The sequence below is a fragment of the Lissotriton vulgaris genome, chromosome 2_1 (assembly GCF_964263255.1).
Source record: "Lissotriton vulgaris chromosome 2_1, aLisVul1.2, whole genome shotgun sequence".
NCBI classification, from domain to species: domain Eukaryota; kingdom Metazoa; phylum Chordata; class Amphibia; order Caudata; family Salamandridae; genus Lissotriton; species Lissotriton vulgaris.
Window position 1 is genome coordinate 319,267,674 of NC_141687.1, and position 1,153,433 is coordinate 320,421,106.

At 45.3% G+C, this 1,153,433-nt stretch overlaps 3 protein-coding genes across 6 annotated transcripts; 1 reads left to right on the forward strand and 2 right to left on the reverse strand.

Annotated features, from left to right (window-relative positions):
* Positions 1-180,636: 180,636 nt before the first annotated feature.
* On the reverse strand, positions 180,637-353,791 carry TAX1BP3 (Tax1 binding protein 3). Of its 2 annotated transcripts, XR_015308369.1 has the most exons (5): positions 353,500-353,698; positions 261,891-262,010; positions 231,672-231,749; positions 182,048-184,811; positions 180,637-181,722 (listed from the first exon to the last, which is right to left on the reverse strand). XR_015308369.1 is itself a non-coding variant. In XM_086955025.1 (4 exons), the coding sequence occupies exons 1-4, from the start codon at positions 353,536-353,538 to the stop codon at positions 184,677-184,679; spliced, it is 372 nt and encodes a 123-aa protein (XP_086811151.1). In that variant the 5' UTR covers positions 353,539-353,791; the 3' UTR covers positions 180,637-184,676. The 2 variants fall into 2 exon arrangements, 1 of the variants encoding a protein (XP_086811151.1); XM_086955025.1 differs by having other exon boundaries at positions 180,637-184,811; positions 353,500-353,791.
* A 539-nt stretch (positions 353,792-354,330) lies between these two features.
* Positions 354,331-375,649, forward strand: EMC6 (ER membrane protein complex subunit 6). Of its 2 annotated transcripts, none has more exons than XM_086955027.1 (2): positions 354,331-354,466; positions 375,125-375,649. In XM_086955027.1, exon 2 carries the CDS (start codon positions 375,148-375,150, stop codon positions 375,478-375,480), a length of 333 nt encoding a protein of 110 aa, XP_086811153.1. In that variant the 5' UTR covers positions 354,331-354,466; positions 375,125-375,147; the 3' UTR covers positions 375,481-375,649. The 2 variants fall into 2 exon arrangements, with proteins under 2 accessions (XP_086811153.1, XP_086811154.1); XM_086955028.1 differs by having other exon boundaries at positions 354,333-354,466; positions 375,130-375,649.
* An 81,246-nt stretch (positions 375,650-456,895) lies between these two features.
* Positions 456,896-973,645, reverse strand: P2RX5 (purinergic receptor P2X 5). 2 transcript variants are annotated; one of them, XM_086955029.1, is made up of 12 exons: positions 973,399-973,645; positions 789,642-789,792; positions 776,116-776,187; positions 750,943-751,018; positions 650,983-651,079; positions 615,588-615,668; positions 594,207-594,345; positions 543,755-543,891; positions 509,176-509,269; positions 485,602-485,667; positions 483,096-483,178; positions 456,896-457,538 (listed from the first exon to the last, which is right to left on the reverse strand). In XM_086955029.1, the coding sequence occupies exons 1-12, from the start codon at positions 973,533-973,535 to the stop codon at positions 457,430-457,432; spliced, it is 1,242 nt and encodes a 413-aa protein (XP_086811155.1). In that variant the 5' UTR covers positions 973,536-973,645; the 3' UTR covers positions 456,896-457,429. The 2 variants fall into 2 exon arrangements, with proteins under 2 accessions (XP_086811155.1, XP_086811156.1); XM_086955030.1 differs by lacking the exon at positions 485,602-485,667.
* Positions 973,646-1,153,433: the final 179,788 nt, after the last annotated feature.

Consider the following 1,153,433-nt stretch of genomic DNA (forward strand, 5'->3'; position numbering starts at 1 on the left):
GCGCTTCCGATACATACACATGATTATAGTGTGGAGAGATGTCCAGGGGGCGTGGCCTCCGAGTGGGCGTGGCCCAGTTTGGGCGTGGGTGATGGCGGTAGTAGCAATAATTCTGGCTGTACAAAAAGCTGTGTGCACTATATTATCTTGGTAAATGGCAAAGCAAAGTTGAATGTTTCCAATGCCATTAAACATTTGTCAACCCTCTGAATAATGTTACATTATGATTTTAACGATTTCAAGCTTCTGTGTGCCCCCCTCCTCCAGTAAGCACAGCGTAAATTTTTAGCATTTCACTTTAGCGTTTTTTTCCACAGTTCTGTTTTTTATAGTCTGGCCGGCCGAAAACCAGAAGGAGCATTCCTTCATGTTTGTGCTTGTGAGAAAGGTCATTTTCTCACAAAATGACTGAAGTGAGGAAGCAGCCCACGAAGAGCGCTGTAACCCCGAAATATCTTACAAAATAAATCTACCCGCTAGCCCACTCCGAGCCTGATTGTGTTTTTGCAAACAGGATGTGGTGGGTTAAGTGCGGCTGGGCCCACAGCAGTTATTGGGGCCCGTTGAGTTGAGCTCCCGCACCGATTAGTGGCGCTGCCAGCGCTTCTGCGCTACGTATCTTGGGTGGTATTCAAGCAGCCCATTGACTGCTAGGTTTGGAATTACACACTGTTTGCAATTAGGAGTGTCATAATGACACTTTTCATTGCAAACAGTGACACACAGCGGACGGCATGACAGGCGTGGGGGGGGGTTGGAAATGGGGTTGTCACGGAGGGGATGAGGGAGGCGGGAGGGGTTTAGTTTAAAATAAAAATCATTTAAACTTACCGTCCTGCGCTACCTCAGCTTCCCGCCGTCCGGTCCTGCATTTTCCAATTCCGGCTGCAAGCTCTACTCGCGATCATGAAAGGCAGCCTCCCTCCCTCCCATCTGCCAATCACAACTCTGCAATGGCAGCATTGTGATTGGTGAGCGCATCAGAGCACGCCCCACCCGGGCCATTTTCTCACATAGAGAAAAAGGGAGAGTGGTCGGTCCTGCTCGTGGGCAGGGGGGGAGTGGCTTGCCCATTGTTATAGGTATTGACTGTTTGGTCGAACAGTCAGTACCCACAACAGTGGGCAAGCCACTCCCCCCTGCACTCGAGCAGGACCGCCCACCCCCAACCAGGCACTTCTGCCTTCTCGCTGTGCGAGAAGGCAGAAACAGAAATGGTAGTTATTACCATTTATGTTTCTGCCTTCTCGCACTGCAAGAAAGCAGTGAGGTGACGCTTCCATGCCTCAATGGGGGAGCCGCCACTGCCTGCAACTTTATTGACATGACTCTCCAGAGACAGGCTGTTGTCAAATATGACCCAAAAATTGCAAACTGTGCCCGATGGGTGGTGCCTACTCTCCTGCAGAGAGGCCAAAAATTGGAACTTACTTGCAGAGAAGCAAAGACATTCTGTTGCATCCCTGTTAAGTTTACAGGAGATTATGTTCATCCAATTGACTATGCCTGACAGGCAATTCTGGAATGCAACCACTACATCCTGCTGGCTGTTGATAATGGACCGGATCAATTGCGTATCATCTGCATAATTGACCGGGCTTATGTTATGCACTTTTAAAAGCGTGAAAAGTGGCCTCATATAGATATTTAACTGGACTGGGCTAAGCGCCAAGCCCTACGGAAATCCCTGTTGCAAGCTTTTATAGTCACAGCCATGGGGGGCAAGGGGATTGCTCTTGATGTGTGACCAGAGTTTTAAGTGAGACTAAAAACTTGGGGGGTCTCTAAAAAGGTTGCATGGCATAAATCATGAGAACTAGAATTGTGTGCTTAAGAAATAATACATTTACATTCAACACAGCCAGGCAAGTGACACAAATTAGCATGTTTAAAACAATGGTGGTGTAGGCAATGTGTCATGTCCCTAGTTCAAGGAAGGACATGAGTTCCCAGGCTGCTGTTTGAAAAGAGAAAACCATTAATAATCATCGATCATTGGGCCCCTAAGGTCTAATGGTCCTAAGGCTATTCCAACTGCTCCACCAATGGAAGTTACTCTCCTTTTATTCCGACTTGGAGGCAAAGAATGGCACAGAGGTGGAATAGCTGTAGTCTAGCAGCCTTTTAAAGAAACTCTTCTCTCTGTTAAAGAAATACACAATTTGAATTATCATGTTCAAACCTGATGTTTGTTGCATGATTTAGATTCATATCCCCACTGTAGTGCCAGAGGCACTCCCATATATTGGGACCACATGATGACCTTTGACTACCATTATTTTAATTGACTCTTGGTGTTTTACTTTATCCTAGCTTGAATATATGATGATATTTTTCCTGCATGTGCATGTTTCCTGGAAGATTTCTTTTGTATAACCTTGTAGTTTCAGAGTGGGAGAGCTTTCACAAAGTAGAACAGCCCTGCCAGGAACAGAACATGTGGGATGTGCATTTGAAAGCATGAGAGAGCGAGCGGTGTGGAGCTCGCTTTTTGGTCTCGAAGTGAAGTGTTGTAATCAGTGGTGTTCAAATATGTTGTACATTGGGAGATGAAGTGTGAAGTACTATCGGCAGTGGTGCACAAATGCATTGTGTTGTACATTGGGAATTATGATGCAGTTCTTACTATTGTCAATGAACTGCCCGTGAAACAACCTTTACAACACAACTTTTACAACGCAACATCCATTACAACGCATGCATTTACAGCGCAACCATTACAACGCATGACACTACAACGCAAACCACTACAACGCATGCCATTACAACACAGTCATTACAACGCATACCATTACAATGCATAGCATTACAACACATAGTACCCTTACACTATCCAACACTTACCCTACTGTTGCACCCCCTGGAGTTAGAATAGTAATTTTTACCCCTACACTATCCAACACTTACCCTAATGTTGCACCCCCTGGAGTTAGAATAGTAATTTTTACCCCTACACTATCCAATACTTACCTTACATGCAATGTAATGTTATGCGTTGTAATGGTATGTGTTGTAAATGTAGTATGCGTTGTAGTGGAATGCGTTGTAAAGGTAGTTTCAAAGAATTTGTTGTAATGGCATGCGTTGTAATGGTATGCGTTGTAATGGATGTTGCGGTGTAAAAAATGTGCTGTAAAGGTAGGCGTTGTAGAAGTATGCGTTGTAACGTCATACATCCAAATGCCCTCATGCCATCTTGAATTCTGACTTTGTCTTGAGCTATTGTGCCCATAGGCAGGCCCCAAGATTACTCAAGTTGTTTAGGCTATTCACGTTCAAGGTTATTTTTGGAGATTTTTTTCTGTACGGTTGGAGACTTCCGTAAGCTTTGTTAAGATAATTGGCTGAACATGTGAGAGCGCAGAAGGATACATGAGAACTCTTTTGCCTTAGGAATGCTTGCATGCAGAGTGGCCAACTCCGGTAAGTTTCCTTGGTGCCAAGGAGGGCCTCTCAAAAACTTCTACTGTGCTTTGAGATTATAAAATTGGGGTTTGTTGACTTGTAGACCGGAATTTGTTTAACCTGAATGATGGACACGTCTACTTCAATGTGGCAGAAACCAGGTTTGTTGAGGCTGTTAGCCCCAGCTGTGAATCCCCCAATCTGGATGAAGATGCAGTGTTTGCAGCAGGTGAAGTTTTTTATTTTTGAGTATTGACTTTGTAATGTGTGAGTATGTCTGTGTGCACATTCAAGTCCTCAGCGTTTATATTAATCTGAGATGTTTTCATTGTGACGTGTGTCTGTATCCACATTCAAGTCGTCAGTGGTTGTCTTTCTGATTTCCTGCTGTGTACATCCATATTATTATCTGCTTGTATTTTGTTTTATTTATTTTATTCCATGCATTTAACAGTTGCATTTGCCGACTTGTAGGTGTGATACTATTGCTTACACATATATATTACCTACTGGCAGTCGCCAGTAGGTAGTTATAGTTAGGACCTTAACTCCATTCTAAAATAGTTTTTTCTTTTGCCAATATGTTTGGCGCCTTTTGATGAATCTTCATGAAATTTTCAAAACCAATGGGGCACTCCGGTCTTAAAAGTTTTGGGGTGATTTGTCAAGCGGGGGCTGAGAAAAAACAGGGGGTCTCAAAACGCATTTCCTCCATGTTAATTTCCATAGGAAACTTTAGCTGTCTCTACTTCCGGAACTGCTGAAAGGAATTACACCAAATTTGGCAAAAAAACTCTTGGCCCAGAAAGCAGTATTTTTGTTAAATGGTGTAAATTGGCTCAGTAGTTCCTGAGAAATTCATGTTTTAAAAAATATTGATATCTGGTGACACCAGTGGATCCACAAACCCTCCCGGTCTCGAGTTCAAACTAGTCACAAGATGGCTGCCAACACTTCCTTGTTTGAAGTGTTGGCAGCAATCTTGTGACTCAGTTGAACCGAGTCACAAGCAAAAAGGTGAAAAAAGTATTAAAATCAGGAAAAGGGGGAAGGGTAGAAACACCCTGACCCCATAGGCCTTCTCAGGAGGTCCCACAGGGACCCCAAGAGCCCACAATTTAAAAAAAATATATTTTTGGCCGAATTTGCATAGGGTCCACAAATGCCGCCAATTCTTTTTTTTTTTTAAACGAAGCGCAGGCTCCCGCGCCTAATTTAATTAGGCCCCCGGTGGGACAGGTACCAGGGCAATGCCAGAATATGATGTGGGGTTCCTAATCTGTGAAATGAACTTCATCACTTCTGTAGACGTCTTGCATATCAAAACGTAGATTGTTGTTATAGATGGAGCACATCCTATCATCCCTATGGTATGCAGTAACATCTTTATTCACTTTCTTCCTAGCTTTCTCAATCTGTGGACAGAGTTGATTTGACCACTTCCATTTTTGTCTTATTTATATTTTATTTATTTTATTTTTTGCATTTGTATGGCGCTCAGCTACCCAACAAGGGTTTCCCGGCGCCTTTGACATTGAGTTGGTCAATGGAAAATGCTGAGTTGGTTGATTAGCACAGTTGTTTCTGAAACAGCCAGGTTTTTACGTATTTCCGGAATTTAGTGTAGCTATCCTCTTTCCGGATATGCAGGGGGAGTGAGTCCCATAAAATTGGGCCTCTAACAGAAAAGGATCTCCCGCCAGTTTTTTGTAATTTAAATCTAGGAACGGCTAAGTTCGATGCCGTTTGGGAGCGGAGGTTTCTTGTTGGCAGGTAGGGGGAGGCTAAGGCTTGTAGATAGGAGGGAGCCATTTTGTTTTTAATTTTCAACATGTAGCTAAGGATTTTGAAGCTGATCCGATGTTCAACCCTGAGCCAGTGTAATTCGTTCAGGTGTTTTGAGACTCTTTCAGCCTTTGGAATCCTTCGCAAGAGTCTTGCAGCAGAGTTTTGAATCATCTGGAGTCGCTTGATTACTGCTAAGTTAGAGCTAAGATAGAGGGTATTTCCGTAGTCGATACGCGATATTATGGGTGCGTTGACTACGGTTTTTTGCGTGTCAGGGGGCAGCATCCAAATGATTTTCTTTAACCATTTTATTATGGTGAAGCAAAGGCCTGCGACTTTATTTGCCAGCTGTTTCATAGACAGAGTATCGTCTATAATGACCCCTAGGTTTCTTACCTGAGTAGCAGGCGGGGGAATGTTACCAAGCTCAGGCGGCCAGTGGGAGGGGTTCCAGAGTTCCTTGTTTTGTCCTAATAGGAGTACCTCAGTATTGTCCCCATTTAATTTCAACTAGTTGGTAGTCATCCAGTTGAAAATTTTCTGGAGTCCGGTTTTGAGTAGGGAAGGGGCTAACGGGTTTGCTTCAGAGAGGGAGAAAATAATTTGGGAGTCGTCAGCGTAGGTCATTAACGTCAGGCCTGCGCCATCTGCCAGATCGGCCAGTGGTCTAAGGTACAAGTTAAAAAACAGCGGGCTCAGGATGGAACCTTTGGTACCCCATGTGGAGCAGGGAAGATGTCTGAGCTTGCGATACTGGATTTAATCTGAAAGGTTCTTTCGGAAAGAAAGGACTTGATCCACTGTAAGGCGTCATTGCGAATGCCGTTTTTCTCTAGGGTGGCCAGAAGAGTTTTGTGTGATATGGTGTCAAACGCCGTACTCAAATCTAGAAGAATGAGTGCGACCGTTTGACCCTTGTCCAGCAGTTGTCGAATTTGTTCCGTCACACCCAGTAGGGCAGTCTCCGTGGAGTATCCTGCTCTGAAGCCTGACTGTGAGGGGTGGAGGAGATTGTTGTTCTCTGAAAAAGTGGTGAGGGCGGAGTGTATATGCCTTTCCATGAGTTTGGAAAAGGCGGGAAGCAGAGATATAGGTCGATAATTCAAGAGAACTGTGGGGTCGGATGACGGTTTTTTCAGTAATGGGGTTACCACTGCATGCTTCCAGTTTGATGGAACGGTGGAAGCTTTGAGAGAAGCATTAAGCACGTCTATTATGGCAGTCAGGGGGGAAGGATCAAGTTGTTTTAGAATACTCACAGGGACAGGGTCGCAGGGGGAGCCTGATGAGATGGATTTTAGGGAGGTCGTTAGCGAGTCCATCGTTATCAGGGGCCAGTTTTCCAGGGTGTTTACTTTGTCTGATGACATGGGGATATCCTGGTGTGAGCAGTCGCTGAGGGGCCTGGTCGTGATGTTGATGATAATGTTCTCAATTTTATCATTAAAAAATGTCGCAAGGTCCTGACATTATTTTTTAGTTAGGGTATGGGCAGTAGCCGTTGTTTGGGCCCCAGCTAGGTCCTTTACTGTATTGAATAGAGTCTTTGCTTTGTTTGTGGTATTACTGATGGAGTGTGCCACATGTTGGGCACGTGCTTTGATGCAAGAGGAGTGATATGCGTTTCTCGCCTTATTGTATGTAATCTTTTTTTCAGGGCAGTAATCTTTGCGCCAGTTTCTTTCTAGTGCTTTACATTTAGATTTTTCAACTTTGAGAAGTTCGTTAAACCAGGGGGCTGTGGGGCGGTGGAAGTTTTTATTTGCCTTCGGTAGAGGGAGGCATTGGTTGGCTGCAGATTCTAGCCACTGGTTAGTGGTTACAGCGAGGCTTTCCACGTTTTGGTCCTGGGAGGGTGTGCTAGTTGTTAGCACTTGATTCAGTTTTTTAATATCAAGTAGTTTCCAGTTTCTGATGGGGTTTGAAGACCATATAGTATTACTGGGGAGGGAGTTCTGGCTAGCCTAAAACTGATAAAGTGATGGTCTGACCAGCATATGGGGCTGGTTAGGGTCCATTTTAATTCGGGGAAATTTGTGATTATGGGGTCAAGAAGATGTCCTGCCTTGTGCGTGGGACCGGAGTTGAGGAGTGATAGGTTTAAGGCCATTAGATCATCTATTAGATTACGGCAGGCCAGGTTGGTTGGGTCCTCAAGATGCAGATTTAGATCCCCTAGGAGTGTAAAATTGTTATAGTCTAACAGAAATGGTGAGATACAATGTGCTAAACTGGCTGTCCAGGTAGAAGCGTTCCCAGGTGGTCTATATATTAGGAGGCCGGAGAGCGTAAAATTCGGATTCAAAGTAATTTGAAAGGAGGCAGCTTCGCAGTCTGGGATGTTCACTGGGAGCATGTTACAGATGAAATCTTTGCAGTATATGATCTGTCTTTGGCCTATATTAGAGTTTACAAACATAGTTTGAGGCAAAAACAAAACATCAATTGTGCAAAGGTATCCTTCATTAGCATTTCCAGCCCTACCCCAGTCAATGTGCCTAGGTAATTGCCACCACAGTGCACAATCATGAGGTCAGGGGGTTGGAGATGCAAAAAGGGTTTAACCAAAGGCATCAGTTGATGCCACTTTAATCTACTCTGTTCAAACCATTTAATATCCACATTTTCAGTATGTAATATCCACATTTTCAGTATGTAATATCCACATTTTAAGTATTTATTCAGCATACTGTTTACACCAGAAAACATAGCTGTGCCATACAATCCATACTGCGACCGCTGAGCCTGTCACCAGGTGAGGTCGCCCCCACACACCCCTGCTGCTGCCTCCATCAGCTCTGCCCTCTGCTGTGCCCTTCACTGCCTCGCTGCTGCCTTCGTTTTTTTTCTTCGTTTCTGCTTTCTGTTTCTGCTTCCATCTGCTGCTTCCATCTGCTGTGCCCTTTGCTGCCTGCTGCTGCCTTCGTTTTCCTTTCCTTACTTCTGCCTCCATCTGCTGTTTTCCCCTCTGCTGTGCCCTTTGCTGCCTGCTGCTGCCTTCGTTTGTATCTTTGTATTCCCCTCTCCTAACCTTTTTTCCTTCTTCTCAGGGCGACCCAGCCGCCGCTGAGCCACCCTCCGCCCTTCTTTCCCGCCGCTGCCTACCTGCGGCCCCGCCCCCCTCCTGCCAATTCGCCGCCCCGCTCCCGCCACCCAGCTGCTCCTCCCTCCCGGCTCCTTCTTATGTCGCCCCAACGTACGCGCAGCGGGCGCGCCGATTGTGCGCCGAAGGCGCGCCAAAGGCCAGCCCGTCTGAGCCCGTCCGCGCCTGGACCGCGCCCAGTACCAGGACCCCTGGCCCCCACCGTCGATGCAAGACTACACGACAGACCTACGACGCCGCCGCACTCAACGCACTCAATACCGGCCGGGACCCCGCCTGCTGCCGGGCCTCCCCGAAACCCTTCACCTGAAGAACCTGCAAGTTCACCCGCCTCCAAACCTGCACCGCACCCGCCAAACCAAGCTCCAGCAGTAACCTCAAGTGCATCCTGCTCAACACCCGCTCCGTCCACAGACACGCCGTTGAACTCTGGAACCTGCTTGACACCACATCACCAGACGTCGCCTTCCTCACGGAAACCTGGATGAACGCCTCCTCAGCCCCCGACATTGCCATCGCCATCCCGGACGGGTACAAGATCATCAGGAGGGACCATGTCAACCAGACCGGAGGAGGCATCGCCATCGTCCGCAAGAACACCATCCGCATCATGACCGACTCCAACGACACCTTCGCCGCCGCTGAGCACCTCCACTTTCAGATTCACACCGACCCAAAGACAACCCTCAGAGGCACCCTCATCTACAGACCCCCGGGACCACGCACACAATTCAGCGAAGACATCACAGACTTCATCAGCCCGCACGCCCTCCCCTCCGCCGACTTCATCCTCCTAGGGGACCTCAACTTCCACCTGGAGAACAACAAGGACCGCAACACCACTGCCCTGCTGGACAACCTCTCCAACCTCGGACTCCAGCAACCGGTCAACACCCCCACCCACTACGCCGGCCACATGCTTGATCCCGTCTTCTCATCCAGCAAGCACATCACCTTCAGCCACTCCACCGGACTCCACTGGACCGACCACAGCTGCGTCCACTTCAGCTTCAGAAGAACCACAACCCATCACCACCCGCAACAGGTTCCTCACAGAAGCTGGAGCAAGATCACCACTGACCAGCTCACCGCCTCTCTCAGCCAGAACCCACCCGCCAGCGCAACAGACCTCAGCACTGCAGCCCTCAACTTCACCCAGTGGCTAACCGCCTGCGCCGACGACCTCGCACCACTGAAGAACCCTCCCAGCAGACCCAGAAGCAAGAAGGCCTCCTGGTTCACTGACGAACTCAAGAACTCCAAGAAGACCTGCTGCACCCTTGAGAAAGCTTGGCTCCTCGACCAGACCACCGACAACATAACCGCCCTGAAACACGCCACCCGCAAGCACCACCAGCTCATCCGCACCACCAAGAAGAAATCACTGAAGGAACGACTGGACAACAACGCCCGCGACAGCAAGGAACTCTTCACCACCGTCAAGGAGTTCTCCAACCCAAGGACCGGCATCAACGACATCACTCCCTGACAAGATCTCTGCGACTCACTCGCCTCGTTCTTCCACCGCAAGATTGCCGACATCCACAACAGTTTCGGCGCACCATCCATGCACCCAACCGTCGAACCAACGCCCCCCACTGCCACCCTCAGCACCTGGACCACGGTGACCACCGAAGACACAGTCCGCACAATGAACACCATCCACTCCGGATCTCCGACTGACCCCTGCCCCCACCACGTCTTCAACAAGGCCGACTCCACCATCGCACCCCATCTCCGAGACGTCATCAACACCTCCTTCATCACTGCCACCTTCCCGGAGAGCTGGAAGCACGCCGAGCTCAGTGCCCTAGTGAAGAAACCTACAGCGGACCCCACCGACCTCAAGAACTTCCGCCCCATCTCGCTCCTCCCTTTCCCTGCCAAAGTCATCGAGAAGATCGTCAACAGACAGCTTGCCGCCTTCCTCGAGACGAACGGATCCCTCGACCCCTCGCAGTCCGGTTTCAGAGCCAACCACAGCACCGAGACTGCCCTCATCGCAGCCACCGATGACATCCGAGCCCTGCTCGACAACGGGGAAACAGCGGCACTCATCCTCCTGGACCTCTCCGCAGCTTTCGACACGGTCTGCCACCGCACCCTAATTCAGCGCCTCAGCAACATCGGCATCCAAGAGAAGGCACTGGAGTGGATCGTCTCGTTCCTCGCCGGAAGAACACAGAGAGTCCGCCTCCCCCGTTTCGATCCGATGCCACCGAAGTCATCTGCAACGTTCCGCAAGGCTCATCACTCAGCCCCACCCTCTTCAACGTCTACATGCGACCTCTTGCCGCCATCGCACGCCAACACAACCTCAACATCATCTCCTACGCTGACGACACCCAGCTGATCTTCTCCCTCACCAGAGACCCCGACACTGCCAGAACCAGCCTACACGAAGGGATGAAAGACGTCGCCGAGTGGATGAAGGACAGCCACTTGAAACTGAACTCAGACAATACGGAAATCCTCATCCTGGGACCATCACCCTCTGCCTGGGACGACTCCTGGTGGCCCCCAGCCCTGGGCACCGCTCCCAAGCCAACTGACCACGCACGCAACCTGGGCTTCATCCTGGACTCCTCCCTCTCGATGACCAGACAAGTCAACGCAGTCTCCTCATCATGCTTTCACACCCTACGAATGCTTCGCAAGATCTTCCGATGGCTCCCAACCGAAACCAGGAAGACGGTGACCCAGGCCCTCGTCACCAGCCGATTGGACTATGGAAACACCCTCTACGCCGGAACCACAGCCAAGCTACAGAAAAGACTCCAACGCATCCAGAACGCATCCGCCCGACTCATCCTGGACATCCCCCGACGCAGCCACATCTCCGGCCACCTGAGGAACCTGCACTGGCTCCCCGTCAACAAGAGGATCACGTTCAGGCTCCTCACCCATGCACACAAGTCTCTCTACGACCTGGGCCCCAAGTACCTCAACGACCGCCTGACCTTCTACACGCCCACCCGCCAGCTACGGTCCACTAGCCTTGCCCTTGCCGCCGTACCACGCATCCGAAGAGCAACCGCCAGAGGCAGATCCTTCTCCTACCTAGCGGCCAAGACATGAACTCCCTTCCCATCCACCTTCGGCTGACCCAGGACCATCTCGCCTTCAGGAGACAACTCAAGACCTGGCTGTTCGAGCAGTAGCAGACCCCCCCACAGCCCCCCAAGCGCCTTGAGACCCTTCCGGGTGAGTAGTGCGCTATACAAGTGTCATGATTGATTGATTGATTAAGCATTTTGAAGGGATGTCTGGAAGGAATCAAAAGATGTCTGTAGCAGAGGTAGTCAGTTGGTTGAATGAGAGGTATCTAAAATGGTGGAGAACATGCTGTTTTTGAGAAAACCGATAACTGATTGGCTGATCATCAGCATTGTTCAAATAGGATGCATGTTACTTTCCTGAAGAAGCATGTTTCTCATTGGTTATTAAAAAATTTTTGAAAGGTATAGTAGATAGGATAAGGTAATATTTTGCAAAAGTCTGAACTTGAAAATATGGTGAACTTGTGACCTACAAGTACAGTTGAATGTTGCAGAAATGTTACTATGGAAACTGACCTTAAGCAAAATGGGGGAAGGGTTGAAACTTAACTATAGTTTTAAAATATGAAATGCTAATTTAAAAATAACTTAAATGCTATTAAAGTTAGTTTTCCCAAATCAGTAGTATATTTAGAAGTAGTTTGCTGTTAAAAAATAATACTCTTATAATTGGAAATAGGTTTTTGAACTCCCGTAAGGGTTCGTGGCTCCATCGCAACGCTACACTGCAGCATCGTGAAGGAGTTGCGTCTCTTAAAAATTACAGAACCAGTTTGGGCACTTTTAGAAAATAATAAGAAAGGGTTAATGTGTTTAACCAATAGAAACGTGTTCAGAATATGAAGGCAGCATTTTGATTTGTTACTTACATTTATTTGTGTGCATAAAGAGAGGGAAAGTTTACCATTGTATTGCATTTATTGTGTGAGTAAAAAAATCTTTTATGAGTTTCTGATATTTTATATTCTGCAATACTATTTCAGAGGTGAGTTACACATTTGTAAGGTATGTTATGTATTGTGTAGTAGTGCTTCAGTCTTTATGGTGATATTTTTATCTTTAAAAATTATTATTTTTAAAGTTTGCAAATTATTAGAGAAGTGGGGTGCTTGAAATATGTTACGAAATGTATAAATGTGTGTAGTAGTTTGTTTTAATGTACTCAAATGAGTATTTAAATATGTTGTGCATACTAATATGTGTGTGGTTTGTTAGATGGATAAGTGATTATGGTACTTTGTATGAGTCTCTGGAATGGTATAGTTGAATTAATCCGTATAAATTTAGGTGTCTGCTTAAAATGAGAAGTGCAGTCTGTCAAGTTAAAAGGACTGCATGGTCTTGTGACTGAGGTATGTCTCTACATGTACATGTATTTTCACATGTGTTATGCATCTGAATATGCTAGATCTATAAAACACAGGTATACATCTATGTGTATGTTTCTTTTATGTATGATGCCACTAGCAAAAGGCACAAACACATGCAAGTATACTTTCAGGAATATGGTGAAACTTACAACAGTGACATGCAGAGGGTTGCTACTTTATGTATGGCTAGGCCCAACACAGTTAGCAGTCGCTGGATAGTGAAACTGCAAAAGAAAAGTGAGGTTTAAGACATTTTGGCAGAAGGATTATTGATTAGGCTACTTCGAAGGAGTCTGAGGAAACGTACACTACAAGTACACCTTATAAATTTAGGGGTCTGCATGAAATGGGAAGTGCAGTCTGTTAGGATGAAAGGACTGCATGGTCTTGTGACTGAGGCGTCTCTACTTGTACATGTGTTATGCATCTGAATATGCTAGACCTATAAAACACAGTTATACATCTATTTTTATGTTTCTTTTATGTATGTTGCCACTAGCAAAAAAAACAGACACATGCATGCATGGTTTCAGGAATATGGTGAGACTTACAAAAGTGATATGCAAAGGGTTGCTGCTTTATATTTGGCTAGGTCCAACACTCGTAGTAGTCCCTGAATAGTGAAACTGCAAGAGAAAAGTGAGGTTTAAGACATGTTGGTATAAGGTATTTATAGAGCGCACTACTGCCGAGGTGTCTTGGGCTTGAAATGGGAAATGCAGTCTGTCATGTTGAAAGGACTGCATGATCTGGTGACTGTGGTATGTCTCTACTTATACATGTATTTCCACACATGTTATGCATCAGAAGATGCTAGACCTATAAAACATAGATATTCATCTATTTCTATGTTTATTTTATGTATGATGCCACTAGCAAAATGCACAGACACACGCATACATGCTTTCAGGAATATGGTGAGACTTACAACAATGATATGCAAACGGTTGCTGCTTTATATTTGGCTAGGACAAACACTCTTAGTAATCGCTGAATAGTGACGCTGTAGGAGAAAAGTGAGGTTTAAGACATGTTGGCAGAGAGATTAGTGATTAGGCTGCTTTGTATGAGTCTGTGGAAAGTTACACTTGAAATACTCCATATAGATTTAGGTGTCTACTTGAAATGGGAAATGGAGTCTGTCAAGTTGATAGGACTGCGTGGTCTTGTGACTCAGGTAAGTCTCTACTTGTATATATATTTCCACACGTGTTATGCATCTGAAGATGCTAGTCCTATAAAACATAGGTATACATCTATTTTTTGTACGTTTCTTTTATGTATGATGCCACCAGCAAAAGGTACAGACACATGCATGCTTTCAGTAATATGGTGAGACTTACAACAGTAACATTGCAAAAATTGGTGTTTTGAATTTCTGGAGTTCGCTTGCTTTTTTCTGTACTTCCTTTGTCTCTTTCTGCATCCTTCTTGTCTGTTTTTGCACCTCTGTTGCTTCCTTCTCCACTTCTCTTGTTTCTTTCTGCACCTCTTTTGCTTATTTTTATTACCCCCTTTTCCCTTTCTGCAGCTCTCTTGCCTCTTTTTACTCCTCTCTTGTGTGTTCTGCACTTATCGTGCCTCTTTCTGCATCTCTCTTGGTTCTTTGGCACTCATCTTGCCTCTTTTGCCCCTGTGTTGGCTCTTTCTGCACCCCTCTTCTCTCTTTCTGCACCTCTCGTCTCTTTGTGTATCTCCCATGCATCTTTTGGCAGCTCTCTTGCCTTTTTGTGCACCCGTCTTCCCTGTATTGCACTTCTCTTGCCTTTTCTGCATCTCTCTTGCCTCTTTGCTTTTAATCCTCTGTTGTTTCTTTGTGCACCCCTATTGTCTCTTTCTGCACCTGTGTTGTCTCTTTCGTTATTTCTCACATGTTGTAGTAGCTGTGTTATTTCTTTTCTGTGTTTCTGAATCTTTTTATTTCTTTCTGTCCCTTTCTTTCTCTTTCAGCACCTTTTTTCTGCAGTTCCTTTGCTTGTTTCTAAGCTTTTGTTTTTTTATTTGTAATAAAGAGAATAGCAATGTAATTGCTTACTAGTTGTTATGAATATTGATATGTAATTAACTTAAAATTGTTGATTCATGTTACAAACTGTTGTCCTCTCGTGACCCTAATGAGGAGGACCTGCACTGGGCTATTCCAATGCTCAATGCCCCGCCAACCCAGGCTTGGACACCACTGATTATACAGATGAACACTCTTGCCTTAAATCAGTCTCTCAGGGCGTGTAATGGGCACCCCAAATCTGATTGCTCAGATAATTTTACCTACAACAGACTGGGCTGCCCTTCCATTATAGACTATATCCTAGTGAACACTAAATTATGGCACCGGATGATTGATTTTGAGATTTTGCCCAGACAAGACAGCGACCATAGCGCCCTCATCTTAGAATTGGCCTTGCCCCAAACTGGGGATGTCCCAAAGGCCAAATCTTTTAACACCCTAGGGCCTACCCTAACTAGTTGCAGGAAGAGCGTAAGATGGAGTACCCTACGTCAATCGCAAGATAGATTGGCTTCGCTCTATTGAACAATCTTTTCCTTATCTGGTGGTTGCAAATCAACTGAGTGAGCTTGCTGATTCCACCTGTCCACACCGTGAAATTGCAGAAAACCACCAAAGCCTACTGGCGGCCCTGGGTGATAACTTTTTCTGTGTATCACGATCAAAGGAAGGCAGTGCACCTAGGCATTCCTGGTACAAAGGCAACTGCTGTAAGGCCAAGGTAACCCTAGTATTAACTATTAAATCCAATGAAAAGATGGCAATAAAGGCCAATAGGCTATCCTATAAAAACATAATTAAGCTAGCTAAAAAAATTGGGAAGTAGAAAAATGGGAGAGTCTGAGACACGCTCTAAATATTAGGGGCATGTGAACCTTCTGGAAAATAATAAATACAGACTCCAAGGAGGACAAACCAGCACTCGAACTGAATCTAGGGGCTGAGGTTTGGAAGGTTCACCTTCAGTCACTTTATTCCAGGGTGAAGGACGACTCAGGGCAAGCAGCAACCCATTGTCCACAGCCACAGTTAGGTCACCTGGATATCCCCGAAATTTCCCTAAAAGGATAACGGCCGCAATTAACCGAGTAACTCCCGCAAAGGTTCCGGGCTTAGATAAGATCCCTGGAGATCTCTATCGTACTGAACCCCGTATCTGGGCTCCGTACTTATGGACCATATTTAATGCTATTCTCCAGGGAATGGAGATTCCCACAACATGGTTAGGGGGGGAAATCATCCCGATTATCAAAAAGGGATCACCCCTCCATCCTGTGATTTATCGGCCCTTTAGCCTCATTGATGTCGCACAGAAATTTGTTGCTCGAGTGCTCCTGAACCGTTTACAGAACTGGTTGGAGGAATTTTCCCTATCAAGCTGGTTTTAGAGCAAAAATGTCCACAATCGACGACGTTTTCAGGTTGCAGTTTTTGCACTGGAAAACAGAAATCTTAGAGGGTGGCAGCCTCTATATGATCTTTGTGGACTTAAAATCGGCTTTTGATTTAGTCCCTATAGAGAAATTATGGGTTATTCTATTAGATTTGAGAGCCCCCCGTACTTATGTCACATTTTGAAAGACTGCATGAACATAACTTTGCCCAAATCAGATATGGAAAGAACAGAGAGATCACTGATCGCATACCTATGAGGTGTGCGGCATGGGTGCGTTCTGGCTCTGACCCTCTTTTATATTTTTATTAATGGTTTGGTGGGGGCCCTGACAGCAGGAGGGGATATTGATGATCACAAGTTAGCGGACCGTAAGGTACCTGCCTTGATGTTCGCAGACGATACCCTCCTGCTGTCGAGGTCACCGATGGGCATACAAAGGGCTTTGGACATCTTTCATCTTTCACTCATTTTGCAAGAATAGGGGTCTGGAAATGAACACCCAGGAAACCAAAGTGATGGTTTTCAACGCAGGGCACTCTAAACAACCCAATCCCCAACTAGATGGGGAACTCTTAGAGAAAGTCCCTGCATGCGAATACTTGGGATTGTTTCTAAACAAGAAAATGGAGTGAGGTGTTCAAATTAAGAAAGTTTGTTTAAGATTAGCACAAACTTCAGCGGGGCTCGCGAAACAGCAGAGGAGTGTGTTCATAAGATGCTGGGGCCGGTCCTAAGGCACAAGTGAGAGGAGCGGCCTTATATGGGGCAGGAATATGGTATCATCAGTCATCTGAACAACTTGTTAAGACCGAGAACTCATTTCTCAGACAACTTGTGGGACTTCCCATAAGCACACCACTCACCCCGCTCCGAATAGATCTTGGAGTTAGCCCAATCGCACTGAAGGTTGCCCTCAGACCCCTGCTATACTGACACAGTTTATGGAGCACTCCAGAACTATCTATGTATAGAGAGGAACTGAGGGAAGTGTAAAATCTTAATGGAGCAAGTAAAATATCTTGGCTTACCCACATTAAGAACTCCTTGATATCCATTGGAATGAGAGATTTATGGGACAACGCCGAAGCTAGATGTCCGTCAACATGAAGGTTTTGACAAAGAATTTCAAGGATCATAATCTTAACCTACTACTGAGGGGTCCCAGAATAGGTACACTTACATCATCTTTCCTAGAAGTCAAACTGCAATATAGTTTACAACCCAGCATAGACGATATACAGCTGTCTCTTGCCCAAAAACTTTATTTGCAGTTCAGGCATGGTGCACTTCCCTTACATGCCGTCACTCATCAGTGGGGGGGGGGGGGCAGCTCCACAAAAAATTGTCCGACCGGTAATAATTGTACAGAGAGTGACCTACATGTACTGTTTTTTGTCCAGCATATAAGGAAGTAAGATATATCATATCGCTGGCTACGACAGCTATGTAGGAATATTGGAACTTCCCATTGTTCACAGGCATTTAGGATCCTAAAATATGATTGTAGTACGCCTATTGCTTATTCAGTGCCCCACTGTCTTTTTTCAATGTGGTGTGTACACCGAGCAGTTTTAAAGAAAGAGCAAGTCCAACTAACTCCCCCTACTTTCCCATTAAGATCCGTAATCTCGCTTTTTTAATATATGAATTTGCATAGAATGATTGAGATACTTGTCTTTGTTTAGAATATTTATTATACCCTACAATTTTTTAGCGATCAAATATCTTAATGTGTACACCTAATTTTAATGTTGAAAAAGTTGTATTGATTGCATTGTCTTTTTAAATGTTTTACCTGTGCTTTTATGGCCATATCAGGCCGAAATAAAGTATATCTTGTAATAAACTATTGAAACTGTTCTTAATTTTTTGGAAAATACTTTTGTTTGGAACACAAATTGAAGATGGCAAGAAAACATGAAACGAGAATACAACTAAAAAAACAGAACTACTTAAAGAAACGTAAAAAGAGTGCATTAGAAAAATACCACATTGTTACTAAAGATAAAGTCTGTTCTGGTCAGAGCACTAAACACTTTCTTAAAACAGTTGCAGAGAGATTAAAGAAAGACAATAATAATAAAAGAAAAGTTTTACAACAGAGCACAAGGAGAAGAAGATTTTTATTGGTAAAAAAGCATTTGTTTTTGGAAAAACAACACGTTATAAGAAGACAAAAAAATTTCAAGAGCTACGTATACAAATATTTTGGAGCAGAGTCATTCAAAATATATTAAAACATTGTAAAAAGTATAAAAGAAGATCAGCGGCGTAAAAGAAGAAGCAACACATTGATAGTGTAGTAGATAATGCTTTTGAATGAAAACAAAAATTATTGATATTAATATTGAAGATAATGAGAACATTGGATAAAACAATGGTGTTTATGAAAGAGAAAAAAAAAAGAAAAAGGCTTGTTAATAGAAGTAACTTTTATAAAACTTTCACTGGTGAATGAAAGCACACTTCTGGTACTGAGCCATTTTTTAATGAAGACACCTACTTTCAACAGAACACTTTAGTACATCCAGTTGATACTAGTGGTTGATTCTGTGAGATGAAAGATGGTTGTCCCATTCCAAAAGAAAAAAAGGTTGTTAGGAGTGTAGAAGAAGTATTAGCTGAAGAAGTTCAAGGGAAGCATACACAAGCTCCTTTATGTAAGTGGGATTGGAGCAGTATTTGCAGTATTCGACAGGAATCTATTGACATATTGCGAATTGTTTTACGAGAGTATGCAAAAAAAGTCTTAAATAGAAGTTTAAGATGTTACAAGGAATTGAGCTGTATAACATGAGAAAATATACTAAGCTGCAGGGTAATTCTTTGGCTTGTCTTTCAAGAAAAGTGTGTAAAAGGGCTTTTCATCATTTAAGAATGTTAGCAGTACACGACTCAGAAATCCAGAAGTTAGTAGGAAACTCTACTATGTAAAAACTCATGCATTATGTTTAATGAAATGAACACAGCTCTTTTGCACAGTTCAGTAGCAGATGTCCAAAAGGTTTGTGATAATATACAGGTTTTTTTTGGTTCACAAAAGGAGTGTGGAGAAAGTGAGAGCTTGATAAGTGTAGGTGTGGAACATGGGAAAGACATTAGTATTGACGAGTCTGCAGAAGAAATTACAAAGTTTAACATAATTACATGTGATAAACCAAGCTATGTTTGTATTTATTGTTGATGTACTCCTTATAGAAGTCAAACTAGGAATGTGGATTTATATTTAAAAAGTGAAAAAGAAAAATAATGATAAGTGACAGCAATTTGGTGCTTATTTGTTGGGAGATGGTCAGTTCGAGTTGGCTGCTGATCAAGTTATTTGTAAATATTGTTACAACAAATAAGAAGAGAACAAAATGCCAGCCACAGCAGTACATAACAATGTAAAATTGGCAGCTATTCCTCATGAACTTGGAGATTTTGATGCATATGAGTCCATTCTTATTCAACCTGTGCACCCATTTCAAGCCATAATTTGTTTGGAGCCTAAAACAGGTAAGCTGCCACCAACAATTTACAAAGAGGTCTGAAAGGAAGAGTTGTTTACTTACCTTTGGATTTTAAGAAAAATATTAAAACTGTTGGTGTACACTGGGAGGAAAATGAGCCTGTAGGTATTCTAGTGAATGGTGTACCAACAAATAGTTGATAGATATGGCAAGAGTTTATAGCTGTTAATAAACTTCAAAAGACTATATTATATCTGGTACAGAAAAATTTGTATTATAGGAATGTAAATGCTGATGAACAGGTAATATGCTTAGAAGATGAAAGAGAAATTTCAAGTGGACAAATAGGAAAAGTGGACAAGTCAAGGAGTGAAGAGATTTATGAACATTATACTATACATCCTCTATATTCAAAAGAAGTGATAGGAAACCGTATTGAATTATTTAAAATGAAGGAAGCAAATAGAACTCCCATGAGTGTATGGTAAAAAAGTTTAGAAGCTCGTTTTTCACAGCTATTCCCCACTGGAGAAGGTGGACGATTTGATGAGCGAGTTGAACAGATTCCAATTTCAGAATACCGCTCAACAAAACTGTACTCTGAAGATCAAAGATTTTGGCAGTGCATTCTATATATATATTTCATCTTCTATTTTAAAGTGATTTGCCTGCACTTTCATATGCATTGAACCACATATTAGAAACAGGAGTTCATCTTCCACATGTTTCTGCAATAGAATTTATGGGCACAGTTCAACAAAAATATGAAAATTTAGAACCACATTTAATTAATTTGATTGAATGTCACGGTGTTACCAATGAATATTGGTTTCGTCAACACAATAAACACAAATGTATGTTAAGAAACATAGGTACACCTACATGGTTTATAACACTTAGCTGTGCTGAATAAGCAAGGGAAGATTTACGTTTATTTTTATGAGAAGCCAATTCAAATTTAAAAAATATTGAATTGAAGATACCTGGAAACTCTGTTCCTTGGATCCTGTAAATGTTTGCAGGTATTTTAACCATAGGTTTCATAGTATGATGTCATTTATATGCAATATAAATATTCCTCCTCTTGGAGAAGTTACTGATTTCTTTTGGGGAAAAGAGTACCAAGCCAGAGGTGCTCCTCTTATACACATGCTATTATGGATAAAGAATGCTCCAAAATTTGGAACTGATGAAAGTGTTTTCTCTTTCATCGAACAGTATGTTACATGTGCCATTTCAAGAGAAGGAGGAGGAAAGGGCTTGAGACAAGAAGTTTAACGGTTTCAAAGTCATTGATGTGGAAAATACTGTCGATGAAAATACAAGTTTAAAGGGAAATTTTATCCAAAATGTCGTTTTGGATTCCCACGTCCAATACTTTCTAAAGGAAGAGTAAATCGTTTTTTTGTCAGCAGTTGACTTTATACACCTTATTTAGTAGAATATCCCATATATTAGAAACGTGTATTGTGTCCAAAATGAAAATATGTAAAACATTCAACTAAGGTTCAAAAAAAGAAAACAATTGAAGAAAAACTTGAAGACGTAAATAAATAGAATATGGAAACTGTTGATGACATTGTAGGATACCAGTTGGAAAATAGTTCAGGTATCAACTGTTATGCCAATGTGATTCTGAATGTTGTATTTTATCTACAAGTTCTTCACCATGAAATCATGGGAAATTGTGAAAAAATATTCTGTTCTTTACTACACCATGTATTTCAACAGATGCACAAGAATGTATAATCCTTATGCTTGGAGTATTAGAACATGAAGGAATACAGATTGAAAACTTATTTGGACTAAGTTACAGATGGGACCATACATGTGAAGAGTGTTCCTTTACTTGTACCACTGAAATACAAACAGAACAATTCATATACTTGACCTACAAAATAAATAAAGTTAAATACATGTCCAATTTAGGAGAATAACCTACAATAGCAGCATCATATTAAAACATATTTTAAATGAAATGTATCAAATAGCAGCAAAAGGATATAGATCAAAAGAGATTCTAAGGGAATTTAACACCTAAATGTCTAGCAATTTCTTTTCCCTGAGCAGTGTGTTTAAGCAATAAATAAATGTCTCGATTTTGTGCAAACATCAGTGAAATAGCAGCAGTAGCTGGTGAAAAATGCCCACAAATGAGAAATAAATCCAATTAACCATAATTTATACGGAAGCTCAAAACTTTTAAGGGAAAAATTATGAGGAAACTGATTAACACATACGCAGCCAGCCAAACCCTAAAGATACCTCAGAGCCTGTAAAACAATGAGTAATAGGTCAAATGATCGGAAGTCATGTCATTACTCTTCCTCTTTGTACATAAAATTTTTAAAAAAATATGCACAACGAGGGGATAACCTCCCAGAAGGGAAATGGTAAAAAAGTAAATATTTGCATAAACTCCCGAAAAAAAATGAAAAGTTGTGTACACACTATTTCATTCTTTGGGAAGAGAAGTAATTCATTCTCAAGCAGATGCTTCATTTTTAATATCATTTTCTAAGAACATTGGTTGAAGTCATCGATGGTGGAGTGAAGACCGAACTGGGCACACAAACAGAATATGATCAAAATTCTGGATGCCCAGATTGCAAATATAATTTTTTCCCACCTTCATATTAAGTGATCAATTTGCTGTTAAATCATTTAATGGCAGAAGATTCATATGACAAAGATTAAACCAGCGGCGGATACAATGATTTAGATTCCAAGAAAGGTACTTTTGAGGCACTTCCGGGGTACTAGCCATGAATATTGTCTTAAGTCTTACCTTAGTTCTACTAAATTTGACATCTCTCTGGTGACTAATTGCGCCACTTGTGATTTTTAAGTAAGATTTCAATTCTGAAAGTAAGAGGGACATCACTAAATCCTCTTGCACACTGACATTATTCAATGCAGAGAAAAAAGTCACAGTAAAAAGAGTATTTGTACATTTGTCCAAAGATTTCCTGGCACATAAATCCCCTTAATGTGTAAGGCTTGCTATTCTTTAACTGGTATCCCCATCGTAATAACCTAGCTAAACCTTGTATAAATGAACTTACCAAGCCAAGTTCAAGTCTGATTGCGGCTGTTGGAGCAAGAGTATTAAAATTACATAATTTATGAAAATTCGGGTCTTCAATCTTATCCAGAAAACTCCAGTCTCTTACTGGAACGGATTCTATTGCATTTAACAAAGTGGGAGGAATTTTTGCTTTTAAAACTAAAAATGAATGTAAAAAATGTTTTCGACCCATAGCGCTATAGAATATACGTAAGCCATTTGCGTGAGATGCTTTGTTCAATATGTGGGATAATCTTTGTATTACTTTCCCCAGATAGAAATAGGAAGCTACAGTCTCAAGTTTTTCAGAACCAGTTCTCCAATTAAAATTACACAATTTTCTATTTTTGCTACATTTCATAATTAAAACTTTACTTTTTGAAACATTAATCTTCGGGAATTGTGCAGTCGTATATTTGTGCAATAATGAAAATGTTTTATTCAAACCATTGGGGGTCAGAGCTATAATTACAGTATTATCTGCGTACATGAGACAAGCGAAGGGCCGGACACCTATCTTTGGTGCATCTACTTCTAATGGGGAAAAGCAATCCGGTAAATCTCTTACGTATGGAGAGAAGAGAAGCAGTTCCCATGGGCTGCCTTGTTTCTGGCCATTTTCTGTAGGTATTACTGATGATAGGCCCTGATTTCCCCCCATTAGCACCTGACACCAAGTTTGCGGGTGCAGGGCAATAATTAAAGATAGCAAAGGTATAGGCACCCCCATTTTATGTAGCTTTTTCCAAAGAAGTGGCTGGTCTACCTTATCAAAGTCTATAAATTCCACATAAACATTTGACCTGCGAAATAAGGTATACTTCTCTTCTATTAGTTGCAACATACTAATGTTGTCCAAGGTGGAGTGATTTTTCTTGAACCCTGCTTGCTCTATGGTGTGAATGTTCTCCTCTACAACCCAATCAGTAAGATTGTCAAGAATACTGAGAGCAAATATTTTCCCCACTGTGTCTAATAAGGCTGTTACCCGGATGGTGTCTATGACCCTTTTTAAATAGAGGAATTAAGATACTACCAGACCAAGAAGGGGGTTCAACCCTTGCAAGTAGCAATATTCAAACAAAGGAATAAGATACGTAGCCCATAACACAGGCTCTTTTTTGATAATTGACATTAGTATTCACAGAATAAAGTTCGAATAGGTGTGATTTCCATACTTCTATTATTGGGATTGTGAGAGATTTAACTCTAGTGCCACAGCATTCTGCAATTATTTCCAAATACTGTTTAGAATTATTTTTGGGATGCAGCCTCTTTTAGCTGGACCCATTCACAGTCTTTCTTTTTTTGTCTTAAAGATAATTTTTTCCTTTATCTTTTCCTCTTTAATACATTTATTAATCTACTTTGTTCAGGGGAATAATTCAGGAACTGAACCCTCACTAATTTGCTTAATTTCCTATTTATTGAAGTAAAGGATTGTGAAACGGTCTCTGTTTAGTTGGTAGTTGGTTAGATTTACAGGACGTGACCGTAGTATTCATGCTATGGCTAAAGGTTTCCAACAAGTTAGTTTGGGGGGAATATAGGTCTCCTGTTACTGTGAACTGCTGGTCTCCTATTAAAATTGTTCGGGTCTCTTTAGGTTTTGTGGCAGCTAGAGTATTCCAATAAATTCTGCCATTTGTTTTATTAAAAGCCAACATTTTATCCTTAAAATTCCAAGAACACACTCTAGCAGAAGACATCTTTACTTTTAAACCTATCACCATGTGGTCACTAACCAAACTTTCTAAAATTTCTATATTGGATAGCTGCTGAGGCAAATACGTAATCTATAATAGAGCCTCCTGTATGCCCCTTATGTGTAATTTTGGCTGGTATGTCCTTTTCTAATCTCCCATTGAATATTAATAGATCCAAATTTTACAAACCTTCATCCTTTGTGGTATTAGCAAAGAGTCCCAAACTATGGGTAGAAACTTTGGCGTTTAGTGCTTACAATCTTCTCACGTGGAATTACTTTATATTACTATTTGAGGCTTGTTCTGAGCAATATGGCAATACATCCTTTCGCATGTTCCCTTCTCACTGGGAGCGCAGAATGGCGCAGCACGAAGTAGTCTGCAATGTACAAGTTCTTTACAATCCAAGACTCTTGTATACATATTATATCAGCATTCTGTTCTTTCAAGAATAACAATTTGTTTTTGTTTGTGCTTAAGCTGTCTGTGTTCCAGGAGATCAGTTTAAGGCTCTTGCTAGGAGGAGTTCTCGAATCGTAGACAAGAAGTGCTATTTGTATTGACAGCCACTGCCACCCAACTCCATTTCTTATTTTCCTCATCTATAGTTGGTGCTTGACGACTCTTTGGGAATGAATTTTGGGCTTAGGCTCCATAATTGCCTCCTTATTTTGACTTATATCTTTTTTTTAGAAGAAGGTGGAAATGGCATTGAATCCTTTTAATGTATTTATCTGTATTGACTTGTTCCTTAAAGGATTGACTTTAGTTTTTTTTACAAGCTCTTATAAAAACAGTTTTCCTGAACGCAATATTTTTGCGGTCATAACTCAGACTGGGACTCAGACTAATACTGGCTGGAAGGCGAGGGCCTAGACAAACTTCAGTACCGATTGTACCAAAACCAAGTTCAGCCACCTTGCTTCTAGCTGCAAAATTACTAAGCTTCAAAGCTTAGACCTGGTAGCAAATAGCAAAATGGGACAGAAGTTTAGAAGTTGAACATGGCAACACAGCATCTACAGATGCTTATTTAGACTACCATTAAAGGTCATGCTCGCGATTACCAGATTAATTTCAGGTGGAGGGGGTTCAGGGTTTAAGTATGAGCCATTGCTGGAACAGCAGCCTCTTTCTTTTGCTGGTATCCATCCCACTATCCAGCTCCTATCTCCAAACTCCGTACCAGTACACCATGGCTCAACACATCAAAAACCACCCGCCTTTTCTCCATGTACCTGCAGGGATTGTTCAGAAAACCAGTCCACCTCTCAACTTTTTTCCTCTCTCTTGCTTTCTCCTACTTGAGTCCACAGAGGCGGAGAGCAATCACCAGCTTCACATGCGCCTCCAGAACACAAAATATATTTTGGGTGTTGTTATATTTAGTCTCTGACTACTGCTTATAACAACTGCAATCCAGCAGGTCTCTGTTCTGTAGTTCCTACTTCCAGCTACAAGAGCCACAAGAGCCCCAGCCTTAGGTCCGTAGTCTCTCCAATCTAAATTAAAATTAGAACACAGAAATTTGTGGCTTAATCCAGCTACATTCTACAACTGAGCGCGCTCATCACGCTGGGGCAATAGAGCTTAACAGGGGTGCAGCGCACCTGGTCCAGGCCGGGCCGCCTCTTCAGGCCGCCTGGGGTAGCCTCCCTGCAATAGCCGACTGCACTCAAAACGATGGCAGGCAGGCCTGAGGCCCTCCACGCCAAGAACCTGCAGCGGATTGATGGCGGAATGAAGGCTCGTGGGTCTAGGCTCCGGGTTCGAGCACAAACAGTCAGCTCTGGTCTCGGAATCAGCTTCCACCTCATGTGACCTCAGCCTGGCAGGTGGAGCAGCGAGTGCAGATCTTGGGTGTATGCCCACCACTGAAAAGTTAAGAAGGGCAGAACAGGTGAGGTAAGGTGGGGCAGGGCAGGCGGACTAAAAGCATTTCTCAGACTCACAAGCTGCACCGGCCTAATGATGCTGCTGTTCGTTACCTGCCTGTCTGCACCATGATGTCTCCCAGGTTTAAGCTAAAGCGGAATGGCCGCTATGCGGGCCAATAACCCAATGCTGCTGTGGCTGCGTGTAGGGGAGGCTTCAGGCTGCGGGTTCCTGTTGAATTCAGGGCCGATTTTGTGGCCTCCCGGCCACAGCACTCGCGCTCGCTCGCTTGTCCCGGCTCCCTGCTCATATGCTTCGTGCAAGTATGATTGCAATCACTCAGGCACACCTCTTGCACTCAACCATTCAATCAGGCACTACCCATGCACTCATCCAATGACCCAGGCATTACCCTAGCACTCAATCTTTCACTTAGGAACTACCCATGCACTGATCTATGCACCCAAACATTACACTTTCACTCATGCAATCACCCAGGCACTACCCGTACCCTCATGCAATCACTCACACACTACACTTGCAGTAAACGATTTACTCAGGCACTACCCATGCACTCACCCACTAATCCATCCACTATCCATTCATCCATCCACACATACATACATACATCCAAGCAGTTTCACTACATAAACATTTTGTATTTTTAACCAGTATAGGTAGTCCCGTAAGAACCTTTTTTTTGTTTGTTTTTTTACTATTTTGAGCTGTTCTTGTATTTTCAAAAAAAATGTATTCTTTTGTTTTTTGACTTTTTGAAAAACAAAAAACACTGGAGAGTCCAACATGACTGCTTCAAAAAATCAAAGAAAGACAAGATTGTCAATCAAACAAACAAATTAACACTTGTGTGTTTTCTAACAAGTTAATTTTGTCATTAGTGTAATGCCCTCCAACACACAGGTGTGTTTGACATTTCCTGCAGTGTATGCTAACATCTGCAAGCTCAGGATAGATATGCGGCTGAGGTGTAGTGGGAACTGCTGCACCCAATGCAGATGGCTGACTGGATCAGCCTGGGCTTGCTCCCTCATTTCACGCACCATCAATTCTCTGGTCAATCGATTAGGATGCATTGTTTGTAGGTGCTTTTTCATTGATGATGTCCCACAAGAATATTTTTTTTCTGATCCTCGTGAAAGCACTCTTTGGCAAACAGTGCCCGTAACGTTTCGTGCATTAACTTTTTCTCTTCGTCAGGCACTGTGAAAAAAGCCCACACTATACTTTCTTTTCTTTTCTTCACAGCCTCCTCAACTTCCTCTGAATCATCCAGCAGTTGTTCTTCTGGATGACTGGGTGCCATTGCAATGAAAGCAAGTCAAAACACCCAAAAAAATAAGAAGTTGGAAGAGCCTATAAAAAAGATGTCCTGACAGTAAGACGCGCACTCATCTCGTATACGTAAAATCTGCTATACTCAATTCTAAAGTATAAATTGCTGTTTATAAATAATTTTTTAAGTATGTTAGTGAAAGTCTTTAAGCAAAACCGATATTTAAAGTTTCCTCAGTGATATGTCATACTTTTAAAAATACCGCCAAAGTCGCGAACCATGAGCAATCACGGAAATACGTGCCAGTAGGGATTGTGACCCCTACACGAACGTGTTGCGTACATAGAAATGTTCTTAAGGGGTCGATTCCGATTCGGGAAACAAATCCGTATGACCAATCGTATTTGTAGCCGTTTCTGTACAAATCGTACGAAACCGTCCCCATCGCGTAGTACGATCCGTAGGAAAAGAATACGTACGAATGTGTGTGAACCGTATGAAAAGCAAGGGAAAATCTATATGATACAGGACCCTCCCGGTGAACCCTACGAATCATAAATATGCTGTACGACCCGACAAGTACAATCCGGACCGGGGAACGTGAATGCGATTCGTACGGAAAACGGTGTATGAGCAAATGGTACGGAGAACCATACATTGACATACGCACTGTACCCCGATGCACCGTACCCCTACGCACCGTACACCCATGCACCATACACCCATGCACCATACCCCTAAGCACCGTACCCCTACGCACCGTACCCCTACGCACCGTACCCCTGCAATCATGGGGTGCAATCGTGTACCCAGGGGGGTCCGTGTCGCAAGTGGTTCGAGTAGAAATATGCTTTTATGGACGTTTTAAACTCCCGTAGGAAAAGAGTCGTAGGGAGTGTTGTCGTAATGAATCGTACTTGCTGGTTCGTGAAAAGCTGCTTCAATCCCTACGGACGTTGCGTACTGCGTGTTCCGAATGCGATTTGTACATATTTTTAAGTCGCATGGTCTTTCGTACGATTCGTACGGAGATCTGCTATGGGTTCGGGTCGTACTTCATCGTACGTACGGGGATATTGAAGGTGTACGATTCGTACGGGAAAAATGCTCCGTACGGCGTTTCGTAGGGGATTTTACCTCATTCGGAATCGACCCCTAAATGTGTTAAAGATATTTTCCAACTACACTAATACGATTTTTTACACTCAGTAATAAACCTCTTCCTCTAAAATATATATATTATTTTTTTGTAAACGTGTATTTTACACTTACATTCGTAAACCGGATTTGCGCACCAAGCATGTAGGTAGCAAACGGTGCGTGACCCTTATTTTCAAAAGAAAAAAGGAGATTTATCATAATCATACAACAATATATATTATATTCTATTAAAAGTATTCTTACAAAACTTAACTTAGTTAAAAAAGTTAATAAAATTACTCCAAAATATTAACCCCTTCGATGCTGATGACGGAGCGGTTCCGTCATCAGCATCGGTTGGGCTGTGCTGATGACGGAACCGCTCCGTCATCAGTACAGCCCTGGGGGGGAGCGCTGGCGCTCCCCCCCTTGTGCAGGGATCACATTTGTTTTTGCAGGGGTGGCAGCGGAAGACCTTCCGCTGCCACCCCCTGGCCCCCCCACGCTTCCTGGTGACGTCAGCGCGCACAGCGCGCGCCGACGTCATCAGGAAGCGCTGGACGCGCTGGAAGCCATTTGTTTCCAGCGCGTCCAGGAGCAAGGTGAGTGTTTGGTGCTCCGGTGGGGCGGGGGGGCCGGTTTTCGGTGCCTTGAGGCATCGGGGGGGAGGAAACTGTGTTTCCTCTCCCCTGATGTCCCAATGCAGGGCATTCCTGGTGCACGATCGCGCACAGCGTCGCGATCGTGCACCAGGAATGCCCCACTAGACACCAGGGATTCTTATTATGGCGAATTTATTTGTGCAGGAAGCGACCCCTTGGGCAAGGGTCGCTTCCTTTGGGGGGCATTTTAATTTTCAGACTTTTCTGCCCCCCCTGGGGCAGATCGGCCGTTTTTTTGGCCGATCTACACCCAGGGTGGGCAGAAAAGCCCACTAGAGCCAGGGATTACTTTTTTTTTGAAATCGGAAGCGACCCCTTGGGCAAGGGTCGCTTCCTTTTGGGGGAAAATAATTTTTCAGACTTTTCTGCCCCTCCCTGGGGCAGATCGGCCGTTTTTTGGGCCGCATCTGGACCCAGGGGGGGCAGAAAAGCCCACTAGACACCAGGGATTGATTTTTATTTATAAAGGAAGCGACCCCTTGGGCAAGGGTCGCTTCTTTAGGGGCATAGAATATTTTACAGACTTTTCTGCCCCCCCTGGGGCAGATCGGCCGTTTTTTCGGCTGATCTGCACCCAGGGGGAGCAGAAAAGCCCACTAGTCACCAGGGATTTGTTTTTATATGAAAAGGAAGCGACCCCTTGGGGAAGGGTCGCTTCCTAGTGGTCATAATATTTTTTTTAGACTTTTCTGCCCCCCCTGGGGGCAGATTGGCCGTTTTTTGGGCCGCATCTGGACCCAGGGGGGGCAGAAAAGCCCACTAGACACCAGGGAATAATGTATATTTATAAAGGAAGCGACCCCTTAGGGGGATAAATAATTTTTCAGACTTTTCTGCCCCCCCTGGGGCAGATTGGCCATTTTTTGGCCGATCTGCACCCAGGGGGGGGGCAGAAAAGCCCACTAGTCACCAGGGATTTGTTTGTATTTTGAAAAGGAAGCGACCCCTTGGGGAAGGGTCGCTTCCAGGGGGCATTATAAATATTGTAGACTGTTCTGCCCCCCCCCTCAACTTTTTTTACCGTTTATGGATCCAGGGGGGGTAGAAAAGCCCACTAGACTTCAGGGTTTTTTTTTTATAGGGAGCGACCACTTGGCCAAGGGTTGCTTCCTTGTGCCCATTTCAAAAGTATGTTCTGCCGTGTCTTTATTTGGGCTCTCTGCCCTCCGTAGAGTTGCTTCCAGGGGGCCCACGTTTATAATGATTTATAATCTCCCCCCCTTGGGGACAGACCCCCCATTTGTGACATAGCCTGTTGTAATGTGTGTTGTTTTTGTTTCTTCTAATGTGTATTGTTTTTTTTTCTCTTTAGAGTGTTGCAGTGTGCGGTTCCGTTACTGGTGGTTCTGTTGTTCTGCTGTTTCTGTAGTTGTATGTGTTTGGTAAGAGACCTCTTTTTTGTTCAATTGTACTGTGATTGTATTTTTTTGCAAAGTGTGTAGTAAAATATGAGTATGTTTGGTTTCTGTTTGTTGTGATTGTAAAACATGTTTTGCATTTGTTTTTGATGTGTCCTTCTGTAGATGTAAGTTTTTTTTCTTCTTCTTTCTAGTGGGATATCGTTGCCTCTTTGCTGTGTCTTTGCAGAGTAGGTGCTGGTGAGTGTAGTTGTGTCTTGTAAGTGAATTGTATATATTTTCAAAATTAGTTTTTTTTTAAAAAGGCTTACATTTTTTATCTTACTTTGCGCAGTGTTGGGGTTGTTGAGTTGTTTGTGCAGACTCCTTTATTTGTAAGGATAATGGCTAGCCGCCGGATTACTGCTCAGCAAGTTGTTGGATTGCTTTTTGATTCTTCCTCTGACCATGGTCCAGAGTCTGACTCTGATTCTGAACCAGAGGTGGGAGGTGAAGATTCAGGTAGTGAGTTTTCTCTACGCATGGCTTCATCTGATGATGAAGACACTCTGAGTGCTGATGAAGCTACTTTTGGTGTGGATGATGTGCCTGTGGTTGCGGAGGACGTTGCTGCGCCTGTGGTTGCAGAGGACATTGTTGTGTCTGTGGTTGCGGAGGACATTCCTGTGCCAATAGTGCGGCAAGAGACATCTGGGCTGCAGCCTGGGGTTGCTAGTATTCCAGTTGGTGCAGTGAGACGAGAGGCAGCTGGGCGGCAGCCTGCGGCTGCAAGACTTGATGTTGAAAGTTCTGACCTCTGGGTTGCACCAGGCATGGTGCAGCCGGCATTGCCTGAATTTACTGGTGTTCCAGGGTGTAGGGTGAACACAGAAAACTTTTTGCCTATTGATTTTTTCAAGTTGTTTATGGATGATGTGTTTGTGGCAGAGATTGTAGAGCAGACTAATTTGTATGCTGAAAATTTTTTGAGGGTGAACAGTGCCAGCCTTAAGCCCCACGCTAGAGCTACCCGGTGGACTCCCACAAATTTGGAGGAGATGAAAAAGTTTTTGGGTTTAACTTTTTTGATGGGCTTGCTTAGGAAACCATCAATGGCTTCATATTGGTCTACTAGTCCCTTGATGGCTACAGCTATATTTCCGGCAGTCATGAGTCGTGATCGGTATTTGCTTCTGCTTCGGATGATGCATTTTGTTGACAATAGTCTTGCTTTGCCACGAGATCACCCTGATTGTGACCGTCTTTTCAAGATTCGGCCTGTCATTGATCATTTCGTTGATCGATTTTCTGAGATCTTTTATCCTGGGAAAGAAATTGCAGTGGACGAGTCTTTGCTGTTGTTCAAAGGCCGCTTGGTATTTCGGCAATACATTCCTAGTAAGAGGGCACGCTATGGAATCAAGCTGTATATGCTGTGTGACAGTGAGACTGGATATGTCTCTAATTTCAGGGTGTACACTGGTAAGGAATCCAGGATTAACCCCCCTGGTTGTCCGTCGACTTTTGGAGTGACTGAGAAAATTGTGTGGGAACTTGGTCGTGGATTTTTTAACAAAGGCCATCATTTGTATGTCGATAACTTCTACACTGGTGTGCGGTTGTTCAGGGAATTGGGCAAAGTGGACACTGTTGCTTGTGGCACAATCCGCTCAAACCGTAAAGGTTTCCCAAAAGAACTTGTGTGTCAGAAGCTTGCTCGGGGACAGTGTAGTGCATTGCGTTGTGAGGAGCTTCTAGCTGTGAAGTTTTCAGACAGGAGAGATGTCTACATGTTGACTACAATACATGATGAAAGCACTGAACCGGTGACTGTTTGGGGTCAGGTTGCAGAAGTGCGCAAACCTGTGTGCATAATGCACTACAATAAGTACATGGGTGGTGTTGACAGAGTAGATCAGAGGTTGGAACCGTATGCTGCTCTTCGTAAGGCTTACATTTGGTACAAGAAGTTGGCTATCCATCTTTTCCACTTGGCAACCTTTAATGCTTTTGTTGTATTCCAGAAATCTTGTCCCCAGTCAAAGATTACTTTTGAAAAGTTTCAGGAGTCTGTAATAGGCAGCCTTGTTTTAGTTGAACAGGCAAGTGTTCCTAGAGTTGGAGTGGTGGAGGATATTGCCAGATTGAAAGATCGCCATTTTCCTGGTCAAATTCCTCCTACAACCTCAAAAGACTTTCCCAGTCGGAGATGTAGAGTGTGTTGGCGAAGAGGTTTGCGGAAGGAGGTTCGTATGTACTGCCCTGACTGCCCTTCAAACCCCGGGCTGTGTGTACCTGCTTGTTATAGATTGTACCACACGCAAAAGAATTTTTGGGAGTATCAATGAGTGGTAAAGTGAACTGGTTGGTCTTATTGTTCAGTTTCAAAGTTTGCATTTGTGTAGTCTTTTTAGTGTAGTTGTTGAGTTAGTAGATTTGTATCAATTTGCAATTTGTTTTTGTTTTTCTTTTATTTTCAAAAAAAACTAAAGTATGATGTTGGTTTGCGTGTAGTGTCCATTGTCTGACGGTGTGCATGGTTTGGCGCTTGGCTGCCGGTGTCTGTGGACTGGTGCTTGTCTGGCGGTGTGCGTGGTCTGGTGTTTTGTTGGCCGTGTGCGTGCTCTTGCGCTTGCCTGGTGTTGTGTTTGGATTTGTCCTTGGCTGGTGGTGTGCGTGGAGTGGCGCTTGGCTGGTGGTGTGCGTGGAGTGGCGCTTGGCTGGTGGTGTGCGTGGAGTGATACTTGGCTGTCTGTGCACGAAGTGGTGCTTGGCTGGCGGTGTGTGTGGAGTTGCGCTTGGCTGGTGGTGTGTGTGGAGTTGCGCTTGGCTGGTGGTGTGTGTGGAGTGGTGCTTGGCTGGTGGTGTGTGTGGAGTGGCGCTTGGCTGGTGGTGTGCATGGAGTGCTACTTGGCTGGCGGTGTGCATGGTCCGGTGCTTGGATGGTGGTGCGCGTGGAGTGGCGCTTGGCTGGCGGTGTGTGTGGAGTGGTACTTGGCTGTCTGTGCACGGAGGGGTGCTTGGCTGGCGTTGTGTGTGGAGTGCCGCTTGGCTTGCAGTGTGCGTGGTGTGTTGCTTGGCTGGTGGTGTGTGTGGAGTGGTACTTGGCTGTCGGTGTGCGCTGAGTGGTGTTTGGCTAGTGGTGTGCATGGTCTGGTGCTTGGGTGGTGGTGTCGGTGGACTGGCGCTCGGCTGGCGGTGTGTGAGTAGTTACTTTGGTCACTACACACACTGCTAGGTGAGTGACACTCCACGCAGTCCATCATTTTGTGTTGTTGAAATGTCAGAAATGTGGGCGTGTGAAAGTGATGGGCCCTTGAATGGCGCTGTCTGCTGGTGTGAGTGTTGAAATGTGATGGGTCCGCGGCTGGCGGTGTGAATGTTTTGTATGTGTCACACGTACGAAAGGTGTATGAATGGCCTGTAAAGAGGTTGGTGCCTTGACGTGGCTTTACAGCTCACGAGCTGTGAGTCAGTGGTTCAGTTTATCATACTTTCAATTATACGCAGTGTATTTCATTTTTTTGAAATTACTTGCAAATACAATTGTATGTACAGAATCATCACTCACCCTCGTGCCAAATCCAACCAGAATGTGTGTGTGCTTGCGGATTTGATGGCTGTGCAGTAATGTTTGTCTTTTATCTCTTTCTGAAGTAGGGTGTACCTTGTCCCTTATTGTGATTGTTGTAATGTGTTGCTGTTCTTTCCGGATGGTGTCAATGGTCTGGTTTGTACCAGGTATGAAAGGCGCGTGAATGGCCTGTAAAACGGTTGGTGCCTTGTCGTGGCTTTACAGCTCACGAGTCGCGAGTCACTGGTTCGGTTTTTATGCATTTATTTATTGACAGAGCATTTCATTTTTTGAAATATCTTGTTAATTAAATTTTATGTACTGAACCATCACTCGCCCTCGTGCCAAATCCAACCTGTATGTGTGTGTCTTTGAGGAATAGTTAGCCGTGCCTTGAATGTTTGACTTTTGAGTAACTCTGTTACGGTGTACATTATAGCCATAAATAACTTACTAAAATTAGTTATTATTGTTAAACCATGGAAGTATATGGTCATGTCTTTCTGGTGAATTCTATTGTTGATTTTTATCCAGAATCTCCTGCAAACTTGAAATTGTCTGTCACAATTTCCTTGAATCACACGCTCTCACATTGAAAACTTAATTCTCCACCGTACAATTTGAACCGTTTCCTGTTGCAGCCACTATGCCTACCCACGCAAGTGAGGTACCATTTTTATCGGGAGACCTGGGGGAACGCTGGGTGGGAGGAAATTTGTGTGAGCCCAGTGATGCCACGCTTTCCCATGCAAAAAAGTTTGACAAAAAAGGATTTTTTTAAGCTAAAATTGAGGTTTGCAAGGGATTCTGGCTAAAGGAACGTTGGAGTATCCACGCAAGCCATACCTCCTTGGAAGCCCCCGGGTGTCTACTTTTCAGAAATGTGTGGGTTTGCTAGGTTTCCCTAAATGGCCGTCTCGCACGGGGCCAAAAACCCAGGTAACCCCTCTTGCAAAAGCTGGTGGGATTGACATTCAATACCACCAGCTTTTGAAAGAGGGGTTACCTGGGTTTTTGGCCCCTTGCGAGACGGCCATGTAGGAAAACCTACCAAACCCACACATTTATGAAAAGTAGACACCCGGGGGCTTCCAAGGAGGTATGGTTTGCGTGGATCCTCCAACGTTCCTTTACCCAGAATCCCTTGCAAACCTCAATTTTTGCAGAAAAAGTCAGTTTTTTCACACTTTTTTTGTGTGGGAAAGCGTGGCGTCACTGGGCTCACACAAATTTCCTCCCACCCAACGTTCCCCCAGGTCTCCCGATAAAAATGGTACCTCACTTGCGTGGGTAGGCATAGTGGCTGCGAAAGGAAATGGTTCAAATTGTACGGTGGTGAATTTACAATACCAAATTGCAAAACAACCTTGATTTTGGGGGGGGGGCACCTGAGTTTTTGGCCCGGGGCTCGGTGGTATTCTTTGGAAAGTACAAAACCCAAACAGTTCTGAAAAGTAGACCCCCGGGGGAGTCCAGGGAGGTATGGCATGCGTGGGTCCCCAAACGTTTTCCTACCAAGAACACCTTGCAAACCTTAAAATTAGGTAAAATAATCACTTTTTCAAACTTTTTTGCGTGGAATCACCGTGCCGGCAAAAATGTCCTACCACCCAGCGCTCCCCTTGTTCTCCCGAGTAAAAGGATACCTCACTTGTATGGGTGCCCCAAAGCAGAACAGGCCAAAAACGAATGTTGAAAAAAGTAGTATTTCAGTGTAACAAATTAAGCCCCCCTGCCTTAGTCACAGGCCTTTGGCCCACCCACACAAGTGAGGTATCATTTTACTCGGGAGAACAAGGGGAACGCAGGGTGGTAGGACATTTGTGCCGACACGGCGATCCCACGCAAAAATGTATGGAAAACTGTTTTTTTAACCTAAATTTGTGGTTTGCAGGGATTTCTGGGTAGGAAAACATTGGGGGACCCACGCATTCCATACCTCCCTGGACTCCCCCGGGTGTCTAGTTTTCAGAACTGTTTGGGTTTGGTAGTTTCCAAAGATGCCCGCCGAGCCCCGGTCCAAAAACTCAGTCCCCCCCCCCCCCAAAAAAGAAGGTAATCTTGCTATTGGTTATTGTAATGTCTCCACCGTACAATTTGGACCTTTTCCTGTTGCAGCCACTATGCCTACCCACGCAAGTGAGGTACCATTTTTATCGGGAGACCTGGGGGAACGCTGGGTGGGAGGAAATTTGTGTGAGCCCAGTGATGCCACGCTTTCCCACACAAAAAAAGTGTGTCAAAACTGATTTTTCCATCAAAAATTGAGGTTTGCAAGGGATTCTGGGTAAAGGAACGTTGGAGGATCCACGCAAGCCATACCTCCTTGGAAGCCCCCGGGTGTCTACTTTTCAGAAATGTGTGGGTTTGGTAGGTTTTCCTACATGGCCGTCTCGCAAGGGGCCAAAAACCCAGGTAACCCCTCTTTCAAAAGCTGGTGGGATTGACATTCAATCCCACCAGCTTTTGCAAGAGGGGTTACCTGGGTTTTTGGCCCCGTGCGAGACGGCCATTTAGGGAAACCTACCAAACCCACACATTTCTGAAAAGTAGACACCCGGGGGCTTCCAAGGAGGTATGGCTTGCGTGGATCCTCCAACGTTCCTTTACCCAGAATCCCTTGCAAACCTCAATTTTTGATGGAAAAATCAGTTTTGACACACTTTTTTTGTGTGGGAAAGCGTGGCATCACTGGGCTCACACAAATTTCCTCCCACCCAGCGTTCCCCCAGGTCTCCCGATAAAAATGGTACCTCACTTGCGTGGGTAGGCATAGTGGCTGCAACAGGAAAAGGTCCAAATCGTACGGTGGAGACATTACAATAACCAATAGCAAGATTACCTTCTTTTTTGGGGGGGGGGGGACTGAGTTTTTGGACCGGGGCTCGGCGGGCATCTTTGGAAACTACCAAACCCAAACAGTTCTGAAAACTAGACACCCGGGGGAGTCCAGGGAGGTATGGAATGCGTGGGTCCCCCAATGTTTTCCTACCCAGAAATCCCTGCAAACCACAAATTTAGGTTAAAAAAACAGTTTTCCATACATTTTTGCGTGGGATCGCCGTGTCGGCACAAATGTCCTACCACCCTGCGTTCCCCTTGTTCTCCCGAGTAAAATGATACCTCACTTGTGTGGGTGGGCCAAAGGCCTGTGACTAAGGCAGGGGGGCTTAATTTGTTACACTGAAATACTACTTTTTTCAACATTCGTTTTTGGCCTGTTCTGCTTTGGGGCACCCATACAAGTGAGGTATCCTTTTACTCGGGAGAACAAGGGGAGCGCTGGGTGGTAGGACATTTTTGCCGGCACGGTGATTCCACGCAAAAAAGTTTGAAAAAGTGATTATTTTACCTAATTTTAAGGTTTGCAAGGTGTTCTGGGTAGGAAAACGTTCGGGGACCCACGCATGCCATACCTCCCTGGACTCCCCCGGGTGTCTAGTTTTCAGAACTGTTTGGGTTTTGTACTTTCCAAAGAATACCACCGAGCCCCGGGCCAAAAACTCAGGTGCCCCCCCCCAAAATCAAGGTTGTTTTGCAATTTGGGATTGTAAATTCACCACCGTACAATTTGAACCATTTCCTTTCGCAGCCACTATGCCTACCCAGGCAAGTGAGGTACCATTTTTCTCGGGAGACCTGGGGGAACGCTGGGTGGGTGGAAAATTGTTGATGCACGCAGATTCCGGAACTTTCCACCACAGAAATGTGAGGAAAATGCGTTTTTTTTTCCAATTTCTTAGCTTTGCAAGGGATTCTGGGTAAGAGAACCTGGGGGTAGGCAGTCGAGTGACCCCATCCTGAATTCCCCTGGGTGTCTACTTTTCAAAAATGTATAGGTTTGCTAGGTTTCCCTAGGTGCCGGCAGAGCTAGGGTTCAAAAACAAAAGGTAGTCTCTTTGCCCAAAACGTGCACAATTTCACTGAAAAATTGAGTTGTGACCACGTTGCGTTTTGCACTGTTTCCTGTCGCAGCCACTATGCCTACCCAGGCAAGTGAGGTACCATTTTTCTCGGGAGACCTGGGGGAACGCTGGGTGGGTGGAAAATTGTTGATGCACGCAGATTCCGGAACTTTCCACCACAGAAATGTGAGGAAAATGCGTTTTTTTTTCCAATTTCTTAGCTTTGCAAGGGATTCTGGGTAAGAGAACCTGGGGGTAGGCAGTCGAGTGACCCCATCCTGAATTCCCCTGGGTGTCTACTTTTCAAAAATGTATAGGTTTGCTAGGTTTCCCTAGGTGCCGGCAGAGCTAGGGTTCAAAAACAAAAGGTAGTCTCTTTGCCTAAAACGTGCACAATTTCACTGAAAAATTGAGTTGTGACCACGTTGCGTTTTGCTTTGTTTCCTGTCGCAGCCACTATGCCTACCCAGGCAAGTGAGGTACCATTTTTCTCGGGAGACCTGGGGGAACGCTGGGTGGGTGGAAATTTGTTGATGCACGCAGATTCCGGAACTTTCCACCACAGAAATGTGAGGAAAATGCGTTTTTTTTTCCAATTTCTTAGCTTTGCAAGGGATTCTGGGTAAGAGAACCTGGGGGTAGGCAGTCGAGTGACCCCATCCTGAATTCCCCTGGGTGTCTACTTTTCAAAAATGTATAGGTTTGCTAGGTTTCCCTAGGTGCCGGCAGAGCTAGGGTTCAAAAACAAAAGGTAGTCTCTTTGCCCAAAACGTGCACAATTTCACTGAAAAATTGAGTTGTGACCACGTTGCGTTTTGCACTGTTTCCTGTCGCAGCCACTATGCCTACCCAGGCAAGTGAGGTACCATTTTTCTCGGGAGACCTGGGGGAACGCTGGGTGGGTGGAAATTTGTTGATGCACGCAGATTCCGGAACTTTCCACCACAGAAATGTGAGGAAAATGCGTTTTTTTTTCCAATTTCTTAGCTTTGCAAGGGATTCTGGGTAAGAGAACCTGGGGGTAGGCAGTCGAGTGACCCCATCCTGAATTCCCCTGGGTGTCTACTTTTCAAAAATGTATAGGTTTGCTAGGTTTCCCTAGGTGCCGGCAGAGCTAGGGTTCAAAAACAAAAGGTAGTCTCTTTGCCCAAAACGTGCACAATTTCACTGAAAAATTGAGTTGTGACCACGTTGCGTTTTGCTTTGTTTCCTGTCGCAGCCACTATGCCTACCCAGGCAAGTGAGGTACCATTTTTCTCGGGAGACCTGGGGGAACGCTGGGTGGGTGGAAATTTGTTGATCCACGCAGATTCCGGAACTTTCCACCACAGAAATGTGAGGAAAATGCGTTTTTTTTTCCAATTTCTTAGCTTTGCAAGGGATTCTGGGTAAGAGAACCTGGGGGTAGGCAGTCGAGTGACCCCATCCTGAATTCCCCTGGGTGTCTACTTTTCAAAAATGTATAGGTTTGCTAGGTTTCCCTAGGTGCCGGCAGAGCTAGGGTTCAAAAACAAAAGGTAGTCTCTTTGCCCAAAACGTGCACAATTTCACTGAAAAATTGAGTTGTGACCACGTTGCGTTTTGCTTTGTTTCCTGTCGCAGCCACTATGCCTACCCAGGCAAGTGAGGTACCATTTTTCTCGGGAGACCTGGGGGAACGCTGGGTGGGTGGAAATTTGTTGATCCACGCAGATTCCGGAACTTTCCACCACAGAAATGTGAGGAAAATGCGTTTTTTTTTCCAATTTCTTAGCTTTGCAAGGGATTCTGGGTAAGAGAACCTGGGGGTAGGCAGTCGAGTGACCCCATCCTGAATTCCCCTGGGTGTCTACTTTTCAAAAATGTATAGGTTTGCTAGGTTTCCCTAGGTGCCGGCAGAGCTAGGGTTCAAAAACAAAAGGTAGTCTCTTTGCCCAAAACGTGCACAATTTCACTGAAAAATTGAGTTGTGACCACGTTGCGTTTTGCACTGTTTCCTGTCGCAGCCACTATGCCTACCCAGGCAAGTGAGGTACCATTTTTCTCGGGAGACCTGGGGAAACGCTGGGTGGGTGGAAATTTGTTGATGCACGCAGATTCCGGAACTTTCCACCACAGAAATGTGAGGAAAATGCGTTTTTTTTTCCAATTTCTTAGCTTTGCAAGGGATTCTGGGTAAGAGAACCTGGGGGTAGGCAGTCGAGTGACCCCATCCTGAATTCCCCTGGGTGTCTACTTTTCAAAAATGTATAGGTTTGCTAGGTTTCCCTAGGTGCCGGCAGAGCTAGGGTTCAAAAACAAAAGGTAGTCTCTTTGCCCAAAACGTGCACAATTTCACTGAAAAATTGAGTTGTGACCACGTTGCGTTTTGCACTGTTTCCTGTCGCAGCCACTATGCCTACCCAGGCAAGTGAGGTACCATTTTTCTCGGGAGACCTGGGGGAACGCTGGGTGGGTGGAAATTTGTTGATGCACGCAGATTCCGGAACTTTCCACCACAGAAATGTGAGGAAAATGCGTTTTTTTTTCCAATTTCTTAGCTTTGCAAGGGATTCTGGGTAAGAGAACCTGGGGGTAGGCAGTCGAGTGACCCCATCCTGAATTCCCCTGGGTGTCTACTTTTCAAAAATGTATAGGTTTGCTAGGTTTCCCTAGGTGCCGGCAGAGCTAGGGTTCAAAAACAAAAGGTAGTCTCTTTGCCCAAAACGTGCACAATTTCACTGAAAAATTGAGTTGTGACCACGTTGCGTTTTGCACTGTTTCCTGTCGCAGCCACTATGCCTACCCAGGCAAGTGAGGTACCATTTTTCTCGGGAGACCTGGGGGAACGCTGGGTGGGTGGAAATTTGTTGATGCACGCAGATTCCGGAACTTTCCACCACAGAAATGTGAGGAAAATGCGTTTTTTTTTCCAATTTCTTAGCTTTGCAAGGGATTCTGGGTAAGAGAACCTGGGGGTAGGCAGTCGAGTGACCCCATCCTGAATTCCCCTGGGTGTCTACTTTTCAAAAATGTATAGGTTTGCTAGGTTTCCCTAGGTGCCGGCAGAGCTAGGGTTCAAAAACAAAAGGTAGTCTCTTTGCCCAAAACGTGCACAATTTCACTGAAAAATTGAGTTGTGACCACGTTGCGTTTTGCACTGTTTCCTGTCGCAGCCACTATGCCTACCCAGGCAAGTGAGGTACCATTTTTCTCGGGAGACCTGGGGGAACGCTGGGTGGGTGGAAATTTGTTGATGCACGCAGATTCCGGAACTTTCCACCACAGAAATGTGAGGAAAATGCGTTTTTTTTTCCAATTTCTTAGCTTTGCAAGGGATTCTGGGTAAGAGAACCTGGGGGTAGGCAGTCGAGTGACCCCATCCTGAATTCCCCTGGGTGTCTACTTTTCAAAAATGTATAGGTTTGCTAGGTTTCCCTAGGTGCCGGCAGAGCTAGGGTTCAAAAACAAAAGGTAGTCTCTTTGCCCAAAACGTGCACAATTTCACTGAAAAATTGAGTTGTGACCACGTTGCGTTTTGCACTGTTTCCTGTCGCAGCCACTATGCCTACCCAGGCAAGTGAGGTACCATTTTTCTCGGGAGACCTGGGGGAACGCTGGGTGGGTGGAAATTTGTTGATCCACGCAGATTCCGGAACTTTCCACCACAGAAATGTGAGGAAAATGCGTTTTTTTTTCCAATTTCTTAGCTTTGCAAGGGATTCTGGGTAAGAGAACCTGGGGGTAGGCAGTCGAGTGACCCCATCCTGAATTCCCCTTGGTGTCTACTTTTCAAAAATGTATAGGTTTGCTAGGTTTCCCTAAGTGCTGGCAGAGCTAGGGCTCAAAAACAAAAGGTAGTCTCTTTGTCCAAAGAGCGCAAGATTTCACTGGGAAATTGAGGTGCGACCACGTTGCGTTTTGCGCTGTTTCGTGTCGCAGCCACTATGCCTACCCACGCAAGTGAGGTACCATTGTTTTTGGGAGACCTGGGGGAACACTGGGTGGGTGGAAATTTGTTGATACAAGCAGATTCCAGAACTTTCCTCCACAGAAATGTGAGGAAAATGTGTTTTTTTTGTCAAATTCGTAGGTTTGCAAGGGATTCTGGGTAACAAGACCTGGTGGTAGGCAGTCAAGTCACCCCATCCTGAATTCCCCTGGGTGTCTACTTTTCAAAAATGTATAGGTTTGCTAGGTTTCCCTAGGTGCCGGCAGAGCCAGGGTGCAAAAACTACAGGTAGGCACTTTGCTAAAAAAGGGTCAATTTGTAACTGCAAAATTTAGGTGTCACCACTTTGCATTTTGCGCCGTTTCCTGTCGCAGGCACAAGGGCGACCCACACAAGTGAGGTACCATTTTTATCGGGAGACTTGGGGTAATTCAGATTTGTAAATCAACTGTTATTACCAATTGAGCTTTTGCGCATTTCTCCCTTTCAATGAAAGACATTGTGTAAAAAAAAAATAATTTTGAAAAATGACCAATAATTCTCATGCTAGTATGAGTATTCCCAATTTTGAAAATTAGCAATAATATACTGTTTCTGAACTCTATATTTTGTACCCAATTCAGAAATACATAGGTGTCTTTCATACAGATTTTTCCATGTATACATTTTCCAAGACAAAGTGCTCTATACCCAGTAAATGAAAAAATACCATTGCAAGTTGCTGCTCAGTTTTTGGATCTGGGTTCGTCTGGTTCTTGGTGAAACTACAAGTCCTATATATCCCCACAACCAGGAAGGTCTAACGGATGTAACGGTATATTGCCTTCTAAGAGCTGTCAAAACTAGAAAAAGTTATAGGTGAAAACGTTGAGACAAAAGGCTGTTTTTTTCAACAAATTTTCAATTATTCCAATATTTAACTGTTAGTTTCTATAAAGAAACCTTCATGGATTTAGACAAATGACCCCTTTCTGAATTCAGAATTTTGTCTACTTTTTGAAAATGTACAGCTTTCTAGGATCCATTATTGCTTTCAAACTCATTTCTACCATTAACTGGAAGGAGGTGGAAAGCTCTAAAAATAGCAAAAATAGGCTATGTCCCAGAAAAATGCCAAAACTGTGTGAAAAATGTCGGTTCTCTGACAAAAGACTGTAATTTCCTAAAAGCTGAGAAAATGGAGATTTCAGCCCCACAAACCCTTTTTTGATAACATTTTCAGGGAAAAACCCAGAGGCTTTCATTTGCAGCCCGTTTTTCCCATTTTTCTGAAAAAAACAAAAAAATCACTATATTTTGGTTAATTTCTGGGACCCCTCCAAGGTAATCCACAAACCCTGGGCACCTTTAGAATCCACATGATGTTGGAAGAAAAGGACGCAAATTTGGCGTGGATACCTTATGTGGTCAAAAAGTTACAAGGACCTAAGCGCGCACTACCCCAAATCGCCAAAAAAGGGCTTAGCACAGGAGGGGAAAAGGCCTAGCAGCGAAGGGGTTAAAAACTCTTTATTTTTCTATTCAGAATTCCATCATTTAATAAATTTAACAAAATTATGAATACTGGAGCAATATTTCAAGTTACTAAAAATTGTAATTTATATAAATAACACTAAAAATCTTTAATAGTCTATAATATATATATTTTTTTAATGATTATAAATAGTAAAGAAGATTTTAAAAATCTATGCAAAATTTTATAAAGAAAACTTAAAAAAAAACATTTCTAAATAAAAGAAACTTCTCTAAAAAGCCATATGTTTCAGGGAGATTATACATAGAATTGAGCATTTAAAAAACATTAAAAATTCACTGAAAAAACAGAGGTTTCAGCGATGTTATACTTAGGAATTATTTTAATTAAAAAAAAGAATCCACAAAAAGGTGTGTTTCGTATGGTCCCTACATTGGCGGGGAGCACACTGTGCTCTTTAAATACCCCTCGAACACCAAAAGGGCCCTTGGTGTCATGCTTCATCATAGGGGTCTTCGCATCCCTCTACGGAATGCGGCGTGCTACTAACCGGCGACTACGCGGGGGCACTGGTGTGTGAGGGCATTGGATGATGAGTGAGTGGTGGGGTCAGGAGTGAATAGTGCGTGAATGATCGAAAATTTTAAAATACCGGGCACGTGAGTTCTAAAAAAATTTTAATGGGCCTCCGTGCTGGTATTGTTAAAAGGGGTGTGTGGTGGAGGTATTTTGTATTTAATGTACAATACCTCTCATGTACGTCGACAGATGGGTCTTCTGTTAGGATCCTTTTGTACCTTATCCTCCAGAAGTGCATCCCTGTTGTTATTGCGTGCCCTTTTCATAGCTCTATCTATGACTGTGCTGGATATTTTCAATTTTTTAGCTTACCTTTGAGGTCCACTGCTTGGGCCTTGTAATCATTCGAGTTGGAGCCTTTCCTTCTCAGATGGAGGAACTGGCCATAAGGGAGGTTATCACGCAGGCGACGTGGGTGAAAACTATCGTACCTCAGTAGGCATTTTTTTGAAGTGAGTGGTTCTCTTCAGTAGAACCCCTTCCGGGTAGATGCTAAGATCTAGGAAAACCATTTTGTCACGTGATGCGGAGCTGGTGAATTTTAGAACAGGGTTCTGTACATTGAGCCATACGATGAATTGTTCAATGGATTGGTAATCGCCTTCACAAATGGCCAATACATCATCTATGTAGCCTCTCCAGGTTTTAATGTTCTGTTTGTAGGGGTTACTTAGGTGGAAGATTTTTTGTTCCTCCAAATGGTGGACCTAGAGACCAGCCAGGCAAGGAGCGAAGATGCTCCCCATGCTGGTCCCAAGGCTCTGGAAGAACAGCGTTGTTTCGTACTAGAAGAAGTTTTTTGTGAGTGCCAGGGTGATACATTCACCAGGTTCCTAGGAGTCTGGTATTCCCATCGGGTCGAGAATAGAATCTCCTCAATGATGTTAAGGGTCTCGTCATAGGGGCAGGCTGGTATAGAAACTTTCTACATCCAAGCTCAATAGTAGTTGGCTCGCGGGGTTAAAAGGTAGATCTTGTAAAAGCTGCAGTATGGCTTTAGTGTCTTTCAGGTAGGTATCTGTGGCCTGGACCAGGGGGCTTTGGAAAGCGTCCGCAAACCTGGACATTGGTTCCAAAATGGAACCAATGCCCGAGACTATTGATCTACCTGGTGTGTGTTCCAGGTCCTTGTGTATCTTGGGAATGGTGTAAAAATACGGAGTCCTGGGTGATTTTTGGACCAGAAATTGAGCCTCTTTTTTGGACATTCAGTCGTGTGCCAGGGCTTCTTCCACCATTCCCATGATCCTGATACGTAGTTGCTCTGTTGGGTCCTCATGTAAGACGGTGTAGTTGCTTCTGCCTGATAGGAGTCTGCGACACTCTTGATCATATGCTAATGACGTTTGGATAACAATCCCACCCTGTCGTAATTTGACAATAGCCGGGTTAGCGCTTAGCTTTGCTACACGTTATTTCCCTTAACTTGGCCTTACTCGAGAACGCCATTTTATGTGCTACGGCGGCCATTTTGGGGAATGAGCGGCCTCGTGGTCAGCATGCCCTTTAGTCCTTTGTTCGTGCCGCTAACCACTTGAGTTTGCCCAGCAACAGGCTATTTTTAGTAACGGTCAAGCCTGTACATGCGCAGTCCCAACTGACCAGTCATCCCTCAGGAATGTTCCGCCAAACTGACCAGTGGAGTTGTCACCTCTCCCATGAGTTGGCTGTGCTCCAAAAATGACTATATATGTACATAAACTCTGTAACCTTGTACCGCCTATCTTTTTATTACCTGTAAAATGTATAAAAGAAGGACTCACACCAACGTTCGGTGTGATACTTCTTCCATTGCCGAAGGGTGCTGTAGGAATGTACCACCACCCCATGGGGTCTTAATAAACTTGTCTTTTGTACTTTTCAGTTTCCGTGCCAACAGTTCTTATGGTGTAAGTGGGTATTTCTGCGGAGCATGTAGGCCTTGGGAACCCTTTACCACAAATTGGCGACCACAAAGGGACTCATCGGCGACTCGGATGCCCGAAGGAGAGGTCGTGACGAAGGATTGGAAATTCGCCATGGACGCGTACGCTGCCACTGAGTGACCCGAGTCTTGGCACCCACGGTGTTTTCTTCCCTTCCTTCTGATCTGACCTTCCAGGTGGCGCCGGTCTCCGACTGAGATCCTGATCGTCTGTGTTGCTGTACAGAGCCCGTTTGGCTGATTGGATTAAAGACCTTGGCAGTTGGAATCTGGATATTCGAGATTTGGGTAAGATTTGTGATCGGTAAGGTAGTCTACGGACGCTTACTGAAGTTCTATGATTGTGACTATGATTTGAGTTAGCTCACATTTTGACTTTGTGAACTTTGAATATATATGTGTAGTGCACTTCACATAGGCAGGCATGTAGAGATGTTTCTCTAATTTCGTTTGTATTCTGAGCGGCACATTTGTGTGAAGTACTATAAGTGCCATTTTTACGGTATCACGCTTTCGTGGTACTTTTTGAACATGCCTGTTTTAAGCACACTCCGAGGGATGTGCTGTTTTGGAAATGGTACCACAATTAGGTTAGCGGAATCCCAGCCGGCTCCCCCAGAGGGAACTCCAAACCGTGAGATGTATGTTAAATTTGGGCTTCCCCCTATACTGTACAGTAAATTATGGCATAAATATACTAGAACTGATCCCGAGTTGCAATGGCCACTACATGGGTCGTTTGATTTACGAAAGGTTCAGTTTGTGGAGCAATGTTTGTTTCAGCGCAGGTCTAGACAGGATATGTTTGATTGTGTAGGAATGTGGGAGAAAGCGGTGCGTGAACGTATGAAGCGCGAAGTTGCCTTGGCGGACAAAGAGCAGCGCAAGGCTGCTCGAGATAAAGCTTTACAGCTTGAGGAAAAGGAGGCACAGGAAAAGAAAGAGAGGGAGGCACGGGAGCGTAATTTGCAAACGACCGGTCAATTTCCTATTCGACGACCACTTTATCCTGTCCTTAATAATGAAATTGATGATTTTTCGTTATTAGATCGATCTCCGCCTCCGTACGTTCCTCCTACGGCTCCGATTGAAGATTCTGGTGATGAAGAACAGGATAAGTCGGAAAAAGGGGATAAGTCAAGTGTCAGGTTATCTGCGGAGAGATCCGCGGAACTGCGTAGTTGTGCTCGGAAATTGAATTTAAATCACATAACTGTGTCAGATGTTGTTGCCGAAAGGGGTAAATGGACAGAATGAGAATTGATGTGTTTTTTGAATACTTTTGCCGATGAAGTTGTTACTCGATTTCGTAAACATTCAGAGACCTTAGAACCTAAAGCTGTGTCGGTTCATCGTGAGAATTTGGATAAAGGTGTATTTGTTCTTGCAGATGTCGATACCTTTTTCAAACAACTGATCCAGCTACGGGATGAGACGTCCAGATTGCGGGAAGAAAAGAAAAAGGATAAGGAGTCCGTGCCGGGGTCAACAGAACAGTCTAAGGAGTGTTCTCTCCGGGGTTCAGATAAGAATTCTAAAGTGCATGTTATGCCTATGCGTGAAGCTGCACCTTTGTATGTTCCCCCTAAGGGGGATGGTACAGAGGACGATAAAACGTCGAAGGATGCAAAGGGGTACTTTATATATAATTGGGTGTATACGCCTTGGAATAGAGCAGATGTTATGGCATTAAAAAATGCTTTACCCGATCTTCGTAAAAATCCAGCCGCATTCTATGAAGGGGTGGAGGGGGCCATTTCTTCTTGTGTTATGACTCTTGTTGATATAGATCTATTTTTTGGGTTAATTCTTCGGCCTGATATGTGGAGGTCGATTCGTAAAACTAATGACCAAGCGACGTTTGGGGCAACTTGGAAAGAACTAAACCAGGCTGACTTAGACAGGGAACCTGCATGTAAGCCATGTGATATGATTTTAGAACTCCCAGCGGCTATTTTAACTAAATTAAAAACACTTGTTCCTTCTAAAAAGATTGATTGGACTATGTTAGCTTTGTGCAAACAAAAGTTAGATGAATCGGTAGCAGATTTCTTTACACGTTTCGAAGAAGCGTTTCACGATTACAGTGGTCAATCGTTAACAGATGATACGGGTAGGCATCTGTTTGTCGATAAGTACGTGGCTAATCTCCTACCGGAGATTGCAAAATGATTAAAAGTGAGTGAAAGTTCCTGGGCCACGGCGACCCCTGCGTCTTTGTTAACTATGGCTCAGTATTATGAGCGGCAGGAATTAGAGGCTAAAGAAAGTGCAGATAAGAAAACGAAGGAATTGAAAACGAAGGTGATGTTGGCGCAGGTTCGGGGTGCGCAATCTAGAGGGAATGATAGAGGCAGGCGAGGAGGGGGTAATGCGTCGTACGGTCGTACTGACATTGCTGAGGACCAATGTGCCTATTGTAAGGAGTTTGGGCATTGGGCTGACGACTGTCCGGTGCTCCGTGAGCAACGTAGTCAGCGTGGTCGAGGAGGTGGAAGGTCACGGAATAGTTATTCAGGAGCGAGAGGTGGCGGAAGTGATCGTGGTAGGTTTGAAACGAGGGGCCGTGGTCAGGATGAACGAAATGCTTTCGATAGACGAAATCAATATCAGATCTCGGAGGGTGAGAATATGGAGCATCAGGATTATGTGCATGCATAGGATTGCGTAGGATGGGGTACGGAATCAGTTGAAGTGCCAGTAGATCAAAGAGGTCCATATGTATCAGCGGGCATTTTGGGTTCTACTGATCAATTTTTAGTTGACACAGGAGCTACTCGTAGTGCTTTGTCCAAAAACTTGGTTCCAAGGGCTCCCCTGTCTGGCGAAACGATAACATGTATAGGGTTTGATGGCACACCCTCTCATAGCCCATTATCACAACCTCTTGCACTTTGCATTGACAAATTTTTCAGTTTTGGTCCATTTTTGTTGTCACCTCACACCCCAGATAACATTATGGGCATTGATTTGCTCAAATACTTTCGAGCAACGATACGCTGCGCTCCTGAGGGAGTGAGAGTTATTTTGAATGATAATTACCCAGATACAGACAGATTTTGTACCATACAGGAAATTGAAGCATTAGCCTCTCTCCCTCATACGTTGTGGGCGACTTCAGATACGGATGTGGGACAGATGCTTACTCCACCTATTCGAATTACTGTCAAGGAGGGAGTACTTTTGCCACGTGTCCCACAGTACAAGATCTCTAGGGAAGGTGAAATTGCCCTGACGCACATAGTTCAGGATTTGATCATGGCGGGAGTAGTGGAGGAAGTTCCTTACAATGTCTGTAATAGCCCTATTCTCCCGATTCTTAAGAAAGACACTGACGACAAAGTCTATCGATTTATTATTGATTTGAGAGAAATTAACAAAATTGTCATCCCTCAATATCCCGTGGTGTCTGATATCACGACATTGCTTACATTGGTCCCTCCAACAGCGACGACATTTACTGTCATTGACCTCAAAAATGCATTCTTTTCCATTCCCATCCATCCCGATAGCAGATATTTATTTGGGTTTACGTTAAATAATAAATCGTATAGATTTTGTCGTGTTCCTCAAGGTTACACAGAGAGTCCTAGCATCTACAGCCAGGCTTTAAAAAGACAGCTTGATTCTTTCGAATTGCGATCTGGAGTGGCCCTTATACAGTATGTTGACGATCTCCTATTGGCCGCAGACACTCATGTACAATGTGAGGAGAGTACACTTGCTTTGCTTTCTTTTTTGGCTCAGAACAACCATAAAGTTTCTAAGAAAAAGCTTCAATACTGTAGACCCAAGGTGACCTACCTCGGTCATCTTTTGTCTAAGGAGGGGCGTGCATTAACATCAGATCGAATTCAGGCGATTTTAGATACACCAGTCCCCCGTACTCAGAGAGATGTACGCGCCTTCATAGGACTAACGTCCTTTTGTAGACAGTGGATCATGGGGTTTTCGCATATTATAAAACCTTTGTTAGCGTTACTGTCCAAAACTACACCAATGCCCCTTGAATGGACAGATGAATGTCAGAATGCTTTTGAACAATTGAGACAGGCCCTTAGCTCTGCACCCGTGTTAGGTACACCAGATTACACAAAGATTTTCACATTGTGCGTGCACGAGAAAGATGGGTGCGCGTTGTCAGTGTTAGTGCAAGCACACGGGGACAAGCAGAGGCCATGCGCGCACTTCTCAGCCATTCTTGACCCTGTAGCACGAGGGTTACCTGGGTGTTTTCGAGCAGTTGCAGCAACAGCAGTAGCTATACGGCAGAGTGAGGGAATAGTGTTATCGCACAAACTGTTGGTGCTAGTTCCCCATGCAGTAGATGCCCTGTTAAATCAAACAAAGACTCAATATCTTACGAGCGCACGTTTAACAGGATATGAGCTTACACTTTTGGCGCCACATATCACACTGAAAAGATGTGCTACCCTGAACCCTGCCACTTTATTGCCTTTTCCGGTCGAAGAGGGTCAGGAGGAAAAACATCACGATTGTGTTTTCCTGACTGAGGAACAAACAAAGGGTCGTGTCGACTTACAGGATATGCCACTTCCAGATGTGGATGGGGAACTGTGGGTTGATGGATCGTGTTTGAGGCTGCCAGATGGCACGACTTCCGCAGCATATGCGATCACGACACTTAAGACAGTGGTAGAAACAGCACGAATACCACAGAAATCGGCTCAAGCAGCGGAGCTGATAGCCTTGACAAGAGCCTGCGAACTGAGTGCTGGCCTATGTGTGAACATCTACACAGACAGCCGGTACGCCTTCGGAGTAGCGCATGACTTCGGGTTACTCTGGAAAGAACGTGGGTTCTTGACCTCTCATGGAGTACACATTATGCACGGAGAACTGGTGCGTGATCTCCTAAATGCGTTGCTTTGTCCAAAGAAAGTAGCGATAATTAAATGTAGTGCACATAAAAAGGTCACTGACAAAGTGGGACAGGGCAATGCCTTTGCAGACAGTATAGCACGACAAACAGCTATGTCTCGAACTGACTCCCCCATGTATGTAGCGAAGTCGCAGGCTGAGCGATGGCATGATGCTAGAGCAGAGATACTAGATATTCAAAAATCAGTGACTGAAGCAGAACTTGTCACATGGGCAGCGGAAGGGGTACTGGATGACGAAGGTTGTTGGAGGAGTAAGGACATGGAGAGATGGAAACAGCCTGCAGCTTACTTGCAGGCGATGGTCCAGATGACGCACGGGTTAGCACATGTGGGAGCTCTTGCAATTACTCGATTGTTAACACGAGTTTGGGAGCATCCTGAGATTGCCAATACTGCTAAGAGAGTAGTGCAGACCTGTTTGATATGTTTACAGCACAATCCTGCAAAAGGGACGCATACTCCGAAAGGAGGGTTCGTTCCACCTTCTGCACCATACGAGGTACTTCAAATGGATTACATCCAGCTTGAGCGCTGCAATAACCTTAAGTATGTCTTAGTGGTGGTGTGTGCTTTTAGCAAATGGGTCGAGGCCTTCCCCACGAAAGATAATACAGCTTTGACAACAGCTAAGGTTTTGCTCAAAGAGTACTTCCCTCGATTTGGAGTTTGCAAATTTCTGTGGAGCGATAATGGTCCTCATTTTGTTGGGAAAATTGTGGAGTGTGTGCTAAAGGGACTGGGGATCCAGCAGAAGTTCCATGCTGTGTTCCACCCTCAGTCAGCAGGTCTTGTCGAGCGGTACAATGCCACGTTAAAATTGAAACTGGCTAAGATTGTGGCGTCCACGTCATTGAAGTGGCCGGATGCCTTGCCGCTAGCATTGCTCTCTCTTAGATCAGTGCCCCACTCTCGAACTGGCCTCACACCGTATGAAGTGGTGTTTGGAAGGCCTATGAACATATGGGGAGTTCCTAAGCCGCGATTGTTACATGATGTGCCTTGTATAATGATGAACGATTATTTGGCACGATTAACAAATGATTTGCTTTCCATTCATCAACAGGTTCGAGAAGCGCTCCCTGACAATTCCATTGGAGAGGCACATAGTCTCCGTCCTGGGGACTATGTGATGGTGAAATCGTTTGAGAGGGCGAACAGCTTGGAACCGAGGTGGCGTGGCCCCGAGCAGGTCCTCTTGGCGTCTCGAACGGCTGTGCGAGTGACCAACAGAAAGCGGTGGGTACATTCGACTCACTGCCGCCGCGTCTCTCCGGACCTGGTGAATCCTACTGTGCTGTCTGACTACAAAGAGATCTTGGACAAAGAAAAGAGCCCAGCTGTGACGTCGGCCGAATCTGAGGGAGCCTTCCCGGACCACACTGTTCTGGACGACAGCGCTACGATCTGCGGCCAAGATAAGAAGAAGATTTTTTTTTCTGTGCGAGACTGGTTGGTTACCGCTCTGGAGTTTGTGAAACGGAAGCCGGGAATCTCAAGGGGGGGGATCAGTTCTGCCAAGAGTAGCGACACCCGTCTTGACCCCGGAGAAGAAAACAACGGCTACCTCGGAGCTCAGCACCATTGTTTTTAACTTTCGTAGTTGTATATTTGAGACATTGTGAACTTTTGAGCTATGGCGTCTTCAGCATCACGAGACAAGAGAATTCTTGGTGCCATTTTGTTCGTATTGACAATTATGGTGATAGCAGTAATAGCCTGGGTAGTAGAACTTGTGGTGCCCGTACGAGAACATTTGCTGCCGACTACCCCGGCTCCATCTGAACATTTTCACTTCACCTTACCCTACCATGAAGAACGGCACCGACAGACTTACTTGAACAATAGCTTCATTCAGATTTTGCATCATACTCATAATATGACGAACACTTCTAACTGTTGGGTGTGTGGGATGTTGCCTGGTCATCAGAAGAAAGGGGGCACACCGCTCATCCCACTCCCGTTTTTCCCACAATGGCTCCTGTAACGCCTGGTACACTCTCCTATTTACTTTACGATGGCCAACAAAAGGGGGGGGGTGCTTTTCCGTTTGAACAAGATATGTTATCATGACCGGGATGGTTATCCACGAGCTGAGGGTACTCGATTTGAATGGGAAGAGTACCGCCCCGATAATGTGTCTGCACCCCGAATTTACAGCAATCAAAGGAACATTAATATGTCTAGTTCACATGTTATTAATGCTATAAATACCAAGGCTGATCTCTGTATACGTAATAAAGGTACAATCCCGGTTGGAAAAAGTGAATGTAACACCACACTTACGTTTGACAGTCCGAATGGCATATCATTTGTGGCATCTCGAAATACATACTTTATCTGCGGTAATAAAGGCTATCATCAGCTCCCTTTAGGATGGTTAGGCACATGCTATGTATCCTTTGTATTGCCCCCTGTATTCATTGCCCCACCAATGTATCACAATGACTACGTGCTCTACCACGACTTTGTGTTAAATCGAGTTAAACGTACTGTGGTCTTGGACGATATTGACCAGACCGATACTGCCTTACAACAATATGTAGACTTCAATTTGGGACTGTTTTCCTTTGTCGGGGCTGCTTTGAACAGTCGGAAAATACGACGACTGACTCGTGTTGTTGAGGCTGTAGCTAATAACACTGCTATTGCACTAGGGAATATAACGGAAGAACTTCAAATTTCTAGAATTGTTACGCTCCAGAATAGCATGGTTCTTGATGTGGTTCTAGCTGATCGAGGGGGGGCATGTAGAATCATCGGAAGTAGCTGCTGCGTTTACGTGCCAGATAACTCACCATCTGTTTATGATGCAATTTCCAAACTTCACAAAATCGCTGCTGTAATACACCCGGACAATGGTACATGGACTTTTTCGGGGTGGTTCTGGTCAATGCTTAGCACTTGGGGCTGGAAGCTGCTGACAATTTTATGTATCATTGTTGGGATACTATTCTTCGTATGTTTATGTATACAATGTGGCCCGGCCTTATGTTCTATGTGTTTATCCGCATGTATTCCATCTAGACGAGCTCTTGCCCAAAGAGAATTGATGCATCATAAAGAAGTAGCTCAAATAATGTCAATTGATATTGAAGATGAGTATCCCGACTATGTCTATTATGAGGTAGCTTCAGCTAAACGCTAAAATGGTCGTCTGTCGTAATTTGACAACAGCCGGGTTAGCGCTTAGCTTTGCTACACGTTATTTCCCTTAACTTGGCCTTACTCGAGAACGCCATTTTATGTGCTACGGCGGCCATTTTGGGGAATGAGCGGCCTCGTGGTCAGCATGCCCTTTAGTCCTTTGTTCGTGCCGCTGACCACTTGAGTTTGCCCAGCAACAGGCTATTTTTAGTAACGGTCAAGCCTGTACATGCGCAGTCCCAACTGACCAGTCATCCCTCAGGAATGTTCCGCCAAACTGACCAGTGGAGTTGTCACCCCTCCCATGAGTTGGCTGTGCTCCAAAAATGACCATATATGTACATAAACTCTGTAACCTTGTACCGCCTATCTTTTTATTACCTGTAAAATGTATAAAAGAAGGACTCACACCAACGTTCGGTGTGATACTTCTTGCATTGCCGAAGGGTGCTGTAGGAATGTACCACCACCCCATGGGGTCTTAATAAACTTGTCTTTTGTACTTTTCAGTTTCCGTGCCAACAGTTCTTATGGTGTAAGTGGGTATTTCTGCGGAGCATGTAGGCCTTGGGAACCCTTTACCACAACCCCCTTTTCGGCGCGTTTGATAATGATTTCCTTGTTTCCAGAAAGTTGGCGGATGGCTTCCTATTCCAACTTTCTGGTGTTATAAAATGTGTTTGTGTTGTCTGTGGTTAGTTGGCCTAGATCAGTCATTACTGCTTTTTCAAAAGCAAGTAGCTCCACAGGTAAGCTGGTATCTGGTGGTGTGAATGTCGATTTCAGTTTCAGACTGGTGTCAGTGGGTCTGGGAGAAGCCTCTTCTTTGTCTTTGAAAAAAGCTTGAAGTTTCAACTTCCGTACAAATTCCTGCATTTCTGCGTGGATCTTGAAAGTGTCCAGTCTATTAGTGGGTATAAAGCCTAAGCCCTTGTTTAGGACTGCTTTCTGGATCAAGCGGGGTGATATTCACCACTAGGTCGCCCTCTTGCTGGTTGACTCTTGATTCTGGAGTGCGCCCGTCATGCACCTCGTCGGCACTCATGGATCTTCTTGGTATCCTGTCTGCCAGTTCACGTTGTTCCCTTCCTGTTCCTGCCTCATCGGGGTCCTGGGCGTGACCCTAAAAAGGCTGAGGTCCATAGAAACTTCCGTCATACTCTAGTGTCCACTGTTGGAATGGGCCCCCCGTTGGAGGTGGGCCATATTGGTATTGTTGAAATGCCGGAGGGCTTTGGTAGTGTTGGTATACCGGTGAGCCCTGGTAGCCTCTCCCTCCTCTCTGACTAGGATAGAACGGTCTCTGTTGTCGCTGGCCTCCCTTCTGGTACCTGTAGGGGTGGTTCCCGCTATTACTTGATCCATTTGAGCTGCCGTCAGATGTTTCACTGTCCTGAACGCTGTTATTATCTCTTGAGGTGTAGTCATCTCTGGTATACGGGTATGCTCTTTTCTGTGTGAATCGTTCCCTATCTTTCTTCAGTTTATTGAACTTACTTTGTTTCAATGTCACTTCAAAATCTGTCATCTGTTGGTTGAGTTCTTCAAGACGTTTTTTAAGTACGGCATGGGACTGGTATGACTTGAGGTGTACTTCCAATTTTTGAATATCAACCTTCAGTTCCTGCGCTATTCTTGTCGCTGTTTTTCTAATGAGGACTAGCCAGTCCCTAGTACAGTGCCATGAAATGAGTGACCAGTCCTTTTTGAAAGCCATATCGTTTTGAAAAATGAAGTTTGCTTTTAACAATAAGACCTTAAGGGGCCACCTTAGCCCTCAAGTATTCGGTCATTAAGAGCCGTTTTTATCTGGGTTCTTCTTAGATTGGTTAATTTGCCCCAATCTGCTACACTTGGACCTGGTTCTGTACTACTCAAACCTTCAAAAGGATTAATAGCCGATAGGATCCGATCGATCTCATCTTCTCCAAAGGTGAGGCCATTTTCGTCTGTCATGTTGTAAATTTGGTAGGTCTAGGCAATGGACTAAATGGTGATTTTTGCTGGTGTGTGTTTAAGAGGTGTGTTTGTACGTATACATATAACAAGCCAGAAGTTCTGGTTAGCTCCCACAGCTGTGAGCTGTCTGAATCATAAATACAACAAAAGGGAAGTGGATAGAGAAGTGGATTCGGTCTCCCCGGCCATAATTTTAATAAACAAAAAGAATCCACAAAAAGGTGTGTTTTGTATGGTCCCTACAATGGTGGGGAGCACACTGTGTTCTTTAAATACCTCTCACACACCAAAAGGGCCTCTGGTGTCATCATAGGGGTCTTCGCATCCCTCTACGGAATGCGGTGTGCTACTAACCGGCGACTACGCAGGAGCACTTATGTAAACTCTATGGGGTCCATTACGATGTCGAGCGGATCGCCACCGCCATGGTGGCGGTGGCGATCCGCCCGACAGAAATGCCCGCCCGCCACCCTTTCCCCCCCCGCCACATTACAATGGCGGGGGGACCACAACGGAGAGAAACACCGCCCGCCACTTTTCCACCCCGGTCGCCTTGCGGCCGGGGCGGAAAAGGAATAATATGGTGGCTGTGTCTAATAGACACCGCCAGACATATTAAGATGAGTGGTGTGCAGTGCCTTTCCGCGGCGGCGATGCCGCCACGGAAAGGCATGCGGTCTTCCCTCTGGGGGTCCCCTGCATGCACCCCAGAGTGAAGTACAGGTGGGGGGTACCTGTGGTACCCCCCTTCATTGTCATTTGCAAAGCAGCAGGCACCGCGCGGTGCCTGCCGCTTTGCATATGACAATGTTAAAGTGCATTTTCAGCATTGTGGCGGGCGGTGCAGAGAGCACCGCCCACCACAATGCTGAAAATACAGGATGTGCCCGCCACTGTGGCAGGCACAGCCTAATGGCACCCCCGGGACCCCCGCCCTTATGGCGGGCGGTCCCGATTTACAATGGGATGACGGGCGGGCAAAGTCCGCCTGTCATCCTAATGGGCCCCATAGTGTGGTGCGTGAGGGTATTGGATGATGAGTGAGTGGTGGGGTCAGGATTAATAGTGCGTGAATGATAGAAAATTAAAAAATACCTGGCACGTGAGGTCTAAAAAATGTTTATTGGGCCTCCGTGCTGGTATTGTTTAAAGGGATGTGTGTTGGAGGTATTTTGTATTTAATGTACAATATCTCTCATGTACGTCGACATGTTTCGAATCAACAGCATATTCTTCAGGCGGGGGCTTACAGATCTCCTTCTTACTCATGTCAGGATGTGAAATGGCGTTAAATGCCAACACTATGGGCCCCATTAGGATGGCGGGCGGATTGCCCCCGCCAGGCTGGCGGTAGCCACCGCCAGCCTGGCGGGGGAAATCTGCCCGCCATCCTTTCCTGTATTCCCCCCGCCATATTAGAATGGCGGGGGGGACCACGGCGGAGCAAAACACCGCCCGCCACTTTTCCGCCCCGGTCGCATTGCCGCCACGGAAAGGCATGCGGTGTTCACTCTGGGGGCCCCATTTGGGCCCCCAGAGTGAAGGCCAAAGGGGGGGTGGCACACGGGGGGGTACCTGTGGGACCCCCCTGCATTTACATAATCAAAGCGGTAGGCATCGCGCGGTGCCTGGCGCTTTGATTATGTAAATGCTGCACAGCATTTTTAGTATTGTGGCGGGTGGAGCACAGAGCTCCGCCTGCCACAATACTAAAAATACAGGATGTGCCCGCCACAGTGGCGGGCGGTCCCGATTTCCGATAGGATGTTTATTAAATGCAAGGAATAGACTAAATGTGCCTATTTATTTAATTTTTACTCGGGAATTCGGAATTAGCATTTAAAAACCTTAGAAATTAACAACAAAAAAAATCACAGGCTGACATTTCACTTGTGCAAAACCAGAGAAATTCAGCCGTTCTCGTTAGCTGAGCTAACTATAACTTGCGCTCCCGCAATGCACCGCTGATGATGTCACATATTACTTCACTCATGACATGGTCAGTGACATCACTGATGATATCACTGATGATATCATCCACTTAATATTTAGTGCACCTCCTCACACCCTACTATAACCTTTCATACACCCACTCTAAAATACAGACTACCATTCTCGAAACCATACATTCACTAATACCACTTAGTACAAACCCACTCACTGATTCATAATTTTACACATACATTCACTCACTCACCTATATAGTCACTCATACACACAGACACTCATCAATACAACCACTGATATATGCACTAGTATACCCATACAGACACTCACAAACTGCCACTCCCCATAGTGTTACTCAGATACTAGGGGCCCCATTAGGATGGCGGGCGGGCATCCTATCGGAAATCGGGACCGCCCGCCCTAAGGGCGGGGGTCCCGCACGCAGCATTAGGATATGCCCGCCACTGTGGCGGGCACATCCTGTATTTTTAGTATTGTGGCGGGCGGAGCTCTGTGCTCCACCCGCCACAATACTAAAAATGCTGTGCAGCATTTACATAATCAAAGCGGCAGGCACCGCGCGGTGCCTACCACTTTGATTATGTAACTGCAGGGGGGTACCACAGGTACCCCCCCGTGTGCCACCCCCCTTTGGCCTTCACTCTGGGGGCCCACAGGGGGCCCCCAGAGTGAACACCGCATGCCTTTCCGTGGCGGCAATGCCGCCACGGAAATTCATTGTAAAATGCCCATTGTAATAATGCGGGCGGTGTCTGACAGACACTGCCTGCATGTTACTCGTTCTCCACCCCGGCCGCAAGGCGACCGGGGCGGAAAAGTGGCGGGCGGTGTTTTGCTCCGCCGTGGTCCCCCCCCGCCATTCTAATATGGCGGGGGGAATACAGGGAAGGATGGTGGGCGGATTTCCCCCGCCAGGCTGGCGGTGGCTACCGCCAGCCTGGCGGGGGCAATCCGCCCGCCATCCTAATGGGCCCCTAGGTGAGTCACTCAAAGAATTAATCACACTATCATTTACTCACCTATACAGTAATACGGATATTAACACATACTCACTTCTACAATCACTGACACAAGCACACTCTCATGCATACAGCCACTCTAACAATCACTCACTCTCACATATAGTCACTTATATACTCCAATACTCACATACACTGCCTTTCACATATGTATTTACTCAGACATATACCACTGAGACATCCATTCAATCACCAACACAGCCATACGCACACTCACTCACCCATACAGCCCCTCGTAGATCTACTCATGAACCCATACACCCAGTGAATCACCCACTCACACATCCATGCAGGGATTCACACACCTCTCCACCCACCCACACAGACACTCAGGCACCCAAACAGGTACCCAGGCAACCAATCATTAACCCATCTAGACCATCATTTAGCTACTCACGAACCCAAGCAGACAGCTACATACCAACTGACAGATATTCACACAGATTAGTCTTCACCCATGCATTCATTAAGACACATTTAATCACTGACTTATACAGTCAGGCACGCACTCAGTAAATCATAAATCATCCATTCAGACACTCTTACACCTACTCAATTTTCAATACACCTGGGCATACATACAAACATATACATATATATATATATATATATAAATATATATATATATGCGCACACACACACGAAAACTCCTCAAGCCACCTCCAATCCAATAGACCGGCGAAGCAAAGGAAGGAGACGGACCACTGGATCTGGCCTCAGATGTCTTTAACACCTTAGCTGCTTTGGAACGTCCAGCTCCAGTGCTGAACGTTCCATTGCGCAGGTGCAGTTGGAACGTCCAACAGCCGACGGCAGCACTCCCGAGGTAGTGGTGCCGTCGGCCGCTGGACGGGCGCAGCGCTCAAGGGGCTAATGGCGCAGGTAAACAACAGCAGCAATGACGCGTTTCGGGCTTGTGGGCCCTTGATCACATGCAAAGTAGTTACATTTTTTCAAGTTTTATATGCTGTGAATTTCAAACTCGCCCCCTGAATGCAATGGCCCCTAGATCACATGACCATAGACATAGTAGATAAACTCTCCGTTATATCTACCGTGCCAAGTAAGCTCTTTTTATAATAATAAAGTGCATAAATGCTATTTTACTGAAGAGGAAGGAGTGGAAAAACCAACTGCTAAATGGTGCTACATATTACGGCATGAATGCCTTTTGCTGTCCTTGTAGGCAAAGCAAACTAGCTGTACAAGTATCTGTCAGGATGAATCCTTGCTTGCTCACACCATAGTTGTTGAACATTATACACAACATTCCTCACTACTTCAAAAGGCAAAAAAATAACTTATCAGGGGAAATTTATAAACAGTCTCAAGTGCATAAAAATGTTTTTGTGTATATATAAATATATTACAAACATCAATTTTTGTATATATAAAATTTGAAGTAACTCCTTTATCAACTGTGCAAAAATGGCTGTGCAAATATGAAAGTGCAAAAATATGGATAACAATATAACATCTAGGTCCTTGCCTAAATTCATTGTTAAAATCACATAAAAATCACATTTCTTAAAACACTCTAATACATCATATATTATTGGAAATGTAAACACCCTATAAAAATAGAAAAAGAGAGCAGAATTTCATAAAATTTACAAGGAAATGAAGCTATTCATTGAGGCAACAGGGAACCTGACTACCTCAGGAGATACTACAAGATAATAGATGAAATATGCCTAACGGACGGAACTCTACCTATTTATTCCATACTAGGTGACAGGGAACCTGACGACCTGTATTGTTCCGCCTCAATATGACTCAAAGCACGGGGCTGGCAGCGCCCAGACAGTCTATACAGCACCAAAACCTGAAGAGTGGAGACAACCAGTGATACAGTCCTAGAGGAAGGTGTACATATCCTCTGAGTTATTCAGACCATTCGGCCATTTGCTGTCAAATTCTAAAAATCATCGTTGTCTCCAGCTGCCTTAATTTCTGTTCTCTATTCCTGCCCCTGCGCAGTTTCGGAATAGACCCCACTACAAAATAAGACAGGCAGGCTTATTGTTATGTTTGTTCTTAAAATGACGTGCTACCGGATAGGTGCGGTCACTGTGCAGGATGGCTCTAAGGTGGCTCTAAGGTGCGGTAAAATCCTGACGTGCACCTGCAACTTAGTACTGCCTATGTAATGAAAGCCGCAGGTGCGGTACACAGTCAAAATATCGAGTTGTAAATTTCGACTTACCAAAATATCGTGTTTTAAATTTCGAAGGTGCAGAATATCGATGTCAAGAATATCGTTGGACAGAATATCGACCCTAAGGTAAGTAATATCGAAGTTAGTAATATTGATAGCATATATATCGATGTAACTAATTTCGATGACACTAATATCGATATTTGTATTATTTTTTTGTTTTTTATTGTGTATGTGTTATATGTTTTAGTTAAGTATTTAAAATAATTTATATTATATGTGTATTAATTTTATATATTTATAAATGTATTTAGAAGTAAATTATATGTTTTAGTACCGGAGCGGGTTGTGGGTTTATAGGGGAATAGAGTGGGAAGTAATTTAATTGTAATTAATAAAATATTTTTTTGTGTATAATTTATTTTGTAATTAATTATTAATTGGCAATTAATTATTTTAATTGATAAATTAATTATTTAATTGGTAATTAATGTTATTTTGAATTAAATTGTTATGTTTTAGTACCGGAGCGGGTTGTGGGTTTATAGGGGACTACGGTGGGAAGTAATTTAATTGTAATTAATAAAATATTTATTTATGTATAACTTATTTTGTAATTAATTATTAATTGGCAATTAACTATTTTAATTGATAAATTAATTATTTAATTGGTCATTATTGTTAATTTTAATTGAATGTTATGTTTTAGCACCTGTGTGTGTTGTGGGTTTATAGGGGTATTGGGTGGGAAGTAATTTTATTGTAAATATTTAATTATTTATAAATTTTTAGTTATGGATAATTAATGTATTAAATAATTATTAATTGGTAATTAATTATTTTAATAGATAATAATGTTGTTAATTGTCAATTAATATTTGTAATTTGAAATAATTTTTTAATAACTAGAAACATTAATTAATTGTTAAACATTTTTTAAACACAATATTAATTTGTATAATGTATTTTAATTTTTAATATTGATTTACATTTAAATAATATTTTATTGTTATGATAAATAATTTATTATTTAATATTTATTTTTTTGTGAGTAATATTTAATTATTATTTATTGGTGGTTGTTAATTTATTGTCAATTAATTATTCAAATGTAATTAGTTTTATTAATTATTACTTGTTTTTTATTGATGTATTTAAAAAATGTATTATACATTATTTCAAATATAAACATTATTTAGAAGTATGTTAAAATAAAAATCTATGTTATAAAACGCTTTCCCTACTTTTGCACCCTTTGGAGTTGGAATAGTAAATTTTCCCCCTATGCTATCCAAAGTTTTCCCTACTGTTGCACTTTCTGGAGTGGGAATAGTAATTTTACCCCTACACTATCCAACGCATTCCCTACTGTTGCACTCATTGGAGTGGGAATAGTAATTTTTACCTACCCGCTATCCAACGCTTTCCCTACTGTTGCACTCATTGGAGTGGGAATAGTAATTTTTACCTACCCGCTATCCAACGCTTTCCCTACTGTTGCACCCACTGGAGTGGGAATAGTAATTTTTACCCGTACGCTATCCAACGCTTTCCCTACTGTTGCACCCACTGGAGTGGGAATAGTAATTTTTACCCGTACGCTATCCAACGCTTTCCCTACTGTTGCACTCACTGGAGTGGGGATAGTAATTTTTACCCAGCTGCTATCCAACGCTTTCCCTACTGTTGCACTCTCTGGAGTGGGAATAGTAATTTTACTCCTGACACTATCCAACGCTTTCCCTACTGTTGCACCCTTTGGAGTTGGAATAGTAATTTTTACCCTTATGCTATCCAACGCTTTCCCTACTGTTGCACTCACTGGAGTGGGAATAGTAATTTTTACCCAGCTGCTGTCCAACGCTTACCTACTGTTGCACTCTCTGGAGTGGGAATAGTTATTTTTACCCACCCGCTATCCAATGTTTTCTCTACTGTTGCACTCTCTGGAGTGTGAATAGTAATTATTCTCCCTGCACTATCCAATGCTTTCCCTACTGTTGCACCCTTTGGAGTTGGAATAGTAATTTTTACCCTTACGCTATCCAACGCTTTCCCTAATGTTGCACTCATTGGAGTGGGAATAGTAATTTTTACCTACCCGCTATCCAACACTTTCCCTACTGTTGCACCCACTGGAGTGGGAATAGTAATTTTTACCCGTACGCTATCCAACGCTTTCCCTACTGTTGCACTCACTGGAGTGGGAATAGTAATTTTTACCCACCCGCTATCCAACTCGTTCCCTACTGTTGCACTCTCTGGAGTGGGAATAGTAATTTTACCCCTACACTATCCAACGCTTTCTCTACTGTTGCATCCTTTAGAGTGGGAATAGTAATTTTTACCTATCCGCTATCCAACACTTTCCCTACTGTTGCACCCTATGGAGTTTGAATAGTAATTTTTAGCCTTACGCTATCCAATATAATTTATATCTTTATTTATGTATTTTATAATATTTTTATTATGTTACATAATGTTGTGTTTAATACATTTTTTAAATATTGAAAGTATATTTCATTGTTTTTATGTATTAAATATAAATATTTATTATTATTTATTTTAATATTTTATGAGTGTTGATGTATTTGAAATTTATAGTATTTGTTAATATTTTTAAATTAATTAAAAAATAATAAATATTATAATTAATTAAATATATATTACATATTGTATGTTTAATTTTAATTAAAAGTTTAACATTAAATATGTATTATTTATTCATTTTAAACATTCTAAAATATTTTTACATAACTTTAAATTATATAAAAGTTTTATTTACTTTATATTTCTTTTTTTAATAACAAAACGATATTTTTAATTACGATATTTTTAACATCGATATTTTAGTTTCAACAATATTTTTGTATTTACCATGTTGTAGATAGGGTGTCGATATAATTGCCTTCGATATTCCAGCGTCGATATTTTGTCTGTCGATATCCTGTCTCTCGATATTCTGTCAGAGATTCCGCAGGTGCACGTCAGGACATACACTGCAAATTCAGTTTTGCAGTTAAAACTGCCAGCGATAGGAATCTCTCTCTGATGAAAAGGCGTTTGGTAGTGTGTTTTATTACTTTCAAATGTACACGCCCTACTAGTTGAACACTTGCGAAACCCTATGGCGGGTTTCAACCACATACTTTTTTGTCTGATTTCTGGACTGCTTTTATCTAACAGAGACCCCATATTTCTCGCCCTTCGGAAGGTGACCAACGGCTTATCAGGTAACTGTAAACCTGATATAGAGTCAGTTAACAGAATTTGCCAGTTCTTTTTAACAATTGTTCTGATCTTGTCTTCCGCATTGCTAAAGGACGTTATAAATCTGGGGCAGTCATTAGTAACAGTGGTAGGCATTACTTCATCATCTGTCTCTACACTGCTTACTGGTATTGATTGAAAAAGATTTTCCCTAGGGCGTGTCTCTGCTTTAATTAACGCTTGCTGCAACACAGCGTCTGAATAGCCCAGTGCCCTGAGTATGGCATTCATTTCTAGTACACGTTTGTCAAAATCAGCTGGGGAACTACAAATTCGTTTCAACCGTAAGATCTCACCACACGGAATACTTCTTATAGTATGTTTGGGATGTAGGCTGGCTGCGTGCAAAGTAGTGTTTCCAGCCGTGGGCTTTCTGAAAAGTGTAGTCTCTAATCTATCATTCTTGACATATACCTTCACATCTAGGAACTCTATTTCCTGTTTGCTCATTTTTGACGCGAAGTTGAGATTAAGGGAATTGTTATTAATCTCTTTAACAAACATAGATGCTTCGTCCTCATCTCCCTGCCAAAGAATGAAAACGTCATCTATGTAACGTAGATACTTAACAACTTTTTCATTGACCCATACTCGATGTTGGGTGTTCAGGACCTGTTCCTCCCACCAGCCAACGTGTAAACACGCATAGCTGGGGAGAAACAGGATCCCATTGCTACACCCCTTACTTGTCTCCAAACATCCTTGCCATACAGAAAAAAGTTATGATTGAGACACCATTCAAGTAGCCTGGTGGCGCCGCAATTCTTCAGCTCTTGTGGCTTTGTCCTTTACCAGTGATTTTGTGTGCAATCTCTTGTGATTCGTATTTTAAAACTTGTATACATTTTAACAGATATATTTTAGAGTGTGAGTTTGTGGCATTGTGAACTACTTTAACCACTTGGATGCTAGGCGTTTTCCCGCTGTGTGCTGGAAAATGCCATTTTAGTGGCACCATGACGAGCTCAGCTCGTCATCAGCACACGACCCCCGTGGGTGATGACGAGCTGAGCTTGTCATCAGCATCGAAGGGGTTAAAGGATTTACTCCACGTTGCCGACCCCGTTCCGCCGCGGCTGGTGTGCCGTTTGTGCGGAGGGCGGCAACACTAGTCCACAGAATCCCTACTTCCGGCAGGACGCGGTCTAGTCATCTGCCGGAAGGAAGGGTATTTAGGTAAGATTGCAACGAACGCCCGGCGGACTGCGAGTAGCCTGGTGGTGCCGCAATTCTTCAGCGCTCGTGGCTTTGTCCTTTACCAGTGATTTTGCATGCAATCTCTTGTGATTCGTATTTTAAAACTTGTATATATTTTAACCGATATATTTTAGTGTGTGAGTTTGGAGCATTGTGAACTACTTTGCTGGGGGCATTTTAAAGGATTTACTCCACGTTGCCGACCCCGTTCCGCAACGGATGGTGTGCCGTTTGTGCGGAGGGCGGCAACACTAGTCCACAGAATCCCTACTTCTGGCAGGACGCGGTCTAGTCGTCTGCCGGAAGGAAGGGCATTTAGCCACTCATGCACCGGACGCGCAGCGGACGAGCGCAGCGGGCACGCTGAAGGCACGCCTAAGGCAAGCCCGTTTGCGCCCGTCCGCGGCCGATCGGGGTCTGGGGCCAGAACCCCTGTTGGACCCGGCAACAGCTGATTGATTTATGTACAGCGGTCAGCCCACAGTGTATTCATGGACTGGATCCCTGTGAAGGGGATGTAGTAAGGGTCTGTAGGTACTGTGGTATCAGGCTGAATAGTGATGCCCGGGTAGGAGGCACCACCAAGATGGTTACCGGTGCGTTGCTTAACTGTAGGTCTATAAAAAAAACACAACATGGAAGTGCGGGACCTATTGCTGGATAACAATCTAGACATTTTTTTTGCAACAGCGACCTGGCTCGATGGGGAGTCGGACCCTAAAATACTAGAGGCCCTGCCCCAGGGATATGGCATTTGTAGGCAGGATAGAGCCCGCGGAAGGGGGGCGGGATTGCATTGATCCACAGGGACAATATTATCTGCACTATGGAGCCTGCTAGTATAGCGGGTAGTGAGACAGGGGCATTCTCTATAACAATGTCCAGTAATAATATTATTAAAGGCCTACTGATTTATAGACCCCCGGGCGGGAGCAGCAAGTTTGTGAAGAGCTTAATATGCAATTTGCTATCCCCTGCTATGAGATATGACAAATTTCTCTTACTAGGCGATCTCAATATGCATTTCGATGATGGATCTCACATGGCGGCCCAAGAGGTACGCCAAGAGCTGTCGACCATGAAATTGACACTACAATCGGCACTCCCCACTCATCGGTTAGGTCATCAATTGGATCCACTTTTTTGTAATTGGGAGGGCATTAAGGTCGAGCCCCCTGTCCCGATGGTTTGGACTGACCACTACTTGGTACCTTTTCGCCTCAAATTCACGGAGGGCAGCAATCCGAAGAATGGAAGTGAAACTAAAAAGAAACAGAGGAAATGGGCTAAATTTTCTTTTGACACTTTTTGTGCCAGCCTAAAACAGGGGGGCCCCCCTGATGGGCTAGGTGTCTCTATCGATGAAGCTTGCGCTGCTCTTGAAAAACGTATTGAGATGGCCATAGATCCGACTGCCCCCTGGTCGAGGAATGGCCCAGCGCGCCATACTAAATCAGCTGCCTGGTTTAATGCTGAATTGAAAGAAGCTAAGACAGCATGCAAACGCATGGAAAGAGTCTGGAGAAAGGGCTATCTCCCGGAGGCGGGTAAGGCGTATAAAGATAGCCTCAGGGGCTATCACGCCTTGATTAGAAAACCCGCTCAATCTACTATAATGATCGTATCGATAAGGCTGAATATTCGACTAAGGAACTCTTTGTAGTTTATAAGGAGATATCATCGCTGGCTTCAAGAAGCGAACAAGCTGATTCCTCTGTACAAATATGCAACCAGATTGCTAATTTTTTTCTACAAGAAAGTGCAAGATATTTATACCACCTTTCCTAGTGAGGCCAGGACTGGCCTCAGCGATGATTCGCCAATGGAAGGTGCTATCTTGGAGAAAGACAGCATCAGCACTTTCTCGGTCCCGGATGAGGCTATGCTAATAGCAGTAGCAAGGGGGGTCAAATCTGGCTCCCCCAGGGATCTGGCTCCTGCCAAGATTCTGAGCGGCAGCATGGAAGTACTGGCACCTTATGTTAAGCATCTTTTAGCTCTGTCATTCGAATCTGGCAGGGTGCCGAACAAATGGAAGCAGGCTGTTGTACTCTTAAGAAAAAGCCACAAATCAGCATAACTCAGCTTAGTAATTTGTGCCCGATTTCCCTCCTCAGCTACTTCTCTAAAATAACCGAAAAGCTGGCTAACCATCAATTGACGGTTCACATCGAGGCGCATAGGCTTTACCATCCCTTCCAGGCTGGTTTTCGTGCCTATCACTCCACCGAATCTGCCCTTCTCTTTTCCACAGAGGCACTAAGGAAACCCGTAGATGAGGGTCAGACAGCAGCGCTGATTCTTCTCGATCTCAGCGCTTGCGTTCAAAACTGTAGCTCATCACACCCTGCTACAGTGTCTGAGGAAAAGTGGAGTGACTGGAAGAGCCTGGTCATGGTTGGAATCTTTCCTCCACGACCGCAACTTCTATGTGGAACAGGGTGCTTATAGGTCAGTGGTTCTGGATCTAAAGCAGGGTGTTCCCCAGGGTTCCTGCCTCAGCCCTACCCTGTTCAATTTGTACGTAGCGCCGGTAGCTACTATTACTAAGCAGTATGGGATAGAGGTGGTAACTTATGCCGATGATACTCAGCTGGTTGTGGCCTTGTCACAGCCAGCTGAGCATGCAGCCAGCAGATTCGCATCCTGCCTTCAAGATCTGGCAGGATGGATGGCCAAAAACTGTCTCAGACTGAACGGGGAATAAACCGAGGTGCTTATTGTTGGCAAGTCCCCCTCGGTGTGGACCTCTGCCTGGTGGCCTCAAGCTTTCGGCTCATTACCTGTCCCCAAGGATCAAGTGAAGAACTTGGGCATGTGGTTAGATTCCAAAATGTCCTATGATTATCATACTCGGCGTGTCGCAGGGACGTGTTTTGGAGTCCTCCGCAGTCTAAGAAAGACACTTGACCTACTCCCAGCGTCTGCCAGAAGAGCCCTGGTCCATGCCTTGGTTACTTCTAGGTTGGACTACGGGAACGTCCTCTACCTGGGAGCTAACGCGAGCAGCATCTTAAGAATGCAGCATATCCTCGCAATTGGTGCTACAGCTGCCCAGGAGAGCGTCCTCTAAAAGAGCCTAGGAGACACTGCATTGGCTCCTTATCAAGGAACGTATAGAGTTCAAAGCACTTTGTGTCAGTCACAGGATCGCCCATGGGAAGGGCCCGGGCTTTCTGCGTAATCTGCTTCTTCCTTACAAGCCCACCCGGCTCCTTCGCTCTATGGGCGCTGGCTTGTTTTCGGTCCCTAGAATCAATAGGGAAAGAATGGGAGGGCGCTCCTTCCGTTTCTTAGCCGTACGGAGATGGAACTCCCTTCCACACAAGCTTCGTGCGGAGCCCTCAGAGGTGCTGTTCCGAAAGGAGCTGAAAACTCTCTTGTTTCCGAAGCCTTAACTGTCCGGCGCAGGACTTGTCTTGCGCCATCTGTCCAGGCTGCTGCTCAGTCCTTGATAGCGCGGGGACCTACTGGCAAGTGTAACCAGGCGCTTTATAAACTCAGAATTATTATTATTATTATTACTATTATTATTATTATTATTCAATGAGATTAATAATTACCTGATTATGCTCATAAAATTCTACAGGCCGTTTGCTGAGAAAGTATGCTATAGCTTGAAGGCCACTGCTGTGTGCAATACTAGTGTAGAGAGACTCTACATCTAAACTAATCAATAGCATGTAACTGTTCCACTCCAATTCCCCAATCTTCTGCAAGAAATCACTTGTGTCTTTCACAAAACTGGGCAGCAATCGCACCATATCCTGCAAAAAGAAAATCTATGTATTGTCCCACTTGTTCACTGGCACTTCTTATAGCCGAAATGATTGGTCTTCCTGGCGTGGGGCTAAGACATTTATGAAATTTGGGGATTAGATAAAACACAGGGAGGACAGGGAATTCGTTGTGCATAAATTTTAATTCCTCCAAAGAAATCAAGCCCTCTCTGCGCCATTTGTGTAGTAACTTGAGGAGAGTCTCTTTTGCCTTTTCATACTCTTTGTGATTAGTTTGCTCACAGCAATTTGCATCCCTTAGTTGTCTGTAGGCTTCGTTGGTGTAGTCTTTTATAGGCCAAATAACGACATTACCACCCTTGTCAGATGTTTTAATCCCTATATCAGTGTTCTTACTTAATTTATTCATCAGGGTGGAATACTCTGCTTGCTGTCGGCTGTCGATTATACTTTTTCTTTAGTTGCTTGATCTCGTTAGACACACAGTCGTGAAATGTATCAATTGCATCTTTGGTTGCCATTGGAACAAAACTTGATTTACATTTGAACGGGGATAGTCCAGCTTCTTTTTGCAATCTATTTATTTTGTTCAGTCTAGCTTGTGTGCTCAGATTCACATCAGGGCCACATGGCTGTGAATCTGTCGCATTTTGCAAATCATGAAGTGTTAAGAGAGTGGAGACATCCCCCGACATGACAGCATCGCCTTCTACTAAAGCGCCGGGTGGACGAGATTCAGACTCGACACTTTCCTTTAATTTCTGCATGGAAAATTATTTTTTTATCTTTAGTTTTCTGATGAAACAAAAAACATCTATCCGGGTAGCCGCATAGTTAAACGATTGGTTAGGGCAGACATTTAAACCTAGTGATAACAGTTTTTTTCTCTGCCTTGGTTAATGTTATCTCAGATAGATTGATAACGGAGTTGTCATTTATTTGCGTTTCCTCTGCCACGTTGCTTGTTGCTTCTTTTTTTGCTGTTGTTTTTTTGGTACGCTTGTCTCTTCTCTCTCGCCTTTTTTTGTTTCTACGGTTTTTGTGGGATTTTTTAGTCGTGGTCTCAACGTTTCCAGTCTTTCCTTTACTAAAAAATCCACCTCCTCCTCCAAATTCAGAATAGTTGCTGGATGTGTCATAGATTCTGAATCTCTACTCGATTCACTAGAGAGGGAGATCGAATCTATACTCGAGGACTCTTCCTCGATGCTATTTTTTGATACTTTGCTAATGGAAGGGCTCGCTGTATTAATCCCTTTGGTGCTATACTGTAGGAGTTTGACTGCACTATATTTACGTGCAAACGTGAAGATTTGGCCCTGGTTCTAGTCGGCCTGATCTCGTGCAAATGTATGTACTTTTCTGACTTTGATCTTATCTTCATGTTTCTTGAGTCTTTCTGCCATAGTTTCAGATAATTTTTTCGAAACCTCAGTATTCCCCAGCTTGTCAATTTCAGTATTCAATCTGTCAATTTCTTTCAAGACCTCCTCCCGATCAATGGCTGCATATTTAATCAAAATATGCACCAGGTTCATGGAGGCTGCCAGATTGCTTTGTCCCCACTCCTTCAACATTAAGGGGTTGGGTTTGTCGAAGCTGGGTGCCAACATAATCCTCAAGCCTCTCGGCATTTTCCCCACGTCTGCATATTTAGATAAAGAATAGTGTTCCCACCATTTGGTGATTTCCAGTCTCTTGTTTTTCTTTAGTTCTTTATATAGAGATTTGACATTAGTATCGTCATGTGCTTCATTTCTACTGGGGATACTTTTGGAACCGGACGCTCCAGCCGATATGTTGCCAAAAACTAAGTTCCTCTGCCTCTGCAGCTCTCGCACGGACAGCTTCTGCCGACATGCTGCTGTATGCCCGCAAACTTCAGTAGGTAGAGCCGATTCTTCACTGGCAGCTACACCTTCGTTCCCCGCCGATCACTCCGACCTCCCAACCTCCACTCTGCCTCTGAACTCACCGCATAGCGTAGCGTGTACTCCGGTCATCCCCTGAGTCCTCCGACCCAGGTGTAGCTCGTTCCCTCGCCAACGCGCCTGCAGAGTTTCTCGGCTGTGTGAGGGGGCATTCACTGCAATTCCGAACAGGATTCAACAAAAGAAGTGGTTTGTGAGTGAACGCCAGCTTCTGGAGAGGAGGTCTGTTACCGGAAGCAAACCATCTTCCACCGTGATATGCACAGGAAAACTCCCCAAGCCACTTCCAATCCAATAGACCGGCGAAGCACAGAAAGGAGACGGACCACTGGTTCTGGCCTCAGATGTCTTTAATGGTGCAGGTAAACAACAGCAGCAATGACGCGTTTCGGGCTCGTGGGCCCTTGATCACATGCAAAGTGGTTACATTTTTTACAAGTTTTATATGCTGTGAATTTTAAACCCGCCCCCTGAATGCAATGGCCTCCTAGATCACATGACCATAGACATAGTAGATAAACTCTCCTTTATATCTACCGTGCCAAGTAAGCTCTTTTTTTAATTATATATATATATATATATATATATATATATATATATATATATATATATATATATATATATATATATGTGTGTGTATTACCTACTGGCGGTTGCCAGTAGGTAGTTATAGATAGGACCTAGTTTCCATAAGAAAAGCGTTTTTGTTTTCCCAATAACTTGAGCCGGATGACGAATCTTCTCAAAATTTTCAAAACACCTGGGGCGCTCCGGTCAGCTCCTATACTTAAAGTTTCGGGGTGATTCGGTAAGTGGGGGCCGAGAAAAAAGGGGTGTCCCAAACATGTCCATGTTATTTTCCATAGGAAACTTTAGACATGGCTACAGCCCGAAGTGCTGAATGGCATTACACCAAATTTGGCAAAAAGTTAGCCCTTGTTTCAGAAAGAACTCTTTTTTTTAAATGGTGTAAATCCGTTCAGTAGTTGCTGAGAAAAAAATTAAAATAAAAGTTTCGATATTTAGAGGCACGGAGGATCCGCGGACCATCCCGACCATAGGCTGCATTCTAATTGGCTGTCAACACTCGAAACCAGGAAGTGTTGGCAGCCATCTTGTGACTCGGAACCGAGTCACAAGAAAAGAGAAAAACTAACGTGAAAAACAAGAAAAGGGGGCAGGGTAGAAACACCCTGACCCCCCAGGCCTGCTCAGGGGGTACCACAAGGGCCCCCAGGGCCAAATAAAAGCATTAAAAAAACTGCTAAATTCACGCTGGGTCCGGGAATCCTGCCAAAATTAAAAAAAATTGCCTGCGCTTCGTTTATTTGAGGCCCCTGGGTGGGCCCCCGAGGGCATTTGGTAAAAATATATGCGTGGGCCCATGGGGGCCCCCGCAGCCCCGGGGGCCACCTCCCCCAGGGCTTTGTTGAAATGATGTGCAGGAGGGCACTCGGCCCTCCCGCAGCCCCGGGGACTGCCACTCCTGGGGCTTCTTTTTAAATGTGTGGGGGGCCTCAAACCCCCCAAGCCCTGTGTACCACCACCCCATGGCTTTTATTAAATATTTGCAGGGGGCACACAGATCCCTCCCACAGCCCTAGAACCGGCACCACCCGGGGCTTGTTTTTAACAAAAACCTAAACCTGTGTGGCAGGGCCTGAGCTCCCCCACATGCCCTGGGGACTGCCACCTTCCTGGTGTACTAAAATGCAAATGCAGGGGTCCGTTACAGACCCCCGAGCCCCAGGGACCACCACCTCCCCGGGGCTGTGCATATGATGGGAGGGGGTCTGCCCTCCTGGAGCACTTCATGGCCCTGGGGACTGTCACCCCCCCAGGGCCGGCTCCTCAGTGTCCCAGAGTGCCCACCTATGTAGGTGTAAGAGTAGTCCTGTACAGGTGCATGAGTGGATGTGTATGTAGACCTAAGAATCAGTAAGTGGATATGTAGTTATTGGTGTTGGAATGTCTATGGTTTTGAAAATGGCAGTCTGTAATTTAGAGTAGGTGTGTCAAAAGTTATATTAGGGTGTGAGGAGATGCATCAAATTATCACATGGATGATGTCATCAGCGATGTCATTTGAGATGTCATCAATGATGTCATGAGTGATGTCACTGACCATGTCATGAGTGATGTAATATGTGACATCATCAGGAGTGCATTGCGGGGGTGTGAGTTATAGTTAGCTGAACTAACTATAACAGGTTAATCTCTATGGTTTTGTATGAGTGAAATGTCCAACTAACTATAACTTTCCCTAAAACCTATGTTTTTTTCAGTGAATTTCTAAGGTTTTTAAATGCCAATTTCTAACTATAACTTGCCTGAAACCTATAGTTTTTCCAGTGAATATATAAATATATATTGAGAAGGCTAATGTAGCCGAAATGCTCAGGCCGTCCTAATTTCTGCAAAATTTGCACAATGGTGTTAAAAATAAATTAACTTGAAACTTACTCTGCTGTAGTGCGTGACTTTCGCCGAAAACTGAGGATTTTACATGGAGGCGAGGGAATCCAAGGAATATATATATATATGTATATATACATTCTTAAACTTTTTAGAAACACTCATTCACTGGTTGATGTCATCAGTGATGTCATTTGAGATGCCATGTCATGAGTGATGTAATATGTGACATCATCAGCAGTGTATTGGGGGGCCAAGTTAACTATAATGGTTGAATTTCTCTGGTTTTGTATGAGTGAAATGTAAGCCTAACTATAACGTCCCTGAAACCTGTGGTTTTATCAGTGAATATATATTTGAATGTTGTTAATTTGACATCTGGGAAAGCCTTTCTGTTATAGAGCATCGCATAAATACACCATGTGCTTTATTCTGGAAACAGTCTTTTGATGTGTCTCATTTTATGAAAGTGAAATCCTTTTCCTGGTGATTTTATTGCTTCGCCGTGTTTGTGCCTCCGTGTGGGAGGACTGTATTTTCTATTATTTGGGAGGGCGAAGCAATACACTTGACCAAAGCAGATATTGAGTACACATTGTACCTGAATATGCATGCAGAAGCCAAGGAGGATCCCGGGGGAAGTTTAGCCAGCTATGTAATGCCATAAATTATGATATTTACTTAACATCATGTGCAATTGCTATAAGTAGAATCCGTTCATCAGTGTGCTGTGTGTTAAAAGCAAGCTCCATCTCATTGTGGAATGTATGGTATTAGCTCCTGACACACACTAAGCTTACCAGACCGCCTATGAACAATGGCTGTGCCAGTCAACATATAAACATGACATGTTGATAATGAATGTCTTCAGACGGGTCTCTCTTCCATGCCACGTAGATTACAGTAAAATCTGTGAAATATCCTGAATCTCGGCTCATGCCCTGCATAACTTGTTTTCTTATGGTTAAATTTGGAGGGATAGACGATCATGGCTCCACATCAGCTTTAGGCTAAACTGCAACAGCATTTATGATTCGGCAATATCCGGTGTGCAGGAGGGTGGAAAGGCATGACAAAAGGGGGAAATTGAAGGGTCGCAAAAGCATTACATAAATAGGTCCATTCCAGCCAAGTACCACCTTGGCTCGCATTATTCTCATGCGGTGTCTGTCCAGGGAATCACTCCCTTCCGGTTCGAGCACAACCCCATCAAGCAGCAAAGCACTGGTCATGACATGTAGCACGAGAGGTGAGAGAGCGCAGAACAGAGTTAAAAATTGTAGGGGTGCATCATATTCACGAGTAGTCAGCACCCACATATATAGAGGACTTACTAATTGTGTTCAAATTTAATGTAGGGTTGAGAACTAATGTAGATAGTATTAGAAGTTACACTAAGAGCTAATGTAATGTGCTTTAAAAACCAATAATGCGATTTAACATAGAGATGCAGTTTATTGTGGAGTATTTCACTAATAAGAGTGTGTATAATAATTCCCCACTGTGCCTTTAGCCTTGCTTATTAAACTCGCAGTTGTAATGTTAAATGTGATTAAATGGCTTAGGTAGAGAATTGTATTTTGCTTTTAAGATTGCTGTTAAAGAACGTATATGTATTGCTTATGTTAGCATGTTAGTGCACATAACGTGCAGAGGCCCATTTCATGGAAATTGTGTAGCAGAGTAGGATGGTTTCCTTCTAGAGTGAGGGTAATCTAGATTTCCCCAAGGCCCATAGAGATCTAGTGATGAGTGTCCAGAGAACCGCGGACGGAGGATGGCGTTCCATGGAAACTGACGGAGAGTGACGGTGCGGCGGAAAGCAGCAGGTCGTAAGAGAGTGAGTATGAAAAGGGTCATGCGTTGCTAGATTGCGGTTACGTTGAATTGTTGTGTTGTGTTGTATTGTCTTGCGGAGTTGAGTGCCTGTAGTGTGAAAGGAGATCAGGTTGTGAGCGCGTGCAACCGGTGAAAATCTTAGGCTCAAGGATAGTTTAAGTGGTTCGGGTGTATCAAACACTCATAGTAATTGTCGACCATTGTAAGGGGGTCATGAGGTACCATTGATCGCCCGCAGGACCGAGATAGGGGGAACGTACGTGTGAATGTGTGGGTAACGGACGCTGGTCGGAAGTTGCCGTGTGTTTGTAACCTATCAGTTGAGGCGATTGTCCGGTCGTTTTGTGGGCAGACATTTACCAGTTCGGTGACAATTACAGTCAGACAGTGGACATACAGTCAAGGAAGTGGTTGCTTGATCGGAAGTGATCATTTCAAGTGTATGATTGGGACGCATGTGTGACCGAGAGACGAGCTGAGAGAGGAGGGGAACTGCTGCGAAGCGGGGACGAGTGACGTCAGAGAGAGCCGCGCTGGGATAGGGCGGTTAGTGTGGAGCCGCGCTGGGATAGGTGGAGTGACGTCAGAAAGAGCCGCGCTGGGATAGGACGGTTAGCGTGAAGCCACGCTGGGATTGGTGGATTGTCATCGGAAAGTAATAGAGTGCTGTAAACAAAGAAACGTTGTGGGTTTCATCATGAAATGTTTAAAAGTGTTGCAGAATTGTTTCAAAGGTGAAAAGAAGTTAGAACCTCGGGGTGGGGGAAGAGGCTCCACCCTAGGATACTTCAGCCCATTACATGGCTACGAATGTTGGGTTGCATACCTTATTGTGGCTTGAGAACTGGTGTAAGATGACTGACGGAAGCGAGAAATTGACCTTTCCTAGATACGGAACGTTTAAATTGGAAGTGCTGTATCAGTTAAAAGCGACTATGGCCTCTTTGAAGCGTTGAATGCGTGGATTAGGGCAGCCCATGAAAAGAACAGAGATAGGAAACAAGAAAGAGTGAAAAGATCAGTTAGGGCGGTCCAGGATGCATGGTGGGATGCACTGGCTAAGAGGTGGCGAGTGCAGACCATCGAAGGGTACAGGTTGTACCCGTTGTTGGTCAATACAGGGGATGCGCAGAGAAAGAGTAGAGAGAACGAGGACAGTGAGACAGATGATAGCCTGATAGAGAGACTGTTGTCGGAGAGACCACCTCCATATAATCCTGAGATAGAGGGAAGACCAGCATCAGCAATGGACAGGGAAGCTTCTGTCGTGGTCAGTGGCGTCCCACTGGCGAGCGGTTTGGGCCCCTTAAGGAATAGGTCCGGCTCGGTGGAGGGAGAAAGGGCACCTCAAATTTCTCCAGAAGCGAGAGTAGTGGGAAGATTTACGGTACAAAATGTACAAAACGAAGAGGGTGTCGATTCTCAGAGATTGCCAGACGCTCTTACGGTACCGGTTACTATAGGTCCCATAGTATCAGTGTACAATCCAGAACCGAGACAAGGCGAGGGTCTGCCACAGACAGGCAGGGAGAGAAGTGTCAGTGAAGGAAGGAGTCATGTGGCGGATAAATGGAGCCAATTACCAAGGCCTGTGGAAAGAAGGACCCCTTTGGCAGCATCGGCAGACTCATCTAGAGAGTAGGGGGGTTTGAGAGGACCGATGGATTTGAGAGGACCACGGCCAAGGTCGCTTAGGGAATTAAGGCCAGATTTGCGAACTTGGGAGACGGTTGTGGACACCCAGAGCGACAGGTCGAAGGATGATTTTGATCATAGAAGTCAGGAAAACAGGGGGGTGTCTCACTGCACGACTAGCGGAAACTGGCAGGAATGGGATCGCGGAAGTGTGGAAAGTAGGGGAGTGTCCAACCACGCACCTAGAGATAACAGGTCGGAATGGGACCGCGAAGGTTGGGAAAACCGAAGGGTTCCCCATAACACACCTGAAGAAGAGAGACGAGCGAGTCAGGACTGTGGCAGAGGGGACTCTAATGGAACATCGAGTCAGGGTACATTGAGGGCGGCAATACAGGCAAGGAGGATTGATGTGCTGAGACTCAAATCGGAAGTGGAGGAAATAGTGAAAGGCACATTACCGCTAGAAAGGATCGAACTCTACGAACCAGATGAACTGTTATTTGTGGCGAAAGATGTTACTCGAAGGGCTAGGACAGCTCATGAGAAATTGTCTGAATTAGCGAACAAGTATGCTGTGGATTTCATGAGGACGAAAGCATTACAGGGTGGCCATAGATTGCAGTACTCGGACCAAGATCTAGAGGAAAAGAGGGTGATCGGATTAAAAACCCACACCAGGGAACTGATTGTGGGACTCCGAACAGGGCCGTTTCTACCATTAGGCCAGACTAGGCGGCCGCCTAGGGCGGCAAAAGGGCTAAGGCGGCAAAAGGGGGGAATTGATTTTTTTAATTTGAAGGCTGTGAGTGCAAGTGGTGTGTGGAGCGGCCAGCGGTACCAGTGTATACACAACTTCTCACTCCGCTCTCTACTAGTCGCAACTTCCTCCCAATGTTCACGCAGGAATCTGATGCTCACTCTTCTCTCACTGCTCCCCACACTTTCACACACTCGCAGCCCTCCCCATTCCCCCGCCCCCCCCTCCACCTTCACCAGAAGCGCCTGCCTCTGCTATTCCTCTGCGCCACCACTGTACACGGCTCCGCCATGGCCTGCTGTTCCTGTGACCGGCCGGACCCGCGCTGCCTTTCTCTGCTAGGGCAGTCCACGAGGCGACAGGCCTACCGCCCCAGCCCTTCCAGCCACGGAGCTCCTTTCCCCTCAGAGGCCGAGAAGGCAGAGAAAGCACAGTGTCACAGTGACAGAGGGAGCGGAAAGGGGTGCTGAAATGGGCAACAGAGGCCTAGCTGTTAATTGTGCAGTGGGTGCTGTGGCACCGAGACACGGAAGGTTCCAAATATAGCTCCTTTTTCCTTGCTCACAGTAGGACCCTTGACAACCTTGCTAAGGCACTAGTAGGCAGGAGGGTGTGTGTGTGTGTGGGGGGGTCTAAATGAGTAGACTAGGGCAGCAGCCAGTGGAGAAAGGTTTGTAGGTGCATGTGGGAGAGGCAGCGGGGCTCGAGGCAGTGGCAGACGAGAAAGGGGGTGAGAGAGCTGAGCTGAGGAGAAAGACGAGAAATCAGGAACTGCTAAAGAGGGGTGAGTGGAAGAGAGCAGACTACGTAAGAACCAGGGACACATCTGGGGTATTAGGGAAGCAAGGAAGGGCAATGAAACATGAAAGAAGCAGGGTGTGAGCAGGAACCACTGAAGGGAAGGAAGGCGCACACAGAAGCAGGGAGAAGAGAAGCTAGTAGGTTATGGCAGGCAAGAAAGAAAGGGTGAGCAGGACCTGGTGAATGGAGGGCAGGGGTGCGAAGGAAAGGACACAAGTGAGTAGCCAGAAAATTAAAAGACCCCTCACTGGTAACTTACCTCTAATCACACCGAGCTCGCAAAGCGTGCAAATCCAATCCTGCTTAAAAGAGTTCCTTTCAGTTTTTCATCTTCCTTCGGAGGGTCCATCCATTCCCCCTCCCTTCTAGTCATCCATCCACCCCTTCACCTTTCCATACACTAACCTCTTGCCCCATTCAGCCATACTGTTTCCATCCATGCATCCATCTGTCATTGCATGTGTGCATCCGTCCTTTCACACATCCACCCTCTTTCCTGATATTCCCTAACGCTGGTATTTTGACTTGCAGGCAGAAGAGGTCCACAAACAACGTATTCACTTTTAAGTGGGGACCTGGTCGTCATTCCATGGGTCAGTGCTGCCTTTGCTTAAGCTGCTGGAGTGGGGGTCTTCCCCATGCCACCCAGGGCACAGCTGAGAGAAGCATTGAGCTCTGCAGAAAGGAGTATATTAGGGAAGCGGGGGGAGGGGTAAGTTATGAATTAAGGCGAAAGGTGAGGACCACTGAATTGAGGAAGTGATGAAAGGTGACGGGGAAGCATGGGTTAAAAAAGGGGGAATATTGAGTACTATAAGGTCAGTGGAGATAAAAGACACTAAGAGCAGAGATGAAAGAGGCGATGCAGGAATCATTGAAGGAGAAGGTGGTATGATAGGAAGTATCAGCAGTGCAGGGCCTGTGAACAGATGCGAGCTGGTGAAACAGGAAAGGCAGGACCTTTTAAATAGGGCCAGGGCAGGGCGGGGTGGGGGGTGGGGAGGGGCTCAGAACAACACAGAGTGCGGGAGGGAGAGGGACAATTGAGAACTGCAGAGAGAGTAGGGGGGAGAGGCAGAGGAGAAACGCAAGGGAACGAGGAACACTAGAACAATAGGTGATAGACTCAGGGAGAGTTAATGAACCAGTGGAGGGGTGAGAGGTGCAGAGTAGGGAGCTCGCAAGGGAGGGCTCGACACACCAGAGAGGAGTCCATGAACTTCAGAAGAAAGAAATGCAAAGTGATGGTCATAGGAGTAAAAGGAAGGGGGCGGCATTTTTCAATTCTCGCCTAGGGCAGCAAAACACCTAGAAACGGCCCTGACTCCGAACATGGGTCCAATTGGACAAGTGGGAGGACAGGTGGTCAAAGAAATGAGTGTTAGGCGAAGCGCTGTTGAGGCATCTCCGGGAGGAGGGTTGATGCATGTAGAGGCATATCCATTGTGGGAGGTAGCTCACGGGGGATATGTGCACGTACCCTGGAGTAGGGGAGATTTGGCTGCCTTTACAAACTCATTTCCGAAGTTGCGTGAGAGTCCAGTGGAACGGTACAAACAGGTAGAGAGGTTCGTTAAGATCTCGAAGGTATTGTGGATTGATCTGAATACTCTGTTTGACATTGTGGTTCCAGGGGACCTGTGGATAGCATGTAAGGTCAGTGTTGAGTGGCCCACAGTGGAGCCAGAACGAGACCCCGCCACAAATGGACCCTCACCCAGGGTGATGGTAAAGTATGAGCAAGTGATCACATGGTTGAAAACTAAGGTACCACCACGGGACATCGACTGGGTGAAGATAGATCGAACTAGGCAGGAACCAAAGGAGACAGTTCACGAGTACTATGAGCGATTATTGCAGATATTTAAGCAGTACAGCGGATTGGATGTAATGGATCCAAAGGACATGGGACAGTTTGTGTCTAAGCTTGTTCTAGGACTGAGACCCGATATTTGTCTCATGATAAAACAACATTTGATTTGTTGGCAGAACAAGCCCCTAGATGTTATCTTGAGGTACGCCAGGTACTGCAGTGACGAGATAGACTCTAAGTCCAAGAAGCTTAAAGTTTAACTGATGCTAGTTCAAATGCAATCAGGAGGACATGGTCAGTCAGGGGTGGAACATTAGGGAGGAAATCAGGTGGTCAGAAAAGACAATGAGGACGGTACGAGACCGAGAATAGATCTGGCGACTCTGAAGAAGACGACTAAGTGTCATCAGTGTCACGAGATCGGACACTGGAGACCCGAGTGTCCCCATAACCCAGAAAATCAAGTACAAGAAGAGGAAGAGGATGAGGTTCAGGCCCCTACAGTGCAGAAGGTAGCAATAGCGAAAGTTAAGACGGCTAAAGGGGGGACTTCAGCTCCTAAAGTTCCGGTTCCCCAGCCACCGAAGATTTCGGCAGGGAACAAGGTTTACAAGCAGATGCCTTTCATGGTCGAAGGGGACGAGTGTTATTACTTTGACCCAGTGACAAGAAGACGCCTGAGTGGAGGGGAGGATTGTACACTCGGGGCAGTGCTGGAGGTAGATCAGAGAGGACCATTCGTAGAGGCTGATGTGGATGGCCATCCCACCACCTTTCTGGTTGATACTGGTGCTACCCGTTCGACTGTACGATCTGCAGTAGTCCCCAACCTACCCCTTTCAGGACAGACTATCCAAGTTGTAGGCGTTGCAAACAGGAGAATGACGAACCCACTGACTGAGCCAGTCCCGGTGAAGATAGGAAGTTTCAGGGACAAACACCAATTTGTAGTGTGTGATTCCAGTCGTGTGTGTCTGTTGGGGAGAGATCTCCTGTGCAAACTCAATTGCACTATCTATTGTACCCCCAAGGGAGTGGAGTTGCAGACAAACGATGATGATGCTGCCTTTAAAGTTGCAAATGCGCTTGTGTGCATAGAACTGTATCCTGCTTTGACGGTGGAGGAACTCCCTTGGGATTTGAGGGATACAGTCTCACAGGAAGTGTGGGACTTTACAGGAGAAGAGATTGGTTTGATTAAAGGAGTAGAACCAGTTAAAATTCGAGTAAAACCGAATGCCGAGTTCCCAAGAACACCCCAATACAATTTGACCCTGGAAACTATTACAGGGATAAAACCCGTGATCGAATCCATGATTAGACAGGGAATTCTGAAGGAAGTCATGGGCAGTCCATGCAACTCCCCGATCATGGGTTTGCAGAAGCCTAGCGGGAAGTTCAGGATTGTGCAGGATTTACGAAAAGTGAACAACATAGTTGTTCCATGTTGTGCAGTGGTACCGAATCCATCAGTGATACTGTTTCAGATACCGTTCCAAGCTGAGTGGTTTACTGTGATTGACCTTTGTCAGGCTTTCTTCTCGATTCCATTGCACGAGGAGAGCCAATATCTTTTTGCGTTTAAGCTGGAAAATCGTGTATTAACGTGGTGTGGTATCCCTCAGGGGTATACAGAGAGCCCATTGATCTTTAATCAGCTGCTTAAAAAAAATCTTGAGAATCTAGTTCTGCCGCAGAACTCCGTTCTCGTACAGTACATAGACTATCTCCTTGTTGCGTCAGAGACAGAAGATGCTTGTAGGATTGACACCATTGCCTTGTTGAACCATTTAGCAGAAAATGGACACAAGGTGTCCCCCAGCAAGTTATAGTACTGTTTGCCTGAAGTACAGTATCTGGGTCACAGGATAGAGAAGGGAAAGAGGAAAGTGTCGCCTGACAGGATTGAGGCGATCATGAAAATGATGGTGCCTTCGACCCAGAGAGAGAATAGGATGTTCTTGGGGATGGTTGGCTACTGTCACCAGTGGATTGCCAACTTTTCCCTGAAAGCGAAACCATTGCAGAAACTGACGCACAAGGATGTAAGTGATCCGGTACCATGGGACAAAGACTGTATGATGGCTTTTCTTGAGCTGCGAGAGGACTTGTGTCGCGCTCCGGCTCTGGGAATGCCAGATTACACCAAATCATTTTCATTGTTCTGTTGTGAGCGAGAGGGATGTGCTTTGGCAGTTTTAGCACAAGATCATGGAGGTGTCCGTAGACCAGTTGCTTATTTCTCGGCTACCTTAGACCCAGTAGCCGCAGCGTTGCCCGGATGTCTCAAATCCGTTGCCGCAACAGGTGTCAGCATTGAAAGGTGTGAAAGCATTGTGATGGGTCATCCACTGATGGTACATGTTCCTCACTCAGTAGAATTGTTGATGACCAGGACCAAGACACAGCACTTGACAAATAATAGGCTCACACTCTACGAGCAGGTTATACTTGCTGCAGAGAATGTGACCCTTAAGTGGTGCTCGGTCTTAAATCCTGCTACCTTGATGCCATTACCAAATGCTTTAGATGACGATTGTAAAGACCATGATTCCCTTGATGTGACTGAATTGTGTACCAAACCCAGACCGGATATTGTCGATGAGCCATTGGTAGACCCCGATGAAATTTTCTTTGTTGATGGTTCATGTGTAAGAGACAATACTGGTCAGTTGAGAGCAGCTTTTGCTGTTTGTACGATTTCTGGAATTGTGGAAGCGGCTTGCCTGGAAGGAGTACACTCCGCTCAGGTGGCTGAGATAATTGCATTGACGCGTGCCTGTTTGGCAGCCAACAAGATTCGGATTACCATATACACTGACAGCCAATATGGGTTTGGTGTGGTTCATGACTTCGGGCAGTTATGGTCTCAAAGGGGTTACATGACATCACCAGGTTCCCCTATCAGGAATGGAGAATTTGTCAGATTACTGCTGGAAGCTTTGCAGGGTCCAGCAGAGATAGCCGTTGTGAAATGCACTGCACATAGCAAGGGTACTGACTTTGTGTCCCTGGGAAATCGTTATGCGGATGAAGTTGCACGTTACTGTGCCGATCAAGGATACTCGTTTACTGAACAAACTGTTGAAGGGACGCAGGGAAGGACCGAGTTAAACATGATACTGGAAGTGGCTGATACTTGGGATGAGATGAGGTGCATGCAAGAGCAGGCGTCGGACTATGAGAAAAAGGTGTGGGAGACAGCTGGTTGTGTCAAAGGAGAGTTGGATTTGTGAGTTTCGGCTGATGGGAGAGCTGTGTTGCCGAATGAGCTGGTGAGTCCGATGGCACGACAGATACATGGTCCTGCACATCTGGGAAGAGATGCAATGATGCGTGTGTTCAGACAAACGTGGTATAACCCAAAATTTAGAACGGCTGCGGAAGCGGTATGTCAGAGGTGTGTTACATGTCAACAAATGAACGTTGGGAAAAGAACACCAGCCACCCTGAGTCATATTGGGAGGTCTGGCGGACCCTTTAATAGGATGCAACTGGACTTCATTGAGATGCCGAGGTGGAATCGCCTCAGGTATGTCTTGGTGATCGTGTGTGTGTTTTCCAGGTGGGTTGAGGCATACCCTACACGTGGGTGCGATACGCTCACAGTAGCAAAGTTATTGTTGAGGGAGCTAGTGCCACGTTTCGGGGTTCCGACCTCTTTGGAATCAGACAAAGGGACGCATTTTAATAGCGAGATCGTGAAAATGCTCTGCACTGAACATTGACCAGAGACTGCATTGTAGCTATCGACCAGAGGCTTCTGGCATAGTGGAGCAAGTAAATGGAACACTCAAGGCCCGAATGGCGAAAGTGTGCTCATCTACGTCCCTGAAATGGCCAGATGCTTTGCCGTTGGTGCTAATGAGTATGCGCAGTACACCAGACAGGAGAACAGGTCTCTCACCTCACGAGATATTCATGGGGAGGGCTATGAGGCTACCCTCTGTTCCTTCGACAGCCTTGCTGAATATCACAGATGATTTGATTCTTGACTACTGCAAGGGATTTTCTGATGTCATCCATTCTGTGTCTCTTCAGGTGCAGACTGCTGAAATCCCGGCTTCTAGAGACCTTTGTCACGACCTGTGTCCAGTTGACTGGGTCCTGGTGCGGAAGCACGTGAGGAAAAGCTGCCTGGATGTGCGCTGGCGAGGTCCATTTCAGGTTATCCTGGTGACTGACGAACACTGCTGTGAAGTGTGGAGGATTGCCGAACTGGATCCATGCTTCTCACACCCGACAAGTTCCAGCACCTCTGGAAGAAACAGCTCCTCTCGTAGATGAAAATCCAGCTGTGGAGGAAGATCCACTAGAGGGGACAAGTCAAGCTGTGGGGGTGTCTGAAGAAGCTGGTAGCTCATCTGATCGAGCTGAAGGAAATCACGACGACAGCAACTCTGAGTCTACCACTGAATGGGGGAGTTGCTGTGAAGGTGATTCGAACACAGAGGAAACCGAAAGTAGTGATGAGCAGGGTGTGCAAACGAGAAGCAGAAGAGTGAAAAGCGCAGAGACACGTTGGCCTGAGAGGCGGAAGCGGTTGAACCTATGACTTGCTTCCGAAAGAGATCTTGCCCCTGTTTCTGAAGATTCTGACCAAGAGGAAGGTGAACAGGAAATAGAGCAAGGAGGCCCAAGAAGATCAAGGAGGGTGAGAGTACCTTGTCGAACATACGCCACTCCTGAGTGGACCTACCCTGTGACAGATGCCCGGTGTACTGAGATCAGGGAGGGTGAGGGCTGTGAGAGTGACTAGTACGAACCCAAATGTTAAGTGCAGTTGGAGCAAGTGTGATCATCGATTATTAAAGACTTTTGTAAATAGCTGTTGAACTAACCTAGAGCCGAGTGGAAGAAGAAGAAATTTAGGGGCTTTCCACAGAGGACGGAGAAGGGATAGGGTTGTCTGATGTTGATGTAAATAAAAACTAAAGACTACAAGTGGATTTCTGCTTCCAGGTGTGGTTCGAGAACTTTCAAAAGCCAAGAAAGAGACTTTGTGTTGTTGCTGAGGACGAACTACACTGTTCTGAGACCATGGAGGCTGGAAACCCGACTCGTAGAGCTAAGTGCATTGTAGGCACACTTGTAGGAGGAGTGATACTTTTTATTTTCTTAGTAGTTATAGTTTCATATTTAGTGCCACACGAGCAGGCAGTGGAGGTTGAGGGAACACCGACACCTACCACTCCTAGCAAGAAAGAGGTTAACGTAAGAGCTGAGAAAGCTTTGCTATTAGAAGAGAGCCGTAGGTTACATGTAGATCTGTCTAAAGGCAATTTTAAGCAGAATGCGTATGGAAAATTGTTGTATGAGTACATTGATGCGATGGATGCGAAGGATTGTTATGTGTGTATGCAGGTGCCGGCTTCAGTAGAAGAGGGTATTAAATACCATCACCTTCCATTAACATATGGAATTTCATGTAGTTTGCTGCTTAGCATATTTTATGGGCGAAATCATTTTGAGTATTTCTTTTCGAATTATGACGCTGTGCTTCCAGAAGTCCCTGCTTATAAGCACCTGAATAAGTTTGATTATTATAAGTCAGAGGACAGACTTGGATATTTTTTCATTCCAACACAAGAGTTACACACCACCTATGCCCACCGACACAATTTGACATGTTTGTTATCAGAGACAGAGAAAAGGTTCATAGAACAAGTAGAGGACAGGTACGAAAAGCAGAAACAGTTGCGAGATTCAGGGCAAGGTAAAGTTGATTGGACGGATGAGGAGAAGCTGCACAAGATAAAAGGAAGTTATGGCCCGATAGCTCTAGATGCGGTGCAGAAAGGGAAGCTGTGCCTTCACAGACCACAGACGTATTATGAGAATGTGTATGTGGGTCATACTACATGTGAGCACACTTTCACATTGGAGTATTACACAAAGGATTTCTTGCAGAGCGTGGTGCAGGTGATTCCTACTGTGTATTTTGTCTGCGGAAAGAATGCGTATGTGCGATTGCCGGAGAAATGGTATGGGACTTGTTATCTAGCGATTATTTTTCCCAAGATATACCATACTGAGGATTTTGCTCTCTTGGAGGGAGGACACCAGACGAGAGTAAAGCGAGGTGAAAGTGCTGGTGCAATAGTTGGAGATGTGTTTGGAGCAGCGATACCCATGTTGGGAGTGATTCTGAATGACGTGAAGATACGGCGGTTGGCAACTGTGGTGGATGAACTGTCAATGAATACAGCTAAGTCATTAGTGCTGGTTGAGGGTGAGATGTTGTCGATAAGGACGATGGTTTTACAAAACCGTCTTGCCTTAGATGTCCTTCTAGCAAAAGAGGGAGGAGTCTGTAAACTTTTGAAGGTCCAGGAATGTTGCACGTGTATTCCAGACAATTCCAAGGATCTGGAGAAATATATAAGTAACATTACTGCCTTTCATTATGAAATTGAGGATTTGACGCAAGAGAACTTGTGGGAGAAGGTTGGCAAAGGATTTGGAAAGGTTGGAAACTGGTTTGCAGACTTGGGAAGAGGTTTCCTTGGATTTGTACTGAAACCCCTCATCATAGTTGTGGCATGTGTGAACGGGTTGTGGGGTTTGGTAAGGGTGTGCAAGTGGTATAGATCAACTAGGTTGGAGAGATCGATGAGAGCGCAAGAGCAAAGAATGGAGAGACTGCAGGACAGTCAATATCAGAGCTTGAAAGCGATGGAGATGTTCAAGCGAGGGAAAGTGGCGACAGGCTCTGTTTAACTCGGTACTTACCTTGGTAATGGTGTGGTGATGACACAGGTCATCAAAGGGGGAACTGAGAGAGCGCAGAACAGAGTTAAAAATTGTAGGAGTGCATCATATTCACGAGTAGTCAGCACCCACATATATAGAGGACTTACTAATTGTGTTCAAATATAATGTAGGGTTGAGAACTAATGTAGATAGTATTAGAAGTTACACTAAGAGCTAATGTAATGTGCTTTAAAAACCAATAATGCTGTTTAACATAGAGATGCCGTTTGCTGTGAAGTATTTCACTAATAAGAGTGTGTTTAATAATTCATCATTGTGCCTTTAGCCTTGCTTATTAAACTCGCAGTTGTAACGTTAAATGTGATTAAATGGCTTAGGTAGAGAATTGTATTTTGCATTTAAGATTGCTGTTAAAGAACGTAAATGTATTGCTTATGTTAGCATGTTAGTGCACATAACGTGCAGAGGCCCATTTCATGGAAATTGTGTAGGCCTGATTTGAAATGCCTTTCAGCAGTAAATCGTAGAAATGTTTTTGGAGAAAGCTGCCTCAGCTAAAGTCATTTGCAACATTCAGAATTTGTGAGCCGATTCACATGCGTTCCTTTGCAGGTGCAGAACCAAGTAGATAAGGTAGTAGAAGGGCCCATTGTGTATGACAGTTAGGATGCTAGGCTCAGACGTGGAGGAGTAACTGAGGAATTCAAGAAAGCAACGTGAAGCGAAGAAGAGCCTGGGACCCAAAGACGTTTTACTGGACAAGGATGGAGAGGTGCCATAGTGGAAAATTCTGGAAACCAACACCTTCGAGAGGGGCGTACCTGAAGGCGTGTCGATCGCATTGTGGGGTTTTGTATTAGGGATAGCACCTCGAGGGTGGAAGTAGAGCAGATGGGCCGAGGAGTCAGAGAGAGAGGTTGGTCAGGCAGAGAGTTTAGCTATGACTGAGTAGCCTGAAGATTGGGCTTGGAGGAAAGTGAGGGAACTCTTTAAGAGTCATCACTGCTGACACCTTTTTCTGAATGGGACTTTGTTGAGTAGGGATGTCACCAAGAATAGTTTAGGGACAGACTAGCCTGGATTTTATTCCTCATTTTAAATGCTTACTAAATCTCAGGTTATAGCAATTCTTGTTAGCCTGATAATTCTTGAACTGATCCTTGTATTATTTCTGAGTCGTCTGAGATTCTTCCGTAGGATTATGTTTGTATTAGTGCCTGTTTACCTTTTGAATCTTTTGCTGAGATGTTTATACATTCAGTTGTTTTTGGCTTTGTAATAAATATTTGAACTTAGTTCCTAGTCAGTGGTTCTTTGGGAGTACAGAGGGGAATTTGTTGAGATTTCTAACCATTTTTTTTAGATTTCCTAATTCACTCTATGACAGGTAAAAAGGTCTATTCGACCTGTGTCCGGGATTCTGGAGTATGGTAAGCAGACTCTAGAAGTAAAATCCCGCCCTTCCAGAGGTCTGGTTAACACTGAATCACGCAGGGCAGCTGCAAGAGGCACTGAAGTGACTCTAGCCATGCTGTTTGATTCCAGCAGAGAAAGGAGGTACAGTGGCCGAGATACCTTGAAAACACCATCCTTCCGCTTACAATTCCTCTTCAGGTTCCAGATTCATGACTGAAGTATTGCGTGTGACTCACATAACAATTCATGAGCCATCTTTGTTCAGCTTGCCCCCACCAGTCTGGATTGCCAGGGCATGCCACAAAAAGGCCAGGGCTTGAAAACAAAGCCCGATAGGGACCCGTTTTGATGCCCTGTTTTTAAAACTGCGAGTGCTCAGCACCGGCAGGACCCAGCCCACATAAAGCCCTGAAGGAGGAGGGAAATAAATACAGTGCAGCTTCTAATGAATGTGGGAGATAGATCCTGCTGCTAGGTTTTCTGTCTGATTCAGTATCACAACAAGGACATCTGAGCCCTGATTATAAGTGTGCCAGAAAAGGGTGAGGTATTTACTGCACCCAACAAACAATGATGACAAAATACTGTAGAATGGGTAGATCTGTGCAAAATGTATGTGTTATATGTTATGTGTGTCTAATTGTGATATATATATATATATATATATATATATATAAATATATAGATATATATATATATATATATATATATATATATATATTTTAACTCGTACCTAGTTAGTGTTATTTAGAAAAGGTTATTTTGCAAATGTCGCTGGGTGGATTGTGAAAAAACATCACAATTAGACACACATATAGAAATTATATATATATATATATATATATATATATATATATATATATATATATATATATATATATTTATACTTATTTTCTCCCCAATAGTTTTTGTTTTATTTAAAAAAAGGGAAATACCACTGCCCAATTCAAAATGGCCGACAATTTTTCTGCCAGGCGCTGGGTTCGATACCCACCGTCTCAATATTAATACAATTTTTTATTTCACTTTAAAATTCATTATATACAAAGTGAGGTATGAAAATATTGAAATATTCTCTAACCTAGCAGGAATGTAATGGCGCCCGCGTCGTGCGAATGGGAAAGCCTCCTGTGAACAAACGCACACTCGTTTTTTCCGCCACAAGAATATGACTCGACAATCATCCAACTACATTAACAGTCCCAAGGCTCAGATACGCTAAGATGTGGTTGAGCCTGGGACTTAGAGATCATACTGACGGAGGGCAGCCGAGCAAAGTAGTAACCCATTCCTTCCTTTTTAAACAGGAACCTGCATTTTTCATTCAATTTTTCCCGCATTTCGAACCACCCGATTCCGAGTGATGCTACTGCGCTCTTTTGGATATTATATCTCTCCCAATTTTAACCCCACAGGGTTCTACAGGCCCCTCCACCCAGGCGGACCAGGGTCATATTTACTGCTGTTAAATAAGTACGTTTTTGGTGCAATGTTACATGTTATGTGCGTCAATAAGTGTGTTCAGTGAAACAAGTGTATTCACAATGTATATATGTTTTTAACGGGTTCCTTTGAACAGGGACAGCAAGTGTGATTCACACACAATTCAAGCACTATCCACTTATTTTTAGGAGCACCAGAACACTAATCATTGATAAACTTTAGAGGCACAAACTACATTGATCCGCCGCTGCGTAAGATCATGACCTGGCCACTGGGTCAGGCAGTATGTATTCATTTGCCATCTATTTCTCTCCCTCAAGACAGATACTGCGGGTACAGCGTTAACTGTATGTATAAGTAAAAGTAAAAGTAAAATGCGCATACAATTGGTGTGCTTTCTATATTCATTTTTCATCTTAATTTAGGTTTTTGCACAGGAGTGGTATACATGGGGCTGGCCCCCAAGTTGTCCTGAAGAAGAGGTGTAGGGGACACCTCGAAACATGTCGACGGAATATCAGGGATTATAACCACATAACAGTTGTTTTTCCTTTTATCTACCCCTTTTTATCCTACCAACTAGGAGCAGGAATAAAGTTTTAGCTTACTAGTTAGGTACTTTTAACTAGCACAAAACACCACTCCCCACACACTGCACAACACATAGATTCACAAAATCAGTGCTCCTACGTATCCCTCGCAAGTCGCAGCACGCCCCAAGCAGTAGATGCTTGGGATGGTCCCAATAATAAAGCATGTCACATAGGGGCAACCCTGGGTGACTGAGGGGACTCAAGAAAATACATTTTCTTTTCTTTTGAGGCGCACCCATATTGAATAAACCTAAAAGTTCTCCCCAGCTAGGTTCGTATGATCCATCATCTATGGATTTGTGCGTTGTACTTTTGCAGCATTTTGAACACATTGGAACGTAATCCTTACAGAGCCTGGACATCACTTTGAGAATATTTCGAAGAGTTAGTAAGGTGTGTTAAGGTTATGAGTATGTTTGACTACTAAGGCTGAGCGTCGGATCAGTAACATGTGATGTGAAAGGGCATGCTTTGATGTTTTGCGTACAGCGTGTTCTTAAAGGAGTCATCGCAGGGAGTATCAGGTTTCTCTGACAAGTGGACTGCACATGGTCTGTTGTCACAGTATTGGTGTAGTATCATGACCATAGCATATAACACAATGAAATTTATGTTGGGATATATCTTCACCCTTGCTTTTGATAATTTCGTTTTTTTGTTTGGTGGACTACCACCGTGGAATAATTATATTGTGTAAAATTATAGGCTTGTTGGCACAACCATGAATTGAGAGGTGTAGTAACTATGTACTCCCTTGTGAATTGAGTATGAGACAATACATGTTTTATTTCTGTACTCTATACATTGAAGCCCCCGAAGAAGAGCCCTTGGCCCGAAATGCATTTGGCAAGAAGGATGCTCCAGAACTCTTTTGGAGACATTTAGTTTTTGTGATTACTAAACATGAATGCTTATGATTAAAGTGAATATGAGTTATTAAATAATATTTCGCTCTTTGATTTTTGTAACCTTTGAAAAATTATGTATATTTTTTTGTTAATAAATAGGATAAAAGAAGGATTACTATGTAGATATTTACAGTGCAGATGCACCGAGTTAAAGCACGCAGTGGTCAGGTAACTTATTTATGACTTGAAATAGGGGGGTTCAGACAAGGCGTATTCAGACAGCACGAACTCCATTGTTGCACGCTGAGATAAGCGAGTAAAGTTTGTTGTAAATACACTATAGATAATTAGGTGGGCTTCACTCATATACTACAGTTTAGTCCTTCATTCTCTCCCATCAGGAAATGGGGTTGGCTCTTTCCTAGCAATTCTTGGCTTCACATACACGCTTGGGACACTTAGGTACACTTAGGAAGGCCCGAGTAGGGTTTTGGGGTAGGCAGGACAATGGCGCTCAAACAGTAGTACAGGTAGTAGTGGGGTGGTAAAGTTCGAAAGGTGCGACCAGTATGGAGGAATACCCTAAACCTCTTAATGAGCCAAAGATCACAACCCTTGGCATTGGAACAATATATAACCGGTACTGTGCACACGTGTGAGGATAAACAGTAATGATACTGAGTGATTTTGCAGAAATCAAGATGACACCGGTTGTGTGAGATACACGTTGTTTATGTAGACATTATCTTCATGAACATACAATGCCAGCCGACACGTGTTTCGTCAACAGGGGGATACCTGTGACTCTTCAGGGCTGTATAGGCATGGTGTACGGAAGCTAAAGACCGGTGATAATTCCAACCCGGTCGACGATACGGCATGAAAAGATAAAGAAAAGGAACACAGAAGGGTGTATCTGTGTGGCCAGGACCTTTAGGATATCAGGTCGTAGCGTTGCTCGTCTCTGTAGTCAGAATCAGGTACTTCGGTACCTTGATTACTGTCATATTTATATGCCTAGTCACTGTTTTTGCACCATGGTAGAATTTTTTCATTTATTTACTCTGTTGGTGCTTGTAATTATTTACATTTGTTTCTGTCTAATGATTGTCGCAGCACACACGTTTTATACTAGAACGATGCTGGTTCAATAAATGCTTATTGAAAACACCCCATTGTTTATTCTGTGTCTCTCTCTGAGGCTAAGTAAGTACAATTGACTGAGCAAAAAGTACTGTACTTTTACCACGATCCCTGAAGGATCACGGTTTGTCATGTTTGATAGTTGCCAGAAGCTATTCGCTCATTGGTAAGGTTAGGGGGCTTATGGTGGCACTGTGAGCTAACTGGTCTAAAGGTTAACATATCCGCTGGGGGTGTCAGAAATAAGTCTATACATCAATCCCTTAGTTTACGTTGTCTAAACAAGCAGATCCAATTTATTTTTAGGAACTACACCACAGTAGTGCTACGCAGCTCATTGATCCCCTCTCTGCCCCTCTCTCTGAGGGGCTGTTATTCATTCTTTGCCTTGCCCAGCAGGGCTCTGCTATGGGCACTCTCAAGGGCTTTGTGTCTTGCTGCTGCCAGACTAACACTACCTTTTCAAGTTTTCTATTGTAAATAGGTTTTTGAAGGGTCTTGTTCATTTGTTTCACCATCCTCCTTTTATTATGTCTAAGTGAGACCTTAACTTGGTCTCACATTCTTGATGTGAGATCCTTTTGAGCTTCTACACAATTTCCCCCTTGAAACATTTTTTTAGTGGCGATTACATTGGCCTAGAGAATGAGTAAGCTGCAGGCTTAATCTTCCAAGTCTCTTTTCCTCTCAGTTGATCTGGACAAACTGGTGTGTCGCACTAAGGCTTCTTTCTTGCTGAAAGTGTTAACACCATTTTATGCGGGCCAATCTGTCACCTGGTCTACCTTCTACACTCCTTCACATCCCTCTAAGGAAGAGGAGCGACTCCACCATCTGAACCCAGAAAGAGAGTTGTCGTTCTACCTTGACCCCACACAAGAGTTTTGGGTGTATGACTGACTCTCCAGGGGGTTTGTTGGTATGAAGACAGGTCAGGCGGTGCAGCAATGGACCATCTCTCGATGGGCCATTCCCTGCTCAAGATCTGCTATGCACTGCAATATATTTAGCCTTCATACGGGCTCATTCCACCTCAGCTAATGCTACGACCACTGTGTTAGCACATGGTGTCCCAGTCCTGGACATCTGCCAAGCAGCAACGTTGTCTTCCCTGCCCATGTTTACAAAGCATTACTGCCTGGATAGTCAAGTCGCAGGGACAGACATTTCACCCATTTAGTCCTGCAGGACTTCCTAATTTACATTTTTCTTCAGACCCATCACAGGTGATGGTATTCCTTGGGTAACAAAGGTAAGGAATCTGTGGCTAGAAGCCTCTATCAGTTACTTTCCTTCCGTAACTCCGTATCTGTTAGAGACTCTATCTAGCCGCAGATTTGGTACCGACCCACTCATCCTCCCCGCTCTGCGGACAGATCTCTTGGGTCATGGCTGTAGGAGAGTAGGGTCTGCAATCCTATGATCACCCAGATTTTTTGCTTTTGTTTCACTGGTTTACGACTTTCTCGGGCTGTGGGCCTGCCGATCAGACCCACAGCCTAGCTGTTCTCTCGCTAAAATGATGTGTGTACCCTAGGTGCATTAACCAATTCGGACTGGGCCACCTTGTCAGACCCTGTAACTCAGGGCATCGGTGTACCCAGGGCCTACCACGGGCTGAAGCATGCATTATGCCACCCCTGGATGGCCATCTAAATCTGACACAACTGGCTGCGCGACAGCTGGGGCAACGTGGTGTACTCGCCCGTTGCTGTAGGTATAGTATACCTATATCTAACCCTAAAATGGACACCCGCATTCCTATCAGTTACTCCTATGGCAGGCCTTGACAATCCTGAAGGCAGAGTGCATGGAATCGTGTGAATTGGGCTCTGGCACGAGCCGAGCCCGGTTGCAGCTTGCGGAACCAAGACCCAATGGCTGTTCCATGATAACGCGTACCATATTGGTAACTTCGGTATCGCGTTATCAAGACATGTCGAGTAAGGTGTCATACGAATCGGGATGCTGACCCCTCACCAATGCCGGCGACGAGGTTAGCATTCCGCCCTTCTAGAGGGACACGACATGTACGTAACTGTGAACCCCGGTTAAAGTTAACTGAAGCCTCAGCTCCACAAAATGGATGCTGCCACCACAGACACGAGTCTGACCTCCTGCTGCTGGGAGTCCTTCCAGCGAGGAGAGCTTGGACAAAGGGTTTCCTGTCCGGGGCGGTGTTCGCACCATCCCAGACAGGGTTTTGTGTATCCTGGGTAGGCAGGGCTTTACAAGAAGGTGACTGTGGAGTGGCACCCCGGTGCTCACTACGCATCTGCCGGCTAGAACCAGTTCCAGGGGCGCCAGCCCCTGACCTGGGGAAAGTCTGGCATGGGAGAGGGGTGTAACTACCCCCCTTCCTGGTCCCACCCCTAGGGCAGGACCTAGTCACGTACCCACCCCTTTCTTTAGGATAAAGGCAGGAGCGGGGACCCTTCCAAATTAGATCATCTTTGAATCAAGAATACTTTCTACGAAAGGACTTCGAGACTCTTCTCAAGATTTCTCCCTTGTGGCTAAGGAGTAGTCACCCTGCATCCGCAGGCACCATCTAAGAACTCTGCGGTTTGCTGCAAGTCCTTCCTCAGGAATCCGACTGCCCAGCTCGACGAGAACCGGCTTCCCTGGCACCTCTGACCTCTACCCACGTCGTCAGCTCAGCTGAGATCTGTGGGTGCGACGAGACCTCGAGGGACCGGCCATCATCAAGACCTGCACGATTTCTTAAACCAGCACGACCACCGAGGGTTCCTCTGGTGAGTGCTCTGGGGTCCGAGAAGCCCCGACCCTGAGCAGCTCCAGCATCGAAGTGCAGCCTCCCAGCATCTCCACGATCTGCGTGGGGCCCTTCTGCTCTTTGTTGTTCAGCACGTTGTCTGATCACTAGACGCTGGCTGTGACCTCCTTGACGACACCCGACAACCAACGCTGCTGGTCTGGTTGCTCCAGACTGGCCTTTGCTCCCTTCTGCGAGAGGAGCACCCCGGACCCTCCTGGTCCACTCAAGACGCCATTTTAGGCCCACCACGTGGCCCTGAAATTTGCCAAGGCTTGTTGCCCCAATCCTGGGCCCAGCGACGCCGACAGCATCAACCTTCGTGGGACAGCTCGCACCTCCATCCTGGTCGCCGACAACGCCTCCTGGTCCGTGAGACTGCAGAGCCTAGCGTCGCCCACTCACCTAGTCGAGGTGACGATCATCCGGTGCCTTCCTGGTACCCTCTGACTACTGGCTAGTAGTACGAACTTGGTCCCCTCTGCTTTCAGGTGTCATCCATCTCTGATCCAGGCTTGGATCTCTACGAACTACTTCCACTGGTCGCCGGCCAGCAACTTCTTCCTTCCGGCTCCTGGCTCGTCAGCGAAGACTCCCGACGCCTGTAAAGACTTGTGCAGCCGCAGCCCTTGGGGCTAGGTAACTTCGGCATTTCGGTGCCCGCATAGCCTCCTTACTTAAGGGTCCCGAGTCCCTATCGCTTCCGACTTGCCTAATCGGGTCCGCCCGAGACCACTAAACTTTCCGTGCCCTCGGGCACTTGTATTGATTGTGCACTTGAAGTATTTTCCTAAGAGTTTTGTTCTGTGCTTAGTACCCTGTCCTCATAAAGAGTACAGGGCTGTTGTGATTCTAATAAATACACTGTTTATTTTCATAACACTTGTGTGGTGTCCTTTCACTCGGTGTTCAAGGGGTATGTGATGGTATAACAGCTGGCTTAACACGCCCTCTAGAGTTTAGCCCAAAGACTACTCGTATCCACGCTACTAGGATAGCTGGTCTAAGGTTGACTTACAACCAATCACCATAAGGGTCGTTTGGACCGATGCATAGTGATCACTAGAATAGTGAGCACTGCATATCGGGCCAACTTCTCACAATGGCTGATCCCTTTTAGGGGGTTATTTATGAGAACCTTGCGTCACTTTTGCACCACGTCAAGTGGTATATGCATGGCACAAGGGTCGTGGCCAGGAGCACTAAAATGGCAGTCACATAAAGCGGAGCTCTGTCCCGGCTCAGTAAAAATCCTTTGATTTTCTGGGTGTTGGCGAAAGTTGCAGCCCCTAAAAGGGATATCACTCCTCCATATTTGCACGTAGGTGGAACGACCAAAGTTAAAAGCCTCTGACTCCGAGAAGCTCCTGTGTGAAATACAGAAGACGCCCCAAGGGCCGCAGGCCCGAGACAGCAGAAGTTAGGTGGAAATAACCGCCCACCCGAAGGTCCCTTTCGGTTACTCGTCGGGGTGCAGAGCTGCCGCGGCAAAGCTGGTGTGCGGTGGTGAACAGAGTACTAATTTGCCAGTGAGCGGGGTGCCCTGGAACGGACGGTGCAGTCGGAGGCTGGGGCAGGCCAGTGGGGGAGAATCTCTGGCTCTGCGTGCACTGTAAGGGCTGGCCTGGAGCGCTGGTCACGATCGGACGTCCCGGGGAATGGACCCTGTGGAGTCCTATGGAATGCAAGGCTAATGCGTAGACAGCGGGGACATAAGACAGAGCAGAACTGGCCTGTGCACAATAGTGGGCTCTCACACCGGTGGACTCGGCGGCAGCACCTAGAGTACTCAGCCCTGTAGAGGAGGGGCTACATCCAGAGAGCTTCCCACTGCCCCACACACAAAGGGTGGAGACCTGAATAGTTTAACAGCGGCACGAAGGGAGCTGAAAAAATGAATCTGGGCTTGTGAGATACCTGGGTGGCCCACTCCACAGGTAAGCACCTAGAAGGGCCCAGTTTGAGGCCCATGTGCCGTGAACCAGGGCCGTATTGGCTAGCATCGGACCTGGGCCCGGCGGGGCCTGTCTGGAGGAACTTCTAACCCTGGCTGGATGCTTGGAAGGCGTCAGTTACACATCGACCCCGGAGCCAACAGTAAGGTGAGCTGAGGCCCGGGAAGAGAGAGCAGACCGGGCAGAGGGAAATTAGTCAGTTAGCCCCCTGGAAACGGCACAAACTACGACTGGGAGGAGGCTGGTGCTGGTAGCTGGAGGGGTGGCAGAGGCCTGATCTACCTGGAAAGACACCCTTGGTACTAGAGATTCTCTGAGGTGGGGACCAAAAACCCAGAGCCTACTTGTCCACATCTGAGGGGAGCGACCCGATCAGAGACCACTTATGTGGCACAAACCTAAGGCCCTGGCAAGCGTCACTTTTGCACCACGTCAAGTGGTACATGCATGGCACAAGGGTCGTGGCCAGGAGCACTAAAATGGCAGTCACATAAAGCGGAGCTCTGTCCCGGCTCAGTAAAAATCCTTTGATTTTCTGGGTGTTGGCGAAAGTTGCAGCCCCTAAAAGGGATATCACTCCTCCATATTTGCACGTAGGTGGAACGACCAAAGTTAAAAGCCTCTGACTCCGAGAAGCTCCTGTGTGAAATACAGAAGACGCCCCAAAGGCCGCAGGCCCGAGACAGCAGAAGTTAGGTGGAAATAACCGCCCACCCGAAGGTCCCTTTCGGTTACTCGTCGGGGTGCAGAGCTGCCGCGGCAAAGCTGGTGTGCGGTGGTGAACAGAGTACTAATTTGCCAGTGAGCGGGGTGCACTGGAACGGACGGTGCAGTCGGAGGCTGGGGCAGGCCAGTGGGGGAGAATCTCTGGCTCTGCGTGCACTGTAAGGGCTGGCCTGGAGCGCTGGTCACGATCGGACGTCCCGGGGAATGGACCCTGTGGAGTCCTATGGAATGCAAGGCTAATGCGTAGACAGCGGGGACATAAGACAGAGCAGAACTGGCCTGTGCACAATAGTGGGCTCTCACACCGGTGGACTCGGCGGCAGCACCTAGAGTACTCAGCCCTGTAGAGGAGGGGCTACATCCAGAGAGCTTCCCACTGCCCCACACACAAAGGGTGGAGACCTGAATAGTTTAACAGCGGCACGAAGGGAGCTGAAAAAATGAATCTGGGCTTGTGAGATACCTGGGTGGCCCACTCCACAGGTAAGCACCTAGAAGGGCCCAGTTTGAGGCCCATGTGCCGTGAACCAGGGCCGTATTGGCTAGCATCGGACCTGGACCCGGCGGGGCCTGTCTGGAGGAACTTCTAACCCTGGCTGGATGCTTGGAAGGCGTCAGTTACACATCGACCCCGGAGCCAACAGTAAGGTGAGCTGAGGCCCGGGAAGAGAGAGCAGACCGGGCAGAGGGAAATTAGTCAGTTAGCCCCCTGGAAACGGCACAAACTACGACTGGGAGGAGGCTGGTGCTGGTAGCTGGAGGGGTGGCAGAGGCCTGATCTACCTGGAAAGACACCCTTGGTACTAGAGATTCTCTGAGGTGGGGACCAAAAACCCAGAGCCTACTTGTCCACATCTGAGGGGAGCGACCCGATCAGAGACCACTTATGTGGCACAAACCTAAGGCCCTGGCAAGCGGGTTACCAATGTGGGAGAGAAGTCTTTGAAGAGTCCATGTGGGGTTGCCATAAACTGTGAAAACAAAAAAAAGGGAAAATAAGAAGGACCTGGGTGCCAACAGCTCGGTGAGATATCTATCCTTGGGGGGATGCTCCTTTAGACCCACCCTTCTGGACACCGAGAACTCTGAGGGCCAAGAACTTCAAACGGCACCTGTGATGCATATCCCCATAGACCCTCTTGCTGTAAGGGGCACGGAACGCAGTAGTAGGATATAGAGACATCGTACTTACCTTGCCCTGCAGTACTTCCCGTTTCGGACTTCAAAATGCGGAGACAAAAGGGCAAAGTCAGGAACACACAGCCCAACACATGAGAACCTCCCTACTGCCCATAGAGAAGCCTGCGGATTTTGAAGTTTCAACTGCACCTGCGCCTAGGCAAAGTTCTAGCGGGTATTGCGGACACTAAAGCGGCGCTGCAACAAGATATAGGGTCAGTCTCAGTGGGACTGGGACTGGGACTACTGCAGGCCAAGCACCATAAACTATCTGATAGAGTTAAAGAAGTTGAAGGAACAGTAGCTGAGATCCAATCAGAACACAAACAAGTTGCCTTGCTCCTGAAATACCTCACCTCCAGAGTGACCAAACTGAAACATCGTGCAGAAGATGCTGAAGAGCAGAACAGAAGGAACAACACTGGGATAGTAGGTATTCCGGAGGGCACGGAAGGCACAGACATGCTGACTTTTCTGGATAAATGGTTGAGAGTGGAAATTTCCCCCGACTCCCTCTCCAAGTTCTTTGCCCTCGAGAGAGCGCACTGAGTCCCAGGGCGTGCCCTTGCTCCGGGAAGGCCCCCCCGCTCGACCGGTGGTGGCCAAGCTCCTTCACTACCGAGACCGGGACTCGATCCTACAGCAAGCGAGGGCCCATGGACCCTACACCCTCAACAACAGAAAAGTATTTATGTTCCCTGATTTCACAGCCAGGGTGAAGGCGCAGCATGCATCCTTCATAGAGGCCAAGAAGGCACTCTGGGAGGCCGGTTTGCAGTACTTCCTCGTCTCATTCCTGCAACACACCAGAAGAGACATGGTCCTGGCTCGAGGCATATGAAAAAGAAGCACCTCTGCCAAAACCCCAATCGAGCCACCGTGGGACAAAGCGAGTAGCCAGAAACCGGCAGCGACTACGCTGCGGAAGCCCACAACCTTCCAACCACAGCAGGAGAGTAAAGCGGCACCGCAATCGGTGGCACAGACCATGTCACCTCAAAAATCGGATAGACCAGCAGACTAATCTTCGGAACAACGAGATCACTCATCGGCCTCGGAAGGCACTACAGGCAATGAGCAGGACTTGCAGAAAGTGACTCCACGCTCTGCAGATGAAATTATATAATAATCCAGAACACTGGTGAACTTTTCTTTTCCCATGTGCCTGAGACCCAGAGGCAGTTGTTATTTATTCTTGAGAAGTTTTATATAGCATTGGCCAGATCCAAGGGTATCGTAGTGCTTTACTATATTTTTTTATTTTACAGGGTAACACAATAGGTCATGGTATATAATATTGTTTTGCAGATCCCAGCGTGCTGTGAAACATTGAGGTATGGAAGTCCTGAGAAAACTCGATGCGTGCATAAAGTCTTGGGTTGAACCTCTTTCATGGAGGAGGGAGAGAGGAGGAAGGGAGAGAGGAGGAGGGGAGCGGGCAAGAGGTCGATTTGAGTATCACAGTGTCAAGATGCTGCAGAGAGCAGGCTTGTGCGCTTGAGCGGCTGTTACCGGTTCGGGAAGGCATGATTGAGGAAAAGGTATTTTAGGAGTTTCTTGAATTTGACAAAGGAAGAGGTAGTCCTGATGTCGATTGGGATGGAGTTCCAGATTTTGGGGCGCGTTTCCACCGAAGAACCGCGCAGCGGTTTTTTGTTTGCATGTTTTTATGGGGATGAGTAGAAGGGTGTTACAGCTCCTGAGGTTCCTTGTCTGACCGGCTCTCTTGAGTTTTGAGGCTCGGTAATCGAGTTTCCCTGTGTGCAGGGCTGTGTGCGTGAGGCAAGCAGTTCTGAAGCTGGCACGCATTTCGATGGGGAGCCATTTTAGTTCTCCGAGTGCGGGTGAGATGTGATCATATTTCTTGGCTGCTGCGTTGAGGGTTGTTTTGAGGGGAGCTAGGTGGGACTGCAATCCCGTAGTCGAGGCTGGATAGCTCCAAAGATTGAGTGGCTAGTTTGAGGTCTTTGGGCACGATGTGTGGTTTTATTTTGGTAAGTAGCTTCAGATTGAGGAAGGCACTCCTAACAGAGCTCTTAATGTGTTTGTCCATGTCAGGTTTGTGTCTAGGGTAATCCCTAATGATTTAACCGAGTTAGCCAGAGTGAGATTGCTATTGAGGGCATAAATTGCTTTTAGCCATTCTGTGACTTGGAAGCTTTCTTTTTTGTTAGAGATAAGGAGGATTTCTGTTTTGTCTTGGTTGAGTTTTAGGTGATTTGTTGATAGCTAGTGTTGGACATCTTTTAGTGTGTCATTGAGTCTCTGGATGTCATCAATGGAGGAGGTTTCCAGGTAGAACTTGGTGTCATCTGCGTATAGGTGGGAGGGGATGTTGGCTCTTTTGAGTAGAGTAGCGAGGGGTTCCATGTATATGTTGAACAGTTGAGGAGAGAGCACTGAGCTTTGGGGAACACCTCTGCTGATGGGGTGAAGGTCGGACGTAAAGGTTTTGATTTTTATACGTTGGGAGCAGTTGTGTAGGAAGGAGGAGAACCATTGTAGGATCACATCATTGGCACCTACCCTTTCTTGAAGAGCCTTAAGGAGTAGGTTGTGGTCAACCGTGCCAAAGGCGGCCAAAAGGTCCAAGAGAATAAGTAGGCAGCATTTGTTAGTATCTAGCGATTTGTGGATATCGTCAATGACATTAAGGATCGCGGTCTCTGTGCTACAGCCTTTTTTGAAGCCTGATCGGTGTGGGTCTAGAAAGTTGATGTTGTCCAGGTGTTGGGTCAGTTGTAGGAGAATGCATTTTTCGAGGGTTTGGAAAGGAGAGAGATTGGAAAAAGGTTTGAAGTTGTTCAGATTGTTGGTGTCGAGGCCTGGTTTTTTCAATAGTGGCTTGACTTAGCCGACTTCGAGGCAGTCTGGTATGACGCTATTTCTCAAGGAGCTGTTTATGATCTTGCACCAAAACAGGGCTAGGGAGGGTCCCAGGTTTTTGGTCAATTGGGAGGGAATAGGATCTAGGACGTGAGATGCGGATTTGGAGGTGGAGATCCGTTTGAGAATCTCGGCTTCAGGGATATAGTTGAAGGATTTCCAGGCTTTTTAGGGGAGCCTGCATGTGCTGTCTAGGGTCTCTGAGGTCGGACTTTCCTGGGAGGTATTGAGGCTAATGTCTGGAGAGAGCTCAATCTTGGTAATTTTGTCGTATCGAAGTTGGAGAAGTCGTTGCACAGGTCTTTGGAGGCCTGTACTGGGATAGCAGAGGGCTTGGAGGTTTGCTGTCTGATGATGTTGAAGAGTTCTTTGGGCCTGTTTTTGCCTTGTCCAAGGCGGTGGAGAAAAAAGTGGATTTTTTGTTATTGATGTGCTTTTTGTATTTCCTTCGGGCTGCTTTGAGTTGCTCATGGAGGCTTGTGGAGGGATTGCTCCTCCATTGTCTTTCTGTGGCTCTTAGATGTCTTCTTTCAGCGTTGATGTCAGTGTTGAACCATGATCTGGATGGAATACTCCTGCGTTTTTTTTAGTTTCAGGGGGGCTAATTGGTCTAGGATGGTTGTCATAGTTGTGTTATAATGAGAGGAGAGTTCCGTGGTGGAGAGTTCGTCTGTGGTGATAGGAAGGAGCTAGTTTACCCTTTCCTCAAGGTCGGTCATGTTGATCTGTGTTAGATTTCTCGTCCATTTCGGGGGTCTTGTGTGGGAGGTAGACATAGATCGGTAAGTGATGTGGAATAGGATTAAGTGGTGGTCGGATCAGTCAACGGGAAAGATGTGGTCATTCGAACTGGTGTCACATTGGGTAATAATGGAATCTAGAGTTGCTCCTTTGTTATGGGTTTCATCTGCGCAGTGTTGGGTTGGGTTATTGCTGTGCAGCAGCTTGTTCACGTTTTGGATCAGAGAGTTGTTTTCTTCATTCCTGTGTAGGTTGAGATTGCTCAGAATAATGTTGTTGGCGTCACAGAGCGAACAATTGGCAGTCAAGTTGGATAGGTTCTCGGTGAATGCGGGGGTGTTGCCTGGGGGTGATATAGAAGATAGCAGTGTAGTGTTTTGTTGTCGCTGGTGTTAATGTTAGCGTTTAGGCATTCAAAGGTGGCATAATTAATTGTGTTGATTTCCTTCATGGAGATGATGTTGTTGTGAATGATTGCTATACCCGCCTCTTTTGTCTTTTCGATCTTTATTGATAATTGCAGAGCCTGGGGGCACAAGGGTATCTAGGATTGGAGACGAGCAGTCATTTAGCCAGGTCTCTGTGATAAAGGCTATGCCTAATTCATGGGTGAGGATGGACTCCGCTAGCTCAGTGCTATGTTTGGTGGCAGATCTGCAGTTTATGAGCATGCAGTTGGTGGAGACTGCCTCATTTTTGTTTTTCTTTCTTAGGGGGGCCATGGGGAGGATAGTGCGGGAGGTCGGGGTCTTGGAGATTTCGGAGGGGAGTAGTCTCTTCTGAATCCAGTGATCACCTGAATTTTGGATTGGGGGTGTCAGTAGGTAGGGTGTCGTACCAGGAGGCGAGATCTTCTGCTTCACTCAAGGACATAGCTTGTTCTTTTAGGTCTCAGTATCTGATTTGAGAGTGGGGTAGAGTCCAATTGGGGTGGAGACCCATGGGAGGCCTTTGGTGTGTGAGGTTGGAGAGGGAGGGAGATCAGTGGGGATTTTTGGTCATGATCATGGAGCGTGGCGAGGTTGGATAGGATTTTGGTCAAGCCCTGGATAATAGTTGCTAGCTGGCTTTCCAGCAGGGTGAGACGCTGCCCTGTCTCTTCAGGGGTGGGGTTGGAGGTGTTCAGGGCTGGGTCTTCGCAAGAGGGAGGGGTCTGACGTAGTTCTAATGCCTTCTTGTTATGGTGTTGTCCATGTCGGCTCCGAGCTGAGTCGAAGGTGCAGGGTGGGGCGGGTCGAGAGGTGGCTTCAGCGTTCCTTTGCGTGTGGGAATGAAGACGAGGTTCTGAGTCTTAGACTGTGTGTTGAGGACATTCGCTGGTCGTTGGTGGAGGTAGTGGCCTGGGGGGGAAGGAGACAGTCGGAGGGGGGAGGGGGAGCCGTGTTCTTTGTGACATAGGAGAGGGAGGGCTCATGAGGCAGAAAGCTGTTGTTGATAGTGGGCATAGGAAAAGGAGATGGGCTTTGCTGGAGGGTCTGGCTGTCTGGGGAGAAAGTTTGTGTTGGGAGGGGGAGGTGAGCGTGAGAGGGGGCTGTCCAAAGAGACTCGAAGAGGGAGTCAAATGCCTCTAGGTTGTCGTTGTTGGCTTGGATCAGGACAGTGCCGTTGGAGTAGAAGGTCACAGAGGTGTTCCCACTCTGCGGCGTGCAGTTAGGCATTGAGATCGTCAGTTTGCAGATATGGGGAGTGTTAGTGGTTTTGTCAATGTGGATCTGAGAGCAGAGGATGGAGTTCCACTTATTGGGTCTTTGTTTGGAAAAGGAGATCCATTTTTATCTGTCCTTTAGAGGAGCAGTGATAGATGTCCACGAAAAGTGATTTCGGGTGTTGTCTAATTTGGTATTTGAAGTTTTTTTTTGCTTTAGGTGAGAGGTTAGGGGGGTAACCGATTTAGAAGGAGTTTGAGCCGCGCAGTTTTAGGTAATTAGGATTGGAGGGTTGAGGTTCGTTTAGGTAGATGAGATGGGAGGCATTATGTCTGGGTTAGAAGGGGGGCAGGCTCCCGATGGGAGGGTGTGATAAAGTAGCAGATGTCAGACCACTTCTATAGGGATTGAAAGGAGGCTCACCCGGATGCTAAAGTGGGAGCTTACCTGAGCCGAATACTGGGAGATAATCCTGGGTGGCCATCAAGGAGTCAGTCACTGAGGCAGGGAGGTTGTCAGGTACAGGGGGTATGCTGGGTGCACGACTTCCTGCCTCAACATAAATATTAGTTAAGCCCACTCTTATGGGGGGCCCTTCTGTTCTAGGGGACGTTCGTAGTTAAGGCTTCTACTGCTACGGATAGCAAGTGGCAATGTCCCGGGTTAAGTTCTCTAGCAGTCACAGAACTAGAAGTCTTCTCAAGTGCTGGCAGGGATCTAGGAGTTTCAGTGTTCTGGTCCCTACGTTAGGGTGGGCTGAGGGTGAAATCGGTCATCTCCCAAGTAGACACTGATTTCTAATGTATGGCAGACAAGGAGTAGCTTATATTAGTGGATCACTGCCATACGAATGTGCAAAACGGCTGGGAAGACAAGTAGGGTTGGGGAGATTCAAACCCAAACCGACATGGATTTCGTATAAATTGCAGACAAGGAGTAGCTTACCCTGGTGAATCACTGCCATCCGAAAGTGCAAAACATCAAGGAAGACAAGTAGGGTTGAGAAGGCTCAGACCCAATGGTGCTGGACCACGTTGCTGCAGAATTTATGACTGGCAGGTTCAGGTTGGGTTGCGGTGTTCGGGCCACTACTTATTGGAATTAGTAGATGGCGGTCATCATGGGGTCAGGCACTGAGGGTGGAAGGAGTGTAGGGACGGTAGTCACATAGATGTAAGGCATGTGTCGCTAAGTTTCTGCTACCAGTGGTTCGGGTGCATTGCTGCGCTTTTCAAGCCGTTTAGTTTAGCATAGTATAGTAACTCACCGGAGAAGAGTTTGGGGATTTGTTTTTGGGCGGCCATCAACAGGTCAGGCAATAGGTAGACAGTAAGCAGGTAGAGTGCAGCAGGAGCTAGTTGCGCTGAAGTTGGGATTAGTTCATATAGGAAGACCCCTGGGAGAGTGCTGGACAGCCCTCCCCTAGTCTGCAGAACCGGGACAGAACCAACGCTTCTCAAAGTACTTTTACTCCCCCTTTCCCTCCCAACAGAGTGTACCGCCGGAGGAACTGAAGGCAGCATTTTAACTGATAAAAATGTTTGTTTACAGGCTTGGGCAGCTGGCCGTTGCCAGACTGCTCTTGGGACGGGGAATTTTAATGTTGGAGTTGTTGCTTGCTAATCTGGGGTCTATTACATATATTGCAGATCAACGCTTGATAATGAGTGAGGAAGGGGAGGGGGGAAATGGGGGTGGGAAACCCATTCAGAGTCATGGCTCATATGCATCTGCCAATAGAAGAGGTTAAAATTATATCCTAAAATATTTGGGTACGGGATCCCCCTCCAAACGCTACAGTATACTCAACTTCATACGCAGCAGAGGCGTGCAGATAGTGATGCTTCAGGAAACTCACTTGACGACTGAAGAAGTTGCCAGACCCCAAAGTAGATGGCGGGGACAGTTGTTTGTGACCACTTACTCAACATATGCTAGAGGGGCCCTTTTGTGGATTAAGCTTGGCACTCTATTTCATGGAACAAACAAGACCATTGACCAGAAGGGGCGCCATGTTTTAGTGAAGGGTAGACTGAAGGGAAGAGAAGTAACCCTGGGGAGCATCTATGCCCTGAATCAAAACTAAACTCACTTCCTGCAAAAGCTCCTGAAACCTCTGTCGGAAGTGGCAGCATGTGCCATGATACTGGGGGGGCTATAATTGTGTAACGGAATTGGACATGGACAGATCCACTCCCCCTCTACTGGGTACAGCTGCATCCGTGACATCAAAGGGCCTCCGGGAATGTATTTCTGGGTGGGAACTATTAGATGTTTGGAGGCTACAAAATAGATGACAGAGGGAATACTACTTTTATTCCCCACTTTATGGGCTGCACACCAAACTAGTCAGGTGTTTATGTTCTAGACAACCAGTGTCAACATTAACAGGGAGGAATACCTAGGCCACTCTATTTCGGCCACAGCCCGCTACTCTTGAGATTTGCCCCTACACCAGAGAGAGCTCCTATTCCGATATGGAAATTAGATCCCAGCCTACTCGAGAATGACTGTTTTAGACAGCAATTGTCCCCTGCCATTTCAACTTATTTTGAACGGATCCAAAACACTTCAAATACCCCCCTGATAGAGTGGGACGCCTTTAAAGTGGTGGTCAGGGGCAATGTATGGGCCAGACAGTGGGCGTGCAACGGGAGATTAATCAAGAGCTCCAGATGCTGGATTCCCAAATCCAGATGCTGGATAGGGAACTTGGATAATATAGTAGGCCAAGAGACGACTGTCAGAAGCTAAAAGTAAATACAACGAAGCGGGGGAATGTTTGCGATTCCTGGACTTTCGAACATATCAGGAGAGGCAGCACATAGAAGGGGGGGTAGGTAGGGAAATTACTTGCATGGCTGATTAGGTCGGAAGGCAGGGGCTCTCTGATTCCTAGTATTCTAACACCGGAGGGGCAGACATTCTTCTCTCCCCTAATCATTAACGATACATCTAGAAAGTACTATGTTAAGCTATATGGGAAGCCTGGGGAGATGCAGGAGGAACTGATGGTGGCTTATCTGGAAAACTTGGGATTACAGGAAGTAGAAAAAAGCACACGGAAAACCTTGGAGGCCGCATTCTCTGCCCAGGTAATTAGCACAGCAATTAAGCAGAATGCCAGAGGGAAGACCACGAGGCCGGATGGACTCCCAGTGGAATTTTATTAAACTTATGTAACACTAGTAACGCCCATCTTAAGAAAATGTACGCTGCTGCTTTGAATGCAGGCCGTCTTCCAGCTTCCACGCGGGAGGCGCTGGTGGTCCCATTGCCCAAGAATAAGTCAGAGTCTGTGGACTATCGCCGACTATCCATGCTGAATATCGATTTCAAATTGCTTAGCAAAATTTTTGCCAATAGACTGCTGCCGCACATGCAGCGTCTGGTTCACACAGACTAAAACGGGTTCATCCTGACTAGGTCGACTTTGGGCAACCTGAGAAGGCTGTATCATGTATTATTTCATAACAGCCTGACAGCATACCCAGATGCTGTAGTGACGACAGTCGACCTGGAAAAGGCAGTCAATTCCTTATGGTGGCATTTCTTGTTGCAAGTGATGCGGAGCATGGGACTGGGGGATGGGGGGTTGCAATGGGCTCGCCAATCATACTCTGACCTCACTCAGGGACACAAAGACATCACCCCCAGCTTCCCTGAACTTCTTTGCTGGGAATTCTGACCTGCCAAGAAGTGCCTGTAACTGTTCTGGGCCTCTGGAGGTTGTTCTGGCTGTTGGGAGCTGGAAAAGCAATGAAACAACGAGAAGCGCGACACATCCATACCTGTTTCTGATGCATCACCGAAGAAACCGATGCAGCGCCGGCCCGCCGAACGAGAATTGCTGCACGCCCCCATTGGGTGCACCGATTTCCGTATTCTGAGATCACCGATTCTGATGCAAGCCCTGCTGCGCAACTGCTAGAACCCATTCATCGTCCCAGATCGACGCATCGCATCGAGGTGCCAGATCTGTCACATTGTTGGGGGATGCAGTAAGAAACTGATGTATCACATCCCCATGCAGTAAGAAACCGACACATCACCTCCTCTCCGGTAATTAACCAACACATCCCCTCCCGTTAAGCAAGGAACCAACGCATCACCTTCCCTGCGTGTAAGTAACCAGCGCATCACCTTCCCTGCGACCCTTTTTGTTTCTGTTCGCGACTGATCCAAGGTACTGTGCGTGAAAAGTGTTGCATCTGCAGTTTTCTTCGAACAGGCTCCGTCGATCGTAGTAGGCGAAGTTCGTGGAGATGTGTTCATCGGCCCAGGCCGTGTCCCTGTGCTGGTGCGTCTTCCTGTATCTGGCGCAGTTTTACTTAGCCCCACACGATCACCGAGGATTCAGACAGAGATCCCCGTCTTCGGAGATCGACCCCCATCAGGACAATGCCAGATTTTTGCCATTATTTTGCAGCGGTCAGCCAGAGTTTCATCAAGCTGCGACCATCTTAGTTGACTGCAGGCCACGCCTCTCCTGCACCACTTTTTTGACACAACACCAGTGCAAAAACTAATTTGTTACATCTTGTAGTGCTCTTAAATGTACTCATGGTAGACCCGCTAAACATATGTGTAAGATCTTAATATATGATATATTATTTTGTGATTTTACGTGCAATGTCCTGCACTGTGAAGTCATGTGCTGTGATGTGCCGTGCCATGATGTCACTTGGATACTGCCTAACTTGGTTAGTCCCCTCCGCTTCTTTTTTTAGGACGTGTGCCCTGCTCCCCCACCTCCAGGCAAGCTGTGCAGGTGAATTTTGACTTGTTGCCCCCTTATGCTATTGGTGCAAAGCATATGACTTTAGTGCCTCTACGGGTCCTTCAGCAAAACACACAAGATGATGGACGGAATGTTGCACAATGGCAAAACTTTCACCCCAGTCACAGATCTGGGTTTAATCCATCGTTATTTTGCTCACCAAGCCACCCCAGTTCAGACACGGCCATATGCAAATCAGTCTTGACGCTGTGCCTCATGGGAACAGTCCAGCCCGAACTGCCAAGCCATGTCTTCCCTGGAATGGAATCAAGCATCCTAGGACCGGTTTCTGGCTATCAGAAAGTACTTTACTGCTTCTTTTCATAGGCTGTTCGATATTTTACTGATGCAGTCGCACACTGAATGTTATAGTGCCTTTGACGTGCATCAAGGCACCTTCTTTCTGTCTGTTCATTAAAAAGTCTTGAAATGTGTCTATAAATGTTCCTGAAGCAAGCATGCATTCCTGAATTACACTGCATGACCCAGTGTGTAATAATTATATAGCTCTTCAATCCCTGCTGGCACAGCCCCCAGGATAATATGCTGGATTGCTCAACTCTTATTTCACAGGCTGTTCAATCCTATAGGGATGCAGTCACACACAGAATGTTCTAGTACTATTGACTTGGATTAAAGCACTTGTCTTTCTGTCTGTGCATTAAAAAGCCTTGGAATGTGTCCATCAGTGTTTCCTCAGCGAATCATGTATTCCTGAATCACATTTCATGACCCAGTGTGTAGTAATTGTGTAGTTCTTCAAACCCTGGAAGCAAAGCAACCAATATAATGTGCTGCATGGCTAAACACTTATAAAGTCCCAAAGGCGAGACCTTTTGGCTATGCTAATGCTTGTTCACCTTCTAATTGGCATTTGCAAATAACCCCACCTTTCCTTTTGAAGACTCCAGAAGTGAACAGTCTTCCTTAAAATGGAAGGCCCAAGGCAATTTCGTATTCAGATTAGTAATGGTGCATTCATTAGTGGGTAAAGTGATGCTACCTGATGTCCAAAGTCGTGATCCCAATGAGTGTGCCATGCAAACCACATTACTAGCACCTGATCTTTACTTACCTTGTGGGAGTGCGGCTCAACTTGGGGCAACCTTTTCTTCTTATATTTGTGGCCCACCTGGTCGCAAGCTGATCCGTGCTGTGAAATTTGACAGTGTTAAACGAAGCAGAAGGTGATTGTTAGCACTGGGGGCAGTGCTTGTGTGTGCACCGGATTGCTTTAGCCACAACTGAAAACTGCCAGCAGCCCACTGAGGGGAATATTTAAATGGACTTCCATTCCCAAAATGCTTAGCGATATGATCACCTGAGCGTGTTTGCATTTTCAAATAAAGGTAAGACACTGGAATGACGCATGCTGGTGGTTCTTTGCAAGTGTCCTCTGATGAAGAGCGCATGCTCGAACCGCGTCAGGACTGTTGGACGCAATGGGCACAATTTGGCTTCCCCTGACCTTTACTTACCTTGTGGGAGTGCGGCTCAACTTGGGGCAGCCTTTTCTTAATATATATATATATATATTTTTTTTTCACACAATGTGGTCTTTACACAGGATCGCTCCACAGCGGGTGCTGGCGTTGGGCCAGACCAATGGCCAAAAGACAATTTTTTGAACAAAGGATGCCGCACACAGCAACTTCTTTTTCACTGATTTATTTCAGTGCCCAGACTAACACCAACGCGTTTCAGCCCGACGGCCTTGCTCACGGTAGTTGTCACTACTTTCTTGCAACTGTTTTATACTCCTTTTTTGATTTCTACTATTCCCATAGACTTCTGGGATATGTAGTCCATGTTAACATACAAGAATACACTTTTTGTTAGACATAGTTCGCAATTCATATCATGGGATATTCTTATTGCAATGTATTTCATAAAGAACCCAGTGTGTATCAGGTCAGACATTTTGGCATGCATTTCAAAAAAACTTTAGTATATCAATGTTATTGGAGACATATACCATTGTCATGTTTACAATTTCAAATTTTTTTTTATATATATATATATATATATGTGTATATGAGAGCCACTCATTACACCTTTTGTCTCTGTTGGTATCTCGCATTATGTTTCGTAGAGCCAAATCAATGAGGGAACAGTTAGTAGTGTGCAGTCCATAAATACACAGGAGTGTACGTTGGCTCCGCGGCGGTACTAGTTAAAAAAATAAATGGCAATAGTGCAAAGTTTGTAGACCTGGGGACAACACCATCCAGCTTCTCTCCTTTTTTTTATACACCTTGGTATATCAACAGACCTCTGGATTGCAAGAGTGAATATGCTGTGTATGTCTTGAGGTGCATATGTCCCTTAGAGCCAGATGTAGGTAATCCGATTTTAACGATTCTAAAATACCGAATTTTACCGAATCGGTATTTTAGAATCGGACATTGGTATGTAGGTAAAAAAAAAAAAAAAAATCAGTAAAAAATACTGATTTGGTAAAATTCGGAATCGGGCAATCGGTATTTACCGAATCGGTATTCCCCATTCATTCCAATGGGCCTTTTGGGCCATAGGAATGAATAGGAAATACCGAAATCGGTAAATACTGAATCGGAAAGCAAACTAAAGTGAAACTCAAGTAGGCAGCCAATCAGGTGCTACCACCCTTCCCCTCCCTACCAGGAATTGGCTACAAAGGCAGCTGCAACTACTTAGAAGCTTCTGAAAAGGCAGTTGGAGCAGAGCTGAGTGCAGGAGCAGCAGAAAGGGGTTTGAGCACTTTTAAAAGTGAAAAATGTCAAGCAGCCAATAAAAAGAGCAGCCCGAGAGGAGGAGGAAACAGAAATTCAGCAGCATGGAGTTGCAGGTCCTTGTAGAGGAGGTGGTGAAGGTGCACCACAAATTGTTTGGCAGGCAGTCCCTCACTATGGCTGAATCAGCCAAAAGAAAAATCTGGCTGGACATTTTGGACAAAGTAAATGCAGTTGGAGTGACCACCAGGGACACAGAGGACCTGAAAAAACGATGTTATGACCTGAGGAGCCAAACCAAAAAGAAATTGGCTGACCATCACAAGCAGGCATCAAAAACTGGTGGAAGCAAGAACCCAGCAACCCCCCTGACTGACCTGGAGGAGATGGTGGCCTCAACCATTGAGCCAGACAGCGTATGCGGACTGGGAGACGTAGACAGCTCAGCCAGAGCTGCAAGCAAAAAAGGTAAGACAAATGCACTGCATTCCACCCAATACCATCATCCTTACCTGTACCCTTAGTGGGCAAGTAAACCCAAATCCAGTACTGCTAGCACTATACAGGTACAATGCATGATTTGAAATGTAGTTAGGAAATGTAAGGACATGTCATACAGCACACCAACCAACTAGTTAAGGAAATGACAGCATACCGAATATGCCCAATGTGATAAATATTTAATTGTTATGACTGAGACAGTAGCTCTTAGCTAATGTACGCTCATATGTCCACAGGTGAAACGTCTCGCAGGCGTTCGCAGGAGACAGAAGGCACACCACCTGAGAGGGAGGAGAGTCAGGAGGCAGGTCCAACTACCCCCAACGTTCCACAGGACAAATCAAGTAGCGATCCTCCTGCCCAAGAGTCTGAAATGGCACAAGAGTTGCTGGCGTCCCCTTTCAGCTCTCAATCCCCTCTCCTGCTGTCATCCCCAGAAATGCCAGCATCACAGCATGATATTACACCTGCATCACAACCAGGCAGGAGGCATGTCGTGGCCCCACTCCCCGAATTTGAGTCAGTAGCAGCTGACATGGAGGGTGACGGTCCACACAACTTGCCTGTAGATGTTAGCTCTGGTACAACGCACTCCAGTGCAGGGGTGGGCCATAGTGGTGCAAGACGCCGCAGAGTCCAAGAAAGGCCAGCAGATGCACCAGTTCAGGGTCCAAGTGTGTTTCTTGGTCTGGAGAGAAGCATGGTGAAGATACAGAGGATGCAGGGAAGAGCCATCCAGGCATGCCAACGACAGATGAGGTCCCTGAACAGTAACATTGGAGAAATAGGAAAGTGCATCAGTGAGCTGGTACAGGTCAACAAAGAGAAGGCAGCAGGGATGTGCGGCATTAACAACTCTATGCAACTGCTATGCACCAAACTAGACAATGATTTCGCTGCAAGGCACAAGGAAAGGCAGGGTGCACATGTCCAAAGTAAAGACATCAACCGCCTGGCCACTGCCACATCCCTGTTATGCAGGAGGAGCAGCAACATGCAGGTGGCCATGACCCAAATCACCAATGAGGTCACTAGGGGCATGGGCAGGATGACCAGTGCTCTTGAGGTGCTGTTGAATGCCCAAACTGCTCCTACAGCTGCTCTGGATGTTCATGTAAGTGAGGAGAGCCCAAGCAGGAGCAGCATTGGAAGCACCCTTGTGCCAGAAATTACAAGGAGCAGGCGCCATGCTAAGGCCACAGGCCAGCAAGACAGTGAGCAGGTTGAGCAGCCTACCAGTGTTACTGGGAAGCGAGCAAGGAAATAACTTTCACAGTTCATGGTGAAGTGAACTAGGACTGACATCATTGCATTTAAACATTTTTTGTTGCACATTTGTGCTTTGAAAACCTACGTCATTACAAAATTAAACTACTTTTGGTTCATACTCCACCTGTCTTTGTCTCCTTACTTACTTAAAAGAAGTTGCATGTGACCTCTTCCCGTCTGTGTCTGCCATCAGTTGGTGTTGCAACTCCAGATGTGTGTGGTTCAGGCAGTGCTTCCTAGTCATCACGGTCCTCAAAATATGAGATATCCACTTCTGTGCCCTTCTTGACTGCCAGGTTGTGCAGCATTGCACAGGCTGCAATCATTTTGAAGCAGGTGATTGGTGTGTACTGGCGGGCCCCTCCACTCTTATGGAGGCAGCGAAACCTGCTCTTCCACATGCCAAAGGTGCGCTCCACCATGTTTCTGGTTGTTTTGTCTGCCCTGTTGTATCTCCTCTGGCTTGGTGTTGTAGGGTTGAGGTAGGGTGTGAGGATGAAGGACCGGAGGGCATATGCACTGTCCTCTAATAGCAAGAAGAGAAAAATATTACTCACATGCACACACACACATCCACCTGAAATACATATTAAAGGGAGTTTCACACAGTGTCTTACCTAGCAGGTATCCTTCGCCAAACTCCCCCGCAGTCAGGCGTGCGCAGATCCCACTGTTTTGGAAGATGTAGGAGTTGTGGGTACTCCCTGGAAATTTGGCTACTATGTCAGTGATCAGGTACTTTGAATCACAGATCATCTGTACATTTATGGTGTGGGTGGATTTACGGTTCCGATAAATGTACTCTGTGGCAGTAGGTGGGCATATTGGTATGTGGGTACCATCAATACAGCCAATGATGTTAGGGAACTGCGCCATCTGATAAAAGTCTGTCTTTGTCCTTAGCAGTTCTGCATGCGTTGCAGGGAAGCTGATGTAGTGATGCATTCTCTGCAACATGGCATCAAGGAATTTTTTTAAGAAACGGGACAGACAGCTCTGGGACACCCCACCTACCGCAGCAACCACACTCTGGTAACTCCCAGATGCAAGCAGGGGTAGGCTGCACAGCACCTGCCCATGGGGTGGGATGGCGTGCGCCCCTGGGGTTGGATGGTCCAAAAGAGGGTGGAGGTCCCTGATGAGGTCCAGGATTGTTTGTGGGGCCAGCCTGCACCTCTGTAGGATCTCAGGCTCAGTTAGCTGGAATAGTGTGATCCTCTGCCTGTACACCTGCTCCTCTCTCCTCCAGACCCTCTCTCCTTCTGCCTGGAGCCGTAGCCGCCTCACAATGACATAGAATGCCGCCATTCTGGTGAAAGTGGTGCATTTTGGGGGCTTTTTTATAGCCTGCACCTGGTTACCACCTGATTTCAATCCATGGTAAATACCGACTCTTAAATACCAAATTTCATGCAAATTCGGTATTTTGAAGGGGACCTACATCTCGAAATTAATTTTTACCATTTCTTATTTACCGAAGCGGTAAATACACCGATTCGGTAACTTTACCGATTCGGTAAATATACCGAATCGGTAAAGTTTCTGATTCAGTAACTTTACCGATTGTGTAAATTTACCGATTGTGTAAATTTACCGATTCGGTAAAGTTTCCGATTCGGTAACTTTACCGATTCGGTATATTTACCGATTCGGCTACTTTTTGGTCCCCTACATCCCGAATGACCAATACCGGTCGCCAATGGCAGAAATTACCGAATTTTGGCCGTTACCGACTGGTATTGGCCCACCTACATCTGGGCCATAGTCAGCACAATCCTCAAAGTCCCTAAGCATATATTGCAACACATCAGGGCCATCAGGAATAAAAACCATGCGTAACCCGTAGCGCACCATTTTGAAGACGTTCTTGGGGTTAGAGAAGAGGACCCGAGTTATTTTATTCTAGCTGTGGTCCCTAGCAGTATCAGAGTGATCAATGCCTTATACAATTGGAATCCAGATACAACTTCAAACTGAACACTAAGGGGCTCATTAGGATGACGGGCAGACTTTGTCCGCCCGCCCTCCTGTCGGAATTCTGGACCGCACGCCATCAGGGCGGGGGTCCCGTGGGGGGTATTAGGATGTGCATGCCACAGTGGCGAGCACATCCTGCATTTTTAGCATTGTGTCGGGTGGTGCTCTCTACACCACCCGCCACAATGCTAAAAATGCATTTCAGCATTTACATTAACAAAGCAGCAGGCAACGCGCGGGCCTGCCGCTTTGTTAATGCAAATGAAGGGGGTACCACAAATATTCCCCTGTGTGCACCCCCCACCTATACTTCACTCTGGGGGCCTGCAGGGGGCCACCAGAGTGAAGACCGCATGCTTTTCCGTGGCAGCATCGCCTAAAGACAACCATCATAATATGGCTGTCATTGTCTGATAAACACCGCCACCATATTATTCCTTTTCCTCCCCGGCTGCAAGATGACCGGGGCGGAAAAGCGGCAGACGGTCTTTCCGTCCACCGAGCTCCCCCCGCCATACTAATATGGCGGGGGGAAAACAAATGCAGATGTCGGGCGGATTGCCCCCGCCAGGCTGGCGGTAGCCTCCGCCTGGCTGGCGGGGGCAATCCGCCCGACATCATAATGGGCCCCATAAACTCCAGCAGGGTTGAATCTGGAGGAGCATTTGTTTGTGCACCAGTAGACTAATCACTGAGTTCTAATAGGAACAAATCCCACAGCCAAGTTCAGGATTAATAATAAACCACAACTGCCTGGTTTCGGGTTCAATGCTGTTTTTAATTTTCAGCAAATGTGAGCTCATTATTAAATTATGAGACTCAGTGTTACTTCACTTATTTTCTGTATTTTTCTTACTTTGTACAGTTCAGTAAGAGGTTGTAACACATCCTTAGATCAAATTATAGCAGAAAAACTCAAATGACAATTCATGAATTAATTACACATGGAACAATCATGACATGAATAATTACATCAACATTTACAAACATTAGCATACACCAACTTAATGTAAAGGTACACCAGAGGCTGTTTGAAATTCAGTCCTTTCCCATAATTCCTTTTGTAATTTTAGGACTGTTAAACACTATAGGCATCTTTTTATGAGAGTTCAAATGAGTCCTGTTTGATGCCTTGTAGTGGGTTCGAGAAGTAGATCTCGTTGGAAATGCTGACGCGTTTCCAAACGCGGTATGATTGGTCGGGTTTTTCCTCAGGGCAAACCTGGGTACCTAACAGATTAAAAAATTAAAAATGTGGTTTTAGTCTCTGCTCTTTCCCTTACTGTATATGTATTCATATGATAATGGGGCATAAAGTACCTGAATATTTCCAAGACGCAATGTCGTCTTTGTATTCAATTTCCTGACCTTGAATCTGCATCAAGAGAAAGGGGACCGTCAGTTGTCGCCTTATCTCTATGTGTTATAAAAACATGGGCATAACATTTTTAATAGCACTTACTTCGTGGTGGGATTCACACACACGAACCGTTGTCATGAAATCAATTTCGCTTCGTTCGTAATGCGGGCACAGGCCGGGATGGGTTTTCTTTCTACGTTAACAGTTGGGCGCGTCTCCCTTAGTGAGGTTGCGTCCGCGTTTGGGTATTCCGCTGCAAAATTGAACGCTTGGATTAGCTTGACAATCTGGTGACTCGTCTGTTTATACAAATTGGGGGGCACGGAGCAAGCTCACCTTGTTCGTTCGGTCTGAATTCTGCAGTCGTTCCGCCACATTACTCTTCGGACTTCATCCGGAAGCAGCCTTAATTAATCACCTGACGTGGCCACGCTCTAGGTGTTGTGGGAATTGTAGTCCTTACTTGCTAAGAAGCACAGACTTTTGTGAAAGTTAATGTATCGGCTCATATATAGCAAACACTTTCGCATTTATGTTTATTTTGAAAGCAGGTGGGGTTCCCCAGTGGGGGCGGTGGTGTCACAGGAGGGCTCAATGGATATTTCTTTGCAGCTCAGTAAGTTTGTTCATTCCCTCAATTACACAGTTGAACTTTAAGATTAAATACGCTTCTCTTTGTAGCAACAATGTCTCTACATCCCCTCCCCTTGGGGGAGTTTTTATTCCTGACAGTACAGTCCACTTGAATTCTTTTTCTGTATGACCACTTTGGATGAAGTGTTGAACCATTGGAGCTGTTAGTACTTGTTGTTTAATTCGGGACCGATGTTGTGATATTCTTTGATTTATTTGCTGATTCGTTTTCCCAATATATAATTTGGGACATGGCCAGATGATTGCATACACCAGGTTGCGACTTTTACAATTCGTGAATTCTTTGTGAATCCATTTAATGTTGTTGAACTCAAAATCAGTACCTTCAATTGTTGTGGCACATGAAATACACGTGCCACACTTGTGATGGCCTTCTATTGGTTTTAGTCGCCACAATGCACGTAAATCTGTTTTGACCTGGCTGACTCCCAAATCTGCCCTCACAATCTGCTGGCAGATTTGGGAGTCAGCCAGGTCAAAACAGATTTACATAAATGCGAAAGTGTTTGCTATATATGAGCCGATTCATTAACTTTCACAAAAGTCCGTGCTTATTAGCAAGTAAGGACTACAATTCCCACAACACCTAGAGCGTGGCCACGTCAGGTGAATAATTAAGGCTGCTTCCGGATGAAGTCCGAAGAGTAATGTGGTGGAACGACTGCAGAATTCAGACCGAACGAACAAGGTGAGTTTGCTCCGTGCCCCCCAATTTGTATAAACAGACGAGTCACAAGATTGTCAAGCTAATCCAAGCGTTCAATTTTGCAGCGGAATACCCAAACGCGGACGCAACCTCACTAAGGGAGACGCGCCCAACTGTTAACGTAGAAAGAAAACCCATCCCTGCCTGTGCCCGCATTACGAACGAAGCGAAATTGATTTCATGACAACGGTTCGTGTGTGTGCATCCCACCACGAAGTAAGTGCTATTAAAAATGTTATGCCCATGTTTTTATAACACATAGAGATTAGGCGACAACTGACGGTCCCCTTTCTCTTGATGCAGATTCAAGGTCAGGAAATTGAATACAAAGACGACATTGCATCTTGGAAATATTCAGGTACTTTATACCCCATTATCATATGAATACATATACAGTAAGGGAAAGAGCAGAGACTAAAACCACATTTTTAATTTTTTAATCTGTTAGGTACCCAGGTTTGCCCAGAGGAAAAACCCGACCAATCATACCGGGTTTGGAAACGCGTCGGCATTTCCAACGAGATCTACTTCTCGAACCCACTACAAGGCATCAAACAGGACTCATTTGAACTCTCATAAAAAGATGCCTATAGTGTTTAACAGTCCTAAAATTACAAAAGGAATTATGGGAAAGGACTGAATTTCAAACAGCCTCTGGTGTACCTTTACATTAAGTTGGTGTATGCTAATGTTGATGTAATTATTCATGTCATGATTGTTCCATGTGTAATTAATTCATGATTTGTCATTTGAGTTTTTCTGCTATAATTTGATCTAAGGATGTGTTACAACCTCTTACTGAACTGTACAAAGTAAGAAAAATACAGAAAATAAGTGAAGTAACACTGAGTCTCATAATTTAATAATGAGCTCACATTTGCTGAAAATTAAAAGCAGCATTGAACCCGAGACCAGGCAGTTGTGGTTTATTATTATGAATTTGTCCCGCCTGGTCCTTTAGGACAAAACCCCTCCAGTAAACAAAGTTCAGGATTGAGGCAGGTAGACATTTTGTGTAGTCATGCCAATGTGGTGGGACGCAGGTCCTAATAGATCAATTGTAGTTTAGTGTATTTCACATATATGGCAATTTTTTGGTTCACTGGGTGTTCAGTTAGTATCGTGGTTACATCTTACATTCAAGTTTGTAGTTTTTACGATCAAATCAATATTCTGGGAACAGTAAGATAATACTGGAGTCTAGATATTTTTTGGCTCCCAGTGCGTAGGTACTCAGAACTCACTAGGGCAAAATTCCATTGTATTGCTTTATGAGTTGCATTTCAGTTTAGATTCAGTTATTAATTAACCTTTATGTGATATTGTGAGTGCATCGTTGTGCATTTAATATTAGTAATTTTATATAGACAAAGTATTAACAAATTATGTTGGGATATCAGACCACTGGGGCACAATTCCCGACATTTGTCAAAGATCTGATTAAGGTTAAAAGTTTAGATGCCCATTGAATTCATCATATAATAATTAGTGAAACTATATTGTATGGTTTTAGCAACCTCTTGGCATTGTTGCACTGTTTTAATGGAAGAAGTCAATGCTGCCCAGACTGTGGTGTGTGGTAATGATATCGATACATTGTGGGCACTCATAGGACTTCAAACAAATCAAGAAAAGAATTGGATTGTACCACAGTGAAAAAGAGGTCCTGCAGAATTACATGTGTGAACATAGGGGCAGATTAGGATTGTGATTTTTCCGCATCCTCCGGGCCGGCGGAAGTCACCGCCGGCCCGGAGGATACGGAAAAATCACAGCGGACCCACCAAAGACCCACCGCCACATTAGGATGGCTGGTGGGTCCTGGTTTCTGTCCGCAGATTTTCCGCCGCGGTTGGCTTACAACTGTGGCGGAAAAGCCCTAATATGGTGGCGGTGTCTCTCAGACACCGCCAGCCATATTAGGATGCCCAAAAAGAAATGCTTTTCCACGGCGGGTTTTCCGCCATGGAAAAGCATACGGAGCTTCACTGCGGGGGCCCGTTGCGGGCCCCCCTGGGTGAAGGGGGCTGTGGGGGGTGCACATGGGGAGTACCTATGGTACCCCCCTGCATTTGTATGCAGTAATCGGCAGGCACCGGTGCCTGTCGCTTTCTGCATACCAATGCAATGTATGCATTTTTAACATTGCAGCGGGTGCAGCTTGAAGCCACACCCGCCGCAATGTTAAAAATAGAGGATATGACCGCCAGGGTGGCAGTCACATCCTAATTGGACAGGAGGAAACTCCGCAGGCCATGTGGAGGTTCCCTTCTCCTCGATGGTCGCGGACGGACTCCAGTCCGTACGCGATCATAATGAGCCCCTTAGTGGGCACTATAGATGGGGTGAGTTGTTTGTCACTTTAAAGAAGTATGGATGCACATGTCACTTTAAGAAAAACATTTTAACAAACGTTGAATAAAAAGAAAAAAAATGGCAATTACTCGTTGTTGGAAAGAGGCCGTCCACAGCCAAAGCGCGTTTCCTTTGAGCTCACTGTTGCTGCAATAAACAGCGTATTGGGATACTGAGCATGCCGGAGCCTGTTCTCATGTTTGCGATGGACATTTGGTGAAAATGTATATAAAACGGACATTAAATTGCCATAATTGATGATGGTAGGGTGGTAATTTAGTTCACTGTGTGTTAGCCAGTGGGTTTGAGGTCCGATGACAAAATTTAGCATATTGGAATATGTCTGACATTTTGAAGACTTGAATGTCATGAGCTATATCCAGTGGAGAACCTTCAAAGTATAGAAGATACAGGCGTTTGAGCATGCAACTGATGCAATGTTGTCTGTTTGCAGAACTTAAAATATGTATTCACATCTATGCCGTATGTGCCGGTATCCAAAACCACATAGCGAAGAAATACTTTATGCTTGTTTGTTTATTCACCTTCTTGCACACCTGCCAATGTTACTGTTTGTTTAAGACTGATGTGCTCATTTATTACACTTCTATTCTATTCTTGTGTATTCTTTTCTTTAAAATAATCGATAAAGCATTAGAAATCTGAACTACACAACTATATATCGTTTAGAGATCTCATGGAAAATTCAAGAGGAAGTAATAATAGAATGGTTTAATGTTCTTAATACCAAGATTGAATAAAGTTATACTGTAGCAAATCAAAGGTTTTTCTATTTTTTTTAATTAGAATGCAATTCAAGTTAATAATAAAAACAATTGCTTCTTTTCTTTAAAATAGATAAATGGACCTTGGTATTTGCTGACCCAACGAAGTTTGGCCAGGGATTGTTCTCCATCCTTTTTGACATTGTGTTTATGGTGCAGCATTATTGCTTATACAAACATATACATGAAATTGAATCAGATGACCAATAGTGTCTAACGGGAAAGCAATTATTTAGTATGGTTGATTCATGATCCTGGACATGATATTCCAGACATGGCAAAAGAGGGATTTTTCTAATGATCGATCAATGAAAATGTATTACCAACTATATTGCAAGGTGTATTCGAAACATGGAGATCATCTTCATCATATGTACAAGTAGTGCTAGAAGAAAAATGAAGATATGGTGGCAGGGAATATAGGCGCACATAACCTCAGTGAATTGAAAGTAAACAATGTTAATCAGTCTTATTAAGGTAAATGTCTATAAGTAGTATGGTGCTCATGAGAAGGAAGAGCCACTTGCTTTTCCTCTACTGGAAAGGATTCCAAATGACATTGAGAAGGTTCTCCGGGCCCTCAAATATTTCTAGCATTGAGGTCGTGGTATCAACAGTTCTTTATTTGGTTTCATTACTCAAGTTTTGCCCTCGTCCTTGAACTTGTCACTTGCCAACACATGTTTTGTCTGTTAATTAACTTTAACAACATACTTCCTCAGGGCTATAACATAAATATAATCATATTTTAGGAGGCGCACTTAGGATAGTTTAAGTCCCGCCTCCAGGGTCTGAGACCCAACAGGCACCAGATGTGTACTTAGTTTGGTATTGTCTGATGTGGGCTTATTTTAGTAAAATCAATATTTCTTAACCCCTTGGCCGTGGTGGTAATTCCGCCGTGGTGCTGAGGGGGACAGGCGGGGGGGTCGCGCGGCACCGGCATGCTTGTGACAGAACAACTCTGTCATGAGCCACGTGCGCGTTGTGCTTATGACAGAGTGGTTCCATCACTGCTCCGCCCACTCACTAATTCGCCCGCACAGGCTGGAAATCAGTGCCGCGTGGGTGAAGCGGCCTGGCGTGATGGAACCACTCCGACATGAGCACAGCGCACCCGTGGCTCGTGACGGAGTGGTTCCGTCACTAGCATGGAAGGAGTTAAAAGTGCTAGAAAATACATCTAAAACAGAACTGTGTAGAAAAGAGCCTGGAAGTGCTAATTTTAGTAGTGGACGAAGGAGTTTACCTCTAACTCGTGTCATATCAACATGTTATTCCAGTCATCTATGTTCATGCAGAGTAAGTGTCTTAGGTCTGATACTATCTACTAACGTCATGCTAGATGTTAAAACAGTATAGCTCACCTCATTATATGTGTTTTCGGCTGATTTGTTTAGGGAGTTTAGTCAAGTTAACCATGGATACCAATACAGAGTTTACTCCGAAATGTAATGAAATTAGCATCTATCAGTCCTACTTCATATCAACATGTTTCAACATGTAACTAAAACAAACGCTATGAGGTCTTACCTGTGGTGCCCCATTGACTTATGTGGAGACTGAGGCCAATATATGTTAAATTGCCCAATGATTAAGTATGGGCGAATTTTGCGAATCTCGCGTTCGCGAATTTTGCGGATTTGCGAACTCGCAATCCGCAAAATCCGCGAATTCTTGCAAACGTGCGGATTTTTTTTTTGTGTTCGCAAGGATTTCTGCCAGTTTGCGAGGGTTTCGTACCAGTTCGCAATTGCGAACTTACATTTCGGCGCGCAACGGTCGCAAATTATGTTGTTTCTACGTCTGGTTCATCATCACAGGTTCCCAGCACCCTCTGATTCACCACTGCAACCCTCTGTTACATCAATGCCACCCTCTGGTTCATCATTACTGTAGATTATGGGGGGGGAAAGCAAGCACACCAGCCCTTCTTCAACTGAGATTAATTAATTTGGGGTTAGTTTATTAATGTGTCACTGTTTTAAAATTCCAGTCTGGCACCTGCTTCCTTATCTGTAATTTTGCTTTCTGTTGCAGTGCATTTTTTTTTCCCCAGGACCTTTGTGGCCTACCTGTAGCTATTCTATGAGCCTGCTGTGAGGGTCAGAGCAGGGTCATACAATTGTTGCAACTAGCAACTGAATTCTGGAGGGGCCCCAGTCAGGAAGCACTACCGGGAATTGTTACTAATGATGAGTTTGAACTCTTGCCCCTGCCGAGTGCTTTCAGTTTTGAAAAACTCGTTTTTCTGCAATTTCGCGGGGTTCGCGGGGCGCGAACACGCGCGAGATTTGGATTCGGAAGCCGCAAATTCGTGCAAATATGCAATTTGGTTTTTTTGCGGCGTGTTAGTTGACAAGGTTTTGTGCGTTTTTGCGAGCCGCTCGTAGCGCAAGGCGCGAAGTTACCCTCGCGGTCGTTCAAGGGCGCAGCCATCTTGTTTGCCTGACGTATTTCCGTTTCCGGGCGCGAAGTGTAATCTCGCAAAGTCTGCGGCTTGCCAGTACAGTTTCGCGCGTGTTCGCAAGGAAAATCTCACGCAAACTTACCCGCGCGGTCGTGAACGGGCGCGGCCATCTTGTTTCTCATTCATTGCTATGGTTCTGGGCATGGTCTTTGAATCCTCTGTCAATCTCTGCCATCCTTTGCTTGTTTGAAGTTTTTTTTTATCTATTTTACTTATTATCTATCCCTCTATTTTTCTAGCCCTATATTTTTGTGTTTACTGCTACTTTTGGTTAATTTTAAACTACTTTTGTAAACTATTTTCTTTTCTTCTCTTCCCTATTCTATTTTCTTTATTCCTTTCCGCCCAGACCATGGTGAAGGGAGCCGGGAAGCATCCCGAGAAGGGGAAGGGTCCCGCACCCCATGTCCGGCTCCCGTGCGGGCGTTTGAGGGGGGAGGAGGTCGTACCCAGGGAGATCTTTACCCCGGAGGAGGTGGGCCAACTCATTTTTAGGGCTCGCCTGCTGATGCGCTTCTGCGCATCGCTGGCGAAGCTCTATTACGGCTTATCCAGTGTTGATCCACCACTGGCGATTCCACTGGCGATTTCTTCAAGTGCATGTGCTTTTTAGGTCATTGCGCAAGCGCAAGCCCTAAAAAGCGCGTGCACAATGCCACCAGCCCCCTGCCTGCCTGCCTCGCATTACCAGATCAAAGGCAGCCCAGCCCCCCTCCCACAAGCTTCTCAGCGTGTGCTCTGCCTCAGGCCTGCATTTCTCCTCCCCTCGGGCAAACAGATAGCTGCAATAACACCCTCCCTGCTCAGCTTTTTTTTCTCAATTTCTCCCCGTCTACACTTCCCATTAGGAGCCCTTCCTCCCCCCAGATAATCTATCTCCATAAGAGATAAGCAGCTCTTCCACCATCTCAAACCCGTATTAGTGCTCCTCACTATGCATGTTTTTACTTAGAAAATCAGCACAATGCAGCAGTGTGACATCAAGCCAGGTTCATCGACATCACTGCAAAAGTAAAGTTTTTATTCCCCATTTCCTCTTCAAGAAAGTGACTGCGCATCAGCCTCTACGGATCAGAAAGCGGAGCCCCTCCACTGACCGGGCTGCGAGTCAAATGGCCATGTTTCACAAATTATGGTTTTCGTGGTCTTATTCTGGAGTAGCCCTGTTGGCAAGAGAGGAAAGAGCAAGGCTCTGACAGTCAGTCCTCCTCTGCTTCATAGTATGCCGCGCCACTATAGTAAGTTGAACAAGGGATATTATTTGACAGAAAGAGGCAACCTGCATCTATTCACGGAAATACATTGAGCAGTCTACATTTTTATTTTTTAAAGCTACATACAATGCACCATAACTATTCTAGGTCTACAAATGGAAATACATAACAAGCAATATTTTTATTTATTTTTTAAGAGGTGCATACTTAAAAAAATGATTACAAAAATTAAACATCAACTAGTAACTAAAAAACCTAGCAATTAAGATATGCCACGTCAAATAATAACTTTTGTCGCCAATTAATTATCAGTGTCTGGAATGGATATGGTCACACCCTCACTCACCCTCAACCCCTCACCCTCACTCACCCTCAACCCCTCACCCACACCCTCACTCACCCTCAACACCTCACCCTCAACCCCTCCCTCACGCTCACCCACCCTCACCCTCACTCACCCTCAACACCTCACCCTCACTCACCCTCAACCCCTCACCCTCACTCACCCTCAACCCCTCACCCTCACCCTCACTCACCCTCAACCCCTCACCCTCAACCCCTCACCCTCACTCACCCTCAACTCCTCACCCTCAACACCTCACTCACCCCCACGCTCACCCTCACGCTCACCCACCCTCACCCTCAACACCTCACCCTCACTCACCCTCAACCCCTCACCCTCACTCACCCTCAACCCCTCACCCTCAACCCCTCACTCACCCTCACTCTCACTCATCCTCTATCACCCTCAACCCCTCACCCTCAACCTCTCACCCTCACTCACCCTCAACCCCTCACCCTCACTCACCCTCAAGCCCTCACCCTCACTCACCCTCAGCCCCTCACCCTCAACCCCTCACCCTCACTCACCCTCACCCTCACTCACCCTCAACCCTCACTCACCCTCACTCACCCACCCTCACTCACCCTCAACACCTCACCCTCACCCTCACTCACCCTCACTCACCCTCAACACCTCACCCTCACTCACCCTCAACCCCTCACCCTCACCCACCCTCACTCACCCTCACTCACCCTCAACCCCTCACCCTCAACCCCTCACCCACACCCTCACTCACCCTCAACACCTCACCCTCAACCCCTCCCTCACGCTCACCCACCCTCACCCTCACTCACCCTCAACACCTCACCCTCACTCACCCTCAACCCCTCACCCTCACTCACCCTCAACCCCTCACCCTCACTCACCCTCAACCCCTCACCCTCACTCACCCTCAACTCCTCACCCTCAACACCTCACTCACCCTCACCCTCACGCTCACCCACCCTCAACACCTCACCCTCACTCACCCTCAACCCCTCACCCTCACTCACCCTCAACCCCTCACTCACCCTCACTCTCACTCATCCTCTATCACCCTCAACCCCTCACCCTCACTCACCCTCAACCTCTCACCCTCACTCACCCTCAACCCCTCACCCTCACTCACCCTCACTCACCCTCAACCCCTCACCCTCACTCACCCTCAGCCCCTTACCCTCAACCCCTCAACCTCACTCACCCTCACCCTCACCCTCACTCACCCTCAACCCCTCACCCTCACTCACCCTCACCCACCCTCACTCACCCTCAACACCTCACCCTCACCCTCACTCACCCTCAACTCCTCACCCTCAACACCTCACTCACCCCCAAGCTCACCCTCACGCTCACCCACCCTCACCCTCAACACCTCACCCTCACTCACCCTCAACCCCTCACCCTCAACCCCTCACCCTCAACCCCTCACCCTCAACCCCTCACTCACCCTCACTCTCACTCATCCTCTATCACCCTCAACCCCTCACCCTCAACCTCTCACCCTCACTCACCCTCAACCCCTCACCCTCACTCACCCTCAACCCCTCACCCTCACTCACCCTCAGCCCCTCACCCTCAACCCCTCACCCTCACTCACCCTCACCCTCACCCTCACTCACCCTCAACCCCTCACCCTCACTCACCCTCACTCACCCACCCTCACTCACCCTCAACACCTCACCCTCACCCTCACTCACCCTCACTCACCCTCAACACCTCACCCTCACTCACCCTCAACCCCTCACCCTCACCCACCCTCACTCACCCTCACTCACCCTCAACCCCTCACCCTCAACCCCTCACCCACACCCTCACTCACCCTCACCCACCCTCACCCTCACTCACCCTCAACACCTCACCCTCACTCACCCTCAACCCCTCACCCTCACTCACCCTCAACCCCTCACCCTCACCCTCACTCACCCTCAACCCCTCACCCTCACTCACCCTCAACTCCTCACCCTCAACACCTCACTCACCCTCACGCTCACCCTCACGCTCACCCACCCTCACCCTCAACACCTCACCCTCACTCACCCTCAACCCCTCACCCTCACTCACCCTCAACCCCTCACCCTCAACCCCTCACTCACCCTCACTCTCACTCATCCTCTATCACCCTCAACCCCTCACCCTCACCCTCTCACCCTCACTCACCCTCAACCCCTCACCCTCACTCACCCTCACTCACCCTCAACCCCTCACCCTCACTCACCCTCAGCCCCTCACCCTCAGCCCCTCACCCTCAACCCCTCACCCTCACTCACCCTCACTCACCCTCAACCCCTCACCCTCACTCACCCTCACCCACCCTCACTCACCCTCAACACCTCACCCTCACCCTCACTCACCCTCACTCACCCTCAACACCTCACCCTCACTCACCCTCAACCCCTCACCCTCACCCACCCTCACTCACTCACCCTCACTCACCCTCAACCCCTCACCCTCACTCACCCTCACCCTCACTCACCCTCACTCAACCCCTCACCCTCACTCACCCTCACTCACCCACCCTCACTCACCCTCACTCAACACCTCACCCTCACCCTCACTCACCCTCAACACCTCACCCTCACTCACCCTCAAACTCAACATACATACATACCCTCACTCACCCTCACTCACCCTCAACCACTCACCCTCACTCACCCTCAACCCCTCACCCCCACTCACCCTCAACACCTCACCCTCACCCTCACTCACCCTCACCCTCACTCACCCGCACTCACCCTCACTCACCCTCACCCTCACTCACCCTCACTCACCCTCACTCACCCTCAACCACTCACCCTCACTCACCCTCACCCTCACTCACCCTCACTCACCCTCAACCCCTCACCCTCACTCACCCTCAACCCCTCACCCTCACCCTCACTCACCCTCAACCCCTCACTCACCCTCACTCATCCTCACTCACCCTCAACCCCTCACCCTCACTCACCCTCACCCACCCTCAACCCCTCACCCTAACTCACCCTCACCCTCACTCACCCTCAACCCCTCACCCTCACTCACCCTCAACCCCTCACCCTCACTCACCCTCAACCCCTCACCCTCACTCACCCTCACTCACACTCACCCTCACCCTCACTCACCCTCACTCACCCTCACCCTCACTCACCCTCACTCACCCTCAACCTCACTCACCCTCACCCACCCTCAACCCCTCATCCTCACTCACCCTCACCCTCACTCACCCTCAACCCCTCACCCTCAACCCCTCACCCTCACCCTCACCCTCACTCAACCTCAACCCCTCACCCTCAATACCTCACTCTCACTCACCCTCACCCAACCTCAACCCCTCACCCTCACCCTCACTCACCCTCACCCTCACTCACCCTCAACCCCTCACCCTCACTCACCCTCAACCCCTCACCCACACCATCACTCACCCTCACTCACCCTCACTCGCCCTCACACACCCTCACTCACCCTCACTCACCCTCACCCTCACTCACCCTCACTCACCCTCAACCTCACTCACCCTTACCCACCCTCAACCCCTCATCCTCACTCACCCTCACCCTCACTCACCCTCAACCCCTCACCCTCACTCACCCTCAACCCCTCACCCTCACCCTCACTCACCCTCAACCCCTCACCCTCAATCTCTCACCCTCAATCCCTCACCCTCAGTCACCCTCACCCTCACTCACCCTCAACCCCTCACCCTCACTCACCCTCAACCCCCTCACCCTCACTCACCCTCAACCCCTCACCCACACCATCACTCACCCTCACTCACCCTCACTCGCCCTCACTCACCCTCACTCACCCTCACCCACCCTCACCCTCACTCACCCTCAACACCTCACCCTCACTCACCCTCAATGCCTCACCCTCAACACCTCACCCTCAACCCCTCACTCACCCTCACTCTAACTCACCCTCACTCACCCTCAACCTCACTCACCCTCACCCACCCTCAACCCCTCACCCTAACTCACCCTCACCCTCACTCACCCTCAACCCCTCACCCTCACTCACCCTCAACCCCTCACCCTCACTCACCCTCAACCCCTCATCCTCACCCTCACTCACCCTCAACCTCACTCACCCTCAACCTCACTCACCCTCAACCTCACTCACCCTCACCCACCCTCAACCCCTCATCCTCACTCACCCTCACCCTCACTCACCCTCACTCACCCTCACTCACCCTCACTCACCCTCAACCCCTCACCCTCACTCACCCTCAACCCCTCACTCACCCTCAACCCCTCATCCTCACCCACCCTCAACCCCTCATCCTCACCCTCACTCACCCTCACTCACATTCACCCTCACCCTCACTCACCCTCACTCACCCTCAACCACTCACCCTCACTCACCCTCACCCTCACTCACCCTCACTCACCCTCAACCCCTCACCCTCACTCACCCTCAACCCCTCACCCTCACCCTCACTCACCCTCAACCCCTCACTCACCCTCACTCATCCTCACTCACCCTCAACCCCTCACCCTCACTCACCCTCACCCACCCTCAACCCCTCACCCTAACTCACCCTCACCCTCACTCACCCTCAACCCCTCACCCTCACTCACCCTCACTCACCCTCAACCCCTCACCCTCACTCACCCTCAACCCCTCACCCTCACTCACCCTCACTCACACTCACCCTCACCCTCACTCACCCTCACTCACCCTCACCCTCACTCACCCTCACTCACCCTCACCCTCACTCACCCTCACCCTCACTCACCCTCACCCTCAACCCCTCATCCTCACTCACCCTCATCCTCACTCACCCTCAACCCCTCACCCTCACTCACCCTCAACACCTCACCCTCACTCACCCTCACCCTCAACCCCTCACCCTCAATCCCTCACCCTCACTCACCCTCAACACCTCACCCTCACCCTCAACCTCAACAACTCACCCTCACTCACCCTCACTCACTCTCAACCCCTCACCCTCACTCACCCTCACCCTCTCTCACCCTCAACACCTCACCCTCATTGACACTCAACACCTCACCCTCACTCACCCTCAACCCCTCACCCTCACTCACCCTCAACCCCTCACCCTCACTCACCCTCAACCCCTCACCCTCAACCCCTCACTCACTCTCACTCTCACTCACCCTCACTCAACCTCAACCCCTCAGCCTCACCCTCACCCACCCTCAACACCTCACCTCACCCTCACTCACCCTCACTCACTCTCAACCCCTCACCCATCCTCACCCTCACTCACCCTCAACACCTCACCCTCACTCACCCTCAACCCCTCACCCTCCCTCACCCTCAACCCCTCACCCTCCCTCACCCTCAACCCCTCACCCTCGACCCCTCCCCCTTAACCCCTCACCCTCACTCAGCCTCACTCACCCTCAAAACCTCACCCTCACTCACCCTCAACACCTCACCCTCACTCACCCTCAACACCTCACCCTCAACCCCTCACCCTCACCCTCACTCACCCTCACAACACATATTGTGTTACAATAGGTGTCACATTTGCAAAAGATAAAACTATTGGCATTGTAAATAACAAAGCTATTAATTCGCTATTTTCAAAACAAGCACATAAATAAAAAATGTGTCCTTTACAATACCAATAGCTCAAACTTTCCTAATGCAAGACCTATTGCATTGCTGTGGTTCTCTCCCCTGCTGCACTCTCCTGCTCTCTAGAGATGTGGCCTAACGACAAGAGCTGCCATCTAAGTCACGTAAATACAAAATATGTTGCATTCTAAATGCTATAGGTGTCACATTCGCAAAAGTTATAACTATTGGCATTGTAAATGACAAAGCCATCAATTTAGCAATTTTAAAAACCAACAAATAAATAACATATGTCATTTACAATACCAATAACTCCAACTTTTCTAATGCGAGACCTATTGCATTTCCAATGCTTGTTTATGTTCAGTGCCGCCTCCCCAGGACTATCATGGGAGGCGGCAAGATCAGTGCCGGGTACGGGGCCCGGGTGCGCCGGAAGTGGTGGGAGAAGGTGTGCCAGGCCATTTACCCCCACTCTCGGGTCTGGCGCACCTACAACCAGGCCACCCACCAATGGACGGATGTCCTGACCCGTGAGCGAGATCTGCTCGACCTCCTTGGCCTTGAGATCCCCGGGCTTGGTGAGTAGTAGTAGCTATGTCTTTACTACTATGTTTTCTCCTGCTGTGTTATTATATTGCAAATTTTTGTTTTTTACCAAGAGCAATAATGCTGCTCATTACATTGTAGGTAAATTATATTTCAAAATCTTCTGTGCATTTCAGGTACACTGCTCTCCTTCTTCTCAGTAGTGTTGCTACTATGCTTATTTGTTTTAGATTTTGTGTTCATTTCATTGGCCTGTGAAATTATGTATGCGTGTAGTTGAAAGAACTGCGTAATGCTACACTCTAAGGTTCAGATTTTTAATTACCGGCGCATCCCTGCAAAGTAGCAGGGATGCGCCAGTAATTGTGCGTCACGCCACCATCACCCATGGTGCGCCGTATTTAGAATGCGGCGCACCATGGGCCCAAAACGTCACCAAAGCGTTACGCATCTGTGCCGTAAAGGCGGCGCATTGCTGGAGTTGCGTCGCAACGATGGTGCAGCTCCATCAATGCTCTGGGGTGCCCTATCTCCCCAATGCTGCGTCAAGCCATACGTGTGCTTCAAGCAGGCGCAGGGTTTGAGTCACGCATCATTGTCCTCAAAGTGACTGATTGAAATCTTGTAGATTTCCCTCAGCCACTTTTAGGATGCGTTCCTGCGCAGGAACGCCCTCCCTTGCGCCGGAACGCCCCCTATTGGCGCAGGGCTTTACAACGTGATGCATCTCCCATATGCGTCACGTTGTTAATATACGCCGCACCATTGCGCCTCTTTTGTGCTGTCGCTGCGTCACAAAAGTCACGCAACAATGGAGCAAATGAGCCGCAAGGGCCTTCTAAATCAGCCCCAACAGACTCAAGCCCAGTCCTTCCTTTGTACACATGGCGATAAGAAGAAATAGTGGTGGTGGATTAATAGTTTGAGTATTTTAATGACTGGTTAATGTAGTAGGAAACTTTAGTTTTGTCGCTGATCTTCAATCACGATGGACTTTGGCTGTCACTTTGCGTGCTGCGGACTGCTGCCTGCCAATCCTAGGCAAACCTTTTTAGTACTTTGTTTAGTGAGTTACATAGAGTAGTTTCCAATTCGACGGTCCGCAAATCAAGCAATACTAAAGTAATGACGTAGTCGACCACATGAGATTGGTCAATAATATATCCCGTGGAGTCGTTCCCTATTTGCTATTTCGCAAAAATATTTTGTTACTTTGTTAGTTCTTTTGAAATGTTTGATTTGGTTGAGAAATATCATCCATGTTTTCTGTTTTTCTTTCTTTCATGTTGTACATCAGCTTCCCCCAGGGGCAAGAGGAGGACACAGGAGGAGGAGGAGGAGGGTGCTGTTGACGATGCAGGCCAGGACCGGGCAGGCGAGGGCTCCTTTGCTGGCCCCAGTAAGTTTTAATTTTAATATAGAGTACTTATTTTTTCCTAGCGTTCCTCATTCGATTTTTTCTAAATCGTCTTTGATCTTCTTGTAGACAGGATCTAAATTCTTATCCTGCCTCGACTATGACTCTGTGTGGTATTACTAGATTATTCTCATTAGTCTGTCTGTGTAGCTAACTAAGATTGCACATTTGGCATTTCCATTGGACTCCCATTCTAGTCAGCAATAGCTCTATGCACTGAGTGCAGTCCTCTGGGATTATCCATAATGTCTTTTCAAGTATTCTTAATGTTTATGCTTTGACCATTGCCAACAATAAAAAGGTGAATGACCACCAAGAAAGAATAAGATACTACTTTACTTTTGGTTTGGATAGGAGGACAACCCATTCTACTACTGTTGCAGGGACAAATCTGCACAAACAGAACTATGGACACTAAATAATGCATCGCTTAGCTTATCAATTATAATAGGTGCTGTAACTGTTAGACTTTCCACATACCTCAGTGATAACAGACTTTGTAGTTGAACCCCCAATCTCCTTACTGACTAGATAGTGTGGCAGAGTCATTTAGCTCCCAAAGTCACCGATGGCAGAGGCACGGACTCATGCTTGCAAAAATTCGAAAACCTTTAGCTCATCCACTCTAGTCTGGAGGACCAAAAACCACAGAGTCTAGTTAAGTTTAAAAGCTTTATTAAAAGTAAACACATTTATTAAAATCAAGTTTGTCATAAAAGTGAACGTGTAACTGAAAATGGAAAAGTGCTTAGTGCTGACGATTAATTGGACACATTTCTTGTGGTCGAGCCGAGCTCTCACCTGGTTTGAACTTGATCCTGCTCGTGTTCTTAGAAGTCAAGGTTCTGTCTGTTAGGAGAAAAAGTGGTGCGTGTTAAAAAGTAAAAAGCAAACATTCATCAGTTGTGCCAACAAGTGCAGCAAGACAACAGCCTTCCCTGGAAAAAGGGACATTTTTACTTTAGAGTACACAGTCATAAATTATTAAAATGTATACTGCTTTTTTCACAATTCTTTCTTCCTCCTAGACCAAATATTATATAGTAGTGAGTGGTGTATTCTAACATTATTAAATGTACTTTGTAGGTGGAACATCTGGAGACGGGGCCAGCGCGGAGGTGGTGGTGGCATTGGACGAGGAGGACAACTCTGGGGAGGAGGCGGTGCAAGTGCCGGACAAGGACATGCCTGTGAGGGTTTACACGGTGGTTTACACAGAGGTAAGCTATACATTCCTTAGTCATTGAGATTGAAGACTGCAGAGTGTGCTTTCTGCACGGGTGTATTATAAAAAAAGCAGGTAGTAGCCTCCTCTAAATGTACTTCGACCTAGCTGTGAAGTTTTTGGCGAGAAGAATCCCAATCAGATCTGAGGTGAACTTGATGGATGGGATGAACGAAAAGCGAAAGAAGGGTGTAAGTAAGTGTGGAAGCACGAGAAATGTAATGATGACTGGCAAAGAAGAATGATATGTGTTTGCTTGGTCCCCGAGGTGGCTGGGAAGGTAAGAAAATGGTATGGTGCATGGCTGGGTGAATGATGAAGCAAGGATGGGTGGAAGGAGAACAGCCTGGGTGGGTGAGACAGAAACTGTATGTGTGCAATATACTTTGAATGGATGGATGCCTGGATCATTCATGGTACTATCTGACTCTTAGATAGCATATGTGTATCTAGAGAGAGTAGACGGTCACTGGATGAACTAAGTGTTACTTTGAAGAGCATGTAACACCGCACCCGCACGTCCGTTCCAGTGTAGGAAAGGCAAGGAAAAGAAGTTGTAACGTTGTCCAAATACTACCATGAATAGTAGCAGTAGTTTGTATTGCAACTGCAAGCACAGCATATATCCGGTTATTACGGTGGACACTCCCTACCTCTCTTAATAACTTTAGTTTAGTAGTAGTACGTCATTCATGTGTGGGGGTATCACTGTTCACTCAATAATAAGCAAAGCACCTAAAGTCATCCCATATGTCATCAAATACATCCCATGTGAAGTGATAGAGAATCAGATAATTTAGCTTCTTCATTTTCCTTTTCTAATACTCATTTGCACTGTAGGGTGAAAGCTAAATTAATTAAGCAGTAGCCCATTTAACAGAGTATTCTCAGTGCCACCCGTAATAGAAAAGTAAGAGCTTCACCACCTGCATGTACTGGACCGGTACAGTAACGCAAGTCTGTCTCACTCACCATGGTGTGCGTCTGTTTTTCTCGGGTGCAAGTTCACTGCGCTGGCATTATGCCGGCTTGCATAAGATAACGTACCAATTTTCCTAAACAAGAGAGAAGAAGAAGAATAAGAGTGGTGTACTGTCATAGTCGACTGTAATGGAAGTCCATAGTGCTCGTAGAATTTGTTCCTGAAACTCCCACTAATGTTAGAGCAAGGATGAAGAAGTCGGAGGTTACATAGATACTGTCCTCAATAGTTATGTACTGTGCTTTCAATTTGCTACTTGTACTGTGACAACTTTCTGCTCAATCATTTTGTGTTAATCTTAAGGAGCATTGGTTACAGACTATGTCTTTCTTTTTTCATGTAGTTGCTCCTTCCAAATCCAAGACACCATCAAGGAGGAAGGAGCTGGCTCGAACGGCCCGGCAACGGAGGCTGGATGCCACTGTCGCTGAATATCGGCGGCTGGTGGCCCGGAGGAGGAGGAGACGCAGTCTGGTACAACAACAACGTCCACTGGGACAGCTGCATCCTCCTCCGTGCGGGCTGCCAGCGAGCGCAGTGCTCCAGCGGTACGGAGCCGGGCTACCAAAGCCAAACGCCACCGCCCAGCAGCAAAGAAAGCAGCTGCCCCTCACAGGATTTGCAAGGCACACCGGCGCCGCTTATCCCTCAGACTGTCCTACCTGGAGCAGGAGGTCCATAACTATAAGAACGTGGTGGAGGGCCTCCGCTTCGAACTTGCCACCCTCCGCAAGGAGCATGATGCCCTGGCTGTTAATTCCAACAGCACCCTGCCATAGTGTCCCTTGCCCCTTTTTTAGAGACTTTTGGGGGGTGGGAATTGGGAGTTGGGATTTTTGGGGACTTTTGAAGGACAATCGTTGGGGTTAGGGAGGGTCTTGCGGGAGATTATTTTGTTAGGGCTATAAAAATATACTTTTTGAAACTTTATCTGACCATACCTGTTTTTTACTGCTTTTGAGTCTGGTGGGTGGGGGTTTAACAGTAAGTTTGTTTTCCTGAATAGTCCTAGAACTTTAGTAGTACTAACGTCAATCCAATCTCTCGTCTCTCCTAATACTGCATTATACTACCTCCAACCAAACGCCTATCTTACCTGTAATTTCTGTTTGCAAGTAGGGCTAGGCCCAGGGCTGGCTCCACGGCAAACAGCGAAAAAGGTTGGCTATCCTGGGCGGCTAAAATTTCCTCATAGCGGTGGTACTAGTGGTGTGACACAGTGGCAGTTGCGTGCCTATGAAAAAAAAAAAAATTAAATCTGGTTTGTCCTCCTGAGCAATACAACGGTACAATAGAGAATATAGCAGGTGACAGAAGTACACTAGAACAGTGCCACATTGTAGCCTAACAAATGTTAAAGTATAACTAATTCGGTTGAAGTTCTTTGACATTAGCCATGGGTCTTTGTCAATCAGAGTAAGAATATATCCTCGGATTTCTTCACCAGCCTGTTGCTATCACCTTATCCTCCCCAGCAAGTGTGTGGATTTATTGCTGTAATTTAGTCACACATCAATGAAAACCACACAGCCCGGGGGAAGAGGGTTAGGGTTTGAAAAATGGATGGGTACGGGGGTTTTTGGGAAAGGTTTTGGGAGACAAGAAAAAATAGCACAGCATGGACAAACAATTGTGAACATAAACAAATCTTTGGGTACAAACCTATCCATCAATCTTTGAAAGTGCATACACTACTGCATGCATGTCAGTGAAAAGTAAGTAGTACTTTCGACAACTGTGGAAGAAAGAATGCGACAGTACAGGGCGTGTGTGGAATTATTGATAACTATATTCAACATAAGGTCTCTGTAGCCAGATACCTGAGAGCCTTGCTGGTCACTATAAATCCATTCACAACACTCAATGGGGTTGGTCTGGAAAGTATAGTAGATAGAAAAGGAGAAATTGCTCTTTTTCTAGGTGTCCCCTCACTCACCAGGGTTACCCCTTGGTGACATGCTTCATCATTGGGGCCATCCCAGTCCTCTACGGGCTGGGGCGTGCTGCGACTTGCGAATTACATAGGAGCACTTACAAATGACTATGTGTGGTGCAGATGTGATAGTGGAGTGGACTAAGTGATGAGTTAAGGGATCAATTTAGAAGCAGAGAGAGATCCAAGAAATGCAGTCACAGTCAGAGAAAAAGGCAAGGGATACTGTATCTATGTTGTTGTAGTTGTCCTGTTGAAAGTGGTAAGTAAGTTGCCTGCAGAAAAAAAATCCTCTTATTAGCGGCACTCCTCCATTGCAGCCGACGCTTCGTCCATCGATGTTGGTCACCAGAAGACACCCTGTCCACTGCCTGCCTGATGCTGAATGGTGGCTCGCTAATGTGAAGCCTGACTCCATCCTTTTTTCCCCATTGCAGAGACTGAAACCCGGCCTGTAATTATTCAACGAAAAACAGGAAGTGATATAATATTACAACACCACTGATAAATAAATATAAGGTATGTAGGCTGTGGAGTGCAAAAAGTGACACTTTGATTTTCCTAGTAGACAGTACAATATTTTTGAAAGTGCGTACTCTGTCTGAGTCACCTTTTGAAGGATAAATAAGTAGGGGCAAATTAATGTAGCGGATCTTTCCCCTCAAGCTAGGTGTACTGTAAACTGTGTTTTAGAACAAAATTAGATCTTCCCAGCAGTGCTCCCACCCAGACCCTTACTAAAGCCAGTCGCAAAAATGTAGAAGAGCCCCAATCAAATCTCAAAAAACGAGGCCTAGCAGAAAACTGGTGACAAAACTTACTTTGAAAGTAAAAGTAGGCCGAAGTACCCCCTTACTAATTACCCCTTACCCACCGTGGATTGCATTCAAACCACTTGCAAGCAACCAAGCAAAAGTATCCATAGCCAGCATTGCTCCAAGACTCGAAACCCCCCCCACCCAAACACATGCAATAGAAATACTGCTAACCCTAACGAACCCTAAGTTAGGAATAGTGGCAAAGGCTTTCTTTAACTATGCCAAATCCCCCCTTTCCCACCATGGATTTTCTTCAAATGACTTGCAACCAAAATTACACATTCTCACGAGTGCTCTAAGACCCCAGAACTCAGTTGCAAAAATCTAGAACACCCCGAAACACATGCAATCCTGCTGCTAGGGCTAACCCTAACGAACCCTAAGTTACAAAAAGTGCCAAAAGGCTTTTCCGTGAGGATTTTGTCCCAACCACTTCTACCCGGTATTAGACCTTCCCAGGAATGCCCCAAGACCCGCCAAGAAGCATAACACCCCCAAACAGGCCAAAAGCAAAATCTCATACTTGCAATATTTCTCGGCCTTCGGTCCAAACGCGCTGCGTAGCTAGGCCATAAGTCGGGGTTGCCACCACGGATTTCCTGAAAAGCAAATGCAATCAAGATTAGAGTGTCCCAGCAGTGCTCCCAGACCCCGAAACTCACCCACAAACAGACGGAACCCCCCCTAAGAGCACCTCAAAGGCAAGCAAGTCATCAAAAACACACAAAAAATTCCGCCTGGGATTTGGTCCAAACCACTTTTATCCGGCATTAGAGCTTCCCAGCAATGGCCCCAGCGCCGTCAACCCAGGAGAAAACGAGTAGAAGACCCCCAAACAGCCAAAGAGCAAAAGTACAAAAATGGGGACTTTGTCAGTTTTTCCCAAATTTCCCAAATCACTCCACGCGCGCTCTGCAGCTAGGCCCTAACTCCCCTCTGCCACCATGGATTTGCTTCAAACCTCTTGCAAAGTAAAGTATATATAGCCAGCAGTGCGCCCAGACCCCGAAACCCACCCACAAACACCAGGAAGCCCCCCAAACAGGCCCCCGAAAACGCTACATTGAGCAAAATGTCAGAAATAGCACACAAAAAAAATCGGCCTGGATTTTGTCCCAACCACTTCAACCCGGTATTAGACCTTCCCAGGAATGCCCCAAGACCCGCCAACCCACCCGCCAAGAAGCATAACACCCCCAAACAGGCCAAAAGCAAAATCTCATACTTGCAATATTTCTCGGCCTTCGGTCCAAACGCGCTGCGTAGCTAGGCCATAAGTCGGGGTTGCCACCACGGATTTCCTGAAAAGCAAATGCAATCAAGATTAGAGTGTCCCAGCAGTGCTCCCAGACCCCGAAACTCACCCACAAACAGACGGAACCCCCCCTAAGAGCACCTCAAAGGCAAGCAAGTCATCAAAAACACAAAAAAATTTCCGCCTGGGATTTGGTCCAAACCACTTTTATCCGGTATTAGAGCTTCCCAGCAATGGCCCCAGCGCCGTCAACCCAGGAGAAAACGAGTAGAAGACCCCCAAACAGCCAAAGAGCAAAAGTACTAAAATGGGGACTTTGTCAGTTTTTCCCAAATTTCCCAAATCACTCCGCGCGCGCTCTGCAGCTAGGCCCTAACTCCCCTCTGCCACCATGGATTTGCTTCAAACCTCTTGCAAAGTAAAGTATATATAGCCAGCAGTGCGCCCAGACCCCAAAACCCACCCACAAACACCAGGAAGCCCCCAAACAGGCCCTCGAAAACACTACATTGAGCAAAATGTCAGAAATAGCAACAAAACAAAAATCGGCCTGGATTTTGTCCCAACCACTTCAACCCGGTATTAGACCTTCCCAGGAATGCCCCAAGACCCGCCAACCCACCCGCCAAGAAGCATAACACCCCCAAACAGGCCAAAAGCAAAATCTCATACTTGCAATATTTCTCGGCCTTCGGTCCAAACGCGCTGCGTAGCTAGGCCATAAGTCGGGGTTGCCACCACGGATTTCCTGAAAAGCAAATGCAATCAAGATTAGAGTGTCCCAGCAGTGCTCCCAGACCCCGAAACTCACCCACAAATAGACGGAACCCCCCCCTAAGAGCACCTCAAAGGCAAGCAAGTCATCAAAAACACACAAAAAATTCCGCCTCGGATTTGGTCCAAAACACTTTTATCCGGTATTAGAGCTTCCCAACAATGGTCCCAGAGCCATCAACTCACCTGCAAAGAGGTAGAACAACACCCCCACAAGTGCTGAGTCTTTCTTCATTGGGCGTAAACCAGCCCTCTGGTTTGATGGAAATAGGAGTCTGAAGGAGGAGGATAGAGGAGCATGTTCTTCTGAACTTGTGAACCTGAGGAATGCAGACTGCGGCAACTTCAAATCAATTAGCAAACCAGTGAAGACAGTTCTGCTGATGGGCTTGTTTTTGTGATTATCTGATTAAAGTTTGAAATATATTAACTGTGCACAACAAAGAAAGACAGACACACAGGAATAAAAGTGAATGAGGACGAACAAGAAAGTTATTGATTCGTTGTCTCATTTTCAGGGCTCAGTATCACGGTCCAGGAATGAGAATAAGGCTTCGTCATCATACTCTGCGAATTCAGGCAGGGTGAGCTCAGTGTCACCTGACAGAGTAGAAATTCCCTCATCTATGTTGCTGGCCACCTCGTCTTCACCCGGTGCGATTTCTCGTACTCTGAAATCTGGTGGTATGAGGTGCTGATTCATCTTGATCATTGTTAACCTCTCCACATTTTTGGGCGAGAGGCGGCTCCGTTTGGGAGTTACAATGCCACCAGCAGCACTGAAAACACGTTCAGAAGACACGCTTGCGAGTGGGCAAGACAAGTAGTTTAAAGCCAGGTTGGTGAGCTGTGGCCACAATTCTTTTTTCCCATGCCAATACGCCAATGGGTCAGAATTAACATAGACCTCTGTTGAGTCATTCAGATAGTCCTTCACCATCGACTCAAGGTCCTCATCCAAGGTTCCTCCACTTTGCTTAGCTCTTGCTGTGCCTCTGACCTTTTGAGAACCAAACCCATGCAGAGCTAGCCAATCCTCTTCAGCCTCCAATGTTTCTGTTGTGTCTGATGCAGATGATACGGTTGCCGGTGTCTTTAACGGCTGAGAGGTCACTTGTGCCACAGCCACAGGTGCAGAAGTGGATTGTTTTGACTGGGGATGGCCTGCTGATGTACTGCCATTTCCTTCAATTTTCAGCCGTTCTATTTCAAACCTCTTGGCTGACAAGGCTAGCCAATGTTTGTACTTTGGAACATGTTCATCATCAAAAGGAAAGAATGCTTGGCCTGCCAGCGCCTTTTTGTAGCGTGGATCCAGAATAGTAGCACAAATGTAATGCTCTTCTGAGTGGATCTTTTTAAGACGTTCATCACCTTGTAGGAGCTCTAATAATTTCTCAGCCAGAGCAAAAGAGTCTTGGTTTTTTACATCTTTTTCAAACACAGAACACACCTCCTTCAGTTGGTCCTCCAGCATGTACAACAATGGGATAGCTTTTCCCAAATTACAGTCCTCCTTGCTGACTGCACTCGTGAAGAACTCAAAAGGACGAAGCATGCGTGTCAGGCTTTGAACTATGTTCCATTGCGCCGCACCCATCCTCAGGTCCTCTGTACCCTCTGTCAAGAAATATTGATCGAGTACCGTATACTGCTCATACAGACGCTCAAGCATGTAGAAGGTTGAGTTCCAACGTGTTACCACCTCCTGGATGAGTGCTTTCACTGGCATTTGACGTTGATATAGCAGGCTCCTCAGCTGCTTCCGGGCCTTAAAAGAATGGCTGAAATGGTTGCACATTTTTCGGCAGGTGTCCAATACTCTGTACGCTGCACTGCCTTTATTACCCAAGAATTTTTGGACAACCAGGTTTATACAGTGCGCCAAACACGGCACTCAGAAATAGTCACCCTGCCTCATGGCCTTAACTATATTGGCGCCATTGTCCGTGGAAACATAACCAACCTGGCGTTTTAGTGGGGACAGCCAGTTAAGGACCTTTGTATTAAAGACATCCAAAATGTTTTCTGCTGTGTGACGTTTCTCCAAACCAAACATGGCTAGTGTTGCATGTTTCCGAGCAGCTTTAAAAACAATGTCCGTGTCAACACCTGTGTTTAGCTTTGCTTTAGCCCCTGAAAAAGAGACCCAGTGTGCAGTGATGCACATGTAATCAGCGCCTGCGCCACTGGTCCACATGTCTGTTGTCAGATGTATAGTGTGAACAGCACTCTTCTGCAAAGCTGCCCCAATCACCTTCAGAACATCTTCATGTAGTGCTGGAACCGCAACTCGGGCAAAATAGAACCGGCTAGGAACCTTCCATTTAGGGCAGAGCTCTGCCACTAATTCTAGAAAACCAACCCCTTCTACAAAAGAAAAAGGGAGAAGGTCCAGAGCTAGCATTTTAGCCAGCTTAGTGTTATACAGACGCGTCAGTGGGTGGTTGCGTTCATATTGCGCTTCTGTAAACAACATCTTTTTAATGTTGCCCTGGACCAAGGATTTACGGGATGATGATGATATCTTCGACCCAGTTACGCTCGCTGATGAACTTTTCCGCATTGATGTCTCACTCTCTCCCACACTCTTAGTGTGCCTCACATGGGGTGTGCTGCTGACAGGGGTACTGGGTGTAAGTGAAGTGTTTGAATCGTCTTCTTCCTCCTTGTCATCATCAGATGAAAAATCAACGTTTTCATTACGTGCAATTCTGGCTTCCTTGAACGCCTCTAGGTGCGGAAACCATTGGACAGGGTGCGCTCTCCTAAGATGACCTCTCTGGCCTCCGGTACCATAGTTGGTACCAAACTTACCACGACTAACTCGAAGCTTACAAATGCTACAAATGGCTACGTTTGCCATTTTTGGGCAAACACTAAAGAAGTCCCAAACTGGAGACTTGAAATGTCTTTGGGGGCCGGAGGAGGCGGCGATACTGGTGGTGGTGGTCCTGCTGCTAATGCCAGATGAAGTGGAGGATGTGGATTGCCGAACTTCAGTACGTTTTGCACTTTCACCACCATGAATTGAGGTCGAGGTGGATCGAGGTCCCTTCTTGCGAGGAAGAAATATGGAAGCGGTAGGTGTTGGTGTACTAGTTAACTCCAAATCCAATGATTGTTGTATTTCCATTGCCTCCTCGTCGACATCATCATCACGCTCAGCAGCTTCTCGGGATAGGGTAAAAATGTCTCTTTGCTGCATGCCCGCTGGGGCTGCAGTGACCTTTGTGATGACTGGCTCGTCGTCATCGTGAGAGGCTTCATCACCAGCAGTATCTGTCACTTCTTGTTGAGCCTCATCACACTCCATAGCTATGAGTTTTTCGACAACCTTCCTTTTACGCTTAGGTACCTTTGTCAGATCATGGTGTGCCTCACTCTCAGACGGCAGTGGTGCTGGTTCCCAATTGGGATCCGTCTCATCAGAAGGAGGTGGGCTTGAAGAAGATGTAGACACCAACCTTGATCTTTTCCTTGCTAGGGATGTGGAAGACAATGAATGATCATCAGGAGGAGTGGCTTCCAATGATACCTCGGCTTGATTGTCGATTTCCTGATGTGCCCCTACTTCGGGAGGAACAACTATTGTGGGCACTTGTGACCCTCCATGCACCTCTGCTTGCGCATCTCCTTTTGCTGCCTCTCCTTCCACATGTACTTGGGCTTGTACTTGCACATGGTGTTGTTGTTGCGGCTGTGGTTGTTCAACACTTGTCAGATGAGTTACAACAACCTGTGTTGATTCAGGGACATTGCTGCTACTTTCTTGCGATGAGCCAACATCACTGGTCGATGGTGATTGGAGAAGTACACTGACTGCCTCTGAAGCACTCAAGGGCTTTGACTTAAGTTGGCATGGTGGTGGAGGCACTGAACCCAATGGAGCTGGGGTGCTGCTCCCAGCTTGGTCCCCAGCAGATCCTGCTGCTGCTGCAGGCGTACTTTTTTTTTTGCTCCCAAAAAACGTGGCGGTTGGCACACCAGCCTCCTTGGTAACCTGCTTCTTCTGCTCCTTACTAGCAACTTTCTTGCTAGAGGAGCTACGGACACCTTTTTTTGGGGCCATCTTCTTCAGAGCAGGTCAGACAGCAGGCCGCAGTTGCACGAATTGTAGAGTTGTCTGAGGCCAGACGTGACGTCGCGTGACGTTATGCTGCACACACACACCGCTGCAGGACTTCTTCCTGGCACTGGTGGTTCTCTTGAGTCTTGTGCACCTAAAAACAATGGAAGACAGAGGAACATCAGTTCAGTTATACACCCCAAAAAAATCGGAAAAAAAAACAGAAAAATCAGCACAATCCCATTCCATCCATGCCCTCCATGATGTTTAAGTTCAAGACAGCCCACAGAAAGACTAGGCCCATGCTAGACTCAAATACCCCTGGTGAAAAGGCCACAAGTACAGCCCCAAAAAACGAAAATCACTGAAAAATCAGCACAATCCCATTCCATCCATGCCCTCCATGATGTTTAAGTTCAAGACACCCCACAGAAAGACTAGGCCCATGCTAGACTCAAATACCCCTGGTGAAAAGGCCACAAGTACAGCCCCAAAAAACGAAAATCACTGAAAAATCAGCACAATCCCATTCCATCCATGCCCTCCATGATGTTTAAGTTCAAGACACCCCACAGAAAGACTAGGCCCATGCTAGACTCAAATACCCCTGGTGAAAAGGCCACAAGTACAGCCCCAAAAAACGAAAATCACAGAAAAATCGGCACAATCCCAATCCATCCATGCCCTCCATGATGTTTAAATTCAAGACAACCCACAGAAAGACTAGGCCCATGCAAGACTCACTACCCCTGGGCATAAAGGTTGAAAAGTAGGCAAAACGGTTGCAGGCCTAACAACAATGCCTGCTTTCAAAATGGCCACTTGCCTCCCAGCACATGGCCAGTGCCTGTAGCAGCACTCAAAATGGCCCCCAGCCACATGGCCTGTCCCTCCCCATGAACACCCCCAAAAATCGAAAAACACTGCAAAATCAGCACAATCCCATTCCATCCATGCCCTCCATGATGTTTAACTTCAAGACAGCCCACAGAAAGACTAGGCCCATGCTAGACTCAAATACCCCTGGTGAAAAGGCCACAAGTACAGCCCCAAAAAACGAAAATCACTGAAAAATCAGCATAATCCCAATCCATCCATGCCCTCCATGATGTTTAAATTCAAGACAACCCACAGAAAGACTAGGCCCATGCTAGACTCAAATACCCCTGGTGAAAAGGCCACAAGTACAGCCCCAAAAATCACTGAAAAATCAGCACAATCCCAATCCATCCATGCCCTCCATGATGTTTAAATTCAAGACAACCCACAGAAAGACTAGGCCCATGCAAGACTCACTACCCCTGGGCATAAAGGTTGAAAAGTAGGCAAAATGGTTGCAGGCCTAACAACAAAGCCTGCATTCAAAATGGCCACTTGCCTCCCAGCACATGGCCAGGGCCTGTAGCAGCACTCAAAATGGCCCCCAGCCACATGGCCTGTCCCTCCCCATGAACACCCCCAAAAATCGAAAAACACTGCAAAATCAGCACAATCCCATGCCCTCCATGATGTTTAAGTTCAAGACAACCCACAGAAAGACTCAGTCCACCCACCACTGAGTACCCCTGGGCAAAAGGCCCCAAAACAGCCCAAAAATCGAAAATTCCAAAATTTTAGTTGCAGCAACTGTAATGCCCCAAACAAACTTACTTGTAAAATTTCTAATCCAGCAGTGATCCAAAGAAAGTCAAAAAGGCCTCAAATCCAAATATCCAGCAGCATCCACAAAAAGTAATCCTTCCAGCTCCAGATCCAAATGAAAAGTGACCAGGAGATGGACAAAGCACTGGGAGGAGCCTGCTGGACAGGAACAGGAAGTTGAAGACTGTGGGGTACTTCCTTCCTCCCACCCCCCTACCCCCCTCCCCAAAATGGACTCCTCGCTAAAAAAGTGCAGGCAAATGTCAACCTAAGGAGTTATTAAGATAAAAATCATCATTTCAAGAAGGTTTATGCTGCTTGCTGGTGGATTTCTTGTGCAGAATTGCAAATTTTATATTTTAGCTTGTGCGAGATTGTTGCTGCTCGCCGCATCTCAAATCTCGCAATTGCAAAGTACCGCGAGACGTGATCTCGCCGTACTCGCGTTGACAAACTCTCGCTGTGCAAGTTGGCAAGCCGCGATGACGTAATCGCGCTCGCCAAATTCCCGCGGGATCACACAGCAAGATCCAAAATGGCGCAGCACTCGCAAAATATCGAGAAAAACAACTCGGCAAACGATGATAAACGCCGCGCGCCGCAAAAATTGTATCATCAACGCCGCGCGCTGCAAAAAAAATCCGCTGCGTGCGAATTCGCGGATTTTGCGGGAAATTCGCAAATCTCGCGGATTGCGAATTTCCCGAAAATCCGCAAAATCCGCGAGCGTAACGGATTTTCCGCCCATGCTTACCAATGATCTGTAAATAAAAAACTATAGGTACTATGTTAGGTACATTTCCTTTGTATCCGTAATATTAGCTTAAGTAAGTAAAGTTCATTTATGTTCAAGCAGATTAAAGTGTCATAGGTCTGATTCTATCTATTAACGTCGAGCTAGTTGTCGAAACAGTATAGCTCACCTCGTTCTATGTAAACTCGGCTGATTTATTTAGGGAATTTTAGTCAAGTAAACCATGCATACCAATACAAAATGTAATCCGAAATGTAATGCATTGAGCATCTTTAAGTCCTACTTCATATCAATATGTTCAACATGTAACTAAAACAAAGGCTTTGAGGCCTTACCTTATGGTGCCCCATTGACGTGTGTGGAGACTGGGGCCAATATATGTTAAATTGTCAAATAATCTGTAAATAAACAATTATAGGGAGCATGTTAGGTACATTTCCTTTGTATTCGTTACATTATCTTAATATCTCTATGTCTGTCTGTCCGACCCTTATATTATTGAAACAAGAAATATCTATAAGGGATATAAGTCAACAATACATTTTCTGAAGACCATCTGTTAAATGAGGAAGAAAGAGTCTTGCGTAGGTCCAATCTTGTGTTTATTTCGGATTTAAATTGGCAGGTAAAACACCCACTACCAGAGCCATCCAGTCGTGAGGAAGCCAACGTCCAATGTGACGTGCGAGGAATCCTCACGACTGAAAGACAAGATTCGAGAACCACCAAGGAGATCTCTCGTGCTTGCAAGCACGAGAGGACATGGAGAAACAGAGTAATCCTAATATATAACATCTTCCCCACTAAGAAGGGAAACAAAGCAAACATACAAGAGCAAACATGAGCAATTGCAAAAAGCAAACAAGAGCAAGTACAAAGTTATGCAAAATTATTCTAAAACATAGTCTCTCAATCTACAGGATAACTGCTTTAAACGAAAAGCCCTTTTCGTTGCCACTTCAGAAGTTTCCAGTGAAGTCGAATCATATGGTAAGGGTAACTTCGCAGAAACAGAGGACTGTGGCAAGGCAGAAGTGGAAGGGAGAGAATCAGGGGGAGAAAGGGAATGAGCGGGAGCAGTGGCCTCAGAGGACGTAGAGGTTTCAGCAACTGGATTGGAGGAATTTGGTTGGGAGTAAAAGAAATCAAACCAACCACAATGCTCAGAATCTGAAGTGGCATGTTCCTTGATGACATGGGCTTGAAGTGGAGAAATCTTAACAAGAGCTCGCTTGTTCCACCACCCACTGTCATCAAGAAGGGCTGAGGTTTTACTAACTTGTGTGACCAAATTTGGAGAAGAAAATTTAGACCTCCCCTTGGAAACTCTTTTGGGATTTTTGATAAGAACCATATCTCCTTTTTGCAGAGGCTGATCAACAGAATGTTTACCTTCATCAAAACGTGATTTCATTGACAATTGTTTAGCACTCACATGATCTTGAACAGAAAAAGAAGAATCAGACAAACCACAATTCTTATGCAACCAACTGGGATTAAGAACAGAATGAACTCTTCTTTTTCGAAGTAAGCTAAAGGGTGAGACCCCAGTAGTGGAATGTGGGGAGGTATTGTAGGCCCACACTTTGTCATGAACGAAAGGCAAAGGGTCAAACCGAGAAGAAATGGCAGTTTGAACACCCTCCTTAATAATAACACCTTTCTACTAGACCATTTGAGGACGGTGAGTACAAGGCAACTTTGTGGTGGAAAATATCGTGACACTTGAGAAAAGAGCACATTTTTTGAGAGACAAAATGGGTTCCATTGTCAGTAACGATGGACTTGGGAAAACCTTCAACATCAAAAACAGACTGTAGGAATTTAATGGCGTTGTCAGTAGAAGCAGAATTGCAAAAGGAATAATAGAGCCATTTAGAGTGATAATCAACAAGAAGGATAAGAAACTTGTGTTCAGAAGGTAAAACATCATATGGACCAGAAAAGTCCAAAGCCACTTTTTCCCATGGACCAGCCGGTAGAGGAACGGGACATAAAGGTGTGGAAAGAGTTTTCCAATGCTTATCAGAAAGGATGCACTGGGTGCAATTGTCAATCATCTTCCTAATGTGAGAGTCCATGGAAGGCCACCAGTAAAATTGTTTGATGCGTTGACAGGTCTTAATACACGAAGACTTGTAATAGATGGTAGGCAGTAAAGCGTGCCTATCGCTGAGGGTAATAAATGACTTTAAATATGAAAGAATGAAGTCAAATAAACATGGTAGGCAGTAAAGCGTGCCTATCGCTGTAGCCACTTGAAGACTTGTGAAATAGATGAGAAGTCAAATGAACATGGTAGGCAGTAAAGCGTGCCTATCACTGTGGTTAATAAATGACTTAAAACATGAAATGAAAAAGTCAAAAAACATGGTAGGCAATGAAGCGTGCCTATCGCTGTAGTTGAACTTGAAAGGAAAACAAGGCGATGAAATCGCGGTGATTGAAAATGAAATAAAAGGATGAAAAGCGTGTTTAACGCTGCACAGTACAGTAATGCAGAACGAAGGCTTGAGAGGTCGCTGAAAATGGCCGCCGGTGTCGTCGTCAAGGAAACAGAACGACGTGGATTTCTAAAGGCGGTGGGCTTGTCTTGAGATTGTGGCGTGGCGCGCGTGAAGCAGCGCGAGCAGGAAGTTAGAACGTTGCGCGCGTGACTGAGCGCGAGGCAGCAACCGCCAGAGACAAGTAGCGCCAGGAAAAAGACCAGGAAAGGAGAGAAATCAACGCCGGGAGCCAGGTGATGGACGGGGAAAGTGTCCAGAAGTATACGACCTGGTGTGACAGAAGTCGGACTGGAGGCAGGTTCAGCTGAAGAAGCAGGAGACGAGCAGTGGTCGAGTTCTGGTGAGTTGACTGGCGGTGGGTGCGGCAAAATCCCGATCGTCGCCAAATATGTTAAATGAGGAAGAAAGAGTCTTGCGTAGGTCCAATCTTGTGTTTATTTCGGATTTAAATTGCCAGGTAAAACACCCACTACCAGAGCCGTCCAGTCGTGAGGAAGCCAACGTCCAATGTGACGTGCGAGGAATCCTCACGACTGAAAGACAAGATTCGAGAACCACCAAGGAGATCTCTCGTGCTTGCAAGCACAAGAGGACATGGAGAAACAGAGTAATCCTAATATATAACACCATCACGCATGCGCAATCTTCATATGTGCGTAGCATTAAGTGTTTGTGCAACAAATACATGAAGCAGTGTGCCCGCACCTTGCATGTGAAAGTAATGCAATGTCAAAATAGCACAAATGCTGTGAAAAAAGTAGATGCACTCTGAGAGCTGGAATATAACCGTGCTCTGCGTGCCATGTTTGTCATTCTCTGCATTAAACCGAATCGGGTCTGTTAATACCCGTCTACCCGATCAATGTATATAGCAAACCTCCCTTGGTATGGATATTACCAGCCATTAGGCATACCTGTCGGACGCTGGTCCCGTGGAGTACCAGGAACCAGGAACAGCAGCCTCTATAATGCTAATGCTGCTGACGATGTCAGAGTAGGGTCTGTCGGGGCACCCTCTGGCTGCCAAAATGGCATTGTAGCGATGTGCTGATCCCCAGCCGAATTAGTTATCAAAAGTTCAACTGCAAGGCTGTCTGAGTGTTGAGAATCTCAAGCATCGCACTATTGGACAGCAAAATTTCCACCACTGCTGTCAGATACATGCAGTGTTACTGCCGTGCAGTTGTACCAATGAAATCCAGGGCAGGTGGCTCAAAGCAAGAATGGAGAAAGACATGGGAGCCATAATGATTAAAAAATGTCTTGAATCTTGTGTTTGATTCTCTGTGAGTGAATGCCTGCTTTTTTTCGCGGGTGGGGGGTGAATCTGGATGCTTCTAGAAGGATTTTCAAAAAAAATGTCAGAGCTGTGGGCACGTTTGTCTGCTTGTGTCTCAGTGATTGCGTGTACAAGTGATGTGGCCAGTACAGAGCAAATTATTACAAACCTAGAACACATTAGCACAATGTCACTCTTGGGTTTCATTTTTAGTGCGAGAAGGTCCACTGCGTTGATATTAATATATTTGTCAGGTGTTTTAGTTTGCTCTGCAAAAGCTGTAGCAGTCATTATTTTTCTTATTCCAAAATTATTTCACGAGATGCCAGCGGCAGACAGGTCATTAACCTAAAAGTGCGAAAAGTTGTCTCATCTCAGTATCTTTTCCAGTAAGTCAGTGCACCCTGCAGGGATGTCCCCTTCATGACAGGACACATGCCGTATCATTATACGCAGACAATCTACTTTTATCCCTGCAAGGTATAACATCTGATCTATCTTTGTTTCGTGAATCTTTAACTGTATTTGCCTGAGTCGTGGGGATGGCTGTTAACTAGACAAAATCTGCTATCTTCCCACACTGCCCCAACCAGCTGCAGCAAACTATACACCTTGGCAAGGCACAGGTTCACCGATACGGGGAGTCGGTCCACTACCTAGGGGTCCGTCTTTTTCATACCCCTCGTTATCTGTATGAGCGGAAGCTCTGCAAGGGCCTAGCAGCTATCAGGTGCACTTCTGAGAGCTCTGGCCTCGATTGGTAAAATTGCGCTGGCAAAGGCAATTTTACCTCCCCACCAATACTATTTTACCAACCTGTTGGTCACTCTGCCGAAGTCGTTCTTTACTGAATTGGACTCCTTTTATATGTACTTGTGTGGGGTAACAAACTGTCATGTCTTTTAGGATTGTCCTGTCATGTATTCACAGATTACCTAAGTTTGTCCCATCCACACGACAATAACAGTTCTAAACAAGTGACCTTTTACCTAGTAGCTTGCTCCTGTCTCTTTCACACCTGGATCTAAGTATTCTATCATAATCCCTGTACCTGACGTACATAAACATATCAACAGGCACAGCAGAATTATTCTGTTTAGGGGTCACTACTTTTTTAGGTCTTGCACCTGCGATGCAGTGCGCAGCACCGCTCGCACAGCGAGAGACCTCTTGAGGGGGGTTTGAAAACGGACCTAGGAATCGCACACGCTCGTGCGTGTGCTTTTCCTTTTGGCCCATACTATTGGCCTTTGCGTGCATCTTTTTATTAAAGACTGCACGCAATTGACCAAAGGCTCTGCCCATAGCCTATTGGTGTTTATTACGCGCACCTCTGCCATGTGGTTTCAAATAACGTGACCAGACACAGGCGCAATAATTGAAACCACATGTCTCGATGTGGCGCGCTCGCGAGCACCACTCGCTGTCTTGTCCTTTTTTTGGATCCATTTCACAGGGAAGCAAGTAAATAAAAGAACCGCTGACGTCTTGTGTGCTTCTTGTTTTAAATAGTGGGGTGAGTCACATATGACTGCCACTTTGTGAATGTATTTTTCTACAGGCATGTTGCATTGGTTCTCAGTTGGGCACTTCTAAGCACGTTTTGAATAAGGACCATTTTGTCCTCTTTTAGCGCTTTTCTTGATGTTTCACGCTGCTTTTAAAGAATTGCCGATCGTCTTTGCCCCCGCACTTTTGAACCAGTTGATGTAGCACAGGCAACATCGATGCAAGCTGTTTCATCGCACTGTACTGGCTTCCCGTGAGCGTCCAAAGCGCTTTGAAGGTCTCATCAATCTTCCCTTGTGCGCATGGCTGTGAGTGGCACTGCACTACACACTGTGTACGTGCCACAAGGAGATACAGCAGAGGCATGCTTTGAGAGCATAGTACTCTGGACTTTGATATAGGCTCCACTTGTGTGCACAGCACTGAATGAGTACAAGCTTCCCACTTGTGCACTACATGGAACGCTGTAATGCAAGTGACCCATTAATGGGGGTAGCATAAGCAGCAGTTGTTTGCTTCACTTCTACTCACAAATCTGCAAGAAGTTCACCAACAACAGTGCAGCTGTACATAGTATATTTATAGTTAGTGCAACAGTCCAAGCTTCCTTATATACAGCCTTCTGCTGGAGGGTGACTCTCGCTTATTTCTTTTCCAGCCAATGCAAACTTTGTCACACTTTAATGAAGGCCACCAACGGAGGAGAGACATTTGATGTCCCTAACCCATTTGTTCCTTTGACAATCATAGCTGAAAGTCCAAGGGTTGATTGGTCTAGGGACCTCAGAAATCTCTTACGTGTGCAGACTGGAAGAAATCACACAACCTCTGCCACTTAACTTCCTGTTGCTGTAGGAAACAGAGGGGGAAAGATTCCTAAATACTAATCATAATGTTGATGGATTGACCACTTGAAGCCGCAACAGTTTTTTAGTGTGTAGCACCATCCCCAGCCTAACGATGTGGTGGTCTTTCTTGTCAGTCGCAACCTAAGTTGTCGAGAGAGTGGCTCTGGATTTATGTCAAAGGGGCGTCCTTTTGTAACATTTGGTGTCTCCTCTACCCTGTTGCTCAAAGCTAGGCAGGGATCTGTTCTTAATTCGCAATTGAATTTCGACTACATTACCCAGGATGCACTAGTATGTTAAACATCTCGGAGATCACTACTTGAGCCATGGGCACGTATGGCCATCCTTCATAGTGGGAACTTCTAGTTTGAAAAGTATAATTCGATTTCTGCTACCGCTTCTGGCTGAGTATGATTTATAATACCTCGAGCAAACCCAGCTTACATGAGCCTGGGACTGAGTTCTGGAAGAGTATGGGCGTTCGCGCCTGCCGGAAATCCTTGGGCGGATACAAGCATGCTGTGGGAATCAAGCATGCTTTCTCGTGTTGGTGGTTATGTGGATTGTAGGAGGCCCTGGGGTCGGTGCTTGAGTGAGGCATGTAGTTATGTAAGAGTTCAACACAGGTCACTTGTGCGTTGCCGTGCAGCCTGTTCCACCTTCTGCTCACGGCAGTCATGCTTGCTCGATCTTTAAGTAGGGTGAAAAAACTGGGGGATAGGGGTGTCTCTCAAAGGGACAGATGTCATTAAGGGCATGCCTTAAAAGGACGTAAGCTGAAAATCTATGCTTATTGTACCTCCTGACTGGTATTTTGCTATTTCTGTCATTAGATCTAGATATATAATAGAGCAAATAACATTACGCGTGCAACAAGCCCTGACTATTGCCTTTGTCACTGGTTGTTAGTTGCATAACATAAATAAGCAACAACCATGGCTTGTACCATAGCATTTTGAAAATGCTTCCGTTCTTGAATGGTGATACTGAAAGAACAATAGCGATTCTCTTTGAAGTAACATGAAAGGTCAGTGAAGGGTAGGACTGCTGCAGAGTTGAGATTTATTATTTTTATCCTGAGGGTGAGGGCAAAAATGGAGAGCCCGATAAGGACTCGTCTCAGCACCTGCTTTTTAGAATTGCCAGTACTGAACACCTGCAGGACCCGGCTCACTTGAAGCCCTTGGGATAATCATAATCTTTTACCAAACTAAAACAGATTAACATGGAGCGGTGTCGGATAATGTTGGTAGTAGAAGTTAGAAAACCTGAGTGAGGAGCGAAATCTTAGTAGGAAAGCAAAGACCGAGTTGGAGACTCAGCAGAGATTTAAGGTGTCCAGAACCTGTTCAGTAGGTGACAGCCCCAGCACCCTTTGGAACACCAGTCTTTCGAGGGTGTGGCCGCAGTGACTGTCTTTAGTATATCCTCAAATGAGTTCAAAACGCCACCTCCCTCTTCATGCACTCTCGGGACCAGGAACAAACACGTCTTGCATCAACAAATACTTACTGCCCTTTTTTAACGATGGACCATTGGCAGTAGACTTTTATGTCCTATGTTTGAGGTGTTCATCACATCCTTGAGCACACAATTGTGGCCAGGCTGGCCAAGGTCCCTTGGAAGTGAATTCCATATTTTGACGTCCCCTCTTGAGCCTTTGCCTGTACTTCGTGAAGATGAAACATGAGCAGCCTGCATCATCTGCTTCTGTTTGTTCCTCGATGCTGGGATGACCCACTCCCACCCACTTCCCCGCTGCTCGGCCTTTTAGAATGAAGAGGAAACTATTACAGGGTGCTGGGGATTTTTCACAGTGTCAAAAGTCCCATCCGTGAAGGCCGGATGTGACTCAGCTCTGCCCATGACCCTTCTGAGAAAACTTATATTAAATATAGTGTTCATTAGTAATGTGTGTGTTGAGTGATAATCGGTTTTGGCATTCTTTAGGGTGATATATTATGGTGGCTCAGCCATACTGATTTAAGGGGCCCATCCCCTCTGGTGTGTTCAGTATTCAGGATATGGGCATAAAGCTGTGCAAAAAAATTTGCATTTATTTTCTATTTCTTTACTTTTTAAGCAATCACGGCACCCACGCTTTAGCTTAAGATGTTTAAAGCTATAGCACAGGTGCCGCCATTGTAACAAAAGTAAATACTATAAAGACGGCATGCAGCTGCCATTTTTTTTATTTCTTCACTTTTGAGCTATTGCGGCACCTGGGCTTTATCTTAAGATGTTTGAAGCTAAAGAGTGAGTGCAGTGATTGATTCAATAGCTCTTGCATTACTAAAAGTTTGAGCTATTGTGCTGCATTATTATTAGCAATGCCAATAGCTCAAACTTTCACTAATGCGAGACCTATTGCATTGCAAATGCTTGTTCATCCTTGGGCAACAGCCAGATATGCATTATCGCACTTGTTTAGAAACGCATTGGTGATTGTTTTCAAAGCATTTATGATTGTTTTCTAAACATCCATGATTTTTTAAAAACATATATATTCTAGAAAAATCCCTGGAGTGACCACTTTAGTATAAAAGACCCTCACTCCCATCCACAAATTAGAGGAAAATTCCTTCCAAGCTGAGTTGGGGGTCCTTCATGCTGAATCTTTGACACGCAGCGGTCTGACATCCCTTGGGGGCTGTCATCCTCTCGCTGAGACATGGTCCTTCGTTCTAGACCATCAGGTGAGGGGGCTAGTTCATCCCTGAGGGTTTCTTGGCTACAGATACACATAGCTATACGCATATACACCTACACATCCAGGTTAGGCTAGGTACATTTAGGCAAACTACTTGGGGCGTGCATTTTAGGAATATGCAAGTGCTACTGTTTTTATCTGAACTGCTTCTGTTCATCTAATTAGCACTATGGTAGAAATGTATTTACTATTTATAATATTGGTATTAGCAATCTCTTTCGTATGCTTCTGTCTCCTGATTGTTGCAGAACATGTATTTTACACAGGGCTGTCGCTGGACCAATAAATTCTTATTGAAATGTCCTAATTGCCATCCTGTGTATTTTCTGAGAGAAAGCAAGCATGAGTGTTTGAGCCAAACGTACTGTACTGTTTTTCACGATCCCTGAGGAATCAGGGTTGTCATGTTCAGTGGTTGCCAGAGACTACCTACACCACTGTAGAATGGCACTGCAGAGCTAGCTGGTCTAACGGCTGACATTTCCTGTGGGGGTGTCCGGAAGCGGTCGGGACACCAAGCCCTCAGTTTAGGTCATCCAAAACAACCAGGCCCTGGGGGATTCCTAGGAACTACACGACAAAACATTGCTGTCAAGAAATGGCAACTCCCAATGGGCAGGGGAGGACAGAGGGCCCCGTCCTTTAAAACGCACTATCTGGGAGCAGAGCTGCAATGGCTATTGTTCTGGACGGCGGGGCCCTATATGGGCGAAATAAGTGATAAACAGGGGGTCATGCCAGTGGCCACAGTATGGAGTTTTCTTCTCCCAAAGGTCCTACCTTTATCCCTTTGGCCACCGCAGATGGCAGTTGTTCACTCTTGCATGCGCATCATACACCATTCCCAGTTTTCCTGGTTTCTTTTTACACAGGGACATGAGAGCTTGGACAGCATGGTCGTTGGTCACAGTGGGTGAAGTATTTTTAGGTGGCCAGCCCATTACATTTGACTAACTGACTACAGAGCATGACCTCCTACCAGGACAGTTTCTTATTCACCAGTACCCGTCCAAACCTTTGGGGCACATTGGAGGTGAAACCCACCACTTATCTGGTCCTGCAAACCATACGTACAATGGGTATGGGTCGTCACCTCATCATATGGCTGTATGAAGCTATTTGCATACATGCAGATATTCCTCTTACGGCATTGAGGTGTAAGTGGGATGATGACTGTGGGAGGGCTCTTCACTATAGGGATTGGGACCAAGCATTAGTATTCCCCCAGTAGGTCTTCCACAACTCCCGGTTTGAAAATATTCAGTTCTTTATGTTACACAGAGCGTACCTTACCCCCCAATTGAATCGTTATTTTATTGATGCGCAGATTTGTTGCCCACGTTGTCACACCACAGATGCATACCTGCACATATATTATGGTCCTTGTCAGCTACACAATGTTACTGGCAGTCAGTACAAGCCATCCTGTGGGAGGTCACAGAACTACCTGACATGTGGGAAGAATGTGCCCTAGGTATCTTTAAGTACAGGAAACAATACAAGGTGCATGTGGCAGCTCTGGCATCCTTGCCAAGCTCACACTCCACTGGTGAAGGCTTGGCACTGGGTGATTCGCGAGGGGCAGAGGAGGAAGCCCTCCACAACGAGGCGGTCTGACATCTCTGCAAACACCCCTGTCTCAAAATCCAGATTGATGCACTGATCTTTGCCCCGCCTCCCCTCGGTTGTATGGCATTACAGCCCCCCCGGGAAGCCTCTTTTATTCACCCCTGTCCCTCCCTTCCCTGCTGGCATGCCCGTGGTTTATGCCTAGCCACACTTAGTGACCTCACGTCTATGAACACACCTACCCGTGATCCGGTGCTTCACACAACAGTTTTGGTCTGCCGCCGCCATCTCTGTAACCTGTCCACTTCCTCACCCAGTTTCTATTTGTAGAGTGGAGTGCCAGAGTGTTCTACAGTGGAGCAGAGTAGTGTGTTACAGTTTGGTTGAGTGGTAGGCTTAGAGTTGAGCGGCATAGAGTTGTGTGTCAGAGTAGAGTGCAGTGGTGTAGAGGGAGTTGCGTAGAGTGTTGTACAGTGGCATAGAGTGTACAAGAGTGGGGCATACTTGAATAGACTGGAGTACACTGTTATACAGTGGAGTGCTATTGAGTGGAGTATTGTGTATTAGAGTGGAGGAGCATAGAGTGTCATTGAGTGGAGTGGAGTGGTGTGGATTGGAGTGGAGTACACTGGAGTAGAGTGGAATGTCCTAGAGTGTTGTAAAGATGAGTGGCGTGTCGTAGAGTGTTGTAAAGATGAGTGGCGTAGAGAAGTGTGTTATAAAGTAGAGTGAAGTAAATTGTGGCATGGAGGGAGTTGTGTAGAGTGGCATAGAGTTGCGTAGAGTGTCATAAATTGGAGTAGCATAGTCTGTAGTAAAGTGTTATTGTTTGAAATAGCACTTTCTGGTTGGCTGAGGCGATGCCCTAGCCAGGGAGGACCTGCAACTCCCATCAGGGGTGGTTGATTGCATTCACTATATAACCTAAGGTCAACCTTGTGCAGCTTGGCCCTGAGAAGTCAGGCTTATCACATATACAATGAGTAAAGCATTGGCACATCACTCTTACGCAATCAATACACTGAGTGCCCCAAAAGAGACTTCACATGTGGTGAATGGAAGTAAGGTGTGTATTCAACATACACATAAATTAACACAACATGAAAACCATGTGTTTCTGTGCATAAATCATATTTGGAAATATTACTAGCAGCACTAGGCCCAATCGTGTTAAAATGAGATCAGTAGTATGCACACTTGGGAAATATCCTACTTTACCCCCTGCACAACGTTGTCTAAACTAGGACCAGCCTAGCAATATTTCAAGTTTAATACCAAACATTTATAGGGTGCACCCCAAATAAAACAACAATATAAAAAAAATGTACACACAGATAATTACAATACTTTTAAACAGCACAGTGGGCAAAAGCTGCATGGGTAAAAACTAATTTCAAATGTAATATTTTGGCAAGGAATTAATGTGTAAAGCAGCACCACTGAAAGGTGTAAATCAGTGGCGGTCCTCATGCAGTCACTCCCACACACTCACTTAGCACCGATATGCGGTGCCACAGATACAAGGAAGGCCAATATGAGGCACAATCGCCCACACACAGCACCGTAATGCTGTGCCACTGAAATCCGGCAGGTCACTTAATAATACAAATGGAGACCCGTAGCCCAAGCCTTCCTCCACCTGTCAGCTAACCCTGACTACCCTACGGCACTTGTTGGAGATAAACAACCCTCCCACTGATATTAGGCCAATTGCTGCCAGAGTGGTCAGTTGGGGGTCAGTAGCACGGCTAATTAATAGGCAGTTAACAAATGGGGGGTTGACAACCTGTAGGAAAGTAAGATCTGCTTTCATGGTTACCCCTATTTTCTGCTTGGTGTTTGTGTGTATTTGACCTAGTCTGCTGGAATACTGCTAATCAGGACCGTAGCAACTGTGTTTTCTTCCCTAAATTCACACAATAAGTACATTGGTACCTCCACAATTGGCTACTGGTGTACCCTTGTAAGTCCATAGTATATGGCACTAAGGTACCCAGGGCATATGTACACCAGGTTCTCCCATGGACTGCGGCATGTTTTGTGCCATGTATGGGAGTCCACTCAAACTGACTACAGGCCTGCTATTGCTATTGGTGCTTGCACCTCTCACAACAGTTATAAGTGTCCTTATATCTGAGGACACTGCACCTAAAACATATAAGTCGCCCCTATGGCAGGCTTTTAGTCCTGAGGCCAGGATTGGTGCTTTGTTACAGGTTGGAGGGTGCCCCTGCATGACCAGGATACCTCTACAAACCCCATAGTCAATTCTCCAGGCTTTATAAGTGCGGTCAGTCATTTTTAGAAATATAGTGGACATCAGTCATTAGGAGATGTCAGACTGTCTAGTGGCTATACCGAACTCGGTCATGTTTGCTATTAAACATGTTGAAATCAGACACCAAAACCGATTTCAGTGTTGCAAGTATGATCTAATGTAATGGGGGCTCCTTAGGAGACCCCCTGTACACCCTGTAACATGCATGCTGCTCCCCACCCGAGACACATTCTGCCCTCCTGCTGCTGAGCCAAGCATGAGCAGAGGAAGGTAGAACAATAGGTTTCCTGTCAGAGAAGTGTGACCACCTCCCAGACAGGACTTAGTGTATTGGGCTGGGGGTGCTTGCCAGCGTCAGACTGCTTTGAAGGGCATATTTGGTGCCTTCCTTGCATGCTCTAGTTTGATTCAATACCAACAAATCCCTGTACCCTGGATTTTAGTTAGCAACCGTCTAGTCGACATGAGAACCAAAACTGCTGGAACGCTGCTTTGATTCCAACACCACGCCCTCTCAATTTATGGTTAGGTGTATGTTCTCTAATGTCATACTATCCATACCAAACCACTGTTTGTAACTGTTAGTGGGAGACTCCGGGAAGGATTCTACTCGACACATCCAATGATGTCTGTTCCACTGAAACAGTCCATCCATCCACACTCAAACCATAGATAGATGAAAAAATGTGTGGCGGAGAGGAAGGCACCTCACGGGCGAACAACCCTCGGGGATCTTGGCAAATATTATCAATACTCAGCCCCTTTCTCATCATCGGTTGCCATTCCTTTTCCAAGAAAAGAACAGTGTCAAAGCAAACATTGTGCAAACAGAAAGGTGCTAAGCAGGAAGCTCAAGAAAATAGCAACCTGATGTGACAAACAAAAAGAAGTGAAGTTTAAAATCAACAGACACACCAATTGTACAACTTTTATTACTATCTCAGGTGTGTACTGGTGAGTTAAAAAGGCTGGTAGCTTACTGTCGCATACCACTACCTGTAACCGACATGTTTCACTGCCCGGTAGACTTTATGGCAGATTCATCACGGTTCACCACGCTGTCACCGCACCAGTGTTGGACATCTTTAAATAGGAAACTGTCGATTTGAAAAACAAACCCTACATAAAATTAATTCTGGACCAAATACACCTCCATTTAATACCCAATAGTGGAAAATAGGGGAAGACGGGGTCATTACCCTCAACCAGCCATGTCCTCTCATACCAGCTGGTCAGGACAATTCTCCGCCCTGCTGTAGATTGTTATATCAATCTGTAAATAAAAACTTAGTTAGAGTTATATTGTCTAACTCTACTTCTGCCTTATTATACAGTGGTGTCCCAACTAAGGCACTGATACTCAACAACACAGCGCACCACTAGCTGTATATATCAACCATGCTTGTTCCCAAGCTGTGTGTGAAATACGCTGAGTGTTAAACCCAGGCTTGAATATCAATAAGGACTTAAACAGACTCATGCTGTGATGTCAATGTGTAGATAATCGGATTGTGGTCAGTGGTGTACAAACTGACCCACTCCACATTCAGCAATACATCGCAGTGATGTGCACGGTAGTGCATGAAGAATCACCGCATTGCTATTGTCTAAAAATCCATATCACCAGCACCTACTCTTTACACCATCTACGTTTCAATGCCGGGTACATTGCTCAACACGTTCTTATGGCACTCACTGTGAGTGGAATTAGCACAACCCATCTCTGCCTTAGAATCGAAGTGTTCCCGTCTCTGAATCAAGACGAAAATGTCAAAGTGAACTGGGCATGATTGAAGTCTCCCACCCTCTACTCCTCACCGTACAAATAGGAACCAGGACCATATCTCATCCCAGGAACACTGACATTAACGAATCCCTGGTTTTTAAAGTTCGCAAACGGGTGCCGATTCCTGTGCGCGTCCGATCACGTGATCGGAAGGACGCGCAAATGGGAGGGCCCGGTAGACAGAGCAGTACCAAACCGCTAACTACTGCGGGCGCCATCTTAGAATGGAGTTTATAACTGTATGTCAACCCACACCAGTTCTAATTCTGGGGATGCACTCCCAATATTGAAATACTCTTTTCGAATACAACCTCCGAGAGCTTTTTCTTCAGGATAGGCATACAACTATGGGCGATTCCTTCATTCTGTCCCTCGCAACATAGAATAAATCACGTTGTCTTATTCACATGCAGTCGATTCCTGCGGGCTCCATATTGGAATGGGGTTTGTGGCTGTATGTTATCAAAGCCAATTTTTATTATAGGACCACTTTTACAGTAATCCACAGCTACATTTAAACACAGTCTTACTGGACTTTATTCTCGAGATAAGCATATAACTCTGTGTGCAACCATCTGTGTGAACACTGTTGAACTGGAATCTAGGCACAACCAGCTCATGAAATAACCAGTACAATGTATGGTAGTGATCTGGTTGTACAAGTAGGGAATTGCAAAGTAAGTACCAGGTTATATGCATTGGGCCAGAACTGAATAGTACATTTAGCAGCCCAATACACAAACACTTTAGATGGACAGTAAGGGCACCAGATCCAGACAGTACTGTATGCAAGATTATGGATATAGCAATCTTGTTGGTTCTATTTGACTCTATTCCACTCTATAATTTCATTTAGGCCCTGTATGTCACTTCTTTCTTTAAAAATCCATCTAGCTTCCTTAGTGAGTAACACAGCCTCAATGTTATTGGGATTGCCCCTCACCGTCTCCAGCACCGTCCATGTAAAGGTGTGTTTCTCGTGGTGACAGTGCTGGACCAGTTTAGTTGTCAATTTTCCTGCCTTGATCGTACTAAAGGTGTTCTTGTATGCGGACCTAGTTTGAACCAGTTCAGGAACCCTTCGTTCCCACTGTGGTGCAAAATTTAAAAATGGACATGAGAGTATCCTCCCCTCTGTCCAGCCCCTCCTCTGGGAGGGATCCCAGAGTCATTCCAACCCTTTTCCTAGGGTACTTAATGGCTCTTGTGACTCCTGTGCCTTTGGCCTGTGAGTCCTCCTGAGGGTCTTCTCTTACTTCAGTGGGCACCCCTGCTTGCTTGGGCCCACTTTGACTCACCTGCTGTTGGTGAGTCCCTTGGACCTTGCTGGTCCCAATGTTTTCTCCTTTTCGTCTTCCATGCCAGTTGTGGCTACCAAGGCTTTTTGGTGCCCCTGCAGGACGCAGCCCACCTAGACACCGACATCCAACATGGGACTGCTCATGCTCGGTTCTTGGTCTTCCTCAGCTTCGCCTGGTCCTCACAGCTGCAGCGACACGGTCACCAACGAGTCTTTAGAACCTTTAGATATTGGTGGGCATTGTGCTTCTGTGCATCTCCAAGTGGCTTAGACTCTTTCTCCTCTGCTTGCAGGTTCTTCACTTCCAGAATACACCTTCGGATTCCACCAGACTCCTTCAGTCTTCTCCAGAGGCATCTTCTTCAAAGTCTCCCATTGCTGTCTACGTCAGATTCTAACGTCACTTCACCCCTATGCACCTGGCTCCCCAGGTACAGGTAACCTGATTCGTGGGGCATCCATGGGTTGGGTGGCTCTCCAAACTACTGTCTTCCAAAGGGAATCCTCTGGAAAGGGTTCTTCATTAAAACTGCAACCGCAACTTCTCAATTGACTTCCATTGGTCATGCAGCTGTGTTCCCACTCTGCACACAGCCTCAGTAGGGTTCCTGGGTACTTGCCTTGGGTGGTTTCTTGTGCCCCCAGCTCCTCTGGGTCTTCTGGTCCAAGTCCCATTCTCCTTTCCAGTTCGCATTCCACTTTCTTAGTATATGGTTTGGTCTCCCCTGCAGACCAGTGTATATTGGTGCTACTTACCTGATTCTTGCAAAGTATTCTTGTGTATTGTGTTGATATCTCCGGGGAAGCGATATCTCCGGGGAAGAGATATACCCATGTGGTAGTGAATGTTGTGAAATAAATAGAATTATTTTTATATGAACATTGTGTGGTTCTTTTCATTTAACTTGCACCCTTAACCCCTTCGATGCTCATGACGAGCTCAGCTCGTCATGAGGCACGGTTGAGCTGTGCTTATGACGAGCTGAGCTCGTCATGTATAATGGGAAAGCTCACAAAGAAGCACAGGAGGGGAAAACCCATAGCAGCCAAGGTGTTAATTACAGTTGGTAAAACAAGCTGCTTGACACTCCTTCAAGATAAGCCTGAAAGCTGCTCTCCACAGCTACCACTTTGAGACCTTTCAAAGGTTATGAAAGACCACTAAAATCATCATAAGGTTTGGCTGGACTAGTGCAAGGTGCATGACTTAAATAAATGTGCACTATATACTACCCCAGCCTCCTACATCACCACTTGGAGCAGAAGTGGGCTGAGGGCGATAGTTGTTCAATCAAAGGATTCCACAATGTACCTTCCAGCATCAGCTCAGCCTAGCTCTGCAAAGCACTGGGGGTCATGTTGTCGCTTGACCCGCTTTGGATTGCTCTCGGAAGTGTTCCTCAGCCCAGTCAATCACTTTTACTACCCATACCCAATCCAGGTAATACTACCTAGCAATATGAAGTCAGCAGGGCTGGGTGAGGAGAGGGCAGTTGATCAGCCTCTTGGAAGAAGGAGCCTACCATCAGACACACGTCGATCTAAGTAGCACCCAGGTAATCCGGACACAACGGAACACAAATCTGCTCCTCCGCACCTCCCTGGAAATGAGACACAATCACCAGACAGTTCTGGTTCCATACTTCCCTGGAAAGGAGGCACAAAGTCTGTTGCATGTTGATTCTGGTCCCACCAGACATTGCCAGTCTCACACAACGAAGAGTTGCAAATGCCGTACCTCCTTGGAAATGAAGCACCTCATCTGGTAAATGTAATTGTAATTAGTAGTTTTATATAGTACATCATTTCACCCATGAGAATGGGCACGCGGAGATTAAGTGATTTGCCCAGAATCACAGTATTTTGAGCAAATGCCGAGACACAGACCTAATCTCTAGCTCCAGAGTCAGCAGCTCGCCACCACCAGTCACACACAACAAAGAGTTGCAAATTACGTACATCCCTGGAAATGAGGTACAACGTCTGGTGTGAGTTGACACGGGTTGCACCAGACAATTTCATTCCCACACAACGAAAAGTTGCAAATTCTGTACCTACCAGGAAATGAGGTTCAGCGACTGGTGCACGTGAATATGGGTTGCACAGACAATTCCAGACACCCAGAGGTGCAAGTAGTGCCTCACATGATAGAATGAGGCACTACTAAAGGTACGCCCTCACTCTGGGGGTTGCAACCTGTGAATCAGACACAGCAAGCAATGCGCATGCAGTCTGCGTCTTGGATGAGAGAGATACAGCACAATCCAAGAAGCAGGCCACGCAGGGTCCTGCAACCAGTGGATCCACTCACCACCAACAAGACGCTTATGCATGTTGAGGCTCCCCCAATACAGGGGCCACACTCCTTAAATGCGGACAATACTTTTGGGGCTCAGCACAAGGAAATCCATTCTCCAGGTGCAGTACTTAGTTCCACGCTCACACCACACTACCAGTTGGGATACAGCAGACAATGTGGGCACTTAAATGGACACCGCTCCCCTTGTGTCACACGTAGATGGTGTGGGCCCCTTGCGGGAGGACTTTGATGTCCCTGAGACCTCCACAAGATATCAGGGGGCAAGCCAACAAGGTCTTTGGAGAGCACACTTCAGAGTGCCACACAGCAGCAGGCAGTCCGCACATGCCAGCCACTATGCAGTTCCAGGATGTTCGGTTGTTAGAAATTGAGTTTCTGGTTGGCTAGGGCATACACCTAAGCCAGGCAGAACCCACCACTCTAGTCAGGGTAGGGGAGTTGCACACCTAAGATAAACCCTGCTCACCCCCTTGGTAGCTTGGCAGAGCAGTCAAGCTTATCCCAGAGGCAATGTGTAAAGCGTTTGCACAACACACACATACACCAGCGATACACTAGGCACACTACGAAAGAGACCACACAAGGGTATATTAAAATATCCTTTGTATTACACATAAAAACACATTAGACCATAAATCACTTTGAAGTATGTAAAGCATATTACATCTCTGCGCCACTGGGTGCTTGTTATGAAGGTGCACAAAAGGTTATAAATCACTCTGTAGTAGGTCAAAACACAGACCCTGATTGCACAAATCACAGTGGCACTTGTCAACAAAATACACATAAAACACAACACTTTGCCATAGGCAAACACATTGTGAAGACATACACCACATTTAGTGCAATGAGCAACCACTTGTAGGTTGTAGGTTGCATGTGTCGTGAAACATCATAAAAACCACATTACTGTGCATGTATCATATATGTGAGAGTACACATCATTTAGGGTACACTTAATCGCTAGGTACTTGGAGTGCCGCAAATCAGCACTCAACTTTTCAGCCACCGTGCTTCTGTGCTTACCATATGGGCTGCGTGGTAATTGCAGGAATGGGACCTCCTGCAAGGGTTGTCACCTCGTCCTGCTCTTTGATTGCCCATGTGCCCCCAAGGTAGGACTACGGCCACTGCCTTTGTGGATCCTGAGCCCTCGCAAGGCTTGGGTCTCACCCTTCCGGCTGCACACTGTGCTTTCTCACTGTCCTGGGGGCACAAGGTGCTGCTCCTCTCTGAGGTGCGTGCCCGTCAACTTCCTGGTTGGGAACTCCCGGCGCCTGTGTTCACTTCCCTGAGGCGGGCATTGAGCGTAATCTCCGTCGGCTTCCCTCCTTCTCTTACGGCAGTTGAGGCCGGCATACTCTCTTACAACGCGGGGAGGCTCCCGCCCTGGACTTCCTCTCTGCACTGGCACTTCTCTGATTGCCACAGCACCCTGGAGGGGGTGGGCATACTCCAAATTGCCTTCTGGGCTGATGCCAGCTCATCGTGTATCCACGTAGCACAGTGCCACTACAGCAGAGTCCCGCCCGCAGTTTCTTTAATCAGTATCTGCAGGACTGTGCTGGAAGGAAGCCATCACTGCAACTCTTCAGTACAGCGTGCTCCCTCGGGCTGATCAGGGAGCAGAGCCGAAAGCATTCCTCCCAGGTTTATAATGAAGTGCTCACCACTTTTGGTTTAAAAATAAAAAAATTGAATAATACAACCCTCGCCATGCGCTGTTGATACAGTCAGCACTTCCTCAGCTGGGGCTCAGAAATCCAGCACCTCTACAGGTTTACATTGCAAGAAAAAGAACCCGGTGAAGAACAGTCCGGTCCTTCTGGAAGTCTTTTGTATCCCTTAGACTTTTAACAGGAGGCCAGCTCACACAATCCCTTGGAGATCCTTCCCAAGCAGGATACCACAGCAGGGCAAAAGAATCAGTCCTTATACTCCACTCCACCACAGACAGAAGCAGCAACTGTAGGCCAACCCCCACACAGCACACAGCAAGGGAGCAGTACTCCTCCTTACAGCTCTTCTTGGTAGGGTCCTCTTGATTTAGGTCTAATACTTATAATCCAAAATGCCATTGTTCTGTTTGTGGAACGGTTCTCTGAATTCAGTCAAAATAAGTTCTGCATTCACTGGTGCAGCATGACCAAAGGAGACAGATTTGTCCAAAAGGAGACACAGCCTATTCAGGTGTAAGTAACACTCCTCCCACCACTCTAAATGCAGACCAGGCCTATTCAGCCCTTCGCGGAGTCACCCCCAAGTGACTGTCTAGAGTGAATGCTCATCTTGGCTCCTTTCACTCACACACCAGATGCTGAATACACAAACAACCAGAGGCACACAGAATGGTGAAGCAAGAAAAGTGACATTTTCAAACGGAGGATTTAAAAACCGCCTGCACCAAAAGGTGCATTACTAAATTCAGAGAGTCTAAACTTCATTCTTCTATCTCTTCCTTATTGCAAGATGCACATATAAAAATGTTACAGCGCAACCCTAATGATAAGCCTGTGGGACAGATAGCCTTTCAATAGTTCAAATACGATTTACACAGTGTATCACTATCAGGACATGTCACACACACAAGTACATGTCCTACCTTTACATACACTGCACCCTGCCCATGGGGGTACCTTGGGCCTACCTTAGGGGTGCCTTACATGTAAGGAAAGGGAAGGTTTGGGCCTGGAAAGTGGGTGCCAGGCTCAAACCTTCATTAATGACATTGTAGCCAAATACCCAGGCAGTAATCACGACTCTTAACTTGTAAATTCTGTAGTAGATCCGTGTTTATTCACACCTTTAACTACAGGATGAAAGTTTGTCACTCAGTCTGACCAACACAATGAGTGTCGCTGTCCTTAAAACATGTTAGTTCCACAGTGCCGGTAGTCAGGCAAGTCTTGAGTCTTGTAGGAATGGGTTGCCTAACCCACTTGCATGACTCATTGTTCCAAATTCACCTCCTTCTTGGACGGACTGCTGCAGGCTGTTCTGGGGGGCTGATTGCCCCCCCTTGGGTCCACAGGTGCTGCACCCTGTTATCCAGTGCGCCTTCTTGGATCTGGCACTGGTGGGGTGATACTGCTCCTACTGGATGTTCCCTCACTCTCCCATGTGGCCATGAGTGCTGTGTCACCTGCTTTTTCCGTCTGCAGTTGCTCAACGTCGTGGCAGCAGTGGGACATCTCCACTTGCTGTTTTTTTGCGAATCGCAGCATTTGCGAACGGGAAATAGTTTCATACATATGCCCCACAATTACTTATCTTGATGCATGTGCCCCAAAAGTTCTTTCCTGCTTATCGAGATAGTTTGAACCATGATGTATTATGCGTTATAGTTTGAACCATGATGTATTATGCGTTATTGTAATCTGTTTTGATGTACGGGCCTTTAAACCTACACCCCCTCTCTATGTAATCTGGGGATCATTCTGCATTGATACCCAGAGGAACAAGTGTGTACTTGATGCTCCGTTTTGGATCCATTGGGACGTGTGGCCCCCAAGACACTAGAGGTAAAAGGAACAAAGGGGAGGTGTGTAAACCCTTTGCGTAATATGGTAGTCACAGACTTTGTATCGGAACGGCAGACGGATGTATCTAGCGGAAGGAAGCAGTTAGTTTCACAAGCAATAACGGCATAACAAGTTAGTATGTCTGAGAAGTATGAATGGTGAGACAGGTTGAATGAGAGTATGATGTTTACTGCAATTACGTTTTTTACTTGTTTGTGGGGGTTCAGAGAAATAATATCCAATGAAAACTGTACTATGATTGGATGTTCCTTTTTTAATTTTGTAAATATGTGTAAATTGGTTTGAGTAGAAAAAATTAAAAAGAGAAAAAAAATGGTTTATGAAAAATAAAATAATAATCTCAATGAAAGTCACTCTTTTGTAATTCTTGTATCTGTGTTATGAATTGGCTGTAGAGTTAATACCAATTTACAAATTAGATGGGTCCGTCAAAGAGGTTTGCATATTTTGTGGTTTGTTCATCCCCCTCCTCTTGGACCGCAAAGAAATAGGGGGTACCTTTGTCTCACTGCATTCACAGATTTCTTGCCTCGCAAATTAAGAAATCGCAATAAATTGCGTTTTCTTAATTTGCGATGCGGAAATGTGTGGTACTTCGCATTTCTCTATTTTGCATTCGTAAACGCTGTTTTTTTGTGAATCGAAGCGCTTGCGAATGCAACATAGTTTCATACATCTGCCCCACAATGCCTTATGCGTGTAGGAATTGCCAAGAAATAGCAATTCCTACACATTTCCTAAATAGCGAATCGCAAATTGCAATTCCCTAAATGCATTCGCAAAATAGGTAATTGCAAAAATTGCGATGACCTATTTTGTGGATGTATTTTGGTTTGATGCATCGGAAATGCCTTTTTACCGGTCCCAAATGGGCCGATTCTATGAATCAGCCCATCAGCCGGCGGACGCATTTACATACTGAACAATGTTGGGCTGAGCGAGGAAGCCCTGCGGCACAACACATCAATGGCATCTTATCAGAAAAAAGCTAGATTCCATGACTTGGAAGGATGTGTCCTTCAGGAAGGATAGCAGCCAATCCAAGTCTTGTCCTGCATACCAATCTCCTGGGTCTGTTTTTGCAGAATGCTATAATCCACTGTGTCAAATGCTGTGCTTAGATCAAGGCGAGGTATAGCTGCTGCGCTACCTTGGTCTAAAGTCCTTTTTAATTCGCCTGAGACTGCCAATAGAGCGGATTGCTATGCTGTGCATGAAAACCCATCTGCGTGGGGTGGAAACAAGGATTGTTTTCCAGGAGATCAGACAGAGCCCCATTCACGTTTCTCCACCCACAAGCTTTCCAATAAATTGTAGGAGGGAGATGGGTCAATAATTGATGGATTGTGATGGATCTAGATGCATTTCTTTTGAGTAGTGGTCTGATAGCGTGTTTCTATAATTTTGGAACTTCTGCCATTATAGAGCGTTAAAGAATTTTTGATATTGACGGTAGGACCTCATCCAAGACTTTATGTAGTACGTGTGGTGGTGCAGGATCTAGGGGAGAGACCGATCGGATCTTGCTCATCAGAGTACGAACTATATTTTTGTTGATTGGTGGAAGATGGGTGCAGTGAGACTCATCACTTGGTCAAAAAAACACTCTCATATTTCCCCTGACTTGAAATCCTTGAACTGGCTGCCTTTTGAAGCCAGAATGCATCTGAAAATCGCCCTCATGGCACACAAGGCTATACACCTGAGCTCACCCGGATACCTCACCCAGAAGCTGACAATCTCTGGCGGCTCTAGAAACACTAGAGGCACAAACAATCTTCTGCTGAAACCTCGAAGATTCCGGAAGGAAAAAACTTATAAACGCTCCTTCTCAGGAATGGCACCCAGGAATGGCACCCAGGATCTCGAACTCACTCCCTCCTGAAACCAGGCTCATCTCCTCCACTACACTTTAAGAAAGAAGTAAAAGCTATCCTCATGGCTAAATATACTTGAACTATTAATGTGGATTTTTTAAAGACTCTGCATCGATCTGTACGATCCGTTTGATTATTTGTATTACTTGTATTATTGACTTACCTGACTGTGTATGCTCCCATTTATTCGTAATATTATCATTATTGACGTACCTGTTTTACTATGCTCCCTCATGTACCTACCCCACCCCACTTATTACCTACAACTACGCTATGCCTATCCCTGCTTTGTAAAGTGCTCTGATATCTGCAAAGATCTTGTTCGCGCTATATAAAACTTTCAAAATAAATGGGTGAGAACAGGAAGTGTAGGGGCCAAGGAACGGTCTATTTCATAACTTGTTGCTGTCCCAGTCCCTTCATAAAGGGATCTATATAGGTCTATGTGGAAAAGTAAAAAGATAATCCCATTTCTCTGAGATTTTTTTTAATGATTTAGCCATTTTCTAAAAAATTCTCAGAGAAATGGGATTATCTTGGTGTAAGGTTGTTAAGGATTGCACCACTTTAAACAATTCCTTGGGGGAGTTTTGCGCCAGATTAATTTTATCTCCAAAGAATTTCGCCTGAGCTTCTTTAATGTTATTGTGGTAGAGCCTAATGGCTGCCTTGTAGCTGGCTTTTGAACAAAAATCATAGTCCTTCGCCATTTCCTCTTCTTACAGTTCTTTCTGAAGTAAACTAGGTGGGCATTGACCCACGTGCTTTTTTGATTTTAGTTTTGTACTTTTACAGTTTTCGGGATATCCTTGTCTAGAGATAGAGTAATCCAGCTTTCCAAGTTAGTATACGTCTTTTTTAAAGTTTCCCTTTAGATTTGGAGCAGAGGTTTCCATAATTTCCACTTATACTTCCGGATTAAGTTTTGCCCAGTGCCTCGTCTGATTGCTGGCGATGGTTTAGTTTGGTTTATTTTTTGGACTCCATTGTTACAGTGAAAAAGGAATGAAATGATGATCTGACCACGGCCCAGGTAGCAATTAAAGGATCCAGTAGGTGTCCTTTACCAAGAGTAGCGGTGTTTATAAATTGGTTTAATTACATCACCTCTAGTTCCTGTAACAATCTCTTGACCACAAGGGAGATTCTGGTCATCTAGGTATCCCCTAGAATAGTGATATGTGTTTTTCTCACTACTAAACTGCCCTGGGTATCTATCAGACTATCCAGAAAATCTGCACCAGGCCCTGGGGGTTTATATAGTAATAGTCTTGAGAAAGAATATGTTGGGGTAAATGTGATGGCAAATTGAAAACTTTCAAAATAGGGAGAGCTTTAATGGTGCATTTATATTAATCTCTTACTAAGAAGGCTATGCCCCCTGCCTTTCCTATGTATCATAACCAATGTTATGTCGTGAATGGAGATAACCATACACGTCTATTTTTTTTTTTATGAAAATCACTGTAGTATGTTCTGAATAACATGAAAAATTTGACCTTAAGAAAATACTTTCACATAAGGGGTTATACTTCCCTCCTCTGAACAGTTTTTTACATTGTTTGACTGCATTGCTGGTTAAAATTGTAGCTCTTAGCGTGTTCCAAAAAAACAGTTGTGTGCTTTTCCAAGATTAATGTAAATAAAATTCTCTATTTCGATTTGAGTTTCTTTATTATACATGGTGTCTTTAAAGGAGGATCTAGAACATAACATGTATTTGTAAAGCGCACGTTCACCCAGATGTTCATTGTTACCCACCTCAATGGTACTCATTTTATCGACCTCCGATGGATGAAAGGCTGAGTGGGACTGCCGGGATTTGAGGTCGAACACAGGCCCCTCCAATGGACGCATTAGTCCACTGAGCCACCAGACCCGGCTCTATCATAAGTCGAGCTCTGTGGATTGACTTCTTTTACTTTTATGGTCAACTATAATCAGTACATTCCCCTACGACATTTTTTAAAATCAACAGATCAGCCTTAAAGAAGTTAAATAATTGTAAGAAAATCAATTTTAGAGTAAATCTGATGGTCTGCCAAAAAGTGTATATGAGAGGGCAGTCTGTACACCCAACCTCACAAATGGATAGTTGGAAATAAACTCCTGAAGGGTTTTGCCTACATATTGGAGTACAAATCATGAAATTCACAAAAATAATACTAAGAATCCTGTGAATGTTTTCCAAAGTTTCCCAAGAGACATTCTGGAATTCCTTGCGATTTTGTTGTTATTCCCATGTGTAACTAGTTACAAATGGGGAAAATATTAAGAACCTTTATACACGCCTCAGTTTACAAGGACATTTACACTTCAAAATGTTTTCTATCTCCACTTGGAAAGTTCCTAGGGGAAACATCCCATGCTACTAAACCACTTTTTTTAGGTTACGCCAGTGAAACACTTGCCCTGTGCTAGTGAAATATATTGTGTTCAATATAAATCTTAAAAGGGGCTTACATCCAGCCCTCGCTTTTCATTGGTTCCTGTGCTTGCCACTTACTTTTCCTCCATTTCTGTTGGCTGTAGCATAATATTTCCTGTTCCTCTGTTTGTTTCTCTTATCAGCCTCCTGTGGCCCAAGCACTGTTTGTATCTGCTTTGTGGGACTTTTGTTTTTAAAGGTTTGCATGTTTGAGTGTGTTAGCGGGATGAAAGGCTGCTTTACTGGTTTACTGTCCCATAACGTGTCCACTTACTTGGTTTTTCAGCCGTGTCAGGTGGTAATACGGTGAAATGTCCTATCAACCTGTTCCTGTCAATCACCGGTGGAACCAATGCTTGAGGTAGTTTCATTACCTTTGCTGAGCGATTGTTTTGTATTTCTGATTAGGAAGAGTGAGCCTGATTGGTGAATTATATGAGTGGCAAGCACGAATATTGCACTAACCATGGAAGACGCAGGCGTGATTTGAAGCAGGCATTGGCGAATTTATGCGACACTGCCAATTTAGTAGCGCTGCCTAGAAAGATGTGAAAGTCCAGGTCTTAAAATTACTTAAAAGGCATTGTATTGTTGTTCAGATATTATACCTGGAATGAGTTTGATGACGTCTTTCTCAGGAAACATGTGGAGTCTGTATGTGTGCTGCTTGTTGTTTAGCCACATCAATGCTTAGGAGATTTATCGTCAATGCTGAATTTTTTAAAATCCCATTGTTCATGACGAGCTCAGCTTGTCATGAGTGTATGGAGGTGTACATCATGACGAGCTGAGCTCGTCATGAGCGTCCAAGGGGCTAACAGCCGCATTACGACTCTGAAAGTGCAGTAAAGTCTCTCTGTGTACTGTTTTAAAATCTGACTATTTGTTTTACAACGATTGAATTATAACTAGAAGTACGGTAGTGGTGGATGTACATTAAAAACAAGCATTGACAACGCCCATAGGACTGAATTTAATGTGCTACACCCTGCACTCACCAGCGCATGCCAGTCACTCTGTATTTACATGGGTACACTTCTCACCCTGAAACTCGTGCATTCTGCAATCCCACAGGCACACCACTTGCCTCTCAACCAGCACTCTCAAATTGAAAACCCAGCCTTACTTCTCTTACCCATGACTCACCCTCTACATACGCTGTAATCACACACTGCATAGCTGGCACTCTTGCAGTTCTGCCCTCACCCAATGCTCCACTTTCACTCATCCACCACTGACAGAGCCTACAAACACCGCTCATCCTGAATCCATACACCTAACTTCTCACCAAGGTAAAACTATATATATATATATATATATATATATAATATATATATATATATATATATATAAATATATATATATATATATTTGCCAGGTAGTCAGTTCCCATTTCTACGCTGGATAGAGAATTAATCATGCCCATGTGAGAAACTCCGACTATATCCACAGTGGAAAAATGTCTGCAATGTTGTAAATATTCAGCAACTTAAACAGCAGGCACACTTGCCTTGGATTATCTAACATTCAACCAGGTGAGCAGGCTTTTCTCACACATAAAATAGCACCACAGTTTATTGTATGTGAGAGTAAATCCTAATTTGACAAAACTGCAAAAGTTAATTTACACTCGCAAATTATGGTACTTGACCTGTGCACGTGTGTTTAACTAGGGCCCCAAAAACGTTTGAGCATAATGCTCTATTAGCATAATTACTTTACACACATTGAGGGCTAGGACGTCCAGTAGTCCGATTGTGAACGGAGATTAGTGCTACATGAACATCTCCACACTTCCCAAAAATGCTAATAATTTGGACAGCAATCCAAAGCAAAGGTGGACATTTTTATTATGTGGTCGCTATATGGATCAAATCACCAATGAACCGATATGTTGGGCATGTAAAATGATCCATCTTCCCTGGGATCTGCAGGGGTACTCAAGTACTAAGATTCCTGGCCGATAAATTGGAATTGCTACACCTTTAATTCTGAATGCTTGGCTAGTAACCCCAAAACGTGTAATACCAAAATGCTTAAATACAGCCCACTGTGACAGAAGTATTTTTACTTAAAGAAGTAGATCTATGCTTCAGTTGTACACATTGTGAAACGGCACCTAATCACTCTACAGGCCATTGATGTTCTACAAGGCAATTATAATACCCAGCAAAAATGAAGGTGTCTCACCTCAAGGTAGGGTAAAATCACAAAGAAACAGCAGGACATGAATACTATGTTTATAGTGTATTCGGAGGTTTCCATACTTAAATACAGGTTCTCTGAAAAAGTGGATGCAAACCTGGAAACGTGGAAACTTGAAAGAGAAGAAACTGTGTTAGTTTGTTTTTTTAATAGAGTCATCCAGTAGTTTAAGCAGAGCAAACCTTTTCTTGGTCTAGTTGTTGTGAACTAAATATTCCGATCTGGGGACTTTCTTATGGGCTCGTTACACTAGGAGTCTGGCATCTGTGTCAATATATTATAATTAGGAGTAAAGAGAAAGACTGACCATACTTTACTTACGACAACAGTCACCGCCAAATAACACACAACATTAAACGATACAATTTTACAAAGAGGACAATTTTTAACATTCGTGAAACCAAGCAAATGTTCATAACAGTGGCATCATAGTTTTTAAATATCACGCTCTTCCACCGCTCCTTAACTGTGATCGTCGATTGCTATTTCCTTATACCCTTCTCTTTCTCTTCGTTTGATTTCCAAGTTTCTTTTTCCAGTCCCCAAACATCTTGTGCTGCTTCCCGTGTTTGAACATTTGTTCCACCAGATTCCAAATTGCGGAACGAGCTTCGTATTCGTATCCAGGGGCGGCTCTAGGCTCATGGTGGCCCTGGGCAGGGAACGTAGGTAGGGGGCCTCGGAAGAGGTGGTGCGGGCGGGGCGGAGCACGGAGGCCAGTAAAGAGGGGGGGGTCAGGGTGTTGGAAGTGGAACAGAGCCAGAGGCCGCCAAATCACTGCCAGGGGCCGCCGCACAAATATATAGCCATCCTCAGAGGATTATTATATTAAGGATATATATTGCTGTGGTGGCCCCTGGGGTTTGGTGGCCCTGTGCAGGTGCACAGCTTGCACATGCCTAAGGCCGCCCCTGTCATATCAGAGGCACACATGCTCTCTCTCGTCTTTGGGGAAATTACTGAACGGGCATCTTTTGATAAGGTTGGATGATATGCTTGTGACTATGTGTAGGTCTTATATTGTACAGTTTGTCCTTCAGACAGTGCTTTGGGTAAAAGTAAAAAATATAAGAAATACGAAATATTTGAAATTAATGAAACTGAAGGGCGGCGATTATCGAACTATTTGAATAGAATAGGGATTTAAAAAACTAAACGTGGTCACTGCCACATAGCAAAAAATAGCTATAGATTATAAAATCCTTTCTAAATCCGCTTCTCATTTATTTATTTTATTTTGAAAGTTTTATATAGCGCAAACAAGATCTCTGCAGATATCAGAGCGCTTTACAAAGCAGGGATACAAACAGGAGAGTGAATAACAGACCATTAGGCATAGCGTAGTTGTAGGTAATGGGTGGGGTAGGTACATGAGGGAGCATAGTAAAACAGGTACATCAATAATGATAATATTACGAATAAATGGGAGCATAGACAGTCAGGTAAGTCAATAATACAAGTAATACAAATAATCAAAGGGATCGAACAGATAATACAGATCGATGCAGAGTCTTTAAAAAATCCACAGTAATAGTTTAAGTATATTTAGCCATGAGGATAGCTTTTACTTCTTTCTTAAAAAGTGTAGTGGAGGAGATGAGCCTGATTTCAGGAGGGAGTGAGTTCCAGATCCTGGGTGCCATTCCTGAGAAGGAGCGTTTATAAGTTTTTTCCTTCCGGAATCTTCGAGGTTTCAGCAGAAGATTGTTTGTGCCTCTAGTGTTTCTAGAGCCGCTAGAGATTGTCAGCTTCTGGGTGAGGTATCCGGGTGAGCTCAGGTGTATAGCCTTGTGTGCCATGCAGGCGATTTTCAGATGTATTCTGGCTTCTAAAGGCAGCCAGTTCTGGGATTTCAAGTCAGGGGAAATATGCGAGTGTTTTTTTGACCCAGTGATGAGTCTCGCTGCAGCGTTTAGAGAGGCTCTAAGGGGTGCAGTAGTAGTTAGGTGGAGACCGCAGAGGGCGATGCTGCCGTATTCTATTCGAGGGATGACTAGTGCTTGTACTGCATTTTGGAAGTCTTTGGCTGGGAGGAAGGGTTTAAGTTTCCTCAGGGTATTGATTTGGTAGTTCGCTCCCTTAGTTGCCTTGCTGATATGTTGCTGCATGTTGAGATTGGTGTCGAGTGTTATGCCTAAAGATTTTGCTGAGTCCACGATGGTGGGTTGGACATTGAGTGCAGTTAGGTGCTTAAGCCAAATTTGAGTGGTAAAGATCTTCGCGGGAGGTGAGATCAAAAGGAACTCTGTTTTCAGAGCATTGAGTTTGAGATGATTATCGGCAAGCCAGGATTAGGTGCTTCTGATCGTTGAGTTCAGGAGCAAAATGTCTTTGGGGGATTGTAATTTGAGATATAGTTGGGTGTCATCGGCATACATGTGAAAGTGTACATTGGATGCTTGTAGCAAGGTGGTGAGAGGTTCCATAACTAGGTTGAACAAAGTTGGGGCTAGGGAGGATCCTTGGGGGACACCTAACGATACAGGTATTGGCGAGGACATCAAGTTGTTGCTCTTGAATTTCTGCGACCTGTTGTGTAGAAAGGAAGTGAACCACTTGAGTACAGTCCCAGATAGACCCATTCTTGTGTTTAATAGTTCGAGTAAATTCTCATGTTTAACGGTGTCGAATGCTGGAGAGAGATCAAGAAGGATGAGGAGGCAGGTATCGTTTTGATCTGGGATTTGAAGGGCATTGTCAATTATGTGAGTCATGGCAGTTTCTGTACTGTGTCCTGCTCGGTAGCCTGATTGATGAGGGTTGAGGAGATCAAACTGATCAATGTGTTTAGTCAATTGTAGTTGTGAGCATTTTTCCAACAGTTTGGCGAGAGTGGGAATATTGGTAATGGGACGGTAATTGTTTAAGTCAGAGAGGTCGGCTGTAGGTTTCTTTAGTGAAGGTGTGACTTGTCCAACTTTGAGGGAGTCAGGGATGGTTTCTTGTTGAAGTGAGCTGTTGATAATTTTAGTCCAGAGTGGCAGGAGCAAAGGGGTGAAGTCTTTGACAGCGTTAGCAGGGAGGGGGTCCGTGAGGTGATTGGATGGTTTAAAGGTGCTGAGCAGTTTGCCAATTTCTTCTTCAGAGTAGGTGCCAAAGGATGACCATGTAGCATTGTTTTTTTGTTCAGTGAGTGCTATGCAGTGGGGTTTGGAGTAAAGGCTTGCGTCAATGAGGAGATCGCTCTTCATGTTGTCAGTTTTTTGGATAAAGAAAGCGGCGAAGTCTTCACAGGAGGGTGCTTCGCGCATAGTGCTGAGTGGTTGGGGTTGTTCCTTGGATTGTGTTCTGATTAGCTCAAACAGTTTTTTGCTTGGTCGAGCTGGAGGCTGAAGAAGTCTGATTTTGAGAGTTTTATCTTCCTGAAGTAGGCGTTTCTCTTTTTCTTCGGGGTTTTTAGGTGCAGTGCAGAGGGAGCTGATCTCCAGGTGCGCTCTGCCATTCACATGGCTCGTCTATCCTCATTGAGACTCCCGTCGTACCAAGGATTGGAGATTTTAGCTGAGACTCTTCTTAGCTGCATGGGTGCAGCCTCATTAATTATTGAGGTCATGGCGTTGAGATAGTGGTCAGTCAAGGATTGGACGTCCGTAGCGCCGGGAGGAGGAAGTAGGAGGTTGCAGCTGTTAGGGGGTAAGGAGTTTGGGTTGAGTTTTTTCAGATCTCTTTTCCAGACTTTAGGCTTGGAGGATTGAACCGGGTTGAATTTAACTATTTCATTGATGAAGAATGTGACAATATGATGATCTGACCAGTCACAGGGTTGGATAGACTCGATTTGGATAGAGTCCTCTTTGGAGATAAGGTCGAGGATAGAGCCTTTCTCGTGGGTCGGGCTGTTGCATATTTGGGTGAGGTCAAGGGCGTTGAGGACATTTTTAAGACTATTTACCACAGCATCATTGTGATCGTTCCAGTGGAGGTTGAAGTCACCAAGGCATATTTGGGTGAGCTGTCGTCCGGAATTGGTTGAGATCATATCCATGATTTGTTGGGCGAAGGTGAGGTTGTCCCCAGGTGGGTGGTAAATGCCGTGAACAGAGCATACCGGTTTGCCCTCACTGGTAATATCGAGGCAGATGTATTCACAGGAAGTTGGGGACGGTAGGGAAGGGGCGGTGACTTTCATAACAGAGAGGTTGTTCCTGTATATGCATGCGATTCCACCACCAATTTTGCCAGAACTGTCAAGTCTAATAATGTGGTAGTTGGGGGGAACCAGAATGTCCATTATAGATCTAGAAGATTCGGTTAGCCAGGTTTCAGTCATGATGATTAGGTCAAGGTCCAATGTTAAGATGAGATCAGCGATGGCGGAGGAGTGTCTAGAGCCGATCTGCAGTTGAGGAGAGTGCATTTGAGGCGGGGTGTGTCGAGGGAGGTAGAGGGTTCTAAAGAGAGGGGGACTTTTCTAAGGTTATTGGGGATGAAGATTCTGTTTAGTGTGGGGTGTCTACGGGGATTTGAGTATATCGTGGGAATGCAGAGGTGTGTGGTGGTTGTGTGGTTTAGGGGAGCTGGGTCGTAGGAGCGGAGGAGGGTGAGTGTGTCGAGGTCCGAAAGAGGGTTGCATGGGTGACGGGGCGGTTGTTGCGATTGTGGACAGGGATCGCGGTCCAGTGTGGGGGGTGTAGAGTGGGAGAGTCATCCGGAAGGGTGGGGGACATGTTGGGAGGGGGGGTGGTGGTGGTGAGTGAGGGGTGTCTGGGGTGTGTGAAGAGTAGTTCTTTGATGGTGTGAATGTCTTCTTTGAGCTGGAGGAGGGTGGCCATAATCTTGTCCAGCGTGGGATAGGTGTTGGGGATGGAAATCAGGGGTGAGTGACTGACCTGGGAATTGGCGTGTGGGTAGGGGGGTGGGTTGGTGTTCGTGCAGGGCTCCGTGGCGTCGGTGTACGGGTTGGTGTTAGGGAGGAGAGAGAGTTTGGGAGGGATGGGTGTGGATGAAGTAGGGAGGTGGTTGGTGGTGTAGGTGAGGGCATTGGTGGTAAGCGGAGAGAGCCGGGTTGAGGTTGAGTGTATGTTAGTGGTGATGGGGGAGCAGGTAAGGTAGTGGGGGCTGAGAGAGGGGGGGGAAATGGGATTGGAGATGGTCCTGTTGTGGGGAGGGGGAGTTAGATTAATAGATGTGGTGTGCTCTGCGTGATTAGTTAGAGGGTGGTTGTGGGGACTGAGAATGGGGGGGATAAAGGGTGGGATTTGTTGTTGTGCGTGTAGCTCTGGTACTGAACTAGGTTAGACGGGTTGTGGGTGGGAGCGGTATGAGTGGAGGTCCGCGGGTTGGTAGGGGATGAGGGGGGGGTGGCTGGTGTATGAAGGGGAGAGATCTGTGTCTGTGATTGAGGAGTGTGGGGTGGTTACAGCAGGTGGGTGATTGACTAGGGTGCTGGGGGTAGAGGCGAGGTGAGTGTCGTTCTGGTGCTGAACTACGTTAGAAGGGTTGTGGGTGGGGGCTGTGAAGTCAGGGGTGATAGTACTGGAGGTGATATGAGTGGAGGTCCGAGGATTGGAGAGGTGCTCTTTGAAAGTGGGGAACAGGTTGTCGAGTAGTTCCAGGTTCCTGTCTGTGGATTGAATTAGGACAATCCCGTTATTGTAGATAAAGCTTATTGCAGATGAAGCAAATTATACAGGTCATCTAAACCTCACTGCTTGCTAATCAGAAAATACAGATAAAATTGAGTAATTTCCTGTTTGCTGGACGTTCCTACAAAGTGGCAGTTCATTTTGAGTGCACATTTAAGACTGAAAGAAATCTTATAGTTAATAAATAACAAAAAATACAACCATAAGTAGTTTATTTTTTATTTTGTGCAAAGAGAAATTGTATTTAGAAAATATTAGAAGGAAATTAAGTACAAAACAGTAGGGTAGATACCAACAAGAAGGCACACACTTGGATGAAAACACAACAATTTACTAGATTACCAAACATGACTGCAGCTTACATGACAATCACTAGTGGTCACAGAGCTCGCCCATGAAATACTGGTCACTGGGTCGGATTCCAAGAAGCCACATTTAGCCTTCTGACCCAGATGAGTACAATTAGGTTTGTTAGTAACACCTATTATTTAAGGTCCTAGAGAAAAGTTAGTTTTGTAGAGTGTGCGATATAAATAGTGATTATCACCTGTGACAGCCAATGGGAAGACCCACACAACTGATCTCCTTCTTTAATGAGGAGGGAGTATTTGGAAAGCGTCAGTTGCTCAAGTGGTGCACGTCGCTCAAAAGGCTTCTAAATACTTGCACTGAACAATGCTTTGTGCTACTTCATCTTCATACAAAAATATTTTAGTGTTTCAGGGAAATCTTCAACACTTGAGGCACTTAGATTTGGTGTGAAGGTTTGATGCCTCTCACCATAGTTACATTCTACCTCTGTGCAGATCATTTAAAATTATGGCAAAAATACTATTTCAACGTCTGTAGATTAGGAAAAACCCCACATTTGTTACAGGTTTAAAGTTTCAAAATCATCAAAAATACATAATAAAGCAGCAATTTGGTCAACGCAGTTCTATTGCAAAAAAAGAATATACACAAATCATTGGCATTTTGATTAATAGCTTGGCTGAAAAATCAGGAGCAGGCCTGAAATAGTGTTGTGAAATGATCCATTACTTATTTGCTGGATACCAACAAATGCATAATCACACCTGTGTATTCGATACTATCACAGGGTCCTAAAAAGTAGCACATTTTACTGGCTGGCGGAGCTCTCTTTACCCCTAGGCAAAGTCACACAGAGTCTTGAAAATATCAGGACGACGAGTTGGACTGCTCATGAAGAAAGGGAAAGGGAGCGGGGCTGGTAGGAAAGGGAGCGAGGCTGGTGGGACAGGGAGCGGGGCTGGTGGGACAGGGAGCGGGGCTGGTGGGACAGGGAGCGGGGCTGGTGGGACAGGGAGCGGGGCTGGTGGGACAGGGAGCGGGGCTGGTGGGACAGGGAGCGGGGCTGGTGGGACAGGGAGCGGGGCTGGTGGGACAGGGAGCGGGGCTGGTGGGACAGGGAGCGGGGCTGGTGGGACAGGGAGCATGGCTGGTGGGACAGGGAGCATGGCTGGTGGGACAGGGAGCATGGCTGGTGGGACAGGGAGCATGGCTGGTGGGACAGGGAGCATGGCTGGTGGGACAGGGAGCATGGCTGGTGGGACAGGAAGCATGGCTGGTGGGACAGGGAGCATGGCTGGTGGGACAGGGAGCATGGCTGGTGGGACAGGGAGCATGGCTGGTGGGACAGGGAGCATGGCTGGTGGGACAGGGAGCCGGCCTAGCAGGTGGGTAGCGGGATCAAGGTTGTCTTTGCAGTTCAACTTCTGGCTTGTTCACCCACATTAACAATACGAAATTCTTAAAATACACCCACTGAAAATGTGGAAGCCTCCAATTTTCTCAAATAAAAGCATAGGTTCCCTTCTTTGAAGCCCAGTCTTACAAATGGGCATAAAACGCATTAGCTGGAGATCCAGAATCACAAATCTAATCGTACCATCAAGCACAAGGATGCTTTCAACCTTGCTTAATCAATACCCAGCGTTGTCAAACGGTGTTTCAGACTTCTTTAACTCGGGGAAGTCGCATAGAAAGTGAAGTTTCAATTACGGAAACAAAAATACATAATTTTCAGGTAAACTCACATTAATCAATGCACAGTATACACCCATCAATCAGTGTCAATAGTTATTTTAGTTATAAAAACAATTGGTTAAAAAAGCACATTTTAAAAACAAGAAGCTCTCACTTTTCTAGATACACTGCACGAAAAGTATGTAGTCGAAGCACGCTGGTCCATGAGAGGTACACAGTTAAAAAGTGTCAACCGCAAATCAGACATTCAAAATAGTCTTTTTTCAATGTGCTCAACGAAAGCGCTCAGGGTTTGTGTTACAAGCAGAAAAGCTGAAGAAAAAATAGAATACAAATAGTCCCTAGGCATCAATACCACAGTTATCACAATCCTTTGGTATGAATGATCCCCAAAACGTGTCCCCACCTCCACCTCCCCTTTTCCTAGACAAGGTCCTTTTCATGGATGGTTAGCATGGTTAGGAAGGGTGTGTGCTTAGCTTCAGTCCCTAGAGTGTAAAAGCTCCAATAGTTAGGAGGGCATTGAGGCACAAGGTGATGAGGTGTGTTGACCAGCATCGCACAAAGTGATCAGATGTAGATGCCTGAACCAAAGCTCTTGTCTCCAAGCTCCTAAGCCAGCATATAAGACACCTCATGGACATATGATTTTCACTGTTTACCTGCTCCAGAGCATCTTAATCCATCAACTATTCACACAAGAACTAAAGTCATTCCCACTGAATGAGAGCAGGTCTAACTGGTATACCCATACCGGACTTCCAGGATAACCCCAGACTATGTATTGAGATCTATTTAACGTCATTCTATCTAAATAAAGCTTGAAAATCAGTCATGGATCAGACCCTTCTGGACCTACTCTGTGCACCTTTGAAGAGAGAACTGACAACGGTTGATAGCATCAGATCAGTTTAAGGCTGGCAACTGACAGCTGCGCTACAACACTCGTCATTCACAGGCAAACAGCCAACACAGAATGAGAAGACACCAAGACCACCTGGACGTCACTACAATGTCATGAAATGTGGGCACATAACTTATATTCTCACTGTATTCATCACAGCACCTTTCATGAGAAAAATATATCCTTCCTACTCACAAGCAAACACACATGAGCTCGTTTTAGTTCCACTCTTATTGGTTGTTGCTGCAGCCGGCACTATCATTCAGCATGTGGGCGGGAAAATGTGCATCAGTGAATACTTTATGTTAGTGAACAGGACGTGGATGTATTACTGGATGGGGTGGGAAAATTGTGTGCAAAGAGGAGTAACCAGCTCCAGGAGGATTCTGATCAAGTGAAAACCCAATCAAGCAGACCAATTCAGAGCACATGTTTGGCCTTGGCTAATTTACACTCTGCCTCTGCAATGGCACTTCCTTAACTTAAAATCTAAAACCCAGACCACCCAGCAGCCCACCTCTTTGCAATGTCCCCGTACTTTGCTACTGCTTAAACCAAGGGTCTTGAAGAGAAGAAACTGCGGCTCTGCCTCTTGAAGTACTGTGATTTTGTGTAGATCACATTGTCCCAAGCTGTAAAGCCTGGGAAGGAAGGGGGCGAGAGGGCAAAGCTACACATTAACACTTGTCAACATTGTTTTTCACCACTCCCTTTCAACCACCTAAATTCATGTAGTGTTGCATACAGACAGGCTGGAGTGGTTGTCCCCTTCTAGGAATGTGGTGTCCTGTAAATAGGAAATCTGGTAGTTGTCTCAACCTACGGTAAAAACTCTGATCCTAATGAGGTCTATCTCACGGATTGTGGGAAATACACTGGGACCCCATCTTCCATGCAAGAGGCAGCTTTGACAATCACCTGATTATTTTGTTATATTTGAAAATGCGTCCTCCTTGAACACACACCTCAATGGAAAAGGTAAAAGATAGGGCACTTTCAGGCTACCAGCAGCCCTTTCCCGTTATGTGAATCGCACACAGTGAAACTCCTACAAGACTTCTCCTTTACATCAAATGCAATTTCTTTGTGCTTTAAAAACTGACAAAACATACTCTCTGGTGTGTTACTAAGCATCAAGCTAAAGAACAGGAAAGATATCTAAAAAGCATTAGTAATCCCCCCTCCAATTAACCCCTCCTCAAAAAAACAAAAAACTTGAATCTGTATTGAATCCTTTTTCTGCTTCACGCTGGCATTCAGAGTGCCTGCTAGGCTGGATTGGTCTGGTCGCCGGTGTGGATTCCTTCTTCGCCTCATCAATCTTTCTCAAATTACTAATGCATGGAATGGCGCACCGCCTCCTGGAGGGACTTTCTGGTCACCAGCAGCCTCACCACTTCTTCATTTTTCTTCGTGAGTCTCTTCCTTGCTTGGTCGTGTGTTACCATGGTCATATCCCAGCCATTGACCTACAAACACAAGAACAAAGTGTTAGAATCCCATCAGAGAGCGTAAAGTACAGTGCATCTCTCTGGTTAGTGGGCCACACTGAGGGCGTGTCCCGAGTAACTGTAAGCAAACACTGCAAGACTTCATGCATTATATTATGTAAGTACTGATGAGAGAGGTCAGCTTGTTTTAAAGATAAACGTAGAATGTAGATGCCTTTAACATAGCTCAAGAAAAGATCTCCAAGGTGGAATGAGCAGGTTTTTCAATTTCCACATAACTCATGTGGCCTTCTGTTGAGCTGATCTAGTGAACAAAGACCAGAATTTACCAGCCGGTTCACAGACAAATCAGCAGGCCCACAAGATCTAAAAAAGTATGGATTCTTGTCTAGACAAAATGCAGCCATACTGAGAAATGCTGGTCAGCACAGCTGCACTACTTTAATTTTTCAAGAAAACACACTAACAAATCCAAGAGACCGATTCCTGCAGCAGATTCCTGCTCAATTCTGAAAGTTGCCGTAACACACAAAAGGGAAACGCAATCTTCCCTCAGGAGATGGGAACGTAATGCAAACAATATATTGAAGTGGACTTCACACTGTTTTGCCCATGGAGGGCAAAAACGTTTGCAGCCGAACAATCCCATATGTCTGGTAAGATAGCCTGGATGTTAACCTGCTTGCCTAGAAGGTGTATATGCATCCTGCTTAGATTACATTTTTTTTTAATTTTTATTTATTTACTTAATTGAGTTTTACATAGCGCTGGCTAGACCCGTAGGTATCAGAGCGCTTTACAGAGTATCAGTACGAAACAAGTTACACAGGTTACAGAACAATCACATAATGTTACACAGTAGCAAAAGAAAACACGAGTTGGGAATATGAGAAAACTCGAGGATGGCAATGAGTGGACGTGTGATGAGGCAGAAAACTGCAGGAGATATAACGGTAAAAACGGAGGCAAGAAACACCTTAAGGGGCCGACGAGGAAAATGCGGGAGCACAGAAAGGAAAGGGGATGGAAAAACAGATAAGGACAAGGAAGTGCGAGGAAAATAAAACGGATAAGGCACCAGAGATGTTAACAAAATCAGAAGAACGAGGAGTAGGTCCGTGGCGAACAAGAGACAAATTCAAAGTCATCCAGCAGGAAACCGGGATTGCTAAAAAAGCGTGTCGAGGGTAGGAGAGGCATTGGAAAATAGTCCCAACATGGCAGGGAGCATAAGGGTCCAAGAACCAAAAAGGATAAGTCCGGAAAAAAGAAAAATAAGCGCTGATTTCATGGAGAGGCACTAGAAGGGGAAAACGATCCGAAAGTCAGGGGTGCAGCAGTCTATTTTCGAGTCACAGCCATGCAGTCCCTGAGCAAGTGTTCTCGGCAGCGGTGTCCAATCCGTTGTCGATAGCAAAGTTGGAAACCAGCATGGGTGCTTCTCCGGCAATTTTATTTTTATTTTTTTTATTTAATGCGATTTTATATAGAGCAAACTTTACCCGAAGGTGTCAGAGCGCTTTACATAAGAACCAGTTGCAAAACATAAGGACTTCGGATTACATGTGTTACATAAAAGATACACACAGAAAAAAATTGCAAATGTACAAGATGTAAAGTCACACAAAGAAGAGACTGGTGATTATAGTTATCTCTATATACATAGGGAAGGGATAAGAATGGATATACTCTAAGAGTCACATAGGAATGGTAGAGAGTACAATGGTCTACTGCATATACTAGTGATTGGAGTTATCCTATATCCATAAGGAAGGGAAATTAATGGATATACTCTAAGGGTCACATAGGAATAGTAGAGTACAAAGGTCTACTGCATATACTAGTGATTAGAGTCATCTCTATATACAGAAAAGCAGAGTTCCATTAAGTGGGGTCGGAGGGGGGAGGCAGTCACAGCACCAAGCTAGGGACAGAGAAGGGCAGGAAAGTGAGACAAACGAGAGAGGAAAGCAGATAGTAATGAGTAAGACAGTGAGGAGTGTGTCAGAGGCAACAGGAGAGACAATAGAAAGGTCGCTAGGACAGAGGGAGAGGTCAGAGATCGCTAAAATGGCAGAGGAGAAAGGTAGAAGAAGAAGAGAGTCATAAAAAGAAAATGGCGGGGAGCATAAAGGTCCAAGTCCGAAAGTCCTGGAAGAGGGCTGCCATAGCCAGCAAGTCCGGGGGGAGAAAGGCAGTCAGCAGCAAAGTCACAGCCTCATCGTCCATGAGGAACTGGGGCAGAGGAGTTCAATCCGGAGACCAGGGGTCAGGGAAGAAAGACCACGGGCGCCAAGGCAGCTGATTGCAGAAAGTGAGGCAGCAAAGTCTAAAACAAAGTTTAAAGGGAAGGAGGAGGGGGCCTCTCACCAGAGCCCAGTTAAACACACTGTGGGGTGTGGCGTTGTGCGTGGGGGGGCTCAGTGGCAGCTAAAAGCAGGCTCTTGGTGGTCTGATAGTCCCGTAGTCTGCCCCCTAACTGACCTGGTGAGCTCCGGAGCTTCCCAGCAGAAAATGGCGCCCGCCCGGGCGCTGAGCAGTTGGTGGTGGAGGAGCACGGAGCCTGGAGAGGTGCAGGAGCGCTGGGCTCTCCGTGGTGGGCCGCTGGCTCGACTGCATCATGGACACGGTGAGGCCCTGGCGCGCGCGGATTTTTGATCTCTGGAGGCTCTGAGGGGCGCTCGCGCTGCTCCTGGGCTCCTTGAAGCTCGGCTCACACATGCTGCTGAAGGCACTCGGGGTGCCTCGGGAGAGTAACTCAAAATGCCACATAGCGCAGCTCCGATAGTTCTTACCTCCTGTAAGTCTCCAAATCATCCCAGTTGACAAGCTGGAGGTGAGGTAACTGTAGGGGAAGGCAGCAGTAAGCAAGCCAAGAGGCAGGGGAAGAGTCAGGAGGGGAAAACCTCCGACCGTCTCCTCTGCAGCCATCCAGAGCGATCAGAGAGGCATCGGCAGCTTTGAAAGGATTCCGCCGAAACTTTGCACACCTGGGACATCAGAGAGAAGGCGGGGGAGGAGGAAGCTGAGCAGCGGAGTTGAGGGGGGAGCTGTGCCCAATGCCAGGCTGGGTAGGTGTCGGCCGCAGCGAGATACCTGGGCCAGACTCCCCTATAGCTGAACAGAGCGGCTCCACCGGACATCAGCCATGCTGGTCCTGGAACTCCACGGGAGAAAGCTAGAAGCTCCACTTTTGACGAGAATTCTCATGCTCCCAAGCGTAGGAATGGAGCATCGAGGACCGTTGATGAGGACGGAAACCCAGGTGAGTAGGTTTATCCCCGAAGGAGGTGGGAATCTAGGGATATTTAGCCATAAAGGCTAAGTCTGGCCGGGGGCCCTTCATTTACGGCCTACTGCAGTAGACATGACTGAGCGGATATAGGAGACGCAGAAAACAATGGTATGAAACTGGTGGGACAGGGCATGGGCTCAACTGAAACGCACACCAGTAGCATAAACACTGATAGGTAAATGTATAGCTGCATGCCTGATGACCATGGATACTATAAATCTGTCATGCTGCTGCTGCTCAAAATGTCTAAAATAAAATTGACAAAGCCAATAAATCTCGCATAGACAAGTCTAAAAGGCTTTGCCAATGGTGGTTTCTATAAGGATCTACAGGGCTTGGGAGACATTTGGTATTATAATTATCGGTATTATGTTAATGTTAACCCCTTCGATGCTCATGACGGAACGGTTCCGTCATGAGCATCGGTTGAGCTGTGCTCATGACGGAACGGTTCCGTCATGAGCCCGTTGGCTCATTAGAACCTTCAGCACAGCGCGAGAATTCGCGCCGCGCTGAAGGTGTTAAATTCTCCTGTGCAGCCAAACCAAGACTTCCCATCTCCTTAGATCTGCCTCAGTGTCTTGCAAGACGGAAGGTATGTTTGCTGAATTCCATTCCACAAAAGAGGATGTTGACCGCACACCTAAATATGAAATTGCTCAGTTTGTGATTTTGAGTGGCAACCTTCTGAGACCTTGTATTCTTCTTGTCACACAACCTAGATATAGAAGCTCCGATTATGGCTAGCTACCTCTAATCCAGAATATTTACTGTAATTCACTAACACCCAGAGAAATGGTGATAATGACATCTATGGATCACCAAATTATAGCAGGACATCCTGTGCAAATTGTGACACTTTCTGCTCTAATCCTCTAAAGGAAATACATCTTACCCCATCAAATCCAACTATCTTCGGCCAGGGACTCGGTCATCAGTATCGTATGATCTGGCAATAAAGGGCAATCCGGTCTGGCACCTGGCAATAGATGAAAGGTTCTCAAAGACATTCTGTCCACCACCACCATCATTTCTGGACTACACTGCCTGTCATTACCATTCTTATAAATGTGATTCTCAACCTGAATGTCTTGAGTACAGTCATCATAAAGGTCCAGTGCGCACGGTCAAATCATTTTTGCCATCAAGCGCCCCAATTTTTTTTTCAATCTCTTATGTGTCACCTTTTTGATGAGTTGAGCTAACGTTTTGATGATGCTGAAGGGCTGTTGCCCCCAGACTCATCCCAGTATGTCCATGCCTATAATAGCATGACTGGTCCATGGGCCCAAATACCCACTGGCAGTTCTTAGTCTGATTGTTTATTCTAGTCTTGAGCCTTTTGGGTAACAGACGCAGTGGCGGCTGCCTTGGAACAGGGGTGTTCGGCGAGGGGTTTGGAAATAGAGTAAAAATAAATAAATAAAAATAAAATTACCATTTCCTTCGCCGCCCCTCCTCGGTCCTCTTCAGGTCTGCTACAGCACCGGAAGCTTTGCGGCTTCCAGGCACTCCCAGCCAATCACGATGCTACAAAAGCAGCGTCCTGATTGGTCGGAGCGTCCTGTTTGGACATTCAGACAGTACCCGAATAGGCTGTGCAAGTTCCCCACGGGACTGTGCAGCACAGCGCAATGGAGAACAAGCCAAAGACGTTTTGGCCAGCCAAATTGTCATGTACTCTTAGAGGAGTGCAAAACCACTCCTCCCTCTGCTTGACGTCAAGGAGCCCACTTCCGGCCCCACCTGGCTCCGATTGATGCAAAGAAAAATAAAATGATAATAACGTCCTGTTATTATCATTTTATTTTTAATTTGTGCACTGCTTAAATAGAAGGGGGTGACGCTCCTCTGCCTTAGCGAAGGAGCTGCCACTGTTCGCACTATAAGAGCGTTCTCCAGCTGCCCCGCCTCTCCAACCAGTGGGCAGCACAGAGCCATCAAGGGATTGCAGGATATAATGTCCCAGCCTCAGTCCATGCATTTCATGGAGTTGTCTGTATGTGCACTATAAACTCATACTCCAGCTGTCAGCCTTCTCCTCTCCGTGGGCAGCGCAGGGCCAGCAAGCGATTGTGAGCAATGGAGTGCCCTAGCCACAGTCAAATTCAGCTTCTTTTTTAGGATTCACCATATGTAAAGAAAGAATAACTATTCTTCTTGTTTCAAAAACAATAACAGGCAAAATATCTTTCTCAAATGTGGAAACTTTTGGTTCAGAGGCACAGCACATTCAGAACCCTTAGTATTCTTGGTGGAGGTGCCTTGCAGTTTCTGTAGGGTCAACGCTATTGCATTATCCACAAACTTTTAGAGCACAAAGTATATTAGTTCTGCTAATTCAGGGTCAATGGCCCCTAGCTGTGCTTCCTGCAGCCCGTACTCATGGTCATCTGCCATAATTAATTCGAAAAAAGCTTTCACTATGTCCCAAAACGTTATATGGGGTAAGAAAACCTAATGCCAGGATGTGGTGTGAATACAGTGCTGCTCATCCCTGTGATCGTTCGAAAGGAGTGCGTCCGCCGAATCAAAATGGCCAATGCGACTCGTCAGGGAAAAGCAGTCGATAATTACTCAAGCGCCCGCTCCGTGTGAGAGGAACTGTTACGGTGGGCTGATGAAAAAAATAACGTAGATCACGCTCTACCCCCGCCATATTTGCCCTTGCCCGCCAGTTTCTAAACTGAAGACGGGCAGGTGAGAGGAAGACTGCACCCGCATCAGCGAGACGGGACGTGGCGAGCGGTGCAGTGCGACTCCGCACCTTAAACAATCTGGCTACAAATGTGCACTGTACAAGCCCTTAACAACCTAGAATTGTGATTCTGATGGACAATAATGCCCTCCATGAGGAAAGAAAGAATGAATACTTAACAGGCTGTCGTGAGCACCAAAGAGAGGATGAAAGATTAGGCCCAGTTATATACTGTTCTGGACATTATGATTATAATTGGTTACAGCTCATGGGTTGTGGTTTTCAAAATGTTCTCATGGGATATGTCGTTTTTTGATTTGCTACTGTCAGAAAGTAGGACGTTTAAAGCACAATCTTTGCTCCATGTCCTTGATAGAATTTAAATATTCCTTCACGTTAGTAAGCACATTTTTTAATACCGATGAATTTAGTTTTCATTTCTTGATTTATTTTAAGTATTTCATTTTTTATTTATAATATGTAGCTGATTTGTTTTGGTTTAAAACTTTATTTGGATAGCTTTAGCCCTATCCTAACTAGGCAGTGGCCAAGTGCTTATACACGGAAAACAAAACAATTTGCCGGTTTATTTTTAAAGCGGCAAAAGAAAATTGGGAGAGAAACCGTCAGGGGGTTCCACTGCAAAAATGTTTACAAACGCTCTGAAAGGAAATTCTTGGGGATGACCCTTTGGGAATTGAAGAGGAGGATTCGAAATGGTCCATTCCAACGCTCTCCCTCCCCACTATTAAGAAATGGTCACCTAAGGTTATTCAATTGAACGCACTGACTAGGGATTTTAAACTAAGAGCCCTTAATGGTAGGACTTTATCCGACCAGTCAGGGGCAGTGACCTTTAACAGACTATCAGGCCCGTCCCGAATAGATTACATCTTATTGAATGTTGGATTCTGGGCGGACCTCATTGACATGAAGGTCTCTCCTAGTCAGGATAGTGACCACAACCCCTTGTGCTGTAAGTTCAATTGGGGGGGTCTTAATGTCAGGGGGGTGAGTGACTCCTTAAAAATATCTAAAGAGGTGGTCCCATGTAGTAACAACCGCAGATTAAAATGGGACAAGGCCAACCTAGGGGAGGACGAGATGGATAGTATTAGGACCCTGATTGAGGGTCTGTCCTCTAAATTAGAGATCTGGGAGGGAGACAACCGCCCTACTGATCACCATCACCCCTTACTTGATTCTGTCTATAAATCAACAATAGACCAAGTGGGCCAATTCTTTACTTCCAAGGGGAAAGGTAATAGGGTTCCGGTTATGCCGTCTACTCTTTGCAAACCTTGGTACACTGAACATTGTAAGAGCTCTAGGAAAAATCTGACAAGAGCTCTGCTTTCGGGTGACCCCTTGCTGGTTAGAGCGGCCAGAAAGGATTATCTGAAAGCACTAGTTCTGGCCAAACGGGAGTGGGAGGAACGGCATTGGCAGGAACTCTCCTTGGCTGTGAGCAGTAAGAACTCGAACCTCTTTTGGGATTTGATTAACAAAACAAGGCAGGGTAAATCGCAACCACTGGCTGTACATATAACTAGCCAGCAATGGTTTACTCACTTTTCATCCCTATATGGCGGCATAGAGGAAATATCTAGTTTGGGGGTGAATGGGTTGGGTGATGGGGTAAAACTGGACGATATAGATCTGTTATTTTCGCCCTCAGAAGTATTATTGGCAATCAGACGCCTTACCCCTAAGAAAGCCGCCGGGCAGGATGGGATCCCCGGAGATCTGCTGAAGGCTGAGCCAGAAGTTTGGGCCAAACTAATTGCCAGTATTATGAATCTGATCACGAGGGGTCATCAAGTACCAGACTCCTGGAAAGGAGCCGAGGTAGTTACTGTGCACAAGAAGGGGGCAAGAGATGACCCTGCGAACTACAGACCCATTAGTCTGATTGACATCATCCAGAAAGTGGTTGGCAGGGTCATCATCTCGAGAGTTGATGACTGGATAGAGGAGGCTAGTGTTCTCTCCCACTTGCAGGCGGGGTTTAGAAAGAAGGTTGGCACGATGGACCAGGTCTTTCGCTTTTTTGCAATCTATTGGAAGGCGGTTACCATCAAGAAAGGCAGTTTGTATATGGCCTTCATAGATCTCAAGACTGCTTTCGACCTGGTCCCTCGTGCAAAACTCTGGCAAATACTTGGCGAAATGGGGTTTCCCAGTAGCCTTCTGCATATAATAACGAAGCTGCATGAGGGGAATTATGCGCGGGTTAGATGGGGATCGCAGGGACAATTAACAGATAAGATCCCTGTGCGGAGAGGAGTACGCCAGGGTTGTGTTATGGCTCCGACCCTCTTCTCCCTATTTGTAAACGGAGTTGTGGATCATCTGAAGGGGGAAGAGACGGATGCCCCATCCCTGGCGGGGGAGAAAATCCCCACACTTCTCTTCGCGGACGATACCCTATTAATCTCTAAATCCCCGGCGGGCTTACAAAAACTCTTGAACCTGTTTAGCTCCTTTTGTACTACTCGAGGCTTAACCATTAACACTTCAAAAACCAAATTGATGGCTTTTGCCCCCTCCAAAAGATTTAAAAATCACCTCGTGCTCAATAGTGCCCCCCTTGAGCTGGTCACATCTTTTGATTATCTTGGAGTCCGGATAAACAGCCGTATGACCTGGAAAGATCATCTTTCCAAAATGCTCCTTAGTCATCATAGAGTTTCCGGGGTGACGCTGAAGGAACTCCGGGAATCTTCTAGTAAACCGGTTTCTCCAGTTATGGCCATCTATGAGGGCCAGATTCTTCCTTCAGCATTATATGGCTCCGAACTTTGGGGGTTTGAAGGGGTTACAGATTTGATGGTGGCAGAAAATAATTTCTTTAGGAAAGTGGCTGCTCTCCCTGCTTCAACACCAATGATCCCCCTAAGACTAGATTTGGGCAGAAGAACGTTAAAAGACCTGGTGAGGCTTCGCCCGCTGCTCTTCTGGTCTCGACTAAGAAGAACTGAGGAGCTGGCTAAGTATGCAGAAGGGATGGATGATCTACTCTTGCTGGACACAGGTAATAAAATAGGATGGCTAAAAAAACTGAAGGATTTGGCCATCAACCTGGGTCTAAGAGAGGCATGGGAGTCTCAATCCCCGCCACCCAAAGCCGTTATTAAAAAACTTTATTGGGATTGGGTCCAGAGTGAGGCCACGAGGGCTACGAATGTGGGTTCACTTACGGACAAATTTTTATCAATTAAGAGTGTAAGGAAATTGGAACCCTTTTTAGACCTAATAACTAAACCGTGGGATCGATCGCTGTACCTGAAACTGCGCTATGGGACGCTTCCAGTACTTGATTTCACGGCAAGTTGGTCGGCCTCTGATGCCCTCTCACGTACATGCCCCGGCTGTGCGGCCCCCAAGGAATCGGTGGCCCACCTGTTGTTTGCATGCCCAGCCTATAAAGGGGCGAGGAAGCTTTGGCTGAAACCGGTCTGTAGGGAATTAGGGCTGAGGTGCCATAAACAGGCACTCCGTGTCCTCTCTACAGACTCTTCGTCTGCCCTCATGATCTGTGGGGTGGCCAAATTTTTGGGAAATGCATGGCGGATACGCTCCCGTTTATTAAAACCCCGGGGGGCCCTACTGGTCGATACTAATCTGGTTGTGTTGTAAATCTATCAAAATGAGATCTCCCTGTTCTTATGTATTTTACAAATTTTTATTGGTAAATGTGAATTGTATATGTATATGTGCTCTTTTATGGTGATAAAATTGCCGAATAAAGATATTTCACCACCACTGAAATTGCATTCTATGAGAAATTGATGCCTTAATTGAAAGATTGAGCAAATACAAGGCAACAAAAATCCTATGCCATTAAAGCTCCCAAACAATGAATCAAAAACTGCAAAGCTCTTTGAAAAAAGGAAATGAATAAAGACATTCTACGCTAGTGCCACATACTGAAAGCTGTCCAAGTTTTGCCTCGAATACAGAGCTAGCAGAACAAACACACCCGAAGGTAATAGTTACACCAAATATACACTTGAAGCCACTCATAATTTGTTCAAACAGTTTTGCTCCCGTTTTTGACCCAGATATGGCAAAAGAGGATCAATCCACCTGTAAAGTGTCCTGACAAGATCAAATATCATCCAACTAGGGATGGTAAAGTGCTATTGGACATTACAAACCTATTAAAACCAGGAGGTTAGTAAGCTAAAGGTAAAGTCCAGACAATGGATCAATATATCAAGGGGCCTATCTCCGACCATGGGATAGCTACCTGTTATACCACCAGCTGTCCTCCTAGTCACATTGAGGAGGAACTTGCCAAGAGTGTACACCAGAGGGATGGTGGGTGTGGCTAAAAAATACCCTGATACCAGGCACAGTCTTCATAAACAGCAAGGTGGACCCACTAAAGGTGAATCAATCAATATACAATGTAACAAGGATCCATCATCTTGTCTAAGGGACGTACCCCTGCAACAGGGAGGTTCTTACTGTGCCCAAGTAGATCATCAAACCCGGTCCCTGGCACATCAGAATGACATTAATGTTACCTATGTTCGAGGGAAAAGTGAAGGCGGTAGATATAGCACAGTTCAGCCCTCCCCAGGAGTAGTTTATATGGCCGAAGTCCCTAAACTAATGCCCTGATCCAGAAAGACTGAAGACTAATTAATAAATCAATATACTGGATTAGAACGTTATGCAAATGTTCTAGTGTCATCCATTCATAGTAGATGCTAGTAGTTATCCAACAGTAGCAGGGAATTCTGATTACATAAAGCTTACAATGAAATCTAACATTTTCTAATGGGTTCTTGGCACAGGATGCCTCGACCACTCTGCCTCACAATTCCAATATCCAGTTTAAACCTGGTCCACCAGGAACTATACCTTTTATGAGAGAAATGGATGAATCACCAATGACTAATGCTGACTGACAGGAGCATGGATAAATTGCCAGGTTGCCCAGTTAACCTCCTGAGGGAAAATCAAAATTCAAAGGGATCAAAACCTAGCCTAAACTTTAATAATTCCTCTTGATTACATCGGAATTGGATGAATCAATGAGAGTAAAGCAAGTTCTAATCTAGATGCAATGATTTTGCCAGTCCACACATCTAAGCCACACGGGTCTCTAGTTTTTGGCTAATAATGGATTACTTATCTATACATAGCAAGGATCTGCTTTGCTTGCAAAGTTGATAATACCTTACTCACTGCTGCTAGGCTGACCTAACCACATTTCTAATTCAAGTGGGTCTCTAGCTTCAGGCTGTGAGTATCTTAGTGGATCTTTTATCTCTCCGTGTATAACTATTAGTGTAGCTGAGGGGGGCGCTAGAGAGCCTGGAGTAAGATGGCCGCGCTTTAGTGCTGCTCTGCTGGTCAAGTTTACTATCCGCCAACTATCTGCAATACCTGGCGCCATCCATGGCTGAAATTGACCAGTAACTGCTTCTGAAGCATTGGGGAGTGCTCCATAGTCTTTAATTTAGAGATCGGCCACCTCTAATAGCTCAAGCCTCGCTGAACTTTGCTAGGCCTCACTGGATGCAAGATGGCGGCTCTGGGGAGTGCAAGCTGCTAATCTCCTCATCCTGGGGCTTCGGCTCCTCTACTGGTGACCTGCCGGGAGCCGCTGACTTCTACACTAGCTGCCTAGCCCTTGGCGCGCAGTGAGGCAGATCTGGGCTACGCCTGCTGGGTTTGGGACGTGCTGGGTGGCCACCATCTCGCGACCCTGGGATCTGTGGAGGGACGCTTGCTGTGCACTTCCTACCTGCAGTGGCGGCTGTGGAGCGTGTCCCGCTCAAGTGGTATGCGGACGGCGAGCTGGTGATCGGTGTACCCTGGAGCGGCAGGAGTGCTACAGCATTGCGGGGACTCGGAGCGCCACTCGGTGCAGCCAGCCCCTCCCGGGCGTCCCTGATTGGCAGCCCCTCGTTTGAGCCTCAGCACCGCCCGCTGCCGCACCAGAGACAGTGGCGCGACCGTCTTAGGGCTGACTGCGGCGGATCTATCTTCCCGCAACCTGTGGCTGGATGGAGTGCAGCAGCACGTAACATGCCTAGAGCGCCCTGACAGAACATATCAATTGGTGAGTGCTGTGCTCAGATATTAACTGCAACTTAAGCGTGAATTATGGTGCCCGCTTCGAGGCTTACTGAGTCTCAACACTGCCTGGGGGAAGCCGCACGCGTCGTCTATTAACAGCCTCAAACCACTGCTATCCTGACTTTGGAGACTGCCAGGGGTGAAATCTACATTGTGTATTACCAGCTAACCTGCCTCACGCATACAATTGCGAGCCATATTGTGCAGGAGTACTTCCACTGCAGCATAATTTAAAGACAGGAGTCAGAACTTCAAGCAGCACGCTGTTCACTTCACCATTCAAGTCCAGATATAGCGGTGTCTGCCTGACTGCACTGCTAACAGCTGTACCTCTATCCCAGTGTCAACCAACAAAATATACGATGTAGTACCACAGCTTAACACCACTACGGCCTGTCTGGCGCTAACAGGGGCATATTGAGCACGTGGCCAGCTCCTGGAATCCACATCTAGTTTACTCGCTGGCACGCAGTGGGCACATAGAGCTAGACCACGGCTACCTCCGCTGCTGTGGACGTGCCTTGGAGTTGACCTATCCGCTGTGATCTCCCACCCCCAAAACCCCCCCGGCAGATCACGGAGGGCTAGCAGCGCATCTCGACCCTTGGAGATCGCGTGGAGGCGGTTGGTGCGTCATGTGCTACCATGGAGAAAATACTTGTGGTTATAAAGGCAAAGAATGAGGACATAGAAGCCTGCTCCCACAGAAACAACCTCTGTATAACTGGAATCTCGGAAACCACAAACACCGGGCCCATGGAGACGAACGTCGAAACGCTGCTCATGACGCTGCTTGAGGCGGAACACTTCTCAAAGGTGCTAATAGTTAAAAGAGCCCGCCGCACCCTATAATTGCCAGACTCCTGAACTATAGGGACAGAGACACTGCGCTCCATCTAGCTGGAGAAAAGGGGAAACTCGACTATAAAGGGATGAAGGGGAAACTCTACTATCAAGGGATGAAGGTGGAACTCTTTCCTGACTTCACCGTCGCAGTGCAACAGGCTTGCCGAGAATTTCAAACAGTTAAGAAGAAATTGCAGGCTCTCCAGATTCAATATGCAATGCTTTATCTGCCCAGTCTGCGGATACAACACAATGGGAAGGGAAGTATCTTCATGACACCGGAGGCACTACAATATACCCGGCGACTCGAGAGGCAGGAGACGCTACGTGAGAGAGGTGGAAACTCAGACTTTGAGGGATGAGCACGTGAGACATAGCTGAACATGTTTCTGACTGTAATGTCGGTCCTATGTCACTGGGCTTCCTGCATACAATATGTTTGGTTTGTTTCTGGTCCGGGAATAACCCCTGCAATGTACTAGACATTTTTATGACTTAAGTTTGGTAAGGTTTGTTCATAGGCTAAATATGAGTCACCTTAAGTACCAGCTCGGAGGAGTACTCCATACCAGGTATTGTCTTAAGGAAAGGTCAAAGCCGACTTCTGAGGATTGATAATAAGCCGTGAGCCTATCTCTACCTATCTTGGCCCACCCTGCTTACGTGGGGGGCCATGTGCTACTAGCGACCCACAGTATGGGAATTCCACAAAATGTTCTGTTCTTTGGTTGGGCCCCTACTGGTGCCTTTAATGGGTTATTGTTTTCTTCCACTCTTCCCATGTTATGCACTTTGAGAACAATATTGCTTTTTTTTTTGTTATGTTCTGTTCAATTGGGGTCTATTCGCGGTATGGTTCCAAAGCCGCAGTGGGTGGGAGGGGTGGTTGGGGAACACTTTTATATTATAACGGCATTGAGTGTGATAATCCAGCAAGAACTGATCTGTAGGTCTCATATCTACTGAACTGTGTTGCAGGCTTTATAGTTGGAATTTACGGGCATGGCTGATTCCAAACGATCTAACATCTCTTGGGTGAACTAGAATGTGCGAGGGCTTAATAATGCCAAGAAAGTGCTACAGGTGCTATCTTATCTTGACAGGCATCATATTCAAATTGCCCTGTTGCAGGAGACACACCTTACCAAACAGGCAGTCTCGCACGTTGCCACTAGATGGGCGAGGGTACGGATGGCTGCCTCATATTCCTCTTATGCACGGGGGTTATGATTCTTATAAGGAAGGGTGTTCCATTTGTGCCAACACATCTAGATGAAGACGAAGACGGACGGTATACAACAGTGCAGGGTACGCTCTATAACACACTACTGACTATTGTGAATCTATATGGTCCTAATGTAGACGATCCCGCCTTTTTTGACGCAATATGGGGCAAGCTCTGCAAACCATCTCCTGTGGCGCTTATCTGTGGTGGGGATTTCAATGTGGTCTTAGATCCTGAAATAGATCGGGTGTCTGCGGCAGGCCCCCACCTCCGAAGAGCTGCCGTAGCCGTACGGGCTGGGATGTGGTAATTGGGCCTCACTGATACCTGGAGAATAAGGCACCTACACGCTAGGGAAGGTACATGCTACTCATATGCACGACAGTCCTGGTCCCTCATAGATTACTGGCTGGGCACGCAGGACGTCTGTACATGGATAACGCAGATAAAACCCCTACCTCGAACATTATCATATCATTCCCCGGTAGCTCTGGACATGATTCTACCATCTCCCATCCCTCCTCCCTTTCAATGGTGACTACAATCGTCCTCGTTGCTTGATCAGGTCTTTAAAGAGGGAATACGTGAGGCCATATCTGACTATTTCTCACTAAATACAGGGTCAGTCCAAACTATGGAGACGCTGTGGGAAGCCTTTAAAGTGACAATTCGGGGGGACTTGTATAGGCCTTCAAGCCGGAGTTTTGAAGCCTCTGCGTCGCTCCATGGCAGCGCTTGAGCGTGAGTTGGGTGACTTGGAGCGCAAATTCAGTGCTCGAGCAGATCCGAGTACACTGGCACGCATTAAAGAGAAAATTGTAGAATACAATGAAATAGCTGATCAAGAGATAAATCACTTATCACGCCGGTATAAAGCACGTTACTATGGAGAAGGCGGCCGGCTGGGTAAAACGCTGGCTAGCTGTATACTGGAGCCCCAGGCTAGGGCATACACAATACAAGCGATGACTGTCACTGATGGCACACACTATGACACGCTGACCATTCTAAATGAGTTTATGGAGTATTACGCTGGGATGTATGCTCACAGGCCCACAACTGACGCTGCTGAACTTGAACAATATCTTGATGATATCGCTTTGGTGTTATCAAGGGGGCAGCAAGACTTTTTGATGCACCCGCTCACATTGGGAGAAGTGCGGAATGCTATAGCCGCTTTGCCTAATGGGAAAAGCTGCAGGTACCGATGGGTTGCCGGCTGAATTTTATGAATAATATGTCGACCAATGTGCCTCATGTCTCCTTCAGCTATATGAGGAGGAATACGAAACCCAGAGTTAGCTGCCAACCCTACGTGAGTCGCTAGTGGTTGCGCTCTTAAAGCCTGAGAAGCCGCCTGATAAATGAGATTCTTATCGTCCGTTATCTCTCATAAATACGGATGTCAAAATGTTAGCGAAAGTGTTAGCCACCAGGCTACAGCTACTCCTTCCCGTTATGGTGCTCCCAGATCAATCGGGATTTGTCCCCACCCGATCTACATCACATAATTTACACACCATTTTCTCAGTAATGCATGTACTGGAGCCCACGCTGCCGGCAGTGGCAGTGCTGCTGGATGCTGCAAAAGCGTTTGATTCGATAATCTTGGTCGTACATGGTCACGGTCCTTTATCGCATGGGAGTTCCATTTGTTTTTACTAATTGGATAAAGTTATTGCATACCAATCCAGTAGCTCTGGTTAGAATCAATGGGCAACTATCGGAGAAGATTCCTATCCAACGGGGCACACAGCAGGGCTGTCCACTGTCGCCGCTGTTATTTGCTCTTGTGCTTGAGCCCTTAGCATGTATCTTAAGACAGGGTCATGCTCAAACGGCCTCGCGGTTTTTGCAACGTCCACTTGCAGTCTCCATGTATGCGGACGACGTGCTGTTTGTCTGGGAACCGGCAAGATTTCTTGCACAGCTTATACGAGAATATGTCCGGTTTAAGTGTTTCTCAGGCCTGGGAATCAACTGGTCCAAATCGATTATACTTCCCCTCACTGACTGTACGCAACAGTTCGACATGGAATATCCCCTAGCATGGTGTACAGATACTGTAAAATATTTAGGAATATGGCTACACAGGGACCTGCAGACTGTCATACAATCTAACTTTGGCACCGCCAGCACACAGCTTGAGGGACAGGTGAATCGTTGGATTTTGGATTTAGTTGCCCCTGTTCTTTGCGGATCAAATAGCATTGAAAAAAACAGTGGTTCTTCTGCGTTTTTTAGATTTAAAAAAAAAATCCCGGTACACCTAACGCAACACTTTTTCGATAGGCTTCGCTCCCTTTTGATCACACTAGCCTGAGGAGGTAGGAAACCTTGACTTAAGTGGGAGACACTTACCCTTCCATATGATCAAGGTGGTTTCGCGGCGCCAGACTTCCATCTTTACTATCTCTTTGCACAAGCGCACTACGCCTACTACTGGCAGCATGACCCAGTATATATTCCGCATGTGGCGGCGGAGGCGGGCGCAGTGTGCCCCATACAGCTCAAGGCCATGATAGTAAACAAACATTCGGTGTTTGAAATAGAGGAATTTAATACAGTACAAATCAGATCTAGGGCCTGGCACGAACTCGGTCAGCGAGCGCATAAGTTGTCATTATACGCATCTAACATGCCGCTACTACATCACTCAGAACTCTCGGTCACCAGGGAAGATGGCGCACTGAAGACCCACAATGGGGGAAGTGTTCCCTGGAGGCCAGTTCATAACCCCAGAAAGCATAGGCGCCTGGGGCGGTGTTCTCGCCACGCATCTTTTTGTCTATACTAGACTGCGCACAGCTATGCGTGCACTCTATCCACACTTCCCCTACTGAGCCGCCGGCCCTTGAGGCGTTACAGCTCCTATACACCGCTACATCTAAGGCCAAGCTAGTCACTAGACTTTACAAGGCATCGCAGGGGGATATGCCAACTGGGGGCGTGGCTGCGTTGGCCAAATGGAATGCCGTGCTGCCAGAGTCGCTCTAAGAGGATGGTTGGTTAGGTAGCTGCTGCCTGACGGGCCAGCTGACGGGGAATGGCAATCTACGGTTGGTGCATTTTAAATACCTGCATCAGCTATATTACACTCCTGCACAACTTCATCGGTATGGGCTGCGACAAACTGAGACCTGCAAGCGCTGTGGTACATCTGGGGCTAACTTCTATCATCTGGCTTGGGAGTGTCCAAAAGTGTATGAATACTGGGGCTCAGTCACAAGAATTCTTTGCCTGGTGATTGAGGAATCTGTTGAGTGCAGCCCAAGGGTGTGTCTGCTGGGGGTTAGCACTAAGGTGAAGGCATCCAACAAGAAATTTGTGTCCATAGCACTATTGATGGCTAAGTGTAGGGTCTCCATCTGCTGGGGGAACAGGGTTGTGCCCACCACTAAACTATGGTTACAGGATCTGGCATACTGCCGGGATCAGCTTACATGTTATGCGGAGGAACTACCGTCTGCGTCCAAGCCACGGGATATCTGGGGGCCGCTCAAGTCCTATCTACTGTCAAACACTGAAATTTGATGCCTGAAAAATGTTCATAAAACTGCCCTGCCTGTTCCTACCCTGCAATGTGCTTCCTACTAGTGCCATGTCTGTATGTATTTGTGCCCTTGACGATGCACTCTACAACACTAGGATTTATGTAATGAGTTTTATGTGTATAATGCAATAAAGATGGAGGGTCCCCTGTGATATATGACAGGGAGGGGGATCTTGACGTTAGAAAAGGTGTTGGGGTCCCTGTCTTTATTGTAGTTGGTTAGATACACTAAACCATGTCTCCTAAGTAGACATGGTTTAGTGTATCTAACCAACTACAATAAAGACAGGGACCCCAACACCTTTTTATGTGTATAATACATGCGGTGCCAATGCCATAACCTGGATAATTGTCAGATGTTCTTTACTGTATCTGAAAAAGCTAAAATAGCTTCAGTGTCTTAGACCTCCTCAGTCTCAGAAAAGTGTTTGAGATATAATCGAATTGGGTCCCGAATGTTATCCCTAAATAGTCTGAAGATTGCCCTAGAGCCATTCAGCCCCTGTGTTCTACCAGTTTTTTAGGAGCGAATGGCTCTAGATATTTCCTCGACCTCAATGGCCTTATTGAAATTAACCCACTTCATCTGTGTGACTTATGGATTATTGAGTTTTTTCGACTGCGCCTCACAAGTATCATATATGGGTTTACCAGAGGTATATAGATCAGCGTAGTTGAAACACCTTCAACTTACCCCGAGCTTTAGTAAATGACATTCCATCCTTGCTTTTTATCACTGCTACATTGTTTTTAACTTTTCATATATTCATGAGGCTGCCATTAAGCGGACTGCTTTATTTTAGAACATTTACTTAGAGCTTTGGGCAATCACAAATTTGTGAACACTAGTGATTAGTATTTTATTGAGCTCATACTTCAGGTTCTTAACAGCAAGCCAGGTTCCTCCAGTATGCCTCGGTTTTCATTCCAGCTGCTTAATATTCATCTCCTATGAGTGAGCCAATTTTTTTTGTTCTATTGTCATTACCTTGATGACGATTCCTCTTAGGTAAGCGTTCAATGAATTCCATAAAATAAGTGGGGAGGGCCATGAAATGCAATTCACTGATTAAATCAGAGATAGAGACTTATTAATTAACTTTATACTGGTTGGATGTTTTATGAGCTAACCGTTAAACGTCCATGGACGGGAAACAGTAATTACAACGCATGCAATTACTAAGCGGTCGTTACAACGACCGCATTGTTACAACGCAAGCCATTACTTCGCAAGTTGTTTCTACGACTTGCTGTAGGGGGCGCGCTAAACTAAGGAATAGTAGAATTTACTATTCCAACACCTTCCCTACTGTTGCACACGCTGAAGTTGGAATAGTAAATTTTACTATTCCTAAATCCAGAGCGCCCCCCACAGCAAGTTGTAGAAATGACTTGCGATGTAATGGTTTGCGTAGTAACAACGTGGTCATTATAACGACCGCGTTGTAATCAATTGCGTTGTGGCGCATGCATTGTAACATCACATATTCTCCATGGACAACAATTTGTGTGGTTTGGAGTCCGCAAATACTGCAGGATATGGAAATACATGTAAAGTCTGAGACAGTAACAGGCTCAATCCTAGGATATTTAAATAGGGACAATCAGTAAGGTTGTAGCCTATTCTGGATAAACTAGGATGGGAATGTGGGGAAAAAATGTGTTGTCTGAACCTCGAGGTTAAATAATTGCAAGAATGGATCTTCCAGGTTATGCAGTGATCTTTGTTCAACCTAGGTGACTTGGAAGATCTACAAGCCAAACTGGAGTGTCCATCTAGGGCGCAGATTGGGAGATAGAAATCTCCACCTAGTATTGTATATAAACAACTTGAAATCTCAAATCTCTTTTATTAAGCATACCCAAAAATTCAGGTTTGCCGTTCGTCAGTAGTTAGGGCATGTTTTTCTAGGGTCTAAGTCAATATCCATCTTTTTTAGCCTCATAAGAAGCTAAGGGTCTCTAGGATTAGTCTGCAGAGGCCACAAGTGTGGAGCATTTAAAAATCAATTCGATGACTCAATTTATTTCTTACCAGCTAGTGCACGCTACCTATTCACTCAAAAGGTTCTCATCATATTTGCTTCGCAAATGTTAATCCTACTTTCCTGCAAGAAAATATCGTAACTCTTCAGTCTATAATAGTAAACAAGTATCTTTTTTCCTTTGTCTGAAGTCTTTAGTGTTGAGTGAGAGAACTCCATCATCGTTCATTAAACACCAGGCAGTCTGGTAGGCTGACATTTAGCAGAAGTCATCTGGTTTAAATATCAGAAGTGTTAGAGTCGTAATAAGAAGCAAGATTCCCAATAGGCAAACACTGTTAGGTGTGTAAAGGTACACTATAAGAGCAACTGGTTTCCCTAGTCAATGAAGTACACAAGTTAGCGCCTGTACTCCAACCGCTTCCCTTAGTAACACCCTGAAATCATCAGAGCAGAAGTCGTCAGTCCAATGGGAATTGAAGTGGACTAAATAGCAATGTGGCAAACAAAAAAAATACCAATATAAAGACAACCAACAGAGAAAACGACGCCACACGAACTACAGACCTCTTCCCCATACTACCTAAATCTCTTTACGGCTATAGGTGAAAAGATTAAGTGAGCCTCAGAAGATCGCCGGCTGTCTCATGGATACGAAATAAAACAAAACAGCTTTTATAGAGAAAGCATTTTATAATATCTGCAAACAGTTGGGTGTATGGAATAATTTCAAAGAAGAAACTATGCACTGGCAAACAGTTATCGTAACCACGGTATAAAATATAGCGAGAGATTATCAATAGGAAAAACATAAGTACATGTGAAAAACAGCTTTGGCAAGAAAGAGCAATGTATAGCATGTTTGCTTAAAAACAACAAACACCAACATCATGATTTCACATGACCTCTGACATTCGGTATACAATTCTGCAGTTTTCCTAGCTCATGAAAATAAGGGAATTCTCTCTGTGGGTTTCTATAAATAGCTAAAGACCGGAAAAGGAGAAGGGGGCTTGAAAGCCATTGCTTCTGGTGATAGTGCCCATTTGCGTAAACCTCAGAGAGATCAATTTGCGATCCATACCATGTCACATTATGGACCTTTTTTCATTTGTGCCAAAAACCTCTTCGCATGCTGGTAAAATAGTGGCTTAAAAAGCATAATTCTGGGAAACTTGGCGGATTGTACTCAATGCTCTTAACAGTTCAATATACGCCCAACCCTTTGGATAGGCCAACTGTTCCCAGATTCCCATGTCTTCTATGATCTTCAAAATCATTCATTTCTCACTGATCATCCGCAAACTTAGCTTTAGCATGTGACATGCACATTTCACTTGTGTGAGGCTGGCATGGAGAAATATATTGCTCAGAAATCCATCAATCAGATATGTTGACTGAGTAAATCACTTCATTTTGACAAATAGATTGCCATCTCAAAATAACAAGACCTCTGAAATCAATTCCCTTTTAGATCTCGGATCTGTCAACTCAGCTGGCAAAAAATCAACAATATACACCACTGACTTGAGACTGATTTGACTTAGCCAAGTTGAGTGTTGCTCTTTCACCCAATGCTGCCAGCTGTTTGAGTGTCCGTCTGCTTTCATTCGCATTGTACTGCATAGAGTACCTCTTTATAAATATATCCCTCTGTCCACTCCTGCTGGCTCCCTCCAATGTATCTAGCCATTAAGTGCACTGTGTGTATTCGCATAATGTTTGACCTAGCCTCCTTAGGGGACATTCCCCCCCCAAAACATTTTTCTTTTTCCTCCTAGTCTTTGCCGACTCACTCATAACCTCAGGAAATTGGACACCTTACTCCTGTACGGCAGAGGGAAGGTGTGCATGCCCGCCTTGCCCGCATTGGGCATGGAGTGCAGATAGGTTGCGGTTTTGGTGCCGTACCTCCATGTGCCGTGAAAGCAGCGCCAAGACGTCTTGGCATTAGTGCGCTTTAGAAATACCATCAGTCAGTCAGTCAGGTACACCACATACCCGGGGCATGGCCTAAGTAGTGGTATGAAGCACTGAGTGTGCCACCCACCGGACAGCCGTTAACCCTATATCGGGTCTGCCATAGCAGGCGCCATTGTGCCACTGCCTAGGTTAGCATAATTTATGCCACTACCAATCTGGAGTGGGTCACCTCATATCAAAAGGGTACCCTCCTTGACCCCTCCTCCACCCCCACCCCACAAGGGAAAGCCCTTACAGACCCCGGTGGCTGGGGTGAGGTTAATGTTCCCTCCCAGGGAAGTGAGGAACCCCCACAATGGAGTTTTCCCTGCTTTAGAGTTCGGCTCTCCCCATGGATGCTCCTGGGGAGTTTCTGAATCTCTGGAGTTGCCTCTGGGCCTACGCACATCAATACTGTCAAAGCCATGGGGGGAAGTATGTGTGCCTTCCTACACAAGTTAGGAAGAGGCGCTAATGCACTGTCCCGGAACATGGGTTGGTCTGCCCAAACAGACCGGGTGTGCGCACCAGTCCTGATGCTGTTTTGGATACATGTACTGCCTGTTGTGGCAGGCTGGAGGATGCGCCCCGGCACCTATGGCACGTTGAATAGGTACACCAGCTTGCAGTCGCATGCTGATGAGTGTACCTGCATCCCGGTGTTGTAAACTCCGGGACAGGCCTGCTCCTGCAGGCCTGCGACTGCACACCTGCACCCTTGGTGCTAGCAGCAAGGTGCCCGGTCCGCCATCGCTGGCCAAGAGTGCACAACTGTACCTGTGAAGGGGTTCACCCAAAACCGGCTGGGCAGGGTTGTGCGCATCCAAATGTGCTACGGCCTTGTGTCCGTCTGTTCTTTGTAGTGTGAAACTGCGTGTGCCCCACTTAACGGTATTAGTAATTGTGGCGGAATCCATGTTCTGAAACACGGACCAATCTGTCATTGCAGACTAGTGGGTGCACACTGGCATGGTTCGTGAGCAAACTCATGAGCAGCTTACCAGTATATGCCGCTGTGAGGGTGCACCCGCACCTATGGTGCATTGCGTGTGCCGCCTGCCAACGCTGGTTAGTGTATGTGCACACACACGTATTGGTTAAATCCGTGTCCAATTTGCTGTGCAGACTCAGGCGTGTGCACTGGCACCATTGGTGCTGGGAACTATGTGTCCCTCCTGCCATCACAGGCTGGAGTGTGCAGCAGCACATGTGCGCCCAGGTAGTGAGGATTACAGATGTGTTTTTCACTACCTAAGAGGCCTGCTCTACCCAGACGTTGGGGAAGTGGTTGACAATAGTGCGCACTGTAATGATGGATTGCAGTGGAGCAGCCTCATGAGGTTTCATATCAATGGATTCGCAGTGCCTAACTCTTTCCATTGCGTAGAAATACTACTTATAGAATATGGACCTCTGCTATTTGAGGGCCAAATAGGCTAGGTTCAAGGGCGAGGTTGTGACACTTACTGTCTGAGGGCCGGATCATGGCCCTACTGAAGATTGAGATCTGCATTTCAAGGCCCCATGGCAGACAGGCCTATCATTTAGGGGAGATATTTGTAGTTCAAAGGAAAAAAAATCATATACCACCCCTACTTTGAAGACACATAACAGTATAACTATGTGTGCCATCCTTCAGCAAAAGCTGAGATACCGATGTGGGACTGGAGAACCTGGACGCGTGGTACACATTGTCAATATGGAGGATAACTGTTTAAATAGAGACTGGCCGTGGACCAGCTGAAGTGTAGCTGCAGGCCTTCTGTTCTCCCAGAGATCTCAAGGAGATCAAAGATCTCCCCAGAGGGACCTACACCATCTACCTGTGACATCTGGAGAACAGTGCCTTCTAAAGTGCCCACCTCGGCTACTAAATGCAAACTGGTAATGTAGGGTGAGCGTGGACCTAAGACTTGTGCCTAGAGACTGGATTGTCTAGTGCAGAGCCCAAAAATCTTGGCCGCAACTAAGGTATGTGGTTCCCGGACTGCGGGAACTGTTATACTCATAAGTGTCTAGTGGTGGTGAGTGGATTCACCAGTTGAGGGAGCCTGTGTGGCTCGTTTTGTCGATCGGGCTGCATTTCTCTCCTGTGACACGCCAACTGTATGCTCATTGCGTGTGGTGTCAGATTCACAGGGTGTGCCCCTTGAAGGTGGGGGTGTACCATGATTAGTGCCTCATTCTTCCTCATGTGGTGGCTATGCTGAACTTGCACTGGTTTGTGTGTGACCAGACTGGTCTGCTGCGACCTATATCACCGTGCATCAGATGTTGTGCTTCATTTCGAGAGAGGTACGGAATTACAAATCTTCGCTGTGTGTAACCGGAATTGCCTGGTGCAACCCAACTCAACTTGCACAGGTCATTGTGTCTCCTTAACAGGGAGGTGTGGAATTTGCAACTTATCGTGTTTGAAATCTGAAGAGTAAGGTGCGACTCATTCCTATGCATACCAGTTGCTGTGCCTGGATCGCCTGGGCACAACTCTGATCATTGTGTACCGATTGGAGCGCCTCATTCTACAGACAGGCTCCTCTGTGTTACTCCGCATCATCAGTGGTTCCCTTGTTGACCCTCATCACGGCGGACCAACTTCCCTCTCCACATCAAGGTAGTAGCGAGCAAGAGAGACTGTGTTGAAAAATGCTTCCACGACAGTTCGGAAGTGGGTCAAAAGACTGTGACTCTTGTGTTTTGAGACCTGTGGGTGAACTTCCCAAGTGGCTGCTATCCTCTCCCTGGTTTATGTCTACCTCCTATTTAAAACGGTTACATATTCTCACCCGCTTTCCAGGGACCCAGACTAAGTGCAACTTTGGCCACGTGCAGGCCAGTGTACGATAGGCAGGCTGGTTATTGTTTATCCGGTGAAATAGAACAATTGGGTTAAACTAGAGGGTGGAGGGAGGCTTAGGCCACAGAGTCTGCATAGTGTGAACCTTTTACCTGTTGGGTACCAGTGACACTGCATTAGTGTGTGGAGTGTGCATGTGCGTGTAAGAGCGTGCCGTAGGTACTGTGCGAGTGGGAGTGATCATGTGTGGACCACTGGTGATTTACAACACTGGACAAAGGTGCCACCTCATAAGTTGAGTGCCAAAAGAACAATACCGTTTGCCATTGGGTTTCTCCTGTATGGCTTCAGACAGCCATGCAGCTAAAAAGCGTTGTTTTGTTCATGTACATAATTTATATATAGTGCACCGCATAAAGGTGCTCGCTCTCAATGCGGTGGTGGGGGGGGTGGGGGTGGGGGGGGGAGGGGGGCGGGGGTAGTTTAGCAATTGTCCAAAGTGTGCATATAGACTGTGTTTTATGTCCAAAAGTATATGACGATCCTGTTAGAATAATAGAATGTGTGTTGAGTATACACATTTTTACCTACACCCCCTCTGGATTCTCTTTTGCGACGTTCAGTGCATTTATTGAGAGTGGCTGCCTTTGCTTTACACATTGCCTCCATAGTGAGCCTGACTGCCCAGTGTCAAGCTACCCAAGAGTGAGCACGGGTCATACAACAAGTATAATCACCTACCCTTGACGGGAGAGGTAGTTCTGCCTGGCTGGGGAATCCCTTTAGCCAACCAGACACTGCCGGTTCAAACACACAGTAAACCCAGACGTATTGGCTTTGCTAATGTTTGTTCAAGCCAGAGTTCCTGTTTCTTTTCAAATCACATGGTTTGAGATTAAGGAACCTTAATTATTTTCTTTCACTGAAATTAACACGCTTCCATTGTCTAGGACAGGGAAAATAAGCAGAACTTTGAGATTAAGAATCTTAGTTTTGGTTAAGCAGGAATCCTTCGTCATCCTACATACTAGCTAAAAAACATCTCAAATGAAGCTGCATTTGTGGATATTGTATTCTTCCCTGGGGAAGGAGACAGATACTAATGGCAGATTACATACAAGCTGAAACCATTACCCTGCATTGACATTTTCTGGTAGCCTCAGAAGTGCAAGCTTGGCATTTATAAGGCTTTGGTTGAGGTTTAATGGATAAAGCTCATTTTGGATGCAGTCAATGCCTCAGAGGTATACAGAAATACATAATGTGAATTTAAAAAAAAAAAACTATTTTATTGATTTGAAACAATAGGTTACGAGAATATAGAAACATCTCTGGCCGACCAACCACGCCTGTCATAAACAGGAACAGCCCCTTGCCACATACATGGGCTCCTCTTGTGCGGCACACAAGTCCACCCCCTTACTCCACTCAGCCACCGTTGGGGAAATGGCCAATTTCCACTTGTGGTAAGTCCAATAAGGTACCCCTCCCCCTGGTGTTGCAAAGATCTTTTAGAATTCCCAGTAGAACATATTTCGGTGTCAGCTTGTACCCCAGAACCTGGGACAATAACTGAGCTATACTCTTCCAAACTTCCACAATCAGGGGACACAGCCAAACCATATGGAAAGAATCTGCATTCTGGGAAGGGCAGTGAAAGCAAGAGTAGGAATTTAATTTCTGGGCCTGCCACAGTTTTGGGGGTGTAACGGGCGTGCACTATTTCATGGGGGGCCAGTCAACATCATCCATAGGACTAAACAGGCCTCCCATTTCCTTCTTAGTAGGGCAAGTGCGTCCGGGCATTGCTACTCATGGAATGATGGATAAAGGACAATACCCCTCCCCCAATGAAACCATAAACAACTGTGCTTCCAGTGGACTGCACTGAGGTCGCCCTTTTAAACTGAGTGAGCGCCCGATTTGCAGGTATTCATAGAATTGGGTTCTAGAAAGGGCGTACTGTACCTGAAGACCGTGGAAGGACTTAATATGGTCTCATTGCCAGATGTCGCCTAGCATCGTAATACCTATGTAGCTCCACATCTGGAAGCCTTGGAGATTGTATACATGCTGGGGCCGTGCCACAGGGGGGTCTGCTGGGTAAGTGTGTTATGCCAACCCATGGCTTGTGATGCAGCTCGCCAAGCCTGGGAAACTAACCAAGTCACTATAGAGAGATGTTGGGTTAGGGGGTCCCCATAGAGCAAACACAGGACTTTATTCAGGTTCAACAAGGCAAGCTCGGCCCCATATGCCTGATCATATCACCCTCCGGTAAGCCAATTATTGATCACAAGGAGTTGTGTGTCCGATAGTACATTTAAAGATCAGCCATAGTGTTAGACCTGTCTGGCTTTTTGACGTAGTCCCTCCTATTTATTATTTATTTTGTCCCCTTTTTGCCCCTCATACCCTTGATAATTTTTTGTCCACTGACTTTTTATAGGTGTTGGCCAGGGGGATAGGTGTTCTTTCCCCCCCTCATAATTTTTCACCTCAGGCCCAGAGGCCTGTTCTGACAGGAATGTTGGCACCACACAAAATGGTGGCTACCAACTGCCCTAACTGTCACACTCAGAACTTGGCCATAGCCTAGCATAGGGCGTTCTAGAACCTTCTGGTCCATTCTGGACCACTGAGGGTCAGCCTATATAAGGCGGAATGCGGGGCAGCCATTTTGTCTACCTGAGAGAGTCAGCTGGAGGACAGGCTGTAGCTAAGGGTGGGAAGAGGTTAGACTTAGGGTTGACCTCCTGGATAGGGAAGCTGCCTTAGTGAATCACCTCACTATCCCCTTTGGGTTACTTGTCCTGACCCCGCTGTTAAGGGTTACTGGAGACCCTGGGCGCCTAGCTTGCCCCTTGTCTAAACCATACAGGGGAAGTCTTGAGGAGAAGGAGACTGCAGCGCTTTGGAGTGCAGTCCTCTGCCCAGTGGCAGGAATTCTGGTGTGTTTCCCTCTAGTAGAGGAGGGTTAAGTCCTGTGGCCCTCACCCCTTGTATGTAGCCTTCTACACCATTCTGCCCTGGTTCTAGAGACTGACCCCTAGCCAATTACCCCACAGAGTCATCACTCACCGGCTGTGGAGTAAAGTCGGCGCCTGGTGAGCTGTCCTAGCTCAGTGGTTGAGCGCTATCTGGGAGGGGCAGTAGGCGCTGAAGTAGCAGGGGCCAGGAGAGATCGGTGCCGGATTGCGATTGAGGAGGCGCCTGGGAAGTGAAGGGCGCCGGTTTTATTGGAGCGGCGCTGTTTTCGCCGTCTGCAGGACCCCAGGGGCACCGGCCGCGTCATTGTGAACAACCCCCAGGTTTGGAGTAAGGGAGCGCTACCGCGCATGCCTCAGGCGTTTCCACTTCTTTGGGCAGGAGGGGCCTAAGATCGAGCAGGCCCGGAGGAAGCGGCGTCTTGACTGCGGAGCCTGCGCAGAGAAAGGCGGGAGCGGAGGCGGGCTGAGAGGCGGAGTATCCGGGAAGCTTCTCGCATGCCCAGGAGATCAGCGCGACCCTCTGCCTCAGCGCGGAGAATCTGTGGAGAAGCGCCGGGAGTTCCCCTGGCAGCGGAGACAAGCGAGAAGTCCTCTCCCTGGCTCGAGCGCCCCACTGTGAGGCAGGCGCGAGCGGGAGGGGGTACGGAGGAGCCGGCAGCCTGCAGTCATCAGGGATCTCTTTTCCCCGCCTGAGCGCTAACAGAGAAGCCAGCGCTAGCGGGAGAGAGGAGAAAGAGGCACCGGGAGGCTGGTGAGCGTTTTTCAGCGCTGAGTCCCCAGTCCCCGGTTAAGCGGATTCACTAATTGACACCTCAGTAACCTGGCTACAAGTAAGGAGCGTTACACGAGGGGAGGGGAGCAAGACTATACGAGAAAGGGAATAAAGAGTCCCTTCCAGAGGGTGGAGCTACCTCGGTTAGTTCCTGAAAAGTTTACTTGACATGTGGCTCTGTTGGGAATAGTTCCTCTATAATGGTCAGCAGTGAGGAGGAAGGGAAAGGAGTCCCCTTTGCTGGAGGAGTATAGACTCTTCCAAAAGAAAACTAGTGCTCCTGGTTGAAAGTGTCACTCAAACCTGTAGGGGAATAAACTAGTGTAATCATTGCTGGTTCCTTCCACAGTGCTATGTGATTAGGGGAGTAGCTTGTGGGAGACAAGTTTAGTACACTGTATTGTGACAATATTTAACCAAATTCTTGAGTCTGAGGGGATGCACTGTTGATATTGATTATTGATTTAAATAAGCCAATCTGAGAGTGTTATCAATGATTTCATGACTAAAGTAAGGTACTGTTGAACCTAGTTGATTAACTGCTCAGTAATTTAAAAATATTCTTGCTAGATCCCAAACAAATTGAAATGTAATTACTTGTGAATTCTGGAAGTAAAAGTGCGAAGATATATTTTTATAAAGCAGTACTTATTATTCCACATTTTGGTGTAGCGTTTTCTTTTTGTGTGCTATTGCGTGGTTTTACTGTTGGGTGGTCTGCAACCTTTACACTGTGCCTCTGAGATGTATGTCTTGCCCTAGACCAGGCTACCCCAGGTTCTAACAGATTGGTGCCTAGCGGTGGGATACTGACTTGGTTGCAGCTACTCAATAGTAATTCAACGTAATACACTAAACCTACACCAGGAGTTCTCCTTGCGGCCCTCCTAATTTGTCTTTTTGATTTTTCCAAATTTGTTCCTGGTGGTGGGTGGAGGTGGCTTTAGGTTGCCCTTGCAACTCTGCAATTTCTGGTGTGTTATCTAGGTTTGCCTGACTCAAAATGGAGTTCGCTTTGGAAAACCTAGAGGTCTATTCTGTGTCACACTTGAAAATGTTCTGCCAGCAAATGGGGGTATTTTTCAAGCATGGTGCCAGGAAGGGGGAGCTCCAGACCAGTCTTAGGGCTTGGGTAGAGGCACACCAAGAAAGGAAGGAGGAGGAAGAGGGGGTAGACCAGGACACGGTGGGGGAGATAGATGGGTTATTCCACACTGAGGGGGAAAACTTACTCCCAGGACCAGTGTCCTACTCCAGAAGGGGCAGTAGCGCCTCTGGGGAAGCTTAACTGAAGCCGAGCTCACGGATAGGAGAGAGAAAAGACAGTTGAGATGGGAGTTGGCTAAGTTGGAGCAGGAGAAGGAGGAGAGGAGGATGGCCCACGAGTTCAGGCTGAAGGAATTAGAACTCAAGAGCCTGCAACGGGGGTTCTCTCCTGAGATGAATGGTGGCAGCGAGACAAAGGAGACAGCCAGGGAGACTAGACCCTACTTGCCGAAAGACCTTACAGCTAGCTTCAGTCAGGGCGATGACATAGCTAAGTGGCTGGCTGCTTATGAGGTCTCCCTGAGAGCTCATGGGGTGCAGGAAAAGCACTGGGGGGGTGGTTTGTATAAATACATGCCTCCTGCTGGTCGGGACACCCTGCTGGCCCTGGAACCAGAGGAACAAACCAACTACCCCACCATGAAGCTGGCGTTGTTAAGGAAGTTGGGGCTTACCCCAGAAAGGTACCGTCAGAAGTTCAGGGGGAGCCACAAATTAAGCACCCAGAACTGGGTGGACTTCCTTGACTACGCCAGAAAGGCCTTAGAGGGTTGGGTCAAGGGCAGTGAGGTGAAAGATTATGAGGGGCTGTACGATCTATTTTTGAGAGAACACCTCCTCGAGAAATGTTTTCCCGAGCTGCGCCAACACCTGGTGGACAGCAAGCTGACCAATCCCCTGAAGCTTGCAGAGGAGGCGGACATCTGGGCAAGTACCCGGGTGTCCTCCAAGGGGACTGGAGAGGAAATCTCAAAAAGCCGGACAGGGCGCCCCCCAGAAGAAGGAGGGGGAGAGAAAAAGAAAGAGTTCTCTAAAAGTCCCCAAAATAACTTCCAAGGGAAGGGAGCAGGTTTCACCCCTAGGGCAAACCCGCCCAGAAACCCTAATCCTGGCCAAAGCCAGCAGCCAAGGGTTCTCCACTGTTTTGAATGTGGTGGTGTTGGACATTATAAGGGGGATGTCAGATGCCCAAAGAGACCACCCCCTCCCACCGGAGGAAAGTCACCGGGAGTAGCTAGTGTAGCGCTCGGGGAGGAGTTGCCCTTAGATAAGGGGGGTGAGTGGGCGGGTGTCACCTTAGTGTCCCTGGGAGAGAGGGAGATGGTTACAAAGATCCAGGTGCCCCCAAATACTACAAAGTATGGGCAATGGGTCACCATCAATGGCCAGAGAGGGGAGGCTCTGAGAGATACAGGAGCCAGTATGACTATGGTGAGAAGTCAACTGGTGTCTCCAGAGCAGGTTGTTCCTAATGTACTCCACCCCGCCGCGATGGCTGACGGCAGAATGGGCCACTATCCAGTGGCTGAGGTTCCCTTTGAGTGGGAGGGGGTTGCAGGTTCAATTCGAGTTGCCGTAAGCCCTGCCGTGCCAGTCGATTGTCTGTTGGGGAATGACATGGAACACAACACTTGGAGAGAGGTGGAATACCGGACGCATTCTGCGATGCTGGGTACACCTGACTGGGCCTGTGCAAGCACACGGTCTGCGACTGCCCGGAGAGGGAGTTCGCCTGGGTTGGAGCCTGGAACAATGGCCCAACCCGCTGCTAAGAAGGGACAGACCCGGAGACCGAGAGAGCCTGCTCCGGCTTCCACACCCCATGTGACAGATCGGCCACCTGCGGTGGTGGGCCAGGAGTTCGTGGAGGGGGAAGTAGACTCTCTGGAGGATTTACCCATCCCTGCTGAGTGGCATGTGGAGGGAGGTCCTACCAGAGAGGAATTCTTTAAGGGGCAGAGGGAGTGCCCCACCCTTGAGGGGCTGAGGCGACAGGCTGAAGCCCAAGCAGCAGGTGATGTTACGGGACACTATCATATTTACTGGGAGGATGGACTCCTCTACAGTGAACCCAAGGTACCCTTGCCTGGTTCATCAAGGGCCTTGGTAGTCCCGCAACAGTACCGAGCCTTTCTTTTGGAATTGGCTCATGCCATACCCCTGGCAGGACACTTAGGCCAGGACAAGACCTTTGCACGGCTTGTCCTCCACTTTTACTGGCCTCAGATGAAAGTGGCGTCCAGCACTTACTGTCGGACATGTGTAACCTGCCAGGCCAGTGGGAAAACAGGGGTGAAGCTAAAGGCTCCCATGGAACCACTTCCAGTCGTTAGCACACCCTTTGAGAGGGTGGGCATCGACATTGTAGGGCCTTTGGATCCACCAACAACAGCTGGTCACAGGTTTATCCTGGTTCTGGTGGATCATGCCACACGGAACCCAGAGGCAATTCCTCTGAGGACAGTCACTGCACCTGTAGTGGCAAGAGCCCTAATGGGAATCTTTACCCGAGTGGGATTTCCCAAGGAAGTTGTGTCTGACAGGGGGACCAACTTCATGTCAGCTTACATGCGGGCAATGTGGAAGGAGTGTGGAGTGACCTACCGGTTCACCACTCCTTATCACCCCCAGTCGAATGGACTGGTTGAGAGGTTTAATAAGACCTTGAAGGGCATGATCAGAAGTCTGCCCGAAAGCCTGCGGAGGAAATGGGACGTCCTCTTACCCTGTTTGCTCTTTTCCTACAGGGAAGTGCCCCAGAAGGGAGTGGGCTTCAGCCCCTTTGAGCTTCTGTATGGGCACCCTGTACGCGGTCCTCTCAGCCTGGTGAAGGATGGTTGGGAGAAGTCTCCCAGGAAACCCCCCCAGGATGTGGCGAGCTATATGCTGGCCTTCAGGAGCCAAATGGCGAAGTTGTGGAAGCAAGCTTCTGACAACTTGGAGGCCAGCCAGGCAGTCATGAAGGAGTGGTATGACCACAATGCTCACCAGGTGGAATTGGAGCCTGGACAGAAAGTGTGGGTGATGGAGCCTGGAGAGCTTAGTGCCCTCCAGGATCGCTGGACAGGCCCCTTTGAGGTGTTGGAGAAGAAGGGTAAGGCCACATACCTGGTGGACCTTAAGACCCCTCGACAGCCCCTACGGGTGCTGCATGCCAACCGTCTCAAGCCCCACCATGAGAGGCCCGAAGTCATGTTGATGATGGTGACTGACGGGGAAGAGGAAGCGGAAAGCGAACCTCTCCCAGATCTATTTTCGTCTCAAGAGAAGGATGGGTCAGTGGAGGGAGTGATTCTCTCTCCTACTCTAACTCCTGAGCAACGGGAGGACTGCCGCCAGATCCTGGAGCAGTACTCTTCGTTGTTCTCCCTTGTCCCGGGAAGGACTCACCTGTGTACCCATGACGTGGACACAGGGGACAGCCCACCAGTGAAGTCGAAGACCTACCGGCTGTCCGACAAGGTGAAGGCTAGCATCCATGGAGAGGTTGCCAAGATGCTAGAGTTGGGAGTTATTGAACCTTCCAATAGCCCTTGGTCCAGTCCGGTGGTGCTCGTGCCAAAAGCCGCACCACCAGGCACCACACCTGAACTGAGGTTCTGTGTGGATTACCGAGGACTGAACTCAGTGACTAAGACTGATGCTCATCCGATCCCTAGGGCGGATGAATTGATTGACCGGCTAGGAGCTGCCCAATATCTGAGTACCTTTGACCTCACTTCAGGGTACTGGCAGATCTCCTTGACAGATGGAGCAAGGGAAAGGTCAGCCTTCTCCACGCCTGAGGGACACTTCCAGTTCTGTGTGATGCCCTTTGGGCTCAAGAACGCCCCTGCCACATTTCAGCGGCTGGTGAACCAGGTCCTCTCTGGAATGGAGGGTTTCTCTGCTGCTTATCTGGATGACATTGCTGTCTTCAGTAGCAGTTGGGAGGACCATCTGCAACATTTGCAAGCAGTTCTCCAGGCCCTGAGACAAGCTGGATTGACAATCAAGGCCAGCAAATGCCAGATTGGGCAGGGGTCGGTTGTGTACCTTGGACACTTGGTGGGTAGGGGGACTGTGCAGCCCCTGCAGGCGAAGATTGAGGCAATCATGGCCTGGGAACCCCCCAAGACACAGACTGAGGTCCGAGCTTTCCTGGGCCTCACAGGCTACTACCGTCGCTTTGTGAAGGGGTATGGCACTATTGTAGTGCCCCTCACAGAGCTCACCTCCAAGAAACAACCTCGACGGGTAGTTTGGACGGGAGCTTGTCAGCAAGCTTTCGAGAAATTGAAACAGGCGATGTGTGCGGCACCGGTCCTGAAGGCCCCAGACTTCTCCAAGGAGTTCATTGTCCAAACAGATGCATCAGAACATGGCATTGGGGCAGTGTTATCGCAACTAAATGAAGAGGGCCTGGATCAGCCTGTAGTCTTCTTATCCAGGAGACTGCTTCCCCGGGAACAGAAGTGGAGTGCCATTGAGAGGGAATCTTTTGCGGTGGTGTGGGCTCTGAAGAAGCTGCGGCCATACCTCTTTGGCTCGCACTTCCTGGTTCAGACTGACCACCGACCCCTTCGTTGGCTGATGCAAATGAAGGGGGAAAATCCCAAGCTGTTGAGGTGGTCCATCTCCCTACAGGGAATTGACTTCCGGGTGGACCACGCCAATGCAGACGGTCTCTCCAGGTATTTCCGCCTTAGTGATGAGGACTCCCAAGGGGTTGGGTAGTTCTCCCACTTTCAGCTGGGGGGGGACGCGTGTTAGACCTGTCTGGCTTTTTGACGTAGTCCCTCCTATTTATTATTTATTTTGTCCCCTTTTTGCCCCTCATACCCTTGATAATTTTTTGTCCACTGACTTTTTATAGGTGTTGGCCAGGGGGATAGGTGTTCTTTCCCCCCCTCATAATTTTTCACCTCAGGCCCAGAGGCCTGTTCTGACAGGAAAGTTGGCACCACACAAAATGGTGGCTACCAACTGCCCTAACTGTCACACTCAGAACTTGGCCATAGCCTAGCATAGGGCGTTCTAGAACCTTCTGGTCCATTCTGGACCACTGAGGGTCAGCCTATATAAGGCAGAATGCGGGGCAGCCATTTTGTCTACCTGAGAGAGTCAGCTGGAGGACAGGCTGTAGCTAAGGGTGGGAAGAGGTTAGACTTAGGGTTGACCTCCTGGATAGGGAAGCTGCCTTAGTGAATCACCTCATTATCCCCTTTTGGGTTACTTGTCCTGACCCCGCTGTTAAGGGTTACTGGAGACCCTGGGCGCCTAGCTTGCCCCTTGTCTAAACCATACAGGGGAAGTCTTGAGGAGAAGGAGACTGCAGCGCTGCGGAGTGCAGTCCTCTGCCCAGTGACAGGAATTCTGGTGTGTTTCCCTCTAGTAGAGGAGGGTTAAGTCCTGTGGCCCTCACCCCTTGTATGTAGCCTTCTACACCATTCTGCCCTGGTTCTAGAGACTGACCCCTAGCCAATTACCCCACAGAGTCATCACTCACCGGCTGTGGAGTAAAGTCGGCGCTTGGTGAGCTGTCCTAGCTCAGTGGTTGAGCGCTATCTGGGAGGGGCAGTAGGCGCTGAAGTAGCAGGGGCCAGGAGAGATCGGCGCCGGATTGCGATTGAGGAGGCGCCTGGGAAGTGAAGGGTGCCGGTTTTATTGGAGCGGCGCTGTTTTCGCCGTCTGCAGGACCCCAGGGGCACCGGCCGCGTCATTGTGAACAACCCCCAGGTTTGGAGTAAGGGAGCGCTACCGCGCATGCCTCAGGCGTTTCCACTTCTTTGGGCAGGAGGGGCCTAAGATCGAGCAGGCCCGGAGGAAGCGGCGTCTTGACTGCAGAGCCTGCGCAGAGAAAGGCGGGAGCGGAGGCGGGCTGAGAGGCGGAGTATCCGGGAAGCTTCGCGCATGCCCAGGAGATCAGCGCGACCCTCGGCCTCAGCGCGGAGAATCTGTGGAGAAGCGCCGGGAGTTCCCCTGGCAGCGGAGACAAGCGAGAAGTCCTCTCCCCGGCTCGAGCGCCCCACTGTGAGGCAGGCGCGAGCGGGAGGGGGTACGGAGGAGCCGGCAGCCTGCAGTCATCAGGGATCTCTTTTCCCCGCCTGAGCGCTACCAGAGAAGCTAGCGGGAGAGAGGAGAAAGAGGCACCGGGAGGCTGGTGAGCGTTTTTCAGCGCTGAGTCCCCAGTCCCCGGTTAAGCGGATTCACTAATTGACACCTCAGTAACCTGGCTACAAGTAAGGAGCGTTACACGAGGGGAGGGGAGCAAGACTATACGAGAAAGGGAATAAAGAGTCCCTTCCAGAGGGTGGAGCTACCTCGGTTAGTTCCTGAAAAGTTTACTTGACATGTGGCTCTGTTGGGAATAGTTCCTCTATAATTGTCAGCAGTGAGGAGGAAGGGAAAGGAGTCCCCTTTGCTGGAGGAGTATAGACTCTTCCAAAAGAAAACTAGTGCTCCTGGTTGAAAGTGTCACTCAAACCTGTAGGGGATTAACCTAGTGTAATCATTGCTGGTTCCTTCCACAGTGCTATGTGATGAGGGGAGTAGCTTGTGGGAGACAAGTTTAGTACACTGTATTGTGACAATATTTAACCAAATTCTTGAGTCTGAGGGGATGCACTGTTGATATTGATTATTGATTTAAATAAGCCAATCTGAGAGTGTTATCAATGATTTCATGACTAAAGTAAGGTACTGTTGAACCTAGTTGATTAACTGCTCAGTAATTTAAAAATATTCTTGCTAGATCCCAAACAAATTGAAATGTAATTACTTGTGAATTCTGGAAGTAAAAGTGAGAAGATATATTTTTATAAAGCAGTACTTATTTTTCCACATTTTGGTGTAGCGTTTTCTTTTTGTGTGCTATTGCGTGGTTTTACTGTTGGGTGGTCTGCAACCTTTACACTGTGCCTCTGAGATGTATGTCTTGCCCTAGACCAGGCTACCCCAGGTTCTATAGCCACCCTTGTCGTACACTGCCTTCCGGCATTTAATCTAGGCAATGCAAGGCAGATGATTGGCCCACAAGTAGGTACAGACTATTGATGTAAAGTCTCTGAACCACTGCGCAGGAATAAGCAGGGGGAGATTTTGGAAGATGTATAGGTAGCGTGGAGAACCATCTTCTTGAAAAGGCATACATGGCCCAACAGGTTCAGCAGGAGGCGTGCCCAGAGCTGCAGGCTTGCCTTCGTCCAGGTGACAAGAGGTGGCAAATTGAGGTTCCATGACAGTTTATGGGCAGGGGAAATATGAATCCCCAGAAGCTCAGACATTTCATGGGTATGGCAGCCTGGCATTGTGTAGTCATAGTGTAGCCTCGAACCAGCACGAATAGAGACTTATTCGAATTTACAAGACCTCTTCATAAAGAGTCAGGATGTGGAGGCATATCGGACCAGCTTGATGGGGTCAGCCATGTACAGGAGAACGCAGTCAGCATATAGCCATATCATGTCCTCCTCAGAGCACCCCCAGCTCCACCCAAGCAACTGAGCTTTGCAACACACTAAGCGGGTGGGGGTTCGACTGTGACCACAAACAAAAGGGGTGACAGGGGACACCCCTCATGGGTACCTCTGCTGACAGGGAAAGGGCCCAAAAGCACCCCATTAACTAGAACCCGGGCCGTGGGGTGGAAGTACAGGAGGTCAATGTAACAATATATTCAGGGACTGAAACCCATTCTGATCAGTGCTGTCCTCATAAAACCCAATCAACCGAGTTGAAGGCTTTCTCGAAGTTAAGTAGTAAGAGCACACAGAATTTGCATGGAGCTACACTGAGGCGAAGGTTGGCCTGGTTTTGGAATAATCACAATAGTCACTGTATTAAGTTCAGGGAGGACCCCGCCCCTCCAAACCGCCTCGGTGTAGAGGTTGAGTAGGTGGCGTGAGATAATGTCACAAAACCCCAGGTAAAATTCTAATCGATAACCGTATTTTACCACTCAAAAGCTGTAATACTTTGGCAGGAGTGGTAAACGGCTTCTGTTATTTTACAGTTCGGCGTGGATGGCACTAGCTAATCCTATGCTTAAAGACATTGCTGTAGAATTGTCAGAATATTTTGCCCCGATCCAGCTATGTGTGGATGGTACTGTGCTAATCCTAGGCTAAAAACCTTGCTAGCCAAAACAGACATTTGAAGTGAGCAGATTCAGAGCTTTACTGGTGTTGTAGGGTGTTTTATATAGGAGCTGTTCTCCACCTAAACTTGGGAACTACCTTGGGTTCTTTGCATTTATATATATTTTTCCTCCAGAAAAAAACATATTTACCAGTTTCTTACCACATAAGCATTTAGGTCTCGTGTTAAATCCTGGAGCTGTAGCCCCATTTTCTCTAGACTCCCATCTCAAAGTATTCGGACTTACAGCAATATGAAAAACTTGTATGAGGTAAAAGTGTATTTTGTTAGAGTGCTAGATTGTGCGTAAATAGACAACGATACACAAAGTAAAAAAATAAGATAAAATGGAAAGAAAAAACAACATTAATTGGAGCTTATTGGAACAGCAGACTAAAATGAGATGTTATGTGCGGTCGTTCTTGGTTAATAGTCAAACAGATAGGGGATGCAGAAATAGTATCAGGTAGTAAGTTAACATATTAAAAATGTCTGACAACCTATATTTGCAGACTGAAATGTACTTCTTTCTAAATGATAATATGGTATTTCTTTACATGGTGAGGCGTGGTGGGATCATTTTCACATTACCCTACACCAAATGTATTTCTCGGGTTTCCATAGAGTCAACTAAGAGGGTCCATATTTTGCAGGAGCTTCAGCCTTTAGAACCAGTTCAATTAGTATGGAAAGGTCAGGGACGCAAGTACACTCATTCCAAAAACTGAGTTAATCTTTAAAAGAAGTCCAACCAAACAATTCGAAGATGCATATTCTCATCAGACAAAGCAAATTTTGCATTAATGGTGCTGATCCAACGTCTGACCAGCATCTCATCCTAGAGTGTTGCTCCTAGATAGACGCTGGAGCGTCATCTCTATCGGAAGGGAGCGCTCTATTAACTTTTCCGACTGGCTTCTCCATAAGCTTTGAGCGTCCCAGCATCGCTGCATAGAACCATTACCTCTGTTCCATTTGAACACTTCGAGCGCTGTCTGCCCTCTGCGGTCCCATTCTGGATCTTTGTTTGTTCCCACATTGGAAATCAGTTTGTTGGTGCCAGCCGGCCCGGCCTGGAGCCCAGGCACGTGCCACGGCCACTGTCTGATACATTCGCCCTGAGGAAGGTGTAACCCACACCCAGGTTGAACACCGAAACGCGCTTTGGCGTTGAAATACTCCAGTGGACCATAAAAAGCCTATGATTAATTTTTCAGCCTGGCATATCAGTTCACAGCAAAAATAGCGCACAAAGAAAACGTCCAGGGTATATTTTTCTTAATGAGATTTTCTTCTTTATTTTTCACAAGTCGAGCTTCTTTACATTCCTCATAGCCTCCTAGCCAACGCGGTCCATCTCCAATGAGACTTCTTAAGGGCTTAAACGTATGGCATGCAACGTATTCCTTTTAAAGGTCGTAAAGTTCAGATCCAGAAGTCCTTAATTAGGATAACCGAAAAAAAATGTTATCCTGATTACACACGCGGTCTGTTATCATGCCGCTTCTGAGAATTGTTTGATTGATCCAGAAGTCCTGAGATGTGTATCAAACAAACAATTCTCAGAAGCGGCATGATAACAGACCGCGTGTGTAATCAGGATAACAATTTTTTTCCGTTATCCTGATTACACATGCGGTCGGTTGTCATGCCGCTACTGAGAATTGTTTGATTGATACACATCCAAGGACTTCTGGATCTGAACTTTACGTTGCATGCCATACGTTTAAGCCCTGAAGATAGCTTTCCTAGCCTCATAATAGAGAGGTAGAGGTCTTTGACTTAATCTGCTTAAAAAATTTGGAATGCGTTATCAGATTAATGCACAGTGCTCCTAAAGTAATTCTATTAAAATGCTCTAATTGCCAGATGTTGTACATTGATTCTTCATGTAATGTGGTTGTCTGTAGTCTTAGTCCTTTCTTAGTGTTCTCTCATTCTCTGTCTACCACAATGCCTATGTATGTTCTTTCTTCCACCTAAGAATTCTACTAGTGTCAGTTGATGGTCTGGTCAGCTGGCGAGGTTGTGTTCTCAGTTGTGTCCTACAAATAAATCGACATGTAATCAACTAGAAGTATCCTGTCATCTATAACCATCCTATTTACAACATTTTGGCGACGTTTTCTGCTGACCAGACCAGAGAAGAAACCATCTAACACAGCTTGAGTTACACCTCGCGAAAAGAACCCACTCCACCTACCTGCTGCCAGTAATATCTTCAAAAGAAGTTTGAAACCAGATGAATGAAGAAAAACAAAGAGGAATTTAAAGCAAGTAAAGAACTGTGAGTACATTACTCATCTCTGGCAGTACGGCGCAACCTTAACTGATCAAGAAGTAAGGTGTGGGATAATAATAAAGCGATCAAGTAACTTGAAATCTTTGAAGCGCACTGGAAACAGAACAATCCAGCTGCAAGTATTTAAAGCGCATTGATAAGTTAAGTAACCTTTTTAAAGTGATAGCAAAAGTCAAATTAAAGTACATCTCTGTCTGTTGATTGGAAACCAAGAGGAAAAGGAATTACAGATGCTGTGAAACTCTTCTCAATAATTTAAAGAAGCCTGTAACTTTATTAGTCCAGTTCATAGGTTTTCTCCTCTGTTGCCAATATTGTTACAAATGGATTTCTCAAATGGAACATATTAAAGCGAAGTATCTGTAATGTTCAAGCCACAACTGCTGCCATAAGTCAGAGAATGACATGAAAACCGGATACACATGCTGCCAAAACGAGGTAATCACAAGCATTAAACGGACACACGCTGCTTTGAAGAAAATAAGAAGAAACCGGCCGCAGCAGCAACAAAAAACATAGCAAGAGGAACAACTTATCTTCTCAGGTGAGAAATCCTACCCTGCGTCTACCTGCCTTGTGTGTGAGAATTCACTCGGTCTGCCTTGCCGTTGGTGAGCAGAGTGATCCTCCCTCTGCGCTGTCATCCTTGCTATGATGACGTAGTGGATCTTCAGTTTGTACTAGCGGAGAAACGGAGCGTTCTATGTGGAGAGTCGATGTTGTCCTGGTTACCAGTGCTTAGCTGTATGAGACATTTCAGTACGTCACTGCGCAACGTCTTTCAGCCATATTTCAACTGGTTCCTCTCCTTTGCCGATACAAGAATCAAGCCTTCCCTGAGTGAAATGAACGGTCAAACTACAGTCTCAAGGTGAGAATAGTCTAACCAGTACAATAGCGATGCGTGTGTTTTTAGACGCGAGAGAATAATATTTCATCTTCTCTGCCGGTTTCATTTTTCCAAGAAGTCCTACTGTGGGTTTGAACGGACGGAAAACTGTGCGTTAGTTCTATATTAACATCGAAGGAGCAGTAATTAACCCCTTCCATGCTGATGACGAACCCCAGCCGTCATGCACTACGGTGCTCGTGTGCTGATGACGGCTGGGGTTCGTCACGGCCCGCCCCGGTTCGTGCTGTTTACAGCACACCAGGGGAATCGCGGCCGCATGGAAGGGGTTAAACCGAGTCTTCGTTTGATCATTGTACACCATTGTACACAGTTACACAGTGAAATTTTGGTTAACAGTGCCACCTAGTGGATCTTTTCGTAATGGTAACAGATCTGGGAATAATCTGGAAATGAGTCGAAGTGGATAGTACATGGTAAATTGAACTGCCTTACAACCGTAATAAGTACTTATGCATTGCAAAGAAGCATAAAGGAGACTTTGGCTTGACAGAAAATCTATGGACAAATGTCCAATAACTATCGGTGCATGGAATCCTCGGAAAGTCAAAGAGCAGGGCGAAATTAGTCCTTAATTGAGTCATAAAAGCGAGGGGACAGAAGTAAAAGAAAACAAAGTATGGAAACAGAGCATGGACAATGGTCTTGCAAGTAGAGTCAAGTTTGCAAGATAAACAAAGTGTTCACAACCGGGACAAAGGTCCCAGGTGAGAGTCTCGACGGAAGGTCCACATCGGGGACAGAGGTCCCAAGTGAGACTCTGGATAGTAAGTTCACAACGGGGACAAAGGTCCTGGTCCCATGTGAGTCTCTGGACGGTAAGTCCATAGTGGGGACAGTGGTCCCAGGTGAGAGTCTTGGCGATAGGTTACGGGGACAGCGTTCCCACGTGAGACACTGGACGGTTACGGGGACAGCGTTCCCACGTGAGACTCTGGACGGTAAGTCCACAACGGGGACAGAGGTTCCAGGTGAGACTCGGGACGATGAGTTCACAATGGGGACAGAGGTTCCACGTGTGACTCTGGACGGTAAGTCCACAACGGGGACAAAAGTTCCAAGTGAGTGTCTGGACAAGAAGTCCACAACGGAGGCAAAGTCTGGGACAAAGGTTCCACAACAAGGATGGACAAATCCATCTTTTGAAGTGAAAGCTTCAGGAAGGAAAATGAATTTCTTTGCATTGCTTATGATACTGGGAGAGGACGAAGTATATCAAAGGACAAAGATTCTAGCATCTAAACAGGAGAGGGCAAACGCTGTCAAGGAGAAGTGAAGGAGTCCGGAATAGTGGCATGGAGTCTAGAGACTCCGAAACAGGAACAGTGAGTTCTGAACTGGGTCGGTGAATAAGGTAGAGTCTAAAACCTATGTTCAGGACTGAGAATGTACAGGATAATTGCTGTAAGTGTGGTGACTCCAAAACTTTAAGAAAAAGATCAGAAATGGGACAGTGAGTCCAGAAGCAAGTCAATGAATCTAGGAGAGGATGGAGCGTCTGAGCGATTGTGACTTGAGAAGTTTCCAGTTGAAGTAAGAAGAAGGTTTTGAGTCCCGGAACCTTGAGGAAATTTGTGAAAGTGAGGCTTACAGAAGTACCAGGTCTAAGGTCCCAGATTCACGACAGAGTTGTGACAGAAAGGTTCTGAGAGGAACCAGGACTAGGGTTTGTCCCACAACATATGTTGTGTGTGAGTTATGTTGTTTGTGGCCACCCCTGTTTGGTTGTGTGTTGTATGTGATTAAGTCACCAAGTGCGTTGGTAAATGGTGCATGAATGAGGTATGAGAGTGCTCATACTAGATAAACACCAGGTACACGATGACAGTTTCAATGTTACTTATGAGACTAGATTGGTCTTGCCTGCTGCAGGTCACAATACTTGTGTCTATAGTTGGGTTGACTTGTTGATAATGGTAGAGGACAACATTCATGGAGCCACATAGAGCTACTTATAACAAACTTCGAACCAGTTTCATATTAGTGATTACTTCAGGTTGTATGAGCGTTTCCCTCTTCATCCAGTTTCAAGGGTCTGTTCTCCTTTTGTTTTCTTCATGGAGAGGTTGTTTTGACATTCAGTGCCTTATTCTAGTTTTAAGGGCCAATACCCCTGATGTACTCTATCTAGGAGAGCTTATATAATCTTACCTGGTGTGTTTAACCTATTGTGTGTTTTGGGTGTCATTGTGAAAAGTGTATTGAGAGCTGTTGTGGCTGTACTTTCCTAGGGCTGTGTCTTTTACCCAATGGTGTACCCTTCTTTGGGGAGGGTGTGGGGCCTGTCGGTACCCATGGTATACCCTATGTAGGGTATGTTGTAGTTTGTGTGTTTTGGGGGTCGTTGTGGAAAGGGTAAGAAGAGCTGTTGTGACTGTACTTTCCTAGGGCGGTGTTCTTACCCAATGGTGTACCCTTCTTTGAGGAGGGTGTGGGGCCTGTTGGTACCCATGGTATACCCTATGTAGGGTATGTTGTAGTTTGTGTGTTTTGGGGGTCGTTGTGGAAAGTGTAAGAAGAGCTGTTGTGGCTGTACTTTCCTAGGGCGGTGTTCTTACCCAATGGTGTACCCTTCTTTGAGGAGGGTGTGGGGCCTTTCGGTACCCATGGTATACCCTATGTAGGGTATGTTGTAGTTTTAGTTCCAGGGTGTGAACTTGTGTGTTTTGGGGGTTATTGTGGAAAGCGTAAGAAGAGCTGTTGTGGCTGTACTTTCCTAGGGCGGTGTCTTTTACCCAATGGTGTACCCTTCTTTGGGTATGGTGTGTTTCTCCCAAGGGTTCGTGTCTACACCTACCTGTGTGTTTTGGGGGTCATTGTGGAAAGTGTAAGAAGAGCTGTTGTGGCTGTACTTTCCTAGGGCGTTGTTTTTTTTTTTTACCCAATGGTGTACCCTTCTTTCGGGAGGGTGTGGGGCCAGTCAGTACCCATGGTATACCCTATGTTGTGCTGACGTTCAGTGCCTCATTCTTGTTTTAAGGGTCAATACCCCTGATGTACTCTATCTAAATGACCTCATAATTTTACCTGGTTTGTTTAACTTATTGTGGGTTTTGGGGGTCAGTGTGGAAAGTGTACCTACCCTCTGGTGTACCCATGTTTGGGGAGGTTGTGGGCGTAAACACCTTTTCTTTGTTGCATTGATTTTCACTCATCTAAACCATGTTTTGGTTTCACCAGGGGAGGGGGATGGAGTGTGTAGTACAAAATGTCTACTATCTTATTGTTTTCCGTTCGTGTTGGTGATACCTCGTGTGGTACTTAATTAGATTTGTGTATCTCATTTTTGTACTACATGGGGTAGGTGTTGTAACCTCTGTTTTTGCTTTATTTCATTTCTTTTCTATAAAGGAGGGAGATGTGTTGTACATTGATTCTTCATGTAATGTGGTTGTCTGTAGTCTTAGTCCTTTCTTAGTGTTCTCTCATTCTCGGTCTACCACAATGCCTATGTATGTTCTTTCTTCCACCTAAGAATTCTACTAGTGTCAGTTGATGGTCTGGTCAGCTGGCGAGGTTGTGTTCTCAGTTGTGTCCTACAATAAATCTACATGTAATCAACTAGAAGTATCCTGCCATCTATAACCATCCTATTTACAACACCAGACTAACAGAGAGAGAGAGAGAGAGTTTACATTTCTCCATAACTTACCACATAAACGTCCAACAGACCTGGTGAGATGCGGTCTCCATGCTGAAGATAGCTTCAACCATTTTTTTATATGGTAATGCAACTGCGATAAGAGTTGCTCTTAAATTAGTCTGGTCAACAGTATTTCTAGCAGTGACAAAATTGTGTTTATTAGAAACAAGTGTGAATAGAGTAGGATTGATTTGGTTAGCCAAAAGTTTGTCATAGAAAATAGGCTCTTATGACACATAATTGTGGATCTTTGTGCCACGCTGCTATTACTGTCTCCCAATCCAGCTCCCTAACAAACAACAAAGATTTGTTGCATTAATAATCAATGTCTCTACAGTGTACTGAGCGACATAACAGAATCAAGCCTAAAATATTTCAAAATTGTATGTACAATTCAGCAATAATTAACCTCATTAGTTGCTTTATTACTCTATTCTATAATGTTATTTATATCCCATACACTGAACTACTAAGCGATTGCATCAGCATTATAAGAGCAAAGGGCATCAAATGCGAAAATATTCCTTTACGTCAATTCCTGGAGCCGGATTCACAGAAATCACTAATCTTACAAAATAGTTCAGTGTAGAAATTGGAAACAAAAATCTTCTGGGTTTACTTATGTAATTTAATCTCCATTTCAGATAACAATGTATCGCCTCAATTTACTTTTCAACGACACAGTACCATATGGGGAAGGGTGTAAATATCTGGGAAACATAAGCTTATTTCACAATTTACTAGAATGTCTACAAATATTTTCTAAAAGAAACACACTTTAACTTTTGAAGAAATAAAAACAAATTTAAGTCAGGCTGCATACAAAAACCACAAAACTAATGACCAACAAGTACACATATTAAAAAACACATAGTTGAACCACTTGTGCACCTCCTCACAGAGCAATGATTCTCAATGTAAGCTTATTACCACTTGCTTATCTTTGAGGAATGATAAAAATCAGGAATAAATACAGGGTACAATCCTATGTGGTGCCATCTAACACTATGGTTTAGCAAGGCTGCTACTTCCAATTCTGACATTTGACTTGCTTGAGTGCAATTAAGAGAACATCTCAACCTATAGTAGTTCCAACCGTTGAGGTAACGGAGTGTTGGATTTGTTGTAATTTAAGCATGTCATGTTACGATTGTCACATCTAGACAGTTAAACTAGATTTATTCATGAAATATATAGTCAAAAAGCGTCAAATTGAGGCTTTAAAAGTGTCCCAGAATATATGCATTTTGGTTATGACTGAATAACAACTGATTCAGTTTGGAGAGTATGTACATATTAACATAGGCAGGTATTTAAAGCCAGAGAAAGAATCTAAGACTGCCTACACTGCATGATCGGTAATGGTATGGCTTTCTAAAACACTTGTAGCCAGTTGTCTAGATACATTTTTTTAAACTCTCAAAAGTGCCCTTACCCATTTAATTGCTTCATTGGTAATCTCTCTGATTAAAGTTGCTCTCTTTTTTTGGCAATGATCTACACCAAGTCTCGCTGGTGACTTTTCAAACACAGACTTACCCACCCTCCAAACTACAGGCCATTTAAAGTCCAGAAGAGCAATCTTCTATTCAGACCACAGTCTGAGCAGACATCTATACCACATGCACTGCTCTGAAGAATTACCCATTGACCAGCAGGAGCCACCACATGCCACACTAGATCTCTCAATCTAATGGAAAAATTGCCACACCTGCAATTCTGCACAAGTAAAATCAGTTGCTGTCAGGTGGTGAAGCATATTACCGTTCAGAGTTAAGACCCCCTAACATTATATTAAAGCAGTTTAATTTTTCCTTTATCACAAAGACTCAGCCAATGCAACAACTGGTTGTAGAAGGATTAAAATAATATGTTCTCTAGGAAGTGGTCTGTGCAACTTTCAGTACACTGGAACTTGTTTCACAAGATCTAGGCTCGAAGTGGCTTGGGGAAATGGCCAACATGCCTCAAGGAAGAACATTTACCTAAAAGAAATTATGGAAAACCAAACTAGAGTCTATCTATACAAGGATGGTGAGGAAGGAATACATAACCCAACCACAATACTACATTCTATCTGTTCATGTGGTCTCACAATAAATTAGTCACTAACAACTTAGATTACTTTGCCTATTGTAAAATACTGTACATGTGTTCACACATCTTTCACTCTGTTCTTTCTGAGAAAGCAAAGTAGAAGCACATATTTACGCAAAGTTAATTAATTGGCAAACTGTCTCTGGTAGATGTCCTAATAATCCGCACTGAGCAAACGGACAATCAGTAATACTTTGAGATGAAAGTCCAATCTTAATCCCAAAATGAATTGGTAAATTGTATTGTTTGTGATATTGCGAGATCAACTAAGGTTTTGTGTAAGACAAGAAAATGTCAACATTAAAATCAACCCCAGAATCACAGTTAATGACAATGACCATAACCGGAACAGTCATCCTGTGATCAAATAAATAATGGTCCTTAGTGGTAAAATAACATTCAATTTCAAATGTATAAATATATTAGATGGCTGATTAGATAGCTGACTCGATCAGATCGGACATTAGATAGCTGATCAGATAGATGGATCTTTTCACCAAATCCGCTGAAAAAAGCATTTTTTTTTTAAGATACAGATCTACCTGCATTATTTTGTCTCCCATCTGGAGCCCAGCTACCTCAGCTGGCCCACCTTCCGATACCCGGGTCACATAGATGCCCTGTGAAAAGAAACCTTCATTTTAAAAATAATCAATTCTGAAAGATGGAAATTTGCACGACGGTCCAAACGTGTTCACCAACCAAAACGCAGCATCAAACAAAAGTTTCAACTATGGTTTATGTATACAATTAGTTTGTTAAACTACTACAGTAGAATACATAACATGAGCATATACAATATTTTAAATAGAAGCACAATTAAAAAGACTGTTGTCGCCTTTTTACATCAGTTAATTTAAGGCCAAGGTCAATCACAAAATAAAAAATAATCTTATTTACCAACAAAGTCATGGAAGATGAGAAGATTATATTTTTTAAAAGAACGATTTTGAACACCAACGCCGCAAGTCTATACATAATACACAATTGAACAACGTGTTGACAGCACAAATGCAAATTCTCTATTTCCTTTGATACTGTATACCAGATATAAAGAAGAGAACAATGGATTACATCCTGCGTGGAATTTGAAAATCTCTGGTCTCCTAGGGTAGCTTGGCACGCCGTTCATACAATTTAGGTCGTTGTTCCCTAAAGAGTTAATCAGATTAAAACTTTTTTTTTTTTTTTTAAAGTTCTCAAATTCATTTCTGTTCCAAACCTAAAAATGCGGTTTCTCCCTGAACGGGTTTCTGTTGGGGAGGATCACATGATGCTACTTTGCTGCATTTATAGTAGGTCTGTTTAAACTGGTTTACCCTTTTTACCAAACATTGTGATCTTGGTGCAGCAATGTGTGTGAGTATAACGGACACGGAAGGGTGCAACTATAGTGGTGCAAGAGTGAGCGTACATAAGTGTACACCAAGATGAACAGGTTACTTACCTTCAGTAAGGCCTTATCTAGTAGAAACTATATAGCCTCAAATTCCTTTCCTTAGAATATTCCCCAGTCGTCAGACTGGATCTGGAAAATCTTGAGCAGCACCTCTGCTCGCCGGTAGGTGGCATCGATCAGCTCTGTGTTAATGTGGCTACGACAGAAGTGACGTGTGCAGTGCCTATATGGGGCCACCCCAGCACACCGATATCAGATTCTTACCCTGACATTTCAGAGTCAGAAGAATGCTGATGGACCAGTTTGCAGACACCAAGTACCTACAATGGTCACTCTAGATGGAAAAATGAATTCATAGAAATGGAGAGGATCGGTTAAGGAATCTGCAGCTAGAGTCTCTACCAGATAAGGAGTTACCAAAGGTAAGTAATTTGTAAATTTGATACAGACCTCTAGTCGCAAATTCCTTAACTTAGGATAAATACCCAAGCTATACCTCCCTGAAGGAGGTTCTGCAAACAGATTCAAAACAATAAGTCCTAGAGGACCAAAAGGGCAACATGCCAGTCATGACCGACCAGACTGTCCAAGCAATAGTGCTTTGTAAATGTGTGCAGAGATACCAACTTCCTAGCCGGACATATCTAGGACAGGAACTCTGCGAGCTTAAGTAGTGGTTGCAACCTTGGCTCTGGTGGAATAAGCCTGCAAGCCATTAGGCGGTTGCTTCTAGGCCAGTGCGAAGCAAGTCTTAAGGCAGAGTACAATCTATCTGGAGATGGTCCATTCCTGCAGAGGTTTTCCTTTGTTTGCACTAACAAACACAATGAAGCGTTGATCGTCCACCTGGTGCTCTTTAGTACGATCAATGTAGAATGGTAATGCTCTTTTTGGGTCCAGGAGGGCGAGGCAAAGCAAATTAGGATAGGAAGTGATGGTCTGGCAGACGTGGAAGGATGCCACCATGTTTGGCAGGAATAAGGCATGTTTTCTCAGCACCAGTTTATCTGGAAAAAAGGTAATAAATGGCAGGTGCACAGAAAGTTCCTGCAGCTCACTTACCCTCCTGACTGGTGTAATGGCCCTTAAAAAGGTTGTTTTGAAGGTAAAGAGACGCAAGGGGCTGCTATGCATAGCCTCGAATAGGAGAGCACATCAAAAAAGTCAGAAACAAGTTTAGGGCCCATTGAGGCATAAGGGGTTTTGGAGAACTTGGAGACAATGGGTCGCAATGGGTGATTTGCACAGGGAGTGCTGATCCGAAAACCATAAAAGCCGATATGGCTGAAAGGTACCCTTTAATTGTGCCCAAGCAAAGTCTTGCTGGGTTAATGAAAGAACACCAGCAACTCAGACAAAGGTGCAGGGAAGTTTAATGAAATTGGGTTACTGGTTGAGGGGAGGGAGGGGAGTTTGAAACCCTATTCAAGCAGCAAGAATTGAAACATTTCAAACAGTAAAAGTGAAAACACCACAAGAGAAATCCCACACCACTTTAGAAAAATGGAGTAAAGTTTAATCAATTATTTGAGACCAAACCAACGAAACCCCAATTAGTAGAACCTGAGTTACGCAATTCTAAAGTTTTAAGGTAAGTAAAGCACCTAAAAGAAGAAATCTCCAGTCATAGTTATCTTGTTGTACGAGACCAAGTGAGAGTCACTAGTTGAGGCCACCTGCAATGAAGTGCGGGCCACTTCCAGGGGGCAGGTTCGCCCAGCAGAAAAAGTTACCTTCTAAAGTCTAGTGCAAGAGTTTCTTTTGTGGTGGTGGAGGCCGCGAGGAGCAGTTAGAGCTCTGCTGATGATCATAGCTGTTCACAAATATCCTGTTGAGCATTGCGGACTGTCATTGCTGGAGATTAGCATTGGCAGGCACCGCAGGCTGTCGATGCTGTAGCGAGAAGTGCTAATCTTGCATTGTTAGTGCCTAGTGGTGGCTGTAGCACGAAAAGTAGGGTTCACCGTAGCTTCATGTTGGCAGTCCGCAAGACTTGGGAGCGAACAGGCATGTTCGCGGTCGCGAAGTGCGCTAAACTTCAGGATTTCTCCTTTTTTTTTTTAGAGGGGGAGCTAAACTGATGCCACACAAAGGGTCCAGGGCCTGATGGGCACCTCTTGGTGGATCGGGAATTCACTCCAGCAGAGTCAGGCACTTCTAGCTACAGATCAGCTGGGCAAATGCAGGGAGTCCTCTAGAGCTTGTTATGTCCCTGTAACTCAGAGGAGGACGTCAGTCAGCTGCCCCTTGGAGTCACTTCTGCCTGGGGTGAAGGGTGCAAGTCCACTGCAAGTGTGGCAGGCCTCAAGCAATCAGGGAGCCCTTCTGTAGTGTCCACAGGTCCAGCAGTGTTCTGAAGAGTTGGGTGTGAGGGTCCAATTTTTATGCCTGGAGCCTGCTTTGAAGTAGATGATGGTTGTGGAGGTTCCCACCTACAGAGAAATTTGGAATTTCCTGTCCACTTGCCCTGGTCCTAGGTTGTCAGGGGGCTGAAAAGACTAAAATGAAACTATTTGTGTGTATGCCGAGGCAAAGGCTTTGTGGGTATTGTAGGTGACAACTCCACCCCCTAATCAGGTCAGAGACGGCCCATCCTGCTAACACCTATTCCCACTTTGTCTCACTGTCTGAGAGTAACGCAAAGACCAACTACTAGCTACACCTAGTCATGTGACCAATGATACAGGCTGGAGCATCAAATGGTAGGGACAAGAAAATGCCAACATTCTAAAAGAGGCATTTTCAGAATTAGGATTTTAAATCGAACGTCATCATTAAAAGGGGTTTAAAATTATAATTCTTTAGATATCGAATTTGATATTCCTACCTGCTTGCAATTAAAAAGACACTTATTAAGTGTAAAAAGGTAACCCAATGTTCTCCTATGGGAGAGGCAGGCATTGCAGTAGTGAAAAACAAAATTAGAGTGTTTTACTAGCAGGATATGTAAAAGTACATGCCCCACTTTTTCAATACACTGCACCCTCCCCTATGGGCTGTATGGAGCCTACGGTAGGAGTGCCTTTATATGCATTAAATAGGAAGGTTTAGGCATGGCAAAAGGTTAAACTGCACACATACAGGTTGCAAAGGCATGCTTGTGACCTGTTTAGAGGGCTACTTAAGTGGACGGCACAATCAGTGCTGCAGGCCCACTAGTAGCATTATTTTACAGGCACGAAATACATGTAATACCGCTTTACTGTGGTCTTATCAGTAAATTAAATGTGCTAATTGGGTGTAAGCCCATTTTACCATGTTTAAAGACGAAACCATAAGCACTTTAGCACTGGTTAGCAGTGGTGAAGAGTGCAGAGTCAGACTAAACGTTCGGGGATGACCCTGCAGGGAGGGCCATGTCCAACAGTGAAGATAATCATTTTAAAAATGCATACAGTATACTGTACAGTATGAGCATAGGCTAGATTGGCAGAGTTATGTGAAATAGAGACCGAGTGGCCTCACCATACATACTCTTAAAGTGCAACCCTAGAACAGCTATTACATGTGAGAAATGTGTGGTTAACCCCTTCGACGCTCATGACGAGGTCAGCTCGTCATGAGTTATGCCTGTCGTACGCTCACGACGAGCTGAGCTCGTCATGTAACGCGGGTTTTTAAAAAACTCAGCGCACAGCGGGAAAACCGCTAGCGCGCATGAGGTTAAGAGCTTAAAGAGGAGGAAGATTAATAGGATATGAAATCTCTATAAACATCAGCTGTTTATCTCTAGGTCTGACCAGCTCATCCCAACTGGATGTTTTTTCGCATCACAAATTAAGAGAATTGGTTAAAGAGATGTTCCCTTCATTTCCATAATAACCTGCGGAGCGGAGATTAAAGTCCTTAGTAGCTGCAGGGCCACCCCCAGGAAGCTCGTCACAATGATCGACAATATGGTTACTATGGATATAAAATCAGAAGACAATAGAACTAGAGAGAAGTGGGCACAAGATCTGGTAATATAGATACTGCAGGAATAGTGGGAATACAGGGTCTTTGAATGGTCACCATAGGTTATAATGTAAGTATTACATCGATTGTACCATACACCAGTCAGTATAGTAAAGTATGATGGGAGGAAAAATGATAATTGTGCTGTTTGCAATGCCCAGGGGGTGGACTTTCTGCATCTGGAGTGGAGCTGCTCGAATCGACTGTTTTCGAACTTAAATAAAATAACAGATTTTAACTTGACGGATGAACAGATTAGCTCTACAAGGGTATGTGAAAATGTTCCCAAAAGCAGAAGAAAATGTGTAGCATAGCATTATTGTTGGGGAAGAAAAGGGAGGTAATGGCCAGGACTGGTGTTCGTGTGCCCACTACAGAAGCCTGGACAAAATACTTAAACAATGTAATGTGCACGCTGAGACTTCGAACACACTCCTCCCAGAGTCATCACGCCCGACAAATATTTAGCAGGGGGTGCCTTGAGAAGATACTTGTTAACGTAGGATGCAGTAGACTCGGTTGGGTAAGAAGGAAGTCCATGGTACATGAGATAAATTAAGTCATACATTTAAATGTATTCACTATGTACATTTTGCTGACACCAGAATAAAATAATCCAACTCTCCAAATGAGCAAATAGATAGGACAGGACTAGGCTATTTAAGTAATGCTACATGTTACTATTGGAAATGTTAAATAAAACGTTATAATGGAAGTTACAACTAAACGTTACAAAAAATCATATTAGCTTGGCCAGGAACAGTTGAACTTGCAGTTGCTCCAAGGAGGTATTGCAAGACTCTGACCGTTTAGCTCGTCGCTTCCTCTTCCTGCCTCAGTACAGGCTACAAAGTCCCCAGTGCAGTAGCCAACGCCTGCCTGTGAGAGTACAACTATCTCTGTGGTGGCCATCGCCTTATGTTGAAGTTCTCAAGGTGCTCTTCATACGCTCCGACTGCCGCACCTTGTTTCAAAGGTACCAGTGCTGTGGGACTTCCTGTGCCCATTAAACGCAGGCCACCAGCTCCACCACAAGAGCCATATTAGCCTTGCGCATGGAATGTCTTTTCTCACGCCGTATAGGCCTAGTAACTTTGCCATCTGCCAGATTGTGATCCAAGTCGTCTATGGACAGAACATTCCAATGGCAACATCGAAATCTCAGAGACGAAGATCTAGGAATTGTATCCACTAGTATGAATTTACCCTAAGCTGCAAAGCCTGCCAGCAGCACAGCTTACACTCCTACTAAAGGGCACATACGAAAGGTTGTGGGTGGGATATCCCATCCGCCTTATTTCAAGGGCAGATATCGGTCACGTTTGACAGACGGGTGCTTCGTCACAAACTCTAATTTTATTCTGCACACCCTGTGCCACAATCCGGCACAAAATGGTGTGCACAGAGACCTGCTAAGCGGTCACAGGGCTGAATGAACAGGAGGGTGCATTACGTGTCACTTCATTTTTTTATAATAACCAACTTCTTAGGTGCATTTATGCCATTCTTAAAACTCCATGAACTATTAGACTGAACGAACATTACATATACGTTTAGATCTAAGGTTTAAGAACCTCTAAAACTGCTCAGTGACGGCCATCACTGCAAGGAAATTCACCCATGGTCCAACTGCGCAAATAGGACAATATATTATGGGAGCGTTGGGGTAAGGTGGGGGACCATAACTGCAATTCCACAGATATTCACTCCTTATCACAGAAAACATGTAAATAAACAGAAGTTATGCAAGTTTCAAAAAATCACATGACAGTCCTTTTGTGGCAAACAGTACAAACAAACAGCCTTCCGGTGCAATAGCCATGGAGTGAGACTTGAGCTGGCACAAGCGAAAAATCACATTTTATAGAAATGAAATGCAAACCTTCTTTCAATATACCCTCACAGGAAATCTGCAGAAAAGCTTTAGTCCAAAAGTAACACAGACACTCCTCTCCCTCCAAAAATATAATCTATTCAATTCCTGTTTTTTAGGTCTCGCCTAGACGTAAGCAAAGCGAAGCTTTGCTGTCTAGGGAGACAACTAATGTCGCCGCTTTCCAGGGAATGTGGACAGCAGACTGTGACGAGCCTGTCCTCCTGGAGATCGCAGCTCGTGAGCGCGCACGTCGCGTCGCCCTGCCTGATATTTGCATTCACACAAAGGCTCCCGCACGCATGCGCACATACACACACTGCATACACCCACACGCACCCCCCTTTAACAGACACACGCGCAGACAGACACACGCACGCACAGACACACTACAATAGACACACGCGCACACCCCACCCCCACTCACCCCTCCTCCTCCGCAACACACTCACCTGTTCTGGCAGTGCTCGGCGTGCCTCTCGGGCGGCGGTTGCGCTTTGCGGGGCACTCACCACATGAGAGCCCCGCCTTCTTCATGCGCCCGGCCGCTCTTCACCCGGTCCCCCATCTCGGGACCGGGACTCGATCAGGAGCCCTCGGGGCTCCTCGGACAGTCTCTTCTCTCTCGCGCCGCGATGGGGGCGGGACTTCCGGTTGGGGCCGCGCTGCGATTGGCCGGCTGGGCAACCGCTTCCGGGTCGCCGCAGGCAGCGCGGCGGCCCGGCGGGAACCTGAAGAAACTCGCAGTGACCGTGCACTTCTGAATGGAGCGGCCTATCTCTTCCTCAAAAAAGCAGCACTATAACAATAATAAAGCATGACAGGGTAATCACATTAAACACTTCACAAGAAATGACACAGATACTTTAACTTATGTTTCTAACGGCCGGAAACCGAAAGCGAATTAAATAAATTACAAATGGAGGAAGGCCAAGTGCTCCGGCTGATTCAATTACAGCCCGAGCAGTAATTAAAACAATACTAATCGTAAATGCGCACTCTCTATGAGAATATCCCTTGTCCTGCTCTTCCGAAGAAAAGCAACGCTGTCTGGGGTTCTGATAAAAAGATATCCGCGACACACAAGACTTTGGAGTTGAAAATTGCGCGCGCAAGTGTTGAGGAGTGATAAATAATCAATAAAAAGGGTGCCGCGTTCAATGTGATTAATGCTGGAAGAGGGGAATCAGAGCTCTGGGATCTCGGCTGTAGTTTTTCCAGCTGGGTTTCTCCTCATGAAGGGCTGAAACAATATTTCATTTAGTGAAAACTTCCTGGTGCATATTCCGTCATTTAAGGGGCTCTATTAATCATTACCGCATTCCCTCGAGAAGGCTAAAACTAATCCGAGGGCTTAATTTCGAAAAAAGTGATTTTTTAGTACTTCATCTTGGACAGTGTTATCACTGGCCGCACATGAAAGCAGGCGGCCGATTGGGAAACTACAGCTAATTCCTTGGGTTGGTATCAGGAGGTTATGTAAAGTTCATCGTGGCAAACTGCCTGAAGTTGTAGTCGATGTTAAACTCAACAAATCTATATTTTATAGGACGCTAACACTTTAAATCCTTTGGATAAATGAATCTCGTGTCCAATCATGAAATTCATACTGCACAAAAGATGTTAGGTGACGTAATAGCATTCAGATGGTGTCTGTAACATACTGCAGAAGTTGTAGTCGATGTTAAACTCAACTAATCTATATTTTATAGGACGCTAACACTTTAAATCCTTTGGATAAATGAATCTCGTGTCCAATCATGAAATTCATACTGCACAAAAGATGTTAGGTGACGTAATAGCATTCAGATGGTGTCTGTAGCATACTGCATGAGCACATACACACACTGCATACACACGCACCCCCCCCTTAAACAGACACACGCGCAGACAGACACACGCACGCACAGACACACTACAACAGACACACGCGCACACCCCACCCCCACTCACCCCTCCTCTCCCTCAACACACTCACCTGTTCTGGCGGTGCGATGCATGTGAGTGCTTTAGAAGGTGAGAACACTAAACATAATGTTCACATAAGTTATTTACAAAAGTTTAAGCTATTGCCATTATAAATTAGAATCACTTTTAAGTATTAATTATTCAAAAGAAATAAAAGCCATTTTTTTTGTAATATCAACACATGTAAGTCACGTAAATACAAAACATGTTGCATTACTATAGGTGTCACATTTGTGAAAGTTATAACTATTGGCATTGTAAATGACAAAGCTATTAATTATGTTATTTAAAAAAAAACACATAAATTAAAAATGTGTCATTTACCATACCAATAGCTCCAACTTTCCTAAGGCGAGACCTATTGCATTGCAAATGCTTGTTTGTATGTGCTGCCGACATTTGTAACGATTCACTTGCAATTCATAGTAAAGTAAGGGGCGAGGATTGAGAAGACAGAACAAAGAGGATGATTCCAAAAAAGGTTCTGCGTGTGATTGACAGACAGCAAAAGCAAAGTTAAAATATTAATGAATACAAAGCAAGGGGAAAAATAGATCTAGTTAGAATCTTGACACGTCGCTTGCCATTAGATAAGCACGTTCAGATCGTGAGAGATGGCCCTCCCAGGAGATGCATTGCTTTGCTGCACCACTCTCCGCCAGTTTCTTTTTTTTAACCTTGTTTTACTTTAGCTGTGTCTATTATGTTATTTTAATGTGCTCTACATATAGAAGTACATTTTCCATTTTGCCTTTTCTGTACACGAAATGGCACGAGTGCTCATAAACTTGAGTTGACGGACTCTGGTGCCATCTGAGGAACATGCAAAGAATTTGGCAGTCACTTGACAGGATCAGCTCAGTTTTTCCACTTGTGCAGAACGGTCAAGGGAGGGCGGAGAATCCTTTTCTCTTTTTAGCCACAAAACGTGCTGGACAGATTTACAAACTCGACATCAAGGCAGAACTTTACTTAGGAACAATATTTTTGTGGTTTGTTCTAAATCAAGTAGTTTGCATTGCAAAAAAGTGTAGAACGAGCTTTAAACAGTACAACATTTATTTTTTGCAAATCTGGGTCAGAGAAGGTCTCAGAACGGGTTCGTTTTTGTTTTTTTTGTTTTACAAAATAAAGAAATATAATAGTAATGGAACCAAGTTCTGTAAGGGCTATATATTAGACTATGTGAAACCTGGTCAACAAAATGTAAGTTGGTTCAAACAGGGCAGTGGTTTACAGACTTTGTTTTGCACTGTTTGGTATTCTCATTTCCTGCCCATGGGCAGTTTACAGTCAAACAGCACAGAGTTGAATAATCTTTGGACACAAACTCCTCGTGGTGTGGCTGTTTGCAGGTAAACCATTTGGTATTCTTTGTGCGATAAACAATTTTACTTTCAAATACTTCTGATAAATGTATTTTATCCAAGAGCCAAAGGTTCAGGTTCACATATCACTAAAGGACCAAACGTTAAAGGGTTTAGCTCTGGAGATGGTGAGGTTATGATCCCAAACTAAAGTTTGTTAACAGCTACTCAGATCTGTACTTTAATCTCAGTCCAAGGTACTCACACGGTTTTAAAGTCTTACTATTGCTTCCCCAACAGTCTTCCCAGGAGCTTTTGGTTATTACAGTCTCAATATTTCAAAGAACATACCGTTTTGGTGAATTATGTGAAATAGCACTTCAAAACAGGTCGAAAGAAGCACAAGAGGAAAGTGGTGTCATTAAAGCGTACTCGCTAATTGGGTGTGGTGAAAGTTGGGGCTAATTAGACGCCCGTAACCTTAGCTCTCTTTTCAGATCTGGTGCCATATCAATTAGGATCACAGATTGGACCTGTCTAACAGAGGTTTGGCCTTGGCAGATTCAAAATTGACTTTGCATCCCGCCAGACTGGAGTGCACACCTAATCAATATCAGCCAAATGTAACTCCACACCACACAATTATGAAAAGTTTACTACTGGTCTATGGTTAGTTAATAGCTTCTTTGCCATGCAACTGAACATTCTATCAATCAGGGATTTATAGAGCGCACTACTCACCCATGAGGGTCTCAAGGCGCTGGGAGTGAGGAAGGATTCGGGCAGCTCCGGCCATTCTAAAAAGCCAGGTCTTGAGGCTCTTCCTTAATGCCTGCAGTTTGGGACTTTGTCTGATGCTGAGGGAGAGTTTGTTCCAGGTCTCTGTCGCGATGTAGAAGGATCTGCTTTCCGTTGTGGCTCTGTGGCTGCGCGGGATTTCAACAAGACTAGGTCAGTGGAGCAGAGGTTTCTCTTTGGGGTGCAGAAGGAGATTCTTTCCTTGATATATTGGGATCCGGTGTTCATTCACATTCAGACCTCTTAACAGGTGACTATGCAGCTTCACTGCTATTCCTTCTGTTAAATAATGCAAAATAGAGGTCTTCTCTCTTAATGGAATGAATAGGTTCTTTCACTAAGCTGGTTTCATACATCCATATGGGCAGTGTGTGAGAAAGAAGCTTCCTATAAAAGCTCCGCTACTATCTGAAGGACTATACTTACTGGTCTTCAAAGTATATGTAATTGCTCAGATTTAATTCTTGAGGCACTCCAAGACAATCTGTGATACAAGCCAAGGTCTCATCCTGATAAGAGCAACTAAAATGCATTAGAGGCAAGATCCTATGGGCACATACAGTTACTGAAAACGTAGTTAAAAGACTTCCACATCCATAAGCCAGGCAAGCCACCACATGAATGCATGTCTTATAGGCCGATTTCCCGGATTAACACGGAAGCCAAAATACTAGCAAAGGTGCTGGCCCTGAGATTACAGCCATATCTCACGACATTGATCCACCCGGATCAATCTGGGTTTATGCCAAACCGCAACACAGCACTCGATCTAAGACGATTGCATAGTGTCATCGCGCGCAGGTCAACCATCGAAGAAGACACAATCATTCTGTCCCTGGATGCACGTATGGCATTAGATCTCGTAGAGTGGCCCTTCCTCTTCGCGGTCCCCCGCCACCTTACGGCCCAAAGTTCTGCGCATGGGTGCAGTTACTGTACACAAAACGCCTGGCACAAGTTGTTGTAAACGGTCGCATTTCGGCAGACTTCCTGCTCGGCAGGGGGACGCGACAGGGCGGTCCCCTGTCACCGCTCCTCTTTGCGTTGGTGCTGGAGCCAATGCCGGCATGGATACGGTAGGATCCAGTTATCCGAGAGTTAAAATGGGCCATGGGATGGGAAGACCGCATTTCGCTATATGCGAATTATGTACTATATTGGCATCCCCGGCCCGCACTATTAATGGCTTATTGTATATATGTGTGACACATGGACGGGTCTCTGGCTATAACATAAATTGGGCAAAATAGCTCCTCTATGTGCTTCACGGTCCCCTGCCACGGCTGCCAAGAGACTGCGAAATCCATATTACAGATAGGGGCTTCAAATACCTAGGCATATATACAACACATGAAACTACGCAGTTTCTCGCAGAAAATCTCATGCAACCCCTGATGCGATTCCGACTCAATGTTAAACACTGGCGATCACTACCACTCATGCATTCGGGAAGGGCAGCCCTCTTTAAGATGATGGCGCTCCCCAGATTCCTGTATGTCCTACAAAACACGCTGTTCCTGGTTTCCCAAACGTACTTTGCGGCAATTAACACCATAGTAACCAATCTGCTGTGGGATGGGAAGACTGCTCGTATCGCCATGCATAAGCTTGTGAAGGGCTGGTTTGACGGCGGCATTGCCCTCCCTAATATAAAGGTATATTACTGGGCGTCACAGCTCACTGTAGGAAACCAATGGCTACATGCACTTCAAGACGACCCGGCGTTCTGTATGGCTAGGCACCTCCTGGAGGCTTAGGGGATTATGGGAGCACTGTATAACAAGTCTAAAAGGACCGCTTTCACAGGTCCAACAGCGCATACCATCCAAGCCTGGTTTGAGACACAACGGGTGCTGGGCTGGGAAGGGGTAATAAGACAGGCCATACAACTATGGGACACCAAAAGGTTAGGTGAACTACGCAATTTTTAAAGATTTTCAACAATAGGATTTAATAGGAATCTCAAAGGTGAGGGACATGTGGAAAAAAGGTGAAGTAGTCCCATTTCCACAGCTAAAGGTCACTTACAGATTAGCGCAGGCGGAAACTTTCCATTAGATACAGATTAGACATGTACGGATGGGAATAATTCCACCGGGCACTCCACTCCCAGAGGCATCACCGCTGGAGGATAGACTCCTGACGGATCATCTGTGCAAAAAAGCCATCTCCCAGACCTACCGGAAAATAATAAAGAATCAACCAACCCCACGACAGCCCTTAAGGAAAGATGGGAGACAGAGGTGGGAGAATTAGATGAGGCAGACTGGCAAGAGGCACTCGCATCCCCAAAAGAAGTAGCGATATCTTCCAAACTCAAATTGATACAGGTGAAAATTCTACACCGCACTTACTACATGCAAACACTTTTACATAAAATAGGTAAGACGGACACACCGCTCTGCCTGAGACTCTGTGGTTCATCAGGTACATTCCTTCATACGCTCTGGCAGTGTCCAGAAATCACACCTTATTGGGAGGCGGTTAGGGGTACAATTTTCGTAGGTTACTGGAATTAAGGTCCTTCCAGAACCAAAGAGGTGCCTTCTTAACATCTGGGAGCCCACAGATCTCAACCACATGACCCAGGACTGGGTGACAATGGGTATGATATTGGCAAAGCGTAACATAGCTCAGCACTGGGGAGCACAACAGGCCCCGAACCATCACCAATGGTGCCGGGACATGGACAATACAATGATGGTAGAGAAATCGATCTATATGCACTGGGGATGCCCCAAAAAATGGACTCCGATATGGGGCAGGTGGAATGCTTTCCGCTGGAACATCTGGGAGCCCCCACACGAGGAATCATTGTTGGATGTCAGTGAATAAGGCACCTAGGCGAAAAAACTATGCTATGTAATGTAAATCTCCGTCGATATTTTGTTTAAAATAGACACTTATTGTTCAAGATGTCAGATATACAACTCCTGTATACTATTACGAAATGCCATGTGTACACCATTGAATACTACTGTACCAATTATCGTTAATGGAAAAATGCCAATAAAAAGGTTTCTCAAAAAAAAAAAAAAAAAAAAAAAAAAAAAAAAAAGAATAAAAAGACTTTCACATCACAAGTAACAAATACTTTTAATGTACTACTATCTGTGGTGTCACTGTGAGTTTCTGGTACAAAAGATAAGTATTTAAGCATAAGCTCTACACTGACCATATCCTAGCTCAGTGGTTCCTAACCAAGTGACTTTTATGCAACCCCCTCCCTGAATCACTACGTGAAGCTGGGGACCTCTGCTGAACTAATTAAAAAAAATATTTATTTTTTAAAAATAGAACTTGCAATGGGAAAGTTGATGCTTTTGAAAATGTGGTTTTATTTCTAAAAGATGAAGCAACATGATAGAATCTAGCATTATATTTTGCCTTTTTTGTTCCTAATGTATACTCTTTTTGTCTGCCTAATGCTAGTGCTTCAACTAAAGCTACACATTATCCACACTAGATTCAGCTTTCTGTACTTACACTACAACATGAATCAAGCCAAGGATAACAAATTAGCAGCTTCCAATTTCAAAATCATTCAATTTATATTGCTTTTTAAATGTTGCTTTTTATGTACAGATACTTAATAAATCTGCTATTATATAATTTTCTCAATAGGACCCCAACTAGCTGTTGCTGACCCAAGGTTAAAAACAGCTGTCTTAGCTTATTCCTACCTTATAACTTTAACGAATGACTGCAGGACTTTAAGTGGGATGAAAAAACTGGGGGGTGGTCTTCTCACAGGGGAGTGGTCAATGTAATTAAGGGCATAGCTTAAAAATACGTAGGATAAAAATCTATGCTTAACATAGTGTGCCGCCAGATTTGTATTTTGCTGTTTGTCATTGCATCCAGATATATGATGCAACAAGTAACATCATACCTACAACAAGTAAGGACTACTGGCTTTGTCTATGGTTGTTAGTTACATAGGATAAATAACTATGGCTTGTATAGAATATTGAAAAAGTTTCCACTTAAAGCCCTGGTGGCACTACGACAATGTTACTGCTCCTGAGTTTCAAAAAGATAAGGGAAATCCAGAGAGAAAATGCCTCTCTTTAAAGGATTTCCCTTCCCTTACAACGCTCCCCTGGCATAACGTTATGCTGTAACTTCTCCACCAGTGTGAAGTGAGCAATGTGAGCTCCGCACATCGATGTGTCTGCTGTCCCTGCAGTCCGGGAAAAAACGGACCGAATGTGCCAGGGCACAAAACAGAGCCCGATAGAGACCCTTTAAAAAACTGCTGTTGCTCAGCACCAGTGAGACCCGGCCCACTTAAAGTCCTGCCACTAAGCAAGTACGCTACATTAGGCTAAAATAGATAATCAGCATAAACACAAGTTAAACAAGCATTGGCAAATCAATATGTCTCGCCTTTATAATGCGGATGCCAAGCTGTTGGCTTTCCCAATGTTGGTCGGAAAACTATTGCCTAAAATAAGTAACTCAATTATTTAAATCTTTATAAAGGGCATGGCTTATTTTATACTTTTCCCTCAGGAAACTGAATGGACTTGAGAAAGAATAAGGAAGTGTTAGAATGCAAAGGGGAACGATTGCCAAGGCATAGTTTACTTTTTTACAGAATTCAGCCATTTGATCCTCTGTAGTTTCCCACTGAGACAATTTACGGACCTCCAAGAGCAATGTCAGCTAAGTGTACTTCTGCCTCAGACGCCACCTTAGTGAGTGCAGCAGAAAGCCCATCCCCCACTGCCATTAAATGCCTTTGTGAGTCAAAGCTTGTGCTTTCATGTTTTATTCAACTCGATAACCCTGACCTGATTTTCCTAACGGAAATGTGGGCAAATGACACGAGTAGTCCGGAATGGAACTATGTAGTTCCGTCTGACTACTTTGTCATCAACCTAGATAGGTTGGGGTCAGAAGGGGGAGGGATTGCCCTAATATATCGAGCATGTTACAAAGTGACAATGACACCAGAGCCACAATTGGAAGCAGAGGCAATGTTTTTAAGTATAAAACTAAACAACATGGAATGCTTTAAAGAAATTTTAGTTTACAGACCCCCCAGGCACTAGGTTATCCTTTATCACCATGTTACAAACTCGCATGGAGTCCTGCTTTAATGTGGACTCCTTTACGCTGTTGGGGGATTTTAATTTTTTTTTAGAGGTGACGAACAATCCGGACACCTCAAGTCTAATGGACACCCTAGCCAGTTTTGGAATGGCTCAAATCGTACAGGACCCTACACACCAGGCAGGTCATACCTTGGATGGAATATTCACCAACAGTGCCCACATTTAAGTCACTAGCTCTTTGCCTTTACTTTGGTCTGATCATCGTGCTGTCAATTTCTTGATTAATTTCTCTAACAATAAACTGTCGTAGAAACAGAACCCCTCTGAGCAAGGCACGTGCCTGGAAAAAATATCCCAAGAAGAGCTAACCACGGCACTGAAATCACATCTGATCTGTAGTACAGATCCTAATCAGGCTGCCACCGATTTTAACAATTGGGTAATTAAGGCAATCAATCCGCTAGCCCCGGAAGTGAACAATACGACCAAGAAGAGACTGGTTTCCTCCCCTTGGTATTCTGCAGAGCTAAAAACAATAAAAATCAAATGCAGACTCAAGGAACGCATTTGGTGATCCTCCTATAGCTTAGAGCATACGATCGAATATGAATTAGTGTGAAAAGAATATAAGGGAGCAATAACATCAGCCAAGACAGCCTATTTTACATTTAAGATCTTAGAAGCTACCAATTCCCCAAATAATTATTTAAAACAGTAACAGCTCTGTCTCGACGTCCAAGAGACTCTGTTTTTGCTCTGGACCAAGAATTTGTGGATAACCTGGCAGTTTTCTTTCAGACAAAGGTCCAACTGGTTTATGAGGAACTTCGAACTGTAGCTGAGGCTAACAGTGCGAACCCCTTGAAGACTTGGGAAAACTATCCCGGTCAAGGCAACCTCACTCAATTTTCCAGTCTGGATGGAAAGCATAGAAGATCTACTTTCTCGGAACAAGTCATTTCTCCTCTTGATCCTTGCCCCTCATACATTTGACATCTAGTGAAAGAGAAGGTAGGTGCATCCTTGACTCCATTACTAAATGTAATCATAGGTAAGGGGATCTTTCCTGAAGACTGGAAAATGGCCTGTATTAGGCCTATCTTAAAAAAAAAAATCACTATCCTTTGCTGGCCAAAAACTATTGACCCATCTCCTGTTTACCTTTGCCTTCCAAGGTACTGGAGAAAGCCATCAATTTGAAACGGACTGCCTACCTTGATGATGATAATATCCTCGATTCCACCCAGCATGGTTTCAGGGCGCGGCACTCCACTGAGTCAGCTCTGATCATGGCCACAGAGGAGATACGTATACTGAACGAGGGTGGTAGGACGGCCTTGATACTGCTTGACCTCACAGCAGCGTTCAACACTGTAAACCATACAGTGTTAACGAACAGACTGCGGTCCGTGGGAGTCAATGGCAAGGCCCCAACCCTTCACACTTCATTCCTCGATTCCAAGGAACAAATAATCTACTGAGAAAGTTTGAGATCTGAACGGTTCAACCTCCCGGGTGGAGTCCCCCAAAGCTCAGCACTCTCGCCCACTCTGTTTAATATTTATGTAACACCACTGGCTAGACTAATTAAAAGCTATGGTCTGGCGCTTGTATCTTATGTCAAGTGATAGTGTCGGTATCTCAAAATAATGGCATGTCAGCAGAGAGGTTCCGGGACTGCCTGTCCTCTGTAATGGCATGGAAGAATGTCAAACTTTTTAAAACTTAACACCGAGAAGACCGAGATTCTGGAATTCGTCAAGAAACCTATCTGGAACCACTCCTGGTGGCCCCCTGAAGCGGGAATTTGTCCACAGCAGGTGCCGAAGGCCAGAAATCTCGGCTTTATCGGTGACAAAGATCTCACTTGTGCACTCCAAATAAACCAAGTGGTTTCTACCTGCTTTTTTACACTTCTTTTTACCTTTCATCCCATTTTCCCACAGAAAAACGGTGGAAGGCGCACTTATATGATCTAGGATTGACTACTGCAATGCCCTTTATCTGGGCATTGGAGTAAAACAACTTAGCAAACTCCAGTCACTCCAAAAGGCTGCAGCTCGAGTGCTGTACGGCCTATCCAAGCATCACTCCACCTCGCCCATCATTAAACAACTATATTGGCTCCCGGTGAAAAGTAGGGTGGAGTTTAAAGCTTTATGTCTAGTACATAAAGCTCTCTATGGTGGCGGGCGGAAGATGTACAATCACCATTTCCCTGTTACTTTCAGTCTCGATACTTGAGAAACAGAAGATAGGGTCATTGGACTTGGATTTCCAATTGTAGCCTAGCTCATACCAATCTGCTGGCACCATTTCCCCTTTCAAAGGAACAAAGGGGTATCAGTGCGGCTTTAGCAAGTTCTGTCCTTTAATTAAAGTAAACAAAACAGCAGGGGAGGGGTGACACCACAAAGGCCAGGGGTGAAGGAGAGGAGCTGCAGAGCATTGCACTCTCCAAGAGTGCATGCCTTAAAGTAAATAAAGAATACCTGCAGGAGTCTGAGGCCAGTGGAAGGACACTGGCCACAGAAAGCTATACGTAGTCCATGCTCCACGGGAGGGATAATAATTTGTAGCCCAGGAGGAAGCCAGAGGCTAGTAGGAGGTGCTGACCAACGGGAAGTAAAGAAACCAGAGAGACGTAGGAGTCAACCAATGTTGAGTAAAAAGGTAGGTAATGGGCTGGCTCCAAGTCCCTTTTAGGATTTTTATTTCTTTATCAAAGATTTCACAAGCACTGAGCAAGCAATTTACAGGCGAGACGTAAAAAGTAGTTCCCTAAATGTGAGAACTGGAAGGATACAAGTCCGCCAAGTCATATACAAGTCAGCCAATCAAAAGGATCGGAAAGAGGTACCATTAGTGTATCATATGTTGAGTGTTCATCCTGTACACACATGTATAAATGGTTTTGTGCGCTTGTATGTTTTGGTGAGTGTAGCTGATTGCGGAGTAATGTGCATTTCTGAGTTATGTATGTGCAGAAATGTGTGTCGCCGTGTTTGAGACTGTGCTTTTGTTGCAGCAGTTGTGCTTGGGCGATTTGTGTTTTAATTGTGATGCAAGTATTAATGGATTATGGATCTGTGTGCACTGTGTTTTGTCCTAAATGGCGTGTATGTTTGGGCAATATGCTTTGTGCATTTCGTGTGAGAGAGGTATGTTCAAAAAGTATGATGAAGTGTATTTATCTCAGATACCTGTGCACATTTAAGCAGTGGTTTAGTGTGTGTATGAGTTGGAGGGTGAAGCAGAGAAAGAGGACGGGCCAAAAGTCACCATGACAACAGCCGGACCATATAGTTTCTCCTGCACTCTGTTTTGGTACGAGTGTCACAAAAGGTCATGTAGTTGTGGGGTGTGCCCGACAGGTACTGGACTGTAAACTGCTGGACTTCCGGTATAGCATCTCGTAGGACTTAGGCATGACTGGGAAATAGAAACCTTCATGATCGTGGTGCAGAATGAGGAGCGTCATCTACCGCAGGCACAGATACAAACTCTTTTGTGTGTACTTTCAGCGCTGTAGACATTTCTTACTCCAAGGAATGCAGTTTTCATTCTTTTTTATATACAGAAAAAATGACTTTTGGTGCAGACAGAAAGTAGCAAAATTCCAGATATTTTCTTGCAAACTGAATTACTGGGATATAAAAAGTTTAAAGTCTGTGAAATTTGCAGCGAAAAAGAGTAATGCACTTTCAGAACACACAGGAAATGGAGAACAAGAAGAGGATATGCAGTCACCCCACTCATGGCTCAACTGTGACGGCCCATTCATGCTCTCTTGGTTGCAAGGGGATTTTTTTTTACAATAAAAGGTTTTGCATACCATTCACTGGCTTCATGGTCACTCTTCTGTTGCCTCCTAATTGGCCAGTGCCTGTTGGATGTCACTTCCTTTTCTTTCTTCGGAGCAATGACCAAGCACAGATTGATTCAACATAGTGTCCGTCGGCTTATGAAGCTGTGATTGAGATACTATTCTTTAACTGCTGCAGTTTTATATACATCTTCTAAAAAATATTTTTATATTATTTGTCACTGTACATGTACGCATTTTGGACACTTGCTCTGTTGCCAGTACATGAAGCACATTGTTTTCATAATTTACATTACATGTGAGGGTGGGCTCCAGCACATAAAACGCATGGCTAATAGCTATTCAAGGCAGCATCTTTTTTTTAAAATAACTTTATTGCACAAGAAACAAAAAAAGCACATGGTGACAAACAGCAGCTTGCTGTACAGTGACAAAGTTTACGTATATAATGGTGAAACCTCATGCGACTATTGATACCATCCAAGTTTCATCCTCTCCCTCACCCAGTCACAATTTAGGAACTAAGTCGAGGTGACACCAGTCCCGAACATCACTGCCTATACCAGTTATAGGAACACATTGGTCTCCCAAACATGCGTTCCATTTTCCCCATATTGTAGTCCACTTGCCCGGATATCCTCTGCTCTCCTAGATCACCCTTTCGGCCTACATGCACCAGTCCCTATCTTTCATCCTGTCGCTCAGGTGTGGTGGTTACTCCACTCCCCACAGTTGTGCCACATTATGTTTAACTACCATCAGCCTCAGTGTGAGCCAGAGACAGTCCATGCAGGGCAGATCAGTTGCTTCCCAGATGCTCAATAGGGACCACCTCGCCGATGGCTCCAGTACAGCCCCACATACATTGTTGAAACAATCGACAAACGCCACCCACTATCTTTGGATTAATTAGACTTTCCCACAACATATGAATAATGTCCCTTCCTGACCACCCCTCTTAGGACAGAGTGCTCTGTCTTTTTTTTTAAACTATTTTTTGCCAACATTGAGTAAGCATACCACCACCTATGGAGAACCTTAAGCTGCACCAGGTGGAATCGGGACCAGATAGCCATCTCTGGAGAGGATGCCAATGCCTCAGGTCACTCGTCATTCGAGGGAACGCTCCCCCCAAGTCATGCTCCTAACTTTCCCGCAAGCAGGTCAGAGGGTCAGAGGAGTTATTTAACAGTTTTTTGTATGTAAGGGAGATCCCCTTTCTAGGTAGATAGTCCTCTAATAATCTGTCTTCAAGTGGGAAGGACTCTGGGATCTCCTCGCCCCTGGTTAACACTTTTTGGAGGGAATAATGGATTTGTAAATAGCAGAAAATCTTGGTGGGTGCTAATTGAGATTCCCTCTATAACTCATCGAAGGTCAATACCTTATCCTGTTTCCACAAATCTCCCATGCTGGACAGACCTCCGAGGTCCTATTTGTCAAAGCTCTATTTAAGGCTAGGGTACCCACTCATGTGGAATCCCACAAGGGGGTGGCCTGTGTAATTGTTCACCGCAAGCCCAACACGTTTAAATCTGTGTGCCAAAGTGTACGTATAACTGCGGTAGGGCTACGGAGGGGTGTAGTGAGTGGTCTCCTATAGATGGTCCAGAGTAAGAGGTGATTCAAGATTGTGTGAGTAAATGAGTTCGGGGTCGGTGGTGATGAAGACCCCCATATAACAGAAACCTTGCGTGGCCACCTGGGCAGCATAGTCTTCAGGTAGACGCAGAACAGGTCCATGGAGGACATAAATCAGCAACTTGTTCCAATTGATGGTATATCCAGAGTACCGGCAAATGTTTGTGAATGTGTTCAGGACCTCATCAAGGTCATAGGATGGGTCAGCAAAGTAAAGCAGAACATCTTCTGCGTAAAGAGAGATTATATCCTCCCAGTCTGTGGTTCACCGCAGCCCCCTAATCAAAGATTCGTTTGGAGTACTGGCTGCAAGTGTCTTTCAGACTAAGAAAAAATGTTGGGGCGATTACGGGCAGCCTTGCCTTGTGCCCTGACAGAGGTGAAATACTGTGGACGTGCCTCCATTCACTGTTATTCGGGTGAGGGGTCAGAGTTGAGGAGCCAAATCCAAGAGACAAATCGGGGGCCAAACCCTAGCTTCTCCAAGACTGCATACATAAAAGGCCCATTCCACTGTATCAAATGTCATCTGTGTGTCAAGGGACAGCAGAAGAGTATCTTCATGGATAGTTGCCGCCAGGTCCAGGACATAAAGCCGAATTGATCTGGATGGATCGAGGAGCAAATGACCTTGACCAGATGTGTTACTAGGAGCTTCGCCAGGATTTTCACTTCCATGTTTAAAAGCAAAATGGGCCTGTAAGAGGCACACTCTTACGGTGGTTTGACCGCTTTATGGTTAACAACTATGGTAGCTAACCTCTTGTCTGCAGGCAGCTCTACCCCCCGCTACCAATCCTCCCCACCGAGTTGCTACATCCACAGGAGGCAGGCGATAATTGTGGTAGCTGCAAGTTTGTAGAACTCAATTGGTAGGTCTTTCTGGTACACTGTTTTCCTGGATGCGAAGTCTCGTATGGCTTGTGTCACCTCGCTTTCCATTAGTTCCTCCTGTAGGAGTTCCTTGTCTGCCTAAAGAGACTCAGCATTTGAATATCATGAAAGAGTTCGCCGGATTCCTCCTCTGTATAAGCCGGGGAGTACAAGCGGGCATAGTAGTATGCAAATACATCATCCACACCCTGTCTATCTTTAACACGCTCACCCTTGTTGTTCAGATCTCCTGAACCCATTGTGACGCCGCTTCCCTTCTATCTAGCCACACCAGATGTTTCGCAGCCTTATCGCACACCTCACAGAGGCAGTGCTGAGTTGTGTAGGGGAAAGCTCACAGCCTCCGTTGCAAAATCTTTATACAATTTTTGTTTCAGGGATAAACTTTGGTGTATGGTTCCTTGATTCCTTGTTGTGAGCTGGGACACAAGCGCCAGGACCTCTCCCTCAAGCGTGTCCAACTGAGCTCTCCTTTCCTTTTTGTGACCGGCTATCAGCCCTAGACCCCTAGCCTCATATAACCGTCTTATATGCCTCCCATAGCAGCCTAGCACAGCCCACCAAAACCATGGTCTCTTTCAAGTAATGATCTGTGGTATCTTGAAGGCCTGCACAAATTCGGGGAAGTTTCAGATACCAGGGATTCAGCACGACCCTTCGCTTAGTGCAATGGACCAGTCGACCGAAGGTGGTGTTTACTGGGAAGTGATCCGAGACTCCTCCAACGATGAACCTCACTGAAATGTGGAAGGTCTTACTCTAAGGTAAGTAGATAATCAATACTCTAAAGGCTTCCATGGGCTCCCAAGTGATAACTGTACTGTTGTATTAAAGGAATGCCACACGTAGGCAAGACCGATCGCTGATAAAGTTGGAAAGGGGGCAACGAGTCTGTTGTGACTGGCAAGGAGCCCAGCCATCACTCGTGTTGCAAAGGGCTGTGTTAATTTCCCCCCATCCCAATAACAGGCTCCCTCGGGTAGTCTGAGTAGAGGGGCACTAAGGTCAGAGAATGCTGCATTGTGAAGTCTTGAGGGTACATAAAGGGAGATAATGTTATGGGTGGTGCCCTCCCATCGTCCAGTGAGTGCTATGTTTAGGTCTCGCTGGTGTTGCAGCTCAAAAGCGCTGTCGCCAGCGAGATCTATTGTTACTGACTTGCTTCCCAAGTGGTACAGACCGGTGCATGAGCTGATTGGGGTCTGTGGACGCACTTACATATGTGATGGGATACATTTGTAGCGCACTACCACTCCAAGGAGCATCTTGGCGCTGTGACTCCCTATGTCAAGCAGATGTCCATAGCTAGACTGTCCTGGATGTGGAAAAGGATCAAATTAAAGTTTTGCATCCTGTGTCGGACAGCGAGTCTGACAGTAGTACATATAAACAGCACACACACACACACACACACACACACACACACACACACACACACACACACCCCCCCCCCCCCCGCTGCCGCCCCGTACAACTGAGCCCCACTTACCACATCAGAGGCCTCATCCGCCACTCCTGACTTCTGCTGCCACCGTGGAGCTCTCCCTCAGGCATGGGAGCCCCACGACAGGCGTGACGTTCCCGAACTTCCGGTTTCGGGATGTGCACGCTCACAGCTTGTTTACAACAAAGTGCAACGTAGAACTAAAGGAAGGCATGATCAATTATGGGAACGCATTCGTTTTGAAGTGTAATAACATTGTCATTTTATGTATTTCGCTCTAGGAGTTTATCACTCGGTCCGACCACAAGTATATTTTCAGAAAATGAATTAACGTTGAGTTAGCGTTTTTAGTCTGGCAGTCTTTGTGTTCTTAATTACGCTTTTTATGTTTGGGGGCTGATAACAGTGTTATATAAAAGCGTATTTTTATCATAAAAATGACAGGACTCATACGAGGGAAGTCGATGGAAGGTTCAAGAGGAACTGCGCTATTCGTTCAAGTGACAGTTGCCGCTTTTAGTCTGCCTTGGCTGTCTGAGTCACTGCTTATGTCGTGCTAATGATGCGACCGGGAGATTGTGCGCATGAGAGAGAGCGTGCATACAACACACCTTCGTCAGGAATACCGGTGGGGCCTGCAAGATGGGATAACCTTGCACCCTTGAGTCGGGTAATATTGTTACAAAGACTGGTTCAAAGCATTTATATTCTAACGATGTGCCTAAGATCACACAGCAAGTTTAGGGTTACAAGCAGTAGAGCTAGGACTTGGATCGTTCGGTTAGTTTACATATAATAACCGCTGGGCCACATTTTAAGAAGTTGGGAATGACATACAATCCAGCAGTAAACGGCATGACATCTAGCACCAATCACCAGATTCGCGCCAGTTTTGAAGAGCTGCTGTTCCTTGGCAAAGAGCGTAACCGAAGCGTTAAAGAATGTGCCCAGTATCATAAAGTGTGCGGAGCACCACGCCGGGATTAAGGCTCAAGTTTCCCAATTCATCTGTCAAACAGTCACTATCAGGCGTCTGCTTCCAGGGCCTAGTGAATCAGCAGTTTTACACCAGGCTCAGCACGTCCACTAAACCCCGCCCACCTCTTGTACGTGCACTGTCATCAGATAATCCACCATGTATCTGCAGACTGCTCTAAGTTTAAGGAAGCCGACTTTGTTACTGTAAATAAGTTCCTTATACTAGAATATGAACTCTTCATACAGCCGAAAATGAACCTATTTTTCTCAAAGTGCTAACTGGTTAATGCCCTGCGAGGAAGAATTAACTGATCACCTTGATGTTAAGACCCCTCCACTCCAAGCTGAAGAAGAGAACGCATAATATGGGGAAGGGCCATTAACGAGAGCAACGAGGACATCAATGCCCACCCCTACTCTCGTCCAACACAGATGTAGAAACAGGGAAACTGTCCCATCCGCTCTATATCCGACCTGCATGCTTTGCTTTCATAGAACAAACAAAAGTAGTGAGCGCTAGCATCCCGACGGTCCTGACCAATCACAGCCTTCGGTTCAGCGGCCGTGCCGAGGGTGCTGCTACCTACATCAATGCTTCTAGTTTCATCACCCTTTAAATAAAGAAAGACTAAGTTATCTGTGCGTGCTGATTATCATTACTAACCAGCTCAGTGGTACTCATCTCATCATCCTGTAACACATCACTCGGGGCCACCACCACGTCACTCGGGGGCACCGCCACGTCACTCGGGGGCACCACCACGTCACTCGGGGGCACCACCACGTCACTCGGGGGCACCACCACGTCATCACTCAGCACCACAACAGCACTGTCATTGCTTGCTACCAATAAGCATTGCCATAGCCAATAGGATTCGCATTAGGAAAGTGTAAGCTATTGGCTTTGTGAATAACAATGCTATTAATTTATATATTTTCAAAGCCAACACATTTAAAAAATTTGTCATTTACAATACCAATAGCTCACACTTTCCTAATGCGAGACCTATTGCATTGCAAATGCCTGTTCTCCTATGGGAGTCAGACCAAGCTTTTTTTTTTTACTATGAATGGGAGTCCTCTTCACACCAATATACCCGCCTCTCAGGAACCCGTCACGTATGCCGCATGAGTAACCATTTCCTACCCCCACCAATTCAGGGCATGATGTGTGTTCCCTGTAAATGTGTCTCCTGCAAGAAAACCATGTCCGGTGGGTGACGCTTCAGATATTGCAGTACCATTCCAATCTTAATTTTATCTACCAGTCCGTTGACATTTCAGGAGAGGATCTTGAACCTAGGAGATAGGAAGGTGGCAGCCATAAGCAATTAGTAGGAAGACAGAGTGAATAAAGCCCAGAGGGACTAGTCCCATGTGTAATGTCAGGGACTGCAATATGTGATAATGGTACCAGTAATTTTGTTTCAATCACTATTAGGGATCATGTATGTGGGCAGGAGCCAGTTCCTCCCCAACTCGGAGGGCAAGCCACAGGGGCAACATCAGTACCATTGGCGTGAGTTGACTCACTGTCAGTGGAATAGTGTCACTATGAAACTGAAAACTCTAAAAAGGAACAAACAAACCTGATCCACCCCACCCCGCCTACCTGCATGATTCACCTAAAAATGTGCACCCCCCCACCTGTGCAGAGTGCCTGTCGCGCCAATCTATGTTACGATGTAAGGGAGGATATCGATTCCACCACCTACCCCTTCCCGCCCCCCCATTAATGAAAAGGTCAAGCTTTACCACAAAAGCAGTCAAAAACCTGCCACTGGACAATGTCTCTTCCGGCAAGGACTCGCTGCCCCAGCATCTGCAATAACAGGACAGGACAGTTCACCGAGTCCTGGAACAGGCATGAGAACTTTTTGTTGCATGTCGCTTGGCAGCGGCCCCAAGGAGGAGCCTTGTAGAAGTACTCATTGGCTGGCGATAACATTCCAGCTAGCCCGCTGAGTCTTGCATCTTTCACGGAGTGACTGCTAACAGGCGTCATTGTCCTCGGTGAGGTCGAGAACCCGCCTCCCCCAATCATTCTCCAGGCGTCCATCCAATCTCGATCTTCCTCCGGGGAGTTTAAGAACCAAGTTTTGGCTTCCACCACCACACGCAGTTTTGCTAGGAAAAGCATGGAATATTTAATGTCACGCTCCCTCAACGCCCTCTTAACCTCAAGGGAGAAGCGACGCAGTGTCTGCACAAGAAGGGCGAAATCTGGTAAAATGGTGTCAGTGGCATTATCACATCAACTGGTGGTGCACTGCGAACGGATTGCAAGATGACATCTCGATTGCGGTAATTAAAGATGTGCACCACTATAAGACTTAGAGGTGCACCGGGTCTCAGCAGCGCCTGGGACACTGTGGGCACGCTCTACAAAGTAGTATTTTTAGACTCCCCGCGGTTGTAACTGTTTCAGTACGAGGTGTTTTACAAATAAGTCAACCGCTGGCCCCTCTGATCATTCCGGAACGCCAATGATGAGGATATTATTCCTCCAAGGGTGCCCCTCAAAATCTTCTAGCTTTGGCCTCCAGGACCTTAGTAATGGCGCACAGCTCTCTAACTTGGGACTCAAAGGCTTTGTTGTCCGTTTGAGGGGTGGTGATTGAGGTTTTGCGCCTCTGACGCGGGCTCCCAGGTTTTGGATAGCAGCATGCATTAAGGTAACCTCGTTGGAGACAGAGTCTATCTTGCCCTCCAGAACTACTCTGAATCCTTGTATAGCTGCCATGATATCTGTGGGTGTTTCTTCTGTCACAGGGGTCTGACTTAGTTGTGTTTGCTGTCCCTTCACCATTGGTGCCACAGCATGGTCTTTTGGTTGAGTGTATTTATCTAATTTAGTCTGGTGGACTGTGCGGGCTCCCATGCTGCCAGTCATCGTTAGTGGATTGTCTGGGTTCCTCGGTCAGTGCTCTGAGAAGCGACTACGGGGGTGGGGGGGCTAATTGTTGCAGTACTTGCCACCTCTGCCCCCGCAGCCTGTTAGTTTTCCCTTTCACTCTCTCGTCCTCCCAGCTGATCAGAGTGATCCGCCCTCACAAGTGGGTGAAGTGTTGAAGCTCCCTCCATTGCACCCTGCGAGGGAAATCTGAATAAAACCAGCCACCCGGAGTGATTTACTGAGGTGATCGGCCAATGCAGGGCGCCCCGCCAGCAGCAACCAATGCTGTAAGAGGCAGCGACAGGAAAAGGGCCGTCCTCCCCCAGGCAGCCACCAAATTGTAGGAGAGGCGCCCCTTAGTGGCAGGAGAACATGGGGTGGATCAAATAGTGCTGCACCGTGGCCCCTTGCGGGTCCTATTGGGGAGGACCAGAAAGGCGCATTCCTCTCCCCCTTTGTACCAGTAGATGCTGCAAGTGTGGGAGAGTGATATGGAAGGCAGTCACTCACCAGCCACTGTTGTCGCAGGCACCGCCGACTAGGCCCAGTACTCTAACCCAGGCAAATCATCCCCAAACTAGGGATGGGTATTCCAGGCAGTGAGTGGGCAAACTGGAGGGATCAGGGGTGCCCCAGTTATTAGGCACTGGCTGGTCTGGATACTAACATTGTTCTCAAGGGCGATCCCTGAGCAAGCGCCTCATCTTCACCGGGATGATCCACAACTGTAGCTGGGCAAACAAACCCACTGGAGTGCAGCACTCTCCCAGAGTCAGCCAGCAGCGGTGTCATAGTTGTTGCAGGGGAGCACGTGCCTGGTAATCACCACAACTGAATGTAGGGCAGATGCCTGGATGGGCCGCTCAGAAGGCAGTGTTTTAAACTCCTTGAATGACCGTCGTGATTGCTGTTCCACTGCTCATGCCTAAACTGGATTTGTTTTTAACTTAACAGCACTAATTACAAATCATGCTGTACAGCATCAAAGCAAATGCTGTACAGCAAGAAAGAAAAACATTAATACAATTGAAAAAAGCACAATGACAAGGATGCTGGGATTTCTCATTTTGTTGGCGCGTACATGCGGTTAAATATGCATGCTCGTGCTAACAAAACAATGTAGCCAAGTGGCCATCTCACAGTTTATTTATTGTGGTCTGGGTAGCATGTTGGTGAGGCAGCAACGTGGAGTGGAGGTTGTGGCCTGGACAAGCAGATGAACAAAAGTAACATGAGTAGATGGGACAGAAGCAAGCCGAATAATGAGAGCTAGATGGAGGGTGGCACAGAAGTACACGGATAAGAGAGGGAAACATGAGAGCAGGTGTCGCGGTTAGCAGCGACCAGATATCCCAAGAAGAGAATACACAAGCCACTAACCTTCAGGTACTAGCCAGCAGGGACCACAGCGCGAGGAAAAGTCTCCCAGTTCCCAACAATGCCCGCTCTCCCTGTATGAAACACACACAAGGGACAGACGGCACTCCAGGAAAAAGGGAGGGAACAACGAAGGAGGACGTTGTTATGAAGCTACCCCTCTTGGTCTGGTCAAAGGTAAGGCGGTCTTCAAGTCACAACACAACTGGGGAAACACAAGAGGACAGACCGTTAGCCTGCATGGGAAATGCCTTCCTCTGTATATGTTTTAAGGAAAAAATCCTATACTTACAGGATCTTACTTGGTACGTGCCCAAAAGGATTCTGGTCAGTGTAGCAGGGGGTCGACAGGCTAGAGCCTCATAAGTCCATTCCCTACCTCTGAGTACCAAAGGATTTTTATTTCGTCTTTTAAGCCTTGTAGTTAATGTCACTGCAGGCAGGGAGCGAAGATCCAAAACAAAAAGGGGCTGGGGACTTCACAGGAATTGATACTGCGGAGTTTGAAACAGTTTTTCTAGCACGGCCGTGCTAACTACAATGCCTACCTCTAAGTGTTCGGTACGGCAAGTCTCGGCTTCCTCCAAGCGGGAAGGAAAGCGTCCGCTACTGCTGGGCTCGGCGTCATCCGAGCGGGAAGGAAAGCGTCCGCTACTGCTGGGCTCGGCGTCCTCCGAGCGGGAAGGAAAGCGTACGCTATTGTTTGAACAAAGTACATAGGCTCACTCTCTTCTGAAATCATAAAAGGATTGACAAGCACCGGGCAATGTCGGAGAGGTGCTTATAACGCTGTTCCCGCGCACAACTTCCGGTTTGCCCAAACCCAGGCCATTCTGGGAGTTGTAGTGCCGTGATGGTTTCTTCGTGTTGCTGCTCTGCTTCGACCCTGAGAGGACAGTAGCGCTACAGCAGGTGGTGGACAGAAGCACATGACTGAGTAAGCGACACAGTGTGGGGGGGAAGGAGAAGTACATATAGGAGATAGTTCTCAAACACATGCACTCTCTCTTGGAGTGCTTCAAGAAAAAGAAAAAAAAGTAGCTCCCAAAAAGTGGAAAGTGGAAGGACTACAGTTCTTTGGCATGCTCCAGGAGAGGGTTCAACACAACAAGAGAATGTAAAGCCCACATGTGCTAACACATGTGTAGCAAGCAAATGAGACTGATAAAGCCAAGTAATGGTAAACAATGGCACTTTAAGATAACAAAAATGTCTTATAAGCAACAACACATGCGCGGTCTCAGGCGAGACCTAATGATCTTTGTTGAATAAAAAAAATGAGCACCCATCATAACCTTTCCAGCCCACATAAAGTGGGCCTCGCAAAGTTTGTGATGGAGCCTCACCTTGTCAGTCTTGTCCTCGGAGAAGGGATTCTGAGACGGGTCTTGGTCAATTCCACCACCAATGCTGAAACCAAGGATCAGGTTCTCCCCCTGACGCAGTTTGTGGATCTCAACCCGTTGCTGTAAGAAAGAAAATAAACCTCTTTACGGCTGCCACTTTGTCTCCAATGAGTCACGCTGGGGTTGGTATCTGTTATATTGAAAAAGGGGGATGGACCCCAAATATCATTTTTACATATTTCAGACATATTGGTAGCAGAATCAATAGGTGTTTAGGGTGCTCCATGTTATGCAAACAAGTTCATAACTAAACATTAGATTCGCAAGTAACATCTTTATTATTTCTTATGTATCCCCACTGTAAATTTGTTTGCATTTTTGCTGTTTATCACAAAGTAAGTATAATTATCTTTGCATCCCTTTCTTTGACTGTGCGTCAGATACAAATGACGTTCTTCTACCGGGGTGTATGACATTACAATGCTGACAGTTACCATGCATGCCTTTACCACACATTTTTTAACCACTTCTCTCGACGAGGAGGAAAATTGATTTATCTTCAAAGCGCTTGCAGTAGTGCTTCAGATCCTGCACCACCAGAGGTTAGGATGCAGGACTGCCAGCAGCTTCCTTGATAAATAATTTACTGCTGGCGAGCCCCCGAGCATCACGTTGGAACTATGGGGGAAAGCAGGGATACAAGCAGAGGAGTTGAGTGAGTTTGACACGACCCTTGGCGGGGACTTTTCTTTCCTGTGCCAAGCCCTTGGAATTTTGGATATGCTTGGAGCTGGGCACCATGGTGGTTACTTTGCTAAGTGGTGGGAACGGGAGACAGTTACATTTTAAAACACAGCACTTGACTTTTTAGCATCGTTGCAATTGGAAATGTATTGTCCTCCATGCTAATGGATTATAAGATTTTAATATTTTACACCTGAATATTCGCCAGCTTTCTATTGAAATGAATTCACACATTACGGATTGTGATATCACTAAATACTTATAATGTGATGTTTAGGGGCATGCGAGAGGCACATACTATTTTGTTTAGGTTTACCATAATGATATTACGTGAGGTGGACATATAAAAAATGGCGCTTTTGAGTTGAAATAGCAGATTGAGCAGCTGAAACGCGCTCTCAGAGACTAGTGCTGTCTTAATAAAATGCAGTGACTCCTCACGTTTCCGAGTGCAGGCCTTTTCTCTTGAAGGGAGGAAGATTAATTTATACTTCAAAACGCTTGCGGTAGTGCTTCAGAGCCTGCACAACCAGCGGTTAGGATGCACTCCAGCAAGCTGCCTCCTTGATATACAATTTTTTTTATCTTATAAGGTAAGTGATTTGATTTATAAACACAAAACATCCCTTTTTAATTACCCCTACACACCCCCAAAACCCTCAAATACCCTTAGTACTGGTTATACTTACCTACCCCAAGAATACCTTTACCCACACCTTAACCCCAGAAACCTAAAACCTTACAAACCAATCCCTTACCCCATCCCTAAACTGTAAAATCACCCTTACCACCTAATACCCCTACCCACCCCTAAACCCTAAAAACATCCTTACCGTCAACATTTTTTCCCACCCCATAACCCTAGAAATACCCATAAATATCCTTACCACCCAGTACCCTTACCCACCCCTAAACATACCATTTCCACCCTATACACCTACCCATCCCTAAACCCTAAAATTCCTAGATCCCTTCCCACCCTTACACCTTCACCCTTAAATGTGTGTATATATCTCCATAGACTCACAGACTCCCGTTACCTCCTTTACAGCGATGAAAGAGCTTCGGACCCAAAAATCTCAGGCAAGATGTTATATTAGACCTTTCTCCTCACAAACAATGACGCGGTTCGGGCTGCAGAAGCCCTTGTTCACATGCAGAGCACAGTCCATTACTTTTTAAACATTGCTACGTGCACACCCCCTCCAGGTTCCGTGTCGCATGACAGTTACCAGTGAAGACAGACTTGTTCACAGATCACTAGCACATTTCCCATTGGCATCCATATAATTGATATAGTTATAACTTGATATATTTTCAGGGTATTATTCAAGTTAAAAACAATTAGAAATTCAAAACCATAATGTCATAAAAATGTTTAACAGTATGACTATATAAAAACATTTAAAATATCACCATCAATGGCAAGCTGAAGGAAATTCACAGTCCTTATCAACGGCAAGTACCTATTAGAAGGGAGACTGCATTATGATTTATCTAAACATCTGTTGTATTAGGGTTCATATTTTTCCTAAATTATACAGCTTGTCATTCAAATAGAAATGTGTATAATGCATTTCGTTATTCCTCTACAAAGGATAAATCCTTGTTGTCATTTGTATTCGATGCTACTCTCTTGTGCTTGAAGAAGTACTTCCATACTGATTCCATGTCATGTTACATATCAAGTAATCCCTATTATTTGTATTTAAGAAGATAAAGTGCGAGGGTGCCTAGCAGCCAAACCTAATGTGTAAAATAGTGCAGAAGAGCAAATTCTTAAAGTGCCTAGTGTTGGATGTGCAAAATTCTAGATGTATTAATAACAGTAAAAACTTAATATCAGTTAATACTATTAAAACCATACAAATGCTTTTGCTAAAAACCTTATACTAAAATTGATCACTATACAAACAGCTTTTGCAGCAGATAAAACACTTAAAATCATTACTTCATGTTTAAGAGATTTCTGCCCAATACGTCCACTCAAATCCTAAATTGTATGAAACTGTTTCAGCTAGGTTGAACCTTAATGCAAGTTGATAATAGTAAAATACAGAACTCTAGAGAAAATTGTGCAGATTTCCAGTGTTATTCAAACCGTTAGGAGACTTGCTATCAAATTCTAGGATCATTCTGGTCTTCAACTGCCATAACTGACGTTCCCTATTTCCACCTCGCCGAGGTGTGGAGATGGTGTCAATTACAAATTATGTGAGACAATTCACATCATTGCTGTGTGTCCTTTTATAAGGTCTTGCTACTGATATGCAGGATCACTATGTAAGATAGCTCGCAGGTGTTGCAACATTCCGACATGCACCTGTAGCTTCGTACTACCAATGTAGTTAAAACCACAGGTCCATGGCAGAACATACACCGCGTAGTCAGTTCTACAATTGAAGCTACCGCTGATAGCTATTTCTTTCTCACTGAAGGGAGTCACATAATGAGTCTTATTGATTCCAAACTTACACGCCCAGCAAGACGAACACTTTCTGAAGCCTTGTGCAGGCTTCAGCCATGTTCCTTTCTGTCTTAACTCACTGCAACTTTTGTCAAGGCTAGAGCCCATAGACTTCGCTCTCCTGAAAGTAACCAAAGGAGCTTCAGGTAGTCTTGTACGCAGAACACCGTTGGTGAGGACTATTGGCCAGTTCTTTTTTATTATTGATCTTATTTTTCTTTCCTCATTACAGTAGGTAGTAATTAATCGGGGGCCATCACTCTCTCTCTCTGCATTCTCTGGGTCATTAGCTGAGATATGTGCTTCACTATCTTTTCGACTAAAGAGACTCATTCTTGGTTTTATACTGGCTTTAGTCATAGCTTTCTTTAAAATGTTTTCAGTATATCCTCTTTCCCCGAGTCTATTCATTGCATCTTGCATACAGTTAATAAAATCAGATTCCAGACTGCAGATACTTTTGAGCCTTAAAAACTCCCCATAGGATATACTCACTATGAGATGTTTGGAAAGAAAAGTGGGCGACAGACAGGGGAAAGGAATGGACAGATAAGGAGTGGGCAATGATAATGGAGGAACCCACCCACGTCCCACATAACTCCCGCCTTAAGCTCATGCAATTCTACATATATTGCATAGGGCATACCTATCGCCGAATAAGATTAACCAATACTTCGCAACAGACACTGCTGCGTGCCCAAGATGATCACTGACTGATGCAGATCTCCTCCACATGCTCTGGAACTGTCAGAGGATACAGCTGTACTGGAACACCGTGACGTCGCTCTTGGCAAAAGGGACTGACACACAGCTGCAACACACATGGGAGACATGCTTGCTAGGCCTGTATAAACGGACAAAGCACAACAAAGCTCTATCCAGATTTTGGGAGCTAGGACTAATTACAGCCAAGAGACTCCTCACCAAACGCTGGAAACACAGCGAATCCCCGCATATCAAGCACTGGCGTGCCTCGTTTGACAACTGGGCAAGGGCAGAAAACACTACCCTCCAAAAGGAAGAGATAGCAGGGCTCAGGAAATTCCCCATAGCGCAAATCTGGGACGACACACTGAAGTCTTTCCATCAGGCATGCCTAGATCAGGGAGTCACCTAGATCCCCTCCTCCCCTTGGGTGGGAACTGAGTAACAGATGCGATGAGAAGTGATAAGCGCATGCGACGGGATTTCCTCTCGCCAGCACACAGCATACCGTACCCACGCCAAATAGGGATGCCACCACCCGCGAAGCGGTAGTCGCCCCCCCCCCCTTATTTATTTATTTTTCCTTTATGACACATGAGACCTGGCGCTTAAAGTTTGTGACTGATGGAACGCTGCAAGCAATCCCCCCCCTCTCAACCCCCCCCCATCCCCCAAGCACTAATATACTAATGACGCCCAGGACACACACCCACGGATGGATACATCCACGCTGCATACACTCCACACCCCCTTTTCTTTTTCCCCCTTTCGACCAGTATTCCTCTGCTTATATTTCAGCCACCTTTTTCCTCTTGGCTGTTTTTTCCTCGTACATAGTTGGATTTTAGATTTTGGTGTCAAGGCGGCTTAAGCAAAGACACGTTTGTTTGACAGGTTGAGACATAGCATGTTGAATATATCACCCTAATCCTTGATTTTACTCAGCACACAACGCACACACACGGGACCACCAAGTATGGCGTACCACTTACTAAAGATCTAGAAACGGCGGTGAGTCTGGCAAACCCGCAGGGTCGCAGTCATGCAGCGGGGGAAGAAGAGAAGAGAGGAAAAAAAAAAGGAAAAACAAGAAACACCAAGAGCTACATGCTGCCCTCATGGCTCACAGACCCAGCAGTTCACTTTCAACTGCCTATTGCAATACGCCTTATTTGCATACATGCAACCCGAAGCACCGGGAACATGTAACTCCAATTCCACAGCACCTTCCCGTATCATACATGCTGAGCCGTGCAGAAGAGATGCACCCTCGACTACAGTACGCTGTTTGAGAATGCTGAGCCCAGCTCACTTTTCCATTTATTACTGTACCCGCCCTATAAAATGTGATAAGTGACTAATGTTCCAAGATACATTATCGTTGTTTCTGATTAATGTGCTGTTCGTGGTATGCCTGGTCTTTGTGTGAAGGAAGCTTGCAAAGAAGTTGCCTCTGCTATGCCTATTTTGAATCAAGAAAGCTTGCAGTACATTGCTGTGCTATTTCTCTTTTGTGTGAAGAGAACTTACACCGGTACTGCTTGTGCATAACCTGCAGGAAGACATGTTTCTCTCCTTTGCAATGCTGTCACCTGCATAGTACCTGCTGTGGGTGTGTGAATGAAGATTGCACTGCACAAGTGTAAAATATGGAAATAAAGAGGTTAAGGAGTAAGGGAAGCTGAAGTTGAGTGAGCGGAAAGGAAAATTCTGAGTAATAAAAGACAGAAACAAGAAGTAAGTTGGTGCATGGAAGGTATCTGTGAAGGAAACAAGTGTGATAGGGGTTTGAAAATAAACAAAAGGGTAAAGATGAAGATAGTTTGGAAACTGAGGATGCAGAGGCAAGAAGATCAGAGACAGTGCTGACAGTAGCATTGAGAGGTGATCGTGAGACAATGAGGAGAATAAAGTGGAAAGAAAGAGATGAACTGAAGAGAGATAATTAGTGGGCAAGGGTAACATTAAATGTAAGAGGGAGAGGTGGTATAGATAAGGGGGAATGTGATGTGTGCAAGGTGAAGGTAAATATGAGGAGGGATAGGAGAATGAACTTAGGGTGGCAGTAAAATCTGGAGAGATAGGGGTGAGTGTGAAACGTTAGAGGTATAGTTTAGAGAATGAGAGAATCAGAGTTGAAGGTAAGCAGCAAACTGAAAGAGATAGAGTGTACTAATGAGAGACTGAGGTGCAAAGAAATCCATGAGAAATAGAGCAGAGGGAGAAATTGTCAGAACAAGTAGCTAAGTGTGAGGGATCATGACAGCAGCATGAGAATGAAGAAAAATAATCTTATGTTTAAAGAGAAAACTCGAGATAATTTAGGAAACCAGAGGACAGAAGTGGAATTAAGAGAGCTGGGAGAGAGAAGAGAACCGGAAGCATGGAGTACGGTAACTGGAAATGCTAGAGATTAGAACGACAAAGGTATATGACATCAGTGCTAGTGGGAGGGAGGCCTAAATATGCTGGAAAAGGGTAAAAGTGGTTGAAGAATAAGAGATCCGGTGAACTGTTCAAACCAGAAATGGTTACGAAAGAATGAGGGCTAAAGATGAGTGGCTGACCGGAAAAGATTGATCAAGAAATGACCGGTAACATGGTCCATTGGAAATTTCAGTGCACAAAGGCACCACTTTTGCTCACTACTAACTTTGAAATGCTCATAGCCCTGTGACTGTGCCCTGGAATCCCTTCATGTCACCAAGCATGTCCCCTTTTTCATCTATAGCTTCATTTTGAAAATCAATAACACCAAAACACAGTTTTTCTATACTCGAATGTCTCTCTGACTGCAGAACTTGTGGATTTCCTTGAAGCCATTTGTATGAGTGAAAACCCTGCTGCTAGCTTTGAGGTAGGTTATGAGTGTCAGGTGCTTTAAACCAGCGGGAGGTAGAGTATTCGAATAAGGGGGCCCCCTTGCATTACATTGCAGGGGGGCCCCCTAAGGTTTCGTTACGCCACTGGAGAGAGCTGCAGATCACTGGGAAGGGGATGGAAAGATGGCGGTCTCTTTGTCTGCGAGTCGGAATGACAGTCGTTTGCAAATGTAGGAAACATGCGTTCGATTTGATGAAAAGAAAAAAAGTAACTGAACCAGAAATAACTTAATGGCAGGTTGTAAGTGGCAAGTCCTTAATATGATCCTTAAATAAACAGGTCAAAGGATCCGCCTTTGTACAGATTCTGTAGCAGCACTATTCATGGGATTGCTGGAGTTTAATTTCCCAGTAAGCTGTCTAAAGCGCACCTACCTTTATAGGGCATACCTTTCCTTAAAAGGAAATCAAGTGAACAAGCAGTGACAACGATATCTGCAACCAAAAGCACAATGTCCCGAAACTTGGCACACACACTACTGCGCTCAGTGATGGCTGGCACTCCGATCACATGTCAACAAGATTAGGACGGATCCCAGCTCCCAGTCCCTGCAGTGTGGTTTTGTAATGCAGAGCCGCAAACAGAAAATACTATTAGCAACATCCATCAGTTTCACTGAAGCAACATTATGGAACCTTTAACATTCAACTGCCGCCATATTACGGACTAGATCGTGTTTTAAAGAGCCTTAGCAGACCAAGTGGCCGACAGAAATTTGTGACATGTGGCATTCTGTTGCGCACAGCATTGTATACGTGCTTGAACATGTACTTAGAGTAAGTCTGGTGGCCTAAATCAACTCAGGCCCTTGCTTTCTTGTCCTATTCCCTGCTCCCAATTCGTGTTTTGATCCATCACTGGAGCCCCAGGCTGTGCATTCCAAATTCCGAAGTTCCAGGGTTAGTCGACTATCCCAGTCACAATTCAAAGAAAAAACACCTGGAGAAGTGTGGCTCAATGGTTAGAGCGGCAGACCCTGATGCAGAGGTCTAGCCCGGGACCAGGGTTCAATTACCCGCCTTGGCGGGTCTTGTGTTCAAAAATTCCATGGACCTGATAATTCTCGCCTCGGTGCCTATTCCTATCATGGAGTCCCACTCTGCAACTCTGGGCAATAGCTTGCTTAATCTCCACAACGGCCCCCTCAACGCTAAGGATGCCTGGTCTCCACCTTGGGGGCGCCCAGGAGTGGACGCCTCGCAGGGAAAGCCAGGATGGGTTCCACAGCGGTATTCGTACAAGCGCCTTGAGACCCTTGCGGGTGAGTAGTGCGCTATACAAGTATCAATTTACCTTTACCTGGACTGGAGCTGCACATCACACGTAGACCTGGGCAAATTGGTTGTGCTGAGTACTTTTATGGTTTATGTTTTTTTTTACATGCAACCTAAAAAAGTTTGCTTGGAAAACCCTTCGCAGTTCCGAATGATTCATGGTTCAGCCGGATGTGTGTTGGCATACGCATTTTCTGTCTGGCAGCCTCTCTCACATCTGCAGGGACTGTACACCAAGGACTTTGTAATATGCTTCGGAATTAGGTTAAATTAATGAGATACGAGGTTGTGTCTCACCCTCACCTTTCTGCTTGATGCGATACACAGAGAGGTCACTTTCTTCTTTTCAGGACTGAACCAAGGTAGGGTCACTCAGTACGGCCACGGGGCGCTAGTCAGACACAGAGGGCAGACTGCATGCGCTGATTAATCTAGGGCGGCTGAGATTTGCAACTCTGACCCTTGCTTTAAAACAGCCATCTGGCTTTTCATTGTTTTCACCCTCTTACAAAGGGACAAGGTGCCCAGCAAGGAGTCACAGACACTTGTAGGAATGGAGAATCAGTACCCTGAAAAGAAGGAGAGGGATTCATCCCAGATATTTGAGAAGCTTGACTTGTCCACCATAAGCTCTATATTTAGGATTAATTGAAAACGAAAGACAATCTTCCTACCCTCTTCCAAACAGAGATGCAGAGAGAGGAGGAGACTATGAAGAAGAATCCCAGCTCAATTTTGGTGGGATTTTAGAGGTACATTAGAGAACATTGATGCTTCTTTCTCTGTTGAAGCTACAAACTACCCATGACTGACTACATGGACTCAGTTGAAAGCTTCAAGCTACTAGATTTTAATTCTATCCAACTCGAGGAGCTGATGTCTCTATGCTCTGCCATCAATTCTGGTTCTCCATTAGACCCAGTATCTCCTTCCATCTTGGAGCAGGGCCTTAATATAATCAAGCCGGTCCTGTGGGAATTACTGAACCACTCTTTGACCTCCGGCTGTGTTCCTTAGCACGGGAAACATGCTTTGGTGGTTCAACTTCTAAAAAAAAAATAATAATAATAAAAAAAATTCTATCCCTCTAAGCCTGAAATCTATCGCCCACTCTTGCTGCTACAACTGTTATCTAAGATTGTAGAGAAGCACGTGAATGGGTAGCTCTCCAGTTTCATGGATGATAATCACCTTCACAGGACGCGATTATGCTTTTGCTCTTGACACAACATCCAATCCAACCTGCTGTTAGCTTCCGGGTCAGTTCGTAAGATTCTGGACGCTGGCGACAGTGCAGCAATTTTAATGCTGGACCTCAGTGCCACTTTAAATGCAGTATCATACATCATCTTGATCGAGAAAGTACAGAGTTGCGGTATTGGCAGTGAAGCGCTGCTCTCACTTGCCTGGTTTCTGCAAGGACATACCCTTTGAGGCCTCCCAAAAACAGTTTCACTCAAAGGTTCACCTCTTGCAGCAAGCAGTGCCTCAGGCTTTCTCACCGAGTTCAGCCCTATTTAATATCTATGTTGGCCCTCTATCTGAGGTCATAGAGTGCTGTGGGTTTACCATCATCTCATATGCGAAGTTCCTCCAACTTGTCATCACTTTGTCTCAGAATAGCAAACACTAGGCTCTTCTTTTTGTCTATGCTTGGAAGGACTCAAATTGCCTCAAGTTGAATAAAGTGAAGACTGAGGTCTGAGGTGCTGGTACTGTGTAAGCACCTTAACATCTGGTCCAATGCATAGTGGCCCGATAGTCTTGGTCCCCCCTACCCTCCCCTAAACTCAAGGTAAGAAATCTGGGCAACTGGTTCGATGATACACTTTCCATCGACAACTAGATTACTGCACTAGAAGGGACATGCTTTGGGATGCAGAGATCTCTGAAAAAAATCCCCACCTCTTACCAGAGTTAGCTCAAAAACTGTAATTCAAGCCTTGGTCATATCCAGACTGGACTACTACAATGTCGCCGGAGCAGACTTCAACGGGTCCAGAACACCGACGCTCGGGTATTGCCAAGTCTGCCCAAGCGAGCCTCCATTGGAACAACACTCAAGAAACTGCACTGGTTCCCGGTGAGGCAGAGAATCACCATCAAAGCCCTCTGCTATAAGGTTTTATTCTCTCAAGGCCCATGCTCTCTTCAGGCGATGATCAAACCTTATGTCCCATCCAGAAATCTGAGATCGGTCGAAGCGAAACTGGTCCTTATTCCGAGCTAGACAATAAAGACATCTAATCTTGAGCAAGGGGATGATTAATTATGAATTGGAAAAAACAGGTCTGTCTCCAGACAAAACCGGTCTATAGCCAAGATCTAAAATCATGTAGCAGATGTGGAACAGGACTATGCCTTACCGTAGAGTGCTCTACAAAAAAACTAATAGGCAATACAGACTCAACATACATAATTCAGGATCTACTCAACATCATATTGTTACGTTCACCTCAATCTCCAGAACTGAAAACATAAAATCCGGTAAACAAGCAACCGCTGCCCAATAGTTAATCTGCCTTTCCTGGCCAGAAAAGGTTGCGATGAATACGTTACAACTCTTTCTTGAAGCAATGGTTTATTCAACCTCTGTTCGGCTGGATTGAGAAAAATCAGGACGATGAAGGTTGTGCTGGTGAATGGTGGAAATATATTGTGAGTCACATCACAAAGCTCCTTTTGATATGTAAATGTGGAACACTTCTGAAACTTCAAGAGTAAGTCAGCAGTAAGTCTCACCTGCTAACAGAAAATACTTTTTATTTGGGCCCAGTGTTGGCATGATTGTACTATTACTATTGTTTCTCAGCGTTGTTTGACACCCTAAACAACATTCTTTAGAACTCTGCTCTGTCACACTCACTGATTGACTTATACGGTCAGTCCTTCAAACACTAGATCCTTTTTGAAGGACAGGTAACACTTTGGCTTGCTAACCCCCCCTAAGAATCTATGGAATCTCTAACCTGTTGAGAACAGCCACAAAGCGCTGTAATTGTTTTAAATATTTTTCTTTTGTCACTAGCTATCCTCACTTGCTCCTTTAGTTTTTCTTTAATGGATTATGTTCAGGACACATCGTAATCCCTGCAGCAAACATCACCCGCAACAACAAAATAGGATACAATCTGGAGACAGAGTACCCTTGGATCAGAAATTTGCCAAGGATTCGAAGTATTACAACCACGCCTCTCTAATGTTTGTTAAAGAATGGGAACATTGGCATGTTAACAATTGAGAAAAAACGTCAATTAGGGTATCGATTTATGAAACTCTTAAGCAAGGTGAGGACCTAGGTATTCACTTCTTATCAGATTATTCTTCACAGTACAAGAAACATTTGCAAGAAAGTCTTCATCACCTCATACACATCCAAGGCAATCTTCATTTCCAGCAAATTCACCATTCAATCGATCTAGTACGAACTATAGCATTTTCTCAGATTGACTAATGTAATGTAAATTTGAATGTAACTAGAATAGCCAAATTTTCCCCCTGGATGCTAAATAGTATGTTTTAGTCTCAGCCAATCAATAGACCAACTAGACTAACACATGAGAAAAAGAAAGTCCAGAGGTGGACACACAGTATTTAATATACAAGAAAAGGTATGGCAATCTTAGCTTGTTATAGGTTAGTGCTAAAAAATGCGAGTTAATGGACTTGCGTTGCCGCAAACAAGATTATAACGAGGAGGTCAAGAGTGGAAAGGGCATGCAGTGAACAGATTTTTTCCGATTAGAAAGGCAGCAAAGATTATATGGTTATGAAAACAGACATATACCATCACCCAGAACACAACGATTGCTCCAAGGAGAAGACAGTGACTGAATTAAATGGATCCTCCACTTTCTCCAAATGATCTTTCATCAGCAGTGGGGTTAAAGATTTAGCGGATATGAACCTACATCAAAGTGTCAATTATGCATCAATCCAGGAATAATTACACAAAAATATTTATAAAATTTTATTCAAGCCATTGGGTATGCAGACTGTCTGTTCTTCAGTCTGTCCATTTCCATCCACCTATCCCACTGTCAGTAACTGCACGTTCTGAGACTCAGCATTTCTGTATCTGTATTTTCAGCAGGAGTCTGTGTGGTTTATGTATGTCTATGTACCTTGTATGTATGGGGATACTGCCCATAGGTCTATCAAGCTTTGTGCATGGAGTTACCTACTTCTATTGATCATTGCAAGGTCACACGTACATTTGATCATTTGTGTGCATGTACTGGCTTGTCTTTTAGTATGGGTTTAAGGCTTGCTGCTAGACACTCCTAAAATGTGTGCATGTGAATTTATACGGGAGACTGCATGCCAATGTTCTTTTGCATGGGGCGTGTGCCTGCATAAACCATGTGTTTATGTGCTTGGTAATTTAACAAATTACCTGAAGACGTGTGTGTGGGTCTGCAAGAAAGCGAGTTAGTGAATGCATGGGTTATATTAGTGGATGAGTAAACCTGATAAGGAACACAGGATGACCTCAAGTTGGTATGAAAATGCAACCGTACTTCAGTGATTCTGGGTTTGTGGTGTACTACTCTATGGCTATTTTAACGTAGCATATCCACCCAATTTAATTTGTATCTTAGAAGATGTACCTTGAGCACATAATGGATAATTAGGTAGCCTATTGTCCTACTCTATGCATTGGCATCCTTATGGAAGTAATCCCATCCCACTAGTGGATATAGATCATTGCACTCCCATGTTATGGTGCCCACGTCGGATGTATACCGTTTTAATTTGCACTCACACATTTGGATCCAGCTGAAAGCTAGTTGCCTACACACTTACCCCACTGGTGGTACATAAAAAAAATAGTTAAAGCACTGACCTGCTGAGTCCACGCACGTGTTCCTCAAACTTGCATGCCTTCCTGGACATTTATAGGCCATATGATGGGAATAGGTAGGACCTTGAATATTTCTCTAAGGAAGACTTGCTCGATTATTATTTATAGTTCTGCACCAGGAGTAGATCATAGTGTTGTGGACATACTAGAAGGTTGGCATTGGCCTAAAGAGACCTGCTGCTTCATTCCATTTGGGTTGAAACGTCTACATACTCTCAGTTTGCTACTTGTGCCAAACTAGGACTCGAATAGTGGACTTTGAATGAGTAGGGTGTACAAATCACGTCACCCCGAGTCGATTCTGTATATTTTTTCAATTTTCGAAATATTTATAACGCACCAAGGACTTTCTCCACCTTGAGCCGTCTTCACTAGACTGCATCTTTTACTTCACCATGATATGGGAAGAATAGATTGCATTTCAAAATTACTTAGAGGATCACTGTTTAACATGTATTGAAGTGCAGGCTTTTTTTTAAAGAATGGGAAACTGCTAAACTAAAGCCATATTTGATCAACTGTTCAGTGCTCAGAAGCCTCATTGAACTCAAATTAAACGTCTTCATAGCATCAAATATATTTTTACATACATAACAATTTTAGGTCTTTGTGTGGTAAAAACTAACTAAAGGTAAAACTGCTGTAAACTAAACCGTTTCAGTGTGTTGAATGATCACTATGTTTTGGGTACTCAATTCCATGCAATGATGACCTCTGCTTCCTGCTGCCCTGCCATGAAGCATGTAAATTATTTAATTTGCTTTCATGCTGGGACAATGCTTTTTCAAAACAATTTAACAGGGTTGGGGAGCGGGGACCATATTATGCCTCTCCGTCAAAGCAGGTCTGTGAAGCAAAAAGGCAGAGTTGTTTATTTAAATGGGTGGGTATGCTGCAAGTTGTTGAATTCATAAGTCTCCACTAGCAGCAGACATCTCTGTGCACCTTTATGGCATTAGAGTGAGGGCGGCTGCAAGTCACTCTGCACACAAAATGACCAGCCCAGTAGGAAGCACATTTCCCCAGAAGCAGCGGCCCTTTGCCTCTTATTTTATGCAGGAATTTTTCCGTATTCTTTGGTGAAGAGCTTGGCAGGAGAAAAGTTCTCCCCAAGAGGAGCATTTTCTATTTTTGATACTCCTCGACACAGTGCAAAATGCATCACTCACAGTGCCTGACACTACACAGACGAATGGGAGTCCTGTGGGCTGCTCCAGAAGGTGAAAGACAGCATCAGAAGTAGTGGTGGAAGTAGGGCTGACCCTTTGCCCACTCTATGTATGCTGACCGTGGGCTGAACCACAGTGTAACTGACCCTATTGCAAAGCAATTGCTGGGGAGGTCTGGTCCGAAGTCCCTGGCTGTAGGTAAGAAGCATTCATATAGGTGTATAGATTACACGAATGGTTCGCTTTCATGTCGGTCCTAAAAAGTGTCCCTCAATTACGCAGTGGAATTCTAGAACTCATACAGTCAGAACACAGCGAGTCCAAAATGCTCCAAACAACTGAGACATGCAGGAAAGCAATCAAATCATAAGTAAGGTGCGAACCAGAAAGACACCCTGTGTAGATGCAATTACAGCAACAATGACAGATAAAACTTTCTGTAGCAGAGACCGAAAAGTGGTCAACTAGATTTCGAAATGCATTTCAGATGGGAAGAATGTTTTCCATGCAGCCAGTTTCTAAGGCCCTCCAACAGTTATTTAATACCAGCATCTGTTCCGCTTTTTTTGCTGAAAGAACAAAAGCTTGGGCAGGCACTTGGATGGGAAGGGGGGGGGGGGGTTAAACTGGTAATCGGTAATACATCTCTATTTGATACAGAAGTTTTCAATTTCACTGAGCAGAGGCAAACTAACCGAATTTGTATTGGTTTGTGCGAGTGTCAAAGCCTCTATGAAATAAGAATGATATGAGAGTAGGGTCAATGCTTAAGTGGGAGAGAACCAGACAGACATTCATTCATTCATTATTGCTTCTTGGTGATTTTCCGGGTTTCTAGCAACAGAATAAGCGAGATCAGAACAGGCTAGTGTCGCCTTGGTTCCAGTTGTGTCTTCCTGCTACACTTGGCAAAACTGGACTGCAAGTCATTTTTCTTCCATTTATATTTGGCTTCTCAGACTACAAGAATGGCTAATCCCATCTTGTACATCGGTTAATTGCGTCTATTAACCGCCCTGGAATTATGGTCTCACAAATTTGTGCTGGGAAGCAGTTCCTGGTATTCCGTACATATTATGCAAGTCGATCCTTAAACAGAACGCCCCAAGTGACATCTCATTGTAAGAGCACCTGTCTAGTTCAATTTGCTGCAATTTCTATTGGGTTGATTTAATTTAAGAGTTTCAATTTGTACCACAAACCACTCCTTTTCTCTAGTGCTTACATTTTCAAATAATGGGGCCTTCATGCAGAGATGTATGGTTTAAATCAGTTGTTTCCTTCTGTTTTGCACCTCTAAAACAGGGAAGTACGAAATGCGAACTCACTTTATTATGAATAATTAAGAGGTATCTTGATGTCATATGCTGTGCAAGGTCACACTTCCATATTGAATGGCGACAGGTGCACTTAAATGCAGAGTATGGGTACAGATTGATGCATACAAAAAAAACATATGCAATGCAAAAGGTCTCGCATTTACAAAACTCTTGTAAATGAGACACCTATTGCATTGCAAATGTTTGGTTGTAAAAGCGGCCATGTGGCGCTTTCACTTTAATGTCGGTCTGCCCTATTCCTTAGACAAGCCGTGTCTAAAGAAAGGGGTGCGACCGCAATTAAAGTGAAAATCCGTTTGGGGCAGTTTTACAAAAAGAAGCATTTGTTTGTCAACTTGACAAACGTGTAGTATCCTCATGTTATGTTATAATGTTCCCTTTCACCTTGTTCCTAGCAGCTCAGCCAGTGTGAGTGCTCTGTGTGGAATGTTGGTGTGATTGACATGAGTGAAATGCTTGGGTGCCTGGTTTGAGTGTTGACAGTTGGAAGATGGGCCGAGCAGCTCGCAGGTAGCTCCTGGTGAGGCTGTTACTACACATCTTATAGACTTATAAACTTCCTTAAAAGACACTGCTTGGCTACGTCTACTATGTGACCTCTACGCATGGGGCAAGACCACTACATTTTGGCGATGAGGATGGGATCTGGATGTCACGCCTCACACTGGGGGTTTTGCTGGAACTTTATCATTGTGCTTGCATCATGTTACTGGTATGGGTATTTTATGTTGCCTAAGGTTTGAAAGGTAATAAGTTTCAGTCGTACAGTGCACCTGTGTGTGCACAGAGTAGTACTACCTGGGTGGGAGGTTGCTCACCGGCGTGGGTTACAGTTTTAAAATGTATTACAGATATTGGTTTTGGTCTCCCTCTACTTACACTTTGTGTCATGTTCTATGTGCATAAGTTGTCTTGCACTGCACATTTGATCGGCACGTCGTCTTGTGTATAAATCGCCCCGTGCATCTGTTTTTGTGTGTGTGAGTTGCCCAGCGCCTTACATGTTGTAGTCTTGTGTATGTAAATTGCCCTGCACCTCACGTTCTTTCTGTCTTGTGTGTTAGTCGCTCTGCGCCTCACGTGTGGGTCTGTGCAAGTCGCCGTGCGCTTATGGTGATGTTGCTGTGTGTAAGTCGCCCCGCGCATCACCGTGTGGACACTATGTGTTTAACTTGTGCTGCACTTTCGTCATGTTGTGTAGTCTTCTTGTTCTTGTGGGCATGGGTCCGATACAACGCAGGTTGTTTATCATATTTTAAATATGTTTTCCTCTTACATGAGGGAAGTTTTTAGGTCTTTCTAGCCTGTCTAGAGGGATGACCTAATGGGATTTAGTCCCATTTACACAGCTTACAATATGGATCCTAGTCCCATTTTAGCATGTGCCCCTTACATGAGGGGTGGTGTGTTGGGTTACGGTCCCTTCCCCACAGTTTCTATGGTCTGTTTCTTTCCATGAGGTGTACTTTCTTGGGGGCTGTCCACCCATAGTGTTAGATTTCTGGGGTGCGTTATTCCCTTTACTCTTTTCACATGTGTTCACATGTCTTCATGTGGTGTTAGCTCACTTTGTGTCTGTGAGCTGTACATTCTTTACTTTATTTTTGTTTCTATAATAAAGGAAGCGGATGGTGATAGTTTGTTTGCATCTTTACATTCTTCTTTCCTCCTTGTTTGGTCTGTGTTCAGGGGTGTAACACAGGCCCCCGCAGCCACCAGGGTGCGGGGTGGCCCAAGCACCAGGGAGCTCCCTCGGCACTGCAATCTGGCCAGAGAGCTCCTGATTGAGCCTGGAGGGGCCCCTCTTCGAACCGTGCAGGGAGGCCCCCTCAATTCTTGTCACGCCAGTGTCTGTGTTCCCTCTCGTGATGTGGTTTTATCATTCATCTCAGGGCTATGGACCATTGTCTTCATTTGTACATTGCTGTGTATAGTTGTTTTCAGTTTAGTATGGTTTTATTCGTTTTTCAATTTAAAAGGGAGAAGATAACGTAGTATCTTCAAGATATGTTATAATGTTCCCTTTCACCTTGTTCCTAGCTGCTCAGCCAGTGTGAGTGTTCTGTGTGGAATGTTGGTGTGATTGACATGAGTGGAATGCTTGGGTACCTGGTGTGAGTGTTGACAGTTGGAAGATGGGCTGGGCAGCTAGCACGTAGCTCCTGGTGGGGCTGTTACTACACATCGTATGGACTTAATAAACTTCATTAAAAGAGACTGCTCGGCTACGTCCACTAGGTGATCTCTACGCATGGGACATGACCACTACAAAATGCTTTTTTGTAACAGCACCCCATGCAACGGTTTCACTTTAATTGCGGCTGCATCCCTTTCCTTAGGCACGGCTCGTCTAAGGAACAGGCGCAGCCGCCATTAAAGTGAGGCATGTGGCATTTAAAAAAAAAAAGTTAATATAAAAAAAAACAAAAACATGCAGCTGTGTTTGGTGCCGCATATAAACCAAAGACAACTGCCACTGTATCAGCAAAATTCATCGAGCTAAAGGGCTGGGAGAAGCACTCTATGGCACTGAATTATGGGGCTTGGACATGCTAAAACAACTAGAGGGGACAGAAAACAAATGTATAACATCAACTTTAAAGCCTACCGATAAATACGCCATTACTCACGGTTATTTCCCATCTCATATCTTGCAGTTTTGAAGGTCTTTGTTTTCTGGGTTAGATTGTGGACTAGTAAAACCCAAATTCCGCTAAAGGAAGCGGTTGATTAACTTCTTACCCTTGAAAATCAAGTCTGGCGACTGGCCTGGTTGAAGGAGTTTGAGCAGTGGCTGTATAAATTGGGGCTGGGGGTCCTGTGGAGGACATCAAATCCATGTCTTAAAAACTGCATCCCCTCTTAAAAAACAGATTCTGGGATTACATTGAGCTCACATGTAAATTGGAGAGCACTAGGCACTTTAACTGATAAATTCAGTTTTTATTTTGAACTTTTTATGGATGACATTGAACCCCCCTAAAGCATGCGCACTTTACAAACAGTTTAGGGTCGGGGTTCTGCCACTTAATTTCACCAAAAGCAAATGGAAGAATATAATTGTTTCGCCATTGTGTAGCTTAAGCACAGAATCAATCGAACAATGCGCACATTAGAAGGTGGTTATTTCCAGCTTGTCGCCTTCTGTCCTTTAAACGTAACGCTGATGCCTTACGTGTGTTCAAATCCAATACAAGTAAATAAGGTAAGTAAGGAGTGAGAAGTTTGACATCTTGTAATAAGGATCATATCAGTCCCCCCATAACTGGTGGCTCGCTATGATGAAATTTACATGAATACCTTCTTGAATTTGGAATGGATTGAATTCTTCCGCCCAAATATTTTGGATTTTACTGTCGTTATTGAGCTGTCATGTTGCTGCTTTTGCAATGTGTTTTAACATTTTACTCTCATTTATACGTTTTTATGGTGTATTTGATCAGCATTTTATGTGAATGGTCTTAAAATGATCGAATAAACTACTACTACTACTACTACTACTACTACTAATCATGGCATCCAATGGTTTAGACCGTTGAGACCCAAGCTTCCCAGCAAACCTAAAGAGAGCCTCTATGGTTTGATAAAACTGGAACTTTTTGCCATTCATTAAGTGCAGCCAAGAACCTTTACAATCAAAATATGTCATGATCATTAATATACAAGCAGAAAAGTAATGGTGGAAGAACTCACCCTTGTCTCATACCATGCTTCATATTAATGGAGGACAGTACATTCCCAATTGGCCCCATACCATAGACATCCAGTCACATCTTCATGCATCCGAACTAGAACGTGAACCAGTGTTGTGTCCACTTCAGCATTTTACTCCAGATTTTGCCTCTATTCACCCAATCAAAAGCTGTAGAATAATCCATAAATGCCAAACGGAGACATCCCTGCTTCGCCTGGTTAAATGAAGGTTTAGCCATAGGTCAGCAGGTCCAAGGTCCCTTCTCGGTCACCCAGGACTCCAGATTATCCAATATGATCCTGCACAGATCTTTCCTTGTCAAATCAATTTAAGAGATGGGGGCGATAATATCTGGTGTCTGTTCCGTCACTCTTCTTAAAAATGGGAACAGTGACAGAGTTAAACCATGATTGAGGTGGGCCATCAACAACTACACTCCTCAGGACTTTGACAATAATTGGAGTCCATAGGTCAATATTATCTATATAAACAAGCATTTGCAATGTAATAGATCTCGCAATTACGAGACTTTAAGCTATGGTCATTTACAATGGTTATAGCACAAACTCTTGTAAATGCAAGACCTAGTTCACTTCAAAGAAGCGGCCGCCATTGTCTGGGGCTGCTTGAAAGTGAAAGCGGCCATGGCAAGGAAAGCACGTCATGCCTGAAGTAGGAGAGATCCATTGAATAAAAGAGTGCTTACAGACTAAATAAGACATACCGTGTGGCGTTCTAAGTAAAAGGGCCAGTCGCCATGGGAGGTTACAAATGCAAACAAGGTGGTACCAAGGAGGGACTAACAACCCTAATAACGACTCGCAAGCCAGCGTTTACAAAGGACAATGACATAAGTCAATGAAAAATATGGGCAGAGAGTGGGCGGAGGCTTCTCTACCACACTCCACTACAACAAGTCTCACAGAGCAGCGCACTCGCGCCAACTCAGACTCGACCTAAAAATCAATTAGTACTGAATCAGGGGGTGGGGGTCTTGTATCTGGCACTCTGTTCAATCGCAGATCTAACCTTTTTTAAAGTAATTAAGGGTAGATCTGAACACCCCTCTACGAGGTCTACGAAATTGGTCACTACAGTATCAGGATTCTTGTCAGATTCGATGTGTTCAACCCATTTATCTGACGAGATAGTAACACTAGAAGCAGCATTATGGATTTCTTTAATGTAGGGGGCCTTAACCATTTTCCAGAAGAGGAAGAAATTTTTTCTTTAAACTAGCTTCATGGAAATTCTCACAGATTTCTCACCATATCGCTGCTTTCCTATTCAAAATTGCCTGCTTAAAGTTCCGTCTTCAGAACCTGCTTGAGGGCAGAGAAGATCTCTGTGAGATTTCAAGCACACTCTGCTAAACCACTTTTGTGGTCTGGCCTCCCTGACCTTTTTCACAAATGTTAAAACCTCAGTAATGGTATGACAGATCCCAGTGAATGCCAATAGCATACGCTTGTGGTCCAATTCGCTTTCCAAGCAGATCGCGGTCTGCTCCCCATTTTTCGCTACAAGGTATGCTAGCAGATGCCCACAGTCCACCGTGGGCCACTTGCGGGGAATGCCCTTGTTTCTATTTACTACTATTGGCATTTTAGTAAGTATACCCTGCTACTTCTCACCACCCAGGTCAAAAGATATAGCCAAAGGATTATGATCACTCATGCAATTCTGCAAAATGGGAAAATCAATGGCCTTGTGCTTAGATAGTTGCGAGAAACCATTAAGATCAATGAGACTGCCTGGACCTCCACCAGTGTAAGTAAAGTGTCCTAGTGCATGGACAGCAATGAGATCAATTTCAAGAAGGGAGCTCTTATTCTGAATAGGATTAAAAACATCAACACAAGAACGGTGCTCAAAATGGGAATAGTCCCCAGTATCATGTCCCAGGCACCCCATAGACTGGGCTACCAGAGATTGGACACTACCTGCAGTTATAATCTCCCGCCTAATTTACAATGAAATCCTTATTAAGCTCATTTAAGACCTTTCTAATAACTGGTCTTGTGTAAGAGGCTAGTGGTTTTGAAATGGGGAGAATCAAGGTAGGTTTTATGGATCCTCCTATCTAAAGTGGCAGAGGTCAAAGTTAACAAGCCACCTCTATGATGCCCCCCACTTGAATAGTCGGCTGGAGCATGGATGGAAATTAATCTATCTATATAGAGTACTTCACGAGCCCAGGATTCTTGTAAGCAAACAATATGAAAAACCTTAACTAGATTGTTCAAATTAACATCCTCTACCTTGCTCAGAAGGCCAGCCACATTGCAGAACAGACATTAAAATGATATTTAAGTGCAGCAGGTTGTAAAACATCTGAAGTTAGCCCAGAAAACGTAACCATATTTGCTCCCATAACAGAGTTAGTATTATCAACGATCATAATCTCTTCAACTACCAGAGAGGCTGAATCCTGCATTCCACAGGTTAGAGATCTGTCAGCTTTACTGTATGGTTGAAAAGGCTTTTAGCCCACCTGTCCGAGTTCACCTTCCAAGACGATAGCTGCTCACCAGTATTAGACTTAAAATCCATATTCCAGATTCAGCTAGTTTGCAGGGCAGGATCCAGTAATAGCGTTGAATCCAGCAGTCAAACTATCTGTTCAAGAGGAGTAAAGTGTCAGTATGTCGGAATTTCAAATGGTCTACATACAGGGACCTAGTAAAAGGGGAATTGTGGGGCCCTATACAGATTGGTCTATAAAACAACCCAAGGGCACAGCCTTGATATACCTGTAAAATGAGTTTACAAGGGACTGCCTATCCAACAGGGACCCTACAACATGTGCATCCCTAAAATGTATTACTACCCAATCTCCCGATTCCTCTTTTGGGATATTTCTGACCCAAGAGACTTGTTGCACATTGATTATGTTGTTAATTAAAGCTTTGCAGCTCTTCAAGTTTGTTGATTTGAACAGTCAGTGCACAACTTTGTTTTTAGTTAAAAATGATCCTCAGTCTGGTCGTAATTTAAATCAGAAACGTTCTTGAGAACTATCACGAGTGGAGTGGCATCAAGCGGCAAATGGAGGACCTTGTTGTTTGTTCTAGGGTCCGGGCTCTTTCTCAAGTGGCCATCTGTGTGTCCCGCTGCGGCCTGTAGCTGATGGATGACAAACGTTTCCCAGTTGACCAAGTACAGCGATAGTGCTCATGGAAGTGGCATCAATACCCAATAGACTAGGAGTTTTAGATTTGAGGTTCACCAAATGACCCAAATGGCCATTCTCGAGCTCAACATTTATCCCAACAAGGGAATTCGCAGCTAGAGGGGGTTAGCATATGTGTGAGGGCCTGAGGGGCCAACAGGTCCAAGGCCTTTGTCTGCCACCTGGGTTGCTCTCTGATCTATTAAGATTTTCAAAGAAGAGCCTATGTTCTAGAGTGTGGCAAATACTGGGTTGAAACAATTTCTATGGCTTTCTCAAGGGCATTAATGACCATAGCAGCAATAGCTCCTCCACGTGGGCCTCCTTGCCGAGACTGCTCAAAGAGGCAGTATTAAGTCGTAGAGTTGATGTAGCTTTAACAGTGTTTGTGGGCTTTTTTGCATGTGTGTTGGTCGAAAGAGCACTGCTGGTTGCCTTTTATTCGGGGGTTGGGACTCATATTTTCATTACTAATCGTGTGTGCATTGGTGGTGTCAATCGCAAGATTACCATTCAAACCACATTGATGGCTTCTCTGGTTGCTTCATTGTTAACGTCATTGCCTGGGGTGGAGGAGCCTGCCATAGCACCAGAACCGGGGTCATTGAAAGTGCTTGTATTGTAGCCCTCAGCCTTTCTTCTACACACAATTGCACGATTGAGCTCACCCATAGCATTTGTAAGGAAAAAAGTAATTGATGTAAATCACGGGTGTTCCTTGGAGGTCAACACTACGGATTTTCTATTCCCATTAGGCTTTACTATCAGAGACTGAACGACCCCAGAGGTGCCTCGACTGGCCACTGACGGGCCCGCCACAGTTCCGGGTCAGTCCCGTTCTACAAAAAAAGGCAGGGATTTTATACGCATGACAACATTTCTCTGCTGCTCCCCTGCCTCTGGTGATACTGGGCCTTTGAGTCTTGGCCCCCCTGAAGTCTCTTTCAGTACCCCACACTGAGGGGAAAAGGCAGGGATTTTATACGTATGACGGCATTCCGCTGCCACTCCCCTGCCTCTGGTGATACTGGGCCTTTGAGTCTTGGCCCCCCCTGGAGTCTCCTTCAGTGTCCTGCACTGAGGGGAAAAGGCAGGGATTTTATACACACACTGCACTTCGCTGCTCCTTCCCTGCCTTTGGTGATACTGGGTCTTTGAGTCCTGGGCCCCCCTGGAGTCTTTCAGCATTTAACATTGTATATAGTCAAGGGAGTAAAAGAAATTGCACAGAATTAGAGAATGGTCAAAATAGAATGGGAGGCTAGTTGCTTTGTATAAGAGTTGAGGGGGCGTAATGAAGCACAAAGAGATAGCTATAAGTGTAGGTGACTGATAATAAGAGTCAGCTAAGTGAAGGGGTCAGTGGAAGAGAAATTAAGCAATATACTGGAGAAGGTGATTGATTTGAGGACGCGGTTTAGAAGGAGATACATTGTTGCCATACCTTTTTAGCCAGGAACTCTGTTGACCAGTGCGGGGGGCCTGAGACCGGGGATTGCTGTTTGAGGCTCTGAGACTCGCCTTCCTTGCCCCCGGACCGCGCGCTGCCCAGGACTTCCCATCCCAGCGGACAGGGCGGTCTCGCAAGAGGTCAGTGACACTCCCACCGCCCCCGGGCATACAAAATCTGCCGCCGATTACCGCGGCGCGGGATGCTGATTAGAAGGAGATACATTGTTGCCATACCTTTTTTGCCAGGAACTCTGTTGACCAGCGAGGGGGGCCTGAGACCGGGGATTGCGGTTTGAGGCTGTGAGACTCGCCTTCCTTGCCCCGCGGACTGTGCGCTGCCCAGGACTTCCCATCCCAGCAGGCAGCGCGGTCTCGCGGGAGGCCAGTGACACTCCCCACCTCACCCCCCCCTCCTCCCCCGGTCATACAAAATCAGGCGCCGATTACCGCAGCGCGGGAAGCGCGCAGGCGAAGCCCGGGCCAAGGGCAGGCCCGTCCTTGGCAGTCATCAGCCGGAAGAGGCTGGGCTGGGCCTGGTCTCTTGGTTCTTTGGTTACATTGTTGAGGCAGCTTTATTAATTATTGGCATTAACAGTTTATTTGAATCCCACTAGATAGTTTGGGTAATTTACACTGAATCATGGGCAAAAGGAAATTATTGAGTCCCAGGGGAAGTAGGCCGAACTCTGATACCCAGCAAACCTTACTGAGCTATTTAACTGGAGCGGTCGATGTGTTGGATAAACAGATTCTATCAGTAGAGGAGTCCATTGTGGGGTCATCTTCTGGGTCAAGCCAGGAGCTACCCTACAATGAAGAATCTACCCAAACAAATTATGGGGGAAAAGCCTCTAGTACAGTAAATGGCTGCATCCAACCCAGCACCGATGATATACAGTCTATTGCCAGTGAGTCCCCTACACAACACCCACAAAAAATGGCAAACAAAACAAGACCAAGAGCTGGTGGTGGCCAAAACACCCACAAAGATTTGGATCTAATTGTTGTCCATTCCTCTTCTCACTTGCCAAAACAGAAAAGTGTTCCCCCGAAGAAAAAACAAGTAGACCAGTCTAAAATTCAATCAAAACAAAAAGCTAGTTCATCTGGTAGCATAACTGTCCAGTCTCAATCTGAGATCCGGAATTTAACAGCCTTAGTGGAGAGACTGGACTCATACATAAAGGTTAGGCTAGATCAGATGTCAACTAGAATGACTAATATGGAAAAAAATGTATATAGCAAATTCAAATCAATAAATTCAACCACAATAACTGATCTGGGTCCAAACATGATTTTAAACACTCACGCAGGGAACCCACATTCCCCAACATGAGAGGGGGGTATAACGAAGAGCATAGTTCCTTTAGTAATTCCGACGGCTCCGATTGAGCAGACGCACAATAAGGCAGTAGAAAAAAGGACAAAGCACACGACGCAAAGGCAGACTAACACAAACATTAATACGATTCCACAGGTAACCATCTCAAGTACAAATGCCTCTTTCCTCCCAGCAACATAAACAAAGTCATCCTTCCACCTCTTTTCCCGCTGACCAACCACCCACAGATCCCCATTTGGACTTTCCACCAGAAGCCACCCCTTATGTCATCATTTTGGGTAATGTACCATCCAACCAAGCTCCCAATGAGGAAACCTGGATATCCCTTAAGAATAAAGTTACATTGGTTGAGTAATAGGGTAGGGCTGCATAGTCAACTATTTCAAGACTTCAAGATGGTTAGACGAGTCCAATGGGTGGGAGTGCGGGAAAAGGTCTTGTTGGGGGACTGTATAGTCATGACATTTGGCACTCCCCGTTTGGTAAATGAAATTCTGAGCCTAGGGACAAGCCATACTGTTAATGCTGTTGGGATTAATATACTGCCATTGGGCTTTTTTTATCCTCCAAAAAGAACAAATTATCCCCCTGTAAACTTGCGTAAGCTTCACACGGTTCAATGGCCTTTACAATCTATCCCATTTACTGCCTTGTCAGGCCTGGATGATAACGAGCGACTGGACGTGGTAGTAGTAGAATCAATGGCATTGAGTCCTATGGTACCTCTAAGTCAACCGTAAACAACAACTCTTGAGCCCTCACATGCCAGATTAGAATCAGCGATTCTCTGTACTCAATGTACAAATAGTGGGTATCGGACCAGATCATGTGAAGATGTGGTCCTTTCTCCCAAAAAGAGGGAAGTGGTAAGACGCCAGTCAGCCCCAATGTTAAGCAGAGAGCACTCTGCCCCAGGAAATGAGTTCCCACCCCAAAATGAAAGGTCCAAAGTTGGACATTGGCTTTTGGAACGTTGCCGGCCTACTAAAATTACAAACGATAATTGGTTGACATTAGCAAGGAAACACAATATCATTTGCTTGCAGGAAACATGGCTTTGCACCCCTGCCCACCTGGTGGGATATAAAACTTACTTCTCAGAGGCAATTCAATCTTCCTCGGGTGGCCGAAAGGGGGCCTAATAATGTACATATCAAATGTCCTATCAGTTTATAAAATAGATGTTTTGAGGCTAGAAAGTAATTATCAGGTACTTCTGATATTTGTAAAAAAGGCGTCCATCTATTTTGTAGTACATTTTTATAACAACCTGAACCAAATCGATTTAATTGATGTTTTAAATAAGGTTTCCGGTCGACCACAAGATTTTGGTTGACCGTGTCGGAAAGATGGGCATTCGCCACCTGGCAAAGAACCTTCTCGCCTCCTTTTTGGCAGGGAGAACGCAGGCAAATGGGGCATTTTCAATCAGACAAGCGGTCACTGCCGTGTGGGGTACCTCAAGGCTCATCCCTAAGTCCGACACTTTTTAATATCTATGTGTCGGACCTGGCTGCTGTCATCAAGGCCTGCAGTATGGGTTTCGCAAGGGATTGGGCACAGTGGACCAGGCTTTGAACCTCTCACTTTTAATAGGGAAGTATGTCCAAGCAAAAGGAGGATTTTTGCACATGGTTTACGTTGACTTGACTGCAGCTTTTGACTGCGTCAGTCATACTAAACTGTGGGCAATTATACTAGCTATGGGGGTGGACTCTCCGTTGGTGAATTTTTTACAAGAGGTCTATTCGGGGGCATCGGCAAGAGTCAGGTACGGGGTAGGGGGAGAACTCACTGAGCCCTTCCGGATAGAGAGGGGGGTCAGACAAGATTGTGTTCTGGCCCACTTCCTATTTACACTATACACAAATGGGCTTGAATCAGCGATGGTGAAAGGGAGCCAGGATCTGCCAACAATATGTCGACCAATTCCAGCATTACTGTATGCCGATGACGCAGTGATCTTGGCAAGAACCCCCCTTCAGCTCCAGCAGTCATTAAATCAATACTGCAGCTTTATGAATTCCCTGAACCTTAAAGTGAATATAAAAAAAAAGACTTACGCTATGCATGCCGGCCCCAGACAGAAAAAAATTAAAGATATCTTTGTTAACAGCATTACACTATAGTGCACGACATCCTATCCCTATCTAGGGATTTTAATAGATAATAAGTCCAAATGGACAATGGCCATCCATGCGAGAAAACTACTATTTGTGAGGGCTACTACTACATTGGTGGTATTCGCGCAGAAGTTAGGAAAGAGACCCCTGCAAGAAATGCTAAAGATCTATCAAGCAAAATGCGTTAGTGTTGCCAGCTACGTCTCAGGGCTATGGGGATACGCATACACGGATCTACTACAGAGGGTAGAGAATTCCTTCCTGCATTACCTACTAGCAGTCCCCAAAAGCACTGCGACAGACTAGAATTAGGGCTGGACTACAAATCAGACATTTTAAAAATCTAATCTATCATGTTATGGCGTCGCATCGGGACCACTGAACAGTCCGAGTTACCACGACGCAGAGTCCAGAATGCATGACGCTTGATAATATGCATAAGATTAGATGGCTAGCCCATGTGAAGTCTGGGAAATGAACTATATGCTAAATCCAAAGCCTGTTTTCTGAAATTTTGTGTTAAACACCGCCCCAATCTTGGTTAAACGTTAATTTATATGTATTTATATTTTGAATCATGATTTCGAAAAATTTCTACAAATTCTCTTTTTTTTTTAAATGCTGAATTGATTAACAACCTTGTGAATGTATTGTTGTAGGACTTTTAATGATTGCAATTTTTGTAATATACTTTGTGCTAATAGTACTTTTATGGTCTTTTTACTGTAACTTCTGAGACATTGTTTTAACTGTACTTCTATGGTTTTTCTACGAATTATGGAAACCGAATAAAGATGATTTGATTTGAGGAAGAGAAGGTGGAGGAAACGTGGAGAGAAATTCACTGGATATATGCTCTATGAGGAGGCTGAATCACCCCAGCACAAGGCATGCTCCTAAGTAGCTGAATCAATAGGTTTGTGGCTGACCCCGGTGCTCTGAGGTGTAATAATTAATGAGGTTCAGAGTGCAATAAGTTAAGCTGCAGATTTAGATATTTGTATACTTTCTGTATACCCTTATTTGTATACACCACAATCTTCCCTGCATAGCTGCTAAGGTTTTAGATTGCTATGTGTGACATTTTCATGATTTCAGTGTAATTATAAGTGACATTTCAATGACTACGAGTGACAGTTTATCGCAAGCAAAATCAAGCAACGAAGACGAGGGAAACATACATATCAGAAATTACACCCGTGACCTGTAGAAAAACCATTAATAGTAGCTCAAGCTCAGTGGCAGACCGCCCCGGTATCCGGTGTGTAACCCGCTAGTTGCCCCACTCATGGCTCTAGTAATTTAATTGACTTTGCATATAGCAGCATAGAAGAGTTTACTTTAGGAAATTTTTAGGTCTCCTGACCTAAAATGCGCGCAAGCGCATTTAGGGAGCGAGAATTCAAGTGCTCAAAATCCTCGTGAAACCACAGGCTTTTTGCTGCGGTTTTCTTCGAGTTCACGTTGCCACAGGCACGAGCTTTTGGGCCATAAACTTGCATTTCTCCTCCCCCTCCCCAGCCAGCTTCCCCCAGGCCGTAGCAGCACTCCTCCCACACCTTTGAAGTGAAGCTTAGCTTCACTTCAAAGGCCCCTGCTGCTTCACACCGTGTCGCATTTCTCCTCCCCCCTCCCCTTCTCGGCCTTCCCTCTGTCATGTTTACCTTGTTTTCCATATAAAAATGATGTGCGCACACATATGCTTTCTTATAAATGTTACATTACTGGCACTTGGCTAAAAGTGCCTACTATGTTTCTTTGACTGCATTTTATGTTCACCACTTACAATACAACGACGTTTGTTGGCTTCTTTTGAGAATACCATCTTATTTGTAGCACAGGTAAACTCTGTTCAGCAGTGGTTTACTCCCTGGGAGCATTAAATGTGTGATGATTAGTCAGTCATCCTTCTCGCAAAGCCTCCTCTCAGCTGCTAACAAAACAAACTGTGCGCGAGCCTGTGTCCCAGGTCATCCTCTGACAACTCGGTGCCGCTGTAGCACCAGTACCTGTTCATAGCACTGCAGAGACAAAGGAACCCATGCGAGAAAGAGCAGAACCCGCTCCTCGCGCCGCGTGCACCGAGCCGACGCGCGCCCTGCGGGCCGGGGAGCAGGCTCCACGCCTCACATTCCTCGCGCGCGGAGCCGGTGCATCTTCCTCTCCCGCTCGCTATCTGCAAGCCTGACAGGGTCACTGAAAGAAGCCCTGCAGACAGGCCCCAGGGAGAGGAGGAAACAGGAAGTCATAGAAAGCGCCGCAATAAAAAGGCAATTATTAGCAGAGTTATCCGGTGTGCACCGGGCGCAACAGCGGAGCCGTGCAGTGCACTGCACATGGCAGAGGTAAAGCCCAACATCGGTGCTCAATGGTACACACAGAGACAGGAGGCCTCTGCTCACCAAGCTGCAAGACAACCCCACACTAGGCATGGTCTAGGATGGGTCAGTGGTGCTGCAACATAAGGAATCTGGGTGCCTCGGGACCCTGCATCCATAGGCGCGCAGCGCTAGTTTTTCTTTACATTTTTATATTTTGTCCGTCCGATCGAGCTGCTAGCTCACTTTAAGCACAGCCTTCAACTTCTTTCCTCGCCGCTACCGAGATCTGACCTCCTGTAATTACCGGGGTCAGCAACGCACAGTCCTAGAGGGGCTCCCGTTGCACTCCCCAGAGGTCAGCGTATACTGTGATTACATCGACCCCGGCCATTAGCTCACCAGCACAACTACGGCGGTGGGCGCGAGGTGGGTAATAGCACGCCAGTATCGAATGAATGGCCTCACTTTATACCTCCATTTAAATGGGCGGCTAACTTCCAACGCGAGCATATGTAGAGCGCTACACCACAGCATAAAGGCCCTTACAGGGGCAATGCCAAAGCGAGGCTTGCAACCCGGAGGTAAGTACCCTGAACCCTACAGGCTTTTTTTATAATTCACACCTGCAGTACGACGTTACTGTACATGTTTAAAATGCTAGAAACAAAGCAGCATTTGATTCTACGTACATGTATTGTAATTGCATTCATATAGCGCTCGCTACCCCTGGCATAGCTTTGAAGCGCTTTAATTCAATACACGTACGCCACACCCCCCACACAAACTGGTGTGTCTATGCCCGGCTTCACCTCAGGGACAGTTCGTATGCTCCTCTGCAATTCTGGCTTTGCTCTGCCCTCGCCATCTGCTGCTTGCCGATTCACATCCCTGCCCCCCCCTCCTGCCTCCGAGAGCTTCAAACTGATCTGCTTCCCCACCCACTGTTTCACACTTCACGGCCGCCCCCTCCCCACAGCAATGCCAGTTTCCGCTGCTCTTTGTGGGACATTTGTTGAAGGAAGGTCACTTGTGTTGTGGTGTCAGAAACTCAAAGGGGTCTGCGGCTGGTACTGCATTCTTGTTCCGTGCTATGCTCGTTAGTAATGGCACGGTTCGAATACTGCTAAGTACTTTGGCATTTATGTTTTGAACAGTGGAATACATGAGGAAATGCAACAAACTTACCTATTTTATGTTTGTGGCTGTATGAACATCTGTTGCTGTAGTTTACTTTATAGGTGAATAAATACATTTAAGAGGCCGCCTTTATTTAGAGTATAATACACACCTTAAAAGATATCCGATTCATTCACGCATTTATCAACAACCGTCTTTAACCTCCCCCATAATTCCCCGGAATCTGGCAGGCCTTCCAAGCGCTGCTCGGAGTTGTCAAAGAGCCCCTTACAGATCGAATCATATTTGCATGGGAAATGTTGCCAGGCCGGTGTGCTCCCCCGCACAGTGACACCCCCAGTGAAGAACTCTGCTGTACACAAGCGCTCTTCCCCAAACCGCCTTAAAGACAACCTTAGGCGCTTTTTACGACTCATCAACATATGGATATAAGGAAGGTTGGGAGAAGGTAGAGAGATCAGCTATCTGCTTTCGCCTGCTAGCGCCCAGAGGCAGCAAGGACAATCTAAAATACAATATGTTTTGAAACAGAGTTTGCATGGATAAAATTGCTTTCTAGGCGCTTCCTATGAAACAGCTTCTATGTGTTGATGAAAGGGAATTTAACGCTATGTTTATATGAGTTGAGAGTTAGTAAATATTCCATTGCACACGAGCAGACAGTGTGCTCTGTGTTAACAAAGGAAGCCGGCGGTAACCAAGCATTATAGAAAGAATAATGTATTTACATATAACGCTGGTGCAAGACTCTCCCTATTTAAGCGCCATAAATAACCACTGCTACCCAGCTTAGATGATGATTGTGACAAAACATGGTAGAGTTCTGTGCCCGGCTTCACCTCAGGGACAGTTCGTATGCTCCTCTGCAATTCTGGCTTTGCTCTTTCCTCGCCATCTGCTGCTTGCCCATTCACATCCCTACCCCCGCTCTCTATGTTACTCTTCCAACCAAATGCTCCCCCCCCCCCCCATTTGTTTACATCCCCAACACCCAGCTCCTCCATCGCTGCTTCCTCTGAGCCTCTTCCCACTGAAAATACATTTTCTCCCTCTCCCTCTTGCTCCCTCTCCCACTCCCATTCCCTCTTCCCACCCCTCCTTCCCTCACTCTCTTGCTCTCTTCCTTCCCTCTTTCTTTCTCTCCCTCTCTCCTCTTCCCTCCCTCCAACCCCTCTCTCCCTCTCTCTCTTTCTCCCCCTCCTTCTTACCTCCCCTCTCTCCACCCTCTCTCGCCCCTTCCTTCTCTCTCTCTTGCTCCCCCTCCCCTTCCCTCTTCCCTCCGTCCATCCATCTCTCGGCCCTTCCTTCTCTCTCTCTCCCCCTTCCCTCCCTCTCCTTCCTCTCTCTCTCCCCCCCTTCCTCCTCTCTCTTGCCATCTTGTTACAAATGTCACAAAAAGATGTTAATATGTCACTTCTTTTCTTGGATTTTCATCACAATAAAATGCACTGAACATAATCGTCCCAAAAGTTATTTTACAAAAGTTGAAGCTATTGCCAATATAAATTACAATAACTTTTATTGAAGTATTAATTATTAAAAAAATAAAAGCCATTGTTATTTGTAATATTAATACATCTAAGTCATGTAAATACAACACATATTGCAGTACAAATGCTATAGGTGTCACGTTTGCAAAAGTCAAAACTATTGGCATTGTAAATGACAAAGCTATTAATTTCGTAATTTTCAAAACCAAAACATAAATCAAAAATGTGTCATTTACAATACCAATACCTCAAACTTTCCTAATGCGAGACCTATTGCATTGCAAATTACAATTGCAAATAACAATGCCTTTTATTTTTGTTTTCATTTTAAAAACATAAAGGGCTTTGTCATTTACAAAACCAATAGCTCCAACTTTCCTACTGCGAGACCTATTGGAAACGCCAGTGCTTGTTTTAATTCCGGCTGAGATCACTGACAGTCTTTCAGGCACTTACTTAGTTCTAGAGAGCATGTGCTAAGAGTGGCAACAGGCAGGCCCTTCAGCGTGGCACCTAGTGTTAACATTTGGCACACGAGAAAGGTCCCAAGTGAAGTGTTACCCTGCAGGAGGCTGGGCTGGTGATAACCACCCAGCTCGGCCACATCCACGACTTTCAATCTCTAGAGAGATGGAAAGAGTATCCGTGATCATCGAAGCCCGCATAACGACGGCTGCCATAAGCGCACACACACACACACACACACACACACACACACACACACACACACACACACACACACTTTTTCATTGAAAAGGATGGAACTTACGGCCATGGGCTTCATTTAACGAGTTATCTAATTGCTCTGGAGACGGAATCTTCCGCTGGAAATGCTTAGGATCAAATCATTCGGCGCAGTGACAGCGCAAGATTATGCGGTGCCCCAAATTATAAATGTAAATTGAGCTGCACAAGAGTACAACAACAAAAAACATTAGGAGCACATTATGTCAAGGCCACTCATGGTGTCCAGAGGCGCAATGTTACCGTTTGTCACTGAAGCCACAAGCCTGGACGAGATTCAGTCGCGGCGCCCGGGGCAGGTAAAGGTCCTTGATACTGCTCAGGGCAGTGCGAGCGGTGAGGGGGAAGGAGATGCGCATTTCTGAGCGCAGCCAAAACTTTATGAAATGCTGCCCACTCGCACTGCAGCAGGGGGAGGGTGTCAGACGCGTGACTTACCCCCACCCAGTGTGTGGCTCAAATTAGCACTAAAGCCACTGGCCATTGACTGTGACCGCATATGCACGTCGGTGTAAGCGTGCGTTTACTCTCGAATACATTGTAGCAGAGAGAAGGCAAGTAGATCTTTGAGCCAGGTCCAGTCCAGCCCCACACCTTACCCTACCGGGAGCAGGCGCAACGCGCTGTCCTACGGCAGCTCCATAGATGATGCATCATACAGCAGCCTCCGGACGGACAGTAAGGAGGCGCTATAATGCGTGATTTTGCATTTCAGTCATTGAAATGCGTTAGGGTAACGCCGGACGCGCGGTACTTGACCGAAGTGTCTATTACCTTATTGTGTAAGCAGGGACAACTTACTGACTTGTGACTTAATTATTGCCCGTAGAGAAGAGAACCATAAAGATAATCTAGCAGTGAAAGCGGCTAACCTTGCTAAGCTGTGGTTTGTATAACTGATAAGCAATTTATCATCATTGCTTCCCGTCTCTCTGCAATTGAACAATGTGCATCTACAAATGAGGAAGATTCCATTCAGCTCAGCAAACACCTCTCAGAGAAGAAAGCTGAACCTGGCGACACCCTCTGGAAGCTTGACGAGTTAGAAAATAGGCCCCAGTGTAGTAATCTCACGTGCTTGACAAGGTAGTTAATTTTCATCCCTTTTCAGAAAGCTTTCTCGCCTCCTTCACACTGGAACCTAGATTTTCATAATCAAGGAGCACATTGGTCCCCTTTTTTGGCAAGCTTGAGAGGCAAACCCTGAGCTACACTAATCGATGAGGGCAATTTTCTGAGACAACTGATAAATGGAAATGGTCATCCATCTAACCACCGACCATACACAGAGCCATAATTCATGCACGGTACAAATTCTTTCATGCTACTGCTGTGAGACGGTGGCTGTTGAAGAAAATAATAATGCAGGCCTCTGGCACAGTGGTTCTATGACAGGAGCCAGATAAATTGGAGATCATTCATATGGACCGTATATAATACTGCTCTCCCTATAGCAATCAGTTGCTTAGAATCTGAAACAAGGGGGCACACAAGAAATCATGATCGACTCACTCTAAATACAGGCTCAGTTATGAACTACAGGACTACACTTGGGGAGAGGTGGCGAGAGTTATTAAATGCTAAAAAGCATATTGGTATTTAAATTTTAGTGAGGGTGGTAAGGAAGGTGTGACTTCACAATGCATACCTTTATCATACCACGCAAGGTAAGTATATTTAAGGTATGTCAAACATAAGAGATATATTTGGGACATTACAGTTGAGTTACACACACAAAATCATAGAAATCCAGCAGTTATAATTATGGTTATCTCAAGTAATTATAACTCGTGCTCTAAAGCAACTATAACTCGTGCCCCAGCCTGATCACAGTTTTCTCATCAATAATTTCATTGTAAATGCTGCAATGAAAACATCAATGATGTCATAGAACATGCAGAAGCGATGTAATCTGTGGCATAATTAGTGTGCACGGGGAGTATAGTTACCATAGGGCAACCTATTTTTTTTCAGTGAATTCCTAGGGGCTTTTTTTTCTTTTAAATGTAAAGTGATATTTTATTACCATATATAAATCCAAACCCACACCGTATGGCAGCCAAATCCCGCAGTCAGCCAACCTGACGCCACACACAGCCTTCAACCGTCCGGGGAGGAGGTTGAGTCTTTCCAAAAAGGCGCAAAATTGGCTTTTGGGCCCAGAAAACCGCATCCCCCAGGGCAAAATAAAATTAAACAGGGGAGGAGGGTGTGTGGCCCCCAACCCCAAGCCTTTTAGGGACCAGAGACCCCATCCCCGGGTGGAAAATATTATAAAAAAGTGGGGGCATGTAGACCCCCTACCCTACCCTTAGTAGGCCCTGGTTACCATATTTCATATGGACCTATGTATATTAAAGGGGAAGTGGCCGCACAGCCCTCCTCTCCGGACCCTCATCAGGCCCGGAGGACCCCCATCCTTCAGAGCTGTATCCCTTTTGAAGGGTACAGGGAGCCTGCACGGACCCCCTCCCCGTAGCTATTACGGCCTAGGGGACCCTATCCCCCAGGGCCACAATTAATTCAGGATGAATGCCCTGGTGCCCACCCAGGGCACCCATCCTTCACATGTTGGGTGCCCAAGGAAGAACACTAGGGCCCCCATAGCCCAAGCCAGCTCCCCGCATAGGCCCTGGGGGATGGGTTCTACAGGTTAAATGCGACCCTGTGCACCCCCTGCCACTTTCAAAATTCTTCGGGCCCCATGGGATGGGATGCCTAGGGCCAAAAACGTCCGGCAGAGGGGGCAATACGCGCCCCCTTCTCCCAAAATACAACCTCACCCCAGGGGGTTAAAAAAACATGGGAGCTTGTGCCTTTTTTTTGGGTTTGGCCGCGGAGTTGCAGATTCTCGGCAAATTTGCGACAAAATTTAAAAACAAAAAAAGTTTCTGGTACAAGTCTGAGACCCCACCACCAGGCCTAAGGGGTCAGGGTATCCCTACCTGGTCACCTTATGTCTTCTGTTTACATTTTGTTAGGACTCTGGACTGAGTCCCGAGTCCTAAGATGGCTGCCAACACTTCCTGGATGAAGTGGTGGCAGCCACTCTCTGTATGAAATCTGTTGGCTCCACAGATCCTCAACGGAAGGAAACAGAATTTTATTCAACCATTTTATTCAACCTTAATTTCTCCAAAACTACTGAACTGATTTACACCAAAACACTGATAAAATTGATGTCAAGGCTTATACAGATACCTTCATATGTAAGAACGAAATCACATCTCTATGATCGAATTCACACATCATGACCTCGCTATCAATCCAGACTCAGAAACAGGTGGTCAGGCAGGTGCTGAGACCTAGGCCTGAGGTTACTGATTGACAGGTCAGAGGTTGGTTGGCACATAGCCGGCAGACAAACTAGTTAACAAGAAACTCGGGTCAATCCATCAGATTAGCACAGCGACACCACAATGGTCTAGGGAAACTGTCCGCAACAAAGCACATATAGCCGGAGGGATGCGTACATTCCCCAAATCACCATAAAGTCAGAAGCCACCTGAAGCTGGGAACACATAGCCAATCAGGACACAGCAGACACAATAATCACACACCTCTAATGCAAGACATATGGACATATTACCCACTGGCCCTCATTGTGTCCACGGAAAGACTAGGCCCACCTGAGTTTGTTATCAGGTGCCTTATTTAAGAGTCCAAAGAGAAGACCTTTTAAAAAGCATTCTTTTACCAAAAAAGGATGGACCGATGCACATTACGATACCCCCCAAAAATGTATTTGTGACATAGCGCTGGCACCTCACTTCTTTGGACTAAAAGGATTTTGTTAGTGCTACCAGTTTCTTAACATTGTTGGAATCTTAAAGAAGTGAGAGGTGTTGTTTGCTAGGACCGCTGGGCGAGACACAGATGGTACGCTAAGTCCCTGGGTGCGAATTAGGGTGCAATTCGGACCCTAGGGAAAAGATTTGTATCTGCAAGATCAGGTGTAGCTTGCGTTTGGCCAAGAGGGGCCTGTGGTTCTTCCAAGTTATTCCTTTTCTCCCAAAAAAATGGTTGTTTTCATTGTCCCAGATCCGAGATTGACAGACTATCACTTAGTGCTGTGTACCACGCAGAACTACCCCTGGTCACAGGATAGCATGTGCTAGAATCTGGCTAAGGTAATGTTGACAATGTCATCTTTTTTTTCTCGTCCGTTTTTTTCCTTCTCTTTTTTATGAGCATTGAAGTAGATGCAAGGTGTAGTTGACATTATGGTGCTGATATCTGTGTTTTTCCAAAGTGTTGTATATTATCGATGATTCAATGTGGTATATGAATGTGCTGCTATTTCTCAATTGTTTTTTGATGCCAAAGAAAAAATATGTTATTTAATACAAAGTCAAAGTTTATTTCATGCCAAATTTCATATTGCTTGCTTAACAATTATACTTTCTTCTACGTTGTTTTGTTTGTGAAATATTCCTGTTGATGCATTTGTATATGGCACTGGGCTCATAGTAAGTAGATCGAACCAGTAAACCTCTGTGTATACATTTTCCCCACAATTAGAGCAAAACTAAAAGATTCCCGATATAGAAGAAACTGGGTCATACCTGTCCTACAAATAAGTACCAAACTCGTCTAGGAAACGCCACTAAAACACATACAAATCAGGTTCCCCACACTGCCTGAAAAAGTTCTGCCACAAATACACTAAAGCACAAGCATTTCCCTGGGCAAAGGAAGGAACTTTCAACAATAATGCATTGAACACACAAGAACACACATAGGAACCAAATATGCAGGACAGAAGGCGGGTAGGAGAAAGGCACTACTAGAGCTGTGGGTTGGAAACGGTCTATAGCCAAGTATTCGAATCTCATAAAAACTCTATGATATTTATTATGGTCAATATCCAGTGTTTAAGTGAAAAAGTCACCCAGCAAACCAATTTAGAAAAAGATTATTTCATTTATTTATTGTTGAAGTTATTTTCAAATATATATATATATATATATATCTCTTTTTGTAGTATTCTTGTTATTTATAAAATTCTTTTCATATTATTATATAACAGTTAATCATATCTTTGATAAATCACATACATAAATTCATAAAAAAATTATAGACAGACAGTGAATGAAAAGAGAACAAAAGGTGTTAGCAATACGGCAGGATGGTTCACTACTAGAGCTTTGGGCCATCTTTGTGGAGGCCTAGGCCAATAATACTATCTCACAGACAACAAGCAAGGTTTCCACACCTCCCCTACTATATGCAGGCATGGTGGTGCTCTCCCCGATGCCCGTTGTCTCCGCATTAGGATACACCAACTCACCAGTTGAGGGAACCAAAGGGTACTCTACCGTACAACTAATGGTTTAATTAAACCACTGTTCCAGTTTTGCCAAACGCCTCTAATCTTTTATTTTTTCCAAGATAAATTCATATTCGAGCAACATAAAAAGCACTCGACTTGATCTAGATTTCTGCCAAGTTTGCCAAGCGGCTACACTCAAGTCGCGAGGAGGCCCCCCTGCAAGTGTGCGGACCTGCGGTGCTGGGAGATCCCGGCAAGCACAAAGGATGAGTAACGCTCGACAGAAAGAGTTTTGTACATAGCAGCTGGCACTGAATTCCGCATTGACATTGACCCACATGGGATTTTATTTGCATCAATTTCTTTAACGACAGCGCCCACATGGAAATCATAGTACAGTTGGGACTGCCAATACCATAGTGCTTTGCTGCACTCGCCGTTGGGCGTGAGACCGTGCTGAGTAGGGCGGGACGCTTTCAAATAAAAGCAGGTGTTCCCAACTCTGTTGTCGTTTGTGAAATCTGAATAGCTTTGGATGAAGGATTGAATTCCGAAACGCGTCAGCCTTTTTGAAATGATTACAATGCAAGCGTGATGTACAGGAGCCTGCTGCTGACCTTTCTGTATGGGGCACGTTACCATGTGGGCTTCCTCACGAAGGGTAACTTTGGATTTTATATATATATATATATATATATATATATATATATATATATATATATACACACACAACACGAAAAAGCGGCGTGCTTCTGCCTCTTGCACGGCGGGCGCTCGACAGGATCGCCGATCCTTAAGATACGTCAGAAAACTGGTATAGTCCTATTTGTAGAAACCAGAGTCGAGGCCCAAATTGTGTTCTCAGTGCTCAAGGTTTATTTGGCAAAAAGATTGAACAGCCCCAACGCGTTTCGAGGTAAGCCTACCTCTTGGTCACGGCCAAGACCAAGAGGTAGGCTTACCTCGAAACGCGTTGGGGCTGTTTAATCTTTTTGCCAAATAAACCTTGAGCACTGAGAACACAATTTGGGCCTCGACTCTGGTTTCTACAAATAGGACTATACCAGTTTTCTGACATATATATATATACATATATATATATATATATATATATATATATATATATATAGATATATAGATTATATATATATTACCTACAGGCGGTCGCCAGTAGGTAGTTATAGTTAGGATTTTTTTCAATGTTAAATCTCAAAATTCTATTTGTAATAACTTTGGCGCCAGTTGACGAATCTGCCTGAAAATTTCCTCAAAATGGCCTCGCGGCGCTCCGCTCCTTCCCTGAAAGTTTTGGGGGGGGGGGGGATTCGTCAAGCGGGGGCCAAGATAAAAGGGGGGTCCCAAAACGTGTTTTCCCCATGTTAATTTCCATAGGGCGGTCGATTTCACTTTTAGCCCGAACGGCTGAATCGATTTCCACCAAACTTGGCAAAAGTGTAGGGACTGGTAGCCCAATGTGCCTTTGCTATGTCTCAAGATATGTGCTCCAGTGGATTTTGAGTAATTTAGGTTAAAAAAAAAAAATATATATATATATATATATATATATATATATATATATATATATATATATATATATATATATATATATATATATATATATATATATATATATATATATATATATATATATATCTGTAAGCGCGCCCCGGTACGCGCTCCGGGCGAGACACGTGACTTGCGCGCAGAAAGCTGATTGGTTCTTGGGTGTCTGTAAACATTCGAAACGGTCCGGAGCGGCCGCCATCTTGTGTCTCGGTAGGATCGAGACACAAGAGGTGGCCAAAACAAAGGGGGAATGGACCATAAGGGGGCAGGGTAGACCCCCCCTTAGAGCACACCGGGGAGCGCACCGTGGAGAAACGAGAATGGCAGAGTTTAAAAATGTAAGTCATTTTAGATAAATGGGAGGTAGTTCTGAAAAGAACTTTTTTTTTTCTTTTTGTTGTTTTATATTTTTTTGTTTTTTGGAACATTGTTTTGGGGGGGAATTTCAGAACAATTTTATATTTTTTTGTACTTTTTCTGGGGTGAAACAAAAGACAGGGAATTGCAAACAGCTCAACTGGAGCAAAAAAATAGAAAACAATTAAGGTTGCTTGCTGCAGTGATGGTTGTCTGCAGCACGATTAAGTAAAGTGATGCTCTGCTCACCATAAGATATAGTTTTGTTGCAATATATGCAAACAAATTTAAATTTGGAAAACTTTGTTTGAACATTAGGGACCATCTCCCTAGCCTCTGCACCCGATGGAGTGGGTTGGTTGGAGGTGCCTGAAGTTGAAGGATGGGGAGGGATCTTGCTCAGTTGCCTGACTTCTGCTATTGCATAATTGTTTGGGTGCTTCCTCTGCATGTGCCTTATCATCGTGTGGTTCCCAAACGAATATTTCCTGTTTAGGTTCCCTCTGGACAGTTCTTGGTCACAGATGAGGCAAGTCACCTTTGCTGCATTTACTTTTTTGGCACCCCTTGGCATTTTGAAAAACTCCCAAATAAAATGTTCTTTGGGTTTGTATGGGGGAGTGTCCTCAGGCAGATATTGCCTGTCCTCCTGCTCCTCTTCGTCCTCCTCTTCTTCATGACCACCAATGTGGTCTTGTGGTGGTCCTTGTGGTGGTGGTGGTGGTGCAGATGCACCTGCAGCTGCTACCAGTGAAGCTATTTATTTCACAATGCAGGTCTTCTTCACTCAAAGAACAAAGTGAAAATGAGGAAAAAAGGTGGGGTCTTTCATCATTTGGAAAACAAAACTGTTGTGAACCAATCAAAAGTGTTATTTTCAGGTCACATGACCCGACGCGCTTACGCTACGCGCTCCGGGGCGCGCCCAGGGGCGCGTCGCGTAAGCGTGTCGAATGCTTCCGGGTGCGTTTACGCCGTGCGTATCACGCGGACGCGGCAACGCGATACGTCACGATCATGCTTTTGTTCGCGATATTGGCGCTTACGGGACGCTCCCCGGTGCGCGCCCCGGGGCGCTTCAAACGAGTACGCTCTCCGGGGCGCGCACCGGGAGCGCTCCAAGGCAAAAATAAATAAAAAAAAAATTTTAAATGGGAAAAATTGTAGGGACTTATAGCCCAATGTGCCTTTGCTATACTCAAGTGGTTTTTACGAAAATTAACTTTGAAAAAAATATATATTGTGCTACATTGGGCTATATATATATATGTTAGAGCCCAAATGTAGCCCAAAGATGGCCACCAGAGACAAAAAAATACAAATGTAGCCCAAATATCAGCCATATGTAGCCCAACTATTGCCCAATGATAGAATGTACCAGAGTGTTCTAAAGAACAACTAGAGCGTTAACAATCTTACTTATAAAGTGAGACTTATAGTTAGGAATTAGCATTTAAAAAACCTATGAAATTCACTGAAAAAACCATAGGTTTCACACCAGTTATAGTTACCTGGAAATTTTACTGACATAAAACCATTGAAATTCCACGTTATAGTTAGTTGGACTCACTATAACTTGCGCGTGTAATGCACTGCTGATGACGTCATATATTACATCACTCATGACATGGTCAGTGACACTCATGACATCACTGATGACTCCATCCCTTGACAGACCTCCTTTCAGTGTAATGTAACCCTTGAAACACATTCAAAAATAGAAACTAACATTTACAAAAAAGTGGCGATACCTATACCAGTTACAACAACCAATTCAGTAATTCCACCATTTATATACACATCCACTCATTCACCAACAGTTCTATAGTCATTCATACATATACTCACTTATCATATGTAGTGAGACACCTTTACATCCGTTAACACACCGACAGTCTTCCAAAAGTTACTCACACACATACTCACACATGCAAATAAACTATTGAACATCTATTTATTTGCATATACAGCTATACGCACACTAGCACATTACTTCTAAGGAAACTTACACATACTTCCTCTCTTAAACAATCACTTATAGAAACACATACTTTTTTTAAACAGGAACTCTTTCAATCTCTCACTCTCGTATATACTCACTTATATACATCAATACTCACATATACTAGATTAAAAACATATGTAGTTACTCATAAAGACACTTGTGAGACAGTCATTCACTCACTAACACACACATATACACACTCTTCCACCCATACAGTCCTGCACATATGCGGTCTTCAAAACACATACAAACAGCGAGTTAGTCATTGATGCATCTATGTGCTAAGTAACAATCCCACCAAACCATACAGACACTCATACTGATACAAAAAAAACCCATCTAATAACACATATACACACACATGTAGCTACTCACCAACCCATGCAGCCACTTATACACAAAGTGAAACACTGATACAAACATTTAAATATTTAAACAATACTCGCTAATATATGTATTTACTAAGATACACTTAATAAGCCAGTTAACCAATCATTTTCTTTTTAAACCTCCATTAAGACACTTATTTAAACATTTATTCTTCCATCGACCTTAACATATACATATATAAAACATATTTATTTTTAGAAAGACACACATTCACCACTTTTTTGTAAATGTTAGTTTCTATTTTTGAATATGTGTTTCAAGGGTTACATTACACTGAAAGGAGGTCTGTCAAGGGATGGAGTCATCAGTGAGGTCATGAGTGATGTCACTGACCATGTCATGAGTGATGTAATATATGACGTCATCAGCAGTGCATTACACGCGCAAGTTATAGTGAGTCCAACTAACTATAACGTGGAATTTCAATGGTTTTATGTCAGTAAAATTTCCAGGTAACTATAACTGGTGTGAAACCTATGTTTTTTTCAGTGAATTTAATAGGTTTTTTAAATGCTAATTCTTAACTATAACTGGTGTGAAACCTATGGTTTTTTCAGTGAATATATATATATATATATATATATATATATATATATATATATACACACACACACACACACACACAGGCATACAAGAAGCATCCAACACAAGAAAGAGCCCGCACTCCAAGATGTTTGTTACGCAATAATTTCATCAGCTGGCTGACGCGCTTCGGTCTTTGCCAAAGCCACACAACAGTGTAGAGTGCCCAATTTCCCTTAACAACAATAAGTCACCATAGACAAGGTGAAAAGACTAATGAATGTCACCCATTCTATTGTATTAGCATTTGAATTATGTCGATTTACATGTATGCAAGCCAAAGTTGTGAAGAGGCAAGGTACAAATTATTGTGTTATTTAACTGCAACAATTTACAGTCAAAAGTAAACTTGTGCATTACTTTCATAAACAACTTCTGAGTGGCAGACATGGACGCATTTTAAATTACATATCAAGTGTAAAAAGGATGGTTTAAAACCCACAGATTTTTTTGGGGGGGAGAAAAAGCCATAAACATTTAATACACCGTCAAGTAGCAAATTGAAAAAAAAAAAACACCTGAATATATATATATGTGCCTGGAGTAGTAATTAGCTGTTTTCAATTTACACCTCGGCATGGACAGCACTTTACTAGTCCTTTGCTTAAAGACTTTGCTGTAGAAATGGCAAAAGACTTTGTCCCTTTCTAGCTCAGCATGGATGGCACTGTGCTAATCCTATGCTTAAAGACTTTGATAGAAAAGAAGACATTTGAGGTGAGCAGATCTAGAGCGTCGCTAGTGTTGAGTGCTCTATACAGGAGCTGCTTTCCAATGAAACTTGCGTACCACATATAGTTCTCTGCTTCTTTTTTTTGGCATAATTTATGCGTTACACTGCCTAAAAGGGTATTGTTTTGACTTATACCTGGTGATCCCTTGCGTCTGGACAAAGCTATACCTCTCTGAAGAGCTCCAAGTAGGACGAAACACTGTCAGGGTTATTCATTTCAGGCTGGCTTGGTTGGTATTTTACCAATTCAAAGCTATATTACTGTGGCTGGAGTGGTAAATGGATTTTGTCATTTTACAGCTCAGCATGGACAGCACTGTGCTAGTCCTACACTAAAAGACTGATAGAAAAGCAGACATTTGAGGTGAGCCGATCTAGAGTGTTGCTGGTGTTAAGAGTGCTCTATACAGGAGCTGCTTTCCACCTAAATTGGAGAACTACCCAGAGTTCGCCAGTAGGTAGTTATAGTTAGGATTGGCTACCATAGGAAATTCCGAACATTCTATTGGGAACAACTTTGTCGCCGATTGAGGGATCTGTCTGTAATTTTCCTTAAAATGGTCTCGCTGCGCTCCGCTCCTTCCCTGAAAGTTTCGGGGGGATTCGTGAAGTGGGGGCTGAGAAAAAATGGGGGGTCCCAAAACGTGTTTTCTCCATGTTAATTTCCATAGGACGGTCTGACAAGTCTACAGCCCGAACCGCTGAACGGAATTACGCCAAACTTGGCAACATTGTAGGGACTGGTACGTAGATGTGCCTTTGCTATGTTTAGTGAAAATTGCTCCAGTGGATTTTATGAAAATTAACTTTAAAAAACACATATATATCTATAGGCGCGCTCCGAGCGCTCACTGGTGCGCGTACCAGGGAGCGCACCTGGCGCGCTACGGGTGTGCGCGAGCGGAAAGCTGATTGGCTGTCGGGTGTCTGTCAACATTCTAAACAGTCCGGAGAGTCCACCATCTTGTGTCTCGGTAGAATCGAGACACAAGAGGGGAATAAAGAAAGGGGGAAATAATTAAAAGGGGTCAGAGTAGACACCCCCCTGACCCCCTAGGTTTTCTGAGGGGGGCCTAGAAGGACCCTGAAGGGCAAAAAAACTTGTTTTTTTTTAAAAAACAAATTTGCGGGGTAAGCGCTGGGTGCGTTCCCAGGTGCGCGCTCCGGTACGCGCACCTTGAGCACAACACGGGGAAAACAGAATTGTAAAATATGTAAAGAATACAGCGCTTTTTTGAGAATTGGAGGTAGTTCTGAAAAGAATTTTTTTGTTCTTTTTTTCTATTTTAGAACAAAAACAAAAATAGGGAATGGAAACTACTCAACAGGAGCAACAACAAAAAAATTATTGAGGGCTGGGAACGGCAACGATGGTTCTCCAATGCTCGAACCATGAGCAGAACACTTAGTTCCCCATAGCAAAGCAGTCTCTGCATTTAAGAACACCTTTATTAAAAGCAGGCTGAATGTTAGGAATCAGCTCTTGCGATCGCCCCCTCACTGAAGTACTTGCTCCTCCGGTTGAAGTAGAGGCCCCATCACTGGGAACCTCTTGTGCCAGAGCCCTGACACTCTCCCGGGCAAAATTCTGGGGGTGCCTCCTCTCCACATGGCGAATCATTGTGGAGTTACCAAAAGAATATTTCTTGGTGGGGTCACCCCGTGACAGGACAGTGTGACAAATCCTGCACTCCACTTTTGGAGCATTTACTTTTTTCTGGTCATTCGGAATTGAAAAAAAACTTCCATATGAAGTGTTCTTTTACTTTCGGCTGAGGAACCTCTTCATCAAGAAATTCATTGGAGTCATCTTCACTGCTGGATGGTCTGGCAGCCATGGTAATCCAAGATATTATTCCAACAAAGATCCGACAGCAAAAAGGCAGGTTTTGCAGTCACAAAAGTGAAAGAAGAAGTGAAGGAAATGGGTGGGGATTTCATTCTTTGTAAAAAAAAAAAAAAAAAAAATTTTAGCAACCAATGATAAGAGTTATTTTAAGGTCACATGACTTGACGTGCTTACGCTGTGCGCACCGAAGCGCTTCTGGGGGCGCTTACGCGGCGCAAACGTGGGAGCTTACGCGGCGCGAACGTAGGCGCTTCCGGGGGCGCTTACGCGGCGCGCCTAAGTGACGTTTCGATAGCTTCACGGAAATGCAAAAACATTTTCATTTCGTAAATCAAAAATACTGCTTTTATAAGTATGGTACTAAATGTCTTGTGTTATTATTTACTTTTCATACTTTTTTTTTTAACGAACGCAGAAATAGCGCTCTCGGTGCGCTCTCGGGAGAGCTTACCGGTGCGCGCACCCTGAGCGCCCCAGGAAAAATGGATTTAAAAAAAAAAAAAAAAAAAAAAAAAAGGAAAAATATTATTTCAAAAATACATTATTCATAATTAATACTTACACAAAACAGCAAATAAAAAAAATCGTAGGTTACAAACTCGATATAGAAAGGAATTAGCTTTTAAAAAACCTAAGAAATTCAGTGAAAAAATCATAGGTTTAACACTAGTTATAGTTAGCTGGACATTTTACTCATTCAAAACCATTGAAATTCCCACGTTATAGTTAGTTGGACTCACTATAACTCGCGCGCCCGCAATCCACTGCTGATGTCACATTTTACATCATTCATGACATGGTCAGTGACATCACAGATGACATCACTGATGACATCAATGATGACATCATCTATGTGATAATATAATGCACCTACTCACACTCTAATCCAATCTTTGATACATACAGTGTTAAATATAAAACTACAATTTCTGAAATTGACACACCAATACCAGTAACTACATACACACTGATTTCTAAGTCTACACACACATCCACTCATTCACCCATACAATCAATCATACATACGGTCACTCATTAATAGAACACTATCATATCCAGTCATATACCTATACAGACACTTATACACTGACGCTCATTCTCAGAGTTACTCAAACACCTAGTCAGTTACACAGAGAATCAATCACACTCCCATTTCCTCAACTACAAAGTTATACACACTAAACCTTACTTATTCAAATATATAGTAACACATACTTACTCTCTTTTACAATCACTGAAACAAGTACACATTGATCCATGCAGTCAATTACGCAATCACAGACTCTCGTGTCTAGTCAGTGATATATGCCAACTCTCACATGCACTGTGTTTTACATATGTACTTACTTGGACATGTAGCACGGAGATATCCATTCACTCACCAACACATCCATGCACACAGACAACCGTCCATACAGCTATTTCCACATGCACTCTTGAACCCATACACCAAGTTAATCAACTGCTCACACATCTATGCACAGAGTCACACAACTCCCAGCCACTCCCACACACACTCACCCTCACATACAAATACTTGGGCAACCAATCAATAACCCATATAGTCACTTTTATAGCTACTAATCAACACATGCAGCACCTTACACAACAACAGACATAATGATGCACACATACAGACAGTTTAGTCACTAACCCGTGCATTCAGTAAGACACATTTAATCACACTCATACAGTCAGTCACGCACCAACTAAATCCTTCATCCAGACACTTATACACCCACTCATTCTTGAATATGTAAAACATATTTAAACTTTACAGTAACACACAAATGATGTATAGAACTTTACAGAAACACACAGACACTGGATGATATCAGTGATGTCATTTGAGATGTCATCAGTGATGTCACTGACCATGTCATGAATGATGTAATATGTGACATCATCAGCAGTGGATTGCGGGCGCGCGAGTTATAGTGAGTCCAACTAACTATAACGTGGGAATTTCAATGGTTTTGTAGGAGTAAAATGTCCAGCTAACTATAACTAGTGTTAAACCTATGTTTTTTTCAGTGAATATATATATATATATATATCTCCATCACTGCAGGAACCATTTGAAATGAGGCCACAGAGAGGTAGGTATATTCCACAATTTAACGGCAGCAGGCAAGCAGATGAACATCACGGAACCCACAACAAAGTACATATGAACGCCAGACGCGTTTCGGGACACTGAAAATCCCTTCTTCAATGGCGTGTTATTTCAGAATGAGAAGCGCTGCTTCATGGCACATTTAAATATTAACACCTGACCTCAATGGGTGTGGCTGCAGCACAGCATCCTGGATGTTGTAGTGCCACAAATGATTTACCAGTGGGCGCGCTCACTCAGTCTCAATTAAAATATAGTTCAGCGTTTGTCCCTCCTTTATTTCAATGGCAACATCATACTCAGGTGAGTTATACATCGCTGCTGCATTATGGAGCTGGTAGTTCCTAATAATAAGACCCAAGTGGGATGCAGGCAGTCCATTCAATCCAATATTTTAAAAATCACAGGGGCACAGGCAGAGTTCATCCCCGTTCAAATTTCTTGCTGAACAGTCCTGCTCAGCTGATGCGACGCACCAGCAGCGGGACCGCTAACTACTGCGGCGGTGCATCCTTCGATGGTAATACCAGCCCCATAATGCAGCAGTGATGTATAACTCACCTTAGTATGATGTTGCCATTGAAATAAAGGAGGGACAAACGCTGATGTTCGCGTAGCTGGCAGTCATTCAATTGCAGAAAGCCTTTGAGAAAAGGGGTTGTCCTGAAACGCGTCAGGCTCTGCTGATGCTGGGAACATGGGTCTCTTACCCAAATTGGAGTTTGCTCACAGTGAATGCATCCTGCACGTGGGTACATATATATTCATATACACACACTTACCTTGCATGGTAAAAGCATATTCGGAATAAATGCAAATATGTGATAAAGGCTGTTTCCAGGAGTAGGGTGTGGTGGTGACCCTTCCCAGAAAGATACTGATCAGACAGCCAGGATCCAGTTGATTTTCACTAAGACTAACATGGGAAGGATAGACGTCATGGTAATGTCTCCGTGAGACAGGGTATGAAAAAGAGTGCAGGTAGGATGTCTGTAGTTACAACAGAAAAAGTATATACTATACAGGTTTTGACCATATTCCTGGCTGTATGTACGAAACAAATCTTAACTAGATTATTTGTGAATCTAGGAGCTATCCTGGAGACCAAATGGGATGAATTCTGTCCCTAAAAAGCAAGACGTGAGGAAAGAGCTTGATAAATTAAAACCAGACATTGTCTGACTACAGGAAACCCTTCTATCAGTACAGATTAGTTAGTACTGAGATGAACAGGCTTTCGGGAACTAGCAGCTATCATGCAGATTTTTTCCAGGTCAGAAAATTCCATCTTTTGCAAGAGAGTCACGTAGAAATGTCTGCACATTATGGATGCGGAACAGTTAGGCTGGTGCTAGAGGAAAGACATTTACAGTATGTTGTGTATTGCCCATATGAAGATAAAGCTATGCATGTACAACAACTTACAGTACTTAGATTTGGAATTCAATAGATCAGACCCCCTCACACACTGATTGTAGAGTTACATCAGAGTGCCCTACCACAATGGAAGGAAGTAATTGTGGCAATTACTTCTCTCTTTGAGTAATGTCAAAAGGACACCTTAGATAACTGCAGAATTCTATAAGACGAAGAAGTGTGCATGTTGGTTTGGTCAGCTGTCTTATGACGGCCAAACCGACATTTGCACTTGGACATCTCCAGGTTATTCCTTTGAGACAGCAGCAGTGCTCAGGAGCAGAGGCTCCTAGTCCCTGCTGGACCATGAAACTGGCCCGCTCCGCCCAATCCCAGCACTTCTCTCATGCTGCGTAATCGCATGAGAGCAGTGTTGGGTTTGCTTGGGGATTCTGGGAGTCTGTGCTCATGGAGACTGCAGTGCCGGGAGCAGAGGAGCAGCGAGGCGCGGTGCTGGAGCAGATGATCACGGAAGCGACGGCCAGCGGCAAAAGGGGAGTGTACATTTAATTTCTTTTTTTACTTTTCCCCATGCTGCCCCCCCCCCCCCCAGTTGGATTGGGAGCAGCCGCCGCTGCCTGGAGTGATGGAGACTGAGGCTGGCAGGGTCCGGATGGATGCTGAAAAAGTGTTCAACAGGGTCAATTGGCGATCTCTGGTTCACACTGGCCCAGAAACGATTTGGACACACATATAATAGTCGAATCAAAGTACTATATCAAGATTTATCCGCTAGGTCATCTAGATGGCAGCATTCTCTAAATCGTCCTTTATTAAAGGATGATGAAGGGTGCTATAAATTCAGGTGAACACAGATGAATAAACAGTAAATTTACTGCAGTAATCGCATACATAACATGGGAAAATCGACAGCAACTCTCAAAGTTGTACCGTCTTCCATGGTCCATTATTCCTGAAAGCACCTTCAAGAAGTAGTTTGGCGTTTGATCTAGGTCATATGGAAAGGCTTATTATGCCCCCTCCCTCCAGTCATACTCCATAGTGCAGCACAAAAAGATCGCCGCACATGCTGGTGACAGCCAATTTACATCTATTCGCAGTATCGTCCATTGAGAACGTGGAAAGACATTTTAGTTATATCTCAGAGCATCTGCTTAACACTAATAAGGCTCAGATTTGGGTTAGTCAAAATCGAACTTTTATAAAATGAGAGATATGTTGTTAATGCAGAGTAGCTCGGTGTCAATTATTCTATAAGCAGAATAGACGCCAGATCTCAATCGTCATTTCCTCCTGTAGTATTCAATGGCTCAAAAAGAATGTATTCCTTATTGGCATGGAATCTATAAGGAGCAGCTTCTACAAGTATGAAAAATGTCCACAGGATTTTATGGCATTTAAAACATCCAGCGGGCAAAAGTTGGGGGTCTCTCCCCCATCATGGGTTTTATTAATTAGCACCTCTGGGTCATAATGTCACAGGTACTGGATGCAGCAAAGATAATGTAAGTTTGGCTTCCAGTGGCCACGTCTTATTTTTGGAGCAGTCTTACTATAAGCGTGTTCGATTCAAAGCCTCTGAATGTTTACCATCTCCCCCCAGGGCGTATCCGCAATCCGATTTTTAATAAAATTAAAACAACCGAGAAAGAAATTGCCTCTGAATCCATAGAAAAGCAATAGCACCACGTCATTCACAAGTCAATGCCACTGACTTTACGGGGGTCCTTTTTACGAAACTTTCAGATCGTAAAATGTATCCAAATGAAGAAGAACGCCAGCTCCGTGCATAGAACGGTTGTTTTTCGTGGTGGTAAATCGTCTACTAAAAGTTGGAATAGAGTGGTTTGGAACTTATTACATCTCATTCAAGCACAAATATGATGGAGTGCTGCCCTCTGGGCCTGGCACACGGATGAGATCATTGGAAATGATGACTACTGAAGACAAGAGACAAAACACAAGGCCCTGCCAAGAAAGGAAAGCAGAAGAAAGAAACTATAGCATCTGGCTGCATGCTCACTCTACATCTCTGAAAGGGTCAGCGAGAGAAAGGTCATCATTCTACATTTGTCTGGATTAAAATGGACTTCAGTGTCCAAACTGCGTATACCCTTATGCTGCTCAGCAGTCTCGCAACCTTAATTCGACATGGAAATGTGCCCCTCAGTGCAGTCTCTCGCCTCGGTAGTGCGTTGTGAGGTAAATCGTTTTCCATTGTATTGATTCAAGTCTGAAGAGCTCACCTACTAGACCGCTTTAGCAGTTTGCTATTGCCTCCAATACATTTAGAGCTGCATTTGCTCTTAATCGCATTACTTTCTTGCTCATCTCCTTTCCCTTCTTCCTATTTGACTACTCCCATCCCCTAGTTACACCTAACAGACCCCACAATCTCTCTGGTTGCTAAAAAAATATTTGGTGGGCTTCCCAAAACCTTGCAGCGGGTTTCGGGCCTGAGCATTGCTTACTATGGGTTGGCTTTGTTGTCACTCGTTTGCGAACTTCTTATTTAATGGCTTGCCTTAACTTACTCTAATTGTGTTTCTCCCTCTCCTGGTGTATAGCCTCTTTGCCATCCTTTGGCCAACTTGAATCGTTCCACGATTCATTTTCGGTGGAATTATTTTTTTCCTTTTGGTTATGGACCCCATGAGAGTGCATGTGTTATCCAGGGCTCTCCTTCGTGTGCTTCTTGGGTACTGTCCAAGTTACTCTTTCCCAGGTGAGGCTCGCTCTTGTGTACCTCCCCCACTGTCAAGCACCCCACCTCCACACTCTGTATTGCTGTCTCTGTTATGTGCTCTTTTTTCCTTTGTGCCCCAACCCAGGTTTATGTTTATTTATTCCTTCCCACCCACCAGATCCTCTGTTGCTATGCTTCCCCATCCCTCGTGGTCATATAATATATATATATATATTTTTACATTTTTGCAGGGCCCGGCGGTTGCTATTTGCTGCAAGGTGCCTCACTACAGAAAAAAAGCACTTTTTTGCACCATAGTGGCATCCACCATCTTAGATCGATGAATAATAGAAGAGAAAAAGGTGCCTATATTGTCCTGAAAGTGTGCGGTTTCATTACAATGCATGCACATGCACGCGAGCCTACAGAATGACTCAGCCTTACAGTTTCTCTTTCCTGCCACCTCACTGCTTTCCCTCCAGCCCCTTTTAATTAATGTTTTTTTTTTAAAAGGATGGGTGACAGCTCTAAATTGCTCTTGAGCTGCTCCTTTTAAAAAATACGACTGCCATGCATTTTTTAAAAACGTATTATTTAATTTACCACTCCAAGGGCTTCTACGGTTTGCAAATGGTAAATAAAAAAAGTCACCTACGTCACGATGTACGTGTCCACGGGTGGTGCTGATGCAGGTATTCCCCATCACGCAGTGGTCACAGCAGTGTTTTTTATACATTTGTATGTGTCAACATGCATGAGTGTGTAAAAAGTTATTCCTCTTTCTTGCTGGTGCTGTTTAGCACCAGCAGTAACCATTTCATCTTTTAGTAGTCGCTAAACAGCATTAGCAAAAATTACTGGCAGAGCCAATAGGTCTACACTGGCAAAGCCATTCATTCTTACCACAGCAAGTATAGTACGGTCTTCTGAATTGTTTTTTACTTCCTAAACATGTGCTTACTGAAAATATACAAAGCTCTTTAAGCTCCACTCGCTTTTTTCTTGCCACCCCATCCCCTAAAAAAAAAACAAGCTTCAAGACAAAAAGGCATTGATTCATTTACCAAGACCAAGCACTCAGTTCATGCCTAACCCTGGGTCTTTTGCTTATTAGGTTTAGTTCTGGTAATAGGTAGCTGCAGCATGCCATGCTAGTCCTTCTGTTACAGACACTGATGTAAAATGCCGCAGTTTGAGCAAATCTCGCTCCATTCCCTATATTTTCACGAATTTCTTTTATTGGTTTGCAGGGTTTTATTTGGGCACCTAACTGTGAACGAGGTTAAACCCTACATTGAACACATGCCCTGTAAATCACGGAGGGATGGATCCAGTCGTGTACCCCACTGTCAAGTCAACGCCACCATGTTCAGAACCACCTTTTCCTAAAAAACTCCTTCTGCAGTGCAGCAAAGCCTATCTGGTACCCCATGCCTGTGGATATCAATGCGCAACTAAGGCTACTCACGTTCAAGAACCAATTGGGGGGGGGGGGGGGTACGGTACATGCAGCTCTGTTTCATTCAATGAGCCAAGTCTTGAGGATATTTCTGAATGCTTGCAGTGTGGGGGTCTGTCTGATGCTGAGGGGGAGTTTGTTCCAGGTCTTGGCCGTGATGTAGGAGAAGGCTCTTCCTCCAGTTCGGTCTCTCCGGGTGCATGGGATTTCAGCCAGGGCAGCAGTTCTTAAAGAAGAGCCAAACCTACACAGTGCAGTGCCAATAAACTGCATCCCCGATTTTTACCATATTGGACTAGCCCTGGTAATGAAGTATAGGACCGTTAAATGCCCACTTTTCCTTGGATCACCCTAGGGCTCTGGTTCACTTTGCTTCGCCTTTCGTTTCCTCGTTTTTGCCCAGTAAACCAGATTTCACCTGCATGCCCATGTCTATGACCCGGATGTACGTTGTTACAACGCATGTTGTAACACATGCCTTTACCACGCAAGTATCACAACGCAAGTCGTTACAACGACTTGCGTTGTAGGGCATGGATTTAGGATTTAGGAATCTTATAATTTTATATTCCAACACCAGTCCCCGTAACAGTAGGGAAGGTGCTGGAATATAAAATTGCAAGATTCCTTATCCCACAGCGCCATCCAGCGCAAGTCGCAGTAACGACTTGCGTTGTAATAGCTGCGGGGTAAAGGCACTGCGGTGTAAAAACCGCGTCGTAAACGATGTTCCCCCTAGGACCCTGAACGTCAAATAATGCTAATTCTAGAATCTAGACAATGTTTTAGCAGATAGAGAAAGCGTGTTTCATGTTGCCAATGATATTCTGCCCATTTTGGGGACCAGGGCCCACTTTTCCAGCATAGTTCAAGCCCCCTCCGAACAATAACACTTGACCATTTTCTTTTAGGAATGAACATTTACGCACTAAACTCAACATACCTTTTACCACTTACTTAATTCTTCATCTTCTATTTTCCTTTGTGGCTGTATATCTATTCTGATTCTCAAAATACACAATACATTGTATTCCATTGTATACCTTGTTTTACATCGAAAGCCCATGAGCCAGAATTTTACTGTTATTAGAGTTTTTGCAGATTTCGCACATTAGTCATTATTACATCAAATATTGTATGTGTACTCCTCGGATTTAAGTACTCATTAAGTGTTTTACATTTCCTGTAAGCTCGTTATGCACTATAGGTCAAGTGCGAGTTAAAACTGAACTAGCAGTGCCGATTGGTGCAGCCAAAAGGCGCTACTGACCAATACAGAACACAGAACAACACCTTTGTGTTTTTTAAACGGTAGTGCTTTAGGATGTTGGTTATGCACTCGTGCGTGCTCAGTGTTTATTTTTAAGATTTTGTTTAATCACTGGGCTTGCCCATTCCCATGTATGCTTCAGCACCAACTCCCCAGGTCGGTCTTTCTTCTCATGCCATTATTGGAGCACACACAAATGCAAAGTGAGACAGGGACATACGAAGTTAAAGTGAATCGGGGCAACCAAACAACTTAATTGTGCCACTGACCTATTCACAGCAAGGCCGTAGGCTGAACTTAAATCTCGGTCTTGCTTTGTTCTCAAACCAAGACACAATTTAAAAAGTAATACCGACAGAGGAACGAATGGACTCCCTCCCCCCATCATTTAGCGCAAGTGGAACACATTGTGTTAAATGTGTGATGAGCGAATTTCTGTGCATTTCATGCAACTTTTCATTTAACCTTAAGTAGTGTTGCGGCATAAAAAAACAAGAATTGGCAAAACCAATAGGTCCCGCCTTTAGGACCTATTGGATTTGTCAATAGTTTTAGCCATGTGGCCCAGCATACCAATGCGGTACAGCATGGCTAGAGACTGGGAAACAACATGGTGGCGTAGGTAGAGGCGGAAGTGACATGTGGCGCAGGTGGTGTTTTTTTGCAGTGAGTGGAGGAAACCACACGAGAGAAGCAGTAGCACTATAGTGATGTGTGAAGGGTGGTAGCAACATACGAGGGTGTGGGTTATAGGGAAACAGGGATCTGGAGGGGAAAAAGCTCATTGACTAGAAGGCAACGCAGGAAAGCTTTTGAGAAGCACACAGATGAGAGAGCGGAACACTGGGCGTGGCGGGGGTGGTGGTGGGAGGAGGGTAGAAGAACAGGAAAACACCAACACTGTTGTAAAGAGCCTAATCCCTCCCAAAAAAGTAGCACCTCAAAAAGAGCAGTGGAAGGACACAGTAATGCATCCATACTCCAGGGGCGGGATAAACACAAGTAGAGGAAGGAAAGACCACACAGCTAACGACTGGGCAAGCAAATGAGATTGACAAAGGCAACCAATTCTGAGCCCTCCCCTTCATATTCAAGGGATTTTTTTGTAATATAATGCACTAATAACTGGCCTCTCCATCAAGGATTTCAGCATTTAAGAAGCTAAAACTGGGAGGGCGTGAGGAATTTTCCCAGATTCACACATTTTAGCCAAAGGACAAGTATACAAGCCTTGACTGCAGTGCAGTCCTCCTTGTTCTGCAATAAGGCAACTTGGTCAACAGATCACAACCCTCACCCCTGTAAGATCTAGTCATGATACAAAAGGAGCTATAACACAAAGGCTTAAATCGGAGCAATATATCTCTCGGTATAGGGGTGACATGTCCAGTCATGCAACCATGGCAACATCACCTGGAAGCCCTGTTACAGCAGCAGCAATGAAGACATACCAAGTCTTGAGTCAACGAGATAGACAATAAGCACAGAAAGCATTGCAGAAATGAATGGACAGATGAAGGATTAGAAGTGTGAGTGGGTGAATGGAAGGACGTGTGGATGGATGGATGATAGATGTATAGTGGAATAAGTAAGTGGACATTTGGCTTGACAAGTGCCTAGGTGACGGATGTTATGGGTTCATGGTGATGAATGGGTGGATGCTCGGGTACATAGATGAGTGAATGTACAGGTAAAGCTCAGACCCTATGATCTGAATCACTCCAGTGGTCCACCTGACTCATGAGTGAGTATACAAAGAACGCAAAGGTGAGTTTAGGATTTTCTTCCCACCTCGGCTGCACACTGTTTAGCTTAGAGTGACCTGCCAAATGTTACATCCAATTCATCATTAAGTGCACAGCGTTCACTTTGACACTGGTGAGTAAGCCAGAGGGGTGTCTGTTATTATTTAACTTTAACAGCACTATGATCTATATTCTGTATGTCACGTGGTACATTTAACTGCCATACATGTACCCAATAGGTGATTTCCCTTTGCACTTCTGCATAGAATGCCCTTGGTTGCTAATTCGTTCTTTGCACATGTGCCCCCTATTACATGACATTTCTGAGAGGGGAGGGTTGACCATTAAAGCTTATACACTTCAGTGTCTGTTATAGGCACATACATGTATTATATTTGGAAAGCACTGCACATAGGTAGTGGCCACATCAGAGTTAAAATGCGAGGTGCATGATTGTGTTAATATGCTCTTACTGTGAACTGAAACTTCCCTACTTGCTACTTAAGTTGGTCCAAAACGCACCTTATCGCCAAGGGAACTGTATTTGTCCTTTCCTGGAGTTTTTAAGTGTCCTCCTATCCCACACAGAGATATATATATATATATATCTATCTATAGCTACATCTATTAAACATCCAGTTCACGTGCACCTTGTAGAAGTTCAGTCAATGTCTAAAAAACATCAGCAACAGGATCTAGTAGAAACCATTTGTAGCTGGACACAATGCGGTCAAGCAGAGAAGCCAGGATTAGTATTCTTGTCACATTGGGAGAACTATCAGGTTGTACAGTGAGCTATATAAATGTCCTAACTTTAGACAGCGGACTACTTAGGGTTGATTCTGGGAATGAAGAATGGGACTTGCCATCCTGGCTGGAGGTCTCGAGGTATTCTGACAGGTCACAGTTGAAGGAACCAGAGACTCCCTCTTTCTTGAACTTGTTCTTCATGAGTAAGTAAAGAAAATGGCACCCCCATGCCTCCTGTGGTAAAAAAAACAATTAAAACACACACACAACGCCCCCTCAATACTCCAGATGGCATCCAGTGCTGCACCTTTCTCTGGTGACATGGCTAAGGGATAATAAGCAACACCTGGAGCACAGGAACATGAAACTCAAGGGATGGCCGGGCCATTGTGGGCTGTGAGAAGACTAGAATACTTTGCCTCTAATGGAGTACTTCAATAAAAAGATAAAAGTAGCTCTGAAAGCATACTAGTACTTGAGCTACACTGTAGAGGAGGGTCAAATACAGGAAGAGAAAGTCTGGTCGGCTCGAGCCGACTAGAGAGGAGCAAGGAAAAAAGTGACAAAGAAGCTAACCAAAAGTAAGCAATGGGCAAGCTCGAAGCACCTTGTAAGTAAACAAAAAATGTCTCACAAGCTTTAACTCGGACGATGGTTCATGACCAACTCCACATTTGGACGTTACAAGCTACGTCCACGATTTTTGCAGAGCCTTAGGCAAGTGCATTTCTGTACTAGCGGGTATTCTCACTGCACCTGCCGGGAACTGCCAGGTCATTAATGGGCTGCACACTGTGCTGATATGTACTGTGATATTTGACTGTATCGATATGCTCTGCGTCAATATCTGTATTTGCTTAGTAGCCTACTGGGTGACCTTAGTAGGTGTACTAAGGTTTGTGTAATGTTTTGACCAAGCACTAAACCTAAAATAAAAACTTTTTAAAAAGCTTGAAAGCGACACCACATAAGCTCTCAAGCGAGAACTAAATATACATACGTATCTTCACTTTAGGGGGAATCCATAACTATTTGCACCGGCAAATAAATAACCAAAAATATATAACTTTGCACGAGTGAAACAGATGGAATTAGTATTTCTACATTATTTCACATTTAATGGAAAATTCGCTGTAGTATCACAAGTATCGACTGTTAGGATGGATTTACAGGAGGGTGCTTTTCAAACTAGAAACCAGGATCTCTCTAAATAAAAGTTTTACTGTACTAACAGAAATAGGAAACGACTAGGGAGCTTCATAGTCAGGACGCACAGACTTAACATAGAGAGTCTCTCTCTCTCTCTTCCCCCCTCCTCTTCCCCCCCACCTCTTCCCCCCCCACCACCCCAACTCTACCCCACTCTTCCTCTCTCTTCCATGCTGTCATCATATAGATGAAGAACAGCTGCCACAAGGTCAATTCAGAGGAGAACAAAGTCCTCTCCACCCCCTCTGCCTGAGACAACTCCTAGTGGCCCTGAGCACTTGGGACCACCCACCACACTCGCGTACCAAGGACAAACCTCTGTATCATCCTGGACTCCTCGCTCACCATAAACACCGTCTCCTCATCTTTCTTCCACACGCTAAGCCTGCTACAAAAGATCTTCAAGTGGATTCCCACAGAGACCAGAAAGACAGTCACACAAGCACTCAACAGCAGACTGGACTACGGCAATGCACCCTACGCTAGCATCCTCAAGAAACGGCAGAACATCCACAACGCCTCTGCCAGGCTCATCCTCAATATCCCCAGAAGCAGCCACACCACCGGCTACCTGAGAGAACTCCACTGGCTCCAAGCCAACAAAAGAATAATCTTCAAGCTCCTCACGCACATCTACAAAGACCTACATGACGCAGGTCCTGGTTACCTTAAACACTGCCTCGTATTCCACGCACCCACCTGAGACCTCCACTCCTCCCAACTGTCCCTGGCCACTGTCCCTCATATCCACAAGTCCACAGCAGGAGGAAGATCCTTCTCCTACCTTGCAGCAAAGACCTGGAACACCCTGCCTCTCCACCACAGGCAATCACTGTCACTGCCTCAATTCAGGAAGGACTTGAAAAACCTAGCTCTTCGACTGAATCACAGTGCCATCAACGGATCAGCAGTCGCCCCACCCCCCAGAGGTGCCTTTAGACACTTGCGATTGTGTGGTCGCCCTCTACAAGACTCTTGATTATAAAAAGCGAGCAGATCAACTGGCTTTAATAACGCTAGTTTAGAATTTTTATCTACATCACTTCAACACAGCAGACCTTTTCACAAAGCTTGGCTAGACTACCAACCATTCCATGATAGAGCTATGTGTTTTGTTAAGACTAGTGAGGACTTCCTTAAAGAACTGTTCGTATCTTGAGACCAGGAAGGACACCTGCGGAGTAATTGTATTTGACCCCTCTGCTGAATTTCATACTGTGGTCCATGACATCCTCCTAATCTTTCACCTCCAAGTCTCAAATGGCTCTTTGTAGTTCTTATCTTTTTAAACAGACCTTATCAGTGATCCTCCAACAAAATTGCATAGACCGTAGTGCAAAGTCTGGTCAAATCAGACACGAGTTAAAATGCAGAACATGGCCCTTTGGCATGTCTTTTCGCCGCCATCAATCTGGCTACTTGATGTATCTAGATGAATGCAATTTTGAGGAAAAACAGCTAGGCCTGCGAGGAAACATTAACATAACATTTCTACATGTTCTACTTTCAAATACCACGCGCCCTGCCTTGTGGACTACAAGGCTTATATAGGAGTAACTTACTAATATTTAAAAAGGAGGTTATATGTCAATAGGGTTCATCTTGATAGGTCGAACTGTAGAGTTTACACTGCTACAGTTAGGCTTCAATTGTAGGCCTGAAGCCATGATTTATACTGCCACTGTAGTAGATGACACATTATTTGCTACAATCCACTAGTGACATTTAGTTTACATCTTGGATCGGGTACAATGTGTATAAAATACTAGGGACTCATTGGTAAGTTAAATATACCAATTAGGAATAGGTCAAGTCAACCATGTTTAACGGGGTAGCATAGTCACTTTACCACTGGTTAACAGAGTTAAAGTGCACAGAAGTCTACCGCCAGTAAAAGTCTGGTGTCCAAAAAAAGGTTAAAAAAAGATACACGGTGCCCAAAAACTAGTTTTCCTACACAAACATTGTGCTCTTCCAGGCTTTTCATAACTGGTGCTCCTTCCAGGGAAAAGGGGAGCCTATTGGTTTATGTCCTCAGTGTAGTGGCTAAAACAGAATCAAGAAGATGTTAATTTTGTCTTTTGGGTTGTGTGCTCCAATTTAAGTCCCTCTTGGCTCCCTCGTTTTGTTTTTCTGGTGTTAGCAAATACCTTTTGGTTTTGCTATGATATATGTGTAATATACATACTTACATAAAGGGGCTTTCAGCCACCTCTCTTCATCCATTGGTCTGTTCCTTTATCATTAACATTTTGTTTCCACCCACTTCAGCATACAGCATGGGGAAGTACGTAAGCCTACTTCAGACACTGGCTAACTTCACTTTGAGTGACTGCATTTTAGGTAGTTCCCTTCAGTGCCAATGTTTTTGTTTTTACTTTATTATTGCTGTAGTGTTGCCTTTATTTGTAGAGCCTGATGTGGGAGAAGGGTACCTTCTACCACAAGAGAGCACAGTACATATTCCAGCATTCGTCAGTTCCTGTCCCTGTCAATGCTTTTGTAAATTCCCTTTGAAGTGGCCTTTGTTTATCAGACTACTGCTTTTTAGGTCGATCCTAGGCAGCGCATGCGCTGCGAGGCATGCTGTATTGAGGTACGGCATAGAAGCTCTGCCCCTTTCCTGCCCATCTTTTCAATTTGCTCCTGTTACTGTCCTTGCAAATTTGTTGCTTTTAATTTGTGAATAGGCTTAGTTGTCCCTCCTTGGTACCGCCTTGTCTGTATTTTTAATCTCCCATAACGACTAGACTTTTTACTTGTGTTATACGATCGGCTTTATACATCGGTGAGCGCTATTTTCTTTATTGATCTTCCCCTACTCCACCTACGACATCGCAGAAGGCCACCTGCTTTTATATTATTTGCTTTTAAATTATAGCACGGTCTGCTTTAAATATAGCGGCCGCGCTGATTAAATATATAATTTACAACGCGGTCCGCTTTCCGTTAAGCGGCTGCCCTTAATTGTTTAATTTACATTGCGGTCCGCTTTCACTTTAGCGGCCACGCTTATTTATTTATTTTATTAATAGCGTGGGTCACTTTCACTTTAGCGGCCGTGCTACAGAACTGTTAGACTTGGCATCTTTTGGCGTGTTTCCCCTGAGTTTTTGCTTTCTGACCTACCTGTTTTGACTATTTGTGCTGGCTTAGTGTTTCTGTGCACTTTTCTCACTGCTGATCAGTGCAAAGTGCAAGTGCTCCTGTGGTACAATGTGTTATGGATTGGTGTTTCCATGATTGGCCTATTTGATTTATGTGTCAGTCCCCCCTAGTGAAGTGTACTGTGTGTGCCAGGGCCTGTAGATCAAATGCTGTTGGTGGGCTGCAGCACTGGATTTTGCCACCCACCCAAACATCCAGTAAATGTGACTCTGACTTAATTTAATTTAATTGCGGGTTTATATAGCGCTAAGATCGACTCCCGGAGGAGTATCTCCGCGCTTCGACCGCCTGGGAACCCGTCCTGGCTCACCCTGAGAGATGGTCCCTAATGGGTATCTCTAAGGTGCGACCAAGCATCCCCAGCGGTCTGGGGGGGCCGTTGTGAAGATGAGGCAAGCTAATGCCCAGAGTTGCCGAGTGTGGTCCCTGACTGGAGTAGGCACCGAGGCGAGAATTATCGAGCCCGCTGGCCCTGGTCCATGACCCTGCCGCGTCGGGAATCGAACCCTGGTCCCGGGCCGTCCTCTGCTTACGGGTCTGCCGCCTCTAACCAGTGAGCCACACCACTCCATACCAGTGAGCCACACCACTCCATACTTGCTATTGCCGAGCCTGTGCGCAGTCTGGTACTGCCATGTCGACTTGGCAAGTGCACCCACTTGCCTGGCCCTAACTTCCCCTTTTCTTACATGTCAGTCACCCCTAAGGTAGTCTCAAGGTATCCCTGTGGGCAGGGTGCAGTGTATGTGAAAGGTAGGACATGCCCTGGTGTGTGTGGTATGTCCTGATAGTGAATACTGCTAATTTCGTTTTTCACCATTGCAAGGCTACCTGTTCTCCATAGGACATAATGGAAAGTTTGGTTATAACATCTTATAAACATAACAGGCACTGGGAACCAGGTAGGAAAATAAAGTTTAGTTTGCCTGAACTCTAAATCTAAAGATGCATCTTTTAATGAAGGTGATTTTTACATTCTGTGCTTGAAAATACCACTTTTAGAAAGTAGGTATTTTCTTGCTCAGTCATCCTGTGTGCCTCTGCTGGAATTTGCATTGCCTGCCTGGGTTTTGGATAACAGAAGGCTGGGGAGCAGGAGTGGCTCCGGACAGTCTAGGTGGGTCAGGAAAGGGCTGAATAGACCTTGGCTGCAATCTGCAATTGGGGAAGGGGGAGGAGATTTCCTTGCACCTCAAAGGGCCTGGTCTGCTTCTGACAATGTCGTCTCCACCTGCTGCCAGGAAGTCACACCAGAGAAGGCAGAACTGGTTCTGGCTGGGTACAGACACTCTCTGCCTAAGAGATGAAAGGATTTTGGGATATAAATATTGGGGCCCAGACCCTTGAACTTCAGAACTCTTTTGGTTTAAGAAGACTGCCAAGAAGAATCTGGAGAAGCTGTGAGGAGAGGCTACCACTTTGCTGTGTGCTTTGCTGTGTTGGCCTGCAGTGGCTGCTTCTGTCTTGGGCAGTGGAAGGACTGGTCTGCACTTTTTGCAATCTACTTTTGTGAGTTTCTCCAAGGGCTTGAGGGAGAGCTTGGCCCCTGTTCAAGAAGTCTCAGGAACAGTAAAGACATCAAGTTCTTCTGCTCTCAGCACTGGAGACTTTGTGTTTTCTGCTGCAACAGAAGAAGCAACCCGATGACGTCGCCGCTGCTGACTCCGTGTCCTGAAAGCACAGCCGCAACGGGACCCTGGTCCCACTGTCGTCGCCTGCTGATGCCGCCATCGAGCCGCTGCTCGCCTCGCGACCTGTTGGAACCACACTGCGAACCGCCTCACTTCACGACGACTCCTTGGTATCCCCGACGATGCCGATCCATGCCAAAATCTACGCCTCTGCTTGCACCGTGGTTCAAGGGCAACGCCAGTAAAGTTACACGACGTACCGCCCTCATTCCGCGTCACAGCCTTGGTCCACCGACGCTGGCACCATCATCTCCAGTTCGTCAGCTGACGACATCGCTTCAGCCACAGTGACACCGCTGCTCGCACCATGACCTACAAGCAACGCCTTCACTTCGCACAGCCACCCTGGTCTCACCGACTGCGCCATTTGACGCGCCCCGAGCCGCTGCTCGCACCGCCACCTGAGGGCACCGCACGCCGCACCGCTGCACTACACACCGCAGCACTCGACGCCTGCCGACAACAGCGCTCCTGACTTCAACAGAGGGGAGTTTGGCCTGCATTGCGTGTGACTTCAAGGGCCCGACGACTCCTACACCGACCTCGTTTATCTTTCTTCCCTTCTTTTTGTACTTTCCTTTCTTCTCTTGCTCTTTATTTCCTTATTTCTCCTTCCCTTTCTTCTGGTCTTCCTCTCTTTGCTTTTCTTTCCCTCTTTACTTCTTACTTTTGCTTCCTTTTCTCTTTCTGTACTTTTTTCCCTTTCTTTTCTTACTTGCTCCCTTTCTTAATTTCCTTCTTTTTCTTGTCACTTTCTTCCTTATTTCCTCTTTCTATCTATGCTTATTTCTTTCCTCTTGCCTTTTCTTTCTTGCCCTTCTCCTTTCTTTTTTGCCTTCCTCCTTTACCAGCAACCTCTTTTTGTCTTTTTTCTTTCATGCCGCCGTTCTCTAAGGCAAGAGACTTCCAGCAAATGCCAGGGCAAGATGCCTGAAGCCTTTGTTAGCCTAGAAAGTATGTGTATAACAGTTATCTACAGGTGTTTTCAGACAGATTTTGTCCATTAGTCTTTGATTCGGTCATGGACATCACTATGAGGTACGGCTTGCTGCCCTTTCATAAGGAGCACATGGACACACAAAATAAATCCCTTCAGAGCCAAGGAGTACTATTGCTATGTGCGCTTTTTTAAGACCAAAATCTTTTTTAATTTAGTCAGTGCTTTTGTTTAGATTGCGGCAGGCCCAGCAGCTTTGCGAACAATAAATTATTGCAAAAACTGACAAAACCAGGAATTGCCAAAAGGCTGGGGTCCAATGCTAGATCTATTGGTTTTGTCAATGCTGGTTTTCTTTTATTCTCGATACACAGCCCTGCGTTATGCTTCCCGAAGTCACTGGTGCCAAAACCCTTTAAAAAATACCCTCACAAACCCAGCCAGGTTGTTTGATCGTTTGGTAATTATCAGTTCAGGCGTCCAAGATTTCGACACTAAACTCGTATTATCTACACAGATTGTAAACTATTGTGGGAGGGATGAGTACCAACCCAGAGCTAACAAAAGTGCAGAATTACAGGAAACAGAACAAAAAAGCAAACAAGTCAGACCGGATATAATGTGGTTGATCAGCATGCGCCAGCTGCAGGTGAATCGTGGCCCCTAAAACTGAGAATTAAATCCATAATTTTACTCTCAATTGATTTCTGGAAGTGTGCTCTTTCATACAGCTCTGCGAGTATCAATTGTTGAGTTCGCGGTGGGCCCGCAATCAGAAGAGGATTAAAGGAGAGTTGGGGGAGGTACTGCGGCAGCTCCTATGCAATGGCGGAGGAGCGTCGTCCGACTGGCTCAGAGGCAGCAACAGAATGTGTGTGTGTGTGTGTGTGTGTGTAGGTGTGTGTGTAGGTGTGTGTGTAGGTGTGTGTGTAGTCCGAGCCGGGCCATGACAGATGAGGCAGAGTGATGTGCACTGCTAAGTGTGCATGTCGGTTTGGCCGGCCGTGTTAGACCCGGCCAAACAGACATGCACAGTTAGATTTCTCTAACGCAGCTGTATTTTGTATTTGTAGGTTTACTTGTAAAGCGCGAACCTGTCACCCAGAGGGCATCCTGGCGCTTGAAGTTCAGTCAACAACACTTATCGCTGCTCAGACATTTCTGGGAAAGAGATGCGTTTTAAGGGCTTTCCTGAACAGATAGTAGTCCCTATGGCTTCTCAAAGAGAGTGGCAGGGAGTTCCAAAGTTTGGCCCCTGCAACACTAAACAAGCGGCCACCCATCCTAACTCTCTGGAACCTTGGGACCACAAGCAGTTGTGCCGAGGAAGAGCAGAGAAGCCGCGGGGCAGAGTACCAGGCAAACATTCTGCAGTGGCACTGGGCCCTGTCGGTGTACTGCCTTAAACACCAAGCACGCCGCTTTATACAGTACACGCAGGTGCAACGGCAGCCAATGTAGGTCCCTTAACGCTAGGGTGGAAGAGCTGAAGTTAGGGCGAGAAAGAGCCAGCTTGGCGGCCATATTCTGCACCCGTTGTAATCTCCCCAGCAGATTTTTCGGGGCATCCAGAAGCAGCGCGTTGCAGTAGTCGACTCAGTATGGTCCCGCGAACTACTTCCGGCCTGGCCTGAGCGGGGAGGAGGGGCAGGACTTTACGCAGCATGCGTAGCAGCATCATGCACGAAGAGATGGTCTTCTTAACGTGCATGTCAAGTTGTAGATTTGGGCCAAAGATCACCCCCAAATTGCGGGCTGACTCCGCAGCCAACACTGGTTCAGAGAAGGTGGAAGGCCAAAAATTCTCTGGGAGTGACCGCGGGATCCGGTCCATGGAGCAGTGCAGTACCTCCGTCTTTGTACTATTAAATTGTAGGGAATTGGCCCGCAGCCGATCCGCTGTGGCTGCCATACAACAATGGAATGTCTCCAGCGGGACCGCATTATTTCCTTCCAGAGAAAAGACCAGCTGGGTGTCATCGGCGTAGTTAAAAGCCGAGATACCGAAAGATTTTATAAGCTGGACCAAAGGGCGGAGGTACAGATTAAAAAGTAAAGGGCTGATGGCCGAGCCCTGTGGCACCCCCTGCCCTACCATCCGTGGCTCCGATCGAAAAGGAGGAAGCGCGACCAGCTGCAGCCGGTTGCTGATATAGGAGACCAGCCAGTCTCTTGCCCCCCCTGTGATCCCGCATTCCTCGAGCCTCCTGATAAGGGTCCGATGGCAGACCGTATCAAACGCGGCCGACATGTATTGCACAGCCGCGTTGGAGAAACAGCACAGACTCCATGTGCCTGAGAGAGCGTTAAATCGGCCCGCTCGGCCAATCCCTTTGCTGATCTCATGCTTGGTAATATAGCATGAGAGTAGCGCTGGGATTTGATGTGGAGTCTCTGATACTGTCCCAGAGACTGCTGGGAACAGGAAGCAGATGAGCACTGAGGCGCCTGGCAGCATAAGGTAAGTTATATTTATTATTAATATCCCCCATGTTCCCGATACCTCCTCACTCACCCCACCACTTTTTAGGTCACGCCATTGCACTCAAAGCACTGCTCGCCTCGGCGAGATTTATTGTGATGGAGGACTTTGAGAAGAGGGCATGAAGCCCCGCCCCTCATTTCCATTGGCAAGCATCACCGGTTATGCTAAACGGTGTCCGGCCATTGGAAATGAGGGTTTTCTGTAGATGCCCTTTGGCCTGCAAGCCGGGCTGGCTCGCCTGCTCTGCTGCTGTAGCAAAGCATTTTCTAATATTTATGGGCCCATGTGTTTTAAAAACACATGGCCCCATAAAGACAAGAGATCCCCATGCTCCGGCTGCAACGCGGTCCTCTTTCACTCTCGGGACAGCGCTGGTTTATAAATCTAAACGATACAAAAGGGGATGATGGACGGAGCTTTTGAGCAAATCAAACACTCACCCCCAGTCAACTGATCTGGGTTTAATCCATCACCATTCTTTAGCTCACTCAGCCACCCCAGTTCCGACATGGCCATATGCAAATCAGTCTGACCCTGTGCCTCATGGGAACAGTCCCGCCCGAACTGCCAAGCCATGTCTTCCCTGGACCGGAAACAAGCATCCTGGGACCGGTTTCGGATTCATAATCCTCATCAGCCAGGCTATCTTGAATCCAATGACCAAGTGAGCAATGGACTCACGTCTGAGCATACCCTGCCAACTTAGGGCAAACAAAGTGATAAATCTAGGCAGCTTTTTCTCATGCCTTTGGGGCTTTTATCTTCGAACAAATAAAATTTTAAAAAACACATTTTCTTCACAAAATCGCTTCAGTTTTTCCAGTGGGTTTTTACTTCGTGCTGGTTGAACAGTGATCTCTTAGGGAAACTAAAAAAACACACACAAAAAAAAAAAAACGACACCGTAGCCATGTGACCAAACATGAGCTAAAAAGCAGCAGCTCGTCACTGTAACGTGCAGAGTATTTTCAGATGCTCATTTCCCGATCCACACCATGGACCACGTTCATTGTGCATATCCTATGCAACGTGGGCCTCCCGTACATTAAACCTACTCCAGAGTAGACAAAGCACAACCCTGCTATTACATTCGCAAGTGCGTTATATAACAGTGCGTCCATACAACATATATAAATGCAGGAAAACCTAAATTTCAATATAGAATAACATATTTTACACTTGAAGGGAATTATAATTGGAATCTTAAGTGCATCAATTTAACCTTTTTATGCTTTAAGCACAAAACTATGTTAAATTCTCCCACATACACTGAACCAGTTCGATCTAAATCGCCTCAGTATAGTGTATATAATATGCATTCATGGAACAATTACGCGGACTATGATACACTATGTGCATAATTTACACTTCTAATCCAAATAACCTACGGTAATCTGAGAGTTGGTAGTATATTGCCTATAAAAGCATGAAACAAAGATTGTAATAAAAAAATAGAATTAAATTTTTATAAGGCACATAAATTGAACCAGCAACTATTCTATTTTTCCTGCACTGAACAGGAATCGCTATTTATGCGTGTGAGCGTACAGCGTCGTACACGTGTGGAAACAAACCTACTGTTTACAGGCAGAGGACTTGATGGATTCCGCTGGTTTTGTAGCATTGGATCAGGTCTTTTTTGCACCAGCGCTCCCAGTCAGTTCATCTGTCCACCTGGTCTGCTCCCTACTCTTCTCGTTCTTGTGGTGTCCCTCAAGGTTCTGCTCTTTCACCTCTTTTATTTAATCTTTACATGCAACCTCTTATAGTTTCTCTTCGTCACACCTCGGCTACTATCTTCAATTACGCGGACGATTTACAGTTGATTTTCCCTGTTGATCCCTCCCCCTCCTGTGCCAATTTCCAATCCACCATGCTTGCCATCTCTGAGTGGATGCATTTCAGTTAGTTGAAGCTCAACCCCAACAAGGCGGAGTTAGTATTGATAGGAGGGTCAACTAACCCTTGGAACTCTAGTTTCTGGCCCCCCTCTCTTGGACCTCCGCCCTGTCCCGTCGACTCGGTGAAGAGCCTAGGTGTAATTATACCCAGTGATTTGTCTATGAGGCCTCAAATCAATGCTGTTACATCTTCCTGCTTTTTCCATTTACGCAGGATTTGCAAAATTCGAAGGTTCCTCACCACCGAAACCCTCATACTTGTCATCATGGCTCTTGTCACCTCCCGCATTGACTACGCTAACTCCCTCTATGTTGGGATACCTGCCTACCACCTTCATCGGCTGCAGTTGGTACAAAACCAGGCGGCCAGACTGGTCTTCCACCAGCCCAAACACCAACACGTCTCGCCCCTGCTGAGGAGCTTGCACTGGCTCCCAGTGGCTTACCGCTGCATGTTTAAACTGGGCTGTACTGTTTTTAAGGCTCTCATTGATCTTGCCCCTGCTTTCATCACTTCTAGCCTAAAGCGTCACACTCCCTCTAGAGATCTCCGGTCCTCTGCACATAACTTGCTAATCGCCCCTGGTATAAACGCAAAAAGCATGGAGGCCTGTGTTTCTCTTTTTTGGCCCCCTCATTGTGGAATTCCCTCCCGATTTCACTTCGACTCTGCCCCAATTATACCGGTTTTCGTAAACTAATAAAAACTCATCTTTTTCAATTAGCTTATGAGCAATCCTGTTGTTCTGTCTCCTCGCTATCTGTCTGTGAGCGCTATGAAACCGTTTGGTGACCGTGCGCGGTATAAATAATTTTAACATAACATAACATTGGGCTTTTGTGCACTTTTATTTAAAATTATATATCCATTTGAGGGCGCATTTGTAGAGTCAGCAAAGATCTCTTCCTTTCTCTCCTGCGTGGCCTCCTGTCATGCACTGAATGCCCCGCAGCTCACACATGTCTCATGCACTAGCAGCTCTCTGCACTTGCAGCTAAAAACAACGCGGCGCCCCCTACCTGTCCACCTAGTCCTGTGAGCCCCGAAGTGACTCTCAGCTTCCATTCCGGCCAGCCTCAGCTCTTGCTGGAACGGGGGGGGGGATGTGGGGGGCAGGGGGCGGAGAAGAGGAAAAGCTTACACGTTTTCTCTCTTCCTGTGGAATAACTCAACCCTTCCGCTCCCTGCCAAGGATTTTGCAAGCTGTTCAGTGAGCTGAAACTAAACGTCTGAGGTGGCAAGGAGAGAGGCCAAACAACTCCGGCCCCTCTGAGCGAACAGTGAAAGGAGGAGGGAACTAAAGAGTTCCTCACCATGTGAAACCATGTCTCTGAAAGCAGAACATCACAGGCTGTCCCCAAGCGCTGGTCAGAGGATGAGAAGAAAGAAGGAATGAGTAGGAAAGCGCTTACTCCTTCTGGGGGGACGTAATAAAAGCTTGTAGGCAGCCTACATCCTGGAAGTGCACTTTGTCAGCGAGCGTTTAGATGTGTTTTGTAGCACACAGAGGCAGCCGGGGGCGCGGTTTACAAACAAGAAATGGCATGTCAGCAGCTAGCACGCTTTTGTCGACAAGTGCCTCAACGGTCTTTCGATTCTAAGAGTATAGGTAGCGCCTTAAGCACAGCGCTGTGTAATGTACAAGGTATGTTTTATATTGAGTGTTTCTTTTATGTCTATACATTATGTTATGACGGCATTCCACAGCGTGCACTTCTGAAGAGTGTTTCTCTTCAAAAGTGAATCGCTCGTGGATAATGTTTCCACATGTTCTCCAACTGCTGAATTAGCCATTCAGCAGTTGGACATTGGATGTTTCAGACGTGCTCCTGTTATTTGCTGCCTTCAACTGAATAAACCTTCTTACTGGATATACAACTCTACCCTTCAACTTTATTTCACTTACATATCTATATGAAGGTTACCACCTTTACACCCTGCGAAGCGGACGCCTTCTCAGCGTAAAAAAAAAGTGTGTGAATGCTGTCAACACTACACATTCTGTTCATAAGGATTCCCCATTATCCTGGGTATGGATACCAAGTCAAAGTGGAGGAATGGGGAGGGTGATGGTAACTGCTCAAGATCACACAGTCTATTTACAGTTAACCGCTTTGACAGGGTGTGTGCCCTGACTGTGTTCAGAACATAGTAGGGAACACCTTTGTTACATGCGGAATTGGAAGAAATATTTAGAACACCGCCTAATACCTAATCGTCATATTCCAACATGACTTTGTGACGTACAATTTTGCTGCATACTCTAAAGACGCGGCTAAGTAGGGGCATTGCCATCTTACATCTAAACTATTTATCTAGGTCGCCAATGGGTAACAGCAGGATTCACAAATGGTTTTCATGAACAAAGAAGTCCTCGTAGAAACAAAGGCAAATGAAGCCATCTCTAATCAGTCATGGTGTGTTCATGATTTGTGGATTGGATGAACAGCGACCATAAACGTCGAGGTTATAGGCATGTTTTCCGGTAACAATATGGAAACGAGGAATTCTTTCCACAGAATGCAACATGTTTGTATTTTACGCAGAAATTAGAAATATTTCTTCTGGTGAATAGGCTCTTAGCTCGGGCAATTTCAGAAAAGGCTGCATATGTCAATCAGCAAAATGAATATCTTCAGGCATGTTCAGGGTGGTGTGAGAGAACAGTCGAGAGAGAAGGAGAGGGGAGATGGAATGGAGGGGCGAAAGATGGAAGATGGGAAAGGGGGGCAGTTGTGACAAGAGGTCGAGGAATGATGGAGCTAGAAAAAGAAGACAAAGAGTAAGACATTGTTTCATACCCCGTTTTTAGGTCTCGCCCTGGAGAAAGCGCGCTCTCGCCGCAAGACTATAGCGGTCGGCTCAGCCGACAGCGAGTGGAGACAAGAGATGGCCACGCACAGCATTGAGAAGCATGGCAGTCGGATTCCGACGCGCGCCTTGGGATTTGGTCACGCGTGTGAGCTTGTACTGTAGACAGCTTACTACGCGATGCGCGCCTTGTAAGTTTCGGTTTCGTTTACACTCGTGCGTGTGTGGTGAGGTCCCCCGGGGGAGGAGGAGGCCGGTGGAGAGAAGGAAGCGACTCGGCCATTGACTGTACAGTTAGTTCTTAATACTTACTGCCGTAGTGCACGGCTACCCTCCACGCTCGCTCGCAGAAGGCATTGAAGGTGAGCAAACCTCCTCGGAAGCAGCACCGATTTTATCTGCGAGGCCGCTCCTGGATTGCCGGCTGCCGTAAGTCTTCCACTTGCCTCCTCTAAAATGTTGGCATGTATGCATCATGGTTTCTTTCTCAACTTGAAATACTTTCCTAAGGTACATTTGGGGGGTGGACGGCGCCGGAGTTGGTCAATCATATTGTTAATTAGCCAATGTCCGTCTCAGCTGTTGACTGGAGATTTCACTCCCTCTCTGGGCGAAGGGCTGTTTTCAATCTGCATTTCATTGGTTCTGTCTCTTTTATCTTTGATTAAGGAGTGGTTGCATTTGCCATGGTTACGATTGCAGTGTTTAAATAACACATCTGAGTTCTGGTTATTCTTTCACTTTTGGTGAATATGCGCACAGTTGCTGCAATTCACAAAAGGGAAAATGTGGGTATATAACTTACATTGCACTACAAAAATGTCCGGAACGCCAAGTGCCACATAATATGCAAATTTGGTGTCACTGAGGTCATAAAACATCATTAGCCTACTCAGGAGTATTCTGCAGCCAGTTTTAGGCACATTTCCTGCCGAGAAATATAAATCCAAGCGACTCGGCCATTAACTGTACAGTTAGTTCTGAAGACTTACTGCCGTAGTGCAGAAGTGTCAGTAAAAACCCTGAAGAAATAGGCAGGTGGGGCCATACACAAAGCAGTCTGGTGATTGCATAGCATATGGAGTGCTTCACACAAGTGTGCAGTGAGTGCCGTTTAAAACAAGCATTTGCAATGCAATAGACATACACCTCACAGTCATTTCCTAGTGTTGCATCCCTTGGCCAGACCACTGCTCTCGATGTGGGACCTTCAGCCTTGACATCGCCACTCAGCATTGGGCGTAAGAATCAGTAGTGTGTCTGTGTGTGTGACTGGAAGATATGCAACATATCTTAGGGGCATCGCCAGTGGCACTGGGACAATGATGGTGTGCATAAGAGTTGAAATAGTATCTGCCGCTGTGTTCAAGAAATTTCCTATGGCTGATTAGTACTAAGTGAAGTGTGTAAATGCCACTTATCGATGAGAACACCCAGGCCAAGCTGGGTTGTATGTTACATTGAATTTGTATCATCCAACAGATGTAACAAGAGTTATTGTACCGTCTGGGGGAAGCGGGGGATTCCGATCATGGCAGCCAGTTGGCATCCTCTTCCACTTGGGCTACAAGTAAAAAAAGAGCGGCACACTATCATGATTAATCAGCTGCTATCCACCATTAGTCAAAACACGGGCTGGACACAGGGATGAGAATGATCGATTTTTAAAGGGCGGCCCTCATCCCCCTTAAGTAGCACACCTGCCTGGTATCTCTTGTTATTCATGTGACTATACTCGTTGATAAAACCACGTTTTCATAAAACCGCAATCGGTCTAGACTTTGTCTTAAATAATAATATGTCTTTGCTATCGGCTGCGCCCTTAGTTGGAGATGGCTGACATTGTGGCTTGATTGGCGGTTGTGGCAATGGTTGAAGGTGAAACATTCAGTATACGGTTTTGTGATTGGGTACTGATTGATATGTAGATAGTTGGTTTGCTATATCTCGGGAGGCCATGTCCGTTTTGAATAAAACAATTACAGTTAATTGTGTTTGTGCCTGGGTGTTAATGAATTTTCTTGTCTCTGGCCTGGCAGCCCCATTCCTAGAAGGAGATGGTGAATGGTCTTTTCTTTTTCCACGTTATTTATGGTCTGGTGGACATGGTACAGGTAGTTTTTTTTAAATTTATTTATTAGTTTTCACTTTTATATGGCGCAAACTTTACCCGCAGGTATCAGAGTGCTTTAAATCAGCATGCTTATAACAAGCAAGACTAGCACTCTATATTACTGCCAACTTTGCTTAGCATAAGCAACAGCTAACCATTCACAAACAATGTTTATATTCCAATTGCAAATTAAAGGGAAAAAAAAAAGTATGCAAAGCATTGTCATTTACAATGCCAGTAACTCAAACGTTAATGCTGCGAGACCCATTGCATTGCAAATGCTTGTTCTTTGTGCTTCTATATGGCTGGCATCTGCCTAGGGTGGCTTGGTGGATAAAAAAATATCTTGTCACGCCTGCTCCCTGCGCTATGCAAGTGACATCAGGGCATGCAACATCAGGGCGCGCGATATAATAGCGCACATCACGGCACTTGACATCACACAAGCCATCACAGGAATTGACATCATAGAAAGTGGCATCCCAAGCCACGACTTTACAGGAAGTAGCATCACAAGAATCATATCTAAACCCTGGCATATATGTTTAGCAGGTCTATCATGTGGACGTTTGAGCGCGTTGCAAGTCTGATAGCACTGTGAGCTATGAAGTTGATATGAGACTTCTACACCTTGCAGTGCCCCAGTTTTATGCAACACATCCTGTATATTCATTTACAAACGTATATAATTTATTGTACATGTAATATGCACGTCTTGATGTAAAGCGCTCTGATGAGTAGGGCTATACAAGAAAAATAGTGGTACTTAAATTATTTCAACGCCTCCTCAGGTGTAGTAAGCTCTATATAAATGCAATTTGCTTTGTGTAAATACTGGGAAAGACCAACACATCTGACATTCTTACAGTGCATGCATATCTCCTAAAAATGGACTGAACAAAGGGAAAAGCTTCCTCCCTTAAGTATGTGTGAAGTGCTAACAAGGTGTGAGCCTTTGTTGCCCTCCACTTCATTTGCATCAGGTGTGAGGCTCCTGACTGCTCCAAGCCAAGAGACTCAAACAAAAGGAGGCCTGATGACCCCTCAAATTCGTCCTTTGTTATGGGCCCAGCAGGAGGCTTAAATAAACAAGCATTTGCAATGCAATAGGTCTCGCAGTTCTGCGAGTTTAAGCTATTGACATTGCAAATAACAATGCCTTTTATTTTTGTTTTCTTTTTAAAAACCTATATGAAAGGCATTGTTATTTACAATGCCAATAGCTAAAACTTGCATAACTGCGAGACCTATTGCATTACAAAATGCTGGTTATTTGTGTTGTTTTTTTTGAAAGAACAATGGTTCAAGGGTGGCCTAATAAGGTCCAGAGAGAAGTGTAGCGTAGGAATAATTCACGCTAGGGAGCTAAGGATGTAGGTACATATAGAATTATTTATTTTCTCTTTCAACATTTATCAAAAAAGTTTCAGGTGCTCATATGAGTGACAAGGTGCATAACGTGACACAAGTGAACATAGTGAAAACGGAATGTCACACAACAACAAGGTAAAAGACCACATACATATATACAATGGGGGGATATATTTCCTTGAGTAGGTCGACGACGTTTCGATCTATATTATTTTAGATCATCGTCAGGACTGGGGAGCTTCCTGAAATCTGTAGTTAGTACAGTCCTACAGGACCAAAAACTCAATTCAGATTAGGTAAGACATCAGCTGGTTGGCAGGCGAAATTTTAATTTCAAAGGTGTGCCATAAAACAGAGTCTGGACAGTTCGGCAGAATAGTTTAAGGAGGGATCCTTCTTGCGCTACGTGATTTTTGCCCGATTGCTGAGTAATCCTAGAAGCGAGGCACTCGGACCCCCTTCACAGCAGCCTACATGCCCTGATTAACTCCTGGCAAGCAGTTGGCCGATTGATGATGTTACCTTTCCCAAACCGCTAAATGGACCCCTAATGCAGCGTAGAGGCAAAAATCACGTACATCCTTCGCTCCCTAGCGTGAATTATTCCGACGCTACACTTCTCTCTGGACCTTACTAGGCCACCCTTGAACCATTGTTCTTTCAAAAAAATCACTATTACCCCAGGTTCGCCTTATGGGGTACCCTTGTTCTTAAGATATGGTTCAGATATGGTTATTTGTGTTGGCCGCCACTGGGGAGGTGAAATGACAGCCCAATTCCAAACTGCCTGAAGAGCAGATAGAAAAAAAAAAAAAGGAAAAAAAAGGAAGAAAAAAAAATCAAGAAAGTATCACATTACATTTATAGCGATGCATACATTGAGAACCCTGAAAAATGCATTTCTATTGTCATGCCTACCAAAAACAAAGATTAGAGCAGGCCAAAGCATGTGCGATGAGAAAAAAAAAAAGGAAAGGAAAATATATGCCTCTAGGCCGACCATGTCACATCACGTCGGGCATGAGTGCAGTGCGAGAGATAAAGCTTTTGAACCTACAAGGAAGAAATCCATATTCCCAGCCTGCAGGAAACCACCGCCGACTCATACAGAATCCAGAAGCATTCCCTCGCAAAGCATTTAGTTGAAAAGTAAGTTTTATACTATATATAAAAAATGCACAAAACAAACAAATTCCAAGCACATAGTGACTTGCCACTGCCAACAAACTCACCTCACCCCATTTCAAGCAACCCTCCTCCACACAATGTTTGCTGATTCAGCTAATTGGTTAGCGCGAGATTCGCACAAAATGATGGGCATTACTGATCTGCCATAGTGTTACTTTTATTCATATTTTTTTTTACACCAAAATGTGTTCTCTTGTTCACATGAACTGCAGCTGGTGGTGTTCGGTTTGTTTTCATTCTTCCCAGGCTCCAGGGACTGGATTTTTAGCGGGATGTAAACGGAATTACTTGACATGGCATAATCTCGGGAATTTGTCATAATAATCGTAATGTGAAACACCAGAAATTATGCGAGATTATACTCACAAACAAAATTTCACTTGTGCCAACCATATTAGAAAAAGAAGCTATACAACATCACAGAAAACAAAATTGGCTCTCGATAAAAATTACAATTAGCAGACTAACTGGGTTTAAACATGTTCAAACCTTCAGTTCTATTCTAGACAGTCAGGGTAGAGGAACAATCACACAGACAGTGAGCTGGACGTCTTCAAAACGACATACCTAATCTGCCGTTTCTTTAGCACTTCAAGTAGATCATTTAATTTATGTTCAATAAAAATAAACGAAACAGTCCATTACGACTGCATTGAAGCATTCTATGCACAGAAATTCTACTGGCTTGTCAACTCCCTGAATAGTTTACTATCATTCGCCCTAGCCAATCACAAAGCCAGTGAGAACTTTCAAGAAAAGATCAATCACTCTAAGGCGGCTTCACTTCACTTCACTTTATGTGGGAGGCTTTAATGAAGTCAAACCAGCTTGTGTTCATCATCTGCCTTCGTCTACTAGCTAAATAATCTACTTCAATAACTCTGGCGTGGGTTTTTTTTATGTGAAACCGGAATATTGTGACTAAAAACATCTGTGCAATCAGCCTATTGCCAGACTACACATGGCTGAGGCCATCTTTTTTTGGAACCCACACAACACTCATCTTGCAGTCTAGGCTGGACTGTTCCGATTGGAACAGAGTCGAGGCTGATTTGCAAATAGCTGGGTCCAAATTGGGGTGGCATGGTGAGCAAAAAACAATGGCTTATACCTTGATCTGTGACTGGGGTGAATGTTTGATTTGTTCAGCATTCCGTCCATCATCTGTTCTTTTTGTTCCTGCTCGCTACAATGCCAACGCTGGATGCTGGTCTGAGTGCCTCTTTTCACCCTGCCAAAAATCATAACTGTGCTGCCACTCAGTCCTCGCAGTCCTACATAATGGATAATTTTAAAAGTTTAGATAATGTTCATTGTGAGGAAGGTCGGTCTACATCTGTATCACCTTCAGTAGCTCTGTGCCCATTATCAGCTGATGGTGACGGCTTGTGTCTCCATGGTGCTGCATTGAGCGACTGCATGATACAGTCTATCGCAAATGCTCAAATATCAATCCAATGCATACGGATGTGGGAGCACCAATAATGACAGTAAAGGCCCAAATCCATGCGGATTCTGAGTGTGGTGTTTTGCCCGCTTCTTATACAGCTTCAGTACCAACAGTGGCACCCGTCCAACAAACTTGTCCAACTATGGTAACTTGTGCTGTCCAGGATAGTTCGAAACTCCACCTCCGTCTTCATAATTGTGACAATTTGGTAATAGGTCTGGACGATATTCAGCCAATTCAAACGTCTCATAAGAATCTAAGGATATCAAAACATCTCAGTATTTGTGAAAATAATAGTCCTTTTATACTTTTGGATGATAGTCAACAAAACCATAAGGCCTCTAAGAAGCTGAAGCTTACGATATCACCATCAAAAGTTAACAAGCAGCATTAAGCAACATCGTACCGAGCCGCTGTAAAAAACAAAATTAAATATATCCGTTTTATAGATTTAAAAGCTGCATTTGATTCTGTTTGACGATCTATACAATGGAAAACACTCGCTAGTCGGGGAATTTACCATTAATTGTTGAATGCTATCTTACTTTTGTACTCAAATTCAGGAGTACAAGTTAAATTAGGTGATAAGTCCAGTCAGTCTCGGAGAATTAATACTTGTAATGGCCTTAAACCAAGCTGGGTCTTCTTAATCTTTTTATTACAAGTAGTTTTCAGCACCTAGAAGCCATTAATGCTAACCCTACGAAACTTGCCAATTGCCATCTAAAATATCTTTAGTTTACAGACGATATGATATTACTTAGCCAAACCCCTATAGTATTACAATGGGTAATTGCTGCTTTTGATTGATATATTACAGCAAATTGTTTGGAACTGAAAATAAAAAAAAAAACTAAAAAGGTAATGGCAGTAGGTTCATCGACTACTAAACCTCAAACTTGGCAAGTAAGAAGGCCAATTGAGAGTGTAAAGCAAAAAACGTGGGCATCTTATTTGATAATAAAGTTTTGTTTAAAAGCCATTTTAACGTACTAAGAGCAAAAACATCATCTCTAATATTCGCTTTAAAGTCATTACGAGAGTCTCTAAAATTCCAATTGTATGAATGTCTCAAAGTTATCAGAGCCAAGCTGCTCCCGACTATTTCCTATGGCTCTCCCATCATTAAGGGAAATAACCTACTGTTAATAAAGTCCTGCAAGTCTGTTTTTAACATTCCAAAAGCTATTGGACAAGTAAGTAAAAGCTGATAAAGTGCGCGAATGTCAAGGCGTCTTGGCGCTATAGCAGGACACTAGTTAGAGAAGGATGCAGGACTTATTTCTGCAAGGAGAATAGCCAGGTCTTCAGCTTTTTTCTGAACAGAGGTCTGGAAGGTTGTAGTCTGATGTGGTCTGGTAATTCATTCCATAGCTTAGATGCTTGATATGTCAGGCTTCTACCATCCCATCTAGCCTTTTGTATTCTAGGTATCTGGAATTGACCTTTGTTAGCAGATCTGAGATTACGCTGTGGAATGTACTCAAGGAATAATTTCTGTAGATCCCCTGCTCCACCACAAAACAGTGCTTTATGTACCAGGCACAGTGCTTTAAATTCAATTAGCTGTTGCACCTGTTAGCAAATGAAGTGTTCTAATGCTGCTAGAAATGTGGTGGTACTTTGGAATGTTAAGCAGCATTCTAGCTTCAGCGTCTTGCAGAGATTGTAGTTTAGCCAATTGGCGCTTGTTTAAGCTCAGGAAAAAGACGTTACAATAGTCAATCCATGAAAGGATCAAAGTAACTGCAACCGATTTTCTGAGATCCGGGGGAATAAAAGGGAACATTTTGCATAGGATTTTTAGTTGGAAGAACCATGATGATATTAACTAATTTTTCTGGCCAGTTGGTCGTCGAGCAATATTCCCAAATTCCTGACCTTAACTGCAGGTACTGAGCATTGACCTGTCTCCGCTGGCCACCACTCTTGGTTCCAGAGCGGTGGGTGACCCAGTCCCAAACTCCATAACCTCAGTTTTACCCGTGTTTAATTTAAGGTAGTTCCGGTGCACCCATTCCATATTAGGTTTCAGACAGCCATGAAATCTTCCTGCCACGGTTTAGGCACTTGAAGAGATGGAGATGACAAGTTGAGTGTTATCGGGGTAGGATACCAATGAGAAACCATGCCCCTAGTCAGTTCAGCCAAGAGTGTGGCATAAATGATGAATAACATTGAGGACAGTGCTGACCCCTGGGGGACTCCACAGGCGAGGGACAATCTCTCCGATTTATAAATTAGCCCAGCACACCCTCTGCTCTTTTGCCAAGAGGAACGAGGAGAGAAGGCTTAAAGCCTCCTCCTTATTTCCTATTGCCTTCAGCGTTTGCTGAAATACATCTGGAATTTTGACTCCAAAGACAAATTATATCGAGCCAGTAGTCATTCTTGAAATTTATGCATTCTTTGTTTTTAATCAGAAGTTGGTTCCTTAACAAATAATTGCTAGTACGAAATTAACCATTCCGAATAGGCTGGGGCCTTGAAATCGTGTGTTTCCAAAGCTTTGCTCTACAGTCAGGGTTCCCTTATATGGATACGCCCTATTTTGAGCAGTTTTTAAACAAAAAGATTACAGTTAATTCGTTCATTGCAGATAAAGAGGTCTTCACTACAAAGAAGCATGCCTGGACAGGGATGCATTTTAACCAAAGACTGGAAATTCAGCCTTATTTGACCTCCAATTTTCCATCACGTAGGAGGTATACATTTTTGAAATTGCGACTGGTTAGATATCCCACTAAAGATGGAACTCTAAAATGGTTCCAGCAATAGGCATCTAGAGATAGAGAGGGAAGGAGACTTTAAACTGTGTGGGCTTCCGCAAGAAACGTTATTACATATTGTGTGTGTTTGCCCAAACTTGCTTACTGTATGTCGCATACTGGTAAAGCCATCATTTCTTGTTGCTGGGGCGACATCTGTCCGCCAGGCCCTCATATTATGCTTATCAGGTGCCTCAATTGCAGAGACTGGTCAGTTGATAAACGTTTTTGAGCATGGCAGAAAGAATTAGTATCTTTACCATACGCACTAGCCATTTGCTTTCTTTCCCAATGTACATAGTGTTTACAAGCAAGATATTGGGCTAGGATATTTGCCGTTTTATTTTTATACTGATGACTCATACATGAATTGGCTCTGACTAGTCAAATAATTTCCATATGGCACCTTGATGCATTTTTTACCTCTGATGAATTTCTATGTATGGTACTTTTATGTATATAATATTTACAAGCACCTGCACTTTGTATGGCTCTTTGTGGGCTAGTATAAATGCAGCTTTATTTTTACCCCCATGAAGTCTATGTGTATTGGTATTAATTAAACAGTTGAATATTTTCACACTGCACTTTGACGACTTCACTACTACACTACACTCATTGTTACGGTTCTGAAGCTTTGTTGAGCAATGGATTGGCAGAAGATAAATCAATTGGAAAGGATGTTTTGGCATATCTATTTAAGTAATAAGTTATGTAGATCACCAAAGGTGAGGTATAGTTAACTGTAGGATGTTAATATAATTTGACTGTTTCACGAGTGGCCAGGGAATAGAGCGATATCACTGCATCAGCTAAGTGTGCCTTTGCCAAATTTGTTGCGTTTGGTATCTTTTAGAAACGTCGCAAATGTTAGAGTCATAGAGGCAAGTAAACGTTTTAAAATCTGAGCAAAGCATTGCTTTAGGTAACTAAGAGAAGACAGACAAGGAGTACAGAAACTGTTTTTTTTATCTTGGATTCAATGATCATCCAAAATTGTTAGTGGTACTCTGCATGCAGCAATGAAAAGGAACGACGAGAGAATTTAGAAAGGATGCTATAGGTCCGTTGTTGTCGTCTTAGAGGAACTGTACGTAGCAGTAATGTCTAACGATTACAAGATGGGTAGGACTGTGACAGTTAAGTTTGGTGCAGACATGTTAACTCTCAAGGTCTAGTCAGTTAGCAGGAGACATGACTAGTAAGGCTTATTGATTGGAATATATTTTGACGATAAATGATTTGTCAAATGCAGACATTTTTTGCAACATGTTATTTAAAACCTGTTGAGCATGAGATGAGTGCCTCTACTTAAGGGTTTGAACATGCATAATGAGAGCCACCAGTCTTGCCATATAACATAGCTTTTCCCAGTGTCTGCGTTAGTTGAATCTATTTTATTAAAGACCAAGTGACTACATATAGCCCATCTTTTCCCTTCCAGGGCTGGGGAATGAATGAATGAATGAATGAATGAATGAATGAATGTTTATTGTTATGTTACTCAAAACCATTACATTAAAACCAAGTGCAAAATTACAAAAGTTAAGAGTTGTCGTCTTCTTTAAGGCAAGTCTGTGTGATTAAAATCCAAGTGCTTATGGACTAGAGAAATGATGTGCCAAGTCTTACAGGCCTCACTCAAAAAGAGAAATGAACCAACTTTATCATGTTCATTTGAAATAAGCTTGACATCTCTTTTCACTTTAATAATTTCTTTTTCCACCTGTTTTTTCTTTAACACGTCATACTATGAAATGAATTGTATTGATTGTATGTTTCACTTTTTTTGTACATATATTGTTGCACAATTTAGACAACAAAAACATGCGGCTATGTCTGTGAAGAACTCCTTCTTCTCTTTCTAAAAACAGTATTGTTTATTCTAAAAAAAACGATTAAAAAGGCACAAATAATTGCCGAGATGAACATGATAAAGTTGGTTCATTTCTCTTTTTGAGTAAGATCGTTGAAATAACGTGAAGTGTGGGTACTTCTGCTTTTTGTCAAAGATATATTGGGCCCAACCCCACTTCAGTCCACAGGGCCATACCCCCCAGTTCCTAAAGTCTTACAGGCCAGCATACATCGGCTGAGTCTCTGGACCTTTTAACTCGAGATGGCCATCAGCTTGGTGCGAGTCTGATGGATGAATTTGACAAATGTGGCCATCTGTTTTACTGAGTTCAGTGTGTATAGTCGGAGAACCACCTCCTTTGCTGTGCGTGTCCCCAGCGGTAAGATAATGGGCCTAAGATAAAGGCTGCGAGCTGTGCGCAGGGCCGGGCAGCAGAATAGGAGGTGGGCCAAGGACTCCCGTTTATATTTGCAGAGCCTGCATTCGTTGATCGTGAGACCTGCCCGTTCGATGGTGTATAATTCTTTAAGGGGCAAGGGATGTAATCTGTAGGCTAAAATCTTATGTAGGGCTGGGCGGCCTACTGCCTGAGTGAGATTAAATTTAGAGTTATGCACTGTGTGTGGCAGACTTTGGGACTCGTGGAGGCCTCTTTTAGCCAATGACTCCAAATCCGATGCGCGAGAGCAAATGCGGATTTGTTTTTTTATTGCATTTTTAATGGTAGCATAATTCGCTAACTCAGAGCCCCAGTTCTCCATGGCTAAATTAAGGAGATACTTTGCTGAATTGAGAGTCACTGACCAAGGGTTCCCAGGTTCCAGAAAGATGTTTTTTAAGACTGCCTTCAATGTCTTCTCTTTTGCCGCTGTGGTGAGGTAGTAATATTTACTCAAGGCAGCCATCTCTTCCCGCTTTTGTTGATTCACAGAAAATTCTAGTCGTACAAGAGCGTTTCTGGTGCACGCGGGGTGATGGAACAGTCTCTTATACGCACTACAGTTAATTTTTTCCAGTTCCTTATTTAGTTTTCCGGGAAACGCCTGTTGGGCGTAATTAAGAGCTGGCATTAGTTTGGCCTTTAGTACTCTTTGGATAGCCGTTGTGGTAGGGCTATGTAAGGTGGATTGTAATTTGCAAAGGGCATAGGTGATTGTTTTCCCTTTGCCTTGAATTTTCCTTAAATGTACACCAGGTAGTCCCGATTCATGGTACCAAACGCCCAGGTAGTTATATTGCTGCGTGCATCCCAGGACCAAGGGGCCTAGCCTCCATTTGAGTAATTTTTTTTTTTTTTTCGGATAATGCCCAAAAATTACGATTTTTGATTTCGATGGGTTGGTCACCAGCCTGTTTTTGTCGTATTTTGCCAGGGCGTCAGCGCCTTTTGTAGGCCTATTTTGGTATGATCCAGAAGTACCAAGTCATCGGCGTATTGCATAAACTGAATTTTGGTACCTCCGATCCTTGGTGTGGCTAAAGCTGCTCCAACCAAGGCTTGGTCCATGTCCGCTGTATATAGGTTAAACAGCAGTGGTGCTAGAACGCACCCCTGCTTTAAACCTCGGTCCGTTTCAATCTTCTCTGATGCGGTGTTGCTCGAAAGTTTGATTATGACCCACGTGCATTGATACAGAGACTGAATTGCTTTCAATAGGGCGGGGTGGATGTATGACATTGTTCTGCATTCTGTCCATCAATTGTTGTTTTTGCATTTGTCACCTCGAGTGGGATGGGTATGCTCAGACGTGAGTCCCATGCTCTCCACACCACTGGAGTCAAGCTATCCAGGGTGAAGACGGCTGATAGCCAGAAACTGGTCCTAGGATGCTTGATTCCGTCACGGAGCAGATGCAATGAATGAATATGTGGCACTAGAGAGTTTGTAAGGACTAAGGAATTGTTCTAATTCTACATGTATGATTGAAAATCCTTTGGGAGTGGCAAAAAAGTAGATATGCATAATACTTGCCTCAGTGTCTTTAATGTAATTGAAAAGTAGGTTTTCAAGAAATGTCTAAAATGTATCCTGAAACAATGAGTAAAGTACTAAACCAGCTATTGTAGAAGACAATCATGCCAGTAAATATTGCATAAGAAGTTGTAAACTAGCTTCCTCTAATTTTAAACATATTCTAACTTGAATTGCCATAATCCCTTGGATCTGCCCTTGCTGCTCAACTGTGCTTTAATTCCAAAATGTCTACAAATTGTTAAGCACTGTTATAATCCTAATTGCCATAATCCTTTGAGATGTAGATTTAAAGAAAGACTAATAACTCCAAACAAATAATAAATAGGGTGTACAGCTTCACTCAGAGTGAACCTGGCAATATTCTCTGAAAAGCAGCTAGGACCATCATTCATTAAGAATTTTAAAATGTAGCTTTTATTCTGGGGGGAGAGGAGTTATGGATGGTTCATTTTATCACTATTTAAATCAATCAATCAGGGGTTTATAAAGCACACTACTCACTTGTGAGGGTCTCAAGGCACAGGGGGGCGGGGGGCCGGGTGTAGCTCCGGATCAGTTGAAGAGCCAGGTCTTGAGGCTTTTCCTGAAGGCGTGCAGAATGAGGGAGCAGCTGATGCTGACTGGGAGCTCGTTCCAGGTCTTTGCTGGGACATAGGAGAAGGCTCTTCTGCCTGCTCTGGTTCTGCGGATGCGTGGGGTTGCTGCCAGGGAGAGGTCCGCAGAGCGAAGGTTCCTTTTGTGTATGTGGAAGGAGACTCTTTTGTTGAGGTAATTGGGTCCGATATTGTGGAGGGATTTGTAGGGGTGGGTGAGTAGCTTGAAGGTTACGCTCTTCTCGATGGGGAGCCAGTGGAGATCTCGTAAGTGCTGGGTCATGTGCTCGTGTTGTGGGGTTCCGAGGACGAGTCTGGCTACGATGTTCTGGATGGTTTGGAGCTTGTGCAGCAGGGTTTTTTTGATTCCGGCATAGAGGGCGTTACCGTAGTCCAGTCTGCTGGGTATAAGTGCGTGGGTGGCGGTCTTTCTGTATTTGGGGGGGCAAGGGGTCCACTTAAAGGTCTTGCAGAGGGAGTTGAAACAGGTGGAGGCGACTGTGTTGATCTGGCGGGTCATGGTGAGGGAGAAGTCAAGGATGATGCTGAGGTTTCGGGCAAGGTCTGATGGAGTGGGTGGGAATCCGAGGGCAGAAAGCCACCAGGTATTGTCCCAGGCAGTGGAGGAGGGTCCAAGGACAAGGACCTCAGTGTTCTCCGAGTTGAGCTTAAGGCAGCTGTTGTTCATCCAGGCCACAACATCTTTCATTCCTTCCTGGAAACTGAGTCTCGTGTCTTCAGGGTTCTTCATCAGGGAGAGGATGAGCTGGGTGTCGGTGTAGGATGCTATGGGGGGCCCATGCTGTCTGATGATGGTGGTGAGGGGGGCCATGTAGATGTTGAAGAGCGTGGGGCTCCTCGCTCAGCCTTGGGGTACTCGCAATTTATCTCTGTGGGTCCGGAGAGGTAGGGGGGGGGGTCAGATACTTTGGATTCTGCCATTGAGAAAGGAGCGGATCCAGTCGAGGGCGGTTCCTCGTATGAAGGCGTTGTGGAATATGCTTGCGAGAGTGCGCTGGGAGACGGCGTCGAAGGCTGCGGAGAGGTCTGGCAGGATGAGTGCCGCAGAATGGCCCTGGTCCGATAGCATGCGGATGTCATCTGTGGCAGCGACGAAGGTGCTCTCCGTCTTGTGGTTGCTGCGGAATCCAGACTGGGAGGAGTAGAGGATGGCGCTCTCTTCGATGAAGGTGGTCAGCTGGGGTTGACGAATCTCAATGTGACTTTGGCCCGTAGGGAAGGCGAAAGATGGTCTGGTAGTTTTTCAGGTCCATCTGTCAGCCGATGGTTTCTTGAGGAGGGGCTTGATCTTTGCCTGCTTCCAGTATTTGGGGAAGATGCTGGATTTGAAGGAGGTGTTGATGGTCAAGCATAGTTCGGGTGCTATGGCGGCAGCGGCTCTGTGGTAGATGTGCAGTGGGCAGGGGTCCATGGGGGCTCCTGAGTGGGTGTTCTTCGTTGTCGTGTCGGTGCCTTAGATGGTAGCCGGATTCCAGGTGGTGATGGTGGGCTGGTTGTCTGTGGTGGAGAGGGGGGTGGTGTCTGGGTTCTGTTAGCTGAATTTGTTGTAGAGGGCCTTGATTTTCAGGTGGTAGAAGGAGCGGAGTTTGTTGCAGAGGTCGTGAGATGGTATGACGTCTGTGGCTTCGCTGAGGGGTTTGGCGAACTGCTGTATGACGTTGAAGAGTTCCTTTGCGTTACTGGCGGTGTTGATTTTGTTCTTGATAAAGGTCTGCTTGTTGGCTCTTATGCGCTGGTGGTATTCAGTCATGGCGTTCCTGTAGGTGTTCCGGTCTTCTGTGGTTTTCCTGCTCCTCCAGAGTTTCTTCATGCGTCTGCAGAAGCGCCTGGCTTCTTGGAGATTGGTAGTGAACTAGGCGGCCTACAGGGGGCGTTGTCTGACAGGGTGGCAGAGGAGTGCGAGCTTGTCTGAGCAGTTGGTGATCCAGTGGTGTAGTTCTTTGGCTGCAGAGTTGGCGTCGGTCGTGGTGGAGGTGGGTGGTAGTGAGGTGTTCCTCTGTGACCTTACTCCAGATCCTTTGTAGCGGGCGTGGGTGGGTTTAACTGTTAAATGTACTTGCTACTCAGCACCAATCCAGATCGGTGACAAGTGAATCTGTTTGTAGCTGAAAGCACAGTACTTACAATTGCAGACTTTATTTACAGTTATGCTTTATGAACCTCAAACGTTTCTTTTATGTGGAGTACCACTATTACTTGTTTTGATCTTTCTTTTATATTGATCCCAGAATGAACAAGGCTCGATTTGTGTGATCCGGGTATCCTGAGGACAGTGGAACCTATAGTTGGGTCTATATGTTTATATTAATAGACTCGAGTAAACTAGTAAATTTTTGTCTCGCTCTGTAAAAAGATGCCTATTTCGGGTAACAAATATAAATCCAACTGAGACCCTTAAATAGCACTGTGTGAATAATTATTATGAATTTAGACTGCTTCACTAGGAAAATGTAAGTGAAGCACAAATGAATATTTATGAATTATATTTAGGGCTCCCAGTATTCCGTTTAAACAGATATTTACATCTAAATACAGACGCAATGTTTTTCTTCCTGTGTCTGTATTTACATTTAGAAGCAGTAAAATACTAGCAAAATGTGCACGCTGCGGTGCTCCACCCGAGTTGACTTGCCACGCCCCTCAGCTGCAGGGCCTTACAGCTTGTGATTTGCTGGAGATTCCTTCCACTTAGGGCAGAGGTCTTCAAACTTTTTGATGCCAGGACCCACTTGTAAAACCTTTTTAGGCGTAAGGACCCCCTTCCGACAAAAGATTTTAGAAACTGGTACTCCTCATCATCAACAACTATCTACAACCATAAATGCGCCTGTTAGACCTCATCACATCCATCCATCCATCCACCCATCATTCATCCATCATTCATCCACCCACACTTCCACACATCCATCCATCCTTCACCCATCCACCCTTTCATCCTTCCTTCCATCCATACATCCATCATCCATCCATCCTTTCATCCTTCCATCCATGCATCCATCCTTTACCTATCCACCCGTCCATCCATCCACCCATTATTCATCTACCCGCCTTTTCACACATCCATCCATCGTTCATCCATGCAACCTTTTATCCATCCATACATCCATCCACCCTTTCATCCTTCCATCCTTCCATCCATCCTTTACCTATCCACCCGTCCATCCATCCACCCACCTTTTCACACATCCATCCATCATTCATCCATGCAACCTTTTATCCATCCTTCATCCATCCACCCTTTTATCCATCCTTCATCCATCCACCCTTTCATCCTTCCATCCATACATCATTCATCCATCCTTTCATTATTCCATCCATACAACCATCCACCCTTTCATCCATACATCCATCCTTCATCCATCCACCCTTTCATCCATCCATCCATCCATCCTCCATCCACCTTTTCACACATCCATCCATCCTTCATCCATCCATCCACCCTTTCATCTTTACATCCTTCCACTCATCTTTACATCCATCCACTCATCATTCATCCATCCACTCATCATTCATCCACCCACCTTTTCACACATCCATCCTTACATCCATCCATCCTTCCTTCATCCTTCCTTGCTTCCATCCATACATCCATCTGCCCTTTCATCCTTCCATCCATCCTTCATCCATCCACCCTTTCATCCATCCACCCTTTCATCCATCCATCCATCCTCAATCCACCTTTTCACACATCCATCCATCCTTCATCCATCCACCCTTTCATCTTTACATCCATCCACTCATCATTCATCCACCCACCTTTTCACACATCCATCCATCCTTTTATCCTTCCATCCATCCTTCATTCCATCCATACATTCATCCACCCACCCTTTCATCCTTCAATCCTTACATACATTCATCCTTCATCCATCCACCCTTTCATCCATCCACCCACCCACCATTCATCCCCCACCTTTTCACACATCCATCCATGCAACCTTTTATCCATAGATCATTCATCCATCCACCCTTTCATCCATCCATTCATCCTCCACCCACCCACCTTTTCACACATCTATCCATATATATATATATATATATATATATATATATATATATATATATATATATATATATATATATATATATATATATATACACACACATATATACATACATACATACATGCATACATACATACATACACACACATGTACACACACACACATGTATGCATGTGAACAACCCGAATGACCCAGGAGAGGTGGCAGAAAGCAGGCGAGACCAGCAGCAGCAGCCACCATTCCACTGGCACACTAAGATACCTACAGGTTAAACTAGCGCTATATAAAACGTTACAAATTAAAATAAACTGCACAGCGAAGTCCATTGAACTCAAAAGGCTACAGCCTCCTCCCCCAGCCCCCCCAGCTCGTGTATGTGAGCCCTGCTGAAACAGCCTCAGGGACATATACAAAGGCACACCAGAGTACTTCACAGGTCTTCAAAAGACCTTTACTTGTTAATGAGGCTTTAATATTTTTCACACCTTGGTGTGAAGAAGGCCTCCGCCGTGAGCACCCTCAATCAGCCCGACGCCAGGAACTGCACTCTGACAGAATCGGCGACCCCCTTCCCAGGACTCCACGACCCCCCTGGGGATCGCGCCCCACAGATTGAAGACCTCTGACTTAGGGTCTTTTTTTACCTGCTGCCATGCCCCTGAGCCAATTGTGGTTGGGGCTAGATGTTTACGTGTTTGTGGTAGATTGCTCTCGCAGTGCAGTGCACTGTGTACCGTCATGTAATCTCCCCGTGACTGCCGAAAATGAATTTGTCCTTGTATTATGTAATATGTGCGGAAAATTAAAGCGCTCAAATACCTCTGTGCAGAGTTCGCACTATATAAATCTGTAACAACATGAGGCTGCAAGAACAAACTGGCCACAAACTCTGCAAACACTCCAGCCACTGCATCTTCAAAGCCAAGCGAAGCTTGATGGCAGCTTCAAAGTCTACTCGCAGGAACTGGAGTGTTTGCCGAGTCTGTGGCCGGGCAGTTCTTGCAGTGCAGTACACTGTGTACTGTCAATCGCCCTGTAACAATCAAAAATGAATATGTCCTTGTGTTACGTAATTGGTGCACATGCTTGTGTAGTTAAGAAGAGAGGTAAGAGAGCTGAGAAACTTCACAAATGTCATGAGGATAGGGATTGACGCTAATAGAGGTTTGAAGAGCTAACTCATGCCCTTTTAATCACTTTGTGAAAAATTCTTTAGGAGGATTAAAAAAATCTACATCGGCACATTTAGCAGAGTTAGGCTGAATTATGTGCATACTGTAAATAAGCAACAACTAAGGCTTTGTTCTATATAATATTAAAAATGCTTCAGTTCTGACATGGTGAGACTGTGAAAGAACTATAACGAATCTCTTAAGTTACATCAAAGCAGCAAAGGGCGATACTGCTGTTAAGATTTTTTTTCCCACCCTGAGGGTGAGGGCAAAAATGGAGAGCCCGATAGGGACCCGTCTCAGCACCAGCTTTTTCAGAACTGCTGATGCTGAGCACTGGCAGGACCCAGCTCACTTAAAAGCTTTGGAGTTAGGTGGATCTCCTCCTCTTGTGATACATTAATTGGGGAAGTAGTAGGTCCAGGGGGGCTGAGGCACCTCAAATGTACCCTTTTCGGCAGCTGCGCAAACAAATTTAATGTATTTAGTCTCTGACCCTTTTTTTTAAAATTTTGGTTGTTGGTCGATATTACTAGTACAGGCTAGGCCGGGTCCACCTTATACAGGGGTCTCATCGCTGCTAGCACCCTGTTTTCAAGCGCACCCCAGTGGAAGCCTTGAGCCAGGAAGTCAGCTTTCTGATTCCATGAACCAAGCCTAAGGCACAAGCACAAACAGGTTTCAAAAGAAGGAGCAACAGTGCTCACCTGAGTGCACAACAGCATCAGCTTATTTATTTATATTACTGCAAATAATCACTGACACCTACCCATTTTTCATAGATGAGGCCTGTTTTGATCTAAAAGAAACGTCTGTAATAGATTCTCACATGTACAATATTAAATAGAAATTAAAGGGAAACCGTGTACAGTGTGTATTTAAATGTGGCAAAATACTAGCTGCAGCGCTGTCTTTTGATTGCGGCAAAAATAAATGTGGATAAATAGATAAAATGCCCCAAAAATAAATATGGATAAATACAGACAGAAATGGCAAAAAAAAAAAAAAATACCATAAAATCGGTAGCCCTAATTATATTGTAGAAAAGTGGCGAGATGTTCCTGGGACACGTTTACATACATAATGTGCATGCCGACGCCACAAATAATGTGAGTCTGCTCCTCTGAACGTGCTTCGCTGTTAAGTGTCAAGGGGGTTTGAAAAAGACTGACAGGCAGAAGAGGAATGTGGGGGTTTGTGGCACACATCAGTGAAAAAGTTTGGCTTAAGCAAGTTAGAACTGGAACGCATCAAGAGACGTTCTGCATGGGGGTTCGTTTCTGTTTGAGACAATAATAATTGTGAAGTTGAGCCGCCCTGCGTTTTACTCCCACACCGGCCCTATAAGAGGGCCAGGTACCACAGAGAAATTAGTTTAAAGACGTTTTATTGAATGAAATAAAACAGCAAAAAGAAAAGGCATTCGAAAGCCAATGCAAACAAGATTTAAACTAACACTCTAGGAAATAGCCCCAGACGTTTCACCACTGCGTAAAAGGTAGATCATTCACATATAAAGTAAAGGGTACAGAACATGTTGAAGAGTGGGATGAGTCATTCGCAATAAGAGGGGTGGGGCACTTTACACTGAAGAACCTTAATACTACATAGATATGAGACAGAGGTGATATAGTAACGGACGCAAAATGCAATATGGGTAATTGTGTGGTAAAAATAGTGTAGGAAGCAGTAAGAAACTGACAAAAACAGTGAAGATCGAAAAAAAATGTAGAAAACAGGTGCTGTTTTATTGTGCACAACAGACACCCAAGATTGTCATTGCATTTCCCCGCATCCACACCCTTTCTCACTCACCACTACTGCCGCCACGGGCTGTCCCGGAATGTAAGACATGTTCTCTCCAGCTCACGCAATCCTCTCTACACTGCTCTCTAGACCGAACCACCAGTAGCTCTAGCCGGCTAAAGAGAAACAAGGACTGCCCCGAACAAATTAAACAGAGAAAGGACTACTTTCGCGGCGGCCATATTTAAACAATCATTACAGAATGACCATGTCAGATTCATGCCACACCTTTTCTCCCAAGGGCCATGTTGAAACGGACCACCCATATCCGTCCAAGAGCAGCCATGTTTAAAGGATGCCCCGCCTCAGTCACTAGCACCAGTCAGCGTAGAACATCTGTTTAGCGACAACTTCGGAAAGCGCGTCTAACACAAAGAATGTTAATTTAAAATGAAAGCGATATGGTCCCTTGTCAGAAGTCCTGTTTTGAACGAAATACAAGTTGCATGGTCGGACTTGTAGTATTCCTTAAAACAATTGAATTCTTGACTCAAAAATCCGAGTATGCAACACCTTTTTGGATAGAAAGCTGGACCGGCAGACGACGTATGAACGGGACTACAGTGATCGGCTTCTTTCAGCCGGGTCATCGCCAGGTCAGCTCGGTGTGCTGTTGCTTTAGTCTATTGAATCCAACCGACTTCGACACTAGGATACGCGGATCCCTCAATGATGGGCGGAGCTCTCTGTAACGAGTCTGCGTAGTACGCAGGATACTATGCAGATGGAAGAACCATTTCCGAAGATAGCACGCTTTTTACCCCACTGGACTGCTATTTGTTTTTTAAACGCAACATTAGCTTACGGTGTGCTTCTATTGTAGCATGCATCTGCTTTATATTCTCCCGTTCTGTCAAATGGGCTACTTCCTGATTTTTTAGTGATTAGACTCGGACTGTTGCGTTTTATTGAGCCGGCGTCCGGGCTTGAGGCTGCTGGAAGTTCCTGGTGACCCCTTGAACGGGGTATTTGCTGTGTGAGTACCTTCTTCGCAATACGTCAGCATCTGTGCCAAAGGAATGCAAGGTTTATGTATGTTGTTGCGAACGTCGGTGTCTTGTCGTTTCGTTGCAGAGGAATAGATACCGTGCAATTCTAGCATGGAGGTTGCTTTGTCAGCTCTTTCTACTTGCTGTCGGTAGCTGCAGGGTGCGCATGCCCAACTTGTCTTAAAGTAATACTGGCAAATTCCCAACATCCTTTGCCCACCACGGTCACTCTTTGGGCCCTAGCCCGGTGTGGCTGGAAAAGCCCAGCATGGAGTTTAATCCGTTGGGCCTGTATGAGTGCTATGATTATCGCCATATGCGCTTGAGCAGTTACCATCTGGCTGTTTTGAAGCATCGTTTGAGTAACTTGCAGGCAGGGCAGCTACCGTAACGGCCTGACCACTGTCCCCGAACTGCGATCTTCTGTAGCTGACCTTACGCCACCCTTGGCATACGTTTGTGTTTTTTAGACCTGTACCCACACTGATTTCAGAGAGATAGATACCTTTACGGGATGCTGCTCCTTTCTCCAGCTACTCAAAGTGTGCTGACTTCTGAGATAAGACGAACAGATTCCAAGTATTCCTGCTTGAGATCTGGCTTGTCAGCACAATTATCTGTTTATCTGTTGTTCAATTCTTTTAAATTTACACCGAGTGGCCGTTGATTCCCTCAGAGGAATGTACATGTTTCACCTTATACAATTGACTGGTGTATCGTTCTACTCCCTAGGACAGAGGTCTTCAAACTTTTGGCAGCTGAGCCCCCCCCAGATGAATTAGTTTTAGTTGTTGGGGCCCCCCCAACACCTGACAGAAGTTTCTGGAAGCTGGTACACTACATAATCGACTGCCACACGCATATCCCAGGCCATATATCCGGCAAATAATGTTTAACCTTTTTTAAACCTCTGCGCTGTGTGGGTAGCAGAAGGGCCCATGTGAGTGCACGGTGAGCCATGCCACAGTTTGAGAGTAGGGTAAGAGGAGTGACTGCAGGGTGCGTGAGGTGACCACATAAATTTGGGTGCGAATGTAAGTGCAGAGAGGGACGAATGAGTGGAAGGTTAGTGATAGGCTTATTTGAGTGAGACTGCAGATTAAGCAGTGAGGGGGACAGTTGAGTTAAGTGCCACATGAGTGCAGGTTGAGTAGTGTGCTTGTATGACTGCAGGGTGAGGTACAGGGTGAATAGCGCAAGTGCATTGTGAGTGCAGAGTGATCACTGTGAGTGCAAGGTGAGCGGGTGAATGGTGTGAGTGCATGGGGATCAGTGTGAGTGCCAATGTGATCTCTGTGAGTGCAGGGTGAGCGTGAAAGTGAAGGGCGAGAATGAGGAGCGAGTTGTCTGAATGCAAGGTGCATGTTATTGACGGCAGCATAGGGTTTCAGTACCTTCCGGGCATGAAATTAGAGAGTGCATTGTTGTTTTGCTTTTACATAGCGGTTGCTACAATAGTTTTGTCATTTCACGCTTCATAGGAAAACAGACCCATCTCTGTCTAATTCTCTGCTTCTTTTGATCTCTATCACACTCTGCCTCTTATTCCGTTCCTCTCTTTTCTGTTCTATCCCACTTAGTTGCTCTTTCCCTTCCTCTCTCATGCTCGCCATCATCAGCGATCCTCGCACTTGACACCTGATTTACGCTACTAATTTATACATGAATAAGCACTGGTGTGGGTTAACAGATGAGGATAGAAACATACACCAGGTGCTTATGTACGGCCCTTGAAAAGTACAAGAAAGAAGAGTTGCTGCTCTGCTGGGAAGTGACAATCTTTTTGTTTCATATATTGCTGCTGTCAGTGCTGTGAAACTAAAATTAGTTAGGTTTTGAAGTATCTGTTCCCACGTAGAGTAATGTACTTCTTCTGTACAGTGCCTGATATATTAAAAATCGGTTCATTAAAAGTATTGCTTGCTTTTGAAAAGGGCAGGCACTTTGCACTTGAATATATAAGTTTTTATAGTGACTTACCAGTTCTGTCCCATTTAAAGTATTGCAATCTTTATTTCAAGCCAGTGTTTGCGGGTAGGACCCACAAACACTTATTTTAGGTACTAGAACTTATTTTTTCTTAACATAATTTGATCCCAAGTAAGAGAGCAAATGCAACCAGCATTGGCATAGCCAATAGGTCTCGCTTTTGGGACCTTATAAGTATTAAGTTATGCAGCACAATATCCTTGTTGCAACAACATCCACTGTTGCATGGATAAACACTTATAAGGTCCCAAAGGCGAGACCTATCGGCTATGCCAATGCTTGTTTTTTCTTTTCCCCCAGTCTTCTACTGTGTTTCAACTTAATTTCCAATATGTTGATTCTGGAAACTTTACTGTGCTATGGTTCACCGTGATGAGCTGGTGGTAATTGAACTGGTCTTATGTAGGTATTTTACCTTCTTGATTTTTCTCATTGTTTGGTGCAGCAGTCTATCTAGCTTTTTAGATCCAGGATGAATTTATATAGTTGATCGCAAAAAAAAAATCTATGGCATGCTAATTTACCTTGCTGCAAACATCTTAAGTTGCACTTAATGACGGCACAGGTATCTAAAAGGTATTTCAGTCCCTCAGGATTGGGACATAAGCATAGTTCTACATAAGTTATTACTTGCCTAGAAAGTCTCCCCCGTGACTCCTATTCATCTCATAGGGGCACCGTTCTGCATAATACTGGTCTATGTACCCAAAGCCTTCATGGTTTATGAATTTTACAAAAAGGCGAGTGAGTTTTGTTAAACTACTGCAACATAAGAAACTAACTTGACAGGTCAGACTAGCACCTCAGTGGAAGTGCTGAAAGTCTTTGCGCATGATTAACCGAGAGAGCTTCTTAAACACCCATTTGAGCCACCAGTTCACCCTACAGGTGAATGAGCTCTGGGGCAAATATCTTATCAGTCTATGGCTGTGCCCGACCTCTTAAACAGGAGGAAAACGAATGTGAAAGTGTGAGGTAAAGGGGCAGGGAGTTCTGGTGGTCAATGCGAGAGGCCTGAGGTGAAATCAACACAACGCACCCTTAGTATTCACCACCTCGACCTTTGATAGCAATGACCACGTTCTTCTGAGAAATCTTTAGCAGCAGCACCTTTTTACTTTACAAATTAAGCACTGTCATTAATTCGTAGAGCTGAAATGCTTCAGCTGCAGTGGGGGGCAAGGAGTCTCCTCTGCTATGAAATAAAACGCAAAGAACAGGACTGTCTGTTTGTTTGCTTTCGGTTTTAGCAGAGGAGAGAGACTCCCTGCCTGCCACTACAGCTGAAGCATTTCAGCTATACTAAATTAACCCCCCTGGGACGGTTAATGGCGTCTGCTCTTAACATAACAAAAGCACAGGCACAAAGTGCCTCGTCAATTTACCCTCCCTCCTCCCTCCAACCCTCTGTTTATGGAGCTCTACAAGAAAAAGAAACCCCGTTTGAAATGGGTGAAGACTTGCAAGGCGTGACAGTGAAATGAACAAAGGTAAGATTTTAGGGTGGAGAGCGCCGCCTCTCCCCCCCACCACCCCTTTGAGATGGTCCGGTTTTGTTACTCCCCCTTCCTTGCATTTACAAAGCCAATAGGTCTGGCTCTAACTTGCAAGCCATTTAAAAAATGTGGTGACCCAATCGTAGTTTCGGACATGGGTACAGTACAATACAAATAAAAAATAATCCTAGACCTTTATTTGAAAAGACATAATCAAAGTAAAGTCCCTGTTTGGTATATTCAGCAAATAATTTAATGAGCATTCTTGAAAAACTTCTGTAGGCTCATAGTACTTAATATATTATTCAAAATTAAACAAAGCCAAGTGCAACGAACCATTATCTCATTTACCATGCATTTTATTATCATGTCAATTGGTGAAAAAAGTCAGTTTTGACTGTACAACATTTTTAGTAAGGGACTGTACGACATTTTTAGCAAGGGCTAAACATTTCATACAGTCAAAACTCTTTGACTTTTTTCACCAATTGACATAAGAAAATGCATGGTGAATGAGATCATGGTTTGTTGCGCTTGTTTGTTTAATTTTGAAAAATATATTAAGTACTTTGAGCTTACAAATCGTTTTCTAACTTGCAACCAACATATGTATGTGCAACATACATATAAACTTCCTTTGTGAAGACTCTTGTTGGCACTTTAAAAGCCAGACTTTTAGCCCTGTTGAAATTGATTATCGTTAATAATGTCATCCGTGTAAGCTGCTGCCCCAGACCGTCTGACAACATTATGCTATTGAAAGCCTTGTGATCAAACAAGCATTACATCTTCCCACTATGGAGTGCTGTACCGCATATCTCCTTAGTCACGTTGCTTGTCTTTGAGTCAGCCTTGTAGTGTTCCATCAAGCATCTCAACTACACTTCCACACTACCCAAGTATTTAGCATCCAAGTCCACAGCTTTTGTTAGCATCCTATATGGCAGTGTGTTATGGACTGTACAGAGCCAACACACAACCTGTTTTTAAGATAGCACCCCACTCCATGAGTTGTTCCATCTGCATGTCTCTAGTGATTATCTAAAATACATTCATATTCTCCCTTATTTCCTCATTTAGATGAGACCTCGGGCTGAGCAAGGCGTTTAGCTGAAGCCACAGTTGAACTTCTTTTGCCTTATCTGTGGTTCTTGATCTGCCTTTTTGTTTGTGGTGAGATTTCATAGTATTTGCTGATACATATTGTAATCCGCTGTATTAACTCTCAATACATATTGTAATCCGCTGTATTAACTCTCAATAAGCAATAATCTAATTGGTCACTTCATTCTATTCCAAACTGTCCTGTTGTGTGTTCATGAAGTACTGCACTGCTGCTTAGTGGAGATTAGCATTATTGATGTAGTAAAATAGGCTATTGTATGTAGGTTACTTGTAATGTAAGTGGTGTTAAATTGTAGAGGGGAGTATGGGCCTTTTAAGGTGTTAGCTACTTCCTCCCAGTATGCACTGGCCCCTGTCCGTGGTCTACTGTTGGGACGAGAGGACCTACACCTCAGGCCTTTTCTGGTGGCTCAGTGGCCAAATTTTTCCACTCCAGAAACCTGTATATGACCTCATGGTCACAGATTAAAATCCCAGCGGGTCTATTCAGTTTTTCATCCATCTGATCGATAAAATGAGTGAAGTTGAGAAACAATAAATATCTTTTATTCGGCGCCAAGAGGCCCCTGAGGTGAACATGCTGTTTACAAATACACTTTATATTGGTTATATAAGAGCCATAAACTAATTTTGCTGGCCGCCTGAGCAGTGTGGGGTTTTGTATTCTTTATTCCAACTCGTGGCAACGGTGTCTCTGCCCCACCTGCTACTGCTTAGCCACAGTTGAAGTAAAACAATCCAAATTTTTCTGACAGATAATGGGTACCTGTAACACCAACACCTGAAGGCTAGACAACACCAAAAAGGACAGAACACATCTCACGTTTTCTGAAATGAATAGAAATACAGACAAGACAATGAAATAGAACACAGAATGTCAAATGATTAGGAATAACACTACAGAAACATAACTTTATTTCCAGAACCTCTAAAAAAAAATTATAAATTCTTACTCAAAAATAGTTTTCTGCTGATCTGCTGACCACCTTTGTACTATACGTGTGTGTGTGTATATATGTGTGTGTGTGTGTGTGTGTATATATGTGTGTGTGTGTGTATATATATATATATATATATATATATATATATATATAATTTATTTATTTATTTTTTTAAGCAAATTTTATTGAGATTTTTGTGGTACTTTGCAGATGGAAGGCCAATTACATATAGTCAAGTTGGAATGTGTTACAAATAGTACCGTATATCGGAACATCAATAGGAGCTGGAAGAAAACCAAATAAACAACCATGGCTCAGGCTGTACACTTTGTTCCCCCGTACTTTATGTATTTCTGCTCTTGCAGTTGTCATCAACATTTTCCTTCTCTCAAATACTCACTTACCTTTCTAAATTAGATTTTATGTTCGCCACTGTAGGACTTGGCCCTTTTCCCAGAAATTTTTCGCTTTTTATTAATTTAGGATGTCCCCCATAGTAATAAAATGGTATAGGCCTTGTGTAGTGGAGAAAGCCCTGTGTAATGTCAAACTAATGTTAAGGTGCAGGTGCTTCCTTCCCCTAACATGGCTGCCACTGACCCCTGCTACTGCAGCGTGGTCTTTGTGGGCGCATTCTAGTAGTCCAGGAGCTGGCTAGAACCCTCAAACAATGTATCCATATTAACCTGCCAGCCTGCCCATCGCTAGAATTGCAGAAATGCCGCAATCTAGAAAGGCGTTGGCGAGTTAAGTATGACAACAACGACAAAGAAAGGTACAAACAAGCGCTATCAGACTACAGAAAGACGCTAAGACTGGAAAAAAGCAAATATTTCTGTGAACAGATAGAAAAAGCACAGAATTCCAGTAAGAAATTATATCAGACAGTGGCCACACTAACAACGATACCAATAGCCAACATCAATGAAACCTCCCAAGACTTCTGTAATAAAATGGCTGACTTTTTCAGGACCAAGGTAACAGAAATCTTCGATAAATTTAATAACATCACAAATGAGGAAATGTCAGATAACACCAAGAATATGGAACTCACATCCTCATCTCTGACTGAATTTATCCCTCCATCACTGCCAGAAATAAAAGATCTCATTAAAACCACCATGTCAGGCTCCCCTCTTGACCCTTGCCCACCAACCATTATCAAACTAACATCCGATGTGGTAGCACCAATCCTGGAGAACATCTGCAGCACTATCTGTGACACAGGAAAATATCCCCAAAACTGGAAAACTGCTATAATAAAGCCACTTTTAAAGAAACCAACCCTTAACACCTTGGAATTAAAAAGTTATCGCCCTATAGCAGCCCTCCCCTACCCTTCAAAAATACTTGAAAAAGTCATAAATAAACAGCTGGCAAACTCCATCGATCAAAACAACCTGTTAGATAACACCCAGTTCGGGTTCAGGAGTGGACATGGAACGGAGACGGCGCTCATCAAGGCCTCTGAAGAGATCAGACAGATCATGGACCAGGGCGGTTCGGCTGTTCTGATCCTGCTGGATCTATCAGCGGCCTTTGACGCGGTCGATCACATCTTGATCGACCGTGTCAAAGCCATGGGCATAAAGGGCAGGGCTGCGGAACTACTGACCTCATTCCTGGCCAATAGAGAACAGTCAGTGAAGATGGGGAACTTCTATTCACCATCGTTTGTGTTACCCTGTGGAGTCCCCCAGGGATCCTCGCTGAGTCCGACGCTTTTTAACATCTATGTGTCGGACTTGGCGAGGGTCATTAAAACCTATGGAATGGGAGTGACTTCGTACGCCGACGATACTCAGTTGGTGCTGGCAGTACATAAGAACGGGATCGAAGTGGCAGCCAACTTTCAGACTGGGATGAGAGCCATTAGTCGCTGGATGGACAGTAATTGTCTAAAACTAAACACCGATAAGACCGAGGTGATGGTGTTTGGAGACCTAAAACCATCTTGGTCTCCGATCTGGTGGCCACCGGAAATGGGCAATCCACCCATCCCAGTCTCAAAGGTTAGAAACCTAGGAGTGTTGTTCGACAACAAACTAAGTTTCACCAACCACGCAAACGCAGTAGTCTCCTCTGCCTTCTTTACGCTGCGGAAGGTGAAAAAGATACTACCCTACCTTCCACTATCCGCAGGGAAAACCCTGATGTCCTCCTTGGTGTTATCCAAGGTGGACTACTGTAATGGGCTTCTGCTGAATGCCCAGGAGCAGGTCTTTAAAAAGCTACAAATGGTGCAGAACGCCGCAGCGCGAATTCTGACCAAAGCTCCCAAGTTCGCACCGATCTCATCAGTCATTTACCAACTGCATTGGCTCCCAGTAAAAAAGAGAACAAAATTCAAGGCTTTGTGTATTATATACAGGGCACTGAATAGCCAAGGACCCGACTTTTTTAGGGAATCACTGCAGTTGTATGCTCCCAAAAGAGCGCTAAGATCTGCCTCTTTCGCATCACTATGCATTCAACGAGTGAGAACAGTCACCTGGGGAGATAGACGCTTCTTGGTGGCCGCCTCGAGGCTCTGGAACTCCCTGCCCCATCACATAAAAACCAGCCCCTCACTGTTGCTCTTCAGAAAGCAAGTGAAGACATGGCTATTCACTCAATAATGCACAGGAAGTGGCACTTTGTCTGCCCAGCGCCGAGACACCATTCGTGGTATTTGTTCGCGCTTTAGAAAATTAAAAAATAAATAAATAAATAAATAGAATGGTGGAACCTCCTAGAACCTTCTGGAACAGGTGAGGTGACACCAACTGCCACTGCCAACTGTCAACTGGCACTATATAAGGAAAGGGAGGGAAACTTTCCTGTCAGATTGAGGGAGCATAGACCTGGGGGAGAACCTACGCAGGAGTCCTAGGCAGTGGGCCTAGACAGGGACCTATGACACTGGGAGTGATAGGGCCTAGGTGCTGCCTTCCAAGTGTTGAGGGATCCTGAACTTGCCCCCTGGTCTGGCCCGGCGGGAGGGGAACCCAGGGGCAACTTGAGGATACCGGCTGAGGAGATTGGATTCAGCCATCAACTCAACCCACCCCCCCCCCTTCAAGGAACCCAGAGAGCGCTATTTACAAGGGCGCAAGAATCATCAAGCGCCAAGAAGAGAACTTAATTACCACAGGCCTGCTGGGGGACAACCAGGTACTGGGCTGTGTTAGCTCTGCGCCCCTTAATTCTGCCCTGGACCCCCTTTGCTGATCTGCCCCTTTTTGTCTTGACCTGGGTCCCTGTGCTATTCTGCCACTGTTGTGTGGCCTGACCTGAGGAAAGTGCCCCCACTGAAGTGACTGCTAAGCGCTATCACTGCGCAGCGCTGGCGTCCAGAACTGCCTAAATTACCCCCGCTGTTTGGACTGCCTCAGGTGACTAAACTGCCTTTCTAGCGCTCTCCTATTGAGGCCTGACGGGGGGGCTCAGGAAAGGGTAAGTGCCCTTTCTCGTAACTGACACCACCGGAGGGCTCAAAAAGGAGAATAGGAGCCCTCCGCTATCGAAAATCTCCGCAAGGGCCTGGAAAGGCCGAAGAGAAGGTAACCCCGGGGAGGAGGGCGGGAGGCCCTGAATTCACCCCTCCCCTGGGGGAAACTGTTCCTCGGCCCCGTTGGCCTCCACTCACAGGCCAGAACTGGGCAAGACCACAGGTAGTCCCCTGTAACCGGGACTAGCTGAATTAACCCCTCTCAGGGGTGAAGTTTAATGCTTATTGGAGCCCTGTACATGGTTAGGGGCTGGCCAGTGTATTGGTTTATCTTTAATGGCCTGGATTACTCCTGCCCAGGCATGGTGTTCATATACGAATCCCTGACTGATGAAATGGTTATCTCTGAAGAACTATTGATCTCAGATGTAGTGCTTATTCCTACAGAAATGGTGATGCATAATTAATGGAATGTTTAGTCCTGAGTAATGAGGGGTGCACTGCTAATAAATGAAATGGTTTACACTTGCCTGATGCATTGCCAATTTCCGGTTTAATGGAAATGGTTACCCCAGATGAAATGTACTTGCCTAATACCATGTTTATCCTTGCTTAAGGGAATGTTTAGTGCTGAGGAGGGGAACACTGATTCCTTTGATGAAATGGTCACTGAGTCTAGGCTAGAACCCCGGGAGGCCCCTTTGGGATCTAAGTGAGTCATGTTAACTCCACGTTAGGGGACTGGTTGATCCCATCTGCCTTAGGCAGGACTCCAAGGAAGGTTAAGCCGTGCCGTTGTTTTAGAGGTCCCAAGGCCCATAGTTTATAGGCCTCCATTCCTAGAAGGGTAACCCCTGATTAGGGGCTTAATGGAAAGTCTACCGTTCCATGATGAAGAGTATTAGCGAGTGCTAGGCCCAAACCCAGGGATTATCTGTATTTCGCCTGGAGTTCCGTTCAGCCTAGGCCTTATGTATGGTTTACATGTTATTAAATGTTTACTCCTGCTCAGAAAAGTGGTTACTACCCTAAAGAGATGCTCACCCTTGCTGGGAGCCTTGTTTTTGAATGCCTAATGAAATGGGTAACCTTAATCTAGGGAATGCTCATTCCTGCTGGGAGTGATTCTTAAAATGGTTATTCCTGATAAAGGAGATGGTTAATCCTGCACAAGGGGTTGTTTATTCTTAATGAAAGGTTTTTCTCCCACTTAGTGCTACATTTACTGGAAGCCTACAGTTATTTATTTACATGTTTTCTGCTGTAAAACACTCACTCTTGCTTGGTGAGAAGTGGGTAAAATGCCTAGAGCTAATGAGTTGCAACGTCATTTGGTTGTCTCCTTAATGTATTTCTTTCAGGTGGTGATAAGCAAGGCTACGGTCAGGCCTGTGGTCATCTTTACTTAATATTATCTAATATTCAATATTTTTCTGATATTTAATATTTATTCCTCTTAGTATTTATTACAAGGTGTTGAAACATATGTTATCTGAAGGAAAACTAAAAAGTAATTGATACTGTAATTTTTGATTACCCTGACTCTGCTCTATATAAAAGTTTAATCAAATTTTTATACAAACTAACTGGAGTGGCGTCACTCATTGCGTGCCCGTTTTTACTGTCTCAGTGTTTACGTGTACTGTATGGTCGCTTTACACATAAGCTTTCGGATGCCTACCCGCGCGTGCCATGCTACCCTCTGGGAGCTGGTGACCCCAGTTCCAACAGCCACCATTTTTGTTCCACTTGACTTTGTCCCGGCCAACTTTCACTCATGTTAGATTCCCTACTTTAAGCTACATTCTCTTGGCTCACTACAATCTATTTTACCTCTTCTTCTGATTTCTCGCCACATTTTCTGTCTACTTTAATTCTCTACTACTACTGCACCATAGTCGCCCTCTAATTGATAACTGCACAGGATTTAGGTATTTGACTCTATGCATTTTTCCCAGAGACTCAGACATACAATTATGAGACACATAGTATTGTGATGCACCCCACCGTACCTCTCCTGAGATTACCGACTGATAAACTGCCACCCCAGATGAACGCACTCTCCTGCTAAACTTTGACACATTCTACACGCTTCTTCCTTTGGGATGGTACAGGTTAAATGTTTTATTCATTATTATAGTGCTGTGCAACTTTGTGCCCAGTCCTGCCATCTATACTGTAGTTTTAGTAGAATGCACATTGGGCATTACTGATCCAGACACTGGAAAAGGTGGGCATTAGTGGAACAGCTAAGGAATGGGTGGCCTCTTTCTTGAGTGACAGGTCCTTCCAATGCGTGGAGGGCAGGTTTAAGTCAGACCCCTTCCCAACACCCGGGGGAGTACCTCAGGGCTCATTCCTGAGCCCAACCCTTTTTAATATCTACCTCAGTCCATTGGCCCATATCATCCAAGAATTCGGCATCTCCATCGTGTCATACGCGGATGACACACAATTAGTCTTCTCAATCTCAGACACCCTTAACTCTGATCATCGGCAGCTTGTTCCCTGCCTTGAGAAAATCGAATCTTGTATGGCGGACTGTAAACTCAAGCTAAATGGCGACAAAACAGAACTGATGATTCTGGGAAACACACTCCATCCCTGCGCGGAAATTCCTTGGCCAATCAGTTGGGGACCACCGCCTTCCCCCATACCCGCCATAAAAAATCTTGGCATGTGGCTAGATCAGAATCTCACAATGGAGACACAGGCCAAAAAGCTATCTGGCACCTGCTTTGGGACACTACGTCTGCTTAGGAAGACTATGTCCCTACTCCTGGAAGACGTAAGGAGAACAGTGGTTCAGGCCCTGGTGATCTCGAGGCTGGACTACGGTAACTCCCTCGTCTTGGGCTTTCCTAAATATGTAATCAACCGTCTTCAAATTGTTCAAAACGCAGCAGCACGACTACTATTGAACGTACCCAGACGTCAATCAATTAAATTAAGACTGAAGGAACTGCACTGGCTTCCGGTTCAAGCCACAATTAAGTTTAAATCCCTCAATCTGGCTCATCGTGCCATGCACGGAAGGGGTCCGGCACTCATTCAAAACCTGATCCCTCACTACACACCCCAACGACAGCTCAAAGTTTCTCATGAAGGATACCGTAACAAAAAGAGCCAGTTGGAGTGGAAGGTCTTTTTCCCATCTGATACCTATGCTCTGGAACAGCCTAAATTCAGACATCTGATCCACCCAAGAAGGAGCACAGTTCAGGAAAAAACTTAAGACCTGACTCTTTCCACAGGATTAATACCTACTCCCGCTAACTGCCTCATTAGCTCTGAGATGCCCAAGGGTAGTCACACGCTCTATAAATACTATAAACATAGTCCCACAAGGTATGTCAGGGGGCTCTTATCCATTTCAGTGTGAATTTGGTAACTTACTGTTGCAGATGTCGCAATGACTCCACTTGATTGCCTTTTTGGTTGAACACTACCCTAATCCATACATATTGGCATCTACTGCAATATAAACGGGCATCTATGGTACAAATGGTTGCAAAAAGAGCACTGCAACAACTCTTGATTCTAGTGAATGCATTAGCTTGAGCTTTCTTTCAAACACAGTTTGTCTCCTTGAGTAATTGTGTGAGAGGTTCAGCAGTAGCAGCACAATTAAATATAAATTTGACTTCAAGCTCAAAGACCTAAAAGACAGGACTTGGTTTCTGGTGGATGATCTTTAAAGTTGTCAAAAGTAATTGTGGGCATTTCATGCCATCCAAGAGAATTTTAAGTCTTACTTTCCTTGTGAGAAAGTGCTTCTTTTGAGCCTAATGATTTGCTGAGTAATATGAACTCTGCACACTGGGGCACTGCTCTCCAGGCCCCTCTGCATGTCATCTGACCCCTAAAATATGGGAAAATTGGCTAATCACCAATGTATGTATTATCTTTACAGCAAGGCCCTGGTAGATGGTGTGGGACAATGGCACCAGTGGAATGAAGTTACATCGCTCCTGTGGACTGCAGCACTTCTTATACTATCCCCTAGCGTGACAGGGAAAACCTGGCTTCAGGCCCACCTATGTAACCTGACTGTGACTCCTACAGGTGTTAAACCTGCAGGCGAACCTGTCAAAATACCTTTTTTTGATCAGAAAATCCCTATGCTTAAATATTAAATAAATCTCACCTCAGTATGCCTTGTAGCTCACAAGGTAGGATGACCAGTGTCTAAAAGTGGTACATGCAAGAATTTAATGTTGGCATGTATCACCAGTGACTAGCCACTATAATTTCTTTTGAAGAGCTGTGGTTGTCCAATTTGAAAAACTAAAGTTCAGAATAAAATTATAAATCTATCTCTGTTTTTGGACAAGCTACTGGAATAAATCAGACACTGTTTAATGTTTAGTAACAATCAAATTCAGTTTTGTAGTTGTGTTTTTTAATAAATATTTGGGAACGGTGACTGTTTAAAAGTTAAACTTTAAACATCCAGTAGGCCAATTAGCATACTTTTTTTGTCACGGCCACATTAAAATGTTTTTGGACTGTTTTAAGATTTGTGCCTGCACATGTGTGAAGTTAGTATCTTTTTAAATGTCTGCCTTCTATTTTAAGGTCTCGCCTAGACAACTCATGTGCAGTCTCTTCAAGACGTCTTGTTTACTATCAGTGGGCTTACAGGCCTGCCCATTGCTTATCATTGGTCTACTTCATTGTCCCTCTGATACGATTTCTTGTATGTGATCATGTGTCGGCTTGACGTGCTGAACTCTCTCATGGAGCATCGCCCAAGTACTTGTGTCCTTTCACTGCTTTTCTTGCTTAAGTTACTTTTGTTTATGGTAGGTACACACTACATTATTTGCGTAGAGGAGACCTAATTTTTCAGTAAACATTGACTCCAAATAAATATTTACATTGTCTTTTCATTAGTTTTTATTAACTCTTTGATACTGCACGTGATTAACTGAGTTTTATTATTTAGTTGATATTGCCCGTTTATTTTTCTATGGCTGTTTTTGCAAGTTGTCTTCTCAACTGGAGACTACGAGGAAGTGCGAGATTACCGATTCAAGGCTTTCTTTCGTTTCATTAAAATAAATACGATCGCTTCAATAACTCCAACTGTTGATGTAAGCTTTGGCAGATTCTTCTTTTCAAAACTATACCTACTTGGAAGATCAGTCCCAGACACCAATTTCACTGAAGGGGTTTTTTACTTGATGAAATACTAAGTCCTGATGATGGTCTTATAAAACTCAAGAGAAAAGACCGAAACGTCGACCTAAAGTCATCAACTCCCCAGCTTTTACGCACCGAAGGACACCTTTATACATATGTTGTGTTTGGTCTTCTTCATTTAAATTCTTTTAGGAGCTGATGAAATGTTACGAATTGATGAGTGAATATCAATACACTGCTTTTCATGACTTTGATTTAAAGTTTTCTTCTATTATTTTTCCCCATGATTTGTTCTTTGTGATTTATTCAAATATAATCGATTTTAAGCATAACTTCCTTTGGCTATGTGCTTCTTCTCTTTTCTTTTACTTCAGCTGTTAAAAGATTGAATATACTCTTTCTAAAGAAATTGTGCAACTAATGTCTAAGTAATCCTGTGGATACATTCGGTCTAATTATTTCAGGAGCCTATGATTTAAACTTATCAAAGTTTTTCTAAATCAACTGTAAAACAAAATCCCTTGTAGTCACCATTTACTTAAACTAACCATTGCCCAAGCCTACGAGGGTTGATTGGGTTTCCCCATGTCCTAAAGACTGTTTTTGCAAGGTACATTTTTTTTTTTTTATACTCGCTGTTGAGCTGACATTTAACTATATTTTTTGTGAATCAAAAAATAAGCACTTACTGGTGCCACATTATTTACAGAGAAGAGGCTTAATTTATCATTAAACGTATAATCCATGTTATTGAGGCTGTTTTCCATTTGTATACTGTCTCCTCATCGTTATGCTTACTTTAGTTTTATAGTCTTTTACTTCACAATGATTTTTTAGATTGAGCCTGGGCAGTGCATGCGCTGCGCTGCAAGGCAGGCTGTATTAGATTATGTACTTGAAGCCTGCCCACTCTCCGCCCATATTTGTCATTGGCTTGTCATTGTCCTTCGTAAATACTAGCTTTGATTCGTTAATAGGCTTGTTAGTTCCTCCTTAGTACCGCCGTATCTTCATTTGTAACCCTCCTTCCTTTTACTTCGGTTGTAACACGCTATGTCTTATATAGTCTGTTAGCACTATTTTCTTTAATGAGTTTCTCCAACTGAAGACACTACATGCTTTCTTGCAGCATTCAGCGCGCCATGCTCGCTTTCACTGGGCATATTTACAAAAAAAAGGCATTTGTTTGTCATTTTGACAATCAAATGCTTTTTTGGTAAAAGCGCCCTTATACCGTGCTTTCAATTTAATAGCAGCCTCAGACCTTTCTTTAGACACAGCTGGGCAAAAGAAAGGGGCTTGGCTTCTATTAACGTGAAAGGGCAGTAAGGGGTGCTTGTAAACAACAAGCATTTGCAATACAATAGGTCTCACATTTTAGAAACTTTGACCTATTGCTATTGAAAATGACAATGCCTTTTATTATTGCAGGTTTTTTAAAAGACTCAACAAAAGGCATTGTCCTTCACAACGCCAATAGCTCAAAATCTCGCAACTGCAAGACCTATTGAATTGTGATTGTTTAATGTTTTTAACCACATTCAAAATAATACTGTTGCTTAGTTTCCAACATTAACCCAAGAGTTGCATGAAAAATAAATACTCTGGAGATAAGGAAATGTGCTACCCTATTACTTAGCATTAATGTATACATCATTTAACCACATTCAACCACTCTCAGGATGTTGTGGTGAGTCTGGGACTTGAACCTCGTTCTCCAGCTTCAAAGACCAACTCCCTGCCCATTAGAATACGCAAAAAAATGCGAACGATGGAGCTGATACTTCAACACTACATTATTAATTGGAAAGAGATTGTCCAAATTTCTTACCGGCAAACTGAAATTTATTGTATTGCACAATATAACAGGGCGTTTAGCCTGCCGGAACTCAAAGCTGATACTGTATTTACAATTCAGGACTTTTGGCTGTAACGGCATATTGCTCTCTTTCTTTTTCTGCGTCAAAGCCCATCACACAGTTTTACAGCTACTAGCATAGGTTGCTTTAGCTCTCTTTGAAGCTGCAGATACTGGGTAAACTCAAAGAAGCACAGGTTATTGTAATTTATTAGTAGAGCTGTGACCGTACACAGTTAAAGAAACAATGCTGCATATAAGGAGTTTAAGATCAGTGATAACCATTTCACAATAAAGAACTAGAAAACAAGAAAGTTGACTTTTCTTACTAAAACTCATTTAATTGAATACTACAACCATAAAGGTGCAAATGAAATACACACACATTTGGTAGCTTCTTAAAATTATAGCGAATGCATGCATTCCTTCAACAACATTACACCTGCTTCAAATGATATTTTAAAAATAATTTCAGACTTTATTTAACCTGTCTTATTTTTTACTTATTTTTTTTAAACATTTCCATTTCTTTTAAGAAAAAGATTTAAACTTGTCTTTGTCCATATCATTTATTAGTTAATTAGCTAATCCTTCTTTGTAGAAAAGACTGATTTAATTGCATCCTTTTATGCTTATTTATTGACTCTTTCACGGATTCAGCTGTTTGTCTCTTTCTACTGCGCACTTCTGTTAAGATATTTTTTTCACAACTTCCTTCTACAACTTCACGTGTTCCAGTGCTGTTGTTTATCTTCCTCTACCAACCCTTAATTAATTACATTCCTATGACCTGAAAAGGTTATTAAAAGGGGTACATGAGAAAATGTTAACCCTTCACTTATGAGTGTCCAAATATGAACCACAAGGGTAATTTTTACAGTCCTCTTCAAAGCTAACATTACAATTACCCCAAGTGTTTCTTACACATTCTCCTTATGTTATGTATGCCCTTTTGGGTTCTTTTCATTGACAAAACTTTCGTTTGCAAACAACATTCCCTGTAAATGCTTGTTTTTCACAAAAATTACTTCAGACGTTTTCCATAACCGAGTATTTACGCCTTCCTTCATGGATCCCCTTGGAAGCAAATGCTACTGCCAAAATGTCTTTATTGTGGCAATTTAAAATATTAGAGGTGACACAAATGCACCTCACCCACAACGTAAGTCTTATTTTTAACTTGACTGTGCCAAAAAAAGAGCTTCAAACACACACTTTTGTTCTTTTCAAAACCAGCAGAATTCATTATGATCTCATGCCCACAAACATTAACTTTTGGGCAACTGTTATACGCACCCACTCTCTTGTATTCTGTTTTGTTTGTGATAAGAAAATGTGCTTCCTCTGTTCCTTTAACTTGCTATGTCTGAGTGTAGTTTTAAATTTTTTTTTTTTTTACATGACCACGTTATCATTTGCCAAAAATCATAGTATGTTGTGTCGACGCCGGCACTAGAACCTCATTCTCCAGCTTCAGACTACTGCTGTGCCCATTGCAATACGCCTAAAAATTAAAACGACAGGCTTCTTATTTCCATATTGAACAGTGATAATAAAGGTTGTTTTTTCAACTTGCCACAACATTTTGCCTTTTTAACACCCTTAATACAAAAAAATAAACTGCAGCCAAAGCTGGCTATATCCGTATGCAATTTTAAAACCATCTTTTTGCATGCTGCTGCTGCCCCCCATTTTCAAATTGTAATTTTACCTTCCACCATAGCTGCTGCCTTAACCCATTAATTAAAAATAATTTCAATCAATGTAAACAATATTTCATACATATAAGTAAACGGTCCTCTCCACTATTATTTACTATCGCCCTACCCATTATCCAAATTATGTATTCCCTATCACTACCCATCCTTTTCTTTTTATTCTGCACCCCCAACCCAACATGAAAAAACCAGCTGGTGTTAGCTAAATCCTAATACTTATTTTAGACAGACATTGTTCATGTTACTATGTCCTTGCATTTTACTTCTAGCCTCACAACATCCCTCAAGCCTTAATAAATAACAAAACAATAATTGTTGTTTAATAGAAATTTTTATTATAATTTTAAACCTACTGTGCAACCACACTGCTGTCCAACTCAGCTAAAGTAGACTATACCAATAGCTCTGAGGCAAGACCTATTCATTTTGATGGCCGTCTCAGATACTTGAATATTTATTGTGACATCTTGGGTAAAACAGAAATAATTGCTAACTAATGTTTAATTACTGAGACCTATTGGCTTTGCCTATGGTTGTTTGTACTGTTCATGTTTTGGAATGAAATATAGAAGGTTAAACGTTTGCTGCAGGATTCCTAACTGGTGCTTCAACATCTTTCTCTCTCCCCTGTCAGAAAAATAACTTATGGAAGTATTTCTTGAGTTACATGACTACCCTCCTGTGAGCAATGCAAAAAACACAGTTGATGGACAGAATGCAGAACAATGTCATACATTCACCCCAGTACAGAGATCTGGGCCTAAATCCATCGTTTTTTTGCTCACCATGCCATTCCAGTTTGAACCCAGCCAAATGCAAATCAGTCTTGACCCTGGGCTGGAAAGCATCCTAGGACTGGTTATAGAGTTTCACCCCTCTTCAGCCAGGATAGCTTGAGTCCAGAGACTTGGAGAGCACGGGACCCACGTTTGGGCATACCTGTCCAACTCGGGTGACAAATGCAAATAACACAGTTGATGGACAGAATGCAGAACAATGTCATACATTCACCCCAGTACAGAGATCTGGACCTAAATCCATAGTTTTTTGCTCACTAAGCCATTCCAGTTTGAACCCAGCCATACGCAAATCAGTCTTGACCCTGTGCCTCATGGGAACAGTCCAGCCCCAACTGCCAAGCCAGGTCCTACCTGGACTGGAAACAAGCGTCCTAGGACCAGTTTTGGGGGTTCACCCCTCTTCAGCCAGGATAGCTTGATTCCAGTGGCATGGAGAGCACGGGACCCAGAACAGAAATACATGTTAGGGGTGGCGGTACAAAGCATTTTTCTGTCATGATGGTTTATTGTTAAATTGTTTTTGTAAGGTTGGTTTTAGAAATATTTTCATTGCATCATCCTAAACGTTCGTGATGCATTTATTACTGAATTTGGTAGTATTTTTTTAACTCATACATTTTTTAAACTTACATTTTTTAAACTTTCCCAATAACATATAATGCAATATACACCGAGGAAGCGAGTGATAAATATATAGAAATGCAACATCATTATCAACTTCTCGTGTAGATCTCATCCTCACCCCCTACTCCAAAATGGTCTTTCTTCCATGCCTTTGTCCCAGACAAAACCCAGGTCTTGTATATACCAAGATGGGGGCAGAACTGGTCTATGAGGCCTGATAATGTGTAGTGTGGGGACGAGGGGCCAGAACCATCAAGTGCACCTGGGATCTTTGTTAACGTGCCTTGGTACACCATTGTGAGGGTCAGGAATGTGACAGCTTGCATTATGCCAGTGTGGGATATCAAACAAACAAAAATCGCAACAATTGCACTAAACCGTATTCTAATTTAAACTACTTTCCCGGGCAGGGGGGATGTCATTAAGTCTGTAGGAGAACAGTCAGAGGGGGGGGGTTTCGGGGGGGGGGGGGGGGGGGGGTTCTAACTGGGAGCAGCGCCCTTGGCAGGAATAAGGTCTCTTCTGCTGGATGCGGACTGTCTAGCGAAACATTCCATATCGGTCTGGGCAGTCCTGAACAAAACTCTGTACCCTCTGTCAGGCCATCGACCCGAACCCTGCCCGCTCCTCATCAACCTGTTCGACTTCAGCTGTACAGAACTCTCATCCATCAAACACTTCTGACCATAGGATGACTATTGGCCTATGACACACCCCTCTGTCTCTTACCGCGGCAACGCCCGCACCTCAGCACGCGCCCACTAAGTTAAACCTCGAACCCAAGTTTCCATTTTAGGCCCTAGCCTTCCAGGCCAAGGCTGTGCGTATCTTTGCTAGGATCAGTGCCAGTTCACTGAACCTTTTCCCAACCTTCCTGGGCATGGGTCAAGGAAAGGCGCCCAAGAGGCATGTGTCAGGAGTGTTCTCAAGTGCCCGATCCAGGGTCTCATTAAGTTTAAGTTTTGTTACACACCGCTAGAGTCCAAAGCCGCCCCACGTCTGTGTTTTTTGTTTGACTCTATTTTAATGTTTTTCAAAAAAAGTATAAACGTGGTAAGGGGTTGACGTTTTAAAATCTGGTACGGTGCCAAGTATACATCAACATTACATGAAACGCATGTCAGGCCAACCCCATGTCATGTGGCTTAAATCATCCAGCGTGTGACAGTGGGGGTACTCCCCAAGGTCGCCCCATAGATGGCCCTAATCTTGTGTTTGATATGTTGTGTGTAATATTGGATGCATTTGAGGCGTGTACTATGGGATACCTTCTGGGGGTATACCCGCATTCTACCACACTCGACATTTGACAGTTCTCGTCCAAACTCGCACGAAGCGTGTCCAATTTGGTTGTTAAGACCTAGCTCCCAGCTAGATGGAGCCTATTTGACTTTGTGAAATTGTTGCACTTCCTCTGGCACCAACTTTCTGGCAGCATAGCTATATTGAAAGTTATTGCAATGCACGTTACACCAAACTGTTTTCATTCACTATTTTTCTTTCTCCCTTTTGTATGCAGTGCAGTTAAAACCATCTACAGTAATGGCAGCATTGGCGATGAAGCGTGAAGGCCCTCAGTTCATCAGTGAAGCTGCAGTGCGAGGCAATGCTGCGGTTTTGGACTATTGCAGGACATCTGTATCTGCCTTGTCGGGGGCTACAGCAGGAATTCTGGGTCTGACTGGCCTGTATGGCTTTGTCTTTTATTTCCTGGCTTCGTTTCTCCTATCTCTACTGTTGGTGCTAAAATCTGGCCGGCGGTGGAACAAATATTTCAAATCCCGAAGACCACTCTTCACCGGAGGGCTTGTTGGAGGCCTATTCACTTATGTCCTTTTCTGGACTTTCTTGTATGGCATGGTGCATGTCTATTAAAGCGATAAATCCTCTGAAATGTTTTTAATGAAATTTGAGGACTATTACTCAATTCATTTAATCGACAGACCAAGACTCCTTATTAATTTCTAATTGTTTGTCTTCTTGTGTAATAGTAACTTAATGCCATGCAGTTCTGTTCCTCTAATTAAATCAAATCTTGAACTAGTTGTGATATCCATTGAGTTTTTTTCACCTTCGTAAGCCGGGTCTGGTGGCTCAGTGGACGAATGCATCCACTGCAGGGGCCTGTGATCGACCTCATGGTCACAGGTTCAAATCCCGGCGGGTCCACTCAGCCTTTCATCCATTTGCGGTCAATAAAATGAGGACCATTGAGTTGGGTAACAAAATAAATCTGTTGTTTCAGTGCCAAGATGCCATGTTGCCAGGTTGAATGTGCGCTTTACAAATACACCTGTTATGTTATGTTATAAATTCTCATGAATGTAGTCACTGAATTTGTTTCTTAATCTTCCTCTTAGTGGGAAGGGCAGCAAAAATGGAATTACAATAATTTGATGAACTATTCTACCACGTTTTGTCTGTTGGTCACTTGTTGAAGTTACAATTTTAGAGTGGCATCTCAGATTGATGATTTCAAATGAGATGTAGCACTTTAAGTGTACGGTGAAAACAGATTTTAAAAATCGTTGTTCTTTCACCTTTGTAGTAAGTTGACGTGCATGTAGTGTCCAGTATTTGTAAAAAAAATATATATATATTAGTGGGAAGAACTCCAAAAATAGCTAGCGTGATAATTTGACAAACTATTGTAGCACAGTTTCAGTTTAGTCACTCGTTGGAATTTAATTATAACAATTTTCTTCATGTTTGTGACTGTCCAATGAGGTGGGCCAGGAAAATCTTAAATCTTGCTTTTCTGTGTATGGTGAGAGGTGACCTTAGTTAAAATTAGAGTGCATTTCTTTTCATTTGGATAGAGTGAGCAGTAATATTTGGTGTCATTATCAAATGACTAGTGTCCCTTAAGACCGCTAGCTCGAAAATCCTAAAAATAATCTTAACAAGGAGCTGTTGTTGATACCTGGCGGTCGGTAAGACATCTTTAGGCTATTTATGCTCTTCTTTCACAATTGCTAAAGGCGCAGAGGGACTGGCACACTATGAAACTGTTCCTAGGATTTATCAACCATGCAACAGTTATGATTGTCCTTTTATCTCCGGCTCCTGTCCTCCTCGGCCATTAGTTTGGTTTTGTTCTAGGAAAATCTTAATTTATGATAATGTAGGGCGAGTGATGAAGAGCCTATTTTCAGTTCGCTGCTGTGAGTCGAGAATGAAGGCCAGAGGCCTTTGTGCGCAGTTGTAACAATTGGTGGTATTTTACGGTATGTGCCCATGGTGTACACACTTTCCCTTTTTTTTTGTTGCCAGTAACTCGTTTGTTTTTTTTCTACATATTTTTAGCATACCGTTAAGGTTCTTCATGTTCTTACCTAATAATAGTTGGGCCAAACAGAATATATGTTTTGTTCAATACTTAATCCAATCAAATGCCACTTTCCATTAGATTTGCATCGTAGGTCAGCTATTCCACTTATGAAATCCAGGACCATTTAATCATGATTATCTCCCGAAATCTTGACTACATTTTGGGGATATAATCCATAGTTGGAACTCCTTATCCTATATTTTAGGGAAACTAAATACTTGGATGCCTTCTCATCCATTGTTTGCTGGAGCTTTGGAAAGATTTTTCTCCAAGTCTTATCCCTGCCTGGTCCTCATTTGGTGGAACTTTGAAGGCATTCTGAACGGTTCTCCCTTTGCTTGGTGACTATACTGTTTCACCTTGCAGATGCAGTAAAATATATATGCTAAGCAGGCCTCCAGTACGTGTGCTGGTTTCCAACAATGCTCCCTTTGCCTTTCAGTTGTAGCTCTTTTGGAATTGCATGGCTTTGACGAGCCAGGCAGTGAGGCACCAAAAGATACTTGATCGCAGCTGCCTCAATTAAACTTAATCTCTGAAGCAGAGGTGATGTGTGTGAAAAGCTGGCCTGGTATATGATGTACAATGATGTAAGTGGACACCATGTACCAGTCCAGACAACCCTTATGGTGATTTAAGAGGTATTAGACAACCTTAGAAAGCTCTCTAAGTGGTAGTCGTGGAGAGCAGCCTTCAGTGTAAATCCAGAAGGAGTGTAAAGCAGCTTGTTTTACTAGAATGCAATCTTATAGTATAGATTTAGTGAAAAAGAACCACTCCAAGTACTTATAAAAATATGTATTTATTATATAATACTCTACCACATAGAAATATCTCCTACCCAGAGATATGCACAGTACCCACAATACTTTAGCAAAGAAACACAGCAAATATTTATTTATTTAAACATTTGTTAGGCGTAGGACAAATCATCCCCACAGGGATCTCTCAGCGCCACAAAGTCTGAGGCAGAAAGGGAAAAAGAAGCTGAATTAGTGACTAAACATGTTTTCAGACGTTTTCTAAACAGCCCAGAAATAGGGCTGGCACGGACGTTGTCTGGCAGCCTGTTCCAATGGTAGGGTGCAAGATAAGAAAAGGAGCACCCTCCCATTCTAGTTTTGTTAATCCTCATTGGACACAACAGACCGCGATTGCTTGACCTTAATTGCTGGCAAGGTATATAGGGTATCTTGTTTTCCTAAGGTAGGCCGGACCCTGCCCCTGTTGCATTCTAAATACCAAACACAGAAGCTTAAACAGAGCTCGCTTCCTCATGGGCAGCCAGTGAAGTAGGCTCAGAAGGGGTTCTGAAGATGAGCAGGATGGCTGGTTAAGAGCAAGACGTGCAGCAGTATTCTGCACGATCTGCAGTATAGAAAGAAGTTCTTCCCTGATCCCTACCAGTAGAGAGTTGCCGTAATCCAGCCTGCTCACTGGTAGAGCCTGAATGAGTGACTTTCTTTCAGAAAGGGTAATCCATGGAAAGATCTTTCTAAGCATATGCATCAGGCCAAAGCAAGTGCCAGAGATGCTGTTCACGTGTTGTTCCATGGAAAGTGTATTATCCACGATGACACCTAAGTTTCTCACCAATTCTTTTGGGATGGGAGTTCACCCAGCTCGGGAGGACACCAGTTGGAGGACCATAGCTTTACTGCTTTCCCAAACAGCCCAATCTCAGTTTTGGTGGTGTTCAAGTGCAAAAAGTTAGCTGTCATCCAGGATGCCGTTATTAGCATGCACTTTTTAGGTCGAGACCTGCCAATGCGCAAGCATTGCAGCTCTACTGTTAGGAGCTCAAAGGAAGAGCCCTAAGCGCTGGGGATCACCTTCGGGTCTTTATCCCCGTTTAGCGGCAGCCCCCACCTCGAGCGGATCATGCACGAATGCCTGGTCTAACTGGAGTTACTATTTTTTTCACCAACAGTTTTCGCCTTTGGTCGGAACTAGCTCTCTCTGCAAGTGAACCTCCGCCCCCACAGCCCTCTGCACAAGCCGGAGACGCCACCAATCGCCGCCAGCACTGCGGAAGGGACGGCGTGCCCAAGGACTGTACCCGAGTGAAGAGTTCAGGGAATAACTATCGCCCGCACAAATTGGGTTTATCCTGCAGCCACAGACCGGCGCCAACACTATGATCGGAATGTCTTGCCCATGAACTGTGCCCGAGTATAGTGACAAGGTTTGGCACAACGGACTTCATACCTCGCCTCTACACCCTCCCCCAGTGGCCCGAGCACATTGCGGGACTGGTGAGTGAGCTTCTGCCGCTGATCGACGCAACGTACTGGGCAGAACTGAGCTGCTCCGGGCTGGGCTCAAGTAATATCACGGGGCAGCGCTCTGCTCCTAGATCGCTCCACCCTGCCCCCAATGGTCGAGAGCGCTCACTCTCATCGCACCGGTGGCAACAGAAAGCTGTGACCCTGAGGACCCCACGGACTCGCAAGAGAGAAAGCATATTCGACGAGCTGCAGCACACTCGCATGGTCCAGGCATCCAATGCGCCACCGATGCGATGCCCCACGGAGTCGAAGCAGAGGACCTCGGCTGGACTGCACTGCAAGGGCATCTAGTAAACAAGTAAGCCTCCAAACTCAATTCATTTCTCCCGCCCTATCTGGATATGCATCTGTAACGCCTACCGCATCTCACACTGAGAGGGCTACTCGCCTCTGATCACAGAGCAGCAACGAGTCGCTCTTCCAATGGCCCCCAAAAATCTATCGGCGTCCCGTGCTGGACTTTACAACTACCCTGAAATGGAATTGCCATGATTTTTCCCCCTCACTTTTGCCCAAAATGGCCGCATCATAAAATCTCTAAACAGCTAACCCGTAGCCACTGGACAGTACCAGCTTCTTCCCTGTCTCTCAAATCATAACAATAGAAATAGGACTACTCCCCTCTACCTCCCTCTTACCATCGAAACAGGACTACTCGCCCCCTCCCACATTCCTGACCTACTCATCAGAAATGAAAAAGGACTTTTCCCCTCATCCCACAAAGGTTTAAGATAGCGAGATAGGACAACTCCACACATCCTCAGCACGGAAACGGACAAAGGACTACAGAGACACTACCTTCTCGTCTCTAAAACGCCGGCCATCTTGGACTAGTCCCCGACTAATCTCAGACTAGCCTCTAGGCAGTCAATCCTGGAACTCTCTTTAGCTTTTTTGCCCCATCTAGACACTCTCTTCCCTTCCTAAGCATCGGCCTCTGTAACCAGTACCCAGTACGGACTAGTCTTAGGATAGCACCTCCGCAGACTTTCCTAACGCACTCTCTACAGCAACCACTTCACCCCTACAGCTCTACACATTCACAGCACTTCACCTACGCCACACTTCCCACCATGGAACTCTCCGGTACCCACACGTACTCAATCATCTAACCCCCCCCCCCCCCCCCCCCCCCCCCCCAAGCTCTCAAAAAAATCTGCCAAAACCTTCAAACACCACTTTCTGAAATCCCACCCAGAAACCCCATTTGCAGATCCTTACTTCTCACCCACCTGTGGATGCATGACCACCGACATCACCTTCTACACTAAACGCAGAGCACAATGGAGGAAAGCCTTCCTTGCCTTACTCACGGTCTCCTCTACAAGGAAGTCCGCACATGGTCTTTCGATGTCTATTACTCCATCACAACTCTTCCAAGCGTCAGCTACCATCACTATCTATAATATTGGTACCATTCTCACCCAGTCTACTGATCGTAGCCTCAATCTATTTGATATTTTATTCCCCATCATTAAAGAGTGGGTAGCCAATCCATCAACTCCTTCCCAACACCCAATCCATTGCTTCGCCCACTCAATCCCACACCATCCCTCCCCCAACTCTCTTGACTCCTAGATTCCCAGAACTGCACACCGCCCTCAACCACCATACCCCACCTTACCCGCATACCCTCTCTACAGCTAGCCACTCCCTCTCTATCACCTCCCCACCACCTCACACCTAACCCCCCTCTATCACCTCCCTACCGCCTCGCACATCCAGCCCTCCTCCTCTTTCACCTTATCCCCTCTCCCTCGCTCACATCACCCCCCCTCCTTCCACACCTTGCCCCCCTCACTCACACCCCACTTTCCCTCACCGTTAGCCCCCTCTCTCATACCTCCCTTAGCACCACCCCTCCGATACCACCTCGAGTCCCCCTTCCTCCTTTACCACCCTTCCCCACCTCGTCACTCCCCCCACACCCCAACACGACATTCACCACTGAAACCCTCACCTCCTCTTTCTCCTCCATCCACCCTTACTTCCCCCACACCCAACTCATTCCCAACATTCTACGCACACCTCACCCATACCCTCTCCACGCCTTTTTCAGCTCTTGCACCGAACTAAGTCAACTCTCCTCAACCTACACCTGGCTCTACTACCCCCACTACTACCGTTCCTAACTTCACTCTTGACAAGATTATGTCCACCCTGCACCAGATTAAAAACGAGCTTCAAACTTTCAAAGAACTGTTCTCAAGTCAACTGAGACTCCCCTCTCCACCTATTACCCTGCTACCCCGCAAGCACTCCGCCCCTCCCACACGCCTACACAAACACAACCCCCCTTGCTGGAGTTCTACCCCTGCCCATAATTCTTCCAGCCACCCTCACCGATTCATCAATCCTCTGACCAGGTATGACATACGCTCCCTCCTACACTCTTACGCAACCGCTCCCACGACCCACATAGCCACCACACACCTTCCCATCCCCACCATCCATTCCAACCCTCACGGGCCCCCCACCCAAAATAATAGAGAGGCCATCTCTAACGATCTAAAAAAAGTCACCCTCACCCTGGACCCCTCCGCCTCCCTCATCAGCCCACGGCTCAAATGCACACTACTTAACTGCAGATCAGCCCCCAGACACGCATCTGACATAGCCGACCTCATTATCGCACATGACCTTGACCTTACCATACTCACCGAAACCTGGTTAACAGAATCCTCATCCCCCCTCATCGACATTCTAGTTCCACCCAACTATCACATCATCAGATTAGACAGGACAGGCAAGACAGGAGGTGGAATAGCATGTATTCTCCGGAGTAACCTTTCAGTATCTAGAGCCATCTCCCCTACATTCTCCTCTTGTGAACACATCTGCCTCGATGTCAACAGTGAGGGCAATCCAGCATGCTCCCTACATATCATTTACCACCCACCAGGAGACAACCTCACCTTCACTGAACACCTTATGGACATGATCACAACTAACTCGGGTCGACATAATACACAAATATTCCTTGGTGATTTCAACCTTCACTGGAGTGATCACAACGACTCGGTGGTTAACAATCTCAAAAACTTCCTCAACACCTTCGATCTCGCCCAAATCTGCACCAGCCCCACTCGCAACAAAGGTTCTATCCCGGACCTCATTATTTCTAAAGATGACACCACCCAACTAGATTCAATCCGACCTTGTGACCGGTCCGACCACCACATGATCACATTTTTCATCAATGAACTAGTGAAACTTTACCCAACCCATTCCACCAAACCCAAGGTATGGAAAAGAGACTTGAGAAACCTCAATCCCATCTCCTCACCCTCGCCCAGCTACAACCTACTCCTACCCCCTATCGGCAATGACGACGTTCAGGCTCTTACCGATCATTACCTCAACTCAATGACTACGATAGTCAACGAAGTTGCCCCCCTTCAGCTAAAGAGAACCTCCTCCAAAAGCTCAAAACCATGGAACGACTGTCAGCTCAACAAGGATAGACGTGACATGAGACTAGCAGAACGCAATTGGAGATCCACCCAATCAGCTATGCACCTCAAGACTCTGAAGAAAAAAAGAAATGATTACTTCAGGAAAATCAAACGAACAAAAGCGGACTTCTTTAGCCATCAACTAGACCAAGCAAAAAAACGACCCAAAAAACTTTTTGAACTCATCAAATCTCAATCCAAAGATGAACCACAGCGATTACATAACACAACCAGCACGCTACCATCCTGCGAAGAATTTTCTACCTTCTTCAATCGAAAAACAGTTAACATCAAGAAGGATCTCCTCACGGATCTAAATCTATACTCCAACGCCCTCAGCAAAACACACATCAAACTAAAAAAACAATGCTACTTGGACATCTTTTGATACCTACACGGAAGAATCTATAGGCCTGATTCTAAGTTCCCTGAAGCCCTCCAATCACCTCTCGGATCCTCTTCCTGCAAATGCTGTAAAAGACCTTCTCCCCTGGCTTATCCCACTCTCGCCCATACTAAAGAAACCCACAGCTGACCCTACTGACCTCAATAACTATCGTCCCATCTCCAATATCCCTACCTTAGCTAAACTGCTAGAAAAATTTGCTCACCTCCATCTGACAAAACACATTGATCACTTTGACCTTCTTAACCGACACCAATCCGGCTTCCGTGCAGGCCACAGCACAGAATTAGCCATGACTCACATAATTGATGACGCACTCCAAATTCTAGACCAAAACGGCTCCTGCCTCCTCATTCTGCTTGACCTCTCATCTGCATTTGACACGGCCAAACACGAAAACTTACTCGAACTATTAAACATCAGAATGGGTATTTCTGGGACAGTTCTCAAATGGTTCACCTCCTTCCTCCATAACCGGACTCAGACATTCAAAACTAATAACACTATATCCACACCTACTTCAGTAACACTTGGTGTACCGCAAGGATCCTCCCTTTCACCAACTCTGTTCAACCTAGTCATGGAGCCACTCACCGCACTGCTTCATGCCTCTAATGTGCAATTCCACATGTATGCGGATGATACCCAACTCTACCTCAAACTTCAATCCCCTGATGACCTCAAACTTCTCAACACTTAAGGACACACAGACATGGTTGGCAGAGAACTATCTCAAACTTAATGCTCTGAAAACAGAATTCCTCCTAATAGCACCCCCCTCCAAAATCCCCATCGTCCAGGAGTGGTTGAAACACCTCACTGCACTCAACGTCCAACCTATCATAGTAGACTCAGCAAAATCCTTAGGTATCACCCTGACTCGAATCTCAATATGCAACGACCTATCAGCAATGCAACCAAGGGAGCTAATTCCCAAATCAATACCTTGAGAAAGCTGAAACCCTTCCCCTCAGCCGACGACTTTAGAACTGCAGTCCAAGCGCTAGTTATCCCTCGGATTGACTATGGAAGTGCCTCCCTCTACGGTCTCCCACTATCAACAACCGCACCACTAAGAGCCTCTATCAATGCTGCAGCAAGGCTCATAACTGGATCGAAAAAACGTTCACACATCTCCTGACTTAAAATCTCTTAACTGGCTACTGCTCGAAGCCAGAATACACCTGAAAATCGCATGCATTACTCACAAGGCCTTACATCATAGCTCGCCCAGTTACATTGCTCAGAAATTGACACTCTCAGGAGGCTCAAGAGCCACAAGAAGCGCAGAAACTCTCCTTCTGAAACCACAAAGATTCAACAAGAAAAAAACATACAAGCGCTCCTTCTCAGGGATGGCCCCCAGGATCTGGATTGCCCTCCCTCCAGAAACTAGACTCATCTCATCCACTGCATACTTCAAAAAAGAAGTCAAATCGATCCTCATGGCTAAATTCACTTGAACTTAAAATATGCAAATACTATTTGTTGCCTATGTTTCTCCACCTTGTTTTTCAGCGCCTGATTCGACCACAATATCATAATCACACTCTACTACCATGCATGGCTGGTATCTTTGCACAAACCGCCTTGTTAAGCTTGTCTTTCTTTTGTCCTCCTTTCATATGTATGTAAAGCGCTCTGATATCTGTAAGGATCATGTTCACGCTATACAAAACCTTGAAAATAAAATAAATAAGAGGTGGATCAGGAAAGCTGATTAAGGGGCTTTGACAGGCGGATTACGCAGAGTGCATGTGCCCTTGCACGCGCTTGCCATTTGCTTCCCGAGTCGCCTCGCATCATCAAATCAGACCCGCCATAGCAATGCCGAGAGCTTCAGACTTCAAAGGAATGCTCTCCCGTGCCCCCCTATTGCGCAATGCCACTCCGAAGACTTTTTTTTACACCCCATATGCTCGAGCCTTGGCATCAGACTTCAAAGGGATCCCCTCCCCAACCCCCTGTCGCCAGCGCTTCCCTCCCACTCGCTCACTCCCCTGCTCCTTTCGCGGCCGATTTTCATTTCGCTGCCGCTAATGCTTGTTGTAAATTGCATACTTTTTTTTCTTACTTCTCACTGCTGACACATATTTAACTCCATTGTACTTCGATTAGGACACACTGTAAAATGCCTCCCAAAACAAATTTTATGTTCAACTTAATCTGTCATAGAAAACACTATGATTGATAGGAGTTTAATGAGGCACTCGGACCAACAGTGACAGCTTGCCTTAGTTCGGTGTAAAATAAGTTTCTATTCAGATTTCATTTTACAGAAACATAAAAAAACTGTTATTACATCTCTTCTGGGTGAACGTGCACTTTGCAGATAAGATCATATGTTATGTTCAGGCCCCATCAGATCTATAAACTCTGCTTGTGAACAGTCCTGTTATGACCTGCAATAACTTTTCAGTCCATTCGTACACTCGCTAATAGGGACTTCTGCTCCACAGATCCAGAATTGTCAGGCAGGCTGCCGGATTTGTGGTGAGCCTTACAATTATTGCCACATTGGGTCCTGCACTCAATAAAGTTACATTCATGCGTACATAGGACTGGATTAAATCGTAACAGAAACAATCATTACGATTGACTTTGCATTTAATGCCGGGTAAGTTCAGAACTCCCATTGCCATCCATATTATTGCTTTATCCCATGTGTGCAACTCTTTTGACTAATACCCCTCCTGTCTTTAGAAAATCCAACTATCTATCTTGACGACATTGAATACTCCTGGAGTGTGAGTTTCTGTTCCTCCCCTTTCAACAGGCTACCAACTTGATCGCACTTTAGCATGCCCTATAACCACCACGGCCATCTCCATTATAGGTTTGATCCTCACCGAAGCCAATGAATTAAGGGTAAGGACAATTGGTGATTTAAAAGACCAGTTAATTGGCCTTTTGACAAAAGCCAAAGTGGCCCTAGGTAAGCCCCGTTTCTCATCATATAAATTCTTGTAGCCCTTACATATTTATTGTAAACCTCAATAACCCCATATCATACTTGGAGTTCCCAGAATTCCTTGTCCTGAAGAGACTCCAATATACATAGTGGGGTCAAAATGTTGTCTGCAACCAATAAAGGATAGTCCTGAAAACGGTAGAACACATTCTGTTTGTTTACTTCTCAGTGGAGTCATGCCCCGCTTTAGCTTTAAACAACTTAATCTAAAGCACGGATGCTGCAATTGCTTCAAAAGTAAAGAAATAGAGGTTTTTTATCCCCATGCCTTTTTTTTCTATTTCTTTACTTTTGACGCAATCACAGCACTCGGGCTTTAGCTTAAGATGTTTAAAGCTTAGAGTGGTGCTGCCATCTTAACTCCACCCTCCAACCCCAGCTCCACCCTCCAGCTCCACCCCCCAACTCCACCCTCCAACTCCACCCCCCAACTCCACCTTCCAACTCCACTCTCCAACCCCAGCTCCACCTTCCAGCTCCACCCTCCAACCCCAGCTCCACCCTCCAACCCCAGCTCCACCCTCCAACCCCAGCTCCGCCCTCCAACCCCAGCTCCGCCCTCCAACCCCAGCTCCGCCCTCCAACCCCAGCTCCGCCCTCCAACCCTAGCTCCGCCCTTCAACCCTAGCTCCGCCCTTCAACCCTAGCTCCGCCCTTCAACCCTAGCTCCGCCCTTCAACCCTAGCTCCGCCCTTCAACCCAAACTCCACCCTCCAACTCCACCCTCCAACTCCACCCTCCAACCCCAACTCCACCCTCCAACCCCAACTCCACCCTCCAACCCCAGCTCCACCCTCCAACCCAAGCTCCACCCTCCAACCCCAACGCCACCCTCCAACCCCAACGCCACCCTCCAACCCCAACGCCACCCTCCAACCCCACCCTCCAACCCCACCCTCCAACGCCAGCTCCACCCTCCGACCCCAGCTCCACCCTCCGACCCCAGCTCCACCCTCCGACCCCAGCTCCACCCTCCGACCCCAGCTCCACCCTCCGACCCCAGCTCCACCCTCCGACCCCAGCTCCACCCTCCGACCCCAGCTCCACCCTCCGACCCCAGCTCCAACTCCACTCTCCAGCCCCACCCTCCCGCTCCAACTCCACTCTCCAGCCCCACCCTCCCGCTCCAACTCCACTCTCCAGCCCCACCCTCCCGCTCCAACTCCACCCTCCAACTCCACCCTCCCGCTCCAACTCCACCCTCCAACTCCAACCCTCCCGCTCCACCCTCCAACCCCAGCTCCACCCTCCAACCCCAGCTCCACCCTCCAACCCCAGCTCCACCCTCCAACCCCAGCTCCACCCTCCAACCCCAGCTCCACCCTCCAACCCCAGCTCCACCCTCCCACTCCACCTTCCAACTCCACCTTCCAACTCCACCTTCCAGCGCCACCCTCCAACCCCAGCGCCACGCTCCAACCCCAGCGCCACGCTCCATCCCCAGCGCCACGCTCCAACCCCAGCGCCACGCTCCAACCCCAGCGCCACGCTCCAACCCCAGCGCCACCCTCCAACCCCAGCGCCACCCTCCAACCCCAGCTCCACCCTCCAACCCCAGCTCCACCCTCCAACCCCAGCTCCACCCTCCAACCTCTGCTCCACCCCCCAACTCCACCCTCCAATCCAAACTCCACCCCACTCTATTACCCTTCCCCTCACTCAACCATTCTACCGCCCGCACTCACTCTACCGCCTTCTCTAATTCCACGTTCACTTCTCTTCTCCCGTACTGATCTGCTGCTCTCTTCCACTGCCTCCTTCTCTAGCTCCCTGTTCTCTTCTCATGTGCCGATTTGCTTTTCTTTTCCACCCGCCTCCTTCTTTAAGTCCCTATTCTCTTCTGCGCTGATCTGCTGCTCTCTTCCACCCGCCACCGTCTTTAACTCCATGTTCTCTTCTGCTGTGCTGTTATGCCGCTCTCTTCCACCCACCTCCTTCTCTAACTCCCTGTTCACTTCTCTTCTCCAGAGCTGATCTGCTGCTGTCTTCCACCCGCCCCCTTCTCCAACTCTCTGTTCTCTTCTCCCGTGCTAATCTGCTGTTCTCTCCCACCACCTCCTTCTCTAACTCCCTGTTCTCTTCTCCTGTGCTGATCTACTGCTCTCTTCCACCGCCTCCCTCTTTAACTCCGTGTTCTCTACTGCTGTGCTGATCTGCTGCTCTCTTCCACCGCCTTCCTCTTTAACTCCGTGTTCTCTTCTGCTGTGCTGATCTGCTGCTCTCTTCCACATACATCCTTCTCTAACCGCACACACATACAACCACACCACACCCATACACACATGCAACCACTTATACATACACACACATCTGTCTGTCGCCCTCCCTCACTCTGTCTGTCGCCCTCCCTCACTCTGTCTGTCGCCCTCCCTCACTCTGTCTGTCGCCCTCCCTCACTCTGTCTGTCGCCCTCCCTCACTCTGTCTGTCGCCCTCCCTCACTCTGTCTGTCGCCCTCCCTCACTCTGTCTGTCGCCCTCCCTCACTCTGTCTGTCGCCCTCCCTCACTCTGTCTGTCGCCCTCCCTCACTCTGTCTGTCGCCCTCCCTCACTCTGTCTGTCGCCCTCCCTCCCTCTGTCTGTCGCCCTCCCTCTGTCTGTCGCCCTCCCTCTGTCTGTCGCCCTCACTCTGTCTGTCTCCCTCCCTCTGTCTGTCGCCCTCCCTCTGTCTGTCGCCCTCCCTCTGTCTGTCGCCCTCCCTCTGTCTGTCGCCCTCACTCTGTCTGTCGCCCTCACTCTGTCTGTCGCCCTCACTCTGTCTGTCGCCCTCACTCTGTCTGTCGCCCTCACTCTGTCTGTCGCCCTCACTCTGTCTGTCGCCCTCACTCTGTCTGTCGCCCTCCCTCTGTCTGTCGCCCTCACTCTGTCTGTCGCCCTCACTCTGTCTGTCGCCCTCCCTCTGTCTGTCGCCCTCCCTCTGTCTGTCGCCCTCCCTCTGTCTGTCGCCCTCCCTCTGTCTGTCGCCCTCCCTCTGTCTGTCGCCCTCCCTCTGTCTGTCGCCCTCCCTCTGTCTGTCGCCCTCCCTCTGTCTGTCGCCCTCCCTCTGTCTGTCGCCCTCCCTCTGTCTGTCGCCCTCCCTCTGTCTGTCGCCCTCCCTCTGTCTGTCGCCCTCCCTCTGTCTGTCGCCCTCCCTCTGTCTGTCGCCCTCCCTCTGTCTGTCGCCCTCCCTCTGTCTGTCGCCCTCCCTCTGTCTGTCGCCCTCCCTCTGTCTGTCGCCCTCCCTCTGTCTGTCGCCCTCCCTCTGTCTGTCGCCCTCCCTCTGTCTGTCGCCCTCCCTCTGTCTGTCGCCCTCCCTCTGTCTGTCGCCCTCCCTCTGTCTGTCGCCCTCCCTCTGTCTGTCGCCCTCCCTCTGTCTGTCGCCCTCCCTCTGTCTGTCGCCCTCCCTCTGTCTGTCGCCCTCCCTCTGTCTGTCGCCCTCCCTCTGTCTGTCGCCCTCCCTCTGTCTGTCGCCCTCCCTCTGTCTGTCGCCCTCCCTCTGTCTGTCGCCCTCCCTCTGTCTGTCGCCCTCCCTCTGTCTGTCGCCCTCCCTCTGTCTGTCGCCCTCCCTCTGTCTGTCGCCCTCCCTCTGTCTGTCGCCCTCCCTCTGTCTGTCGCCCTCCCTCTGTCTGTCGCCCTCCCTCTGTCTGTCGCCCTCCCTCTGTCTGTCGCCCTCCCTCTGTCTGTCGCCCTCCCTCTGTCTGTCGCCCTCCCTCTGTCTGTCGCCCTCCCTCTGTCTGTCGCCCTCCCTCTGTCTGTCGCCCTCACTCTGTCTGTCGCCCTCCCTCACTCTGTCTGTCGCCCTCCCTCACTCTGTCTGTCGCCCTCCCTCACTCTGTCTGTCGCCCTCCCTCACTCTGTCTGTCGCCCTCCCTCACTCTGTCTGTCGCCCTCCCTCACTCTGTCTGTCGCCCTCCCTCACTCTGTCTGTCGCCCTCCCTCACTCTGTCTGTCGCCCTCCCTCACTCTGTCTGTCGCCCTCCCTCACTCTGTCTGTCGCCCTCCCTCACTCTGTCTGTCGCCCTCCCTCACTCTGTCTGTCGCCCTCCCTCACTCTGTCTGTCGCCCTCCCTCACTCTGTCTGTCGCCCTCCCTCACTCTGTCTGTCGCCCTCCCTCACTCTGTCTGTCGCCCTCCCTCACTCTGTCTGTCGCCCTCCCTCACTCTGTCTGTCGCCCTCACTCTGTCTGTCGCCCTCACTCTGTCTGTCGCCCTCACTCTGTCTGTCGCCCTCACTCTGTCTGTCTCCCTCACTCTGTCTGTCTGTCTGTCGCCCTCCCTCACTCTGTCTGTCTGTCGCCCTCCCTCACTCTGTCTGTCTGTCGCCCTCCCTCACTCTGTCTGTCTGTCGCCCTCCCTCACTCTGTCTGTCTGTCGCCCTCCCTCACTCTGTCTGTCTGTCGCCCTCCCTCACTCTGTCTGTCTGTCGCCCTCCCTCACTCTGTCTGTCTGTCGCCCTCCCTCACTCTGTCTGTCTGTCGCCCTCCCTCACTCTGTCTGTCTGTCGCCCTCCCTCACTCTGTCTGTCTGTCGCCCTCCCTCACTCTGTCTGTCTGTCGCCCTCCCTCACTCTGTCTGTCTGTCGCCCTCCCTCACTCTGTCTGTCTGTCGCCCTCCCTCACTCTGTCTGTCTGTCGCCCTCCCTCACTCTGTCTGTCTGTCGCCCTCCCTCACTCTGTCTGTCTGTCGCCCTCCCTCACTCTGTCTGTCTGTCGCCCTCCCTCACTCTGTCTGTCTGTCGCCCTCCCTCACTCTGTCTGTCTGTCGCCCTCCCTCACTCTGTCTGTCTGTCGCCCTCCCTCACTCTGTCTGTCTGTCGCCCTCCCTCACTCTGTCTGTCTGTCGCCCTCCCTCACTCTGTCTGTCTGTCGCCCTCCCTCACTCTGTCTGTCTGTCGCCCTCCCTCACTCTGTCTGTCTGTCGCCCTCCCTCACTCTGTCTGTCTGTCGCCCTCCCTCACTCTGTCTGTCTGTCGCCCTCCCTCACTCTGTCTGTCTGTCGCCCTCCCTCACTCTGTCTGTCTGTCGCCCTCCCTCACTCTGTCTGTCTGTCGCCCTCCCTCACTCTGTCTGTCTGTCGCCCTCCCTCACTCTGTCTGTCTGTCGCCCTCCCTCACTCTGTCTGTCTGTCGCCCTCCCTCACTCTGTCTGTCTGTCGCCCTCCCTCACTCTGTCTGTCTGTCGCCCTCCCTCACTCTGTCTGTCTGTCGCCCTCCCTCACTCTGTCTGTCTGTCGCCCTCCCTCACTCTGTCTGTCTGTCGCCCTCCCTCACTCTGTCTGTCTGTCGCCCTCCCTCACTCTGTCTGTCTGTCGCCCTCCCTCACTCTGTCTGTCTGTCGCCCTCCCTCACTCTGTCTGTCTGTCGCCCTCCCTCACTCTGTCTGTCTGTCGCCCTCCCTCACTCTGTCTGTCTGTCGCCCTCCCTCACTCTGTCTGTCTGTCGCCCTCACTCTGTCTGTCTGTCGCCCTCACTCTGTCTGTCGCCCTCACTCTGTCTGTCGCCCTCACTCTGTCTGTCGCCCTCACTCTGTCTGTCGCCCTCACTCTGTCTGTCTGTCGCCCTCACTCTGTCTGTCTGTCGCCCTCACTCTGTCTGTCTGTCGCCCTCACTCTGTCTGTCTGTCGCCCTCACTCTGTCTGTCTGTCGCCCTCACTCTGTCTGTCTGTCGCCCTCACTCTGTCTGTCGCCCTCACTCTGTCTGTCGCCCTCACTCTGTCTGTCGCCCTCACTCTGTCTGTCGCCCTCACTCTGTCTGTCGCCCTCACTCTGTCTGTCGCCCTCACTCTGTCTGTCGCCCTCACTCTGTCTGTCGCCCTCACTCTGTCTGTCGCCCTCACTCTGTCTGTCGCCCTCACTCTGTCTGTCGCCCTCCCTCACTCTGTCTGTCGCCCTCCCTCACTCTGTCTGTCGCCCTCCCTCACTCTGTCTGTCGCCCTCCCTCACTCTGTCTGTCGCCCTCCCTCACTCTGTCTGTCGCCCTCCCTCACTCTGTCTGTCGCCCTCCCTCACTCTGTCTGTCGCCCTCCCTCACTCTGTCTGTCGCCCTCCCTCACTCTGTCTGTCGCCCTCCCTCACTCTGTCTGTCGCCCTCCCTCACTCTGTCTGTCGCCCTCCCTCACTCTGTCTGTCGCCCTCCCTCACTCTGTCTGTCGCCCTCCCTCACTCTGTCTGTCGCCCTCCCTCACTCTGTCTGTCGCCCTCCCTCACTCTGTCTGTCGCCCTCCCTCACTCTGTCTGTCGCCCTCCCTCACTCTGTCTGTCGCCCTCACTCACTCTGTCTGTCGCCCTCACTCACTCTGTCTGTCGCCCTCACTCACTCACTCTGTCTGTCGCCCGCCCTCACTCACTCTGTCTGTCGCCCTCACTCTGTCTGTCGCCCTCACTCACTCTGTCTGTCGCCCTCACTCACTCTGTCTGTCGCCCTCACTCACTCTGTCTGTCGCCCTCACTCACTCTGTCTGTCGCCCTCACTCACTCTGTCTGTCGCCCTCACTCACTCTGTCTGTCGCCCGCCCTCACTCACTCTGTCTGTCGCCCTCACTCACTCTGTCTGTCGCCCACCCTCACTCACTCTGTCTGTCGCCCTCACTCACTCTGTCTGTCGCCCGCCCTCACTCTGTCTGTCTGTCGCCCTCCCTCACTCTGTCTGTCTGTCGCCCTCCCTCACTCTGTCTGTCTGTCGCCCTCCCTCACTCTGTCTGTCTGTCGCCCTCCCTCACTCTGTCTGTCTGTCGCCCTCCCTCACTCTGTCTGTCTGTCGCCCTCCCTCACTCTGTCTGTCTGTCGCCCTCCCTCACTCTGTCTGTCTGTCGCCCTCCCTCACTCTGTCTGTCGCCCTCACTCACTCTGTCTGTCGCCCTCACTCACTCACTCTGTCTGTCGCCCGCCCTCACTCACTCTGTCTGTCGCCCTCACTCTGTCTGTCGCCCTCACTCACTCTGTCTGTCGCCCTCACTCACTCTGTCTGTCGCCCTCACTCACTCTGTCTGTCGCCCTCACTCACTCTGTCTGTCGCCCTCACTCACTCTGTCTGTCGCCCTCACTCACTCTGTCTGTCGCCCGCCCTCACTCACTCTGTCTGTCGCCCTCACTCACTCTGTCTGTCGCCCGCCCTCACTCACTCTGTCTGTCGCCCTCACTCACTCTGTCTGTCGCCCGCCCTCACTCACTCTGTCTGTCGCCCTCACTCTGTCTGTCGCCCTCACTCTGTCTGTCGCCCTCACTCTGTCTGTCGCCCTCACTCTGTCTGTCGCCCTCACTCTGTCTGTCGCCCTCACTCTGTCTGTCGCCCTCACTCTGTCTGTCGCCCTCACTCTGTCTGTCGCCCTCACTCTGTCTGTCGCCCTCACTCTGTCTGTCGCCCTCACTCTGTCTGTCGCCCTGTCGCCCTCACTCTGTCTGTCGCCCTCACTCTGTCTGTCGCCCTCACTCTGTCTGTCGCCCTCACTCTGTCTGTCGCCCTCACTCTGTCTGTCGCCCTCACTCTGTCTGTCGCCCTCACTCTGTCTGTCGCCCTCACTCTGTCTGTCGCCCTCACTCTGTCTGTCGCCCTCACTCTGTCTGTCGCCCTCACTCTGTCTGTCGCCCTCACTCTGTCTGTCGCCCTCACTCTGTCTGTCGCCCTCACTCTGTCTGTCGCCCTCACTCTGTCTGTCGCCCTCACTCTGTCTGTCGCCCTCACTCTGTCTGTCGCCCTCACTCTGTCTGTCGCCCTCACTCTGTCTGTCGCCCTCACTCACTCTGTCTGTCGCCCTCTGTCACTCACTCTGTCTGTCTGTCGCCCTCACTCACTCTGTCTGTCTGTCGCCCTCCCTCACTCTGTCTGTCTGTCGCCCTCCCTCACTCTGTCTGTCTGTCGCCCTCCCTCACTCTGTCTGTCTGTCGCCCTCCCTCACTCTGTCTGTCTGTCGCCCTCCCTCACTCTGTCTGTCTGTCGCCCTCCCTCACTCTGTCTGTCTGTCGCCCTCCCTCACTCTGTCTGTCTGTCGCCCTCCCTCACTCTGTCTGTCTGTCGCCCTCCCTCACTCTGTCTGTCTGTCGCCCTCCCTCACTCTGTCTGTCTGTCGCCCTCCCTCACTCTGTCTGTCTGTCGCCCTCCCTCACTCTGTCTGTCTGTCGCCCTCCCTCACTCTGTCTGTCTGTCGCCCTCCCTCACTCTGTCTGTCTGTCGCCCTCCCTCACTCTGTCTGTCTGTCGCCCTCCCTCACTCTGTCTGTCTGTCGCCCTCCCTCACTCTGTCTGTCTGTCGCCCTCCCTCACTCTGTCTGTCTGTCGCCCTCCCTCACTCTGTCTGTCTGTCGCCCTCCCTCACTCTGTCTGTCTGTCGCCCTCCCTCACTCTGTCTGTCTGTCGCCCTCCCTCACTCTGTCTGTCTGTCGCCCTCCCTCACTCTGTCTGTCTGTCGCCCTCCCTCACTCTGTCTGTCTGTCGCCCTCCCTCACTCTGTCTGTCTGTCGCCCTCCCTCACTCTGTCTGTCTGTCGCCCTCCCTCACTCTGTCTGTCTGTCGCCCTCCCTCACTCTGTCTGTCTGTCGCCCTCCCTCACTCTGTCTGTCTGTCGCCCTCCCTCACTCTGTCTGTCTGTCGCCCTCCCTCACTCTGTCTGTCTGTCGCCCTCCCTCACTCTGTCTGTCTGTCGCCCTCCCTCACTCTGTCTGTCTGTCGCCCTCCCTCACTCTGTCTGTCTGTCGCCCTCCCTCACTCTGTCTGTCTGTCGCCCTCCCTCACTCTGTCTGTCTGTCGCCCTCCCTCACTCTGTCTGTCTGTCGCCCTCCCTCACTCTGTCTGTCTGTCGCCCTCCCTCACTCTGTCTGTCTGTCGCCCTCCCTCACTCTGTCTGTCTGTCGCCCTCCCTCACTCTGTCTGTCTGTCGCCCTCCCTCACTCTGTCTGTCTGTCGCCCTCCCTCACTCTGTCTGTCTGTCGCCCTCCCTCACTCTGTCTGTCTGTCGCCCTCACTCACTCTGTCTGTCTGTCGCCCTCACTCACTCTGTCTGTCTGTCGCCCTCACTCACTCTGTCTGTCTGTCGCCCTCACTCACTCTGTCTGTCGCCCTCCCTCTGTCTGTCGCCCTCCCTCTGTCTGTCGCCCTCCCTCTGTCTGTCGCCCTCCCTCACTCTGTCTGTCTGTCGCCCTCCCTCACTCTGTCTGTCTGTCGCCCTCCCTCACTCTGTCTGTCTGTCGCCCTCCCTCACTCTGTCTGTCTGTCGCCCTCCCTCACTCTGTCTGTCTGTCGCCCTCCCTCACTCTGTCTGTCTGTCGCCCTCCCTCACTCTGTCTGTCTGTCGCCCTCCCTCACTCTGTCTGTCTGTCGCCCTCCCTCACTCTGTCTGTCTGTCGCCCTCCCTCACTCTGTCTGTCTGTCGCCCTCCCTCACTCTGTCTGTCTGTCGCCCTCCCTCACTCTGTCTGTCTGTCGCCCTCACTCACTCTGTCTGTCTGTCGCCCTCACTCACTCTGTCTGTCTGTCGCCCTCACTCACTCTGTCTGTCTGTCGCCCTCACTCACTCTGTCTGTCTGTCGCCCTCACTCACTCTGTCTGTCTGTCGCCCTCACTCACTCTGTCTGTCGCCCTCACTCACTCTGTCTGTCGCCCTCACTCACTCTGTCTGTCGCCCTCCCTCTGTCTGTCGCCCTCCCTCTGTCTGTCGCCCTCCCTCACTCTGTCTGTCTGTCGCCCTCCCTCACTCTGTCTGTCTGTCGCCCTCCCTCACTCTGTCTGTCTGTCGCCCTCCCTCACTCTGTCTGTCTGTCGCCCTCCCTCACTCTGTCTGTCTGTCGCCCTCCCTCACTCTGTCTGTCTGTCGCCCTCCCTCACTCTGTCTGTCTGTCGCCCTCCCTCACTCTGTCTGTCTGTCGCCCTCCCTCACTCTGTCTGTCTGTCGCCCTCCCTCACTCTGTCTGTCTGTCGCCCTCACTCACTCTGTCTGTCTGTCGCCCTCACTCACTCTGTCTGTCTGTCGCCCTCACTCACTCTGTCTGTCTGTCGCCCTCACTCACTCTGTCTGTCGCCCTCACTCACTCTGTCTGTCGCCCTCACTCACTCTGTCTGTCGCCCTCACTCACTCACTCACTCACTCACTCACTCTGTCTGTCGCCCGCCCTCACTCACTCACTCACTCACTCACTCACTCTGTCTGTCGCCCGCCCTCACTCACTCACTCACTCTGTCTGTCGCCCGCCCTCACTCACTCACTCACTCTGTCTGTCGCCCGCCCTCACTCACTCACTCACTCTGTCTGTCGCCCGCCCTCACTCACTCACTCACTCTGTCTGTCGCCCGCCCTCACTCACTCACTCACTCACTCTGTCTGTCGCCCGCCCTCACTCACTCACTCACTCTGTCTGTCGCCCGCCCTCACTCACTCACTCTGTCTGTCGCCCGCCCTCACTCACTCTGTCACTGAACGCCACAGCATCTCTCATCACCACCACAGCATCTCTCATCACCACCACAGCATCAATCAGTGCAACCATTCAACAACAACTGGTTCAAATATGTTCTCTCAATGTTTCAAGCTTTATTACAAATGTCACAAAAAGATGTTAATATTTCTCTTCTGTTCTTGGATTTTCGTCACACTAAAATACACTGAACATAATCTTCACAAAAGGTATTTAACAAAATTTAAGCTATTGCCATAAATTACAATAACTTTTATTTAAGTATTAATTATTTTTAAAAATTAAAAGCCATTGTTATTTGTAATATCAATTTAATTTAATTTAAAAACATTTGTAAAGCGCAGCGTTCACCCTACGGTTTCTTGGCGCTATGGAGATAGGTCCAACAACTCAGGGCCGTGGAAGCCTGGCGCAGAGAAATAGCATAGACAAATTACAAGGAAAAGGCCTGTTTAAACAAAAAGGTTTTAAGGTCTTTGCGGAAGGAGGAATAATGTGAAGCAAATCGTAAGTGGTCGGGGAGGGAGTTCCAAAAGGTAGGAGCCAGAGTTGAAACGTTGGCCCCTCCCCACTTTTTACGTTTAAAGCGTGGGATTTGCAGAAGGGATTTGGACGATGAACGAAGCTCTCTGGCAGGAACATATTCGTTAATCAGGGAAGAAATGAAAGCGGGGGCAGAACCCTGGCGAGCCTGAAAAACCATGCAGCCGGTTTTGAAAAGGGAACGTTCCTTGATAGGAAGCCAATGAAGCTCCTTAAGGAGGGGTGTTGAATGATGAAAACGCGGGAGACCGTACACCAATCGTGCCGCTTGGTTCTGAACCATCTGGAGCTTCCGCAGGCTGTACGCTGGGATGTCGTTGTACAGGGCATTGGCGTAATCCAGCCGCGAGATCACCAGAGCGGACATGATCAGTTTGGGTGCCAGGGGGGAAAAAAAACGGGAAACAGTGCGAATGGTACGGAGAGTGAGGAAGCAGGAAGAAACAACAGAACTGATTTGTGAGTGTAAAGTGAGTTGGTTGTTCATTTAGACGCCCAGGGTTTTAACTGTGGAGGAAGGAGTGGGGGAAGGACCAAAAGAAGAGGGCCAGAAAAGAGAGTTCCAGGGACTGGAAGAACCACCTGTGAGAACCAACTCGGTTTTGTCTGGGTTCAACTTGAGATGGTTGTGGTTCATCCAGTCCCTGATGAAGATCATAGTAGACTGGAAATTAGAGACAGAGAGGGGAGAAGAGGAGAGGCTGAAGATGAGCTGGAGGTCGTCTGCATAATTATATACGGTGACCTCCAGCTGCTGAAGTGCGAAGATTAAAGGAAAGATGTAAAGATTGAACAGTAAGGGAGAAAGTGAGGAGCCCTGGGGAACACCACAAGTGACTTGAAGTGGGGTAGTCGTGAAATCCCCCAACCGGACCGCCTGGGTGCAGTCCCTCATGAAGGACGATAGCCAGACCAGGGCTGAGCCCTCGATTCCCGCCGCTCTGACACGTGAAAGCAAGATGGTATGGTCCACCGTGTCAAAAGCGGCGGAGAGGTCGAGGAGCACCAGAGCCTGATGTTTGTTGTGGTCCATGCCCTCCCTGAGGTTGTCCAGGACCGACACCACGACTGATTCGGTGGAGTGCCTGGGGCGGAAGCCGGCCTGACGAGATGCCAAGCCACCATTTGCTTCTACGTGGGCGCTGAGTACCGAGGTAACATGCCGCTCAAGCACCTTGCCCAAGTAGGGCAGTAGGGAAATGGGGCGATAGTTGGCTGGGGTGGACGGGTCAGCGCCGGACTTCTTTAAAATGGGCACTATTGTGGCTGATTTAAGTGCTGATTTAATATCAATCCATCGAAGTCACGTAAATACAAAACATGTTGCATTACAAATGCTATACGTGTCACATTTGCAAAAGTTAAAAGTATTGGCATTGTAAATGACAAAGCTATTAATTTCGCTATTTTCAAAACCAACACAAAAATATAAAATGTGTCATTTACAAGACCAATAGCTCAGACTTTCCTAATGTGAGACCTATTGCATTGCAAATGCTTGTTTAATCTTTCTCTGGTCAATGCAGGATCTGAATCGATGGTAATAATCAGTTGTGCATCATCTGCATACGATACGGTGTCAAAACCGCAAGATCTGATAATGGAGGCCAGAGACGATAGTTAGATGTTAAATAACGTGGGGCTTAAGATGGAGCCCTGTGGGACCCTTATATCCACAGCCGAAGTCTGGTAAGTAAATGACTCTAGCAGAACTTGCTGCATTCTGTCAGCAAGGAAGCTTTTAAACCAACTAAGTGCCATTCCACTGACGCCAATCTCTCGTAGTCTATACACTAGGGTATGATGAGAGATGGTGTCGAATGCCGCTGACAGATCAAGAGGAATCAACATGGTAGGGGTCCCATTGTCAATCAATCAATCAATTAAAACATTTATAAAGCGCGATACTCACCCATGAGGGTCTCAAGGCGCTAGAGGGTGTGGGGAGAAGCAGCTACTGATCGAACAGCCAGGTCTTAAGAAGTCTCCTGAAGGTCAGCAGGTCCTGGGTCTGTCTCAGGTGGATGGGGAGAGTATTCCATGTCTTGCCGGGGAGATGGGAGAATGATCTCGCAATCTGTACTGTGTGATGCACGGAAACCTGACTGGGGGGGATCAAGCAGATTTATTTGATTCCAAATATTGAACTAACTGCTTATTCACTAAGGCTTCCATGACTTTAGAGAGCAGAGGGAGAAGAGAGATCGGTCTATAATCTTGAAGGTCTGATGGATCAGCCATAGATTTTTTTTATTATAGGTCTAATTTGTGCCTGCTTCCATTTCTGAGGGAAAGTGGCAGTGGATAAGAATAGATTACATAATTCGGTGATGGGAGCTGCAAGAGATGGGGCCAACGCAGTGGTAATGAAAGGAAGGACAAAGTCAAGGGGGAGCCAGATTTTAAATAAGCCAATAACGAGTGGACTTGGTTCACAGTTATAACCTCAAAGGTTTCCAAAGAGGCATCGAAGGAGCTATAGATTTGATCAATCTTTAGCTTGCAATGATTCGCTAAATCGTCACAGAGCTGTTTAGTCTGCAGGAGGATGGATTATTAACCCTGTGGGTTTGTGAAGTCGTTCAAGATTTTAACCACTTGTTTGGGCGAGTTCTTTGCTTCGGTAATTCTAGTCCCCAAGTAAGACCTTTTGGCTCTGTTGCATTTCTTAAAGTATTGTCTGAGAGACATTCTATATACTAGCTTATCTGAATGCCGTTTGGATTTTCTCCATATCCTTTCCGTTTTCCTACAGCCAGCATTTTCTTTCTTAAGATTCTCATTGTACAGGGTGCTGGGGCTGGCTTTACCCAGGTCTTACAGAGTTTTATTGGGGCGATCAAATCCAAAGCTTTGGACAGGAAACCCTCTAGTAGTTCCAGAGCCTCGTCACTGTCTTTACAGTTCTGAAGGGAAGGAGCTTCAGCCACCGGGATGAAAGAGGCTAGGATCACCTTCCTCCATGATCTCTGTAGACGTTGGACAAGATGAGATTTTTTTTTTTATCGCCCTAAGTAAGTTTAACTCTAATTTTAACGCAGTGATCATTCCAAGTCAGGGCTATAGGGGGGCCACCACTGCATCCTGTGTATTAGAAAAGATGTTGTCCAGTGTGTGTCCCGCTATATGAGTTGGGCTAAAAACTTTGGGAAAAAGACCAAGAGATTCCAAAGCTGCTATCGGCTCACTAGAGTCTGGGTCGGAGGTAGTCAAAGTGATGGTTAAACTCTCCTATTAATAGAAAATTGTGTGATTGTAAGGAGCAAGATGCAAGGGATTCCAGAAGTGATGTGCAGAAGGCTTTTTTATTACTCCCAGAAGGGTGATCGCTTACTGCTCCCATCCAACTGGGGCCATGGATTAACTCAAGTTTAAATGCCATGAGCTCCAGGCTAGGTGTATGAATGGAGTCCAGAAGCATAATGCCTAAAGGTAGACTAGTCATGATAGCTAGACCCCCACCCTTTTTACCCCCTCTATCCAGTCTAAATATTCTATAGTCATCCGGAAGAGCAGTGGCCACGGATGGGGTGGCAAACTCATGCAGCCATGTTTCAGTAAAGAAACAGATGTCTGGCTTGAGGGAATCTGATCCCAGATTTCGGCTGCATGTTTGGGAATGGGTCGGGCATTGAAGTACACAGACCCTGTAGGGGTCAATTGCTGGAGTCAATCTTATTCTGAGCATTAGAATAGCAATATAGGAAACAATAGCAAATAGCACGAAATACACCGTAGACCCGTAGGGGGGGGGGGGGGGAGAGAACCAAACCATATACTAAGAAAGTGGTATAAGTACCACGACTCGGGTCAAGACAATGTCGAGAAGATGTAGATGTGCTGGGGACCCAAGAAACGATGCAAAGGTGAGTAGATGGGGACCCCACTGAGAGATTGTGCAGTGTGGGAACACGACTGCGTGCTCCGTATAACTCTACGTGTAAGTTGTGGTTGGATTTTTAAAGATTAAGGACCCTTCCGAGTGGACCCTAAAGAAACCCTTGGAAGACAGAAGGTTGGAGAGCCACCCCTACCATGGGTACCCTAGTACCCACGTTACCTACACCAGGGAAGCCGGGTGCGTATGTGTTAACTGGTGTCGGAAACCGCTGTTGACCCCAATGGAGGACTGCAGGAAAGTGCCGCTGCTGAAGATGGAGAAAGTGTCCAGTGGAATTCAAAGGTGGATTCTAGATGAGAGGTATCTGCAAGCATAGGGGATAAAGTCTGTCACTCTGGAGTGACCAGGAGGCTTGGAAGACGAATGCACTTCGATGTCTGGCGTTGCAGGACGGGTGACGATGACCATGACTCTGCAGCTGTGAGGACTAGGCAACCCTGAGGAGGACCAGGAGCCGTGTACGAGCTGTCCCACGAAGGTTGTTTACTGCTGAGGGGTCGGTGTCCGGCGGGAGCACCAACAAGCCTTGGCAAATGCAGAGAATGCAGGAGCCGAAGAAGGAATACGTCGGGACCAGCAAGGTCCAGGGGACTCTCCACAAGCAGCGGAGTCGGGGCAGACCCAGAGCAATCTGTAGTCGCGAGAGGAGCTCCTGCAGCTCTCAAAAAGATGCAGGCTATGACACACACAATGCGGTGTAGCCCAAGATTCTGGTCACAGGAGATGCTCGAGGTTGGGGCTAATTGGAGCCGAAGATCTTCTTGGAAGGAAGTCAACAAGCCTTTGCAACTATAAGTTCTCGTGGTGCACAGGGGATCAGTTATTTCAACCCCCATGAGGTATACAGGCCTCAAACTTTGTGAGAGGGATGTGGAAAACAACCACCTGTTTTTGCAGAGCCTTTGGAGTCCGGAGGACCTCCGCATCAGCAGAGGAGGGGAGGGGAGATTCCTTCAAGTGTCTTTGATGCTTCACAGGTCTTGGAGGGTTCCTGTATGATGCACAGGCACAGACAATGCAGCAGACTGGAAGGGAGACAAAGTAGGCCCCAAACGAAGTCCTGAGTGCCCAGAAGGTGGAAGAGAAGTGGTGTCTGATCTGAATCTTATCCCACGACGAATCTAGGGACCTACACCCAAGTAAGCCTTTTAAGTACCCTAGGGAAAGGGTTGGGAAGATTCACTGGAGGGTCTGCACGGGGTGGAAGTTACTCCTATGTCCTTTGTCAAGTTTTGTCCCAGAGCTGGAGCCAACTGCTTCCAGGACTGGTTTGAACTGGACTATGCACAGGGACAACAAATGTGCCCATCATGCAGACTGGGTGGGCTGGCAAGTGCTCCCACTCCACCGCTATACACTAAATCCTGCCTGGAAGGTGGTCACACCTCCAGGTGACAGGATGCCTATTGTTCTACTTTTCCCTGCTCAAGCTTGGCTCAGCAGCAAGAGAGCAGAATAGTATCTCTGGTTGGCAGCAACCATTTTGTGCTGTCCGTATTCAGAAGGCCGGTACCTGGGAACATGGAGAGCCTAACGAAGGGCTCTTCCAGCTCTTGGAATCATAACTGCTGCACCGTTTACGGTGTGGGGGTATGATTCCAGCAGTTTGATACCAAACATGATAGGATTCATTGCAGCCGTTTTTGAGATAGTCATCACATAATTATGTGGTGCCCTTCTGTATAGTTTATGGCTGCTTCACTGACAACCCGGGAGAATGGACTCCGTGGGCTGCAGGAGTGCAGTGACCCTTGCATGAGGAAACCAAATTCTCATTTTGTTTTTTTGGCTCTAATGGATGAAGCATGTGCCCATTTCTGTGTGGGCTAGTATACTTATTTGAAGAATGCAAGTGACCCAGTAACACCTTTTGTCTCTTCCTAGAGAGACTAATTAGAGCTAATGATTTGTAGGGGAAGGCAAAATTAGTCCAGTAAGTTTTTTGGTCGAGCCTACCTGACAGCACTAGTTGTCTGGTTGCAACATGCCTTTTGTCTAACTACTTAGAAAATAGATTGGGCTTAAAGCCCACCCATTGTTTACAATGGGTTAGCTTTATTATCACTCATTTGCTTGCTGCTTATTCAACGACTTGCCTTGTCCATCTTGTTTGTCCCTTCCCTGCAGCATAGCCGCTTTATGTGTCGTGTTCCTCTGCTCACTTTGGAGACACTACTATTTTCTTTTTAGTTAAGCACTCCACAAGAGTGGACGTGTTTACCAGCTGTCTTCCTTGTTTGCTTTTCTCTGATCTCCTGCTTAAGTGTTTCTCTTTTGTCCGTATGCTCCTCTCCATCTGCTACTCTGTCGCCCATGCGCTTCTCTCCCCCCCCACTGTGTACTCTGTTGCTGTCTCATCCTTGTGCTGCTGTAGTGTTCTCTCCCTCTTTTGCTTCTCCGCCTTGCACATGCTTTATTTTCCCTTCCTCCCCTCACCCACCCCTCCATTGCCTGCAAACTCCTTTTTTTTTTTGCTTTCGTGATAAAGCTCTATTTATCAGTAACTAAAATATTTAAGCAAATGGCGCCCACGCAAATGTGCACAAGTGGAATGATGCTACTGTCATTGAGGCTTTTTTGTTTTTACAATGCTGCACAGTGTAACCAAAAGCAATTGGTAAAACCAATTCGTCTTATTAGCGAGATCTATTGGTTTTGCCAATACTTTATGTTTACTGTACACTCTATCTGCTGCTTTTCCTGCCTTCTTTATACTGAACACCCAAACAAGTCAACAGGCGCACACACCTGCATTTCATTATTGGATCAAGCAGTTGCAGTTGTTGACCGAAAAGTAGAAAATTCTTTTTGTTCCTATTAGGCCCTGGATAAGCAAATATGGAGAGAAATTTTGACCTGAACAGATCCCTACTCTGGGGAAATTCATGTATGTACCATATGAATGATTGAGATGTATAGTACCCAGCTTTGAGTAGAAGGTCAGTCAAGCTTTAGTGTGTCTTGTCTAGGTTGGTTCGGTGTGTAATCCATTGTCTTGAAGATGTATATTTTATGAATAGTGGAGTATTGTGGCTTGGTGGGGTCCAACTGTATGGCGCATATTAATTGTTTTAGATGTGTATATATTTTGTTCTGATTAATGTGTTCTGTTAAAGTTTGTGGTTGTTTGTTACGGTTGATACTCACCAGATTGGTGGTAATCAACGATATGGATTACTTGAGCAATCCTAAAGGTGTGTCCGGTGTTCTGCTGAATGTTGTCAGTTGCCAAATAGAATATACTGTTACACCCTCAGCATCGTCTAAATGCAGGTTGAAGCCACATAGCTCTGGATTCTGGGTGCATTAAAGAAGAGTGCAGCGTTGTTCGTGTTCTTTGTTATTGTATGTGCTGATGTGACCGCGTTGATACCCAACTGCATGTCATGTCTGGGCTGTTTTAGATGAGCGTGCAGTGTGCTATCCAATATGCTGTTTGGGTTTTTTGTTGTTCGTGTGAGTGCTGCTTTGATGTCTACCTATATGTTAAATCTGCACTGTGGTAAACAAGTTCATTTTTCTGTCTAATGTTCCGTGTTTCCAATGTATGCTTCTATAGACTTTCTGCTGGGCCTTTGGACGGACCATGCTAGACTTGCACTCATCGATCACGCCAGAGCTAGCCGACCTGGTCATTGACACAACCGACAAATTCCAATTAGTCAAGAAGTCAGACATCCAGTTGTATTCCAATGAAAAGTTAAAGCTGGTCTTTGGGGACAAAAAGTTCTGAGGCAACTAAGGGTCAGCTTTAGTTGGGGGAATTTGTTAATTTACCCAAAAGGAAAATATGGTGTTTCAGGAAAAAAAGTGTTTCACTGCTATTTCCTGAGATTGTGAGATTCGTACAATAATTCATTGTCCTGCCAAATATCCTGCGTGGAAGCGACAGGTTGAAAACATTAAAGGAATATTGAAAAGTTTGTCAAATGTATGGCCAGAATATTTAAACCGTCAGTCAAACCTACAGATTTCTATCAATTTTTAGACAGATTGTATTAAAGTGCCTCATTTTGCCGCCATTCTGTAAAAGGTTTTTTTCCCCATTAATGGAGACCGTTTGTGGTGAGGGGTGGGTGTAGTTAAAGGCACATATCCCTATACACATGCGCAGGGTCGTCTTGCTTCCATGGCACAAAAGGGAAGTGTGTTACTATTTCTTGACTAGCAATAATGAACTGCCTGTAAAACCTGATCCCTTTTTAAGTCTCGCCTATGCAGCCCGCATGCGCTGCATAGGCAAAATGACCTATTCCTATCGCTTCGGCTTTTTAGCCAAAGACGTGCACGAGTTCCATTGCATTCAATGGCAACGCGTGCACGACAGGCGATTTCCTTGCAGGAGCGCGCGGCGCCATATGGTCGCACGCTCCCGCAAGGGGATCACGCATGCCCCCTCCCCTGCTGCAGTGCGCTTGTTTACATTCTTGCGGCTATTCGGGTATACATTTTTGCCTTCATTTCATCTTTACACTTTGGTTCCCTTTCTGAGGTACCAGGTTACTCCTCAGTGCACTTCAATTTCCATCATTCCCCAGGCACGCGTGACGCAGCACAGAGTACAGCAGGCTGTCTCTAGTTTCATGGTGTTATGGCAGAATAGTTTAAACGCCACTCGTAGATCTCCGGGCATGCAGAAGTTCATCCCACTTTACAGATACACGCTACTCGCTCTTCATCTTCGCATAAGGTAAAATGTTACCTTGCACACACTTATATACTTTTTTCTTTCCTTTTGTACTTGAAAGTCTCTTTGACAGTAGTTCTGATGCACCGTTTTTTCTGAAATTTAGATTCACTATTTCTGAAAGTGTAACGGGACACTTATATTCGGGACTCATCTTTGTTACTATCCACGAGCGTTGCATCAGCAGCTCAGGTGAGTGCGTGTATGCTCGTATATTTTGTTTTCATTGTCGTTCCTTTTCATGCTTTGCTTAAGTAGGAGTGATTTTCATGCAGCCATTATTTTCACCTGGTTCCGCCCTGCATTGATGTTCTCTTCTGCCCCGCATTGACGTCTCGAGACAGTGAGAGTCTCCTCCATAGCTGCCATTGGTGAATTCTTTAAATGCCCTCTATCTAATTGGCTGCCTTTAATGCCCGCTTTTTGCTAGTGCTTCTTGCTAGGAGATGCTGCTGCTGTTCGAGGAGAGCCCAAGCCAGCAAATATCAGGGTCCGGAGCAGCAGCAGCGGAGTAGAACCTGAGCTGGAAGCAAGAGGGCGGCATAGTGAGATTCACGATCACTCACCTCCACAGCGCTCGGCCGCACCATCCACGCCATCCTGAGCAAAACTTAGGTTCCCGAAGAGGGATGGTTTCCCCGAGATGAGGCAGTCTATTTTCTGCATCCGTAAGGCCCCTGTAAAGCGCCGGTGAGGAAACCCGGCATAAGGAAATACATCAACGGGGAGAAACTGAGCTGGCCCCTCGAGAAACTAGAGTCTCTGGATCCGCTGCGTGGTTCTGGAAGCTGCTCATACGGAGCTGCACCCACAGAGGTTTCCACGAGATAGCCAGCCACTCGCACTGGCAATCCATCACTCGGTATCTGCTGTGAGCCGGCTGGAGAAGGATCGACGCGAGCAGCAGGCTGGGGTTGCCTAGCAACGGCAAGAAGGCAGTGAATCCCCGAACAGAGGCAATGGCTGCACGAGTACTTGGCAGAACAAGGGCAAACAAACACTCTGACCCACGGAGGGAAATTGACATCAAGGAAATTGAACAAGATCAGAGCCTAAACTATTGGATAACCGAGCTGGTAAAGGGGAGAGAAAAAACAGACCTGGTTAAAAGCACCAAAAGAATGAAAAAAGCGAGCTCAAAGGTACGTTGCAGAGCGGACTGGGGGGGCATGGGGAGAAAAAAAACAATTACCGATCACAAGCTTGTTTTCCCCCCGTGAGGCTAATAAGGAACTTGGGACTCCGGAGGCTGCAGGGGCTCTCCGTGACCCTATGTGCCCAGAGAAGTCTCAAATCTCATCCGATTATCTCTCCCCAGGACAGGTACAGGAAGGAAGGCCCTCCTGGGGGTCATGCGGTGGGAAGACCATGATAGAAAGCCCCTGAAGCCCCCCCCCCCTTGTTGACCCTCAAACCAACATCCAGACTATCCTGGATAAGGGAGAATCGGAGGTGGCCCTAGAGACCCATGACAAGGTACCATGTGTAAACACACAGTCTGGTAGGGAAATGGATGGGGCAATCCCCCAAAAAAAGGCCCACGACGCAGGGTATTTATCCCCCGACTCTATGGAACACTTTTACTCCCTGAATGAGGTCTCTGTCCATTCTGGGTCAGAGCTCTCTTTCAACAGTGAAGAATTGGAGGATGATAACACCTCCACGAGTAATTATAGCCAGCAGGAGGAGAAGAGAACACAAAAGAGAACTAAGAAAGGGTCGTACCAGAGTGGGGGAAAAACAAAAACAGGAGAAACATAGATGAGCCAGACAACGAAGATGAACTGGGGTGGGACTACTCGGACACACAGCTTGTGGTTTCTGGTGGTCCAAACCAAGTAGACAGAACACCCAAAACCCATCAGGGGTATCAGGAAGAGTCAAAGAAACGCCACGTACAGCACCCGGAGCCCTCCCTGGCTATGATATTTCAATCATTAAAAATCATTCAGGATGATATCAAAAGCAAGAATCGACAATCCTGACTTAACACAAAAATACTTCAGGGCACCATGAGGAAAGTTGGTAAAACCTGTACAGAAATTGCGGACAGACTAAGCATGGTGGAGAAGCGCACAGAGGACTTGGAGACCACAGTGGATGCACTAAAGGAGCAAGCGTCCTCTCAAGACAATACTCTAAAGGATGTCATGTGGAAGCTGGAGGAGGCCGAAAATAGGCAAAGGCGGAATAACCTAAGACTAATCGGAATCCCAGGGAACATCGAGGGAGACCACATAAGGGGGTTTACATTAAATCTTCTGAAAAACTCACTACCGGAATTAACACACTGGGACTGGGATTAGGAAGTGCAAAGGGTATCCAGATTCCCACTTTCAATTCCAAAGCGACAAACAAATGCACAAGGTTACCCACTCGTGATTTTAATCCATTTTGGGAATTTCCTGCTTCGACAGGCAGTGTATCATCTGGCCAGACACAACATGAAAAGAAAAGGTGAAAACTTTATGTACTTTGCCAAGCCAGACTTTGCATACGCCACAGTCGAAAGAAGATGGAGGCTTAGGCAACTCATCACCCCCTTTCAAAAAGCCGGGGCAGCGGCTTTTCTGCAAAACCACGCAAAACTGAAAATTATTCATCAAGGGTGGATTTCGTACTTTTCTTCAGAAATACAAGCCCAGAAACTGCTCGAAGAAGTTCTAGCAGGCGGGAAGAAACCCAGCTAGGCTAACTTTATAGCCCAGGGAATATGGCCCATGTGTGAGGAGGTGGCTAGGATAATAGGGGACACATCCGGATCTGGACAAACCAAAGGGCCTAGTAAACTCAACTAATGGTTAGAGGGATTATAAGTAATTCCAAAACAAGAATGTTGGTGGTCACTAAGGACGCTAAACTGTGTACCAGGAACTATACTTTTGATAATGTCCACAATTACCTTTTTCTCTTCTCTCCTTTAGATGATTCTATCTTTTTTTTTGTATTCTAAATCTCACTAGGTGGTCTGAAAACAGGATGGGGGTTGTGGTGGTGGGGTGATGATGGGGCGCGGGGGGTGGAGGGAGAGTGGAAGATCGAGACGCTGTCACACAGGCTCAGGACTGATCCTGATTGCCACAGTAGGGAGGGGGGAGGGGATGGGGGGGTCGAGCAAACAGGCACGGATTAAGGATGGAAGCCATAGTTGGGGCCAAAATTATAAACTATAAACATGCAATGGATGGGACATGCAAAAAAGGGAGGTCTATCAGAATGGGTAAAGCACTTAAATCATGTGGGGCAGGATCCAAACTCATGAATGGCTAAGTTAAGAATTAATATCTGTGGTCTCAACGATCTCAAGAAAAGACCGAGAACTGCAATAGGTCTCAGATCAACTGGAGCTAATATTGGATGCCTCCAGGAGACCCATGTGGAGGGGTCCCAAGTGCATCTCCTGAAAACTCTCGGATATAGATTGGTCACAGCCACAACACAGGCAACCAAAACACGAGGGGTGGCCATTTTGGCAGGTGGAGGGGGGATCCAATTCACAAGATCCGCCCCGACAAGTTCGGGTGGAGGGCAATCGCCGAATGCCAATACGGCGCTGGGAAAAAAATAACTATCTGCTCTGTATATGGGTGCTTTACGGGTGATCCAGACCTGCTGGAATTTATCTCTAATGAATTAGTGCACTGGTCGCTTCCAATGATTGTATGCGGTGACCTTAATCTGAATTTGCCATTTGACTGGTCGCTGGGGCATAATTTTGTATGTCAGGGTAAGAAACCAAAAGTATTCAGAGCACTCAGGAACTATGCAATACACACAGGATATCCAATTGCTGGCAGTCTAAGCACCCCAATAATCCAGGCTTTACTTTCTTCTCTCCCCCCCATTGTAAGCTTGCTGGGCTTGACTTTATATTTGCCTCCCACGCTATCATGAACAAGTGTTTTATAGATAGATTGCCCAGGGTTCTATCAGACCATAACCCCCTAATCTTAAGCATTGACACCGAGGGATGCAACAGGATCACATTAGATGGACATTCGAAAGGAATCTATTAGTAAATGAAAAATATTGCCAACTTATGGATAAATGGATACCAGAATTTCTAGAGGATAACTTGGGTAGTGCACCATTGCAAGTGGTATGGGACACACTTAAGGCGGGAATCAGGGGAGAAACCCTCAGATTCTCAATCAAAAGTAATCGAGTCGAAAAAAAATATAAAAATATTGCAGGAGAAACTAGCAACAGCGGAGGAAGGACTTATAAGAGCAGTCCGGGGGGGGGAAAGAGGGGGGGGGGAGGAGGGGGGGGAAGGGTGGAGAAGGGGGGGCTTGGGGGGGAGGAGGGGGAAGGTTGGAAGGGGGGAAGGGGGGAAGGGGGAGGTGGAGGGGGAAGGGGAAGGGGAAGGGGAAGGGGAAGGGGAAGGGGAAGGGGAAGGGGAAGGGGAAGGGGAAGTGGGGGGGGCGGGCGCCTGGATATAGAAGGGGCCGCGCGAGATGTAGCCATTGTAAGGAACAAAATAGTAGAGATCTTCACTATAAAAGCAATATGCAAAGCCACATTGAATAAAGAGAAAGTTTACGAGTTAAGCGAGCAGGTAGGACATCATTTGGCAGTCAGAACAAGACAGCAGAGCATGGCAAATATGAATCAAGAGATCAAAGATCCTAAATATGGCCTTAGGCAAGACTCCAAAGAGATAAGGGAAGCGTTCCAGAATTATTATCAGGATCTATACACAGAAACTACCAAAAACCAGGAAAAAATTAAGGAATATCTGGATTTGGCTATGGGGATCCAGCTCCCACAAGCCGATCAAGACAGCCTGGCTGAAATACCTCAATGGGTAGAAATTCTTCTGTCAATAAACAGTTTATCCCCCGGTAAAGCAGCCGGGTTAGATGGAATACCCACAGAATTTTATGCTAGATTTCATAAGCCATTGAAAGGAATTTTAACCGATTTAATGACTCTGGTCTTTCAAGGTGGACGGCCACCGGGATCTTGGGCTCGTGCCAAAATTGTTGTGTTTCCAAAGAAAAATAAAGACCCTACAGAATTAGGTGCCTACCGCCCAATCACATTAATAAACAGTGATTCTAAAGTGTACTCCAAAATGCTAGCTAGCCGACTTGAACCAGTAATAGATTATTTCAACCCTGCAACATGGATTCGTTCCAGGCATATCAACCACTGACTATGTTCAGAGGGTAATCACACTCTTTGACATAGCAGAAGTAGCAGGAGACCCTATGGCACTCATATTGTTAGATGCAGTTAAATGCCTTCGATAGGGTCTCCTGTCAATATTTATGGATTGCTATGTCAAAGAGTGTGATTGGGGAACAATTCATTAATGCTGTTCGCATGTTATATGTCAACCTGGAAGCCGTGGTTATGGTCAATGGGGAAATGTCAGATAACATCAAAGTGACTAGAGGGACAAGGCAGGGGTTCGTCCATGCTCCCCCCTATTATTCGCTGTATTTATAGACCCGTTTATCCGTAGGCTAGAAACTAATTTAACCATAACACCTATTAAGAACCCAAACGGAGAAACTAAGACCTTAGCGAACGCGGATAATATTGCAATTGTTACAAGCAATCCAAGCGAAGCAGTTAAAGTAATGGAAGAGGAAGCCAGTTATTTTGGAGAGATCTCCGGCTATAAACTTAAATCAAGATGAAACCCATATAATAATTCTTTTTTTGGGGGGGGGAAAACCTTTATTGAGGCAAGTATAGGTTACACAGCTTTTTTGCCTTCAACCTGTATAGTCAGGCCGGCAGCTACAACAGTCTTATTGAAATATAATTCTTACTGAAGGAATACAAGTCTGACACAGCAAGACGCCTACAACCCATCAGGGCCGGCCGCGTTAAATGCTATTGGAAGCTGTGTGAGGGAGCATTTCGTAATAATAGAGATAACGATGGATATAGGACAGAGAATGCTTGAGTTTTCACAACTTTTCTAGTTTTTTTGATCAACTTCAATTTAACCGTGTAACCCGACAAACTGATGGGTCTAGCGCTGACTGTTCCTCCCCCTGTGTACCCCCATGTTGGGCATGTAAAAAGAGGAGAAGGGGGCCAATCCGAAGAACGTGGGAGGTGGGGGGAAGGGGGGTGTGACTAATGATTAGACAATGAATTAGATTAGACGTGACTATTAATACATCATGCTAAATGTACTTCCACTGGGTTAGTGGGGACGCGTTGAACTAGCTAAACAGCAAGGAATATAAGGATTTCACAATGAGTTCAACCCGCATAGTCGAAATGAAATGTAGATCTCTAACATCGTAGATGGACAATGGGTGTCAATGAGTATAGGACAGATGCTTCAGCGTGAGGGAGTGCAGGTAGCGTTATAGGTGATGGGTAGGGCCAGTGTATCGGGATGAATTCTACGAGTGTTATGAATCAGGTGTGAGGCGCAGTATCTGGTAATAAAGGGGCAATCTCTTGGTTTGTCGTTTTCTTTTCTGGCTGAGTACTGGCCTGTAGTCGGAGAAGGTACGCGGTAAGTGGACCCCATTTGTCCTTGGGTCTTGATTTGTGGGGGAGGAGCTCCGCGTATTTTGTGCAGTTGGTCTTGCCATGCGATCATTGTAGTCAGCCAATCTTTAAACTTGGGTGCTCGCCCCCGTCCCCAACGGCATGCCACATGCCGCTTTGCCAGGAGAAGGCTTAACGCAAAAAATGTACGATGTGCAGTCAACTTGGGGCACGCTTGCCCCAGAAAATGCGACCCTCGGGCAGGGTGACACACTCACTCCAACCATGCCTGACATGGCTGTAAATACCTCTTCCCAGAAAGTCGCCACAGCTCGGCACGTCCATGCACGGTGGAAAAAATCCGCTCCTTCGGCCTTGCAACGCAAACACCGGTCATCCTCCCGGAGTCGAAAGCGTGTCGCTTGGCTGGGGTGTAATAAAGCCGGTGCAGAAATGTATAATGTACCAGTCTGAGGCGTGTGTTACCTGTCACTGCAGTAGTGTGCGCTCAACTCTCTTCCCGTTGTTCATCCGACATTGGGACTTCTAGGTCGCAATCCCAGTCATGTCTCGCTCTAAGGGTGGGAGGGGATGGGGTTGCCTGTGTATGTTTGTAGAGCATGGAGACAACGTGTTTCGGGGCGTCTGATTGGAGTAGAGAATGAAGGGGCTGGACTATGTCTGGTTCATCCAGAAAGGCTGGGGTGACCGTCTTAACACCCTGCCTTAGTCGCACATATAAAAATGTATCCATGACTGAGGGGGATTCTTCACCAAAGAATTGCGCTGATGTGCGGAAGCTGCCCTGAAGATATAGGTCGCCCCACGTGTGGAGTGCCAGTCTCGTGAGCATTTTACGGCCTATTTCCTCACAGGTTATGCTAAGTCATGGGTTGTGTGCTAGGGTCATAAGTGGCGAGTATAGGAATGGCGTCCCCATGGCTTCCGCCAAGCACCTCCAGGCAAGTACTGTGCAGTCAACCGTGGTTGGATCTCGATCTACAATTTTAGCATCGGAGTAGAGGTAGCCCGATGGTTGTATCGGCCTCATGCAGCCGTCCTCGACCGCCAGATGTGCCATGAAAGGGGGGGGTGAAGCCAGTATGTGGCAAAGTGGCCCTGAGCACAGTCGTAGTATCGCCGGAAGTTAGGTACATCGAATCCTCCCTGTTGGTAAGGTAGCATCAGTGTCTTCATGCCGATCCGGGCTTGTTTCCCACCCCAGATGAGTTGTGACATTTGTGAGTTAAGTGCACGGAAAAAATGGGCACCCGGATTATATGGGATTTTAGTGAAAAGATACAGTAGTTTAGGTAACACTACCATTTAATCAGGGAGATGCGTCCCGCCATTGATAGTGGAAGATGAATCCACCTGGTGACATTGTCCGTCAGTTTGTCCATAACTGTCCCGTAGTTGGCCCTAATGAGCGTGTCTCGTTGTCTAGTCACGTTTATACCCAGATATTTAATCTCCTCTGCCTCCCACATTAGAGGGTAATCAAGGGGAAACTGCGTGGTTTTGTCTGTCAGTGGAAATAGGGCTGATTTCGACCAATTGATTTGTATGCCAGAAATACCTCAGAATTTGGTAATCTCGCGCAGCAGAGGATTCAGATTTTCCTGAGGTTTATGTACGTAAAGGGTCATGTCGTCAGCATATAATGCTATAAGTAATTGTCTTTCCGGGTATATGAGAGAACGATGGTTGTGGTGTTGACGCAATGAGGCTTCTAATGGTTCGATCGCTATCGCAAATAGGACTGGGGATACTGGGCATCCCTGCCGCGTGCCACGGTGGATCTCGAAGGGGGCTGAGCGGGAGCCATTTAGCACCACAGAGGCCTGGGGCTGACGATATAGTAATCGAATCCAGTCTAGGAAACTAAAAGGAAAGCCCATACTTTCTAGTAACGCCAGTAGGTAGTCCCATTCTAGCGAATCGAAAGCCTTCGTGGCATCGAGAAAAATAGCGGCCGCCTCGCATGTGGGAGTTATGTCTTGTATCACTGCTTGAAGTGTACGCAGATTATGGGACGTCGCGCGGTTAGGGACAAAGCCCGCTTGGTCTGGCAACACCAATCTCTCCATCAGCAGATTAAGGCGTGATGCCAGAACTTTAGCCAGAATTTTAATATCCGAGTTTAATAGGGAGTGGGGTCGATATGAATCACAAGAGTCCGGCGGTTTGCCCGGTTTCAGCAATGATGTTATAAGGGCCTCGCGCATAGTGGTTGGCAGAATAACTTCATCAAGAGCCGTGTAGTACACTTGCTGCAATATCGGGGCTAAGATATGCATGTAGGCTTTATAAAAATCAATTGGCAACCCGTCTGAACCCGGCGATTTACCTGATTTCATGGACATTATGGCGTCTGTTATTTCCTCCAACTCGATTACGTGATGGAGAAATTTCTGTTGGGATGGGCCTAACCATGCGAGTGCAGTATCCTCTAAATAAGTGTTTACATTTATCGAAGTGGATCTCTGGGAGGTGTAGAGCGTAGAGTAATGCTCAGTGAGGACCCTAAGTTGGTCTGGTAAGCTCCTTTGAGGAACGTTATGGTCGTCCAGCAGGGTAGTGATATAATTGTGATATCGAGGGGGGTTAACGGTGGATGCTAGTGCCCTACCCGGCCTATCTCCCTCCCCATATCTGCGTGCAGTATATAGTTTCCCCAGGAACTTACATTCTTTCTCTGATAGTTCTGCATAGTCATTAAGTTTCTCTCGGAGTTGAGCTCTTGTTGTGTGGCCGTTGTGGTATTGTCAACATCCCGTTCTAGTTGTTTCAGTTCTAATTCGAGTTTATGCAGCTCGTCGCGTAAGGATCTGAGGACTCCACCCCCTTTAGCAATGCACCAGCCCCTTACAGTGACTTTAAAGGCCTCCCAAACTGTGGTCAGACTGGACACCGAAGATATGTTGCGTTCAAAAAAATCTTTTATGTCCTGTTCGAGTTCCGCCTTGAAGGCCGAATCAGTCAAGTGAGCTGGGTTAAGACGCCAATTTAAGTAGGGGGAAACATCTAGGGGAATGCGCAGTGTCACTAATACTGGGGAGTGGTCGGAGAAGGTGTGGGTGAGGTGGGCGGCTCTAACCAGCCAAGGGGAAAGCCCCATGGTGCAAAGTATGTAGTCCAGATGTGCCCAGGTGGAGTGCACCGCTGAGTAGTGAGTGCCCTGCGCGTATGTGGGGTGTATACGTCTCCAAGCGTCGATCAGGCTATGTTCTTCAACAATGTCCGACAGGGCGCGTTTAGTGCGGGTGTAATGTGCAGCCTGTGGGTGAGATCTGTCCATATTTGGCCGTAGTGCAGTGTTGAAATCCCCTCCCAGAATGACGTGTGCAATCCCCATCGATTGAATTTTACCCCATAGTGTAAGGAGTGGGGTTGGGTCGTCCGTATTTGGCCCATAGTAGCATGCAAATAGGACTGTGTGTGAATAGAGCCTGCCCCACACCATGCAATATCTACCTCCCGCATCCGTCTCAGTACCAGCGGGAGTGAAGCGTACCCCTCGTCTGACCAAGATTGTGACCCCCCTAGCGTAGTTGGAGTATGACAAGAATACTCTGCTGGAGGCCCAGCGGGATGCAAACAGTGGGGAACTACCTGACATTATATGTGTTTCTTGAAGCATTGCAATGGAAACTCCCTGCCTATCTAAGTAGCTCAAAATCTGGCTTTTTTTCCTCGGGTTGTTAAGGCCCCGTACATTCCACGAAATCAGTTGCAGCTGTTGGATAGGTTGTGTGTCTGTTACGTCACCCATCCCAATGGATACAGAAATGTGCAATATAAATGCATGACATCAAGGTACATACTAGAAACAACGTCAACAGTGCGTCTAGGAACCCCATATCCCAGTCTAGCACTCTCGACCCAAGACCATACCAGAGTTGTTGTGGTTATGTCCATTATGTGTCGGAACTCGCACCCACCCACACTGGCAACCCCAACCCGCCGGGGAAAGAGCACCCACCCATCCACCCCAAGCCAAAAGAACAGACAAAAACAACATCCCACAACCAAAAAGAGCACTTCACTCATCCCTGCCCTCAGGAGGGAGGGGAAGTGTAGGGGTTCACCCATTGGGGGTCAAACTAGGGGCACCAGACCTGCCAACCATCTCCCTTCTTGCACCCAAATTCGACCAGGTTTACCCCAGTCGGTTTGTGCGGGACGGAGGTGGGTGATCGAGCACCTAATTATACCTTAGACCAGTAAGACTTAAAGTAGAACTAATACCTCACCAGTATACGCAGGTGTCAGTCTTCGCATACCCGGTGACCAGGGACTATGTGATCCCAAGGTCCCACATATCAGTACATCAGGTTAGTCCTGTTGTGACAATGGTGACTGCGACCTGGAGCGCCGACGAGTGGACTCCTCTCTGTGCTGTTCTTTCCTGCATTGTTTTAGGAAGTCCTCTGCTTGCTGTCGGTTTTGAAACAAATGGTGCTTGCCTTGATGGGAGATTTTTAATTTTGCCGGATACAGCATGGCATACGGGATCTCCTGCGCTTGTAGTTTCTTTTTAACCCCAGCAAATTTGCGTCTGGCTTCTTGGACCGAAGGGGTAAAATCGGGGAAAAAGGACAGCATTGCGTTGCCATGGTTCACAGTTCCCAGCTCCCTTGCGTGTCGCAACACTGCGTCACGGTCTCTATAGTTCAGAAAGCGCACAATGATGGGCCGTGGTTGGGACCCGGGAGGGGGGCGAGCGGCCAGGGATCTATGGGCTCTCTCAACGATGAGGTGGGGGGAGAATGATTCTTTTCCGAACAGCTCCACTACGAGGTTTTCAACAAAGAGCTCCATCTTTCCGGTGTTGGTGGATTCAGCAAGGCCCAAAATACGAACGTTATTACGGTGGGATCTCGCCTCCAAATCCTCATTCTTGTCCGCTATTATTTTTAGCAGCCTGTCCATTTGAGTGACTTGTTTGTTGGAAGATGTAGCTCCGTCTTCCAGTGTCGAAATCCTGTCTTCGGCCTCTTTAATGCGAGTGTCATGATGTTCCAACTTAGCCGCCACACTGTCCATGCGTGTATTTATGGTGTCGATTTTGGAGACTATTGTCGACATGCTCTGTTTCATACCCAACAAGATGGCTTTCCAGTCCTCCTCCTGTGGGGCCGATGTGGTAGGGCTGCCCCCCTCTTCCGGCATCGTTTTTGAAGACTTCTTGGCTTCAAATGGGATTTTCGACTGTCTGGCATCGCTGCGGCCCATGTCCCGCCTCGGCGTCCGCGATGCAGTGGAAAGAGTGGCCGCCAGTTCTCAGGAGGGTTCGGGCTGAAGGGGGTGACATTGACGCCGGCTGGGCGGGAGAGCAGGGTCCGGGCCGGAGGCCGCTGCGTGTGTCTAGCTCCAGTCGGGCAGGGGGGGGGCTCAGGGCCAAGAGGTTTCCGCCAGCGTGGTGAATAAATGCCGCCCTTTACCGAGTTGTGGGTAGATCCTCAATATCCTTCGCGGGTCAATACCGATGACATCCGAGCACTGCTTGACAACAGAGAAACAGCAGCCCTCATCCTCCTAGACCTCTCCGCGGCCTTCGACACTGTCTGCCACCGTACACTAGTGCAGCGACTCAGCAATGTCGGAATCCAGGAGAAGGCACTGGAGTGGATCATCTCCTTCCTCGCCGGAAGGACACAGAGAGTCCGCCTCCCCCCGTTCAGATCTGAAGCCACCGAAGTCATCTACGGCGTTCCTCAAGGCTCCTCGCTCAGTCCAACCCTCTTCAGCGTCTACATGAGCCCCCTCGCGGACATCGCACGCCAGCACAACCTCAACATCATCTCCTACGCCGACGACACCCAGCTGATCCTCTCCCTCACCAACGACCCCGCCATCGCCAGAGCCAACCTTCACGAAGGGATGAAAGAGGTAGCCGAATGGATGAAGAACAGCTGCCTGAACCTGAACTCGGATAAGACGGAAGTCCTCATCCTGGGATCCTCACCCTCCGCCTGGGACGACTCCTGGTGGCCCCCCGCCCTAGGCAGCGCACCCAAACCAACAGACCACGCACGCAACCTGGGCTACATCCTCGACTCCTCCCTCTCCATGACCAGACAAGTCAACGCCGTCTCCTCGTCGTGCTTCAACATCCTGTGCATGCTACGTAAAATCTTCCGGTGGATCCCTACCGAGACCAGGAAGACGGTCACCCAGGCCCTCGTCACCTGCCGTCTGGACTACAGCAACTCCCTCTACGCCGGAACCACGCCAAACTCCAGAAGAGACTCCAGCGGATCCAGAACGCCTCAGCACGACTCATCCTGGACATCCCCCATCGCAGCCACATCTCCGGACACCTGAGAGACCTGCACTGGCTCCCGGTCAACAAGAGAATCACCTTCCGACTCCTCACCCACGCACACAAAGCCCTACACAACCAAGGCCCAGGATACCTCAACAGCCGCCTCAACTTCTACGCTCCCAAACGCCAGCTTCGATCAACCGGCCACGCCCTCGCCGCCGTCCCCCGCATCCGATGAGCCACCACAGGGGGACGGTCCTTCTCCTACCTCGCCGCCAAGACATGGAACTCCCTCCCGACTCACCTCCGCCTGACCCAGGACCACCTCGCCTTCAGGAAGCAACTCAAGACCTGGTTGTTCGAGCAGTAGCGGACCCCCCCTAGCGCCTTGAGACCCTCTGGGTGAGTAGTGCGCTATATAAATGCTTTGATTGATTGATTGATTGATTACCAGGGGAGTCATATATACGCAAAGAAGGAGGCCGTGCAAGAGAAGGCTCCTTGAGTCCCAGCCGTTTTGTGAGTAGGGTGAGTTTTCAGGCCTTCGTGGACAATACCTTCAGCAAATATCCAGTCCCCGGGAGGGGGGAGAGCAAGCAGCTATTAAAAGGCCCGCGTTATTTTCCAGGCGCACCCCACTGTCAAAAGGAACGCCCGGGTCAAAAGGAAAAAACGCAGGAAGCGATCACATTGTGGACATACGTCCCACGCAATGGTCGCCAGTAGTTCAGGCCCTGCACAGTTCCAGGCCGTGGGGAGGACGAGGGAGCCCAGCTGTCCTATCGGGAGTACGAGAAAACAGTTTGAATGGCGCTGCGTTCCAATGGGAGGAAAAGCTCTCCTCCGATGGTCTGCTGTCGGACAGCGAGAGGGCTGTGGTGGTGACGGGGCCCCTCCTGGAGAGTGTACGCACAGCTTCGGATGCGGGGGAGGAGAAGCCTCCGGCCGTCTCGCGTGGGGGAGGGGGGGGGCGGGCGGGCAAGCAGCCCGGTGCAGGCGTGAGCGGAGCCTTATTGCAGTTGCTGCGGCCAGGTCCCTGCAGGCCGTGCGAGCTCGTGGTGGCGTGGGGGGGGGGGTCCCGCCTGCAGATCGGGGAGCCTCCGGGGGATGTAGCGGGAGGGGGGGATGCAGCACCACCAGCCAGGTGGGTTACTTAGGAGTCGTGTAGGTAGGCAACGGGCCCGGGTGTCCCAGCAAACACTCCCCACAGCGTGACCGTCAGAGTGTCCGGCCTTAGGTCGTGCTAGGTTTCCGGCCTGGGCGAGTGCGTGCGTGGTCAAAGCGCCCGTAGTACCAGGGAGCCCCCGCCTCCCGACGCCGCTCACCTCCAACAGATGCTAGTGTTGCTCCAGCGTCGGCTTCGTCCCCGGCCCTTCAAGTGTCACTGTATTTTTGGGGGGAAAGCAGGCCGCCCACGGCCGCCTCGCATAGGCCGCAAATCCCCGGAGTTTCCCAGCAGGATGGGCCGACGTAGGGGCTCAATCGCACCAAGGTGTCAGCCGCCCCAGGTTGGTCGGCAGATATCTCCGCCTCCGGTGGTGTTACCCCAGCAAGAGAGGTATCGTTGGGTACAGCTCGGTGTCCCGGACACTGTGGAGCGATGTTTAGTCGGATATCTCCGGTCAGGATCACTGGAGGATGAGGAAGAGTGCTCGATCAGGCAGGAGCCTCACACCAGTGCGGCCATCTTGGTCTGGCGCCACCTAGCGCCCCAAAACCCATATAATAATTAATAATAAAAGCACCTATAATGATGCTAGGATAGTGGAAAACGCATCGTATCTGGGAGTAAATATTACCTCAAATCTAGATAACTTGGTTAAAATCAATATGAGCCCACTTATGAAACGGATCGACAAAAGCCTTTGTAGATTGCATAATCTACATCTAACTATAATAGGGAGATGCAATGTTATTAAAAAGTTATTTTTCCCAAAATTTCTATATTTTTTTTTTTACATCTATATGTTTAAACTTCGATTCACAGATCTTTAAAGAGATAGATAATATATTCTCTCGCTTCATTTGGGGGTATCGTAGGCCACGAAGAGCCTACATTACTCTCCCGAAGGAAAGAGGAGGCCTCGCCGTACCCAATTTTAAAGCTTACTGGTGGGCTACAATACTTAAATATAGCAGGGTACTTCTGGGCCCAAATAGAGACCCTGAATAAGAGGGGGGGGGTTCCAACTCCACAGGAACTTATCCTTGGTAATGAAGCGGGAGAACATTTGTGGTGACTGACATACGATTGTCATTTCAAGAAAGTTTGTTTTAAAACTTTGAAAGGTATCTATAGCGCATTGAATTACGTACGTAAGCTCCTTGGGATCGGAAGGTTCTCCTACTATACGACTCTCCTTAGAAATAACAACTGTCCCTAGATCTTCACGGATGCATGTATGAAGAGATGGGTCAGACTGGGCATCACTCGATGTGGCTCCTTTTACACCCCAACAGGCTTCATTTCATTCGAAGAGTTAAAAAGCGAATTTGGTCTAGAACATCGGGATTTCTTTAAATGTTTACAAATTAGAGATTTTTTAATGAAAAAGGGGGGCGGCAGAGCAGCATTCCAGAGAATCCAGACAATCGAATTAGTTGTCTAAAACACTTGAGTTAAAATTGGGGAAATATATATAATTCTACTCTCCGAATTTCCTGATGATTTGGACAAACATAGCAAAAAATGGCAGAACAAACTAGACACACCGGAGAGCTCAATTCAGAGGGCATTCGAACTTTCCCAAGTATTATTGTCAACCAAATTGCAAGCCCAGTATTACAAGACATACTTTCAATTGTATTATACACCTAATAGAATAGCCAAATGGAGCAAGGGCAAAGGCGCTGAGTGCCCCTGATGCGCGCTACATGAAGCAGATATAATACACATGTTCGCTACATGTGGCACACTTAGCCCCGTTAAACGGGAAATCTCTGTCTTTCTATCAGGAATCTTTGAAACTAGAATACAGATCTCAATAGTTGAAATAATGCTAGGAGTAGACGGGGACATCCGACTTAACAGAATGAAAGGGCTTATGCGTCTGCTTAGGTGCTGTGCTACCCACTCTCCAGCCCTGCCAAGTCCCAATAATCTTGCATTAGTATAATGCAATCTGTACTTTTTGGCACATCCCTGCAAGACCCCAGAATGATCACAGAATCAGAAGTATCAATGCCGCCTCGTTTTGGATGTTTACCCTTTACACTAAGGCATGCACAGTTCTATGAGACGAACCAGCTACCTGGGGCCTGCAGCCATTTTTCTCTTTGATGATTTACAGGGAGAGGCGCTCCTTACTCTACGTGGTATTGTGTCTCTTGGATCCTCCCCCTCGGAGCCTTCATCAACAATGATTGGGCAAAGTTCAAAGTTGTACTCACATGCGCACTGTGCAGCTTGCTGCAAATGCTGCCTGAGGAAAGAGTAGTGCTGGAGTCAGAGCTCCCCTCCAACACAACTCTACTTGTTGCACTGCTGAGCAGCTTCTCCGGAGATTGATATTCACTTCTGTATATTGATCGCTTCATCTGCCGTGAGCTTCATAAAAGAGCCACAGGTGAGACCCCAGGCCTCAGCTACCTGAATGTGAGGACGGCAGCCATAAAACAGGCCGGGTACAGAGAACTCATTACACCCCCACCGTATCAAACGTTCCCAGCACAGTGGTAGATAAATAAGCGAAGAGCATATTATATTTTAAGAAACCATTATTTGTTTCGTTCTGTGGTTTTTTCCTGTTTGAAAATGTTTACGTTTTACACATTACCCAATAAAAAATATTTGGTTGCACAAAGCATAAAGTGTAAAACCATGTTTACCCTAAATGTTATGAGTGTCCTGATTTGATTCCTTACAAGGAAGCCCCCTCCCTCAGGATTAGGAGACGAGAGGCCCCCATGTACCATGGAGCATGCAATGGCCTTCCATTTCTGGTGCTCTGCAGCAGTAAAATCTTAGTTTCTCATTGCTCAAATGAGTGTAACTGCTGATATTTATGTTTCCCTCTACTTCATTGCTTTATTTTGCTAGCGAGAAAGTGTCACTCATAGTCTTTAAATGCCACTCAAATTCAAAATAGTCTTTATTCGATATTTTTCAATCATAAGACATTTACATACTTGCCCCCATACAACAGATAGTAAGATCCATAATTAATCGTTACAACGTTATCTAAGAAAGAAAAGGAAACAGACTAGCTCATCAATAAAGGAATCCATGAATCCATTCTTTAAATATATTATGTTAAAAGAAAATAAAACAATATTAAAAAGAAATTCATTTGATGCTAAATACTTCAATCTCCTGATACATTTTACAAAGTCAAATAGCAACATGTGACAGCTGGCCCAGGGGTTATTACAAACTCATTTTACGGGCCCGGATTATCCACATCCAGTGAAAGAATTTAGACATGGCTATAACAACTGGCTGAGAGGTATCAGTTCTTAAAATCCTAATGGCCTCACTAGCAGTTTTGAGGCCTAACTGAACACAAATCGGTTTTAACCAGGATTTTCTAGGTGCGTTGTATTCTGGGCAGGCAAACAATACATGCCCAATGTCTTCCCTTTGTTCAGGACAGAAGGGACACACCGAACTTTGATTCCCACGCCATTTTGCAGTTAAAGCATTTAGTGGTAATATCCCCACCCTCATTTGATGGTACTTCTTCCGCTCCCCAGGGATGGTAATCCAATCCCAATAAGGTTCTAGGACCGGTACATGCTTGAGTTCTAGGAAGCCATTTGTAAAAGATGGTTCAGTGCAGCGACAAAAACTCCTAGCCCCAATCATGTTCCAGTATAAATCACAAAGTGTTTTCTTAGGTGGGAAAACATTCCTCACAGGGTCATCCCATAGTGGAGATAGGCCCATGTTTACCCTAAATATTATGAGTGTCCTGATTTGATTCCTTACGAGGAAGCCCCCTCTTTTGTAAAGATGAATCACAGGAAACAGAAGTAAACTTGTAGTTTATTTGTAAGGAAAACAGACCCTAAGATATCACTTGATGAACAGCCTAGCTTCAACTGTTTTCTACATTCTGATGCACACTGAGGAGTTGCCAACATTCCACCTGTATTAAAGGAGCAGTAGTATACAATGTGGTAGGAGAATGTAACACATCTTCTTTCCTAAATAAAAAAAACTAATAAAAAAAAAACTATAAAACATGTAATCATCAACTATTTACAAACGTAATTACAACATGTAATCCTTAAGCTTAACAGGTTTCACAATAATACGTCCTGACAATCTTCTTGGCTTGGGAACATCTTCTTTAGGAAGGACAGATGACATGGGTTGAACTTGAGCAGGAAGAACTGTATTTGGACCTGACTTCAACACAGGAATGTCACGCATCTTATTCAACCATAGGTCGCGTTCCAAATCATTGCATAGGACAATATTGCACAAATTCCATTTACGCCCATCATCTAATAGTACACAATTACCCTTCACCTCTAACACTTTCTTGGGATGAGACCATTTGGAAGAACCATCTTTTGATAACCCAAAACGTGAAGATCTCACCAAATCACCCACACGAAAATTGCTCACACATTTCTTAATTTTATTATTGTGTCTATCTACATACTTTTGCTGGTATGTATTCATCCTGCTGCTAAGATTTTCTTTATGGTTGTGACTAGAAGAAATCTTAAGCATCCATGCAGGAGTCACCTTATTACCAGCCGAACGCCCCTTGAGAAGATGGAATGGAGACACCAAGGTTGCAGAATGTGGGATATTCCTATAGCTCCAAACCATATTTTTGACAGCAACCTTGCAATCATCTCCACCCGTCACAGCTAACTGAATACATTCTTTTAAAACACGGTTGAATCTTTCTACCATACCGTTCTCCCTAGGACAATAAACAGCAGTGGTAATGTGTTTTATTCCGCACAAACGCGAGTAACTTTGAAATTCAGAAGCATTAAATTGTGGGCCATTATCAGTAGTAATACTCTCAGGAAAACCTTCTCTATAGAATTATATATGAAAATATCTAAGGGTCGAGATGGGTTGTTTCCTCCCTCGTCGCCACTTTCGTAAAGATGAATCACAGGAAACAGAAGTAAACTTGTAGTTTATTTGTAAGGAAAACAGGCCCTAAGATATCACTTGATGAACCGCCTAGCTTCAACTGTTTTCTACATTCTGATGCACACTGAGGAGTTGCCATCATTCCACCTGTATTAAAGGAGCAGTAGTATACAATGTGGTAGGAGAATGTAACACCCTCCCTCAGGATTAGGAGACGAGAGGCCCCCATGTACCATGGAGCATGCAATGGCCTTCCATTTCTGGTGCTCTGCAGCAGTAAAATCTTAGTTTCTCATTGCTCAAATGAGTGTAACTGCTGATATTTATGTTTCCCTCTACTTCATTGCTTTATTTTGCTAGCGAGAAAGTGTCACTCATAGTCTTTAAATGCCACTCATAATTACACTAAAATTATGAACATCTCACACAAGCAATCTGAAACCTTGACATCTATGCCTCTCTCCATATCAGTTTCCCAGGCCTTTGCATCTGCACCTGCCCTCCATTCTCAGTCCCACACTCGCCTTGCCATACAGCTCAGTTATCCCAGCTCTAAGGCCAGGAACCCCAAGCCATTTGTATTCTGGGACTTGTAGTTCTGAATTTACGCTGGAAGCTGGGTGGCCTAATCACACTTCACCTGCACCCCTTGAGATCGTGAACTGTGCCACTCACCCGTCCTGGTAGCTGCTGTTGAGTGAGATGCAGCCTGTTTAGTAAGAGGTGCCTTACATGTGTCCAGATTGACAACATCCTCTTAGTTCATTTCCATACTCTTAAATTCTACACTTTCCTTATCCCAGAACCATAACACACATCATGCATCACCACACCACAAAAGTAAATAGAATTACCATCGATGCTAGCAAACTACTTGCACACTTTACATATCGCTGGTGAAGCAACATCAATTTTGGCTAAAATCTCCCTTGTGCAGCGCCCTCATCCACTAGAAGGTCTCCACTTCATGGGTAGTTTAAGCACAGGGCAGCGATGTTTCTGAAGGCTCAGTTAATGCCTACTTTAGGGTATCCACGTGGGGTACACTTGAATACAATCCTCTGAATGAGAGTCTTTTACTGAGCGAATGCCCTGAAAACCTGGGACAGACCCTGCCCTCTTAGAGCGATGGACACTCCTGTGGGGTAAAGCACAGCTTGCATAGCAAAGCCTCCCTGATTGCTGTGGCACGCTCCCTGCACGACTGCCTTTCCTCCAAGTATCTTTTTATTTTATTTCTTGTGTTTAACAAAAGATCATCGTTACTGTGATATTCCCCAATCATGGACGAAAGAGGGTGTGGATAACATAAAGGGGCTGTGTAGGTGGATGCAGACTGGTGGGTAATGCAAGGTAAGCAATTTCATCACGTCACAGGCATGATTACAGAGAAGTGCCTGTTTTACATAGTGTAAGTGATGATTGGGGACAGGGTTATCTTGTTCTCAGTGTCTGATGGCTCTTGTGCCACTGCGTGATCTCCAGCTGCACTTTTAAGTTCATATGTGCAATAGGTCTCGGATCTGGGCGCAGTTGAATCTATTTGCATTGTATATGACTATGCCTTTTATTTATCTGTTTTAAAAACAACACCTCAATAAAAGGCCTTATCATTTGCAATGCCAATAGCTCAAACTCTCGTAAATGCGAGACCTACTGCATTGCAAATGTGAGAAGTTGGCCTGATATGTAGTGTTTCCAATTCTGGAACCACTGGGTATCAGTCCAAACAAACCCCAAAGATGTCTGGTTGTAAGTCAACCTTGTTAGACAAGCTATCCTAGTGGTAGCATGGACTAAGCAGCCTTAAAGGCTTAACTTAAGAGGTCGTGTTAAGCGAGCTGTTTTACCACATACAATCCTGTAATCAAATGAAAGGACACCACACAAGTATATATTATAAAAATATATGTATTTATTTCTAAATTACTCCCCAGTACTCTTTATGAGGAAAGGGGCACAAGCGTTAAATCAAAAGCACAGTATAACATACAAAGTTGCACAATTTTGGATAAGGGCCGGTGGCCACTCAAACCATATACTAAGAAAGTGGTATAAGAGATACCAATCGAACAGTGGTTAGGCCTAGGGCCTAGAGATTCGCTGGGAGCAGTCAGGACTAGCAATGCTGAAGTCGGGAGTAGCCCACAGGAGACGGGTGCAGCACGGAAAGTGCGGCTCGCACCAATGCAATGTCAATGGTGCGTAAAAGTTAGATAAAGTGAATTAAAAGATACTTCCGCTGAACCTAGAGGAACAAAACTTTAGACACAGACCCTAGAGGTGTGTACCAGTGTGGGAACACCGGTGTTGCAATGTTACCTCACCCACAGGCCGTGGGTGCACAGGGTCGAAGTGGCGTCGGGTTTTGACACGCAGGCTCTTGGTGCTTGAAGCTGTTGCAGCTGCAGGCGATGTGAAGCAGAAGTGTCCGGTGCGATCCAAGGGTGGATCGAAGTAGAAAAGTACCTGAAAGCAGAGGGGACAGAGTCTGGGTCACTCAGCAGTGACCAGGGTGGAACCAGGACGGAACCAGGCAATTTCCGGCGCAATCAGGTGGTTGTCGATAGGCTTCTCTCCGCTGTCACGTGGGCTCTGGGGCATCTGCGACGTCCAGGAGCAGGTCACGATCTGTCCCACGTAGGCTCTCGCCGTCAGCACCGTCGGCTTCAAGATTGCAGCAAACAGCACTTGGCAAAAGCAATCCACGCGGAACCGGGAGATTGCTTATCACTCGAACCAGGAGGATCAGAGTGGGGGCTCCTTTTCACAGGAGCTGGTGCAGATCTGGAGCAACCAGAAAAGCAAGTCGTATTTGAAGTTTCGTCGGCACAGGGGCCACAAGCCAGCTGGCAAGTGACCGGGCCAACGCGTCAAGCCGCCACAAGCAGGAGGGCCCCACGCAGCACTCGTCAAGTGTGGAGGGGGTAGCTTTGGTGCAAGTGTAGCTCGGGGTGGGGGCTTCTCAAACCCCGGTGCACAGCTTCGAGGATCACTCGTGGGCTGCACGGTCAGCGTCTCGTGGCCTTTTCAAGATGGCGTGCCCCACGCTTCCGGTCGCCTCCACTGGTCTCAGCTCTGAAGGGACTGTGGATCGGGCAGGGAGAAGGCAGGCAAGCTTGATCTCGTCGATCTCTGTCGCTCGAGTTCCGGCGGGAACTGCAACAAAGCAAGGGTCAAGGGCTGGATGTTGCCTGTTTGCACAGGGTGGTCACTCCTTGACCACAAGGGAGATTCTTCAGTCCTCTGCGTTGAGTAGAAAGTCGAAGGGTCCAGAATTCGTTTCTTATGTTTCTTCAGGATGATCTGAGTTGCATTGGCACTGCTCCCACTCTTATTCGAATCTGGTGGGCTGGACATCCTGCTAGGTCCCCTCCTATGGGTGGGACCCAGGAAGGGGGTGGTTACACCCCTTTCCTTCGATCCAGGCCGCACTGGGACGGGGGCTGGAAGGCCCCAGAACCGGTTTGGCCGGATTATGCAAGGGGCAGCCTTGTGCTCCCCAGGCAGTGTCTGGTTTCTTTGAAGCCTCCCTACTCCAATCCACTATCTCCTGTCTGGGGTGGTTTGACACCGCCCTGCGACAGGAAACCCTTTGTCCAGGCCACCATATGCTGAGTTTTGGTCAGCAGCAGGAGGCCAGACCCGTGTCTGTGGCAGGGGCATCCATTTTGTGGATCTGAGGCTCATTTTAAATCAACCGCGTTTCAGTAAAGTAACATGTCTTATCCCTCTAGAAGGGTGGAATGCTACCCCCGGCGCCAGAACTGGCGAGGGGGTAGTATTCCAATTCGTATGACACCTTACACGACATGTTTTGATAAAGCCAAACCAAAGTTGCTATATAACCGCGAGGATTATAAGGCGCTTAAGAGTATATGGTATGGCATTATCCCGGATCAGCTTAGGGAGTTGTTCCCGACAGCTGCAGACAGGCTCAGCTCATGCCAGAGCTCCATCTCACATAAAACCACGCACTCTGCCTTCAGGATTGATGAGGCCTTCCATAGGAGTGGCTCACAGGCTATATATGTGTCCAGATATAGGTTTAGATATAGGTATACTATATCTAAGCAAGGGGTGATTACACCCATTTGCCCCAGCTGAGTGATCAGCCAGTTGTGTCAATTTAAGAACCAGCCAGGGGTGGCAAAAGCTATGCTTCAGCCCCTGGTAGGCCTTGGTGGCACCTATGCCCTGAGCACCTATAGTGCATGGTACAGGGGCTGACAAGGAGTCCATTTCCAATTGTGGTATGTACCTATAGCACATGTATTATAAATTTAGAGAGAGAACAGCAGGCTGGGGGTCTGATTAGCAGGCCCACAGCCTCAGTAAGTCGAAAACCAGTGAAGCAAAAAGCAAAAATTGGGGTGACCATAGGATAGCAGACCCTACTCTCCTACATAACCCCCCCCCTCCCCCCCAAACGCAGGGACATTAAACTTAACCTTGACCAGATAAGTCTTCATGTTCTAAGTGGAAGTACCTGGAGAGACCATCTGCATTACCATGGTCAGTCCCTGGGCGGTGCTCCACTGTAAAGTCCATCCCCTGTAGGGAAATGGACCACCTGAGCAGTTTGGGATTTTCACCCTTCATCTGATTTAGCCACAAGAGGGGCTTATGGTCTGTCTGAATTAGGAAGTGAGTACCAAACAAGTATGGCCTCAACTTCTTCAGGGCCCAAACCACAGCAAAGGCCTCCCTCTCAATAGCTGACCAACGTTTCTCCCTGGGGGTCAGCCTTCTGCTAATAAAAGCAATGGGCTGGTCTTGACCATCTTGATTAAGTTGTGAAAGCACAGCTCCCACCCCCAACTCAGAAGCATCTGTCTGTACAATGAACTGTTTGGAGTAGTCAGGACTCTTCAGGATAGGTGCAGAGCACATGGCCTTCTTCAGGTCATCAAATGCCTTTTGACAGCTAACTGTCCACTGAACCTTTTTGGGCATCTTCTTGGATGTCAAGTCATTCAATGGTGTCACAATGGACCCATAGTTCTTTACAAATTTTCTGTAATACCCAGTCAGGCCCAAGAAGGCTCTGACTTGTGTCTGGGTAGTTGGAGGAGCCCAGTCCTGTATGGTCTGGATCTTGCTCTCCAGTGGTTGAACTTGACCCCCACCTACTAGGTGGCCCAAGTACACAACCTTGCTCTGCCCTATCTGGCACTTAGTAGCCTTGATAGTCAGGCCTGCCTTTTGCAGGGCCTCCAGAACCTTCTTCAGGTGGATCAGGTGATCCTCCCAGGTGGAGCTAAAGACAGCAATATCATCTAGATATGCTGCACAAAAGTCATCCAACCCAGCAAGGACTTGATTCACCAACCTTTGGAAGGTGGCAGGTGCATTCTTCAAACCAAAGGGCATTACCACAAATTGATAATGTCCACTAGGGGTAGAGAATGCTGTTTTGGCTTTTGACTCTTCAGCTAGTCTGATTTGCCAGTAGCCAGCTGTCAAATCAAATGTGCTCAGAAACTTGGCAGAAGCCAATTTATCAATGAGCTCATCTGCTCTTGGAATGGGATGAGCATCTGTCCTAGTGACAGCATTGAGACCTCTGTAGTCCACACAAAACCTCATTTCTCTCTTCCCATCTTTGGTATGAGGTTTTGGCACAAGGACCACTGGGCTAGCCCATGGGCTCTCTGATGGCTCAATCACTCCAAGCTCCAACATCTTTTGCACCTCAGCCTTTATACAATCCCTGACATGGTCAGGTTGCCTGTAGATCTTATTCTTCACAGGCAGACTGTCACCAGTGTCCACCTCATAGGTGCACCAATTAGTCTGGCTGGGTGTGAGAGAAAACATATGTCTGTGGGCCTGCAACACCTGTCTGCAGTCCACCTGTTGCTGCTCAGTGAGGCTGCCTGCCAAGGCTACTCCATCAACTGAACCATCATCAGGGTTCTGGGAAAGCAGGTCTGGGAGAGGGTCACTCTCTTCCTCCTGTTCCCCATCTGTGGCCATGAGGAGACTCATGTCCTCCCTGTCAACAAATGCTTTCAATCTGTTTACATGGAGCACCCTGTGGGGGCTCCTAGGGGTGCCAAAGTCAACCAATTAAGTGACTTCTCCCTTCTTTTCAATGATAGGGTAGGGTCCAGTCCATTGGTCCTGGAGAGCTGCTGGCCCCACTGGGTCCAACACCCACACCTTCTGCCCTGGCTGGTACTCAACCAGAACAGCCTTTTGGTCATGCCAAGCTTTCTGTAATTCTTGACTTGCCTCAAGGTTTTCGGATGCTCTCTCCATGTATTCAGCCATCCTGGAGCGGAGACCAAGTACATAGTCCACAATCTCTAGTTTAGGCTTTTTGAGAGGTAACTCCCATCCTTCCTTCACCAAACTCAATGGACCTCTTACAGGGTGGCCAAACAAAAGTTCAAAAGGGCTGTAGCCAACCCCCTTCTGTGGGACCTCTCTGTAAGCAAAGAGCAAGCAGGGTAAAAGGATGTCCCATTTCCGCCTAAGCTTCTCTGGTAACCCTTTTATCATTCCCTTTAGGGCCTTGTTGAACCTTTCAACAAGCCCATTGCATTGTGGATGGTAGGGTGTGGTAAACTTATAGTTTACTCCACACTCTTTCCACATTGCTTTCAAGTATCCAGACATAAAGTTGGTACCTCTGTCTGAAAGAACCTCCTTTGGAAAGCCCACTCTTGAGAAAACTGCAATGAGGGCTTTTGCCACCACAGGAGCTGTGGTGGTCCTCAGGGGAATTGCCTCTGGGTACCTGGTGGCATGATCCACTACCACCAGTATAAATCTGTGCCCAGATGCTGTTGGAGGATCCATGGGACCCACAATGTCTATTCCAACTCTTTCAAAGGGTACCCCCACCACAGGTAGTGGTATCAGGGGGGCCTTTGTTGTGCCACCTGACTTACCACTGGCTTGGCAAGTGACACAGGAGCGACAAAACTCCTTGACATTTTCTGACATGTGAGGCCAGTGAAAGTGTGGAACAAGCCTGTCCCAAGTCTTATTCTGGCCTAAGGGTCCTGCAAGGGGAATATCATGGGCCAAGGTAAGAAGGAAGCCCCTAAACTTCAAAGGTATAACCAACCTCCTGGTTGTGCCAGGCTTGGGGTCTCTAGCCTCTGAATAAAGGAGTCCTTCATCCCAATACACTCTATGGGTACCTTGAGCATTCCCTGCAGCCTCAGCAGCAGCTTGCTGTCTGAGGGGTTCAAGTGAAGGGCAATCTAATTGGGCCTGCCCCAGGTCTGCCCTTGAGGGTCCCCCTGTCCCCAGAAACTCAACCTGTTCAGGTTCAAGCTCATCTGAGACAGTCTCCTCTTGGACTGCAGAATCAGTTTCCTGTGAAACTTGATCCTCAACCTGGGGCAAGTGGGAAGGCACAGCCTTAACCCTCTTGCTCCTTCTCTTGGGTTGTGGTTGGTCTATTGTTTCAAGATCCACCACTGGTTCAGGAAGGCACTTCTTAGCCTGAGACCTTGTCACTGCAAGGACATGAGCTGAAATCCCTAGCATTTCTGCATGAGTCCTGTACTCCACTTCTGATCAAACTGAGCTTTCAAGATCATTGCCTAACAGACAGTCTACTGGGAGGTCTGCACTCACAACAACTTTCTTTAGGCCATCTACCCCTCCCCAGGAGAAGTTCACAACAGCCACACTATGGGAAGTAGTGGAGTTGCTTGCATTGGTCACTAGGTAACTTTCACCTAGTACAATCTGACCAGGGTCCACAAAGTCAGGTGTCACCATAGTGACACTGGCACAAGTGTCCCTGTAGGCCTGAGCCAGTTTCTCATTGATTAAGGGAGTCTGCCTATATTTGCCCAGGTTACTGGGGCTTACTGCAGTGGTCAAAGATAAGTCCACATCATATAGGAGAACTGCCTGTGTGGGGATTCTGACTAGGCCAGATTCCACCTCAGTACCCAGGGTCAACCCTACTAAACCCTTTGGCTGTGTACCACCACTGCTAACTGTACTAGGGGGTGCAGGTGCTTTAGGAGCTGCAGTGGTGGGGACTGGATTTTTCTTAGTGCATTCACTGCCCCAGTGTGAAACTGATTTGCAGGTATTACACCAAGGTTTCTTTGGGCCATCATTCTTCTTTTTCTTGTTTCCATTTTGGGAACCCCCCTCCTTATTGCTAGTTTGGGGGCCTGAAGACTTCTGGTCCTTTTCTTTATCTTTCTGATTCCCACCCTTCTGGTCTGTTTTCTTCTGGTCACCTTGGTTCTGGTTTTTCTGCTTAATCCTTGTTCTGACCCATTTGTCTGCCTTCTTTCCCAATTCTTGGGGAGAGGTCAAATCAGAGTCAACAAGGTATTGATGCAACAGCTGGTTCTGACAGTTATTAAGGATCTGCTCTCTCATCATAAGATTGTATACTCCTGTATAGTCTGAAACTTTACTTCCCTGCAGCCAACCCTCCAGAGCCTTAGTGGCACAATCAACAAAATCAGTCCAGTCCTGAGTCTGTGCTTTTTGGGTGTCTCTGAACAACAACCTGTATTGCTCAGTGGTTAGGCCAAACCCTTCAATAAGAGCACTCTTCAGAACAGAGTAGTTTTTGGCATCCTCAGGTCTAACAGTGAGGAGCCTGTCCCTCCCTTTCTCAGAAAAGGAGTACCATAAAATTGCTGCCCACTGGTCCTCAGGGACCTGCTGTATCATGCAGGCCCTCTCAAGAGCAGTCATCCATTTGTGGATGTCATCCCCTTCCTTGTAGGGGGGCACAATTTTTGTCAGGTTTCTATTGTCATAGGCCCTGTATTTTTCTTTAGGAACTTTGCTGCCACCAGTGGCATCTAAGCCACACAATTTTCTTTCTCTTGCTAAAGCAAGTTTAGCTTGAGCCAAGGCTACCTCTTCCCTTTCTATTTGGAGTTGGACAGCCCTCATCCTGGCCCTATGCTCTTTTCTCTGGGAGGGAGTCATCCCTCTTTGAGATTCTCTTGAGGCACTAGAAAGATGAGAGTCCCCTGATTGAGATCTCACCCTCCTGTTACCTGGGAGAATTTGGTTATGAGATCTGGAGTGGTGCTGGCCCTCTCCATTCCCATGTAGGTCTAGGTTGGCCTGGTTAAGCCTGGCAACCTGTACCTGGGTCACCCTCTGATCCTGATCTTCAGGCTCTTCTACATCTGAGCCTTCCTCTTCCTCTTCCTCCTCCTCTTCTTCATCTTCTGGAAGATTCTCATTCTCAGGGGAGTGTATCCCTTCACCTGATTCTAAGGGAGCCTGACTCACCTTATCTAAGTCATCCTTTTCTAGGAGAGCTACTAGGGAAGGAATGGTAGGGCCTCTGCCCTTTTTTAGCCCCCTGGCTGTGCACAAGGCACTCAGGTCTTTGTGGCTAAGGTTGTCATATCTGGATGTTGTCCCTATAGGATCAACTATTACAGGAGCAGAGCCTGAGGCTCTACCTGTATCAGACATGACTGCTAGTGAGGTGTAAGTGATGCACTTACCTACACTAAGTGTTTTCCTACTGTACCTTGTTAGTGAGTTGTAGTCAGGGTGTGCTAATCCCTTTTCTCTACAACTACTAAGTTCAGTAGAACTTAATATGCTAAGCTTTTGATTTATATGTACCTAAGGTACTTGATGTGATCTTTCAATTTGATGTAAAGATTGCAATGGTAAAACAAACAGCAAGCTCAAATCCGCACCGCTGCACACCAATGTGAGAAGTTGGCCTGATATGTAGTGTTTCCAATTCTGGAACCACTGGGTATCAGTCCAAACAAGCCCCAAAGATGTCTGGTTGTAAGTCAACCTTGTTAGACAAGCTATCCTAGTGGTAGCATGGACTAAGCAGCCTTAAAGGCTTAACTTAAGAGGTCGTGTTAAGCGAGCTGTTTTACCACATACAATCCTGTAATCAAATGAAAGGACACCACACAAGTATATATTATAAAAATATATGTATTTATTTCTAAATTACTCCCCAGTACTCTTTATGAGGAAAGGGGCACAAGCGTTAAATCAAAAGCACAGTATAACATACAAAGTTGCACAATTTTGGATAAGGGCCGGTGGCCACTCAAACCATATACTAAGAAAGTGGTATAAGAGATACCAATCGAACAGTGGTTAGGCCTAGGGCCTAGAGATTCGCTGGGAGCAGTCAGGACTAGCAATGCTGAAGTCGGGAGTAGCCCACAGGAGACGGGTGCAGCACGGAAAGTGCGGCTCGCACCAATGCAATGTCAATGGTGCGTAAAAGTTAGATAAAGTGAATTAAAAGATACTTCCGCTGAACCTAGAGGAACAAAACTTTAGACACAGACCCTAGAGGTGTGTACCAGTGTGGGAACACCGGCGTTGCAATGTTACCTCACCCACAGGCCGTGGGTGCACAGGGTCGAAGTGGCGTCGGGTTTTGACACGCAGGCTCTTGGTGCTTGAAGCTGTTGCAGCTGCAGGGGCGATGTGAAGCAGAAGTGTCCGGTGCGATCCAAGGGTGGATCGAAGTAGAAAAGTACCTGAAAGCAGAGGGGACAGAGTCTGGGTCACTCAGCAGTGACCAGGGTGAAACCAGGACGGAACCAGGCAATGTCGGGCGCAATCAGGTGGTTGTCGATAGGCTTCTCTCCGCTGTCACGTGGGCTCTGGGGCATCTGCGACGTCCAGGAGCAGGTCACGATCTGTCCGACGTAGGCTCTCGCCGTCAGCACCGTCGGCTTCAAGATTGCAGCAAACAGCACTTGGCAAAAGCAATCCACGCGGAACCGGGAGATTGCTTATCACTCGAACCAGGAGGGTCAGAGTGGGGGCTCCTTTTCACAGGAGCTGGTGCAGATCTGGAGCAACCAGAAAAGCAAGTCGTATTTGAAGTTTCGTTGGCACAGGGGCCACAAGCCAGCTGGCAAGTGACCGGGCCAACGCGTCGAGCCGCCACAAGCAGAAGGGCCCCACGCAGCACTCGTCGAGTGTGGAGGGGGTAGCTTTGGTGCAAGTATAGCTCGGGGTAGGGGCTTCTCAAACCCCGGTGCACAGCTTCGAGGATCACTCGTGGGCTGCACGGTCAGCGTCTCGTGGCCTTTTCAAGATGGCGTGCCCCACGCTTCCGGTCGCCTCCACTGGTCTCAGCTCTGCAGGGACTGTGGATCAGGCAGGGAGAAGGCAGGCAAGCTTGATCTCGTCGATCTCTGTCGCTCGAGTTCCGGCGGGAACTGCAACAAAGCAAGGGTCGAGGGCTGGATGTTGCCTGTTTGCACAGGGTGGTCACTCCTTGACCACAAGGGAGATTCTTCAGTCTTCTGCGTTGAGTAGAAAGTCGAAGGGTCCAGAATTCGTTTCTTATGTTTCTTCAGGATGATCTGAGTTGCATTGGCACTGCTCCCACTCTTATTCGAATCTGGTGGGCTGGACATCCTGCTAGGTCCCCTCCTATGGGTGGGACCCAGGAAGGGGGTGGTTACACCCCTTTCCTTTGATCCAGGCCGCGCTGGGACGGGGGCTGGAAGGCCCCAGAACCGGTTTGGCCGGATTATGCAAGGGGCAGCCTTGTGCTCCCCAGGCAGTGTCTGGTTTCTTTGAAACCTCCCTACTCCAATCTACTATCTCCTGTCTGGGGTGGTTTGACACCGCCCTGCGACAGGAAACCCTTTGTCCAGGCCACCATATGCTGAGTTTCGGTCAGCAGCAGGAGGCCAGACCCGTGTCTGTGGCAGGGGCATCCATTTTGTGGATCTGAGGCTCATTTTAAATCAACCGCGTTTCAGTAAAGTAACATGTCTTATCCCTCTAGAAGGGTGGAATGTTACCCCCGTCCCCAGAACTGGCGAGGGGGTAGTATTCCAATTCGTATGACACCTTACACGACATGTTTTGATAAAGCCAAACCAAAGTTGCTATATAACCGCGAGGATTATAAGGCGCTTAAGAGTATATGGTATGGCATTATCCCGGATCAGCTTAGGGAGTTGTTCCCGACAGCTGCAGACAGGCTCAGCTCATGCCAGAGCTCCATCTCACATAAAACCACGCACTCTGCCTCCAGGATTGATGAGGCCTTCCATAGGAGTGGCTCACAGGCTATATATGTGTCCAGATATAGGTTTAGATATAGGTATACTATATCTAAGCAAGGGGTGATTACACCCATTTGCCCCAGCTGAGTGATCAGCCAGTTGTGTCAATTTAAGAACCAGCCAGGGGTGGCAAAAGCTATGCTTCAGCCCCTGGTAGGCCTTGGTGGCACCTATGCCCTGAGCACCTATAGTGCATGGTACAGGGGCTGACAAGGAGTCCATTTCCAATTGTGGTATGTACCTATAGCACATGTATTATAAATTTAGAGAGAGAACAGCAGGCTGGGGGTCTGATTAGCAGGCCCACAGCCTCAGTAAGTCGAAAACCAGTGAAGCAAAAAGCAAAAATTGGGGTGACCATAGGATAGCAGACCCTACTCTCCTACAAAATGCTTGTTAATTTTTAGCAAATGCACTTGAAAGTTGTAATTTACACCGCACAACTTGGCCCCATTATTTCGATTTTTTCTACGGGATAGTGCTGCAAACCCACCCTGGAGGAATTCGGGCTTGGTTACCCAGATGAATTCAAGATGATGCCTTCAACCCAATCACTTTCAGAGTTTACCCGACACCACTGCATCTTGTGCACGTAGAGCTCCTCAACTGACATAAATGTTCTCTTCCGAAATGGTTCGTCTGACATCCAAAACCCTGCCTTGACCCATTTCTGAAACACATGTGGATTTATTTTGTAGAATAAGAATAGGTCCACAAAGGCTCAAATTGTGTGACCAAGATATGGGCAGGTTCTGTACACTGTCTTCCAGGTTTGGTCTACCGAGCCATGTGCAATAAGGACTTCGTGCCAGCTTTTGACCATGTTCAGGCCAAAATCTGTTACCACATTAAAAGTGAGCTGCTCTGTAACACGTGCATTCTGGAATCGGACTTTTTTTATATCGATGGAAGCAAAAAGTTGTATATATTCCCCTTTGCATTACACAATTACAAATATGCAAATCCCATTTAATCGTGTTTGGCTCTTTATTACGTAATGAAGCATTCTTAAAATTGAAAGTGCTGGTACTTGTTTAATCCTTAAGAAGTACTCTGTTATATGGTCCTGGTGGAAGGCCATAGAATAGGCATTTATTGGCAAAGCCAGAAGGCCTAGCTTTAATGTTGTAAAGCAGTTGATTACAGATATGTTCAAATGCACTACATCAAGGTACAGTTGCCTCCCACTCCTGTTCCAAGGAGGAACCCACTAACATTAATGATATCTTTGCATTTGAACGGATGTGATGGAGGGGCTAATGGCGGCAGTGGTGATGGTAATGGCAGCAATAATGGTGTAGGTTTTAGTCATAATGGAGGTTTTAAAGGCGATGATAATAACTTGCGCTTGGGCCCTGCCAAAAAGCATTACAAGAATACAACCAGGATTGCTTTCTGTATACATTGAACATGTGGTAATTCATTGCATTTTTATGATGACAAATAGTCGCTTGTGAATTACAATGCAAGCACTACATTGGAAGGGAAATGCTGCTCGAAATAGCCTATATGTTGGGGTGAGAAGATCGCTCTCCTCTCAGTGGCGCTAAAGCCTTTTCCGCGTGCAGTGGTCAGTCTTTTAGACAGCTTTGCTGTCAAGCCGAACCTAAATGAACTCTAAAAAACAGGTTAGCCAAAAAACTTTTGTTAATAGGCTTCTCTTTTTGTAACTGGTTATTGCAGTACTACGTTTTAGATTGCATCCTTCCTTCATTTAAATACTGCTTTGGTGGGCAGCGACTTAAAGGAAATAGAAACTGTTTTTTAGGTTTAAGAAAAAGCTTGTTTAAGGTGAATTGTCTTTTTTTATTGAACGTAGACTAGTTCAGCAAAATAGTTCTGCAATCCCCTACGAACTCAATTGTTACTTCTTTAAAGGTGCTCTTCATTGCAATTCCATCACTCACTTGCCCCATTAAGGGATACCTGCAAAAGGAAAAAGAAGGAAGAAAGGAGAAAAAGAAGGAAAGAAAAGTAAATATAAGGAAGGAAAAAAGAGGGACAACAAAGGACACCGGAAAGGGGATTGCAGGAGGTGTCAAAGGAGGAAAAAGATCAATGAAGGAGGAAGAAACACACCCAGATTGACCAGTGTTGTAAGCTCCTTTTTTCAGTGTTCCCCAGACTGCGATCAACTGTTTTTTTTTAGTCTCTCTTATAGAACTCCAAATCCAAAATTTCATTCATATGCCTGAACAGTAGATTTGCTGATAAACACCAACAATATATTTGCGGCCTTTGCACATAAGACCTGTATTCCTTCACCGTCTTTAGCCTTGGTGGGTATGAAAAGAATCCTGTGACCATCAAAGCCAATAGTTCTGTCCTGATAATCTGGCATTCCTTTCTTTTGGTGTGCCTCACCAAACTGATACCCGGGAACAAAAGGATTTCTCTACTGTCCACTAGCTAAACATTTTTCAAAAGCTCAGCTATCTTAAGAATAGGAACACACACGTCCAGCTTCTGAAGGACCACACTGATGGCACTACCACCACCTTGGTCTTTAAGGCCCTCTTTCCTAGCTGGATCAGGGGACTGCAAAGTGTCTGGTGGGGGATGGAGGAGCCTGTTTTGTGGGATATCCCAAAAATCTTAAGTTTGGATTTGCGTTTTAATTTTCCAGTGCCTCCATTGTTCTTTCTAGCACCAGCATATTACCACTCAGTCCTTCACACAATTCAGTTTGTACACAAGTCTTTCTGTGCATAATCCACATGCCTCTGTTTGCTGTATCTTTGAGCCGACATCTTTCATTGTGATCTCCATTCCTTTACTTTAGTGTCTACACTTTTAAGTTATGCCTTAGCTAACAGTTATGCATTTTCCACTGTTTCCAGTCCAGTTTTTTAAAGATCATATCAGCCACCATTATACCTTTGCTAAACAAGACGTTTGTATCAATGTCGTCATCATCTCAAAACCCTTAATTTCTGTGAGGGAGAGGTTAGCTGGCCTTAGGAGAGCACCTTCTTACTCGCTCTGACCATCCGCCCTTTGGTTTTTCTGGTCCGTAGAGGTCTGCAGTGAGCCTGGTCCAACAGTGCTCCCGAATATTTTGGGAATTGTCCCTGCCCAAATGGGGTACCAGCTCCATAAGGTTTCTGCCACCGATGCACCACCGGCCTCTTTCTTTCTCTTCCCCCCCCCTCCTCCTTCTCCTCCTTCTCCAATGCTTGTAACCTGGGCTAACTTTTAATTGTTCCCTGGACCCAAACAACAGGAATTACGTACAGAGTTCAATAAACAGCAGCTATTCCCCCATACTGCAGAGCTCTGCTCTGAACCTCCACCAAGCTTCATGTGTTATAATAAAAATTTAGGCAGGGGACTATTGGCCTGAAAATGTAAATTTCATTGGGCTTATGAAGTCACCATAACATTTTTATTTGCTTTATGTGGTAAACTTCAGGCACCCCTATCCGGAAAGTGGCTTTCTGATCTTGGACATCCTGGGTGGGTAGAGGCACCCGCTGGACCCTTTGAGTTACTAGCTACGACTACGAAACTGGGATACGTAGTTGGGGTTAAAAATCAGCCTACATTTTGTTAAATATTCTCCAGATGCCTCCCGCTGCCTGATTGTCATGCTCCTTGTCCTCGCGGGGCGTAGGATTTCCATGTGTTGGGGGCCGCAAGCCCGCACCCAAGGACACTTAATGGCCTGAGGATGCATCGCAATGCCGGACCCTCCATTCCGAATTCTGGGACCTTATGCCAGCTAGATCCCGTCCGCTTGACATATGGGGCCCACTCGTATCCTACCTCCTATGCCACAATTCCAAGCGCTATGCGTCCTCTCCCTGTTGGTGAAGATCAATGAGTAGCTTGCCCCCATGCTCACACTCCCCCCTAGCTTGTTTCATCCCTCTCCCTTTACATGGTGCCTCCCATCCTGACTCCCCCCACTGTCCTTCCTATGTTATTTCCTTTTTTTGTATTGCTCTTCAGCGGTATATGTTCAAGAAGACCCTCGCTGTAATAGATTGTATTTTTATATACACAGTGCTTTGATATGGTGCAATTCTGTAATTTTACAATGCAATTTGGTCAATAAAGGTTTTTGAAAATAAAAAAAATAAAAAAAATCAGCCTACATGGTGATATATAGTGAACCCTAAGATATTGAGAATGGTTCTGGAATCAGTATGATCAGATGCAAGTTATGGGAACTACCCAAAGGCTTTCAGCAAGGAAGAAACAACATTTTCTTGGGTTAGAGATGGTACAAGGGAGATCAGGTGATGATACTGGCTTGGTGTAGTCTTCTGTGATAGTGAAGACGTTGTAAGCTATTCTCTTCAAGTTTATTGGCACACAATAAACCTCTCACAGTGCTTTCAATCTCCAACTGCCATAAAGCTGGGGCCAACTTTCACCCTCAAGAACATATTGTTATTGCACACAATTATGGCAGTGCAAGGTCCTCTATTGTTTTTTTTTTAATAATACAAACTTTATTGGCATTTGAATGACATTACAATCCGGGAGTCCGTAATCGCGGTCAATAACTCCATAGGCCACCAATAATTATAGCACCCCTCACCTCAAAACAAAGACTCCCCAATGAGAATTACTAGGTCAAACCCCTACCATATCTATCATCATGGCCACAGAAGAACTAAGTCCCAACTACCCACCCCTCCCTTTAGGTATACCCACCCTTCCCCCCAACAACTCCCCTCACACGCCCTACCTCCACCAGCCTACTTAAAAAGGAGTCTTGCATTCATTTGACCTAGTTCAAGACAGAGCCTTGCTGTCAGTGCAGTGATATAAAAACTGCAGAAGAGGGCCATGCACTGCGACTCCACACAACAGAGCAACCTGGACATGCGTCCAATCATTAATCTGCTCCCAGTACTCTCCTGCCCCCACTCTAGCACCCCAGACATGTTAATGCAGTACTCTATCCCCTGGGTTTTCACAAGGCTGAATACCTCTCTGAGCCTCCATTCTCCGTTTTTAGGTTTCGCCTGTCGAAAGCTGCGCAGCAGCGTTTCGCGCAGGCAAAATCTTATGTGAACAGTATGTGCCTTAGTTCCGCCTCTCAATTCCATTGGCTAGCTCCATAAATGGAGGCTAGCCATTGGAAGAGAGAGGTGTCCGCCATTCTCCGAGGCGATTTGTGGGCGTTCCGCAGATTTTTTCTCATCCAGCCCCTTTTAGCACGTCATTGCGGCGGTGGGCGTGTACTTTTTTTTTTTTTAAACCGATGTTTGTCTTCATTATTAACTTTGTCCCTGTCCCGCGTGGCTGTATCCTGACCACCTTCCCGCTGTCCGTCCCCCCTCCCGCTATCCTTGTCTTTGTTCCCGCCCTCTCCCGCTGTCCGTTTGCCCGTTCCCGCCCCCCCTCCCGCTGTGTCTCAGCGCGGCGCCCACTTCTATTTCAACTTCAGTGGCGCACACACTCAACAATGGCGCCTAAGGCTCACAGCCACTCAACCCCGGGTACCCTGCTGTTTTTACTTTGCAAACTCCATCTATTTCACTCACTGAGCTGCGCAAGTAAACAAGCACCGTGACTGTCGCCTGCAAGAGCCGTAGCTCGCACCGTGAGGAGAGACTTCGCCCTGCGCCTGCTTTTCCCGTCGTGAGCTGTGCTAGTGAAAGCGCCTGCCCCTAACCGTGAGCGGCTGCGGCGTGTAGCCCTGTGAGGCCCATCCCGATCCCCTTGACGTGCCCTGCAGCTTCGCCCCGCACAGAGTGTGTGCACCCTCTTCTCAGGACCTGTGCGTGTATCCCGAGTGAAGAGCTGCCCAGCAACGCACCGTCCCCGCCGACTACCGTGAGCTACAAGGAGGAGGACACCGCGACGCACGGCATTGACCCCCGGATTGCCCGCACTAAACCCCAAGACAAGGTAATGACCTGTGCACTTGCCAAGTAGTGAAGCGAGTGCGCTGAGAACTGTGCGCCGAGTATCTGGCCCATGAACCCTTGGAGCGCAGCGTACCCCCCTCCGGCATCTCCAGCAAGCCGGACACGTCACCCGGTACGCCTCATTGTGCACTTTAAAACTGACTTGCCGCTTACGCCTGTGTGTGTATTGGAGGCTGGTACGCCTCATAGTGTATTTTCAACTCAGTGGCAACGTTCGCCTCTGCACCCGAGGCTGGTACGCCTCCCTGTGTCCTCCGAGCTAACTCACCACGTCCTGCTGTGGCCACGAGGCTGGTACGCTTGTTATTTACTCGTTGCCCACTCAGGATAGCTCTGGTGGTGACCTCACACTCACTAGCGCTGCGCTTAGTGTCTCAGCGCGGCTCCCGCTTCTATTTCAACTTCAGTGGCGCACACACTCAACAATGGCGCCTATGTCTCGCAGCCACTCAACCCCGGGTACCCTGCTGTTTTTACCTTGCAAACTCCATCTATTTCACTCACTGAGCTTTGCACGTAAACAAAAATGGTAAAGTCTTTACAGAAGAAACATTTCTACAGTGAAGTGTAATTGCATGTAAAATCCAAACAATGCACTGCTGCTCCATGCGCCAGATCAGTTTTTGGTATGTTTTCTAGTGCCCGACTGTCTGCCTCTCTCTGCATGCTACAGAATATCGTTGTGTACATTTACACGCCTGGGGTATTAGGGGTGCTTGACGAGAATCTCTCACTACTTCAAGCATTAAATATTGGAGCGAACGGGACGCTCTGCAGCCCTCTTCTTCGGCAGCAGTTTACATTTTCTAGAAAAACCTTATTTGGAGACTTGCATGTGCCGACAATCATTACGTTTTATGTTTGAAATTCTTTGAGATCGGATGTCATTCGGTGCTGTAAAGATATAAGATAAGGTTTATCCACAGTACTGTAAACACCAGTACAAACGCAATGCTTAATAGTGCCTAATAATTCCGTCTGCCCGTTTGTCTATAATGCTTGCATTTGATTATGGGGCCTTCACGTTTCTCACTTCCTGCGAGGATCCTTTAACTTAAGGTCAGAGAGAGCTTCTAAAAGACAGGAACACTTTGGCATATTAAGCGTCTGCTGCTTGTTTATTTTTCATATGTGCTTATTTGCATAGTGCATAAACCTCCAAGTGCACATCTTAACGTTTTTGAGTTATGTTGCTAGCTGGTGAAGGCTTCTTCCGCGGTAACTCCTTGTAGATCATGGAAATATGATATGTGCTGTCCTCTGTAAAACTTCGCAGGTTCTAATTCCCTGTAGCAATTCAGGTGATCAGTGAAATTTCCCTGCAGGTTGCATGTTTACATCTGCGAGTTAATGCACCTGCTGCAAAGATCTGCTTGGTACCCTGAGGTAGCTGATTCAGGCTTTCATCCTTCAGCAGTGGATAACTTGTATCATAAGTTAGGTAATGATAACAAACTATCTGTAAAGGAATTAAGTTTCTGCGTTCGCTCTAAAAATTAATTTTATTCGTTTTTGTGTAACACTTTTAAATAACTCCATGTGTTTTATCTAGAAAGGGGGGCACCTTTCCAAAAGGCTAGGAGGGTCGAAATATGCGATTGGCTAAGTGTATTGACGGGAACCAGTAGTCGATAGTTTGCCATTAGAATTTCAAACATTGCACAGCTCTACAAATCATTACGTTTTATATTTGAAATTCTTTGAGGTCGGATGTCATTCAGTGTGTGGCTCAGGGTGTGTGTATGTGGCTCCTAGTGTATGTGTGTGTGTGGCTCTTAGTGTATGTGTGTGGTGGCTGACTCTGGGTGTGTGTGTGGCTGTAATTGCTGTATGCTGAGCTCATTTATAGGGTACAATAGGTCTAACATTTGCAAGAGATTAAGCTAATGGCAATGTAAAAAACAATGCCATTTATTTATATGTTTTCAAAACCAACACATAAATAATAATTTTGTCAATTACAATGCCAATAGATCAAACTTTTCAAAAGGCGAAACCATTGCATTGCAAATGCTTGTTAACTCTTCCACCAGATTCTCCCATGGCCATGCTGCTTCTATAGAGCTCACACCTTTCTTTGCGTCTCACACGCGGATGCCTCGCCTCAGCCTGGTCCCCTGCCTTGGGGGCAACCCTGAATCAGTCAGCCACGGAGTGAGACCGTAGCAAGGCCATATCCCAAGACACCTGCTGCTCCCCGCGGACGGCGATCCCTGTAGCCCCGGAGCGAGGCTGTCTCTCCTGTCACAGCTCAGCTCTGAGACGTCTTCAGCCCCTACTGTACAGGAACTCGGCTCGCCGTCACAGTGAGTCCTTACCTTTTTCCCCTGCCTAGTCGCCTGCCTTGAGGGCGGCCCTGATTTCTGCAGCCTGGGAGCAAGGCCATTATTCCCCGCCACCTGATGCCCGCTGATGTCTGCTGCTCTGAATTCTGTAGCCCCAGAGCGAGGCTGTCTTTCCCAATTGCCTGCTGCCCCCCACTGGCTGCTGCGGTGTCCGAACAATCCAGCAGGGGGGACCTCCTTCATCATTTCCCTTCTGTGGCTGCTATCTGCTGCCCCGAGGGCGGATCTCAGCACCTTCTGCCCTGGTGTGAGGCCAGCTCCCTTCCTCCCACAGCCCTGAAGCAAAGCCTGCACCCCACTGTCTGCTTCCGTGCCACCGGCTGTGACAGTGAGTGCCTGCCTTCCCCCTCTACCTTGCTGATCACTAACAGATTCCCCACAGGGGCAGCTGTCAACTGAGGGAATCCCTGCTGCCCTGGAGCGAGGCCTGGCTCCCTTCCCATTGTGGCCGTGCCGCCAACTGGGACGATCCCCACCGGAGTCAGCTGGGGCCCCCCCTGGCAAACTCCATCAGAGGCCACCACCCACTGTGCACTCTACCAGGCTGTCTGCTTGCATGCACCGTCTCAGGAGCACCAGCTTGGTTTCCTCCCTGGTGAGTCGTCCCTCCGAAGCCACCAGCATGGCCCCCTTCCTTGGAGGCCACATCTCTGCTTGCCCACGCTCCCTGCCAGCCAATACCCTCATCTTTCTTGAGGAGGCTTGTGGACCCGAGCTGAGCCTCAGCACTCAGACCCCCACCCTTGTGGTGACGCCTTTCTGTTTTGCAAGTGCTCTGAATTTGGTCTGCGCCTCCTTGTCTCTCTACTACTTCTCCCTCCCTCCTATCATGGCTGCCCAGCCGCACCATCCCTTTTGTTTGCCTCTGAATACCAATATGGCCATACTTGACTGACCCCCGCCCCTCCTCATGATCTGCCAGCACCTTGATCGGGTACTGGCCCCAACTTCATGGGCTCAGAATCTAATGTATAATCTTCTATTTCCTGACACACCTGAAAATCAGCGGCCATCTCAAAATGTGCTTAGGTTCAGGGATATCTCTGAACTAACGCTTAAACCTCTCCTACAGTCTGCTAATGTTTTTGCACCAGGCGATCTGTAGATTCCCTTTTCTCACCAGTATGGCAGGTTCTTGCCTGAATGCAACAGGAGGCAACTATTACACCATCTTGTACCCTCCCAACCTCTCCAAGACAGCCGTTAAAACCTTCAAATATAACCTCCTGAGAAGACACCCTGAGATTCTGATCTCCGATCTGTACTTCAACGCCGATAAGGGCACCATTACCAATGACCTTATTTTCTACTCAAGAAAACAGCACTAGGGTGGGCAGCCATAACACACTAACTTAACGTACATGAAACCAGAAGCACTCCATACAGCGCCATACTCACGATCGCGCCCTCCCAAAATCTAAATGCTGACCTTACCATTACCGTATATAAAAATGGCACCATTCTGATCCAAGCGCCAAACAAGGATCTCAATAAATTTGATGACTTCTTCACCATCCTAAAAGAGCAAGTACATGACTCCTATGCCTCTATACCCGCCCAATGTCCTCCGTCTCCATCTGACTCACGTTGTAGCTCCAGTCAATACAGCTCAAAGGCCAAGGGTAATGGCTTAATTCTTATGTCTACCAAAGCTGTAGCTACTCCCCTCTGCTCCCCTACACTCTCTCCGAACGATCGGGCTGGCACGAATCTCCCCAAACACGGCATTCAGGGCAGAATCTCCCCTAGATCTGTTAGAGAAATTCTCTCCCTTTTCCCCCAAACTCCATCATCTCACATTAAGGCAATGAGGCCACCCCCCTCTTCAAATCTTATCTCCTAGTGACTAACACACAAGTCATTCACAGCTCACCGGATACCTGCCCTAATAGCCCTGTGACAACCCTGTTGAGCACGCCTAGCCCTTCGCACACCCCTCTGCTCAGAAACCTTGCCTCTGGGTGGTCCAACTCCTCTACCAGGCTCCCTGATCATGCCAGCAGAAGAAGTCCTGATCCGCAGGTCCCCTCTCCACAAGTGCAACCTTCACTAATGGAGCATGAGACTCTGAACCTTAGATCAACCAACAATGCTCACAGCATCCATAAATCTATTCTTGAATTGAGGAGCATCCTTCACCTCACTGACCACTCTCTCTCAAAAATCAAGCTCTCCCATAAATCAGTTCTTCCCCCACTAACCAAGCCCTTCCTTCAACCCATGCTGCTAGCCGATAGACACCTTTGCCCTCACAAACATCCTGAGCCAAAAAACTGATGTACCAATCCTAACCAAATCATGGCTTAATGGATCATCGTCACCTTACTTAGATTTATTGGACCCTCCAAATTACAACATCATAAGGCTTGACAGGCCAATAAAAAAGGGGGCGGTATCACCTGCATCTATCGCTCCGACGTCTTCAGTAAAGAACTTCACTCCGACCCCACTGACTCCTGCAAATATCTCGCACTTTCCATATGTAACAACGCTACCCACATGTGTAAACTGCACATCTTCTACCACCCCCAAGGTAAGAATCACACATTCGTCGACCACCTCATGGAAATCATTACTGCAAAGGTCTCCCCTACTCCAGCGACTTTAATCTGCACTCGAACAACCTCAATGACCCTCAGGTCCACGCCCTCAAAGACTTCCTGGCTGACCAATCACTTACTTAAGCCTGCACATTACCAACTCACATAAAAGGCTTCACGCTGGATTGGATCATTTCTAAGGCAACAGAGGTCAGGCTTAACGCTATAGATCCATGCGACTCGTCAGACCACCATTTACCATTTACCATTTATTACCTTCCTAATGCATGGCGTCCACAAGATAAGGCTAGCACAACCAGTGAAACCGAAACTCTGGCTCAGAGACACAAACAACCTTGACCTAGAGAAGCTGGGTGCGTGTTCCCAGAATGACCTTCCTCCCCCTCAAAGCAATCAAAGGTCAACAATCTTACAGAGCACTACAACTCAACTATGTCTGACATAATTGATGCTCTTGCCCCGCTAAAGCTAAAAAGATCCGAAATCAAAGACAAAAAATCCCTGGTTCAACGAGTCCCTCAACAATGAAAAGAGAACTCTCCGGCTGACAGAAAGAAACTGGAGACAGCACCCCTCTGCCTCCCTACTAAAACGTCTCAGAAAGACCAGAAATACATACAACAGGAAAATCCTCAAATCGAAATAAGAGTATTTTAAATCTGAACTGGAAAACGCTAAGAACAGACCTCGTAAGCTCTTTGAAATGATCAAACACCAACCAAACAAACTGGCTAAAACCTCCAAAGAAAGTACAAAATTCCTAATAACCTGTTAGGAACGTCTCCTCCTTCTTGGCAGCCAAAATTAACTCCTTAGGAAACTAGCTTAATTCTGCCGCCAACATCCAACCTTCTCCTGCTGGGACCCATCCCTCTACTCAGGCTACGTCTTGCCAGATAACAACTCCTACTGCTCAACATTAAGCACATTCACATCTGTACGACAATTAAATCTTTGCAAACTGCTGCAAGATTGACAAACACAATTACAATGGGCGCCCCCATTAATACTCACTTCTCTGATGTTACAACTCTTTTCCGAAACCACTGGAACTCCACTGATCCTCTGAATCAAGACATTGGCTTTGAGGGGCTAGGACTGGATTTGGGCAAGTCTAGAGTTTCTAGAGGGTATACTCTAACTCACTTTGCTTCAGTAACCAAACATCCGACAAAGATACATTCTGAAAGAGCGCTGGGAATTACAATGTAGTCTCTTAGTGAAGACGTTAAAGATTTTTCCCTATTGGTTGTATGGACCTTTGTTGTTTGACATGAAGCATTGAAAGGGGGAAGACATGAAAAATACAATTTCAATTTTGTGACACCAATGTGACTACACAATAAGGACCAGTATTTGCCAAATATAGTTAAAAAAACAGTTTTAATCAGATTCCCAAACAATCCAGTATATATGCACGCCAAAAGTAAATTCAATAAGTACAGCAATACAGTAGATAAGGTGAAATATTTTAGTAAGTTGAGGCTCCATAGAATGAGATACAGAATTGTGATAGTCACAAACATACAGACAGAGATTAAAGCAAACAAGTGTTCCATATAGAAACTTCCCTTCTCCCTTCAAAACAGAGGTCAGATATAGGATTATTTATCAATGGTCTCTAATTCAGGAGCATTGGGGGTGTCACCATGACCAGATCTCAACACATGTCATGGGGAAAAAGTAATAACGGTTTAGCATAATGCTTCACACTTGCCAGATTAGGGCAAGCAGAGAGGCCTGTACCCCTCAAAGAGAATCTCCACCTTTTAACTGTGAGAACACCAAATTGAAAACTAACTGGAGATTCAGGAACATCCTCATCTCTTTTCACACCACCAAAGACCAATCAAATCATTAATTGAGTAGCACTGCTTCGGTTTCCCAACACTTCGAACTGGGACTGTAGTTCTCTGCCTTGAACATCTCTCCGTACTGGTGTATGATGAATAGAAGGCCTTTTTCAACTATTAATTCTCCATGTTAACTGCCAAGTTTCCCTTCATGCGGCTTTATCAACAGACTAATGCAAACAATAAGCCTTTCTCTAGCTAATTAAAATCCGGATAATAAACCTGCAAGGAAAGAGAGAACATGCCGCCAAAGCAAATGCATTCCAACCAAGGTCTGTAGTCAGGCTAAGTTTAACTAAGCATTTCACTCAATCAATCTATCAAATAGAATTTTGAAAGCAGGGCAAACCAACCAGGAGGGTATTTAGGTGCTGGGAGCCTAGCTGCTTCGGGAGGGTTCAGTTGAACAGCCGGTCATCAGTCCTTTCCTGAATTCCAGAAGAGAGGACGAGGTTCAGAGATGAAGTAGGAGGTCATTCCAGGACTTTGCAGCGAGGTAGGAGAGGAAACATCCTCCACTGTTGCTTCAACGGATGACTGCTATGTGTGCAAGGGAGAGAGAGGCAGAGTGCAGGTGTCTGGAGGGTTGTTGGAAGTTCATGTGGTGGCTGATGTATGCTGGTCCTTGTTAGTGAAGGGATTTGTAGGTGTGGATGAGCATCTTGAATTGGCATCTCTTCTGAGCCAGTGGAGCTTCTTGAGGTGGGGGTTGATGTGGGTCCATTTGGAGAGGCAGAGGATGAGTCTGGCTGCTGAATCCTGTATGGTCTGCAGTCTGTTCAGGAGGTGCGTGGTGATTCCTACATAGAGTGCATTTCTGTTGTCCAGCCCGCTGGTTACTAGGGCTTAAGGAACAGTTCATCTGGTGTTGACAGGTTGCCATTTGAAGATCTTATGAAGCTTGTGAAGAGTGAGTAAGCAGGTGGAAGAGACTGCATTTATCTGGCTTTTCATGGCAAGCTTGCTATGCAAGATAATGCCAAGGTTTCGGGCATGGTTTGTCGGCGTGAGTGAGGGTCCTAGTTCAAAAAGCTACTAGAAGTCGTGCAATCTGTAGGTGTCCTTCCTGTAGATCAGCACTTCCATTTTGTCTGTGTTGAGTTTTAGGGAGTTAACTTTCAATCAGTCAGTGACGCCCGTCATGCGCCTGCAAAAGTTGGTTGTTGTGCTGGAAGGGTCTTCTGATAGCGATAGGAGGAGCTGGGTGGTAGTGGGCTGGGGTTCAAAGTTGATGTAGATGGTGGAGATCTGGTTGTGGGATAAGTCTCCCAGGGTGTCGCAGAGGCTCAAGGGCTGGAGAACTCTGCGATTTTGAAAAGTGTTTTGCTGTGTTTAGAACTGGATTCATGCGGCCGGCTACGGTGCTCCTTTTAGTCTTTTTCAGGAGTTGTTGATATTGGTTGAGGGATGTTTTTAAGGTGGCTCAGTCTGTGGACTCTTTGCTGGTGAGCCATTTCATTTCTAGTTGCTTGCAGTTCCATTTAGTGGTTCTCAGTTCCGTGGTGTACCAGCTGGCCTGTTTGGTGTACCAGTTGGCCTGTTTGGTGAATCTCTTGAGTTTGGCGGATTTGACTGGGGCAACTCTGTCAGCGGAATTGATGATCGAGGTGGAGAAGTTCTTGACAGCCTGTTCTATGTTGATTGCGGTGGCATCGTGGGATATTTTGAGGGCGTCGGTCCACTGGTTCTCTGATACTTCGTTCCAGGTGCAGTGTGAGGTGCTGGGAGGCTTGATGGGGGTGCTGTGGGATACTGAGGTGGTAAAGTGGAAGATGGCGTGGTCCGTCCAGGTAAACTTGGTGACATGACTGTACTTGACTCTGTCGCTGGTCATGATGATGGGGTTGACTGTGTGTCCTGCGTTGTGTGTAGGGTTGGGGGCTAGTTGGGTGAGGCCGATGTTCATGCTTTTGAGGGGGTGGGCGCTATTGGTGTTGTTGAGGTGAAAATTGAGGTGTCCGAGTAAGATGTAGTGTTTGGAGTCAATGGTAAGTGGGTGATGGATCCAGGGATGGCATCGCAGAAACTGAACTAAAAAAACTGAAAGTGTTTTATAAGGGACACACTTTCCACATGCCCTCACGGTGCAAATACAATTTGTTTTCACTTTTCCTTGCAGTAATAATTCTTCAAATGTAACACTGAAGCATCACTTTCATGTTATTACAATCTGCTCATTGTGACTGTACACTGTAAATATAAATGTTAATACAAATTAACAAATCGTCAATCTTCTTCATCTTCTTGACTTTATTCTCATCAAATCAATCTTGTGATCTTCATAACGTTGAAGACATGCCATACAAGAAGTTCATGACATCTTCATGACTCCAATACATTTTGGTTGCATAACCTTCTTCGGGGAATACTACACATATATAATAGAAAAATATTTGTATCTAAAAATTGACTGCTAAATACAGTTAGAATTCAATATTTTAGGGGTAGGGATAGACCCGAACTCACCACGGTTGTGGTGTTTATTGTTTAACATGCTCACCGAGCAGTGAATCCAACAGTGCGCCAAAACATCGTGTGTGTATAATCATACAGTGTGAGTCCAACAAAACCCACAAGCTAGTGTCCTACAATAGGTATCTGATAAACCATATCTAATAAACCATTCAGCACTCACCTAATGTATGCCAAAAAACATGACACCTAAAAAATAATAAACAATAAACAAGTCCCAATTAATTACATGCCACATGATTACATGTAGCAAAATATATGATAAAGCCACTTCTAATTACCTACTTTAATCACCAGCTCGCAACTCCTGACTGCATATATTCCAAAGTGCTTCCAGCCTTCAATATCGATAACGCTGATTCTAAAAATGAACGTGAAACAATTTTTGAGCCGCTACTGTACTCATTATGCTGTTGGTAATGTAAAAAATCTGCTAGAATACCAAACATAAATACCTTCTCTGTAAACTCCACCCGTTCTTCTCTGCTAACTTCTCAACGATAGCCGCGTGCGTGCGCACTCAAATTACAGACGCCTGGAGTCTCGCTACTTAATCATGCTGGATACTTCCGTATTACGAACGTGCTGGTAATGAAGCTAGAGAGTGGACTGGAAACACCATAGCTCTCCGTGAATAATACGCTATAGCAATGTATTATGGGTTTTTGAACAATCAAGCTTTAAGCGCTAACAACAGTCCTTCTGACACCTCAAAATCCACCCTCTCTCACTTATAAAAGGTCATGCAACATACAAGATTAAAGAATAGGAAAAAAGAAAAAATAAATAAAAAGTGAAGAAAAATAAGAGTTATAAATGTAATTACTCCTCTAAATAAACCCTGTACTCTATGTAACCATGCCTAAAACTGTCAACGCTACCTGTGTACTGCATGTGTATACACCATGCTTAGAATTCAGTGCCTTATTAGGTTCACACCTCATGCTCAGGAAAAACAACATCATTCATAATGTACATAAATCAATTACAATGTATACAATTAATATGCAATTCTCATAAAAAACAAAGCCTAGACCACCATATCAACTGCCCATGCGGGTTGGTATTTGTAGGACGCACGACTAGAAAGGTAAAAATCCGTATGACGGAGATCAAAAGCATGATCAGAACTGCAAATACCAAATCATGTTTAGCGGCACACTGGGGTGAAAAGCAACACACCATACCACAATTACGTTTCACAATTCTGGAAAAGGTGGTGGAGTCTTAAAATGTTGATGTCATCTGACATTTATCACAGAGATTTGGATTCGACATTTAAATACACTTGTGCCTTGTGGGTTGAATGACAAGATTGCGATGCTTTGTTTTTTATGAGAATTGCATATCAATTGTATACATTGTAATTGATTTACGTACGTTATGAATGATGTTGTTTTTCCTGAGCATGTATGTATGTATGTATTGCACATTTGTATAGCGCAAGCTGTCACCCAAAGGGTATCCTGGCGCTTTGACTCTACTGAACCAGATACACAATCACACCGTACACTGTCCTAGGGAAGAGGTAGGTCTTCAAGCCCCTTTTAAAAGATGGAAATACCCTTATACTCCTCAAAGACAGGCTGAGGGAGTTCCAGAGTTTGGCGGCTGCGTATCCAAAGGAGCGGCCACCCATCCGTAGCCTCTGGATTCTCGGGACCACCACCAAACATGCCGAGGAGGAGCGTAATGGTCTCGCTGAATGGTACCACAAAAAAAGTTTCTGCAGCATGACTGGTCCTTGATCGTGCAAAGCCTTAAAGACCAGGCAGGATGCTTCAAAGCAGATTCGCTGCTGAACTGGTAACCAGTGAAGGTCTTTTAGCGCAAGGGAGGAGGAAGCTGCGCGCGGCCTAGAAAGAGCCAGCTTCGCTGCCATGTTTTGAATACGCTGCAGCTTGCTAATCAAAGTGCTGGGTGCCCCCAGAAGCAGTGTGTTGCAGTAATCAATCCTGCTAAGGATAATACCACGCACCACCTCTGGCCTGGCCTGAGCTGGGAGCAGGGGAAGAATTTTACGCAGAGTGCGGAGTAGCATCATGCAAGTGGAAATGGTTTTGTTAACAAAACCATTGAGCTGTAAATTAGGGCCGAACATAACTCCAAGGTTGCGAGCAGAGTCCGCCGCCACCACTGTGCCCAAGGAGGATGAAGGCCAAAAATCTGCCGGTAGAGGACACGGGGTACGGTCAGATGAACAATACAGTACCTCGGTCTTTGAACCATTAAACTGGAGAGAATTGTTTCTCAACCAGTCTGCAGTGGCAGTCATGCATCGGTGGAAAGTCTCCTTGGACACAGTGTCTTCTCCTTCAAGGGAGAAGATAAACTGGGTGTCATCAGTGTAGTTAATCACAGAGATGCAGAAGGACTTAATCAAACTAATCAGGGGACGGAGGTGCAAATTAAATAAAATGGGACTAATCGCTGACTCTGGGGGCACACCCTGCCCTACTCTCCTGATGCCTGACCTGAAAGGCGGTAGAGCCACCACCTGGTGTCTATTCTGAAGATATGAGATTAGCCAATCCAGTGCCAGTCCCGCTACCCCAATGTCCTCCAGTGCTGAATTTTAAGTGTGGTGTATACACATGCAGTACACAGGTAGTTTTGACAGTTTTAGGCATGGTTACATAGAGTACAGGGTTTATTTGGAGGAGTAATTAAATTTATAACTCTTATTTTCCGTCAATTTTTATTTATTTTTAATTTTTCCTATTCTTTTATCTTGTACGTTTCATGACCTTTTATTAGTGAGAGAGGGTGGATTTTGAGGTGTCAGTTATCGATTAAATCTTGATTGTTCAAAAACCCATAATACATTGCTAGGGCGTATTATTCACGGAGAGCTATGGTGTTTCCAGTTAGCTCTCTAGCTTCATTACCAGCACATTTGTAATACGAAAGTATCCAGCGTGGTTAAGTAGCAAGACTCCAGGCGTCGGTAATTTGAGTGCGCACGCACGCGGCTATCGTTGAGGACTAAGCTGAGAAGAACATGTGGAGTTTACAGAGGAGGTATTTAGGTTTGGTATTCTAGCAGATTTTTTACATTACAAACAGCAAAATGAGTACAGTAGTGGCTCAAAAATTGTTTCATGTTAATTTTTAGAATCAGCGCTATCGATATTGCAGGCTTGAAGCACTTTGAAATATGTGCAGTTGGGAGTTGCGAGCTGGTGATTAAAGTAGGTAATTAGAGGTGGCTTTATCATATATTTTGCTACATGTAATCATGTGGCGTGTAATTAATTGGGACTTGTTTATTGTTTATTATTTTTTAGATGTCATGTTTTTTGCCATACAATAGGTGAGTGCTGAATGGTTTATTAGATATGGTTTTTCAGATACCTATTGTAGGACACTAGCTTTTGGGTTTTGTTGGACTCACACTGTATGATTATACACACACAATGTTTTGGCGCACTGTTGGATTCACTGCTCGGTGAGTATGTTCAACAATGAACACCACAACCGTGGTGTGTTCGGGTCTATCCCTATCCCTAAAATATTGCATTCTAACTGTATTTAGCAGTCAATTTTTAGATACAAATATGTTTCTATTATAAATGTGTAGTATTCCCCGAAGAAGGTTATTCAACCAAAATGTATTGGAGTCATGAAGATGTCATGAACTTCTTGTATGGCATGTCTTCAACGTTATGAAGATCACAAGATTGATTTGATGAGAGAATAAAGTCAAGAAGATCAAGAAGATTGACGATTCGTTAATTTGTGTTAACATTCGTATTTACCATGTATAGTCGCAATGAGCAGATTGTAATAACATGAGAGTGATGTTTCAGTGTTACATTTGAAGAATTATTACTGCAAGGAAAAGTGAAAAAGATTTGTATTTGCACCGTCAGGGCATGTGGAAAGTGTGTCCCTTATAAAACAGTTTCTGTTTTTTTTAGTTTAGTTTAGTACCCGACAGGAGTTAGTCAGGATTAGGGACTGCACCTGATCATTTGCTTACTTTTGAAAAACGTTTTCTAAAAATTGGAGTGCAGGATATCATCTTTGTTTATCGCAGAAACAGAGACATGTTTCTAGAGGTCTATAGGTGCTTTTGCTGTCGGTTTGGAGTTGGAAATTGAGGTGTTCCATAATCGGTGTGGTGTCTCCCGCAGCAGTAGTGCAGTGAATGGTTTCTTTGTGGATGATGGTGTATGTTGATCTGTGTATGTTGATGCAGTCCCGGTGTGCTATCTTGTAGCTGTCTGGAGTTTCTGATGCAATGCTGGGCATGGATTTGGATTTGAGCCAGGCCTTGGTGAGGAAGATGACATCCGGGTTAGGGAGGTGATGGTGTCACAGATCTCGGTGGTGTGCTTACAGAGAGATCGTGCTTTTAGCAGGAGGCAGTGGAGCTGTTCAGAAGCAGTCATGGTCGACGAGGTGGTGGTCATTGTGCATGCGGGTGCTTCGGTGTTGTAGGCAAAAGGACAGTGCCTGCAGGTAAATGGTTCTACTGTAGTAGAGAGATGTGGCAGAAGTTGTTGTTGCGGAGTCTGTGGTCCATGGGCTCAGTGGTGGTGTATCTTCGAGTGGCGGGAGAGCCAGGGTTTCTTGCACTGAGCACAGTCCAGGCGTGGATGGGTGCAGAGAAGCTTGTCTGTGGCTTGGCAGTGCTATGGCCTCAATTAAGTAGGTCCTGGGAAGAGGAAGGGGCGCTGAGGAGGGGGCCAACAGCTCGGAAGTGGGAGGGAAATGGCAGGAAAAACAGCAAGAGAGCGAAGAACAGTGCAAATACAATAAGGAGGAAAAACAACAAAAAATAAAATACAAATATGGGAAGTATGAAAATAAAGCTGACAGTGGATAATACAAGCTATACAAAACAAAACAATATAGCATTTAGAGGTAAGTAACGAACGGCTGTTCGTGCAGCAGGAGGGGGAACTGGTATGCACCAGTATTTAATATGTACTTTGAATACATGGTCATACGTGCACACGTGTAACCTGATGAAAATGTGAATAAAAAGAATGCATGTTTACCTATGCAAATGCAACTTGAAGTGCAACTGTAAACTTGAACTAAGAATACATGCTTACATGTTTAAACTGAACATTAGTGCACACGTATACTCGTCTCTAGCCTCTACAGTGAATACATTTCATTATTGCATTTCAGTGCTTCAAACACATTAACGAAGTTAAGGCACACAGTGAGTATAATGTCAAATGGGAGTATATAATTTCATTTCTGTGACAAGTAAGGGTGGAGTCTAAATTGCGCTGCTCCAAGCAGAAGAAATATCTTTGAATAATAAACATCCATTCATTCATAGCCCTATTTTTTCAGTCACTTGGCACAACGTCTCCTGCCTGAAGGCTAGTGTGACTGGTTACACAGGATGGTTCATTCACAATCAAAAAGGTGTGGGTGATTCACAGCTTTTTATTCACATTTTGACTTCCCCTGAGAACTAACAGCAACGACTCAAAATGAATTTATACTTTGTATATGGGGAAATTGCAGAGAGACAGGCTACATATTTTCAGATCACAGCAGCCCCAGCGTCGCTTCATTCAGCCGCAGAAACCAGGTTTCCAGGCTTTTCATTTGGCAGCCATTTTAGAGTATAATAGCTCGCCTCGATTAGGAAGATACGGTTAGATGGCATTCTGGCTGTTTTAAAATGAAATAAAGGTTCATTTGAGTAGCTTTGCCAACATAAAATATCGATAGTACAGTCCTCAAGAAAGGCGCAGAACCGTCAGCTCTACAGCTTCATATTCATAGAATGTCTTAGAGTTGGCAAGTCTGGTGCAATAACAGCTTCCAAAAACAACATGGCGCAATGCATTGGGTGCGAAGAATGCCTAAGCGGACTTTACGTTGCTAGTGGTCTTCTAGATCTCCTCAAGGTCTGTATGGTTTGCACGTGAGCATTTCCTTTAGTTCACAACTCCGCTAGGTCTCCACGCTGTGTGCCTGTTTTGGTTGCACCATGGCCTGCTGGGCTTCCGGGTTCTGAAGGCCGTTGGCTTTCCCATCTACTGCTCGGTTCTTTTTAGATACTCTGTGGGAATAGAAATAAAAAAGTCAGTCCAGCGTGCATGGTATCTCAAGCAAAACTGACCTGATGCCATCTGATCAAGCAAGCTAAGATAAATTGAGAGTTTGGGCTACCAGTAGGGTTGCTACCTGACTGGTCTTCTATTGGCACCAATGTATCTGAATTTCATAGCTGGTATAAAAGTAAGCGAAATCACTAAAGTCGGATTTCTTAGACCTTATCTGTACATACTTCAAACAACTAATATGAATGGAAGGCACTTCTTTTAAATGTGTTCTAGAGCTGCATTAATGATCTCTGACTAATAGTTAACGTAGAGAAAAGCAGAAAAGTCATGTTAGAAATGAACACATACAATTTAGTATCATGTTCGGGCCTTTGCAGATTTTTAAAACAGCAACAAAGGGCTGGTATTTTTCTCATGGAAAGGTGGTAACCCTAGATAATGGCTGCGCATTATTTTTAGGCACCTAAATGAATGTGGTGTGCCCATCACTACTCCTTGTAGCCCCAAAAGTTTAAATTACACAAGTGATTAAATGTGCTTATCAGCTATAACATTTTTCTCTTTCCGCAGGCAGGAGGTCATAAAACCCCATTTCATTATGTTGACTTTGGTAGAAGAAAAGCTATATGTTGAAAATATACAACTGAGGCATAGAGGTACAGTCCCTGTGCTCCTATGCGAGTCTTATGGCAAGTAATTGGAGCAGCGTAAATAATTCTCAACCTTTACACATCACAAATACATACCATGACATGCCATGAAAGTGCACTTAGCACATTTTCCTGTTTGACTTAACGACATTACTACAAAAAAGTGTTGCACTTGACATCATTATTGAAGTACATTCACTGTAAAACGAAAGAATTCATACATAAGCGCTGTGAGCCTTAACCCTATTAAATTAGATATTCTTGGGAGATTTGATGAGTAAAGCATCCTCACCTATTTAGAATGTGTTTACTTTAAGATGATAATGATTTATGTAAAGTGTACCCTACTGTTTCATATATTTCATATAAAATGTAGTTTTTAGCCATATTTATACATGCAGATTAAAGATTTTACTGTATGCCACATGCAATATGAATCTAATGTACTGACAAGTTCATTTTAATTTGTGTTTGAAAGTGCATACACATATTAAAAGTGCACCATTTATTTAACACTCGCCTTACTAGGCCTGTTCTCCATTCTTCGTAAAATACTGTTTTCCATTTCAGCTTGCATGACTTTTCCCTTGCAGGTGCGTTAGCATAGATTATTAGTTTGAGAATAGATTCAACACTGTACTAGCAATAGAGTGTAAACCTGAGAAGAAGACCTTACAAAACGGACATGGAGAGCTAGAGCATTAACTCAAGAGTCCTATTTAGCATTATTGCAACAGGACTTGGTTGAGCAAGGACAATGCCTATTCCGTGTTCAGTGTGGGACACTTCGTGAATGGTGCAGCTTTCAGCATGAGAATGGAAAAGAACAATGGAACGCCTCATGATACGAACAGAGGGGTGGTATCTGAGAGAACTGGGTGTAAATAACTTGTGTCTACACTCTCTGAAACAGCTGCCACTTTTCCCTGAGAGGTTTAGACCTCTATATTTATTCCCTTTCATTCTTTGCTGAGGCTAACACTCAAATTCATAAGATAAATGTGGGGAGGGTCAAAAAGGGCTATATTTAACGACCAAGACCACTCACGCCCTAATAATATCTATCAAAACACGTAAAAGTGGCCTGGTCAGGAAACTGTTAGTGTGCCGCAACTGAACTATATCCCCAAGGCCATTAGTAGCACTAGAAGTGATGACCCAGGTCTGGTAAAGAAATTCCCATCAGCCCACCCATTTGGTGGAATGTCGTCATGTGGGAGATGTCACCAATCCAAATCACAGACAGTGCACCTAGTCATGGTGCAGAGATGGATTATCATGATGTGAGTTCAGACCACTGGGCTTCACCGGTGATGCTAATGGGGTGCAGTGCAAGTGGAAAAAATTTTAAAGTGAAAAACGTGAGGATAAAATTGACTCCAAGAACCAAAATTTAATTTTAATCAGTATGGCGCTAGGGTCAAGATTAAAAATTGCCAAAATAGTTTGAAATAATAACTATATATAGGCAAAGTGAGTGGAGGTCGACATGTTTCAGCTGTACTGACTATTGGTCTTAGCTTTCTTCAGGACCATTGGGAAACTGCGACTGCAAATCAAAGTGACTATTCACACTATGTATATTGGATAATACTGGAGGAAGTCCAGAACTTTCTGTATCTCCTAAAAAAGAGAGGCATAAGCATGAATCAAAAACATGTAGTGTACAACAGAATTAGGGAAACAAGAACAAGTTGCTAAGCACACGAACAGTGCGGTGGAGACAGTCTCTCCCCGCTAGTAAAACTAATGATTAGATCCTGACTGTATTTAATCCGTGTATATAATCACGCATATGAGAATAAGTGTAATGACTTACCCAGCATTGTGTGGGAATACGCCTCACCTCAACCGGTACCCACTCGGGAAAAAGGAGGCCCCGCTCTAGTTAGGATGGAAATGAAGAAAAGAGCCTCTGAGAAATAGCAGAGGGACTAAAACCAAAATTATTGACATTCCCACAATTCTCCTAACAAAACCTAGCTATATACAGAAAAAAGACTCAACCTAATGTAAAGCAAATGGCCAGAACTTTGCAGGAAATAGTTAACCAGGGTCTAAGAGTAGAACCACTACTTAGAGAACTCCTTATGGCGTTAAGATGACTTAAAAAAGAGACTAACACTAAAGGAGGGACATCAAGAGGTGTTGCCCTACCTGTCCGTCGGTACCTCGACACCAGCGTCCGAGAGGGAATGGAGGTACCGACTCTTGGCGCGCGTGTCTATTTATATCCGAGCTGATTAGGCAATTAGCTGCAGCTGTGTCGGATATTGTGGAAAAACGTCTCGGTAACAAGATGCCCAAGCTGTTGTGCGCATGCGCTAAGCATCACGGCTGGAATGCGCATGTGTAGACTGAAAGTTTGTTATTGTTAAACTGCGCATGCGCTATAGAATCTGCTAGAGTGTACTGCGCAGGCGCTGGTATTAGGTCACTAGCTTTTGATGCCGATCACAGTGCGCATGTGTTCTAAACTGCTCTTTGTTGTAGCGTGTGATATCGGACCAAAATTAGTGCCGCAATTATGATAAAAGGAGCGCTACTGGCGGATAATTGCATTAAAATGCAAAAAGTGGCCAAAAAACAAATATCGTATTAACGCGATGCAGCATCAAGTGCTTGAAAAAAGACGAAAATGTGGTCAATTTCAAGTTTGTTATTATCAAATTGCGCATGCGCTGGAGGATCTAGTTGAAAGAACAGCGCATGTGCTGATGTCAGATCACTAGAGCCAATATAGGAATCAGTGCGCCTAGTGTTAAGACTTCAGACTAATTATTATGTGCAATAATTGACCCAAAATTGGGGCAACAGTATGTATACTTCTGATGACTACAGGTAATGACCATAATTAGACTAGATGTACTAAACAAAGCAGATATAGGTGTGGAGCGCTGCACCAAGGACAGAATGACATGATTAGTTAAAGATGAAGTATCTGGGATGACAACAGGGATGATTACAAGGTCCCAGTTGAATTAATGTAATGAAGAAATGACAAGAAACCAGGACTTGTTGATTACAGCGATGTCCATGGTATGTCATCATTTAAGCCTTGAATGTGACTCTTCAAAAGGAAAATCCATTTCTGCTCCTTCTTGAACAGGAATTTGGACACGTCACTGATGTGAGATGGAATAAATGGCTGTTCGAGAATGACCCATTTCATTTCATCAGCAGTATGTCTTTGATCTAAAAAGTGATTTGTTAATTTAGTGGCCTGTTTTCGACATCTGACAGTGCTCTTGTGCTCCCCTATTCTTGTTTTGATCTTACGGGTGGTGTAGCCGACATATCTAAGGGAACAGGGACAGGTTATCATATAGATGACATTGTCAGTGTTGCAATTAGTATGTTTTTTGAGTAACCATGTCCTACCTGTCCCTATGTCGACTGTAGTGGTTTTCTCAGTCTGGGGGCAGACACTACATGACCCACAGGGGTAATGGCCAGAGACCGGAAGAAGGTTCCATAGGGTTGTTGAGCTGTCAGTCCTGGTTGTCCTTGGTCTTGTATGGACAAGAGTGTCTCGAAGACTAGGTGCCCTTTTGAATGAAAACAATGGTAACGGAAGTTTTGCATCAGTACTATTCAAAATCGTCCAGTGTTTGCGAACCAGTTTTTGGACAGAGTTGGACATTGTGTTAAATGTACTGACAAATGTCAGGCGTTCAATCGGTGGTTTGGATGGGCGTCTTTCAATTAGTGCCTCGCGGTTGTTATTCGAGGCACGCTTCCATGCTTTGTTCACAAGATGCTTAGGGTAATGGCGTTCCTCTAAGTGAGCAGCTAGTATGGTTGCATGTTTATTGAATAATTCTCTGGATGAACAATTCCTCCTAACTCGGAGGAACTGGCCCACTGGGAGGTTCTCCCTCAGGGAACGTGGGTGATGACTACTAAATGACAGGAGTGAATTTCTCGTCATGGGTTTGGTAAATAACTCACTCTGAAGACTCCCATCTTCGGGAAAGATAGATAGATCAAGGAAGGGAAGTCTAGCATGACTATACTCAAGCGTGAATTTGAGATAGGGATTGCATCCATTGAGCCATGTATGAAAGGCCTGTACTTCAGGGATAGAGCCTCGCCACACCACCAGGACGTCATCTATATACCTCTTCCATAGCACCAGGTGGTCAAAAAATGGGTTGCTATGGTTGAGGATATGAGTCTGTTCCATTTGGTGTACATAAAGATTTGCCAGACTCGGGGCAAAGACACTCCCCATGGAGGTCCCAGAGATCTGTAGAAACAGTTGTTCTTCAAATTTGAAGTAGTTTTTTTTCATTGCCAGTTCTGCAAGAGATAGAATGAAATTAACTGGGGTTATACTGTCAAGATCTTCCATTGACAGAAGGCCTCTAATTGCATCCAGCGTATCCTGTTGTGGAATACAGGTGTAGAGTGATTCTACATCAAAACTGACCATTAGGTCAGTGTCCACGTTGTATTGTATAGTTGGTAATAGTCTGAGGACATCAGCTGTGTCCTCCAGATACGTGGGCATTTTCTTAACTAGAGGTCTAAGAAAATGATCTACAAAAGTGGAGAGTGGTTCCAAAAGGGAACCAATCCCCGAGATGATGGGACGGCCTGGCGGTGGTCTAGTGGCTTTGTGGATCTTAGGAAGGCAATAAAAACCTGGAGTAGTGGGTTTCTCTGTTACAAGGAATCTGGCTTCCTGGGGTGTAATCCACCCTTCCGTGTTTCCTTCGTCCACCAAAGTTTTGATTTCGGTAAGTAAACTCTGAGTGGGGTCTGTAGTTAGACGGCGATAAAATTTGTCATTATCCAGCTGTCTAAGACATTCCTGACGGTACTGTTCCAAATCCATGATAACAGTGGCTCCCCCTTTGTCCGCCGGTTTTATGATAATGGACGGATCTTGCGAGAGATTTTTGACCGCCTGCTGTTCAAGTTTGGAAAAATTGTGGAACGTACTGCGTTCAGTATTTTGCAGCTGTGAAATATCGTGTCTGACCGCTTGTTCGAAGGTGGTAACAAGGGAAGGAACTTGGTGACTCAAGGGAGTAAAGGTAGAAGGAGGACGTAGTCCTGTGTTCTTGACTGTGTCATCACCTGATTGAGATTCTTCAGTTCTGTCTTTGAAGAAAAAGTGAAGACGCACTTTACGGAAAAAAATTTCAAGTTCCGTTCTCAAAAGGAACGGGTCTCCTACATTAGTTGGCACGAAGCCCAGACCTCTCTCCAAGACTGACTGCTCAACTGAAGTAAGGATTCGAGAGCTAAGATTGACAACTAGACTCCTGTCGTCTCCGAGCTGTTGTTCTCTTGAGCTGCTCTCCTGCTCCGGGTGTTGGGGAACGTCTGATCGGCTTCCCAGTGGACAGTTTGTGGTCCTTTTCTTCTTCCCCTGTTCTGGCCCCGGCCACGCCCTAAAAAAGGCTGGTTAGGGAAGAACTGAGGAAAAGGAGTGTATGGATTCATTTGTGGCGGATGTGGTTGAAAACCCCATGGACCTGGTGGTTTGGATGGGCGTCTTTCAATTAATGCCTTGCGGTTGTTATTCGAGGCACGCTTCCATGCTTTGTTCACATGGACATCGCTGTAATCAACAAGTCCTGGTTTCTTGTCATTTCTTCATTACATTAATTCAACTGGGACCTTGTAATCATCCCTGTTGTCATCCCAGATACTTCATCTTTAACTAATCATGTCATTCTGTCCTTGGTGCAGCGCTCCACACCTATATCTGCTTTGTTTAGTACATCTAGTCTAATTATGGTCATTACCTGTAGTCATCAGAAGTATACATACTGTTGCCCCAATTTTGGGTCAATTATTGCACATAATAATTAGTCTGAAGTCTTAACACTAGGCGCACTGATTCCTATATTGGCTCTAGTGATCTGACATCAGCACATGCGCTGTTCTTTCAACTAGATCCTCCAGCGCATGCGCAATTTGATAATAACAAACTTGAAATTGACCACATTTTCGTCTTTTTTCAAGCCCTTGATGCTGCATCGCGTTAATACGATATTTGTTTTTTGGCCACTTTTTGCATTTTAATGCAATTATCCGCCAGTAGCGCTCCTTTTATCATAATTGCGGCACTAATTTTGGTCCGATATCACACGCTACAACAAAGAGCAGTTTAGAACACATGCACACTGTGATCGGCATCAAAAGCTAGTGACCTAATACCAGCGCCTGCGCAGTACACTCTAGCAGATTCTATAGCGCATGCGCAGTTTAACAATAACAAACTTTCAGTCTACACTTGCGCATTCCAGCCGTGATGCTTAGCGCATGCGCACAACAGCTTGGGCATCTTGTTACCGAGACGTTTTTCCACAATATCCGACACAGCTGCAGCTAATTGCCTAATCAGCTCGGATATAAATAGACACGCGCGCCAAGAGTCGGTACCTCCATTCCCTCTTGGACGCTGGTGTCGAGGTACCGACGGACAGGTAGGGCAACACCTCTTGATGTCCCTCCTTTAGTGTTAGTCTCTTTTTTAAGTCATCTTAACGCCATAAGGAGTTCTCTAAGTAGTGGTTCTACTCTTAGACCCTGGTTAACTATTTCCTGCAAAGTTCTGGCCATTTGCTTTACATTAGGTTGAGTCTTTTTTCTGTATATAGCTAGGTTTTGTTAGGAGAATTTTGGGAATGTCAATAATTTTGGTTTTAGTCCCTCTGCTATTTCTCAAAGGCTCTTTTCTTCATTTCCATCCTAACTAGAGCGGGCCTCCTTTTTCCCGAGTGGGTACCGGTTGAGGTGAGGCGTATTCCCACACAATGCTGGGTAAGTCATTACACTTATTCTCATATGCGTGATTATATACACGGATTAAATACAGTCAGGATCTAATCATTAGTTTTACTAGCGGGGAGAGACTGTCTCCACCGCACTGTTCGTGTGCTTAGCAACTTGTTCTTGTTTCCCTAATTCTGTTGTACACTACATGTTTTTGATTCATGCTTATGCCTCTCTTTTTTAGGAGATACAGAAAGTTCTGGACTTCCTCCAGTATTCATCTGGGCTCAGAGGAACTGGTAGGACTTATCCAATATACATAGTGTGAATAGTCACTTTGATTTGCAGTCGCAGTTTCCCAATGGTCCTGAAGAAAGCTAAGACCAATAGTCAGTACAGCTGAAACATGTCGACCTCCACTCACTTTGCCTATATATAGTTATTATTTCAAACTATTTTGGCAATTTTTAATCTTGACCCTAGCGCCATACTGATTAAAATTAAATTTTGGTTCTTGGAGTCAATTTTATCCTCACGTTTTTCACTTTAAAATTTTTTCCACTTGCACTGCACCCCATTAGCATCACCAGTGAAGCCCATTGGTCTGAACTCACATCATGATAATCCATCTCTGCACCATGACTAGGTGCACTGTCTGAGATTTGGATTGGTGACATCTCCCACATGACGACATTCCACCAAATGGGTGGGCTGATGGGAATTTCTTTACCAGACCTGGGTCATCACTTCTAGTGCTACTAATGGCCTTGGGGATATAGTTCAGTTGCGGCACACTAACAGTTTCCTGACCAGGCCACTTTTACGTGTTTTGATAACACTCAAATTCCCCTGACCGAGCTTCTGAGATGATGACATTTTCCCTTACTTCCGGTACTTCTCTCATTCCTTTACTTGTCATTGCCATTTTCCTGAATTATTAGATCTCTTTAGACTATTGAACCATCCATTTAGTTTGGACTGTAACCTGGATGATTCTAGATTTTACTTACTTACTTACTTATGCACCAGATCCTGTTATTGATGTTTTATACTGCTGGGACTGAACTTCTGGTTGGCCTTATACTGGTACCCCTAAACTCCTTTAAGAGGTTGGGTTTTCCAGTTGTTATTCTGTGTCTTATAGACTCAGCCAGGCTAGAGCTGGATTCAGGGGCATCAGTTATGCTGGTACTCCTTGATCTTTCCACTGCATTTGATACGGTTGACCACTCCATTCTGATCCAGCGCCTCAAGGACGTGGGGATCGAGGGCACAGCTTTGCAATGGCTTAAGTCTTTTCTTCATAAGTGGCACTCAACCACATCAATACAATAGCAAGACCCTATGGTGTGGGGTCCCTCAGGGCTCGGCCCTGAGTCCACTGCTCTTCAACATTTATTTGGCCCCTTTATTTTCATTGATTGCCAACTGGGGGTGAAGGCGATTTCCTACTCCTATGATACCCAGCTGGTATTCCCTTTTAAAGATTTGTCCAGTGCCATGAACTGGACAAATCTTTAAAAGGGAATACCAGCTGGGTATCATAGGAGTAGGAAATCGCCTTCACCCCCAGTTGGCAAAGAAGAAAAAAAAAAAAGATTTGTCCAGTGCCTCTTTCGAGAATTTTAAAAGCTGCTTAAAAGATATAGCACAATGGATGAACAACATCAGACTCAAGCTGAATGCCGACAAAACTGAGGTGCTGCTCTTCGGTAACAGCAAACCCCCTGCCGCAGACCTTTGGTGGCCTGAGGAAATGGGCTGCCCTCCCACTCCTGTAGGCTGCGCAAAAAGCCTGGGTGTAAAGTGGCAGACGAACCTATCATTTTTGGCCCAAATACAACAAGTGACAGGGGCATGCTTTGGCAGTCTAAGAAACCTGCGCAAAATTCTACATCTTTTGCCAGAAAACCGTCGCAGGTCTGTGGTCCATGCCACAGTAACCTCCCGTCTGGATTACGCGAATGGCCTGTTTTTGGGACTCCCTGCGTACCAGATAAAGAAATGCAAATACAGAATGTGGCTGCGAGATTGATTAAACACGACCCATTCAAGCAGCATATCCGTCCGCATTTCAAGGAACTGCATTGGCTGCCGGTCAATAATAGAAATAAATTTAAGGCCCTAAAACCTAGCCTTTCTGGCAGTCCACGGATCCTGCCCGTGCTATTGGAAGCAGAGGCTTGGCGCATATAAGCAGCCTTGCTCTCTCCGCTCCAGTTCCTACAACCTGCGATGCACCCCACGAGTTAAGAAAGCTCGGCTAGGGGGCAGATCCTTTTCGCTTAAGGCTGCCATGCTTTGGAATGCCTTGCCAAATGCTTTGCGACAAATCACCTCTGAAACCATTTTTAGGAGGGCAGCCAAAACCTGGCTTTTTAACCAGGAGTAATCCCTTGGACTCTCTGTGTAACGCAGGAAGCCTGACACACCCCCAGTTGCTACAGCGCCGGGACACCTCTTAGGAGGTAGCTGTTCATGCTCTAGAATTGTCGGTATTATTATTATTATAGCAAGGGGCTATAATCGTGCCCCTTCTTGATTCCTAACTTGTAATAAACCTTCTTAACTATAGCCACTGATTTTTTTTTTTTTTTTTTTTAAATATATTTTTATTGCAGGAATCAGTAAATCAGTACAGTAACGACCAGCATGGTATCATAAGCAATAGTAACAGAATAAAGCCCTCTGGCCCCCCTCCATAGAGTCTGTACACAGCCAACCAGCCCACAACCCTGGGGTCGGGCGGCGAATTGCAATGGGGGTCAGTAGGATGCTGGAGCTGGTCCGGATAATGCACTGTCCGTCGTCTGCTTTTCCAAATAAGCCTAAAACCCCCAAAATAAACCCCATCCCCATAACTGTCTACTAACTAAGAGAACCCCCCCCCCCCCCCACCACCAGCGCCGGGGAGCTATCAACATAGGATCTGCTATCGGACCCACGGGGAAGGCAATAGGACTGTCAGTACTAATGTTCACCGGGACTCGGGGCGAGTCGCTTCTTCACTTTCAGAATCGCTAGGGGCACTATAATCTCTGAGGGCCTGCACCAACATTTCCCACTCCAACGCGGCCTCCTGCGCCTTCTCATTACCCTGCCTCCAAGCCAGTTGATATCTCAGTGCGCTCTCTCCCGCCGCCCACTTCAAAAGCTCACTGTGCCATCTGCTGCCCGCCGGACCAGCTCGTGCCTTCCAGTTCCTAGTCACCTCTCGTTTAGCAAGGAGGAGCCCCAGGTCGATAAACTTACTAGAAATTTTATTCCTGGGGGTATGGGGAAACCAGTGTAGGAGCCCCACCGCCGCATCCAATGATAAGAGCCTCCCTGTCACCTCCTCCAGGGTCGTCGCTACCTCCTGCCAGTAGGATGTCAGTCCTGGACAGGCCCATAACATGTGTAGGAGGTCCGCTTCCTGAGCCGGGCATCTAGGGCATTCCGCCGAGGCCGTGGCAAAATAACGCCTGACTTTCACCGGGGTCAGGTACGCTCTATGGAGAACATAATAGTGGACCAGTTGGAAACGGGCGTTGCGTGTGCCCTTCCAGGCCCGTCTCACCAACTGGGACCAGGTCGTTTCCGGGATCTCCCTACCAATGTCCTCCTCCCAGCGGGTCCTCAAAGTGGTGAGAGGAGCCAATCCCTCGGTAATCAACCTGCCGTATAGGCAAGTGACCGCCTTCACCGTGCCCGCCGACATCATTACGTACTGGCACACCTGAGATAAGTTCTCCCAGTGTGCCTGGATCGCTCGTACAATGGCCGAGTGCAGCAGAAAGTCACCTCGGGAGATCCCGAAGCGGTCAATAAGATCCTGAAAGGACAAGAGCGCGCCGTCCTCGTACAGATCACCTACGAGCTGTAAACCGGAATCCTCCCAGGCCGCCAAACGTGACCAATCCCCTCCGTGGGGGAGGGCCGTCAGCATCCCCAACGGTATTTCAGGCGCATATGGCGTTCTCAGTTGGCCTCGGGCGTGGGCCCGATTCCAACACAGGCGGACAGTCCGCTCCTCCATCGACAAGTCCCGCAGGACTAAACGTTGTCGCAGCGCTATAAAGGAGAGAACATGCCTGGCCATACCTGTCCCTCTTCCGTCTTCCGGGCCCCGGAATTCCCTGGCGATCTCCTGGGTGAAGGTCTGGAGCTGTGCCGCCAGATAATACTTTTCGAAGTCCGGCACAGCGAGCCCCCCCTCGTCTTTCGGCCTCATCAAGGTATTGAGGGCCACCCGCCGCCGGCCCGTTCCCCAAAGGAATCCGACCACCATAGAGCGTAATCGACGGAACGTGGCCGGTGGGACCCAGATCGGCAAAGTCCGGAAGTAGTACAATAACCGGGGAAGCGCCACCATTTTGAGCAGGGCGATACGTCCCGCCACTGAGAGCGGCAGCGTGGCCCAAAAGTCCATGCAACCTCGGAGTGCTCGAATGCAGCGGGTGATGTTTCCATCTAGGAGGTCGGGTTGTTCGTGGTAAACGAATACCCCAAGGTACTTAAAACAATCGGGCTCCCATCTAATCTCCCTACTCAGCGCAGGGGCGGGGGTACCCCTGCGTACCGGAAAAAGACAGGTCTTAGACCAATTCACTCGGAGGCCCGAGACCTCTCCGAACTCCGTGAGCGCTAATTCCGCTCCCCGTAAAGCGTCGACCGGGTCCTCTAGGAAGAGCAACAGGTCGTCCGCATAAAGCGAGACATAATGCGGGCCCGCAGACGACCATAAGCCCGTATAGTGGGCTCCCGAGCGAAGGTGCAGCGCCAGTGGTTCCACTGCCAGCGCAAAAAGAAGTGGGGACAAGGAGCACCCTTGCCGCGTGCCTCGTTCCACCGGATACCGCGATGAAATCAATGGGCCCGCTCGGACCCTGGCCGAAGCGGAAGTATAAAGGACCGTGGTCCATCGGACAAATCCCTCCCCTAGGCCGAATCTCCGTAACACCGTGCAGAGGTAGTCCCACTCTAGGCTATCAAAAGCCTTCTCCAGGTCTACCGATAAGACTACCGGGGACGGGGCATCCACCAATGGTTCCCCTAACAAACGGAACAACCTACGAATATTCATAGTCGTGTTCCGCCGTGGGATGAAACCGGCCTGGTCCTCATGCACCAGAGAACTCATGTGTCCCAGAAGCCTCGAGGCCAAAATGCTGCTCAGTATTTTGTAGTCCACCGTCAACATCGATAGGGGACGGTAGGACCCCGGGTCGGATGAGTCTCGGCCCGGTTTGAGGAGAGGAACCACCAGCGCCTCACACATCGAGCTCGGGAGTCGCCCCAGCCTCTTCGCCTCCCTGTAGACCACCAGTAATCGAGGGGCTAGTAGGTCAGCGTAAGCTGCATAAAACTCCACTGGTAGGCCATCTAGGCCCGGGGTCTTGTTTCTCGCCATCCGTTTAATGGCCCCGCGGATCTCCCCTAATTCAATGTCGGAACCCAGAGTTTTCGCCACTTCCTGCTCCACCGTGCGGAGCTCCAGTGGGCGAAGGTAATTATCAAGCCGGTCTGGGTCACGTGCGGAGCGACTGCGGTATAAACATTCATAATAATGCCGGAAGCAACTAAGAATCTCCGGTTGGGTGCATACCTCGGTTCCGTCTGCTCCACGCATATTTGTCGTCGTTTGGGACTGGCGCGTAGGGTTGGCCAACCACGCCAACAACGCACTCGCCCTGTCCCCCTCCGCGATAGACCGGACCGTATAGGCCTTATAATCAAAACAGCGGAGCCGTTCGACCTCCACTGCCACCTTCTCCCTCGCCTCTGCCGTTTGTGCTTGCAATTCCGGGTGTCCGGGGCGTCGAATCTCAAATTCGCGGAGTTCCTGGTCCGCTGTGTCTAGATCAGCCAGGATGACACGCCTCATGCCCACCTTCTTGGAGATACAGTAGCCCCTCACCACTACCTTAAAAGCGTCCCATTCTAACGCCCTAGTACTCGCGGAGCCGCCGTTGGACGCAAAATAATCCGATATTCTCTCCCCCAAGTCCGCCTTGAAGACACTGTCCTCGAGGATCTCGGGTCGCAATTTCCAGGTGGGCACCGCCGGTGTCCCCGGAAACCAGCGAAGGTCTAGTAGGAGGGGGTTATGGTCCGAGATGGTCCTCGATAAGTACTCCGATCGGACCGCTGCCGAAACCAGTTCGGGCGATCCAAGAAATCCATCTAGTCTGACATGCAACTCATGGAGGCTCGAGAAGTATGAATAATCCCTAGTTGCGGGGTGATGCGCCCTCCAAAGGTCCGTCAAACCCCAGCGAGTCTGCCAATCCTGACGACCCTTAGCCGTGCGACGGACCGGGGAATCGGGAAGCGGGGGATGCGAGCGGTCTATGTCCACATCCACTACGGAGTTAAAGTCTCCCCCCAGCAGGAGGGGCCCGGCGAAAAAGTGGGCCAACGAGCCCGATAACCTGGAAAGGAAGGCAGTCTGGTCTACATTAGGAGCGTATACACAGCAAACATTCAGGTCCCTCCCCCCTAGAGTGCCCGAGATGGCCACGAAACGCCCCTCTGGATCCAATACTGTCCTCGTGACTTGGAAGGGGACCCCTGCCCTGATCCATATTAGCGCCCCCCTGGCATAAGCAGAGTACGACGTGGAAAAGACCTGCCCCCGCCACCTACGCTGAAGCGCCGCCCCTTCCGCCTTGTTCAGATGAGTTTCCTGTAGCAGCGCCATTTGCACCCCCCTACGCACTAAATAAGCGTGGACCTTGTGGCGCCTGGACATAGTGTGAAGCCCCCTTACGTTCCAAGTAACACATTTCAAGTTAGCAACATCAGCCATTGTCCCAGATTGTTCTTGCACAGTCTCCCCATCCGGGTCCCCTCAAAGAAAGGACATCAATCCTCCCAGCGCTGATGGCGGCCATTTTCCCCAACCCAAACCAAGCAACCCAAAAACCAACCCAACTCCCCCCCACCCACCCCAGAACAGGACCCAAACTGCACCATCTAGATCCCATCCAAACCTCGTCCTCCATCAACCCCAGAACCCCCTCTAATCCTACGGTCGCCACGGCAGGAAGGCCTTATGGGCCAGGTGCGGGCTGGGCGGAGGCAGTGGGCCCTCGTCGCCCAGGCCACCAGGACTATAACAAGCCCCAAACCGTGCCAAGACCTCCCGGGGCAAAAGCAGAGGCCCCCCAACCCTCTCCCCCTCGTTGTCATCAGTAAGGAACGGCAACCGCCTCCCCCCCGCCGGGCCCCCACCCAAAACAAAGCAGTATGCCCCGTTACCCTTGTCCATCCAAAAGGTCCTCCACCGATTTCGGTGTGATCACCGGTGTATGGGCACTATCTGCTACTGAATCCTCCGAGTCCGATGGTGCTCCCTCATCACCCGGGTTTTCTTCCTCCTCGATGACTTCCTCCCGTGCTCCCGACAACTCCGACAATACTTCTAGCACTCCCCTCCGTTCCGATGATGTCTCCGCAGTCGAGGGCCCTCCCGTGCGGCCGCGGCGATTCCTGACCCTCTTGGATCGCCGCCTTTGTTCCGGCTCATCTGCTTGTTGGGACGAGGAGCCAAAGCCATCTTTCCCTGTCCTGTATAGGTCGAGCCAGGCACATACATCCTCCGGGGTGTCGAGGAACTGGGTTTTGTCATCGACAATGATGCGAAGCTTTGCAGGATATAGGAGTGAATACTGAATGCCCTCGCTCCTGAGCTCGCGCTTAACCGCCAGGAAGGAGAACCGCTTGCGCTGCGTCTCGTAGGTGTAATCTGGGAAAATGTTCACCTGACTGTTCGCTACTTTGAACGGGCCATTGTGCCTGGCGGCATTGAGGATTAAGTCCCTGTCTCGGAAATGCAGCAACCGCGCCACCACCGGCCTCGGGGTGCGTCCCTGCTGTAGGGGCCGTGCTGGGACTCTGTGGGCCCGTTCCAGAGTGTAGAAGGAGGACAGTCCCTCCGGGACCACCGTGTCTCGGAGCCAGGTCTCCAAGTATTGCACCATGTCGCCATCCTCAATCTTTTCCGGCAGGCCCACCACTCGGATGTTGTTCCTCCTGTTGCGGCCTTCCGCATCCTCCGCCCTCCGTTCCAGGGTCTCAATTCGGGATAGGGCGTCCTTCATCGTCGCGGCCAAGGTTCGCTGCGCCGGCTCCAAGGTTTTCACCGTGCCCTCCACCTCCTTGACCCGGTCTGAAAGTTTGCCATGGTCCGCCCTGAGGAGGCCCAGGCTCGTCGCCACCTGAGCAATGTCCTGTTGGAGGGCTGATCTCGTAGTCTCTATCGCCTCCAGGACACGGTCGAACTGTTGCTGCATCGGCGCGCCACCAGAACTTTTTGGGTCCCCATGCTCCTCTTTGTCCTGGGCTTCAGAGTCCGAGGCTGTCTGGGTGGATCCCTTAGCTCCTCTGGGTTTCCCCATGCCTCCAGGGGAACTCCGCGAGGGTCCCGTAGTAGGCGTCTCCATGTGCGGGTGTCAACCACGACCTTCCCGGGTGCTTGTCCTCAATTCGGGTCCGGGCGACCTCCTTCTCCAGAGCCTGTGGAGACTCCGCCGCTTCGGCTCACGCCATCGCCACGGCGTCCGAGGGCACCGATGAGGGGGCGGAGACAGCCGTCGTCGAGTCGGGCAGACCCGTTCACCCACTATAACCCCGGGGCGAGGGCCACCTACTCCCTCGGGTGATCTGTGGCGCCAGAGTGTCGCGCCTCCCATGTAGGTGGACTGGCCAGGAAGACGTAGCTAGTCGCGGAGTCGCGAGGCGGGCCACCGCTTGGATCACAGGGCATCCGCTCCCGGTGCCCTCCGCTGCGTGGGCACCTGCCCGGCCGTCCAACCGGGTGCAAATCCGTTGCAAGAGGTCCAATCCAGTAATGTCCAATGTCCAGAACAGCCGGGGATGGCGAAGCAGGGCGCCAGTCGCCACCCGCGGCACCTCTTCAACTCAGTAGTTCCGAATAGGAGGACAAAGGGGTCCGGGCGCCATGTTGGGTCGCACTCCGCAACTCCGCAAACTTCGGTTTTACTCCGGAACAACCCTCGCCCGGGCTTCATCAGGGGCCCCGGCAGGTTTCCGTCGGTACGCTCAGCAGAATGCGGGGTCTGGGGTGCCCCGCAGCCTCCGATTTTCAGGATAATTCCGGGCTTAGTCCCGGAGCCGAGCTCTCAGGCGACCATCGCCATCGGCGCCCAAGCCACGCCCCTCTAACTATAGCCACTGATTCCTGGTCCTTATTGTGTAGCCAAATGAATTACACTGTTAACTGAAATTGAATGATTAAATGTTAATTCCCATCATCTCTTGGGCGGGGAAAAAAAAAGATCCATCAGAGTTCAAATAGTAAGTGCCTTGGCCCAAAGCGCTGGATCAAAATCAAGGGATTAGTGCCCCCTCCCTCTTGAAAGGTCTGTGGAAAATACTACATTCCATGCTTCCCACCTGCCTTTTGTAACTAATTTCAGCTCTATCCGAAGATGGAAACGAAAGGGGCACATTACTTAAAGTGGGAAGGAAACTGAGAACAGCCACCTAGATATCTAGCCCAACTCAAGAAACTCCGGATACGTAGTTCTTTGGCATTTTGATACAAAGGCTCATTGACGATGAAAGAGATGTCAGCCAATCGTAAAGACCTCAAATAGTTTGTGTAGGGATTTTCATTATATAAACAATAGATTACAGTCACAGCTCCATCCCTTTATTTAAAAAATGCCCGGAATCAGATTTTTTTAGACCTATGGTCTAGGATTTCGGAGAGGGCAAGAGGCTTGATCTATTATCCTTATCCAGTAAGCACAATCTGTATTTTATCTGTGTTCATTAAAGAAATAAAAAGTAGGGACATTTTACATTTTATTTTTATTTTTATTTATTTGTGTCTGACATGACTGTGTTTAGTATGTGTGATGTTGTGTTTTAAAAAATCCTTTATTTTTTACAGCGTTAATACCATTATTCTAGGCCCAGTTACTTATCTTTGATGTTTTTTATTCTTCCTCATGATACCTCTTACTCTATGAAGAAAAGTCCTCATGTTAGAGACAGCCAACACCTTCTGCATACAGTGTGCCTTAATGGCACTCCCTTCTCATGGTAATATCAGGTTCCACTATGCTTACTTATGTGTCCTGAAATTAGCTATCCTGAACTCCCCATCCAAAATCTAACCTCTTCTTCGAGAGTGTAAATTGGAATACCTAGCCAAAGGTATCCAAGGTTAACCACTAGAATGCCATCAAAGAGAATCCTATGGGTGTTGAGAGGATATTGATGAAAGATTGCATGTGTCAAAGTCTACTAAGAGTTCTCAGTGGATGAAGAAACAAGAATGATGTATTTTGTGATGAGGAGGGTGTCGTCTAAAGCTTGGATGGTGGCAGCGTCTGTGCTGCATTAAAGTCTAAAGCCCAATGGATAGTTACGCAGAAAAATGGTGGCATCCAGATATTTTTGCAGTTGGATAACTACTCTATTTTTTGTGGTGTTGGGGAGATGAGTCTTGGGGGTGTTGAATGTCCTTTTTCATCAGTGGAAGATTGTAATATATTTTGCGTGAGTCATTCTCAAGACACCGTGTTTGAGTAAGACATTCCTTATGTTGAGGTGCAGTGTAAGTGCTTCTTCTATAATGGATTTTAGGATGCTTAGGGGGAAATGCTGTTTTTAGAGAAGCTGCTTTGAGGTTTGGCGGGTGACTGTCAAATTGATTAGTAAAATTGTAAATTGATACTTGTATAGCGCACTACTCACCAGCAAGGGTCTCAAGGCGCTTGTACGAATACCGCTGTGGAACCCGTCCTGGCTTTCCCTGTGAGGCGTCCACTCCTGGGCACCCCCAAGGTGGAAGCCAGGCATCCTTAGCATTGTGGGGGCCGTTGTGGAGATTAAGCAAGCTATTGCCCAGAGTTGCAGAGTGGGACTCTATGATTAGAATAGGCACCGAGGCGAGAATTATCAGGTCCGTGGAATTTTGAGCCCAAGACACGCCGAGGCGCGGAACTGAACCCTGGTCCCGGGCTAGACCTCTGCATCAGGGTCTGCCGCTCTAACCATTGAGCCACACTTCTCCACCCATTGAGCCACACTTCTCTCTTTATTAGTGATGCTTTCAAGATATTTCACCGAGAAGCACTTCACAGAGGCAGGTGGGTCTTTGTTATATGATCTCTCCTACAAAGAAGATGTTGATAATGCTATGTTTATTCTTTGGTGTTTGGTTGGATCTGACACAGGATTGTTGCAGTATTTCATGGCTCTGAATAGGGCTTTACTTATGTTAGCGGCATCTGTGCTGATAGTTGTGTAGTATGTTGTGTATTATTTAGCTTGACTGCCTTATGTTAGGTGGCTCTGGCAGTGTATAAAGAATGCAAAACAGGGTTCATTGGAAGGGTATCTATGAGAAAGTTTTACATGGGAACTAGCATCTAACATGAAACATTGGAGCAATATTTATTAGCATTTTTAAAAGATCTAGAGTTACTGTGGACTTGGAAAAATAAGATATTTTCTATTTTAGACATCAAATCATATGTAAGCTGATTCTGAAATCACGGGCCTATGATAGCACAGAATGTCTGCAAAAAAAACAAATAAAAACAAAATACAGTATTCTTGGGCTAGTTAATCGAAGGACATACCAAGTAAACAATTATACTTCATGTAGGGTGTCAGACCCCACTCGGGGGGAGGTTGGGGGCTTGAATGCTCAGGGCTGACGTTGGCTACTGGAAGGGTAGCGGGATTTACAACTATTAGATTACCTTTAGTGAATGCTTAGCAGTCATAAATCCTGTTGTTTATACATGGAAAACTGTGCTACAAGCGCAAATGGCTTCATGATTTGGGCCCTTAGACACACAATGATTTTTTTGTGAGTAAAACCACTCCCGGGAGTCGGGAGTCAGCATTTCTGGACAGTAATATCATGAAAGTTTGTACACGTACACAAAGTAATGTGTTTCTTGTCATTCACAAACATTACCTATTTCCACCAGGATGTAGATTTACTCCAAGTTCAAGGCTGAATTTAATCTAAAAACATACCTGTTCTCCAGATAACTGATCACTGGTCTGCAAACCTCGCACAGTGTTCTTCAGTTGTAGCGCGGGGACACGCTTCTGCGTAACCAAGCGCTTTATAAGCCACCCTTATTATTATTATTTCGGGATGCAATGGACAGAAAATACCCCAAAATTGGTGCAGTTTCTCGACAAGGAAAGATATCTTCCCTATTGGAAAAATGGTAGAAAGCAGATGGGATCTGCGCAAAGATTTTTGCATGAGTGAATGTACTCGTGGAGTGAAAATACAATTCACCAAGGATTTCGCTGTGTACATTTGGAAACTGGGACAATGTGGTTTTCTTGGAGAGAAAATTACAACTCTTTGCTAAAAATTATGAGCCTCGAGCATGGTAGTGGGAATGTATTAGTAAGTAGCAGTAAACAAGGAACTGTACCTTATTTTTAGGTCTCGGCTCTGGACAGCACATGCGCTTTCTCTAAAAGATATTGACAACACCAATAGCCCCGGATTGCCTAAATCTATTGACTTTGTCATTGCTTGTTTGGTCTGGTGTTAGCCAAGATGTTTGATTGTACTAAATTTGCACATATAAGATACTTAATTATCCATTGGTCTATTGTTGTGTCATTCACATTTTACTTACATCTACTATAGCATACAGCACGGGGCAGTTGGTCAACCAACAACAACATTTTGCTAACTTCACTGTTCGTGATGGCATTCTGCTATTTCACAAACAGAACATCCATAAAAAAATATTTGATTCCGTAGAAGGACTGCAATGTCAAAGTGCTTTGTGAGGCCAAATAAATACCTTTCCTGTATACTAAGGGAAATGTTTACAATGGCAAGTGTACAGCAGCTCATTAAAAAAAAAGTTTTGCAAAAACCGTGCCAAAATAAGCTAAGAAAAAGGCAAAAGGCTAGCAGCCACGCCGGACCTATGGGCTTTGCCACAGCTTGTTTATGTTCTGAATGTACCTGCACATCGGCATCTTGGAAAGCTGGACTAGTCTTTCTCCAGCTGGAGAATGAAAACTAGGAGGAAAAACGGTGCAGTGGCATTCTGCAGTAGGTGTTAGTGCCTCTTTTCATATTAAACAAGCATTTACAATGCAATGGTTTCGCCTTTGGAAAAGTTAGAGTTATTGGCATTGTATATGCCAAAATTTGTATTTATGTTTTTGTTTCGAAAACAGATAAGTAAATGGCATTGTCATTTACATTGCCATTACCTTTTTTTTGCAGTCACTTGGCACTCTCTAGCACTCCCTAGTACTCTTTTTGCACTCTGCATTTCATATGCACTCCCTGTGCACTCTGCACTTCCTATGCAGCACTCTGTATGCACTCTGTACTCTATATGCACCCTACACGCTCCACTTCCTATGCACTCCCTATGCACTCTGCACTTTTTATGCAGCACTCTGTATGCACTGTGCACTTTGTATGCACTCCACACTTCCTATGCACTCTGCACTCTGCACTTCCTATGCACTCTGCACTTATCATGCACTCCCTATGCACTCCCCTGTGATTTTGTGTTTTGTGAATCAACCTATTTGTATCTAGGTTTGTATGCAAAATCAAATTGTATTTGTAAAATTGGGTGAGCTAATTGTGATCACTTTTTTATGTAATCTTGGTACATCAAGCCCTAATTTATCAATGTTGTGTAGTGTCAAATAACCAGTGGTTGACACTCAAGCTGGTCATTTCTTGACCGCAGGCACCAAATCACCATAACAATGGGAGAAGGAAAAATCTGCATATGCAATGCGCATCAATGTCACTTCATCATAAGAAGCACTTTCACAGCCTTCTTCTGCCCTCTATTACAGTCACAGGTGAAATAAAAATGTAGTAATGTGTATTTAATATGCAGGTAAATACAAAATTCTCACTGCATATGTTCCTATATAAACAACATGCTGGGGTCTAAGAAGCTTGTGATCATATTTTGTTTTCACTGGTGTCCTGAAAAGGCCTCCTGATTAACAGAGCACTATAAAAAATAAATATTATTTCAAATGGAAGTGTGAAAGAACATTCAAGTTATTTTACTAAGGTAATTCACATGAATATTTTCCATGTATTTAGGAACTGACCATATGAATTAGTCAAAAAGACATTTTAAAACAAGGGTTGCACTTGTTTGGTGTATTTAAAAGGGTGAGTTTTTCAACAAGTAAATGAATTGCCATGAATGTTATAATGCGTGAGAGCTACAGGTATAAAAAGTGAGAGATGGCTTCGAATTGCAGTCTTATATGCCTCTGACACCCCACCATGGTGCCTTCGAAATGTCGAATACTTTTTAACTTCTTGTCTTACTGTAAAAATGTACCTGGCCATACATGAGCCTTGCGCATGGTCAGCCAGTAAACAATATAAAATGTCATCCCTCAATTCTTGGCCACTTATCATAAATCATAGGTGGGGTAGAAACGTCACAAGCAATTTTAACCTTGTGCCTAAGGTTGCATGCAGTAGAAAAACTGATTATTGCTTTGTCACAGAAAAAAACATGGCAGCAGAGGTACACAGGGAGTGGTATTAGACTCGTCCAATCCCCGTAAGCAAATTTTTGTAAACATGAATGGGAAACTGTGACAATACAAAATGACGTGTACACAATGGAGGGAAATACCAGATTACTCTCGATTTAGCTAGCTATTTTGAGCATTAGCCTTGCCATTCCTCAGTGATGGCTCCCATACTAAACAAGCATTGGGAAAGCCAATTGGTGTGGTGCTGCTGCCAGCCTTTTGGTGTAGTCAGTGATTATTTTGTTTTGCCATCGTTTTTACAAACCTTTATATTGAGGAAGCTGGTGGCCCTCCTCCGTCTAACAAACAAATGGCTAATAACAAAAATACTTTCTGGGTAACAGAAATCAAACATTGCCATGGTAGCCCAGGGCACTAAAGAGAACTACTTTGTGTGTGGATAGGCTTCTTCTGAGAGGGCAGAATGGCGCAACTCTCAGTGAAGTTAGCCAAGGGGTGAAGCTTGCCTGACCCTTTGCCACAAGTTGTGCTCTATAGTGGGCAGAAGAAAAATGTGAATGACACAATATCAAACCAATGGATGATGAGGAGAAGCTGAAAGCCCCTTGAGTAACTGTACTGTACATATCATTTTAGGAAAATCAAAAGAGCAAAGCTAACTCCAGACCTAAAAACGTATCTTGTCTACTTTAAAACTATTCAGTCAAATTCAAACCAAGAATTAATCAAAGATAAACTTGAACGTCCAACCCTGATAACTAGTAAGTCCCTGCTTGCCATTCACTAGGCTCTACCACAACCTGAACCACTGCGCACCACCAGCAGGCACGCCACCCACATTCAGACAGGAAGACCCATATGAGGCCCTCCCTTGGTGTCGCTACGCTGACATACTGCTGCTCTGTTCATTTCCAACTCACAGCTATCTGCAATGCTAAACACATCCTACTGCACTCTCAGACGTCACTCCCTTTTCCGGCCACCAAAGAACACACGACCTGCTAAATTCTCGAAAATACCAATGCCGGCCTCTGAAATTTGTGTTTGTCAACAGAAATATGGACATTCTATAATCAGCCGAATACTGCTACGCGTGGTTGAATATTCAGATATAAAAACTGCAGTATTATATGTTAATATGCAACACTGAATATTTCCTGTCGGATAAGAGACGGCATCTCAGTTTGCTGGACAAATGCCCCGTCACTCAAATCGGTCCTGATAATATTGATGTCTCTGCAACCAAAGGGGCACTTTGCAAGCGGTAAGGAAGTGTACTAATGGCGTCATTAATTTGATTTTAGCACAGGGTCCATAGCTCTTGATTCTATGATTCTGTCACAGGAAGAGCTGGATGTCACAAACCACATTCCAATGAGCCTTCATTCGCCGTATTCGATTCCCAAACTGCATGATGTGTTTGCGCATAGTATAGTATTTTATGATGTATAGAAGTGCGTCACATGCTGAATGTTAGGCGGTATGTGTTTTTTAAGCAAAGCACAAATACACTGAGTGAAACATATAGGTTTATGGCTTGTCATTACGTGGCATGTCGGTCGTATTACGTGAATGCAGCGCACGGACTTCCTATCCCCCTGCGCTAGTTATGTTACTTTATAGGGCCAATGATGATTTGCGTCAGAAGTGAACTCAGCACAGAAGCAAAAAACATTATCACTGCAAGTGCAGCGAGATTGGAAATAGTAGGCACAGTGGCGCACAACTCTGACACCAACACTTTCCACGCGTTCCCTCAGAGTCCGCCCCTTCTGCCCCCACAACCCGCCCGTCGAGCTCACCTCGCGTGCCCATAATGCTGCCCAGTTTCTCATCAGCATACCTGTGCGCCACATGCAGACTCCCAGACAGCGACCGTCACGTGTTCCCAAAGACTCACCCTCGCAGGCACGGCCCCCGTCGCAGCTCCCACTGGCCTCCGCTGACGTCGAGGGTTCCCCCGGAGTCAGCCACTCACAGCGCGGCTCCCGGGGCAGATCCTGATGACGCGGCGAGGCTCCAACCAACGGCGGCGCAGCTCACGGGGACAGGCCCACTGCAGCGGCCAATCAGAGCGCGCCTCTGCCGGCGAGCCTCCGAAAAGCCACCAATGCGGTCGCAGCCCCTTCGTGTCTCGGCCAAGGTGCCGAGCAGCTGCCGGTTGACCCCCGGGCGGATAAAAAAAATGGCGGCAGCACCTACGAGGACACGGGGGGGGCGGGAGAGGAACGGACGGCGGGAGGGGGCGGGAGAGGACACAGGGGGCGTGAGGGGGGCGGGAGAGAACACGAACGGCGGGAGGGAGGCGGGAAATGTGCCGGGGGAAAAACACTCACGATGCCCAGGACAGCAGCAAGCACGGCCCGGCCGGAGGAGACTCGGGGGCGTTCCCGGCGTCGCGTGACGTCGGCAAAAGCCAAAGAATCTCGGGAACGCCCCCGTGTCTGGTCCGGCATTGATGGACAGGCCCCTCGTCCAATGGCTAGGCTCCATTTATGGAGCTAGCCAATGGGACGGGGGGCGTGTTCCATAGTGCTTACTATACTGAATAGATTTCTCTGGAGGAGGAGCCTAACGGCTCCGCCCCCCAGCGAAACCTAAAAAGGGTAAATTGAGGTGTGCAGGTAAATCTATTTATCCTAATTTGTAAGGAAGAATGTTATTTTCAGTAATACGTGGTATAAAAGTTTGTCTATCTCCAGAGCGAGACTCTCCGTTAATAGACAGACTCAGGGCCTTCTCATGAGTTTGGCTTTCTGCCTGTTGGACCGCCACTGCGGCGGGCCCAGGAACACAGCCAAGCCCGTGGTGAACCCTCTGCTGGATTACGACTTGAATCCAGGGCAGGTAGGCAATGCAGCGGTGGAGCCACTGCATGCAGCCGTGACAGCGCCTACAGCACATTCTTGCACTGTGAGGCATGCGCTATGTTGTGCATGCCGCACAGTGCACGAATAAAAGTGGGGGGCATAACATGTGCCCCCCTGCACCCACCCCCGTGTGCAGATTTGCCCGGCGCCCTGCTAGGGTCCCCTTATGTGCATTTCCCCCACCCTTTCCATGGTGGGGTCCGCCATGAAATGGGCGGTGGAAATGCAACTCATAATTTGCTCTGCAATGACAGCATCAGTCGCGCCAGCCATTCTTGGCCCTTATCACACCGCCAACACAACAAGTGGGATCCTGGAACCCGGCGATGGCAGCGGTCTTGTGTCGTCCCACGGCCACCATCATAATACGGCAGTCACATCCTTGGTAGCGGTTCGACTACCACCGCAAGTACGGCGTTCCCATAGTTAGATCCTAATTACTGAGCAGTAACCTGACGGACAGGATGTTAATGTCTCTTTAATAAAGGCCCAGAAGAGGACAGAAGTTACTTCACTCTGGGAGGGTACACTAATACACAGTAGGGGCTCATGTGGGTCTCTGAAAATTCGCTTCCTTTGAAAGCTCCTGCGTCATGGTGCCCAACACCTCACCCAATCAAAAATACGACGCAAAATTCACATTTTCGGATGATTAAAAGAAATCAATCGACACATGATCAAGCTCCGTGACCTGAAGCTGTGATTGTTGACGCAATGGAAAGTACGAGCTGAAAGAGATACTTAGACAACCTCTAAATTGGAGATCTGCACAATGTTCATTGGTACAAGAAATTCTACTTACTTAACTTCCTCGAACTTCTTGCCTCGGTAAAAAGTGCTCCTTTTGATCAAATATAGGAGCACCAGATCGCAGAAGAAAGCACCCTGCAAGATACAAATGACACGGGTATATGAAATGCAAGAAGAAAGGCAATTGATAATTTGCTGTGCGCGCTCCAACTTAAACGTATTGCTACATTGATGTTACAGTTCCTAGAAACATTTATTGAGCATGCTTTCCACACCATCAAGGGGGATGTTTCCTCGATTTATTTTTCTCTTTTTGCAGCAATAAAATGAGTGTTCGTTGAGCTGTGTGCACAGCCTTATGCTAACGTGAGCACGTGCAATCAGTGAACAGTCGCTTCTTTGAGTCACTAAATAGTACATTGTAAAGCAGATTGTTGTTATATAGATTGTAGAGGTCTGAGAGACAGTTCCAAATGACCAGGCAGGTTTTAGGCTTTCTGAAGAAGATGTAGGATATTCAACAGCCAGGCTGAGGGCCACCAAGATGATTGTGTATCTGTGTATCTGGCTGTCCATGATTTTCCTTAGGGCCTTCAGAAAGAGATGAGTAGGAAGAATGGCATGCAAGATCTTTTGTCAATCCCTCGTGTGCACAACAGGAGGCCAAGCTGTCGCTCCTAGTGTTCTGGAGGGTCACAAAAACATGGGTGATGGACTGCTCTAAAATGTCCACTCTCTGCTGACGTGACTTACGGGAAGTAAGCGCCTCAGGCTTTCAAATCTGAAAGCATGCTGTATTGTTGTTGATGTGTAGACTGTCCCAATTCTCGGCCTGATCACTGGAAGGAAGGCATTTAGGCAGTGAATGATTTGTGAAAAAATAAGTGCCACGGGTCACATCAGGAGGCCACTGCAGCGTGCACCGCACAAACTCCCACCGCCATGCTGCCAATAATAGTATCAACATAACTACTAAATATCACGCTCCAAGAAGTGTGACATTTCGGACTATTCGAGGTCCCCAAAGCTGTAAGAATGGTTTGGGCGACAGGCAATAGTCCTTTTAATGCATATTGAATTAATATTTAACTCTTGTTGTGGTAATCTTTAAATTAGCTAGACAGAGTCACCTCGTGGCAGACTCTCCCAGGCGCAAGTGTTGACAATTAAGTACAGGTACCGAGCACCGGAAACCACTGGCTCAAATTAATCACAGCATTTAGGACTACAGAAAAACACAATTTCAGCTCAGCTGCAACGTATTTATGTGGATAGTTATATAAGATATGTCTTACAAAGCAATGATGGAAAGGGTCCCATAGTTTCAGATCGAATTACGAAGCTCTAGTCATGTCTGTGATTTGCATTTGTGGCAAACCCTGCATCTGGCTATGAATGGAGGAATGGAGGCCTCCAAAGGACAGCTGACCTCCGCCCCTACATGCACATTCATTGAAAGCGACATTTATTTCAACGCAGCCCCAGTCCATACAAAAATTTGGGATCTAGTAAAAGCATGCAGTGGTACACTGAACGACTGCCTGCACCCCCTCGATACCAAATGCACACATTGACTAGGCGGAAGGTGTATTGTGCAGAAAGCTTCCACCTGGTATCAGATCAGTGGCTTGCAACAGGTGTCGGGTTTGGAAACCCTGATCCATTTCATTATGATTCGGTGAGAGAACTAGGACGCCCTCAATCAGTGGCATAAAGCAATTAGAAAGTCGGAAAGTCATTTTCAAATTGCTGTGTCTTTGTACATTGCAACTCTTTTGATGTTGCAAAGACTTTGATTTTGGAATTACCAGATTCACAAGTGCAAAATAGTTTAGTAAATCAGGTCTAAACTTTTTAAGTGGTGAAACCTATTGCGAATTATGGGGCATATTAGCAAGAACTTGCGATATTTGTCGCAAAACGTGCTTAGCGCATTAATTTTTATCGCTGCCTAGCTCTAGATATTTTGGTGGAGAAAATATGCTATTAGAAACGTTTATCTCCACTGTGATAATATATCCAGCGATAGCGGCAAAATGCCTGAATATCGCTGAAAATCCTGCAATATTCACGCATTAACGCCATGGTGGACTTAGCCTGAAAATCCACCTCCCATTGAGGAATACAGGTAAGTCAGGTTTTCAGCAGGTGTTAAATACTAGCGATAATCACGCTTAGCGCAACTTGTTTTATCGCTTCGCCTGGGTTGGTTATTGGGTTGTTGGGTTATTGGCCTTTTAGCGACAGCTTGCTGATAGGGCGATAAAAAAATTGCTGCTTTAGCAGCAAAAATTGCTGCTAAAGCGGCGATATAGCCCTTGCTAATATGCTTCTATGTTCTTTAGACCATTTAATCGGAATGACATAATAGCTTAAACGTTACTATTGCAGAAACCTGCAGACAGTGAATTAATTAATGAAAGCAAATGTTGACAGATAATTTAGCAATTTTGCCAAATTATGTGATTTGCACAGCATCCTGTCATGCACTTCTCACTCTGCACCCGGTTTACCTGACTAACATTTAATCTACATTTAGTTCTCATGCAGATACTCACTGCACCCATGAGGGCCAAGCCTGAACCAATGTTGATTACTGTTGGAATGATATTAAATTTTCCAGCCTAAAAGAGAAACAAACCCCATAAGTATTATACATCAGCTGATCATGACAGTATATCATTCAAAACAATACTGTAATAGTAATCTTAGAAAAAGTAGAACTCATGCTAGCAGATAATCCTATTATTAAAATTGTAGAACTCATGCTTTATGGTCTTAAGATCTTTGGGCCTGATTACAAGTTTGGTGGTGTTGGATGGTGCCGCCACACCAGTGCCCTGCTCGGCTCCACTCCCATACCGCCAAACCCGCCCCCGCCAGATTAGGAGTTTTATCTTCAACTGGCAGGTGGTGCTTTGGCAGTCCCAGGCAATGAGCCTTAGAAAGGCACCTCAATGGGAAAGCCACGGCAAATTCCTGCATGGCAAGGCCTGCTGAGTCCATGCCGTACAGGAGTTGGAGGTGCATAAATACAGGGGGACACACCATGTGCCCCTCTGCTTGCATTCCCATGGCCCAGTGGCAACCAGGGGGCCTGTAGGGTCCCCTTAGTTTCCTCACCACCACACTTTCATGAACTGTGGTTGTGAGAAAACTGGTAATATGCTTGGTGGTGCTGAAGAGGCACCATCAGCATATTGCCGGCCTCAGACCGCCACACCACCGCCCAGGGATTATGGATCCCCGGCGGTTGTGGCAGTCCAATGGCGGTCTGACTGCCAAGCACATAATATGGTGGTCCGTCTGCCGGTGCGCACCGCCAATGCTGTGCCACCCCGGGTTTGGTGGTCCATGGACCGCCAAACTCTGAATCAGCCCCTTAGTATCTAGACCACTTCCTTGTGTACACATGTTGGTTTTGCAGAGAACGCCTTTTGTACCCTAAGGGACTATAACACAGAACATACATTTATTTGTGTCTTGATTTACAACTGAGATGATAATAATGTCAGCCCTATCTCTGCTTTAACACTGTGCTAATTATTTAAGTTCTGTAAGACCCTATTTTTGACTTTAGTCTTTGTTGGTCTCATAGCCAATCTGGCACCTTAATTGCTGTGACCTTTGTGTTTAGGTATTGAAACTGTGTTACCCTACATTTTTTCTTACATCCATATCTTTTTTTCTTGCTCGTGTTTGTTATTTATTTATCAACTTCTCTTAAAGCTAATCTTCTAGACTATCTGCCATGATTGCTTTATTGATGGTCATCCTGAGCAAGTCTGTATCTTTCATATCAAACCTCCGTTATGGTTAGACTTTTGCAATGTTTTAGAGCCCAAATCTTCTCTCAACATGAAAGGTCTTTACTTGTCTATCCCTTTCAACAACTTTAAGTTGGACTGATTCTTTTTGAAGTCATCTCACTCATCTATTGATTATAGGTTAACTGTGCTTACTTTTTCCCAATCTGCTATTTTGAGATTGTCTAGCTGGACCACCTTTCTCCACTGATTACCAGCCTCTCTGTTGAATCATCTGTTCTATCTTGTTAGTTCCCTAACTTGGCTGTTTATTTTTAGGTTAGCTTCTCTATTAAAGAACCCTTCAGGCAGTGAATGAATGGATGAATTACATTTTGTAGAGAGTGCATTACCCAAGGGTGTCTAGCGCTGAGAAGACCAAGGCCCGAAATGGGTGCATCAAGCTGAGGGTATAGCCTAGGTGATTCCATTATTTAAAGTGGGGAACAGCCAGGTGTTTAACTGCTTTCTAAATAGCTGCAGGCTGGGATGTGAGCAGAGTGCAAGAGAAATGGATCTCCATAACTTTCCCCCAGGTAAGCAAGCATTCTACCGCCCCAGTTTACTCTTTTTATTCTAGGGACCATAACCATGTTCGCAGACCTAGATCTGAGGATTCTGCTAGGCATGTACCAAGAAAATCATTCTTGAAAGGGCCTTATGCTTTTGGCACAGAGCCTTGAAGGAAATCCTCTACTCCACTGACAGCCAGTGAAGGCTATGCAATAAGTGAGATAGTGGTTTGAATTTGGGAATCTTCAAAAGAGTTCTTGGCTACAGCATTTTGTAGGGATTGCAATTTTTTTCCTAGGTATTTAGTGGTGCCTATATAAAGGACACTGCAGTAGTCCATTTTAGAACCAATGAGAGCCAGCATTACAGTCTTCTGTAAGTCAAACAGAATGAAGGGGAGGATTTGTTTGAGAACCCACTGAATAAAAAAGCCACTTGAGGTTTACTGCATTAATTTGAGCAGAGAAACACAATTTGGTGTCAAAGATGACTCCCAAGTTTCTTGCCTTCTGCACTGGTTTGGGAAAATTTCCCAGCTCCGGGGGCCACCAGGATGAATTCTAAAAGGAGGTCTCTTTCTCAAAGTGCAGCACCTCCATTTTGTCAGAGTTTAGCTTGAGACAATTACTCTGCATCCAACTTGCGAATGCAGCCATACATCTGCAGAAATTGTTTGCATCATTCTCAGCCTGTGATGAGATGGAAACCACTATCTGTGTGTCGTCCGCGTAGGATAGACAGTCAGAGCAAAACTATGAATGAGCTTTACCAGGGGGGTGACATACACGTTGAAAAGAGTGGGACTAAGCGCAAGTCCCTGAGGCACCCTGCAGGGGAGGGAGAAAGGACTGGGCTTTGCATCTCCCATCTCTACCCACTGTTTTCTGTCTTCCAGAAATGAGCTCAGCAGAGTTAGTGCAGTGTTCCTAAAGCCTACGAATTACAAACCTTTAATAAGTAGTGAATGGTGGACCGTATCAAAGGCAGTGGACAGATCCAGTAGAATTAATGCAGCTCTGCTGCCTTTATCCACCTTAACTCTTATTTCCTCTGATGCGGCTATCAGTGCTGACACCGTACAATGGGTTGCCCTGAAACCGTATTGAGCAGAATCCAGCAACTGATGGGTGTCAAGAAAAGTTAGAATTGCCTCATTCATGGCCTTCTCTAACAGCTTGGCAGTGAATGGAAGCCAGGCAATTGGTCGGTAGCTATTCACCAGCTTAGACTCCTGGAAGGGTTTCTTAGGCAAGGGAAGAATAGCTTTTTTCCAGATATTTGGGTAGCGCCTGGAACTAAGTGCCTCATTTAGTAAATCTTTAAGTGGCCCAGTCACCTGGCTGGCCACCTTGTTAATAATCAGTGGGGGGAAGGGTCCGAGGGGGCTCCTGATTTGATAAAAATCATGATTCTGATTAGTTTAGCCTACGAGAGAGGAGAGTACTTCTCAAATAGACTAGTCAATTTGTTGCGGAACCTAGAACTAATTGCAATGCAATTTCTGTGAGTGGATTCTTATTGAAATTTTTCCGTAGAAAACAATTATGAAAAGTCTACCACTCTATCATGACGCGTTAATCCAATATGGCGGATTTTTCAAAATGCCCATTATTTGAGATATACGGTATAACTGTTTTATATACCCATGTGTGGGATCATTTTATATGTTTTTAGGGACGGGAAATTAAAAAATAACATCAAAAATTGTTTCAGATGACCATAATATCAAATCATCGCGGAATATGTCAGATAGACAAAGTTTGTATAATTGTTTCGTTGACTTATATGACAAAGTGTGAAGGAACATAAATATTACAATTAACTTTTGAAATAAAAAGTTTGCTATTGTTTGTGTTTTGTTTTGTAACTTTGTTGTTATTGTTTGTTTTTTGTTAATCAAAAATGTTTCATTGATGTGTTACAGGTTCTTGCGAGTTGCTGTGAGATACAGTGAAAATGGACGTAGAAAAGTGTTTCATTTGTGATGTGGTGTTTCAAGAAGAGGACAATGTATCTGTACTCACTGAAAGAGGAGTGACTGGAATTCACAAAACATGCAAGAAGAGAAAAATATCTAAGTTTCACGTTTGTGTTGGGCAGAAAGTTCACAAGAAATGTAGAGCGAGTTTTGTTAACTTGGAACTCCGTTCCAGGAGAAAGAATCAGATCCCACAACTTCTTGTGTTCAGCACCCTGCCTTATGGGCTTCTAAGGTCTCCCCTAGGGGTGGCATAAAACATGAAAAGGAAGGTTTAGACTTGGCAAAAGGGTTTATTTTGCCATGATGGATTGGCAGTTTAAAAGCTGGCAGCCCTAGAGTTATATTTTCATTGTGTCACTGTGGTGGTGGCACAATAAGTGCTGCAGTCCTCTAGTATTGTACAAGGAATGGGCAACCCAATACACCCTTGAGGGCTCGGGCTAAGATAAAATAATAGGGTAAGGTGCGCCTTCAAGGGATTTTGCCCAACTGTATATTTCAGAAAATTTAGATAAATGAATTTGAGACCTAACTTAATTTCGGTCTAAGCGTATCAATAGCAAACATTTAGAAAATGTACATTTAGTTTGACGATCACGTCAAATTTACACAAGTTACAAAAAGCACAGAAACTGGTATGTATAGAAAAATATATTGACTTTATATATTTATAATGAAGGGTATTTAAAGATATATTAACAATGTGACAAGAAGGAAACAGTATTAGATCAAAACTCCTTCACTGTGACAATTGTAAGACTTTTCTTCTTCGCTAAAATACAAAACGGAATAATAGAAGAAAAAGCCTGGGTCAACGTTTCTGTCTTTACCTTTTCGTTATTAAGACCATCTTCAGGACAAGGCAAATATACAAGAATTGACCCCTGATATTTTAATGAGAATGACCGTATTCGAATGTATCTTGGAGCGGGTTCAGCGAGCTGCCTCATTCAATGCAGGGCAGAAGAGTAGGCCTGCAGGGGTGGGAGCGGGAGGGCCGGCAGCAAGGCCACTGTCGCACGCAGGCTCCCAATTACAAAGATATTTGGCACACGCTGGCAATTAATGCCAACCTGGCGGAGAATGAATGGAAACCGCACAGCGACCCGCAGGGATGAGGTGGCGTCTCAGGGGAGTGGGGTGAGGGGAGGGAAAGTGGGTGAGAGGGGACAGCTGATGGTGGGGAAGAGTGTGGGAGTGTGAAGAGAGCAGGAGAGAAAAGACTGGAACAAGTGAGGCACACAAAGGAGGAAACGGAACAGAAAACATAGACAGGAGATAAAACTCATGATACTAAACTGTTTTCATAGCTGAGAATCTGTAAAGCTTTCACAACACTGGTTGGAGCCATGTCAACTAGGGAAACGGAGAGAGGAGGGAGAAAACGGAGCAGGAGAAAGAAGAAAGGCGGGAGGAGGGTAAGATAATAAGATATGGCATAAGAGGTAGAATCATAGTGAGGAAAGTTAGGGAGGGAAGGAAGGAGGGAGAAAAAGGGAGGCAATAAGGGGAGGGGTTGCGAAGCTAGGGAGAGACAAGATAAGGAGAGAAAGCTTTCACTCTTTAAACAATTAACAAATTTCGGGCCACATAAATCATGCTTCTAATTTACCTCTTGAAAAGGGCACAACGGAGCAGAGCATCAGGGAAATAAGCCCGGGAGTTCTGTGCACACGCTAAAAGAAAAAAAAAAAAGCACCAGAAGTGGTGCGCGCGGGATGGCAAAAGTATAAGCAGGCTGACGAGTGGTGTGCGACGTGCGCGCACCATGACGAGAGAGGAAAGCCAGATCGCTCCTCTGATCGTCATTGTGCGCGTAACTGCACTCTCTATGCCAGCCAAAAAACTGTGGTAGGACTTTTAAAAGCCCACTTACTAAATGTCTCGCAGAGCAATTCATGCGCTGGCTCAGGCAAGACCTAAAAACGTGAATTGCACGGTATCTCAACCTAATATAAACTTCTTTTGACTTGTACTTATGTTGGTTGCCTCTTTACTTACTTGTATACTATTGCGCCACCTTCTCTGTGTCTATAAAACACCTTTTGTTGACAAATTTTGTCCTGAATTTTGACCTTCTGTCCTGAATTTTTGTCCTGAATTTTGACCCTTCTTCCTGAATTTTTAGACTCACCGTCCTGAATTTGCACCTATGCCACTTGGTCACCCTACCCACCCCTGCTCCCCACAGTGCAGTGTTTACAGAGCATCCCTGAGCAGGAAACACTGCCCCCAGCCAGCCCGGGTGCCCGGGTGTCTACCCTCCGGAGAGAGGGGAGTCCACTCTTCACAACAGCAGCAGCACGGCGGATGCTGCGTCCCTCTAGCAGAAAGCAGTCGATATAGGTAAGTACAAATGAGCCATAAAAAGCAAATGGATGTCTGCGCCCATAAAGGTGCGCCCCGAAAGCTGCTTCTAGGCGCGGCGAACTGGAGAACTACAAAAAAGTTCTGCGCGCGCCAGCTGCCTGTGACTGCCGCATTAATAGAGGGTTTGGTCCATTGTTTCAGTCAAGACACCGGTTCCAATTTCAGGTGGGAAACTGGTCCTTGGCTATTGGAGTGTTTAGTGTTGTTCCACTCTTGTCTGCGTTTTTTGGTACCTACGACATGAGCGAGCATATTTGTTAGTGAGGCTTGGCAGTAGGTGACACGATTATAGTTTGAGTGTGCTTTTGTTCCAGTCATGAACATTCATTTAAATGCATATTGAATTGTGGGTTTGTAGTCTTCTCACTGATTCAGTATCACGAAATGTCTACATTACAGTGGTTTGGAAAAATAAAAAACCTGGTCTGGAGATTGCTATTCCTGATGACACAGAGTCACCAAGTAACCTTCGCAGCAGGATATTTCAACCGGTGTGCGATTGTAACTAAACACATTACAAAAGCCCTATTTTATGCACTGTAACTCCAGGGAATAGGGACACTCTGCATGACCTTTCACAGAATTAACAATAAGGTCACACATAGGTCACATCTATTTTCCTGCATCCTCTGATAGGAGGTTAAACAGGTAAAACGGCCACCGTGTCACAGCCCCTCTCCTTTCAGACCTCCAGTGGCAGTGCCAGAGTGATAACTCACAGCTGCCAGGTTACCCAGTTCATGCATGATGAGCTGCTCCTGACTATTTTTTAGTTTTAATTTGAGGCTTATAATCCGGGCACAAGTCCTAAACAAGCATTGGCATAGCCAATAGGTCTCGCTTTTGGGACCATATAAGTATTTAGTTATGCAGCACAATATCCTTGGTGCACCAACATTAACTGTTGCATGGTTAAACCCTTATAATGTCCCAAAGGCGAGACCTATTGGCTATGCCAATGCTTGTTTGCCTGGCTTGGACTGTAACATTGAACGACTTTCTTCAAAGCCTTCATATGGGGAGGTTTTTGGCCCCTCTAGCCAGTTTCTTCATTTTCCCCATTAAGCGCTTGTCTTTTTGACTAACTTAGTTTTGAAAACGTTAGTCCCTTATTTTTGTCTGTTGTTTGCTAGGTGATGTACATGTTCCAAATTAATTGCTCCTGATGCACCCCAAAGGGGTTTTAAAAGTTAAAGAGAAGAGTTCTCCCAATTTCAATTTGAGGTCCAGAGGAGGGAGGAAAAATACAAAGCAAGGAAGTACCTCTGATCAGACCTATACGCTTTTCTCAATAATAATCTTCACAAATCATTTTGAAAAGGATGCTAAGTATCTGACAAAAACATTCAATTTATTCAAAAAGTGTTATTTTTATTTTTCATTATTTTTCATTTGTTTTGTTTTTCTTGTAATAAATACATTTCAATTTGTGTACATACAAAGTTAGCACTTTCTATAAATCACTCCAAACAACATTTTAGAAAAAAGAAGAAGAACCCCAAGAAGCTAACAGAACATTCATACCATTCATTCCAACATACATACTGTAACATTCGCTACCCAATCTTAAAAACACTGTCTGGACATATCAAACAAAAAACATTGAACATACAATAACTCTTTTTTGAGAATCCCCTATGATTTGCTGCAAGAGAAAGTCATGAAATCTATACACTTTACAGCTAGTACATTTTCTCTAAATTTTTGCTTCCTTTTTTTAGAATTTTGAACAAAATGATTTTCTATGTGGGGATCTCAAAAGCGTACGGCCAATGTTAGTGAATGTTATGGTATGTATGTTGGAACGAATGTTTTTTTTTTTTTTTTTTTTTTTGTGTAAGAAGAAGAGGGTATCCCCGACTAGAGTTCCTAATTCGGGATAAGTATAGTGTGTGGAAGAAAGGTAATTAGGAACTGGTTTGAAAAGAGGGGCAAGGCGGACAATTGACTGAAAGGACCAATGGAGAGGTGTGATACAAAAATAAGAATTTTATTTTATTCAATTAGCAGTATGATAAGAAACATGAAAAAATTATTTGTAGTATACAATTGATAAAGAATGCAAATCATGTGCCTATCTCCCCTATACATGTGATTAATCTACATATATATACATTTTATACATATCTTGAGATGGTTCATTTATACTCAAGGATGGAGAGAAATGGATGTTTCAGCACATTATATATAAAAACATGGCTAAATATGACATCTATGACATCTACGCGCGTTTCGGCTGGGGGCCTTCATCAGGGAGCCATGTGAGTATCCAAGTGGACCTGAAGCGGTGGGTGTGGAAGATTTTCACACAAAGAGGTGGCAGGAAAGAGATGGAATGGCAAGGTGCTTGAATATAGACCTTGATGGCTTATTGATTTATTCGGCTGCGTGGGTCTTTCGTGCATTCGGAGGACGCCTCACTTATTTTGGGCTTGTGTGGATGGTCACTCGGCTTCACAAATTATGGTAATTCCAAGCATGGAGAATGGGTGAAGTGAATAACATCAGGGACCTTTAGATTACGTGTGTTGTCGACCGGGGGTCTTGTAAGTGACGGTCTTGCTGTTTCTGATTATGCTGACCGTCTGTAGATTGCATTCGTAGGGTGTTCTGCGGGGGTCTGCAATACTGCTCGTTATCTGGGCGCCGGGGTTTGGTCAATCTTTAAAATTCGCCCATTGAGTGTTCCGTGGGGAGTCTGCAAAGCCGCTCGTGATCAAGACGGCGGGGTGCGGTTAATCTAGGCGTTGTACATCGTATTCATTCCGATTGTGGGGTCTGCCGGCATATGGTCCGCTGGAATAGAATGTTTTTGTCAGATACTTAGCATCCTTTTCAAAATGATTTGTGAAGATTATTATTGAGAAAAACGTATAGGTCTGATCAAAGGGGTTTTCACTTGAAAATATTTATTGTAATATCATTTATATAGTGCTCACTACCCCTGAAGAGGTATTGTTGCACTTTTTTGGCACGTAGTAAGCTATTCCGGAACCCAAAAGGGATTAGTGGTGATTTAGTATAGGGATATATAAAATTAATTCGAGTGGTGGACATGTTAGTCTGTTATTTGGATTGAAAAGATCAGTGGGTGGATAGAAGAGGGAAGGATTTGCATGAGATGTTGAAGCGCTTTTCGGCAAGAAGCAAGCTACTCCGGAACCCAAACAGGATTAGTGGGTAATTAGTATAGGGGAATATGAAATTAATGTAAGCTGCGGACATGTGAGTTGTATAGACGGGTAATGGTCACATACCCCATGCCTTTTCTCTGAGTAAGCTATTGCTGCTAGTGCAATTCTACCAAAAACGAAGCAGCGATTGCTTACTGTTAGAAATGGAGGTTTCTAGTTGGCAGAGGTAGGTACCTTTGTCCAAATAGGGACCCTTGCTTCTGATCAGGGTAAGGCGGATAGACTTCCAAAATAACCCCTCCTCACCCCATTGGTAGCTTGGCACGAGCAGAAAGGCTTATCTCAGAGGCAGTCTGTAAAGCATTTATGAACACATACAGTAATACAGTACAATGTAACACTACAAATGGACACCACACCAGTTTAGAAAAATAAGTAATCTTTATTAAACCAAACAAGACGCAAAATGACAAAAATCCACAATACAGTAAAAGGATATGAATATCAAATTGTAGAAATAGTTCAGTTCAAAGCAAATTGCAGATGTAGCACCTTTAACACAAAGTACCTTGGATGCGTCACACAAATAAACAAAACGGGCCACAGGGAAGGTGATGCGTCAGTTCCTTACACTCAGGGAAGGTGATGTGATGGTTCCTTGCTCTGGGGGAGGTGATGCGTCAGTTTCTTACTGCGTGAGGAAGGGATGCAATGGTTTCTTACTGTGTCCCCCAACGATACGACAGACTTGGTGCCTCGCTGCGACGACCTGGGATGATGTGTGGATTCTTGCAGCCACACAACAGGGCTTGCGTCAGAATCGGTGCAGTGATCCCAGACTTCGGAGATTGTTGCACTCAATGCCGCAATTTCTCGAGCCTCGGCAAGTGCTGCAATGGTTTCTTTGCTAGAAAACATTCCCTAGAGGTCCAGAACAAAAGCAGGTTAGAACTCCCAGCATAGAAGGTCAGGGGGCTGGTGGTGTAGTCTGTGTGTCCCTGAGACTTCAGAACAGGAGGCAATGTCAGTTTTAAGCCCTTGGAGATTTTCCTCAAGCAGGGGACACAGCAAACAGCAAAGTCATTTCCCCTTTCCTTGGCAGCAAGTAGCCACTGCAGGCCAACCCCAGACAGCAAACAGCACAGGGGCAGTCTTCCTCCTCAGCTTCTCCAGCTCTTCTCCTTGGCAAAGGTTCCTCTTTATTTCCCAGAAGTGATCTAAAGTTCTGGGGTCTGGGCCCCAATATTTATACTACAAAATACTTTGTTCTCTGGTGGAAGAGAAGCCCTGTGCTTGGTCCAAACCAGTTCTGTCCTCTCTGGTGCAGCTTCCTGGCAGGAGGTGGAGACAGCACTGTGGAAGGCAGACCAGGCCCATTCAGGTGAAAGAAAATCTCCTCCCCTACTCTAAATGCAGCCCAGGTCTTTTCAGCCCAGCCCGACTCATCAGACTCTCTGGAGCCACTGCTCCCCCCCAGCCCCTGTCAGAGGCACATTGGATGGCTAAGCAAGAAAATACCTACTTTCTAAAAGTGGTATTTTTAAACACAGAATGTAAAAATCACCCTCACTAAAAGATGCATTTTAACATTCTGAGCTCAGGCATACTAAACTTTATTTTCCTACCTTGTTCCCAGGGGTAGTTATGTTTATAAGATGTTATAAGCAAACTCCCCATTCTATCATATAGGAACAGGTAGCCTTGCAATAGTAAAAAACGAAATTGGCAGTATTTCACTATCAGGTCATGCTTGACACACCAGTGCATGTCCTACCTTTCACATAAACTGCACCCTGCCCACAGGGGTACCTTGGGCCGACCTTAGGGGTGACTAACATGTAGGAAAAGGGAAGGTTAGGGCCTGGCAAGTGGGTGCACTTGCCAAGTTGACATTGTAGTACCAGACTGCTCACAGGCTCTGCAATGACAGGCCTGGGTTACATATACAGGCTGCTTATGTGGGTGGCACAATCAGTGCTGGAGCCCACTAGCAGCATTTGATTTACAGGCCCTGGGCACACACAGTGCACTGTACTAGAGACTGACTAGTAAATCAAACATGCCAATCATGGAAACACCAATCCATAACAATAATTTACAAAGGGAGCACTTGCACTTTGGCACTGAATAGTAGTGGCAAAGTGCCCAAAGCATCTAGACCAGCAAAACGGAGTCCAACAGACAGCAAAAACACAGGAGGTCAAGGCAAAAAATACAGGGGAAAGCCACGCCAATGATGCCAGGTCTAACACTCACCCTTGTTGGTGCGATTTGGAAAGCTTTGCAGGAGATATATCAGCTCAAATAAAAATTGTGGCCTGTCTGTCCCCAGTTCTAAGTCTACGATTCTCTACAGATTGTCCATTTGCTTCCTAAATCTCAAAGGACTATTTCAGCATTGTCATCTTTTTGTGCTTGACCTCCCGCAAAAGACATTTCAACAACTGTGTCATAGATAAAAGAGTCAGGAGGTGGAGACAGCGTTGTGGAAGGCAGACCAGGCCCATTCAGGTGAAAGAAAATCTCCTCCCCTACTCTAAATGCAGCCCAGGTCTTTTCAGCCCAGCCCTGACTCATCAGACTCTCTGGAGCCACTGCTCCCCCCCAGCCCCTGTCAGAGGCACATTGGATGGCTAAGCAAGAAAATACCTACTTTCTAAAAGTGGTATTTTCAAACACAGAATGTAAAAATCACCCTCACTAAAAGATGCATTTTTACATTCTGAGCTCAGGCATACTAAACTTTATTTTCCTACCTTGTTCCCAGGGGTAGTTATGTTTATAAGATGTTATAAGCAACTCTCCATTCTATCCTATAGGAACCGGTAGCCTTGCAATAGTAAAAAACGAAATTGGCAGTATTTCACTATCAGGACATGCCACACACACCAGGGCATGTCCTACCTTTCACATAAACTGCACCCTTCCCACCGGGGGAACCTTGGGTCTACCTTAGGGGTGACTAACATGTAGGAAAAGGGAAGGTTAGTGCCTGGCAAGTGGGTGCACTTGCCAAGTTGACATTGCAGTACCAGACTGCTCACAGGCTCTGCAATGACAGGCCTGGGTTACATTTACAGGCTACTTATGTGGGTATAAAGAAAGGTGGTCCTTGACATTAATTTAAACAAAACTTACATGAATATCACTTATGTCTTGATGATGCGATTAAATCAGCATACATTGATTCAAGCAACGGGGGGAGATATATTGAGATTGGTATTATTTATAAGCACATTAAATGCAATGAGAAAACAGTACCCAAAAATAGCAGTTTTAAACTGAAACAAGAATGATAGATTGTAACCACACTCAGGGTTCTTGTTATACCAAAATTTACATATTTATTTACATCTTCATAAAACAATTATGATTATAAACGGCGCAAAAGACTATCACAGTATAGTCAGTGAAAGGAAAAAGGGTGCTCTCGTGATATGGAGAAGAAAGAAGGAAAGATAGCAATTATAGTATACAATATTAATATTTACACAACAAAAGTGGGAAAACTTCCGCTGTCATTTTAAGCCTGTCCACAACATTTGAAAAGGGGGAATGAAATTAGACTGGGGGAGGTACAGGCAAACAAAAGGAAAACCGTCGACGTTTCGACCTTGGTGCTCCTGAGGTATTTAGGACCTCGGCTGCGGGTCTTCTTCAGGACGATGATGGTTGGGTAGGGGGAAGGAGGGGACTTGGCCGTGATCCAGCGGGTGGTCTGGATCAAACACCAATGATGCTGATCAGGTTGGACCTTCGTCCGAGCTTCTAAGATGCAGGTCACCTGACTATTATATTGGCGGTGGTCTGGGGTCTAGCTGTTCAGGTTTGCCCCCAGTTTGGTACTTGGCCTATTCGTTTATGTAAAGCCACTAGTACAGACGGATGGAGAATCCTACCGGTGCCCCCGCGGGCAATCCGGTGGTAGTAGCCCTTTGAGACGCCTGTAGAGGGGACGTTGCCTCTAGAGTATGTTTAGAGGTCAGATAGCGGGCCAATGCTCGTGACTGGGATCTCACTTCTAATTTCCGTATGTGATCGCGTCATAAGGTACCGAAGTTACCTCGAAAATGTATTACGAAGGACTGAGTACCGCGGAGAGTTTCAAACGGCATGTAGTCAGTTCGGGACCGCGCAGAATGTAAAAATCACCCTCACTAAAAGATGCATTTTTACATTCTGAGCTCAGGCATACTAAACTTTATTTTCCTACCTTGTTCCCAGGGGTAGTTATGTTTATAAGATGTTATAAGCAACTCCCCATTCTATCCTATAGGAACAGGTAGCCTTGCAATAGTAAAAAACGAAATTGGCAGTATTTCACTATCAGGACATGCCACACACACCAGGGTATGTCCTACCTTTCACATAAACTACACCCTTCCCACAGGGATACCTTGGGTCTACCTTAGGGGTGACTAACATGTAGGAAAAGGGAAGGTTAGGGCCTGGCAAGAGGGTGCACTTGCCAAGTTGACATTGCAGTACCAGACTGCTCACAGGCTCTGCAATGACAGGCCTGGGTTACATTTACAGGCTACTTATGTGGGTGGCACAATCAGTGCTGCAGCCCACTAGCAGCATTTGATTTACAGGCCCTGGGCACACACAGTGCACTGTACTAAAGACTGACTAGTAAATCAAACATGCCAATCATGGAAACACCAATCCATAACAATAATTTACAAAGGGAGCACTTGCACTATGGCACTGAATAGCAGTGGCAAAGTGCCCAAAGCATCTAGACCAGCAAAACGGAGTCCAATAGACAGCAAAAACACAAGAGGTCAAGGCAAAAAATACAGGGGAAAGCTACGCCAATGATGCCAGGTCTAACACTCACCCTTGTTGGTGCAATTTGGAAAGCTTTGCAGGAGATATATCAGCTCAAATAAAAATTGTGGCCTGTCTGTCCCCAGTTCTAAGACTATGATTCTCTACAGATTGTCCATTTGCTTCCTAAATCTCAAAGGACTACTTCAGCATTGTCATCTTTTTGTGCTTGACCTCCCGCAAAATACATTTCAACAACTGTGTCATAGATAAAAGAGTCAGACCTACATAGTGGCGGCTCCTCAACTAAGGTGGAGTAATGTCGCCCCACTGCTTTATTGCAGTGAAACACAGAGAAAATAAAGTTATAATCACTCCCGTTATTGTCATTTAATTTTTTCATACTTCTACCCACAGCTTTGCGTGAGGGGGTGGGGTAGGAGTGGTCACACCCTCCTAAAGTGTGCAATGACTGCTTGGATGGCCCTCTCAAGCCCCCCAAACTGTCTTGCACACTTCGCATGCTCTCCATGCAGGCGGCACTACAGCCTACGAGGATAACATGCCCAGGCCTCCAGTTACTTCTGAGCGCCTGAAACACGGCGCTCAGACCAATCACAACGCTGCTCAAGCAGCGTTGTGATTGGCTGACTGGGAGACTGTGTGTGCGTCCTGTCTGTGGCTGAGCAACGATAGACTACAGAGGAGAGATGTGGCGAGGAAGCAGTGAGAAGGTAAGCTTTTGTTTTGTATGTCATTTTTAGGTTTTGCCTCTTCGAAAGCTGCGCACTGCGCAGCTTTTCGGTGCAGGCGAAATCTAATGTTAGAACAGTGTGGCTTGGGAATCCGCCCCTCTGTTCCATTGGCTAGCTCCATAAATGGAGGCTAGCCATTAGAACAGAGATCTGTCCGTCATGGCCGGACCAGATTCGTGGGCGTTCCCGTGATTTCTTCCCTCTCCGCCCCTCTGTGCGCGTCATCTCTGCGGTGGGCGGGTTGTTTTGTTTTGTTCATTCCAGGCCGACCGCCGCGGGAAGAAGTCCAGGTGAGTGCCTGTTCCCGCCCCCCCTCCTGCTGTCTGTGCTTTTCCTGCCCCCCTCCCGCTGTCCGTGCCTTTCCCGCCCCCCTCCCACTGTCCGTGCCTTTCCCGCCCCCCTCCCGCTGTCCGTGCTTTTCCTGCCCTCCCTCCCGCTGTCCGTGCCTTTCCTTGTTCTGGTTCTGGGATGTTTACCTTTCGAAAAAGTCTAGCCAGGCTAGAGCCTTGCCAATCTGCTCTCAACAGTGTTTTAACCAGGCAGCCATATTTAAATAATGTACCTCCTTCTTCTTTCTGGGAGGAGTAAATATAAATGTATACAGGTACACCATTCGCGCGGTAAACAAAAACTATTTGTTGGTCAATGTTACCAACCCGTTTGGGGTTGCTGTGATATTTTGGGTATAGAATACTCTAATATTAAAAAAATAATCACTTTTTTTATTAACTGCTCCTTGGATTGAAACTTAACTTCTCTATTTCAAGGTGGCCGCTATGTATTACAATTCTACCAAGAAGAACATCCACCTCGTCTGTAAATTCCGTGTTCATTTATTTTATTCACTCCCTTCTGGCCTGCACAAACCCCTCCTGGCTTGATTGGCGGCTCTGCCCCCCACCCACCTCCCCTCCTCCACTCCTCCCCTCTGCTCCTGGTGGTGACTGGGAAAGGAACGGCTTGGCAGGAACGAGAGCGTTACTGCTAGTGCAGACGTGGTGTTAGGAGCGCTGCAGCAGGGTAGGAGGAGGAGGAAGAAAGGAGTCGAAGCATACAGCAGCAGAGGAGCCACCGCTGCCGCCAGGCCCCTGTTATCAGCACCATGGCCATCCGCAAGAAGACCAACAAGAACCCGCCCGTGCTCAGCCATGAGTTTATTATACAGAACCACGCAGACATTGTGTCGTGCCTAGCTATGGTCTTTCTGCTTGGGCTCATGTTCGAGGTAAGCCGAGGGGAGACTCTAGACTCCTTGGGGTGGGCGGCATGGGCTCACCAGGCAGGCAGTGACCAAGACGTCTACCTAAATCAGAGATCGATGTTATCCCCGCTGCAGCGTGAGCAAGCTAATCAAGCTTGGGGCAACCGTTTACCGGGGCTAATGCCCCACCTCACAAGGAAACAAACGGAAACACCCACCCTGGGCTCCCTTTGAATACCAACCCTCCTCTACAGAATGCCGTTCTGAAGGCCAGAATAAGGGGGATTTCGATGAGCAATCTGACGCCTCTAACCGCAACACAGGTTATTTATTGGTGGCAGCACCATCTGGTAGTACAAGGTCCTCGGGAGCCTGAAAAGTGGCTCACCTCGGGACCCAGTCCCAATGCGGTACTTAAAGCAGGCCGCCCTGGCGATAGGAGAGCCCTTGACTGATTTGATCAATCTCTCGTTCACTCATGGGACTGTGCCGCCTGATTGGAAAAATGCGGTCGTCAAAGCGCTTCTGAAGAAGCCTGGCTTGGACCCGCAGAACTTGGCCAATTTCAGGCCCATCTCCTTATTACCAGGAGTTAGTAAGATCGCCGAGAGGTTGGCGAACCATCGGTTATCCAACTTTCTTGAGGAGAATGGCCGGTTGAGGGACTCCCAGACGGGATTTCGACCGGGTCATGGAACGGACACGGCTCTGCTAGCAGTGGTAGAGGAGGCCAGAAGCACTTTGGACGCAGGGGGATCAGTGGCAGTGATCCTCCTGGACCTCAGTGCGGCCTTCGATACTGTCAACCATGGGGTGCTGATACGTCTAGCTGAGTCGGGTGTCACAGGAGTGGCCCTGGAATGGTTGGCCTCCTTTCTGGAGGGGCGTACCTTCGAGGTCTGGGAAGGAAATGCAAAATCCCCTCCCCTCCCACTTCACTGCGGGGTGCCCCAGGGCTCCTCCCTGAGCCCCACGTTATTTAACGTGTATATGGCACCCCTGGAGGGTGTGGTGTCTCCGTTTGGCTTTAAGACCATAAGCTATGCGGATGACAGCCAGCTAGTGGTGAGTCTGACACAGCTGTAGAAACAGCCTGAGACGCTCCATTCATGCTTGAGAGAGGTGTTTGATTGGATGTCCAGGTCATCTCTCAAATTGAACGGATCAAAAACTGAGCTGATGATCTTGGGCCAGTTAAGTTTTGCCCTCTCGCCGAGCAGCTGGCCCAACTGCATGGGCACCCCGCCCGACCCAAAGAAGGAGATTAAGAGCCTGGGGGTCTGGCTGGAGCCGGATTTGTCCTTTAGGACACACGCCAAGAAGACCGCTGGCGTGTGCTATGGAATGCTCCGGTCGGCCCGCAAGGTTCTCCCCCTGCTGCCAGAACTCTCCCGGAAGCTGTTAGTCCAAGGCTTAATCATCTCACGCCAAGACTACAGTAATGCGCTCTTTCTCGGAGCGCCAGAGTCAACGTTTAAGATCCTGCAACAAGTGCAGAACGCAGCAGCAAGGCTGCTGCGGAACGTTCCGGCCAGGCAGTCAGCCAGGCCTGCTTTAAAAGCACTCCATTGGCTCCCTGTCAGAGAGAGAGTTACCTTTAAAGCCCTGTGCATCGCCCACAAGAGCATACAGGGGAAAGGACCAGCTATTCTGGAGGACATGATTCGGCCCTATAAGCCCACAAGAGCCTTACGCTCTGACAACAAACACCTCCTTCAGACAAAGAGAATCAGGAGAGCCCGTTCAGGTGGCAGGAGTTTTTCTATCCATACAGCGCGCGCCTGGAACTCCCTCCCACTCTCACTGCGCTCCGAACCAAACCTTCTCAGATTCCGGAAACATCTGAAAACGTATCTTTTTCCAGAATAATTGTAGCTCCTCTGTTCTCTATTAGTAGCCTGCTCTTGGTTTCTATAAGCGCTGGGATGCCCCATGGTAACCGTGCGCGGTACAAAATTCAATAATAATAATAATAATAATTATTTGTGAGTTCGCAACCCAATAATGGATGGGTCAATAGTCTACCATGTCTACTTGATGTACAGAAGAGGAGGGACGCTCTAATAATGTTTGCTCAGAAATAATGTGTCATTGGTCAGCCCACAAGTTTCTAGTTTATCGTTTGTATAAACGCAGACGAGCAGTAAAGCCCCAGGTAAAATTCCACCAGTGGCATTGCTTTAAATAGCAGTAAGTACCCTCACTTCTGTAATTTGAAAGGGAGGGTACCATCACTGGTGCAGATAATCGAAGCGTACTAGCATGCCTCAGAAGCAAGCAAGTACTCTGGGATAGTGAGTGATTGCACTTCTGTATTCACATGTCCAGCACTGCAAGGTAGGCAGACAGGGTCGGTTGTGGATGAAAGAATTATGGCCTATGTGAAAGAAGGTTGTTGAATGAGCGTGAGGCTGTACGTGACAGGGAGCCCTTAGCAATGCAATACAGTACTGTTGATAAAGATTGGTCTGGTGCGTGATTGTATCATACTGCGGAAGAGGATGGAGACTGACGGGTTGACCACCCAAAGACAGCGTGGCATGTGTGCAGCACATGCTGGTTAGTGGTTCTCGGCAATAGTGCATTTCTGACATGCGCCCAGTGCCCCCTTTATAAGCCCCATGCCTGAAAATAGGCCCACTTATTCCAGCATGATACGATAGGGATTTGGGGTAGGGCACGGCCGTTTCGGCGATGGAAGCCTTTGTCTTTGCAGTGTATTCTGATGGGCAAAGTATCTAATTTACTCGATTGTATCTGAGATGCCACTCTCAGGATGCCATTGGAGGTTATGCTTAATGATTAATTATCCCTGTATAATGTGTGTGATGTAAAGTGCTTGGACACTGTTAGAAACGGGACCCTGGCCGGCCAAGACTCGGTTCGAGGTCAGTCAGGGATCACCATTTCTAAAGTCAGGGCAGGGGAGTCACACACCAAGGCAACCCCCACTCACCCTCTAGGTAGCGTGGCGCGAGCAGTCTAGGCTAAACTTGGAGGCGGTATGAGTTAAGTATTTGCGCACGCACCCCAGCAACAACACCCAAGGCCCACCACAAAGAAAGACTCCACACAAGGATATATATAAAAAATAGCCTTTGTATTATAATAAACAAAACACATTAGATAACACACGCAAACTGTACAATGTGCCAGAGGCACGGGCAGAATTTACAAGGGGAATTATGTACAGGACAGGGCCACATGGACATCTGTCAGGGGTAGGGACTTGTTAGATAATAATACTGGTAGATATACACTTATGTCGTAAACATAGAATGAGTAGTACCAAAATTATAAATGTAACACAGATCCAGTAGTCACTGGAAAAGTAAGTACCTCCTACGCAACCCTAACACACTGTAGGTAAATCACGCAGGTAACTAGGACCTAAGGAAGGAATACCAACACCTAAGCAGTTCACTCTTAGCAAAGGGAAGGAAACCTAAACATAAAATGAAACATCAGCAATCCTCTCTGCAGGTCACATTTAGCAAAAGGGGATAACCATAAGAATACCTAATCAGGTCACTTTTAATAAAGGTAAGCGGAATCGACCTTCCTCTATGCAGGTTACTTTTAGCAAAGAGGTGCAGGTTAGAACACATGCGCAAGAATTACATAACAAGAAATTACAATGCGCGGGGTGCACATAGCACAACACTCATAAATGTCCCTCAGGCCAACTGGCCTCGAAAGGGGCGGAATGCCCTGAGTCTCAGTGTCAGGGAGGGTCTGAGCAGGCAGCACAGACACAAAGCCTAAACGTGGCAACTGTCCACTAAGTGCTGGACAGTTGTTAAATATGATGTACAACGTTGGAGCCAGGGGGGCTCAAGAACAAAGTGGGCAAGGAGCCTCTCAGGGGCTCACAAAGCAAAATGTGCAAAGAGAGCTCAGCGCTCTAAATCAATGAAAATGCCCCCAGAGCCTCTCTCAGGGCTCTCACTCGATGTGGGCAATGAGCCTCGCTGGGCTCGGCAACAACTGCGGGCTCAAGAGCCTCTCAGGGCTCAAAGAACAAAGAATGGCCCCTCTCGTTGGAGTCCCTCGTGGACTCGGGAAGCCTGTGCTCGTTGGAGTCCCCCACGGGGGACTCAGGGTCAGATAATGCCCCACGGAGCCTCGCGCTCCCACAAAGGAATGCCACACACGTTGGAGTCCCTCACGGGGGACTCGCGGTCAGAAATGCCCACAAGCCTTTCGGGCTCGAAGAGATACCCCCAGGAGCCTCGGGGCTCCACAAAGAAATGCAGCAGCGTTGGAGCGGCCCTCTGCCAATCGGGGCCGCTCGACGAACAAAGGACCCTGTCCCCGCACTCACCGGTATCTCGCTGGTGCTGCGGGGGCAGGAACACTGCCGGCTCTCCTCCCCTGCAGCGCGGGGCTCCTCTTCCTCGGAGCCTCGCTGGCGGCGCCTCTCTCCTCGCTGCCTGGTTGCGGAGGCGGGACTTCCGGTCGGCCTCTCAGGGGCCGCGCTGCGATTGGCCGGTCGGCCAGAACACTTCCGGGTCGTCGCGGGCAGCGCGGCGGCCCGTATCAGGTAGGCAGGTGGCTTCTCAGTACCCGAGGAGTGGGCTCCCTCGAGGTATTTACAAAATCAAAGTACGGGGCAATGCCGGGTGGGCACCGGCCTCCAAAAATAAAGATAAAGCGAGGTGGGCACTCGCTAATGCCGAAAATCGGCAAATCGGCACAATCCGACGGGCAGATGCCGGGTGGGCACCGGCTGCACACAAAGCGCTCCCAAGCGCTTAGGGGCTACAGAAAGTGCGCCTAGCGCTAGAAATATCGGCAAAGCGCTGGGGCACAAGGAAAGCGCTCCTAGCGCTACAAATCCAGATCAGGGCGCCTCCAGGCACAGGAAAGCTCCAGCAGGGTCTGGAGGCAGGCAGAGGGGCAAGGCAGGGCCAGAGCCAGCACACTGGGTCTCCAGGCAGGGAGACAGCCAAGTGGCGGTCCTCTTGGCCCCTGCAGCAGCAGCCCCCTCTGGCAAGATCCTAGGCAGAACCAAGAACAGGACAAATTCTATGGGGACACAGCCCCTTCTTATACAGTAAAACCCCTTTGTCTCAAGGGTGCAGGGTGGGGGGAAAACCAGTCGCAGCTGGTTTTGAAGTACTCTGTTTACCTCAACCACCCTCTCTATTCACTGGCAGGGCTAGGGCCATCAGTCGCACTACAGGGGGTGGAGCCAGCATTGTCCGGGGAAAGTCCAGGCCCATCAGGGACCGGGTGCACTCCTCCCAAGCCATCAAGCATGCTGATCTCACACTCACCACCGGGCAGACCCATCCAGCCTTCCTGGAGCCAGGCTCACCAGCCAGCTCCAGCCAATCACACTGCAGACATATTTTACAGTAATATGCCAAGTCCCAGAAATGGCATTTCTACTCATGACACACACATGCCACATACACCATTGCAAAGCATTCATTCCCACGAACATGCACATACCAAATTCGTGCAAGCACTCCCCACACATCAGGAACTACTAGGGACACAGACATTCCCCATGCATTCCTATGGGAGAGCAGGCCAGCCTAACTACATGCACGCACTTTACTCTGGGACACAGAGAAAAAGTGCGCACAGACCAGAAAATCATCCACGCATATCACAGATTAAAAGCAAAAAGATTAGGGGTGAACCTGCCTTAAGGGCCAAGTCCAACAGACACCCTATACTGCTATGAGTAGCACTACAAAACAAAGGAAATGCATGTGAGAGAAAAGCTAAGGAGAGATGAGAGGCACTGATGGAGCCTGGAAATGAGGTGATTCATGGAGAAGGTGGCAAAACGGAGTACACCAAAAAAGAAAGTTGTATCAGGGCAACCAGCGCTAAAGTCAGTACTGATTCTGACACTGGTTTGTGTAGCAGCAAAGCAATAGGGCTGCCACTTTCTGTGTTCACAATTTAACACCCTAGTTGTAGATCAAGCCTGGTCTTTCACCATTGTATTTTTTCACATCAGCTGAGCCATCGTTAAGTCTGTGAAACATCCGTAGATTCACACTTCCTCATATAGGCTGTTTTTCACTATAAGAGCTGCTAAGCTGAGCCTCTTATGCCTGACTAGGTAACCTGTGGAAAACTAGCATGTTATAGACTTAAAATTTAACACAAGGAGTGGGGAGTGGCCTGGGCAGGTGGATTAATTTACAAATATATTCGAAATTCTTTCTTCTTTATTGATGTGAGCACAAACATGCATACACTCACAGCAATGCATATTGAAAAAGAACTACTCAACATATGAGCTCTTACACCTGTTTTTTCGATTATCAACCCTCATGTCTAACAAGTAATGGGATCTTAGGTGAGAATGATGGCAGCACATTCCTGGGAGAGAATAAAAGTGACACGTGGAAATGCCATTTATTTAAAGTAAAAAAAAAAAGAAATGTCATGAGCAATGCCAATAGCTCTAACTTTTCCAAAGGCGAAACCATTGCATTGTAAATGCTTGTTTTATAGTTGCATCCTCGCCCCAACCGCGTCCTTCCTCCACGTCCTCCTGCCCCCACCTCCCTACCTCCGACCCGTGCCGGCCACAGCTGGACATGCAGAATACTACATAGTTTGCTTTTAAAACACCCATATACGGTGGTACAATCCACCACCGGAGCGGGCTGGTCTGTAAATGGCTTGTTCTCAAAACTCCTAGTTCACTCACCCCACTTCATACCAGATGACAGCACCGGCGACCTGCATTCCATTCTTCATATTCCATTACATACTCCCCATTTATAAAATAACTTCTTACAGAACATGCTCGATGACAGAAAGCATACAACCTACTACCCACAACAGTACATGGTGTTAGAAGTCAACATGAGATGAGAATTACTTGGTGATCCTATAAGCACATATTACTGCAACACATGTGTGTGCTCCCGTAGTTAGGTAACCCTGCACATTCATTGTACTATCTCCTCTGCATTCTCCAACTACTGATGTTCCTGACAAAAATAATCACCATCAACCAACTTGAATTCTGGAATATTTTTCTCACACCTAACTTTTGAAACACAACTCTTATTGGACCTACACGATCCTTGACAACCATTTTCATCAATTGAGATGGAATCTACTGTACACTGGAAGACCATTCACCACAAACCAGGAACTTCCCCTTACTTTGTCGCCAATTTGGAATTCTAGTTTCTGAATCCCACTTCACATTGTAATGCTTCTCCCGCCTCTTCTATTTAGCTCTGATCTGCTTCAGTACATCCTTCATGGTTACATCTGCACACCCATGTCTAGGTACAGTAAGTATCCCAAACACCCTTACCTTCAACACAAAGTCATCATCCAAGTCAGCATATTATGTGTTATTCTGTACTCCAGCAAATCCATGTACCATCTATGATCAGATGAGTGGCCTATTCTAACAGCATATTCACCAAAAGATTGTACAGAGACACTGTCTGATGACCCGGGGCACACTCTTGAAAATAACTGCACTATTCCATGGAACTCATCTCAATGCTACTATTCTTCTTTCTTTTTCAACATAACATTTAACACCTCCCAAGGATGTCTTGCTGCTTCCTTTGCCGCATGTGAAATGTATGTCAAACATGCTCTCACCTTGCCGTTCACCATCACATCGAAGCGGATTCCATAGGCTTTAATCAGAGTCCGATAATCTTTCCCATCAGCATCTCTGTAATATTTGGCGAACCTAGAAGTCAGAGAACAGTGCTCAGTTTTCAGGCATGAGTGATTATTGGTATCAGAGCTGTATTACCGCTGTTCCCATCTGCTATAATTTGGAGTATCACAACCCCAGTATTTGATGAGCTATGCCACAGCCTTTTGTCTGCAATAAACTCTTGAAAATGTATATTCACTTCTCAGGGGGAACAGTCCTCCCCGAGGGTAAACACTGATAAAGAAAATTACTGCCTTAAACTGAGCACCTATCTTTTGTGGCATCGAACTGCAACGTATTTTCTTATGGCTGGGGTAGGTGCGCTTCACTGTTATTTGTGAGTCTGACGAGATGTGCTTCTTCCTTTATTGTATGTTATTGGCGCTTCATATATCACACACCAAAGAATCGTTAGCGCATAAATAATAAGAATGAATAGAAAACTCAGTGCTCAAACATATAGAGTACCTTCTACCCAATTGGAAGGGTGTTCCACAGCTTTGAGACCTCTCTGCAAGCCCATCAGCAGTATCATCTAGCCTGTTGGGATTCAGGAACTCAGGGCCCGATGTAGGTGGCCCATTACCGGTCGGTAAATCCGAAAATCTGTAAATTTCAGGTTTACCGACCGGTATTGAGCCATTTGCTATGCAGGGGAGATTCGGTAAATACCAAATCGGTATTTACCGATTCTGTATTTACCGAATCATCATTTACCGATTCGGTATTTACTGAATCGGTAAATGACATGTAGGAAGCAATTTGAAGAGTGCTTCTGTGCTTTAAGGATTCGTTATTTACCACCAACTACTAGTTGGTGGTAAATAACGAATACCACTGTAAATGCAAATCTGTGCATTTACACCAGTGCCATGTGGCAGACATACATGTCCTTAAGGCATGTATGTGAGCCACATGTGCTCACATGCACTATTCAGGGGTGCAACAGGGTGTCAATGTGCCACCCTGCCACCCATGACTCTTTCCCTATTTTACCGAATCGATATTTACCGTTTCGGTAATTCACATTCATTCCTATGGGCCTTTAGGTCCATAGGAATGAATGGGAATGACCGAATCGGTAAATACCGATTCGGTAAATACCGAATATTAACGATTCGGTAATACTTACCGAATTTTTCCCTACATAGCATTTACCGATTCTAAAATACCGAATCGGTAAAATTCGGTATTTTAAAATCGGTAAATGTCCCTCACCTACATATGGCCCTCAATATGTAGTTGATGTGTAGGCTGTCTCAAGGAGAGGCTGTTATGAGTAAAGCGGAGTGATTTGCTTAGTTGCGTTCGTTCGCCAGAAGCCAATGGAGACTCTTGGGAACTCAGGCCACCAGCGAAGCTCTCATGGGTCATTAACATCAGCATTTTGAAATTAATGCATTTTAATTACAAGAAAACGATGGATTCTCATATATACCCTTTATCGAACTTCGAAATTTGCACTGCTGCAGGCAGGCAGTTTTGGCTGTATGTAGTATTTATGGTTTGATACCACATTTTATTTTACCTAACCTAAGGTAGCAGACAAAGAACTCTAAAGAACCCTAACACTGGGGCCCACTAAGTGGTTGTTGGTGCCTTATTGTTGCAGGATACGATCTCCTTGTTGTAATTCCTTTAACTTGTCACTTTTAGGTTATCAAAACTGTTGATAGTCTGAAAAATCATGTGACCCATCTTTACACGGTAGTAAAAAAGAAAATAATTTTGTACATCATACCTAACATGCCTAGTGAGAGTTTTTTTTAAAAACATGTTTTATTGTGTCACAGTTATGAGGATTACAAGGAAACAATTATATGAAAATATGTACAGAAGAATCAGTTCTATTTAGGGTTCTCTTAGGACAGTCAAAGATAGTATACTGGAATTAGATCAAAGGCGAGAAGGTAAGAGAGTAACATTAAAAAAAATGTAACACAGTGTGTACACCTTCTTCTATCACGTCTTTCGACCCCCAGTAGGATCTGGGATCCATCAGGGTCCAAAGGCACACTGCCAATGGCATCTCGTTAAGAAACAATGTACAAAGTACCCACTATCATGAGGTCGAGATACAGACAAAGCCATCCCACCCACCTCCATCCCATCCAGTCCTGAGGCAGAGCGCAGATACACCCTTCAACCATGGCATGTATCTGCTCAACAAAGGGCATTGTCTTTAGCAAGGTGTCCGCACCCCGTTCCCTCTCTTTCAGAACACCTTTCCAACATGAAAAAGGGCAAACAGAGAAGGCATAAGTAAGATATCCCCAGAGTGCACTCATCCTGATTCAGTTCTGCCCCTCGTCTGTGTAGTCTGTTCTTATTCTCCATTGGCCCGCTGTGCATGTGTATTCTAACATGGGAATTGTGTCATCAATTATCCAAATTAGTCAATGGTCCTCGCTGATGCATAAAAGGGCTCCAGATGCATTTGGTTTTGGATCTTCTATCTCTGTCTTTAATATGTGGCCAATTTACATAGTTTCATCATCCATTCCTGATAAGTTACATTGTTGGAGAATGCCATTGCTGAAGTTAAAACGATCACCGCAACCATGAGAGCTGTTGACATCCACCTTTTCCAATTTGAGGTGGCGTTTTCGATGTCCGAGAAGTCATGCAGTATAGCAAACTAGTGAGATGCAGTGTACACCATATTTCACGCCAGTATGGGCAAGTTGTGGAAATGTCCACAATATATGGTATAGGTAACATCCTTCCCTGGCACACCTCCAGCATGTATTATTAAGTAATAATCATGCCTTGCGTAACTTATACTGGTACCAGTACCGGTTGTTTAGCATCTTCAAGTGGGAGTACTTCAGTCGGGCTTCTTGAAAGGTGTGGTCAGAGACCCGCAAGACAAAGACGTCGCAACCAGTACTTCCCAAACGCTGGACCAGAGACACATAGAACCTTGACCATATGAAACAAGAGGCTCACTGCAAATCTGACCTCCCCCCCTCGCACATTTCCTCGGTCAGCGACCTCAAAGAACATTATGTGTCGTCGATCTCAAACATTCTGGATGACCTTGCCCCTCTAAAACGAAAAAGAACACAAATCAAGGACAGAAACCCCTGGTTCACCAGTTCCCTGAACATGGAGAGAAGATCCCTACGGCAATTGGAAAGAATCTGGAGACAACACCCCTCAGCAACACATCTAAAACTTCTCCACCAGGCGAGAAACGCCTACAACAAGCACATCCTCAATTCCAAAAAAGAATACTTCAGATCGGAATTGGGGAACGCCAAGAATAGGCCTCGCAATCTCTTTGAACTGGTCAAAATCCAATCTAATAAACTGGCTAAAACATCGAAGGAGTTCCCAAAATCCCTAATATCATCAAAGGAATTTTCCTCTTTCTTCGCTGATAAAACTACGGCATTAGGAATTGAACTCAGTACCGCCACTTACTCTCATCCCCCTCCTGACCTGCTCCCTTTTTCTGCACCACCCCCTCTGGCCCCACCTAAAAACCAAGCCAGCTGGACTGACTTCGAATTCTATAACGAAGATTCCATCTCCAAAATCCTTTCTACCTTGAACCCGAATAACCACTTTAATGACCCGTTAGCCTCAAATTGCTTCGCTGCCGCCTCCCAATCCATTGTTCCCTGTTGGACTGTAATAATCAATGCCTCGCTCCAGCAGGGTTCGATTCTGGACCCCTTGAAAGCCGGCAAAGTCCTCCCTATTCTGAAAAAAACCATCACTGGATCCAGCCTCCTCTGACAATTTCAGACCTATCTCCAATATCCCGCTGTTAGCCAAAGTATTGGAGAAGTGTGTACAACAGCAATTAAGTCAGCACATCAACAACTTCCACCTACTTGACGACTTCCAATCAGGATTCAGACCAGGCCTCAGCACTGAAATTACTATGCTCCACATCTTGGACGATGCCCTCCAAGCCCTAGACCAAGGCAAAACCTGCTTTCTAATCCTCCTTGATCTATCCTCCACCTTCGACACGGTCAACCTTGAAAACTACTTGAACGTCTCAAACTCAAGATGGGTCTGGATGGCGTGGTCCTAGAATGGTTCAGGTCCTTCCTCCACAACCGCTCTCAGAGATTCCTGATCAACAGAAATCTATCTGCACCCTCCACGGTCACGGTTGGTGTCCCCCAAGGTTCAACTCTGCTCTGTCCCCCACCCTCTTTAATCTTTACTTAGAGCCACTCACCTAAGTTCTTCGTACCGCCAACATCTCCTACCATGTGTATGCAGACGATATCCAAATTTACATCAATATCTCTTCGCTCGAGGAGATCCTCTCCCTGAATGAGACCCTGAAACTGACTGTCCAATGGCTTGTGAATAACCAACGCAAACATAACGCAAAGAAAACCGAATTTCTCCTAATCTCCCCTTCAAAAGCCAATCCGGAGATTCAGATGTGGATCAAGACCATCACAGCCCTGAACTGCCCGGCGACTGTTGTGGACTCTGCCAAATCCTTGGGCATAATCCTTGACTGTAACCTGAAAATGCAAGATCACATTAACTCGATGGCTGCCAGATTCCACCTGAGCTACCTTTGGAAGCTGAAACCTTTCATAGATGCTCCGGCCCTGAAAAGGGCAGTTCAAACACTAGTCATCTCTAGACTGGAATATGGCTGTTCCACCCTTACAGGATTACCCAAGATCTCCTTAGCACCCCTAAAAGCCTGTCTCAACGCGGCTGCAAGACTACTCACAGGTACCAGGAAATTTGACCTCTAGTGACTGATCCACCCTGATGATCACAGACAATCACAGGCCACACAAGCACAGTGTACTTCCCAGCTGCATGATTAGCTCCATGGGAGCAGGAGCCTTTGTTCAATTATTTGGCAAAGAAGGACAACCAGGAATTATGACATTTATGAAAACTAAGAGGGATACATCTGTATTATTTGCATGTGCTCCACCTCTTTAATATGCCATAACAGTAGGTCTGCTAAGCTGTGTAACAAGAGAATTAAAGCGATGACTGGAGACAAAGATGAACCATTGATAACTTGGAATATCCTCTTACCATGCTTGATTTGTGCTTTGTGCTTACAATAAGAAATTGGAATTAAATCCTCTGTTTGTAAGAACCCAAGTCTTGTGAAATGTCATATACATTATGTGTGAGACTTCTCACCTTCTGAAACTTCAGAAACTTCAAAACCAGTCAGGAGCTGGTTATACACTGGTAGGGTCAGAAAGCCACCCTAATGGAGTGCAAATCTGTCTAAGAAGTTTGGATTGTAGAGTACAGCAAGCCTAATGCCCTGAATAACAGACGGCCTACCTGATATACAGTTGTGAAAAAGATTAGTGAGGTACACTACCTCATTTGCATGAGTAACTTTAGCCAAGCTCATAAGATCGTATATATCAACTGACTGCAACCTTAGTATATCTCTGCTGTTATAGCATTGCTTCCAGTGACACTGATGGGGAAGTTTCTTCCATTCTTGTTGCATGGAGGAGTATATTTCTCCACCAACTTGACACAAAACAGAGTGGCAAAGAGACTGTTGGCATTTGTTGCTGCAGTTCACTGACTTTCTCTTAGTGACAAAAGGCTGAAAAGGTGGCTTATACAGGACAAGTAGGTGGCCATTGTAGAAACCTGCACCAGCCCATCCACTGAAGAATTCAAGTTTTTGGAGTTGATGCTTAGGGGGTAGGGGGTAGTGCATGTAGCTCACTGGCTCAGGATAGGCCATAGGGTTGCAGGAGAGTTGAGCTGTGCTGTGGCAGTCTTGCCTGCAAAGCCACTGGTGCATTGCATTCCGATTTCTTCAGTATTACTGGCCTGTTATGCAACACTACCCACCTATCCAGGTATAGAATGAGATGAGATGGGAAGTGATGATATAGGAATCTAAATCTCTGCAGTTTCCTTTGTGCTGAACCTTAGCCAGTGGCTGAAAAGGGGAACAACAGAAACAGGAAAGGTTTCCTTTTTGAAGACCCAGTGACTATCAGCAGGAAGTTGCAACCACTCCAGGCATGAAACAAAACTCTAGGAACCTACTTCAGAGGCTAGCAGATGTGGGGCATCTGTCAAAAAAGTGTAAAATGCCCTTGCCTCCAACCTCACAGTTATCAATCAACTTTTAACGCTTAAGCTGGATTTGCCATTACAGAGGGATAAGATTTGTTATCTAACTGAGCCAGCTAGAAAGTGGTGAGAAGACACATACTCTGTAGGCAAAGATATAGGCCATCACTAATTGGGAACCTCCTACAACCCAAACACAGGCTATGTCCCTGCTGTAGTATGTGTATATATATATATATATATATATATATATATATATATATACCCCAAGAAACCCCTATCCTGGCCGATTGTTGGAGCGCATGTTGAAGGCAAAGAAGGAGATAACATCCCAGTATTCACATGAGCGCGGCAAGAAAAAAGATCCGGGGAAGAAATTACTTGTGAGGTGTTTCCAGATCTCCAGCTACAGGTACAAAGACTGCCAGTAAAAGGGAAACCTTTGTAGGTGTGGGGGCGCCGGAGCTAAGTACCCAAGAGCCACCAACTAATAGGTATGCCCTAAGGAATAAACACATTTAGGATGATAAAGGGTCAGGGGTGTTAGCCTACTCAATAACTACACTCCCATCTAAAAAACAGAACGATAAGCAAGGGAAGCCTGATATATCAAAACCGAACTCTGCCTCCCAGCTCTCCCTTATTCTCCCTCAAAATCATCCGGGTGAATAGATTTACCAAACAGAGGTAGGGTGGGAAGGGGGTAAAGTAGTAGAACGTGTTAAGATTACCCCCTCCTTACGCTCCTATTTTAAGGTCCAGTCAAAAGGGAAAGAGTCTCATATTTTCCCACCCCTCACACCCTGCCGGATCCCAAAGCAGGGTTTTGCTTGGGTACACAAAGTAAAAACGGACAGAAAAGATGAAACGGGGGGAGCAGGGGGGGGGGGAAAGCAAACAGTCTGGAAATAGATTTCAACTACTAGCGGGGGAAGACAAGCAAGTACAGGTACGGTCTTTTGTCTCTCAAACTCAAACCAAAGCTTTCTACTTTTAGGGAAAGAAAGGCAGCTAGGAGTAGAGAGGATTCTCACTACTCTGATAAATGAAGTCAGAGAGAAATTTGTGATATTTGAAAGGAATCAACAAAAAATTCAGGGAGCATGTGATACGCTAGAATTCAAGATGAAATCCTAAATGGAAAGAATGTGCGTAATGGAAACTTCCCTTGACGAGCTTAACAGTGAGGTGGAAGCTAATCAAAAGGAGATGCAGTAGCTAAAAATGAGGGCTACGGGCCTCTGTGCTAACACTTGAAAATGATGCGCGAAGGAATAATATTAGGGTACTGACTGTCCTGGAAGGTCTAAAGGGAGAGAACATCAAAGGCTTCATGATGAACCCACTTAAGGATTTCATTCCTGGAACTGAGGTAGTCGCTCTAGAAGAAAACATACAGCAGATCCATCCAGATTCTTTCTCTAGAGGGCCAACCAAAAAAGACCCCAAGCAGAATTTTGATACATTTTCATACTCCCTTAAAAAGAAAATACTTTGAGAAGCTCTCTAAGAAGGGAGCTTTACGATAGGTGACGGGTCCTTCCGAATCAGGTCGGATATCTCCAAAGCTGCACAAGACAGGCAGCGGGACATAGGAAAGTATATCCAGGAACTCAGACCATTAGGATCTACAGCACAGATGTGTTTCCATGCCACTCTGAAAATTATGTAGAACAATAAAATGCATAACATAAGGGCCCCTAAGGAAGTTGGAATGCTAGTGAAACAGATCAAAGCACACCAGGAATGAAATTTGTTTCTTAATGCCGAGGAGTTAAGAGAGTTCAAATGGGTAGCTCTTTCAGAAATACCCAATAGTCCTGTGGAGGTTTCCTTGGGGTGGAGTGGGAGGGTCACAAGAACAGATTTGTTTCTTACAATCACCGGGTGTGGGAGCATGTGGAAAACAAAATCACGTCCTCATTGGTAAAGAGAGACCATGAAGTCGGGTCAGGAACTCAGTCGGATACAACACAGTCCCCCTTTAAACCTAATTCATGACAGAGTCGCCAACTTTTAGTTTGTGAAGGGTCCAAACATGGAATGTCAATGGCCTCTGGGTTTGAAGCAGAAGGCAAAGAATTCTAGAATATCTTAGACTTTCATATAGTAAGGTTATAATTATACAAGAGTCTCACCTGTTAAAAGAGGAAAGGCAAGACAAATTAAAGGGACAAAGATAGGTAGAAAATTGTATATCTACTAAACAGTCATGCTGTGTTGTGGGGGTGGCAGTCCTTTTTTCAGACAATTATCAAAGTTACCCTTGGGGCATCCATTGTGGATCCCGGAGGGAGGTGGGTAATAGTAAAAGCAAAAATATATGGTGCTTGCTTTGCTTTTGTGGATTATTATGTCCCAAATATAGATGACCATGCCCCCACCCAAGCACTCTATAATCAGCTTTTAGAAGTCAATTTTCATATTATATTAGGAGGAGACTTTAACATAATAATAAATCCTGCCCAAGATAAATCCATTTCTCAAAGTACGGCCAATTCGACTAAAACGAGAGCCCTAGGGAAACAGATAATGAGGGACTTGGGTATCTTCGATATTTGGAGGCTAAAGAGAAGCAAAGAGCGAAGGTTTACATTTCATAACAAAAAATATGGGCTTTTTATAGAATTGATTTTCTTCCTGTGGACACTAGAATTAGAAAAAACATTTACAAAAGTGGAACTTGAGGTGGACCACTTGTCTGATTACTCTGCCGTCTGCTTAGAGATTATGCTAGATAAAACGCCCTCCTCAGAGATGCGCTGTAAATCGAGCACTCCTCTTAGACCCACACATAATAGAAAATCTGAAAGAAGCAAAAAGGGAATTATTTTCCTAAATAAAACATCATCTCACTTATATATTGTTTGGGATGCACATAAAGCCTTCATAAGGGGCAGATTAATTGGCCTAGCTGCAACACAGAATAAGGAGACCAAGACTAAGCTAAGTAAATTTTAATCCTCAAAACAGACCTTGTTGAAAGAGGCTGATAATACTCATAACACTCAAAATCAGATATTGATAAATGAACAGTTAAAGAGTGCAAAGCTAGAGTTGGAAAACTACTTAGATGCAATAATAAGGAACAAATGTGAGGCTAGTAAACCCCAAGGTAGAACAGATCAGAAATACAATTAAGGCTATTGTAAACAAAGTCACCAATGAACTACACACTGGGGATTTAGAAACAGAACACGCCTTTACACACTTCTTCCAAACTCTCTACACAGAAGATGTAAAGGTGGCCGAAGAGCAGATTAATAGATATCTTGAGGAGATAGCAATCCCGATCATGCAAGCAGCTTCAAAGGAGGAATTGAATTCTGAAATTAGTGCTGAAAAAGTTTCCAAGGTAAGTGGAAACTAAAAAGGGGCAAGGCAGTTGGATCTGATAGCCTCCCAAACAAGATATACACAGTTCTGAGCGATGAGCTGATCCCCTTTCTAACTAAAATATTCAATTTGGCCTTTGTTAAAGGACAGGAACTTCCATACTCCTAGGACGAGGCCACCATTAATATAATCCTCACACAAAATAAAGATCCCAAGATCTGCGAATCCTTTAAGCCGATCTCCTTATTAAATAGCAATTTTAAAATCTATACGTAGATACTAATGAAACCATTGGAAAAGGCGATTGAGGTATTAATCCATAATGAGCAGCAAGGTATTGTTAAAGGGAGGCAACTACATGAGTTGATGCATGATTTAAAAGGGGCAATAGATATGGCCACTGAGGATATAATCTTGCTGACAGTTCTTACTTTTGATGCAGCCATAGAATTTGATAGTGTTAGCTAGCCTTTTTTAGGTTGAGCCTAGGCAGCGCGCGACCGCTGTATGCAAGACCTGCGGTATTCAACTACTTTTCAACTACTTTGTTCTAGCCCCATGTTTACCATTGGCTCAATTCAGCATCGCTCTTCTTTGCTCCCTCCTAATGGTTCTGCAACCGATACCCCGCTTCCATTCAAGTGTGAGGAGCACTGGACAAGTACAGTTTACATAGCTTTCAGTGCTTCTCTGTTGTTTGCGAGAACTATTTTTCTTTGCTGCCCATCACCCCAGATCAGAGACATTTTCTACCACCCCACCAGTTTGGCAGTCTTGAGCGGCTGCCCGTTTTCCACTAACTTTTTTCCCTGCAAGCCCTGCTCATGCATATTCAGCCGCCACCTTTTTTTTAAAGACATTCCTTTCCACCCCGTCAGTTTGGCAGTCTTGAGCAGCTGCCCATTTGTCACCATCTTTTTTTCTCTGAAACCCTGCTCATGCGTATTCAGAGACCGTCTTTTTTATTTTTTAAAGTTTCCTGCTGTTGCTGGCTAATTTTCCTGGGTGCTGCCAGGACCCCACAAGCACTTCCCATTGTTCCTTGTTTCACTTAGACAAGTCAATGCTATCTTTCCTGTGGCATACAGTCACCACCAAAGAATGCTGCTGCAGTATTCAATGTCGGACGTTCTGAACAATGATGTTTGGCGTTGCTAACAGCAATACTAGCCACACATCTAATTTCCAATCACATTTACAAGCATTTTATTAACTTATTCAATACCAGCGTAGCTGTTTTTTTAAAATATATATACTTGTCACCTTATTAATTATGCTTTATTAGCGTACAAATGAACATAAATTCTCTTTATGATGCTCATTACTTAAAGATGGCGCCCACATTAAATAGTTTTCTAGTAGATTCTCACCTCTTTCTATGACAGAAGTCGTTGCTCTCATATCCCAGTATGCTCCGCTATTAAAAACCTATTGAGGAGAGCGCAAGCATTGGTGGGTATTATGGGTACCAGTTAGACATTTTAAAAGTTGTGATTTAACTGATTTTTTCAGCTTCCTAGCTTTAGTAGGCACAGAGAGTACTTTCATCGATACATTATGTAGGCACGGGGAGAACTTTCACTGAGACTTTTTTGTTTGGTTGAAGCGGCCTACTTCCCTGGGGCTGTGTGCCAATGTGTTTCAGCCAAAGCCCATTTTTCAGATTTGCCCAACCCCCCACCCTCTACCTCCTACCTCAGGTCCCTTGGTTAAAAGTAGCAAAATAGTGGAGTTATTGGCCGCCTGTGAATTCCTAACATTCCTGCCCCTTCCCCGCCATCTGCCCGAGCCCTCCCTGCAGGAGCAGTGCAGCATAGGTACATGTGTGTTTCTTTTAGAAGGGTCTGTTGATAAGAGTTAATTGCCAGCTTCATGCTTCATCACATGACATAATGCTCATCGCACCACAGACGCTCTGTGGAACTTAAAAAAGTGAAACACTTAACTTCTTGGTTAACTTGTAACTGCTACTAAGTCTGTGAACATATATGGTTGTATCCAGCAGGGTTTCAGTTTATTGTTGACATTTACAGCCAGGACACAACTAGCAAACAACCATTTGAAGTACAATAAGTATTGCAATACTAAAGTTTGAGCTATTGGCGTTATTATTTGCAACACCAATAGTTCAAATGTTTAGTAATGCAAGACCTATTGCATTGCAAATGCTTGTTGTATTGCGTGATTAAGCAACAGGATTTGGGAGAGGTCTTTTTAAGAGCTGATGGGTTCTTTCATAAAAATCCGATGGCCAAGATTGTGGTTAATGGAAAGCTCACGAAGCAGATAAATATTAGAAGAGGGACCTGACACGACTGCCCACTGTTACCTTTGCTTTTTAATCTTTACATTGAGCCACTGGCAAGCAAAATAAGGGCAAATCAAAAAATCAATCCTTTTGTGTGTAACGGATGGGAGAAAAAAGTCAGCCTGTAATGGTGTACACAGGAGATCTAGAAAGATTGTTTCCAGCAATCTGGGAAACTTTGAAGACTTTGAGAAGGTCTCCAACCAACAGAAAACCGAAGTTATGGAATGGAATACTCACTACAACAGCCCGTTGGTAATGCAGGAAATAAGATACTTAGGAATTCAGGTGGTGCAGGAACTAGACAAGATGGCTCAAGTACATTTTAACCCCTCTCATGCTCGTGACGGAACCGTTCCATCACGAGCCTTGGGTGGGCTGTGCTGGTGACGGAACGGTTCCGTCACGGCCCACTCGCCGCGCCTGCGCAGCGCGAATTCCGTGCCTGCACTAACGTTCTGTAGCACGGGCGGGGCTGTGACGGAACCGCTCCGTCACAAGCACAGCTCACCCGCGTGCCGTCACGGAGCGGTTCCGTCACGAGCACGGGACCGCCGCGCGGCCCCCCCACCCCCTTAGCACTGCTGCGGAATAGCCGCCGCAGTGAAGGGGTTAATGAGGTAGCTTCATGGATCAGGTCACTCAAGGTTTGGGTAGGCCTCCCTCTCTCTTTCTTAAGAAAATCCAATCTAATAAAAAAGTTCGTTCTCCCAAACTGTACCTTCACTTTAATGCAATCCCTCTAGAATTCAAATCGGCATGGTTTAAGAAATTGCAGGGAGACTTTTGCAGTTTCATATGGAAGGATAAAGTGGTGAGAATTGCATGGAGGAAACTTTGAAGACAGAAAGAACATGGGGGCATCACAAGCCCTGACCTCTACCAATACTATTGCACTTTCCAACTGAAGGATATAAGATCTTTACTTATGTATAATTCTATCTTCACTCCGCTGTTCAAAGCTTTGATGAGAGACTTGCCATTGAGGGGGGATTTTTTCCTTTTTATATTTGGTCATCCAAAGTACTTCAAAAAGGTGAGGCTTAAGATATTGGTTGCTGACTGCAAATTATGGTACCAAATTAGCAAGACATTAGTAATACCGTACTATAGTAGTCCCACACCAATATGGAACTGTCCCGGGACACTGATGTTCATTTTAGACAAGCTGGCAAGCCCTCTGATTGAAGGGCGAGTACATAATTGAGAACAAATCATAGATGACAATTTATTAGTCTCCTGGGAGGCTCTGTCGCACATTAAGGAGTGCAATCTGTCGAAATGTAAGTACTACCAACTTGCAAGCTGGGCAAGTGAATTAGATAAAGAAGGAAAAGGTAATTGTGTTTGGGAGGAAAAACTACAAAGCAGATCACTTCAGGGAAAGGAAATTTTCCAGTGGTATTAAATGTTAGTCCAGGCAGGAGAGGATGAGTTTACCTTGCCAGCGGATACTTGAAAGAGGAACCTGCCAAATCTGGACATGGAAACCATGAGGCAAGTGTCAATGCCTTTTCTTTGGTCATCTACAAAAACGCACCTCTATGGAAAAATCTTCTGTTTACCGTGCATAAGGCATACTGGACATCAAAGAAGTTGTCAAAGTTGGGAGGACGGGAGGCAAGGAAGTGCCTGCCCCAAGTCTGGTGAGGAAAAGTTGGATGATGTCCATATGTTCTGGCAGTGTCCTTTGATCTAGATCTTCTGGCAAGAAGTGGGTAAGGTGCTCTCAGATGTAATGGGCACAGATGTCAAGGTAAGCCTGGCGATTTTTGTGGTCACTACCGGTAGAGAGTTATCATTGAATATATTTAAGCCAAAAAAATCCCACATTCTTTTACTTATTTTGCTGGCATGAAGGGAGATCTGTTTGAAGTGGATCCTCACTAACCCCTCAACTGTGAGGTAATGGCTAGCATCATTTCCAAAAGTAAACAGCCTATATCATAGTGCCCCCTCCACCAAAAGAAAAAGTTTTGGGACATATAGGAATGTTGGCATAAAACTCAGCAACTCAGTAGGAGACTCTAACACCTTCCTTCTCAAAATATAGAGGTCCTATGATTATATATCAATCAATGCAATACATTTGAAAAGGAATCAATAACAAGGGGCAATGCACAAAACTCCTATTTTCAAACAAGTTTGTGCATGAACCCGTTTGTAGGGAGCCTATCGTTCTAGTTTGCCTTCTCCTTTCATGGGAGCCTCTCGCTATCACCCATACACCTGGAGCTTCTTTGTCTCTTTGATGAACAATGAGGACTAAAATGTATTTTAAAAGCAGCCATGTTAGATAGTTGGACCCATGATTGCCAGATGTAATTTGTTATATTGAAAGTTGCCTTTTATGTGGACAAATGTTCATAGTACAAAAAGTAATATCAGAGTATAAGCTGGAGCAGTGTTAGCCTAGATCAGTGATACGGAGGAGTGGAGGCAAGAAGGCGGCCGCAGCACCGGTCGAGCGAGCTGACCACTAACTCCTTCCCTGTACAATCCTCTCCCCTCCTGATTTCTGGAGCAAACAGCAGAATGGGGATCTAAAAACTCGCCACTCCTGACTCCCTTTGATGATCTGACGCTTGTGGTTTTGGCTGTGGGGGGTTCTACCCTGCAGATTGGCGATCTGCATCCCAACAGCTTTCCCTGCTCTGTGCACTGACGTGGCATCAGTAATGGAGCTGAAGAGGGAGGAGCTATGACACCAACCAAGATGGCCGCATAGTCTCCCGGCTCCGCTGACCTCCGTCCTACGCTCGCTTATCCTGTCGAATATCCTGATCTCCTGCCCCGGATTCGTGTGGGTGAACTAGTCGGCACCCCGATGGTGTGACCACGGAATTTTTCTGATGTTCTGGGGTGAAGTAACATTGAAAATGTTTTGAGGCCTAACCCAGACTGGAAGCCGGGGTCTCGATTGCTGGTCTACCCGGGTCCAAAGTGAACAACAACGGACTGAGGAGAGTGGTTGGGTCCGGTCCTTGGAACTTTTGAAAATTTCTCTGGACTACTTTGCAAGCATCTGCTGCCTGGTGCTGTACCTGAGGTGAGGTGACGGGTGATGCGCGGTGGGCCCCGGCCCGGAGTCCCGGCACTAGCACCGCTGGTGCCCCGGGGCGGGGGTCCCACCGCGCGTTGTTGCGTGCTGCTGGCCCGTCCCTCACGGCTTGATTCTGCTCCGGAATATCCTGTCCCGGAGAGAGTGCCTCTCCGTGGAGATCGTTATGCCTGCGGACGTATGGAACTTGGCAGAACGGACTCAATGTGGCCCTTCCTTGCGGATGGTAATGGTGGACCTTGCGGCGCTTCGCGCAACGATGAGAGCCCAGGTCAATCGTTTGCTGTCGGCAGCAGATGGGATCATAGGACCGGGAGCAAGCCCTGACTTGAATTTTGAGACCCGGTAGCCGACTTGCCTCCTGTTGGGCGCCCTAGTGGCGCGTTTGGACCCGGTGCTGGAAGCTGTGCCTGCCCCCGAAGAAATGGAACTTATCGTGTGTGCTGAGATTGGTGACCCTCTTACATTCTCGGAAACATCGGTCCTACAGTTATCGGAACATTTCACTGCTTCCCCCATCCTGGACACTGTTGGCCCACACTATAATTTGGATCGGAACGAGTCGCACCCCCTCCCCAATCGGTCTCCCAACATGGCGGATGTAACAATGCTTGGTGTCGGAGACGGGGAGGGACATCGTTTGTGCAAGCCGTGTGCGTTGGGATCTGCTATTCTTCTCCCACTTGCTGGCCCAAGCTTTGGCTGCTACTGTGTGACTTTTGACTTTCCCGGGATGGGGCTTTACTTATCTGAGGGACTCAGCAACTTTGATAGACGGGGCCAAGGCTGAGATTGTGGGTTGAATTGTTTACGATGGATCTATTGGTAACGGGACTGCTTCATTAACAGACGGATTCCGGGGCGGGGAACTCAGTACCGCCACTTACTCTCATCCCCCTCCTGACCTGCTCCCTTTTTCTGCACCACCCCCTCTGGCCCCACCTAAAAACCAAGCCAGCTGGACTGACTTCGAATTCTATAACGAAGATTCCATCTCCAAAATCCTTTCTACCTTGAACCCGAATAACCACTTTAATGACCCGTTAGCCTCAAATTGCTTCGCTGCCGCCTCCCAATCCATTGTTCCCTGTTGGACTGTAATAATCAATGCCTCGCTCCAGCAGGGTTCGATTCTGGACCCCTTGAAAGCCGGCAAAGTCCTCCCTATTCTGAAAAAAACCATCACTGGATCCAGCCTCCTCTGACAATTTCAGACCTATCTCCAATATCCCGCTGTTAGCCAAAGTATTGGAGAAGTGTGTACAACAGCAATTAAGTCAGCACATCAACAACTTCCACCTACTTGACGACTTCCAATCAGGATTCAGACCAGGCCTCAGCACTGAAATTACTATGCTCCACATCTTGGACGATGCCCTCCAAGCCCTAGACCAAGGCAAAACCTGCTTTCTAATCCTCCTTGATCTATCCTCCACCTTCGACACGGTCAACCTTGAAAACTACTTGAACGTCTCAAACTCAAGATGGGTCTGGATGGCGTGGTCCTAGAATGGTTCAGGTCCTTCCTCCACAACCGCTCTCAGAGATTCCTGATCAACAGAAATCTATCTGCACCCTCCACGGTCACGGTTGGTGTCCCCCAAGGTTCAACTCTGCTCTGTCCCCCACCCTCTTTAATCTTTACTTAGAGCCACTCACCTAAGTTCTTCGTACCGCCAACATCTCCTACCATGTGTATGCAGACGATATCCAAATTTACATCAATATCTCTTCGCTCGAGGAGATCCTCTCCCTGAATGAGACCCTGAAACTGACTGTCCAATGGCTTGTGAATAACCAACGCAAACATAACGCAAAGAAAACCGAATTTCTCCTAATCTCCCCTTCAAAAGCCAATCCGGAGATTCAGATGTGGATCAAGACCATCACAGCCCTGAACTGCCCGGCGACTGTTGTGGACTCTGCCAAATCCTTGGGCATAATCCTTGACTGTAACCTGAAAATGCAAGATCACATTAACTCGATGGCTGCCAGATTCCACCTGAGCTACCTTTGGAAGCTGAAACCTTTCATAGATGCTCCGGCCCTGAAAAGGGCAGTTCAAACACTAGTCATCTCTAGACTGGAATATGGCTGTTCCACCCTTACAGGATTACCCAAGATCTCCTTAGCACCCCTAAAAGCCTGTCTCAACGCGGCTGCAAGACTACTCACAGGTACCAGGAAATTTGACCTCTAGTGACTGATCCACCCTGATGATCACAGACAATCACAGGCCACACAAGCACAGTGTACTTCCCAGCTGCATGATTAGCTCCATGGGAGCAGGAGCCTTTGTTCAATTATTTGGCAAAGAAGGACAACCAGGAATTATGACATTTATGAAAACTAAGAGGGATACATCTGTATTATTTGCATGTGCTCCACCTCTTTAATATGCCATAACAGTAGGTCTGCTAAGCTGTGTAACAAGAGAATTAAAGCGATGACTGGAGACAAAGATGAACCATTGATAACTTGGAATATCCTCTTACCATGCTTGATTTGTGCTTTGTGCTTACAATAAGAAATTGGAATTAAATCCTCTGTTTGTAAGAACCCAAGTCTTGTGAAATGTCATATACATTATGTGTGAGACTTCTCACCTTCTGAAACTTCAGAAACTTCAAAACCAGTCAGGAGCTGGTTATACACTGGTAGGGTCAGAAAGCCACCCTAATGGAGTGCAAATCTGTCTAAGAAGTTTGGATTGTAGAGTACAGCAAGCCTAATGCCCTGAATAACAGACGGCCTACCTGATATACAGTTGTGAAAAAGATTAGTGAGGTACACTACCTCATTTGCATGAGTAACTTTAGCCAAGCTCATAAGATCGTATATATCAACTGACTGCAACCTTAGTATATCTCTGCTGTTATAGCATTGCTTCCAGTGACACTGATGGGGAAGTTTCTTCCATTCTTGTTGCATGGAGGAGTATATTTCTCCACCAACTTGACACAAAACAGAGTGGCAAAGAGACTGTTGGCATTTGTTGCTGCAGTTCACTGACTTTCTCTTAGTGACAAAAGGCTGAAAAGGTGGCTTATACAGGACAAGTAGGTGGCCATTGTAGAAACCTGCACCAGCCCATCCACTGAAGAATTCAAGTTTTTGGAGTTGATGCTTAGGGGGTAGGGGGTAGTGCATGTAGCTCACTGGCTCAGGATAGGCCATAGGGTTGCAGGAGAGTTGAGCTGTGCTGTGGCAGTCTTGCCTGCAAAGCCACTGGTGCATTGCATTCCGATTTCTTCAGTATTACTGGCCTGTTATGCAACACTACCCACCTATCCAGGTATAGAATGAGATGAGATGGGAAGTGATGATATAGGAATCTAAATCTCTGCAGTTTCCTTTGTGCTGAACCTTAGCCAGTGGCTGAAAAGGGGAACAACAGAAACAGGAAAGGTTTCCTTTTTGAAGACCCAGTGACTATCAGCAGGAAGTTGCAACCACTCCAGGCATGAAACAAAACTCTAGGAACCTACTTCAGAGGCTAGCAGATGTGGGGCATCTGTCAAAAAAGTGTAAAATGCCCTTGCCTCCAACCTCACAGTTATCAATCAACTTTTAACGCTTAAGCTGGATTTGCCATTACAGAGGGATAAGATTTGTTATCTAACTGAGCCAGCTAGAAAGTGGTGAGAAGACACATACTCTGTAGGCAAAGATGTAGGCCATCACTAATTGGGAACCTCCTACAACCCAAACACAGGCTATGTCCCTGCTGTAGTATGTGTATATATATATATATATATATATATATATATATATATATATATATATATATATATATATATATATATATATATATATATATATATATATACCCCAAGAAACCCCTATCCTGGCCGATTGTTGGAGCGCATGTTGAAGGCAAAGAAGGAGATAACATCCCAGTATTCACATGAGCGCGGCAAGAAAAAAGATCCGGGGAAGAAATTACTTGTGAGGTGTTTCCAGATCTCCAGCTACAGGTACAAAGACTGCCGGTAAAAGGGAAACCTTTGTAGGTGTGGGGGCACCAGAGCCGGAGCTAAGTACCCAAGAGCCACCAACTAATAGGTATGCCCTAAGGAATAAACACATTTAGGATGATAAAGGGTCAGGGGTGTTAGCCTACTCAATAACTACACTCCCATCTAAAAAACAGAACGATAAGCAAGGGAAGCCTGATATATCAAAACCGAACTCTGCCTCCCAGCTCTCCCTTATTCTCCCTCAAAATCATCCGGGTGAATAGATTTACCAAACAGAGGTAGGGTGGGAAGGGGGTAAAGTAGTAGAACGTGTTAAGATTACCCCCTCCTTACGCTCCTATTTTAAGGTCCAGTCAAAAGGGAAAGAGTCTCATATTTTCCCACCCCTCACACCCTGCCGGATCCCAAAGCAGGGTTTTGCTTGGGTACACAAAGTAAAAACGGACAGAAAAGATGAAACGGGGGGAGCAGGGGGGGGGGAAGCAAACAGTCTGGAAATAGATTTCAACTACTAGCGGGGGAAGACAAGCAAGTACAGGTACGGTCTTTTGTCTCTCAAACTCAAACCAAAGCTTTCTACTTTTAGGGAAAGAAAGGCAGCTAGGAGTAGAGAGGATTCTCACTACTCTGATAAATGAAGTCAGAGAGAAATTTGTGATATTTGAAAGGAATCAACAAAAAATTCAGGGAGCATGTGATGCGCTAGAATTCAAGATGAAATCCTAAATGGAAAGAATGTGCGTAATGGAAACTTCCCTTGACGAGCTTAACAGTGAGGTGGAAGCTAATCAAAAGGAGATGCAGTAGCTAAAAATGAGGGCTACGGGCCTCTGTGCTAACACTTGAAAATGATGCACGAAGGAATAATATTAGGGTACTGACTGTCCTGGAAGGTCTAAAGGGAGAGAACATCAAAGGCTTCATGATGAACCCACTTAAGGATTTCATTCCTGGAACTGAGGTAGTCGCTCTAGAAGAAAACATACAGCAGATCCATCCAGATTCTTTCTCTAGAGGGCCAACCAAAAAAGACCCCAAGCAGAATTTTGATACATTTTCATACTCCCTTAAAAAGAAAATACTTTGAGAAGCTCTCTAAGAAGGGAGCTTTACGATAGGTGACGGGTCCTTCAGAATCAGGTCGGATATCTCCAAAGCTGCGCAAGACAGGCAGCGGGACATAGGAAAGTATATCCAGGAACTCAGACCATTAGGATCTACAGCACAGATGTGTTTCCATGCCACTCTGAAAATTATGTAGAACAATAAAATGCATAACATAAGGGCCCCTAAGGAAGTTGGAATGCTAGTGAAACAGATCAAAGCACACCAGGAATGAAATTTGTTTCTTAATGCCGAGGAGTTAAGAGAGTTCAAATGGGTAGCTCTTTCAGAAATACCCAATAGTCCTGTGGAGGTTTCCTTGGGGTGGAGTGGGAGGGTCACAAGAACAGATTTGTTTCTTACAATCACCGGGTGTGGGAGCATGTGGAAAACAAAATCACGTCCTCATTGGTAAAGAGAGACCATGAAGTCGGGTCAGGAACTCAGTCGGATACAACACAGTCCCCCTTTAAACCTAATTCATGACAGAGTCGCCAACTTTTAGTTTGTGAAGGGTCCAAACATGGAATGTCAATGGCCTCTGGGTTTGAAGCAGAAGGCAAAGAATTCTAGAATATCTTAGACTTTCATATAGTAAGGTTATAATTATACAAGAGTCTCACCTGTTAAAAGAGGAAAGGCAAGACAAATTAAAGGGACAAAGATAGGTAGAAAATTGTATATCTACTAAACAGTCATGCTGTGTTGTGGGGGTGGCAGTCCTTTTTTCAGACAATTATCAAAGTTACCCTTGGGGCATCCATTGTGGATCCCGGAGGGAGGTGGGTAATAGTAAAAGCAAAAATATATGGTGCTTGCTTTGCTTTTGTGGATTATTATGTCCCAAATATAGATGACCATGCCCCCACCCAAGCACTCTATAATCAGCTTTTAGAAGTCAATTTTCATATTATATTAGGAGGAGACTTTAACATAATAATAAATCCTGCCCAAGATAAATCCATTTCTCAAAGTACGGCCAATTCGACTAAAACGAGAGCCCTAGGGAAACAGATAATGAGGGACTTGGGTATCTTCGATATTTGGAGGCTAAAGAGAAGCAAAGAGCGAAGGTTTACATTTCATAACAAAAAATATGGGCTTTTTATAGAATTGATTTTCTTCCTGTGGACACTAGAATTAGAAAAAACATTTACAAAAGTGGAACTTGAGGTGGACCACTTGTCTGATTACTCTGCCGTCTGCTTAGAGATTATGCTAGATAAAACGCCCTCCTCAGAGATGCGCTGTAAATCGAGCACTCCTCTTAGACCCACACATAATAGAAAATCTGAAAGAAGCAAAAAGGGAATTATTTTCCTAAATAAAACATCATCTCACTTATATATTGTTTGGGATGCACATAAAGCCTTCATAAGGGGCAGATTAATTGGCCTAGCTGCAACACAGAATAAGGAGACCAAGACTAAGCTAAGTAAATTTTAATCCTCAAAACAGACCTTGTTGAAAGAGGCTGATAATACTCATAACACTCAAAATCAGATATTGATAAATGAACAGTTAAAGAGTGCAAAGCTAGAGTTGGAAAACTACTTAGATGCAATAATAAGGAACAAATGTGAGGCTAGTAAACCCCAAGGTAGAACAGATCAGAAATACAATTAAGGCTATTGTAAACAAAGTCACCAATGAACTACACACTGGGGATTTAGAAACAGAACACGCCTTTACACACTTCTTCCAAACTCTCTACACAGAAGATGTAAAGGTGGCCGAAGAGCAGATTAATAGATATCTTGAGGAGATAGCAATCCCGATCATGCAAGCAGCTTCAAAGGAGGAATTGAATTCTGAAATTAGTGCTGAAAAAGTTTCCAAGGTAAGTGGAAACTAAAAAGGGGCAAGGCAGTTGGATCTGATAGCCTCCCAAACAAGATATACACAGTTCTGAGCGATGAGCTGATCCCCTTTCTAACTAAAATATTCAATTTGGCCTTTGTTAAAGGACAGGAACTTCCATACTCCTAGGACGAGGCCACCATTAATATAATCCTCACACAAAATAAAGATCCCAAGATCTGCGAATCCTTTAAGCCGATCTCCTTATTAAATAGCAATTTTAAAATCTATACGTAGATACTAATGAAACCATTGGAAAAGGCGATTGAGGTATTAATCCATAATGAGCAGCAAGGTATTGTTAAAGGGAGGCAACTACATGAGTTGATGCATGATTTAAAAGGGGCAATAGATATGGCCACTGAGGATATAATGTTGCTGACAGTTCTTACTTTTGATGCAGCCATAGAATTTGATAGTGTTAGCTAGCCTTTTTTAGGTTGAGCCTAGGCAGCGCGCGACCGCTGTATGCAAGACCTGCGGTATTCAACTACTTTTCAACTACTTTGTTCTAGCCCCATGTTTACCATTGGCTCAATTCAGCATCGCTCTTCTTTGCTCCCTCCTAATGGTTCTGCAACCGATACCCCGCTTCCATTCAAGTGTGAGGAGCACTGGACAAGTACAGTTTACATAGCTTTCAGTGCTTCTCTGTTGTTTGCGAGAACTATTTTTCTTTGCTGCCCATCACCCCAGATCAGAGACATTTTCTACCACCCCACCAGTTTGGCAGTCTTGAGCGGCTGCCCGTTTTCCACTAACTTTTTTCCCTGCAAGCCCTGCTCATGCATATTCAGCCGCCACCTTTTTTTTAAAGACATTCCTTTCCACCCCGTCAGTTTGGCAGTCTTGAGCAGCTGCCCATTTGTCACCATCTTTTTTTCTCTGAAACCCTGCTCATGCGTATTCAGAGACCGTCTTTTTTATTTTTTAAAGTTTCCTGCTGTTGCTGGCTAATTTTCCTGGGTGCTGCCAGGACCCCACAAGCACTTCCCATTGTTCCTTGTTTCACTTAGACAAGTCAATGCTATCTTTCCTGTGGCATACAGTCACCACCAAAGAATGCTGCTGCAGTATTCAATGTCGGACGTTCTGAACAATGATGTTTGGCGTTGCTAACAGCAATACTAGCCACACATCTAATTTCCAATCACATTTACAAGCATTTTATTAACTTATTCAATACCAGCGTAGCTGTTTTTTTAAAATATATATACTTGTCACCTTATTAATTATGCTTTATTAGCGTACAAATGAACATAAATTCTCTTTATGATGCTCATTACTTAAAGATGGCGCCCACATTAAATAGTTTTCTAGTAGATTCTCACCTCTTTCTATGACAGAAGTCGTTGCTCTCATATCCCAGTATGCTCCGCTATTAAAAACCTATTGAGGAGAGCGCAAGCATTGGTGGGTATTATGGGTACCAGTTAGACATTTTAAAAGTTGTGATTTAACTGATTTTTTCAGCTTCCTAGCTTTAGTAGGCACAGAGAGTACTTTCATCGATACATTATGTAGGCACGGGGAGAACTTTCACTGAGACTTTTTTGTTTGGTTGAAGCGGCCTACTTCCCTGGGGCTGTGTGCCAATGTGTTTCAGCCAAAGCCCATTTTTCAGATTTGCCCAACCCCCCACCCTCTACCTCCTACCTCAGGTCCCTTGGTTAAAAGTAGCAAAATAGTGGAGTTATTGGCCGCCTGTGAATTCCTAACATTCCTGCCCCTTCCCCGCCATCTGCCCGAGCCCTCCCTGCAGGAGCAGTGCAGCATAGGTACATGTGTGTTTCTTTTAGAAGGGTCTGTTGATAAGAGTTAATTGCCAGCTTCATGCTTCATCACATGACATAATCCTCATCGCACCACAGACGCTCTGTGGAACTTAAAAAAGTGAAACACTTAACTTCTTGGTTAACTTGTAACTGCTACTAAGTCTGTGAACATATATGGTTGTATCCAGCAGGGTTTCAGTTTATTGTTGACATTTACAGCCAGGACACAACTAGCAAACAACCATTTGAAGTACAATAAGTATTGCAATACTAAAGTTTGAGCTATTGGCGTTATTATTTGCAACACCAATAGTTCAAATGTTTAGTAATGCAAGACCTATTGCATTGCAAATGCTTGTTGTATTGCGTGATTAAGCAACAGGATTTGGGAGAGGTCTTTTTAAGAGCTGATGGGTTCTTTGATAAAAATCCGATGGCCAAGATTGTGGTTAATGGAAAGCTCACTAAGCAGATAAATATTAGAAGAGGGACCTGACACGACTGCCCACTGTTACCTTTGCTTTTTAATCTTTACATTGAGCCACTGGCAAGCAAAATAAGGGCAAATCAAAAAATCAATCCTTTTGTGTGTAACGGATGGGAGAAAAAAGTCAGCCTGTAATGGTGTACACAGGAGATCTAGAAAGATTGTTTCCAGCAATCTGGGAAACTTTGAAGACTTTGAGAAGGTCTCCAACCAACAGAAAACCGAAGTTATGGAATGGAATACTCACTACAACAGCCCGTTGGTAATGCAGGAAATAAGATACTTAGGAATTCAGGTGGTGCAGGAACTAGACAAGATGGCTCAAGTACATTTTAACCCCTCTCATGCTCGTGACGGAACCGTTCCATCACGAGCCTTGGGTGGGCTGTGCTGGTGACGGAACGGTTCCGTCACGGCCCTCTCGCCGCGCCTGCGCAGCGCGAATTCCGTGCCTGCACTAACGTTCTGTAGCACGGGCAGGGCTGTGACGGAACCGCTCCGTCACAAGCACAGCTCACCCGCGTGCCGTCACGGAGCGGTTCCGTCACGAGCACGGGACCGCCGCGCGGCCCCCCCACCCCCTTAGCACTGCTGCGGAATAGCCGCCGCAGTGAAGGGGTTAATGAGGTAGCTTCATGGATCAGGTCACTCAAGGTTTGGGTAGGCCTCCCTCTCTCTTTCTTAAGAAAATCCAATCTAATAAAAAAGTTCGTTCTCCCAAACTGTACCTTCACTTTAATGCAATCCCTCTAGAATTCAAATCGGCATGGTTTAAGAAATTGCAGGGAGACTTTTGCAGTTTCATATGGAAGGATAAAGTGGTGAGAATTGCATGGAGGAAACTTTGAAGACAGAAAGAACATGGGGGCATCACAAGCCCTGACCTCTACCAATACTATTGCACTTTCCAACTGAAGGATATAAGATCTTTACTTATGTATAATTCTATCTTCACTCCGCTGTTCAAAGCTTTGATGAGAGACTTGCCATTGAGGGGGGATTTTTTCCTTTTTATATTTGGTCATCCAAAGTACTTCAAAAAGGTGAGGCTTAAGATATTGGTTGCTGACTGCAAATTATGGTACCAAATTAGAAAGACATTAGTAATACCGTACTATAGTAGTCCCACACCAATATGGAACTGTCCCGGGACACTGATGTGCATTTTAGACAAGCTGGCAAGCCCTCTGATTGAAGGGCGAGTACATAATTGAGAACAAATCATAGATGACAATTTATTAGTCTCCTGGGAGGCTCTGTCGCACATTAAGGAGTGCAATCTGTCGAAATGTAAGTACTACCAACTTGCAAGCTGGGCAAGTGAATTAGATAAAGAAGGAAAAGGTAATTGTGTTTGGGAGGAAAAACTACAAAGCAGATCACTTCAGGGAAAGGAAATTTTCCAGTGGTATTAAATGTTAGTCCAGGCAGGAGAGGATGAGTTTACCTTGCCAGCGGATACTTGAAAGAGGAACCTGCCAAATCTGGACATGGAAACCATGAGGCAAGTGTCAATGCCTTTTCTTTGGTCATCTACAAAAACGCACCTCTATGGAAAAATCTTCTGTTTACCGTGCATAAGGCATACTGGACATCAAAGAAGTTGTCAAAGTTGGGAGGACGGGAGGCAAGGAAGTGCCTGCCCCAAGTCTGGTGAGGAAAAGTTGGATGATGTCCATATGTTCTGGCAGTGTCCTTTGATCTAGATCTTCTGGAAAGAAGTGGGTAAGGTGCTCTCAGATGTAATGGGCACAGATGTCAAGGTAAGCCTGGCGATTTTTGTGGTCACTACCGGTAGAGAGTTATCATTGAATATATTTAAGCCAAAAAAATCCCACATTCTTTTACTTATTTTGCTGGCATGAAGGGAGATCTGTTTGAAGTGGATCCTCACTAACCCCTCAACTGTGAGGTAATGGCTAGCATCATTTCCAAAAGTAAACAGCCTATATCATAGTGCCCCCTCCACCAAAAGAAAAAGTTTTGGGACATATAGGAATGTTGGCATAAAACTCAGCAACTCAGTAGGAGACTCTAACACCTTCCTTCTCAAAATATAGAGGTCCTATGATTATATATCAATCAATGCAATACATTTGAAAAGGAATCAATAACAAGGGGCAATGCACAAAACTCCTATTTTCAAACAAGTTTGTGCATGAACCCGTTTGTAGGGAGCCTATCGTTCTAGTTTGCCTTCTCCTTTCATGGGAGCCTCTCGCTATCACCCATACACCTGGAGCTTCTTTGTCTCTTTGATGAACAATGAGGACTAAAATGTATTTTAAAAGCAGCCATGTTAGATAGTTGGACCCATGATTGCCAGATGTAATTTGTTATATTGAAAGTTGCCTTTTATGTGGACCAATGTTAATAGTACAAAAAGTAATATCAGAGTATAAGCTGGAGCAGTGTTAGCCTAGATCAGTGATACGGAGGAGTGGAGGCAAGAAGGCGGCCGCAGCACCGGTCGAGCGAGCTGACCACTAACTCCTTCCCTGTACAATCCTCTCCCCTCCTGATTTCTGGAGCAAACAGCAGAATGGGGATCTAAAAACTCGCCACTCCTGACTCCCTTTGATGATCTGACGCTTGTGGTTTTGGCTGTGGGGGGTTCTACCCTGCAGATTGGCGATCTGCATCCCAACAGCTTTCCCTGCTCTGTGCACTGACGTGGCATCAGTAATGGAGCTGAAGAGGGAGGAGCTATGACACCAACCAAGATGGCCGCATAGTCTCCCGGCTCCGCTGACCTCCGTCCTACGCTCGCTTATCCTGTCGAATATCCTGATCTCCTGCCCCGGATTCGTGTGGGTGAACTAGTCGGCACCCCGATGGTGTGACCACGGAATTTTTCTGATGTTCTGGGGTGAAGTAACATTGAAAATGTTTTGAGGCCTAACCCAGACTGGAAGCCGGGGTCTCGATTGCTGGTCTACCCGGGTCCAAAGTGAACAACAACGGACTGAGGAGAGTGGTTGGGTCCGGTCCTTGGAACTTTTGAAAATTTCTCTGGACTACTTTGCAAGCATCTGCTGCCTGGTGCTGTACCTGAGGTGAGGTGACGGGTGATGCGCGGTGGGCCCCGGCCCGGAGGCCCGGCACTAGCACCGCTGGTGCCCCGGGGCGGGGGTCCCACCGCGCGTTGTTGCGTGCTGCTGGCCCGTCCCTCACGGCTTGATTCTGCTCCGGAATATCCTGTCCCGGAGAGAGTGCCTCTCCGTGGAGATCGTTATGCCTGCGGACGTATGGAACTTGGCAGAACGGACTCAATGTGGCCCTTCCTTGCGGATGGTAATGGTGGACCTTGCGGCGCTTCGCGCAACGATGAGGGCCCAGGTCAATCGTTTGCTGTCGGCAGCAGATGGGATCATAGGACCGGGAGCAAGCCCTGACTTGAATTTTGAGACCCGGTAGCCGACTTGCCTCCTGTTGGGCGCCCTAGTGGCGCGTTTGGACCCGGTGCTGGAAGCTGTGCCTGCCCCCGAAGAAATGGAACTCATCGTGTGTGCTGAGATTGGTGACCCTCTTACATTCTCGGAAACATCGGTCCTACAGTTATCGGAACATTTCACTGCTTCCCCCATCCTGGACACTGTTGGCCCACACTATAATTTGGATCGGAACGAGTCGAGGGGATTTTTCGTTTTTATTTTGTTTCTATGGCCTTTGTTCTCTTCTCTTCTCTTTCTTTGTCTTTTTCTTTTTCTGGGTCAGTGCAGTGGGTTTCCTTTGGTATCAATCACTGCTTTTTCATCTGTGCCTCAATTTTCGTGGTGTTCTCTGGGTCTTAGGGCAGGTGACTAGCGGGCGCGAATTGACCGTAATATTCCTTCATATCCTGAACCGCCTGTTTCAGCGCCATTGATTTGACTGATTACTGTTTACTGTTGACACGTTTACTATTCTGCCTGCCATTTTTCGCTGCTGGGAAATTGTTCGGCACCTGATCCTTCCATCTTATACTATAAAATGAAAACCTTTTATATCCTGTTTTTCCAATTGTGCTATTCAGTGACCAAGAGTACGCTAGTATGGTGATTCTGCTCCCCGAGGTGCTGCATGTGATTTAAAATTTGCTCTCTGCTTATCTAACTGCTTAGCGGCCAGCCCCGGGGGTTGTAGGCCCATACTTGTATTTGGTTGAAATGTCAATAAAGGTTTTAAAAAAAAAAAAAGTAATGGAGCTGAAGACAGCGCCAAACACGCAAAGGCTCGAGGGCCGCCGGCAGTTCCCGCTAGCCCGGGGAAAACCATTTTGGACCGAGATGGAGGAAATTTAGATGGTAGAGGACGCCGGGCTACTATGGAGACTCCGGCCGGGCCGCATGGCTCCGGGGGCAGCTTAAGGAAAGCATCCACCCGTTGAAAGCAGACTGTTCCTGCTTTGTTCAAGGCGCACACTGGGAAGGCCAAATCGTCATCAGGATCCAAAGGTACTGCTAAAACTGTTGTTCCTCTGCTCCTCCCTGTAACTGACTCTATATGTCAAGAAGATGCAGTACAATTGTCGGAGTTGCCAGGGGGTGATACTGTCGGTAGTAATATTGATGGGGGGGCATTCGTTTTAGGTTATGACATTGTAGGCACGGATAGCACCCCTAGTGGCAGCAGGGAGACTGATAAACTAACAGATTTGGCCTCCAAAGGTACCCCCCCGGCTGACGGTACAACTATCAAACAACAAGGCCAATGCATTCTGGGAAATGTAGCTCTTTCAAGCGATGGCCAGGTAAAAAGGTACATCGGATCTGACTTTCTCAGACAGGGAGGCTGACTATACGGGAGACATTCCACCAACACTAACACCTAGGGAGGAGGACGTAGCTGACAAATTCTACTCAATGTCAAACCATTCTAACTCCTCAGGTGATGACAGATGCATTAAAGACTGGGCCGGGGGGGGGGGGGGGGGGAGAAAGCGATGCTAGCAGTCTACACTGGGAAGAGAAGAGTGACAAGTCCGCAAAATTAAAGATCAAGCTCCCCTTCCCGGCCAGGCACTGCTACAAGATGCTAGCACCAACCCTATCGTCCAGGAGGAAATCACACTATCTACAATATATGAGACCATCAGGACCCATCGTGAGGAGACTAGAGCAGAGAGTTCCCGGACTCAGGGTACGTGTTGTAAACTTCGGAACTCTATATGTAGGATCGCCAAGATGTGCTCCAATTTTTCTACAAGGATTGGGGAAACAGAGACCAGAATCTCTCAGTTATAGGACGAGTTGGCTAAACAGAAAAATTTGACTGAGTCTATGAAATCTACAAAAGACGATACACTGTGGAAATTGACTGACCTTAAAAATCGCTCAAGGAGAAACAATCTGCAAATTCTGGGTATTCCTAAGGGCAAGGAGGGTGCAGATGTCTGCCAGTTTGTGATTTAACTTTTTGAAGCATTTCCAGAACTTCAACATTGTGACTGGAAAACTCAACTGCAGAGGGCTCACAGATTCCCATTTAATCAGTGCAGAAAAGGGGTCAAGTCGATAGTCAACCACGTGCTATTCTTATTTGCCTCAATAACTTCTTGGCTATGGCCCTCTATGACTTAGCCAGACCAGATAAGAAAAGGGTTGGTAAAGGCTGTGACTTTTTTGTGAGGCCTGACTACTGACAGATAACAGTTGAAAAGAGATGGGCATTGTGTCAATTAATCCCGCCATTTCAGGCCAAGGGGGCTCAGGTGTTCTTGCTTAACCCAGCAAAACTGAAATTGGTCTTCCAGGGTCAAATGCAGTATTTTCAGTCCGAGTTTAAAGTAAAAGCGGAAGGGTGGAAAGGGATCCTTCTATGTGTCCCCAGGTAACGGGACACCAGTTAAAAGAACGGTACGTCTTAGTTTGGAGGAAGTCCGCGCTCCCGAATCTCATGTCAGAGATTTTTACGGTGTCCTCTCCAGAGTAGTGGACTCTACTCTGGAGAGGACACCGTTACCTGGGGTCACATGGAAGGATCCCTTTTCACCCTTCCGCTTTTACTTTAAACATAACCTGTGTCGTTACCGGGTCGGAAGTATCACCGGCTTTGCGATTATAAGACCATTGTGACAAACATACAGCCCTGAAGAATCACAATTGTACCACTTTGTGACGAAACACGTGTCGGCTGGTTTGTTTTCTTTCTGTATTGATCTGGATTGACATAAAAAATCTGTATTTATGATACACTTGATGTCGACCTCCGTAATTTCGAAGACCAAAATAATGTTTGACATTTATTTAGAATGTACATGGTACACTTAAAACCATTATCCCGATACGTGTGCACAGGACTTGGTTTCAAATTGATCGTGCAGGTCTTTGACCCACACACTTGCAGGGGTTGTTTCATTTGGATTTGTTCCCGCTGACCTGTCTGCACCGAACATACTCAGCCTCAGCCTATAATTTTAGCGTACATGCCAGAGCGCCATTACTTCCTGAACTTCAGCGAAACCTCCGCCGATACAAATACCCATTGTTAACCATGTCTGGTGGTTTGGACATAGGTCCTTCTGCCATCTGCTCCAGTTTTTCCAGAATATTACAAAATCCTCCAGGTGAAAGTAGCTACCTCAATTTAAAGCATAGCATTATTAGCAAACCTTCAGGCTTTGCTAAAATTGTACTAAGGTTAAAACTCTCAAATGTGTATCTTAGCTTCTGCTTTGTATGTTAATACAGGTTGAATATAGATAGAGCTTCAAGCCAAGAGTAGAACTCAATTCTTTGTATTTCTAAATATTTTACCAACATATACTCCCTTAGAACGTTTTGTGAATTACCATGCCTGGAGAAGGCATGGTGGATTGATGCTGTATTCCTTGTTAAAGATGACACAGAAGCTAGCCATGGACCCTCTCAGACTGGATGAAATGTTTTCCTTTGGGATAGGATGAGTGCAACCTGTTTTGCGTTTTTAGCCCTTTGCCATAGAATCTTAAAGACACAATGCCCAACCAATAAGAGGGCTCTTTTGACATTCCCCAGTACTCAGATGTAAGAGCAAGGAGAATAATGCATCTTATGGGTAGCCATCTTGGGCTGGCAGTAAGGGGCAAAGAGATTTGGTAGGTAATTAGGCAATTCTTGTGAAACCCTGCTGGAAAAGTAGGAAGGCAACACAGGTGAATACTTTTAAAGTTGATAATTTTATGTGTTTTAAACACCAATCAATATATTGGCTTTCCTTTTCATATATATTGCAAAAATGAAGACCACCACTATCATCTTTTTTGGTAAGCCACATAGACAGACTCATTTCGTATTTGCCCAGGACTACGATGGACTGACGTTTGATATCAGCAAAAGCTTACTATTTTAGAATGGAACAAAATAACATTATGCTCACTGTTGAATTGTGGAACTAACTTAATGTGGCAGTCTAGTGCCTGGAAGCCTTGTTCTAAGAGCATGGTAGCAGGGGCTCAGTTAATCTGGCTGACACTGGACAAAATGATTTGTCATTCTAACTTGTGGGGAGACTCCAAAGATTCTCTGTGAAACTAAGAGCAGTTACCTCCGAGTAATGTGCCAAAACACACACCCTAGAACCTGGCATTGGCACTAAGTGCATTGGTGATAGAATAGGAACTATTATAAACATTGTCATTTTTCAGCAGAGTTCAAGAAGAAGTTCACATTTTGTGGTTCTCTCTTAGTAACTACTGCCTGCATTCCCACAAGGCTCCAAAGTGCGTGTTTACCCCATAATATGAATCTGAGTCTGTGATTATGTTCCTGTTGGAGAGTGCAGAATTGCAAAAATATGAGAACTGACCTCGTGGCTACATATCCTTCTGAACCAAGATCTGTGGTTCTATCATACAAGATCACTGAAGTGCAGGTTTCTATTCCGACTAGAACCATGGTTCTATTTCAGAAGAAGTTGAAGGGTGTAGTTCAATTGTCCAAGAAGTAAATAATTATTTCATCTTTTCAAGACTTTATAACTGAACTAGAGAAGAAACCTGCCAGGTGGCCACCTATCCTGCTTTGTCCTTAAAGGAACCTCATAAGTACCTTCTTGCGCCTGTAGCTTTAATTTGCTTTAAGCTTCCGAAAGAAGTGGCTGAAGGACTTAGATCTCTACCTACCGCAGAATCACTTCTCTTAGAATCTAGGCTCTCAAAAAGAAACGCATTATAAATAACTTCTTTTTTAGTGGTTCAGCCAGAATTTGGTACTTTCTCCTTCCAGGCTTACTCGCCACGACCTCTTTAGCAACCTTCAAGAAAGAGCTGAAAATGATTCCCTTTCAAAGACAACTTTTATCTTGCCACTACTAACAGATTATTCTGTTGACAGATTCCCTTTCTCAATTCTTTTTTCAATCATTTCCCTTTTTTCCATTCCTGCTTTTAGTCTTCTGTTTAGATATGTTCTCTCTTCTTGCATATTGATCTTTTCTTAACTTTAGTTTTCCTCTGTCAGACCACCACCTAAGCTCATCTCTTATTACTGCTTGCTATCCTTCAGCCGACATGATTCCCTGAGTTTGATTACGGGTTCTATTTTTGGAGGTACCATTTAAGCATGAGCGAATTTTGCGAATCTGGCGTTCGCGAATTTTGCGAATTTGCGAACTCGCAATCCGCAAAATCCGCGAATTCTCGCGATTTTTTTTTTGTGTTCGGAAGGATTTCTGCCAGTTCGCGAGGGTTTTGTACCAGTTCGCAATTGCGAACTTACATGTCGGCTCGTAACTGTCGCGATTATGTTGTTTCTACGTCTGGCTCATCATCACAGGTTCCCAGCACCCTCTGTTTCACCCCTGCCACCCTCTGTTTCACCCATGCCACCCTCTGGTACATCAATGCCACCCTCTGGTTCATCATCACTGTAGATTATGGGGGAAAAGCAAGCACACCAGCGCTGCTTCAACTGACATGAATTAATTTGGGGTTGATTTATTAATGTGTCACTGTTTTAAAATTCCAGTCTGGCACCTGCTTCCTTATCTATAATTTGCTTTCTGTTGCAGTGCAATTTTTTTTTCCAGGACCTTTTATGGCCTACTTGTAGCTATTCTATGAGCCTGCTGTGAGGGTCAGAGCAGGGTCATACAATTGTTGCAACTAGCAACTGAACTCTGGAGGGGCCCCAGTTAGGAAGCGCTACAGGGAATGGTTACTAATGATGAGTTTGAACTTTTGCACCTGCTGAGTGCTTTCAGTTTTGCAAAACCCGTTTTTCTGCAGAACAGCAACTGTAATGCCCCAAACAAACTTACTTGTGAAAGTTGATTTCTAATCCAAAAGTGATCCAAAGAAAGTCAAAAGGCCTCAAATCCAAAAAAGTGCAGGCAAATGTCAACCTGAGGAGTTATTCTGATAAAAATCATCATTTTCAGAAGGTCTATGCTGCTTGCTAGTGGATTTCTTGTGCAGAATTGCAATTTTTGTAACTTCGCGAGTGCAAGATTGTTGCTGCCTACATGTTCGCAATTGCAAACTTACACCGCACGCCACAAAATTGTATCACCAAGAAAAAAAAATCCGCTGCGTGCGAATTTGCGGATTTTCGGTAAATTTGCGAGCGTTCGCGGATTGCGAATTTACCAAAAATCCGCAAAATTCGCGAGCGGAACGGATTTTCCGCCCATGCTTAGTACCATTTATGGTCTTGATATTATTTACGCTTGTCGCTTCTGCTTCTTTAGTAACTTTATAATTTTCTTTGTAAAGCTTTCTAGCTCTTTTGGGCCTCATGTGCACACTATAAAAAACCTGTTTATGTAACCAAACAAATAAATAGATAAATAAATAAATACAAAAATACATCTCTCAGATGTCTGGAGGAGCTGATTACAATTCCTGGAAACTTCTTGGGCACACTTCTTTTATGTGAATTGAGCTCCATAAATTATTTGCTGACACAAGGTAATTTTTACACCTTTTCAAACATTCACCTGCAAGCCAACTTGGTCCACTGGCGACCTGAATAGTCAAAATACAATTTTGTTCTGAATCCTCTTTTAGATTTCAGTGGCCTTCCATAATAAATATTCTTAGTGAGGTCTTTTGAACTAACCATATAAAAAAGTTACTTATTTCAGCGTTAAGATTTGTGGATCTTTCAGTTAATACATATTTATTCTATATATAGTTTTGCCCGGACCTTAAGTTTGTTAGCCCTTAACTGTGAATCTTTGTTCTATGTTTTTTTTAAATTCCTTACCTCTTCTGGTCATGTTCTCTATGGTAGAATAGACTTTGTGATGGTAATTGACTTACAAAGAAAGAGTTGAGATCTTCCAAAAATGAGGCTAGAAATAGTCCTCAATTCCTGATTGCAAAAACAAAAAACAAATCCTTAAAAATATAATAAATCTAATCAAAGTAATGTTTTAATGGTTTGTGGAATTTTCATGGGGAAGAATAGTTCCTTGGCTTTACAATGACAAATTCGACAACTTCATTTTAAGCAAATGTATTACTCTGTTCCTATGACTGATTTCTCGGAAACTCTGAGGTCACCTTACTCTATAGTAAAATATAACAAAAAATATATTTCCTCCTATTTTCTACTCTGAACATCACAAGCATGACAACTATCGCTTACCTGAAGTTGTATCCCGATGAGATGGATTTTTCTGCGAATTTATTGTCCAGGCGGCTGAAGGAATATCGAGGGTTACATTCTGAAGCTGAGCGGTCCAGGTCACAGTTCCATTCGATCTGAATTCCGATGACACCACCCTTTACAGAGAAAAGAAATGGTTGAGGAAGCATCATGTCAGTCCTGTCCCCATGACATTTTTGTCTTCATTTTTAGTTCGAGCCTGGGCAGCGCATGCGCTGTTCTGCGAGGCATGCTGTATTCGAATATGTACTTGAAGCCCTGCCCACTCTCCACCCATATTTGTCATTGGCTTGTGTCATTGTCCTTTGTAAATGCTGGCTTCTGATTTGTTAATAGGTTTGTTAGTCCCTCCTTAGTACCGCTTCGTATTCATTTGTAACCGTCCATTAGAACTGGCCCTTTCACTACTGTTGTTACATGGTATGTCTGTAGGCACTATTTTCTTTTAATGAGTTTCTCCTACTGCAAGCACTACGTGCTTTCCGGCAACAATCGGCGCACCATGCATGCTTTCACTTTTCCAAGCAGCCCAAGACAATGGCGGCCGCTTCTTTGAAATGAAATAGGTCTCGCATTTACAAGAGTTGCAGCTCATGGCATTGTAAATGACAATGCCTTTTATTTATGTGTTAATTATCAAAACAGATAAATAAAAGGCATTGTTATTTACAATGCCAATAGTTTAAACTCTCACAAATGTAACACCTATTGCATTGCAAATGCCTGTTTCAATTAGGGAGGGAGATCCTGCGAACATATGGATGTGCAAAGAGGCTGCAGCTATGACCAAAATGTCAAGTGCTAGTTTATTTGGTCGTTTATTGCTAGTTTATGGCATGATGGCTTTAGGAGTCCTGCAACGCGGTCTATTCTTAAAGTATTGTTTGAAATTGAGCCAGGCAAACACGTATTCAGCAGAACTCTTACCACTCACATACTCGTTTAATCCACCTTTCCCCAGAAGGCCCCAGAAGGCCTAAATCGCAACAGAAACCACGAATAGCTTAGTTAGAAGTTCACATAACTTAACAGCATTGCAAGATACACTTTTTAAACCGAATTAGCATCTAAAGTTTGGACAACATTCTGCAACCCGAAGCCTTATTCAACTCCCTAAATTAATACCTCTCGAATTCTAGTCACTAGAAGCTAGTGACTGGAACCAGATTTTAACACGCCAGTCAGCTGGTTACACAGTCATAAGAAGACAGGAGGGCTTCAGCCCATCCTGGACACATGAAACCTTCACTAGTCTTTTGTCATGGGTATTTCCAAAATGGTGGTCTTAATGGAGAGAGTGATTTCCAGTCAGAATGGATGCTAAGGAGCAGAGATCTCCCGTTGCTCTGTGTAATGTGTGAGAAGTTCGCTCAGTCCTGTCTTTGTTTGCACCTAAGTCGTTGCGGTATTATTTGTAAAATGCTACAAATACTTGATGGGATCTGCTACTCACGAGATAAGACTATTAGAACTCTTTAGGGTGGCTAACTCCAATAAATATGAACAATATTCCAGTTTAGGAGAGTTCTAAAAAGTTCCTCGAGTGCAGCACCCAGGATGACGTATTACCATCACAGAACTCCTTCATTCGGTTTCATTGTACCTAGGTGGTTTCTCTCAATGCCTCTTCTGTGATAGCAGCTCACTTGCGCAACAGTGCGATCCAATGTATATTCATATCTGTTTCGGACGCCATCAGTCTAATTTGGAACTGCAGCAGGTTCTAAACACCTGCCATGAATCCAGGCTGTCAATAAATAATCTGACCTCACACCTCACCTAAACAGTTTGCTTATCTATCTCTAATACATATCCTTTCAGGCCTTTAGAAAAGCAATACAAGGAAGCCTCCATTGATGCCGAATGCCTTTTGCTTATAGTCAGTATTCTTCGAATTTTTCAATAAGGTTCATTGTGTTCATTTAGCGCTAAATAACAAATAAACATAAATAAACCCTTACTAGAGCCTCCCAGAGATTTTAGTTTATTTGAGGAGCTAAGTTTAGACTCACCAGGTGGGGCATTTGCAATCAAGGTAGACATGTCACTCTTCTGTGTCCACAAAACAGTGCCTGCCTAGGACATCAGGCAGTTAGTTACTGGAGCCAAACACAGGATCAGAATTGATGGTAACCTTGCAGGGGTGAAAATGTGGAGGCGGACACGTTCAGCCAATATTATGCTAGATCCATCTCTGATTGACCGCTATTTTATCAGACATATATTCCGACAGCAGCTGTAAGCATGTATGACCAACAAATACCCTTTTTAATCAAATGACTATTGCAAAATAGCTCAGAAATACAGACGCGTTAAGACTGGTGCCTGATTCTTAAATCCCCACACAGGGGTTAACCATCCATTTTTAGTGATGTTCTCTCTTTATGGACTAGCATTAGAAACGAAAAAGAGAGGACTCCAACCCTCAATGTCATTGATGATGTTAAATACCCTGTTCTTGAAATACTCAGTTTAAGCCTTTGAAATCCGCCCGTCACTAACCAGAGAGTCTTGAAAGCAGCAAAGAAAGACTAAGGGCCTGATTACAAGTTTCGGGGTGCGGGAGTGAGGCAGCAAGCCACCGCCTGGCCCCGGACCGCCAAACTCGACCACTGGCCGCCCTCCAAAATATCAGTTTCCTCATAGTCTGGTCCTTTGGCGTTCCCACAGCAGTGCCTGTCTAAATGGCACTGCAATGGGAGCATCAAAGCAAGGTCCTGCACTGGATGGACTGTTAAGTCTATGCCATGCAGGAACTGGGCATGCATGTACACAGGGGGACACACCATGTGCCCCCTACATGCCTCCTATGGGCCATGAGGAACTGAGGGGCACTGTAGGGAAGGGGCGACTCCTCCATGTGGGTGAAGGAGCATCGCCCTCCACCCACAGCACTCTCACAGTGCGAGGAGCAGAAACATAAAATGGTATTATAAATACTATTTCAAGTTTCTGCTTCTTGTAGTGCGAGAAAGCAGAAGAGTTTGGTTGGGGGTGGGTAGGTGGGTGGTCCTGCTGTAGGGCAGGGGAGGAGTGGTATGCCCACTCTGAGGGTGCTGACTGTTTGGTCCGCCCCAGGGCCCACCAAACCAGTCATACGCAGTCTCTCTTTTCTCCATTTAGGCTGCATGCAGCCTACATAGAGAAAATGGCCTCCCCATAGATGCCTGTGTGGTCGGCATCCCAGCCAATCACAATGCTGCCATCGCAGCATTGTGATTGGCTTAGGGGAGGGAGGCTTCCTGCGGCCGCTTCCTGTTGCAGAGAGGATGACGCAAACCGGCGACGAGGGACCGAGCCAGCGAAGGTAAGTTAACTTTTATTTTTTTATATTAAACCCCCCGCACTACCCCTCCCCACGCCTACCTCCCACCCGCGAGTCATACCAGCCGCGACTGCTGTATGGCCTCCTTTGTTTGCTCAACGCTACCCTAACAAATGCGGTCTCACCACTGTGGTTAGGGTCGCAGTGAGGAAACTTGTAATATGCTTGGAGGTTCCACAGTGGCACCGCCAAGCTACCTCAAGACCGCAGCTCAAGCGTCAGGGATCATGGTTTCGCTGGTGGCTACGGCAGTCTACTCATGTCCTACCGCCGTTCTTGTTGGTCGGACGACTTCAGTGGCACCCTCTGACCGGCCCTTCACCTCCACCACGGGCGCAAATTCGTAATCAGGCCCTAAGATTGCAGGATCTCAATGATTAAAGGGCCTTAGATTTGGAATTGGATCCTATAGGACAAGCAAACATTCTCACATGTGTCCAGTCAATGGCATTACATGGCTTAATCCAGACTCTTTTATAAGTCATTCATATAGATTGTGGTGCAAATAATATGGACTATATAATTCATATTTTCAAATCTAAAAATATGGCATTTGGCTGGCACACAAGAAGAGGAAAGCTGAGATCCTTTTAGGTCTGGTTTTGGAGGCAGTGAACACGTTCCCCTGGCTTTGCAACAAAATATCCAAAGAACCTTATCCTGAAACCCAAACTTAAGGTCAGTGATTATGAAGGCCACAACATTACATAATGACATCACAATATTTTTCATTTAATTGTTTTCAGTTTACATGACTCCTCCAGCAGATTATGCCGGCCACAATTGGAAGTATTTCGACATATGTTCCTGAAATCCGGGGTTTGGATTTTAGGATTAGGAGGTTAAAAAAGTTCTTGTTGACTTAGACCTTATGAATGAATGAATGAATACGCACTTATATAGCGCATGGCTACCCATAGGGCATCCCAGCGCATAAAGTAATCCCAATCATTCAACAGTAATCAGGCAAAAGAAAGGTCTTGAACTGTTTCCTGAACCTAAGATGGTCAACTTCAAGGCGGATGGATTCAGAAAGCTGATTTCAAAGCCTGGCCGCGTTATAGGAGAACAGCCGTCCTCGGGTCCAAGACCATTTAACCTTCGGGACTAGCAGGAGTTGTTTATTGCTAGATCTCAAAGTCCTCTTGGTGTCATATAAATGCACCAGGGGCTGCAACAAGGCTGGTCCTTTCCCCGAGATGCACTTATGGACAATGCACATTGTCTTGAACCTGACCCTTTCTGCAACAGGAAGCCAATGCAGTTGTCTAAGTGTCAGCTTAACTGACTTATGCCTAGGGATACCCATCAAGAGACGAGCTGCACAATTCTGTGCTATCTGAAGTTTTCCGATAGTTCCCAGTGGCACACTCAGGAAGACTACATTTGCGTAGTCCAACCATGATAAAACCAGGGATTGAACCACCATGCGCCTAGCGTCAAATGGCAAAAGGGGAAGAATCTTCTGCATCATCCTGAGTAGGCCATAACAATTTGCGGCTACATTGCCTGCCTGGGCTTTAAGATTCAATTTACAGTCCAGCTACACCCCAAGACTCTTAATTTGTGTCTTAGTGACAGGCAGCGTCCAGATTGCCACAAAGAGTCCAGATTGTGAGGAGCCGCATGACCAAGAATCATAATCTCAGTCTTTGTGCCATTAAGTTTGAGAAAGGACGAATCCATCCAGGCCTGAGTTTGAGTTATCTTGCCGGTTAAGACCCACCACTAATTATGTGTCATCCGCATATGTAACAGTGTGAATCCCCCAGGGGAGTACCACCTCAGCCAATGGCTTCATATAGATATTAAATAAAGTGGGACTCAACGAAGTTCCCTGAGGGACTCCACACTGCAACGGTCTCTGGTCGGAGAGAACACCCTCCTCGAAGACCACAAAAGGCCTGTCAGAAAGAAAAGACTGTAACACTTCTAGAGCAGTACCTCCAACACCTACCTCCCTGAGTCTTTGAATCATTATTTGGGGGTTCACAGTGTCGAAGGCTGCGCTGAGATCAAATAAAATAATTGCAGCCCAGCCTCCGTTATCCAAGATCTTACTTGACTCTTCAAGAACCGCAAGAAGAGCAGTCTCCGTGCCTTGGCACCGCCTAAAGCCAGTCTGGGTCGGGTGGATGTGATTATTCTCCTCAAGATAACTTGACAATACTGAATTGACATGTCTTACTGCCAGTTTACTCAGTCCAGGCAGCAGAGAGATGGGCCGATAATTAGACCAATCATCGGGGTATAAATTACTTTTCTTGAGCAAGGCTTTGACTGTAGCTTGTTTCCAAGGACCAGGAACCTGTCCCGTTGAAAGGGATGCATTTAACACGTCCAATATCACTGGGCAGACAATCTCTGATACTGAGTTAAGGATAGCCGGAGGGGCTGGATATAGATTTTAACTGGTGCAAAGAATCCTGCAGTGACGACAAGGTAAGGGGGGGGGATATCTAGCATAACTTGTCGTCCAGGTAATGTGACAGTGCTATCCATGGCCCTATGCTGAAAACTAGCATACATAACATGAATGTTGGTAAAGAAAAAGCTAGCTAGTTCCTCACAGCGACTTTGGGCATTATCATCATCATTAATAGGAACAGGGGGAGTAAGAAGCGATTTCACAATTTTAAAAATTTCAAAAGGGGAATTAGAGGCTGAGGTGATTTTTTCCTGGTAATACCTAGTTTGGGCAACTTTTATTTCATTTTTATAGAGCTTCGTAGCTTTCCTATAATTGCCCTTACTGGATTCTGAGAAGTCCTTCCTCCATTTCCTCTCAGCTTGCTTGCAGGACTGTTTTAACTGTCTCAGAGTGTGCGTACACCATGCTTTCTTATTAGGGCCTATTCGTGACACACCTCTTTTTTGGGAGAACAATGTCCAAAGAGTCCTCCAACCAGTTGTTAAAATTCTCATTTGCTACCCCGGGGTCCCAATAAGAGGCTGGGGTTGTATTTCTGAGATTGGACGCCCACTCATTGACCGGAACTTTGGACCATGTACAACCACATTTCTTTAGTTTTAACAGAAGGTAGAGGGCCCTCTTGGGGAGTCTAACTGAAAGATAGTAATAAATGGTCGGACCATGGTACCGCTGTGTGTTCAACAAAGATAATGTCTGAAAGATTAGTAAACAAAGGGTCAAGCAAATGTTCCAGATTATGAGTGGGGCCAGTCACTATTTGCTTGATTTGGAAAGTTTCCAGACAATCTACAAGATCCTGCGCTACAACCAGATCGGGATCGTCGAAATGTATATTCAGGTTGCCCAAGATGGAGAAATTACAGGAAAGGCTAGCCTCGTGAGTAACTACCTCTGGCAGATCTTAGCAAAAATTGCCTACTGGTCCAGGAGGACAGTAAATTAGCATGCCTGAGAAAGTGCAGATAGGAGAAAAACTTATACCAAATACTAAATTCTCACAATCAGCTAATTGACCAGTAGTAGCTCTACATTTATACACACCTTTATAGATAATGGTAATTCCCACACCCCTCCTGCCCACTAGGTCTAATCTGAATATGGCATAATTAGAAGGGAGGGGCTGGACAATCTCTGGATCAAAGTCCTTATTAATCCAGGTTTCTGTGAGAAAAAGCATATCTGGATTCCTTCCCTCCAAAAGCAGGTGGATTTCCATGGCATGTTTTGAAAGGGATCGGCAATTAAGTGCAAGCAGGGAGATAGATTTTTCTTCCCCCCTGCTAGAATCCCCAGAGGGGGCAACTCGTGAGGACTTCCAGTTAAAGTTACACTGAGGACAGGCAGAATTCTCCTCTTCTAGTGGTAAAACTTGCCTACAGTCCAATCTACGCTCACCTCTAAGTTTATGGAGATGCTCCCTGCTATATACCTGCACATCGGAGAGAGAATGGGCAGGGGTTCCAGCCCCTAGCCCCGTCCTAGCGCGGACGGGCGCAGACGGGCTTGCCTTTGGCTGCGCGGCTACAACATCGGCTGAGTTTATAGCAGAGTCTGCGTGTCAGCGTGCGTCGGGGCGTGTGTGCGAGGAAGCTGGAAAGCTAACTCCACTTCCTCCCCACACCGATCTTCCCCGTAGCCCTCAGCCAGCCCACCAGTCCCCGAAGGTGCGTGCGGTGTGTTAAATTTCCCGTGCGTAAATTATTAAAACAAAGCAAGCAATACAATCTTTAAATTTTAAAAACAATTTAAATAGTTTTAACCAGTTTTAGTTTCTAGTCACCAACTATATGTGAACGAGAGTATGTTCCTATAGGTAGGAATGGCCTACAAACTATCAATTGCCAAATTTGCATATGACAGTAAACCCAGTGGTAATCTGTTAATATTCTTATGTACGAAACTAATTAAGCCTCCGTGTGCGAAACTCCGAGAAGTGCAAAAAAAACCTCAAACACGCTACCCGGAGCTCCGCGAGTGGTGGAGTTTCTTTAGGTAAATGCTATTCGCAGTGACAGTAATTTTCAGTGCCAGGTGCTTCTCTGCACTGTGCAATCATCACGAACAGCACCAGGCACATCACAAGTGGGCGCTGTTTTCTTTCTGCCGCTTGAGTAGATTTTTACTCGAGCAGCAGCTTTCTCAACGTGAACGGACTGTTTCTCAATGCGAGTGGTTGCGAGCATACACAACTACTCGCAATGAGAAATCTGACCGCCCGCGTTGAGAAATCTCGCTCGGAGGTAGATCTTCCACGCACGTGCTTGACAACTTGATGTCGATGATCACGAATGAGGAAAAATCTCACCGGGAGGTGGATTTTCCTCACTCGCCAACTTGACATTGATGAATGTAAGCGAGGGAAAAAACAGCAACATTTTTCAGAACTCCGCAAGCTCTGCGCAACACAGCGTGCGGAAAAATCTGCAAACTCTGCGAGCAGAGAGGAGTTCGCCGCCCAGACTCAGAAACTATCAATGTATATACACAATTTATATCTTTCTATGCCAACCTACATATGTGCTAGATTATTGTCATGTTTTGACCTCGCTGAACATACTGGATCTGAGGTCTTTATCAGGGCACATGCCTTAGACATGAGGTGTAATTTCTATAGTCTCGGATGCTTCTTCTTCTCTTCTTTTCTATAAAAGTGTACCTCAAATTGACCGGGATCCTCCATCTTTCCTACGGAACATTATTCTGCCTCTCTTGAGGTAAGTCATTCTCAGGTCAAAACGTAGATACTACCACATCACGTATGTAAGCCTTTTTCCCACCAGATCACGTATGTGGATTTGATGTATGTGATTATACCACTATCCACATGGTACCTCTACATATTGCTACTTAGATATACAAAAATGTTTGAAACTGTATGTTTGTTGAGGTTTGCTCTGTGAGCGTCGGTCACCTCACTGCCTAAATGATTAGGCACAAATCACTTACTCTAGAGACATGAATGAGTCCATCTATGTACCACTACGGTGGACAAAGAACTGTTTTTAAATTACCTGTTGCATGTGTTTCTCCACCTTATGTTTCCCTTTTTTGTAGGTGGAACCATAGACTGGCATATACCCAGGGGTGGGCGGGTGATCACTGTTAGGTCATCCCTTATTAGAAGGGAGACCTCAAGCCCCATATCGGGCACAATGTATTGTTGTTTGGTCCTGATGAAGTGCTGCCCGATCCCTGGGCTCTAGAGGCACGAAACATGTTGACCACTTTTCACTAGAAGCTATCCTGGTACTTGACGATCACAAAATAGCACCATTGTTTTTATCTAGACCTGGAACTCTTCATCTATACAATTTGCTTTGAGTATACCAGGGGCTATTTTAGCCACCACTCACTCACGCCACTAGTTACACAGTTAGTTAGCTCCCTCACTTGCACTCATCTACACAGCGTCTTCGCATCAAAAGGTCTCTGACAAAGAGCCCCCAGGACCATCAGGCATTGCAGCGCTGGCCTGAAGAGGAGCGCCTAATGATGAAGTATGACCCTAACAGGGGTGTGAGGGCACCAAGATATGACTTTCAGGTCTTCCTGCGACAGGACTACCGGCCACTTGGGTCAACGTTTGGTAACCATTTTGGTGAAGGAGCAACTACACCTATTTTGATATTCATTGGCACACTTAGGCCCTCATTATGATGGCGGTCAGGCGAGCGTCCGACTGCCCTTGCCACGGGCAGGCGTCTCTCCGACAGGGAGTCAGCAATTGTCTCACCTACTCGATTAGGATAGGACTGCCAGCACTGCGGTTGGAATGTGCCTTTTTGTACTGTGGCTTGCACTGCTGCCCAGGAAAAGGGCTGCAGCACACGACACAGTACAAACAGGCACTTTTCAAACATCCATGCATCGTGTGTAAGGCACCACGTGGTGCCTGACACATGGTGCATGGATGTTGTTGAGGGCCCAATATGTGCCCCCTGGCTACTTAGCAGTGGCCCCCAGGAGATAGGTGCCCTTCTTGGGGCTCCCAAAATCCCATTCCAACACCCTTTTCATGGCGGTGGGCAGTAGCAAAGCTAGACCTTTTGCTGCCTGTGGGGATCCCTGCAATTGCCACTACGTGACGGCAGCAGGTAAGAGTGAAGAGTGGGGGGTGCCGGGGAGACAGATGACAAAGCAGTGGCGTAACACAGGCCCCCCCAGCCCCCATGGTGCAGAAGCCCCCCAAGCTCCAGGGGGCCCCCTCAGCACAGTACACTGACCGGAGAGCTCCCAATTTAGTCCAAGGAGAGCCTTCCGCGTACCTTGCACGGGGCCCCCTTAAGTTTTGTTACGCCAGTGCGACAAAGGTAAAAGTGCTGCTGCCCCCAAAACTTGTGTCCCACCAGCATGGACCGCCTCTGCCACCTCTTTGCTATGCCACTGGTAGTAGGACAGACATGAAAGGCTCTGGGAAATGGACAACCTAATTGCTACATAGGGGCCTATACAGGCACTGCCTCCATTGAAGAGATTGGTGTTTGACCGCTTCCCCGTGGGTCTTCTTGAGCCGGTCGAAGGTGGTGGTCTGTCTCCCAGACTGATGTGTCCCACTGTTCGCATCATAATGCGCAGTCGGACCGATGGCCTGGATGTCAGTGGCACCGCCACCAACAGCTGTCCCACTGACATCACCACGAATCCCTTAGTTATTTAGCTGATGGCTTCATGCAAGCTTATTCTTTTTACACCAAAAGCAATGTTTAATTTTAGTGGGAATGATTCAACATATTGCCTGGGAAAAAGGCCAAGCTCCTAGATTTCAACATAACCTACCGTCCTTCACTGCAAATGTAATTTCAAAATGTTATGTAAATCAGAGCGTCACTATGCCAAGGTTCTTCTTTATTGATGCAGCAATGGATAGATAGGGCGACGACTCTTGATTATTACTTTGCAGGACACATTGTGTGCAAGAGATACTTTTGTGTGGAATTTTAAAAGACGTTTTTTGGGGGAGCATGGATACTATTAGCCATGAAACACATCATGAAGATTACTTCCTTGAACGCCTTTTTCTTAATCATTCATTTTTTAAAGATAACTACAGCAGATATTCAGCTTCTAAAGAGTGATTACTGTTATTATTATTATTATTATATTTAAGCTTATAAAACGCGCAGCTACCCGGAGGTTTCATCAGCCCACATGCCCTCACCTCCGAGAACTCTATTCTACTGGGAGACCTCAACTTCCACCTGGAAAAGAATAACGACAGCAACACCACCACCCTTCTGGACAACCTGGCCAATCTCGGACTCAAACAACTTGTTTACACCCCAACCCACTTAGCCGGACACACGCTCGACCCTATCTTCACCTCCAGCAAACACATCTCCTTCGAGCACACCACAGCTCTCCATTGGACGGACCACAGCTGCGTTCACTTCAGCTACAAAAAGATCACGACCCACATCCCACCACAACCTATTCCTCGAAGAAACTGGACAAAATCACCACCGACCAACTCTTCACATCGCTTAACCAAAACCCCCCCACCATATCATCGGACCCAAACCAAGCTGCCACCAAACTCACACAATGGATCACCCACAGCTCTAACGAATTAGCACCCTTGAAAAACCACCAGATCAAACAAGGTAGCAAAAAGGCCCCCTGGTTCAACGATGACCTCAAGAAATCCAAGAAGTTATGTCGTACCCTCGAGAAAACCTGGAGAAAAAACCCAACCACTAACAACCTGGCCACCTTCAAGGACGCCACCCGCAAACACCACCAATTGATCCGATCCACCAAGAAATCAGCATTCAAGGATCAACTCGACAACAACGCCCAAAACAGCAAGGAACTATTCAACATCGTCAAAGAATTTACCAACGCCTCCGCCGGCACCAAAACATCACTCCCTCCCAAGACCTCTGCGACTCTCTATCCTCTTTCTTCCACAACAAAATCGCCGACATTCATAACAGCTTTGAAAACCTGTCCGAAGAACAACCCACTCCACCCACCCCCGAACCAATACAGCACTCTCACAACCTTTGCGCCTGGAACGCAATCACTACTGAAGACACCATCCGTCTGATGAACTCCATCCACTCAGGTTCACCAACTGACCCATGCCCCCACCACATCTTCAACAAAGCAGACTCCATCATCGCACCCCATCTCCGCAATGTCATCAACTGCTCCCTCAACTCAGCTACCTTCCTAGAAAGCTGGAAACATGCCGAACTCAGTGCCCTTCTGAAGAAACCCACAGCGGACCCCTCTGAACTTAAGAACTACCGGCTCATCTCACTCCTCCCCTTCCCGGCCAAAGTCATCGAGAAAGCCGTCAATAGCCAGCTTGCCGCCTTCCTTGAATCCAACAATTCACTCGACCCCTCACAGTACGGCTTTCGAGCCAAACACAGCACCGAAACCGCCCTCATCGCTGCTACGGATGACATCCGATCGCTACTGGACAACGGAGAATCAGTTGCCCACATCCTACTTGACCTCTCCGCCGCCTTCGACACAGTCTGTCATAACACCCTCATACAACGCCTCAGCAACGTCGGAATACAAGGAAAAGCGTTGGACTGGATCATCTCGTTCCTCGCCGGAAGAACACAGAGAGTCCGCCTCCCCCCATTCAAATCAGAGGCCACCGAAGTCATCTGCGGCGTACCACAACGATCATCACTCAGTCCCACCCTCTTCAACGTGTACATGAGTCCCCTCGCAACCATCGCGCGACAACACAACCTCAACATCATCTCCTACGCTGACGACACCCAGCTAATCCTCTCCCTCACCAAAGACCCCAACACCACCAAAACCAATCTACACGAAGGAATGAAAGAAGTAGCCGAATGGATGAAGAACAGCCGTTTAAAACTGAACTCTGACAAAACGGAAGTCCTCATCTTAGGATCGTCCCCCTCTGCATGTGACGACTCATGGTGGCTACCGGCTCTGGGCACAGCACCCATACCTACAGATCACGCACGGAACCTGGGCTTCATCCTAGACTCCTCCCTCTCGATGACCAGACAAGTCAACGCCGTTTCATCATCATGCTTCAACATCCTACGCATGCTCAAAAAAATCTTCCGCTGGATCCCCAACGAAACAAGAAAAACAGTCACCCACGCACTAGTCACCAGCCGACTAGATTATGGTAACACCCTTTACGCCGGAACCACAGCCAAACTACAGAAAAAACTCCAACGCATCCAAAACGCCTCAGTCAGACTCATACTGGACATCCCCCGTCTTGCCCACATTTCCGGTCACCTGAAAGATCTCCACTGGCTCCCCGTCAACAAGAGAGTAACGTTCCGTCTCCTCACCCACGCACACAAGGCCCTCTACGACCTAGGACCCGAATGCCTCAACAAACGACTGTCCTTCTACACACCCACCCACCAACTACGTTCATCCAATCAAGCTCTCGCCACAATTCCACGCATCAATAGAACCACCATGGGAGGAAGATCTTTCTCCTACTTAGCGGCCAAAACCTGGAATTCTCTCCCCACTCATCTCCGCCTTACACAGAACCACCTCTCCTTTAGGAAGCAGCTAAAAACCTGGCTATTCAACAAATAATGCACCCACCCTCCCCCAAGCGCCTTGAGACCCTCTGGGTGAGTAGTGCGCTATACAAATTACTGAACTTGAACTTGAACTTTCCCGGCGCTAAGGACCAGAAATGAGGGGAGAGCAGATTGAAAGCGGAGTTATTGGTTAAATAACTGCTGTGTTTGAGTTCCAAACCCTTAGAAAGAAACGTTTTATATATATATATTTTTTTTTTGTTGGGTGTTCAGATGTTTATTGCATGTTGCATACAGTACACTGCCTTTTGCGCCTACAACCCGGAGGCCGGCAGCATGATAGGCTGACACCGAGCAGATGTGCGATGAGATGATACAGCCTTGTTACTGACAGCCCGGAGGCCCAGTGGCGTTTGGCAGTAATGTATATATCGCAGTGTGTACCGTGTGCAATACAGATGTGGTGTATCGTTACAGTAGAACTTTTTATTTTTCAGGTGCGTCATGAAGTAACATACTAGTGAAATAGGCAAATTTTTCCAGAAAGAAAAAACAAATAAAGAAAAGCAGACCAATGCAATGTGATTTGATGATTCAAAAGGTGTCACTTCAGTCACAGTAATTAATTGTAACATTAACCAATCATGCTCTAATTGTACAGCCAACATAGGAAGAGAGACCCACGTCAGGGAACTATATCTACTTTGAGCACTGAGGGCGGCAGACCCACTCAGCGTCACCAATCGTGTGTGCACGCAGAGCAGTTTCCCAGTCAACAAGGCATCCAACCAAAAAGGGGGGCAGGGGCGCACCCACCAAGTGTGCAAATAACAAGTGGCCAGCAACAGTGTCTATCCCTACCCTTCAACCGATACCCTCCGGGGCCATCTCGGGAGCAGGTGTATTTTGAGTACTCTCGATGGTGCTCGCTATGTACGCACGGTATGGACCCCAGATGTCGACCGGTCTGGATGTCGAGGGGACCATTTCCGAGTATTCGGTGCTGTTGAGGTTGCAATGTGTCATGCTCTGGAGCCAGGAGCTGTGAAGAGGGGGACGCCGGTCGCACCATCTCAGCGCAACTTCTCGTTTGGCCAGAAGAAAGCCTAGCGCCGCTAGCCTGCGCACTGCTTTCGGAAACTCCGCCATATAACCCAGCAGGCCGATTTCAGGTATTGGGGCCAGGGTTAAATTGAGCATGGTACCAAGGGTAGTATGTACACAGGACCAGTAGTCATGCAGCTTAGGACAGGTCCAAGAAAGGTGAGCAAAATCAGCGAATTGGCCACCGCATTTGGGACAGTTATGAGAGCGTGATGAGTCTATTCTGTGGAGTCGCGCTGGAGTAAAGTACAACCTACGCAGGAATTTGAAATGTAAGAGTTTGTGTTTGCTATTAATAGACACGTTTTTGGTCGCTCTGCAGCACCACAGCCATTGGTTGTCAGAAATAGAGTATCCCAAATCGGCCTCCCAAGCAGCAAGTACAACCTGATCTCGGGAGGGGAGGAGATTGCAGCACATTTGGTATAGTTTGGAGACCAGGTGTGTACCTGAAGGGTGCTGAATGATAAAAGTGAGGGGTGTCATCTCCTCAGGGGGGAGGGGAAATGATGAGAAGGAAGCGCGCAGTAGGGAGCGTAGCCTGGTAAGGACAAAAGAGTCCATGAACGTCCTCTCAGCAAATCTGTGATCCTCCGTCAGTGTGAAAGCGTGCCCTTCTGGGAACAGATCTCCGATCGTGACTATATGGAACTTGGTCAACGTTTGGCGCACTACCGATTCCCCAGTAATCGGGAGCCAAGTGGCGTTCGGCAGTGGGAGGGCCTGGGAATATAGTTGTGGGAGGTCCACCAGACGGCGCAGTCTCCCCCACGCCCAGCACGTAGATGAAACCGTTTGGATGTCTGTCGGATCCCTCGGGAAGCCCGACGGGAGTGTGGTAGATATTGAACCCAGCAACACTAAGTCGGCTTTTGGCTTCAGATATGGGATCCTGGCGTCAGGGTGAAACCATGAATATGCATACGAGCACTGCGCCACCAGAAAGTAAAGGTTAAAGGTCAGGGACGCCCAGTCCACCCTGGTCATATGGGAGCGTTAGCACTTGCCATGCCACCCGTAGGGTTTTGTTGCCCCACACCAGTGACAGGAGCAAGGAGCGAAGCTGCGTGAAGAAAGCCTTGGTGAGGGGTATGGGTATATTGTTGAACAGGTATAGGAACCTAGGCAAGACTATCATTTTGATGATAGAGACGCGACCAGCCATGGACAGTGGGAGTCTATTCCATTGTTCAATCTGTCCCTCCAGGGCCGTCAGTGCAGTGCCGTAATTCAATCTAAGAATGGAGTCCGTCTCCAAATGTATATGAATACCTAAATATTTCACGGAATCGCGGCACCATGTAAGGGGGAAAGAGTTGGGCCATTCGACAGTGCTGGGCGTGAGCAAGAATATGACCGATTTGTACCAGTTAATACGGAGGCCAGAGCATTTGCCAAATCTGGTAATTTCTAGTAGTAATGGCTCCAGGTTGGTTTGTGGGTGTCTGACGTAAAGGATAGTATCGTCCGCATATAGCGAGACCAGGAGTGGGCCTGTGCGAAATTGGAGGCCACGATGTAAGTGCCTCTCCTGGAAATGACGGACCAGCGGGTCCATTGCTAGTATGTATAATAGGGGTGATAGGGGGCAGCCCTGCCTAGTACTGCACGCCAGCTGGAACTGGGCAGTGAGGGTACCATTGAGGCGGAGGCGGGCGACGGGCAGAGTATACAACAATTCAACTGTGTTGACCAAGCATTCCGGGATGCCCATGCGGCGCATCACAGACATCAGAAAAGGCCACTCTAAGGAGTCAAACGCCTTCTCGGCATCCAATAATATCGCCGCCGCTGGCGTGTCGGGGTCCTCCCGGTGCAGGACAGAAAACAGGGTGCGGAGGTTGAGGGAAGTGGAGCGGTGTGGGATAAAGTCCGACTGGGCAGGCGAGATTATGGCTTCCATCAAGAGGGAGAGGTGCATGGCAAGAACTTTCGCTAGGATCTTATAATCAAGATTCAATAGGGACAGGGGGCGGTAGTATTCACAGAGTGTAGGGTCTTTGCCTGGCTTAGGTAACAGCACAAGGACTGTCTCCCTCAGAGTCGGGGGTAGGCAACCAGTTTCGAGCGCCTCCGCGTACATTTCTACCAATTGGGGAACTAGGAGGTCCTTGTAGGCCTTGTAGAAATCTGCTGAAAACCCATCCAGCCCAGGTGCCGATGAGCTTTTCAAAGAGTCTATGGCCTCCTCAACACTAGCCGTTGTTATGGGGTCTGCCAAGAAATCAATCATCCATCTTTCTAAAAACACCATGGCACCATGGCAATCTCATTCAGATAATCCCCTCTCTCATCTGCATCGTCAGTCAGGGTGGAGGTGTAGAGGTTGGTGTAGTAGGATAGGAAGGCGGCACAGATCTCAGGCGTGGTGCATACCATGTCCCCCGTCGGACCCCTAAGTTCAGTGATGTAGGAGGAGGAGCGGGGGGACTAAGTAGGTGTGCAAGTAGTTTGCCAGGTCTATCCCCCTCCCCATATTGTCTGGCCGTAAACGATCTGGACAAGAAACGGAGCTCCCGCTCAGCCTCTTCTCGAAAGTCCACCATTAATTGTAAGCGCCTGCGCTCCCTGTCATCCGTGTGGTGAAGCAGTTGTGCCGTGTCCAGTGAGAGTGAGAGGGCAGCCCTGACGTCACGAAGCATTCCAGTGTGCTTAGTAATGCAAACTCCCCTGATGGTCGCCTTAAACCCCTCCCAGACAACAGCCTGGTTGTCAACCGAGCCCGTGTTTAAATCAAACGAAAACCGGATCCTGTAAAGCCTTCCCAGGAAAGCGCCAACTCCTCTCATAACCCCCCTCCCGGGGAATCCTCAACCGAAGCACTATGGGGGAATGGTCGGACAGTGTGCGTGGGAGTGTAAGGAGGTCCGTCACCCACCCAACCACCTCTGGGGATAACAGCCACTAATCGATCCTGGTCCAGGTGTCGTGAAATCCCGAATAGTGGGAATAGGCGGGGGTAGCAGCATGTAGTAGTGTTTCAATGTCCACCAGGGAAAAGCGCGTGCAGATGTCAGAAGGGCTGGGCGTGAATGGGGTCGCGTGTCTGGGGTAGTCGCCGTGCTGTCCCTCTGTGGGTCGAGTAGCAGATTGAAATCCCCGCCCATCAGTAGCAGGCCAGGGTCTGAGTGTAACAAGTGTACCAGTATGTCATTAAAGAAAGCGGGGGTGTCAGTATTAGGGCCATATATCCCAACGAGTGTGACCCTATGTCCCATCAGGGTTCCCGTAACTATTACATATCTGCCATCCTTGTCGAGGATGGTGTGATGTGGTTGAAATGGGAGCCGTTTGTGGATGCAGATCGCTACCCCCCCGGGAGTATCTGTTGTAGTTAGCGAAGAAGCGATGTGTGTCCTAACTCCTGGCCACCCTAGTAGCAGAATCAGCGGTCAGGTGGGTTTCCTGTAGGAAGACTATATCGATCTTGTGCCTAGCAATATAGTTTAGCACCTGTTTGCATTTTCTGTCATTGTTCAGATCCCTAACATTCCAGGTCATGAGCGCCAGTTCCGAGGGGCCCAGTTGCATTCCTAACGTGGCCATAGGGGCGAAGTAGGGTTAAATGACCTGCAGCATGAACCGGTAAGTATCGCAACAGTGACTGTAGAGACTTTGGGACACCGGTAAACAAAACAAAACCCAATAAAAACCCATTCCCACCCTCCACCCAGCCTCTTGCAAAACCCAAAGAGGACCATCCCACCCCGTGAGGAGGAAAGACGTAACATCATGAACAGTGAAAGTACAAATGCAGTTGAAACCTCCGAAATTCCAAAAATTAAAGAACCAAGAAAGTCCCCAGTGAACACGGCAATCGCCAGGGGGAGCAGCGACGCCTCAACATCCGGGCAATCAAAACACTAGTATGGAGTAGTCAATCCAGTGAATCACAGCCAGCGACATGCACCGGGCACAATGCAAGCGTGAAAGCAAAATCAGGAAAGCAGATGTCAGCCCTGCCCAGCGTCAGTGAACAGGTCCACACTTTGTTGAGTGTCTCCCTGCGCTGGCGACGGAGCCCTGGAATTGGTCGGGTTCGGGGAACCATTGGCCTTGTAGGTTTGAAAAAACTCCTGCACCTCCGACGGGGAGTCAAAAATGCGGGCCCTGCCGGCCACCTCCACCCTTAGGCGTGCGGGGTAAAGCATGCCGTATTTCAGGCCCAGATTACGCAGTGTGGCCTTTACCCCGGTGTATTTTCATCTCGCCTCCTGAACCATGGCGGTGAAGTCAGGGTAGAATGACAGGGAGTCGCCCTGCCATCGGATTTCGCCTTTCTCTCGAGCGGCCCGCAGGGCTGCATCACGGTCCCTGAAGTTCATGATCCTGGCGATGATTGGGCGTGGTGGAAGGCCCGGCTGTGGTTGCGGACCTAATGAACGGTGCGCCCTTTCCACCACAAACCCTTGGGTAAATAGGTCCCTTCCGTACAAGTCAATAAGAAGCTTTTCCACAAAGACGTCCATCCGGCCGGTTTGGGTCGATTCCGCAATACCCAAAATGCGAATGTTGTTGCGTCGTCCGCGCGCCTCTAAGTCCTCATTTTTAATGGCCACCTCCTTCAAGATCTTCTCAACTCTCTCAAGACGCTTCAGCGTTTTAGTGCCCGAGTCTTCCAGATCTGAAATGCGGGCTTCAGCCACGTCTAATCGGCGATCATGGGCCTGTACTTTGGAGCCCATGTCCGCGAGTTTTTGTTCCAGCGAGTCAAATCTATTGTCAAGTGCTTTGAACCCAGCTCTCATCTCGGTCATCATGGTCGCGACCATTGTAGCGGCGTTGTCCAGTTGGGTGGGTGGCACCGCTTCCGAAGTGGCGCCCATGGTAGCATCATTGTTGAGCAGGGGGGTTTTATCGAAACTGAGTTTACGCTGGTTAGGATCTCTTTTCCCCATGATCGCCGAAGGTCAATCTGCTGTCTGTAGCAGCCACGTAGGGAGGTGGTAGGCACGAGTTGAGGCCTAGCACGGCAGTGGAGAGGAGAACGGCAATGCGGCAACCGGCAGCCAAGGCTCACGGCGGCAAGAGCTTCTGTGATATGTAGGCCAAGCAGGCAGGGTAGGATGGACTGTTTAGTGCAGGTTTTGGTAGCGAACAAGGCTGGCATCAAATAGGAGGTCGGTCAGCCAGCGCGCAGCAAATGACCATGTGGCTGGGCAGGGCTCTCCAATAGTCGTGTGGTCGGCAAGGCCAACGAGCAGTAGCTGGACGTCAGTGCGGTCACCGCTACCGCTGCGGGATCACCAGATAAGATGGCGGCCAATGGCGGGGAAACCGCCGAAAGTTCAGGGTCCACACCACTCCGCGCTACTGTCGGGCACAGGAGGACACCACCGGAGGAGGAAGGCGGGCCGCTCAGTCTCGTGGCAGCCCAGAACCGGAGATCGCCCACCTCCGCTCAGGGGCCTAACTCTAGGCGCCAGCGCCCGACCTGCCCCCGATCCCCGTCCGGGGCAGCCGCTACTCCAGCCCCCGGTCCAGGCCCACGCACTAGGCCGCAAGGCTGCGCGCGGCCCAGAACCCCAGAGCCAGCATGGGCTAACCCCCAGGCAGACAACCGGGGAAGACGAGTACAGGCACCCGGCAGCCAAAGCGGACCCCGGACCGTATGCGCAGCGCCCCAGCACAGGACTTACCCGTGATCCAGGCGCAGGGAGAGCGGTCGCCGGTGGAGTGGCGACCCGCTCCTCCGCCGTAGCGTCTCCTCCCGGGCTCCCCCGAGCCCAAGTCTGGTATCAATCGGCAGCAAATCGTCGCAGCTGCAGGATGGAAGAGGGCAGCGGTGTTAACGACGCCTCAGGCCCTCAGGATGTCGTGTGTAGGCCGCCCGGACAGCAGAGCTTCAAGCAAAGGCGGCCATCTTGGTCGCCTCCGTGGCCACGCCAATGTTTGATATTTTTAATGATGTGTTTGATGGTTTTTCAGGGACACCACTAATTTTTGCCTTCCGTAATTGAATCCATTTTTGTTGGTCATAGGACTCTGCACACTTTATCCTTCTAACCAGTGGTAAAGCCCTTGTGCTTTCTCTTTTTAAACATGTTCAAATTGGCATAATCCTAAGCTGTACAATTAATTTACATTTAAATCCATAGTATAGGGTACTAGGTATGTCGCCCACTAAAGTAGCAATGTAAAACATGTCCCTAGGCCTGCCATTGCAGCCTGCATGTGCAGTTATGAACTGCAATTGTGAACTGGAAAGATAAACCTTTTGCTGGGGCTAAACTTTTCTTTTTAGTACGTATACGTCACCCCTGATGAAGGCTCTACATGCCCATAAAACAGGTTGTATGGTATTTAAAATGTAGGACCTATATATTCAAAGTTTTTGCATGCCTTAGCAGTACAAAACCTACAAAGTTGTTTTTCACTGTAGCATGGCTGGCCCTCCCATAGCACTTGGTTACATTATAACGCCCATTTCCGTTTGTGCTATGCAAAGAAATGATGAACGGAATGCTGAATAAATCTGCATTCACCCCAGTCAAGGGATCTGGGTTGAATCCATTGTTCTTTTGCTCTGGAAAGATCAGGGCTTGATCCATCACCGGTCACAATAGGTGCCTCCCAGTCCAATAGCAGATGGCCAGGTGAAAACGGGGGCCTTGTTATGGAACTCACTTTCCGACAGCTTTTCCATGTCATAAAGGCCGACATGGAAAGGCTGTTGGAAAGTGCTATCATAATTCTGGCACTATGATGGCTTCTGATGCACTGATGGGCACCTTGAGCCCGTCGGAAGCACGGCGGACAGTCCCTCCACCCCATGCCTCCGCCCACCACATTGTAATAATTTACAGAATCATTTACAGAAGAGCAAAAAGTTAGACCAAAAAAAAAATTGTTTGAAAAGTCTAATTTTTATTGGAAATTTAAATAAACAAAAAAAGCTTAAAATGTGTTTTATTACATTACATATTTATATAAATCAAGAAAACACTTTTTAAACGTCCAAAAACATTTATGTAAACATTGTTAAAAACATATTCCCATTTATTTGTATTGTTACAAATGCTTTAAAATATCCTTTTTCTTTTACAGCAGCCAGGCCTGACGTATGCAGTTGAACTTCAAATTGTACAATTCGGTGTGGTCGTGACGTCAATTAGAAGGAAGAGAACTGTTGTGGCAGGTAGGATAATGGAGGTATTTAGTATGTGGGCGTGTTAAAAATGTATGTTATGTACGTCTTAACCACAAAATTCTATCCCATGAATGTTGCAGCAGTTCCTTGTTGCAGAGTTTTTGGACAGATCTAAAAAAGGTTAAAAAATGTTTTTATATGATTTAGTAGAGATATAACCTAGTAGGAACCCCTCAAAAATCATAATTTAGTGTAATTATTTTTTTACAAGAATCCCGTATCGGCAGCAATCCGTCTGTAATCCCTAAAATGGAGGCGATGCCTGTGCAGGCACCGCGTAGGGATTATGATATCTCTTTTCCTCAGCCTTTATATGGCAGTCCTACAGCCATGTAAAGGCACACAGAAAGGACTTTGGGGGCCCAAGCAGGGCTCCCATCCCCAGTGGTGACCCTCCAAATATCCATGCACAGTGTGCTAGGCACCACATGGTGCCTGGGACACTGTGCATAGATGTTCGAAAAATGCATTTTTCTACTGCAGCTTGTGCTACGGCCCTTTTCCAGGATGCAACACATACCAATGTAGAAAAATGCAGTTCACGACCGCCTACATGGTGGTCGTATCAAAATATGTCGGGTAGGACCGCCGACTACTTTGTCTAGCGGTATCAATCCCACTGCAATGTTGGTCAGACGCTCGTCCAACCGCCATCGTAATGAGGCCCTTTGTTTCTGCTTCAAAATGTCAAAGAAATGATCTTGCCAATTACTTTGTTGAAGGAATTTTCCGATTGTTTTTGTGACTCTCTCTAAACAGGTTGTGTAGCAGTTCCACAATTAAATTGCAAATTTTGTCTACCTCCTGCGACCGGACCTGCTTAGACGGCCAATCCAGGTGTGCTCAAAGTAATTTAGTTAGGGGGGCAATTTTTCATCATTTTGGATAAAGAAATCTGATTCAGAAGTTGAAATGTAAAATTCTTCTACACTGTCAGGAGGCACAAAGGTTAACGTGGTTGCATAATTCCAATTGAAATTTACTGTTTGTGAAGTCATCTTTGGTCATTGTTTTAGCTTTTATCACAGATAAAAATGTTTAGGTTGAGGATTGCTTATCACGAGGTAAACTATATAGTAATGGTACAATGATATTAGGAATGTTAGCGTGAATAATGTACATTTGGTTGAATGGATGGGACATGGAGTTAAAGGTCCCATCCATCATCCAAATTTCACTATCCTTAAGGGTTACCATGTAAAGGATTGTTCTAAAAATTAGTACTCTTTTTTCGGGGTTTTGGTTGTTGTGCAGAAGAAAAGGTTCATACCTGAAAGTTAAAGTTAGTGAAGGGGGTTTGTTAATGTCGGAGAATGCTTGTGGGGATACATGTTGTGGATTACTTGCCTGTTTTCTTCTTTGGACCATTCTAAAGAGGTTAGGTATGGAGAGCAAGCTGCTAGCAACATGCATGGAATATTTTGCAATATCTCCCACAAAACTGAGCCACAGGGATCATTGGAGGTGGATGCAAGCAGTTTAAAGTGCTGTATATGTTCCATAATTTCAGTCTCCATTGCAGAGGCAGTGTGGTTATGCTCCAGAGTCTGCCTTTGCAATTGGATGAGTTATAATGCACACACCTCCAATAATTCCTGGGCTTGTGTATCTTCTCCTTATAGTATAGATAGCCACATCTGGATTCGACATACAAAGCTTGGAGGGAAGATGTCATTTTGTTCAGGCCTGCAAAAACAAAATGCAAATAGAAAATGTATATTAATTGCATTTTAGTATTATGAAACAGATATGTTTTTTCTATTTTTTTTCCTTTTGATCCTTTTGAAAGGGAGGAAAAATGTACAAGTTATTACTTTCTACACTGAAAAATGGGCAAAGGTAATTTCTTTTGGAAGTATATGTTTTAGAATTTTTGTAAAGTACACTTTGCGTAGAGGGAGGAAAATGCTGTTAGTTTTTTGCTCAAAATATTTTGTGTTTACCTTTACTTTGTCTTGTTTTGAATGAAGTTGACATTCAGTTGGTTTTTAATGTGTTAATTGTGGGTTGTTGAAGCGAGGGAGTATTACTTTGTTCGTTCTTTCGTCGAGTTTGTTGTATTTTTTTGCTGAGACTGGCACTTTTGGAACACTGTTTTCTTCTGTGAGTAAAAAATAAGCATTTTATCAAAAGTTTATTTTGTGTTTTATTTCTGAGTTTCTAATAAAATACACAGTCTACATCCAATGCCTGTCTGGAGGTAAGTACCTGGTGGATTTTGATTTACATTTTGACCCCCGTCACTCTCCAACACCTGCCCTGAGTGATGCCCCCAGTGGAGTTAGAACAGTAAATTAGTCCCCCAGCCACTTTCTAGCATCTGCCCTGAGGGGTGACCTCAGCAGAGTAAGACTAGAAAATTAGCCTCCCAGCCACTGTCCAGCACCTGCCCAGAGGGACGCCCCCAGCAGAGTAAGAATAGTCAATTAGTCCCCCAGCCACTGTCCAGCACCTGTCCTTAGGGATGCCCCCAGCAGAGTTAGAATAGGTAATTAGTCCCCCAGCAACTGTCCAGCACCAACCCTGATGAACGCCACCCGAGGAGTTAGAATATGAAATTAGCTTCCTAACTAATGTCCTGCATTTGTCCATTTGTCCATAGGGGCGTCCCAAACAGAGTTAAAATAGTAAATTAGCCCCACAGCCACTGTCCAGCACCTGCCCTAAGGGACGCCCCCAATAGAGTTAGAACAGTAGATCAGTCCCCTAGCCACGGTCCAGCACCTGCCCTGAGGGAAACCCACAATGGAGTGAGAATAGTACATTAGACCCCTAGCCAGTGTCCAGCACCTGCCCTGAGGGGCACCCCCAATAGAATTAAAATAGTAAATTTATCCCCCAGCCACTTTCCAGCACTTGCAAAGAGGGACTCCCCCAGATGAGTAAGAATAGTAAATTAACCCCCATCACTGTCCAGCACCTGCCCTGAGGGACACCCCAGCGGAGTGAGAATAATACATTAGCCCACTAGCCACTGTCCAGCACTTTCCCCGAGGGGCGACCCCAGCGAAGAAAGAATGGAAAATTAGTCCCCCAGCCAGTCTCCAGCACCTCCCCTGAGGGATGCCCCCAGCGGAGTAAGAATAGAAAATTATACCTCCATCCATTGTCCAGCACCTGTCCTGAAGGGTACCCCCAGCTGAATTAAAGTAAAGAATGAGTCTCCCAGCCACTGTCCAGCAGCTGCCTTTAGGGATCCCCCCACGGAGTTAGAATTGGTAATTAGACACCCAGCCACTGTCCAGCACCTGCTTATAGGGATGCCCCAAGTGGGGTAAGAATAGGTAATTAGTCCCCCAGCCACTGTTTGGAACCTGCCCAGAGTGGCGCCCCCCGAGGAGTTAGAAAATGAAATTAGCATCCCAACCACTGCCCTGCACCTGCGCAGAAGGGTGCCCCAAACAGAGTTTAAATAGTAAATTAGTCACCAAGCCACTGTCCGACACCTGCCTTGAGGGACTCTCACAGCAGAGTAAGAATAGAAAATTAGCCCTCCTACCAATGTCCAGCACCTGCCCTGAGAGACACCCCCAGAAGAGTAAAAATAGAAAATTAGATCCTTAGCCACTGTCTAGCACCAGACTTGAGGAACACCCCCAGCAGTGTAAGAATTAAAAATTAGCCCCCAGCCATTGTCCAGAACCTGCTGTTAGGAATGCCCCCAGCGGAGTCAGAATAGGTAATTAGTCTCCCAGCCACTGCCCAGCTCCTGCCATGAGGGATGCTCCCAGAGGAGTTAGAATATGAAATTAGCTTCCTAACCACTGTCCTGCACCTGCCCAGAAGGGTGCCCCAGACAAAGTAACATTAGAAAAATAACCCTCACTTACTATACAGAACTGGTCTAATATAGTACTACGTTTTTTTTATGCGTTTGATGTATTTTTAATGTTTTTGTTTGTAAGTTATAACAACTTAAAACAATAACAGGGCAGTCTTTTTTCTGTTGTAAGAATGATTATTGTTTTACTGGAAAGCAGGTGTCAGGACAGTTTGCTTGTACTGAGAGAAAAAGCGATATATGTGGATATTGTGAAAATATAATTACCATATGTTGCAGCATCTTTGCAATCACCACAATACTGGCACCTGCTCTAAAGCATTGTTATAGTGCAATTCTATTGTTAAGTGAAATGCCCCCAAAGGAGTTATAAAACAAAATTATCCCCCCTGCACTCTCCAGTAAGGGATCTGAGAGACTACCGGAGCAGAGCTACATTACTACCATAGTCACTCTGACACTTTCATGGACCAGTGTAAGGGATATCCCCAGCTCAGTAGCTTTGGACAATTAGCCGCTTGTTAATACACTTGTACTTTTATTACAATGTAACGGTTTTAGATCGAATTGAAATGTTATTTGTGTAGACTAAAGTGTAATGTGCTTAATTTAGGGTATATCCTTCGTTGTAAATAAATAAAAGCAGACGACAAACCGGCAAGTTATCTAGAAATAAATATACATTTCTTTCAGAATGTATTTCTGCATTTTATTGTAAAGATAATGACTATGCATGTGTACACGCTGTACTTACTATGATCACTAGGTGGCCCTGTTTCGAAGTACAGCTGTTATTCTCTTAGCCGAGATCTCCGAGGCGTGTGGTGGTGATCAGTGTCAGAGAGCAAGTGAATACAAAATGGTGGTCGGCTATATTTATACTTTTTGACTAAGGTAAGTCTTTTTCTTGGCAGAGGATTTTTTAAACGTAATTCACACATGACAGAATGGTACTTTTAAAAATGTGCTTTACTGTGATGTTTTTCGTTACAGGAAACAACATTGCTGTTTTGCATTGTGGAACGTTGGAGAATATTACTGTACTGTAATGCTTGATTATGAGTTTAGCGGTGCCGGAGCAGCCTGACATGCCTGCAGTCCGCCCTGCACCACCAAACCCATGTGTCCACCGCCTGCCACATTACGAGTTTCCTCGTGTCTGGAGGGCTTTTTTTGGTGATCCCACGGCGGTACCTCTAAAAATGGACACCACAATGGGCACGCAAAAAAAAGCAGTTCCTGCATGGCATGGACTACAGAGTCCATGATGTGCAGGAACTGGTGTGGTGCCTCCCTGCATGCATCTCCATGCACATGGGAAACAGGGGGTCCTGTAGGGCCGATTCATTTCTGGACCGCCAGCCTTTTCATGGAGTAAAGACCTTCTTAACACCGCTGAAGCTCGTAATATGCCAGCACTGCCACCGGCAGATTGCTGAGCCCATGACCGCTGCACCACTGCCAGGGAAAGGTGGTTCCCTGGTGATTGTGGTGGTGCAATGGCAGTCCGACCACCCAAGTTGTAAGTGGTAGGTCAGACCACCACCGCCGCGCCCCCACGAGTCTGGCAGTCCTCAGACTGCCAGACTCATAATTAAGCCCTAAGCTAGGACTACAAGTCCATTATCATAATACCAATGCAAGTTGGGCAGAAATTTTACAACAGTGCTTTTGAACTAATTTATGCATTTCCCCAAAGTGGATACATTATTTGGCTCATTAGTAAACTTCTCACCTGTAAAATGTTTTCTTAAATGCACATTCCTTTTCACCAATTACTGTTGTTTATTACCATTTGTCATTGTAATGTTAATCGGTCTAAACATACACATTTGGGGCGTGGCTAAGATGGCAAGTGGGTAAGACATGCTTCACATCACCCCCCTCGCTTCTGGCCGCCCAATCCGGCCAAAATAGCACGTAGTACCCTCTAAAGGACAGCATCGAAGGGGGAACACACATCATGACCACCAGCACCGCCGATATCAAGCAACTTGGGGCTGGAGGTCGGACTGGGGGAAATCCGAGTCCAGAGCGGCAGTGAGGCGAGAGGGGGAAAATAGTGGTCTGCCCTGGCCGGGATCACAGAGGCCGGTAGGAGGGCACACTGGCCCTGTTAATTTGCGGAACCCTAAAGAGTCGGCCGAAAGCCTAGCACCGTCTGCAGAGGGAGGACAGAGGTTCGACAAGGTGCCCAGATACGAGCCCAGAGAGGAGACAACAAGGTGGGCAAAAAGGTGAATGGAGCCCATTGAGGCCTAGTGGGCCTGAGATAAACAGTGACGCCGCCACCCTAAGGAGGCGGGGGACGCTGGAGTGGATTGAGGCCCGGCAGCTAGCACCTACATAGGGGACAGTGAAAAGATTGGAGCCCGCCAGTACCGCCTGGAGCTGCAGAAGGGGTGTATCTGCGGCAAGGGAGGAGCAGGCCTCGAGGAGCAGTCACGTAGCTGACGACAGGGAAGTTGAGAAGCAACAGTCCTGAGTGGGGAGTGAGGGGCCCCAACACACAGCACGTCCTCAGGGAAAGAGCGTTACGACCACCCATCGGGCCTGACCCCTTTGTACGGGGGGGGGGGAGCAGATGCACAGCCCAGATGGGGGGCAGGGAGTACGGGAGTGCACAGACGGTTGGTGTCTTCTGAAGCGACCCCTGGTGCGGAACCATTGGAGTCAAGTTAGGCCTGTAGAGGGGGAGCTGAGACATAAGCCTCATAGATGGGCGGCGTTCGCTCAAGCCTTCGGGCCCAATACGGCATACCCCCTCTAACAAGTGCAAGAGAGACCACAAGGGGCCCTGTGTGTAACGCTAAAGAGAAGCCAACAGTGGAGCGAGGCGGTGGCTGGCTGGGACAGTGCAGGAAGGAGCATCGCCGGGGAGAGAGGCCTGCTCCGGAGTTTACTACCTCTGCCCATTGATAGGGAGGGAACTAGAGTACAGAGGTGACAGGGCAGCAACTAGAGACGCAGTCATGTCCTCGTGCGTGGGAAGAAAGACCGGACACTAAAAGACATGTTGACCAAAGGTCCACAGACCAGCGGTGAAGAGGGCATCGTCCCTGCCCGCACAGTCGCCTCTTGAACCGGAGGGAGCAGAAGCCCCGGTCACACGTACCTTCCAGAAGACACTGTTCAACACATTGAGAGCAGACTTCCAGGCGCTAAAAAGTGAAGTTGCAGGGGAGATAAAAGAGATTCGCCATGACATGGACGTGATCGGTGAAAGATTGGGGAACATGGAGGACCAGGAGCAAGCACGAGGGGAAGAGGTGGAAGAGCACCAGCAGGAGGTGATCCGTCTGCGTGCCAAACAGATAGATCGGCAAGCACATACAGAGGACTTGAAAAACCTCTAGAGGCGGAATAACATCCGAGTGAAGGGAGTCCCATTGAACGCAGAGGGCTCGGACATGGTTCACAATATTTGCAGGGCCTGTTCAGGGATATACTAGGGGTACCGACGTCGCATAGACACAGTTCATAGGGTGGGGCTGAAAAGAAGGGCTCCTGCACCCCCACCAGACATCTATGGCTGCCGGATTATCCTCTCAAAGAACGCATCTTACGGGAGGTCAGGGTGAAACATCCGTTCACACACCAAGACCATCCAATAACCTTATATCAGGATTTGGCTGCCATTACTCTACAGCAGGGGCAAGAGTTTAGAGTGGTGACCACACACTTGCGGGAGCAGGGTTTGGCCTAATCCTAGGGCCACCCATTCAGGTTGATTTTCAAATTGAATGGCAAACTTCACTAACTCAAATCTCTACAGGACACATGCAAGCCCCTGGGCCTGGAACAGCACAGCCAAGAGGGATAACCCAGCCAAGAACGCAGGCCCCCTCTGAAGCGTTGGCAGAGAGTCGGCAGACGGTGCTATCTGAGCACAGTTGGGGCCAGATCCCACAACCATGGCGCAGGAGTGGCAGGCGGGTCTGGAGACAGTTCGGAAAGACAAGATAGCTCGTAATTTCTGATGGGAACATTGCAAGCAGAAGAGCTAAGCAAAGCCGGGGGGTCGGCGGCTTGGAACGGGGAGACATGGAACTTTGGACCACAACATGCTCCTTACACTTTTCTTTTCCAGGCGCACGCGACTACGCCCTGCAGGCTCTGGACAATTTGGGGCAGGTTGGGGATTCTATGTTGGGGTTAGGGAGGGTCAGGGGGAGAACTGGTGTGCTGCAAAATGGGGCTACATTGGAACGGGTCAATGCAGGGAAGCTTAGAGGCAGGGGGCCGGAGAGTTCACAACAGGGCAGCAGAGGGATGATTCCGGAAACACAGCGGTCACGTTTCGATCCTACTTCATGTCACACGCCACACTGCACGTAGTTACCCTCAATGTGAGGGGCCTCAACAACCCCATCAAAAGGAAATCCATCCTGACCTTAGGGAGAATGTGTGTCTCCTCCTGGAGACCCATCTCCTTGCCCAAGATTGGCACTGGATGCGGTCTAGGGCGTTTCCTCAACAATTCTTCTCTTCCACCTCAGATAAAAAAGCAGGAGTGGACATATTGATCGCTAGCCGATTCACGGGGAGGGTGGGGTACAAAATAGCAGAAGTTAAAGGTCGCCTCTTCGCATACAGGCTCTGGATGGGGGATTCTCCCTAGTGGTGGGGTTGTTATATGCACCCAACTCGGGACAGGAGCAATTTTGAAGGCAGCCTTATCTGAGGTCCTGTGCGCACAGGAGAGGTGGTTGCTGGTAGGGGGGACTTCAACTTAGTCATGGATGCTATCCTAGACAGATCAGGCTATCGCTACAGCCAAGCAGGGGCATTGTCCAGCAAAGGGAAAGGATTCCTTCAGTCTTGAGGGTGGTTCACCCACACACCTCTCAATTTTCTTTCTATTCACATGCAAACAGTATTTATGCCCGACTCAACCACTTACTCGCCACGACCAAACTGAATGATTTAGTGGGGTATGTGGACATCAACCCGACAGCACTCTCGGACCATGACACTGTGATGGTGGCTCTCCGAGTACCACAGATACGCAGACAGACGGGGAGATGGCGACTACGGGAAACCATGCTTCATAGGGAGGTGTTGACGAAACAGATACACAAATGCATTACAGAATATTTAGAGCTGAATGACTCCCCTGACCTCACCCTGTCCACAATATGGGGGGCTCTCAAAGCGGTGGTGCACGGGGAACTGATTGCCATCTCTGCGACTGAGAATCGAGAATATAAGGAAAAGCGGGATTACCTCACGGTACAGGTGCTAGAGCTATAAAGGGTACACAGCAGGACCGGGACGCCCTGAGTCTGGCGGCAGTTGAAGGCAACACGTGCTCAACTAGGGGGCTCAACATTGACAGGGTCGAATATGCGGCACTCTAACTTAAGCACTCCTACTATTTAGGGGGGGGGGGACAAGACGGGGCGCATCCTGGCGAGCAAACGTAGGGCCCGCACCCAGCAGACGAAGGTTCAATCTATTAGGAATGTAGAGGGAGAGTTGATCGAAGGGGATGAAGAGATTGCAAGGGTCTTTAAGGAATTCTATTCTGACCTGCATCAGGGAGAGGCCCACCCAGGCTCCCACATAACAACATACCTCCAGGGTGCAAACATGACAGCGCTAGCTCAAGGGCAGGCGGAGATGCTCGAGACACCTATTCGAGTAGACAGGGCCGCTTCTACCATTAGGCAAGCCTAGGCGGCCGCCTAGGGTGGCAAAAGGGGGAGGGCGGCAAAAAATATGAGTTTGGCCTTTGACTCAAGAGGCTCTGGGGTCACAGAGACATTACTGACTTCCGATGTGACTGCTTGTGTGATCTTCTTCCAAGAGAGTGTAAAACAAAGCAGCACCTTCTTTGAAGGGCTCAAATGAGGGACTTAATTGGGGGCCAGTGACGTTCGTGCCAGAATGAGACACAGCAGCAGATCCCAGTGAGACACCCCCCACACTTCTCCTATGAGACAGTTGGTAAATTATCACCTGGAGCAAGCGATGGGCATAAATGGGGGGCCTGGGTCGGGGGGGCGGAGCAGCCTGTCACTGCATGCTTCTTTCCAGTGCCCAGAGGGGCCAAGCTGTTCCCTGAATGGTGGGCGCTGCCCAGGCCTCTCTTGCAGCCGGTACAAGGCCGGCACAGAAATTCGTCCTGTTTGCACTGCTGTCCAACAGCTATAAAATATTGGTGCCTGAAAGGGCCTGTGCATGGAGCTGGGCGCATGAGGAGGGGGGTGATGTTCATTGGCAAAAGGGGTGTTCAAATCTGCCATATTGGACCAGCTGACATTTAATAAAAGACCAGGAGGCCGGATGCCTTTTCCTGCACTCCTAAATCCTATCATGCAGTTCAGGCACACAGTAGGCGGCAAACTTTGTCATTGTCGCGATATGGATGTAATATTTGCAGCGGATGCTTAATTTAGGCAACCGTCTCATAACTGTGCCAACCTCCCCACACCCCACCAACCTCCTGCTCCCTCTCCACCACTTCACTCTTTATCTCCACTCACTCTTCGCCTCTGAGGGCACTAATACCTTTTAATCATCAATCCACTCACTCCTGCGCAAGACGAGATAACCCGGCACCACAGACATCTTCTGCCTGCTGGTGTATTCTTCTCAGCCTCACAGCAGCTCTCGAGCCGGCAAGATAGATCTCACTTTCTTTACTTTACTTTAAATCTTTATTCGGTTTAAAAAACCTTGTAAGATACAATACATTAAAATCATAACACATCATTATAATACATAGTAAATAGCAGCAGTGGGTAAAAATCTCTCATCACATCTTATTTGTGCAAAACACGCAAAAATCATCTAGACTGAGATTAGCTAGATCCTGGTCGGTCCCTCTTCTATGAAGAACACTGAATAAATATACACAATAGTAAAATAATAAATTAAATATCTGTTTTGTTTAAAAAGTGATATACACCATAACAATAAGACAGGCAGCACTATAACTAACAAACAGTCAATAACATGGAAAAGTAGCCCATTACATTCACGTTTTCTGATTTTTTTTTCTTCTAATCAAGGCTACACATAAGAGAAAACGACTTAGGCTAAACACAATCGGTTGTGCAGTATCTCCTTTGAATATTCTAAGTCCAACCTTAATTTGTCTGACACCTAACCTATTACAAATTGTCTTAAGCCATTTTTTCCGTGCTATAAGGTATGCTGGGCATATAAATAAGACATGAGACTCATCTTCTTTCATCCCCATTTCACAGAGCTCGCATATATTAGAGCCAGCGACCCCGGTCAACCCCTTATTACAGTTCCAGCTAGTTGTTCTATCTTTTAATAGCAAAATGCTATACCGGAACTTTAAGTATAGGCTTTTAGCCAATGGAGGGTGAATTTCATCCATGAGGGGCTCTAATTGAATGTTCATTTTAATTTCAAAAAATTTCAAAGTTAGAGTCCCTGTTCTGGGATTTGTAAACGCTGAGTCTCTAATATAGTCCCAGTACCTTTGCTTCAAGATGTTTTTTGAGCTATTTGTAAGAGAATCAGGGTCAAACCAAAAGTCACTTAACCCTAATTTTTCGAACCATTTTTTGACGTACTTTATCCATGGCAGGGGCGTGATGTTCTTTATAGCCAATATCTCTTGCAATGCTTCTTTATAATCAGCCAGCTCTTCAGTGGACCATAAGCGGACCCAATAGAGTAGCGGGCGAAGAGAAGCATGATCATCAGTACGCCTAAAATTAAGGTCCCATAATACGGGTGTCAGTGGAGTTGACCCAGGTATCCCTAGAAGTTGCCTGATGAAGGAATTTTCCCTCACTCGGAAGGTATCCTTTGAAGCATAGGCCCAAAGGTCTGCACCATAAAGTGAAGAAGATTGCACTTTATATTTGAATAATTCAATAGCTGGTGAGACCGCTTTGTAATGGCTATTCTTGTGCTTCTTTAAGATCGGTACCTGATTTTGGGTTAACCTTAGTTTTGAATTCTCCAATTGTGTTTTCCATGTAACATCACTGTCTAAAATAATACCCAGGTATTTAAAATTAGGGACTTCTTCAATAGGTTCATTATTTATTTTAAAAACCTTATTAAAACATTTATGGGGGTTGATTGTCATAACTTTTGTTTTTGAGGAGTTAATTTCTAATTCCTTGTCATGACAATACAAACTAAATGTATTTAAAAGATTTTGGAGCCCCCTAGGTGTCTGAGAAATTAAAATTGTGTCGTCTGCGAATAATAGTGCCGGAACGGCTTGCCCACTCAATTTGGGAGAGTCATGCTCGCAGCCCAAAAGAGTATCAGGGATGTCGTTGACATATAAGGAAAATAAGGTAGGTGCCATTACGCACCCTTGCCTTACCCCTTTTGCTATTTTTATTTTCTCAGTGACTTCTCCATTCGGTCCCCATCTAACACGTGCATAATTGTTCTCATGGAGTTTGATTAAAATTTGAAGGATATTTCCAGGGACACCCATTTTGTTTAATGTCTTCCATAGGGCTGCCCTAGGAACCATATCAAAAGCTGCCTTCAAGTCAACAAAGGCCACGTATATATGGGAACTCCTTATAATGGTATATTTCCAGACTAAACATAAAAATCTAAAAACCTGGTCTACAGTGCTTATCTTGCATCTAAAACCTGCCTGATATTTTGTATAAATTGAGTGCTCTTCAATCCAAGAGGTGAGCCTACCAAGAACCTGTCGTGCAAAAAATTTTTGTAACACGTCAATAAGGCTGATAGGTCGGTAATGCGAAGGATTTGACCTATCACCCTTCTTGAACAGAGCCACAATCTCTGCCCCCTTCCAGGTTTCCGGAATAGGAGCTCCTTGAGCAATTTCATTGGATAATAAATTGATATAGGGAGCCCAGATGTAGTTTTCGTGTTTCCAAAGATCACCTGGTATTCTGTCAGGGCCTGGTGCTTTCCCTGACTTAACTGCCTTAATAGCGGAGATAGTTTCTGTTAGAGAGAAAACAAGGGGTGCATCATACGCTACCAAGGGGGCCTGCAAACTATCCCAACCTCCACTCTCACCTGAACTTGTACAAGAGTATAACATAGTAAAGTGCTGGACCCATGTCCTTTCCTCTAAAAATTTGTCTTTACATTCTGTCGCCCCCCTGGTGCCTCTAGCAATGAGGCTCCAAAAAGTGGTCTGATCTTTGCGCTTGCATGCATCCAATAAATCAGACCAAACCCTTTCGTCCCACTCTTTCTTAGCCTTTGATAGGATTCTTTTGTACTGTACTCTCTTAGTTCTCACAATATCCATTGAACCCCCCCTGACCGCTATAATTAGATCTGTCTTGGCTTTCCGGCAATTCTGGTTATACCAGGTAATCCAGTTTTTTTTACTCTTTTGGGCATTATTTGATCTTTTTATTGCCCTGGTCAGGATCCCGCCAAGTTGGGTAATTAAATGTTCATGGGATTCTGTCAAATTAAGATTTTGGATGACAGTGCTGTTACCTAAGAGAGAAGACATATGACTCACAAATACATTATAGATTTGACTAATGATTTTGGAGTTGTCTAATACTATTGGCCATTTCAGGGATCTACGGTTATTTGCCACTAGGGGATCTTGTGGCAAGGACATTGTGCTGTTAGCACTTTTGTCAAGGGTTTTAAAAAGCTGGGTTTGGACAGATAAAATCAGAGGATAATGATCGCTTTCCGTGCGATCATCCACTATTAAATCAATGGTCATAGGCCACAGGTTCAGGGAGACTAATAGATAATCTAAGTGGCTGGAGTGTGCCCCTCTAGTAAACGTAGGTCTACTGGGACAGTCTGAGGGCAACCGCCCATTACATGCACGTAAGCCTGATTCTAATGTCAGGTTCAGTAATTGTAAGGCGCTCACTGAGCAAGGTGCTTTGTAATTTGTATCCACTAAGGGAATATTGTTTGCGCTGTCCTCATCCTTGTAGATGTCTTCTAGACCTATTATGGGTTCAAAACCTCTATTAAAATCACTGCCTATAATCATTTGTGCATTTTGATCAAATCCCGCCACAAGATTACTCAGATGGGTTACAACTGTTGATTCTTTACATGATCGATGTGGTCTATTATAAATATTGATCACATAAGTGCTACAACCCTTGGTATTTTTTAACTCGAGCAATAAAATGTCGGGATTATTTATATCAATTTGCTTAAAGGACAGGCCTCCTGTGATTTTCACCCAGATTGTTAATCCGCCAGAGGGTCTCCCCCCATTTATGTTTACTGCGGGTATGAAAAAAGATCTATAGTCCACCTTATAGTAATTTTCGAGCCCCCATGTCTCCTGGAACATAATTAGATCCCCACTCGTCAGGTAGTCGTGCCAGGATGGATCTGAAAGGTTTTTTTTCAAACCTGCTATGTTCCAGCAGATGATTTTTATACTTCCTAGAACCCCTCCTGTTTCTACTACCTGGCAAGGTGTTTTTACCCTAGATGTCTCTGAGTGCAATTGTTGTGTTGTTGTTTCAACAGAATATAATGACTGTTGCAAGATTTTAGTAGGTACAATCTGCTTTGATTCGACTTCGGGGTACAACCTAGGATGTATGTGGTTTGTACTACATGGCGTTGTCAGGGCCCTTCCCTCAAGTCAGTCGCAGTCAGCTAAGCCAGCTAAGGCTTCAAACCTATTTGAAGTGCTAACTCCCCAGTTGTAAGATGGGGCCCTGAAGCCCCAACCATTTGTGGGGGCATTCCATCTAGGTGCAGGGGTAATGGGAAAGGGTGGGTTCTTATAAGAGCCCAGCCATCCTCCATTGAAGTCAGCATTACCTATAGGTGCTGGGGTATTAGGATACGGTACATTCTGCTGCATGCCTGGCCATCCTCCATTATATTTAACATTTCCTGTAGGACCACAATTATTGGTTATTATACCAGGCCCTCGTCTGCCCATTTGATTCCAATTTTGCCCTGGGATTGTGTTTTGAAAAATATTGTGGTAGTTTGGTAGCCATGAGCCTACCCTATTTTGGGGAGCATAATTCATGTCAGGAGCTGATGGTCGCCCTCCCCAACCATGGTCTCTCGTTGACCAAAGTGGCTTCCGGGGTTTTTGATTGTTGGCCTTTTGTGAATCAGTGTAGAAAAATTCTAATGTAAGGGGGATTATTGAACTGCTTCTTTTTTGTGGTGGAAGGATATTTGGCAAAATATCCGGAAGAGCAGCTGCAGTCGAAAAGTTTAGTATCACACAGTCGCCCTTCCATTTTTTTTGCTTATTTCCTATCCAGCCAACCCTCCTTGCTGTTTTAATTTCATCAGCCAACCGCTGTTCACCCCCCTGTGCAATCCGCATATTATGTGAGAGCCAGTATAGTGCCTTACTTTTAAGTGATGAGGCTGACTCAGTTTGGTCCGGTGATAGGGTTGGTGTATTGGCTAGCACTAGCACTAACGGTGCTGCTTCAACTACGAATTGTGTTTGATTTTCTTCAAAACTAGAGGGCAATGTAGCATGTGTTGAATCAATTAATCGGGCAGTTGGGGCTTCTGATGGCAAGTTGTTAATATTTTGGCCAGAAGTTTGTGGGCATTCTGTAGGAATTACTCCTGGAGGAATATCATCTGATGTTACCCTGGATTCGTTATCTTTCTCTGGAGGATCACTGCCTTTGTTAACGTTACTTAAGACATTGCCTATTGCATCTGCTAAGACATTTTGTGTGCTTCCAAGTTTCTTTATCTCTGCAGAAAGTTTGTCAATCTTACTAATAAGTGGCTTAACAATTGTCTGTATTTTTATTTCTAACAGCTCCGCAATTTTGGACATTAAATCCTCGTCCAATATGTCCCTCAAATTATTAACCTCTTTGTTCTGGCAGGTATTTTTTTCCTTTGGTGGTGATGTGACCTTGTTTTTTCCAGAACGTGCCCCCCCACGTTTACTTTGCAATCTGCGACTGGCTCTAACTGCCCTTGAGGTCTGTTTAACCGGTGGATCATCCTCCACGTCTTCTTTATCATTATTTTCTTAAACCTCAATGACAAGCTGTGCATCTGAGTCATTGGCCACGTGTTGTTCAGTGTCCCCCACATTCACTGTGCTTACATCAATGTTGACAGTTACTGGGGAAGCTGGTGCATGAAGATCGTTGTTAGAGTCTAGTAACAGGGACTCATTAATTTGCGAAGAGGTGGGTGGGCTCATGGGAGGAAGAATAGGTGATTGGGACAGACCTAGCGATTGTCTGCGTTCGCTGTTTATTTTGCTGACCACTTGGACAAGATAGTTTTCCATGGTGTTCTTTGGTATTTCGGATGCCATATGGTGATTTTTTTTACGCATAATTTTGGAGAGGTGTGTGAAAGTCTTATACCCACTGCTCGATTAGTTAACAAAAGTATCTCTCCCACGGTTAAAACAAAAAGTCTTACTTCAAAGCTTGTGCAGGTATCCAGCTGACTCCTTTCCAGATTCGTCAGTATGATTGTCTATTCTTGGCGTTTCCAAGTGGGCCCCCTTCTTAACCCAGGCTCCTGGGCGATTCGATAGAAGCTATATAGCCTGCTTACCGACCCCCGTCTGGATGGCTTAGGCTCAAAAGGCGGTCAACCAGCGTCTGGAGCACCACTACTTACTGTAGACACTCACACAAATTATTTCCTGGTGCACAGACGAGAATGTTAATAGGGTGGCCTAGCCTGGCCGACTTGTGCCGATGAGGGCCGTAGAGGGCCCGCCCTTTGCCCGGGCTTCGCCCCGGGCATCCCGCTCGCGTCCCGCGACTCGGGTCTCCTCCTGCCTTTATGGTGGTGTTCAGCGCTCTGCTAGCGCGTTCCTCGTCACTTTCACGCGCCGCCGCGAGGCCTGCCGGGAGTTGTAGTCCTCCCGGAGCGGCGGCGCGGTTACCAATGCCCGGTTTTGACTCTGGGCGGTGGCGGCTTGGACGTCGTGTCTGGCGAGTTCTTTTTGATGCCTCAAATGACTCTCGGCGGTGGCGGCAGGTAAGCGTGTCTCCCCCCGCTCTGCCGGTCTCCTCCTGCCTTTATGGTGGTGTTCAGCGCTCTGCTAGCGCGTTCCGCGTCACTTTCACGAGCCGCCGCGAGGCCTGCCGGGAGTTGTAGTCCTCCCGGAGCGGCGGCGCGGTTACCAATGCCCGGTTTTGACTCTGGGCGGTGGCGGCTTGGACGTCGTGTCTGGCGAGTTCTTTTTGATGCCTCAAATGACTCTCGGCGGTGGCGGCAGGTAAGCGTGTCTCCCCCCGCTCTGCCGGTCTCCTCCTGCCTTTATGGTGGTGTTCAGCGCTCTGCTAGCGCGTTCCGCGTCACTTTCACGCGCCGCCGCGAGGCCTGCCGGGAGTTGTAGTCCTCCCGGAGCGGCGGCGCGGTTACCAATGCCCGGTTTTGACTCTGGGCGGTGGCGGCTTGGACGTCGTGTCTGGCGAGTTCTTTTTGATGCCTCAAATGACTCTCGGCGGTGGCGGCAGGTAAGCGTGTCTCCCCCCGCTCTGCCGGTCTCCTCCTGCCTTTATGGTGGTGGTGATCTCACTTTCACTGACTGAGCTCCTCTTTGTGCACTCATCCTAACCTGTCATCAGTCCCATCATTCTCTCAGTGCCCCCAGGCCCCCACCCCCCACAATGAGCCAGAGCCAAATTCACATAATCAGAAAAGGATTATTCTGGCTTTTCTTTAAAGTTCAAATTCTTCACCATTACTACCCCCTCGTTAGCATCTTTTCTTCTATTCTGCCGAGTCTTCAGATCTCCCCTTTTGACTCTGTGTGAGTCAAAAGGGGAGCCTTTGTCAGCCTCCCTCGTTTCCCTACAATCTCTGATCCTCCTAAGATGCGAACACTACATAGCAGCAATGCAGAGTTTCACTTAATCATCCACTCCGCTAAAGCCTTACCTCGAGACACAGATAGTCCCCACCCTACTTAATAAAGCAAGCATTGGAAAAGCCAATGGGTGTGGCGTGCATTTTGAAACCTGACTAATGTATTTTTAAAATGCCTATAGTAGTGCAAAACAAAGAAAATATGATTGCTTTTCTTATACAATGCATTTAGGAGAAAAATAATTTAATGTGACATGATTCAGAGATGTGAAATAGTCCCTTATGTATTGCCAAGCAAACATGACATAGGAGGGGAAAGGATACAGCCAATAGCATGAGTTGAGAGAAAGACTTCTCTGACGGAAGCTTAGTGTATGGGTATTTTAAAGAATGACTATTAATGGTTGTAGAGACAGCTGTGTCGACAAGCCAGAACTAAACACGGACCCACTGGTTATTATTTTATTCTCGCCATCCCTCCTATTTCCTCCAAAGTTAGTGGTCGGATTTCAAATGTCTGATCCTATCTCTCATCGAATAACTTTTGTCGCCCTCTAGTTGCATTTGCCATGAATGTATGCTACAGAAGGGGTGCTCGCGCACACCTCCTGCCCCCTCACCACAGCCCACCACGGCCATCTGTGCCTATGTCCTGCCTCCTTGGCCTGTGCTATGGGTTTCATATCTATCCCTTACCTTTCCTGAGTGTCCCTGACTGTTACCACATCAGTTTGCCTCTTACTTATTTACCTGTTTCTTTTTGTTTTCCTACTGCCCACCTATTCCACACACACAGACACCCACAGTGCCCTCAGCAGAACTCCCAGCCCTCATACACACATCCTTAGTTATCAGATACCAGTAAACATGCTTAAAATGACATGTTTTATCAACTCACAGGACAAGAATGTTTGTTTACCTTTGTCACATTATGAAGCAGAAATGCTTACTTTGGTCGCTGAGGAAACCTTTGCACATTCTTACAGAAGGAATATTGTGCCCTTCGTTCTTTAACTCTCTTTAGTAATAGAATTACAGTTCTCTACAGGTCTCCTGCTACATTAAAACCTGAGATACCTCCAACATTAATACATGACGTTCTCTAATATGTAATTACATTCTTTATCATCTGTAAAATACCACCAATCCTTTCGAGTCAGTGAACTTTAACTGTAACCTTTTATGTAGGAGCCTTGTGTAGGTTTCAGAGACAGGTTTTGCTTCCTACTGTGTTGTTTCAGATAGGGTAGGGTTGTCAAAAAGCACAGTGCCCGTCGCGTGGAGTGCGCTCTGTGTGATCTGGGCCCAGTCGGTGGGCCGAGGAGGAGGGAGGGAGATGGGCGAGTGAAAGCACGCCAGTGGGATGTGGCTTCGGATTTTGTAGGTACACACACTCTTTGCCACCTAAGTTGATGACTGCAAAAAGAACAGAAGATGGACGGAATGCTGAGCCAATCAAACATTGCCCCAGTCAGTCACAGATCTGGGTTAAATCCATCGTTTTTTTCCATGCCACGCCATTCCACTTTAGACCCAGCCACATGCAAATCAGTCTTGACCCTGTACCTTATGGTAACAATCCAGCCAGGACTGGTTGGCCAGGTCCTCCCTGGACCAGAAACAAGCATCCTGGGACCTGTTTCGGGGTATCACCCCTCATTAGCCAGGATAGCTTGAATCTGGTGGCGTAGCGAGCAATCGATCCACGTCTGTGCAATACCCTTCCCACTTAGGGTGACAATTGCAAAAAGAACATGATGTATGGAATGCTGGACAATGCAAACATTCACTCCCAGTCACAGATCAGGATTCAAGCTAGCCTGGCTGATGAGGGGTGAAACCCAGAAACCAGTCCCAGGGCTCACGTTTCTGGTCCAGGGAGGACCTGGCCTGGCAGTTCGGGCTGGACTGTTCCCAACAGGGGCAAGACAGATTTGCATATGGGTGGGTCTAAACTGGGGTGGCATGGTGAGCAAAGGAATGTCAAATTTAACCCAGATCTCTTGACTGGGGTGAATGTTTTAATTTATTCAGCATTCTGTCCATCACCTCGGCAGTAGGGCCTTGAAGGTAGGGACAGGTTCCTTGGAGAACAAGCACTCTCAAAACCGTAACAGGGCTTAGGCCGCACTGAAAGTTCAAATCTCAGCTCATGGGAGGCAGAGTCACAGTACATTCGGAGACTCTCCTTAACACCCAGCCTGTGTTCTCAGACCTCCCATTGCCTAGTGGCTCTGACCTTCTTGGAGCTCGCTGCCTCTAGCAGCCCCCTGCCCTTTGGACCATCCAGTGCCCCGGGGGAGTCTCTCAGAGCTACCACCAGCCCTCTCACAGACCCCTTCCTCTAGCTGCTGCGCCCCCCAGACCCATGTCTCCTTGCAGCCCGTCCTATTAGTTCCCGTCCTCAAGCATTCCTGGTCTTTTCAAAACCCTTTTTGTCTGTACAGCTCCTGTCCTGGCCGTTAAAGGTCCCACACTCTAGAAGCTCCAGTCGTATCAGAACTCCCTACCCCCTGGCAGTCCGGGCCTTCCCCGGAACCCTCTGCATTCTAAGCTCCTGTCCCAGAGCTTCCGGTCCCTCAGACCTCCTATCCACTAGCAGCCTCTGCACCTTCAACTCTCATCCTCTAGCAGTCCCAGCCCTCTTAGAGCCCCCGTCCCCTAGCAGCCTCAGTCCTCACAGAGCTCCAGCCCCGAGCTCCCAGGCCATCTTCTGCTCTGCTTCAATTCATTTTCACCCCAAAATATGCTGTTTTAATATGTACTTTTATATTGAAAAGCCTGGATGAAAGGGGGAGAGAGTGATGGTAGTAAAAGGGAGGGGGTGACATTTTTCAATTCTCGCCTAGGGCGGCAAAACACCTAGAAACGGCCCTGCGAGTAGAGGAAGTTAAAGGGCCGGTATCACGCCTCACGCCCCTCAAATCACCGGGACCAGACAGCTTCTCGGCAGGGTACTATAAATCTTTTTGTCACATCTTAGCCCCGCTCCTGACGAGGCTCTTCAACTCTTTTACAGGACCCGGGACGATCCCTTCCAACATGCTAGCAGCCTCTATAGTGGTGCTCCCCAAGACGGGGAAAGACAAAACTCTTTGTGGCTCCTATCGCCCAGTGTCCCTCCTCAATGTCGATTTGAAGTTGTTTACCAGTGATTTAGTGGCGAGGGTGGGCCCCTTGATGCCGGGCATTATTGAGCCAGACCAATCGGAATTTATTCAAAACCAGCAGAGTAGTGATAACACAAAACTAATTCTCCACCTGATCTTCAAGGCCCACCGCACGAACATGGACAGCCTTCTGTTAGTGGTAGACGCCGGGAACGCGTTTGACCGGGTATACTGGGACTTTTTAGATAAGACATTGGTTTATTTTGGTTTGGGGCATCGATTTAGGGCTTGGGCAACAAGTTGCTACAACACGCCCACAGCGACAATCAGGGTAAACGAGTTATCCTCTAGCCCTTTCGAGATTTAATGAGGGATGAGGCAGGGGTGCCCGTTGTCACCCCTGCTCTTTACCTTATACGTTGAACCGCTGGCACAGAGAATACGGGGCAACCCGACATCATGGGCATCCCCTTTGTTAGGGAGAGACATACAATAAGCCTCTACGCTGATGACATCATCGCGGCCCTGGAGTCTCCGGATCGCTTGGTTCCCGGCATTCCTGCAGGAACTGGAATCCTTCGACCAGGCATCTGGGTTCTGTGTAGATGTCAGGAAGTCCATGATTCTCGGAGTAAGTCAGCGAGGGGAGGGCATGGGGACGGGCAGAGACTCCTATGCAGGGATACAGATAAGGAAGTTTATACCTGTCCAAGTCACAGATGATCACACTGAAATATTCTAAATTTGTTGACCAAGTCAACAGGGAGCTACAGAATTAAAAGCTACATCAGCTGTCACTGCTGGGTCGTGTAGCAGCGACTAAAATGTCTATTCTCCCCAAGGCGCTATATCTCTTCCGGACGATTCTAAAATGACCCCCACCGGGGACAATTCACAAGCTGCAGCAGGCAATAGAGCAGTTAGTTTGGGAAGGGGAACACCCCCGTATGTGGAGGGAATTGAGTTATCGGCCGCCAGAGGAGGGAGGTCTGGGAATTCCAAGCATGATGGACTACTATAGGGTGGCGCAACTAAGGTACCTGGCGGAGTAGAGTAGACCGGAATCTGAAAAGAAATGGCTATTCCAAGACAGGGAGCTAGCGAAACCCTCCTTGTGGAAAGTCCCCTTCATGAAGAGACCAGATAGACCACCAAATCTTCCAGGCTCCCCATAACGAGCACTACACTACGGCTCTGGGATGGAGTGGCCACTAGAGAGAGCTTTACATCCTCTCCTTCAGCTATGACTTCTTTACTTGACAATCAGGAGTTTACACCAGGGCTTGACGAGAGGGCGTTTTTGGGGTGATGGGCGTCTGAATGCAAAGCTGCTGGGCACTTATTTGACATAGAAGGGATCCTTTTCATTCTCCCAGCTCAGACAAGAATACACCCTCCCTGAAACTGTAAGGTTTCACTACTTCCAGATTCGTCACTGGCTCTTTTATTCTGAGGTACAGCTGAAGGTACGAAGGAAATTGTCAAAATTCGAGAAATGGTTGGTGACTAAGAACACCAATAAGAAAATGATCTCTGAATTGTATGATATGCTGAGTCCGCAAATTCCTACACAACCCACAGCCAGCCAGAAACGTTGGGCAAGGGAGCTGGGATGGGATCTCACGGAGAAAGAGTGGGGGATATATATTACCGAGGTCACCGTACAGCGCGTAACACCGCCAGCAGGGAAACCTCTGTTAAGATTAGCGCGTTCTAGTACTTGACGCCGGTACGACTTAATAAGGGGAATCCAGATCGTAGTTCAATTTGCTGGAGGGAATGTGGGGAAAAGGGCACATTAGTGCACTTGCTATGGGGCTGTAGGGAACTGTCAGTATGCTGGTACAGGATACTAGACGCGTTGGATCGACAATTTGAGACACAAATCCCGAGATTCCCGGCCTATGTCCTGCTGGAATTGCCCAATTCGCTAACTTATCCCCTAAAGTCCCGTAGGGGGAAACAGATGAGACTGGCCCTGGGGGTAGCACCCCAAACATCTTATAGCACTGGGGGACGCAGACAACACCGACATAAACGGGGTGGTGGCATAAGCTCTGTCATACATTAGGGATGGAGCAGGTACAGGCCTCTATTTTGTTTTTAAAAGGCAGTAGTGAAAAACAGTAAATCACAAGCCGAAACCTAGGGGGTGCAGACAGCAAATTATCTTAAATGTTGTGACATGTAACATTATTAATAGAAACCAAACATGATTTATGTAAACAGGATAGTGTTTTTAATTTATTTATCTTATTTTCTTCATTTTTTTGGGATTTCCAGTTTAAAAATACATGTAGTCAATACAATAATCAACAACATACAGTTATAATACAAAAAATACAAAGACAAGTGAAAGAAAGAAAGACCCAAATGACTTGGTTGTAAAGGTGGGCTAGAGGAGTTAGCAAAGCGGTGGATGGAAACTCGCAGGTACAGGCCTTTCCCACTAACTCTGCGGAGAGTTTCAGGGAAGTTTGGCGACCAATAGTGTCTCTTTTGGTTACTGAATTCAATGAGATCACATGTCCAAAGTACCTTCGCCTCCTTCGTCTCACAGCTCTGGATGAGTCAACTACGGAATCCTGATCCTGATTGGTCGACGCCCTACATACCATTTCAAGGCTAAGACGGGACCTAAGCACACCAGTTCGGGGGAAGGAATGGAGGGGTTTGGGAAGGGTTTGTGTATCCTTTTGACATAGATGCTTATTTTAGATATCTAGCTACACTATAGTATATAATTACCCTAAGAGGTGCCCGACACGTCTCAGAGGGGTCATGCTGGACTGTACCCACACAATGGACAATGCTGGCTGAACGTATGTTTTTTGGCACTGGGTAGAAGTGGGACTTGGACAAGCTATCAGCAGTGTATGTTGTTTTTTTGCTGCAAAATGTCAATAAAACAAAGTTAAACCTAAACATACACATAAGCATGCGTTCGTTGTCCCTGTATTTTCAATGCTTCTGTATGTGATGGAGTGATTTTTCTATGCGATCTTGAAACTGGCGTGGTAATGTCAGCCTCGTTGTTATGCTTTTGTTGTACAGCTCTTTTCCTTTCTGCATGACGCCAATGAAAAACACTTTACCTTGATTTTGCGTGTGAAACAGTCATGTTTTAGAAATGGAGCCGTGGTTACATTTCAAATGTGACATCATCATCTTTTTAGCCAACACCCATTTGCATGTTGAGATATTTGAGAGCATGTTAGAAAGCTAAACTAGAAATCCCAGGCCTTAACATGTTGTTAAATGAAAAGGCAGGACCAGTTGATGATTTTGTATGAGATGTAGCCACTTTGTCTTGGTGTAAGGACAAACTCAAATGTTTTCACCCCCGTAATACTTGTTTGGCACTTTATCACTATTGTGTTGTGAAAATAATATTTCGTTCATGATAACAACCCGCTCACAGATCATCTTCACATATTTTTGCGTTTTTCAGCTGGACAAGTTACTCTAAGATGGCTTTCTGCACTGCTCGAACTCTGATCTTCTTTTCAGAATCTTTTTCAGAATTTTTTCAAAATCATTAATCAGGTCGGTGGGCGGGAGAGCAGAGATGGCCTTTCAAGTGTGGATTCCAACCTACTGCCAATGGGTAAGCATTATCAATTTTCTAAAGCAAGAGGGCCTCCTAACAAAACTTTACCCCTAAGCAGCTTTACCTGATCTGACAATCGACTCATTCGAGGTAAGTGGGTTACTCAGTTTGATACAAAGCTAATTTTGTTACTTGCAGTCAGAAGTTGCAGTTCTTCTACTATAGCAAAGTGAGGTACAAATTGGTATCAGCGCTGTAAGGCATGAGTTTAGAACCTAATTTTTCTCTAAATTGTCCGTTTTTTCTAAGGTGGCTCAGAAGGGTTCCTTTGAGTAGTAATAAAGTCTTATCAGTTGAGACCACCCCATTCACTTTGTGTTTCATATGCTTATGGACTCTTCACTTATAACGCCTGGATGATGCGTGAGTCCTATACCTTGTAGCTCTCACAGTATTATGAAACAGTATCTGAACATTGATTTAAGCATTTGAATGAGTTATTATCTCTTTATAATGTGTGTGTGATGTACAGTGCGCTGACTCCCTACATTTGGTTTAGAAGCAATATAAAGGAATGAAATAAAAATATAGTAACTGTCATTTAAGTCAATATATGAGTAGTTACTTGAACACACATGTACACCTGCCATTATTTCATATCTCTAACATGTAGGGGTTGAACATTGAAAAGTTCTACCTCCAAATCCCTTCATATTTTATCACGTTTTATGGTTTTAATTGTGTTTTTTTTTTACTGCGGTTGTTATTAGTAACTATGCAATTGAAATAAACTTGTAACTTGAAACAAATCTTTGTTTCTCTTATGTACTTGTGAAATGATAACATGCTGTGGGCCTTTCTTTACCTTCATTGCATTACCATATATGTGTTAGGCTCCAGATAGCTTCTAGCCAGGATGACACTGGAACAAAAGGAGGGCTGAAGGCCCTTAAGTCAGGCACTTATTTTAGGTCTAAGTGGAAATAAGAGAGCACCCTCGCCACGTGTAGGTTGCTGCTCTTAAGAGAAAGTAGACAATGTGTGAGCACTGCTGAATGTGTACCACTGTCAGCAATTAACACTGGGACAAATACAACTTATTTCAACCAGGATCAGGTCCAATCTGCCAACCTGCCGGATTTGGGATTTGGCTGGATCCCTCTCAATTCCTGCTCTGACAATAATACATGACTGGTGTGATATCTCTACTTTTTATGGGGTGATACACACATCACAACTCCCCTTCATGACAGCTAAGTGCCCACATGTTATATAAGATATTTAAAGCCAGAGAAGCCCTTTTAGTCAGCACCACTTCGCCTGCTGGGACAGTTAAGCTTTCAGAGCAAAACTGTGGGCCCTATTCCCAAAACACTTGTGAAAGTATGGGCTGGGATTTGAAAGAACGATGATAGATTCAACCCAGATCTGTGACTGGGGGTGAGTGTCTGAAAAGTCTCAGCACTCCATCCATCATCTTCTTGTGTTTGCTGAGATTTAAACCCCTACCTGATTGCACTTTTAAGAGTTTTCTAAAGGCTCATATTTACCTTTTGCAGACTTCTCCACTATGAAGAACTATGCATAAGAGGATTGACGCTGCCTGTTAAAATGCAAAAATATTTCCGAATGGGAAAAAAATTCTGTCAAGCATGCCTTCTCCTACACCCCCTCACATAATAGGAGTACATTTTCAGCCATTATCAGGGTGGAAAAGAGGTAGGAGGAGTTTAGCAACCTATGTGTTTGTTGCTATTCCCAAACTTCCAAGTCAAACAACACTTTGGAACACCCAGTTCCATACCTTGAGTGGGACTTGTAGGTTAATAGCGTCAAATGGAAGAATGGAGCAGGCATAACATCCGGCTATTTTAAGGCATCTCAGATGCGGCAAGATACTCCAGCATCTTCTTTTCCTTATCTTCAGATCAATCCCTGCCGTCCACCTAAGAATGGCTACATCCCTTTCTAAATAAGGTGACCAGATGACTCCATGTCACCCAAAACGGAACAGTCCAGTTCTGTGTTTTCATTTATCAACAAAGTGCTTTGAACAAATAACATTCACATGCCTGAAAAATTATGTGTAAGACCAAAAACCAGGACTGGAAGACCACATCCATGGTGACATGGACCCGTCAGGTATTTACCGCCTTACTTCTATGCCCATTCTGCCAGGTTCACTTTTGTTTCTAAATTCCTCCCATTGGCGTTGCCCTGTTCCGCTGGTTTTTTTCTCCACCCCATTCTTCAAGTCAATTTTTTTGCTCCTAACTTCTACTGCTCAAAGCTCTTTCTTTTTTTCAATGGTTGCTTTTTTGTTTTGTCTTCTCTTTAGACCATGTCTCTGGGTCTACGATTAGAGTTTCCATTACAGTGAGATAATGAGAACTTGCCTGAGTTGCAATAATTCATGGAGACTTAATTCATTATAATCTTATTTGGTGCCATTCCTGCTGGTCACTTCATTTTGGTTAAGTTGCCATGCGAGCAGCAGTTCTTCACCCACTGTGCCTTCACAGCAGGAGCCACTGTGATGAAACACTGGCTGACAGTCACTGACCTCATCTCTCATGATACCCCATCATCTGACACCTCCTATCTGTCACTCTGCCCAATGAGCCACTGACATCACTGACCCCCTGATAGATGGCTTATGGCTCCTTGTGCTCACACACTGACTCACCCACTGACACCCCCCCCTGTGCCTCCTGACTACCCAAAATTAGAAGTATCCATGATGTACTTGGGCACATACCTCCGTCCGGCAGACTTTACTGCAGTTATGTAACATTCGCATTGCTTTACTTGGAAGGCACCATTGGAAATGATGGTATACCCACAACTTTGAATAGGGCAGTTGACCTAGCACCAACTTTGGGTGTTGCCTCACCGACACAGAGTTATCAGGCTCCAGGGACTTGTAATTTCCCTTTTCTTACATGTAAGGCACCCCTATGGTAGGCCCAGGGTACCCCCCTGGACAGGATGCATTGTATGTGTAAGGTAAGACATGTACTGGTGTGTGTGACATGTCCTGATAGTGAAATACTGCCAATTTCATCTTTCACTATTGTAAGGCTATCTGTCCCGTAGGATAGAATGGGAAATACTTTGTAACATCTTACAAGTATAACTTCCCTTTGGGACAAGATGGAGAAATAAAGTTTAGGCTCTCTGAACTCAAAATTTGATTACACATCTTTAGTAAAGATGGCTTTTAATTTGTGTGTTTGAAAATGGCACTTTTAGAAAGTAGGCTGCCTGCCACGACTGCAAGAACTGATGCATTGAGGGATCGCGGCTGAATAAACCAACGCAGCGTATTCGATGCTGCTGCACCAATCGTCGACGCATCACGGATTTCCACGCATCGCACCTGTGCGGAAAGTTTTCCCGATCCATCACCAGTGGATTAGAATCGTCTTGCAGTTGACGCATCACTTCCCCCTACACTCCAGATTCAACGCATCATTTCTCTTGCGTGCAGCAGAACTGTTGCATCACCTCCCAGAGGTTTCAGAAACTGACACATCTCTTTGTTTTTGACGCTTCCCACCTCTGCGGCTGTTTGGCCTTGTGAATTTTGATGCATCTACAGGTACTTTGTGAGGAATCATGCATCCATAGTTTTCTATGGACCATGTTGTTTGAAACCTTTCTAAAGTCATATTATTATTACATGTATGTTGTATTTTTGTCGTTTTGGTCTTGTTGAGTGTTGATAAAGATACATTATTTTTCTAAACTGGTGTGGTGTCCATTTGTGGTGTTATCACTGTATTACTGTGTGTTTTGAGTATAAATACTTTACACATTGCCTTTGGGATAACTCTGTCTGCTCGTGCCAAGTTACCCGGGGTGAGCAGTGGTTATCTAAAGTGTGTATCCTTCTTACCCTGACTAGAAACAAGGGGCCCTATTTGGACAAAGGTACCTACCTCTGTCAACTATAGACCTCCATTTCTAACAAAGACGTTTTGCAAGATTGCTCTTAATAGGGACACTACAGACATCTAAGGACTTTTAAAAACAGAGGAAAAGTAGTTATGTTAATTTTTCCAAGCGTCATCTAGATAAGCATGTAAGATGTTCCCTCTTAAGAGCAATCTTGCAAAACGTCTTTGTTAGAAATGGAGGTCTATAGTGGAGAAGTGGAGAAGTGTGGCTCACTGGTTAGAGCAGGCAGACCCTGAAGCAGAGGCAGACCCGGGACCAGGGTTCGATTCCCGACGCGGCAGGATGTTGAGCTCAAATGTCCACGGACTCGATAATTCTCGCTTCGGTGCCTGACCTAATCATGGGTTCACACTCTGCAACTCTGGGCATTAAGCTTGCTTAATCTCCACAATGGCCCCCCGCGGCGGGATGCCTGGCTTTCACCTTGGGGATGCCCTGTAGGGGTTATCTCACAGGGAAAAACCAGGACGGGTTCCCAAGGCAAGCGCGGAGATACCCCTTCGGGGGTCGATTCTGGCGCTATATAAGAAATGTAATAATAATAATAATAATAATGTGTTGCTTCGATAATTTTAACATGTATTTACAGATGTTTGCATATAAAATATAAGTTATGATACTCAAATATTGTCTAGCTGCTAATCTGACCTGACACACACATTTAATGTTCTTGTGAATATATAATTTCGACTGAAAATAAATTCTGACCGTTCAGGATGGCTAGTGGATGTTTTCATGACTGTACCTCAGATGCCATTTTCTGAAAGTTGCTTCCGGACCAGCTGACGATGTCACCTAGCTGGAATATGGGGCAGTAATGGTGCTCCTTGCTGTACCGACAGGTCTTGAGGTAGTTGCCGTTATTGGTGTTGAGCACATTTGTCCTAGACAAAGAACATAGACCAATCAGCAAAGATTTAAATACTTCTTTCCCTGCCACAACCATTTACCGTTAACATTGAAGGATGGAAACAGCATGCATTATTAGCTTTTATGTCCCAGTGTATAAATTACCTAATCTAGAGCATGACATCTGATGCTACTCCGACCTCTGGATTTTTTGAGGATCTGATCCCAGGGTGGTCTACAGTCCTGCTTTTCTTTTTAAATGGTACATATTACTGGCACTTTGAGGAACTAAAACACCAATAGAAGACAGAGCTAGGGTAACTATTGCTGAAGGTGGGGGATATAGTTAGCGTCACTACAGTGGTACTGGTACCAGAGCAGATGTGGATGCAAGGAAACATGGATCCCAGTGGAGAGGAATCTTCCAATCTGATGCTCAGAGAGCTACATGTAGAGATTAGCAGTGTGAGGCCATCTAGCCTCACATAGAACAAATTTGGAAGGAAGGAGGAAGGAAGGTTGTATATATTTGATTGCCTTGCCTTTTGCCTGAGACATTGTTTGTTCCAGGTGGCAGAGGTATGAAAGATTGCAAAGCAATTACTCCTCCCCTCTCACCAGAGAATCACTGGGGAAAAGGGTGTAAAGGGAAACAGAGATTTTGTGAGGAGCACAGACACGAAGAATGATTGTTTTTTTAAATTTATTGGCATTTCAAAATATACATACAGTACAGTGTTTTGAGTCATGGTGTTTGGTTCCACTGATAAGAACACGTTACAGCATACATAATATATGAAGTAGATTTGCAGTAGTGTCACAGACCAACTACGTAGCCGACATTAACCCAACCAGTGCAGCCAATGCATTGGCCTCATGCACACCTCAGAAAGAAGCAAAAGGTAATGAGTGTTATCTGTAACTAATTTTGCCTCTAAACAGAGTCTATAGTTCCGGTTGATGGCAATGGCATTGTATAGGATGTGGGTCTGCATCCTGCTGTCGAAGAAAGGTAGTGAAAGGAGCCCATATATCTTCAGGTCGAGATCTCAGTAGCATGAGTTCCTAGTATGCAGAGAGTTGTTCTTGGCAGTAGGATGTATCATGCAGCCATGCTTGAGTAGTCGGGCCGGTTTTCTTTACCAATGCATTGCAACTCTGCATTTTGCTAAGAGAAGCAGCATTGCTGTGAGGCGGCCCTATGTATTGGGAATATCTTTGACATAGCCGAGGAGGCAAATCTTGGGGTCTAGTGGTGGTGGCAAGCGAGTGATGTTTCTTGTGGTGCAAACCTTCCCCCAAAAATCTACCACCCCAGGGCAGATCCAGGCAAGATGTAGGGAATGTGGCTTGAGTGTTGTGAAATCGTAAGCAATGAGGGTCTTGAGATACTCCCATTTTGACTAACTGAAATGGTGTGCGATACAGGTGGTGTATGTATTTAAAATGTATGAGTTGCAACCGATAGTTGAGGAAGAGCATTTCTAGTTGACCACAGAAAAAAAAACATTTCTTGTCCGTCAGGGGAGAATCGAGGTCCGAATTCCAGGTCTCCCGGGCTTTCGGAATAGAAATAAGAGAGAAATTTTGTGTGTGAGTGTAGAGACGAGTAATCAGTTTTCGAGGTGATCCAGTAGTAAGTATATGCGCAAGTGACAAAAGGGTTAATGGCCGCGTGGGAAAAGCATACTGTAGCAATCGACAAACAGCACGGAGTTTATAATATAATGGTGTATCTAGGAATGTGAGGGTATGCAAACCTGTGCTCACAGAAGGAGGGAAGAATTGATCATCAGGATATAGGTCCATGAAAGCTCTGATGCCCCTTGCATTTGTGCACCTGATAGCACCCTTGTCGTGAAACGGAGTGAGTATGAGGTTATTTGTGAGATGAATAGAGGAAGCATGTAGAATAGCAAGACCGGCCCATCTTCGGAGCCCATCCCATGCCTATCGTACACATTCCACTGTATTGATTTGGGCCTTGGGTGCCTTGTAGGGTAGGAACAGCGCTGTCATTAGTGGCCAAGGGGAAGTCTGGTTGCGCACTATGGCTAAGTGTGGTTGGTGTCTGGTGGGATGAAGCTTGCAGTGTAGAAATTGAGCCAGAAAGCACAGAGCATAGAATTGCATGTCAGGTGCACCCAATTTGCTCTGTGATAGTGCCAGCATGAGAAGTTCATAGGAGGCTCGCGGCTGCTTGCCCGCCCATATTAGCGATATCAGGTTGGACATCAGATGCTTAAAAACTGCATGGTGAGTGGGAGAGGAACCTTCACAAAGAGGAAAAGAAACTTAGGATGTATGATCATTTTTGCAATATTGATGCGACCTGCCATAGACAACGGGAGCTTGGGCCACCCTGGGATGAGTGCTTACTGCCAAACAACTGTCTGGTAGTAATTGACCCGCAATAACTCCTCTCGATCTCTGCAGAGCCATATCCCTAAGTATCTGACGGGTCAGTCACCCATATCAGCAGATATTCAGCGCAGAAGAGCCGTGTGGTTTCTGTGAGGGGACATAAGACAGATTTAGACCAGTTTATGTGAATTCCGGAGTAGCCCCCGAACCGCAAGACCTCCCCGTTCAATGGGGCCAGGTTCGTCTGGGGATCACATATATACAGAGTAATGTCATCTGCGTACATTGAAATGATTGGATGTCAAGCCTATGCCTCTATTCGCATGAAGCTGTCAGAGCCTATCTGCCAGCAGCTCCATGGCAATGGTGAACAGCAACAACAGTAATGGACAGACTTGTCGTATGCCGCGTGAAATTGGGATTGGATCAGATTGAGTCCATTCATGTACAGTAAGGAGAGTACATAAAAGCTGTATTTGTTTAATAAACTACAAACTCAGACCCAGGCACCGAAGTAACGGGAAGAGATATGCCAAATCTAAAGAGTCAAAAGCCTTTGTGGCATCTAAAATCGAAGTCTAATTGCTTGATGGGATATGCAAGAATGACATTCTCTGACTGCAGACCAGACAGCTTTCTGAAGTATGCAGGGATAGGTATATTGCATAGCATTATTTATGTAGGGCAAATACTAATCAGTAAGCAGATAGAGTTGCCCAGAGGCTTGAAATACAACAATATATAGGTGTTAGTGATCAGACTAGTTGAAAACAGGTTGTAGGGATGTATGATGTAAAATGCTTTGTGTTTTTCTAATGGGCACTCATTTTTTTTTTTTTAACATCATTTTTATTGCATCACCAACATAAAAGTATAGACAAGATATTCATCAACATCAGTATGAACATGGACCAATGCAATTGAGGAATTTTGTGTCTTCCTTCCGGGGGTCTCTCCCCGCTCGTGATGCTGGCAGCTTCGTCTTCCATCTTGGTCTCGTACTTCTTACATTGTCTGACTGCTTCATCGTGCACATAACCCTGGAATGCTTTTGTGGTTTACGCCCCTCCCCCTCCCCAAATTTTGGTGCCCCAACATCCCTCCAAATCAGCTTCCTACCCACCCTCCCCCGTGGTCGCGTTGCGCTTGAGTAACCATGTGTCAGTGTCTGGTGTGTTGCAGGAGGAAGCAAACAATCGCTAAGGTGTGTTCTCCTGTACAGTGTTGGGGTCTGCTCCTGCTAGTTCGCTCTCGCCTTCCTGCTCCTCATCGCCCACATCCCTGAGCGCCTGCACCATCATCTCCCATGCAGTCGCCCTTTCCAGTGCTTTCTCGTCATTCGACCTCCAGGCCATCTGATATCGCAGGGTGCTATCACACGCGGCCCATCTCAGACACTCCCCATACCATCTTTTATACGTGGGCCCCACTCTGGACTTCCAATTTCGTGTGATCTCCCGCTTGGCCAAGATAAGCCCTAAATCTATAAATTTACTCGTCATCGTATTTCTAGGTGTATGTGGGAACCAGTGAAGGATGCCAACTGCCTTAGTATACTGAATATCCCTATCCGTCGCCTCGTTAAGGGCCCGCCCAACTTCCTGCCAATAGTCGCCCAGAGAGGGGCAATCCCACAGCATATGACAAAGATCCGCCCCCGCTGTACTACATCTAGGGCAAGCAGCGTCGGCCGCCCCAAAGTATTGTTGGATTTTCCCGGGTGTGAGGTACGCCCTGTGGACAACATAAAAGTGGATCAATTGGAACCTGGCATTCCTCGAGCTCTTCCGCGCCCTCCTCAGCAGTTGGCCCCAGGTCGTGTCTGGTATCTCCACCTGGAGGTCCAACTCCCACTTGGCCTTCAGGGCTGCCAAAGGTTGCAAGGCCTCCCGCTGCATTCTCGAGTACAAGCACGTGACGGCCTTAAAGGTTCCCGCCGCCATCATGGCGTACTGGCATGCCATTGAGGTACCCGGTTCCTGCTGCCCTTCCCCCCAATGGGCTCGCATGGCGCCTGTGACTGCCGCGTGCAGCAGATAGTCACCCCTCGGTAGGTCAAATCTCTCTTGTAGGTCCCGAAACGGCAGCAACACCCCATCTTCGTAGAGGTCACCCAGCACGTGTACTCCCGCCTCCTCCCACCCGAGCAGGCGCGACCAGTCACCTCCATGTGGGAGGGCAGTGATCATACCCAGCGGTATTTCGGGGGCGTACATAAGGCGGACACCCGCCCGCTTACGGGCCCGGTCCCAACATAGACGGAAAGTCTGCTCCTCGACCGTCAGGTCTCCCACTCGGAGTTTCTGGTGCAGCGTGATATATGCCAGAACGTGTCGCGGGGTGCCTTCGATTCTTGCGTCCTCGGGACCTCTATACACCCTCGCCACCTCCTGAGTAAAAGTCTGCAGCTGGGCAGCGAGGTAATATCCTTCGAAGTCCGGCACTGCCATACCTCCCTCATCCTTGGGGCGTAACAGCGTGTCGAGCGCTATGCGTCTCCTGCCCGTGCCCCACAGGAACAGTATGATCAGTGACCTCAGGCGTTTGAAAATCGAACTCGGGATCCATACCGGCAGTGTCCGGAAATAGTACAAAAGCCTAGGCAGGGCTATCATTTTCAGCAGGGAGATTCTACCAGCCAGAGAGAGCGGTAGAGTCGCCCAGAAGTCCATAGATCCACGCAGTGCGTTAATACAGCGAGTTACGTTGCCATCCAGTAGGTCGGATGAGGTGTGGTAGATATAAACCCCTAGATAATGTAGGCAGCGCGGCTCCCACCGGAGTTCCTGAGCAGTAAGTGGGCAAGGCTCTCCCGGCCTCAGGGGGAACAGACAGGATTTGGGCCAGTTGACCCTCAGGCCCGATAACCCACCGAACTGCTCCAGTAGCCTCCGTGCCCCCTGTAGTTCAGCGCCGGCATCAGCCAAAAACATTAACAGGTCATCCGCATAAAGTGAGATGAGGTGTGGCCTCCCTCTAAAAGGCAAACCTGCGTAGTGGCGGCCCAGTCTGGCTACCGCAGCGAAGGGTTCCATTGCTAACGCAAACAGTAGCGGGGATAGGGAACAACCCTGTCTAGTGCCACGCCTGATCGAATATTGTCTCGAGATCAGCGCACCTACCCGGACCCTTGCTACCGCCTCCGTATAGAGGACCTTGGTCCACCGTATATATCCGTCTCCCAGTCCAAAGCGACGCATCACCTCATACAGGTATCCCCATTCGAGGCTGTCAAACGCCTTTTCAATGTCGATGGACAGGACAAAGGGGGAGATGGCGTCTGGCCAGTCCACACCCATCAGTCTCGTGAGTCTGCGGATATTATGAGTGGTGTTGCGTGTCGGTATGAAACCGCACTGGTCACCATGAACCAGGCTCGTCATATGCACTAGCAATCTGTTGGCTAGAATTTTACTGAGGATTTTGTAATCCGTCGTCAACATAGACAACGGGCGGTATGAGGACAGCGCCGTACCCTCCCTGCCCGGCTTCAAGAGTGGGATCATAAGGGCCTCGCACATGGAGCCCGGGAGTCGGCCCTTCTCCTGCGCCTCATTGTATACCTCGCGCAGCCGTGGAGCAAGATGCTCCAGGTATTTGCCATAAAATTCGATCGGTAGACCGTCAAGGCCCGGGGTCTTGTTTCTAGCCATCTGTTTCACAGCGCAACCTATTTCTCCGAGGGAGATGGGCCGCCCCAACTCCTCTGCCTCCGAGTCCTCCACTCGCGGCAACTCCAGCCCGTCCAAGAACTCCTCAAGCTCCTCCGTCCCTCCAGTATCACCACTCAGATAGAGCCCTTCATAATAGGCTCGGAACTTGTTCAGGATCCCGGGTTGGGAGTGGCAAGGCTCCTCCCCTGGCACCTGGATCCTCATGATCGGCCCTCCCCCCCGGATAGGGTTAGCAAGCCAAGCCAACATCGCCCCCGCCTTATCACCTTCCGCATGCGCCCTCATCACGTACGCCTTGTGGTCGAAGCTACGCAGCCGCTCTAGCTCTACCGCCAGCCCCTCCCGCGCCCCGCTAAGCCCCTCCTGCAATTCTGGGTGATTCGGGCGCCTCTTCTCAAGATCCCTCAGCCGCGTCTCAGCCTTATCTAAGTCATCCAACAAAGTCTTCCGTGCCCCTGCCGTGTGCCCAATACAGTGTCCCCGCACCACCACCTTGAAAGCATCCCATTCAACCGCCCTCGTGGAAGCCGAGCCACTGTTCTCCTCAAAATATCTCTCAATACGGTCATTCAGGGCCTCCCTGAACAACAAGTCGTCCAGGGTGTCAGGTTGCAGGCGCCATGTTGGTACGCTGTTAACAGTCACCATCCATTCCAGAGACATCAACAAGGGGTTGTGGTCCGATATCGTCCTTGCCAAGTATTCCGCCCCACCCACCGCAGGGAGCACACATTCCGAACAAAGAAACGCATCCAGCCTCACATGTAAATCATGCAGGTGTGAGTGAAAGGAGTAATCCCTAGTGGTGGGGTGTAACGCCCTCCACGCATCCGTGAGGGCCCAGCTCTCCTGCCATTCCAATCTACGCTTGGCGATCCTATGTGCTGGGGATGCGCGAAGCGGGGGATGGGACCTATCTAGTAGTACATCCTCAACCGAGTTGAAGTCCCCCCCCAGGAGGACCGGCCCTGCCAAGTAACCCGCCAATTTGCCCGAAACGTTAGATAAGAAAGCGGGCAGGTCAACATTAGGAGCATACACATTGCATAGCGATATCATCCTGCCTCTCAGCCTTCCTTCCACAGCCACATATCTGCCCTCTGGGTCTATCGACGACTTCGAGACTTGGAAGGGGACCCCCGCCCGTATCCAGATCAATGTCCCCCTCGCAAATGCTGAAAATGTCGTGTAGAATAACTGCCCCCTCCAGCGCCTTTGTAGAGCCGCCCCTTCCTGCTTATTTAGGTGCGTCTCCTGCAGGAACGCTATGTGAACCCCCCTACGCTTGAGGTATGCCTGAACCTTATGTCTGCGCGTCATGGACTGCATGCCCCGCACATTCCAGGTAACACATTTCAATGCTCCAGTACTAGCCATTCCCTCCTACACAACCGGACCACACAACAAAGAACAGTGTTCGCCTAAGTCCCGCGACCACGGGCCCTCCCCCCCACCCTCTCCAAACAGGAAGCCAAACCCCTCCAACAACTACAACCCCTCGAGCAACCCCAACAGCCCGCAACTCCCACCCCCCCAGGACAGGCCCCCCCGCAACTGGAAGTGCCCCCATCCAAACCAACACTCCCGACCACCCCTCAAGGAAAGGTGATAATATTCGCAGTCCCCACTGCGATGACCTTAGGGGCCAGTAAGGCGCGGCTCAATGCTATAAGACCTCCAACAAATCAGCCCCGCGTGCTCCATCCCACAATCCCCACATTACAGTTCCCCAAAACCTCAATCAATGTCTTTCCACTGCTGTGGGTCCATCGCCCCGGTGTCCAACCAGCGAGTCCATTCCGCCAAACCAGTTCAGCACGCCTCCAGTATCTCTCCCGAGGTCTGCGGCGTCACAATAGGGCCCCGGGCTCCACCAAACTCCGATTGTCCTGTCTCTGAGCCCGTTCCCGGGGCCTCCGAATCCGTGCCCTTCCCAGATTGAGTCCTGGCGGCTCTAGATAAGTCCACCACCGCCTGTAGGGCCGCCTGCCTCTCCGCCTCCGTCTGTGACATCGAGGGTTTCCCGGTCCTCTTGCGATTCTTCCTGATCCGTTGGGACTGTCTGATCGGCCTATCCGCCTTGGCCTCTTCCTCCCTGACCTTGGCACCGTCCGTTCCTGCCTTATAAGTGTCCCACCAGTCCCATGCATCCGCGGAAGTCGTGAAGAATAAAGACTTTTCGTCCACCACCACTCGTAGTTTGGCAGGAAACAACAGGGAGTACTTGATGCCTTCCTGGCGGAGCTCCCGCTTGAGGGACAAGAAGTTTGCCCGAAGTCGCTGAGTCTCAAACGTGTAGTCCGGGAACATGGTGACTCTGTTGTTTTCCACCTGAAAGGGCCCTGCCTCTCTCGCCCTCTGCAAAAGCCAGTCTCTGTCCCGGTAATGGAGCAACTTGAACACCACCGGGCGAGGAGGAAGGCCCAAGGCTGGCGGACGCGCCGGAACTCTATGCGCCCGCTCCAGGGAGAAGAAGGGGGACAGACCTTCAGGTGCCACCTCCGTCCGCAGCCAGTTATCCAAGTAGCCCACCATGTCGTCGCCTTCAATTTTCTCCGGCAGGCCCACTAGGCGCACGTTGTTGCGCCTGTTCCTGTTTTCTGCATCCTCGGCCCTCCTTTCCAGTACCTTCAGACGGTCCATCACATCGGCCATCTGGGCCTTCACCGTTGCCTGGGCCGGGGCTAAATCCTTAACCGTGGTCTCCACGGATTTCACCCTGTCCTTCAGTTTGTCGTGGTCGGCCTTCAGGAGGCCCAAGCCCGTCGCCACCTGAGCTATATCTTGCTGCAGGGCATCCTTTGTGGTGGCGATGGCTTCCAGGATACGATCCTGCATCCGTTGTAACGCCGCCTGATCTCTCTCCGCTCCTTCCGCCGCCTCAGTGTCGGTCGCGCCATCTCCCTTCCCCTTCGGTTTCCCCATCTGGGCCGGGATGGGCGGCGGTCCTCAGAATACGTTCCTGGTCGCCCTCCAAGCGACGCCGGGCACCGTCCTCCGGCCGGGTTCTCAGGTCCAGAAGAGTCACCGAGAGGCAGGAAGCACCGAGCGGTCGTGGCTCGGCCAGCGCCAGTTGCGCCTGAGATCCGGGGTCTCGTCTCCGAGTCACGGTCGCTCCGTTGTCGCCCCAGTCAGGAGACGGTCCCCAACCACCGCCCAAGGGTGCGCCCAAAGTTCTGCCAGTGCCGGGGGAGAGGCGCGACGCGGCCGCCAACACCTCTAGCGTGTCCGGGAGCGAACTTCAGTGGGTCTCCGGGCAGATGTCTCCGTCACCAGCGATCTCATGCCATCGCCGCCATTTTGGGGTCCGCGACTTCTCGGCCGAGTTCAGCTTTCGAAGTTACGATACTGCTGCGGGAATGCTCGGTGTCGTCTTCCGCGGGTCCCGGACCCTCTGCAGCACCGTCTAGTACCGGATTATGTCCTTTATCTTGGGGTTCGAATGGATTTTCAGGATATTTTCCGGGATCGGGCACGGAGCTCCGGGCTCACGCTGCCTACCTCCTCGGCATCCAAGCCACGCCCCCTTCTAATGGGCACTCATTATACATAATGACTACTAAGATTACCATAAGGGTTTCCATCATTCTGATACACACAGTTTATGTACTGATTACTCTTAATAAGTCCTTTTTAATGATAAAATACCAGCAGTTTTGTGTACCTACTATGTGTTGGGTCTGAAATGAGGCTTCACAAAGCTACAAATAACCTGTGAATAAGAGTTTCTTTGACACGGTTGTCCGACTGTTTTCTTTTTGGCTAGGGTTTGCACCTAAGCCAGGCAGAATCACCTACTCTAGTCAGTATAAGGGGATTACAAGTCTAAAGTAACCCCTACTCACCCCCTTGGTGGCTTGGCACGAGCAGTCAGGCTTATCCCAGAGGCAGTGTATTAAGCATTTGCACATAACCAACAGCCTTACAGTGAAAGCACTACAAAAGGACACCACACCAGTTTTAGTAAAATATCCAATATTTATCTGTGTAAAACAAGACCAAAATTATAAAATCCAAAATACAGTGAGCAAAATACGAATAAGACAAAAATAGACATTATATACAGTTCCTTGAAGTTGATAGCTCCATCTGGGGCTATCACGGCGTAGTGAACAAACAAATCCAACAGTTCAGGCCGGTTGTGGCTTTGCAGGCACGCTAGGGTGTCAGAGACACCCAAAAAACAGTACCATTGGAGAGGCAGGGCATCGGACCGTGTGGTGAGCACCGGAGGAGCGCCTTCGGCAGGCATCGGTTCCCGATGTCGGTGCAAGAGTCATATGGCCTCTGATGTCACACGCGTGGCAAGTCGAACTCTGTGAGTTTGAAGTCAGGAGCGGGGGCTGTGGTGTGAAGTGGAGCGGTATGTCATGCGGGCCCTCAGGTCAAGGTGCGTAGAGCAGCTCAATAACGATCGTCCAGCGGATCCGGTGAGACCAGGGCTGCCGTGCAAAGCGGGGCAGGGCTCATGCAATGCTGACAGGTCACAGAGCAGCGCTGTCGTTGGTGAATCGCTTTCATCTGTAGACCTAAAGCTGCTGTGCGAGATGGGGAAGCTTTGTGTGGGTCCACAGGTCACGGTGCAAGCAGCAGCGTTTATTGGCGATCTGGAGTGGATTGGTGTCGTTACAACGCAGGCTATTACAACGCCTGCTGTTACAACGCGGTTTTTACATCGCATACCACTACAACGCATAGTGCTTTTAAGCGCTGGATAGTGATTTATTTAATTTACTATTCCAACTCCAGTCCCCGTGGATAGTAGGGAAGGTGTTGGATAGTAAATGAAATATATTCCCTATCCTAGAGCGCCCCCCAGCGCAATGCGTTGTAATGGTTTGCGTTGTAATGGTTGCGTTGTAATGGTAGTGCGTTGTAATAAATGCGTTGTAAGTGATGTTTCCCATCTGGAGTCGATGGCGTTGGTGGGCCAAGGCTGTGGTGTGGGATAGGGCAGTCCGTCGGAGTAACCTACGAGCGGTGCCCCCAAACCATGGAAGAAAGGTCCTCTGCATAATTAAAGACGTGTACTCCTGTCCTGAGTGCCCAGCTGTACTGATGTCTGGATCACTAATGCTGATTTTTTGTCATAGGCAAACATGGCTCATCTGTGTGTGCCATGACTTAGGCCTTGCTCATGGACTGTCGTCTTGTTGGACTAGAAGGGGTGCCCAAATCAATACTCTCATAGTGGTGGAAGCCTACCGCCTTCACCAAGAATTCAGTAGCACGAGCACGGTGGTGGCAGCATACGTGTAGTGATCAGTAGTAGTGAACAGGTCCTTTTTACCCAGTGTCACTGTATTGAGGCCTACACCCTCACTCACTTTTAAGTTCTGCTGCTATGTGCTTAAGTCACCCTTAGCCTACATCAGGTGGATGTGGAATGCTGTGCAGCGCAGGAGTAGTGACTCTGTACTGGATGCGTGTGTGTGCCTGGGAAGGGTACAGCACAGGGGTAGAGCAGTGCTGTGCAATATTTGTGCTGTTAGTGCATGTATTGAGTGTATGTATGAAACCTCAAAACCGGCCCTAGGATGCTTGTTTCCAGCCCCATGGGGAACAGGGTCTAGACTGATTTGCATATGGCTGGGTCTAAACTGGAATGGCATAGGGACCAAAAAAAAGATGGATTTAGGCCCAGATCTCTGTACTGGGGTGAATGTATGACATTGTTCTACAATCTGTCCTATTGTTCCTTTTAGCTGAGTGTATGTATGACTGCTGGAAAGACATTGCTTGAGAGATGTAGTGCTGTGCAGTGTGTGCACAATGAAAGCATGTGCTTGGTCTATGTGTGCTTGCGTGCAGTACAATACAATACATGAAGGGTGAAGTTTTTTGCAGCACACATATGGTGAGTGTTTGTGTGCTGACAGTGTGTGTGTTTGTAATTAGCAAGCCTTGATACAATTCAGAAAGGCTATAGTAGTGAGCACTACATGCAACCTGGATATGTGCGCTAAATGTATTTGTGTCCTTCTTGGCATAATGCACGGAGGTAACATAATTGGAGAGTGAATGCACACTGAGTGCAAGTTTGCCTGAATGGTACATTACATAGACTGCCCTGGGGTCCATTTTGGAAAGCCCAGGTGTGCCAGTTTAAGACATGAGGAGGGGAGAAAATCACCTCAGACAGATTTGTGTATTGTTGCATTCCTGTGAGCTGGGTGGAACACACTGGAAGAAGGGAGGAAGGGAACCTCCATTTACACTCCAAAAGGTTGCTCTTTGATTCCGTGGTAGATCACACAGCAGAGGCCTGGCCACATCTTAGGAAGAAGATGGGTCTTATAAGTGAATCATTAAGAGTAGGTCTGGAAGCCTGCTATTAACCTTTTGATACACATATCACTGTGGCTGGCATCTAGATGTGAACTCTGGTCACCCCCATGTTTTTGTGTTGTGGGTCAATTTGCTTTTGAGTCTTGCCTGCTGTGGCTGACATACTTTCAAAGAGCAAGAAGAAAAGAGTTCAGTTCAAAAGAAGCAGAGCCCCAACATAAAACTTCAAAAAACTCAGACTCTCAATCACATTTTGGTGTCTGGAAATGGACTATAAGAAGGGAAGGTTGAGACGCCAAACTTTGTCACCTGGCAAGCAGCCAGAAGGGCTGTATGAGGAGGAAAGCTCGGCAAGACTTCTGCCTGTGACTAGGACTGGGAGCGATTGCCTGCTGATCTCTCTGCTGGGTGAAGGCACTTCACCCAGGAAATTCAAGACCACGTACCTTGGAGCCTGAGCACCAGTGCTTTTCTGCTTGCAAAGACCAGTGTGCTCTGTGAGGAAGAGAAAAGTGTTTGAGGGAACAACGTCCATTCGAGAGCCCTTCTGTGAGAATGTCATGTGTGAGGATTCAGCTGTGTGCCTGAAAGGGCCGCCATTGACTAAGCCGTGAGATAGTACCATGTGGGACTTGCCAAACCCGTACTGCTGCGCTGCTGTGACCCCGTATGCCAGGAGCGCATCATTTGCCAGTAGCGTACACTTGGAAAGTTGCTACTAAGAGAGTGCTGAGACTCGTAATCACATAGGTTGCACCAAAGGAGTCTGCAACCATAGTGTAAAGCTCAACGGCATCCCTTATGCCTGGAGGGGATGCCGGTATCAATGTTGGCTGTCACTTGAGGAAAAGACTGAGGCTGCATTTGGCAGGCCGAGCTTGCACAGGGAGAGAACTACTGAGAACACCACAGATGACGGTGCACCCTCACTGGGCTCCAATTGGGAGCAGAAGAAAGGATCCCTCCCACTGGGGAAGGTCAACTTACTGCACCTTTGTGAGCTGGGAGCTGCTTCAGCAACTGTAAGGCTACAGCTGTGTTGCTCAGGAGAGAGAGAGCCTGGTCAGCTTGGAGCAGATTAAGAACTCACAGGTGCTCGCGCCAAGGGCACTTGCTATCCTGCTGATCGCTTCCGTGCCTCAAGAGCTGGTAAGACTTGAACTGGGCCTGTTCGGCTCCGGGAGATTTGCTGCTACCTGTACTGCAGCACCATAGACAGATTTTAATGAATACTGAACAATCAAAGGGGAACTCTTGAGTATGGCTACTAGTATGCATTCCCTCGATGCTGAACCCAATGATTGGGGAATAACCCACATTATTAAAAGGATGGTGGGACAGGGATTTGCCTAATAACGACTAGTACCCTAACTACAAGGGGTTTGTGTTATTGCTCATGAACATAATTTTCCTTTGCATCTGTAGAGTTAGAAATAAAAAAAATATTTTTCTTATAAAAGCAAGTATTTGACGGGGCATTGATTTATAGTTTGTACTGTTTATACTTTGAGTTAGAAGTCAGGTTCACTTACCTGTACCTAGAATCCTAAAGAGTCACCCTTTCTGACTAAAAGAGACAGGGTAGATGCTATCATAAAACAAAGGACTCCATTTTGTTCCAAACAATTTCGTGTGTAAACCTAGACTATATTACAATAGCCCAGTAAGAATGCACTTAAACAATGTTCATCAATACTGATAATGCAAAAAAAGTATGTAAAACGATATATCACTCCGTCTTCTTAGTTAAAAATGTATACATAATTATTTTTATTATTAGTGTCATTCAAAAGGCACATATTAATGTCCACTTTGTAAATATTTATGAAAATATACAATTTAAAAATCATCATACATGTCCATACAATAGTGATGGCTGGTGAATTTAGAAAGTAGTGGGGTGCAAATAATGTCTTTGATTTTGACAGAGTAAGACAAGATCATTCAAAATATAAAATTTAGATCAAAATCTGCAACACACAGGCCACCTCAGCAAATATATAAGAAATAAAATGATTAACCTCTGACATTGCACAATATCGAATCTAAGACACAAAAATATGTTCCACACTTAAAATCGCATTCTTCGTCAATTCATGATCCTTTTGGCCAATTCAAAACATCTGATATCTCATTGGACCACCTTGATATCCTTTTCAACCTTAATTACTAACATTACTCATGTTTGAACATGGCACCAGCTTTGATTTTGGAACAGTGTATTCATTCCGAGCTGGTGAAAGGTGCAGAAATGAGAAGACTTACTTATAGCTCCGGACTCGCACTAACCCTTCCACACTCTTTCTATGAGGTAAGTGCTGTCTAATTGCTGTGTTCCAAAAGCAAAGCTGTGTGTCATGTTCAAACATGAGCATCGAGTTACATACTGCTTTCACCTGTCCAGAGGATTTTGTTATAGATGCACTTCCCTCGCTCACTTCATTGCCAGTGACCTCAGACCGTATGGTGCCAGAGCAAAGTTCACAACCTTATGCCCAATCAGAAGGTCAGATAGGAAATGAGACTGTCCTTTTTCCTTTATCGGTTCACTGACAAAATATCGAGTTAAAAATATAGTAGTAAAAAGAATATGTATGAAAAAATATCGAATGCAAAAATATGGACTCCCTATACTTAAACAGGCAAATACAAGAATATCAGGAAAAAACATATCGATGTAAAAAATATAGTTGTTCAGAATATCGAATTTTATATATACATATATAAAAAATAAAATAATACATATATTAAATAATAAAAGTAATTCAAAAAATAAAGTATAATATAATATAATAATATAAATTTGAAAGAATGCAATAAATTAACTTAATAAAAAATGTTAAACACATACATTATATTTCTAATATTATATAAAAAGTTACACATATATATATATTATGACCCACTCACCGTTACAAGTCCAAGAGAGGAAATGCTAATAAGTGAAATTGTGACGGCGCAGGAAGGGATTCAGAAAGAGCATATGGATGTAACAAGATTCCGTGCATTACATTACAACTACCAAGCAAAATGCATCATGGGGACTGTATTTTCTAAAGACTGTCATGTGACTTTTATAATAAAAGGCACGCATAAATGCTCTTTGCACTTTAAGATCTCTACCTGTGTTCAAGGCAAATGTTGTTGACACGCGTAAGGAGAAGGAGAAAATGACTGCGCTGCTGTGTCTGCAATTAAAATGCTTTGACTCCGGTATTGGGGCTCATCGTGTTTCTTAATGGAGAGCCAAATGATGGGCTGCTCCGTGCCCATTGTTCTAAGGCTGCCCTGTAGGATCGGGGGCCGTTTGCTCGGAGGCTGTTTGTGGATTCAAATCGGGGGCATGACCCACTCACCGTTACAAGCCCAAGAGAGGAAATGCTAAAAAGTGAAATTGTGACGGCGCATGAAGGGATTCAGAAAGGGATGATTCCTTGTTCTGATCGTGCCGGAGGACTGGCATTGTTGTAAGGCCAAATGAAAAGTGAGCACTTTGCACACTAAGCAAGCACAAGACATCGTGAGTAAATAAACCCACTATGATATCTGATGGATGCACGAAAAAAATGAACTTTTTATTGAAAGAGCATATGGATGTAACAAGATTCCGTGCATTATATCACAACTACCAAGCAAAATACATCATGGGGACTGTTTTCTAAAGACTGTCATGTGACTTTTAAAATAAAAGGCGCACATAAATGCACTTTGCACTTTAAGATCTCTACCTGTGATCAAGGCAAATGGTGTTGAAACGCCTAAGGAGAAGGAGAAAATGACTGCGCTGCTGTGCCTGCAATTAAAATGCTTTGGAGACGCGCGAACGCTCTGACCAAGATGGCTTCCGAGTGACAAGCTCCACCGCATTTTCGCCCGTTTTGGCGATTTAACAACAATATTGAGTCGGTTTTCACCACAAACTGAGGTCGCTGCATTGTGGTGGTACTTAACTGCATTGTGGGCAATTTTGAAGAGTTTCTGCGCATTGTTAGTGGTGGTTTCTCCCCACTGGTTTCAGCTTCGATCACTGCCTCAAGGTACAGACTGGATTGTTAGTCAGGGGGGGCGGAGTAATCTTCAGGAAAGGGCCTGCCTTGGGCCTAGGCACTCCCTAAGTCTGGTTTAGCTGCTGCACCAGCCATTTCTTGCTTGTTTTCACAGCTTTTGCTATACATTAACTACTTGGATTATATATATTAATATTCTGCCTCATTTTATTTCAAAATGGAAAATAAAAGTACAATTAATAATAAAAGAAGGCAGCAATTTTCTCCGCCTCCTGCGAAATCTAAAGTGGGAGTCTTCTGAACGCTCACTTTCTTTAATATTGGAGAAAATTCAGCACTTTGTCTCAATACAGATACCATTGCTTCTGAAATCAAAAATGTACGCAAAGAAATGGCTAGCCTATCAATGAAAATATCTGATAATTCCATCAAAATACAGGATAATAAAGCTAAAATTGATGCTTTTACTCCACTTGTTGGTAAAATTTCACCTTTCTGCACAGCATTATTAGACTTGGAAAATCGCAATAGACAGTATAATCTACGCATATTTAATTTACCTGAAGATGTTGAGGGAAATAATTGTAGATTATATTTGGAGGGTCTATTGCCTAGCCTTTTACAAATTAAATTTCCAGAAAAGTTTGAAATTGATAAGGCTCATAGGATTCCCTCACATAGGAACCCTCTACACAGAAAGCCGCGACAAATGATTTTTTAAGTCTTTCAACATCACCATTTGGTATTAATCCGAAAAGCAGCTAGGGAAATACCTTCACTGATGGTAAATGGAAACTAAATATTTATTCATCAAGACTTTGCCAGAGAAACTGTCTCAACTCGGAAAGAATTCACTTCTCTTCGTCCTCAACTGCAAAGTCTAGGATACAAATATGGTCTCTTTGATCCATCGACGATGCGCATTTGGAAGGATAACTTCTCAAAATATTTTCAACGTCCTGAGGAGTTGAAATTTTTTTTAGATCGCCAGTCACAGCTCTCTATGGATACCAATCTGCTACGTGATTTTTATCTGATATGTCTCTTCTGACTCAATACTGAAATTTCTTTATCAAAGAGCTCCAGCGGTTATGGTCATGCTTGTTAACTGTGTGTGTGTTTTCCCATTTCCCATTTATGTCTCTTGTGTGTTGTCTTTTTCTTCATGTTTTTTCATTTTACTTTTTCTTCTTCTTTATCTGGAGCTACCTTTTTCTCATTCTCCTGATCTTCTTTTATCTACCTCTTCTCTATTTTCCTTCTTAATTCTTTAATTATGGCTAACACACAGCAAATTAATGTTGTTTCACTAAATGTTAAAGGTTTACGTCATCCAGTTAAGAGTACGAAAATTCGAGATTATCTTAAAAGTTACAAAGCAGATGTTTGTTTTATACAAGAAACTCACATAGATGATAAAGTTTTCAGTTATATGAAGAAAAAATGGGCAGATGTTATTGTTTCATCGCCTGCTAATGGTAGGAATAATGGTGCAGCTATTTTATTTGAAAATAAACTACTTTGCCAAATTTTGAGTAAAACTTCTGATAAGGATGGTAGATTTATACTTGTTAAGATAAAAGTTTATGACTCATTTTTATTTTTATTGAATGTTTATGGTCATAAAGCGGATGATCCAGTATTTGGGTCTAATCTCACAAAGGAGGTTCTCAAGATTGGTAATGTCCCTTTAATTGTTGGAGGTGATTTTAATGTTATTTCTGACCCATTACTTGATAGATTATCTCTTACTAAGTTTCATCCTTCTAAAGTTTATTTGCGTTCATATCATTTCTTCAAGCAACTAAATTTTGGAGATTATATTTTCCTACAGAAAAATGTTTCACTTTCTTTTCCAACGCTCATAATTCTCATTCTAGAATTGATTGTTTACTGGTGTCCAGACATTTGATTAGTTCAATATCCAATCCTACGATTGGTAACATTGACATCTCAGATCATGGTATGATTTCTTTGGTCCTGAATTTAGAAACAGCTTTTACTAAAAAATCTAGGTGGCGAATGAATACCTGGTATAGTTGTGTTAGTTTCTGGTCTTCATGGATTAAAGCATATATTTTTTACCTCAAAGTTGTTTACTCCAATAATACCTTTATTGCTTTTGATGAACTCCAAGCAACATTTGGTGTACACATTTCTGACTCTATTAAGTATCAATATTCATGTAATTCTATTTTAGACCCTTTCCCAAATGCTATTCCCTCTAATGTTGCTGCTGGTTTATCAATTTACATTCAAACAGTCTCTAAAGCATCTCATGGGGTTTCCATTCTTTATAAAAAATTACCAGATACTTTAGGCAATAATTTAGAAATTATTTCAAATTTTGGGAACAATGAACTTTCGCTTTCTTTAAATATGGACACGTGAAAAGATATTTGGCTTAGTAGTATATCTGGTTGGCTACCTGTTTCAATTTACCAAACCAATTCTTATATCTTATATATTCGTTTGTGGACTCCATTACGTTTATGTACGGCTAAACTTCTTCCATCTGCAGATTGTTGGCATTGTAAAACTCATCCGGGTACACTACAACATATGCTTTTTGATTTTCCCTTGGTTTTAAAATTTTGGTCTGAAATTTGGGTTGTCATTAAAAAGATTTTTAATATTCCTATAGATATTTCTTATCAATTAATAATATGTAAATCTGCGCTTTTAATATCAAATTTATGTGATTTAGAAAGCAAACTTTTCAATTTTCTAATTTCAACAGCGCTAAAATCTATCACTTATTGTTGGAAAGACGTTTCTATGTTATCTGTTCATGCTTGGTTGTCGTGGGTTATTTTCACTAGAAGAGGTGCACAATTATCTATGAATGGGATTAATCACAATTCTTTTGCTTATCAATCTTTTTGGATGCCCGGTTGATGTGTACCTATCCTCTTAATGTTGGAGTTATAAATGCAATTCTCAATGTACACTATATAGTCTATTTTTATTATATATTATAGTAGCTCTGTATAGATATATTACGCTGTAAGTATCCTATTTGTTCCCCCCCCTTCCTTACCTTCCCCTCCCATTCCATATTTCTCTTGAGTATGACTGTTGTTATACCTATTGTAATTTTATGATGACTATTGTTATTTTATGGATTTTCATCTTGGTATTATTTGATTATCAATAATATTTTTGTATTGTCTTTATTATTTCTCTTTAAACAAAATTCAACAAACTATTTTGAACTGAAAAAAAATGCTTTGACTCCGGTATTGGGCCCCATTGTGTTTCTTAATGGAGAGTTAAGTGATGGGCTGCCCATGCCCATTGTTCTGATGCCGCCCTGTAGGGTCGGGAGCCACTTTGCTCGGAGGCTGTTTGTGGATATATATATATATATATATATATATATATATATATATATATATATATATATATATATATATATATATATATATATATATGTATCAACCACATCAATCCGGTGCCTTTCTCCTGAACCAAAATGATGACGCCGCAGTCACCAACTCTCTCAGAGTTGCACGAGGAGGCCTTAAAGCTTCTTATATTTGACGTCTCTGTTTCTTTCCTTTGTATGGCAATTTTCAAGCCTATAACAGACTGGAAAACTGAGGGAAGGGCAGATGGAAGCAGACAAAGTGTGGAGATCTATCTAAGGCAGTGGAAGATGCAGAACTATAATGGAATCTATTTTGTTTGTAACATAGTTTAAATCTGTTACATCACTAATCTTGTATGCTAAGACTACAGACTGAATATAGGAAAGTTCATTTCATACTTATCAGTGTGATCGAATATAGGAAAGAATGTATAATAGTTATCAGTGTGTCTTTAATGAAATCTCATTTTTACTCGGAACTCTAACTAGAAAATGTACCACTGGGTGGCTGTGCATGGCCTAAAATGGAATCCTATCAAGTCAGTGTTACTTTTATTTTCCCATCATGTCTCCACCCTGCTTGTTGAGCAACAACCTGCTGAATCTCTGCTACTGGCATGTCCAAATCCCTGATTACTCCTCATTAGGGTCTAGATCTGTGATGAGCAGCAGCGGTCAGCATGGATCGGAAGTATGGGAGTGGGGGCGGGAGGGGAGTCGGACGCAGGGGAAGCGAATATAAAAAAATAGAATAAAAAATAAAAATGTACCTTCTCGCCTCGCCTCTCCTCCGTTGTCCTCCCTCACTCGGCCTCAACAGGAAGGACACCCAGGCTCCCAGTCAGTCAATCAAAACACTGCCTTAGTGTGCGTTGTGATTGGTCTAAGCGCCGTGTTTTGGCGCTCAGGCGCTGACTGGGGGCCTGGGCATAAACATGCGAAGTGCATAAGACTATTTGGCTGGCCCGAGAGTGCCGGCCAAGCAGTCATTGTGCACTTAAAAGGGTGCTACCACTCCTCCCCTGCCACCGCCCGTCATGCAAATCTGTGGAAGTAGGAGAAAATAAAATGATAATAACATGAGTTATTATCATTTTTCTCTTTATTTCACTGCTAAAAATCAGTGGGGCAAAGCTCCTCTGCCTCAGTGGAGGAGCTGCCATTGGTGATGAGGGTCTACTAGTTAGAACATATAGCTCTTTTCTTTTGGTTGCACTAAAGGTTGCTGATGATTTTTCAAACAGAATACCTTATCCTAAACATTGATTACAATTGCCAAGTCCTTTTGGCATTCACGTCCCCTTGAAATTAGACTTGATACCTTGATACCAGATACCTTTGCACTTGCTCATGATTGACAAACATTCTTCTGAACTAAAATCTAGTGAAATAAAGGTTTGTTTGGATTGGTGAGTCATCAGCAGAGTATCCTCTATTCACTACTTTGATAAAATATTAGATATGCATATTGGTCTCATCACTTGTTCTCCTGGTGCTTTTAGACTAAGCGGCCCAGAACACATGACGAGAATTTTTTGTACTGCTCATAAGTTGTGAGTAAAAGGGGCACTTACTTAGAGAAGTTGAACTTAGGAAAGCGGATGGAGTTCTTGATGTATACCGTGAAGTTTTCTGCTTTTCCTAAAAGAGGTTCCCTGTAACCAAACACAAACAATAAAAACCCTTATACGTTGAGGAGGAAATACACGCACACGCAATAGTTCTCAGTCATTCATAAATTATAATTTGCCATGCAGAATTCAATAACCAGAGATAGTGAGTGATGCAGAGCACTGCTTGTCCCTTCGACTGCTGTGAAATACCTTGGTGCTCTATTTTGACTTTTAACCCCTTCACTGCGGCGGCTATTCCGCCGCAGTGCTAAGGGGGCGGGGCGGCCGCATGCTGGTGATTGAACCGCTCCGTCACCAGCCTCGGTTGAGCTGTGCTCATGAGGGAGCGGTTCCGTCATGGCCCGCCCCGCTCAATAGAATGCTGAGCGCAGGCGCGGAATTCGCGCCACGCATGAGCAGCGAGCGGGCCATGACGGAACCGCTCCGTCATCAGCACAGCGCACCCGCAGCTGATGACGGAGCGGTTCCGTCATCAGCGTGCAAGGGGTTAAAGGCCTTTTCTCTCAAACGTAAATAGGAAACGCAGGGCCAGATGTACGACCCTAAATTGCATGCACAAACGTATTTGCGACCCGTTTGGGCCATGTACAATTCCTAAATAGCGGGTCGCAATTTATTTGTGACTCGCTATTTTGTAATGGCGAGTTGCAATTAGGAAGGGGCGTTCCCTTCCTAATTGTGTCCAAATTAATGTACGAATGTTTTGTGACCGAAATTGCGGTTGCAAAACACTCACAAATAGAGGGTGGTAATGCAGTCCCAATTTGGAAGGGGTCCCTAGTGGACCCCTTCCACTTTGTGACTGTCTCTAAAATATTATTTAAGAGCAGGCATTGGTCCCAGGGACCACTACCTGCCCTTAAAAAAATGAAACAAAAAAGTTTCTTTTTTTAAATGCATTCGATTTTCCTTTAAGGTAAACGGGCTAGAATTTTTTTTTTTTTTAAACTGCTTTATTTAAAAGCAGTCCTAGACATGGTGGTCTGCTGAGTCAAGCTGGCCACCATACCGGGGAGAGCCTGTCATTCCCAATGGGCTCGTAAATTGTGAGAGGCTAATTAATATTATTGAGCATCACAATTTGTGACCCTATTGGGAATTGCAAACAGTGTTAAACACACTGTTGTACATGGCAAGTTGTACCTCGCAAATTAGTCACAATTTGCAATGCACAATTTTGCTGGTGGTACATCTAGCCCACAGACTTCCGAGGGCCATGGCACTCTTAATGGTTTTAATAGGGGACTTTCAGGGCTAAAATGTTCGCTATAAATCGAGGAGAGTTGGGTAGCAGTAGTAGTATAGTTCCTGATTTTTAATCACTGTTTCCCTCTTGACGAAAATGGGTAAACTTCGGCAAATTACTTTATAATTCTGGACTTCTAGAAGCAGGTCCAGTATTTAAAACAGAATATCTACATATAAAATATCCGATGGCTCCTGATTGGCAGAAAATGAAAACCATGCAGCAGTATTTTCACAGTTTGTTAGTGGAAGAATTGGAGGCATGGGAGTTTGGGGGTGTAAGCGACAATAGAAAGAGAGATGGAGAAATGCATGCTTTGACGTAGACATGCTGTAAAGAATCAGATGACACATTTGCTAGATACAAAGGCCTCACTGTCACCGACTGCATTTGTCCCTCCCTATTCTGGAAGTGTTCCACCAGTGCACGTGTCAGGGGCTGCATCTGCTTGTCCGTCTTTGTGTTCGGGCCCAAGCAATCTTCCTCATAAAGTAACATTTTCAGGTTCTTCTGACATCACATACTCCAGCTTTCATAAAACAGTACCCCCGAGGACATCTTTTTGAAAATGTGGCATTATGCCGAAATTAACCGCAGAAAACTACTAACATCATGGTGCTGCAAGGGGCAAAGCTCATAGCCCTGGCAGAACTGGACCTTGTTTGACTCACAGAGAAGTTTTAATGGGCATCAAAAGAGCTTCCCACACTAATGTGTGCACAGTGCAAAGCCTTCCATAATATACAGTATAGCCACAAAAGCAGAAAGTTTGTAGGCTTCAGGTAAACAAATGTAGTTGTGGTGACAGATGTCTCTCTCTCAGGACCGGCTTTAGGACAGTGCGACCAGTGCAGCCACATCTAGCTCTGAGCTCGTGGGGTGCTAGGTTTAGAAATAACATATGTGTTCATAAGCACTTGCTTCCTTGTGTGTCCAGCAGTATTCAGGAAACAATAAATAATCTAGATAACTGGTGTTTACTGTTCCTACTGGAGAGAGATCACAGTTTTGTCTAGCGGCAGTTTTTCCTCATCATAAAGTAGTGCAGAGGGTTATTATGTCTACTGCAAAGAAAGTGTACCGTGCGGATCACTGAACTGTATTTTATGTGGATAGCTCAGTGGGAAACTGCTTTTGTCACAGAGATCCTTGTGTTACTTGCAGTTCATAAGTTAAATTCCTAATATAGCACAGTGAACTATGAACTGTCATCAAATAGCTGCATGCTAACTGCATGGTATAGGTTAGAAAGTTATGTTTTTTCCCCAAGTCTTCCATTAGCTTAATGCTACTAAAAGGGTGTGTTTGGGAGGTATACATTCCGATTAGTAAAGTCAACTCCAACCACGGTGGTACGTGTTCAATCCTAAGTTTGTGCTTCTCTAGACCAAACACTCTTAAAGTATACTGCCTAATAGTATAGATGGAATGTGATTCCTACACCTTGTAATACTCATTATCTTATGTAACATTGCCTGTGTACTGATGTACACATGTATGATTCACTGTCTCTGCAATGTGATGTTAAGTGCTCTGACACCCTTCACTGGCATGAGTCGCGCTATAAAACAGAAGAAATACATGTGAGATAGGGGCATTGGAGAGATGAGGGGCACTGCTGGAGCGTGGTAGTGAAGGAAACTGTAGAGAAGGTTGTTGGGAAGGGTGCCAAAAAAGATTATCGCGAAAGTGGCCACCAGCGCTAAAGCCGGCCCTCCTCCCGGTTGGGAAATAACAACACCAGTGAAACTTGGATAAGCTCTTAATAGCCTTCTAACAATCAGAGTGCCACCAATTCTTCGGTACATGGCCTTGAACTCTAGTTTTATTCTCCGTTCAGACCTACATGGTGGGCTCCACCCCCTGATAGGTAGTAACCAGCGAAACACTCCATTTCCCATCCAATGCAAATATTGTTTTTATTTAGATGGTACCTAATTTCATATAAGATAATTTTTTTGTAAAACAATAATTGTACAAATGCTCCTGCTGTTTTTGTATAAAACACCTTGAAAAGCACCTTAAATCCCTTATTGCAATTAGATTTTTTCTTACTCATGACAAACTCTATTCCTTTAATGCAATGTGATTACTCTTTATTCTATTGGTTGATTGATGCTTTCTCCTGACTTGCTAGGTGCCTATACTCTAATGCCTCTACCTTGCGCTCTTTCCGTTATTTTTTCATTCTCAAAGAACTTTCAGATGCATAGCATATAAATATTTTTGTATACCTATTCACCAAAAAAAAAATACTTTTCCAATGGTACCTGAAGATTACCACACAAAAATTGTCAAAGTTAATATATTTTGCAATTGTGTAGTTCATATACACAAAATACATGTCCACAGAAGGTGAAAATAGAAATTGGTGCTAATTATAATTAGAATACGCAAGCTTTGTTTACCCAGTGGCATAACAACAGCCCTCTGCAGCTCCAGGGGGCCCCCTCAGGCACTGTGCACTATGGTTGGCTGAGAGCTCCTGACTGGGTCCAGAGTGTGGAGGCCCCCTCCATGTACTTTGCAGGGGGGTCCCCTCGAGTTTCATTATGCCATTGTGTTTACCATTCGTGAATAGAATTCTAATTAAACAATGGACAACTATTAAGCTGTGCACACTGTATTTCTGGGTTGTCCCTATGATGATTAAGTCCATATTTTACAGGGACTCATTAAATATTTTCTGCATTTCCATACTTCAAAGGTCCATCTGATATGTGGGTTTTTATATCGCTGCATTTTGTACAATGAAAGCACCCAAACTTATAATCTAAATACATACAAAACCACAATATAATTTGGCTCTGATAAGACCATCATCGGGCTATTAACTAAGGTAGCTTACACCTGGGAGTCAGCTACACGTTCAAGTTTACTCTTACACTTTTGAGTAACTTTTTGATATTCTTAATTTAAGAATGGAAGATTACTCAAAAGTGCAGAAAGAAACAAACAAACAAAGAAAAAATATAAATAAAAGAAGGAAACAAACCAACAAAAAAAGAAAGGAAAGAAAGAAAAGAAAGAAAGAAAGAATGAAAGAGAGAAAGCAAGAAAGATGCCAAGAAACAAAGACAAAAGAAGGAAAGAAGTATAGAAAAAAGATGGAAAGAGAAAAGGAAAGAAGGAAGGCAAGAAGGAAAGAAATAAAATGAAAGGGGAAGCAAGAAGAAGGAAAGAGAAAGAAACAAAGAAAGAAGGAAGGAAGAAATGAAGGAAAAAATAAATACAGAAAGAAAGAACGAGAAAGAAAAAACAAAAGAATGAAAGTAGGAAGAAACAAAGAAATTAGGAAACAAATAAAATAAAAGAAAGAAGGAGAGAAAGTAAAAGAGGATAACTTAATACAGACCAGTGTAAAAATTAAAACAATCTGCTATGCTGTGAAATTAAATAGCAGCATTGAGAAAAACCAAACATTCCAAAAGGAATCTACAACAGCATTGGGAGTAGGAGGGATCTGATAAAGATGGAATGTGCATGAAAAGCGTCATGCTACCACATCAGGCTAACACAAAGACAACACTAAACTAATTATAAACTAAAAACAAAAACACTGGTACTGAAGGGAACTAGTGTGTGTGTGGATGGGCTCCTTGTGAGAGAGCAAAATACAGTCACTCAAAGTGAAGTTAACCACTGGTTTAAGGAGGCTGGCCCATTCCTCCATGTTGTATGCTCTAATGTGTGAAAGCAAAATGTGTGTGAGACCACAACAGACCCATATATGAAGAGGAGTGGTTGAAAGCCCCTATATGTAAGTATATTATACATATTGAACATATAGCAAAATTAAAATGTATTGGCTAGCACTAGACCTAATTTGGACCAGTAGTATGTCCATAACCTACCACTGGTAAATCGCCTGTAATCCGGACGACCTCCCATGGGGCTGGTAATGTATACAGCCATTCGACAATGGAGGAAAGAAACTAACTTTGGTGGCCCCATATAGAAAGTTGTGTGCTCTGTTTTGAGTAGCACTGGTGTCTGCCCCTCTGTTATGGAGTATTGATACTCAGGATTACAGGGAGCACTATGCCAACTTGTAGGCACAATATTTCAAGAAGAAGAATTTCACAGATGAATCTCCGCTCTCTGGACTAGTACAGAGAAATTTACATGTGCATGAAAAGTCTTGGCCCTGCACCGCATAAAGGCACCATGTAAAGCCGAGCCCGAGGGCACGGCACAGCTGATGCACTTTGTGGTAATTCTCAGGGTTGGGCCACACAAATACAGGGCATGGCTATAAACCACTTCTGCAGGTGCTTTGTGAATATCTGTGTGACCAGGCAGGCGAACCCGACATACTAATATCGGGTGGAAAATAATTACGTTTGATTTTATCTTATATTAATAGGATGTGTTGACTTTTCTCATTCTGTTTTAACAGGTTTGAATGTGACACACACAGATTTCAAGACAAACACAGCAACAACCTTTGAATCAAGCAGTTCACTCCACATCAGACTTATTATTTGAACAGTTAAAAAAAGTTAGAGAAACATTCAAAAATAGCATTATTTGAATGGTGGGAAGCAACTTCTTTGCCACAATACATAGATACTGATATAGTTTGTAGAGAACTAAGAGTTTTTATGATTCCATCATATGACACACCTAACCATAAAATGTTGGATGAGTGGGCACAAAATTCAGGTTCATACTCTAAAAGGTTGATGCAGATTTTGGTGAAATATGTATTGCAGGATAGGGAGGCATCTTTAAAAATTATTGAAGTAACAGAGGAATGGCTCAAGACAAGACATGGAAAAGATTAAATAAAAAAATATATTAACAAGATGAAAAGGACATTGGAGACGCTAGAGAATCAAATCAAATTAAGGAAACAATAAAAATATACTGAAGATTGTGCAACAGGTCGTATATTAACTTTTAGCAGAAGCTTTGAATCCTTACACAGAGAAAAAAAATATGAACATATTTAAAGACATTATGCGGACAATATTTTTGACATGCTGAGGGACAGTGATACCTCAACACAAGTGAATCTATGACATCGGATGGCTATGGGAAATGTCAGACCTTTTTTAGACGAATACTGCCTCTTACGAATGGGTGGAAACAGGTTCCTCAGCAAGAAAGAGGACCATACTAGGGAAGAGGTTGAGGCACAAAATACAGAGGAAGAAGAAGAAATATGAATGGCGGAGAACAAACAAAGAGCAACCCAGAAGGGTCAGAGGAAGGAACAGTATTGACAGAGGTAAATCTAGATGCCTATGTAATCAATTTATCAGACAGATTGCTGAACCAAGAAGAACTTTGAGTGTTAAATTTTGACCTGTCATTCTGCCGGGATAGTGATTTGATTATGTTCAGACCAGGTCTTAATTTGAGCTGATGCGCCACCATGTACTGATTACACCCATGTAAATATTGAAATGTGGCTTTTAGATATGGAAAATCACAACAGACAATACAACTTACACATTTTTAATTTGCCAGAGGATGTTGAGGGTGGCAATTGCAGATTATATTAGGAAAATCTGATTCCGGGCCTTCTGCAAATTAAATTTCCAGAAAACTTTGAGACTGATAAGGCCCACAGGATTCCCTCCCATTCCAATCCTCAACATACTAAACCCCAATAAATGATATTCAAAGTTCTCCGACATCACCACCTAGTTTTGATTCAAAAAGCAGCATGAGAAATCCCTTCTCTGATGGTCAATGGAAATAAAATCTTTATTCATCAGGATTTTGCTAAGGAGACAGTTTCAATTCGCAAAAAATTCACTGCTCTTCGTCCTCAACTACGAAGTCTTGGATTCAATTATGGTCTTATTTACCCTTCAACAATGCGTATCTGGAAAGACATTCTTTCAAAATTGTCCTGATGATTTACAACAGTTTTTGGATCACAGCAATCCATGGAAAGTCATGATTCTAATATTTGATTACATCTAGCTGCATTTGTTCTGACTTACTAATTGTTTATTAATACAAAGGCTCCAACGGTTCCGGTCATGCTTGTAAAGCGTATGTGCGTTTCATTCTTGATATTTATGTACTCTGTTTGTCGTTTTTTCCTTGTTTTACTTTCTTCCTGTCCTTTTCCTATTCCGGAGTTACTATTTTCTCTTATTACTTCTCTATTTCTTTCTTTCCTCGTCTTGATTTTTATTTTCTCTTTCTTCATTATGGATAATGTCCACAATATTACATTTGAATCACTAAATGTTAAAGGATTACGTCATCCAATTAAACGTACAAAATGTTAGATTATTTATGTTGTTGTAAGGCAGATATTTGTTTTGTTCAAGAGACTCATATAGATGACATCTTAAATTATATTTTGAAAAGCGTGTGGATATTATTGTTTCGTCACCTGCTAATAGTAAATAAAAATTGGTGTGGCTATTTTTTTTGCTAAAAAAATTACATTGCCAAGTTTTGAGTCAACGATATATAATAGTTAAAATTAAAGTTCATGATTCAGTCATATTTTTACTTAATGTTTACGGTCCTACTGCAGATGACCCTGTTTTTTGGACTAATATTACCACTGAGGTTCTAAAGTTGGGTAAAGTTCCTTTAATTGTTGGGGTGATTTTAATGTTATTGCGGACCCATTATCAGATAGACTATCTAGTACTAAATTTCGCCCTCCTAAGGTTTTCATGCTTTTAAATCATTTATTCATACCACCAAGTCAGTTGACATTTGGGGATTGCATTTCCATACAGAAAAATGCTTTACATTCTTTTCCAACCCACATATAGGATTGATTATTTATTAATCTCCACACAATTAATCCAATCTATACAAACTCCTAAGATTGGTAATATTGACATTTCAGATCATACCTTGATTTCTTTTGTTCTGAATTTAACTTCAACTTTTACAAAACAATCTAGATGGCGTATGAATACTAGAATTTTTCTTAATGAACATAATAAGCCAAAAATGTTAAAGGCCATACAAGATTATTTTTTACTCAACCCTGAGGATTCCACTTCTATGGTCAATAGATGGGACGCCTACATTAGAGGTGTAACTATTTCTAATATGGCATACAAAAATAAAATATTTAATGCTCATATCAGGAATTTGGAAAAGCAAATTGCAAAATTTGAGAGACTTTTAATTACGTTTAATGACCCTCAATTCAAAGTCAAACTACAAAAGCTTCAATAAGAATTTAACAAAATTCCTTAGTGAAAGAGCTGGTGTCCAAATCTCTAATTCAAAAGCTAAATTTTGTTTTATTGCTAACAGATCTGGGAAAACTTTGAGCTAATTATTTAAAAAAGAGCAAAGTCAAATTACTTCAATTCATGGCCCTAATGTTAAAATTGCGCTATCTCACAATGATTTTGTTAAAGAATTTTTAGATTTTTACTCTAACCTATATAACAAACCTAGGGGCATATTATCAAGGACCAGTGTTAAAATTATCGACGTTTTATCGGCAGGAAACTGCCGATAAAACGGCGATAATGGGCTTGATAATACGCCCTTGTTAATTCCCATAGAAGTCCATATTAACACCAGAACTTGGGCTTCTATGGGAATTAACAAGGGCGTATTATCAAGCCCTTTATCGTTGTTTTATCAGCAGTTTCCTGGCGATAAAACGGCGATAATTTTAACACAGGTCCTTGATAATATGCCCCCTAATTTTCATGATGCCTCCTTACTTAACTCTTTTTTAACTACATGTGATTTGCCCAAGATTTCACAATCAGATATATTTAGGCTGAATTTACTCATTACTACAGATAAATTTTAGCAGCCATAAAATCTCTTAAAAAAAATAAGCCTCCTGGCCCGACAGTATCCCAGCAGAGGTTTATAAAGAATTTCAATCTCAACTTCTGCCTTTTTTATCTCAACTTTTTACTTTTCAGGTTCTTTTACTGATGCTTTAATTATTGTACTCCCTACACCGGATAAAGACCCCACTCTTGTTTCAAATTTTCGTCCTATATCTTTAATTAATCAAGACTGTAAATTATTTGCTAAAATGCTTGCTTCTAGATTGCCCCTGTATTAGATTCTATTATACACCCAGATCAATCAGGTTTTATGAAGAATAGATACTCTACATATAACACAAGAAACTTACTACATGTTCTTGTTCCTCTTTAACTTCCCCCTCAGGTATTTAGGCTTTGGATGCAGAGAAAGCTTTTGATAAAATAAATTGGCAATTTTTATTTCAGACCTTGTTATCATTTAATTTTGGTCCTACGTTTATTCACATGATTTCTGCTCTATATTATGCTCCTACTGCTCGTTTATTTATCAACGGCCAAGTGTCAAGTCAGTTTTCCCCGTTTTAGAGGCACAAGACATGGCTGCCCCCTTTCTCCACTTTTATTTCTAAATGGAATTGAACCTTTCGTTACTCATATAAGAAAATGTGATCATATTAAAGGAATCATGATGAAGGGGATTACTATCAAAACCCTGGCTTATGCTGATGATGTGCTTTTATTTATTAGTGATCCTATATCCTCAGTTCCCTCCTTATTAGAAATTATTACAAAATATTCGATGGTTTCTGGTTACAAACGTAATATTAATAAAACTGAATTTCTTCCCTTAAACATCTTTTGTACTCATGATATGTTACCTATGAATGATATTATTTGGCAAAAAGACAAATAAAAATAGCTTGATATTTTATTTTCGTCTTCCAATAAAGCAACATTATCATTGAAAAGTAACTTTATCTTAAATTATATTAAAGATAAAACGTCTAAGTGGGCATCACTTCATCTCTCCTGGCGGGGTAGAATGGATTCCATTAAAATCACTATTGCTTCAAAGAAAATGTATACCCCTTGCTTTGATCCCTACTCAGTTTCCATTGAAATTACATAAAGATATTGATGGACTGCTCTCCAAATTTCTTTGGAACACTAAATCACCTCATATTGGTTATAAAAAATTAGAAATACCCAAATGTAATGCTGGATTTTGCTTGCCAGACTTTTCTATATCACAAAGCATTTATTTTGAAACAAAGTTCTATATGGTTTAATCCTTTCTGTTTAAATAATCCTCCTACTTGGTTTCATATAAAAAGATCTATAGTAAATCCTTTTCCATTACCAACCTTACTAACAATGTCTAATAAATCAACAATTTTACAACAATCTGTTATTATTACATCCACTAAACTAATATTTAATGACTTGGATTCAAATTTTTTATCTCCCATGGTTGGCACTGAAGACTTGTCATTATGGCATAGTAATGGTTGTAAATTGAATAGAACTGTTAATTTCTGGAATTCTTGGATTAAGGCTGGTATTTTTTATCTTAAAGACATCTATTCCAACAATGCTTTCATATCCTTTGAAGCTTTACAAACAAAATTCAGGTTACCTCGATCTGATTTTATTAATTTTGAGTATTTATGTAATTCAATTTTAGATTCTTTCCTGCATGGTATTCCGTCTAATGATAAAGAAAATTTAGTAGTATATATTCAAACTATCTCTAGGTCACCACATACATCTACATCTTCAATATATAAAAGATTATCTAATTCTATTGGAAACAATTTAAATATAATATCAGTTTTTTGGAATAATGAACTCTCACTTTCTTTATCTAATGATACTTGGAAGATTATTTGGCTTAATAGTATTTCAGGCTGGCTACCTGTTTCGCTTCACCAAACCAATTCTTATATTTTATTCAATTGTAACACCAGTACATTTATTTCGTGCTAAACTGATACAATCTGAAACTTGTCGGCATTGTAAATTACACCCTGGATCGCTACGGCATATGCTATTTGATTGTCCTTTAATTTTTAAATTTTGGTTTGATGTTTGGGATATTATACAAAAGATATTTAATATCCATGCTGTGGTTTCCTACAAACTCTTAATATGTAAATCTGTTGGTCTTTTGCAAAATCTAACTGAATTTGAAGGTAAACTTTTTAATTTTCTAATAACTGCTGCTTTAAAATCCATTACGTATTGCTGGAAAGATATTTCATCACTATCAGTTCATGCTTGGTGGTCATGGGTCATTTTTACAAGAAGAGGAGCTCAGTTATCCCTGAACAGGATTAATCACAACTTTTTTCAATCTTTTTGGTTACCTATGATATATATTTGGATTCATAATTGTATATTTATAACTGACATATTGTTTTACTGTCAATATATTTCATTGCTTATATGATAATAGTAGCTCTATTTATAATAGATGAATAGTAATTATACATGGTTCCCCTCCCTCCTTTCCCTTTTTGTGTTTATCTTCCCTTCTTTAATGAATATTTATATTTCTTTACCTATTATATTTCAACTATTATTTTTGTAAATTCCATATTGTGAATAGGTATTTTCGCTTGTTAATAATTTTTCTGTATTGTCTGTGTTTATTAATTATTATGAAAATTCAATAAAATATTGTGAACTCAAAAAAAAAATAGAATGATATTGGCAGTGCTGGCAGGGGCAATGGGTGGTGCACGTTGCAGTGCCCTCCTCACGATGCCCCTGGCACTTGTTTTCTACACATTTAGCACTTGCTCAAGCTGCAATTTTACTTTTTAATTTTATTAGGAAGCTTAAACTTACCATAATTTAAAATACTGAGTCACCGAACATTTTGAGACATCATTCTAATTTAAAGGATTTTGTTAAGATTGGCGATATTGATCTTCTGACTACACTACGTGTTTTCGAAGCAGGTAAGAAAATGACACTGATAATACAGAATCTCTTGCACAGCTTAAATATACCCTATGACAAAGGCTGTCCAACAAAATTTATATTAAAATCTCATCTCATGTCTCAAACCCTATGTGATGGTATTGATACAGTTCATGAGGTGGTTATGAAAGGTCTTAACAAGCTGAGTTCAAAGAATAACCTGACAAGTTCTCAAATGAAAGTATTAAAGGCCCATGCAGATGATGATAACAAAGTTATCCTCTCTGCAGATAAGGAAGGCAACCTTGTTGTAATGTCTGACAGCATGTATAGGGAGGAAGATTAAGATAGCTTTCAATCAGAAATATTTCTGTTCCTATCAGCAAGGAAACATATACCAATACAGTGGTGTCTTACTGGGAGGTTTTAGAGAGGTGGGAAAATCAAGGAAATATTGAACATTAAGACTTTTGCTTTTTGAAATGCACTTTTCGTCACCTGGCTACTTTTTACCTTCTACCTAGAATACATCAAAATCAGACGAACCCTTCAGGAAGAAATATAGTGACACCTATTGGGAGTCACCTCAAAGTATATAAAAAAAAATCTGAGGCCCTTTGTGAATTTTCTACCATCTAATGTAGAAGATACTAAAGCTTTTTTGAAAAAGATAAAAGGGATGCCATGGGATAAAGATTTTCTTTTAATGACAATGGGTGTTACTTCACTCTTTACAAGCATAGAAAATGAGACAGGCATCAGAGCTTGCCAACAGTTACTAAGGGCTAGACCTATATCAATGTACGTTCACACAGCTATGTTTATTGAAATGATTAGATACTGTCTAGAGAATAACATTTTTCTTTTTGATGAAACTATAGAGAAAGACAGCTGGGACTGCAATGTGCACTTGTTTCACCCTCAGTTTTGCATATGGTCTGGTGGGATGAGCAAGTGCCCCCAGCCCTGGAACTGAGAGAAGATATAGAAAAAGTGATTTTGTGGCTTGATTTATAGACGGCCTGTTTATATTTTTGCAGATTACTGAAATAACTGCTCATAATTTTGTGAAGAAGCTAAACAATAGCATGCAGAATTTGAGTTTTACTTCTAAGTGCAAACCAAACTGTGTTTCTTGATGTAAGTGTTACAGTGAATGATGATTATTTATATCGCAAATCAACATCAGGTAACAGTCTTTTACACACTCGGAGCAGTCACCCTGAACTACTGACATGGAGCATCCCAAACAGTGAGATGCTCAGGGAGCAAAGAAACTGTAGTTATAGGGAAGATTTTGAGTCAGAACTGAAAATCATGATTGCCAGATTCCTGTAGAGGGGAATCCCCTTCATGGGTTCTGGAACGTGCCGGAAAAGAGTAAGTGAGAAAACTAGAGAGTCTACTCTTTTTATTACAAAAACAGTTAAACAAAATGCACAATGACTGATGCATACTATGTAATTGTATTTCCAATCATCCAAATTTCATATATTGTAAAAGTAGGTCTATTTGGGATTGGCTGGTACACAGCGATATCAGTAAGAAAAGGAAGAGTAAGGATCTGAGTCTTAGTGAGTTCTTTATTTGTGGCAAATGTAAAGCATGTAGAAACAGCAATAACAAAACAGAAATAGGTGAGATAAAATGTTTTAAATGTTATAACAAATAACACCAATTATGTGATTTATGTCCAGTCATGTCCCTTTGACAAATTATATGTAGGAAGTATTATTCACCCTGTAAAGAAACGAATATTAGAACACATAAGGGCCATTGAGAAGAATGATAAGCACAATCCTGTGGGCCGCGATTTCTCAGAATTTAATTTTTCTGATCATAATTTACCTGATATCTTATGGCACTGACAAAATTAAAACAAGAAGAGAGAGTATCCCAGGGACAAAAGGCGTCCTCGTGGTATTGGAAAAATGGGAAATAGTATCAAAAGGAAAAAGTCTTTCCCTTTTGTAAGAAACCCCTCACTCACCAACATAGCTGGTGACATGCTTCAGCATCGAGGTCCACCCAAGTAGCCAAATGCCACTTGGGTGTGCTTCAATGCCTGGACTACAGTGGAGTTGGTTGTTTTGTTTGTGTGAAAGATAGTGTACGTGAGCGAATTAAAAATATTTTTGTTGTACTCCCTAAGTCTTTATTTGGAGCAATATGATAAGGTTAAAAACAAGTGGTATACTTATAAAGGGTAAAGTGACCAAAAAGTATCAGTGTTTTAAGTGCAAAGGTCGTTGGTCAACATGTTTCAACCTATATGTGGTAATACTAGGTTTTTATCAGGACCAAGTCCTGAGACCGGGAGGTCTGCGTACGCTAAGGTGCATCAGTCACCTGGTTCAACAAATAGCCAGACCGTGTACTTACGGTGAGGCAACTGTACAGCATTCTGTGTGGGGAAAAAAATATTCTAAAAGAGATAGAGCTCAACATTTGCGCACAGTTATGTACATTGTGATCGTAAAAATGTTACTTCATCTATTTTACATTTCTCTATTTAGGCAAATATACGTATTCTCAGGTTGTATCAATATCACATATTTACTCGGCACTGGCTCTCTGATGTGTCTCAGTTAGGAGTCTGACTGTGCTCCTATCTTGTCATTCCATACCCACATACAATCAATATCAAGAGTGGGTGTCATGCAGCTCTCTTCATTCAAGAGTCTATAGCAATGTGACTGTGTGAGTCTATGTTCCTGCATCAATTCAAGGTGTCAGTGAAATGTTTTAACAACAGACATAGGAGGGAAACAAGGGATTAATAAACCAACTCACGGCAACCTATTGGCGGTTTCGCCCCAAAGAGACCATGGGGATGCTGGTTATAGATGCATTCTGTAGGACAAAAAGAAGGTGGGAGAAAACCAAAATTCCATTGTCTCTACAATAGAAGACAGGACAGAAATCTACGTGGTGCCCACCCCCAAAAGTATTGGAAGGAGTTTTTGCCTATGTTCAATGGATTACAGAGCGGGCACTCGCAATCGCATTCACACCTGCTCACGTTCTATAGCCTCCAAAGTCACTGTCAAGCCTACGGATAAACCCCACGGGATCCCAAGAATGTAGACGGGTCTCGACCGGTGTCTTTTATGTGGGACTTGTTTCCGCATACATGCTGACTGGACTAGCCATGTGATCACGCAGCGTTTGAAAAGGGGGTCGGGTAGTGGGCGTGGTTATGCTCAAGTTCAAGTTTTTAGGGGGTATGGTTAAAAAGCAGGAGGCTCCTCTAGAGATAAGGGAGTTGCTCAAAATACTCGAGCCTCGTCATTTCAGCGACGGTGCCCGATCAGGTAAAACGGAAAAACAAGCTAGCTACTATCACATAACTTAGTGAATGAATGTACAGACCTCATTGATCATATGAGTCAGGTAGTGGCTCTATGTATGCTACGGTGGGTAATTCCAACCATTGTACGCTCGAACAGAGACATAGTGGGCATATCATTTCTAGGTACATGGCACAGGAATACAACATCGAGATTTCAATGCTCATTAGTCTCACTAGCACGGTGATGGCCATATGAGTTGTGCGTTGAAGGGTTTTTGCCCATGTCCATGAGGGGGGTTAGACGTTGGGTGTCTATGGTACAGAAGGGATAACACTATCGGGAAATCAGTGAATCATTCTTGAAAACCACTAGTGGTGTCAATGATGTTTTCTGTATAATGTTAGTTTGTTACAGTTTATTCACCAGTGGTATTTAGGCAGTTTAGGTGAAAATATGTACCTCATCTCTGTTTAACTGTGCTCCACAGTATATTATCGTTTAGACCGTTGGTATTGATAGCTGCCCTATATAGTAGTTTGGTTTGCCCTGTTCCCATCATGCACTGGGACAGGAACAGACTAATTTGCATATAGCCAGGTTCTGAGCTGGGATGGTGCAGTGAGCTAAAAAACGGTGTTGGATCTAGCCCTGATCTCTTGACTGGGTGAGAGTATTCTGCTTAATTCAGAAACTCTGTCCATCACCACCCCTTGTTGTTAAATATTTTGTCCACCCTAAGCGTGGAAGGGTATACTCAGATGTGAGTCCCTTGCTCATTGCACCATCAGGATTCAAGCAAGCCGGGCCGACGACGGCTGAAATGCCAGAAACCGATCCCCGGTAGCTTGTTTCCTTCCCAGTGTAAGAATTGGCTTGGTAGTTTGGTTTGCCCTGTTCCCATCATGCACTGGGACAGGAACAGACTAATTTGCATATAGCCAGGTTCTGAGCTGGGATGGTGCAGTGAGCTAAAAAACGGTGTTGGATCTAGCCCTGATCTCTTGACTGGGTGAGAGTATTCTGCTTAATTCAGAAACTCTGTCCATCACCACCCCTTGTTGTTAAATATTTTGTCCACCCTAAGCGTGGAAGGGTATACTCAGATGTGAGTCCCTTGCTCATTGCACCATCAGGATTCAAGCAAGCCGGGCCGACGACGGCTGAAATGCCAGAAACCGATCCCCGGTAGCTTGTTTCCTTCCCAGTGTAAGAATTGGCTTGGTAGTTTGGTTTGCCCTGTTCCCATCATGCACTGGGACAGGAACAGACTAATTTGCATATAGCCAGGTTCTGAGCTGGGATGGTGCAGTGAGCTAAAAAACGGTGTTGGATCTAGCCCTGATCTCTTGACTGGGTGAGAGTATTCTGCTTAATTCAGAAACTCTGTCCATCACCACCCCTTGTTGTTAAATATTTTGTCCACCCTAAGCGTGGAAGGGTATACTCAGATGTGAGTCCCTTGCTCATTGCACCATCAGGATTCAAGCAAGCCGGGCCGACGACGGCTGAAATGCCAGAAACCGGTCGCCGGTAGCTTGTTTCCTTCCCAGTGTAAGAATTGGCTTGGTAGTTTGGTTTGCCCTGTTCCCATCATGCACTGGGACAGGAACAGACTAATTTGCATATAGCCAGGTTCTGAGCTGGGATGGTGCAGTGAGCTAAAAAACGGTGTTTGATCTAGCCCTGATCTCTTGACTGGGTGAGAGTATTCTGCTTAATTCAGAAACTCTGTCCATCACCACCCCTTGTTGTTAAATATTTTGTCCACCCTAAGCGTGGAAGGGTATACTCAGATGTGAGTCCCTTGCTCATTGCACCATCAGGATTCAAGCAAGCCGGGCCGACGACGGCTGAAATGCCAGAAACCGGTCCCCGGTAGCTTGTTTCCTTCCCAGTGTAAGAATTGGCTTGGTAGTTTGGTTTGCCCTGTTCCCATCATGCACTGGGACAGGAACAGACTAATTTGCATATAGCCAGGTTCTGAGCTGGGATGGTGCAGTGAGCTAAAAAACGGTGTTGGATCTAGCCCTGATCTCTTGACTGGGTGAGAGTATTCTGCTTAATTCAGAAACTCTGTCCATCACCACCCCTTGTTGTTAAATATGCCCTGTATACCCAGCATTGTTCTTTTTAAAATAGGTGTTGAGTTGTTTTCTGGCCGAGTTTTACAACTTTTATCACCGTCCATTTCATATCATTTGTGTTGTGATTATTTTGGAGGAAGTGTTCGGTTAGTTTTGTTGTGACTTTTCTACATCTAATAGTGCTGCGAAGTTCGCAAATTCTTTGTTTCACTTTCCTCCCATTCATGCCCACATAGCGTAACACAACATACAACATTGGCACTGTTGCAATTGGTGTGTACCCTTTGCGTACATATTTTGCTTGCCTCTAGATTGAGTGTCTTGGTCGCTGATGTTAAATGGCAGACACTAAAATTACCACATGGGTAATGGCCAGTGATATTAGGGAGACCCCAAGGGCTAAGCACTGTTGTTATTTGTTCCTATTTCAACACTCTAGGGTGGGTATTTACCAGTGTGTCCCTAATACTCCTTGCTCGTTAGTAGGAGAAAAGGGGTTTGTCCCACCTTAGATGGCCAGTATTCAGGATCCCCCAGTGTTTGTTAATGGAGTTTGTTACTTGATTGGACAGGGTGTTATAAGTAGTCACACATGTAAGTGGGGGTTTGTTAGAAATGGGGTAGCCTGATGCAGAGCGGGCAGGCCAAGCTCCTGAGGACATGTGTGAAGCATCCAAGCAGTACACACAGGCGACACACAAGGCGCACCACAAAAAGAGACACAACACCAGTTTTGGTGAAAAAGAATAACTTTTGTATTGTACCAAACCTACACAGGTAATCACAATTATCACTCTACTGCGGCAACTGGCACCTGGGCAATATTTACAATGAGGATTATCTACAGGGCAGGGCCAATTGGGCAGCTGCCAGAACCATTGGGAAAGGATAATGGCTGAAGGAAAAATATAAGTCCATCAGTTGCAGTGCTGAAATAGAAAAACATAAAGCATTCTCAGTTGGCATAAGACATTAGGCCTGAACTCCTCAGTGTGCACCTTAGGGGAAGAATCAACACATGGTGCATGGCATAACACTGGGACTAGAAACCTTTCTTAGCATGAGCACCTCAAACTTGGAGGCCTAAACCAGTAGCATGAACACATGTAACATGGGGGCCTATACCATCAGCATAAACACATTGGCAGTCTATCAGCATATGACACCCTGGATCTAAACACATGAGGCCTAGACACACTAGATCCAGCGGAAACCTAGAATACCAAAGCCTGGTATCAGGCAGTCATGTTAGGCACAAATCCTGAGCATGAGCATGGGGCATAACTACCCTCCGTACTTTAATACACATCCTGCAGAGTAACCCATAAGGCCTAAAACATCAGGCATACAACCATCAGCAGGGATCACTTTGTACTTAAACCTGGGGCCACAAGGCTTCATCATCAGTGTCAGTGTCCCATGCATATAGCACTACCGCCCTAGGACTCCTCAAATAGACTTTTTCCCAAACGTCGCCGGTTAGTTTATTGGCGCTACTGCGCTAGGGGGGAACCCCTCTTCTGAACTCTGCAATTAAGAGTGCCCCATAATGCTGAAGCTGCCCGCTGTCAACCAAGCAGACAGGGGGGAATCTCACATGCCGGGATTCCCTTGTAGCACTTTAGAATCCCGGCGCTGCAGACGTCCGCTCCTCTTCTCCTGGGCACAGTTGTAGCGCCTTGGCAGCAAGCAGGGCACAGTCAATGTGAATAAGGCACTCTGGCATCACCACAATGCAGCACACATGCAGGAGAATTGAAATATAGCGCTTTGACAGCACAGCGCTGCAGGCCTCAGCTCCTCGTCCCCTGGCACCTTGAATATAGTGCTTACGATGTGCTCAGTCCAACCAGGGGCTTCAGGAATGACAGGTAGCGCTCCTCACCAGCAATGCGAATATAGCACTCACGAGGCGCTAGGTAGCTGCCCCAGATTAAGGGTTCCACCTAAGGACATAGGGCCTACGCTCCTCTCTCCTCACTGGCCATCTGCAAATAGCGCTTGGGCAGTACAGCGCTAGAGTGCAGGCAGGGGGAAGGTACAGGCAGTCCACATGGACGGCTCATGAGGCGCTAGGTCCCACCAGCAGTTTCAGGGACAACAGGTCGCGCTCCTCACCTACTTCTGGGCGCAGTCAAAGGTGCTCCTTGGCAGTCAGACAAAGCGCTCTCCTTTTCCAGGCGCTAGGTAGCAGTCAGGGCCCAGGTGTAGCGCTCACAAGGCACTAGGGCAGGAGATCAGGCAGGCAGTGCCAGGCCAGGCCAGCGGTCAGTGGGTACTCATCAGTCCAGGACAGCAGCTCCTCAGAACCATCATCCCCTGTAACGTGGCACTCCTCCTGGTACAGCAGCCTGAACTCCAGCAGCGATCCTGTGGACTGTGGAGGGGGACAGATGGGCTTAGGGGCCAGTACACAGGCCCATGCGGTGGCACCCCCTGGCAGCAGGTCCCCTCACTCTCAAGTCCACGCTCTGACTGAGCACATGGCATCTCTACTGCTCTACAAATACCAGAAAGGCTGAAAGCTTCTAGAAGGTCCCTGGCAGTTCCAGCCTCAACTGTCACTGTGGGGAGTATAGAGCACCTTGTCACTTCAAACACTAGACCTCTAACCCACCTCAGTCAGGCAGCAGAAATGGCGTCCATTTTAAAAGTGACATTTTTACAAAGGTGCATGTCTACAATGGTCAAAGAACACTAGACTGCCAACCCACTGCAGGCAGGCAGCACAAAGCACACAGCAATGGCGTCCATTTTAAAAGTGAAATTTCTCCACAGCAGCTCAAATAAATCTGCGCACGCCATTGCACAGCATGTGCCACTGTATCTCACACCACACATGGCCTATACATTCCTCTACAATGGGGGAGATATCTTAAACAGGGGGGTGAAAAGCGAAAATTTTGGGGAAAATGGGCCAAGTCCAACAGGGTTCATTTTTTGGTTCTTACATGATCTTCCAGAAGTGTGGCTCGTGGTTGGTTTCTCGCACGTTTTTTGCATTTTTTCAATATATGGTCAGGGTATCCCCTGTTTGACAGTTTCTCAGTGAGATCAGTGGCTTGTTTGCGATAGTCTTGTAATCTACTGCAGTTCCTCCTCAGTTGAAGGTACTGACCATATGGTAGATTCTCCTTGAGGGCTCTCGGATGGAAACTTTCAAACCTCAATAAGTTGTTTTTTGTCGTAGATTTGTGGTGTGTCCGGGTTTCCAACCTACCATCCTCTTTGGTGATAACTATGTCTAGAAATACCATTGTGTCTCTGCTTGTTGAATGTGTGAACTTTAGGTTTTTGTCGCAGGTGTTTATCCAACTTATGAACTCCATTAGAGTGTTTTCTGATCCTTGCCAGATGGCAAGTACATCATCAATGTACCTTTTCCAAAATACAATATACGATGTGAAGGGATTGGCATCACCCAAGATGAACTTCTGTTTGAAGTCAAACACGTATAGTCCAGCCACACTAGGAGCAAAAGTGCTCCCCATGGAAGTGCTCCCTGTTTGCAGGTAAATCTTCCCTTCAAACTCGAAAAAAATCCTTTTTAAAGCTAAGGTGGCACATTCCAGGATGAAGTGTTTGGGAGTGTTATGCATCCAATCAGTGTCAGTGAGAGCTCTTCTGAGAACTTCTAGGGTTTTGTCTTGAAGGAGACTAATGTGGAGGCTTTCGATGTCAAAGCTTACAAGAATGGTAGTCTTGTCTACCTGGATCACTTTTAAGAGAACCAGTAGACGTTTGGTGTCACGTTGGTAGGTATCCGTTTTTGTACCATGGTTTTGAGAAAGAAATCACATAACTTTGACAGTGGTTCGAGAAGCAAACCAATGCCAGAGACAATGAGTTTACCGGGCGGCGGCATCCTATTTTTATGCATTTTAGGCAGTGTATAAAAATAGGGGGCTTTTTCTTCGCTGGTGGTGAGAAAATCTGCCTCGTGTTTTGTAATGTAGTTGCATGATTCTGCTGCATCTACCAGAGATTTTATTTCTTGTTTAAGGTCTTGGGTTGAATGTGGCTCAATGGTTGGTATTTTTTTCTGTCTGCCAGGAGGCGGAGTTACTCACTTTGGTATGATGTTCTGTCAAGAACTACAACCCCCGCCCTTGTCAGCTGGTTTGATTATGATGTCTTTGCGAAATATTTAGGTTTTCCAGCGCCTGACACTCAGTTTTGATCATGTTGAAAAAAGGTTTCTTTTCTTCCATTTTTTCAATGTAGTTATATATAGCTTGTTCGAATGTGGTTACTTCCACTGGGATCGTGTGTGGTGGTGGTACAAATGTTAACTTGGCGTGTAGACCTGTACCCTCCAGGACAGGATTTGTTTGAGGGTTACCTTCTTTTTAAAAAAATGCTTTTATCTTTAGTTTCCTAAAAAAATGGAAAGTTCACAGTGGAGACTGAATTTATCCAGTCTGGCTGTGGGGACAAACCCTAGTCATTTTTTAAGTACCCTTTCTTGTACTTCTGTGAGTTCTTTGCAGGAGAGGTTGGTCACTGGGCTCTGTTGTTGCTCGGCCCTGGCTGTGGTTCTCGTGTCTTGCTCTTGGTGTAATTGCCCACATTGTCCTCTTCTTCCCAGTGTACCTGCTTGTTTCCTTTTTGTCTCCCTCTGCCCCTCCTGCCCCTTCCTAAAAAATGAGGCCCAAATGTGTTGTGTGGGAACAAAGGTTGTGGGAATGGTGGTTTCCATCCGTACCCAGGATATTGTTGTTGTGGGTTGAAGGGGCCTGGGAAATTGCTCATCAATAGGGCGTTATACCCGTGCCATGTTGTTTGGGGTCTACCTCTTCCTCTCTGTCTAGTTCTCCCACTCCCTGAACTTAACCCACTGCTTATTGATGAGTCATCACTGGATGCCTCAGAGCTTCTGTCTAATTTTACTGGTGGTGTGAAGTCTGGGTCAGAGTTGGGGTAGGTTTTGACATATGAAAAGCGTTTCAGGTCTTTTTGGAATTTATTTACTTTCTGTTGTGTAAGGTTGTCTTTGTACTCATTGAGTTCTTTATTCATTTCATCAAGTCTTTTTTAGTAACCAGTGATTGTGGTCTTTATGTGGTTTTCTGTGTATAGTATTTTCACTAATATAGCCTCAGATAGCCTCACTGCTGTTGTAATTATTAGTACCATCCAGTCGCGTGTGCAGTGCCAGGCGATCTGGCCCCAATCTTTTCTAAACACTGGGTCTTCGAGGAAGATACGTGGGGCATTGGTGACTAGCAACCCTTTTGGTGCCATATTATTTCTCAGATACTCAGTCAGTATTGTGCCATGTAAAATGGTTCTGATTCTATTTTGTTTCAAATCCGATAGTTTATCCCAATCTGTAGTTTGCGCTATGGTCTGCGCTATGCTAGCATCTGAAAAGATGGAGGTTTCAGCTAAGATAGCTTCCACCTCCTCTTTGGTGAAAGTTAAACCTTGGTTCTCGCCCATGTCTGTCGGTCAAATGTATTATCCAGAAGGAAAGACTCTCACAGCTGTGCGCTGCCTGGTCTCCCTTAACTCTAGAGGAGCTCCTGCTTTTTAACCATACCACGAAAAACTTGCACTCACGCATACGCATGCTCACTACCCGACCCCTTCCCAAATTCCGCGTGATCGCATGACTAGTCCAGTCAGCACGTATGCGGAAACTAGTCCCACATAAAAGACACTGGTCGAGACCCGTCTACATCCTCGGGATCCCATAGGGCTTATCCGTAGGTTTGACGGTGGCTTTGTAGGCTATAGAACGTGAGTACGTGTGAATGCGATTGCAAGTGGCCGCTCTGTGTTCCGTTGCACATAGGCAATAGCTCCTTTCAATACTATTGTGGGTGGGCACCACGTAGATTCCTTTCCTGTCTTCTATTGTGGAGACAATGGAATTTTGGTTTCTCCCACCTTCTTTTTGGCCCACAGAATGCATCTATAGCCAGCCCCTCACCATGGTCTCCATCGGGCTAAACCCCCAATAGGTTCCCATGAGTTGGTTTATTAATCCCTTGGTTGCTTCCTATGTCTGTCGTTAAAACATTTCACTGGCCCCTTGAATTGATGCATGAATATAGACTCACACAGTCACAATGCTATAGGCTCTCGATGGAAGATAGCTGCGCGACACCCACTCTTGACATTAATTGTATGTGGATATGAAATATAAAGATAGGAGCACAGTCAGACTCCTAACTGAGACACATCAGAGAGCCAGTGCCGAGTAAATATGTTGTATTGATACAACCTGAGAATACGTATATTTACATTAATGGAGAAATGTAAAATAGATGAAGTAACATTTTTACGTTCACAATGTACATAACTGTGTGCAAATGTTGTCCTCTATCTCTTTCAGAATATTTTTTTCCTACACAGAATGTTGTAGTGTTGCCTCACCATAAGTACACGGTCTGGCTACTTGTTGAACCAGGTGACAAGGCGCCTTAGCATGCGCAGACCTCCCTGTCTCAAGACTTGGTCCTGATGAAAACCTAGTATTACCAAATATAGGTTGAAACATGTTGACCAACGACCTTTGCACTTAAAACACTGATACTTTTTGGTCAATTTAACCTTTATAAGTATCTCACTTGTTTTTAACATTATCTTGTTGCTCCAAATAAAGACTTAGGGAGATAACACAAATCTATTTTAATTCACTCACGTACACTATCTTTCACACAAACAAAACAACCAGCTCTGCTGTAGTCCATGCGTTGAAGCACACCCAAGTGGCATTCGGCTACTTGGGTGGGCCCCAATGATGAAGCATGTCACCAACTATGTTGGTGAATGAGGGGTTTCTTACATAAGGAAATAAATTTTCCTTTTGATACTATTTCCCATTTTTACAATACCACGAGGACGCCTTCGTCCCTGGGATACTCTCTCTTCTTCTTTTGACATAATTGTCTCAGGGGACTGAGAGTGTGATCCCTTAATACCCTTACTCTCTCTTTTGTTTAAAGTATTGACAAAATTAATCCTATTCGTAGAAGTGGCAGCACGGTCTTACAGCTTAGACAAAAATAATCTAAGTACATTATTGACTTAGAAACTGTGGTACCTAATGATTTCAATACTGAAGAAGACTAACGGGTCATCTGGGAGAATAGAAACTTTAATTCCAGAATACTTTGTCATTTCCGCTGCTTTTACTGCTGTGATGCTCTTTGACATAGTGTTTATTTTTAGATTTAATGCCTTTTCTTTTTGGCACTTTTTTGCAGGAGATGAGGAAAGGACTTTCCCTGGAGAAGTGGCCGGACTCCCCCTACCCTTGTCTTCACAGAACAAGATCGTGGTTACAGAGACGTAAATATAATGATGGAATAGCTCATATTACAGTACGTATGTATTATCATATAACCAAAAAGCTCTTTTTTGAGTACATCATTGTGTGTCAGTATGGGAGATGAGGTTATTGAAAAAACACAAGTGTATTTTTTCTTTCATATGAATTCAGTTACATGTGAGCGATCATCTGGGGAGCCCTCCTCTGCCATTTCCCACTCCTTGTTTACACAATTGGGGTGTTCTTCACATTTGAGGTGTTTTTACACTATACTTACAGGTCTGTAATTGGTAGGTTCGCTTGCCCATTTGGGCAAATATTAAGAAGGCCTATCTAGAGCAAGTTGTGGAACTGAATTTTTATTTGGTTTTTATTTTCATAACAGTTTTGCAGTTTGCACTTGGAACTGATATGCCCACTTTGGGCACTATTCTGATATCAGCTATGGAAATTGGATCAATTTGTTATGCTGAGTGACCTTGTGTCATATTTTGAGTGAATTTCCATAACCGGAAATTGTACTTCGGCAGACATAGTTTCTTGTATACATTATTAATAGACTTATGCAAACAATTCTGCTTATAATTTCAGTTGTATACAAATGCTATTGTACATGTCTTGTATACCTGCTGTATCAGGTTCTTTCCTGTCTGGGATTATCATATTGGTTATATTATTTTAATGCACTTTTTGATGCAATTTACACATTCCAATATGGTGCATATTGTTACAACTTTCAGGCACTGTTCTGTCTATGTTCATGAAATGTTTATAGGTGTGGTAGTTGGACATGACAGTTTGTGATCAATGCTCGGTAGAGCTGAAAAGGGTCACATGGGAATAAACATTTGGTGTTCTACTATTCCTGAGTGCTTGCATGTTCCTATTAGGAGTTTGGATGTTATGTTATGTTAATTTATATTTGTAGAGTGCCAAAGTACCCAGAAGAGCTTGCAGCATAGACCAAGAACCCGGGAATCCCTTATTTCTGCTGGTCTCAGCACGATTAGGGTGAGCTTATCCAAATGCCTCAGTGAACAAGATGGTCTTGAGTTTCCTCCTGAATGGGAGTAAGGTGGCTTCCTCACGTATACTGTCCAGTAGCATGTTCCAGAGCTGGGGAATCACAACTGAGAAGGCCCGCGACCCCCACCCCCCCTCCAAGGCGGCTCTATTAAAGCATGGGCAGGCCAACAAACTTGACTCAGATGAACAGACGTATCGTCCAGGCACATAAAGCTTCAAATGATCTTTGATGTATTTAGGATCCACTCCATACTGTGCTTTATGTGCAACGCACAGGCCCTTGAACCTGACTCTCTGCTTAATAGGGAGCCAGTGTAGCTGTTGTAGCAGGGGTGTGGCGCATGCTCTTCTAGGGAATTTAAAAATCTATCTTGCCGCATCATTTAGAACCGCCTGAAGTTTCCCCAAAAATTTATCAGGAAGCCCTATGTATACTGCCTTACCGTAATCCAAGCGTGACAAGATTTATACCGACACGACTGTACGCATGGTGTAAAAATGACAACAGGGTCGCAAGTTTCCGGAGTTTCGTTATCAACCCCACACAACTCCCCACTATAGCAGACACCTGATTGTTTAGAGTTAACTTGGTGTCTAGCCTGATACCCAAGCTCTTCACAGCTGGCAATGGTGTTGGGGTGGTGCCAAGCTCTTGATGGCAAAAGAGGCTGGACCAGAGGTTCGCCCCTGTTGTGAGGAAAAGCACATCTGTCTTATCGGGAAAATTCTATTTCCTAACTGTTACGTCCTTGTAACCTTTGGTTTTTTCAGTGGATTTCTATGGCTTTTTAACTCGTAGTCATGTTTGCATAGTGGGGCCTCTGATCAGCTCTCAGCAATCCTGCTGTAAAGAACTTACTGGAGGTAACAGGAGGAGTTCTTAGTCCCCAAGGTCCCTCAGCATCCAAAAGGACTTCATCCCACAATCAGTATTGCGCCAGGAGGCACGTTTGCAGAGTGATGGAGAAAAGGGGCATGGCCTCCGAAGTCCTCACACCGATCGCGCTCTGTAGAACTTACTGGATGTAACAGGAGGGGACCCTCTAGGCGCAAGGCGACTTCCTCCTCCAACCAATAGTGTGCCAGTTAGGCATGGGTAGTTTGCCCTCAAGGATCCTCATCAGCCAAGGGGACTTTATCACCCACCAGTAGTGTGCCAGGATGCACATTTTCAGAGTGGAAGAGAAAGGTGGTGGGGTCTCTGACAACTTTCTCCGGGGCTGGCTTTTTTTTTCTTTCTTTTTTTTAGTAGGTGGAGGGAGACCCCCTCCCTGGGCCGTTTTCGGCCCTGGGGACACCATCCCCTGGGGCCTGGACTGTTTTTTTAAGATTCATTTTTATTAGAGGAGGGGGGCCACACAGTTCCACTCTCTGGGCTGATTTCGGCCCCGCGTAACCATTTCCCTCGAGTCCAGCTTTAAAAAAAATTATATCTATAATAAGGAAGGGAGCCGTGTGCCCCCCTCTGACCCCATCCCCTGGGCCGGCCATTTAGAAATGGGAAGAAAGGATATGCAACCCTTCTCCACAGGTCGATTTCGACCCAGGGGACCACATCCTCCGGGGACTGGCCATTGGTTCTAGGTGCCCCCAGACCACCCAGTCAGCATTGGGACCACAGGGGGAGCCTCAGGGCTACCTTGGTCCCTGCAGCTCCCTAACTCCTGCGGGAGCCGGCATTGCTTTCCGACACAGTGAGCTGTCAATTATGCAACTTCCAGGTCTGAAGGCAATTCATCTGGTTCTCTGCTCGCTTGACAGAGGGCAGGGAAAAAGATGAATGCTCCACTTCCAGCAAGCAAGAGAATTTCTTCGCTCTCACTTGCTGGAAGTGGAGTGTTTGCTGTGGCTTGGTGGGAGCGATTAAAACTCTCGCCAAGCCACAGAAAACACCTATGTCCTGAGTGTGGTCAATCTAGGACATAGCAGAAGCTAGCCCTGGGAGTTGACAGTCCCTAGGGCCATGATTGGCTCCAGGAGGGGAGCCTTCTCCTTTGAAGTAGATGGGGTGGCCCCGGGGAGGTGATGATCCCAGTGGCTGTTCATGGCCCCCTTCAAGTTTTAATGTTAATTTGGCCCCGGGGAGTAGGTGGTGCCTGGGGTGGGTGTGCGCGCCCCCCCTTACCTTTAATTTAGCATCGGGGAGGTGGTGGTCTCTGTGGCCGACGTGGTCCGTGTGGCCGTCAAACGTATTTTTTCTGTGTGGCCCTGGAGAGATGGTGATCTCTGAGGTCCGGTGGGGGTCCGTATTTACACATATGCCTGGGGAGGTGGTGGTTCCAGTGATGTTTATAACCCCCAGAAGGGGAGCGCATGTGCCCCAATCCTTTAATACCCTCATGCACCCAGGACTAGGACCACCCGAGGGCCTATAAGTAAAGAAACATGTGAGTCTGCGCTTCTTTTTTTAATTGTTTGCTAGGAACCATGGCTCCAGCGTGGCTCCCGCTGAAATTTGTTTGCGCTTGCGGAGTCCTCTGGGATCCTTTGCAAGAGGCCTAGTGGGTCAGGGTATACCTACCCTGCTCCCTTCTCTTCTTTGTGTTTTTTGTGGCAGTGGGCTCAAGCCGAGTACCAAGATGGCTGCCAAGATGGCTGGTTTAAAGTGCTGGCCACCAATCAGATCTCAGCACGAGATCAGGAGGGTTCATGAAGCCTTCACATCCCTATATATACACATTTTAATGTAGGTATTATTTCTAATATTACTGAATGAATGTACACCAAATCACAAAAAGGCACTTTCCAGAACCAATATCTACCTTTCTGCCACATTTGGTATAATTCAGTTCAGCAGTTCAGGCTTTAGCTGTGTCCAAAGTTCCTACGGGAATTAACATGAAAAAAATGAGTTTTGGGACAGCCCCCAACCCTTTTTCTCAGTCCCTACTTCGCGGATCACCACTAAACTTCCATGACAGCAGCTGAAGTCAGTGTCATACTAGTTTTGAACATTTCACGAGGATTCGTGAAATGGCACTAAAGTTATTGGCAAAATGAAAAATACTCTTCCTATGAAAACTAGGTCCAAACTATAACTACCTACTGGCGACCGCCAACATATCTACGCTGCTATAGGGGCAGAGCGCTAAAGGCTGGCAGAGCAAATAGCACAAGATCTCAATCCACAAACAGAATTAAAGCAGTCACTAAGGGAGGTTCCAGAGGCCGAAACGCATCATGTCTGTTTGGTCATTAAACAATTTGAGTTTGCATGCACTTCCTAGAGTGAGCACTTCTTTAATTCTGTTTGTGGATTGCTATACATACATACATATCTATGTACTTGTACATTTGTATATGTATGTATATATAAACATAATCATTTCCTCACTTAATTTTCCAACTCAATACCTCACTCAAATCCTTGCGCATAGTCAGAAAACACTACCCAACCCCCTTCAAAACGACAGGGCACAGTATACAGACAAATGTTCACACCTGGAATATGAGCAACACACAGGTACTATACCCTCACTAGGCATAAGTTCATCAACAAACCCTACAACTAATGCAAAACAAGGTAGAGGCAATCAAGACTACTACAGTCCCATCATCACTAATACCGTCATCCATTGCACTAGACACACCTTCCTAAACCTGGTAATTCAACCAATTCTACTTACACTGTATCAATTGCAATTTTATTTACATCATGTAATTTTATTTTTCCCTACGTTGTAAAACAATTATTTATTTGTATATCTCTATTCGTTTGGAATTTATTTTTTGGTATGACATGCATGAATTGCCGAATAACACAGTCTTTTTTCACTGTTAACGGTGCATGCTGTGATGTGCAGACTTTGAAAAACGATATCACTTCCTGGATTCAGGAATAGGTCATGTGACCAACATCCTGCGAGAGTTTGAAACGTGTCTTCTTGTTGCCATCTCTGGATTAAAATTTACTTACTGGAGCAAACTGGAGTGGCTCGTCTTTCCCCGCCGCAGTGCGGCTGTGGGGAATTTTCGGTGCAATATTAAGCGGTGACGTCCGCTGGCGAGCCCCGACTCGACTGGATGGGCATTCCCATCATGCCAAACAGTCTTTTGGATTTCCTAAAGTGAACGCCCGCCGACTGCTTACTTCACGGACTTTAGAAGCTGTACTAATCCGATTATACCGAAGCAGGCAGGAGCTGGCACGCCTGAACTGGTGAGTGTCGGTATCCTGAAAGCAGAATGCACGGCTGGAAACATTGTATCACGACCGCGAGCAGAAGTCATGTCAGAGTACGCCTGAGCCTGAGAGGGTGCGTCAAACACGATCTACGGATCAGTAAAACATTGAAAGTACTGATGGCATCTGAGTTCTTAAAAGGCCGGGGGGCCTCGGCAAATACAATTATCAGGAAAGGAACTGATGATGGAAGAAGTCCTTCAAGTGGAAGCACAACCAATGGACAACTATCGATTTTCAACCTAAGACAAAAGGGCAATATGCTGGAGAGGCTGAGACTTAAGGAGGTGAGCCACTGGTGGGAGGCGACTTCCATCCAAAATTACTTGGAAGTAAATAGGATCACCAGAGGACTAAGAATACTGATCATCCCCACCCTGAATAGCCCCAAACCACAGAGTCTAAAGGATTGGACATCCTATACAAATGAATGCTCAAGAAATATGTTAGATATGCCCATCAAGAACACATGGGAAGAGCATAGTAAGCTGATACTACAAATCCAATCTTTACTGGATGAAATGTAAAAAGAAAGCAATCCGAATGATACCAAAAAAAACGCTCTCAACCATTGATGAAAAAATCTGAAAATTTGAAAAGGAAGTCATGGAAAGAAAGCTAAGAAAATTTGAGCGTGATGAAAGAGATTATAATATGGGAGAATACTGACTTTCGACAGAAAATTCGACAGAGCAGGAGTGGAAATGACAAGAGACAAGGCCCTAGGCAGAGCAGAGAAAACAACAAGTGGATCAACAACAGATCTGTGTTCAGATCTGGAGTCTGTGGACAGCAATACATCCAACCCGAGAGAGGTGACTTCTTTTTTCGAGGAACTGCACTTCATACAAAAAAACCTGGAACACTCAAACATGGGGGACCCAGAGGCAGAGGGGGAAAATCAAAGCAAATGGAGATGACAACACAGAAGAAAAGAACAACAGCACATGCATGGGGACACAAGGCCAGACCATGAAGAAGTAGAAATAGAGAACAAGATCCAGTTAACGGTTATAAACCTTTCTAACAGGGTAATTACGTAAAATGAAGAACTTGTATTGAAACTGGGTGTGTCATTCTGCCCTGATTTACCCCTTGATTACGCACAAACACGGATATATCTCTATCAATTTGTGCGTATATTGAAATTGTTTAAAATTCACTCAATGTGTAAGAACTAACATACAAATACGCAGTAGCCAGGCTGAAAAACACATATCTACACTTAATATTGAGGACATGGAGACACTGAGAATGTTAAGCGAGTTGTCTAATGAAACTTCGAATACAGTAAGTGAGGGATTCCTTCCCACTTCTAATCCCTTATATCTCTTTGATCATACATGAGATGAGGAGATTAGACAGTCATTGGGGATTGATACTAGCTTAGCTAGCAAGACAGTCTTTAGAGCAACATCTAAATATATCCCACAAATACCCAAATATAACATTGATGTATTTCATGAGGCTGTCATCCTTGACATTGAAACTAAACCCTCAGACAAAGGAGGAAATGTAGTTACCATGAGCAGGGAAAGCTACATCAAGGAAGCAAGACAGCTGAATGTTGTAACGTGCTATGAGAATGTAGATAAATCTTACCTGACTAAACAACAAGGAAGGTATTCTAACATGTTGAAAAGCTGGGGGGATGAACAACTCATTAGTTGGGCTGAGAAACAGTTCTTGCAAAATGATACACCTACCACCCCGAATTTCTACCTTCTACCTAAGATCCACCAAAACAGCATCAATCCCCCAGGGTGCCAGTTTGTGTCTTTTAAGAATAGTTTGTTGAAAAACACATCGATTTATGTTGCCCATTTTCTCTTCCCATATGTTAAATATCCTAATTCTTACGTAAGGGTCACCAAGGACTTCCTACAAAAGATTCAAAATTTACACTGAGGAGAGAAACATTGGATGGTGTGTCCTGACATAGAGAGCTTGTAAACCAGTATCCGCCTTAGAGCCTGTCAGGATTTTCTTAAAACTAGAAGCATACACCTATTGGGCTACACACGCATGATCCTACAGATGATTGAGATTTGCCTCACCGAAAATGTTTTTATGTTTAACCGACAGTGCTTCAAACAGACACCAGGGACTTCCATGGGCACTTGCTTTGTCCCCAGCTATGCCAACCTGATGGTAGGCTGGTGGGAGAAGCAGGTTCTCTGGATTGACGAAATGGAAATAATGGAAGAAAAATAAAATCTGGCTTCATTACATAGATGGCATTTTCTTTATATGGGAGGGAGATTAATGTGATTTCATGAGTTTTCCTATTCAATTGAACAGTAACAGCATGAATTTGAATTTCACAATGCAACATAGACAACAGACCATTGACTTCCTCGATTTGAGGTTGACAGTGAAGGGAGGAAATCTTTCAACTGATCTCCATAGAAAAAAGACCGCTGGTAACTCCATACTCCATGCTGCAAGTTGCCACCCGCCTAACTTCAGATGGAGTATTCCATACGGAGAATTACGAAACACAACTGCAGCTCTGAGCAATCCTACACAAGAACCAAAACAGACATGATAAAAAGATTTTTAGAGAGAGGGTATTCAACCAAAATGTTGCGTAACTAAAGCCGATAATGTGGAGACAACTGATGCTCTATACCAAACTAAGAGTCAGAAAAGAAAAAAAAAAGAAAACAATCCCAACACTGCACCAATAAGATTCATCACTACTTTTAATGTACAGGCTGCCGATTTGAAACAGATCCTTAGAAGGAGATGGGATATCCCTACACAGGATACACGTCTCAAATCTGAAACAGGCATTGCACCATCACTGTTCTATAGAAAGAATTTATCCATCAAAGATCTTTTAGTCAATAGCCATCTTAAACCACGGAAATCTAATTGGCTAGCCAAGAGCACAGGATTCTTCAGATGCAGAAAATGCAAAGCATGCAGCCATAGTGAAGATATCCAGGAAGTAAGATTACAAAAAACAGGCAAAATATGGAAGATCCCAAGAAATATTAATTGTAATACCGACTGTGTAGTGTATTACATATCCATGCCACAAGTGTATGTATATGGTATGTAGAATCGATGACTTTTCCCGTTAAGAAATGCATCCTTGAGCATTGGAGAGCAATAACTAACCAGGATCTTAGCTACAGTACAGCCGGGCATTTCCGGAATGTCAATAGCAGCGATTGGACATTCGGGAAATTCTTGCTCTTGACACAGTACAAAAACACCCTAGAGGTGGAAATCGAGTACAATCCTACAAAGACTAGAATCTGGCTTCATCCTACAAACAAGCAGCCTAATCCCAGTAGGGATGAACAATGATGAGGAAATGCACTCACATCTATGAACAAATATTTGCTGTTTTTTAGCCGGGCCCGGTTGAACATGAATTCAGGAATCCCTAGAGATATACTGTATTTTAAGTCACTTCTTCCAAATAGCTTTAGACTGTGTGATTTATAATTTAAGTTTAATCCTCCCCTCATCATTCCAAATGATGATACAGTGTATAATGTATTGAACTGATTGATTTCAGAAATTAAAAATCAAAAGTAAAATGTGTCACTGTATAAGAGATACCATTTGTAAGAAGAAGACGATGTTAACTTTAGCCCTACCTTGTACAACATGTGACTGATTCTATGTTATTAGACTTACTTTTGATATGAAAGTTAATGTCCTGTTTTGCCTTCTTGTTTTCTATGCAGCTCCACAGATGCCTGAGACACAACCTGAGTGAGGAATAGCCACGGGTATCGATAAGAGCACAAGAAACGCAATCCGTTATCTTAGTCGAGAAACTGCTCTATGATTATACTATTTACACTACCATGTTGTAGTCCATGGACAATGGGTACTACACCCAGATGCATATAATAATTTCCTTACTTAATTTTCCAACTCATTTTCTCACTTAATTCCTTGCGCATAGTCAGAAAACACTACCCAACCCCCTTCAAAATGACATGGCACAGTACACAGACAAACGTTCACACCTGGAATATGAGCAACCCACAGGTACTGTACCCTAACTGGGCATAAGTTCAACAACAAACCCTACAATGACACAAAACAAGGTAGAGGCAACCAACACTACTACAGTCCCATCATCACTAATACCAGCATCCAGTGCACTAGACACAATTCCTAAACTTGGGAATTCAACCAATTCTACGTACGTTGTAATACAATGAATTAATTGTATATCACTATTCTGCTGGAATTAATTTTTTGGCATGACATGCATGAATTGCTGAATAACACAGTCTTTTATCACTGTCAACTGTGCACGCTGTGACGTGCAGACTTTGAAAAACTATATCACTTCCTGGATTCAGGAATAGGTCATGTGAACAATATATATATATATATATATATATATATATATATATATATATATATATATACACATATGTGTACATATGTGTGAATTTATTTTGAAAAGAAATTATAATTAAAAAATGTATATTGTTATCGGATAACATATGCAAATCACCTTTTTGAATCTAAAAAGGAATCTAACTCATTTTAAACAACTAATTATATCCATTTAAATTAATTCTATACATAACTGTTTATAATGTTTTAATATATAATAAATAAATATAAACTTTTTTATTTATGTTTTTTAAAAAGAAATCTTTAAAAAATACATTTAATTTAATGCTTTTAAATGAATAATTTACATTAAGTAAACGTTTGATTAACAATTAGGTTAATAGCGCTGCAATGTTTATTTAGTTTGTTCTACAATTAAAATACATAAATGCAATTAACTTTAACATTTAGCATACAAATCTATAGTAAATTGAAAATGTTTATTAATCTTAAACATAAACATATTTCTATGTTAAATATTAATAATAATTAATGCCCTATATTTACTTTAAATGTAACAAATTACATTTAAAAAAATGGTATCACAATAATAACCACATTTAAAAGGAAAAAATCTAATTTTGAAGATATCAGATTACAATTATTTATCTATAGGTTAATTTTAAAGAAAATCTCACGCAAAGTAAAACATATCGGTGTTACTAATTATTAAAAGTGATTATATTTTAATAAATTGTAATGTTCTTGAAATCTTTTAAAAATATTCTAAAATAAACAATAAAAAAGATTTCATTTTCAATAATTGTATAACATCAAATCAAAATATATTTATATTGTGAAATACTTTAAATAACTTAACATTATTTCCTATGGGGTGTTATTTGAAGTGCCTAGCTCCATTGTTTTCTAAGGAAGGGTGTTGCAGTACTGGTCGCTGGCCATAGGTGGTGCTGTGCTTATTTGAGCTCTAAACTGGAGTACATTTACTCTTTTGCTGATGGTTGCATGTCATTGCCTTAATACCTCTGGGGGTCCTCTGCAAGCCCCTCCTTAACTCCTCCCTAATGCCCAAATATGGTTTACAAAAATAACACTCAATGGAGTTAATGATAGAAAATCTACTCCCAACAGAGCACTATTTTAGTAAAGGCCATTGAAGCCACAGTTATGTCAAATTATACTTTTGTTATCAATATTAAGAAATACAAAACACTATGGAAGATGATAAACTTACTTTGGCTTCTGTTTCTTCTCCACTGGACACCAGGCAAAGATTTCACAGGTCCCCGTAGCATTTATTCGAGTTTTCATGCAGCGTCCTGTTTTCACACCTGAAAAGAAGATAGCCCCCATGTGTGATAAGTGCATCCGATTAACAAACTAAAATGGCATTTGTTTCACTTTCTTTAAATATTCCTTTACTACTTGTCCAGAGCTCAGTTTTTTTTGTTCAACCTAGTAATGTTCAAACATAGTTGTCGTTTTTAAATAAAGTGTCTGATTATTTTATTAACGGTTTTGGCTGCCTATGGACTTCTCTTCAGTTAAACTATAGAATAGCTTCATGGGGTGTGTAACCATTTTTTGCCAAAAGGGGAAACCTGGGCTTTCCCTTGCTGGTACGGTACACACTTGCACCACTCTTCATTCTTTCACCATGTTATGCCCTCCCGAATTTGAAGGCTAAGAACTGTTGGTGTCTATGGTAGAAGAGTGGTGCGATGGTGGCAAGGATTTGATTATGGTAAGAGCTGTGCTTCTACCCAGGTCTAATTAGAGCTCATACAGTGACAAACACTTTTCTGGTCTGATTATGAGTTGGTGGTACCACACCAGATGGTGCAATGCTCCATCCGATGTAGGACACCAAACCCATGGTGCGACCGTCTGCCAGATAAGGAATTTTTCCTAGTGGCTGGCGGTTCTGTGGCAGTCTATCAGGCTTATAAAAGAGTCTAACAGGCAGACAACTGCTCTCAGAGCATTGACTGCACCTTCTTGCATGGTGTGGCATACATGCCACACTGTGCAGGAACTGGGGGTGTATATGTACAGAGGGCACAACAAGTGACCCCCCGCATGCACCCCCATGCCCAGAGGCACATGGGACCCTGTTAGGTTGCCTTTGATGCCTCACTGTCACTCTTTTCATGGCAGTCTTACCGCTATGAAAAGGGTGGCATTGAGGCAACCCGTAACATGCTTGGCTGTGCCGCTTTTGCACTGCCAGCCTATTACTGCCTCTGACCGATGAGCTGCCACGGGACCCTGTATCCCTCGTGGCTGCAGCGGTCCTGTGGCAGGCCGACTACCGCAGTTGGAATACTGTGGTCGGGCCCACAGTCTGGCGGTGGTCTCGGACCACCACCACCACCGGTTCGGCGGTTCTACGGACCAACAAACTTGTAATCTGGCCCTTTGTAGGCAAAAACGGACTCTGCCAGACTCCCTTTGCCAATATACACATCTCTCAGTATCCATGCATCCTGTTATAAAAAAAACAAGATATGGTTGCCTGGTGATTCCTACTGAGGACCACAAACATCCACCTTTATATTTAAATGATTCCATACTACAAAACAATATTCAAAGATGAGTTGCACCCTGGCTAGCTCTTCCCTAAACCTTACATAAGCTTACTAGTGAGTCTTCATAACTACTATTTACTGGCACCTAAAGCTGCAGCTAGGTCTAGGCACTCCTGGCACTGTCATTGGCTCCATTACTATTTCTGCTAGCTATTGACATTCTTCTGCAATGTATTACTAACCACCCAGACATACCCAGAAATGGCTTTAAATTGAGCAGGTCGAAACAGCCATATATGCTGATGACATGCTAATTTTCACAGCCAACATGGAAATAATAGGTCCAGTACTTTTACCATAAAGTGTTTTTGAAATGTGGGAGACATAAAAGAGGCCTTTGATCCTCACAAGATCCTTGCCCTTCATTCCCCGGCTCAAGGAGCACTATAGGGGAGCATACAGCCCTTTGTGTTGGGATGGGCACAGCCCTATTCAGGTGCTGGTGTCTGCCCCTCCCTCCTAATCTACCCTTGGAAGGCCCATCAGCCTGGTGATGGGCCAACAGGATGCCAATGTCACACCCCAGTTCCCACTTGTGTGACTATCCAGAGGGAATGCAGAAAGCCTAGCTGTGACCCTAACTCAGATGTGTATCAAAGAGAGGCAGAAGCACAGAATGGTTCAAATAAGAAAATGCCAACTTTCCAAAAGTGGCATTTTTACGACCTGCGACTTAAAAAACAACTTAACCAAAAGATGTGTTTTTAAATTGTGAGTCCAGAGACACCAACCCGCATTTTTCTATCCGCTCTCAATGGGAAATTACACTTAGAAAATATGTTAGGACAATCCCTGTGTTAACCTATTGGAGAGATGGGCCTTACAGTAGTTATAGGAGTCTGACTTAGTATATGGTGCACACCTGTTTAAGCATGAATAAGGTGATTTTAGGGGTCTTAGACAACAATAGAAAGCTCTCTAAGTGGTAGCAATGGAGAGCAGTCTTCAGGCTTAGTCCAGAAGGAGTGTTAAGCAGCTTGTTTTACCAGTTGTAATCATATAGCGTAGGTTAAATGAAAAAGAACTACATAATGTATTTACAAAAATATGTCTATTTATTATACAATCCTCACTAACACATTGGTATATCTATTACCCAGAGATATCAACACAAATGCACACAATACCTCAATTGGAATTTAAGCATAATACACAGTGTTCTCAAGGGGGAAGCCAAATCATATACTAAGAAAGTAGAAAGTGAAATGTGACCGAAATCAGGACTTGAACCAGGATACTCAGAAGAGCTCAGGACACAAGGAACCATCCAAGGTAAGTACCCAGGTATTCTACAGAGGCTGTGTGCAGAGTGGCAACACAGCCAAGGACTCAATACAAGTCAAAGGGAAAGTCACAGTTGCAGGTTTAAAGAAGAAGGAACTTTCCCAGTGGACCCTTAAGAAACCCTGTGGAAGACAGAAGGTTGGAGAGTCACAACACCCGTGGATACCCAGGAACCTGAATACCTACACTATAGAAGCTGGGTGCGTAGATGGGAAGTGACATCGGAAACCACCGTAGACCACAATGGAGGACTTCAGAAAAGATGCCACTGGCAAAGACTGTGCATGAGTCTTGTGGATTCTGAGGGTGGATTTTTGAAGAGAAGAACCTGCAAGCAGAGGGGACAGTCTATGCCACTCGGAAGTGACCTGGAGGCATGGAAGAGCAATGACCACCAACGATGGAAGATGCAGGAGTAATGATGGTGACCTTTTTGCTGCAGCTGTGAGGACCAGGCGTTGCTGTGGAAGACCAGGAGCCGTTGAGGAGACATCCCATGTCGGAAGTCAATAACTAGGTGGTCGTTGTCTAGCGGGAGCACCAACAAGCTTTGGCAGCAGCAACACACGTGAACAAGCATTTGCAATGCAATAGGTCTCGCATTAGGAAAGTGTGAGCTTTACTTTTTTGTTTTTCATGACTTTCTTTCCTGATTTTATCTATCTTGTCTGTTTGATCTTCTTGCGCTTTGGATCCTCTTGTCTCAATTCTTCTATGTGTACTATTGTTATAGATTAGTTTCTGTGAGCCAATCCCTGTTGCTTGCGTCGGGATGTCTTCTCTGTCCTCTATACCTGTGTTTTTTAAGGTTACTTCACCTTGATTGGTATGTGCCTCTGTCATTTCTGACACTTTCTGGATTTTGGTTATCTCCTTCTCAGAGCTAGTTTGATCCATCATTTTATCTGTAGTTCTGCACCTCTTAGTCCACTTGTCTTTACCCCTTCTCTGTGTTATGTCTCTTGTCTCTCTTGTTGTTTTCTTTCTTATCCTTGATTGTCTGTTGTTGCTTGCAATTGCAATTTCTATGGCTACTCCAGGTCGACCCAAACCGGGTGTTATTCCAGTCCTGCTAGTTATTGCAGTAGTTGTAGGGCTTATAGAGGTTATAGTTTTCAACCGTAATGCTGCATGCGCTGTATATGTCTTAGCCGGTGAGAGAAAAAATGTTGCTAATCGTATCTGTATTACATTTTTTGTCAGGTTTGTCATGGGAGAGGTCTCTGAAAACTATTGACCACCTCTCAGTTTTTTCCGTCGCAATTTCTATATCTTTGGTGATGCCCCTTAGGATCCTTAGGTGCCTTGCGACCTTGTTTGTCCTGTTTCCTTGTTCCCGTGTTATTTGTTGTTTGTTGTCTATTTATTTTTTTATTTTAATGTTTATTTGTTATTATTTTTTTTTTTTTTGCTGTCCTTGCTTGCTCTTGCTTGTCCTTTATTCGATAAGCCCCTTAGGTGCCTTGTTACCTTGTTGTAACCTTGTTGTAACCTTGTTGTCCTATTGCTTGCTGTTTGCTGTTAGCCGTTTGCTGTTGCTTTGCTGTTATTACTGTATTACTGTATTTTATTTTATTATTTTATATATTTGTTATTTTGCGTTTCCCTTCAGTAACTATTACACTGCTCCAGCAAATCGGGTTTTCTCATAATCCTTCCTAGCGCAAGGACAAGCACAGGCCGTCTATCGATGCAGCAGTGGTCTGCTGTTTGAAATTTTTTCCCCCGGTTATTCCCTCTTTCACAGGTCTACAGGACTGCAGGAATTTAAGGGATTAAGGCAAATTTAAGGCAGGTATAGGTCCGATATGGCTTTCGTTCTTTTATTTTTCAGGTACGGGCGTAGATGAGCGTTGAGCGTTGCCTAGCAACAGAAAAGCGTGAGACCTTAACCCCGCGCAACACCAGTGCGCAGATGACGTTTGGCAATCCGAATCCTGTACGGCACACCGATGGTGAAGACAGAGGCAGCAAGAACAAGATGATGAAAAGGCTATGATAGTCGGAGAAAGTCGGAGATAAGGTGCAGAGAAGGCAGCAGGCAGCGGGGGGAAGCAACGATTAAGAGACGGTAAGAGCGCGCAAGCAGACACAGAGGTTGAAAAGCTGACGGGGATAGAGAGACCGGCACGACGTAAAAGTAAAGAAAGCAAGGAGAAAAATATGACTAAATGCACAAGTCAAAATGAAAATGAAAAAGAAAAAGAAAAAGAAAAAAAAAGGAATCGATAAGCGAAATAAAGAAACATAAAAAATTTAATAACTGCATGTACAGTGATACTAAGGAAGACAATGAAGATAATAATGACACTAATACCAAGGGACAGTTAAACTTATGGCTAAAAAAGCAAAATGCCTACAAACCATCAAAGATCTAAAAGCAGCAGCTAAAATCACTGGACAACCAGGGGCGAATCAACCTAGGATCTCTACTATATTCAGCCCACTTCATCTGGAAAATCAGGAAAATTCAAATGTAGGAGGGAAAAATGGAAAACCCCAAAGTACCTTGTCAGATACTCAAAGCCTTGAATTAGACCTAAACTGTGAAGAGCCAGCAAACGACTTCCCTCCTGGAAAAGGAATCAAAGTAAAACATGTCAGCAATGGTATCGACATAGTGGAAGCATTAGAAGATGTGATCTTACAACATCAGTCTCATGATAATGAATCTACTAAGGCAACATCCACGAGTAAAGACAATTTGGAACCAGAACCAGAACAGTCTTGCACGACAATACAACCTTGTCGCTCAGGGATGTCAAACGAAGAATCTGCTGATGACGGGATTCTGATATATATGAAACTGGACTATCAATTTCCGGTGATACAACAGAGATTAATGGAACGAGCGATGATCAAGAACCGGATGCTACCACCATAGTTGCCCCAGACCACCCTGACGAGAAGGAAACAAATGAGTCAAGGCAAGACAACACTCCCGAAAAAAGAGGCGATAAAAGGAAGACCAAATATAGGAGAGCGCAACGACCAATCTATGATGAAACCACTGATCAGGGTAGCAATCCTGAGCAAATCAAGGCTAAGAAAAGACATACAAAGAAAAACTCAACTCCTAAATTAGATGGGAGACCCAATTATAAACAACTGACCAACGAAGAAGGAGGAACCGAAAGTATGGATAAAGAGAGTATGAGATTAGAAAACCATTCAGAAACATCGTTGAGCGATGTTCTCAAGTCTATAAAGCACTTTCATGTGGATTTGAAAACAGACAATCAACGCAATCATGCTGCAATTCAAAAATTACAGGGCTCCATTAAAAAAATCGACAATACTTGTTCTGAAATAGTGGACAGAATGAAATCAATCGAAACTCGTACAGAGAATCTCGAGTCAGATGTACCCAATCTACAAACAAAGGAAAAGCAACAGTCAGGCATAATTGATGATCTTATGACCAAAGTGGAAGATTTGGAAAATAGAGGGAGGAGAAACAACTTACGAATTCTGGGAATTCCAGAAGGAGCAGAAGGAAACGATCCGAAGGCGTTCATATCGGAACTCTTAAAGACAGCCCTCCCAGAAATACAATCGTGGGATCTAGAGAGAGAGATTCAACGGGCTCATCGCTTTCCCCTGACAGCCCCGAAACATTCACATAAGGGAAACAAATACCCAAGAGCTATGCTGGTCCACTTTGGGAACTTTCTTTTGAGAGAAATTATTTACGATATTGCCAGACCGACTAGCAAAAGAGAATTTAAAGGAATCATCTTCTTCGCACGCCCTGACTTTGCTCATGCGACCGTAGAACGCCGGTGGAGGCTGCGACAACTTTTTGCCCCTTTTGAAAAAATAGGTGCCACCGTATATCTACAAAACCATGCACGTCTGAAAATCATCTATAAGGGATCTACTAGAAGCTTTACAAGTGAAATCCTGGCAGAGGCATATTTGAAAGAACTTACTGAGATTGGCTCTCATTGCTCCCCGAAAATCACAACTAATCCTAAAGCGTAATTAAAGATAGAGACTATAAATCTCCGATATGATGTTAAATCTAAAGGACTTAATGATTCTTCAAATATAATTGGGCGGGAGGTGGATGTAAACCGAATAATGTAATTCTCTACCCTATGCTTTTCCATCTCTTTTTATACTTTTGAATTGAATTTAAATAGAGTAGGAATAAATAGTTGTATATTTGTAAAAGCACTTACCAACTCTACTAAGAAACTGGAACAAAATCACCACGGACCAGATCTCCGCATCACTCCTACAAAACTCCCCAGCCCTCTCCTCTAACGCCAACGAAGCCGCCTCCAACCTCACCCTATGGCTATCCAACACCGCCGACACCTTGGCACCACTGAAAAAACGTCAAAACAAACCTGGCAGCAAGAAGGCCTCATGGTTCAACGATGATCTCAAGAAGTCCAAGAAACTATGCCGCTCCCTTGAAAAGGCCTGGAAAAAAGACCCAACCACCAGCACCAAGGACGCCTTCAAAAACGCCACCCGCACTCACCACCAACTAATCCGAAAAGCCAAGAAAACAGCATTCAAGGATCGACTCGACAACAACGCTCACAACAGCAAGGAACTTTTCAACATCGTCAAGGAATTTTCAAACCCCTCGGCCAACTCCAACGACATCACCCCCTCTCAAACCCTCTGCGACTCCCTAGCCTCTTTTTTCCACAACAAAATTGCAGACATCCACAACAGCTTTGACAACCAACCCGGAAGCCAACCCACCCTACCATCTGCTGACCATCTTCCCCCCGTAAACACCCTTAACGCCTGGAACCCAATCTCCACTGAGGACACCATCCGCCTGATGAACTCCATCCACTCGGGATCCTCCACAGACCCATGCCCTCACCACATCTTCAACAAAGCAGACTCCGTCATAGCACCGCACCTCCGAGACGTCATCAACTGCTCCTTCAACTCCGCTACCTTCCCAGAAGACTGGAAACACGCTGAACTCACCGCCCTTCTGAAAAAACCAACAGCAGACCCCACCGAACTCAAAAACTACCGCCCCATCTCGCTTCTTCCATTCCCGGCCAAAGTCATCGAGAAAGCCGTCAACAACCAGCTCGCCGCCTTCCTCGAAGCCAACAAATACCTCGACCCCTCACAATCTGGCTTCCGAGCAAAACACAGCACTGAGACCGCCCTCATCGCAGCAACAGACGACATTCGAACTCTTCTGGACAGTGGAGACACAGTCGCCCTCATCCTCCTCGACCTCTCTGCAGCATTCGACACAGTCTGCCACAGCACCCTTCTACAACGCCTCAATAACATCGGAATACAAGGAAAAGCACTTGAATGGATCACCTCGTTCCTCACCGGAAGAACCCAGAGAGTCCGCCTTCCTCCATTCAAGTCCGGGGCCTCTGAAGTCATCTGCGGCGTACCACAGGGATCATCACTCAGTCCCACCCTCTTCAACGTATACATGAGCCCCCTCGCGGCCATCGCCCGCCAACACAACCTCAACATCATCTCTTACGCGGATGACACTCAACTGATCCTTTCTCTCACCAAGGACCCTAGCACCGCCAAAACTAACCTACACGAAGGAATGAAAGATGTCGCCGAATGGATGAAACAAAGCCGGCTGAAACTGAACTCAGACAAAACAGAAGTCCTCATCTTAGGTACATCCCCCTCTGCTTGGGACGACTCCTGGTGGCCGGAAGCCCTCGGAAAAGCACCCATCCCGACAGACCACGCACGGAACCTTGGCGTCATCCTGGATTCTTCACTTTCAATGAACAGACAAGTCAGCGCCGTATCCTCTTCCTGCTTTAACATTCTTCGCATGCTCAGAAAAACATTTCGCTGGATCCCCTCCGAAACAAGGAAAACAGTCACCCACGCTCTGGTCACGAGCCGACTGGACTACGGAAACACCCTCTACGCAGGTACCACCTCTAAACTCCAGAAGAAACTACAACGAATCCAAAACGCCTCAGCCAGGCTCATATTAGACATCCCACGCAACGAACACATCTCTGGCCACCTTAAAGACCTCCACTGGCTACCCATCAATAAGAGGATCACTTTCCGACTGCTTACCCACGCACACAAATCACTCTACGACATCGGACCAGATTGCCTCAACTCTCGACTTTCCTTCTACACCCCCTCCCGCCAACTTCGCTCCTCCAACCAAGCCTTCGCCACTGTACCTCGCATCAACAAGTCCACCATGGGAGGCAGATCCTTTTCATACCTAGCTGCTAAAACATGGAACTCACTCCCCGCTTACCTTCGTCTCACCCAGAACCACCTAGCGTTCAGAAAGCAGCTTAAAACATGGATATTCGACAAATAATCCTCCTCCCCTTCCTGAGCGCCTTGAAACCCTCTGGGTATGTAGTGCGCTATACAAATTTTATGACTTGGCTGACTTGACTTGAGTATATTGGGCCATTTAAGGTATAGAAGCTGTGTCTCGGAGAGGGCAGGGAAGACCGGACCGCCCAGACACACACACTTGGGGGACCCATGACCCAAGACGCCTCAAGTAAGGGGGTGGAGGGCTTGTTCACCTTGAACGGGGAGGGATGGTAAGGGAGAGGGGGGGCGGAGGGGGCGGGGCTCACCCAGCTTACATTACTAACTACCGATAAAAGTACACCTACTAGTAACTTGTCGTCAAAGCCACAAATACAACTTAGACAGCCAGAATACTCTGAAAAAAATCCCAAATTTCGATGGCCACATTAAAAATTGTTTCCACTAATATCTGTGGATTGAATGATATACGTAAAAGGCAAAATGTAGCTATAGCTCTTCGATCAATCGGAGCCAATATCATTTGCCTCCAAGAGACGCATATAGAAGGACGGGAAAAAAAACTATTACAAACTTTGGGGTACACATTGATTACAGCCACAACACAAGCTACTAAAACCCGCGGTGTTGCTATCCTGGCATCAGATAAAGAAATTAAATTTCCCCGCACTGCTGCAGATAAATTCGGGAGATGGGTGATCGCCGAATGCATCTATGGGGCTGGGAAACGCATAACTATCTGCTCCATTTATGGATATGTTACTGACGATCCAGATCTCTTGGAATTTATCACCAGCAAATTATCCGACTGGCCACTACCGATTGTTATGTGCGGGGACTTTAATCTAAACCTACCGTCAGATTGGACCTATGATCAAAATTTCAAATATAATGGTAGGAAACCTAGGGTGTTTGGGGAATTTGTAACACTATGTAAAACACAGGGATTAATAGATTTATGGCAATATAAGTTCCCCCAAAATACGGGATACGCCTATTTTTCACATCCCCATCAAACATTCTCAAGATTGGATTATGTACTAGTCTCAAATACAATTATAACAAAGTGCCACCTGGAAAAACTCCCTATGGTGTTTTCGTATCATAACCCCTTACTTTTAACAATAGATATTGATAGAATACAGCAAGATCAGGTTAATTGGACATTTGAAAGGACACTATTAATGAACGAAAAATACTGCCAAATGATGGAAAAATGGATACCAGAATTCCTGGAAGATAATATTGGCAGTACATCATTAGATGTGGTCTGGGACACACTCAAAGCTGCTATCCGGGGTGAAACAATCCGATTTTCCATAAGAAGTAACAAGGAAAAAAAACAAACAATATCTGAATTAAATAAAAAACTAGCCGAAGCGGAGGAGGAACTTGTAAAAACTGTTGTAGCAGGTCAAAACACTGACAATGTATTACAAAAGGTGTCAATAGCCAAAAACAGAATAATTGAAATCTTTGCTACAAGAGCTATTGACAAAGCTATCTCAAATAAATAAAAGGCATACAAACTAAATGAACAAGTAGGGCACCATTTAGCTATCCGAACAAGAAACCAAAATATCACCAATACTATAAAAGAAATCAAAGATAAAAATAATCAATTAACGCAAGACCCAGAAGCAATTAAAACAGAATTTCAGGCATATTACCAAAATCTATATACAGAGTCTGATAAAAATCAACATTTAATTAACACATACTTAGACCAAGAATCGAGACCTAAATTCTTGCAAAATGATTATGATAGCCTTGAAGCTATACCCCAATGGATCGAGATTCTACTCTCTATCAACAGCTTGCCTTCGGGGAAAGCTGCAGGACTGGACGGTATACCAGTCGAATTTTACGTAACATTTTATAAACCACTTAAAGTAATACTCACGGCCCTTATGATTCAAGTATTTATAACGGGAAAACCACCAAAATCCTGGTCAATGGCAAAAATAGTAATCTTCCCCAAAAAAAACAAGGATCCAACTGAACTTGGATCATACCGCCCCATAACTTTGATTAACTGTGATTCAAAAATCTACTCTAAGATGATAGCCACCCGATTAGCCCCGATCATCCATAAAATCGTATTGGTACGACAACATGGATTTGTCCCCGGTCGCTCAACTACAGATCATGTACAAAGGGTGATTACACTATTCGATATAACAGAGGTTACCGGAGACCCTATGGCACTAATATTATTGGATGCAGAAAAAGCATTCGATAGGTTCTCCTGGCAATATCTTTGGACAGCCATGATAAAAAGTGGAATTGGAGAGCAATTCATTAATGCTATTCAGAGTTTATATTATAAACCAGAAGCCGTTGTGATGATAAATGGCGGAATGACGGGCAAGATTAAAATAACCAGGGGAACCAGACAAGGATGTCCATGCTCACCCCTATTATTTGCAATATTCATCGATCCCTTTATCAGTAAACTAGAATGTAATCTAAATATTTTACCAATAAAAACATCGAACGGAAATACTAAAATATTAGCTTACGCCGATGACATCGCGATCACCACAAGTAATCCAGATGTTACAATAAAGCTGCTGGAAGAAGAGGCCTTATGTTTTGGAAAAATCTCTGGATATAAATTAAACGAAAATAAAACCCAAATAATAATCAACAAGAATATAAATTTAAGCGATGAAAGAATAGTCAGAAATGCTACATATCTCGGCGTTAATATCACATCTAACTTGGATGAACTCGTCAAAATTAATTTAGATCCTCTCCTAAAACAATCAGCGGACAGCTTGAGCAGACTAAACAATTTACATTTAACTCTTATAGGGAGATGCAATGTAATTAAATTGATTTACTTACCGAAGTTTTTATATTTTTTTCGTACTATATGTTTAAATTTTGATACACTAATATTCAAACAAATTGAAACACTTTTTTCTCGATTCATATGGGGATATCAAAAGACACGTCGAGCATATAAGCACATCTCACTTCCGAGAATGAGAGGGGGTCTTGCAGCCTCAAATCTTAAAATATACTGGTGGGCTTCATTGTTGAGCTATAGCAAAGGCTTACTTATGTCGGATGATTCTGCGACTATTAAAGGGGAAGTCCCTTCTCCTTGCAGACTTATTCTGGGAACAGAAACAAGTGACCATTTATGGCGACTAACATATGACAATCACTTCAAAAAAGTCCGATTTAAAACACTGTTAGGTATCTACAGCGCTTGGTCTAACATCCGTAAACTACTAGGAATTGGCAGATACTCGTATTACACTAGTCTCATCCGAAATCATAACCTCACAGGAATATTTCATGATACATGCACGATCAGATGGATCAATACAGGAATTACACATTTGGGGTTTTTTTTTTTCACCATTGGCCATTAAATCTTTTGAGGAATTAAAGATGGAATTTGGGCTTGAACATAGGGATTTTTTTAACTACCTCCAAATTAGAGATTTCATAACTAAAAAAGGGGGAGGTAGGGCTGAGTTCCATAAAGTCTCGATTATAGAAGATATTATAGGTAAGACCCCTATTAAAATAGGAGATATCTATAAAACGTTAATCTCACTGCTACCAGATGACCTGGATAGACATAGTCTCAAATGGCTAAGTAAACTAAATATCACTATAGACGGCGTACAATCAGCATTTCAACTCTCTCAAACATCACTAATATCTACGAAATTACAGGCTCAATATTATAAGACTTTCTTTCAACTATACTTCACACCGTTTCAGATTGCAAAATGGAGTATAGGGAAAGGTACGAACTGTCCAAAATGTGCTACACATGCCGCCGATATAGTACACATATTTGCCACACGCCATTCACTAACTATTATCAGATCAGAAATCTCTAAATTTTTCTCTGAAATCTTTCAAAGTCCAATCGTTATCACGACAACAGAAATAATGTTGGGATTAGAACAAGGTTTAAGATCCAGAGAAACACAGGGCTTGATATCCATATCTATGGCCATCTTTAGGATCTGTCTGGCAACTGGATGGCTGGATCCAACGCCTCCGCTATTTCAACAGTGGCAATTAAGACTCCTAGCTAGCTATAGCCTAGAAATAGCTATATACAGGAGGAAGGGGTTACAAAGGAAAAAAAGGGGTCTCGAGATTTGGGGCCCCCTAATTAATTGGCTGCAAAATAACGAATAATGATAGGCAGCAAGTAACTTATAAATCATGTGAAAATAACATGACTTAATAACATGCCAATGAATGGACGAATGAGTATGGAAATAGAAAATAAATAAACCTAACTTATATAATTTATCGATCTAATAATCTAGCTACTTTTCTTTTCTTCTTCTCTTCCTTTTTCTTTAACAATGTGTTAATATGTTATTTAGTATATGTTATCATATTCAGCAAGAACTAGTGAAACAAGTGTTTATATTTATGTTTTTGCAATGAAATTTTTGACCAAAAAAAAAAAAAAAAAATGTATAAGCTGGCTGGGCACGGGTGGGGAGGGACTTAAGTTGGGAAGGGACTAATGCAAAAATGTACCGAATAAAGAATTGTTAAAAAAAAAAAAGGAAAGTGTGAGCTATTGGTATGTAAATGACTCATTTTTTTAATATGTGTTGTCTTTGAAAATATATAAATTAATAGTATCATTATTCCTAAAGCCAATAGCTTACACTTTCCTAATGTGAGTCCTATTGTCTATGGCAATGCTTGTTGGTAACAAGCAAGGACAGTGCTGTTGTGGTGCTGAGTGATGATGTGGTTGGGCTGAGTGATGTTGTGGTGTATTGAAGTGATGTGGTGGTGTACTAGAGTGATCTGGTGGTGTATTAGAGTGATGTGGTGGTGTCCCCGAGTGATATGGTGGTGTCCCTGAGTGATGTGGTGGTGTCCCCGAGTGAGTTGGTGGTGTCCCCGAGTGATGTGGTGGTGTCCCTGAGTGATGTGGTGGTGCCCCTGAGTGTTGCCCCTGAGTGATGTGGTGGTGGCCCGAGTGATGTGGTGGTGTTCCTGAGTGATGTGGTGGTGTTCCTGAGTGATGGAGGGTGGAGTTGGAGGGAGGAGTTGGAGGGTGGAGTTGGAGGGAGAAGTTGGAGTTGGAGGGTGGAGTTAGAGTTGGAGGGTGGAGTTGGAGTTGGAGGGTGGAGTTGGAGGGTGGAATTGGAGGGTGGAGTTGGACGGTGGAGTTGGAGGGTGGAGTTGGAGGGTGGAGTTAAAGGGTGGAGTTAAAGGGTGGAGTTGGAGGGTGGGGGTAGAGTTGGAGTTGGAGGGTGGAGTTGGAGTTGGAGGGTGGAGTTGGAGGGTGGAGTTGGATGGTGGAGTTGGACGGTGGAGTTGGAGGGTGGAGTTGGAGGGTGGAGTTGGAGGGTGGAGTTAAAGGGTGGAGTTGGAGTTGAAGGGTGGAGTTGGAGTTGGAGGGTGGAGTTGGAGGGTGGAGTTGGATGGTGGAGTTGGATGGTGGAGTTGGAGGGTGAAGTTGGAGGGTGGAGTTGGAGGGTGGAGTTGGAGTTGGAGGATGGAGTTGGAGGGTGGAGTTGGAGTTGGAGGGTGGAGTTGGAGTTGGAGGGTGGTGTTGGAGGGTGAAGTTGGAGGGTGGAGTTGGAGTTGGAGGATGGAGTTGAGGTTGGAGGGTGGAGTTGGAGTGGGAGGGTGGAGTTGGAGGGTGGAGTTGGAGTTGGAGGGTGTAGTTGGAGGGTGGAGTTGTAGTTGGAGGGTGGAGGGTGAGGGTGGAGTTGGAGTTGGAGGGTGGAGTTGGAGGGTGGAGTTGGAGGGTGGAGTTGGAGGGCGGAGTTGGAAGGTGGAGTAGGAGGGTGGAGTTGGAGTTGGAGGGTGGAGTTGGAGTTGGAGGGTGGAGTTGGAGTTGGAGGGTGGAGTTGGAGGGAGAGCAAGGAGAGCGAGAAAGAGACGTAGAGAGAGGGGTAGGAGGAGAAAAAAAAGAACACACGAGTGGTGCGCAAGTAGAAAGTGAAAAAAAATAGTTAAAAACACTTGCCGACTGCTTATATTTTTCAATATTCAGCATTGAAAGGGAAAGTAGGTTAGCAAGAGGGATGGTACGGGGAGAGTGAGGGAGAGCGCCAGAATGAGAGAGAACTACAGGGGAGGAATGGAGATAAAGAGAGCAAGGAGTAACTGAAAGAGCATGGGTGCGAGAGCGAGAGCGAGAAAGAGACGTGAGGAGAGGAGCTTTTAGTGAGGGGCAAAAGGCCCACTGGTTAGCTTTAGCTAATGCTTGGTGAGTGTAGGGCTAAAAGAACAAGATAGCGGGGAGTGCATTCCTTTCAAGTCTGATACAGGGGGCGGGGGACGGCAGCCTTTTAAGTCTGATGCGGGGGAGCAAATGGTGAGGCACATGCACTAGCCATAATCCGCATTCCAAAGCCCTCTGGCATCAAAGGAAGGGTGGGAGGGAACGAGAATATGAGGTGTGAGTGATAATGAAAGAAAGAGGGGGAGCAGGAAGTGAGGCCAAGCAGTCCAGATGTCAGCTTCGCCCCTTGAATGCCTCACATGCACTGGCCATAATCCGCATTTCAAAGCCCTCTTGTTAGGCTTTCCTGGAGCCCCTACATAATTAGTCGCAGAAGCAGTGCGCAAGCGCATCAGCTACACCGAGACCTAAAAAACGGGCGGAGAATCAGGGCACACGAGGGGAACAGAGGCAAAAATGTCACAGAATCAGGGGCACACAAGGAGAACAGAAGGCAAAAATGTCATAGAATCAGGGGCACACAAGGGGAACAGAGGCAAAATGGTCACAGAGACGGGGGCACTGATGGAAAAAACGGGCGTAGAATCAGGGCACAAGAGGGGAACAGAGGCAAAAATGTCACAGAATCAGGGGCGCACGAGGAGAACAGAAGGCAAAAATGGTCACAGAACGGGGGCACAGAAGGAAAGAAAACAGGCGTACAATCAGGGCACACGAGGGGAACAGAGGCAAAAATGGCACAGAATCAGGGCGCACGAGGGGAACAGAAGGTAAAAGGTCACAGAATCAGGGGCCCACAAGGGGTACAGAAGGCAAAAAGGGCAACAAGCAGAAGAAGACGGGCACAGAAGACCGGGGGCAGCGAGGGGGACAGCTGGCAAGGGCACAGAAACAGCAAGCAGAGGGGCGAACTTACCAGCAGCAGCAGCGGGCAGGAGAACACATGCGGAGCTGTGTGGTGGGGTAGCAACCTATCTGGCAAGGTCAAGGGTCGCTTGTATGTGGTTTCATCAGAAAAAAATAACACTCACCTCTTTGCCTTTTGTTAAGAAAATATGTTCCTATTTATTGTGTAAATTACCAAAGAATACCATTTCTTTTTCCACCCCACCATGATATTACCATCCTAACTCTAGCAGTTTAAAATGGTTTCTACCGCTAAAGAAATGATACCACACCAAACTAATTTAAACAAAGCCCTGTACATATTAAGGTGTCTCCAGAGGGCGCTTGATAGGTCTAGTCTAGACTGCACCAATAATAGAATTTCCCTGTTGCAAGGGAATGCTAGAATGATCTTTTTTAAGGACAAATAGCCCTCACGCACCGTTAGGTAGGATGCTTCATGGTCCTTGCACCACACCTGACCCGTTTCAGGAAAACACCTCAAAAGGCAAAATGGCAGCTTGAAACAGTATCTCAGCCTTTCACTTGTACACTTATCCCAATACAAAGGGAGGTTTGTGCTTTCTTTCGTAACCTCGCATTCAAAGTCATAGGGAATATCCCAGGCTACGCCTGGCGCACCCAGCTAAGAGTACTTCACCGTTCAGAGTGGATCAATGCACAGTATCCAAAATATCGCCCCTGGTGGTATATGGGAATATTCATTCAGTAAAAGGTCAACCTTGTCAGGGCCAAACGAATCTCCCATCCTTCCGAGGTGGGTAAACTGGAGAATGCAAATACCTTGTATTTACTAGAGCCTAGACACGTAGACTTGCCACATAAAAACAAATTGTTATTTCCAATAATACAGAAAAGGCTGTACTGTCACAGTGTAATGCTATCTTCCTTGGAAGAAAGCCTGCCTTTACTTGACCTTTCATATACCTGGAACGCTGCACCTGGAGATGCCTAATGGCATGTCACAGCAAAGACGTAAACACTGTAAAATAGGTAGGTTACAAGCAATGTCTTTACAGACTCTGTCTATCCATACCCTTCCTCCCTAAAGCGCACAAAAGCAGCAATGTGTGATGAGGAACACACCGCCTCGATATTGTCGTGAGTGTGCTGAGAATTTTGATTCGCGCATTTTCTCCTAGCCTCTGGAAATGTTCTGTCATCCCAGTACATCCTTACGAAGAGAACACTGAGCTCGTGTTTCCCAGTCTGTCGCAGCCTGGATGCCTCGCAGCCACCTCTCCCGTGCCCCCCACCCATGCTAACATGCCCTGCCCCCGGAATCTATGGGCAATGGCTCGCCCAAGCATGGCACGCAGCGCTTCCTGTGGGGGAGGGGCGGGGTGGTGGGGGCACTCAGTGCCTCTCAGGTCGGGGTACGAATGGGCTGTTGAGAAATCACAGATGTTCTGAGACTACAAATTGGGATTGGCTGCTGAACGCCGGGCCACGGTAATTACACAGCTGTTCCAAAATGTGTTTAAGTGGTCTAAAACTGCCAGCCAACCTCCCCCCGGCCACCACCCTCACATTCATTACTGTCTAAATGAAAGGACGTGTATGCAGTGATTATGAGGTTGCGTACGAATCCCCCAAGCCATAAAGCAGAATTTCCTAATTGTCAGCTGGACTGCGCCGTGCTTGTTTAAAATAATTAGAGTGCAGCAGGCTTCAGCAGGCCAATTTTTCCACCTCAAATTCAGGCTTTTTCAGATACCATCAGCTTCCAGTTCATTTTGACACCGTGACTTCAGTAGCTGAAAGACAGGAGTAGGGGGCGGGGAGAGGTTGGAAGCTGGGATGAGGGGTGGGAGAACGGAATTCATCTCTAGTATACACACATAATGCAGCTCCCAAGCCCTGGGAAGGTCTTACTGACTACGAAATGGATTGGGAACCAAACACAGCCAAACTCGGAGAAACAAGCAATGTCCTGAGGAAATGGTGGGGGCCTGAAGCAGTGGAGTGGGAGAGGTGAGGGGGAGTCACGGGGAGATTAAGGAACAGAAGGCAAGCGGCCGTGAAGTGCAGGTGGGGGGCAGGGAGGAGAGCCTTTGAAGAGCCAGAGTCACGGCCTGCGGCCGTGAATAAGTGAAGTGAATAATTAGGGGAGGAGAACTGGCAGGCTGATAGGCAGAAGGCTCAGGCAAGCTCGTGCATGAGGCGTGCACTTCCCAAAATCCGCTGGATAGCCATTGGCCTTAAGTAGTGGTTTAGCTGCATTAGGGCTCTTTTTCCTATTCCTGCGGAATAGGAAAGGGGAGAGCCCGAAAAACGATGAAGGAGCAAATGTTGAGACAAACGAGGTCCAACGGACTTACCAAGTGCAGGAGAGTCATAGCAGGCTGGAGAAAGCAGGGGAGCCCACTGTAGCAAGATAGACCCTCAAAAGGTCTCACAGGCCAAAGGCACAGGAGTCGTAAGAGGCCCACGTGCAGCTCACCAAAGATGAAGGTCCACAGTGAGGAGGATGTGGCGAGGACAAAGATCTTGGAAAGACAAGATGCTGGAGGATGGTGCTTCTTGTAGCCTGAAGATCTCTGGAGTGCAGAGGCAACAAGCCTTGGCAATGGCAAGTCAACCAGATTCACAGGGGTTCAGTCCCAGCAGTTCTGATGAGGGATACTGGCCTCCAAATTGAAGAGAGGTGACGTGCCAGGCCTCGAGGGAGTTGCAGAACCACCACCTATGTTGCTGGGCCTTTCAAAGTCCGTGGGACATCAGCTTCGTTATGGTGCTTGCAGATGCCGGAGAGTGACACCCTTCACTCCCAGAGATTACTTTGGGTGTCCTTGAAGACCTCAGGTCTGTTGAAGATCCTGGAAGAAGCACAGACACAGATGACGAAGTAAACTTGCAGAACAACAAGACCAGGAGCAGTTCGAGTCTTACTTTAGGTAGTCTCGGTTGCAGGCGAAGTGCATCAAAGTCCAAGTGTCCAGACGGTCAAAGAGTGTTGTGGTTTCAGGCTTGAGTCTTGTCCCACAACAAATCTAGGGACCCACCCACAGGTAAGCCCTTTCGGACCCTACGAAAGGGGTAGGACGATTAAGGGGTCCCTCCCAGAGGAAGAGCTAGACAGAGGGGAAGATACTCCCATGTACTTTGTCTAGTTTCACATCAGAGTGGGAGCCAAGGGCTGTTTGAACCGGCTCAAAACGGAGTATACAAGGAGGGCACCAAATGTGCTCTTCAAAGCAGTGTAGTGGCGCTGGCAAGCACCCCCACCCGAACCCAAAACACCATGTCCTGTCTAGGGGGTGGTCACACCTCCCTGTGACAGCCAACCTATTGTTCTACCTCCCATGCTCGAACTCAGCTCAGCAGCAGGAGGACAGAAATCATGTCTGGGGTCGGCAGCAGCACTAGCTTGCTGTCAGACCCTGGAAGGCTGTTACTGGGAGTGCTGGGAGCCCTCCAGTGCATGGAATCATACCTTCAACACAAGTAACGGTGTTGGGCTATGATTCCAACATGTTTGATACCAAACATGCCCAGGTTCGGCACAACCACTATATAGTTAGCCATTGCGTACTGATGCATGGCCACTATATGTATCAAAATGGCTGACCGCACTTACAAAGCCTGGAGAATCACCTCTGGGGTTTGTAGGGGGTGTCCTGCTCATGCAGGGCACTCACACCTATAACCCAGCACCCTGCCTTCAGGATTGAAAAGCCTGCCTTAGGGGTGACCTATAGGTTTTAAGTTTAGTGACCTAAGATATAAGGAATGGCAGGCCTGTAGTCCCAGTTTGAGTGGTCCCTCATGAGTGGCATAACACATGCTGCAGTGCATAGGAGACCCCTGGTGCACCTATGCCCTGCCCATGTTTAAAGGGCTACTGAGTGGGTGGCACAGTCTGTGCTGCAGGCCCACTAGTATCATATAATTTACGGGCCCTGGGCACACATAGTGGTTAGGACCAGGTGCAACAAAGAAGCTGCAGATGACTGACTTGGGAGGATCATCATCATCATCGTCATCATCATAACTTTATTGTTGATCATCAAGATCTTAAACAGCACATCACAAGATGGGACTTGGGAGGATCAGCAGGCAGTGACTCTTGTTTTTTTTAAAGCATGAAACAATGGAATCGAGATAATCTCAAAATAATCTCACAATGCCTATGTCCTTGGAGAACTAGGTCTTTGATGGAGGATAACACTGGAAGATTAGAAGTGCAGCATTGGTGGAACAAATGAAAGAGAACCTCTGTCTAATGGCGTGTGATCTATTGGTTGTTCAATCCAGGGTTGTAATAATGTAGAAAAGCACAAAAGGAATATCACCTTTCTGAATAGATTTTTCTTTGATTCAGTTCAGTTCAGTTCATTTATTTGTTTCGAAGGTTAAAAACCATCATGAAAATACATAATAATAATCATAATATGTAATCACAAAAAAAGAACATTCTGAGCAACGTGACAATTGTTAAAAAGAAGACAGAGAAAAAGTTTATCCAATAAAAAAGTTGGGTTTTTGTAAAAAAAAAAAACCTGTAAGCAACAGTGATACAAGACCCCGTATTATAATAAAATTTTCGGTACCTCCCTAACCCATCATTCTTCATTCCCTTGTGTTTCTCAATTTAAAAGCAATTTTGAGGAAACTTATAACAGCAAATAGGGTTCGCGTTTCAGCGGCTCTTTGCAAAAACAATAAGGCAGATTTAGCATGGATAATATTTGAGTCCTTCAAGACATCCACTAATAATCTTTGGCGCGGTGTTTTATAAAAAGGACACAATAATACAAAATGAAGGGTGTCCTGCGGAGACCTATTGTCGCAGCCGCAGGCACCCTTCTGCTCAATTGTTTGAGTGAAACCTGATGGATAAGCTAAAATATGGTGCAACAAATTGAGCCTAAAACGAGTTATTAAAAACCTCTCGTGCTGACTGTACAATAAAAAGAGGTACGGTTCCATGCCAGCTTGATTAGAGACAAGGGAGTGGGCAACTGCCGAGGATTTAGCTAAATCCAACTCCCTCCTCCTGCCATTAAATTTGTCCAACAATAAGCTTTGAACGTAGTGTCTGGAATATATGTCCACCCTGGAGGGGTCCAGGAATAGCATTTGTTCATCAATATCCCCCAGAGTGTCTTTAACATATTTCAGCCATGGGATTTGAAGGCATTTCTCTTTCAACAAGCAATCCTGGATGATCTGTCTGGATAATCCTGCATTTGGATTTGTCCAAATTTTGAGCCAGGCCAGTATAGGTCTCAGTCTAATAATGTCAGCAATATATGTGGTTCCCAGCTCTTCATGAGTAATTGCTGCAGTGATGCTCGGCGGAAGTTTTAACAGTTTTTTAAAAAATTTGTCTTCCTCACTTTGAATTAGTTGTGCATCTCTGCAGCCCCACACTTCTGCTCCATAGATGGTCTTTGAAATACTAACTGATCTATACAAAGTCATCACCTGTTCTGGTGACAAACGACCCATTCGACGTGCAAAGCTCAGTATAGCCCCATTAGCTGAGACTAGTCTCCTTGCCCTCTCCTCAATCAGAGGGACAAAGTTTAACTTATCGTCAAATAAGAGGCCCAGATATGGAAATGTTTTAACAGTGAATTTAATTTTGGAAAAGGTGATGGACAGAGCTTCTGAATGATGCAGAGTACTCCTACCCAGTCAAGAGATCAGGGCTTGATCCATCACCGTTTTTTAGCTCACTGCACCATCCCAGCTCAGAACCTGGCTATATGCAAATTAGTCTGTTCCTGTCCCAGTGCATGATGGGAACAGGGCAAACCAAACTACCAAGCCAATTCTTATACTGGGAAGGAGACAAGCTACCGGGGACCGGTTTCTGGCATTTCAGCCGTCATCGGCCCGACTTGCTTGAATCCTGATGGTGCAATGAGCTAGGGACTCACGTCTGAGTATACCCTCCCACACATAGTGTGGATAAAATCAATTTTGGAAAAGGTGATGGACAGAGTTTCTGAATGATGCAGAGTACTCCTACCCAGTCAAGAGATCAGGGCTTGATCCATCACCGTTTTTTAGCTCACTGCACCATCCCAGCTCAGAACCTGGCTATATGCAAATTAGTCTGTTCCTGTCCCAGTGCATGATGGGAACAGGGCAAACCAAACTACCAAGCCAATTCTTATACTGGGAAGGAGACAAGCTACCGGGGACCGGTTTCTGGCATTTCAGCCGTCATCGGCCCGACTTGCTTGAATCCTGATGGTGCAATGAGCTAGGGACTCACGTCTGAGTATACCCTCCCACACATAGTGTGGATAAAATCAATTTTGGAAAAGGTGATGGACAGAGTTTCTGAATGATGCAGAGTACTCCTACCCAGTCAAGAGATCAGGGCTTGATCCATCACCGTTTTTTAGCTCACTGCACCATCCCAGCTCAGAACCTGGCTACATGCAAATTAGTCTGTTCCTGTCCCAGTGCATGATGGGAACAGGGCAAACCAAACTACCAAGCCAATTCTTATACTGGGAAGGAGACAAGCTACCGGGGACCGGTTTCTGGCATTTCAGCCGTCATCGGCCCGACTTGCTTGAATCCTGATGGTGCAATGAGCTAGGGACTCACGTCTGAGTATACCCTCCCACACATAGTGTGGATAAAATCAATTTTGGAAAAGGTGATGGACAGAGTTTCTGAATGATGCAGAGTACTCCTACCCAGTCAAGAGATCAGGGCTTGATCCATCACCGTTTTTTAGCTCACTGCACCATCCCAGCTCAGAACCTGGCTATATGCAAATTAGTCTGTTCCTGTCCCAGTGCATGATGGGAACAGGGCAAACCAAACTACCAAGCCAATTCTTATACTGGGAAGGAGACAAGCTACCGGGGACCGGTTTCTGGCATTTCAGCCGTCATCGGCCCGACTTGCTTGAATCCTGATGGTGCAATGAGCTAGGGACTCACGTCTGAGTATACCCTCCCACACATAGTGTGGATAAAATCAATTTTGGAAAAGGTGATGGACAGAGTTTCTGAATGATGCAGAGTACTCCTACCCAGTCAAGAGATCAGGGCTTGATCCATCTCCGTTTTTTAGCTCACTGCACCATCCCAGCTCAGAACCTGGCTATATGCAAATTAGTCTGTTCCTGTCCCAGTGCATGATGGGAACAGGGCAAACCAAACTACCAAGCCAATTCTTATACTGGGAAGGAGACAAGCTACCGGGGACCGGTTTCTGGCATTTCAGCCGTCATCGGCCCGACTTGCTTGAATCCTGATGGTGCAATGAGCTAGGGACTCACGTCTGAGTATACCCTCCCACACATAGTGTGGATAAAATCAATTTTGGAAAAGGTGATGGACAGAGTTTCTGAATGATGCAGAGTACTCCTACCCAGTCAAGAGATCAGGGCTTGATCCATCACCGTTTTTTAGCTCACTGCACCATCCCAGCTCAGAACCTGGCTATATGCAAATTAGTCTGTTCCTGTCCCAGTGCATGATGGGAACAGGGCAAACCAAACTACCAAGCCAATTCTTATACTGGGAAGGAGACAAGCTACCGGGGACCGGTTTCTGGCATTTCAGCCGTCATCGGCCCGACTTGCTTGAATCCTGATGGTGCAATGAGCTAGGGACTCACGTCTGAGTATACCCTCCCACACATAGTGTGGATAAAATCAATTTTGGAAAAGGTGATGGACAGAGTTTCTGAATGATGCAGAGTACTCCTACCCAGTCAAGAGATCAGGGCTTGATCCATCACCGTTTTTTAGCTCACTGCACCATCCCAGCTCAGAACCTGGCTATATGCAAATTAGTCTGTTCCTGTCCCAGTGCATGATGGGAACAGGGCAAACCAAACTACCAAGCCAATTCTTATACTGGGAAGGAGACAAGCTACCGGGGACCGGTTTCTGGCATTTCAGCCGTCATCGGCCCGACTTGCTTGAATCCTGATGGTGCAATGAGCTAGGGACTCACGTCTGAGTATACCCTCCCACACATAGTGTGGATAAAATCAATTTTGGAAAAGGTGATGGACAGAGTTTCTGAATGATGCAGAGTACTCCTACCCAGTCAAGAGATCAGGGCTTGATCCATCACCGTTTTTTAGCTCACTGCACCATCCCAGCTCAGAACCTGGCTATATGCAAATTAGTCTGTTCCTGTCCCAGTGCATGATGGGAACAGGGCAAACCAAACTACCAAGCCAATTCTTATACTGGGAAGGAGACAAGCTACCGGGGACCGGTTTCTGGCATTTCAGCCGTCATCGGCCCGACTTGCTTGAATCCTGATGGTGCAATGAGCTAGGGACTCACGTCTGAGTATACCCTCCCACACATAGTGTGGATAAAATCAATTTTGGAAAAGGTGATGGACAGAGTTTCTGAATGATGCAGAGTACTCCTACCCAGTCAAGAGATCAGGGCTTGATCCATCACCGTTTTTTAGCTCACTGCACCATCCCAGCTCAGAACCTGGCTATATGCAAATTAGTCTGTTCCTGTTTTAACAGTGTCCAGGACCTGATCCCCCAGTTTGAATACAAATTTCTTTTGTGGTTTCTTCCCCGCTATCATAATGAATGATTTTTTCAAGTTGACGGAGAGATCCAAATTCCTCATGAAATCCGCGAAACCCTTGATTAAAAGTTGCAGACCAACAGCTGTTCGGGCTAGGAGCACCGCGTCATCGGCGTACAGAAGTACTGGCAGATGACGCGTGCCCACCTTAGGGCAGTCAGTTCCCAGTGCAACGAGGTCGTTCTCCAGGCCATTTATGTAGAGGGAGAACAAGAATGGCGCCAGGATACACCCCTGCCTCACCCCGCCCGAGCATGGGAAGGGATCAGTACTCACCCCCCCCGCACTGTAGCGGACCTTGGCAGTGGTGTTCCAATGTAGCTCCCTTAAGATGTTAATGAGATCCGGGTCAATGCCTAGGTTAGACATAAGTATCCAGAGTTTAGCTCTGTTGACATTGTCAAAAGCTGCTGCTAAGTCCATAAACCCCATGTACATGGTGCCTTCAGACGTCTTGGTATACTTAGCAGTAATCAGGTATAGGTTAAGGCATTGGTCGGTGGTTGACCTGCCTGTTCTGAACCCATACTGGGGGTCCACCAGGGTGTTATTGATGTCAGTCCAATCTATTAATCGATTGAGGAGTGCCCTTCCTAGTATCTTGGCGGAGACGTCAATGAGCGAGATTGGTCGATAACACTGCGGGCTGTCCCTACAGCCTTTTTTATAAATAGGGACAATCACCGCAGTGGACCATGATCTCGGCAGACCCGTTTTAATTGCTGCATTCAACACTCTTGTTACCATTGGGACCCATAGCTCAGTGTTGCTAAGAAAAAGATCCGGGGGGGTCCCGTCCGGGCCCGGGGCTTTGTTTCGTGTTAGACCTAAGATTGCTTTGCGAACTTCATCCAAAGATAGTTCAAATTTATCTGCCCTTGGTCCCCTCCATATTCCATCACCAGTGTCCGTCTCCTGTTGATTATACAGGGATTTGAAATGAGCAATCCAGTGTTCTGGTAAGATGTTAGAGCTGATGACTGGAGAGTTTGAGTCGTGGAAGCAAGGTCTATTTATAATTTTCCAGAACTGGGCATAATCTTTGTTCTCACCAGCCTCCCTTAGGTCTGCCCATACTTCTTTTTGAAGGGTCCCTTTCCTGATCTTTAATTGGTTTTTATAGTTTTTTCTGCAGCGAGCAATTTCTACCTTGTCCCTTGGGGTTTTTTTCAGGCTGAGTTTTAGATCTCTTAGCGCTTTGGAACAGGTAGAGTCAAACCATCTTGGCGTAGATGACTGCATCGCGGGCTTCTTGGTTGTTAGGAGTCTCTCGATTATTTTAGTCAAGTTCTCAAACGCCTCTACTACTCCTTTGTCCTCGGTAGTGTGTTCTAAACAGGTCTCTATGTGGGCTTTCCCTTCATCCACTAATTTGACATAAAATTCCTGGGGGTTGATCACTGACCACCTTAAGCGTCTTCCTTGGGCTATTGGTTGAATTTCAGATTGGTGAATCAACCCTGGGTCTTTTTTAGTTAAATCATTCCCTTTGAATTCTATTATAATGGGATTATGATCACTGAAGGGACTCCACTCTGTCCTGGTATTTAAGATCTGATCTCTTGCGCTAGCTGAGATCATTATGTAATCTTTTATAGACCCCCCACCTCTGCCCTTGAATGTCGGTGTTAGGGATTCGCCTACCTTGAGAGCAGCTAAGTCCATGACATGACTGAGGGCAAAGTCTTCTAATAACTTCATCAAAGTTGTTCCCTCTTTGCAATGAGAAAAGTGGGGGCCCTTTTCTAATGGGCAAGCTGACCAATCAGGGGTTGGGGGGAGTAATTTGGGGCATAAATGACAATTAAAATCACCCATTAACAGAACAGTTGGTTCTGGCCCCTTCGTCCTTTGCTCTAGTTCCTCATTTAGTCTCCCTTCCAGCTCCACTAATATTGGGAATTTCCCTTCCACTGGGCCGGAGTTATAAAAGTTTACAAACAGTAGACTCTCCCCCTTGTGGAGAAGTCTAACTGTTTGTATGTTGTCTGACGAACAATCAGGGAAAGTCCAGGTACCTTTCAGATCTAAGTCCACATAGACTACTAGGCCTCCTTTTGCCCTACCCGAGTTTGTTCCTTGGGCGGGTCTAAAAAAACACTTGTAGCCCTCCAATTGACATGGGCCTGAGTCCTTTGCCCAAGTTTCTTGGAGTGCTATGACATGGAAGCATTTTATGAATTCTAACCATTCCTTACTTTTAAATTTGGCTTCCAACCCTGCAATATTCCAAGAAAGGATGGTCAGACCCTCCATCTTGTCCTTGCCTTTTGTTGTGGGTGTCAAAGTTAATCTGTCCTCCCCAGCTATAGGTAGATCGATATTGGGTGATTTGGTTCCCCCCTGCCTCCGAGGTAAGTCCAATCTCCCAGATTGGGTACTTTCCTCAATCCCACGTGTACCCCGTGAATCTAGGCCAGAGCAGCCACTGGTAGCCAGGCTTACTACACTGGTGATTACTATGGGTGTAAGTCAATCAATATCTTCTAGTGATTGGAATGGGGCAAATCTATTTGTCCATTGCGCACGATCTCTGGGGGGATAGGGCTGTTCAGGGCGGCTTGCTAGTCTCAGTCTATGTGGGCGCTGTGCTCTAACCCGCGTCCACCCTCCCTCGTCACCCCCATAATTGTTATTCCTAGATCTAGGGTAAAAATACCCGAGTGGTAGTGCACAAATGGTACTTGTTTGGTTCCTATGAGAGTTCTTCAGAATGTACTCAACCAGACTAGTGTCCGTGAAGTGTGCAACTATGCAGTCACCTCTGATGTCTTTATTTCTTCCCCCAATCCAGCTTGCCCTTCTTACACTTGCTATCTCTCCTCTCTCCCCCATGCTTAAGGGTCTATGGATGTTCAGCCACTTGGAAATTTTGGAGAGCAATTGATATTGGGTTTCTCTCTCATTTGGCCTAATTTCCGGGACCCCTGCAAAAATAACTACAAAAGGACACTCCTCGGGGGGGAGATCTATGTGTGGAGCGTTGTTGTTATAAAAGGGGTCAGGGTCTGTGTAATAGTTATTATAATTCCCTTCCCTCTGGGTGCAATCGTCCTGTCTCCATTGCATTAAAGGTTGTGGGATCGGTTTCTCTCTTTGGGTATTACTTACACCTTGATTGTGTCTCCCTCTGGAGTTATCGTTAGTACCCCCTTTGGGGGTTTGGGCAATTTTGGGGGCCTCGTGAACCTGGACTATTTCTTGGTGGGAATGACTAACACAATTGTTATTTTGTGCTCTCTTTGAGTCTGCCTTATCATTTGTGGTTACCTCAATTGATTGGGGTGGAGCAAGTGGAGTTTTAGTAAGTGTCTGCTCTAGAGCTTTAGATAGTTTGGCGAGCTCACACATTATTTTATCCACCTTACTTATGATAGGCTTTAATTGTGTTGTGATGAAAGATTCTAGCTGTTTTTTCAAATCCAAAACTACCGTGTCAATCCACCCTGGTGGTGCGGATTCTACTTGAGAGTCATTTGCTGCTATTGTGTGCTCTTGGGTCCATGATAGAGAATTGTCTCTTGATGGTTCTTTCCTCTGTCTCTGATGTACCTTATTTCTCCCCAAACGCTTCCTTTTTTTCCTAAGGGTCATATCAATCCGCTCAGAGGTTTCTAAGCCTGCGGTTTGTGCACAGGGGACGTCCTCTATATCGTTGGTTGTTTGGGATACACTGCCCTGAGTATTTGGGCTATCTACTATTAAGACATCTCTAGAGGGTGTTTGAATGATGGCGTTAAGGTTAGGCGAGGAGGATAAACTCCTTTCCATACGTTCAATTTCGCCAGTCACTTTCTTTAGCATTAAGTCAATTGCAGTTGGTTTCTTCCCACTTACAAGGGCGCCCTCCTTTGTTGTTTCCCCATGGGGTGGTTTAGGGGTGGGTTTTTTATTTGATTTATTCCCAGCCGAGCGAGTGTTGGGATGAGTAGACATAATTCCCCTGAGGACAAGGGTAAGAGCACTGTATTTCAAAGGGATTCAATACCCTGTCCAGCTTCCCTGCGCAAACAGGTAGTACAGTGCCTGGATCTAATCTCAGATGCAAGCGTTGGTGCCAAGGGGGGTTGCCCGTCCCGTCCCTCGGCGTCCCCGGACGGCCACAGACGGCCCGCCCTCTGCCCGGGCTCCGCCCGGTGTCGCCCGCGCGCGTCCCGCGACGCGGGAGGTGCTCCTGGTGTTTATGCACCTCCGGGCGTAAGCTGCACGGGTCAGGAGGCGGCGTCCCGGTCCCGGTAGTGCTGGGAAGTGTAGTCCTGGTGCAGCTGGTGCAGCGCTCCTCCCCTCTCGGCGGCCGTGGGGACTCGGCTGCAGGGGAAGGCGACAACAATCCGGAGCCTCCTCTGATGTCAGGTACGGTGTCCAAAAGTGCCCCCTAGCAGTGCCAGTGACCCCAAGCAGTGCCAGTGATTGATTCTTGGACAATGGTCCTCTTTTTATCTACATAAACAGGAGAAACTGGAGGTGGGTGATGAAGAGCACATCGAAGAGAATACACAGAACCATCAGGAGACTGAGTTCTGAGTCTGATATTAGCTTTCTCATGGGTGCTTTTTAGCATGGCTGAGCGTCTGTGCTCACCCCAGTCTGTAGCTGATGCCTCGACAGTCCTAGAGCATCAGCACCGACATCTCAGATCTTATGTCACTGGTTGCTTTGCTCATGTATCCTGCCTCGAGATACGGGCTAAGCTGTTCTTTGTTAGGTGTCGCAGAACCATCATTTTTCCGTTTGAGGTATGTTTCCCCATTCAGTTTCCTCCATAGCGCAACATATGAATCTATAATCTACTGGAGTCACCTGGTCAGGTGTGATGATCCATCTTTTTATCCGAGCTGCTTTGACCACTTCTGTGTCACTGTAACATCTGAATCCTTCATGCACATATATACAGCACATCTAGGGTCAACAGATGCTTGTTGGCAGTTGCGTTCATGCTAGCATCACTCTAGCAAGATACCACCCTGATCCTCCCACCCGGAATGTGCTTGTTGAGAGAACTACTACCCCGTTGTGATATAAAATATTTGCCTGCGGATTGTAGCAACTGGAACTGGGTGCTAATATCGATAACACAAGGCCCAGCCTGGATTACCTGCTCCACATGTCACTTTAGCTACACACACTGCAAAGTGGACCAGGTAGGATTCTCCCGACTTTCCAGCTCGGAATCTCAGCTCTTCAAAGACCCTGGGTGCATTGTTCACTGGGATTCCAGTCCCCAGTGACAAGCAGCCCAACCTTCAACAAATATGAGAGAGGGGAACATCCAGCAACTGAGCACATAAATCATTTGACTTCCACATTGAAATTAATCATATTTTTAACCTTTGACAGGTGCAAACCTTTTCTACAAGCAAGCTGTGTGGAAAAACACTAACATTTGAAAGACCTTGACACTTGCAAGCAGCTGAATATGCAGGCCCAAGCCTTCATCGTGAGCAGTTTTTGTTGTGTATTGTGCTGTCTCATCCCTGTTTTGCCTTTACTGTGCACTATATAAAGAGCAGTAACTCTCCTCCAATTTAAATGCAAAAGAGCAACACTGCACTAAACCGACCGGGTCAGCAAGCCCTACTGCTACGCGTGTGTTTGTTGCATCGTTAAATCTCTGTCCAATCATATAAAATCGAATGCAATAAGTGTAGAAACCTTCACGGATAGGTCTTGCAGGATATTCTGACATAAGCACAGGAAGCGGAAGGAAAGCTGCCCGCTGAAGTTTCGGAGCCACAGAAAAACTGAATGGCAGCTTTTGCAAAGAACGAAATCTGGCGAGGCTTTTACCTTTGGCATTGTTTTTGTGAGTCGTTTTTAGGTTTATTTCATTATGTTTTATTCCCACTTCCCAGCTGGATGTTACTTATCTTTGGGCATTCTTTTACAGTCGCAAATACTATTTTCCCTATTTGAAGGGGTTTATATATTTTTATTTTCCCCTTACCTGAGTCATGTGTCTATTTCAGTCCATGTAATATTCCTATTTTTGGCGAAAGGGGGTGCTCCGATCATCAGTTTTAGCCACCCTTCTCTTGCTTATCTGGAGCATCTATCTGTTTCAGCATTCGTAGACTTCCTTCCTTCTGAACATTGCTCAGTTTTATGCCTTATAGACTTGATTGTCGGAATATTTCCTCTGACCGTCTCTGGCTTTCTTCCTCATTTGGGTATTGCTCTTGCTGAGCCTAGTTGGTGCCTTGAGCTTCTCGTACATGTTGTGAGCGCTGCTCTGATTTTGTAAAATGTGAACTGTGCTATCATGTTGTCTCAACGTTTTAATAGTGTTATTGGGAGCACAGCCTATGCATGTGGCTGGGTATTGCTACATCAATGTTCTTAGTGGGGTTTATTACTTACGGACATGAATCCGTAATTGTCAGGAGCGGCCTGTGCAGGTAAGAGCGGCGGGGTGGGGTGGAGGGGAGTCGACAAACGACTACGAGAACAAGCATTGGAAATGCAATAGGTCTCGCACCATTAGAGTTAGTGCTTTTAGAATTGTTTATGGTTTTTTTGTAAATGTTTAGCATTTTTGTTTCCTGTAGCCAATGCTAAAGAATTACAAATAAAAAAAGCCATAAACATTTCTTAAAGCTCTAACTGAAATGGTCTGAGACCTATTGCACTGTGTGAGGGTGAGGGGCTGAGGGTGAGTGAGGGTGAGGGTGAGGCTGAGGGTGAGGGTGGGTGAGGGTGAGGGTGGGTGAGGGTGAGTGAGGGTGAGGGGTTGAGGTTGAGGGTGAGGTGTTGAGGGTGAGTGAGGGTGAGGGTGAGTGAGAGGGTGAGGGTGAGTGAGGTGTTGAGGGTGAGTGAGGGTGAGGGTGAGTTAGGGTGAGGGGTTGAGGGTGAGTGAGAGTAGTTGAGGCTGAGTGAGGGTGAGTGAGAGTGAGGGTGAGTGAGGGGTTGAGGGTGAAGGTTTGAGGGTGAGGGTGAGGGGTTGAGGGTGAGTGAGGGTGAGGGGTTGAGGGAGGGTGAGTGTGGGTGAGGGTGAGTGAGGGTGAGTGAGGGTGAGTGAGGGTGAGGAGTTGAGGGTGAGTGAGGGTGAGGGTGACTGAGTTCACAGTAAGCACGGCTACATAAAAACACTGCATAGTCACATCATCTCAAAAAAGCAAATCCCCTTAAGAAATGCAGAATGAAATAGAACGTGAAGCATCCATGTGCCTCAGTTTCTTTGGTTTCAAATGGACTGGTAAGTAGGGAGACAGAAGCAGCGTGTTCCTGTTCCTATTGTGAGCCAACACATAATGAGCACAGTGCAGTGTGCTGAGGACAATAACGTGCTTGGCGCTATTAGAAGAAAACAATTAGTGATTATCAGTTAAAATTACAGCCATACGTCACCTGCAGGCTCGTGCCTTAGTAAATCTGTAAAGGAGCTCAGGCGGCTAACGCGCCCACTGCGGAGATATGCAGCTTGCAGGTCATAAACTTGAACACTATACTGTTATAATTTCTTTTAAAATGCTAACCTGCCCGGACTGTCGTTCTGTAAAAGTGTCCTCTCCCCATGCTGGAGGATCATGAACATCACTCGAACCACAGGATAATTAACAGAGGGCAAGGAAATTGTAAACACTTGGTAAAGGCATTTAAATTAGTATGTACTGTACAGTGCTTTAAAGTATAGACTCTAAAATCTACTACTATTATTGCTACATTTATTAGGCGTTTGTAAATGAAATAAATGGATACCATTCTTATTTTTGTTGGAAGTGTGCAAAAGCATAAACGAGCCATTGGTGCTGCAGCGACTCCCGATACTGATCATGTTATCTGAGCGAGGAGCTGAGCGAACTGATTTTCCTCATGAAAAATGCAATGGCCCATAATGCTAAGAGTGACACTTTGCATCTGTTGGAAAGGCCAGGATGCAGGGTGGGAATGAAAGAAAAGCATCAGCTTGTGCATAAAACATGAAAACAGTGAGCTGGGGCCGTAAAGGGAAATGCTACAATTAGTGCTGTGTATGAAAATAAATTCCTTGGGCATTCAATGACAATGGTGGAGATATAATTAACAATGTTCGCATCGGCCTGAGGTATTTAACGGGTACCTCTTAGTACTGGGAACGCAGTTGGCACCAGTGGAAAGATCTGACTCGAGCAGCAACTGGGAAGTATTGTCTAGGGCTGTGCGCCAGGATTCCAGGAATGTAATGAAGGTTTCCAGCAGGCAGGCGGGTTTCTACTGGCATGACATGTATATTAATGCCCTGGCTGCTACAAATAAAATCATGAGAGCAGGTTTTTTGTTCCCTTTATCAGTGCACACTTCAGGCAGCAAATGTGGGCAGAAAACACTTGAAGTGTTAGAGCAGCAGGACTGACAAGTAAACAAAAGCACAAAAGTCATGTTACAAATGAACATAGGTGGCTTTAAAGGAGGTTTTGTTTAAGCAGCCTAGGGGCCTTTGCCGTGTCAGACGTGAACAAATGCCTGACATGTGTCCTTTGAAAAGGCCCATGCGATCTGAACAAAAACCGCCGCGATGGCCTTATCATGCGGGGACTGTGCACGGAGGCACAAAGGGGGGGGGGTACGGGGCAGGCTGAAGAGATCTCTGAGCATCACTAACAGGAGCGAACAGCAGCAGCCCTCGCCGCAGGAGCAGCTGCTGCCCGCTCTAATCACATACCCAGAGTACACGTTTAAACAAGATATTTCTGAATGTGCCTGTAGTGGAAGTTCTTTTTCCTCCAAGTCCCAGTCCATGGTGGAATGTGGTTGAAAAAAAGCGAAAGAGAAAGCAGGGTAACCTGACCCAGGAGGGGGGAGGAGGGAGGAGAAATGCGTCTCGGCCGGAGCAGGGGGCGGAGCAGGGAGAGCGGGCTTTAGCACGGCGTCAGTGTTGGCATTGATGGGGGGTAGGGGGGAAGTGGGGATTTAAAAAAAAATGCGACACAGCGGGCAGGGGAGGGGGCGGAGCGGGTAAAATAAACAAACAAGACGGAGGGAAGAGAGGGGAGGGGGGAGGAGAAATGCGACACGGCGGAAAGGGGAGGGGGCGGAGCGGGTAAAATAAACAAACAAGACGGACGGAAGAGAGGTGAGGGGGGAGGAGAAATGCGACACGGCGGGAAGGGGAGGGGGCGGAGCGGGTAAAACAAGACGGACGTGCACGCGCTTTTAAGCTCAATGCGCATGCGCATTGAGCTTAAAAGTCACGGGCACTGCAAGGAATCGCCACGATTCCTTGCAGTGGATAAAGAGTGGATAAGCCCCCATAGTCTCGCTTGCTCGATGCGCATGCGCATCGACAGGCGAGACCTAAAAAGAAAAGAAAGAAATCCCCATTATCATGCGCTCGCTGCTGCTCTGAGTCGGCAATGCGGCGAGGGCAAAGTGGTTTTCTTTTTTACATTTTATTTTCCCTCGTTGCTGTCTGTCGGCTCCCCCGCCACCCGCCTCGCTGCTCTTACCTGCACGGGCCACTCCTGGTAACTGAGCCTTACACAGAGAAGAACATAGAGGCGTATTTAGAGTTTGGCGGATATGATACTCTGTGAAGAACTGGTGGGCATGCTGTCCGCCATTTTACAAGTAACATAGGCAACAGTTATATGGTGGACGGGACATCGGACATGTTTGTGAGTATCCCATCTGCCAAACTCTAAATAAGGCCTATAGTCAGTGCCTGCCTTCCTTGAGTGCCTCAGTCAGTGTGCAATCACAGAGCATTACAGCCACCCTTCACTGTCTTCCTTTTATAGTACATTCCTCTGTATGACCTCCTCCCCTTGGATCATTTTGAGACATCCATGGCTTCCTTCCTTAGCAGAGGCATTGCTCTGTTTCAGTCGTGTTAACCGTCTTTCTTTAACCTTGATTACAAGTGGGCTAGGTGGGAGTAAAGTATTTATCCCATCCAGTAGATGCCTTTGCCCTTGTGTGTACGCAATATCTCCTGTTGCAGGTTTTCCACTTGAAAAGGAGGCACAACACGCAGAATCCGTATTTAAAGCGCCAAATGCCATGTTTTGCCCTTTTTCTTGGACTTTTCGTCTGATAAAAGTAAGAAGGCTTGACCTGGCAAAATCCATCAGGGGGAGAAGCAGGAGTGGGTTAATTATAGCACAATTTATGATTTCAATTTGCACAAATCCAACTGGAATTTGGAGTCCCACTAGTAAAGGACACCTGACTGGACTGTGCTCCATGCAGGCTTCCTTTCTGGCCTGGGGCACTGCTATTGAACATAGACCAGTTCCGTTTAGTTGTACAGCAGTTGCTGAATGGCATCTTCTGCCCGAAGTCTCCACGGGAATGATACATCGATGTCCACGAGTTCTGGCTGGTCCTTTCTATGAAATGATGTCATTATGGTACACAATAGGACAACCCTTGACAAACTATGTACAGACAATTATAAAAAAAGGTGAATCATCTCAAAGGTGAATCCTTTTATCAATATAAATCGATAAAATAATGAGAATCATCTTTGATTCTAAAACAATATGCGCATGAAACACAGAACAAGTCATATTCATGATCCCATCATTCTCTCCTGATTGCTAGTACAACTGTATTATTCTCGAAGGTCATTTAGGATCCACAACTTAGTAACACTATAGCATAAGCAGGCCAGTCCCCTAGCACAGCAGCAGGTGAAAGAAGGCCTGAAATGTAGGCTTGTGTGGGAAATAGCCGTCTGTATATTGAGGAACACTGTGATTTTGTAAGAAGGCGTTTAAAGCTCATTTTTATTATCTCAAATACATTCCACAAAAATTAAAAGAACAAAAAAAAAGAAAGCATGTTGCTGAGTAGATGTGGCTGCCACATAATTGCAATAAATATTTTAAATAAAAAAACAGAATTATCAAATATAATTTTAAGAGAAGAGTACATGTGCTACTAAAAGGTTGGTGTGTTTAGAAAAGGGGTAGACAAGCAAGAGAATAAATTGGATGAGCCAAATCAAGGGCCTGGCTTGGCTTCAGTGGCGGCTGGCATGTATGGAGGGTGGTGAGGTGGGGGGACAAAAATAAAAGGAAAAACTGAAGAAAAAATAATCCCACTTACCTTCTATGCGCAACGTCCTCCTCCTCCTTGATTGGGTCTTCGGCAGGCAGGCTCGAGAAACTTCAGTAACCAATCCTGGAGCTGCTCTCATGCTGCATGAGAGCAGCACCAGGATTTGAAGGAGCGGCCTGTCTCGCCTCACCCGAGGGAACTCGAGACCCATGGTGTTTCTAACTCAGCTGTCTAAGACAGATGAGATGAAGAGGTTTAAACTGCGCATGTCTAGCTGGCCGCTGCAAGACGGCCTGCCAAAAAGTAATGTGAATTTTAAACCTAAGTGCCCTGCCTACAGTGGCCGCTCCTCCATAGGAGCGTTTGGGCGCCGCCCCACTGCTTTCTCGCAGTGCGAGAAGCAGAAACAAAAAATGGCAAAAACTACCATTTTATGCACTGCGAGAAAGCAGAAATGCCTGGTTGGGGGCGGGAGAGTGGGTGGTCCTGCTCGAGGGCAGGGTAGGGTGGCTTTCCCATTGTGGTGGGTATTGAATGTTCGGTCGGCCTGGGGCCGACCAGAACAGTCAATACCCACCACAGTGGGAAAGCCACTCCGGTTCTGCCCTCGAGCAGGACCGCCCACTCTCCTTTCAGCCTACACAGAGAAAATGGCCCGTCTGGGGCGCTCTCTGCTTCGCCTCACCGATCACAACGCTGCCAGTGCAGCGTTGTGATTGGTTTAGGGTCGTGGAGGGAGGCTGCCTGCTGGCTGCTTTGGTGCTGCTTCCTGTTCCTGTAGGAACACGCGGCGCGACCCGCTGCAGCATTACAACATCTAGGAGTGGAGAACAGGCAACACGCACGGAACCGGGTAGTAAGGTAGGTGAAGTTTTTTTTTAATATATTTATTCCTCACTCAGCAACCTCGACACCCCACCTATACCCCCCTCTCCCGCGAGCATAACTGCTGTGGCTGCAGTACGGTCGGCCTACATGTACCTATGATGAGGCCACAGGCGAGTCTGTCTGTGGCTGCTGCAGGGCATGGATAGAGGTATTCAGCAGGACGGGTTAGCACCTGCAGCAAAAATCGATTGAAAGCAAACAGCGAGTGCGCATAAATCTACTTACTAAATGTGGGGTGGACTGTTATTTGTCCGGAATTATAGTCTATGGAAATAGGTTGATAAGTATACTATATACAAATGATTTATATTGATGCTTATGATGGAGCGGACTTTTCAGATTTATTTCTGAAAAGTTTGTGACAAATGAAACTCTCATGATTTTTATTTTTACTAATGTGTGACGCATGATTTGCACGTTTACTGACTCAACCTAGAGTAATATACACCATCATAAACACGCGGGTATACCCATTTGTGCTCTTGTTATGTTTGTCGTTTTGTTTTGAATAATATATTTACTTTGTCTCTTGTTTTGTTATTTATTAACGTCAGCTGTTTTGAAAATAATAGCATGTGCATTCTTTTAAATGTGCTTTTGTTTATGTATTGTCGTTTCATGTGTATGTGTTTGTTTATTTGTTTGTATGCAAAACTAGGTAACATAGCTAATGGGTTAATATTAGTAGAGGGGGTGGGTAACAGAATAATGATAATTTCTTGAATTAATTATTGTCTTGTGTTTCCTTGCATACTAGACTCACCCTCATGCAAAAGGCTTGTGGCCTATTTCTAAAATGGACGTCTGAAAAGCTTAGCCAAAGTGGGCCTTGCACAGCAGCTACGCTGGAATGTGAAAATGTTTTTCTACATTAATTCTTGGAGAAAGGCTTGCAAACAAAGGCTGTGTGGAAGCTTAGGACATTTGGTTCAGATTGCTTCATGGTCAAGGCCGTACTTGTCGTTCGGCAGTGGAAAAGCATGAGCGGACGAAGGAGGTTTTTCTTTTTGTTAAATGTTACTTTCTTCGGAAACTGCCGGTGACTTACTTAATAGACAATGGCACTTTTGAAAACGTGACTCTGGCTATGTGAGAGTCGGATGACCGCATCGAAAGACATTCATTAACCAATGAAATCTTGTTCTGCTCGAATATTTGTATTCTTTTAGTTAGTTTTAGATAGGAAAATACTATAAGAATTGCCCCCTTGCTAAGAGCACTGTTCGATCAATCCTGTGCTCCAGAGACGCTGCCAGATTTCCCATTCACGTAAGACTTGGAGATTTTTCTTTACTTACAGGTTTTTCTTTAGCTAATTTAGGGAAATAGGTTATGGGGAAATAAAAAAATAACTGTATTGAGCCATAACTAATGCTGATGTTGGTTCTTTGAATTTGCTAATCTTTTGTGCCACTAATGAATTAAGTTGCTGAAATAAAATTTGCTAATAAAAGAGAAATGCTTCTCCTTTTGAAATAAAATTAATAAAATAGATTTTGAAATGACAAGCTGGTCTTGATTGTTTCTTTGAGTTACCATTAGTTAATCCATTGCCTATTAAAAGTGACTTAATTAAAGTGTTTGCTAGATTTGAATAATTAAGTCTTATGATTCAGTAGGTCAAAATACAAGTCTCAGTCAAGAATGGGCCTAGTGATAATTTTATAAATAATGGTGAGTATCCTGGTGTAGAGTTTGCATATATGTGACTGAATTTCTTTAGACCCGCTGGATCAAATTCCTGGTAGCAGAGTTCGGTTACTATGGTAACATACATGTTACATGGTAATTACATAGGATACATGTTTAATACATGTTAAGTTTTGTCTAGATGTTATATGTTTGTTTTTAGGTTTTTCCAGCAGTGTGAAAAGCCTATGTGCCGGCAGAGTAGTGTGACAGGTGAAGTCACACAGTTCAAATAGTGGTACAGAAATATCACTAAGTGTTGTGGTCGTACAACACAAGTTTAGGGATTTAGATATGACAGTTTGCATGAAAAGTGAGGATTGACTATGAAATTGTAACTTTGAGTATAGGGACTTGGAGCCTGTTTTAAAACTCGTTGTGAAAAGAGTAGTGGTATTTTTCCAAACTTGTGTGAAGATAGCTTTTTCTTACTGGCGTAGTAGGGATTCTATTGGTTGGTTAAAGTCCTACTGAAGAATTCATGTATGTATGGATAGGTTTCTCTTTGTATGAAAGTGTGTGAAAGCTGAAAATAGCGTCGTCTATTTTATGCGAGTGAATTTTCTGAATGTTTGATAAAACTATCACTTTGTTAGCGAATCGGACAAATGGTTTGCTTTATGTAGTTATTAACTAAAACTTTTTCGAAAAGATTTGTTTAAAATGGCGCTGTGAAAATATTTTGTAAGGGAGGGGTGGATTACGGAGTGATACTGACACGCGCAGCTTCGCTGCAGCGGCAGTGTCCGTCACAGTGTTCGCGCTGTGATTGGCTGACATACGTCATAGCAAGCGCGCTGATTGGCTCACGTGATCAGATTGAGCTGTTAGCTGATTGGTCATTTCTGAAAACTGGTTTCTCATTGGTTGAGCAAGGTGGTGACGTAGCTTAACCTGATTGGCTTGTTAGTGAGTTTCGCGCACGGATTGGTCAGAACAGCGGAACAACAGAGAAATTATTTACGATCTTTTCTAAGCTTTACGAAATAATTTTAAAACATGAGTTTTTGGTATAAGAAAGAGAAAAAGCCTTCATGGGTTCAGAAAATTAAAAATGTATTCAACCCTGACAAGAAAATTAAAGCGCGTGGTGGAAAATTGCTTCATAAGTATAAAACACCTGCAGCATATATGGAAGGAGAATACGGATATCATACTGTTCTCTGGTTTGAAAATTGGATGCAATATACTAGGGGAGATGATGTTTTAGCCTGGCCGGAGGATGGGTCATTTCATGTTAAAGTTCTAAGAAACTTAAGAGATAAAATGATGGCTCTTTCACCAAGACCCAGACCCACTCAATTTGAGGCTTTAGTTGAATGGGAAATTGAAATGATAGAGCTTGAGCGAGAAAATTGGGGAACACCAAGGCGTTTATATAAAGGAACTCATCAGGAAAAAGTACGTAGTTGGAGGAAAGGAGATATGCAGGAAGGATTATATCCAGTATTAGAAATGGTTTTAGAATCAGGTCAAAAGAATTCTCAAGAGAAAGGTAAATTTGATCAGGAATTTGATGAAGTTTTAGAGGATATGTTAAACAGTCCTCCGCCGTATCAACAACCAGGTTTTTCACATTCTACTCCAACAAGATGTTTTTCAGGTGTTTCTCCTTCTGCACCTAGGGAAGAAGTTGAGGATTCACCCAGATTTATGAGATTACCTGATAGAGAAAGGTCAAGAAGTAAAACAAGATCCCCGAGAGAAAATTCTAATTCTGGAAATAATATTCCAAAGAAGGATAAAAGGATTCTGCCTGATACTCCAAATATAACAGATTATCTGAAGGCAAAGGGAGAATTAATTCAACAATTGACAAAAGGCATGGAAGCAGTGACAGTACCAGTTACAATTGGTCCTGTTGTACCAGTTTTTGATCAAAATGAGAACAGGCAGTCGATAATAGCAAATCCTTTGAATGCAGAGATTCAGAATGTGGCTGAAAAATGTTATTCTGAATTAACAGATTCATAAAGATAAAACAATGCCAAATTTAACTTTAAATCACAGATTGTCAAATGTCACACCATCAGTTGCAGAATCAAATTCTGGCTCTGTAAATAGAACAGAGTTAACACAAATTCCTGAATCAAGACAGCTTGATATTGCTAAATTAAAAGCAGATTTAGAAGAATTGATTATTGGCACAATTGGTACTGATTGTTTGAAACAATATCAGGATGATGAATTGCTTTTTATATGTAAGAGTATACAATGGAAAACAAATAATAAATATGAACAGTTTGAAGAGGTGGCTGCTGAATTGGAAATAGATTTAACTCATCAGAAACAATTACCAAAGTATTACAGAGTGGATTTTTCTGAAAGGGACATAGAAAATCTTAATACTACAGACAGAATAACTCACATAAAATAATTAATTGTGTTCCTGAAAAGATTAGGTGATTTAAGCAAATGGAGAGTTAGCTGGACAAAAAAGAGAGAAGAAGAAAAAAGAGACAGGGGAGAAATTTTTGGTGAATTCCCAATGAGAGAAATAGCTGGCGGAGGGTATGTTCATGTTCCATGGACAAGACAGGATATATTACTATTTACAAATGATTTCCCAAGACTCAGAGAAAAGCCAGTATAATGGTATCGCCAGGTAGACAGGTTTATTAAAGTTTCCAAAGTTCTGTGGATTGATCTTGATGGTTTCTTTGACATTGTTGTCCCGTCAGATCTTTGGACAGAATGCAAAATTTCTGTGGGTTGGCCGAAGGAGGAACCACAAAGGCATAGAGTAACAGGTGCTCCTTCAGATACTGTCATGGATTTCTATGACAAAGTAATTGTCTGGTTGAAAGACAAAATTCCTGCAAAAGAAGTAGATTGGGTTAAAATTGACAGAACTAACCAGGAACCAAAAGAATCAGTTCATTCTTATTATGAAAGATTGCTTCTGGTATTTAAACAATACAGTGGCTATGAGAAATTAAGTGAAAGTGACATGAGCCACTTCATTTATAGATTTGTTTATGGCCTGAGACCTGAAATAGGGGACATGATTAGGACTGGAATTGTAGGTTGGCAAGCACTTTCAGTTGATGATATCCTGAGAAAGGCAAAATATTGCAGTGATGAGTTGGATGCTAAGCAAAAGAAACTCAAGGAAAAGGCAATGTGGGCACAAGTGAAGATAGCTGAGCAACAGATAGCAGCTTTAGAAAATAAAAATTTTCAGCAGAACCAGAATCCTGGTAAGTGTAAAGGAAATTTTATGAATAAGCCAAAATTTAATATAAACATTGAAGAATTGAAACAAAAGCTACTCTGTTTTAATTGCGAGGAAATTGGACACTGGAAGCGAGAGTGTAAAAATCCACCCAGAAATTTAAAGAGTTCATCATTAAATCCACAGATGCAGAATGAGATAAATCAGCAGCAACAGCAACAGCTTCAGCGATAGTTAAATGAAATAAGTCAGCAGCAACAGCTACAGCGACAGTTAGTGAATCAGCAGAATCAATTCATTCAGCAAAGCCAAATTCCACAGCCACCTTTGCCAAATTGCAGAAATACACAAAGATACAATCCGGAAACAGGTTTCTGCGGAGCTGAACAGGTAAAAAGATCACAAAATGTGTCAAATGTTTCTCAACAATTTTGGTTAAAAGAAAACGAGAGCAGTGATTCAGAGGATTGCTCATGACGGTGCCTGAGAGGGGAAGAAGAGTGTGTACTTGGAGCCACTCTAGAGGTAGATCAGTCAGGTCCATTTGTAAATGGTAAGGTGAATGATAAAGATATCACTTTTCTTGTGGACACTGGTGCTACCCGTTCTACTGTTAGGTCAGTGGAAATTGAAAATCTTCCTCTCTCGGGTGATACAATCCAGGTTGTTGGTGTAGCTAACCAGCATATTAAAACTAATCTGACAAATCCTGTAGATGTAGAAATAGGAAATTACAAAGACAAACACAGATTTATTGTCTGTAACAGCAGTCCTGTTAACCTATTAGGTCGGGATCTGTTGTGTAAGATGAATTGTAAAATATACTGTTCACCTGAAGGTATTGAGCTTCAAACCTTAGAAGAAGATGGGTTGTACAAATTGACATTGTTAATGGTTGAGGAAGAAAATAAAATGTTTCCTGCTTTTGATAAAAAAAATTTACCAGAAGAACTGAAAGAAGCAGTGAATCCAAAAATGTTGGATTTGACAGGTGATGAAATGGGTTTAATGAAAGATGTAGACCCAGTTAAAATTACTGTAAGCCAGGGAATAGATTTTCCAAATGTTCCTCAGTACAAAAAGAAACCTGAAACAATTGAAGGTGTAATTCCAGTTATTGAAAAATTCATTAAGCAAGGAGTTTTAAAAGAAATTGAGAGCAGCCCATGTAATTCACCGATTATGGGTATTGAAAAGCCAAACGGAACGTACAGAATAGTTCAGGACCTGGGAAGAATTAATAAAATAGTTGTTCCTTGCTGTCCAGTTGTACCAAATCCAGCAGTAATTCTATATCAGATTCCATATGGCTGAGATACCCGCCACCCCCTCTCAACACAATCCCCAAGAATTGGGAAACCGGAAACAGTTCTTGAACTTTTGGAAGGCGGGAAGGGAGTTACCCTTCCCGGCCGTATTTATTAAAATATGAAACAAAATCAAAACATTAAAATAACAGTTTCATATCATGTACAATTTCATATCCACATTACGATGTTTGGCTAACCTTAACATATATCTAATACAAAGGTTCTCCTAGCCGATACTAACATCCTTACAAAAGGCATTTTCAAATTGAAATTGTACATCCTAACGTTAAGGGCCAACGGCAAGGTCGTAACCGGTGTCAGATCCCTAAACCAGAACTCCCCCCTCACTTGTGAGGGGCGGCCGCACAGAGGACTACACCTCGTGTGCCATACCAATTTCCCTTGTCTTGACGGGGGCCCCTGTTAACTCGACGCCATGTACGTGGTCGTCCGAGGACTCGTGTGAGGTGTCTAGAAGGTAGCGTAGACCCCCCTCCCCACCTTACACAACTTACCACATCTGCCGTCGCAGATGTCCTGGCCCCGGGAAATTCCCAGGAGGGGCCCGTAGCCCCTCCTATCCAGGGAGGGGCCTTGACCGCCTTCCCTTTCCTTTAGGCATCCCGTCCTTTAGAAGGGACCGCCTCCCCGTTGAGGGGCCAATGGCCACCTCCCCCCGGGCGCTCCCATCCGTAATGGGTGACGCCCCCCCCTAGGGATCTTCCAATGACTGCTCACCGATCATGACCTTACCGCCGAACCAAACAATAAATACGACAAGACTAATGACTAAAAAGCAAGAGACATTCCAACTTAAAACAGATCACGTCTCAACCTAAAACATCTAAAACATTACTAATCACTCCGATGAAAGTCTTTAATAAAGCATACCGCACAGTGTTATCCACTTTATTGCAACCGAATCATAAACTTTATTCAGAAACAACCTGTAAGAAAAAACTACTACGTAAAAACGAACTTTATACCACAACAACTTGCTGTCTTCAGGGGATGGTGGGTGGGTTCAAAAATGGCTCTTCGTTCCGTCTCGAGCTCACGTGCAGCGAGGAGGTGCAGCTTCAGAGCACAGGAACAAGAGGATGCTTCCTTGGCTTGTGGCTCCTTTTATTCTTCTCTGGGCGGGCGTGAACCCGCCTCCTCCCGCCTCCCTGGGCGTGACGGACGGCTTTGGTGTCTAGGACAACCCACTCTTGGGCGGGAAAAAGCGCGCCCCGGCTACACCGCTTTGGGCATACCAGCCGAGACGCGCCTCCCGCCCAAAATGGCTTCCCGGGGGGATCGGGGTACTCCACCATACGTTCGGGGGGACCGATTGGTCGCCCCTTTCCATATGGCTGAGATACCCGCCACCCCCTCTCAACACAATCCCCAAGAATTGGGAAACCGGAAACAGTTCTTGAACTTTTGGACGGCGGGAAGGGAGTTACCCTTACCGGCCGTATTTATTAAAATATGAAACAAAATCAAAACATTAAAATAACAGTTTCATATCATGTACAATTTCATATCCACATTACGATGTTTGGCTAACCTTAACATATATCTAATACAAAGGTTCTCCTAGCCGATACTAACATCCTTACAAAAATGCATTTTCAAATTGAAATTGTACATCCTAACGTTAAGGGCCAACGGCAAGGTCGTAACCGGTGTCAGATCCCTAAACCAGAACTCCCCCCTCACTTGTGAGGGGCGGCCGCACAGAGGACTGCACCTCGTGTGCCATACCAATTTCCCTTGTCTTGACGGGGGCCCCTGTTAACTCGACGCCATGTACGTGGTCGTCCGAGGACTCGTGTGAGGTGTCTAGAAGGTAGCGTAGACCCCCCTCCCCACCTTACACAACTTACCACATCTGCCGTCGCAGATGTCCTGGCCCCGGGAAATTCCCAGGAGGGGCCCGTAGCCCCTCCTATCCAGGGAGGGGCCTTGACCGCCTTCCCTTTCCTTTAGGCGTCCCGTCCTTTAGAAGGGACCGCCTCCCCGTTGAGGGGCCAATGGCCACCTCCCCCCGGGCGCTCCCATCCGTAATGGGTGACGCCCCCCCCTAGGGATCTTCCAATGACTGCTCACCGATCATGACCTTACCGCCACAGGCCGGATAGTTGACCGGCTATCCGGACCCCCCACAAAACTCCTACCTAAAGGTCATGTTGCAAACTCTTTAACCAGGCTACGAGGTCTCCTATGAGTAAAGAATTCCCCACCCGGGACAAATGGACCCCATCCTCTAGATACATATTGTCCCCCCTGCTACAACCATGAGGAATCGAATGCAGCGTACTGGTGCGGAACAGTCTACCAAGCTTGTTATTAATCTTTTTCACAGAATGATTTATAGCAGACACTGAATTAGCCCCCGCCACACCTTTCGTGGAATCATATGGGACCATGCAATCGTGCACCCTGGAACTCTCCTCGCCAACCAACTTACTGTGGATAGTATCGCTTCGAGGAGTAGTCGTCTACCAGCGGTCACCAAATCATTGCCCCCAAGATGTACTATGATTATAGATGGCGGTGACCTTGTCCGCCCTAACAAACCCTCAAGAAAAAGTTGAAACTGGTCAATACAGAGCCCGCCCCTTCCGTAGAAGGTCACCCTGTACCCGTATTCCCCAGCTGTGTGAATCATGTCACCTGCTTTGAATACGTCCCCGGCACGCCTCACGTATGAGTGGCCCACGACCCACACCACTTTTTCCTCAGCCGGTGATCTCTGACCGCTGGTTCCCAGGTGTCGGGCCGACTGCACAGTCCGCCCCGCCTCGTAGGTTTGCGAAACTGTAACCAAACAAAAAACAAGAAGCGTGAGTACATGATATCAGCTTCACAACATGTGCAACCGCACATACCTTTTGTAACAATTCGAGGACCAACGCCCCAACTGTTTCACTTTTTCCACACTCAGACCCCTGGCTGTAGCCTCTGTAGCAGCCCCTATCCGGAAGGAATGAGTCCCAAACTCGCCCGGGTTCAGGCCCGCGGCCGAAATTGCCATTGCAAGCACCCGCTGGAACTGAAACTTCGTCAGTGGGGTGGCATCTGCATGCCTCAGCAAGGTCCCTCCCCATGATGCCACCCTCTGCGCCAAATACTCCTCAACGCATGCAACCGGGCACATGGGAGATCCGGGAATCCGCTGGACCACTACACTATCCCCGACCGCGCCTTGATCGGTCTTGGACCTGACAAACGAGAGAATCATCGTCTCCCCCTTTACTTGAATGTGCTCTCGGCACAGTCCACCCCCCGTATCCTGCTTATTTTTTGCCACCAGTTCGCTTACCCGCATAGCCCCATGAAATGCCAATGCAAAAGCGTCCCGGAATAACACTGTTTCCGACTGGGATGAACATGTAGCAGGGAGTACGGACAGTAACAGGGCCAACCTATCCAGACCTATCGGGTGCCTTTCATCTACTCTGCGACCCTCAAGGCGTTGCCACCCACGCAGCGCTTTCTGTACCACGAAAGACGCTGTAGGGTCCTGGATACCATGAGCCCGCGCCATGAAGGAAATGGCGGCCCGATGCCTCTGGGCCGTGGCCACCGATTTGCCTGCCCTGCGTAAAGACAGCAAAAACTTTATGACAAATTCTTCCCGACCCCAAAGCTCTCCCCTAGCAGAACCCAAAAAGGACCAATAGGAACGGAACGCCCCTTCATATGCCTTCCTTGTCCTGGGTGCTAAACTCTCTCCCACGAGGTTTTGTAGTTCGGGGCACCGAGAGACCAGAGAGCTTCGGGAAATGGTGCCGCCACCGGGTCCGCTGTGGGCAGAAAACCCCAGAAGGCCTGCATACGGAAAGGAGAAAGCGCATCAGCAGCCTGATTCAGTACCCCTGGCACATGCCTCGCTCTGAAGAGCACGTTCAATTGCATACATAGTAAAACAATTTCCTTGAGCAACCTCAGGATCCACTTGCATCGCGCTGCCTGACTATTGATACACTCAACCACGGTCATGTTATCAGACCAGAATACCACAGAGTGGTCCCTAAACCCCTCAGGCCATGTTTTCAAAGCCACCAGAATAGGGAACAGTTCAAGAAAAGCAATGTTATTTGTAAGTCCACACTCGTGCCACCATGACGGCCACGGTTGAGCCGACCAGCGATTGCCAAATATGGCGCCAAAGCCTATACTCCCCGCCGAATCTGTCCACAGCCCCAACTCTTCGGAGGACACCGCCGGCTCCGTCCAGACAACCCGACCATTGAAGTCCGCCAGGAATGCCAACCAAATGCGCATGTCCTGGCGAATCTCGGCCGAGAGCCTCGTGCGGTGATGCCCCTCTTTAAGACCGACCATGGCTTGTGCAATCGAGCGGGAAAAGGGGCGGGCCATTGGCATTATTCTAAGGGCAAAATTCAACTGCCCCACAGTCTGCTGTAATTGATGCAAGTTCACCTTAGTTTCTCTAATGCATGCCTCAAGCGAAGCCTTGAATTTCCGCACTTTTTCTTCTGGCAAGCGGAAGCAACCTTCTTCAGAATCGAGCTCTATTCCAAGAAACTCGAGTGAAGTTGAGGGCCCCACAGTCTTACCCGGCGCCAATGGCACACCAAACTGTCTCATCAAATCACAAAATTCATTTAGAGCCTGTGCACATTCTGTGTCCCCGGCTGCCCCCAGAAACAGAAAATCGTCTAGATAATGCATGACATGCTGAAAACCCGTAATCCTTGTGAATGCCCATTGCAGAAAACAACTGAATTTTTGAAAATAAGCACACGATATGGAACAGCCCATTGGCATACATTTATCCATGTAATAGCGCCCCTGAAACATAAAGCCCAGGAGACGCTGATCGTCCGGGTGTACCGGGAGCAACCGGAACGCGGACTCGATGTCAGACTTGGCCATCAGCGCTCCGGGCCCCAGGCGATTCAACATGGCGACTGCATCATCGAAGGATGCGTACCGCACCGAACAAAGCCCTGGGTCTATTGCATCATTAACCGACAAATCCCTCGGGGCTGACAAATTATGTATCAGTCTAAACTCACCCGGGTCCTTCTTGGGGACCACTCCCAATGGTAAACAAACAAAATTAGGAACTGGTGGCGTGTTGAATGGTCCTGCCACCCTACCCCGGGCTACTTCTTTCCCGATCTTTGCTTGCACTACTGCCGTATTATGCAGGACCGAAAGTTGGTTCTTACACTGTGCTTTACCCTGAAAATTCCCCACCGGGATGCGGAAACCATAAGAAAACCCGTCCCGCAGCACCCCAGCGGAGACATGATCAGGGTATACGCTGAGCCAAGGAATCATTGCCATGGTATCAACTGGTGTAGGTAAAGCCGCCCCTCAGACTATGTCAGACCTGTTTGGCGCTTGCTCTACTACCGTTATCACCCGTTTTGGCTCTGCACATGGTCTCGGGATGCGAAGACTGTCCACACCCCCCACATTCATGTCTAAACTTGCATGACCCCTGGGGCCTCGTACACTTTCCCTTGTTATAGTTCCAGCATACCCCTTTTTTACCTGTATTGCCGTTCGGCCTTGGGTGATGCTCATTACTTGCCCCCGTCCGAAAGGGCGCCCCGGATGGTTGGCGGGAAGGTTCACCCCCGCCCCCCCCCCCCAACAAAGGCGCCTTTAACATGCCTGATTGTTCCATTTTTTGCCAAGAAATGGAGTCGTAACAATCCCACGTCAGGCACGTATCGAACTCCTTAGCTTTACGAAAAATGTTATCATAACAAAACCACTCATTGCCAACATATGTCTGAGAATATTCCATAATACGTGACTGGTACACAGGTAACTCGGTCAACAAATCCGGTCTCCGTTCCCCCATAATCGAAGTGAATATGCCAAATGCTCTACCCCAGTTACCTATCGTCTCATCGACTCTGAACGCGGCCATTTTAGCGCGCCAAACACTCGGATGCATGAGTTCCTTCTGAACTTTCACATGCTCAATCTCATAATGGTCAGTTAGCAAGGAGAACATGTTTACGTATTTCTCAGCCCATATCCGTTCCTTGACCTCCATCGGGATATGCTGAGCCAATTTCTCCCTTCTCGAGGGTACGGACCCCTTCCCCGCAATCGGCATTAGCTGCTTACCTGAGCTAGAAGCTGTAACCGCCGTCGCTGCCGAACTCGTGCCAGCTGCGGGTTGCTCTACTGGAGCCTGCGGGGAAACAAACGGACAAGGAGGTTTCGCGGCCTCTCGAGACTGCCGCAACTGCCTCATTAATTGCTTGGCCTCCTCAGCCGTGTCCCCCGGAGCCACGGAACGCCCGCTGCTATTACCCAGCCACGCCGCCAACTGGGCGGCCAACTCCGGAGGCATGTCCCCTTCGTCCACTGGGGTAACCACAACGGGGATCCGCTGGCCCTCGGCAGGAGCCGGTGCGGGAATCTCCGCTGGTCTAGGAGGGCTCAACGGGGGAGCCTCTGGAACTGGGACCTCGTCCTCGTTTGACCCATTCCTGGCCCTTTTCCTTCTTCCGGCCGGGGCCTCCGTCGGGCTGGGCCTTTTTGGCCTTCCTGCACCGTCCCTGGCCGCCATTTTTCTCTTCATCTCTGCCATGTCCTTCACCAACATCCGGAGCATCTGGTCGGTGCTGACCTTCTTTGCGACTCTCTTGCCCGGCATTTTTTCGTAGGTGAAAGATCCTGAACGCGATTTGCAGTGCTAGAAGAGAAAAGAGAGAAATTACAAATTTCAAAAATGGCTCTTCGTTCCGTCTCGAGCTCACGTGCAGCGAGGAGGTGCAGCTTCAGAGCACAGGAACAAGAGGATGCTTCCTTGGCTTGTGGCTCCTTTTATTCTTCTCTGGGCGGGCGTGAACCCGCCTCCTCCCGCCTCCCTGGGCGTGGCGGATGGCTTTGGTGTCTAGGACAACCCACTCTTGGGCGGGAAAAAGCGCGCCCCGGCTACACCGCTTCGGGCATACCAGCCGAGACGCGCCTCCCGCCCAAAATGGCTTCCCGGGGGGATCGGGGTACTCCACCATACGTTCGGGGGGACCGATTGGTCGCCCCTTTCCACATGATGCAGAATGGTACACGGTCATTGACCTGTGTAATGCCTTCTTTACAGTTCCTTTACATCCAGATAGCCAGCAAATTTTTGCATTTCGGTTCCAGGATCGAATATTAGCATGGTGCCGTATCCCTCAAGGGTATACAGAGAGTCCTTCTATTTTTAATCAGTTGTTAAAAAAGTCCCTGGAAGATCTCAAATTGCCTGGAGAGTCAACATTAGTCCAGTATATTGATGACCTTCTTGTTGCTGGTAAAACAAGAGAAAATTGTGTGACAGACACCATTACACTTCTGAATCGTTTGGCAGATGAAGGGCATAAAGTGTCGCCTGCAGAACTACAGTTTTGCAAGCAAGAGGTTAAATACCTAGGTCACAGGATTGCGAAAGGAATTAGACAAGTGACAATTGAGAGAATAAAAATGATTCGAGCAATACAGCCACCAACAACTCAGAGACAGATCAGAATGTTTCTTGGAATGGTTGGTTATTGTCGCCAATGGATTTGTGGGTTTTCAGTTATTGTAAAACCATTACAAAGATTAACAAAAGCAGACATTAAAGATCTAACTGTTTTGACAAAAACAGAATTAGAGGCTTTTGAAAAGCTAAAGAAAAGTCTTTGTGAAGCACCTGCACTAGGTTTGTCAGATTATGACAAAGAATTTGAACTGTATTGCAGCGAAAGAGAAGGTTGTGCTTTATCAGTTCTAATTCAGAAACATGGAAACATGAGAAAACCTATAGCTTACTTTTCAGCTGTCCTTGATCCTGCTGCAAAGGCTTTTCCAGGTTGTTTAAAAGCAGTGGCTGCAACAAGTGTTAGTCTTGAGCAAAGGGAAGGAATTATAATGGGGTTTCCTGTAAAAGTATATGTACCTCATTCAGTTGAAACACTTCTTACTAGAAGTAAAACACAACACCTGTCTAGCAATAGATTAACGAAATATGAAAAGGTTATTCTGGGATCAGATAATGTATTTATTGCGAGATGTCTGAATCTCAATCCAGCCACACTTTTGCCAGATGTGACTCCTGATGATGATGATGATGTAGAACATGAGTGTCTGGATGTTCTAGAATACTGCACCAAACCCAGGAAGGACATTAAGGATGTACCTTTACCAAAGTCAGATATTGTTTACTTTGTTAATGGCTCTTGTTTAAGAACAGATGAGGGCATTCTGAGAGCAGCATATGCAATCTGTACAGTTTCTGAAAGAGTTGAAGGTTCAACTCTTGAAGGAATTCGTTCAGCACCAATAGCAGAATTGGTTGCTTTAATTCGTGCCTGTGAAAGAGCTAAAGGGAAAACAGTTACCATAGTGACTGATAGTCAGTATGGTTATGGAGTGGTCCATGATTATGGGCAGCTCTGGTCTCAAAGAGGTTATTTAACCTCTGCAGGGACTCAGATCAGAAATGCAAAATTGATTAAAAGACTAATTGATGGCATTCAATTACCAGAAAAAATAGCAGTAGTTAAATGTGGTGCACATAAAAAGGGTCAGGAGTAAATTACTAAAGGAAATGCTTTTGCAGATGAGACTGCACGTTACTGTGCAAAGAACAATCTTTCACTTAATCGTGAGAGGAATAATGAACATGTAATGAATTCTCTCATGCTAATATCTATGGTAGAAACATGGCAGGGAGTAAAAGATTTACAAGATGAGGCTGAAGATGAGGAGAAAAATACTTGGCTCAAAGAAGATTGCAGACAGCGTGAGGAAGATAGAATTTGGGTTTACAAAGATGGAAGAACCGTTATGCCTAATTGCATGATTGCTGACATGGCACGGATGTACCATGGACCAGGTCATTTAGGAAGAGACACAATGATCAGACAGTTCAGAGAGACTTGGTATAATCCAAAATTCAGGGTAATTGCAGAGTCACTTTGCCAGCGTTGTTTAATCTGTCAGCAAATCAATCCAAACAGAAAAACAGTGGTAAGCATGGGAACCATAGGTCGGGAGGGTGGTCCTTTTACCAGGTTGAAAATGGATTTCATTGACGTGCCTCAACACAATAAGCTCAGGTATGTGCTTGTAATTGTCTGTTTGTTTTCAAGATGGGTTGAAGCTTTCCCAACTCGTCACAATGATTCAATCACTGTGGCAAAATTGCTTTTGAGGGAGATCATACCTAGATATGGTTTTCCAGTAACTATTAAAAGTGATTTCGGAAGACATTTTGAAAACAGACTAATTGAACTAATTTGTGAAGCATTTGGCATTAAACAGAAGCTGCACTGTGCATACAGACCAGAGGCATCAGGTGTTGTAGAGCAGATAAATGGAACAATTAAAAACAGAATTTCAAAAATGTGTCCAGGTACAGGAATCAAGTGGACAGATGCTCTTCCACTTGTTTTGATGTCATTGAGAAGTACTCCTGACAAGAAAACAGGTCGTAGCCCTCATGACATACTTATGGGAAGAGTAATGAGACAGGCTCATATTCCGGTTGGAAAGTTGCTAGCAATAAATGACAGTGCAATTTTAGGCTACTGTAAGCAACTCTCTGACGTGGTAACCTCTGTATTCCATCAGGTGGGAACAGATGTGATTTCAAAAGAAAAGGAGCAAGCTCATGATCTTTTGCCAGGAGACTGGGTCAGAACAAAGGTTCATCGAAGAAGGAACTGTTTGGTACCCAGGTGGCAGAAAGCAAGGCAAGTAATTTTAGTGACAACCAATGCTGTCAAATGCAAGGGCTTGAAAAGGTGGGTGCATGCTAGTCATACTCTTCGTGTACCTGCACCAGATAACCCTGAGGAAGACAGTGACGAAACTAAATCAGATTCAGATTCTGAGGAAGAAGAGAATCCTGAAAATCCAGATTCTGAAGATCGACAAAGAAGTCGACATCTGGAGAAATCAGAAGCAAGACAAGCATCAAATGAAAAAGACCTAGACATCGTTGTTGTTGATTCAGATAATGATGAAGATGTTCTAGAAAAAAGAACTGAAAAGGAAACTGTGTCAGAAGAGATTCAAGATCATGAGAGTATTGAAAAGCAGACTGAAAGCTCTGAAAGCAGGAACGGAAATTCTGAAACTGGGAAGTTAGAAGTAATTCCAGAAGAAGAAGAAGCCAAATTGCCAAGTACCAGCTACAGAGGTGTTGTTCCTAACGGAGTGAAACTGCTGAGTAAAGAAGTTCCTAGATATAGTATTGACATTTCTGAAACTGACTCAGACGATAGTGATGAAGAATCTGAAATAAGAAAATTCAGAAAAAGGGCTTGGAAAGCTGAAAGTAATGAAATAGAGCCTAAAAAGAATCTCTTAAGAAAAGGCGATATTTGGCCTAGAGAAGATTTGAAATTCAAATTGGTCAACAAATCGAAAGAACAAGTCAATGAAATAACGAGTCAGAAAGGTGAAACAGACAAAAAGGGTCAAGTTGGAAAGAAAATTGAAGTTATAAATAGAAAAAGTAAGTGACCATTGAAGCCTAATCAGAAGTATAAATCTCCAGAGTGGGCCTAGTTGATTATCCCACCAATAGTTGAGGTGAGCAGCAGTAGCCAAGAAGATTTGGAAGAAAATAGTGACAATGATTGAGGTTTAATTACAGTTAGGATTGGTTTTCCTTTTGGCATAAGGCTGAAGAAATTGTGTTAGGTGACACAAGGTCGAAGAAATTGTGTTAGCTGAATACTTTTATGGACATAAGGTCGAAGAAAAGCTGTTAGAGGGTTACTTAAATTTTTTTTTAAAGGGGAGGGTGTGTGTTATTCAGTTATACATAATAATTTTGGTGTAACATTTTTAAATTTTTGTTTAATTGAGCAAAATGCCTAACGCTGATAACTCTAGGTGTGCAATTCTTAGAAGATGTTGCAAAATGTCTTCTATTTGTGTTATTTTTATTATTTTAGTTTGGTTAATTTTGGCAGTCATTTTCCCTTTTGGAATTGACAAGGAGCATTTTAGAGTAAACATAACAAGCAAAGCTGAATCAAAACAAGTTGATCATGATGTTGTAGGCAAAACTAACAGAATCATTGAGCATAAACCAGATGTCCATCAGGACAGATCAGTTGGAGATTTTTCTACTAATTCATTTTCCAGACTTCTTTCAGAATACGTTAGAGTCATGGATGTTAAGGATTGTTACATATGTGTTAAGCTTCCTACTTCTGTTTCTGAAGGGGTTAAGTACAATATGCTTCCCCTTACTTATGGAATACCCTGCAGTGTTATATCGAGCTTGTTCTATCAAACTGGTTGTCTGGAATACTATTATTCAGACTATGATGAGATTTTTGCTAATTTGAAGGTTGTGAACAGTCTTAACAAAGTTAAGCCTGCCAAACACGGAATTAACTTATGAATATGCGTTTAAGAATAATTTAACTTGCAAAATGAGGAATGAAGAAAAATCTTTCGTTGATCAGGTTGAGGAGAGAAGAGCAATTTATAAGAGGAATGAAATGCTGAAACAGACTAAATCAAAATTTTGGCAGATAGAAGATGAAAAACTTAATGGTGAAAACAGATTTGCTGCTATCCATATAGATGAACCAGTTAGTGGAAAGCTTTGTATCAGAAGAGATAATACGCTCTATAATAACTATTTTGTTGGTGCTAGTCAATGTGAAGACACTTATCGAATTATTGGGGGCTGGGGATTTAAAGGTGGCAAAGACCCAATTTTCCCAGGTATTTATTTTGTCTGTGGTAATAAAGCATATTTCAGTCTTCCTGACCATTGGTATGGCACATGTTACCTTGGTCTTGTCTTTCCTAAAATTTTCCATGTTGACAGAAATGAAGAAGGATCATTCGAAATTGGCAAACACCTGAATAGGATGAAAAGAGAAAGTTTTTCAGAAATCATGGGGGATATATTTGGCGCAATAATTCCTACGGTGGGAATTACCCTGAATGCAATAAAGATCAGGAAGGTTTCCACAATTGTTGATAGACTGTCCACTGATACTGCAAATGGTTTCCAGCTGGTCAATACAGAGCTGATTGCTACCAGAAGCATGGTTATGCAAAACCGGCTTGCCCTAGATATCCTATTAGCAAAAGAGGGAGGAGTCTGTAGGATTTTGCATGTTCAGCACTGCTGTACATATATCCCAGATAAAAGCCAGAATATTGAATCTTTAATTAAGAATATTACAGAATTTCATACAGAAATAGAACATATGGAAGATGACAGTTTTTCTGAACGTTTGGCAAAAAGATTTAGGGCAATCAAGGAATGGTTTGCTGACATTGGCAGTTCAATTATTGGCAAAGTACTCTACCCTGTTATAGTTATTGTTATAGTGACACTTCTGTTAAAAATCTGTTGCATGATTCACAAAAGAAAGAAGCATGTGAGGGAAAAGAAGAGGATTTATAAGCTCAGAAAGGCACAAGAGAAGGAGATTGAAATGGATGAGTTCCGTAGGACTCAAAATGATAGTTCCAGACAAAGACAGACTGATGAGACAGGAGTTTAGAATTACGAATACTGAGAGAAATCATTATATGACATTTATAAAAGTAAAAATTTAGTATAAATTGTTGGGTTTTTGTTTGGTGATTTTAAAATCACCAGAGGAGGGAGTTGATGGAGCGGACTTTTCAGATTTATTTCTGAAAAGTTTGTGACAAATGAAACTCTCATGATTTTTATTTTTACTAATGTGTGTCGCATGATTTGCACGTTTACTGACTCAACCTAGAGTAATATACACCATCATAAACACGCGGGTATAACTATTTGTGCTCTTGTTATGTTTGTCGTTTTGCTTTGAATAATATATTTACTTTGTCTCTTGTTTTGTTAATTTTTAACTGCAGCTGTTTTGAAAATAATAGCATGGGCATTCTTTTAAATGTGCTTTTGTTTATGTATTGTCGTTTCATGTGTATGTGTTTGTTTATTTGTTTGTATGCAAAACTAGGTAACATAGCTAATGGGTTAATATTAGTAGAGGGGGTGGGTAACAGAATAATTATAATTTCTTGAATTAATTATCATCTTGTGTTTCCTTGCATACTAGACTCACCCTCATGCAAAAGGCTTGTGGCCTATTTCTAAAATGGACGTCTGAAAAGCTTAGCCAAAGTGGGCCTTGCACAGCAGCTACGCTGGAATGTGAAAATGTTTTTCTACATTAATTCTTGGAGAAAGGCTTGCAAACAAAGGCTGTGTGGAAGCTTAGGACATTTGGTTCAGATTGCTTCATGGTCAAGGCCGTACTTGCCGTTCGGCAGCGGAAAAGCATGAGCGGACGAAGGAAGTTTTGCTTTTTGTTAAATGTTACTTTCTTCGGAAACTGCAGGTGACTTACTTAATAGACAATGGCACTTTTGAAAACGTGACTTTGGCTATGTGAGAGTCGGATGACCGCATCGAAAGACATTCATTGACCAATGAAATCTTGTTCTCCTCGAATATTTGTATTCTTTTAGTTAGTTTTAGATAGGAAAATACTATAAGAATTGCCCCCTTGCTAAGAGCACTGTTCGATCGATCGTGTGCTCCAGAGACGCTGCCAGATTTCCCATTCACGTAAGACTTGGAGATTTTTCTTTACTTGCAGGTTTTTCTTTAGCTAATTTAGGGAAATAAATAGGTTATGGGGAAATAAAAAAATAACTGTATTGAGCCATAACTCATGCTGATGTTGGGTCTTTGAATTTGCTAATATTTTGTGCCACTAATGAATTAAGTTGCTGAAATAAAATTTGCTAATAAAAGAGAAATGCTTCTCCTTCTGAAATAAAATTAATAAAATAGCTTTTGAAATTACAAGCTTGTCTTGATTGTTTCTTTGAGTTACCATTAGTTAATCCATTGCCTATTAAAAGTGACTTAATTAAAGTGTTTGATAGATTTGAATAATTAAGTCATATGATTCAGTAGGTCAAAATACAAGTCTCAGTCAAGAATGGGCCTAGTGATAATTTTATAAATAATGGTGAGTATCCTGGTGTAGAGTTTGCATATATGTGACTGAATTTCTTTAGACCCGCTGGATCACTTACAATGAATAAAATAGCTGCGAATCTCTGATGTGTGCCTTGGCTCGAGTTTGTGGGGTCCCCGCGTCGCCTCATTATTTTCCTGTGTGCAGCGAGGGCACTGGTTTCAAGGCAATGAAGGAAACACTGGTGGTCCACGGCGCGCTGTGATTTTCAAGGCAGAGCTGGGCCCGGGCAGGCTCGAGCTGTCACCTGCCCCTGGGGGAAGATCCTGGTGCAGGCATGCACTTCCGGTGCATGCCTGAGTTTATTACCCACTATAGGCAGATATGAGCGTCCTCTCCCCCCCCCCCAGCCCCCTCCCCGCCCGGGGGCCACTTAAATGTTAATAATCGCCTTATTTGTCATTGCCTCTTTTCCCAGGTGCCGGAGAAGTAATATCCATAAAAGCGCCTGCCCCCCCCCCCCTGCCAGCCTCCACCCTGATTTACTGTTATCTAATTTCGATCTTTCAAGTGGGCCCGGAGAGCGGGTGGGGGGGTGTTTGGGGTTGCAGATCAAGTCTTTCTTTCATTTTTCAAGCAATATATAACCGGGTGCTGACTCTGAGAGAGATGCCCGGTGTCTGCCCCCCCTCTCCAAGCCCCCCTTTGCATCTCTGCGGCAAATATACCGGCCTCCAAAACATGGCGCGTGCTATTTGACTTGTATAATGACAGAATCACTGTTCTGCGAGGCAAAAACAGATAAGAAAGCTTTAAGCAGATGATAATTAGTGTATTTAGCTGGATTTCAAACATTCTGTATCTTAATCATTTCTTTTGAGGTGAAGGCGCTGGTACCCTGGGCCCAGAGGCAGCAAGAGAGAGTGAGCGCGGAACAACCTCAGGGAGAGCTGGGCCGGAGAGAGTGTGGGCCACTGAGGGTGACGGGGAGCAGGAGTGAGAACCAAGTGTGGAACAGTGTGCACGGTTGTATGATTTTACTACGCATTCCGTTGCAACGCATGCCTTTTCCACGCATGCGTTACAACGAGAATGCCACTGCCACGAATATGCTTTACAACGAAAATGCCTTTACCACGCATAGTTATACTTCGTTTTTCTTTGTATAACTATGCTTGTTAATTGCATTTTCATTGTAAATGCTTTTTTCGATCCCTTCCACCATTCCTTATATATTCCCGAAAATCATTAAAAGTTAATATAATTTAAAAAAATACTCACTGTTTGTCATAGACGGACTTCTCCTTCAATGTAAATTGGTCTCTTTTCTATTTTTTTTGTTTTGGAAGTACGTGGACGCACGTACGTTATTACGTCGTTAGGGAGGCTGGCTTTTTGCATGAAGGACGAAAGGCACAAATCATTCTCTTTATGGTAAGTGTGATTTCTTTTTTTAAACTCAATCTTTTTGTTGGGGGGGGGGACCCCCCCAAACCCCCCTAGCCCCCTTTTTTTTATTCTACCTTTACCACACATTCCTTTACTACGTATTTCGTAGTAAGGAAATGCGTGGTAAAGGCTTTACGTGGTAACCACGCATGCGTTGTAAAGCATGCGTGGTTAAGTACAGCGTGGAAACGGCTTCGTTGTAGTGGCTGTTTCCCGTCCGACGCTACGAGGTAGACACTAGGAGCTAGAGACGAGTGTGAAAAGGTGTGCACGAGGTAGGAGTGAGAGACAAAGTGAAAGTGAGGCATAGAGGCAGAAAGAGAAGGGGCAAGAGAAAGAGGGAGGGAGGATTTCACTGGCAATCCCCTGCCAGAGAAATGAAAAACACGTCTCTTAATTGCCATTACGGAAAGAAGTTAAATACAAACTGGGTAAACTGCTAAGTACTAGTGAATAGATTAGAGGAGAGACAACAGCTAAAGCACAGGTGTCTCCCAAGAACGTAAACAGGGTTTGTGTCGCTGAACGCGAGGGCGCTGGGTGCATTCCTGCGTCTTCGGTTAATAGTGAATGTAGCTCGTCTGACACTTTGCTTTTGCTTTTTAATATAAAATGCAACATTTACTAAAGAGGCCATTATTATAAAAATCTGATTAAGAAACCCAATTAAAACAAAGGACAATGTAATTTTTCTTTCTTTCTGCTGTCTCTGCAGCTTTTATTGATTTGCAAAGCCCATGCTTGTTTACTTTCTAGTGTGCCTGTTTGAACATTGCGACATCATGGCAGGGCGCACGTGGAGTCTTTGTCAGAGTCACTTTATATTATCTGACTATGTCGGCACATCTTGATCATTGTTAACTTTGTGGAGTAGCCGGTTGTGGTAGATTTAAACAAATGGCAATTTCTCAAGTTGTGCTGCGGAGGACGTGACAGCATATCAAAGAGTGCCATAAGCGAGGGAGTGTCTTTGGCATCCATGAAGTGTGGACACACATTTTGTAGTATTGTCTCCCAGAGATGTGTTCCAAGCCACCTCTTTCTCAAATTTGCTTGAAAATGCACCATTTGCCTACTCTTTTTAAAAAAAATTCTCAGGGGAAAAACCCCCGAACTCCCCCCCACAGGTGGTTCAGGCTCACGCGCTCCGCACGCTCACCACAGTGCTGTATTTATGCCTCACCACTTTCAAATGTCAGCAGCCGCCACGGCCTGCCTATCATTGCTTTCTGCTGATGACTGACTGGTGCAGAAATCAGAAAGCCCCGTCCCCTGTCCTAACGCTCGGCTCGGAGCAAAGTTTTGACAAATAAAATGGTAATTTATTACCATTTTAATTTTCTATCCCCGAGGGAATTTTATTACTAGGGTGACGTTCATCCGCCTTACCGGAGGAGCTGCCCCTGCTTGGCTTTAGGAGCCCAAGCACAAGCCGAGCCAACCAGCAAAGCAAAAAATGTCCTATAACTTGCATTGTTTCTAAGAATGCCTATTGCCTTTTCCTCACACAACCACATTTACCTATATTTCTACAGGTACTCTCTTTGTTTTGTTCTCTAGCTCTCTCTCTTTTTCTCGTATCTGTCTCTTCCTCTTTTCTGCTCTTTCATTCATTTGCTATCTTCCCTATCGCTCAATCTCGCTCTGTGTCTCTCACACTCCAGTAGTGAAACAGGCACTAGGAATGCTTCATACAAATATATCATTCACTCACTCTCATATTCAGTGTACTCTGAGATACGGAAAATAAAGCCCGATTCATCAAGCAAAATTGCGCTAGCAAAGGGCCAGATTCTGAGAATCTGGCCCTTTGCGAGTACAATTTTTGCATTTGGGATTCATCATCCCAAATGCAAAAATCGCTGTTTGCGAAATCGCATATTTGCGAGGAATTGGATTTAAGGAATCTCTAATAGAGATTCCTTAAAAGCAATTCATCAACCAATTTGAAATTGCGAATTCGCAATATTTGGTCGCTATTTACCACGAAGTCTGACTTCGTGGTAAATAGCGAAAAAATAGAAAAAAGCACTTTAGTACATTTTTCTCTGTTGCATGTTACACACACACATGTCCTTTGGACATGTGTGTGCGCAACACCTGTGTAAATTTGCATTTCAGGGGTGCTACAAGGTGTCCTTTGGACACCCCTGGCACCCTTGAAATCGCTATCTTATTTGCGATTAGTTAATTGCTAATCGCAGATAAGGAATACTCCCCATTCATTCTTATGGGCCTTTAGGCCCATAGGAATGAATGGGGAGCTATTCCTTATTTGCGATTAGCAATTTGTTAATCGCAAATAACAATTGTGTAGGAATCACAATTTATTTTGCGATTCCTACACGAATCCCGCTTTGCGAGTCTGTAATAGCGATTCCTTATGAATCGCTATTAAAGACTCGCAAAACGGGTCTTTGATGAATCTACCTGATAATCCTTACTGATCAAACCAACATCTCGTTGAAGTGTTCATTGCTAGTTAGCCCATAATAAAATAAAAGCAACTAACTATATAAGTTGCCTCTCAGTAGGAAGCTCCGGCGATATCGCGTGACCCGAGGGTCAGGGGGTGGAGACTCTGGGCCTATTTAGGGTCAACTCCCTGTGACTGGGGTCTCTGTTCCAGCTATCACTCCTGGATACCTGACTGCTAACACCGGCACCTGGCCATTCTCGTGATCCGGGCCGGCTTACCGAAACTCCCACCCACCCGTCCCTTAGATTAATGGTTTGAGGGGCCTTCTGCGGAGAAGAGACCTGCGATCAGTAAATAGTGGCTAAACAAGATGGATGGGAGCCCGCTTGCCGGGCTCCATAGGCCAGCTCTGAGGGGGGATATGGCAAGCTCTCCACTGGAAGGAAGTGACCACCGGCTGGGGAGGCTAGGGCGTCAGATTTCGAGCCTCCCGGGCGACCCGGGGCAGCCTGGTGGTCGAGAGGTGGGCCCCGATAATGGCGGACAAGGATAGAAGGGCGGGACCCACCCCTCCAAGGGGCAGGTGCACGGCACTTGGCGTAGGATACCCATTTGCGAGATGCGAACCAGATGGTGTTCCTCCCTTAGGGTTGGGAAGGTGATGGAGCTGATATGCTCATAAATGTGGTTATGTTATAACTTGTGTTTTGAGATATGCATGTTATTGCTTGTCATGTTTATACAATGTGGTGAATAAACATGGCCTTTTTAACCCCACCTGAATCTCTGGTGATTTCAAATGTGGGGATCTTGCATGTCTAGGGTAGTTGGGCGGCGGGGGCATATCTGGAGGGTACAGGTCCTATGCCATTCTAAATAAAGCCACTGTCTTGAACAGGGCAAAGGGGGCACTTTCTGCCAACTCAGGCATTCTCTTGAGATGCTCTCTGACACCCATCTTGCTGCCAGTAGATATCATGGTTAGGTTCCATGAGAAACACAGCAGCAGGAAGCTGCAACTGAGCTGCCATACCAGAGGGAAGTGAGGGGGCTACTCCAAAACATACATCACAGTCGGTTTCCTGCACCTAGCGCCTGTCTTTCTCTCCACTGTCGAGGCAAAAACGAGCACCCACGTGTGAATACCCCCCACACATATTTAAACAATTGGGGACTTTTTTACAAGCCCCCTGCAACACCAGTTTGTCACTTTTTATCTTGAAAAAACGCACGCACTCGCGGTGCAAGGGGCATGTAAATACGCCCCGTAATGCATGCTGCACGCAGCAGAGTGAGGTCAGGGACATATCATCTCGGCTTCAACGAGATTATGGGCCTGAATTCGGCCAGACAAATGCAGAGCTGTCTGCTGACCCTTCAGACGACTCTCTGCATGCTGTGACGGCAGTTCCTGGCAACATATGAACAGTTTCACAGACGGTATGGACAGCCATGATGGACGACGGACAGATGACTGTTAAACTATTCAAAAGTTTTATGTTGTTCAAAAAGTCTGATCTTTAATTCTCAAAAGCTCACTCCAGCCGGTATTAAAAGACGATGCTCTAGTAAAGGGAAACTTACCACAAACTGTAGTTTAGAAATACTGGGAAGGTGTGTCTCACTTAGGAGAAACAGTGCAGGTTCTGCATTTTTTCTTTCAGTTTTAGACATTTTTGCTTTCAGTTTTAGAAAAGCCTTTTCAGTACTGGATATGTCACGTGGCACTGCGGTCCCGCCTGCGACTAAGACACAAATCTATTCTGTACTACACCTTACAGTGGAATCCACAACTGCTCACTTAATCTTAGCAGACCAGAAAATTATGAACAGAGCAGATGCCTTGACCATGAATGTCTCCGGTTGTTGAAAGTGAAATATAGCAACATGGCCGGCTTTAGTGTTGGTAGCGGCAAGTGCGACCATGTTTGTTAGCAGCCCCCAATGACCACCTCCATCACAAATTCCCTCACTACTACCCTTCAAGAGTGGCCTTCTGTTCTTCATAACCACTCTCTCTCAGATGTATTTCATTCGGTTTATAGCGCCACTCGTACTGGTTTAGTGTGTCAGAGCACTTTACATCATTCACACATACACAGTGAAAATCAATCATACGTGTGTAAATCAGTGTGCATTAAATATTATGTAAGACAGAGGATAACAAGGTGTAGGAGTCAAATGCCATCTGTTAGAAATGGGGTTCTCTAGTTGGCAATGGTTTGCACCTTTGTCCAAATAGGGACCCTTGATTCTAGTCAGGGAAAGGGGGATACACTCCTAAAATAACCCCTGCTCACCCCCTTGGTAGCTTGGCATGAGCAGACTGGCTTATCTCAGAGGCAGCGTGTAAAGCATTTGTGAACACATACAAGAATACTGTGAAAACACTTCAAATGGACAGCACACCAGTTTAGAAAAATAAGTAATCTTTACTAGACTTAACACAAGACCAAACAACAAACATCCACAATACAATATTAAGAATATGAATTTAAAATAGTAGAAATAGCTTAGTTCAATGTAGATGGTAAATGCAACACTTTACTCTCAAAGTACCTTGGATGCATCACACAAAACACACAAAAGGGTCGCAGGGAAGGTGATGCGCCGGTTCCTTACTGCAGCGAAGGGGAGGTGATGTGTCGGTTCTTTACCGGAGAGGAGGTGATGTTCCGGTTTCTTATTGCGTTTCGGTTACGATGCAACAAGATGGCGCTTCGATCCAAAGCAACGATCCGGTGCAATGCGACAAAATGGCATCTTTGATGCAATGCAACAACTTGGATGCGTTGCTTGCACGTCCGGCGGCATGCAGCAAAATCGATGAACTTTGGAGCCGCGACAGGCTCTGCGAAATGCTTCTCCGGTGAAGCGACGGCAACCTCTGCAGCTACAGCACGCTTCCCTGGTGATGCGACACGCTTTGTCTGCAATGGGATGGCGAACAGCTGTGGCGGTGGCACGCTTCTTCGGCGATGCGACGGCAACTGCCGTGGCGGCGACACGCTTCGTCCTCGTTGCGTCGCACTTCCAGCTCCCAGCGTCACGCATTCTTTAGAGGGCCCAAAACAACAGCAGGCACCTCACTGCAGGTAGAATTTCCAGCAAGAGAATTCAGGGGGACCTGGTGGTGAAGTCTTTTTGGCCCAGAGACTTCAGAACAGGAGGCAAGTTCAACTTCAAGCCCTTAGAGATCTTCCTCAAGATAGAAAAAGTACACACACAGTTCATTTTCTCCTTTGCTTTGCAATAATCAACCCCTGCAGGCCAACCCCAAACAGTAAACAGCACAGGGGCAGTCTCCTCCGTCAGCTTCCTTAGTTTCTCTCCTTGGCAAAGGGTTTGTCTTGATTCCCAAAAGTGATCTAAAGTTCTGTGGGTCGGCCCCAAATCTTTATATTGCAAAATCCTTTGTTCTCTGAAGGCAGAGAGTGTCTGTACCTAGACAAAACCAGTTCTGTCCTCCTGGGTGCAGCTTCCTGGCAGGAGGTGGAGACAGCATTGTTTGAGAGCAGACCTGGCCCAGATAGCTGAAAGGAATCTCCCCTACGCTCTATTCAATGCAGGTCCTATTCAGCCCAGGCCTGACCCATCAGACTGCTGGAGCCAAGGCCCTTTCCAGCCCCCTGTCACTCTCAAACCAGACATGGAATACACAAACCTAGCAGAGACATACTAGATGGTTAGGAAAGAAAATACCTACTTTCTAAAATTAGTATTTTCAAACACAGAATGTAAAAATGACCCTCACTAAAAGATGTATTTTAACATTCTGAGTTCAGGCATACTAAACTTGAATTTCTACCTTGTTCCCTGGATCAGTTAGGATTATAAGATGATATTATCAAACTGCCCATTCTGGCCTATGGGAACAGGTGCCTTGCAACAGTGAAAAACGAAATTGGCTGTAATTCACTATCAGGACATGCCACACACACCAGGGCATGTCCTACCTTTTACATACAATGCCCCCTGCTCTTGTGCCTACCTTAGGGGTGTCTAATATGTAGAAAATGGAAGGTTTAAGGACAGGCAAGTGTGTGCACTTGTCAAGTCGACATGGCAGTCCCAGACTTCCCACAGGCTCCGCAATGGCAGGCCTGAGCCATATTTTACAAGCTGCTTCTGTGGGTGGCACACCCAGTGCTGCAAGCCCACCAGCAGCATTTGATTTACAGGCCCTGGGCCCACATGGTGCACTGTAATAGGGTCTGACAAGTAACTCAAATAACCAAACATGGAGTCGCTAATCCATTACAACAATTGACAATAGGGAGCACTTGCACTTTGGCACTGAATACCAGTGGCAAAGTGCCCATAGCATCTAGACCAGAAAAACATAGCAAAAACACAGGAGGCAACAACAGCAAAAATGGAAGGGAGACCCACGCCAATGGGACCAGGTCTAACACCATTCAAACTGACACGCAGTACAGTTTGGGTGTCAGGTCTGGAGAAGCATAAACTCAGAATTTAAAAAGTAACACCATGATTGGGGGTTTTCTTTCGTTATAATATTTGAGATCTACCCAAATGAAACCCTTTTTGCAACATTAGGATAAAGAAATACAAGGAAAAAATCATAACACTCTAATCTATACCTTGCAATTTACATGCAACTCTTCGATTGCAGTTAATAGCTCACTGTTCTATATTAGGATTTTAACTTATAAACTGCAAGTAACAAAAGGATCTCTCTTGCAAAAGCAGTAACCTACACTGACCTATTCATACTATATGCACCATGTGATCTGCATGGTACACTTTCTTTGCCACAGACATATTAACCCTCTGCACTACCTTATTGAGTCAATACCCCCACTACATAAAACTCAGATCCAGTGGTAGCTGCCACAAACTAAAAGTGGTAGGGCAGGTGGTGGGTCGCGGGGGAGACCGCGGGAGGGAGACCACAGGAGGGAGTAGGCTCAAAAATAATTAACAAATAAAGGCACTTACCTGAGCTGCTGGCCGCCTCCCGAATCGCGTCATGCTTCGGTGTTCTTCTTTGTCACAGCAGGCAGTGGGTCAGCATCACAGAGTCCCTGTGCAATCCCGCATAGTATGAGAGCAGCACGGGGATTGGCCTAGGCAGGCTTGTTTGACGCTCCACTCAGGCACAGGAGTCTGTGCTGTTTCTCCAGCCTGGCTGTTCAATACAAAGTGTGCATTTGTGTTTTGACGACCTAAGATAGCCGGCCAAACTCACATGCACACTTAGAAGTGCACAAGCCAGTCCCCCTACCCCTCCCATGGCACCAGCCCGGCTCTTCCTATGCACGCTGGCTCAGCCTGCAGATGAAAAATAAAACAATGATAGAATATTGTTTTATTTTTCACCTGCTGGCTCTGAGCCAGTGGGGCTACACTCCTCCGCCATTGTGGAAGAGCCGCCCCTGCAGTCCGATCTCTATCCAGGAAGAACACAAAGCCTCGGAGATATCTTGACATTTTTATTGTTGCCTGAAAATCGCTGAATGCCTTGCACACGTGGCACCCCTACCCACAGCCAGCGCAGGCATGTAGTATCTCACGTGACCTATGAAGTGAGCCATGCACATGTGAGCGGATCCTGTGGAGAAGAAAATAGAATCAGAGAAAAGTGGCTTATTCCATGAGAGGTTGGTAAAGTTTCATTAGACGGCTGAGTCTACAGACCATCTTGACGAAAATGGTGACAAAGTCAGTCACTGTAACTGTACAAACCAAGATTTGCCAATTTAATCTTTAAAATGCCCCTTCCCCCTTACTGGGATGTAGAAAGCAAACATAACATATGTATTGCTCAAAGGGTGATTGTTTCTAAACACTCCAACGTTTCCAAGCTAATTTTTTTAACAACGCAACTTTTTTCAACAATTTAAATACCCATCTCTTAATGCAAGGCTGGGCATTAGATATTCTATTATTAAATCTATGCAATGTATGCACTTTGCCAGAAATGTATTTGATAGATTTTAACACTGCTCCCCTTTATTGAAAGGGTAGCACGCATTTCACCAAAATGAAGACAGTGATAACCGAATGAATTAAGATTTTCTGGCATATTCACAAAGAAAGTAGCAAAACTAAATTATCTTTTTGAATTAATGTTCAAGTGTAGTTTTATTATTTTCTGGAATTCACAAGTCCCAATTGTAATCAGGAATTCACAATTCCCAAGATGTGCTGGGTGTGGGTTTCCACGTGGATTTCATACAAAACCACAGGATTTCCATTAATGAACCAGTTGCGAAGAAATCTACTCAAGGGGAATGTGGTCCTCTCTGCCACTGCACATTAGTTTGAATTAATTGTTTCTGCAGGGAAAATATTTTTCCCACTGGAGAAATTCCTTACCCTCTGCCTACAAAAAATGTAGGGATGTATTATTTGTCTTTTTCACCCTTTCAGTGGATATACAACAGCAGTTGGCTGGGGTACATCTCCAACCGTATTCAGGCTAGAAAGGGGAATGCGAAGCATTAGTGAAAGCTCACAAATGTACTAGTTTGATGTGTTAGCAAACCTGGAAGGCCTGGACGTCAATTCACCGAAATGCCAGGGGGTAGCGGGAGTGACTTCACATGGCCCTTGACCTTCACTTTCCCTCACACATACATTTGCTTATACGTACACACATATTCACATGGCGGGCGTTGTGAAAAATCCAGGGGTAAAAATGGATGATTCTCTTGCCATGAAAACCCAAGTCCAGTCGGTAGCAGGTACCTGCTACGACATTTTGAAATTGCTCCGGAGATTTCTTCCTCACCTATCGCTCCCTCATAGAAAGACAGTGGTCCAGGCTCTTATTACTTTGAGACTGGATTATGTAAATGTCTTATATTTGGGTCTCCCTGAATTTTCATTAAATAAACTCCAGGTTGTACAAAATGTGTCAGCCACATTCTTATGCTGGGCCCCAAAGTACGGATTTCCTCTCACCTGAAAAACCTACTTGTTTACCCATCCGCAGCAGAATTCATTTCAAGGCTCTTTTATTGGCTTTTAAGGCGCTCCATGGCACAGGGGCCCGCTACATTAGGAAACGGGTGACTTACTATACTCCTGGCAGAAATTTAAGATCGTTACACCAACATCTGATCACTGTGCCCAAATTTGCTCGTTCCCGCAGCAGGGATCGCACCTTTCAGGTGCAGGTGGCTCGCATCTGGAATGGTCTGCCGTTAACAGTCAGACAGACCACTGACCTATTGATCTTTAGGAAACAACTCAAAACCTGGTTGTTCCAGCAATAATCTCTGGCCGAACCGGCTCTGGCAGCCGTCTCACTCACTTACAGCCGCTAGGCCGGGGCACTCTGTTGAGTAGCTGTGTGCTCTACAAGTATTAAATAACATAACAACAAACACACTCTCTCTCACATAAACACACTCAAATCTCCAAGCATGCACCCAAAATACATACATTTAACTTTTTTAATTAAATAAATAATTTTCCCTCATTGTCTACTAAAATCCCTCCCTCCCCCACCCAGCCCCATCGCCCTACCGCTCTTACCGTCCCGGCCCACGGTGCAAATACCATCCTTTGTATTTAAACTGAAGGATTTACCTAATGCTTCTGATGGCTAGTGCTGTGTAACGGGAGAAGGGAGGAAGAGGGGCTTTTACGTGATTTTACTGTAGGGCGTAAACCTAAGGGCCACCTACCTTGGAGGTGTTTACTGGGTATGTTGCATTCCTAAACAGGGCCAGACTGGCTGCAGCGGGCACCGGGCAATCCCCTGGTACGCCGCACGGGTGGGGGCCGGCTTTGGGACCCCTGGGGGCCGTTTTTGTTACAGGGCCATTTCGGCCCTGTAACAAAAACTGCTGAAAACCGGCCCTGGCAAAGAGCTCAGCGGCACCCCCAGCCCCCGTGGAAGGGAGGTGGGGGGAAGGGAGGTGGGGGAGAGAGGCGGGGCGGCCCAGCACTTTGCCAGGGCCGGTTTTGGTTCCCAGTCCGGCCCTGTTCCTAAAGCTCTTTCGTGTAAAGCTGGTGTCCTAGAAGCCACATTGCTTAGAAGACAGGTTTTATCACTCACAGCATATGGTGACCGTATGACAACAGACATCTGTATCCCAGGACAAGGAAGTGCAAACAAGGCCTGCGATCAATTTAATATGTCAGTTCTAATAAAAAAAAAATGATTTCTTTAAACTCACATATTTATTTTCTAGGTGGCATCTGTTTAGCGAGGAAAGAGAACAAATGAATGTATTGAAGTTTCAAAATATTTACAAGTATCTGAAGAAGAGAGAAAAGTGCAAACAACATACTCACTGCCCACAGAAACAGTGTTGAATCCGTTGTGAAGGTCTCATATACAATGGTGTAGCGTGGGTTGCATGGCCTCCAAGACACTAAGGGAAATGGCTCCCTAACTCTGCCATGTAGTAAAAAAACACAGACCTAATGTGACGGCAGTGGAGCCTTTATCCTCCTGGGCCCTGGTGCCACTGTACCTGATGCACTTACAATAGCTATGCCGTTGGTCATAAGCAGATGTGGCATAGTTCGAGTCTTTTTGGGACTTAAGTTATCACAAGGCACAAGGTCCAGTCACAGTGTACCATTAATCATAGGGCATGCACAGCCAGTAAACAGATAAATCAGGCCTGCAGCTACAAACTCCTTCACTGCCTTAAATCCTCTCTTCAGCAATGTGGCCTTACTGCTGACTACCAAGAAGGATGGACCAACCATTCGTCAAAGTAACAGAAGGCGCCCCTGGCGCACATGAATAATGGAGTCTGATATCTAGCTCATTATGTATTGTAAAACAAGCCCTACAGTGTAGCCCAATTTCCTAACCACATGTAACGAAAACAAATGTCTTTTCTCTCTGCAGCCGTTCTTTGGTCATTGCAATCCTTGGTTAATTTATGAAAAACATCAGTGCCAGGGACCTCGTAAGGAGGCCACTGCTGTACCCTGTATGAACCACCCACTGCCCCTGCAAGCGCTGCCAATGACAGTATTAACAGAACTACTGCCCACCACACTTGTACAATTGTGACAATTCAGACTATTCCAGCCCTCTGTAGCTGTAAAAATGGCTTAGCTGGCAGGTAGAAGTCATTTTAAATCTGTATTGAATTGATAAACAACATTTGTTCCAATCTCAAAATTAGACAAACAGTGCCGCCATGTGGTTGACTGTCATATGTGCCGGTGTTGCCAATTAAGTGCCAGTGCCAGTGCTGAGCGCTGGAAAGCACTGGTTCAAATTAAGCACTGATTGCAATGCAGTTACTGTGTATCCAAATGTTTCTTTCATAATCTTTCATTCCCATTTTGTGTACAGCAGGAGATTACCTGCAAGGTACTGCTCTGCACTTTCAGCGGTGTCATTTTTTATTCTTCCCAGCCTCCACCTCCTGGAGGGTGAGACTGCAGAGACAAATGGGGAGAGAAAGACCAAAACAACACACTTCCCACACACATCTCAGTGGCCTAGTGGCAAGTTCCTCCACAGAACTACTGCTTGTAGTGGCCTCACAAAGCCCATTCTTGGCACCATTCCTGGTGTGTGTCCTGCAGTCGCCGAAGACATCCTGGCTCCATTTTGACTTACCAGCATAATGAAGGGCACTGAGGAAATGGGAGCAAACTAGCAGTGTGTGGTGAATTAAAGCCCACACATGCTGCGTTCTACCTTTGAGCAGAAGTACCATACCATAGGTAGCGTAGCCAAGCTATGAAGTGTAATATATTGGAGCTACTGGGATATTGAATACTAATGAACAGGATAGCAGATGGCATAGGTAAGGCTGAGCAGTTTGGTAAGGGAGCCCTGCTCAGTGACAGGGGAGAAGTGAGGCTGAAGAGCAGCATGGAGTGCCGTCTGCTGTGCTTTATTTCTGTGGTGGTAGAGGAATAATACATATACATATTTATTGATTGATTTGTAAAGTGCTGGCTTTTGTGTGACAAATAATATTGAGTGTTTATGATTTTTATGTTGGAACAATATGCAAATAATGTATTAGTATGTATGCAGTTAAAACAAGTGTTATATGAGGTTTAGAAGTGTGTTTATTACCATGATTTAGTAATCCCACATTTTAGTAAAAACACCATGTTGGATAAAATGGATGTTGTTTCTGTCTCTGTTTTCCATTCTTGCAATCACCCGCTTCCATCATGTTCCCCTGTGCATCATTTCTCATCACAAGCTCTGCAGAATCGATGACAGTTGATGTAATATTTTTCTAACAGTGATGAACACAATGGCTTATTAACAAACCTTTCAGTGTACTATATAGGTTGCAACATTCAAGTTATCTTCTGTTGTGTTTCCGAAGCTTAGTTCTGTTTTGGACATTCATGGCTAGCATTTTAATGTTTCATATCCTGTCCAAACATCTCAGAACAAGAATGATGTCAAAAAGCAGTATGCTTTCTTAGAAGATGGAATATTGCTAGCACATAATGCATAATGACGTGAAATACTCTGATTAGGGAAAGAATGCTTAAACGAGATCATGCCATGCAAAATCTGTGCTTTTAGCTAATGTTCTATGCAAGAATTGTGTATATGAACCCTTTGGTTTTGGGGGTGAGCCAGAAGAGTTTAGCGTTTTTCCTAGATGTTAAAAAGGTTGCTGTCTGGCCTTTCTTTGATTGTCCTGCTCATTTAGAACTAAGGCCCAGATGTAGGTAAAATAGATTTACCGATTTTTAATTACCGAATTCTAACGATTCGGTAATTAAAAATCGGTAAATCTAAGGGGTGGATATGTAGGAACATCCAGATGTTCCTTTTACCGAATCGGTAAATATCTGTATTTACCGAATCGGTAAATACCGACCGGAAGCCCATAGGAATGAATGGGACATTGCCGGTCGGTATTTACCGAATCGGTAAATACCGATTTTGACAAGGGTGCAGGGGGTGTCACTTTGACACACTCTAGCACCCCCAAAAAAGATTCGGGGGGGCCATGTGGCAGGCATACCTGCCCTAAGGGCCCTGTCATATGGCACAGGTGTGCATGCACACATGTGCATGCACACCGGAATCGGTATTTTACCATGAAGTTGGATTTCATGGTAAAATACCGATTCTGTAAGGCTTGTGGGACTCAGAAGAGTCCCACCTACATCTCATTGTTACCGAATCGGTAAAAATACCGATTCGGTATTTTACAGATTCGGTAAATTTACCGATCGGTAAATTTACCGAATCTGTAAAATATGTGGCCCTACATACCATTTTGTGAATCTCGGTCGGTAACGGCCGAAAATACCGATTTTCGGCCGTTACCGACCGACCTACATCCGGCCCTTAGAGAATAATTTCTCATTTTTGACTACTCTGTATGAACTTTGCCTTTTGAGCCATCATGGCATTTATTATGTACCGCATGATTTTGAAATGTCTGTAGTAAAGGTCTTTAACTTTCTACTCATCGATACCTTAGTGTCTCATTAACATGGTAGTCAGATGAGGGTCCGAACGCCATAGTTTCTGGCTCGAGACCGTCTGACACGACCATGCAGACGGGTGTAAACATCCCTTTTTCCATTGCTGCTTGTGCTGTGGCCCGGAAAAGGGGCTCAGCACAAGCCGTAAAAGAAGATGGGATGTTTTTGAACATCCATGCACCGTGTGCCAGGCACCATTTGGTACCTGGCACACGCAGCATGGATGTTTGGGGGGCATCACATGTGCCCCAAGGCCAAGTTGTGGAGCCCTATGGTGGACGGCGGACCTGATAAGTGCCCCCAAAGTCCCTTTACGACAGCCTGTAAAGGCTGTCGGAAATGGACATCATAATCCCTATGGCAGAACCTGTGCAGGCACACCCCCATTGTAGAGATGCGCCCCCCTCCTCAACAGCAACACCGGGCTGCTTTTTACTAGATTCAGCACGAACATCAAAGAAATCTTAAGTAAACAGGCACACATCTACTTAAAGGGTAATTCAAGTTAAAGAAAGGAAGTAATGAGGGTGTCCTGCACCGCTTAACTTTAGGAACACTTTGATTTTTAAAGACATCTTGCAGCAAAAGTGCAAACATATGATGAAGCCTCTTCAACATTCAAAATGTGTATTTTATTAACATGCAGAACTATTTCACCTTAGTACATCAGACTATATCAGTGCATTAAGAAGTAATAGTTTTCAAATATGAATTTAAAAACATTGATTCTCCCCTCCTTCACCCTGACAACAATGCCAATAGTGAACCAGGAGGCAAGTCAATTGTTATGTACAATCTTTGAGTGGCATCGGTTCCTATTATACATGAATAACATTATAGTTTATCAAATCAAGCACAGGAGAAAGTTTTGTCCAGCGCAAATCCTGAAGTCATGTATTTTGCTGTCTTCTTATATGTGATAATTAAGAAAAAAAATCATAATTCTTCGTTAAAGTTTGATTTAAAACCCAGCATGTGTTTTTGTAAATGACATTCTTATCTGTGATAGTAAAGAAAAAAGAGGAGAGTGAAACAAGACAATTGTCTAGGATCACACAATTCTTTGTTAAAGTTTGATGTAAAATCCAGCATGGATTTTTGTAAATAATATTCTTATGTGTGATAATAAAAAAAAAGAGGGAAAGTGAAAGAAAACAATTACCTAAGATCACAAAATTTGGTTGAGTGGGGAAGCCAGGATTCATTTCAGATGTTCTAAAAACTAAGGAGGTAAATATTAGAATGCGATGTGAACATTACCGGCGCCATTTGTGTCCCTCATAGGCCTTTACAAGCGCATAAAAGGCAGCCATTTTAGACACTGTAGCTATTTCGTAACGTTGCCGATCGCCTGCACGTCTCCCCGACCTCGCAATCATCCCCCACGCGCTGGCAGCCCCCAAGCACACCAGCTAGAGTCATAAAGCATCCTCGGAGGAGCTTAGCCTGCATCGGTGATGGCCGCCTGATCCCTCGGCTCCGCCGAGCCTTCCGTCTTCCTCCCGGCCCGCACCTTCATTTGCTCTCTATCCTGTTCGTCACCAGCATCTTCGGGACCGGGAGGCGATTCTGCTCCCAGCGGTGTGTTTCTTCGCGCAGCCCCAGCAGTGAAAGTGCCGGAGCGCCCGCGTCCCCATTCAGGCGCTGGCTACAGCAGATCGGGTCTTTGTCCTGACGATGGCCGGCCATGTTTTCACTCCCGTCGGACACTGAAGCGGCAGAGGAGACCGGCGGGACCAGCTGCTCCGATGTGATCGCAGTCGCGTAGACTTGCTTTGCTCTTCTCAAATCCGCGCTTTGGGGAATTTCAAGTTCGGAGTGCAACATTGTGTCGCCGACTTCTCGCAGGCACTGATGGATCCCCTTCCTTTCAAGGGTCCCGGGTGCTGCCATCTTGAAGATTGTCCCCCCTACTGCTGTGCCTACCCCGGGCTGCTGCCGGAGACGAGGTTCGCTTACACAAATTGCTCTGGCGCTGTGCATGGGGCCAGCATGGGTTATGCTGCCCCAGTGCCCCCGATCATGTCGCAGCACGCGGAGCCCGGACTGGGAGACCGGCTTTGTGGCGGTGATGGTGGAGACCAGCCTCAAGGACTGCGACACCTCTGTGAGCCTCGCATGCAGAGACTCGGTGCTCCTCTTCCCTCTACTGCACCACTCACGGTGGTGGATGTCCTATGTGCCTTGGGTACTTTGAGATCTGCCCTGCAAGATAGTATCCGGGACGTAGGGGACCGACTGGACGCTATTTCCACCTATGTGCCCCCGGTGGGACGGGCTGTCCCTCGATTGCAGGACACTTTGCCATATCCTGTTTTTGATTGCGATGGAGTGTCTACCCGGGTGTGTTCGGAGATATCGAAGGCGCGTGAGACTGATGACACTTCAGTGTGGATTGGAAAAGTGGCTGAATGGTCTGAGGACGGCGACCCGGCTGTTATATCCTCGGAGAGGCTTGCAGTTTCTGGAGCTGTGATGTGGCTTAAGGGAAATGTCCGGGGGCCACGTTTAACGACTCCTCGCGGGGTTACTGACATGGCTTGCTTTTTTGTCCTGGAGTGGCTCCTATTGACTGTGCTTGCCGACCCGGGTGATTCGCTGGAGGGCGCCACGTTCTCCTGTTCTATTGTTATCATCATGGCTGTGTGTTGGATGGACGTTTACGGACACCCCCCCGCTCTGATGTGGACACTTTGCTCGCTCGCCTCTTCCAAGGTGTCTACCATGAGGCTGGACTATGCTGCTGCTTCGCATCGCAGGGGGCAGGGCTGAGGTTGTCTCCTGTTATGCACGGTCTGTTTCTGCTCGCACTGCTGGGATACTGATGGACTGCCGGGGATAGTGAATATGGGTATTGTATTGGTCGCGGGGCCCGGGATCGGGCGGCTGGGGATATGTGATGGTGGTCTTGGGAATTTCTACTGGTCCTCGGTGATTTCTTAAGGGTAATGGATGCATTGACGGGTGGGGACTATGATGTGACTGTTCTTTGTCTGATTTATTCGTTTACTTGAGATGATTCTCCCCACCTGCATTTCTGATTGCTACTACTCTTAAGCTGATGGTAATTTGCGTGAGGGATGTTTATAGGACCGGTGGTGACCGAGATTACGTTGAATCTAGCTCCTCCCTGCCTTCTCTGAGAGTTGGAGGGTGGGATGGCTCTTCTCACTCTATATACTCTCTTTCCCACTTGGGGGTTTTCTTGGGGCGACAGGCATGCCTATGGGGGGGGGGTGGGCCGTGGCCTTCCGCTGGTATGCAGGGTGGGGGGATGGGATGTGTTCTATGTTTTCTCTTTGTTTCTATGGCCCTCTTTCTTTTTCTTTTCTTCTTCTGTTTCCTTTTTCTATATCTCTTCGCTTCCTTTGGGGTCGGGGTTCAGTCTTATTAGGGAGTTTATTATATCGTCTCTTCATGTGACATAGTGGTTGATCCTGGTTCCTAGATGGTGGTCATTTGTTTTCTGTCACATGCCTTCCACTATCACGCCTCCTCCCGGATGCTCCCTGAATGATAATAGCTATCCTGGTCAGTGATTGGCTTTGACTCTTTTTGTAGTTTTAGACTCGCACTCGACAAAATTATAAAATTAAACCTTTTTATATCCTTATGCTATTGTTCTATGTTACATACAATACTCTTCGCTCATAGACAGCTCTAATGGCGTTCTGTTCCATTGATACTGCTTTATCCTTTTCCTATATGTCATAGCGGCCGGCCCCGAGGGGTTGTAGGCAGACGCTGTGTATTGTGCATTTTACAAATAAAGGTTTTAAAAAAAAAAAATAAATAAAGCATCCTCAGCGCGACCCTGCCCCGGAGCCACTTCCCGTGCCGGACCCACATACCTTTTCATCCCTTTCACACGAACAGTCCCTTTGATAACCCCTTCCCTTGCATCTGATTGTTCGATCCGATCCCAGGCCATCACCTAGCCCTGCGGATACAGTTTATTGACCCCATTCTGTAGAATCTCGCCTCTCATCAAAGGAGCCGGGATTAATCAATGTCGTCACCCCATGAGATCAGACCGATTGCACACATTTTGGTTCCTGACAGAATGTCCAGCTGCACGATAGTCATCACCTGCTGATTGGGGTGGGGGACGTCTACTGTGAATACGTGTGGGAACGGGTCTAAAGCGGGGATTCCGGGGATGTCTTACTGTACTTCAAAGTAATGTCAAGAATGTGCTACCATGTAATAAAGTAATAAACCATGGAATAAAAGGCCAGGCCACAGAGATGTAGTTAGAGCACCTCGAGACGATACCCTGTTTGTCCGATCTGACGTGCTTTGCTCTGGAGAAAATAAAACTCTTTTCCTGCTTTCCAGTTACCAGCGCTCGCCTCTTTATTTGATAATTATCGAATGGTTTAGAGGCGACTAACGCCAAAGCAGTGCTTGAGTGTATTTAGATAAAAACTGCTTTTCCACAATTGGCGTCCCAAACGTGGGGCCCATCAGCGACACGTGGATCCGGTAGAGAGGTCCAGACGACGGGGTGAACATCTAAAACGATTGGAGTATACCTGCCTTGAGAGGACCCTCGTCAGGCTGCCGTTCGAACGAACTTCACCGATTCTGAACGGACCTCTCTCGAGTGATTTACGGTCCTGACTGGGAGCCCTCAGGAGTGCCGCAGCAATAACGGAGAATAGAGGACGATCGGGCGCTGGAAGTGGAAGACGAGAAACTGTCCATACGGTCCGGGTAAGGTCGTGCACACAACTCTTTTTGTTTGATTGATTGTACGATAATACTAGTATTACTTATTGATTGGTTCGTTTAGCCTTCGTTGCTACTCCAGATGTTTATTGGTTCTTTTTGAGATATTCTCTGTTTGCAAATAACGTAGAATAGAAATATTCTGTCTAGTCTTTGCAAGTAGTGAAGGATAGGTAGTGTGAACCTTTGTCCACCTTTATTTGAGATCTTCACTTGTCTGATATACGTCATGCCTATCTTCTCCCCACTGATTGGTAGTTGGTTTAGCCCGGATCGTTTATTAGAGGTATATCATCCAGCTCCACTGGAAGGCACCCCTAATAAGGACATGTTTACGAAGTATGGACTAGTCGCCGGTGCTTATAGTAAGTTATGGCATAAAAATACTAAAAAAGATCAAGAAAGTCAGTGGCCACTGATGAGATCTTTTGACCTTGATAAAATAGAAGCGCTAGAGCTAGCCCTTCGCAAAAATAAAACCACGCCAACCATGCTTGACAGTCTCGGCATGTGGCGCAAAGAAGCAATGCAGCGTAAAAAGAGAGATGAAGCTAAGAATGAAAAGGAGCTAAGAAAAGCAGCTCACTTAACCGGTAAAAAGCTAGAAGAAGAAATAAAGGAAAGATAAAAAGCTAGAAAGGAACAAGAATCTGAAACCTCAGGCCAGTGCCCTGTTAGAACACCCTCAGTGCTTTATCCTGAACTACCATCGAAAAAAAGAACAGATGATGATTTTCTTTTAGGTTCCCCAATCATCTATATGCCTCCTCCTTATGCCCCCAATCATCCTTTAGTACAACACCTACAACCCCAGAGCTTAAATGAAGGTAGTGCCAGGGCCTCGGTACCCACGGCCTCCGCGCTGACCGAGCCTCTCGCACTAAACATTGTATCAAAAGAAGCCTCAGATAAACCCGAAACTAAAGGAAAAGAATCAGCAAGAATCCCCCGCTTCAACAAAAATGAACGAGCGGGTATCGATAAGATAGTTAAAACACTAGTGGATCGAAAGGAATCAGAAGAATATATATCGGACATATGTAACTCGTATGCCGACAGCCATAGACGACATTTTATTGTACCCTTTTGCTACCATACTCTCACAGCATACGAAGAAAGGTATAGAGATAAAGGACCCAAACGCCTTGCCACTTTGTATAGGAAGATAGATATCTGGGATGAGAGTGAGTGTGACGTGACAGAACTCTTCTTGGACACATTAGAAGTATTCCCCCACCTCATAGAACAAGGACAACTGCTCAAAGGCGCCACCCCTGTAATGGTCGAAGCCCCGGCAGAAAAATTAGACACTATGATGCCCATAAAGGAAGCCGCTCCCTACTGGGTTCCCCAGTGCTTAATTTGTAAAATATGAAGTCCAGGTGCTCAATATTTTTTCGGAGGCCACACCCACTTCCTCCCTGGCTCCACCCACTTTCTCTACCCAATTACTGTATTGGCTCCGCCCACATCCTCAACTGGCAGAGCTGAAAGTCAGATGTAATACCCAACCTGAATTTCAGCAAGGGAGCCTTCCCGCAAGTAAGGATTTTATAGGAGGTCCCCCTGTCCTGTGAACATTTTGAAAAAGATTAAATGAAAAGTGCATTTAAAGCACAATTTTGTAGTAAAGTAGCTAAAACGACTAATGCATTTAAAAGGGACACGCGAAAAATGTGACCTACTAGAAGGTAAATAACATTGGGAGTGCAAGAAGCGTGTCTCGCTGCTCCGGGCACATCGAACACAACACACGCACAACAATCCACACACACATACAAACATGCACAACGCATGGAATGTTGTGTTCAGGGACTCCAGAACCATCGTGAGCAGCAGAACTTCACATGACTGCGCATCTAATTGTGTATTCACGCCTCACAGGTACAGGCCACCCACTGTAATTCAACAATCATTGTACACGGCCATTTCCGCGCTCGAGTCATGAAACCAGTAAACTCACGATAGGGTCAGGATGCTTGGTGCAACCCTCCCGGTTCAGGACTGGGTCCAGAACCTATTATTATCAAAAGATTGTTCCTTAGATAATTTACACACATGGGATTAGTGTGTGTCATGGCAAAAGTCAGAAACCTAGGATCACTGGAATGCAGGTTGGGCATGCAGAGCTGGCAGGGCACATTGGCAGTCATGCAAATGACCCTTTTGTCCTAACAATGGCATTTTTTAAAAACTTAATGAGTGTATTCGATTCATATATCTTTACCACTGGGTTGAATTTTATGTGCTTCAAAAGTAGTCAATCAAAAAAAAAATAGCAAAATACTGTTAAGGTAACACCTATTTACCCTGTACAAAGCAGTTTAAAATCCTACATTTTGCCACTAAGATCCATGAACATACGAAGGTCGGAGGCACGCAGCCAGCTTAAACTGCACAAGAGCTAATGGAAGAGATGCAGCTGACCCTGTGTTTTCTACAACTCCAAACGAAAACAGTGCTACAGATAACAGTTGTTTTTGTCCCTGAATTTTAGGAAGTAAAATGAGCAGGGAAATAATGTAATCGTTTCACTGCATCTTCTCACAAGGGCAGGCTTCTCAAGCCCCTTCTTGCATGGCGTTTGCATTTTCTAAAAAACTGAAATCCACTAGTAAGGGAGTCCGTGAAAAGGTGCTCCCTCCCTCTGATTGCAGAGCTCAGCCTCTCCTGTGTCTTCATCATCTCTATATTCATGTTTCGGTTTCTAACAGTGTAATATACTTACGGGGTTTCAGGCAGACTCCACCCAATTCATCCATTTCTTATTGTGTCATGATTCACATTTTTGCCTACCTGGTGCACATAGCTGCCAAGGTTTCAGATTGCTGTGTGTGGCATTTTCATAATTTCAGTGTCATTATGAGTGGCATTCCAACCACTGTGACAGTTCCTCGCAGGCAAAATTAAGCAATGAAGACCAGGAAAAAAATTAGCAGAAATTACACCCATTTGAGCAACGAGAAACTCTGAGGGCCCCTGACAGACATTCAATCATGAAGCCCAGTGACAATACCCGACTATCCCAATTTCAGGGATCGTAGCATAGTTGGGCTGGCAAAAATCCACAGGTCAAGAAACAGTCACAAAGAAGAGCTTATATACAACAAGAAGGAATTATATATTTTTATAGTGTGAGAATCAGTGCCAGCATTATAAGCATAGTCGTATACAATATGCACACTTATATAAATGGTCAATTTGTATGCCAGCTTTTGTGTGGAATGTTGAATGGAAGCTATTAAGCAAAGGATCTATGGTCTGTCACCCTAAATGCTTTACAATTAATCACCTCTACTCATCCATTGTGCCTATGTTTACTCACATGCACACTGAAACTAGAAGGTTTTGTGCCCTTTAAATAATTTTTACCTAGCTCATGAAAGGTTTTATTCCTACGGTAGTTTCCATCACTTTGTAAAGTATCACAAATATTGCACTATAGTAGTGTCAACTCAATTATTAGATTTAACCCACTTAACAAAAGTATTATTTTGAGCCACACAAGTGATACATGCGAAAATACACAAGAATGAACACACAGCTTATACATTCCGCTTAGCAGCTTGCTGGAGCCCGCGCCTGCTCTATAATAGAGAGAATGTGATTGGAGAAAATGGCGCCTGCATGACTAAAGCTGGGAGAAGTGACTGATTTACATGCACTCACATGAAGCAGACATTTTTTGCCCCCACATGCAGGCACGTTATGCAAATGGACCTTGTAACATATTCAAGATTGTGTTAGCCTTCGATTAATACTTGGTTTTCCAGAGTCGGACTGGCCTATGACAGTGCCAGAAGGACATTGGAGCGCATGCCATTTGACAGATTAGTTACTACACAAAAAGCGCAAGTAGCGCAAATGGATGTGCCTGTTGACTTTGCCCTGATGTAAAGTTAGCACAATACATTTCTCTGTAACCTAAAAAAGAACCCTCCTGTCCGTTAAATGCCAACCTTACGTGTAATAGTGACATTATTCATAGTTCCTTCAGCCAGGCGTTTGTTGGGGGTAAATTAAATCATATACACTGTGGGAACTAGGGAACACTAGCCTCAATCTCATCTTTACACTCGCGCCTCACCTCCCCTCGACTGATACTTGAGTTTGTTATATAACTCTTTTCTATAATTTAGTTGCAGAGTAGACTCCTTTTAAGTAAAGGTATTGTGGATTTAAGTGTCAGACTGAAGACCAGGAAGCATGTGCAGTGGCGGCTGGTGACATTTGAAAGTGTTGAGGCGTAAAAAATTGTTGTACTTCACTTTGGCGAGCCTGAACGTCCTGGGGGGGGGGTTCAGGGAAAATTTTGAAAAAGGAAGAGCGGGTGAGGGTGAGACCCTTATTAATCGTAGGTGGGCCCGCCCACTTGCTTACAGCATAAACTTAACTGCGTTTGTGGGCGGTGTAGTGTGTCTAATTAAAGGACAGTCGATGCGCCACAAGTCACAGCAAAAGTGGGCCAGCGCACCACAAAAACCTACAAACCAGGCTAGAGCACAGCAAGCAAAAAGTAGGCAGAAAAAGTAGGTCAACACACCTCAGGCACAAACAAAAGGAACACACACAAAACGGACCGGACAGAGCCCCGCAAGATCAAAACGTATTCAAACGACCTTTTCCTGCCTTCACCCTCAACACTAAACCCATGTCCGTTCAGAAAGCAACCGGCTCCTGGCACCGGAACTCAACAAGCCCCATCATCGGGGGAAAGCGGGTCTTCCGGTCCAGTTCCTTGCACTGCATTCTGGTACTTGCAGACCTGGGTTTGTAGCAGGGCGAACAGATCAAATAGTACTGACAGCACCCGCATTTCCTAGGTCCATGTGAGTAGCACATCCAGGCCAGATTTGTTTATTTGCATTGTGGGTTTTGCAGCCCCAATATAATGGGGTGACTAGCACTACAAACACCAGAATAAAAATATAAAACCCCAAACTCGTGGAACTGGGAACCTCGAGAGCTCTGCAATGCAAACATACTAAACGCAACTGATTAAATCATTTTGAACCGCCTGCAGCTCAAATTAGAAATATCTACAGGGATCTAGCGTTACCATGTGAGTCAACAGGAGTGTAAGCTCAGTAAATAAATGCACATCTTCTGCTAGATGCTGCAAGGCTTACCACCATCAGTGCATTTCAATACATCTGCAATTACTGGAGGTGATTTCACCTCCAGCTCATCTGCCTCGTTCAGCTCTGCACAAACATTCAGCGCCGTTACTAGCAGGCATGTATATGCATATTTTCTGGCACTGTGACGTTTGCAGATGGACATTTTCTGATGACATCAAAGCAATTTAAAAGTAGAATGTTGTACGGATTTGCGCTCTAACCCCCCCCTCCCCTGCCCTGCTTCTTTCACTCACACACACACACGTATACAGGCCACCGCAGCCCCGCCCCCTTAAGCTTCCGTGGCGTGTTCTACTTCTGACACTAATTCCATGAATCAGGAGTCTCCTGATTGCTGCAATTAGCGGCAGAAGTGGAACGATTACATTCTAAATGGAGCTGTGGTAGGCCTGCCTGCCTCGCCTCACCTCACCTGCCTGCGGCTGCGCAGCTCATGAGGATCATTTCGGAAATTCAGCCGGCGCCGGCCTACCCCCAGGGCCCAGGCCATCTTGTCCAGGCGCTGCTGTAGCAGTGGTAGGTAGACCAATCAGGATGATTTAAAAAACCTGACTGGTCTGACCACCACCAGTAAATTAATCACGCCACTGCCAGGCCCCCTGCCCTGCCTCGCTCGCACCTCGCCCTCACCTGCTGAGTGCTCGCCGCTCCCAACTCTGAGTCCACCAGAAACTTTGGGCGGCGAATACCTCCTAGATACTCGGCGAGGGAAGAGGTGCGGGCTTCCTCTGGCGCGCACAGCCCCAACCCCTGCAGCAAAGCCCTGCCCAGTGCCCTGGCCCCTGCAAACAAGTAACAAAACAACACGTCCCGCCCACTGTGGCCCTGATCCGCGCCGCGGCCGGGAAGTGAAACTCTTAGAGAGAGAGAGAGTAAACTGGGAGCAGAGAGCAGGGCAGCTGTATGCTGCATGCATCATCGACGTCGACGACCTGGTCAGAGTCAACAAGTTTGGCAAGTTGGCAACAGTGACAGCAGTAACACAGCAGCGCCACAGCCACACTCTGTGTGTGCCTGCTGCCAGAGTCACCAGTCAGTGCGCAAACACACGCACAACTTTAAAAAATCAAAATCTAAGGCAGGAGAACAGGTGCACTTAATGCCGAGTGATAGACCCGGCCCCCATAATTAAGTGCCGGTGCTGAGCACCGGCAAGCTCCGGCTCAAATTAAGCCCTGGGGTTCCCCCAAGAGGTCAGGGAACTCATGACGATATAAACCACCAGGATGCCAAAGGAAGGGTAGTGTACAATTGGGTATACAACCCGGGACATACAAGATATCCTGACCATCCGTAAATCCTTGCCGGACTTGCGAAAGAATCCCACTGCTTTTTACACAGAGTTAGGTACCGCCTTAGGATCGACGATCATGACCCTAGCCGATATAGACTTGTTCTTTGGGCTATGTCTGCCAGCTGATGTGTGGAAGCAAATCCAGAAAGTCGACCACCTTGATCTGTTCGGGCATACCTGGGGACAACTCGATGTCATAGACAAACAAAACAGACCCTGGACAGAAACCCCTGAAAGCTATACTAGACCTCTCAGACAAAATTGTGCAGAAAATAAAGACTCTAATCCCTGAGAAAAAGGTAGACTGGTCAATAGCAACAGCTTGCTGCCAGAAACCCCAGATGTCTCTGAATATTTCTCTCGGTTCGAAACGGTGTTCTCCGATTACAGTGGCCAGGACATGAATACTGCAACCGGACATCACTTATTCGTACAGAATTATGTTAAAGGTCTGTTGCAAGAAGTCTCACAGAAACTACAGACTAGCGAGAGTAGTTGGGCGGCCTCAAAGCCTGCGGCCATCCTTCAGATGGCCCAGTACTATGAACACCAAAAGAATGAAAACGACAGAGCCTCAGAGAAAAAGAAGAAAGACTTAAAGGAGCGAGTCATGATAGCTTAGTTGCAAGGAGTGAATTTAGGGAAAGAACCATACAAGGGAAACTATCCGCAAAATGTCCCTAGAAACCCACCTCCTAGAAGTAATGCACCCACACCCTACGCTGGACGTAGAGATTTAGGCGAGAATCAATGCGCATTCTGCAAAGAGTACAGACATTGGAAGTCTCAATGCCCGATCCTGTTAGAGTTAAATAGGAACAAAGAGACAAGAGACTTTGCCTACGGACCAAGACATAGAGGACGCGGACGAGGGTACACAAACGACACTAGTGACGAAAGACTCGGTAGGATGAACACTTTTGACCGTCCCTGACAGAACCAATACCAACAATCTGACTGCGACAACGCTTACAACTTCGCATAGAACTGCCAAGGGCAAGGGAGGCATCCAGTCGAGCTCTATGTTGACCAGCAAGGCCCTTGTGTCACCGCTAAGGTCCTAGGCACAAAGTCTCCATTTTTGGTAGACACAGGAGCAACACGTAGTGCATTATCCAAATGACTGATTCCAAGGGCACCCTTGTCTGGCTCACACGTAACCTCAATAGGTTTTGATGGTACGCCCTCCACCAACCCCTTATCCAAACCTATCCCTTTTGATCTGGAAAATAAAATCACCCACGCTTTTATGGGTCATGACTTGTTAAAGCATTTTCGAGCAACTATTAGATGCTCGCCCGATGGAGTTCGAGTCATTCTATATGACAATCCCAACCTACTCAGACCTTGCCCCTCATGACACATGTACTCCATTACTGAAGATGACGTGTCCCTACTTGATACCTTACCGTCGCACTTATGGGCAAAGGCCGACTCAGACTTAGGACGGATGATGATAGACCCAGTGCATGTGACTGTACGACAGGAAGCGACACTACAGAAAATACCGCAGTACAAAAAATCACCCGAGGGCGAGAAAGCATTGGTAGAAATTATTCAGTCCTTAATGAATGCAGGAGTGGTAGAAGAGATAGTCAGCAACATTTGCAACAGCCCTATCTTACCGATTATCAAGAAGCAAGGAGAGGGAGATGAGAAAGCGTACCGCTTTATCATCGACCTACGAGAAATCAACAAGATTGTTGTGCCACAGTACCCCGTAGTCTCTGACATCACCACCATTCTGACCCTGATCCCGTCCTCTGCCACCACATTTACTGTAATTGACCTCAAGAACGCCTTCTTCTCCATACCAATCCACCCAGACAGCCGCTACCTCTTCGGATTTACTCTAAGATCCCGCTCATATAGATTCTGTAGAGCACCCCAAGGGTACACTGAAAGCCCAAGCATCTATAGCCAGGCGCTCAAGAGACATTTAGATGCAGTTCAGTTACCGGACAGAGTGGTGTTGATACAGTATGTAGATGACATTCTTTTAGCCGCCGACACCACTCCACTTGCAGTCACAGCCACCATCCAACTCCTACACTTCCTTGCAGAGAATGGTCACAAAGTATCCCGAAAGAAGCTACAGTTTTGTAAACCCCAAGTGACATACCTAGGACACCTCTTATCAAAGGAAGGAAGAAAATTGATACCAGACAGAACCCAAGCTATCCTAGATACCCCTGTCTCTAAGAACCAGAAGCAAGTCCGCTCTCTGGTAGGCCTCACCTCATTCTGTCGACAGTGGTTGCCAAACTTCAGTCACATTGTTAAACCCCTACTCTCCCTTCTAGCCAAAGATGTCCCCTTCCCACTCCCTTGGACCCCAGAATGCCAAACTTCTTTCAAAGAATTACGAGACGCCCTTTGTTCAGCACCCATTCTAGGAACTCCAGACTACTCCAAACCTTTCTCCCTCTACACCCACGAAAGGGAGGGATGTGCATTATCTGTTCTAACGCAATCCATTGGCCCCAAACAATACCCTTGTGCTTACTTCTCCGCCACTCTTGACCCTGTAGCCAGAGATTTACCAGCTTGCCTACGAGCTGTAGCAGCTGCCGCTGTCTCAATACGATAGAGTGAGGGAATTGTACTTTCAAACCCCTTTACAGTGTTAGTACCCCATGCTGTCGACACCCTCCTGAACCAGACCAAGACTCAACACCTAACTAGCGCACGACTGACTGGGTACGAACTGACCTTATTGGCACCCCACATTACCTTGAAGCGATGTACCACTTTGAACCCGGCTACCTTGCTACCGCTACCTTAGAATGACCCCAATGTCACTCCCCTGAATGACTGTGTGACCCTCACTGACGAATAGACTAAGAGTAGGGTAGACCTCCGAGACACTGCCTTCCCAGAACCTGATGGAGAGCTATGGGTAGATGACTCATGTATCAAACTCCCCGACGGCACCACTTCAGCTGCAAATGCCATTACCACAGCCCGAACTGTCGTTGAAACAGCCCGCATTACCCAAAGTTCCGCACAGGCGGCGGAACTGATTGCCCTCACACGAGCGTGTATTTTAGCAGCAGGGACGGCCGCAAACATATACACGGATAGTCATTATGCCTTTGGGGTGGTTCACCATTTTGGGCTTCTATGGAGGGAAAGGGGATTCCTGATCTCACATGGCACACCGATCTTACATGGAGATCTAGTTTCCGCCCTGATTGAAGCAGTCCTCCTCCCCAAATGACTGGCAGTAATCAAATGCCAGGCACATAAGAAAGTAACGGACATTGTAGGACAAGGAAATGCACTGGCCGACATCACTGCCCGAGCCACACCTGAAAACAGAACGACAACACGAATGTACGTGACCAAGTCACAAGCAGAGAAATGGACAGACGCTAGGGAGACTATAAAAGACATCCAACTGACAAGTACACCACATGAACTAACTGAATGGGCACGGGTGGGACTAAAAGACGATGAAGGCTGCTGGAGGACGAAAGACACAAACAAATGGTTGCTACCCAACGCTTATCTGATCCCCATACTGACCATGGCACACTCACCTGCACATATAGGATCTGCCCCCATGAATGAACTAATTAAAGTGTGGTACAACGACAAAATATCAGATTCAGCTAAACGCTTAGTTCAACAGTGCATGATATGCCTGCAGCATAACCCAGGGAAAGGGACAGTAGTACTTGGGGGAGGGTTTGGGGTCCCTGACCATCCCTTCGAAATCCTCCAAATGGATTACATTCAGCTAGAAAGGTGCCACGGTCTAAAATACGTACTAGTCTTTGTGTGTGCGTTTAGCAAATGGGTGGAAGCTTGCCCCACTCGAGACAATACCGCTATCTACTAAGGTATTACTGCCAAGGTATGGTTGAAAGAGTTCTTCCCACGCTATGGCCTTTGTAGGATTTTGTGGAGTGACAATGGCCCCCACTTTGTAGCCGAAGTTATCCAACTCATACTGAAAGGGTTGGGTGTAAAACAGAAATTTCATGCAGTTTTCCACCCCCAATCTGCAGGCCTGGTAGAACGACATAACGCCACACTAAAACTGAAGCTAGCGAAGATAGTTGCCACCACAGGACTGAAATGGCCGCACGCCCTCCCACTAGCATTGCTATCAATGCGCTCCACCCCAACCAAACACCACCTGACTCCGTACGAAGTTGTCTTTGGCCGGCCTATGAACATTTGGGCCGCGCCGAAGCCAACATCCGTCCATGATATCCCGGACATCCTAATGTCTGACTACCTGCACAATTTGACAAAAACACTAACTGTTATCCACCAACAGGTGCAACAAGCCATACCAGACGCATCCAGGGGCCTCGGACATGACATCCAGCCTGGCGACTACGTCCTGGTCCGGAATTTCCAAAGAACAAAGAGCTTGGAACCCAGGTGGACGGGCCCCTGGCAAGTCTTGAGCACCACCCGAACTGCACTTCGAGTGGAGGGAAAAAGAAATTGGCTGCATGCACACCACTGTAAACGGATACCCTAGACCCTGACGACGACCGAATACGTGGACACCCAAGAAGAGCTCCTGACGAAAGACCGACCAGCCCTGAGTTGTTACCTAGAAACAGAGACACTTGAATTGGCAGAATTTTCCGATCCCTCTGTGCCATCCAGAAAAGGGTACAACTTGCGACGAAAGGAGAGTGCTTCGGCCATGCAAACCACTAACTAAGTCAAAAATCTCAGAGCGATAGCTAAACACTACAAAGGCTACCAGGAGAGATGTTAGACGAAGTATGTGGTCCTTCCAGTCACCGAGCCTCTTGAAGGTGATGGAAGATCCCGGACGTCCGAAGACCCACTGTAAAGACCCCAAGACTGCTAAACTGCAAAACTTTTCATTGCATCCCTCATCTGCCTCTTGCTCATGGTCACAGTCTGGATTATGGAAGAAAGTGCTCCCGCTCACAAGACAATGATACCAACTATGCAGCCCACCACCAAGAAAGAACATTACCTTATTTCACTTTCACCACAACTCCGAGAACGACGCAAGGAATTCTGGAACAATTCATGTGTACAATTGCTACATCAACATAACCTTGCTGCCAATGCCACAAACTGCTGGATATGTGGGCTGCTACCACATGCAGCTGAACACTCTATCCCCTTCTTCCCATCACCTTTCTCCGTTTATGGGTCCTGCCTTGCTTGGCTGATACTCCTACAAGGAACCTACAAGGACAATGCAACGTCTGGTGAAACAATTGCACAGTTCTACAATGAGTTCTGCCTGAACAAAACAGGAAAAACCTCTGCTCCCTTTTGCCCTCTAACATCCAACACTACTTTTCAAATGAACATTCTGGAAAAAGAGCGAATTGAAATGCAGGTGTTCAACAATACAGCCAGACCCACCTTCTCCTACCTTCGGAAACGGACTGCCGCAACTCTGACTGTGTCCCTATCTTTGGTGAACGTCTCAGGTCTTGTCTGCATTAAAGGCCATGGGATGAAAATCGTGGGCCACAGCTCCTGCCACATCACAAGGACTTTGAACACTGCCGATCCACCATCCTTTGCTGCTTCACCAAACATGTACTTCGTCTGTGGTACAAAAGCCTACACATGGCTCCCAAAGGGCTGGGGGGGGGCACCTGTTACATTGCCTTCGACCTTCCCCCAACATATGTGGCACCAGCAAATCACCACAGACAGAAACGAGCAAAAGACATAGAACAAGCAGACTCCACTGCATCACAATTTCTCGACGCAGCAAAAGGACTCATTCCACCTTGGGGTCCGATGACAAACAGTCGAGCCATCCGACATCTGACCCAAGCAGTCGAGACAGCATTAAATATCACAGCTGGCATCCTCACGAACAACACAACCGAGCTACAGGCGGTCCGCCTGGTGGCTCTACAGAACCGACTTGTTTTAGATGTCGTACTAGCGGATCGTGGAGGAGCATGCTGCATCATCGGGGCCAGCTGTTGCTCCTTTGTCCCTGATAGTTCACCGTCTGTTTACAAAGCAATCGAACACCTTCACCGACTGGCATCAGAGATCAGCCAAGAGCAAGGAGGCTGGACACTTGGAAGTTGGTTCTGGAACACTTTGAGAGACTGGGGCTGGAAGTTATTGATGATATTATTGATACCAATGTTCATTATATGTGGTTGCTGCTTTGGGATACAATGCCTACCACCCTTGTGCTCACTTTTTATGAACTGCATTTGTCCTAAGACTGTGGACACTAAATTAGAAAATATGAAAGTATTGTATGAGAAAGAAATACAGAATATGATGGAAATTGACATAGATTGACAAGATGACGAGGCATGTTCAAAGGAAGGACTGTTAAATATTCGAATGCGATGTGATCTCGTAATCATCCCCCACGTGCTGGCAGCTCCCAAGCACACATGCTAGAGTCATAAAGCATCCTCAGCGCGACCCTACCCCGGAGCCACTTCCCGTGCCGGACCCACATACCCTTTCATCCCTTTCACACGAACAGTCCCTTTGATAACCCCTTCCCCTGCACCTGATTGTTCGATCCGATCCCAGGCCATCACCTAGCCCTGCGGATACAGTTTATTGCCCCATACTGTAGAATCTCGCCTCTCATCAAAGGAGCCAGGATTAATCAATGTCGTCAGCCCATGAGATCAGACCGATTGCACACAAGTCAAAACCACTTTATTCGATTAGTTAAAATCATAAAAGTATTCTAGACACTTATTTAACTGTTAAAACATTTTTAAAAATCAATTAATACAGTATTAAACATGACAATAGTTAAAACCCAGCTTAAAATGATGATTACACAAATTCATTTCCGTTTCAGCCCACCAGTCCGTTAATCAAGTACATAATACAGAAATGGTTAACTTTCAGCATTAAAGATCCAATCTTAATCTCAATCTCCTACTTCTTACAGATGCAGCCAGAAAACTGGCGACACAATACATAGTTACGGGAGAATCCATCATTTGCAAATATAACAATGCGGGCTTATACTGCGTAAATCCCATCTCCTTCAGTATTGGTTTTAAGAATCGATTCCGGGGTTCACAATACAAGGAGCAGAAAAACAGAAAATGCGCAGTGTCCTGGATGGAATGGTCATCATATTTGCATGGGGTCGACTCCTCAAGCCTACACCAATCTTTCTCGTCCCAAAGGACCATATGGATTTGATTGAAACGTAATTTAGTTAGTAGCCATCTATGGAAGAATTTTGTCACCACTGACAAATAAGGTGCCAACTCAAGGGATGTAGTTATCATTACATGCGCCCTCACAGATGGTTTGCGTAGCTCATATGTTTCGCGCTCGGCGACACAAAGCCTAATAAAGTTAGTCTTTGCCCACACTAGATCTGCTTTACACAGGGATTCTGGACTATCAAAGATCTCAGGGCGTCCTAGCTTCACAGCCAGAGACTCTACATAGGACAGCCACTGGATATCCCTCCTGTGGTCTAGTTTAAGACAATCTTTTATGATCTTGTGATTAAGGCTAAGGTTCGGATTAACCAGAGCTTGATCCACATCAGGAACGGGGCTAGTTTTATCGTGTCTATAATATAACCAAGACCTAGCTCAAGGTGTAGGGAATACGTTGCTGTTGACTGAGGTAGGCCCAGCAATGCCCGCAGGAATTTATTTTCCTCTGTTTGGATGCGGTCGGGTTTTGCAAAGCCCCAAATTGCAGCCCCGTATCTTACAATAGCGGCTGTCTTTGCTTTGTAAATGGCCAAGATAGCCTCTGTGGGTTTCCCCCCTTTTAGCGAACCCCAAGACTGGGGAGGCTGAACTTCTCACCGCGTTCGCTTTAGATGTTAACTGTGTTGTCCAAGTACCCCTATGATCGAAAATTACACCCAAGTAGGTGAAAACCTTAACGCTAGAGATAACCTCGCCGTCACAGAAGAAGGTTTTTTCCTTAATTTTAGAGCAGCCTACTGACATTGTGTGGGATTTACTGCTATTGATCACCAGATCTAGACTGGACATAAAATTTCCAAAAGAATCAAGCAGCTTTTGCAGGGCAATTGGGGTCCTGGCTATCAGCACCGCATCATCGGCATAGAAGAGCACCAGGATTGGTGCACCCCCCATGCACGGAATATCCTGAGTGACAGCTATTAGGTCAGCCTCCAATGAATTCACGTATAACGTGAATAACATTGGGGCCAAGATGCAGCCTTGGCGCACCCCTCTACTTGATCTAAAACTTGCCGTACATTTCCCCTCTGTTGTCATCCTAATGCAGGCTTTTAGATCTTTATGGAGCTCCGCTAGGAAATGTACCAAGGAGCAGTCAAGGCCCATCTTCAGGAGCATAGTCCACAGCCTTGATCTATTAACTAGATCAAAGGCTGTGGATAGGTCCATGAAGCCTAAAAATATTGATCCCCTTTTAGCCCTCGTATATTTGGAGATTATGAGGTGAAGATTGAGGCATTGGTCCTCCGTACTCCTCCCCGACCTAAAGCCGTATTGTGCCTCTGTCAGAATGTTATGCCCTTTGGCCCAAGATGCTATTCTCACCAGGACAACCTTCCCTAAGATTTTAACCGAGGAGTCCAACAGTGATATAGGTCTATAGCATCTAGGGTCTCCCCTCTGACCTTTTTTGAACACTGGGATTATAGTAGCTGAGGACCAGGATTTAGGAAAACCCTCACATTTCGGTTCCTGACGGAATGTCCAGCTGTGCGATAGTCATCACCTGCTGATTGGGGTGGGGGACCTCTACTGTGAATACGTGTGGGAACGGGTCTGAAGCGGGGATTCCGGGGATGTCTTACTGTACTTCAAAGTAATGTCAAGAATGTGCTACCATGTAAGAAAGTAATAAACCACAGTATAAAAGGCCAGGCCACAGAGATGCAGTTAGAGCACCTCGAGACGATACCCTGTTTGTCCGATCTAACGTGCTTTGCTCTGGAGAAAATAAAACTCGTTTCCTGCTTTCCAGTTCCAGCGCTCGCCTCTTTATTTGATAATTATCGAATGGTTTAGAGGCGACTAACGCCAAAGCAGTGCTTGAGTGTATTTAGATAAAAAATGCTTTTCCACAAGATGAACTACGTTACTCATAATTCTTTGTTAAAGTTTAATGTAAAATCCAGCATGGATGTTTGTAAATAATATTCTTATTATGTCAAAACAATATTTAATATAATTCTAAGGTTGCCTTATCATATAAATAAAAATAGAAATGCAATACCTGTAGTTTTTTTTCTGGGAACAGAAGAGTCTATAGATGATACTCCTACCACTGCCTCAGGCCGTAAAGCTGCTTCTATTAATTGCTCTAATGGTGAAGCGGTTTCCTCAGAGCTGAGTCCTCAGTCTGGTACAGCTGATGCCTTCCTCCTGGTGCTAGTGTTTGCTTTCTTCTCTACTTATTGTCATAATATCCTTTTCTGATTTCTTCCACACTGCTGTTTGTCCCCCCAGTAACATTTGTCCTACTTTGAATTCTTCTCTGAATGTGTTCCTTGGTGGCTTCTGGTTCTGTCTCTTTTGCCTATTCAAACAGTCTATCACTTTTTGCCACAAACTGTTCCACCAATATATCCACCTCTATATCATTAAACTTCCTTGTTCTCTTCCTAGAAACCTTTTTCAAAGACTTCTACAAGGAATCTTGAGGAGAAGCTTTTTTGTTTGGCTGTATGGTAAGCATAAACCATGAGTTTGGGCAGATGAAGATGTGTGCTGTAAAAAATTCAAAGTAGGAAAACATGGGATCTCTGATCTCTTGGCATGTGATGCATGGTGAATGGTGGGCAGGTCTCCTTCTCTGCTTTAGGGATCTTAAAATAGGATCCTGTGGCTTTCTGGAAGCAAGATGCCCAGAAAGGTTGGAGCATCAGTGGCAGTGAAGCAGCAGTTCTCTTCTTCAATTCAGTTTTGTTTTTCTAGTGCATGTTGAGCTGCAGAATTGGCATTTTTGATTTGCCCCTCAAATTGAGGTGTGTAAGTTGGTCCTAGTCAGATGAATCTAAGATAGGTTGTGTAGTAGGAGGTAGGGTGCATAGTGTAATTGCCGAGTCACGTGAAGGTTTGAAAAGTGAAGTCTATGCAAGTATTTGGGGTATTTGGGTGTGTATGGCCGGGCAGTATGGCTCTCATTAAACGATTGAGGATATTATGATTGGGTAGATGAGTTGAAAGGAAAGGTGTTGCTTCTTAGTGTAGTGATGATGATATGATCTTGACCATTTTGATATGGGTTGAAGGATTTGGATGGTTCTAAATTTAGGTTCACTTATTAAGTTTTGATTTTGTGGTAGTAAAAGTCAAATACAAGTCCACACTGTGTTACAGACACATGCCCTTCGCCATTCACCATCTTAGTGGAGTCAGACATCACTCTAAGCACCCAGCAATGACTGTCAGAGATCTAGGGGTTGTGGGGAGGGTAGGGTGGGGAAGAGATCCTTCCCCATGCCTACCCAGTGGTGGACCAATGTGTGTGGATAAAAGTCATGAAATATGTTATCTCCTTCTTCTAAAGCTCTGAGCATGTGGTTATGAGGGAGCGGGCACAAGGCAGTACAAGTCATAGATATTTTCTTTCCCTGGGCTCACAGCAGGCTATAGTTTAAATAATGTTTATTAGATTAATTAAATAGACCTTAGCCAATGGTGACAGTCATATAATACAGATCATAAATGATGTACACTACATATACAGTAATTTGCTTTAAAAAGGTACACAGACAATTATAATAAATAGTTTAAAATATAGGTAAAAAAGTAGAAATACCCAGATAACTATTATTTACAGACTAAAAGTGATATTAATATATTTCATATGACATGCACCCACAAGCATTCAAGCATATTCCAACTACTGTCTATTTCATACATATGTTAGGTCTACAAAAATTAGTACAATAAAACTATAACATCAGTCCCCTCACTCACAGTTACCCCTAATCAAGAAAAGCAATCATAAATAAAGTGTCAAAATATTCCTCATGGACAAGTATACCACAGTAGTACCCATTATCACCCAATTTATCAGTATTAAACTAGACTTCCCTTCCCCGCAAGGACTCAGGGATCTATTTGATCAATCTGTGTCTTCTTCCAGGGCCAAAAACCATCCACCAAGTGTTCCCATGCTTTAACCCTTTCAATTTTCTCTTGTCCTCTGTTTATCTCACGAAACAACACAGCACTCTCCAAAGTTGCCCATTTAACCATTTCTTTACGCCATCTAGTAATTTGAGGATTTAAGATGTGGCTATCCCCCAGGAGGCACATCAAGGGCGTACCAGGGATATCCTGCAAGGTTATTTCATTACTGCAGTCTATTATTTCCTCCCAGAACCCCGCTAATGAAGGGCAGGACCATAGCATGTGGAACATTTCTTCCTTCAACTCCCCACAACTAGGACATTTTTCAGCAGCGGTCACATAGAACTTGTTAAATCCTGCCAGGTAAAAGATAAGCTCTATGCAAGTTATAGAAATTAATTAATTTGAACCTAGCATTTCTAGGAACAGCTGGCATATGAGCTACAATACTATCCCAGTCCAAATCATTAAATTGGAGCGCTAAATCTAGCTCCCATTTTATTTTTAGCTCAGCAAGATGAGAAAGAATATTTGCATAAATTTCACTATGTAAATACGAAATTATTCTTACACACCCTGTTGTTGTACAGAGCTGTTGACACACCTGATGTGTGGCAGGTTCAGCATCTCAATTTCTCCAATAATTCCTTATTGTTGTAACCAATGCCCTGAGTGCAAAACATTGTCCTCTAGCTATATTAAATTCGTCTGCCAAGTCTTCAAACCTAAGCAATATTCCATCGCGATGTAGGGCTCCAACATGGTTAACACCAAAGGTAGTCCATCTTTCAATCTCTACTAATGCTCTTAGGAGGGGTCCAGCACTAAGTAGGACACTATAGGCCTAATTATGATGTCCGGCGGAAAGCTCTTGACCAGCTGTCGGATGCTTTCCGCCCAACATCGTAAGTTTCAGTCTGACCGCCATATTAGGATGACGGCAGTTGGAGGGAGACCTGTGGGGAGATGCTGATGCACTTCTGACAAGCTGAAAGAGCCCATCAGAGTGTCATTAGCTACCATAATCCCCTAGTGACAGCTGAGCGAGGCCTGTCTCCGCCATCGGGATTATGATGGCAGTTTTCGACAGCCTTTTCATGTCGCCTTTCTGACATGGAAAAGCTGTTGGAAAGTTTCTTTGTGGGCCCCTACCAGGCCCCCCCCACCCTGGCCATCTGCAAATGGGGCCTGGGGGGCCCCCATGTTGCCCCTCTAAACATCCCTGCACCATGTGGTGGGCACCATTTGGTGCCTGCCACACGATGCAGTGATGTGTGAAAACATGCATTTCGCAATGGCAGCTTGTGCTGCGAGCCTTTTTCTCCTGGCGCACTAGCTGCATTTGGGGAATGTCTGTTTCTACCCGCCCATAGGACAGTCGCATCCAAATCCGGTGGTCAAAACCGCCGGCCTATGGTCAGTCAGTTCCAGACTGCAATGGTGTCGGGTAAACGCAAGTCCACCCGACATCGAAGTTAGGTCCTATGTTGCTGAAACTGAAACATGAATATGACATAAACAAAACTTTTCAGTTACTTTCTTAATTATTACTCTACATGATCAAGTGACTGGGAGAGGCAGAAGCGTCAGGAATTATGCGTGTCTGCCTACAGTACAATCCAGGTTGCCTATTGTACTTATCACCATAATCCAGTGCTGAAAGATTATAGCCAAATATATAGAGCAAGGTTAGACAGCCCTGTTGTCCCTAGATCTAGTCTTTCTTAACTCCTGTTCGTGCCTAACCTTTTAATTTTGTACGGGAGCTATTTGCTTTGTGGAAACACAACACAGGCAGAGTATCCCATCAAGTCCAGGATGTTTTTGTTTACATTCTAAATCAGGGTTACAAGTCCCAGAATGCACAAAGAAAAGCCCAGACTGGATGAGCTACTCGCTCACGGATCTGTGGAAATTAAGAGTTCTGAAGAGGGTATTCTTGTGGGCGCATAGGAGACGCATTGCAAAAGCGCACTGACAACGATGTGTGGGCACATCTGAGCTCAAAACGGTCCTGCAAATCAGGAGCAGAGTGCACTGACTATTTCTCAACCTTCTCTGGTCCAGTGCATGAGTAGGTGATTCAGTACATGTTTTAATCTGCTGCGTGGACGCGACTCCAAGTACCTGAATATAAAGAAAAAAACTGGACTTGATAAATTGCAAATGAAAGGAGTTAAACTTCAAAGTCTTGACAGTCTCTTTGATTTTCAAAGTAATCTCTGCACCTGCTGATACATGGGTTCCAACGTGACCTTCACAGTGATCGACTGGCTTAGAGAAAAGGGACTGAATGCTGGAGGCACTCATCCTGCCCTACATCAATAAACCCCCATGCCTGAGTTCAGTGCCGGTCCTAGGCCTTCTGAGGCCCCGGGCGAAAGGGAAGATGTGAGGCCCCTCCAAGTGACATCACAGAAAGTGACTTCGCAGGACTTTTGATCTTAGTTATTTGGCATCAGTGAAGCAAACTAATGTGGATATCAGTAACATGGACAAAAAGTAGAGGGAATGGAAAACAGGAGTGTAACACTTGCCGTCTCCTTGAATGATTAGTTGGACATGCCCCCATCGTGGGCCCTCATTTCCTTTTTTTCAAGCTTAGTGCCCTGATCTTTGGCTTTCCTGTGACTAATCTTCTTATAAGTCATAAAAGGGCACAGGTGTGAGCTAAGTGAGATTGGTCCTTTTCGACATACTTTCCCAGCCCTGAATAGTTTGTCTTTCAGTGGCCACAAAAGACACTAATACCTTAATCATATTGGCACACTTCAAAAACCCGCAATGAGAGTGACAACAAAAAAGACTGAAAACACGAATATTCTTTTGTAAAATTCATTAAGGTGCAAAGGAAACACAAATAGCAAAAGTGCCAAATAAACACACATTGGAATGGAAGTGCACAAATCAAGAAGGGCAAGAGCTACAAAATAGAGACACCTTCAGTGTAATAATCATTGCGCAATAGGTGATCGAATGGCATAAGCACCATAAAGTCACAGGATCATGATCAGACACCACCACCACCACACTTCAACTCATACTAATGCAGACAAAGTGAGAGAAGACCTCACTGGCGGAGAAGGTGAGAAAAGGAGGTGAAGAAAAAAGTAACACTACAGGACGTATCTGACTAGGAACACGTCCCTTGGTGACTCATCTTGTTCATAATTAAGGCTTCCTGTTTTCCGTTTTTACTGATTTTGACAGATAAATACAGACAGAAAACATTTCTTTTCTTGTCTGTATTTATTTTTAAATGTGGATAAAAACGGAGAGTGGGTTGCTTTTAGAGTAACTCTAAATACTGTCTGCCATGGCTGCCAGGCCTGTGGATTGATAGGTTATGGGGCTTAAAAAGAAAAGAATTTTAGTAAAGAGCCTTTAACAGAAGTAGATATGCACAAGGTTCATTTTTAAAATAGCATATTTACTTTTAAGTGCATTGATTTATCTGTTGCAGCCAGTGTTTACAACATTGAAACATGAAAGGCATTCAATTATGACAACATATTTACTGGTTAAATAAATGTGGAAATATAGTAATTTCAGCTTTATTTTTCCACAAAACCATAAATAAATATGGATAAATACAGATAAAATTGGCCACAAATAAATGTGGATAAATACAGACGGAAATGCCCCAAAAAATAAATACCATAAAACCGGAAGCTCTATTCATAATGTACCACATCTTACTGTAGAAAAACACACCTCACGCCATACAAATTGTATTTGTACCTTTGTAGTTATCAGAATTAAAATACACATCCATACCCTGTCAAATAACCATCCATTGCAATATACTTCCTTTGGTGGAAACATCAGAAAGTGGTTACGAGAAAGTGAAAGGGGTTCGGATAACACTTCTGACACATAAAAGGCTTTTTTGAGAGATTTTGAAAATGTAGTGCCTGGCGAAAGGAAAAAGAAGGGGGAAACTTCACTGATCTTTACAATACCTAATTGGACTTTATTTCTGGTGCTCCCTAGTACAGAAACAGTGGAATGTTCAGCTCTGCTGTGCTGGGATTTGCATGAATGTGTACCAACCTATAGTTACTTTCCTGGAAAAGGCCTGTCATTCAAACCTATAATTTTTGTATATCACAGCAGTTCTATTGATGTACCCTCTCATCCGTTTTTATTTTGTTTTAGCAGAAATTGATTTAACCATGTCACCTTCTGTGGCTATTATGTCATCTTCCGGCTATGATATATTCATATAATTAGGGTATTCATATAATTAGGGCTAACGGCCATTGACTCTCAATGATGAATTGAACTGAAGCAGGTCTCTTACCTTAACGTAGGTAGACACACGGACTCAACGAGGAGGAGGAAGGGGCCCCGGGACGACGTCCGACTCCTGCCTGCAGCCCTGCCCTGCCCACGCGGCCCGCCGCCCGATCTGGGTAAGTGACTGACTGACTGCCAGTGCCAAGTCACGTATGGCGTGTGCGCATGCTGAGTGCGTCACACTGGGCGGGGGCTGGCCATAAAATCATGTCCAGGGCCGTCATTGGTAGCGCTTTTGTGCGCTACCAGATTGACGGCCCTGGGACCCACTGTCACCCACTGTCACCTGCATGAGGAAGATTCAAGGCCGGCGACGCCGGCGTCACGTCACCACCAGGGCACGCACCACCACCAACCAAGCTAGGTGGTGGGGGGGGCGTGCAGGCGTCTTTGCTTGCGTGCACAGACAGTGTTGTTCCCTGTATTGTGCAGGAGGTGCTGACTTAAAAGTAGCAGCAGGCTCTGCTCAAAGATGGGACGCAGAGACCCTAGGTGAAGTAAGAGAGAGAGAGGGGGCCCAGGGGGCAGTGATGCCTAATGAATAATGGCTGAATGAATACAGAGCTCTAAGCTCTAAGAAGTCTCCTCTCGCACTTTCTTTGCAGCCAGCAGACACCCTTGAATTGAATGAATATCACAGAAATGCCGATTGTAGGCACACGCATCAGAGGCGGTAACAGATGTCCCCAATGTCAAGTCAGAGGGGAGGCAGGCAAGGACGGTCTGGAAGTAAGTGAGCGATGTGTTCAGTCAGGCACTTCTACCTCGGGGCCACGTGCAACAGAGTGTGGAGAACGAGGCCTGGTAACTGTCTACAAAATAAACACACTCAATATTATTGGACGGAAGAATGCATTCATGTAGAAATAAATCTGAACCTTTGATACCAGAGCTCAGCTGAAGCAGCCGGCCCTCTCTACCTTCAGCTCCAGCCATCGTTCATAATAAAGACTGGACTAGCCTGTCCTAGGGGCCTCGCATTCTATGCCCCTATCTTTAATACCAGAGATGGACACGCCTGTCCTATCACCTCGGATCACTGTTCTACCACTGCCTTCATAACCGGAACATTGACTTCTCCCAGGCCTCCTTCCCTGCCTTAGTTAGTTACTGCCTGCAGCTTGCGGGCCTGCGGCCCGGACCCTGCGCGAGTGCCGTGCTCACTGCGCAGCACTTTTCCCCATCATCATTTATTTATTCCCGCAACTGCGGGGCCAGCGGCGGGGCCCCCCTGAGTGCGAGGCCCTGGGCAGCTGCCCATACCGCCCATGGCTACTCAGAGAACCTTTTTGAGCCCCCTCTGGAGAAACGTGGCCCTTTTCAGTTTGATGCTGGTATCTGTGCTCCAGTCCTTTCATATTTAGCCAATGACAGCTGTTCATTGCAACCCTTTCTGGCCCATCCCTCACATTTCAACAGCCACCATGGAGCCCATACCGGAACCTTTTTCCCCTTCTCTGGCACACAAAAAAACTGCCTCCACCTCTGACCCACGCTACCTAAAGATAAGACACACTCTCTATATCATCCCATTGAAACCTGACAACTTTGTATACGAATAAACACTGACGATACGTTATTTACAGAAGAGCATTTGTGGTCATGCAGTTGGAAGTAAATTCTTGGGTCCTACCATTGCCAGCAATTACTGCTTCCCCCTCAGAGCAGTCACTGTTTTTCGTGCACACCGCGTCAATGATGCCAGTACTCTGCAAAACACAACAATGGCGGACATTACTTTCTCTTCTTAGAATTCAATCTTCTCAATTACTTCCCATATGGTGCAACCTATTCAATTTGCATAAGGACTGTGGACTTTTCTTTTATTTAGTGTTAAGATTCCTGTACACTGTCCATGCACTGAACTCGTACTTAGCTTAAAAAGTAAACCTATACAAATGCCAAACCACTTTTCGCTTCATCAACCTCACCTGCAAAGATCAGCAACAAGAGAAACATTTGACGAACTGTGAAATTCCACCTAACCATACCAATAATAAGAGCGATTTTAGGGAATCGAGAAGATGAAGTACAAATTCAGTCCGACAGGGCAGAATGAGTGAAAAATTAACATATGATAAAACAAACGAGAGGAACGTAGGAAGTGTAAGTCAGAAGTGTGACTCGGGGCGTTATGTGCGTTTCTATCTGAATTTGCCTTATCTGAATGCCCTGAATATATGACACGGATCTGGGCCCTCCTGGTCCTACTCTGGACACTCCTTACAAACACTTTGCGTACGATGTTTTCACAATGAAAGTCTCTTTTGCACATCAGGAAGAACTAGGACGTCTACTCGGTTCTGGCATTCTCCACCCCACGCCTCCACAACTTGTCATTTCCTGTCCCCACTCCCTAGTTCCCATCCCATCCCCGCCACCCCCCCCCCCTTCCTCTTCCCCTCCGCACCGCCACCTTTCACAGAGTCTTGACTTTGCAGGCAGAGCTGTACTTAAACCTCCTTTGCTCCCACTCAGTGGCGTGTTTATCATTAGTAAGTATGGGCGGAAAATCCGTTCCGCTCGCGGATTTTCGGTAAATTCGCAATCCGTGAGATTCGCGAATTTCCCGCGAAATCCGCAAATCCGCGAGCAGCGGATTTTATGGCTTGCTCGCACTGTTCGCGTGAGTTCGCGGCTTCCCAGTTCAACTTCGCGCCCCGCGAATAAGCGCTAAATTGCAGGAATACGATCTTAGCAAAACTGAAACTACTTACCAGGTTCAAAAGTTCAAGCTCATCATTAGTAGCCATTTCCTGTAGTGCTTCCTGAGGGGCCCCTCCAGAGTTCAGTTGCCTACTTGCAACTATTATGTGACCCTGCTCTGACCCTCAGAATAGTTACACATATGCCACAAAGGTCCTGAATTACAGCTAAGGGAGACAAGCAGGAGCCAGGCTGGAAGTTCAAATCCAACAGTGACACATTAATCAGCCCCTAATTCATTATTGTCAGTTGGGGCAGGGCAGGTGTTGTAACTAATTTTGCAACAATGAAAGCACTTAGCAAGTGCAAAAGATCACTAATCAGGAAGCACTAAGGAAGCAGGTGCCAGCTAAAAAAATATTCTGTGACACATTAATCAGCCCCAAATTAATTCAGGTCACTTGAGGCAGGGAAGGTGTGCTTTGCTTTGCCACAATAATGTACACTGGACAACCAGAGGGTGCTGTGATGAAACAGAGGGTGGCATGGGTGGGCCAGAGGGTGGCATGAGTAGTCAGAGAGTGGCAGTGGTGACAGAGGGTGGCAGTGATGAAGAAGAGTGTCCCAAACAGGCTGGACACGTAGAAACAACAAGTTCGCAAAACTTGCGACCCGGCAGGTAAGTTTGCGTTTGTGAAATTGTACAAAACCCTCGCGAACTGGCAGAAACCCGCGCGAACACAAAAAAAAAATCTGCAAATTCGCGAGAATTTGCGGATTTTTGCGGATTGCGAGTTCGCAAATCCGCAAAATTCGCGAATGCGAGATTCGCAAAATTCGCCCATGCTTAATCATTAGCACATGTGCCATGGCACTGGGGCCTTTGGGTCTGTGGGGCCCACTGCTGCACAGTTATAGCTGTTTGTCACTATCCAATAGAGGGATGGGCGTTCGGTACCCGTTAATACTATGGAAGAAGCCAATACTACCTGCCACTCCCCAGGACCGTCTTCCTTTATGACACTGTTTTCCTTACTGACCAGGCTTACTTACTATCTTGAATTCCTGACTTCTGATTGTCCTCGAGCTTTCACCTTGCCCTTGATGCTCCCTTAATTTACAACCCTGATCTTTTGATTTTACTGACATTATGTGTATACTAATCATGCGTAAAGGGCCTTTTAGCCACATCTCTTCAATCGGTCTCTTCTTCTGCAGATCACATTTTGCTTCAGCTTCCGACAGAGTAGGCCATGTGTCAGCCTAATTCAGAAGCTGGCTAACTTTACTTTGAGTGACTGCATTTATCCCTTTCACAAGGAACACAACCACACACACTGCCACTGTTTTTGTTTTTACTTTATTATTACTTTAGAGTTGCCTTAGGTTGTAGAGGCTGATGTGATAGCAGGACACTTGCTATCAGATGAGAGCAAAGGGCACACTCCAGCTTTATTTGTTCCTGTCTCATGCCAATGCTGTTGTACATTCCTTTTGAAGTAACCTAGTTACTTCCGCCATTGGAGGCTTCACTATGAGCTACAGCTTGTTGCCCTGTAACAAGGAGCACATCAACACATGAAGTAGTTCCCTTCAGCGCCAGGGAGTACTATGGCAATATGTGCCTTTTTGAGACAAAAACAATTTTTTTGCCTTTAGCCAATGTTTATGTTTAGATCGATGAGGGCCCGGCTGCTTCCTGAGCAATAACGTTTTGGAAAAGCCATGTCAAAACGGAACAAGATTTGCCAAAAGGCTGGCAGACCTACTGGCTTTGCCAATGATTTGTCTTTCGTGGTTCTAACTTTTTCTTTTAACCTTTCAATCTATTCTTCTTCCTGTTCCTTCAATCTCGGGGTCTCTTCTCCAAAAACCCACAACTTCCATCATTGACCTCTTATTCTCATCTCTCTTTTATCCTTACCTCCCAGACAAAGGGCCTCATGTATGAAGCTTATAAAGAAGAAAACAAGGGAGGTCCCCTTTATATCCAATTAGGGACAGGGGGAGCGGAAGTAAAACAGCAATGTCCCTAGCACCTAGTACCCCTGATAATACTGCGCATCAAGTATAATTAAGCATCAAGTATAATTACAGCTACAGTGACTGGTCGCCCTACTTATTTTAACCGAGCCCTCCTTCAAACAAAATTGCTGATAAACGGTGGCTCCTGTATATACGAATACAGCTTGAAAATTGGATTAGCAAAGGTGTGTACCTCGATGAGAAGACTGGTACCCTCAAAGCACGGTATAGACGGATTATTAAAGTGAAAAGTCCAATTATTTTTGCTCACATCTTGGATGTGACTCTTGAGAAAAACTGTCCTGAAGAAGGTGTTTTAAAGCAAAAAAACGAAACGCTGCGTCGACAACTGTGTTTTTCCATACCATTGTTTTGTGTCACAATATTGTTTACCTGGTGACAGGAAACTTTTAACTGTATTTTAATATGTGTTTTTATGAAATTCAATTGAATGTATGCAATAATGTACTGAAATGAATAAATCATGTTTTTTTTAGAAATTTTGTTTTGTTAACAGTTTTTTAGCACATTTTATTTGTTATTCAGGGGTATTTTGTTTTTTGACATACTGGTACTAGGTTTTTCCTTCTGAACTTTGACATACATAACACTACCCTACGGTCAGGTTTCTTTTGAATTGCACTCTGCGCTAGGGATATTGCTGTTTTACCTCATTTATGAAGCCCTATGAGTACTACTGAGTCTCTGGAGCGTCACTTTTTTGACGTTGCTTTGGCTCAACGTGCCACTGGCATTTTTATAAGGCCATGTACATGGCATTATAAATATGCGCCCCTTTCACACAGAAAACTGTGTGATCGGGCGTTCCATGGGTGTTGCTGGGGGCGTTCCCAGCAACATCCATGGCTTTTTGACACTCCCCCAGATTTACAAGAAATCTTAAGTCTGAGGCAGTGCCAAAAACGTACGTCTCCCCAGGAAGGGGTAAGAGAGGCACAACGAGGAAAAATATTTTTATTTCTCCTTGTTTTTCCTCTTTCAATGTGTGCTGCATTCTGCAGCACACTTAGGAAGAGGAAAAAGCCTCATGTGATTGTTTTTTTGCAGGAAGGTTTCCATTCCTGCACAAAAATAATCATCCCCGCAACGCAGGCACCCTTGCGCCAATGTACAAAGGTCCCTGTGTTGCAGCACGGCTGCCCATTGAGCGCTGGCGCAGGAGAAGAGGACAAGAAAGCGCTGTATCTAATATGGCGGATTACTGCCCTTTTCTTTAGCCGTAGGGCAACACAGCAGGCAGTCAGGGCAGGCGCTGGTTGTGGGGGCAGGTGAGGGGTCACGAGGAGGGTTGGGAGAGGTGGTGGTGTTGAATAATAAAAATTAAAAAAAATTAAAACCTACCTTTCTGCGGGCCCTGGTCCCATGTCTCCACTGTTCTATGGCTCACTTCTGTATGGAATTGTATGTTCTCCATGTGGGTTGCGATGCTTGCCTGGATGGAGAAGTGCAGAGTGTGCATGACGGGTTTGGGCGGCCCGATAGGGACGACCAAACCAGTCATGCGTACTCAGGAGTGGGAAAATCACTCCTGCCCTGCCTAAGCAGCTCTGCCCACTTATAACGCGGAAAGAAACATAAAACGGTAATAACCAAACGTTATTACCATTTTATGTTTTGGCTTTCTTGATCTGCGAGAAAGCAGTGGGGCATCGCTCGTCCGCCCTAGCGGAGGAGCCATCCCCAGCAGCAGCAAAGCCTGCTGCGCTACCCTACGGCAAAAAAACCATAAATGAGGCCCAAAGTCACCACCCACCCCTGACTCTCCAAAGTCCGGAGTTTTCCTTCTGGCGAGAGGGCTACACGAGTCCTTACCTTTTTGATCAGCTTTTTTTTTATCAGTTTGGTTTCCATTTCAGACCCTCTTTGTACTCCTATTCCAGACACGGAGGCAAAAACGCCTCTAAACGTTCTTCACTGCAAAACTTTTCTCGCAGTATTTCTGGATATTTTGTTTGTTAATTGAAAGGTGTCATGGCAAAGCATTGTAGAAGGTTGCTTGATTAGTACCTTGTCTTTCACTTGACATTCTACCTCACCTCCCTTGTTACAATAGATTTAAAGTTGTCCTTTGTAAATAGGAGCAGGGATTTTAATTACAGCTTGGCTTGAAAAATCAAAATGCCAGACTCTATTAACCCTACTTAATCTCCTATCCCTTTTGGCCGCTAGAGGGCAGTGGTGGCATACAAACGATTAGAAAGCCAAGTTTAGCTGCCAAGCATTCCGCGTCTGACCAATATTTGGGGAGCTGAACCTTTCATAACGAATCAACGATGTTAACGGGAAGGATGTCTGTGTGTTACAGTCTCTGTTGGACGTTACACACCCATTCTATCTGTCAGACAAAGTAATCATCTCAGGGGGGGGGGGGGGGCGTCGTCTGTAACGAGGGGGGCTCACAGGGAGTTAATGGCCACTGCCACATTCATTATTTTTATCTTCATTATTCCAAGTCCTAGATTTCCTCACCACCCTCGCACTCCCTCCTTTCCTCTCTGGTCGCCCGTCACCACCACCGTACTTGGCTTAATATCTTCCAGAGTGAGTGAGGTCAAGGGTGGGAGGGTTTTAGTTTTAAGAAAGGGAGGGGCATAAAGTGAGAAAGAGACGAGGAGTTTGTTCGGGCTTAACACAGCAAAGAAGGAGCTGGGCCCTCATTTAAGTAATGTCTATGGAGTATACTGCACCCTCCTTTGGGAGTCCCTCTCACTTGAGAGTCGTAGCCAGTGAGTCATGGGCCCTAACGAAGAAAGGAAGGGAGCACGAGCACTGGCCTCTGTCTGAACTGTGAAATACATCTGCGATCATCTGGGTTCACTGGGCCCCTCGCCGCCTCTGGGCTCTGGTGCCACTGCACTTGCTGCACCGATGGAAGCTACGCCCCTGAGACTCAACGCTCCTGTGGCTTGAGCCGCCTCACTGGCAGTGGATGTACTGGTGCCCGAGATCTGAGACAGGAAGGAAGTAGCACCCAGGAATGCCCCTATTTAATCATAACAATAATTATTGTATTTTTTATCAAAGGGCCTTTAGTCATATATTAGGAGTGAGGCAAGAACCACACATAAATGACCTACAATAAACAACGATAACATAAGGCTGGACAAGTGAGATGTATACTAATCCGTTAATAATGGACTAAGAAAGATTTACATTCATATGGAACCTTTCATTGCTGAACCCAGCCACATTTATGATGAATTAACAGTCTTTTTAGCAATATGTCTTGGGATTTATACTGCTTTGGTGCAAGGGGTTCTAACCCTAGCTCTATCGCGCATTAATTATGCAAATAAACTATACATTGATCTCGTGAATTCCTTGACAGCTGTTTCAGGGCTGCTTCTGTGGGAGTGGTTCAGCCTTGGGAAGCGAGGATCAAGTCACCCCTGAGTGCGGTCTCTGGTCTAGGTACGACTGATGCTGAAGGAAATCTAACAGATTTGCATCAAGATGCAGTTTTTGAAAATAAGTGTATGTAATAAGCTACATTTTCATTCAATCTATAACTCATTTTCTCAAAGTTAGCAACTTTGGACATATCTTTTATTCTTGGCTTGAAGATATGTACGATGTGGCTAACTTTGAAAAAATGATTTATCAACTGAATGTTTATTTAGCTAATTTCATCCATGTACGGGGTCCTTTTTATACATTTACGCTGATTTTGATTTGGTTTTATACTTTTGATATTCATGTGTTTACACTAGGGATTTTATTCTTGAATGTAATATATATATATATATATATATATATGTATATATATATATATATATATATATATATATATAGGTATATGTAGTTAGGATTTTTTTGAATAGGGATTTCTGAAAATTCTATGTTGAATAACTTTGGCGTTGATGGACGGAATTGGCTGAAATTTTCAGGAAAATGGCACATTTTGTTTCTGAGCGTCCCCTGAAAGTTTGGGGGGGGTTTCGTCAAGCGGGGGCCGAGAAAAAAGGGGGGTCCCAAAACGTGTTTTTAACATTGAGTTTTCCATAGGGCGGTTGGACTCACTTTTAGCTCGAACGGCTGAATGGATTTCCACAAAACTTGGCAAAATTGTAGGGACTGGTAGCCCGATGTGCCTTTGCTATGTCTCAAGATATATGCTCCAGTGGTTTTTACGAAAATTAACTTTGAAAAATATATATTGGGCTATATATATGTTAGAGCCCAAATGTAGCCCAATGTAGCCCAATGTAGCCCAATGTAGCCCAAAGATGGCCACCAGAGAAAAAAAAACCCAAATGTAGCCCAAAAAGCAGCCAGATGTAGCCCAACTATAGCCCAGTGACAGAATGTCCCAGAGTCTTCTAAAGAACAACTAGAGCGCTAACAGTCTTACTTATGACAAAAGTATGGCACACCTGAAGTCATCTTGATTGGAATAAAGTGTTAACACTTAAAACATTTAATTTGCAAAGGAACAAAATGAGGGGGTTCATTTTGCCATAGAAATTATGATTAGTGCTGAAGAAAGAAAAATTAGGGCACATTTTGAGTGACTTCTCAAATCCTCTTATATTTCATTAAAAAAATTCTGATATGCAGTCTCCCAAGATGGCCACCAGAGACAAAAGAGCCCAAATGTAGCCCAAATATCAGCCAGATGTAGCCCAACTATAGCCCAATGACAAAATGTCCCAGAGTGTTCTAAAGAACAACTAGAACGCTAACAGTCTTACTTATGACAAAAGTATGGCACACCTGAAGTCATCTTGATTGGAATAAAGTGGTAAGACTTAATACATTTAATTTGAAAAGGAACAAAATGAGGGGTTTCATTTTGCCATAGAAATGTTATATATATATATATATATATATATATATATATATATATATATATATATATATATATATATATATATATATATATATGTATATATAGATATATATATATATATATATATTTCGAACAAGTACCACATAGAATTTTCCCTTTGATGTCGTCGGAAAAAATGCGGAAAGCACGGACTCCAAATTGCATTAGTTCTTTTTATTGATTCTTCATCAAGGTTAGTTTCATCGGCAGCAAACAGCCACTCGACGCGTTTCGGGAGGATTCTCTTTGTCACGAGTCTAAGGATGTGTGCATACATTGGGTATTTAAATAAACATGTGACTCTCGAGTGATAGGCATAAAGAAAACATAAACATTTGAATTAGAAATGTAAACATGCAGGATTTCTCAGCGCGCATCGCGCATATTCAAATATCACTTGTGGTTTATGCAATGTTTTAGGCAAGTATTTTTGTGAATAGGGATTTCTGAAAATTCTATGTTGAATAACTTTGGCGTTGATGGACGGAATTGGCTGAAATTTTCAGGAAAATGGCACATTTTGTTTCTGAGTGTCCCCTGAAAGTTTGGGGGGGTTTTGTCAAGCGGGGGCCGAGAAAAAAGGGGGGTCCCAAAACGTGTTTTTAACATTGAGTTTTCCATAGGGCGGTTGGACTCACTTTTAGCTCGAACGGCTGAATGGATTTCTATGAAACTTGGCAAAATTGTAGAGACTGTTTGCCCGATGTGCCTTTGCTAGGTCTCAAGATATGTGCTCCAGTGGATTTTGAGAAATTAACGTTCAAAAAAATATATATATCTGTGACAGCGTCCCAGTTAGCGCCCCGGTTCGCGTACCAGACGCGTAACGGAACTTCGCGAGGAGAAGCGGATTGGCTCTCCGGTGACTGTCAACATTCTAAACAGTCCGGAGTGGCCGCCATCTTGTCTCTCGGTATGATCGAGAGACAAGAGGTGGAAATAAACGAAGGGGGAAATGAATGAAAGGGGGCAAGGTAGACCCCTCCTGACCCCCTAGGATTGATGTGGGGGCTATTAAAGGGCCCCGCGGGGCAAACAAATAAAATACATTTTTTTTCGATTTTTCGCGGTGGAAGCGCTACCCGGTACGCGAACCGGGTAGCTCACCGGTAGCGTAACGGGAGTCCGCCATCTTGTGTTTCGGACGAATTTAGTCACAAGATGGAGGATAAACAATGTTGGGAATGGGTATAAGGGGGCACGGGAGACATATCCTGACCCCCTAGGTTTTCTGAGGGTGGCTGAGGAGGCCCATATATGTAAAAAAAAAAACACCTTTTTTTTTCAAGTTTTCGCACGGTTAGCGCCCGGTCCGCGCACCGGGTAGCGTTCCGGAAAGCGTAACAAGGGGAAAACCAAGGGAAATAGTAAAATAATATTTTAGAGTGCTTTGAGGTAGGGTAGCTCTGAATAGAGCTGTTGTGTTGTGCGGGTGATGTAAGTACCAACATGTAGGTACCAATGAAGAGTCTAAAATTCAATGTACACCGTCTCCTCTGTAGATATTTTGTATGTTCTAATATGGGTTATTTAAATGTAAATGTGTGGAAAAGCACTTCATGCTTAAAAGCAATTGTATTTTTTAACTGATTGTTCTTTCCTCTTAGTCCTCCTCTTTGTTTTTTTTTCCCCACACTCTTCTTCAGCATGATAGTTGATAAATTCGTTCCCTCAAAAAATGTATATACATAAAAAAATTATATTAAATACATATAAAATATATTTTTCCTTTAAAAGAAGAATGCATTTTACAGCTTTTGATATTTGCTATTAAAAAACCATTGAAATTCACTGAAAAAACCATAGGTTATAGACCATATATAGTTAGGAATTAGCATTTACAAAACCTTGAAAATTCACTGAAAAAACCATAGGTTATAGACCATATATAGTTAGGAATTAGCATTTACAAAACCTTATTCTACTCACACAAAACCATTGAAATTCGCTTATATAGTTAGTTGCACTAACTATATATCGCGCACCCGCAATCCACTGCTGATCATGTCACATATTACATCATTCATGACATGGTCAGTGACATCACTGATGACATCTCAAATGACATCACTGATGACATTACTGATGACAACATCCAGTGACTGTATGTTTCTGTAAAGTTAAAATATGTCTTACATAGTGAAGAATGAGTGGATGTATAAGTGTCTGGATGAAGGATTTAGTAGGTGCATGACTGACTGTATGAGTGAGTGATTAAATGTGTCTCACTGAGTGCATGGGTTAGTGACTAAACTGTCTTAATTTGTGCATCATTATGTCTGTTGTTCTGTAAACTGCTGCATGTGTTGATAAGTAGCTATATGAGTAACTATATGGGTTATTGATTGGTTGCCCAAGTATTTGTATGGGAGACTGAGTGTGTGTGTGGGTGGCTGGGAGGTGTATGACTCTGTGCATAGATGTGTGAGCTGTTGATTCACTAGATGTATGGGTTCAAAAGTGCATGTGGAAACAGCTGTTTGGGCGGTTGACTGTGTGCATGAGTGTATTGGTGAGTGAATGGATATCTCAGTGCTACATGTCAAAGTAAGTACATATGTAAAACACAGTACATGTGAGAGTTGACATATATAAATAACTGTGCATAAGAGCCAGTGAATGTGTGAGTGGCTGTATGGATCATTGTGAACTTGTATCAGGGATTGTATAAGAGAGTAAATATGTGTTAGTATATGTTTGAATAAGTAAGGTGTGTATAACTGTATAGTTGAGGAAATGGAGGTGTGATTGATTCTTTGCATGACTGACTAGGTGTGTGAGTAACTCCATGGATGAGTGACAGTCTGTGAGTGTCTGTTTACACTGAGTGTATCTAAGGTTATATTAGAGTCTGAAGAGGTTCCTCGTATAATCACATGAAAGATGTCATCAGTGATGTGATCAGTAATGTCAAATGAGATGTCATCAGTGATGTCATCAGTGATGTCATTTGAGATGTCATCAGTGATATCATCAGTGATGTCATTTGAGATGTCATCAGTGATGTCATCAGTGATGTCATTTGAGATGTCATCAGTGATGTCATCAGTGATGTCACTGACCATGTCATGAATGATGTAATATGTGACATGATCAGCAGTGGATTGCGGGTGCGCGATATATAGTTAGTGCAACTAACTATATATGCGAATTTCAATGGTTTTGTGTGAGTAAAATAAGGTTTTGTAAATGCTAATTCCTAACTTTATATGGTCTATAACCTATGGTTTTTTCAGTGAATATATATATATATATATATATATATATATATATATATATATATATATATATATATATATATATATATATATATATATATATATATATATATATATATAAATATATATATTTTTTTCTTGGTTTCTTTTTTTGGGTGTATGACTATGTATTTTTTTATCTTTAGTTGTATTCAATGTTTGAAACATTGATTATTGTATTGAACTGTATGCTTTGTTCTTTGGTGTCCATTGTTCTCTTTGTTTCTTCTCGTCTACATCCTCCACTTCATTCTCTTCTGGTTTTCCTGTTCCTATTCATTATTTTATTCATGTTACCATTTTTTCTATTTTTTGACTGATATGTGACAGTTATTCAATGTTTTGGTACTTTTGGAAAAAATTCAATAAAGAAGAAACAAAACAAATAATAAGTATGTAAAGTGTGAGGTTGACTGTTCTCTGCACGCACAAGGAAACACTTTGTGGAGAGGGCAACAAAAGGCCATCGTTTATTCTAGGTGCAACGGTTGCTGAAGGAAATGTAACTAGTCATTTGCAGCAAGATGCAGGGTGTGAAAATAAGTGTATGCAAAGTGTGAGGTTGACTGTTCTCTGCACCAGGAACCACCTTGTGGTGAGGGCAACAAAAGGTCATAGATGGTTCCAGGTGCATCTGTTACTGAAGAGACCCCGCTCGATAAGCCGCTGCAGTAAATTGAAGCTGCACAACCTTGCAATAAAGTTCAGCCTAAGAATCTCCGGCCTTCCTCTGTCACACAGAATGTTTGATTTGTGGATTCATGATACATTGTGTCTGTTCGGGCCCTACACCAGGCTTGAGATGATTCTATGTAGCGCATAAAAGACAAGGGAATGTAATATAAGATCTATTACCAACAATGTTACCATCTTCGCTATGGCTATTGCATCTATGATTCACAGGGTAGACTCTGCTCAGGTAGTGATTTATCTGTGGAGGTAGTTCAAAGAATTGGCTTGTAGCACATGCTGGCACAGTGACTTGTTACTTCATTCCCGCAGGCTTAACTAGTGCAGCCCAAATAGGGACAACAGTTTGATCTGTCAAAATTTAACCCAGAGAACAAGCCAACATGTTCTACCTTCTCTAACAGGACTGCCACTCCGTTGCCATGGTCACACACAACACATACAATAACAAATCGTCTGCATAGAGGGACACATGATGACCCCTGCCAGATGCTACTATTCCCACTCTTTATCCTTACTAGGCTCCAAAGTTAGGGCATGTGGTGTGGATGAGAGTGGGCATCTCTATGTGGTCCCTCTACAGACATCCCAGGGGTGTTGGTGAACATCAAACATCAAACCTGTTCTTGACATTGGCAACATGCATATATTATATTACCTCCACGGGCAGTGAGTAGCAAGAATTAGCGACGTCCTTTCTTTGACGATTGTGCGACTACAGGAAGATGCTTCTGCTCACACTCCATTTTCAGAAAAATTCATAATAAAACTTGGATCATCCTGCGTGTGATTACCAAGGATATTTAATATTTGTATCCCTATTCCCCAAACAAACTATAAGTAAGGTGTGGAAAAATAAGTGAGATCTCTAACTCCTGGGGAAGGGTGTATGACCCAGTTGGGCGATTGAGAGCGGCCAAAACATGTTGAGAAAAGATAAGAGGGCTGAAGGGTCATTAATATCCCTGTTTCATCAACACTACAGATGTTTTAATCCTATCCAGGGGGTTCGAGAATAAAGATAGTTTAGGCATCACTGAGGTAGTTTTAACCACTTTTTTGTTCTACAGACTAGATTCCCACATATATGTGTACTGTCTTCCCCCTTTGCACCATCCGTGGTGTTGGTCTGCCCAGGGATGTTGTAGCACTCCCAATGATGAAGAATGCCACTATTAGTGGGTAAGGGCACTTTTAAAGAACCTTGGGGCATATTATCAAGGGGGTTTATCTCCGCTTTTTTGGCTTTAGAAGCCAAGAAAGCGGAGATAAAATTATCTCCCTATTACCAAGCTGTCGCTAACACCAGTTAGTGACAGCTAATAGGAGATAGCGACCATCTTGGGCCCCGCTTTGCATGTCAGTGATATTTATCACTAATGACATGCAAAGTGGGCGTGCCAAGATGTTAGCGACTGGAAACAGTCCCTAACATCGCTATCTCCTATTACCAACTTTTGGAGATATTCGCGCTAACCGCGAATATCTCCAAAAGCTAACACCTGCCCTGAGCAGTTCTTAGCCATGTTATCCAATGGGAGGTGGATAACATGGCTAAGAGCATTTGCTCGATAATGCATTAATATCGCTGACTTTTCAGCGATATTCATGCATTGCGGCCGTTTTTTATCGCATTTGCGATAAACCTTGCTAATAGCAAGGTTTATCTGCGATAAAAATCGCCGAAGTGCGGCGATAAATTTTGTCTCTAAACAAGTTAGAGACAAAAATTATCGCTAGTTGTTGGTAATATGCCCCCTTGTGTTTTTCCTATGTTGTATTCTTGATTTGAGAGACTACTACATTTCCTCCTTTTTCCCTCGTTTGTGTCTATGTATATTATAGTCAGAACCGAGAAAGGAACTTGGCTTCAAAATGCATATTTTAAAGCGCACAAAAGAGGAATTCACCAGTACAGGTGTATGAGTCAGTCAGTCAAAAAGCTTTTATTATCGGTTAAAAACCATATAAAAGACATGAATATCACATCATATACAACAATACTATATACAAATAAGTTAAAAATTATAAAAAAATTCATAAAAGACCTCAAAAAGCAGCGTACTTGAATTTATGAACAAACATTGGTGTCTCTCACTCTTACACAAGTTACAGTCTGACCCACCACGCAAAGTAAGTTAAAAAGGGGCCACCCGTATTATATCTTTTAAAAACCCTTTAGAGTTGCACACCTTCTGAACCACATCGACGAAGAAATTTAGAAGTGGCAAGAACAAACATAAAGGACGTGTCTGATTTGAAAAGTCTAAAGGCCTCTCTGTAGTCCCTTATGCCTCTAGACCGACAACACTGGATTAACCATTTGGTTCTTGCCCTAGAGTAAGAGGGGCAGAAGAGCAGAATGTGAAGATCTGTCTCTCTGCTAGCCTCACAACCTGGGCAAGTACTTGCAGGGAGTGGTGTTTTGACCACTTGTCGGTGGTTTCCCTTAAGGGAAGTGTGCCATGCCTAAACTGGAGGTAAAGTTTCTTAGCCAAAGGTGGCTGAATTTGGTCTAGGAATCTTTCAAAAGAAGGGTGGGTCTTAATCTCTAGGAAGGTACTGGTGAGCCTGCCCAGGGACGGGTTTGATGATAGGAGAGCCCTACCATGCTCTTTCAGCACTATGCTCAAAGCTTTTCTAGAGAGCGAGGCGCAAGCCTCCTCCGGGGAGGACCACAGGTCCCCCATGCCCAGATTCTGTACAAGGCTTCGGATGTACTTCAGCCATGGGATCCTACCCAGACCCCCTCTGGCTAGCAAGTCCCGCAAGTCTTCCCTATAGCGCTCAAGTTCCGGGGTAGCCCAAAGCCGTCTCCAATATAGCAGGGGACGATTTTAAACGACCTCGTGTATTGGCGCCAGACCTAGGTCCAACCTCAAGGGAACGAGGGGAGGGCTCTGGGGAAGACGCAAAAGGCGTCTTATAAAACTGTTCTCAGTAAGGGAAAGAGGGGCCACACTTACATGCCCCCAGAGTTCTGCACCATAGAGTGCGCCACCTCTTGCCTGCGCCTTATAAATTTCTACAGACGGTCCCGTGAGTTTGAGGGAAGATTCACTATGGACTTTTAAGATCCCGCCTGATGACTGGGCGAGTTTCAGGTTGGCTTTAGCAATCTGCGAACCCCAGTTCATTTTATCATTAAGGGTTACCCCCAGATATTCAAAGGTTGAAACTCTATCAAGAGCCGTTCCATCCAGATGTGGGTGGGGACAGTTCGGATGGATCGAGTAATACACCATGTATTTCGTTTTGGCGAAATTGATTTCCAAGTTCCTCAATTTACAGAAGCTGGAGAATGCTTCCAATGTGCGCTGGATACCCCCCAGTGTTTTGGACAGTAGGAGGGTATCATCAGCAAACATTAACGCCGGGATTTTCCTACCAGCTAGTGTAGGGGAGTCCAGATTGTTCACTCCCAGTAAATGGGCAATGAGGCCGTTGAGGAATAGGGAGAAGACGGTGGGCGCTAGTACACATCCTTGCCTGACTCCCCTTTCCACTGGGAAAGGGGAAGTCAGTGCCCCCCCTTCCCAAACCTCACCCTTGCGTACGTGCCCATATGCAGCCGCTTAAAGAGCTCACACAGGTAAGCCGGAGCGCCCATCTCGGTTAGGATGACCCAGAGCTTGTCCCTCTGAGCCAGGTCGAAAGCCGACCGAAGGTCCACAAATATCAAGTACAGACTGCCGCCCCCCAGAGTAACAGTCCTCCAATGGACCAGCTGGAGTCTAAAAAGCTGGTCTATCGTCGACACCCCCGCCCTGAATCCGGCCTGCAGAGAGGACAGGACGTTGTTATCGTCCATCCAATTCTGCAACCTGGTCAGGAGGACTCTGGAAAAAAGCTTCTGGAGGACGTCAATCAGGCTTATCGGTCGGTAGTTGGCCGGGTCCAGGGGAGAAGCTTTCTTGAATATGGGTATGATTTTGGCACCTAGCCAGGTCGGCGGAATAGCCATGCCCTGCATGATGGCGTTAAAAAGATGTATGGTGCCCATACCCCACCCTCGATCCGATACAGGTCCCCAGGGATTTTATCCATCCCCGGAGCCTTTCCCGGCATCAGACTCCTAATTGCTGCCTTGATTTCCAAGGTCGTGAAGGGATAACCATCAAAGGCCCTACCCAACACGACGGCTGGATCAGAGAATATTACGGTCACACAGGGAGGCGCCAGAGCCTTCGGAGAGTCTAGTGCGTAGAGGGGCTTGAAGTGGGCAAAGGTGTATGAAAGAACCTACTGAGACATATCTATCTGCCTCTCTACGGCGTAAATCTTATATGACCTAGAGAGAGAGCAAGAGGTGTCTTTAAAGAGCCACTGTCAGTACGACCTGTCTATTCATACTTACATATGCACAAAATAAAGTGGCCAGTTGTTTTGAAGAAAAATCCTTTGTTTACTTGATTGAAATGTTTGTGCTCTGCATACAGAGTATATCACTTTCTGGTCTCTTCAGAGTATTCTTAAAAAAGTGACTCAGTACCTCACTCACACTAGGTGGCATGCTTAAATAGGGGTGCTCCTTCTCCAGCACGTATTATTGCTAGGCTGGCTCACCAAAACCGCTATTTGGGAGCAATGTTAGATGTGCGAAGAGTCGTGATCAATTAAAATAAAATATTTAGATATTGGAAATTTCTTTTCATTAAGGATAAGCCTGGCTATGTAGTGTTGATAGTGAGCAGATGATCAGTGTGGAACTTACAGGTTGTTAATATACTGGTCTAGATATTGCAGTGTGACCCCAAGGGCCCTACACACATCACATTGTCCCCACACATGCTCTTACCAGCACCCCTGTAAAAACTTCTAATTCAGCGTCTACATTCCATACCGAACCTGCGGTCTCATGAAAATATTTTGTGTTTTTTTCCCTCAGGATGTTTGAAATGTGTCAACAATGACCAGTGTGAGTTGACTGTATTTGTATCTTTCGATAGGACACTTCCAACTGCAAAGTAACAATTAATGGACACTGATGAGGAAGTGTCCTGCCCAAATGTTCTGCCTTTAAGACTTTACCAATTGATTTCCATCAACATCCCCATGAACATCCCTAATCTATTGAGCAGGTGATGCACCGGAGAGTAAAAGATGAAGTCTCCCAATCTGGGTAAATGTATTTCCCAGACACCTGGCAGGATCTTAATTTTTCAAGGAATATTTCAAGGGACCCGGATTCTTGGGCTTGAGACTTCAAATATGGATGTGATGTAGCCCTATCAGGATCCACCATGTGATTGAAATCTCCTCCACATGCCAGCAAATCACCTCTGTATGGGCAGCAGTGAGCCGTCACCTATGGTAAGAACTTTGTTGTGTCTCTATTAGATCTATGTTTATGTACACAACAGATGTGTCTTGCATTTAATGTGCCAGACACTACCACAAACCATTCATCAGGATCTGTTATGGAGTCAAACATTTAAATGGACCCGCAGTCTAATCCAGATCAGGTCTCCTCTGGCATACACTGAATAGGTAAAGGAAACCTCCTGCCATTGTGGTCTCACTAAAGCTCCTGACATTCTTTCATGTCTACGTGTCCCCTCATGAAATTTTACCTGAACAGTGGGTCTTTTAGTGCTTGCTTGGAGGTGATGCTTCTTGACATACCTGACCAGACGACTGTCATTTCTGTCATGTCAGGAAACCCGGCATGGAAAGCCTGTCAGAAACCGAGCATCGTTATTACAACAGCGGCAAAGCCGTCCATTTGGATAACGGGCCGGTTTCCGATTGGCCAACAGGCTCCTTGAGCCAATCAGAATACAGCCGGAATGAACGATTGATTTCAATTCCAACTGCCTTGATTTTAATTAGGGGGTAGTAATTGAAACTAACGATCTCGGTCGGAAAGCCTCTGACCGAGATTGTAATAGGCCCCAGAGTGTCGTACTCAGGAGGTGTAAAATTTACAAGTCCCACTACACCCAATACAACAGTAGAGAATGTGTTTTATTGCGGAGAGGTAAAAATGAACTATTCCCACTCCATTCAATTCAACATTAGAGAAAGTGTTAGATTGCGGAGGGGTAAAATTTACGATTTCCACTCCAGTCAGTGCCACAGTAGGGAAAATGTTGGATTGCGGAGGGGTAAAATGTACTATTTCCACTCCAGTCAGTTCAACAGTAGCGAAAATGTTGAATTGCGGAGGGTTACAATTTACTATTCCCACTCCAGTCAGTTCAACAGTAGGTAAAGTGCTGGATAGCAGAGAGGTAACATTTATTATTCCCACTCCAATGGATGCAACAGTAGGGAAATTGTTGGATTGCGGAGTGGTAAAATGTACTATTCCCAATCCAATCAGCGCCAAAGAAGAGAAAGTGTTGGATTGTGGCGGGGTAAAGTTTACTATTCCTAATGCAGTCAATGCAACATTAGAAACAAACACATTCTCTTGAACACAATAAAATAATTTACAAAACATTGTAAACAACTAAAAAAGATAAATATGTTAAAAAAGACAAATATATTTTATATTACAAATAAATCAAATAAATACATATTATAATGTTAAATACGTATCATAAATAACTACAAATATTATTATAATTAAAATACTAAAACAATTTTCAGGTAAATAAATTTTTTTATTTATAAATTATTTATGAACAAAAATAATTTCTTAAATCATTTTTATTTAGTTACTTTTTACCATATATCCCTAGAAAACTCACACTCTTCACCTAAAACGGAACATTAAAAAGCAAATTATTTACACTATCAACATAAATATTTATCAATAAAATAATTATCATTAATAAAAAAAATTGAATATATATAAATTTCTTCCCATCAATATCCCCCACAAACCCCACAACACACTCCTAAAAATGTACAATTTAATAATTAATATAAATAAAAAATTAATTATTAGCTAATTAAAATTAATTTTCCTCCCACCATATACCCCTACAAAACCCACAACCCACACCTAAAATGTAGATAAAAAAATGTAATTGCTCAAATAACACAATTATTCATCAATTAAATAACTATTGTTAAATAAGAAATATAAATATAAATTAATTAGAATTAATTTACTGCCCACCCTATACCCCCATCAACCCCAAAAATAACACCTAAAAGAAAAAAATAATTACACAATTAACATGATTATCAATTCAATAATTAATATTAATTAACAACTAATTATTAATTAATTTGAATTGATTTACTCCCCACCCTGTAGTACCCCTATAAAGCCTTAACCTACAACTAAGAAAATGAAATTACACAATTTAAATATTTAATTATCAATTTACTAATTAATATTAAATAACGAATTACTAATTAATTATAATTACATTACTTCCCATCCTGTACCCCTATAAACCCCACACAATGCACATAAAAATTAAGTTAAAAAAATATTGCACAATTCCCATAATTAATAATTCATTAAATAAATAATACTAATTTAAAAAGAATCATTTATTTATTATAATTAAATAACTTCCCACCCTGTACTCCTATTAACCCACAGCCCACTATGGTACTAAAAAGCCCCCAAATTTAAAAAAGAAAACGTAATAACTTCTAAAAGTTCAAAAACTATATTAAAAAACATCAACAATAATTATACAGAAAACATACATATGATACATTAAAAATACATACTGAAATACATAATATTTTTTTAAAGAAATTATAAACAAATATATATTGATATAAATGATATCAATGACTTCGATATTTCAATAAACAATATTATTTGCCTGAAATTTGATTTTCTTGACAACAATATTCTTGCAGATGATATTGCCATATTCCGATATTTTTTATTCGATATTTTGGTAAGTCAATATTTTGTACTCAATATTTTGTCTTAACACCGGTTGAGTTAAACTACATAGAAGCTCTCCAGTTCCCATACCTTCACTTGCCCCTTCCTAACTTAACCACATTTCTTCACTGAAAATACTTGAGTATCCCATGGGATCTTTACAATGGGTCATGCTTCAGAGACTGTATCAATACTTTTTGGCAGGCACTCAGAGACCAGGTTTCATCTCTCATGGTACTTAGTGACATGGGGTACTACCAATGACCATCATTTGCTGCTGAGATCCTCTGTAGAGAGTTCTTAGCTGAGATGTCTACAGACTCCTCTCACTTAGGGGGTGATTAGGATGGGGGTCGGACTTACCTTAGACCACCACCCTATCATATACAGGCCTATTTGACAGGCCCTGATCGGTCCCACAAAAGGCATTAGGATGCAAACACCACCACGGCGGAAGCAATACCTATCTTTTGTATTGCGGCGGGTGCTTCTGGCTGCAGCACACGCTGCAATGCAAAAATGGACACTTTACCTATCTCTGGACTACATGGCAGGCACCTTTCTGTGCCTGCCACATGATGCAGGGATAAGTAGGGGGGCACCATAGGTTCCCCCAAAAACCCACAGCTTAGGGCCTGGAATAAAGGGCCCTGCTACAGGCCCCCAAAGTCCCTTTCCGCCTACCTGGTCATGGGGGGTGAACTGCCGCTGACAGGCGGAAAGGGATATCATTATCCCTATGGTGGTGCCTGGCAGGCACTGCCGCCATTCTGTAGGATGCAGGAGGTCCGATGGGTAGTCGGAAACATTTTGAATGTCGGACCTGTGGCAGTCAGTCTTTCCAACTGCCACACATGCGGCCGCCATCCAAATGTGGCGGGCGGAAAGCATGATTGCGATGGCAGTGGGACGGCCACCGACGGGCTATCAGTGGCGGTTCTACCATTATCGGGCCCTAAATTTTCATTATCATGCTGTCCTCTAATGTGGGTGAAGTACGCCTAGAATTTTCCTATTTTTGCTTATCACATTCCTCAGACCTCTACGGGCCTATGTACGGACTATAAAAAGTTTCTCGTCTGCTATAAAAGTAACCTTTGTTGGGGATGCAAGGATGCATTTTGAACTAGTTGTTCGCAGTCTCTTTTTACAAAACACTACAGTTATTTTCCCATTGTGCCATTTTACTACTATGTAAAACAATACAAATCACTTCACACACATTCAACAGAAAATACAAAGGCCACCTGCATTAGAGAAAAAAGAAGCTGATCAAAATACCACGGGCCGATTACGAACTCGGTCCGAAAGCCTCCGACCTTAGGTCGGAAGCTTTCCGACCGAGATTGTCAGTTTTATTTCCGACCGGCTGATAACATACGATACAGCCAGTTGGAATTGAATTTGGCTGGTCATTCCAGCAATTCCATTCAATGAGCCCGTCGACCAGTCAGACAGTCAGAAGCCGGCCCATAATCCACATGTATGGCGCTTCATGCCGTCCAGATTGCAATGTACGGTGTCTGACAAACTTTCCATGCCGGGCTTTTCGACATAGAAATCCTGTATTAGCGCATGTTTGGGGGTCCCTAGCAGGGCCCCCTTCTGTTTGCGGCCCCCAGTTTGGGGCGAGGAGGGGCTCCTATGGTGCCACCTTGTTGCTACCTGCACCTTGTGGCTGGCACGTTGAGGTGCCTGCTACAGGGTGCAGGGATGAACACAATCTCCCATTTCTCTATGGGAGCTTGTGTAACAGCTGGTTTCAGGCCATAACACAAGCAAGCTCCCATAGAGAAATGGGAGTATACGACCGCACAGTGTGCGGTCGCATCGTAATCATGCAGTTGGGATCGTCTGTCATTCCTGATTCCGCGATGGTGTCGGCCGGAGGAAACTTCGACCGTCATTGTAATAAGCCTCCTTGTCTAGAAAAATATAAGTTTTAATTTGACATATTACACAACATAAATTTATCCACATAAATATTAATGAGAAACTTTATCCTCAGACAATCCAATGTGTCTTTAGATTCATGTATCACTACCATATATGTCACTGTGCATTAATAAAATTAATCAATCATAAATAAATGTCTAGTGTATGTGGGTTGAAACACTATTACTCTTCACGTTTTGGCAGGCTGAAAGTATAATTTCCACTGTTATCAGGACAAAAACAATTCGTTTTCTTCCGTTAGAATTAAAACATTTTTTTTAACAAAACATCTCTACTGAGTGATCTCAAATAGAAAATGTGGACACTATTGGGGATACATACGTCTCTCAGTGTTTAAAAACAGGGCACTATCAGCCATATTCATGAACATGAATTGCGCCTGCAAATGGCCAGATTCTGAGAATCTGGCCGTTTGCGAGTGCGATTTTTGCATTTGGGATTCATCATCCCAAATGCAAAAATCGCTATTACCGAAATCGCATATTTGCGAGGAATTGGATTTAAGGAATCTCTAATAGAGATTCCTTAAATCCAATTCAGCACCCATTTTGAAATTGCGAATTCGCAATATTTGGTCGCAATTTACCACGAAATCTGACTTTGTGGTAAATTGCAAAAAAAGAGTAAAAAGCACTTTAGTGCATTTTTTTCTTTAGCATGTTACACACACACATGTCCTCTGGACATGTGTGTGCGCAACACCTGTTCAAATGTGCATTTGAGGGGTGCTACAGGGTGTCCTTTGGACACCCCTGGCACCCTTCAAATCGCAATCTTATTTGCGATTAGCAAATTGCTAATCGCAAATAAGGAATACTCCCCATTCATTCCTATGGGCCTTTTGGCCCATAGGAATGAATGGGGAGTTTTCCTTATTTGCGATTAGCAATTTGCTAATCGCAAATAAGGAATCAGTAGGAATCGCAATAATTCTTGCTAATCCTACATGAATCCCGTTTTGCGAGTCCTTAATAGCGAATCGCTATAATTCGCTATTAGGGCCTCGCAAAACGGGAGATTGATGAATATTTGCTGTATCTTCTCTCATGACTCCACGTTGTTCTCCAATTTCCATGTTAATTTATATCTTGGTGGTAAAGCCTCATCTGGGTACAACCTCTATTGTAAACTTAAGCGAGTCCTGAATCACCGCAATTTTATTTTTACTCTACCAAAGGCAATTCATTCTCTTCTGCTCTAATGCCTGCAAGTAATCTGAGAAAAACATTTTTTTTGTATGAATATATACCTCTGGGTCCTTCTTATATATCATCAGCTGCACTGTGCCCCTTTCTTTTGAAAATTAAAGGGGCAAGCAAGTGTTTATGTCAGACTATCGAGCACAAAAATATTGTAGTGCCAAAACATTGGGGCTTAAATATCAATAATTAAACTATTATGAAGGTAAATGCATGTAGGCAGGCTTACTATTCCTAACTCCACATTATGAACCTTGAAGATATATATGACCAGGGTGCATATATGAAGCATTACGAATAGGAAACAAAAACTCACCTACATATACCCTATATTTCAGATGTTTGACTCTGTACAATAAATTGCCCAATTGTTTTTGCAGATCAAATACATTTGTTTCTGGGCTTACCATCTCCTCTTTCTTATGTGACATTCTAAGACATCTTTTTCATACAGCTGTAAATAAAGTTCACTTCTATAGCCATTCTGATAATTTTAACCTCCAGCCCCAATCATATAGGAATTAAGAGTTTTCATTTTTTATTGCACCCGGTCCATCGAGGGTGTGATAAGAATCTGCATCGCCTGGATACATTTCAGATGGAGAGAAAGGCCAGGTAAATACTGGAAAATGTGAATGGTGATGCATTAAGCACTAACATCGGTAATGTTATGCCCCATTTTAGGAGCAAAACCAGAAAAGGTGACAATTTTTGCACATGATAAATTCTGCACACCTCGTAATGAGGATCCTAGAGTGCAGCATGTGTAGTGATTGGCTTTGAGGACCAAAGACATTGTCTCTGACCCTCTGTCAGCAGTGTGTGCTAGCGTCTTAACACGAATCATAGCTAGCTGTGTGCACATAAAGTAATAGTATGAAGTCTATTTTATTTATTTATTTATTTTGAGAGTTTTATATAGCGCGGACAAGATCTTTGCAGATATCAGAGCGCTTTACAAAGAAGGGTACATGAGGGAGCAAAGTCAGACAGATAAATCAATAAATCAAACAGTACAAAAAGGTGTCTGCAAAGCCAATCATGTGAATAATAAGACACTCATACAAATAAGCAGAGGGGTCAGACATGTGTTACCGATTGGTGCAGAGTATTAAGAGAGTTCGAGATAAAAGTTCAAGTGTATTTAGCCATGAGGATAGCTTTTACTTCATTTTTAAAGAGTGTAGTGGAGGAGATGAGCCTGGTTTCGGGAGGGAGTGAGTTCCAGATCCTAGGCGCCATTCCTGAGAAGGAGCGCTTATATGTTTTTTCCTTCCGGAATCTTCGAGGTTTCAGCCGAAGATTGTTTGTGCCTCTAGTGTTTCTAGCTCCGCCAGAGATTGTCAGTTTCTGAGCGAGGTAGCGGGGTGAGTTTAGGTGTACCGCCTTGTGTGTCATGCAGGCGATTTTCGGATGTATTCTGGCTTCAAAAGGCAGCCAGTTCAGGGATTTCAAGTCAGGGGTAATATGGGAGTGCTTTTTTGACCCAGTGATGAGTCTCGCTGCAGCGTTTAGAGAAGCTTTTAGTGCTGCGGTTGTAGTTAGGGGGAGTCCGCAGAGGGCGGTGCTGCCGTATTCAATTCGAGGGATGACTAGAGCTTGTACTGCGGTTTGGAAGTCTTTGGCTGGGAGGAAGGGTTTAAGTTTCCTCAGAGTATTGATCTGGAAGTTCGCTCCCTTTGTTGCCTTGCTGATATGTTGCTGCATGTTGAGATTGGTGTCGAGTGTTATGCCTAAAGATTTTGCTGAGTCCACGATGGTGGGTTGTACATTGAGTGCAGTTAGGTGTTTAAGCCAAATTTGCGTAGTGGAGATCTTCGCTGGTGGTGAGATCAGTATCTTTGGCTTCTCAAAGGTAGCATCAATCTTTATGGCAGTGTTCCTATTGATCCATAGAAGATACCCCCATGTCAGCCAACAGTAGAAGAGGGCCTGTGCTTGTATGTATCAGGTAGGGCGCGATGTTATACTGGCTAAGTCACATACAGTCTTCATTTTATGGTGGATAGACGTGGGAGATCCCCAATCTGGTGAACGTCCTCTACTGCTGCGTTGCGACACCCACAGGGCACCCTTGCCTCAGCCACCACCACCAGAAGTACCTCCTTCACCTCTGCCTCTCACTCAGCCCCAATGCCCACACCCTTGTTCACTGGGCTCCAAGGCCACTGCCTTGTAGCCTGCTCTGTACCCTCGAGTGATGGCATGCATGCTTTTGCCTTCTAGCTATCTTTGAAAAGCTGTTTCAGCACTCCGCACTTTTGGCTAGTTTCCCCCTACGGAAGTACCATATAAATACATAGAGAGGTTATGACAGCTAACATCTGTGAGGTGTAAAGAGCAGGACTAGAATCTTAATACTTTTAGCTGGAAGACCTACCTCAGAACATGTCCGCTGCCTTTGATTCGGGGTAACGATCAGGTTGGTCACAACAAAGAAAACATTTTCACCCTGGAAAAAATGACAAGATAATAGATATCAGTGAGAGCCCTTGGATACAAAACTGTGTGACATGGATGCTTTCTACTTCAAGCTCAGCGCCTTTACTGCTAGCTGCTGGTACTTGGCCTCTGGATCTGAGAGGGAGACTGTGTGATCTGCATAATCCCAAACATTTTATGCTTTTTGGAACTAGGGTTAGACTATTCTTCAGACCACTCTAACTAAGCTCTTTGAAGGGCTAGCTGTCAGTCCCCTTAATGAGAACATCATGACCAAACATTAGGCTTAGGTAAAAGAGAAGAAACTATGTCTTCCTTAAACAAGCTCACTTTCTATAATATAAAATAAATAATATATAATAGAAAAAAGACTATGAAGTATTAGCAGACCTAAAAGTCTTCAACACTTCCAGGAACTATGAAATTGTTGGGATTCATGATTGACTCCTCAATGTCGGTGATACTTCACATGAATAAACTGAAAACAATCATCACATTTCTAAATATATTAACTAAAAAGAAGAAAATATCTACTCACCTAACAGCACATGAAGACAGTTGCACACGTGATAGTCGGGCCTCATTTACTTGGCCCGAGCGGCACTTTGTGCCGTCGGAGTGTCACTTTTTGACGCTCTGTTTGCACAATGTGCCACAGCATATTTACACAGGGCCACGCAATGCCACTTTATGTGGCTTTTCATAGCTTTGTAAATATGTGCCCTCTTCATGCAGAACACTGCGTGAAAGGGGCGTTCCATGGGTGTTGCTGTAGGTGATCCCACGCATTCCCAGATTTATGAGGAATCATAACCCTGGGAATGCATCAGAATCCTATGCCTCCCAGTGGGACGCGTAGGAGTGGCACAACGAGGAGAAATACTTTTATTTCTTCTTGTTTTTTCCTCTTTCTATGCTTGCTGCACAATGAGAGAAAACACATCCAATAATTGTTTTTGTGCAGGAGTGTGTCCCTTCTTGCACAAAAACAATCATCCCCGCAATGCAGGCACCTTTTCAACATGATGCAAGGGTGTCTGGATTGGCACATTGTTCGCCTGTTCAGGGGAAAAGAACAGAAATGCACAGTATCTTGTAGATACAAATTATTCCTGCCCTTTTCTTTTGATGCAAGGCAGGGCAGCAGGAAGACGCTGCCATGCCATGCGTCAATAGTGTATAAATGAGTCCCTAGTCATTTCCAATATTGATACCAGCAATGCCATTCTACAGATCTTTTAACAAACATGCTGACAACTATCAAAGCAATACTCTACTCCACTGCATGACTTATCTCAGAGACAAAGAAATTCAACAACATCGCCCCAATTCTAAGGGAACTACATTGGCTTCCACTGGAGGCTTGGATAACATTTTAAACCACCTGTCTAATATTCAGACCAGCCCACCATAGTAATCAAGTATACATGCTGAGCACATCTACTGACAGTCTCAAGAGGCGCAAGAGAAACCAAGAGGAAAACCACGTTCCAATTGGAGATTCAAAAATTCAGAATGACCCAATCCTAAAGCAGTTATTTTCTGGGGCAGCTGTGACCAGCGGAAACTCCCTACTGATCCACTTAACAACTTCACAGGATATCTTGCCATTCCGAAAAGAGCTAGAGTCACTTTATCAAGATGTATCTACAAGGAGGAGGAGAGGGAGGAGGAGGAGGAAATGGTGCCAAACGTTCATTTATGTGGTGACTTCAGCTCATAAATGACTCTGAATGGAGGCAGTTCCTCACCATCAGTGTCATGTTGTGTCCGATTCCTTCCCCTGCTTTTTAGGTTTCGCCTGCACAGTGCTAGCGCTGTGCTTGTGAAATCTCTAATATTTAATATATCTTAAAAGGGTGATCTTATCAGTTCTTATAGCCGAATTACTGTGTAAATTCACTTTTGTGTGGAACTTTCCCTGGCTGCACGCATTTACAATACTTCTACTAAAGCAGTTCACACTGGTTAAGCCCCATTTACTGTCAAGATAAGATCTCTTCCCACGGAAAAGTCAGACAACTTCTAACAATATGCTGGAATGCTTGCTTTTTAATACTAAGTTGAGTAAAGCAGATGCTTTAGCCTTAGAATGTATGTGGCATTTCCTAATCATGCCTCACTACTTTTCTTTGCACTTCGTAGACATTATCGGATTGAATTTTTCAACGTATTCTATTTGGTTATTATGATCAAATTCTAAATGTTGTAATAAACATTACTCGTTAAAAATAAAGTTAATATACAAAAGCTATGCTATATTTTGCTACTAAAGAGGCTGCCACAAGTGCAGTCACCTTACAGACAACAGTGACATGATTTGAATGGTGTAGCAGGTACAGTAGCACCGGGACCAAAAGTTTCCACAACTCCTCTAAACACATAATATTGCTATATTTGACTACTAAACAGGCAGTCATAATTGCAGTTACCTTGCAGTTAAAAGGGACTTGATTTGAATGGTGCAGCAGGTACAGTGGCACTGGGGCCAAAAGCTCTAGGGACCTCACTAAATCCAGATTTGTGCTAAAATATATAACTAAACAGTCAGTCACAAGTGCAGTTACCTTGCAGAAGACAGGGTCATGATTTGAATGGTGCAGCAGGTGCAGTGGCACAGACCCAAAAGTTGTCAGAACACCTCTAAACACCTAATCTTTGATATATTTTACTACTATACAGGCAGTCACAATTGCAATTACCTTGCAGTTAAAAGGAGCTTGATTTGAATGGTGCAGCTGGTGCAGTGGCACAGGGCCCAACATTTATCAGAACTCCTCTAAGCACCTAATATTGCTATATTTTCCAACTAAACATGCAGTCACAAGTACAGTTATCTAGCAAGCGCTAGGGTCATGATTTCAAAAGTGCAGCAGGTGCAGTGGCATCAGGACCAACAGCTCCAGGTACCCCACTAAACACTGATTATTGCTATATTTCTGCATCTAAACAGGCAGTTATACTTGCTGTTATGTTTCAGGGACTAAGGTCATGATTTGAATGGTGCAGGAGGCGAAGTGACACCAGCCAAAAAGTTGTCAGAACTCCTCTAAACACATAATATTGCTATATTTAACTACCAAACAGGCGGTCACAATTGCAGTCACCTTGCAGTTAAATGGGACTTGATTTGAATGGTGTAGCAGGTGCAGTGGCACTGGGGCCAAAAGTAAATGTAAATGTAAATGTGGGATATTTGTAAAGTGCACTGTTACTCTAACCGAGTGTTCTGGCGCAGCAGACCGCTGGGGAACCCGTCCTGGTTTTCCCTGTGAGATGGTCCCTTACTGGGTATCTCCAGGGTGAAACCAGGCATCCCTGGCGTCTGTGGGGGGCCGTTGTAGAGATGAGGCAAGCTTAATGCCCAGAGTTACTGAGTGTGATCCCTGGTTAGAGTAGGCACTGAGGCGAGAATTATCGAGTCCGTTGACCCCTGATCCACGACCCTGCCACGTCGGGAATTGAACCCTGGTCCCGGGCTGTTCTCTGCTTATAGGTCTGCCACCTCTAACCAGTGAGCCACACCTCTCCAAAAGCTCTAAGGAACCCACTAAATACAGATTATTGCTAAGTTTTATTAATAAACAAGATCGTTACAAGTGCATTTATCTAGCAGGAAATAGGGTCATGATTTTAATGGTGCAACAAGTGCAGTAGCACCTGGACCAAAAGCTCTAGACACCCCACTAAACACCTAATAGTACTATATTTTACTACTAAACAGGCAGTCACAAGTGCAGTTACCTTGCAGGCAATAGGGTCATAACTTGAATAGTGCAGGAGGTGCAGTGGCACCAGGCTCAACAGTTGTCAGAACTCCTCTAAACACCCAATATTGCTATATTTTACTGTTATACAAGCAGACACAATTGCAGTTATCTTGCAGTTAAAAGGGGTTTGATCTGAATGATGCAGCAAGTGCAGTGGCACCGGGGCCAAAATATGTCGTAACTCCTCTAAACATCAAATATTGCTATATTTAACTACTAGTGTAGTGTAGTGGCATTTCAATCTGTACTTGGAACAGTGTGTGCATGTTCTTTCAGACCACAGTGCACAGTGCTTCTGCATTGTATATAACTACTAAAGAAGCAGTCACAAGTAAAGTTACCTTGCAGACAGTAGGGTCATGATTTCAATGGCGCAGCTAGTGCAGTGACACAGGGGCCCAAAGCTATAGGAAGCCTGGCAATATTTTACTACTAAACAGGTAGTCACAAGTGCAATTAACTTATAGGCAATACGGTGAGGATTTGAATGAGTGCAGTGGCACTGACCCCAAAAGTTGCCAGAACTCCTCTAAGTACATAATATTGCTATTATATCAATTACCTCTATTATTTCCCTCTTTCATTTCATTTTTCAAATATCTTGCTAATAATTACCCACACTATACCACAATTACACCACAACATATTGTATTTTTGTAAATAAACAAGTCATAACAGTTTAACTGACCTTCTGTAACTCATATTGTACAAATACTCAGCAAGCTACAACTTACAACAAAAACAGCTTACTATTTATCACGTAGGCGAAACCGAATGCATTTACCAATGTTTGTTGCTATTGCAGGCTCATGTATGGCCCTTCTCCCTGTTTTCCCTTTTCCTAGTTTCTCCCTGTGCCTTTTTTCCAGCTGTTTTTCTGAGTTTTGACTTCTTTCGCCATATAATAACCTGCAAACCCGACCCTCTTTCACCTTTCCTCTTCTGTACACTGATGTTGTCATATGTCTCCAGACGTTGTATGTAAAGTTTTCTAACAACCATTGGTGTACTGGCACAATAGAAAAAATATAAATAGACACATAAATCAATACAAACAAAAATAAATAAAGGCATATTTTGAGGAATATTCGAGTTATGTTGGAGTCCTTTCAATCTGTTCTTGAAACAGTGTGAGCATGTGCCCTAAGACCACAGCGCATAGTGCTTCTGCATTGCATATAACTGCTGAGGACTGAGGCAAATGAAAGGGACTAGACATGCCTGCGATTCAATATGAACGGTACCCACGTGAAGAGACTTTGTGGAGAATCAGTAGATATGGGGCATTACTTCATCCCCTGAAATGGCAGTGGTGCTCAGGAACGTCAGTCAACATAATATTAAAATCCTCTAAATAGATTCGTGAGATTGTGAACAATTTGCACTGTCATCTTCATTAGACAGACAAACTAGGTGTGTCAAGAGGCATAAACAAGCATTTGCAGTGCACTCTGTCTCACCTTTGGGACCTTTTAAGTATTTATCCATGCAGCACATGAACCTGGTTGCTACAACCCAGACAGGGGAGCTTGGGGGCAGGGTTTGCAGGGAGAGGGGATGGCTGACAAGTGTTAAACTGCTGCAGCCATGTAAACAGTTTCTGTGAGCTCATACCTTTCACCACCAAAGCAGCCGCTTCTAACACATTGCATTATGTCAGCGGCTGGTCGCGATAGTCAGTCACAATATGGCAGCATCTGAGAGGCCAAAAGAGCATATCAGACAAACACGATCACTGGTGTATGCATGGTTGATTCACTACAAAGGCATGTCTGTGCCAAGACTGGAGCACAGAAGAAGCGCTGCATACGGGGCTAATGCTCTGTAGTAACAGGATGGTTTGTAATTCGAAAAGAGCACCTCTGTAGTAACAGGGTGAGTTGTAATTTGAAGGCATCACCTCCATAGTAACAGGATGGTTTGTAATTTGAATAGAAAACCTCTGTAATAACAGGATGGTTTGTAATTTGAATAGAAAACCTCTGTAGTAACAGGATGGGTTGTAATGTTAATAGAAAACCTCTGTAATAACAGGATGGTTTGTAATTTGAATAGAAAACTGTAAAGAGCGGGAGGAGGCAGAAATAAGATTTAAACTTATTTATTCTTAATGGTATGAATAAGACCCACTGGTGCTAGAGTCCAGGCATCTCTTCAGTTCAGCTCCAACCGCTTCACTGAAGTAGAACCTGGATCACTAGGTTACAATAAAAGAATTCCAAATTACATAGCTAACAATCTAACAGAGATGAGAGAACTACAAGACTAAATAAAGAGAACTACAATAAAAATGGAAGACATATACCACATGTTCCTTTCTTAACAAAATAAAACAAGCAAAATAAAGAAAACAAAATCAATCTAACACATAATCACAAAATTTCTTAGGCAATTTAACACTTCTTCTAGATGAAATAGGAGCATCCAGAACAGAGGAATTCAAAGAAATATCATTTCCAAGATCAGTGTGCTCAGAATCAGAGAGAGGCAAACAAGCACTGTCAGGAACAGGAACAGGAGATTTCTCAGCATTGTCACAAGAATGGGCAGATCCAGGATCTGGAGGTTTCTCAGCATTGTCAGTGGAATGAACAGATCCAGGAGCAGAGCAAACATTGTTATTGTAATTGGAAAGAGCAATATCATTAAACAAGGCACCATCTCCCATTTTGGAAAAGAAACGTTCTTGACCAGGTTTAAGAATTATCACAGAACTCTTGCTCCACCAACCCTTGTCCTTAAGCAAGACAGTGGAATTGGTGACATCCTCTACTTGAAAAGGTTCAGAGAACTTAGACGAACCCTTGGGAGTAAAAGATGGTTTAATAATTCTTACCCAATCGCCAATAGAAACATTTTTGTTTTTAGAATGATGAGACAAATCATGATAGGCCTTACCAGACAAACGAGCAGAACAAATATTGTTCCTAGCCTTAATGATTGAATCCTCCAAACTGATCTTATTAGACTTAGCACTGCCAATTAAAGGCATGAACATGCATCTAGGATCTCTGCCTCTCATTAAAAAGTAAGGAGATATACCAGTGCAAGAATTGGGAGTCAAATGGTAACTCCAAATTTTCTCCTTTAGAAACTCCAAAACATCAAGATTGCTTTCTAAAGCGGCCTGAACGCCTTCCTTAAAAATCTGTTAGCCCTCTCCACCTGACCATTTGAGCGAGGACTGTAAACAGGAGCTCTGATAGCAGTAACACCAAACTTATTCAAAAAAACTTGCATCTTACTGGAAACAAATTGGACACCATTGTCCGACATCAAAGAAACAGGTGCTCCCTCAACCCTAAAAATGTTGTCCAAAAAACACACAACTTCATCAGTGGTAGGGTGTTCTACAAAAGAAAAATACATCCATTTGGAGAAATCATCAATTAACACAATGAGAAATCTCATCTCTCTACCCAGACACTCAAAAGGTCTAGAAAAATCAATGAAAGTCTTTGCCAAGGACCTGTAGGACCACTATCTAAAGACAACGGTTCAGAAGCAACCTTCCAGTGCTTATCAGAATTGATGCAAATGGAACAGTTATCAATGAATCTTTCCACTGAAGCATCTAAACTAGGCCACCAGTAATGGCACTTCAACAGCTTCTTGGTAGCACACACACCAGGATGCCCAGAATGTGCTAACTGAATAATTCTATCCCTGAGACCAGCAGGAGGGATGAACAAATCTTGTCTCAGCAAAAAATCGTTTTGAATAGACAATTCGTCGGAGACCTGAGCAAAACTTCTGAGAGGTAACTCTTAATTCTTTACAGAAGGCCAACCATTAGCGACAAAAGATTTAACCTTCTGCAAAACACTATCATTAGAAAAATGATGACTCCAATCCTTCTCCTCAATACCAAAACAACAGAATTCTAAAGCGTCAACAGAAGCTACAACACATTCGTGCAGATCAAGAACTTCATCACTGGAATCATCAACAGGAGGTAATCTGGATAAGCAATCTGCAGTAACGTTTTTTCCACCAGAAATGTGCTGAATGGCGAAATTAAATTCCTGTAACCTCGCAATTAATCTAACTAACCTTGAGGAAGCATTACCACTTCTCACGCCGTCCATCATGTAGACAAGCGGCTTGTGATCAGTTACCAAAGTAAAAGGCCTCCCCCACAAGAAGTTCTTGAACTTTTCAACAGCCCACACACAGGCTAAGGCCTCTTTCTCAATTGTGCTGTAGTGAGCTTCAGCACCCCTAATGCCCCTGGATATGAAAGAAATGACACGTTCTTTGCCTTCAACAATCTGAGTGAACACCGCACCCAAACCAACAGTGCTGGCATCAACAGTCACAAAAGAATCACCTTCAGGGTCAAAAGTGTTTAAACCGGGTGCCTTAGCAATGAGATTAACAACCTTCACAAAAGCAGAATCGTGGGTATCTGTCCACAAAAATTTAGCACCTTTCTTAAGTAAAAGTCTAAGTGGCTCCACAACCAAGGCATACCCCTTTACAAATTTGGCATAATATTCGCTCAAACCAAGGAATGAGCGCAAGGTATCCTTGTCTTTAGGTTTACTACAATTTTCTAAACTGGAAAAGATGTCTTTTTTTGGAAAGATGCCTTCAGGGGTTATTTTGTGGCCTAAATAATTAATTTCACTGACCAAAAATTTACATTTATCTTTACTCACTGTCATTCCCTTGTTGTTTAAGGTGCTTAAAACCTTTTCCAAGATAACATTATGATCAGAAATGGTCTTAGCAAAAATTTGTATATCATCCTGAAATGATTGTACACCTTTGAGACCATGAAACAGACTCTCAATCAACTTTTGAAAAACGCTGGCAGCTGACGCTAAGCCAAAAGGCATTCTAAGAAATCTATATAGGCCAAAAGGAGTGATAAAGGCTGTCAAATCCTTTGACTCCTCTACTAAAGTCACCTGATGATAGGCGGATTTAAGATCAATAATGGAGAAAAACTTTGCCCCATTTACAGCCGCCAACATTTCCTGTATCCTAGGCAAGGGATAGGTCTCAATAACAATATTTTTATTTAAAGAGCGAAGGTCAACACATAGCCTAATATCATTATTTTTTTTAAGAGCGATCACTATAGCAGAAACCCACTCAGAACTGTCCGTAGGTTCTATAATACCCTGAGAACACAGGTCGTCTAAATGTGCTTTAAGTTTGTCTCTCACTCCCAGAGGTACCATGCAAACCTTATGTTGGACAGGCAAAGCATCTTTTTTGAGTTTGATCTTGTGAGAAAATCCTTTTACCTGTCCAACAACATCCTCAAACACTTTTTCATGCTTATGAAGAATAGAAGACAGGGAATCATCCTCTAAAATATTATTACTGACAGGCATATCTCTTAACTGGATTGGATGATCCGAACCTGGGCATAAGTTAATACCAAGCTTGCCAAGATCAAACCAACCTACAATATTCTTCCCATCAATAGCCACGTAAATTTTAGTAAAAATTTGGCGAGTCTCAAATTTTAGAAAATCCTGAAAGAAACCCAACATTTTAATTTTAAAATTACCAAACGCCTTAGGATTTATGTCAGAAATGTTAAGCTTGACACCACTCCAATTTTCCTTGAAAAATACGTCAGACAAAATGGTTACTGGCGAACCAGAATCGGCCATGGCTTCAAACTCAACCTTTCCAACAGAAACAGTACCCAAAGGAGCCTTGAATGGGAGAATGACACTGTTAATATAGTTCTCAAAAGTATCATCATAAATGGTGATGATCATATTGTGCATATCATTTTCAACATCAGAAACATAACTGACCGTAGTATTTACATTTCTCTTAACAGTTTTACAGAATGAAGAAAAATGACCACTTTTACCACATTTGGTACATTTCCTTTTTAGTGCAGGACAATCAGAGAAGTTCGCTAAATGTGATTTAGAACCACACCTAAAACAGCTTAAACCAGACTCCCTGTTAGTCTTGAAAGGATTTTTGCTTCGAGTTTGAACTGAGCAAATAGAAGAGACACTTGCGCTTTTAACAGACTCAGCTTCAATAATTTTGGAAGATTCTATAGACCTTTCAATGTCTTTGGCTAGGTCAATCACCTCTCCTAGAGTAGGGTTGCGGCACGCCAAAAGTCTTTCTTGTACCTTCTTTGAAAAACAATTAAAAACAAATTGATCTCTGATAGAGAAATCAACAAGTGCTCCGAACTGACAATTGGCAGCTAATACCCTCAAGGCCGCCACGTAATCTTCTACAGACTCATCAGACAGTTGTTTTCTTTTGTGAAAAGCATGTCTCTCGATCAAAACATTCGGTTCATCCTCAAACTGCTTTCCTAGTCTGGCAACAGCTTCCAAGAATACATCCCAAACAACATCTCCTTCGCCTGCCGGAGCTGTAATAGGTTCAAGATTTTTAAAAATTTCAATTGCAGCTGTTCCTAAGTAGCTGAAAAGAATAGCTTTTTTCCTTTCTGGTGAGAACTTAGAACCATCAATTGCAACAATATAGTTTTCGAAGGACTCAAACCATTTTTTCCAAGACAACTTAGGTTTTCCAGGAATTTGCAGGAAAATGGAAGGTTGATTGCAAATTTGAGAAGAAGCCATGTCAAACAAAAAAATAAAATTCAAAGAAGATAAGAGAAACTTGGTCTTGTAGAAAAAGTGTGCAAATCACTGAAATTAACAGAAACTTGCACTTGTAGAATAAGTGTGCAAATCACTGAATAAATAACTTGCATCTAAAATAACAGTGTGCAAACCACTGGAGGAGAATAAAACTTGCACAAAAATAAAAGTGTGCAAATCACTGAAATTAATAGAAACTTGCACTAGTAGAATAAGTGTGCAAACCACTGAATAGGTAACTTGCACTTAAAATAAGAGTGTGCAAATCACTGATGTAAAATAAAAGAAAAGCGCAGTGCTTAAAATAAATAAATGAATAATAGCTGAAGCAAGCACAGTAACGTAGAATAAAGCATATGTTTGAAAAGTAATTTTAGAAAGTGAGCGAATCACTGTGTTCGCTGAGAAATTAGCTTGAAGAGCGCTTTAAATTCGAATAAATATGCGCTTAAAGTATGAGCGTAGGAACAGTTTCCATGACAACTTGAAGATGCTGTTAAAATGGCCGCACGTTGCGTCCAAGACGATGCGTTTCAATGAGCTCACGCGTTCCAATACGCGAAGACGTGACTGCATGCAGCGTCACAGAGCTCAGAACGCAAAAGGACGTGGAAGAGTCTTCAGCGCATGAAGCAAGCGCGAGCGGCAACCAACGGCAAAAGGAAAAAGTAAGGGCCGTTTTAAATCCTGATAAATAAAAAGTTCGTAACAGTACCCTAAATCGTAGGAAAATTACGGGAGTTTCACAGCGGATGCCTAGATCTTAAAGAAGAGGACAGTGGTAGCCGGCACAACCACGCAGAGGTCCGAATCCAAAGGCTTCTGGGAAGTAGAAGTCTTCTTTTTCTTGAAGATGGCTACACAGTGGGTCAATAATTAATTAATTAACCTCGTCGCCATTGTAAAGAGCGGGAGGAGGCAGAAATAAGATTTAAACTTATTTATTCTTAATGGTATAAATAAGACCCACTGGTGCTAGAGTCCAGGCATCTCTTCAATTCAGCTCCAACCGCTTCACTGAAGTAGAACCTGGATCACTAGGTTACAATAAAATAATTCCAAATTACATAGCTAACAATCTAACAGAGATGAGAGAACTACAAGACTAAATAAAGAGAACTACAATAAAAATGGAAGACATATACCACAAAAACCTCTGTAGTAACAGGATGGGTTGTAATTTTAATAGAAAACCTCTGTAATAACAGGATGAGTTGTAATTCGAAAAGAGCACCTCTGTAGTAACAGGATGAGTTGTAATTTGAATGCATCACCTCCGTAGTAACAGGATGGTTAGTAATTTGAATAGAAAACCTCTGTAATAACAGGATGGATTGTAATTTTAATAGAAAACCTCTGTAATAACAGGATGAGTTGTAATTTGAATAGATAACCTCTGTAGTAACAGGATGGTTTGTAATTTGAATAGAAAACCTCTGTAGTAACAGGATGGATTGTAATTTTAATAGAAAACCTCTGTAATAACAGGATGGTTTGTAATTTGAATAGAAAACCTCTGTAGTAACAGGATGGGTTGTAATTTTAATAGAAAACCTCTGTAATAACAGGATGAGTTGTAATTTGAATACAGCACCACCATAGCAACAGATGGTTTGTAATTCGAATGTATCACCTCCGTAGTAACCGGATGGGCTGTAATTCACATACAGCGCCTCCAGGGCGCTTCACTTTTCCACACGATTGTACATTGAGATTTGAGGATTGTTAATGTTATACACATGCATATTTCTTGTATTATGCTGCACTGTGATCTTCAGAGCGAATTTGAACTTTGTTATTTCGTACTGCACTAAGAAGTACAAATGAATGTTTGTTCATCCAGGTGACGTTTAAGGCCTGATTTAGAGGTTGGAAGATGGACACTCTGACCTTATTACATGTGGAATCTTTAACAATATGTTTCACGTGATGAGTTCAAATTGCTAATGGATGCGTTGCAACCTCGCAAATCAGCAGTCCTGTTCAAGGCAGCTTCGTCAATATCTTGTCGTAGTCGCTAAAAAGAGTAAAAGCACTTGCAGCACTACATCTGTGAGCAATGGCCAGGCGGCCTGAACGCGAGAATTATCACCAGGTCTGCATGCTGCTAATTACATCTTTAAATAAGAGTCTGACTTGGGACTTGGACTCGCTTCTTCTTTCTGGTGAAGGCAGAGTGGTGTCATTTGAAACGCCGTGGTCATGCTGGGAGTACACACCACCTCACAGCATAGCGGGGGTACACATCACTGCAAAGCAATGAGCTCCCCTCTCACTTTAACATGGACCTTCTTTGGAGCCTCTAAACAGCAGGTGAGTTGCAAAAAGGCATCCAAAAATCCGGGAACAAGGCTGCCATGTCCATTATTTGAAACAAACTGTTGGACCATGCATACCAGCATGCATTTGGAAAGATAAGACAGGCAGACCAACAAAAAACAAGCTGTGTGAATGAGCAGCACTTATAAAGTGTCAAAGACCCGTTCAGCTGGGACCCGCGACGTGAGATGGAACAAAGCTGTGTATAGGGCTGCAATGCCCATTCAGGAAGAGGGAGGATGGGCCATCACATGCTGTACAGTGTGATGGCGAACCAAAATGTTCTCAGTGAAATCGCCAGAAGGAGAGCTAAACATACAAAGGAGGGACATTTACAGAAAGGCACAAATAACAAGCCAGTATTTCTGAATGCCACGGATAACAACCAATGGCAATTGGTGGGTGTGCCAAGGCCCATAATTGAATATAGAACAGGTCTTGCAGACGCTCAACCTAAAAATCAGAAATGTACTCGTTCCAAGGACTACCATCATAATTTTGGTATTATAAAATTGAAATCACCTCTAAAAACGATCTTGATGTCAACCAAATTAGCTATTTCAGCCATTACACAGAGCAAGGAACAGCAAACATTGATCATCTAGACACAACTCATGAAGACATTGATGTTTGCGAATGTCCACCAACTTACTGTAGACTGCCCTAACTCATATTTTTCTGCCCTGGTAAAAATTAAGGTCCACTCCCATATCATGTACTAGTGGGGCACACAGTCACTGTGGAATACGGTGGTTCTGGTTTTAGGAACGTACCTGGGGTGGAATGACATAGTCCACCACATCCCAGAGCCGCTCTCCCAGCTCAGTGGTGTTGGTGAAGGCCACGCCCTTCAGTTTGGTGATTACGGAACTCTGGAGGGACGTGTCTGTGTCTTGATACCCTTTCTTGATGACGAACACCCACCTGGAAATAACAGGAAAAAAGCGGAATCTATGTGGAAATAAGTTTGACAATGAGATTCACATAAGGCCTCATTCTGACGTTTAGCTGCGAGAAAGCAAGTGATCCTGGCATATCCATTACCTTTATTACACGGTTATGGAAGGCAAATTCTTTTTTCATTGGTAAGAACTGACTTAAAATGTCCCACTTTGAGCAAACGTAGGTGTTACAACTCGAAAATTCTGCATTTCCTAACTCTTTTAATAAAAGCTACATTTGCTGTTTCCTAAGGGAGGCCCTCTTTTTGTAAGATGTTTTTGTAAATGTGTGGAAAAAATGTGATACAAGTAACAAGAACTGCCTGATCCTAGCCTTTTGCAAGAAGTTCATTATTTATCTTTTTAATTCATTTTTTTTGTCCTCATATGCCATGTTGTTTCTGACTGAAACCTCAAAGTCTCCCTTCTAATTTGGTAGTCTGCCCTGTAAGAAACTTTTGAGATAATAGTATTTTGGAAAGGAGGTGTTGATTTCTGGATCCTCTCCCCAAGTTACTGTAATCATTGGACTAGTTGGACAGTATACCAGCTTCATAATTAAACTCAGGAATCTTTATCTTCCATTATTCCTTTTCAACCAGTTAGTCATGGGTTCCCATAACTTTGCAACATTTTTGGGGGGAAAGCGATTTAAATCGACCCCGTAGACATAAAATACTGACTTGAGCATTCCGATTTTGAGGGGAGTGCCATATGACTCCAATATTTACAAGTCTGCCTTCTTCCTAGTAAGATTAAATAAAATGTGTTTATTGCCATACTTTAACTGCTCTCCAACTTCTGGTGGCAACCCCAAAAAAAATAATTCAAGGTTTAACTCAATTAAAGAAAAGAAGTTCTTTATTACATAAATGACAACAGCAGTCACAGATCTATTAATGTAATAGTTACGGTGTTCTAGAACAAATGAGCACATAATCCGAAATCTATTAGGCCTGGTCCAGAGGAAAAGTCTGTAATACAGTGATACATAAATCACAAAAGAGGTATACCCCAAACAGAACCACATGGTATATGAAAGTGAGTGACACGTTACCAACATAGTGATGGGTTACCCATACAAGAATTTGGATATGAGAATAGTGTGATGTATGCTTGGAAAGGGTCGCGCATGCATACTGGAGCTGACAACAGCCAAAACATCAATGGGTCTGAGTGAGGATTTGGTGGATAGAGTACAGTCTGCCATTGTGGAGGTTCCTATGTGCATAAAATTGGGTGAAATATGGTCAGTTGATGTCAGTTTTGAAGGCCTTTCACCAAACATTTTATGCTTTTTGTTTTCAAAGTGGGTCACGACAAAAATGTCTGCAAGGTACATGGAGAAAAGACACACCTTGCAGCCAGCGCTATATAAAACCTCTAAAATAAAATAAAAAATAAATAAAATAAAATAAACAAATCTCCAATGACTCACAATGACTATAGCATATTGTATAGTATATAGTATTTTGTGTGTCCTTTAAAATATATTGTCTTTCCAGGGACATCAATCTCAATTGTATTGAAGAAACATGCCCTTCAACAAGACCATGACTTTATATTTCATTCCTTTACTAGGCAAGATAACGTTTTATTACATGGCAGAATGTTAATACTACGTACATCGGTGTAGCAAATTTTCCTTTTCTGCATGGCCTCGCCAGAATTGTTTACCTTTTTTCGGACCCTATTTTTAGTGGCATTTGGACTTTGTAGCTGGTGACATTGCTAATCAGTGGCACAGTGAGTGATCTTGCCCTAAAGTGGTATTGGTAAAATTGGTTTCACCCAGTTGTTGTATTTAACTGTCAGGCAAGAATATTGTAGATGATGCAGAAAACACAACTGCTATATAGAAGCTAAATGTTATATATGTGTATTTACACCACTCATACATGGGCAAAATATGTCAGCCAGCTTGGAAAAGTGCATTTGCCATGTTGGAAAATCTTATCTAATTTATTTATCGATCACCGCTAAAGTGTGCCTTGCGCGACCACAGTGAAGGGTGCTAATATATATAAAAATAGAGCACACTACATATTTAGTTAGGGTGCTCTCGCAGTGAAATAAACTCCAAAAGCTTTTTCACTGTGTAGGCTTTGATAGACTTTTCCTTGAACTTTGCCTCTGCACTGCCACTCAGCCCCTTCAAACCGGGAGGATATTACCTTGGCTAGGAGAATTACTGAATATGGATCAGTGAACAATAGTCTATTTTTGAGTTTAGAAGAGTAGATAGGTATTATCTGGTGACCACTTAGGATGGATTAGCTATCTGGGAGAGGATGGGAATAATTTGTAAAACAGCCTTTTTACTACCTTTTTTGATTTGGAGATGCCAGAGAGGTTTTCTTCTATTCATTTCCACAACACTCCCTGATGAGGAGGTCATAATAATGGGGGAGAGAACCAGTTTGAACCCTGCTAGGTGGATTGAAAACTTGTGTAAATAGGGGAGTGGCCATGCAGCTGACAGGCTTTCAGTGACGTTGTGATGGCGATAGGGACCTTGCCTTATTTACAAGGCAGCGTTAAACCACTTGTAAATAAGGTCCCCTTTCATGCTATGCTTAGCGTGAAAGGGGAGGGCAATGGGTGCTGCTGTGGGCGTTCCACCGCAACACCCATTGATTCTGACACTGCCTCCTATTTACAAAGTAGGCGTAAATAGGAGGCAGCGCCAGAATTAAGACCAGGGAAAACCTGGTCTTACCCTGGTGCAACGAGGAGAAATGTTTCATTTCTCCTTGTTTTTGCTGTTTTCATGTGTGCTGTGTTGTGCAGCACACATGAATACAGCAAAAGGCCAATGATTGTTTATGTGCAGGAAGGTCCTCCTTCCTGCACATAAACAATAATTTTCTTAAAATGTCATTTTGCAACTTCTGTGTGTGCTGCATTAAGCAGCACACATAGAAGTTATAGAGAGACCTTTAAAGATTGGTTATCTACCTGCAGCAGGAGCTTCCTGCACATAAGCATGCAGCACCCTGCGTTGGGGCTAGGCTGCTTATCTTGTAAATATGGTGCAGCCCTACATTTCAGAAGTGGCGGAGCATGTTGTTAAACCAAGGAGGCTATCGACACACTCTGCCAATTCTTTGTAAATATGCCCCCTGGTGAGAGAAGAGGACTTACTAAATGGCTCAAGGACTCCTGAATCCTTCTGGCACCCAGGGACTGGAACTTCTCACCAAAGGTCAAGTGGTTGGCCTCCTCTATGCCTGCTTAAGAGAGACAAACCAAAGGACTACTGACTCCAAGAGGGTCCAGCTGGCCACAGAGGACTGGACCCTGCTGAAGTCCTGGCAGGAGTGTGACTAGATGGGCTAGAAGTATGCCCTGGAGCTTGGGGCCGCAGGACAGACTACAAAGAACGATCCCAGTAATTGGAGAAGTGGGACTTAGTCATCTTTTCAATCTCTTGAGGACCTGGGCATGGTCCTTGGTGTCCAAGGTTAGCCACTACCATTACAGCAGAGGAAGATATGAAAACCCTGTCTGGCCAACTCTGAGATTGGTGCCATACTGCCATCAGGTTCAGAGGACCTTGCAGCATAAGTACCTAGCCTCATTTAGCCATGCCTGGCTACAGCTTCAAGCCTTGCACTGCTGGTGAATGATGGCTTCCATATACATGACTAAGTCTGAAGTAATACTTTAGGCAGGGGTAAGACGGAAAATTTATCAGACCCGCAAAGTGACCTTGGCAGCTACCAAAATCTGTGTTTTTATTCCCCAAAAGATAATAACTTTGACTGGGATGACCCGCTTGGTGTATCCAAACTCTGCATCGATTGCGCCTTGGTCCACCGGGAACAGTGACTTTTTCTTGTTTTTTTTACATTAAAACTTAAGTAACTCATATCTGTGTTCACCATAACCTATTTTAATTATCTTGGTGTTCTTTTGTTTGTTAATTTTTTTCTCAGTTGTTCTAACTTGGTTTGGGAATGCTATTTTGTTCTGGGTTTTTTTTGTTTCAGTTTGAGTTTTAACATATACATGTCCAACAATTCCTGCTGCTTGAGCCATAGCTACCAGGAGCTGTGTAGCGGTGCTGAACTTTGTACTGACCTAGCCATAGTGAATTTATTAGGTTGCCAGGGTTACTCCATTCCAAGTTAATTACCCCATTCTTGACAAAAGTGGTCTGCAAAATCGCAACAAAACCTTGAAGATAATATCCTCTTCCCACTGTACAGCTGCGATTGCTCATTATACCTCAGTTTTAAATATATACTTGGATGTTTGAGCAGCTGGTTTGTGGTCTGCTTACTCTCTAATAACAGGGCATTGTACTCAAGTTTTCTGCTCTTTTCTTTGCATCATGTAATTATTAAGTACATGGATGGCAGCATTCCCTAACCAATGTGCAAATAATATCCTTATATAATGGAATATGCAGTCAAGATGACCAGGGAGTTGAATGAACCCTCATCGCCGACATTTGGTTTGGTCGGCAGGGCACAAGTCTGGGCCATGGCAGAGCCCAATCAGCCTGTTTGCTGTTGTCTCTTTAGTAGATGAGGGCACGCCTCGAGCACAAAAGCCAGTGAGAGACTGTCAGGAGACTTGTTCGAGCAAGTGTCTTTCGGCCGCCATTTTATCGTTCCCACAAGACAGTTACTGCTCTTAGACATGAAGTGAAATTGGTGTGGTGATCTGTAATGTGTACTGCTTGTTGTCATTTCATCACTGAACTCTGTGATGTCATCTATGGGGTTTCCGTGTACTGAGGATTCCACCCCAGTGTTCCCTGTGTGGCAGTTGCAGCTGCTGTGTCTTGCCTTCAAGCTGGACGGCTCTCTTCTCTGCAATTAATCTACAACCACAATCTCTTGTCTCCGCCTCATCTTTACATTGGCGACAGAGGATGGTCAGCTGTTCCTCAGCTGTCTTTTCAATCTTCACAACAACATCCTCGTGTAAATAGTTCGCCTCATCTTTACAATTGGGTAATGTAAAATTTCAAGAAAGGTGCAATCTTGCGATATTTCATCCAGAAATTTAATTTTTCACATGTTCCTAAAGAGAAAATGCACTGGTACAGACATGCAAGCCCCTCACGTCAGTAAGGAGTCTGCCTAGTAAGAAGGATTGATCTTTTCCATGGGCGCAAGGAGGAGGTCTCTTTCCGGGAATTTATACCATCCTTTTCGAATATTTTGACTTGGAAACTAAAAAAAGAATCCTATAAAAATGGCCACTGCACCTAACAGAAAGCATTGCTCATCTTTGTAACTGCAGTACTTAATAGCACAGGAAACAAAACACCATCAAAAACGGTCTTATTATTTGCTGGATGAGAAAGTCAGAGGCCAGTGCACATCAAATTTGTATAGGTATAGTTTAGATATTTACCGCCCAATTCTATGGCCCTGTGAGGTTGCTCCCATATTATTCAGCGCCCTCTAATTGCACCTTAATATTCAGGCTTGACGCCATCTTGCTGTGTTTTGCACTTTGGCACTAGGCATTTTCCCATTAAATCTGTCCAATCTTGTGGCGTTGCTCTTCTTACCATGTTTACTATTTTTCCGTTTTTTGCACTTTCTCCACCGCATGTTAACACTCCGACCTGCTGTTATTTTGCTGCAATTCTGCTACTACCCTGCACTTTGCACTTTTAGGCCGAGCCTAGACAGCACATGCGCTGTCACTCGACGTTCTGTAATCTATTCAGTGGGTTAACATCCCACCCATGCATTCACATTCCCCACTTAGGGCCCGACTTGCGGCGGTCCCACCACTGCGATTAGGATGCACCCTCCATACTGGCGGGCGCATCCAGGGCATTTAAGATTGCGGGCGGTGCTTCTGGCTGCAGCACCGTACTCAATGTTAAAAGTGCTTGCACTGCATTTTCCTGCACTACGTGACAGACACAACACAGTGCCTGGCACTTGATGCATGAAAATGCAGGGGGGTACCCTGGGTGCCCCCAAGAAGCAGCTACCCCCCCCCCCAACAAGTTGGGCCCGCAAAATGCCCCATAACCCAATCCCCGCCAGCCTTTCCATGGTGGCATCGCCACCATGAAAATGCCTATCTAAATCTACATCCTAATTTAGTGGACGGTGCCTGCTAGGCACCACCACCCTTTTAGGGGCTCTGAACCGTCCGCCAGGCAATCGGTGCGATTGCCTTTGAATCCGCTGCAGTACCCAATGCCATCCTAATTTGGCGGTGGGTAATATGCTTGGTGATGGCAGAAGGACTGTCACCGCCGGCCCGGCAGTGGTGGTCCTTCCGCTATCATAATGACCTCCTTAGATTTTCCTTCATAAAGGGTTCCTCCCTACTTGTCAGTCCTTCTTCTTTGTCCTGCCTTGTTGGCATGTGTATCATCCCACGGAACAACACCTTACTTCCCTTATCTTTTTGCTCTTGTTGTGAAGTGTTGTTTAACTGGAAGTCTTTTTTTTTTCTTTCGCTTGCTCTCCTCTGAGCTCCGTTGCGGATATTGTCACTGCCCCGGCACCACACAGTCTCCAGCTAGAGTTTTGTAAAATTCTTAGAAAACACACTTGTTATTGGCAATAAACCTTTTAGTAAATGGCACGCAAGTAAGTGTGCCCGCAGAGACTGACACATTACATTTAGCCTCTGTACAGAAAGTATAAAAATGTATGCGCTGCATTCATTTTCTGTGCAATCAAAAACAATGTAAAATGTCAAACACTGTTTGGTGAGGGCAGTTTACTTTTCATTCTCTGACTTAAAAGCGAGAGAAATTGCTGGTGTTTTCTATTAATTGTCCGATCCAGCCATCTTTCACCAGTCTCACCGTTTATTTAAGTCCCTCTCTTATTTCCTACACTGCAGAACCTTCTAATAAATGGCACAGAGAGAAGTGCTCCTAAAGAGGTTAATACCTAACACTACTGGAAAGGTGGGATTTTTACTCTAGAATCAGAATCAGAACTCTTTAATCCCGCCACAGGTCGACTAGACCTTTTTACCTGTCATAGAGTGTAGAAGGCAATCTTTTTCAACATATCAATTCGAACTACCTCCATCACCTTCCCCAAAGAACCACTGACAAAAAGTCAAATTTAAAGATTTATTATAAAGCCAAAAGCAGATGTGTATATAAACACCTCAGTAAAAGATTCAGTAGATACACGGGCACTAATACAAACATAATCCTACGGAAGAGTCTCAGTCGACTAAGAAACAACACCAGTATAATTTCCAAGACCACTAGACTTGCAAGGATTGCTATAATCTGGGTCCTGGTAGGCATCGAAGAAAAGAAGAAATACATCCAGAGTAATCTGTCCCTACACTATACTAAGTGACATCCTACTCAACAGAGTTTCTTCCTAACAAAGGTGTCAGCCATGGTGACTTCCAAAGAAGTTCACCCACTCAGTTCGGACTTTGTCTAAGAACTCATCTCGCATAGCAAAGCTCACTGCCTACCCAGCATCTTTCTTCGCCCTTGTGCGCATCTGCTCTGCTCTCCTCCCGGGGTGCTGTCCCTAATACGAAACCCACAATTTGGACGACACGCCCTAAGGGACGCCCCTCTCAAAGTATTAATTTTCAAAGTAGCTTCATTACGACATCTTCATCCTTGTTCGTTGAAAAACGACCTTGGGTCCCAGAGTCGTCTCCTCTTGAAGTTGCTTCCCTAAAATTCCGCTGCCACTCCTCCAGGTCTGGAACTACCATCCTAACGCTCATGCACAATGGGCCCTTCTCTACTATCTCTGGTTAACCTTGCACCTGCAAAGGAACGCACATAAATCGATTCGCAGTAACATGCTACTTGCAATTAATTCTCTAAAGCAACCTTCTAGTAAAAGACATTTCCATGATTTAATGTTAAAAGAAACATTCTTAGCTCGGCCTACACAATCCTCTCTCCCCACCTGGGCCTCTGCACGTTTTCGAGATGTTGCCCTCTAACATTGGCAAACAGTTTCGTTCATTAGGCCTACATCATTATAGCAAAAGAAAGAATACATTTTCTAGCTAAACACTTCTATGTTGTTACATGAAATACAATAGTGAATTTCTAAACATGCATTTAAATACATCAATGCCTATTTGAGCATCCTTTAACTGAATTATTATTACGCTACAAACACATTTCTAAGTTAACATGACCTTAGTATTTCAAAACACTTTACGTTACAGCTATGTAAATTCTGGTACATGATTTCATAGCTTTGTGTCACATTTAAACATGATTATAATCCTCTATATATGCAGGAGCTGATTACTCGTGAATATGGTGCACCCCTACAATTTCTAACACAGTTTTGCGCTCTCTCAGTCCCCCCTTTGATGACCTGTGTCATCACCACCAACCCATATTCCTTAGGTTAGGGACCGAGCTACACAGCACTTGTTGCAACATTCCCTCGCATGAGCATTTCTAATGCCCTTAGACTTCGATATTGATTGTCCTGCAAGTCCTCCATTTTCCGCTCTTGTACCCTCATCGACCTTGCCAGCCTATTTGATCTATACCATTTGTACAATCTCAACAAACCCCACAATCCAACCACGCATGACACTATGATGATAAGGGGTTCCAGCACGTATCCAAGAAAACTCCTTCCCAGGTTAGCAAACCAGTTTCCAACACTTCCAAATCCCTTGCCAACCTTTTCCCATGTATTCTCTTGTGTCAAATCGTTAATTTCATAGTGAATTGCAGTAATGTTGCGTATATATTTCTTCAGATCCTTAGAATTGTCCGGAATATACGTGCAACCTTCCTGAACCTTTAAAAGTTTACAGACTCCGCCCTCGTCATTCGTCGTTCTACTGCCTTGCCTGACGGGATTTGGACCCTGCTGCTGGTGTAGCGAACTTGCGCTGTGAAGCCCTGTGTGCTTACAGCTGGAAAAAAACGCTGCTCCTTGCTGGACCCGCTCCGCGGGTCCCGCTTCGAGGTCCTTTGACTTTTGGGTGCAGGATTCAGAAAGGATTGCTGTGGGCGTAAGTGTTGCAGGGCTGCGAGCGTGTTGGCAACTGGACTCCGGTTCCCAGGAGTCCCTGCTGTTGCTGACCTGCCCGAGTCACCTGGGCAGCTCTCCCTGTTTGGACACGCCCCCATCAGCCTGCTCAAATTCACCGGACCTGCTAACCTCGTGGGATTCGTCATTCTACTGCCTTGCCTGACGGGATTTGGACCCTGCTGCTGGTGTAGCGAACTTGCGCTGTGAAGCCCTGTGTGCTTACAGCTGGAAAAAAAACGCTGCTCCTTGCCGGACCCGCTCCGCGGGCCCTGCTTCGTGGTCCTTGACTTTTGGATGCAGGAGTCAGAAAGGATTGCTGTGGGCGTAAGTGTTGCAGGGCTGCGAGCGTGTTGGCAACTGGACTCCGGTTCCCAGGAGTCCCTGCTGTTGCTGACCTGCCCGAGTCACCTGGGCAGCTCTCCCTGTTTGGACACGCCCCCATCAGCCTGCTCAAATTCACCGGACCTGCTAACCTCGTGGGATTCGTCATTCTACTGCCTTGCCTGATGGGATTTGGACCCTGCTGCTGGTGTAGCGAACTTGCGCTGTGAAGCCCTGTGTGCTTACAGCTGGAAAAAAAACGCTGCTCCTTGCCGGACCCGCTCCGCGGGTCCCGCTTTGTGGTCCTTGACTTTTGGGTGCAGGAGTCAGAAAGGATTGCTGTGGGCGTAAGTGTTGCAGGGCTGCGAGCGTGTTGGCAACTGGACTCCGGTTCCCAGGAGTCCATGCTGTTGCTGACCTGCCCGAGTCACCTGGGCAGCTCTCCCTGTTTGGACACGCCCCCATCAGCCTGCTCAAATTCACCGGACCTGCTAACCTCGTGGGATTAGTCATTCTACTGCCTTGCCTGACGGGATTTGGACCCTGCTGCTGGTGTAGCGAACTTGCGCTGTGAAGCCCTGTGTGCTTACAGCTGGAAAAAAAACGCTGCTCCTTGCCGGACCCGCTCCGCGGGTCCCGCTTCGTGGTCCTTGACTTTTGGGTGCAGGAGTCAGAAAGGATTGCTGTGGACGTAAGTGTTGCAGGGCTGCGAGCGTGTTGGCAACTGGACTCCGGTTCCCAGGAGTCCCTGCTGTTGCTGACCTGCCCGAGTCACCTGGGCAGCTCTCCCTGTTTGGACACGCCCCCATCAGCCTGCTAACCTCGTGGGATTCGTCATTCTACTGCCTTGCCTGACGGGATTTGGACCCTGCTGCTGGTGTAGCGAACTTGCGCTGTGAAGCCCTGTGTGCTTACAGCTGGAAAAAAAACGCTGCTCCTTGCCGGACCCGCTCCGCGGGTCCCGCTTCGTGGTCCTTGACTTTTGGGTGCAGGAGTTAGAAAGGATTGCTGTGGGCGTAAGTGTTGCAGGGCTGCGAGCGTGTTGGCAACTGGACTCCGGTTCCCAGGAGTCCCTGCTGTTGCTGACCTGCCCGAGTCACCTGGGCAGCTCTCCCTGTTTGGACACGCCCCCATCAGCCTGCTCAAATTCACCGGACCTGCTAACCTCGTGGGATTAGTCATTCTACTGCCTTGCCTGACGGGATTTGGACCCTGCTGCTGGTGTAGCAAACTTGCGCTGTGAAGCCCTGTGTGCTTACAGCTGGAAAAAAACGCTGCTCCTTGACTTTTGGGTGCAGGAGTCAGAAAGGATTGCTGTGGGCGTAAGTGTTGCAGGGCTGCGAGCGTGTTGGCAACTGGACTCCGGTTCCCAGGAGTCCCTGCTGTTGCTGACCTGCCCGAGTCACCTGGGCAGCTCTCCCTGTTTGGACACGCCCCCATCAGCCTGCTAACCTCGTGGGATTCGTCATTCTACTGCCTTGCCTGACGGGATTTGGACCCTGCTGCTGGTGTAGCGAACTTGCGCTGTGAAGCCCTGTGTGCTTACAGCTGGAAAAAAAACGCTGCTCCTTGCCGGACCCGCTCCGCGGGCCCTGCTTCGTGGTCCTTGACTTTTGGATGCAGGAGTCAGAAAGGATTGCTGTGGGCGTAAGTGTTGCAGGGCTGCGAGCGTGTTGGCAACTGGACTCCGGTTCCCAGGAGTCCCTGCTGTTGCTGACCTGCCCGAGTCACCTGGGCAGCTCTCCCTGTTTGGACACGCCCCCATCAGCCTGCTCAAATTCACCGGACCTGCTAACCTCGTGGGATTCGTCATTCTACTGCCTTGCCTGACGGGATTTGGACCCTGCTTCTGGTGTAGCGAACTTGCGCTGTGAAGCCCTGTGTGCTTACAGCTGGAAAAAAAACGCTGCTCCTTGCCGGACCCGCTCCGCGGGTCCCGCTTTGTGGTCCTTGACTTTTGGGTGCAGGAGTCAGAAAGGATTGCTGTGGGCGTAAGTGTTGCAGGGCTGCGAGCGTGTTGGCAACTGGACTCCGGTTCCCAGGAGTCCATGCTGTTGCTGACCTGCCCGAGTCACCTGGGCAGCTCTCCCTGTTTGGACACGCCCCCATCAGCCTGCTCAAATTCACCGGACCTGCTAACCTCGTGGGATTAGTCATTCTACTGCCTTGCCTGATGGGATTTGGACCCTGCTGCTGGTGTAGCGAACTTGCGCTGTGAAGCCCTGTGTGCTTACAGCTGGAAAAAAAATGCTGCTCCTTGCCGGACCCACTCCGCGGGTCCCGCTTCGTGGTCCTTGACTTTTGGGTGCAGGAGTCAGAAAGGATTGCTGTGGGCGTAAGTGTTGCAGGGCTGCGAGCGTGTTGGCAACTGGACTCCGGTTCCCAGGAGTCCCTGCTGTTGCTGACCTGCCCGAGTCACCTGGACAGCGCTCCCTGTTTGGACACGCCCCCATCAGCCTGCTAACCTCGTGGGATTAGTCATTCTACTGCCTTGCCTGACGGGATTTGGACCCTGCTGCTGGTGTAGCGAACTTGCGCTGTGAAGCCCTGTGTGCTTACAGCTGGAAAAAAAACGCTGCTCCTTGCTGGACCCGCTCCGCGGGTCCCGCTTCGTGGTCCTCGACTTTTGGGTGCAGGAGTCAGAAAGGATTGCTGTGGGCGTAAGTGTTGCAGGGCTGCGAGCGTGTTGGCAACTGGACTCCGGTTCCCAGGAGTCCCTGCTGTTGCTGACCTGCCCGAGTCACCTGGGCAGCTCTCCCTGTTTGGACACGCCCCCATCAGCCTGCTAACCTCGTGGGATTCGTCATTCTACTGCCTTGCCTGACGGGATTTGGACCCTGCTGCTGGTGTAGCGAACTTGCGCTGTGAAGCCCTGTGTGCTTACAGCTGGAAAAAAAACGCTGCTCCTTGCCGGACCCGCTCCGCGGGTCCCGCTTCGTGGTCCTTGACTTTTGGGTGCAGGAGTTAGAAAGGATTGCTGTGGGCGTAAGTGTTGCAGGGCTGCGAGCGTGTTGGCAACTGGACTCCGGTTCCCAGGAGTCCCTGCTGTTGCTGACCTGCCCGAGTCACCTGGGCAGCTCTCCCTGTTTGGACACGCCCCCATCAGCCTGCTCAAATTCACCGGACCTGCTAACCTCGTGGGATTAGTCATTCCAATGCCTTGCCTGACGGGATTTGGACCCTGCTGCTGGTGTAGCGAACTTGCGCTGTGAAGCCCTGTGTGCTTACAGCTGGAAAAAAAACGCTGCTCCTTGCCGGACCCGCTCCGCGGGTCCCGCTTCGTGGTCCTTGACTTTTGGGTGCAGGAGTCAGAAAGGATTGCTGTGGGCGTAAGTGTTGCAGGGCTGCGAGCGTGTTGGCAACTGGACTCCGGTTCCCAGGAGTCCCTGCTGTTGCTGACCTGCCCGAGTCACCTGGGCAGCTCTCCCTGTTTGGACACGCCCCCATCAGCCTGCTAACCTCGTGGGATTAGTCATTCTACTGCCTTGTCTGACGGGATTTGGACCCTGCTGCTGGTGTAGCGAACTTGCGCTGTGAAGCCCTGTGTGCTTACAGCTGGAAAAAAAACGCTGCTCCTTGCCGGACCCGCTCCGCGGGTCCCGCTTTGTGGTCCTTGACTTTTGGGTGCAGGAGTCAGAAAGGATTGCTGTGGGCGTAAGTGTTGCAGGGCTGCGAGCGTGTTGGCAACTGGACTCCGGTTCCCAGGAGTCCCTGCTGTTGCTGACCTGCCCGAGTCACCTGGGCAGCTCTCCCTGTTTGGACACGCCCCCATCAGCCTGCTAACCTCGTGGGATTCGTCATTCTACTGCCTTGCCTGACGGGATTTGGACCCTGCTGCTGGTGTAGCGAACTTGCGCTGTGAAGCCCTGTGTGCTTACAGCTGGAAAAAAAACGCTGCTCCTTGCCGGACCCGCTCCGCGGGTCCCGCTTCGTGGTCCTTGACTTTTGGGTGCAGGAGTTAGAAAGGATTGCTGTGGGCGTAAGTGTTGCAGGGCTGCGAGCGTGTTGGCAACTGGACTCTGGTTCCCAGGAGTCCCTGCTGTTGCTGACCTGCCCGAGTCACCTGGGCAGCTCTCCCTGTTTGGACACGCCCCCATCAGCCTGCTCAAATTCACCGGACCTGCTAACCTCGTGGGATTAGTCATTCTACTTCCTTGCCTGACGGGATTTGGACCCTGCTGCTGGTGTAGCGAACTTGCGCTGTGAAGCCCTGTGTGCTTACAGCTGGAAAAAAACGCTGCTCCTTGACTTTTGGGTGCAGGAGTCAGAAAGGATTGCTGTGGGCGTAAGTGTTGCAGGGCTGCGAGCGTGTTGGCAACTGGACTCCGGTTCCCAGGAGTCCCTGCTGTTGTTGACCTGCCCGAGTCACCTGGGCAGCTCTCCCTGTTTGGACACGCCCCCATCAGCCTGCTAACCTCGTGGGATTCGTCATTCTACTGCCTTGCCTGACGGGATTTGGACCCTGCTGCTGGTGTAGCGAACTTGCGCTGTGAAGCCCTGTGTGCTTACAGCTGGGAAAAAAACGCTGCTCCTTGCCGGACCCGCTCCGCGGGTCCCGCTTCGTGGTCCTTGACTTTTGGGTGCAGGAGTCAGAAAGGATTGCTGTGGGCGTAAGTGTTGCAGGGCTGCGAGCGTGTTGGCAACTGGACTCCGGTTCCCAGGAGTCCCTGCTGTTGCTGACCTGCCCGAGTCACCTGGGCAGCTCTCCCTGTTTGGACACGCCCCCATCAGCCTGCTCAAATTCACCGGACCTGCTAACCTCGTGGGATTAGTCATTCTACTGCCTTGCCTGACGGGATTTGGACCCTGCTGCTGGTGTAGCGAACTTGCGCTGTGAAGCCCTGTGTGCTTACAGCTGGAAAAAAAACGCTGCTCCTTGCCGGACCCGCTCCGCGGGTCCCGCTTCGTAGTCCTTGACTTTTGGGTGCAGGAGTCAGAAAGGATTGCTGTGGGCGTAAGTGTTGCAGGGCTGCGAGCGTGTTGGCAACTGGACTCCGATTCCCAGGAGTCCCTGCTGTTGCTGACCTGCCCGAGTCACCTGGGCAGCTCTCCCTGTTTGGACACGCCCCCATCAGCCTGCTAACCTCGTGGGATTCGTCATTCTACTGCCTTGCCTGACGGGATTTGGACCCTGCTGCTGGTGTAGCGAACTTGCACTGTGAAGCCCTGTGTGCTTACAGCTGGAGAAAAAACGCTGCTCCTTGCCGGACCCGCTCCGCGGGTCCCGCTTCGTGGTCCTTGACTTTTGGGTGCAGGAGTTAGAAAGGATTGCTGTGGGCGTAAGTGTTGCAGGGCTGCGAGCGTGTTGGCAACTGGACTCTGGTTCCCAGGAGTCCCTGCTGTTGCTAACCTGCCCGAGTCCCCTGGGCAGCTCTCCCTATTTGGACACGCCCCCTTTCACCCCTCCTCCCATAAATTGGGAAGAAGCCCGGGACAAGGGCGGGACCGTCTAAGGCCATCATAGGCCGGAGTAGGCTGGGCTGGGCCTACCCTCTTGCGTTAGATACCTGCGTTCTGGTCTTATCATCTGATGTAGCTCTCCATACACTACTATCTCACTTAAGTAGAAATGCCTTCTCCGGCACGGGAGGGTACCCCCATGAAGCAGGGAGGGGTTAAAAACAGGACCCTAGATAACTACTTTCCCCGGGCCGTGGGAGATGGGGATAAGGAGAGCACCTTAATCCGGCTCAGGGCAGAGCGGAGACGCTCTATAGATAACTTGAAACACAGGCCCCTTGGTGAACATTCTACCTCACTCAGTGAAGAGCCGACCTCTATAGACGATGTCCCCCTCCTGCTGAGGGATTGCACCAACACCCCACCAGTCCCATCTACGAGTTTAACCCCAGCCATCAGCCCGAGCCCAAGCAGGGTGACCATTGATTTAATTTCCCAACCCCCCCCAGCCCCCAAAGCTAGGAAATCCAAACCCAAGCCAGCTGCTGCACAAGGAGCATATGGGCCCCCCCCAAAGAAACGTAGGAGGAAGTCGAGGGGTGCTCAGGGTAAAAATAAATCAAAAATTCCTCACTCTGAGTTTGGGAGGACATCAAAACTCCCCCCTCCGACTGAGAGATCAGTGGATGAAGTACACCCCAAACCCTCTGTACAGGCTGCCATTGCTCCCGCTCTGATAAAAGACACAGGAAATAATATTGCTATTGTCCCCCTTTCTGTTGTCCCGCTAGGTAACCTGGAATTTCTACTCAGGTCGTTACTACTACCAATTAGCGAGAGAATCAAAAAGGTTGAGATCAGACTTACTATCCTGGAGGCTACATTAAGCAGCATGAAAACCCCGGCTGGCCTCCAGGGAAGATCTCCGGAGCTCACTCCCATTCCTACGGTTCCCCAGCAGCCCCCAAATAGTGCAATGAGCTCAGCCCCCCCACACGCTGCGAATGCCAAGGACCCTCCACAACCCTCAAGGACTAACTCTGCACCAACCAAGTCTCTTAATTCTAATAGGTCCGCTGCCCCCGTAGACCCTGTTCCTCTAGCGCAACCTGCAGACAGTGCTGCTCCAACACCTCTAATGAAGCCTCCCCCCAGGTCAAATAGGCCTAATTTACCCCCAGAGGCAAATGACTACACGGTAGTCATGGCGGGCGTCCCCTCACTTGAAGCAGGGGAAGCTGAGGACTTTTGCTTCTTAAAAAGCAGGGTAATCAAGTGGCTAAACGTGAACAGACCCCTCCCGGTACATCTAAACAATGAAATCATAATGGTTAGAAGGGTGCCCTGGGTGGGGAGAACACACAAATCCATAATAGGGGATTGTATATTGGTGAGCTTCAGGGATGCTGGAACTGTCTCTCACATATGCCAAGTAAAGAACAGATCACGGGAATCTACTATTCAAACCCTTCATGTGTCTTTCTTCTTTCCCCCTATCCCTGCCCCTGTACACCCGTCTCAAACCTATGATAACTGGACGAGGGTTGGTCGGAGGGGAAGACATCACGAATTTAACCCCAGGCCACTATTTAGCCGCCCAGAGCCACCCTTTCACACCTTCAACCGGTTCGATTGTTTGAACGGCCTTGAGGGGGTTGATTGACAAACGGATACTGTCCCTTTAGGAGATGGGAAAAAAGGGGCTTTAACAGAGGAGTTGGTGCAGCAAAGTCCATTGGCACAGCAAACCTCATCTAGCTGGGTCGGGAAGTCTGTGCTAGATGGGTCCAGGGTTATAGATATTGAAAGTATAGGAGGGAGATATGGGCTGGACGTAAAAGGGTCAGAGATTGAGATACAAATGGGGCCTCATGGGGGAACAGAGCAGAGTTGTGAGGAACTGAGAATGATTTCTTGGAACATAGCAGGTTTGGCAGCCAAATTTAACAACAAAGAGTAGCTTGATTACATCAGAAAATTCCATGTAATCAGCCTGCAGGAGACATGGGTCCCGGAGAACAATTTTCACTTGCAGGGGTATAAGTGTTTCTTCGTACCCGTGCAAAAATCTAGATCAGGGAGAGCCATGGGAGGACTATCCATTTACATAGATTTAGACCTCCCGGGCAGTTGGTCTTCCCCAGATTGGAATTCCCATGGGATTCAAGCAGTTCGGTTCACCGGGAAGGGGCTAAGATTCACTGTTTTTAATATCTATAACAACAAGATCTCTGGAGACCATACCTCACTGGTAGCTGAATTGGATTATAGGTTGGGTCAGGAAATAACAGTCCAAAAAAAGGGGCAGCTATATGCACTGCTGGTCATGGGAGACTTTAATTGCCGCCTTTGTCCGGCATTGGTCCCAACAAATACAGACTGGTCCCAATGCCCCATGGAGAAGGGGCTGCATTTCTCCCACACATCGACAGGGTCAGCTTTTAGTATGCTCCGGCTCAAGTATGACCTTGAGCATACTATTAATATGATAGGCACACAGAAGGATGGTACACTCCCACCCACATTCAAGGGCAGAGGATGCTCATCCGTTATAGACTACATCCTGGTCTCAAGATCCCTGCTAAACAAGATAATTAGTGTAGGGATAGAATGGAGCAGTTTCAGCGACCACAACCCACTTGTTTTGGATTTGATGTATAGGGTGGGCTCAAAAAGCAGAGACCATCGCACAATCACGGAGAGGGTAACAGATCAAGGCAGGAGATTAAAGTGGTCCAAAATAGATGGGGAAAAGTTTTATAAGTCCCTGATGGACGCTGGCATATCTGCTATTAATTATTGTTTAGATACAGAAGTTAATGGACCAAGGCTACTGGAAGCATTCGGTCAGATTGCCAACCTGATTGATGGTCTATTAAAAACTAGTGTGCCCACAAGGAACCATGGTAACCCTCGATGGTTCGATAAAGATTGTTCAAAAGCATTGAGGGAGCTTAAAAGCAGCCTTAAATTTAAACCAAGAGATTCCCAAAAAATCAAGGCGTGCAGGGAGAAATATAAGAAAGAGACCAAGAGGAGGAAACTCGCTCTGCAAGGAGAAGCGTGGGTAGACCTAAGAGAAGCAGGGGAAAGAAAGGATTTAGCGGGTTTTTGGAGAATCATCAACAAACCCACTTTCCAGGAAAACGACACCCCTGAGATAGGGTCTAACATCCTTCCAGAACAGTGGGTCACTCACTATAGGGGTCTGTATAATCATGAGCCCGGCACTCCCGTAGAGTCACCTGAAATTCCAACTCAGGCTTCAACGGTTGTATTCACTATCAAGGAGATTACTGCTGGGATAGAGGGTCTGACCAAAAACAAAGCCCCTGGCCCTGACGGAATCCCCCCAGACCTGTTTCTGAGTAACATAGAACTCTGGGCCCCCTAATGACCAGGGTCATAAACACTGCCATCACCTGTGGTCTGCCACCGTCCTGGTCCAAAGCTATAATTGTGCCGATTTTTAAGAAGGGCAATAGGGACGACCCCAAGTGCTATCGTCCTATCTCCCTGATTGATGGATCGGCTAAACTCCTAGGTAGGGCGATCCTCAACAGATTGTCCGAGTGGACCGAAGAAAATAACATCTTCTCGGACACTCAATATGGATTTAGGACAGGGAGGTCCACCAGTGATCAATGCCTGAACCTTTACATGCTGACTGCCAAATACACCATGGCCAGTGATGAACTGATCTACATGGGATTCATGGACTTGGCAGCGGCATTTGATCACGTCAACAGGGAGAAACTGTGGGACATGATGTCTCGTATGGGGATAGAGAGTGGCCTAATCAACATACTTAGGGAACTGCATAGTGACACCACGGCTAGGGTTCGATTTAACAGGGAGGGGGGGCTGACCGACTCTTTTCCCTGCATGAGTGGAGTCCGGCAAGGCTGCATTCTCGCCCCTTTTTTGTTCTCCCTTTATATTAACAATCTGGAGCAGTATCTGTTAGGTTTAAAGGCAGATTGCCCAAGGGTGGGGTCGCGTCATATTCCTGTTCTGCTTTACGCAGATGACGCGGTCCTGATTGCACGCACACCCAGGAGCTTACAAATCTTGATTGACGGATTTGTTAAGTTCATGGGTGCCCTAGATCTCTCTGTTAACCTGGGCAAATCCTATGTGCTCCTGGCTGGTAAAAAAACTCCTTCTAAATTCACTTACACAATAGGAAGTCACGTAGTAGAAGAGGTTAAAACGTTTCCTTATCTAGGTGTAACTTTTGATGGTGCCTTACAGTTTAACTCCCTGGTGGAGGAGCGCTGCAGTAAAATGATCGCTTCTAATGGGGCAATAGCAAGATACGGCAGGAGGTTAGGTAGATGGAGCCCGGAACAGGTGATGAACCTGTATAGCTCCATATCATGCTCTAAAGTAATTTATGGGGCAGAAGTATGGGGCTTTGTTAACACCACAAGAATCCAACGGGAGGAAAACAAATTCCTAAAATCCATCCTGAGGGTACCCCCAAGTACCGCTGGCTTCATAGTACACAGGGAATTAGGGAGTCCACACCTAGATGATTTGGTAAAACTCAGGCCAATCGTGGCCTGGTTAAAAATCTGGGTTAATCCTGAAGCATCTCTAAGCAGAGAAATTTTGTCGGATTGTTTAGAGAGGGACAAATGTATGCGAATTCCCTGGCTCAATTATGTAAAGAACACCCTAGAGGAGCTAGGCTTTGGGAATCTCTTCACCAACCCTACAACAATTGTAGCCCAGCACAAGATGCAAGCAAAGAAAATCTTTCTAGAGCTGAAATGTCAACGTAGCGCTGAGGCTGAAGGGCTTAAAAAGACAGTGAGGGCCCACAACCTGGTGAAGAGCGTTGAGGGAATGGAGCCATATTTGTACCTTATGCACAATGCACAGGACAGATTCTTGATGTGCCATTTTAGGCTGAACCTACTCCCATTTATGTTGGCATTACCAGCAGGGTTTGCAACATCAATTGAACAGAAGGGATCCTGCGGCTGCGACAATAGGTCTCCGCAGGATTCCCTTCACTTTGTTTTACTCTGCCCTTTTTTTACAATGCCCAGGCGCAGATTTCTTGTAAAAGTTTTAAAGCAAGCTAAACTGGTACATGCCAGGGAGGCATTAGTATTTTTACAAAAAGCATCGGACCCTTTTACACTGTGTTGTATAATGAATTTTATCAAGGTAGCGGTCCGTTTAAGGCTAACTAGGGGAGATGAATGATGTGTTCCTGATTTTACCTTTTTTTAAAGTGTTGTATTTTTCTTCGCTTGTGTCACATGTTAACATTAATATTTTTGTATCAGGATCTTGCAAATGTTTAATGACTTTTTATCATGTAACTATGTATGTGCTTTTATGGTGATTTTTAATCATCGAATAAAGATTCCTTGAATTGAATTGAATTGACTCCGCCCTCTTTCGCTAAAAGAACGTCTAAGGCAAGACGGTTCTGCAAAACCATCGCCCTTATCGACAACATCTCACCATGAATCAACACCAATGATTTTGCCGTAATAATTGATAGCTCATCCACCACTGTTGCTAACCTCCGTATCTTTACGTCATTTAAAATCACTCCCAACATTGGTATCGCAGCTCCGAACACATCTCCCACTATTGCACCAGCACTTTCTCCTCTCTTTACTCTTGTCAATTTGCCACCCTCCACCTGATCAAAATCCTCAGTGTGATATATCTTAGGAAAGGTAATCACCAGGTAGCATGTCCCATACCACTTATCCGGCAACCTCACGTACGCATTTTTTCCACAAACAAAATACACCGTAGGGATCACTTGCACCACACTCTTCAGAAAATCTTTGGTGTAATATTCTATCTTAAAAGTGTGTTCACAAGTTGTCTCGCCCACATACACATTTTCGTAATACGTCTTTGGCCTATGCAAACATAACTTCCCTTTCTGCACCACATCTAATGCTATCGGACCATATCTTCCCTTTGACTTATGTCCAAGCTCTTCATCCATCCAATCTACTTTGCCCTGACCTGACGTCTGTAACTGCTTCTGTTTTTGATATCTGTCCTCAACCTGTTCTATGAACTTCTTCTCTACTTCTGTCAATGAGCAGGTCAAGTTGTATTGGTGTGCGTATGAGGTGTCTATTGCTCGTGATGGGATGAAAAAGTATCTAAGTCTATCCTCTGATTTATAATAATCCCACTTGTTCAGGTGCTTGTAATTTGGGACTTCCGGTAGCACAGCATCATAATTTGAAAAGAAATATTCAAAATGGGTCCGCCCATAAAATATGCTAAGCAGCAAACTACATGAAATTCCATATGTCAATGGCAGGTGATGGTATCTAATACCCTCGTCTACTGAAGCAGGCAACTGCATACACACATAACAATCCTTCACATCCATCGCATCAATGTACTCATACAACAACTTAGCATACGCATTCTTCCCAAAGTTTCCTTTGGACAAATCAGCATGTAATCTACGGCTTTCTTCTGCTAGCAAAGCTTTCTCGGCTCCTATGTTTACCTCTTTCTGGCTAGGAGTGGTAGGTGTAGGTGTTCCCTTGACCTCCGCTTCCTGCTCTTGTGGTGCTAAATAAGAAACTAAAACTACTATGAATATAAAGAAAATCACTAATCCTATAAGAGTGCCTATAATACATTTTGCCCTACGAGTCGGGTTCCCAGCCTCCATGGTCTCAGACAGTATGATTTGATTCTAGCAGCAACACAAAGTCTCAGCAACACAAAGTCTCTTGCTTGGCTTTATGAATTTCTCGAACCACACCTAGAAACAAAGATCCCCTTTCAAATCTTCATCTTCCATTTCGTATTCAGGTGACCCTAACTCTTCTCCGTCCTCTAAGTGATGTCCCTAAATTTCTTCTTCTTCCGCTCGGCTCTAAGTAACTTTAGCAGCTATTTACAAGTCTTTACTGCGCATCAATGATAAGATTTTCTCCAAGTGCACAAAGTACGTAATCCAAGAGTTCCAGGTGAAGGACTATTGATTCATAGGCAGGTATTTCAGGGCCAAATGTAGGAAAAACCAGTCTATTTAGGATCAAGTCATTTATCTTGCTTAGGAGAGGGGGATTAGGAACAGTGATTGTCAGTAAACCTTCGATTTCCAGTCCAGGCACCAAAAGTATCACTTCTAGCTTAACATTAGGAGTCGTATCGGTCACAAGCACCGACCTCACCCTCCCGGATCTCAGCACACCTGGCATTTGTCAAAGGGTAGGTCCACTCCGGTGTGGCGTATCTTCTGCAAGGTACTCTCACCCTCCTTGATCTTCTCAGACCCTTCTCCTCTGACTCCTTGCTTTCGCCTTCCGGGTCTGATTCTTCAGATACAGGTGAAAGATCTCTTTCAGAGGTCAGCCTCACGTTTAGCCTCTTCCGCCTCTCAGGCCAGCTTGCCTCTGTGCTGTTCACTCCTCTGCCTCTTGACGGCACAACTTGCTCATCACTGCCTTCAGCTCTTTCAGGGTCTAGATCACCTTCACAGCAGCTTCCTCCCTCTGAGGCGGATTCTGTGTCACTGCCGTTGTGATCTCCCTCAGCTCGGTCGGATGAGTTACCAGCCTCTTCAGACGCCCCCACAGCTTGACTTGTCCCCTCTAGTGGATCTTCCTCCACAGCTGGATTTTCTTCAACGAGAGGAGCTGTTTCTTCCAGGGGCGCTGGGACTCTTCGGGTGTGAGAAGCGTGGATCCAATTTGGCAGTCCACCGCACTTCACAGCAGTGTTCGTCACCAAGATGACTTGGAACGGCCCTCGCCAACGGACGTCCAGGCAGCTCTTCCTCACGTGCTTCCGCACTAGAACCCAGTCTCCGGGACACAGGTCGTGACAAAGGTCTCTAGAAGTCGGGATTTCAGCCGTCTGCACCTGAAGAGATACAGAATGGATGATAGTCCTTTGCAGTAATCAAGTATCAGATCATCGGTGATATTTAGCAAGGCTGCTGAGGGGACGGACGGCAGTCTCATAGCTCTTCCCATCAGCACCTCATGAGGTGAAAGTCCTGTTCTCCTGTTAAAATGTGTCCCTCTGTCCGATTCCAAAGAGGTCGGGACTCCGAATCTAGGCACTAACTCCCTCAACAATAACTTGGCTACTGTGAGTGTATCACACCTATGAGTTGGGTATGCCTCAACCCATCTGGAAAACACACATACAATCACCAAAACATATCTGAGGCTATTACACTTCGGCATCTCAATGAAATCCAGTTGCATTCTGTTGAAAGGCCCTCCAGACCTCCCCACATGACTTAGCGCAACTGGTGTCCTCTTTCCAACATTCATCTGTTGACATGTAACACACCTCTGACACACCGCTTCTGCAGCCGTTCTGAACTTGGGATTATACCAAGTCTGCCTGAACACTCGTATCATTGCATCTCTTCCTAAATGCACAGAACCATGTATCTGTTGAGCCATCGGGCTCACTAGTTCATTCGGCAACACAGCTCTCCCATCTGCCGAAATCCACAAATCCAGATCCCCTTTGTTACAACCAGAAGTCACCCATACTCTTTTCTCAAAATCAGACGCTTGTTCCTGCATCTTCCTCAATTCATCCCAGGTATCTGCCACTCCAAGTATCATGTTTAGCTCGGTCCCTCTATGCATCCCCTCAATAACCTGGTCAGTGAATGAGTAAGCTTGCTCGGCACAATAACGTGCAACCTCATCCGCATACCGGTTTCCCAGGGACACAAAATCAGCACCTTTGCTATGTGCTGTACACTTCACCACAGCAATTTCTGCTGGTCCCTGCAGAGCTTCCAGCAGTAACCTGACAAATTCTCCATTCCTGATAGGGGAACCTGATGATGTCATGTAACCCCTCAGAGACCATAACTGACCGAAGTCATGAACCACACCAAACCCATATAGGCTGTAGGTGTATATGGTGATTCGAATCTTGTTGGCTGCCAAACAGGCACGTGTTAGCGCAACTATCTCAGCCACCTGAGCGGAGTGTACTCCTTCTAGACAGGCGGCTTCGATTATCCCATGAATCGTGCAAACGACAAAAGCCGCTCTTAACTGTCCTGCATTGTCCCTTATACATGAGCCATCTACAAAGAGAATTTCATCAGGGTCTTCCAAAGGCTCATCGACAATGTCTGGTCTAGGTTTGGTGCACAGTTCAGTCACCTCAAGGCAGTCATGGTCTTCACAATCATCGTCTAAGACATTTGGCAATGGCATCAGTGTAGCAGGGTTCAAAACTGAGCACCTCTTTAGGGTCACATTCTCTGCAGCAAGTATAACCTGCTCGTAGCGTGTGAGCCTGTTGTTAGTCAGGTGCTGCGTTTTGGTCCTGGTCATTAACAATTCTACTGAATGTGAAACATGTACCACCAATGGATGCCCCATCACAATACTCTCACATCGCTCAATGCTGACACCTGTTGCAGCAACGGATTTGAGACATCCGGGCAACGCTGCGGCTACTGGGTCTAAAGTAGCCGAGAAATAGGCAACTGGTCTACGGACACCTCCGTGATCTTGGGTCAAAACTGCTAACGCGCAACCCTCTCGCTCGCAGCAGAACAATGAAAACAATTTGGTGTAATCAGGCATTCCCAGAGCCGGAGCACGACATAAGTCCTCTCTCAACGCAAGGAAAGCCATCATGCAGTCTGTGTCCCATGGTACCGGATCACTCACGTCCTTGAGCGTCAGTTTCTGTAAGGGCTTCGCCTTTAGTGAGAAGTTAGCAATCCACTGGCGACAGTAGCCAACCATTCCCAGGAACATTCTACCCTCTCTTTGCGTGGTAGGCACCATCATTTTACTTATTGCCTCTATTCGGTCCGGGGACACTTTCCTTATTCCCTTCTCTATTCTGTGTCCCAAATACTGCACTTCTGGGAGACAGTATTGTAGCTTGCTGGGAGATACCTTGTGACCATTCTCTGCCAGATGGTTCAACAAAGCGATGGTGTCTATTCTGTCTCTGACGCAACAAGGAGGTCGTCTATGTACTGTACAAGAACTGAGTTCTGGGGCAGTACTAGACTTTTAAGATTTCTTTTCAATAATTGATTAAAGATCGATGGGCTTTTTGTATACCCCTGTGGGATACGACACCATGTTAACACGCGGTTTTCCAGCTTAAAAGCGAAAAGAAATTGGCTCTCCTCATGCAACGGTATTGAGAAAAATGCCTGACATAGGTCAATCACGGTGAACCACTCAGCCTGTGCTGGAATCTGAAACAATATTACTGATGGATTTGGTACCACTGGACAGCATGGAATGACAATGTCATTCACTTTTCGTAAATCCTGCACAATCATGAACTTCCCGCTAGGCTTCTGCAAGCCCATGATCGGAGAGTTACACGGACTGCCCATTATCTCCTTTAAGATTCCCTGTCTAATCATGGATTCAATGACAGGTTTTATTCCCGCAATTGTTTCTGGAGTCAGCTTGTATTGAGGTGTCCTTGGAAATTCTGCATTAGGTCTCACTTGTATCCTAACCGGCTCCACGCCTTTGACTAATCCAATCTCTTCCCCTGTGAAGTCCCAAACCTCCTGTCTGACTGTCTCTCTCAAATCCCAGGGGAGTTCCTCCACTGTTAGTGCAGGATATAGTTCAATGCACAGACGCGTGTTTGCAACCTTAAAGGCAGCATCATCATCATGCGTCTCTAACTCCACTCCCTTAGGTGTACAATAGATGGTACAATTAAGTTTGCATAATAGGTCTCTTCCTAGCAGACACACAGGACTAGAATCACATACCACAAATTGGTGGTTGTCCCTGAAGTTTCCTATTCTTACTGGAACTGGCTCAGTCAATGGGTTTGTCATCTTCCTATTTGCGACTCCCACAACTTGGATAGTTTGTCTGGAAAGGGGCAAGTTAGGGATCACTGCGGACCGTACAGTAGAACGAGTCGCACCCGTGTCCACCAGAAAGGTAGTGGGGTGTCCGGCTACGTCAGCTTCTACAAAGGGTCCTCTCTGATCTACCTATAATGCTGCTCCTAAGGTGCACTCTTCCTCTTCATTCAGGCACCTTCCTGTCACTGGGTTAAAGGCATAGTACTCGTCTCCGTCTATCAGAAGAGGTTTCTGTTGGTATATCTTGTTCCCTGCTCCGATCTTCGGTGGCTGGGGAACGGGAGCTCTTGGAGCGGAAGTCCCCCCTTTTGCCACCTTGAGCTTGACTACTGTTGATCTCGGAACTTGGGGAGCCTGACTCTCCTCTTCCTCCTCCTGTACTTGATTATCTGAGTTGTGGGGGCACTCACGCCTCCAGTGCCCGATCTCGTGACACTGATGACACCTAGTAGTTTTCTTCAGAGTCGCCAGGTCTACCCTTGGCCTTGGACCCTCCTCGCTGTCCCTTTTCTGACCACTCGATCTTCTCCCCAATGTTCCATTTCCAGGCTGACCCTGTCCTCCCGGTTGCATCTGGACTAGCATCAGTTTATCTTTGAGCTTCTTCGTTTTAGAGTCTATCTCATCACTACAGTACCTTGCATACCTCAGGATCTCGTCTAGAGGTTTGTTCTGCCAACAAATCAAATGTTGTTGTATCATGAGACAGATCTCGGGTCTCAGTCCCAGAACAAACTTGGACACAAACTGCCCCATGTCCTTTGGATCTATCACATCCAATCCACTGCACGAATATCTGCAATAACCGCTCATAGTACTCATGGACTGTCTCCTTCGGTTCTTGTCTAGTTCTATCTATTTTTACCCAGTCGATGTCTTGTGGTGGTACCTTAGTCTTTAACCACGTGATCACTTGCTCGTACTTTATCATTACTCTTGGTGAAGGTCCATTTGTGAGTGCATCTCGTTCTGGCTCCTCCGTGGGCCATTCAACACTGATCTTACATGCTACCCACAAATCTCCCGGAACCACAATGTCAAACAGTGTGTTCAGATCAACCCACAGTACCTTTGAAATCTTAACAAACCTCTCTACCTGCTTGTACCATTCTACTGGGCTTTCTCTCAATTTTGGAAATGTGTTCGTAAAAGCAACCAAGTCTCCCCTACTCCAGGGTACATGCACATATCCTCTGTGAGCCACTTCCCTCAAGGGGTATGCTTCCGCATGCATCAGCCCAGCTCCCGGAGATGCCTCTACAGTGCTCCGCCTAACACTCTTCTTTTTTGACCACCTTTCCTCCCATTTATCCAGTTGTATCCATGTTCGAATTCCCACTATTAGTTCTCTAATGTGGGTTTTTAATCCGATCGCCCTCTTCTCGTCTAGTTCTTGATCTGAGTACTGTAGCCTATGGCCACCCTGCAAGGCCCTTGTCCTGGTCAGGTCCACTGAGTATTTGTTCGCTAGTTCCGTTAGCTTCTCGTGAGCTGTCCTAACTCTGCGAGTAACATCTTTCGCTACAAACAACAGTTCATCTGGTTCGTAAAGTTCTATTCTTTCTAGAGGTATTGTACCTTCCACTATCTCCTCCACCTCTGATTTGAGTCTCAGCACCTCTATTCTCCTTGCCTTTATCACCGCTCTCAATGTGCCTTGACTAGAGGTTTCGCTCGGGTCTTTCCCTTTACATTCCTGACTCACTCTTCTATCCTCCTCTGGGGTGTTATGAGGAACACTTCCTCGCTCCCATCTTTCACAGTCCCAATCTTGTCTTCTCTCTGCAGTTCCCTGGGTAAACGTACCCCTATTTTCCTCACTCCCACGGTCCCCTTCCTATCTGCTTCCATTAGACCTGCAATGGGACACCTCCCTATTCTCTGGACTCCAATGTCTACAATCATCTCTTGCCCTGTCGCTCTGGGTATCCGTGACTGTTTCCCAGGTTTGCAGATCTGGTCTTAGTTCTCTGATTGGTCTTGGCCGTGGCCCTCTCAGATCCATCGGTCCTCTTAGACCCCCCTGTTCTCTGGATGAGTCTGATGCTGCTAAAGGGGTGCTCCCTTCTACAGGTCTGGACCAGCGGTTCCAGTCATCCACCACATTACTTCTATCTTCGCTGACATTCCTTTCCCTATCTATTTGTGGCCGATTTTCGTTTTGTGGCTGTTCTGGATTGTACACTGACACTATGGGACCTATGGTGACAGGTACCGTAAGAGCATCCGGTAGTCTCTGAGCATTGACCCCCTCCTCACAGTATACCTGCTGTACTGTTAATCTCCCTACTACTCTCGCTTCAGGGGTCCATTGAGGTACTCCCTCACCTTCCATTGAGCCCGACCTGTCCCCTACTGGGCCCAAGTCGCTTTCCCTTAGTACCCCACCGTCCACTACCGATGTCTCTCTCCCTGTTTGTGGTGGTGATCTCCCTTCTACTTCTAGATTATATGGAGGTGGTCTCTCTGACAGCAACCTCTCTATTAGACTGTCGTCCATCTCGCTGTCTTCATCCTCTGTATTCTTTTTCTGCGTTTCCCTTTCATTGACCAACAGTGGGTACAACCTGTCTCCCTCTATGGTTTGCACTCTCCACCTCTTTGCCAGTGCATCCCACCTCGTGTCCTGTACTGCCCTGACTGATCTGTTCACTCTTTTCTGTCTTCTATCCCTATTCTTCTCGTGGGCTGCCCTGATCCATGCATTCAATGCTTCGAACTGTGTTGGCCTAGGCAAAGGTCGCAAAGAAGACATAATCGCTTTTAGCCGATACAACACCTCTAACCTGAATGTCCCGTACCTAGGAAAAGTCAATTCCTCATTCCCCTCGGTCATCTTACTCCAGTTCTCAAGCCACAATATAGTATGTAACCCAACATTTGTAGACATATAATGAGCTGGCGTATCCTCGGGTGGAGCCTCTTCCCCATCCCGAGGTTCTAGTTTCTTTTCTCCCGAAAAACAACTTCGCAATCCTTTAGACATTTCATGATGCAACCCACAACGATTCCTTGTTTACTACGCTCGTTTATTTCACAGTGACAATCCACCAATCCCAGCGCGGCTTCTCTCTTAGCCGTTCTATCCCAGCGCGGCACTTCCTGACGTCACTCGCTTCTCGCCAACCGCCCAATCTCAGCGCGGCTCTACGCTAACCGTCCTATCCCAGCGCGGCGCTTCCTGACGTCACTCGCCTCCGTTTGCAGCAGTTCCCCTCCCTTTTCCGCTCGTCTCTCGGTCATGCATGCGTCCCAATCATACGCTTTGAAATTATCACTTCCGACCAAGCAATCACTTCTCTGACTGTACGTCCACAGTCTGACTGTAATTGTCACCAACTGGCAAATGTCTGTCCACTTAATGACCAAACAATCGCCTCTCTGATAGGTTGCATACACACGGTAACTTCCGACCAGCGTCCGTTACCCACGCATTCACACATTCGTTCCCCCTATCTCGGTCCTGCGGGCGATCAATGGCACCTCATGATCCCCTTTCAATGGTCGACAATTGCTGTAGGTGTTCGATACACCCGAACCACTTAAACTCCCTTTGAGCTTAAGATTTTCACCGGTTGCGCGCGCTCACAACCTGTTCTCCTTTCACACTACATGCACTCAACTCCACTAGACAATACAATTTCAACAACACAATACACACCGCAATCTAACACGCATGACCCTTTTCATACTCACTCTCTTATGACCTGCTGCTTTCTGCCGCACCGTCACTCTCCGTCATCTTCGGTGGAACGCCATCCTCCGTCCGCTGCTCTATGGACGCACATCTCCAAATCTCTATGGTCCTTGGGGAAATCTTAGCCTACTCTGGATTACCTTCACTCCAGAAGATAAACCATCCTACTCTGCTACCAACTGGAAAGGTGGGATTTTTACTCTAGAATCAGAATCAGAACTCTAGAATCCCGCCACAGGTCGACTAGACCTTTTTACCTGTCATAGAGTGTAGAAGGCAATCTTTTTCAACATATCAATTCGAACTACCTCCATCACCTTCCCCAAAGAACCACTGACAAAAAGTCAAATTTAAAGATTTATTATAAAGCCAAAAGCAGTTGTGTATATAAACACCTCAGTAAAAGATTCAGTAGATATACGGGCACTAATACAAACATAATCCTACGGAAGAGTCTCAGTCGACTAAGAAACAACACCAGTATAATTTCCAAGACCACTAGACTTGCAAGGATTGCTATAATCTGGGTCCTGGTAGGCATTGAAGAAAAGAAGAAATACATCCAGAGTAATCTGTCCCTACACTATACTAAGTGACATCCTACTCAACAGAGTTCCTTCCTAACAAAGGTGTCAGCCGTGGTGACTTCCAAAGAAGTTCACCCACTCAGTTCGGACTTTGTCTAAGAACTCATCTCACATAGCAAAGCTCACTGCCTATCCAGCATCTTTCTTTGCCCTCGTGCGCATCTGCTCTGCTCTCCTCCCGGGGTGCTGTCCCTAATACGAAACCCACAATTTAGACGACACGCCTTAAGGGACGCCCCTCTCAAAGTATTAATTTTCAAAGTAGCTTCATTACGACATCTTCATCCTTGTTCGTTGAAAAACGGCCTTGGGTCCCAGAGTCATCTCCTCTTGAAGTTGCTTCCCTAAAATTCCGCAGCCACTCCTCCAGGTCTGGAACTACCATCCTAACGCTCATACACAATGGGCCCTTCTCTACTATCTCTGGTTAACCTTGCACCTGCAAAGGAACGCACATAAATCGATTCGCAGTAACATGCTACTTGCAATTAATTCTCTAAAGCAACCTTCTAGTAAAAGACATTTCCATGATTTAATGTTAAAAGAAACATTCTTAGCTCTGCCTACACAATCCTCTCTCCCCACCTGGGCCTCTGCACGTTTTCGAGATGTCACCCTCTAACATTGGCAAACAGTTTCGTTCATTAGGCCTACATCATTATAGCAAAAGAAAGAATACATTTTCTAGCTAAACACTTCTATGTCGTTACATGAAATACAATAGTGAATTTCTAAACATGCATTTAAATACATCAATGTCTATTTGAGCATCCTTTAACTGAATTATTATTACGCTACAAACACATTTCTAAGTTAGCATGACCGTAGTATTTCAAACCACTTTACGTTACAGCTATGTAAATCCTGGTACATGAGTTCATAGCTTTGTGTCACATTTAAACATGATTATAATCCTCTATATATGCGGGTGATGATTACTCGTGAATATGGTGCACCCCTACAATTCCTAACACAGTTTTGCGCTCTCTCACTATTATTAGTGACAGTAGAAATCGCTCAATAACTACTCCACGTTGTTGGTTTAGCGTAAAAGGTCATTTATTAGGACAGGGTATGACAGGGAGATAGCTGCTGCTGATCCGGAGTTGGCTGTTTGCTCTGTGTTAAAAGAGAACTCTCTTCGCTGGAAGGACGCTGCTGTCATTGTAAAACGCTGCTCATCTGAAAGCGCTATTTGGCAGCGCTTGAATTCAACTGCTCGCCTTTCCCGCTTCGCGGGAAACACTCGTGAATCTGGGCTGGTAGGCGGACTGGGAGACCAGGAAACATCAAAGCCCACAAGCCATCTGGGCCTGGAGCACCTCCCCGCCACGCCCCCCTCACCTGGCTTTAATTGCGCTGCAGGACCGCAGGGGAGCAGAGATAGCTGCTGCTGATCCGGAGTTGGCTGTTTGCTCTGTGTTAAAAGAGAACTCTCTTCGCTGGAAGGACGCTGCTGTCATTGTAAAACGCTGCTCATCTGAAAGCGCTATTTGGCAGCGCTTGAATTCAACTGCTCGCGTTTCCCGCTTTGCGGGAAACACTCGTGAATCTGGGCTGGTAGGCGGACTGGGAGACCAGGAAACATCAAAGCCCACAAGCCATCTGGGCCTGGAGCACCTCCCCGCCACGCCCCCTCACCTGGCTTTAATTGCGCTGCAGGACCGCTGGGGAGCGGAGATAGCTGCTGCTGATCCGGAGTTGGCTGTTTGCTCTGTGTTAAAAGAGAATTCTCTTCGCTGGAAGGACGCTGCTGTCATTGTAAAACGCTGCTCATCTGAAAGCGCTATTTGGCACCGCTTGAATTCAACTGCTCGCGTTTCCCGCTTCGCGGGAAACACTCGTGAATCTGGGCTGGTAGGCAGACTGGGAGACGAGGAAACATCAAAGCCCACAAGCCATCTGGGCCTGGAGCACCTCCCCGCCACGCCCCCCTCACCTGGCTTTAATTGCGCTGCAGGACCGCTGGGGAGCGGAGATAGCTGCTGCTGATCCGGAGTTGGCTGTTTGCTCTGTGTTAAAAGAGAACTCTCTTCGCTGGAAGGACGCTGCTGTCATTGTAAAACGCTGCTCATCTGAAAGAGCTATTTGGCAGCGCTTGAATTCAACTGCTCGCGTTTCCCGCTCCGCGGGAAACACTAGTGAATCTGGGCTGGTAGGTGGACTGGGAGACCAGGAAACATCAAAGCCCACAAGCCATCTGGGCCTGGAGCACCTCCCCGCCACGCCCCCCTCTCCTGGCTTTAATTGCGCTGCAGGACCGCGCATCGCGGGACGCGCGCAGGCGGCGCCTAGCTAAGCCCGGGCAAAGGGTGGGCCCTCTGTGGCCCTCGGTGACTGAGGTAGGCTGGGCTGGGCCCGGTTATTTATATTTGCTCATAAATATACGTGTTGTGTTTAAAACGAAGTGCTGCCTTGTGAAGTTAAATAACAGTTCTTGCTCCATTGACACTGACTGGAGGGCAACCTCAGACTTTCCTCCATTATCAAATTTATTTTACGGTCTCTTCATATTTTTAATCACACTCTTTGTGGAAGTACATCTTCTATAAACGACATCCTTTGAAAAATTATTGGAGAGGATGACAAAGAAACTTCGCTCTGGGAGATTAGTAGGTGGAAGGACCTGTGCCAAAACAAAATCCAACCCCCTAAGAAATAAATCGGTGAATAATCCTTTACTAAAGGGACAATGTCAGCTTTTTGAACTGTGGGAAAAACCAATGGATAAGAAATGACCTGTTGTTGAAAATGAAGGCCTACTTTCAGTTGCACAGGTGGGGCCGACACAAGTGGTTGATAATTCGGTCCCCCTCTCCTTGATGACAGACCCATTCCAAATAGAAACCACTGCGAGGTCCTGCCTTGTACATTCCGAAGCTGATGGTGATACTAAGCTCCACGTTCAAACTATGGAGGGAAAACAAGCTAACAATTCACCAGCTCCACAAGCCTCTACTCCTTACATTCGGTCAGGAGGAGATTCCTCATTGTAATCCATTGACCTAGAACTCTGTGGCCGCTACTTGGATGCAGGTAGTCTGAAATCTCTAGAAGCCATTAAGCCATCAGTGGGTGCCACTCCATCTGGGTTATTGTTATATAGCAGTACTCCCTCTATAAATGTGCAGGATATGTCCGCGTTGCTAAATGTCTCCAAGAGCCCTGAGCTCAATCTATCTGGAATTTGTCCTTCTGCTGCTGCTGGCGAAAAACCTATATCGGAATCTCTGATTGCCCTGGAACATTTGCTAGCCTCTATATTACTTCTTTTGGGCAAATTCGTGGGCAGCTCTGATTGCATCTTGGATTCTGTCACTCAAATATTGAATACGTTGCTGCAAAAGGCTCCTGAAATGAGGAGTGTCCCCCCCCCCGCGGCCGATATTAGCTTGGTAACGGGGAATGAAAATGCGCCTGCAGAGAACTCTGGTAGAAAGCCTTCAGTAATAGTTCAAGAAAACAATGCCACGGTCCTGCCAGTCACTGCGGCGACTAACTGTGTAAAGAATTCAGATCTTGAAATAGAGGAAGAAAATCTGTCTGTTTCAGTTTTAAAAGTGACACAAGAATTATTTCCAATATTCATCCCTGAAAAAAAAGGGCAACATGATGATGATCAAGAGATAAAGGAAAAAAGCGGCAAACATAGAAATAATAAAGGGAAAAAAAGGAAACCTGGGAGCAAATATAGGAAGAAAAGACAAAGGCGGATAATCTTCCAAGATCCAATTGTTTTAACTGATAATGAAGATAATGTCACTGACTCTAACCCGGTGACCACAAATTTGGCTAGTGAATCCTGCCGCCCACATTGTGGTCCAGAGATCATTTGTAATACTCTTCCTACGACTGTGGAGGACCTACCTCAGAATGATGGACATGGGTTGATTGCCCCTCCAATGGTAGAGATAAGGAGCTCTATCCGGGTCGAACTTGGGGCTCTCAACCCTTTGGTTTCTTCTTTTTCTCCTACAGATGGGGTTGGCGTACGCCCACACCTTTCTTCCCAGGCAAAAATATCAATGTCTTATGTGGACACTTTGGTTTTGGACTTCTTGCCTTTATTTGATGCGGATTTGCCCTTAAATAGATCATTGCTGCTTAAATGTTTCAGTGACTTGGAAAGTCTTCACCTTATTCAATCAAGTGACATCGAGTTAGTTTCTTTGTTAGGTGGAGATAGTGTGTCACGTATAAGGGTCAAATTTTCTTCTAAAATTAATGTAAATCTTATATTACAGCAAGCGGAGAATTTCCAATGCAGAGGTATTGACGTTTTGCCTATTTTTAGTGTAGGTAATACCACTCATCCCCATAGGATGGCCCAAAAGGGTGATAAGCAAGATGGGGCTCTTTCTCCATTTAAAGATTTAAAGATTTGGGTCTCTAAGGGGAAACGTTCGGCTTCCCAGGTATTGCCCCCTCCACTAATCCAGAACTCTCTTCCATCAGAGGATATTCATCGGTGGAATTGGCTGCCTAGTGCCCTATCAAATAAGAGCACAGATAACCCCAAATTATTCCATCATCTTTAACAATAAACTGAAAATTATTTCTTGGAATGCAGCTGGGATACATAGTAGTCCAGAGAAACTAGAGTTTCTATTCTCGCTGGGAGCAAATGTGATTTGCATCCAAGAAACATGGTGTACTAATAATATTTATGCAGGGAAGGATTACTATGTGTTGGAAGCGCCGGCTGCCCCCTCCAAGAAAGGTCATGCCAAAGGGGGAATCGCTTGCTTGTTATCTAATAAACTGCACTGGAGATTCTCTCATTATATTGACCCAAGTAATCTCTTTCAGGCTATAACAATAGCAAATCTCCCTAGCTCTCCTAATAAGTCTGCTGTCGTAATTATTAATGTGTACATTCCTCCCGAAGAGCGTTTTAACATTTTATTGAAGCATGTATTTCAGTATATTGGACAGATTAAAAATGTTTATTCCCCACCTGAAGTTATCCTAGTAGGAGATTTGAACTGTAAAATTTCTAATACTAGTTTAAATCTATTTAGAAATAAACCCAAAGAAGAGGCCTATTTTATTCCACAATCCCTCTTTCCAGATAAAATAGTAACTAATAAAAGAGGGAAGATTCTGCTGGAAGAATTATCGGCAGTTGAGGGGCTCATTTTAAATGGGAGATTTCCCTCTGATGTGCCCGCGAAATTCACTCACAGGTCCCCTTTTAGTGCCTCAATTCTTGATTATGTGATCTCAGATTATGACATTTTCCCATGCATTCAGGATCTTACGGTATCCCCTACATCCTTGAGTGATCACAGCATAATCACTATAACTATTTCTTTAAAACCTGCCCCCACTGAGTCTTGGTCCCTCAATAATAACAATGTTAATTTTCATGGATCTTCGGGTAGATGTTTTTGGAATCCAACTGCCATTATAGGTGTGCATGATATCCTATGCAAAACTATATTAGAATTAAACGACTGGCATGGTTCTGAAATTGTTAACTTTGAAACATTTATGAGGAAGATCATCTTGGATGTGAAAAAGGTTAGTTGTTCTAGGAAAAAGGTAGTTTTTCCTAGTGCATTGCGTATCCTGAATAAGGAAATAAATAAATTAGTGCGAGTGCAATTTTTAGGTAGATCTGGTGAACTAGCAAAAGAAATATCGAGGTTAAAAGCGAAACTAAAAAAGGAGAAGGAAGATTCAGTATGGATAAATTTGCGGGAAGCAGTTGCGCATGGCAAGGCTAGAGAATTTTGGTCCATAGTTGGTAAGGGATGTGGTACTAGAACGAGCCCTCTCCCCATCCCCATATCTGAAGAAGTATGGTCCTCTTACATTCAGAAGCTGTATGCAGGGAATGACACATCGGCTGCAGATAGTGACCCTGATTTAACACCTGAGGGTCCGATTAATTTTCCTACAGAAAAAACAATAGAAATTGCCATAAAGAACATGCGCTCCCCCGGCGCAATGGGACCTGACGAACTTCCTATGACGATTCTGAAGCAGGAACCCGTACTATGGAGTAAGATCCTTTACACATTGTTTAAATCCTGCTTTGTTACTAAAACGGTCCCTGCTTCTTGGAGGGGAAGTATATTGATCCCTATTTTTAAGAAGGGAGCTAGGGATAACTCCATGAACTACGGTCTGATAGCCCTCCACGACTCAATCGGAAAGGTCTTTGCTAAATGTATCCTAATATTACTTAACGATTGGATCGAGGAGAATAATATCTTACCATTTGAACAAACTGGATTCCGTAGGGGGCACGGTACATTAGATAATCTCACCGCCCTACATGTGATTTCTGATAAATACACACATGTGAGGGGGGGGTGGTGTTCGCTGCTTTTATTGATTTCTCCACAGCGTTCGATAAAGTTGATCGTCGAATGCTGTGGAGAAAATTAGCAGCCCTTGGTTTACCATCTTATCTATTGGATCTTGTACGTGCTCTCCATACGGATACTTGGTGCTGTGTTCTGCTAGGTGGAGAAAGGGGACTCTGGCAGCGAATCCCATCCTTGAACGGCCTTAAACAAGGCTGTCTTCTGGCTCCATTATTGTTTTCCTTGTACACTGTAGACCTTCCTGCTTCCCTGACAGCTTGTGTGGGTATAGCTCCGGTGGTGGGGGGGCCCCTATCTCTTGTTTGATGTATGCCGATGATATTCTTGTCCTAGATTTAACACCTAAAGGTCTCGCTAATCGGCTGCAGGCTCTACATGCTTTTGCCGACTCTCATTTTATGAAGATTAATACAGCTAAAAGTAAAATTATGTGTATTGCAGGGAAAAAGAAGTGCCCTTCTGAAAACTTTGGATGGTTTATCGGTGGCCAGAAATTAGAGGTTGTTAAATCCTATACCTTTTTGGGTAAAATAATTGCGGCCAATTTGAGTGAGAGGCCCCATATCGAGCATAGTTCACATAAAGCCCTCGCTCATGGCAAAGGTTTAAATTCCCTCTATCTCGCCACCGGAAAAAGACACTTCGCCTGTTTACTTGAGGTGTATAGGGCAAAGATTCCTGCTACGATATTATATGGCATAGAACTCATAGAGCTGAAGCACTGGGGTTTCTGTCACAAAATTGAAGGGAAACTCTTAAGATCCCTATCCACCCTCAACACCGCGTGCTCTTTGGCCACATGTAGGCTCGATTTTGGCCTTAGGAGCAGCTGGGTTCAGGGATTATGGCCCACATGCATCATTGTGACATTTTGCACTTCCTAATTTGCGAAAAATAAGGAATCGCAAATTAAGAAGTGCAAAATGCTATGCATCATTATTTTCGGTATTCATTTGTGATTCGGTAAAAATCGCAATTTTTACCGAATCCCAAATGAATACCGAATTCTTAAGTTAATTTTCGCAATTCCCATTGATTCCTATGGGCCAAAAGGCCCATAGGAGTCAATGGGAATTGCGAGTGGCACTTTGAAAATTTCATGGGTGCAGGGGGGGGGTCCAAAGGACCCCCCCATGCACCCCTGAAATGTATTTTTCGCATCATGTTTCACACACACATGTCCTAAGGACATGTGTGTGTGAAACATGAATGTTGAAAAAAAAAACATTTTAAGCATTTTAAACACTTTTTCCAAATTTACCGAGTGGTTCAACCACTCGGTAAATTTGGCACCCTAATTGCGAATTTACAGTTTTACATTTAATGATGCATTGCTTTTAAGAAATCGCACATCTGCGACTTCTTAAAAGCACCCGCAATTTTAGACCTCGCAAACATGTTACGAATTCTAAAATTGCTTCATGCATCCCAAAAAGCACTTTTGCATTCGCAAACGGACGATTTTAAGGAATCGCACCGTTTGCGAATACAAAAATGCTTGCTGCATGTGGGCCTATGTGCCCTGGTAAGATGGGTGGCTTGCTTGGCTAGAGCTGAACCGGGTTCGATGAGAGCTCTCCTTAAAAGTGAACTGTTGGGCAACTTCAAAGAGTTCTCACGAATAGTAAGGAACTTTAGAAGAGCTGTGTTACTTTTAAAGTTAGACGAAAGTGTTTTGTTCCTTCACTCAACGACCCAGCTAAAAATCCTGCTAAAACAGGCATCGTGGGAACTCTGTTTTCAAACAGATAAGAATATAATACAAGAAAAAGGGGGTTGTGACCTCCTCCTTAATTCTTACTCTATGAAGTTGGCCCAACGCTATGCCACATGGAATATGTCACATGGTGTTCGCAGATTATGGTTTCTCTAACGATACGATTTACTGCCCCTAAATCTACTCTTATCCAAATGGTATGGATCCTCTCCTATGTGCAACTTTTGTAATTTGAGTATTCAGGATCGTACGCATGTCTTGTTGATTTGCCCTGCACTCCGCCTATTGCGGCTTAAATGGTTAAAACCAATATGTCTCCGACTAGGCATTTCTAATGTGAATATTTTTCTACAATTTCTATACTGTCCTCCAAATGAAATGTTTTGCTTCCATATTTTTAATTTTTTTAAAGGTTTTTTAGCTATTTATTAATGTGCTATGGAGAGGTCTGACGTTGTTTATTCTTGTCTATTTGTCAATGGATGCAATTTGTTTTGTGTTTGTTCATTGAATTTTTTCTTCTGTATGTAATTTGTATTGTGAATTTTATGTGGCCCTCGTTGAGAGCCAAAACATAATAATAAATAAATTGAAATTGAAATTGACAGGGTATGACAACCAATTTCAACATAACCAATAAACAGTTAACAGTCCCCCAACTTCATGTCTTCCAACCATCATCCACTCTTGTACTCCAATTACTCACTCCCAATTCACATCACAACCTCTTCACTTATATCATTCACTTCCACCCTTCTCTTTCAACCTCCTTCAGCATATCCAGCCATCGCACTCCCGTCTGGTACACCCCCCATCCTGCACCTGTAACCCCCTCCCCGGAAGGGTGATTCTGCCTGTCATAGACTCCCCACCCCTCCCAAGTCCTGCAAACACCCCCCCCTGTCAACCCGTTCTAAACTGGCACGCTGAATAATGCAATAAGAACAAACAAACCTTTACCCCCACTCCTAAAAAAACTGTAGGGTGGCAGGGTGGTCAAAATTCATCGCCATCGCACTCCCGTCTGGCACACCCCCCATCCTGCACCTGTAACCCCCTCCCCGGAAGGGTGATTCTGCCTGTCATAGACTCCCCACCCCTCCCAAGTCCTGCAAACACCCCCCCCCTGTCAACCCGTTCTAAACTGGCACGCTGAATAATGCAATAAGAACAAACAAACCTTTACCCCCACTCCTAAAAAAACTGTAGGGTGGCAGGGTGGTCAAAATTCCTAACCTCCACCCTGAAGCGCTGGGGACAGGAAGAGGAAGGACTTCCTCCCCTGCCCCCTTAAGTAACCTATACCAAAACCCCACCCTCTAACCCACCCCCTACACTACCTAACACCCTGTCCTCTGTCTCGCGTGAATTCTCCAGGGGAAGACTGGTCTGCTGACCTCACTTCCCCTGGGGGCCGCAGTGTATAAATGTGCATATCGTACATTTCGGAAATTGTCTTACTGAAATGTTCAATTTGTCAAATTATTTAAAGCATCTGCCAGACTTACCGTGCAACTGCTATTCTGAAATAGCAGTTGTATGGTATATATGAACAACAAGAGCTTACGCGTCAAACTTTTTTTATTTCAATGCAATCAACGACGATGCTGCTCTCTCCGCTGATCAGGTGGCCCTCTCATTCCTCTTTTGTAAGGCTCCTTTATTCACTTTGTCCTCCAACAATGTATTGGTCCTTGTAAATGCTTTTACATTGTTGCTGTTCTGCAGATCGCCAGCAAATACAAGGTAACATGTACAACAGTAGAAAAAATCACAGTGCCACTAAATATTAGAGTTGGGGAAGCATGTGTAACGGTCCTTCACATAACATTTGCAGTGCTGTTCTTCTATACGATATATATTTTTTGACTGATTAGAATATGGCCATAACTTCCAACTGACAATATATGCATGTGAACTTAAAGTAGGAATATGGAGGGTGCTGTTACAGGAGCTGTTTTCAGGTGAGCGTGGATTTTACAACTCAGTCTGGAAGTGCCAACGAGCACTTGCACATCCCTTATGCACTAATCACCCTCGAAAATGCAGTTTATGCAGGAGTTCACCAGGGAACCACACAGTGTGAAACCCTCCAGATGCTGAAAGTTTTCAGGCCATGCACAGTATGACTTACGGAGTCAGCTGGTGCTTGTCACCTGCAGCACCCCTAACCACCCTGGCGTCAGGAATTTGGGAAATAGTACATGGTTTCTTGGGTTTTTCCAAGTGTTAATGCACATGGATCTCCAGGGGTCCAGCATTGCAGCGTTTCAGGCGTTTTGCGACGCAACTCCAGCAATGCGCCGCCTTTACGGCACAGATGCGTGACGCATCTGTGCCGTTTTTGCCCCATGGTGCGCCACATTGTAAATGCGGCGCATCATGGGTGGCGGAGCTGCGGCGCACAATTACTGGTGCATCCCTGCTAATTTGCAGGGATGCGCCAGTAATTGTAAATCTGCCCCTAGGTATTTATTTAGAGGGAACACGCCATACCCTATTGTGGGCATGTTGAGATGGGCCTAACTGGTTGACATATATATATGTGTAGGCTAGTCATACATATTGCTAAGCACATGGAGGTTGCATACATCTTTTGCTTAGCATGTGGAAACTGGCATTTTCTGTTGGTGGAAATATTGGCTGGCCAAATCTGTTGCTGGGCATGTGGAGACAGTCCACAACTGTTTCGGAGCATCTGGAGGGTATCCAGGCCTGTTACGGGGCATGCCAAGGATGGCGGTACCCTTGGGAGTGTGTGGCGTGCCCTGCATTAACTCTGTTGAGAATGTTTATGGATCGACATTAGTCATTCGTAGGCATGTAGACAGTGCCGTTGCCTATAACTTGAATGTGGAAATGCTAATATCTCATGTATGGAGAATTTATAGAATCCACAATCACACGAACCATAAATCTTATGACATTATGAACAATTCTGATTGATCACTATTCTTTAAAATCCAACATTTTGCAATCATTTAATTATTATATACTAGGGAAAAATCCCAAACCTGATGTGCATTGTTTTAGATCTTTTCAGTTTTCGGTATGTGTTGTTGAACACAAGTGTTTTCGAATGAACCAGTTAAAAATAGTTTTTCAGGGAAGGCACCATCCTTTTTATAATGTAGTGTTTATATGTGGTCATGCTTTACTAATGTGCGATTTGAAACACAACATTTCCTGTATGAAGCACCATCAGCACCCCTATGTTCACCTTCGAAACCCTTCATGGTTTTATTTACAAATCCACCACTGACATCTACAAATAACAAAATATGTGTTTGGAACACCGCTGTCAGTAAAAAGAGGGCTAGGGTGAATTCAGTGGGCGGCAGTCTAAGGGGCCCTCAGTCAAACGTCAACCTGTGTTTTAGCCATCTACAAAAGCTTGTAAATAACCATGGTGTAATGCCTTTACTGCATACAACTGCAAACAGATCTATATGATTTTTTTTGTTTGAATATCTTTTATTGCATTTTTTTTGGCATGAAAACACATATGAGCAAATAACATAGTCATGGCGCAGGATAAACATTACATGTCGTATCAGACACATCAATGAATATAATCAAGAGACGTGATAATAAAAGCAAAATAGTGAGAACAGCATGACAAGGCCATTAGTTATAGCTGTGTAATAAATAAAGGAAAAATTATTAATCAACAACAACAGTTCTCAGAATAAACCAACTATTTCCTCATCAGCCAACAGTGAAATGGTTAGGTTGGGACATCTGCTATGCTATATCTAGCGTGTCAGCAATGCAGAATATATTCAAATCATTTGTTCGGAACAAGAAACTGTGAATAACAACCTGAGAATGTAGGAGCTAAAGACTGGGTGATGTCAAAAGAATGAATGTGTGGTGTAGGCGGGACAGTCAGGGGGGGGCATGTGTGGTACTGTGTCAGTAGTGGGGGTCATCAGACGCGACAAGCAGCAGAGGTAATGAGGGGGGGGGAGGAGGGGGAGGAGGGAAAGGACGGGAAAGCCAACCTAGAGACTCGATCTAGAGCCTAAAGGGGAGAGAGACACGCAGGCAAGGGGGAGTGGGGGGGAAGAGAGGAATGGGGGGGAAGGAAAGTGGGGGGGGATGGGGAGGGAGGGGGGGCACAGCCAGGGCAGTGTTCAATAGGGTAACAGAGTCTAAATAATACCCTTCTGCTGGCACACTTGATGGTAAGCAGCCAAGGCGTTGTCCCAGTCTTGCGCTATGGGATACATGCGGAGCCCCGCCGTCTCCTCTCTGTGTAAGGCTACACTCTCCGCCCATGCCCAATTGTCAAACGAATTACGCCAGTGTATCGCCTGTGGGGGTGCACTATTCTTCCAGCTCTTGGTGATGAGGCGTTTTGCAGTTATCAGTCCTAGGTCCCAAAACCTAGCCTGGACCTTTGTCCGTGTCGTCCGCTTAAATAAGCCCAACAGGCAAGCTTCCCATATGTGTGGCAAGCTATCCCCTGTCGCTGCTGCCAAAGAGGCCGACACTAATTTCCAGTAATCATTTAGAAGAGGGCACATCCAGAGCACGTGTAGAAGCCGCGCATCCACAAGTCCGCATCTGGGACATGCTGATGAGTCAAGACCAAAATATCGGTTGAGTTAATCCGGGGATAAATGCGCGCGGTGCACAATATAATATTGTATGATCTTAAAACGGGAGTTGCGTGGAACGTTCATCGCCCCGGCCAGCACCAACGCCCATTCTTTATCGGTCCAGGCGTGACCCCTATCTACAGTCCATTTGTCTCGCAGGCGCTGTGAGGAACATTGCGTGTGTGTGTGTAGTGCCTGGGGGAGCCAGTGCACTATATGGGAGCCGTTTCCCATCACGTGCAAGTACTTAATCAGTAGGTGAGCCGGAAGCTCTTCTGTTAGGTCACCCCAGGCTTGTGTTAGTAGGTGGATAAGTGTTGCATGTGTTAGGAATTGCCCAGGAGGCAGTCCCGTGTTGGCTGCCAGGGTCTCAAATGAAAGTAGAGTGCCCTCTGTAAACAGGTCTCCCAAGCTCTCTAAATGAACATTCGTTCAACTGCCTAGCGCTGTCTCCGTAAATATGCCTCCCTCCCAAGGCGTCCCCAACAGTGGTAGATTAGGGGCATATGGTTTGGTAGAGCTTGTAAACTTTAGGCTTCTCATATAACACTTCCTCGCCACCGCAAGGTGCAGTTGATCAGGGCAGCGTACCATAACTAAGGGGTGAAACAGCACGTGTATCTGCGCAAGCGTCATGACGGTGTTGCCCGAGGCTGTATCACTCAAGTTCTTTCCACTCAACCAGTAGGCAACCCACTGCAATTGCGCTGCCAGGTAATAGAGCTCCTGATTAGGGACAGATAACCCCCCATTTACCGTTGCAGCATATGGCATCTTTAACGTGACTCTGGGCCGGCCCACATTCCAGATTGATCGCCTGGTCAGAGTTTCCAGCTCTCGGAAAGTTCGGGCCGGGATATACACCGGAAGATTGGCATAAAAGTACAACAATTTAGGCAACGCTATCATTTTTGTAAGCGTAATCCAACTTTACGGGGACGTTTAGCGGAAGGGAGTTCCAAAAAGTCACCTGTGCCGCGAGTGACGAAATTGCGCTCGTGAGGTTACCCTCCAGTAGGTCAGCAGGGTCACGATAAATATAAATTCCTAAATAGCGGAAGACGTTTGGATACCAGACGAGTCGCTCGCCCATTACTACAATGTCGCTTTCTGGCGTGTCTGTGGCAAAAGAATACACTCCTGACTTCACCCAGTTAACTAGGAGTCCTGACACGTCCCCGAAGCTGCTGAATATGGTAGTGAGCGCGCGCGGGAAACAAGTCAGATCTCTGATGTAGATCAGTAAATCATCCGCATACAGTGACACCGAGTGTAGCCCGTCTGCCAAAGGGATACCCCAATCGGCGCCGGCGGCACGGAGTTGTATCTCCAAGGGCTCCATCATGAGAGCAAAGATTAAGGGGGAGAGGGGGCACCCTTGCCTAGTGCCTCTGCGGACTCGGACCAAGCCCGATAGGCGCCTGCCCGTGCTAACACGCACCACAGGATCTTGGTAGAGAAGTTCCATCATCTGAAGGTAGGCATCGCCCAAGCCAAACTTCTTCAGCACCTGCACCATGTCGGGCCACTCCACAGAGTCAAATGCTTTCTCTAGATCGAGAACCAAACACCCCGAGTGAGGCCATTGGGACGTTGCTAGGCTTTGCACTCTAAACAGGCATCTGATGTTATAAGACGTACTGCGGGTTGGTACATAACCGTTCTGGTCAGCATGCACCAGAGTAGGTACCAAGGGCACCAATCTCTGGGCTAGCGCAAACGCCAGGATCTTATAGTCCGTATTGAGGAGGGCAAGCGGCCTGTAGGATCGCATACTGAGTCCATATCTGCCCGGCTTCAAGAAAGTTATTACATTTGCCTCGTTCAGGGTTGGCGGGAGAGCAGAATCCATACACAGATCTATATGATATCCAAGATGAAGTTGTTTTGCCCTCCTACTTTGTGATGATGTTGTGGTCGTTTGATCAGTGAAGTACCGAATGGTGTTTTACATGAAATTATACCTTTAGCAGACTGATCGATGCAAATATAGGTACATTGTAAACACCTGTCGACAAAGAGACAGCGAAAGGCATGCGATTTGACTTGTGTGACCTTGGAGTGGCAAGTTGTGTTAAGGAGGTCTATTATTCTACAAATATGGAAAGTCTCATAAAAAGGACGCTTTGGAATTTAATTTAGCATGCCTACAGCTTTTCTATAGTCAAGTGATGAGCAGAATATATTTTCCAATATTTATCATTACATCATACGTAGGAAACCGATCTCATGTGATCAAAATGAACAGGTCTTTTCCTGTTCCATTTCGTTACCTCAAGTTATCCCTTAGCGATCTGTGTTAGCCCCAGCACTCTTTAATCGTTATCTGGAACGCCTATGGCAAATCATCAGGCAGTGTCTGATCTCTTACCAGTAATATGCCGACTCAGCTCGACCTGAAGGTTAACTCCATTGATGACATCATCTTAGCTGCATTGATCACATGATCTCAAATTAAATTTAATGCAAATTAAATTGAGCTTTCTCTTTCACCCTGGTCATTCCCAGGTGCAAGAACGGTTTGAACGCTAACAGCTTACTTGGTTGCTCTCCATTCATCATTGATAATGCCAAGTCTCTTGGGGGCATATTATCAAGGGCTGTATCGCCGCTTTAGCTGTGATATTTCCATCGCCTTATTAGCAAGCTGTCGCTAACAGCTGTTAGCGACAGTTTACCGGCAATAGTGCCCGTTTTTTGCTGCTTTGCATGTCAGCGACATTTATCGCTAATGACATGCAAAGTAGGCGTTCCTCACTAAAAGTAAAGGGGAACAGTCGCAAACATAACTTCCGACTATTATCAATTCCAGCGAAGCGATAAGAAAAGTCTCGCTAACCGAGATTATCGCTTGATTTTAACGCTTGATAAAAACTTGACTTAGCCATCTTGTCAATGGGGGGGGTGGATTGTTAGGTTAAGTATACACTTGCCTATTAGCAAACTTTTCATCAGCGCAGTTAATTTAGCGCTGGTATTCTCACGCTATTTCTGGTTTTCACAGCTATCACTGGATTTTTTACCGCCTTAGAGATAAGCGTTGCTAATAACGTGCTATCTCTGCGATGAAATTCAGTGATAGACGGCGATAAAAAAAATGCCGCAAACCTGGGTTAGTGATAATTATCGCCTCTTCTTGTTACTATGCCCCTTGGTTTCATCCGGGGTTCTATTCTCGTCCTTAACAAGTGTATACATGCCATGGCCACTAGAGCCAGCTACCAACTCACATTGACTAAAAAAATAAAGCCAATCTTATTTGAGCAATTCATATATTTAATTATTTATACATTAATTCCAACATAATTCACGTTATTGTATTACATATTTCTGTATATTTTCTCTATTGTATTATATTTAGTAAATGCTAATAAACAATTTCAACAACAACAAAAAAAGATCTCATTAGTTGTTAGAACTGGGAGTCTCTTGTTGGCAGAGGTAGGTACATTTGTCCAAATAGGGACCCTTGCTTCTAGTCAGGGAAAGGGGTATACATAATTTAGATAACCCCTGCTCACCCCCTTGATAGCTTGCACAAGCAGACAGGCTTATCCCAAAGGCAATGTGTAAAGTATTTGCACTATCACCAACAGTAACACAGTGAAACACCACAAACGGACACCACACAGGTTATTTATAAAAATATAAATATCTTTATCTAATTTTTAGGCCAGACCAACAACAACAAAAATCCAACATGCATAGATAGTTTTTCCTTAGAAATGTTCCTTGTAAAATACATGAACTTGTAGACTTTGTATTTCCCTTGGTAATCAAATGAAATATTACTAGTACAGTTCGATTCAGCCCTTGCACAGTCCTATTGTTAACTGCACAGTGCATTTGTCAACAATTAACACTCCCCGACTGGCTGTGGGCTCCGGGCTCCGGAAGCAGGACTTTACCAAAAATATGCCCCTCAAATGCTTTTCATCCAATACGAACCGCCCTGACACAGGCCCCGGTACTGCTGCTCCTCTTGGGACAAGTACAGGCCACTACAAGCAAGCGGGCAGGGGGTCTCACTGCCAAAGTCAGAGAGCTGTTCCCAAAGACTTGTACCCCCGCCCCAGGCGATGACACTCTCACGCTTTCTGGACTTCAATCTGAGTGTTTTACCTGGGGGGGCGGTCTCTCTCTGGCTTCTCCTCGCAGGCAGGAATGATCTGTTCTGCACACATATCCCCCATACTAGATGCTATATGCTGGTTTACTCACACCTGTCACCTGAGAGAGAATTATGAAAGGAGAGGCTTGTCCATCCACACATCCTACTACATTCATCTGTCATCTGAGAGAGAGGTCCGAAAGGAGAAGCCAGTCTCTCCCCACTCATTGCTACGCACACCCGTCAACTGAGAGAGAGGTCTCAAAGGTCTATCCATAAACCCTATTACACACACCTGTTAAGTGAGGGAGTGGTCTCAAAGGAGAGGACAGTCACTCCCCATACACCCTACTGCACAGCCATCATTTGAAGGAGAGGTGTGAAAGAAGAGGCCAGTCCATCCACACACCCCACTACTCACAACTGTCATGGGAGAGAGTGGTCTCAAAGGAGAGACCAGTCCATCCACACCCTACTATGCATACCCATCTTCTGAAAGAGAGGCCTCAGAGGATAGACCAGGGACTCTTCATACACCCTACTATGCACACCCATCAGCTGAGAAAGAGGTCTTAAAGGAGATGCCAGTCCATACACATACCCTACTATGCACACCAATGATTTGAGAGAGAACAAACGGTCCCTAGGGCAGTGTGGGATGGCTGTATGGAGTGGCCAGGCCCTGCAGCCAACTTTAAGCCATGCATGGCATAAGGCTGTGCCCGGCTGCGTATTAAATTTGTGCATGGTAGTTCAGTATTATTTTACATAAAAAATTCATAGAAATTCACTGAAAAAAAACAAAGGTTAAAGTAACATTAGTTAGGTGTGATAAAAAGATATATTTTTGTTTTAAAAATACCTTACAAATTCACTGAAAAAACTAAAGGGTATTGTTAGGTGAATTTGTCAATGACAACATAGATTTTTGAACTAAAAAACACAGAAATTCACCAGTTACAGCATCCCTGCCATGCTCTGTTTATGACCTCACATATTACATCACTCATGTTCTATGACATAATTGATAACATCAATCCAAGCTTCTTGCCAGTGATTCTTATTGTGCATCGAAAGTTTCGGGGTGATCAGTCAAGCGGGGGCAGAGAAAAACTGGGGTAAAAAAAAGTGTGTTTCCCCTGTTAAATCCCATAGGAGCTTTGAACACGACTACAGAATGAACCACTGAATGGAATTTCACCAAATTTGGCAGAAAGGTAGATTTGGTTACGCAGAGCACGCTTTCACTTATTTGCTGTAAATCTGTTTAGTAGTTGTTGAGAAATTTAAGGAAATCTATATTTGTTTATCTGAGATCACGGCTAATTCGCAAATACTGACAAGCTTGTGCAGCGAACTGCAGAGCTTTTATTAGCTGCCGATATGTCAACCAGGAAGTGCTGGCAGCCGTATTGATATTGGGCTGAAGCCGAATCCCAAACAAAAGATTTAAAAAAATAAAAGGGGGCATGATAGAAATACCCCGACTCTCTAAATTTGGTCATAGGGACCCCCAAGGTCCAAAAAGCCTTTTTTGTAAAAATACTTTGCCACAAATTTGCTGCAAAAAAAAACAGTGCAGCCTCCCATAAAAAGAGCCCCTGGGTGGGGGCATACTATAAAAATGGAGGGGGTGCACAAAACCCCCCTTCTGAGGCTTCAATGAGCCCAGAGGGACCACCACCTCCCTGGGGCTAGAATAAGTGAATGGAAAAGGCCACACAGAACCCCTCCTGGAGCTGATTGAAGCCCCGGGGACCACCACCTCCCCTGGGCTTTCTTTATTTTTTTACAAGGAGGGAGGCTGTGCTCCATCCCAGTCTGTTCACGGTCCCAGAGTCCATCACCTCCCCAGGGCAGGCCGTTGAAATTGAAAGAAGGGGACACATGGCCCCCACGTGGAGCCATTAATGGCCCTGGGGATCGTGACCCCCCAGGGCTGGCTCCTGCTATTGCCCGGGGTGCCCAACCCTGAAATATAGCTTTATTTTATTCTTTTATTTTACAGAGGTTATCTAGCACAAACTTCACCCAAAGTTATCGGGTGTCAGAGCGCTTCACATAGCACCAGTTGCGTTACATGAGGACACATTCATTTTTGTTAGGCACGGAGAGATTAAGTGATTTGCCCAGTCACAGGATGTTCAGCATCGTTGCGGAGCCTTGAACCCAGTTCCCCGGATTCGAGGTCGACCTACTCAGCCTTAAGGCCAACTCTTCTTCCCTAAGATGCTATTAAAAAATCTAAGACTGGATACATCATTAAATAAATAGATATCTATCTGTCCTGGTGACTTTAGCACTAGCTGAAACATGCCAAAGTTAATATAGGGATGCTAGAGTGATAAGGCCTCAAAGAGCATTCAGCTTCATTATTTTTAATCCAGTCAGAGTAACCTACGGAACAAAATCCTATAGAGAATTTTAATCTTCAATACATAGGATCCTTTTTTCATCTTTCTTAGCTGTTTGCTCTGACTTGGTGGGAGCTTTGAAAACTCCCGCCAAGGCAGAGCAAGCACTCAGGGCAGAGAAACAGACAAGACAATCACTCACACAGACAGGGAGCTACATGTTTAGCGGTTCCCTGTGTGTAAGAACAATACTGGCTCCAGCAAGAGCTGGGGAGCCGACCGGGACTCGAGGGGCATTCTGGCATTACGCGGTCCCCAACAGTTCTAACTGAGTGCTCTGGGTGGGCTCCAGGGCACCCTGCATTTCAAAGCAGAGCCTCAGGGGAATGGGGCCACTGGGATCAAAATTGGCCTGGGGAGCTGGGCCGCACTGCCCCCCTCTCCCATTGAATTACAGCCTGGCTCTTTGGGAAATGGTACCCGGGGCTTATATCGGCCTGGGAAGGTGAACCACACAGCTCCCTCCCCCATTTGTTTATGGCCAGCCCTGGGATGGGATCCCAGGGGCCAAAAGTGACCTGGGGAGGGGATGCTTCCCGGCACCCCTCCCACTTTAATGAAAGTATTTGGCCTCAGGAAGATGGTGGACTCCGTGGCCTGGGGGCAGCGCTACCTCGCATAACATTAAGTTAGCCCCCGGGAGGTCGTGGTCCTAGGAAATAGGAAAGCCCCAGGAGGGGGGGTCCTTGCAGCCCCCCTTCTTTAGTAACAATAAAGCCCCGAGGAGGTGGTGGTCCCCTGGGCTCTAGGAGCCAAATGGAGAGGGTCCCCGTGGCCCCCCTCCTTCCTTAATATTAGTAAAGCCCCGGGGTGGTAGTACTTCTCAGCTCTTTTATGCGGAAAAACAAAGGGCAGAAAAACAAACAGGTAACATAAAACAGAGGGCAGAAAAATGACCAGAAAAGGCAAAATAGAGGGCTGAAAATGAGCAAAAAATACAAAATAGAGAGCGGATAAACAAGCAGAAAAGGAAAAACAGAGGGTAGAAACAAATGCAGGAAAAGCAAAACAGAGGGCAGAAAAACAAGTAGAAAAGGCAAAACAGAGGAGAAGAAGGCAAAACCCAGAGCACTCAGACACTCAAACACCCACTCACAGACCGATTCAGAGAGACATACGCCCACTCACAAACCCACTCACACTCAGACACTCATGCACCCACTCAGAGATCCACTTAGACACGCACGCACCACTGCACAGATCCACTTAGACACTCATGCATACACTGACTCACTTAGAGACTCTTGCACTCACTCACAGACCCATTCAGAGACACATACACTCACAGATACGCTCAGACTCATGCACCAACATACAGACCCACTCATAAACTCATGTACACCCTCATAGACTGTCTCACACACTTATGGAGACAGTCACAAACCCACTCAGACACTCTGACACCCACTCACACACCTACTCAGACACTCACCTACTCTGACACTCAAGGACCAACTGAGACACCTACTAAGACACTTATGCACCTACACATACAGCCACTCAGATACTCATGCTCCCACTCACAGATCCACTCAGAGACTCATGCACTCACTCACAGATTGACTCACACACCCATGGAAGCACTCACAAACTCACTCAGATGCTCTCAAATGTACTCACTGACTCGCTCAGACACTCATGCACCCACTCACCTACTCACTCAGGCACTTGTACACCCAATCATAATCCCAATGAGACACTTACGCAGCACTCCTTGACCCAATCAGACACTCACACACTCACTCACATGCCCACTGAGACACTCATGCACTCACTCTTAAAGGTTACAGGTTACACTTAGGGAATAGAATTCAAAAATGTCAAATGACAGCACAGAGGACATCATCCACAGAACCACTCATACCCCCATAGAACCTCTCATACACCCACTTCCACTCCCACACAACCCCTCACACACATACTCATTCACAGACCCATACCAGTACTCACACAACCAATCACTCATCCACTCACTCATATTACCCACTAACTCAGCTGTACAGCCACTCATGTGCACACTCACTCACCAATGCTGCCACTCACACATCCACTCAGACAGACAGTCACTTACAAACCCTCTCATACTAAATGTGGGCCCATGTCTGTAATGTAAGCTAAAGATAACTTGATTCATAGAAAAAGTAATGAGGACTGGTATAGTTTAAAAGTTTAGCATATCTTACATTGCCGGGAAGTAGGAGTAGCCACTCACACATCCACTCAATCACCCATACAGAAACTCACACAGCCACTCACTCACCCACAAAGCTACTCACAGTGTCACTCAGCAGGACAGCTACTCACACACCCACTCATTTACCCACGTGGACCAGGGTCAGTGGACTCGATAATTCTCGCCTCGGTGCCTACTCTAACCAAGGATCACACTCGGCAACTCTGGGCATTAGCTTGCCTCATCTCTACAACGGCCCCCCACATTCGCCGGGGATGCCTGGTTTCACCTTTGAGATACCTAATAGGGACCATCTCACAGGGATAGCCAGGACGGGTTCCCCAGCGGTCTACAGCGCCACAACGCCTCAGGGCAGCAGCGCGCTTTACAAGACCACATACATTACATACACATACATTACATACAGCCACTGAGACAGCCACTAACTCACCCATACAACCACTCACACACCCACTCACTCACTCTTACAACCACTTGCACAAACATTCACTCTCCAATACAGCCACTCACACCAATTTGCTTACCTATACTCACACTCAAAAAGCTACTCATTCACCCACACAGCCACTCACACACCTACTTCTTTTCCCATTCAGCCACTCTCACAGCCACACAGTCACCCATACAGCCACCCCACTCCCACTCAATCTCCAAACCAGCCACTTATTCACCCATTTGGCTACTCACATACCCATTAATGCATCCATACAGCCACTCACGCACCCACTCACACACCCATACAGCCACTGAGACATCCACTCACATACTGATACAGACACCCAGACGACATATGTTAGAAATATTATGGCTAATTACTAGTACACAAAGGATATTAATTTAGCTTATGCCTTAGCTTTATACATATTGTTAAGTCTCATAAATGTTTACAAAACAATAACACTCACTGGATGATGTCATCAGTGATTTCATTTGAGATGTTATCACCAATGTCATCAGTGATGTCACTGACCATATCATGAGTAATGTAATATGTGATGTCATAAGCAGTGCATTGCGGGGGTGTACGTTATAGTTAGCTCAGGTAAGGATCCCATCCCTTTGTAAATGCAAAAAGAAAAGATTTACATGGCACCATAACAACCTATAAAAACATTCTTAAACGCAGTCCTGTTCCCAGAAAATGAGCTGCATTAAAAAGAAGTACGTTTTGTTTATTAAAAAACAATCACAGACATGGTAGTCTGCTGACCCCAGCAGGCCACAATCACTGTGTTGGCCTCCAATCATAGGTGCCATTCCAACCGACTATGAGTCTGAATTTCAATAATCAACCTATTAGTCCATTGGTCGGTTCTTAAAACGCTGTACTGGTCGTAAAGATACTGGTTTCAAATCACGAGAAGCATTTTGCAACCAGTAAACAGTACAAATAGCCTTTTCTCTCCCCCTGAGCACTTCCCCTAGTCTGACTTTTAGTGTGACTGTGTCTCGCCGTGCTGTATAAACTCTGGTTCAATTTATCATCCTACCAATCTTAAACATTATTAGGAGGTGATCTTGGGACAACCATTAGCTAATGAAAAACAGCAGGCCAAGGACTTAGGGCTCATACTATAAAAAAAAGCAAAAGGGAAATTCACAGCAGGTCCGCTGAAGACTTCTTGGCCTCTTCATTATTGCATTACAAACACACAATCCACGCAATGTGTTTATAAACAAAAAGCTCCATATATGATTTACCCATGGACTGGAGGTAATTTTCATCTGCCATGCAATGTTTAAGCGTCCATGTTGATTTTGCATCTAACTGCTGAAAAGATTAGGGTTCATGAAATGGAGGAATGGTTGTGGGAAACGGAGAGAGCGGAATGCACCATATCTACTAAGATATAGCACACTTCTGCTCCCACCTAGCACTTGTGCTGCATAGTGTCAATGCAGGTATACTTGTGCCATACTGCAGGGGTGCCTGCGTTATAGACTGAATTGTTTTTGTTGTTGCAGAAAGAGATACCTTTCAGCAAAAACATAATCTTTACAGCCAATTTCCTCTTTATATTCGGGCTACAAAATGCAGCATACATGGAAAGAGGAAGTAACAAGGAGAAATAAAACTATTTCTTCTTCTTATGCCTCTCTTTGGTAGACGCACCCTTTTGGTGCATTCCAAGGTTTTCTACCTTTAGTGAATCTGAAATTGCATCAAATTCCACGGATGGATGCACAAGAAGACCCATGCTCCACCCATGGAACGCCTCCCTCAATGCAATGTAATGCAACGCAGCGCATGGCACAGCTTTGTGATGCATTTCTTTACAACATTTTGCAAGGCGACACAAATAGCCCCTTGCTTGGCTTTGTAAATACCATTTAAGGACTTGAATTGTGTTGTGATGGCGTGCGTCATGCAAGGACTAGTCCATACTAAATGTGGGCCCATGTCTGTAATGTAAGCTAAAGATAACTTGATTCATAGAAAAAGTAATGAGGACTGGTATAGTTTAAAAGTTTAGCATATCTTACATTGCCGGGAAGTAGGAAGTCAAAATGTGCGGCCCAGAAAAGAAATGCTTTGCCTTCTTAAGCATAGCATCTATACATTTCCCAAACTTTAGTTAACAAACTTTCTGTGTTGAAATAATGAGATACTTTGCAGCATTTCAGGATATTGTGTATGGCAACTAATGCTCTGAACAAACATTGTAAATCATGCTGAGTGATGGTGTTGCTTAGCGACAAGAGTCCCCCAGGCTGTGGTAGTTATTAGGAAGTACATTTAGTACTCGCGCTGAGCCACATTAGGGTTTCACAGTCGTTTCACAATTTTTAACAAGCGCAAAAAATAAGTTGAAAATGGAAAATAATTCAATAAAAATTGATTATGGACCTATACTCTTTCCCTGGAAAAATAAAGCAAAGCGATAACACTAATTACACAGCCTTTCGAATCCAGCCAGTATTTTCCTGTGATGGATGTTTTTCCACATTTTTTCTCTTCTGCACATTTCCTTTCTCCAATAACAACAAGGCTGAATTAACTCAAAATCCACTCAATTAATCTTCTTATCTACAACCATACATTTGAAAAAGTAATACATAAGGGCCAGATTCACCTAAGATGCCCGTCTTGACCTCCATTTCTAGATTGCCTATAATATGTCTTCACCCATCCTTCTGGAGAAGTGGCACCCAGTCATGGACAACATACTGTACAAGAACGCCCTACAGACAGCCACCCATCTTTAGTCCCTGATGTTCCTTTCACTTTTTTAACTCGTTTTATTGGTAAAACGCACAGAAATCATTACAGACATCCATTCTGCAACATTATTTCTCTTCCTCCTTTTTAGGTCTCATCCTATGCAGCGTGCATGTGCTGCATAGGAGGAGACCTAAGGTATTCGGCAGAGCTTTTTAAGCAAAGAAGTGCACGTTTGCATTGCTTGCAATGCAACGCGTGCAGATCTTGACGATTTCCTTTCGGGAGCGCGCGACGCCATATGGGGTGCCACATGGTTGCACGCTCCCGAAAGGAAATCGCCCATGCCCCCTCCCCCTGCTGCCACTTTCACTGCCGCACAGCTTTACTGCCGCGCGGCCAATGCTTGTTTCATTGGCGATTAAGTCTGTTTTGTCGGGGTTAACTGAATGAATGCCTTCAGATTTCGACTGACAATTCTTAGACACTCATTCCAAAATGTACTTAATTGTTGAATAGAGAGAGAGGCAGCCTTTTTGCGTAGAGAAAAGGCTTGCAGGCTCGCTCAGTAAAATCTACCTTTAAACTGAATGTCGCAACTCACAACCTTTGTCCATCCACGCAGCCTTACATGCTTCTGAGGCTGAGAAAACAAGCACAACTTTTTTTGTTGGTTTTTTTTTTGCGATTTTATGAACGCAAATGCGACTCGAAGGATTTGGAGCGCTCTACATGAGCATCAGTTACCTAACATATGGCCTTTATTGCAACCGCACCCGAGTACTTCACAGGTCTGTAAAAGACTATTTACGTGTTAACGAGGCTTTGTTGTTTTTCCACTCCTTTTTAGCGCCCCAGCATTCCCACTCTGGTATTGCTCGAAGAATTAGCCCCCCCCCCCCTGTGTATCGCGCCATCGTGCCGGATTGTTTGCACTGCTGGCGGTATAGTTGGAAGAACATGGCGGCTGCAGGCTAGTGCGGCACATGCGCTCGACGCTATCTCCGATGCACCACGGTGCTGCTGCCTTTCTGGAGCATTAATGGAGCTTTAATGAGTCGTAATTGTGGATTTTAATCTTCCACCTACCATCTCCCGAAAAAAGAAAGTGCTCCGCTCGTTCCGTGTTGCTGGCAGCAGCTGATCATCGACTGCTTTGTCTGCTCGGAGCTTTTTCTCTGCTGCCACCCCCGCGAACTCACGGTTGTGCCGGAGTGGAGACGCTGCTTCCCGACCCCTCCCCCCTACCTCTCTGCCTCTGTGGAGCCGGTGGCGAAAAGCAGCCGTGGAGCTCCGCTGTGGTTGCACGGCTCGGGGACCCAATGAGGTAAGCTGGGCTGCGGTGGGAGCGTTGGTCAACAGCTGCAGCAGACCCCTTCAGATTTGGCTAGTAACCCCAGTGGAGGAGAGAGGAACCAGGGGAAAGGCTGCACGGAGTTGAAGATTGGCTGCACTCCCACTACGACAGTGGGTCTTACAAAGAAGGTCGGGGGGTGGTGGAAGACACGGAGGCAGATAAATCCAGCAGCGGGAGAGCCCCTAATCGGAAAGCAAACTCTAAGAGCGCAAGCAGGAAACGGGGGAAGAATCAGAATTTAAAAAAGAAACTACAAGTCCCAGAATCCCCAATTACAGAGGGTGCTAAGTTCAGGGAGGGATCTACTACGGAAACTACTACCACTAGTATAGAAAGTAGTAAGCTCAACCGAAGTACTAGTAAGGCTAAGTCGGTGGTCAAGGGCAAAAAAAACAAGGGTGGTTCTCAAAAGGAGTCTAACTTTAGGTTCAAATTGTACCACTGGAAAGATTACCCCCTCATTGCGGTCATTTTTCAAAGTTTTGCCCCAGGTGTTGGATTTGCTACCTGCTAAAGTCCTAGATAGATCTGTTCAATCGCCTACATTTTTCCCGAATACACCTACGCCTTCGGGCTCTCTCACCGATAGTATCAACACCAAAACCCCCACACTAGCTTCAGATATGGCTGAATTACCGCCTCTCCCGGTAATAGGCGTTGAAGGCAATGTTGGCTGTGAGCAAGCTCTAACGGGTCAAGAGGAGGGGGCTGATGCAGGTGATAAGAGTGAGAAGGCAAATTGTACCGGGAGCACATTGGAGGCTCTTGTAGTCTCAATAGTGTCTATGAGGGAAGAAATTAGGAATGATTTCCTGATATCTAATGCGAATCAGAACGATATATGAGCATCATGTGAGGTATTGGAGAGGAAAGTAGATGGGCTGAGTGAAAGGACAGAAATACTTGAGGGCTCCGTGGGGGTATTGAAGGCAAGTCTGGAGGTTGCTGAACTTGAGATCCAAAACCTAGGGAGAGAAGGAGATGCTATGAAAGAGAGAGTCGAATCATTGGAAAACTATTCGCGGCAAAACAAATTGAGACTCCTGAAGATACCAGAGGGAAAGGACGGGGGGGATCTCAAGGCCTTCGCAATTAAAGTTTTGAAGGGCTCTCTTAATCTCGAGGAATCTGTCGAGGAGCTTGACAAAGACATCCAACGTATATATATCGTGACCCGTTTCGCCTAAATCCTGGCAGAACGAAGCCTAGGAAGATCTTGATCAATTTCCTTACGTACACTCTGAAGGAGAAAATCTTAAACCTTTCATTAAAAGCAAAATCGTTAAAGGGCCCTGACTTCTCTTTCGAAGTACGATCTGACCTCTCCAAATCCACTCTGGATAGACAGTGGGAACTGGGCCAGAGGATGGACAAGTTTAGGTCTGCCGGTGCAACTGTACAGATGAGGTTCCCCGCATTTTTGCGGGTCATGTACAATAACAAGATGCACAATGTCAGATCCCCTTTGGAGGCCGATGAATTGTTGGAGTCCATCAGTAGTCACTCTCAGGGTGGAGTTTAGTGGTGTAACAATTAGAGCGGGGTTGGGTCTTGCTACCCTCCTTTCCCTTCATAGGTAGGATACATTAGTTGATCTCGAATAAATACCACTTCCTAAGCCATTTAACACCCCGATCTATAATTACCTCGAACTTGCTCGAAAATAGGGTAGAGTATAAAGGGTCGAGGTGGCAGAAAGGGAGAATTAGGGGGGAGTTTAAAGGCATGAAATATAAATCCTCCCCTTTCTCTTTTGCTCACACTAAATGGGGTGATGTATTGGTAGTTAAATCTAAAACTTATAAAAAAAATGTATATAAATAAATAACAAACATATAAATAAATAAATAAAAAGGGGAACATATGGGTTCTAGTTTGAGTTCTCCGAAAAAAATCCAACCGTGTTTGTTTGCTCCAGAGGGGTCCAAGGGGCACTAAGCTGTGCAAAGGGGAAGGGTGTCAGAGGACGCAAATCCGGCCTTACATCTGGTCGGAGTAAGTATGGGAGGGTTCTTCAAGGGTGGGGAGGCGGGAGTGGGGGGGGAAAAATTAAAATAAAAAAGTTAAAAATCCTCAGGAGTCAGGTCTTCCTATTTTAGTTCTGTGCCCTAGTTGGGTATATTGCCACCCTTGGAAAAAAACATTGTTAGGAGGAAGGAAATGGGAAGGAGGATAGACATCAGACGATGACCTCTGTTCAATTCTTGTCATGGAATGTCAATGGTCTGCGCGTGAGGGGTAGAAGAGAGCGCATTTTACAATATCTAAGAGATTGCCCCGCGCAGATCATCGTCATCCTGGAGTCACATCTTCTAAAAGCAAAGGCTAATATTCTTTTAAAAAAGCAGAGATGGATAGACAAATTCAGTTGCACTGACCACAATGCTAATATAAGAGGAATACTCCTTTTATGTAAAAAATCAGCGAAGGCTTAGATTCTAGACTATAAGGAGGATCAGAGCGGGAGATGGCTCTTGGTGAAAATGTCTATTGACGGTTGGGTGTGTATTTTAGTTGGGTATTACGGGCCCAATATTGATGACCCATCTTACTTGGAGACAATAAGGAACCCATCTATCGGACCATTCAGCTCTTTCGTTCGTTCTTAAACTTGAAGCCCAGACTAAACATCCATCCTGGTCATTCGACCGTACTATCTTATTAGAAGATAGGAAGTCAGTTTTTTGGTAAGCGAGACTACCTCATTTCTGGAGGAAAATCTAGAATCCGCGGCACTAGATACGGTTTGGGAGACCCTGAAAGCTTTTCTGTGAGGATGTATAACAAACAGAGCCTCCTATCGGCATAGTATGTATCGAAAGAAGATCAAGAATCTTGAGCAGGAAATGGAGTCGATCGAGCAGAGGCTTGGGGCCTCAATCGGGTCACCCGACGAACAAAAAAATCTGGGCGTACTGAAAAATCAATTAGAGAACATCTTACAAGAAAGAGTCACAAAGAGATGGGCGGCGAGTAAGATCTCCCATTTTGAGTTCGGGGAGGCTGCGAGCAGGATACTGGCATGGAAGGTTAAGACTGACCAAGCCCAAAATTACATCAGAGAAATCATGGTTGAGGGTGAGAGCGTAGCCAGGATTTCTAACCAGGAGATAGGTACTGCTTTTAGGAAGTTTTTCGAGGGTATTTATAGGGAAGATACCCCGAACGATCAACTGGTAAGGGATACATGGTTAGACCAGATTTCCCTACCGTCTCTCTCGTCAATACAGAGCGAATGTATGGAGATGGAAATATCTGAGACCGAAGTTAGAAAAGCTTTTAGGCAACTCAAGCATGGGAAGGCAGCAGGCCCTGACGGGCTACCAGGTGAACTATACCGCGCCTTGGGGGATGTTATCGCCCCTACACTGACTGCCCTTTTCAATGGGATCCTAGGGAAGGGGCAAGATCCCTCAAAATCTTGGGGTGAGGCGACCATAGTTCTGATCCCCAAACCAGGAGAGGACCCAACCTTGTGTGGGTCCTATCGCCCGATATCGTTATTGAATAGCGATTATAAGATCTTCTCTTCCATTATGTCAGCAAGATTGGGGTCAGTAATAGGGGAAATTGTCCACCAAGATTAGAGGGGATTTATTAAAGGGCGTCAGTTATCTGAACTGACGTACGATTTGGTGGAGGCAATAGATATTGCTTCGACCTTTTCTCTTCCATTGGCTACACTCACCCTAGACGCGACCAAAGCATTCAATAGGGTCAATTGGCCCTAACTAGCTGCAGTGTTGAAGAAGTTTAACTTCGTTGAGAAGTTTTGCCGGGCCGTAACCCTCATGTATAATGCCCCATTGGCAAGGCTGCTAATTAATGGTGCCTTGACAGAATCTTTTAAAATAATGAGGGGCACGAGACAGGGCTGCCCGCTCTCTCCCCTCCTCTTTAATCAGTACATCGAACCGTTTGCTTAAATCTTACGGGGAGATGAAAACATTCCATCATTCAGATTTGGGGAGTGGGAGAGGTGGGTCGCACTCTATGCAGATGATATCCTTATTCTAACATCCGATCCGGAGACATCATTCCCTGTGGTTATCAAGAGGGCTGAAGAGTTTGGTCGCATCTCGGGGTATGAGATACACGCCAGTAAAACTCACGTCATGGCATGGAACATCCCTAATTTACAGCTGGATGTGACCAACTCTATGCGATATATGGGAATCCGGGTGATTCAAGAAGTTGGAGGCATCGCTCAAGCTAATTTAGAGAGAGTCTACAATTAATGTAGGAAATTGCTAAAAACCTGGTCCAATCTTCCACTTACTATACTGGGCAGAGTGAGTCTGATAAAGATGTCTATCCTTCCTAAATTTACATTCAATTTTAATACCATCCCCCTGGCCTTTGATGGTAAAATCTTGGATAAGTGCCAGAGAGAGATAAATTCCTTCATTTGGAAATATAAATCGTCGAGGGTGGCATGGAAGAAGTTGAGGAGGAGGAGGGAAAAGGGGGGGCTCGCCTTGCCGGATTTGCAGTACTATGCATGGGCTTTTCAGTTGTCCCACTCTAGAATGCTTTTAAAATCACCATCAAATACATCTGCTGGGACAATGTTTAAAGCCATGCTAGTAGGGGCTGCGTTACCAACTGACGGATACCTGTTTAAATTTGGGGACCAAAAATTCTTTAAAAAAGTCAAGTTAAAAATTCTTATGTCTCAGGCGAAAGCCTGGGTACAGATAAGGAAAAGATCAGGTCTGCCGTATTTTTCAAACTATGCACCTATCTGGGACTCCCCGGGCCTGCCACTATGTCTGAAAGACAGGCTAGCGATCCCGGTGAGGGATGGAGGAATAACAAGAGGGGGAGAATTGATGGCAGGAAGGTCGTTGAGGTCTTGGGAGGAGCTACGGGAATTGCTGGGCCCTGGGTTCTCTAGATTTAAGTTCCAACAATTAGACAGTTGGGCCAAGGCTCTGTGTAGGAAAGGGGTACCACTTGAGAAGATTAGTAGCCTGGAACAACAGTTGGTGGAACAACAAGGGGGGGGGTAAAGAGGTGACTCAGTGGTACTGGAGTTTGCTAGAGGAGGCTGATGGTGAGTTTACTCTTCCGGAGGAATTGTGGGGGGAAGAGTTAGGCGCCCAATGTGCAGAAACTTGGATAAGATCTTGTACCCTCCTATACAAAATTGTTAAACCAGCATGGCTGAGACGTAATCATTTTTTCACGATACACAGAGCCTACCTCTCACCCCTGAGATTGTCTAAATTCCTCCCAGGCAAGAAATACAATAAGTGTAACTACATCGAGGCCTCGGACGTGCATATGTTCAAGGACTGCCCTTACACTGCCCAGTTTTGGGAGGAAGTGAAAGTAACTCTAGATTCTATCTTAAATATATCCTTGTCCATCATACTGCCACTTATATCTTTGGCTTGGATGCTAGTATAACTGGCCATGCAAGGTCTTTTCTGTTTTATGCAGTTTTGCTGGCCAGGAGGCAGATATGTAAAGTATGGGCGGAAAATACGGCACTATCATACGGCACTATCATACGTAAACTGGCTGTCATCTATGTACGAAACATCTAATGTGGATATTTTAAGAAATTACATGCTCCTGAGGCGGAAGCCGGGAGAAACTCTGTCTGACTTTTAACTGTTTTAAGCTCTTATGTGTGACTAATACCGTGTACTTTTAAAACAATGTGCCTTTCACCTGCTCAGCGGATTTCAGCGCTGATGAGGGGAACACACCCTCATTGACGCCAGCTGAGGGGAATCCATTGCGCTCACGCCCACCCCATCTGGCCCCGCCCCCTTGCAAGAGTATTTAAACCCCGCGCTGAGACACTAGCGCTTCTTTAAGAAATTGCATGCTCCTGAGGCGGAAGCCGGGAGAAACTCAGTCTGACTTTTAACTGTTTTAAACTCTTACGTGTGACTAATACCGTGTACTTTTAAAACAATCTGCCTTTCTCCTGCTCAGCGGATTTCAGCGCTGACGAGGGGAACACACCCTCATTGACGCCAGCTGAGGGGAATCCATTGCGCTCACGCCCACCCCATCTGGCCCAGCCCCCTTGCAAGAGTATTTAAACCCTGCTCTGAGACACTAGTGCGTCTTTAAGAAATTGCATGCTCCTGAGGCGGAAGCCGGGAGAAACTCTGTCTGACTTTTAACTGTTTTAAACTCTTACGTGTGACTAATACCGTGTACTTTTAAAACAATCTGCCTTTCTCCTGCTCAGCGGATTTCAGCGCTGACGAGGGGAACACACCCTCATTGACGCCAGCTGAGGGGAATCCATTGCGCTCACGCCCACCCCATCTGGCCCCGCCCCCTTGCAAGAGTATTTAAACCCCGCGCTGAGACACTAGCGCGTCTTTAAGAAATTGCATGCTCCTGAGGCGGAAGCCGGGAGAAACTCTGTCTGACTTTTAACTGTTTTAAACTCTTACGTGTGACTAATACCGTGTACTTTTAAAACAATCTGCCTTTCTCCTGCTCAGCGGATTTCAGCGCTGACGAGGGGAACACACCCTCATTGACGCCAGCTGAGGGGAATCCATTGCGCTCACGCCCACCCCATCTGGCCACGCCCCCCTTCCTTCTACAAAAATGTGTCTACCCCGGAAGCGCAGCGGACGAGCACAGCGGGCGCGCCTAAGGCAAGCCCGTCTGCGCCCGTCCGCGACCGGACCGCGTCCGGCACCGGCCACGCTGCCAGTGACCAGTCCCACCCAAGAAGGATAGTCTGGTCTAGAAGCGACCGTCTAGCACTTAACCCTGCCAATCATTGTCAGGCACCCAGGCTCGACTTTTCCACCCCGGATCTCCCCCCCTCCTGCTCACGGTGCAACAAGCCTCTGTGTGACGTTTCAGTCTCAGCAAACTCCTACCCAAAAACATTAAACAATCGCTCAGCCAACATTCCCACCTCCCCCTTCAAAGCTGGGCTACTGTACTGCAGATCCCTTCCTAAACATGCAGATGACATCTATCTGCTGCTAGCTGACTCCGAGTGGGACGCCCTATTTCTTACCGAAACGTGGCTCAATGAAGATAACCTTGCCTCCATTGCTTTAGCTGTTCCGCTCGGTTTCACTTTAAGCCTCTCTAATAGAGAGAAGAACAGAAGAGGTGGCGGAGTGGCTATTATCTTTAAAGATAAATAGACCTTGTCCTCTTCCACTCCTACCACCCTCGCCGTCATAGAGGGGCTACACTTCTGCCTCCAAATCAACCCTCAAACGTCCCTAGCTGGCCTGATAATATACAGACCCCCGGACTATTCTCCGTCCCATACTCATGAACTTATGGACTTCATATTCCAAAACACTCTCTCTCACCCACACTATATAGTAGTCGGTGACTTTAACGTTCATGCAGACAGATCTGATTGTCTTCTGGCTTCCCAACTTATTAACACACTTCAATCAGCAAATCTAGCCCTAATTACCTCCGGTACCACGCACCAGGCAGGTCATGTGTTGGACCTCATTTTCTCTAACGTACCGGACACCACAACTAAACCCCCGCTGCCACTTCTATGGACAGATCATTTCCTTGTCCCCTTTCTAATCTCTTTCCCTGCTTGCTCTCGAACAACAGGAAAACGCACGTATGTGCGAAGGAATTGGGATAACTTATCTACCGAGACCCTATGCCCCGTGCTCGCAGCTGTCCCCCTTTACTATCAGCAGATGTGAACTCTGATGCGATACTACTGAATCACTGGATTAGCAGCACAGTTGACTCTATTGCTCCGCCCAAAATAGCCACTTCACGAAGAGAATCCCCGTCTGCTCCCTGGTTCTCTGCAGAACTGATAGCTGAAAAAAGCAAATGCAAAAGACTAGAACGTCAGTGGCGGGCAAGCTACTCCGAACCTGCAAAAATCTGCTACAAAAAAGCCCTGCACAGCCTTCATCACTCCATAAAAAAAGCAAAAAAACCGTTCTTTGTTTCCTCTATTCAACAAGCGGAACAACCCAGCAAAGAAATTTTTAAAATAGTTCAGTCCTTCTTCAAACCCAAGGCCATCGAAACAGAAAATATTCCCTCTAACAAACTTTGTGAGGATATCTCGGATTTCTTCGACAAAAAAATCCTGAAGGTCTATGACTCCTTCACCCCCTCCGAGCCAACAATTATGGCAGACCATGATATCATTGAGATGCCTACCCCTCCCTTAACTCTGTTCCTCCCAATCACCCACGAGGATGCATTGAAAGAACTACACAAATGCAAATCAGGTGCTCCTGATGATCCCTGCCCCCCAAACTGTGGAAAATGATGTCGAATGCTACGGTGGGACCACTCCTACACACCTAGAACATGTCCATCGAGACTGGCACGTTCCCCGACTGCTGGAAACATGCCACTCTTCTCCCATTGAAAAAAACCCCCAATGGCGCTCCCGATGATCTGAGCAATCTCCGCCCCATCTCCCTACTAGCAGCCCCGGGAAAAATGCTCGAAAAACTTATCCAACGCCAACTCAATCGTTTTATCGAAAAAAGAGGCATACTACACGAAACACAGTCTGGTTTCAGGGCCGGCTTCAGCACTGAAACTGCCCTCATTGAGGTGGCTGAGTCAATCAGGTGGTCGCTGGATTCAGGAGCATCGGCCATGCTGGTGTTCCTGGATCTATCTGCCACCTTCGATACTGTGGATCACGGTAGAATGCTGCTCAGATTGAAGGATATTGGCTTAGAGGACAAGGCACTGTGCTGGTTGCACTCCTATCTTACGAACCGCTCTCAGAAAGTAGCACTGGGCGCTTTCTCCTCTGAACCCAAACGGCTGTGGTGTGGCGTCCCGCAAGGGTCCGCCCTCAGCCCGCTACTTTTTAATGTTTATCTGGCCCCACTTTTTACCTTAATCGCCAAATGGGGGGTCAAGGCGATTTCGTATGCGGATGACACGCAACTAGTCTTCCCATACGTTGAGGTGTCAGAAGCAGCGTTTAGCAAAATAAAAGGCTGTCTTAGTGACGTAGCCAGATGGATGAACACTAACAAGCTAAAATTGAATGCTAGCAAAACCGAGGTACTATTCTTTGGGAAAAGTACTCCACCTTCCCCTGACCTCTGGTGGCCCACCGAAATGGGTCCTGCTCCCACCCCTGGCACCAAGGCAAAAAATTTGGGTGTATGGTGGGACGAGACGCTTTCCTTCTCCTCTCACATACAACAAGTCACTTCTAGCTGCCACAATAAACTCCGCAACCTCCGTAAATTTCTCTCTCTTCTACCAACTGACTGTCGAAAAATGGTGGTCCATGCGACAGTCACATCCAGACTGGATTACTCTAACGGCCTCTATCTTGGCCTCCCGAAATATCTGGTACAACGCCTGCAGAGCGTGCATAATGCGGCTGCGAGATTGATAAAACACGTGCCTTTTAAACATCATATCTCTCCGCATCTTCACGAGCTGCACTGGCTCCCAGTGGCGAGCAGAGTAAAATTCAAAGCACTCACCCTAGCGTACAGAGCACAAAAAGGGACTTGTCCCAATTATCTTAAACTCAGACTCCCCGCTACCATCTAAGAGAGACACCTGCGATCGAACTCTCAGATCCTACTGGCTGTACCACGAGCGAGAAGGGCGAGACTCGGAGGTAGATCTTTCTCGGCAGGCACTGCGAAGCTCTGGAACTCCCTCCCCTCTGCCATCCAATCTGCCTCGTCAGAAGCCAATTTTAAGAAACTCCTAAAGGCTTGGCTCTTTGCGCAGAAAGCCTAGTACATCTCCCTGCATTCCTCTCTGCTGCTGCGATTTCTTTTCAGCGCCGGAACACCTCCTCGCGAGGTAGCTGTTCGCGCTATACAAGAATCAGTATTATTATTATTATGGCCAGAACCTGCAGTAAACGTAACTTGGCCTTCTGGGACCTGTTGGTTCAATGGAAATAGCTGCCGGGGTTTATTTTTTTGTTCCCCCCGGTCCTATGATTATGCCATTATCCCTATCTACTCCAAGTACCAGGGCCCCTTTCCTTCGTACCATGGCTGGTCCTACAGGTTATAAATACCAAGATGGAGTAAGTACAAGCCTGCTCCTGTTCATTCTCTCTACCTCTTAAAGTCCATTTACTGCCAGTCCTCAGAAATCGTGTCACCGAGTGGGCGATAGTAAACACCTCGTATCTCGGAGTACGACACTCTAGGTGATTGGCGGCTAAGTAAGAGGAGGGCATGGCAAATGAGGACAAAAAAAAAGAATTAGCCCCCCTGCTTTCCATCCTTGATGGAGAACACAAATACCTTGTTTTGGTGTACTTCTGAGTCTGTTGGCACGAATCTGTATATAGTGGCATGGTGGTTAAAAAATGATAGACTGGGATGAGGCTGCGACTGAGCATCAGTGAATAATTCAAGCATCCGTTCATCACTGGTTGTTTATTGCAGTCTTACTGTCAGCAGGAAGATTTTCCTTCAAAGTAATAGAAAGATTGTTCCCTTCTGAAGACTTTGAAAATAATACAGTTCACAATGGTGTGTGTTTGCCTAATCATAAATACAGACGCTTTTAGTAGACTTGCTTAAGGTATGAGCTTCTCTGTTTCCCGGGTGCAGAGGCTGACTGGAAAAACAGTTGAGAGAGAACAACTCAGCTAGTCAGCTTGAACTGCAGGGGTGGGGGGACAGCCAGCCACTTCATTGGAAAGGAAAAGGAAGTGCTACCAGAACAATATAACATTTTAAAACCAAAACAGTACAATAATGCAAAAGAATAAAAATGGTAGACATGCGGCACCTGCAAAAATCACTTAATCTCCTGGTGCCTACTAAATAAAGAATGTGTCCTTGTGTAATGTAACTGGTGACCTTCGGGTCCGATTCGCGCTATTAAAAATACAACAGACAAGCATTTTTATTTATTTGCGACGGGGCTTGTGTAATGTCATTATTTTGTCAGCCCACCTAACTTGTAAAATCGTCCATAGTGCACCCCCTGGTCAAAAAGCCGTCACCGCTATGGGCCCGACTTGTTTTTGGGAAAGGCAGTTATTTTTCCTCATCAGACATTTTTCGCACAATCAAGAAAGGCAACACACACGAACGGGAAAGAAGGAGCTAGAGAAGGAACAAAAGGAGAAAGCACAGGGCAACAAGAGTAAGAGCTGGGGCAGGGAGGGACTGGCAGTGGAATAAAGAGGCTTGAAGCGGATTCCTTGGTATTCGGCGCGCTTACATTTTAAAGCACTGGCGGCGTCTGAGCTGCCCTTTGGGCACCGGCGCTCAGTATGTTACAAATTAAGCACTGGTGCAGCTTCTGGAATCGAAGATTTGGAAACTGTGCCGTATACTGCGAAACCAGCGTATTGCACAGCTAGTTCTGAGTAAACCCGAATACTGCACGTGTGACTGAATTGTAAGTAACCCCGCCGAAGAAGGATCCCGGACACAGCAGCATTTACGATGAGTTGCCTGAGTTGCCTCTGAACACGCGAACCCCTCACCCTGAGGGCCCCCCAAGGGTCCTGTGACCCTACAGTACGGGATGTATGACGTTAGAACGCGCGCGTTACCACGACCTACTATTACAACGCGGTCATAACAATGAAAGTTGTTACCACGCTTTGCACTCTTATTTTACCTCTCACTCGCAAGACAGTTTAACAGCCCTGGTTATTGCCAAAATAAAATTTAACAAAAAATCTACAGAAGATGCTTCCTTGTATTTATTGAAATCAAGTGCAAAGTTTTATGGAGGTAAAAATAAGGCTGCAAAAGTTTTAGCTAATTATTTGAAAGTCAAACATAACAAATTGAATATTGAATCCATTTATGACACAAACTCTGTTCTTAAACATAAAGATGCGGATATTCTCACTGAATTCTCTGCTTTTTATAAATCCTTGTATTCCTCAGAAACCCAACCTTCTTCCCAGTCTCTAGACCGTTTTTTCTCCAACATACACAAACCTGCCCACTTCCCACTTGACCTCTCTCATATAGAGCTTGATATCTCTCAACAAGAATTCCTCACAGCACTTCAAAATCTCAAAAAAGATAAAGCCCCTGGACCGGATGGTTTTACCGCTGAATTTTTCCTTCACTTTTCAAAGCTTCTCATCCCAAAACTTCACTCCCTCATTGATACATTTCTCTCTTTAGGTGCCTCCTCAGGCTCTTTCTCTGATGCACACATCTGTCTGATACCTAAAGAAGGGAAAGATGCTCAAAATTGCAAAAATACATACCAATTTCTTTGGTCAATATTGACTATAAAATATTTGCTAAATCTCTTGCAGCACGTCTTGACCTTCTCCTCTCAGACCTCCTGGGTGAAGAACAATCAGGTTTCGTCAAGGGTCGATTTATCACTGACAACACCAGACTTTTATTTAATGTTTTATCCAAATCTCATAACTCACCCCATTCCCTTGCAGCGATTGCCGTAGATGCTGAGAAAGCATTTGATAGGGTTGAATGGACTTATCTTTTTCACACCCTTAAGTGGTTCGGTTTTGGTTCCAAATTCATTTCTTTGATTTCTTTACTATATTCTATTCCCCGTGCAGCAGTTTGTGGTAATGGCCACGTTTCCTCCTTTTTTAATTTGGGGAGAGGTGTTCCCCAAGGCTGTCCCCTATCCCCTTTTCTTTTTAATTTGGCTTTAGAACCCGTTTTATCTAAACTTCGTCAAAATCCTGACATCCCAAGTTAAGCTGGCCGCTTATGCGGACGATATCCTACTCTTCATCTCCAATCCCACTGAATCTATTCCTGCCTTTCTTCCTAAAGTTAGTGATTATTCCCGAATATCTGGTTACAAACTCAATAATGATAAGTGTGAGATCCTACCCTTAACAAAGTTTACATTTAAACTTGATTTTAGTACCTCCATTTTCACCTGGAGTTCCTCACACATCAAATATCTTGGTTTGCATGTTACCCCTTCTATCTCTGACACGGTTTCCCTTTGTTTAACTAAGTGTACTCAAAAATTGTTGGACTTAACGTCCAGATGGAACCCTCTTTACTTATCTTGGTGGAGTCGTCTCAACACTATTAAAATGATGTTATCTCTCATAGTCCTCTACACTATTTCTAACATTCCAGTGTCCATTCCTTCCAAATGTTTCAAAAAGATTAACTCAATTTTGCTGTCTTTTCTTTGGAACAACAAAAAATCTAGAATGTCCCTTGCTCAACTGATTCGCCCTAAATTAGAAGGCAGGGTCAATTTTACAGATTTCCCAGTTTACCATAAAGCTTTTTTTTTACGACAAGCTTCCTTTTGGTTTTAAGACCCCACCTCTCCCTGCCCTTTATGGGCTAAATTTGAACACCTTCTTCTTTCTCCCTTTTCTTTTGCTGAGTATCTTTCTTTCTCACGTAAACCCTCTTCTACTCCTACCCCCATTCATAAATTTACTACTAAATTGCTCTTATCTTCTTCTCCCGCCTCCCCCACGACTGTTGCTGATTTCTTGTCCTCTACTATTTGGCACAATACCTCTCTACTCATCCGTAACAAGCCCTTCTATTGGAAGGCTTGGCGCCGAAGAGGGCTGATATGGATTTCCCAACTATTTTCACAATCTTCTTTCATACCTTTCACGACTCTTCGCTACCTCTATGATCTACCTACTTCTTTCACTCATAACTATCTCTTGCTTAAGGAAGCAGTACTGACAACTTACACTCGCCTTTCTCAGACACACTCCTCTCTTTATTTCCCCCACCCCTACCTCATCACTCCATTCCTTTTTACGTACTACTCCCAAAGCTTCCTCCATTTACAAGCATCTCCATACTAGTGACTCCATTAGACCCAAATCTAAAGTGGAGGAGTGCTGGGAACACGATCTCACCACATCCTGGTCAGTTTCTTTATGGGACAAGATTTGGACTAAGATCCGGCAATCCTCGAGAGCGGCGACCTTGACACAGCCCTTGTTCTTCATTTACAATAGGCTTCTCTTTACCCCCTTTGACCTTCACAAGCGCTTTCCAGACACTCCCCGCATATGCTGGTCTTGCACTTCCCCACAAGCGACTCTGTTCCATATGCTGTTCCTATGTAAATCTGTTCATGACTTTTGGCTGCAGATTTGGGCTCAAATCAATGTAATTTTTCATACTTGTATTCCTTTTTCTTACACTAACATTTTCCTAGGAAGTCGTTCCCCTTGTTGGGAAGATGTTGAATTGAACCTTCAGATTATTGATTTATTGTTAGCTGTTGCATTTCAACAGATTACAGCCAATTGGAAGAACTTTTCTGACATCTCCTTTAAAGAGTGATGGTATAACGTTTGCCACAACCACAGACTAGACACTGCTTTTGTTTTTCCAGCTCACATGGCCGCAAAAAGAATGGATTTATGGCTTCCTGTCAAGCTTTATCTTGATGGTTTGCTAAATGTTTGTTTCACCCGCTGCCCTCGCAGCAAGAAGTCTCCAAACCCCCTTAAATTGCTCCTTCCATTCCTTCTTTTCTTAGTTTTACCATTTTTATGCTCCTTCTTTGCGCATTCATATTTGTATAAATAATGTTTTCTTCTTTCTTTAGCTCTATTGCCCAGATATTCTTCCTATTATTGTTTATAACTACATTGTTATCATTGCCTACTAATGTTTTCAGCATTTTATACTCTTTTTGTATTTTGTACTGACACCTTGTTTTTCCTTTTTATATCAAATAAAATTTTTCTTGAACTTAAAGACTGCATTCTTGAAGTTTATGACTTGCCCTAATACTTTCGTCTATGCTATTCTTTTCTCCATTGGTTGTTTCATAGTACACACTTATTGGAACCAATGGGGCACTTGCATCAAAGTTAGGAATTGCGAGTCCCTAATAGCGATTATTAAGGAATCACTATTAAAGAGTCACAATTACCTATGCCTGTATGTGGAGAAGTGTGGCTCAATGGTTAGAGTGGCAGACCCTGATGCAGAGGACTAGCCGGGACCAGGGTTCAATTACCTGCCTCGGCGGGTCTTGGGCTCAAAATTCCACGGACCTCATAATTCTCGCCTCGGTGCCTTTCTAATCATAGAGTCCCACTCTGGGCAATAGCTTGCTTAATCTCCACAGCCGCCCCCACAATGCTAAGGATGCCTGGCCTTCACCCTGGGGGTGCCCAGTAGTGGACGCCTCACAGGGAAAGCCAGGATGGGTTCCACAGTGGTATTCGTACAAGCGCCTTGAGACCCTTGCGGGTGAGTAGTGCGCTATACAAGTATCAATTTACATTTATGTTTTGCGATTCCTACATATTCCTTAGTATCGAATCGCAAATTGAATGGTAAGCCCTTAATAGGAATGAATGGGATTGCATACGCGATTTGCGAGTACCAAATAGGTACTCGCAAATTGCGCATGCAATTTCAAGGGTGCAAGTGGGCCAAAAGGCCACCCTGATGCACCTCCAAAAACATGTAAGTATGCAATGTGGTGCACACACATGCCCTATGCATCACAATGCACTTTGAAAAATGCATTTTTCAAAGAAATTGCAAATTACCATCAACTTGAAGTTGATGGTAATTTGAGATATTTGCGAATGCATGATGCATCACATTTAGGGAATCGTAATTTGCGATTCTCCTAAAATAGAGCCTATTGTGATTTTAGGCCATGCTTGTATCTCACCAGATCTAAACCTTGGCAGAACAGCAGGCTACCAAATAATGGAGAATTAACAATACTATGGTAGAAAATGAGGACATGTACTTATTAATATATAACAAAATACATTATATAAAAGAAAATAACAAAGATGATACCTCTCCTGAACTCTTTTGGGGCAACCTCAACACCACTACTGGAGGTTGTATGATCAATCTTATTGAGGCCAAACACAAGAAAGATAATAATGACTAAGGGAAGTAGATATCAAAATCAAAGACCATGAGTTAAAACTCACTCACACTGAAGGGTCCTCTCATCTGAAACATCTTAAATATGAACATAACAAAACCCTAACTATTTGAGCACACAAATGGGTCTCCTAGAAAAGAGCAGAAAAAATGGTCAAGAGAATAGGGCAGTCTGCTATTTTGCTAACTACTAGAAATTTGGTAATAATAAAGTAACAATTCCCTTCATAAAGAATAAACTTCACATTAATGTCACATCTCCATCTAACATCTTATATGCATTCCAGGACTTTTACGGAAACCTATATACACTTGACAGCACCTCTAATACTAACAAATATGAGGAGTTCCTTTCCAAATTCTCTTTGACGTCTTTAGATTTATGAGGATCCAAAATGCCACCTCAACAAACCCGCATCACAGGAGCTCATACTTATTCAAGGTCTATAAATGGGGAAGGCCCCTGTAACAGATTGGTTCACCGGTAACATTGATAAAACATTGCACAAACTATTATAACTTAACTGCATATCTTATTTTCTCATTACACAACAACAAGTTTGATTCAGTAAATGGCCTCTAATTTGACAATTGTGGAGATTTCTCAAGAGGGTAAACATCCATTGGTTACAAAGAACTATCATCCGATATCTGTCGATTCCAAACTACATGCAAAAATGCTTGCATCTAGACTGGAAAAGGTTCACAGCCTGATGAGTCATCGAAAGTTGTCTAGTGATAATATATAAATACTATGTCATGCTTTGGAAAAAGCCAAATTACGTAGCTATTCCTGTGCTGCTATATCCTTAGATGTGGAGAAGGCCTTTGCTAAGGTATCAATGACTTTCTTTAGAGCCATTTTACAGAAATGCAATCTAGGAGCTGACTTTAGTAGTATTTTGTGTGTACTGTATTCCAACCCAAAAACAAATGTGAGAATAAACGGTTGTCTATCAAACTCTTTTGCACTGAAGCAAGGCATGCAACATCGTTGCCCCTTTTGCCACTCTTATTTGTATTCGCCATTGAACGCCGGCATTAATCGATACTTAACAACCATGATATTACAGAAATCTCCGTTTCTTCTGGATTACAACAGGATCTTGTACTGATTTTCACAGAAAAGTTTGATAGTACACATCCTGAAAATAATTAAAGACTATGTGGATGTATCTGACTACTCTCCTAATAAAGAAAAAAATTAAGTTTCCCCCCTAAACGTACACTGTTAATCCTCTTCCATTTACAATATAGGCCTTAGATGGGAAAGCAAAGCCCTGAAATCTTCAGTTATTTGATTTGGACGGGACCTTAAATAAACTTTAATATTGACTGAAAAAAAAAATTTCAAACGTCAAGGAATTACTCACACACTGGTTCCCGAAATGTATTACTTGGTGAGGTAGACTAGAAACAATCGAAATGATGGTAACACCAATAACCATTTTTCCGATTGGCATGTTCCCCTTTAAATTCTCACCTAGCTTCTTCAAAATCCCTAGATCCTTTATTAGCAACCTTTCTATGGAAAAAGAAATCAAGAATCTTGACTTCTCAACTGAAAATGGAAAAAATTAAGGTGGTGTTAAATTTAGATTTCCAAAGATTCGAATTGGCTTTCTTGGCCAGACAAGGCTCATGTCAAAACAAATAATTCAATGTTTTGGCTACCTATAGAGGGATCCCTATCATTGCCACTTCCCTTATGGACATGACTCTCAATACTCACTATTAACCAACTCATCTTGGAACACTCCACTGAAATTATACAGGATACAGTAGCTACATTATGCACACTAGACAGAAGACTCTAGCAATGAATCCCTACTTCGGATCTGGCACCCATATGGTTTAACAACTATATACGAGTGGAAAATCATGACAATATGTGGTATTATTGTGCTGCAAAAGGGATCACTCTAGTCTGGGAGTCTCTGGTTGGCAATGGTTTGTAGCTTTGTCCAAGTAGGACGCTTATTCCTAGTCAGGGTAAGGGGGATATACTTCTAAAAGAAACACTTCTCACCCACTTGGTAGCTTGGCACAAGCAGATCGGCTTATCTCAGAGGCAGTGTGTAAAGCATTTGTGGACACATATAGTGAAAACACTACAAATGTACACCTCACCAGTTTAGAAAAATAAGCAAAACTTTACTAAAACAAACATGACCAAAAACTACAAAAATCCAACATACAATACTTTAAAAATAGTTACTTTGCAAGATAACCTTTAAATTGCAGAAAACAGCTGAGAAACACAATTCTTCTAAGTCAGTAGCTCCGTCCAGGGCTACCGCGATGCTGAAAACAACAGAGTTTAATAGTTTCAGCCAACCCTGTAGGTATGGGCCAGCTAAAGCGTTGACAGACTTGGGAACAGTAACCCTGGGCATAGCAGACGTAGAGCCTCTATGCGTATTTCCACAGAGTTTGAAAAAAACTCTGTGGAAATATGCTGTAGGGCTTTTTTAATCACAGAAGGATGCCAGAAGCAGGATGGAGTGCGGCCAGGCAGGGGAGGCAGCAGACAAAAAGGTAATTGGCTTCTTTTTTAATATTTAAAGATTTTGGGAGGGGGAAAGGAGTGGGGTTTTGCCTAACGCTCCGTGCTCCATTGTGTTGGCATGGAGCACGGAGTAGACAAATCTCCGCAAACTCTGGTGACGGACCAGAGTTACCTGCCCAGGGTTAGTGAACAGTACCATTCTCGTTGCGGCAGACACATGGGTGCGAGTCGATCGGGGTAACAGTCCTGGTTATGTTGCAACAATGGAAGCGGTGATGGGTGTGGTGCCCGCACAATGCTGGGCAGGGAGCAGCTCGGTGATGATCGTCCAGATGGCATCAGTGAGACCAAGGTTTACGGTGCGGGGTGAGGTAGTGCTCGATGCAGTGTGGGCAGGTTGCAGGGCAGGCGACTGAGCTGGTCGATGTTCAGGTCGGGCAGTGACGGTGACGTTCTGGCAGGGTGAGATGAGGCATTGCGGAGTGCAGTGCCTACAGGATGTGGTGCAATCAGTATCTCAGTGATGATCGCTCAGATGGCGTAGGTGAGACCAAGAATGGGGTGCAAAGTGCGGCAGTGCCTTCAGTGGGGCCTTCAGGACATGGAATCCTGCAACAGATTCGGTGACAGAGTCGGTTGCCCTTATCTTCCGCGGCAACTGAAAGAGACAGTGCCCACAAGGATGGCGAGGTCTTTGCTGTTCCTGAGACCTCTTGAACAGTGGGAAAGCTCCACTTCCAAGCCCTTGGAGCTACTTTCCCAAGCAAGATACACACACAGTTCCTCTCCTTTGCAAATATAGCTACTGCAGGCTAACCCCAGACAGCACACAGCAAAGGGGCAGTACTCCTATTCCAGTTTCTTACAGCTCTTCTCCTTGGCAGAGGTTCCTCTTGAAGTCCAAAAGTGATGGGGTATGGGCCCCACTTTTTATAGTACTAAACCCTTTGTTCTCTGATGGCAGAGAAGCTCTTTGCCCAGCCAAGACCAGTTATGTCCTCTCTGTTGCAGCTGCATTGGTGACAGCATTGTCCAAGGCAGACCAGGCCTATTCAGGTGTGAAAGTAATCTCCTTCCCCTACTCTGAATGCAGCCCCGGTCTAACCAGCCCAGCCCTGACTCACCAAGGAAAGCAGGACACACCCAGGGCCAGACTGGCTTTAGCGGGCATTGGGCGTTTCCCCGATGTGTGCAACCAGCGTGGGGGGTGGTTTGGGGCCCCTGGGGGGCTTTTTTGTTACCAGGGCCGGCAATATCAGCCCCCTGTAACAAAATCGGCCGAAACCGGACCTAGTAAACAGCTTGCCCGCATTCCCCTCAACCCCTCCGGGGGCCGGCTGAGCAGTTTGCCAGGACAGGTTTCAGTACTCAATCCAGCCCTGGACACATTTTAACTCCCCCACGTGGCAGTCTGAACAGATTGCACATCCTCTGTCAATTCAAAGCCAGACAGTCAATACAAAAACTTAGCAGAGGCACACAGGATGGCTAAGCAAGAAAATACCTTATTTCTAAAAGTGGTATTTTCAAACCCAGAATGTAAAAATCATTCTTACTAAAAGATGCATTTTTATATTCTAACTTCAGGCATACTAGATTTTACCTCCCCATCTTGTACCATTGTAAAGTTATGTTTATAAGATGTTATAAATAAACTCCCATTCTATTTTATGGGACAATAGTCTTTCAATAGTGAAAAAGCAGAATTGGCAGTATTTCACTATCAGGACATGCCACATACATCAGGGCATGTCCTGCCTTTCTTATACACTGCACCCTGCCCTCAGGGGTACCTTGTGCCTACATCAGGGGTAACTCACATCTAAGAAAGGGAAGGATTGGGCCTGGCGAGTGGGTGCACATGCCAGGTCAACATGGCAGTCTCAAACAGTGTACAGACACTGCAGTGGCAGGTCTGAGTTACATTTACAGGCTGCTCATGTAGGTGGCACAATAGGTGCTGCATGCCCACTGGCAACATCTGATTTACTGTCCCTGGGCACACACAGTGGAGGGACTTACCAGTAAATCAAATATTGCAATCATGGAATCACCAATCCATAACAACAATTTACAGAGGGAGCACTTGCACTTTGGCACTGAGCAGCAGTTGCAAAGTGCCCAGAGCATCTAGACCAGCAAAAACGGAGTACAACACACAGCAAAATAACAGGAAGCAAAGGCAGAAATACAGGGGAAACCCACGCCAATCATGCCAGCTCTAACAACCTGCAACTCAAATATAATCTTTTGAACACAAATGTTTATACTTTTCTGAAACTAAAAGTGGTGATTAGGAAATTGCTCACACTACAACCGCTGACCTTACATTCGTTTTAGAAAACTTTACCAAATTTGGTCATGCTACATCAAAGATACATTGCTTTCTCTTAAAACTCGGCCCTAGACTGACAAGGAAAGCTATTAACTCGTGGAACACATTTAATAGAACTCACACTGGGCCTAATGTCCCTCCCTTTCCGTGCCAAACATATGGAACTCCACCTTTAAAGAGAACATTTCACCCGCCTTATCCCAAATGAGACATTGTATTATATCTAATGTGTACCGGACTCCTTTGAAACTCCATAGGATTATCTGAAACAAAATCTTTGTTGGAACTGGAAGCTCACAATGGGTAACATTGTACACGTGAATACAATGCAACATATTTTCGGTTATCATCTCAACATTAATGCAACCACAGCTCTTTTAGGTATTTATGCATCTCCACAGATAAAGTTTCTCACAAGCCATTTCTTAATTGACCTGATGCTGGCTATATGTACCAAATTGATTCTTTGTGAATAGAAGAGGTCCTCAAAGGTACATTTCAGACAAAGTGAGCATGGTTACATATTTGACAAGAACATGGATAATGTTTGCAATAATAAATCACCTTTTCTTTCTTCGTCAAGTAAATTATGCTTTTGACCCCTACCTTCAGAAAAATTAGCCACAACAGAAATTCCTTTCTTGCTATCTTCTATGCACTATCGGTTACACAGATGTTGCATGCCGCAACATCTGTGTACTCCGAAGGATAAGCCAACTATTCAATTGCAAAACTAAGAGGGCGGTCCATTGAGCTCCTCCTCTTTATCCATCTGTTCTCATTTCTATACCTTTTTTTTCATCTTTTTTGGCCCTTCAAAATTCTCTTATTTAATTCAATGAAATCTTGGTATATACTCTTATATTCTCTTTTCTTTATTGAGCCAACGATCGCTTTTATTAAAATATCACTGTTACGGATCTATTTGTATTTCATAAACTTTAATGTTAATAATCCTTTTTTATTTATAGTGCGATATGATATATACATGAATTGTTCATCACCTCAGGACCTACATTCAATTATAGTTTTCATGACATCGTCACTGTGTACTGTGATACTTTCCCCATGCATCAAATTTGTTTAAAAAAAACTTATGAACAAGAAATGAAAGAAGATATTTTTGTTATCTATATTCTGACAGAAGACTGATTTTTGCAGTAAGGTGTCCTTTATGCACAAAAACAATCCTGTTCACAAAGCAGGCACTCAGGCACCGTGGCGCAAGGGTGCCTATATTGGCGCTAGGCAACCAAAAGTGCGCCAGCACAAGGAAAGGATAGGAATGTGTCGTATTATGTTAAATAAGGTGCATCCTGCGCTTTCCCTTGTGGTGCATGACATTTTCATAAATATGTCCCTATGCTTTTAAGCTAAACGCCTACTGATGTTGTTTGCTTAGATTTTGATTTGTACATATGCCGAGGTCATAGAGCACATCAGAGGTTAGTACAAGCTGGTGAGAGAGGTACAGCACACTGGCTCTCAGGACTGCGCCAGGCCGATTTGTACCACCATTGGCAAGGGAGAAAGCGAGGTCCAGGCACCTGTCTAAGTTCCCGGTGACTACGTTATCTTTTATGCGAAGAACATACTGGAAGGCAGGTTCAGAAATGTTTTAATGTAAGTACATATTACACAGCATGGAGAAGGCATTCAGTCAATACCTAGACAAGATGGAGGGGAAGGGATGGGCTCACTATGCAGGAAGGAGGTCATCTTGCTGCCAGCGCAAAATAATTATTAATTGTTTTATATATTGTGCAATTTGTAAACACTGTAATTAACAACTTTCATTAGTACACAATTTAATGGTACTTATTTAATGACCTAAATAAGATGACAGACTGAACTGGCATTGCTGTGATTAAAACTCATGACCTGCACGTCACACACATCTGCTTGGATATCTTGCCAGTGTTCAAGATTGGTTTAATAAAATGCTTAGAACGAAAAACTTTGAGGAGGCGTATGCTAGACAGGTTGGGGGGCGGGCTTAAAGAGATGTAAGTCTTCCTGCAGTTTTTGGATTTAATAGAGATGGCGGGCCCTGAACTGATGATTGCTTAAGGGAAACATTGAAGATACAGGTAATTGGTTAGGCAGGCAGGGCAGTTTACATTGGAGCAGCCAGCCTTTTATATGGTTCTCTAATTCCTCTATCTGTTTATTGAGAGCAAGGGGGAGTAGGGATGATTTGCTCTTACTACTGCCATTTTAGACTTAGCGAGTTTGAGAAGCTTGATTCTGTATTTATTGTCGTTATTTCACTTGTACTGTATTTAAATGTAATAATTGAATCAACGAAGAAATTGTCTAAGGAGTAATTTAATGACACTATAGCTATGCATTTAAGTATGCATTTAAGCTTTTTCATTTTTAATGGATCGACTGTCCTAATCTTATTCTTCATGATTGTCTTTGCACTTTTTTATACTCGTATGGGTGTCTGTATATATTTTTTTATAAGCAACCCTCGACTGACTCTTTTTTCTATTTTAATAGGTATCTTTTGTCATCCACATTGAGTTAATTGTACAAATACTGATCTGCGATTCTGCTGGAATTTCTTTTAATGAAAAAGAAAAAGAAAATATATATATATATATATATATATATATATATATATATATATATATATATATATATATATATATATATATATATATATATGTATATATATATCAAAACAAAACCCTTTCAGGCATGAAGTGACGCATACATTATGCAAAAAAGAAGGAGAGAACTCTGGGTAGTTCTCAAGTTTAGGTGGAAAGCAGCCCCTGTTAGAGCACTCTCAACACCAGCGACACTCTAGATCTGCTCACCTCAAATGTCTGTTTTTCTATCAAAGTTTTTAAGCATAGGATTAGCACAGTGCTATCCTCGCCGAGATAGAAAATGACAAAGTCTTTTGCAATTTATACAGCAAAGTCTTTAAGCATAGGACTAGTACAGTGCTGTCCTTGCCGAGCTGTAAAATTACAAAAGCCATTTATCACTCCAGGCACAATATTAAAGCTTCGAATTAGTGAAATACCAACTCAAGCCAACCTGAAATGAGTAAAAGCAACCCCTGACACAGTGTTTCGCTCTAATTAGAGCTCTTCAGAAAGGTATAGCTTTGTCCAGACACATATAATGTGCCAGCTTTTCCTCTGGCAACATTTCAGTCCAGGACGGGCCTCAATTTACAAGTACATGTTCTGGTTTTGCTGTCTCTATTAAAACACATCACACTGGTCTCAAGGAGCGGGGAGGAAGGCGCAGCAGAGACATAGCCATTCCACCACTGACAGCCCTGGCTGGCTAGGCCAAGAGAGAGGGAGGTGCTACTTGAGGTTTGCAAGACCAAATGTCAATATCTCGTTGGATCAGATCAGGCATTTAAAAAAAATTAATTAGCCCTTTTGTGGCGAGTGTTACCAGGTAACTGGAGTCAGCATCTTTTGCAGAGAGCAACTGTGAGATGTAAGATACAAATGTGCAATTGCAATTGGTCCAGCTGAAGCACCCGAAACAAGTTTAGCCAGTCATGTTACATGTCTCACAGCTTAGAGCTCCTTGAACAGTGGATTGGTTTGTTTCAGCTCTCGCTGCCCAGTATGTCCTTGCTTGACTTCCACGTCACAGTCCTGCACAGAGTAAAGACGGGAACAAGGAAGGCCCTGGATGCTTTCCACTAGGGTAGAATCAATGAGCGAGCAATTAAAGAAGCAATTAGTATAAACACTGGACCCCATTTTCCAATGCAAGAACACTGGCTCTCTTTAAAGAACCCGAAGAGTGCCATGAGCTTCCGAATCTACATTAACATGGAGACCGAGACTGAGAGCAGACATGTGGCAGGTTTAAAAATATGGAGCCAGGCCCCAATCCCCTGCTGCTGACATTGAAAGCAGCGATCTTCAACCACATGAACATGTTAAGAAGGGCTGCAGGAGTATAATAAGCCGTCCACCTGGATAGGAAAGCCATCCTTTTAAAGTTTGCTGCTCCTAAAGCCTTATGGCCTAAATGTTTGTCCTCCTCTGAGAGGCTACAATTTTCTAAAAAGCTTATTACTTATTGGTTGACCCCCTGATTCTGTAATAAACCTGTACCAATTTCCAATTTCCTGGAGCTTGGACCTTCAAATGAGCATATGGAGGGGTGGATGTCTTGACTCGATTCCTGGCAATGTTTCCTCAGATTCAGGATGATCTGCTGGAAGCCCAAAAAAAGAGAGTTAGCAGCAATCAGCACAGCGAGCATGCAGTTCTTGCCACGTAATACTTTACTCCTCGACAAAAAATGCCCCTGCTCATTAAAGCCACAAGCATTCCAGAATCTTATCTGAGTATATGGTACTGTCAGGCCAACATACTCACACTCCTGCAGTGTAAGGTACTCGTACCCTAATGGAATATGTTTAGAAAGATAAAGAGATTGGAGTCAGCCACCTATCTTGTGCAAGACCCTACATCTTGTGTTCTTGGGGGGCTTTGCCGTATTAATGAAAACTGCCGTCTTGGTTTCAGCTTTGTGGATCATTTTCTCTATAAAAAAAGATCGGCTGCCCTCTTTGCATCCAGTGATCTCGCTAAAGTGTCTAAAAAAGACGCTTCATAATATATCTGTACATGGGGTAGCGATAGCCCTCCCTGGCTAGTGTCTAATTTAAGTAGAGGGAGTTATAGCCTGGGAACCTTGTTCCAGACAAAATTCCTAAAGAGCATTTCCAATTCTGTGAAATACCTCCTATTGACTTTTATCGGAACATTGGAAAAAAGAAATAGAAGCACCCGTAAAATCGACATTTTAATAAGAGCTACTCTGCCAACCAATGTAAGGGGAAGAAGTGCCCATCTATAGAATAACTCCTTAATTTCTTCAACGTTACTAAACAGTTTAATTGATATAGATGGGAGTAGTTATTCGTTACAAAGATCCTCAAATACCTCATCGCGCTTTGGGAGCAGGCTTCCTGCTGAAAAGAGGCAGGAAGATTGCTAAGTATTGAAAAAGAGCAGCTCAGTTTTATTCTGATCGATTTTATAACCCCCAATCATTTTAAACTGCTCAAACTCATGCAACACCCCTGGACAATCTCAATTTCCAGCTTTAAATATATAATAATATCATCAGCAAACGTTTTTAATTCTTCCATATCGATACGTGAGCCTGAATCCTGATGGCCAGGGGCTCTATTAATAAGTAAATAAAATTGGAGACAGACAGTTTTCCCTGTTCATATCTACAATCCCCACAAGGTTGGAGTTGACAAACACCGTTGCTGGTGCCATTTGGAATAAATTCATCAACATTAAAATGAATTGGGAAGGACGGCCAAACTTCTTAAGGCCATAACAGAGCGCATCCCAGTTAACCAGATCGCACAGTTTCTCAGCATCAACCATTATTACTGCTGCTTGAATCTGGTTGCCAAAGAAGTAGTCCAGTGCGTGGATTAAGAAGTTTGGGGCATATTATCAAGAAAGACGTTAAAATGATTGCAGCTTTAGCGGCAGAAAACTGCAGCTAAAGCCGCGATAATGGGCTTGTTAATATGCCCTTGAGAATTCGAATAGGTTCACACCAGAACATGGACTTCTATTGGAATTCTCTAGGGCACATTATCAAGCCCATTATCAACACTTTAGCGGCAGTTTTCTGCCACCAAAGCGGCGATAATTGTTAACGCTGTTCTTGATAACATGCCTCCACGTATTTGTGGACATCATTCCATTTGTTACAAACTCGTTCTGATCTATATGTATTAATGCCTAGCTTGCCGGAGTAATATGAATAGCCCATATTTTCATTAAAAGCTTATAATCAACATTCATTAAGCTAATCGGTCAATATGAATTAACATCGTTTGGCTTCTTTTCTTTCTTTAAAAAGCTAACCATTGTGGACTCATTGAAGAACGAGGATCTCTCCGCAGGGGTCTCCAACCTTTTCTGTACTGAGAGCTACCTATGTTTATTGAAACCATTGAGAGCGACTAATATTATTAGTGTTGAATAATCTATATTGTTTTATGTATAGTAATTCAACCGAGCAAAAGCTTTCTAGTTTAATAAGCTGGGCCACACACCGGTGAGCTACTCAGAAGATGCTGGAGGGCTACAGTAGCTCGCAAGCTACTGGTTGGAGTCCCCTCCTCCACATCCTGTTTAATAAAGTTGACCAGCTCAGTCAAAATGGGTATAAGTTAACATGCAAATGCTTAAAAATCTCGGCCGGGAACCTATCATTGCCAAAAGGCATTGTGGTAAGAGCTTCCTGCATCTCTGCTGGTGATATATTAGAGGTCATTTTTTTCTGCCTGTGAATTTGCCAACTGAGGCAGCATGATGGACTGATAATATTGTGATATGCTAACATGCGGGATCAAATATTTATTTTCATACAGGTTCTTGTAATGCTGAAGAAAAATGTTGAACTCTTCAGTCCTCTCTAATACAAATTCCCAAGTAGCTGGCTACTGAATTTCCCTTACAAATGCGACATCCTGCTTAACCTGTGTCCACCATGCAAGAAATTTCTGGTTCTTCTGACTCCCTTCATATACTCGCTGCTGAAATGCCCTGGAGCTATTGATTTCATCCATAGAAAAATAATTCCTTTGATTTTGCTTGACTTTTTCAAGATAGTTCTGTGTAGGAAGCTATGAATCCTCAGGCCTATTATTGGCCTAAAGGACCGTATCAACAGCTAATTGGAGCTTAGCTATATGATCTGCATGCACCTTAATTTGCTGAGCCTTTTAAGCAATAATCTTCACCCGAGCTGCAGTCTTGAAGGCTTCCCACATTGAGGACAATGATGCCCAACCACTTTTTAACAGAAAGAACTCCAGAAAAACGTTCTCATTTTTAAAAGCCACTCTTGGTTTGAAAGAAGGTTTTGGCCCAGCTGCCACATGGGCCTGTCCCCTCTAATTGTATCGAACTTTACTATAATAGTGGCCAGCGAATGATTGGAGAATGAGTTAGCCCAGATATCTGAGACGCCCCACCATTTAATAGAATGAAATATTAAAAACAAAATCAATATGGGAAGTGATGTGAAACCGATGCGAGAAGCAAGTATATTATAAACTGCCAGGATGGTCACTAAGCCATGGATCCATTCATTGGAAGTCTTGTTTAAGTGCATCAACTACTATTTTAGTTTGGGACTTTAATTGATTTTTAGCTTCATTCAATGAATCCAATGCCAAATACTGGATGAAATTAAAATCACCCCATAGGATAATCGACCCTACTGTTGTGTATTTCCTATATTACCTATACAGGATCTGCACGTTTGGATAACATAAACTGTGGGACTGGTGGAAACTGATTCTGTGCCTCCCCACCACCAGATACGTTAGCATGTCTGTATCAGCTGGCACACAATGCCACTAGAATCTCCTCTTATCGGGGCGAGAATAGTTCTTGGCAACCTCAGAACATGACAACCCTGATCCCTCAGAATTGTGGAAACAATATACTACCTTTCTCTCGGTCACTCGTGCTCACTTCATTTGTCTCAGAGAGATACACAGAATAAACAGTCTGGGCGTTTTCAATAATTATCTATTGAACAGTTGTTATTCTAGTGTAGAATAGATGAACTGCAATAACCATTAGACAGTAGCAGAGATCTATGATTAGAAGCACTAAGAAAGTAAATGGATGCTATCGCTCTACCATTTTGCCATAATCAAGAATACATAAAAGTATATAAAACACATGATAAAAAGTGTTTACTCCTACGATGTCTCCCTAAGTGGATGTACCTAAATGTACCTAGCATCTATGTAGGTGTTGTGTCAAGAATCCCTCTAGGATCTAGTCAGTCCCATTATCTGAGAATTTGAGAATATGGGACCCCGTCCTGGTCTTGAGTTGGACACCCCACGAGGGATGTTAGACCACTGCTAGCTGGAATGCCTGCATGCAGGAACCTCAGCGTCTCTGGTCAGTGTGTCAGCCGGGAAGTCACGGTCTCCTCTGTCTTTCTAAGAAAGACATGATGTATATATACCCATAGGTCTTCCCAGGGGTCCTACCTTGCTGTGTTACTGTGTCGGCCTAAAAGATGACGTTGGTCCTGAACTTTATACAGAGATATTATACAGGAGATGTCTGTCCTGCTGTTAGTCCTGCTGTGTTTCCAAGAAGCCTCATGCATAATGTATGAGATTCCCGCGTTCTGAATGCAGATTCGAATCTAGGAAAAGGTCAGTCCCTATGAATCGTTATGTATGTAATGTAGGGAAGGATATAGGTGAAAGGTTGCAATGTTACCTGTGCCTACATAGGGTACCTATATGGAATGCAACACTACTGCTCCCATAGCAATAATATGAATCTGTTGGAATGAGTTTGCTTTGTCGAAAACTGAGGAGTAGTAATTAACAAAGTTGAGGAGTTTCCATTAGCATGAACTTTCAGCCATATCCACCTTCCCTGGGGATCTCCAACTGCATCAGTTACCAGCCAATCTAGCCCCCTGCCTAATAAAACTGTAACCCCCTTTTCTGCCTACCAAGCTGAAGCAAAGTAAGCATGTAGGTACTGCTTTGCAATAAAAAGATCCGGGAAGTTGTTCTTAAGATGGGTCTCCTGTCAAAATAAGATTTCTGGTGAAAACTAAGTCAACCATCTAATGAACACATCCCCCACCCCATATTTCTGCTTATTTGATATGGCATTAACATTGCAAGAAACACATCTAACTTTCAGAACCATTACTTAACCACCTTTTCCTTCTCAATATTGTTCCTATGTCACTAGTCGAAAATTATTCAAGTCCTGTCTCGATTCTGCTCTTTTTTAATAAAAGTGTTCTCCACCCCTGAAACCATCCACTACAATCCTGTGTGACCCAAAAAAACATAACGCCTGTAAGGGGGAATTGGCCACAATACCCCTATCATGGCTGCTCCATCCCACAGGGTGCCATGGAACTGCACTCTGGTGTACACGTAGCCCTCCCACCACACCCTCCAATGCCTCTAAATGTAGCACTTTGGCAGTGTGAATAACCTAACATCTTATGCATTCTCAAACTCTTGGCACAAAACATCTAATAGGCAATTTCTATAAAAATCATCAACATCATCAGCCTAGCCTGGATCATCAGAACTACAGCATAGAAGTACTCCTGATCAATTACAGATCTTCTGCGGGAGCTCCTGAGCCTCTGTTAAATTAGTGAACATATGGAACTGCCCTTTTATCAACACCTGCAGCTTAGAGTGTCGTGCAATAGTAGCCTATGCACCCTGCGCCTTAACTAGATAAAGCAGTTTGACAAATCCTATTGAACGATGAGCTACAGAGGCCGACATATCAGCAAATATACAACAATGAGGCACTTCAGGTGTTGAAAATTGTTTTTTCTCAATTGCTTTGGCCAAAATGCACTCTTTTACATGGTAGTTTAAAATGTTTACCTAGATAATGCGTGAAAATTTCAAGTTTGGGAAGTGTTGGGCTGGGATCCAATAAACTGGTGTAATCATCAAATCACCTGAATGTTACGGCACAATATGAGCCTTACTGAAAGAATCCACTCATTGAAGAACCTGCAGGCCCTCACACCACTCTGGGGCTACAACTATACATAGGTAAGAGTGCCTTGAATGGTTTTCAGACTCATCAGTTTTGTACTCCAGGAAAGGAAAGATTTTTGCTTTATGAACTGGCTGACTTGTTCCTGCATCGAGGTGACTTGATCTTCCGATTGCGATATTCTGGACTCAGCTTCTCTGGGAGTTGAATCATGGTTTCTTCAATTTTGGAGAGACTCTGATGTAAGGCTGCTATTTCAATAGCCTGTGATGCCTTAAGATCTCTAAATCAATCAAGTATGATATAGAGCATTCCTTTAATGTTTCCTAGCTCAGAAACCGCAATGCCCCTGCCCCCGACCTTGCTGCTGAGTGTTGTGTTGCTGCTCCACCTGGTACCTGAATGTCACTGCTAGCTGTAACTGCAGCTGAGTATTTATGTTGAAGATAGGATCTAAACTGGGGGATGGAGATACCTAGAGATCGATAGCCTACGCCTGAGATGAATCCAGACTCAGCCTATAGTGGTCTGCGTTTCTTCTAAAGCTTCTCGCTGCCACAGCATCCAGTGTTTAGCAGTCACGTCAGCGACCCGGAGGCAGAAGCAACATGGAGGGGAGGGACCATCTTGCTTAACAATTCAAGGCAGCAGAAGCATCTTTACCATGACGTGCTGCTTGTAGAACTTTATGGTGTGTGGGATCCATGTGGACGTCAGAACCAGTATATGATAAACGTGATTTGCTGTGACTACATAATTGTTTGATATGTGCTGATGCCAGTATCAGAGTTAAATAGCCAGGTTTTCAGTTTCTTGAATAACTCGATTAGGGATGTGGAGGTCCTGATGTTGTGTGGAAGGTCATTCCAAGATTTGGGTGCGATGTAGGAGAAGGAGCGTCCTCCTGATTAACTCCTGCAGATGCGGGGTATTTGTGCGAGGTGGAGTGTGGCTGAGCCTGGTGGGTTAGTGGAAGTTGATGCTGTGGTTGAGGTAAGCAGGTCCAACGTAGTAGAGGGCTTTGTATGCATGGTTGAGCAGTTTGCCTTCACTTCTGGGCTGGTAGTCAGTGTAGCTCTCTAAGATGGGGCATGATATGTGCGCTATGGAGTATGTTGAGGATGAGTTTGGTGGCAGCATTCTGGGTGGTCTAGAGTCTTTGTATGAGTTGATTCATAATACTGTAATGATGCTAACAGCACCCCAAATACGGCGGACAGGACATTCACCACTTTTTGTCATGCCTTGCCAAGCTTTAAATGATACTAAAGGAGAGGATGGAAGGAGCTTTGAGCAAATCAAAGACTCACCCCCAGTCAACTGATCTGGGTTTAATCCATCACCGTTCTTTAGCTCACTCCGTCACCCCAGTTCAGACATGGTCATATGCAAATCAGTCTGACCCTGTGCCCCATGGGAACAGTCCAGCCCGAACTGCCAAGCCATGTCTTCCCTGGACCGGAAACAAGCATCCTAGGACCGGTTTCAAAGCTTTAAATGAGGCACTGATTATTTTACAAACTCAGCCTTAATATAACTTGATATAGTATGACTGCGGAACAAATGGAGGACGGAGAAGGGGATATCATTTGATATGCTGGCAGGGAATCCCATACCAACCTCAAGGTCTGACGTATACTGCTTAGCTGTGAAATTGGAGTCATTCTCTTCCGGTTGAGTTTCTGGGAAAAGTCATATTTATAGATAGGTTTGTTTCCTTATAATGCATGCACTATTTAAATAATTGTTACTGCCCTCTCGCAGCAGATGTCATAATTTGAAAGTGGGAAAGAAAGATATTAACTTCAGATTACGCTAATACCATCATCACAGTAAGTCCCTTAACACAAAATATATTTTTTAGCTATTCTTGGCCTCTCCATTGCACCAACATAACAGGGGTAGGTGCCCAACTGACTTTCAGGGGATATCACTACAAACAGAATGCATTAAGTAAAAAGACGACAAGTCTACACTGTACCACACCTTCCTCGTCTCACTCCTGAACATCTGAGATACTTGGGGGTATTGTCCAAGTTGCAGCTCCTCATCTGTTATCTATTGTGGGTCTTGCTTCAAACCTCTACTGTGAAAGTACACGTGTTTGTGGCAGGCTGGATGTTTCTGCTGCATTAGGCTAAATGTGTTATTTTGTGCTAGTGGTGGAAAAGAGATTGCCCAGGGCTCCACATAAGGAGAACGACAGTCCATGCAAATTCATATAAATGTAAAAGAATATTTCACAAACATTTAGCTGCAATAAACAGTAGCTAGCAAGAACTGTCTACAGTCTGCATCTAGTTTCCTATTGCAGTCTAGTTTTGACATTGTTTTCACCAATAACTTATTAGGAGGTCAGATCAGTACATTTTGAAACAAGCCCCTAGCTAGCCTACGCGCCTGATAACACTGTGCATACTCTCCTTGCTGACACAGTTTGAAAAAATGTGGGGAGTTTCACTATCAAATACATAAAATCAGGTTGTGCATTTGGCAATAAGACAGAATTGTGCAGTAATTGTAAATCTACCACCAGAAATAGGTTGAAATAGCAGTAGATGGTTATAAAATGCAGTTTTTTTGCAGGAACCCATCTTTGGAGCTTCTTTGAGAGGTGTTCATACTCATAGCATCTGTAGCTTCTGTTACATTATCGTCCAATTACGCAACCCTCTTCATACATTACCACTGTATGGCATGAGGTTCTTTTTCTCGAGCACTGGGAGAAAGTGTTTCTCTCAATGTGATGCTTACAAAGCACATGCACACACAAAATGCAGACTACACTGTATTTTAAATTCACTGGCGCAAACAAATCTTCCCTGGCTATTTCTAATCCATTCCATATCTGGAATAGTCAACGGTTTGGCCCTCAGTTCCCTGCATGAAATTCTTAAGGCGTGTCCTTTCTGCTGGTCCATTCATGAGTTCAGGTACTGTTGCAGATTCACAATTTTTTGAGTTCTGTGTATCTTGGAACAAAACTGCGATTTCACCTTTCCGGAGCTGTCTTTTCCTTTACTAGTTGATATCCTCTGTGCTTTATCCACCTTATTTTCATTTGGTCAGTGCCTTATGGCAGATAAAGCACCACACTCCTGCTAGGGAGATAGCAGGGGTTAACTACGATCCTTAATAGAATATGTAATGCTCCTTGTGCATAATCTGCACTATTAGATACCTGCCCCCTTCCAAGATGGCTGCTATGGTCTCGGGGGTGCAGGAGGAAGAGACCACTGTGTTTATGGACCCAGTGGAGCAGTAGACAGCAACGAGATACCTGGTTGTCCCATGGGTATTTTATCACCACCAGGTGTAACTTCATGATTTACAGCTTCAGTAAAGGCTCTCAAGAGGTGGAGTACCAAAGGCCTTCACTCTGGTAGGGCAAATCCATCAGAATCTCCTTTTAACATTTTGTATGGAGACCTACTTTACCACTTCTTTCTCCCAATATCACACGTTCTTTCAACAGCACCCTGTGAGGGCAGTTGGTTCACATGTCCTAGCTGTCGAGAGCTGATTTCTGGAAAATTTAAGTTTCACTTACCATGGACAAAAGACATGGTAGCAGTCAATATATACTTCATAAAGAAAACAGGCTCTCGAACATAGAGGGAAAGACCTACGGTCAGGATTCCTTTACAAATGGACCACGGAAGGCACAGGTAACTACTTTACTGGTCTTGCTCCCAATAAACCAAAATCAGCCGGGCTCTGGCCCTGCGGAGCATGGACAGGACCTTCTTTGCAAATGCCCTGTCTCACCTGAAAATCTGGGATAAACAAAATGCAAAAAAATATTCTTCCATGGGATTGTTTGTAAGCGTATTTTGAATTTATGTTGTTCATTGATATCTAGTATGCTAACGTGTGGAAACAAACAGGAGGAGAAAAATAAGGGGACCTTTATTTCCCCATAAATGTTCATTGACACAGCGAAACTTTTAAGTGACAGAAAGGCAAAATAATGTCACTTTTACCTTTAGAAACTCTTGGAATACCAGAACAGTGTAAAATCCTCAAGAACAAAAAATCAAGACAGATGAGAGCCTTAGGCCTCACAAGTGTGTATTGTATGCTTGCATAGAAAGGCAGGGATATATTTAACGAGCCCTGATGAAAGCCCCAGACCCAAACAGGCTCAGAGTGCGAGCCAAAACATGTTGGCACAAATACTGGAGGTTTAATTGAACAATTATATTAAATAGGAAACCCCAACAAACCCTAGGTACCCTATTGAGAATTGCACCTATTCAATGTATAATCCTTTGTTTCCCGTAATGAAACCCGATAATTCATATTGTCTAGTTTTAGACTACAGGCATTGGAACACATGCACAAAGACATTTGCAATACAAAATGCACATAGTGCCGCATTAATGCCTAACATGGTGCAGAAAAAATAGAAAACAACACTAGATATCTCAAATAGATTCTTTGGCTATAATATAGCCCCTGAAAGCAGATATTTGACAGCATTTTCATCCCTAGGCTCTCAGCGTCAAATCTGTTGACTGCCCCAAGGATATAAGAATAGCCTCAGGCTGTTCTTAGCCAGAGTAACAGACAGAGGCGGTTCCACCATTAGGGTGGAGTAGCATCGCACCACTGATTTCTTGCAGCGCGAGAAGCAGAAACATAAAATGGTAAAACTACAATTTTATGTTTCTGCTTCTCACACTGCAAGAAAGCAGAAGTGTTTGGTTGGGGGCTCTGCTCGAGACTAGGGGAGGAGTGGCTTGCCCAATTCTGCGGGCCCTGACAGTTTGGTCGGCCCTCTGGGGCCAACTATACCAGCTGTGCGCACTCTCCCTTTTCTCCAACCAACATGGAGAAAATGGCCTCCTCATTGGAGCCTGGATGGGCACTGTGCAGACCAATCACAATGCTGCTTTTGCAGCATTGGGATTGGCTTGTGGGAGGGGAGGGAGGCTGCCTGCTTCCTGTTCCACGGGACCCGGCCAGGAGCTGAGACGGCATGGGATCTAGGAAGATAAGTTCATATATTTTTTTTAATTACCAGCCCTGCGCAAACCCCTGCATGACCCCCCTCACACCTGCGAGTCATGTCGGCTGCAACTGGTAACAGAGTTGCTTCAAACCTTTGATGAGGAGGCATTGTCCTATTTAAATGATATATATCTGACGGACGATGAATTATTGGATCATTTTACCAGAGTGAACAACATAATTTTGGGGTTCGCCTCTGAGGGCTGCAAATGTAACCTTAAAAAACACAAAAATTGGCCACATAAATGTCCTACTTTTGGGATGTGAGCTCTGGAATCAAGGGAAAAGCCTTGCAGCTAATTCTTTGGAAAAATGTGTGCTGCCCCAACCTTACAATACATTTTAGGATTCCTAAATTTTGGCAGAACATACATTTTGGATAACGCAGAAAGAGTTAAACCTTTTTACGATTTAATTAGACCTGATTTCTCAGTTCAACATTGGAGACAGGAACACACAGAAATACTTTGTTTCCTACAAGCTGACATGATAGCTTCCAAACACGTGTAAACATGTGGTGATCCTTGTAGACGCATACCTTACCTTCAATGAAGGCGAAACTGTACTCATTGCATACAAATCTCATCTTTACACAAACACTGAGATGCGCTTTGCATCCACTGAAAAGATTGTAGTGAGGAAAAGAGCAATGGCTCAGGGGAAACAAATAATGTTCATGACTCCGCAAGGAAAAAATATATAACATCTACCTTTGGCTGAAAAAGTCTTACTTTGCCATCCAGAGCTGTAGCCAGGGAAAAAACAATTGTCCACTGTTCCTAGTCCTCTGGATAGGCGTAGTAACTGTCTTTTTCCTGCTTCTGAATGGAAATTATCTCCCAGAACGCTCTACAGCCTTAGAGGCTGTTACAAAAGCTAGCCTTCCAAATGCAAAAGCACTGCATCCACAATGGATACAATGAACTAATTCACTCACTGCAACAAATGTAGACTACAAATGTTATTCTACAATAAAAATACAGGCATTTCTGTAGTATGAACAATAATATCCTCTCCCGAATGAAATAATGCCTCCAGATCAGTATGAATACATAATTTACACTGATGGATCTGCTCAGTCTGCCGTAGCAAGTAAACAGCAATACAGCGCAACTTGTGCTATTGTAAAAGGGCAAATGCGGGACGCAAGTTCCGTCCTAGCAATATGCAGGCGCAGTCTCTATGAGATTGCACAGCTCAGCAAGCAGAACTAAAAGCCCTGGTACCTGCACTAAAAATACGAATTGAGAATTCCCCACACTTATCTGTGCGAATCATTTTACTATGTCCAGTCATTCAATGAATATCTTCACTACTGGGATTGGCATGGTTTTAAAGATTGAAAAGGTTGCACAATGAAGCACAAGTTGCATTGGGAACTAGTGGCAGAGCTGAAAAAAGGCTTACCACGGGCTCAGATGATTCATGCGCTGAGTTATCAACGTGTTCAATTGCACGTTAAAGGGAATTCATTGGCTGATGAAGCCACCAAGGCGACAGTGTGAACTGCTGCTGTTGCAGCAATCACTCATTCTTAAACGAGAGTAGATGGACAGCTAATGGTAGCTGTCATTGCTTCATGCAAAAACAGCACAGCCTTTCCAAAAGGTTTACCACTCAAGTACACCTACAAGTTAGATGCACAAAATATACCGTATGCTCACATTCCAGGAGTTGAGGATAGAGTGATACCAAACATGGATCGCAGGTTAGATCTAATACTAGCTGCACACAAGGGTCTTGGCTCGGCGCACGCAGGTATCACTGCGACAGTTTCATTGCTGAAACAATGTTATTGGTGGCCAGGTCTTACCAAACAGACAAAATAATTTGTCCTTAAGTGCGACATCTGTCAGCAAATAAAGTGTTCTGCCGTAGCATGCCCACCACAAGTACCACTACTGATTTCAGACAAAACTCTTGCATGTGTCTACTTAGACCACTGCAGCCCTTTACAATCTAACGGGCTTAGAAGTCCCACGTAGTGGCAGTGGATTCATGCTCCAGATTCCTGTGGGTTTGACTTCAGTGCTTGGCTGGCGCCTGACATGTTATAAATGATTTGCGAGTCTTCATAAGGACATACGCCATTGGCACATTACATACTGAATTTGGCTCTGCATTTAGCTCTCGGGCTTACAAGGAAGCCATGGGAAGTTTGAGTGTAGCATTGCGGTACTCCTCTCCATATTATCCTGAGGGAAATTCAATTGTGGAAAGGAAAAACCGGGACTTAAAGCAATCCTTGACAGCAAGGGTACTAGGCTCGGGTGGCAGTTGGGTCAATCACCTAGATGGGGTACTCAATAACAAGGCAAGAAGCTCCCTGGGAGGCTCTACTCCATACGAGGTCCTGTTTGGGGCGAGAATGTGGGTACCCAACATCAATTGTGGCAGATGAAAAAGCATTCAACATCAATAATTGTTTGTCTGTTTTACAGGAACTCAATGAATTTCGGGCAACGTCCAAGTAAAACGCACCGCCACTGGGGAAGTTAAAGCTGTTTCGGCAAGACCTGCATGGATCCCAAAGATTGGGGATCTGGTCAGAGAACAGATTGTGGCGAAAAACAAGATTGGGCCGTCTTACAGAAAGCCTGTAGCTGTCCTTGCTGTTGAAGGAACAAGAACAATACTTCTTGCTGAAAAGAAAGAAAAACAAAGATTCATATCCATTGATCTGATTAAACCAAACTATGTGGCCGATACTGAATAGTAGGACGTGTGGGCTCCTGGGTAGCTGTCGATCTCCTTTCTACCATACAGGTAGTTCTGACAGAAAGAATAATAACGTTTGAAGATTCTCCTCTACGAAGTAACAGAGTTGCCAACAATGGAATGGAACTTGTGCCTATTAAAATTGAAGAACAACAAAACACAAATGAAACACAGATCACAATTCGGCTTAATACCGACATTTATTTGAATATGCCTCAAAAAGAGTCACCTGTCAGTAGAACAAAACACAATGAGCTACCAAAGATAGATCAAACAGCATCTGGCTACTTCATTGATTTTTATACCTTCTCTCTGGATCCGAGTGAACCTGAGTCACTGCCAGCTACTGTTTCCAGCAAAGAAAAAATATAAAGCATCTACCTTTGCCTGAAAGAGTTTTACTTTTTTTCCCCTGGCTACAGCTCTGGATGGCAATCGTCTACTGTTCCTCGTTCCCTGGATAGGTATAGTAACTGTCTTCTTCCTGCTTCTGAATGGAAATTATCTCCCAGAACGCTCTACAGTACCACATGTGAAATTGATCCTGAAACCGCTTACGTCATCTCATCATGAAAGAAGAGATATGTCCTTTGTGAACATTACAAGCATTCCAATTCCTGAAGGAATAGTTGGGGATAGGGTTTCATATGATGTATTTGGTCCCACTGAACGTTTAAAAATACCACATGGATTTAAATGATATTATCACCCCCAGTACATTCTCTGATGATTGGGACTTTGAAACTGTGAATAACATGCTATCTGATTTAGAACAAAGTGCTGCTTTTTCAAAAAATGGACTGTACGATGAAACATCAGATTTTGACACCATGTATTGTTACCAAAACTATGGTCATAATTTCTTGCACAAGACAAGTATTCCCGGTAATGTTTTTACTTACCATCAATGGGAACATTTCCCATCACCACCAAAAGGTAGTTCACAAACATTTGCACAAATGTTTGCAAATTTTTCAGGGTTTAACACTTTAGACCCAACCTCATATTATTATAAGGTTGCACCTACATCTGCAAAGAGAAATATGCTCACCAACACAAAATAGATATACTCTGCTCCCTTTATTTCCTAGCTGTCTTTACAAGGTTTTGACTTGTAGAGGGACACTATAGACACAAAATCTGTGTGGGGGACTAAAGATTGCCAAGTTTAGGGAACTGAGGCGTTATTTAGAGCATGCCTTATACCACAGCAGATTATCTTCTTGAACAAAACAGTGCAACAAACTTTCTGTCTTGGACTGGCCAAGATTAAGGACTTGAACATACCTCGGATTCCCTCGTATTCACACTTTGATGAATGGCAAACTATACACAACATAGTGAGAATACACTTGATGACATTATACGTGAGGGTTCATACAATTCTTCAGACCCCAATTGGAAGAGATGGTTAGTTTGGCTTATAGACACAAATGGATGTCATTCAAGGTTCGAGGACACCACCAAAGGGTTTAGTACCCATAGGCCTAACCAACGCTATACACAACAAGAATATCTGGGGTGGTGACATCCTACAGTTTTGGGAAGATATGCCTTATTGGCTAAAAACTTCAAAACTGTCCCAGGTGAAATAACAATTGTCCTTACTCTCAGATGACATGGATTTAAGGGAAACCACGTCGCAAACGCAGAAGTTTCGAAGGTCTCTCAACAGGAAGTTGTGGAGAGGTTGTGTGAAATTGACAGGGTTAACTTAGGGAAGGCTTTGGCAGTGGTCGTTAGTGGTATGATCACACTAACATCAAGGCATTATTCACTGAGCAACTTGTGTCTTCTGCTATAGATATAATGGAACAGGATCTGTCCACCCTACAACATGGGCACTCACAGCTACGATCCATTCTTTTGTGAAGCTAGACGCTACAATCCTTGCGCTCTGGTCACGTGCCCTGGCGATATATTAACAGTAAGTTTCTGTTTTCTGCTTCTAATTTAACAACGAGGCAGACAACAATGCCACAAAGAGATGCGAAATATACAATTCTGTACATTGAAAAATTGGACCAAATACCTTTCATCGTGGCTGAGTCACCGTCCATAGAATGGTTAATTCATGGCCATATAACATTGGCTGTAACAACATTGAAATTTCACTATTACTTAGAATACCACCAGATAGGCAAGTAGGAAGCGATGGGAAAGGATTACATCTTACAGATTTAGATGCAGGAATGCGGGCACTGAAGCATTTCTCAGCAGTTCAGACTGTGAGAATTTGTTAAGTGGGTCTATAATTTGGTAATGGTAGAAGATCACCTTTGCTCCATTGACCAGATGCAAGAGGTGCTTCAGGGACCGTTCTATACAAAGGCAGGCAACAGTGATGTTGAGTCTCCCGTACAGGACATATAAACATTTGGCTCTTCCTGTGCTGGGCACAATTTGGCCCTTTTTGCAAAAACAACTAAAACTGTAATTCGAAAACATAATTTTTGTTTCATTTTTCCTCTCCTGCTCCCACTGAGCACTATGGCTTTCAGCATGCTCAGTTGGTCTCTCAGTATTTTAACTTTCTAGAGGACTCATTGAGCTTTATTATGGCTACATCATATACCTTTTTAACATATACGTGTTTTTAGATGTTTTATACTCATATTTAAGCAATGTTTTTATGCTTTTAAAAAAAAACAGGCATATTTTAGCATTTTTTATTATGTCGTCCAGTCAGATGAGGAGTGGTTGTTATGAACCTCAATGTACCCCAATATAGGCCTAGGTAGTTACACAAAATTTTACCCACATCTGTCCTAACATTTTTCTACATACCGAGTCTGACGCTGGCCTTTTACCTAGTTAGGTGCTACATGACTGTTGTGTGGTTTTCTCCAAAAGCTAACCTCATGTATTATGCATGAGGATTATTAATATCACAGCAGGATCACCATCTTCTGCATAATAACTCTGTATAAGGGTCACCTCTATCGTCATCCTTGCCCGACATGCCCATAGTACACATCTAGGTAGAAACCCTAAGAGTACCTTTCGGGTATATAAGCACTACATCTTCGCTGAGCAAACAAGAGGAGAAAGACTTCAATGGTGACATGCTGACGCGAGATGCTGAGGTTCCTGCATGCAGACAGTCCGGTATGCAGTGGTCTGACATCCCTCGTGGGGTGTGCATGTCAAGACCACAATGGGGTCCTTCTCTCTCCCACATCAGGAAATGGAGTTGGCTTTATCCTAAGAGAATTCTTGCCTTTACACCTACATGCATGCTAGGTACACTTAGGTACATCTATGTAGTGTTGCATTGTAGGAGTACGCATTACTACTGTCATGTATTTATATGGCTGAATATATTCATTGTTTTAGCACAATGGTAGAATTCTACCTTTTTTTTACTCTATTGGTGCATATAACCATATATATCTGTTTCTGTCTCATGGTTTTTGCAGCACACATATTTTATACTAGAGTGACACTGGTTCAATAACTACTTATTGTAAATGTCCCCATCATTTATTCTTTGTATATCTCTGAGACAAAGAGAGCACAAGTAACTGAGCGAACAGTACTGTACTGTTTCCATGATCCCTGAGGGTTCAGAGTGGTCATGTTCGATAGTTGCCAGAAACTATTCACTCCTTGTTAAGAGGGGCTCATAGAGGCACTGTGAGCTAGCTGGTCTGGAGACTCACATATCCTTTGAGGGTGGCTGTGATCAGTCTGGACACCAACCACTTAGATTATTTTGTCTAAACGTGCAGATCCTATATAGATTTGCAGGAACTACACAACACCATGGGTGTACTAAAATGTAAAGATGCAAAGAGAGCTGCTGTGTTTCTAGTGTTCATGCTCTCTACTGTGGAGCAGAGCAAATATTCATACAGAGAATGACTGCTCTTCTTTCTATTTCTACTCGTTAGAAATAGAAAAGAGACCTGTGGTTCTCTGTCACATTACAATGTAAGAATGATTATGCTCTGAATTAGTTTTGGGACCTTCAACTTTTCAAGGCAGTATAGTGCACCCTGAGCACTATTTCTTTTTCCTTTTTTTCATGACAGGTGATGTAAGTTGTTGTCTTTGTTGTTTTTTGTTTTAGATCATGGTTGGCCCTGTTATTGACTTTCACCAAACGTACATAAATCCCACACTTCAGGTGCTAGTGGCTCAAAGGATCCAAACTGAGGGTCTCATTAAGTCCGCCCACTACTGTAACGGTAAACGGGACCACCCGCCAGAGGTGCGGCGGTCCCACAATGCCAATTTGGACGCGCCCGCCACCCTGGTGGTCACATCCTACATATTATGCATTGCGGCTGGCGGTGCTGTCAGCAGCACTGCCGCAATGCACAATATGCATGTTGTGCATTGACATACACAACGTGACAGGCACCGCCCTTGTGTATGTCAATGTGGGGGGTGTATGCCAATGTACCCCCCCCCCCCAAGTGCAGCCCTCCACCCCCTCCCTCCTAGGGGCCTACCACAGGCCACCAAAGTGATCACTGCATGCATTTCCATGGAAAGGCCTCTAAAAATGCACATCCTTAAATGGATGGCGGTGCCTGCAAGGCACTACCATCATATTGAGGGCCTTTTCCACCTGGCCGGGAATCCGACTGGTGGAAAAGCGGCGGACGTTCTTTCTGTCTGCAGCGGTGCCCCTCGCCATTCTAATTTGGTGGGGGTGAAATGGGAACAACTGGCGGGCAGATCGCCACCACCAGGCCGGCCGTGCGAATCGGCGCCTGAGTGTTCTGGGATGTTTATGGTTCACTTACCATGGTCTATTCATAATACACTTCCTAATGCAAACACGTTCTCAAACATAGAGGGAAAGGCAACAGAAAAGAAGTTACTTCCTGCAATTTAAGGTGGTCCCTACATACGTCACACTTGTGAGACTGCATTAGGAATTTTGAAAGCAAAACTAAATGTGTGAGAATGTAAAGTGCCGTACCTGAAACGTTAGGACTGTTTGAACCCCTCACACCTGACATTGGAGGACTTTAGATCTCTGGCTTCGTAGGCTATGTCTGGTTTGTCACCGAGAGGTTCTTGGGGCTGATAGACACGTTCTGGCCATCTATAGTCCTCAACAAGATGGCGCCGGAGGCATGCATTGTGGGATTAGGAAGATTATGTTTCGGAGGGCATTTAAGGCAGAGGTGAGTTTGTCCTTTAGGCAATATAGTATCAGTGAAGCAACACAAACACATGGGGCCTCCTACACATTCTTGACTATTATATTGGCTACTCAGACATGTTAGAAGCTCAATAGGTATAGCCGGATGCCTTTCCACTGCACTGAAGAGACCTACATGACCAAGCATGTCACTGACTGTGCAACCTTCTGGACTATGAGAGACATCTGTCTTTTTGAAAACCTTTTACATTCACAAAAGGCCCGTTCACCTTTGTTGTCAGGCGTGGTGACAGTGCAAACTGCGCCATGTTTATGACTCTGTTTAGCTGGAGAGGGTTATATCAGGTATATAATTGTAAGTCTTGGCTGCTGTGCAGGAGAGAAGGAAAGAGGGAGCGATTGTTCACGCGGTCGCTGGGGTAGACGGGAAATCAATAGGTGACTGCAGTATATTAAAGCTGAATTAATGAGGATGGAGATGTATTGAACAACACGGGGACGTGAAAGACGAACAAACTTGTCGGGGTGCCAAGCCTTGCTTCTCTCCTAAAGTGGGTGGAAAAGTTGCTTAGACGTGCTGCATTTAAAATGTGATGGAAGCTATGTTTATCATCAGCAAAGATAAAACCCACTTAGGGTCAGCTAGTTTGACAATAATGGTTATTTTACATTAGTGCTAATGGCTATTGTGCGCATGGACTGCATTATGAGGAGCAGTAATCGTTTTAGAAAAAGATACATTTGAAAAAAAAATGTAGAGGTAAAAAAGTGGTGACTAGGATATACGTCTATCGCAAAACATAACAACAAAGACATAAACACACATTTTTTGCTACTATGTTTGTGAACTGTACAACGTCATACCACTAACAGTTAACCCTAAATATGACTTTTTTCCCTTACACCATGTTTTAATGTCATTCTATGGAAGGAAGGTAAATCCCCCTACCACATTCTGTGGTACCCTTCAGCAGCTGAGCTTCTTGTCTCAACCTTCTTTTACGCTAACCGTAACCCTAATGGAACTCCTAAATTTAACCTAGTCGACCCTTCCCCAACTATAATCCTTACCTCAAGTCTAACACTAATCCATGCTCCAATCCTTGCATAATAGCTTTCCTTACATGATCCGTTAATCTAAACGTAACCATAACCTATCTCCTAACATTGACCTAAGTCTAACAGAATCCATCACTCCATCCATACTTTTTAACGAATCCTAATCTAATCCTTACCACTGTACTAATCCTATTCAAACACATAGCCTTACTTTATGTCTTACATCATAACTTACCTTAACACTAACCCTAAACTCATAACCCAAGCCTCAACAGCTCTCTACACCAAAAACAAAACCGATTCATGCATGTTTTTCACATTTTCATTTGTTGTATAGTTTTTTTTGTTGTACTCTCCATTTCCACTTTTACGACTGTGTCACCGATTTGTTATGTGACCATACAGAAGGATAGCATCAAACCTCAAACTATTTTATACCGTATGCATGCTTGGAGTGAACCAACTCAAAACATAATGTCACCTACAACCCTTTTCAAAACAAATGACCATGTTCCCTCACAACCACCTACCACACCAGTGAAGCCTTGTATCAACTACCACAGCTTTTCACGTCAAATACACACTCTCACTAATCACATCTAAATGCACTACTGATATACAATCCCCTACCCTCCACCCCCTTTTCCCATCCGGAGTACTTCCCATCATAATTGCCCAGGCCAGGTACAGCTACACAATATCAATATTACTGACTCTCTCTTTAGACTAACAAGGGCATAATAAACTAATCTTATTCTCACTTTTTCAAAGCGTATCACACTAGAAAACTCAGTAAAATAATATTCCACATACAACGGCACTAGACAATATATCTACTTTGTCAGCAAGTCCAGATCACCACAAAGAAACTTGCAGATGTCGAACCACAACCACCCCCAACCAAAAATACATTATAGATCTTTGAGAGTTAATAACTCTAAAGTGGTCAGGACAAATGTTCAAGGGGTACTTTCAGATGCCCGTCATTGAGACCAAGAAGAGCGAAGCATGGGGAATCCTTAAACACCTAATCCTTAACCACCTACTAGGAATAAAAATAATAATGACTCTCAAGGCTAGCACTGTGCTGGCTTTACCAGAAATGCCTTCTACGCAAATGCAATATGCCATTCAGGGTATTTCCAATAACAATTGAACCAATCCCTAGCATCCTCAACATCATATGCCACTCCCTGTTGACAATCTAAACTCCATAGAATATCCCTCATACTTAGACAACAGCAAGTTCATTCAACTATATTAGACAGCCACAACAAACAAAAGGATCCACCCTACACATCCCATTACCAAAGAGGCATCACTGACCATAGTCACTCACTGGCAGATAGAATGACTGATCATCACGACATACCCTTCTCATGTAACTCTATGAAAATTTGAACTAATGGGCAATCAAAAAGTCGCAAAGATGGGCCGGATACCTGAGAATTCTAGACAAGAATACTCTCTCGTCTGAAAATGACCTTGCCCTATTGTAAATTTTCACCACATATGAATAAACATACAATCCAATAAGAAGAGTCTGTGACAAGAATAATTGAAAAACACCATCCAAGAGACAGAAAAGAGAAAAAGTTACAAAAATCAGTCAATTGGTACTGTAAAGAACTCAATGAGGAAAGAAAACCACTAAGAGCAACCAAAATTATACACCGTCAAAATCCCTCCACAAAGAGCTAGCGATGAATCAAGTTCACATGGAAAGGAATAAATACAAAAGGCCTATAGTCAAAGACTAATGCACCCTTCATAAAGGCAGAAAAGAACCAAGCAAAACTTATCTCAAAAAGTTATTTGAAACTTTAAATCAATTCAAACATTTCCCCTTCCTTGGTAATCATGGGAACTTCCAAAGGGAAATGTGAGTTCTCTACCTTCTTCGTGAGAAGGTTAAAAAAATCAAACTATACTTTGCACACTTCTAAATGACAAGAACCCGAAACCAATCAACCAGACTCCAAGGTCTCATGACCTCCTTTCAGATTTATCTCAAGAAGAATAGATCAAAATGTATGCTGATTCTAAACATTCCTCGAATTTCCTTGAGCCTATACCTTCCTCTTCACAAAAAGAGATGAGTAGTTCAATGTTGGGAACGGGAGTCCTAGTTGGCTGAGGTATGCACTCGGGCCAGGCAGGAATGACCACTCTATTCAGGATAAGTAAGGTACACACTAAAAGTTTACCTGTGCTCATCCTCTGGTAGCTTGGCATAGAGCAATCAGGATAAACTAAAGAGGCAACATGTAAAGTATTTGTGTAAAACACACACACAGTAGGACAATGAATACACCACAAAAAGACTCCACGCAGGTTTAGGAAAAAATAGATTATTATATTCTAAACAAAACAAGACCAATTCGACAAAAAAATGTATAAAAGTTGAGATATTGAATTTTACAAGAATAAATGCAGTGAAGAAGAAGAACTTAGAAGCATGTAGTGCTAAAAAGGTCATGCTGGACCGGGGCAAAGTCAAAGTTTTGACCGACCTCGTGGAAGTGCAGGCTGGCTACAGGACCCACAGAGGCCCTGGTGAAAAAGTACCTTTGCCAGTCACAAACAATGAGATGTGTTGATCTCACTGATGTGTTGATCTCTCTGACCAAGCAGTGAAGGTGATGCGTCAGTTTTGAAGGCGGGTGCTGGAGTCGAGAGAAGCATAGAGTGGTCAAGGGGATGCATCAATCTCTCCAAGCTGCAGTGGCAGCGATACGCTGTCCCATGCGTCGGTCTCTGGAGGCAAAGTGACGGTTGCGGGTAAACTTGGCACATCTCTGATGAGATATGCCAAGTTTACCCGCAACCGGGTCAATGTGCTGGTTCTGTTACACACAGACAGGAGATGCGTAGAAATCCCTGTTGCAAGTATCTGGGCCACTTCCAGTGAGCAATGCTCAGGAACAGGTGTAGAGACTTTGATAACTCTGATTATCAAGCAACAGGAGACAAGTCAACAAGCCCTTGAAGATCACTTGCAGTGAATGCAGCGTCCAGCTCTCCTTCAGCAGAGTCATAGAACAGCAGGCCGCAGGACAACAAATAAAAAAGCAGGTCTACCAGATCAGCAGTCCAGTTGAGCCCTTTAAGCAGCACAGTAGGTTTTATGGCAGAGCTTAATTACATGTCCAGTAGTATGTTATTTGATGGGGTCAAAGACTCAGTACTTATACCTAAAAGTGCCTTTGATGTGGGGGTGGCTTAAAAGCAGTTTTGTGAAGTCATCAAGGCTCTCTTTCAACCCAGCCCTGCCTTCCAGGGGAAATCAGTCCTTTGTGTGGGGACAGGAAACAGCCTATTCAAGTGAAGCTCGCTTCCATCTTGCCCAGGCCATGCCATCACAATGCAGATGTATCTATATGGGTACTCAGACACACATACTTTCTGTGTTGGGGTTGTCTAGAGGACATGCACAAAGTGTAGCTGTCACCCAACCCTAACGTGCATTATAGACAGGCCCAATCAACCAATCAGGGAAATTGTAAGCACGCTACTCACCCACGAGGGTCTCAAGGCGCTGAGGGGTTAGGGGGGGGTGGGGTTCCACTGATCTGTTTAGTCAAAGAGCCAGGTCTTGAGGGTCTTCCTGAAGGTGTTCAGGTGGAGGGCATGTCTGATGTCTGGCGGGAGTTCGTTCCAGGTCTTGGCTGCAATGTGGGAGAAGGATCTTCCGTCTGCTCGGGCTCTGTAGATATGCGGGGTTTCAGCCAGTGTGAGGTTAGATGACCGGAGGTTTCTTTTCGGTGCGTGGAAGTTGACTCTGGCGTTGAAGTATTTGGGTCCGGTGTTGTGGAGGCATTTGTAGGTATGGATGAGGATTTTTAATGTGACTCTTTTCTCCACGGGGAGCCAGAGGAGCTTTCGTAGGTGTTGGCTGATGTGTTTGTGTCGGGAATGCTGATTACGAGTCTGGCAGCAGTGTTCTGTATCATCTGCAGCTTGATGAGTAGGGTCCTGTTTATGCTGGCGTAGAGTGCGTTTCCATAGTCCAGTCTGCTGGTGACTGTCTTCCTTGACTCAGGGGCCCATTTGAATGTCTTGCGGATGATTTGGAAGGTGTTCAAGCAGCCGGAGTTGACGGTGTTGATATGTCGGTTCATGGTGAGGGATGAATCGAGTATGATGTAAATGTTCTTGGCGTGGTCCAACGTAGCTGGAGGGCTGCCAAGAGCGGTCGGCCAACAGATGTTTTCCCATGCTGAAGCGTGGTTCCAAGTACGAGGACTTCTGTCTTCTCTTCATTGAGCTTTAGGCAGCTGTTGGTCATCCAGATTGTGACGTCCTGCATTCCTTTCTGGAAGTTGAGTCTGGCGTTAGTGGGGTCTTTGGTGAGGTAGAGGATGGGTGTCGTGAGTGTATGATACGATGTTGAGGTAGTGTTATCATACAATAGTGGCGAGGGGGGCCATGTAGATGTTGAAGAGGGTCCTGTTCAGGGAGGATTCTTGTGGGACTCCGCAGGTGATTTTTGTGGGATCGGAGAGGAAGGGCGGCAGTCTGATTCATTGGCTTCTTCCGGTGAGGCATGATCAAATCCAGTCTAGGGCTGTTTCTTGAATGCCGGCGTTGTGTAGTCTGGTGATGAGTGCACAGTAGGAGACAGTGTCGAACGCTGCTGATGGGTCCAGTAGGATAAGGGCATCGATGTTGTCTGTAGCGGCGAGCAGGGTGGTCTTGGTGCTGTGGTTGCTTTGGAATCCGGATTGGGAGGGGTCGAGGATGGTGTTGTCTTCGATGAATCGTGTCAGTTCCCTGTTGACTGTATTTTCTGCGACTTTGGCCATGAAGGGTAGGAGCGAGATGGGCCGGTAGTTTTTGAGGCCGGTGGGGCGGCTGTGGGTTCTTTCAGCAGTGGCCTGACTTCTGTGCATTTTCTGTTGTCTGGAAAGGTGCCTGTTTTGAAGGTGGTGTTGATGGTGCATTGTAGTTCGGGTTTGATGGTGGCTCTGTGGTAGATGTGAGGGGGCTGGAGTCCGTGGGGGCCCCTGAGTGGATGCCTCTCATGGTCAAGGCTGTGTCTTCGATCGTAATTAGCATCCAGGTGGAGATGGGTTGGTGGCTGGTGTGTCTGGGGGCGGGTTGGCTGTGGCGTCAGGTGGACGATCAACAAAGTTGTTGTAGAGGTTTTTGATTTTCAGGTGGAAGTAGGCTCCCAGTATGTCGCCGATGTCTTGGGATGGGGTGATGTCTGTGGCTTCGCTGTGGGGGTTGGTGAATTCCTGGATGACACTGAAGCCTTCTTTGTAGTTGAAGGAGTTGGCAAGGACTTTGTTGTGGATAAAAGTCCGCTTGGTGGGCTCTGATTTGGACATGGTAGTCCGTCATGGCATTCTTGTAAGTGGTGTAGTTTTCTGGTGACTTGGTGTTTCTCCAGTGTTTCTCTAGGCTTCTGCAGGTGCGTCTGGATTTTTGGAGATCGGTGGTGAACCAGGTGGCTTTTGTGGGGCACTGTCTGTCAGGTTTACGTAGCGAGGCGAACTTGTCTGCACAGTTGGAGATCCAAGTGTGGAGTTCTCTGGCTGCGGCGTTGGCATCGGGTGCCAAGGTGTGATTGTCTCGGGTGAGGGTGGAGTTGAGTTACTCGTCGGTGACCTTGATCCAGTTCCTTTCTTCGTGGGCACGGGTCTGGTTAGGGTGCCTTGGGTTTGTCAACGGTGAAGTGTATGCAGTGGTGGTCGGTTCATGGGGGTAGCATTGTGGGGCTTAAGTGAATGCTGTTTCCAGCCCTGTGGGTGGGGGTGGTGACAAGTTGTGAGAGTCTGATGTTGGAGAGGTGTCACGGAGGGAGGTGGAGTTCGAGTCACTTGCATTGTCGAGGTGGAAGTTCAAGTCTCTGATGAGCATGTATTTGTTTTAGGCGATGGCGTGGGGCGCAATGAGGTTGGTGATGGTGGTGGCGAAGGGAGCCGGGGGCTAAGGGGTCTGTAGATGAGGGTTCCGCGGAGTGTGGAGTTGGGGGTGGTCTGGATCTGGAAGTGCAGGTGTTCAGCGGAGGGGAAGGGTGCGCAGGACGTGGTGAGTCGGAGAATGTTCTTGAGGGCAATGGCGAGGCCCCCTCCTGGGTGGTTGGGGCAGTCCTTTCTCTGTATCTTGTATCCATGTGGGATGCCGGCGTTCATGTCGGGGGCGGAGGAGGCGTTGGTCCAGGTCTCGGTGAAGAAGGCGATGTCAGGGGCGAGCGAGTTCAGTAGGTTACAAATCTCTGTGGAGTGTTTATGCAGGGAGTGCACATTGAGGAGGATTCATCTTAGGGTGTTGTCAGTGTTGTGTTGCCGGTGTTGGAGGCCAGGGCAGTGGTGAAGGTCTGGCGGCAGCGGAGGCAGGAGAACTGACTGTGGGTCGTGTTTGGAGTGGCCTCTGAGTCTTCCGGTGTTGAGTGCGTGGCGCAGGTCGTGGTCGGTTCAATGGCGGGCGCAGCGGGCTTGCCTTAGGCGCGCATTCAGCGAACCAGGAGTGTGACCGCGCAGCGCCCGCCATTAAGTAGGAGAGGGGGTGGGATGAGCAGCTGGGAGGTGGGAGCGGGGTAGCGGCAACGGGGCAGTGGCGGGAACGGCGGGAAAAAGGCAAGTGAAACTGTTTTCAGAACAAACAACACTGATGGGTAACAAAATGGGCAGAATGCAATAAAACAACATCACACAGTGGGCACAGTGAACAAAACAGAGAAATGGAAATGAGTAACAACAAAGTGGGGGTAAGCAATCAACAATGATCAGGATGAGTGGGTAAGCTACAATTACAATTACGAATCACAATAAGCGATTGGCATGCACTGTTACCAAATATCATCAGAGACGGGCGCGAGGCGCAGCGCGAACTCAAACCCTACCCGGGAGGGGCTCAGTGAATGCGCGGCAGGACAGACCACAGGGGAGCTGCTGGGGAGAGAGCAGGACTTAGATCTGGGTCAGGCTGCAGAGCACATCTATACTACTATTATAAAGGAAGAACGTTGAACCTTTGAGGCGAGTAAACTCGGGAACCACAGCGCCAATCCACACACCCGATACATCATTGTAATCGTCAGGGTGTGCAGATGGACATAGGCTATATAAACGTAATAAATATACGTTATTTAAAAAATGTACCAAAAAAAAAAGTAGTCCCTTAGAAGAAGCGCCGGCCGCAACGAGCGTGCCCGACGTGAGGAGCATGGGGAGGAGCGGCGTCCAGGAGTGCAAGGAGGACCGGTGGACATGGCGCGGGGAGGAGCTGTGAGGAGCGGCGGACAGGCGGTGAGGAGGGGCGGGCAGGCGGGGAGGAGCGGTGAGCGGCGGATGGGGTAGGTTATTTATTTATTTATTTATTTATTTAGGCGCGGTGAGTGGCGGAAAATGAAGCAAAAATGAAAATTGTGAGCAAGAGGAAGCAAACGGAGCATTACAAAAATGAGCCAAACGGTGCATTACAGGAGGAAAAAGTTACATGTGCAGGTTACAAAAGCGTACATCGTGAGCAAGAGGAAGCAAGCAGAGCATTACAAAAGTGAGCCAAACGATGCATTACAGGAGGAAAAAGTTACGTGTGCAGGTTACAAAAGCATAGAAAGTAAACATAGAGGTATAGGAGGAAAAAGTGACGTGTGCAGGTAGCGAGAGGAAGCAAACGGAGCATTAAAAAAGTGAGCCAAACGATGCATTACAGGAGGAAAAAGTTACAAAAGCATAGAAAGTGAACATAGAGGTATAGGAGGAAAAAGTAACGTGTGCAGGTAGCAAGAGGAAACAAACGGAGCATTAAAAAAGTGAGCCAAACGGTGCATTACAGGAGGAAAAAGTTACGTGTGCAGGTTACAAAAGCGTACAAAGTAAACATAGAGGTATAATACTGCAATATATAGAGGAAGGCTCCGGGGGACCCACGGACAACGTCGGGGCGGGCGGGGGCCCTAAAGCCTAATTGCTACCGGACAACGTCGGGACGGGCTGCTAGTAGAGTTATAATCCAACTATACCAGTAGGGAGGATTTGTCATTATCAGTCCAAGCATATGGAACATGAAAAAGCTTCTCTTCTCTGATCAGGAATTACATCTTAAAAGTGATTTAAGGAATTAATAATGCTAATCTATGAAAGGAGTAGGCCTCACGGTGGTGAAAAACGAAATAGGCTGTTTGTCTCTATCAGGAAATGCAAAACATACAAGTACACGCCCTACCTTTTACTTACATAGCACCCTACCTTTAGGGCTACCTATGACCTACCTTAGGGGTAACTTACTTGTATTAAAAGGGGAGTTTAAGACTTGCCAAGTTGTTGTGGCTGTAAACTGCACACACATGCACTGCATTGGCAGGCCTGCAACAGGTTTTAAAGGCTACTTCTGTGGGTGGCACAATCAGTGCTGCAGTCCTCTAGTAGCATTTAAGGGACTTATCAGTATAACAAATATGCCAATCTGGTGTACACCAATGTCATCATGTTTAGGGGGGAAAACACATGCACTTTAGCACTGGCCAGAGTCTTCAGCCCAACAAAAAGAGTTCAGCAAAAAGAGGAGGAGTAAGGCAAAACGTTTGGGGTGACTTATCATAGAGGGCACTTTTCCAACACTTGATTACAGCCTTCTGGCTGAATCTTATCAACACATTGTCTCTCTTGGAATACTCACTGAATGCCTAACAGTAGCACAGTTTGCACATATATTATCAACACACTAGGCAAAGGTGCCTAATTCTAACTTAGGGCCCAATTTGCAGTTTGGCAGATAGGATACTCCATCACAACTGCTATAGAGTGCCCTCTCCACTAAATTCTTAGTCCTCCTGCCTAATTTACAGTTGGGTGAACTTTAAGTATGTCAGCAATGGAACCATCACCCACTTTTAAAAGACAAGAACCTGAAACTAATCATCAAGAATCCAAGGTATCCTGTTCTCCTTTAAAGAAGTAACTCGAGATGAATGGATCAAAACTGCTGCTAAGACCAAAGTTTCCTCGAATTTCCTTGAATCCATACCTTCCTCTTCACTAAACGAGATGAGTAGCTCGATTACACCCCTTTGGCTGAATCTTATCAACACCTCATTGTCTCTCTTTATATATATCCTGAATAGAACAGGCTGCACATTTATTATCAAAACACTAGACAAAGGTGCACAATTCTAATTTAGGGCCTAAGTTAAAGTTTGTCAGAGAGGATACTCAGTTGCAACTCCTACAGATTGCCCTTTCCACCAAGCCCTTAGTCCTCCTGCCTAATTTACAGGTGGATGAACTTTTAGTATGTCAGCCAATGGAGTCGCTGCTCCATTGCCTACATACGCCTCCAACAGCCTGACAGAGTACAGACCATTGGAGTTTCACATATAACAACCGTCCGCCCGATTTACAGTGGATGGTATGGCTGGTGGATGGATTGGATGGTGCTGACCCTTGATTAGACCCTTAACATAGACAGTCCCTAAATAGCAAACATGGTGCACTATTTGTTCTGGGCCATGTAAATTGTAAAGAAACTTGCTTCTTTAAGTAGCTACTATTACAATAGAAGGCTTTGTGTATAATTTGGTGGATGTCAATGCAAATAGCAATTAAGGTTCATTAATTACCTGTCCTGTCCACTGACTAAACAGTAGAAATGATACACTATTTGGTCAGTGGCCTAGTAAATAGCTGGCTGTTAGGTAAATAGCAGGCATGAAATACTATTTGGATAGCAGCCTTGCAGATAGCAAAACAACTTTATTGTTCGCTTGACCGCTGGCTTAACTATCCTGGTCCACTAAAGTGGGCCAAGCATATATCCTGCGTAATTTTTTTTAAGCTTTTACTGCGCACAGCTACCCACAGTGGGTTTCCCGGCGCCAGGGACAGACTATAGAAGAAAGGACAATGCAGCACCTGACTTGAGGCCACAACCAACTATTGACTGCGCTTGGTGAACAGAAGAGTCTTCAGAGCCCTACGGAAGCGGAGTAGGTTGGTCTCTGACTTTAGTGCTAGTGGGAGGGAGTTCCAATATTTCGGGCCCAGAATAGAAAAGGAGCGGCCTCCCATTCTTGCCAGCTTACATCTTGGCACTGTGAAATTGCCAGTGTCCGATGACCTTAGTGAGCGCACGGGTGTGTAAGGTGTTACCAACCCTTGGATATAAGTTGGAGCGCTGCCCTGCTTGGCCTTGAACATGTAACAGAGTGCCTTGAATTTAACACGTTCAGGAACGCTCAGCCAATGAAGGTCACGCAACGCGGCAGCAGCTGAAGTGCGTCTAGGGACGTTCTTTAGCAGGCGCGCAGCCGCATTTTGTACAACCTGAAGCACATGTATGGTGGCTTTATCTGCGCCCAGATAGAGAATATTGCCATAGTCCAGGCGTGATGTTACAAGTGCCTGGACTACGGTTCTGCGAGAGGAGAGGGGAAGCATCCACAAAATCTTGTGAAGCCACCGCAGCGTTGAGAAGCAAATGGCTGCAACCTTAGTAGCCTGTTGCTTCATAGTTAGCCTGTCGTCAATAATGACGCCCAGGTTACGAACTGCAGTGGATGGCGTAGGCGCATTGCCCAGTACAATGGGCCAATGACGGGGGCCCCAAAGATGTTTGTTCCGACCCAGAATGACCACCTCGGTCTTCTCCCCATTCAGCTTGAGACAATTTCTCCGCATCCAGTCGGCCACAAGAATGAGGCCAGACTTGAGTGCGGAGGTGTTGTTCTCGTCTCTCCCTGATAGGGAGAAGACAATCTGGGTGTCATCTGCATAGGAGAACAAGGTTAGCCCAGCCTGTTCAACTATTGTCCCCAAGGGTTTAACATAAATATTAAATAATAAAGGGCTAAGGATTGAACCTTGGGGAACGCCACGGGTAGATGGACAAATGGTGGAAGCTGCTTTAGGGGAAAACACTTGAAAGGTTCGGTCGCTAAGGAACGACACTACCCAGGCCAGGGCCTGGCCTGCCACACCTAGGGATTTCAGAGAGTCGATAAGGATGGAATGCGACACGGTGTCGAAGGCTGCGCTCAAGTCCAGCAGGATGAGCGCCATGGTGTTACCCTGATCGACACCGTGCCTAAGACTCTCTGTTACCCCCAGGAGGGCTGTCTCAGTTGAGTGTCGTGGCCGAAAGCCCGACTGCGAGGGATGGAGAAAGGCAGTGTTTTCGACTAGTTTGGAAAGCTGGGAATTAATATGTCTCTCCAATATCTTCGAAAAGATAGGCAACAGTGATATAGGGTGGAAATTGGCAGAGTTGGAGGAATCTGCACCCAATTTTTTCAATAAGGTACGACCATGGCGTGTTTCCAAGGTTGGGGGACATGGGTCTCGCTCAGAGAAGCGTTTAGTAGTTTAATAATGATGGGGTGTGTGAGGAGATCTAATTGTTTTAATATTTTGGCTGGGAGAGCATCCCGTGGGGAGCCTGATCGCACACTATTTAAGCAGGAGACAAAGGAGATGGCATCTAAAGGCTGCCAAGTAGTAATTACTGCATCAATGGCGGTGTTTACCGGTTCCTGGACCATGTCAGGGGCAATAGAGGTAGTCTCTGGGAGTGAGGTGAAATGGTCGTAGATAAGATCAACTTTCTTTATAAAGTAATCTGCCAAGGATTGACACTGAGCGGCATCAAGTGCCGGAGAGGGAGGAGTGGAGTTGGCACCGGTCAATTTTTTAACAACGGAGAATAGCACCTTAGGGCAATTTCGTGCATCAGTCACAGTTTTTTTAGTATAATCTGCTTTAGTAGTTTTGCAGCTATTGTGGTACTTTTTCAAGGCTTCTTTATAGATGATTTTGCGTGAGGGGGAATAACCTTGTCTCCATTTACGCTCCAAGGTCTTACATTGTGAGCGGAGACATTTAAGTTGTTCAGAGTACCACGGAGCCGGGGGATAATGTAAAGAAGCGAACTTCGATGTCATCGGTAACGCCAAATTGACAGCATTAGTTAGCCAAAGTTCAGTGGCGCAATTGAGTGCAGCAACTGGTAGTTCAGTGCACGGAAGTGTTTTGATCAACAGATTATTGAGTTCTGGCATGTTGATCTTACCCCAGTTCCGAGCTGGTCTAGCAGTTCCCACCTCAGGTCTTTTTACTGTTTCAGCCATATCTAAAGAGAAAGGGACGGCTAAATGGTCGGACCAGGCAATTTGTAGGGCTTCTCGAGAACAGTCTAAGGGAAGATTGGACAAAATCGGGTCTAAAAGATGGCCGGCGCAATGTGTGGGGCCTGTGTTTTGAAGTTGAAGATTAAAAGCTTCTAAAACGGAGAGAGACTGATTTCTGTAAGGACACTCATGGTCTTCCAGATGTATATTTAGGTCTCCTAAGATCGTAAAATTCGATGCTTTGAGCAGTACTGGAGCTAAAAAATCTGGTAATGATGTTATCCATGAGCTCGCTGTCCCAGGGGGACGATATACCAATAGTCCTGACAACGTCAATTGGGGGTGATGGTCAGTTTAAATAGGGCTGATTCACAATCTTTGGCTCCAAATATGTGCTTCTTAAAAGACAGCATCTATGTGTTGCCTTTATAGACCTTTTTATGCACTTGATGTTCTGAACTTGTGGATATTTATTATCTTCTTTATAGATTTTTAACAAATAGCGGAGTACATGTTTCACACAGCCAGTATTCAGACTGCATGCAGCCATATAGGTGTGCAAAGTGTGAGTCTTGTTATCTAATATATTTTAGCATATAAAGATCAACAGACAACTTTCTAAGTCTCATAGGTGGACAAAAAAGATTATTCAATCTCTGTGCTAGTGTTGTGCCACTGGGGGCATTAACAAAGAATGTACTGCCGAAAAATATAGAAACATTTGAAATGTTACCAGAATAGCATCATGAGAGGGTTAGTTTGATGGATTTATGTAATGTGGTTATTTCATTGATTTGTTCACTGCACTCCAAGATAAGAAAGGGTTAACTAAATTAATAGGATGGATGTCCCCTGTAAGGCTTGGAAATAATATGCCATCCTATCCTCTCAGTTATTCTAGCTATCCCAATGTTCCCACACATCCACTCATGTATTCTGGAACTTCTGTGATTTTTAATGGTAGACCTGGAAATGTTCCCACCAAAGGTGCAACAAGTAGCAATTTCTTAATTTCTTCTCGTTAATTCCTCTTTCTAAGTGTGCAGCTTTGGTTTCTGCTTCGGCCTTAGAACGGGAGTTGGGCATAGGTTGCAAATGAATTTGGTTCATCGGGTACAATCAAGGAGGCTTAGATGAACCAACCTGTATATGCATCCCACTAGATAGGAAAGTAGCAATTACATTATAACACTCTCAAATTGTACAAGTATATTTAGTACAGTAATAGTGGCAGAAAACAAATATAGTATCTTGACATGTAATGTTCGAGGGACAGCTACTAGAATGAAGAGCAATAAAACCCAAACATATCTAAAATATCATCATATATACATATCACATATTCAAGAAACTCACTTATCTGCAGTAAGTTTAGGATTTTGTCTTAAGTTAGTTCTGTGAATTGGGCCCGAGGAGCGCCGCCCCACTGACATGCCCCCAGAAAAGCCCCAAGGGCAAAAATACAATAGTAATGAAGTTAATTCATTCCCATTTATCAACTCAATATTTAGAAATTAATTCAACATTTTAAATGTATTTACTAATGTAATCTATAATGTTCATATTTGTAATATTTTCATATCCTTATGTTCGGTGTTGCTGGTTGTATTTTCACCTGTGAACAACTCTGTTTTCCACAGAAATGCATTGGGTGTTCCTGATGTCTCTGCAAGATATGCTGGAATAAAAGTTCACATGAGCAACTTTGGCGTGCATGTCTCTTTCATCATAGCAGAATGTACTGTTGGAAAATGTGCAGGTTCTAACACCCGTACATGCCCCACTGCTGGACGGCCAAAGAGTTGGGCTTTGGACTTTGAATCTTTCATTTTAACAATATCACTTTGTCATAGCATGTTGATGGGGCTGTTGTATCACCTGAATGTTGAATAACACGGATGGCTGAAGTTTCAGTGGAGCGGGGGCTGCAAGCTTAGCTAGAAGACCGGAAGCAGAATCATGGCAACCTTAGTAAGGGTACCCTAGGGCATAGAGTGGATTAGCATACAGTGGAGTGTTGTAGAGAGTAGTGGCATAGAATGGATTGGCATACCGTAGAATAGCGTACAGTGGAGTGACAAAGAGTGGAATGTCATTGAATAGAGAGTGGTAGAGTGTAATAGTGTACAATGGATTAGCATAGAGTGCAGTGGCTTAGAGTTGAACAGCGTACAGTGGAGTGAGATACAGTGTAGTGGCAAACCGTGGTGTAGTGTACAGATGACTGCCAAAACATGGAATAGTGTATAGGGGAGTTGCATACAATGGAGTGGCATAGACTGGACGGACATAGACTGGAGTGGCATACAGTAGAATAACATAGAGTAGGGTAGCATACATTGAAATAGCGTACATTGAGTAGTGTCAAGGGGAGTGGCATACAGTGGAGTGACATTCAGTGGAGTGGCATAAACTGTAGTAGCATACACCGGAGTTGCATAGATTGGCATAGAGCAGAGTTGAGAGGGGTACAGTGGAGTAACGCACAGTGAAATAGCATAAAGTGGCGGGGCTTACAATGTGGTGGGGTGAGTGAATGGATGTAGATGTAATGTGTCATGAATATGAGGCGTAAATGGTAATTTTTAGTGATATGTGTGAATAGAGTAAGTACTGTTAAAATTATAAGTTTAAAAAAACCTTGTTAGAAATTGTGCCTCGGTTTACTGCGGTTAGTTTGAGGTGTACCCCTGTAAATGCAGATGAGAATCAGTATCTTATTGGCTAATGGCTGTGTTTACCAAAGGTGAAGAGCAGCTGTGTAGTTTTTAGCACAGCTAAGCTGCATTCTGGTTTTGCTGTGTTGTGGGTTATGGTCCTATAGGTACGTATTAGGTTTTATTATTGTTCACTACCTATCATCACTTTCTTAAAGTGGTAATAGGTAGAGAAGTTTATTTATACATTTCTATTATTTTTACAGCGTATCAGGCAGAATATGTATTAATTTTTTTTTTAAAAAAATTAGTAGGGTGGTAATTTGCAGGTATTACTGTGTTATTTCATCGACTTAGTTCTGCATATTTTAATATGTTCAAAATACAAAATACACTTTAGTACATCATACACATTATATTTGTAAAATATAGAATATTACAGTATATTTGACATTTTTGGGACATATTTAATTATTATTTTTTTATAACTGCAGAATTCCAGAGGCAGTACCGCAGTACTCTGTACATTAAAAAAAAATACAGAAACGTATAAATATTTTTCACTACTTATAATAAACTTGTAATAGGTAGATATCAAACCTAATACTCATCTATATCTAAGGGAGAAATGCAGAACACAGCCATAGTGAGCCTACAAAACATGACTGCATTTAACTTTTGTAAAGACTGTCATTAGTCAATCAAATAATGACTTGTCATCGCTATGTACCACAATAATTCTTTGAAATATGGTACAATTTCACTACAATACCACGACTACAGATATCACTCGGTTAAAACGCCCTATAAAATAAAAAAAAACGTATCCTACTTATCTGTAGTACGCAAAAGAACCTTCTATGTACCATAATGTGTACTCCTGCCAAATTTCATTCAAATCCGTCCAAGTTTTCGCACTACACATAAGTACAAAGTACATTGGTGCCCAGATGCATTATAGGACCCCCTCCTTTTTCTTTCCACTCCGTTAACAAATCTTGACAAAACTTTGCATACTCCAGCAATGTAGAAAGAGAAATAAGTCTGCAAAGGTTCGTGGAGATTAGTCAAACAAGCACAAAGTTATTAATGGTGAAAAATCTGAGGAATTCTTCTCACTGTGGGCCAGATGTAGGTAAATCCGATTTACCGACTTTTAAATACCGAGTCATACCGATTCGGTATTTAAAAGTTAGTAAATTGGAAGGAGGCAGATGTAGGTAAAAAATTACCGAATCTGTCAGAGTCGGTATTTACAGATTCTGTAAATACCGATTCTGTATTTCCCATTGATTCCTATGGGCCTTAAAGCCCATAGGAATCAATGTGAAATACAGATTCGGTATTTACAGAATCGGTAATTACCGAATCCTGCAAGGGTGCAGAGGGTGTCACTTTGACACCCTCTAGCACCCCAATTCTGGACTTGTGTGCAATGTGGCACACAGACATGCCCTTAGGGCATGTCTGTGTGTCACAGTGCACAGATGTGCATTCACAGATGTGCATGCACACCTGAATTCGGTATTTTACCACCCAATAGGATTGGGTGGTAAAATACCGACTTTAAAGGGCCTGTGGCACTCTTAGGAGTGCCACCTACATATGTTTTTTCCGAATCGGTAAATATACCGATTTGGTATTTTACCGATTCTGTAAATTTACCGATTCGGTAACTTTACAGAATCGGTAAAATATAGGCCCCCTACATCTGGAAACCCAAATACCGGTCGGTAACGGCTGAATTCGGCCAATTCGGCCGTTACCGACCGGTATTAGGGCTCCTACATCTGGCCCTGTATTACTATAAATACAAAATGACTACCGCCACTCCGTGATATATATATTTCTTCGACGAACATAGATGTTTAGTTAAGAATAGAAAACCTGTACCTACTTATATATATTTACCTTCAGGAAATGATGGTGGTAGGTTTAATCGTATTAACTCCACACCTATGTACCTTAAATATCTGTATTTCATAATTCATAGGAATGGAATTAAGAATAGTAATTCTACACTTGGCTATATACACTTACTTTTACAGTATATTATGTTATGTTGTACAAATTGCAAACCACATGAATACCCTAGAGTGTCTTGGTGCTGGCTGAGCAGGAACTGCATGCCCTACTTATTAATAAGCTAGATTTTAAGTACTTTTACAAAGGAAACCAAGGAGGTGCTGGCTCTGATATTGGGAGGGAGACTGTTCCAGATTTATGTTCTACCAGAGACAAAACATTTTCCACCCCAGATGCACTTCCTAATTCTGATGATTGTAAGAGTTCTGGCGCCCAATGAGCGCAGTTGTCTGATAGGAGTGTACCATTGAAAGATGTGTTTCAGAAACTCAGGACCACAGTTGTGGTGTGCTTTATGGGCAGTGCATAGAACTTTGAATTTTGCACGACTTCGCAGTGTAAGCCAGTGAAGCTTATGGATTCCAGGAGATATCAATTGAAATTTAGGCAATCCTAGTAGCAATCTTGCTGCAACATTTTGTTCTGACTGAAGTCTTCTAATATGTTTTTCCTTTATGTTCATGTAAAGGGCATTTCAATAGTTTGGACAGTTCTAATGCAGTGACAACTGACTTTATGTTGTTGACAAGGATGTATTGAAAAGTTTTTTTGATCATCCTGAGAGTGGGGGGCTGATAAGACAACATCAGAAATATGAGCACCATCATTTAGTTTATAATCTATTTGAAAACCCTGGTTCTTGGCTTTGGACACCGGGATGGGAGGGGACCAAGCTCAACTGTCCACGAGAAGGAGACCAGGCAGGAGGCAGGTTGCCAAAAAGTACAACCTCTGTTTTCTCTGAGTTGAGCTTCAAACAGTGCCTGTTCATCCAAGAGCTTATCGCTCCCAAACAGTCCTGAAAGTGAGTAGACACTGTGGGGTCGTTGTTAAAGGCTTACACTACTAATTGAGTATCATCAGCATAAGAGTCAGTATCTTATTGGCTGGTGAGAAGTCATAGCTTTTGATTAAAGCCAATTTGGTGACGCAGATGTTGACTAGTGTATGACTAGAGAGGACCCCTGTGGGACCCTGCAGGGGAGTGTAAAATAGATGGCTCATAGCAGCCCAAGGCCAATGATTGATTCCTATTAGAGAGGAAGGAGATCAAAAGGGACCCTTGTCTTTAACCCCTATTTTAGCCAGACGGTTGATTAGGGTTTTATGATCAACCGTATCAAATGCTGAGGAGAGGTCGAGGAGAATAAGAGCTTCAATGCTTCCACTATCTAAGGCACTCTTATCTCCTCAGTGGCCCTGATATGGGCAGTTTCTGTTCTATTCCCTGGTCTGACACCAAACTGGAACTGAATAATAATTTGGAAGTTAATATTTTGTCTTTTGTTTGTTTGTATGTCCAGGTTCATGTTTGATCATTTTTTGCCTGATCACGAATCAGTTTTCTGAGCACTGCCAGTTTTGGTGGTCATACTGAGGTAACTGCGAACAGCTTCAACACTTTTAGGACGTGTGTTAATTTAAAGTCCTCAATCTTTGCCCTTTCTTCCAAAGCAAAATTCACCCCATTGCAATATGTGCTGTAGGGCTGCTTTAAAAAATATACTGTGTGTTTGCACTGCCTAACCTCAATATGTGTCGGAAAGCTGGTTAAATGTTGACTTTGTTTGCCCAGTTGTAGCTAGAGGAAGCTGGCATTCAGGTCCAACCAAGATAAGCTTCTCATATGTTTTAGACCTACAAGTATGTATCAAGTGTTGTTGTTAGGTGGCGCACCCTCTTGGCTGCCTTGCTTATAGGACTGATGTTGATACACAGCAAACAGCTCCCAGCTGCCTGGGTGCCATAGCATAACAAAGGCCCCCGCAACCTGGACAGAATGGGGAGGCCTTCGAGCTCCAGGGGGTCTGCTCAGCACAGTACCCTGGCCTGAGAGCTCCTGAGTGAGTTTGGAGGGGGGATCAATGCACAGGTTTACTAATTTCATTTTTATGTGCCCTAGACCACAGAACAGTTGTTTTACATTCTGGTAGCAGATTTTTGGCACAATGAGCATGCCCCTATTTACAAGGCCACGTAAAGTCACCCTGTGTGACTTTTCATGACCTTGTAAATGTCAGTCCTTTTCATACATTACTCTGCGTGAAAGGGGTGTTCAATAGGTGTTGCTGTGGGTGTTCCCACGCAACATCCATGGACCTTGACTCATTCCCAGAATTACAACATTTTGTGAAAATGGAAATTCATCGGAATCCTACACCTTCCCTGGGGAGGCGTAGGAATGGCGCAACGAAGGAGAAATCGTTTTATTTCTCCTCTCTTTTTTTCTTCTTTCTATGCCATTAATAATTGTTTTGTGCAGGAAATTGTCCATTCCCTTATAAGAACAATCATCCCCGCAGCGCAGGCACCTTTGTAAAATGACACAAGGATGCCTGCGCTGGTGCATGACAGTCAATTGTAGGCCAGTGCAGGGGAAAGCACATGGATGCGTCATATAGTTGTTAATACGATGAAACTCTGTGCTTTGACAGTGACGCAGCACTGCAAAGCTAAGTGACTTGTGGCACTGCGCTGTGACATTTTCTTGTAGATAAGGCCATATGTAAATAAGTGCTGACTGGTGCCTGACTGTACTGTGCCAAAGCCCCTTTTATTAAGTCCACACAGGCATGCGCCGCAGCCAGAGAAGTGAGATGGACATGCACAGGTACCTGGCATATGATCATCAGTAAACACCTGGTGATACATAGCAACTGTGAGTTTACATATGGTGCCAAATACAACATTTGCTTACATCAATAATAAAAATGGCACAATTGTCATGTAATTTCTAGTTTACTACGAGTTTAGGACGAGAGCAATCATGTTAATCAAGAGTGTGCCCTGTAAATCAAAAATTCTTTACAAATGTGCTTGCTCAAGTCCAACACCCCAGAGGGTGTGCCCAGATTATAGTTACCCCTCTGCAATGAGCCAGCTTTGGTGAAGCCAATAATTTTTGCTTTTGCTTTTGGGCACCAAACTATTTAGGTTTGCCAATGTTTTTTGCCCCAGGTGGCTGCTGAGGATACACGTGAATGCCCGGTGGTTTCTTGCGATTTCTTTTCCACAAAACATAAGAACGTTCCATCACAAGATGGCCACTGTTCTTGAACGTGTATGCACGGTGTCTATTGTGGCCTTCCCAATGCTTGTGGCACAATTCAACAAGCATTCTCAAGAGCAGCAGCAGTATTGGCGCTTTGTAGGAGACAAAGGATGGCAGTGGGGTTACATCATGCAATGGGAGATGGGAGTGGTCGGTCACAAAGACAACGAGGGAGGTCCAGGCAGAACAGTGTAGCAATATAGAGGTTACCATTAGAGATTAATTAAGTCTCATGTAAACTTCAACAAAATACCATAGCTTAAAATACAGCTGACCCAGCCCATGGCAATTCCTAAAAAACAACACAGAATTCAGGGGCTGACCAAAAGACCACACTCTATCCGGTATCAATGTAAGTATACTTTGCAGTGGGGCCCCAGAACCAGTCTCAGGATGCTTGTTTCCAGTCTAGGGAAGATCTGGCTTGGCAGTTTGGGCTGGACTGTTCCCATAAGGAACAGGGTCAGACTGATTTGCATATAGCTGAGTCCGAACTGGGGTGGCGGAGAGAGCTAAAGAACGATGATGGATTCAACTCAGATCTGTGACTGGGGGTGAGTGTCTTAAAAGTTCCAGTGCTCCATCCATCATCTTCTTGTGTTAGCTGAATGTAAGTATTGGTAATATGAGGTATCTGACAGACAGCTCATCTGTCTGTAGGTGAGACAGAAAGGGACTTTAATTCCTGCTGGACGATATTTTAGCAAAGTAAACAGGCAGATATGTACTGAATGATACATTGAAGAATGTGATACTACTCACATGGACAGTCTGAATGAAGGTGGAACTTGTGGATGTATTTAAATAAAACAGAAGCCAAACACCACCTTTGAACTGGCCCTCAATAATTTATTCAATAAATGTCATAAATATCAAAGCAAACAGCACCACATAAGGTCGCACAATAAATCATGAAAATATAGAAAGGCACTTTAAAACAGTGCCTTGCCTATTTGGGTGTCGGCGGACATATAGGACTTCTAACGATTATTTTCTGTCAATAATCATTCTGAGCTAAATCATTATATTTAGGTTACTTCCTCAATTAACAATTTTTTTTTTTTTTAAATCTGTTTTATTGAAACACTTGACATACAGTTACATTTCTTGTGTGTGTAATTCAAAGGGGAAACAACAATTTGAGTAGCTCGTACAATATCTGAGCGAATGTTGACGACGGGTGAAAACCCAATAAATGCACTCATTAGCAATTAACACCATCAGCTGTCATGGGGACATTCACTGCATTCACCATACTAGACACTCCATCATTGCATTACAGCTTATTTCGCAGTGTCGATCCTACCAGAATATCCGGCCCTACCCTTCAATACGGGCAGCCTGCTGGCCAGCTGTACCCCTGCTGCCTACAGCCCTCCGGCCAGTGATGTAGCGTGTTGTTCCTCAACAGTGTGAATAACCTACCAGGCCCTGTCCCGGGCGTCGTATATGAGTGCCGTGGGCGGCTAGAATATTCAGAGTGTTGTCGCAGTGTGGTAGAGGGTTGCGGCAGGGGCTGCCCTGTGTGCTACAATCTCGTGTTTGGTCGCCGTGTGCAATAAAAGTAAAAAGTTTTGCATGAGAAAGGCAGATCCAGCGTGGTCAACTGGGGGGCGACAGCTGCTGCGATCGCCTCTGACCCAACCGGGGGAAATAGGAAAGAAATTGCGATTTGGGGGTGTAATGAACCTTAACTCGGGGAGGGGGAAGGGGGTGCTGTAGTATGGGTCCTGACGTGTTAGGTCCAGGTAGAGTGGCCTCGCAGGGTGCTGGCGTCTAGTGTTCGGTGTGCACCTGTTTCAACGCATTTTTTACAACGCACTACTTTTACAACGCATCCATTACAACGCGGATACTGTTACAACTCATGTTTTTAAAACGCATTTTTTTACAACGCAGGTACCCTTACAACGCATACCATTACAACGTAAGTATTGGTAAGTATATGGTTATATTTTAAATGTTATATGTTTGGGGTTAAGGGGTATTTTTAGGGGTTAGGGTCAGTTTTGGGTTTTAGGGTAAAGGGGTATTTTTAGGGTTCAGGGTCAGTTTTGGGTTTTTGGGTAAAGGGGTATTTTTAGGGTTCAGGGTCAGTTTTGGGTTTTAGGGTAAAGGGGTATTTTTAGGGTTCAGGGTCAGTTTTGGGTTTTAGGGTAAAGGGGTATTTTTAGGGTTCAGGGTCAGTTTTGGGTTTTTGGGTAAAGGGGTATTTTTAGGGTTCAGGGTCAGTTTTGGGTTTTAGGGTAAAGGGGTATTTTTAGGGTTCAGGGTCAGTTTTGGGTTTTAGGGTAAAGGGGTATTTTTAGGGTTCAGGGTCAGTTTTGGGTTTTTGGGTAAAGGGGTATTTTTAGGGTTCAGGGTCAGTTTTGGGTTTTAGGGTAAAGGGGTATTTTTAGGGTTCAGGGTCAGTTTTGGGTTTTAGGGTAAAGGGGTATTTTTAGGGTTCAGGGTCAGTTTTGGGTTTTTGGGTAAAGGGGTATTTTTAGGGTTCAGGGTCAGTTTTGGGTTTTAGGGTAAAGGGGTATTTTTAGGGTTCAGGGTCAGTTTTGGGTTTTAGGGTAAAGGGGTATTTTTAGGGTTCAGGGTCAGTTTTGGGTTTTTGGGTAAAGGGGTATTTTTAGGGTTCAGGGTCAGTTTTGGGTTTTAGGGTAAAGGGGTATTTTTAGGGTTCAGGGTCAGTTTTGGGTTTTAGGGTAAAGGGGTATTTTTAGGGTTCAGGGTCAGTTTTGGGTTTTTGGGTAAAGGGGTATTTTTAGGGTTCAGGGTCAGTTTTGGGTTTTAGGGTAAAGGGGTATTTTTAGGGTTCAGGGTCAGTTTTGGGTTTTAGGGTAAAGGGGTATTTTTAGGGTTCAGGGTCAGTTTTGGGTTTTAGGGTAAAGGGGTATTTTTAGGGTTCAGGGTCAGTTTTGGGTTTTTGGGTAAAGGGGTATTTTTAGGGTTCAGGGTCAGTTTGGGGTTTTAGGGTAAAGGGGTATTTTTAGGGTTCAGGGTCAGTTTTGGGTTTTTGGGTAAAGGGGTATTTTTAGGGTTCAGGGTCAGTTTTGGGTTTTTGGGTAAAGGGTTTTTTTAGGGTTCAGGGTCAGTTTTGGGTTTTAGGGTAAAGGGGTATTTTTAGGGTTCAGGGTCAGTTTTGGGTTTTAGGGTAAAGGGGTATTTTTAGGGTTCAGGGTCAGTTTTGGGTTTTTGGGTAAAGGGGTATTTTTAGGGTTCAGGGTCAGTTTTGGGTTTTTGGGGTACAGGGTAAAAATAAATTAAATTTAATTATAATTTAAATTATTTATTAGCAAATAAATTAAATTAAATTACTTTCCATTATTTTTGGGGTTGTGGGTCAGTTTTGAGTTTTTGGGGTACAGGGGTACAGGGTAAAAATAAAGTAACATTAATTTAAATTAAAATGAATTTACGGAAATTAAATTATTTAAAATTACATTATATTATACTTTTAAAATTAAGTTACTATTATATTATTCTAATTAATATATACTTACCAATACTTACGTTGTAATGGTCCGCGTTGTAAAGGTACCTGCGTTGTAAAAAAATGCGTTGTAAATACATGCGTTGTTACATGACCCGCGTTGTAAAAACTGCGTTGTAACAGTATGCGGAGTAAAAGTCCGCGTTGTTACATCATACATCCCTAGTGTTCGCGGGGCGGTGGTTCGGGTGGTGTGTGGTAGCTCTAAGGCCCGGGGTGGGGCTGCTCTGTTGGAGACGGTTGTGTGTGTGGCCCCTCCCGGCTAGGGGGGGGGGTGAGAAGCCGGGGGGGGGGGGTCGGGGGCGAGGGAGGGGCTGCAGGGGTGGTAGCTCATGTCCGTATGCGTGCGGCTCTCGTATCTCCCCATTGCTATGCATCTTTCTACCCAAACGTGTCCCTTCGTTCCATCGGAGGGGGAGGGGGGGCGAGCGGGCTATCATCTCACATCACCCCTTTATCGTGGCAGGCCCTGATGAATGCTTGTAGGAAGCCCTCCCAAATCGGGGCTATCGGTATGGCCCTCCGCCCTGCTGTTTCTTCCCTGCGTAATACTGTGCCCTCTGCGGTCGCCCAGTAAATGAGGGAGGCACTCCAGTGTTTCGTCAGGGGTGGGTCCGCGGCTTTCCAGTGACGTGTTATGAGCCTTTTGGCGGTTATCAGTCCCAGATCCCAGAACCTCGTGTGGGCTTTGTTGTGCTTCGTTCTGGTAAGGAGGCCCAGCACACAGGTGTCCCAGTCGTGACGAGGTTCCATTGCCGTCCCTTTCGTCAACAGTGTGGTGACATCGCGCCAGTACGTCCGTAGTTTGGGACATGCCCACAGCATATGTAAGAGATCCGCGTTTAGCAGTGCGCATTGTGGGCAGCTGGAAGTATCCAGGCGGAAATAGCGGTTGATCTTGTCCGGGGACAGGTATGCCCTGTGTGTGATATAGAACTGTATTATTTTGAATCTCGAGGTGCGGGGAATGTGTTGTGGGCCTTCCAGGATCCTTTACCACTCCTTGTCTGACCAGTCCCTCCCCCTGTCAGTTGTCCACCTGTCCCTAAGTGACTGTAGTGAGCTTGTAGTGTGGGACCTCAACGCTTGTGTTAGCCAGTGTATGACATGCGACCCTGCCCCCATGACGTGTAAGTATTGTATCAAGAGGTGTGTTTTGGGCTCCTCTGACATGTCGCCCCAGTGTTTCGTTAGGACCCGGATCATTGATGCATGGAACAGGAACTGTCCCGCTGGCAGTCCGGGATTCTCTACTAGCCCCTCGAACCGGACCAGGGCCCCGTCGTCGTACAGGTCCGTCATTGTCTCAAGTCCCACCTGCACCCAGTCGTGCAGGCGCTCTGCAGTTACCACACCCCCAGGTCTGGGCATTCCCTCCAGCGGAAGGGCTGGGGCGTAGGGCGTAGTCTCCTTGGATAATTTCAGTGCACGTTTGTAGCATCGTAGTGCCACCGCGAGGTGCAGTTGCGTCTCGCGAGTTGCTCCGCTAAGGGGGTGGAACATTGCGAGAGCCTCCGCCTGAGTCAGGGCCGGGGTCGCCGAGGCCGTGTCGTGCAGGTTTCTACCCGCGAGTCAGGCCACCACCCACTGGAGCTGCGCGGCGAGGTAGTAATGTTCCTGGTTCGGGACCGCAAGTCTCCCCGAGGACGTCGGGGCATACAATTTCTTCAGGGCCACCCTTGGTCTCCCTGTATTCCATATGAGTGTTCGCACTAGGGTCTCCAGGTCTTTGAAGACCCGAGCAGGGACATACACCGGTATGTTCGAGTAATAGTACAGGAGTCTAGGTAAGACTATCATTTTCCACAGGGTGATTCTGGCCGGGACATTAAGCGGGAGCGTGCTCCAGAATCGAATCTGGGCCCGCAGGGAGTTTATGGCCCGAATCAGGTTTCCATCCAAGATATCCGCCGTATTCCTGTAAACGTGAATGCCCAGGTACTTGAAGGTGCCGGCATACCATGCCAGTATCGTGTCCCCCAGCTTCACTGCGCACTCCTGCATATCTGGGTGAAAGGGGTAAACCCCAGATTTCCCCCAGTTGACCCTCAGTCCCGAGTGGGTCGTGAATTCGCGGAGGGCACCGGTAAGCCCCGGGGGTATCCGCGTGAGGTCTCTGACGTAGAGGAGCAGGTCGTCGGCGTACAGCGAGACCGCGTGTATGCCATCTGCCAATGGGATGCCCCACTCGGCACCCTGCATCCTCAGCAACTCCGCCAGCGGCTCCATGGCCAACGAGAAGAGCAGAGGCGATAACGGGCAGCCCTGTCGTGTGCCCCGCCTTACCTGTATGGCGTCCGATAGGAGGCTCCCTATCCGGACACGGACGGTGGGTGTTTGGTATAGGAGTCCTACCATGTCCAAATATGCGTCACCCAGTCCAAACTTCTGCATAACTGCTCTGAGATACGGCCACTCTACCGAGTCAAATGCCTTATCCAGATCTAAAACTATGCAACCCGATTGTGGCCAAGGGTCCCTCGCGTATTCCTGCACCCTGAACAACCGGCGGATATTGAGTGATGTGCTGCGTGTAGGTACAAACCCGTTCTGGTCAGGGTGGACCAGGGTGGGTGCATATTGGGCCAGTCTCCTCGCTAGCGTGGAGGCTAATATTTTATAGTCAGTGTTTAGGAGGGCGAGTGGCCTATACGAGCCCATTAGCAACCCCTCCTTTCCCGGTTTTAAGAGGGAGACCAGGGTGGCTTCACTTAGAGGAGGAGGCAGGGAGGAGTCGTCCAATGCCGTCTCATACAGTTTAATGAGTTCAGGGATCAGGAGGTCCTGGTATGCTTTATAGAACTCCGCTGGGAGTCCGTCGGGGCCAGGGGACTTTCCGTTGGAAAGCGCCGCTAAGACCTCCCGGAGTTCCTCAGGGGCAATGGGTGCCGCTAGGGCGGCGCGTTGGGCATCGTTGAGTGACGGTAGCGGTACCTGGCTGAGATATTCCTCCGTGTCCGGGGCGGGGGCGGGCAGGCAAGAGCGATACAGTGTTTTATAATGTGCGGTAAATGCTCCATGAATCTCCGATTGTGTGTGTAAGGGCGTCCCATCTGCACCCAGTACTTCTGTGACTGGTTTCGTCCGGTCCTCTCTGGCGATGAGCCATGATAACAACTTACCGGGTTTGTCCCCCCTATCTTGTGTACGCGCCGCATGAGGCGCATAATTCAGACACCTGAGCCTTTCTAGTAATCTTTCGCGACTCGCCTGCGCAGTTTGGAGCCCAGTGTTGTTCCCTCTAATCGAGTCCCGCTCATGTCGGCTCAATTCCTCTTCTACCTTCTGTAGGTCCTTCTCCACCTGTCGTTTGAGATTCCCCTGCGTGCCCAGGCATTGTCCCCTCATGACCACCTTGAACGCCTCCCATTCTATTTGTGGAGAGGGGGCCGAGCCTGCATTTTCCTCGAAGTAATGCACTATATGTGCAAACAGTGAATCCCGGAAGGGTGCGTCCAGCAGGAGGTCTGGCTGTAGTCTCCAATTGGGGACAGGGGGGCGAGCGCTTGTCCATGAGACAGTTAGCATGTGTGGATTGTGGTCGGAGTGTGTCCTACCCATGTAGTGTGCTTCTGTTACTAACGGGAGAAGGTCATCAGTGAGCATGTATCTGTCTAATCGGGTGTGCAGGGTATGGGCTCCTGAATAGTACGAATATACCTTGGCTGTTGGATTCCGGTGGCGCCACACATCATGTAGGTTCCAGTGTGAGGCCCAGGCTGCAAGAGCTTTCATGGCACCCACTACCGGTGCATTGGGTAGCGGTGGGAATGAGCGGTCCAGTGTGGTGTCCAGTACGCAATTATAATCCCCCCTTCCTCAATTAACAATAATGCTTATTTTAAGTTTACTGTATTGCCTCCCCAACGTATTTGATATCTAACTAAAAACAATATTGAATTGCTAACGATTTTCCAGAAAATCATACATATCTGTATATCTGTACAAACTGGGAGCTTAGTATTCAAAGTGCTCAGTCATATTTGTATTATCCACAGGGAGCGTGCCCACAAGGTCCCCCATGCACTGCTTTTCATATGCAGCCACTTAAACAGATTCCAAGCAACTGCACTTCTTTTATTGACAGGGGGGATATGCCTGCGCTTTTTAGTACAGCTAATACTTCCAGACACGCAACAGCACTTCCCAGAGGGCAGAATGTACATTGACATAATTTCAAAGGGTCGTCTAGCTTATATGCAGTCACTGTCTTTATTACTTTTGACACAAAGACCAACTGTGGTCTACAGCTTTGTCCATGCCAGTGATACTCAAAGTACGGTCCGGGGGCCGTATGCGGCCCTCCTGACCTTTGCATGCGACCCCCTGAGCAGCAGCAGCACTGCTGTTTACTCGACTCAGCACTAACATTAAAAAAACACATGTTAATATACAGCAAGCGCTTATTTAAAGGTTAACTGCCGTTAAACAAAAGAAAGTAACTAGGCCCTTAACTTTAGGAACACCTTAATTTTTCAAGACAGCAAATATGTAAAAATATGATAGACTTATGGGAGGATAAAATCACGTTGTATGCCGATGACATATTGCTATACCTTACCAGCCCCAGAGCATCTTTGATTTGTTTCCTAGATGTACTTGCCATTTTTGGTAGATACTCTGGGTTTGCTATCAACTGGTAGAAGTCGGTACTTTTGTCCTTGCTGGCAGGCCCCCGGTGATTCCGCAGTCGTGCCCCATTCGGATTGAGTCAACAGGGTTTAAGTATCTGGATATCTATATAACGTTGGACCCGAAGCTTAGATACACTAACAATTTGATCTCCCCCTTGAGTAGGTTTAGGAAAGATGTGGAGCGCTGGAGAGCCCTCCCCCTTTCATTATTCAGAAGGGCGACGTTGTTCAAGATGATGGCCTTGCCTAGATTTTTATACGCATTACAGAACTCAATGGACCCGGTGCTGATCTCCTATTTTTAAGAGATTGAAGCGCTCCAGAGAAGACTTCTCTGGGATGGCAGACCTAGAATAGCGTTCGTGAAATTAACTCTCCTGTGGTATGACGGGGGTATTGGACTCCCGGATTTACGAAAGTATTATTGGGCGTCGCAACTAGCAGCGGTGAACTATGTGGTCTGTGGTCCCCCTGGAGACCCGGGATACGCAATGGATCGTGAACTGGCGCCGGGTGGAGAAATTAACGGAGCTTTGTACGCCAAGCCAGGGCGATTCGATTTGACAGGCCCAAAGGCACATGCGGTACAGATGTGGCATGCCGCTAACAGATATTTAGGCTGGGAGGGTAAACTGACCTTGGAAACCCCTCTGTTTAATTCAGAGAAACTCTAGAGCTTGTGGAGAACCAAGGTGTTTTACAAATGGGAACTTATAGGGATAGCCAGATAAAGGATATGTGGGGAGGAGGGGAGATACATACGTTTGATTTTCTTAAGCAACAATATAGTATGCATGACAATGAACATTATCGATACCGACAGGTGAGGCATGCTCTCCTTGCACATGTGCCTAGAGGTGCCACGCTTCCGGAGGCTTTCCCTCTTGAAGATCGTGTACTTGACGGACACCTCCCCGAGAAGACTATCTCCTCAATATATAGGAAATTAGTCAATAATATGGAAGACCCGTTGGGACGTATTAGAAAGCAGTGGAATGAGGATGGGCTGGAATCGGATGATGAGGATTGGGTGGTAGCGACTTCCTCCCCGAAGGTAGTGGCGATTCAGATGAGGCTTCGCTTGGTGCAACTAAAGATCCTACACAGCTCATATATAACAGGAACCCGGTTGGTGCGTATGGGGCGAGCGGAGAGTGGAGATTGTAGACGGGAATGCGGAGAGCCTTGCACTTTCATACATATTCTTTGGCATTGTGGGGTGATTCAGGCATATTGGATGAATTTCCATGACGAGATGAAAGAGGTATTGGGAGAGGCCATGTGACCGGAGGCTCGGAGGTGTTTAACGTGTGGGAACCTACGGATCTGAATGTGAGTCAGAGGCAATGGGCCACACTTGCACATCTGGTGGCGAAACAAAATATAGCCCAGCTACGGGGTGCGAGTCAACCGCCTCGGATTTTCAGATGGGCCTAAGACTTGGACTGGTGTATGTTCAGGGAAAAGGCTGTGTATGTAGCCATATGGTGCCCAGAGAAATGGGGGAGGGTCTGGGGGGCTTGGGATAGTCACTGTGGTGATATCTGCGAACTACCAGCTACCAGCGCCACAAGAGGTATTGGAGGTGCAAGAATCCCCATGATCCCACATTATGTAAATAATTGTAAGTAATTCTGTACTTGTGACACGCGGACTAACACAATAAGAAAATGTGACTCACCTGATGCTCGTTTCAGCTCTTTTGTATTAGGGTTTTTCTTTCATTATTTTTGTCAATAAAAAGAATTAAAAAAAAAAATATGATAGACTTTTCAAAATTCAAAAGGTGCATTTCATTGACATGTAGAACCCTTTCACCTTAGTAAATGAAATTATAGTAGTGCATTCAGCAGGTTTTTTTTTAAGTGATGGTTTTCAAACATGAATTTAAAAGCGTTGAAGCTTACCACCCACCTCTTAATTCCAATGCCATTAGTGATTACATACAAGCAGAGGAGATGGTTTGTACAGCACTCATCCTGAAGTCATGCATTTTGAGGTCCTTTTATATGTGATAATTTAAAAAAGTTTATTTGTTTAAAGGAGTTAATAAAGCGCCTGGTGACGCCTCCCGGCGTGTCCCCGCGCTGTGGAGAGAGCATTCATGATGAGAGAGAGAGCCATTATGAAGTAAATAGGAACGTTTTCAGCTTCTTCCTAAAAGAGGCCTCATTGGTCTCTAGCCTGGTGTCCGTGGGCAGGAGATTCCAGTGCCTGGCCGCTAATGATCGGAAGGATCTGCCTCCCATTCTGGCTTTCTTGGGGCAATAAGTTCTGAGCAAACCCATGCCTTTCGATCTGAGGGATCTATTAGGTTCATACAGGGATGCAAGATCCGACATATAAGCCGGCGCTCTTTGGTGGATTATCCTATGGCACCATAGCAGGGCTCTGAAAACAATCCTCTTGCTAATAGGTAGCCAGTGGAGGGATGCTAGAGAGGGTCTCGAGGGGGCTCTACGGGGGAGTCTTAGCACTAGGCGTGCTGCAGCGTTTTGAAGAACCTGTAATTTCTTGATGTTTTTGGCAGATGTTCCTAAGAGCAGCACATTCCCGTAGTCCATACGGGAAGTAATTAGTGCTTGCATCATGGTGCGTCTGGAATTTAGAGGCAGCAGATCCAGGGTGCGATTGAGCGTTTTCATCACTCCAAAACATTTGCCTACCGTTTTCCTGATATGGCTATCAAAAGACAGTTTGTTGTCTACCCAGACACCTAGATTTTTTGCATCCCGATTGGGATGGGGCAAAGGACCCAAGCAGTTAGGCCACCATTCTTTAGTCCATTTTGCCTCATTGCCTCCAATTATGAGGACCTCCGTTTTGGTGCCATTTAGTTTTAGACAGTGTTCTGTCATCCAAGTGGCAAGCCTACTCATGCAAGCGTTAAAATTGTCTGCTTCCAGAGAGGGGGCCTGAGACAATGATATGAGAAGTTGCGTGTCGTCGGCGTAGGAGACAAGCTCTACACCGAACGATTGCACCACTTCTGCCAGGGGGGCCATGTATAAATTGAACAGGGTTGGACTCAGGGCAGAGCCCTGAGGCACCCCCTGTTCAAGCATCACGCTGTCAGAGAGAAAGGTTCCTCTTTGGACTTGAAAGCTTCTGTTGATCAGAAAAGCTTTCAGCCATCCCAGTGCCTTATGGATGACTCCCGCTCTGTTTAGACACTGTAGCAGAATGGAATGCGCTACAGTGTCAAACTGAGATCTAGCATGATGAGCCCCATGGTTTTGCCCTGATCCGCTCCTTCCCGTAGGGTTTCAGTAGCTCTCAGGAGAGCAGTTTCTGTTGAAAATTTAGATCTGAAACCCGATTGAGATATGTGGAAGGCGTTATGAGCGGGAAAATTAAATAAAACAATTGCTACGGTCACAAAATTTGATCAGGTGGTAATGCCAGGATTCATCCCAGATTTTCTGGTTTCACATTGCGCAACGGATTTCAGTCCTACACCCACTTTACAACTCCCCTCCCCCACTGGCATAAGTGCAGCCCTCAGCCACACCAAAGCCCAAACTTGGCAGCCCCCGGGAAAATGTTTGGGACTGCCCATGGTCCATATCAAGCTTAATTACTTCAATGTCAATACAGTTCCTACTTCTGTCCCCTCACTTCTGCTGAGAGCTCTGATTTCACTCCGGTGCCTATTGATTTGGAGACACAGCCTCGGTCTTAAATTGTTGTGTGTCACTTTCATATTCTACTACGCAAGTGCAGAGGAAGGTAGCTGTGCAGAGTTCATATAGTACATACTTGTTTGTGTATTTGTTGTACATTATTGTTACAGTTCAAATGGTAGAACTAGCTTGTGGGTCTCTGGTTTCCAGTTGTGATTGAGTGAGGTTTGCAGGAGTGTTGTATCCTAGCACGTTAGGCCGCTGTATTGTGTTGGCTCGTGGCTCCTCAGTGCCTTCATGGAAGGCAGAGGGGTAACGGGCAGGCGACGGTTGGAGCTGTAGGAAGCAGTTGGAGCGGGCTAACAGCTGCCTGTACTTCCTGTGACTTAACTGAAGAATAAAAGTCTCTAACCTTTGATGTATTGCCGGCGTCTCATTGTAACAAGAAGACGAGAGCTTTAGAACCACTGCGCTATAACATCACATGAGATTAGATAACGTTATCATTCAACGATAGCCTGCCATTTATACTGCAGATGGTGAGCCAAGCCTAAATTAGCACTTTATTGTTGTTATTTGACAACATTTTACCCTTCAAGGTACCTGAAAAATACAGTTATGGAATTTTTGTCATTAACTTTTTTTATAAAGCAAAAACAGATATCTAATTATCATGACATCTGAGATATTATCCAGCCGTCTTCCCACAAATCTTTACATAACTCTCGCCAACCGCGCTAAAGCCTCCACCCCCCACTCCCTCCCCCCCCCCCGCATCTCACACAGACACACAACACACACAGGCGGCTTTTGGTAGCTCTGTTGCAGTGCCAATAGTTCAAGCCCAGGGCTCTCCGTCTATTCTCTTTGGTTGAGCAGTTTTCAACCCTGCGCAGATGGTCTATTAGAGGTTGTCAAATCTGTTTAAGACGTTTATGCTGGTTGTTCAACTCATACATTATCTTCTCCGTTGCTATTGAGTTCCAAAGCTCAGTGTACCCTCTAATTACCATTACAGGCTCTTATTTCTTCTGCTGCAATTAACTGTTTAGCAGCCATTTTCCTATTGTTTCTTGTTGTTGTTCTCGTGCCTTTCTCTCGTGACTCTCTGTGGCCCGGTAAACTTGTAGCTGAGTTGCTCCGAATCTAAGGGAGTGATCTCAAACATATAGAAATGGTTAAAGGCAGGAGAGAGGAGAGGAGAGTTTGGGTTTCAGCGGACATCGAAGAGAACAGACCAGGGGCCTTATTTATGAAGAACTTGCGCCGCCGGTGCGTCACTTTTAACATGGGAAAAAGTGACGCATCGGCAGCGCAAGTCCTTCATAAATAAGGCCCCAAGAGTGGGTAAAACTGTCGGAGGATATTCAGCCTGATTCATCATGCTGAATTGCGCTCGCAAAGGGCCAGATTCTGAGAATCTGGCCCTTTGCGAGTGCGATTTTTGCATTTGGGATTCATCATCCCAAATGCAAAAATCGGTAATAGCGATTTCGCTATTTAGCAAGAAATTACATTTAAGGAATCTCTATTTGAGATTCCTTAAATGCAATTCATCATCCATTTTAAAATTGCGAATTCGCAATTTCGCCCCGCTATTTACCGCGAGGTCAAACCTCGTGGTAAATAGCGAAAACTTAGAAAAATGCTTTTAAAAGCATTTTTCTAAGTTGCATGTTGCACACACACATGTCCTTTGGACATGTGTGTGCGCAACACCTGTTTAAATTAGCATTTAAGGGGTGCTACAGGGTGTCCTCTGGACACCCCTAGCACCCTTTAAATCGCTATCTTATTTGCGATTAGCAAATTGCTAATCGCAAATAAGGAATACTCCCCATTCATTCCTATGGGTTTTGGCCCATAGGAATGAATGGGGAATTATTCCTCATTTGCGATTAGCAATTTGCTAATCGCAAATAAGGAATATGTAGGAATCACATTTTTTTTTGCCATTCCTACATGAATCCCGTTTTGCGAGCCTGTAATAGCGATTCCTTATGAATCTCTATTAAAGACTCGCAAAACGGGTCTTTCATGAATCAGGCTGATAGAGTGCAGGTATAAAATGTAATACACTTTTGTCGATATTTTGACACCTTCATTCCAGAAATATGTAGATGTTTGTCTGATTTTCCCTGAAAAGTGCCTATGTTTACTACTTTATAACGTCTATTACTTGTATGAAGTAAATTGTGTGTGTAGAGATACAGCACACAATTCAAAGATTTGGGAATCTGTGTGTGATTAGATATGGGTGTGTGTAGGCATGTGTGGGTAGATGTGCTTGTCAGCAATTCTGTCCTTTCCGGTGTGGGTTGGTTGATTTGGGTAATTATCTGTGGAGATGTCAGGGTTTGTAGAAATGTAGGCCCACATGCATCAATATCGGCTTTTGCGATTTCTAAATTGCGATAAATAGCGATTCGCAATTTAGAAATCGCAAAAGCCTATGCATGATTATTTTTTTCATTTTTTATGCGATTCGTTAGAAATCGCTATTTTTACCGAATTGCATAAAAAATGCGATTTTCAAATTGCGAATTCGCAATTCCCATTCATTCCTATGGGCCAAAAGGCCCATAGGAATGAATGGGAATTGCGAATTCGCAATTTGAAAATCGCAAATCCTGATTGCATTTCAAGGGTGGTGAGGGGGGTTCAAATGAACCCCCCCTGCACCCATGAAATGTTGTTTTCGCATCATGTTGCACACACACATGTCCTAAGGACATGTGTGTCAGTAACATGAATGTTTAAAAAATGCATTTTCTGCGTTATTTACACTTTTTGCTAATTTACCGAGTAGTTCAACTACTCGGTAAATGTATCCCTCTAATTGCGAATTCGCAATTTAAAAAGTATTCATGCATTGCTTTTAAGAAATCGCAAATTTGCGATTTATTAAAAGCAATCGCAATTTTAGAAATCGCAAAAATGTTGCGATTTCTAAAATTGCTTGATGCATCCAAAAAAGCATTTTTGGAATCGCAAACGGCCGATTTTAAGGAATTGCACCGTTTGCGACTCCAAAAATGCTTGATGCATGTGGGCCGTAATGCCTTTGAAATGCGATACCAGTTGTGCACCTTTGGCCAATATCAAAGTCAGATCTATGAAATATCCCTAATAATGCCTCACTTTTGTCATTTTATACTGACCAGCAGACAGGCTCCCTTCCTTCCTAGGCCTTGCATCTTTTACACTTCCTCTATTTTCTCCAGGATGAGCCCAGAAGGTGTGCATCACCATGCAATTTCATACGATATGTGTGACAGAAGCACATGTGGCACTTATCTGGCATCCTGCCAGATATTGTATCCAGGAGTGAATGTGGTAGGTACCTTCTGTGTGGAAAATCTGATTATTCCTCAGGTTAAACTTTGCACTTTTGTAAAACTTGTGTGGGGTATGCACATATTTTGCTCCACAGATCGTCAATACTTCCAGAAAAGTGAAATATTACTCTCATTGGGGAAACACAAATCAGCTAGGCATATGGATTTAAGTTCCAGCTGCCTGTGCAATGATATGGTTTCTTAACTCACCAGAAAGCACACCCTCGTACCAGTGGCCCATAGTTTGTATCTAGTTTATGTTCTCCTGGGCACATATCCAGAATGGGGAGTAAAAGATGTGTCCCTCTGGTTTCACAATCAGTAAGGGACATCCACTCACCTGATTCCACCGCTTCCCTGTCACTAAGCTACACATACCCCATATTGTACACATCAAACATGCTCAACATCTTAATTCTAGGGTGGTGACATTTTCAGAGCTGAGGTTAAGGAAAAACAACTGCAGAACAACTATTACCAAGTGTGTCTAGACCAACTATTTGACTGTGGTCAACGTCCACTGTGGCTTCGAGAACCAGATCTCAGAGCTTCATGGGTGCATTTTAGTGACAGTTGACTTTCAGTCTTCATCAGGCCTGGCCTCTGGCTCATGTGGCATTGGCAATCTTTATGTTCCTTTGGTTCTTTCCAGGCTCTGCTTGTTTTCTAGAAAGCCAAACTCCATCATTGCAACTCTATTGACAGGGTGGCGGCTAGGTCACGGCGGTGTGTGAATTTCATACTATTCAAGTGACGTCTTGTGTAGATCACCAACACTGTTTTTCTGCTTTTCCTATGTGAAGGCCCTAGAGTCGCTTTTGACTCTAAACTGGTGATATTCCCTTGTGAGTGTAAGTTGGCATTAACATTGATGTTTCGTTTTCTCATAATTTAACTTCAACTGCTTTCATCACAACGTTGAAACTGGATGGATTTGGCAATCTTTATGCTGAGGATGTTAGAGTCCCACTTTAATAGAAAAATCCACATGCAGAAATCTTTGCAATCCTCAGGTAGTAACTGCAGTATTCAAGAGAAATATGGGAAAGAGAAAAACTTTGCAACATAAGACACTACTGGTCACATGACCTCATTTATTATCTTGTGGGTGACTCGCCAGACCACCAGTTCATCGGAAGCCCTCATCAATCAATCAATCAATCAATCAATCAGGCGTGACTACTCCCCTGTGAAGGCAATCTCTTCCTGGCAGATGACCGCTCTCCATAGCCCGCGAGTTTCACCTGCCTGGTGGGGCTATCTGTGCCTTCATTGTATTTACTGAAAGCAGAGGAGAATGCTAAGCAGATCCAATGTTTGTTTGTCCTGACTTGGCATTCTATTGTTTAAAAAAAACTAAATATAATTTGCCTAGAGGCACAGGGAGTCTTCCTCTGCTGCAGCACAGCTGTTTGTTTCTCTGCTGAGGACTGCCATATCTTACTTGTCAGACTTGGTTAAGAAAAATCAGTGACAGTCGTCCCACTCTTCTGATGACTACCTCTGCGACCCTACTATCCCTGGATGTATGGGCTGCCACACCAAATGTTTCTGCTCTGGATTCTGCTGAGGCACCATTGGCAAAAGCATGGCATTTCTCCAAACTTTAAAACAAGTCGGGAACCACATATTTTTACTGGATGGGAGACCGCCAATTCACGTTCTCTGTTAAATTTATGTTGCGGGGTATGCATTCAATCCTACCACTCCTGTGTGGAGTTCTACTTCTCCTGTCCTCCTTGGTAGATCTCAATCCACAAACAAATCCCAGCCTCCTGTGGTGCCATGGCAAACCTGGATTTCTTATTGTCAAATATTTTTAAATTAGTGGGGGACTTCAACATGTACTTAATGTTGAAGTCTCTCAAATTGCACCTAATATTGTGAAAGCATATCTAAATTTTTGGGACTCGCCATTATGAGAGGCTTGTGTCATGTTTGCACCACACAAAGTGGTACATGAGTAACACAAGCCTCTAAGTCAAATTTACGAATCCATGGTGTCTTTGCGTGGCTTTGAATGGTTGAAAAAATCTAGAGTAGGGCAACACAGTGTAAATTGCTACATTACCTTACTCTGCGCAAGGGAGGCCTCCATGGGTGTTACAGTGAAGGTTTCCACGTAACTCCCATAGTTTTTGACGCATTCCCAGACTTACAAGGAGTTGTTAACCTGGGAATGCACCAAAAATCTTACGCCTCCCCAGGTGAGTTGTAACAAGGGGAAATATCGTTACTGCTCCTTGGTTTTTAGGGCTCGCCTTTCCTATTCCGCAGGAATAGGAAACGAGCCCTAATGCAGTCAAACCATACTCAGGCCAAGCAAGGGCTCTCCAGCGGATTTTCGGAAGTGCACGTCTCGTGCACGAGCTTGCCGCCTGCCTCCACCCACATCAAAGCCATCTGTTGCTTTGCGCTCGGCCTCAGGCCGGCACTTCTCCTCCCCTAATTATTCACTGCATGGCCGGCCGGCACATCAAAGGCTGCTGCTCCCCAAGCGTCTTGTCTATTTTCTGCTCTCTCAGTGTTACTCGGGGACTGCTCTGCCAAGCAACATCGTCGTGAGCCAAGAAATGAATTCACTTCCAAATCAGTGTTGAGTGCGTCACTGACTGTGTTTAAATTTAATTTCGAGGTGCCCTTTACATTTCCTTTCTGCTGTTTCTGTCACCCTCAACTTGTTCTGTTCCAGGTGCTTTCTCCCCAGGCCACTTAATGGAATGCGTGATTTTGCATAAAGCCCTCCTACCGTGCCTTGCTAACTAACACTGGGTGGCAGTGAACAACAGATCGAAGCAATCTGACAGAGCTAACAATATTTTGAGTTTACCCCAACTTCCGTCTGAGTGCAGGTTTCATTACCATAAGAAAGACAACAGCCAGCACTCCCCGCTCATGTCAAAACACACCAGAGAGCACTTTATATAGAGGAATCCAGCAAGTGTCGTAACCAATTACAATTTGGCACCATATGTTTCATTTCGAGTTCAAACACCGATTATATGTTCTGTTCCAGGCGCTTTCTTCCCAGGCCACTTAATGGAATGCGTGATTTTGCATAAAGCCCTCCTACCGTGCCTTGCTAACTAAAACTGGGTGGCAGTGAACAACAGATCAAAGCAATCTGACAGAGCCAACAATATTTTGAGTTTACCCCAACTTCCGTCTGAGTGCCAGTTTCATTACCTTACGAAAGACAACAGCCAGCACTCCCCGCTCGTGTCAAAACACACCAGAGAGCACTTTATATAGAGGAGTCCAGCAAGTGTCGTAACCAATTACAATTTGGCACCATATGTTTCATTTCAAGTTCAAACACCGATTATATAGAGCTATCCGGGGGATGAAAGACAGTCTGTTAATTCCAAATGGTCTTGGCATTTTTTTTTCTCGATCTGCTTGCCTCCCTCTCTCAATCTGCTTCCCCCAACAGTGTACATAACTCGCCATTCAAACGCCCCCGTCGTTTGCCTGCTCCGTCCTACCTTACCTTTTCTGCCAGCCCCCTGCCATTTTCTGTATGACCTGATTGTTGAATGCTCAATGTCTACAAACCTCCCAGCATCCTGGCCATTTCTACTTTCATTACCCACTCCTTTATCTGCCTTTATGGAGGCCACTCTCGCTCCACCACAACCCAATATAAAACTTTGTGGCACCCATGCAGGACCACGCTTTTCTCTGCTTGCCTTCCATCCCTGCCATCTCCAGCCTCCCACCTGATTCTAACTCCCTGCCCACCCTTTCAAAACACGGCCAAATTTAACTCCGTGCAGTGGTTTTTATTAACGGTTGAGATCGTCTTGAATAGATGCATGAAAATCGCTTCTTTCTCGTCTTAAGGCAGAGTTGGAAAATCCCAGTGAATTTACGGTTAATATTCCTTAGCAGTTACAGCAGTTACAATAGTAACAGCGCTTTCATTACGTACGCACAAAGAGCATACTTATTCAAACACGGCTCACCATTTGTTATATGTGTGTATTTAGTCACGGCTCCAAGCGCCCGCGCCTCCTGGAACCCACTGCCCCCTTTGCCTTAACACTTCCACAAACGGTTTATACACTTTGCGCATTTCTTCTAAATATTGGGTCATCTCGGGTCGGGTGGCTGAGGAGGAGTGGGGTGCATTCAACGAGAATTCCAAACCTCTAAGCACTCAGACGCTGCATTGTGGGAGTTGTAGTCAATAAAACCCAAAGCTAGAAAAAAGGCACGTCGGTGTCAAAAGCAAAAGCAAGTTTTTTAAATCTTTTGAACTTTTTTTTTTACAGACCTGCAGTTTGGGTTAAACAACTACTAAATCATATGTGTGAAGTTAGGTCATGTGAGCAGACAGCGACTTCTCGGCGCATTCTTTTTAACCCCTAATCTACCAATCTTGAGAAAATTCTGCATTGCGCTAAAAGGAAGCTTAACGGGTTAGAAGCAACCATGATGACGGTCCACAAACGTGTACATTTTGAGCGTCAGTTACATGAAAGCGATAAACCTTTCGCATAGGCCTTTCGCGCCGGGACACTTCCGGGTATCTGTGCGCCCTACAAATGTTCATTAACATAACATAACATAAATTTGGGATGAGCGTGGCAGCTCTTAATAAACAGACGGGTTCGTTCATATTGGGCACTCTCACAATTTCGTATTCCTGTATTCTAGACTGGCCTTTGTTTGTTAGCGCAGCAAACCATGAACTGAAATACCAGAGGTGACAAAGAGAACTTGTCTCCTGAACCGTAGCCCATGTCGACACCGAAATGAAACTAAAACTATATCCAACTAACCATTATTTTACAATTTCAGTTGGAACTTGCGGTCTGGGGCTAGACAATTCAAGCTGTCTGCAGCCAATCCTATCAGCGCCATTTCTTTCCCTAGGCCCTTTCCTTATCTTGTTTCCCTGGGGACAGTTTAACACCTTCTCGTACCTATGAATGGCAGGTAACAAGCGCATCAGAAACACAAAAGAGGCAAACGAGGTCAGTGCTGAACACATTAAGGAGGCTGGGGCTCTTGTCAGCCATGATTTCCTACACCATGGGGCCACAACGCAGGGTGACCTGATGAATAGAGACACTTAATTTCCATTTGAATATGTTTGCCTGCCGCCCTTGGGTACTACCTGCACTTAGAAGTGCCAGATGCAAGGTATGAATAGTACTAAATACAAATAAGATATTCGAGCTTGAATGGCGTCAAATGACACGCCTGAATACACCACAGAGTAACACTTGCGTGCCTCGAATCCTATCAGACATGGCTAGGGACTGTCATCGAGTACGTTTTATTATTTGAGACTAGTTCAAGAAGTGGCTGAAAAAATATAGCTCAGTGGCATTAGCACAAGTTGTATAGGGTGTCCACAACCTACAGAGCCTTTTAGCTTGGCGTTCCCGAAACCGGGGTCGGAAAATGCTGTGGATATACCAAGTACCATTGAGAAGCATACTGAAACAATAACGGCTTTTATATTTGTCAATTTGTTTACAGTAGCAAATGAATGGCGCCCATGTGACATCGTTCAATTACTGCTTCCAAGAATATTTCTTGACGCGCGAAATGTGGTGAAAGAGCGTTCAATTCCAGTGACGGTACTTGGGCAACATTCAAGCTGAGCCTGAAACCCACTCAGTCATAAATGTATAGAAAGTCAGAAATATTTGGAAATTCATTTCCACGCGTCTCTGTACTTCAGATTTAGACTTATTATTTTATACGTAGTTAAAAAGTGTTGCAAGACACTTAAGTGTTAAACATTATAAAGTGAGTGCGCAGGGAGAACATTTTTGGGTTGGAAAAATAAACTTTTCAAATACTTGTATGAAATCACCACAATGAGGAGTTAGGGAACAGAGCCATGTGCCAGGATTATATGTGAATCCCACTCCTATGTCCGTAATTTAGGCAAATTGTAAACTTTGCTTAGTTACGCTTATAATTTTTTGAATGGAATAACTGTTAAAAAATGTGTGCTGTCCAGCAGCGTTTGCGACACAGTTCGTTGTTTGCCACTTTGTATGTTTTGATTCCTCGTCAGGAAGTAAGAAACATCCAATGTTTGGCCATGCATAAAAAGATTGGCTCTGAGGACAGATCTTTGAGGAGTGGGTTCACAGTGTAAAGAAAAGCCACAAAGAAAGGCTGAAAGACCTATCTATCGCCCTCACTCTAACTATCTATCTATCTATCTATCTATCTATCTATCTATCTATCTATCTATCTATCTATCTATCTATCTATCTATCTATCTATCTATCTATCTATCTATCTATCTATCTATCTATCTATCGCCCTCTATCTATCTATCTATCTATCTATCTATCTATCTATCTATCTATCTATCTATCTATCTATCTATCTATCTATCTATCTATCTATCTATCTATCTATCTATCTATCTATCTATCTATCTATCTATCTATCTATCTATCTATCTACCTGTCTATCTGTCTACCTGTCTATATGTCTATCTATCTATCTATCTATCTATCTATCTATCTATCTATCTATCTATCTATCTATCTATCTATCTATCTATCTATCTATCTATCTATCGCCCTCTATCTATCTATCTATCTATCTATCTATCTATCTATCTATCTATCTATCTATCTATCTATCTATCTATCTATCTATCTATCTATCTATCTATCTATCTATCTATCTATCTATCTATCTATCTATCTATCTATCTATCTATCTATCTATCTATCTATCTATCTATCTATCTGTCTGTCTGTCTGTCTGTCTGTCTGTCTGTCTGTCTGTCTATCTATCTATCTATCTATCTATCTATCTATCTGTCTATCTGTCTATCTATCTATCTATCTATCTATCTATCTATCTATCTATCTATCTATCTATCTATCTATCTATCTATCGCCCTCCCTCTATCTATTTATCGCCCTCCCTCTATCTATCTATTGCCCTCCCTCTATCTATCGCACTCACTCTATCTATGTATCACACTCACTCTATCTATCTATTGCATCACCACAGCATCACTCAGCACCACCACAGCATCACTCAGGGGCACCACAACATCACTATGGGCTACCGCAACATCACTGAACGCCACAGTATCACTCGTCGCCACCACAACATCACTCAGCGCAACCATTCAACAACAACTGGTACCAATATGTTCTCTCAATGTTTCAATCTTTATTACAAATGTCACAAAAAGATGTTAATATTTCACTTCTGTTCTTGGATTTTCGTCACAATAAAATACACTGAACATAATCTTCACAAAAGTTATTTACAAAAGTTTAAACTATTGCCATTATAAATTACAATACCTTTAATTTAAGTATTAATTATTCAAAAAAATTAAAAGCCATTGGTATTTGTAATATCAATACATCTAAGTCACGTAAATACAACACATATTGCATTACAAATGCTATAGGCTTCACATTTGCGAAAGTTAAAACTACTGGCATTGTGAATGACAAAGCTATTAATTTTGCTATTTTCGAAACCAACACATAAATAAAAAATGTGTCATTTACAATACCAATAGCTCAAACTTTCCTAATGCGAGACCTATTGCATTGCAAATGCTTGTTCTCTATTCATGTTTGCTGATTTCTGCAACACACATAGAAAGAGGAAAAAGCCCTAGGATGCCAAAATGGCTCTAGCGCATGAGGAAAGGGCTGGAATGCTCAGTATTGGTTACAGTCAGTGCCTTCCTGCCCTAAATAAGCCCCAACTTCATCAGACTCTGATGTGGACGAGAATTGAAGCTTTGAGCAACTGGGCAATAGGAAGTGAGAAACTACACCGCTAACCACAGGGGTTTCCTGCAGACGTCCAGGTCAGTCATGGAATGACTATTTAACCATATTTCATTCAAATCTCTTTGCCTGGCAACAACTAATTGTTGCATTAGTATGACGCTTCTTATAGTTCGTCCACCTGATCCTCTACGCCTCACCTGACACTCCCCCTGTTCCCTCGTGTAGCTCTTACCTAGATCACTTTCTTTGGCTCTCCCTGTTTGTCTGAGCTCCTTGTGTCTGGAGCACGACCACCTGCTGCTGATCTGTAGTCTCTTGTGCCTGGGCATCCTAGGGAGCAGCACCAGCAGTATCCTGCTCATGGTATGCTGCTGTGACTCCACCATCACCTAGGATTCATTACGCTTGCGGGCTTTGCTAGGGTTCAGATCGCAGTCTCTGTCAGACAAGCTGAAATGCGGTCTGCTTACTGACCTCTACCTCTTTCTCGTACAATGTATTACTTTTGCTCCAAACATCACCTAAAAGCCAGAGAGTGGGCTAAGCCACAAGCAGGCCAGACTATTAATACTCTTTTCTTGACACGTGACCCTGACCTCAGACAAGAAGCTCTATTGTGTCTTCTTCTCCCTCCCGCCCCTGTTTTCCCTTTCTTGCTCTTGATGAGTATTCGAGTGGCTAATTACGGCCCGGCCGGGTCTGGCAGCAGAACTACATCTTCAGCCAAAGCCTGAACACCCTTTCATAACATATTTATGTAGGTCAATAGGGCAGTGAAAGAGTTACATTTAAACCCTCTAGTGCACGTTTCAAAGATCCTCAAACAAAGAAAGGTGAGCTGCAGTGCGCGCCCCTTGTCATGCAGGGGTTTGTTCACTTGTTGCATCAAGTGCAGCTCTTGCATCATTTCTAACAACACTGCAGGTGAGGATGGGAGGGGAGCGTCGGCCCAGGCAGGGCAACTGTGATACTAAATCTGGGAATTTGTTGGCAATGGTGGTGGAAGCTGTAGGTTGATGGATCAAAAGAAACTGGTCTATAGTGCAGCAGCACACTTAGCATTGCAGAAGGTTGGGTTTCTCAAGATTCACATGACCTGACACTAACCATGAGTGGGCCCTTTTGTGGGATGCACCCCTTCCCTACCTACTCCGGATGCAGTTTATCAGGCTGACCTTTCAAATGCTCCTCACGAGATCAACGAGGTTTGGTTCATTTACATGGAACTTGCACGTGACTTAAGATAACCACTTACTGCATCGCTACTGAACCTTAGTCTTTATATAGAAATGTGTTCTGACATAAATACACTGAACATAATCTTCACAAACGTTATTTACAAAAGTTTAAACTATTGCCATTATAAATTACAATAACTTTAATTTAAGTATTAATTATTCAAAAAATTTAAAGCCATTGGTATTTGTAATATCAATAAATCTAAGTCACGTAAATACAACACAGGTGTCAGGTGTTCTGACAGCCCTGACGCAATTGAACATGTATCTAGATACTTGCTATTCTGTCGACTATGAAACATAACCTGTGGCCCTGACACCTCTGCATCTAATTTTTAACCGTATTAGTTTCATTGAGTTGTATAATGCTTAATTATTGTGACCTGTAACAGATGTGTAAACAGCACGCTGGCCCATCGTTGGCAGCACGTGCCTGCGTCAAACTCATTCAAGCTGAGGGCATTTACTTATACTTTGCTACCTGTAACGTGGCCAGTGACAGTGGCCGTGAACCTTTCCAATACACATCAAATAAGGTAGCCCCAGAGAAGTTGAATTGTGGCCGAAAAAATAATCATTATTCAAATATAAATCCGTAACATCTCTTTTGACAAAGAATGGATGAATGAGGTTTATCCAACTCAAACATTGTGCTGGGCTGTCGTCCGAGTTAGAAGTCAGCCTTAAAGCATGGTCACCACTTTTAAACTGCAGTCATGTTTTTATATTTGCCTCGAAAGCCGCCTGCGTTCTGTTTTGTTTTTACTGCAGGACTAGTCGATTTGGAGTCCACTTCCTTTCCCACTTCCCTCCCTACCTCTCCTTGGTGTGCACTTTTAGTAACCATTAGGTAGGCTCATTGCTTATTGCAAGTTTTGTTTACCCAATAACTAGCTATACATTATTACTTCCTGTGTGCTTTGAAACATAACGTGATGCATTAGTACGTATATATTGCATCCTACTTTTATTCAAGTGCAGTTACAAATGTGAATTAAAGTTAGTATAAATTTCGCAGTTCTGTCTTCCCCAGTCAATGTATAATTGTGACTTCATTTCAGAATTAAATGACACTTCATGACCTATCCCTCATCTGCTTTCTCTTTGACAGAATATGCCTATGGCTCATTCCTCATTTTATACAAGCATTGGCAAAGCCGTCAGGTCTCCCCTCTTGGAGATCTATTGGCCTTTTCAATACATTTCTAGCCATGTTGCACAGCTGCGGTGCATCATAGCTGAAAGTGATGAAAAAAAGCACTATGATGTGGCCAGCACTTACCACATCATAGCGCTTTTATTTTCCCTACATTTTCCCATGTCACACAACAGTTTGGTCGTAGTACAACAGGGTGGAAAGTAAATTAAACAAGCATTTTCAATGCAATAGGTCTCGCATTTATGCGAGTTTGAGCTATTGGCGTTTTAAAAACATAAATAAAAGGCATTGTCATTTACAATGCCATTAGCTTAAACTCTGGTAAATGTGAGACCTATTGCATTGCAAATGCTTGTTGCACCTGTTCTAAGTTTTACTGCATACCACAAGAACAAAAAGAAGCAAAAAGAAAACAAGCATGTGCAATGCAATAGGTCTCGCATTAGGAAAGTTTGAGCTATTGGTATTGTAAATGACAATTTTTTTTATCTATGTGTTGGTTTTGAAAATAGCGAAATTAATAGTTTGTCATTTACAATGCCAATAGTTTTAACTTTTGCAAATGTGACACCTATAGCATTTGTACTGCAATATGTGTTGTATTTACGTGACTTAGATGTATTGATATTACAAATAACAATGGCTTTTAATGTTTTTAAATAATTAATTAATACTTAAATAAAAGTTATTGTAATTTATAATGGCAATAGCTTAAACTTTTGTAAATTACTTTTGTGAAGATTATGTTCAGTGTATTTTATTGTGACCAAAATCCAAGAACAGAAGTGAAATATTAACATCTTTTTGTGACATTTGTAATAAAGCTTGAAACATTGAGAGCATATTTGAACCAGTTGTTGTTGAATGGTTGCACAGATTGAAGCTGTGGTGGTGCTGAGTGATGCTGTGGTGATGCGATAGCTAGATAGAGGGGGGCGATAGATAGAGTGAGTGCGATAGATAGATAGATATACAGACACAGACAAGACAGATAAGACTGATAGAGTGAGGGCAATAGATGGATAGAGTGAGGGCCATAGATAAGATAGATAGATGGTTGTGTGTGGGGGGGCTGTGTGTGTGTGGGGGTTGTGTGTGTGTGGGGGTGTGTGTGTGTTGGGGGGGTTGTGGGTGTGTGTGAGGGTGTTGTGGGTGTGTGGGGGGAGGTGTGTGTGTGTGTGGTGTGTGTGTGGGGGGGGATTGTGTGTGTAGGGGGGTTGTGTGTGTGGGGGGGGGTATGTGTGCCAGATGAAAAAACAAACCTGCACTACCAGAGACTATGGGTGTTACAAGACAACCAGAGATCAGATGACCATACCAAACGTCTACAGACATTGGGCAAAACACGGGTTTTGTCGTTTCAATGTGCTAGAAAAACTGCTATGATTATTACCCAATGTAATCGTCCCTAAAGTGTCGACCTGGGAAGCATAAAAGACTCAAGTGGCCCTATCGAGATTCGAACTTCTGACCTTTAGTTCACAAGCAGGTGTCAGCCCTCACTGCTTAAACTACTGATCCACCGTGCTAAAAAAAACAACAAACAAAACCGAATGCTTTAAATGGTAAAACAAATAATAAAAAATAGCGAGCAAATAGGAGAGGTGCAGAGACAGAAGAAGACATAAAAACCATAACAACACAAGAAACATCGGGAAAGGAGTAAAGAAACTTAATGGAGAGCGGCTTAAGAAAAGAACGGAGAAACGAGAACAGACATTTATTGTTTTTCACAGTTTAATATTGCGTATTGGTGGACTTTAAAGGTGCACTAGTTACATTCAACACAGGGATATTGAGTCATTTGCACAGAATCAAAGGATGCTGCGCCGACGTCGGGACTTGGAGCTGGTTTTCCCAGTTGCAAATTCGGCAGCTCTGTCTGTAACTCACACCCTCTACTCCCGGGATAACAAATGCCGATGTAAGTCAAGGGTGGTGGAGGTATGCACAGAGCAGGCGAAAGGGGCTACGGTGGCGATAGAGAACATATGGACAGAAAGGAGCTACAGAGGGGGTAAAACGAGGGAGAGGAAAGAGTTGCTATGGGTAACTGGGAGAGAAGAGGAGGTGATGCATAAGGAGCAAAAGGGAGATTTTAAATGAAGGGCTCAGTGAAGAGAAGAAAAAAGGAGGAAGAGAAAAATCTGGAGATTAGTAAAGAGTACAGAGAGGAGAGAGTAGGAGACCTGAAAAGAAGAGAGTTGTGGAAGGAAAGAGGACACAGAAGGTGGCGAGAGATGCAATTTAGAGAGAGAGGGAGAAGCAAGGAAAGAAAACAGGAGTCAGGAAGATGGACAACAGAACGTAGAGACGAAGAGAAGAAAAGAGCGGAGAAATGTGTAGGAGTGTGAGGCACCATGGAGTGAGACGAAGAAAGAGCATGTGGGGCAGAAAATAGAAAGTTTACTAAAGCTGGAGACTGCGGAGCTGGGGAAGCCCCCCAACTACGTCATGCATTACTTGGCTATGCGGACAGAGGTCACAGCGCCCCCTATCCCACATCTGTATGCCGAGGAAGCCTCACCTGAGTCCGCCGCTCCTGCCTTCGTGAAACGTATACGGTGTCCATAGAAGACAGGCGTCTGATAGTGCTGATTAAGAGCAGAAACCGACTAAAGAAGAGAAAACAATCACACAAAGCCATAGCGTAGAGGCGCTCTATAAACGAACAAGGAAACGTGACAAACCCAATTGCTTTCAACAGGCATTTCGAAAAAATCCTTGCTCGACCATGACTTAAAAAAACAAGGCGGAAGAGACGCGAGACGCCAGCGGCCACTCGCGTGCACATCTTCTGTCCTAGTAGTGATCAGGAGGGTGCCGCCGCGCTGCCCGCGGCGACCCGGAAGCTCTTGGCCGGCCGGCCAATCCGCTCGCGGCCGACCGGAAGTCCCGCCTCCTGAGGTCCGTGAGAAGAAGGCCTGCCGGCGCATGGAGCGCCCTGCCGGTCCTGGGTAGCCCGGGTCCCCAGGAGGGGGCCGGGGAGAAGGAGGAGTGTGGCGCCTGTTGCGGGGCTCCTCTGGCCTGAGGGAGCCCCGATCCAGAAGAGGAGACGCGCCGAGAGGAGCCCCGCCGGAAGAGCGCAGCCGGTGAGTGGAGCCCAGGGCTGATGTGAAGTTAGAGTCCCCCGTAGGGGACTCCGTGCCTGCCTGTGTGTATGCCTGTGGGGGAGGGGGGGGAGTGTGTGCGCGTGTGCGTGTGTGCGCGAGGGAATGTGTTTGCGCATGCGTGACTGTGTGTGATTGAGAGAGAATGCGAGGCAGGGGATAGTGTGCCGTGTGCCTGTATGTGTGCCGTGTGCCTGCGTGTGCATGAGCGCGCCTGTGTGTGTGTGTGTGCGTGCATGCAGAGGGGTGGGGGCTGCCTGTGTCTGTGTGTGAGCAAGGGCTGTGTGTTACTCCGCGCAAGCGCAGCTCAGACGCGCGCTCCCGAGGTGAAATCTGACAATGTAAAAGCGCGCGTCTGATTGCTGTCCACATTCCTAAATGCAGATAACATTAGGTCTGAAGCAGACACCCTCAATGCTCACGCACTGAGGGTTAGGTCTGCTCGACCTAAAAAGGTGTTACTGTCATGGAATTACTGGAACAAGAAGAAAAAATAATAATTAAGGCTAGACAAGAGAAAGAAATAAAGCATGGGCAAAGCAAAGACCTGGCCCACCCTCTGGGCATTGAAGCACACTTCTTTTTATGCAGATGCACACTTGTGAAGAAGAGAAAATGCCATTGCTCACAATGCAAGAGAGACATTGGGTGAAATGGGAACACAACTTAAATGACAGCTAAATAGACCAGTGGATTAAAAGGGTTGACCAAAAGCTGTTCAACATAAATCAATGTTTGCATTTGCATTTAATTACGCGAGACTGGCGAAAAAAGCTAAAGTGGTCTCGAAGCCAGACTAAAAATATAAAGAATGGGAATGGCAATAAAGCAGACTCCTAAAGCTAGAACTTGGTAGAATGCTTTCATTTTGATCTTAAATGTGTTTTTTAAAAGAGAAGCACTGTCACATAACAGGTATTAACAACACCACCCTCCCACAAAAAATATCGATTTATTAAGAGAGATAATAAATGAAAACACTTGCGCTCTACCAATCGTGTTAAAGGGCCTACGTGTAAAGATTTTAAATTCTAGGAAACTTAATTTGGAAATAATCATGCATTTTCACCGTTTTCTGGGAGTAGAGTAGTAACACTTGTTTTTGCATGGTTCAAGAGGGTGTTGCGGAGTGAGGACGGGCATACAAACAATACTGAAGAAGAGACAAGAACGTATGGGGGTGGAAAAGAGTTTCCGGGATACATTTCCTTGGATGGCATTAAAAAGACATTCGATATGCAAAACACTATGGGGCAGATTTACAATAACTGGCGCATCCCTGCATATCAGCAGGGATGCAACAGTTATTGTGCGCACGGCTCCGCCACCATGGATGCGCCGCATTTACAATTGGGCGCACCATGGGGCAAAAATGGACAGATGCTTGACGCGTAAAGGTGGCGCATTGCTGGAGTTGCGTCGCAAGCGCGACGAAGCTCCAGGAAGGCTCGGGAGTGCCCTATCCTTAAAATGCTGCGTCAATCCTTACGCCTGCTTCAAGCAGGCACAGGGTTTTGGCGCATCATGGCCTTAAAGGTGGCTGAGTGAAATCTTGTAGGTTTCACTCAGTCACTTTTAGGAGGCGTTCCTGCGCCGAAACGCCCCCCAACCTGAGCCGGAACACCTACATGTGGCGCAGGAATTTACAACGTGACGCATTTCCCAGATGTGTCATGTTGTAAATATCCTGCAGCATGGCGCTGGCTTTGCGCTGCCCCTGCGTCACAAAAGTGACGCAACGGCGGCGTAAAAGAGGCACAAGGGGCTTGTAAATCTGCCTCCGAATTGAAGCGAATTAGATTCCTGTTACATTAACACAAAGTACAGTACGAGTGCAGTACCGGAAGTAAACAAATAACATGAAAAAATTGCAAAAAATTAAATATTCAGAGAAATACTTAACCCCTTAAGTGCTGCGTCGGTGCGTTGGCCGACGGCAGCACTACCTCCCCAGTGCTGCGTACAACCATTGGACGTCCATTCAGCACTAGTTCCAATGAACAGCGTAGCACTGGGGAGGGATGTTTACTAGCAGCTATGAGGTTAATTTAGAAATATGGAATACGATCATTAGAAGTACATGCAATTCAACTTCTGTCAGAGGCCCCGCAGCCTCTCGCTAACAGAGCATGAAAAATAGCCTTGTTTGTGATAACATGCGACATGAACTGATACACTCAACACAAAATAATTAACGTCTTTGGAATTACAATCTACTCAATAAAGAGAGTTTTAATGACGTACTGTACATGATACACAATACACGCTGCAATGTCATTGTATTAGTGATAATATTTAAGTTGTTAGGGAGTACCCGCAGACGCGTCAGCGTGGAACAGACAGAACATGCGCTGAACAGATCTGTGTATCAAAATATAACATAGGGAGTGTTTGGGCAATGTACACAGCCTGGAACAGGTGGCCACTGTCACAAAAACACCAAGACAACGAACACCAGATAAAGCTAACAGAGAAACGCATTTAAAAAGGAGGCTTAGTGTCCGTACTCCGGCTTATCAGCATTCAAGTTGCACACAGAGCGTGCGCCTTGAAGCATGCGCCAGTTATTGTGCGTCACGGCTCCGCCACCATGGATGCGCCGCATTTACAATGCGGCGCACCATGGGGCAAAAAATGGACAGATGCGTGATGCATCTGCTGCTCTAAACACGGGGATTGCTGGAGTTGTGTTGCAAGCGCGACGCAGCTCCTGCAAGGATCGGGGGTGCCCTATCCTTAAAATGCTGCGTCAATCCTTACGCCAGCTTCAAGCAGGCCCAGGTTTTTGACGCAGCATGGCCTTAAAAGTGCCTGAAGGAAATCTTGTAGATTTCACACAGCCACTTTTAGGAGGCGTTCCTGCGTCGGAATGCCCCTCGCCCTCTCCTGCGCCGGAATGCCTACATGTGGCGGAGGGCTTTACAATGTGATGCATCTCCCAGATGCGCCACGTTGTAAATACCCCGCAGCATGGCGCTGGCTTTGCGCTGCTGCTGCTGCGTCACACAAAGTGACGCAATGGCAGCGTAAAAGAGGCGCAAGGGGCTCGTAAATCTGCCCGCGAATTGAAGCAAATTAGATTCATGTTACATTAACACAAAGTACAGTACAAGTGCAGTACGGAAAGTAAACAAATAACATGAAAAAATTACAAACATTTAAATAACCAGAGAAATACTTCATAATTCAGAAATACGGAATATGATCATTAGAAGTACATGCAATTAAACTTCTGTCAGAGGCCCAATAGCCACTCTCTAACAGAGCATGAAAAATAGCCTTATTTGTGATAACATGCAACATGAACGGATACACTCCACACAAAATAATTAACCTCTTTGAAATTAAAATCTACTCAATGAAAGGAGTTTTATTTTTTTGATAATCAACTTTATTTGTTTTATCGGTAACAGATAATTCATTGATAGCAGATCAAGCACATTATTAATATGAAATGCAACCAATGAAAGCCGACAAAAAACATTTGAGGCCCAAATGTAGTGAATGTGACATTCGCATATTACTACGCAAATACAAGACTTAGTCAGAACCCTCAAACAGGCATCAAATTGAACCATTTACCCCACACTTTGCCAAAGAGTTCGGAACATCCCGGGGCCTCAAAGAGGGGTTCCTCCTGGGCTCCGTACCAATCCACCCTTCTCCACCACTTCCGCAGAGTCGGTGACTTGGCCTGAGACCAGAGCGTTGCTATATCTCTCTTCGCCACCGCCACTGCTGTCCCCAGGAAACGCTTATACGCCCTGGATCCGTCAAGGCCAGCAAACACCCCCAATAGCAGGCACAACGGATCGTGGGGGACCTCCCACCCGAGGGCCTGTGTGAGTTCAAACTCCACCCCTCTCCAGAACGATGCCAGAGCAGGACACTGCCATACCATGTGATAGAAATCTGCTGGAGTATGATCACAGCAGGCGTAGGCTGGGGAGGATCGCATGTGGGCACTGAAAAGACATGCCGGAGTGAGATATGCCGTATGGAGGTAATAAAGTTGGACGAGGCGTAACTTGGAGGATGTTGTCAATGTTTTAGGAGCCATAAGGGCGTCCCTCCAATCTGCCTCTTCCAGGGGACCCAACCACCCCTCCCAATGGGCCCAAAGCCGATCTAAGGACGCAGGGCCGCTGTTCACCAGTGAACTGTAAATTCGAGACCCCCACTACCCAGGTTCCCCATCATCACCTGGGCCTCTAAGGGACTGAATTCCGGGAAGGAGGTGGGGGATGGAATGTGAGTGTGGAGGGCATGCCTGAGTTGTAAATATTTATAAAATTGGGATGGGAGAAGGGCGTGTTGTTGTAAGTCTTCAAAAGATCTAATGTGGTCTCCCACCCACACGTCACCGAGTAGCGAGATCCCAATGAGATCCCAGCGACGGAAATCCTGTAAGGAGGAGACCTCCCACAGCCATGCCCTACTCCACAGAGGTGTTTGCCTGGTGAGCTTCCAGTCCCACTGCACATGGGGGAGGGCTGTCCGCCAGGCCATGAGCACCCTCCTGGTGACTGGGGGTAGAGCCTGCGGCACCGGGCTGCAATAGAGGAATGCCTGGATCTGCGTGAAGTCCATCGCCCTGAGTTCCACCCGGAACGCCGGGTCGGACCAGCCGCCCACGATCCAATCGTGGATCACAATGAGCTTCGTGGCCAAGTAGTAGAGGTGGAGATTAGTCACCCCCATACCTCCGTCAAAGAGGGGAATACGAAAGTGCGCTAGGGACAGTTGCGGCCTCTCTCCTCCCCATAGAAACCGGGTGAAAATACCATCTATTTCCCGGAAACAGCTACCCGGGAGGTGAATGGTGATGTTTTGTACAAATGTATAGGAAGGGGGGTGGGGATAATCATTTTGAAGAGAGCACTCCTTCCCAGGGGATTAAGGGGGAGGTTTGCCATTTTTTGAGGTCCGCCTTCACCTTATTGACCAAGGGGGCAACATTCAGGGCCCATTCGAGCTCCGGCAGGAGGGAGACCCACACACCTAGGTACTTGACTGAGTGTCTGTGGAGGGGAATGTTCATTTGCAAATCAAAGCACGCCCGGGAGGAGTGCAAGGGGACTAGGGTGGATTTTGCTTGGGAAGACAGTTTTAATGACGTACTGTACATGATACACAATAACACTGCAATGTCATTGTCTTAAGTGATAATATTTAAGTTGTTTGGTAGCACCCACAGACGTGTCAGCGTGAAACAGACAGAAAGTGCGCTGAACAGATCGGTGCATCAAAATATAACATAGGGAGTGTATGGGCAATGTACACAGCCTAGAACAGGCGGCCACGGTCACAAAAACACAGAGACAACGAACACCAGATAAAGCTATCAGAGAAACGCATTTCAAAGGGAGGCTCAGTGTCCGTACTCCGGCTTATCAGCATTCAAGTTGCACACGGAGCGTGCGCCTTAAAGCATTGTACCAAAGCACTGTACGAATCACTCAAAACTGGAAAACACTGCCCCTTGTTGGTGCTGCTGTTGGCAGCCTAAGATTCACGATGCATTCTTCAACCACATGAGCAACCAACAAACACCCCCCCTCCCACACACACACACATGCACACTCTGCCTAGATCGGCCTTTGCTTGAACTGAAGAATGCAGCGCCTAGTCAGGCAATGACTTCATCTCCCTTGAAGCGCTGTACCCTGATGCAAGATTCACCTTAAGAATTCCATTTGAAGGTTTGGTGTCCGGTAAGAGAGACCTCAGAATCACCCCAACCAATAACATCTGAGGATGGTTCCCTCTGGCAACAGCTGCAGGGCAGTAAAACACAAAGGGCATTAGCACACGACTGGGCAGTTCAGTGCCCTGCCGAGCCCCCCTTTGAGATCTTTAGACAGTGCTCATTTAGATTTATGGCACCCAGGAAGGGGTGGGGGCAGAGATAGAGGTTTCAGGTTACACATTGTCTGATTGCAAGGTGAGAGCCAATGCACTTGGGGCCTTATTTATAAGGCCTTGCGTCAGTTTTGCGCTGCTGTTGCGTCACTTTTTGTGACGCATCGACGGCATAAAACATGCCCCCTGTTGCGTCCTTTTTACAAAATGATGCAACTAAGCAGATTTGTCACTTCGTAATCCTCTGCGCTACATTATACCTTTGTCAGGTATAATGTATGCATGGGGGGGGGCGTTCCCAAGCATGTAAGCCTCGTAGCAGTGACGCAGTGAAATCTATGAGATTTCATTGCGTCACTTCTAGGACGCCATTGCGTCAATCTCTTACGCCTGACTCACAGCGGGCATAAGACTGATGCAGGCCCTTTCACATGGGGCTTGCCCCCATGTGAAAGGATATATTGCTGGGGTTGCGTCACATTTGTGACACACTCCAGCAATGCGCCATTTTTGCGCCTACAGATACGTCAGAAATACTGACGTATCTAACTACTTGCGACATGATGCGTCATACTGTAAATATGACGTATCCAGCATGTTGCAAGGAGGGTGCAATGAAAAGTGATGCATCACTGTTATCACGCAGTGATGCGTCACTTTTCATAAATGAGGCCCTTGGTGTGATGAGAGCAGTGGGGGAGGGGAGGTTGGTGGCAACAAACCACATTGCCCCCCTCACCCTCAGCATTTTCTTTGCGTGGAAAACAGCCACCAACAGTCCTCTATATTTTTCAGCAACACAGATTTTCACACTAATTGTTTCCGTAGTGGTAGGTATTTTATTTCAGCTTCTTTATAACTGATTCTATACAGTATTTTATACAAGTACTTTGAGTTTGCAGACGATATCGCTTTTGCATACCATATGTAAACAAAAGTCTCTTGAGATCGTTAATAAGATGTGTCATTTACCACTTTGGTGATCCTTAGTGTTCGGCCATAATAAAGTTTAAAGAGCATTCGGCTCATTGTAGCTTTGAACACATCAGTCTGAAGGTTATACACATCTCTGAAGCACGTGCATTGACCAATGAGCACTCTCACTATAGAAAGAGGGACACAACTCTTTTTGGAAAACAAGCCTGGTCCCGAAAGCGAAAGAGGATGGAACCGGAGCATGGGGATCTCTTGTCTTTATGGGGCCATGTGTTTAAGCACATGGCCCCATAAAGATAAGAAAGTGCTTCACGACAGCCGTGAAGCAGGCAACCCAGTCCGGATCGCAAGCCAAAGGGTGGCAAGCAAAAACCCTCATTTCCAATGGCAGGCCACTGTTTAGCATAAACGGCGATGCGGGTCAGTGGAAATGAGGGGCGGGGTTTCAAGCCCTCTACTGAAACTCCTCATTAGCAATAAATCTCGCCGAGCGAGCTGCAAATGTGCGCAGCAACGCTAGGTGAGACCTAAAAAGGGCTGTGATGCATGTAGCGTTGACCACATCATAGCGCTTTCATTTTCTTTACTATGAGGCATGCTGAAAGTAAAGAAGTAAAAGCACTCCAATGTGGCTTTAGCACTTTTTTGGGTGGGGGCATCAGGGAAGGGGAATCAATAAAGGGAGTCGGGAGGATGGCCAAGCAAGGATGGGGAGGGGGATGGGCTATGTTGAAAGCTGAGGTGAGATGCAGGGAAATAAGGATGGGGCAAGCAGCTACGGGACTCGAGGGGAGGAGGTTAGTGGATGGGCAAGCAACAGGGGCAAAGAACCAGCATTGAGAGGAGGTAGGTGGTGGGAGGTACAGGGGCAAGCAACCACTGAATGCAGTGGGGTAGGCTGGCAGGTAGAGACAGCTTACAACATGAAACACTCTTATGGAGTGCATCATTAGAAACTAAAAATAGTACCTCTTCAATGTGTTGTCAGTGGAAGGACCCTGGCCGCAGACAGAAAACTGTATTTGGTCCTTGCTCCACAGAACACAGGTAGAAATCGGGAACGCTAGACGCACTGACCAACGAAAAGCAAGGAAACTAGAGTGACTGTAGAAGCCACTGAATGATAAGTAAGCAGCAGGCTGTAATACCTTTCTGAATTTTTTTAAAATTTACAATACGTCCTCAAGTGACTGCAAATATGCTGTCTCAGGTGAGACCTAAAAATGCATGGGTTACTGACCTCCACTTCTCTAATTTAGAATGCACTCAGGAGTATATTACTACATTTTTTCACAGGCACTGCTATAGCTCAATACAACACAAAATGTAGAAGGCCCGCAAGCGCAGTGCTAAACTATGTTGTGCCCTGCGAGTGCCTGCCCCAGCGTGAGTAAGTGTACCTTCGAGAGATCAGCCTCTCATCTTGCTCCCCTTTAATATTGTGATATGAGTATGCATGTCCACTTCTGCAGACGCAGTGCACATGTCTGGAGATGGGTGTGCATGCACTCACTGTGTCCATGTCCTTTTACTTCATATGTGTACTTTGACTTCTGTGCTGAACACATAGTCTCTGCAGGAGAAGGGCAATAGCTTGACCTCTGTGTTGCCCTGTAAACGCTTTCAAGTCAGTTCCAATATTTTTGCAACGCTAAAAGCCTCATAACAAGTACCGGTGGGCGAGCCAAGCTGGAGCCGAGCCAAGGGTCTGGTTGGGCTCTAAGAACCCGTGCTCAAGCTGAGCAAAGAAAATAGTTACCTTCTAAATATTGCAACAAACATCATATCAAAATATGATAGTCTCTTCAAAATGAAAAAAAAGCTTATTTAACATGCAGAAGTATTTCACCTTAACAGATCTGATTATTTTCGTAAAAGGCTCATTCTAGACTCACACATTGGAAGTCACTCTCATTTGTGATAACAAAAAAAGGAGGCTCCATAGGGTACAATGTTGCCATAGATCACACATTTGAGTAAGCCAGAATTAGTACTAAGTTTCCTGGTTTCACATTATGCAATTCACCCTCTTGGTGGTTAGCTCCTTTAATAAACCAAAAGGTTTATGCTTTGCTTTTAATACTTGACGCATGATGGTACAGTGAGTGGCAGACAGGAGCCATATTAAAACTTCGGTTTGCTTTGGGGTCAAGTGTTTAAGAGGACCTCATGCTCGAACCAGGCATTTGACTTGAGCAATCAATGGCTTGCCAACCACTAATAACAAGTTCCCTAGTGAAACTCCAGCAACACTGGCCGACTAGCCCTCTGAAGTTACTCAAACTAGGAAACCAGGGCATCAGTTTCTCCAGGGTGCACCATCCTGGTGGGAAACGGGCCCACCCGACAAGTTGACAGGGGTCGCAAAGTGTATATTTTGTATTGTGGCGGGTGCTGAGAGCCGCAGCAGATGGCGCACTATAAAATATGCGCCCCATGCATATTCCTGCACTATGTGGCAGGCACAATGCAGTGCCTGCCACATGGTGCAGGGATATGTTAGGGGACAGGCACTGCCACTGTTATAGGGATACAAGTTCCTCCGACGGACCGATGGGCTCATTAAGCCCGTCAGATCAGTGGCAGTCTGTCTCTCCGACTGCCAACCATCCACCCCGATCCTAATGTGGCGGGCAGTAATCAGTGTTACGATGGCGGTGGGACTGCCACCGACGGGTTCTCACCATCATTGTTATCAGGCCCTAAGTGTGGGACCCTGAAGGTTGTCAGAGAAAATAGGCCTTAAGGAGGAAATTTCTAATTCTAGGCACTATTGCCCTGGTAAATTTTTATTCCCCCCCCCCCAACACACACGTATTTCACAAAGATGCTCCGCCTGCTTTTAGCAGGGGGGGTGTTTGGGTTAAAAACACCAGATCTGAGGAGTTCTTAGAAATCTTGTGCTTCTGATCGTGCCTTGAACTCCTGATATTAATGAAAAGTACAAGTAATCTAAGCTAGTAATTTAAAAGGTCTTTCAAAATCATGGTCTTTATGTGTTACAAGATACAACTGAAAGAAAAATGTGGATTTTACTGTTCTTTTGTGAATTTTACCAACTTTAAATTGAATTGAATATGGTGTTTTAATCGAATCATCTCACAATGCCCCTTTCTATGTTTTAAAAAAAAACCTTCTCCGGGTCTCTGGGATACTTTTCAAAGTATACTCAAGCTCAAAAATGGGTTGAACTTCGATAGTGAGGCACCCTGGTGGCCTGGGCTATGAGTCTAGAGGCCTTTCCTTCAATCAAAAATAAAGAATAAAAAATTACCTTTTTTTGAATCCTTGTGTACTCTGGACTCTAACTCAGATAAATGGTGAGGCAATTCAGCTGGCAGACAGCTGTAAAAAATCTCTTAATTCCTTGCACTAGGAATGTTCCCATTACTGTAACACCCTTAACCGCATCGCTGCTGCGGTCATTTTTGCGCTGTGCGGCTGTTTTCGCAAAACCGCGTTACATGACGAGCTCAGCTCGTCATCCGCACACGCCACCCGTGGCTGATGACGATGAGCATCGAAGGGGTTAAGAAGGATGACAATTTCAAGTACTGAGACAGTTAGTAGGGCTGGCACATATAATCGCTCAGTGGATTAATACCTCTACTGCAGAGATTAGTGTGCATACTATGACTTCATAATACTGTTAACATATTGCTCCTGGATTTCAACCTTCTGCCTTGTGTTTCGTCATATCCTACAGCTTGTATTGGACTACAACATGAAAACAAGCATTAGTAAATGCATTAGGTTTTGCCTTTATGATTAATAATATATATATATAGATATTATTTTTAAAGCTTTGGCTTGTTTAGCAGCTGTGCAATATAATTTAAAGGTACTCCATAAAAGTGTTATGATTTTTATATTGAAAAAGGCAATATATTGTGCAATACCAGGTGGTAAGGAAGGTGCCCACCAGCAGGCAACACACAAATTGTATTGCCAATCAGCAGAATGTACAGCAGGAAATCATGCCTTCTAATATAAGCAAATTCGAAATCTAAAAAGGGGAGGAACATATTCAAAAAACCTTACTAAGTCTATGGACAACTAAATCAACGTTAGTTTTATAAAGAAAGCCATGAGCCAGTTAGTAGTTGGTACACAGAGTGAATTTGTGTGACCATCAATTAAACTGTAACAAATAGATGAACAACACAGGTGTTCATCAAAGCATGTTCAATCAAACACGTGGTTGTATCACTCTATATATCCATAGCAACAACAGATAATGACATGTTTATTTTAATCATAAATAGAATCATAAACAAGTTAAAAGCAGGGTTGTAGTGGGTGCTTAGCAGACCATTTTGAATCAATCATTTTTATTACGTGGTATAGGATCACAGACACAGCACAACTGCCTACATCCACCGGGCGGCAGAGCGTAGCGGTATGGCCAGTACACAGCGTACAGGTCTACAGCACGAAGGGCGACCCCGCGTAGAGGAGCTTCAGTCCATAGTGTTCATGGCCGACGACTGCTAAGATACCACCTTTATAGAAAAAAAAAGAACAAGAAAACAGACAAACACCCATCCCCTCCCCACCTCCCATACCACCCCTTCTTCCCGCCCCCTCCACATCAGTCTCTACATTCCTTTCCCACCATCCCATGGTCGTCAGGGGGAAGACCGAGAGCGAGAGCGCGAGCGGAGGTACGCTGAGGAGCCGAGTACGGGGCAGCTGTATCGGGTCACGAGCCACGAGGAGTCCTTGAAGCTAGGGGGCACAGGACACGGCAGCATCACCACGCAAGTAGCGCAATATACAGGATTGCGGGTAAGCTGTTATAATGCATGGCTGCGCTCGAGAGCAGCTTTCTGGTATCGGGCAGCAGCAGTATTTACACACCGTGCTCCTGTTACAGCTATAGTGTCTCTTACCTGTGGTGATTTGGCTGTGTGCATGGAGGCAGACAAAGCAGTATCTAAGTCACAACATGCTACCCTTAGCTTAAAAGTTGCCTCCGGTGGTAAAACTATAGTTGGCTTTCCTGAGTTACCCTCCAAAGAGACTGTCAGTAGTAGTAGCAGTGAAGAAAGAAGCGCAGTTAAAAATCGTTATCAGCTGCGTTCTAAACAAGAACTTAAGAAGAAAGGAGTTCTTAATACCGCCGACTTACATGAGGGTGGAAGTAGTGGCCCGTGCCTATCTCACCTGGTAAGCAAAGTAAGAAAGGGGGGGTACGAAGGGGGAAAGCTAAAGGATCAAAACAGACCCAAACTTTGAAAGGGACCCCTTCACTCAAGAGCTATTTTAAGATCATGGAGCAAGCAGTATCATCTAAAGTAAACAATATTGACACAAATATTGAAACAATTACAGAGGAAAGAGAAATAAATAACCAGCATGGGCTTGTGAAGTCCGCAGGCAACTCCACTGATAGCACAGTCTCCCCTCTTCTAGTTACTTTTCCCCTGAGCAATAAATATGCGGCTTTGGAATCAGCCAACTCTTCAGAGGTATCTGGGGCGGCTGGAATTGTGGGGGGAGCTGGGGGTCCGGTACAACCTTCTTTGAATTACACCAGTAAACAGCCTGGTGAGGCTTTAATGAATGGCGAACAAGCATCTCAGGCCACAGAGCTCCAATCTTCTCACACAGTGCCTATACTAAGTCTGGATAGCAATGGTTTATTTTCACCCTTAAATGAGGAAGCTGGGGCTTGCGGAGGAAGCGAAGCAGTAGAGAAAAGCCTGGGTTCCTTACTTCACTCATTAAGAGGTGATTTGTAGGAAAGATTCGAGATCTCCGAAAAAAATCAGAAGGGATTGCATGATAGATTCGATCTTTTGGAGGCCAAAATTGAGGGCATTAGTACCAGAACAAGTGCTTTAGAGGGAAAAGTTTTATCACTTACAGAGTCCTCAAAAGTTAACTCTCAAGACATAGTGGCCTTAAAAGCTCAGAATCGGACCTTAACAATGGATTTGGAGAGGTTGGAAACTCAATCACGACGTAACAACCTGAGGATTTTAAAAATTCCGGAAGGGGCAGAAGTGGAAGACATAAAGGGATTTGTTTGCAGACTGCTGCGGGAAGACATTCTTAAGGATCGACCTGATATTAATTTGGAAGCCGAGATTCAGCGGGTCCATAGAGATCCATTTAGGTTACATCCGGATCGAAAGGCACCTAGGAAGATCTTGGTATACTTTCAAACTTATATCATAAAAGAGCTGATTCTCACTAGATGCTTATCTCGTACTTCTTTACATTTTCGAGTTAATCCCTATCACATTAGATCTGATATAGGTAGAAGACTGCCCAAAGACAATGGGAGCTAGGCTCTAGAATGCCAGAATTACGTTCTTATGGGGCACAGGTCCAAATGAAATTTCCAGCGCTCCTCAAAATTATGTGGAATAATAAAATGTACACGTGCCATTTTCCTGAGGAAGCTGATGCAGTTTTAGCTAGGATGAAAGAACAGACAGAATAGTGTACACTTGGGTTGTCCGCTGTACCTCTTACCACCTGCCCCAATTCTAAGTAAGTTCAAAGAGGGGGAGAGTGAGAGTAAAAACAAATAAAAAAATAAAAATACATAACATGTTGTGGGGTGTTTAACAAGGATTAAAAAAAAAGGGGGGGGATGAGTGTGGTGTGGTCTGATTTAGTAAAATAGGGAGATAAATTAAAGGGAAAAAAAAAAGGAAATAAATTAATAACTCTAGGAAGTAAACAAATAAATATAGGTACAGATGGGGATCTAGAGATCTATATATATTTTTTTTTATAGGCAGGGCAACAGGGGTTCAGGGCCTCTTAGGGCGTATTTTCGCCAATCAGGAGGGAAGGGTTCCTCGGGGCGGGGGGGTGGGGTTTCAAGGGCTGGGGGAAAAAAGCAGATAAAAAAGTCCTCATGCGCCTTAAAGTATCACTTTTTTTTTAAATTTACTTGTCACCACAGGTTAACATGCTCTTGGCAAGCCACAAATCATAGCTTAAAACTTCGTTATGTCTCAAGCTAGGCATACTAAAATCCTTTCCTGGAACTTGAACGGTTTAGGCAGTCGCAAGAAACAAATAAATGTTCTCCACTTCTTGGAAAATAAGGGGGCTTCTTTAATTCTTCTACAAGAGACCCATTTGGAAGCAGATGAATGTGGAAAATTTTTTGCTAAGAATAAATGGGTTCAGGACATTTTCTGTTCAAAACAATCAGGCAATACGAGAGGGGTGGCAATAATAATCTGCGCTAATAAAGGAATTGTTACGCACGATTGGGCCACAGATCAGTCAGGCAGGTGGTTAGTCGCAATAGTATCAATTAGTGCAGTTAAATTCTTATGTGGGGTTTACTATGGCCCAAATGAGGATAAGCCCTGTTTTTTACAGAAGTTGGAAAACTATATGTTGCAGCATACGATCCCTATTGTATTAGGAGGTGATTTTAATCTGTTATTAGATCCTGAAGTAGACCACACTTCAAAATCTAAATATAACTGCCCTAAGAAATCTCTGTCTGTTCTGAAAAATATTATGAAGGAGTACTTGTTGTGTGACGTGTGGAGAGTTAAGTACGGTACTCGTAGAGAGTATTCTTTCTATAGTAAAAAATATCATCAGTTCTCCAGAATAGATTTTTTCTTGATTAATAGATCACTGCTAGCAAACACCGAATCCATTTCTTACATTCCAATTGGGTTGTCTGATCACTCAGTAGTTGAGTTAAACATTAACTTTCAAAAGAATTTTTCAGAATACAGGTGGACTCTAGACAGGACCATCTTGTTAAATGAAGAGTTCAAGATTAAAATCAAGGAGAATATATTAGAGTTTTTTGTGTTTAACCATAAAACAACTCCAGACTATATTATATGGGATGCATTTAAATCTGTTTTAAGAGGAACATATGGTTCTCAAATGGCCCAGACTAGAAAGTTAAATAAAGAAATGGATATTAATGATCTCAGAGTGATCAAATCAAAAGAACAGCAACTCCTTTCTGCCATTTCTAACGATCAATCTGATATATCAAGATGGGAAAAAGAACTTTTTGACTTACGAACAAATTTCAGGTTAAGACTAAATGGGAAGTAAGCAAATTACGTAATTTCGAATACGGTGAAAAATGTGGGTCATTGTTAGCCTGGAAAGCCAGGTCGGAGAGGACCAGAAACAACATCAAGGGCCAGATGTAGGTAATTCTATTTTACAGATTCATAAATACCAAATTTTACCGATTCGGTATTTATGAATCGGTAAAATAGAAGGTGGGAGATGTAGGTAAAATTTAATTTTCAATTACCGAATCGGTAACATTCGGTATTTACCGATTCGGTAAATACCGAATCGGTATTGCTCATTGATTCCTATGGGCCTTGAAGCCCATAGGAATCAATGGGCAATACCGATTCGGTATTTACCAAATCGGTAAATACCGAATCCTGCAAGGGTGCAGGGGGTGTCACTTTGACAATCTCTAGCACCCCAAATACTGGCATGTGTGCCATGTTGCACACATACATGCCCTAAGGGCATGTCTGTGTGTCACATGGCACAGGTGTGCATGCACAGATGTGCATGCACACCTGCATTCGGTATTTTACCACCCAATAGGATTGGGTGGTAAAATACCGACTCTAAAGGGCCTGTGGCACTCTCAGGAGTGCCACCTACATGTGCAATTACCGAATCGGTAAAATTACTGATTCGGTATTTTACAGAATCGGTAAATTTACAGAATCGGTAAATTGACAGATTCTGTAAAATACTGGCCCCTACATGCCGATTCCTAAATACCGGTCGGTAACGGCCGAATTCGGCCGTTACCGACCGGTATTTCCTCTCCTACATCTGGCACCAAATCTCTAAAACAAAGAAGGACGGGTTCTGTTCTGTCTGAAGATGGTGAGATCAAGGAGGAAGCTAGATCTTTTTATGAAGAACTTTATTCTGAAAATATTAATCGCTCAGCTGATGATCTAGAAAATTTGGCTATTTTGAGAAACCTACCACAACTGAGCAATGAAGATATAGCCTTCTTGGTAAAGGAAATAACGGAGGGGGAGATAAGATCTCAAGTGAAGAAGATGGCAAGGAATAAAGCTGCAGGTCCAGACGGTTTGCCATTAGAGATTTATAAGGACAACATAGATGAAATTTTAGGCCCACTCCAGAAATTACTCAACAATATTTTTATCCAGGGAGAACAAATTCCGTCCTCTTGGTTAGATGCCACAATTTCATTAATTGCAAAACCAAATAAAGACCCGGAAAAAATAGGGTCGTATCGACCCATTTCACTTTTGAACTCTGATCTGAAAATTTATTCGGGTATATTAGCAAGCAGATTGGCTAAGGTCATAAAGACTATCATTCACCCTGATCAGCGAAGATTTATCCCTGGTCGACAACTGAATGAACTTACATTGCAAGTGATTGGTGCGATAGACTATGCAATCCAGAAGAAGAAGCCACTCGCCATTGTTGCTATAGATGCTGCCAAAGCCTTTGATCAAGTGAACTGGCTTTACCTATGGAAAGTGATGAAGAAATTTGGCTTCCCGGAGATTTATATAAAAGGTGTTGAAACTTTATACAGGGGCCCGAGAGCCAGGATTTTGGTAAATGGCGGCTTGTCAGATTGGTTGAATGTTTGTAGAGGAACAAGGCAGGGATGTCCCCTGTCCCCATTATTATTTGACATATATATTGAGCCCTTTGTTTGTTCCTTAAGGCAAGACCCTATAATTTCTTCGTTTAGCATTGGAGAGTTATCAATCAGGACTGCACTATATGCAGATGACCTTCTCCTTTATACCTCCAACCCACTAGAAGCAATCCCAAGATTATTTAGCCTAGCTGAGGATTTTGGTTTTGTCTCAGGTTATTGTATTAATCGGGATACAACTGATGTTATGTGCTGGAATATCCCAGTTCCTATTCCAGAAGCTAAACCAAAGATGATATACTTGGGTATCCAATTAACCCATGATCTAAAGGAAATTCCTAAAACTAGTTGGGAAGAGGTAATAAAGGAGATTAAAAAACTCTTGTCCAGGTGGAACGCTCTTCCCTTCAATATTTATGGCAGAGTTAATTTAGTTAAAATGATTATCCTACCTAAGGTGACGTTTCTGTTTAATTCTATTCCTTTAGTATTCAACAAAAAAGATATTATTAATTTGCAAAGCAGGTTAGACTAAAGGTTAGACTAAAGCTCTTGAAGGCGGCTCTATATTATTGGTCACAGAGCTGTAAGTTGTTACGTATTCCCTACTACCATCTATACGCCCCGATTTGGGACTCCCCTGGCACCCCCGAATGCTTAACTGACCAACTGGCCCTTCCTCTAAAGAGAGCTGGCCTTTTCAGATGGGGGGACTTCTGTGACGAGTCGAGAGTCTTAGAATGGGATTTTTTGGTTGGTATAACTGGCGGCACTCTCACGAGATTTAAGTTTTATCAACTCTCGGCCTGGTGGGGAAGCCAATATTGGGATACAGAGGATGAGAACCCCCTGTTGAGGTTCATTAGTAGTTCTAGTGGCAGGAAAGGAGAGACTGCTCAATGTTATAAAATCTTATTAGACTACAAAGACAATCTGGAATCAGAAATCACCAAACTATGGGATCCTAATACGGTTCCGATTACAGAAAACTTAGAAAAACTGTGGATAGATTCTTTTTCGATACCTCAGAAAGTAATCAAACCATCCAATTTAAGAAGAAATCATTTATACACAATGTATAGAGTATATTGGACTCCAGCTAAACTTTCCAAATTGTCAGCAACCCAGTATCTTTGTCCCAGATGCAGCTCACAACATGCAAATGACATCCATATGTTTTTTGATTGTCCTAACATAAGTAACTTCTGGGGACAAGTGTGTAAGTTTTTGGAGGAGGTACTCTCATTTTCAATTATATGTACCCCTAGATTGTTTTTTTTTGGACTTATCCCTGATTATGTTGTTAATAGTAATCTATCACAGTTTATTTTCTATGTAATAGTGATCGCTAGAAGAGAGATCTGTAAAGTATGGAAGTCGGCGCTCCCTCCGACGTTTGCAGACTGTCTTAAAAACATCATGGCGGTGAGTAAACTAGATACTTTATGTGGGGGTGAAAAGTCTGCTAAATTGTGGTCGGCGCTAAAAACCTGGAGCGAAAAATAAACTAATAGTCCAATGATTATGCCAGAGGTCTTGTGATCCTGTCCTTCCTATGCAGCAAGTACCATTACGAAAGGAAGTTGGACGGGTAACAACCTTACCTCTGGGCAATCTTCAATGGCTATCCACAAACACGAGGGCCGGGACAGAAGGTTTGTGTCAGTGGCTTGAAGAGCGCTAATTCTGAGTATCTATTCACTGGTGGCATGTATGAGGACACTAAAAAAAAAAAAAAAAAAAAAAAAAAAAAGTCTCCAGATCCAGTCATGTGCATCAGGTGCAGCCGAGGAACCCCATTTCATTAAAAGGACCTGTAGCTCTGCCAGCAAAGCTAACGCAATCTGTCTACCCCTCAGCGAGCGCAATGGGAAAGATTTGGGGTGGGGGAGTTCCAGCAGTGTGTGTTCAGGGGCCCGGCAGTGTAATTTGGAAGGCTTCATCAATGTCATCCAGAATCGTAGTCCAATAGCGCACCAGTTTCGGGCAGTGCCACAACAGGTGCACTAGAGTACCAGAAGAGCCACACCCCGCCAGCAGAGGCCTGTAGCAGTTCTATCCCAGGACTTGATGCGCGCTGGTGTATAGTACCAATAAGCGACTATTTTATAGTCAGATTCCGCACCTGCGGTATTGGAGGCCATGTGATGAGCGCGATAAAAAATGTGTTCCCATTCTTTGGGCGTCAAAGAACGCCCCAGTTCAGTCTCCCACCGAACCTGCACCTTCGTGCGCTGCTTCGTGGGGCACTTAAGGAAGGTGGATAAGGGGCGGGACATCAGGGCGACATTGCCGGGCTGGCTCACCCAGTGCGCCAGCTGTGAGTATTGATAAGAGTCTGACTCCAGTAAGGTAAAATATTCCTCCCGTAACCTGGAGAGAAGGGGATCAAGCCATCCAGGTCAAACAGGGAGCCCACTCTCTTACAACCTTCCTCCCTCCAGCGATGAAAGACGGGGGCTGCGCGCCCCGGCGGAAACTCAGGATTATCCACAATAGGAGTCATAGGGGAGGGAAACGTAGTCCAACCCCTGCACAGTGCTAGCTGAGCCCAGACCTTGAGAGTCAGTGAAGTTACAGGCGATGAGTAGAGGCCCCATGCTCTGTGCTTGCGCGGAAGCCAGAGTTCCCACCAAATATTGCAGCCAGCCACTGTCTGATCCATAAAATTACAGTGCTTGCTGGACAACTGTCTATTCCACTCTGTGACCCAGCAGAGCTAGGTCGCCTGATAATAAGCACTCAATAGGGGGAAGCCCATCCCTACCACCGCCCTCAGCACAGTGATAAGTGGCAGTGCGAGCCTCGGCCTCTTGTTGCTCCACAAGAATTTATTAAGGAGACCTTGTAGCTTTCGGAGGACGCCCGGCAGTGGGCTCAAAGGGAGCATCTGAAACAAGTAAAGGATACACGTTAGCACAGTCATCTTCACCGCCGTTAACCTCCTCTACCAGGCCAAGTTGAGACGGGACCAGTCAGAGAGCGCTTTGGTAGTTTGGTCTACCAATAGCCTATAATTGAGGGAGATCGTATTTGCAATAGTGGAAGTCAGTGTCAGCGCCAAATTTAATGCCCGCTATATCCGGAGTTGAACAAATGCGTTGGGCAAAAGGCTCTATATAGAGCGCAAAGAGTAATGGGGATAAGGGGCCCCCTTGCCGCGTCCCTCTCGTGATGGGAAAAAGGGCAGATCGACACCCGTTCACTCTCACCGCCGCCTTAGGAGTTGCATAGGGACATTGAACCCATCAAACAAAGTTATTCCCGAAACCATAGGCCCGCAAGTCTGTGAATAAATAGTCCCAGTCCACCCGGTCAAAGGCCTTCTCTGCGTCGATGGAAAGTAGAAAGGTCTGCGTTTTAGAGCGTTGGACAATGTCTATAAGGTGAAGGATCCATTTAGTATTGTCCCCCCTGCCGTGTTGGAGTAAATCCAGACTGGTCTGGATCAATGATATCGTCCATCAGAGGGCTAAGGCGCGCAGCTAGGATGATCGCAAAGAGTTTTGCATCGATGTTTAAAAGGGAAATCAGCCGATAGGAGCCACCGTCTTTCGGATCTTTCCCAGGCTTAAGAATGACTGTAATCGCTGCCTCCGACATGGAGGGGGTGATCTCCCTGGTATCAAGGAAAGAGTTGAAAAGACGTGTTAAAAGAGGAGCCAGCTCCACACAGTAAGTTTTAAAAAACAGAGCCGAGAAGCTGTCCGGCCCGAAGATTTGGCGAGCTTTAAAAGCGTTATTGCTGATATGACCTCCTCTATGCGGATTGCAGCATCCAAATTGTCGGCCGACGATTTAACCAGCGACTGGATGTTACAAGACTCGAGGTACCCCACCTTCCCATCCAAGCTTGTCGCCCCCACACTATATATGCACTGATAGAAGTGACGGAAGGAATCTACAATAAGGGCATCCATGGTATGCTCAACCGCCTACCAATCTCTAATAAACTGAACAGCCGCGAGTTGCGCCCGTGCTCGCAGTCTATGGGCCAGCATCCCCCCCCCCCTTATCCCCACCAAGGTAAAATTCAAGCTCCGCCCTATCTAAGTCCAAGTGTTTTAGCATGCGCCGTTTTGTCTCCAACTCCCGCCAAACTTGTGGAGCCCCCATCCGTTTTTGCACTGCTTCTAAGGCTCCACCTCCCTTTCCTATTCCGCCGGGTTGGCTTTGCGTAGTCGCACAAATGATGCTGCCAGCGCAATGAACTCCCCCCTTACCACTAATTTTAAGGCTCCCCACACCGCTGCTAAGGATGTACCCTCCCGGTCATTTTCTGTAAGGTAATTGGTAATAACATCCCTTATTCAGGTAACAACCGATTCCGAGTGAAGCAGGGAGCCGCTGCGACGCAAGACAGAGGGCAGTGGGCGTCCTCCACAAAAGGTAAGCTGAACCGAGATGAGGGCATGGTCTGAGAGGGAGCGCGGGGTAATGTTTGCTGCAGATAAGTAGGGTAGAAGAGAAGTTGTGGCTAAAAAGTGGTCAAGGCGGGCATAGGTTTTGTGTGCTGCGGAGTAGTAAGTGTAATCACACTCAATATGGTGTTGGATGTGCCACACATCATGCAATCCACCATCAAGCAGTCATTGCTGACCCCCCTGCGATAGCGCACCGGCCTAATGTGATCGTTTCTCAGACCTGTCCATCCCCAGATCCATCACCACATTCAGGTCTCCTCCCACCAGGATCGAAGCATCTGGAGATGTCAGAACCTCGGAGAAGGCCACCCGTAGAAAGGATTCTTGTTGTTCATTCGGGGCATATAGTGACCCTAGTGTAATCTGCGTGTCTCCCCATTGGACCCGGGCCGCCAGGAACCTACCCTTAACCGCAGCCACTTGGGAAAGCACTTTACAATGCGCATGCGCACTAAAAAAGGATTGCTACCCCATTTTTCTTAGTCTGGCCTGAGGACCACAGTTGCAATGGGAGGCGCTTATCTCTCATCCACTTAGTATCCTTAAGGAGAAGATGGGTCTCCTGAAGCAGACACCCATCACTCTCTGCATTCTCCAAACGTGTCAATCGATCACGCGTCCCTATGAAAACCATCCACAGTCTGGTCTTCGATACCGCGTCCCACCGGCGTTTTTTAGAAGACACGTTTGATCCAATAAGGAGGGTTGTGGGTATGCTGTAACTTCGCAACCTCCAGGTGTTGTATATAAACACAAAGTGAAAGAATGAGAAGATGAACTCCTGTTAGCCCTGATGAAATTGTGCAAAAATACAGCAACGAAACATGTTGGCAATGGCAATGAAGTATTAGAGATGGTTTAATAGGAATCATTTTTAAATTGGAGAGCTTGCAGCCAAAATAAAAGTTGAGTGGCCAGCAAGCCCTGCAATTTTAATGGTGAGAATTACACTTATTAATTCTCACTGGGGTTCTTTTGGTATATGTATAAACACAATAGTAAGTGTTGTCTGTCTTGTCTTACTATTACATGAGTGATCATCACTGTCTGTGGTTCTCGAGAAGTAGAACAAGCACTGTTTCTTCTTGTCTTTTCTTTTTCTCATTTTCTCTTTCACTAAAAGAGAGGGAGTTACCAATGATGATAAGTAGGTACACTGGTAATTGTTAGCCAGTAAACCTGTTGGCGGTTCTACCGTGAGGTACTCTCTCTCCTCTCCCACATTTTTTCATTGGATGGAAGGTGGGGAGTGTGGATAGTAGTAGACATTTTGTGTTTTTTGTGAAAAGCGACACTGTGATTTAAATGAGTAGTTGGATTGCACACACATGAGGGAATTGAGAAGGATATTGAAAACCCTGGTTTTCGTCACGACTAATGGAAATAAGTGTCTAGAGGGTCAGTCCTCCGCCCCGTCAGCACTCCTCCACACCACACTGGTCAATCAAGAACTCCAGGGGGCAGGACAGCAAGCCACTGGACCGCTAGGCCCCATCCAGACCAGTGCACTAGAGCCACTCGGACCCGTCAAGGCAAAGCGCAAGGTTGCACTAGAAGGCCTCTTCCCGCCGACCCGCGGGCCGACAGTAGGCCCTGCCCTCACCGTGGCGTAGGCTCAGCACCAGCACGGATCAGCAGAAGTCTGTTGATGGCCGCACAGAGGGGGGGAGGGCGCCCCCACCCGCCGACGCAGCACTGCCTCTCCGCTACTGGCACCCACCCCTGGACTCAGCCGGGGGTACTGCCAGTCCTTTAGTAATCAACTGCCACCGGAAGACACACCGGGTCCCTCTGTGCAATGCTGCAGGGCGCGGGGATCACAGCGCACCTACAAATGCCACTCAGACACGCTCAACACAGTTCCTCCATCCTCCAGCGGGGCAGGAGCACGCCGTCCGCCAATTTACGGACTGAGACCCACAGCCCAAGGTCTGCCGCACGCTCTCACCTTCTGTTCCTGTGCTCGGCCTTCTCCGCCCCTCTGCCCGGCTCCTCAGCACTTCCAGGCCCCGAACATGGCAGACCCACTCATCAACGGGGCAAAGGCCAGCAACTGCTCATCTGGAAAGTGCAGTACTCGTGCGGGGGGTGCAGGCTCCACAAGCTGCCAGATCGTGCTCGTCCCCGTCTCCTGAAGACACGGGACGCTCCCCACCTCGGGTCTCACCAAATGGCGGCCAGAGAAGCAGCCCCTTGATCTCTACAGTCCGGGCCGTTCAGTAGGGCGGGTGCTTGGCCCGCTAGCCCCTCAGCTATGCTGCAAAAGCCGCCGAATCTCCCCAGAGCAGCCATCAATTCTGCAGAGCCGAAGTCCCCGATGGCAGCACCCCGCTACCAGGCTCGCCAGCCCACAGCAAGGCCGGGGCCGGATGGCTCGAGCAAACACAGGGTATCGCCGCCGATCGCCGAAATATGCACTCCACCGGTGAGAGGGGGTCAGCGGGAGCGTCCACGCACACTGTCCAGCGCAGATGGGCACCAGGAGGGCAGATATTCAATTCTAAGTATAGTCGTCGCCGGAGGAACAGAGAAACACGTCCTACCCCGCCGCCATCTTGGCCACGCCCCCTAGCAGACCATTTAGAATGCATAATGAGATCACACTAATCGGCTTCATAGACCGATAACAACAAGCAACAAAAAGTGCTTGACAGGTAATGGTGTTTTAAGAATGTGTAATGATTCCACATTAATCCGGCTCCACAGACCGTTAGCAACAAGAAATTACAAAATGTTCTTTTAATAATCAGTAGAGTCGTAGGCAAGTTAAACACGGAGGTCGCAAAGGGTGTTTGGCAGACCCTGCTGTCTTAAAAATGAGTGACGTACCCCCATTAGTCCAAAATAATCATAGTGCCACAAAAACAGCCGCTACCATGTTTATTTAGAAAGTTTTGTGTAGCATGAACGTGACCCTCGAGGGTATCAGAGCGCTGTACATGGGGATAACACGATTAGCACTTGGTCTGATCAACATGCAAACATATGCGTGATACAAACAAATCAACAGTTAAGAATAGGCTAACAGTGATTGGAGTAAAATAAAGCACATCCAGGACAGGATAGACTACATAAAAGTTTGCTATCTGAGTCAATTCAGTGTCATTGAAATGTTGAATTAGGGTAAGAACTTAGTCAGTAGATATGATTTGACTTCTCTTTTGAAGGCGTAGGTGGAGGAGATTAGGCGAAGGTCCGGCGGTAAAGAGTTTCATATCTTGGGAGCGACAGCTGAGAATGATCTATTCCCTGTTTTCTTTTTGTGGCTTCGTTGGAGTTTCAGCAACAAGGTGAGTGCTCTTTGTGAGGATCAGCTGCCCCCTGATTTTTCTAGCTTTTGTGCCAGGTAACTGGGGGTGTTGAAGTGTTGTGCGTCATGCAAGCATTTTTAGATGGATTCTTGCTTCATATGGTAGCCAATTTAAGGTTTTTTGGGCTGGTGAGATGCGTGCATTTTTTTTGTTCCAAGGACCAGTCTTGCTGCTGCATTGAGAGAGGCTCTAAGTGGTGCTAGTTTGTATTTAGGTAGGCCACACAGTGTGGCACTACTGTAATCCAATCTGGGTAAACTGGGGCTTGTACTGCTTGTTTTAGATCTTCATGAGGTAGGTATGGTTTCATTTTCTGCAGAATGCTCAGTTGGTAGTTTGCTCCTTTGGTGGCAGCACTAACGTGATTCTGCATATTTAGGTGTTTGTCTAATGTAATACCTAAGGATCGGCCGGGTCTATGATGTGGGGCGAGCAATTGAGTGCTGTAAGGTGATTCAGCCACAAATCAATCTTAATGTTGTTATTTGGTGGAGAGATGAGGAGACCGTTTTTGCAGCGTTGAGTTTGAGGTGGTTAACTGTGAGCCAGAGGTGTGTATTTTGTAGTATGGAGTTGAGGGATATAATGTCATCTGGAGAGGCAATCTTGAGATATAGTTGGGTGTCATCAGCGTACATATGGTAATGGATGTTAGGTGATTTTAGGAGGTTTGCTAGCGGTTCCAGGAATAAGTTACAGAGAATGGGGGAGAGAGCATATCCTTGAGGAACACCCAGAGTTTTTGCTTGTGGCTTAGATAGAGATTGATTCATTTTGACTCGTAAGGATCTGTTTTGGAGGAAAGCAGCGAACCATTGTAATGTGCGCTGTATCAGATACAAAAACTATCACTGTTTGCTGGTGTAGAACACACTACTACAAGTAGCACGTATATGGTATCCCTAGCATTCCCTTTAGGAATAAACAGCATTTTGAAGCCCCATGTCCACCGTGCAATGCATCCATATACTCTTACCGTGTTTGGCAGGTCCCTACGAAAGGCCACATTCTCAGCGTCCAACATGTGTAAGCCGAGCTGTGTTCTGCTGACGTCTTAAATGCCAGCAGGTCATGCCCTTTGCAAGATAACTAGTGTGTTGCCCAGTGCTGTGCATGCATATGCAAGTTGAGGCGTTCTACATAGATGATGTCTTCAAAAACAACCAGAGCGTTTCCCAATTCTACATAGATAAGGCTTCTCATATTCCACCTACGAGAAGCACCATGACACTTGAAGTTACAATTCCATTCCTAGCCCTAATATAAATAGCTGCTTATGGAGTTCCGCCAAGCATAGCTTTTGAGCCAGAATGACCATGTGTAATCAAAAACAGGCTTCCCAAAAAGTATACTCGGGATCGGGTCATCAACAAATGAGTCATCATGACTCTGTAGATACACCCATATGCAATCAAACACTGACCTACCATCAAGTGTACATTGGGTCGAAGGCAGAGAAGGAACAAAAGGCACGGCATCCATATTAAAGTCAGAGTGCAATGAAAGAAAATGTCTTATAATAATAAGGGAAGAACCGGCATGAAACTGATGAGGTACATGTAGTTATGAGAGGGGGTCGGGTTGAGAGCTGTCGGCTGTGCGCGCAAGCCGTGAGCAGGTAAAACATGAAAAAAATGTTGCACTTCAAAAGTGCATGAAAACAGTACTTGGGCTTCGGGAAATTGATAAGAGAAGCACACGAGGCACATGAGAAAAACAAGGAAATAGTATGCTGCAGCCAATAGGAATGAAAAAAGTAAGTGGCAAGCTAGAGAACCAATGAAATGTGAGAGGGCAAGATGTAAGCCCCTTTTAAGATATAGTTCAATACAAAAGATTTCACAAGTACAGTGAAAGCGCTGTGCAGGCAAAACCTAATGAACCAAGAGATGACTTCTTGTGGTGACTTTAGAGGTATACTAAATGTTAGTAGGTCTGGAACTAGCAAAAACCTTTTGATTTTACTAAAATTATATTTATAAGAAAGGTGCTTAAAGGGATTGCTAGACAACCCACTCCATCTCTTATTGTGTCATTTCGACTCCTGAAGTATATTGCATGGGGGAGTGTGTCAGCCCACTTCAGACATTGGCCAACTTCACTGACAGTGATGGTATTCCACCCTTTTACAAAGGAGTCTTCCACACGGAAAGTAGTTCATTTCAGGGCAAGGGACTGCTATGGCCATGCATGCTTTTTCAGGTCAAAAATGTTTTTTTGCTTATAGCCAATTATTGTTTTAGACTGACCAAAGCCCAGCAGCTTCACACCAAAAACGTTTGGCAACACTCTAAACAAAACAAAAAAGCACTGATAAAGCCAATCCCAGACCAATTATCTTTGCCAAAGATTGTTTTTACATATTGAGTGGAAGCTTACGATACACATAAAAACAACTTTCTCTAATTTTCTTAATAAAGTATAGTGTGACAACGTTCGTCACCTGCAATACGAAAATGACCACTGTAGTAAGATAATACCAGTACATTTTGATGTCAGAGCAAGCAATCAGCTTTGAATGGTGGGCAACATTATAACGGTTAGTTAAACAATAAAAGGAAGCTCTTCTTGAAATTTCATGCTACAAAAAAGAGCTACTGTCAGATAAGCAGACTTTTAGGGCAGTTTGTTTGTTGCTGGAGTGCGTTGAGGTAAAGCAGGAATCTATCTGGTTGCTATCCATCATTCTGAACTATTGTCATTTAACTGTTCAAAATAGGGTTTTGTGTCACATATAGAAGCTGCATATTATTGTGTTGCTCTCACAGACAGATCCTGAATGTATTCTATGTATCAGTCTTTTCCAATGAAGAAGCAAGGGACAAAGGATTTAGGATAGTTGAAGAGATGGTAATGTCTGCCCTATGTATTGTATGAAATACGATACCCTGGATGGTACATTAAAGGGGACTTGCAGTGTAGAGTAAAACCTAAGTTCTCTCTTTGCCAACCCAGTGTCACTAACAACCAATAAGAACAGTGTTATAATTCCATTCATTTCATCATCTCAAGTGTACATATTACATTTCATTTGCCTCCTTTATATCTACCTTACGTTACCCCATGCCCCCTTCCCTATTCCACTTCTGGAACTTTCTATCCGAATGTTGGGAAGGAGTCCAGGTTAGAATGTTGAGTGAGGGGACTGAGAGGCAAAAGGTTTTAGGGCATGTAATCTGAGCTGGAGATACCTTTCCTTTTGGAATAAACATTCCCCATCCTAAAATTGCTCTATCCTCAAATGGGCAGGCATTCTAGAACAGCCGCGGTGCGTCCATTGGGGCGTAAGGGCGTGGCCCCACCAGCCACAATTGACCCGCATTGCGGCCGCCGACCGCAATCCTATCTATAAAATACATTGCAACAATCAGCCTCAGCCCACCGCTGGGAATTGTGCAAGGGGGGTGGCCTGCAGCTTCAGTGACACTCAGGCTGCAGCAGACCGTAGTGCGCAGTCCAGCTGGGGAACTTACAGTGCACTGTGCGCATGCTTGGGATATTTTGCAACTATCTCAAGCATGCGCACTGTAAGTTCCCCAGCGGGACCCAGGGGTACTTGTTCGCCTGCCACAGCCCGGGTTTTCAAAGGGCGACAGGGCGAGCAGCAAATGTGCCCCCCTAGCCAATCCTGGCGTCGCATGCAGCGCCAGGATTGGCTGGTCCACCATGCATCATCCATCATTGGATGCCGCGCGTGGGGGTGGCACACACACTGTCGCAAGCGCTGCGAGGAGGATGTCGGCAGTAAGAAAACTTTGGGAACCCATACTCTGCTGAACTCAGAACATATACGTATGTGATTTGTATACTATCAATGCATGTTTGCGGTTGTAGGTGACCCCACTCTCCGAGTAGACCAATCCAAAAGCATATAAAAGACTGGCGTGGTACTCGTCATAGCCAGGAGCCAGCGCGTGCCACAGGTCCTTGAGATTGAATGGAGTGGTCGCGCGCTCCGACGCCTCTCTAGGTTTGTGATCGTCAACCTCACATTAACCTTCGCGTTACTACAGCGCTGAGCGAGCTCGCAACCTGGCTGCCTGTGCTGGAGTCCACTCACGCCGCAGGTTCTTCCAGGTAATATTGACGCTTTTGTCTAAATCGGTAACCAAGAGCCTGCCTCTTGTGCCTTTTGTTGTCGGTTTGATAATGAGGAAGTGTGCGAAGAATGTAAAGATTGTCCCACGTGTTTCTTGAATGAGGCAATTTCAATTGTCTGCTTTTAATTTGTTTGAAACTGTTAAGTGTCAAGACAGACACACACTTTCGTGATAGAAATTGTTTGCGTTCTTGGAGGCCTCACCCTTCTCACGAGCCAGCTTTAATACTTAATGTTTTCAGTGTAATTTTGTGTACCTGACTTTGCATTGTCAACGTTAATAACTATAAACAGCATCGGGTGGCACACTCTTCAATAATCATATTATCCTGCAAAGATCAGGGGGGACGCTTGGGGAGGGGGCGGGGGCGTTGTTAGAGAACCGCGGAGGTCGGAAGACTGGGGAGGAAGCTGTTCATGGATTTCTAGCAGCCACTGCCCTTTTTTGCTTAAAAGTTGGGTTGCCAAACAAATGATTGAGCAGAATTGCAACCAATGTATTAAAATGCTTCCGGACTTTGGATACTTAATTAGTATTCTTCTACACCTCTTACGTATTATTTAAGAAACTTAAGGCCGAGTGATAGTGATCTTAAATAAATAATTGAGGTGGGAAAAAACACAGCCGAGGGGGCCCCACTACCCTTTAGTTTAGGAGGATCCTACGCAGCCTAAGGCAGTTGAATATCTGTGAGCTGTTGGGTTCAGGGTCTCCTCATACCCATTGATGGTGATGATAGAGAAGGGGCCCTATAATGTTGCGTTATATAATGCACAGGGCCAGCTCTAGGGTGGTGCGTACGGTGCCACTGCACCGGGTGCTGATTTAGAACGGGGGCGCCTGTTTGGTGTTTGCTTGTTTACATTGTGCATAAAAGCACCTGCTGCGGCGCTCTAGCAATGTCCAGACAGCAAATAAAATGTCAAAAAACTCTGGTGATTAATGTTCTTCCAGGCGAGATCGGAGTTTTGTCTAATAGACGTTTTGACTTGTCAAAGTTTTAATTCATGGTAAGGTAGTGCAGAGCAGAGGGTTAATATGCTTACTGCGAAGAACATGTACCATGCATATAACATTGAATGTAATGTAAACAGGTCAGTGGGTTACTGCTTTTGTCAGAGACTTCCTTTTGTTGGTTGTAGTTTACAGTGAACTATTAACTGTCATCAAAGAACTGCGTGCAGACTTCAAGGTATAGATTAGTGTGTATGGATTTTCCCCCAGGCTGTCATTATTCCAATGTTGGGAAAAGGGTTCACTTGGGTACAAATCAGTTCTTGTTATTAAAGAGAGCATCAATCCATTGTGTTACATTTTAAATTCAGAGTTTGTGCTTCTCCAGACCAAGTACTCTTTAACTATACTGCCTATCAATATGGATGACATGTGAATTCACCCCTTGTTGTCGTTTCTCTTATATAACATGTCCTATACACTGTTTTACACACCTATGATTGCTAGTCTCTGTGTAATGTGTGCGTTATGTACAGTGCTGTTATGTACAGTGGTGTTCATTCGACTTCCTATGTTGCTGGAGTGCATTTGGTTTTTTTGCAACTGATTCTATGACTTTTTGGGGTGTATCCTCGAAAGTTTCATGTTAATGTGGCTGACCTGCTTGATGAAGTGCACTTTATACTTGCTTTTGAGTGACACCAAGTATTGCTGGTTTAATTCGGGCATCATCAACTACCAATTTAGCAGCTTAAAGGGTGGGTGACACTGAGCAGTTCTGAGTAATATGAAACATGTAATTGTTTGTTTATAGCTGATCTTTGTTTGATCAGAGACCGCTAGTTTCCAACATGATGCTCATAAATACCAGTGTAGGGGAGCAGTATAAAGACTTTATGAAGCGATGGAACAAATGGCACAAGACAGCCTCAAAGGAAGAAAGATAAGTGGGGATGAGGGATGGATAGATGGGGAAAGGGGTGGACTGGTGGATGGATGATTGGTTGGATGGGCAGAACAATGGACGATAGATGGAGAGAATAAGTGGATGGATGAAGAGAAGGATGCCTCAATAATGAGACTAATAGTTGGAAGGATTTAAAAAGGGAAGTATGGGTGAAGATAGAGATGCACAGGCAAAAGCATGAATGTATTGGTGAAGAAAGGAAGAATGACAGCTACAGAGAAGGAAGGATGGGTGAACGAAGGGCAGCAAGAATAAAGAACTATTAGAAAAATTACAAAGATTATCAAAGGAGGACGGAAACCGATAGAAAAAGAAATATGTGTTGAAGGACTGAAAGGACGAAAAAGACTGAAAGAGTGATGGGGCAGGAAATATGTTTTAGAACTCCCTCAGGGGGAGCTCTCCCTCTAAGCCTGTCTGGGGCATATTTTCTTTTTCTGGCTACTCCCTTGTTTACATCAAATATTTTTACTCTGTAATAATATCCCTGTACGGGCTTAATGTACTTAAAAAGGCAGCCTAGTGCATGACTTGTAACATTTTAGAATGCATCATGTGTGATGTTTCAGAGGATTTTATATGCCTTTAGAGAGGCAAGCTGCCGCGCATAACTATTAGAAGATATCCATGAGCTGAATAATGGTGTTTAAATTACCAACAATGTCCATGAAGTCTTCCTACACACTCCTTTCACATTTCCATTTTATATTTAAAATGCATTACCTTAATCAGTCCAGTTTGTGCCTTAGGCAAGACATCATGGCTCACATTAGAGGCTTTTACAAGTGTGAATGTATGAAGCTCTGTGGTTATACTGAATAAGCAGCTACCTATGTTATGCCATCTATTAATGTAATAACTGCACTTTCACAATTGCTTTATTAACCTTCCTGCTTTCTCAAATTTGCTTGAAAATGCACGATTTTTCTTCAGAATTTTCGTGGGGGGAGTAACCCCCCCAAATCCCCCTTTTGGGGTTCGGGCTTGCTCGCTGCGCTCGCTCGCTAGGGTGCTGTATGCAAGTCACTTTGCGCCCCACCACTTTCAAATGTCACCCACCGCCCCTGTTCTAGAATGCTCCTCTGTTTTATGATGCCAGCTTGAGTTTTAGCTGTAACGTGACAGCCTTCCCTGTATGTCCCCTTCAAAAACGTAATTCAGCTCATCTTGGAGTTCCATGGCCTTATAAAGCAACTCGGCTATGATAGTGTATTGGTAAGTATCCTTTTACATGCATTGTGTCTATGTTCCATTGAGCACTGAGGGATTCTATGTTCTGGAACATGTTATGTTGTGAATAGGGCTGGCAGTTGAAGCATGGCAGGAAAGGGGAAAGTGTGCTGTCAGTTTTGGTCACTAATCAGACATTCTGGGAGCTGTAGAGAGAGGTGTGTCATACGATAAACCTGTGTGTCCTCCTGTGGTGGAGGAACTTTGAAACCTACTTTAGACCTGCCAACTTGTTCTGAAAACCTGTCATAGTTCGAGTTTGTGTCAATTTCAGCCTGGGGCACTTCTGACTGCCCCCACACCCCACCTACCAAAAAAGGAAACCGTCTCAGGCTGCCTCCAATCTCCTCAGGACGCTTCACACCCTGACAAGCACAGTGACTCGCGGAGCCTCTGACAGGAGTTGAGAATCCCCCTGTGCCGGGGTTTCCAGCTCACCTTGTGATTCACCACATGATACGGGCTCTTCTGGGGAGACCGCGTGAAGGGAGCTGATATTGCATGACACCGGATGGGACTGTATTAGTGGGAATGTCTGCAACTGGAGAGGTATACATGCCCCTATGACAGAATCATGTTAACTTTTACGATGCAAATTGCCTGTATGTCCAGTGGGTCTGTGTCCCATAGTTCCCGATGGGATGCCACGTTCTGCAGATATCGAGAGAGGGAGAAGTGTGCAGTCAGCTGGGGTCACTACAAAAGACGCTGCTGCCGCCAAGACCAGGGCTTTACGTGGGTCTAAGATCCGGCAGATATTAGAAACCGACTTTGAAACGGGTCCTTATCACTCTATATGCACGTACTTCAACAAAACACTGATCAATTTCTCAAAAATGACTGTTAAAAAAAACTCTACTCCATGTCAGTGATGCTATCCCATTGGCCTTTCACTTTTTACTTTGTCTTGTGTTCGCTGAGAGTATTTGATTTTTTCAAGGGTTTTTCCAGTAGTTTTTATCATGCAATATTTGAATCGTGTATGGTGCATACTTGAGCGAAGTCGCCTCAAGGTGTCCAGGTGAGTTCAGGTTGTAGGTTCAAGTTGTGAGCTGGTGTTGGTGATGGCTCATGGCTGAGAGCTCTAAAATCAGGAGGCTGAAGGCAGCGCGGGTTTCTCACAGTGATTGTCAGTGGATCATAAAGATATGCACACTACAAGCACATCCAATCGTTGGCCTCTCTGAAAAGCACACAAAGTGATTGCTGCATACATGCCAATTGTATGAACGTGTGAGCAGTGAAGATGGAGTGGTTTAGAAAGCTTCGTAGAAATAAAGGGTGTACGGGGCAGATTTACAAGCCCATTGCGCCACGTTTGCGTCACTTTTAACATGGGAAAAGTGACGCAAAAGTTGCGCAAAGGGCTTGTAAATCTGCCCCGGAGTGTTTAACGGAGTGAGAGACTGCATAATAAAGTATTTGAGACGTTCTGAAGACCACTGCCCCTTCCACAGAATTTAGTAAAGTTTACCCATTGAAATGTTTTCACTTCTGATTATTCAATACAAAATCATTTTTGCTATTCATTTATTTGGCACAGCTAACAAGCGCTGGCAAAGCCAATGGTTCTGAGTCCTTATAGGCGTTTGTGGTGATTGCTGTATGTTTGGATGTAATAACAGAAAACTCACAGACACCAAATTCCTGATCAGGGGGCAGGCTGTGTGGAGTGCAGGGTTTTAGTTTACTTTTAGTTTACACGTTTTAAGCCACGTCCTAGCTTCCACACAGGCCACAACTCTTGGAAAGGGCTCTAGCTATGTGCTTTTGTGCATGCCCCTTTTAGAGGACCCCTTCCCCTTCCCCTCCCCTTCCCCCACACACCTTCTTCATCCAATTTAAAGCCCTGGCAAAGGATACACGTCTCATCAATCTTTGCATCAGCCTTCGGCCTCGCTCCACAGTGTGGTGAGAGTGGTCCTCTCCTTGGTGACTTGAAATATCCGTACATTGTATGGTAGATAAGATAGGTGCCTAAAGCAACCTTGCTCACGTGCTCTCTGAAGAGCTAACCTGGCGGCGATTCCTTCTTAGGGAGAAAAACAGCAGGATGCCGCTGCAGCAACCAGGGCCCGCTCCCTGCGCCGGGCCGCGGTGCAATCCAAGCCCAGAGAGGCTGGATTTACTGCTATTAAAACAGGTATGCTCAAGACTCTCGGGAGGTGGGCTCGCGCCCGTTAAAAAAGGCCGCAAAAGGCTGTCATTTTACCAGCTCGGCTGTTGGCCTTCGTGCTGGTGGCCTGCCTCATGCAGCGCCTCAACAGTTTATTAATACACGCAGAGCACCAAATTAGCAAGTCCAGCGGAAGCGACCTGGGCGACGAGTCAGCAGATCCCCAGCAAAGACTGGCTTGAGGCCAACGTGTCGACGTCAGCGAGAACTGACCCGGGCCATGAAGCTGTGGCGATCTCTATGACAACAGCGTCCACCTATTGCATCACACACCTGACACTTCCGGGATGTGGCAAAAACGCATTGATGAATCCAAAAGACCGGTCAGTCAATGTCAAACCGATTATCTATGCCAAGACGTGTTCTTTTATATTGCGTCGAAGCCCGTGATACACTTAAAAAACGTTTATCTAATTTTATAAAAGCAGCATAGTGTGACAACGGTAGTCACCTGTAAAAGGAAAATGACCAATGTAGTAACATAATACCAGTACATTAAATTGAGATGTCACCACGCTTGCTGTATCTAAATCCATATATACGTTCAAATGCATGCTTAAGCAGTCAGTATCGACTACTGGCCTATTCACCTGCGAACGAGAACCATATCTACAGCAGATCGCTAACTCATCACCACAGAAGCGCTTAAACGCCTCGTCTGTGGTAGTAAGCGCTATGTAAATGCAATTTCAGTACAATACAGATAATGCAAAGCAGTCACAACATACCCTCCCCAGTCTAAGCATGGTTACCTAATGCATCTTCTAAATGCCTGAAAGTCAGGTTGTTAGCTCAATTAAAAACCGAAACAGAAACAAACAGACGTACAATAAACAAATAGATAGATAGATAGATAGACAGACAGACAGACAGTCAGACAGACAGACAGACAGACAGACAGACAGACAGGTAGATAGATAGATAGATAGATAGATAGATAGATAGATAGATAGATAGATAGATAGATAGATAGATAGATAGATAGATAGATAGATAGATAGATAGATAGATAGATAGATAGATAGATAGATAGATAGATAGATAGATAGATAGATAGATAGATAGATAGATAGATTCGGAACTGGCAACAAAATACACAGTAGCAAAACATTTCGATTATTCTGTTTCCTAAACGAGATCTATTTGTCCCAAAGGAAAAAAAACAGCCAATATTTCTTGAGACGTTTATGACCACTTTTAAATCAGGAAAAGTTTGAGGACTCATTCATTATTAACAACTTAATCATTGCAACATACTTTATTACAACATTGATTTAATTAATTAAATTAATTAATGTAAAGGTATCACTTCAAGCCGTGTTTACGACACATTCAGGGAGATAACACTCTCATCATTCAATGATAAATCAGCCCTTACAAGGGGGGAAGGGAGGGTGATCGAGGCGCAGAGAAAATAAATACCCACCCTCAAGCCATGGACCCGCCGCTCTGGAAGGAGAAACACAACACGCTTCGTGCCCACTTGGAACCTTGCTAAGTGCGAAGCACTTTCCTATTTTAATGAACCGCGTTTCTAAAGAAGTGACGTCAATGGTGAATTATAACATGCGAAACAAGACCTGGCTCCTAATCCCAGCGTTCCCCTTGGCTGCATTGTGGGATCCTTGACAAATTAACTAATCTCCCTGTGCTTCCGCTTCTTAGCTCATCTAATGTTCTAGAGACGGCCTAAATGTTTGATTCTGAAATATTTATGTGTATGGCGTTTACATCGACACATGCTACACAGGTGCCGAGCCACTAAACTCGTGTTTTACACGTGAACTAATGTGAGAAACACGCTGCCCACTACTACATCTCTTGAATTCCATTGGACACGACCCCAGACAGACCAACAAGGATGGTGGCACATGGGTGCATCCTAGGGCTTGCCCTATGCGTTCCAGGTGCCAGGCTGGCACGTTCTACACTCACTCCAGGAGGCTGTCATCCTTACCCCAAGAGGTATGCCAGAATGGAGAGCTGGACGATCCGGTACAAAACGCCCACCTTCTTGTTCTTGGCGATGACATATTTCTCGGTCTTGTAGTCGAACAGCGACAGCACCAGCCCCTTGCAAGCGAGCTGTCCCATCTCTCCGCGATCACATCGCACCAGCAGAGGGTGGGAGGAGAATGCTGCGAGAGCCGGGACAGCGCTCGTGCTGCGTGCAGTGCTGAGCGCAGGTCCTCTGCTCTCAGGCACTGGGTGGCCTTAAAGACACAGGCACCTGCCATACAGGCGCGGGCAGGGAGGGGCCCGTGGGACATCCCGCCGGGGATTCTCCCCTCTGAGAGGATAAATGCACCCTGGTCTGATCTGTGTCTAACACGCAGGTCAGGTTCCAATCGCATTTCATTCAGTTTTTCATCCTTCAAAGCGCATTGCTTTAGCCTGTGGAATGGGTAGTGGTCTTCACAGTGTGTCAATCACTTCCGTTCTCCACTTTACATCACTCTCATGTGCACCCTCTCGCCCTTTTCGTCACTTACTCCCAACATCTATGTAAAATCCTCAATATGTATATGTCACACTTCATGTCCTTCCACTTCATCCCTGTCTTTTCACTTTGTCCTTCTGCATGTATATTCTTTTAATCCGTCTCTTTCACCATGCCCTCTCTCCGTCACACACACTCTCTCCTCACTTGTAAACAAAGAATTCTCTTTTCCTTTGGCGCGGACAATATTTCGAGAGCTTTGTACTGCCTTCATATAATTCACATAATATGGCATTTACAATTGTCACATATGTAGCTATCTCCCTTTGTGCTCTACAGAGAGGCCAATGATTGAATGAGCATTTAGAGTGAGCACCTTTGCTAGACATTGACAGGCACAGTGAAAAGCTCGCACTGCCCTCCAGCTTCAACTCCAGAGCTCTCAACTGTACCCTATCACGGACACCCAATCACATCCTGGACTGATCCAGATAACCAGAGGTGCCTCAGTTCACAGTATGCTCTATACAATACGCATTTGTTGCATGAAACCAAAGCAACATAAATACAGCATCTAGAGAAAGCAACTAATCTTAGGGGATGCCTGAAGAGTAAAACATGAAATATAATCAGGTAAAGCATGGTATCTCTGATGCATGGTTGCACTGCGTGCTATTGGCTTTGCTAATACTAATCCATACTTTGGACCAATCACAGACAAAAGCTTATTTAAACTGGATGATACTGAATAAATGGTTGCTTTTCTCCTGAATTGCGAGGGTGACAGAAACACACAATACCTATAGAATATCCCTGCTAACTTTACAGCACCGAGCGTAATGGGAGGAAGTACTCGCCACACCAAACTCCACTCGATTCAGAATGGGGACGGAGAAAAATTACTTTTTTATATATAACCGCCATACACTCTATTAGTGTCATGCTTCATCATCGGGTTCACCCTCACCCCTAAAAGGGTGGGCTCAACTGTATTTCAGGGAGCTTTGAAGAGAAAGAGACTAGGGTGCGTAAGATAAAATTCCCTCATTTACCCCAAGTATCCCTTTATTCACGGAGCGGATGGGGACAATGAAAAGCAGAATTATGGAAGGGGACTGTAGGATTTAATGGTCCTGTGACCCTTACTACTGTGGCGAGCACTTCCCCTCTTTGTGCACAGTGCCGTAAAGTTAGGTGGGATACTCCATTGGTATTGTTGGTTTAGCTTCAGGAGGGCGTATCCCCTCTCTCCTTTCTTGGGTTAGAAAGGACTTCTCCATCTTCCAGGACTGATGAGTATTCCCCAACATCTACGCGGTGTTGCGGTTTGTAGGTGACTGAGCCAGGGCAGGCCTACGGAACGATTGTGTTCTTTGGCGTCCCCCTCACCGGACACCAGTTCGAGTTTGTAATTTATTTGAACTCGTGAATGTTCTCACGCATTTGAGGGAACACTCTTCACATACAATACAGGAGAGGTACGGATCGATTTGACCTGCCCCCCTGTTGGGATAATATTTCTCCGAAGTACGGGGGAACCCAGAGTGACACCGAATGCGACGGTCCTGAAGAAGACCGGGGTGACCTTAGAGGCGCATACAGAGCAGTCGAAACATGTTGACTCTGGCAGTGGTAGGAGGGATGCCTTGAGGTTCCTAATTACTTCTTAGAGGTTTATTCCCATCCTTTTCATCTATTTTTTTAACCCTGGTAGGGGTGTCAAGGAAAGTTTAATAAAGGTTGTATTTTGGTTGACACCTTGAATCAGTTTTAATCGCTCCTCATACTGCACTTTTTTGTCGCACTCCTCGGTTGAGATCACTTGGTGTTTGCACGATTCTCACCAATTTATGTGTTTAGTGTTGTCTATGTCCATTTGTCCTGACTATATGTCGTGTTAAGAGAAATTTATTATTTTTTCCCCTCCCTTATGCTCCGCCCTGTGTGGGGTACACCAGGGTGTATTGTAAGTAGGCCCGATGATGAAGCATGTCACATACCTTGGTATGTCAGTGAGGGCAGTTTTTTCAAATAGAGTGATTTGCCCTTTTGGGGCCCTCTCTGTTTGTTGTGCATACATGTATTTTTATGTTACCTACTCTATCCACCCCTTATGTGTGTACAATTGAGGTCTTTGGGGGTCTGGGGTGGTAGAGTTTAAACTAAGTTGACCCTTGCCCCTCTTTTGTGATTGAATATTCCCCACACTCCCAGTTCCTTGTTTTTCAGGCAGAAACACACACGTACTCAGTCGATAGAAAACAGTGACACCAAAATACTCAGGTGGGCCGATCCAAGATGAAATGTAAAATATTGCAAGCCAATAACTAAAGGTTCCAAGGCAAAGATCCCAATGGCGGAAGGAGGCTGACCCATTACCCTTAAAGTAACCACAGAATACCTTACATTTGCCATGAATGGGGCAAGCATCAAATGCATCAAACCTAAAAAGGGGTTTCTGCATTTATGGAAGGCCAACAGGATAAGCTTACAAAATGCATGGAACAGAAAGTACAGTTAATCACAGAACTCAGCATTATTTCCAGGGGAGCCAAGTAAAAATCCACTGGACATTTCATTTTCTGTTATTTTTGTACAAATGTTTTAGGTCATTCTGTGGAAATAAAAACTTAATTCAATTCAATTAATCTTTATTTCGATACTAGGTATCATAAAAGTTACAATAACAAGACAAGTATTTCAAAAATATAAAAAAACATTTCATTGTACAAAACAATAGATAGCCATAAATACGGACATTTAGTATGTCTCAGAGGGGAGAGATAATCATATTTAAAACATGCTTAAATAATTTAAAAAGGCACAATAAAATCAATTCCTTAAAACACAGTCGATTTCACCAATCTTCGCTAGATTTATAATTTTTCAGAATTTTTCTCCCGCTTTTTTCCTTAGAAAATATACTGCAAGCAGGAACCTACTAATACCAAATACTAAAACCTGGCGCGCATCGGTTATTACAATTCTTTCCGCTTCTCTATACATCCGCACACCAATATTTATACAGAGGGGTTTGATCAATTTTTTCCTTGGAACCACATAAGCTGGACAAAAAAACAAAACATGCGTAATGTCCTCCCTCACTTCCTCGCTACACATAGTGCATTTGTCATCGCCATTTTTGCTCCACCTTGCTAAACAGCTTTTTAACATCAGTGTTCCATATCTGAATTTTAGATATAGTGTTTTAGCTAAAGGTGGGTTTGCTTCTTTCAAGAAGGATTCAAAGTAAGGGTCTGCTATGAACGCAAGAAATTCTTTAGTTAGGGAGCCATTTGCTATATCATTGGTTCTATGTTCATTCATGTAAGCCCAAAAAGTAACTTTTAAGATCTTTTTCGAACAAGAAGTCAATGCAGTAGGACTTTTACAAAAATGTGATAATCCAACCCTCTCTAACCATGCTCCAAATATGTTTAAACCATGTAATGCAGTTGGAAACATCCAGGTCTTTTATCTCCACTAGGGCTGCTCTATAGTGAAGGAGCTCAGATGTGGTCCAAATCCTGACCCAAAACATTAAAGGCCTAAGTATTGCATAATGGTCTGTGCACCTCATATTAAGATCAAACATCATCGGAATTGTAGGAGTGCACACAGGTACTTTTAATAGAGTTCTATAAAATATATTCTCTTTCACGTCAAATGTCTTTTTACAGGTCGGGCCCCACAATTCTGCCCCATATAAGGCCGCCGCTTGGGCTTTGGCCCGGAACACCTCAAGTGCTGGAAGCACTGCTTTATTCTGGCTATCCCCATGCATTTTTAATATTGGGCGACTATTCTGTATTAACAGCAGCTTACTTTTTTCAATTTGCGATTTCCACTGCATTTTAGAGTCAAGTGAAACGCCCAGGTAACAAAAATTTTGCACATGTTCCAATTTTTGATTTTCTAAGACCAAGTTTCCCTTAAACAAACTATGGGGATTTATTGCCATATATTTTGTTTTGCTGGTGTTTATCTCTAGACCTTTTTCGCTACAGTATAAATGAAAAGTATTAATTAAGCATTGTAAGCCTTTGGCAGTTTGGGGAATTAAAATAGTATCGTCCGCAAACAATAGGGTCGAAACTGCCTCACCCCCCAATTTTGGTGAATCATTTCTACACTTGCTTAGAAAGGTAGGGATATCATTGACAAACAGGGAGAAAAGAGTTGGTGCCAGGACGCAACCTTGGTGAACTCCCCTTTTTATAGGGATAGACCTGGTTAGCTCGCCTCCTGGACCCCACCTCACCTTGGCAAAATTATTATGGTGTAGTCTTTTTAGCTGCTCTAAGATATTAGTCGGTAGTCCCTGTCTGTCAAGTGCCTTCCACAACAAGTGCCTGGGGATGAGATCAAATGCGGCTCTTAAATCAACGAATGCCACATACAAATGGCCCTTCCTTAGGTTGACATATTTCCAGCACATGCAACAGAACCTGAATACTTGGTCTATAGTACTAATTTTAGTTCTAAATCCCGCTTGAAATTTAGTAAGTACATCTCCATCATCAATCCATACATTAATTCGATTTAAAAGGTGCCTGGCATACATTTTTTGTAGTACATCTATTAGACTAATCGGGCGATAGTTTGCTGGATCACTCCTATCACCCTTTTTAAAAATACAAATGATTTCTGCCCCCCTCCACGTAGCCGGTATATCCGCTCCAGCGGCTATGAAATTTCACAAATAATTAAGATACAGCCCCCAAATGCTTGTATCATGTTTGAACAAGTCTCCTGGAATGGAGTCTAATCCTGGGGCTTTACCAATTTTCACTGAGTTTATGGCAGTGATTGTTTCCTGTAGGCTAAACTCTAAATTACACTCATTCAGATTGGACACTGTCATGTGATCCCCTTCAGCCTCAATTTCCGGGGCTGCATATAGATTTGTAAAATGGTCTCTCCATGTCTTTTCATCCAAATAAACTTCTCTAGAGCCTTTCTCTTTCCTATTTCTATTAGCTAATATTTTCCAAAATGCAAAGGAGTCTTTGCTCCTTGCTGCAATCAACATATCTGACCAAATCGCTTCGTCCCAAACCATTTTGGCATTCTCAAGTACTTTCTTATAACTTTGTCGTGCTTCCCTGACCTTATGACTATTATTCTTATTTTTAATTAGATTTATTAATTCGGATTTAGCACTACGGCATTTTTTATCATACCAAGGTTTCCCCATTGGCTTTTGAGCTCCTTTCGCTGTGTCTGCTTTAACTATCTTTGTTACCAGGGGGACTATTTCCCTAAAAAATCCTTTATGAGATTCTAGGAATGAGCCCCTGTCAATTACAGCTTCAGTATTTATATATATATAGAAAAGGTGGAAGCAAATATATTATAAATATTTGCCAGATTTATACCATTATCCAGTGTGTGTGCCCATTTAACTGCGCGACGATTATTAGTCACAATTACATTGTCAGCGCTTGCTGAAGAAGGACAATTACTGTCGGATGCACTGGGTAATATTTAACCTTTTAATATTAATTCAAGTGGCTGATGGTCACTTTCTAGTCTTATCTCCACCGTGGAGTCAATTGCATATTGTCATAGGTCAAGGAATAGTGTTATATAATGTATTTGGCTATAAGAGTTGTTCCTGCGAAAGGTAGGAACCATCGGTTTGTCAGAAGGGAGACGACCGTTACATGATCTTAATCCGTGGGTCATCATCAGGCTCATTATTTGAAGTGCTAGTGATGTGCATGGGACCTGTTTTGTACTAAATAATTCAGGGATCTCGTTTGCCAAATCTTCATCCTCATGAATGGAGTCTAGTCCCTTTATTGGCTCGTAATCACAATTAAAATCTCCTCCTATAATTATACCTGTACCTGTTTTAATTCGACTTAAAACCTGGTCCAATTGGACAAATACAAGTGATTCCTTTGATGCAGGACCTGGTCGGCTATAAACATTATATACATGCAGATCCCTGCCATCATTGGTGACTATTTTTATACCAAGAATATGAGGGGAGTCCGTCTCTATCTGTTTTACACTTCCATTAATGGTGACTTTTGTCCAAATGACTAAGCCTCCAGACGGCCTACCTCTATTTGACGGGATAGCTGCAATAAAAAAACTTTTGTAGCCCACTCGATGTACATTCTTAGTTGCCCAGGTTTCCTCCAATAAACATATGTCACATTTCTCAATATATTCATTCCACCCCGCGTCTCTTGTGTTCTTCTTCAAACCGGCGATGTTCCACATAATTATTTTTAAGTATGTATTAGCATTTAGATTGGCACATGTTAAAGTGTTATCACTTGGACTGAAAACCATGTCAGTTGAGGACACTACCTCATCACCATTCTTGCTACCCCTTTCGCTTCTCCTTCCAGATGCACATGATGTAGAATTATGCCCTGCATCTATTTTCGCTTTCACCCTAATGAGGTTTTTCTGCATAATTAGTGAATGCAGTCAATCCACTGCTTCCAGCTGGGATAGCTCTTGGTATGTATTAGAAATTACCACGGGGCATATAATATTGGGTATTGTTACCAAGTTGTTACGTTGAGTTTTATAGAAATAGCCTAATGGGAGAGCATGAATGTTTGTATAGCTTGTGGCAGTTTTTTCATGAATTCTCAACAGGGATTGGACCAAGTGTGGATGGCTGAAATTAACAACTATACAATCTCCATGTATGTCTTTCGGGGAATTTCCCACCCACCCTACCCTTCGTACCATTAAGATTTCATTGGCTTTCCTCTTGTTAAAATTTTTATATTTGGATAGCCAATCCATGACTTTATTCTTTAAGTTATCCCAGGATTCCTTCTGATCTCTTTTTAATACTGGAACACCTGCTAACACTAAAACGCATGGACATGAGGCAGGGGGGAGATCCAGAACATCCATGTTAGGAACCAGATCTGTCCCTCTAGGACTATATTGTGTATCACTACAAGGGGCATGCACGGTTCCCGTTGTTGCCTTACCTATAACTGGAGATGAAGGAACCCTCTTATTTGTCGAGGAAGGACCAACTTTCTCCTTGTTATTTTTAGGGCAAGTTCTATCTGGACTCCTTCCTCCTACTTCCATGACATTTCCCACTAATGCTTCTACTTCAGTGAGCTCCCTGTTCTTCACTAGTGAGGTTTTTAATTCAGTTATCAAGTCTACCCCTTCTGCTACTATTCCTTTTCCTTTTCCTTCGCCTCTGCTCTTCCCCAGGTGAGAAACAGCAGCATTCAGTTGGGAGATCTCAATATTTAACTCCCGAAGTTTACTATCCATTGACTCACTTATTTGGTAGTGAATGGAAATCAAAGTTGTTTTTATAATATCTGCCACTGTCTGCTCAAGGCCATCTATTATTCCTCTGTCCCTTACAGATTCATTGTAATCAATGCCTTCAGTTTGTGTCCCCATGGATCTCATAGTAAGGCCTATAATTTCTACTTCCTTTACATTAGGATTGCAACTCCCCCCCCCCCTTTAGAACCAGTTTTCCCTTTTTTCTGGCAAGTGTTCTTCTCCCTTGTAGGGTTATCGATTCAATAAACTTAATTTCGATTCATACAAAGAATCATAAAAGTGTACACAATTTAAAAGAAAAACATTACACAGGCTTATTAAAAGACAACACAATTACATTAACATCCGTAGTTACATATTATATGACCAGGGTAAATGTACCGTTCATTTAGAGTTTAAGGAATCACGTATGTAGATGAAGAATGGCATAAAATGCTTGTGCGTTTCCATAGATACCAATCTGTAAAATAATCTGCTACATGTGTAACACATAGTAACTAAAGATTTCCATTGCCAACGTTCAATATCGATTTCTAATAGTGAGCGCCAATCTAATAAAGCTAAGCACAGCACTACATATAGTTGGGGTTGATAGGGTCAATAGGTACTCATATCCTTCTTTGTAATAACGAGATCCAAGAGTTAACAGAACAGGTTTGATAAACCGATTCCTAGGATCTTTATACAAAGTGCAGAAAAGGAGAAGATGTACAGTACTTTGTGAGACCTTATTATTACAAGTGCAGGGGGGTAGCCTCTCACACCACCCTCTTTGCTTTGGAAAAGTAAAAAGAAAGTGCAATGTTCCAAGAAGAAACCTTGTCAAGCAAAAACGCAATTGAGTATGCATAATGTAGGATAGGTAAAACTGCTGCTGCAGTTTACCCCTATTATATAATGCATGCTCACTGTTTCTTTACACACACAACCTGGTGCGATAAGCATTTTTAATTGTTGACTTAGCATCCTTAACTACTAATTCAGGGTTTTGATATATATGTCCCAACCCAATCTTATGAAAGGTTTCCCTTACATATAACAGCCATGGGATCTCCATCGAAAAATCAAGCTTAAGGCAGTCTTGCAAAATTTCCTTTGTGAGTTTCAGTTCTTCAGACTGCCAAACCTTGCTCCATAGCAACAAAGGAGAGACATGTATAATATCACTCACAAATTCTATGCCCACCTCGGTATGACAGAGACTATTTGAAGTGCCAGATGGAACAGATAAAAGGCGCTTTATAAATTTGTTTTCCATGACTTGGATCTTATTGCTATTTTGTATCCCCCACACACCTGCACCATATGTTGCAACAGGAAGACATTTTGCTTTATATAAAGTTTTTAGTTCTGCGATCGGCCTTTGACCCAATTTACTAGAGAAACGGAAAAGGGCCTCAATAGATTGTGCAGCTTTTTGAACGCGAGCTAATATTAAAGAATCCCAACTCAGAGTTTTGTTAAATAGATTCCCCAGGTAATTAAAGTTATCGACTTTTGCAATAGTTAAGTTATTCACCACAAACCTGTGAGATTTTACACCTTTCGGACCACAGGCCATGGCAAAGCACTTTGTAAAGTTGACCCTAAGATCTAATCCTTGCATAAAAATATCGAAAGCACTCAAACAGGTTTGCATGCTATTAGCAGTAAGGGTCATTAGCACCGTATCATCTGCATAAGATAACATCGGTATCCTTTTACCATTTATCTGTGGGAAATCTACACAACTTTCCAACAAGAAGCTTTCCAGACCATTGGTATACACCAGGAACAAAAAAGGCGCCAGGATGCAGCCCTGGCGAACACCTTCAGTAGATGGAATGGGTTTTGTCTTCTCCCCACCTGGGCCAAATCTAATCCTCACTATGTGGCAGCATGCAACCTACAGAGCAGGGTGATCAACGGTTCCTTAAACCCCATTGCCTCCATCATTTGCCACAACTTGCCTCTGCATACAGTGTCAAAGGCACTGGATAAGTCTATGAAGGCCAGGTGAATACAACCACGCTTGGTCTTCATGTACTTTCCCATAATTAATGCCAAGTTAAGACACTGCTCTGTGGTCCCTTTGCCTCTCCTAAACCCATACTGGGAATCCACGATAATACCGGATGATTCGGCCCATGTTTCCTGGCGTGCCAATATCACCCTTCCCATCAACTTACAGGACGCATCTATTAACGATATCGGTCTGTAACAGCACGGGTCACTTGTATCACCCTTCTTAAAAATCGGTACCACTACTGCCTCTTGCCAGGAGGTCGGAATACGCCCTACCACAACTGCTCTAAATACATTTAATAGGAGTGGTGCCCACACATCAACATTATATTTAAAAAGGTCTAAGGGGACTGCATCGGGCCCTGAGGCCTTTAGTGAAATACCCTTCCTTAAGGCAGCCTCTACCTCTGAAAGAGTAAGTGAAAGGCTAAATGTTAATGCTGACTCCAAATGGGAATCGCTAACCCTCTCATTAGCAGATGACAACATCACCCCCTTTGGAATAAAAATTCTCCCATAATGTACTTCCCAAGTATCCCCCGGTATGTTTACCAGCATGTTGCCCGTATCTCCCCCCTTTAGGAAGGGGCGATTTATAACCTCCCAAAAAAGCCTGTTTCCTTCTCCATTGTAGGGTTATCACTTTTTCCCCCATTGGGTTGTACCATGGACCCCGCGACCTTTGGTGCCCTTAATCTACTCGAGATTCCAGGGCTCGTCGTTGGGTTTGCTACAACCGGGTAGATTATGGAAATGGGGTCGGCTAATGAACCCCCATCATTCACATGTTGCCTTGCTGGGCCCGCTACCAGTAACAAATTTTCCAATGATAGCTGGTCCCTGTTTACCAAGTACGTTGGCAGTTTAGAGGGGTCCAATGACAATCTTCTTTGGACAAGGTCGATTTCACGTGCCACAACGAGCTCAGCTCTTGTAATGAAATCGTCCAAAGTACCCGCTGTACCTGTTCTTTTGCTCATTGTTAGCTTGGACATGCCCAGACTATAGCAGCAACCTAAACAATGGTAATATAAGCAAATGTTCAGGACAGTAAACTGGAAGGCAGCGTTGATAAAGGAATAGGCAAGAGGTGTGCCTCAGTACAAATTTCAAACAGTACCTTCTCTCAGATTACTGCCAAGGGAGTGGGCCCGGCCCGACCTCCTCCGGCCTGTGACGGCCTTGGACGGTCCCGCCCTTGTCCCAGGCTTCTCCCAGGACGCTCCCGCGACGCGGGGATGTCAGTGAATTTAAGCGCTTCCTGGCGCGGGTGTTGGCGGCTTCCGGCCGCAGAGGCTTCTGGTGCTTGTAGTCCCCTCGGTCTCCCCCCCGCTGCGGCCGCGCTCTGGTGGTGTGGAGCTGCGGCGGCAGGAAGAGACCGTGAACAGCAGTGCGGGCTTGGCAGCGATGCGATCGGGCTCAAAAGGTATGCCCCTTAGAAGTGTGCAAGCGTCTCTGTCAGCGTGAATGGTGAAAAACTTAATTCAACAAGCATTGGCAATGCAAATAGGTCTGGATTTAAAGGAATAATGTATGGTAATGCGAAGCATTACAAGTAGATAGCATAGGAATGGATATGTATTTCTGTGAAAGCAATAAACTGTAGAATAATATTGGTGTAGGTTAAATGGTCAGATGACAGTTGCACTGTTGAGCCAGACCTAAAAATTAATGTAGGTTCATGACCGTCCTCCTCTCATCTGAGCTGCTGCCACAGAAAAATACTATAAATTATCTAGTTATCAAAGACACTTAAATAGCTTTACAATGTCATGTATGACAAATTTTGCATAAACATGAAAACAATTCCTTATAGTGCCAAAATGTATCAATACTGAAAAACATTGATTCTTAGAATTTGTGAAAACATTAGAAAATACCTGTTAGACCTGCATCCTTGGTGTGGTTAACCCCTGACTTTTTGCCTTCTGACCTACTGTTGCCTTCATTTTTGCTGGCCTCGGGACTCTGCACATGTTACCACTGCTAACCAGTCCTAAAGTGCTTGTGCCCTTTTCCTAAAACATGTTAACATTAACTCATACCCAATTGACATTTTTAATTTACTTGTAACTCCCTAATAAAGTGCACTACATGTGCTTAGGGCTTGTAAATTAAATGCACTAGTTGGTTTCCAGCACTGATTGTGCCGCCCGCTAAAGTAGCCCATTAAGTATGTCTCAAGCCCTCCATTGCAGAGCCTGTGTGTGCAGTTTAAAATGACATCTCGACCTGGCAAAATAAAGCTATTGCCTGGCCCAAACCTTCCTTTTTAAAATATATAACTCACCCTAAGGGTAGGCCCTGGACAGCCCCAATACCTGGGTGCAATGTATTTAAAAAGCATATAACAGGATCAAGTGTCGTGTCTCTGGAATCACAATTTAAAATCGTTACTTATGGTGAAGTCAGATTTCAAATTGCAGCTCCAAAAAGGCCACTTTCAGAAAGTTGGCATTTTCTTGCCTTAGCCATTTGGTGCCTGCATCCTGTCTCTGGTCACATGTGTTGGTGTAGTTGGCAGTTAGGCTTTGTGTATTTCTAGATAGTTACACACAATGGGAGCTTTTTCTGTGACTGAGTGAGCCATCACTGGTAGGCAGCGACGGCTCGTGGAGGGAGTTACGGTGGGGCAGGAGGGTGGGGAGGGGGAGGGGCAGGGTGGAGGTTGCTAAAAACCGGCATATGGATAATTGCAGGTAAGTAAACAATTTAATTAATTAAACGAATTTCGTAGTGCGCCTTGCATCGCAAAATGCAATGCAGTGCGAGCTCCGAAATTCGTTTTATTAATTAAATTGTTTACTTACCTGCAATTATCCATATGCCGGTTTTTAGCAACCTCCACCCTGCCCCTCCCCCTCCCCACCCTCCTGCCCCACCGTAACTCCCTCCACGAGCCGTCGCTGCTGGTAGGATGGAAGGGATGAGATAAGCCCAGTCTCACTTACACCTGAATAGGCTGTGTTCTGTTTCCAACAAAGGGATGGATACCCCCTGCAGTTAGTCTGGAGCCAGGGCAGGGAAGGCAGGGCATCTGTGTACTTCAAAGGCATGCCTCTAGAAGCTTCTCTCCATTTCAAAGGCACAACAGTGTATAAAAGAAGGACCCGAGACACCACCACATCAGTACACTTCTAGACCTTTGGATACTCTGCCAGGAAGAAGGGGTGCTGTGCTGCTAAATGACTGTCACTCTGCTGGACTGCTGCTCTGAAGAGACTGCTGCCCTGCTACCTTCTTGCCTGGGTTAGAAGGACTGGACCTGCAACTGTTGAACCCAGAACCCAGAGGGACTCCAAGGGCTAGTTGGCCGGCCTCCTGATCTGAAGCCTTATGGACATAATCAGCTTCCACACTCCTTGCACATGCACCAAAACTCTGCCATCTGTGAGTCTACCCTGCCAAGTGGTGCCTCACCAGTCCTGGACCTTTGGAAGTGAACCCCATGTGATTGCCAGTGGAATTGGCACATCTCCTCTGCTGAGCGACACATCACTGAGCATAACCGATACATCTCTTCGGCTGAGTGGGGCATCCTCGAGCAGAACCAACGCAGTGCTGCTGCTGCTGCTGCTGCTGTGTGGATTGGAAAAGTTGCAAAGCCCTGCTCCAACTCTGCAGTTTTCGGAACCAAAGCATTGCCCTGAGTGCGCAGCGCATCTACAGCCCAGGTCCTCACATCTCTTGTCGACCGCATCCTCGACATTGACAGCGGACTCCGCATTGCTGCCTTACTGCTTATCGGAACCAATGCATCACCAGTGGCCCACCTCATTCCAGATGCCGAACTTCTCAGCTCAAGCCTCATTGACGGGACTCTCGACAACAATGCAACAGGATCTCACACCGCAGCATCACCACATCTAGGACCGACGCATCACTTCGGCTGCGTGCATCTTCGACGCGGATCCATGCAATGTTCTGCAATCAGGATTAATTTACATTGTTCACAGGCCTAAATGGGTGCCTGTAGCCAGTCCAGTGAGACCAGATATCCCCATTTGGCACTTTGTGCTTTTTAGCGATATTCTCAATATAGACTTTAACTGATACATTTTTTTCTATATCATTCAATATTGATATATAAAATAGTGTTGTTTTGTTTGCTGCTATTCGATTTGAATCATTTTGATATGTCGTATTGTTTTTGTTATGTGCAATTGTTTGGACATAATTGGAATGACCATATTGCATTGTCGTATATAAATGTGCTATGACTGCATTGTGTACTTTTTCATATGTTTTGAATATTCCATAAAAAGTCTCTTTTAACTTTTATAAGTAAAAAGGAAAATAAAAAGATCTGATAAGTAATTCATTGTTCGATCTTAGCGTGAATTGGATAAACGCATCTAAGTGATACTAGGTTAGGTTTACTCCCCATGTGTATACTTTTAGAAAGTTGGCATTTTTTCGCACTTAAGGCCTATGTGTCTTCAATACACCCCTGGGCTGGGTGACGGCACTAGGCCTGGGCGGTGAACTCCGCTCCATAACAGGAGTTTGCAGAGTTTTCTGCACCCCGCGCAGCTTGCGGAGTGCAGAAAACTCTGCTCCGTGTTGTGCACCAATGTTTTTTTCCTGCTTGCGAATGGTAAGTTGGCGAGTGCAAGCTGCCACTCGGGTAGAATTTATACCTGAGCAGCAGGAAGATCAGCAAGAATGGCAGTTTGCCCTGTACTCCGCCACTTGCGGAACTCCACAGAGTTTTTTGCCACTTCACGGTGTTCCGCATAGTGAAACTCCAAGAACTATGCCCAGGCCTGATGCATTCCCTCTAGACAGTTACACACAAAGGGAGCTTAGGAGTATCATTCACATCTTGATTGCAAATCGCCAGACTGATAGGCCTTCCTGAGCTAGATGGGTGGAAGGGGTTTACACTTGCAGCTGAATAGGGTTGTGCCTGTCCCCACACAAAGGACTTTGTACCCTCCCTTTAGTGTGTCTGGAGCCTGGGCAGGAAAAGGAGGACCTGTGTGCACTTCAAAGGACCCTTCCAGAAAGCTTCTCCCACCTTCCAAACCAGGGCATCAAAGTATGAATGCTGGACCTCTGACCCCACCAAATCAGTATAACGCCTGGACCTGTGGATACTCTACCAGGAAGAAGGACTGCTGTGCTGCTGAAGGACTGCTACTCTGTGGGACTGCTGCTCTGAGAGACCTTCTTTTCTGTTGTGCTGCTCTGCCTGCTGCCGCGGTGATAAGGACTGGACTTTCACCACTTGAACCCAGAGTTACTCAAAGGGCTTGACTGGTTGTCTCCTGTTCTGCAGTCTCAGGAACATCAAACACTGCTTGCAGCTCTTCATCCAGAACCCAGACTCTGCCAGCTATGAGTCCTTCCCTGCCAAGTGGTGCCACCCCAGATGTTGACCCTTTGAAGTGGGCCTAAGGTGCTCTGCCTCCTGTGGACCTCATTGGAAACAATGTGAAGCAATGCCAAGCCCAGCAAAGCCTTGCTGCACAGCTGCCAGCCTCACTGAAATCGAAGCCGGGCGACGTGAATCCCAGCCAAGCCTCCCAGCTGCCAGTCCATCAGAACCATCACACAATAACGCCAAGCCCTGCAAAGCCTCACCACACAGCTCCCCAGGATCGTCGCAAAGCAACACCAAGCCCCGCAAACCTTCCCCACACAGCTCCCGGGGACTGATGCAAAGCTACGCCAAGCCCCACAAAGGCTTGCCGCACAGCTTCTTGGAACCGACGCTGGACGACGCAAAGCATTGCAAAGCAACACCGCACTAACCGCACACCAGGATTTAAAGTACTGTGTTCAGCTGGCCCAAGTGGGTGCCTGTAGCCGGCCTGCACATCCATCGCGGTCGACTTAAACGTGTGACTTTGTCCTAGTCCGGCACAACCCGATAACAACAATTTGCGCTTTGCGCTTTTATGTTCTAGTTTCACCTAACTCTTTAAAATGTAATATCTTCTATTTATAACATTTTTGTCATTTGGTCTTGTTGTGCTCAGAATATGATCATCTATTTTTCTAATCTTGTGTGTTGTCTTTTTGTGTTGTTTCCACTGTGTTACTGTGAGCTATGTTGCCCAAAAGAGACTGTGTGTAAGAAAGAAGACATTTAAAAAAATACTCTCTAAATCATGCTTGTACTGGTACCCACACATTTAGAGATGTACTAATAATCAGTACTCCAAAACTTCATATCTTGTGCCTATTTCAGAAATACATATGTTACCTTGATACCTATTTTTCACTCTATGTATTTCACCTTATAAATTGGTCTATACTCAGTAAACAATTAAAAACCATTGTACGGTGCAGGTGCAGCTCAGTTGTTGGCTCTGTGTACCTCGTGTTCTTGGAGATCCTACAAGCCTTATATATCCCACAACCAAAAGGGTCTAGTGAGCGTAGTGGTACATCTAATTTGTAAATCGCCTATTGTGACACAAAGTTACAGCTGAACACGTTGTCAAAAATGGCTGTTCTTTCTTATTGTTTTTAGTGTTTCTTCAATTCAACAGTTAATTTCTTTGGGAAAACATTGAGGGTTCTACACATATGAGGCCTTACGGAATTCTGACTTTAGTCTACCTTTCAGCAAGATGTAACTTTTCTGGATCATCCATGGGTTTCACACCAGTTTACACCACAACTGGAAGTCGAATGAAAGCTGAAAAAATTGGCTACCTCTTTGAAAAATGCCAAAACTATAGTACCAAATTAGATTTTTTGATTCAGCTCTGCATGTTCCTGAAAGCTGGGGAGATGGTGACTTTAGAACATAAAACCGTTCTTTGAGGCCGCTTTTATGAAAAAAACTGACATTTTTATCCAGATCCCCTTTTTTCTATTTTTCCTATAAAACACTATATTTTGGCTATTTTCTCCAGCCCCACTAGGGGAATCCACAAAACCTGAGTACCTTTAGAATTCCCAGGATGTTGGAAAAAAGGGGCGCCCAGTTGGCGTGGATAGCTTATGTGGACAAAAAGTTTTGGAGGCCTAGGCAGAAACTAACACAAATATCCAAATAGCACTGGAGGGGAAAAGGCCTAACAGTGAAAGAATTAAAATTCCATATCTTCAGCTCTATTAATTGGAATTTTGTTGTTTTGGTCTTGTTTTATTTAATAAATTAAGCTCTAATTTTCTAGCTTTGTGTGGGGTTTTCTCTCTTTTACTGTTTGAAGTGTTGCACAAATATCTTACACATTGCCTCTAAGTTTTATTTCTAACAATACCTACTGCAATTCACAAAAAATAAACACTACAAACAGGAATCCTAACTATAGAGACCTGGAATGTGATGTGTAGGTGCTGGATAGTTGATTGCCCAGCAGCTATGCATTGTGTTCAATCAACAAGCAAATTTATGTTTTCCCATTAACATGGATCTTTGGTAAGGTGAGGCTGTGTGGGGTCATTGGCCTCAAAACAGAAGATAGAGGAGGAGCTCAATAACTGTGTCCAATCCTTTTAAAGAGGCCTTGCTTTTAGATGAAACAAGAAAAGGTGAAAATTGCAATGACATTTTCATATACCACATTGGGTGAAAATCGAGCATTATTGAAATCGTGATTTGTCCATCTGATTTGATCTGAGGTATTCTCATGACATTTTCAGATGAACTATTCCATTTGTGTCAGAAGATTGGAAAAGCGATGCTTAGCTTCAAAAGTTTAAGGTATGAGTGCTCACAAACATTTTCCCAGAGACCAAAAAGTATGGTCTGTGATGTGCCCAAGGGCCGCATTGAGGCCAGCAGGTTGGGAGTGGGTTTTGGGGGGCATAGGGGAAGCAAAGCATGCACGAGGTGTGGACAGTGAGTCATTGTAGGGATATGTCACTTTTGGATGGTCACCCCCACTTTTAACTCTAATGTTGATGGTTATGCTGCCCAGGCCCCAGTACCAGTGCTCTCTCCCTAAAACTGGTAAATGTGAATTGGTAATTCCAAGTCTCTAGTATATGGTACCAGTGGTACCCAGGGCATGGGTGGTAAAGTGGCACTGTTTGTGCAACCCTGAGTGACCCAAGTTAACTAATGACAGCAGGCCTGCCATAGCAGACTGCAGGGACAGTGTAAACCACTCCATTTCAACTTTTCCCTCACCATGGGTGGCAAAGCCAATGGACTGCTTTTAATATATGTCAGTCACCCCTAAGGAAGGGCTCCTGATCCCAGGAGGCAGGGTCCCTTATATTAAGGGTGTGGGGATATAAGTGCAAGTTTATATGCCCCTATACTGGCTTTTACTATAAAAGTAAACTATAAGTGATAGGCAATCCATAGGATAACATGGGCTAGCACCGGGGCAGACCCGAGGTCGGCAGTTCCATTATGGTATCGCCTAAATATGTAATGTTTGGTATCAAACGATGTGTCTTCTAACCCCAACATGAACCTCGTGCCAGGAGCGTTGTGGCATGCACCAAGGTGGCTACTTTACAGGTTGTCCTTCTGGTTGCCCCAGCTATCCTGTACTCTGGTTGACAACCCACGCCCGCTGTGGCCAAGACAGGATTCTGACCTCCTTCTAGGCAGAGTGAACACTGACAGGAGTCTTAAAAAAGTACTGGGCAGGAAGGAGATCACACTCCTTTCCTGCTAGTGAAGTGGCAGATCAAGATGGTGAGCTTCAAAAGCTACACCGCCTCTGATATGCACCCAGGCTGCCTCCCCATGAAAGGAACAGCCCTCCCCATGCCCCAGGCACATTTGCAGGTGGGAAAATTAGGGAGTCAGGAGTCTTATACCCCCAGAAGGCTAACCACACCTCTAGGATGGGCTGCCTGGTCTGTACCGCCGAGGAAGACTTCTGCCATTTTTAAAAGTGGCGGAAAAGAGGGTGCTGGGTAAAAAAAGTGACTTCCACCCGTCAGATGTGGCCACTTCAGAGGCAGATTAGCTCCTGGGTCTAGTAGCCCATTGGCTACTTGCTCCTACACCCTTAACTCACCTAAATCTAGAACTTAAGGAACACCCCTGACACCAGAACCTCAGTTCTGGACATTCCGCATCAAATAGGACACAGAAAAGGACCCAAGAAGAGACAACAGGACTTTTCACAAAGCAAAAGAGGAAACTCTGCACTTGTGGCAATACTCCTGAAACTGCTTAATTGAGACTTGGCCTAGTCTGTAGGTCGGTTCCCCCAGACAGAAGGAAGCCTGGAAGAGCCAGAGGGAACATCAGACTCCCTGGACTAGTGATACTAGTCCCCTGCACGCTGCAGGTAAAGCAGCGCTCTGGATCCGAAAAATTGCTGGCCATTAGGCCACCTGAGGGATCGCAAAAAACCAGATGGTCTAGTGCATTGTGAGAACTGTAGTCTTGCTCTTCATGAAATTTCAGGCACGTGCTGCATTTCCTAGGACCATTGAACGTCAAAGTAACCATCTGCTCCACTTACAGCTAACACAGCTTGTTGGTCGCCGGTCTGTCAACCAACCCCTGCCTTCGATACTGCATCCAAAGGGAATTCCACCTGACATTCATCCGTCATCATCAGCAGCCCGTTGTTGCATTTTTGCATCTTTTTATCCTGCAGTAACATTGCAGCAGTAAAAGCCGCTCACACTCGGCTCCTCTTTATCAGCTGGGACAGCCAGGACAACTCTGCACCCGGGATCCATGGGCCTTTTACTGTCATGGCTTGGTCCTGGGACCGGCATCACCTGTACCCTGCAAGGGTTCCACACAACTCAACCTGCAAATGACCGATTTTTACACATGTTTTTTCCCATTGGCCGCAATAATAAAGTTTCACCTTATTATTTTGCACTGGTTTTATATTGCTTCTAAAATCCATAACTCCAGTTATGTGTATCTGATCAAGTTCATTTTGGTGTCTAAATTAAGATACAGATCTGCTTTATTTTTATAAATTGATTTCGGATTTCTTTCACACTGAGTCAATTACTTATCGGCCATGTTGGTACTCTGCAATGCTTGACACATGTTCCTCTAGTAAAGCCTGACTGCACCTTGCTACACTACCAAGACTGAGCTAAGGATTTATTAGGGTGACTCCAATGGCCATATTTGGGGTTTGTGATAGTATTATATGGTGAAGCCTAACCAGCATCACCACATAATATTTCACCTTCCTACAGTCATGGAATTATTTGAATGGTTTCATTTCACACTGCTCTATAAATGACTCCCCTAATCTCTAGAAGAGTAATAGACTTGACATTGCTGCTATGCTGTGTATGAAACCATACCTGTACCAAACCTTTTAGTAAGCCTTCTCTTTTTTTAGTGCTACATTGGGAGAGTTAAGTGTATAAGAGAAGTAACTTAATTATTGTATTGGAATGAAAAATAATTGCAAATGCTTTGAAGTTTTACATGTCTGGTAGTGAAAAACTCTCAAATTCGTTTTTAACTACTGAAAGGCCTATCTCTCCAATAAGATAAAATTGGGGTTACATTATTAATTTTTTTAAGTGTAGAGTCCAATTGGGAAGAGATAAACCCTTCAAGTCTGGTGTCTCTGGAATCACACTTTAAGTCTAAACTTATGGTGAAGTTGGTTTTACATTGCAATTCTGAAAATTCCACTTTTGGAAAGTAAAAAGTACAATTGTTGGACAGAACAATGTCATACATTTACCCCAGTACAGAGATCTCAGCCTAAATCCATTGTTTTTTTGCTCACAATGCCATTCCACTTTGGACCCAGCCAAGTGCAAAGCAGTCTTGACCCTGTACCCAATAGGAACAGTCCAGCCTGAACTGCCAGGCCAGGTCCTCCCTGGGCTGGAAACAAGCATCCTAGTACCGGTTTCGGGCTTTCAGCCCCCATCAGCCAGGATAGCTTGACTCCAGTGGCATGGAGAGCATGGGACCCACATCTGGGCATACCCGTCCCACTTGGGGTAACAAATTCAAAAAGAACAATTGATGGACAGAATGCAGAACAATGTCATACATTCACCCCAGTACAGAGATCTGGGCCTAAATCCATCGTTTTTTTGTTCACCATGCCATTCCAGTTTGGACCCAGCCATATGCAAATCATTCTTGACCCTGTACCCAAAGGAAACAGTCCAGCCCGAACTGCCAGGCCAGGTCCTCCCTGGACTGGAAACAAGCATCCTAGTACCGGTTTTGGGCTTTCGGCCCTCATCAGCCAGGATAGCTTGACTCTAGTGGCATGGAGAGCATGGGACCCACATCTGGGCATACCCGTCGCACTCGGGGTAACAAATTCAAAAAGAACAATTGATGCACAATGCAGAATAATGTCATACATTCACCCCAGCACAGAGATCTGGGCCTAAATCCATCCTTTTAGAAAGTTGGCATTTTCTTGCTTTAGCCATTTGGTGCTTGCAGCCTGTCTCTGATCACATGGATCCTGGAGGGCCAGACCCATGCCTGATTTATAAAATGACTACTTATATCTAAATAGGGATATGCTAGGAGTCTAGCATAGATTCGGCCCTCTAGGACCGACTTTGGAGAACCCTGGTTTACCAAATGTTTATCTTACTTAATTTCTTTATTGCGCCTTATAAGCTTCTGGGCACTTTGTTGCTAGTGACAAGCATTTACACGCAGCATTGTTAAGCTGAGCCCCCAGACACTTAAACACATCATAAACTCATCCCCACTAAAATACACCCAGCGCTATGCGAACAACTGCATATTTTGTTTTTAATGTGTACTTGTGTTCAATTAGCATATCGATCCCTGTGACTATCAGTTTTTTTCCTCCAAATGTCTCCTTTGCTCTGTGGTAAGACCTGTATGTTAAGCAGTGCACCCCTAGCGACCATTTTGTATTAACAAGTCAGTGAAACCAGCACCCCCTTCCTCCCTCAGACAGCAGTAAACTGCAGTAAGCTGTTTCAACTGTGTTTAATAGGGACTGTGAACTTCGTTTTTTGGCCAGGATAAGGAGTAAAGTTTTATACAAATAGTGTTGTTAGAGGACACGTTTGCTAGGGCCTTACCAAAGTGTGGATTGAGCCTGTCGGTCTCCTAGGAGATTTCTGCAGCAGCTCCCCAGTCACAGCCCCACCCCCAGACCAGCAGACCTAGGACTGCTGTTGGTTTTACCCAGCTCCAAGAGAATCTGAGCCCTCCTCTCACACCTACCCAGGCCCCTTAAGGCTTTGCTGGGTGCACCCCAAATCATTCTCCTCCATCTTGTGAGTTGCAGCCTACCAGTGCCCCAGATTGCAGTGAGCAGAGTCCAGGAAGTGGTAAGGAGGCCGACTAGTGTTGTCTCTTCCCTGATTTTTTTTTTAAAAACGACTTCTCTTGCATCATATAATTTTTTTCTTTTTACATTTCTTGAACTGTCTTTGCCTGTGGTTGTTACAATTTAAAATTTTAGTTTTAACCTGCAAGTGATTGCATAATTTATCCCGTGTTTTTGTGTTTAAACTTGTGGTTTTTCCTGCCCATGACTGCTTCCATTTAACCTGTTGAATTGTGGGATTTGCAGTCCAAACTCTAGTTTTTCAGTCTCATTCCCCGTGACTATCAGTTTTTCCCTTCCGCCAAGTGTCTCCTTTGCGCTGTGCTAAGACCTGTATGTTAAGCAGTGCACCTCCAGTGACCATTTTGTGATAACACATCAGTGAAACCAGCCACCCCTTCCCCCAGAGACAGCAGTAATCTGCTGTAAGCTGTTTAAACTGTGTTTAACAGGGACTGTGCACTTCGTTTTTTGGCCAGGAGAGGGAGTATAGCTTTATACAAATAGTGTTGTTAGAGGACAAGTTTGTTAGGCCCTTACCCGCAGAAGTCCAAAGTGTGGATTGAGCCTGTCTGTATCTTAGGGGATTTCTGAATAGAGGAGCAGCATGGCCAGCAAACCTTGTCTGACGGAGCTGGGACCTTATATAATCTGATATTGTTTGGTACATGTGTACACTGATTTGTGGTTGTATCTGATGTTTCTATTGGATTAGGTTTAGTTTCCTCATTGGTTGGGTATTTGAGGGTTCTGTTTGGTTTCTGAGTCTGTGATTCAATCAATATAGGGTTGGGACTAGGGTTAGGATTTCTATTGGAAGTAGGGACTAGGGATTCCTATGTTAATGGTTGTTGGGACTAGGGTGAGACGGGCTAGGGCTAGGCCTTTAATTGGAAGTAGCAATTAGGGCTTCTGGTGTGATTGGTTGCTAGACTAGGTCTGGGACTAAGAGTAGGGTTAGGCTTTCTATTGGAAGTAGGGACCAGGGCTTCCTGTGCCATTGGTTGCTTGGACTAGGGTTGGGACTACTTGTAGGGCTAGGGCCTCTGTTGGATGTAGAGATCTGAGTTATTGAAACTGATTGGGTGCTTGGGCTAGGACTAAGATTGCCTGTGAGGTCCAGGTCTCCTATTGGCTGTAGATTTGAGGGCTAGTGTTGTGATTGGACAGTGTTAGGGCTAGGGTTCCCATTGGTTGAAGGGGTGACCTGACTACTAGGGCTATAAATGGCCAAGGCTTAGGGCGTCTCAGCCCAGGTGTCGAGGCTAAGGGTGGAGAGGACATGGGTGAGTGCGTGTTTGAGACTGGTCGGGACCAGGGCCAGAAATGCTGCCTATTTTCCCATTCATTAATACCCACCCTATGTATGTGTCGCTCTGTATATAAGCATTTATTTTCACTATAGATATGTACCTGTCTTTGTGTATTGCTTTGTATGAACATGTAAAATAATTATGTTGTTACAAAAACGAACAAAAAACAAACAAAAAATCATCTTCGGTCTACGTGTACTTGCTTCCATTGTGCATCTATGTGCCTCCATGTACATGGATCTGTGTGTCTGTTACTTGTCTGCTGAAAAAGCATATCCAATGCACTACCCTATTTTTCATCCTGTACCTCTATCAATAAATTTAATCTGCATATACTTACCTCCTTTATGCATCTATATTTTCAATGTACTTATGGATCTATATATTTATCACTTTCTTCTAATTTAGCATTTCCAATGCACTACCCTATTTCTCAGCCTAACCTAAACTTCTCTTAATATATCTTCTAGCCCAACTTTCTGACTTATCTCAAACTTCTTTCTACTACTCTTTCCAATGCACTACCTTATCTCTCACCCTATACATCTATCATTATATCCTCTACACCCACTTTGTAATTTATCCCAAACTCTATACCACTACTATGTGCCTCAAAATAACCCTTTCTTGTCTCTCTCCTAATCTACCCCTCCTTGCATCATCTGACACCTCTTTTACTATACCGATCCCTAAAAACAAACCTTTCCAAACTCTTCCCTCTGACTCTCCAAAAACCCTGTTTACTCATCCGAAAGCCTCCTCCTACTGCTGACCTTAAAAACAGAAATCCTTCACTCTTCTATCCCTCCACTATCCTTTTCAATCAAAATAACAGACTGACATGTTCACATCTCTAATTCCATATTCCACTATGAAAAATCACCACTGATCTTTTGTGGGTTCCAAAGTAGCATGCTACTCACCAACAAAGCGTTTTAACTCCTCATCAGGCTTACAAGTGCTATATAAATGCAAACCTTTTCCCTTTTTTACCCCTCCCCAACCTTTCTCCATCCAAATAACTGACTAACATATCCACCTCTCAAATTACTTTTTATTTCACTATGCTAATTTTCAAAACTAATCCTTTTGTGTGTTCCGGAGTAGCCTGCTCCTTGCCAGAAAAGCGCTTCAACATCCCATGCCAGAAAAGCGCTTCAACATCCCATCAGGGGTAACAGGCTCTATATGAATGCAAACCTTTCTTTCCCTTCTGTCCCTCAGCTATCCTTCTCACTCCAAATAACTGACTATTAGCCACCACTCAAATTATTTTCATATTTCACCATACTAATTCACCACTAATACTTTATGGCTTTCCGAAGAAGCATGCTACCCGCTAAAAAAAGTGTTTCAGCACCCCATCAGGGGTAAGAAGCGCTTTATAAATACAAACCTTTTTTCCTCTTCTATCCTTCTGTTATCCTTCTGAATCCAAATAGCTGACTAGCATATCCACCACTTGAAAATGACATGCATGTTTTACTATACTAATTCAATACTAATCCTCTATGGGTCCCGGAGTAGTGTGCTAGTCGCCGAAAAAGCACTTCGACGCCTCATCAGGGGTAGTAAGCACTACACAAATGCAAGTACAATACAATACAATACATGACTGGATGTGGTTGGGAGTTTTGTGTATACCTCCTAGACAGCCACATACAATAGGGGTGTCTCAATGGGCCTTCTCTAGCATGATGTTAGAGAGGAACTGGACAGAGCATCACTTAGACCTGAATAGGCTGTGTCCTGTCCACACACAAAAGCTGCATAGACCTTGTAGTGTGTCTGGAGCCAGGAAAGGAAGGAAGAATCTCTATGCACTTCAAAGGCATGCCTTTGAAGTCTACCCCACTTCAAAGGCACCACTGGGTATAAGTACTGGACCTCAAAGACCACCAAGACAGTACACTTCTGGACCTGTGGATACTCTTCCAGGAAGACGGACTGTTGTGCTGCTGAAGGACTGCCACTCTGCTGAACTCCTGACTTTTTGTACTGAATCGCTGGCTTTATGCCCTCCTCCCTGGGTGAGAAGGACTAGGCCTGTATCACTTGACCCCAGAACCTAGAGTGACTCCAGTGGCATATTTAGTGCTTTTGCCAGAGTTTGCCACCCAGGAACAGTCAGTGGAAGTAAGAGCAGGGGGGAGGGGTGGCAACAGATGATGACGAGTTAGGGGGAAGAGACAGATGGCGGCGAGAGAGAGAAAAGTTACCTTGCGCTCGTCGCCACCCCCCCTAGCAATGCCACTGAGTGACTCCAAGGGCTAGTTAGTTGGTCTCCAGAACAGAAGCCTCAGGGACATATCAGGCATCCATCCCCTGCACCCGGACTCTGCCATCTGTGAGTCTACTCTGCCAAGTGGAGCGCCCCCAAGTCCTGGACCCTTGGAAGTGAGTCTAAGGTGCTTGCGAGCAGATCTGATGCATCTTCTCTGCTGAATGCCACATTCCCGAGCAGAACTGACACATCTCCTCAGCTGGCCAGCTTATTCCTGAGCAGAACTGCTACACAGCCGCTGCTGTGTGGATTGGGCCCATTCCAAAAGACTTGCATTGCAGCTGCCTCCCGCATCTTGGGACCAATGTATCATCTTCAGAAACACTACTGCACAACGCTTTTCCCAGTGAGAGCTCCTCACATCCCTTGTCGACGGCAGCCATGAAGATGGCTCTGAAACTCTGCAACACAGCTTCACCACTCATTGGAATCGACTAATCGCCTCTGCTTGCTGCGCCTCGCATCCTCAACACTGGACTTCACATCACAAGCCCTGTCAACAAGATCCTCAATGTAGATGCATCAGAACCTCACACCGCAGCCCCACTGCATCTCGGAACCAATGCATCGTCTTGGGTGAGAGGATCCACGCAATGCTCTGAATCCAGGATATAAGGTACTCTGGTCAGAGAGCCTAACTGGGTCCCTGTAGCTGGCCCATGCTCCATTGTGGTTGGCCTGAACTTGTGACTTTGTCCTAGGCCGGCATGACAGATTGCCCCAATAACACTTTGTGCTGTTTTCCTCTTTTTCGCAGTATAAAGTTTAAAGATCAATATCTCTGGTTCTATTAATTTGTTTTTTTGTCCTTTTAGTCTTGTTTTATTCATTAAACTAAGTTCTATTTTTCTTACCCTGGTCAGGGATCCTTTTTGTGTGGTGTTTGCTCAGTTTTACTGTTTGAATTGTTGCACACTTTCGCATTACCACTAAGTTAAGCCTGATTGCTCTTTGCCAAGCTATCAGAGGGAGAGCACCAGTTAATTTAAGGTTTGCTTGCTCTTTACCCTGACTAAGATTGTAGTTGTTGCCTGACCAGGCCTCAGACACCAGTCAACCAGTAACCCAAGTTCTAACAACAATGTACTCATTTCAGTCATAAAATAATGTTTATGTTTTGCATTTAACCAGGAGATGTACTAACCAGAAACTTTCATGGAAACACTGGGCCTCATTTATGAAAAGTGACGCATCGCTGCGTGAAAACAGAAATGCGTCACTTTTCACTGCGCACTCCTTGCGACACCAACGATACGTCATATTTAATGTATGACTCATCATGTCGCAAGGACTTACAGATACGTCAGTATTTCTGACGTATCTGTAAGCGCAAAAGTGACGCATTGCTGGAGTGTGTCACAAAAGTGACGCAACTCCAGCAATGCGTCCTTTCACATGGGGAAAGCCCCATGTGAAAGGGCTTGCGTCAGTCTTTTTTTATTAACTTTATACTTTATTGCATATTCAATGTTCACACAGCTCTTATTGCCTACAACCCGGAGGCCGGCAGCAGTCCGCATTATCACATCACTTCAGTTGAGATGTATCGTACACAGCCTACATGCCAGCATCCCAGAGGCCTGGCGGCAGATCGGGTAGTAGAGGGTCAATTAGGAAAGCAAAGCATGTAGTGGGGTCACATCAAACACTAAACCACTTCTTAACTGTGCGTCTGTGAGGGGCAAACTTCCCCCGACCATACTGCCACTGGCCAAGTAGTACCTCCGAACTCCCAGGCTGATAGGCCAGAAATAGTGCCGCTTCAGAAACAGTACAAACTACCCACCCCCCAAACTACCCCCCCTTCCCAACAACCCTCCCGCAACCCAAAGTGTGCCTGCTGTCCTAGCATGTGTATCGCCTGTGTGCCGTGGTGTCAGTCACTGCAGTCCATCCATCTGCAATTTGTCAGAGTTGGAACCAGGCCCACAAGCGCCACCACCTCCCTCCCTTTAATTATAACTCATGTCCCTGCAAGGAGTTCCTCCTACTGCGTACTGCCAGGCACCCTGTGCCCAGAGCCTACGCCTTTCACCTGGAGCGCCCTTAAACATCTGTGGCATCGCACCCAGGTGGTCCGCAGTCCCATCCAGAGTTTCTTCTTCCCCTGCGTCCTCAAGGTCAGATCCTGTGTCTGCGCTATCTCGAGCGACCAGGTAGGCCCTGTACAGACCCCAGAAATTCTTGGGGCGATTCCTGGGGGGAAGCAGTTCGCTGTATGTCTCCGACTGTGTACAGCAGTATAGCAAGTCCGCCTCCCATCTTTTTTTCGTCGGTAGTGGCCCCCTCATCCAGCACATTGCTACCGTATGTTTGGCAGTCAGCAGGGCTATATCGGCCAGTCTCCGCAACACCACCAGTAGTGGTTTTGAATAACCCAGCAGTGCCATGGCCGTGTCGGGCGGGACTTCTGCCCCTAGAATCCGCCCCAATTCGGAGAATATCTCCGTCCAGAATCTATGAATTCCGGGGCAGGACCAAGCCATGTGTATGAAGTCCGCACTCGGGAGATGACAGCGTCCGCATTCCGCGGATCCTCTCAGGCCATACCTATGTAGTCTCTCCGGGGTGTAATAGACACGCTGCAAGTATTTGAAGTGAATGAGCCTGTGTCTGTTATTCAGAGATATTTTCCTGGTCCTTTTGCAACAATAACTCCACATCTCATCAGTAATCTGCATCTGGAGATCAACCTGCCAGGCCGCCCTTGCCTTAGACTGCAGTCCAGACTTATGTCGGTCCCCCATTTTTTAAAGTCTGGACACCAGTTTACCCGTTGCAGGGTTCTTAATAACATAGGTGAGATCCGGCACCTCCGGAGGTTCAGCCAGCTCCGGACCGAGAAGCTCCTGCAGGGCACTGCGCACCCTATGGTATTGGAAGCTATGAAGCAGCGACTTCCCTGACTGCGATTGCAAAACCTGGTGGAGAGTTTTCATAGTGCCGTCAAGGAACAAATCCCCCAGCTTGGTAATACCCAGCTCCTGTAGTGCCTTCGTGACCCCTTTCTCTGCCAGAGGGGGTATCCACACAGCCCACTCCACACGCATAAGAGGAGAGTACAGTCTCTCACCGTCTTGCATTCTAAGCAATTCGTGCCATTCGTGATTCGTAGCCTTAATGGAATCCAGTATCCCAGTCCTGCGGTCCACCGGGTGACATATCGTGGCCGGGAGTGGTACCGGATCCGCAAACAGCCGTTCCAATTTTACATGCGGTATATCGGGGTTGCCATGGATCCACGTGTGAAGATGTGACGCTTGCGCAATTCGATAATACTGTTGAAGGTCTGGCGCTCCCAGACCTCCCTGCTCATAGGGAAGCGTCAAAATCTTCCATTGGACTCTGGGCTGTTTACCTCCCCACGCCAACCTAATTAGGACTTGCGTGAGGCGCCGAAAGAAGGACTTAGACAGGACCACTGGTATGGTATTAAAAAGAAACAGGAACCGAGGCAGCACCACCATTTTCATGATCGCAATTCGCCCCACCAGCGACAGAGGTAGTTTACACCAGACCTCTACATCGTCCACCAGTTTACTGTAGGCTCTACCGTAGTTCTCACAGACCAATAACTCAGGGTCAGTGTGCAGACGGATCCCCAGGTATCGTATGGAGTCCGAGGTCCACTGCAATGGATACTCCGCAACAAACGGGACAGTCACCGGCGTCAACGGAAGAGCAACCGATTTGTCCCAGTTCACGCGTAGCCCAGATAGTGCCCCAAATCTCACCACCTCCCGCAGCACTGACGCAAGATTGGTTTCCGGTTCTCTGACATATAGCAAGGTATCATCCGCGTACGTGGATATAGCGATCTTATACGCTGGGAAGTTGATCCCTTCGTGTTCGTGGTATTCTCTAATCGCACACGCCAGGGGTTCTGCCACTAGCGCGTATAACAGAGGGGACAGAGGGCAACCCTGTCTAGTGCCTCTACATCGTCCACCAGTTTACTGTAGGCTCTACCATAGTTCTCACGGACCAATAACTCAGGGTCGGTGTGCAGACGGATCCCCAGGTATCGTATGGAGTCCGAGGTCCACTGCAACGGATACTCCGCAACATACGGGACAGTCACCGGCGTCAACGGAAGAGCAACCGATTTGTCCCAGTTCACGCGTAGCCCAGATAGTGCCCCAAATCTCACCACCTCCCGCAGCACTGACGCAAGATTGATTTCCGGTTCTCTGACATATAGCAAGGTATCATCCGCGTACGTGGATTTAGCGATCTTATACCCACGAAGTTGATCCCTTCGTGTTCGTGGTATTCTCTAATCGTTCACGCCAGGGGTTCTGCCACTAGCGCGTATAACAGAGGGGACAGAGGGCAACCCTGTCTAGTGCCTCTACTTATGGCAATGGGGTCAGTGACAGTATCTCCTAGTTTCAGGCGAGCAGGGGGCTTGTAATAGAGTGCACCTGGCATCTGCAGGAAAGGTTCTCCTAGCCCATACTTCCGCAGCACCCTTTGCATGAAGGGCCACTCCACAGAGTCGAAGGCCTTCTCCATGTCAAGAAAGATCGTGACTGCCTTGTTGTCTTGTTTCACTTGTTGCATAGTGCCTAGGACAGTGCGGAGGTTATATGTCAAGTTCCTTGTGGGAACAAAACCCGCCTGTTCCGGAGCAACCATCTCCGGGACGATTATAGCCAATCTCGCAGCAAGTACTTTCGCGTACAACTTGGCGTCCACATTCAGAAGAGAAAGCGGCCTGTATGAGCCGCATTCCCTGGGGGACTTCCCCGGCTTAGGGATAGTGATAAGAAGGGCTTCTCTCATGGACTTCGACATACTACCCTGTTGACATATGTCATCGAAAAGGGACATCAGGTGGGGTACAAGGGTATCTTTGAAGGCCTTGTAGAAGGCTACCGTGAGCCCATCCGCATCCGGGGCGCTACCTGATCGCATTCCCTCTAGCGCCTCTAGGATCTCGTCTCGCTGTATGGGCATCATCAAGAATTCCCTTTGGAAATTTTCCAGGAAGGGCATTTTAATGTAACTAAGGTAGTCATCAATCTCCTCCTCCATATGCTCAGATCGGGATCTATAAAGATTAGAATATTAATCCTTAAATTCTGCAATGATGTCAGCCTCCTCTGTAACCACCTCTCCCGTGGATGTCACAAGTTCCTCTACGACAAGTCTGGGTCTACTACTGCGCATCAATCTGGCCAGCAATGAACCTGGGCGATCCCTTTCCCCATATGTTTGCTCCGTGGCATACTTCCCCATATGTTTAACCTCCCTGTCAGCTTCCTCATTGAATTCTGTGATCAGTCGTTTAATCTGTTCTTCTGAGTCAGCGTCCGATGTGCGCCTGTGTCGTTTTTCTAAATCTGCCAATTGCGTCTCCAGGCTTTTGAGTCTGTGTCTAATGGATTTGAGTGCCCCAGAGTGTTTTGCCATCGTCATTCCCTGGATGTAAACCGTAAAGGTGTCCCACACCGTCTGAAAACTGTCTACAGACCCCAAGTTAGTGTCAAAGAATGTCTCTATGTCCTCCGCAATCTCCCCTCTGAAAGCCTCGTCTAGGAGAGAATATGGCGGGAACCTCCAAGTAAACGGGGGGATTTTCCTAGCAGGAGCAGTGAGGAGCAGAAGCAGTGGTGAGTGGTCCGACAACGTGCGTGGGAGGATTGTACAATTTTTCACCGAATTCAGTAGGGTGGAAGACACGAACCAGTAATCTATCCTCGTATGTATATTATGATAAGCCGAGCAATGTGTGAACCCTCCCTTCCCCGGGTGTCTGTGTCTCCATATGTCTACCATGTCTAACTTGATTAGTTCCGAGTGCATAAGAACGGCGGCTGCCGCAGGGCTGCGAGCCGACCCAGCCGACCGATCCAGGTCCGGATGCATCACAAAGTTAAAATCCCCTCCCCATACCATTCTAGAATCAAGATACATCCTGCATGTGTCAGCAAGGGCTGTGTAAAAAGCGGGGTCATCGTAGTTGGGACCATAGACATTCACCACAATTAAGTCATGGCCTTTACCTGTGCATCGTGAGATAGTGTATCTACCCTCCGGGTCCGCATACAGAGGTGTTAACAGTAGCTGCAAGCTAGGGTTTACCCATGTCACCACCCCCCTAGAGTGAGTAGTGAAACCAGCTGCTACATAATTACCCCCCAAACCTCTCGCGGACAACATCTTACTAGTAAGTGGGAGGTGTGTTTCTTCCAAGAGAGCTATATCAATACGGTGTCTGTGAAGGTAGCTCATCACTTTTCTAAGCTTGCGGTAGTCATTGAGTCCCCTTACATTCCAGGTCAACACCCTCACAAGATCGGGACCTTCGTCCGTACTTAGATCTTCATCGTCCTCCATCTAGAATCAATACGAATGGGCAGTTCACTGCAGGGTATCTTGAACATCTAAGATATGTAGGCAGGACCACAGTTGCAGTAACGAATAGCACAATACCAGGCATAACAATCCATTGAAACCGAACCTCCCATTGTTCCCAGACAACAAACCCATACTTGATCAATTCGCAGTCGCCCTGCCCCCGACCACAGCCGACCACCCCCAACCTGGTCAGGCAGAATCCAGTGCCACCCTCCATCCCCCCCTGAGAAACCAACTTAAACAGTCCCTTAATCGACTCTACCAGAGCCCAAGGGCCGAAAGCGCAGGGGCAGACGTTGCCAGCCAAGAGCAGTTATCCACCAGTTGGAACCTGCAATGATGAAGCGTCCCAGTGCCCCGCCCCTGCCGAGCATGTAGTGCCAACATGGGTCCCAGCCCAATAAATGCATGTTTGTGACCCCCCCCTTTCATCTCTTAGCTCAGTTCCCCTCTTAGGACCACCTGCAACCCGCAGCACAAATCCAACCAACGAAACCCTTAGACGTGTAGCAACAGCCCCTGTCAGGGAGCAACCCCTGGCATTCCATAACATAGAGATAAATCAGAAAGATCTCACCCAGCAGGGCATCTTCAGGGTGCTGCCAGGGCTCCAACGCACGGGAACAGATGCCGCTCAGCATCCTCGCAGCTTACAACAAAACCTGAGTCCGAGCAATCCAGGGGGGGAACGTACCGACCATTTCAATAGACTGTCCGAAACAAACAGTCACTCAGTGTTCATTCCTGTTCGTCCAGTTGTGATGAGGCATTGACGTAGTCTCGGTCACTCCTTGGGCTGTTCCTGCGCTCTCTGGACCATTCCTTCAGGGATTTTTGCAGCTCCCTGGGGTCAGTAAAGAAATATGAATGCCCTTGCCTGTTCATCCGGAGCTTTGCAGGGTACATCATGGCATAGTCCAACCCAAGGTCGCGCAATTGTTTTTTGTATGGAGCAAATTGCCTCCTTTCCTCTTGCACTTTTGCGGTGAAGTCCGGATAGAGAGAGATGTCCATTCCTTCATATTGTAGCTTGCCTTTGTCTCTGGCTACACGTAGTGCTGTGTCCCTATCCCGGTAATTAAGTAGCTTCGCTATTATGGGACGCGGATTTGCACCAGGCTTCGGTCAAGGTCCTAGCGTGCGGTGGGCCCTCTCCACTATGAACATAGGGGAAAAAACCTCGTCTCCAAGCAGCGTTTTCAAGAGTTTCTCCACGAAAAGCTCCATCTTGCCAGTTTGTGTGGTCTCCGCCACACCCGTTATGCGAATGTTAGATCTCCGCGATCTCGCCTCCAAATCCTCCGACTTGTCTTGGATCACCTGCAGGAGTCTGCCAAATTGCTTGCGGTCTTTGTCCCACTCCGACTGAGCCTCCTCCGCTTCCGTCAGACGTCTCTCCGCCATGTCGAGGCGTTCAGCATGCTTATCCACTCGTTCCGACATGCGATCCATACGGTATGTCAGGGCATCAATTTTAGTTCCAATGGACGCGATACTGTCTTGTAGCCCTTTTTCCATCGAAACCAGCAGTTCTCGGATGTCGGCAACCGTAGAACCGTCAGAGGTGGCTCCCCGCGGGGACGCCTCTGTGGCAGGCACCTCCGTCCCCTTGGTCCATCGCTGCTCAAAGGTGAGTTTGGGTTGAGTTCTGTCGTTTTTGCCCATGGCGATCCTGCTGGACATCAAAGCGTACCGCGGCTCAGGCTCCTGTGTCCAAGCAGAACAGGTTAGTGTCGTCTCGCAGACCAACGTGTGTCTCAAGCTCCAAGCACCAGTGCTCAGCACACACGTGCGTGCTCCCAAGTGTGTGATCAGCCGCTCCTGCAGTCCGGAGTACCGCTCACCTCAACAGAACCAAATGGCATCCAACTGTGGGTTCCAGCAGCCGGCCGCTCAGCGTCCGTTCTATGTCTCAGCCCCTCCGCGTCAACCACCTCCTACCAGGGACTCCAGCCATCCTCGGGGCAATGTGTATCCAGATCTTCCACTGCACCTCGCAGCTCAAGTAACCGAGCACCCCCGCCAGGGCAAACAATCACCTTCCTTGTTGTCGCTCGTGCAGAGCAGGATCTTCAATCTGCGTGCTTTGGTGCCCCAGCCACTACTCCAGAGCTCAGCTGCAGGCCTCGATCAGTGCAGCAAATGGCCGCCACCAAGGCAGGCCGGATTCCAAAATGCGCCAACCAAAAGGCTACACGCAAATGCATCTACTGCACAGTCTGTGTAGCGCGCCTACCCGTTGTCTCCTGGCCCTGCGAGGGGCTCGATGCTGGGGTCTGAAACAAACTCGAGTCCGCTCCCAAGCGTCGCGCAGCCACCGGGACCCCACTGGTACTCACTGATGGCGCTCCGGTCCGCAGTGAGATCTGCGCTAGGCCTCCGCAGTCCGAGAGCTAGCCGCTATGTCCAGCTTCCCGCCCGAGCAGCGGGTCTCCCGCCGTCAATGCCTGGTTTCCCACAGCTATTCCAGATGGCGGTGGCGGGTTGGGTAGGGGATTTCAGTTGGGGCAAGCCGCCGGGAACGCTCCCGGGCCCCCAGCACCACCGTCCCCCAAAGCGTCCAGCACAGGCTCGGAGTGCGGCTGTGCGGTGCACCCAGAGCACCGCCCGCCTCGGAGGAAGGCACGATAGTTGTGGCTCCGGGACGTCTCAAGTACACTGTGTGGGCCGCACTGCCGGTACCTCCGGTACCTTTCAGGCCGCACGTCGAGTGACGTCGCTCGGACTGCTCTTCAGGTCAGGCCGGTGATGCAGGCCTGGTCCGCTACCGCCGGAATCTTCCCTCAAGGACGTCCCGGTGTTTATCGGTCCGGACGTCGAGACTTCGTCGCTCACACCTGGGGGCTGCTAGGGAGTGAATAACAGCCGTTAGAGTCTCTTTGGCACTTCGTAGGATTAGTTTGTCGGATATTTACAGGGCTCAGGCGAGGAGCTCAGCGCTCACGCGTCTACCATGGACGCCGGCAAGCTCCGCCCCCGGCTTGCGTCAGTCTTACGCCTGCTGTGAGGCAGGCGCAAGATTTTGACGCAACAGCATCCTAAAAGTGACGCAGTGAAATCTCATAGATTTCACTACGTCACTATTATGAGGCTTTTTGCGGGGGAATGCCCCCTCTGCATACATTATACCTGACGCAGGTATAATGTGGCGCAGGGGTGTAAAAAGTGACGCATCTACCTAGATGCGTCACTTTTTAAATATGGCGCAACAAGGCGCATATTTTACGCCGCTGGTGCATCACAAAAAGTGACGCATCGGTGGCGCAAAACTGACGCAAGGCCTCATAAATAAGGGCCACTCTGTGAGTGAGGAGACTTTCGGTCGCACATCAGAAGACCAGAATCTGATAATACTTTTGTTTTCTTCTATCGCTGCGTGGTTCACACCCAAAACAGATACTGAAAGAAGTGTTTAACATCTTCAGGTGGGAATTTGTGGTTTTAGAAAGCGCAGAGGTGGGTACATGGGGTCATAATTACTGTTAGGGACCGGACAGGTGCTGTGCATACAGACTTTCTTTGCTCCAGAGAGTGCTATTTGCTTTGCTCTTCACAAGTCTGTGTTGACTTATTAATCTGGTGTGTTGACATTTTTCCAAAGATGATGTCTCCAACATTGTGACAAGAATTAGTATGATAGAAACGAACATGTAATTATTTAAACATAAAGGGCCCGATTCACAGAATTATTTATTTATTTATTTATTTTTTCAGTTTATAAAGCGCAACAGCTACCCAGGTAGGGTTTCCCGGCGCTAACGGAGACAAGAGCCACAGACCAATGAATCGTAGGTTATTGGTTAAACAACCAGGTTTTAACTGCTTTTAACTGCTTTTCGGAAGCAGCCATAGCAGCTCTCGGCGCGAATGGCCAATGGGAGGGAGTTCCAGAGCCTAGGACCCAAAAAGGCGAAGGACCTCCCGCCCATTCTTGCGAGTCTGACCTTGGGCATACAGAAAAGTTCCTGGGTGGACAACTGCAGTGTGCGTATTGGGGAGTATGTCTTAACCAGTGATTTCAAATATTTTGAAGCCGTGCCTGCTTTAATTGTATACATATAGCTTAGAGCTTTGAACTTCGCCCGGCTCTCCACTCTGAGCCAGTGAAGTTCCCTAAGACGTCCTGAAATAGGTTTGTTTTTTTTGCATCCACAAAGTAATCGCGGCGCGGCGTTCTGGACCATTTGGAGGTGCCTGGTGATCGCCTTGGTAGCCCCCAGGTAGAGTACATTGCCGTAATCCAACCGGGAGGTCACCAAGGAGTTGACCACCGACCTCTGGGTATCGGCAGGCAGCATCCACAAAAGCTTCCTCAGCCAGCGCAAGATGGCAACACAAGTGGCCGCCACTTTCATCACTTCTTTCTGCATTGTAAGCCCCTGATCTATGGTCACCCCCAGGTTGCGGACGTGCGTAGATGCAGGTGGAATGGGGCCCATTACAGTGGGCCAATGCTTGGAGCACCACAGATCATATTTATTCCCAAGGATGAAAATCTCCGTTTTCCCCCCATTTAGCTTGAGCAAATTTTGGTTCATCTATGTGGCTATTTCACTAAGTCCCGACTGAAGGAGGGAGGTGGGTGACTGATCCGATTGTCAAAGGGAAAAGACAATCTGCGAATCTTCCGCGTAAGTAAACAGCGTGAGCCCTGCATGCTCCGCGATAATTAACTTAAGACAAAATCCTTTAACTTACTACTTTTGGTATTCACAGAATGCATTTACTATTTTTGGTATTTACAGAATGGATTTACGACTACTAACTTTACGTCCGCACTTGGGCCGAAAATTCCAGCCCAGACTTTTAGGGTCCTCGAACACTCTCATTGGTCCATGTAAAGGGTGGAGGGGGATAACCTCATCTCCTCATTGTCCATATTTCCACCAAGTCATCGTTATAATCAAAAAATAAGGTTTTGATTGTTCTTTAACAGTTTTTTCACTTGTGTCCTTTAAATTGTCCCTTCGGGATTAATTCCCAGGCTCATGACGTGGTCATACAAAATCTTGGCACTTGTCTACACTTCCAGGCCACGCTGACCTTGACCCACGCTGTACAGGCACAGACTGCTTGGACATCTCTCGAGCATAGTTGCGCATGCGTAGATCATCACAGTTTCGGAGCCCTCCAAACCTCCATTTGCTAGTAGGTCGCATAGGCTATAATGGGAACTATTATAGAAACAAACACAATTAGACGTTAGATTTTGAAGTATAGCCCTTCTGTTTACCTCCACCCATTCTAAGGTAACCCTGTTAGTTATTACCTAGCATTTTAGCGACACTTAGGTGTTGTTTTCGTACCATTCTCCATCATTTCTGCCACCATAAGACATATAGAAAGCTTACATACACAAGTTTTCGTTAGATTATGACAATTGTGTACTATGTTAGTATAACAATTTCACTCAATTAATATATTGAGATTTGCAACATAATCAAATTAGTATCCCACATGTATTTGTGTGTGTGCATTCTATTCTACGTTGTTTAATTTAAAAACCACACGATTAATACATATTACTTGTTATGGGAAAGAGACTTTACAAAGGGTATTCACCCTCTCTCCATCAACTCCCCCCTTTGAGGATTCATCACCAAATAACACCCAAAAATGTCGTAAATTTTATAACATGCTTCAAATTCTTTTAATTAGAATGAGTTATACCAGTTTCTTTCTATCTTGATAAAGTTTCTCTTCAAACTCTTCCATTTCAATGTCACCCCATTCACGTTCTCTTTCTTGTCTTTCTTCAAATTCCTTTTTATAGACTTTTTAAGGTTTCTTGTTTTTCTAAGTTTATAACCTAATCTTAAAATTAAAAATATTACTATTATCAGTGTTACTGGAATTAATACCTTCCCTATTATGGATCTACCTATTTCAAAAAACCAATTCTTAACTGCTGAAAACTTCTACCAAGTTTCTCAAGAACACCGTCAACCTCCAGTGGTATAATTTCTTTATGCAACTCTGTAAGATTTGTAATATATCTTTCAATGCTTTGACTTTTATCAGGTATGTATGTACAACAATGTTGTACCTTCAAACTTCCACAGACTCCTCCTTATTTTGCCAAAATGATATCAAGAGCGAGTCGATTCTGCATCACCATAGCTCTCATAGCCACCATTTCTGTATTTGCCATTAGAAATCCTCCTGCCGTATCTGTTGACAAACGATCTACTATCGTTGACAATTTCTGAATTCTGTTTGCATTAAAGGATATACTCACTGCTGGTATCAATGCTCCAAAAACATCACCTATTATTTCTATTACACGTTCTCTCCTTCTAGGACTTCAAGGTTTACCTATCTCATGAATTCCGTTACTTCCTCTACCTACATGAAATTTTTTAGGAAAGACCAGGCCTATAGAACAGGACCCATACCAGTGATCAGGCAATCTATAATAAGCTTTGTTCCCACACAAATAGTAAACTCCAGGGAAAACTGGATCATTGCCTTCTTTAAATCCCCAACCCCCTTTTATAATATATGTATCTTCACATTGACTTGCTCCCATAAAATAGGTATCATACACAGAGTTATCTCTTCGAATCCATAGTTTCCCTAATAATGGTGTATCTATATTTATAGCCACATTCACATTATGTCCTTCTATATTATCACCTTCAAATGTCCACATTGTTGATATAGATTTTTTTGCTTTTTTCTCTCCTTTTGTACTGATTCCTTCTTTCCTCTACCATATCCAAAAAGGCTTTCTCTTCATTTCTCATTTTACATGTCAAATTATGTTTGAAACGCATAATCATGGGTCAGTTCTTGTGTTTCCAAAAAATATTCTCCAAAAACCTTTGCAGGTTTGATCTGATTCAATTCAGCCACAACTTTCAATTTCGCAAAAACATCATCAGAATTAGAATAATAATTCTCTACTTTACCTGTTCAATAAAATAAACTAGCTAATACACTACATGTAACCCCATATGTTAGTGGAAGGTGATGGTACGTCACACCCTCTGATACAGATGCTGGTAATTTCACACAGACACAACAGTCACTTGCATCCATCGTTCTCACATAATCAGACAATAACTTTGAAAACATGTTCCTAGAAAAATCACTAATCAAGTTATCTTGATGTACTTCAGGTCTATACACATGCATCATTCACCCTTTGATTCACGGGCCTTTTGTTTCATATCCTCATTTGCATTTGCTTTTTCAAAATTTGGCCTGAAAGGAATCATAATAGCTCAAATCAACCATACTAACATTAATAAGCCTGTACATATTATCTACATTCTACACAATTTTCTAAAGATTGTACATTTAGTTCTCGTTACATCATTAGTAGCAATTGTATTTTTTTACAAAGCGCTTTCCACAATCTTTTCTGTCCTTTTTGTCTCTTTCAAATCTCTTTTGCACTAAACAGTGTCTTTACCATCAATAATTTCAACAACTCTTGTTCCTTCACCTTTTCTCTTTTTCAGTTTCCCAGTTTAGGTACTTATTTTTCTCTCTTTCGAGTTACAGTCCACTCTCTTTCTTTTTCTTCACCTTGACAACTCAAATTTTCTTGACTGTTATTTACTTCATTTATTGGAGGCAAAATCATATATGTCCACTCAGGTGACTTGTATTTTTGATTTGGTCTTCTCACTCTTTTTGGCCTTTGTACAATTTCTATCTTTTTACCCAATGACTCCTTTTGACTGGTTATTTAATTTACTTGATCCTCTTGGATTTTTACTTTATTAACCAGTTTGAATTTCAAACCATCAATGTCTTTAGGCCATTTATCATTTTTACGTGGTCTCTTGGTTTCAGGTCCAACAGTGTTGCGTTCCACTCTCCAAGCTCTCTTTCTTGAGCTTCTCCTCGATTGAGTTTCATCTTCATTGTCATCAGTCTCAGTTTCAGATTTCTAAGTTTCGTTTATGGTGAACCTTATAACATCTGTTTTCTTTACAGAATCTGTTTTCTCTTTAGTCAGTTCTTTCACTCTGTTAGGAACTTCTCCATAACTGGTACTTGGAAGCTCATCCTCACCGTGAGTTATTTCCTTTTCCCCAGTTTTGAGATTCCGGTTCCTGCTTTCAGAGTTTTCAGACTGTCCTTCAGTGTTTATCTGATTACCAGTTTTATCTTTACTTTGTTCAGTGTCTTCACTGGTATCAGTCCTTACCTCATCTCAACTTTCAGGTCGATCTTCAGAATTTGGTACTTCAACAACTTCACTTTCTCCTTCAGACGCAGAGCTTGCATCTGATATTTCCAGATGTCGACAAACAGGTCGAACTTCAGTATCTGGATTTTTATCTTGTTCACCTTCAGAATCTGAATCAGTTGTGCTTTCCGCTTTGTCCTGTGGATTCCCAGGTTCAGGCACACAAATGGCGTGGCTTGCGTGCACCCATCTCTTTACTCCAGCACATTTAACTAGTCTTGCTAACCAGAATGACTTGTCTGGGCTTCTGCCAACAAGGTACTAAACAGTTTCTTTTTCCTGTGTACCTTTATCCAAACCCAATCTCCAGGGACTAGATCATAGGCTTGATGTTTTTCTTTCCAGTTTGCCTCAGTTCCCACCTGATGGAACACAGAAGTTACCACGTCAGACAGGTTCTTTCAGTAATCCAGTATGATATCATCATTAATATTCAATAGTTTATCAACTGGCACAAACACTTGTCTCATCACTCTTCCCATCAGAATCTCATGTGGACTTAATCCTGTCTTTTTATCAGGTATGCTCCTTAGGGTCATCAGAACAAGTGGCAAAGCATCAGGCCATTTCAGTCCAGTGGACAAATTCATTTCTGCAATTCTGTTCTTTATGGTTCCATTTACTTGTTCAACTACCCCAGAAGCATCTGGTCTATAAGCACAGTGCAATTTCTGACAAATGTCCAGTGCTGCATTAACTCGTTGTGAAAATGTGCTCCACGATCTGTCACAATTGTTACTGGGAAACCAAAGCGTGGAATAATTTCTCTCAACAACAGTTTTTCAACAGTCACTCCATCAATCCTCCTGGTAGGGAAAGCTTCCACCCATCGAGAAAATAGGCAAATGATCACAACTACATATCGAAGCCGACATCAGGGTGGTAACTCGATGAAATCTAATTGCATTCGTGTGAATGGACCTCCCTCCCGTCCTATGGTTTCCAAACTCACAACATTTTTTCTTCTTGGATTCAACTGTTGACAAACAAGACATCTCTGACAAAGGCTCTCATCGATCATCCTAAATTTAGGATTATACTATGTCTGTCTGAACATTCTAATCATGGCATCCCTCCCAAAATGGGCTTGGCCATGGTACATTCGGGCCATATTTGAAATCATGTTATCAGGCATTACTGGTCTTTCATCTTTGTAAACCTAAATTTCATCCTCTTCTCTTTGTTTACATCCTGATGTTGACCAGGTGTCTTTCTCTTTCTCACTTGCTTCTTCCTGCAGTTCCCTCACTTCCTGCCAAGTCTCAACTACTGTGGTTAGCATTAAAGGACTTGGAACAGGTTCAGCTTTTCTGTCCTGATTTATAGATGCACGATTTTTGGCACTATACTTAGCAATTGAGTCAACAAAGTGGTTGCCTCTGGTGACATAATCATCTCCTTTCTTGTGAGCTACACATTTTACAACAGCAATTTTCTCTGGTAATTGGATTGCATCAATCAATATTTTCACAAATTCAGCATTTCTGATGGGGGATCCTGCCGAAGTTAAATAACCTATTTGGGACCACAGTTGACCATAATCACGGACAACTCCAAAACCATATTGACTGTCAGTCAGTATGGTGACTCTTATCTCTTTTCCCAGTTCACATGCTCGAATCAAAGCAATCAATTCTGCTATTTGAGCAGAATGAATTCCTTTCAGACAAGGTGCTTCCAGGACGTCTGCCTCTGTACATACAGCATATGCAGCACTCAGAGCACCCTCATCCGTTCTCAAACATGAGCCATCTACAAACATTACATAATCTGATTCAGGCAATGTCTCATCTTTAATGTCAGGTCTTGGTTTGTTACAATATTCAAGAACATCCAAACATGTATTATCAACTTCATTTCTCACCTCAACATCCATAACATCAGGTAACAGCGTAGATGGATTTATATTCACACATCGTGAAATCGTCACATTATTTGTACCTAGAATTACCTTCTCATATTTTGTCATCCTGTTATTAGTAAGGAACTGTGTCTTTGTACTAGTGAGGAGAATCTCCACTGAATGAAGTACATATACCCTCAAAGGATATCTCATCACTATACCTTCACTTTGTTCCAAACTCACACTTGTAGCAGCTACTGCTTTTAAGCATCATGGCAATGCTTTAGCAACTGGATCCAAAACAGCTGAGAAAGGTGCAATTGGCTTTCTCCGTTTTCCATGTAAAATGTAAATGTGGGCGTACTTGTAAAGCGCACTGCGACTCCATGGAGTATCCTGGCGCTGAAGACCGCTGGGGAACCTGTCCTGGTTTTCCCTGTGAGATGGTCCCTTTCTGGGTATCTCCAAGGTGAAACCAGGCATCCCCTGCGTCTGTGGCGGGCCGTTGTAGAGATGAGGCAAGCTTAATGCCCAGAGTTGCCGAGTGTGTTCCCTGGTTAGAGTAGGCACCGAGGCGAGAATTATCGAGTCCGTTTTGACCCTGGTCCACAACCCTGCCGCGTCGGGAATTGAAGCCTGGTCCCGGGCCGTTCTCTGCTTACGGGTCTGCCGCCTCTAACCAGTGAGCCACACCACTTCACTTGTCTCTGAATTAGAACTGAAAATACACATCCTTCTCATTCACTGCAATACAGTTCAAACTCTTTCTCATAATTAGGCATTCCCAATGCTGGTGCTTCACACAGACTGTGTTTAGTCGTTCAAAAGCTTCCATTTCTGTTTGGTTCAGCACAATTGGGTCTCTTACATCTGCTCTTGTCAATCTCTGCAATGGTTTTGCTATCAGAAAAAATCCACTAATCCATTGTCGACAGTAACCTACCATTCGTAGGAACATTCTTACTTGTCTCTGAGTTTAAGGAGGTTGCGTTCCCTGTATCATTCTGATTCTTTCTATGGTAACTTGTCTGATTCCTTGGGCAATCTTGTGACCTAAATACTGTACTTCTTTTTGACAGAACTGCATCTTTGATGGGGACACCTTATGTCCTCCGTCTGCCAAATGGTTCAGTAATGCAAGGGTATCTGAAACACATGCATCCTTGGTTCTTGATGCCACTAACAGGTCATCAATATATTGAACCGATACTGAGTTTCCAGGCATGATCAAACTCTCCAATGATTTCTTTAGCAACTGATTAAAGATGGAGGGACTCTCAGTATACCTCTGAGGAATTCGGCACCATGCCAAAATACAGTCTCCAAACCGGAAAGCAAATATTGGCTGGCAATCTGGGTGTAATGGGACTGTGAAGAACGCATTACATAGGTCAATGACTGTATACCATTCTGCATCACGTGGGATTTGGGACAGGATCACTGCGGGGTTTGGTACAACTGGACAACATGGTACAACAATTTTATTAATTCTTCTCAAATCCTGTACTATCCTAAATGTTCCATTAGGCTTTTTCAATCCCATTATAGGTGAGTTACATGGACTGCTTACTATTTCTCTCAGAATTCCTTGTTCAATCATCTTGTTTATCACTGGAGTTATTCCTTCAATTATTTCTGCTGTAATTTTGTACTGATTCAGAAAAGGGGGTGGTGATGAACAGAGTGTCTGAATTAAGCAGACCACTCTTACCAAGCCAATTCTTCACCAGAAAGGAGACAAGCTACCGGGGACCGTTTTCTGGCATTTCAGCCGTCTTCGGCCCGGCTTGCTTGAATCCTGATGGTGCAGTGAGAAAGGGACTCATGTCTGAGTATACCCTGCCCCACCTATAGTGGCCAAAAACGATTCAGAAAAGGGGGTGGTGATGAACAGAGTGTCTGAATTAAGCAGACCACTCTTACCCAGTCCAAAGATCAGGGCTTGATCCATCACTGTTATTTATCTCACTGCACCATCCCAGCTCAGAACCTGGCTATATGCAAATCAGTCTGTCCCTGGCCCAGTGCATCATGGGAACAGGACAGACTAAACTACCAAGCCAATTCTTCACCAGAAAGGAGACAAGCTACCGGGGACCGGTTTCTGGCATTTCAGCCATCTTCGACCTGGCTTGCTTGAATCCTGATGGTGCAGTGAGAAAGGGACTCATGTCTGAGTATACCCTGCCACACCTATAGTAGCCAAAAACGATTCAGAAAAGGGGGTGGTGATGAACAGAGTGTCTGAATTAAGCAGACCACTCTTACCCAGTCCAAAGATCAGGGCTTGATCCATCACCGTTATTTATCTCACTGCACCATCCCAGCTCAGAACCTGGCTATATGTAAATCAGTCTGTCCCTGGCCCAGTGCATCATGGGAACAGGGCAGACTAAACTACCAAGCCAATTCTTCACCAGAAAGGAGACAAGCTACCGGGGACCGGTTTCTGGCATTTCAGCCGTCTTCGGCCCGGCTTGCTTGAATCCTGATGGTGCAGTGAGAAAGGGACTCATGTCTGAGTATACCCTGCCACACCTATAGTGGCCAAAAACGATTCAGAAAAGGGGGTGGTGATGAACAGAGTGTCTGAATTAAGCAGACCACTCTTACCCAGTTCAAAGATCAGGGCTTGATCCATCACCGTTATTTATCTCACTGCACCATCCCAGCTCAGAACCTGTCTATATGCAAATCAGTCTGTCCCTGGCCCAGTGCATCATGGGAACAGGGAAGACTAAACTACCAAGCCAATTCTTCACCAGAAAGGAGACAAGCTACCGGGGACCGGTTTCTGGCATTTCATCCGTCTTCGGCCCGGCTTGCTTGAATCCTGATGGTGCAGTGAGAAAGGGACTCACGTCTGAGTATACCCTGCCACACCTATAGTGGCCAAAAACGATTCAGAAAAGGGGGTGGTGATGAACAGAGAGTCTGAATTAAGCAGACCACTCTTACCCAGTCCAAAGATCAGGGCTTGATCCATCACCGTTATTTATCTCACTGCACCATCCCAGCTCAGAACCTGGCTATATGCAAATCAGTCTGTCCCTGGCCCAGTGCATCATGGGAACAGGGCAGACTAAACTACCAAGCCAATTCTTCACCAGAAAGGAGACAAGCTACCGGGGACCAGTTTCTGGCATTTCAGCCGTCTTCGACCCGGCTTTCTTGAATCCTGATGGTGCAGTGAGAAAGGGACTCACGTCTGAGTATACCCTGCCACACCTATAGTGGCCAAAAACGATTCAGAAAAGGGGGTGGTGATGAACAGAGAGTCTGAATTAAGCAGACCACTCTTACCCAGTCCAAAGATCAGGGCTTGATCCATCACCGTTATTTATCTCACTGCACCATCCCAGCTTAGAACCTGGCTATATGCAAATCAGTCTGTCCCTGGCCCAGTGCATCATGAGAACAGGGCAGACTAAACTACCAAGCCAATTCTTCACCAGAAAGAAGACAAGCTACAGGGAACCGGTTTCTGGCATTTCAGCCGTCTTCGGCCCGGCTTGCTTGAATCCTGATGGTGCAGTGAGAAAGGGACTCATGTCTGAGTATACCCTGCCACACCTATAGTGGCCAAAAACGATTCAGAAAAGGGGGTGGTGATGAACAGAGTGTCTGAATTAAGCAGACCACTCTTACCCAGTCCAAAGATCAGGGCTTCATCCATCACCGTTATTTATCTCACTGCACCATCCCAGCTCAGAACCTGGCTATATGCAAATCAGTCTGTCCCTGGCCCAGTGCATCATGGGAACAGGGCAGACTAAACTACCAAGCCAATTCTTCACCAGAAAGGAGACAAGCTACCGGGGACCGGTTTCTGGCATTTCAGCCGTCTTCGGCCCGACTTGCTTGAATCCTGATGGTGCAGTGAGAAAGGGACTCATGTCTGAGTATACCCTGCCACACCTATAGTGGCCTAAAACGATTCAGCAAAGGGGGTGGTGATGAACAGAGTGTCTGAATTAAGCAGACCACTCTTACCCAGTCCAAAGATCAGGGCTTGATCCATCACCGTTATTTATCTCACTGCACCATCCCAGCTCAGAACCTGGCTATATGCAAATCAGTCTGTCCCTGGCCCAGTGCATCATGGGAACAGGGCAGACTAAACTGCCAAGCCAATTCTTCACCAGAAAGGAGACAAGCTACCGGGGACGGGTTTCTGGCATTTCAGCCGTCTTCGGCCCGGCTTGCTTGAATCCTGATGGTGCAGTGAGAAAGGGACTCATGTCTGAGTATACCCTGCCACACCTATAGTGGCCAAAAACGATTCAGAAAAGGGGGTGGTGATGAACAGAGTGTCTGAATTAAGCAGACCACTCTTACCCAGTCCAAAGTTCAGGGCTTGATCCATCACCGTTATTTATCTCACTGCACCATCCCAGCTCAGAACCTGGCTATATGCAAATCAGTCTGTCCCTGGCCCAGTGCATCATGGGAACAGGGCAGACTAAACTACCAAGCCAATTCTTCACCAGAAAGGAGTCAAGCTACCGGGGACCGGTTTCTGGCATTTCAGCCATCTTCGGCCCGGCTTGCTTGAATTCTGATGGTGCAGTGAGAAAGGGACTCATGTCTGAGAATACCCTGCCACACCTATAGTGGCCAAAAACGATTCAGAAAAGGGGGTGTTGATGAACAGAGTGTCTGAATTAAGCAGACCACTCTCACCCAGTCCAAAGATCAGGGCTTGATCCATCACCGTTATTTATCTCACTGCACCATCCCAGCTCAGAACCTGGCTATATGCAAATCAGTCTGTGCCTGGCCCAGTGCATCATGGGAACAGGGCAGACTAAACTACCAAGCCAATTCTTCACCAGAAAGAAGACAAGCTACCAGGGACCGGTTTCTGGCATTTCAGCCGTCTTCGGCCCAGCTTGCTTGAATCCTGATGGTGCAGTGAGAAAGGGACTCATGTCTGAGTATACCCTGCCACACCTATAGTGGCCAAAAACGATTCAGAAAAGGGGGTGGTGATGAACAGAGTGTCTGAATTAAGCAGACCGCTCTTACCCAGTCCAAAGATCAGGGCTTGATCCATCACCGTTATTTATCTCACTGCACCATCCCAGCTCAGAACCTTGCTATATGCAAATCAGTCTGTCCCTGGCCCAGTGCATCATGGGAACAGGGCAGACTAAACTACCAAGCCAATTCTTCACCAGAAAGGAGACAAGCTACCGGGGACCGGTGTCTGGCATTTCGTACTGGGGAATGTTTGGGTAACTTACTCCTTCCTTTACAGAAACTTTCACAGCATCTACACATTTCATTAGTCCAATATCCTCTCCTGTGAAATCCCACACTTGTTCTTTGACTGACTCTTTCAACTCATCAGGTGTTTTCTCTCAGAACAAATAAGTATGTTTCCTGTATTTGACCGAGTCTATCAGTGACATAGTAATTTTATACAAGCTGTCTTCATCTAGGATTTGAAGCTCAATGCCATCTGGTGAGCAATAAATAGCACAATTCATTTTACACAGTATGACCCTGCCAAGAAGGTTAACCGGACTACTGTCACACACTACAAATCGATGCATATCTTTAAAATTTCCAATTTCCACTTCAAATGGTTCTGTCAGGGATGTATTGATCTGTCTATTTGCTACACCTACAACTTGGATACTATCTCCAGAGAGGGTAAGATTTTGAACTTCTACTGATCTAAAAATAGAACGGGTAGCACCTGTGTTCACTAGGAAAGTCATATTTACATCATTCACCTTTCCATTCACAAAAGGACCAGATTGATCTACCTCTAGAGTTGCGCCAAGTACGCACTCTTCTCCCTCTCTTAGGCACCGTCAGAAGGTGTCATCCGATTCACTCCCATCTTCCTTCAACCGATACTGCAAACTCACATTAATTCTAGGTTATCTTGTTACCTGTTCTCCTCCGAAGAATCCTGTCTCTGCACTGTATTTCTGTAGATTTACACTGTGTGGAAGTGGTGGTTGTGGCACCTGACTCTGTTTGGTAACTACCTGTTGCTGTGGCGATGGCTGTTGAATTACCTCATTCTGCACCTGCCGATTCAATGATGTATTTTCGGGATTAACTCTTGGTGGAAACTTACACTCTTTCATCCAATGCCCTAACCTGCCACAATTGTGACAAACAAACGTTTTCTTAGCCTCGTCCAAATTACCCATTACTTTGGTTTTATTCAAATTTCCCTTCATTCTTACTTTATGTTAGGGTTTGTGCACAGCAAAGAGCATGTCCCCTCTCATTGCACTAGTGGTCTCTGTAATAGCTCTCTTTAAACATACTACTGAAAGACTTTCTTGTTATCTCAGCCCCTCCCTAAGACTTCTGTGTATGTTGCTCAATGTATTCACAAGTTTGGACATTGATGTCTTGTTTGCACATTGGACCTTGCTTTTACCAAGGCTTATTTAGAAAACATTGGACCTTGCTTTTACCAAGGATTATTTAGAACACTCCTCCCTAGGCCATGGTTTACTTCAACTCATTAGCATAATAACTGAAGCTCTGCACACCTGCTTGTGAGAACCACACCCAGTTCTTCGAACCACACCCAGCTCTTCGAACCACACCCAGCCCTGTCTATAAAAGGCAGCCCCTGAGCCTCACCCAGTGCTTGTGCTCGTCTACCTCCCACTTACCTTAGAACAGATCCTTCGGCGCTGGCACTCCTGCTCTCTCCAGACCTTCATTGACTTCAACGGGCGCGGCTTCTGGCTCTTCCTTCTTCTGGTTTCCGGCTACTTCTTGCCTCAGCCCCTCTTCTGTCCACTGCAATCGACCTGCAAAAGAGAAAGAGGTCAAGGTTAGACTGATCAGTATCCCTTTTCAGCAACAAGTAAGTGCAAAACCTTTTATTACCTGAAAGAACTTTATCGGCGATTTCTGGATTCATGTAAAGAAAATTTGGAACAAGATATCTCCCACAAACTTTGTGGTTCGAACCCTTTGTTACAAGAATACTTTGTGGAACTTTGTGAAATAAACATGTTTTACATGGAACTTTTTAAAGAATCGAACAGAGGAAACCATTGACAGCAAGGCAAACAGTAAATCAAGGACTTGCACAAATTACCTGCTATATTTTGATGTAAAAGTACAGTATTTGTTTTATAAAAAGTCTGGAAATGTGTGAAAAGTGAGTCTGCTATTAAGAATTTAGGCTTTAGTTATATTAAGGTGAATGTTAGACGTTGGTAATTCTGATAATGATATTCGTTTGATTTTACAGAAGTTTTACAGTAATAGAAAGCACATCCCAGAAGAGTAACACATTCCAAACCTGGAAGCTTGAGACCAGGATCCAAGAGGTACTTTTAGAAGAGAATTTCTAATAAGATTAAGGTTTAGTCAGGAACACATTTAGGGATAGGTTGCACTTATCTGTTCTTTGTTTATGTTTCATTAGGCACCAGTTTCTACAGAAGTCAGAGAGGGCCGCAGATTTTAGCAGCTCTTCTACAGTGGAAACGCAAGAACGGTGTTGTCTCTCTTTTTTTATTTTATCCACTTTCCCCCTTCCCTTGAGCTTCTGGTTCTTAGTGCACTGTTTTAAAACTAATGTGCTGGAACAAACAGTTTCAGGGTGGGGTCGGTCTGTCTTCAACTTCCATCAGAACTGAACAGAAACTCAGGTGAGCTGGGCTTTGACACTTTACCTCCTTCTGAATTTTTATTTTCTAGTTGAGCTACTTGATGTGTAGCCACTTTCACCTACACCCACATTGCTTTCTCTTTAAGCTTTCTTTGCTTAACCTCAATCTCATCACTGCAACATTTTGCATGCCTCAAAATGTCATCTACAGAGCATGATTGCCATCCCATCAAATTATGCTTGATCATGTCTCCTATCTCTGGCCTTAATCCAAGAACAAAGCGATGCACAAATTGACTCATGTCCTTTTCACTTAACTCCTCATATCCACTGTATTGCCTAAATACTAGCAGCAATCTCACATATAATGAATGTACTGATTATTTAGGCTCCTGCAATGTCCTGTCAATCTTTACCCAATCTTTCCTTTTTGGTGGGATCTTATTCTTCAAGAATACTATTACTTGTTCATACTTTTGCATTACTTCAGGTCCATGAGCACCTGTTCTAGGATCTCTTGGATATTCAGTTTTTGGCCAGTCCACTGTAATTATGCACTCAGACCATAGGTCTGCTGGTACTACTATATCAAACAATCCATCTAAATCTTCCCATAATACCTTTGAACCCTTTACAAATCGATTCACTTGTCTGTACCGTTCCACTGGTTTTGCTCGTAACCTGGGGAAATCATTTGTTCATGACAATATATCCTGTCTAGTCCAAGGAACATGCACATACCCTGCTCCTGGTATTTCTCTCATAGGAAATTCATTTGCTACAGGCTCTTTTTCTATACCTGGACACGCTAATGATGTTTTATCATTGCTCTCTTCCCTTTTCTTTGTCCATTTAGTCTCCCACCGGTCTATATCTCCCCATTTTCTCAGCAACACAATTAATTCTTTTATCTGAGTTAATCTTCCAGCAGTATTCATGTTGTCAATATCCTTTTCAGTAAAATCTACTCTGTAAATCTATATTGAGTTCACTTGCCAACCCTTCTAGTCGATCATGCAGATTTTTAGCTCTCCATGTAATGCTTTTACACATGAACTTTAATTCATCATCTTGGTATGCTTTTAACCTATCTGTTCCAATCGTTCCAATTAATAATTCTTCCATGTCAATTTTCAATCTGACAACATCTAACACTTTAGGTTCCTGATCTTTTACTTTGAATGTTTTAAGCCAATCACTTAATTCTTGTTCTGTCGGTCCTACAGGGGTTTGTGACAAATCGTTTTTCTCTATACTTCTTTCGGGTGTTGTAGAACCTGATTCCGCACCCATTGGAAACTTATATGGGAGACTTTGATTAAAGGTCAAGTCAGGCGGTGTCATCTGACTAGTGCGCCTAACCTCTGACAAATCTGGATAAACCTTTTCTCCTACTTTTTGTAAAATTTGATTCAAAGGAATAGTTAACAATGATTCTTTTATTTAGTTGTTTTCGAAACTGGAATCACAGGACCTATTGTTACGGGGACAGTTACAGCTTGTATATTTTCAGTGAGTTCCTGTATCTTTTCAGTCAATTCATTAGTAGACCGCACACATTTAGAAGTACTCAGGTTTTCTTCAATTCTCCTCTCTACTCTAGCCACACTGCCTCTAATTTCATGATTTTATCTGGGAGTACCAGTAAGTCTGGTTTGCATTAATGGAGCATTAGAATCATATCTCATTTCCTCTCTCCCAGTATTGTCTTTTATTTCAGAAAATCATCTTGGAGTACCAGTAAATCAGGTCTCCATTAGCGGAGCATTTGGAGTCGCTGTTACAGAACTCGGTTGATATTTAATATCTCCTCCAATACCACATCCTCTGTCTCACAATCCTCATAACTCTTCCTTTCTGGCTCCACATTATTTCTTTTCTTTGTACATTTCCGTCCTACCATTTCGTCAACTGTCCTTACCGGATACATTCCATCACACATATCAGCGTTTCTCCATCCCCACATTCTACTCTCATGAGTCCTTCCCCATAAACCTTGCAATGTACCTCTTGGTCCTCTGAACTCTTCAAACCTTTCTCGCTCTACTTCATGCATCTCATCTTCCCACTCAGCCAATGCCTCAAATTGAGTTGGTCTAGTTCTCGGTTCAATATTAGCCATCCTTTCTCTCAAATTTCGTAAAACAGCAGTACTAAAAGAACCTAGTTCTGGAAATGCTAATGCACCATCATTCTTAGTATATCTAGCCCGATTCTCTAACCATATACATGTATGGTAGCCATATTTTGTCATCATGTACGTGCAGGCGTTTTAGACGGAGGAAGTATTTTTCCTTCTCTCGTCACTATTTCCTTATCTTTCTTGAACACATTGTTTAATTTCTTAAACCATGTAGGTTTCTCTTTTTCTTCTCCATAATAAAAATACATTTTTCGAAAGTTTCCTGACTTTCAAACAATCGCGCACTCTTCCGCAAACTGCTTTGCTGCACCAACCTATCGCTGTGCGATTCACACTAACGCACCAATTAGAACAAGATACGTTTCAATCTCTCTTAACCAATGCTTGCACAGCTTTTGCTAGCACTCCAATCAGCACTCACTCCGTTCTAGTCATGCGGACTAATCCCAGCGCTACCCTTCTTACGTCAGCCCTGCTCCGGTTTCTGCAGCTTCGCTGACCCCTCCTTTACAAAAACTATCGGCACACTGTATTTACACCTTTATACAACTAAAATCGGTTTGTAACCACATAAAACATCTCCATTCGTCTGTTTCGCTAAAACCAAAGTGATAGTTTCCTCAAACTCAGAAGTATTCTGTATTCCCAGTAGACAGCGCTTACCTCTTCTCTACCAGAGAATTTTAGTTTGACCGATAGAGTAGCACATCCCTCTACCTTACCCTTCTCTCAAGCTTAGGTGAAAACTCTATTACTCTCTCACGGATAAGTTTTAATCAGAATACACATTGATTCCTGTGCTTAAGCCCAAGATTATATAGGTTGCCTTCGCTATTCATTCACCACTTTTACACGTAAATGTCCCTAACTTGTAACATACGACGATGTCACCACTTTGAAACAGACTATGTGATATGTGACATACATGCCACATATGTATGGCTTATATGTCACACGTTCCTCTTCCTAGGCAGAGTAACCAGCTTCCTACTACCCAGAAGCCTCAAACTCCGGACTACATATAACACAATACAGACTCAACATATAATGTTGGTCATAATTTCTGTACATAAAAATTCTATATACATTGCCCTAATAATTCTATACATTACTTATCCAAGTTAACCTATAGCAACCAGACTCCTGCTACCAAGAAAAACTGATCCAGCGCGGCTCCAAACCAAACCTCCAAACCATCACTATATTTCCTAAGAGCTAATACACTTTACTCGTCGGTGGGGCCCATAACCCCGAGAGTCACTCATACACACAATTCACTCAGCTCCCAAGATCAGTGAAGACTAGAGGAGGAGATGCTGGATTTTAGCAGTGTGTCTTATTTCAATTTAAAATGTTATACACTATATACATCTGCAGTTTATCAATATTACCATGGTTTTATCCTCCAGAAACATTAAAACACCCCACCATTTGGTCAATGGATCAGCTAGTAAAAGTTAGCTGATGGACAACAAGACCAGCTTAATTCTCCATGTATTTAATTTTTATTTAGAGACTTACTCTCCTAGCATGACCTTATTTTATTTATCCTTAATTCAATAATCATTAAAACATTTAATACCCTAGAGAAAAGAAAAGTTAAATTCAAACAGTGTACATTTATTAGCAGAATAGTTCAGAAAAATAAGTGGAAACCATATTACTAAGATTTCAGTAAGTTGACATCAGGTTAGCAAAAATAAGTTCCCAAAAACCGCCTCTCTATTCTTTCTTGGTGTTCACCTCCCATCCGGACTCCGCACACATCAAAAGTTAAAGTCAAGAAAAATGACAAAGTTTTTGCACCCTAGAAAAGTTTGTCAGTTCGACAGCATGTCGTGGTGCAAAAATAAAATCAAAAGCAAGGTTTTTTCTTACATCCAAACGTCCTCTTTTATACCCTTTTTCCCTAACTTATCTATCTAAGATTTGAAACTTTTAGGGTCCTCGAACACTCTCATTGGTTAATGTAAGGGGTGGATGAGGATAACCTCATCTCCTCATTGTCCATATGTCCGCCAAGTCATCGTTATAATCAAAAAATAAGGTTTTGATTGTTCTTTAACAGTTTTTTCACTTGTGTCCTTTAAATTGTCACTTCGGGATTAATTCCCAGGCTCACAACGCGGTCATACAAAATCTTGGCACTTGTCTACACTTCCAGACCACGCTGACCTTGACCCACGCTGTACAGTCACAGACTGCTTGCACATCTCTCGAGCATAGTCGCGCATGGTAAATCATCACAGTTTCGGAGTCTCGCAAACCTCCATTTTCTAGTAGGCCACATGGGCAATAATCGGAACTATTATAGAAACAAACACAATTAAACATTAGATTTCAAAGTATAGTCCTTCTGTTTACCTCCCCCCATTCTAAGGTAACCCTGTTAGTTATTACCCAGCATTTTAGCGACACTTAGGCGTTGTTTTCTTACCATTCTCCAGTCATTTCTGCCACCATAAGACATATAGAAAGCTTACATACACAAGTTTTAATTAGATTATGACATTTGCGTACTATGTTAGTATAACAATTTCACTCAATTAATATATTAAGATTTGCAACATAAGCAAATTAGTATCCCACATGTATTTGTGTGTGTGCATTCTATTCTACGTTGGTTAATTTCAAAACTACACGATTAATACATATTACTTGTTATGGGAAAGAGACTTTACGAGGGGTATACAAAAATGTTTGTTTACACACTCTCTCCATCAAGGAATACTTTAAAATGCCTCATTGTTATGGTGGCCTTGTTAGGGCCATCAGATAGGTGCTGCAGCAACTATGGCATGTTAGGTTCCAGTGTCACTGATCTGTCTGCAATACCATCTCTCTTCTACATCATGATCTATCAGATTCCAAGCTGTGCTGAAGCAGTCAGTCAGCAAATATATATGTAGGGGACAACACTTCTCACCACAGACTTCAGTAACTCCTCCATCATTTTCCTGTTTAATCTCCCAGCAGTGTTTAACACTGCCAGCCATTAATGGCTGATCAGTATCTTCTCAACAAGCAAGACATTGACCTACACTGTAATAAACTGATCGGCCTATTTTCTCTCTAACCCATACAAATCTGTCGATATGAGCATCCAGAGCAACCCAGTGGCTGCACATGGCCTGTGGCATACCCCATGCTTCCAGTCTCTGCCTCGTCATCTTCAGCCAGCCGATGGATCATCTCAGAATCTACGCAACCAAACACACAATTAATGTTCCCCAACCCAACTCATGACTCATTCATCATTGATTCCTACCTGTCCTTTCAAAACTCACACTTCCTAGAAAACCCACTCTACCTCCCAGAAGTCAACTTTAGCACAACGCTCAAAGCTATGCCCAGTTGAACCAGGTAAGAAGCAATTTGCTACACACTCAATTCATCAAAGGACAACCGTACCTTCACATCAGTGCCTCAAGCAGCTGCACCAGATGCTCTTGCATTTGTATATGTTCTTCAAAACAATTTTGTGGCACCTATTTGTCAGCAGCATGCCATAAGCAATTCTATCTGGGATAAAATAACTGCTGCAGAAGGCAGATACAACACTTGAAGTCTTGACATCATCAGTCTTCAAATCAAGATGTGCAAAAAGGAAAAAACAAAGGACAATAATTCCCAATCTTGCACCAAGGATCTGGAGCAACATAATACCATAGATCAAGTTTGCTCCCTCATTCCTACAATTTAGAGAGAAGCCAGCTGAGCACCCAACTTCTTCAGAACTTCAGGTTTACCTCTGAAAGCGACCCTTTACCCCACCAGGTAGGTCGCCTCCCCTCTGCACAGCACCGCCTATGCCTCCCTGCCCCAGCTGCCGCTGCTGAGGACGTTCAAGGCACTCCACCACCCGCAGGCTACCACCTGCGAGGACGTTCAAGGCACTCCACCACCCGCAGGCTACCACCTGCGCCTCATCCCTGGTGGCCAGTGGTAGGCCGTAGGTAGGTTTGTTCATCCTCCGCTTTATTGCTATTATTGTATTGCCTGTATTTTCATTGTTGTTTCTCTGACTGCTGTTGTCTGTCTTCCCCCGCTGCCTGTACGTGGTCCGTGCCCCTTTTTCTTCCCTCTTTTCCCCTTGCTGTCCCCATGCTCTCTTCTCTTCCCGGTCTTTCCTTCTGTACCCCTCGCTGCCCCAGTGTCTCTGCCCGGTTTTCCCTTCCGTTCCCCTCGCTGCCCCCGTGCCTCTCTGCCCGTTCTGCCCTATGTTCCACTCATTTTTCCCTCCTTTTTGTGTCTTTCTGCCCTCTGTGCCACTCGTTTCCCCCTCATTTTTTGTCATTTTGCCCTCTGTTCCACTCGTTTATCCCTCATTTTTGAGCCCTTCTGCCCTCTGTTTCACTCGGTTTTTGTGCCTTTCTGCCCTCTGTTCCACTTGTTTTTCCCTCGTTTTTTGTGCCTTTCTGCCCTCTGTTCCACTTGTTTTTCCTCGTTTTTTGTGCCTTTCTGCCCTCCGTTCCACTCGTTTTTCCCTCGTTTTTTGTGCCTTTCTGCCTTCTGTTCCACTCGTTTTTTTCCTTGTTTTTTGTGCCTTCTGCCCTCTGTTCCACTCATTTTTCCCTCGTTTTTTTGCCCTTGTGCCCTCTGTTCCACTCGTTTTTTTGTGCCCATAAGCCCTCTGTGCCACTGGTTTTTCCCTTGTTTTTTGTGCCTTTCTACCCTCTGTTACACTTGTTTTTCCCTTGTTTTTTGTACCTTTCTGCCCTCTGTTCCACTTGTTTTTCCCTCGTTTTTTGTGCCTTTGTACCCTCCGTTACACTCGTTTTTTTGTGCCCTTCTGCCCAGTCCCGCCTGTTTCTTTTGCCGAGGCATGGCGCTACACACCACGGACATCGCCCATTTTTGCCAACGAGCGCTTAGGCCAATCTAGATTTTTACAACTTACCATTCTGCTATATCCACCGGGGGACCACGCAGACATATTGAGTTAACTCACACTTATAATCCTCTGTTATAGCTTACTCAGAAGCACAATGCCATGTCGGTTTTTGTTTCGGATTCGCATCCTTGCCCCCCCCCACCACTAGACCACTGTTATAACTGCACAATATTGTATTTTAGCTTTACCGCTCTGACCCGCCCGATATCACTTTCTTTTTAGATTTCTTTGACTTGATTTACTCTTATGGACAACAGGAGATTCGTACCCCTTTGGTCCTAACATAAGTGAGTATTTTACCACTTTGCTTGTCCCTATTTCGGGGACAACGCGCTAGGGCATGTATAATCATTACATGTCCCTCTGTAGGGAGAGACCTACTATGACTTGAACGCACACTGGCTCTTCTGTTTTCAAGTAGGTCTCAATTCCACCGCCTACTGAATATGATCACCACAACCATTTAGATTAGCTCCAGATACCCATTCTTGTTTGTCCTTTCACTAGGTGCTCCTTTCGTCCTGATGAAGACCCCGATGTGAGGCCACCACTCACCCTCCTTGTCACTGGGGTCGAAACGTAGACCGTCCTACTGATTTTCACATGCCCATAGTACTAAAATGTTATAAGTTGTACGGTACACATGAGTAATGTATATACATGAACTATTTGACCGCTATTAGGCTGTAAAGGTCTATTTGTACATAGTTTGTATTGTATATTGTGTCACAAACACCTTTACCCTGTCCCCCACTTGCCAATTCACTTTCACTACTCCATTACCCCGTCCTTTTCTTACACCCATGAGCACTACCAATAAGTTCTTTAGAACCAATTTACTAATGCTTTGAATATTAATTGCATATAGTGTTTTGAAGTACTAGGAAATTAAATTCCCATTCGAAAACATTTTCTTGGTGATCATTCTCTTTTTTGTGTTTTAATCTGTATAAATGTTTTCAGAATGTTTAGCTACTCCGACCAACTAGTATAACATACTGCTCTATTGACCCAGGCCGGGTAGTTTTTACTTGGGCACAAACCCGTAAAAACTCAATGCTTCTGCTCTCTGTGCCACTCGATTTTCCCTCGTTTATGTGCCCCTTTTGCCTTCTGTTCCACTGTTTTTTTTGTGCCCTTTTGCCTTCTGTGCCACTAATTTTTCCCTCGATTTTTGTGACCCTTTTTCCTCCTGCTACCTTCGTTGTCCCTCACCGCCCTCGCCGCTGCGTCCCCTGCGGCCCCGCCACCCTGACTGCCCACTGCCCATTCGCTGCCCCCGCCTCCCACCTCACAGCTGCTCCTCCCTCCCACCTCTTCATATATGCCAGCTGCTGTGCTGCCGCGCCACTGGTGCGCAGAAGGCGCGCCTAAGGCGAGTTCGTCTGTGCCCGTCCGCGCCTGGACCGCACCCAGCACCAGAACACCTGGCCCCGCACCCGCCACGACGACGACCGCCATTACGACACCAGTACGCTGCGTGCTCTCAACTCTGGACGGAGCCACACCTGCTTCAAGGCCACCCCGAAATGCACACACCGCCCGTTCACCTGCCGGAACTGCAGCTACACCATCCTCAGAGCCAACAAACAACCCGCCAAGAAAGACCCCAACCACCTCCGATGCATTCTACTGAACACCTCCTCCGCACGCAAGCATACCGTCGAGCTCTGGGACCTGCTCGACACAACATCCCCAGACGTCACCTTCATGACAGAGACCTGGTTTAACGACTCCTCCGCACCCGACATCGTCATAGGCAACCCAGACGGCTCCAAGATCACCCGCAGAGACCGCACCAACGGAGTCGGAGGAGGAATCTCCATCGTCCACAAGAACAGCATCACGGTCTCGACTAGCACCGACGACGCACTCAGCACCGCCGAACACATGTATTTCCAGATCCACACAGACCCTAATTCCACCCTCAGAGGTACCCTCCTCTACCGACCCACCAGACCCCGCCCCCAATTCAGCGACTCCATCGCCGACTTGATCACCACGCACACCCTAACCTCCACCGACTACATCCTCCTCGGAGACCTGAACTTTCACCTTGAGAACAACAACGACAACAACTCCACAACCCTGATCGATAACCTCGCCTACCTCGGACTGAAGCAACTCGTCACAATGCCAACCCACTCCGCTGGCCACACGCTCGACCCAGTCTTCTCCTCAAGCCCGTACGTCTCCATCAGCCACACCACCGAACTCCTCTGGACCGACAACCGCAGCATTCACATCGCCTTCCAGAAACCCACCACACACCACCGCACCCAACAGATCCCCCGCCGCTGCTGGAGCAAAATTACTGAAGACCAACTACACGCAAACCTCGCTCTCAGCCCCCCCACCGAACCTGCCCACAGCCTCAAACGCTGGATCGAGGACTGCGCCAACACCCTCGCCTGCTGAAGAAACCCCCCCCACAGAGACACCAGCAAGAGGGCCAGCTGGTTCACACCAGAACTCCTAGCCTCCAAGCAAGCCTTCCAGAAACTAGAGAAGAAATGGCACAGTGAACAAACTCCGGACAGCCACGCAGCACACAAGTACGCAAGTACACAAGAACCACCACCACCTCATCAGGGCGGCCAAGAGGACCTCCTTCAAAGACCGCCATGACAACAACGCACACAGTAGCAAGGAGCTCTTCAACTTCATGAAGGAACTCTCTAACCCCAGCTCCAATACCAACGACATCCCACCGTCGCAAGCCCTGTGCGACTCCCTCGCCACCTTCTTCCACCGCAAGATAGCAGACATCCACAACAGCTTCAACACCCAGGCAGCCCCAAAAGACAGAAACACAACAGACCCTCCGTACACCATCGGCCACGACCCCCTGCTAGCCTGGGCCAGCTTGAGCATCGATGACACCATCAAGACCATGCGCTCAATCCACTCCGGCTCTCCGTCGGACCCATTCCTGCACCACGTCTTCAGCAGAGCAAGCAGCCCACCTGCGCAACATCATCAATCTCTCCCACGAGACCATGAGCTTTCCAGAGATCTGGAAACACACCGAGATCAACGCCATACTCAAAAAACCTAAGCAGACCCAAGAGACCTCAAGAACTTCCTACCCATCTCTCTGCTCCCCTTCCCGGCCAAGGTCATCGAGAAAACCATCAACAAATAGCTAACCCGATACCTCGAAGAAAACTGAATCCTGGAACCTTCCCAGTCAGGTCGTTTTGCTGTTCACCCTCAAGCTATCCTGGCTGAAGATGGCTGATAGTCAGAAACCAGTCCTAGGATGCTTGATTCCGGTCCAGGGAAGACATGGCTTAGCAGTTCGGGCTGACTCTTCCCATTAGGCACAGGGTCAAGACTGATTTGCATATGGCCATGTCTGAACTGGGGTGGCTTGGTGAGCAAAATAATGATGGATTAAACCCAGATCTGTGACTGAAGGTGAATGTTTTGCCATTGTGCAACATTCTGTCCATCCTCTTGTGTGTTTTGCTGTTCACCCTATGTGGGAAGGGTATGCCCAGACGTGGGTCCCGTGCGCACTAAGCAACTGGAGTCAAGCTATCCTGGCTGAAGACGGCTGATAGCCAGAAACCGGTCCTAGGATGCTTGATTCGGGTCGAGGGAAGACCTGGCTTGGCAGTTTGGGGTGAACTGTTCCCATGAGGCACAGGGTCAAGACTGATTTGCATATGGCCATGTCTGAACTGGGGTGGCTTGGTGAGTAAAATAACGATGGATTAAACCCAGATCTGTGACTGGGGGTGAATGTTTTGCCATTGTGCAGCATTCCGTCCATCATATTCTGTGTTTTGCTTTTCACCCTTTGGGGGAAGGGTATGCCCAGACGTGGGTCCTGTGCTTACTAAGCCACTGGAGTCAAGCTATCCTGGATGAAGACGGCTGATAGCCAGAAACCGGTCCAAGGATGCTTGATTCCGGTCCAGGGAAGACATGGCTTGGCAGTTTGGGCTGGACTGTTCCCATGAGGCACAGGGTCAAGACTGATTTGCATATGGCCATGTCTGAACTGGGGTGGCTTGGTGAGCAAAATAACGATGGATTAAACTCAGATCTGTGACTGGGGGTGAATGTTTTGCCATTGTGCAACATTCCGTCCATCATCTTGTCTGTTTCGCTGTTCACCCTATGTGGGAAGGGTATGCCCCGATGTGGGTCCCATGCTCACTAAGCCACTGGAGTCAAGCTATCCTGGCTGGAGACGGCTGATAGCCAGAAACCAGTCCTAGGATGTTTGATTCTGGTCCAGGGAAGACATGGCTTAGCAGTTCGGGCTGGACTGTCCCCATGAGGCACAGGGTCAAGACTGATTTGCATATGGCCATGTCTGAACTGGGGTGGCTTGGTGAGTAAAATAACGATGGATTAAACCCAGATCTGTGACTGGGGGTGAATGTTTTGCCATTGTGCAGCATTCCGTCCATCATATTGTGTGTTTTGCTTTTCACCCTTTGTGGGAAGGGTATGCCCAGACGTGGGTCCCGTGCTTACTAAGCCACTGGAGTCAAGCTATCCTGGATGAAGACGGCTGATAGCCAGAAACCAGTCCTAGGATGTTTGATTCTGGTCCAGGGAAGACATGGCTTAGCAGTTCGGGCTGGACTGTTCCCATGAGGCACAAGGTCAAGACTGATTTGCATATGGCCATGTCTGAACTGGGGTGGCTTGGTGAACAAAATAACGATGGATTAAAGCCAGATCTGTGACTGGGGGTGAATGTTTTGCCATTGTGCAACATTCTGTCCATTCTCTTGTGTGTTTTGCTGTTCACCCTACGTGGGAAGGGTATGCCCAGACGTGGGTTCCGTGTTCACTAAGCCACTGGAGTCAAGCTATCCTGGCTGAAGACGGCTGATAGCCAGAAACCGGTCCTGGGATGCTTGATTCCGATCGAGGGAAGACATGGCTTGGCAGTTTGGGCTGGACTATTCCCATGAGGCACAGGGTCAAGACTGATTTGCATATGGCAATTTCTGAACTGGGGTGGCTTGGTGAGCAAAATAACGATGGATTAAACCCAGATTTGTGACTGGGGGTGAATGTTTTGCCATTGTGCAACATTCCGTCCATCTTATTGTGTGTTTTGCTGTTCACCCTATGTGGGAAGGGTATGCCCAGACGTGGGTCCCGTGCTTACTAAGCCACTGGAGTCAAGCTATCCTGGATGAAGGCGGCTCATAGCCAGAAACAGGTCCTAGGATGCTTGATTCCGGTCCAGGGAAGACATGGCTTGGCAGTTTGGGCTGGACTGTTCCCATGAGGCACAGGGTCAAGATTGATTTGCATATGGCCATGTTTGAACTGGGGTGGCTTGGTGAGCAAAATAACGATGGGCTAAACCCAGATCTGTGACTGGGGTGAATGTTTTGCCATTGTGCAAAATTTCGTTCATCATCTTGTGTGTTTTGCTGTTCACCCTATGTTGGAAGGGTATGCCCAGACGTGGGTCCCGTGCTCACTAAGCCACTGGAGTCAAGCTATCCTGGCTGAAGACGGCTGACAGCCAGAAACCGGTCCTAGGATGTGTGAGAAGTTAGCCTGGCATATGATGACCATTATTCTAGTGGGCACCTTGCACCAGTTTAATCGACCCTTATTGATGGTGGTTCTAAAGTCAACCTTATAGAAAAGCTATCCTAGTGGTAGCATGGACCAGCAGTCTTAGGCTAAGACTTCAGAGAGCATGTGAAGCAAGCTGTTTTACCAATTATAATCCCTTTAATACCAAATGAAAGGACACACACAAGGTATATATCAAATATATGTGTATTTATTCTAAACACAACCCCTCTGCACTCTTTATGAGGTCAGAGGTAAAAGTACATCACAAGTTACTCAATTAGCATACGATAATAATAATAATATTAATACAGACTTTTGTATAGCGCGTACAGTTACCTCAAACGAGGTGTCCCGGCGCTGAGTGTGCAGTGCAAACGAAAAAGACGCGTGATGAGAGAGAAAAAGAAAGAAACTCAATTAATTTAAAAGCCACGTTTTTAACAGCTTCCTAAAAATAGCTTCAGTTGGTGCCCCATGAATAACCGGCGGTAGAGTGTTCCAGAGCTTTGCCGTACTGGCCGAGAAAGTCCTGCCCCCCATCCGAGCCCGCCTTACTCGTGGGACACGGAGTTGGAGCAGGGAGTTGGAAAGAAGAAGTCTCGACTGTACATATCTGGGGAGTCGAGCCTTCAAGTAGTTAGGACAAGTTCCATGTAAGGCTCTAAAAGCCAGGGTCAAGGCCTTAAATTTGATTCTACTAGCTACCGGTAGCAAGTGTAGTCTGTTCAAATGCGGAGAGACACGCTGCTTAAATGGGATATGCTTTACCAGTCTCGCAGCCACATTCTGGACGGTTTGTAATCGTTGAATCAGATATTTCGGAAGGCCCAAATATAAACCGTTAGCATAATCCAGCCTTGAAGTGACCATAGCATGGATTACCGTTTTGCGGCATCCCTCTGGCAAGAGCCGGAGAAATTTTCGTAGGTTCCTCAATTTGCTTAGGCATCCTCCGACTACCTGTTGGATGTGGGGCAAAAAAGATAGACTGTCATCCCACTTTACTCCCATGTTTTTAGCCTTAGAACTAGGGATACGCGCCGCGCCCATCTCTGTAGGCCACCAGAGCTCCGAAAAGGGGCGAGGGCCTTTCCCAAAGAAGATCACCTCAGTTTTTTCGGCGTTCAACTTCAGTTTGTTAGTATTCATCCAACATGCCACGTTGCGAAGACACCCTTAGAAGTTAGCAAATGCTGCCTCTGACACCTCAGAGTAAGGAAAAACTAGCTGGGTGTCATCGGCATATGAGATTGCCGTGACACCCCAGTTAGCAATTAAAGTGAAAAGTGGGGCTAAGTAAATATTAAAAATCAACTGCCGAGCCTTGCTGTACCCCGCAGTCCAGCCGCCTAGGTTTGGACACAAAGTTGCCCAACGCTACCTTCTGGGACCTATTAGACAAATACGAATGAAACCAATCGAGCGCCTGGTCCTGTAGGCCTGCCGCCGCCAATTGATGCAGAAGTCTGCCGTGGTCAACCGTGTCAAAGGCGGCCGATAGATCCAGGAGCACCAGCATAGCTGATGCCCCTGAATCCAACGACCATCTAACTGACTCGGCCACCTCGATCAGGGCGGCCTCAGTACTGAAACCTGCCCTGAAACCTGACTGAGTTTCATGCAGGATTTTGTTGTCCTCCATGAATCTATTGACGTTGACGTTGGATCAATTTCTCCAACATTTTGCCTGGAGCCACCAATTGTAAAATTGGTCGCAGGTTGCTAAGATCCTCCGGATCTCCATTCAATTTCTTTTTCAGAGGGAGAAATGTGGCATGTTTCCAGCAATCCGGAAACACCCCCGAGGATATCGATGTATTCCACACATGCCGGAGAGCGGGCGCAATTGACTCCGCCATCAAACTCCAGAGCTTAGGTGGACAGGGGTCATCAGGAGACCCGGATTTACACCTTTTTATTTCTTACAGGGCATCAGGTAACGAGATCGCCTGGAATTGAGATAGGAACGCCAGAGGGCCACTGGTCTCAGCCACATCCACTTTTTCCGTGGGCCTTGGCAGGGAGAATGAACTGTACACTTTCTTAATTTTGTTATCAAAAAATTCCGAGATGCTATCACAGAGTGTTACCAAACGGGCAACCTCTGTCTCAATACACCTGGGTTTGAAAAAAGACTGTACTATTTTAAAAACTTCTTTACTTGAATGGTCTGCTTGCTGAATGGAGGTGGCAATAAAGTGTTTTTTGGCCTTTCTTATTGCTTTATGAAGCTTACGAGTGGCTTTCCGGTAGCGGGCTCTAGCCAATTCACAGTAATTTGCCCTCCACAGCCATTCCAGTTGTTTACAATCTGATTTTTCTGCCTTTAGTTCCTCTGTAAACCAGGGGGACGAGGGGGATTCCCTCTGTGACATTACTCGTTTAACTGGAGCAACAGACTCCACCATGTCACTAATCCATTGATTCAAAGCCTTGGCATACATTTTTGTATTGGAGGGTAGGGTCGGGGGTATCGCACTAGGGCTGGCCCAATAATTTCTGGTCTCAAATTTTTCCACTGTCTCTGCAGGACGGAATATTTTCGCCCCCTCCAGCCTCTCTCCCAGTGCTAAAATGGTGAAAGGAATTAAAGCATGATCTGTCCACAGCAATGGCTGAGGTGCCTCCACTTACATATCCCTGATGTTGGAAAATATCAGGTCGAGCGTTTGACCTGCTGTATGCGTAGGGCCAGTAGTCAAGAGTAACAAGTTGGCTGCGCTTAAAGTAGAAATTAGCTGCTCCGCCTGGGGGCAATCAGTTCTATCAACATGCACATTAAAATCCCCTACCACTAAAAAAAGCGAGTGGAGGAGAGAACATTGGACAATAATGTCCATAAGCGCAGTTGAGTTCTCCTCTATACAATTCGGGGGTCGGTAAATAACAAGGCCCTCCAAAGATTGTTGAGGAGAAATTTGAAGACAGAAGTGCAGGCCTTCCACCCCTGAGATCATAATCGGTACTGAAGATGTAAGTTTGTACCGGTCCTTAAAAATGAGGGCCACACCCCCACCCCTTCTGTCGCCATCTTGATTTGAGAAACATATTTTAAAACCTTGGGGCACGGCTAAGGAAATAGCAGTCATGTTGTGATCATTCAGCCATGTTTCTGTCAGAAACAGGGCATCCCATTCCGCATTTTCCAACAATAGCCAAATGTCCTCAGCATGTTTTGCCAGTGATGTACAGTTCAACAAGCCTGCTTTAAAACTGCAGGCCAGAGGGCCAGCTGGGGCTTTGGGTTTGTATGTACCAAAAGTCATCCCACAATGCAAGCATGCCTGTGGTAAGGAATTTTTCAATAAATCAGCCCTAACAGCTTTACATGGCCGTGCTGGCTTCCACGACAGAAGCTCCTCACCTGTCCAGGTAATCCTTCCGTTGTCACTCCCCGACCAGGCAGCATAACTGGCTGAGGCCGTGCTCCGGTCGCGGACGGGCGCAGACGGGCTTGCCTGTGGCGCTCCCACTGCGCCCGTCCGCTGCGCGGCTGCGTGCCCATCTACCTTTATGGGCAGGACCCCGGATATGACACAACAAGCGAGGAAATAAGAGGGGGAGGAGTCACGTCCCTCCATTCAAGCGGCACAACAGCCGTGATGGAACGGAGACCGACCAGGTAAGTGCAGGGGGAGACAATGTGAAAATAACAGTGTGTAGGAAATCTGCCAATCGACTTCACACATGCAGTTTTAAAATTAATCCGGAGCTCTAAATGAGTCCCAGCAAGTTCCCATAACATTTGTTAAAATGAAGGTATTGTGGTTTTCAGGTCAACCAGCTGCTGTCAACTTACACAATAAGTTGCACAAATACAGTTATGCCCTAGGGGCCTCACAAACCATATACTAAGCAAGTGGTATAAGAACCACGTGAGAGTTAGACAGCAGGCCTAAGGCCTGTAGAATCGCTGGAACTACACTAAACAACCAAAGGTTAGGAAGTAGGAGGCCCACGGGAGACGTGTGCGGTGTCTAAACACAGTCGCGAGTTACCCTTGACTTATAATGGGAAACAATGAAGTTACAAAGTTACTGTTTTAGGACACTTCTGGATGGACTATGATAAAACCCCTTTATACTAGGACAATTCGAGAGTCAAGACCCACGGGAGCACCGGAGTACTCGTGTTACCTCACCGAGGGAAGCCAGGTGCATAGGTGCCTTTTGGTATCGGGTTTCGTCGCCGTTGTCTATGGAGATCTGCAAAGAAGTGCTGCAGGCGACCAGAGGAAAAGTGTCCGGGTGGATCCAGGGGTGGATCGGTGATGTGAAGAACCTGAAGGCAGAGGGGACAGAGTCTGGGTCACTAGCCAGTAACCAGGAAGGAACCAGGCGACGTTGCGTGCTTGAAGGTGAGGAAGGTGAGCTTGTCTCTTCAGCCACGAGGTCCAGGAGGCCCCGACGAGTACCAGGTGCTGGATTCGAGCTGTACCACAACGGATCTAGTTGGCTGCGGTGTCGGTATCCGGAATGGACCCAACAAGCCTTGGCAACCTCAACCCACGCAGGATGTCAAGATTGGCTCTGTTGCAGACCAGCAAGGTCTGTGGTGCTTCTCCTTTTATGAAAGCTGAAGCAAGCCTAGAGCAACTAGGAAAGCAGTTTAGTTTAAAAGGTAAGTCTTTAGGGGGCTCACTAGCCAACGGGCAAGGAACCGGGAAGACACATCAAGCTGAAATGCAAGAGCAGGCCCCACGTGGCACTCTTGGAGTGTGGAGGGCTGAGCTTCAGTGCAAATGGCGCTCGGGTCAGGGGCTTCTTATACCCTAATGTACAACTGCGAGGGTACCTCGGTAGTTGAGCAGTTAGCAAAATGCAGGATGTCCAGGGTGTCTGGTCCCACGTCTCGCGTGTCCAATGCTGTGGATGTGGGTTGGAGTTAGAGAAATCTGAGAGTCTAGTTCCTGTGTCGCTGAGTCTTCGGGTTCCAGCAGGAGTGTTGACAAAGCAGACCGGCAACTTACTGGTGGTGCCTGTTTGCACAGGGTGGTCACTCCTTGACCACAAGGGAGATGTCTTCCATCATCTAGTCAGAATAGAATGTCGAAGGTCCAAGAGTTCTGTATCAAAGTTTCTTTCCAGGATAATCTAAAGTCCTGGGGACACAGCTCCTATACTTATACTAAGCTAAGGGGCTGGATTAACTGCCTAGGTCCCTCCTATGGGTGGACCTGAGAAGGGGGTGGTTACACCCCTTTCCCTTTGTCCAGTTTTGTACCAGAGCTGGGGCTGGAGTGCCCCAGCAGCTGGGTTGAACCGGGCTATGCATGGAGCACCTTGTGTGCCCCAGGCAGTGTCTCAAAAAGCATCTGCTGATGCAGCTCTCCCTGTCCCAATACACATATGCCTGTCTGGGGAGGTGCTGACACCTCCCTGGACAGGAAACCTACTGTACAGGCCTCCCCTGCCGGATTTTTGTCCAGCAGCAGGAGGTCAGACTTGTGTCTGTGTCAGCAGCATCCATTTTGTGATGCTGGGGCTCTGTTTAACTTTAACAGGGTGGAATGCTACCCCTGCCACCAGAATTGGCGGGGGGAGGGGGGTAGTATTCCAAAGTGTTTGACACCTTACACGACATGTTTTGATAAAGCCAAACCAAAGTTAACATTAACCGCGAGGATTATAATGCACTTAAGAGTATATGGTATGGCTATATCATAGAACAGCTATAAGGAGATGGTTCCGAAAGCTGCAGAGGGGCTGAGCTCATGCTAGGGTATCCTCTCACATAAAACCAAGCACTCTGCCTCCAGGATTGTCGAGGCCTACTATAGGAGTGACTTATAGGTGCATATGTGTCTATGTATATAGGTAGATATAGATATACTATATCTAAGTAAGGGGTGAGTACACCATCTTACCCAAGCTGAGTGATCAGCCTGTGGTGTCAGTTTGGAGGGCCAGCCAGTGGTGGCATAATGCATGCTGCAGACTCTGGTAGGCCTTGGATGCACCTATGCCCTGGGTACCTATGGTACACTCTACAGGGGCTCACAAAGGTGACCCAATACCCGATCTGGTATGTACCTAAAGTACATGGCATCAATTTAGAGAGAGAACAGCTTGGCTGTGGGTCTGATTAGCAGGCCCACAGCCACACTAATGTCAAAAAAACAGAAAATCTCAGAAAAGAGTGGGGGTGACCAAAGGAAGCAGACCCTACTCTCCTACAGGATGCTTGATTCCAGTCCAAGGAAGACATGGCTTGGCAGTTAGGACTGGACTGTTCTTATGAGGCACAGGGTCAAGACTGATTTGCATATTGCCATGTCTGAACTGGGGTGGCTTGGTGAGCAAAATAACGATGGATTAAACCCAGATCTGTGACTGGGGGGGGAAATGTTTGCCATTGTACAACATTCCGTCCATAATCTTGTGTGTTTTGCTGTTCACCCTATGTTGGAAGGGTATGCCCAGACGTGGATCCCGTGCTCACTAAGCCACTGGAGTCAAGCTATCCTGACTGAAGACGGCTGATAGCCAGAAACCGGACCTAGGATGCTTGATTCCGGTCCAGGAAAGACATGGCTTGGCAGTTTGGGCTGGACTGTTCCCATGAGGCACAGGGTCAAGATTGATTTGTATATGACCATGTCTGAACTGGGGTGGTTTGGTGAGCAAAATAACAATGGATTAAATCCAGATCTGTGACTGGGGGTGAATGTTTTGCCATTGTGCAACATTCCGTCCATCATCTTGTGTGTTTTGCTGATCTGGTCCAATGGCGGCCACGTGTCTTGTTGTGCACGACATGCCCAGCTCAACGTTTCTTTTTACCATCTTCAACAATGTTATGTTAAAATGTTTCTAATGCGCTCAAATACCCATAGGTGTCTTGGCGCTGTTTGAGAGGCAGTTAGGTGAGTGTAATAGGTGCTGAAAATGATTATGGCAGCCACGCGCCATTTTGTACGCGGCTCACCCCCAACACAAATATTTTTTTAATATCTTCATCAATACCAGCTGCATGTCTTTAACTATGCCGCTCGCCCCTACTCAAACAGTTTTTTGAACATCTTCAACAATGGCAGCTGCACGTCTTGTTGTGCGCAGCTCACCAAACTCAATGAGTTTTTTCCCCAGTCCGGTACAGTGTGCTACATCTTTAATAATGGCGCCCCGGGTGTTTTCTTTTCCTGCTCGCTGCTCGCACAACTCAATACTTGTGGCTTGTTAAAGCTTTCCAAACACCATTCATTGTGAGCTTGTTGTGTCCAGGAAAGTAAACACAGCCGCACATCTCCTGGTAAACCAGCCCCCAACACATAGTTACGCTTGCACATTACGCACCCGGGATAGGCATCATTTTGCCAGTTGCTGTTCCATCACCAAAATAAAAGTCTGGCCGAGAAGAGGTAGTAATGCAATAGGTTTTGCATTTCTGAAAGTTTAAGCTGTTGGCATTACAAATAATAATGCAATGGCAATAGCTCAAATAATGCGACACCTATTGCATTGCAAATGCTTGTTTAGAGTCTGCTTTCACACAAATGTATCTTTCTTCTGTTCTAAAGGATTTAAAAAAAGAACAAACTGGATGCACGTCATCATGAGACTGACCTAGGAAGGTGGACAACCGGCCCCTTTGTAAACAGTGCCATGGGCCGCCACCACCAATCTCAGCCCCCTCTCTGCAGATAGCCAGCCAGCGATGTAAGGTTAGGTCAGCTCAGCTGTGGCATCTTGAAAGAGCAAAGGACCTGAGTGTGTAATAAAGACTCACAGGTATCACTTTGTGTTTAACTGCCTTTATCTATTAGAGTTACAGCAGCCTATCTTTATTTTCCATGCAGCTTGTTCCAAGGGGCCAAGACCAGACATAGGACAATATCATTCTCAGCGTCCTCTTTGTAGACAGAATACAACTAATTTTGAGCGCAGATAGCAACTTACTGTGGCCAGAACGTAATAATCTTTTAGTTTAATGCACACTGAATGTTCACTTTTGGGATATTGTATTTAGAGCTGGCTTGGAATTTGGTTTGAACTAATGAAAACATAGGATGCATTTTGACACTTTCAACAGCATTCCATTGCTAAGTTGTGTATCAAAGTGAAGCATAAATAGATACCGTTCTTGCCTTGGAACCTTGTGCACCAATCTACACTTCATCTGTTGTTTGTGTGAGAGAAACCTGCACTGCTGCTTGTGCTGTATGTGAGGACAGCTTCAGCTTCCACTGGCATGGATTACTGCTGCTTGCCCTATGCTAGAACTGTACTACATCAAATACAACACAATTGGCTTTTCAGATATTGTTTTAGATAGGCACAGTGACATTTTCTTAACGGGATTCTGGGAAGATAAATTCTTCTATGTTAATACCATATGGCTTTACACTGTCATTCGTACCCCCTACTCTTCCTACTGCCTTAACCAATTAATTAAAATGCACTTGCTTTAATTTTGATATTATTTGATACCTTCAAATTAAACAGCATATTTCACTAAACTTGGTGCTCATGACCTTCCTGTCACCCTCCCAATTGTCCAGGTTCCATATTACCTCACACTGTCCCACCCTTTATCTACGTTGCCCACCCTGCACCTAGCAAAAAAAACACAGCCAGTGTTAGGTATATCATACTACTCTTTTTCGGACAACCATTGTCCGTGTTACTTCTTCTCTCCCATTTTCTGTTACTTCTTACCTCACACTCACATTCCCGCCTTAATAAATGATGCAACAGTACAGGCTGAATCATAGCACTTTTTACTAAAATTGTAGGCCCACAAGGGGAGTTCATGACAAAGAATGAGCAGTGATGGCATTAAGACATTCCAATCCAGAAATCTACCACACTTACACTCCCAAGTAAGGTATATGAAGGAGGCCTGGGGGGGTTTCAGCGAACACAGTGAGCGTCTGCTGCTTGTCCCTTGGGGTGGAGATGCATTGGCATAAAGCGCTGTTGCCAGCTGGTAGGGTGCCACATGATACTCCTTGATAGCCGTGTGTGGTTGACATTGTGTGGGGTAGAACCAATAGTGTAAGAATTGTGCCAGTATGTTTAGGAAGAGGTATAGAAATGTAGGTAATTTTATCCATTTTTTCAATGGCGATCCGTCCCTTCACTAACAATGGCAGGCGGGACCACGCAGGTACTCTGTCCTCCAGCCATGTCGTGCCCATCCACAATTGGCTGCCCAAGTTCATCTGTATCCTGGCTTAGCCAGATCCCCAAGTAGTGAATCGGTTCAGAGCCCCACTGAGGTGCGTATTCAGTGGGGAAAGACTGTGTGCAGTGCATGAGGGGCGACAGTGTGGGCTTTGTCCAATTGATGCCTGAATAGCCGCCAAACCGTATGACCTCGTGGATAATTGGGGCCACGTTTTCTTGCGGCTTAAAGTCACATCATCTGCATACGTTGACACTACCAGGCCTCTGGCTGTGAAGCCAAAGCAGTGGTTTTCATAATTTTGCCATAGCTACAAAGGGTTCCGTCACCACAGCGAATAGTATCGGGGCTAATGTGCACCCCTGGTGTGTCCTGCGAGTGATCGAGAAGGGTTCTCACAGCATTCCATTGATCTGGAGGTGAGCAGTGGGGGACGTGTAAAGGAGCTGACTTGGCAGAGAAATCAAGGGCTGAGGCCAAATCGTGCGAGTAGTTGAAATAGATATGGCCATTCAAGGGAATCAAAGGCCTTTGTGGCGTCCAATAATGCAGTGGCGGCCGTGAGATTAAGGTCAAGAGAGTGCATGAAGGTGAATACTGTACGAAGGTTATACGACGTAGACCAGCCAAGGATGAATACAGATTGATCTTGTCGCAACATCAGGGGGAAGGAGACAATTTGTGAGCAGCTTGGCAAATATTTTATTGTCTACATTTATCATAGACAATGGGTAGTAGAAGTCACACCGGTTCGTGGGCTTATCAGGTCAGGCTTAAGTGACACTATGACCACTTTTTGAAGGGATAGTGTTAGGGTCCCAACTTCCAATGATTCCCTATAAATCTTGTTAGACCTGGCATCATAGGTGTGGGTTTCTCCTGTATATTTGCCTCTTGTGAGTTTGCTGTGTGTTGGACTTCGTTTTGCTGGTCTACATGCTTTGGGCACTTTGTTATTGCTGTTCAGTGCCAAAGTTCAAGTGCTCCCTTTGTAAATTGTTGTTATGGATTGGTGAGTCCATGATTGGCATGTTTGATTTACTAGTCAGTCCCTAGTACAGTGCACTGTGTATGGCCAGGGCCTGTAAATCAAATGCTGCTAGTGAGCTTCAGCACTAGTGTGCCACCCACATAAGCAGCCTATAAATGTAATTCAGGCCTGCTATTGCAGAGCCTGTGTGCAGTCTGCTACTGCCATGTCGACCTGGCACGTATATCCACTTGTTTGACAAGAAGAGAGGTAGGGAGAGTAGATTGACACTCTTGTTCCCCGGTCAATAATCAGTAATCAAAAGAAGAGTGTCTTCAAAGTCGGCTAGACCATGGTAGGGAGTACGAAAAACAACCACACTGGGATGTTAAAGAAAGCCCTCACTCACTACCTAGTGATGACATGCTTCATCATTGGGCCCCACCAAAGAGACCGAGTGTCTCTTTGGTGTGCTGCAACGCCAGTTTTACTGCGGAGCGGGATGGTGAGTTCAGGACGTGTTGAGTGCAATTAGATTAGTGAGTGGTGAAGGTAGTAAAATTGTCAGTAGTGTATCTGAGGTAATCATTTTATTCTATGACCACTAAAGACAGAGATTTTAAAATATGTGTAAGGAAGCCTTTTTTAGACCAGGGCAGGAGAGGAAGGGGAAAGAGAAGAGGAACAAGTCAACCAATGAACCATGTGTCATGGGAAGACAACGATGCAGTGAGCAATCACACCCGCAACAGGGAACAACAACCGGGAACGAGCAGAATCTGAGTCTTATAACCAACCTGTCGGACAAAGTCCTGTCCCCAATCGAAACCACAGTCCTCGAAAGAGGCCTAGGTTTCGTACCAACCGCCCGCCCGGATAAATTCAAGCTACATTGTGAGCTCTCAGCTTTCTTTAGAAAACTTAAACTTAAAGCTTTCTTCGAAGGTAAGGAAGATCCGAATGAAATGCTAAGAAAAGGGGATACTGGATTAAGACTAAACTCAACCTTTAACCCACCGATTCAGACAGTCCCAGCAGCTATAACTGCGTTTGAACAAGCAGTATTTCTAGACCTAGAAACCTATCAGGCGCTCCGTCCTATAGTAATTTTAGCACGGAGGAATACCATGCACTGAAATCTTTGCAAAATGACACAAAGATCACGATTAAACCAGCAGACAAGGGCAGTGGACTGGTAATTCAGAATACTATTGATTACGAGAAGGCATGTGAAGTCCTCCTGGATCACAGGAAGAACTACACCCCCCTACCACGAGACCCTACACACGACCTAAGAACCCGAATCAACAACTTGGTCAAAAGAGCTGGAGAGAACGGGGAAATCTCCAAAAATGAGGCTGATTTCTTGAGCACGAGTGAAAATGTCACACCTTACTTTTACACTCTACCAAAAACACACAAGAACCGGCTACCACCACCAGGAAGGCCGATTGTGTCAGGCATAGGCTCCTTGTTAGAGCCCCTATCACATTTTTGCGATCACTATCTCAAACCTATAGTGCAAAACACTCTGACCTACCTGAAGGACACTAAAAGCCTCCTGCAGTTGCTTCAAAACCTTGATCTATCAGGAGATACCGTAACACTGGTGACATTAGACATTGAGAGTCTATACACCAGCATCCCCCAGGACGATACCATCAAGGTCCTGTGGACGGCCCTAGACTCCATAACCTGAAATTACCAGGCATCCAAGACCTTCATCTTAGACTGTGCTACCATAGCATTAAAGGAGAACTTCTTCGCCTACAAAAACAACCTCTACCTGCAAACTACCGGGACATCTATGGGTAGTACATTTGCCCCCAGTGTGGCAGGCCTGTACGTCGCGGATTTTGAGGCCAAACATATCCTACAACCCAATGGCCCCTACACGTCTTCCATCAAAGTATGGAGACGTTACATTGATGACGTCCTGATAATATGGACAGGTAATGATGAACAATTACAGGCTTTTCTTTGCTGGATTAACACACTAGACCCTAACCTGAAATTTACTTTTGAACTGAGCAGAACAGAGGTCACTTTCCTGGATGTGACGATTCAAGTCTCCGGATCAAGATTGACCACTAAAACATACCAAAAACCGACTGCTCGCAACAATCTCCTTGAATTCACAGGTTTTCACCCTCGCCCCCTCAAAGAAAACCTTCCATACGGCCAGTATCTACGGATAAGACGCAATTGTTCGGATCTTCAAGATTTCAAGACCCAATCTGCAGATCTAACCGACAAACTTAAATCACTAGGCTATCCAGCGAAAATACTGAATAAAGGTTACAAGAGGGCTCGCAACCAGCCACGAGAATCACTCCTAGAAGACAGGGTCACTAATAATGAAACCATACCGCTAATATGTGTAACTACATACAGCACCATGTCTAATTACATGAAGAAATCAATCAACAAGAATTGGCGCATTGTGTCTAGCATAAAAACAGATTGGGAGAAACCATTATTCTCTTTTAAAAAAGGACGCAGCCTGAGGGATACACTGGTGCATACTCGACCTAGAACTGAAGCACCGACCACAGAGAGATCTATCACAGACACTTGGGGCTTACCAAGAGTTACTGGTCACTTCCCCTGTGCAAACTGTAGTGTCTGCCACCTCACGGCACACTCCAAAACTCTGGAGCTTGAGCCAGGCAAAGTCTGGACACAAAAAGGTCACACAAACTGCAATACCCAAAATGTCATATATCTGATCACCTGCCCCTGCGACCTACGTTATGTAGGCATGACGACCGCAAAGTAAAGCAAAGGATAGGCGAGCACCGCTCGAACATCAGATGTAAGAAACTAACCACAAAAATGAGCCGTCATTTTTTGGAACGGAACCACACTCCCAATGACATGCGATGGACTGTCATTGAGCATCTGGATGGCGGAATGAACATTAACAACCGCCTTTTTGAAAAAGAACAAAGGTGGGTATACAGGCTTGGTACCCACCATTTTGGTCTGAACAATGATATTCCTTGGAATACTGTTATGAAGTGAACAAATAGTGAGTCTAGCATCGTTGTCATGGCACTTATCTATGAAATCCATTTATCATCATCACTATGTTGATAACAGAAAACCCACCCACAGGTTCTTAATAATGTGAGCTCTTCAAACTATACAGGCGGTACATTGCATCCTATTTAAGTAACAACATCACCAATTAACTAATACCTCATGGCGGTTTTTTTGTACTACAAAGGGACACTACATCTTCCCCATTCGTGAACTTGTATCTATCCTTCTTAATTAACTAATTTATACAAGCCACCCTTAAGCGCGGTCATAATTCGTCCGCTTTTGTTTAATTGAACACTTCCTTGTTCAGCGCGACCACTGTTTACTCTGGGTCGCTTAGCAACCTTTTTCTAATACCCACGTGACCATAACGTCACTCACTTCCCGGCGTTCAGATTGGTCATACGCGTCCGATGACGTGCACTGACCAGATTCCACGCCCACCCGGAAGTGTTCGCCGCCTCGCCGCTTTGCTTTTAACCAGCAAACCGAGCCCGCTCCACTATCTTCGGGGTCCGGTTCGAGGGCGACGTAGGCAGACGAGGGTGCCAAGCGTCAAGGGCATGAGTGGAAACCTTGCAAGTTTACCAAGCTAAGTACCGATCGCGCTCTTTATACCGTTGGGTGTCATAGTGATTCCATGCCTTTTTCTTCCTCCCTACGTATTGACATGTTACAGGGTGTGCCGAATACGCTTCCACCCCCCTCCTGAGACCCATGGTGTTTGATTCTAATACCTATAAAGTGAGACATTTTAATGTATCTTTTGCGATCTTACTATTATATTTACTTTGATCGCTCAGTTGAAGATTTTCTTTGAAGATCTTCACTTTTAATTCACAGTCACTCCCAGTTCATATCACGAATAGTGCACAGCACTTCTCCTAGTTTATATGAACCCTGGGATAAGAGGTGGTGATAACTATAGCGCTATCCTACCACAGCTACTTCATTTTCACCTTTGGAGCACTATAGACCTACAGTAGCAATCAGTACCAGTACTAAGTGTCAGTTCTTCCTAATTTTTTTGCACTTTTTCACCTTTAATTTATTTTCACTTTCACGCACCGAGGTAAGGGTGGGCCTTAGCGCGCCCATACCGCCAGGGTTTATCACACGCAGTCCTGAAGAATTGCCGGGTAAATTCACACCGTTTCGATGGCAAGAAACATGTTGACAAACGTATAGGAACCCACCACTCAATTAAAGTGGACTGTTTCCTTACACATATTTTAAAATCTCTGTCTTTAGTGGTCATAGAATAAAATGATTACCTCAGATACACTACTGACAATTTTACTACCTTCACCACTCACTAATCTAATTGCACTCAACACGTCCTGAACTCACCATCCCGCTCCGCAGTAAAACTGGCGTTGCAGCACACCAAAGAGACACTCGGTCTCTTTCGTGGGGCCCGATGATGAAGCATGTCATCACTAGGTGATGAGTGAGGGCTTTCTTTAACATCCCAGTGTGGTTGTTTTTCGTGCTCCCTACCATGGTCTAGCCTACTTTGAAGACACTCTTCTTTTGATTACTACGTATATCCACTTGCCAGGCCCCAAACATCCCGTTTCTTACATGTTAGTCACCCCTTAGGTAGGCCCAAGGTACCTCTGTGGGCAGGGTGCAATGTATGTAAAAGGTAGGACATGCCCTGATCATGTGGCATGTCCTACTACTGCCACTTTTGTTTTTTTACTATTGCAAGGGTACCTGTTCCCATAGGATAGAATGGGGAGTTTGCTAACAACATCCTATAACCCTAACTATCCCTATGAACAAGGTAGAAAAATAAAGTTTAGTATGCCTGAACTTGGAATGTTAAAATGCATCTTTTAGTAAGGGTGATTTTTACATTCTGTGTTTGAAAATACTACTTTTAGAAAGTAGGTATTTTTTGTTTTGCTTAGCCATCCAGTGTGCCTCTGCTAGGCTGTGGATTGACTGTCTGGCTTTGGAATGACAGGGGCTGGGGAGGAGCAGTGGCTCCAGAGAGTCTGATGAGTCAGAGCTAGGCTGGATAGACCTGGGCTGCATTTAGAGTAGGGGGAGGAGATTTCCTTTCACCTGAATGGGCTTGGTCTGTCTTCCACAATGCTGTCTCCACCTCCTGCTAGGAAGCTTTAACAGGGCGGACAGAACTTGTTTTGACTTGGCACAGGGCATCTCTGCCACCAGAGAACAAAGTATTTTGTTAGTATAGATATTGGGGCCCAGATCCCAGAACTTCAGGTCACTTCTGGGAATCAAGAGGAACCTTTGCCAAGGAGAAGAGCTGAGAAGGGATACTCCCCTTGTGCTGTTTTGCTGTCTGGGCTTGGCCTACAGTGGCTACTTGCTGCCAAGGAAAGGAGAAGAACTTTGCTGTTTGCTGTGTCCCCTGCTTGAGGATGAGATCCAAGGGCTTGAAATAGAGCTTGCCTCCTGTTCTGAATTCCCAGGGACACAAAGACTTCATTTCTTCTGTCGTTCTGCATCTGAAACTGCTGTTTCAGCTGCCACAGAAAGAAATTGCAACACTGACGCCGGCAAGCGAATGCGTTCCCTGCACCGAAGCCGCGGGCACCGCTCGAGAAGAGCATGATGCATTGCCCTGACTTGCACCATAGGCCGACGCCTGCTGACTCCCTGCCACATCGACTCCGAAGCCGTCACTGAGGCCGCTGCCTGCACCGGAGCCTAGGGCACCGCTCGTGACGTCCACGGTGCACCGTCCTGACTCGCATCACAGCTCTGACTTCACTGACGCCGGTGCTACATCAACACAGAGCCGATACTAGACATGGGGGACTCCTGAATCCACCGACGCCTTGCTGCCACCGTGACGTCACCTCCCTGACACTGTAAGGAACCAAAGTCTCACCTCCCATGCATCGCAGTAAGGAAACAAGGCTCTCCTCTCCTGGGGTCGTAAGGAACCGATGCCGCCCAGCGCCAATAAAGCATCCCCTCCCTGACGCCATGCCCCATCTTTGCTTTCATCGTTTCCAAGGTACTGTTCTTTGGGGGTCTGCTTGACTCCGTCCCTGAAGCGCGCATTTCGCGGCCAGCGCCATACTTTGGGATTTTCATCTGTCACTATGTTGTAATAACTCCAGGTGGAGTTATTTGTTGCTACAGACGTTATTTGAGTGAATAACCTATTTTTAAGGATATCTGGATAGCTGTATTGTGGATTTTTGTCATTTGGTTTTGTTTTGGTTTAGATAAAGATTTAGGGCCAGATGTAGGTAGCCCAATACCGGTCGATAACGGACGAAATTCGGTCATTTCGGCCGTTATCGACCGTTATTGGGCATTTGAGATGTAGGAGCCCAAAAAAGACCGATTCGGTAAATACGAATCGGTAAATTCCGAATCGGAATTTACCGATTCGGAATTTACCGAATCTGAATTTACCGATTCGGAAAAAACTGAATTCTTATTTACCAAAACGGTAAATAAGAAATGGTAAAAAATGGGAATAAAAATGTAGGAAACTTTTAAAATACAGAATTTCATGAAATTCAGTAATTAAGAGTATGTAAATACCATGGATTGAAAGCAGGTGGTAACCAGGTGCAGGCTATAAAAAAGGCCCCAAAATGCAACAGTGTGACCAGAATAGCGGCATTCTATGTGATAGCAAGGCGGCTACGGCTACAGGCCGCAGGAGAGAGGATCTGGAGATGGGAGGAGCAAGTCTACAGACAGCTGATCACGCTCTTCCAACTCACTGAGACAGAGATCTTGCAAAGGTACATCCTGGAGCACCCAACAAAGGGCGCATGCCATCCCACCCCATGAGCAGGTGCTCTGAAGCCTACACCTGCTTGCATCTGGGAGTTACCAGGGGGTGATAGCTGCAGTAGGTGTGGTGTCCCAGAGCTGCCTGTCTCGTTTCTTCCGGAAGTTCCTGGAGGCCATGATGCAGAGAATGCATTATTACATCAGCTTCCTGGACACACATGCGTAACTGCTAAAGACCAAGACTGACTTCTATCAACTGGCACAGTTCCCACACGTCATCGGCTGTATTGATGGCACACACATCCCAATCTGCCCACCTGCAGCCACAAAGTACATTTACAGAAACAGAAAGTCAACCCACTCTATCAATGTGCAGGTAATCGGTGATGCTGCCAACATTATCACAGACATTGTGGCCAAATTCCCTGGAAGCACCCACGACTCTTACATCTTTCAGAACAGTGGGATTTACACACACACCTGACAGCGGGGGAATTCAGAGAAGGATACCTTCTAGGTAAAACACTGTGACACACCCTGATAGATATTGCAGATGTATGTGTTGCTGCGCATGTGATTAATGGCTCTGTCATTTCTAAATAGGTGCTAGCGCATATGCCGTCCACTTGTTTATCCTGACACCCTACCTGAACCCATCAACCCCGAGCGAGAGACGATACAACGTGGCACACAAATCTACTAGGAACGTCGTGGAGCGCACCTTTGGGCTGTTAAAAAGCAGGTTTAGCTGCCTCCACAAAAGCAGAGGCGCACGTCAGTACTCACCACTCATCTGCTGTAAGATCATTGCAACTTGTGCAATGTTACACAACCTTGCTACCAAGAAAGGTACAGAAGTGGAATTAAGTGATTAAGAGGACCACAATGACGAATGTGCACAGCCTGAGCCCAACACAGCAGGAGTGGCGCCAGCTACAGATGGGAGACAGAGACGGGCAGAGATCACACGCAACTACTTCTAAGTAAGTACAGAGACACAGCCAGGTGTAGTATGTACCCAACGTAGTTTCATTTTTTGGCACTATGCCAGTACACAAAGGCACAAATGTGCAAGACCAATTGTATCCCTCCATACTGGGAGTCATGGGTAACTTCCCCATTCCAGGTCAGGGAGTATGGGCAGCATTAGTTATTTGCGGCCACGCCTACCGGTGCCAGATGTAATTGGCTGGCTGTCCTCACTGGTTGTGTGGGCAGTGGCAGCCTCATGAAGCCTGCTGCTCCTCCGTGTGTCAGGAATAGGGGGGGTTGTCATGCTGCTCCTACTGGTGCTCTCCTTGCTCTCATCCACACCCAGAGCAACAGTATATGCCGACTGCGCAGTAAGCAGCACCTCAACAGCACTTGTCACCCTCACGAGGCCCCTGGAGACTTCACTGCTGATGTGTGCCAGTCCCTCCTGTATGTTTATACATCGCCTGCAAAGCAGGGAAGTGGCAGTGGCCAGGCAGTTGACTGCCTTTGTGTGTTGTTGTGCTTGCTGCCTGTACTTCCACCTTGTTGCCCTGTCCTGGTCAAGCTTTGTGCAAAAGAGCAACACGAACTGGGACATGTCCCCTGCCATCTCTCATATGCCTTCTGCCATCTCTCGGTTTCCCTCCGCAATTGAGCTGATGCCCTTTTCCATGTTTGACATGTTTTGATTCAGGTTCCTCATCTGGCGTTGCACAGACCGGATGGCCTACCCCTGCATGTGCCGAATTTTAACCATGCTACCCTCCAGTCCACGGAAGACACTTGGACCCTCGCCATGTTGCAAATCACTACTTTCTCTGATCCTGCGGCGTCTGCTACCTGTGCGGACCCCTCTGAGCTGGACTGCTGATTGGCAGGGCTTTCCTCACCAGCCACGGTTGGTGTATCACCCCCCACCATTTCTCCTACTGATGGCTCCATTTGCCACTATTGTGGCAACTTCATGCCTCTTGCTTTTTCGGACTGCAGGTGTTGTGGCAGCCGGTGACGCAAGCAGTTCAGATGAGGACAGGAGTAGAGGGAAGCCAAAACGTTCTGGGGATGCCTGCAGCTGTGGTGATGTTGGAAGGTCTTGGGAGGCTGGCTGTGTTGTTGGTGCATCAGTTTGCTGTGTGGGATTCCCTGCACTTGTGCTGGGCTCCTGTGTGTCTTCCCTCTCTGGTGCACTGCCTTCCTTCTCCTTTGTACACCTGCGAGATGTCTCGCCTGTGGACAGAAATTTTAAAATTAGCTCTGTGGTCCTGCAGCCCTGCTTATACAATTAAATTCTAATCTCTGATACACTGTCACTATTGCCTCATCTTGCTTATCACTGATGTGTGTAGCATGCCTTGTTGTTTGGTGTGCTGTCTGACATGGTAGGTGTTTGAATGACTACATCTCCCATAATGCATTGCTGGTGTATATTGCTACCTCTACTGGAGTGGGGTTAACAATATCAAATAGGGGAAGGGGAAAGGGAAGGGGATAGGGTGGGGGTGATCGCTGTGCATACGTCTTACCTTTTCTGGTTGCAGCTCGGGCTGAGCTGTCTGCATCTCCAATCCCACAGATGCTGTCTGGTTCAATGGTGGACTCCACCAGCTCCTCCAGCTCAGTTAGGGCAAGTGCTCTGTTCCTCCCTCCTCCAGTCAGATTCGCCTGTTTGTGGAGCTCAGCCATATTTCGCTTTGTTAAGCTCCTGAGGTCGTACCACCTCTTCTTCAGGTCGTCAATCTCCTGTGGGGTGACACCGATGGAATTTACCTTTGACTGTATTGCCAGCCAAATCTTCCTTTTGGCAGATTCTGCCACCTGCAGAGACTGCGTCCCAAACAATTTCTGATGTTCCTTTACAATTCCTCCACGAGGACCTGCAGCTTCATGGTGCTGAATTTGTCTTCCTCTTACTCTCTGCACCTTCCTTCTCTCAGTGTCTTTGTTTGCCATTTTTTCAGTTTCCAGGAGTAAAGTGTTCCTGTGGCTCAAGGGCTCTGCTCTGCTCTCACAGCCTCTCCAGCAGCTTCTAATTGCTTGCACCTGCATTGGTGTGGCCACTTCCTGGTTGGGAGGGGGGTGGTGGTTGCACCTGATTGGCTGAATCCTGTTTTTTTCCTGTTTTCGAATAGCCAATCCGGTATTTACTGAATCGGTATTTACTGATTCGGTAAGTACCGATTCGGTAAATCCCATTCATTTCTATGGGCCTTCCCCATAGGTAAATCCTATTCATTCCTATGGGCCTCTAGGCCCATAGGAATGAATGGGATTTACCGAATCGGTAAATATTTATTTGGTAAATACCGAAAGGATGATACAGAATATTACCGATTCGGTAAAGTGTACCAAATTTTTATCTACATACAATTTACAGATTCTAAAATACTGAGTCAGTAAAATTCGGTATTTTAGAATCGGTATAGTAAAATTACCTACATCTGGCTCCTATTTATTAGACATCTTTCTAAGCTGGTGTGGTGTCCATTTGTAGTGTTCTCGCTGTATTACTGTATGTGTTTGCAAATGCTTCACACACTGCGTCTGAGATAAGTCTGTATGCTCGTGCCAAGCTACCTAGGGGGTGAGCAGGAGTTATTTTAGAAGTGAATCCCCCTTACCCTGACTAGTAAGAAGGGTCTCTACTTGGACAAAGGTGAAAACCATTGCCAACTAGAGACCCCCATTTCTAAACACATCACCAGCAGGTGAGGAGCCAGGAGGCGTGCAAATTCCTTTTAAAAGGAGGTACTCAATCTATTCAGCCCGCTGCTTTCTCCCCAGGGAGGCTTTGAATGACCTGCAAAATCTCGTCCACCATGAATGGAGAGTTCAGATATGCCTGGTGTGTTCAGTCCAGCCACAGTAGCTGAATGGAATCAAAATACTAATTCTGTTCCTCTGTGGAATGTACTGGCATTGCATTGTATAGCTTGAAGTAGAAGGAGGTCATTGTGTGCATAATTCCTGAAGGAGTGGGTTGGCTCACCTGCCCCTCATCCAGAAGTTCCACTCCATAGACGGAGTCCCTGGGTTTTCGAAGTATGCTCGTTGCTGTTTGCTGGTGCGGTCTCCCTCCCCATAGCGGTGCGCCTTAGGCTTGTGCGGCCTCTCAGTTGAATTCAGACATTTTTGCCCGAATGGACTCAATGGTAGCATTGCCTTTAGTAATGTAGTATTGTAACTCAAGAGATCGCAGGTCCCATTCCAGTCTGGTAAGCTGCCCGCGTATCGCCATAAGGATGCCCAATTGCTTTTCGATACAGGCAGCCGAATGACCGATTTACTGGCCTCCCATAGTGTTGACAGAGAGGTCGCTGATCCCTCGTTGTTAGTGAAATAATCTATGATTACAGTGTGAATCTCATCATGGAACACTGCATCCCAGAGCACGCTGGGGGGCAGTCACCAGGTGAAGGCATGGAGGGCCGCAAACGGCTAAGCAAGCTCTAGAAGGATGGAGGCATGGTCTAACGTAGTATGGGGCAAGAGTTCCACCAGGGTAGCCCAGTTTTGGACGTCTTGAGATTGTCGCCAATAATCAACAAGCGCCCACGCATTATGAAAGATAGTGACACAGGTACCCTCCATGTTGGCTTTGTGTGTGCACTGCCAATGTCCTGTTTGAGCGTGTTAAGTTGTGCCACTGCATTAGGGTTGGGGCGTCTAGAGGTGCCCGAGCAGTTTAACCTGTCATTTAGGGCCACATTAAGATCTTCCCCCCAAACAAAAGCTCCCGGACCCAGGCTGACAATCTGCCTCCAAACCTCGGAAAAAAAAATGTGGGCTGTCAGTGTTGGGACAGTAAATTGTGGCAAAGATAATGCGGTGTATCTGTAGTGTACCTACAAATTGGATGTATTGCCTCTTTCATCACAATATGCTGCTGCAGCTGCCACAGTGGGCTCTTGCAAATCAATATTGCAACTCCCCTGCCATAGTTGTAGTATAGGGATGGTTAGGCATCTGCACACCAGCCTGTGCACAGTCTTGTCACGATGGACTGTGTTAAGTGAAGTTCCTGGAGGTAGCAAATGTCTATATGGTGTCTAATGAGGTAAGCATGGACCAGCCAGGACTTACGGTGGTCATTGAATCCTCTGATATTCCAGGTTAGACATCTGGTGGGGGTCATACCGCTAAGCAGGAAAGGCATTTGGACATGTTGCTCGAAGGTCTGTGGCAGGCCACCTCTTGGAGGGGAAAAGGCACCGTGTGTGACCGTACAGGGAACCTGTCAAGAGGGAAGTAATACAACAAATGAAAAGAATGCAAAGGAAACCCAACCCCAACCACTCCAAGCCCCAAACATGGTTGAGAGCAGCTATACCACCCTGACCCAAAAACCTTCCCAAAAACATTCAAGTAGCCTGGGATTCATCCCTGAGGGTGGTGTTGGGCCAGGTAAACAATCCAGACAAAGTCTAGTTTGGTGGCCGAAGTGGAGGTACCCAAAAGAGTTTCCAGGGGCTCCTATTAAAGTTAGTCTAGGTCTGTGACTCTGGTGACCAGTGAGGCGTGCAAGGCCATCATCTTATGGAACTGAAACCCTGGGTGCCAAGGCATTCACCACATGTTAGTGGGAGTGTATCTTTGACTACAACACCTCGCCTCTCCACCAAGCTTGAAGGGTCAATCATTTTTGCTGAGGTTGGGTTCCTCATGATGGCACCGAGATGCTTGAGGAGCTGTCTCCACAACAGTGATATGTTTGGCCAATTTAAGATCTGCCATGGCGTTGGTGAAATAATGAGGATTCTCTTCATAAGGGATATTCAGTTTGGGTGGGTAGAGGAGTGCATAATGGATTTCAGCCTTCTGAAGGAGTCTCTTGGCTGGTAAGAACTTGAGTCAGGCAGCCTGCACAGTTAGGGTGCAGAACCCGTAGGAGGATATTTCATTGCCCTGATACAGCACTGTATGGCGTTCCCAGGCCAGGTGCAGGACGACATCCTGGTGCCTGTAGTTGAGAAGCCTGGTAACAATAGGACAGGAAGGGGTGACTGGGGGGCTGTGGCCCCAGGAATCGGTGGTTGCGTTCCACAATGAAGACCGTAGACAGGGCCTCCCTGAACAACGTGCAAAGTATGGACTCCACATAGTCCTCCATTTTGCCAATAGCTGTGGACTATGGGACCCCGGTAATTGAAACGTTGTTGCGTCGTGAAAATGCTTTTAGGTATTCATGCTTCACTTTTATGAGTTTGAGGACCTTATCCATGCGCAGAAGGTGCTTGCTGGCAGTGGCATGAGCACCATCTACGTCCGACACTCATGCTTCAAGGTGCTCCAAGCGATCCTCATGCTTGTTGACCTGCTCCTTCATCTGTAGCTTGCAGGCTGGTTTTAACCTCCATAAACATTTATTTGAGGCCATTGTCTTTTTGGGGGTCTCCGCTGGAGGTGCCAGTTGAATCTTCGTCAGATAGTTCCTGCTGGGTATGCCGAGTATGCTGTTTACCTTCAAAGGATATCTTTGATTGTTGCACATCTCACTTTTTCAAGGCAGTGCAGGTGACTGCATAGTCTCTGGACCAGCAATGTGTGATAAGTCTTACAAGTGGAGAAGAGGTGCAGTTTGTATGTTCACGCAGAAAGGCTGTGGCTGGACGGATGATGCAAAGCATGCCAGAGGAACTGGCAACAGCAGATGTGAAATGGCATCCCCCCCTTGGCCCACTTCGCCACGAGTTGACCACACAAAGCAGGGGGCATGAGCAGGACCAGGATGTTGCTAATCAGTCCAGTTAATGGTGGCCCAGTACAGCAGTAGTAGCAATGATTTAGCGCTTCACCAGCTTCCAGGTTCCCCTCTAGGCGGTAAAGGCATGAGGCATCAGAGGAGGCGGGCCTCCAAATTTCACCCTGATAAAAATAGAGCCCACAGGGCAGCAAGCAGGTAGTGTCACAGGGCCTACACCCCTAGGGTAAATTTTGTTAGGGGCCGTAAGCAGGGAGCGCATCACACCAAAAATAAAGCTCTCACCTACTGCCATCAGGGATCAGTAGGGCGGTCTAGTGTGGCATCATCAGGCTCTGAGATAGACCCAAAACTCCCTCACCCCCGGTCTGGGGCCCGAGGGAGCAAGTGATTGGGGGCAGCGCCCTCCAGGTGTCACTCCCAGCCCGCTGCTCCCCTTGCTGTTCCAAAGGCCAAAGGTCAAAGACCTGCAGGCCAAAAACTCTCTGCCGCACTGCGGCAGCCTGGGCCACAAGCTGATGGAATCAGCAGCGGGCGACACCAGGGCCCACACCATTCACTGCCATAGGGGTGATTGTGCCACTCCAGCAACCGGCACACTCAGGCAGCACTGGGGCAAGCAACTCTGAGGTAACGATGGAGCAAACAGCATCAAGCACGGGGGCGTGAGTTACTCCAGGGCAGCGTGGAGCTTACAGGTGCAGAGGGGACACACCCCACACACAGTGGCAGCTTCACCGCAACCTCAGGTGAGCTGCCATCACCAATGCAGCAAGATGGCAGCCCGATGGAGCCATATAATGAATGGATTGTAGTTTCGGCCGGCAGAGCCTTCTAAAGAGCAGCCATCTTGTTGCCTGGCTAGGCTCTGCGCTCCCTCTTTTTAGTATTAAAGTCAGACAGAACCTTCCATCCTGTTATATTGTTCATAGAAATCTATTAGGACTGTGTATGCAAACAACAAATCTTCATAATACATAGACCGAGTATTTTTATATAATCAGTAAATGTCAGTCTCTTTAGCGAGCGCGCAGTACTGCATCTAAAATCCTAAACGTACAGAGTTATAGATGTAGTCAGTAACCTCGAACATGTTTATTGAAAAGCTCTAATCTTTTTAAATAAAATATGAACTGCGATTATCATGATTGTAATAAGCATTATTAGAATGGTGAAAAACACAAACAATTCGACCATATTCATTATTTATAATATTACTAACATTACTCTTATCTATTACTAATTTCTAGATGCTAAAGAGAGCATGTAGGGAGTGCCCATTTGCGAGGCCTTTTGGCATGACCCAACCCCATACCGTAATACTTTGTGTCAGGAAGCCAGCCTGAGCGCATTAACGAATACTCTCTGTCTCGAGTGTGCAAGCCCTCACACTTCTTCTTGCACGGCTATCTTCCTTCTCAGGATGAAGGTCGGGGTCAGCTGAACTGCATTACAGTCACAGCCATTTATTTATTTATTTATTTATTTTGAACGTTTTATATAGCGCGAACAAGATCTTTGCAGATATCAGAGCGCTTTACAAAGCAGGGAATACCAACAAGCGAGTGAAAAGCAGGTCATTAGGGAGTAAAGTGGAACAGGTACATCAATAATGCAAGTATTACAGATAAATGTGTGCATAGATAGTCAGGTAAGTCAATAATAAAGGTAAAACACATAGTAGTAGGGATCGAGCAAAATAATACATATCGGTGCAGAGTCTTACAGATCCACATTAATAGGTCAAGTGTATTTGGCCATGAGAATAGCTTTTACTTCTTTCTAAAATTGTGATGGAGGAGATGAGCCTGGTTTCAGGAGGGAGTGAGTTCCAGATCCTGGGTGCCATTCCTGAGAAAGAGCGTTTATAAGTTTTTTCCTTCCGGAATCTACGAGGTTTTAGCAGAAGATTGTTAGTGCCTCTAGTGTTTCTAGAGCCGCCAGAGATTGACAGTTTCTGAGTGAGGTATCCGGGAGAGCTCAGGTGTACAGCCTTGTGTGTCATGCAGGCGATTTTCAGATGTATTCTGGCTTCAAAAGGCAGCCAGTTCAAGGATTTCAGGTCAGGGGAGATATGCGAGTGTTTTTTTGACCCAGTGATGAGTCTCGCTGCAGCATTTAGAGAAGCTCTTAAGGGTGCAGTAGTCGTTAACGGAAGACCGCAGAGGGCGATGCTGCCGTATTCAATTCGCAGGATTACTAGTGCTTGTACTGCAGTTTGGAAGTCTTTGGCTGGCAGGAAGGATTTAAGTTTCCTCAAGGTACTGATTTGGAAGTTCGCTCCCTTAGTAGCCTTGCTGATATGATGCTGCATGTTGAGATTGGAGTCGAGAGTTATGCCTAGAGATTTTGCTGAATCCACTATGGTGGGTTGGACATTGAGTGCAGTTAGCTGTTTAAGCCAGGTTTGAGTGGTAGAGATCTTCGCGGGAGGTGAGATCAGAAGGAACTCTGTTTTCAGAGCATTGAGTTTGAGATGATTATCGGCAAGCCAGGATTGGGTGCTTCTGATCGTTGAGTTCAGGAGTAAAATGTCATTGGGGGATTGTAATTTGAGATATAGTTGGGTATCATCTGCGTACATGTGAAAAAGTACATTGGATGCTTGTAGCAAGGTGGTGAGAGGTTCCATAACTAGGTTGAACAAAGTTGGTGATAGGGAAGATCCTTGGGGGACGCCTAACGAAACAGGTATTGGCGAGGACATCAGGTTGTTACTCTTGAATTTCTGCGACCTGTTGTGTAAAAAGGAGGTGAACCACTTGAGAACAGTCCCAGATATACCCATTCTTGTGTTCAAAAGTTCCATGATGAGTCCGGCAGGAAGTGAACCTCTCAAAACTTCAGCAGAGATGCTGTTTTTATAACAAAATGGCATGCTTATCACACTGTGCCAGAGGTGCAGAACAATGTTTTAATTAGACTGAAGCAGAAAAGTAATCTCCTATGAGTACACTAATATAAAACAATGAATCCTTGTAGCAATTAATGTTCTTGAATCCAGTAAGTATAAATAGGTTTGATTTATTGTAGATTAATCAAAGTTAAGTAACAATAAAATGATCTTTAGATGTAATAATAAAAACCCCACCAGGAGCAGTTCTTCTCTCGCTCAGCCTGCCTGCCATCAACTGCCTCTACTCAGAGCAGTCAGGTACCAAACATTCTAGTGTGTCATCAAACATTCTTCTAGATGCAGTGGCTAAGCAATGGGGAAATCCAAGCAAGGGAAATGCAGAGCATAAGCAAGATGTAACAATCCTGTTCTGAGTTGTGCAACACTGGAACAAAATGTGCAGACTACAAGACATCAGTGTCCATCAGGAATAAATGCACGCATAGGACATTTTTGCAATAGGGAAAAGCATGTGGAAAACACCACTGGAAAACTTTGCCAAGTTAAAATGAAAAGCTAAAATGCAGACTAAATGTGAGCTACATAACTGTATAGTCCTGGATATGAAGGATCTGAACAAACTTTTCACCTACCTCTCATTCAAGGTAGTCTCCCTTCAGCATCTAATTCCGCTAAATTTGAAAGGGTATTTTCTGGTGACGAGATTTGAAGGATGCTTACTTTCATGTTTCTGTTCATCATGATTCACAGAGCTTTCATTAGTTTGCAGTGGGCAACAGCCATTTCCAATTTGCAGTTCTTTCCTTCTGTCTTTCTTCATCTCCAAGTCTCTTCACCAAGGTGCAGGCTACAGTGGTGGCTCATCTCTAGATGATTAGGTTATTGTTGCCTCATGTTTTCCCAAGGCAGTGAAACATACATTGTTCTGCGCCACTCTGGAGTTGCTGGTGTTTCTTCTCAACAGAGAGAAATCACAGCTGGTTCTGGAATGTCAAAAAACCTTCATAGGGGCCATGCTGGACACTGTACAAGCAAGAGCTTTTCTTGCAAAGCCAAGGCAACAAAGCTTAACTTTCTCCTCCAGGAGTTGTTTCAGTTGAAGTCGGCTCTGGCTCATCAGTGGCTGAGGATTCAAGGACTTATGGCATCTTGCACAGCTGTAGTCCCATGGTCCTGGCTTCCCCTCACACCTCTGGTTGCTGCATGTCCTTTCTCACTGGTACCCAGAGTCAGGGAATTATCAAACCTAGATTTGAGTCTCCTACTCTTAGTCTCAAGGTCTTCAGTGGTGGTTAACTCCAGAGAATCTGCAGAAATGAGTTTCCACATCGAAGGTACTTCCTCAGATTCTGACTATGGATGCGAGTCAGTTTGGGGCAACAGGAGACTCCGGGCACATGGTCTCAATTGGAACTTGAGGGAATTGGCAGCAATAGGGAGAGTTCTTCATCACTTCACACCCATTTTGGCAAATTCTCTGGTGATGGTCAGGACAGACAATCAAGTCACCAAGTCCTACATCAACAGACTGAGGGGACAATGCTCCATCTCTCCTCCAGCAGGCCAACAAGATATTTACCTGGGCAGATGCCAAACTGTTGTCTTTAATACCACAAACATTTTGGGGATAGACAATCTCCAGGCAGACTCCCTCAGTCGCAATCTCCCCTCCTCGTTGGATTCCCATTTCAGTGTGGAAGCCTTCCAATGTGTAACAGGTCATCAGATTCTCCCAACTCTGGATCAATTTGCTTCTCTAACAAACTCCCTTCTGTCTTGCTTCTGTTCTCAAGTAGTGTGCAGGGAAGCTGTGTGTGGGGTGGGGGGAGGCACATTGTCAGTCCCTTGGCCTCAGGTGCTCCTTTATGCATTCACTCCCATCCCCCTCCTGCAGAAGCTGCTTCAGAGGATTTGGGGGAAGTCAATGGAGGTGATCCAAATTTCTCCCTAGTGGCTGAGACGTCCATGATTCCCTCTTCCGATAAAGCTGTCAACTCATAGCCATCTGCCTTTGCCCCTTCATCCTGCACCCCTTTGCTTCCCAACATTAACTTACAGGCAGTTCTGTCAGTTCAGGTTCATGGCTTGGAGGTTGAGCAGTCTGGGTTGGAGCACCAAGAGATGTGGCACGTGATATACAGTTGGCTAAAAAACCCTTTTCTCTTCAATGATATGCAAATCATTGATCTAATTTTTTATCCTGGTGTGAGAAATCCAATATAAATTCTGCCATTGTTGATCCTTTGAAGATCTTAGATTTCTTACCAGAGGGATTTCCATGGGGTTATCTCCTTCCATATTAGAGGCTTAATGGACGTCAATTCGCCTCTGCAGGGCTCCATCCAATGACTTATCAAGCATTTTGTCTCCAGCTAGTAAACGTTTGAGATTCTTTAGCCTTCAAAGGCCTAGGGTTGATTGCCCAATTCCTTCCTGGGATTTGTCATTGATTTTGAAAGGACTTCAAAAGGAACCTTTTGAAACTATGGACAAGGCGGGCATTTCGTGGGTTTCCTCTAAAACTGTTTTTTTGATTGACATTACTTCTGCCAGAAAGTTAGAGGAACTCTATCTTATTTTTAATATTTTGTTTATTGAGATTTTTCAAAAAACAAGTTGCTTTACACCACCATTATGTCAAATCTGTACAGGAGTGTACATGGTCATAGTCTGTACAATACATAATACATCTGTAATAATACACGTCCCATTATCTCGCCACCAATACAGGAATGCATATTCATCATACATCTAGATATTTTAAGAATCAACAAAAAACAATGATAAAATAAATTACATCGCATAGTACCATATAGAGGGCCTAAGACGTCACTGTCTTAATCTATTAAATCCACATAATCCAAAAGGTGAGGTGAGGGAACAAACCCTAAAACAAGTAGGAAAGAATATCTCATCATATCAATGCCTCAATCTGAGTTTTCGCCCGCATTTGTCCCTGTGATAGATTCTTGTTGACTCTGAGCCCAGGTCAGGAATGGTTCCCAGATGTTTCGAGATCTAGAAGTATGTGGCATAAGCTCCCAGAATGTGCTTAGCTGTGTATGACCGTATGTAACATCATTAATCCATACCTTAATGGAGGGCACCCTTCCCCTGCCCCAGTGGACTGCAACCTGCTGTTTAGTGAACAACAAGAGGAGTGCATGCAGCTTACGCAGCTTGGGTGGTGTGTCCTTAACATAGCCTAATAAACCAAGGGTGGGAGATGGGGTGATCGACACACCAAGAATTTGATTCACTGAGGTAAAAATCTGGGACCAGAATTCAGCAATTTTGGGGCAATCCCATGCTACTCCTACCCCTATCTTAGGTTTTTTCCTGACAGGGTGGTTCTCAGGACTGATCCATTATTCATACCTAAGGTAGCTTCTAAGTTTCATACCTCATGGGAGATTATCCTTCCAGTTTTTCAGTCCTCAGGCAATATTCTCTTGGCTCTCAATGTGAGTAGAGCCTTGCTGATATATTTAGACAAGACTTAAGAGTTCAGAAAATCTCAGGCCTTTTTTGTACCTTATGGTTCCATAAATAAGGGTAAAAAAGCAGCTATCGCTACAGTCAGTAGATGGGTAAAGCAAGCAACAATTCAAACTTATTCTTCAGTTGGGGAACCAGTCCGTCTTCTGTCCTAACTAGGTCTACTAGAGTTATGGCTGCTTCTTGGGCAGAGAAAGAGGGTGTATCTTTAGAAGAAATATGAAGAGCAGCCACTTGGACAACTCCTAACACTTTACTGTGACATCATTGATTGTAATTGTTTTCTCATGATTCTGTTAATTTTGGAGCTTCAGTGTTTAAGACAGCAAGGAAGAAATTGCTAAATACATGATTGTTGAACCGCATGTAATTGTGTCTGTCTTCATTGACTTGGGTCTATCCTCCTGATCAGTACTGGTATGAGGATGACTATGTGTGGAAGTAATTAACCTTTTGTTTACTGGTAGCCTATATTACCCTTAGGATGTGTTAGACTTGGCCCTTTTTGCAGGGTCATCCCTGAACTTTTTGCCTTCCTCTTATATTTTTTCTGACCTGTTGTTGGCTATTTTATGACTCTGGGCACTTTACCACTGCTGATCAGTGCTAAAGTGCATAAGCTCTCCCTACTGTAAATTAATGTATGTATTGATTAGTGGTTCCATGATTGGATGTTGGCTTTACTTTTCAGACCCTAGTACAGTGCACTGAGTGTGCCCAGGGCGTGTAAATCCAAATGCTGCTAGTGGGCTTGCAGCACGGGTTGTGCCACCCACAGAAGCGGCCTTGTAAAACATGTCTAAGGTCTGCCATTGCAGAGCCTGCGTGCATTCTAGTACTGTCGTGCTAAATGGTCAAGTGCACCCACTTGCCAGTCCCTAAACCTTCCCTTGACTTCATATTGGTCACCCCTATGTTAGGCCCAAGGGCAGGGTGCATTATAAGTATAAGGTAGGACAAGCCCAGATGTGTGTGGCATGTCCTAATACTGAATTACAGCCATTTTTGTTTTTCACTATTGCAAGGCTCCATGTTCTCCATAGGCCAGAACGGGCTGTTAGAGTTGTTACATTCTATAATCCTAACAGACTCAGAGATCATGGTAGAAATTCGAGTTTAGTATGCCTGGACTCAGAATAATAAAATACATCTTTTAGTAAAGTTTATTTTAATATTCTGTGTTTGCAAATACCACTTTTAGAAAGTAGATATCTGCTTGCCTAACCATTTGAGCCTGCCTCTGCTAGGTTCTGTATTCCTTGTCTGGGTTTGTGTGTGACAGGACTGGGGAATTCCAGGAGACGGGCTGGGGCAGCTTGGTGGTGAATAGGGAGATCTGCATCCAATTGGGAGGGAGGAGTTGCACCTGGGATTTGAATAGGACTGTGCCCACCCCCACAGTGCTGGCTCCACCCCCTGTGATGTGTCTGATGTCTCTGCTCTGCACACTGAAAGAAGAAAAGGAAGACTGTCAACAAAGTGCTCCAGGACTGTACCTCCTATGGGGCGTCTGATGTGCCTGCCCTGCACTGTGAAAGGAAAGGAGAAGTCTGGTAAACAGAGTGCTTCATAACTAGTTTGGACTGGGCACAGGCCCCTCTCCCCTCAGAGAACAAAGGATTTGGGGGTATAAATATTGGGACACTGATTCCCAAGAAATTAGATTACTTCTGCACTTACAAGACGAAACCTCTGCTGAGGAGAAGGAACCTGAAGAAACTGAGGAGAGACTATTCCCAAGTTGAAGTACTGCTTGGGGGATTGGCCTGCAGTGGTTGCCTGACTGCCAAAGGGAGGAGAAAGGACTTTACCTTTAATTTTCAACTTGTGCAAAGATCTCCAAGGGCTTGGAAGAGAGCTTGCCCCCTGACCGAAGTCCCAGGACCAGTGGACTTCACCTGCCTTTGTGAATTGCTGCTGGAAACAAGAGGCAGGGAGCTGTGACCGACTCTCACGACCGGCCCGGTGTCCTGTAGGCCCCGCACCAAGCAACGTCCGCCTCGAACAAAGCAAGCTCTGCGCTCACCGACTCCGTCCTGACACCGCCAACGAGCCGTAGCCTGCACCGCGACTGGAAGGACACCTCAACGTGCAATGCCTCGCTACACCAAATTGAACTGGTCTGACCGATGCCGTCACTGCTGCTGACTTTGAATCCTGTGACGGCACCAGAGTTTGGCACCATCTCGCACGCTTTGCAACGCACCGCCCGACTGGCACCGCTGTGCGGACTGATCGACGGCAGCTCCTGAACTCTGGCTCGTTTGCCGCACCGTAAAGCTGGAAGCACCGCAACAAGCAACGTCCGCCTCGAACAACGCAAGCTCTGAGCTCACCGACTCAGTCAACTAGCCGTATCCTGCACGCGACTGGAAGGAGACGGTGACCTGCAACGCTTTCTTTTTCTACACCGTGATGAACCCCGGAACCGGCTCGCACATCCGTGCCGGCCGCCTCAAGGAAAAGGTACTGTGACTGAGTCTGTCGACATTTGAGTGGGCCCGGACCGCCGCGGTCTGCTGGATTTGTTAGACTGTGTTCTCTTCAGCAACGCTGTAGCCGGACAAGGCAACCGACTCGCACAGAACCTTGAACTAAGCTTTTTAAACCTGAACTCTTGAAATGTAATAGTACTGTGGATTCTTTTTGTTGTTTATTGGTCTTGTGGTAACTCTATATAAAGTATAACTTATTTTTGATATAAAACCTGTGTGGTGTCCATTTGTAGTGTTGTCACTGGGTTACTGTATGTGGTCATAACTGCTTAACTTACACCACTCTGAAAGAAGCCTTGACTGCTCATGCCACGCCGCCTAGAGGGTGAGTAGGTGTTATTTTAAGAGGGTAATTCCCTTACCCTGACTAGAGGAGGGGTCTCTGCTTGTCACAAGTACCTACCTGTGCCAACCAGAGACCCCCAATTTTAACAGGATGTCATCTACGTCCCAGTAAATTCCCACTCTCCCTCCCATTTCCTGTGACACAATTATATTGGCTTGGTTAGGAACAGGAAGTGAGTGAGGTGGCAGGGGTTATTATGGCTGTTTATCTTGGGTGATTGACTTGTACAAGCGATCCCTGTGGGCGGCGAGACCTCCATGGTCAGTATTGGGATGAAGGTTACCAGTAAGTAAAAGGTTAATTATCTCTTGTTTTGTTTAGCAGTGCAGTTGGCTTGCTTTTTTGAAAAAATTAAGATATTAATTGGGAGCCAGGCTGCATTACGAGGATCGATGGGGCAGCTGTTTAATTCCTGACTTTAGGGTAAGTCATCTTTCTCAATATATTTAAAGATTGTTTTTACTTACCTGCTCTGTAGGCTTCTGGGATGTTTCTGAAAGTGACAAACCAGTTTTTGTCCCTCTTTTCTTTTTTGAAACTGGTGGTTTGATTAAAAAAAGGGAAGGGAAGGGCTGCCCTCCTTCTTGCATGTGGGTCTGATTACTTTTTCCTTTGAAAAGAAATGTTTTTTTCTAAAATATAATTCAGGAATGACATACATTACTTACCTATATATTTTCTGTGATATATATACAAGTAGTGCTGAGCATGATTTTCAAATTTGAGCTTCCTTTGTCCGTGTTCCTTTTTAAGAGTATACATTTCGCCTCTAGGGGTAGAGATACCTCTGATCCAACAAGGACCCTGTTCTAGAGGGGCTTTTCCAATAGCGTAGCAAGGATGCCATGGGCCTTGGTGCACACAAGGAAAATGGCCCATTTGAATGGTGTTGAGGAACTAAATATAGTAACTATCAGAGTTCATTCGGCCACTTCTGACTGTAGGCCCTGGTTCCACTGCAATAGCTGCACCTACGATAGCCATGCCCTTGGCTCTTCTAGTTTAAGGGACTGGTCTCTTATCTCTCTGCTAATTTAGATCTTCCTTTGGAGGAGTAACAGTCCTCTACAGGAAGTGACTGTTTTTAGTTCCTCTACTTTTGTCAGACATTATGTGGCATATGTGGATTAAGCAGCTACACTTCGAGGAGGAGAGAGATCCCCTTAACCATATTGTCTCATCACCTTTCGGCTGGGTAATATAATCTTGAGTCAAACAAACAAAGAGTATGTAAGAGCAGGAATGTTGAGTGAGTTGTTTAATTTAATTCTCAGACTTAGTCACCAGAATGGAACCAAAATTGTAATATAAATGTTTTTAGTGTTTTTAAAGTGTTTGGGAATGAGCTTGTTTTTATTGTGTACATCTTGACATTCGTTAAATAGAAGCTGTGGTGTAATGCATTTCATGTTTACTGAGAAGGACAACATTTTAAAAATAATTTGTGTACTATGTCTTTGTAGATTGTGTTGGGAGATCGCTAATGGTATTTGTAAGCATGAAGAAGGTGGTTTAACAGCCTATACGCGTCGCTTTGCTTTAAAAGGGCACCCAAGAGACTACTTGGTTCGATTAGGAGAACACAAATTTGGAAAAGTTTGGAACCAGTGTCATCAATTTTAGTGTTATGTACTTGGTGTGCTCATTTGATCTTTCACGTTTGTTATGTTTCTATATTTATTTTATACTCTCCCAGGTTGTTTTTAAATCATGTTTTTAACCAATGCTACACTTTAAAGTGTAGTGACGTTACATGCATTATTCTGAAACTCACTTTTTTAAAATGTTTTCCATATTTTGAATCTGATAAGGAGCCCTGACATTTATAAAAAACATATTACATCCCTTATATTATTTTTTGGTTTCTATTTAGGGTTGGTGATCTGTATAGTATATGTATGGTACCAATGTGTATGTATGACAGTGTGGAGCTGTATGCTTAAAAGAAGCCCAAAGGGATCTTACTTTTGACATAAGTGTTTATATGGTATTGTGCAGACAATCTATGTTTAAGATTGCAGTCGTTCTCACAATTGCTCACATTTCTACATCAAATCACATCATTTTATGAGCTTTGGTTGTTGACTGAAAGACAGCAGATCAGGATATCTTGTATTGTTCCTGCATGCTCTATATTTTGTAAAAAGTTCTAGATGGTACCTGGTATCACTGCAAAGCGAGTCGGGGACTGTCGTCTGAAGTCTCGGCTGGTGTATGAACAGTCGGACTGTAGTGGCGTCAAAAGCAGCGCTGGCAAAACTAGCCATGCTCCCTTCCTCCCATCTCGCTCTCTCTTTCTCCATCTCTCTGACACACACTCTTGGTCTCTAACTCGCTCTTCTTACACTCACATGCTCTCTCTCTCTATTTGAAGATCCAGCTATACCTGCTGCAATTAAACCCCAGGAGCTGGGGAAATCTTTCGAGACAATGGCTCTGAGTCTTCAAAAAACAGACTTGAATGGCTCCATACGCCTGAGCAAATGCCCGATGGGGTAAATGGCCAATCTGGCCCTTCTGAACGTCTAACTTTATTATGTGATTGCTGGTGTTATCACCTCTTCTCTGATTTCCTTGTCTTTCAGCTTTATGAAGAAGTCTGCTGGTGCTGAACTGTGAACTACTTTAGCTGGCTTCTCTTTATTTTATTGCAAGTCTTCTTCTGTTACAAACCACACAGAAATAGAATAACAACTCATCAGAAATAACATGGTAGCCCTGGTTCAGCGGCTCATTAGGTGCAATGCCAGAGATAGATTCCTTTCATTACCTTGGCATCTGTCTCCTCATCCCAGTCCTTAAATAATTAGCTCTGTTTCGACCATGCCATAAACTTCACCTATTTCCTCCAGTCACGTCCCAACTTTCCCTCACTTCCTGTGTCCATTATACTTCATTTTCCTAGCAGGGGCGGCTCTAGGCTCATGGCGGCCCTGGGCAGGGAGCTTAGGTAGGGGGCTCAGAAGAGGGCCCGGGAAGAGGAGGCCCCGGAAGAGGCGCAGTGTCCAGTGAAGAGGGGCGGGTCAGGGTGTTTGGAAGTGGAACAGAGTCGGAGGCCGCCAAATCCCTGCCAGGGGTCGCCATGCAAATATGTATCCATCCTCAGAGGATTATTATATTAAGGATATATATTGGTGTGGTGACCCTTGGGGTTTGGCGTCCCTGTGCAGGTGCACAGCTTGCACATGCCTAAGGCCGGCCCTGTTCCTAGGGAACTGGGCTGGATCCTCATTTGGCTACATTGTCTGTGCCATAAGGGACCCAATGTCTGGCCTTTCTGGATACATCTTTCTCAGTTGTTTCCAAACAATTCCTCTGTAGTTACTGAAGGACGATCCACCACTTCTATGGTCAACCAGTGTCACATCCTGTACTCCTGCCTTCTTGAATAGTGTGTCTGTCTTGTCTCCTATGAGAGAAACATAATAGAATCTTGAAATCACCTATTACAAGAGTACTCGATGCTGTTTGTTTTTCGAGAGCTGATATCCACTTCCCAGCCTCTTCGACAAGGGGTAGCAATTGTTTTTAAGGTTCTCTTTGTCCATATGGGACCAAGGTACATAAAGTTGTACTCCCTGTTCTTTTTGCACTAGGGGGATTTGGTACAAAGGTGGGTCAATTAAGCCTTTGGGATGCCATGAATCGTATTTTCTGTCATACGTTTGCCATATAACAGACTCTTCTGCATATAAGGAAAGTTCCAGTCTGAATCCCTATGTCCTAAAACATGCACATCTCCGCATTTGCCATGTCTCAGGGTTAGAAGAACCCTTCTTGTGGTCAATGCATCATTTGAGGAGGCAGGCCTTCTGTTTAACCTGCTAAGTTGTCAGTGAAAGGGACAACATTGTACCAACTATTTTGTTCCCCAGCCACTATCTCATTTGGAGCGAGTCCTTTGCTATCTGGCACTCCAGGGCCCACTGGGTATTGACCCAGTGTGTCCCTTTGTAATGTTGCACATTCTCCCATGGCAAACGTCCCTGTGTAGGGCGGACCATGATTACCCTGACCCTTTATCCATTCTCCTGTCTGTGTCTGACTGTTTTTCTGTCTTTACATTCCTGGGACGCAGGCTACTTCTTGTCCAGGAGTTATCAGCCCTTTCTGGGACCTGGAAGCTGATGAGATAAGAGAAACCTTGTTGTCTCTGTCCCTTAATTTCTTATTACTGTCATTGTCATAATTGTTTTTCTCTCTCTGTTCAGATGAGTTATCGTCCATGAGTAAGGTGAATCATGCTGTCACCTGTTCCACATAGTTAGTTCCAACACCGTCCTGTAGGTCTCTAGGGGTACTGGTGTTTCTAGGTTGGGGGGTCATTCGGACTGAGTGTAAAGACTCTCCTGGGGACCCTGAGGGCGTGGTGACTACTGGGTTGTGGAAACCTACTATGGGGTGTGTTCTTCATCTGATTGTACCACATACATCCCTTGTATTTGAAGGGCCTGTAGTCAGCTCCATAGTGTCCGGTATGGCGGGGGTGCTATGGGAGTACGTGCTACATAGTCACTGTCAATCCGTTTATCTTTCTGACCGCAGGAGACCTGCCATGGGACTAAGGTCGTCTTCCTCTTTTCCAATTTAGACCCTGTGTATTTACTTTGCAAGAAAGTAGTCATGTGGTCTAATGTTGTGTCATCAAATGGGCCATATTGGGGCCAGGTATGTGCATGTTTTAATGTTGCCTGGTGCCATTCTTTATAGTGTTTTTCTATCCTAGCCTTAACTCTGGGGAACACCTTCACCATATGTTTTAAAGGGGACTCATGTCTCTTTGGCGGACAAGGACTTCTATTTAGTACTAACTTTGTTTTTTTAATGTAAATATTCAATCTCCCCAGTTTTATCTTTTATATAATACTTTGTTGCACTTCCTATTGTATCCTTTACACCGTAAATGGACCATTATTTACTTAATGAGGTATTTCTATACTTATTGGGGTGTGGGTCACGCACTCCTCAGTGAAATTAAGGTGAGCTAGTTAAGGTGTGCTTCAAAGATATCACCCCCTGGGGGGGCGCTAGAGGGCGCACTGCGGGATGGCTGGCTGAACTATCGGCTCCGCCGGGCGGACGCGACAATACCGGCCCTTTCACCCGTTCCGTTAGCCATTACACCCGACCACAACGCAGCATCGGATGTCGGAAGGTGTAGCCGACGTGATGGTGTAGCGGAGGTACCTGCCAGAACGACCCACAGCGAGTAAACAGCGGAAAAGCAAAGTGCTGCCGGAGCTCGCTCAAAATGGCCGCTCCGAGTGCTCGCCGGCAATGACGGAGATCTTCGCCTGCCCGACACTGAAAGACCCAGCGAGAAGGTGACGGGGAGGACTGGCGAGGTGGAAGACACTGCAGGGCCGCGACACCGCAATAACGTGCGGCTACAGCGCGAAAAGCGATAGATAGCGGTGCGTTCCAGCAGATCCAAGATGGCGGCGGCGCTGGAACGCACGGGACCGGCACTGTTGCCCACCCCCGGGGCAGGCGAAATTTGACCACGGCACACGGAGGCACACCAGCGGAAAGTGGAAGGCACACACACGAGGTGAGCCTGCCAATGGATTGCTTCGGTTAGACTCGGACCGCTGCCCCGCATGAATTGCGCGCCAAACAGCTCAACACACGCAGGAAGGGAGAGACAGGCACCGGTGGCACGGGAACACATCGAGATCCCCATGAGGCGCTGACAGCGCGAGCAGCACTCCACAGCCGGCCAGCACCCAGAGGATAGGGAGGGAGCCTGCTGCAGACACCATCGCTACCTATCCCACGAGTGGGCAGCGACTTCAACGACGCTCCTGACCACAGCACAGGTCGATGAGCAGACGCACCTCGAGGTGGGGGGCCCAGACACCGGCAGGACAAAGTACACGGACGGCCTGCGACTCGCACACGGCAGACCTCACCCCGCCTCGCCGGCAGCGGAGCATGGGGAAACCGGACAAACAACAGTCCAAGCTCCCCTTTGAAACAAGGAAGCAGCCCAAAAACGCGACGACCACCCCTGAAGTTGAAGGTGACGGGGAATTGGCGGAAGGGTCAGCCATGGAATCGGTGCTCCGCGCAATCCAGCAAAGTCTGCAAGAAATGAACGGTAAACTTGACAATGTGGTGCAGAGGGTGGATAATATGGCGGCCAAAATAGAACAACACGACGGGCGGCTAGTGGAGGCGGAACAACGTATCTCTGACATGGAGGATGAGAATAAAACCGCAGCGAAGAAGTACGAGGGGCTGGAGAAAACAGTGGAGATCTTGCGCGCGAAGGTGGAGGATCAGGAAGCGAGGTCCAGGCGGAACAACCTCCGAATCTCAGGCCTGCCGGAATCCACCAACACTGGAAAGATGGAAACCTATATCGAATCACTCTTGAAAGAAATATTTGGCGCGGACAAGTTATCACCGGTGTTCCTGATTGAAAGAGCTCATCGCTCCCTGGCACCTGTACCGAAACCGGGAGCTACCCCAAGAATGATCATAGCACGAACACTCAACTACAGGGACAGAGACGTAGTCCTTCGGCTCGCCAGGGAAATGGGCAAGATCACGCATCAGGGGAACACTCTGGAGTTTTACCCCGACCATACCATGGCGGTACAGCAGGCGCGGAAAGAGTTCGCACCGATCAAGAAGAAGCTACGCGACCTAGGACTGGAGTACGCAATGCTGTACCCTGCTAAACTAAAAATCACAAACTTGGGCAAGCCGGTTATTTTGAAATCAGTGCAGGCGGCTTATGATTTTGTCAAACAACAAGGGAAGCGACGGAAGGAACAGAACAGGACGGAATCTACCAGCGATGTGGAATAACAGGAGAGGCGAGCAGAATACCCGAATGCACCCCGGTACAGACGAGAGAATGCGCTGGACATCAGGTGAATTAGGTCAGCCAACGTCGACCTGCTCTGGGGAACTTGCCCGGAAACTGTGGGACTAAAAGGCCTGCAAACTTGATATCAAGACAAGAGAACCCAAGACGGACTACCACACAGTGAGTATGTGTAAGGCAGGTGAGCTCTGATGAACGTACTGCAACACTGAATGGTCGATGGTCCACACGGCTGCATTGGCAGTGACTATGATATTGGGACCGCGAACACTGGCAGGCCTTTGTGCCGGACACTATTGCCACCACTGCCTCAAACTTATAGTGGCGAGCGACACTGGGGTACAGCGACTCGCATTGCTTAATGTTACTGGGTGCCTTACTTATCCCTCGAATGGCGGGTGAGGGGAAAAGGGTGTAAGGGATTACACACGACATTGCAGCCGTTAGGGGCGTCTGCCCACGTCCACTACGTGGATGGAGATGTGTGTACCTGGCGACACCCCCGAGAGGGTGCGCCCCACACTGAGTTTTCGAAAGAAAGTTATGTTTGTTACGGGATGGCTTTGGCAAAGTTTGGGGGCTGAAGTGGGTGGGGGGGTAGAGAGGGGAAAGGGAATGTCCGAATCACAAACTCTGTGTCTGAGAAGCATGGCGAACTCCTTGACCGTACCAACACACACAGGTTCAAACCTCTGTCTCGCTAATCGGGCGGGCGACACGCACCATGGGATCCACTATGTCCTGTCCACTCGGTACCGTACAAGGCGGTCACACTTCGAGCGATATGCTCAGATGGGCTCAGGTACGAATGTCGAGAGTTAGCACGTTGGCTCTACTCACATGGAATGTCAGGGGGCTAGGCAATCCGAAAAAGATCAGACAAATGTTTGCCTATCTTGACAGGCTGCATGTAGATATAGTGTTCTTGCAGGAAACACATATGGGCCCCACACACGCACCTACCTTGGGTAACAGGTGGGCTGAATCGGTAACGGGCTCGAGCTACTCAACTTACTCCAGAGGAGTCAGTATCCTCATACGTAAAGGGACCCATTTTGAAATCACAAGTGTGGACAGGGATTCGGAGGGTAGGAGTGTTATGGTGGAGGGAAAACTTAGGGGACAGAGGATCCTGCTACTGAACACTTATGGTCCCAACGTAGATGACCCTGGGTTCTACAGACGCCAATGGCAAAAAATTTCAGATAAAAATGTAGAGCATGTGCTGTGGGGGGGGGGCGATTTCAATGTAACGTTACAAGACCACTTAGACCGAGCGGCACACACCACTGAACACCATGGTAATGCACGACACATGCTGGGGGAGGCGATGGAGGACCTTCAACTGACTGACATTTGGAGGGATGGTAACCCGGGGATCACAGCTGCGACTCACATTAATGCAGCAAACAATAGTTGAGCGCGACTAGACTACTGGCTGGGAACACGAGAGGTGCTATCTTGGGTTAAACACGTTTCACATCCGCCCAGGACACTATCAGATCACAACCCAGTTCTGCTGAAGATTGAGATCCCGCTGTACGAGCCACCGCCATTCACTTGGCGTTTTAATGCGGCGGCCATGAAGGATCCACTATATGTCACCACTATACACGCAGCGATTGTAGACTACTTTGAAATTAATGGCCCGACAACGGACGACCCAAGTCTGCTGTGGGAGGCGTTCAAGGCCACAATCAGGGGGGTATGCATCAGCACGTCCTCAGGCATACTAAAGGACATCAGACAACAACTTCGATCTCGCGAAGAGGCTATACAAGAGCTGGAGCGCATATACACACACACAGGGGACACTGCGGTACTAGGAAACATACAATCACTACTGACTGAACACAGACAGTTCGCATCTGACGAACTCCGATATTCCACAAAAAGGGCCACAGCCAGGCGCTACGGAGAGGGAGGCAGACCAGGTAAGGCACTAGCAGACAAGATTTGTTCGGGGCGGGCCCCTCAAAACATAACGGCCATCAGTAGGGGCACGGGGGAAAAGGTGACCGATATCAAGGAGATCATAAGGGAATTTATGACGCATTACAGTACCCTGTATGCGGCGCGACCCTCGCCCACACAAGAAGAATTACTGGCATATATGGAGGATGTGGAGTTGGCATGGCTGTCCGATGGCCACAGGGCCTACTTAGCGCGGCCTGTCACGGTGGAAGAGGTTACTGACACTATCAAGCGGTTGCCGAACAACAAAGCGCCGGGGCCTGACGGCTACGTATCAGAATTCTATAAGGAATTTGTGGATCTGCTCGCTCCCCATTTGGTGAGACTGTATGGCGCTTCACATGAGGCCCAGACACTGCCTGCATCCATGAGGGAAGCCCTGCTCATAGCTCTCCTGAAGCCGGGTAAGGACGACGATAAATGCGACTCGTATCGCCCTCTGTCCTTACTGAATGTAGACACTAAAATAATCGCCAGTCTGCTTGCTGAAAGACTTAAGCCACTTATGCCCCTCTTAATCAGGCCAGACCAATCTGGGTTTATTCCTGACAGAGCCACAACACATAACACTCGCACCCTGTTCGCCCTGGCACACTACTTGTCCCCCGACACGAAAGCAGTGGCAGTGCTTCTTGACGCTGCCAAGGCGTTTGACACCATAGGCTGGTCTTTCATTCGGGCAATTCTGGTGCGCATGGGGTTCCCCCTGATGTTCCTTGGGTGGATATCAATGCTATATACCAACCTTTCGGCTAGAATCCGCATAAATAGGCGTATCTCAGAACCAATTCAAATATGCAGAGGCACTAGGCAGGGCTGCCCGCTATCACCAATGCTTTTTGCACTGGTTCTGGAACCTTTGGCCTGTAAAATTAGGCAACACCATCACTACTCGGCCATACAGATGCCATCACGCCCCATTCACATATCGTTGTATGCCGATGACATGGTGCTCTATGTCAAGGAGCCAGCGCTCAACCTGAATCCACTAATGAGGGAGTACATTAAGTTCGGGACCCACTCAGGCTTACAAATAAACTGGGACAAATCGCTTATCATAGCACTAACTGACAGCACACGCCCTACGCCCCTAGATTACCCGCTCGAATGGCAGGACGACCCTACGAAGTACCTGGGAGTCTGGTTTCACAGGGACCCGGAGATTGTCATACGCACGAACTATGGGCGAGTTATAGCGACCTTGGAAGATAAAGTAAAACGTTGGAATAAACTCCCACTATCCCTAGCGGACCGGGCCGCCATAGTGAAAATGGTGCTCCTGCCCAAGTTTCTATACCTTTTCAATAACATCCCAATTAAGCAGCCGGCGGCAGTATTTCGACATATAAACACCTTGGTAATTAGTCTGCTCTGGGCCGGGAAGCAAGCTCGAATGGAGTTGCACACAATGACACTCCCATATGCGAAAGGGGGCTTCAAGGTGCCTGACTTTTATCTATACTACTTATGCGCCCAGGCGCAATTCGCGCATTACTGGCACCACGAAGTTCCCTTCCTCACACATGTTGCGGTGGAGGCAGGAGACACGGACCCGATACCACTGGCAAACATATTATTACACAAACGCCCCAGACTGCATGAACGAGATATTAACACTGTAGACGCCACTACGGAGGCATGGAGGCTGATGGGCAAGGCAGCTAACGCTCTCCCGCTGTACGCTCCGGCTCTCCCGCTGGCCCACCACCCACATATTTCAGTTACACACGAACAAGCAGGCATGAATCTGTTGAAATGGGCAGGTATAGACAAAATGGGTGACCTATATCAAAACGGGGTATTCCAACCTTTAGATGCATTGCAATACATAAGTAACCCCTCCCTACTATTCAAGTTTAACTATTATAGGCTGCAGAGGGCCCTACAGGAACATTACCCAGCACACCCGGAGGAACCGACGTCACTAGCGCCCCTGCAACTCCTGCTCACCACACCCACGGCATCACACCTAGTGTCCAAACTATACACGAGCTTACAGGGAGCGATAGGTGGGGGAACTGACAAAGCACGGCAGCGATGGAGTGAGGGCCTAGTGTCACCACTCACTGAGGAAGAATGGGCATCTGCTTGTATGCTGACTAACATGCTGACACCGAATGGAAACTTACGGCTGATACACTACAAATATCTACATCAAATGTACTACACCCCTCACAAACTATTTAGGTATGGGTTGCAGGAAGACTCAAGGTGCAAACGGTGTAAACAGGAGGGGGCGGACTTCATGCACCTCGCATGGCATTGTCGTAAAGTGGCGGGCTACTGGGAACAAGTAATACAAACGTTGAATGTAATGTTGGGTACCTCCCTACTATGTGAAGCCAGGATTTGCCTCTTAGGTATCGAGCCACAGCTCAGAGCACGGAAGCGTAAGTTCTGCGCAGTAGCGCTATTGCTGGCCAAACGAAGGGTGTCCCTGCACTGGAACAGTAGCAGAAGCCCAGTAATTAAAAGCTGGTTGGAGGATATGGCGTACTGCCACGATACCCTGATCACATATGAAGAAGATCTCCCAGCCAGATCTAGGCCCAGGGACTATTGGGAATACTACAGAGATTATGTAACGCAGCACGAGGCAGAACGGGAGGTAAATGATGACAACTAGGGCCGAAATGTGCAGGGGGTTATACTAATGAACACCAATAACGTGGTATGGATCGGGAGGGAGGATGCTGTGACACAGAACTTTTAATACCGATAGACACTACTGAGTTCAGTTAATGGACGGTTAATTTTAAGTACAGTTGGGAGAAAAGTATACCAAAAATGTAAGAACACTGACATTGTGACGAATGACTGTAGCACTGGAAACTACTACTATGTTTGCATTGTAATACGCCGCCGGTCCTCGGGATGTCGGCTGATGGGCTGTGTATTTTTCTTTGTTTTATTTTCCAGCGAGCCCATTTGGGCATACACGCAATCAGCCGGCCATTGATGGTTGTAGGCGAAGCAAATGTATGGTGTTATCATATCTATTAAGGGCAAATAAACCTCTTACACCAAAAAAAAAAAAAAAAAAAGATATCACCCCCTGACAGAGAAGGTGTGGAAATCAAACTTGTGGTTAGTGACACCTAGGGTAGATGCCAGCTCTCTGAGCACAACCGCAATGAAACAAGCAAGTTTCTTTAACAAGTGTTTCAAATATCGCAAAAGATTAAACAAAATTTGTTTTCATGTTCCTCATGTTTAATTCACATGAATCTCTCATCAAAATCCATGAAGTTCCATTTCATTTGTAAATCCAAATTCATTGTGTACATAATGACATCATATCCCAATGCATTTCGGACACATGGTCCTTCGTCAGGGGAATCCTAAAAAATGATAATAATACAATCTAAGTATGATCCACCGAGTCACAAATTAAATGTACAAATACATTCTTGTAATCATGAATGTGTCATATGAGTGATAGTAAATAGTGAGCATAACGTAGGAAAGAAAAGCACCCAGGAACGTGCTAGTCCCAATATCACCGATCGTGAAGGAAATGAAAAACGAACAAAAACTACAGTAAATGCTGATAGCTGAGTAAAGCCAGATAGGTCGAGTGTCATCGGAGAAAGGAAATTAGTCAAATAGTCACCGTGAGCGAGAAAGACAAAGCACATAACATTTGTGAAAAGACCGCGAGTTCAGAACCAAGTTAGAACGCATTGCGTGGTGTGTCAGCACTTACGGAGAGAATGAAGCAAGATCACGCGTCCTGCTGATGCGCCCTTCGCCATAGCATGTGAATCAAGCGTTCCATATATACGGAAGTAAGTTTGAAAGGAGCAATGTGTATGGAAAGAGGACTACAGATTTGGCGGCCATGTTGGAGTGGTGCCACAAAGTAACGGAAGGAACCAAAGATAAACGGACAGGTTAACGACTATAGAGGGAAGGAAATGAAAGAGAAACTAAGCGAAACAATACTCAAATAAAGTAAAACCTATGAGCAGATAACACAAAACATAATAGAACAGTACATATCAAAGTCGCTTCTCTACAGTTAACATTGAAATACTCTACAGATAACATTGAAATTCCATCCGATCATTAAGACCAGATGGTTTCATAGATTGAAGGAATTTAATCCAATGGTTTTCACGCTGCAATAAAAAGTTATTATTGTCTCTGTCGTCTCGCTTATTGACCACTTCCACAGCAGCGAACCTGAGCTGACTGATGTTATGTCTGTTGTCTTTAAAGTGTAGAGCCAAGTTGGATTTCATGTTGACAGTTCTTATATTGCTCTTATGTTCATTTATTCTCAGTTTCAGTTTGCGTGTGGTTTTCCCAGTATATATCAGTCTACACGGGCATTTGATGATGTACACGACATTTTCAGTGTCACATGTAGCGTTCAATTTCAATTTGATATCGGTGCCCTTCATAGGGTGTTTGATCACAGGACCTTTGATCATGTTGTTGCAGTTCTGGCAATTGAGACAAGGTTGATTGCCTTTGTATTTGACTGTGGATGTGGATTTAGGGTTTTTAATGAGTTCTTTTAGATTGTTACCTCTTTTGTAGGCAAACAGTGGCTGTTCACTGAAGATTCCATTAAAATCATGTTCTCGACAGATGATTGGCCAGTGTCTCAGAATAGCAGTTTTATATGCCCTTGAGGCCTCAGAGTATTTGGATACGACCACAGGTCTTTTCTTGTTGTCCTTGGGTTTTGTGATCAATGCATCTTGCCGTGTGATCTTGTCACAGCGTTCTTTGGCATGGGCCAAGATGGTTTGAGGATATCCTCTTTTTACAAAACGTTCCAGCATATTGGATGCTTGTTCATCATATTTGGTAGTGTCAGATGTGATCCGTTTGACACGGAGAAGTTGTGAGAACGGCAGGTGATTTTTCAATGGTTTTTGGTGATAAGAACTGTAATGAAGGGTATTGTTTTTGTCAGTGGTTTTCCTGTAGAGATCGGTCTCTAAATGATCTTGAAACCTTGTCACTCTCACATCTAAAAATGTGATGGTTTGCCGGTTCATCTCCGATGTAAATTGAATCCGATCATTGATTTGATTAAGATCAGTTACTGCTTTGTGTAGGGAGTCATAGTCTCCTCTCCACAGAACAAAAATGTCGTCTATGTATCGCAAGAATGTCATGGCTGCGTGGTCCAAGGTGTCTGATTCAAGATGTTGTTTTCCTCAAAGTATATCATGAATGCGTTGGCATAGACAGGTGCAGCACAATTGCCCATAGAAGTCCCGGACAACTGTGCAAAGAATTGATCATCCCAAGAAAAATAACTCTGATACAGAGTGAAATGCATAAGTTGCATTAGAAAGATTTGAAAGTCTTGTGAGAGATCAGAGTGTACTAGGATATTCTCGATTGCTTCCATGCCTAGATCGTGAGGGATACTTGTGTATAAAGATTTCACATCTATTGAACATAGCCAGATTGTTTCATCCTCTTCAAAACTGATTCCATTTATTATCTGTAAGAAGTGTGTGGTATCCTTTATGTAGGTACGAGACTGTTGAATTAATGGTTGAAGATATCTGTCAATGAGTTTACCCGTGTTCTCATGAATGCTGCCCCTTGTAGACACGATGGGTCTGAATGGAGGTTGGGTTATACTCTTATGAACCTTTGGCAGCATATACATGCTTGGTATGCTGGGATTAATGGGTGTCAAAAATCTCTTGGTTTTTGAGTCTATGGTTCCATTTTCTTCAGCCATAGTTAAAATGTTCATCAACACTTCTCTATATTGACTGGTAGGATTAAAGTGGATGAGATCATAAGTGTTCTTGTCTGACAAATGTTCTCGAACTTGGTCCTTGTAGAATGTGGTGTCCATGAGGACTAACGCACCCCCTTTGTCGGCAGTTTGATATGTGATATCCACTTTGTTAGCTAGGTTGTTGAGCAATGAGTATTCCTTTTTGGTTAGATTCAAATGTTTATTCTTCCTGGTGTAATTGATGTTGCTGATGTCATTCTTGACCAAACTTTCAAAGATATCGAAGGATTTATGACTGATAGGTGCCATGAATGTACTTCTGGCTCGTAATCCTCTCAGTTGGTCTTCATGGTCTCTGTTTTGTGGAGGTGAGACATTTTCAAAAAAATGTCTCAAACGTAGATTGCGCATGAATTTGAATAGACTAACCTCAAGCTCTAGCTCGTTGGTATGGCTAGTGGGGATAAATGAGGTACCTTTTTGTAATACATTGACTTCTTGATCAGACAAAGTATATGAAGATATGTTGATGACTAAGTTGTCTTCTTCTTTGGTTTTTCTACCCTCTGATTCAGTGTTGTGCTTCTCATTTCCCTGTCCCTCTCTTTCTCTTTCTCTTTTTCCTTTTCTTTTGACCTGGCTCCTCCTGGGTCGTCTCTTTCTCCCGGGCCTTCTTCTAAAAAAGGAACCGCAGAGAGGGTAGAAGATTCAGCGCTGGTTGAAGGTTTTTGTAGGTTTACACGTCTTTGTTCAGTACGTGACTCTTCCTCTGAGGATGAAGTCTCTGTTGGGGTGTTGGTGTTATCTCTTGGTGGTCTATTTTGTCGTCTCCTGGCATAAACCTCAGCCCAAGAGTATACTTCCCCCAGCTTATAGTCTATAGTATCTCTCCGATACTTACGTAATTTCCGTTCATTTATCTCCCTAGTGTGTTTGTCCAATTGGATGGTGATATCCTCCAATATCTTGGACCAATCCTCCTTGGGTAGCATGTCCATTAGTTCTTGTTTGCATTGTTGGATGTCTTTGTTAAGTTCCTCCAAAGCTCTAGATAGTTCATCCACTATCAACAATATTAAATCCAAGAAGCACTTGTTTAAGATGGCGTACCATCTTTCAACAAAATCTATGCTCTGGTCCCCGAGGTGGCAAGCCCACAAGGGTCCACCAGAAACAAAGAAAGTTGCTTGAAACAGCTACTCTACTTTTCCAAGAAAGAAATAAGTCAAAGGCTTCACGCCAGCACGTTGATACGCTACCATCGAGCTCAGCGTATTCCAAGGGGGCTCCGAGTCCCGCTAAAGCCACTTCTATGCAGGAACAGTTCGAAATTTGTTGAAAGATGGTACGCCATCTTAAGCAAGTGCTCCTTGGATTTAATATTGTTGATAGTGGATGAACTATCTAGAGCTTTGGAGGAAACCATCTTGGCCCATGCCAAAGAACGCTGTGACAAGATCACACAGCAAGATGCATTGATCACAAAACCCAAGGACAACAAGAAAAGACCTGTGGTCGTATCCAAATACTCTGAGGCCTCAAGGGCATATAAAACTGCTATTCTGAGACACTGGCCAATCATCTGTCGAGAACATGATTTTAATGGAATCTTCAGTGAACAGCCACTGTTTGCCTACAAAAGAGGTAACAATCTCAAAGAACTCATTAAAAACCCTAAGTCCACATCCACAGTCAAATACAAAGGCAATCAACCTTGTCTCAATTGCCAGAACTGCAACAACATGATCAAAGGTCCCGTGATCAAACACCCTATGAAGGGCACCGATATCAAATTGAAATTGAACGCTACATGTGACACTGAAAATGTCGTGTACATCATCAAATGCCCGTGTGGACTGATATATACTGGGAAAACCACACGCAAACTGAAACTGAGAATAAATGAACATAAGAGCAATATAAGAACTGTCAACATGAAATCCAACTTGGCTCTACACTTTAAAGACAACAGACATAACATCAGTCAGCTCAGGTTCGCTGCTGTGGAAGTGGTCAATAAGCGAGACGACAGAGACAATAATAACTTTTTATTGCAGCGTGAAAACCATTGGATTAAATTCCTTCAATCTATGAAACCATCTGGTCTTAATGATCGGATGGAATTTCAATGTTATCTGTAGAGTATTTCAATGTTAACTGTAGAGAAGCGACTTTGATATGTACTGTTCTATTATGTTTTGTGTTATCTGCTCATAGGTTTTACTTTATTTGAGTATTGTTTCGCTTAGTTTCTCTTTCATTTCCTTCCCTCTATAGTCGTTAACCTGTCCGTTTATCTTTGGTTCCTTCCGTTACTTTGTGGCACCACTCCAACATGGCCGCCAAATCTGTAGTCCTCTTTCCATACACATTGCTCCTTTCAAACTTACTTCCGTATATATGGAACGCTTGATTCACATGCTATGGCGAAGGGCGCATCAGCAGGACGCGTGATCTTGCTTCATTCTCTCCGTAAGTGCTGACACACCACGCAATGCGTTCTAACTTGGTTCTGAACTCGCGGTCTTTTCACAAATGTTATGTGCTTTGTCTTTCTCGCTCACGGTGACTATTTGACTAATTTCCTTTCTCCGATGACACTCAACCTATCTGGCTTTACTCAGCTATCAGCATTTACTGTAGTTTTTGTTCGTTTTTCATTTCCTTCACGATCGGTGATATTGGGACTAGCACGTTCCTGGGTGCTTTTCTTTCCTACGTTATGCTTACTATTTACTATCACTCATATGACACATTCATGATTACAAGAATGTATTTGTACATTTAATTTGTGACTCGGTGGATCATACTTAGATTGTATTATTATCATTTTTTAGGATTCCCCTGACGAAGGACCATGTGTCCAAAATGCATTGGGATATGATTTCATTATGTACACAATGAATTTGGATTTACAAATGAAATGGAACTTCATGGATTTTGATGAGAGATTCATGTGAATTAAACATGAGGAACATGAAAACAAATTTTGTTTAATCTTTTGCGATATTTGAAACACTTGTTAAAGAAACTTGCTTGTTTCATTGCGGTTGTGCTCAGAGAGCTGGCATCTACCCTAGGTGTCACTAACCACAAGTATTTCTATACTTCACATAAGTTGTCGTTAGGGTGTGAAGGTAAATCTCAGGCATATTTATCCCTACTCTCTGCAGAACTTCATCCATACATATGTCTTGGCGGGTGCATTTATGGGTGGCTTAGGTGGATTGTTGCCAGATGCAATGGACACCATAACGTTATCATGAATGTATCTGACTATTTGTGGTGTTTGTGGGTTACTCATATCCTAAAATCCCACAACTTTGAACCTCTGTGAAAAGTGCATCAACTAGAATTTATAATATTAGGAGTGAGTCTGTTATTATTTCGGGGATAGAACAATACAATGGTTGTCTGTGGTCCCACTGAAATGTTAATATGGCTTCAATATCACTCTGTCACTGGCATCAGTGTCACACATGAAGAGTTTAAAATAACTATCTTTGTAAAAGAGGGTTCACTTTGTATTTGTCCTGCCCTTTTCTCCACTTCCAAGATGTTTTCGTTTTTACTTTAATTATACAATTTTTTTTATTAATCTTGCTGTGACTCTTCTCTAACTATATCAGTTAGCAAGGAGGTCACTGGGGGCATGGGCCAATTTTTCACTGTCTGTCCTTGATGATTATGATTGATTATACTTTGGTCCCATCTTGCAATCCTCATAGAGGGAATAAGGAAGCTCTTTTGAGGGTTTTGGAGGATATCTCACCATTGGTAACTGCAACAGGTTTTGTAGGCTTTGCAACAAACGCCTCTATTTTAGCTGTACTAAAGAATCACTCAAAATCACCTTTAAGATAGTTATCTATATTCCTGCCTATACTCTTTGATAAGTCTTCCTTTGTTTGTGCAACCTAAAGATAGCTATCTATGGGCTAGATGTAGGTAATCTAGATTTACTGATTCGAAAATACCGAATTTTACCGATTCAGTATTTTCGAATCGATAAATGCAATGTAGGTAATTATTCGGTAAAAAATACCGAATCCTTGAGATTCGGTATTTACTGAATCGGTTATTACAGATTCGGTATTTGCCATTCATTCCTATGGGCCTGGAGGCCCATAGGAATGAATGGCAATTACCGAATTGGTAAATACCGGTTCAGTAAAATTGGGAAAAAGTCAAGGGTGGCAGGGTGTCATTTTGACACCCTGTTGCACCCCTTACTAGTGCTTGTGTGCACATGTGGCACACATACATGGCCTAAGGGCATGTATGTCTGTCACATGGCACAGGTGTAAATGCACATATTTGCATTTACATAGGAATTCGTTATTTACCACCAACTAATAGTTGGTGGTAAATAACGAATTCTTTAAGCCCAGAAGCACTGTTTGAAGTGCTTCCTACATTTCATTTACTGATTCGGTAAATACCGAATCGGTAAATGTTTATTCGGTAAATACCGAATCGGTAAATACCGATTCGTTATTTACCAAATCGGTAAATATGCCCCCTACATAGGAAAAGTCTATTACCGGTTGGTAACGGCTGATTTCGGCCGTTACCGACCGGTAATAGGCCACCTACATCTGGCCCTATATCCTGGTCTACACTGTCCAATAATTCTTCTAGTTTCCAGTCCTGAGGGGGTGTAGTTATAGTTCTATCATGGGGATAATAATTTCCATGAACAATAAGCGGAACCCCCCATGTGGGTTTCAGTTCTCTGAACTTAAGCAAAGCAAAAATACATTTATGTGACCACACAGCGCATGATCATGCTTGCTAAATGCTAATTGGGCTAAGTTATCTGAATTTATATGTGGTTTCTTTTGCCAAGCTATCTGACCTTTACCTGTGGTTTCTGCAGCAACATGCACATATTCGTCAGTATTTTCTATGGCAGGATGAGACACCTGTTGTCTCATCCTGTGTACGTGTTCTCGAGCAGGCTGAAGTAACCATCAAATGTTCTGTCAAGTTTCCTGAAACTGAAGTGTAACATGACCTGCATGTGACCTGCTGGTTTCTGCTTAACCCTCTGCCTTTCCACACGTATCTATTTCCATATGGGTCTGATGCTGATTACAAAGGTTTGATGCTATTTCTAACCTGAAAGGTCCACCTGAGGTCTGAGATCTGTGAGGGGCTCCACACGATGTTTGTCATTCTGCCGTCTGTCACTTTCAATCCCTGGCAGAAGATTTACAGCAAGGAAAGTATTGCTTTCCCTGCCTTTTCCTTATGGAACAACAATTTCTTAACCAGTGAATTATTTGAAGGATAATGTGCAATAGCATCATAGTCAGAATCATCGATTGTAGGAGAACAACATCAATGGAGGCGAGCTGCAAAGCAGAAAATTCATAAATGACACTTCTGAGTCATTTGCCCCTTAATGGCTCAAAGTTGTTTGACCCTCAGTTTAAAACATTTTTAAGAAAGCTGGGGGAAGACCATAAATTACCTGCACTAAGCCGCCCACCTCTTAGAGGTAAATGACTTCTTTATTGACAATCATTTGGACCTTCATCAGTCGCACCCAAAGTTACTGGTCAGTCTTTTCAAGGCAGGGGTCATGATCGAGGGATCCACTCTTCTGAAAAGTCTCAGCTGCATTCCTCTGCCGCTCCCTCAACTCCTGCAAATCAAAAATCCTGAATATGCCAGGAACATGGGAGAAAGACTTATGGACATTTTTGAAGTGTGGCAAAAATAATTAAAGACTCTTGAGTCCTTCAGATTGTTTAGGAAGGTTATCATATCAAGTTCATAAGATCTCCCAAGGATTTCTTTGCTTCTACTCCAATTCCTCCTTAGCACCAATGCTAAGATGGTCTTTTCAAGGATAATAAGGATCTTCTACTCAAGGGATTCTTCTTACCTATGTCTCGGGAGCAAATTGTCCAGGGGTGTTATTCAATCATGTTTTTGGTGCAGAAGCACTCAGGACTCTTATTTGAAATGAGGCACCATACATATTCCATACCAGAGGTTCAAGATGGTAACTCTTTAAAACATCCTTCCTCTCATTTCTCCAAGGGTTTTCCTCAACTCTTTGAACCTGCTAGATGTGTATTTCCATGTCCCAAATTCATCGTGAGTCACAAAGGTATCTGCAATTCTGTGTAACGAGGAACGACTTTTTAGTTTCAAGCTCTTCCCTTCGGGCTACACACGAAGGCATGGATGGAATGAGTGATAGATAATATTTATTGTGTGTCAATAATTAAATCCATTATGATTTCGCACAAAGTGAACAAAATACATCAGGATTCTCAATTAAGAATGAGTCTTAGTTAACATCACATTAACCATTAATTCATTATGTTAAAATAGCCCAAGCAGTTATGTTGTTTTCGAGAGCTAAATACATAAAACTGTCCGGAGCTAAAAGGTTCAGATATCATACTTAATAGTGAGACAAAATACAAATTGCATACAAATTGATGATCTATGTACAGTAATAGAGAGTTGATTCAATTTGCAAAATAAGCCAAGTATACGCTGATCTGTTTTACGAAAATTATAAAAGCGCATTGTACTATCTAGGGCTACCACGAAGATGTAGATTAATGTGCAAAATTGCGGAATTGATGCTTTACGAGTGTATTAGGTATACGAAATGGACAAAGTAAATTTGCTCCATTATTGTACGTGGTTATTCCCAGACTGTGTGCAATTTCTACAAAGCGTCTTTAGTTTATGCAGTGCCTTGTACGACCCATTGTTGTTTTGCCTTGTTAAAATGTGTATATCAGTACAGTTAAAACAATTAACATTCTGTATTTCATCCGATTCACGATGCTCGAGGTTGTAAAATTAATATGCACTGATCCTTCTACTCCTACTGCGTTTGTAGCGATTTGCTAATTTGTTGGAGGAACTTTGGTGTCCTCCTGCATGAGAGCTGCAGCGTCTGGCTATTTAATAACCGGAATTATTGGAGAGCTGGAAGTATAAGTTGCCGTCTCAACTGACTGACGGCAGGACAAATACACAAAAATGTTGGACTGACTCTTCTGCACTCTGACAGGGTGGGCACAGATTGGTCGACCAGGTTTGACTCCATGATGAAACCTGATTTTTTGAGGAAAAAGCCCCCAACCGAATAAGGAGTAGTCAGTGATGTATTGTTGACGATATACGAGATATGAGATATGGCTGCGGCGACCAGACCCCATACGTAGATAAAACTATCCATCCGTCTTTTTTCTTTGCAAGCGCTGATTCATCAAGTTACCAGGCTTTCTGTTTGGCTGCTTTATTTGCGATGTTTTTGAATGTGAGGAAACTAGTGCTTGCTGAACCGCTGTTGGACAATCATTTTTACTTTTAGGCTGATTCTTTAATTCTGACCTGCAGAGACCTGCCAGGGATTCTTCACAGCACAGTTTGATAGTTGCTTCTGATCTTACCAGTAGTTGATTGAATTGCCTAAACTCCAGTTGGACCTGCACCTGAGTAATGAACTGCGGGAATCAAAAAATTTCTTTAAAAAGAATGGATTGTTGTGAGGGATGGCACCGGAGTTCCACGCCTCTGGATAGCCGTCACGACCCTTGGCCCCGCCCACCTCGGCAGCACGGCACGGCAGTGAATCGCAGCAGCCGCGGTAATGGCGTTTCTGCGTTTCTAATGTTTCCGAACTACGAGAAGCACCACAGCTCATTGTCCCCTCGAGCTGGAGCTTCCTGGAATCTGTAAAAAAGTATTGAGAGGAGAAATGCTCCCCTCGCTTCCCTTGCCTCAACCTAACATCGCCCTAACATCGCTTCTGGTTGTATCGCTGTGGAGACTTGCTGGATTTGGGACTGTAACCACGCAACCACGCAGGATAAAAGGCTCACTTCACTTCTGTACAGCTGCTTAAAGGAAGGAAGGAAGGCTTTCTCACACTGGAGGGACAAGTAGCGAGGCAGCTCTTCTTCATTCTCGCCCATTGCGACCTGCATCACTTGCGACCTGCATCACGATCTCCACACCTCCTGCACACCTCCTGCGAGTTAAAGGTGAGGTGAGGTGTAGCGTTAAAAAAAAAGAGAGACATCAGGGCTGCACATTAAGTTTGTACTAAAAACTGTTTGCTGCTCGCTGCGTGCTGTTGCAATCGCTATTGGCAGTATCCGCCTTGACTTAAGATTTTTTTGAACCCCGCGGGGCAGCATGGGGAGGCAATTAAAAGACAATGAAGACAGTGAGGAAGTAAGTAAAACTGCGAAAATGGAGTTAACTGCTCGTCTCAAAAGTAAAACACGCTTAGCCTTCGCTAGAAAAGCAGCACGGCTAGCTGCTAAAGAAAGGGAAAAGGCTAAGAAAGAAGAGGGAAGCTCAACCTCGCCTGTGGTGGAGAAGGAATCTGCAGTTGATAGCTCTGAAGACGAACTTCAGATTACTTTAGCTTCTCCTCCTAATGACAGGATAAGGGAGTTAGGAGAAGCAGGAGAAAAAGATGGAGGAGAAAGCCTCACGGAGGAAGTGGCGGAAAATACTCCAGTATCAAATAAAAATGGAGCATCAACAAAAAAATGGAGCAAGGGTCGAGTCTTCCCCTGGCGAGAAAACCATAATCCTAGTGAAGGAGAATAGAGACTTTCCCTTATTTGAAAAAAGAACCGGCCGTACCCCCCAAACATCAGTTGTCCCGCTTGAGAAAAATCCAGAAACAGGGATCGAAATTTTAGCCTCAACTTCAGTAACAGTGGCAGGGAATGTATCTCTCACACAACTGCCCGAGATTGTCCCACCAACAACATGTGTAGCTCCCTCTTTGCCAAGGTCAAGCGGCCCTGTGATGGCAGAAAAGCCTCAATCAAGCAGTATAGCAAATGAAACGGAAGAAAGTCCGATTTTGATTAGTGAAGATCCTAATCTAGAGACTCTTTCTGAGCAGAATTCACCATCTGTTGCAGCTCTTCAATCTCCCTTTTGCTCTTATGTCGGAGTGCATCAAGTAGAGAACCCAAAAGGTTTAACATCAGCAATCTCAACCACGGCGTCCCAGCTATTTCAAAAGGGGGAAAGCAGCAGCCCGAGAAGGAAGTGAGCTATCAAATGGACATCCGAGAGATGTTAAACCTAATTTTAGATGAAATACGAGAGATAAAGTCGAATCAGCAAGTGGAGATAGCCGCTCTACATTCCAGATTGGAAAAATTTGAAGAATCAATGCAAGGTCTCCCCATAAGATTAAACGAGGCGGAGGAAAGAATCACAGCTCTTGAGGACCACATCAATCAGGCAAGAATAGAGGCTGAAAAGACTGCAACTATAAAGAGCCTCATGGAAAGCAAACTTGAAAACAAGCTCGAGGAGCTTGAAAACCATTCCCGAAGATCTAATCTTAGGATAGGGGGGGTTCCTGAAGGACTGGAAGGCTCAAATATGCTCCAATGGGTCAACTCTTTTAATCATCAAAAAGTACTGCCAGACTTTGAAGATGATCTGTCCATTATGAGAGCACATCGGGTCCCGGCTCAGAGGTTCACCAATTCAACTTTTCCCAGAACTATCCTAATGAACTTGTTGATGTTAGGATAAAGGAAGAGATTTTGTCAAAAGCTTTCCAACAAAGACAATTTTCCGTTAAAGAGACAATTAAATGTAGAATTTTTTCGGACATGACTGCTGCAGCCGCACGCCGTAGGAAAGAATTAGTTAAAATCCTCCATTTGTTTAAAATGAACGGCGCCCAAGCCTCAATCGCTTAGCAGTCAAAGCTAAAAGTTCTCGTAAAAGGAAAGTTTTACATGTTTTCCAATCTTGAAGAAGCTCAATCTCTACTAAAAGAGATATCTCCAGAAACAAATGTTTGAGCAATTAAATCTAGCCCACTGAGAAATAATGGTAGAGCTTGAAGGAAAAATCTCTTTTTTTCTGTCTTTTTTTCTGTAACAAAATAGAATAGGATAAAAACTTTTGGCTGTCGAGGGGGGGAACTGGGCTTGAAAGGGTTACCAAGGGTGGAACAAGAGGACACCCAGTTCATCCAAAGGGAGGGGGAATGTGGTCTGTGTGGGGGGTACGAAAGGGGCCACTTCCCAGGGGAGGGAGGGGGTCCACTCGGAGAGGGAGAGGGAGGGTAGGGTTGAAAGCAGTAAAAAAGAGCAGAAATTGTAGGCAGGGCGTGTACCAAAATTTGAATGAGGGGTTTATTGATGCAAAAATTCTTGTATGGAAATGAACAAATGTAATATCAGTTAATGCCAATGGTGCTTTAAATAAACAAAAATACGCTGCTCTCATAAAACGGGCAGTCTCTCTAAGTCCCCACGTGATATTTCTCTAAGAAACCCATTTAAAAACCAACACCCCCAATTTATTTATCCCGAAATATTTCTCCCATGTGTTTTTTGCTTCAGCTGGGGTGGCACAGAGAGGCGTTGCAATTTATTTTTCGAAGAAGCTATCCGGAGAAATTTAAAAAATAAGAAGGGATCCCAAAGGGAGATGGTTATGGGTAGCAACTAAAATCCAAGGGAAAATAATGAACTTCGTAAATTACTATGGGCAAATATCCGATGAGGTGTCTAGCATTTTAGAAATCAACAACCTCCTTAGGGGTGTCCCTGGACAGATCATCATGGGAGGAGATTTCAATTACTTACAAAACTTAAAAAAAGACACATCTAATAAAAATAAGAAACAACTAAAACCTAACACAAAAAAAGCTGTGGACGCCCTTATCTCAGAATTTCAGCTTATAGATCCATGGCGTACAATAAACCCAGAAGGGGCATCCTACACTTGCTTTTCACACCGTTTCCAAACGGCGTCAAGAATCGTTTTTTTTTTTTATATCAAGATCGATTCAGATTTTAACTTCATCCATCGGTTGCAATCCCTTTTCTGACCATGGGAGAATAGAACTGGAAGTTAATTTAGGTGGTGGGGGCAGGGAACAGTTCAGGTGGCAGCTGGATCGGACCCTGCTCCAGAACCCCAACTGGGTGGCTGGTTTCGGAGAATGGATCTCAGAATGCTTTACTAATAACAATATTTCAGCAGAACCATTCTTGGTCTGGGAGGATTCAAGGCGGCAGCACGTGGACAGATACTATCTTTTACTTCCTCCCAGGCCAGAAATAGGAGACAAAAGATAGTAATGCTCCAAAAAGCTGTAGTTATAGAATATGATTTACAGCTCCTCCTTTGCCCGAATCACTTGGAGCAAGCAAATGCAGAATTAAGGGATTTCTTTGTTTTGGAAGAGATCAACAGTTCAAGAACCTTCCAACAAAGAATATATGAGGATAGCCAATAAGCAGGAAAGCTCCTAGCTAACTCAGTGAGTAAAAAACAAGAATCTGCTGCGATAGTTAAAATCAGAAATCCATTAAACAACCAAGAGATAACAGACAATAGCTCGATTCAAAGGACTTTTCTGGAGCATTTTAATTGCATTTATTCCACTGAATACCAAGCAGAGGAGGGTCAGATTCAGGAATATTTTATGAACCTAGATATCCCAAAGATCACCCCCAATCGGGCTTTGCAACTAGGGTTAGACATTAATACAGGGGAAACAGTAGATGCTATAAAGGCAACACCAGGGGCGAAAGCCTGTGGGCAAGACAGGTTCCCAATTGAATTCTCTAAAACCTTTATAAAAGAACTAGTCACTCCGTCCATGAATTTATTTAATTACATCAAATTAGGAGGAATGGTACCCGCGTCTTTTAAAGAAGCAATAATAATATCTTTTGTAAGAAAAGACAAAAGTCCAGAAGATATCAATTCTTATAGGCCAATAAGCCTTTTGAATTCGGACTATAAAATCCTCATGAAAATCTGGGCCCAGCGTTTTTTGTATGCAGCACAAGAAATCATACATAGTGATCAGTCAGGATTCATAGCAGGTCGTATTATGGCTTCTAACACTGAATTTTTAATTCAGGCGTTAGACTATTTTAATGTGAATTCAACCCCCGCCTGTATCCTCATGGTCGACGCGGAAAAAGCGTTCGACCTAGTTAATTGGGCAACCCTGTTCTACTCTCTTAACAAATTTGGGTTCCCAGAACAGGTGATTAAAATGCTCCAGAACATCTATCAAGGCGCCTCAGCACAAATTATAATAAACTCAGAAAAAGCCGGCTCAATCCAAGTTAATCGTGGGACCAGGCAGGGCTGCCCTTTATCCCCTCTCCTTTTTACCTTCTTTATTGAACCCATGGTTATTAAAATTAGAAACAATCCCGATATCCTCCCCCCGATCACTGGGATGGGGAAGCTCAAATTATTCGCGGATGATATTATCCTCTACGCAAAGCCAAACATGGAAAATATTGAAAGCATATTAAAAGAATTCAAAGCATATGAACAAATAGGAGGTTACAAAATAAATACAAAAAAAACAGAGGTCCTTGCCTTAAACACCAGTCTTAGCCATCTTCGATCTTGCTTGCATGTCCAGGCCGTAAGTCGAGACCCAATTAGATATTTAGGCATCTATGTGACCTGTGATTACCATCAGCTTTTATTATTATTATTATTATTACATTCTTATATAGCGCCAGAATCGACCCCCGAAGGGATATCTCCGTGCTTGCCTTGGGAACCCGTCCTGGCTTTTCCCTGTGAGATAGCCCCTACAGGGCCTCTCCAAGGTGAAAGCCAGGCATCCCGCCGCGGGGGGGCCTTTGTGGAGATTAAGCAAGCTTAATGCCCAGAGTTGCAGAGTGTGAACCCATGATTCAAGTAGGCACCGAAGCGAGAATTATCGAGTCCATGGACATTTGAGCTCAAGACCCTGCCGCGTCGGGAATTGAACCCTGGTCCCGGGTCTGACCTCTGCTTCAGGGTCTGCCTGCTCTAACCAGTGAGCCACACTTCTCCTTAACTATGTGAGAATGAAGAATAAAATAAAGAATCTTCTCTCTCAATGGCTTTTAATTCCTCTATCCTTGATTGGTAGGATATCTCTGATAAAGTCCATACAATGGTTAAGACAGAGATCATTGTGTAGTGACTGCAATGAGGAAAACTAGTGCTCAGAATAATGAAGATTACTCATGAGTAATTTGAGCATTAACAATCACCACCGAAAGCTGCAAAATGTAAATATCAGAATAATTCCATGGTCTGAACCAAAATACATGTACAATCACGTGGTAATTTAGCTTAACATTTTTCAAAGTGATGCCATTTTTAAACAAAAGTCTACCACTTGTTACTCACAATTAAAAACTACAATTTTCACTGAATAAATGCAATATGCTGATATTGAAAACAAAATAATCATTTAGTATTAATGTGTTTGTTGCTTGTGGTTTTTAACCGGAGTCAACTCAGAAAGCACCACCCATTTGAGTGCTGGGAGGAAAAAGGCAAGGGCTAAAATGCTCACCAATGCCACTTTGGCAGTTTATTAACAGTACATAATTAACACACATGTGAATATCCTTCATTATGAAACACCAGGCCACGTGAAAAGAGGACACCCCTATCCTCTCCAGGCACTCAAACAAGTAATCTACAACTGCTCTCTAATGCAAGCATTGGCAAAGCCAACTGGTCTGAAGTTATAGTGCTAAAACATGAAAGTTCAAACTTGTACAAGTGAAAGATGTTAAACTTGAATAAGTCCCACCCATCATTCAAAGGGGACGTGACCTCGTCTGACCTAGTCTGGTTCTTACTGGAGCTGGTTTAATCTAATTTTATGGGATAGGTATGTAATGCACAGACAAGGTAAAATATGAGCTTTTGGAATGGGGAAGTAAATAATCGAGTTTCAGATTAATTTAAGCATTTACACGCCTTAACTTTTTTATGTATATGTCCCTGTAACATTCCTGTGCCACCTATTTCTTTGTCCTATTTTTTAGTTCCCAAGCTTGGGTACTGCATGGCACCAGCACTGCTAGATAAGAGAATGGAAACGGCAGCACGACTAGCTTGGCGGATTACAAACAAGGCACAATCATAGCAGACACAGAAAGAGCCGCTGCACAGAGACTCGAAAATAAATACTCTGTTCACATTTGTATAATTCTTGATTTTCCCACACTAACTTTATGAAAGCTACCCCAATTGGCTTTGTCAATCCTTTTTCCAATCTCTTCCTGTGCAGATTGGAAAAAGCCACAGTCGTTTTAAGCATTTTTGTACCATAGAAGAAAGACATTTTTCTCTGCCGTGCATATTGAGGGAAGGCCCTGCTCTGGTCGCTGTAAGAATAGTTTTTTTACCGAATCGCCTATCGTTGCACGGTGTTTCAAGATATCATTCTGTACAACCTGGGTTGGGATAAGAAAGTATGAGCCTAGCTTGGAGGTTGAAGAGAAGTTGAAAATGATCTGTCTGGGGCAGTTTTGCATACCAGGCACCATTCAGATTCTGTTTTCCTCAATCAAATTGATTATGATTATGTTTTTTTCCGTGGTTATTTTGGCTTTATCTATTTAAAAAAAATTGATTGAGCAGATTCCCATCATACAGAATTAAACATGAGAAAGAAAAAGAAAATACTTTCCCAAACCACATAGCCTTCATGTAGCCGAATACATATTTTAACGGCCCGACGTATGCATTTCTTCGTGGCCAGAATTACCATATACTTAATTTTCAATATTTTGAATGAATTACATTGGATCCCATTGAATCCTATTGCCCTCCCATAGTGCTAACATTACTAAAGTGCAAGTCCGATTCCTGTTACAAAATGTTGGAGAAAAACGTGTACAAAAGAGCAAAAGACCCATCGCTGTGTTAGATCACATTAAATCACATTAGCATATCCTAGTACTAACAGAAGAATGGAGACTGATATTATCTATTCTAGAGCTACATATTGTGGCTAATAAAGGGAATTTGTAAAAGCTGCCCTAATGGCTAACTTTCAGTGCGTATGTGGGGATAATTTAAATGAATATAGGTTTGATATCTGAGTGAGTATTTTTACAATAGCCAATGTAAAACTCATGAGAACATGTTTATAACAGTATTAATTCAAAATTAAATTTACTCTGCATTTAAAACTCGGACTGGGTGCAACATTAAAAAAAACTAATCTTTGGAACAAAGATTAAAGGACAACAATCTGTGGGTCATACAATATAACCTCATAGCCTGCCGTAGCAGGCTATACTGACTATTAAAGACCCGCTCCCACGTTAAATGCCCGAGCCGAAGGTGAGGGACTTTAACAAGGGACGGGACTGTAATAGCACGTATAGCCCTGCTACGAAGGCCTATAAGGCTATTAGAACATTCTGCCCTCGAAGCTCGTGGGGTTTTAAATCCCCTTGACCTACAAGAGGCCTTTATAAAACATTGGAATGTTGCTCTACGGGCCTTTACCGGCCTTTAGAAGCCTGGAGCACTCCATTGTCTTCAATGGAGCTCCCAACATTCCAATGTTCTAATATGAGGTATACTCTAAACGTTTGGATTCGTCAGTACTCTAGTACACTTACTTGCTGGAAGACCACTTTAACTCAGTTACATAAACTGATGGTGTGACCCCTTTAAAAACAGATGAGACAACAGAATAGTAGGTCTAAACAATGTTTTTCAAAAACCTCATACAAAGACAAAATCTGTAGGAGTGATTGAACGCACCTGTCGCACAAAATCCTGCAAGTCTAATTGAGAACATCCTAGACACAAATGCAAAGAATATAGGGAGAGTTTGTTAAACAGTCCATCTGCCCTTCCGGCTTCTTTGTCATTACTAATTCAAAAGATAATTTTGCTCTCTTTCTCAACAATAAATAAAAAAGACTTAATCCAATCTTACTTCACCAAAACTGAGCATATCAACCTTGCTTTAACCCATAAACCTGCAGGTATGTGGTGATTTTTCTAGAAGATGTAAGATCAGTATACTATTTCTCAACCCTAATTCATAACTGGAAGCAACTTTCTCAATGTCTACAAATCGTGCATTAGGAATGGTTTCAGACCATACACTGCAATGTTGTAAATAGTAGATGAAGGGCTGCGCATCCTGGACAAAGGTGATTGCTGCCCACTCATTCTGTTACATCTTTCAGCTGCAATTAGGATGCACAACCACAACTCGCGCCTACAAATTCTAAAAGAATCGAGGTTTAGTGGCTGTGAGAAATTGGGTTGTTGCTTATGGGGGCGGTGGGGGGTGAGGGGGAAGAAAACCTACACAAGCAACAACCACATTTCTGATCATGGTGAACCAGAAAAATTCACTAAATTAACCTCTGCTTGGCCCTCTGGTAGATTAGCACAAAAGCAGTCAGTCTTAACTTAGAAGCAACGTGTAAAGTATTTATGCTGCACATAAACCAGTAATAAAGTGAAACACAATGCAAGAATAATCCCATACCAATGTAGATAAATAAAGTAACATTTTAATAAATTATTTAACACCAAACAATAAAAGTCCAATTAGTAGAACCGAATATATGCAATTTTAAAAGTTTATGTAAAAATAGCGCTTAAAAGCACAAAGCGCTTGTGACTATTGGGTCGCAACAGACCAGGGCAGAGTCACAAGATCAGGATTACCACGATGGAGCAAGGGCCGAATACAGGGACCAGGTTAGCCCAACTGGGAATTACACCTTATGTCCTTGTTGCAGGGTGTTGCGCTTGTTCCGAGGAGTGATACAGGGTCCTCCTGCATCAAGATGTGTTGGGCAACATTGATTCTTATGAGCAATGATGGGTCCTGCATAAAGTTGTGTTGTGATGTGTCAGTTACTATGAAGAGGTGCGAGGACCGCGCTGCGAAGCCCATATTGAGTTGCATCGCTCTGTGTTGGTTCCGATGAGGAGCTGCGAGGGCCGCGCCTGGTTGCATTGTGCTGCGTCGGTTCTGATATGGACCACAGCTGGTCTGACAGAGCACCTTTATAACCACTCCCAAGGGCCCACGACTGGGGAGGCACCGCTTGGGTGGTTAGGATTCATGGCAGGCAGAGTCCAGGTGCAGGGTTAAAGGTTGTTGTAGCTTTTTGTGTCATTGTTGCTCAGAACATGAGGCCTGTCAACTAGCCCTTTCACTCAATAAGGTGGTCCTGGGTTCAAGGTCCAGGTCCAATCCTTCTTCCTCACGAACCAGGGTAACAGAGCAACCCTTGTTGAGCTGTGAAATAGGACAGCAGAGCAGACCATCTTCTGAGTCTTCCACAAGTCCAGATGTGAACTGAAAAGTCATCCTGCGGGTCCTATTGTTATACCTAGTGCCACCTTTGAAATAGGAGAAGCTTCTGGAGTTTTCCCCCTACAGATGTTTCTGGAATTTCGTGACTCACTGCCATGGTCCCAGTCTGTCTGGGGGCACAATAGGCTAGTGTGAAGTCCTTTGTGTATGAGCTGGGTCTGTGCCTTTGAAGTGCAATTGTGGTAAGGTGACAGATCCGACCCCCCCATCCTGACAGAGATGGCCCATCAGGCCAACACATAGACCTCCTTAAGTCGGTGGCAGTCAGTGCTGCCCCTCTAGTAGCATTTAATTTACTGGCCCTGTGTACCTGCAGTACCACTGTTCTAGGGACATACAAGTAAATTAAATGTGCTGATTGGGTGAAGCCAATTTCACCATGTTTAAAGAAGTGAGCCCAAGCTTTTTAGCACTGGTTGGCAGTAGTAAAGAGTGCAGAGTCCCAAGGTCAACAAAAACAAACTTAGCAAAACAGGAGGAGTGAAGGCAAAAGTTTTGGGGAAAGACCACCCTTAGGTTGACAGGTCTAACACTGGCACTGCCCTTCCATCGTTTGAATCTTACCTCAGTAGTCATTCACACCAATTAAAATGGCTGAGTTTTCTATCTTATCCTTTACCCCTTGAACAGAATGCCCCTCAGGGTTGTTTCTTTCCCTGGCACTCTTCAACTTAGATCTGGATCCCTATGTTCCCTCCTGAGACAATGTAGCACCCCTTTCCATCTTTACTCTGATGACATTCACTTTATCTGGAAGAGTCTCCTTCATAGGAAATTATTAACCTTGTTCAGACTTGGACTGCATGCAGTATCCTATCCCCATCTTTGGCACATGGTTGTGTGTGGCTGTTTTCACACCACTGGTCTCTTGGAGAGGCTCCCTTTGCCCCCATTATCCATCCTGGAGTATATGCATATATGAAAGACACACATTTAGGCTTCCCCAATAATTTCTCATCTCCTGTGCTTTGCTTTTGCATAATTACATGATTATACTAGGGTATATGATTTTTTTCTGTTACATATCTTCACTTTCACCTTCAACTGAATTCAGTGCAGCATTTTAAGTCTTTGGTCTATTTTCAAATACTTTTTCATAAAGAAAAATGCTCTAATGTTGTCTTTCATATATGTTTGCATGTAGTATAGCCCTGAAAAAGCCCCAGGCGTGTGTGCAATGTGTTGGCTGTATTTGTGGCTGCTTTTCAAATCACTAAACAGAGAATTGTCAAAGGATAAAGAATCACCTTGAACATTGTTAACAGGTTGTATTTTATTGTCCACCCTAATGATATGCTCATAACAGAATAGATCTTTTATTAGAGAAAAGATGAAGTTGTTAGCATTCATGTATCATATTTTCTGGACAATGTACCTTTCCTGATGGTGCGGTTTTTCAGGTCGAGCCTAGCAGTGCGCATGTGGTGTCTGCAAGACTTGTCGTTTTCAGTAAAGGACTTAGCATCCGTCTGCTGCTTACCATTTGTTCAGTGCAGTGTAGCTCTTCTTTGCTATCTTGTAACTGGTTTAGGTAGAAATACATCACTTCCATTTTTTTCCAGAGGATCACCAGCCACGTACAATTTCATTACACTCAGATAGCTTATCTGCTGTTTGAGGGGATTCTTTTTTTGAAATTGAGTTTCATTTAACACAAGATAGTTTACTCGTGTCCTGTCTCTGTTTATTACCTGTTCCCTAGACTTTTAAACGCAGTGTTTCCCTCTCTTGCAGTCTGGACCATCTATCGCTTGACACCAGTGTTTAAATGTGTCACTCCACCTCCCTCACTCTTGTCTGCTGCATGCCGCTGTTGCAAAAACAAACATTCTCTCTTCTTGTTAACCAATGCGACTGATTGCATCTTCTTTATGTGCACACTCAGAACTCAGGGCTACCTCCAGTGGACTCTCTCCGGGACCTCAGAATTGGACGGATATGGACGAAAATGAAAGAACTGGACCTACCTGTGCCAAAACCTAAGGTATGTGTTCCCAGCATGTGCTGTCTGCAGGCTCTACTTAGCTGAACTAAACAGTATTTAAAGCAACAGTGTCCCCACCTCCACATGGCTTAGAAATAATTAGCTGTATATGAATGTATTTTTAGATTCAAGCAAGTAAGATGTAATTAATTACAAGTACTCTCACATGTGTGTTACTTTAAAAAAAACATATTTTATTGCTTTTCTTAATACGACATCAACCATTATCAATGGTGTACATCTTTAAAAATGCACATTACACGTGTTGGCTTCTTGCCGTCAATACATTCTAGTAAGTATAACAGTCTGATATGCATTATATTACAGAATCAGCGGAAGCACATACTATATTTCTATATTCAATGTGTTACAGTTAAGAAATATGTTCAACAAAGGGTGTAATAAGGGGCTTTATACGGAGGTACAGCATAAATGCCCTGTAAGAACCTATACAATAAAGGTATGCTGTTCCTCAAAAAGGTGATGCCTAGAGAACAAACAGACAGGCGACCAAACCACTCACATAAATAGTGATAGGGAAGTCGGGAACTGTCTTGGTGGAGGGACAGGAAGGGATTCCACTCTGTTGGAACGAGGGTCCTCACACACCCAGCAAGGTAGGTGTCATGCTTCATCATTTGGACCTGCTCCTCGTTGGGTCAGCGCTGCAATACCCACCCCAACATGTCTATTTGTGATGTTTTAAACCCAATGTAATATTGCCTACAGTAGCTCTGTTCCTAAAGGGTTCTTTTTTTCTGAAATGGTTTACAAGAGGTTACCTGCAATTTATAGCCAGTCATTCCACCTAAAATCGTACAGTGCTCCCACATCAAAGGCACCAAAAAAAAAAATCTGCATTCTTCTTTAAGTTTCCACTGCAGTTTTTTCTCCTAGATTTGAATGCAATGAGATTATTTCCTTCAGCTCTTTCCCACCCTCCCCTAGAAATGGTAACAACCCGCAGCGAAAAGGATCCCCTTGCCTTTCTCTTTATAACCCAGATGAGGTCCCACCTATTTACTTTGTCTAGCATCCCAGTCTCTGGTCCAACTTATTATTTCAAGGTGCCGCTTTTGACAGCACTATTGCAAATTCTTTACGTTTCTTTTAATTATCATTTTGCTGGCTCTTGTTTCATTTATCTCAGCTTTTGGTTTAGCTTTGTTGTGTTTATTGCCTTGAACGCCTTCGGCTGATGGCTGTAACTCATGTTCTCAGTCAAACATCACCATTTGCATCACATACTTATTGCACCCAGACACGGAGCTGTAAATATTGTGTACTTATGCATCCAGATATCTGTACTGCAAACACAACACTATCTATTGATCTACTCCAAGCCCTGTGCTTGGTGTAGATTAACGCACAGTTTGGTTCCTGCAATAAATAGAGGCAGGCTACTTAACTTGCTCTTATCTCCCAGCCTCTCATCTCCCCCACCCCTCCTCCATTCTCACCAACGTCCTTTTCTGCTCTCGCCTCTGTACAGCAGCTGTTCCACAGTAGCTGTATTCTGCTGTTTCAATAACCTAAACGGGGCATTAGCCATATGTCATAAGAAAGGTAAAAGTATGCACACACACCTTCATGTGTGTGTATATTTTTTTTAAATTCAAAAAAATGTATTCAGTTTAACATAACATGCAGTAGAATAATACAAAACAATGAATCAAGAGATAAAGAAAATAAAAAACAAAACAAGAAAAACAAAAAAGGGATACAATGCATAAAAACTAAAAAAAACAGTCTGATTATTTATCAACTATACATACTAGAGGGAGTGTAAGAGGAAATCTTAACATCTTGAGAGGGAAGTCAGGGTGGTTGTAGAATCTCCTGGAGATGAGGAGGGGGGAGCAAAAGTTGTGATAGTGGAGTAATCAAGAAATTGAGTAACAGGTGTCCAAAGGGCCTTTCGTTTTAAAACAAGAGATAAAAGGTGCATATATGCAGTATCTGAGGGACGTGGCCAAGCCGCCTAAAATGGCGGATCGTTCCTTCTAGAGCTCCGGCTGCCGGCCCACATCAACTGCAGCCCATGGAAGCCCCCCGCCTAATGCAGCGACAGTGAAGGCGGAATCGGTGACCGGAATACCCCGAGGCACTCCAGATCTGCCCAGAGCTCCACGACGAGGCCCCTAAAATGCCCGCGGCGCTCCACTGTTACTCCCTGTGTGCGGCCTGGCAAAATGGCGGCCGCCGGGTAGAGCGACGGCATCCGAGCGCTACGGCATCTGCGGGACGTGTAACCAGAGGTCCCGAGCGGCGGATCCACACCGCGACCTGAGGTGAGGAGGTGGCATTCCTGCGGCGGCGACCTGGCGCCGTTCGTGGCCTGCGGAATCGGGGGAGGAGGGGCCTGTCCGGCCCAGGCAGACTGCGCTACAGACGAGGAGCCCACCCCCGCCGGGCTGAAACATCACCGCTGCGGCCCGGACCACGGCGAGAGGCAGCGCCAGAGACCGTCGCGGGGGGAGGCGCTGCTGGATGTCCTGCGGTGGTGAGGACGACCGCCCCCCCCCCCCTTGTGTGACCCTGGTGCTCGGAGAGGCCCCCTGACTGCGACCGAACCTCCCGCGCAGTGCTCCTGGTGAAGAAGGAGCCGGGCAAGCTGATGCCTGAAATCACCCGACGGGGTTCAGAGCGGCCCTGATGACCTGGGGCCCCAGGAGAAACTGACGACATATGTGAGGACGCTGAGCCTCTGTCCCGGCCTGATAACCGAGGCCCGGTCTGCCGCCTCAAGGGCACCGCGGCGTACAGCCGCGAGGGTAGGTCGCCCTCCAACTCCCACCTACTTGCAGCACATGGACCACAAGCGCGTGGAGTGCAACGTGTGGTCGGTGGCTGACTGACTGGGAGAAGTGAAACTTCCAACACCCATAGGATTGTGCAACATATGTGATGACCTCCCTCGCGTCAAAACAACAGGGCCGGATGAGCAAGTAGAGACATAAACAGCCGCGTTGTCGGGGGTTGTGGTACCGCTGGACCCCCCCCCCCCTCCTAAACAGAGCATTCACCGGTACATGGCGGGGTATCGCCGAGATACACTGACACAGCAAAAAGCGCGGGTGCTGGAATCAACGACGCAGTGCACAGTCACGAACGCCCGACACCACCCGCCTGCCATTGACCAAGTGGACTCACACGGTGGGTCAATAGACCCCCCACAATGGACCGCCCACAACGAGTGGTAGGGACCACACACGGAACAGACCACCAGAAACTGCTGCCCCAGACATCGGCCCCGAACAAACCGCGGGATGGACAAGTCAGTGCAGACTCCATGTCCAGAAAATTAGACCAAGTACTCGCGGCTATTGAACATTCCAGGTTGGCAATGGAGAACAAATTCGACACTCTAGCTACGGACCTTAATCTTCTCCGCGACGACCACAGGAAGTTATCGGATAAAGTCACCCAGGGAGAAAAGACGATGCAGGCACTGGACCCGCAGGAACAGCAACACCACCACGACATTGCAGACCTACAATCTCGGATTAAAGCCCTGGAATACAAGACAAGACGATTTGGAAGGACGCTCCCGGAGGAGCAATATCCGAGTCATGAATCTGCCGGAGGGGGCAGACCCAATACAATTCATCACGGACTGGATCGCGACCTTTAAACCAGCCACAGACTTAACTCCCTATTTCTCCTTTGAGCGAGCGGGGCCTACCCCCGCGGCCGTTCCTGCTGAAACTCCTACACTTTCGAGACAAGGACGCAATCCTCCGAGTGGCCAGAACACACGGGCGACTGCAGGTGGAAGCTAAACAAGTGATGCTGTTCCCCGACTACTCCCGAGCCGTACAGCAACAGAGGGCCACCTTCCAGGCAATAAAGCGCACACTTCGTCAGAAGAACATCCAGTACGCTCTTCTGTTCCTGGCCAAACTTAAGATTATCCATGACGGCACTACTCACTTCTTTACAGACCCAAAAGAAGCGGACATCTGGGTGAAGCAACATGTCTCTCGTCGCCCGGCCATGACGGGCAAACAAGGCCGTCAACCTGGACAGCAATCACGGAGACGAGGGCCGCAAAGTCACCTTGACACAGCTCAGTGTCGGCTGTACTCAGATGGGGAGCGGCTCCCCAGATCTAACCCAGATCATAGCGGAGCGTAGGTAAGCGATTCGAGCGTTGTCCGCGATTGGCCAGGTGGAGATGGGATTTGACGTGGATGGAGAGCCCTGCCTGTTCAGTTCTGAAGATGAAGCCAGTGATGGTCCCGGCCTCCCGCGAGGGCTCCCTGTCGCCCTCGATAGTGACGGATCTGTTGATGTGACAGTGATATACACACCAAGACAACTCGATGTCACAGCTCAACAAGCACTGGACTGCCGTGCATACCTTCTACCACCCGGACGACAGTCTATAGGGACGAGTTAACAATTGAGACTCTGGGCGATCACGATGCACCGCCACCCTGCCCAGCTTTTGTACCAAAGAACCAAACTGCCTGAGAAACCAGAGGGGCCATTTACGTAGCCGATCTACCTTGATTGTGGAGCCGGCAGCAACAAGGAAGGCACCCGACCACCACCCCGCAACAACGAACTAAAGAACACACATGATATGTTGTTTGGACGTATCGCCTCGAGCGATAGGTCCCCTCAGTTGGAATGTTCCCCAGTGTTTTGGTTTATTCCCCTTTACTATGTTACTTGCCTAGACACCATGAAGCGGCGGGCTTGGGAGGACAGGGCGATTGCATACGTCCCTGGATTAGTGGGGCGATGGGGTGCCGAATGGGGGAGTCCAGTGGGGATGACGGGGTCGTCACATCGGGACCACAAACAACTCAGTTGACACATGACACCTAAATTACCGAATACGGACCTTAAATTCATGACTCTAAACATCATGGGCATGCACACGGCCACTAAGACATACTCGATATATGCCTATATTAAGCGACAACAGGCACAAGTGGCCCTCCTACAGGAGATGCACCTGACGGATCAAGAAGTAGGCCGCCTTCATAAAAAATGGCGGGGAATTGTGTGTGCCACTAAATACACTGCCTTCGCCAGGGGCATGTTAATATGGATTAGACCTGGCGTGCCGTTCAAAGAACAGGCCCGATTGATCGACAGTGATATGTAATTGTCATTGGCCTATTAGAGGGCCAACCGATACTTATCGGCTGTGTGTACGCCCCAAATACAGAGCAAGAGCAATACTGGGACAAGTTACCCAACTGCTAGCCCGTCATACCACGATACCATGGCTCCTGGGGGGGATTACAACTGTACACTAGATCTACATCTAGATAGATCACACCCTCTCCCACCGCATTCCCCGGCGCACAAACAAACAGAACACTTCCGCAAATGGGTGGAACACTGGGCGCTGGCAGATGCCTGGAGAGTGCAGAACCCGGCGGCCAAAATATATTCCTTTCATTCCATACCACACGATCTTCGGGTGAGACTTGACAGGTTTCTGTGTTCCGCAGATGTTCTGCCGAAAATACAACATGCCGATTATCTAGGACGTATAGTGTCGGATCATGACGCGCACACAGTGACCCTCCGCTGGAGACCACCCCACCCCCGATCCCCACATGGAGGCTCCCCCAGGAATGCCTCACTGATCAGGCCTTCCGTCAAACACACGGGGACTTCATCCGAGAACATTTTCTGCACAATGTGGGCTCTGCCTCCTCCAGAGCGATAGTGGGACGCATACAAGGTTGCCGCATGCGGACACTGTATTCAACAGGTGGTAGGGGTACGAAGAACACTGGAACAAGCTCTACATAAAGCAGAGGCTACGCTGGCAGGCATGTCCCGGGACTCAGACCAGGGGAGGGCCATGATAGTGCAGGTTGTGGCGGCGAAGCTTGCACACGTGGAGACACTGAAAGACTTACGGAAATACAATTTCCGTATGTACGCTACACAGGCACACAGGGAGGGCAGCAGAGCGGGGGCACTCCTAGCGTGGGTGGCCAAACAAGACACAACTTCACAACCCATCACAGAACTAACGAACTAGACTGGACGGCTCCACGCCTCCCAACTCGACATCCTGAGCATATTTCGCACCTACTATGCAGACGTGTACCGCGGCCCAGCACCGATGCCGCCATGCACGTTAGCACACTTTATGGGCACACAAACACTCCCAACAATTTCCTCGATGGATAAGAAAGAGCTAGAGAGTATGATCACATCCTCAGATATTAAACGCGCTATTGGGTCCCTAGCACGGAAGAAGACACCAGGGATGGATGGGTTCCCGTTGGATTACTATAGTGCATTCGCGGCCCAGACAGTACCCCATCTAATGACCACATACGAGGAGGCCCTATCCAAGGGGATTCTGCCCGCGTCATTTAGCGAATCCACAATGTTGACATTTCTGAAACCCAACAGGGACCCCACACACCTAAACACAGATTGTAAAATTATGGGGAAAATCCTGGCCGACCGCTATAGCCAAATTTTTCCGGCCCTAGTACATCCCGATCAGTGCGGGTTCGTGCCCAGGCGCAATACATCACATAATTTGCGACGGCTCTTCCATATCCAAGACAGTGTGCAAGCTAAATTCCCCCGTGCGGCATGCCTAATCTTTGACCTAGAGAAGGCGTTTGACACTTTCTGTGGTCCCACTTGTTCGCGGATCTCCAGAGGCTGAACATCGGCCCAGTTCTATTGGCATACACGCGACTTTTATGCGAGGGACTCACCTCCAGGGTAAGAGTCGGCAGGCTTATCTCCGCACCATTCCCAGTAGAGAGAGGGACCAGGCAGGGGTGTCCACTTTCTCCCCTCCTTTTCGCCCTAGAAGTTGAGCCATTGGCCACGCGACTGCGACAGGAGGGAGAGGCATGGGGGATTCCGATCGCAAGTACGACACACTGCGTATCATTGTACGCAGACGACCTTCAAATTTACGCCTGCGACGTGACGGAGGACCTTACCTCAATATGGGACACCCTGCAAGCCTTCGGAGACACCTTGGGTCTCAGGGTCAACTGGGAGAAGTCAACCATTTACCCTCTTAGCCCCCACCTAGCACCGCACGATACGATATTGGGCACCCATACCTTGAATTGGAGTGGGGCGGCCCCTAGGTACCTACTCTATCATTCCCTGACGGATTAATACGAGGGCAACCACCGCAAAGTGCTGGCAGGACTGCGGTCGGCGTTGGGTTTCTGGAGGACTCTACCCCTGGCACCCATCGGCCGGGAGGCCATAGCAAAAAAGATCATGGTACCCAGACTGCTCTACCATTTTGCCAATCTCCCAGTGATCCCACCTCGGTCATTCTTCCGTGAACTGGATACCCTCCACACAACACCAATATGGGGCAACGGCGGGCGTAGGGTAGCATTGCGCACCCTATATTTGCCTACCGCAGAGGGAGGTCTAGGAGCCCCGTCCTTCGAATCATATTTTCTGGCTGCACAGCTTCAGTGGCTTTCCCACTGGACAACGGAACGCCACATCGGAGAGACGACAGCAGACACCGGTCTGATACCTCTCCCGGTCATCAGGAGGATGCTCTTGCCCGGAACCAGGCCGTCCCGCACGCACCGGTTCAGGTGTCCATTGCGTGCAAATGTATGATGAGCATTCATCGAATGTCAAAAGACCGGCCACTCTATTCCCCACTGCTACCTCTAGTGGGTCTCCCTCATGGGGAAAAATATTACACTACCAGGGCCCTACAAATCTGGACCGATCACGACGTGACGGAGATGAAAGCGTTGTTCCATGAAGGGCAATTGCGAACCTATGAACAGCTGGTGAAGTGGTATGACCTCCTGAGAGGACAGTTTCTCATACATAGGCAACTGTTAGATAGTACGCAACCGTTCAGCAATCTTCGGGACGGAGAACCACCCACACACCCGGTGCTTCACAAGATACTCCACATGGGAACTGGCAGGCATCTAGTTACATGGCACTACAAGGCCATCAGGGAATTAACTAATGTCTCCCTAGATAACTTCAATCCTGGGAAGACGATATCGGAAGGGTATTTCATGACACGGAATGGTCGCAAGCTTTGGAGTACACAAAGAAAGTGTCCAGGAACAAACTGCACTGGTACTACCCGGACACACAATTTAATTGCCCACATTGTCAACTATCAGAGGCGAACTTCAGACATATGTTCTGGGATTGCCCCTCCGTGCAGCAATACTGGATCAAGGTACACCAAACACTCCTCACACTTGTTAACCTACCCCACATTGATACCTGGGAAGTTTGTGCATTGGGGACATATAAAAGGAAGAAGTCTGAAAAATTGCGCTGGCGGTTTGCGTTCCTTGCCCTGCTACTGGCGAAGCGGGCTATCGTTAAGCACTGGAGGGCCCCTTTGGGCCCCCCAGAAGCAGCATGGATGGGAGCGGTGTGCAAGTGGGGGGCGGCAAAAGAAGACATTCTACGGGACGAGGAAGTGAAGGGAACACGCAAACACCCTATCTCTCTTGAATGGGCTCTGCTGCTCATACAATTTAAACAAGAGACAACTCCGGACGACACACCAGGACCATCCCTGTCTCACACCCAAGATTCCCCGCAGCACCCCAACCCACCCAGTCAAATGCCTGGCAACTGAGCTCCCTGCCAATTAGACAGGACGAGATGGGCGCCGGTTCTTCTTGGAGACACAGCCCTCTACCCCTGGTGGGGCACTCCCCACTCCCCCCCTCCCTGGAGCCCTCACGATCCCAGCCCCCTCGGACCACAGACCTCTGCACCCTCTGCCCACCATGTCCATTAACCCTAGCCAACCCGCCGTGAGCATTCCCACCACATAAGGATCTAAGAAAAGTTTCCCCCCATAATTCCATGTTTAGTTTCAGTTGATAGTTTGGACATCGACACACATTTCACCTGACCACAACTGCCAGTTTGGTATAGGTTCACATAGACACACACCGGGATGACATTCACACCTGCCCCCGCAGCTCGTGACCCAAGGAATAGGACACAGCCAGCCACACCATGAAACACTCGGATCCTATGCCTACACACCTACGAGTGACTGTACAATCTCGCTGGACGAGGTTGTTTCTACCCGCTGACAAGGAATTCTATTTGTGAATCTCATGTACCCCTTCTATGTGTGACATAACTGATTCATGATTCATGTTTGTGCGCCCCATCGGGGATTTTGAGAATGTAAACCTTAAAAAAGGTTTAAACAAGATATGCAGTATCTGATCGGTGGTTGTGACAAACTGCATACCACCACATCTTAAAAGACAATTGTGTAAAATCCTTCCACTTACGAGTTATTTATTGGTAAGCAAGTGCTAATAACAAATAAAAGGAGCATTGACCCAAACCTCGGATACACTACCTAAAAATGGAAATCGAGTAAGAGACATTGCCCTGGAAAAGATTAATTTGACACCAAAGTTGTAACCAGAATGAAGAGACTAGGGAACAAGTGAAAAGCACATTTTGCAAGTCAACTTGTGGTATAGAACAAGTCCAACAAGTGTCTGGAATATCTTGATTAATCTTATGAAGGGTATCTGGTGTCCTAAGAAGTCTGTTGTAAATGGAAAATATTGTTTGTGTAGTGCTAGCTGCAAGAGAGGGCTTCCTGATTTTATTCCAGATTTGTTTCCAGGTGGGTATAGGTAGAGTTTTGGAAAGATCTTCCGCCCATGTAAGTTCAGTCTTAGACTTGGATCTCAAAGTGGGAGCTTCAAGTAAATGAGAATAAATAAGGGAACCCTTAGGAAGAATAACAGCTAATTGTGTGGATGATGAAGTATCAGAGGGAGACATAGATTTGAAATAGTTATAGGCTTGAACTATAGCCCCCTGTAAAAGAAGAAATTTGGTAAGGAATATAGACGTAAGATTAAAGAGATCCTGAACCTGAAGAAAAGTAAGGAATGAATCCTGATCGAATAATTGATGAACCCAAATCAACCCTTTGATTCTCTAGGAATGCCAATGAATAGGACGTTCCTTCAGCTGAATAAGTTAGTTATTCCATGTAGTAGAGTTGAGAAAGGAGTCAAGATCAGTGGAAGATTAATGAACTACAGAAGGGAATAATTTACAAGTATTATTGATCATAGGGTTGGAAATTTCTTGAGATTTTCATTTGGAATTCTGAAAATGAATATGGAGATTAAAAAGCTTTTTCTAAATCAACCCATAACAGAGTATACAGCGAGGGAGATGCAATCCAATGAGAAGATTGCCACAAAAGGAAAGACTTATGGTATTTTGAGAAATCAGGAAACTGTACTCCACCCACAACTTTAGGCCGTTTCAGATTAGCTAAAGACATACTCAGCTTCTTATTATTCAAAATGGAAGCAGACAGTAATGACTTTAGTTTCTTATAATGCTTAAGAGGGACCTGTAGGGGAATAATAGAAAGAGTAAAAAGAATAACAGGAACCAGCATCATCCTAATGGTGTCAAGACGGCCACACCAAGACAGATGAAAAGGATGTCATTTACTAGTTAGAGAGGAGATTGTCTGAATACAGACTCCAATCAATCAATCAATCAATCAATCAATCAATTATTTGTAAAGCGCACTACATACCCGCAAGGGTCTCAAGGCGCTGGGGGAGGGGCTCCTGATCAAACAGCCAGGTCTTGAGTATCCTCCTGAAGGTCAGCAGGCCTTGGGTCTGTCGTAGGCTCAGTGGGAGGGTGTTCCATGTCTTGGCGGCGAGGTGGGAGAAGGATCTCCCACCGTTGGTTGTTCTTCGAATGCGTGGGACGGTGGCGAGTGAGAGGTCGGCGTAGCGTAGCTGGCGGTTCGGGATGAAGAAGGCGAGCCATCTATTGAGGTAGGCTGGGACGGTCTTGTGGAGTGCCTTGTGTGCGTGGGTGAGGAGCTTGAAGGATATCCTCTTGTTGACGGGGAGCCAGTGCAGGTTTCTCAGGTGGGAGGTGATGTGGCGTGGCGTGGTATGTCGAGGATCAGTTGTGCTGAGGCGTTTTGGATGCGTTGTAGTCACTTGATGCGCTTAGTCAGGGCTTCCGCGTAGAGGGCGTTTCCATAGTCGAGTCTGCTGCTGACGAGGGCCTGGGTGACTGTCGTTCTTGTATCTGTCGGGATCCATCTGTAGATCTTGCGGAGCATGCGGAGGGTGTTAAAGCAGTAGAAGGCATTGACTTGCTTGGTCATTGAGAGCATTGAGTCGAGGATGATTCCCAGGTTGTGTGTGTGGTCGGTAGGTGTCGGGGCTGCCCCCAGTGCCGTCGGCCACCAGGAGTCGTCCCAGGCTGAAGGGTTGGAGCGGAGGATAAGGACCTCCATCTTGTCCGAGTTCAGCTTCATATGGCTGGTCTTCATCCAGTCGGCGACAGCCTTCATTCCTTCGTGGAGGTTGGCTTTGACGATGATTGGGTCCTTGATGAGGGAGAGGATCAGCTGAGTGTCGTCGGCGTGGGAGATTATCTTGAGGTCGTGCTGTCGGCTACGTGTGCGAGCGGGGCCATGTAAATGTTGAACAGCTTTGGGCTGAGGGGGGATCCCTGGGGTACGCTGCAGATGATCTCGGAGGCTTTGGAATGGAATGGAGGGAGGCGGACGTTCTGGGTTCTGTCGGAGAGTAAGGAGGTGGTCCAATCCAGAGCCTTGTCTCAGATCCCTGCGGCGTGGAGGCGTGCGCATAGTGTGCTGTGGCAGACGGTGTCGAAGGTGGCATAGAGGTCTAGGAAGATGAGTGCTGCGGTCTCGCCGTTATCCAGCAGGGTCCTGAGGGCAGTCTCGGTGCTGTGGTTGCTGTGGAACCCTGGCCGGGAAGGGTCCAGGATTCTGTTTTCTTTGAGGCACCGGGTTAGCTGTCTGTTGATGGTATTCTCGATGACCTTGGCCGGGAAGGGGAGCAGAGAGATGGGCTGGAAGTTCTTGAGTTCTCTTGGGTCTGCCTTAGGTTTTTTGAGTATGGCACTGATCTCGGTGTGTTTCCTGATCTCTGGGAAGGTCGCTGTCTCGAGGGAGAGATTGATGATGTTGCGCAGGTGGGGTGCGATGGAGCTGCTTGCTCTGTTGAAGACGTGGTGCAGGAATGGGTCTGACGGAGAGCCAGAGTGGATTGTGCGCATGGTCTTGATGGTGTCATCGATGCTCACGCTGGCCCAGGCTAGCAGGGGGTCGTGGTCGATGGTGTGTGGAGGGTCTGTTATGTTCCTGTCTGTTGGGGCTGTCTGGGTGTTGAAGCTGTCATGGATGTCTGCTATCTTGCGATGGAAGAAGCTGGTGAGGAAGTCGCACAGGGCTTGCAATGGCAGGATGTCGTTGGTGTTGTAGCTGGGGTTGGAGAGTTCCTTCACGATGTTGAAGAGCTCCTTACTATTGTGTGCATTGTTGTCGAGGCCGTCTTTGAAGGAGGTCCTCTTGGCCGCCCTGATGAGGTGGTGGTGGTTGCGGATGGTGTCCTTGTGTGCTGCGTGGCTGTCCGGAGTTTGTTCACTGTGCCATTTCGGCTCTAATTTCTGGCAGGCTTGCTTGGAGGCTAGGAGTTCTGGGGTGAACCAGCTGGCCCTCTTGCTGGTGTTTCTGTGGGGGGGTTTCTTCAGCGTGGTGAGGGTGTTGGCACAGTCCTCCATCCAGCGTCTGAGGCTGTGGGCAGCCTCGTTGGTGTTGGAGGGCTCAATGGGTGGGCTGAGAGCGAGGTTTGCGTGTAGTTGGTTTTTGGTGATTTTGCTCCAGCAGCGGCAGGGGATCTGTTGGGTGTGGTGGTGTGTGGTGGGTTTTTTGAAGGCGAAGTGGATGCAGCGGTGGTCGGTCCAGAGGAGTTCAGTGGTGTGGCTGACTGAGACGTGCAGGCTTGAGGAGAAGACGGGGTTGAGCGTGTGGCAGGCGGAGTGGGTGGGCGTTGTGACGAGTTGCTTCAGTCCGAGAATGGCAGGGTGGGCGATCAGGGTTGTGGAGTTGTTGTCGTTGTTGTTCTCAAGGTGAAAGTTCAGGTCCCCAAGGAGGATGTAGTCGGTGGAGGTCAGGGCATGCATGCTGATCAAGTCGGCGATGGAGTCGCTGAACTGGGGGCAGGGTCCAGGGGGTTGGTAGACGAGCGTGCCTCCAAGGGTGGAGTTAGGGTTTGTGTGGATCTGTAAATGCATGTGTTCAGCGGTGCTGAGCGCATCGTCGGTGGTAGTTGAGACCCTGATGCTGTTCTTGTGGACGATGGCAATTCCTCCTCTGATTCCATTGGTGCGGTCTCTGCGGGTGATCTTGTAGCTGTCTGGTTGCAGAGGAGTCGATAAACCAGGTCTCTGTCAGGAAGGCGACGTCCGGGGATGTTGTGTCGAGCGGGTCCCAGAGCTCGACGACATGCTTGCGTACAGAGCGGGTGTACAGTAGTATGCATCGGAGGTGGTTGGGGTCTTTCTTGGCGGTTGGTACGTCGGCTCTAAAGCTGGTGTAGCTGCAGTTCGGGCAGGTGAAGGGGCCATGTGTGCGTTTCGGGGTGGCCTTGAAGCAGGTGTGGCTCTGTCCGGAGTTGAGAGCGCGCAGAGTGCTGGTGTCGTAGTGGCCGCGGTAGTCGTGGCGGGTGCGGGGGCCAGGATTCTGGCGCAGGGCGCAGTCCAGGCGCAGACTGGCTTGCCTTAGGCGTTCCTTTGGCGCACCAGCAGTGCGCCCTCTGCGTGCGGCCACGCAGCGGCCGGCATATATGGGGAGGTGGAAGGGAGTTGCAGCTGGGAGGCGGAAGGTGGGGACAACAAATAGGCAGTGGGCAGTCCGGGGGTGGGGCCGCAGGGTACGCAGCAGTGAGGGCGTTGAAGGACAACGAAGGTAACAGAAGGGAAAAGGGGCACAGAAATGAGGGAAAAACAAGTGCCACAGAGGGCAGAGGGGCACAAAAAAACGAGTGGAACAGAGGTCAGAAGGGCACAAAAAATGAGTGGAACAGAAGGTAAAAGGGGCACAAAAACGAAGGAAAAACAAGTGGCACATAGGGCAGAAGGGCACAAAAAACGAGTGCAACAGAAGGAAGAAGGGCACAATAACGAGGGAAAAACGAGTGGCACAGAGGGCCAAAGAGCACAAAAAAAACGAGTGGAACAGAGGGCCGAAGGGCACAAAAAACGAGTGGAACATAAGGCAAAAGGGGCACAAAAACAAGGGAAATACGAGTTGAACAGAGGGCAGAAGGGCACAAAAATGAGTGGAACAGAAGGCAGAAGGGCACAAAAACGAGGGAAAAACAAGTGGCACAGAGGGGAGAAGGGCACAAAAAATTAGTGGAACAGAAGGCAGGTGGGCACAAGAAAACGAGGTGAACAGAGGGCAGAAGGGCACAAAAAACGAGTGGAACAGAAGGCAAAAGAGGCACAAAAATGAGGAAAAACGAGTGGCACAGAAGGCAGACGGGCACAAAAAATGAGTGGAACAGAAGGCGAAAGGGGCACAAAAATGAGGGGAAAACGAGTGGCACAGAAGGCAAAAAGGGCACAGAATACCAGGAAAATGAGCGGCACAGAGGCAAATACAGAATACAGAAATACAGGGGCAGCTAAGAACAGAAGGCAGAACGGGCAGAGAGACACAGGGCAGCGAAGGGAACAGAAGGAAAGACCGGGCAGAGAGAGCACGGGGACAGCGAGGGGTACAGAGGGAAGAAAAAGGGGCACAGACCACGTACAGGTAGCGGGGGAAGACAGACAACAGCAGTCACAGACACAGCAACGAAAATACAGGCAATACAATAAAAGCAATAAAGCGGAGGATGAACAAACCTAATTCTGGCCTATCACTGGCCACCAGGATTGAGGCGCAGGTGGTAGCCTGCGGGTGGTGTAGGTCCTCTAACTACCTCAGCAGCGGCAGCTGGGGCAGGGAGACACAGGCTGTGCTGTGCGGAGGGGGAGCGACCTACCTGGTAGGGTCAAGGGCTCCATATTGATTGAAATAGAAGATGAGAGGGAGGAAGAAAGACTTGGATATTTAAGTGAAAATGGAAGAGAAATCACGACTAATAGGGAATTTATTATGGGGTAGAATTTTGCATTTCTCAGTGTTTAGCTTAAATCTCGAGACAGATGAGTAAGAAGCAACTTCTGATGTGAAAGCAGGAAGTGAAAAGCTAGGTTGAGATATAAATAGTAAGATGTCATCTCCGTATGCAGCCAATTTGATCTGTTGTGAGCCATGGATGAAACAATGAATGTTAAGATTCTGGCAGATCCAAGATAAAAATGGTTCTAATGCTAAATGAAAAAGGAAGGGCGAAAGGGGACAACCTTGACGAACCCCTCTTTATAGGTGAAAAAAAGAAGATGTATGTAGGACCATTGGCACAAATGGACGCCTTAGGGAAAGTATAAAGAAGAGAAACAAGAGTCATAAATTTCAGCCCAAGATCAAAAAACACGATCAAAAGCCTTCTCTGCATCTAGAGCAAAGGCAGCTAGAGAAACAGGTAAGCTTGTAGATCTAGCAATAATATAAAAAAGTAAACGAGTATTGTCTGAGAGAAATCTACCTTTGACAAAGCCAAGTTTGCTTCTTGCCTAAAGAACAGGGAGAAGCACTTGTAGCCATATAGCCAATGCCTTGGAAAACATTTTATAATCTAAATTAACTAAAGAGATGGGATGATAGTTTTTGGAAAAGTGTGAATCTTTGCCCACTTTAAGATTCAAACAGATGAAGGTATCTAGAAACGAGCCAGAAGAGGTAACCAAAGTAAGAAAAGAATGAATTAACAGACAGAGGGTAGGAAGAAACAATTCGGAAAAGTGTGTATAAGACACAGCTGTAGAACCATCCGACCCTGGAGCGTTGAAGTGAAAACAATGCGAGGCGAAGTTCTGTTTGAGTAATATCTGTCTCTAAGGAGGGGAAGTTGACTTGAGAATAAGCCAGTTGTGAAATAGAGAATAGACAACTTAAAATTGCAGGATCAGATGGTAGACACTGTATTGATTTGTATTAAATTGTTAGAATTGAGTTAGAATATCCTGATCTGGGCGATGAGAGAAGCCATTGTCATCGGTAATTGATTCAATTAATAATTTATCTTGTTTAATCTTCGGATAATTAGCTAATAGCCTTCCAGATTTATTTTTACCTCCATAATACTTGGTGCCAGATTTAAGAACATAAGAAGCAGCATTATCAGTGGATACTTTATACTTTATTAATTAGCTGATTTAGCACTTGTTGAGAATAGGGCGTATTGTAAGAATAATCTAAAAGTTTTATTTCATTACTTATTAGTAAGATTGTGAAAGATGCCTCTTTTTAGGAACAACATTTATTATAAAAATCTGAACTGAGGCTTTAAATGCATCCCAAAGAGTATGAAAAGGAATGTCTTCCATTTGATTAAAGAGGAAAAAGCTTGGGCAAAAGTTGTAAAAGAAGAAGTGAAAGAGGAGTCCAAAAGTAGGGCATTGTTAAATCTCCATCTTTTAAGAAGAGTAGAATTGGGTATGATGTCTAAATGTTCAGAAAGTACGGTATGATCCGAAATCAAAATGGAACCAATATCTGCTGAATGTAGGGATTGAGTTAGGTGATGTGAAACAAAAACATAATCAATTCGAGATTTTGTATGTTGACTTGGAGAGAAAAATGTGTACTTCCTTAGGTTGGGTTGCACGATCGCCAGGCATCAGTAAGATTGCGTCTCTGAATAGCTTCAGTGAAAGTTTTTTCTGATTTATTTGGGATATAGTCTGATGAGGAGTGTCTGTCTAAAAAGGGTCAACAGGTAAGTTATAATCACCAGTCAGAATAAGACTGTCGTCCGAATATTGCACACGCTTCTGAGAAATTTAAGAAAAATTGACAGTCAAGTGCATAACTATTAGCCCTCCCCCCTCATCTTTTTCCTGAGAAATCAATTGAACTTTCAAAGACTTGTGACTTAATATTGCAACTCTGTGTTTTTTATCTAACGCAGGTGAAAAGAAAACTTCACGCACCCAAACCCTACTCAATTTCATATATTCGATATCTGAGAGATGAGTTTCCTGCTGAAAACCTATATGAGCATTACGTTTTTATAAATGGGTGAGAACAAGCTGTCTTTTAATTGGAGAATTCAAATCCCTGACATTCCAGGAAACCATTGTAAACAGACAGAATGGAGAAAGCAATCAGACCTTAATTGAGAAAAGATAAAGCACAGTCACAGAAATTGTACAAGAAGGAATCTTCTGCAAGAAATAAGATAAGGTATAAAATGTAAAATTAGTGAGAAAAGGAAGGACAGAAAGGAAAAAAAGAAAACAAGAACGAGAACCCCGTAGCAGAAACCAAAATTCACTGAACAATAATATAACATAGACAGAGTAAACAGACAAGGACCAAAACCTTATGAAGGTAGGGGAGGGACCACACAAATAAGACAGTACGTTTGATCCAGAGGGAGATATATGACACTGAAGGGGACGTAGCGACAAGTAATGGGGGAACGAAGACATTCACGACATAGGAAAATCATCTGTTGGATAAGTGAGGATGATATAAAGGGGGTCATTAGGATGACAGGCGGACTAAGTCCGCCCCCCATCCTATCGGGACTAGGGACCACCCGCCATAAGGGCTTGGTCCCGTGGGTGGAATTAGGATGCAGCCGCAACAGTGGCGGCCGCATCCTGCATTTATAACATTGTGGTGGGCGGTGCTCTCTGCACCGCCCGCCACAATGCCATAAATGCATGTATGCATTTGCATACACAATGCGGCAGGCACCGCGCGGTGCCTACCGCATTGTATATGCAAATGCAGGGGGGTACCACAGGTACACCCCGTGTGCACCCCACCCCTCCTTCAATTTGGGGGCCCGCAGGGGGCCCCCAAAGTGAAGACCGCATGCCTTTCATATGCCACCAAATTATTCCTTTTCCACCCCGGCCGCAAGGTGACCGGGGTGGAAAAGCGGCGGACGGCAAGCATCCACCCGCCATACTAATATGGCAGGGGGAAAACGAGCGTGGATGTCGGATGGATTGGCCCCACCAGGCTGGCGGTAGCCACCGCCAGCCTGGCAGGGGCAATCCGCCCGACATCATAATGGGGCCCAAAGTGTTTAATCAGAGAACAAATCTTAAATTGTTATACTAGAACAATAAAGTTCATCAACAAGAACAGCATAGTATATTCTTAAAAACAACATAAGTAACAAGTAAGCTTAGCAACAAAAAGCAGTCACTTTATAGATATTGAGGGAGCAACATCCATGACATTTGCTCTGTAAGACGTAAGAAAATCCTGCAAACGAGCAGGATTTTCACATGTTGTTGTTTTATTCTTATGATCGATTTGAAAAAGCATGGGTGAAAATGACCAAACTGGGCTCCTATTGAACATAGGGCAGGTTTCAAACCAGAAAGTCTCTTTTCCTGTCTGCCCAAGCTTTGGTATAGTCTTGAGAAAAATATAAAGCATTTATTGACCAGGTGATTCTTTTAAAGCATCGTGCAGCCTATATAACTTGCATTAAATTTAAATCTGTATACTCTAAGAAGTAAAGAATGACGCCTCAAGGTCTTTCAGGAGGTGACGAAGTCGAAGGAGGGCGACCCAATCTGTAAGCTCTCTGGATGCTAGGTTGCAGACTTTTTGGCAACTGTAAGACCTGAGGTTAAAAAACATTTGAAAAAAGAAATGGAGTCTGCCCCTTCCGTAACTTCAGGAAAGCCATAAATGCATAGGGTATTCTGTCGATTGAGATTTTCAAGGTCTTTGACCTGATTCTGTAAAGAAGAAACCTGTATCTGTAAGGAGTTCACTTTAAGAGATGTGTCATTAAAATGCAGGATTTGTTGTTCTGCCGAAGACAAACATTCCTCAATGAGTGACCATCTATCAGTGAGAGTTTGAAATTTAGCATTAATGTCCTCCATAAAAGGGCACAGAGTTCTCATTTTCTCCAGTATAAGGACAAGAGAGGTTGCAGGTACAGATTTTGTAGACGAGTGCGGGTCTTTTTTTAAGCCTCTTAACTTGAGATTTACTGACCTGGGCTTAAGATGATGCTGCAAGTGAGATATGAGAAGAGGCCACATTTGGCCCTGCAATTGAAGTAAGATTTTCCATTGCAACGGAAACAGCTGATGCCAGCAAATGCCTTTGTAATTTATAGAGTTATAGATTGAAGAGTGTTTGACCTGCCCATGTATTAGAGTCACACAAAATGAGCATAGTAACGTAGTCAGTGTAAGGTAATTATTACTCTACCACAGATATTCCTACAACTGATGCAGCATTTAGAAATTCCAAAGCAAGCAGGACAATACAAAAAGGAGGTGCAGAGCATAAATAAAAAATCTCCACAACATTTTTCACAAAAATGCTGCTAGAAACCTGTTTAATGATGGTGCAGTGCTCCAGTATTGTCAACAGCGGAAGAAAAGTCCTTCAAATATTCTCAGAAAGCCATTGAGATGTTGAAACACTTCTTACAGGAGAGAATAAATAAAAAGAAAAGAGAAGAGACAATGCCTTTAAGTGTATAGACTGCTCAAATGTAGACAATACCTTTAAAGATGTGAGCAGCCTTCAAGGGAGGAGCTTGTCAAACATTTCCTCAGAGGAGTGAGCTGATTCCTCTCATATCTAAAATGGCGACTGACTCTAAGGGAGAGAGACAGGTCGCTTTTAACATGACTAGTGGGCCCCCTTGTCACCAAAAACGGATAAAATGAAACCTCTGTGCATGCCCTATCCAGTATGGGCCACCCAGCGAGAAACAAAGAAGGGAAGCTGCTGCTGCACCGCTGACATCCACGCTGCCCTCTGGTGCTTCACTGGGACGTGGCCATCTCTAGCACGTGGTAAGTCATGCCCCCATGGATATTATTTTTTGTCCACTTGTTTTGCCTATTCACACATAGACAGATGTTTCAGTGACAGGATGTGCTTTCAATCCGCAGATCTTCAATGATTTTTCACAGGGAGCCTGCTTTGAAGTGCAATCAGTCCTTTTTTAATGTCTTGTTTTCAGAGGTCACCCTTAACGATGCTATAGCTAGCAGCGTGAGGCACCACCTCAGTATCACTAAGCACCAGTGCAGCTGCACCTGAGCACCCACTCAACATCACTCAGCACCAGCGCAGCACCATCTCAACAGGAGCAGCTCCTCCGCTAGGGCTGCTAGGGTAGTCTGGGAGCCTGGGTGCTTCTAGGAGGCAAGATACAGTGCGGATAGAGGAGAGGCGTTGGCTGGCGACCCACAGGTAAGTCTTTTACATTTTCTTTCTACCCCCGCCAGATCCCTACCCGCCACTTCCCCTACCAGCCACCGCTGCATCTAAGCATGATTCTGCAACACTCAGCACCACCTCAGCGCCATAACAATATCTTCTCAGCATCACTCAACACCACCACAGCACCCCCACAGCACCGCTTCAACATCATCACAACATCATCTCAGCACAGCACCACCTTTGCATCAGTTCGCCCACAGCACTAATTCAGCATCACTCCACACCACCTTAGCAACACTTAGCACCACCTCACCATTACTCAGAACCAGCATGGCACTACCTCAGCATCACTTGGCACCAACACAGCACCACTTTAGCACCAGCGGAGCACCATCTCAACATCAGAACAGCACCATCTTAGCATCAGCACAGCACCACCTCCACATCAGTACACTAGCACCAGCACAGCCCCACGTCAGCACTGGTGCAGTCTCACCTCAGCACCACTTCAGCATGAACGCAGCAACACTTCAGCATCAGCGCAGTACCACCTAAGCAACAGTGTAGCATCACCTCAGCACAGCACCAAATCAACAGCACCTGAGCACAGCACAGCACCACCACCTGAGCACTATATAAAATAATTGCACTCCACATAATACCACTCAGTGCAACATAATTAACTCTGCATATTTACACTCAACTCAATATAACATTAAAAACCCACATACATGAACACTATACCACATACTAGCAATCCAGATAAATGCACTTCACATTATCACACATAATTCTAATCAGCATCTATTCACACAATGCCACACAGTTGTACACCAACCCTGTTGTCTCTCCCCCACACGGCCACTGCCCCTCTCATCACACTGCCACTACCCCCTCTCATCTCACAATTCAACTACTCCTTCTCATTCCTCCCTCACACTCCCTATCTAAACTGGCTTTCCCAAAAATGCTTCCTTCCTGTACCACCTCGTGCTGTGCAAAGGTCCACCTCTCACCTTCCACCACTATCTGGGTGCCCCTCTCTCTGTCTCTCTCTCACACACATCATTCTCATTCTCTCACACACTCTTCCCGCCACTATCATTTGAGTTCACGTCAGGTCTTCAAGCACAATTTCTTTCCTATGCCTTTTGAACATTTCCGTACTTCAAACCCATGCTCTCCTCTGCTTCGTAGGGTCTCTTCTGCATACACTCTTTATGCGTCTGTAGCCTGCTCTCCCTTTTCCTCTCTTACTCACACACTCTTGCTGCTCCTCTATCTAGAGTTCATTCACCAATTCATGCACAAACTACGTACCCCTCTTTGCCTTCTTTTCTATCTACTATTTGCAGCTCAAACCCCTATCTATTCACCATGCCACACACTTCCACTACACAATTCCACTCCACGCCACACAATTCCACAACTAGCAATTCCAGTTCAACTCAGATAATTCCACTCCAAACAACATAGATCCACTCCACTCCAAACCAAACCACATAGATAAAAGACATTGTCATTTACAATGCCAATAGTTGAAACTCTCGCAAATGTGAGACCTATTGCATTTCAAATGATTGTCTTTGGTTTGTACCAGTTTGCACAAAGGTGCAATTTGACATCACATTGCCTATTTGTAAATTGTATGCTATTTTACTCTGTTTTCTTTTATGATGGGCAGTGCTGTTTTGTAGCGGGCAAAAATCAATGTTCATATTTTGATAGCTGCTGCTGCAAAAAGGTGTGCAAAGGCAAATAGCCTGTTCAACCAACTCTTGGAATCAGAAATAAATGGACTAGCTCTTAAACTTCTTGGGCCTCATTTATGAGGCTGTGCGTCACTTTTACGCCGCCGGTGCAGCACTTTTTGTTACGCACCAGTGGCGTAAAAAATGCACCTTGTTGCGCCATATTTACAAAGGGACGCATCTAGGTAGATGTGTCACTTTGTAAACCCCTGCGCCACATTATACCTGTGCCAGGTATAATGTATGCAAGGCAGGCGTATTGATGCAAGGAAGGGTCTATGAAATCTATGAGATTTCACTGCGTCACTTTTAGGACGCTGTTGCATCAAAATCTTGTGCCTGCCTCACAGCAGGTGTAAGACTGACGTTGGCCCTTTCACATGGGGCTTTCCCCATGTGAAAGGACGCATTGCTGGAGTTGCGTCACTTTTGTGACACACTCCAGCAATGCATCACTTTTGCGCCTACAGATACGTCAGAAATATTGACATATCTGTAACTCCTTGCGACATGATGCGTCATACATTAAATATGATGCATCAGGAATGTCGCAAGGAGTGCGCACTGAGAAGTGACGTATCGCTGCTTTCACGCAGTGATGCGTCATTTCTCATAAATGAGGCCCCTTGAGTCAATCTTAACAGATAGGGTACATTATGTCCAAATGGGAGCATTCTCCTCTGAACAATTCAGGCTCCCGTGCGGGGTGCCACAGGGCTCATCCCTGAGCCCTACTCTTTTTAATATATATGTTGCACCGCTGACCAAGCTCATCAGGTCCATTGCCTTTGCAGTTGTCTCGTATGCGGACGACCATCAGCTAATTTCCTCAGTATCCAGCAGTGTGAAAGAGACAGCAGAACGTTTTAACTCATGTATGGCCCAGATCAATGTATGAATGAAGATTTATTGCCTATAGTTGAAGTATGGGAAAACAGAGGTCCTTCTTTTGGGGAACGTCACTTCGTTTTGGTAGGTGAGTTGGTGACTGACCGAGATGGGTTACCTTTCGTTGCCTGCGGAAAAGGTAAGAAATTTAAGGATCATCTTTGATAACAGACTAACCTTTAAAGATCAGGTCAATTACCTTACATCAGCAGTGTTCTTTATCTTAAAGATGTTCAGGAACATCTGCCCCTTCATTGCACCAGACCTTCAAAAAACAGTTGTTACTGCTTTGTCTTTCTCCAAGTTGGACTATTCTTAAACATACAAAAAAAAGTCTCCTGCAGAAACTTCAGGTTCTTCAAAATGCTGCTGCATGATTGCTGCGGACCAAATTGCATTGGCTCTCAGTTGCCAAAAGGAAAACATTTAAATCACTATGCCTAGTTTATAAAGCATTGTCTAGGCAGGTCCAGATTATTTTAAGAATCAATTTGTCTTGCATACTTCAGCAAGAAATGTATGATCTTCTGCTGACAAGCTCTTGGTGGTTCCCAGAAGAAAGAGCGCACATAACAAGTGTATTTTGAAAGAACACATTCATACTTAACGGTGTATCTTGGCACAGAATAACAGATGTTTATTTTTACCCAACTCAATGGTACTCATTTTATTGACCTCAGATGGATGTAAGGTTGAGTGGAACCGTCGGAATTGAACATGTGACCATGACATCAAGCAGAGGCCCCTGCAGTGGTTGCATTAGTCCACTGAGCCACCAGACCCGGCTTTCACTGGCAAGGCTGGGTTTGGGGGGTGGGGGGGAGAGGAACTTCATTGTAGGAACAACAAAATCTGGAACATGCTCCCCTTAAACTTAAAAAAACAGTTCCATCATCTTTTGAAAAAAAAGCAGCGCTATGGAAAATTTTAAATCAAATCAAATTAGAGCAATAGAGCACATCAAGGGCGAGATTTATCAGCACTTTGTCCATTCACAAATCCATGCAAATGAATGAAAAGTGAAACAAAGTGTTGATAAATTATTTACTTCCCAGTGTAAATCTTTTCTTGCTCTGGAAATGAGGCCTCAAAGTACAGCAGAGAGATTCACACTGCTTTGCTCTACTTTACATCAAGGGGGCTCGCATAGGTCGAACATGGGCATTCTCACCCTACCACCCATAATTGTTTATGCAAAGGTGTATCATCGAAAACTGTTGCGCATAACTGTGTGCCAAAAAATAATGCCTTTTTGAGGTAAGAGCTCGGGAGGAGAAATCTTTTAATATCTTCTAAATATTTACACATTGCATTGCTGCACTGTACAGCACGCGGCCAATGTGTGGAAACTTTCGAAGTTGGTCTAGGCATAGGTTTGGGACCGGAAGGGTATCCTTCCAGTCCCAAATCTATGCTAGACATCATGTACACACATGAGGCACTTGAAGGAGAGCAGCAGCGCAATATCATTGTAGATATGACTTTGTGATACTCTCTCCTACTGTTAGTACATGTACCCTGTAACAGGGCGATCACACACTAAGGTTGTAAGGTAGTTTACACTGGGCGCTGAGGCTCTCTTTCTCCTGTAACTCCTTTGCCACTTGAGAACCTTATGCTTGGTCCCCTCCCTTGTGCAGACCCTACTCCCAGGGAGGAGGGTTGACTTCAGGGACAAGCTGCTGTTTTCTTGAAGTGATTGTAATAGGAGTATCAAAGGAAGACATTTCTGGTAATGGTGTTTTCCGAGATGCTGCTGTGGATGAACAGTACTGATTGCAAGAACCGGATGAAGGCTGGACCCTGTTTGATACAGTTCGGGGGCTCTCCTTGGCGGGCTTTCCAGGGTTCACATGCCCTGGAGACAACCGAGGCAAGAAACACACGCTCCTGTGAGCAGGCAATCCTTCTCGCACTGGCAATAATACATCCCCTTAGAGGATCAATGAATCACACCACCCGAGGTGCATGTTACCCCCAGGGGCAAGAAGCACACTACCCTTCAAGACAAATGCAGAGCTGGCAGTTTACACAGTGCCACAGAAACACACCAGAGAACGCCTCTCAATGGGAAAAGAGGGTGAACCAGGAAGCTGTACACATATATGTTCCCAGCCTCCTATGGAGGCACTGCTCTAGTTAAGCCCATGCCAGGTTGGGAAAGTAAGCCAGAAGTCTAATAGGATTGCAGCTGGACTCCCACACTTTTCCTCCAGATCTAATAGTGCACCAGGCCAAATATTGGACCAGCGTCAATAAATGCAGGGCCAGACTGGCCAAAGCGGGCACCGGGCATTTTCCCAGAGGGCCTGAAGAGTGGCGCTGTTTTTGGTATTGGGGACCGGTTTTGCAGCAGTGCTTCAATATCAACCCCCTGTAACAAAAGCAGCAGCAGTGTGTCTCACCAGTACCCCTGCTCCCCCGCCTCCTCCCAACACATCCAACGTAATTGCCAAGGCTAGTTTGTGTTCCCAGCCCGGCCCTGAAAAAATGGCACAGTCTGCCTCCCAAAATGACTGTGCGTAGGACCTCATTTATTGGTTTTTGCCATAGGGCAGCATAGCAGGCCTTGTTGCTGCGCTGCCCTACGGCAAAAGAAAAGGACAGGAGTGCACCTTATCTATTAGATACAGTGCATACTTGTCATTTTCCCCTGCACTGGCGCACAATAGTCTGCAGTGCTCCAACGCAGGCACCTTTGCATCATGGTGCAAGGGTGCCTGCGTTGCAGGGATGATTATTTTTGTGCACAAAAATAATCACATGAAGGTATTTTCCTCTTTCTATGTGTGCTGCAGAATGCAGCACTCATAAAAGAGGAAAAACAAGGAGTAATAAAGATATTTCTCCTTGTTGTGGATCCCTTACACCTCCCCTGGATTTACTAATTTTCGGAAATCTGGGGCAGTGTCAAAAAGCCATGGATGTTACCAGGAACACCCCCAGCAATTCCTGTGGAACACCCCTTTCACACAGTTAAAGGGGCACATATTTATAAGGTCATGAAAAGCCATGTACATAGCCTTATAAATATGTCAGTGGCACATTGCGCCACCGAAACGTCAAAAAGTGATGTTCCGGTGCCTCAATAGTGCCGGCAGGGCCTCATAAATGAGGCTCATAATGTTTTTACTAGTCTAATTGAATTGAACAAACAGTGTCTGATTTCTGAGTGCCTGAAAATGAACTTGTTAGTTTATTAAGTATATACCTCACATCACAAAAACGTCACTTAGCCCTCTATTACAAGTATCCAGATGAAATCCATGTTATTTCCCCATACCAGTATTACCATTTCTGGGGTCCCAGTAATTCCAGGAGGATAGTGTGTGGAAATCTGTGTTTTCACACTGATTCCTGTATGTTTTCCCCCAGAATTTCACACAGACATTGTGACTGTTATTAGCAGTCGAAAATCTCCCTGTGGAAAAAAAGCACCTTATAATTCTGATGCACCTGGTAGCACCGGCACCGTCGGAATTTACAGGCCATTCATAATGATTCTACAGATTCAACACTTTCATTGGAAGCCTAATTCACTGTTAAAACGAAGATAACATGTCAGTAATATCAGAAAACCAGGCATCATTGTGGAGTGAATCAAGGAATGGTAGCCGTACAGCAAAAACACATATTGGGTTTGGTTACATTTTTTCCCACTTTGTATTTGTGCTTGTAGAAAAAGGGTAGGGCTGATGGCCTTTTTCAAAGATGCCCGGCGCTAACCGCCTCTATACCATTCTAGTTATCAAATAAAGAGGCAGGCGCCGGAGACTGGAAGGCAGGAAACAGAAGTTTTATTCCGACGGAGCAGAACACATCAGATCAGACAACAAGGTATCGTCTCGAGGTGCTCTAACAGCCTCTCTGAGGCCTGGCCTCCTATACCCTGGTTTATGGCATGTGACCACTCTTTATTACAATCAAGACATTGTGAAGTAAGGGAAAAGACATCCCCGTAATCCTCGTGTCAATCCCACCCCACATGCATCCACAATAGAGGTCCACAACCTGCTGATAAGGGGAGGGGGCTATCACGCAGCTGAGTGTTCCGCCGATTCTTAGGATGTGTGCGCCTGATCGTATCCCAGGGGGTGGGGAGGCCATGATCAATAGAGGGTCCTTTGAAGAGGAGTGACTCCATACAATAGGGGGCAATAAACTGCATCTAGGTGATGGTCTGGGACCTCGTGCGGCCGATCGGACTCAGAGGTAAGGGTCATCAAAGGAGAAGTATTCATGAGGGGGATGGCCTGTGTGGACAATCAAGCGCGGAGAGGGAGCTTATCAACAGAGGGGTATTCATGAAAGGAGAGGAGGTGTTGGTCAGGCGCGGGCTCGACTCCCAAGGACAGGGTCATGCGGACTTGTGCATGTGAGGGAGGGGGCAGCCAGGGTGCGCGGAGGACGCTCGCAGGGTCAGGGAGCGCGCTGGCGATCGATCGTGAACTGGGAGACCATGGTACCTAAAGTAGCTGCCCTGCACATTGTACATGGATGACAAGATGGCGCAGATGATGTTCAGTTCGCAAACTAAATTTCCACAGTCCTCCCTTTTAACATGTCTCGTCAACTTGTCAATTCGTGTCTATCCCCATAAGGCCACGTACTTCCACCTCGTGAAGGGGACTCATGTGCTCAGTTCGGAAGTCCAAAGTCTTAGGGCACATGCAGTTAGAAACGAGTGCACACAATGATGGCAAGCACTGAATACCTAGGCAACACCCACATAGTATCACAATCGGTATCAATATGAATGTAAACAACCTCCATCCCCAGCCCTTCACAGTGTTCCAGAACCAGCTCCCAAGCGACCATCCTTCTTGTTCTTGGTGAACCTCCGAGGAAAGTCTGTGGAGGTGTTCAATTGCTTTGTAGACTGAGGGCGAGTTATCTGGCACGTAGGTGCAACAGCTAGATCCGATGATGCGGCATGCTCCTCCTCGATCGGCTAGAACCACATCTAGAACAAGGCGGTTTTGAAGGGCCACAAGGCGTACCGCCTGAAGCTCAGCCGTGTTGTTAGCGAGGATGCCAGCCGTGATGTTGATCGTTGTTTCTACTGCCTGGGTCAGGTGTCGGATAGCACGGCTGTTTGCCATTGGGCCCCACAGAGGAACAAGTCCCTTTGCTGCATCCAGGAACTGTGCTCCAGTGGAGTCGGCTTGTCCAATGTCATTTGCGCGCCTCTGCCGGTGATGGTTAGCAGGGGCTACATACGTGGGAGGAAGAACGAAGGCGATGTAGCAAGTACCCTTCCAACCTTTCGGGAGCCAGGTGTAAGCTTTGGTGCCACAAACAAAGTACATATTTGGAGAAGCAACAAAGGAAGGGGGATCAACTGAGTCCAATGTTCTGGTGATGCGGCAGGAACTGTAACCCACCAGCCGTGTTCCCTGGCCTTCGAGACACACAAGACCTGTGACATTGATAACAGACAGAGCCACAGTCAGGGTGGCGGCAGTTTGTTTTTGTAGGTGAGAGAAGGTGGGTCTAGCCGGATTGTGGAGCACTTGCACTTCAACACGTTCTTTGGCTGGGATGTTCTTAAGGAAGGTGGCACCCGAGGGCACAGGACACAGGGGAGCAGAGGTCCTTCCGGTTCTGTTCAGCCAAAACCCCGAGTAGAAGTGCGACACTGTCTGACTGGAAGTGGCGTTATCCTTGTGGCTCTCTTGCATGAGGATCAACCAGGCGAGGCAGGAGCCGTGAACTGAGAAAGGAGAAGGGATGAAAGGGATTGAGTGTCCAGTAGCGTGCGGGAGCAACCCGCAGATCCAGCAGTTCGTGGCATTTGCAGCAAGGTTGTGTTGGTGCAACAGTTGCACGAAGGAATTGTTCCGGAACTCCCTACGCCTCTCTCGGAGCTGAGGTGACAGGGAGATCAAGTGACGCTCTCTCGTAGGGGTTGGCTGAGCAGTGGTCAGCAATACCTGGCGAGCGGGTGTGCTTTCCTCCAGGATCCAGAAGAAGGTCATGAGGAGGAGGCAAAAGAGGGAGACAATGAAGAAGGCAATTGTCTTTGATTTGTGCAGATTGTCAGTCTTTGAGTTCCTGTAGTGGGTATTTCCGGTTGCTTCCATCATCTTCTTATCTGGCGCTTCCATCATCTTCTTATCTGGCGCTTCCATCATCTTCAAGGTGCTCGGTAGTGGGCAGAACCACAGACTTTGTTTAGCTTCTCTCCCGGTAACCCTTGATTGTGTTTTAGGTCACCGTTCTGAGATTTAACTTAGTCCGTGGCCTACTTAGCCGAAGCTCCCTCCTTTTGACGCAGGAAATACCCTTCTCTGGATGGCACAGTGGGATCAGAGAATTTGGCAAGTTCAAGTGCCTCAGTACCAGGATAACAGTCCAGTGCTGGCCGGTCTTTGTTCAGGAGCTCTTCTTGGGTGTTGACGTTATCTGTCGTGGCCAGGGTCGAGGAGACCTTCTTGCAGTGATGTGCGTGCAGCCAGTGCCGCTTCCACCACACTCGAAGCGCCGTCCGGGTGGTGATCAGCACTTGCCAGGGGCCCGTCCACCGGGGTTCCAGACTCTTAGCCCGTTGAAAGTTTCGGACTAATACATAGTCCCCCGGTTGGATGTCGTGGCCTGGGCCCCTGGAAGCATCGGGGATGGCCTGCTGCACCTGTTGATGAATTACAGACAACGTTTTAGTTAACTTGCACAAATAATCAGACAGCAGGACGTCCGGGACGTCATGAATGGAGGTTGGTTTGGGGGCAGTCCAGAGGTTCATCGGTCGCCCGAATACAACCTCGTAGGGGGTCAAATGGTGTTTGGTGGGAGTGGAGCGCATCGACAGCAAAGCTAGTGGGAGGGCATCTGGCCATTTAATTCCGGTGGTGGCCACTATTTTTGACAATTTCACCTTCAATGTGGCATTATGTCGCTCCACCAGACCGGCGGATTGGGGGTGGAAGACCGCATGAAACCTTTGCTTCACCCCCAACCCTTTTAAGATTAGTTGGATAACCTCAGCTATGAAGTGGGGGCCATTGTCGCTCCATAAAATTCGACAAAGGCCATAGCGAGGGAAAAACTCTTTCAGTAGTACTTTGGCAGTAGTCATGGCAGTGTTGTCACGGGTTGGATAGGCCTCTACCCATTTGCTGAAGGCACATACAATGACTAGTACATACTTCAAGCCTTGACATCTCTCCAGCTGGATGTAGTCCATCTGGAGGACCTCAAAGGGGTGATCGGGGATCCCAAACCCTCCCCGGGGTACCACAGTTCCCTTCCCGGGGTTGTGTTGCAGACAGATAAGGCACTGCTGGACTAGGCGTCTGGCTGAGTCGGGTATTTTGTCGTTGTGCCAGACTTTAGAAATGAGTTCGATCATGGGTGCAGATCCTATGTGTGCGGGGGAATGAGCCATAGTCAGTATGGGGATCAGGTATGAGTCAGGCAGCAACCATTTGTTTGCATCTTTTGTTCGCCAGCAGCCCTCATCGTCCTTCAAACCCACCCGTGCCCACTCGGTCAGTTCGTGAGGGGTGCTGGCCGACTGGATGTCTCTAATCATTTCTCTTGCATCAGTCCATTTCTCTGCTTGTGACCTGGTCACATACATGCGTGTCACCGTCCTATTCTCAGCTGTGGTTCGTGCAGTGATATCGGCCAGTGCGTTCCCTTGTCCAACTAAGTCTGTCACCTTCTTGTGTGCCTGGCATTTGATCACTGCTAATCGTTTGGGGAGGAGAACTGCTTCAATCAGGGCAGAGACCAGATCTCCGTGAAGGATGGGTGTGCCGTGGGACGTCAGGAATCCCCTTTCCCCTCCACAGGAGCCCAAAATGGTGAACCACCCTGAAGGCATACTGACTATCGGTGTATACGTTCACTGTGGTTCCTGCGGCTAGGATGCATGCTCGTGTCAGGGCAATCAGTTCCGCTGCCTGTGCAGATCGTTGTGTAATGCGGGCCGTTTCTACTACAGTTTGGGCCGTAGTGACTGCATAGGCAGCTGAAGTGGTGCCATCGGGGAGTTTGATGCAAGAACCGTCCACCCACAGCTCTCCGTCAGGGTCTGGAAAAGCCGTGTCTCTGAGGTCAACTCTACTCCTAGTTTGTTCGTCCGTGAGGGTCACACAGTCGTGTATGGGAGGCACGTTAGGGTCATTTTCAGGCAGGGGCAACAGTGTGGCAGGATTCAAAGTCGTGCATCTTTTTAGTGTGATGTGGGGTGCAAGTAGCGTCAATTCGTACCCTGTCAGTCGTGCGCTAGTCAGGTGTTGAGTCTTGGTTTGATTCAAAAGGGTGTCGACCGCATGGGGTACTAACACAGTGAGGGAGTTTGATAGTACGATTCCCTCGCTCTGACAGATAGAGACAGCAGCGGCAGCTACTGCTCGAAGGCAGGCAGGCAAAGCTCTGGCTACAGGATCAAGAGTGGCAGAGAAGTAGGCACAAGGGCGCTGCTTAAGACCAATAGGCTGGGTTAGGACAGACAATGCGCACCCCTCCCTTTCGTGGGTGAAGAGGGAAAAGGGTTTGGAGTAATCCGGTGTTCCTAGGACGGGGGCTGAACAGAGGGCATCCCGTAACTCCTTAAAGGATGCTTGACACTCAGGGGTCCAAGGGAGCGGGAAGGGGGCATCTTTGGTCAACAAGGCAAGTAGGGGTTTTATAATGAGGCTGAAATTTGGTAACCATTGTCTGCAAAAAGAGGTAAGGCCAACCAAAGAGCGGACGTGCTTTTGTGTTTTTGGGATGGGGAGTGGACTGGCAGTGGACTGGATTCGATCAGGCGTAAGTTTCCTCCCTTCTGTGGACAGGAGATGGCCTAGGTATGTCACTTGTGGTTGGCAGAACTGTAATTTCTTTTTGGAGACCTTGTGGCCATTTTCTGCGAGAAAGTGTAGGAGTTGGACAGTGGCTGTGATTGCAAGTGGGGTGGTGTCGGCCGCCAAAAGGATATCGTCGACATATTGGATCAACACCACTCCATCTGGTAGCTGGACGGCGTCCAGCTGTCTTTTGAGGGCCTGGATGTAAATACTGGGACTTTCAGTGTACCCCTGGGGAGCTCTACAAAATCGGTATGAGCGGGATTTTAGGGTAAAGCCGAAGAGATAACGGCTGTCTGGATGGATGGGGATAGAGAAAAACGCATTTTTGAGATCAATAACAGTGAAGGTGGTGGCAGTGGACGGGATGAGGGTCAGAATAGTGGTGATGTCTGAGACTACGGGGTATTGGGGTACAACCACTTTGTTAATCTCTCGCAGGTCGATGATGAAGCGGTACGCTTTCTCATCTCCCTCGCCTTGCTTCTTAACAATAGGTAGGATTGGGCTGTTGCAGACATTGCTAACTACTTCTTCAACCACCCCTGCATCTACCAGGGACTGAATGATCGCTACCAGTGCCTTCTCGCCCTCGGGCGATATCCGATACTGTGGGAGTTTCGGGAGCACGGCGTCCTGTCTTACAGTTATGTGTACGGGGTCAATCATCATTCGTCCCACATCGGAGTCATTTTTGGCCCATAGGTACGGGGGTAGGGTGTCGAGCAAGGACAGATCGCAGTCAGTCAGGGAGTACATGTGTCGTGCTGGGCAGATTTTAGACATGTTCGGGTTGTCGTACAGGATGACTCGGACTCCATCTGGGGAACACCTGATAGTAGCTTGAAAATGCCTCAGTAAGTCAATGCCCATAATGGCGTCAGGGGAGTTGGAGGAGAGCAAAAATGTTGTGTCAGTGGTGTTGTTTTCTAGGTCAAAGGGGATAGGCATGGACAGGGGGTTAGTGGAGGGCGTCCCATCGAAACCTATCGATGTAATGTGTGAGCCAGACAAGGGTGCCCTTGGAATCAGTCGTTTTGATAACACACTACGTGTCGCCCCAGTGTCTACCAAAAATGGAGACTCTGTACCCAGGACCTTAGCGGTGACGTAAGGACCTTGCTAGTCAACACTGAGCTCGACTGGATCCCTCCCTTGCCCCTGGCAGTCCTATGCAAAGTCGGGGGCATTCTCGCTGTTGGACAGTTGATACTGGTTCTGTCGGGGACGGTCAAATGTGTTCGATCTCCTTGGTCTGTCATTGTTGGTGTCGTCTATGTACCCTCGTCCTTGTCCTCTATTTCTCGGCCCACCCGCTACGTCCTTGGGGTCCCTATTTCTGTTCATCTCTAACAGAACCGGACACTGGGATTTCCAATGGCCGAATCCTTTGCAGAAGGCACACTGGTCCTCGTTAATGTCTCTACGTCCATTGTGGGGTGTTGGGGTGCGGTCTTTGGGAGGTGGATTTCTAGGGGTGGTCGATTGGTAGTTCCCCCTGTGGGGTTCCCGTCCGACCGCCATACCTTGTATCTGGGCTATCATCACCCTTTCTTTCAAATCTTTCTTCTTCTTTTCGGATGCTCTATCACTCTCATTCTTCTGGTGCTCGTAATACTGAGCCATCTGAAGGATAGCTGCGGGTTTGGAGGCCCCCCAACTACTCTCACTCATCTGCAGCTTTTGGGAGACCTCTTGTGATAGACCCTTTACATAATTTTGCACAAACAGATGTTGTCCGGTTGCGGTGGTCATGTCTTGGCCACTGTAGTCGGAGAACACTGTCTCGAATCGGGAGAAGTATTCCGATACATCTTCCTGGGGTTTCTGACGGCAGGCCGTGACTATCGACCAATCTACTTTTTTCTCTGGGATCAGTGTCTCTAACTTCTGAACTATTTTGTCTGGGAGATCTAATATGTCCTTTACTGGTTTCTTTCCGGGCTCTCGCCGTCTGTCTAGCTCACTGAGTTGCTTCCAGGTATGTCCGAACAGATCCGTGTGGTCAGCCTTCCGGATTTGCTTCCACACGTCAGCTGGCAGGCACAACCCGAAAAACAAGTCAATGTCCGCTAAAGTCATTATCGTCGAACCCAAGGCTGTGCCTAATTCGGTATAGAATGCTGTCGGATTCTTTCTTAAATCGGGCAGAGTTTGTCTAAAAGTTAAGATATCTTGTCGGTCCCATGGTTGGTAGACCCAATTGTACACAACCCTTCCCTTTGCATCTTCGTGGTTAATATCATCGTTTGTTCCCTGACCGCGTGGCGGAACCCAGTAAGGGGCCGCCTCTCTGATGGGCATCATAGTGTTGGCTACTTCTACTGAGGACTCGGTTGTTTCAGGGACTGTAACCTTGACTTCTGGTTTCTGTTCTGTGAGGTGGCGGAAGACCTCAAGCATTTGCATGAAGAGGTCCGTCGCATCACGTTCAGTCCCATCTCCAACATCAATCTTTCTATATAGCGTTGTCAGTTTAGAGGGGCCCTTACTCTGATACCTATCCTCATAGGCGTTCAGGGTGTGGTAGCTGAATCGTAAAATGAAATACCGTCTGTGGCTGTCGGCATATGAATTATACATGTTCATTGTATATTCTTCATTCTCCTTTCGTTCTACTAGTGTCTTCACTACCTTATCAATCCCATCCCGTTCATCTTTACTCAGTCTGTTTGATCTGACCGGTGGTTGCTCGCTAGCCTCGAGGTCACCTGGTGTTGTTGCTAATGTGCCTGGTGCGGAGGCCGCGAGGGCTGGTGCACTAGCGCTAAGGTCGCTCTCGTTCGCACTCAGGGCTTGCAGGTGTTGTTGGCAGGGGGCATATGGAGGGGGCATGTAGATGATTGGGGGACCTAGCAGTAACTCATCGTTCGCCCGTTGTTTGGAGGGCAATTCAGGGTAGAGTGTAGAGGGGGTCCTAACAGGACATTGACCAGTCAACCCTGATTCTTGTTTTTGTGTAGCTTCCTTTCTTTCTTTTATTTCTTCTTCTAGTTGCTTAGCGGCTAGGTGGGCTGCCTTTCGTAATTCTTTCCCTATTTTTGCTTCTTCTCTTTTTCTTCGTTGTTCTGTTTCTTTGCGCCACATGCCGATACTATCGAACATAGTGGGCGTAGTCTTATTTTTCTGGAGCGCTATTTCTAATGTTTTTATTTTATGATCATCAAAGGAACCTATCAGTGGCCACTGACTTTTGGGGTCCTTCTTTGTATATTTATGCCATAACTTAGTGTAGGCTATAGCGACTAGTCCATGCTTAGTAAACATGTCCTTATTAGGGGTGCCTTCCAGTGGAGCTGGATGGTTCATCTCTAATAAGCGGTCCGGGCTATACAGGCTACCAATCAGTGGGGATAAGATAGGCATGACGGGTTACAACGGGGACAAAGGTCTGCACTACCTATCTTATCACGGCGGGCAAAGACTAGACAGAATATTTCTATTCTCCGTTGTTTGCAGGCGGTGAATACCTCAAAAGAACCAATATCGAACAATCAATGTTCGGTCAATCAAACAATCAGTGGGGAGAATAAGTAGGTACGAAGTGTTAAAGGTTTGCGTTACCTACCTTTTCTCTACCTGCAAAGAGAGACCTTGTTCTTCCCTGTTTGCAGGCAGAGAATCTCCAGACAATAATCCACGAACAACAGTTCGGGAAAACAGTGGGGGAGGAAGATAGGCACGACGGATTACAACGGGGACAAAAGTCTGCGTTACCTATCCTTCACTGCTTGCAAAGAGAGAGCCTGTTGTTTCTCCATTTGCAGACGGTGAATCTCCAGAGGAATCAACAAAAGAGTAATACTAGTATTATCCAAATCAAACAATCATTTCGTAATTTTGTCGTATTTACACGACCTTACCCGGACCGCATGGACAGTTTTCCTGTCTTCCGAATCCAGCGCCCGATCGTCCTCTATTCTTCGTGATGTTCGCGGCAATCCTGATGGTTCCCAGTCAGGACCGTAGATCACTCGAGAGAGGTCTGTTCAGAGCCAGTGAAGTTCGGATGATCGGCTGTCAGACGAGGGTCTATCGGACAGGAGCTCTCCCGATCGTTGCAGTCGTTCACTCTGTCGTCGGGACCTCTCCCACTGGATCCACGTGTCGCTGATGGGCCCCACGCTTTGGGACGCCAATTGTAGAAAAAGGGTAGGGCTGATGGCCTTTTTCAAAGATGCCCGGCGCTAACCGCCTCTATACCATTCTAGTTATCAAATAAAGAGGCAAGCGCCGGAGACTGGAAGGCAGGAAACAGAAGTTTTATTCCGACGGAGCAGAACACATCAGATCAGACAACAAGGTATCGTCTCGAGGTGCTCTAACAGCCTCTCTGAGCCTGGCCTCCTATACCCTGGTTTATGGCATGTGACCACTCTTTATTACAATCAAGACATTGTGAAGTAAGGGAAAAGACATCCCCGTAATCCTCGTGTCAATCCCACCCCACATGCATCCACAATAGAGGTCCACAACCTGCTGATAAGGGGAGGGGGCTATCACGCAGCTGAGTGTTCCGCCGATTCTTAGGATGTGTGCGCCTGATCGTATCCCAGGGGGTGGGGAGGCCATGATCAATAGAGGGTCCTTTGAAGAGGAGTGACTCCATACAATAGGGGGCAATAAACTGCATCTTCCGGCTAGGTGATGGTCTGGGACCTCGTGCGGCCGATCGGACTCAGAGGAAAGGGTCATCAAAGGAGAAGTATTCATGAGGGGGATGGCCTGTGTGGACAATCAAGCGCGGAGAGGGAGCTTATCAACAGAGGGGTATTCATGAAAGGAGAGGAGGTGTTGGTCAGGCGCAGGCTCGACTCCCAAGGACAGGGTCATGCGGACTTGTGCATGTGAGGGAGGGGGCAGCCAGGGTGCGCGGAGGACGCTCGCAGGGTCAGGGAGCGCGCTGGCGATCGATCGTGAACTGGGAGACCATGGTACCTAAAGTAGCTGCCCTGCACATTGTACATGGATGACAAGATGGCGCAGATGATGTTCAGTTCGCAAACTAAATTTCCACATGCTGTACTGCGCAGCTCGCACGTAATTTGGAAGAAAAACACTTTTTGCTTACTTACTTTGTGGCTACCTCAAGGAGTTGTGTTTTTTTGCGCAAAGCCTTGAGTATACATTAGTAGATAGGACTTTGCATCAAAACAAAAGGGGTAGTGTGGGACATCCATGTACCACCCATGGAATGACCCTTGGCACCAAGTAAAGGAAAGCAGTGCTGCTATGCATCACATTAGCCAATTGTTCAGTTCAAAAAGGCTTTACACAAGAAAGTAAATCCCAAATAAATAATGTGTATGAGGTTGTGACACTTTTTGTAACTTTGCTGTGGCTCAACGTGTGGATAAATCTGGCCCTTTGTGTGGGCGCCTGGCCTGCCCAACATTAACCCTCACACTCTCAGGCAGTTGGTAGCAAATACATTGAAAAATAATCCTTCGGTGTCATTTCTCTCTCTTTAATTAACTTCTCCTCATGTACCTTACCCCCTCTCATAAGCACGCTGTCTTTCTCTCCAGCTCTGTGTACCTGTATGCTCACTCTTGATCTCAGTTCTCTTTGTCTACCTCAACGGTCTCTTAAAATAACTTACTCAGTTCATGTCTCTCTACCTCTCTTTCCAACTCTTTGCCTACCTTAATATCCATCACTCTCAATCCCCTCTCTCTTTTGCAACTCTCTTATGCCTTCCTCTGTATGTCATTGCTCTGTTTCCATCTGACCTCCCTGTACCCCCATCTACTTCACTTTTCAAACAACCACATCTCCATTTTTACCTTACTCTCTGTCGCTTGCTCTCCATGTATCGACTATCTTACCTCTCCCTCTCGTCCAGCTCTTTTCCTACCTCACCACTCCCCTCACCTCTGTATCTCATTTCTTTCCCCACTTCACATCTCCATCAGTGCCTTACTTTTCTCTACCTCACAGCGCTCTCTCTGACTAATGAAAAGGGGGGCCCTTGGCCCCCCCGCCCGCATGGCAGCGTGGCGATCCCCTCTTCCCAAGCCTGCCGGTGGTGTGGGGGCGTGATCTCCCATTGCCCAATGGTACGCGGGATGTGTGCGCCACACCACTGGTTGGCCGACGCCCAATCCCTGATCCGGAGGCGTGGTGTAGTCTTCCGGGTCAGAGGGGCGGGCATCGAGGACGGTGGATCTGTAGAGTGCAGGACACGCAAGTCATCGACAGTAAGAGGAAGCGGGGGGCTTGCATTTCATCGCTTCGTGTGGCCGCCGGGTGGTTCTACATTAGAGTCTGGTCACCTATTACATTTGGAATAGCCAGTGTTGCGGTCGCTGTCACGAGGTGCTCATAGCCCCCTGCACATCCTCCGTCTCGTGAAGGTATAGGGCCCACTTGTTGCGAATCGGAGCTGTGAGTGAATTGATCTATAGTAAAAATGCCAGGAGCTAAGGTTAAGGGGTCAAAGATGGAGATGATGTTGCAGGCCATGATGTGTAAGATGAATGCCATGGATAAAAGATTGAGTTCGGTTGATGGCCTTGAGGCCCGTATGATGAAAAGAATGGATGATATCAAAGGCCCGCGCGGTAGGCCCAAGCGACAGCTTGACGCGCCGTTACTTGAGGGGGATTCCGATTCCTCGCCGAAGAAGGGCAAGGCTAAACGGCCAAGGCGCAATGCTTCTGCTCGAGCACCGGTGGCGGTGCCCTCTACCCCGGAGCCGGTACTCCCGGCATCCTTGGCACCGGCGCCTGCATTGCCAGCAGATGGCCCACTCCCATCGGTTCCAGTACCGGCACCCTTGCCACGGCTGCTCCGGTGGTACCAGCAGCAATGCTGGATTGTGACACTCAGATCCCTCCTGAGTTAACGGCACAAATAGCGGCGATACTTCCTTGGCTACAGAAAGGGGGTATGATGCCCTCAACGTTAGATCATGCCGCGGAGGCGGCAAAAATGGTGGAAAAGATTAGGGCGGGAACAGTTACAAGTGCGGTTCCGGCCTCTGTTTCTCCTCCCTCTGCAGGTTTGGATGCCGCTCGACCGAACGGAAGCGAGGCAGGACCAGCCACGGCGCCCGGTAACGGTAAGGAGTTAGCCCTGCCTCTCTTAGGAGACGGGACGATTCCGTCTCGGAGCGAGGATTTAGGGCAACATGTATCTCGAGCTGTGAAAGAGATGATTTGGGCGGGAAAGTACATATATATATTTTCTCTTTGTTGTTAGACAATAGGGAAATGGAAAATGCCAAAATGCTAAAAGAGTGGATGCACCCTAGCGAATGGAGTGTACAGTGTGCAAAGTTTAGGGTGGAGGAAACACTGAGTAATCCATCCTTACAGCTATCACTGTTGAACGCCCTTCAAACGTGCATGCGGCAATGGCGTGCTATCAGAGCAGGATTGTGGGTTGGCGCGAGCAATATGCCGGGGATGCTTGGAAAGAATATGACCTGAATTTCAGAAAGTCGAAGGATTTTGATTTGCCGCTATCATGGGACAAGGTGGACTCACTGTCGTGGCATAGGCAGTTTGGAGGGGGCACGGCCCCCACCCAGCCCGGGGCAATAGCCAATGTGTTCCCCGCAAAGACCCAGCAGCCCTTTCGTGCAGCACCAGGGAACGAGTTCCCAGGGAAAGGTAGGGGGGGCGGCGGGGAAAGAAAAGGTGTGTGTTGGGACTTTAACAAGCGTTCCTGTACTAGACCGGCCGGCACTTGTAGATTCAGACATGCATGTGCAATCTGTGGTCACACCTCCCATCCCAAGATGACTTGCAGGAAAAATGGTAACCAGAATTAGAGAGGGGGAAAGAAACCCTAATAGTGCTGGAAGTCCGGTTAGCCCATCCCCGGTTAATGTCCTGGCAATGATTCCATGGTTGAACAGATACCCAGACCACGGTGCATCTGCGTTATTGCACGAAGGTTTCTCCCAAGGTTTTCGGATCCCGGCCGGTGGATACATCGGCAGTGCGCACTGTAGGAACCAGTCATCTGTACAACAGAATCCTGCGGTATTTGTGGCTAAGATTCGGAAAGAACTGTCCCTGGGCAGGATAGCGGGGCCATTTCAGGAAGTCCCAGCGCCGAATGTTGTGTGTTCACCATTAGGCGTAGTTCCCAAGAAAGAGAAGGGTGAGTTTAGATTGATCCACAACTTGTCGGCACCAAGGGGGGTGTCCGTGAATGATGCGATAGATGAAGCAATTTGCAGTGTGAAATATGCCTCCTTTGACCAAGCGGTTGAGTTATTGCGGGGTATGGGGCGGGGCACTCTCATGGCCAAATCGGATATTGAATCCGCCTTTCGTCTTTTGCCGGTGCATCCTTTGGACCACCACCTACTTGGTTTCGCTTTTGAAGGAAAGTTCTATATGGATAAATGTATGCCGATGGGTTGCTCGATTTCTTGTGCGTACTTTGAGACTTTCAGTTCTTTTCTGGAGTGGGTCATGAGACAGGCTAGGGGCCACAAGCAGGTTATGCATTATCTGGATGACTTTCTGTTCTTGGGAGCGGTGGGGACCTCGGAGTGTGCCTGGGCATTGCAGGAATTTTGCGCCTCATGCGGGCTTTCGGGGTTCCGCTAGCGCCCGGGAAGACGGTTGGCCCGACCACTTGTTTGGAGTTCTTGGGTATCGAGATTGATTCGCTGGAGGGATGCTTTAGATTACCCGCAGGCAAAGTATCGAAATTTAGGGCGGCACTGCACCAGTGCCTTCAGAAGGAGAAAGTTACATTGCAGCAGCTGCAGGAGACGGTGGGCCAATTGAACTTTGCATTGCGAGTTATCCCGATGGCACGCCCCTTCTCTCGGTCGATTGCCCAAGCCGTGAAAGGTTTGAGAGAGAAACATCACCGCACTAGACTGTCAGCAGAGGTTCGCCAGGATATGCGGATATGGGTAGCATTCCTGGAGGATTTCAATGGCAGAGTAGTGTGGCCGGCCCCCCCACATCATTGGCTGAGTTGGGTTTATGGACCGACGCTGCTGGTAGCGTGGGCTTTGGCGCCATCCTGGGCACAAAGTGGGTCGCCCAAAAGTGGACCGAGGTATGGGGATCGTGGGGATTAACCACCAACATCAGATTCCTGGAATTGTTCCCGATATGGGTGGCATTGATGGTCTGGCCGGCCCAGCTTAGCAATCGCTCAGTGGTGTTCTGGTCGGACAACATGAGCGCGGTAGAGTGCATTAACCAGCAGGCGGCGTGGTGTCCATTTATACTGCGCTTGGTAAAGGAAATCGTGCTACAATGTTTGAAATGGAACCTGATCTTCAGGGCCAAACATGTGCCAGGTGTTCTCAATAATGCAGCTGATGCCCTTTTTCACTTCAAAATGCCGGTGTTCAGGGAACAGCTCCCAACAGCGGACCCATCGCCAGCACCTTTCCCGGTTGCTCTCTGGCGGATTGGTGCCCCAGACTACCGTACCTCGTGGCATCTAGCCTAGCCCCACGGACCAGAACAGCATACGAAGGGGCGTTCTTGTATTACTGTACTTTCCTTGGGCAAGGTTGGGAGAATAACTGGGCACATGAGGACAGTTTTGTTGCATACCTAGAGCTGATGCACAGGGAAGGGCGCTCGGTGGCAGCCGCAAACAGACACAGGGCTGGGGTCTCGTTCTTTGCACAGGCCAGGGGTGTGAGGGACCCTACAAACACGTTTGTAGTGTGCAAGGCATTGAGGGGCTGGCGTCGCATTCAGGGACACTCTACGGATTCGAGAAAGCCCATTGGACTGGTAAGGCTTACAGCCCTGTTGTTAGCTCTTCCTGATGTATGTAGTTCCCCTTGGGAGGTGCTGCTTTTCAAGGCGGCGTTCACGCTAGCGTTTTATGGGGCCCTGCGATTAGGCGAGCTAGTAGCCGCGTCCAAAGTGGACAAAGAGGGTAGCCTACAAGTGGCCTGTGTGGAGATCCATGCCGATACCGTGTGTGTAACGATTCAAAGATCGAAGACCGACCAAGAGGGAAAGGGGGAAACAATAGTGCTTCACCGTGCTCGGACCAACCCTTGTTGCCCAGTCTCGCATGTGGAGGCTTTTAGGAGGCAGCGGGACGGGACGCCCGGAGGGACACTATTGTGTCACATGGATGGTACTCCTTTAACCAGGTACCAGTTTAGGAAGGTCCTGGAACTAACGGTTGCAAAGGCAGGCTTGGATCTCGCAGAATTTGGCTCCCATTCTTTTAGAATCGGGGCAGCAACTGAAGCAGTGGTACAGGGACTTCCAGCCGAAAAGGTTAAAAGGATTGGGAGGTGGTCCTCTGAGTGTTACAAACGCTAAGTACGTGTTGACATGTTGTGACATGGCCGGATGACTCACGCTCGTATCTCTTAGTTTTGCAGTTTCTCGAACCTGTCACGCGGGAGAGGAACCGTCGGACGTTGGTGACTTGGGTTGTGGGCCACCCTTATGTTAGGCGTGCAAAAAATGTATTTCTTACAGGTGACAGGATTAGAAGGGCGAAAGAGGGGGGGGTTTCCATCTCATTCTTCGGGAGGGGAGGCCTGGGTATTCGCCAGTTCAGGGATTACTTTCTGGAATTATTGTCGCGGCAACCCGCCCCCCGTCAGTGGTGATACTTCACCTAGGGGAGAACGACTTGACCAAACTAGTGAGACGCATCCTGATAGATGAGATCCTATCCACTGCGGGTGGGTTTCTAGGAATTGTGCGGGTTGCACGGTAGTCTGGTCCCAACTTATTCCTCATTGGCAGTGGCGAGAGGGGGACTCGGTCAAGGCGTTGAATCACTCGGTAAAGAGGATCAACACACAGTTGGACAAATTGTTTCGAGCCCCCCGGTTGCAGACGATTCCTCATGGGTGTATTTGGGGGGAGCATTTCTACCTACGGGACGGGGTACACCTGACTGAGGCTGGGAATGTCCTGTGGTCAAATAACATTTTAGCATGGCTAGGGGGGAGGCCAGATCGTCGGGTAACAATGCTGGCCCGTGGCGGTAAGGTCATGACCGGTGAGCATCTATTGAGGTCTTTGATTAGCTCTCACAATGGTTTGTGGGGGATACCAATAAGTTTTCGACTCCTCAAGTATCTACCTCCTGTATAAATAAATATATAGTATCTTGGAGTGACTACACATATCGGGCAACAAAAAAGAATAAAACACCGAATTGTAACCTTACCCGTTTAAAAGGGGTCACTGCCAGTGGTGTGGGGGCGTGATCTCCCGGCGCCCAATGGTACGCGGGAGGTGTGCGCCACACCACCGGTCGGCCGATGCCCAATCCCTGATCCGGAGGCGTGGTGTAGTCTTCCGGGTCAGAGGGGCGGGGGTCGAGGGGTGAGGGGAGGGGGCGGCCCGCCCTCTCCCTGCGTCCCTGGGAATAAAGGAGGGGGGAGCGCTCAGTTGGCTCTTCTTGTCGCCTGACGCTCCCCCACACTGGTCGTGCCCCGCGCTCGCAGCCTCCTAATTTTCCCCACCCACCATCCCTGGAACAAAGCTGTGTTGGCATTATGTATACCTGTTTTGTTATTAATTAAGTCATTTTTTCCCTTAGGAGGTTGAATTGAGGCAGAAATGTCAGCAGACTGTTTGGGTAGACGGGAGTTGTGTATACATGTTATGTATCGAGTATTTGCTTCTCGTTTCATGGAGAAATGTAACATGTAATGGTTAAATGTTTTATGTTGTTATGCCCTTTTTTCCCATAGTAGCTTGATGATTGTATGTCATACATGTGTTGTAGATAGTGTAGCTGTCCTTTACTCCTTTTTCCACAGGTCGTCGTATTTATTAGGGTATTGGTCATGCGGTAAGGTCATGACCGGTGAGCAGCTATTTTTAAGGTCTTAGGGGGCGGCATCGTCCTTTGGAGGTGTCCGCCCAGGGGGAGGAGGGGTCACTGGCCCCTCCTAGAACTTCAGGGGCAGCTGGTAACGCAAGTTAGGGCCCTCCTTCACTGGTAAATGGAGTTCACGGGGTGGACCGAGTAATTAACGGGCTCGGCTGCATGGGTGGACCGAGTAAGTAACGGGCTCGGCTGCATGGGTGAACCGAGTAATTAACGGGCTCGGCTGCAAGGGTGGACCGAGTAATTAACGGGCTCGGCTGCAGGGGTGGATCGGGTAATTAACGGACCCGGCTGCGCATGCGCACCTGCGTAAGGGCGCAGCTTGTAAGACCTGACACCGGTTAGCGACCATGCCATATCGCCATCAATGTTAGTATGCAAATTTTTCAGATGAGGATGTTAGATTCGGTTAGGAAACAAGCTGTATTAGAATCTTGTTAAGGCTAGCCGATCACAATTGTCGATATAAATGTATCTAAATGTTTCTGAATAATTTTGCTTAAAATTGTATATTTTGTTTAACAATTTTTCATTTTGTATCTCAATAAATACGGTCGGGGGTTTTACGACCCCCCGCCTTCCAAAGACAAATCATGTTCCGTTTTGTTGTGTTCTGGGTTGTTGTGGGCATACAGGGAGGGGGGCGGTAGCCGTCGCTGACCATGTTAACCCCTAAATAAATGTCACTATTAGTTCAGTACATGACCTCTTCACCTCCCGTTCTCTCTTTCAACTTCTGGTTCCTTTTCTTAATCGTTTTAAATATCTTATCCCCTTCTGGCTACTTACATTCTCTCTCTCTCTCTCTCTCTCTCTCTCTCTCTCTCTCTCTCTCTCTCGCTCTCTCATGCACACACATACACACACAACCACCCACACACACACACCATATCTTTCTCGGAACCTCCTTCCCCGTTTCACCTCACTTCCTCCAATTCCATTATCTTTCTCTATCTCCTACTTTATAGCTCTCTCTACCTCACAGTCTCTTTCTCTTTCTCGCAGCTCTCCCTACCCCTGTATCAAACTCATCTCTCTTTCTCTATTCTACATATGTCTCTAAACTTAGTGTTTTTGATGCACACCACATTTCGCTTTTAACTTTTCACTCTCTATCTACCTGTCTCCCCCCTGTGCTCTTTACCCCACCCTTTTTTTTTACCTGTTCTCATTTTGTTTTCTCTCTATTTTCCAACCTCTACCCTTTGCTACCTTAACCTCTGGCAAATTGAACTCTTTTCCTACATTACCTCTCCACCTCACCCCTTTTAGTATGGTACTCCTTTGTAACTCTTATCATGTCCTTCTCCCTATCTTTGTTATTCTCTAACTCTATACTTAATTTTGAAACCGTAGCTATTTTCTATCACTCTTTCTAGACCTACATCTTCCATTTTCAACCTCTCTTTATCTTTCTTCCTGGCTAACCACACCTTTCTCTATATACAGTACTTCCGACACTATTTAACTTTGTTTTCTTTCCATATAATTTCTATCTCTACCACCTTTTCCTTCTACTTCAAGTCTCTCGCTATACTTTTCTTTTAAGTGTCTGTCCTACTCTAGTATCTTGTCCAGTTCCAATTTCTCTAGCTCAGAAGAGTCGCTAATAACTCTCTAGCCAGAAAAGAGCACATATATAAATAGGAGAGGATGGCAAGGCAGAGGAATTAAGGAAAGTTATCACAATTTAACCAACAGCCTGGTGAAATCCTCAGCGCACCACTTTGATTTGCCGTGTTTGCAGCAAGAACATCAGTAATGAAGGAGAGTTATATTTGTCAATAAAAATACCCATCAACTAAAGCTGTAATTTAAGGTGCTATGGAATGATAACAATAAAATAAAGCAATTCGGGAAGCCCAAAGCCTAACTTTTGTTTGAGGCAAAATTACAACCACCAAAGCAAAAATAATAAAAGACAATTATCATTTCAACTGCCTAGACCTTTCTCTAGAAAATGATCAGTTTGTGCATAATGCTAAAATACCTACATTGTAGGACAGTATGTATAGGCTTTCACTCAATACATGTCTAGGGGGCACATGCATCAAGCATTTTACCGGTCGCAAACGGGCTGATTAGCAGAATAGGCCCATTTGCGACCTGTAAAATCCAATTTGAGATGCATCAAACAAAATGCATTCGCAAACTAGGTAATCGTAATTTTTTGCGATTACCCAAATTGCAAATGCATTTAGGGAATCTCAAATTGTGATTCCGTAAATGCAATGCATTATGCATTAGCAAATTACATTTTCGCAATTTGGAATCGCAAATTACCATCAACTTCAAGTTGATGGTAATTTGCAATTCCTTTGAAAAATTGAAAGCCTAAATCACAATGCAAATAAGTGCATTTCTCAAAGTGCATTGTGGTGTACACACTTGCCCTTAGGGTATGTAGGTGCACCACAAGTGCATACTGATTTATTTGGGGGGTTCATCAGGGTGGCCTTTTTAGCCCCCTTGCACCCTTAAAATTGCATGCGCAATCTGCAAGTACCTATTTGGTACTCGCAAATTGCGAATGAAATCCAATTCATTCCTAAGGGCCTCTAGGCCCATTGGAATTAATGGGAAGCCATTCCTTAATTGTGAATCACAATTTGCGATTCACAGTTAAGGAATGTGCAGTAATATATAATTCATTAATACACTCCTGAGCTCATTATTCTCCCAAGATCCAGATATCAGTTGCAGGGACTGAAAGTGCGGTTGTGCTTTGCAGAAATGTGCTAATGTACAACCTTTAATAACATGGCTTTTGGACCTACTATAGCCATGAAATTTAGCAAATATATTTTTAGCTAATAGATCAAATCAATAAGAAAGAAACATCCATATTTGGATGTAATATATTGCCACACACTTTGTCATACATTTATGTGAATAAAGTAATACTGCAATACCTAGGAATATATATTTATCTCTTCACAATCCATATGTCTTATTTTAATATTAAAAATTCAAAATACAACACGAACACCTGCTCCGTACTAGCCTACACTCCTCCTATTTATGGAGTAACGGGCAGACTATTCTTCTATCTGTCCGAATATCATTTTTATTAAATAGTCTTTAAACTGATCAAAAACAAGTTTTTCAAAAGACTGAAAAAGAAATACAATATTCTCAAACTGACACAGAAACCATCACATATAAATAACAAAATTCACAGTCAAAAACAAATTGAACATACTTCAAAATAAGAATTATTTGCAACAAATTACAACACACGACAAGACCACTAAATAAATACAAGCATGAAACAAATACAAAAAAAACATTTAAGTGTAGGCTAGTACGGAGCCAGGAGTTTGCATTGTATTTTGAATTTTGAATAGCCCTACCTGGCCCCGTCCTTTGGGCTTAACCCCTATCGTTGTTAGTCATTTTAATATTAGGCACCAGTCCGCTAAACATCTACCAAGCCACTCTTTGCATGTTTTTTCATCTAATGGTTGTAATTCAATATTACTTAGCATGGCATGGGCTTGAAGGAGGCGAAAAGGGGTAATAAATTCAAAGTTGTTCTAAACAAAGGGGCTCCAAAATATATTTCTCTTAGGGCCACACAAATCGTTGAGATGTAAAAGCCTTTGTCCATGCGGGCATGCTATGTCTTGAAGTAAGATGCACCCCTTTCTGGGTTCTTCGGTTTGCTTTTTCTATTCCTCATGTATCGTCTTTCAAACCTCCTCGAGTTGTGTTACTGTTATTCATATTTATTAGCACATGCTAATTCCCTTCAATGCTTTTAGAGTTTTCTAAGACAAAAAGTCACCATGGTGAAAGGTCTTTCTAGTTTCTTATCAAAGGCCACTCATTTTTAGGAGTCCCTTCAGTGTTCAGTTAAATCATTCTCCCAGACTGTCAGCTTAGGGCTGGTTGATTGTTCTTTAGAGTGTTTTTAGTTTGAGAATGGATAATCTTCAAGTTTATCTGTAAATGGTGCTGTTTTTTTCTGGGAAATTGTGATTTTATTTACATTTTTGTAATTTTGAGACACTACAGCTCACAACAGTTTTGCATTATGTTTAAGGTGCGGTTACCTGCCTTTTGGAGACAGCAGTGGCTAACATCCTATTCAAAGTCTCTCTCTCCCTCCTCTCTTGCTCAGTTTTTTGCCCCCTCTTGGTGAGGCGTTGGCTGAAAAATTTGATATATGTAAAAGTGGTGGGCAGTGAAATGACGTTATTTTAAAGAGCCTGGAGAATCACAAAGGGCAATGAGTTTTTGAGGGGACAATCTTGGGGACCTCAGCGTAAACATTTTCAAGGAAAATAGAAAATGGCATGGGGTTATTTCAACTCCAACGGTTAACTGTCAGAATTGCTCTCTAGGATGTAAATCCCACCATGTCAAGCTATACCCTGAGGTATGTAACAGGTGCATATACCAGCCTTGCATTCTTACAAACTAAGGCCCAAATGTATAATTTTTTCACACAGCGCAACGCAGCAAGCCACCTTCCTGTGCAGCGTGAAAGGGCCAAAAGGTATGGTATTTAACATTATACAGTGCATTTCTGTCCTTCCAAGTGCTGGTGAACTTTTGGCTGCCTAGCGCCAACGCAGGCTCCCTTGTATCATGGTGCAAGGGTGCCTGTGTTGTAGGCAGGATTGTTTTAGTGCAGGAAGGGACACCTTTCTGCACAAAAACAACGTGTGTTGCAGAATGCAGCACATATAGAAAGAGGAAAAATGAGGAGAAATAAAGATATAGTTCCTCATTACGCCTCATTTGGGGAGGCGTAAAATTTTTGACACATTCCCAGGTCCATCACTAATGATAAATCTAGGAATGCACCAAAATCCATGGGCGGATGCATCGGAACACCAACCCTCTGCCCATGGAACGCCTCCCTTGGGTAGAATAACGCGTGGCTTCATAAATCTTACTTAAATTTTGCATTGCCCTTGCACCCCCTTAGGTGGCACAAGGATGGCGCAAAACCTTGACACATCTGTCCTTAAATTAGAGCAGTTGAAAATGTCCATATATTGGACTTTATCCCTGAAAGCACCTCTCTTTTTTTAATGGACAATAGCTCCTCCTCTGTTTCTGTTATCAAATTTGATGCCTTGCCAGAGAAAATGTTGTATTTCTCCTTGCACCTGACCTACATTTTGTGCTTCTGTTCCAGGGTTTTGGCTGGTGGACGGTGTGTGCGGAACTTCTTGTAGGTCACTTTCCCAGTGAATGTTCCTGGCGATGACTGTATAATGTCTTATAAATCACAGGCCCCATATAGCACGTCTCAGCACGTACTGGAGGGCGCGCGGCGTCTGTGCTCTGCGATCTCAAAGCAGCCAGCAATTGAAATCTGTATTCTGCATCACTGGCCAGGGAGGAATCGCGCCCCTTTGAGGTGCAGACTACTGAATTATTTATATATGCTTTTCATATGTATGGCATAGTACCACAACGAGGTGCTATAAATGCGTTGAACATGGAGAAAGAAGTGACTGAAAAGCGCGTTAAATAAAGAAAACAAATTTCGTTGAGAGTGCTTGCATCGCAAAATGCGATTCAGCCCCCACAACAAATTTTGTTTTATGTACTGAATTGTTTACTTACCTCCGTTCATCCATATTCCTGTGTTTACTACCCCCCACCCTGATCCTCCCCCACCCTGCCTCATCGCCCACCAGAACTCCCTCCACGGGCCGCTACTGGTACAAGGTGCTTTTAAATGGTAAGTTATTACTAAACACAGCGCACCCCCCGACCCCCTGAGGTCAGTGACCCCCCTCCAGGTCATCGCCCAGTGCAGCTGCACCAGTCGCACTGCCCTAAGGCCGGCCCTACCAGAGAGTAATGCCCATGCAAAGTGTTAAGATCGATTTGTGGGAAAAGGAGGTGCATTTGCTTCAAACCCCTCTGAAAGTGATAATGTTCGGAGTCCTGAGCAGCCATTACCAGGTACTGGATCTGCAGCAGAAAGTTTCCCTCTCTCGCCCTTCTTGGATTGCGAGGTAGGCTTGGACAAGTTGTCATGGTCTGGGTCAAGGAAGGTGGTTGACAGTGCGCCTTGGTGTTTGTATGTCAGAAGATTGAGCCCACAAATATTCACCTGCTAAAATATTGTGGCAAAAATATCGACCACCAGAATATGGACAAAGTGAGTATATAAAGGTGAGGTTAGATTTACTATTCTGAACGCCACATCTATGTACAATGAAGGTATATGCATCATTGAGGTACATATGTGGAGCTACGTGTAGTAAACCTATACTTATCCAATGCAGATATACTTACTTGTCGATCATTAAATATTCCCGGATTTTCTGGCAGTCGATATTTTTGTCACCGTTTTTTGGACATTTTAATATTCAAATCTTAATGTTGGTTCAGTAAACTGTCATGTACAGAAGTAAAAAAGTTTCAGTGTACTTGCAAAGATGTTACAATATACCTGGTACTTGCAAAGGAAGGAGTTAGTGTGTTGAAGTTTAAGAGTGCCGATACTGGCTAAGGACAGTTGAGGGTTTGTCTTCTAAGAGGGGATATCTACTTTTCTATGACCCTATTGGCTTCATTCAGTGTTGCCGCACCCAAGGGGACCCACCAGGAGAGAAAATATGCAAGACGCAGAGTAACGCGCTAAATCAGCAGCAAACCCATAGCCACAAAATGGTCACAACAGGCCACGCGGGCCTCCCTGAATATAGTAAGCTTGCTAACAAAGTGACTGCTGGACCCCTGCCCACAGCAGTGTAAATAGCAGTAAATAACAAAGGTGGTGCAGTGATGAGTGCAGTCAACAGGCAGAGTAACCTCTAAGGGTCAGATGTATGACCCTAAATTGCATGCGTAAACGGGTTTGCGACCTCTTTACGCATGTAACATGGCAAAGGGCCATGACAAATTCCTAAATTTATCTAGTCGCCATTTATTTGCGATTCGCTTTTTGGGAATTGCGAGTCGCAATTAGGAAGGGGCGTTCCCTTCCTTATTGCATCCGCAAATCAATGTATGAATGTTTTGTGACCGCAATTGTGGTCGCAAAACTCTTTCAAATTACCACCCTCTTTAAGAGGGTGGTAATGCAGTTGCAATTTGGAAGGGGTCACTAGGGGATTCCTTCCACTTTGTGACTGTCTCAAAAAAATATTGTAAGGGGAGGCAGTGGTCCCAGGTTTCATTTTTTTTTTATTCTTCCCGTTTTCTCTTAAGGAAAACAGGCTAAATTTTTCTTTAAAACTGCTTTATTTAAAAGCAGTCCCAGACCTGGTGGTCTACCGAGCCCAGCAGACCACCATACGTGGGAGGGCCTGTCATTCCCAATGGGCTCGCAAATTTGCTAGAGGCTCATTAATATTAAAGAGCCTCACAATTTGCGACCCCATTGGGAATCGCAAACAGTGTTAAACACACTGTTGTACATGGCAAATTGCACCTCGCAAATTGCGACTTACAAATGAGTGGCAATTTGCGAGGCGTAATTTTGCTGGTTGTACATCTGGCACTTGTAGCAGGAGGTTTCATGTGGCTGAATTCTTCTGGCTCTGGTGAGTGGTAGAGAGAGAGGAAGTGGGCAGCATTCCGCTCCACACATTGCAATCACTGACAGTAAAAGGGCCCATGCAGGTCAAATGATGTTCTGTGAGGTGATATCAGGGGATATATCAGAAGGCATGCCTTACTGCCTATAGCTTAGCTGACACAGGAGTTGGATATTGCAAATCCACTCACACCAATTTAATGTAGTGCTAAAAAAGGCTGGCAGTATTCACAGAATATTGAAATCACCTAGTGAAAGGGAAACAACATTTACAATGCAACCATTACATCACACTACACTTACAACGCAGGCATGACATCGCAACATCCTTTTCAACATATGACACTACAACGCAGGCATTACAACGCATACCATTAGAACACATGACACTACATCACATGTCACTACAACGCAGGCATTACAACGCATACCATTAGAACGCATAACATTTATTTATTTATTTATTTATTTATTTATGGGCTTATATAGCGCTATGAATAAACTCCCAAGGGAGTATCTCCGCGCTGTGACTGCCGGTGCAAAACTGAAAAAGGGAGCGCATAGTTAAAAGTG

Excerpts from the sequence above, each read along its gene's own strand:
- TAX1BP3 (XM_086955025.1), bottom strand. The coding sequence starts at position 353,538 with ATGTCTTACATTCCGGGACAGCCCGTGGCGGCAGTAGTG. Across the intron at positions 262,011-353,499 it reads AGCCCGTGGCGGCAGTAGTG|CAACGGGTTGAGATCCACAA; the intron begins GTGAGTGAGAAA and ends TCTTTCTTACAG. Across the intron at positions 231,750-261,890 it reads CCGAGGACAAGACTGACAAG|GGCATCTATGTGACCCGGGT; the intron begins GTGAGGCTCCAT and ends TTCTTTTCACAG.
- EMC6 (XM_086955027.1), top strand. The coding sequence starts at position 375,148 with ATGGCAGCATTGGCGATGAAGCGTGAAGGCCCTCAGTTCATCAGTGAA.
- P2RX5 (XM_086955029.1), bottom strand. The coding sequence starts at position 973,535 with ATGGGACAGCTCGCTTGCAAGGGGCTGGTGCTGTCGCTGTTCGACTAC. Across the intron at positions 594,346-615,587 it reads CCTAAGTTCAACTTCTCTAA|GACAAATGTGCTCAACACCA; the intron begins GTAAGTGCCCCT and ends TTCTTTGTCTAG. Across the intron at positions 509,270-543,754 it reads TCATCGGGATACAACTTCAG|GTTCGCCAAATATTACAGAG; the intron begins GTAAGCGATAGT and ends TCTGACTTCTAG.